This window comes from Camelus bactrianus, chromosome 1, assembly GCF_048773025.1.
Source record: "Camelus bactrianus isolate YW-2024 breed Bactrian camel chromosome 1, ASM4877302v1, whole genome shotgun sequence".
Classification (NCBI taxonomy): Eukaryota; Metazoa; Chordata; class Mammalia; order Artiodactyla; family Camelidae; genus Camelus; species Camelus bactrianus.
Window position 1 is genome coordinate 45,016,781 of NC_133539.1, and position 1,153,433 is coordinate 46,170,213.

Sequence of the window (1,153,433 nt, forward strand, 5' to 3'; positions counted from 1 at the left end):
TAAAAGCAGTTATTAACATGGATTTATCTCCGCTCTCTCCCTACTATGTACTGACCAGTAACAAATGATTAGAAAAATCAAGAGTTTAGAAAACAGATGTTGGTGTTGATTAAGAATTATCAATTATATGGTGTGCTGTCAGAGGACCTTCAGCCTTTCCCAGATACAGAATTTCTCACTCAGAACCTCAATACAACTTTGACTTTCAGTTCTAAGACATGAGAGTAGCTTATCTATGTGAGTATCTTTAAATGATATGGTTTTGCTACTTAATAACTACATCATCTGGAGTGGGTATTTTGTACTGCTTTGGCCAGTTCTTTTTCTTAACACAAAAAAAATACAACATAGAGATGGTCTGAAAGAAATGTTTGCATTCATTTGAAAAATAAAATACCAACTCTGCTTTTGTTAACATTCATTTTATAAAATATCTTAAAAGAACAGATAAAGTACTTGAGTTTACATAATCAGAATTGAAAAAGGATGAATAAAATATAAATTAATTGAACACATAACTATTTTGCCACATTAGACAAGTTTAAAAAAGACATTAAAAAAATAAAATAGTAATTGGGAAGAAAACCCTTCAATCTATTGCTGTCATTTTCTGGAAACTTTTCCTATAAGCACTAAAATTCCAGGTCAACAGGCAGTACCTGTATTGTTGAAAACACTGTAATTTGCTTCCAAATCTGTCAGCTTAAGAGAAAAAAATTTAAATTTTAACCAGGTTAGATGACTCAGTGCAAATTAAAGCTTCAAGTTGAAGATCTGAGGGAGAAAAAAAAAATGTCAAGGAAATACTTCTGGAACTGAAAAAGAAAAAAATTCACATTATGAAGAAATCTTTGCAAGTGTTCTTGTGTGTGAAATATTGAGTTAACGAATCAGCCCTCTGAAGTTGCAATTAGGACTCTATTATTAAGACTATTTCCAATATGGGCAAGAGGACATGGACAGGGAAGGGCTAGGCTAAAGGTCATGTTTGTGAAAAGAAGTTCAAGTTGACCACAGCACTGCTGATTCAGTTCTAGAAAATTTGGCCAGGATATCACAGACACTGAGGGGAGAAAGAGATTATGGAGCCCAGTTTACTGGACTGTCATTGAAGATAAGTATTTCTGCCTTCTACCCCCTGGAATATGCTGGGGGACAGGGGAGAGCAGGTTAATGTTGGCCATGACCTGCTTTGATTAGGGATTATATGGCATACTGGCTTTAAAAATAATCATACCACCAAGTCTTGAAAAATGGGAGGAATGTCAAACTTTTTGGATTACAGTGAAACCAAGTCTGGATCATTTCCAACCATTAATGGCTAGTCACTTTTGTAACTAAAAGTGTATTTTGGTTTAATTATTTCCTCAAAAAAATTTTTTTTAAGTATGATAAGTCACAGGTAATAGGTAGCAATAGGTTTTTCATGACAGTGTTTGATAGAAAGTTTCCCTTTTTCATTCCATACAAGTTTTTGATTCTTTCTTTTTAACGACAAAACTCATGGTTACTATCAATAGATACAGAGAGATTTTGGTGGACGCTAGTAAGTTTTCTTTGCAAAACAGATTTTTTTCCTGTGTTGTCACCAGTCTTTTCTTCTAATTCTCACTGGAAATCTTGACACATTATTTGAAAATTCTTTGAGAACATACTATGTTTTCTAACATTTGCATTTTACATCATTCCCTAATCTATTAAGAATGTTGTAACAATGAAGTGGCAACTTTTGGCTTTTAGACTGTACCTAAGATAAGCAAGTCATAAAAAAGCCAAAAAATACAGTGCTATTCCAACGTGACACCAGAAACTTATAAAACAAGTGAAAAATCATGATGACATAACATGATGTTCATAAAGCAATGGAGAATTAGCCAATGCAGTTTTTTTTTAAATAACCTACTCACAGGGAGAAATCTAAGGCAAATTAAAAATTCTCTTCTAGGGACATTAACCAGCTCAGAATCACCTTAAGAAATGACAACATGAGCACAAACTTTCCAACACCTGTGACTCCGTAAGTACTCATGTCATGAGACCCAACTGTCAAGTAAGGGCATGTGTCAGCTCGCAAAGGAAAGCACTGGCTCCTTACCTGGGTCGACACTGTGACCACCCGAGTCTTGAACAACATTAATTTCCTTTGGATCTGCCACATGCTCGGTCACTTCCTTTCAGATCCGGAAGAGGGGCTCACCATCAGATGCATCTTTTTACACCACACTGTGTGATGTTAATGGAGTGGCAGAAACGTGCACAGACCCACAATTAGTCCACGTTTAGAAAATCTTCTGCGGGTTAAAGCATTTTACTCAGACCTGGTTTCGTCTCATTTCTTCACCAACTTACTAAGGGAGAAAATAAAAGCTAACTGCCTGAAAATTCTGAAGCTTTGGTGGAAACCTTCCAGGCTTTGTCCATCAGTGACTTTGACCACCAAAAGCGCAGATGAAGGATGACAGAATATGATAGCGGAATCAGCTTGTGATGGTTTGTGCTTTAAAAGCACAATGCCTGCAGCGTGGAGCACATCACAGATGCCCAATAAATATTTGTAGATTTATTAAAAGTAATAACAACACGGTTTCTGAAGAACCAACCTCCATTTTGCAAAAAAAGCAAAAAATGATATAAATTTCTTCACCTGACTGGATGGAACAATGTAGAGCAACGAATGAGAGAACCTAAAAATTAAATAGGACCTCTAATTTGATTGCAGAGAGAAAATTAAGAATTTTGCAAAAAAAAAAAAAAAAAAAGCCACAGTAGCATTAGCACTTCACAGCGCATCCAAGATTTGCTGTTTCCGCTGCACCGTGAGCTGGTTCCTAAACTTGCTAGGTGCCAGCTTGTAATCACTCAAACGGGAAATGAACTCTATTCTACTTTGGGAAAAGTATGACCATAGTTTTATCTGAAAATTATTAATGTATTCCTGGGAGATGGCCCTCTTATTTGGCACGCCTCGAAGTAACGCAGGCAGAAATATCAGGGGGCCTCGTTACGTAACGCCAGCACGGCACTGTTGTGTGCATGTGTTTCTCTCCCACCTCTGCAGTAGTTGCTTTCTCACACTGGGTTTTTACAGAGTTGTGACAAACCTGGAATAACAAAGATGAGAGTTTGAAGAGTAAAGGTCACAAAACTGACACTAAAAAGGGAAGCTCTTCTATATCGTATGAAAACCCCTTATAAAAGGCAGTTCATTGACAAAAAATGCTTTATACATTCAGATTTTCCCCATCTCTCAACAGTGATGGTTTCCAAAAAAAGACTCAGTAGTGAAGGCCACACACTTTTTTTTTTTTTGCATTAGTTTGATACATTGAAAATCAGAACCTTTAAAGCATCTTGTAAATGGGAGAAATGGAATTGGACCTGGGGGGTGGGATGGGAAAGATCATAATGAATATGTGACTGAGCTGTTGACGTGGACAGCAAGGGAGTTGGTGGGAAACGTTACAGCAGACCTGACCACTGTACAAAGGGTCCATCAAGAACACAGTACAGGTATCAAAAAAATCCCCAAACAAAACTAAAAAAACACTGCAAGTTTGCCAACTTGTAAACAAGGAAAAGCATTTCACAGATTCAAAGTTCAAGGGAAGTAAACGTCTTTAAATTATTTTTGTCAGTTCAACCCTGATTTAAAAGTATGGCTAGCAAAAATAAAGAAGCTGCAGCTCCTGGCATCCCGAGCAAGAAGCTGTCTTCTGAGAAGGGGCACTTCCGAGCCTCTCTCAAGATGCCACGTGAGGAGGAGACACCTTCACTCTTGGAATTCCACCTCACTTTTCCCCTTTCCTGTCTGGAATAGTCATCGATTGCTTTATGTTTCGTTGCTGACAGTCCTGGCTGCTATAGGTTTAGCCGTGGGGAGACTGGAGGGGGGAAGGCAAATTCTCGGAGGATGCTACGGGCCACTTCGACATTATTCTGGGCTATCTCTAAGGCTCTTTTGACTTCTTCAAAGGCATATCCCTCGCCCATGAGTTTTGCAATTTTTGCATCGACGTTTTCCAAGGCCGCCTCAGGCCCATGGGGTTTTCTGTGGTGAATTTCCGGTGCGGTCTTGCGGGGTCGTGGTTTAGGAGGTCTGGCTGGTGCTTGTGAACCATCTGCGTGGATTTTTAAAGTGAGATAGCATTGAAATAATGAGATAAAAATAGACATCGTAACATTAGTATAACCTCATTATTTTATATCACTATTTAATATGAAGACAGTGTTTTATTGTTTCTACAAATTTTTCCCCATTTTTATGTATTATCATTGGATAGGTTACAGTATCCATTGTGAATGTCAGAAAACTAAGGTAGAATGTGTTGGCAATTTGAGAAATTAACACAAATGTATCCCCAATTCCACATTATTCTTCAAGCTGTATGAGATAAGAGATACAGAAGGAAAAAAATAGAAACACCTGTCTGAAAAGGAAAAGCTTTCACCTTGGCAGTACAGCTGCAATACAGCTCATCCTCTACTGTGGTGGGGCACTTTCTTGAGAAGTTTCTACTAGAGAAACCGTTACAAGCTCGTGGAGAGGATTCCTGGCAGAACATCCTCACCAGGTCCTCCATCCCACCATGTCCAGCAGAACTTCTCTGAGAAACAGGCTCTACAGCATCACTGCCTGTCTGATTTTTCATGTTAGTAATGCTGTAAAGTGAAACCTTACTGATGCTAGGAGGGAAAAATAGAATAGTAGATGCTTCTGATGCTTTGAGTCTCCTGTTAGCCAGTAAGCTGAACAGAAGTAAACTCTGCTTTGCTGAAATGCTTCATCCAGATTCCAATGTAGGAAGCTTAGCTTGAGAAAAGCAAAGCCAGCAGCAACAGCAGTGGTGGAGAACTGGGGTCTGGATCAGTCCCCTGATAACGGCTTCACACAGTTAAACCAAACAACACTGGTGTCCGTGAATGGAGAGTAATTTTACTAGGAGAAAAGAAAATTAATTACAAGCCACCAGGGCATGGGCTAGTAATTTAGGGGCCACTTTTAACATGGATTTTCACCTATCTATATTTGGTACTTAATATCAAAAGCCTCTATTTAAAAAAAAAGTCAGATTTATGCCACAAAACATTTATGGACTTAAGACAAGGTAGACATCAACATTTATTTAATATCTTTCTTCTTAGACTGCTGACAAGTGCGAAATTCAAGGACACAGTTAAATGAGGAAGTGAGGCTAGAACCCAAACGCCTCATGACTCCTGTCCCTCCTGGTCTCTGCTGCCTTGCCAACTTCCCTGATGGCGTCAGGAAATACTGTAAGCTGATTATTTTCAAGTCTATATCATAATAATAACAGTAATTATAATAAATCTATATCATAATTATTTGATACATTATTTCATATTTTTATCATAAGTATGGTATTTTTCTCTGAGAGGGTAAGTGGTAAAAACCATCATTCTGTTTTCAAGTCTAGCAATAACAATGTAACATACACAAAATAAAAGCCTCCAGGATGAAAATATTTAGTTCCACACCAAATTGGATGATAGTCTTATTTTGAATTATTTCTTATTTTTAATTGTTCCTTTCTTACAGAATGATACCGTTTGAAAAAAATACAGCTATAGATAGCTTATTATGCTCATATATAAGAACACATATTAATTTCTGGTTCTTGCTAAAGTCTGTACTGCTTTGTGCATCTGTAACTAAACATCTCAAATTATTATGGTCTACTAAATTGTATTTCTTATTATGCTTTGAGGTTTCATTTATTTTTCTATTAAGTATTTCCATGATGTCATGCAGAGATGGACAATAAATTGTGCTTTGCTTCTAATCACTTCCAAAAAAACTATTAGAAATTCTAGCAAGCTTTCCTTTAATCCATTACCGCAAGATTTATACATTGAAATCTTGGCTGTTCTGGTTTACTCTTAGGTGAGAAAAGTACCTAGAATTAAATACAAGTTTAAATTCCTTGTATCCTAATGGTAATTTTCGAAGAGGTCTTCTTTTTCTTTTTTATTGAAGTACTGTCAATTACAATGTGTCAATTTCTGGTGTACAGCACAATGTCCCCGTCATGAATATACATACATATATTTGTTTTCATATTTTTTTCATTAAAGGTTTTTTTTTTTTACAAGATACTGAACACAGTTCCCTGTGCTATACAGCAGAAACTTTTAAAAATCTATTTTTACATATAGTAGCTAACATTTGTAAATCTCAAACTCCCAAATTTATCCCTTCCCACCCCTTTTCCTTGGTAACCGTAAGATTGTTTACTATGTCTGCAAGTCTGTTTCTGTCCTGTAGATGAGTTCATAGTGCCCTTTCTTCTTTTTTTTTTTTTAGATTCTACTTATGAGTCATATGGCATTTTTCTTTCTCTTTCTGGCTTACTTCATTTAGAATGACGATTTCTGGGTCCATCCATGTTGCTGCAAATGCATTGTTTTATTCTTTTTTAATGACTGAGTAGTATTCCATTGTATAAATATACCACAACTTCTATATCCTGTCATTTGTCAATGAACACTTAGGTGCTTCCATGTCTTGGCTATTGTAAATACTGCTGCTGTGAACACTGGGGTACATGTGTCTTTTTGAGTTAGAGTTCCCTAGGATATATGCCCAGAAGTGGGATTGCTGGATCATATGGTAAGTCTATTTTTAGTCTTTTGAGGAATCTCCATGCTGTTTTCCAATAATGGCTGCACCAAACTACATTCCCACCAGCAGTGTAGGAGGGTTCCCTTTTCTCCAGCATTTATCATTTGAAGTTTTTCTAATACAGCTGTTTTCTTCCTGTCCAAAATACTGAGAAGGGCACGTGATTGTCAAGCGTCTGAAAAGCACAGCTGTGTATACTCCTGAAGTGGGAGGGACAGGGCAGTGGCCAGAGACACAGCTAAGAGTGCAATGGAGTCTATAGATTTAGAACTTTTAAATTTAATGACCATGTATCTTTGATCTTGGTAGATGACACTAAATGATGGCACCTATCATCAGGAAAAAAGAAAACAACCCAAGAAGCCTATCCACTACATGAGGCTGCTAAAATTAATGCTGCTCTAATTAATAGTCAAATGCAATGGAAGTTGCAGATGCTAAATTTTATTTAAGAAAGCTCTTCTTTGCGTGGAAACAAGTAAGTACTAAACATAATTCAGAAAACCTAAGTTAGTAGGGAAAAACAATATACACACACACAACAATTAAATCAAAACTAGCTAGAGTAGTGAAGGTATCTCTGATCCTGGACCTGGCTTTTTTTTTTTTTTTTTTTGCACAAAAAATCTATTTGAAATATCAACTGGAGAAAAGGGTTCAAACCACCTCTGGGAGGAATCATGACAGATTTTGAGAACAGTTTCATTAAAAAAGAAAAAAAGCTTATGTATAAAATTAACTTTTCAAAAAGGTAGATTTTTTTTGCTTTAAATACAAAACTCATATATCCCAACTCATTAGTCCTAGACCTCATTGCCCCAACTCAAAATCTTATGGTAAGATTCTGTTCACAACCCTACATCTGTTCAGAATCCTACAAATGCTCAGAGTTGAACTGTCTCACGCATTAAAGCCTACAAATGCAAGTAACTTGGAAGCAATGTTGCAACTTTTGGCAACCTGTTATGTAAATATATTTCTGTTTACTGCTGAAGATTTATTCAATGTGGAATATTTTACTGTTTTGTTTGACTGTTTTAATTGGATAGTTAGGTCTGCATCAGGTAACTGACCAGCCACAACTTTTCTAGATGAGGATGCAAATGAGGAACGTCACGCGGAGACTTGAGGTTGGTCAGCTGCATCTCAGTTTGGCCATAAGATTTTGAGTGCCTTTGAGCTAAGCAGTTTACTTTTATAATTCTCACTCTCCAAATCTACCTTTATATCTCCATCTTTAGAGGTATTACTCATCCCTTCTTGGCCAGGTAGTATGCGAATTAACATAATACTTGGTATATGGGCTAAGGAGACTTTTACAAAGAAAGGACAATGGATTCACAATAGATGTGGATAGATGCTAGAGAACAGCAATTACTATAAATTTACAGGAATGTCAAGTGTGGAAGAGGGAAAAAACCTGGAATTTGCAGTGAGTGCAGTGAGTGCCTAGTACTATATAAAGCTGTTAAGCAAGGTATTAACAAGCAAGATTTGTTACTACGTTGAACTAACAGTAAAAGCTGTTAAAAAAAAAAAAAAGACAACTTTCTTAATGATCATTAAAACAAATCTCTTAAAACTCACGGACAGTCTTCACTGTCCCCACTTGCTCTTTTTTACAAAGTCTACAAGCAGGAGACACCAGGTCCGTATTCGCTTTAGACTGTGTAGGTGACAGAAAGGAGCAGTGAAAGAGAAGAGGAACTGATCTCACAGCCCCCCAGAGCTGTCGGGCTGCAGTTTGGAGTGCACCGCAGTGGCTGTGCATTTGCCAACTCGGGGGGGATTTCTGTACCTGAATCCATGTCCTTAAAAACGTTGACTGGAAGGACATGTGCTTATTCTGTCCATGCTCATGGTATTTCTGAATTCCCATGAGCAAGGGCAACAACACCTAAATAAGTACCTCTTCCTAGAGCACTAAGGATATGAGAGTTAATGTTGTAAAATATGGAAATAAATACAATATACAGAGTAAAATGCAAAATTTATATAAATTTTTGAGTTGAAACAGACTTTGAAGCAATTTCCTGCATGTGATCATCCACTTTTAGTTAAAGCCCTAGTCTCTGTGGTGTTGAGAGTTAGCTCTCTGGTGGGGAGAAAGATTTGAGAAGCACTGATTGAGAGTAAATCTTGATTCAATTTTCTGAGTGGAGAAAAGTCCTGGATGGCGTGGGTTTAGCCTGTGAAAACAGAACAGTGCCCTGAGTGATTACTCTAGGTCATGCTTCTAAATGAGGGCAGTCTCATCCCCCACAGAGCAAAAACTTGCCACTGAGGGATGAAAAAAGATCTTAGATGCTGAAAGGGTTTGTGGCCCTCCAAAGAGTACATAAAGTATATCTGTGTATTAAATTTTCTTTGTTGCAGTGGGGCAGGAGTGATTAAGGAAGAAAAAAATCTGAACATACACCTGGGCAAACTATGATTAAAAAACAAAACAAAACGAGACACACACTGCTGTATGTCCACACCTACAGGAGCTGATGGGAGTCACTGAAGTGTAAGTACCAGCTGGTTTACAACAAGAGGTCCTTATTACTTCCTTCATTATCTAAACTTTGGTGGGGTTTTTTGGTCCATATTTTGAAACGTGTGTCTAATAAGCAAAAGTCATCTTACTGATAAACACATTGTCCTATTTTCCATTTCTGTTACATTGTCTTATTTAACAGTAACTACATCAAGTTTCTGTATTTCTTGGCAAAAGCGAAGTGGCTTCCTAAGGTCATATGAGAAATGATCACCATCCAGGCTTTGGAAATCTCTAGGACAGTTTTCCAATTCCCAGTATCCTCTTCCATCCCTTTGGCAACACTACTCTATTCCTTTGCTCTTGTCTTTATTTGATGTTATCATTAGGTATCTCCAAACTCAGCTTAGCAATCATTGTTATATCAAACTTTGCTAACAAAAAAAAAATGTGTGCATAGCTTACTGATAAGACAGCACTGACTCGAATCCTACCACAATTATAGGTCCTTAGGTAAGTTACTAAACTTTATCGTCTTATCTCCTTCCAAAAATTTGACATTAATAATACCTATTTCAGATTGGTTGTGAGAAATAGAATTTACTTTATATATATAAATTTACATTTATTTATTTCATATGCACAACTGAAAGTATAATTGTCAATGTTATATATTAAATTTTCTCTATATATCTACATTTAAAATACTTAGCATAACATTTGGCCCCAGAGTAAGTGCTTAACAGACTTTAAAAATGATGATTATTGAAGTTACTTAGTAATTTACTGGTGATACTGGGAATGGATATCTATCAAGCCTATAGATTTTCTCAACTGAGACTTAAAAGAAAAAAATAATATAAATTTAACTGATGAAGGCTTAAAAGAAATTTCAAACATATCATCATGATGACTTTGTTACTTTACTAAAAGTTGGATCAATTAATTCTGGAACTCTTTTAGATAAACTTCAACTGCTGCCATGGCAGATACACTGTCTAATTTTGGAAGGAAGTGTTTTATATATATTTTTTCCCCTTTTCAGTTATATTAGGTAGAATTATTACAGTTTGACTGCACATACACATTATAGTGCATGTAAATACTTATATACAAAGAAGGACATTTACATTTACATGCTGCAAACATCCTTTTTAGAATAAATGTATAAGGAAAATATTTTCAAATCAATGAAATTTTTTGAATTACTTAGAAATATTCTTTTCATAGAAAGCTTATACATAAGTCACTATCAATTACTTAGATCACCATAAAAAATAGGAGAAACTGAATTTTTAAGTTGCAGCATTTAAACCTGACTTCTCCACGATCATCTTAAAAAGGCCTTAATAAAAACGCAACTACAAAATAAGTGCTATTTAGTGTCCCAAGGCACACAGCATCCTGTCTCAAGTTTCTGATGGAAAGACCTAATCTAGAAGGCAGGAAGAGTCTGTCTCCTGGTGTGAAGTAAACTGGTGAACAGCTTGGTAGCCTTGTGAAGCGGCAGGTGAGCAAATATCTTGCTGGAAAAAAGTATCTTATTTTCTGTGATTTGACAGTGTGTGCAGAGAGAGTTCAGGGAGCAGGTTGAAATATTTAATGTTACAGTGAGCGGGGGCCCTCAGAATAATAATCAGGACTATTTTATCACTCAGGTAAAAGCCAGTTCAGGCTTCTAGTAAACGCCGATTTGGGGATGTTTCAACAGGGTTTGTGACTCAAGGTTCTTCCTTGAAATAGCTAGAGTAATGCTAACTTGGAATTCCTACCAGTTGAAATCATATATGTGAATGATGTTCCCCTGGGCTCTACAACACCCTTGTGCTCCTGTAAAGAAGATGAGAAGATACAGAGCATTTGGGCCAAAAACCCTTCTCATAACTTGAGTATATGCTTCTGTTAATTCAGAGTTGGTGGAAGTGAGTATGTTATTTTAAATCAGTCATAGCACTCTTCTCAAAATTGTATTTTGACATTATTTCCTTAAGGGATTTGCCTCTTTCTCATATATATATATATATACAGTTAGATATTGTCTCTCCTCCTTTACCTTCACATTTTTTTCATCAGTCTGGAGGTCTACCCTTTCGACTGGAACTACAGTGTCTCATTGGCTACTCATGGATGTATCTGAAATACTGGAATGATTGGAAATAAGCTGGTAAGACAGCATGGACCACCATCTAAAAAGGTTAGTAAAATTTTCTATGCTTTTTGGAGTTATATTCAAGTATGAAAACTCACAACACTACAGAGGGATTTCTGCTCCTCCCATGCATGTCCTCAAGTACCTATACTGTATTGATAATTCTCGCAGTAGCTCACTAATGATCTTGACTCAGAAGTTACAGACTGGATTAAATGTGTGACCCGAGGTTTGAGCTTAAAAACAAATCTTGAAATAGGACAAAAATCTACACAGGGAAAAAACTTCTGATGTTCATAATCTGAGACAATACTATTTATTGTTCAAAATAACAAAGTGTATGTTCAGCATAACACAAGTGTCAGCTACCCTTCCTTCATCCACTTGTCCTCCACACTCTTCTGCACACGTGTGGATAAATACTTCAGCAGAGGAGATGGACAATCAAGAGAATGAGTGAGAGGTGCTATGAGGAAACATAAAGCCAAAGAAGGGGCTAGAAAGTGACTGTGAAAAGTAGGGACTGTTTTAGAAACAGTCATCAAGGAAGGCCTCCCAAAGAGGCACAGCGTTTCTATGAGAATGACTAGTTTGGTGCTAATATTAACTCTAAAGATGGAGAAAGAAGAGGATGCAGCATTTTAGTGGACAGAGACATCTCTCTCCCATTTCTCCCGTCTGATAAGGCAAAACGAAAGTTAGAGAACGAATAGATTTGGAATCACAGAATGTGCTTTTTACTGACTGGTCAAAGATAATATTAAGGCTTAATATTTTCTTTTCAGTGAGGTTATTGTGTAGATATTCTTCTCATAGTACAAGCCTTACAAGCAAAATGCAAAGGTGATAGAAATACTTTCTTAGGCTGGCAGTGCTCATTAAATTATATAATGAATAAAAAGATGCTGCAAAAAGCACTATACAAATGTAAGGTATTATTATTCTTAGGCAACTCACCTGAAGATGAAGGAAGCTGATCATAGTCCTGTGATGTTCTGTTGGATTTGACATTTTCACCTGGTAATCTCCTAGCAGGAGGCAAAGGAACTTGGCCACTTGCGGGATCAAAAAAGGGATCTTAAAAATAAAGGTAATTTTCAGATTAAAACTATTATCTCTGCCAACTGGCTAAAGAGAAAAAAATTTAGAAAATGAATTTCATGACTGGGAGTAACCATTTGTTTTCTACCTTGTTCATCATTTGCTCCAATATGCTTTTCCCATTTAATCCTAAATCCTACACACTCATTTTGTATTTTTCAGACCTCTTATTTGATTGTAAAATTGTTGATGAAAACTGCTTTTAATTTTTACTTTCTGTACCAGTCTCTCCTGTATAATGAAAAGCAGCTGCTGTAAAGTCAAAGAAAAAAAATGGGTTTTGAATTCTGCTTGTAAGAGTATTACATCAGGTAATCTCTCTAAGCATTAGGCAGACATAATCTGCAAAATGGACCTGACATTTGGGATTTGTGAGGATTAAATACATTCATGTACATGAAGCCTCCTGCACATAAAATGTGCCTTTTAAAATACTACTACTTTGGGCATCCTATGCAAAAGACTGTCGCTTATTGGCTCAATGAATAGTAAATTCAGTTGTTAAAAATTATGCTATTATTAACATTAAAGTTTGTATATATAGTAAAATGATTTTTTTTTGTTGCTACCTTGACAGGGGGGATCTGAAATAGTGAAAAATAATTTCACTACTTCTTAATTATATATATTAACTGTAGCTAACAGCAGAAAAAGAGATTTTTATCAGTGCTACTATATTAGGACCATAAACCTAACTAATGGGTTGAAAATTAGTATGTGAGTTTAAGTCCATAGAACTGATTACTTTTTTGAGTAGATGAACATTACCTCCGCATCTTTGGTGTACTGATAATTTATCTGCCACCACTTCCATCTCAGGCTCCTTTGTTTCCTTCTCTCAATTCTTTTATTCTTTCTTTTGTATCTGCCAGTATCTCCAAAGGTATTGGAAGTTTTCTTGAGAGCAGGGTCCTTACCTTACTCACACAAATCAAGTACCAAGCACGCTGCTTATTCAATAGGCAGCACTTTATAAATACTTTTAACTACCGAAAAAAAAAAACCCAGACCAATTCAGATTTTTCAGAAATTCAAAACCAGTGACATTTCTATTGCAAACATCTAAGGCTAAAATTTTAACTATTAAAGAAGATCTGATAATATTTCATTGTTTTAACTTCTATTTGCATTTGATGTTAAAAATATGTAAGAATTTGATTATTTAAGAAAGAACTACATGCCTATTTATACTAAATTTTGACTAGGTAATGTAAGGCAAAAGTTGAAATCATTATTTTCTTCCTCTGTTTGAGTACAATAATTATCTCCAGCTTTGCTGGAAACTTTTTTTTTTAACCCTAAGCAAGGCTACTTAATTTGCTTTCATTAATTTTGAGATTAAAATGAGTCTTAGATGTTGAGCTTTCAATAACTGAAAAGTCAATGGTTCAACCTCATTAATTTTGCTGGAACATTTTAGGAAGGAATCAGAAGAGAAATCAAATTCCATGCAACAAATGTTAATCTTTTGATTTGGAAGACCAGCCACAGGTACCAAAGTGGTAAATTTCTAAATTTATGCAGAAATCACCCTAAGATTCAGATTTAAATATTCAATAAAATCTACTTTCAGTTCTTGTACATTCTAAAACATCACTGACATAATATTAGGTCAGAAAAGAGACTGTCTTTTACAATACATGTACTATTAAAAATTTCCTTAGAGGTAATTTATAGATTTGTCAGATATGCTATTTCTAATCATCTTATTTAAGACTAAAGATTAGAATCGGATACACTGCAGGACCATAAATAGACCACAAGATATACAGTGGTATGATGTTGCTCCATTAATCTACTGCACTTAAAAGGTCAGTAGGTACAATAAAAATGTTACCAGAAGTAGCAAAATACTTAGTTCTGAATCACTAGGATGTTCTGTCTTGTTTTATGCTAAGTTTGCTACTTACTGGTCGAGTATAAGGTAAACTGGGCTTCTGTAGCAAGTTGTAAAGTTGGAAGCATTCCTGCTTCAATGGAAAAAGAGATCGTATATAATACAGTTATACAGAGTACAGTAATTACTGTCTCCTTACAAAGAAAATTTGAAAAGCAGTAAAATTTTTAAAATAAATTCTTCAAACAGTAATTAAAATCCACACTTAGGATTAAAGCATGCAAATTGAAAATACCATAGCAAATGTTTGAGAAGTGAATGATTAAACTCAGTGGGATTAATCTATTCTAAAAAGCAAAGTACTACTGCCAGTGATTTACAGTATGGTAATGCTAAATTGAAAAATTTTAATACTTGTTTTAAGAGGTTATTAAAAACTAAGGAAAGACTGGGAGGAAAAGGTTTGCTAACCATGAAAGTGGGAAAATATGCATCCATCAAAATTATGCTGTGTAGGAAGGAAACCTGTAAGTGGTTATCTTTAGGAGGAGGCATTAAGGAATTTTTTTCTTAATTCTTTTAGTATCTGAAACACTTTAAGATTTTTACTTCTTTTAGTATCTGAAACACTTTAAGATTTTTACTCAGTGTATAGGAAAAGAGGCAAATATAGTTGAACATTTAAAACAGTGCCATAAAACCCACCAGAAAGATTTGTCAGTTATTCTGAAATTTTAAAAGAATCACAATGTTAGGTCTAATTGCTAGAAGAGGGGTTGAAGAGCTATTTAGGTGAAACAAAGTTCCTCTCTCTCTGCTGCCCCCACTATACTGCACATTCATAAAACTCCTAGTGATCTGGCCACTGATTAAGTCTTCCATTTAGAGAACTCACTACCCTTACTACTTACTGTTCTGAGATAGAAGAATTCTTAATAATTTAGGAAGCTTCTTATGAAGAATGGAACCTGTTCTCATGTCTAGCTTCTGAGGAGACATGGAAGAAATCTTCTTTCACAAATACTGTAATTGAAGGCAACTCTCATATGTACTCAAGACCTTCTCTTGGTTAAACGTAAGTTCCTTCCATCTACCGCAGTTTTACGTGGTGTGGTTTTAATTCCCTTTACCAGCCTGGCTGCACTCCTCCAGGGATACCCTAGCCCCAGGTTTCTCAAACGTGAGCTATGAGAATCACCCCCAAAAGCTTGTGAAAACAGATTGTTGGGTCCTACTCCCAGAGTTTCTGACTTAGTAAGTCCTGGGTAGGTCTTAAGTATTGGCATTTTTAATAAGTTTCTAGGTGATGCTGATGCTCCTGCCCTCAAGACCACAATTTGAGAACCACGGCTCTACCCCGACAGTCCTTCAGCACCTGAACACGGTGGTCTCCATGCTGGCTGAGCCCTGGGGAGGCCCTCACCTCACGCCGTCTCTGATTTGAACTCTGAGTGCAACCCTCAAACAGTACGAGTGCCCTCGGTAACCACGTCGTGTGGGTACTTCATAAAGATCGTAGTCAACAAAACCCCAAGTCCCTCCCAATAACTGTTGCTGATGATCCCCGTTTTCTCTGTATTTTCCTTATGCCATTGCATTTCTGGATCCTGGTGGAAAACTTTCATTTATCTCTACTAAGTCGAGTTGGCTAACTTTTAGAGGTGAATTGCAACTTTAAGATTGGATAAGGATTTCAAAAGAGATTGCAGGCTAGAAACACAGTGAAGGAGAGGTTCCAAGTTTTGTGCATTGCACAAAGGCGTGCAGTAATGGGAATGAGCCGACTTCAGTACAGCCTTGGCTCCATTCCTGGAGCACTGGCCCGGGCACAAAGTGGAGGGAGGGGTGACTATTTCTACCCACCAGCACAAAAGAAATGCCTTTTTGTAATTCGGACCAAAGCACGTATGTGCTAGCAGTAGCCTTGGGTTTGGAGACAGGAAAGTGTAAAGCCTTTTTTTTTTTTTTTTTTTGAGGACTCCAGGTTTTGTTAAGATCTGACTGGCCTGTCCGGATTAGATGGCTCACAGACAGCAGTGGGTATTACTGTTTTGCCAAAGGAAATCTTGCATGAAAACCTAGAACAGGAAACAGTTCAAAGCAGCATCAGAGCTGTGCCCCTGCTTCACGTCCCTCCCTTGATCATACAGGAGTCCTGAGGCTCCCTTGTAGAAACACAAGGCCCTGCAGTTTGCACAGCACCACTGCAGAGCAGTCACCGGGCTGTAAGGCTGGACCTGACTCAGGGTGCAGGGCGCCGAATGCTGGGAAAAAGAGGCAGGTTTGATGAGGTAATTAATACAACACCGTGAGGCTATCCAACCTGTGTCTCTAATTAGGGATAATGATTTCCTCAAGGAAACCGAAGCTCAGCAATGCCAGAAAAGCTTTGTCATTACACTGGACTAAAACTTTACAGACTGAACTACAGTGAAAACAAGAGCAGTAAAGGGCCCACACCATCCACTTAGACCTCGTGCGGTCCCACAACTACTGGGTTAAAGTTTTGCTATTTACAGAGTATGCTTTCCTGAAGCTTAATTCAGGGTGAAGAACTGCTTTTGAGAATCTTCTATTAGACAGTATAATGTATTAAATCCTTTGTGAAGTGATACTGTCCAGTGCTTATTTATAAGCTGAAAGAAGCCTCCATGTCCTATGATATTGTGTTAAGAATTAAAATACTTCTTTTGAAAAAAGACGAGATCTAATAATACATGTGGCTTAAAACTGAATAAAAACTGTCTCAGTGGGCCTCATAAAGGATCTGGCAACAGACTAGAAGTTTGTCCTGTTAATGAGACTGGGAAGGGGGAAAAAGGTTGCCATTTTTTTCTCAGAGGTATTTATTATCAAAGGATATCAATGTTATTTGAAAAGAAATTAGAATATGTTCCACGTATAAAAGGAGGTATGTCAACAGGTTCAAATGACCCTGCTCTGGTCCCGTGTGACCCTCACACCACGGGTTACAGAAAGCTGCTGCTGAACCTCCCTGGCAGCCGAGCACACCTGCATGTGAAATAAAAGTTTGTACAACTTCCATTCTAATGAAAGGGGGCATTTTCATTTTGAAGCAATTTTTTGGGAAGATTTTTACATAAAGTACAATGAACAATAAAATTATGATAAAGAACTGAAATATTTCACAATTAATTCTCTTGATAAAAACAGGCAAAAATGTGTATTTGTATAAAATGTTCTCTTCTCACTCCTTGGACAGCTTAAATTTAAAAGAAGGTGCTTTCATTTAATTGGGTGTAAATGACATATAAGAGGTGATAGGTACCTTATAGGAATCTAGTCAGAAACTATCCAGAAGTTGTTTTGGGAAAGGTTACGTTAACTAAAATTTAGAGATTCTTATTTTTAATGTTAAAGTCCATATATAAAAACAAACGTTTAGGGTGAGGGTATAACTCAGTGGTAGAGTGCATGCTTAGCATGAAGGAGGTCCTGGGTTCACTCCCCAGTACCTCTATTTAAATAAACCAACCAACCAACCTAATTACTTCCCCCCATGCCAAAAACAAAGGCTTAAATAAGTGTAAGTGAAAATGATAGTGTTTACATGCAGCTATATGAATACGAGCCTAAGTTATTCATGCTTTCTGCTTGCATCAGAAGGGTTAGGAACCCTGCTCGTTGATTGGGAGCACTGATTTAAAATTAAGGTGCTCCATGAGGACAGGGAGGCATCTCACAGAGCAGGTGACACAGAGGACAATTCAACTGATACTTAGTGGCAAAAAATTAAACTCAAAATTATTTCTTGAAAATAAACTACTTTTAGAAACTGAAGCTATGTATCCCTAGTTATACGTCTATAATTTATGTGTCATAGCCACAAACTGCCTCTATTTCTAAATTACCACAACAAATGGAAAAAAAAAAGCACTTGAGAAAAATGAGTTAGAAGTGAATGACAATGGTTATAAGAGTCCCAAGATTTCGGAAAGGGTTGAGCCAAGATGGCAGAGCAGAGAGGCTCATAGTTTGCCCTCTCCCATAAATAGACCAAGAATTACATCTACAAACCCACTGAATCACACAGAACACCTAGGAACTCCAGCGGAGTGTCTCGCTTTGAAAAGTACAGGAGGATTCTCACAAAATCTGATAAACAACAAGTTCATACTGTATAGCACAGGGAACTATATTCAATATCTTGTAGTAACTTACGGTGAAAAAGAACATGAAAACATATGTATGTTCCTTTACGACCAAAACATTATGCTGTACCCTAGAAATTGACACATTGTAAACTGACTATACTTTGATCAAAAAAAAAAAAAAGTATATAAAAAGATTCCCAAGATTTCAATGACGCATACAGGTGGCCAAAGGACAACGTAAAGGAATTGTTAACAAAAAAAGAACATCTTTTAACCAAATCAAAATAAGGAGGCAAACGTTTCAGAGTATAGATCACAGTATCATCAACAGAACTGATTAGAACAGTTAATATCAGCAGATTCAACATAGTTGAATTTTTTTTCCCTGGTAATTCTGACTAGTGAAATGGATGGTTTATTATAGCTCTTTAATTTCTACTCCTATCTTGAGTGTTAAAAAAGCTATGTATTAATTTTTCCTCGAATACTAATAATTTTAGCAGATACAGTGACACATTAAAAATACAAACAGTAAAATAAAATGCAGATATTTCAGAAAAGCTATCTATTAATGTTACAACAATGTAATTTACCAAAATATGTTTCTGAATAAAATTATGATTCTAAAGCCTATCCAGGAAAACTTTTAAACATATTACTAGAAAGAAACAATTGCACTCAGATTCAGGAGACAGTCTAAATTTGTCCCCATCACTGTCAGCCCAGTGACAGAGCCATTCTGGTTCTCAGGGATGCCTTCTGTAGCACACGGGTGCTATTTGGACCAGATGATCTCAACAGCACCATTTCTAAATTCTGTGATTCCTTATTGATTTGCCATTTCTGTAATCCTGGCATTAAAGCAAACAATTGACAGGCAAACCCACCCAACTGCTCTTTTCCCCACCCTGGAATTTTTCTGCTAGGGAGCTAGAAACCAATGAATTACTCCTGCTTATTTGACAGTAGGATCTTAGAAATATTTTTGCTTCAAGTGAAAAATTTTGCTTGGCTTTTGCCGCCTACCTGATGGAAGGAGGAAAAGGTCCTGTCCTGAGGATGGTCGGCTACTGGAGCCTGGAGGTTTTGAATGTTCGATGAGACTGTGCCTGGCGGGAGGTGGGGGAGGTGGAAGGGATGGGGGAAGGGCATCAAAAGCATCTTCACCTGCATTTAAAGAAGGGTCAGTATCAACAGCAGAACTTCATTAATCAAAACACAGTATCAGGCAACAGTAATGACTGATTTTCTCTTGCTGCATATAAAGGACTTCACCTGCAGTGCTTAGCTGGGACTTGACTGACTTTAACAATGGGAGCTAATTATTTTGTGAGAGGGTTTGCAGGGAACCACAGACACACAAACACATATGTGCAGGCAGATTTTATCTCACAGGCCTTTCTATTAAAAAGCAACATTGCACGTTATGAAACAGCTTATTATTAACTTGTAACCTGTGTAGTATAAAGACAATGGATGTGACCAGTCAGAATGGCCATCATTCAGAAGTCCACAAATGACAAATGCTGGAGAGGCTGTGGAGAAAAGGGAACCCTCCCGACACTGCTGGTGGGAATGCAGTTTGGTGCAGCCACTATGGAAAACAGTTTGGAGATTCCTCAAAAGACTAGAAATAGACTTACCGTATGACCCAGGAATCCCGCTCCTGGGCATATATCCAGAAGGAACCCTACTTCAAAAAGACACCTGCACCCCAATATTCATAGCAGCACTATTTACAATAGCCAAGACATGGAAACAGCCTAAATGTCCATCAACAGATGACTGGATAAAGAAGGTGTAGTATATTTATACAATGGAATACTATACAGCCATAAAAACCAACAACATAACACCATTTGCAGCAACATGGCTGTTCCTGGAGAATGTCATTCTAAGTGAAGTAAGCCAGAAAGAAAGAAAAATACCATATGAGATCACTATTCCACTCATACTTTTCCCTTGATTCTCTAAAAAATAAAATAAAATTGCACTGGATTTATTTTTGTAAGCAATCGCAAATACTTTGTGAATGTAACAGGGTATAAACACATACCTATTCCAGTAATAAAAATTCACATGTATTTAAATATACTGACTTAAAATATCAGGGTATATTTAAATAAAAGTTTTACCATTCATCCAGCTTGCCTTGCAAAAATATTCAAAACATTTTCTTTGATAATTATAAACACTTTTCTAACATAAATTATATGAAAGCATAGGGGAGACAGGGGGCTTTGTTATCATTACAGCCTTCAGCTATTGCTACATTATCATATTCATTCAAATCTTTTATCTAAATCCTGCTAAATGTCAGGCACCATGCTAGTCACATGGGTAATGTGAAGATCAAAATCTTAAGGCCTTGACCCAAGGAGCTTAGATTCCACAAGGAGAGCTAAGAAAAGTTTATAAATGATTCACAGATGGAAGTCCCACACGCCCCAGAGAGATGGAGATGCATTTTACGGGGGAAGAGGAATGTAGAAAGTGGCATTTCAGTAAGGTGTTACCAAGAACAGGAAGGCCTGGGACACTGGGGACTCAAAAGCATTTGTTCATCAAATGTAAGGATGGGGTCTTCTAGGCAGAGTGAAGAGGATAAATTAAAACATGAGATGTACACAAAAAGCCAAAGGAAGGGTGAGTTAAACAGGTGGGAACATTTATCTGCATTGTCCAATATGGTAGTCACCATCCACATACAGATATTTAGTCTGAATTTAAATAAACTAAGATTCAGCTCTTCAGTTGTACATAGAGATCCTTTATGTCGCCACCTACAGTTCTACTGGACAGTGCTGGTCTCAGCCATGAAGACGGGGGTAACGGGTCAAAACCAGCACACAGGGAGAAGCAGAAGGAGAAACAGACTGCAGCTAAAGGAGGAAGTTCAAGGCTCTCTTAATCCAGGCAGGTAAGAATACAGTGCTGAACTACAGAGCTGGGTACAAGACGTTCAGCCGTGTAACTAGGAACGCGAATTGATGGTGTTTATTGGAAAAAAAATGGAAGGGTTCATTTCTAGCAGCCTGATGATCAATTCAGATAAGCTTATAAATGAACTTTCATCATTGTTTTCTGTTATGATGACTCATTATTGTGAAGCCTTAACTTGTGTGGAGGTTGTAATTGTCTTCCTCTAAAAACAGGCTGAGAAGCTTTCTACCTAGAATTAATGAAATAAACAGACATCGGGACCAGCCAGCTTTAACATACATACACATCTGTGTGTACCTCCATGTGTGTACGCACACATATATTAATATACTTCTTTGTAGTAAAATTTGAAACAAAGAAATTGAGATTCTTTGGATGTGTTCTAGTTGCAGTGATGGTAAGGCAGAATTTATTCTCAGCTCTCTACAATAAAATATATAATTTTCCATAATGTAATTAGCTAAGTGGAACTGGGTCATTTTCTGCTGAAAGGAAAAGTAAGTACACATTCATTAAGAATTGTACTTAAAGAAAATCTCAGATGAGTACCTCAAATCCATTAGAACACAAGAGCCTGGGGGGATGAACAATGCTTTCATAGGTTTTTTTTTCAAAATGCATTTAGTACGTGAAGAGACAACCTGCTGAAATCTGGACTGATGCCAGCTATTTACACCACTGTTTCAATCATCTAAACAGAATAAATGGCCACATGAACTTGAGAGCCACCATCACCCAGGGAAGCCACTGTTCAGACAAATTTATCACCTAGTGAGTCTACATTACATTGGGCTCTGAATTCTGATAATTCAGATATTAACTGAGAGAGGAGGCAGGGTGGCTTGTTTGAAATTGTTTTAAAGGTTTCAACCTAATGGAGGGATGAGAAGATCATAATCAGAGGGCGTCCTGTTGAGTGAAGCACCATGCTTCGGATTGTCCCGAGCTGGAGGCCTGGCAGGTGGTAATGGCACTGGATCAGAGGCTGAATCAAAAACATCTCCTAGAGGATAACACAAAATCTTAATGTATTTTCAGCACAACAATGGCATGGAATTTTGCCTTTAAATTCTGACCATTAAGATGCAGAATACAAAGAGAACATGTTTTATACCTACCCTTTAAATATATGCCTAGCTCAGGGATGTTTGATTTCTTCACCTCTGAAGATGTACCATGTGTTCCATTCAATATACAGTGGCCATTGTCACAAGCCCTAAAGCAGAAACCAAAGGACAAAAATTGTAAGGATAATTACCTTCTACTTAAAAGTTATCTGGGGTGGGGAGACGATGGGCTCTAGCAACCCTGCTCATATAATAAAGTGTGAAAATAAATTAGTATTACTTACACTTTCTCCAAACAAGGAAATTACCTAGATACTCTTCTTAAATACTTTTAGAAAGCAGAAGTAAATATCCCATGGAAGATACTTTTTTTTTTTTAAGTGAAACCAAGAATTACAAGGTCCACTTACTCTGTCTGTGGAGTGTGCACCTACCTTTACTTTAACCACAACCACTCTCCCCTCCACTGCCATGTACATCTCTCTAAATAAATCTCCTCTTAAAAAAACAAAAAACGAAGAATCACAAGGGCCACAAAATTGTTGATACCCTAAATACACCTGTGCAACTAATGTATTGTTTTCAAAGACTTCAGTAATACCTTATCAAGTTTTTGAACAAAAAAATGCAATAAGGCAAAAAATCGAAGTCCCAATAACGTCGTGATTTGTTGATGGAATTTAACATTGTATTTTTATTTCTATAATTGAAGCTTTCCTTTTAATAAGCTGGAGAATTAAATATCCATCAAAGAAGGAGAATTACTAAACACTCAGTAATTCCATTCAAATTCTGACAGGCACAAAGACCTAAAGTCTGGAGTGTAATTTCACCAGTCGTGAACAAAACTCTGGCACTTCTGACAAACTATAGAAAAATGACTTTAGCAAAGGCCTTGGGTACACAACAAGTATTTTAATCTAGATCCTGTAAGGGATAATATTTACTAAAAAAGTATTTTTGCTGTTGGTATGAATGCTTCAGAATCATACTTTGAACAGAATGGAGAAAACTGGGGCACAGGAAGGGAGCAGCAGGGGGAGAAGACATGGGGGGTATTTTGTCTTCAGAATATGTAGCAATGGACTATCTGCTCACAAAGAGCTACAGGAAGCAGAGTTTGTATTTTACTTTTCTCTGATTTGCTCTGGATTCTTGGGGCAAAGTAAAAGTACATACATAATAGAGGAGATAGTAGATATTTGAATAGTTATTGCAGAGTGCTTCATCTGAAATTCATTTCCATTCTCTCTGGTGGCCACATCTCTTTTAAGGAGCCAGAGATGGTTCATTTAAAAATAGTTATCATGTATTGAATTTTCATAATAATGATGGATTTTTACTGGAACTGAATTATTCATGTACAGTTTAACTTTTTCCACATATTGACAATTTACTTCTCCTGATGTTCCAAAGGGGAGAAAAATAGAAGGAAAGGATGTATTTAAGTTTAAAGAGTGCTTTGTAGAGGACCTAAGAGGACACTTCATCCATCAGCTTTCAAGAACAAATTAGATAAAATATTCACTCCAATTAAGTTTAGGGATTATCAACATTTATTACTTCTCTGTGACAGTAGAAAGATGGTAATGGTGGTTATAAATCAAATTTATTTTCAGGATTTGGGAGGCCTGCCACCAAAAATCTCATCTACTATGATATGACAATTAAAATTTAAAGTATTAAAATTATATTCCTCACTTTTCCAGCAATGAAAAAAAATGAGATCCCAAGGAGACCAAAAAAGCTCATCTTATTTCAGTTTTTAAAAATCACTACACATTCGTAAGCGCCAAGGGAAGTGAAAGTTGTAACAATTTATATTTGAAGCAAAGGGATAACTTCTTTCTCTAGTAAGAGTAGTAGACATTTGGTTCTTCTGACACAGCAAATTAATCTCTGTTATTTCTGTCTTCTCAATGATACTGTTTTACCAACAAATGTCTTAAAGACCAGCAATCAGCAAGAAATGCTTTCGTTCTTGCTTTGAAATATGATGCCCTGGACTGCAAAGTGTTAAGAACCCTGGCTAATAATTCTGTCGAGTTGCTCATTCTAACCATGTAACTCACTAAGACTGATCTCTGGTTAAAGTGAAGATTTGCTTCTCTTTTCCAAGTACTGCAGTCAGATACTCGAAGAAATACATTAAAACATTCTTTAGATTTTTCATCTGAAAAGAAGGGAACACTCCACTCATGAAATGCTTCCTGTTTGACTCGACCTCAAAAGGAAATGGCACAGTGAGTACAGATGATACAGATGACTGAGGGGTTCAACAGCCCTCTTATCCCTCAGTCAGTAAGGAGATACCGGACGGCAAGAAGGCTGGGCTCAGCAGTGGTTGAGCCCTATTCTATGTGCCAAGCATAGGTCCGGGGATGTAATTATATAAATAAAACTGGAGCTCAGAAAATAAGTTTGAAACTCAAATTTGACTTACTGAGTGTGTCATATTACATTAAAAAATTAACAGAAAAAGATTATTATTTACTGATTCAATTATATAAATGCAGAATTGTCCTTCTACTTAGAGACAAACTAATATTTCAAAACACACCACCCATTTTTAATAACTCATATATACCTCAATGGGGCTGCCACTTCAAAGACCAAGGATGTCTCCATTATAGTGAGAATAAACAACAGACAAGAAGAAAAACAAGACACTATTCCTTACATTCTTGCTTGATCCAAGGAAAAATAAAATAGCACCTGATAAAAAATAGTTAAGGGAGTCATTTTCTAAAAAAATTCTTCAAGATCGGAAAGGAAGCAGGCAGCACATCAAGAAAGAAAACGAATATAAATCACAGCATCTTCACGTCACGAAGAAAAGCTCCACGGAAGGTTAGCATAATACCTTAGCTTCTAAGCACCAATTTTTCTTCATGAGATTATGTGCTTAGAACTGATAAAATGCATTGAAAATAGATACTGAAAATTCATGAATTAATCACCACTATATGTAACCTAATGTGAAGTTTTATTAGAGTATAATTTGTTTTTGAGGGGGAGAGGGGCATCTAATTATTCCATTAGATTCACTAGGCAACTAATTTAGTCAAAGGACTTCCTACTTAATGGAAATCTGCATCTTTTTGTTTTCTCTGAAAGTAATGGAGAAAACAGTATTATAGGTAGAAGAGGCTTTGAGCAAGAAATCAAGGATTTTTAATTAAACAGATGTGATTCAGTTGCTTAAAAACAAGTACCACAAATGAAAATGCTTATGCAGATGTGAGGTGATAAAAAGTGGCCCATATTCTTACCTAGGAGGCGGTTTTACGTTATGACAATGAGATGGTTGTGAATTCAGGGAAACGGGATGGGATGAAGGAATCTTGTATTCATCGTCATCTTCCTCTACTGGGTCTCTTGTTTTCTCTGAAAGGGAATTTGCTAATGGACCAGTACACCTACCAGAGGGAAAAAAATCCAGTCTAGTTTAAGCATAATAATTCAGAATAGGCACATCCGATGTGACATATTCAAATCAAAGAACTACTTTGTCACTTGTGTTCATTTTTCAATTACCGGGTAACATCAGAAGGGCTGTTCTCATACTGAAATACAAATGAAAAGGATTTTCAATCTTTTGTTAAGACTATGAATGGAATCAAAGAGTTTTCATTCTTATAATTTGAAAAAACAGCACAAAACTAGTAACCTGTCAAATAAAATAAAAAGGTCCTGGAGTTGCAAGAGAATACATAAAATTATTTACACCAAAGCTATTAAAATATTAGCATTTTGTTCTAATTTAACTTAAATTGGTAAATTAAGATGACAGATATATATGCATGGTTGTTTCATATATTAATGAAGTCTTTACAGAAATGTCAAACCTTCTGTCTCTTGTGAATATTACCTATAGTTGAAAAAATGCAGTTTAATTAAATAAAACAATTCTTTCTCCTATGAAGTTACAATGCAGATTGTTAATTTTCCTCCAACAACAAAAGAACTTAAAATGATGAAACAATAGAAGTAGATAATAAGAGAGCTTTTTAAGTCTTTAAAGGTAGAGTCCATTATTTTTATGGCTAAAATTCTCTGGCTAAATAAAAAAGAATGAAAATGCATAAAACAATTATCTAAAAAAATTCAAGTATTTTACTCATCCATGTGAATAAATAAACAAGCCAACATTTTTTTTTTAACAGTTATTGCTAAAGGAGTTTACCTTGATGATGCCAATGAAAAATACCAAAATAGAAACAGAAACCTACCCTCACCAACTTTAGGACCATCAACCAGTTTGCAAGACATTGGAGGTACATGTGGATCCAAAGCTGTTTGTGAACCGTCATGAATGAATCTCAAGATAAATCTGTTTCATTGATTTTTTTTTTTTAATCTTTATGACTGCAATTTTGAAGCACCTTCTGTAGAGGGAGCAAGAGGCCTTTGGTATATGAGCCATCAAGCCCAAAATAACTTTCTCATTTTGATTTCTTTACTAGTTAGAATGAAAACAATTTTAAGGGATTTTGTCTGCCCATTACAAGAGACATTTTGAAAAACCGAAAGGTTTTCAAATTTCAGCTGTATATCTGAGTGTCCAGGAAGTTCAGAGATGAAAGAGAAATCTCTAAGATTTTTCAAAAGTATATTTTAACCTGCCTTTGAAGATCTTCTCAAGATTGATTTTTGAATTCTTGTTTGAGTGACCTTTGGAATTCAGGTGACAGTTTATGGTGAGATGAGAGCACAGTGATACAGTGACAGGAAGTCCACTGTCACTGCCCAGAGCACATGCTAATAGCCTTATTAATAACCTAAAGGTTACACCTACTGTGGTGTATGTAACCTCAGGAGACGTACATTCCAAACGAGGACCAGTGAGTGTGGACTGCAAAATGGTGACTTGATGGGAATTAGAGCAGGAGTTTCACACACTAACTTTTCACAAATTCTTATAAACATGGATGTAAACTGAGCTAACTCAAGGACCAGAATGGGTTCTATTACCAAATAAAATTCATGAGAAAAACACATACCCTTTTTATGTCCTAATATACTTCCACGCATAATGAATTTTTTTTCTATACAATTCAAGCATTGGCTGTACAAACGAAAAAGACTTATTGACCAAATATTCAACAACCACATCAATGTCAGGAATGTCCTATCTGCCTGGTGCAGCTTAATTCCAAAGAAGCATGGCACTGCGACATAAGAACAGACAACTGAAATCACATCTGTCCTGGCTGATCCTATATTTTTTCTCCAATGATAAATATTTAATCAGGGTAATTCCCCCTACTCTTTAGCTCTGCTGCAAATCAACAGAGTATTCCTGAAGGAAATGAAAAGCAAAGCCCACCTAAAAGTTCATGGAATTATAAGGGCTTACTGCTAAAATTTACTAGTCACAGATAATTAGCTTAAATGGATTTTAGTGAATTGTATCTAGAAGTGAAAACTCTTCGAGTGGCATTTGTTGTATATCTAAGTCTGGAAAAAAATGCTTCAATATCCCATTTATCACCATTTTAATAAAGTTCTAAAGAGTCAGATTTAATTTTTCTTACTATATTTTTAATGCAAACTTTTAATATCAGTATAATATTCTAGTTAGATAAAAATAAAGCAAATTTATAAGAACATCATTCCAGTGCATTTTATTCAGTAGTACGTAAATTTTTATACAAAATTATCTTACTTAGTCCTGAAGGGGGAAATAAGAGCAGTGTCTGTCATTAAAAAATAGGAATGTAAACATAGACTCTGGGTGATTATGTGCAAATGTAGGTTCATCATGTTTAACAAATGTACCACTATGGGGGAGTGTGCAGATGATCAGGAAGGCTGGGCAGGTGTGGGGGTGCAGTTATATGGGAAATACCATATTTTCTCAATTTTGCTGTGAATCTAAAACAGCTCTAAAAAATAGTCTTAATAAAAAAAAAGATGAGGAAGGCACAATTAAAGAAGTTGTATATAAAATACCAAAAGAAATCTCAATTAAGGTAAATAATTACACCATTTGTAATTATATATGGGATTTTTTCTTTTCACAAACTCATTCAAATAGTAGGTTCCACTTTACCTGCAACTAGAAAAGCGGTAAAAGGAATTCATTTAAGAATTTTCATTAGCTATCAGGGATGTTTACTTTTGATAGTAGAGAAAATATGTAACTTATGGTACATGGGAAAATGTTCAGTCATTGATTTAGCTCATGGGAAATTTTTAGGATACCAGAGGAATAAAATAGAGCAATTTTATTTGGCTGGTTCCAAGTTAAAGCCGCCAAGTAAACCATCCTCCCATTTACCCCCATTACTTCATTCCCTCTGTATTTCCCTCGTACATGCACAGAGTTCCGCACTGCGGCTGTCATTCCTGAGTTCACGAGCTGGTAACGCACAAGGACACACACTCTTAAAGATAAACAGCCATCCTCCCCACCATCCGCACTTCTTGTTAAATTCACTGTGTGCCAGTTAAACCTTTGGTGAGAAACACACCCACTTTCTGCTGTGCACACTTGAAACAAACCAAGAATGTACTTTCTAATGCTGCTCTCAACTAGTGATGTTTGCATCTTCGAACTCACGGCTCGTGGACGCACTCCTCTGCAGCCTTGTGCATTCTTGGTTTGAGAGGCATATAGAATCAGAGGGCTGACTTTCTGCATGTCCCATTAGCTTTACCTGATACAACTTATACCCCAGACATCACCCTTCCCAAGTACTTTTCTTTCCTTCATTTGAGCAATTCCTGATACTTTGATTAGTTCATCAACTTTTCCAGAAACAAAATAAAGTAGAATCATCCATCTTTACTGTCTACAGATGAACCTCCTGTGACACTGTCCCACAGTCACTGTCTTTGAACTTTAACCTTTCCTATTATGTGTATTTAGGAAGTGTACCTCCAGCGACATAATTTTTTCTATAAATTCGTCTGTGTCTCCTCTATTTCTGTCCTAATCGCAAAACGCTTAAGGACAGGCCCTGAGTCAGCCAAGGCCTGGCACGGTACATGCCCCGCAGAGCTCTCTCAAGGTTTTAGACGAAAAGAATGAGAGGCTGTTGGGGAGATACATGACCAAGCTGTTGAGGGAAAGAAAACAATCATTTTTAGGATACCTTCAGAATCTAGAAAAACATTTAAAATATATTATTTTGCTTCTTTTCTACATGTAACGATCTTTATTTAATAATCTCTGAAGGTAATTTTTAAAAATATCTCTTATCAAAATCTAATCTTCAGCACCTGCCATATACATTAGTCTGCATTTCTTGTATTAGCTATCCCAATCTTAACGGGGAAAAGAACTAATGCAGAAGAATCACAGGCCAGAGAAGTGGTAACACCAAATCTGAGTGTATCTGAAATGATGACTGAGCATGTGCCACGTGTAAGTCACTTCCCCAGTATCTCTGAGTCAGTTTTATAAATACATGTACTAATTCTGAGGAATCTTTCATAACATCAAGAAGAATCAGTGTGGTATATTATTAGGTTGAGTACAAGCTTTAATATAAGCTATAGTTATAAGCATTTTCACTGACTTGTTTTTAAGTTGCAGAAGGAAATTTTAAGTTAATTTTTAAGTTAACTTATTTGGGACCCATATTCATTTCTAACACTTTTAGGGGGCAGCTTCAAGATAGATGTTCAGGAAACTTACATTTTTTGAGAATCTAACTTTCCAATACATGTTGAACATTAAAAACTTCATGATGATATTTAAAGTGGCAATATTTACAATCACCAATAACTGTATACAACCCAAATGTCCCTCAGTGGAAGGATAAACAAACCATAGTTTGTTTTTACAATGGAATACTTACTCTGAGCAATGAAAAAGGTACAAACTATTGATACACTTCACAATGTTGGTGAATATCAAACACATTGTGCTAAGCAGAAAGAAGCCAACATCAAAATTTAAACTCAAAAATTACTGTATGATTCTATTTATATGTCCTGGGAAAAGCAAAACTATATGGACATAAATCAGATTGCTAATTTCCATGGGTTTAGGGTAAAGGGAGAAACTGACAGAAGGCACAGGGATTCTTTCAGAGTGATGGAACTGTTCTGTATCTTGATTGTGATGGTGATTACATGAATATGCATTTGCCAAAACTCACAAAACTGTATGGGGTGAATTTTAGTGTACATAAATTATGCTTTAACAACTGGAAAATTTCACTTTAAGGTTAAAAATTCATTTTAATTCATTTAAGATATTCCAGATAAGCATGTACGCTTAATATCCCTAGTGGCTTTCAAATTATTTATCTAATTCCATTTGAGCCTACAAAGAAATGACAACAGAAACACAAGAAATGCTTGGACCTGGTGGAATATGCCAAGATGCCCTCACTTAATGTGAAAGTAAAATCTCATTTTAACTCTACACATTTTCCATGAATGGCTCAACCTGTTCATGGAAAAATGGAGACTATACAGTAGATCATGTCTCCATGGGACAAAAGAGAGACAGTATCAGTAACAGAACTTAGATCGCATATTTAAATAGAATCCAGTGGCTCATATTTCTGTTTAAGGCTACCTAATTATTTGTGATCCTAAATCAGTTTTATGGTAAATTACAAGTAACAGATTTGTCAGACTACTGGGATTAATGTTAATATCGGTTTTCATCTTAGCTTTTAGTCAGAGAAAATGAAAGATCAGTGGCATTTGTGGCATCCCCTCACCCCGATTACAGCCCTCCTCCAAAGGTCACTTTCCCACAGAGGAAGAGAGGGGGATTAGAATTCTCTCTGAATTTAGAAATTACAACACTAAAGTGAAAAGGAGAAAAACAGTGCCCATGATATTTACTCTGTACCCTCTCCACACACTATTGCTCCTTCTGCTGAGGCTAGTTTAAAATGAAATAAATACTTGCAGCCCTCAATTCTTTTCACCAGTGTGTCAGTAAGTAGGTTCTAGGGACTCACTACAACACATCAGAAAACCTACGCTAGGATGGCCAAGCTGCTCTGCAGGAGATGTGAACAAAACTTAATTTATAAATCAATAAGAATATGCAGAAAAAATAAAGTCTGAGTTTCAAAGACTGAGTCATTTCAGTAGGTCAAGACTGAATGCACAAGCATTTCTACATGATACATCAATGAGAGAAGAGTGCCCCAGCAGTCATAATGAACAAATTGAAAAGAAGGACCCATCCCACAGCATCCTGCATCTGTCATGTCAATCGTTCCTTACAAAGGACTGCCGTCTTCAATAATGGTGCATCTCCCCAAGGTCAAACAAACAAAAATAGTGCATCATCTTTGCAAGTCTTTAAAAGACTTTAAGGTACTAGAAGGAAAGCTGGTTCAAAAGTTGATAAAAGAACATCCCTGTTCATTCACTAGGGTTAAGAGTGCTCTTAATTATAGCTTCATCTGCCACTTAAAAGTTTTCTACCATATTTTCTTATCTTTAAATCAATATTAATTTCTTATCATTGAACATAAACAGGGTTGGTGTAAAACTGAAGTGCACATTGTCTACACAAATTCTTAGGTGAACAATAACAGAGAATGTTTTCCTGCTCTTCTGCCATTAAGCGTAAATAACAGAGCCCGGTAGGTACTGTATCAAAGATGAAAATTTTCCATCAAGTTTATTTCCCTTCAGTTTTTAAGAATTAAAATGTGATGTTTGTTTTAATAACTCCTGTGGCTTAGTACTTTTTTTCCTCTTCTTTCTCTGTCTTTCACTCCTCAGTCAAAAACAAAACAAATACTTCCCCTCTCCGATGAATCTGAACCAGCACTTCGGTCAAATCAGCCCAGTTTTATCATTTTGCACTTCTCTACAGACCATCTCAGCCGTGGTTTTAAGACAGCCACCCTCAGGTGCACACCTGCAGGCCCGGACGCCGGTGCTGTCTGTGCTGTCTGGGGGGGTGGACCTCCTGGGTAGCTCACTGGAAGGTGGTAGTGGTTGAGGCTACATTCACAAATCCTCATTTCTAGTCTGTTTTCCCCAGCAATTTGGTATATAAAGGGAGATTATGGTCATAAAAGATAGACAATGTATACTAAGATTTTACTACACAGAAATGTTCTAAATATGCTTTCTACAATATCAACATTACAGGGGTAAATGATACCGTTTTAACGGTGTTATTTTAATATCTATTTCTATATTGTTTAAAAAATATTACAGGATTATATTCATATGCCTAAGAGTGTAATTAATCTACCAAATTTGGGCAGTGGGCATGTGGAAATGAATTTATCAACTTTAGATAGAACCTACGGAAATAGGTACTCGGATACAATGTAAAGTTTAAAGCTTAGATGGTACATCCAACTGTCCCTTGACGTCACTTTGGATGTGTGTGCTTAACAGGCATCTGAAACTCAAAAGATCCATAAATTTTACCACCTCTGCTGCCTTCCCATACCTGCTCCTTCTATCTTCTCCCTATCTTTGGTAAATGGCACCAACGCATTCATCCAGTTTCTTTAGCCAAAAACCCATACAAGAGTCATCCCTGACATATCACCTCACAGACATCCAGTTTATTAACAGGTACTGTACTGTTGGGTCAAGATACAACCCGAAGCTGACCATGTAACTCCATCGCTATCATTCCAGTCAAAGCCCTGACTGTACCTGACTGGTCCACCACATCAGATGACTGCACTCTCCATTGACTTCCCTGCTCCCACTTCTGCTGTCCTAAAGACAATTCTTCACATAGCAGCCAGTGAAACTCTTTAAAAACACAAACCAGCATCATGTAACATTGATCAAAACCTTCCGACAGTTCCTAAAACTAACCGGAGTCCTTACCGTGCTCTAAAGGCAGTACACGATTTAGCTCCTGCAAGATCTTATTCAGCTCCAGCCCCCCTGCCCTTCTTGTTGTTCTTCAGGTACTTCAGATATGCCGAAAGGATCCACCTGCCTCACTGTTTTGCACTCCAGTTCTCTTTTTTTTGTTTTTTGCTCAGACCACCTCATGGCTTGCTCTCCTGCTTCTTTTGGGTTTCTGTTCAATGACCTTTCCTGATGACCTTACCTAAAGTGTAAACCTGCCTATCACTACCCCTTTCCCTGCTTTATTTTTCCTCCTGGCATTACCACTACCTGACAGTATACTTGAGTTACTTGTTCCCTTTTGGCTTGCCCTAACTAGAGCACGAATCCCAAAGAGGATAGGATTTTATCTTGTTCACTCTGAATCTCCAGTACACACGGCTGAATGAAAGTATGATAGGCAAAATCTGGATTCTCTACGCATTGAGCTTAAAATATTAGCACCCTATCTATCGGTTTAGAAAAAATACAAAGATCAACGCCACCACCTCCAACCACAAAAAACCCTTTCTACAAAAATATGAATAGTGATTCACGTGTATTTGAAAGCTTAAGATTAACATGTCAAAAGGTCCATTTCTAAAAGACAAGGCACAAGAAAAATATTTGTCTAAAACAAAATTGGCATTCTTCAGCATTCCAGAACATTATCTCACCTGGAAGTAATTATTCCATTATTATGATAATTCCTTTGCTTATTTGCCAATATCTTGTGTCAAGTAAAATAAATATTTTTAACTGTTTCAGGTTTCATTTTGTTTAGTTTCAAAAGATCAAATTATTTCAAGATAAATATAATTTAGTAAAAATTGACACTACATGTAAAAATAATCCACATAATTTTTTTCATTCTTCCCCTAAAAAATTACAATCACCCATGTTTCAAGCTGTTATTTAAAAATTTATAGCTGAATGTCAATCAACTTGGTTAAGGCCAAGTTTTTAAGAAAAATAAGTAAACTATTTAAGAAAAATAAGTAAATCCATACATACTAGTACAATTTCAGCTTACTTTTACTACAGAATATCTAAAAAAAATAAATTCAATATTTTTCTAGGTCTCCAGGTAAATTACACAATAAAAGTCACATAATTGCAAACACACTATTTTACAAGAAAGTAAACACTATCAGAGTCACCTCTTCTATCAGTATAATGGGAATCAGAGTAATCAAATAATTTACCAATACACTTCAATGAATATTTATAATAACACAGTATAGATTTAAAGGTAAATGTTAGCTTTGACATTACTGAATTCAACATTGGGATTTTCAACATTTGTGAGAACTGTCAGGGTCTATGTTGGGTGGCAATTTGTTTTGTTTTGTGTGTTTTGGTTTGTTTTTCTGGCTTTGGCCTAATTTTGAAACATGCACTAAGACAGACCCTAACATGGAAACAGGTACCTGAGCAACCAATATCCCTATTTCACTGAGTGACATTTTGCTAAGACTATTCTGTGCCCCTACAGAGCTCAGTGTCTTTACTCACTGTACTCTGGTTAAACACTCTAATGAAGCTGAGGTAGACAAGACATCAAAATCAAAGCAAACTCAGAGCAGGAATCCAACTTACACTGGCTTCAGAAATGGTATGCAACCAACTATAAATGAACATTCACGTTTCCAAGTACTTCATATATAATTAACACTAAGGATGACAGCCCCTTAAAATAACATATATGGAACCTAAAAAGTTGAAGCTCGAAAGGATTTTAGAGATCATTTAAGATAAACAGACGGAAAAAGTGAAACCTAAGGCAGTTACCTTTTTCAAAGACAGACAAATACTTAATGCTGGAGTAACGTCTGGGACCAAATGTGATTTTATTTTAATGTTCACAATTACATGCTGGTTTCATAATAAATACAGTGCAGCATAAATGATTAAGAAAAATGCTTATTAAAATATTAAGCAACAAAGGAAGGCATGAAATTATCTCTACAATGTAATCTAAATCACATAACAAATCTAAAGTGAAAAAATGTCAAAATGTTAAAACTCTGGGCACTGATAGTTGCAGTATGTATATGCTTGTATTTAATTTTTTCCTTTTTATATATTTGCCATATTTTCTAAACAACTGCTACCTATATGGCAAAATAAAAAATAAAATGGAGAGATAAACATGCCATTAATATATAAAAATAGATAAGAAATAAATTTCTTCTGTATAGCACAGGGAACTATATTCAGTATCTTATAATAAGCTTTAATGAAAAAATATGAAAACAAATATATCTGTGTGTGTATGTATATACGTGACTGGGACACTGTGCTGCACACCAGAAACGGACACACTGTAACTGACTATATGTCAATAAAAAAACCAAAAACCAAAAAAATAAGCCGTTAAAAGCCAACACTTCTATTGTTAACTATTAATGTGCAGTACAAAACAGAAAACTAATTTGCTGTTACCAATTCACTGTTAAAGTATTTCTCTGGTTAAGCAAAGCAACTGCATTGTTTCTGAGGCAAAAAATCAAGAGTAAATTAGGAGAAAGTATATCCACATGCATATATAAGCTTAAGTATTAGAAAAATATCAATAAAATGCATCTTTCTATGCATTTGTTGTTCTTTATTTACAGAATTAAGCACTTAGTATTAACTATGAATGAAGCGAACTGTAACCCCTGCTTCTTATCCCACTTGCCAATATGAATTTAATAAACAGAATGTAAAATTTTTATCTCTAATTAGCAAGATTTCATTTACTTCATTTTCTGATGTTCTCTGAATCAGCAGCTTAGATGTTTTAATTATATACACATATATCCAGAGTTCATGCGAGGCTACAGCATCATGTTATCACTGATGTAGATCCTACTACACAGAGTATGTGCATTTGCCTCTAACTTCTATGTCTGCTACATATCCAGCAGCACCAAGAAAAGTGGCCACTGGAGAACCGTCCCATTAGGTTAGTTTCCCACTGTTCCCTAAATGATGTCCAATTTCACACTCTTGCTTTTTCTCATGCACACCTTTCCCCAATTGTGCCCATCCTCCATGACTCAGGAAATTTCCATCCTCTCTATAAAACATCCTTGACTTACCAAGTCTTTAACAGCCATTCCTCCAAGCTTATATAAAAACTAACAAGTCAGATTCATACAACTTACTGTATAACGTTCTCTTATAATTTCATGTATGCTAACTATTTTAAAGCAGACTGTCAATTTCTTGGAAGCTGGTATTCAGCTTCTCATTCTCTTGCGTTCAGTGATCAGCAGAGGAAGGAGTGAAGGTGCTCTAAGACTTTCAACTAGAAAAGGGGATCTTAGCAGATAATAAAGTCAACCAACCAAGCAACCAGGTGTTCTCAGTATACTCACTAAACAGCTAACAAAGTAAGGTGTTAAGGGAGAATCAGAGTTGATAAGAAAAGGGTTTTACCCTGCAAATCTTATCTTTTTAATGTGGAGAGGCACTTTTATATTAGAGAACAGTAGCACAAAGTGCATAATTAAATGTGTACAAAATAAACTCTAGGAGGAGGAAGGAGAACCATTATGACTGAAGTCACAGAAGATTTTATAAAGAAACAGAGCCTGAGACATGGATCTTTAGAATAAAGATTCTGAAAAGTGGTGCACAGGAGGCAACAGCATGAAAGACTCACAAAACCAGAGGGGGAAAAAATCAAGACAGGACTGGAGGGAAAGCATTAGGAATCACTGAACGATGTTTTAGTTGGGTAAAATTCTGTGGATCTTACTGATAGCAGGAGAGCACAGAATTAAATTAGAAGGCAGGAAAGAACAATGCTGGGTTTTGAGTAGGAAAGTGGTCAGAAAGCAGAATTTAAATTACATCAGGTGTGTGAACTAACTATACTGGAGGAAAGACAGGCAGCTTGATTTAATATAAAGAGGAAAATGGGAATCAGGAGACTCGGCTTCACCCTGGTTTGATGTGGGCAGGTAACAGCACTGGCCTGACGTGCCTCTTGTGCCCCACTTTCAAGTGAGACACCTCGGTTAACTCGTTTTTCTAGCTTTATAAGCCATCGATATTAGTTCTGAGATCATATCATATGATCAGGTACAAACCTCTTTCAGTTGTCCAGTTATGAGGCAAAACCAGGGCAATAGGGGAGATTAGCTGGATGTAAAAAAACTTTAAAAGTCAACAGGATTTTAGTGGCTGAATGGATTTGAGAGATGAGAAGACTGGAAGAGCCACAGATGATTTTATGATGTCAAACTGGGTATTTGGGACAGACATGACACCTCTGAGGAAGAGAGGTGAATTGGACGGAGAGCTCACGGCGCTACTCGAGCTTCGTCTTGGATGCTGGGAGGACTTAGCATGTAAAGCAACAGAGAGAAAGCGATCTTAGCATGTTGGGAAGTCTCTTCAATGCTGTAGTTAGCAGCAAAGAATCAGAAAGGATCTTGATTTCTGGTGCTTTACTTTCTAAATCCAGCTGGATCATTCCCACCGATGCATTGCTAGTCACCCCGTACTTTCCGTCCTGAGACACTCAAAACCACTACTTACAACATCTCTACGCACGGACAAATAATCTCCAAATTCAATACAACTCACTTGATGCTGGGAAGAAGGGTGGCAGCTGGAGGGGGAGGAGAAAGCCGGGGAGGAACGTCATACTCTTCACTCCCCAGGTGACCATTGGAAAAGACCTGAAAGGAAATCAAAGGGTTAGTTTAGAATTTAATTCTTGGGGGACCTTAAAACAACAGCAGCTCTTAGACAACCTATAATTGTGAAAAGAACATATAAGTTGTTTATTTAAACAAGTGAAATACAGCATTTACTTAGGAGTTAGGAGCACCCTAGTGATTATTCACCACCACCCAAAGTAGTACCAAGTTACGTGAAAAAAATGCAACATGGTTCTTAAACATACTGATAGGAAATGCTGTAATTTCTATAAATCAGATGGAGACAGCTAAATAAATGAATAGCAGAAGTCTCCAAACATGATCAGTTTTTATTGAAAAATTAGCATCTCTGTAAGGATTCAGTAAAGAAAAACCAGCACCGGTGCGATTCTTATTTCAATCCCTCCCAAATGAAACTGTTCTGAATTGTGTCTCGCTGAGATTAAAGAGAACATTTGTAAACTTCTCAACAAAACCGAACATGAGTACAATCAGAAATGCCTTTGGTTCTTTCAAGGATGAAGCTTCAGCACTACTGGTAACTAGAGACCTGGTCCGGCTTTCTAAATGCAGGCCATTTTAAATACAATTTTTAGTGTGGGAACAACACAAATCAAAACTGTTACCTTGCCTCTAAGGCACCACAGAGAGCCAGTGTCTGATTACTCAGAATTCGGAAATTTTGATTCAGGTTGCTCAGTTACATTACAGGAACTGTAACCGTCTGAACAACTGCTCTTTACCAATCCAATGACTTAAATTAAAGCAGTTTAAAAGGAAAAAAAGAGAGTAACTTTGCCAAGACATATTTACAAGAAAAAATTAAACATATTTAAAGACCTTTAAGTAATCATTAGAGTTTTATCATTAAGTTCTTTTCCAAACTCTTATTAGTTCATATTTAAAAGTTGGGGGCCAATTTGGGGCAAAAAGGATGAAATATAACTTTAATAGTCCTACATAACCCAATCAATGACCTGCCAATTTCTTCCCTGCCACTGCCCATCATAGTTCTAAAACGGTATTGAAGCTTTAGAATGCACAGTGAAAAAGCTGTATCCTTCTCTATCAACTTAAAATAAGAAAAGAAACATGTTTAAAAAATACATTTGAAATATGTCAATATTTGTATTTCAAAGCTACACAATATAAATTTTATAGCATTAGTTTCACTCGAAAGATCAGTCCTATGCTATAGCTCTGAGTTCTTTTTTTGTCTCCCCTCATTAGATTCAATACACTACAGACACACTATGACAAAAAGATATTCTTAATTTTATCTTAGGTTTCTGACTAAGGACCAAATAAGAGAACAAGACAGAGTTTTTTGAACTTTGTTGGAGAGAAGAAATTTCTATGTAGATATTAATTACTGTAAAGCTCAAGAAAACCTTTAACATAAAAAATTCCCTTTCAACCAACAAATACATGTATCAAACCACAAATGCTCATTGTGATAATGGGGCATAAAAAGTCGTCCTTATTTGGAGTCCTGTGCATGGTGCTGAAATGGATACAAAGTAACATTTCTGTAATCAAATCTCCTTGATGTTTCTGACACAAATACATTTAAAATTCATTTTGGAAAATGTAACATGGGTATTATATACAATTATTTATTTTATTATGAGCACGTATCTAATATACTTTGATACCTAATAAAATGTCAGCAGTCATAAAGTAAAAGGGAGATACAGGGATAGTAGTTTCTGTTGTATTAGTTCTACATGAGTCTCCTTCAGGATAGACTCTGATTTCTTCATTTTATAGGACATTCCTTCAATGCTTTACACAAAGTAGGGCTTGAATGAATATTGACTGCTGACTGGCTTACATTATACATGTGTGCAAACAGTAGAGGACCTAAATATGCTGGTACTAAAGTGATGTTCATATTTCTGCTCATCCAAAGTGACTGGACGACAAGATTTAATATTATTTCGTTCTGAACTCCAAGTTCCCACCTGCACCCATTTCATTAAACCTAAAATCATTTCACCTGCCATTACCTGAGGGCACGCACTAAGTCACAACTTTCTGAGCTAAAAATAAATCTTTTACGTTCTCTGGAAATCTGAAAAGCCTGTCTGCAAATAGGGAAAAACAACCTCAAATGTGCAGACTGACAGTAGCAACTGAAGCAGTGTACACTGAACTCTCAACAAAAGCAACATTTTTTCTTCTGCCTTCCTAGCTCGCTGTCCCAAATTTACCACAGTTCCACAGGGAATACTATCAACTTGAATATTCTGGTCCTACCACTCTGCTGCCAAAAAGCTTTAAAAGCTCTCATCTGTCTACCACACTAGAGATAACTTAGTGTGTGACACATTCCCTAACTGCTTTCAGTTTGCCTTGCCATAGTTTCACCCACCGAGTTTACTCTCTCTGTGTGCCCCACAGTCTGTCCTCAGCCGGCTCCCTGCCCCATCCGTATCTTCCCACCTCCCTGCTCTTCCTTCTGGTCATATCTACAAAACAACACCTGCCAACCTTTTAATGTTTATAGCCAGTGACCCTCCTGCAAAAAGCTTTCTTTATTCCTTCTTTTACCCTGCATCTCAAGTAGAATGTTTTTTCCCCCATGGGGATCCCACATTATATCTTCCAGATGCTTCTCCTATGCCTTGTCTCTTAGTTAATCGTATATGTGTCTTACCCTCGCTAGACTGTGCTTTACTCATTTTGTATTCACCACAGTACCTTGAACATCCTCAATACTCATTTAACTGAAAGAGGTTGAAGTAATAAAAATACATTAAGGGAAATTTAGACTTGTGGAAGTATAATCTGAGATACCATATAATGTATTATAAACTCTAGGTTGTCCAAGATTAGTATTTTTCTACATGCCTCAAGATAGCATTTTATCCAAATTTTAAGTTGGAAATGTTTTCTTGTGATTCAATGGTGTCTAGAAATTAAGGTTAAAGCATTTTGGGACCCTTGAGATGCAGGGAAAACAAATACTATTGTGATAATCTTAGCACAATCAAGAAAAACCTTTTTCATGTACAAAATCCCGAACACAACCCCTTTTCCTCATCCCGCACGTGTGAAGCCACACGTGCACCATACTAAAAATATCGCTGTTAATTTATCCTTCGACAACATTAGATTCGAAATGAAACCAGTGTACACAGAGGGCTTATTTTCTGAAAGAGAGCCCCTGGAATTCACAGATAAGTTTAAGGTCATTCATCTAAACATGTGCCTCTCCACCGAAAGAGCAAAAGCCACAATCTCAAAAAGTGGACTCATTTGATGTATTTATCTGGCAACATCTTCAACAGATTATTGTATGCAGGGTTATTTTAGAACAATGTCTCCAGAAGTAACATGACACGTCAGAGATAGGTTTTATCACATAAGAAACAGCAGCATTCTTAATCTTTCAAGAGGAACAAATACAGTTGGACACAGTGTTAGTATCTAGATATAAGGAGATACATTTCAAGTTTCCAATGATATCTGCAAACACTTTAGCGTAAATATTTTCACCTCAGATAATTAAAACAAACAAATCAACAATAACAATATCTAGCCAATAAAATATTTATTAAGGGAACAGGTCAACAATCTGGCTAGAATTTCAGAGAAGGGAAACAGTCCTATAGGAAAGAAATCTATTACCAATAAAATAAAACAAGATAAATAAACCTAATAACTGTTAGCTTGCAGGTTTGTATTGAAAGTAAAGTATTACCTTAGCTAATCTGATTATGCTAGGTGGGAGGGGGAAGAGAAAAGGGAGTAAATGAAAGTCACAGAAAATTCTTACACTTTATTTTAACTATGACTTTGAGGGCTTTTTTCGCAAATGGAGAAATTAGAATTTAATTTACTCTTGTTTCCCTTACAATTTATCCAGTGAAGATGCAAATAAAAAGGCCAAATGGTTCTAACGAATGATGGGAAGTGGCACCCTGACGGAGTACATGAGGTGAAGGGGAGAAGGTCGTCACTCCACTTACACGATGTCTAGTTTCATGAATTCCCCTTGTGGTATTCCAGATGTGCCTGCAGCACTCACCTAAGCTTTCTTATCTTTAAAATGGGAAGATGATATTTAACTTGAGGTGTTTAATGAGAACACAACTAAACAACAGTTGTTACTATGTGACACAAAAATGTATTTGCTTACATTTGGAGAGACTGATGGGTTATATGAAGCTAATACATCAGCCTCCAAATATCTAAGTCCCCATACCCTTTATTCCCATGATAAAAAATTTTAAAACCTGCACACTAGGTATGGAGGGTGAGAATACCCTGTAACATTTACCATCTTCATTAATATGACTCTTTTTAAATCATTTCCTCTTCCTCTTCTCCCCTCTCCTTTGTCAAACCCCCTTACTGTGAATATAGGATCTACCTATAGAAAATTATTACTTTTCTAAAAGAGTAAAAAATCCTATTTTAAACAAGAAAATGACATTTTACCTTTGGCTGAAGGCTAGCGTTGGAAAAATACATGAAAAAGACTGCCCGTACTCCTTGTCGATCACAGATGTCGTCACCTACAAGCCTCTCCTGCCCCTCGCCCACCTCCAACCCCAGCATGAATATACCCTTCTCTCCACTATCATCAGCTTAAGAACTGGAATAACCGGGCAACCCAGTGACTGAGCGCTTGCCAAGTGTCCGTCGGTAGCTGTGCTCAATAAAAGGAGAGAGGCAGGGCTCAAAGAGATGACAGATGATGATTTTGGTTTTTAAATTTTTAAAAATGGACAACTATTTTGAACGAAAATGTCAACTGTGCCAACTTACTCTGAAACTCTATGTCCAGCTGTTATTCCTGGTTTTACTCCAGAATCAAGGGTTTTGGGAATTTAGATGTTTGAAGGGTAACTATTCTAGAAACTATCCATATTCCATTTCATAAAGCAAGGGAAGTAAGTGGAGTTGGGAGCAAAGAGGTAGTAAGTTGCTAGCATCCACAAAGCTTCCATTTACATCACATGTAGATGACCCCGGAGAAAACCTTTACAGACCTTCATACTGATAACAGATAAAAGACCAAAGGTACCCAGATGAGTCACTAGCAAAGAGCTATGGCAAACCACCACGACTCCCCCGCTCTGCTCCGAACGCATGCTACCCAGGCTACTGCTATCACTCCTGACCCACCTTCCCACGTGTGGCATGTATGTACACACGCGTGCACACACACCGAGTACCTGTCACAGCTCACACGTCTTTGTTTATTAACTCACCAACTACAAACCATTATTTTGAAGGAACAAAGTCCTCCCCTACAACAATAGCTTAAGGTCAGAAGAGACAGGCACACTTTAATATCACAGTCTTCAAAAGAGGTAAAGCGCCTCCTTCAGCTGACGGAAGATGGCGATGGCTGATCTGAGTCAAAATTATCATGGAAGCAAATACTGGAAAACCTTACAGGACAGCTCTGCCCAGGGTCTGCCAGGAGTTCTAATCACAGTGATTTCTAGCTGCTGCCTCCTTGGTTCCCTGGATGCTTCAATTCCTTCCTGTACATATAAAGGACAGTGATGATACCCTTTTTGCTAGAACTCAACATGTGTGTGTCTCTTCCAGTTTTATGGAGAAAGAGTTTGCTTTGTTAACAATGAGCTGGACTTGGTGTTTTTATGTATGACAAGTTCATTTTTACCTGGCTGCCTAACATGTCCTGTCCCAGGCAACAATTCCAATGATTGACTGATGATATACTATAATTATACAGCTTTTTTTTTTTCAAACTAGAAAGAACTAGAAGTTAAAAAAAAAGCAGTGCTGATTCTGCCACAGTCAACTAATTAATAAGAAAAAAATTGGGGCAGATGAAATAAGGGAAGGTGAAATAAATCTCTGGCAAATTGTGTGGTGTCTTCATATTAAAATTAAGTCATTACTTAGGACTTTCTTCCTGACTTCTTTTAAGTTCAAGTTTTAATGAGCTTCCGATTATTTATAACTTGGAGGTAATTAAAGAGCTGCAGGGAAGCACCACACCAGGCAAGGAAGCACTGCCCGACCTTCTACGCTGCCTCCTATCAGGAGACTAGCAGCCTGTTTAGCTTCTGCTTTGCATATTTCTTACCTTGGCTCCTTCTGAAGGCAAATCATGGCGTCTGTGTTTCCGCAAAAGCACAGGGTCAGAGCCCATTCTGCTGTGCCTTCCGTTCACACTTGAACTCGCTGTGATTCCAGGCTTGGGAGAGCCGTCCCCTAGGGGTCGACATCCCACCGACTGATTTGTCCCAAACACATCCCGAGGGCACCAGGCTTCAAGAGGCATCGGCTGGTCTCTGGAAGGCACACTTTCCACATGATGGAAGTGACGGCTCAGTCTGTTGTCAGGTGGGATTGGGGGCGGTCTCTCAGGGGGAGGGGGAGGGGGGTCTCTTAAGGGAGGAGGTGGTGCTGGGAGTGGTTTATCTTGTTTTCTCACCATGCAAGGAGAAGACTAAAGAGACATAGGAGGGAAAAAAAAATTAAAAGGCATTCCAGGCACTGAAATGACTTCCAGATTGGTGTATCACTGCCTTTGTTTTCTAAGCCATAATAGAGCTTTATTAGATTCCTATGCCAAGTTTTAATGAGCTTCCTTTATCACCAATTAATGAAAATTTTAAAAATTAATGAAAAACTCCAATATATCTCATTAGGATTTCTTTGTAGAAAAAGAACATATAAACTCAAATGTTAGGATTATAAAGACTTTAGGAAAAAGTAGATCAAAATCATACGGTGATTTTCACTGGTTGACATCAAAACAATAATGAGTCATCATATTTCCATGTTTCTATGATTTAAGAGAGTCAGCAGAAACCATCAAAGCTGTTGTTTTACTTTTTTAAAGATCAACTTGATTTGTAATATCTCTGGAAAGTGCTCACCACTGCAAGACAGAGCAACTGACAAGGGCCAAATGTGCTCGGTTTCTGTGTTTCACCAGTTATTACCAGAGCAGTGAACAATCACAAATGATAGAGCAACAGTATTTATAGACCTTACTTGAATTTTATGGATTCTTAAAAATTAGTCTGATTCTTATGTGAAAATATGAAGGTATGAGTTCCTGAATTGCATCTATGTGACTTTCACAGGTTCTATTTTTATTTACATAGTTCATCTGATCAATGATTTGCGCTTTTGTTGTTAGAAAATATTAAAGAAAAAAGGAACGTGTTGTCTGTTTACATAATTCTGACTAAATAACATCCTAAAAAGTCTTAACATGATCCTAAAACCAAGTTTTAACTATGATGGGGAAAAGGCCAATATAACTAAAATACTGTGCTTCCAACAAGCTGTAGACCATAAAGCATTATTACCAAATGGGATTAATGTTTAAAACCTTATATTTACAGTCCTTATAATATCTGGAAAAAATCCGCACAGAATTAAACTATGAGTTTAGATTTACAGATAGAATTATGTCTTTAATACTAAACAGTAATGTAATTACTTTGCAAATACTGAAACTCTTTGTAATTAATTCCTTCAGGTATAAAAAGCACATACAATTCCCTCTTCTGAGTCACCTTGAAACATGGGTGACAATCCATCAAATCTTAAGCCCTTATGCAAATATGCTCCTATAACATTTTTCTTGTCGTGACACTATGAAAATGAGTGTAAAATATTATCTAATGAGAGCATGCAATTTATTTTAATACATACAATGACCTTTTAAATCCATTTTACAGAGTGACTATACCTGCTTTACTGTTTATTTTAGCAGATTTGGGGGCTGTTATACACATGTGCTTGCTCTGAACAATTATGTAACTTTTACAGTAACAAAGTGAGGAATATGAGAGTAGATCTCCATAAACAAAATGAGAGACCCGTCAAAGTTGTTCATAAACAAGAGCACAAGAAATATGAGTGATGGAATCTTAAAAACCCGAGCAATCAATAATCATCACATAAAACTAGTCTCTGGGCTCCTGATAAAGCTGATTTACCTTTGGTGAACCCGTTGGGCTGCCACAGGGAGACCGAACTATGCCTTTCTGAATGAGATCCAGGCGAGGCGGCACTGGTGGCAGGCTGAGGTGTGGGATCTGGAGAGGGTCTGGATGTGGCTTTCTTCTCTGCGCGAGGGGAGAGGAGCCTGGTGATGTGACGGGGGAGTTCTGCCTGTCAGTGCACTAGAGCATAAAAGGAGAACGATGCTATTTATTTGATGGGTAAAGTGTATACCTTTCAGTTCTTGAGACATGTGGTTGTGAGAATGAATCCACTGAACATCTGTTAAAATAAACTCACTCAGTTTACTCTGATTAATAGATGGAAAGCGCTCGCACTGTCCCTCAAGGGCAGTATTATGTAAAGAGTAAGTGGATTCGGTTCTCCTGCGTATTGCAGGAAGGGTCTAGGAAAAGAACAGCAGAAGTGTAGCTTAAAAATAATCAAATGCAGGCATTCTTCTAGAAACTTGTCTTTGTTTTATGAGGAAACCAGAAACACGCAATGCAATAATGCACATTGTTCTTGATTATTTGTATTCTAGTTTTCCTAGGTCTCTGGTTTATGGTACATTCTAGAACTTAGAAGTCATTTCGTTCCATATAAAATATGTACCTGGTGCATAATCTGCTTTTCAGCAAACCAATTAAATCAGACAGGGTTTAAAAAAATTGGTGTATTTAACATAAACAGCTTTACACTCAAATACTTTTCCCCAAGCCTTCACATGGAAAAGAAATTCTCAAGTTAAATGTTCTTTAAAAGCAATTAAATCTGGGAACGTTTGCACTTCTAAAAACCTGATCTATTTCTATGCTGTTACAGGGAGTCCATGTTTTCTGGTAAATAAAACAGCATCAAAAAACCATTAACAAGTACCTTGATCTCTATGTAGGTAATCCTTTCTACTTTTTGAAGTTTTTTGGGTTTTTTGTTTGTTTTTTTTTAGTGTGACAAAACCTGATTCCTAATTGATATAAAAGCTATCCTAATTATAGTCAGATAGTCTCACTAGGACAGACAATATTCTGTTCTGAAATATCAGGCAGTTTCCTTTTCAAGGCTAAGTTCCCAGCTCTTTGGAGAATTTTTATACCTACACTAATCTAGCATGTTTTGATATTCATCTGTTTCCTAATTGCTAGTATTTATAAAGAGTTTTAAACTTATTTTTAAGTCATTTTCCCCCTAACAATACTCACTTTTACAAGAGTAGTCAGTGTCAACTGACAGTTTAATTTCTACCTTAGCAACAGTGAGAAAGATTCAGCCTTTCTGTCCTTCACTGAAAGTTTGTCTTCATGTCCACTTAGTTACATCATGTGTGGTTTTTTCCTGATTTCCTAAAATTGGAGTTTGATGGTTTTCTGGTAATTAGAATGGAGTTACAGGTTTTTGAAAGTAAGACCATGTTGGTAAAATAACACTGGATCCACATCACATCAAGGGTCCACGCTATCAATGATGCATCACTGGTGATCCTGACCTTGACTAACTGGCTGACATACTGACTGTGAAGGTTTCTACCTTGTGAAGGGACTTACTTTTCCTCCCCCTTCCCTTAATGGACTCCTTGTAAGGAAGTTATTATGTGCAGCCCACACTAAAAGAGTGGGGACTTACGCTCCCCCCTTGTAAAGGCTTTTTAAAAATAAATCTGAGTGGCTAAGCAGAAGTTTCCAGATCATACCTCATGTATACCTGAATATTGTCATGACTTTGCTGAACTGTCAATTCTTTGTCTGTCTCAATAGGTGCCAAATAACTTAAAGTAGATCAGTAAATTTAGATACACTTTTACACGTAAATTTTAAGAAACTTTTCATTAATTTCCCGATTCTTTTTTATATCTCTTACCTTGTGATAAGGCAAAAAAAAATTCAATTGTTACTCAGAAGAAGGAGAAAAAGCAGAAACTATAGGCAGAAGCTGATTTTAATGCAGCCAGTCATTCTTGATAAAATGACAGTTTTACCCCAAAAGTCATGGAGCCTCACATGGTCATGAATTTGAACCTTATGGAGTAAAACCGACACCCAAATGATCACAGACAGAACAGAAAAAAAAAAAAAATCCTGGTGTCAAACTACATGCATCACACTATTACAGCAATTCAGTGAGGGGACGTCACAGGACACCTAACTCTCCATAATTCCCATTAGGGATAATTACATTCTCTGAGAACAAGCGAAACTGTTACCTGATGAAAAAATGCTTTGATGACCTGGTTATTATCCTTTACAAAAAAAGATACAAGAAGCAAAGCTATCCACACAATTCCTACCCTAAATAATTTTTACATATAGGTACAGAGAATACACAGCAGTTCATGCTTTCAGTTACTTGTGGAGAAGTTTTTCAGTGCTAGGTGCATACAATGCAAAGACTGCTGAATGAGACTTGTGCTCCTCCAAGCACTTCTCACCCACAGCTGTCTCTCTGCTTCCCTAATTACCTGGAATAGGAAAGAGAATTCTGACAGAGCAAACAGACCACCGCTGCCCTGAGAATTTGACCTCTGCTTTAATTATCAACAGTCAAGCAGTTACCAAATTCCGAGTATATTTAAATAATGAGATGGACTTGATTTGAAATGGGTGAGTTGTTAAGATACTGAAAGGGTATACTGAAAATCCTCAGGACAGACATCCAAACCACTGTGCGTGGTGCAGCAATAACCTTGAACTTCAAGACCAGCACGCTCTGAAGTTCTGTGAAGGTCATCTGAAGCAGACCTTGCTTAGAACAATTCACACTATACTCTCAAGATGATTTTACAGTGTCCTCCTGAAAATCTAACTCATTCTGAAGCATCACAGTATCTGTAAACTGGCTTAGAAGAATTTTATGGAGGACATATTAGTATGTGAAGAAACAAAAAGTGTTTTATCTTTATTGACTATGTGGTCTAACTGTTTCATTTTCCAGAGCTCTCCTAAATTATAGTAAAATTCTCATGTAAAAGTAGATAATTTAATAGTGCCCTTTAGATAATAATGCATTATTCTTTGCTGAAGCATTTTTGCCATCTCTATGAACAATTCTGCAACAATGGTATTGAAATTCTGCATTAACTTTTTAATTTTTTAAATTGAAGTAGTCAGTTTACAATGTTGTGTCAATTTCCAGTGTACAGCACAATACTTCAGTCACATAGGAACATACATACATCTGTTCTCATATTCTTCTTCACCAGAGGTTACAAGATATTGAATATGGTTTCCTGTGCTATACAGTATGAACTTGCTGTTTATCTATTTCATATAAAGTAGTTAGTATCTGCAATCACAAACTCCCAATTTATCCCTTCCCACACCACTTCTCTGGTAACCACTTCTCTGTTTTCTATGTCTGTGAGTCTGATCTGTTCTGTAAGTAAGTTCACTACTTGTCTTTTTTTTTTTTTTTAATTCCACATATAATGTGGCATTTTAAAAAATATTTATTTTATTTTAATTTAATTTATTTTTTGAAGGGAGTAATTACGTTTGTTTACTTGTTTTTCTAATGGAGGTACTGGGGATTGAACCCAGGACCTGATGCATGCTAAGCATGCACTCTACGGCTGAGCTATACCCTCCCCTTCTCAAACTGCATTTTTCTTTCTCTTTCTGGCTTACTTCACTTAGAATGGCAATGTCCAGGTTCAACCATGTTGCTACAAATGGCATTATTTTATTATTTTTTATGGCTGAGTAATATTCCACTGTGTGTGTGTGTGTGTGTGTGTGTGTGTGTGTGTGTGTGTGTGTGTGTGTGTGTGTGTGTGTATGCTTTATCTAATCATCTGTTGATGGACATTTAGGCTGTTTCTATATCTTGGCTATTGTATATAGTGCTGCTATGAACACTGGGGTGCAAGAACCTTTTTGAACTAAAGTTTTCTCTGGATATATTCCAGGAGTGGGATTGCTGTATAATATGGTAAGTTTATTTTTAGTGCATTAACTTTTAATGCTGGTGAAATTTAAATGCTAAGCATGAACCTGTGTAAACATTTTTAGTAGATGGTCACATGAAAGGTTACTTTTAATTTATGTAAGTAATTACCAATTATATTTTCCTTCCCTTCCTATTTGAAAGTCTAAGGAGGAAAGAAGCCTAACACAAGGCCTCATGCATGTTATGCTCTTTGTCTCACCATCCATCACATTCCTCTGTTTACCCCTCAACTGATCCGAATGAGCTCTTTATATGATCACATAGTTACCCTCTTTCTGTTTCAGCTGTGGTAAATATTTTTTTCCCAGTTTGTTTTCTTTTTTTTTTTTCATGGCAGAGATTTTTACCTCTGCTTTTCTGGTTCTACTCTCCTAATGAATAAATAAAATCTAATTAGCACAATAAAAAGTATATTAATCAAGGCATTCTTAAAATGATCACACCTTTGTTGCCACTGCCTTAAATGAAATCCTTTCTTTGTCACTCCTTCATCTCTATCTGTCCACTCTTATCAGGTGAGAATAAGAAAAAGGAAAGCTAAGAAAAAATTAACTAGTGAAGTACAGGGAGGAGGATGTGGACACAGTACTAACTGTGCAGAATTTATTGCAAAACATAAAGAAAATCATTTATGGAATCATCCTTTCAAGTTACAGGATAGATGATCTAACTAATTCCAATCCTTCATCTTGATTTTAGGTAATTCTCACTTTTTTTCCCTAGTACTATACTTGCTTTCAGAACTTCAGAATAAATGATCTTTGTTCATTTCAGCTCCTTTCAAAATACACAAGCTGGGTGCCGTGATTCCCGCCTGCATTATCATCACACCCGCCTATCTAACTAACAATTTCTCTTGAGTTCTTTAATCCTGGTAGTTGATGAGCACATCTAACCGACTGGAATCCGGGTCTCTAGAAATTTAAAGACCACAGTCAATTCTTTTATGTCTACATTCTCATCAATTTTTCCCAACCCTTTGCTTCTTGAAATGAATAAATGCCATCCTTTCCCTCTCTGACAAAATTTACAGAATTCTTCAGCACCTAGAATAGGATGCTAATGACTATCACAAGGAATAGAGAAATCCGGAGTGCAATTTAAACAGAAAATCCTTAGAGAAAAGGACCAAGTAGTTAAAAGTCCATCTCAGCATGCTTAGCAATTACCAATAATATTCGGGGACTCATTCTATTTTAGTCACTCTTCACTTTATCCACACCTTTTAAAGAGTGATTTCATAAAAGCTTTAATAAGATCCATTATTATGGAAATGGCAAAACATTTGGTGAGAAACTTCAAACCTAGCTAGGCTGTTATTAAAAACAGGACAAGAGAAAACCTCTCCAATTACTAATATGATGAGAGTTCTGACAATCCCAGAGATAATCAGAGTCATTTTTATAATATTTCTAAGAAGATTTTCACTTAATGAATTTTCCTATCTGAACAAGGTAGATACACGTATTATTAAGGATGATTAAAAGGACAACATTTTTCTCTACATGCATGAAAATTAATGAAGGACACTGATAAAGCTTTTATCACAAAAAATATTCTAATAAAATAGAAAAAAAATTAAATATTTGAATATTTTCTTTACTACTAACTGTTCTCTTGGTCCTTTCTCATATTAATTTGTGAACATAACAAAATGAAAAGACTTTGAAATAGTAGCCTATGCAGAATATTATTCTGAAGGTATACATTATAGAAACATTCACACACACACACACACACACACACACACACACACACACACACACACACACACACACCCACCCCTCCATATGTAATTTATAGTATAGGTAACGACTTACGTTGTCTGTTTTGCAGTACTGTACCACTATTCCCTTTTTGACAATAAAAAGAAACTTCTATTAGGAATGTGCGTAAGAGTAATACAATCATTTGGCACTTATCCACAGCCACATTTCCAGAAATCTCAACCTGTAGGAATTTAGGAAGAAACTCAGAGTTGAAAAAGAAAAGTCCTCCCAACCTGATCTGCAGATGGAAAGCAATCCCAGTTAGACCCTCAGCAAGTTACTTTTCAGGTATGGTCAGACTGATTCTGAAGTTTCGATGGAGACAGAAGACCCAGAACAGCCAACATGACAGTCAAGGAGAAGAACAAAGTTAGAGGACTGATACAACGTGACTTCAAGACCTACTATAAAGCTATACTAATCAAGACCATGTGGTATTGGCAAAATGAGAGACAAACACCACACGAATGGAACATAGCAGAGAACCCAGAAATAGATCCTCCAAAATACAGTCAACTGATTTTGACAAAGGAGTAAAAGTAATACAATGGAGCTATGTCAGTCTTTCCAACAAATGGTGCTGAACAACTGGACATTCATATGCAAAAAAAAAAAAAATCTGGACATAGACCTTACATCCTTCACGAAAGTGACTCAAAATGGACCAAAACGTAAATGTAAATTGCCAAATTATAAAACTCCTAGACGATAACATAGGATAAATCTGGACGACCCTGTACCTGGTGATCACTTTTTAGTTATAATGCTAAAGTCACCATCCATGAAAGAAATAACAGATAAGACATCATGACAATTAAAAATTTCTGTTCTGTGAAAGCAGCTATCAAGAGAATAAAAAGATAAGGCACAAACTAGAAGAAACCCTTTGGAAAATACACATCTAACAAAGAACTGTTATCTAAAATATACAAAGAATTCATAAAACTCAACAGTAAGAAAACAATCAGATTCTTAAAATGAGCCAAAGACCTTAACAGATGCCTCACCAAGGATATACAGATGGCAAATCAGTATATGAGAAGATGGTGCACATCATACGTCATCAGGGAAATGTAAATTAAAACCACAATAAGATACAACCGTACACCTTTCTGAACGGTCAAAATCCAGAGTACTGACAACACCAAAGCTGATGAGGACGTGGAACAACAGAACTCTTTTTCACTGCTGGTGGGGATGCAAAATGGTACAGCCACTTCGGAAGACAGTTTAGTGGTTTTTACAAAAGTAAACATACTCTTAACATACAATACAGCAATCAAACACCTTGATATTCACCCAAAGGAGCTGAAAACCTACGTCCACACAAAAGCCTGCACACAGATGTTTGTAACTGTTTTATTCATAACTGCCAAAACTTGGAAGCAATCAAGATGCCCTTTAGCAGCTGAATGGATAACAAACTGTGGTATATCCAGACCATGGAATATTATTCAGCACTAAAAAGAAAAGAGCCATGTTGAGCCGTGAAAGGATATGGAGGAATTTTAAATGCATGTTACTAAGTGAAAGAAGCCAATCTGAGAAGGCTATGTATCGCCTGATTCCAACCATATGACATTCTGCAAAAGGCCAATGTATGGAAACAGTAGAAAGACCAGTGGTTGCTGGGGGCTTTGGTCAGGGGATGAACAGGAAGAACACAGAGGATGTTTAGGGCAGTGAAAATACTCTGCATGATCCTATACTTGTCACTATACATTTGTACAAACCTGTAAAACATACACCAGAAGTGAACCCTACTGTAAACTATGGACTTTAGATGAGAATGACGTGTCCATGGAGGTTCTTCAGTTATGACAAATGTAGTCACTCCAGTGGGGGATGTTGCAAGTGGGGGAGGCTACGCCTGAGCAGGGCAGAAGGTATGTGAGAAATCTCTGTCCATTCCCCTCAATTTTTCGGTGAACCTAAAACTGCTCTAAAAGTCTGAAAATACAAAATAAAAAAACAAACAAACAAAAAAAAAACCAAAAAAAGAGAAAAGTCTACCTAAACGGAAAGAATTCTGATGCATTTCTCCCTGTAAGAACAGAGCCTAAGTAAGTATCTTGCTAGCTTACTGAGAATATGGACATTTAATTTGTGTGTAAAATGAGGTTCAATATTTTAAATTATTATTGTTTACAGTCCACTAATAACTTACGTAAATTTTTAGATACTCCAAATTAGAAGCAATGGAGAAAAGGAAAATAGAAACTTACATGCGGAGAAATGCTGACTTCTCTGAGGTTTGACAGGGAGGCAGCGGATAAAATTCCCAATCAGGTCTACTTTAAAGAAGTGCAAACAGCTTCACACGTGGAATCACCCCAAGGGCCCTCGCCATTAAAATGCTAAACAGCATTAACTACGCAGAGCAGCACGGCTTCTCCTTCAAGTACCTTTTATAAGAAGAACGTAATATCCTAGCCTGTGACCAGCCTCCTTAGCCCTGGAATTTCTTTGAAGTTTCACGTTTTACTCTAAACATTTGTATGAATTTCACATTCTGATCCAAATATATATATGTGACTTTAATTCAAATTTACGGTTCTCCTCTGTTGGTATACACTCCCCTTAAATCTTGCAGCAAAACATAAGCCTTAAGAAGTTTGTCATGTTGACTGTGGTGGCTTCTTATGCCCTTTGGTTCACTCAGCTGCACAGCCAATTTTGAGAAGTCAGGGAAGGGTGACATATAACTTAGAAATATTTCCATAAAAATGGCTGAAAAACAAGAACATTCTGGGAATTAAGGGAATTAATTCTAGTCACTGAAAAATGCCCTCATGTGAAACCCCGATTGCCCGCAAAATACCAATTAAGCTTCTTTGAAAATTAAGCTACTATTTAGTGACTGAAGTCCTTCACCCTACTTCAGAGAATACGTAATCATTTCAAATTACTTATGTAGAAAATAAAACTACTGTAAGCTTTATCTAAATTATTTCGTCCTTAAAATAGTATGTCAGTTGACAATGCTGGCAACTCTGTTTTCTCTGAGTTTTAAACCTAAACGATAGTCTTCTAGTAAATATTTTAATATGGCCATGCAAAGAAACCATAACTATGTAGACATGAATGTACTTAAAAAATACAAGCCACCTCTTGCCACGTCAATCCAGTTGTGATGTCTATTTCTTCCTAAAGAATGACAGGTGACAGTATCTAAAAGGAAAAAGCTCCCATAGACATCTTAAAAATACTGATATTTTATTCTCAGAAATACAGCAATATTTCAGGAGTTTTAAATAACACTATATAAAAAATTATGTTACTAACAGCTAATACTTAACATTTACTATGTACACAGCAGTGTTCAACAGCGTTACATTTATTAACTCATTTAACCTCAACCCTAAGAGGCAAGGTTTCACAGACAAGGTCACCGAGGCACAGGTAGCGAAATCACCAATGCAAGGCACACAGACACTAAGTAGCAAAACTAGAACATGGACCCAAGTTGCTGGACTCCAAGGACCACAGCTCTCTTAAGAACAGTACAATAATCATCCAGTGGGGAAAAAAACCCCAAAACCACTTTCTCAATGTCATATACTGTGTGTCAGGCACTATGCAAGCCTCTGAGAATGAAAGAGGGGCAGAGCACGGCCTCTGCCCGCCGAGAGCTCAGTCCACCTCTGGAGGCCAACCCCAAACTAAGCACCAGAGTTCAAGCGCTTGCTTCTCCTAAACTACTACATCTTCAAGCCATTTCTGAGGAATATGTACCATGTCTTCAAGGTCCCCTACAGCATCATATTGTATTTAGACAAGGCAGTTTTTTTCTTTGTTAATCAAAGAAAGTGCTACTATCTTGCATGGAGAGCTTTAAGAAGACCAGGAAATAGAATGCAATTAAACAGCAAACAATGAACCTGTGACTTTGGGATTGCTTACTGTCATCCCTGACTCTGCCTGTGTGGTACAGCGGGAGGGGAGGGGAGGCCATGGGCATGTGGTCAGAGTAATTCTTCTTAGGAGGGACTGTCCCATGGGTTGCAGGGTGTTTCACATCTCTAACCTCCTCCACTAAATGTCAGTGGTTCCCCCCACCTCTCAGTCATTGTGAAAACCTAAAGTGTCCGCACATATTTCTGAACACCCTCAGGAGGCAGAACTGCTTGCAGCTGAGAACCATGTTCTACATTTGAATGTCTATTGGTATTTTTGAATTTCACTTTTGGGGTGAATTTTATCCTTACAAGTTCCAGCATGGACTGCACCCCTATGGTTGGAATCCAAGTCACATTAAAAAGGTAACGCTCTCCTGAAAACACTGCAAAAACACTGATCTACACACATGAACTCTTTCCTCAGGACCAGGAGTACTCCGGATCCTTTCTTCACACGTTATTATTAGGAAAAGCAAGAATCAGATGATATATTAAATTAGCAATATGTATTTTCATTGATGGTGGCAACATTAGGAGAATGTAAAAAAGATAAAAGAAGAATAATTCCTTTGTCCCCTGGTCACACCTGTTTTTCTTCTCATGTGGCCATTCATTCCAATTTTAAATCCTCTTAAGAAAACGATCTTTAAGATCAAAGGAATTAATCTCGGTTCACATACTAGATCAACCTGTTAAAATATTTATTTTTATCAAATCCTTATTTATTTTGTTTGTAATTTTATGTATTTGGTGAAAAGTATGTTCTATCAATGTAATTGCTAAGGAACTGTTGAGATTCTTTGGACCTCTGGCAAAATGAAACAAAATTCTGACTAGCAACAGACACCTTTTCTTAGCTTTGATCTGACTAAAGTCAGAGAGAAGGATATGATCTTACCAGTCACACTCTGGACTTCCTCTAAGGGCTCATTCAGATCCAATTATCCTAGAAATTCTGACAGCTTTGAAAACTCAGGCAATGATACAATTTCAAGCAAAATGTAAAACATCTTCTAGTGAAACTCATAAAATAGCTAATAAGGAAGGCAACCAATACACTGTAGTGTAGATTTATAGGCTCTATTTGCTTCTGTAAGATTAACAGTACTAAATGAACTTACAAAACAAACAAAAATGCATTCTGTATGTTCAGTATGCTATTTATAAATTCCAGCTGCAGGATATCACCATGGTAACAGGAATATACAAATAGCTCAGTTCTCTATGCAATGATGGAAGCATTACTAATTTAAAGAATGCAGTATGCTTAAGACAGACAGAAACAATTTCACAATATAGTCATCAACCTACTCATAAAAGAGGAGAAAGATGGAGATAAGTATTTCAAATGGCAGATAAAAGAAAACTGATTCCTTCTGCTCGACAATGACTGACAGTCATTCTTGGAGTTGAGGGAATGAAGTATTTTTTAAATGAACGAATGAATGAATGAGGCAACAGAATGAAAAAAATAGAGGAAGAAAATCAGGTAGAAGAGGTATTATGTCAAAATGTGTGGTATCTGTTTACAACATCAACTGTGAAACAGAACTGAAAAAGAGTCTCAAATTTAGCATTTTGTACATACATATTCAGCCTCCAGATTGGAATGAAAAAGATGTGTAAGATCAGCCCACTGCTCTCAAAGACCACGTGAACATGCATGTGCATTTATTATTGTACTTAATAAATATCTACTGAGTGTGTTTAGGTACCAGGAAACACAAAGATAAGTAAGATTTTGGCGCTGGCCTTAAGAATTAACAGTCTAATGGAGAAGACAGTCCTCTAAATAAAAAGCATCACAATTTAGAGTAACTCCTACAACAGAAGTACCCATAAGGTCCTGTGGGAACATAATGTCATAGCAATATTTTCCCCAATTAGAAAGAATTGACGCTTATATCTACAGTAAAATTTAGGTTTTACTGAAAGTTAAGTGGCAGTGATTGATGAAATATTATAAAATTCACAATTTGTGCATATAGACATTTAATTGAAATATCCCTCAACTTAAAAACAAATAATTACAAGTTCTTTGAATTTCTCCGATCTCTTACCACCACAGGAAATTTCAGCAATAACACCGGCTACGGTGAAAGCTTTGTGAAATGACACTGCTGACTGCCACAGAAGCCCCTAAACTGGGGCTTCGGGGACGGTGATGTCTGACAGCACCAGTCTTCTCTTCAGGGAGTAAACTAAAGAGAAGATCAACGCCGAAGTCTCGGAGCTCCCTGGACAGAAAGCTCACCAGCGTGCCAGAGAGAACAAAACATGCACGGTAACGAATACGTGTATACACATGCATGACCGGGGCACTGTGCCGCACACCAGAAATGGACACATTGTAACTGACTATACTTCAATAAATAAATAGAAAAAAACCCCCAAAACCACCAAATAAATGCTCAAAATTAAAAAAAACAAAAACAAAAACATACACATGGTTGTGAGGGTGGGTGAAAAGACTGGGGAAACCACGAGAGTCACCTCTGAACGCTCTGTGCTCATTTTACGTTACCAGTGACTCCCTTCAGTTGCCAGTGCCGCTTCTGAACCCCAGCTCAAGCTTCTCCTTGAGCCTGTTGGAAAACAGGCCGGAACAGCAACCTTTCTCAAACTCATATAGGACAAACACCGTTTTCCCCCAAGCAGTAAGGTATACAAAGTTCTCCAAAGAATTACTCCTGAGGCCTTGCTCCCTCCCCATCCTCTGATATGAGTCACTGAAAGACGAAAACCCATTTGGTAAAGAAAATTGAAATGCCCTTTTCTTAGCTAGAAAACATTACCACCTAGTTCACTTGAACTGCTTGAGCTGTGGTATGTTTCTCAAATACTTTTCTGTCATTCCCTATTATCCATGCATTCAGTAAACGTTCTTGAAATGCTTTACTGTGCCTTGGACCAGGGGACTGCAACCATTTTCTTAAAGGGCTAGACAGTCATTATTTTAGGCTGTGCAAGCTAAGAAACAAAATCAAGGAAATTACGTAGGTGTTCATAAACTCATTTATATATATATAACCATTTAAAGTGTAAAATCATTATTAGCTCACAGAAAAACAAACAAAAACAGGCCATAGGTTGCTGATTCCAGTGCTAGATCATAGTCAAGTATCCAGACCAAGCTAAGATCATTAGGTTACTAAATTAAAAGTAAAGGTCTTTCGCACCAAGCCCTAGCTTCCTCTAATAAGAACCTGCAGTAGTGATCCAGTAGAGCTCTGTCCAATAGGATTCTCCACTGGATATGAGATATTTCTACTATATCTGTCTATGACAGATATTCCAATACCTACAGAAAATGTTCTGTATCTGTACAGTTCAATATGGTAGCCACCAGACACAAGAGGCTACTGAGGATTTAAAATATGTTGAGTGTAATAGAACAAAAATTTTAAAATTTATTAATTTTAAATTTACATTTAAATAGCCACATTCAACTACCATATGGGAAAACAGATGTGATAGTTACTTATGTATCGATTAGTAGGGCCTAAATGAATTGGTCTGGTGTTTGGGGGTCCAATTAGGTAGGTATAGAGCATTTAATATCTTTATAGGTTAACGCTAACAGATCACAATTCAAATTACTTTTAACTTCTGGTTAAAACTTCACTGTGAGTAATTATTCGTGATGCACATTATGCCACAGAACTGAAAAGACCTTCAGAGGACAGGTAGTGATGCTCTATCACGTACAAGGCGTGTGACATGTTTCAAAGAGGGCACAAGAGGCATACTGCATGATGGCTCACAACTACAGTTCTGAAGTCAGGAAGACTCTGAATAAAGCACCAGTTCTGCTATGGAGTAATGCTGGGATCTCTGGAAGGTATTTCATCTCTTTCTTCTTCGATTTCCTCCTTTGTAAAACAGGACAATAACAGTGCTTCTCTACTGGATTGGTGTGATGATCAAATGAGATCAAGGGTTTAAGAACCTAAAACAATGCCAGCTCAATGAAATCTGAAGTGTTACTATTTTATCACCAATGTAAATTAAATTTAATAAGACTATATGACAAGTTTTAGGATACACTCCATGATCTGACTTGGTAGAAATCATTTCATCACTCTGCATGTGAGAGCTACATATGGAGTGTTGAGTATATCACTATTTTTATCCAGCAGCTTTGAATTCCTGGCTTTACAACCTACTAATGCAGCCATGTCACATGACTCGCATGAGCCTCATTTCCTATCTGAAAAATGAGAATATGTACCTCTTCAAGCTGAGAGAATAAAACATGTGAAAAAGTTTTGCTCATATAGATGGCATTAACATTGGTCAGTGACTAAGAGTGTATCTTAAAATCAAGTCTCAATTCCCTATTTCAAGTTTTTCTTCTTGTTTATTCTTTAGGGTTACTGAGAAATATCTACTTCCTTTCTTCCATCTTTTGAGCCAAAGGGAACACAAACTTCAGAACGAAACACTGAATGTAGTTTAAAGGACTAAAGGGTGGGAATCCAGAGTAGATGCTCTGAGAGTTAAATCATGACATTTATGAAAAGCCAATGAGGTGAAGAATAAAAATCGTGGCAGGCCAAAGTAAAATTTGAGAGCAGGTGATGATAATGTATCTCCATATGCAGAAATCTGTATGTGAAAAATTCTAAGGGTAAGTCCTTTTTGAGCATGTAACATTGACATTGGAACACAGAAAATGCAGGAGGCCAAGAAGTAAATTTTGACACAGACCTAAAGAATGGGTAACCCCCAAAATGCTTCATCTGTTCTCTGCACAGAGCGTTCCCCTACCACAGAGGTAGATGCATATGGCAACCACAGTCTGTGCCATTATACATCATCACCACTCTGCTGAGAGAGCAGACAGGTCTCATGGGACCTGCCAAGTCCGCATGAACCACAGTGGAGGTTCTAGAAGGCTGCGTAGGCCAAGTCTGAGCTCAGCAGGGATGACGACCGTGATTGATAAAACACGCCTGCCGTGAGTCAGGAGGAAGGGGGGGCACCTTCATACTGTATTTGCAAACCCTTTCATATCACTCAGTGCCATTTCTCTCATTTAAGAGCGAAGATAACTGAATGTAATCTGAATTTCATGTATCTTCCTATACAGAGAATAGCCTGAAAGCTAAGAGTCTGTCTTTCTTGATCATTATATTTCTGGTTTGTTAATTACTCAACTGGCATTCTGGTTCACTGACAAGTCTCCTGTGGGCTTGGTTATAAAAACGCCAACCGGGCAGTAGCATCCATTCCCAGTGAACTGAGAAAGTCAATTTTCTGAGGTGGCAACACTGATAAGCAAACTCCAGACTACGGTGAATTCACGAAGGTAAATCTTATGTGCCCTCTTAGTAGCCAAACAGAAGGCTGGTTTTCCTGCTAAGAAAACTCTCAGACACTTTTAGACTTCAACAAAGACTATTTTTAATCAGTTTTATCCTTTCCAATTTGAATTATTTCCTTTCTTAAATTTTTCTTCGTCGATGTGCTATTGCCAATCTCAGAAGATATTCAATTCTGCAGGAATGCTCTCCCCATCTCTCATTTTGAAGTTTAAAAGCAGGAAGAGTACTTTGAATAATCTAGTTCTTTCTCAGCCTGTGATTCCATCAGCCTTCCAACATTACTTATATCTTCACCTTTCTTTTGATTCTGGAATCTTTCTCAAACTCAAGTGCACTCAGTCAAACCCCACTTGTGACAGCATCGTTTCTTTTTCAGGTCCACACACCACCCCACAAAAGCCTGTGTTTTCTAGTTTTACCTTTCGAACGTTTGCCAACCGATTCATCATCAAGGACTCCTCTCGGTCATCGTCGTCATCCAAGTCCAGCATCGGCATTCCAAAGGGATCGATGATGCTGCAGCATCTGGAACCTTCATCTCTCGGATCAAAGGGGTCCACGATTATGGGCTCCGTTCCTTTTATTTCACAGCGACAGAAGGGGCAGCCTTGGCCGTCTGACTCCTGAACACACACACAAAAATGCGCTGATTGTTCAAACAAAACAGTACCGAGAGGGGCCAATGTTCTACAATCATAAAAAGTAGTTGCCGAAAAAAAAAAATGGTTTTAGGGTAGAAGGTGGAAAAAGATGTGTCTTAAAGGTGGCTGGATTAGGGAGCCAAAAAAATACATGTTCAGTATTTCAAATTTCAAATTTTTGAAGAAAAAAATTTTAAAACCCTTTGATTTGCTAAAGAAAAGGAGCCTAACTTTTATTTTACTGAATATTCACTTTTATAATTTTAATGTATCAAAACTTAAGAGTCCTGCAGAAAACTGGAAATTCAGTCACGTCTTGTCCTTCTTTACCAAAGACACTAGTGCTAAGTAAACATTCCATAAAAAGAATTCTATAAGAATTCTATAAAAAGGACATTTTGATAAAAATTCATTATAAATAATTAGTAGTATCAATTAGAATAGCCTATTTCAAAATGAATTCTGGAAAAGTTCCTGTGCGTATAACTAGGTCTAAATATTTCCATTTTAATTGCCTAGATCTTTTAAAGTCTTGATTTATAAGCAATCATTAGGAAAAAATAAACGTATTCTTAGAAATCACCTGTCCTGAGAGCCTGGCATCCTGACACAGCTCACATGGAATGTAGTAATAAGTGAGATATTAAGTTTTGTCCTCATCTTGCATTTGAAACAATACAGCAAATGAGTTTGGGCCAGAAATTCATTTATTGATAATTATTGACTTTTTGTTCAAAATCTCCCAATTCCATTTCTCAGAAACTGTATTAAGAATTCACAATTGGTGTATAGCTCATTTCTTGAAGTCAGGAGCTAAATGTTACTTTACATTATGTTCCAGGAAAAACTGAAGCAGAAACTTGGACACTAAAACACATTCTAACTGCTGAATGTCAAGGTTAATTTCAAGAGAAAGTTAGATATCTAGACATATTCTAGTTATCGAATTTCAAAAAAAGATAAGTCATCTTCAAATGGGAAGAATCAGGGTGGCTCAGTTTTCTCTCTAGTGACGCTCAGTCCTCAAAGACAAAGGATAATTGTCCCCCAAATTGAGAAAAAGACAGTGACCCAAGAATCTTAATTCCAGCCAAGTTGCTGAGAAAGTATAAAGGCTGAGAGCCTTCGTTCTCAGACGTGAACAGTATTAAGAAAACTCACCCCTGTGAGTTCTCCTTGAAAATAAAATCTAACCAACTAAAGTGTCATTTAAAATAAAGAACCTAATTTGGGAATGTATGAGGAAAGGACTGAGTGTGAGCACTGAATTCATTTAAACATAAAACCTATGAATAGTGCTCGCTTTGGCAGCACATATACTAAAACTGGAACGATACAGAGAAGATTAGCATGGCCTCTGCACGAGGATGATGTGCAAATTCATGAAACGTTTCATATTTTTAAATTGGGAGTTTGAGATTTGCAGATACTAATATATATAAAACTGATAAACAACAAGTTCATACTGTATAGCACAGGGAACTATATTCATCTTGTAGTAACTTACGGTAAAAAGATATGAAAATGAATATACATATGTTCATGTATGACTGAACCATTATGCTGTACACCAGAAACTGACACATTATAAACTGACTGTACTCCTATGTGTGTGTGTGTGTGTGTGTATACCCATACACGTATATACACACACACAAAAAGAATTCACAATTGAGAGGGAAACAATTTTTTTGCCTTGCAGGTAATGCTGCCTTCCAGAGATAGATAGTATCTGATATTCACCACCGTATTTTTGTTTCTGCATTATACCCTGACTTTAGAAAGTAAGTTATTTAAAAATAGTAAGAATTATAAAATCATTTTAAAGTAGAAACGGGATAAATGAGCATCATTTTAGAGATGAGACAAGGGATAAAAGAGAGTTTACATCTTTCAAGAAACCGTTCAGTACTCAACACTGTCCCATCCACCTGGTGTGATGAGAAACTTGTGATCTGCCTGCCCTTACAGAGATTCTGTGATCAGCGGTGAAAGCACACTCTCGCTCTCCTCTCATTAAACTATTACTTAGCCTACACTCTGCGGCAGACCCTGTGGTGGGTGGTTTATTCTTTCCCAAGCATCACTCTAATTAACAAATGGAACATACTCTTTGCCACACAAATTGCCAAAAAAAAATAAATAAAAACAAATGCTTTTGAATTGGTTAATGAAAAGAAATTGCAACAATTCTTTATTCACCTACTGCTACATAATTTGGGAACGTTAAGAGTAGTAAAATAGTTAAACTAAGATGGTAGTTGAACTAAGGCTAATACGAATCTTTTGATGTTTACCGCTACATGTGTTCAGGTCTTGTGGGCTTCAAGGCAACTTAATTATTTGCTCCATCATTTTACAGATGAGAAAACTGATACTTAATTCTCTCATCTTACACTGTTATTTTCTAGCACAGGGGTAAATATTTAAGGAAAGCTAAACTTTATCCTATCTTTTAATAATAAGAACATTAAATACAAGTGCATATTTGATATATGTTGTCATCCAGGTGCAATCCTCTTATTATAAAAGTCAAAAGGGACTCCTATTGTGTGCCTGCACTGACTTTTCTGACTTTTCTTACAGATCTATGTAAGATAATTTCAAACAGACAGTTTTAACATGTAAGAGCAAGATGCAAAAAAGATCACTTTCCCCTGTGTCTTTAATACATGAAGGATGCAAAGTGGTACTCTGTGCCCTAAGCAGAGCTATACAAAGTCACAGTGATTAAAACAGTGCAGAGCCAGAATGAAAAACAGACACGTAGGTCATTGGAGAAGAATAGAGAGCCCAGAAATAAACCCATGATATATGGTCAATTAATGTACAGCAAAGGAGCCAAGAATATACAATCAGGAAAAAGCCTCTTCAATAAGGTGTGGGGAGAATTAGATAGCTACAAAAAATAAAGAAAAGGAGAAGAAAAAAAGAAAGAGGAAAGAAGGAAGGAAGGAATGAAGGAAAGAAACTGGACCATTCTTGCACCATAAACAAAAATTAACTCAAAATGGATTAAAGACTTGAAAGAAAGAACTGAAACCATAAAATTTCTAGAAGAAAACATAGGTGGTAAGCGCCCGGACACTGGTCTTGGTGATGATTTTTTAAATCTGACACCAGAACCAAAAGCAGCAAAAGCAAAAATAAACAAGTGGGATTACATCAAACTAAAAAGTTCTATGTAGCAAAGGAAACCATCAACAAAATGAGAAAGTCACCTACTGAATGGAAGAAAATATTTACAAATCATAGATCTGATAACAGATTAACATCCAATATATATAAAGAGCTCATATAACTCAACAGGCAAAAAACGAACAAACTGATTGAAAAATGGGCAGCTCTAAATAGACATCTGTCCAAAGAAGACATGCAGATGGTAAACAGTTACATGAACAGTTGCAAGACACATGACTTGTCATCAGGGAAATGCAAATCAAAACCACAATGAGATCACCTCACACCTCTTAAAATGGGTATTACCAAAAAGACTAGAAATAACAAGTACTGGAGAGGATGTGGTCAAAGGCAATCCTTGTGTACTGTTGGTGGGAATGTGAACTGGAAAACAGTACGGAGGTTCCCACAAAAACTAAAAACAGAACTACTAAGAATCCAGCAAGACTACTTTTGGGTATTTAACTGAAGAAAAGGAAAACATTAATTAGAAAGATAACTGCATCCCCCGTGTTCACTGCAGCTTTACTTGCAGTAGCTAAGGTACGGAAACAACCTCAGATGGATGAATGGATAAAACAATTGTTGCATGTATGTACAACAGAATATAATTCAGCCATAAAAAATAATGAAATCTTGCCATTTGCCACAACATGGCTGGACATCAAGGAAACATTATGCTAAGTGAAATAAGTCAGAAAAAGACAAATACCATGTTCTCTCTTATATGTGGAATCTAAAAATTAACTAATTCAAAACAAAAGTCAGCTCAAATACAGAGAACAGATTGCTGGTTGCCAGATGAGGGGGGCAGGTGGTGGGAGAAATGAGTGAACTGTTTTCGTTTTTCTTTAGTTCAAATAAGTTAAATGCCACTAAAAAAAAAAAAAAAAAAAAGTAACATGAGCATGAACACATGTTCCCTCTGTCTTTAATGCATGAAGGATGGAAAGCCATACTCTAGGTCCCAAGTAGACACTTCATTCATTTACATCTTTAAAAAAAATTATTACAGAGAATTTCAAAGATACACCAAAGAAGAGAGAAAAGTGTAGTAAATTCTGTATGTATGTATCTCCCAACTCCAACAGTCATCAATTCACAACAATCTTGTTTCCTGTATACCTTCACTTGCTCTCTCCACCCATGGATAATTCTGAAGCACATCCTACACTTTACATAAATTCCTCTGTGAATGTATTAGTACGTGTACCTAGAAACAGAAAATCTTTTAAGACTTAACTACAATACAGTTATCCTAACTAAAATTAATCCACTCAAACTAAATACTTAAACATGACATTAATTATTTTTGAGTACTCTGCCTAGGATGTGTAAGCCACTATACTCGCCTGCCAAGGCTTTCTTAGACCCTTCAAGGTCAATCTGCATGTTGTTTGGTTAAGGATGACTTCCAGATTTATGTGATCTACTTCCTGATAAAGGGTAACTGAAAAGACTGAATCTGGAAAGGGGAGGAGGTGAAAGGCAATACTAGCATCTTGATGATACAAGAAAAAGACAGTCTAAAACCGAATTTAGGTTCTCCTCCATCTCTTCTACCTGAAAGTTTAATACTATTCAAATTACTGATGTGAGTCAGAATAGCTGCTTTATGAGTATATGTCACAGAAGATATTTTCTGTTCAGCTTTATCTTTGTTGAGAGTGTACATTATTTACTAGGATCAAAATCAAAGCAGCAAGGTACATCCATTTTGATTTGCAAACTTAGATCACAATGTGCCTCCTCTAATATGACCTCACCTGCCTCTTTCTCTGACTACTGTCATATGCAAATTAAGTTTGACCGTATTCTCAAGTTTGGTACTTAAATTCTCAAATATTGGTGTATTTTGGTACTCCACCCCAGATGGTTGATTAAACACATGAAGAATGCCTTTAATAGACATATAACGCCTCGGATTGTGCCTCAGTAATTCGTATAATGTTTCTGTCAACATATACTTAATACAAGCTCACAGAGAATATGTAAATGGAGAAGGACCGATAAATAGCTTCTTTTCTAGTCCCCAACTTATTCACGCTCTGAGAAAGGGAAGAGGAAGAAATCAGACTCCGTCTATTCTAATTCACTCAACAGATTTTACTTCCTCAAATAAATCCTTTCAAACCAAAGGATACAGAAAAGTTATCAGCAAGCACTACATTCACCTAAAACTTAACTATGTAATACGCTCAAGCTAAAATTATTCAGACTCATTTGTCAACCATAAATACTGTAAGTTATATTTATGTTTAGATATACGATAACCTGAAAACAAATTAACACTGACAGAAAAACTGGGAAAAAATTAACTTCCCCCGAAATTTCAATTCCCCAATAACGTGCTACGTAAAAGTCTAAATAAATATTGTCAGTATCATCTCATCATCATCACCATCAGTCACCTTCCATATTCTTTCTGTTTCAATGTCGTTCAGAAAGATATTACTTCCTAAATTACTTTCTTTCAATTTTTAAAGATAAACATCACAGTACAATTTATCTGCTTGCTCTCAGGGCGATCAATTATTTGAAGGCATACTTTAAGGTCAATCACTTGTCTGCTCACATATATAATATAAATGGAGGGCCCTAGAGAGTACATAGGACTTCATGAATCTCATTTTGGAGTGCATTTTATATTTTTACTGTGTGTGTGTGTGTGTGTTTTCCCTATCGGTAACTTCTAATGTATATTTCCTTGCTATACTTCACATAGATTTGAAGTTACCATACGTCTCTTTTTTTAAACATGGAATAATTATAAATAAATAAATAACTGGATAGATGCATACATACATGATACATGTACTGAGAATAGCTTGGGTTCCCACTAAACATTTTCAGAGCACAATATATCCCACAGAAACTCAATAACTTCTTGTTAAAAGGGAATGAACAAGGATAGTTACTAGTGATCACAGAATAAATAACAGAGTGGGACAGCTCTTTGGTTTTGGTGCTTTTTTATGATGGGTAAGGGAAGAAGACATTGATGACTCTAGACTTAGTTTTAATCTGGGAGGCCCATGAAAACAGTGACTCAGGAAAGAAGCACTGACATTCTGAACCAGGAAACTTGGACTGAATCCTAGGCCTACCAATTACAGCTGGGTGACAATGGAAAAGCCATTTCTTCTTATTTGTAAGGCATAATGAGAGAATGTACATTTTAGGGACATCTTAAAGATAAAGTGAGATAAATTAACTCAAAACTTTCCAAAGTGCCAAGCAAATTCCAGTTGGTATAATTATTATCAAAATAGTCTCAAGAACGAAGGAATACATTCCATAGCCATTACGTGACTGTCAAAATGAAAGAGGAGCTCTAACATTCTAGCACATTTATACAAAAAGACATAACATATAATCAAGGACAAGCACTAATCTATAACATTCTTAAAGGCAAATGTTATTTTTTTATTTGTAGTACTAAAGTTACAAAGTTTCACTGAGGCTATAAATTTGAAAGCTGTTTGCTTTTGATGGAAGAGATATTAAAGGATTCTTAGTGCCTTGTATGAGAATCCTTTGAGCTGGCTTCTCATCTCTCTTATTACACCATTTTTCCCCCAACAAGGCTATCTAAACATGGGACATCTATAAATTTTTTTAATCATATGTCATATGACAATCAGACCTTATTAATTTTCATCTAATGACTTTTTTTGTGGATTACTATTTTGAATACTCCAGTATCTTTATTTTGAAAAAAAAAATATGCAGGAGGAATAGTCAGAGGAAAAACATTAAATTTACTTTTAGTTGAATTAAAGGCCTTGGCAGTAATTCAAAAGAAGGCTACATATTCAACTAACATATGTGTATCCATTTTTATTTTGGAAGGAAGATGTAAGGAACACAGTTCAGAGACTGGGCCATTCACGAGCTCAGAAGCCATTTTCTAGCTTCCTGGAAAGAAAAATAGAAAGAAAACAATTCCTTATTTTACAACTTATGTGGTAACCCTGCAACATCACTGCTGCATAGTATGTATGCTATTATCAAAAAAAAAAAAAAAAAAAAAAAAAGGAAAGAAAGAAAACAAACTAACAAACATGGAGGAGTTCAGGGTAAAGAGAAATGTTTGGGAAAATGTGTGGCAGTGAAAGAAACTCTCCAAGTTCCATTGCTAAGGGCAGAATAGAAATGCCGCACCCTGAGTGATGCTGTTTCAAAGAATGCCTCTAGGGAGGTGACTACCCAACTTATTTAGTATTCTGTGCAAACCCAGGCTTGCTTATTCAATTTATTAAATAACACAGATGTTTCAGAAGGGGAAAAAAAGTATCTGACACCTCTTTGGAGGCATGACTAATGGGCCATTATGACAGCAATTAAAGAGTAACCACTTGCAGCCTGTAACAACTGACATCGCTCCTGTGCATTTCTTAGGGTTTCCGTTAATTACATAAAATTTAAGTCTCCACTGAATTTCAATTAAACCAAAGTAGAGCATCAAATGGAAGGAAAAGCTGGTGAAGGATGACTTACTAAAAATGCACAATGGCTGAACACATAATGTTTTATGGTCAGGGTTTAATATTTCCTATTGGACTCTGACTGATTTATCAGAGCTTCTTGGCAGCCACGCAGCCTTTCAGATCCTTTTCATAGCAGCATGCCCAACCAAAGCAGTAGAAAGTAGCAAATGTCTTGCATCCATAATTAAATTTGAAGGATAACAAGATATTCATTTCAAGTGATTATTAATATCATGTCCGTCTATAAAATTTTCAGATTTAATTTTAACTTCTCAAGGATAGAGAGTGTCTCAGTATTCTTATCTCAGAGATTAGTATAGAACCTGAGCCACAGAAGCTGCTCAGAGTGTTTTCCTGAATAAATGAATGGGATTTGAGATCTTGGAGAATGATGGATGAAAAATTCTATGTCAGCTTCTACTGAGCCAGTTAATGGAAACCAAATTATCCCAGTGCACAATTAAATTTCAAAACTTAACTTTTTCTCTGATAGAAAAAACCAACAAGCCTATAAAATAAAAACACTGGTTTTAAAGTCAGAAAACAGACTCCATCTAGCCTTTTACCATTTTGAATAAGGAAACAGTTGAAAAAGACAAACGTCACTCATATCCAGAGACTTAATAATCACACATTTTTTACATCTGTGAGTTTAGATACAATGTTTGACAAAATATTGCAAAACTATAAAAATGCTCCATATTTTCTTTTTCCCCTCAGAGTCACCATCAAGTAGGTTAAGTCCAGTGAGTCCACTGAGGCTATGATGTGAGGTTTTAAGTACAGTCAATGTTTGTCAACTGTGTTTTAATTGGATTAACTTTATAAAATTTTTATTTTTATTAAATAATAGGGGCATTTTGCAATTATGTGTTTAAATGATTGTCAAACACTGCTCTTCATACAGCAATATGAAAACTGCCAAAACAGACTGGCTGGCAGGAACTAGCCCTTCTGGAATCCATATGGAAATGTAGAAATGCTCAGGTTATCCAAGAATGGAAATGTTCAAAAGTGTGAACTTCCTTCATCACTCAAATCCTATTGAGATACAGAGACTGTGGAATATCACTCTGAAATTCTCAAACCTTGGCCTAACAATAGGGTAGAGAAAACTTGAACCAGAGATCACTCATGCTAGTAATACTGCCAGCCAAAAAAAAAAAAGTGCAAAAATCAAAATGTGAAAAGTTGAAGGGAATCATCCGGTAGCTACTGAATGGAATCATCCGGTAGCTACTGAATGGAACAAATGGATCTAAGGTTTAAAACTCTTAGGACTCCTCAGATCTTGAACAAGAGGAAAGGTCTTTGAAAAGATCACAGATCCTTTTCAGAGGAGAAATAAGACAGAACTGAGACATTACAAGACCCTTTCCCAACTGATCTACAGTATCAGTGTCTTTTTATCTGTTGTAGTCTTCGTCCATTATTCTCTTTCCTTTACGTTATCTCGCATGGAGTCTACGGGTATTTACTGAGTAACTAACCCACGTGTAGGTAGCATGCTAGGGGAGAGAAATTCTCAAATAGGTAAAGCAATCCACATCTGAGAGGAGAAACAGGTAAATATGTATGGAAATGTTTACAATACAAATACAAGGAGGTAAAAGCTTACAGGGACATATACAAAATGTATCAGGAGAATATTTATTAACCATGAACTGTCTAGTGTTGGAAGAACTTTTTAAATGCTGATGCCTTTACATATTTTTCATTAACCTACATGCAAAATTCAATGATAATATTAGGATACTGACATTATTCTCTAGTGACATCTAGGGATTTAATTTGAATATTATTTCAACCTTCCAAGTACTTCTGAATTTGTCTTTTTTTTTTCTTACTACTTTACTTAGTAAAATACTATTTTATTACTACCTTTACATATAATGTTTCCTAAAATTTTACTCAGAGATAGTTTTTAGTGCTTGGCAATTTATGCACTTCCTCAACCTCTGAAAGTAAAACTAAGAAGTACCTCAGAGCAAAAAAAGGAAATTGCAAATGTTAACAATTTGCAAATATGACTGGACGTATCTTCGTATTAGACCATGAGACAAATATGAAAAATCATGAAGTGAATCAAGAAACTGATTTGCAACTGGCAAGAGGAACTACACCATCTGGAAGAGGCAGAGTAATACACAGAAAAGTTGTGATGTAGAGGGCAAAGGATTAGTAACAGCCCTGACAACTGAGTGTGCCTTTTGCAGTAACACGCCTATTGCAAATAGTTCACAAACATACAAAATAAAATATACAGCACTGGCCTGAAGTTTTAAAAAATAAATTTCATTTAACAAGTATACAGAACTTTGTAAAATAAGTAAATCTTTTGTTTTAGATTCAGCCCTACTCTTTTACTCATTATGAGCCACACGGTAAACAGCTATTTTATACACCACTTTAAACAATAACCTTTACTAATCCAAGGTTTCTGTCAAATGAAGGGACTTTTAACCAATTTAACTTCCAAATATTAGGTAAGTTTCAGGTTAAAGATGCTAAGTTCTGCAGTATGTATGTGTTTGGACGCTCCAGGACCGATGCATCAAGAGAAGGGGCTGAAATACAAGGGCCATGCAGGGAGGTAGAGTCCTGGGAGACTGTTCTGGCCTCAAAGTCTGGTTTTCTTTAGGGAGAATAGCAGAGATTTTAGTTTCTTCTTAACTGTGAGAACCATACTACCACACTGAAGGCGTAAGTCAATCCAAAGGGATGACAAACACATTTGGCCTCTGTCAGTTTAGTATTTACCCTGAAATACTTAATTGCTTTCAGGTTAAGGCAGATCATCCTAAAGTTGCCCCATCCCAGTCAGCTGGACACTGACTCAGTAACATCTAATACTTTCTACTGATACATTTGAAACTCACTTGCCAATTGACAGCTTTGTCTTCTACCAGTGTAACTAAATGTATTGAAACTCATTTATAAAAAGACATTGCTACGTCTGCAGAACTATTATTGTTAACTTAAATAGCAATCAAGTGAATTTATGTTGAGTTTGCTGATGCCACACTGAGCATCCTTCTTCCTCCAACCTCTCGCTAGATCCTTCTTCCTCCAACATCCTGCTATATGACACAAAATTCACAAACATCAGGAGGGGATAAAGGGAAATTAGTACAAGGGTAACAAGGAAAATCTTAAGACATAAGTCACATGCATATTGAGAGAGAGAAGTGTAGGGATGTTGGACAGTTTTTATCAATGTAGCAAAGATGTGTGGGAGTTCAGAAATAGCTTTGAAAATGTAAATCAACTGTAATTCATTTTCCAGTTCTTCCCCTTTTTTTTCATCCATTTTTTAAAATCTCCCCAAAGGAAGAAGGAGGCCCTTTTTATAAAGTTGTGAAAATGTGAAAATCACCGTATTTTGTTACCAAGTAATGAGCTTAACAAACATCAGTGCTCCTCTGAGTCTGCATGGCCCCTTCCTCATCCTCTGAGGCCATCCCCCCTCAGGCTACACACAGGTTCTGGGTTGGAGAGAAGCTTCAGGAATAGGGTAGGACTGATAATACACTCAATTGCAAATTTTTCTTTTAAAGGCTTAAAATTTTAATTATTAACTTTCTAAATCCCATCAACAACAATGACTTCAGTATTGACTGTATGAACTACAACAGTTAACAAACAGCCTGAGCAAAACGTTCTGTGAGACCTCCAAATACTCAAAACTGGAAATCTGTCTGAAGCTCCATCTTAAAACCTTCAACCTTTATTACAGATAAAGAAATATTAAAAAAGCCCTTGGAGAAACCAATTATTCTCCAGGTCTTATTGTAACACATCAAATCAATTTATATTTATTGAATGTCCAACTGCAGAGGGGAAGGCAGCTTGTTTCAGACTCTGCTTCTGTAAACTGGAAAATGTAATGCCTATTTCTATGGGAACTGTATCTATCTGGGGGACCTTTTTCTGTCTGATTCTCCTATTTTCACCTTGCAGAGCAATTGTGGACATGTGTGACAGGAGTCACACCTTCTCAGAAGAAGAGGGGTGCTGAAACAACAACGTTAAGATTTACCTACTGTGGTTCACACTTTGCTTGAGAATCTGACCTGCTATAAATAGAACCTGAACTACAATAAATAATACAAATATGGTCAGCTGGCAATATTGATAAGTCACATTTTGAAATCCACAGTGTTACAGAAGTAGAACTACTTATGATTAATATCACAAAATTAAGTTATAATTTAAAACAATGGAAACAAAATATAAAAACAGCAAAGAAGTCAAATTATATAAATGCAAGACTCAAACAATGAGATTTTTTTTTTAACTACCATTCAAACAAAGCACTTATCAGTGTTATTTCCCGAATCATTAAGATGGAGAAAACTGAAAGGAGAACTATCCATAGGGAACATAAGGAAGACATCAATGTTGCTAATTAAACCTTGATCATACCTGCCAGGCTGTAAGGCAAGAGGTGCACATCAAATGCCCACAAGGCTCAATCTTGACATCTTTGTCGTTCTCAGCACAAATTTTACAGAGCTGAAAAGTGGAACCCATTTCACAATATAATTCATATTGTTCCTGGAATTTGGATCAGGAAAAAAAAAGCAACATTAAAGAATTTCTAGCATGAACTGTTAACACTGAATTTTCTTAAATACAATGACTTACAGTAAATTCCTCACACTTGATCGTGTCAGATTATGTTGCCATTTAAGACATGATTTAAACTGGTAATCACAATATGGTCTACAAAGTTACTTTTTAAAACATTTTTGAGATTTTATCAGCAATTGCATAAGCTTTTTCATACTTCTGATTAACCTTTTTTACTGGTCTTTCAGCAAGGCAACTGCATCAGTAGAGTAATTTAAAAGACAAATTTAAGGTTTTAAAAGAAATATAAATAACTATTTCCTTTGTAAATGCCACATACTCATCTAATTTTACTATCAAATTATACAAAAAATACATATATGATTCTGGCTGATCATTAATTTTATTTCTTAGATATCTATAAAAATTCCAGAATGGAAGAAAGGCAGCATATGGCAAGGCCTTTCTGCATGCTTGGCACTGTGGTCCATATTTATTATGTCACATAATTTCCAAAGCATAAGATATACTGAATAAAAAAAATATCTAAGGCTTAGTTAAGTTTAAATTGTTTTCCTCAAATTCTAGGTTAAATCTCTAACTATCATTTACACACTCTTTTCCCAGTCTATCACAGTCAAGAAAAGTAATCACTTCAGCAACCAACAGCTGTTTTATTAAACATCTGTTTTCTTGATTTACTAGTTTAGAAGCTTTTGGCATAGCTAAATTTTCAGTGTTCAAATATCAAAAAGATCTACACCACAAAGAAGATACAAATATATTGGTAAATATAAAGAAAATATAAAAACAGTATTTAATAGGATATAAAGAAAAGGAATCACAGAAATAAAAATTTGTTTAAATTAGGCAATGTTTTAGTCTAGTAAGTGCCTGCCATGTACATGGCCCTGGGTAGGATGAATAAATAACAATATTTAATCCCTAATCTACCAAAAGATCTTACAATCTTGGTGAGAAAAAGGATATACATAAACACAGATGCACACCCACACATATACCCACACATTCATATACACATTGTCTATCGTGATATATGTGTAACTATATAAAATACTTTTAAGTAAATTAAGGGAAAAAACAAGAGAGAATCGATCAAGATAGAAAAGAAATCTAAAGTAATCCAAAATAAATCATGTACCACTGAAGTCCCTAAAATGATAGATAAGTATCTATACTGGTTATGACACCAAAAGGACCAATTTGCATTGATAAAAAAAATGAAAATAAGCTAAAATCACTGACGCAGAATTCAATGCAACGTAAGGGGTAAGCTATTCAAATACTTAGGATTAATTTAAGGGAGTGATACTACTCCTAAGTATGTGTTTCTAAGCAATTTTAAAACAATGGCTTTATAATGAGGAATTCTCTCTCATGAGTGTCTTTCAATGTACGTTAGAAAATACAAAATCACTACATAATTTTAAAATGGCTTTCGTATATTAAATTTTTAAAACTCCCCACACACGTGTGGTACACGTGTCAATAAGTGTGTTCACATAACAACATCAAGGCCACTGAGACCAAATCCTGGGGAATTAGAAACACAAAAAATTTTGTTGTTTTCCCTCAAATCTATAATTTGTCTTTTATTAGGTTTTTATTATTACATAAAACACAAATATATTTAATCATAAAACATTTTAATACTAAGTTACACGTAACAGAAAATATTCAGGTTCTCTCTCAGTTAAACATTGTTACCAGTTTGGTGTTTTTCAATTTTTTTTTTAAAGCACATTCATATTCATTCATGGTAATTTTTTATTTATAGAAATTGAACTTACCTAATGTAATTTTACAAACAAAATGTTACGTAATTGAGCTCTACATAACTTTTTTACGTAACAAGACGCAGAGGTTCCCATGGGAGGATGTAGGTCCATCTGCCTCCTATTAAAGGCTTCACAGTATAATACAGTATGCCTATACTATGGTCTTTAACCTATGATTAAATATTATAGTATTTTATAGTATTTCATACTGATGAAAATGCTAACGTGAACATCCTGGTGTACAGATCTCTGTGTGTATATGCAAGTGATAGGTACTTGGAATCTAGAGTCAAAGGTGTTTAGATTTTGATAATTACTGAATGTCACTCTCAAGGCGGGCTTTACCAAGTGACACTCCTACTCATAACCTATGAGGTGGCCAGCAACAGATTTATAAGAATATAATTATTAACAGGCTTCAATTATTCATTCACCTCAAACACTAATACATATAATTATTCTAATCTTCCTTGAAGTTTCCTAGACCAATAGCTCTCTCCTCATATCTAGCTCCCTACCTATGATTTATCTATCTCCCCACATAAACGTCAGTATTGTGTTGGAAGCAAGAATACTAACAGCAGAAATTCTTATCCAAAAAAATGGAGAAAGTAATGTAATTTCCTTTCAAACATGGTTAGAATTCCCCAAGTATATTTTGCATTAAACACCTGTACATGATTTTATCTGTAAGTAGAGAACAATATTTATTTCAAATGCATCACAAGTACTTATTAATTAGAAATAAGTTTCCAGAAATTGTCCTTACCTGTGTAACTTTTATATGATCATGGGGTGTAGGTTCACATAATCCAGTTAAATCAGGATTATAACTCCTCCCATCAGGATAAAGATAGCTAGATTATAAAGAGAAATTTTATTAACATAAAGTTTTACCTGCATTTAGGGTCATTTAATTGGATTCTTCTACATCCAAACCACACATTTGGATGTTTCCCTTTTAATGTAACATATCAAGAATCTATTCTATCACTGTTTCCACAATACAGCAAGTTATTTTTAGGACATTTAAAATCTAGGAATCATTTTAATAAGACAGATACATAATGAATATGGACTCAGCCTTTAAGAAATCATTTTCAATGAAACACTTTTACTGTATGTCCTTTAGGTAAGTTAAAAATTTATTTTCTTGACCACTCATGTTCTATTCCAAAAACTCTATACACTTATTTGCAATTATTATGCCTTTCAGATGAAGCACAGTTAATTTTAAACATATCATTTTACACCATGCTGAGTACCACAAGGAGAGAAAAATGGAATTGAAGCCCACAGTTTTACCAGAAAAGTTATTCAGCACTTGGGTGGTGTTCCTCTTTCTCCAGTTTCCCATTGTCTTTCTTTCTGTCTCACCTTCCACTTACCCCGAGCCATACACATGTGCACACACACACAGGTTTAAAGAATTAGAAAACGGCACAATTCTGTTTCATTTACTCCAAATCAAGCTACATGCATGGAGTGGTTCATAAACATAAGGTTCCATTGTTAGAGAGAATTAAAATAAAAACTAAAAGTTACAAGGCTGTCTTGCTGTGCTAAACCAATTTTTAATCATTCAGAAATTCATTAAAAAATGAAGTTTATTGTGTTGGTAAATACTTTAGATTAAGAAAATGCTATTATTGCTGGATTTCATCAATTCATTAATTTATGGTTAATTTTGTTTAATATCTTTCTATTCTAGATGGCTTGAATGAAAAATTAAGAGCATAATACTACAGTGGTAAATATTTTAAAGGGCAAAATTGTACTAATACTATTCTGTGAAGTAATAAAAAGATTTATCCTTAAATATTCTACAAATATGTTAGTAAGTGTTTAAAATTACTAAGGAAAAACTGGAAAAAAATTAACTTAGAGGATATACAATTCTCAAATGGTAAGAATCAAATCAGTGAGTTTTTTTTCTTAAGACTTTGTAAAAGGAGTTGATTACATCTGAATATGACACAAATTTACAGTGTCATTATGGGGGTGGGATAAAATTCTACAAATATTAAATGAGTGATAAGCAAAACTTGGTAACTTTATTTTGATACCTTAAAATGGCCAGTTTTTACAACTATTACATATTTTGTTCATCAAATTTCAAAAGTATAGAAATTCTAGGAAGAATTTAGAAACGAAAGGTTACAAACTGACAATAAGGTTGCTAGAGTAAAGGTTACAAGGTTCTATTTAATGTGTAAGGGGAAATTCAGTGATCACTGTCCTCAGTAATCCCGGGGGCTACTGATGAGCCCTTTTCAACAGAAGTGAAGAAATAAGGAATCTTGGCTGGTTATCAAAGTACACTTCTTTATCACCTAATCAGGTGACAAAGAACAAGCCAGTAGTTACTGTGGGGAGAGGAAAGGGGGAGGGGCAGTATCAGATTAACTATAAGGAAAGGACAGCTGACACTGATAGTTGGACCAGACGATATCCTGTGTTTTTACAGATCTTAAGGAAAAAAAATGAAAAAAATTAAAAAGATAATATTTTAATCTAAAAGATAATATTTTACTCTAATCTAAAAAATCCAATCTGATCTGATTATTTTAATGTAACCTATCATCAAAGTTTAAATTCCACTAGCTAAACCCCTCTGAAGGTGTGTGTGCATGTGCGTGCGTGTGTATATGTAAATAATAATGGCTAGTTTTCATAGCAGTTCAGAGGCTAGACTACTAATTAAAATACGATAATGTTACTTTTTTGACTTCTGTAAAATGGATGGAAGGTATTAGAATAATATAAATAAGGTTCATCAAAATTACTCCATTTACAGATTTGCCCACTTGCGTCCTCTTTTTATAAATTAAAACTTTGAAGTACATTTTCTTCGAAACAAAAATCCTGTCACAGTGAACAGAAAGCTACCCATAGGAATTTCTGATGCACTAGAGGTGAGGTATAAATAAGAGAATAGCAAATTTATGATAATTAAAAGAGAAATATACATTTAGTACCAGTTTGCCATATAATTCTTATGTAACTATTTCTTGAGAGCTCGTAACTTTTATCTCTTCACATAGGTCCCAATTATGTTTTCTTTTTTCCATTTTTGCAATTACTTTATTTTTTTTTATTTTGTGGGGTGAGGTAATCAGGTTTGCTTATTTGTTTGCTCATTTATTTATTTATTCACTTATTTTCAATGAAGGTACTGATGATTGAACTCAGGACTCTACCACTGAGCTATACCCTTCCCCCTGCAATTGCTTTAGAAGCAGTAAAATTTAAATTCTTTACCCATGGCAAACTCTGGTGGACTTTCTCCTGCTAGGTTTCCATCACAATCCAGGCTGCAGCAAGTTTGAGCATATGTGTCTTAAGTTTCTCAGCAAAGCAAATGGCAAAAGCCAGCATGAGGAAGTGACATTGGAACTACAACAAAAGACTAAAGGGAATGGCATTTGGCTAAAAATGAACGAGAGGAGTATTTACTATGAAGGGGACTAGCAGACTGCCTAAACTTTATGTGCAGAGAAAAAAAGGCATTCTTAACCTTAAAAAACTAAAGAGAACATATTTCTAAAGTTTGAAAAAGAACAGTTTAAGATAAACTGAACAAAGCTACTAACATATAATTCTGAAATATGGATTTATTATTAATGTCGACAAAAGGAGGAAGACATGAAGAGAAAAGGAAGGGAAGGGATGAGGGAAGAAGGAGGAGAAAAAAAAAGAAAACCTGGCATGACTGGTCAAAACACAAAGTAAAACTAGCAATTTAAAGGTTACAGGAGGCAAGAGAAGTCAAGCATTTTAAAGAATTCTCTCTTAATACACTTTTACATTTAATTTTAAACTACCTTTAAGTCTTAAGTTCTTCCTCTGTAAAATATACAAACTCATATGGTGATATGATGTTGGAATTTATTTGCTATAATATAGTTAAATTCAATGGTATCACTTTTATGTGGAATCTAAAAAAATACAACAAACTAGTGACTACAAGAAAGAAAACAGACTCAGAGATGTAGAGAACAAACTAGTGGTTACTATGGGGAGAGGAAAGGGGGAGGGGCAACATGGGGGGAGGGGATTAATAGGGACAAACTATCAGGTATCAAATAAGCTACACGGATTCACTGTGCACCATGGGAAATACAGCCCATATTGTATACATGGAGTGATACATGGAGAGTAACCTCTAAAAATTGTGAATCACTATCTTGTATACTTGTAACCTACAGTGTTGTACATCAAGCATACTTTAATTAAAAAGACAAACAAACAAAAAAAACCCAAATCACAAAGAGGAAGAGAGGAAGTGAAAGAGGAAGGCGGGCAGGACGGAAGGAAGACACCAGATTCAGGGAAATACCCACACAGCGCTTCCTATGGAAATGAAGTCTTGGGCCCATTTAATAACCAACTCTGTTTTTCAAAAAGAGAAGAGCTGCTGGATGGATTTTGGTGGTTTGTTTTTGTGAGCTGTCTGCTGCAACCGCCAAGGGAGAATCCTCTGCAAGTTCACCAACAGCCCAAAGACAGAGCCTGTCAGAATCTGCTCATGATTCCAAGAGCAGAATTAAAAGGCCCTACACTGACTAGGAGTGCAGTTTGGGAGCACAGGAGCAAAACCAGTGGGGAACCATCATTCTGCCGGGTCCGCCCTCCAAGTATTTTCTAATATTTGGAAGGAAATATTTAGACTTGAGGATTGTGAAGACCATGCTTAAAAAAAAAAAAAAAAAAAAAAACCTCAAATAATTAGGTTATTTAAAATGACTATTTTCAGAGATGAACAATAAAAACTAAGGAACATCCATCCATTTCTTAGTCTTGAAATAAAGAACAGCCAGACCATCAGCCTCACTATCCAGTCTCTCCATCACAAAGCCGTCTCTATCGTCCACATCTTTGAGTAAAAAGCACCCTGATACCCATTTCTCATACTCACAATCCTTCCCGGCTGCCATCAATCAGGGCTTGAAATAAGGGCTTGTTGTGTGGAATGGTCTGTAAGATGTTGCCATCCCCTGTTACATAGCCGATGGCCCACTGTCCCAATCTGGTGCAGCTTAACCGGAAAATGTAGCTGTGAAACATAAGAAAATTGTGTTTAATCACATTCAAAATGTAAGCTAACTACTAAATGTGCGTTAGATTGTTCTTAAGTGAAAGAATAAAAAACATTTTTACGTCATTCTCCTCTCCATTTATTAATCTGTAAAAGAAGCAATGACAGTAATTCTATTTAAATATCTCCAGAGTTATATGAAGAATTGGAAGTTGTAAATCTTCAAATGATTGACTGCCATCACCATCAGGGGGTGCTCTATATAAAGTGCTGGTGGTGTGAAACAGCTGTGACATAAATCATTTTGGGAAAGTAAAAATAAAATAAGTAAAAATTAATTTGTCCATCTCTGACAGAAACTGAGCCAGTTTCTACTACAGAATTCAATATATTACTGTGAAATTTGAAAATTATACATTTTCAGTTGTTAGTCATTTGTTTAAAAATAATCTTTTCTTTTAAGCATTCCAGCCATTCGACTTTAAATGAAAGATCAAAGAGCTGAACTATAATAAGAAAGCAAGTTAGGTAAGTTCATGCTGTGGCTTCCCACTAACCCTGTCAAGTTCAAAGTCTTGTGATAGGGAGCCAAAATAGTTCTAAAATATAAATAAAAATGAATGACAACGATAGGAAAACACTGCCTTGGTTTTAACTTGTTATTATTTATTAATTTAGCTAATTATCTATCTACTTGTTACATTTTAGGCCATTCCCCTTTTAGTGTATTGCACTCGATCTTGCCACCATAATCTCAGTATCTGGATGGTAAAACCCCTTAAGCAAATCAAAAGTGGGCCAACTTAAGGTGTCAGCTATATTTGAATACCCTAACTGCTATATGTATGTGGCAGAAATAAGTATTTCTTAATATACATTAGTTTTGATTGAAAAATATTATTAAAAATCTTACAGGATAATTTAGCATGTATAACAGCTATACAGTCATTAGATTTAATTGACTGTATATTTAGTACGGCTGTGTGGTTTCACCTTTGAAGAAAACCAGGTTTCTAAAGAAAGGAAGTTGTGATGTTTAAATTTTAAGAACTTCATACTGGTTTTAGAACTTCTGGAAAGGACTTTTTAAGAAGGTCTAAAAACATTCTCCTAGAGAGCTTGAAAATAAATATCAACCCATCACTTATTAGCATTTTTAATCACCATCAGACAAGGTAATTCCACACAGACTTCTGGCTATCAGCTGGATCCCAAATAAAGTACAACCTGGGGAATCCAAATGTCATTGGAACAGGCCCAGCTATTCTTTACCAGGAAGCCAAAGAAATGAAACACTTTCCAAGAGAAAGGACCACTTAAATACATCTATTCTGCAAAAGAAATATTTATCAAAATTATTTAAACTGTTCAGGGTTTTTCTAAACACATTTTAATTGCCCCATCATCCCACCTTACTTAGAACAGTTTACCACAGACTAATTATTTCATCTCTAACAACCTAAAACTTGGGGGGAGGGGGGAAACACTGTCACAGAGCAGGATGAGAAGGAAAGGAAGACATCCTTTCAGAGGGCACTATCTTAAGAAAACTGTTCTAACAGTGATGAGACGTGGCTTTCGCTTCCAAAATTGTCATTAATTATCTCCATGATCTTGCAGAAGAGAACACAAAAAGGACTCAGTTTCTTTATTATTTTTTGGACAAGATGCCGTCCCGAATAACTTCTGTGTTAAATCTGTATGACTTCCATGATTCCAATCATAATACATCTCTCAAATCAGACTCTAGGACAAGACACTTTGATGTCAATCGAGAGAGAAAAAATTATGAAAAAATCTGGTTATGAGAGATTCCTGAATGAAACAAAATGACTCATCTTAAGCCACTGTCAATGTGCAAAATACCTGACCTGCTCTCATGGTTACAGTGAGAACCAGCTCTCAGCCTAAACCGAAGACTCCACAGGAGCCACACTGTTTTCTGTGCCCAACACCTTTTTTTAAACATACCATACAAATTCTTAAAAATAAAAATGGTGGAAATTATCATGGCAGAGAAGAAAGGAATCAATAACTGACTGTACTTGAAAAGATTTTGTTAAAGGACAAATGGCATTTGCACTACAAATCAAATCAAAGCGATTTTAAAAGGTAAAAGGTAGACTTAAAGAAAAACAACCAAATTCATTCCAAAAATGAAATGACCCCTCGATGAGTTTCAGTGCACTCATGGACACTGGGATGGTGTCTCCTACTAAAACGTGAGCGAGTGTGTGTGTGCGTGTGTGTGCAGGTCAGCACTGCCATTACCGCCTGCCACGGCACAAATGCTTGCATCAGCAGAGAGACAGATTTTCTGAGCCCAGATTTGCCATTAATAAGCTATGATTTCTCAGCCAAAGCCAGAGGGGCTGATCAAAGAGCCAAGCTCTGTGAGTTTCACTTAATTTCAACATTAAGCATGAGGCCTCATGGAAGAAGTTCTCAAGGACATGAAACTGATTTGGATTGTTAACAATGGGCTTATGTGTGTACGTACTTATATGTGTTTATCATGTATGCATAAGCACACTTATATATCCTTAAATGCATTAATATGGACTTATATGTAATTATGTGTTTATCATAGAACCAAATTGGATGTCTTAAAAAATACCCTAAAATAATGAACATGAAACTGATTTATTATGTAATTAGCACAATATTCAAGTATTCAACTATACACATACAATTTTATACAAAAACAGAGGTGTCCTGAGAACAGCTAATACGCTAATATCCTACTACAATTTGAAACTCTGAGACTTACTCTCTAAATTCATCAACTTATATACTATCCTATCCTCTTTCACTTTAAGAACACTAAGTTTCAGAACAAGCATAATGTGTCAATTTAAAGAATTCAATTAAAAGGCACTGTTTTGGTCTATTATTATTTCCCTCCCCTCTCCCAATGGGTATTACTGATTTACTCAGGAATGAACCACAGAGGACTTTTCATATTTACAAACATCACATAATGTTACTGCCAAAAAGTCTTACCTTCCGGGTTTGGTGCTGTATTTCTGGAGCCGAGCTTTAACTTCATCATATGTAAGAAATGCCATGTACCCCGGATGTGTCACAGCTAGGAAATTCCAATTCCGCAAAATAGAGCCCCAAGGCTAAAAATATAAATATATTAGAAGATTATCTAGAGAATATACACTATCAATTATATGCCAACCCATCATTTAACACATGTACTGAAATCCTCCTGGACATTTTTAAAGTCAGTCTGCGCTTACTTGGCTTAGGTCAACTTCTATTACCTAACAGCAAACATGCAATTACTTATTTTCTTGTTGGGAGAAATATGATTAAGCAGAAGAGAGATTTCTTAGGAATAAAACACAGAGAGCAAAAAGGAAAACCACATAATCTCTTCTCTACAAATTCTATTCCCAATACGGCAGTTGTGATCGTTTTGAAACATAAACCACGTCATTCTTCTATTCAAACTCTCTCCCTTCAAGTAAAAGCCCAAGTCCGTATAAATGGCCTAGGAGGACCTGACAGGGCTGATGCCCAGGCCCTGTTCTGTCCCCATCTGCTGTGACCCTCCCACTTTCTGCCTCCTCCAGACACATGGGCCTCCACGTTGCTGGCCTGAACAGGACTGCACTCTCTCACCTCAGGGCTGGTGCATTTGCTGACTCCCCTCTACCTGAATTCTTTCCCCACGAATTCTTGTGATTCCTCTCTCCAAATGTCACCGCCTCCATGAGGCCTTCTCAGATCCCCCAAACTGAAGAGGGTCACCTCTCACCTCGTTCCTCATCTCCGTGTGTGTGTTCTGTTCGCTGCTCTACACTGGGACACCTTGTTCTATACAACAAAAAGCTCTATCACATGAGGGAAGAGATTTGGCGAGGTCTACACATTAACCAGAAGCTACATGAGAACAGGGAACACCTCTCTCTCGCTTACCAAGAGGATCCCAGCACTACTGCACAGTGTCAGAGCACAGGGGTCGGGCTGGGACAACTCCTGGTGAACAGCTTCTCCTAATGAGGGACGTGGCTGAAAGGCCAGGTCTCCCCTGATAAGGCACTGCTGTACTCACATTTGGTCTGCCCTTGTACAATTATAAAAGTGGAAAAAGTTTACAGTTTAGAAGTTCTGTAAAAATCTTCCACAGAAACACAGAAACACATACACACACGGTTTGTATCACTCTCTCTTTAACGGGATTAGCCGTCCCTCCAGTTACCATGGCAAGAGAAGAAAGGCAGCCGGTGATAGACAACTTTGCTCAAGGGTGTGAATGAATCATCTCTGCCATATCTTTAAGGCTGAAGCTACATTTATTCCAAGGAATTGGCGGTCTGCTCTAGCTAATGTGCCAGATTATTAACTCAAATCTTCTACATAAGAGAGAAGAAAAAGGTATTTTATGTTGCCAAGTGAAAGCTGTTGAAAGAGTCATCCTAGACATGATTACTGGTGAAGGGCTCCTGCTCTCTGTTTGTTTTCAGACCTGTTCCTCATTACTGTTAAGCAAGTTTCAAATTTACAAGGCAGGACTCTTTGAGGATTATATCCCCGGAGATGAGGATAACAAGGGAAAGAATGATTTAGTGATGAAGAGTTTAACCTTTTCCGACGTAACAAGAAAAATCTTCAGGGTATTTCCTCATCACACTAAAATAACTAACTGGGCAAAAACGAGCTCTGGAGAACACTGTAAAGAGAGGTTCTATCTATGTACTTGGAAAAAAAACATGTTTTTACTTTTCTTCTTAAGGCATAATTAAAAAATTGCATAAACAATACTTGGAGGAGTATAGCAAGTGCTTAAAAAAACTGAGAAATAACTATTACAGGCATTGAATTTTGTTTTGTTCTGCTTCCTCATCTACAAAGGACAGGGATGAAAAGAATACAAAATATCTGGGTCACTTCCATCAAAATCCACAGAAATTAATGCAAGTTTTTTTAATTTAATGCTGAACTTTACAGAGAGTCAATGCACAGATCAAACACAAGTGAACAGAAAATGAAATTGAAGTTTTGAGTCAGCTGCTGCAGTATTTAGCGACCATTTCTTAGTATATAATCCAGAGGGCCGGTTTCTAACTGCAGAAATATTTATGTAGTGAAGTCTCTGCACTGTTTTTCTTGAGAATGCAACCCACGGTCAGAAACACGTGGTAGTTTTGTATTTTGTGTGTGAGTGTGTTTAAAGTATTTTGCCAACTAATGGCTCAAGGAAGGCAAAACAAAGTCCTTTGAAGAAAGATTCTTTTTGCAATTTGTTTCTAGATTGAAGGATACCTTTTCTCACACACCAACACAAAATTATCTGGAGATTCTCAAATGACTACAGAAATTAATGAAGTGGATTAAGACTAGTCCCTCTGTTCTCCCAAAATGCTCCTGTGTATAGGAATAGCCATTTATTGACGTACAATCTACATTGGGACCAGGGCCTCAGCTGGTCAGCCCAGATACTCCATTACTTCTTGCTACAAGAGGTGACTTTCCTTCTCTTCTTTTTCTCCCTATTCCATGGGGATGCTATATATTTCACAGTCACTAGTATACTGCCCCAAGTCACTCACTCCTTATTCTGCCACCCACCCCATTTACTGTCCTATTTCTCAACAACCCAGTCTTTTCTAGTCATGGGGAGATGGAAGGAAAAGGGAGCAACAGCCCCAGGGAGAGGGAAGAGGAAAACAAAATCCCTGTATTTCCACGCCAGGACTTCAGCACTTGCCAATCCCAGCATCGCGGAAGTAGCCGGAGAGGAGAAAGATAAGGTTAAAGGCAGAAGAAAGAAGGGGGATGGGAAGGTAGCCACTGCAAGATCTTTCCAGTGAGTCCAAGCACTTGTTCAAGTTCTGGCACAGTATCAGGATGAGGAGAGAGAGAAAAAAGGGAAACTAGCACCCCCAGCTTTCTTACTTCTTTCGTTTCCTAGGCAATTCTCAACTTCACCCTCCTAAACCCCGCTAACGCGGTCTTCAAACCCTTCTGCTCTTCTCCATGTCCAACCCCAACCCGGAGGGTGCTCCCCGCCCACTTTCAGATCCCGCTCTGCTGAATGCCCCACTCGTAACGGCTTAAAGCTGCACGGATTCACTACCCATGAGCCACCCGGATCACCACGGCTGCAGCAGAATCTATGTTCACGCAGTTACAGTATCCACAAAACATACTGCTCATATAAATTACATGATTATAACTTCAGAAAATACTACTCCATTTTTAAAGTTACATAAAAATTAAAGATCAGTACAAGTTAATACATCTACTTTCTGTACACAGAACCAATGTTATCATATTTTAAAGCACACATTTGATTACAGTCTAGGCATCTGAATAACGAAATCAGGAGAGGTGGAACAATCTCAGGAACACACAGCAGCTCAGGGGCTGTGTTTTAAAAGACAAGGAACTCTTTGCTCCACTGGTAAGATTTTGGTTCCATTATCTGACACTTTTCACAGCAGCACTACTTCCAATATTCTTTTCCTCTCAACGTTCCCATCATCGTAAATAAGATGCATGTGCGTTAGAGGGGTTAAGATTACTTGGGCTGTTTTTAAAGAGAAACAGCTTATAAGAAAATATGTGCACGTATTAAGTAGCTGTTTGGATACGCGTTTGCCCTCCTACCTTGACTACATAATTTCAGGCACTCTAGCAGTTAACATTCACACTAAAAAGTCATCCAGGCTCCCCACAAAAAATACACTCTTTGTAGAATTAACAGTTAGGCTTCATGTATGAAAACCATCTTTGTTTTCTTCCTTCACAAGAGGAAGAAGCAAAGCACCTCCCATTAGAACGCCTTTGTATCATGTTAAATAAATGAAGTATGTGAACAATTATCAGAAACTTTTAAAGAAAGAAGAGGTTCCATTATAAAATAATCAGTTTTAATTATTATTAATTTAATTTTTAATTATTAAATAATCACAACCTTTTTCTAAAATGTATCTCAAAGTCATTGTAAAAACTTAAGCGGACAATGTACGTGTGCTGAGGGAATAATCATGAAACTACTATACACTGAAAATAACCAAAAGTACACTTTCTGTAGTCATTTATCTAACACCTTACCCTGCATGTCTAGGTAGAATTATGATTATAAAGTCGTAATAAAGCAAAGCATAGTCTGTAAGTATTTTTGACAAGAGTTAATTTGACTTCTGTTAACAGGTTCTTTCATAAATTTAAGTTAATCCCATGAAATCTTGTTTTCTTATATAAATCAGTCACCCAGTCCTTGCAGGCTACTACCAAGTGGAGTCGTAAATCAGAGAAGCAAAATTCTTCCAACATGGGAGACATGAAAAGCAACAGTATACTCTAACATTTGTTGAAAGCATGGTTCAAACAAAACAAATCTTACTGCAGACAAAAATAATAAAACATTGTGCCAGAATATAAGCAGCCAGGTTTCTGATCAATTGATATCACTTGCTATATAATTGATATTTTTGGAATCATACAGATTTTAGGTGGGACTCTCATTTTGTGATGACTTGAATTAAATCCCATAGACAATAATGCAATTTAGCGGCAGAGGCAAATTCAAAACAAATTTCTAGTCCTTAGGTTTAGGGTAATTCCACCAAGATGTACAAAAGCACAAAGTGCTTCTCAACAGCTACACGAAGACAATTACAAAAGAATGGTTAAAACAAACAAACAAACAATGAACAGGACAAGAAGGTTAATCACAAAGTTATTTATACTAGATGAAAAAAAAAAAAAACCAAAAACCCAGGAAAAAAAATCTAAATTTCCCAAGTGAGAGATTTGTTCATGACAAGCTATTTTGATGGAATATTCTGCAGCAACTGAGAACTGAAAATTGTATTGATGAAAATATTTACTAACATGGAAAAATATCTTAACATATGTTCAGTTGGGTTGAGCAAAGCCCACTGTAAAAACAGCACACATTACAGTAATCTCCTACACAGAATGGGATACATTTGATATTTATTTCCAAGTTAACTATTCCCCTTCTTGCCTAACAAGTATGGGAGGCGAAGGGGAGACATGGGGATATGACCCCAGCAAATGCCCACCTGTAGAAGTTGCATTTGACCAGTTACTGGGCTAAAAAGATCAACAAAGTAAAGAGAAACTCACGGGACCTTAAAACAAAGCTTCTTTACATCAATCTTCTCAAAGCTAACAAGCAACCTCCAGGCTAGAACACCTGATATTCTAAACAAACTCTCAGCTTACAGTAGTGACCAAAAACTTACTTTAAAATTGCAGACTACCAAAAATGAGACTATTTGCCATACATTTATGTGTGTGTGCAAGAGAGACACACACACACAGGCTGAAGGGGGAGGGGAGATAAGCAAATAGAAAGCTTACCTGAAATAACCTGGTAAAAATATCAAATTCAAAAACTGAAATGTAATCATTACAAGTTAAATCAATTGTTGATTTCAGAGCCATTGCTTCCAGGCCAGAGCTAATTTGATGGACTTCATGAAGGCACTGTCTGAACACTTTCCATGGTACAATAGTTCTGTGCAAGAGGAAAAAAAAAAAAGAGTAACTGAAACAAGCGTCATTTAAGATACACCTTCCACTGACAGCACAATTCAACCATAACATAATATTAACCATAATAATTCAACTGGTACTAAAAGACAAATAGTTGAGAATATTGTTCACAATTCAGAACACATGGAATGGTTTTTGCTAACTGGATTATTGTCCATTTGCTAAGAGTGTGACAAAAATGTAAATCAGTTTTTCTCTCAGACAGTCTTTGGCTATCAAGATACTTCTAAAAATACTTCAGAAAGAAGGTATTAGGGCAAAGTCCTGCATGTCTGACCCCTTCAGTTGTGTAAACAAGATTATTTAACTTTGAGTCAAGTTAAATTCTTCCCCTTTATTTATTTTCTTAAAATAATTACAAAATGATGAGTTCATGTAACAGTAAGAATTCTCTGTTCATTGCATAAAAGAGTAGTATGTATCCACCATTTCAAGACTGTTTAGGTAGAACATCATCAAGACATTTCTTCCACCACCCTGATGGGTTCTACAGAGATGAAAAGCCACGTTATCTGATCTGCCATATTAACGTAGAGGGAAATTTTAATACTTTTTAACCAACCCCACCGGCTAGTATGTGGAAATTTACTCACTCAGCACTTACTCAATTTAATCTTATTAAATATACCGTGTATCAACATTTTTATTAGGTAATGTACTTACATGGTTCAGAAATACAGAAGAACACAGAGTGGTACCCCAGGGGAAGTCTCCCAACCCATCCCCCACCTGACCAGTTTCTAAACTTCACCCACCTCCCCCCGACCATGAAAATGAGTAACATTCATTCATTATTCATTCCTTACTTTTCCTCCTTTTGGAATGTTAAATGCCTATTCCTGGACAGGCAGAAGAAATCGTTCATATTTTTTAAAATTCTAAGCTGCACTTTTCAAAACAGCCTAAGAGCTAGATTCACCCTCTTATAAGACTGCAAATATTTAAATCTAGGTTTTTCTTTACCAGGATCTCTTGAGAAGTAAGACTCAAGCAGAAGGGACTAAACTGGCCCCATCCTAAATCAATCCTCCCAGTGAAGCATCACCATAAAGGTAAAACTTTCATATTCCTTCAATAATTATCTATTGCAGTGGCTGTGAAACCTGAGCATGCCTCAGAATCACTGAAGGGCTTATCAGCACAGAAACTACAGATTCTCAACCCAAGGTACTCCACTCAGTACGACAGGGGTGGGGCCTTGGAACCGTCAGTCCTAACAAGCTCCCAAGTGCTGCTTCTGCTAACGGGCTGGGGACCACACCTGAGAGCCCCTCGTCTGCAGTATCCATCAACTGCTAAGACAAGGCCCTGGGGAGAAAGAAAATTATGGAAATATGAGGTACCACCTCTGTCCTGGAAGAATGCCACTTTCAGGGCAGAAGTAAGATCTGCCATGCTGAAGAATACAGAAGGGGTATTTAAGGAAGTGCTGGAGGAATTTCCAGAGAAGGAGGGTCTGTGGCAAGAAGAGCAAATGAATGGTAAGACAGGCTTGCAATACTATGCTGTAAAGAAAGTTTATGTTTGATAGACCATTAAAAGAAAAAAAATTTATGAGACTGAATACATCAAAGGGCTTTTCTCTATGTATGAAAAAAACAGGAAACCACAGAGAACTGAAGAGAGACACCACATCAGAAGCCATTTAGAAGAAACACACGTCAGGCTCTGATTAAGGTTAACAAGATAACTGCTGTTCTAAAATACCAATGAAAACTTTTGATAATATTAGAAGGCTATTGATTTATGGTGAAGTGTAAATACACAATTATGTCCAGCTTCGTTACAGTCCCTGTAGAAGTGGTGCCTAAGATGCACAGTTTTCTTTTCTGAATTAAAGTTTCCAATTCAATACACAAAAGGGACATGAACCATCATATTCAAAATAAAAAAAAATTGCTGATTTAAGCATGGTATAAGTTTTCTTTTGTATGGAAATGTTCAGAGAATTCTGTCTTGTGTATACAGTATAGAAAGCAAATAGATTGGCCAGACAGACACCTTTCAGTATCTGTTACCATAAAAAAAATTATCCTCATCCCAATATTTAAGGTGCATGCAGATCATAAGTCTTTTGAATATCCAAAGATTTCCCAGAGCAAATTATAAAAAATGTACAAGCTTCCAAAGTTGTAGTCTAACTTACTATTGGAACAACAATTTACAAAGAGGCAAGTTGCATTTCCACAGTACATGTGCAAATGAGACTTGCCCCGGTTCTCTTTGTGATAAACTTAAGGTCCCAACAGGCATTTACCTGTTGAACCTTAGTCAAGAGTACTAACAGGGATTAAAGACAGCGTTATCTGGTTCACTTACTACATATAACTGTTCGTACAACAGATACGATTCCTTTTTGATCAGCTGAGCCAAATACCTACCATGGGAAGAAGGTGGGGGGAACAGTGGGGAGGAGTGGGGGTTTCATGAGTGAAGAACAGAAATAAACTACAACGATTTCTAAAAACATAAAGTTGTGAAACTGCTGCACTAAGGATCTCAACTTTTCAAAGAGGATTTCAAGTTGCTACCACATTCTTTCCTGAGGTTTGTAGGGGGAGGGGAGAGGCAGAGGATGACTGTTCACACCTTTAATTAAACTGCAGCAACACAGCGTGGTGGTTTCTACTCCCTCTTCTCCTTGAGATGAAGCTAGTGAGAGAAAACATTAATGGTAAATTGTTTTACAAATGCATGGAAACTTCAACGTACTGGAAGAGACCTGGGAAAAGGAGAGAGGCCGAGAAAGAAAAGGAATAGAATATAAAAGAGCCAACTAAGCTGCAAACCCGCACCAACACAGAAGTGTTTTAATCTGTCCTTTTGCCACTTTCAATTATAAATCCCTTGAATTGCAAATTGAATTAACTTCAAAATCCAATGAAAAGCACAAGTAACCATTAATCTACAAAGAACTGAATAAAAGTCCAATGGGTAGCCGGGCACCTATAATAACAACATGATTTCGGGATCTTTAGACTTCCAATAGGAATAAAAATGAGAGCTGCCAGTTACTGATGACTTACTACCTGCTAATCACCAAATTAACTTACGGTTAAAAAAAATATGAAAACAAATGTATGTATGTTCCTATATGACTGAACTATCGTGCTGTACACCAGAAATTGACACAACATTGTAAACTGACAATACTTCAATAAAAATATATTTTAAAAAAAGAACTGAGTTTTTCACAGTGACATATTTATCCTCATGATACAGATGGGGAAACTGAGGTTTAAAGAAGTGACCTGTCCAAGAAAGATCTTATATGTGCCAAGCATTTTGACAGGTTCAAAACAAAAATATAAATAAAGCTACAATCTACAGGTGGAAAGACCTGTAAATAACTTGTGCTGTGCCATGTGCTAAGGTTATCATAGAAAAAGATTCATGTGCTATGGGAACCCCAAAGAATGGAGAGTCTTGCGAACAGGGACTGGATCTTAATCATCTTTGCCCAAGACAAAGGAGTATGCAAATAAAATCTGTGTAATTAAACTGTGTCTAGGGAAGGCAAGGGAGTGTTTCATAGAGGAGGAACCCAGAAATTTGACCGTGCTACCAGCTTTCTACAACAGAAATGGTTTCATGACTTAAAAAGAAAAATGACAGTCTATTTATATAATATTAGGAGATAATAACTTGATAAATTTGAAAATCCTGCAGTTTTAACACAAAAGTATAAGGAACACAAGACAAAAATGTACGGAAATTGATTTAAAAAAAAGGGCAAAACATTTCCAAGGAACTACAAGTTCATAAAAGGCTCTATAGGGTTTTATTTTTAACTCACATAGAAAGAGAATCCATATAATAAAGTGTGAATCTCAACGAAGGATAGTGTGTTTGGAAACAGGAACTTCTGTATACTTCTGGTGTGAAAGAGAATTTACAGAGCATTTCTACAAGACAATTTGGCAGAAAGTTTCAAACGCCTTTCACATTAACCCAGGAAACCTACTTCTATGGATTTCAATCAAGTAAATTATATTTAAATATATATATATACAGCCATGCAAAGACTCATCCATGTCTCTTCAACAGTGTTGTTCATCATAGCAAAAAAGTAAAACAAATATTTTCAATAGTGATAGGACATATTACATCCATAAATTAGAATATTTTATAGCAATTAACAATTATATAAATATTTCTTGCCATGGAAAAGTATCCATGGTTTTAAATGAGAACAGCATTTTAAAATTGTATGTCTTTTATGATCAGTTCTAAAAACTGGAATATATGGAGAGATCAACACAAATTTTAATTGTTGATACCTGGATTGTGGTAGAATTACAAGCAACTTTTAAAATACTACTAATATGTTCTAATGGCTGAAAGGAATAAAAGATATACTAAAACTGTTTTAAAATATATTTTGTAATCACAGATAATTAAAACAAAATTAGAACTGTATTTGCTTATAAAATTGTTTTATAGCTTGGAAATACAAAACAACTTACAGATTAAACTATGAGAAGAAAGAAGAGAATGCAACATGGTTGCTGAATATAAGACCACTATACAAAAATCAGTTGTATTTCTCTATATAAGCTATAATACATAATTAGAAAAAACTTAAAAATTTATAACAGCACCTGAAAATAAAAACTAAATAGGAATAAACCTAACAAAACAGGAGAAAAGCCATAGCACAAACACATACACATATATAAACAGAGATGGAAAAGACATAAAAGGGATGTAACACTTTAATGGCTTTGCAGACGTAATATTGTAAAGATGTCAATTCTCCCCAAATTGATTATTAGATTTATTACCATCCCAATAAAAAATTCTAGGAGATATTTTTGTAGTAGGAATTGATAGGCTGATTCTAAACTTTTAGGGAAATACGAAGAGCCAAGGATAGTTAAGCCAGTCTTCAATAAGAACAACACTGACAAGCTTTTACTCTTTACATTAATTAAGAGAGCATTGTGTTGGCATAAGGATAGACAAATAGACAATGGAACAAAACATATTTTGCAAACAAATGCAATCATATCTAGACACTACACGTGTAACATCAACTATATATAAACATAAGTGGGGAATGGATGATATTTCCAATAAATGCTGCTGAGTGAATGAAGATATATGGAAGAAAATGAATCAGGATCCTTAACTAATAACATATAAAAACCTATTTTAGATGAATATTAGATCTAAATACAAAAGATAAAGCAATAAAGTTTTCTGGAAGAAATATAAGAGAATAGATGCATTACTCTGGAGCAGACAAAAAATTTAAACAAGACCCAGTGATAAAAGGATAAAGGAAAAAATAAATTAAAAACTTGTGTTCATGAAATGATGTTATTAACAACGTGAAAAAGAAAGCCACATATTGGGAGAAACCATTTACATACATATAATCAACAAAAGATTCACATCTATAATATAGAAACCCTTCTAAATGTTAATAATTACTACTCATAAATGGGGCGAATAGTTTTCACATTCACACACACAAAAATCAAAATATTCAATAAATACACAAAGATGTATTCAACTTCATTTGTCATCAGGGAAATGTAAATTAAGAGCAAAATTAGATTCTACTCTACCCTGCCCGAGTGGCTTATTTAAAAAAAAAAAAAAAAAGGAAAGACAAATGATGTCATAAAATGTTGGAAAGGATACAGAACAATAGGAACCTTTATGCACTCCTCATAGGTGAGTAAACTGGCAAACCATTTTGGAAAAATCTTTGGTGGTCAACTAAAAGCTACTAAGGCTAAAACTATACATAAACTAGGAGCCAGCAATTCCATTCCTAGATACACATCCAATAGAAATGTATATATATGTTTTAAAATGTATTAAAAATGTCACAGCGGCACTACTGGTAATAATCCAAAGTAGGAAGAACCCTATGCCCATCACCAATAGAATGAACAGGTAAACTGTGGTACAGCCATGCCCTGGAGCAGGGAGAAAGAGCAAAGTACTGCTATGTGCAAGAACACGGATGAATTTCATAAACGTAACGAAGAGCGAAAAACCCTGATTTTTTTTAAAGGCTTCAACTATGTATAATTTCATGATGCTAGAAGTTAGGATACTTTGAGCAGGCAGTGACTGCATGGGACTTGCTGAGGGGTTGAGGGGAAGGGGGATTCTGAACTGCAGATAATACACTATTTCCTTATTTGGGTGGCATTTACATTGGTGTGTTAAAAGAAAATTCCTCATCTTATATTTATGATTTGTATACTTCTCTGTATGCAAATTAAACTTTATATATTAAACTTTTAGTTTTACATTAAAATTCTGAGATTAAAAAGAGTAAGTAATGTGGGAACAGATAAAACACCTGCCATGGTATAAACAAGGAAATGAACATGTTTTCTTGTTGGTTTTTGGTTTTATTACTGTGGTGCTAGTGGTGGTGATAATAAGGACAGTTGTTTAAAATCCGTTCTAGCTCAAGGATATAAAATGTCACCTGGACTTTAAACAAAATGAAAATCTGTTCTAGCTATATTAACCCATTCCTATCTTTAATTTCATTTGAACTTTGCTCAGAAAATTCACCTTGATCAACAAAGATATGTTAGGTGGCAGTACTTTTAAATTGCTTTTAGTCAGAAGATAACAAAACATCCATAAGATATTTGATGCTTTGATTTTTATTATGGATGCCAGATATTAGCACAGTGATTCCCAAGTCTGTTGATATTTTGTATATTGTTATTCCTTAAGTCCATGCATTGCCTGTAATGACTATTTGTTAGTGGATATGAAAATAGATTCTGAAGAAGCTACTACAGCTCTTGCCCTTCTATCACTAAAAGAAAAACAACTGTTTTCCAGTAACCCACAGAAAGAACATACCAAAACCATTCTGGTCAAATAGTCGCGTTCCAACTCATCACAGAGAGGACAGTAACTATGGTTACCGAGGATATTCATAATTAGATTTAACCATTCTTCCTCATAAATAAAAATTCCTGATTCTTATACAGAAAGACACAAGAGACTGCATATTTGTGATAGATTTTTCTTTTGTCAAAAAAATTCCTCATGTCTTGTCTACAGTGGACAAGAATTACTTCTCTGTATAAGGGACAAGTATCACTCTTATTTTCACATTCTGAAGCTTAAATTTAGAATCAAACATTTTTTGTAAGATTGTAGAAACAAGGAAATGGATTCTTTAATATTATTCTTGATCTTCTCAATAAACTCATTCATGTGATACACTTGATAATTTCTAACTCCTGGTCTCCCAATCTAACTTTTGAACATAATAAACAGCAAATTTAATGTAACCATGAAGTTACTTTATACTTAGTAATTAAATTATTACTCTGTAATTCCATTTATTTTCCAGCTCTGAAAATAAAGTATATTGGTGGAAAAGAATGGGAAGAAAAGCTGCAAATATAATCCACAAAAATATGTCAAAATTCCATTAAAAATTTTTCCACTTCTAAATCCTCACAGAAGAAACTATATACATACTACAGTGCATAAGCAGATCCCCCAAAATTTCTTTTACTAAGAGAAACTGATGACTGCTGATTAACAAAGCAGAAATAACACTACAGAGAAAAACAATTATTATTGTTTCCTACTGATAATCAACATTCAGAATGAGGAAAACAGGAAAATGAAGCATTAGAAATCTATTAATAAAAAGGAGATCCTAAATAATATTTTTAAGTTTTATTTAGTTTGCTAAGTCACAATTTCTCCACCAGCAGAACAGAGTTCTGAAGAACTGTAAAGAGTCTGAGATTCTACCCTATTTGCGAGCTAACAAGTTGTCCTCTCACAGTTGCAAGGATGCTGGCAGAAGATACAGGATTTGTGGGTCAGAGCGGCAAAGCCAAAGGACTTTGTTACTCACAGGAAGCAGTGGTCAGAGTATCAGCATTTTCTTGAACTTGCTCCCTGAGCCTTAATTCCCAAAGGATGATGCAAAGAGAGCCAGGTGACATCTGTACACACAGTGACTTCTGTTAACTGGAGAGAAACCTAGAGCTTAGGGAGCCCAAATATTTTACAGTGGTTAGTTAGTGAGTATACCTGTCCTTTGATCCACAGAGGAATATTATCCTTATGTTACAAGGTTGTGAGCAAACATGCTTTTTGCTCCAGAAGGAGAAACTGTCTCTTTACCTGCAAACATAGAAACATCTCACGGAGAAGAGAACAAACATGCAGAGGGATTAAGAATCAGGACCTTTTTGAATCCGGGGGCACATTAAATACTTTGTAAAAAAAAAAAAAAAAAGGCTTCCACTGAATACAACATTAAGAACTTCTAAGAATGGGAATATAACTGGCTTAAAAACTGTGTTAGTGAATTAAATCAAACTGACCAGCTGGCTGGAACTAAGAAATGGAAAAATGTGAACTCCGCTTTTTTTTTAAAAAAAAAAAATAGGACCTTGCACAGAGCTTTTTAAATGATAGTTTAGAAACACAATTTCTGTGTTCTAGTAACTGGCTGAATATTCAGAATTATTCAAAAAGCATTAATGGTCTCGGCAAAGGGTGTGAATGTACTTTCCTAATTTGGCAGAGCAGACAAAAAAAAAATTAATTCTCAAGATAGGGAAGTAAAATAAGTAGCCAAAATCGAGATACAAACAGGTTAAACAGTAGAGGACAAGGTTAGGATTTTATTTTATCATTAGGGAGCTTAGCAACTTCAAAATAAGAAAAAGTACTTTCAGACTCTCCCTCCTCGGACGGCTCGTCGTAATTCACCAGCAGTCTCGGTACAAGGCCAGACACACTAATCTACCTACTCAGTGCAGAGCAAAACCCCGCGCGCTTACTCTGTGCACACAAAAAACCCAACAGGGCTATTCAGTGCAACACAGGGGGCCTACTCAGACTCTGGTTATAAAGGAGACTCACAGAATGTTAAAAGAGCAAATAAATTAAGTTATAAATGTCATCTTGTTACCACATCTGACGAAAACTTTTAAGTCTTTATCTAGCTGATCTTTCAGTACTGGTCTGAAAGATCTGGTTCATCTCCCTCTTTCTTTAAATCCTACCTTCCTCTAGCATCTATAATACCACACTCCTCAGGTTTTACGTCTACTTTTCAGCAATGCCTCCATTTCCTTAAATTTCCTCTGTGCATACTTCATTCATCAAAATTCTTCAAGGATCTGTCCTTTTCATTCTCCCTGCACATTCTCCATGGTCAATAGTCCTGTGGCTTCACATAGCTCTCAGAGATTATAAACTCATATCTGGAGACCAGGCAGACATTGCATGAGTCCAAGTAAGGACTGCAATGAATTGGAGGAGGGCACATCTAAACTGGGCAGCTAGCACCCATATCCAGCCAAGTGCTGCCCTGTCAGAAATCAGATCCAGTGTTGCCATCACTCCCAGTTTCTCAGTGAAATTCAATACAATATTTTTGTGTAAAATCAGTACTTTTTTAAAGTTAACATCCAATTTTTTAATGTAAATACTGCCTGAGGCCAAAAAAACACTCCACAGGCTGTCAAACTGCAAAATCATAAATGTACTGTCAATCCTTAAATCTGTCTCTAATTCTACATTCCTTCTCTCAAGGTTGTATATACAGCCTACTCATAGACATCACCAAGTGAATTTATCTAGATGCACCAAACTGAACCTAGGTCAAACTGAATTTATCTGGTCGCCAAAATTCCTCTTCTTCCTATTTTTCCTAGTGCTAGTAAATGGTACCTAATTGTTCAAGTCAGAGCTTGAGGCATCACATTTGACTCAGACTCATTTCTCATACCTCATATATCTTAATAATCAAGTGCGGCTAATTTTATCTCCATATCATTCTCAAATTCATGAATCTATCTATCTATTTGTTTATTTCACCTAGTTTTCTACAACAGTCTCCTACCCATCTCTCTCCTAATTTATCAGTTCCTGAAGTGTGAAGTGGAACAGGGGAGCTGGAGAAGGCAGAGGGCAGTCAGAGACCCCAGGGGGTACACAAGATAATCCTATTTAGGGTGAGAAAAAAAGTACTGAAATACTACCTGCATTTTTGTATATTTAAACAAATTAATTTTATATAATATATAAGAATATATATCATTTGTAGAGTAATATGTATTTTTATACATATGTATATATGTAGATGATACAAACAGATACTATATGCTCAAAAAGTAGTTAGCAATAAAAGAGTAATAAGGAATATGATCGACTGGGCTTGGAAACCACTGCTCCAATTCATCATCCACACTTGCAGCAAGAGTGGTCCACCTGAAATCCAAAGTTGACCACTTTCCTACTTAAATCCTATCTATGGGTTCCCATTGTTCTCAGGGTTCCAAAGAACAAAGTTTTAAAAGTGCAACTCTGCATATGGAAAAAGTCCAAAGGGCCAGATGCAGACAGAGCTTTCAGAGCACAGTCCAAGAGAGAAAATAGCAATTTTCAGTACTTTGGTCCTTGAGGCAGGGTAACTCCTACAGTGGATCATAAACCACCACCCTGTACTTGGATTCCATGTTTACCAAGGAATGTACTGCATATGCTATGGCTCTACGTACAATTTATCTACACTGACGTGAGCATCCTCACCTGCTTGACAGCAGCATTACTCATAGTAAGGTAATAAAACCACTATTCTGGACTTCAGATCAGGTTGTGAGATCAGTAAAAATGTGTTCATTCTCGAAACATACTCGTGAGTTCTAATGAAATCAGGTTTCAAGGTTGAGATCCAGAACCTAATTCATGGTGATTTCACTGAGATAAATGTCACTTATTGAGGGCTTCACAGTGAAGAAAAGAAGGAAAAAGTAAACAACAACAAAAAAAAAATTGCCATTTACGGAACCTTGAAGTTACTCTGCATCTTTCTTTGGAAAGACAGCAGGCACTCTGAGAATTCTGTCCCACCGACAGCATTCTCCCCTGCATGGACCGTGTTCTCCCTGTTAACACGTGTGCCACCCACACAAAATGCCAGCTCCTGCATGGAGCATCAGCACTCCTCCGACCACTCCAGTAAATAATTAACTTACTATCTGTGACATTCCATAAGCATTTCTGTAATGGGAACTGATTTTAAATATTTATCATCTTTGTATACACTGTCTTCCCCAAATTGAATACATACTGCTTAAACGTAGAACATTAAAATTTCACATCTTACTTGCTTTTTCTATCTAGGATTTTGTTACAATGAGTTGAACAAAACACTCCTGTAATTTTACTTTCCTCATTGATATAAACAGAGTTTGCTTTTTTAAAAATAGGCAGTGATAGTAGTTGACTAAAAAATAGAAACATTAAATAGCAATTTTTGAGTTTTAGTTCAGTTCTTTCTCTCTGAAGTTCCTGCTGCATATTTTCCTTGTTAAAGTCCTAATTTCTATCATGCACCCCCCTTTAATTAAATGACTATGTTGCCTTTTCTTGGATTAGAGGAAAATTGATCTAGTTAATATGCTTTAAAAATGTATCTCACTCATTGAAAAGGTAAAGAAACCATTGTCCTTTGTTTCTTATTAAAAGTGAAAAGAAAATACAGGAAACCAAAGAAGGGCCTTACCACTTCCCCAGGAAATCAAAGGTAGATGTAATGAATTGCGTTTTAAATAGACTGTTTTTCTCCATGGTCAGCAGTATGGTTTCTCATATTTTACCAAACGTTTACATAGGGATATACACAATTTTAGACAAATTGTATTAATTTTTTTGGATTTTGCTTTTAGATTTCTAGTGACCATGGACTCTCCATCATATAAAGTAAATAGCAATGATGCTATTTGTAGAATAATTAATAAATATATTCCTGGGGTTCTGAGCAAGATTAAAGTTTTAAATTGGTTAATTATCCTACAACACATTATTTACTACGTGTCAGACACTGTTCCATCTGCCTGACAGGTCGCTACATTTTAGCTCTTTTAACCTCTGCAACTACCCTGGACAGTAGGTACTGCTGTTACTATCATCCACATTTTATAGCTGAAGAAACTGATGCGTGGAAAAACCAAGTAGCTTGCCTGCAGTCACAAAGCCAGTAAATGCTGCGGTCGGAAGCTGAGCACAGACGACCAGCCTGCGGGCCCACACCTAAGCATGCGGCCTCCCGATCAAGCAAGCAGCAAGCGCTGCCCCTCCCCTCACACGTGCGCACACTCACACACGTCCCTCCGCTCCTCAGCTCGTCTGAGTTAAGTGAGCAACAGTTCCTGAAAGCTGCACATGAGACGCTGAGCTGAGCCACCTCGGGAAACACAAATATTGATTAAATAAGTATGATTTCATGGGGCTTATAGTCTAATGGGAAGATAACTAAACAAATAATCTAGATCTAGTAAAAAGATCTAGTAATAAGGAATGGAATCATAAGCAAGATGAACTTTGAGGAATTAGTGAGAACTAATTACGCCAGAGATAAAAATCTTCAAGTGGAAGGAACAATGCGGGCAAAGACATAGAAATCTGTAACTGCTGATGTGTCAGTAAAGACCCAAATAGTTCCACCTGACTGAAGAACAGGATGTAAGTAAAGGAAGAGAGGACTGAAATGATAGAAAAACACACCGTGAGCTTAACAATTACTGAGCATCTGTTATGTATACAGTACCCAAAGGACTCATGCAATAGCCATTTAAAGAACAGTGTTTATCTCAAACTTTCAAGTTTATCCCTTCCCACCCCCTTTGTAAACATTAACTACTATATATAAAAATAGATAAAAAACAAATTTCTTCTGTTTAGCACAGGGAATTACATTCAATATCTTGTAATAACCTTTAGTAAAAAAGAATATGAAAACGAATATATATGTATTTATATGTATGACTGGGACATTATGCTGTACACCAGAGATTGACACACTAACTGATTATACTTCAATAATAAATTAAAATGAAAAAAAATAAAGAATGTTTAAACTTTGTACTGAAAATGGAGCTAGCCTATATGAAAGCATTGGACACAGAGTTTGATATATCGTACATCTAATAAAAGCATTTTTTAAATTAATTTTGGGGTAGAAATTCAACCAGGACTTCATATTTGAGCAGGAAAGACCCACATAACAAAGCTACATTCAATAATATATCTAAAATATAACAGAAACACAAAATATGGGGTAATTAAAGTTGAACACGTGGGAGGGGATATATCAGTGAGAACCACCCAGAAAAGGGGGGCTCTGAACTAGACCTGAGGAAGGGTGTCAAAATTCTGGTACCGTGGAAAGGAAAGAAGAGGGAAGAGCAGCATTTCAGAGAGAATTGTAGGAAATGATGATTTTAAAAAATCAATGTGTAGATCATAAAGTTATTGAAAATTCTGTGCACACGATAGATATCATCCATCCATCCAACCACGCAGCCAACCATCCACCCATCCGTCCAATTATTCATCAAGCCTGTTAACACTTATTAGTGCTTACACATTCTAAGAAATGTGCCAGGCTCTGAGGAAGCTTCCCAGTCTATTGGGAAATGCAAACAGGTCAGCAGTTCACTGCAATCTAGCGTGCTAGATCTGAGCTCAGGTACCTGGGAGAACAGAGCAGGCACGTGCACCTTACAGTAGGGTCATCAAGAAACGCTTCCAAAGGAAAACTCTGGGCAGGGTGTGGGTAACTGGTTTTCCAAGCAATGGGTGCAGTGTAGGGAAACAGACACTGAGGTGTGAAAGAAAAAAGCATACCAGGGAAATCAGGCTAGAGTGTTGAGTAGCTTGTTTCTTTGAGGATGAACTGAGTACAGAGGTGAAGCTAGAAAAACATTTCCTACAGCTTGTCACATTAAAAGGGTTTTAGACTTTAACCCAGAATCAGTAATAATTCATGGAAGCATTTCAGGCAACAACAAAAAAATTAGAATGGATACTTCTGCTTTTTAGAGCTCACTGGTCTCACTAAGAGAAAATAATGGGTTAGAACTTGAAGGTAAGGATAGCAAGAAGACACAAAGATTCAGGAGATAGAATCCATGGTTCTTGTTGAATTATAATTTGGCTGGAAACACATGTTTAAATCTCCTCTATGTCAAGTAGTGCTCAGCACAAGTAACCTAAGAACTGCTACCTGACCTGCTTATTAGAAAAATAACTGTCACCCAGAGTCTAACCACATTAATGGGTCTTTTAAACAGCTAGTAATACATTTTTTTAAATGAAGTACCGTCAGTTTACATTGTTGTGTTAATTTCTGGTGTACAGCATAGTGACTCAGTTACACATGTATCTATATATCCTTTTCATATTCTTTTTCACTATAGACTATCAACATTTTTTGAGCCTCATCCTTAAAGTTTCTGGATTATAAACTATTAATCCTAAGTGTGAAGATTCAGTTTGGTATTGGTCTCACTTTGCAGAATTTAGACATATTTATTCAATAATGCCACTTCTCTTTTCCTACCTATTTTTACTACCTCCTGGTCAACAGACTAAGAAAGCAAAAGCAGAACTATTAAAACATTCAATAACTTCGCATAAAGATCTAACAACTAAAGAACTTCCCAACCAGTTTACCCAGACACATGATGTGTTACCGATCCCGTCGGGACTCCAGGCAGGCAAAACCACTTGGCAGCTGGGCTCGGGTCTTGAGCAGAGAGGCTGGCCCGGCCATGACTTCAGAAAGGTTGAGACGCACAGAAATGAGGCATTAGGCGTATGACACCCAGAGAGTTTTGTCTGTGGCCTGCTTTTTAGGTCTGACTCTGAAAACTGCCTTTAGGAGCTCTACCAAGCCCTTTGAACAATATAAGTCTTTCCCAGTTTTAACTCAATCCTAATGTTTTGTTCTTGCTGATAACTCCTTAAGAGCTGCTTTATAAAAATCATAATCTGCTTGGCTGTTCTTAGAACTAACCTCTCAGTGGTTCTGTTTTTGGAAACAATACTGCTTTCAAGTTTAAAGGCACTGGTTGGGTCAAATGAAAGCATTCTCACATGGCCTCAATATGTAGTAAGATAAATAACAGGCATGCTTCTGTATGAGAACTAAGTTATGCAAAAACACAGACTAGTATTAGAGCATAAGGAAGATAAAAGAATTCATCCTTTTAAAAGGCTGCATTATTCATTCATCCGTTCATTCAAAAAATATTGTGGAACTCTGAGGTGGAAAACCCATGGAAGACTAAAAGATGGTTTCTCTAATGATCTAATAAAGTTAATTTTGGTGACTACAGAAATATGTCTGAGATCCAGAAGGAGCTTTAAATTTGGCTTTCATCCCCAAAATAAAAATCTTACAAGATGAATTAAGAAGCTTTCTCAAGTAAGCAAAGAGAAGAGACAAGGGTACAAGGGTTTGGAAAGTAGGGAGAGTATTTAATAGGCATTTCAAGAATCCCCCATTTGATTTAGTAGTGATTTTACTCAGGTAGCAGTTGGACAGAAATTTCAGCCCCTTGATGTCTTTGGTTATAAATAAAGGGAAGTAAAGATGTCTCAAATGCGTAATTCTCTGTGGCTTGAGCTGCCAGCAAAACCACCTCTCTTGAAAAACGTGTCAGCAATTGTCCCAATTTTTACTGACCTTTTGACAAGCAAACCATCTTGTAACTCACCAGAATTTTCAGTTTTCAAAAAGAAATAACACAAGTAATTTGTTGGATAGATTTTCTTATAAACTTTAAAGATAAAGTTTATTTTGAAGGTTACCAACTGTTTGCATTAGGCTCAGGGTGTTAATATATGGGCTGTAACTTCAAGAAATCCTCTCAGTTCTTGTTCCCAGAACCCTGCAATCCTTTTCTGCTTTTGCTACCACTTACAAATATTTAGTTATTATACTCTTGGCTGTTAGTTGAATTCAGATGAGGATGAATCTTTTCTTTTTTCAATTCCTTATTTGTGAGTAGATAGAAGAGCGTTATATAAATAGCTAGATCTCTGGAATGCAGACTGTCTGTGTTAAAGGTAATAATATCCCTTAGTGCCTAAAAATAATTCAGATTACATTTTACTTAAGAAGTGGTAAGAAGACTTCAATATTTTTGAAGTCAAAAAGTTGTATTTCTACTAAGTGCGCATTGCTCAGTGTAAGCATATCCTAATCATAGTGGTAGCTATAGATAAACACAGTGATTCGTAAAGGAAAAAAAAAGGGGGAAACCTAATGTTATGGTTAATTCATCAGTGTTGAAGGATTAAAACCATCAGAAGTGTATGCCAATATGGTATGTCTTATTTCATCAGCTAATGCATAAATATAGAATTTAACTACAGGATAAAAACAATAATCTATGTGTAAGTAATCACTCTTTCTCCTTAATGCTCCACCAGGGTTCTGTCTATATTCAAGGACATTCTAAGGAAGCTCTCCCATCAAAGGGAACCCTTAAAAGGTTACTGAAGAAACCATTTGCCTCTTAATCATCTTACTGAGAGATTTCCGACAAAAGTTTTGCCAAGTTTTAAGTTATGCTGACTTCAGATATTTAATTCCTATTATTTACCAAGCTCACCTGGGTTTGTGTCTGGATAGGAAGTACCTAAAGGAAAACGTCTTTAGCTAGTTTGTGAGATAATGCAAGTTGGTTATAACACGATCTTCATTTCTGTATCTTGTTCACACATGTATACTTCCTGTGTAATGATACACAGGGAACCTGAATCCCAGTGCTAAGGCCTTTCCCCACTTCAATTTTGGATCTTAATCAAGCTTCCTCTAGGAAGCAGTCCCTAATTCCTGCATTCCTGAAGCAACGGTTCCTTTGTCTGAATTGTCAGGACAATTTATTTGGGCCATTTTTCAAAGTATCTATCCCTTTCTGCCTTTTACTTTGTATCTGTGCTTTATGTATGTGCTAAGCTGTAAAAAAAAAAAAAAAAAAAAATTCATGAGCTTTTCCTGTGCACTCTTACGTACCTCTGCTTCTTAGAGCAAACTACTGAACTCAATGGATGTTCATCAAATAAATAAATGTCATACAACTAATATTTACTTGGTAAAACAAAATTACTCAGTTACTGAGGTATACTTCTGATGGCTAAACAGGAAAAAAAAAAGCAATCAAAAACACATCAAAAGCTCAAAAGCACTCCAGTATATTCTCAAAATACCGAGGTAAAATCTATACTGTCTACACCATGCAAGTCCAGGTCATTCTTCAGACACAGATCCAAACTCTAAAATGATCTGCACTTACTTGTCTCCAAAGAACTTCCTCCAGAATTCAGCAGCATCTGCTTTCGTGATACGAAAATTATCTCCCTGGAACTGCCCATTGGGGAAGATTGCTTTGATTTCTGCCAGCATGTGACTGAAGATAAGGGACAGTTTTGTGAGATTCCGCCTGAAGATACAAGGGGGGAGGAAGGAAGAAAAAAGTAAATATATACGCATATAGGTTTTCATGGGAAATACATTATGAAAAAACAAAATTATGTACAAGATCAACCTTGGTCTTGGTGATTGGTCACAAACCTCAACCTCATAAAGCCCTTAAAAACAATACTCTTAAGAACTATATATATAAAGTCCTAACAGGGTTTCTATTAGTCATCCATGTACTTATTTAATATAAACATGTATAACATAAAGTAGGTAGTTTAATAGGAGAGATGGACACTAAAAAACTCACAAATATAAATGCTAAACACAAAAGACAGAGTGCCTGCTTTCTACATGGGAGGATAAGGACAGATGTGTCACTGGAGGAGAATCTAGGAGAGAAGTAGTTGTTTGACGTATGAAAGACCTGGAGTGGAGAGGAGGGAAGGGAAGGAGGCACTCTGGGCAGCAGCAACGGCAATGGGCAGAAGTGCAGAGGTATGGGGTTCCACAAGGCCAGAGCAGAGCAAAGGTGCGTGGAGGAAACAGCACAAGACAGGATGAGACAGTTCAGCTGGGACATGACCTAAGGAGGCATCCGAGCCAATGAACAAAGGTTTCAAAAAGTACACTCATCACTTCTATCTACAAATCAGAGTTTCTGATGAGAGGTTTCAGACAGAACCCAGTAGGGAGGTTTCAGGTATGTGTGTATTTTAGAATCTCCCTGGGTGATTCTGATGCAGTCCCCTCAATCAAAAGCTACCCCTATAAGGAATAAGGAGCCAAAATGGAGTTAAAAGATTTAGGGAATGACCAAATCTCTGTTTCAGAAAGAAAAAGTTATGTAGGTACGAAAAAAATGGTTTGGAATGGATGGAAATGTAGGTGTTGTCTCCATTCTAATTTTCATGGTAAGTTCTGGGGATCCCGACATGATTTAAAACATGCTTCCAAACAGGCTTCATATTTTAAAACAACAGTATCATATGCATTCCTTCTTAGCTTCTCCTAAGTTTACAACATTATGTTAATCAGTCCAACACTGCTAGTGCCAGACAGTAAGGAAGCAACTGAAACATAAAATGCTTTGCCTCTTTATATTCTTGTTTATTCAGAATCACCAGAACACAGTAAGTACATATATAATATTTTTCTATTTCTAAGCTTCAGCTGCTTTTGCGCATGTGCTAAGAGGAGTAGGGGAAGGGGAAGCAATTACATTAGCACTCAGAGTAAATACAGAGGGAAAACAGAGAAAGACATCAAATCTGCAATGCATATAAAACCCATACAATGTTTCAGCAGGCCTTTGACACTGAAAGTTGTCGTTATTTTCCTCATTTTTATTCATGTACCTGTGTTTATTGACTCTCAAATAACAAGCAAAAAAACCTGTTAGGTACCAAAGAAATCATATAATATGCACCTCTCAGTAAAGTCAATGAAAAAGAAACATGTAACTTTCTACAGAATACAGAATAAATGAAGGTTCTCATGATAAAAAATGGGAGAAGTCAGAATGAGGAGAAAGCAATAAAGTATAAAATCTCAAAAAATTCACCGCTACTGGAAAACCAAAAAGTTCCCATTTCCATAACCTTTACTATCTATGAGAAGATTTATGAGAAAGAGGGGTCAGAACTCAGGCCTTATTTTAGTGTTTGAATGGCAATAATAAACAATATACAAAATTATTATGGTTACACGTTAATACTCATCATTTTCTCAGATGTGGTCACATTCCCACACAACTCAGCCTAATTCAAAGGTAAAACATCTTTAATGAGCTGAATCTTTGATCCTCTCGTTTACGTCAACACATCCTCATTTAGATGATGGGAGATACAAGAAATTCAGTCTTACGAAATGAAAAGTGAGCTGATGAACTACATCAAAGGAAAGAACTGTGGCCAATACAAACTGCAACTGACTTGAAATTTGAGTTCAAGGAAAAACAGAGTCACTTTAGAAAATCTGCAACAAATTTTACTTCTATAATTAGGCAAAAGAGTTAATTTTCCACCAAACTTCCAATTGATTCATACAAAGGAAAGAGAAAAATCAAGATGGCAGTAATTAGGGTAAACCAACTGTTCCTTATTTCTGAATTGGTTGATTTCCATCCCCTTGTTTCTTTGTTCTTTGATCATATCCAACTGCTTTTCATTTTTATTTGTTAGATCTAAAGCCTAAAGCACAATGCCAGTGATCACCCCTCTTGCATATCTGACCCACTGGCTCTGCAGGCACCAACCTTTAAAACAAATAGTGACATCTCACCGTTGTAACTTACAGTCTAGAAGCACGAGTAATCCCTAGTACCCATATAACTAATCACTGTGCAATTATACTGCATGTATAGTTACATTTTCTTATTCCTACAAGCAGATAACCACATTTTTATTTGACTTTTTGCATAAACTAAGGTAATGAAAAGATTTTTAAAGAAAATGAAATTCAAGTTCTTAAAAATATGTGAATGTAACAGTTTTATGTTACCCTATTTGTCACATATACTAGAATGTTTATATTTAGTTTATATCTAATTTATAAAAACACACACCATACACATGTAAATGATTATTTTGGAAATCCATTCTTTGAAAGACTGGTTTACAAAGGCTGCAATCCACACCAAGATATGAAAAGAACTGACAGCCAATTCTACTAGCTGATGTCATTTAAATTTATTGTCATAGCAAATAGGTTTTGTCTTTTATATGACTATGTGGGAGTTTTTTGTTTACTATATTTTGCTTTATTACACACTTTAATTCCCCTCCTGACTCTGTACTTTTGGATACCCATTTAAAAAACAAATAACCTCAAATTTTGAAAATAAAATCCAAGAATACAGTCATCTCTAATTATCCCGACATAGAGGAAAGGCAACAACCACACAACTTTATGGATGAGCTTTTTTCCCTATTAGAATATTTTTCCATACTTGGCCAATTTTCCCTTGGCCACTTGATTGCCCCTCATCATAGGACCAAAAATGATGACTGCTTAATAAAGGATCTGAAGCACCTAACTAAGAACACAGTTCTATACTAAACGTCCCTTACCCCAACACAATGAAGAAAATAAAGTTTATCTACAAAGACTCAAAAATCTTCTGAACATAACTTTAACTACATTTACAAGAAACTTTGCAATGCTTTCAATATAAGAGATACCTTATTTTGACTAGTTACCACCACTTATCTCCCATTAACCATCACAAGCTAAGCCATTTCTTAAATGTGTTTTGAGGGAGATTCTGTTTATGAGAAATAATTTTGGAGAAAAAGTATTCTGATATACTAGGTCATCAAAAAGTAGCTTCTATATGTTAATACTGGGTAAACCAGTAAAGATGTTCATGTATTAGAGGAGCCTTAAAGAAGAGGGAGGGAGAGAGGAGTAAAGACAAAGGAGAGGGGGAAGACGAAGAAAACTATCTTTTCTTTTTCTTTCTTTCTTTTTTTTTTTCAAGCATAAGAAATGTATCAGCAATGTCAAGAATAACACCTAAGAAGCAAGGTTACCTCTTTTATCTTGGATTCAATCACCTAACACGGTCTTTCTTTAAAACAGTATGAATCGGGGGAGGGTATAGCTCAGTGGTAGAGCACATGCTTAGCATGCATGAGGTACTAGGTTCAATCCCCAGTACCCCCTTTAAAATAAATAAATAAACCTAATTACCCCCTCACCCCTTCACACACACAAAACACAAAAAGGTAGTATGAGTCAATTTCTCCAAAATTCAAGTTACATTACTGCACAGAATATGCAGCTGGAAATGATGGAGCTTCACTGTTTATGAGTAAGTCTTAGTAGCTCAAGGTGTCTACAGCCAACATCATAAGGAGACTGGAGGTACACAAAACGATGTAGGATGACACAATTCTACCCTTTAAAAATTTCTCCCACAATATGGGAGAAAAAGACATGAATACATTATTATGATACAATATATAGTGGGGACAATGCATTAACTACAGCCATCTTGAGGTGATGAACTTGACAAATGATGACTAAACAAAACATCAAGATTTGATTAGTAGCTGCTTAAGTATAGAAGACACAAAGAATGTAGTCTAATTAGACCGCATATAGTCCTTGCATTTTCTCAACTCAAGAAACCATTGTGTCATAAGTCAAGGAAGGAATAAAAAGCTTTAAATGCTGAATTAGTGAAAAACTTGAAATGACACTTTATATCAGTGAGTTCCAAAGTTTGTGAGAATCTACTGTTTTTGGTAGAAGTGGAAGACCATTTTTTTTATATCTCCAAACTATTAGTAATTCAATGCTAACACTTAAAAGCTAGAACATGTGCTTCTTAATCTTTACAAGGTGAAACAAATTCAACATAAAGAGAAAGGCAGCATGTAAAACAAACGGTGGTACTTAAAATGAGACGCACGTCCAGTTAAAGAACAATTTCCATTCACTCCATTTCTGATGCAGCGCTCTCCAAGATAGGTTCAGAGTGTCACTTCACACTGTTTCTGACCTTGGGAACAGTTTGATTCCGAAAAAAGTGAGGATCCTAGGCTGATGTAAGCCTTACCTTTCATTTCCCCTTCTTGGGAACAGAGATTATTATTAAGTCTGAGAGCCTTAAGTAAAACTGGATCTTACCCATTCCCCTGCCCAAGCACTTTAAAGTTTTTAATACTCCAAATTTCAACAAAGACTCAGAGTCTACCCCATGTCATTAAGAGAAGCCAAGTGTGAGCTGAGACATTCTAACCTGAGACACAGGCAGTAGCACAAGTTTGCAAGCTGCTCCGTGTTACTCCACTGAACCGCTCACTTTAAAAGGGTTTGGCAAACTATGTCAGTCCAAAAGCTCCATGAAAATAGGTAACCAAGGAAGAGTCTTTTCTTTTGTTAAAGAACAAACCATCCACCACTAACATGGCTAGGGAGACCAAGGCATGAAACTGCGGCTGGAAAAGACGAACCCTGGGCATCCTTTGACCTCTGCAGTATACTCTATTATGTGTTGCATACAAAGGTCTATTAAGAGCGAGAGGTTGTCCTGCCAGATAAACTTGATGCTTTCAGGGTAAATAAATTTGCTTTCTAAAATAAATAGCTTTGCAGATACTAGTCAATACACATAAAACAGATAAACAAGTTTATACTGTATAGCACAGAGAACTATGTTCAATATGTTGTAGTCACCTATGGTGAAAAAGAATATGAAAACGAATATATGTATGTTCCTATATGACTGAACTATTGTGCTGTACACCAGAAATGGACACAACATTGTAAACTGACTATCCTTCAATAAAAAATAAGTAAATAGCTTTGAACGGACAATCTACAAATGCTTTACATAAACATAACCAAAACATGAAATATCCCTGTCATGGTCAAACATAATATCCACTGACAAGTTCCCAGGAAATATTCAAAAGATATTCTGCTTAATTTTTCTACTATCCTATATTAAAGAGTTTGGCCCTGAAGTTTGATAGGGCACACTGGGTTCATCTCCTTACTCTGCTGGTAGTCTTAACAAGTTACTTAACTTCTCTCTCTGAATCAGCTTCCTCATTTCTAAAAATTTTAAATAAAAATTCCTGTCTCACAGAATTGTTATGAGGAGTAAATAAGGTATGAAGGTAAGAGCCTAACACACCTATGTTTAAAAACTCTCAATAAATATAAGCTATTTATTAATTCTACCTATCACTTCTGTTTAAAAATATAAGTATCCTGATAGTCTTCTTTTCCTCATGTAATACTCTTGTCATGTAAACCAATGGCCATCTAAATAAGGTAAAAATCAATACTCTCACCTTATTAAGACCATCAATTGTCATGGTGGCCTTTTATAATCCCACAGTAAACAATGGGCGAGTATTTAATGAATCCATTTCAGTCATTTATTCTGCAAATCTCGACTGAATGGCTACTAGGCTTGGTCCAGGAAGGCACTGATGATACAAAGATGAAGATAACACAATCCTACTCTTACTGAATCTAAGGGGCTTAGGGACTGGCAAAGGGACAGAGCAACACAGCAGGAATAAAGTTGAAAGAGAATCAGCACAAAGGCAGTAATCAGTCAGACAGGGGAGTTTAGAATTTCTCGGGTGATGGATATAGTTCCGACCAGAATGTGGCCCTGCAATGGGTAGGAACAGTAAAGTAAAGGTGAATTAGGTGAGGAACTAGATAATTCCAAGGTTGAATGGGATCATTCACGTGGATTTTGAAGTTTCCTATGACTATGACAGGAGTTTGCATGGAAAAAAAGGACTACAACAAGCCGTATCTCAGTATATTTAATAAAGCTTTCCAAATAATCTTTAAAAATGTCAGCTATTTTAACTTTGCAGCAATGCCAAAGAAAGATTAACAACATCCCTTTGATGATTTCAACAAATAGTTTCATACAGAAAATTTATTATGAGAAGCTATTTTTGTATGATATGATCACTGGTACTTTCATCTTGTTCAAAAGCTTAACAATATCTACTTCAATAGAGAAAACACTTTTGTCTTTAGTATTGAATTTCTTTTGATTAAACCTAACTTGTAACAAGTATTCTTTTGTAAAGTAAATCTTAAAAATGTAGACCAGTCTATTACTTGAGAGAGAAAAGAAAAGATCTATTCCTGTATTCCTTTTTATTTAAGATAAAATACAATGAAACTTCTGTGAATTATGTGGAAAGTCATCAATAGGGTGAAAGTCATATAGAAGCAACGATAGTAAAACTTTGCTTTCTTTGTTTGACTTTGTCAGATTCTTTTTCAAAACAAAAAGAAACATTAGAAGTTCAAACTATACTTTTATGACCCTGGGTAATTTGATAAAAGAAGAGTCTTATCAACAAACTTGACCTTGAAGCAACATAGTTTTCAATAACCTAGAGTCACTTTTGTTCTTTGCAATTTCCAGCAGATCATCAAAAAAAAAAAAATTATAGTGAAGTAGCAATCTGAATTATGTCAATTAGTATTTATTATTTCTTATGAAAATTTTAAATTATTTTTACTTGTTACATTCCCTACTCCACTGTTTTTTTTTTTTATCACTTTTACACTTCAAGGATAGGTTGTCTTAATTTTTACCCAGTAGAATATAGTTTAAAGTTTTCCCAAAATAATCTTTTTTTCAAGGATTTCTCCTGTCCATGGGACCACGTTACCGCTCCTCCGTTTCTCACACCCATCGGAATGGTCTGCTCTTTCCTGATCCACACCTTGGGTTAATCCATCTCTTTTTCCTCACTGGTTCAAGAGTTCCTACACCTCAGCCTGTTGAAGTTTCACTGGCACCATTTTATGTAAAAGTACTACCTTGGTATCTTTTCCACCCCCCTTCCCGGATGTCAGCTACCAGGAATTAGGGGACACATCACTTCCACCACTTCACATTACCTGCCACAGCACAAAGTTTTCTCTGAAGAGCACCACAGTCATTCTATATGCACATTGCTTTTCACCTCTATCAGAGCAAAAGTCTCTGCTGAAGAGGAGAAAGTCTTACTATAATTGTAACAGCTACTTAGACATAAAAATATTTAAAGAACTATAAATAAGAAAGAACTCCTGATCCTAAAACTGTGTTAATGAACAGAGAGATAGAGGCAGTATATAAGAATAGCTTATAGACACACTACCTTGATGAAAAGGAATTCTACCAAAAGTTATTTTAAGAGAGAATTAAAAATATGGAGTTTGACTCTAAATTAGGAAAAAAAAATTTTTTGCTCTGTGAGTTCTAAGATTTTTTTTCCTCTCCCTATCTTTTTTCCTTTGTCAATGGCAAAATACAGTAATAGTGAGCTAAAGGAAATTAATGGTATATGCTGTATGTGAAGTTTCCAGAATCTCAAGTAAATGTGGACACATTTGTCATACTTTCTAAGGAAGCATAACATAGTTTCCCATCACATTACTCGTTCCCTGGCAGTTACTTCCGCCTTTAACTCTGGAAATTTTCCCTATTGATACCTTTGTCCCAGGTCAGCCCTGCTCCCTTGAAGTAGAACAAACGGAGGACAAAATGAGCCACAGAGAAAAGAGCCAGCTCATGCCTCTGGTCCTCATACACTGACAAGAAAACTAAAATCATGACATTTATTCCATCTCTTCCTCAGGGTTAATTTAAAATTATCTTTATTCAAATGGGTGAGGCAATTATTTCTTTGCAATTAACAAGAGAGAAATGCTTTTTTGTTTATTTCTCTAAGCAGTAAGAACGACTATCTTGGAATATTTTTTCTTTCAAAATGAAAAAAAGATAAAATAACCATAGAAAAACATGGCTGTAATAGTTGTTACCAGTGCAATTTCTTTGGGCCACTTACAAACTTCTTTAACTTTCTGAATATAGCAACAATAACAGATATACTTCAAAAAAAATTTTTTTAAGGTCTAAGACTTTCTTTAACCGGCACATGCTGAACTGGAGGCAACTTACTCTGTAGCCGAGTGGTGCTGATAGGACCTTGCAGACAAGTGGTTTCCACATTTCCAATAACAAGCCTCGTTAAGGAAACACTGGGATACAGGGGAGGAAAGCAAGGGCCCTGCCCTGGCAGCACCGGGCTCTAGACACAGCTCTGTGTGCCTCATCGCTCCATGAAATGAAAAAGAGCCGAAAGCTTCTCTTATCCAAAGTTCTTTCCTCTACAACATGAGGAGACTGCGGTACGTAATTTGAGGTCCCATAACATTCTGTGGGGCTGTCATCACTTCTCTTCTGGCCAGGAGGAGATGACTAGCTAGCTCTGGCACTAAAAGGTCCGCATGCTTTACACAAAACTATGAGTCTATTTCACGACTTACAATTAATTAAGTAAAGCGTGCTATATAACATTTTCCGTTTACAGACTTTCCTCAATATACCTCGGTCTGAGATTGCAGAAATCTTAAACTCAGGATAGAAGAATCAGACATAGAAAATTGAAATTACATTAAGTATACAAATTCTTTAGTGTATTTGGAAGCCTTAATTTTTATTTTGTTCATTACCATAATAGGCATCTCTGACTTTTTTCTTTTCAACAAAGAAAAATACTTGAATAACACTGGCTCTCAAAACAAAACCACAAAGCAGCAGAAATAACAAAAAGACAATTTAAAGGCTCTGTTTTTCATGTTAATGAATAGTAAACATTAGAATACTGAAACCATATGAAAAATGTACACTACTAGAACAGCATATGCTCAATAAGAAACTTACAGTTTAAAAAGTTGATTTTATTTATTTGTTCTCGGTAAGGAAATGTGCTAATATATGTAGCAAGCACAGGCCAACATCGTATCTAATAATTTTAACTTTCACCTCAACCAAGAGTTATGAATATCCTTATTCAGGGAGCCTGTGATATTTACCACACCATGGCTGATCAATAATATGAATCAAATCCCTTTACTATTTTAGTCTGATTGCAAATGGAATAACCCTCACACCAATAAAACCATCCTTAAGACAGTGGTTTTGGCGTAGGAAAACAAACAGATCTCATCTGCCTACACCCTGAAGGCCGAATACAACAAGAATTAAAAGTTTCAGCACTAAAGCCAAATCTACCTAAGCTTGAGCTTAAACCACTTAGTAACTGAATGACTCTGGGCACTAAGTTAACCCCTCTAAGCCTTAGTTCCCTCATCTTTAAAAAATGAATTACAACAGCACTTACAGGATTTGTGCAGGATTACAGGTGGCCAAAAACTCTTTGCCACTCTTTCCACCATGGAGTAGAGTCTATTTCCCCTCCCCTTGTACCTAGGCTGGCCTAAGCCTTGCTCTGATCAACACAATGTGGCAGAAATTACACTGTGTAAATTTTGAGGCTAGGCCCTAAGAGATTTGCAGTGTCTGCCTTTGCACCTTGGAACTTAGTGGTCATGGTATGAGGAAACCCAAGCAGTCATGCAGAAAGGCCCCAGTGAGTCCCCAGCTGCAAGGCACCAACAAATGCTGGGCATGTGAGTGAGGCCACTGGACTTTCCAGCTGAACCAACATCCCAGCCAACACCACATAAAATAGAAGCTGACCCAGAAAATCAGAGCAAAAAGTAATTGTTGTTGTTTGAACTAAGCTACTAAGTTTTACGGCAGTCTGATACCCAGCAGTAAATTAACTGGCTTAGGAAATGGACACAAAGCAAGCATGTGTTAAATTTTAATCATTATTACTAGTATTAGTTGCACCACCAACTTACTATTATTATCATTATTCATTATCATCATCAAGAGTAGCAGTTGAAAGGCTAGGACCCTCTTCTCTCTGTCAATATGAGTAAGTAAACGACTATGGATAAAGGATCAAACACACTACTTAGAAGTTGTATTCCTACCTCACAAAGTATTTTTACACTGGAAACTTAAAATTTAATCCTCTGTATTTTCTCTGATACTAAAACAAACTAAACAAAAGAGGTTTTTAGAAGAAATCTGGACTATACTAAATGAAAAGTAGCCTACTCACATTTGGATCAGAAGGAATTTAATTTCTAAAACATTTATTTAGATAACCGCACAATGAACTGAACTGTGAAAATATCATTAGGCTAATCCGCCGATTTATACTGACAAAGGACTTAATTTCTACCAGTCTTAAATGCTCACTCAAAGGTAAAGAATCCCCTTTATGTTATATGTACATAGAATGTAAGCAAAGGCCTGAAATATTTATAGGCTGTATAGCAGTTTTTTAATTGAGCTGCCATGTAAATCACATTTTCTAAATACAATTTCACACAACTAGACTTGACATATGTCTAGATAAGAAGTCATCTTGGATTTTGGCTTGTCTAGTCCTAGTCACTGGCATCTCTGTTTAAAAGTCAAGCACTGTTAATAATCTTTTACTTATCAACACTAAAGTATACACACTGGTTTTTTTTTAAAGCATAATTCTTCAGGTCTTCAGCTGTACCTAAACAATCACTATAGTAATCTTGAGAAGACATTTAAAGATACTGCTAAGATTATTGTACATGTCTACCCATATGAATAACTCAAATTTAGTGAAATAGTTATCCAATAGATATATTGCTATCCCTAAGACTTGTAGGATTTATTTTATATACTAAGCACAAGAATCAATCATTATTCCTCTCCTGGTGATACCTATCACTTAAAACTTAATAGAAATAAAAGAACTCAAATTAAAAAATTTTTTTTAATATTTGAGTTAAATATAAGAATGATGGAAGAAGGATCATGTATTAACTTATGAAAATTTTATTTCCTGCTTAATTATTCATGCTTAATTATTCATGCTTAATCAAGTATTTCTTAAGGAATCAAATGCTAAGAGGGAAAGAAAAAAGCTACAAATAATCCACAAAGATTAGGCTGTAAAAGCAGCACCAGCTGATCTTCTTATTTTCCAGCATATCTTAGGATGCAGCTCACTGCTTCTCTAAAGTCTAGCTTGTTAGCACAGAAGTCAGTTCTGTTTTTCAGAATAACTTTATATGCACAGAAATTCTGATCTACATATATGGAATTCCAGTGACTTTAAACAAAGTTTATTCACTCAGTAAATAATGTTTGAGGCTCTGTTATGATCTGCCAGTATACTCGGCAATGAGGACAGTAAGATGAAAACCAGCCATCCCTGCCCTCCAAGAGTTTATCACCTCAGTGAGTAATTACATATAAAAACGCACAACTACAATACAGTGTACTCATACAAATGAAGTACATTCAAGGTGCTTCAGCGACACAAGAGCTCAAGGAAACATGTGCTCAACTCTGGGCCTCCCAAATGGGGTGAAGAGAGGCAGAGAAAGGCAGCAGAAGAAGCTGCCAGGTAAAAGCAGCAAGCCTGGTAGATGAAGGCATATGCGTGTAGATCAGTCTGGCACTACGACAGCCCACAGGGTCAGAAGTGCGGTATACTCAGGAATGAGACCGCTAGGGCAGCAAGGACCCGCTGCAGATAGTAAATCCTCTCTCCAGGCAGGCCTGCCCATTGTACCAGCACGGCCCCGCCATCCACCCAGGCTGCTCAAGGATGCAGAGGCTCACATAGCCAACCTTGATTCCATCCAGGGGGAGTTTGAAAAAGAAAACCACTTTCAATAAAATGAATCACAAGGCATAATTTAATAAGTAGAAATTCTTAGATCTTTATCCAAATTAAAAAGCTTTCATTGAAGAGTTCTCTGTTGTAAGACAATAATTGAATTTTGAGGGTTTCTTCCCTGTGTCCTTGATGAAAAATAATCTAGATTTAACAAATTGAGAAAACAAGCAAAAGAAAACAATAGCACTCAGAGAGGAATGCTCCAGGAGCCTGAGTCTCAGAAGCAGATGTTCCACTCTGGCAGACTCCCAGCCCCTGGTGTATTACCATTTGAAACACACTCAGAGATTGCATTGCAAATGCACATCTGAAAAGATGTGTTTCCATTTCCAAATACCACAGTAATTCCCTCACTTCCAGAAATGAGTCACCAGATAAATATTTAGCACAGTAAAGACATATATCCTTTTTCCATGATCTAAAGTAGAACAACACTGAGCTGACTAACCCCAACCCCAAACACAACATCACCAATAATCCATCCAATACCATCCCACCAGGTGACATTCTCAGAGTTAATTCTCTGGGTAGGGAGACTCTGCCAAAGCTCTCAAGAATAAGACCCATTTGGTTCCACTGAAAGCACTGCAACCTACTGTTTAAAAATGGACTGTAGTTAAGCAACACATTTTTCCATTAAGTTTTATGGTGCTTGATGTATTTTCTGTGTCAAAATCTGTCACAAAAATCTGTTTCTCAGAAATCTGTTTGGTACTACACACATGTGAATGTGGTACCGCATGGAGATATCTGCCAATAGCGATACAGAGCCCAGCATTTGGTTTCTGACCAGTAACAATTTCTGGTATGTTGGTTGGTGGATTTAATTTGGATCCTATTAATATCTATGATTAATCACAGTTTTCCCCATAATACACCTATAATACATATACCACAGGGAACACTGAAGTATATCTTCATTGTGAATAGCATTTTCATAGTCAAGTATAAAGAAAGATGAAACAAGAAGAATGAATGAATGATAATAGTGAGTCTTACCTTCGGTTTGGTATTCAAGATCCAGGGCAGAGAACAAAAATATCTAACAATCTTGCTCAAAATCTGGTCTTTGGGCCAGCAGCTTAAACATCACTTCACAGATTGTGGAAATGCAGACTCTCAGGCCTCACCCTAATCTGCTGACTCAGAATCTGCACTGTGAGAAGCCCCCCCACCTCCCCCTAAGTGATTCATGTGCAAGTTTAATACCTGAAAAGCACTGGGTTAGCAGGAACCTCAAAAGATATTTTATTTTTCATTGTTCTGCCTCTAGGTAAAACTGCATCTAAAGCAAACTCAAGATCTAAATACCTTTATTAAGATTTGTAAAAGAGAACCCATTCTGCTTCCCCAAGCCACATATCTATCAGTCCCTCTCATGACACTGCCAATATGCTGGGAGTCACGGTCATCATTACTGGGCTGGAACATCATTGTTTTAGAGTGATTTAGCTTCTCATCTGGGACAGACCTCAAGGTTAAGCACTGATGGGACTTTCATTTCTCACCCCTCTTGCTCAATAATCCTAAAGAACTCGCCCCTCGTCCTTGATGGCCCCATCCTGGGACAGCCTGTACTTTTCACATTTGTAAATATCACCATCAGACTGATAATAACCTCATCACCACACCCCAGTCCACCTCCCACATCTCTGCCCTGGGAGAGGAACTCAGTTCTTCTGATTGGTTAACACAATGTCAGAGGTCAGGGAGTGGGCTTTCTTCCTCTCATTACAGGAAACAGAAGACAACCACACACATCACTAGCTCAGTGTACGTGTGGCTCACCTATGCCTAATTTTTTAAAAGTAGCAAATTAGTTCTCCCTTCAGTAATCTCCCTCTACCACCATTAACCTTTGAGATCTCTAAATGCAAGCAATTCATCTGCTAGGTTTGGTTCTATCTCCTTAAGAAGAGCAAGGGGGAAAAAAAAGGCCTGCCAGCTGAGAAATAAAAAATATCTTCTCCAAATGCCACTAAGGTGCTTTTTCCACCTAGAACTGAGTCTTGTCACTGGCTCTATATTTCCTTGTAAATTAATAATTAAAGAGCAATCAGGGCCTGTCTGCCTACCCACCAGCATAAATATCCTTGGAAAATGTCAATCAAGGCTGGCTGACTAATTCTATCATGAGACCCTCAAATCAGAAAAAGATCTTGGCACTGCCTGTGGTGGAGTGATGAACGCAACACCATGGGCTGGAACGAGGCCAGGGAGTGCAGGAGTTTGAAAGGAGCAGCTGTGGAAGCCTCGGGATGATGCTGCCCCATTCTGGCACCTGAGAGAGGAAAGTGAAAGGCAGGGAGAGGCTCTCTGCAGAGCGTGTAAGCACACCCAGCACCTCTGAGAGGCCAGCCTGCAGTAGTAAATCGAAGTAGTTAATTGCTCAAATTAACGAAGGGGCTCTGAAAAACTGATGCTGCTAGCCTTTTCAAGATAAAGGGACTGATGATGGAAGGTTTATAGAATAAACCACTGGTTTCCAGATGCTTTTCTTTAAAAGAATACATCTTCAAATATTTAACTTGAAATGCTTAACACTTAAGAACAAAAACAGGGGAAACTAACAGAGGATTACTACTTATTTTACCAAAAGGGCATTAATGCCAAACCTATCTCTGACACTAAATAACATTTTCACACCACAAGAGCAAGAGGCACACAATTTCAGAACAAAAAGGGTATTTCTTTAAATTGAATAAATGTAACTTCCTAAGAGACTCCTCAAATCCCTGCTGTAACTTCCAGTCCCAGGCCACACGTAAGTCTGAGGAAGTCCTGACAGGGACAGTTCAGATAATCGTGCAGAGTCTACAAGACTCACCCTGCAGTACCCCCTCGTGCCTCTAATCACAATGAACTGAGCCAGGAACACACTAGAAGCTTTGAAAAAGAAATGAAACAAAAAGTGAAAAAAAGAATTCTCACAAAAATGAATTAAATACAGCCTGCTAATAAGTAACACAGATAGCTATAAAACATTGACCAAGGAAATTAAAGAAGACTTAAAAAAATGGAAAGATATCCCATGCTCCTGGATTGGAAGAATCAATACTGTTAAAATGGTCACACTGCCCAAGGCAATTACAGATTTAATGCAATCCCTATCAAATTACCCAGGACATATTTCACAGAACTAGAACAAATCATAATATAATTTATATGGAATCACAAAAGACCTAGAATTGCCAAAGCATTACTGAAGAAAAAGAAAGGCTGGAGGAATAACTCTCTCAGACTTCAGACAATACTATAGAGCTACAGTCATCAAGACAGCATGGTATTGGTACAAAAACAGACATAGGGACCAATGGAACAGAATAGAGCCCAGAAATGAACCCACAAACTTTTGGTCAACTAATACTCAACAAAGGAGGCAAGAACATACACTGGAATAAAGACAGTCTCTTCAGCAAATGGTGTTGGGAAAACTGGGCAGCAGCATGTAAAGCAATGAAGCTAGAACACTACCTAAAACCATACACAAAAACAAACTCAAAATGGATCAAACACTTAAACATAAGACAAGATAAAATAAACCTCCTAGAAGAAATTATAGGCCAAACATTATCTGACATACATCTCAAAAATGTTCTCCTAGGGCAGTCTACGCAAGCAAGAAATAAAAGCAAGAATAAACAAATGGGACCTGATGAAACTTACAAGCTTCTGCACAGCAAAGGAAACCATAAGCAAAACAAAAAGAAAACCTATGAAATGGGGGAAAATTTTTGCAGAAGGTGAAACTGACAAAAGCTTGATCTCCAGAATATATAAGCAGCTCACATGACTTAAGAAAAAAACCAAACAACCCAATCCAAAAAATGGGCAGAAGACCTAAACAAGTAATTCTCCAAGGAAGACACACAAATGATCAATAGGCACATGAAAAAATACTCAATATCACTAATTATCAGAGACAGAGACATGCAAATTAAAACTACAATGAAGTATCACCTCACACCAGTCAGAACAGCCATCATTCAAAAGTCCACAAATGACAAATGCTGGAGAGGCTATGGAGAAAAGGGAACCCTCCTATACTGCTGGTGGGAATGCAGTTTGGTGCAGCCACTGTGGAAAACAGTATGGAGATTCCTCAAAAGACTAGGAATAGACTTACCATATGACCCAGGAATCCCACTCCTGGGCATATAACCAGAAGGAACCCTAATTCAAAATGACACCTGCACCCCAATGTTCATAGCAGCACTATTTACAATAGCCAAGACATGGAAACAGCCTAAATGTCCATCAACAGATTACTGGACAAAGATGTTGTATATTTGTACAATGGAATACTATTCAGCCATAAAACATGACAACGTAACGCCATTTGCAGCAACATGGATGTACCTGGAGAGTATCATTCTAAGTGAAGTAAGGCAGAAAGAGAAATACCACATGAGATCGCTCATATGTGGAATCTAAAAAAAGAAAGAAAAAGAAAAAGAGAAATGAACATAAATACAAAACAGAAACAGACTCACAGACATACAGTACAAACTTGTGGTTGCCAGGGCGTGGGGAGTGGGAAGGGACAGACTGGGATTTCAAAATCTGTAGATACTGACAGGTATATATAGAATAGATAAACAAATGTATACAAATAGATAAACAAATGTGTGTACAGCACAGGGAAATGTATACAAGATCTTGTGGGAGCTCATGGTGAAAAAGTATGTGACAATGAATATATGTATGTTTGTGTATAACTGAAAAATTGTGCTCTACACTGGAAATTGACACAACATTGTAAACTGACTATAACTCAATAAAATAGAATTTAAAAAAAATAGCCCGCTAATAAGTGGGTATTATTCACCTATGAGATATTAGCTCATTTTTTTTCCAACTCTGGAAATGATTTGCAAATACAGATTATACATGGGAAAAGACCATGAGGAAAAAGAATGGACTATTAAAATATACACAGCCAGCACTAAAAATAAGACCCATGTAATTCATTTGATCCAAATGAAAGTTTAACACAAAATATAAAGATTCTTTGGACATGAAAGTTGAAGTGATCAAATTATTTGGAGAGTAAAATCAAATATTTTCTATTAAATGTCATGACAACTGTTACCACATTAAATTGATGACTTTTCTTCCCCGAGTCTTATGTGGATTATACTACTACTAAAAGTCATCCCTACTTACTAAAAACTCCAAATAGATTTCTGCATATCCCAATATTCCTTGTGAAAATGACATGATCAGAAATTAACTTTATTAGGTAGTTTTTTTCCACCTGAGTTAGCAGTCATCACAAAACCTTACCTATGTTACATTTTTTTAGGATGTTTTAAAATAATCACAGATACATAGAGATGAAGGCACCTTAGAAATCATATAATTATTTCTACCTTCACAGTTATAGAAATGGAACCACAACTTTAAAAGGCTGTAACAGGTCCAATGTCACAGACCAATTAGGGGCTAAAACTGTATCCTTGAACTCCTAATTATACTGAAACCACACATACATTTTGCCCCCAGTATAAACAGGCAATACTTTCTTGTGAGCTAACCAATTAATCAACCATAATTCATTTTCATTTTTAAATGACCAAATAAGTTAATACATATAAATATGCTAAAGTATGCTGAAAATACATACATATACTCTACTAACAGTAAACAGAATACATGCATACCTTATGACCCTGCAATTTCACTCTAAGGTATACATCTCCATTGGAAATGCATGCATATGTGCACCAAAAGACATGTTCTAGAACCTTCACCACAACACTACTCAAGCCAAAACTACTCAAATATCCATCCAGAGCAGAAGGGATAAAACGTGAAACAGTCATAAAATGGAACACTAAACAGTAATGAAAATGAACAAACTTCAATGACATGTAGTAGTAAGGATGACTTTCAATCATAATGTTGAGCAAAGGAAATCACACTCAGAAGTATATACCATAAGATTTCACTTCTTAGGTAATACCTACTTAGTCAGATTATATGTGGCTATGTTACCATTTAAGGGTTACAGACATCCATAAATATGTAAATAGATGTGTGTTGAGTGTGTATGCAAAATATATATATTTACATATTCCCCTTCTTCCCCCCATTCTCTGGGTAAAGAAGGAGAGACTTCTGCTCTTTTCTTCACATTCACTCCTTGAAATACAAGTTTCTAACCTCAAGAGAGTAACCTCCCCCTACTGGCTACTTTTCAGTCCAAGCTTACCCCCCTGTAAAAAACAAGAAAACAGGTCCAAAACGGAGTTGCTGATGCTAAATTGTATGCCACCAAACTGAGACTTCATTATAGTTTCAGCACTCCCAGAAATGGAATCTGAAATCAGTCAATCAGGAGTCACCTGATCGGCACTAGTCAAGTCATCTCCCTGATGGACCCCTACAGGAAAGGAAAGTAACCTTGAAATAACCAACCCACTTTTTTGGGCTAGTGTAACTGCCATGTTTCCACTCTCTTCTGCCTAAAGAAGTCCTTCTGTCTGCACAGCTCCTTGGAGAGCCTTTCTTTCTGCTAGATTGGATGCTGCCAGATTTGAATTGATTTTTGCTCAAATAAACTCTTGATATTTTTAGTATGCCTCAGGTTGCCTTTTAACACCCCTAAAGCTAAACGTGGAACCGCCAGAGTCTGTGAATTAAGGATGATATAAGAGAAAGTGGTCTCATCATTTTTTTCAGCCTGCCATTGTGGATATTACTTCTGCTTGTTTTTAATAAATCTTCCTTCCACTGAAAAAATCCAATCACCAACTTCACATAACAAAGTCAGGATTTCAATAAAAATTCAGTTTTCCCAAAAGTACTTTTGAAGTTCTGACCTAAACATGCAAAACAATGTAGGTAAAACTGGGCCTAATTTAAGCTTCTGACTTATAAATTCAGACATCGGGGCAACTTGATTTTTTTTGGTGTGAATCCTTCCTCAGGCATCCCCTAACTGTGCACACTGAAGCAGAAAGTAGAGTGGAGAATGGAAGAAGGCCCTTTCCTTCTCATTAACCTATGCAAGCTAGAGTGAGGCGGTTGTTCCCCGGCCTCCGCTGCACCCAGTGCGATGGTTACAGCACGGCAAGGGTTGGTTACTGCTCTGTGCTCTGGTACCAGCTGAAGAGCTGGTCCAGTCCACCTGCCTCATTTGGGTCACCCCAAAACATAAGGTGAAACCATCATTAGAAGCAGTCACACATTTAGTTTTTCAAGGAGACAAACAGGTGCAGAATAATCTTAGGAAAGTATTAAACATTTCTCTTTCAAAAATGTTAGTTGAAAATTGCTGTACTGAACAAAGAGATGTAAAGCGCTGGTTAATTTTTTAAGTGGAGTTTTAAAAATACACAGACATTCCATGGCACTGCTTGAAGTCTGTCCATGTGAACTTATTACCTGTTCTAAAGTTATAACATATTAAAAAATAAAAAAAGTAAAATCCCATCAGCTGTTATTTGCTGTCTCTAAAACAAGACAGAAACACAGGGAGTTCAACAATGATTTCTTTCCTTCAAAGTTTCACTAAAGGATGACTAAATTTAACCCAATCCAGAGATGTGAAACATTGCTGTGTTAAATTATGAACACTCAGAAAACAAGGCGTTAGGCACAACCTTCAGACCTCCTGTTGCAAGTCATTAACTAAAACATTTGACCCTACAGACCACAGTAAAAATAGAAATGTTATCACAAATCATACTGTTTGGGGGTTAAGAGCTGGCTGAATGGGGACTTAAGTCTGTTCCCCCCCCCATCTGTAGTCAGAACCAGATGTTAGATATTGAGGTCAGGGGTGGGGAAGGAAACTTCCTCTTTTAAAACCCAAGAACTGCCCTGTTTTCCCCCACTTACTGCTTATTTTGACTGACATGGGTTTATGCAAACATACAAGGTTTCAAATGAAAAGCTGCAGCCTAGATGTCAAAATCTCCTGTTACTGAATGTGGGGGTGGAGGGAGGTCAGGAATTTAAAGAGGTTTTTATGGTTTGGTTTCATTTTGTTTTGTTTGGGGGATGACAGGGCATCACAGAGAAAGCCAAAAACTGACTTAAGTTGGACTCCTCAAAAGAGCACCACACAGTGGTACACAGCAGCAAGGAAGTACCCAGTTCCTTAAACAAAAAATTACATACATACATACAAATTACATCCATACAGGTCAATACTTCTAAAAAGAAGAAATGGTGAAAGGTAAAATGAGGTCTCCAGGGTGATAATTTGTTGCTAATTTGTCAAGATCTAATCAACAACATGTCTAGATGGAAAAAGGGAATGTATAAGAATGACCAGAGTGATAAAGATGGAAATACATAGGAAAAAATGGCTGTGGGAGAAAAAAAAAAACAAAAAAACATGGTAAATAATGAGGAAGAACAAAGAAAAACAAGTTCCCCCAACTGAGAGAATGAAAAAAAGGAAAAACACCAAGAAGGAATTAACAAAATAAAGAGTAGGGAAAAGCAAACAAGGATTTAACGTAGAAGTTATAAAAGAGAACATTTACGCATGAAAAAGCTACATTTTGGCAGTCATTACGTTTTCATTAACTACATATAATAGGCATAATTAGTACACATTGGTTAAACAGATGAAGCAATAGTTACAACACTAAGTTTTAGTGTCATATATATATATATATACACACACACACAGACTAGTCCCATCCACAAGTAAAACACTTCAATAAGCAAAAATAAAAAGGCATTTCAACATTTGATCAGAAATAATATTTGTCCAATGTTACCTCTGGGTGGTAAGATTACATACATGTGATTTTATTCTACTGTTTATACTCATACTACCAAATTTTCTATAAGGAGTATGTATTCACCCTATAATCCAAAGAAGAATAAAACCCAGTGTTAAACACTCAGTTTTGAGGTCTGAGTGGGACACCACACGAAAGAATGCTCTCCTAGCACATCATAGGCCTTGAATTGGTGGCTACACCAATCTCCCCTCCCCCAACCAACTTGGAATCAGGTGTGTATAGTCTTAAAGCTGCCGTCATGACTGAGAAACCTCCTCCAGGGAAGTCCTTCACCAATCTCCAAAATCAACATCCACATTTTAAAAGAAAAGAACAAGTCTACTATATTGAAATATTTCGGAGTTTCAATCTGTCAGGTACTGTACCCATTTTTGCTTCAGATCAATTATTGTTTTAAAAGGATGTCCGCAAAGACCTTATTTCTGAAGAAGGTAGGAATAAAACAGCCCTCCGTTATAAAAGAGCAAGATTTTAACAAATAATCAGAGGAATTCTATTCAAATGTCCTTTTTTGTTTTCAAAGGATATCTACCTTGCACCTTTGGACCATTAACAGTCTATGAAGAATAAACAAGTTGTAACCCACCAACAAATATTTACCGAATAAATTATGAAGCAGCTACAAATTCCTCTCAAGCCTGTACTGCATGTACTTTTGCAACGTGACCGCTCCCTTCCATCAAGAAGTGGAATCTCTTGCTCCGCCCCGTTAATCAAGGCTTGGTCATGTGACTCGCTTAGGCCAATGAGCCACAGGCCTATGAGCGCCTTGCCTCATTGGGCCCTTCTCTTGCAGCTGGAAGCAATTATGCAATCATCTAATCATGCCCAGGCTATCCTTTTTGAGGACACAGCCATCAAGCTGAGGCCCCAGACACACGAAGTGGGGCTATCCTAGGCTATCCAGCCTCAGCTGAGCAGCCCATACCACAGGAACCACCAGCCAAACCTAAGACGCATGAGAAATAATAACCAATCATTCCTGTAAGCCACTAGGTTCTCTATGCAACAAAATCAATCTGATATAGACACTAAGTACTAAACATTAAATACCACCTATAAAGCACCCAGCATAGTACCTGGCATCTGTGATCACTTTATAAATGTTACCATTGAATTCTTTATTTCAAGTCCTTCCAAGAATACAAAAAAGTATGGTCATCTTCAGAAAATCTGAGGCTTCTTAAAATGCTGAGGACTGGGCTCCACCTCCAGAGTTTCTGATTCAGTGACTGCGGCAGAGCCTGAGAATCTGCCTCTCCAGCAGGTTTCCCAGGAGCTGCTGCTGCGGCTGATACTGCAGGTTGGCAGATCCCATTTTGCAAAACACCACCCTAAGAGTTTACAGTCTCCATCATTCATCCAGCAAATAACTTCTTAAACACACCCTAGGTTCACAAAGGTGCTAGCCTGAAGACTACGGAAAGACAACCTGTGTAGTAGTAAGACACGTTCAGGTGCTGAGGGGGCCAGAGACGCGCCTAGGGACAGGCTTGTGTGTGCGTTTGGGAGGTAACAGATGTGGGCTGGAGAGCAGCGGTCAGCTTACACCCGCCTCTGCCCGAAGAGCACCAAAAGCACGCTTTTCTCAAATACCCGAGACCCTATGTTTGGCCTACAGTATTTTTTCAATATTTCTTTTTCCCTTCTGTGACATTCTGAAAATTTTATTTCTAAACCATTGGTCTAATCTGTACTTTGCTATCAATGCTATTGATAAAGTATGCTTTGTAATGTATATTGTTGTTGTAACTCCAACCACATAGGCCTGTGCAACCTTCTCCCAGACAATGACCCATGTTATAAACACAAGCACTTACGGCTCCTGCTATAGAAATGGCATGGCGTTAACTCATCTTAATGCATTTTCAGCTGAATTATCTTTGCCTAATGTGCTTTCAGATACTGAGCATGAGTTCTAGAACACACAAATGTGTCTGATTCCTAGCTCTTCACTTCTCTTATGTTATAACTGAGGTAATGACTGAATCTCAGCTATGAACTCACACATTTCCAGTGTTAAAAGAGAGAAAATATTTGTCATTTTCTGGACTAAGCAGCCAAGGAACATGATTGTATGGGTACTTCTGACATACCAAAATAAAAGTATGGGATGTCCTAATAAAAACATTTGACTGTTAAGTCCAAAGATCAGAATTCTGGTTCTCTTTTGTGGATCTTGGACAAATCACTTAATCTCTTTGGTTTGAGTCACTCATTCCTCATCTTAAAAAAAAAAAAAGGGCGGGGGAGTTGGTGATCAGTGGTTCTCAACCTGCCTTTGTTTTACAATCACTTGGCTGTTTTATAAAATCTCATGCTCAGACAATACCCTAGGAACAATTAAACCAGAACTTTTGGGGGCAGGCCCAAGATATCAGAGTTGCTTGGGGTTCCCCAAGTGATACCAATGTGCAGCCAAGGATGAAAACCACTGAGCTTGTAACACTCGGTGGTTCCCAAGAAGGGCCGCACAGCAGAACCAGCTGAAAAGCTGGTGCAGCCTCCCACGGCCAGGGCCCACTCCAGCCCAAGTCAGTCAGAGCCTCACAGGGCATCAGGCACCGGTGAAGCTCTCCTGGTGATTCTGATGGATCATGGCTATGAACCACTGTCAAGACTCACAAGTTTAATTTACAGAAAAATTAACTTCAAAATTCTTTAATTGGCAAGCTCTTATCTGGTTACAACAGGCATGCTGATAAAAACCTGGAATTATATACAAATTTCTAGGAAAAGAAAATACACAGAAAACCACTGACCCCAATCCAAAAGTGTGAGCCAAGTAACATCCCAAGGACACCTGCTGATAATTCTGAAACAAATCCCCGATGTGATCTGACCTACTGGGAAATTTCAATTATAGCATACTGACCACACAGACAGACAGAGCCCAAGTGTAAAGACATATAATTTGGGTTTTAGAGAACTACTGCACAACTCAACAACCAAAAAACAAACTGTCAAACTCAAACGCATACTTTAAGAAAGAATAATGTTGACTGACCTGGCTTATTCAAGTACCTGAAGAGAAAGAGAGTATCCTACTTCAGCAGGTTTAAAAAAAAAATCCTGGGAAGAGATTTAAAACACTCAGACTTCTTAAATGTGTGACTAATGAGTTTTTAGGAAAAAAAAAAAAAAACTTTTAAAATCACTCATGACTTGAGCAGGTCAAAAGCCAAATTTTAGACAGGATTTACCCTCTCTCTGGCACTGACAGACTGGCTTATTAATAAAAGTAATCTTTAAAAAAACCCAGGAAAATAACATAAAAAGCAGCAACAGCCATTATTAACACATAAATGGCCTATAACTTTAATAGCTTCCAAAGCCCAGGTGTAGGAGACGAAACAATACTTAATCACTGTGTTGAATATCGTACTTATAAAAGTGGAAAAAGGCAGTATTTTTAATGAGAAATCATATTTTTTTAAGATTTCAATGTAGTATAGACTATTTAAAATGTCTAGCTACTTACAGGATAATGAACTCAAAGGGTACAGTGAGTAAATCCTCTAACAAGTGGCTAGTCAAATTAGTCATTTGGCCTTTTCATCAGACCTTAAGACAGGTCTGAACAATTTTAATTTTCACTTTATAAAGAACTTTGTTGTGCTTAACCACATCACTGAATTCATTTACATGCAATGGTCTTCTCCCTCCACACAGCATGGTGCGGTGAACAGCTCGGGGACTTCCCAAAATGGGCTGGGCTTGGCCCACTACTCATTTTGGAGGCACGTTTGCAAGGTGGTGGTGTAGTTGTCTGGGCAGGGGCAAGACACAACTCTAAGTTAACCTAGTGCCAGCAACAACATTTTGTTAAAACTCCTGAAGGTAAGAATGAAGGCTGGCATTTACTCAAAAACAGGCTTCAGAAATGGTGACAGGCTGAGGACTCCACCTCTGTCAGCAGGACACCCTGCGCTGTAACCTAGGATGGAATCCTGAAAGCTGCCAGGGATGTCTCGGATAAGATGAGGAGGTGGCCTGGCTTGTAACAGGGAGGAGAAACAGATTTCTTCAAATAATAAAGGGAAACATACACACCTGAATCAGAGATGATAAAAACAGCAATTTGCCAAAAATAATCAGCTGAGTCATATTAATAACTTTCAGGATAATCCTGTAAGCAAGCCACTAACGTGAGATAAATTAAAAATACCTCAAGGAGAAACTCCCACACCCAAATACGCCTACATCAGACTGAACGTCAGATTCCTGCTCTTCATTATTTGGTCCTTGCCTCTAGCCTTGTTCCTTACCGCAACCTTCACACAAACACAAACACACACACACAAACACACGATTTACAGTCACCTAAAGGGGGTTCTGTTTCAGGCAACAGTGTCCCTTGTCACATCTAATGCCCTCCAGCTGAAATAGTTCTCAGTTTGCGTCTGAGTCTTACTGATTCCTCCCTGGCCTTACGCAAAACGGTTCATGATCTTAAGTACATCTTTCTGAAAAAAAGAATCTGTAGGTCTCCACTAGATTCTTCAAGGTGTGTGTCAGCCAAAAGAGGTTAGAAACCCACTCTCTTCAGAGCTGTCAACCAAAAACTTAAGTGAAAGTTCTACAATGTGCAGGTGTCAAATACCAAATTAAAATCCAGACATGAATGTCTGCCACCAATGCAGGTCCCACGGAGTTTCCAAGGGACTCACAGCCAGGACCAAAAGGTGACAAAAATGTTCAAATCCCAAAAGAGTCCACCCATAAAAATCACTCACTTGTTCCCATGTTTTGGGAGAGAAGGTCAGAAGAAGGGACAAGGGAGATGGTCGCTGGCTCCGTCCAGGCATACCTTCAGTCATACTCCAGGATGCAACCAGCCGAGCTGAATAAAGCAGCTCAGACATTTCATAGTATCAGAGGATTCTACTACTAAATTACTTGCTCTCTAAAACATTTAGAAGACACTAAAATTTGCATTTAATAATAGATAAAAATTTACTGAAGTTAGCAAGGGGATTACCATGTGAATAAAGAAGTTAGTATTTTTCTTGGAATTTATAAATATATGTATATATTTTAATATAGTATTTGATTTCGTTCCAGTTTAATTTAATGGTTTTATTCTAAAGACTGGGACAACTCACTGGCTTAGATACTGAGGCAAGTTACCTTTAAACCTATGGTGTTGATGAAAATTAAATTAGAGAAATCAGTAGAGCCTTCCTGCCAGCCAATGCTCTCATGCATAGTCATTTTAGGTACAAATTTTGGTTACTGAGGATATTCAGTGAGCAAGCAATTTCAGGTAATTTGCTAGTTGTATAATTTTTAGTTGTGATAATTACCCAAGAGATTTAGAATATACAATTTGTAGAATAACTATGGAACCTCTATTTATGCCTTCAGGCTAAACATTTCAGGAGAGAAACTGAATTTACGAGGTTTATTTTTCAAGCCCCCACCGAGTTACCTTCGTATGGCAGTTTGTAGGTCTCTGACTCCTGGCCAGAACCACTATTTGCTATCAAACACAGCTTCTTTCAAGGTGGCAAGGGTATCACGGACACTCAGAACTGATTTTCAGGGACTGAACCACCTCCTCATGATTCCCAAAGCTCAGTAAAAAGGAGCACGCCCGCCATCTTCCTGGGCTGAAAGTCAGGTGGGTCATATAGCTAAGTTGTGGCTCAACTGGGCCTTCCTCAGCTGTGTCCTGGAATCCTTTAAAGTGCTAATCTTCATTATTTGTTGTTATTCCAACAGGTTGGGGGTGGGGGAGTAGAGAGGGAGGAAGCACTGCATTCTTAGTGGAATACAAAATTCAAATAATCTGAAGTTGATTCACGTGACAAATAAAGCTGGGTATATATTCTTAAAGATAAAGGAGTAAACTTAAATTTTATTATGTTTTACCCCTTGAGGTACTTTTTTTTAACTTATTTTTTCATTACACTCTTTATTAAAGTTACGTTTTCCCCTCAAAAATGTATTGCTCGCTTAAAGATAATTGAACCTAGGAACAGTCACTGGAACTAGCAAGACAGTCAATTACAAGAGTAGTTCCTAGGTTAATGCTGGAAGTTCCTTCGATTCATTCAAGAACTTGTGTTTTTCTCTCTTAAGTTAAACTTTATTCCACTAAATTAATTATTAATTAAAAATTAGCAGTTCTCACATAGCACACTGACTGCACACTTAAAGCCCCTGCCTCCAGCATTGTTAATATGTATAAATCATAGAAGACTTGAAAAAAAATGACTTCCTAAACCTTCACTGTGGTATAGGGGCAGGCACGAGGTGCCTGTGCTATTCAGTGCTTCAAATGTCATTAGTCTAAACCGAGATCTGCTATAAGTGCAACTATGTACACACTGGATTTCCAAGAATTTGTATAAAAAATGTAAAATATTAAGAATTTGTTACATTGATTACATGTTGAAATAACATTTTATGTTAAACAAAATGTAAATTTTAAATTAACTTCATCTGCTTCCTTTTACTTTTAAAAGTACTGCTATTAGACCATTTAAAACTGTAAGTGCCTTGACGGGGAGGATACAGCACAAGAGCTAGAGTGCAAGGGCCTGGGCTCAATCCCCAGCACTTCCTCTAAAAATAAACAGGTAAACCCTCCCCCAGCCAAAAAGAAAAAAGAAAAAAAGTTAAAAAAAAAAAATTTCAGGTGCCTTGCATTGTGTTTCAATTGACAGTGTTGTCCTTTGAGCTCATCTGCTCCCACTTTTTGTTGTATCTAGTGCTTTGTTTCCATTTTTCTTTAGTTTCTGTCTCCCACAGGGAACTATGTTCAACATCTTGTAATAATCTTTAATGAAAAAAAATGAAAACAAATATATGGATGTATATGCATGACTGGGACATTGTGCTGTACACCAGAAACTGTCACATTGTAACTGACTGTGTTTCAATTAAAAAAAAAAGTTCAATTCAAAAAAAAAAAAGTCCTTGAATCCACTTAGATATTCCTCTACTGTACAACAGCTGTTCCTCTACCCTCTACAGTATCCTATCTCTAATACCCTTGGTTACCAATACTTAGAAAAATAACCAACACTACATTCCTCAGCTGGTCTTCCTCACCACACAGTAACTCCCACATCCACCACCACAATAACTGTTCTTCAGAAGTCAGACCCTCGCCATCTCTTACCCAGTCCATAACCATGTACCTCCTGGTTCCTCTGCCTCCAATTGATCCCCTCTGAAATATTTGCATACTTTCCCTATGATTATTTTTCTAAAGCACAGGTCTGAGCACTTCATTTACCTCCTGAAATAAATGTCAGTGGTACCCTAATTTTTATATAAAGTCCACATTTCCAAACATGGCATTCATTCTCTCTAGCCTGAACTGACAATCCCAGCCACATTTTTCATTGCATCTCTTCTTAAAGTATCTGACTGACTTTTTATACTTGCACTGCACTTAGAATTCCCGGGAACACCAGGCACACTCAGAACCCCTTATCTTTACACGCCCTGTTGCTTCAGACTGCAAGACCCCTCCCTCACAAGGGTGCTTATCCAAATCCCACTCGCCCCTTAGTGAAGCTGTCTCCAGTCCCCGAAGCTGCAGTGAATCACTCTGCACTCTACAGACCCACACCACTTTGCCAGCATAAACAGTGCAGCACTTAGAGTTTTCATTCCCTTGAATTTTATCACATATCCATCTCCTCTGCTGTGATTCTTTAAAAAAAAAAAAAAATGAAAGGGAGGGAGGGAGGAAGGGAGGCTGGAAGGAAGGGAGAGACAGAGGGAGTAAAAGGAAAAAAAAATATAAAAAGATTATTAAGGAGAGGAAGCAGGTCATGTTGATCACTATGTGCCCACAGTACCTGTTCTCATGATCTGCACGTAGCAGGCACTCAAGAGGATAAATGTTTGCTAAATAAAGAATAACGTGAATGGAATTTCTGGTTTTAAAAACTCAAGAAATTCAAAGAGATTTTCAATTCTTACTTTAACAGGGCATTATATATAAGATGTGTTGAATAACTGAATTACCTATCTACTCAGGTAGACAGACATCTTTTGCCTGGAAAGGTTTCAATAGACATAACCATCTTTACCACACAAATGAAATTTTAGGACAATGAACACAGTCCTCCAAGGAAAGCTACCTATATTCTCAAATACAGAACAACTCCACTTCAAAGCAAAAGTAGATCTTGTTACTTTATCCATATGGTCTAATGAACTGACACATTAAAACATCTCATAAAAGGCAGAGATGGTAAGTCTGAGATCCCTATCTTTTATCAGCAAGCAGATATTCTTTTTAAAGGTCACGAAGATACGATGAGCCTTAAACCCCTCACTAAGCGTTGCCCAATAGCTAGTTGAAAAGCAACAACCCTCTTCAAAAAAAAAAAGAAAAAAAAAGATACACCACAGGAAAACAGTACATGTTAAACCAGGGTATTTTTAAGTTAAAAATGAATGGGTAGAAATTTCAAAAAAAAAAAAGAAATGCAGGAAAAAAATGTTGAAAACTGTTAAAATATAGATCAATAATATAGAAATGTTTGGAAACTAAATTTTAATTTACCAGAATTAAAGAAGCATAAATAAAGCCAATTCTAGCTATGGATTTGTGTAAAATATTCACTGTTAACTTTCAATTTAAAAAAAAAAAAACACCTTTTTTGAAGCAACTCATTTTCATTACAAACCTAAAAGTGGAACCATATGAATTACTAAGCTACTTTTGTTGAGCTACTGAGAAACACAAATCTAGATTCTTTTAAGCTTACTCACTGTCTAACTACAACAATGAATTTAACAAATAGTGAACTAAATATTTAATACAAAGATTATTCAGAATAATTGCTTTTGAAGTAGACTCTTAACACATCAATACTGAGCTGGAAAGAACTTTAAAGAGCATGTGGTCTAACTTTAGGAATTCACAGATAAGCAAAAAGGCCCAGGAAACTTGCTTGACATCACACAACTGGCTGGAAGCATAACCAGGACTAGACTGGGAATCTCAAAATACCTCAGTCAGTACTCATTCATTATGCTATCGCTGTGTGTGTAATAAATGTGTCACTGTTTCATGTAATAAAATCAGAAAACATGTCCCCAAGAAGGAATCTACGTTTACAAAACTTTTCCCAAAAGATAGTGCTGATCCTTGGTCTGCCTGGCCAGCTGGGCTACTCAGGTTTCAGTACTGAAATCTCTCTCTCAGTGAGCCTTCCTTCTAAAACCAATAGGAAAGGGTTTTCCACATAAATTTCAAAAGAAAAAAAATTAATTTCCCATCCTTCTACAAAAATTATTAGAATTTTTACCTAAAATGTTTTTTTAAATACTTAAGAACCCTCCCCCAACTTGTCTTAAACAGCATTACCTTAACATAAAAACTATACAAACTCAGTGAAATGACTAACTTTATTTTCCCTATCTCAAACTTCATGTCGTGCCTGATCTCTGTCCCACATGCTTTAGAAATACTTGTTTCTCTAAGGATCTGTATGTGCATGTGTTTTACAGTCTATTTTAGTGGCAAAACTGTCCAAGTAATCATCCATTCACCACAGATACCATTGGGGCAACCTCTGTGTTTTCATAATCTAAACTTTTCATCGGTTTCTTACCATTGACTTTTTTGTGTCATTGTACTGGATTTATCCAACTATACTCCTAAGTGTCATGAAAGAATCATAATTCCTATTTCTTTTGTTTCTCCCCAAACGCTTTGTGCATAGTAGATACATACTAGCTGTTCTTAGAGAAACAGAATCTATCATTTGGATCACAGTCTTCAAACCACCAGCAATAACACATTCAATTTAAAGTACTTTAAAGATGAGAATAGCATTAGTAGATGTTACTCATTTCTAACACTTCCAAAAATCAAATCATTATTATTATTTGTTGTTGTTTAGTTGGTTTTATTTTCTTTATAGAAACTGGTAACTATTAATACAAAAGCTTTCCAGTGACAATTTAAAAAATCACTTTAGGACAAATCCAAGACTAAACTAAATTCAAATACTAGGATAACTGAAAGTAAACTAAGAAAAATTCCTAAAACTAAGTAATAGAAAACATAATTGTAGCTTTTAGATTATAAGATCAGAATCAATGCTATCTGCCAGTTGCTTAAATGACAACACAAAATAACCCACCATTAAATGGATTCATTCATTCATTTACTCATCAAACACTTATTGAGTTTGGCTATCTGTCCAGCACACTCCTGGGCAACAGTGATACAGTAGTGAATGTACAGAAAGACACATGGATAAAAGAAAGGAGAGTCATATCAAAACAGACAGACAAATAAAAAAATTACTTTGGTTTTATTATACTTGACTTTGTTACAGTAAAATCAGAGATTTTTTTTTTAAAGAACTACAAAAGCAACAATACTCCATCTGCAAAGAGCTCAGAAAACAAATATATATAAAACTTGAGTTCAATCATAGGAGATTATTAAAATTGTCCAACTGAATGACATGAATGGAGTATCATTACTTGAAAAATATCATTGGTATCAGTAATCATTTGACTTAATAATGGGTACATGTCATCATACACGTGTCCAAACCGAAAGAATGTACAACACTGAGACTGAACTATATAACGTGAACTATGAACTCTGGCTGATTACGCTCTATCAACTTAGGTTTATCAGTCATAACAAACTTGCCACCCTGGCGGGAGATGGTGATAATGCAGGAGGCTATGCTTGTGTCAAGACAGGGAGTATATGGGAAAGTTCTGTACCTTCGCCTCATTTTTGCTGTGAACCTTATAAAGCACAGTCAATACAGAAATAATAATAACAACCTCACACTGTCTTGAATTTTTTTTACATTCCACTATATCTAATAAAAGGTCTGCTTTATGCTTGTGCTTATTTACGATTATTAGAGTCATCAAACCAACGACTGGGAGATAGGAATGCGTACAAATCCCAGGCCGACCCAGCAAACTGCCAAACAGTGTTCTTATTGTTTTCCTTTGCAAATCCTGGTTAGTTAACTGCTTTCTCAAACAGATGACGGCTCACGTGGGGCAAAGGTCACATACACTGTTTAATGGTTGGTAGCAAAACAATAAAGCAATGGTAAGCCACATGTGATTTTAACGTCCCACTGTCATGCTTCTGAAAGGAAAAGATTCAGTTAAAAATGAGGATGGGACATTCAGAAACAGGGAATCAGCACTATCTAGTAACTAAGAAGAAGCTAGCTGAACAAAAAAAATAGCAAATCTAAAATTCCTAAAGAAACACGTGTTTGTAAATATTAGAAGACAAAAGAAACTTTCAAAACTCCTCATTGACCTCAAGAAGAAACTCCACCAAATACAGAAAGAGTACACCCAGAAACGTGCTTTAAGTCTTGCTGGGAGCTCTACAAATTAAGTGAAACTCATTTTGTTATGGCTTTATGTCTATTTAAAATGATTGCCTGGAAATAGTGCCAATCTATTTTCCATTGGGAAGTGTTTTTCCCTCATTTTTATTCAATGAAATTAATGATTTAGTTTGCATTTCTAATTATATCCACTACAGCATTCTCTATTTTATTACTAAAATTAAAGTGTCTTAGCCCCAAATCTTAAATTTTTGTCTCTTAAAAAAGTAAGACTTTTAATTAAAACATCCAGAATTATTTTTGAATCAAATTTATTTAAGGCAGTTTAATATTTTTATTTTAAATTCTTAAGAATCACACATTTAAAAAGACAAGCTGTATTCTGTAAGCTACCAACAAGCCTACTTTAGTGAAATTAGAAGCTACTGTACAGGTATAACTTGAACTTAGGGGAGAAAATAACTAAACCAAGTGAAACTTTATTTCTAAATCTCGAAACTGAAAATCAGGGTAAGCGTAAACCCTCTGTCCAACATGTCAAATGCTAGAAATTTAACCACCCCAATTAAAGATATTCCAGTTTGAGAAGATAATCCATAGTTATAAACCATTTTTTCTATAATCACAAAATGTAGAAAGGGCTAAACAGAATTGCTTGCAACACAGGAAGAAATTTGATTTTAGATTCCAATACTAAATCAAAGTCATATTAATTACTTTATACTTCTTGTTAGGATTAAACACTTGGTACTTCCAGGAAACACTGAGGTTGCCCACTGATCAATTTTAAACCTTAAGCACTTCATAGGTGTAAGTTTAAAATACTGTTTAATGCACTAAGTATATATATTCTATAATATATATATAGTTCAAAAACCACATGTTTAAAATCCATTAAGCCTCCATTTTTATTATTACTTTATATTATCAAGGCAATTAGTTACCAGAAGAAAAGCATTAGCAGATATGTATGTGATTAAAAACATTTCTTTTTTATACTAATCCAAGTGATTAAAGAGTAGTTTCAGGAAACTTTAATTAGGCCTTTCGCTGAGTATTAGAGGATCCCTGCTGGGCAAAAACAAAAGTGGGGCTTTAATTCCAATTTCTGACATAGATCCAGGTTGAAAACTAAATGTTTTCGGTCTGTATGAACATAGTTGGCTAAGAGGCATAGTTAATATCTTTCAATATGGGAAGATTAGTCAAATTCTGGCACTAATGCTAATGAACAATCCTGATACTTGCAGAAGTTCTATAACAGAACTCAGGGCTGGTGAACAGATAGCAACATGGAATTTAAGAATTGATTATTTTGTCTTATGGCCTGGTGACCTTGAGCAAGTTGCTGAAGGAAGTCTATAAACTACTATTTTCTCATGTTAAAAATGATTGACCTGTGCACATGTGCACAACCATACACACGTACACACACACAAACTTGAGTGTGCATAACTGGAGAAATCTGAAAGAGCTCAGTGGACAATGCTAATAGAAATTTCCTGCTATTGATGTGCTACAGCTAGGCAAAATGCTAACATTGGGGGAGACTAGGTAAAGTTTCAAAATAAAAATCAGGAAAAAAAAAAAAAGACTTGCCTAGATAAATTCCAATTTCTATCTAGCTCTGAAATTCTGTAACTTTGTGAAAATCACTTCCTCTGTCTTTTCTACTTGGTTTCCCTCCCTTTCTTCCATTCCGCTTACTTAAGCTTGTCTGTTTGTTTTCACTTACCCTCCAATGACAAGCCTACCAGTAATACTAACACTATTGCTTTGCTGCTAGTGGCACACAGAGTAAAAGAGGAAAATAAGTTAAGTGCAGAAACTGACAAAGATGACTCATCAACTATAAACGTTAAAAGATCATGGTGGAAATTTTAGCAAAGATAATTTCATCAACCCATCCAATCGTCCAACAAATACTGAGCACACATTTGTCTCAGTATCTATGCTAGTCACTGCAGGGTACAAAAGTAAATAAAAACAGACCTAGACATACCACAGTCTTCAAAGAACTGACAGGTCAGTGTAAGAAAGACCGGAGTCAAACCAACAGGCAAATTAAACTAACACTGCAACCGTACCAAGGACTAGTCAAAGGAATTTGACCTAGTGAAGTCTGGAACATCTTTGCTGAAGATCAGATCTGAGGAATAAATAGGAGTTATTGATACTGAAAGGAAGAAATGACAGGTCCAGGCAGATATGAGCACTGCGGTAAAAGGGAACAGAGCAATTCCAAGGGACTGGAAAAGAAGGATCAGTGTGGACACAGCAAAGAAACAAGGGAAATCTTGTGCAAGATGAAGCTAGAGGGATAATAAGAGAGAGAATTGGGAGGATTTTATAGATTACGTTTAAGATTTGAAATCTACCAAAGCTCTGAGATTCATTCCTTGTTCCTCTTATTTCCATAAAAATTTTATGTAGGATACTTCTAAGCTTCTCCTTGACTACTGGTTTAAATAAAATCAATGTGTTAATTTCAGAGTCCTAATTTCTAATTTCAACTTGGTCATCTTAGGCAGGTCACTTAAACTGACAAGTCTATTAATTTCCTTATCTATAAAATGTAAACAGAGTAAGCAAGCCCATTTATATCTCAGAGATACTGAGAGAATTAAATGAAAAATTGCACTGTAAAGGATGAAGCAAAGAATAAAGTAGTATATGAATTCTACAGTGATATTTCAAATCCTATTAAAATTAACCAACCAAAATAATATTTTTAAGTGGGTAAAATGCAACTAACTCAGCAAATTCAAGGAAACAATGGAAGATCATTTTCTCTGGAAGGAAGAAGGATGGCAAAATGACTAAGAAAAAACTGGAGAATATTTCACTATATTAAAAACACAGTCTTTCTAAGTGACAAATACAAACGTAAAATGGTAAAAAATCAAATTAATTAGATCAAACAAAATCCAGCACAGGTGTCTTGGGGCTTATCTCTATTGGCTTCTTTCATGCAGGGGAATATTTTTAAATATTGATATTGACAGTTATGAGACGAAAAGAAAACCCACTCTGCAGATAATATCTACTGATTACTCTAGTTTTTACTAAATACAAGGTAGGCTTATTAAAAGCCATCTCCTCCTCCCAAATATTAACATTTTTGACTATGAAAATATTAGTCAAAATTACAATTACAAATTTGTCTTTCAAGGTCTGCAAGATTATGTCCCCAAGGGCCAAAACCAAGATTGTATTTACATTTGATCACAGAAATAGGAGACAATCATACTTTTGTAAAGAAAGACTCACATCTGAGGCACATATAGCAGTCGCACACAGAGAACTAGTATTGGGAGATAACTGGTAAGCCTCTACCAAACCAGTTCAATAACAAGAACTCCAAGTTGGGTATCACTCAACTACTTTGAGAAAACTGTGACTGCTTGTCTTCCCTACCCCTGGACAATCTGCTTTTCTCCTCCTTCCCATCAATGGCAAAATTTTAGTAAATAAAATCTGTCTTATATGCTGCCTGCAAAGCCTACTAGACTCTCCCATGAAGAAAGATCTCAGAATAGATAGGATAAGGTGATTGACGGTATTGAAACTTAAATGCAGTTTGGCTTAAAATGCAGTTCAGTTAAACACTTTGATTTTTTTTTTTTTTAATTCTCTCTAATGAAAATGGAAAAAAAGATAATCCGGCTTTTAGGCTCAAATACTCATGTCTCAGAATCTAAGAAATCAAGGATTGAGACTCAAAATCAGAATAGGATTTTGGATAGGATTAAATTCTCCCAACCAAAGCTTTTATGTGCTTTATGTTTAGATGTTCATCAAAGATAATAAGAAAAATATAACGATGAAAAATAAAACTTACAAGATAGAACACAAATATGAGGATTTGTCAACATACTTAAATCAATTAACAAACATCACAGAGGTTAAGTAAACTGTTGGTTTCATTCTGTTTTGTTTTATGCAAAGTAGTGTATTTAACTTGATTTAAATTTTGTAACAAATCTGATCTAAGTTACTCTTCATGAGAATAAATAAACTTTGATGCTATAAGTAAAATTTTTTAATCGATGAAGTATCTTCTACCACTGGCCACAATGGAGGAGAATAGTATACATGCTGAAAAAAATATCTAAATAGATTCATGGCAGCATAAATAGATGTGGCCCCAAGTTTCACTGATTCATCAGAAAGCACTCTTGTGCTCATTCCTTCTTTCCCATTCTCACTGCCACTATCATAGACGGAGGCTTCAACCACTTCTCACTGGTAATACCACAACAGTCTTCACAAATGTTCCAAAGACCAATTTCATCAAACTCCAAAATATCCTGCCCAGTGGTGTCAAATCTTCATAAACATACCTCTGGTAATGTCACTGCTCTTCAGTTACACCTCACATCCTAATGAATATGAGACATATTCCCTAGTCTAAGATTCAGGCACCTCCAAGATTTGGTATCACCTATCTCAGAGCCAAATTTCTATCCCTCCCCACACCACCACCACAGACCTTGTTTCTGCTGTCCTTGTGCCTTGCAGAGTCCAGTCCCTCCATCTCCCACCCTCTGTCCACTAATATCCCATCTGTTTCTGGGGCTAAAAATCAAATGCTCTCCACAAAACTCTCCACGATCAGGACCAGCCTGGCATAACGAATCTCTCCCTTCCTAGGAGTTCTTCATACTTCTTTCAAAGCACTTCCAGCACCCTTCTAGGCAAAATCATAATGTCTCTTGTATACCTACATTATTTCCCTGATTTGATAACTTCTTCAGGGCAGACTGAGCTTTAAATCTAGGGAGAGTGACTTATACACCTGTAGGCACCTATTTACTTATTGAATGATAACAATGTCTTTGTTCCCTCTGAGTGTAGTAGTGAAAGGAGAGATAAATGAACGAGTGGACCCCATTCAAAGGATGATAAGCAAAAACCGCAAGAAAAGCTGTTACTGAATTTCAATTACAATGGAATATCAATGATAACTTTTATCAGTTCCACTGAAAAGTACAAAGGTCGCATGGTGTCATCTGACTTAGTCTTGGTTTCCACTTTGCTAAACTGAAAATAAGAGCAAGCTGACTGCCCCAAAGCCACTTGAAGCAAACTTGTCCATTAATTTAATCTAAAACATTTTGACAACTACTGAACAGGTTTGCCCAGTCTTCGTATTCTGCACTTAAACTTTTCTTTCTTCAAAAGCTTAATTTTCCTATGTTAGGCTCTGAGGTCCACCTAAGATTCCAAGTGCATTAATGAAATTCTTACAAATACTATTCATTATTGCCCGTGTTAAAAAAACACATTAAATAAATAAATAAATAAAATAAAAGCACTCTAGAAAGTATTCTACAAAAAAAAAAAAAGAGAGAGAGAGAAGCAAAAAGTGTCTTTCAGAAGTAACTACAGGAATAAATGGTGCATAAACTAAATTCTACATTATGTGTTTATGTACATGGGCTGCTCACCTACTGTCAAGCTAAGTTCTTTTAAGAAACAAATCTGGATTTTGAATCATCACCTCTTTATTCAGTTCAATCAATCATCAAGTTTACTGAGCACCAAAATATGGGCCTAGCACAACTGAAGGCGGTACCAAAAATAAATGATCTTTGCCAAAGGAATCCAAATTCCAACTGAAGTGACAAGTCTACCACAAGTGCCAGCAATGTAACACAAAGTATACTTTGGCATACATCGGTGTCCAGCTCTTAAGAGCTAAACCAGGTTCAGGAAAAGGAGAAATCAGCATGGTCTAGCTAGACTCACGGAAGAGCTGGGACCAAAACTGGGTGGGAAGGATGAAGAGATTCCAGATGGGTGGGAGGGGAAATCATAACCAAAGGCATACAGACAATTAGCGGGGCGTGTTTTTAGGATCGTGAGCAAAGGAAAAAGAAACGGAGACAGGTCTGGAGTAGTGAGAAATGAGATGGGGTGGGGGAATAGCTCAGTTGGTGGAGTGCATGCTGAGCATGCACAAGGTACTTGGCTCGATTCCCAGTACCTCCATTTGAAATAATAAAAAGAAAGAAATGGAAATGAAATGAGATAGAATATTAAAGGTAAACCAGGTTACAAAGAAGGTGTTTAATCTTTTATAAAAAAGGCAAATGCCCCTAGTGGGGACTAAAGTGTTTAAAAAGACTTCCCTAGCTTAGCACAGTGTAGAAACAAGATACTGGAAAGCCAGCCATTAACAGTAACGGAGCCACAAGTGAGGGAAGGCTGAAACAACACAGCTGCAAGAACGGGGACAAGAAGCAGCAGCAAAGATTATTTTTAAAAGAGAGGAGATTCAGTAGAAACTCAGGATTACACGAGGAGGGGAAAGAGATGAAAAGGATTAGTCACAGATGACGTGAAGCTTGACATCAACAGAAGCAAGGATGTTGGGGAGTGGGAGGAGGAGTTCAGGCCCATCAATTTGAGATGTTATCATTTCCAAGCATGCGTGTTCACTGGCAATGCTGAACTAGAGCTAAGCTGAACAGAAAGAATGAGAGACAAGAGAACCATAAGCACGACAAGGAGAATTGAGAGTGAAATGAAATTACCAAGAAAAGGGTAGATTTGGGTTAAAGACAGCCTTGGGAAATACCGGCATTTAGGAACCAAACAAAAGGAATGCAGATGGAGTAGTTCAGAGATAAGAAAGGACAAACTAACTTATTTACAAAACAGAAACAGCTCACAGACATAGAAAACGAACTTATGGTTACCAGAGGGAAAAAAGGGGTGGGAAGGGGTAAACTGGGAGTTCGAGATTTGCAGATACTAATATACATAAAATAGATAAACAACAAATTCATACTGTATAGCACAGGGCACTATATTCAATACCTTGTAGTAACTTATGGTAAAAAAAAGAATATGAAAATGAATATGTATGTTCATGTATGACTGAATCATTATGCTGTATATCAGAAACTTGACACAACACTGTAAACTGACTATACTTCAATTAAAAAATATATACAATAAAAAAAGAAAGAAAGGAATTGAGACACATAGAAATTACTGAAAACCAGAAAAACAATACATCAAAAAGCAGTGGAAGGTGGAGCAGAAGCCAAGCCACTGAGCTGAACCATAAGGTTAAAGGAAATCTTACAGCAAGCTCTGAAAACTGGAATATAACAAAACCCAAATCCAAGGAGTAACAGAAGGCTAGTTTAGGAAAAATTAAAGAGTTGTGTACACCACTAGTTTGTCAATAAAGGCAGGCAGAAAAGTGAGTAATGCAAGTTTTCAGCTTGATGTGAGAAAGAAGCTGGTATTTAACAACCATTTTGAGTGTCTAAGGTAACATATATATACACACATACACAGACACAGACACACACACACACACACACAAAGCAAGGCCAGCAACACAGTCACCGCCAGGAAAATCTAATTTGCATTATTAGATTTATGTATCAATTTATCATTTTAAATCATGCTGAAACTTGGTTCCAGGAATAAAGATAAATTTTGAAAATAAACAATTGTTATTTCAAAAGGTTTTAATTATATTTTCTCTTGCTTAAATATTCTGGTTTCTAGAAATCCATGTACTTCCATTTAAATATGTCACACTACTACTAAAGTGGCTTTTAAAAAAAATACCACAAACTTCATCAGAATTAGTGAAAATCTGTCCTGAAAAAAAAACCTCAAACAATAAATATTCCAAAGAATGGGAACTAATAGTAATAATAAAATATATTTACAGGCATAATCTTATAAAATCAGATTCTACAAAAAACACTGCATTCCGTAATAATTCAACTTTAGTAAATAAGCCACTAATTTTTCTTTTTTGGGTGGGGGAGGAGGTAATTAGGTTTATTTATTTTAATGGAGGTGTTGGGGACTGAACCTCTTTAAATATCTATATTTATTCTTTCAAGTGGTTTCACAATGATTGATTATATTTAGCTTGATATACGAGTCTAGACTTAGTCAAGTTTTATCTAACATTTTGCCAAGTATGTTGGAAACATAATGGAGCTACTGTCTGCATATAAGTGGGATTCCTGTTTTGCAGATTGACAGGTGCAGTTGTGAAGTTAAGTCAGAAAGAGTTAAGTTGAAACAGACTTTCTCACTTTCCTTTTGCCCACTGACATAACCAGTTTCTCTGAGGACTCTTTACATTTAGGTTTATTTACTTGTTTGTTAATGGAGGTGCTGGGGCCTCTCTGCATGTTATGCATACACTCTACCACTAGAGCTGTACCTTCCTCCTAAACCATTAATTTTAATGGTTCATTATCATCAACGATCAACATTTATTAGGATTATATTCCTGTACTGACAAAAGAATGGCTGAGACATAAAATCTCCAGGTATTTACAAGGTAGTTAGGGAAACTGGAAAGATATTAACAAGGTAATGGAATGGGTTCATACTAATAGTATTCCCTACTGAAAGTTAAGAGAGTGATTTAAAAATAAAGTACAATGACTACACAGTTTTTGTACATCAATAAAAATTCTGAGAAACAGTACTGACATTTTTTAAATTAAGGCAACAAATTAAAAGTCAAAACTAAAAGCAAAAAAAATCACATATGATTTTAATTACTGTTGATAATAAATATAGCAATAATGCAACTGTGTATTACCACTGAGTTTAATCCAAACACTGTGTAAATAATTCAAAACACAAGAGAAACTAGGAATTCTTCAATAAATTAAAATATCAAAAGCCTATAGAAGTTTAGAAAAATGGATAATCATGAAGGTTAACTTTATTTTAACAATTATAAACAACAGAGTAGACAGCTATTTAAAGCTACTCTATCACTTTAAGAACTTTAGAAGTTGATGAAGTATAGGATAGGGGATATAAAAATTAAATATTAGAGATTTAGATTCAGAACAGTGAAGGTTTGCCCTCTGCTACTGACTTGTATAAAGTCCTCAGAGAAACTGGTTGTCAGTGAGCAAAAGGAAAGTGAGAAAGTCCGCTTCAGCTTGACTCTCTGATTTAACTTCACAACTGCACCTGTCAGTCTGTAAAACAGGAATCCTTCTACTTCTCTGCAGACAGTAACTCCATTATGTTTCCAACATACTTGGCAAAATGTTAGATAAAACTTGACTAAGTCTTGACTCATATATCAGCTAAATATAGTCAACCATTGTGAAACCACTTGAAAGAATAAATACAAATATTTAAAATGGAAGCATGAAGTTTCTCTGAAAGTCAATTAATAGAGTCAAAAAATACATCATGAAGCGAAAGTAGGTAATACAACTTAGTTTCTACACTCGAGTGGCTCTACAACTCAACTTCTGGTCAAAAGTAATCAATAGCATAGTTTTTTGCTGTTGTGTTTCTTGTATCTTTTTTTTCCTTGCTCCTGAAAACTTTCAACCTTCATTTTGAGAACTACAGTATCATCAGAACTTTTCACTAATTGCTATGTAGCAACATTTTTTAAATGGATGCCACGGTTCCTTTCAGGTTTACTCCCTCTACCTATGAATACCAAACAATTCTAAAATTCTGTTGATACACTATTTTCCTAATATCGCACAGAAAAAATATTCCTAAAATGAAAATGTTATCTTTATATATGAAATTCACTTATGTTGACTATATTAGGGTTCGGAAAGAGGCAGCTAGCAGAAAAAGTTTAAAGAAGTAGAAGCAAGATTGGTGAGGGGGTGGGGGAAGTTACATTTAATTAAATTTTAAGGAAAAAAGATGTCACATAGAAATGAATGGCTAGGACATCAAAGTTCATCCTCACCAATGAGCAGCTTTCTCCCCACCGCCCCCACTCATCCCCTCCTTTCTTCTTGCAGTGACTTGGAAAACCACCATTTCCAGCTTTATAGAGAGAACACTCATTTGTTCTAAACCCATCGCCATAGCTAAGTTGTACGAATTTCACACATATACAAAATTTTAAAGTGTGAAACCTCAAAGAGTACAGAAAGGAATTCTTCAGGATCATTTTAAAGAATTTTGTACCATAAAATCAAGATAAAACATGTCAAAAAACTAGACTTTGCCTCACTGTGAGGAAATCAACAGAACTGGTAACATGAAAATTCACATGGCTTAAAAAGTCCTAGAGAGTTTGTTCCATCTCTGCTATTCCCCATTCCATCTTGTTCTTTACTCGGAAAGTGAAATTTTAATTTTAGAAATCTAATAATTCAATAATTATAATGGAGGGTTCTAAGATCTGAGTTAAAGAAAAAAATTTACCTACTCCTAACTTAAAGGTAGCACATGAAGTGATCTCCAACATTTAGATTTTTACACACACGCCTAATAAGAACTAAATACTCCATTTTTTTCTATTTTCCTAATTTTATAGGCTTCAGAAAATTGATCTGGGTAATCACTGGGTCCCTTACATCCAAACACAAAATAATTTAGATGTCTGGCTAACATTATTCAAAATCCTAGTCCCTTAAAAAGTCAGAGACAGATAAACCACTATTCAAATACTGAACAAACTGCCTAAGAGATCCATCAATATTCCAGTGCCTAACAGTTCAAAGGTTTATACATTCACCTTCCTAAAAGTCAAATGCCAGAGCAAAGGATCTAACCAGTAAGTGCCTTCTAGTTCTACCAATAGGCAGTATCTTATTACAAAAAACTGTCTACAGACAGGATGTTGAAATTTCACAGTGAGTACAGATTCATACTCATGTTACTGCAAAGATGAAAAGAAAAGGAAAGAAAATTTCTGCAAGGCAGGTAGAAAAAGAACTTAATTCACAAAGGTCAGGGGCACTTCAGCATGCTAGTGCCAAGCATGTGTTTGTACTCTCCTCTCTGAACATATGAGAAGGTTCTGCAATCATCTAACCAGTGACTCTGCTTTCTCAAGACTCCCAGGTATTGAAATGTGCATTTGTCCTCACTAACTTCCGTTCCTTTAGTCCTCAACTAATTTTTCAGTATTTCAATATTTCTTTATATCTGTACCCAATTTCCTCTTCCCTCCTAACTCAGAGGAAGAAACAGAGCTTTTCATTTCCAAGGTCATGACTCCAATCCTTCTCATGGTCCAAACAGAAGCAAGCACAGATGTAAATGTGTATGTCTCTATACATTCCTGTTCACATGTTACCATAGTAAACACACTTGTCTGTATCTTGTTTTATTTTCTTTTTATTTCTGTAAAACCTTGACATTTGTTCTATACCAGCATATACAGATACAGCTACAGCTCAGTATTTTTACAAATGTAAGTTTCCATAGTATGGACATATAATTTCTCTAACTGATTCTTCGTCATTTGCTACTATAGATTACAACTTTTATTGATAATTATTTTTATTCCTATGCATTTATATATGAACAGGTATGATGTGTGCACAAGGCGTGTGTGCACGCACACAAGCACACACACACACACAATGATGTTTAACCTATTTAACAACAAATGATACTTCTGAATGGGATATAGCATTTTAAATATCCTGAAATGCAAGAAACACAGGGAAGCTGCTCAAGAAAAGCTGGTGAATATAAAAGAAAAGAAAATGCCTTAACCGTTCTCGGGCCTGCTAATTCTTTAACTACTCTAATAGCTCAGAATGCTTAGGATGAGCATGTGACCAGGCAAAGCTGCTGTCTTTCCATGGCTCCTCAATTCTGGAATGAACTGGATACTCTGTATTTTGTGTACTGTGAATGGAATCACCTCCCCTTGAGAGTGAACGAAAATAATATTCTCAGTTCCATTTGCTGGGGGGTGGTCTCTCTTCAGGCATACTCAGAGCCAAAGTAAACAAACAAATTAAATCCAAAATAGAGTGAAGGGCTAACAGTAGGGCCCTTTCAGATGAAGATGGAAAAATAACCCTCCCACGTGATAGGATTTAATATTTTTTTCAGTCTCCTCTGCTATTCTTAGTACGCAAACAATTCTATCCATTTTGTTTTGCCTTTCCATCTTGTGGTTTCTTTAAAAAGCAACATGCGTTTAATCAACCCATAATATTATTTGTATATTACCCTGTAGCACTGTCTAGAGAGCTGAATAATGGCAGTTTGGTACATCAGCATTTTCTGATATATAACTTCACTGCTCCTTAAATCAAAGACCAGAGAGTTGCTTCCCCAGGCTGGAGTGGAGAAGGCTCTCAGGCCTTGTCCCTCTTGTCACATCCCCCGTCTTGTTGACATGCTATCTCTGTGCTGCTTGTGTTCCTGTTTATGTCTTAGAAATGTACTTGCTTACAGAACCCGTTCAATGACCTATTCATCTCCAGAAGTTAAGTGTTTTGAAATTAAAAGGCTGTACTTGAATTTGATAAGTGAAATGACAGAGGACAGAAGGTCTAAACAGCTTTATCTTAGGCTCTTATAAACAAGCCCTAAAATTCAAACATCACCTCTGACATTCTTCCTGCTTCTTCCGAAAATAGATGGCAAGTATGAACTTCACTGAAACAGCTGCTTCTGGCTATGGTCAGTGTCACTGACAAATGAAACCACACAGAACAGAAGGCTCCCTGGCCTGATCGCATCTCTGCTTCTCTTGGAGACCTTCTAGCCACACCACTAAGGGGAAAGGGCAAGAATTACAGCTTCCCCTCCAGACAGAACCACTAGGATTTGCATTTCTCTTGCTACCCTAGACCCTGTTCCGGGCCACAGAAGTTCAACACAGACATTTTCAGGTCCATAAACTATTTTTATGTTACAAGAAAATCTTGAGTTCAAAGTCATCGGTTTAAGAAACACATGGAAGGTGTATCCTATTTACAAATCAGTCTATTCCAACCCCCTCTCCCCACTCAGCTGCCTGTACACTGTGATAAACAGGCAATTATTATTATTGCCTTTCCTACTGGGTTACTCTTTCACTGCAAACATGGTCTGAGTCATGCACCTCTGCAGTCTTGACCTTTGAAAAGGAAGATGCTTTTCTGTCTTGGTTACCATTGTCCTCTTTGTTTCAAGTTGCAACTCATCTTCTCTTGTGCCAAGGTCTCCTAAACCCTGAGCCCAGAAACGCTCCCCAGCTCAGGGTAAAAAGCACCCTACAGAGCACCCCTGAGCTTCCACTCTTATCATTTCTCCATTATTCATCTTCCTCAATGCCTCTCACTCCTACCTCCACCACCCCACCCCACCTCTGAAGTCTAGACCAAATACTGGTGCTAATTAGCTGACTCTCCATCTCCCCACTATGCTTCACTTTCTTTGTTTAAAAAAACCAAATTAATTCTCCCCATTTCACCCCACATAGTCTCTGTTCCGACTTTACCTTTTGAACTCAAACATTCTGAGGCTTGCCCCCTTCTCCACATCAGTCTTCAGAGGAGCAAGCAGTTAATTGGGACTCTTAAAACTTAAGCCTACTGGTGTTTTCTTCCTGTAGCCCTCAAACTCTAGATTTACAGGCTGTCAGATCCACTGGAACTCCCTCTGCAGCCCTGCCTACTCTTCAGGGGTGAGTGTGAAGTACGCACGTATTCTTCCTTTGGAAAGCAATGCTCTGTTTAAGGGCCATGGAGAGGGTGCTAGTTGTGGAGACTGTTCCCACAGGTTTGAACTCCAGTGTCAGACACCTCCCCTGCTTGTGCATGGAAAATGAACAACAGGCTGGTTTTCTGCTGTCCAAGCAAAGCTGCTCTAGTGAACAAACGTGTACCTAGAAACTCAACCAGATGCAACATATTTCTGTCACCTTAAGAGGGTTGAAGAGCACACACAGCCTTGGCTCAGGGATGCTGTGAAGCAGACTCAAGCTGTCTGCAGGGAACTCCGCCCTCCACTCTCTGGACCCCTTTCTGCTTCATGCCCTTTCCTGCCGCCCATCACCCAGCCCATTCCTATTCACACTGGCTTAAAGTAGCAGCAACTTCAAAGAGGATTTTTGTACCAACTGTGGACATCGAAGTGGTGAAAACTGAGGGAGAAGCAGACAGCTCAGCCTGCTAGGAACCCTGCTGGGGTCGCCGGGACACTGAGCATGGGGGCAGCCTCCTCCATCCCTCTGCTAAACACCAGCCACTGAGTAACCTTCCCTCTTCCGCTTTCCCCCTCTCAGACTCAGACTTACAAGAAGAACTATCCCCACACCTTGCAGAAGTGTTAAAAAATGACAGCCAGGCACACAATCCTATAGTGTAACCATCTCACTTCTTTATCCTAGATTACGCAAAATTACATCATCTTGTGGATGTTGATTTTGACATCTGCCCTGCCCACTAGAACGTACACTCAGTGAGGACCGGAGCCACATCTGGTATGTTCGCCACTGGATCCTCGTGCCTGGAGCATAACTGGCGCCCTGAGAGCCCTTTACAGACCAGAGCAGGAGGCAGGAACTGATCCAGTAGTGGTCATCCCTTCTGTTCATAGTCGGGCAGCTAGTGTCTTATCAGACTCTGTGCCGCGATCCAAACTTAGGGTGGGAAAACAGTTTCCTCAAACCAGTCTTCCACTCCAAGTTCCCATCCCCTCATCTCCTTGCACCCGGAGATGGGGAAGAATGGAGGAGCTGGGATGGGGAGAAGAAGGAAGGAAGAGGACAGAGGGGAGAAGGAAGAGTAGAAGGAAAACAACAGTCAAAGCAAAATGTAGATATTGTTTAGTTTTCCTGTCATTTTCTGTCTACTCTCTAATCCACAAGGGACGAGGAATCAGGCTCAATGATTCCCAATTATCCTGCGTGACTAACACAGGGCCAGGACAGAGTAGGTATTCAACAAATCACATCAAGGAACCAATGACTCAATAAATGAATTCATAAAAATTTGAGAGTAAGGTAAATTAATAATAGCAGATTTTACTGCCATGTATTTCCTGTCTCAGTTTTCAAATTAAAAACAACTCCTTATTAAATTGCTTTAAAGGTACAAAATGCTTTGCCATTAGTTGAAATTCTTATTTGCTTCTCACTGGCTGCTCCTGATGAAAATGTGTGATGACAAAGTATAAGAAAGCATTATGTCACCATCCTAGGCTGAGGCTAAGCCTTCACTTTCCAGTATAATAAACAATGCATCACATACGCAAGTGAACCTCCAATCTTTCCACTCATATTTCATTTCAAATCTGAATGGCATCTTAGAGAGTATTTTGATGACATATAAATTCAGAGAAGTTAGATAACATCAAGATTTAAATTATTGAGAAGATGACTCTAATCTAGCACCTAAACAACAAATCCAAATGCTTTGGAAATCTAAAGCCAAGCACTTTGGGCCTTTAAATGAATCCAGCAGGATAGGTCCCCAGTTTTGTTTATGGAGACTCAAATTCATTGTACAACTCCATTAGGGTAACAAGATAGTAGATACTTCAAAAGAAATCCATTGTCTCCCTGACTAGAGAAATAAACTCACATTTACTACATACATAAAATGTTCTCTATTAAGTCACTCATAAAGAAGCAATAAAACCATGTAGTACAAAATGTAACAATACTGTGTAAAACATGATCTAATTTTAAAAGAGGGAAAATACTAAACAAGAGACACTAACCTGGAAACACCATAGCTTCAGTGTATAATCCAACAGATTTCCTGCTCTATGCTCTAGTCTTTACCACTATCACGTAAACTGTCCTGGAGTAAACCCTCCAGATGAATTTTAAATGGTGCCACTTCACTGCTGAAGAACCTACAGTGGTTCTCCACAGCTTTTGTAAAATCAAATCCATATTCTTTAACTCTCCATTATTTTCTCCCAAACTTCATTCACTTTGTCATCATCTTTTATCCTTCTCTCAAATAGTATTAAAGATAAATGCAGTTCATATTAATAATGACTAACTGCCTTGAACTATATTAGGCAGTTAGCCAAAATTTTTCTATATACTAGACTATACTTTCAACCACTCCACTAGCTGGGTATTATAATACCCTTCTTACACGTAAGGATATTGAGACACAGAGAAGTCAGGTAAATTATTTAAGCTGCACAGTTAGTAACTTGGAGAGCTAAAGTTTGAACTCAGATCTGTCTGCCTAATGATTAACGGGCTCCAAAGTGGGTATGGAAATGAATGAAGCCTGAAGAGAATCAAGAGGCCAGAGAATGGAGTAGGAATAACAGAGGATGCTGATTAAATTTAAAAGCAGATTTCACAGGTACAAGGAAATAAGTGAGGTAGAAAAACTAGGGGTATGTTTGTAGAATGAGATTTTGGAATTAAGGATTCCAAAGGCTAGCATGACTTGGCCAAGGAGACACATGGCTGAGTGGGATACTGGTAAGAGTTCCTGATAGTGAAGTCAACGAGGGGAGAATTACAGCTGCCTAGAACAAAGGTAACATCTGAAGTGTAAAAAGACTGTGGGGAAAAGTTCCTTCCAGAGGCTGGAGTGTGCTGTGAAAGACTAATGCTGACGTCTCCACGCATATGCCTGCTATGGGAGTCAGAACGTTGTGGAAACCTTGGCAGGAAGAGGTTTTGAGAGTAAAGAGAAGAACGATGGTCTCTAAGTGGATCCAGCGAAACAAGAGATTTCCAATATTGCTCCAAGGATCTGGATATAGTCTGTGGTGTTTGAAGGTTGTATATAGACTGATGTGGAAGGAAATGTTTCCTGTTTTCCATTCATATATAAATTGAATTTCAAAATGTGAATGAATCATAGGCAAGGAAGATTACATGTGGCCATCCCCTAGTTTTCTTTAAAATGCAAGATGCCTGGTATTTGCATGCAGTTCTATCTCTGCACACAGAATGTGATGAAATTTGGCACCGCCATAAATACAGAGAATGGAAAGGGCATCAACAGAAGGACGTGAGTTGTTCTTGTAATAGAACACTGCCTTTCAACTGCCCCTATGGAGAGTTTCACACATAATTTACCATGGTTCTGCAAGGACACAGTATTTTAATATAATGAAACATAATAAATTACTTGAGACCAAACCCTATCATTCAGTGAAGCTATATCCCATTCCCAGTGCGAGGATGAAAATGACAAACCGAACAGTGCTTTCTGAAAACTTCTCACTCATCATTATGAAACTTTTTTTTCCCCTAGTATTCATCTCCCACACAAAAGCTGGTTCCTATAACATTCAGAATTTCTTGTAAGTGGTATTACTTAGTCTAAAAGGTTGCAAAGCATTTTTCCACCCATTATAATAGAAGCCCACAAACTCCCCAAGCAAGTAACTGAATTTCACCAGTGTGTGTGTTCAGGACTAGGGCCAGGCACCTGGTCTCTATTAAGGTCCTAGGGCTCTGGTGAGCAGGCCAGGCAGGGCTGCACCAGAGCTTTCCCAGAAACCGGCCAATGAAGGAGGAGGAGAGAAAGACTTGGGGGACAAAGATCACAGAAGGAAGGTATGGGAGGGCAGACACAAAGACAAAAACACAGGAAATCTGGACTCTCAATACACAATATCCTGTTTAACCTTCAATGCGTCATCAAACACAACACAGTTAGGGACGGTCACAAATTCATTTAATATGGAATAAATGCATCATGTGAATCACAACAATATTTAAGAGTCTCAGTGGCATGAATTCAAATGCTTGCTTTTAGCTAAGCAAGGCATAGTTAATAAAGCTGTACTTCATATGGCCACGACTTCACGTATTACTGCAGTACAAATTTGGAACTTAAAGTTCAAAGTAATGCCACAGAAACAGTGACCGCTTTCAGCACAGTGGTCGATTTTAGCACACAGCTTTGGCTTGTGTGACAGAGGCACAGAACAGCAGCAACTTCCACTGATGTTTATTCCCCCCTCACCTAATGTTACAGCAGCTCTAGTCTATGAGGTGGTCAGCGACCGAGGCTCCACCATTCCTAGGCCATAGCTCTCCTCCGTGTGGCCCAGGCTGACTTATGACCATTCTAGCCAGTGGGGAGCAGGAAAAGGGGGCAGAGGAGGGCACGTGGCCTTCCTTTCAGGGCATGATCTAGAAGCTGCACATTGTGCGTCCATTCACATCCAATCAGAACTTACTCACAGGGCCACATCAGATCCATGTGAGCCCAGGAAATATTCTTTACTATGCGTGGATAAAAATGGGGGAACATATGATGAAACAAAGCAGCAAAATGAATTCGGGGAACAGTCAGCAGTCTTTAGTACAGATGACAATGGACACTACAAACTGATTTTCATTAGCTGTTCAAAGAAGTTTCACTGGGTGAATTAAGCCAAATTAGATAATCTTTCCTTAAAGCAAAAAAGTATTAAGATGGATGCCAAGCGACATTAAAGGTAGGATTACATGAAATACGAAACATTTTTTAAAACTACCACCAAAATGAAGATTTTCCCATTTTGGTCTCAAACTTTGGTTTTTAGCATAGAATAGAAAATAAACAAACATGCACCAATAAGTTTAAATAGCATACTCCTGACCCTGGGACAAAACACCCCCTACCTTTCTTTCAGTGATAAATTTAGAAGCAAAAGACAATTATATATAAAACATAGATGGAAGTTTCTTAAACTTTCTTATTGAAACACAACCTACTTAAGCTTAAAAATAATCAGCAGGTCTAAGGTATCTCACCCTCAGTCCAGAAAAGGTCAAAGGAAGTTTTACAACACTTTCCCTAGGCACATTTCAAGATACCACCTACATCAGCAGTAATGAGGTAGTTCAGAAAGGTGAGAAAACATTTCAACCACAATGGAACAGAAGCTTCTAGGGAACTTCTGTGCCAAATTTCTACACCAGAAAATTTAACATGAACAACTTGCTGCAGTTCTTTTTTCTTCCTGCAAACAAAAAAAATTTAAATAACAATAAATTTTTCCCTTCTCTCTATGTAGTAACTGCTAAAGAGACACTGTGATATCCCTTAATGTAATGATAAACTAACATTGTAAAATACCATTTTTATTAAGCTCATGAAATATCTCTACTCTAAGTTTTCCAATCTGGTTTTGCAGCTTATGACAAGCACTTTAGAATCAAACACACAGGTGAAATAAATGTAATGAATACTGTTTGTCTATACAAAGTGAAGGCAGAAGATCAATTCCTACTCTCAAAACTGCAGCTATCTTCATGATATGGAAGAGCTTCTTCTACAGTGAAAATTCTCCATCTCTATCTTCTCCACTTCTGTAGGAATAAGACCCAATACAAGTAGCAATTCCTAACCCTGTGTCACTTAACCATTCTCCCAACTACCTTTAGGATGAAACTAAACCCTAAAAAGAAAATCCTTTCAAAGTTAATCAGCATTTACTTTCACTTAAATTTTTCTATCATGCAGTCTAGCATATTACAAAAAAAAAATTCAGGATACATTATTCTAATTTCGGAAGCATTTTTCACACTAATTGATTATCCCTCTGTATGAGAAATTCCTGCTACTGAAAGCCATTACAAGAAGTGCAAATTATTTATTACTGCTGAATATTTAACTCCATACAGCCCTAGTAACAAATAACATTTGAAATGCTACCCTTAAATACTGACAGTCGTAACTTAAAGGGGTAGCTCATTTTATATGCAGTTGGCTAGCACACCTGTAAACCCAAGTACCCTCACAATCAAGTCTAGTTGCCTTGTCTCCATTTTTACTGGCACATTTACTCAGGAATCGTACTGCTTTAGACGTTAAGAAACAATGAGAGAGATAATATATAGTTAGAATCTGTCCTTTCTACTTCTCCCATAATGCACTGCTGTCAACATCAAAACAAGTTGTAAGACTGTCTATGGTATAATCACTGTATAAATCCCTGAGAATCATCATGGGGAAAGTCTTCGAATAAAGCCACTGAATAGGTGTCCAAAATTGCCTAATAAGGTTGTCCCTTGTTTATCTGACGGACATGTAGATCCTTGTACTTCATTTCCTACAGGAAGCAACATTTCCTATCAAAGACTTTTCCTCTGTATGTAATACTTCCCCTGAGTCAGAAAGACAAGGATCTGAATGTTTTCTGAGAGGGGAAGTGTCGGTTACCTGGATGCAGGATCCATCATCGTATGAAGCATCATCTAATAACAAGAAAGGTCAATCAGATTTTGTTGTGAGAGAGAGCAGACAGATGAGAAATACATTTTTTTCTTTTAAAGAAACATCTCTGTCTTTAAAGTTTGTTTTGAAACAACCCTGCCATCTACGATAAAATTTTAAAGTTGAAGCTCTAAGACAGGAAAATATCTGATTCTCTAACTTCATTTTAGGGTAGCAAAGCAAGATCCATACCTGCATACAATCAAAGGCGTATCCCAGAAGGAGCCCGATGGAAGTGGAATGGATGTCCACGGCAAACTTGACTAGGGCTCAATGAAGAAAACTCACCAAACTTAAAAGTCAAACTCTGTTCTCAAAACGGGGGTCAGTGCTTTCAGGTGGTAACTGAGTGCCCAGTGTGTGTATGTGGCACGTGGTCTAGTACAAAGCTAAAATAAGTGAAGTACCAAGAATACTCATCAACAACACCCAACTTCAAAATGAAGAGCTAGCTAACAGTGAATATCCAAAGTGCAAAACTCTGTCATTTAAATATGAAACTGTGTGGTACGCTATTAGGGCCGTTCACTTGCTTTTTTTCCTTTGAGGTATCCTCTCCCTTCTACCCCTCATCAGAAACATAACCATGCTCACAGCCGAAAAGTCAGAAGAGAAAAAGTATCAAGAGGTCACCAAAATCCCCAGCTTCCCACCCTACTAAGATGCCCAACACCTCAGAACCCCAACACAACCTGCTTTTACATACTCTTGAGCTACGTGTGACTTCCCGCTCCTTGAAAATGTCTTCCACCCTTACCCTGCATAGCTCTAACTGCTACCTACTCATATATAATTCCCCACTGAGGTCTTCTGTGACCTCCAGCTGAGCTCAGGTGCTCTCCTTTGTGAGTCCTGAGGACCCTGAGTGTCCCTTAACTAGATCGAGTACATCAAAGAACCAAGATCGAACTCTGTTTCTACACTACTGAAATCCTAACACTCAAGTATTCAGAAAATACTTTAAGAATAAGAACTTGAATTATACCTTGAAAGACAGATAACACACTTGGGAAAAGGGAAAAACCATCAGCAAACATTCAAAATACTAATTGGGACAATTAGCCCCGATAAGAGTGGCCAAAGAAAATTCATCTAAGCAGGTGATACTTATACTCGGATGTGTGCCTCTACTCTCAAAAATGTGAAGACTCAGAGGAATCACTTTTCAGGAAGTGGAGGCAACTGGAAGAGGCAACAAGGTAGAAAGGACCTGGGCACATACTCCAGGAACTGAAATCAGACAAGTGAGGCTAAAGTTTAAATGTTATTCAGGAAGTAACATGAGAGTACCATGGTTTTTTTTAAAAAAACTATTTCAAATTAAGGGAACCAAAGAAACAAAGCTATAAAGAGGAAATACTGCCATATGGGATATTGAGTAATGGTTGGAGGTACAGAATATGGTTCAGAAAAGTAGCAAGAAGTCAAAAAGCTGGTCAAAGCATTTCGGGTTGACACAACTGGAAACAAGGAACAATTTATTAAAATGTTAAAAAAAAATCTGGCATGATACAATTATTTCTATATAAAGACAGTGATTCTTTCAAAAAGGTATAAAGTAACACTTGAATACTACTCACCTGTTTCATGAGCTGTACCAAGGACCCCTGTGTATATTCATAATACTACGTTCATTAACTTCAGAGTCATGAGCAAGAAACTACCCAAGAGCACTTCTGTCACAGGGATTTTGAAACTTTAGTTTAATCTGTATTAAGAAGAAATGTAACATGGATGCACTGGGGTTCCATCTCAGTAAAACTTTTAAACATGCCAATTTTATGCAGTAAAGGAAAACAAATAATGAAATTTGAGGAAAGTGGTTTCTCTTGTAACTCTGCTGTCTCTGCTTTTCGGTTCTCTGCTAAGCAGATTCTCCATCCTGGTTCTAATTATGGATCAGCCGGCAAAGGAGTGATGCATATGGCTGCAAGGCCCTTTTCACCCTTTCTAAAATGTCACGTGAAAATATAATCCTCTGCTGATTAAAAGAAATTATCTCTGGACCATACAAGATTAACAAGCCCAATTTAATTAAATTTATGTGGCTTGGTAACTGTTAAATTTTTCCCTCCATCCCCAGAAAGACAACAAAACTGCACCCCAACAACAAAAACCAACAACACTCCCTCCTGTCCGTGAGAGGTTTAGTATTGCCTGCCAAGTTTTATGATGCTGCTGAAATAGCACCTAGGCTGAGATCCGTGTACGCTCACCCCTCATTCCTTTAATGCATCGTGACTGAGACCCTACTACGTGTAGGAACTGGAGCAGGCACTGAGAGGAGTGTGAAGAAAAGAATCTTACACAGAGTTTATGGGAGGGTCTGGAAAGAAGAGAATAGAGCGCCATGACAGAAAACGACGTGCAGAGTAATTTCAAGTGATCAGTCAAGGAAGTCCTCTCTCAGGAACTGACATTTGAGTTACGATCTGAAGGGTGAGCAAGGGTGAGAGAGATAGGTGGAAAAAATTCAGGCAGATGAAGCTGTGGATGTGAAGGTCCTAAAGGCCTGAAACACTGAAAAATGGTGAGTGGCTGGAACAAAAAGACCTGAGGGAGTCTGTTCTGAGATGGGGGTAGAAGAGCAAAGAATGAAGAAATAATAAAAGATAAACCACTCATACGAAGAAGCAGTGCTTTGTGCTGTGTTATTACTCAAGGTTATAGCCATCACGGTTTCTATTCACTTCCACCAGATGCGCTCATATAATGAGAACAGATTTTGAGGCTAGCAAGTAAAAATGACAACTCATTCAGCACAATGGTTCTGGAGAGCATTCCAGACTCCTGCTTCAGGAATCATAGTGAAAGCAGACCTTTCTCTGGGACAAATACCTTTCTCTGGGACAAAAAGGTTTATTAACTCCCATGACCAGTTAAAACTAAAGACAAAATCAGAGACTTTAATGCAAGATAAAAATTAATGATTTTTACTCTTTTTACAACGGATCTGGCTTTTAAACACTCAGTAGGATATTTTCTCTCTGCTTGTAATCAGTTCCATTTTCTGAATAAGAAATGCTGTTAAGGTTTGTTTTCAGTATCTAGGGGTAGGGTATTGCAAGTATGAATGCGCTTAATTCTAATTAAAAAAAAAAAATAAGACTCACGTTCTTAGGCATTTTCCTGATAATCCAAATAATTTTATTATTTTATTATTCATGGAAATTTCAGAACTTCGATATGCTTCTCTTTTTAATCTCAATTAAATTAAATCATCAATAATAAACAAGTCAAAGATAAGGTTTTCTTTTTTTTTTTTAATCTTGGAGCAGCACAAATTTTAAAATGAAAATTCTAAGCTTTACATAACAGATTCCTCTCAAATAGTTAAATGAGCACTAAAGACCAGTACCCCAAGGATTTAGAACTTGATAATTTAGCAAAACCTTTAATTACCAAAAAAAACCCCTGAAAATTTAACTATTTTTCCTAGATCTTAAGATTATCAGGTCTCGAATGAATTGGCTTCCTCATATTATCCATTAAAATAACTCTGCTGTTTTACTACTGATTTTTTTCTTTTTTACTGCAAAAGAGATCTTTACATCCTTCTAAATTGTATCAGTCAAAACACCTGCAGTGTATATAAAATAAGCTCAAGAATCTGAAACACATGTTAAGGACTGAGTTAACCTCTAATAAGAAGAAAACAGGTTACATAGGAAAATCAAGCCTTCATAAGAACGTCAGGACTCTGCACTTCTTTTACCATACCGACTTCACCTGGAGAAACAGCTCATGTAGCGGTACAACAGATTCTGATCGTGATTTTGCGAGGCTTTCACTCAAAATCCAAGGAACTACTTCTTACAGAGTTGTACACAGTAGGTGCTATTATTCAGATGAGCAATGTGTAGTGCTCCTTAAATCAACAAAAGTGCTGAAGGAAGCATATATTTATTCCCAGTAATTGAAGAGAAATCAGGAGATTAATATAACTAAATGGGGGAAAAGGAGAGGCTATACAATATTGACATCATGTTGTATTTACAACAAATTTTAGCACAAACCTGAAAGTGGATTACACACCTAAAATGAGAAGGAAACAAAAAGGACTCAGTCTTGTTAAAACAAATAAATAAAACACATAGTGTGTGCAGGTCTAGTTCAGAATTCTTCTGTTAATCTTTTCTGAGTTTATACCAATGAAAGAAAGTCACTTTTCAATTTTAACTTTACTACTACCAGATCATGAGAGACTCTGCATTCTTCAGAAATGTTGTAATCTTGAGGGGAAAAAATGATCTACTGGACCTTTCATCAGAAGCTTTCCTTACTCACCAGTTAAACAATAAATACATGCTATCCCCAGAGCCAGTGAGTTGTACAAACTTCGTAACTTTCTGCAACTGAAGGACAGTCTGCCTTTTGCTTATCACTCGTTAACCTCCACGAACTATCAGCACCAGGCATTTTACAAGGATCTCTATTTTTTACTTCAATGGTAAGAAGCAAATGTTTTTCCAAGATCTTCATATTATTTGTACAGATGAAAACAAATATGTAATTCTACAATGACCTAAGAAGGCATCATACATGAATTTATTTTCCCATATCATGAATGGTTCTAAAAAACTAACTTCAAGCTAAAACAAAAAACAAAAAAACTCTGAAGTCATATTTCACAGAAATATTTTGTGAAAACCAAAGAACTGAATTTTGAATCATCTGTAGCAACTACTATCTCACAGCGAAGAAAATCTCCACGAGAGCTATGGGAATGTAAAAACAATCACCATGAAGTAAAATGACCGTGAGTTTACTAAGAAGGAAAGATATGCTATCAGAAGAAATTTTTTAATGTTTAAATTAAACCAACTTAACTGAACTCCAAATAGAAATTTAAAACAGTGTCATTTAAAATTACATAGAAAAACAGTTTTACTCTAAGGCACACTGGGACCCAGAAAATTTTTCATCCTCTTAAAATATAACCTACCCATTCCAGACGAACTCTCAACTACATGCAGTAGACTGCTGATATATTAAAATACTTGGTATACATTTTGCTTCTGTCCAAGCTTCAATGACCTGCAGGGAATTGGAAACTTCCTAAAATAACATCTAATTAAAATTCTTTACATTAGTCTGAGATTGTAACACAGCAAATAAAGCCCTGCTCTCACCTTGTTTACTTGCCATCTGTCTCTTTCTGAAATGTCAAGTACTGAAAATGTGAAAAGAATTCTAGTTATTTTACTCCCACGTAAATGACAGTTTACAATAAATGTATACTAAGAAGACTGTAACCTGCGGTGGGAATGATGCCACACATATAGCAGAGGAAGTAAATAAAGAGCAGTTATCTAATGGAAAGTTATCGGGGACAAAAGACATCTACACTGATCTTTAAATGTAATGGGTACTTTGGGTGACTAAAGGAAAACACTGTGTGCCTTTTGTGTCTCATCTACAAAACTTTACTTTCCAACCTGAAGGTCATGCCAAAGGTGTACTAGGAGCATCACATTGCACAACTTCCTAGAGTATCATTTCTCTTACGAAACAGTAAAAGGATCAAGGCAGATCTGCCTAGGTCATCTTCCCTCTGTTAATGGTTTCTGAAACCAGAAAACCCATTCAGTCAAGTCCAGGAACTCCATCATCTCTTTCACACGTTACCAAAGACTTCCTTATCCCCAGTCAAAACAGTCTATCATGGCTATCTGTGTCTAAACCTACCTCCCAAGAAATGAAATGTGGGCCTGGGGGTATTCCCCATCTTGCCAGAATAAGTAACATTAAATTTTATTATGTGAGAAGAACTATTAAGATAAATTGAAAAGAACAATTCAAGGAGGTTCCCAAATTAGTCTAGGGAGATACCATGAACACATCACAGAGGCATCATGAAACAAAAAAGAGGATATAATCTTAAGGACCCGGTTTTGACCTCCATAGATATAGAAAGAGGAAATTATTTGGCTAATATTTCAGGGCAAGTTCCAGTATTAATATATGGCCTGAGAAATGGATGGATCATGGCCAATCAAAATGGTAAAGTTGAGATTACTGACATCCCACACTAGTTAACTTACAAAAACACACAAAACCACCCCCACCTCAGCAGAGTGAGTCAAAACAAACTGCTGACAAATCCTAACAGCTATGTGAGGGGGCGCAACAATAATACACAGTGAGAACACACATGTCTCTGTTTTCCTTTAAAGTCTGTTTCTAAGTCTGCATGGCTGATGTAGGAGAACAGCAATTTCTTTCTTTAAAAGCCCCGTCTGCAGATTCAGGACGTCTCAGATGGCCCTCAGAGCTGGTGTGCTCATGCCAAAAAAAAAAAAAAAAAAAAAAAAACGGGGGTGGGGGGGAGAGGAAAAAAAGCAGCTTATATAGCAAGAATTCCAGATCTAACCATCTAACCCTGACTTTCAAAAGGAAAAAGGTGGCAGTTAAGTAAATACCTAACTATCCCCAAAAAACTTCACTGAAAACTGAAAACTAATTTTCCAGTTTGAAAAGCCTTATCTGTCACAGGGAACTCCATCAATAAGCACACAAGATGGTTGCCACAATAAGACTTTTTTACTTGCGCACATGTCTTCATGCATTCCCTGAAGAGTTGTGAAATGATATAACGACCATCTGCTGCACAACAAGCTACAAAGAGGATGAAGCACTTCTGTGAATAATACACACCAAGTGAAACTGGACTATTCATGTCGAAAGCATAGATTTTTTTGGAGGATTCCCCAGTTGCTGAAAAGTTCTGTGTATTCAGGGTCAAAATACAACACAGCATAAAAATAAAAACACTCTTTGAAGAAATGTTACAGTAAGAGTAAGAGGAAGTGAAAACGCCCATGAGAGTTCAGATGGAGAACCAGTATGTCAATAGGAAAGCTGTAAAATTTGCTCACTGCCATGTGCAGTTTGTGGGAACAGGCAGAATGGTGACGCTATGGGTTTTTTGGGAATTAACTTTGTAAGTACTAAAGGAAGCCATAAGGACACTTTATTAAAGTACTTTCAAATCATAGCAACCTCATCAAGTTTATCCAAAAACGTCTGCATACGTTTTTGGATACATGTAGGACATTCTGCATACATGTAGCATTAAGAACTGCTGTAAAATACAGTCATTCTATAATCAATCATAATGGTAGTACTGTGCTCATGGACAGTTTTTCCTTCCAAAATCAATGGCACTGATTGCCAAATCTGAAAAAGTTGATATTTTATTCAGAGTTTATCTACAAATTATAAGAGCTAGCCTTTGGACACGTCACTGGACACTGTCCAATGTAACACTTTCTCCTGTTTCCAGGCACTAGAAGCTCATAAACAAGGAATAAGTCAGAGTTTTCAAATAATCCGACAGTTATTCTAGAGAAGCAATCATCTGTCTTTGAGTGTTTGCCAGCTCTGAAGCACTGTTCCTGATATGGCGAGAGATACAGAGGAGAAGTGGTTCTTGCCTTTAAACAACTTATGATGCGACACTGAAAATGACCTATCACCATTTTAAAAAGGTAACAATATTTGACAATATACAGTTAAGGGTCATATGAAAGGTCTTGATAAATGTCAGAGGAAGAAGAGATACTTTGGCTGGAGTGATCAGAAAATGCTGAAATAAGATGAGGCTGGGGGCAAAGTGGGAGCTTCAGCCATATCAGTGACAAGAAAGAGGATCTGCATAAATGGGGGACATGGGAAGGTGAAGAGGAAACGGCAGAGAGGCTGCTGTGCAAAGGTCAATTCCCGAGTCAGAGATTAGGCCAATCTGAAATGAATACAAAAAAGAATTTCAATCCTTTTCCAACAAAATTCTTCCAAAGGCCTTTCAGAAACTTATCCATCTGGGGATCCTTCAAAATGACTTACCCACTGGAAGTAGTCACCTACCTACAGTGGTGATAAAGGAAGCTTAGAAAAGTGAAGAGAGTTCTGAACAGACCCAGGATTCTAGTCTCAGCTGTGCCATCCCAATGGTCCCAAGTAACTGTGTACATAAAATGAGATGATTTGATCGGGGGTTTTTAAGAGCAGGCAGGGTATCAGAAACAGCTAGGGCAGTTTTCTAAAATGTGGGTACCCAGATCCCATCTGATAAAGACAGAAGTACTGTAGGAAGTCAGGGATCTGTACTTAACCATTTTAGAGGATTAGAATGCCTCGTCTGGTTGTGGTCTATGTACCGAAGCCCCTAGATCAGATGACTGCCAAAGGCATTAATGACATACCTTGTGCATCTTGTGTTTAAAAAAAAAAAATATATATATATATATATATATACAAAAAAGTTTAAATTTATCTCACTTTACAATGATATGCATCAGAATACTGACGTTAGATAGAAAATGGGGGTCTAATAAAGCTTTAGCTCTCAGTCACCTGCCATGAACATGTTATTGTCCTTAGAAGATCACAATGATCAGCAATTCATAAAGTATCACTAGCAGAAACAGAACAGAAAATCAAGAGGAAGACAAATGTTTAAGTTGAAAATGCTTAGGTCAACAGCGCAGGGGTCAGTAAACTTTTTCGATAAAGGCTCAGATAGTAAATATTTTCAGTGTTGTGGGCTGTACAGTCTCTGTGGCAACTATTCATGTCTGTCACTGTAGCCACAAAATGGCTATGTCCACGTGCCACTCAAGTTTTCTTTACAGAAAGAAGCACAGACTGGATCTGGCCCACAGGCTGTAGTTTACCAAATACTGATAAGGTAGAAAAAAAGCATTATGACAAATTACCAACTTCAAGACTTCAATTGCTTTATAAAGACAAAATTTTTACATATCCAACTGGCGGGAGAACAGACTAAAATTAGAATTATACAAGGGAAAGAAAATCACAGAAAAATTGGTAAGGAGATTTTGCTGTTTCTTAGGACTTGAATTCATGCAAACCTACTTTAAGCAGATAATTGAGAGCTGGCTGACCAGAATAGAGATCTTTAGTCAAATTCAAGTTTTCTAAAATTTTCTGGAAAAGAATGAACTGGACAGTTCCACATGTCGTGTTACAATCATAGAAAATCAATATACCCCACCAAAAAACCTTTAAAATAAAAACTGAAATGTTTGCAGTATCTGCAAAATGAGTTAACATTTTATTCTCATTAACATATGTCAGAAAAAAAATATTCAGGTAAATGTTCCTATTTCCTCAGTGGAAAAAACTTTGCTCACCTCGAGAAGCTAAAAGTTTAAAAAGTCACAGGCAACATGTCCCACACATACACACTCACAGTGATAAATACAAAGAAAAGGCAAGCTTCCTATGTGAAGTTTTAAATTAACAGTCGGGAATTTAACTAATATAAAAGGTCTTGCAAAAAAAAAAGTTCCTTTTCCTGACTATTTGACATATAATATCAATACTGGCTGAATGAAGATGAGAAAACACCTCATTTTTACAAGTATAAAAAGTGCTAGTTGTTCAAACGAGTCTTCCTGAAATAAAGTTGAAAAAAGGTTTACAACCCTGATACCCTTAGGATGCTAACAGCTACAGGCTCCCACACGCCAACTGGTAACGCGGCATCATTTACAAATACATCACACGTGAACATATTCAATTCCTGTCAAGTCACGTAATCTCCATTCCACTGAACTTCTCAAGAAAGAAAGTGGAACTGGAAAACTTATCACTCACCTTTGAGGTATGTTTGATAACAAAGATAATAATACAAGTCTTATAAAACATAATTTCCACCTTTCTTTCCTGTTGAAACTAATGATTTGCCTTCAATTACTTGGGTCTGAACATAAGTTTCCAGTTGTCAAAGTTTAAAAGAGTATGAGGTATTACTCAATGAAAGAAGAAAACAGAATTGTTTTCTTTCAAAGGATAACGAATTTGAGATGAAGCTGTCTTCGTAAATTTGTTCCTTCTTTTAATTTTAAATACTTCTCCCCCCTAGAAAACCAACAAGAAAAAATTTACACCACAATGTTCTCACTACTATCTAGATATCCCATTTTTCAGCCTAAACAGAACCAAGAGAAACCTGTTGGAGGGAGCAAGTTGGTGGAAAGGTTCGGGGCAGCTTTTTCATCAACAATAGAGAGAGGACAGGCGTATGTATGTGGCGCTGCCCTTCTTTCCTGAGTCTTGCAGCCTTAAAAAAATATGGAGCTGCAGCGGGAATCCCACAACCACGAGGTGACTAGGATGAGGACAAACCCAACGCTCAGGAAGGAGATTACAGAGCCAGAAAGAGCTCGGGCATCTGACAGCAATGCTGAGGAGTATCCATCCCCATGTGCGCAAACTGCTCTTGGAAGGGTATTCTCACTTTTCTCCAAACACAGTACTAATTGGTGTAACTTATATACTCAGCCTATGTTGATAAAACACTTTGAAGATTTCACTGTGCAAAATTTAGATCAATACTTTAAGCCATGAGTTGGCAAACTGCAGCCCATGGGCCAAATGTAGTCTACCACAGTATTTTTCCAAATAAAGTTTTATCAGAACACAGCCATTCCAGTCCATTTACATATTGTCTATGTCTGCTTTCCTGCGACAATGGCAGAGTTGAGTAGTTGCCAGAGACCATCTGGCAAAGTCTAAAATATTTACTATCTAGCTCTGTACAGTTTGCTGACCCCTGGTTTAAGCCACTCAGGAAGCCATTTTTAGAATTAATTTACTCTTGTTTTTCTAAAATCTTTGTATTGATTCTCTAAAATCTTAATTTGAAATCAAACTTCTAATACTTTATATCATAATACTAAAGACACAAAGTAGATGTGAAGTGTAGCCTGATCTATGCCACCAACATGGAAAACACCTCCCACCTCTTATTTAAAATCTGCAGTACTGAAAACTTCGTAGACAGGCTTAATGATGATGTGTCATAATTAACTAGTTTAATTAATCCTCCAGAGTTTATCACAAAATAAAAGAATAAAGCAGGGATTCTCAATCAAGGTATAATCACAGGTATTAATGTTATAACTTTAAATTTAAAATACATATTCATAGCATTAATAATTTCTAAAGAGATAGCATTTTATACACTGAAATCAGTAAGGATGTTAAAAACAAGGTGCTTGTAAATTCATTTATTTCAATTTATATGAAAATTTTACTATTCATGAAAGTTGACACCGTGGTTTTCAATATCTGCATTAAAAAAATCAATAAATTCATTCACTGTGTTGTTATAAACCTGAAAAAAAAAACTACAAAAATTGAGCTACAGACCCCTAAAAAATAATTTTAAGTAATTTGTTTGGCATTATCTTGTACTAAGCAATGTTTTTCACACTTTCATGACACACACTCTGACTTCCAATTTTCCTCCCCCTCCTTAGTATAAATTTTACACTGCCCTATTTGGTCACTATTACGGGTGAACTGTGACCCCTAAAAGGATATGTTGAAATCCTAACCTCGGCCCTATTCGTAAACGTGAACTTATCTGGAAACAGGGTAGAAGTAACAAAGGTAAGACAGGGTCATTAGGCTAGGCCCTGATCCAGTGTGATTGGTGCTCTTCTGCTAAGAGGGAAATCTGGACACACACACACAGAGGAGAACACCACATGATGACAGAGGCAGAGACTGAAGTTCTGCTGCCACAGACCAAGGAATGCCTGGGGCAACCAGAAGCTGCAAGAGTCCAGAAAGCACCCTGCCCTAGAGGGATGGAGGGAGCCTGGCCCTGCTGACACCTTGATCTCAGACTTCTGGGCTCCAGAAGTGTGAGGGAATCAACTGAAGACAACACAAACTGTTGTTTAAGCCATTCATGGTGGTGATTTATTATGGACGTCCTAGGAAACTAATGCAGTCACACATCTACGGTTACATGTGATTACATCACATGATCAGATGCTCAAAATGATACATTCCAGTAATAAATCTAAGTCTGTCTCTGTTACGTAAATAAATCCTTTTTTGTGTACTTTTTTTCAGATTATTATAAGTGATATCATATGCTATTTACAGAAACAGACTCAAAAACACAGGAAACAAACTTATGGTTATGGGGTGGGGGAAGAGGGTAGGCAAGGATAAATTGGGAGTTTGGGATTTTTGGATACTATCTATACATAAAATAGATAAACAACAAGGTCCTACTGTATAGCGTAGGGAACTATATTCAATACCTTGTAATGGCCTATAATGACAAAGAATTTGAGAAGGAATATATGTATTTATAACTGATTCACTGTGCAGTACACTAGAAATTAACACAGCATTGTAAATTGACTATACCTCAATTAAAAAAAAGTAATAAATCTAAATTATCTTTCAGTTTAATCTGTCCCTCAGTGCTTCTACCAAATAAGACAGGCAGCCTCTCTCCTTACTATTTAAATCTATAAATGGGTACTTTCTATAATGACCTTACATGTATATCCTGTTATAATTAACACATCTATAAACAATTGACGTATAAATACAAACTCCAACAAGAACTCATGCTCTAACAATAATGAGCTTAAAGACAAAAGATTAATATTAAAAATGGGTTTAGAAAATGGAATATTCCTGAAGCATTTTATTTCAAAACAATCAGACATGAGTACTATCTTATGACCTACCTACCCCGTTAGTGCTGGATGCTAATCTGTCTCGATTCCCAGCAACTCTACTTCTATGTTAAGTCACTGAAAAAAAAAAAAGATGCTTCTTGGGCTAGATTTCCAAGTATTCCTCAGGCTATAGAATTATCAGTGCAGCTTGTCTGTTTTATAAATAGACTTCAGTTTAGTTTTATAAAAAACTGCCAATGAAGCTCTCTTTAACTAAATAACAAATCTGCCACTTGAAAGACATCATTCATCAACCTTCTTTGTGGGAGTATTGTTATTATGAAACTAAAAACAGGCACTCTTTCTTGAGTGCTTCTGGATTTTAATTATCAAATTTGAATGTCACCAGATATTTACTGAAAGGAAAAACATCAATTTTAATAAGCTGTCTTAAGACTGAAAAACAGAAAAGGTATTCAAGCATAAAGTCAAGTTCACTTGAGTCCTGTGAGTTGGCTTACTGTCTTATGATACAGTGGTTATCACTCAGAAATTTATAAACGTTTAATCAACTCTCAACTGCAGGGGAAAAAAATTCTCCAATTTAAATATCAAAATATCATGTGTGCATAATATATATATTTTGACTTGGAAGGAATTTAAATAAATTGCAATAAAATTTGTAATAGCTAATAAACCAGGTGTAAGAGACTGGTATTAACACAGGGCTGGAAAAAAAAGTAAATAAAATAAACAGTAAGTAAATGGATTAAATGTAAATATTTGACTTAAAATTTAAAACCAGTGGACAGTGGATTTAGTTTTAAATTTGAATACCTGAATATCAGAATAATTTGTTTTCTTTTGTATTTTGAAAATATATCCCAAAGACAAAATTGCTGGAGAAACCCCTTTCACTTTTCACTTACATGAAAATCAACAAGTAAATTATTCTGCATTCAGTTAGCAAAGCCAAGCCGCATGGATGTAGTTAGCCATAAAGTCCTTAACAGCGAAAGATTCTGCAAGCTCTCACCTGCCCACTCTAACAGACTCCCTTTGTTTAACTTTGAAAGCAGTTGTCTCAATAACTTTCTTGTGGCCTCCACTTTCATAAAGAAATAAGCCCCTTCATTTCCAAACTTTAGAAAAGTATATTCACATCTCCCTGATTCTTGAAATATGAATGAAAGCATTCTTATCAAGACTAAATGAAGTTTTTAATTCATTTATAAGTTAATCTCAGGAAGATGTTCACTTTTTCTAGAGAAAATTCCATTTCCTACTTGGCAGACACATTTCCATTTAAAAGGATTGATTATTGTTTGTCCTCTGAATCCAAATTACATATTATCATTTAAAAATATCAAAAATTAATCTTTTACTTCCTTTGTTCTTCCATGGAAAAGGAAAAATGCCTAGAATGCAGATAAATATAGAAACAATTAAGTAGCAACTGTGTTTATATTAAAATACTTGTGTTCAAAAATCTATCAGTGACCTATTTTGATTTATTTAGAAATCATACTTCTCTACTTGCAACTTGTCCCTTGTCCTCATGAAATGCGAAAGAACTGCAACTTTCACCATTAGTTAAATAAAAAGAGAAACAGAAAAAATTAGGCTAATTTTTAAAATATAAAATTGTTTTTCAGAGAGTATAAACCATTCCCTCTCATGCATCATTAAACAATATTTCAAAAACAAATGGAATACATTCAGGACTATGCAAAACATTTATAAAAGACATAACTTCCTTAAGATTAATTCTCCAGCAAATGATTACTTTAATAACAAAAACAGTGTTTTTACTAGAAACTACTACTGGATTTGAAAAATTATTTACTAGACTGATGGAACAACAGTAACATTTAGTCTGAAACAAACTACATCTTCATTTTCTGATGCTGAAATGTCTGAGCCGGCAAATACTGTGAATATCCAGAAAGTAATTTAAAGACTGAAAACACAAACTGGAGTCAGGAAAGCAACCAAGGTTACAAAGAACACTTGGAGTAGAAAGAGCATCAGACCACCAGACTCCTGCACTCAGTTCCACAGCACTCTGTCCCTGTGTCCTGCTCACAATGTTCAGGGCTGCCTAGAAGAAGATGTGGAACTTCATGTGGGATCATAAACAAGGCTATTCACCGTGAGGTCCAGTAATAAGTAGAACTATTACATGGAGCCCACATTGTGCAAACAGGTTACTCCCTTTGTAGGGTTAAACTGAACACCCATGAGGAATTTCAAACCTGCTTCAAAGACCATGCAATCAACATGTATTTGGTTTGTACCAATTTAAACATTTCAATTAAGACCCCATTATTCTTTGGCCAAAGCAATGTTGTCATACAGTGGAATGAGGAAAGCAAGCAGGTTTGTGTGCAGCTTTGTGTTTTGTTGTTGCTCTTATTGCTATTATTGTTATAACTGACGTTGTTTTGATTCAACTTTTAACTTGACCACTTATCTTCAGTGCGTCAGTTCCAAAATGCTCTTAGTACACTACCTTGTGAATTACAACACAGGCGTACAGAGCAAGCACAGTGATTTGTAGTCCTTTAGGCGGAAAGACACTTTATTAACATAGCTAGTTATGTATTTTAATTTTTCCAACCAAATGGTCAATAGAGAAAAAGATACTTTGCCTGATGTTCCTGAAGATTTTAAATAAAGGCCAGCACCTTCTGGGACTAATTTTCTAATGTTAAAATACTTTTTTAAAAATCTTACTTGGAATGAGTATTATTACACAAGCTATGCAAACCATGATTTGTTTCCTACAACACATGTGCATAACAAATGGTCCAGGGGCTTTCAAATGATATTAACAGTAAGACAACATCTATGTATTACTCTTTGGCATGAATTTTTTAAAAGCTTTTATTTTCTTCACAGATAGGTTATCGAACACAGAGCTATGTTTCCACCTCAGTTGACTTTTGGTTTTGTTTCAGTGGCTGAAAACCAGAGTGTGGGAAGGAAAAATGGGTTGTAGCACTCTGGTTCACTGAAGCAGTTCTAAAATACGGAAAATCTGATTATCGTGAGGCTATCACCTCCGGGTGTTCTACAAAAACACAGTGTCCGACACAAGATGCTGCAGAGCAGGTGATTAATACATAACTTTTTACATGAAAGAGTAAATTTTTCTATTAAAATGGTCAACTGATGAAACTGCCAGTCACATCGCTGAAGAAAAGAATCTCCTGTCATTTTCACACTTGTCAGCTGCAACTACCTTCACACCATTTTGACTTTTGCCCTTAAACTTTAAGCAGTTATATTATAAAGTTTCTCCTCCTCTCTGTGCTTGAAACTATAAATTGTCCCTTCTCTACATGATTCCTCACCCCTACTCCATGCATGCACTCGAAACCATTATGTGCGCTAGAAATCACTGAGTTACTCTTTCCAAAAATTAACAGCTCAGAATGGTTTAAACACTGGACAAGCACCAACGCAGTGAGCTTCAACTGTTTGGGAGAGAGATGGGGGGCTTGGAAAAAGCAATACTAGAGAATGAAGAGGTTCACTGTAAAAGTCAAGCAGGTCATGCAGCCCGCCTCTACCAGAGATCATTGTTCAACCTATTCTCAAAGCAAGAGGCTTGAACAGTGTGCCCTTAATATCTATTTCAGTAGCAAATAAATTCATCTAACTATAATTTCTACCTCTCACCCTCTATGCAGGGAATACCTTATGTGCCATTTGCTATACCTATTTATTTTTCTATTTGTTATCATATTTATCACATTTACATGAAATTGCTTTAAAAATTTAGGCTACTCATTTTAGCAATCAATTAAAACACAGCTAGTTCAAATTGATGCCTGATTTTTTTTTCCCATTTGCCCTTACGTTTCAAACACACCCACAAAGAAGTTTACTTTCCATACAACAGGAACATTAAAACAAACATTTTGATTCATTCATTCGTCCAGCAAAATTTTCTTCAATAAAATACAAATCACTCAAGGATGTACTGGTTTAGTTAATGAATTCCAAATTACTATTTCTACTATTACTGTCCTTCATTTTTAGCTTAAAAATACTAATGTCCCTAGTGACATTATTTATAGAATTTTAAAAAAGGATTGTTCAGAGAATTTTTATTAATCCCAATAATCAGTGTGTCATACACATTAGAGTCATTCTACTAAGTAGAAAGAACACTCTATTGCCTAACAACCATGAGAATGTTCTAAGAAGCTTCTTTCATATTCTATAGAACAAAATGCCTCCAAGCTCCCTGTACAACAGCATGTTTTAGTCTCAGTTTGCATCTGGAGTACTAAGGGAACACAGAAGTGAACCCTTAAAAGTATATTACTACGAAAAGAGACACAAATCAAAAATCTATGTCTTCTTCTGGTATAGTAAGAATGGCACATTATTATGAATTATGGTCAGACACTTATTAAGTGTAAGTTTTGCATAAACACAGTGGCCACTGAACACTGTCAGAAAATGGAACATGATGACAGAAAAATCTAATTAGGAACATGCTACACCAGCACAGGATTCAATAAACTTTGTCTTAGGGTTGAATTTAAGACAGTGACAAAATTTACTTGGATGCTTAAAACACAGAATTTACAAAGTTGCCTCAACGCACTCAGTTAGCACTATGCAATCTACCGTCACCTATGGGACTCAACACACGATCAACCAATGTTTATAAAATTTCCCCCTGGTAAATCCCCACATAAAAAGCCAAAAAAAAAAAAATCAATTTATAAATGAAGTGGTAGTTATAAGACATCTGCTGAGTTAGAAAATGTTTCAAGTTTATAAAAAAAAGACGTAAAAGTTGGGTACAAGTTTACCACATCATGTATTACTACATCCAGTTAAAACACTGTATTCACTCAAATTCCTAGTCCTAGAAGTTAAGCACCTTCTCACTGCCCTGATTCCCTAAAAAGTAAAATTTAGTGGATTACGTTGCTGGATCAAGAAAAATTTCAGGGCTACCAAGTTTGAAGAAGTGCAAAGATAATTTCTAAATCAACTGAGTTTTATTAGATCACTGGTAAAACTACAAAGTAAAAATACAGATTTAAATATAAACATTTGGCTTCCCACAACCTTGACCCTTCTTGAAAAGTCTACAAGAGCAAACAATCATATTTCTCTTCCTTACTTCTGGCACCCGCTGGCAATTCAAATGCCCATTAATAGTCCTGGAGAGAATCTTAAGAGCTTTGAAGCTAAAAGGCGACTAACTAGAAGATTCGCCACCCACAAGATGTATAAACTGTGGTCCAGGAATATTATGTGATGAGCCTAGTTACACTATTGGCTAGACTCCTACGAGTACGTTAGGATTCATCACTAATTTAGAGAGTAAATTATAAATAAGTAAACATTTATGTCATTTTACATTTGGCAGAGAGTTTTTCTATGTTTGAATTTGATGGTTTTACTCACTCTGGGTATTTGTTTGGCTGGTATTTACAGACAACTTCAGAGTCTACACCCCTAGGTAACTGAATTTTCTGTCATATAATCCTATGTTTCATTAGACTAAATAAGGCTAGTTTTTCTGACTTGAAAGAAACATTAGAGATTTCTTAAGACGTTTTCCCATATCTAAGGAAACTAAAATCTAGAGAGGTTAAGTGTCTTAAACTAAAATTCAACTCAACTATGTTAAGACATTATATATTTTAATTAATATTTGTTTTCCAATCTGGAAATTTCAATAGACTATCACTATCAGTGAATATTTCAGATATAATTAAAATATCCCAGAAGTGGAAAACTCTATTATCTTCTTTATTTAAGTTTAAGATAGATCATAAAATTTAACATTGAAATAGCCAAATAGACTTTAATGAAGTCAAGAATCCTCGCTTTAAAATGTGGATTCAGTTGATATCACTTCAGTCATCGCCACGCCAGTCCAGTACTTAATAGTCAAAGCACAGGAATTGAAGTTACATCTTTCACCCACACCTGCCACACCACACATCCAGTCAAGACTGTGTCTTGAAGATGCTGTCCAATACCAAATGCTGGTAGATGTGGAGCAACAGGAACTCTCATTTACTGCTGGCGGGAATGCAAAATGGCACAGTCACTCTGGAAGACAGTTCGGGAGTTTCTTACAAAGCTAAATGAAGGCTTACCCTAATACCAAGCAATCATGCTCTTAGGTATTTGCTCAAATGAGCTGAAAGCTTATGTCCACACAAAATCCTGCATACGAATATTTATAGCAGCTTTATACCATAGCTGCCAAAAATTGGAAGCAACCCAAGATGTCCTTCAATAGGTGAATGGATAAACTAACTGTGCTACACCCATGTCATGGAGAATTATACAGCAATAAAAAGAAATCAGCTATCAAGCTATGAAAGGACATGGAATGACCTTAAATGCATACTGTTAAGTTAAAGAAGCCAATCTGAAAATGTTACATATTATATGGTTTTAACTACATGACATTCTGAAGAAAGCAAAACTAGAGAGATAGTAAAAAGATGAGCCTTTGCCAGGGGTTCCGAAGGTGTACAGGGGAGGCAGGAGGGCGAGGAGGAAATGAACAGGGGCAGCACAGGGCATCTTTAGCGCAGTGAAACTACTCTATGTGATACAGTAATGGGAAGTACAGGACATTATTATACATTTTTCAAAACTCATCAAACTGTGCAATACAAAGCATGAAACTTAATATAAACTATGAACTTTAGTTAATAATACTGCATCAATACTGGTTCATCACTGTGACAAATAAATGTACCACACTACGCAAGATGTTAGTAACAGGAAAAACGCATATGGGGGAGGGAGTACATGGGAACTTTACTTTGAGTCATTTTTCTGCAAAATCAAACTGCTCCAAAAAAATAAGACCACTGTCTCATGAATTAGCTATTAACACAAATAAATTTGCGTAAAACTACAATGTTTAAACAATGTGAAAAGCGAATACACAAACGCAAGGATACTTCTCTCAAAACAAGTACATGATGACACTATTCTAACTGTGAAACAAAAAGCAGCATAAGCAACCCTAACACTGAGAAAAATGGAATCTGAAATATTCTTACCTGTCCTGCGACTGCTCTTCATACATCCTCTCCTTGCCTTCTTTAAAGAGTCTTATTGCCCTTTTTGACTTCTTCATTAGACTGTCAATGTAGATTTTAAAATATTCATTCTCACTGAGCTGGGCAAGTTTCTGGTTGTCATCATATTTACTCAATATAAGTCTCAAATGCTGATATGTATCAGGTAAAATATCAAGTATGTATGGTGGGCTATTCTTCAACTGAAGTTTGGGATTTTGGCACAGTCTGACCTAAAAAAAAAAAAAAAAAAGACAAAAAATGAAACATTTTCATATGAACTGCAACACTTTGTTTTACAGAAAAACTGAGAAACTTATCAAACAATGTACTACTTCCTTGTTTTCCATCATATAAATTTTGATCTTAAAGTTACTATTACCTATCTACAAAGAATCTACATTCTCATCTGTTTTAACACAATTAAATTGTTTTCTTCTCCTCCCATATGTTTTTCCTCTGTTGGACCTTTACTTTCAACCCTGAAAGTTTTCATTCTCTTGTCTCCAGCATCCCAGTGTTCGCAGCTTAACAGAACTTCAGTGTGGAAATTTCTGTCAACCACTAACAGTCTCTGTTTAAAACAAAAATGAGGGAATGGGCCTCGTCTGCCGGCCCAGCTTAACACCTCACATTCAGATACCATTTTCCAGCTATAGCTCTTTCAGGGATTTTAACTTGTTTTTTGGTGTACTGTTCCTGAACCCTGGGAGACTAAAACAAAGAGGAGCAATTTTAATAACTGAATCCTTAAGTAGCCAATGGGGGTGAGGTCACAACGAGTCTTTTCCACCTCTTCACATTGTAACCCAGGCCTGACAACACATGCTACGTGACGGCTCAGTCATTCCATCAGGTGCGGCCCGGGCACTGGGGCGTTCAGGGCTGCCTGCAGAACTGAAAACACCCTCTGCCAGCAAGAAGACGTAGTGATACTGCCACTGCATTCACCTCTACAAGTTCGTGTGACTTCGTCAGAACCAAGTTACCCTTCAAACTAGAGCATAAAGAATCATCCAATTAAACAGTTTTTTTCTATGAAATAACTGGGAATTGCACAAGTGTGTACACAGTGTATGTACAGTGTGCACTCTTAAAAAAAAGGCAAAATGTACACATAAAGGCAGATCTACTGAGAAGCTAGCCCCTCTGCTAAAGCTTTCGTCGTAAGTTTTTTTGTGTGTGAGTTTTCAAGAGTAAGATATTTTCAACACAGCTGGTTAAGATTTCTGCCCTTTTTTCAAGAGTGACTTTCCTTCTGTCAAACTTAGCCTGCTGTAGGGTGGCACTGAAGTAGCCAGGGACACTTTTGGAATCTGGCTAATGGGAGTTTGAGTTGAAGATATCCTTAGTTTGGCTTTAGTGGAAGATTTAAGTGAGGTGCAAGGTCACTCCTAGAACTAATTACATTACTGTCAGCAGCTGTGATGAAAGAATGGCTTCAGGAATATTTCAAGTGTCCGCAGTGCTAACTACACCAGCATCAGAGCAGGAAGGTCCTGTTCAAACTTGGCAATCTGATTGGGTCCCGTGGTCCCCAGGACTGGAGGTGTATGTGGGCAGGGGAAGAGAATCAAGGTATAAAGTGTACAGAGACTAGATTATTTCTCTGATTATTTCTCTGTGGACTTATCCATTTTTTAAAATTTATAACTTGCTGTGACTTTTTTATAGCTCTCAAAAAAATCACTTTCATACCCAATTTTGGATCTGCACTTTTGTTCTTTGAAAGGACCACTCCAAACTTCAGGTTCTACAAAACAGGCATTCATTTAGGGGCACTCATAAAAATGCCTGGGCCAAATGAAAGAGCTGAATGATAATAATTTCAAGAACCACAAACGCAATAAATCAAGGAAACAACAAATGGAAAAGGTACTCTTAAATTTGCTTTCTTTAAGAAATAATTCTGTCATCTTTTGTGGGGAGAAAAGTTTGGCTCAAACTATCAAGCATCAGCCCCTAATTTAAGAGAACTGTTTGCCACATTAACCAAGGCATTCTATCTCCTTCCTCTTTGTATACAGTGCCCAAAACAGACCTGTCTAGCATACAGTACAGAACTAACAAGTGCACGTGTAGATGATCTGGTTGACTTATTCTAAAATTCTTTATATTCATTTTTACACATAAATATGATATTACTTCCTTATTTTCATGACTGAACTATACATAATCAATAGTATTCACATCAACAACCCAAAGGTACACATAATAGTATTCAAATCAATAACCCAAAGGTATAGGCGTATACCTTTGTAAGAATATAAGAGTATCATTTTGATCTAAAGAAATTCTTGGAAAGGTAAGAGAGTACCTCATTTATTAAATAATGCCAGATCTTTACAAAAGTATAGTTAAAAGGGCTAATTAATCTTTTTGCCCTCTTTTTATTTTTGTGACACTTGGATATAATCAGAGAAGCTCATTCTCCCCCAAAGGCTGATAAAGTCCCAAATACCTCAATGATTTAACAAATCCTGGTTGAAACAAGATACATTTTTTTCAATTCTTAAAACTAAAAGATAGTATCACAAATATACACAAATTTCAAAAATATCACCACTAACATTCCACAGCAAGCCTTTTAATTTCAGCAACATAAAATTCGGTACAACATGTCACAGATTGATAAATTATTAACTTGTAGTTAGGGGTCTAGGCAGTTTTAAATTCATTTCCTCCAACTGGTAAAATTTTTTAATAGATAAATGAAAAATTTCTCTCAGGTATTTTTTTCAGACATTCCAAAGTACTGTTCTTTAAGAGATTCTTTTAAATGTTACAGATTTGTAATTTACTATTCTCTACCTGACCTTTTTCTCATTTGCTTCATTGAAATTGTAATTCTATCAGAGAATTTATTGCTTTATTCAGTGAAATTGTCTGAATAACTACTATACACCAGGTACTGAGCTTAGTGCCAGGAAATTATAGATGACTAGAGCATACTTCCTGCCTCAAGCAGTCTGGCAGAAGAGACCTAGTTCTCTGTAATTAACTTAGGAGCAATGTAATTCTTGCTCTAAGGGATCTTAGTAAAGATTCTGTCCAATCTATTCATTTTCAGATAAAGCAACTAAGAACTACAAAGATTAAGGGACTATTAAAAAATCATTAATCCAACACCAGAGCCTGCATCTTATGAATCTTGAGCTGATCTTCCTTCTAACTATATCATAATTCAATTAGAATTAGGCATCTAATTAATGATCCCTGGTCAAACTCATTTACATTTTTATTTTATTCCATTTGCAAATTTACATGAACTTCAGGACCCATTCGTTAATTCTACAAACATTTGTGTGTCAGGCACTGTTTCCGGCCCGTGGGGAATACAGCAAGGAATAAATCACAGACCTGTCCTCAAGGAGTGTTCTAGTGAAAAAGACTGGAGGCTTAGACCAGAAGTACAGGAGAGTCTTAGCTGTAATGGAGGAGCGTACAAAGTGCCGGAGGAGGAGTGACGCAGACACATCTCTGTGGGAGAGCCACGAAAGTTGTACTTAAGTTTGCAAAAGGAATATTCCAGGCAAAGGCTTGTGCAAAGGCTTCAGAGGCCCCAGAGAGCTGAGTTGTGTGAAGAGGAGTCAGCGCAGTCATTCTAAAAGGTCGGGGCATGGGCAGCCCAGAGGTGAGTGGTACGAGCAGATTCGAAACAGGCTAGAGTCAGTCTGTCAAGGCCCTGGTAGGCCACGGGGTTTTCTAAATTTGCACTTGGGAAAGTGCAACCTAAAATGCTGAACTACTGCTATATGCCGCTGAATGTGCAGTTCATCAGCTGGATTAGTATTAAACTCTGTGATTGATGACAGCTCCTGCCGAAAATGAATAACCCTACACCAGGACGATGACTTCTAAGCAGGTCAGATTCAATTCAATCCAATAAATATTTATTGAGTGCCTGCTATGTGCAAGGAACTGTGAACGCCAGGGAAAGAAAAATTGCTTTTCTACAGACAGTATTTTAAGGAGAAAACTCAAGCTCACCGCAAGGTTCAAGTTCAGATTCAAATGACTGAGACCTCTTCTAGAGATCTCAGAGTCGCTCCCTAGAATGAAAGTGGGTCCCAGCACAGCAGAGCTTTCACAAAGAACAAATCTACTCTCACACTATACAATGATGAACTTTTTAGGGCACCAACTGCCACATAAAAGGACTGGTTCATTAGCAATGTTACTCTTTGCTTTTGAACTGAAAGGCAAAATATTTAGCATTGGAATTGGGCTAAAAATTTCATTAAAGTCATTGACTCATAGGATTTTAGAGTTAAAAAGGACCTTGGAGATCACCAAGAGCAACTCCCTCTTTGTGACATGACAATGCTAAAACAAAGACACGGATCCTAGCTGAGTTTACTGCTCAGAATTCTAGTGTTTGGATCTAAGAGTCAGGAACTCTCTCCAGAACAGTATACTATTGCCCGATATATTTCTTGAAATGTATTCAAAGATTTTTAAGTAGACCTCTCTGTATATGCCTATCTATGCATTGACTCACATACATAAAAATACATACTTTATATATAATATACATACTGTGTGTATTTCAATAAATATATGAATATGTATTCACATACCTAAAATATATATTCAACAGTATCAAAGCAAAGGCACAAATATAAACACAGGATTTACTAGGGCTATAAGGATTTTCAAAGCCATTCATTATTCTTGGAACACTCTTGCAGGTAAAGTTTCCTGACTCTGCTTTAATTAAAATTTCCAGCCAAAAGGTAACAAAGAGGTATTAGGTCAGCTAACATATTTCCTGCAAACAAGGTTCAAACCAGCCTCTGAAACCTACAAAAGAAATTCCACTGAAGCAAATGGAAACTTCAACAGTAAGGAATTGTGCCTATACCGAAGCCGACTTTCATTATAAAACACACCTCACTTCACGGAGCATTCAGTTATATTAAATCAAGAACTGTACCTGCAAAGTGAAATATCCTATTTCTTAAAGACACTGTAGGAAGCCTGAAAGAATCCCTTGTCTGTGCTCCTCAGGTACTGTTGTAAGAGATTCCTTACTGCAGTTACTTACAAGTACATCGTTAAGATAAAAAAGTATCTATGAGTTCTTTGGGTTCTCTTCATCTTAGTTCAACAAATCAATCACTTTTAAGTATACAAAAGTATAAAAATGTGTACAGCAGAAAATGTTAAAAAAAACATTAAAATAATATAGAACTCTTTCTACACAGAATATTAACTGGGCAAAACAAGAAGGTTAGCATATAATTGGTTATGAGTCTAGAAATTAATCATAGTACGATTGGGGGGAAACTATCAATTCTTCTATGGTTTTCAAGGTTTCTTTAGAAGACATATAAAACACATCATTCAATAATTGGCAAGTTGTAATTAAGCTGTCAACTGTGTATTCATTTGTTCACCACCTTTCTTCCAAATGAGAGTGGAACTTCCTTCGGGGTAGAGAGCATCTCCCTCTGACTGGTCTATCTCTATCACCTAATGTAGAATCTCACAAATATTTGATGGAGGAAAGGGGGAAGAAAAGGAGGAAAGGAGCAAAGTAAGGAGGAACTTCTCAGAAGTAATATCACAAATAGTATATATGTGTATCTCTATATTGAATAAACCTGTCTACAAATGAGGACAAAGTTTGGAGAAGGGCTTGATCATTTCAAACATACGGGGTAAAGATCATTTTGATTTACTTCTCATGGAAAGAGGAAGAATCATATAACTCCCTGAAGCAGTGTGCTTGAATCTGCATACTAAGAACACAGGCTTGAGAATCAGTCAATCTTGGGATCTTTCCCTGTCATTAACTAGCTTTACAACCTTGGACCACTTTCTTCTGGAAACCCCTTAGGATGTTACAACTCTTAGAAGTGGAGTGCTCTGCACACAGTGGGCACTGACAACTTTTTAGGATTTCTTCTCCTTCCACTTTATACCACAACACGGCAAAATACCTGCAGGTTTTGCAAAACTACAAGAATTAGGCCAAGGCACTGACCTCCTTGCTGGGGATCATGAAAAGTTCTTTCATTTAGTTCCTAAAGTTCATCATACTACCTGAAACCCTTAAAAAGTCTCCTGTTTTGTGTAGAAAAGCAGCAAATAAGGCTAATAAGTCCAGATCCTTACTCCTGACGTGCAGTCAGTACACTGGTACTCAGCTGATCTGGAATTTTTTAAATGGTAGAATATTTAAGAACTATTTTGGGGATCCCTAATGGAAAACAGTGTGAGCTTAATTATTTAAATATTAACATGTGAAAGAGCTAAAAATTTAGTTGGATATTTTCAAAATGCTTCTTTAATTACTAGGAAAAAGTCAGCATCTCACAAATGCATTAAAAAAAAAACACCTTAAATAAATGCCCAAGCAGAGTAGATAAAAATAGCACTGCAGCACCATTTAAGTCACAGTATGTTTTTAAGATGATCTTAATGTAAAGGTTCAGAACTGATTTCCATTTCAATTTGTTACTTAATTATGTACTTAACTGCTAGAAAACCTGTTAAAATATATATTGCTTATTCTACAACACACAATTTTAAAACATTATTTTAAACATTACAAGTGTTACATGTCAAATCACTTCCTGACAATCTAACATTAAATTTACAAGTTCCCTCAAAACTACTCTGTGTATTTCCTTATTCTCCTCTTCTGCAAGTGGAATTTACAGTTATCTAACAAGGACTACCCTTCTACTTGTCCTCAGCCTTTCCCTTCCACATTAGGGGATGCCACTTTATCAATTATTTCTTCTTGCCTTACATCATAAATTACTCCCTACCTACATTCCTTCCCCTCAAACCACAAACTTCTCCAACAGCACACCCAACACACATAAACTTATGCTCTGCTCAAACCCTCAAGCTGTCCATCAGAACTTTCTTTTCACTAGTTGTCCCAGTTCTAGAACAATTTTTTTAAATAATCCACATACTTGTTTTAATCTAGCCCCACTACATAAGCAAAACTACTCTGAAAGATCAACAACAGCCTCTACTCAAGACACTCAATGACTTCTCAAACTTTCATCCTGCTTGGTTTCTCCACTTGAACTTGATCTTCGTTTTCTCAGAATTTGAAACTATCTCCTTAGTAAAGCTATCTCTACCCAGGAAATCAATCCGGCTCTGATTCTTTTTTATCTGTCTCATCTGTCCTTTGCAGGATTCTCTTCCCTTCACTGCCATCTAATTATAGATACACACCCCAACACAGCCCAAAGTTCCAATCTCTCATTTTATCTCCAGCTCCCACCTTCTATTCTGCCTTCCAAATCTCTTGCTGGCCATAGCTTGAAATGCTGCCTCCATGACATATCTACCGAACATATGTCTCCAACTTCAACTTCTCTCTTTAACTGCACATTCAATTTTCTGACTTCAAAATGGATTTCACTCTGGCATGTCACACTCAACATGGCCAAAAACAAACTTACCATGCACCAACTCTCAAGCTTCCTCTTTTTCTTCCTATGTTAATAAAGACCATCACTGCCTTTAGAGTCAACTAAGCTGAAAACCTCAAGAGTCACTTTCACTTCAACTTCTCTTTCATCCTCTATCTCTGAAGGGTCACCAGGACCTTAGATTTTACTCCAAAGTGCCTCCCACATTTGAACCTACACTTGCTACACCTATGTCAGTTCTCTAGCTCAGCCCCTCATTATTTCTTGCCCAGTGTGTTTTAATTCCTCTTGATCATTATTTCTACATTTTAGTTTCTTTCCTCTTAATCCATCCTTTCGAGAGTCAACAGAGTACTTTATCACAGCAGAGCCTTGACTTTCACTCTGCTCAAGGATTTCAATGATTCTGTCTGCCAAATAAATAAAGTCCAAATTCCTTGACAAAGCAGTCAAAGCCTCTTCACCTTTCTCTATCTTAACTTCTCTCACTCAGCAATCTCCCTTTACTCATCAATCCTTCAGCCTGATGTGTCCTCCACCTCACTGGAATCCAATCCACTAAAGAATAGCTGGGTGGTACCTCCACCTCCTCCGAGCTGCATGCTACACCAGCGTTTCACCTCTAGCACGCAACATTAACACCCACCACATACCACGTCACAGCACTTTATTTAGATCATATTACAGCACTTACTACAAGATGACACGGTTATTTAAAAACCTCTATCTTTCCACACTTGGGATATGACAAATGAATGATGAAATCAATAGATAGCATATAAAACAACAAAAGAAAGGAAGAAGTTGGTTCAAAATCTGAATAGTTAAATTTTATAGGAGTTAAAAGATTACGAACTGATTAAGGCTTTTGTTAAATGTATGCTCTGTATCACAAGGATAAGCCCAGGTAACTTTTGGGAGGATTCCTTTAACTCTTTGACTTTATTCAAAAGCTTTTCCTAGAAGTGACAAGTGCCCAGCTTTGGGATCACTTCATTTATTTAAGCACAAATTCAAAATCTAATTCAGTACTAAACAAAAAATTACCCAGGCACTTAATGTGCTAATATCTATCCAAGTCTACGAGGGCCCATGATTCTACTAATATAGAACAACCTCAGTGAGGAAAAGCAAGTACGTGAAGAATAATTCAAATAAATGATATTCCCTGTTCCAAGGGCCCAAGGACAGTGATATTCTCAACTCCAATAAACACAAACAACAGACATCCAAAACCTAAGTTTTACTCCATGTGCGATATTTTTCAGAGGTATGAGGAATTCAACTTAGAAAAGAATACTTACTCTTATCTTTTCATAGCTGTATATAACAAGCATCTTGACTGACAAAACTTTTAAATATATTACGGTTAAAGTGAAATTATAAATGAATGAATTATATTCCAAGCTTGACAAATGTACTGAATGTACTGAGGATAAAAGGCAGGAAAAGGCTGTGTGGCATCAACACTTTTTAAATGCTTTTAAAACTCTTTCAGTCATGTGATTTCAAATAAATGACAAGGACAGCAAGACAAAAACACAGGCAGGTACTCAACTTGCTTTGCTCTCTGGCATCAATTAATGATGTCTTAATTTCCTGAACATCCACGTGAGCTCAGTACTTTTAGTATCTATTAGATGAAAAGCTGTTTCTCCCATTTTCCATCACCTGGCTAAGATGCTTGTAAAAACCATGCTCAGGAACCTCACATTAATAAATTATCATTCCTAACATACTGATTAGCAATCATTTCCTTACCCTCACCTCAGCATTTCCAACAAGAGTACAATAATGCTGTTCCTGAAGGCAGTGGCCAGCAGAATCCAGACAGGCTACTGTCTGAGCAGCGGCCAGAAAAACAAGGTGGATGTTCTCTGCTCTGCTCCCCATTACTCTGCTCCCCCTGTACTTTGTACAGGTCTGCACTACAGCCCTTTCCAGACTACTGGCAATCATCCATTCATATGCCTGGCTATGGTGCTGGTCTCCGAGTTCCTTGACAAGTCAAAGGCAAAGTTATAGCTTGCCCAGCTTTGCAGCCCCAGTAATAAGCACTTAGTAGGAACACAATACATCCTCAATAAATGTTTAGATGTTTAAGAACCTCCATCTCTCCAATGACTCAGGAACAGACTTTACATTCTAGAGTGTATTTGAACCTTGCTATGTATTCAGGAGTAACAGTTCTGCTTCTATACTGAATAGGCATCCACTGGCTTGAAGAGTTTGGAGTCAGCTGTTGATGCATGGAGCCAGGACTAGAAATATATCTAAATGAGATGCTCCAGTTTATGCTCCTATTCTTTCTCTCAATAGATGTATTAAACTAACTCCTTGCCACTAATGTTTTCTTAAAAAACACTTTACATCTTACAAGGAACACAACTGAGCAATTACTCCCTCCTACTCTCAGTGACCTTGTACAGAAAGCCTAACCTCTGAAAATGCAACAGTTAGCTGGAACTGGAATCTCAGTTGACTATTTAAAATTCTAGAGGCCAGGGAATGGTGAAACTACATACTTACTAGATAGTTCCTTTATGGTCTAAGACTACTTCATATTCCCTGTGAGATAAGTTATTTTACTTTGCAGGTAGCTGAGACACACTGTACCTGTTCTCAGATTTACTCTTTAAGATCTGATCTTGTTGAAGAGGCTTCATAAAGAAAACATGCTAAATACCTACCCCTGCCTTTTACATAACTGTCAGTTAGATTTGAAAGCTACTATCTTCTGTTATTCACAAGCTAAACTCACACTATGGCAGTTATTTTACAAAACAGTTAGGTAATGTGTCAAGGGATTAGCTTTTGGACTAATAATAAAGTTCCTGATGTAATCACCGGGACAGTGTTGATATTATGAACCACTTCCTTCAACACTGACAAAGAAGAAAAGATAAACACATGTGGGAGATGCTTCTGCATTACACCACTGAATAAAACATATTTCCAATTTGTAATTATCAATGCCTTTTTATTACTGTGAGACAGGGTAGCAATAAACATACTGGACTCTTTTATAATGATTTATATAATTTCCCTCTACAAAGCCCACGGATGCATCCATAAATGAACACAAAGATCTTCATTCCTGACAAATAATGAAGACAAATAGGGAAATTCACACAATGCACCTCTGCCAACATGCATACCCGCATTCCACTAAGTATAGACTTTAGATAATCTATTTCCTCGTGAGTCAAGTTTCTCAACTGGAGAGGCTAAACCCAAACCCACAAAAGGGTTAATAAAACAAACAATGGCAGAAGCTTAACTATCAAATGACCATCTATTTTACCATAACCCACAGTGAAATCATTAAAAGTAGATAAAACTTAGGTTAACAATCAGTTACAGACCGAAATTACACACACAATTTTTCATGTTTCAAAATTAATGACTCTAGATTAACTACAGTTTACCACTTCCTTATATAAATCTTTTTCATTTGATGTTCATTTGATTCACTCATCATTGTACAAATTCTGACCACTCAGAGAAGGGGCTGTGGAGGGAGGAGCAGCTCCCTGGTAGAATCTGATCCATTTTTTGCCCACTCATATAACAGATAAGTTAAACAAAAACCTTGAATTCCTTCTCTTATGCCCAACTAATGATTTCAGCATGAAAGTGACCTTAAATTGCACACTCCTTAGAAAAGCAAAGACAGCTAGTATTGAGCCTGCCAAATATATACAATTTTTCCAACTGCATGCTCCTCATCCTTAAGGATCCAACACTAAAATCAAAACCTGACCTCAAGCAGCAAGTTGCAATGTTCTGATCCTATGACATCATTCTGTCTGGAGCACTTGAATATCACAATTCGAATAAATTGGCAGAAGCTTAAACAGGTCACACTGAAGCCCAAAACTAAGGATGTTTATCTGACAAAAGCTGTCTGGCTCTGCATTCAGCACCAATGGCCATAGAATGACAGGCCTGTTGTTCATCCACCTATCTGTACTTTCCATAAGGATAAATGAAAACAAAGCAAATCCCATCCCCTTCCTGTATTGCTAATACCACTGACAGTGGTTTTTTTGTGGCAAATATTTGTACACAATTACAAAGCAAAGTAAATGTGACTTCATGTCTTGAGTACATCTCTACAAAGGAATTATTTTTTTAAACCTCCATTTCTGCAGTTAGAACGATATCAAGAGTCCTGCATCAACTTAATTTATAATTAGCCCCAAAGAGCTATGAAATAAAACCATCAGGTGTTACAACCCTTTACCCATATACAGGGGACAGCACTACTGCCTCAAAAGCAAAACTATTAATTCTGCACAGCAGCAAGCTACGCCTTAATTACATTTATTTCATAACCCTACTGAGTAAGACAGGACACTGACAACTAAACTCTTCTCAGCAGACCCCTGTAAAGTATTCAGGTTGCCTAGGCTTCTTTGGGTACTGACATCCAGCTCAATTTCTTCTTGTAAAATTTCAGTTCATCTGAAAGCAACATGCAGAAACCACAGAGGTTTCTGATACTCTCAGTCCCACCACCTCCATCATAGATTTTCCTTTCACAATAAACAATGTGCAATCAAAAAGGTTTCCTGTTTCAAAATGGAATAGATGAAAAAAACTAACTCTACCATTAACAGCAACAAAAAAGTTTCTTAATGAAGATGAATTCTCAAAGATGAAAATGGAATGGAAACTCTCTCAAATACTGCTTCCTCACTTAAGGACTAATCTGGTTTTTTCCCCGGTGAACATTCTCACCTTCAGCATCACACTTTGCAGCCGTCATGAGTGATCCATCAGAGACTTTTCTTACATTACTTGTTTGTAATTTTTTGTTATCAAACAGCAACACAACCTTACATAAGGTGTAACAAGAACATCCAAACTATTCTATGGCTGTGCACCCACAAAAAGCAGCCAACAGTAAACACTTTGCATATCTGAGTCATAGAGGAACTCTGAACCTTGAAGAGTAGGACAAAAGAGTAAAAAAAAAGACAAGTCTTTTGCTCTGAATCCAACTTTTCAAAACACCCAAGAGTGGATGTAAGAAAAATGGTTGATCCAAGGCAAAAGACTGTTGCTGTAACAATAATTATTATTAATTAACAATACAAATAAAACTGGAGAAACCATATTGAGGTGAACTGTGCTGTGTACAATACAAGCATCATCAGAAAGAACTTACCACTTTGTCCATGAGTTTCCAAGTTTTCTCCACAGTCCTGCGATCTGCTGCTGCTTGCTTAGGGGGTCCAACTGCATCTTGAATGGCATCAATAATACCCAGAATTCGTCCTTTTCGGGGGTTTCCTCCTCGACCACCAGGGTTTCTGCCATTCATAGAATTTGCCATCTGGAGTCTTTGTTCTTTGAAAGGGAGAATAAAAAAAACAAAGAAAGAAAGAATGAAAGAAAAAGAAAGAAACAGAAGTTAGTTGGTCATGAAAATATTTACCCAACAGAAAACAGGTTAACTTGTAGCCACTACCTACTTCTCCATCAATGAGAACAAAATCCAGGGTCCCAGATTTAACTTTTCAATAGCGTGTGACTTTGCACTCTCAATCGTACACATAACAAACAGGTGTAGGAGCAAAGACTTCAGATTTGTTTTCGGAACACTAAGAGTTTTAAAAATGCATCCTTCTCAACACTGCAAGTAGCGAAGGCTTGATTAGTACCCAACTCATAATCACAACAACAAACTCGTATAGATTTTCTCCAACTAGAAAAGAACACAATGTTTCTTCCCCTTCCTGCCTTAATCTCAATTCAAAAGACTAGAACAGAAGCCCCTAGAAAACATTTTGGGAGCCTCACTCAAAAACTGCACTTTCACTGTTAGATATGGCTAAGTCATATTAACGTACAGATTATTCTACACGAGCATAAGGGGCACATCTGTTGTCAACAAAGGCTTAGGATTTGGATTTTCCCCGCTAAAACCACCAAGTACGGACATGTGAACATGAACACACGAACACACAGTTCTTAAACCAACGCGGGTGAGGAGTTGCCCCCAAGTTAAGAGCCAAATAAACCAACAAATAACCCATTTTAAGAGAGTGAGAAACTGACAAGAGCGGGTATAGAAAGGAGGAGAGTTCACTTCTTTAGCTCCTTGCCTCTCCTCTCACCCAAGTTGGGTGGGGGTAGGGGGTCCAAAGCTTTGTTTCGGGACATCTGTGCCTCCTCCCTGCTCGGGTCCCTCCCCTGCCACTCTCGGACCTCAGCTGGGGGAGGAAGGTGGACAGAGAAAGGACAAAGTATCCCCTCGCGCCTCCAACGCCCGCAGCCCCGACCGTCTCAGGCGCTCCGCCTTCGGCTCCCGGGCAGACGCGCCTCTCGGGCTTGCCTACAATCCCAGCCGCCCGTCTCCCTCCACTCCCTCTTCCTCCTCCCCCGGCCCTGCCCGGCTTCGGGCTTTAAATACCCCTCTTCAAACTGTGACCGCGGCGGCAACGGCAGCTGGAAGCCGGGGCTGTCCCCTCTTCTTCCGTGGTCCGCGCCCGGCTGCCCCAGGGCCCCCTGGCCGGAAAGCAGCGTCGAGCCTCCCCGGCGCCCCTTTCCCTCCTGGCCTCCCGGCGCCGGAGCTGCCCAGGGACACGCGTGTGCACGGGTCCGGCTCTACACGCACGAGCCCAGGGTGCGTGGGTAGCCAGGGGCAGGGAGTGTGTAATTGCCGTAAAAAAGCCCGCTCCCGAGGAAGGAGCTACCCAGAGCGCCGGCCACCGAGACGGGGAAACGCAGCAATTACCGTCAAGCCCAATCCACGCCTGCTCTCCCCTCCCGCCCGACTCTAGGGGAGGCCGCGGGACGCCGCAGCAGCTCCAGCTGGAGGAGGAGACCACTCGCTGACGCCCCACCCCTGTAGCTGACACACACAGAGACCCAGGCGCGGGGCGGGGCGGGGGCGGGGCCGCGCGCGACTGGGCCAATCCCGCGCACCCGGGCCCTGCCCGACAGCGGGCGGCGCCAATGGGCGGGAGGCGCCCGTCCCCCCCCGCACCACCACCCCGTCCACGTCTTCCACAGTACACAATGGCCCCAGAGGAAGGCCGCTCGCCGCACGTCCCAAATGGCAAGGGATTCGGAGGGAAACGCGGGGACTGGACTCACCCGAGAACGAAAGTGGAAAAGAGAAAGGAAATGGAAGAAAGGATGCAAGGCACTAGGGAACTGACCAATAAGGAGTAGGCGGGTGGGCGTGAGCGTTGGGAGCCCGGGCCAAAGCCGACTCCGGCTAAAAGGCGGGACTTCCTGCTTCACTCGCCTTCCTAGTCTTTTGTCTCATAGCAACAGAGTAGTGGCTGGGAGGGTGTTGCTTCTTCACTCTGGGCGGGTCCCAGACTGAAGAATTTCATCTCCCTAGGGCTGCCAAACTCTTCTACCCAGGACAGCAGCCAAACAGGTCTAAGGCCTTGCTTCTTGTGGGCTATCAAAAAAGAGCAGCAATCACCCAGCTTCTCAGATGAAGTATAAACCTTTCATGGAAGAGACTAGGGTTAACCCCTGATTGCCAACCAAAACTTCCTGAATCTCTGAGGGTCTCCCTTTTACTGTTCTAGAGGATTTGCTTCTCAAACATCAGGATGATGAAAAAGTAGACAGTTGACAACGCTGGCCAGATCGTATCTACGGATTATGCCAGAGCAATAAAAGAACCAGACCATGGGAATTGCTAATTCATACATTGCACCTTTTTATTTAGTGGAAGATAATGTATAAATGACTGAAGAGAAAACAGCTTTCGTATTTTGTCTGAGTCACCTTTACTTTGTATCTGCCATTCTCTCCCAGCATTTGTAATCTCTCTGTGGCCTCATCCCTATGCCTTTAGAAAGGCCCACATCCGGCTATTCTTTAAAGTAGAAGGCTCTGTACCAGGACCCTTCTTTCAACAAGGTTATAGAAAAAACAAATGCTGTCTATTTCTTTATGTTTCACTCTAGTCCTACCACAGGTGCTACTAACAACTGCTGTGGATTGTCATGCTTTGGAATTTTCTTTTCACTACAGTTGGTAGTGCTGAATACACTTTACACTTCGGGTGTCTCGGGTGTTGTGATATTTTTTGTCTTAAAAAATTTTTTTTTATCTCTCTAACCAGTTGACCTGCTAAAATGTTTCTCAATGGTTCTAACTACTTTCTAGATAAAGAACCATTTAGTACTGTGATCATTACTGTCAAGGATCCTGAGTTGTTATAAACATTCTTTACAGCCCTAAATTCAGACAGTTAAGATTTTCATTTGATTAAACAAGCGAAAATGTGCTCTTTGCAACCATTCAGGCAATAAAATGTGCTTCAGGAAGAAATTTTGTTTCTTTGCCATTATTTCTATGCCAATAATTATAAAGCAGTTCCCTGTTTTCACATTGTGTTTATCTACAAAAGTACTGGCCTCTCCGTATCTCTTCCACGCATGCATATCTCCTTTACTCATAGTAACAGTAGCTAAATTTACTACAAGGAGACTGCAAAAGGGAAAAAACTTACTGGGTCACCTTTTAAATAAACCCAAGAAGAATATATGTATACAAGGTTTTTCAGCATGTAGGAAAAGAGTGGCTTAAGAGAACACTGTAACTAAGTACATTACTCATATTCATATCTAGATTAATGTAGAGTAAGAAAAATACATGTTACAGCATGTGGCATTCCTTTGACATTAGTTTTGCAACTGAAAGAGATGACAAAAAATAGCACTGCCTAGGGTATCAAGCATGTCATATTGACACAAATTACAAGTTTTGTGGGATACGGTAATACATAAATGGATAGATATACACACATATATAATACACACACACACAACATAGATATATTTACAATGTCAAGAAATTGCAGCTTCATTCTCAACTAGGTATTTTATCAACACCATCTTGAGTCCAAGTTGAGTTCTGGTGTAGTAGGAGTCCCATTTGAGCCCAAACTAGGATTCAGGATTTGGTTATGTCTGATAAACTGATGGGGTGGTAGCCTTCCCTGCAAACGATTAACATGAGTTAATGAACGTGGAAGAATAAAGGCCTGTTGGGATGAAACTTCATACTCCAGATGCCTCCAGTGAAGACACAAGTGACAGAACATGACCGAGGAATGCAGGCTAGAGCTATAAATAAGTGCATAAGGAGATGTTTTTGTGGGAAACTGCGACACTCAGCATAAGCAGTAGTACTTCAAGGTGACAGGATTGGCTAGAAAAATATTCTCCTCATTTCTACGTAGAACAAGTCAATCTTCAACATGGTGCAGTTTAACGTGAATGCAGTATCCTTTGGCAGCATGGGGATTTGTAACCTAGAGAGAGAATTTGGGTATGGCATCTTTACAGGAGAGGAGTGTTTTCCTGGAAGACCCCAGCATGAGAGAAAACACTGAGACTCCTAACAAAGAGTCTTCCAAGCACTGTAACAGCCAGTAGGTGAATAATATGAACAAACTGATTATAAGTACCTGTGAGACCCTTCCCTCATGCAGATTATAATCCTGTCTTTAAACACAAGAAAAACCTTTTTTTTAAAAAAAATAAGGCAATTATTTAGGCAAATGTGGTATATATCCATCCATCTGTTGATGGACACTTAGGTTTCTTCCATACCTTGGCAATTGTGAATAATTCTGCTATGTACACTAGGGTGCATGTATCTTTTCAAATTAGTGCTTTTGGAGGGGATATATACCCAGAAGTGGAATTACTAAATAAACTGAATGAAATAAGTCTAAATATTTGCCCAAACAAAAACACTAATCTCCCAGGGAGGATGTGGACACACATTCACAGGTTAGGGAGAAATATGAGGATCATTATCTAGTCATATTTGTGTCTAACAAGTTGTCCCTTGTAAGGGTTACAGATTTCCATCTTTCCTTAACAACACATACCAACAGCTGACAGTGAGGGATGTTGATCTACGGATTCATAAGACATAATCAGAATCTGAGTACTAGTTTGGGCTCAACTGGGATTCTTGCTTAACCACAACAACAACTAATAACAATGACTTAAACAAGATAAGATCTTTCTTCCACACATAGAAAAAGTCTGAAAGTAGAAATCACAGGTAAGAATGGTGGCTCGTCAATTCTTTTTAAGGGCCCAAGTTCCTATCCTTCCTTTGTATCATCCCAGCACCTGCTTCTTACCCTCAAAATCACCTTATGTTCTAAATGGCTGTTGGTGCTCCAGCTATCACCAATTGTTTTCAGGTTAAAAGCTAAGAGGAAAAGTGCAAGGGTATATCAAATTTCCACCTGAATCAATTTCCTTTAATCAATTTTCAGAGAACTCCCACAAATATTTCTCTTTAATAGCTCAAGGCCAGAACTCAGTCCCATGACCAAATTTAGCTGCTAAAATGTCTGGAAGGCAATGTGATTTTTATTATAGGAAGCAATATAACCAGCTAATTATTTGAGTTTTGTTTCTAAAGAGAAAGAGGTGAATAGATTCTTGGCAAGAAACCAGCAAATACTACCACAAACGTCTTGTTCAAGAATTAAACTTATGATTAATGAATCAGTTCTGGGAACAAAAACTAGCGATTGCAGGTGGTGTGAGATAATAAAAATTTGAGATACCAGATACCAGACAACATATATATGTTACAGATATATGATATTTATATATATGAGATACATAGGAGATATATTTTTATATGTGAGATATATTTCATATATACCTGAAATAGATAGGTAGGTAGGTAGGTAGGTAGATAGATGGATTCCTTAGAAGAAACCAGCCTCTGCTATTTGCTATTACTGGGCATGACTATCATTAAAATTTCTTGTATGTAAATAAATACAGTAAATTATATACAGTTCTCATTATAGCATGCGAGCTCAGTAACCCTGAAGAATTTCAATATTACAGGGTGCACAATGGGCAAAATTAAGTAAACAGCTCCTTTGATACATTTCCATCTTCAAGTTCATATCAGATTTCAGATTAAATAGTTACATGTCTGGGAAAAAAATAACATCTTCAAAATCACTTCTTTGTGATTTTCTTTCCTAGGCAATTTATTCCCAGATCAATTCTTTTCTAGACAGTGATTTATTTGACAGTTGTTCTTTGTAATAAAATGGATTTATAAAAAAGTGTTAAGTATAGCTACTTCAAAACTTGGAATAAGCCTACTACTTTGTCTCAGTTTTGTATTCTTTTATATCCCTATTGCATTCTTTTTATTTCACAGTATATTTTCCATATTTCCTAACGTGCCTTGATTCAGAAAAATATAGATAAATTTCTTTCTCTAAAGAGTTTGTGTGAAGAATGTAAAATGTGATAAAATTTGTCATATTAATTTATCTACAGTTCCTATGCATTTTGATTCATGCTACATTAATACAACACTGAACTTTAATTTTTAAATTAAACAAAATATAAATTCAGAATTTCAAGGCTGAGGGGGATCTCCGTACTTATCATATAACTTAGTTTGGCAAATCTGGATATTGGCAAATTTATCCAGGATGATTGGGCCCTAAAAAATACAGACAATAAACTCAAATTCACGGGAGATTAATGTGTGGTACAAAAACTATGTTAATTGTGCACGAAATATAACTGCTAATCAGATCAGTATTCATATAGACCACTTATATACTCATTTTTCTTCTCAAGAATCCAAATTAAGACCAAAAAGTTCCAAAATGAATGTATAAATCAGAAGCAATTTACCTGCAGGAGAAACTCAAATAATGTCAATAAAGATCTAATATATTCCAAACCTACAGAAAGTCTTCTCTATTGGTTTCACAGTTTCCCATTCTCAACGTATGAAAATGATCCTTTTTTATTTTAAATCTCTTGATTGTTTCAGGACACAACATATATTAGGCATTCATCTTTATAATTATCAGCTATGACTTCTAACTGCTCATTCACTCATTTATTCAACAAACCTTTTTTGAGCATCTAATATATGCCAACCATTATGCTAGACACCAGGGAATACAAAGATACCTAAGCACTGGTCATTGTTTCCAAAGAAAAAGCAGGCATATAAAAGATCATTATAGACTCAAGTGGTAAAAGCAGTAATTTCTTTAGGCAGAGATCATTACAAGAAACTGAGGAAAGGCACTTATTCCAGCTATGAAAAAGTGATTACAAAGCTGTGACTTATAATTAGGATTAACAGTTAAAAAGGAAAGGGTCATCCTAGTCAGAGAAGATCTCATGAGCAAGGGCATAAAAGACAGAAAACAAACATGGATGTACAGGGAATGGGTGAGTCCCTTTTGTGGAAAGCACAGAAAGGTAAATAAAAGGCAGAAAGGGGAGCCACTAAAGTGTTTTAAACTAGGGGAGACTGTATTGGATAGAAGAGCAAGGGAAATGGTACTATACTGTACATTTTCAAATGTTCACCCTGATGGTCAGATTGATAATAGACTGGAGAGGGATGAGACTGAAGGCACAGTGGCCACTTAGGACATGTGCAATAGGTAATGATCATGACCTAACATGAGGCAGTGGTACTGGAAATAAAAAACAAGTGAGATATTGAGAAAAGTGGTTTTCACTCCTCTCCGCCCATTTGAAAAACAAATTTCCATTCTCCACCCCCAGAGATTCTGCGTTGATTGAGCTAGGATAGTCTTAAAGTTTCCCAAGTGATCCTAATTAGCAACTGAGGCAGATTAGTTAATTAACCAGATTACTTAATTTTTTGTCACTGATAATTATGGAAATATGAAAAGTGCAGAAAATGGAAGAGTCAGGAATGATGGTCAGTATTCCAGCTTTAATGACTTGACAAAACCTAGCCTCAGCAACTAGCCTAGAGAATATCAAAGGACAGTCTATTCAGGGGAAAGGGAGAATTAATTTGGTTTTTAAAAATAAAAATTTAACGCCTTTATTGTGTAAGCAGAAGGATATTTTAATTAGATGATTGGATATATATGATCGTAAGTTTGGCAGCACTGATGAGTGAGGAATACCTGAGAGTTAGGATGCCATAAAGAGAGATTACGTGGGATAAGAGGAGCACTGAAATGAGTTGAACCCTGAGGCCAACATTCAGTGAAAAATAGAGAAAAAAGAAATTACAAAAATATAGAGGATCACAAAAGAAATCAATTGAGTGTGGCATAATGCAAACCAGATGAGTACAGTATTTCCATGGAGCAAATGACAGTTTCAAATGCAGAAGAGAGGTCCAATTAAAAGAAAAAAAGAAAGACAAATATCATATGATGTCACTTATAGAAAACAAACTGTGGTTACCAGGGGGAAAGGAGCACAGAGGGACACATTAGGAGTTTGGGATTAACAGGAACACATTGCTGTATATAAAACAGATAAATGACAAGGACATACTATATAGCACAGGGAACCATATTCAATTTCTTGTAATGAATTGTAATGGAAAAGAAACTGAAAAAATATGTATGTATGTATATATGTATATGTATAATTGAATCACTTTGCTGCACACCTGAAACTAACATTGTATATTGACCACACTTTAATGAAAAATAAGAATAATTTTTTAAAAAATTGCAAAACATCCATTGGCATTAGCAACTGAGAGTTCATTTGTGACCATAGTGAAGAATAGATTGACAAAAATGGCAGATGAGGAACTGAAAAGTAGAGATTAGTCTATTAAGAAATCTGTATAAGGATGTAAAAGGTAAATGAGAGAAATTTAAGCATGAGTGTATATGTTGAGAGATAAAAAGGAATATACATACGTATTTGTATTACTGAAACATTATGCTGTGCACTGAAAACTGACACACTGTAAACTGACGATACTTCAATAAGAAAAAAAAAAGAGAGAAAGAGAAAGAAAGAGATTTAAGGACATTTTATCCTATGAAAATGAACAAAAAAAGACCTCTGGGAATAGAAATGTGGAGACAGGGAAACATATAAATTATAATACACACAGTTTACCCATGTATACATATGTACACATAGTTTTATTTTAAATGCATTTCTAGAGATGGTAAGCGGTTGAAACAGATCATGCTTGATGGCTTCCAACTCTCCTGAATGATATAGTGGGCAAAATTGTCTTCTCAAGTTGAAGGGAATCTATTCAGAGGTCACAATGACGTTTGGATGCAGTAAGTTGGGTGGTGGTGCCAGCCTGGCAGGATTTTTAAGTTTCTCTAGCAGGGCACTGGGGAGGTAAGATTGTAGTTTCAAAACAGGCTTGTGTTTTGACTGAGCAAGTGTTGGAGAAATACAGGAATGAAAGAAATCAAGGGTTCTAGTGAGAGAGTAGTTTAGATGACCAACTATGGGATTCAAGAGATGGGTCAGGAAGGAAGTAACAGTATATAGGAAAGAAAAGGGAGCTATCTTTTTAACATGGAGTGTTAACATGCCTCAGTCTACTGGGAAAGCCCTGTCATAATCATCCAACCCCAAAAGAAATGATCCCACTTGGTCAGGCACATGTGCATGTGCTTGTGTAAAATTTTACATTGTTATGTATAACATTTTATATCATTTGATACACTTTCATGTCTAGTTAGATGTGTTTAAATACTACATTTCTTTTACAGCATATTTTCCAGTAATCAGAGTGAAATAAGAAATAAGATACTTTCTCACATTAATAAAATATTGATTTAAAATGTTTATGGTAATAATTTTTTCACAAAATGATGAAAAAAAGCAAAACTATGAAATTCACTTTACTATTTGTAAATGTATGGGTTGCCCCAGATTACAAAGGAAATTTAAAGAACCCAAGCAGGTTATTCACTTTATATCCAGTTGTATAGTCTAACCACTAACTTGGTGTCCTTTCTCCCTAAGTAAAACAGTAATCATCTAAAAAAGAAAGTGGCTTCATAAGATAACATACAGAAACAGGGAACACACCAAGGACAATTTTCTGGACTACTGCATGCCCTGCTACGTGCCATTCTAACTTCTTGACCAGTGAGTGAGGGGTCTATATTCATTAGCAGGATTCATTTCCATTAACTAGATGCTGCACGGTGAAGAATCAGAAAGGGTATTAATCAAGCCCCCGCTCTCTCAAAGCATCCCCTAAAAAATCAACAGAATTATGTCCATCACCAAAACCCTTGTTTCCATCAACTGCCTGCATTTCTCAAAAGACATTTTTATCAGACTATGCCATTTACAAGCTAGATTTCCAGTGTTTTCAATCAGAACTGGACCTTATCACTATGATGGGAATCATCTGATCATCTTCAATGGTTTCCCCTTGAGCGCTCCTTCCTTACTTCATAGTGTTACCCCCTTCACATCTGCCTGCATCTCACACACAAACACATACACACATGCCCTTATGTGGCCCATCTAACCAAGACCGCTTTACGAAACCAATCTCAAATTTCTAGGACTCAGCTGTCTATGCTCTTTAATGTCAGAGTTCACCTAAATTGTACACTTGTACACACTGTATTCAGATTGTGTTCAGTTTTTTTCAGGGAAGCTCCATCTCTCTTTCTCCCTCCTTTTTCTCCCTTCCCTCTGTTTCTCTCCCCCTCCCCCTCTTCCCTAATTGCCTCCTTGAAAAGTTATGACTAAGTTTCTCACATTGTACGTGTATGAGCTCAGTGTGTTCCCTTTTTCCAAACAGTTACATTCACTCTAGGATAACAGGATGTCTTCACTGTTTAAGTGTCAGGCTTGGGTAGGGCTGATGATTTTGGTTCTACGCACACCGCTCCCCGCCCCCAGTCAGATACTCCCCCAGCAGGAGTCACCTGGTTCACTTACACATTCTTTTATTTTCTCCTCTGTCACATTTTGGTTTTGTTTCGACTGTTGACGAGAAGCATCTATTCCCAATATGTAAAGGGAAGATCAAGAAGCCTTCAAGTTGCTATTTAATCTTGGTATTAATGAAAAAACAGAGCTATTTTAAAATATGATTTTATGACCAGCAAGCAAGGACGAGAGACAGAAACTTCGGCCAGGAGATGTGTGCAGCTCATATTTTTTATAGTAATGAAAAGGAATATTCAGATGAATAATATGTACCTATGAAATACAGATCAAAGGCTTTCTTACTAGGTACAGTTGCTTCTAAATATGAAGAGAAATGAATTCAAAAATAAAAGGTGACAATTTGGAAGGTGTCCTCTGGGAAGGGACTGAGGTGATGAATACAATTGATTTCCTACTCTTCCTCCCCCCATGCCTGCTCTTTAAATGACCTCTTTCCAATTTTCCATCTTACACTCACAGGTCGCCAGAATATTACTGAGAAGGCAATTAGAATTGTGAACATTGATTTTTTAAATGTACATAAAAGGATAAATGATGGGATTGTTTGAAGTGAATGTCAAAACAGCAGAGAGAGAGCGACCTAACTACCACCTGCCAAAGTTAGTCAATGTCCTAAAGGAGCATTAGAAAAAAAGTTTATAAAAAATCTTCAGGAAAATAACCACTTCAATTCTTCTCAGCTGCTAAATCTTGACAGTCTTTTTTCTGGTTACAAATAAGGAAAGAAAGAGAGAGGGAAAAAAAAAAAGAGAGAGGGAGGGAAGCAAAATAGTTCATACCCCGTAAGTCTCTTTTTTTCCCTCATGTTCTTCCTTGCTTGGTTTTTGAAGCATTAAACAATTCTACTGTTGTACCAATGTACAGAAAAAATGGCCAGAAGGTCTTTGCTCCAGGTCAGGTGCAATGTAAGTCTTGCACGAAATTAGCTACTTCTTGGCAGAGCTAAAAATAACAAATTGAGATGCTACCGCTGCTCATTCAGCTTTAAAGCAAGCTTCCTTTCTAGGTCCTGGTGTAGAGAGCTTCTCCTGTGCCTCCTGGCCATAATGCGCCTGAAAGAAGCACTTTCTCCTACCCGTGGATATTGACAGAGAATTGCCACCTGTATTTTTAGAGTCTAATGTTATAGGAAATAAGTGTTATTGTGGAGTCCAGATTACAATATGCAGTTAAGCCATTTTATTGGTAGAAAATGAACAGGAATGCATGATATATCTGGAGTTTCTCTCATACACTGTAAATTGGCTGCTACTAGTTTATTCAACAAGTGTTTGATATTAATTGATTACAGTACCTACTCTAAAGGTAAGGAAAAATGAGTGTTTAACTTGGGCAAGAGATGTAAGGGAAGGCTTTATGGAGAAAGTAAGCCAGACCTTCCAGGATATTGAAGGAAAGACATACAAGCTGGGAGAATGGAGTACATGCAGGAAGCATAACAAATAATCCAATCTCTGTGTCCAAGGGAAAGAAAGGTATCAGCCCCTACACCAGAAAGTTCACACTGAAAATTACAAAATTCAACAGATAACAAAAACTAAATTATGGAAGTTTTAAATGATATAATTGGAAGTTTGTACTATTCTGTGGTCAAAGGGAATTTTAAAGGTTACTGAAGAGGGTAAAGATAAAATAAAATCAGTATTTGACATTATTGTGAAATGAGGAGGCTAGCAGCAAGGCTCTTGTTAGGAGTCTGTTGACCTGGTTTGGATTTGAGCAGTTTAGAGTCTGGTATGATGTGTTAGGTTGAGCAAAGGAAGAAATGAAAAGGAAGACGGTTAGACATAATTTAAAGAAGGATCGTGACCTTGGACTCTAATTGAATATGATTTTTTAAAGAAGTAAAAATAATATGTCTGCACATATATGTATCTGATAAAAATAGAGAAATCAGGAAGGGGAACAGACTAGGGGTTAGAATGGGTTCATTTTTATAAGAGGTCTTTTTGACTTTGGCTTTTTCTATGTCATAATATCTAACAATATCTAGCTAAATAATCACCAGTTTGATAGATGGAGAAACATCTTATGATAAAGGAAAACTCTGAGTTAAGATCCAATGCTTCCACTCCAAATACACAACCCCGCTTAGTGATGTAATAGCCTTTCGTTAAACATAGTAAGACGGGATTCCATTCCCACATTGACACTTCTGAATGTGAGAAGAAAGCTTTTCCTTACACAGGGCCAGAAGCTATGTACCCTGAGGTACTTCAGGGGCCTCAGTTCTGCCACTGGGGACCCTGGAAAAAAATGCAATTGTCTTTTTGATTGAAAGTTCCTCGCAGTATATTAATTTGACCACATAGAGTCTCCTGAACCTTCTTCTATCTATTCTTTAGGATAAATGACTTTAAATTTGTCCTCAATTTTCTTAAACTGGTCCTCAAGTTATCTGGTTTTTATCCTTTCACTTTTTGATGTTTATTCTCTGGCCATCCTTGACTTTATTTGTTACCTCTTAAAATAATAAATATGTGTAAATAGGTAAAATATCTCTTACCTTCATGTAAGGTAAACTATGGACTTTGGGTGATTACAGTGTGTCAATGTAGGTTTATTAATTGTGAAAAAAAAAAAGTACCATTCTGTTGGGGGATGTTGATAGTGGGATATCTTAATGATAAGCTATCCGTGTGTGGGGGTAGGGGCCATGAAAAACCTCTGCACCTTCTTCTTAATCTTGCTGTGAACTTAAAAATGCTCTAAGAAAATAAAACCTGGAAAAAACATGATATTCAGATATGAATACTGTTGCAAATCTGGGCTCATCACAGAGTATAGTTGGGCTTCTTCACTTTACAGACTATGAGTTTGTTAGTATGGTCTGTGAGCTCATTTATTTAAGCTCAAGTACGTTTCATCCAAAATGCTACTCAGCTGTTTTTTACCCATCTTGCTGATTGTTTAAATAAAGTCATTAATTGTAACTTTCTATCCATCAGTTAAAACATGCACACGCATATCACACACAGCCACACCCCACTGATGGGTAGGACTGTTTTCCCACACAGCAAGCCCAAATTCAAGAAAGTTTTTTCAAGTATATCTTAAAGGATCTCTTTACCAGGGTTGAAGGAAGAGGCTCAGATCCACTTCAGATAATTATTGGATTATTAATCTCCCTACTACAAGCAATTCTTCAACTGTGATGGACATCAACTGTCTGTCTTACAATTCAATTCAGTTCTGACACTATACACCTGGAGTTAGCATCGGACCTCACAGATCAGAGACTCAGTCCATTAGACTGCCCCTTCAGACACCAATCACAAATCTAGGTTGTTACCCATGCTCCTGACTTATTGGATAGACATCAGTTCCCATGACGCCCCCTCCTCAGGTTTGATTGCTTTGCTAGAACAGCTCACAGAACTCAGGGAAATTGTTTACTTATTGAATTACCTAGTTATTATCACAAAGGATATCAAAAGACATCAATAAACAGTCAGATGAAGAAATACCCAGAGTGAGGACCAGAAGTATCTTGAGTACAGGAGCTTCTGTCCCTGTGGAGTTTGGGGTGTGCCACACTTGTTCATCAACACAGAGCTCTCTGAACTTCATCCTTTGGGGGTTTTTAATGGAGGCTTCAACACATAGGCATGGCCGATGACATCCTTGGCCATCGGTAATTAAGTTACTCTCTATCCCAAGTCCCCTCCTGTAGGTGAGCCTGGGGTGTGGGGTGAAGCTGATTAATCACTTGTAATCACTAGGTTGGCTCCCCTGGCAATCAGCCCCCATCCTTCAGGACTTTCCAAAAATCTCCTCAATAACATAAATACAGTGTGGTTGAAAGGAACTTGTTGTAAATAGCGAAAGACCTCTTAATTGCTCTTATCACTTGGGAAATTCCAAGAATTTTGGGAATTGTGTGCCAAGATAGGGCAAAGACCAAAAATACATTTACTATAAACCTCAATATCACAACTGTTTTCCAATTATTTAATCTAAAATGGGCACCAAATCTCACACTATTACAGGAGTCTGCAATTTTTTTCTGTAAAAGACTAGACAGCAAATATTTTATGCTTCGCTGGCCGTATGTTCTCTGTTACAACCAACTGACCGGTGCTGCAGCAGAGAAACAGCCATAGACAATATGTAAATAAGTGTGTGTGGCTGTGTTCTCATAAAACTTTATTTGCAAAAACAGGTCAACATGGTTTACCAATGCCTGCTCAATTACATCATCAAACTCTTCTGAGTCTCTTTTATTTATGCACTGTATTTTCCCTCTTTCAAATGTATATTCTGAGAACAGCAGCAACCTTGCTTATCTCACTATTTCTTTCTTAACACTGAACAGAGAGGGAGCTTGGTAAATACTTATTGAATGAATGAATGAATGAATGAAGCTGGTATGGAAAAGTCAAAACTCTACAGAAAAACCAAAACACCACCTCCGAGTGTTTACCTAGTTTTTCATTAGGACAGGAAAGATTAGGAAAATCTTACTATAAATAGATGATTTTACTGTTTAAAAATTTGTATTTATTCTTTACGTACAATTATAACACGTAACGACAGAATGACAAAGAGAAATTTAAATTCTGTTTCCATAGTGTATATCTTAACAAATTCTATTTATTTTTACTTTACATAAAGGTATTTCTCTTAGGCCAGTGGTTCTCAACCTGAGGTGATTTTGCAAACCCTCCTCCCCCTAGGGGGACCTATGAGAATGTCTGAGGATATTTTTGGTTATCAAAATTTGGAGGAGGAGTACCACTAACATCTAAATGAAGATACCGGGGATGTTGCCAAATATCCTACAATGCAGAGGACAAACTCCCACAACAAAGAATGATCTGGTCTAAAATGCAATAATGCTGAGGTTAAGAAACACTGCTTTAGGCTTATTTCCCATAAAAATAGGTCTTGTTTTTAGGGAAAGTCTTACGGCATTTCAGGATGTTACCTAAATCTGTAGATGAGTTTTGAAAACTTATGAGACAAACAAACTTATTTACAAAACCGAAAGACCCACAGACATAGAAAACAAACTTATGGGTACGAGTCGGGGAAGGGGATGGAAAGGGATAAATTGGGAGTTTGAGATTTGCAAATACTAATATATAGATAGATAGACAGATAATAGATAAACAATAATTTTATGCTGTATAGCACAGGGAACTATATTCAACATCTTATAGTAACTTATGGTGAAAAAGAATATGAAAACGAATATATGTATGTTCTCACATGACTGAAGCATTGTGCTGTACACCAGAAATTGACACAACATTGTAAAATGACTATACCTCAATAAAAATTTAAAAAAAGAAAAAAAAACCCCAAAACTGATGAGAAAGCAGGTTGTATTTCTTTAAAACCATAATTTTTATATGAAATGGAAAGCAATTTTGAAGGGTACATTTCACTTGGGGGAAAAAAAAAAGACAGACCTCACTGTCACATTTGTATTCCAAGAACATTCATCCAACCCGATAACCTCCTTAGAGGAGTCAGATTTCAGACTGCCTGTTTGTGAACGCACACAAGGTTAAGCGCCTACTACATTTCATGATATTCACTGGCCAAACAATAATAATGACAGTAAACTTGAGCTGACATCCTATAGCAGCAACAAAACAGGAAAGGAAGGAAGGAGCATTCCAAGGGCATGAACAATGCAGCAAGTATCCTTTTATAGTTTCCATGTAAGCCCGTGACTGTTGTTACACACTGATACCGCCCATTGTCGAGTTAAACTGGCCCGATGCCACAGCATCTCAACAAGTTCAGTTCGGACAAACAAAAGCTATAGTCTCTTGATACTTAAAGCTAAAGATGATTTTTCACTTCTGATTTTTTTAGATCTTAGTAGAATATAGTAAGAATCTGTTGGTCTAAATACAGACTTGTTATTAAGGAATATAACCATATTACATAACCATTTACTTATACTTACATAGCAAGGGAGCGTGTGTGTGTGTGTGTTGGAGTGTGGGAAAGGGTGTCTAGAAGACAAAGGCAATTTTGCACATTTTGATGCCGTTCATATGATTAAATAACAAGGATTGTACATGAACACTGTGGGCGACTGTGTCTCCATGAATCTCTATGGTATCTCATTATTCAGACTCTAGTCCTCTCTGTGATTATTCCTTCCCTGCCACCTTCCCAGGGATGTCTTCCTTCTGTTTCTTCAGATAAATATTCCCTAAAGTTCTGTCTTTAGTCTCCCTCATCTTACTCTGTATTCTGCTTTAGGATTTTATCTATTCTAATGGCTTCAACTATGGCTTCCCTACCAGGGACTTTCAAGTCTTTACCTGCATTTTTCACCTATTTCATGAGCCTGAGCATTTCTTCTTCAGTTTTTTTATATTTTTTATTGACATATAGTTATAATTTGTTAATTTCTGGTGTACCGCACAATGTCCCAATCATGCATATACATACATATATTTGTTTTCATATTCTTTTTCATAAAGGTTTTTTATAAAATATTGAATATAGTTCCCTGTGCTATACAGAATACATTGTTTTAATCTATTTTTATATATAGTGGCTAACATTTGCAAATCTCAAACTCTCAAATTTATCCCTTCCCACCTCCTTTCCCCAAGTAACTGTAAGATTATTTACTATATCTGTGTGTGTGTTTCTGTTTTGTAGATGAGTTCATTAATGTCCTCTTTTTTTTTTTTTTAGATTCCACATATGAGTGATATACAGTAGCCAAGACATGGACGCAACCTAAATGTCCATTGAAAGATGACTGGATAAAGAAGATGTGGTATATTTATACAACAGAATATTTCTCAGCCATAAAAAAGAGTAAAATAATGCCATTTTCAGTAACACGGATGGGCCTGGAGATTGTCATTCTAAGTGAAGTAAGCCAGAAAGAGAAAGAAAAATACTGTTATGGTAACTTCTTCAGTTTTAATAACTATGAATACATTATTTGGAAATCCTCTTCATACCTTAAATTGCATATTACAAAATGCAGCTCATAGTTGCCTCCTCTTATGTGGGACTTCTCCACTGATCCCCATCTTAGCCATCCTCATAGGTAATTCAAAAATATAGAACTCATCTCAACCCTTCCTTCTCCCTAACGCACAACTTGCATTCTATCATAAAATACTACTCTTTTTTACCTCTGAAACATTTCTTGAACCTGCTCACTTCTCCCCTGTCTCCGACCACCGCACTAGTCCGTGCTACCCCCTCATCCTCTGATTATGGTACTTTCATGCTTAAACATCTTCAATGCCATCCTATTGCTCTTAGGGTAAGAGACCTTTAACACAAACTACAAGGGTCTGTATGGTTTAGCTCTTTCTTGCCGCTCTTGTCCAAGATCACGCCTCCCCTCCTCTCAGTGTCTCTACTTCAGCAACGTGGCTGTCTTCCTGTTTCTCACACATGCCACCCTCCTCCTCGCCACAGGGTGTTGCAGCAGTGATGGTGGCTGTTTTTACAACACACACACACACACACACACACACACACACACACACACACACACACACACACACAGCTTAGAAGTCCCCTTGCTGCCCTCTTTTTCTACTTGACTTCCAACGCCTAGTCTTCAGGTTTCAGGTGAAAGAGTCATTTTAGTGGGAGGAGCGCTCCCCTAAATCACTGAAAGCACCCCATTTACTGGAGCCTCCAGTGTAACTAGGTATCTCCCCTTCACAGTGCTTGTCATATTTGTTACACTTTTAGGTTTATATTTGCTTGCATTATCAAATAGCCCCACTGTCTTCCTCAACAGAATGTAAGCTCTCTCTTCTCATACAGTGTTTTATCCCCAGCACTTAGCTCGGTTTCTGGCACATAATAGGATATCAATAAATACCTGTGAAAAGTATAAATAAAAATTAAACTCACCATTTCAACACATTAGTTCAGCCCAAAATACTAACATTTCTAAATTCTCTAAGGCTGTTGGTGTTAGCATCATCTCCTAAACGCCAGGCCCAAATGTTCAACTTCTGTGGCTTCTCTCTTTCTCTCCTGCTATCATCTCCGTCCAATTGTTTGCCAGCTTTCAGTGATCCTACCTCCAAAGCACATTTCCCATAAACCTTCCTAATACCATTCCTGTCTCTGGGCTATTGCAAAATCACCTAGTTGGTTTCTGCATCTAATCTCTTTTTGCCTCAATTTTTCTTCTAGTCTTCCAAAAACAATGTTCTGGTTGCTCCTGTGATCAATATGATTTTAGGATTCCCAACTATTAGCATGAAGGTTCTCTATGATCTTGACTCAATGAGAATTTTCTCAATTAACTTGAAACACTCTCTTTTTAACATTTTCCATTCCAAGCAACCTGAAATATTTTGTGTATGCACTACGTGCCCCGTGTTGACCACTTCTGGGACTTCACCTGTAATGCGCTTCCCCTAGCACTTCTTTTTTGTCAAGCATAAATTTTACTTTCTTTTCTAGACTACCTTTTTTATATCCAGGAACTCTTTGATATTTGTCACTGTATAGACTACAGAAATTAATAGCAGGGATTTGGACACAAATAATTTCAATAAATATATTTAAAGAATTGTTTCATTCCTTTCCCTTTTTTCTATATAGATTGAGTTTATGAAGGGCAAATACTTTCCTATGTGTTTTATATTTTTTTCCATTTTCCCATATCTTTTTTTGAGAAGGCAGCCAAAAAATAGAGATTTTATAAAGTCTTCTCCCCTTACCTTTTAAGAATGCTTCATTTTTTTAAGTGACAAAATAATAGGACAAGGATTTTAAAATTATGATCTAGTGGCAATAAGCACAAATGCTTGTTAAAAATTTGTGCTTTCTCTACTCGAGTATGATGAGCAATTCATAAGCTGGCTAAAGTCTGGATAAAGATGAAGCTTATCTAAATTAATAATACATACTGTCAGTACAAAAGTAGAAGCCCTGGAAAGCTTTAAGTTGGCTTTTACTGCAATGGTAATCTTTCATCTCAGGAACTATCTTGACCATTTCTTGAGAAGGTTAAACACGGGTGTTCTAGAAACTTTAAGCTAAGACAACTTACCATAGTACTGACTGTATTTATTTCCATGACAGTCAACCTAGAAACTATGATTTTGAATTGCTGACATCACATTTTTTTCCTTTCTGCAAAAACACTAAGTTTAAGTTTTTAAAATAGTGTTTGTAATAATTATACTCTACCAAATGCTTTGCACATATTTTCTAGTCAGAATGCTTTACATTTTAAAGCAGTTTTATCTTCCATTTTAACTATTCTTTCTACATAAACCACATTAGTATTACAATTTATTACTAAACTGATATTCACTTATTTTTTCACCTTAAATTTCTTTTATACAGTTGCTCCAAGCCATATGCGTGCACACACACACACACACACACACACACCCTAATATGGTTAATAAAGTATATTCAGTATAAAAATTTATAGATTGAAATGAGAATATGAAAGCTCATAGTATAAAGTTTAAATACTATCTTTAAAGAATCATCATATAAAAATCATGGTGGTAAAACCACAAACCAACCAATGCATGGAAATCATTCTTTTTAAGTTTCAGGCCTTTTCCAAGAAGATTTTAAAGCCATTGAAGGCCTTTCTGTGGAGTAAACTTAATGTGCTTGCATAGAAATGTCTAAAAATAAAGTAATCCCATCCTCACACCATTTCAACATTTAACTCTCAACATTTAACCTGTGATCATGAAACGTACAATGAAAATCATCTTTCAAAATTGAGATGAGGTATGAAAACTGCCCATTATCCATTAAGATGCCTTAGTATATGGTGGGAGGAAGGTTTACTTAAAACTGAAATTACAGCAAAGAAATCCTACTCTATTGAGTTTAACATCAAAAATGGTTATTTAATAATTTCTTCTCACATAGGTAAACATACTTTATGAAATAAAAAGCATTATTTAAAACACTGATGATTAGGAAAATGTTGAGAAAAAGACTTTATTTTAGTAACGCTGAATTGAATGAATAGAGTATCTCACTCAATAACAGCAGTGACATCTATCATTATTAATTCTGCACCTGACAGCTTTTTTTTTCAAATTTTGGTTTATGGAATTTATGGGAGTTTTTGTAGCATATGGGTTTGCCTTAGGTATGATAGGTAACTAATATTTTGATACTTACTAGCTTGCATTTTTTGCGTACTTACCACGCACTACGCAAAGGTTTATACTTGTATTTTCCCAGATAACCCCTTAACCCTTACCATATCCCCATGAGGTAGGTGTCATTATCCTGATTTAAAGGAACTGACATTTAAAAAATTAAGTAGTTTGCCCAAATCATAAAGCTAGTAAATACAGCACTTGGATTCAAACTCAAGCTCGTCTGATTCCAGAGCCCATGCTTTGAACTTTCTTATAATATTGCCTGCCCTAAACTGGGCTTTCCTGACTTAGGACACAACATTTAATCCTAACATTAATGATAAGAAGTAGGAAGTATTATTTCTATATTAAAAATCAAATTTGTGCATCAGATAAATGAATCGGCTCCCAAGGAAGTGATATAGGTGAAGATACAAGCCAAGATTTGTCTAAATTTAGAACCCATGCTGTTTTCACTAAACTAGTCCAACTGAACTTTCAGCAAGCATAGAAATGGTTGCTCTTGGTGATCCAATGAGGTACCCACTAACCATATGTGCCTGGTAAGTACTTAAAAGTTGGCTAATGCTAGTGAAGAACTACGTTTTAAAGTTTATGTTTCTTTTTTGACTGTCATCACCCATTTCTCCCACCCCCTCACCCTTTGTCTCTGGCAACCAACAATCTGTATCTATGATAAGAGCTTGTTCTTGTTTTTGTTTTCTAAGATTCCCCACATAAAAGAGATCATACGGTATTTGTCTTTTTCTGTCTGATACTTCAATTAGCACGATGTTCTCAAGGTCTATCCATGTTTTTGCAAGTTGCAAAATTTCATTCTTTTTAAGGCTGTATAACATTCTAGTGTGTGTGTGTGTGTGTGTGTGTGTGTGTGTGTGTGTGTGTGTATGCCATGACTTATTTATTCATTCATCCATCAATGGACACTTAGATTGCTTCCATGTCTTGGCTTTTGTAAATAATGCTGCAGTGAACATGGGAATGCAGATACCTTTTTGAGTTAGTGTTTTTACTTATTTTGAATTAGTACTCATGAAAACAAATACATGTATGTATGTATATGCATGACTGGGACATTATGCTGTACACTAGAAATTGACACATTGTAATTGACTGCACTTCAATAAAAAAAATACTCAAAAGAAGAATTGCTGGATCATATGATAGTTCTAATTTTAATTTTTCCATAATGTTCGCACCAGTTTACACTCCCACCAACAGTGCATGAGGGCTCCCTTTTCTCCACATCCTAACACTTGTTACTTCTTATCTTTTTAATGATAGTCATTCTGAAAAGTGTGAGGTGAAGTGATGTCTCATTGCAATACTGACTTGCATTTCTCTGATGAATAATGATATTGAGTAAATTTTTATTAAATTCTCAAATTAATTAACTTAACTAAAATGCAAACAAATGTGATGTATGGCTAATGGCTACTTTATTGCATAGGAAAAAATGACTAAACTCTATTATCCTGAACTCCTAAGCAATACATAAAGAGATACTTATGAAAAAAATTGCATCAACTTACTTATTAAATAAATTCAAATTTAAATAGATTCAGTTATTTCTCATTGGTTAATTCTTTAATTCAATATAATCCAAAATTTTCAAGCAAAGTAACCTAGCCATAACCAATGCAGAACTTAAAAATTTGTTTTCTTCTCAATTCTTGCTCTAAGGTGACATTTTTTTTTACTAGTTGCTTTATTTCTATTTAACTTCCCTTAAAATTACTTAAAAGTAATACAAACTAAATTGTGTTGAAAAATATTTTTACCATACATCCTTGATAGTTTCCCACTTTATTTTTCTACACCTAAAAAGTGTGAACTCAGTCTCTAATCTTTTTGCTGTAAATCTGCTTCATAGTTCATGCTGTGACAGTCACAGATGGGCAAATTCTAATTTAGAGGAATAGGAGTCAGAGATGAGGCACTTAGATCAAAAGGGGACTGAGTTTATTGTCCTGGTTCCTAGTCTGGGCAAACAACCCAAGGAACAAAGATTTCAGTTTTTCACTCATTCAGTGACATGGGAAAACATTCCAAGTGTCTATACAATTGAATATTTCCCCAAGCTAAGGTCAGTGACAAAAGTTATTAGCAGAAGAACTGCCTTGGTTCATCTGCCTACCTAAGGACTCTGAAGCAGCCCCTGTCCCACTACTGCTCTTGCAAACATCACGGGACTGAGGCTACATCAAGATGTTATGCCTTTTTTCTGGACTCTCTATTCTGTTCCATTGATCCAGACGTCTGGATTTGTGCCAATACCATGCTGTTTTGATTATTGTAGCTCTGTAGTATTGTCTGAAGTCTGGGAGGCTTATTCCTCCTACTTCATTCTTTTTCGTAAGCATTGCTTTGGCAATTCTGGGTCTTTTGTGATTCCATATAAATTTTAGGATTATTTGTTCTAGTTCTGCAAAAAATGTCGTGAGTAATTTGATAGAGATCACATTAGGTCTGTAGATTGCTTTGGGAAGTATGGCCATTTTAACAATATTAATTCTTGGAATCTAAGAACATAGGATATCTTTCCATTTCTTTAAGTCATTTTCAATTTCCTTAGTCAATGTTTTGTAGTTCTCTGTGAATAAGTATTTCACTTCTTTGGTCAGATTTATTCCTAAGTATTTTTTTTGGATGCAATTTTAAAAGGGATTATTTCTTTACTTTCCTTTTCTGATATTTCATTGTTAGTGTAAAGAAATGCAACTGATTTCTGTATGTTAATCTTATATCCTGCTACCTTGCTGAATTCTTTTAGACCTTGGTCAATTAATCTTTGGCAAAGGAGGCAAGAATATACAATGGAGTAAAGACAGTCACTTCTGGAAATAGTGCTGGGAAGACTGGACAGCTGTATGTAAATTAATGAAGTTAGAATACTTCCTCACATTATACACAAAAGTTAACTCAAAATGGCTTAAAGACTTAAACATAAGACAAGACACTATAAACCTCTTAGAAAAAAACATAGGCAAAACATTCTCTGACATAAATCTTAGCAATGTTCTCCTAGCGCAGTCTACCCAGGCAATAGGCATGGAAGCAAAAATTAACAAATGGGACCTAACTAAACTTATAAGCTTTTGCACAGCAAAGGAAACCATAAGCAAAACAAAAAGACAACCTAAAGAATAGGAGAAAATATTTGTAAAAGATGAGACTGACAAGGGCTTAATTTCCAGAATATATAAACAGCTCATACAACTTAATAAGAAAAAAACAAACAACCCAATCCAAAAATGGGCAGAAGACCTAAACAAGCAATTCTCCAATGAAGACATACAAATGGACAACAGGCACATGAAAAAATGTTCAATATTGCTAATTATCAGAGAAATGCAAATCAAAACCACAATTAAGTATCACATCATATCAGCCAGAATGGCTATCATTCAAAAGTCCACAAACAATAAATGCTGCAAGGGTGTGCAGAAAAGGAACCCACTTATATTGCTGGTAGGAATGTAGTTTGGTGCAGTCATTATGGAAAACAGTATGGAAATTCCACAAAAGACTGAAAATAGACTTACCATATGATCCAGCAATCCCACTCTTGGGCATATATCCAGAGGGAACCTTAATTCAAAAGGATACATGCACCCCAGTGTTCACAGTGGCTCTATTTACAATAGCCGAGACATGGAAACAACCTAAATGTCCACTGACAGATGACTGGATAAAGAAGTTGTGGTCTATTTATACAATGGAATACTACTCAGCTATCAAAAAGAATAAAATAATGCCATTTGCAGTAACATGGATGGACCTGGAGATTGTCATTCTAAGTGAAGAAAGCCAGAAAGAGAAAGAAAAATACCATTCATGATATCACTTATATATAGAATCTAAAAAGACAAACGAACTTGTTTACAAAACAGAAACAGACTCACAGATATAGAAAACAAACTTATGGTTACCAGTGGGGAAAGGGGGTAGGAAGGGATAAATTGGGAGTTTGAGATTTGCACATACTAAGTATTATATATAAAATAGATAAACAACAAGTTTCTTCTGTATAGCACAGGGAACTGTATTCAATATCTAGTAGTAATCTATAATGAAAAAGAATATGAAAATGAATATATGTATGTATATGCATGATTGGGACATTGTGCTATACACCAGAAATTGACACAACATTGTGAGCTAACTATGGGGAAAAAAAGATGTTATGCATTACAACTAGTCTTAGAATCTGGAGGGATGATATCTGGACTTTGAGAATAAGCACATAAAACAACTTCTCTTTAGCTCATAGAATTCCTACAGATCATCTCTACTACTTCATTTTTCCTCTTGTCCTATTGTGCTTCTGGAAACCAGAGTACTCCCAAAGTCATCTGATTTGGAAAAGGTACTGGTCTGTAGGAATATACATTCATACCTGCTGGATAGCTTCTATTACACACATTTCCCTGATTTTTTTCCTCAGAATTCAAGTACCTCAGTGTAACCTTTGATTAAAGCTGAAATCATTGGAGATAGCATTATCTGGCTTGTCTTCATGATTCAAAAACCAAGTTCCCTTCTCCCTGTCATAATCATTTCCTTTAGGTCATTTTTTTCAGATTGGAATTAAGCAAAATTCCATCATCATCATAATAAAAAACCTTTCATAATATAGTTCATTCATCACAGATGGAGATAATTTCAAAACCTTTAGCCACATTTCTCATCATTCACCTCTCTTGATCTCATGTGGCTTTTATTATTAAACTAGATTGATCAGATGTAAACTTTATAGGTTTCCACTTGTGTTTAAATTCTGACTCTAACTCTTGTAAGCTGTGGCCTTGGTCAGATTGTTCTAGTCTTCTTAGCCATTTTTTTTTCCTGGAAAATTGGTTTTAAAATGGTATTTATTACATGGAGCTGCTCTAATAATTAAATGAGATAATTTATGTGAAGTACTTAAGATGACATATTAAAAACACTTAATAAATGATACTATTGTCTTTCTACTGCTATCCAAGTAAAAACATTTAGGAAAACTAATGACCACTAAAAAATACACATTTTAGTCGATTTAAATATAGAGCAACGTCCAGTATTAATATTCAGTGGAAACCAGGGAGAATTTAAATTGACTAAAATGACCAAGTTTAAAATTTTCTCATAGTTCTAAGATTAAGTTCTTACTCAAGTTAACATTGAATACTTAAGTACTATTTATAAGGAAAAAATTTTGAGAGCATCTACAAAAACTTGAAACTAAAAACATGAGGCTAATTACTGAAAACAGTTTTCCTACTATTTAAGAATAACCAAACATGAATGAAAAACGATTACAATGTTTTTTTTTGAGGCTTTACCTGGAGCTAATTAATGTGAATTTGTAAATTTTCAAGAAAGAAATAATTCTCAATGAATAAGCCAGAAATGAGGTACTATTTCTTATTGATCAAAAAAATTCTCTTTCTAGCTTTTAAAAGTTTTTAAATATTTGCTCAAGGAAGGCTTCTTAAAGGTTAAATAAAGACTGCAGAGTCGAGATGAGGTGAAACACCAGCCCCTTGACAACATGTAAGGAGTGTTTAGACCAGACCTTTGTGTGTGTAGTTGGGTCACAATCAACCATGATATTAAGGTCAATTTTGCATACACTCTAAACTCACAGCTTATCTCAAAACATCTTTATAAAATTTAGCACACAGTTCTGCAACATCACTATCCAGTATTGTTTTCCAGTATTGCACAGGACAGTCTATACTTTTATCTTTGTGAAAATACAGTCATGATGATCCTATGAAATGTAAAGCTAACTTGTTCACCCTTATTTTCTAGAATAAAGCAGGAAAAAAGTAAGTTTATAAAAAGGCAATGAAAATGGAATTATAATATAATAATGTATATCCTTTCTATTTACATACTAATTTATGACACTATGACTATTTGGGTACATATCAAATGTTAGCAATCAGAACATGGCAGGTTCTTCAAAACAGATAGCCTAAGATATATAAATACAAAATATTTTGATAAAAATTGAAAATACTATTCAAAGCAATAAAATCCACTTCAAGACTGACATAATAACCTATTTAGAAATCAAAATTAAGTTTTTGTGGAATCTAAGTTCTAACTTTGTTAAATTAGTTTTTTCAGAAAAGTTTAAAAAATGGCAATAAAATTATTTCTGAAAACCATACAGCATATTAAAAGACAACTTCGCAATATACTTGCAAGTATCTGAGAGAAGTCAAGATAAAAATTATTCTCAGGGAGATCTGGCTGCATGCTTTCATCTTAACTTTATACATAAAGTTTAATAAGAAATTGTTGAAATGTTAAATATGGTTCTTAAAAGACAAAATACACTACTACTGCCTGAACCCTTCTTTCTCATAGAACTCTGACTTTTGTTTAAGATAATAATGTGTCCAGCTGAAAACAGATTCTCTGGCATTTGGAAGTGGCTGTGTGACCCAGTACTAGACAGCAAGATGTGAGAAGACACTAGGAAAAGCATTCCTTCCTAAATAAAAAGGCAAATCTTGCTAAGATGAAACACTTTTGCATTTGCATTTTCCACTGCTTTCGGCCTAGAACTCAGACAGGATGACTGGAGGTATAAGGTCAACTTGCAACCATGAGGATAGAAACGTATTTGTTTTACACAGTAGGGACAGGAAGAATGGAGCCTGAAGAATTAATGACATCATAAAGCTACCTCATCAGTCTGGACTGCTACTTGTTACATGAGAAAAATGAACAACCTATCTGATTAAGCCCCCCATAGTTCATGTTCTCTGTGGAATGCAGTCAAATACAAACATAATGGATTCCAAACACTGTAAAATGACAAATATTATAAACAGTGATATTTAATTATTTGGCCAAGATCAATTATAGAATAAAAGATCACAATGTGGAGAAATGGAAAAGAGAAATAATGATTTCATATTTTTAACTTGTGTGTGTTGTGTCCTCTAACCATTCTATTATGAAATATGAAGTTTCAGCATTTTTGCAAATTTTCAGTCATTGCAAAACAATGTTTTTTAATAGCTTAATGCAGGCTACTCAGTCATCAGGTAGCTAGTAAACCCTTTCCCAATTTGCTCAAATCTAAAGCAGAGTGATGGAAATGATCAAAGTCCTTAGGTTAAACTTACCAAATCAGAAGTACTGGCCTATAGACAAAATTAACTTTTCATTCTCTTTGGTAACTATCTCTTTACGTGAGAGAAACAAATGACACAGCAATCAAATTCCTAGTATTTGTAAGTTAAAAGCACCTGAAAACATTTACTAATCAAGAAGTAATTCCATGTATGAAAATTAAAAAAATGAGACTGGTTGTAAAAGCAGCATGAGGTATTGCTTTATGATACATCCAACATTACTTCGATTTATTAAAATAAAATCTTTATCCTTTGATTTATATTTCTGTATACATTCCATTTTGATATTGTATATAAATGAAATTTACTATTTCCTATGAAAAATTAGAGTAAGATTCAATTTCTATGCTAAGAAAATACTTTGTAAAAAGTATTCTGGAGTAGTCTCTGTGCCTGTTTCTTTATGTGTAAAATAGGTTAAAGAATATTTCCTACCCCATAGGGTTGTTAAATGACATATATATTAAACACATCAAACATGCTTGTCATAGGTAAATAAATATCAATAAAATATTTTTATTATCATTGCTAGGGAGGTAGATATGATGACGTGTTCATCAAAATTTGCACTTTCCCTCTACGGTACTTTTTGCTGGGAAGTGACTCCCCAGCTAGGGGAGTACATTTCCCAGCTCCACTTGCAACTCAGTGGGCTGTGTGGCTAATTCTTACTTTGTGGAATGTGACTGGCAGTAGAATGTATCACTTGTAGGTCAAGGTATTTACAAAATAGATGTATTTCCTTATGCTCTTTTCTCCCCTTTTGTCAAGTACCTACCGATTAAGTCCAAGACCTTATGAGGTGAAGAAACAAAGTGGAAGAATCCTGGGTCCTTGAATTACCAGATAGAGAAAAGTCACTGATGTGAGAATGATAAACACTAGAATCACATCACATGAATGAGAAATTACTATGATGTTGACAGACTAAAATTTGGGAGTTAATTTGTTATGATAGTTGTCAAAATGTTTCATCAAATAAAATTCATATTTACCACATAAATTAAAAGTAAAACTCTGATTTTTCTATAATCAGATTATTCTGATATTCATGCATTTTGTAATTAAATCTCAAAGATAAAGTTTAACACCATTATAAATTTCTTCTATATGTTTAAAAAACTAGCTTCTGTGATCTTCCCTCATAAAACCCAATCAATTTTTGTCAGATTGAAATTTAATTATTGAAGCCAGAGAATGCATTACAGAGGCTATTATAATTCAAGATTTTTCTTTTGTAAATGAATGGGCATAACGGAAATTCATAATTTTAAAACTAATTAAAAGGAAGTATGTCCTAGTAATTGATGTTCTAGTAATTTTGCTGGTGAGCAAAATTCTGTTAATACAAGTCAGACCATATTTCAGTTGACATTGGCCTGAAATGATATTACCTGTAATTATAGTTTTGATATGATGGCCAGAACCAATAGCTATTTCTTTTAAATAAATAATTGGAATTTTTTAAAGCTTCTGTAACTCAGTTCTTAAGAATAAAATGGGCACAATGTAAAAGTTGTGGTAGTACCAAAAATCTCAGTGATCTTACTATATTTTTCATAAAAGTAGAGAAATACTTATTCTGATGATTTTACGATATATTTAGATACTTGGAGGCAGGGATCTATCTTATCTCTCTACCTGTCTATCCACACATACACATAAATATGCTCATAGATGCAGTGTTTGGTTTCCCATCTGACCCCTACCCTACTCAGAGTACAGGGATGGAGCTCCTATAGTTTGTTTGCTTGATTGAACTCCATTGACACATTTCCTCTTTTTTTGAAATAAGCACTGGACTCACATATGACATTAGCAGTATGTCTGTGGTATGTGTTTACCTATATATGCATGATTTTGCATTTACAGATGGAAAAGGATAGATAAGAACTCTTAGTCAGCATGTTTGGGTGCCCCACCTTCTTGGAGACACTTGTTATAGTACAGGGAAAAAATGTAGGTCTCTGCTTGCAAGCATCATTATAGCATTAAAAATTTTTTTTTGTAATAATAATTAGTGCTTAAGGGTATAATGATATGTTTGGTTTGGCATCAACAATTCTTGTAATATAGAGTTTTACTGCTTTTTTGTGTTGAAAAGAGTCAATGGTTAAAATTATGTTTACTCAAGGAGAGAGATTTGTAGCTTGTCTAGTTGCTATGGGAACTATATTCTTTTGTTCACTAAATTAATCTATGCGAAAAAAGGATAGAAACTTTGTAAAGGGTTAAGGCATTATATACTTATTAAATAAAATTTGGAAAATACTAAATAGTATTAAAAATATCACCCATAATTATTTCACCAAGATACTCTGTTAGCATTTTGAGATGTTTCACTTTTATTTCACCACACACATTGTTTTGTTGTCATAGTAGTGTTTGAATCATTTACACATTTATATAATACTTTATTTTACTAAAGTTATACTTCAGAAGGAAACATACACACACACACACCAAAGCACATAGGATTATATATTCCTTAAATATCATTTTGCCATCTTGCATGTTAATGCCTTTCAAACAATCTGTGCAAAATGCATTTACATTCCTTCTCCAACTGTTCTTTATAACACATTTTCTCAAAAATTGCTCCACTCTCTAGTTCAGAATCCCTGTCACTTCATCATCACTTACCATATTGCCATATATGGGCAGGCTTATGCAAGGTTTACTCATGGTTATGTGTCAGACTAACTTCTAACACACACATACTTTTGGAGAAACTATCGGTGGTGGTTATGCCACATTTCTGTTCTTCTCTGTTCGTGTATCCCTCTCTATGATTGTACTTTCTCCTTTGGCTCCAACTTTCATTCATTTACTCATTTAGTGAAGATTTATGGAGCACTTTTACAGGCCAGGCAATCTGCAAGACACTGGGCTAGGACGATGAGTAGGGCACAATTTTACCAGTCAATCACGATATAATGTGATAAGTGCCAATTGGCAGAAATAGAAGGTATTGTGGCAGGAATTGTAAAGGAATTGTAATTGACAGTTAGTCCTGTCCTAGGGGATCAAGAATAGCTTTCTTGAGCCCATGGCTTTATCAGCTGGAATAGTGCCAGCTCAGGATACAACTGATGGCCAGAAAAGGAAGACTTAGTTGTTATGAAGAATTCTGGCAAATGTAATTTTGGTAACTTAGGTAAATTCAGGAATGAGACATTCTACAACTAGGATAATGTGAGGTGTTAAGAAAGGGGCAACCAAGATCCAGCCAAAGATAAAGGCAGGGAAGAGCTGGGCAAATTCACTTAGCCACAGACAATGCCTCAGAAAACTGCCCTGTGCAGAGGCTGCCCAATGCTTAGTGCCTAATGGGCACAACAAGCTCCCACAAACATGTGTTCATTGATATCAGGTCATTTAGCCTAGTGGCTGGGGTAGTGCAACAGAATTTTGGGTAAGTGCTGAACATCAGGAGAACTTCCCATATAGAGGAGAATAGTGTATGGAAGTATGGAGACTGGATACAGAGTCGGGAAAGGTCCACATCCCTCAGTTTTGAATTCACTGCCAGATAGAAAAACACTGGAGTCTAGAAGAATTAATATAGAATTGAATCTTAGGAGTTAAAACCTAGGCTGAATTTTATCTAATAATCCAGATCGACATGAAGTACATGGAAGGCTGTATCATTGGGAAGGGAATGCATTTCAAGCATGAGCTCTCCTGAATTGGTGATCTGGTTAGGAATATTCTTTCCTCTGAAAATAAAGTATGCTTGCAGACACATTAAGTTCTTTTTCTCCACCTGTAATCTTTCAAAATAGAGTCCCACACTATCAAGTTTTAGTATTATTTTCAGTAAAATACAATTAAATGATTAGCTCTCTGAGAGTAAAGAAGAAAACTTAAGTAGCAACACACAGTCCTATAAAGATTCCCAGTTTTACTAAATTAGAGGAGTGGGCTGTGTCCTATAGGAGCCGGGTTCTTTAGAGGGCAGCTTGTGGGGTTCTGAGACTTGGCTGGGGAACAGTGGACTTTACCTGGCTATATACCCTGGTTTGTGAGTTCTGATAGTGGGTATTGACTGTGGAATTCATGACATACAAGCTTAGGAACTGAGTAAACTTTGGAGATCAATTCTCTCCCTAAATTCCAGTATGGTAAATCATTTTTGCTGATGGTCTTCAAAAAAAGACTCTGAGAAAGGACACGAGAAATTCCCACTGATTATTTATCTCAGGAATTCACTTCCTGACTCAAGAATCCCAGTCTATTAAGCAACAGGCAGAAGCTTACCAACAATATCTATGACTCTTGCGAGCAGTCAGATGCACGAACTTCCTCTGACCAAGCATTTCCCCTGACCTTGCAGTCCTCTTAAGTTCTTTATTATTGTTTATAAAAATGAGGTGCCCAATTTAATATATGTTCAATATAAAACAGTTTGAAGGTTCAGATTAAGTGTAAAGAGGGAGGAAATATCCATCTGTAATTACACTGACTTTTTCAGTTTAACATGTCAAGGATCTAAGTGTTTTGAGAGTCTGTATCTGGAAGATTAAAACTCCCCAAGGCAGAACAGAGTGGGATTCCTATACTTGAGTGGAGCAGGCAGAGGAGGGGCTCCCCCTTTACCTATAAAATTACTCAGCAAAGAGAAATGGAATTGCTACTGATGTGAACAGCAACTGGATTTTTCTACTCTTGAGCCCTCAAAGGCCGTATGGTGTCTCATCAAACCTATGGAACGTTTAGGAAAAGGCTACTTCTAAAATTATGGCTCAGTCATACAATGGAACACCCTGCTTACAAAATGAAAAAGAAAAAAAAAAGTAGTTCTTTATTCCTTAATATAAAACTATTCAAGATGTATTAATTGAAAACAAAATTAAACTTCATAATAGGTTATGATGTGTTCATATTTGTGTTAAAAAGGTAGATCTAGCTATAGATAGATCTATAGATAGATAGCGTATATACTTGTATATCTAGATGATTTCTCAAATAGAATATACAACAAATAGTTGGTGACAGTCGTTCCTTAAGGGTATATTGAGAGGGAGGAAAGTGGGGGTGTCTACAGAACATGGGTACTGGTGGCTGCGGAAGGAGGAAGCTTTCATTCTTATAACTGCCTTTCTTCTCTTGGATAGTTTTACTCTATAAATGCATTGTTATTTTTGTTAAAAACTAGTTAAATAAACATATCACTCATATGCCTTGGGAAATGGTATAGGTTTTAATCTAAAACTTACTCCTTTAGCATAGGATTGTTATAAGATATTCAAATAATTATTTAACATTACCTGTAAATCTAGACTGTGTTGTTTGCCTATTTCCAGTATACTGCATATTCATAGAAACTGGACTTGTAGGAGACCCAACGCAGACTTAGGGAATAACATAGTAAATTTTATCTATTTTTTCAGGGCAGAAGTTTCTATAGTCTTAAACGTTATTATTTAGGAATGTAAAGCCTTGCTAGAATTCTGTCCTGTATAACCATCCTCTGTTTTCCATTTCTCAGACTACTGGGCATTTAGGTGAACTTCAGTTCACCCCTCACTTGTGCTGCCAAAAAGAGGCCTCCTGGGAATATCACCCGTTACCCAGTCGGAAAAACCTGTAAGATACAATTTTATTCCATTTGGAAATGCAGTATTTACTGGGTGTGAATAGCTTCTCTACAGCAATTGGTGACCTCGACTATGCGAATCAAGAGAGATGTAGAGCACATTCATCTGCTTATTTTTAATCCCCTGAAGAAAAATATAGCATTTTAAGACCTCATCATTATTCATATAGATAACTGCAATTTAATATTCTAAGTAATTCACAGATAATTTTTGATGATAGTCCACGAAAGTAGGCTATTCATAAAATCCTAAGAGACTGGCCATTTTTCTGGATTTATATATTTCAGAACACATTTCTCATTTATTATTTAAGTCTCTTATTTTAGAGCCCGCAAAAAGGAGATGGATCTTAACTAAGGAAATTTTATCTCATTGTGGAAGATATGTTGAAGCGTCAAGAAACAATGTTTCATTGGAAATGTTACCTGAGACTTGACAGAATAGAAATACCCCCTGGCACTGAGTAAGCAATGAAAGGGAAGTGGAGATTTGACTGAAGTAGTCTATATTCTGCTAAGAATTTTTTCCTTTATTATCTGACTCTAGAATTTTTAAACTTGTTTTTGATTGCCTAAGCACACCCATCTTTCATGGGTCTTTAGTCTATGACAAGTTACCTCAGCTTGGGCTGAAAAGTAAGTGACATTATAGTAAGGTTATAGAAAACCCACATAGATAACTGATTTTTGTAATCATACTCCTTGAAAACAACATCAAAAGAGCATTTCATGCCAAATACACTTTACAGAGCAGTTCCACTTCCAATGTAATTTTGTCAGTTTTTTAAAAAATCAAATCCACTCCTACTCTGCCTTTTACTGGCTTTAACATATTCCAAAAGAATTGTGATCTGATTGCTCCAGAGAGGCCTCAAGCTAAAAATGTCCAGAATTAAATTCAGTATTTTTTTTTCCACTCACTGTCCCACAGACTCCCTTCCTTTCCTGCTGTGTTTCTAATCTAAGCAAAGGGTTCTATTCTTGAATTCTCCAACTCTTCCACCTCATCCTGTCAGACTGACCTCCTAAATACCTCTTAGAGCCATTCCTTTCTTCTATTAACCTCACCCTAGTTAAGTTCCAATAATTGTTGAATCCCAAGAATATTGCAGCGGTTTAATAGTCTCCCTTCATATCTTCAGTGTTCTCACTTAAAGTCCATTCCTTGCAACCTTTTTTTTTTTTTTAAGACACAGATATGATCATGTTGCTTCCTTAAAATGATTTCTTTATGAAAAGTTCAAGGCTCTTAATCAGCTGACCCTTGCCTAATTTTCCGTGATCAAATTTTGCCCTGTCATCTCTAGGTATTCTGAATTCTCAGGCATGGTATACTCATCACCTCTGCTTCTCTTAATGAGACAACTTCTCTTATGAGTTCATGGAGTACGATGTAGTTGGGCAAACAAGAGTCCTAGGAAAGAACTTCAGCAAATTTCCCCAGGTATAGACATAGCAGTTAATAATTTTAAAAAATATATATGGGAAAAGTTGGGCTTACTTTCTAAGCAAAACAAAGTATAGATGTAAGAAAACTTTCTTCTCCAAAGGTAGATATGAAGGAAAAGACTACCAAGAAATAAACCATGACCTTTCTAGATTGTACTCTTCTTTTTGTGAAAGTAGGAAAAGGCATTAAAGAATAATATTGCTCTATTTTTTTGTTGTCTTGACACTGAAGAGGAAAGAGGGTGTAATAAGTCATTTGCAAGAAAGTATGAAGTGACGTCCTGGGAAAGAAGTGGCACTATGGCAATTCAGGCAAATGAAGAAATCCACCTTTCTCGTGTCCCTTGAATTCCAGGCAAACCACACTCCTTATCCAAAGTCCGTGAAGTAGTGTAGCTTTCCCACACCTTTGGGCACATTGTTCTCTTTCTGCCTAGAAAGCCTTCCCCTCTCTTCGCCTGACAGTTCAACTCCTATTCCCCTTTCAAGCTTCTATTTCAGTGTCACCACCTCTGCGACTCCTTCCCCTTTGCTCTCCTCTGCTGTGACACTTCCCACTGTATATTGCAGCTGTTTACCCACTTGTTTATTTCCTCAAGTATTTCATGCTTTCTTCAAAGGCACTGTTGTATTCCTAGTATCTATCTTGAAGTAAGAACTCTTATGTTTGCTGAGTAAATAAAGAAATGAATCTACTACAAGCTCTGAAGAAACAAAGAGCAGCACTATTACAATTATTAGATAGGGTCCAGGTTTATAATCATTTATTTGAAAAAAATAACATTCAGCTCAGAGTATAAACTCGGGTTAATCTGCTAAAAGTTAGCAGCCTCATTACCATCATAAGGCAAACCATCCACTCCCCACTCCCATGTCCTACTTTGTTCACAAATAAGGAACTTCCACTCATTCAAAAGTATCACAGTGAGACCATTTACCTTTCTTTGACCTTTCACTTGCTCCTTTCCTTGGATGGAGAGGTGATTTATATGAGGGGAATGATGGTGGGAGTCTGACTTACACTGATCTGCATCTCTTTCTTCTCCTGCTCGATGTCAATATGCTCAAGGTTGCTAAGCATGTGTGACCTTTCCTCTTGAGTCCTCTGTGTGCAGCTTACTGAGAGGCAGCTGACAGAGCATGTGCTGCTTTGCAGACCCAACTCTCTCCAAATGTAAGTCCCAATGCCCAGACATGTGAAGTCACCCACTTTGGTTTCAAGGGCAGGAGATGGTTTCTAATCTAACTTTATCAGATATAAGTCAGTAAGACATTTTCATACACACCTGACCTTTCTGTTTATTTCTCAATGACTACAGGATCTATCTGTGTGGGGTGAGAATACCAGTCTCAAAACGAAACAACACTTAATAAACCTCATCAATGCACATATTTACATGTGGTAGAACAATCTTTTGGCTTCCCAGATGGTAGAGTCACCATATTGGTGGTTCCACCAGTACTGGAACCAGAGTAACTAGGGATTACTTTAATGAATCGGTGGGTGGTATTCTGTGGAAATAGGATAATTAGATTCTATTCCCAAGAACTCTATTCATAAATAGAAATCAGAGCTCAGCTCTTCTCCCTCATCACCAGACAGCTGGAAATCCCTTAGACAAGCCAGCTAAGTCACTTCCTATGGTTCATTTCGCAGTCAAGACTTAGCTTTTGCTTTTATGAAGGTTCAGCTGGCTCCTGCATTTCACTGCTAAAGCTGGATTTTAGTAAGTTCTGACCTACTCTCATGTAGCATCTTCTTCCTTCACACAGGCCAGACACCTCCAAATAACTGGGATAGTAGAAAAAAAGCAGGATAATATCTCTTGATCTGAACAGCCTCTTCAATGGGGTGGGTATAGCTCAGTGGTAGAGCACATGCCTAGCATGCATGAGGTCCTGGGTTCAGTCCCCAGTACCTCCATATAAATAAACAAACAAACAAACAGGTTCTTCACTTCACTTTTCTGATTTAGGACAAAGATAAGGACCCAGAGGGAAGTTTACTTGTTTTTCTCCTCCATCTTAAGGAATGGTTTGGGCAGTTAGTTGGTCCCTGTCTCTTTATTTCATGGTAAAAATCCTTTCCCTACGAGAATTCAAAATTTATAGTGTAAATATGGAAAAATACACTCTAGAAGAATATATCCAGGGATAGGTTGTGCTAAAGTTTCCTGATAAAAAGTGAGTGAAGATTAGCGAACAAAAGTTTTAGAAAAGTAAGCACTAGAAGAGACTGCTGTTAATTTGATTATGGGGGTTCAGGGGAGTAAGTTAGGAAGTATGGGGGAGGTTCCCGTGAGTGGACTCCTTTGTGAAGAGCTCAACTCTTATGTTTTTACATTGGAAACTGAGAATATACTATTCACATAAAGCTTTACTTTCTCTCTTTTGTTTAGTTCTCATCTTAAATTGCACTGACTTCAGTAAAGAAAATCATATATAGCTACATGGATAGTGTGATGGTGTTGAAGGGGCTAAAGGGACGAGGTGCTAAAGAGGAACAAAAACCTGCTTTACCCTCTTGAGAGAAAGCAGCCCCCCGTGCAGACACCGAACATCATCTCAGGAGGAGTGTGACCTCAGTTCCTTCCATTTTGACCATTTAGACAGATGTGGCTTTTCTCTGAAAGACAGGGCATGATGTGTCTTGTTTGTCTCATAGATAAATAGAAATGTAAGTCAGAAAGTCTAATGATGAATTTCAGAAAAGAAAACTGAGGTTAATTTTCAGGTGAAATATTGACTTGAATGAAAACACAAGAAAAACACAGTCTTCTTTCACAATTGAGAAAGAGCTAACTATAATACAACATGGAACCACAGAACTTAGAGCCAGAGAAAGCTTTAGAAATTATTTGGTTCTCACTCCCAGTTTTGAACCTGAGTGTTTAAAGAGGTTAAAATCTTGTCTTAAGATCACATAGTAGGTGATGGGGAGTAGGGATATAATGAAGCCTGGAAACCAGTCCTCCTGTCTGTGATCTGTGCCCCTCATACACCCCCCGCGCCTATTCTCAAACGGCCCCGATTAGCTGCGATGAGAACCAATCCATGCCTCAGATCAGCAGCATCCAAGAATGATCAGTTTCCTAGTCAACTGTGCCTGATGAGCTCTATGACCTGGATTTCTCCTGCAACGTCTCAATTTTCCCTTGCCTGGTTATTTTTATGACCTATTTAATAAGTCATAAAATTTATAGACTAAATTAAAAAGACTATAACTTGTAAGGCTATATTACGAGGATAATGTCATTGGTAAGGAATTGTAATTAGACTATTACTTTTTAAATGTCGTAGATATCTGTAAGTTCTGCTCGGGGGAGTTGGTTTGAACTAGATACACAGGAATTAGCCATATAATAATTTCTCTCTTTAGCAAAACCATTTTCCTAGTTCTTCAAAATGACTCTTGCTTCAGAAATGAACACACATCCAAAACCAGTATACAAACCTAATGGCCTCTGTGATAATATTGCAAAATCTCATCTGACCTGCCCAAATATGTATTTTTAGACAATTCTAAAAATGATTCCTTCCCATGGGATACATATTTCTATTCCTTTTCTGTGAATGAATGTGTTCCCCACTCCCTCACCCTTCATTTACAGGAAGAGGAAGAAACATTGGAATTACTAAATGGAGCATGACTTTTTTCCAGACAGCAGGCCCAGCCATGAGAATTAGAACGTCACTTAGCAACTAGATCCCTTTTCTGTCCTCAGAGATGATGACACTTCAGGAAAGACCTTACCTCCACGCACTTCCCGAAGCCTTATAAGGTCAGGAGTGTTTGCTGAGAAACGTTTATTTTCCTCTGCTCAATTTAAAGGCATCGCAATTTGTGTTTTCAGAGAGGTTTCAGTTCCACAAAATAATTCTGGTAAAGAGACTTTGGATCTAAAGTTTGTCATGTTAAAAACTACTAAAATCTGTTCATTGTAATTTGCTCCAATTTAAAGTATTATTATGAGAGTGTGGCTCTTTGTGTGTGTGTGTGTGTGTATATGGGTGTTTACTAAAGTCAGTTTATTGTAATTTGCTCCAATTTAAAATAATTGTCATGAGAAAATGGCTTTTATTTTTGTGTCTGTGTTCATCATTGTTTTAATCCTTTTCATATTGTTTCCTCCTAAGTATATAAAAGTTAATCAAAGACAATTTTTTTTTAGCTTAACTGGCAAAAATGGAGAATAAAATTGCAAATTTTAAAACATAGTAAATATTCAGAGTAAACTTTTAGGAAAAAAACGTTCAGCTCATCTCATCAGTAAACTATCTGCTTACATTAAAAATAAAATACCAGGAAACCCTGTCTGTTAATATGACTTGATTGTACCTTTAAGATCCCTCCTAGTAACTCTGCCTGCCTAGTTCTTTCATTTCTTTCATAATAAAAGCCAAATCCTCACCAATTACTCTTGGTAGCAGAAGAAAGTCACTGGGGGGCAATATCCTGAAGATACTGGAATTTACTTGGGAAGACAAATATAGAAAGCAAATTAGTGGTTGATAAATATTGAGAGGTCTTTAATGACTGAAATCTCATGTACTTAAATGTTACAACGCAGAGGCAAGCTGCTGGAAGGCCAGTTGCTGGAAGGATTTGTTGAGCTCTTATCATTTGACGTCATGAAAGTCTTTGGAAACGTTAAAACATAAAAGTCACCACTTCACTTCCTTCTGAGAGATTCTAAATGCCACTGAAAGTTCAGAGTACTAAAATGCCCTGATCTCTCAAAGATCTCCACTTTTGGAATACGAATCCAGGATGTTTTAAATGTTACCCAGTTAGATTGACAGAAATAATCCTCAGGTCTTAGAATGCTCTTGATCTTAAACTCATTTATTAAACTCTGTCAAGTTAGAGAAACTGTTATTATAAAACAGCAGAGAAACTGACTGCCTACTGACAAATAATGACAGTTGCGCTTAATGATTGAAGCTTTGATAAAACTGAGTGGTTTTCCATTTTAAAGCAAAAAATTAGAAAGGAATCTCAGTCTCTTTTTGGAGATAAGCTAATGTAAAAGGTAATTTCTATTTCCTTAGACAACACAATATTTTAGTAGTTAAAATAATATGACTCTCTGGTTATTGAATGGTGCTGTTCTGCTGGTGCTGCTAGAGACAGTCTTATGATGTGTGGAACTGGAACTGAAAGTGTGGGTGGCCTCATTCAGCTGTTAAATTCAAGTAGTAGAGTTTTGTTGATTTGACAGCACTCAAAGTACATAACTTGTCTTTAAACCAGGTCCTGCCCCTACCAAACATTATCTGCTCACAAAGTTCCTTTCTTGGCTAATTAGGCTTTTTGGGGTGGGGGGGATAAGGGATATCCAAGATTGTGTCATTGAAATGGACCTCCCAGTTTCTACCCATATTATGCCAGTAGCAGGGTTTTCCCCTACTGTACATCTAATATATATCACATCTATAGAATCTAAGAGAGAAATGAGCAAATGCAGTTGGAAAAATAGCGCCGATAGACTTACTTGATGCCAGGTTGACGCAAAATTTCAATTTATTAAAAACACACTTTCTGCAAAGTGCAGTAAGTCAAAGTGTAATGAAAGAAGGTTTGCCTGTACATGCCATCAAACTGTAAGGCAGGGAAACTTAAGGAAATTAAAAATAAAAATCAGAAATTTTCTTGCATAAGAAGCTGGTTGCAGAAAGAATTTACAATAGGTTAATAATGAACTTTCAGTTTCTATTTTTATCATGAATTATTTCACTCGAAACATTATTTTGTCAATCATAATTTTTCATTATCATAAAAATTTAATAATTTTGAACAATTTCATAGCATCATTTTATATTTCTAGACATTAGGACAAGGAGCTCTTCTAAGAGAAAAGCATCAAGGTTCTACATCAATTTATTAAAATTAACTTTTATGATCATCAGTAGGAGAAAGTCAAATAATAATAGCTCTCACAAAAAAATATAGCGGTAGCTGGGTTTAGAGTAAGATATTCACAAAGGAGTTTTTAGGTTAAATTTTATATACCAACATTATTCTTCACAGAATATTCATTCATTCATTTAAAGATTATTCACTAAGGGTCTATTATGCATCATGCTAGGTAATGGGAAGCTATGGTTATTGCCCTCGAACATGGCATGATCCAATGAGGAGATAAACACAGAAAAATAAGCACAGTGATTTGAGTACTTGTGAGGAGAGTCTAACTTGGATTCATGATGATAGGGAACAGAGGAGGGAAATCTTCCCAGAGGGGGCTTCTTAATTGACGAGAAGGAATTGGTCAGATAAAAAATGGATAGGAATTTGAGTCCAGGAACAGAGTCAACAACAAAGGTAGGGAGGCTTAAAACAGACGGTATCTAGGGAACTTCACTAACGTCACTAAAGCATAAGGTAGAAGATCAAAAATGGCAATGGACGTCTAGAGGCGTGGGTAGAAGGCAGATTGTGGAGGCTCTTCTATATCATGTTTGGGATCTTGGTCCAGGATTATAAGGATTATATGGAGAATGAATCTGAAATGGTTAGCTTGGAGCTAATTGAGATGCTGCTAAAATAATCCACTTTAAAGATAAAACAGTAATAGTGGAAAGAAGAGGATTAGATATATTTGAGAAATACTTTTTGGGTAAAATCAGCAGGATATTTATTGAATGGGTTAAAAAGAAGGGTGAAGGAATAATTAAGAATAAATATAGTGCAGGTGACTAGGCAGACAGTGAAGCCCCTAACTTGTATAAAAGATCCTAGAGAAGTAGGTTTAGAGAGGAAGAGGATGGATTGATGCATTTTAATTTTAAAGAGGGCTTCAGGCCATTCAAATGGCAGCATCTGGCAGACCTTAGTATGCACAAGGTCAAAACTCAAACGAGATTTTTAACAGGATTTATCAACTGAGGAATCATTTTTATATAGCCGGTAGTTAAAATAGTAAGTGTGGGCTGAGATCTCCCAGTGAAAGTGTATGGAATAAGACCAGTGGACCAACATACGATTTAGAAAGTTTAAAGCGATCAGAGTAGAAGTCCAACAAGGAGACAGAACAGAATTGACTACAAGGTATTAGGAAATTTAAGCTGGAGACTAAGTGACTAAAGCCTGGTAAGTAGAAAGTTTTCTGTGTGTCTAGGAAGAACAACAGAATAATTATCAATTTTGTTTGCTACAGAAAAGTCCAGGACAATAAGGAATAATATTTACCTATAAACACTGTGATGAGCAAGTCATTAGCATCTTAGTGAGACTGTCCAGGGCTGTGATGGGGAAGAATCCTTATTACTGTTCGTTAGGGATGATACACATGAATGACAGAGTAGAGGCAGAACTATAAAATAATCTTTTGAGAAGCTGGGATTAGAAAAGACTGAGACAGATTAGATGGTTCTTAGAAGGAAATCTTACCATTAAAGAGAAGTCTGTTTGATTATAATGGAGAAGACGTGAGCATATTTAACAGTCCAGAGATAAGAGCAAGTCAAGAGGGAGAGGTTGAAAATTCAGAGGTAAGATGTAAGATAATCGCTAATGAAAAGAGCAAGATTCCAGAGGAATCGAGATGGTATAGGCTTATTGGTTTAAAACAGGTGGTAGGTGGGAAGTCAATGAATTATTAGATAAAGAAAAATGAACCTGGGTTTTTATACAGACAAAGTTACGAATTTGGAGCCTGGAAGCAGAGATTGATCATATGTGAAAGCTTCATAAGTATCATGCAGTTGGAGATAAGGTCTTCTGGCAAGAGGGTGGTGGGAGTTGATCAGGGAATTTAAGAAGAGAGATTGGAATCTGGAAGAATCATTGACAGAAATGGAAGAAATTGACAAAGGACGAAGAAACATATTAACTATTAGTGCAGAGAAGCAAGCTGAGATTTAAAACTGTGTACCAGAGATGATCACAGTGTGCTTGGTTGGGTAGTTTTCTGCACAGGTGCACAGGGGATAAGAGCACAGATGACATATCTTAGTATGAATGCAGTTTTGGGTTTTTTGAGTGAAGAAAGCAGAGAAGGAAGAATGTGAGGAAACTGAGGGTGATCTAAGAGTCATTTAGATAATCAGATAGAGAGTTGGAGAGTAAAGAATTCAGAGATTGTAGGAGAGGCCTGATTGAAGGAGAGAAAATAGAGGGAAATAAGAAAGTAGGAGAAACAAAACTGTTAAGAGACAGATGGAAATAAAGAAGAGAGGGGCCTAAAAAGAACAGAGGTTGTGGCCAGGGATTAGAACTCAAGGGAAATTATTGAACAGGCCATGACTGAGATGTCATTCAGCCAAGACCATAATACTATCTAGCATTTACCTTAATGTTTATGTCTCTAGGGTGTTCTCTTTAGTTACTTCTCACTTAATTTTTGTTCTACTGAAAGGAAAAGTAAGTATTATTTTACCAAGAAGAAGACTGAGGTAGTGTGGGCTGTTAAGAGGCTTACTGAAGATGATCAGCAGTGAATAAAGAAACAAAACTACGTCAAGGCGTTGGTTGGGAAACTAGGCTAAAAAGTGTCATTGAAACACTTCAATGAATAAAGTCTTATAATTTTTTCTTCTTTGTTTAAGAGACATAGGTTTTTTTCACTAAACATAGCTGTGGAACTGTATACCTGACCAAAGAAGTCTGAAAGAGAAGCACAAGTAAAGATGTCCACGCTCTGTTTGGTGAGGCACTCGGAAGAAACACCAGCACCTGCCCAAAGTTAGGAAGAAAGAAGAAAATGGAGAGAGAGAGAAAGAAGAAAGAAAGGCAATTTAAATTTCTAATGAAGTCTATCTAAATACAACAAAAGAGGAAGCTGAATTATGCTGCAGGATTTCTTTCATATCACAGCCCAAACCTTCTGGAATTCTCTGCCTCACTATCTTAATATCTTACGAATCCTCTTCTGTCTCTCTTCTCTATCCAAACTTAAACAAAACAAACAAACAAACAAAAAAACCCCAGCTTTCTCTGAAACACAGACCACAATGGCTAATATCTTTCTCTTCCTTCCCCACTCAGCCTCCATTCTCTTCTCTACCAGCAACTCTCAGCATCCCCTTCAATGAAATTCATCTTATTGGGCTGAACAGAAGTGAGGGGGAAAATGGAGGAGCTGAAAATTGAGTAATACATTAATATGTATTTTTTCTGTCGGCTACACTGTTGCTAAGATATCACAAGGAACAGCGCTAAGATATGCAAATGTTGTTATCCTATGTTTGCAGAGTCATCTAGGAAATAAAGCAGCAGATGGAGAGAAATGCTGTTGGACTTTTTAAAAGAAAGCCTGTCTATATGTCACTCTGTTCCCTGTCTGCGGTAGCATATAATGGAAGCTTGGGCTGCTTGGGTTTAAATCCTCGCTCTTCCACTTACGAGGTGTATGCCTGTAAGCAAGTTATTTAGGAAATTAGATATATCTACATTTCCTCATTTTGCTATGAGGGTGATGATAATGGCATTGAACTCACAGAGTTATTATGAGGATTAAAAGAGATAATGTTGGTAATACAAAGTAAGTCCTCAATAAATGTTAATCATTATTACTCTGACTACTAATACAGAGAAGAGAAGAAAAAGGAGGTCACAAAGAGAATTTAAACATGTGTCAGTTTATTTTAGAAATAGTTTGTGAAATACAAAGTTACTAGAATTTTTCATTACACTTAAGTACTCACAGCTAGATCAGCGAAACTTCAAGGGCATTTGATGATAGGTTTTCTGGATATAAGATGGCTGTTTTGTGGCTCTAGTCCACAGTGAACAGTCATTATTACATTTTCTATAGTACACATTATGGAAAGTAATGTTTCTTGAAATTTTCTATTGTGGTGGTGACTACAGAAGCATACATGAAATATGCGTGTATTTCTGGAGGAGGGAGCATTATTGATTATCATAGAGAGACCTTTCATCTTATCTGATGACGTGGTAGACCACAGCATTCATAATATGACAAGTTTAATGATAATTGTGAAGCTAATACTTTATAATACTCTTCACTTTTTGTGAAGATAATAACATAATTGCAAATACATGTAACAAATATCTCTGGAATACTTGTAAGAAGTGTACTGCACCCTTTCAGATGATAAGTTGATTTTTAGATGTGACTAATAATAGTAGCTGATATTTATTTTACAGCAGTATCCTAAGATCTTTTCATGTAGTAATTAATTTCATACTCACAACAACTAGAGAGGTATGTTCTATTTTTCTTATCACTTTACAGATGAAGAAACTGAGTGTTGAGTAAAAGTCATATAGACAGTAAACAGCGTAGCGAAACCCAACCAACCCTACATGACCTTGCAAAAATCCTACACATGGTTCATTATGCAGATTTTTAAATAACACATGAATTAGATCTTACTTTACCAAGGACTAGAATAAAATTTTAATAGTTCAACTCAAATACTTTAAAAAAACATTCATAGTTGGTGTTTCTGTGTACTTAATGTAATTATATTTGCAATCCAGGCTTCCATGATTTGCATTTGCCATTCATTAGAAGTTAATTTTCAGAAGCACTTCTAGAGAGAATTGCCATTTAAAAACCTAACATTGAAAAAAGTAAAATCTAATTTACAGAAATTTACTGTTCTAAACAGTACTAGCCTTGGGCAGTAATCACAACACACTCTTAACTTGAAAGGTTAATTTAGGCTTTAAGGGAAAAATAAAATGACCATTGTTTATGATTATTAATTTGACAAAAGTTTTGAGAAATTGGTTTCATCATAAGCCAGAGAACAAACTGATTTATAGAGATAGATTGCCTTCATTTAATACATAAAAGAAAAAACCATGTGTGTAGTTTTTTTTTTCTTTTTTAAAACACAATCTTTCAGAAGGCTTAAATTTACAGAGGAACCCTGATGAGTAGCATGTGTTCAATATATAAAGCTGGACTTGGAAAATTATACTACAGACACGAATTCTTTCATATGAAGTGAGAGCTGTGTATATTATCTTTGGTATTATTTTCATGAATAGACGCAGAAGCATGCTTACATTAGTTGTTAACTGATTAAAAAGGGCCTATTATAGACTATTACAGAGATAGCAAAAACAGAAAGAGCGGAAGCAATATTCCAGGTTCAATATTTTAATGGAAAAACTGGTTCCTCGTGTCTACATGATAAACACCTAACTTCTTACTCTGCGTGAAGCTGGGCCTTTTCTACATGAATTACCTGTCTGCTCCACAGCTGTTTCCCCTTTTCAGGAATAATAAACCCTAGTAAGTAGTTCCTGGTACCCATAATGTGTTTCATGGAAAGTCTATACTTTTCACTAACTCTTGGTAAAATCCTGATTCAAGACCTGGTTTAAGAGGCTCCTTCTTTTAAAACTTCCCTTAAGTTGTTCAAGCAGAGTAGGTCTTTTTATTTCTTGGGCCAATTTTACAAACAGTCTATGCCACTATTATTATATTTTCATATATATATATATATATATACATATACATATATATGTGCGTGTGTGTGTGTGTGTATGTGTATAGATACACATTCCTTGATGTTAAAACTATGTTTTATTTGTCTTTGATGTCAAAACTTAAGTTGTCTTTGTCTCTAAGCCTCAAGCAGAACATATGAGACAAAACAGTATCTCAATTTATCCTTGCTGAATTAATTATTAGAGACATTTCCTTTGGAATAAAAATAATTAAGCAATTCTAGTCATCACCTTCCGGCCATTCTCAGAGGAATTGCCACAGAGGAGAAAAACCACTGGGTCAAGTTCAGAATCCTGGCTCCCTGTCTTGGCTCTCCCACTAACTTCCTCCTTGGCCTTAGTATCGACATGAAAAGATCCTAAATGATAACTAAATCTTCCACAAAATAAGGATTTGATTGCTTTGCAGCTTTACATGTAGATGATTCTTGGTCCCAATGAACAACAAAATACAGAAATTAATTAATTCAATAATGACCAAGCAGTTTCCAGGAAGAATTAATTGTGAATGGAAACTTAAAAAGCATATAATAAGGATTTATCCAATTTTAGGACTTCAGAAGTTAAAAGAATTAAACATAACACTTTAAATGTTTAGCTAGTGATCCTATATAAAATTTCTTAAAAATTTACTGAGTTTGTATACTCTCTTTAAAGTCTCATGTTATGAAATAAGATAAATTCTGTCATTTAATCTTTCTTATGTAAATTTTAATTGGTATGAGTTGATAAGACGTGATATCAAACGTTAAGACCCTTGACCCCAAACAAAGTACTTTTACAAGTATTTCCATTTATTATTGTTGGCTTTGACTATTTCCCTTAAATATAGTACCTCTTCCATGCTTGTGTTCTGAACTAACGGAGTTAAAGAGTAAAGCAGATGAATAAGAACTAACAATAATGTCACTAATAACTTTTGAGTAATGTAGTTTTAGTCTGTTACTGTCAGACAAGTAGATTTTGTGCACACAGCTCTTCAGAATTAATCAAACATACCAACCAAGAGATAGAAAGTACTGGGAATCTGCAGGCCTTCCCTTTAAAGAGAATGAGGAAGGAAGGGAGAGCCATTTCATGCCCTACTTCTCCTCCCAAGGGTATGGCACTTCTTATCCCCTGGGGAGGAGTGAATAAGAGGATGGAGAGAAGCCACAGGTGTCATGTTAACTGTTACATCTTCACATGGAAGAAGGTATCAGTAGTTGGAAATCAGTGTTGGCCCAAATACCATCACCCATAACCTCCAGGTACGTGCTTGAGGAAGAGTTTACACTAACTGTCAAAAGAGATAATTCAGAGACCTTATGAAGATGCTTTGAGTGAAAATAGATTATTGTGAAGTATTTACAACTGGATGAGTCATTAGAGGCAGCTTTCTTTCTTTGCCTTTTGCTCCTCAGTTTCTTGGTTACCCCGGCACAAAGCCCTCAAAAGGACACTAGCAGATGACACAGCGGCAGCGATAAAAGCAACTTACAGCTCATGAGCCGTGGGCTCTTTCTCTTTTCCAGCTGATTTTCTTTAAAATTCTCCAATTTTCTGACCACATTCATGGGAACTCTTGGAGGGTAAGATGTAAATAAAGATTTTCAAACCAGCAGCTCACAGATCAGCTACGAGCATGTTTTTGCTTGTATGTTTGTTTGAATCTTCACTGTGTGTTTTATTTCAATTATATTTATTCATTTACTTTTGGATCTTAGGTACAGAGAGCTGGATAATCACACTCCTCAGTCCACAGCATGTTATTATCATATGTCCATGGAGTACTCCTGTTTTTTTTTTGTTGTTGTTAAAAAAGGTATTTCTCTCTCATTTCTCATAGTCAGTCTTGTCTCCCATGACACATCTAATGTGTTTGATTTATGTCATTCAACGGACATATCTTACAGAATATTTTGTGTTGTTTTTTACATAAACATTTTAAATTTATATAAATGATGTAACGCTGGAAATCTCATTCAGTTTCTTTTTTCTCAATGCAATGTGCCATAAACTATTTTCATAAAAGTTGAATCAGTTCCCAACATTCACAGATTAAAAGATTTTACATACAAACGCAGACTGTTGGTTTCTCTTCAAGTCTGTATTCCTGCACGGCAAACAATTGTGGGCGCTGCATTGACTCCTGCCCTTAGCAGGGACATAAGCTTTCTCTTTTTCCATTAGACACCAGTCACTCATCACCTGTTCTCCGTGAGTATTTCGGTTTGCAGCCCCCAGAAGCTCTGGAATGTGAACATGGCTCAAGGGACACTGTGGCCTGTTAAACTCATGTTTTCCTTCTTTTCCCTTGTTCCTAAGTCTCCAGTTTAACTTCTAACGACCAGTATCTTTTTCTCGATTATTTTCTCCAAGGACAAAAAGGCACTATAAGATTCCTTTCCATTTTCACATTTGTCTGTTATTCAGCCCTTCCTTTCCATTGGGCCCTTCTTCTGTGTTCTATGTAGACATCCATTCCTTTATCTTTACTTTTACTCAAATGTGTGCACTTTGTCCTCATTTATGAGATGCCAACTCCATCTGTAAACATCATTTCCCATATTTCTTTTCTTTTTTGTAGGAGGAGATAACTAGGTTTATTTATTTACTCATTTTTTAAAATGGAGGTACTGGGGATTGAACCCAGGACCTCACGCATGCTAAGCAAGCACTTTACCACTGAGCTATACCCTCTCCCCACTCATTTCCTACATTTCCGTTACAGCCCTGCTATTTTTCATTCTTCCATCATCTTGTACGTTATTCCCTGCTTCATTACTGTTTCTAAAACCAGAATCTTCTACACCCTCATGTCTCCTCTTTTGAAATACTGTGTATGTTCCACTTTTACCATTCATTCATTCATTCCTTCAGTCAGTCAACAAATACTTAGTGAGCTACTATCAGGTGCTAGAAACACTGGTCTCGTTTCTGAGAATACAAAAATAAACAAAAAACAAATAAAAAGAATTATTATTTCCATCTTCATGGCTTATAGAAGACATTAATAGTTGGGCGTTAAGTGGTGGCCCAAACACTGTCTCCCTCCTGCACTTTAGTGTATTTATTAAAATTTATTTTCTAATCTTTTAATTAAAATTTTTATTAAGTGATTTTAATAACTGGTTTGAAAAAAAAGGTTGAATGCACTTACTGACTTTCATGATTTTCACCTAATGCTTAAAAAATTCAGTTGAAAATATACTTAAATATTTATTAGATTCCTTGATTGGTTTGGAGAATGGTAGGTTTATACTTAGTTCCAGGTTAATTTTACGCCAGTTTACTGCTAAGTTAGCAAAAAGTTGTGGAAAAAACACACTAAAACTAAGGGTAAATGTGGAAATTTCTGCTTAATGTCTCCCTGTTTCTTTGTGGAGCCAAATTCTAAGTTTGGTGGTCACTGCAGCCACTCAGATGAGGACTCCACCAAGTCAGAGGATCCAGGACCCGCGTCTGCCCTACTTTAAAGCTCCAGACTTGGGGAGGCAGTCACCCACCTTTCTGTTCTGTTTCCACAGTGTCACTAGACTCAGAAGGCCAGGCCATGCTGACCACAGTAAGCAAGATGTTTCTAATTATCAGAGCCTTCCTCTCTCTCTAGATTTGACTTGTGAATGAGGTGAGAAGAGAAGGACTCTGATAAGGCGGTGGTAGAAGACTGCAGTAAACGGTAGGTATCCTCCCTGAAGGGGGTAGAAAGAACACACATGAGAGAGATCTCTGACAATCTGCTTTAAGCATCTGGCAATGCAGTCCCTGGCCTTAGTCACAAGTGACCAGAAACAGGGTGTTTTCCATTTAAAGCCCTTCGTCACGAGATAATCCCTCTTCCTAATTTGGCTCAAGATCTGGTTTGCAAAAGTCCAAGGCAAGACAAGTTCAAGACAAAGATTTATATAATACCTACAGAAAAATTTTATATACTTATGGAAAAATTTTATATACTAATTTTAGGTTGGATTTCAGTGATTTATTTTGTTATTACTACAGCTGTAATTGACAGGTTTTCTGCAATATACACAATGCATTTTTAATATCTTGAAGTTAATTTTTTTCATGAGCATTGTTCAAAGTAAGAAAGTCAATAAATTATTTTAACAATATCACACAAACCTTCTAAATGTGTCTGTTCTCAGTTTGTAAGTGAATCAGTTATGCATTTTACTTACAAAAATAAAATTTTGTTCATGCTAGTCTCAAAGAGGCAGGGTATATAAATGAAGTCACTTTTTATTCAATGATAGGATCTAACATTTATGGATTACCTACTATGTGTTAGATACTGTACATGTTGCTGTAAATATTCTATTTAAATTAATTCAAGTTAAATTGAGGATGAGGTTAGTATTTCTGTTTTAGATCTGAAGATAATGAATCTCACAAAAATAAGTAACCTGTGGAGAATACATGGACATTATGTAATAGAACTGTAATTACCTAATGATATTAAATAAAGCCTACACACACGCATGCACACACACACATACACAGACTTTGAAGATTAAGCCAACTGTTCAGAACTTGGAAATGAACCTATCTGATTCCACATCTTATACTCTCCCCACTTTAGCTATGATAGTGTCAAAAGAAAGAGACAACCAGCCTTGATTTTCTTCCCCGGGGCTGGCACGGGAGGCTAGGCTTAGCCAGTTTGATTCCATTAGGAAGGAAGGCTCACTCTCACCCAGTCTCGCTCTAGTATAAATCCCCATCTGAAAGGCCTCAATGGAAGACGTATTTCTCAAGGTCTTCTAGGTCTTTTCAGGTCCCTTAGTAAAATATGAATATTCCTAGAATATTATGCTTTGAGTCAATATCAATAAAATCTCAGGGACTTTGTTGATCCAAACCATTCCAGTGGTGACAGATAACAGAGAACACAGTCTCCAAGAATTCAGACAAGGATGAAGGCTCAGTCTTCCCTGGGAAGGCAAGTAACAGGTGATGCTCAGAGCACCATCCAAAAGATGCGAGGCAGCAGATAATAAGCTGCACTTATTTATGATTTTTCTCTAGTTTTTTATGCTCATTACATTGACAGGCATCAATTCTGACCTTTAGAAAAATATTAGGTTTTGATATGATATTGTCAATTTGCCATAGAAATCATTTTTAAAAGTACCCTTCAATGTCTTAAGCTTTCTTTCTTCTTCTTCTTTTTAATAAAGCCTACCTGCTTCAGAGGTGTCAGATGTGTCTTCTCTTGGTAACCTGTGTTATCTCAAGGTCAAACAAATCCCAACAGGGAGACCACAAATACACAGCACTGTAAGTGACCCCAGGAAAGAGTGAATATTAATCAACAGAAAGCACGCCGAGACAGCAGGAGACTATTTTGGCTAGGTTGCATGACATGTCTAATGGCATGACTATTTGACAGCTCTTTCATTCTGGGCAAAAATTAAAGTTGAGCAAGAGTCAGGGAGGTCGTAAGTTGAATCAAAAATCTCAAAGGAAAAATCAAACCCCAGAAGTACTTTTAAAGAGATGACACGGTATCCAACGTGTAGGCACATTATGGTGCCTCAGAGTAGATTTAAAAGTATTGTACAACCAGTTACTGAGCATCAATAATTTCAAATAGATGAGGGTGGTGAAGATTTTTCAAAAACAATGACAAAACTAGAAAGATTGCTCAAAGCAATTACTTCATTGGAGGCAAGAAAACAAAGAAGAGTAACTAAATTAAGGTTTTTATTTTTATTTTCTCACCAGTAACAGTATAATGACTGGTATTCTCCGTTAATAGCAAAATCCAAGATCCCATTTATAATATTCCCTCAACAAGCATACAAAAAGCAGCTCTACTATATGCTAGGACTGTCAAAATCATTAGGGTTAAAAAATACCAGAAGATAGGAATGGTGGAATGGTGAGTTTTGGACTTTCCTCCACAAAAACTCAGCATCTGTCAATTATGAATGATCTTGAAGAAGGTGGGTAATTAATTATTATATAATACAAGCAAGATTTTGGAGTCAAAATATTATTGTAAATTGAGTATTATTTCTCTAGAGAGAAATAATAAGTACAACCCACGGTGGTAAATGCCTGAATAGATGACCTCGAACTGTCCTTGGCACATACGGCATCTTAGCAGTCTGGGAAAACTAGGTCCAGTCCTACCTCTGTGGTCCTGACCCTTTACTTCTTTAGGCCTCAGTTTCCCAAAGTGTTAAATGAGTGGTTGAATTGCATGGCCTTTGTGATTTCTATATTAAAAATTAAAGAAAATCATATCTTCATGTAGGAATTTTAGAAGAAATTCCAATGAGGCACTAAGGATTTTAATGCCCAGCAGGCTGTAGCTGTGTCAAGATGTTGGTATGATGTTTGAAAGTTAAGGACCCAGTTCTACTTACTCACTTTTCAGCCATTCCTTTCATCTAAAGAGCATGATTTCTCCAAGCAGAGATGAGAAATGTGTACAGGCAAGTACTCAAAAAAAGCAAGCATTTAACTTTCTAAGCAGCCTTATCACTTCCACATCTAGGCTTGGCAAAGAATCACAGAACTCTACATAACAGCTGCCTTCACTATCCTGTGTGCATACTGCAAAAGAGATTTCTGCTTTGTAAGAGGCAATTTCAGAAAGTCAAACATTCAGCTGCTCTAACCTCATATGTCACTACCTTCATAAAGTCATTTTACAGATGATTTTGGACTTTTTTCTTTTTTTGATCTGTACTCACATACTGTAAGTGGCTAAAATCCCAAATACATGACCAAGTGTGTTTGTTACAGCTACAGTAAACTCTTGACTCTAAAAGTACCATTCTGCCAAAGATGGTGCCGTCACGTCTCAGAGTGTCAGTGTTGTAGAGTTCCTGCCAAATGGTTTGGCATGTTTATATAACCACTGTTGATAATATTCAATTCATAGCGAGGAAGTAACAGTCTTCAACTAAGGTTCACACACGCGAGTCTGATAGAAAATCTGTTACTGAGCTTACCTGTAATTTAACGTAAAGAAACTTTCTGAGTTGAGACATGACTTGCACTGAGAACCACAAGATGTCACAGACTCATTTCATAATCTAGGGGAAAGAATTTTTATTTTTAGTGTCTTCTTTCTTGAGAAAGATAGACAATAACATCAGGTACATGTCTTGGGCTCAGAAACATTTATTATATTTGGGAATTGGTGAGATAAGCCCCAATCTGACATACGCTTTACAAATATAGAGCTAAAAAAAGCATTATGCTATGTTAATAGATGTCTAATGATTAGATTTGGAGTAAGGCAGTTCCACAAATTACTGTATTAGTTATGGGCTGAAATTGAATGAAATAGCACTGGAGGTACCGTTGCACCCCAGTAGGACCCATGACTTTGGTTTGTCTGCAATACCCTTTGCTCTTTTTCTTCCCAACATGAACATCAAACATCAACATGAATATCATCTGCTCTACAAAGCATCTCTTGACTTCACCTCCCCTGGGAAGACTGACCACTTTCGCCAACTCCGTTTTCTGTGTTTCCTCTGCACCCAGCACACATGCCTGTTATTAACTTTAACCGCTTGGTTTAACTGATTCTTTTTTGGCAGTGAGTCACACAAAAGAAGTTGCCATCCTATTCATTTTTGGTTATGTTTGCCTTATCTCACTACTATATGCCAAGGCTGGAAGAGACAAATAAAGTATCTGCCCTGCTTGCCAGGAGTTTCCAGTGTGAAGAGGTCCCAAATACACGTGGTTCTTGACACCTGGTATTAACAGCTTGCTAAAGATTAAAGATTACTTTCAGTGGAGCACTGGCTTTGGACTCCAGGTAAAAATTTGAAAGTGAAATGGATTTTGTCTTCCTCTTGCTTCCCATTCTACATCTTTCTTCTACTCCTCAAATTCCCAGAGTTTTCCTGTTGCCTTTAGGGATTCGAAACCTTCACATGAGGTACCCAGACTAGGTCTGCCCTTCCCAGAAAAGCCTCATCTTTCTCATCTACTTCTCACTCCAGCTCCTCCCCTGTGAAGATTCCCTACTGTAAATGTTTATGCTGGGTATTGTTCTGACTATCTGAACAAAGTAGCGTGTATTACACAGTGAGGTGCAAATTATTGATGCATTATGGGGTATTAACAGGGAAACCTTCTGATTAAGAGTATCTGTGGGTTTATAGGGAGATATTATTGTTCACTTTGACCTTGAACTGCTAAACAAAAGCCTATCTATCCACTTAAATCTTCTATTTTTTCCAGGACAGGGTAATGAACACCTTAGACCAGACTCTCGTCCCTCTTACACTCAATTTTCTAAAGGGGGAAGAAGATACTTGGGATTTGGCATACAAGGTGACCTGAGATGACTAATCAAAAAAAATTAGTGTTGTCTGTATTTGGCACTGTTTATATTCTTTCTCACGTCGTTGATATTTTTATATGTCTTAATAACCCCTAATTATTTTGAAATAAGCTTGTTTAACAGATAATTTATAAGTTTCATTGGAGTAGTTTGCATGAGTTACAAAATGTCTGCTGGATTAAGATGATAATTCTAAGGACTGATTTACCACCCGAATCTACTTGTTTATTTTGGCCAATTCATGAAGCATACTTTCCACCAGTAAAGTAGAAAAGGAAAAAAGATTGATTTACTAAGTGTTGACAGACAAGTAAAAAGACAGAAAAGTCATTTTTCATCCATATTTGAATTTTGGTCTTAGGTTCCAATGCAGGGATATACCCATGGGCTAGCTATCCTCTGTATTATAAAGGTTAGTAACGGGCACTGAGTCAATCATCCCTGTGGGATTGTCATAATTTACTGCTGCTGGATCTCCAAATAGTTGGTTAACTGTTCCATGAAGTCATGAAGACTGGGTTGACTGTAGTTCTATTTAACCAAACCAGCTGTGGCTCACAGCCCTACAGCAGTGCCCTCCTTCTCAGGGGGTGCCCTTATAATGCCCCCTGTGCTTCAGCCATCCTCAAAAACTTATCCATCAAAAGTAGATTTTTTTTCCCTCCTTCATCCATTGCCTCAGTGTTGTTGCTCTATTTCCTCCTAAGATCCATTTTAAGAAGTGGTGATCCAAAATCATTATTGGAATCTACTATTTGTTCTTAGTCAGGAAGACAAACAAATATCAGAACAATTTATCCTGAATTGATTTGGGTTTCTTTCACTTAATAGTGTATCATATGCATTTTCTTATCTACTATTTCTGTAATATGACTCCCTTAGATGCCTAATATTCCATAGTATAAAATGGCATGCTTTACTTTACCAAGCTCATAGTGTTGTATATTTAGTTTCTTTCTCCATGTTCCCTTTTACAACTAATGTTCAGCCAAAATTTAAATATTAAAACCCTCTATCACCTGACTTTCTTCTATGCTTTTTTTACTGATGACTTAAATACAGTTGACTCACAAGGCACTAGTTGGAACACTACTTGAAAATGACCTTGGTTAGCAGCTGGGGACACCCTTGTCCTATTATGAATTTGCCACCATTTTGGTAGCTGAGAAGAAATTTTGAAGCCAAAAGAAAACTGCCTTGATTTACCTGAACTTTGTGGTTCACTTTACCAGCATTCTCATTGCCCTACAGTGTTTTTCCAAAGCTTTTCTTAGCAGACTAAAGTAATGAAAAACCTAGGAGCAGAACTATCATTTTAATCATCCATGTAACTCTTAGAGATGAGTAGGGTGTCCACTACATATTAGCACAAAACAAAGGAAAGACTAATTGCAAATAGGAAAAAAAACCAATGGCCATACGTAAGGAAAGAGAGAATGACTCTGTCTCTCTATATCCATTTATCTGCATCATTTATTGCCTTGAGAAAGGCCATATGCTTTAACAAGAAAACTTCCAGAAGGTCAGAAAACACAGCATTTCCATGGCATCCTGCTTTGCATAAGTCTACTTTTGTTAGAGCCAGGAAGCCTGCTTTCATGGACCCAAGGGAACTACGGGGCTTTTCTGCTGGATTGAGCTCTTGGGATTTTTTTCACTAGGTTTCTGGCCTTAGCAGGATCTGGAACAGACTGCAGGCTGGAGTGTGTTGGCACGTGTATGCAGCTCTACCATCTGTTTTGCTTCTTCAATTCATCAATTTCCTCCACTTATGGTCTCGCTCATCATATAGTACAGTTATGAAAAATATGTACTCTGAGTATTTTGTCTTTAATTACTTTTATATATCCTTTCCAAGGAAATTGTGCTGTAGTATGTGAGTAATGATAAGGTAAAATGTAATTGCAAATAAAGCAGTAAATCATTAAAATTATTTAAGCTTCAACCAATTAACAAGTCAATGGAAGTTGTGGTCTTTTGGCACCCTGATGAACAGTTGAAAAAAGGAAGCTGAGGATCTCTGTCTTTGACAAAAGCAGGGTCAGCTGACACTGGTCTGTTGCAAGCTTATTTTTTGTGAATTATTTTAGATTTATGTTAAAAAATTATAAAGCTATTTCCTCGACACACATTATTTGAAATATTTAAGTGCTACTATGGACTGTACCTATATCTCATGGAAGCTTGAAAATGATAGTTTCCTTGAAAGAAGAACCACCCTCATTTATAATAATGAAAATAACTGGTGAAGCCTGAAAACATTTTGACATTTCAGAAGGGATAGATTTATGTTAAGTTAACATTGTAATTATATTTCTGTTGTAGATGACACAAATGTAAGTGCCACTCTGCCAGGGAATTTTCTCAAGCCTCTTCAGTTCATTGCAAACAGCTGCCAGATGGGTAGAATTATCTTTCTTTCATAGGAAAAAAAATTTAGGGACAAAGAATCAGCTAGAAGAATCAGAAAGAGTGAAAGAGAACAACTATAAAGATAAAATAAAGGCTACATGAATATACTCCAGATCCTGTTAAGTACCCACAGGAGTTCCCCTGTCATGATTAAAAAAATATATATATTAAAAAAAATAACTAATACACCACCACAGAACTCCCTGACAAAGATACTAACTTGCTGAACATAATGTGATCTAATGAGCCTGTGGCAGAATTAGAAATACAACCTAAAATTCCTGACAAAAAATCATCAATTACCAGAAGCTGCTCCCCTTCACATCATTTTAGTTTTATTACAAAGAATGCCTTGTGGCCACAAAAATTTAAATTAAATTACAAAGTGACGAAAATTCTGAAGGCAGTTAAATTTGATTTTTCCATTCCTCATGGAACTAAGAAAGGAAATAAGAAATATTGCACTAGACTCCTGTAATTTTCTGACCATTTACTAGTAATTTTAAATAAGATTTTATAATTTGGCTTTAAAAGCTGATAGCAACTACATGATGCAAATGTAAATTTTCAAACAAACAACTCTTTCTGTACCTGCTAACATTTGCTGCGATAAATAAAAAAAATTTTTTTTGTCTAATGAGGTAAAGTTTATTAGGTTCAAAGCTAATTTACTCTATTTCCCTCCAGTCTGCCTACCATTTCTGTCCTTATTTTACATTGATCTGTAGAAGATGAGAGAACACATAGGACTGGGCATGAGATTGTTTTAATGGGTCAGGCCTGGAAGAGGTGCCTGTCATTTCCACTTACATTCACTGACTGGAACTCACTTAGATGACTGTATGTAACTGCAAAAGTGGTGCAAAACTAGTGTGGCTGCATGCACAACAGGAAGAGGAAAAAGGTAGTCTCTGCCGGAGATGACATCAGCACCCTCCTTCAAAGTCTGGGGAACCCTCGGTCCGAGGTGGAGAAAAAGTATAGGTCACCAGGGCTGGTTTGGAAAGTTAGGTAGTGATAAATCAATGCACCAAACTAGAGGCAAGGGGCAACAGAAGACTAAAGTAAGGAAGAGTAGACAGTGGTCTGCAGTCAGGAGATCCAGAGAACGGGGCTCAGGATTCACGTAATAGAAAGCTTGTGATCTGCTAAGGTCGTTCTCATTTGGAGGCCCAGGTATTAATCAGCACCCTGGGAACGGATGTGTAAGGAGTCTGGAATAGTCACCGAGTAAGGCCCATTGGAATTCAGATCCCTTCCAGCCTTGACCGGTCTTCCTGGAGAAGGTGTGCGTGCAGAGACTGCTCCTGCTCTTCCCATTGCCATGAGGTGTTTACAGATCCGTCTCCTCCATTGGACTGAAAAGTCCACAGGAGCCAGGGGTGTTCTCTCATTAATCTGTGTATTCTTGGAATCTGGCATCTCAAGAAATGAAGCACAGTGGGCCTTTGTAAACTAAATGGAACTGATTCCGTAGGTATATCTCAAACATGTCATGTGGCCTCTGATGGGTATAAAATAGGTTCTTGTCTGCAAGATTTCCTTGCTTTTAATGAAATACTACCAGAATTGTTTATAGAATTTGGAGCCTCAATACTAAAAGACTTTCAGACTTTATTATGATCTGTTGACACACCTAGTGGGGAATATAATATTTCTACCCTGTTCTATTAATCATCTTGAATATCCTAAGTAAACATAATAAATACACAAATAAATTCTTAAAATATGAGAAGGGAAGAAAATAAAATTTCCAGATTGAAGAATCCAAAGAGGGTATCTCAGAGTCCAGAACTATGGGGGAGAAATGTAAAATATGAAAGCGACCCAGAAGTGCACTTGCAATGACTGTCTTATTCTTAATTTTTACTTAGAAGTCTACTTCTAATTTCATTATAGAAGAGACTTTACAGAAATTCCTTTTATAACCAACTTTACTACAACCTTCAGCCTGGAGGAATCTGAAAAATCCTAAATGAAGTCTTGTCAAGGTGTCTTAACTTCGTAGGTGAATTGACAGTGGCTGTTGACAAAGCACTTTAGTGTATATTCTTACAACAAGCACATAAGCTATGTTTCTGTGTCCCATTTTCAGATGGAGTCACTTTGCGGTGGTGCAATCTACACTCAGTCCAGAGTCATACGTCTTTGCAGTCTGGAGAACTTTCCACTGAGCCCTAGAGAAATCTATTGTACATCTTTGAATTTGCAAATTGAGGATTTCACTTTCTTCTGAGTATCAGTTGATTTACATCCAGCCAATTATTTCAATGATTTCTTCATTTTCCTTTCTTGTTCCTCAAAAGTACAAAAAATGTGGAGTCTTCTGGCTAATGCACTAGAAAAGGATTAGTAATCCTTAGACATCCCAACTTTAGTTCCCCTCCTCTCTCCAAAACTGATTTCCTCTCTCCACATTCCTCTCCTGTACTTTCTGTAAAAGATCTGAATCATCTGTAAATGTGTTCTAAGAATTAAGAAACTTATGATCACTTTTTAAGATTCCTGGATAACTTTGTGAAGATCACTTAGCACTTAAGTAAAATATGTGTCAACCAACCTCTTCTTTCCTGTCCTTTCCTTCCTTCCCGTTTTTTTTCTTCCTTCTTGTTTATCTAGCTATTATTTGGTTTAAGTTTTAACCAAGCTTATTCATTCATTGACTTATCATTTTAAATAAATAAATTTTAATGGCTTAAATAAATTTTAAAAGATAAAAAGGGACACAGTGAAAAGTCTCCCTTACACTTCTTTTCCCCATCCAACAGCCCCCAACCCCTCTGTTATTCTCTACTTTTTATTATTTTCCCTTTTATTTCTAAATATAAACCTGACTACTGACGCTGGCATACAAAAAGACTTTACTTCTCTGCCCTTCAATATTCTTTGTAGCAAAGTGGCACTAAGATTTACTTGGATATATGTAATATTTCCATAAATAAAAGGAAATCGGAAGGATTCATTGTGTATGTGACAGCAGATATATTAGTAATAAATTTAAGATATACTGAATGCCTGACAAGAAGTTTAATATAAAAAGTCATTCTTTAATAAGTTATTTCAGCATAGGGTCATTATAGAGCTGAGCTGATACCAAAATCCATTCAATCCAACTCTAACTGGAGCACATATCTAACCCATTCTTCTCCTTGAAGCAGAGCCATCATTAGAATGTATATGCCAATCAAATGATGGAAAGAGATCATTACTGTGATATTTAATAATTTGTGGGTACACAGGAAAACATAAAAATCCTCAGTGAACAACATAATATGGGAAGGACAGGATTTTGCTCTTAAAGAGTGTCTGGGTTTAAGAAATAAGTATTATTACTATAAAATATTTTACTATCTCCACCAGAGAAAGATTTGCAAATTCAGTAGAAGAAGAAAAAGGAGTAGGAGGAAAAGGAGAAACAGGAGGAAGGAGAAGAATTTCTATTTTCACTGCACTTATTTGGAATCAGGCAGACTTCCCTGAGTTAGAAAACCCAAATCCGGCATTTACTAATAGATGGTATTTAAACTTGGTCCTCAGTATCCCCATCTATAAAATGAGAATAATCATAATACCTATTTTAAGGATAAAAAAGTGCTTTGCTATATAAAAGTAGTATTTAAATTGTTATTACTTTGAAACTGCTCTTCTGTTCTTTCCAACTTATTTTAGAAAGTTATGAAATTCAATCGCAGAAGCCTAGCATTGGAATCACTGTCATGCTGACTAGCACACATGGCATCTTTGTGCAGATTCAAGAAAGGTGCCCCTTTCAGTACACGCTGACACTGTGGAGGAGTGGCTTGCAATATATGGTGTCTTTGTCTGAATGTGGGGCCTCGGTCCCAGAGAGATCTGCATTATTTTGCAGGTTGACAACGGCCCGACCTTCAGTCTCTACCTACCTTGTTGGTTGTGCTTTTGTGCAGGATAAAATCTGCAGAATTGTAAGCTGTGCTTTGGTTGGAAGATTTTCTGGAGGGCATTCCAGTTCCTTCCCTCTAGAGGATACATGCAGAGTGAGGGAATCGTTCATTATGCAGCAAATTTCATTTATTACTGGCTTGCTGTATATCCTCCTTTAACTTCCAAACATTAATCTTAGATTCCCTTCTCTTGAACCATAGGATATATTTCCATATGGCAACTCTTAAATAATTGAAAGCTGCTATTAAGTTTTCCCTAGGACATTGTGTGTTAGACCCGATTGGTGTTCTTTTTATTTCTAACAGAACTTTCAATTTTGCTCAAATTCCTACCACCTTCCTCATACATCATCATGTCTCAGAGGAACATGACCTTTTCTTAGTTCTGGGGAGTACGGCTTAGTGTGGGAGTAATCCCATTCTTTTGAAAGTGATGGTCAAGGAATGGTAATTAGACAATTCTGACCAATGCCGTCACCAGAGAGCCTTCCAGAAAAAGGTTTCTTTCTCTCCTTTCTCTTTGTAGTCAGCCAGAGGAAGAGGTGTTGCTGCTGGATGTATTCTCTTGCGTTTGATGCCTTGATCGGTCATTACCATGTGAAAGCTACTTAAATTCTGGACTTCTTATAGGAGAAAATATAATTTCTTAATTTTTACACCAGTTTGAATTGGAGCTGTTACTTGCACCCAAGGGCATTATAACGGATGAGCACACACTTCTTTGCAGGCGAAACAGCCTCAGTGTTTCTATCTTTTTTTCCTTAAGGCTTTCTTCATGTGCTTTTTCTCTGAGCTTAGATTATCCTGGTCATTCTCTTCTGAATGCTTTGTAATTTGTTAGAGCCCAGGACTGACTGCAATAGTTCCCTACGGGATGCCCAATTCAGAACATTCTGCTGACTCACGTAGAACTTCTATCAATGCAAAGTCCAGAGACATGTTTGTGCCTGCTCCTGGGACATCAAATCTCCTTCATCCTGTATGAGTGCAACTGTTTGCTTGTTTAACCAAGGCACACACTTTTAAAAATATATCTTTGTTAAATTATATCCAGTTAGATTCTGTCCAGCATCCTATTCTGTTGAGATACTACAGAAATCCTTTCTAGAAAACTTTGCATTTACTATCTCTTCTCCCTTTTAATCATTCTTAAATATGTTAAAGAGATCCTCTATATCTTTGTTGATAAAAATTTTAATCCAGAAAGGGCTGAGAGGAAATTTCTGATTAAGCCATTAAAAAACTTTCTTCTACTTGATACTGCTCTGTCAGTAAACTTTCATTAACTTGCACAGCTACTTAAAAATCCTGAGTATACTGTTCAGTTCATGGTCTTTCATACATCCCATAAACGCTGTCCACTGCTTTCCTTTGGTCAAAAAATATATATACGCATTGGAATTTATTTTAGTACATTTTACATTTTAAAATATAAATATTTTCATCTGTCATGGCTCATACTTAATGAATACAGGCTGATCTTTATTGACCAAATAATTACTTTCTTAAGCTATTTTTTTGATAGACCAGCTATAATTTTTTTTTTTTAGGATGGACATAATATAAATAGGTCGTTGTTAACGTAAAATCAAATTTCTCATTATTCTAAAAGCTTGAGAAATTATTTATCTGTCTGTAGTCTTTAGATGCCAGATGATTTTTCCAGTATTCTTTATAGATCATTGTGAGAGGTACAGTGATCTCACTGGTACAGAATATTAGTTGTCTGAAGGGTAATTGGGCTTGGCTAGGGAGCTAAAACTCATTTAGCGTGTCTAAATGCCTCTTAGGTATCTTGGACTTCAGTGCCTTCGTACCCATGCTTGTTCTGTCGTTTCCATTTTGAATGATCTCTTTTGATGCTGCAGATAATAGAGTTTAGTGATTAAAAGCATGAGATCGGGAGTTAGGCTGCTTTAGTTCAAATCCTGGTTCTGCCACTTGCTAACTGTGTGCCTGTGGGCAAGTTATGTAACCTCTTTAAAATTCAGTTTCCCCATTTCTGGAGAAAAGGGATGATAATAACCACATCATGGTGTTGTGCTAAGATTTAAATGAGATAATCTGCCTAAAGCAACTAGTCTGATGCCTAGTTCATGGACATCAACTCAGTAAAGTGTAGTAATTACAAGGAAGATAAAGGAAGAGATACGGGCTAACACATCCTAGTTTTTATAATTAATATAATTGCTTTAAGTAATAGACCTGTGTTTTCTTATTCTTCTTGTACTGGGCAAATATTTTTTCTGTAACTGCAGCTTATTCTTGGTATTATCTTTCCTATGCAGTCTTGCTTATTCAGGTGGGCCCTCTATCCATCTTGTGTACATTTGTAGACATTGAAGTTTACCATGCTGTTCTCTTTATATATGTCTCTTCTTCTCTCATAAAGAAACACTTGCAGTTAATAGTCATAATTTTATTTAATGCAACTTTTCTTCCTGAATCAGGTCATGATACCAGCCCCTAACTTTGGGAAATGTGCTTTCCTAAATTAGGTACTGACTACATGCCCAGTGTCCCTCTTATTTCAAAGTTAACATCTTATTTGCCCAATGTTTCTATCTCTTCCAGGCTATAAAACAATTTCTCATGGCTGGTCTGAATTAAGTCTAGAGCACCTTTGGTCACATACAGGCTGAAAGTGAGGAGATGGAAAAAGGTATTCCATGCAAATGGAAATCAAAAGAAAGCCAGAGTCACAATACTTACATTAGAAAAAGTAGTCTTTAAAATAAAGTCTGTTAAAAGAGACAAAGAAGGACAGTACATAATGCTCAAGGGATCAATCCAAGAAGATATAACTATTGTAAATATGTATATGCACTCAACAAACGTGTGCCTTAATATATAAGGCAAATATTAACAGACAGAAAAGGAGAAATTAACAGTAACACAATAGCAGCGAGGGAATTTAACACCCGACTTATATCAATGGACAGATCATCTAGACAGAAAATCATTAAGGAAACACAAGCCTTAAATGACACATTATACCAGATGGACTTAATTGATACTTATAGAGCACTCTTTCTGAAAGCAGCAGAATATACAACCTTCTCAAGTGCAATGGAACATTCTCCAGGATAGATCTCATGTTGGTCCACAAAGCAAACTTCAGTTGATTTAAGAAAATTGAAATCATATCAAGCGTCTTTTCCAACCACAATGCTATGAGATTAGAAATCAACTACCAAAAACAAACAAACAAACAAAAAAAAAACAAAAACAAAAAACCAAAAAACTGCAGAAATCACGAACACATGGAGGCTGAGCAATATGCTACTAAACAACCAATGGATCACTAAAACAAAAAAAACAAAAAAAACAAAAAAAACAAAAAAAAATCAAACAGTAAATAAAAAATAACTCAGAAACAAGTGAAAATGAAAATATGACAATCCAAAACCTATGGGATGTAGCAAACGCAGTTCTAAGAGGGAAGTTTATAGCAATACAAGCCTACCTCAGGAAAGAAGAAAAATCTCAAATAAATAAACTAACTGTATACCTAAAGCAACTAGAGGAAGAAGAACAAACAAAACTCAAATATAATAAACGGAAAGAAATCATAAAGATTAGAGCAGAAGTAAATGAAATAAAGACTAAAAAAACAGAAACTATCAATGAAACTAAAAGCTGGTTCTTTGAAAAGATACACAAAATAGATAAACTTTTAGCCACACTCATCAAGAAAAAAAAAGGGAGAGGGCCTAAATTAGTAAAATTAGAAATGAAAAAGGAGAAGTTACAACCAACAACACTGAAACACAAAGGATCATAAGAGGCTACTATGAGCAAGTATATACCAACAAAATGGACAAGCTAGAAGAAGTGGACAATTTCTTAGAAAGGTACAATCTCCTAAAACTGAATCAGAAAGAAGTAGAAAATATGAATAGACCAATTATCAGTACTGAAATTGAATCAGTAATTTAAAAACTCCCAAAAAACAAAAGTCCAAGGCCAGAAGCCTTAACTGGGGAATTCTACAAAACATTTAGAGAATAGTTAATTCCAAAAAATTGTCAAGGAAGGAACACTTCCAAACTCATTCTATGAGGCCACCATCACCCCGATACCAAAATCAGACAAAGATATCACAAAGAAGAGAAAATCACAGACCAATATCACATGAATATAGATGCAAAAATCCTCAACAAAATACTAGCAAATTGACTCCAACAAAAACATTAAAAGGATCAAATACCATGATCAAGTGGGATTTATCCCAGGGATGCAAGGGTTTTACAATATTCACAAATCAATCAATGTGATACAGTATAGGCTTCCTGACTTCCAACTATACTACAAAGCTACAGTAATCAAAACAGTATGGTACTAGCACAAAAACAGACACATAGATCAGTGGACAAGGATAGAAATCCCAGAAATAAACTCATGGACTTATAGTTAATTACTCTGTGACAAGGGAGGCAAGAATATACAATGGAGAAAACACACTCTCTTCAATAAGTGGTGCTGAGAAAACTGGACAGCTACATGTAAAAGAATGAAATTAGAACATTCTCTAACACCATATACAAAAATAAACTCAAGATTAATGATTAAAGACCTAAATGTAAAACCGGATACTATAAAACCCCTAGACAAAAACAGGCAGAACACTCTTTGATATAAATTGCAGCATTATCTTTTTTGAATCAGCTCCCTAGAGTAATGGAAATAAAAGCAAAAATAAACAAATCAGACCTAATTAAACTTAAAAGCTTTTACACATCTAAGGATACCATAAACAGACTGAAAAGACAACCTATGGAATGGAAGAAAATATTTGCAAATGAGGCAACCAACCAGGGACTAATTTCCAAAATACAGAAACAGTTCTTACAGCTTAATATCAAAAGAAAAAACCAAATAACCCAATCAAGAAATGAGCAGAAGACCTAAATAGATATTTCACCAAAGAAGACATCCAGATGGCCAAGATGCTCAACATCACTAATTATTAGGGAAATGAAAATCAAAACTACATGAGGTAGCACCTCATACCAGCCAGAATGGCCATCATTAAAAAGTCTACAAATAACAAATTCTGGAGAGGGAGTGGAGAAAAGGGAACCCTCCTACACTGTTGATGGGAATGTAAAGTGGTGCAGCCACTATGTAGGACATCATGGAGGTTCCTTAAAAACTAAAAATAGAGTTACCATATGATCTAGCAACTCCACTCCTGGGCATATATCTGGAGGGAATTATAATTTGAAAAGATACATGCTCCCCAATGTTCATTGCAGCATGTACAGCAGCCAAGACATGGAAACAACCTAATGTGCTAACAAATGTCCAACAAATTACTGGATAAAGAAGATATGGTAGATATATACAATGAAATATTACTCAGCCATATAAAAGAACGAAATAATGTTGTTTGTAGCAACATGCATAGATGTAGACATTATCATATTAAGTGAAGGATTCAGACAGAGAAAGACAAATAACAAACGATATCACTTGTATGTAAAAAAAGACACAATTTTTTTACAGCCCCAAAACAGACTCACTGACATAGAAAAAACTATGGTTACCAAAGGGGAAAGGGCAGGTGAGAGATAAATTAGTAGTTTAGGATTAATGGATACACATTACTATATATAAAATTGGTAAACAACAAGGACCTACTGTATACAACAGCAAACTGTATTTAACTTCTTGTAATAACATATGATGGAAAAGAATCTGAAAATAAAAAAAAATATATGTATGTATAACTGAATTGCTTTGCTGTACACCTGAAACTATCATTGTAAATCAACTATGCTTCAATAAAAAGTTATTTAAAACATTTTAAAAAGCAAAAAGAAAGTTTCTCATTTCCCTTTTTATTTATTCTTGGACCTACTGTTTATTTTGAAATGTGTTTCCTCATTTTCACATATTTGGGGATTTTCTACATATCTTTATGTGTCAATTTCTAATTTAATTCTATTGTAATCAGAGAACATGCTTTGTATATCCTAAGTCCCTTTAAATTTATTGAAGTCTGTGTGATGGCCCAACATATGGTCTATCTTGATAAATTAATTTTATAAACAGAATATTGTGAATTATTGAAATTAGTGTTTTGTCTTTGCTTTCTTCTTTTTCTGATCCATCAAAAATAAGGAAAATATTTACAATATTTCTTTTTATTATTTTGTTTATTTATGTTACATACTAAAAGTCACTTTGTTGTGACAGGATTTTTTTTTTTCTTTCTGAAAGCTTATTTTAGGTTATGATGTCTGATAATGTCTCCCTTAAAATTTGACTATCTGCTTTATTTTTGAAGCTTGATCTACACCTATTTTTATACTGTTTTATTTTGGGTCCTTAGTGCTACATGATATTTTTAGAAATATAATTCTGGGCATGGTGTTGGTTCAGTTAATAATCTCTTCAACTCCAAACAAATATATTTACTTAATAATATTAACCTGATGTTATTTTCAAGGCACTATTTAAAAAATTTTTTCCTTCAAGTATCCATTGCTTTACTGATATATACTTTTCCCAAGATTAATATAATTTTATTTTTTTAAGAGAAAAGTAATTAAGTGGACTTTTAGATGTCATATTAGGACTATTTTAAGGTATATTTTTATAGGTGGCTTTTTTTGGCCTAAATTAATTTTTAATACTAATAACTTAGAAGTCCTTCAAATAAGAATAGCCCTGCCATTCAAGAGAGTATTTCTTGCTGGTGAAGCTGTATGTATAAAGATTTGGAAAAAAAGAGTCTGCAAATATTATGGTATTCAAAATAAAGCTTTTATATGAATCTAAGATAAGCCTATTACTATTCTTCATTGTCTGTCAAGAGTCCCATACAGTTGATATCTCTTAGTCATCAGTCTTTTCTTCTTCTGCATCAATGCTCATAAAACTACCACAAACCAGGTGTGCATCATACAAGTACTATAGATGTGTGTGAATGTATGTTACTTATAAAAACACAAAGACAAGATACAAAGTTTAAAGGGTGCTGCATTCACTTTTGAAAGTGAGAGTGAGTCATGCTTTTGATTTTATCTCTAGGATCCAGAAAATTGCTGGAGGCAATGCTCTTTAAAAAGAAAAGAAGAAACGCTACTTCAAAAAGCTTTATATACTCTATTCCTATTTTTCTTTTATTTCATTTCATTCACCAGCCAAAACTTTCTATAGCATTTGAAAACTAATATCACTAAAACATTTGAATGTATAGTACTGTTTTAGCATCTTTTATCTCCAAACTAAAGAAATAAAAGGATAGAATCAATTACTTTAGGTTGTTCTCTTTAATCTCACAAATCAGAAAGGTCCCCTTGCAATAGAAATGTTATCTTAAATGCCATGAAATTAAAATGACCAGGGAAAATTTTCTTGTGTATCTGCAACTCTAAAAAATTACACAAGTGATATATTTTCATTCCAAATAAGCAAAATACAGCAAATAAATATTTTCAATAATCACACCATTAGAGATGACTATTGTTAACGTTTTGTAATTTTTGTTAATTGTTATAGACAGATAGATGCATCCATTTATTTAAGTGGGTAAATCTAGATAAGCCTACTAAATTTACCAAATTCCCACACTTTTATTCTTCCCCTTTATCTGACATGATACATTCAATCATTAGCAAAGACTGTCGCTTCTACCTTTCAAATACATCTAGTCCCCAACCAATTCCCACTATCCTAGGTGAAATCATTGTCAATAATCAGTATCAATCTATCAATAATATAATAGCCTTCTAGCTGATCTCTGTCTTTCATTATCGATGCTTCCAACTATTCTTCACATAACAAGAAACAGATCATTTAAAAACATAAGTCACATGGCTCTTCTGCCTTCCTCCCCTCAACGGCTTTTCATCTAACTCAGAATAAAGACGGCATTACAATGTCCTTAACAGCTTGCATGATTCACTCTTAACCATTTCCATGACTTCAGACAGATCCATTTTCTCCTCACTTACTCCCTTCCAATTGCATACACTTCCTTGTTATTAACAAATACCACGCACGGTCCTGCTGACGCAGCTTTTCTAGGGCTGCTCCCTCACTGTGTTGTGATCTTTGCTCAGAGACACACATGACTGGATACCTCACTTCCTTCCAGTCTCTGTTGCAATGCCCTGTATCAGAAAGGCTTTCTCAGATCACCCTGTATAAACTAGGACAACTCCCCCCACCCCCATTATCCTTCTCTTGCTTTCTCTTTGTAGCATTTATCACTACCTGATTCATATGTATTTCCTTGTTTTTGTTTGTCTCTTTACTTTGTCTTATTCACTTTTGCTTCTCTGTATCTGGAACATTGTCTGGCACATAGTGGGCACTCAGCAATTATTAGTTGAGTAAGTCAAACTATCACAGATACAATGACTAAATGTTTTGGCTTTGACAAGTATGAAGATATTTATAAGGAAAAATCAATGGAGTGTTTTAATGAGAACTATTCCAGAACTCCTAGGGGTGCTATCACCAGGAAAAGAACCAATCCAAGACTTAGAAAAGTTAGCCAAAATTCAGTTATCTGGATTATGGAATCTATTTTCTTGTACAAACAATGTAATAAAGGCAATTAGATTAGAAGCTGAGACACCAAATTCCTGTTTATACCTCATGTTATAACTGAAAGAGTGCAGTAGCTCTGAGCACCTCTCTATTCCAGCCCCAGGTTCCACAGGGTTCTTGAATCATGTCCCTAAGCTTTTCTGGGGCCTAAATTAAACCCAATTAGTGAAGCAGCATCAGGGTTTTAGGACCTGGGAGGAGGGTCTCTTGACCCAGGAATACCTAAATGAGCTTTGAAGAAAGGTTTATTAGTCTCCTTGGGCTGTCCTAACAAAATGCCATAGACTGAGTACTGTAAATGACAGAAATTAATTTTCTTACAGTTCTGGAGGCTGGAAGTCCAAGATCAAGGTGCCAGCAAGGGTTGGTATCCGGTGATGTCTCTCTCCTTGAGTTGCAGGTGGCTGTCATGTCACCGTGTCATCACATGGCCTTTTGTCTGTGCTCTTGCAGAAAAAGAAAGCTCTCTGGTGTCACTTTCTTTTCTTATAAGGACACCACTCCTATCTGACTGAATATTCTCCACTCTTAATGACCTCACATAACTATTATCAGCTCCTATATGCCCTATTTTCAAATACAGTCAAATACAGAGGATTAGGGCATCAGAATAGGAATTTTAGGGAGATGTAATTCAGTCTATAACAAGTGACTTTTGCCCAAGAAAAGTGGGGAAGGGTCTGAGAAAGCAGTCCAACGGCTGGAGACAGGGAAATGGTCTGCCTGGGTACCTGCAGCAGACGGGTAACTCGTGTTTGGAGCCTTAGGAGAAGTTTGGTAAAACTCCCACCACCTGTGCTTATTTCCCCAGACATTTCAGATCGAAGCAGCTGCTGTTTGTCATCCTTCCCTCCCCTCAGCTGGCAAATCTTGACAACAAGCACTGTTTGTTTACCCCCATGGTGTTCGTCAGGGACAATCGAAACTTGCAAAGCTTCTCAAGGTGTAGTTTCCCCAGACTACCGACATCAGAAATGCCTGGGGAGAAAGTTAGAAACGTGCATCCTAGAGTCTCAGTTCAGACCTACTGAGTCCAAATTTCCAGGGCTGGGGCCCAAAGATTATCCCAGGTGTCACTGCAGAATTTTGGACACGTTGCTATTTTGCTATATTGCAGTTTTAATAGTCTCCCTCCCTGCCTCCTCTTCTTTCTTCCTGCCTTCATTGCTTTCTTTGTTCCTTTCTTTTTTTTTTTTTTTTCCTTACTTGAAGTTCCAGGCCAAGATTTTAAAATAATGTATGTATTCTACTAGGAAAATAAGTTAGTATTCTGTTTATTAACACGGCCACAGTAACTGTCAGAGTGCAAGAGACTGAATCTACTGCAGCAGCCTGGGGTGATGCTGAGCAGCTGGCCAAAGGAAAGAAAAACATACTTTCAAAGGGGGGTTACAGATCATAAAATCTCTGAATGGGGAAAAAAAAAGAGGTGATCAGGAGGTGGGATTTCTTGTCAGAAGATGCTAGTCTCACCGCAAGTTAAAAAAAACCAGGCAGTTCCTTTATTGGAAAGAGGGTAAAAAGCTTGGAAATGAAAGACGGAACAGATATGTTTGATGTGCATTCCATTTGTCTGATTTTTTCCAGTTCCTGTTGGTGTTTAGAAGCCCTGAGGCAGGAGGGACCCTCAGTAGAGGGAATAGCCTCCAGCTGGCTTGTGTGCAGGATTTCTGCTTGTTGATAAGAGCCCCTCAGCCTCAGGAGGGTCAGATCAATGGCTAAGAAGGAACTTTTTTTTTTCTTTCCCCTAGGGCTGGTGGTACCAAACATCATAGAAAAAGCAAGTAACACTTTCCAACCAAGAAGAGAAAATAGGGTTTGGAAAAGCATTCTAATCAGTTCAAACTGAGCCCCCTCTGATTGGAAGAATTCCGAAGAACCATGTGTGATTTCAGAACAGATCATCTGTTTGACAGGCCCTTTAAATTTTGCATTATTGCACAAAGGCTTTTTGATGTATAGATTTTATCCAAGCCCCTTAAGCATAATTTGGAAAATGGGATGAGGCAAGAGCAGAGGCGACATCTCTGCTCTTTTTATTTTGACCCAGAAAGAAACACAATTTTAAGTGATTTGGTTATCTAAGGGAGCTTCTCCTTGCCCTGTCACCTAGCTTTTGTGACCTCAATCCCACTTATTAAGTGCTGCCCAGGCAGCCTGTCTGAACGCTGTCAGCTTATGGTTTATCCCAGGAGATTCATTACAAAGAACCAAGAATTGTGCATAACTGGCTAAGACTAAACTCCAGGCAAACCACAATTACACAGCTGAAGTCAAGAGAGAATTATGCATAGAAGCACGCTGCCCTGGGTCTCCTAGGCTTCCCAAGTCACTGATGGAGGGGATTCAAGCATTCAGTGACTCTTGGCATGACATTCAATTGGTCTGTTTCTCTGCACTGATTCACTCCCTAAATCCAATGTGTCCTATATGTTGCTTTTGAGTAAGCTTCCTAAAGAATTTGTCTGATTAATGACCCTGTTCTTGCCTAGAAACTGAATTCCTGACATCTTTTCAGGCATCTCTGATTCTCTGAAAATTGGTTCTTAGAAACACAGACCAGAAGCATCAGAATCACCTATTTGTTAGAAATTCAAATTCTCAGCCTCATTTTAACCACACAGAATCAGAAACCATGGGGGTAGGTGGGGTTGACGAGCTCTGTAAAGCTCCAGGTGCTTCTAATGTGCTAAAATTTCAGAAGCACTGCTCTAAACCCTAACAATCCACCTTTCTGAATTTACCATATTTTACTTCCTCTCCACTGACCAGTCTGACTATTCACCATTCTCTAAATGACCTCCAAATTTTGTTACACCTTTGTCTGGTTATGGCAGTTCCTTTGACTGGAATAAAATTTTTCCATCTATACTAATTGGACCCTACCAATCCTTTAAGATCCAGCTCAAATGCTATAGTCTTTCCCCAGGGATTTTCCCACCTCTGCACTGTTGAGATTTGGGACTGGAGAGAATTCACTGTTGTGGGGGCTCTCCTGTGCACTCCAGGGTGTTTTGAGTACCCCTGGCCTCTACCCTCTAGATTCCAGTAGTACCTGCACTTGTGACAATCAGAAGTGTATCCAGGCATTGTCAAATGTTGACCAGGGGAAAAATCTCCCTTGGCTGAGAACCAGTGGTATATCCTGTCATTTTATCACTTAACCTAGACTAAATTACCCCAGACTATCAAAGCCAGACTAAATCTTTCCACTCTCTGTGCTTCTAGAGAAATGGGGCTCTTACTATTTTGCTAAGTCAGAATCAGAAAGTTTTATATGTATATATGAATTTTAAAAATGATTTTGTATATATAAAAGTCTTCTATAAACTGTAAAATGGTATGAATATATAAGAAATGGACATCATCTTTTGTGATGCTATTTTATGCCATTCATTCATTCCTTCATTTAAAAAATTGAGCACTTACCATCTTCCAGAATCACATGAGTGATTATGATAAATCTCTCTGTCTCTGTGTATGAATGTGTGTGTGTGTGTGTGTGTGTGTGTGTGTGTGTGTGTACACATCCTATTGGTTCTGTTTCTCTGGAGAACGCTGACTAATACAGGCATCCAAGAAAGCTGGCAGGAAGCATCAAAAGGCTCAATACTGGTTGAAAGATGAGGTTCTATTGAGAGCCTGGTGGAATACATTCAGAAGGATTTCAGAAGCAGGAGGCTTTTAGAAATCCAGGCAGTTACTGATATCAGAGTAGTCTTTCAGCACGTAGGAATGCCCCCAACCCTTTTTTGTGGGTAAAGAAACTGGCAAATAAGATGGTTTTAAAGATTTGTCTGGGTAGTTAGTAAATTGGATCATAAAACATATGCTAGATTGAGGCTTGGGTCCATGAAGAACAAGAAGGTAATCAGTGAAAGAAATTTTAAAAATTATACAATATGGGAGATGTCATGATTGTTATAAGAATTGCTAAGCAGTAATCCTAATAGTGACTTACAGAGGGGACACCTGAGTCAGAGACTCACAGAGCTGAATTAACACAGGCCTACCTAGGATATGATGATTTATCAGTGGGAGCCCTAACATTCATCAGAGGAGACGATAATTAGTTGCTAACTTCCTGTTGTTCTTCACTGAAAATGTCTTTGTAATTTCTAAAATCCCTACTGATAAAGCCCTCTTTTTTTGGAAAACACCAGAAAAAACAAATTTTTATTTGCTCAAAGTACTTTATACAATTAATGTATTCTAATTCTTGATCTAAAAAGAAAAGATCAGCCTCTGTACAATAGCCTGAAATAGTCTCAAGGATCACGGTTAATATCATAAAACTCAGTTATAAATAGGTAGATAGAATTGGGTTCATAAAGATATTCATCTCTTGAGAACTTTAAACTATTAACAACATGTTCTGAAGTATTCCTTTTATTTGTAACAAGAAATTACTTCCAGCTTCGCAATGCTTTCTGTGTTCACAGTAACAACAGAGTACCAGTGGACCCACCTGTTCTGTTTGCTGCCACTTTCCTTGGGCTCTATCTTTTTGTCACCTTCCTCTTTAAACGGTTGTGGCATGTTATCACCGTCACTTTTCCTCTGCCATCACAGAACTCAAGGGAGTCATTCCCAGACTGAAAAAGAAAAAATGACTATGGAAGCATGATAAAAAATACAGATTCCTGAGCCATACCCTCTTCAGGATTCTGATTCAGTAGGTCTGGAATGGGCCCAGGGATTTGCATTTTCATCAAAGCACACTAAGTAACTCTAATGTAGGAGGATGGTGAATCATGGTTTGAGTCATTCACGTAACCAACAGTCTCAGTTCCTAATATACTAATAAAATGCAGTAGACAAAAACGTTAAAGGTTTTATATAGACATGCAGATACAGAAAATGACTGCAAAGGAGAAAATTGATGTTAACTACTAATTTCACCCACTCGGTTTCTTCCCTGCTCCTCCAGGACTCTCCTCCTTCTCAATTTTTTCTTTCAGAATCTCCCAAAGTAATAGCTGTTGGGAAACCTTAATTCAGTGGTCAAAGAACATGCCACCATTGCAATTATTTTCAATCACCAGTTCAATTATTGGGTTTTGGTGTCAATGAATATTTCACCAAAGTTGACACCAAAACTTATCTTTGAATTATTAAGTAAAGGGATGAATAAAATTCCCAATTTAAACACAAATAGCATCTCATACATTTCATTTTCAAGTTGCTTGATGCAAGGAAGATTTGTATATTATTATGGCACAAATTTGACATTCTTAAGTTTAATGAATGGGAGCGAAATATTTGAGTATGTAAGTCAGAATGATCATTTGTCGGAAAAGAGGAAGATTCCTGAAAACTGTGCTCCTAATGAGGGTGGTATAAAGCCAAAGAATGAATACCACTTCCAATAAAAACAGTTAGCAGCAGGTAAAGTCAGAAAGGCATTAGAAAAGGAAAAATCACAAATACAGAGACATATATGGCCCCCTGAGGAATTTTGAGGACAGTTTGCATGCCTGCATAAAAATATACAGGGATGTGATGAGTACTCCCAAGCAGTGATTAATTCACTGGGCTCAAGAGAATGCGGCAGGTACTAACAGACAGGAGAAAGAGGGTCGGTTTGTAAGAACAATACAAATGGTGTGTGCATTAGTTTGCTAGGGCTGCTGTAACAACATATCAGAGACTGGCTGACTTAAACAGCAGATAATGTTCTCCAGTTCTGGAAGCTAGAAGTCCACAATCGAGGTGCTGGTAGGGTGAGTTTCATCTGAGTCCTCTCTCCTTGGCTTATAGATGACCATCTTCTGTGTCTTCACAGTGTTGTCTCTCTGTGTGTGTCTGTGTCCTAATCTCCTCTTCTTATGAGGACACCCTAATGACCTCATTTGATTTGGGATCATCTTAATGACCTTGTTTTAATGTAATTACTTCTTTAAAGATCATGTCTCTAAATATGGTTATATTCTGAGCTATTGGTGTTAGAATTTCAACATATGAATTTTGGAAGAGACACAATTCAGCCCACAACAGTCTGTCACAAAGGTGTATCTTTTAGTATCATCAAAGTATGCACTACTTATGTAAAATAGCCATGAAACTAGGGTCTTTCATGAATTCTGACACCAGTTTTGGAATATCAAAATACCCATCAAAATTACTCCAGCTGCAGCATTCTCCCACTGCATCCTACTCCTACTACTTTGTCCATCAGAAATCTTGGCGTAATAGCAGTTGGGCTTCCACAGACAGATCAAGGCCAGAACAACATACTAGAGTTAATTTACCACAGCCAAGCACTAGACAGCCCAGCAATGCTAGAAGATTAATTTCTTGCCAACAAACTCACAGAGGAGCGATTATGATGACTTGTCTTATGGGGCACGATAGAAGTTCATGTACCCTGGCCTATCCACTGTCAGTGGTGGGTAGCAAGGAAGAGCATATATACCACCTGGTAGTATGCAAAGAAGCCTGAAGACTCACTGAGCCCTTCTCATGTGCTAGGTAATGTGTTAAGCTTCTGACAGCCAAGTATCCCATTTAATCCATGCAATAGGCTTATAAAGTTGACAGAATTTTTATTACCACTTCACAGATGAGTAAACTCAAGGTTTAGTAACTTGCCCAAGGTCATACAGATTTTTAAAACAGCTTCATTAAAGTATAATGACTTGCAATAAACTGTACATATCCAACACGTGTAATCTAATCTATTTTGACACGTGTATACATCTGTGAAACCACTAGCATCAGCAAGGTGCTGAAAATCTATCTTACCCGCACGGTTCCCTCATGCCACTTTCTACTCCCTCCCTCCTTTACTTCCCTGCAACCAGCAACCCCTCAGCATATCCCCAAGGCAGGCAACCACTGATCTGTGCTGTCATTATATGTTAGCACACATTTCCTGGAATTTCTTTCATGTGGAATCATATAGTATGTACTACTCGGTATATTGTTTGCTTTCTTTACTTAATGTAATATTTTGAAATTAATTCATATTATACCATATATCAATAATTTACTCCTTTTTATTGCACTGTAGCATTCCACTATATGAATACATCATAATTTGTTTATCCACTTACCTGCTGATGGACATTTGTGTTGTTTCTAGTTTTTGGTTGTTACAAACAAAGCTGGTATAAATATTTTTTAATACAAGTCTTTGTAGGAACATATAGTTTCATTTAGCTTGGGAAAACACCTAGAAGTAGAATGGCTGGGTCATATGGTAGGCATTACATAGTTGCATCTTGCTTTTTAAACTGATCTGCCAATTTCTGTGCTTAATTGGAGTGTTTAGACCATATACATTTAATGTGATTATTGATATGGTTAGGTTTAAGCCTATTATCTTGCTATTTGTTTCCTACTTCTCTTACCTGAACTTTCTTGCTTTCCCTTCTTTTCTGACTTCTTTTGGAATAGTTAAGTAGATTTTATCATATAATTTTATCTCCTCTGTTGTCTTATGACCAATACCAGGGCAATAGTAGAGCTTACTTTGTTTCCCACGTGTCTTATGTTGCCTGATGTCCGGTGTTGCGAAAACCATTTATTTCAAATGTTTTGTCTGGTTTAATGGTTGTTTCAAGTAGGACATTAAATACAATCCCTGTTACTCTATCTTGGCTGAAACTTCTTATGTCTGTCTGTTACATAGATTTTAAGTAGCAGATTGAAACCAGAAGCCAAGTCTCTCTTATCCACTACATTACACTGACAATAACCATCAGAGCAAAGAGGCCTAGAGTTCCACTCTAATATCTCTCAGGCCACCTATCTGTGGTTTTATTCACCCCAAAACTTGGCTCTTGCAGTTTATTACTATCCTCCATGTAAATACATACATCAACAGGAAGCATTCTTTCTCCCTGTCTTCTCTTAAGACGAGTCCTGATTAAATGTTGAATGGGATTAATAAATGAGTGATATGTGTTCAATAGGAATTCATATCATTTTATGACTCTCTTAAGGGTCTAATTAATACAAACAAATGCTAGGAAGTTTTTTATAACATTTCTTATAAAATAGAACAAGTCATCCAAAAATTTTCCTAAAGAAGAATACTATGTGAGATATTAACATTTTGAGTTATCAGATAAAACTGACTGCAAAAATATCTGTAACAAATCAGAATTTATTATGTAAACATTTGGAATATTTATTTAATTCAGGCATAATTTTTATCTGACAGATTTGAGAATTTATTTTTAAAGGGTCATTACTATTGTTGCTATTCATTGTAGCATGAACATGACCTCCTTTTCCAAGGGGAAAACACACACACATATCAAGAATCCTCTCATTGTTTCATTTCCATATACCTCTGTAACTACATTTTTTTAAATGGTAAATTTCTCTATTTCCATAGAAACCCCGGCTACAGGTACTTCTGAATGCAGGCTACCATCTGCAGTCACACATGGATTTGTACATGTTCATAGCAGTGGAAAGCATTTAAATATAGCATTACCTCTTCAAGGATATCAATCTTATTTAAGCTGATAAGGAGACTACAGATAAGCTGGATATTACAGCCATCACTGATTCCTTTGTGGAAGTTGCTAAGGACTTTGAAAAATGTGTATCATTCTCTCCATTAGAGTAACTGAAGCATTTAGTTTTAGGAAAAACAAACAAAAGCATAAAAAAATGAATAACTATTCATATTGGACAAATTACATGCTTATGCTACATAAAGGATCAATGTGGCCACAGTACAGTTACGTTGTGAAAACGGTTCATAATGAGAAGTAGAAGAAATTAGCTGCTGGTCACTTACCAGCTTATAATTTTAGGCAATCACTAAACATCTTTAAAACTCAAGGTTGATAAAAGGATAAAATGAAGTAACAAGTATGAAGGCACTTTGAAAACCATTAATCATGGCAGAAGGGAAAGACATTTTGTTAGAAATCACCTTTTTTCCCTTCAGTTACAATATAATTACATGGTAAAAATATGACTCACTACCAGATGTCCCACTCATCTCCCCTCCCAAATTTTCCATTTTTTAGCCCTAATTGCTGGATTGATTGATGGTAGACTTGAACTCAGGTTGATTCTGGAAAAAATCTTTTCAACTTGATCTCCTTTCTTTCCTATCAGCCATGCATATTTCTTCCTCCATGCCTTCATACATGTTGCTCTGACTTTTTGTAACACTCTCTACTCTTCCCATTTTTCTTCCTCCTTTGTAACAACTTTACCTATCCTACAAAGGTGACTGAAATCCCACCTCTTAAGTAAGGATAGTTTCTACATTTCTGGTTAATGATAAGCTTTTCCTTCTTTGAACTCCTTAGAGACTTAGCCTCCATGCAAACTCAGTTTTGCATATAGTACTTATTTTCTTCTTGTTTGCTCTCCCCAACTAGATTACTCAGATGATTCTTCTGAGAAGCTTACAAATGTATCAGCTACTGGACAAAACCACTTGGAAGTCCTGTAGACATGTTAAACTCAATAGGAGCACCTAAAGTCTCCAAGTCTGTTTTTCTTCTTTATTCCCTCAGTGAAGAGTACAGCTAGTTTTGCAAGCCAAGAAGTCTGGGAGAAATGTTTGATGGCCCCATTAAATTTACTTCTCCATTTCAGGATAAAAGTCGCTATTTTTTTTAGCATGGTATGTAAAACTCTAATATGACCTCTGCTTCTCTCCACACGTTTTTCTTGATTCTGTATTTTCTCTACCTGCTGTTGGGTCCCTGTTCTGCTCTTGAGGATCAAACTTCTCAAAATAGTTTTCTTTCTCCTCATCTTCACTTTCTCATCTCTCACACAACTTCATATTCCAAATAGATTTCCATATTTAAGACACAACTGGAACAGCCTGGAACAAGGAATTATACTTGACAAAGTATAATTGCCGTCTTAGTAAGTCTAGCAGAACCTTTTTAGTTCTTATCTTATTAGCTCTCTTATCAGATTCAGTAAATCACTGCACCCTTTCTGAAACATTACCTGACTGGCTTCCATGGCAGCACTTTAGCCTGGATTTCCATATACCTGGCTAGTTCCTTGTCTATCTCTTTTTCCAACTAATCTTCTCTTACTTGATGTGCTGAAAATTCTCAAGGCTCTTTTCAAGGCTCTCTTCTCTTTCTAGCCAACATTTTTTTCTCCAGGGTGATTCAATCCATTCCTTTTCATAAACTTACTGTCATTTATCCTTTAGTGACACCCAGATTCATTTCTTTAAGACAAAATCTTTTTTGAGTTCCTGGCCCACACATCCAAACAGCCTACTCAACATTCTTACTTGGACGTCTTATAGGCAGCTCAACTGGATACATCCAACACTGTCATTGCTTTCCCTCCCAGTCCTCTTTATCTCTAGTGATCCCTATTTCAGTAAATAATTAATGACCTATTCAATGAAGGTAAATCTGAGAATAAATACTAAACAGTTCCATCTTTCTCACCCTTCAGATCTAATCAACCTCTGAGAATTGTTGATTCATCCTCCTAAATATTTAAAAAATTTTTCCGCTTATTGCCAACTCTATGGCAACCTTCCTAGGATAAGGTTATTGCCTGACTTACTGACAGAGCCTTCTGTGGAGTCCCATATATCCACCTTTGTTAAACTACAGTGTATTCACCACACACTGGCCAAGGGATCTTTCAGAAATTGCAAATTGTAACATGGCATTTCTTTAGTTAAAAATCCTTCTGTGACTTCTAAGTTGCTCTTAGAATTATGCCGAAGCCTTAGTATAGCCCATACGACTTTGCATGGAATGTTGAATCCGTCCCCCTTGCTTCCGCTCTAACTCCTGCTCATTCTAGATTAATAACCCTTTTTGAAATTCCAGACTTGTTTAGCCACCTCTCCTAATTAGCTACCTTTAAAATATCTTGTCCTTCTCTTTTGTTGCATTTGTCATCATTATTATAAACAGTTATTGATTTCTGTAATTAGGACTTATCTGAATTTTATTTGACCTGAGGTATTTAAACTTTATAAAGTCAGAGACTTTCTGGTTCACCCTGTATCCTCAGCATTAGTGAGGGTGCTTTTCAATATACATTTATTGAATGAACAAATAAATACACTGATGCATAAATCTCATCTCTCGTCATTCCCTACTTCTCACTCTCAAGCCCAGCCATGCATATCAGTGTGTCAGTTCTGAACTATATCATGTTTCCTCTAACTTTGGCACCTTTGCACTAACTATTCTCTGTGCCAGGATGCTCCTGCTACCTTCACTGGCTGATCAGTACCATCTTCTACACTCAGCCCAGGTGTCCATCCCATCAGGGGGCTTTCACTGACTGTCCACGTACTGGGTCTTGAACTCCCTCTACCCCACAGCACTCACATTCTGATGTGACTCTGCCACCAGATCATCACAGTGCTAACTTCTGCCCCAGACACTTTCACTCTTTTGTGTCTGGCTCCCAGCACTTCATTTCTCTCCTGAGCATTAAGCTTCTCGAGAGTGGATCAGTGCCTTTTAGACATGAATCTTCAGAGGCTAATATTGGGCCTGGCATTTAGACATGACCAATCCATAATTATAATAATCAGTATTTTCGAATAAACAACTCCTTGACAGCTGGGACAGTGTATTTTACATCTTTAACATCTACAATTAGCTTTGGTGCAGTTCTAAATAAGAGATATTCAGTTAGAATTAAATGGCTAATTATCCATTTATTTCACTTAATACCTGTGAACAGCTTCTCATTCTATTCCTTATTCTCTGTACCCTTCTCTTTTGTTTTTTCCCTATACATTATAAAGCTCTTTATGCAAGAAAAAGATTTTGCAGGAAGAGAAGTGACAAGGATAAAAAATGGAACTACTAGTAATCTAGAGATTTATGTTCTTAACAATTTTTCTATTTAAAAAGGCTTTGTGAAATAGTAAAGCAAGGCAGACATTTGAGGTGCATTTATACACCTCTTTCTACCTGAAAATGTACCATTTTTATGTGATAAACGTTTCATAAAAGTCAGTAATTTTAAATACAAACTGCTAGAAATGTCTGTTCTTTTCATGTCCATATATTTTTTCATGGAAAATCTCTGTTCTCTATATTAGTTTCCATTTTATCTCCCTTTGCACTTGAAAAAAAAATTACTAATACACCTGGGTTATGAGGGTTCATCTATAAATTTACTGCTTGCATTTTAGTTATGTCAATGATATATATATGGCTTATATACATTTACACGTTTTAAGTTATTTAAAACTCCAGGCATCATATATGATAGATCTCTTTGATGGAATAGTTGAGATCTGTGAAAAACAGATTTTGAAAAAAACACATATTCGTAAATCAGTATTTCTTCTCATATTACTACATATTGTTTAGGTTGGTTTTTAAATATATCCCCAGACATTATCTTCCTTAATTTTGCCAAGAGGGTTTTAAAAAGTTCCCAAAATCTTCTGAAAAATTGTCCAATATTATGTTCTATTCTTGTCTCTCATGATTTGTGTAACTTTACTGACCATTCATGATGGCTAGGGAGATCTGGCATTCACTATTTAAAAATAAAAGTTGTTGATAACATAATTTCAAGTCCTTAGATGTTTGACCAGACATGTAATTCTATAGCAAAACATGAAAATTAATTGCTTTTAAAATTATAAATCATTGAGATTGATAGATTTCAGTACGGCCATTATCTAAAAATGCTGTCTTACAATTTTATCATTAGTCATTAAGCTATAATCACATACAGTATCTTAGTAACCATTAAAGACAGACAATTCATTTAAAATGTGAAATACAGCCTATTTCTTAAATAACAACTTTTAAGCCTACTGAGAGAGCTCGTATATAAAAATACTTTAAATAATAAATTAAACATTAAAAAATGAAAACATTAAAAACACTAAACATTTAAAAAGACTCTGTCAACTCTCTCCATGACTTAAAAACAAATTTGATTCCATTTGATGCCAAAATAAATTGGTTGGAACCATTCTAGGCATTAGCAGGGATTTTCCACTGAGGGCTCTGACCTTTACCCAACTGAAAACTGAAATCCCCGAAATGCAGAAGTCGCTCCTCTCTTATTTCCTACCTCATACAAAAATCCACATTGAATGTGTGTCCCAGATGGTCTATGCTATTATTTCATATAAGGCTGAGTTTTCTGGCCCCTGTACATCTGGAATATCTCCTGAATGAGCACAATTGGCCCAAATTATTGTGAAATATACTGGTTCATTGAAATATATTCCCTTTTAGACATTTTCTTTGCTTGGGGACTTGATAATAAGTGGGCCTAGTTATTTGATATTAGTAATGGCATTTTAATGTAGAGTTAACCACACTTTTAGGTCTTGGGTGATCCTTAAGAAAGACCCTCACAGCACTAGAAATGTCAACGGATTGGTAGGAAGAGAAAAGCATGCTCCTTCCTTCTCTCCTATCGGTGGCCCTCATTTCATTTTTTATTTCCCTTATATGGATGTATGTGGTAGGCCCAGAGATAAAGTACCTTCTGGAAATTCACCTATAATACACTGACTGCAAAGACTTTAATCAGAAGAGTAAGAGATACTTATGTGGAATGGGGCTACTCATTTGGGCTGAGAATATGCATATTCGCATCAGGTGTTTTATCCTTTCTTGGTACCAATTTGAAAATATCTAAAATAGCTTCAGAATGCTCACTTTTAAAGAGTTCAGCAAAGGAGGTAGGTGCCCCTTATCCCAAGCATTGCGATTTTACTAAGAGGGTAACAAATACACCAATTTAGCACGTGGAATTATATGACACTAAATAAGATTAAACGAGTGTGTTGAGTAGGTTATGTACTAAATATTAATGTACAGATAGAACTTGGCACAAGTATATACTGAGTAGTCCAGTGAGACCAAAGTGAAGGCTACTTTACAAGGAGTAGTATGCAGTAAAACTGAAGAGAAGTATCGGAACTTGGCCTTCAGTCCCTGGGTTTGCACTTGGGCTTTAATTCTTAGGGAAGGGAAAGAACTCTGGGCAAGGGAGTAACATGATCAAAGCAGTCAAGTATTCCACAGCCCTCAGCAATCTTCAAGTTCAACAGTGACTTTCTATGATACTGTGAAGCAAGATGCTTTTAATTCAAATGGCTCTGGAAACCTCATGAAAGCACTCAATAAGGTTGATCATTTCAAACCGATTTTAAAATACAGAAGTGCCTTGGGATTAATAGCACTCCTTCAATTTTAATCTCTAGTAAGATCCCAGCAGCCTCTGCAGGCTCAAATAGATGTACACTTGAGGTGAAAATGAATGATGCTGACAGAGTTCACACGTTACCCAGCAGAAAAGCCTGGGAAATCAGAGCAAGTCAAGGTTAAGGGATGTTAGCACCATTGACCTGACAATGAGAGAGGGAAGATAAAACCATGGTGTATAATGACATAAAAGGATATTAAATAGGGGCCAGGGAGCCATTATTTCTTCCTGACAAGGGGAAAGGAATAGGATATAATGGTCATGAACTGAAGTAGGGAATATTTAAGTCAAACACAGAGAAAATTTCAACTTAAAGAACATTTAAACAAGTATTCACTGGAGGATTGAGAAGCCATTGTTATACTGCATTTTCAAGACAGAAACTTGGCATTTAAGCTTCTTTAAGAAAGTTTAAATAGTCCACTCCATGTTAAACTGATTCTGAGTGCTTTTAAAGAAAAAAAAATTCTTCTTTGATTGTATTTTATTATCAGTGGGGTGAGGGGGGCACACACTTTATAAACTACATTCTTATGAGTTTCTCACAATATGAGTTACATTGTGCTGTTACTAATTAAAACAGAATTCAGTAGCAGAGACTATGACATTGTGGAGCTTTAGTGAGTAAGAAAAAATAGCACAAATGCTCAGTGGAAACATTAAAAACTGAATGAATATAAGTCTTACAACTTTCAGTATCTGCTGATCTAATCTGACAGGTTCTTTTCATTCATTAGTGGTTGGCATGAATCTCAGTACATAACTTGGGTATGAAAGAGGAATTCCTTTATTTTCTATAAGCATTTAATTTCTGACTTCAAATTTCAATGGGCTTTTGGAAAATGTTAACCTTAATTCCTCTTACGACTTTCTCTTCCCCAGGACTGGGCCATGACCCAGTTTTTGAGGCCTTATTCTTGGCTTCTGATAGTTCACACTGAGGGTTACTCTGTGTCAGTTGTCCTGTATGCATGAGTTGCTGTTCCTGTCTGCCTGACTCTTTCAGATCAAGAGATTCTTAGCTACTTCCACCTCCAGAGGAGAGAGGAAGCAAGAAGAGAGGGAGGATGCCAGTCCAAGTGGGAAGTCGCTGAGACAGGAAGATGGTAGCCCTGTTGAGAAACTGAAAGAAGGCTGAGGAGGCTAGAGCTCAGGGGTTAAGGATGAGAGGGATGGAGTCACTGATAGATCTGGCCCTGGGCCTGTCTGCTTACCCACCTTGCTGATTCTGACTGCCAGTTCCATGACCAGGGGACAGAACATCGTCTTGAGTTTCAGAGAATCATAGCCCAAAGCAATTTGTTTCTAGAAATGATGGGAGAAATGATGATCTACCCCTTGCTTCTCCAGGAAATCTATTCCCAAGAATTCCCTTTTTCCTCTTTACTTCCTTCACAGTCATTAAAATATTTTTCTAAGGGTTTAGATGTAGCATATACCTTCTCAGAGTCAATATAATGGAGATCCTTTCTAGGTGAATGGCGGGATGAAAAAAGAAGAAATATATTGATAAAAAATGCCAGTATCTCGAAATATTATCCCCATTTAACAGCAATAATTGAGTGCTAACAATGTGTCAGGCACTGTGCTGTGAATTCAGAGATAAGCAAGGCATTTGCTGTGCCTTGGGGTTTCTCATAGTCTTATGGGAGAATATAAAGAGGAAAAAGGACCATTACCAGGGAGTGAATTTGTATTCAGAGTATAGTGTTTATAGTCTTATTTAGATTTTTGAATTTTAAGACTAAATGGAGCCGGACTATTAGAAACCCCTTAGACCATATTTTTAGACTCATAAATTCCAAATGGGGTTGGATCTCAGAGGTCATTTGGTCTACTCCTTATGTGATAGTCAAATGTCCTCAATGTCACTTGTATGTAAGTGATCGTAATCAGTGCATGAAGATTTTCAGCTTTGGGTAAAGCCATTCTGTTTTTTCAACAGATATGTTTCTTAGAAATGTCACTCTAATAAATTTAAAAAAAATGTATTCTTTATAGTTCTACTCACTGGGGCCCCAACTCTGCCCTTTGGAGCCAAACAAAATAAGTCTAATCACTCTGACACCACAGAAGTCTTATAATTAATTATGGAGCTATGTTTGACACTAACATATTTCTCAAAAATTGGGTGCTTAACTAGATAGCCCCCAAATGCAGAGATTTATCATGATGATTTGCCTAGTAATGCCTCATAATTAATGTGTAGGAAATTGAATGTAGTTTACTACTCTTTTTTGTATATTACTACATCAATATAAAATGCATTATGATGGATGTTCTGAATTAATATCATTAACATATTCACATTTGATGGAACAGTTTTATTTGTAGCCAGAGATTAACCATCATATTTGTAATATTTATGCTTTTCAAAACCCAAGTATATTTTGATCACCCAACTGGGAGGTATAATGCCTCTAAAATATTAAAAGTTTAAAAAAAGAGAGAGAATGCACTAAACTGCTGAATTTAAAAAGAATGATGTGAAAGGAAGAGGGTCACTGAGCTGCTAAGACAGGGACTCTTAAGGCAGTGATACACCTGGTGTGGTCATCAGGGCATAGGGCATAGGGAGTGGCCCTTAACACTGCCATCCCAGAAACACAAACGCGTGAGTTCACTCCAAACTGAACAGCTCTTGGAAAGGAACTTTCATTCTCCAAACTCTCCATCTGTGTGATGACATTTGGTTCAGAGATTCTAGGCCAGGAGACTCTTTCTAGAGATGATGAGAGAGGTTAAGATCCACATCACCCCTTGCTTCCCTAAGACATATTTTTGACTCCCAAGAATCTCCCTTCCCAACCTTTGAATTATCTTTTAAGGGCCTAAATGTTACCAAATACCTCCTGTGAGTCAATGTAATAAAGATCTAGCTTCTAGCAGAAAAGGAAAGAGGAAAATAAGTTTAAATTTTTGCAATGTTAGAAAACCTCAATGCTTAAAGGAAAGGTTACTGCCTTTCTCTCTGAGGGTACCCAGAAGATTAAAAAAAAACTAACTAGAATATAGTTTAATTCAAAAAAACAATTCATTCATGGTCTTACCAGCTATTTGCTAAAAACTAAAGTTGACTCCAATGTTCTCCTTGTTATTTATTAAACATCCCCTCTAGTGTCTTGTGTCCACCAGATACATTAGCCCCCTTCTCTGGACAGTGCTGGATATACACCAGAACATTATTACTGTTCAATTATTTATTTTTGTGTTCTTTAGGAGGTCACCTCCCTACTTTAACTCACCATCATATTAAGCAGGTAACAACACAGCCTCCTTCTTCCATGGCTAAATTGTAGCCTTGAAAATATATTCTGGTCACCTTAATTAGATTGAGGCACTCATTTTTTTTTTTTTATTAGACACAAGAGATGACTTGCTGGTTTTGCAAAAAGCTTCCTGAGTCTCCTTAATATCCCTTTCAGATACCATTGTTTAGATGGCTGAACCTATCCATTTTACATTGATTTTATTAGGTTATATTTCAAAGAGTGAGCTTTCTGACCTGACCTTCTCACGCAGTGAAATATATGATTACATAGCCTTTCTGGGAATTCTAGTAAGAATCAACAGCAGTCATTAGCAAAAACCTAGAGATCATTAGAAAATTTGTGATATCCGTGAAGTTAATATTTAGACTAGTTAGACTTACATTCCATCCTTTCTATTTTTCTTGAAGCCTCATCAAAGATTAATGTAATTATTCACCTTGAGATAAACATAACAAATGAAATAGTAACAGCCAACAGTTAAAAATTTGCATGTTTAAGATTACCAAACATTTTAATATATATTATTTCCTTTAAACCTCACAGCACTGGTGGAGGATCACAATTTCTTTTAACCTTTAGACTAGAGTGGTGGTTCATAGAATGTGTGCCATTACCAGCAGCATCAACACCATCTGGGAGCTTGACAGAAATGCAAAACTTTGGTGCTACCCAGATATTCTGAATGAAAAACTATGTTTTGGTTTGTTTAATTTGATATTAAAATACTTTTCCTCATCATGAAGTATTCAGATCTCTTGGGCACATGGGTGGGAGGTTCCCCTCCAAGTTGTCTTCCCATATGTAGAGGACATTGGTTGTGTTTTCTACTCAGCATTCATTCATCTATTTGCTTTCAGTGCTATGTACAACTGCCCTCTCCCACTGGTTTAGGGGGTGAGCATTTAGCCAGCTTAAGCTAATTAGTCCATCATATTCCCCTAACACAGTGATTGGTACATGGATGGGATATGGCCAAATAAAATCCAATGCATAAAGCATCTTGCTGGGCTGTGTCTCTCTCTCTCTCTCTCTCACACACACACACAGGAAAATTTCTCACAGATTTACAAGGGGCCATGGATAAAGATGTTTATTGTAGCAGTGTCTGTATTATTCACTGATGTCTCTCATGTGCCTGAAACAGTGCCTGGTGCATTGCAGAGGCCCATCATATTTGTCAGTAAATACACTGTTTGTAGCATAAGGATTTGGAGGAAGCCTGGAAGTCTATCATTGAGAGAGATAAGGGAAATACGGTAGCTGCACACTATGGGGAATTCTATAGCAAACAGAATCAATAGATTCGAGGTACAAGAGTAACATAATTGGAACTTAAAAATAGTACTTAGTGAGAAAGTAGGATATATAATCTCCATTTCAGTAAGTTAACACACATTTACACAAAATAGTACACATTTCACAAATACACAATCAAATAAAAAGGGAAAATTGAATGGTTTTCACTGGGAAAGCAGAATGGGATTGGTACCTAGTGATAGAAATCCATATATAAATACATAAATACATACTCAAAGCAAGATGCCATGCAAGGGCCAATTGCAAGTTGATGTGTCATGAACTGAAAAAAGCAACTGACTCAACCCTAGGCACCTCATTTAAAAAGGAAAATTACAGAAATTCTGAGAAACTGATTCCACTTTTTCTTCTGCATGGAATCTAGGTAAGATATAGCCCCGGGATCTGTATGGAAAAGGCAAAACTGGAACCTGACCGCATCATTACAAGTCTCTGGATCTAGCCTTGCCTGAAGTGTATTTATGAGCCAGCGATGTTCAATTACCACTCCTCAGCCCAACCTCCATTTTTTTCTTCGGTTGTTGTTTAACATGTTTTGAATCCATGTTTCCTTTCACTGGTAACTAAGAAAATCCCAATTGATATATCATTGTTTTCTTTGCTTCCCCTAACCAGCTTGTGAGAAAAGTAATATGCTTTTTGCTTCCTCCATTTCACCACAAACAAACTCTGGCACATGACTGAACCATCTGGTGCCAATCTCCTCACCTCTCTATTGAAACTGCTTTTGTTACCAAGAATTCCCCAATTGGGACATATATTTGACACTTTCTTAAAACACTCTCCTCCTATTATTTCACTGATTGTTCATCCTCAGAATTCATCGTTGGATCCTTCTTAAATATAATGATTTTCAGTCCATGGTGGCTCAAGATAAGTATCTAACCATCTCTATGTCTCGGGCCCTGTGAGTCAGAGCAGATGCACCAGCAAGAGAGAACAGGTAGTGGTCTGTAAACGATGGGAATGGCATTACTGGCTGGTGCTGGCTGGATATCAGATTGGGTAGGAGCTATTTTTATTATCGCTAGTGGAATTAATCTTCAAGTTACTTTGTTGGTCCTCTGTGACCTACATTTTCTTCCTCATCTATATTATCCAAAGAAATAAATGATTTTAACATCACTTCAAAGATAAGCACTTCTAAATCTGTATGTTTAGCCCCAATTCCTCCTCAACTCCAAACCTGAATTTCCTACTAACACAATGACTGAGATTGAACACAGTAATTCTTAGCATCCACTGAAAGTCTCTCCCATGCTGAGTCTCTTCTCTGCTAATGGCACTACCAGGGACCTCGTTTCAAAATCTATAAATACTAATCATCTTTCATTCTTCCTTTTTCTTCAACCGTCTATACCCCTTCTAACCCAAGCAAGTGCATCAGTAGCTAAGTATTATAGATTCTATTCTGTTTTATTTTTTTAATGAGTATGTCCTTTTGTCTACTCCTCATGGCTTTTATACTAATTTAAGCTTCACATTTTTTGTCTAGATCATGGTATCAGTCATCTAAAAATCTCTCCCTGCTTCTAATCTCCTGACTTTCTAATTCATCCTTTGCATTGTTATTGAAATATATTTTTTCCTAAGTCACAGGTTGGATCATGTTATGTGTCTCTTGTAGTTTCAAGCAGTCTTCAGTGGTTTCCTGCTGTCTACAGAAGTCTGTACACTCTCATGTCATATTCCAAACATTTTCTGAAATAATCCAAAAGGAAACTCATCTTCTGATGCATCCTTTCATGAACTCTAAGATTCAATAATAATAAGTTTATTGTCATCCCAGAGGAGATAATGAAATTCTAAGACTATGACTTTTTAAATGTCATTTCTGGAGCCTGGTTCTTCTTCCCTTTATTTTTAGAAACGTCTTTACTCTTTAAGGTCCAATTCAAGTTTCCTGATTTCTTTATGGCTTCTCTGAACCATCTAGTCACAAGAATAACTTTTTCACTTATAATCCTATAGAATACCCCTTTTGCTCCCCTTAGCAGTCATTCAAATTAATCTTGCAATACGGATTTTCCCCCTCTCAAATATCCTCACTCCTACCCCATAAGAACCAGAGTCTAAGAAACTTTATGATAAAGATTCTGCCTTACATATCTTTAGGTCTCAATTCCAAGAACAGTACTTGGCAAATAGATGCCCAATAAATATTTAATTGAATTTAACATTTATAAGTGCCTGTAAAAGTTTCTGGATCGTGGACTCACTGTGATTATGAGTAAGGCTATAAATCTATACTCTCTAAAAGAAATACAGACCTGTACACAGAATTTTGCATATCATTTAATGAGATTTGTGGTGAACATTTGGACTGGCACACTCAACATTTGTTCCCACCCTATTCCAGTGCACAGAGGATGGAAAACTTAAAATTATTTTTTGTCAGTTCTTTGGAGGTTTTCATCTCCAGTTTTGGGATTCCATTTTTCAAAATACCACACCCACTCAAACTCTTCCGTATTGTTGACCTCACAGGCTAATGGCATCATATAAAGATTTTCACTTTTGACTTTCTTATTCCGTCTAACACCACACATTTCATAACTGTTAGTGATTTCAGTATCTATGTAGATACTCTTTTCATGTATTTGGTTTTGCTGTTTCTTGGCCTTCTGTCCTGCAATGATCTCCCTGGCCTTGCCTCAGACCCCTATTATTAAGGTCATATACTTGATTGTTTCACTACTCACAACTGCACTAACTGTGGTCTTAATTTCAAACACTTCCCTCTGTCCACTACCTCCTCTATTTATAGCACACTGCTTCTATTATCCCAATTGCAAGAGCGCTATAGGACTGGGACGTAAAGTTCAATGAGCCTATCAATTTACTTTTCCTATTACATGGTTCCTCTTTCCATGCACAACCTTGCTTATGACTTCAACTGTCTTGATTCTCTATTTCTCTTTCACATTCGCTTCACAAAGTACTCATGGTGGTTAAATTCAACTCTCTTTGTACTCTGCCAGCACCTGAGCAGTAAAAATAGGGTGCAGAAAGTCATACAACCATGCTGATTAGTCCTATTTTAACTTACGACCATTAATCTCAACTGTACTTTTTGTGCTGCCTGGCAATTCTCCATTTCTCTATTCTATTCACTTTACTCCTAACCTAGATGGGATATTATATACCTTCTTTTCTCAAACCTCAAATGATACTACCTCTTCCCCCTCCCATCCTTACTCTTAGTTCATTAAGAAAATACAGACAATCAAATAAGACTTTCCAAACACCACTACCATATACTCTTTTTGTCTTCTATTAGTTTGAATGAATTTCACTTACATTCTATGACCATTGACTTCTCAATGATATCCTTTTACTTTTGCCCTCCTTTATCTCTGGCATTATCAAATTTTTACTCTTTACTGAATCATCACATCAGAATATTAAACTGCTATAATATCTCCTAGTTTAAAAACCCATATGCCTTTCAGCCCTTTGAAAGAGTTGTCTATATTTGCTGTTCCTATTTCCTTTCCTTCCATTCTCCCTTTAACCTACTCTAATCAAGATTTCATTCTCATAATTCTCCTAAAACAGTTGCCAAGAGCACCAGTGATTTCAAAAGCTGTATCTAGTGGTCAACTCCCTGTTCCTGTCTGACTTGTCAATAGCATTTGATAAAGCATACTGTTTCTTCTTGAAACATGTTCTCTACTTCATGTTCAGAAAATTGTACTCTCTTGGTAACATTCTTCACCTCATTTGCTAGATTCTCCTCCAATAAACCTCACAGTATCGTGGAGTTCAATCACTGGATCTTTTCTCTATCTACGTGTACTTTTAAGTAATATTATCTAGTTCATGGCTTTAAATACCTTCTATATGTTGATAAATTCCATTTAAATCTCGCTTTCTACCTTGAACTCCAAATGCCTATCCAACCACTAACTCAACATCTCTGCTGGATGTCTGTTAAGCTTCTCAAATTTAACACATCAAAATGGAACCCTTAATATTTCCTCTATTCCAAACATGTTCTACTCCCTGTCTTCATCATCTCAATTAATGGCAATTTTATCCTTTCAGTTTATCAGTTTAAAAATGTTGGTGCCATCCTTGATTCATCTGTTTCCCTTACATTTGACAGCAAATCCTATAGGCTTTACCTTCAGAATACATCCAGAAACCGACACCTTACTATTTTCATCACCACTATCCAAGTACAGTGCATTATAACTCCTTTAACTGGATTACCCTAGACTTTTGACTTGTCCTTCTATTCCCTAGGTAAGGAATAGAGGCATTCAAAGATCTGTAGTGCAGTTAGAACTAGCCTACTAATCTCTTCTCCATGGAGCAGCCAGAATGAAATTATTCAAATTCTGTCAAATCACAGAATACTCCCTCACACCATACACAAACTCAAAATGGCTTAAAAACTTAAACATAACACACTATAAACCTCTTAGAAGAAAACATAGGCAAACATTCTTTGACTTAAATCTTAGCAATGTTCTCCTAGCGCAGTCTACCCAGGCAATAGAAATAGAAGGAAAAATAAACAAATGGGACTTAATTAAACTTATAAGCTTTTGCACAGCAAAGGAAACCATGAGCAAAACAAAAAGACAACCTAAGGAATAGGAGAAAATACTTGTAAAAAGATGAGACTGACAAGTGCCTAATTTCCAGAATATATAAACAGCTCATTCAACTTAATAAGAAAAAACCAAACAACCCAATCCAAAAATGGGCAGAAGACCTAAACAAGCAATTCTCCAATAAACAAATGGCCAAAAGGAACATTAAAAAAATGCTCAATATTGCTAATTATCAGAGAAATGCAAATTAAAACTACGATCAAGTGTCGCCTCACAACAGTCAGAATGGCCATCATTCAAAAGTCAACAAACGATAAATGCTGGAGAAGGTGTGGAGAAAAGGGAAGCCTCCGACACTGTTGGTGGAAAGGTAGTTTGGTGCAGCTATCCTTACCATATGATCCAGCAATCCCACTCCTGGGCATATATCCAGAGGGAACTCTAATTCAAAAAGATACATGCACCCCAATGTTCATAGCAGCACTATTTACAATAGCCAAGATGTGGAAACAACCTAAATGTCCATCAACAGATAACTGGATAAAGAAGTTGTAGACTATTTATACAACGAAATACTACTCAGCCATCAAAAAGAATAAAATAATGCTATTTGCAGCAACATGGATTGACCTGGAGATTGTCATTCTAAGTGAAGTGAGCCAGAAAGAGAAAGAAAAATACCATATGGTAATCACTTATATGTGGAATCTAAAAAAAGACAAATGGAACTTATTTACAAAACAGAAATAGACTCTCAATTTACAAAGCAGAAATAGACTCTCAGACATAGAAAACAAATTTATGGTTACCAAGTGGGGAAAGGGATGGGAAGGGATAAATTTGGGAGTTTGAGATTTGCAGATACTAACTACTATATATAAAATATATAAACAAGGTCCTACTGTATAGCACAGAGAACTATATTCAATATCTTGTAGTAACTTATGGTGAAAAAGAATATGAAAAGAAATATATGTATGTTCACATGTGACTGAAGCAGTATGCTGTACACCAGAAATTGACACAACATTGTAAACTGACTATACTTCCGTTAAAAAAAATGATGTCACTCCTTTACATAGAGCCTCCCAATGTCTTCATATTTCATGCAGAAGAGTAGCTAAAGTTCTCAGCATGGTTTAAAAGGCACTACCACATCCAGACAACTCACACTGACTCTAACCTCATGGTCTTCCTCTCACTCTTTTTTTCACTCCAACCCTCCCTCACTGGACTTCTTTGCCATTTCTTAAACACCCCAGGCTCTTCCTTCAGAGCATTTGATCACATTCTTCTCTTTTCCTAGAATTCTCTTCTCCCAGATATCTTTATGGCTTATTCCCACAATTCTTTCAGGTCTCTGTTCAAATGTTACCATAATTATCATACATTATTAAAGCTTCCCCTGATTGAGGCATAAAGAATAGTAATCTCTCTCTTTTTAAAAATTTACCCTTTCCTTTTATCCTACTTTAATTTTCTCAAAATCACATGTTACCATATGGCATAGTATACAAAGAAATTTCTATTTGTTTATTTCCTATCTCTATAAGAAAGACATCTACTTGTATTGTTCACTGCTGCATCCTTAGCATCTTGGGCAGTAACTAAATATATGGTAGGTGTTTTAGGAATAAGTGAATGAATAAATGAATGCGATTCAATCTCCAAAAAGTTTAATTAGGAATTGTGTCATGTTAAGAGAGGGAGGGGATGAAGCATCCTTTTTTTTCTGACCTGGATTATGGCAGAAGTGATGTGGTTTTATACTCAGGAGCAGCAACAGCATTGAGTCTTTGATCTTTTGTAGCATGTGCCCTTGTGACAGGATTCTAGAGGGTCAGATTTGTTCCTCAGAACTTCGTCCAAAGCCTGTAATCTACAATTTTGCATTCATATAATTCCCTCTATTCAATATCTTCTGCTTGAACTAACTAGAATGAATCCTGTTGACTACCTGTAGGTGAAATTTGAGTGTTACAATAATAGCTTCATGAAGTGGTTACAGGTATTCAGTGTTCAAAGAAATGCAAATCTTATGTGGCTACGGTCCAACTATCATTAAAAAAAATTGGGTATGTTCTCATGAAAACCAGTGGTAAAACAATTATTTAAATTCTCTTATGTTGATCCCAGAATGAAGTCCTATTAAAGACAAACTGGATAGAGTGAGTGACTGGTCAATACATCAATAGTGTTTCCAGTATAAAAATACTGTGTGGATGGAATGGCTAATTTTAACTTCACTGTAGAGCTTTGAATGCCTCAAAATATGACTGCTTTAAGGTAATATCTTTTCTCTTGTATCAGCTGAGTTGAAGTAATAAAAAACAGAAGCCTTCTGATTCCCTAGTGTTTTATAAATGAGCCAAAGATGATCTCTGTATATTGACCCTGTGTTGTTTCCTTTTTATAGCAGACTGGCTTCTAATAGTTCAAAAGCCCACCACTACCAATCTCAGATTTTTTCAGACCTTCGGTTGTTTTAATCATAGCCCAAATAAGCATATTTTAGCTACTGAGAGCCTGCCTACTTTCCACACCCATGAAATGCATCCAACGTCTTCTAGTCACAGATAAGTCCTGTAGGTATAAAAGATGCCTTTCAAAGCCCTCTGACCCAGACTCCTTGTTGGGCTTTTAAGTAACATTACCTAAACAGACAAGACCACTTCTTTGATCTCTTTTTCCCCTTGAAGTTCCCCTACCCTCCTATTTTGAAATAGTGGTCCCTGGGCCATAACCTCTGGATGGTTTCATGCCATGAGGGACTGACTGTCCACCTGTTGCCCAGATAAAGCTCACTGTGTGCTACCACCATCTCATTGTCATGTTTTGTTTTTGTTTTTGTTTTGATCAGCCAAAATCCCTTAAATTCACTACACCAGGAGAGCTAAATTGTACAGTCGGTAGAATTCACAGCTGTACCCTGTCTCGAGTGAAACTTAAGGCAATGGTTGAAAATGAGGAGGCCTTGGATTGTTGCTCAGTGATGTTTGGTGAACTGGATAACTGTGAGTTTCTTGAACACCCCAAATCTAATTTGCATCCTGTGCCAGCAGAAGCAACCTCTCCTTCTCTGGCTTTTGTGTCTAGTTCTTTCTTGCATGATGGCCCAGTAAATGTCTTACATGAAATTGTTATCCTGCAAGGGGATGCAAGTTCTTCTCATTTGAATATATCTACTTCCATTCTTTGCCTCAAGGTCTGCAAATGGAGCCAGGTTCCAGTATGCCCCAGGGAGCCAATTACAAAGTAAACCAGGAGAAATAAGACTGTCACATCAAAATATGCAAGATTGTGTTAAAGTGTAAAAGAAGAATCTGAGGAATGGATTCTGAGATTCTAGACAAGGATGGCAAAGATACCATTTTAAGATAGGCTTGATATTGTTAATATGGATTTATATAACTAGAGCTTACTTCACTATTTCTTGATTTAGACTTCTAGTTTGAGCAGCTGGGAGTGCTTTTAAATGGTTTCTCAGTGAGTTGATTAAAAACTGGACTTAATATTGGCCTGTCATTAGTGAAATTGGGATGTCAGAATTTCCTTAGTATAATGTAGAAAAAAAATCCAAAGTCTTAGGGAAATACGACTGCTGAAATGGATTATTCTTATTAGCCAACTGGTTCAGTCATCCCTTAAGACTGTCTTCTGAGAGGGCCGAGATTATACTTACTCTTCACCACAGAATTGAGAATTATGTCAGTGTAGATAAACACATTAGCCAAAGTCCTGTAGTGTCAGTTCTCTGTAGGCCATAGATGAAAACTGGAAATGGTGACATTGAAACAGGCTCTCTGGTTTCACTGGGGTTATGAAATCCCTGGGTGACAGAGGCTGGGTAGCAGCACTTAATGAGAAGGGACAAGATTATAATAGTTACTCTAATAGGCAGCAGAGTCACGTCGGTAATAAAAGTGCTTTGATCTGCATGTATTTCTGGCAATAACTAATTGTACATGGCATTTCTAGAACTGAAGTAGATGAGCAGCCCATTAACTCCCTACTTGATCTGTTTTACCAGAGGGAAACAAAATTTATCTATGTTAGGAAAGTAAAAGTGGAAAGCTTTGCAACTGGAGAGATTATCAGAAATGTAGGTCTATGGTGATTCGTTAACAGGGAAGAATTTCTTTGGCCAGATGGTCAGGGATATGAAGAGAAAGTTATAACATTGGTGACAAAGAACTTTGGGGAGGAGATATGTGAATGGATCTCTTGAAATGGGACCATAATGGAACATTATTTGTTTTCCACGTAAATGATCGTCAATGGCCCCCTCTTCTAAGCGCTGTCATTCAGGGAGACCATATGATCCACACTGTAGATGTCAGTGTCTTTCTTCAACCATTCCAGTTTATGCCCATTGGACTCACGAGTAAAGTGGACATAATGACAGGGTCTCAGCATCTCCTCCCACTGAAGTTTTTATCTGACTTCTTACATCATGGTGTACTGAATATGGCATTAAGGGAGAACAAGGGTGAGGCCCTGATATAGCAGCACACTGAAGGGAAACAACCAGCTACCTGGGAGCAGGTGAACTTGTTTCATTATATAGGGGGTAGACATTTCTCATCCTGGAATTGATTCACATTCTGCTAATGGCTAGAACTGCTGAATAGATCTGTTGAAAACTACAAAGCATTCAATAAATTACTATGAGAATAATTCATATCATCTCCATAAATCTAATGAGCATTATTTCATGGGTCTATGCCATCACTTTATTTAACATCAAATCAAGGTCTAAGAACTAGAGTAAATACAGGTTAAAAGTTGCTTAAAGTATTGGAAATTCTTGCTGAGGACTATCCTTTAACTCTTAACAAAGTTGGTATTTGTAATAGTCAGAATAGTGTGGGTTATGCTGCCATAAAACAACACCCCATATCTCAGTGCCTTAAATTCATAAAGGTTTATTTCTTGCCCATGCCACCTGACAGTTGCACATGGCCAGGTACTCATCTTTGGTACTAAGTTACACAGGTGAACAGTCAACATTCTGAATATTACCTATTGTACCAGAGGGAACAGACCACTCTGGAGAGTCTCACTGTAGCCCAGAAGTAATACACTTCATTTTTGCTCACTCATCATTTGGCAGACTAGTTACATGGCCCCAGACAATCATAAACAGTCAGGAATCACAATCTGGTAATGAACCCAGAGCAAGGAGGACTGGAGCAGTGCTACCAGTGTCTATTCAGGAATTCTACCCAACTTTTCTCAAGGCATTAACTGATACTATACTATAACTAAATACTTTCACATTTTTAAGACTGTCAGGTTCATTTCTCCTTTATTCTTCTAAGGATTTTCTTGGAGCTATGCTGCCTTGCTTGATTTTCCATTTTTTCTCTTTTTCTCCAGTTCCCCTTTTCCTCTTTGCCTTGAGCAGCCTTTCCAAGAAAAACAAATTCTGTATGAAAGCATAGGCTGACTCAGTGTAGGCAAGGGAAATGTTTCTGTTGGGAAAAGGTCAAGGGCTTAAAGATGATGATTCTGCAATGTACTTTGTTGGACAATGAAGAGCATTGCCTAAAATTTAATTCTATTCTAGCTATCTCAGAGTGCTTAAAGAATAATGAGTTAGGAGATGTGGAAACAGTGACTGTGGAGGAAAATGTGGCCCCCATTATCCACTTAGCAAGAGTTCAAACAGAGACGTGGATATTAGAACATGGTTTTGTAAATTGTATTACGAAACGCTACCCAGATCACCTCAGCTATTTCAAAGTGCCATGGATCTCTGTGCTTCCATCTGACATCCAGATGGACAGGAAGGGCTGTGCAGACTGGGTGGTAAATGAAGATTATTTTGTAGTCTGTTTCTTGGAGGGTGGAGGAGGGGACAGAGACCTAAGGAATAACAATCTTGCCATAGGTGCTAGAATTCCTAGATACATTGAAGTAAGCTAGGTTGATGACATTTCACCTGAAGATGAACTTACTGATATTAAAATTTTTATTAATAATATTGTTTAAAAAGCCTTCAACTTAACATTACATTTAATTGATGACTTTGCTGCTGCTTATTGAGTATTTATACATGCATAGCACAATGGAATGGTCCAAGATGTTTCAGCTTGGGGTAGAAGTTCTCCATGAAGTTCATCAAAGCTAAGAACTTCGAAAGAAGTCCTGTAATCATGATCACCATATTAGAGAATTGAATTTACTGAATAAAATTTAACAAAGATAAAGATGAGATATATGTATTCACTACCAAGAAAAGAACAGTGGGATTAAAAGAGGAATGCAAAACTACACACATGGGGCAGGTGTGAAGTGAGCAACATGATTTTCCAAAAGATCTTAAAAGCAATGAATTCCAAACTCTTAAAATGAATTATTTTCCCCTGAATAGGTACACCAAATGCGATCTTGAATCCCCGAACCTGTCATGACTCAATCACACACTTTTTGACTTATATAGTACCTCTTATCTGATGAACTCAGAACACATCCATTTTATTAATGTTTGTTCACAATATTCTCACGAACCACAAAGGGGGAATCTTTAAAGTTAAAGACAGAGAAACTAAAACCAGATGTGAATTACTGACATGACCAAGACCATGAACAAACCACCTGAATTTGACATAGAATTCACTTGTCTTCCCAACCAGCAACCTTCCCTTAGATCACATTGTCCATGTAGTTCTCAAGTGATTCACTTTGTTGATAAACTGGAATAATGCTGAATCTTACATAATTATGTTAACCAAGCAAGATTTAATGATTGTGTGATTCCTGTCCCTCCAGAGATGTGATGGACATGTCATTATCATTCTTTAGTGAATTACTAAGCAGTGACACAAAAAGAGTGTAACTCCAAATGCCATCCTTTGGAGTTGGTATTGTGAATTCCGTAGTACAGTTTTCACTTTATCCTTCCTCAGAGATAACTGACACAAGAAGGAAAAAAGTTGCCAAAACAGTCTGTAAGCTGATTACAACAGTTCTAATAACAAAAATTCTGAGATTATAATCAACTTTTAAAGTAAAAGTCAAACTAATGCTTAAGCCAATAAGTAAAAATGATTCCTAATTAGTGTTTTTCATGGTGTACATTGAATATTGTACTCTTTATGAAGGTGGAAAGTCAGATTCCCTTGTTAGACTCTGAATTGCTTTTATATAAGCTACCTGTTTGATAATGAGAAATAGAAGCATTTGAACCTTCACCCACTTTAAGTCACAGGAATAAAGTCAGTGAGTGGCCTGACATTTCTTGGAGAGTGCCTGATCTTCAGATAATATGTGTAGACACATTTGAATAGATTTTAAATTATCAGTAGCTTGTGATTATGCAGTCAGGTGAATTATAGTTAGAAGATGTATGAAATTCTGCCATTCAATGGTAGTGTTAGTTCAATGACAAAAGTCATTGAACTTGTAATGGCTCAGAAGGAATCTATACAGCAAAATGGCATTTGTTATCACAAACATAAAATCCAAGCTTCAGCTCATGTCGGATGTGTAATGGTGTATGAATAAATATTTTATGATTATTATACCATTAAAAACCAGCAGTTGGTAAGTGTTTTAAAATGTGGGTGACCTCACTAAGCCTGTAGAAGTAAGCCTAAATTGGTAAACTTTAAGCTTAATTTAGTCATTTTACATATTCAAAAAAAGATTAAAAATTATCTATGCCCTTCCAATGACAGAAAAATGTATGAAAGGGGACATGGTGAAACAGAAAGAATACAGAAACAGAAGATAGGAAACCTGACTCCTAGTTGGGTTGGACATGTGACCTTGGATTATAATTATCATACATATTTTCCTCATTTAAAAAATGGTGTTAATGAGTGTAACAATTGTAAGTGAAACGATAAATGCATAAAATGCTAAGAAACCCCAAAACATGATTATCTTAGTAAAATTTACATGTGCACATGGGACATTACCATGTAGTCTCATGGTTATCCTGGTTAATATTTATTTTTATTCATTTATTTTTAATTACAATTACATTTTTTTACCTACTTGCAAAAACATTCTCCATAGGAAACAAATAGTTTTCCAACAGTTGATGCATTTATAGCCACATAATCAGACACGGTGTGAAAGATATGACTGTGGATGAGTTAGCTGTATGTGCCTGCATATTCCATATAGCCAATGAGGTGTTACTACAAGCACAAGTACCAGCAAACCCTGGCAAACGTTATCAATTTGCTGTTTGGTGAAAACCACTATTTGGCACAGGTAACGTTTTGCATTTCTTACACATATCCTCTTGCAGTACTATGGGAATTTGGAACTGGTATTTAGTAAACTGTTCACAGTAAGTGTTTTAAAATGTTCAATGATAAATAAAAGTTCCTGATGGATGAAGCACGAGTACCTAGTCACGTGATGTGTGGGTCACGTCACTTAGTCACATATCTGGAAGTGACTGATTTATTCATCCAAGGAGTTGTTTCCAAGTCATGCAACTGCTTTGAGACCATGACTGATTTATACTCTCAGGAAACGGTGAATGGTTCATGCACTTGATTTATAAGATCCATTACTGACTTATAATTCCTCCAGCTGAGGCAGAAGTCAGTGCTTTATACTTGGGATGTAAATATCTGTTTTGTTAATAAGATTGATTTATTTTACTTGTTTGTGTACACAGACTTTAAATTTTAGCCATAGTCTTGCTCTAAATCCCTTTGATTCAATAACAGGTCTCTTCTCTATTGTGTAATTACAGTTTATTTTATGGAAACAGCTATTGCAGGTGCACTATATTCTTTCAGAACATTTTTCTCTGACCAAGATATATTCTTTGCTTATTTCTTTTTTCTTTTAGAGCCAAATATACAAGTCTCTACTTGCTTTGCCTGTCACCTCTTGTTCTCTGTTCTCATCATTTAAAAAAATGCCTACAATAGCAGCTGGCACTTTGAGGCTTTAGCTGCCACTTCAGGAGCCAAAAGCTGGCTTCATGTTGGCCTTGTGAATGTTATTGCTTTACATCAGCTTGTCTCATGAGGGCACTGGTACCGGCCCCTGGAGGACACATGGCTGGCAACCAGTGCAGAGCAAGCTGAAAAGAGAGGGGTCGGGCATGGCGTCAAGTGACCTTGCTGCAGACACTCACCTTGAAGAGGGCAGCAAGGTCAAGAGTTTAAGAGCACCTAGGTCTGATTTTTGTTTCTGAAATTCTTAGAACTGAAGGCACCTAAACTCATGACTAAGGAAATATAAATATAAATATAAATATAAATATAAATATAAATATAAATATAAATATAAATATAAATATAAATATAAATATAAAAAATATATAAAATAAATATATATATATAAAAAATTATATATATTCATATGGTGATCAGATAATTGGAAGCCAACTGTTGCCAATTCTGAGAAATAATAATAGTGGTTAATATTTATTGAGTGTTTACCGTATGCCAGATACTTTTCTAAGGGCTTTACGAATATAAACTCAATCGGCACAACAATCTTTTGAGGTAGATGCTAATAACACCTTTTTCAGAGAAGGACAGGAACCCAGAAATGTTACATATCCTACCAAGTTCACACAAAGAGAAAGTGACAGGGCCAGGAATGAAATGCACCCTGTTCTCTACAGTCTCTCCTGAAAACAGAGAAGGTGGGAAATTGGCCTCAGACCCAGAAAAGAGAGAATGAAAGCAAGAAAGTGTGAGAATTTCAGAATCTCAGAATTTCAGCCGAGTGTCCTGCTCTTTAAGGTGGAGGCTAATTCTCTGAGGGGTGAAGAGCCTGAATTGTGTTCAAGGGAACCAACTGGAACTAAGGACAAGATCTATAGGCTGCTCACTGAGATGTGGGCAATTAGGGGCAGGCTAGAAAAGCACTGGGATCAGAGTTCATTCATCAGATGGTTCAGGCCTGTAGTGAAGAGCACCAAGTGCTATGCCTGGATTAGAGCTGACTCAGTAAGACTTCATTAAGTAAACACTGTTGAAAGAAAGAGACTTGGGGAGAGACACTCCAATCTATTGCCGGAATTCTGAAGTGCCATGAAGTCTGTGAACACAGGCTCTTTGCACACTGATAAATTGGGTGAGGAGCAGAGAAGGACGAGGAAATGAATTAAGGTAGATGTTTACCACTGACAATTTAAAAAACACACACTTTTTAATGTTCTTGTCGTAAACCCACTGGGTAAATGTCAGCTTTTAAAATCACTTAAATTATAAAATCAATTCATTACTATGGTTAAAGTAAATGTCCATGTTTAAAGACAGAACTTTTCTCTTCCTGCCATAGAATAGCTGGGCTTGGACTTAACCTCTCGTCATAAACAACTAGAAAACTGTACGAAATACATGAAACATCTGTTTTCAGACACTGGCATCAGGCAGAACAGGTCTGAGAACAGGTCTGAGCACGTGAGGTACACTTTCTGTCTGGACGCTGTCTCTGGATCTCAAGCCAAGCTCCGTGGTCCTCGGGAATCGAAGAGACAGAGGTTGTAGGTAGGAAGAGACAGGTGACTTGAATTTGCAGGACACATTACAAGACAGAAGGGAGCTAGACAGAGAAAGAATTCCAGAAATCTGCCCAGGAATCATTTTGAATCTTTGCCTGAATTCTGATCTGTGTATGTGTAGGGTGTCGCTCAACATGTATAACCCAAAACACAACCAAACAAATTAAAGTCAGTTACAGAGGAGCATGCGTTTGAGGGTGGTCTCTTATATTAAGAGTCATGATCCTTCACTTCGTTTCCATACCTGAGCCAGTTTTCAGATCCAGAACCCACTGGCTGGGTCTCTGGGAGGAAGCAGCCTGCAGGTCTGCGGCAAATGTGTACAAGCACAAGTCTCCCAGCTCCTCCCGGAAGAAGCCTGCGGCCATCTACTTGGGCACGTGTCTGCTGTGGGGAGGATTCTAGGACACAGGGTCTGAATTGACACTGACACCTAGACGTTAAAAGCACCCTCACGTGCCGATTCAGAGTGGGGGCCTGTGGGAGACAGGGCACAAACAGAGTCCTGACTCAAGTCTGGCTCACTGTGGACCCACTGTAGTTATTCCCTGAGTTTCTGAGTGTATAGCTGGAATTTCTGCATTTGGCAGTTGAATTAACATAAAGTCCCTGGTCTCCGGGGTAAATTATACACATAGTGTGGAAGGCATAGCTGTGATCACGGCTATTTCATGTTTAAATAAGGGGGGGGGGTCTACAGTCACTTCCCGCGATTCATCTCTTTCTGTAGGGGCCAGACTGGCACATTAAATGGAGCTATGAGAGGGACCACCACTCCTGCCTCCCTTTGTTTCTAACGGTGACACAAATCTCTGCCACAACCCCACTCTTACCCTGGGATACAATATTGTTTATCAGAAACGCCGCATTACAATTATATCATGCTGACTGGACAGAAAAAGTAAGAGGTAGTTAATATGCTGGTGGCCTTGGTAAGACATGCAGAGGGTGGGAGATAAATCCTGCATAGATGCAAGGAAGAGCCACTTGAATAAAGGTTTAAAGGGTCTAGTGGTCAGGGATATGCTGGAATATCCCTTCTAAAGTCAAAGACACATTGCTGCACCTTGCATCCCCTACTACAAAATAGCCTGGTAGGCTTCTTTACCTGGAGGTAATCTATTCCATGCCTAGAAACATGATCCATCCAAATACAGGGTGGCATGGAAAGCTGTTAGCTTTGTGTGGGGCTCCAAGCAGGTCCAGACTGCAGTGCAATCATCCTACTGCTTGGGCTGTACCATCTTGCAGAACTTTTGGTGATGGAAGTGTTAATGGTATGAACAGATCCAGCATAGAAATTATGGTAAATGTCAGTGGGAGGGGCACAACACTGGCCCCTGGGATTCTGGAGCTCTCTGTGCTGTCCACAGGGTTTATGTTTCCAGGACCCTGGTAGAGACAGATTACTTGCCTAGGAAAATCAAGTGATGTATTATTGAGAAGCAAGTCTCTATGGGTCTCTGGCCTTCTGCATATTAGAGCAGACACACGATTTTTGTTCTGGACTATCTTTCCAAGGATGTTTTTGTAGCAAAGAGCCTTCGCAAATTGAGATAGCAATCTCCCCACCTCTCTCTCTCATGCAAAGGCAGATCTGTTTAATCTCTAGTATGATAAAGATACTATTTCCTTTCAAGACAAATATCAGGCAGGCTCACAGCCATCAGAAAACATTTAGATTCTTTAAGCTCTGAATCCTTCTCCTGTAACGCAACCCACTGCCACAGGCAGGTGTGACCTGGCTGTCTTCACATTGCCCTCTGGGAACTTATGGGGCTCAGAAAGCCAGGACACATAGTGCTACTCTGCTGCCAACAATGCTGTGAGTAATAACATCCCTTGTCTCTTACCCAGGAATCTCACCTATTCTGTCAGAACCCATGAAACTGGCAGGGTATCTTGTTAGCTTACATGGAGAAGAAAATCTCATTTCCTTCAAAATTTTGACAACCTTGACATCTAAGTGATCTTTTGTTGTTTATTCCTGAGTATATTATTTTGTGGTTGACTCATAATGTGTGTTTTAAGTTTAAGGGATCTCTGTGGTTTTTAAGAAGCACTCATGCTCAACTAGGCCATCTTTTAGGGCATGAGACTTCTAAGCCCATGTCATCTTGATAGTAGAGATTTTTATCTCTTGGTTATATTCCTTCTTCTCTTGGACAAATGTTGTAACAAGAAAGGTTTCACAGCACACAGGTCATGAAAATGTGTCACCAAGGCTCTAGGATGCTCAGAGAGTTTCATTTCTCTCATGCTGGGGCAGACCTTTTCTGTTCAGGTCTTTCTTACGCAAGCCCGTGAGTTTCATTTTTCTTTTGTAATTCCTCCCAAATAAAGAAGAATTCATATAAAATAAGAATCCATGTAATCAGTGTCTCCTAGGCTTGAATTTTATTCTGAGGATTTTAGCAGAGCACTTGCAGGACATTTGATCCAGTCTAAAATGTCCATAAAAGATTTGGTCCATAAGACATTCGGTCCACACCAGAAGATCCTTGATATTCAGACTGTCCAAAACCATATGGCATAAACCAAATATGTTCATGGATGTTCTGAACAGGACCAAATTTCAAAGACTTTTTGTTATGGGCCAAAAGTCTTATGGACCATATATATCACTGACATTTTGGACAGTGCCAAATGTCTGCTAACCAATCCTATATTATTTTACTAAGTATTAATACAAATTGAAACATAGATGTGAAGAAATACTGAGAATAGAGAACACAGTTCTCTGGCAGAAGAAAGTTGAATAAGCATTAAACACTTAAGCTGAATATTTAAAACTGAAATTCCATTCTCTGTTATTTACCAAAGAGAAATGAAAACACATGTCCTCATAAAGACTTTACATGAATGTTCATAGCTGCATTATCATATTATCCCAGATGAAAAACTACCAAATATTTGTCAACAGGTGAACAGGGAAACAAATTTTGGTATGTCCATACAATGCAGTGGCATTAGCAACAAAGCAAAACGAAATACTGATTCATGCAACAACATGGATGAATCTCAAAAACTGAGTGAAAGAAGAAAGATTTTATATATATACACATACATACAGTATTATTCTATTCATGTGAATTTCTAGAACAGGCATCTACGATGACTGAAGACAGACCAAGAATTGTCTTCCAATGTGGGGTGGTAATTGTCAAAGGACAAGAGGGAACTTTTTGAAGGTGACGCAAATGTTCTATAACTTGATCGTGATGGCAGTCACAAGGGTGTACACGTTTGTCAAAACTCATCAAACTAGACACTTAAAACAGATGCATTTCACTCTGTATAAATTATACCTCAATAAATTATTCTAAAAAGAAAAAAATTAAAATTATTAAAAATTAATGATTTTAACTGCCTTTATTTTAAATGTTATGTATTTGGAGTTAGAAATATATTTTGTATTGTGCAAGAGAAGATTCTGAGATGGATGCTGGACAGATTTGTGATAACCATGATGAAAACAGGGAAGGAGGTCCACAGTGACTGAATTTCAGTGAACTGAAACATGTGCTTAAGGACCAGAATGTTTAGTGATGTAAATAGCACTTTTATATAGGCAATTCCTTCTACTTTGTAAATTTATACTTTTTCCTAATAAAAATTGATTTACATTAAAAATGTGAGTGCTGGTACTTCAGAAACTGTCCTGCCAGATGTGTTTACAGAGGCTGTACACTGTATAACTCCAGGGGGTATCATTCACGGACATTGCAATATGATTTTACCACAATTTTACTTAGCATTAAAAGTCCTTTCCAAGCATCCTTGAGATACAGCTCCCTGAGGTTTTCTGACTTCAGGGCACCTTGGAGTCAAATGTTTTTATGGGCTTTCTTAGAGTCTGGCCCTGGTCTCCTTTCAAGAAAGCTGTCAGCTTGTACCTTAACTGAGGAGCACTCCAATTGCTCTTTCAATGTCTGGTGCTTTTTTGTCATTACTGAACTGAAAAAAGGGGAGGGATTACAAGAAGGGCTGTGTGGTTGATTTGTTTCATAGCTCCTTACTGCAATTTTTACAATAAGGGGGGAGAGCTGTTTCTTCATTACATGTGACTAGTTTGTTTTAAAGTCCTTTTCTGATCGATAACTAGATTCTGTACATGATGTTTAAATTCATTAATTACTAAGTAGCTGTAGATTCTCTGAGCCTTTTATATCTGGGTCTCCGAGAAAGACCATGGAGTCAATGTTCCATTCTCTTCAAAAATACTAGTTTAATCTCATTTTGGTACAAAGGGATGAAGGTGATTTTCTCATATATGTATCAATGAAAGCAAACCCAGAACATTTGTTTTTAGGAATTTGAAGATTTCATTATATAATCAATTTCCCTGTCTCAAACAGTAATGGAAAATGTTAAATATTTTGTGTGTGTGTGTGTGTGTTTTAATAAAATGTAGGACATAGGCTAAAGCATGGCTTTCAAGCCTTTTCTTAAAGGTCAAATAAGCTTGTGGGCCACACGGTGTCTGCTGCAACTACTCAGTTCTTGTTACAGTAGCAAGGAAGCAGCCACATACACTGCTTAAATGAATACAGGTATCTGTGTTCCAATAAGACTTTATTTACAAAAACAGGTGGTTGGACCATGGGCCATAGTTTACAGACTACTGAATTAAATACTATTTAAATTCCCCTAATAGTCTAACATGTTATAGTTCTACTTTAATGAATTAGAAAATATTTCAGAAAAATACTGTGTGGTTTGATAACAAAAGTTCCTTGTCAGAAAAATGGAAATACAAGTCTGTAAGATGAGATTTCACGTGACAAACCCTTTAGCATTAAGATTATTTTAGAAGTAAAAAATCCAATTTCTTACCTCTCTCACTATGTGCACTTTCAGGAAATGTATTGCATTTATTTCTTTGATAGGAATTAAGAATGGGTACTTTCAGAGTAAATGAGCTTGAAGTGCAAGGTGTATTTCAAGAAGGCTTTGATCAAGAGCCATGTTATATTATAATGATAAGATGTTAGCATGAGTAATTTATGGAACACAAATTTAATATTCAAGTATGTCAAATTTAAGGCATAACCCACTTGACATTGTCACAGCTTATAAGTAACCTTTCTGGGGTGGTGTTTCCTTGATAAAATATTATGAAAATACATTCTGTTCTTTACAAAATGTAAATTCATCTCAAAGTACATTAAACTTGAATAAATAAATTTTTAATGAAACAGAAGGGTTGTTTTTGAAATTCACTGTTTTCTGACAGACTCTAAATGGCTTCATTTCTCCGTACTTACCCCTTTTTCATAAGGTCTATGAGTACTATCCCGTGATTATTACATTCTGGGCAGCTTCTCGTATCTCTCTCAGAGTCTGAAGAAGGAATTAATGAGCAACAAGCCTGTAAGTTTCTTGCTCAACTTCTCCCATTAAGACAACTCATCAGAGATCACTCACAAACAGCTGTGTGCTGCAAGTCATAAGTGATAGGTCATGTGTGGTGACTAACATATGACTCTCAATCAGTATTCGTGAAGAGCTCCTCGTCAAGAGCACTATTTCCACTATGTGAGAAGCTATTTTAAAGAGCTCTATCATCACTGAGTTATCTGAGTCCTATGCAGCTTCTGCCAATTTAAAAAATGACACATGGGCAGGGGCTCATTTACTCCCTGGAGCCACAGGAAAATCTGTAAACCATTTTGGGGCTCCTAGACCCCCAGGGACAGGGTTCATCAGGGCCTTAAATCATTTCCCCCTCTTCCTGAAGATATTTGCCTGATAAGTTTCATACAAAGTTCTGAAAGTGTCAGCAACAGAAGCAGAGAAGTCTTTTCCATCCTCCATCTCGATCTTCATTAATCTTTGATTTAGTGTAAGTAGATCCCTTCTTCTTGAAATTGTAGATTAGGAGACTTGGAGTTAGAGCCTTGGATGGCAATAATGCTGGGCAAAACAGAATGCAAAACTGGTCTGGAAGGCTCAGGGGGGAACTCATTCACATTTAAGATTTGGCTACTTCCTGGTTCCAGTCAGAGCTGAAACATCCACAAACATGAACACTTTCCCAAATTGCATTTTGGCTCATGCTTTTCCAGTTCCAGCTGGATTCAGGAAATGTGCCAAAAGGAAAAAAAAAATGTATTGTGAGCAAGATTTTCTTTCTTAGCCTTTCTTTTTTTTCTTAAAGAACCTCCAGGACCCTGTTAATACTGTCAAACGGAGAGGCATGACTGCTTTTTCTTGGCACATATCAAGTCTTTAGAATTACACTCTCAGTCCCTTTGATAGAACCCAGAGTCAGATTGGTGTATGCTGGCAGGACGTGTGCATGTAATATGAGAAGCGTTGAGCCTTAGAGCCAGGAGTAGGGAAATGGGTGTTTGCAAATGGTAGCTGACAGAGAGTGTTGTCCCACCTTGGTTTCATCCTGACTTATGTCTTTAAAGTATAGACTGTTAGCCCAGATCAGAAGACACCTCAAGTGTGATCTGTGTTTTTCCTTCCCATCAAACCTGTACATCCTGGTTTTCCCTTACAACAGTCATATACTATCTACAGGACCTTGGCCTTATTAATGGTTATCCATGAAGATATGATGTTAGCAATTCAAGAAAATGAAATTTAGGCAGTATTTCAGAAAATGGAATGGCAGTTTCATATAAAGCTAAACATATACCCACCCTAAGACCTAGCAATCCCATTCCTCGGTATTTACCCAAGACAAATGAAAACACATATTCACTAAAAATCCTGTGCACAAATGTTTATAGTAGTTTCACTCATACTAGCAGCCCAAATGTCCATCAGTTGGTGAATAAACTGTCATATGTTCACACAATGGAATAGTACTCAGCAAAATAAAACAAAATAAAATAAAATAAGACATGAACTACGAATACACACAACAACATGGGTAAATCCCAAATGCATTATGCTGAGTGAAGGAAGGAAGGCTTGAAAGTCTATATACTGTTTGATTCCATTTATATGGCATTCTGGAAAAGCTGAAACAATAGTGACAGAAAGCAGATCACTGCAGATGGAGGTAAGAGATTGAGAAAGGGGAATGAGGGGAATTTTGAAGGTGATGGAAATGTTTTCTATTATGATTGTGTGGTGGTTACACTTCTTAGTGCTTGTCAAAAATCATAGAACTATATGCTATAGGGTGAATTTTCGTAGTATATAAATTATATCTCAAAAATTATATATATATATATCTTTAAAAAATCTGAGCTCCACTGCAGCAGTGAGAAACTTAATGTTCATTTCCTGTGTCTCTTCTGGTTTCTTTGTTTTAAAATCCACCTCCTCACTTTAGTCCCTTGCTCCCCAAACCAGCAATCTTGCTCTCCCACCTATTGTGACAAGCTAACCAGAATACTGATTGCTATGGACCAGTGCTTAATGTAACGCTTTCTCGCACCCATTCAGTCTCCACCTGTCTCTTAGTACCCTGTTCTCTTTCTTGACAGCCTGGCTGTTTCTGAAATCCCCCACCCTCTGAGAACCAGCAGGAGACCTACTTTTTTGATTCTGTCATTTAAACCCTCCAGAAAAGGTGGGTGGAACCCCAAATAATTCCCTTTGTCTTTCCAGTGGCTATGAAATGTAGACCTGAGCAATTTATCTAGTCCACAGAGATGATAGATGACACACTGTGTGCCAGACATGGCTAAGCATGGGCAATCCACACTGGGTAAGGAGGTTAGTCACTGCCTTCATGTTGTTCCTTGCCTGACACTGAAGAATCATAGAGATGATGATGATACATATCAGGAAGGAAAGAGAGTGATATTAGTGGTTAGTGCAGGGTTCACAACACTTTTCCAGTCAAGACACACTATTTGATGTGTTAACATGTGATGGTAAGTGATTAGCAGGTGAGAGCAACAAAGAGGGCAGGAGATTAAAAACTCACATTAGGCTGTGGCAACTGGTAGGAAAGGGCTAGTTTTGAGGACTCACCCCATCTGGGACGCTGGGTAAGGCTGAGACCTGAAGGACAAGTTTTAGCAGCAACAGGAGTGGTAGCCCGGTGGCGGTGACGGCTGTAACAGTGGTAGCTATAGTAACAGCAGCAGTAGCGGTTGCAGCAGTCATGGCCGTAGTAATAGATAAAAGCCGTGTAGGGAAAGTATTTCAGGTACAGAAAGTAGTAAATCGTGTGTGTCAGGGGGGCGGGTTATTAAATATTATTACAGTTAAAAAACCATGATGGGTACGTATTATGTAAGAATTCGTATCTCATAAATACGTAAATCTTTAAAAATCAGAAGAGTTAATCAATTTTGTACTGACAGGTAAGATTTTATTTCTACTCATATCAAAATATTACATATAGGACTACTTGGGTGTTTTGTATGTACACATCCTGCTATTAAGGCACTAATTTATGGGAAAAAAAGACACACAAAGGAAGTAATTAGAAAATGGGATAAATTTTCTATTTATCCCTGAAAATGGGGTAGAATTATTCACACCCTAAAACATGATAAAGGAAACAGGAAGGAGTTAACTAGGGGAAAAGGGCCGAGGAGGGCCTCCTGGAGGAAGACAGAGGAGGATGGAGAATGCGAGATCTGAATCAGCTGGGTGAGGCGGCGGGCAGGTCCTTCTAGTCATGGGCTTCTCCTGGAGCAAACCCAGAGATGTAAGGAGGAGAAATGTATAAGAGAAAGCAGGAGCATATGACGGTGAAATTATTAACATAATTTGCTTGTCTGCGATTTCAAAGTGGATTTGTACCACACACCATGTTCCATTCCCATTAGAATCAAAGTGCTGCTTACTGCCATTAGTTCTTGCTTCACTGGGGAAAAGCATTATTCTCCCATTATGTGTGCTTTTTCCTCATCTCACCATAAAAAGTGCTAGAGGCTGTGATAAAATTAGCAAAATGAACATCTGTAGCGATGAAGGGTACATGAGCACCCGATCAGAGTGCCTTTGCACTTTTAATATCTCCTGGCTGAGACCTCCTGTGAGGAACATGCGTCTGAGAGGTGTTTTGTCCTGATCTGTTCTGTGCGTCTTTCCCATCCTGCCAAAGGAGACTGGAAGCCTCCCCAGGTATCTCTCCTGAGCCTTGGGGATGGTTCCACATCTGAGTTAAGCTTAATGTTGATGGTCTCCAGAACTTTACATCTTTAGGCATCAGACCCAGGAAGTACAGAAAAGGGTAAAGCTCGTATTGCAGTGAATCAAGGGTTTGTGGTCAAGGTCTGAAACTGTTCCCAAAGAGTTAACACATTCAACAGCAGAACACAAGCATGAACAATGAGAAGAAACATCTCCCTGACTGAGCAGTCCCCTGATGAGTTCACTCTGATTTCCTGAATGGTAAATTCCTGATTTCTCCTCCAAAGACTGTGGCTCTTAACCATCCTCTCAGGAAAGAAGCCTCACCTATTTGGTCACCATGCAAAACTACACAGTGCATGAACATTAAAAAATACAAAGAATATATAAACACATAATGATGAGGTCAGTCCAAATTTTAGTCTAGTTTGGCAAATGTCAACTTATAATTTAGACTCTTGATATATTATGCTATAACCCTTCTAAATTCATGTTTATTTCAGCCTCAGCCCTTAGGGAGCTCTCATAGGTCTGGTGTGAAGTCTTTTTTTTTTTTTTTTTAATCATTAGGCTCAATTCCCTCTAAATTTCAGGTTGCATTTTTTCTTCTCATAGGCTTCTGAATATTTGGTAATTAATTTAGTATATATTTCAAATACATATTACTTGAATATATAAATATATATAAAATAAATATATAATTATTTAGTATATATTTTAAATAATTTAGTATATATTTCAATTCAGTCACTTAAATTGATTTTGCTTCAGCAAAACTGTATTGGGTACCTACCCTACCATGACCTTAGCACTAAGGGACAACGGAGATGACTAATCCTAAATGTGTTTGTCAGGGAGGAAAATCTTTTCCTCTATCCTCTTACCTTCATGTCTTGAATGCTTGCAAATTAAACTGACAAGAGATAGATTAGCAAGAGAAAAGACATATGAGAGTTCACAGAAAGATGTGACTCAAGGAGGGGTTTAGAATGTGGGACATGAATCTTAATAGGAGAAGAGGCAGAGGAGAAGCTCACTTATGGGAAAATAAATGACTTTCAGAAATGATAAACAGGCCCTTAGGAGAACAGATAGGAGATACAGTTCTGTGACAATGTTTTTTTAGTGTGATGCTGGGACTTCCCATTTCCGGTGATAATAGTCAATATTTCCTGGTTGCTCCCAGGCAGGGGGTTTCTCCCCATGGAGTTGTCTGGGGAGGCTGTACTTTCAGGTAGGTAAGAGATTTCAGGCACTCAAATGTCTTGCACTCAAAATAATGTTTACGCCACAGTGGCATATCCTGAACCCCTTCACTTCCATTTAGTAGGAGAAAGAAACACACACACATCACTGTGTCCCAAGCCAGCCACAAGGGCAGTGTGAGAACAGAGGAGGGAAAGCTGAGTTATGACTGGAAAAGTTTCGGAGACTCATGAGATTTCTGAAAAGTCCCCAGAATACTGGGTAGGACAGAGAAAGCTGGGGACACGAGACAAAAGGAAGAACGAGAGGCAAGAGTCTGGTGGCTTCCTTGGATTAAGAATTCTTTTGAAATACAATCTCTCCTTGATACTAATTTCCTTAACTTTTTCCTTACTTTTTTTTCCTGGTTTTATTTATTTCTTATTTTTGTTGTTTTGCTCTGATTGATAGTTCACACTTTATTGAATCCAGTTTTCTTCTCAATCCTCTGTTTTGTAGTAACTGTGGGCCTAGCTCAGCCTCTTTCCTGCTATGTGAACTTAAGTAACAATCTGAAGATTGTAGATAAACCAAAAGCACAGGGCCTCACACACAGAACACACAGCGTACGTGACAGCTAAAAACTCACCACTCATATGTCCATAGTCAAAAGTCTAATTATCTCAGTAAATGTCTACATATCAGTAGTATTTCATTTATAGTATGGTTTGGTCCAGAGTCCATACATATACTTATGTATTATAAAATATGAGCTTTTATAGCCAGCCAGGTAGGATAAGAAGCCAGACTGATCAAGATGACTGAGTCTAAATTATTAATTACTGAAGGGAATGACAGACTGGTCAGAAAGCAGGTCACGTGCCGAGGGTTCTTTTGAAAGTGGCCTTAAGACTGCCTGCGCTTCTAGAGGATGTTGGTCAGTAGCCCTGGCACTTGGATGAGATGGGTCTCAAAGTGTAAACCACAGGTTCTTCCAGCCCAGGCTTCTGATTACAATCAAATACCTCAGGGGATTTACAGATTGGGAATCCATTGCAGCCTCATCATGGTCTAAGTTTTCCAGTCTACTCCTTATGTAAGTTTTACTGCTGTTTATAGCTGGAAAGTCTTAAAAGAAGTCTGATCATGGGAGATATTTTACATATGGCTCAGAGAAGAAATAATTCTTTAGAACGTAGACAATACTTAGCTACTTTTTGTATAGAATACTACGGTTGCCTTTACACAGTTGTTTTTGTTTTGTTTTGTTTTTTAACTTTGGACTTCTTTTCTTAGATGAGAGGAGTTTGTTCTAGAATTCTCTTCTCCTTCAGAGGCAGGATGCCCCTGCCTGCACGGGCACGAATAGAAAGAGGAAGTAAGCACAATTGGCATTGTGCTGCTTTTTGTTCACCTTAACACGCCCTGTGAGAGTGATGTCCCTAGACCAGCCGTGTTTGCTCAGGGATGACTTTAACAGGGTAAAACAGTTTCACAAATCAATGCAAATGTTTAAGGCACCATTCTCCTTTTTACAGTATATTCAAGGCACTTAATGAATATAATCTGAATTTATCACTGTTCTGTTTAAATATGTCTAAATATTTACATGTTGAACCTTAGCAAAAAAATGACAAATGGTTGACCAGTTCATTTTTCCCCAAAGTTAATATTCCAAAAAAAAAAAAAAACAACCAACCCTTCTGCATGTTAACATCCACTAAGAAAAACAGTGCACGTGATTAGAGCAATGAAAAGATTGTGAACACGAGCAGTCTAGGCACAGCTGACCAAGTGTTAGGTATGAAGTTTGCTACCCATCATGCTCCTCTGTGATGCAGCTGGGGAGGATCATGATCTCGTCTGAGGAGTTAGTGCAAAATTCAGGCCATCAGTTGGCGATAGTTCTTCATCCAATATGCTTACCAATCTGCCCACTTGCGTTAACCTCTCTTTTCATTTTGGCAAGTAACATTTGATCCTTTTAATACACATTATTTTTAGCTGAATAGACGCTGCTTGGAGCTAATAGCTCGTAGAGATCAACAGACCTGAGACCTGATGACCCCTTAGTCAAAATACTGAAAGAAGTTTATTCTTTCATTAAGAAGAAAATGCTTTTGTTTATTAAGAAGGTTCTATTTTCCTGGTAAGTTGTTCTCATATTTACATTATTTGTGCCTATAGTAGGGTCTAGCTGTTGAACTGAAGACATTTGTTGAACTAAAAGAAAAAGGAAGAAAGACCGAATATTCTATGAAGGATCTGACACAATGCATGTCGGGGGAGGTAGGCGAGACTGTGGGGGGGCTGGTATGTGTGGATGTGCAAGGTTCACACACAAATGTGTGTATGTGTATAGGGAGGAGGGTGGAGTAAAAACAGGCTAAATTAGGTAGCCTTGTTTTTCCTTATGATAAAAAGCAGTGGAAATAGATTATCTTTTCTTTTCCCATTTTACCAATGAATATTAAGAGAAGAACTTGTACATTACATTGCAAAAGGGACGCTAACTCATTATAATCATAAAAATAACATATTAAAGACCACCTGGGTTAAACATTATGGTTAAGGATCAAACATCAGTTTAGCTCTCTACCGTCTACTTCCTGTGGGGCACTGGACAGATGACTTTATTCCTCTGATCCTTGGTTTCTGTATTTTTATTAAAAAGGTAATGATTACATCTATTTCTTGGAGTAGAAGTAAGATTAAATGCAATGATGTATGTAAGGCACATAGCATGGTCCCAGCACAGCACATTGTTAAGATCTCAATAAATGTTAGACTAATTTTTGTATGTGAAATTAGGCAAATTAATTATCTTTGATCTTCATTTCACTTGCATGAGATGCCTACTTCTCGGGAGCTGAAGAAGCCCCAGACACTTCTCAGATACTTGAACATTAAGAAGAGCATCAATATTAATAGAGTTTTCTAGGAAACCTTTCTTACATTCATTTTTTTAAATCTGAGGATTTCCTAGGATTACTTGACATTAGAATTAGGGCTGACTTATCCATTAGGCAGCCCAGTGCCTAGGACCCATTAAGGAGTATGAAAATATTCTACTTTACTTTAAAATCAGAAGAAAAATATAAACTTTTAGGTAAACAATGTTTCAATATATCACTTTAACTTCAGACTTCTTTTCTTAGATGAGAGGAGTTTGTTCCAGAATTCTCTTCTACTCCAGAGGCAGGATGCCCCTGCCTGCACGGGCACGAATAGAAAGAGGAAGTGAGCACAATTGGCACTGTGCTGCTTTTTGGTCACCTTAACATGCCCTGTGAGAGTGACATCCCTAGACCAGCCGTGTTTAACATTTAAAATATTTTTTTATAAACAGAAGGGTCCAAGAAGACAAAATTGCCAAAGGTCTATGAAAATCATGATGCAGTCCTGCTTAAAAGGTGACGCAGGTAATAGTATTTTCCCTACTGTCACAGGCGACAGTGAGTCAGCTGAAAAAGGAGACAGTTCATTTGTTACTCTTCTGGTTGATTGCTGGTGGACAAAGCTGGGGAGGTTGGTGGCTGGGTGGAGCGGTGGGCTTATCTTTTTAGAGAGTACCAGGCATATTTACTCTCTAATAGTGACACACATCATCACAGTCACATCGGCAGATGGAAGGACACAGGAGGAGGAACTGCAGCAGAGTAAGGCCAGGGTAAGTGATTCAGATAATAGGGAAAGGAGAATACAGACAGAAATGATTTTCACTGTTCTTCAGATACAAGGTACAGCACCTCATTTAAAATCATACTAGTAATTTTTAAAACCCACTGGAGAGCTGAAATAAAGTCATAGAGATGTGTGCTGATACAAATATTATAAAAACCCCTTTGCTCAAGAGGAGCTAAGTTATATTTAAAACACGCTGACATACAAATGCTATGTCTTAACAAAAAAGAATCTGAACTTGCTGTTAAGGCAAGCCCTGTGCTTAATCCTTTGGTGTAGTTATTTGAGCTCGGTATCTGATGTCTCATAAGATAATTCTGGACATATCAGGACGTGTTACACTTACTAAGAGTGAGGAGGAATCTTTTCTTTCTTGTTGCTTGGTTTTGTGGTATTGTTCAAAATTATATTTACAAATGGCTTTCTTGACTGGTTTGGAGCTATTTAACATGTTGCAGAGTGCCAGTAATCTCCAAAATAAAACAGGTAAGACATTCCTCAGGAAACAGGGATTTAGAAACCACTGGTTTCCACTGTACGCCAGAAACATGCATTTTAACTGTAGTCTATAACATGAATCATCTAAGCAATCTTGCAAATACAATTTTGAATATGCTGTACAACACTCAGCTAAAAGAATTTTACTCATAGCCTACAGTAAGAATTGAGGTGCCCACAGTGTAGATGACACTATGTTAGGCAATGGAACTCTGCCAACTGTATCACTGTTGGAAGGGGCTCCAAGTGAGAAAATCATCTCACTTCTTTTAACCTCAGTTTCCTTACTTGTGTACTAGAGGTTGCAATTCCTACTTTATTCATCTTTTGTGAGGCTCAAGTCAGACAATGCCTATAAAAGTGCTTTGGAAACTGCAAGAACTATGAAAATGTAAGGTATGTTTATTATTGTCCTTTGGGCTCAGTTTTGATACCATGGCAATAACTGTGAGATTTTCATAAGAGTAGTGTGGGATTTGGGGCCAATTTGTGGACTTGAAAATATCTGTACGTGTAATTTAAGATTTAGTTCCATGACAGTGTCGTGGGCCATGATGTTTGTCTTAGGACTAATAAAAGCAAACACCTCTAACTAGCAACAAACTTAGTTGCCCTTTGTTGCCTATTTGGCCGCTCTGCAAAGTGATTTGCTTTGCTCTTTGCCAATGTGTTAGTTCACAGAGTCTCCACTGAAGACTCTCAATGAAAATAAGAAATGTGCAAAGACAAACAAGTTTGTACAGAATCTTTGACTTCAGTTGTTAATTCAAGCCTGATATTCAATTTGAGAGTTTTTTTCTAAAGCCATAAAATACATCCCTAAAATCAATAACAAGACATCAAATTTTACGGCCATAGGACCTAAATTATTTAGGATTAGCTTTACAGAATTTGTTACCGAGAAGGACAAAACTAAGCAGACGACTTTGGAAACCTCTTTGGAGCTCCAAGTTTCACTTTTCTGTTTTTCACTTTCTATCCTTCAACTAACATTTACTGAGTACCTACTACATACCCAGTGCTGCTACATATATCAACTCGTGTAATCTTCATAGCACTTAAAAATCTCTCCAAGATGACACACCTGCAGGCGACGGCACCTCCTACTTACTGACTCCAACGCCAGCCTTCTTTCAAAAACAATAGTTTATCACCCAACGCTACACTCTAGACAGAGAGTGTCCTCATATTCTTTCTGTTCTTCTAATCAAAACTTGATCTCAGGAAAGAATTTGACAAACTGATTCACAGTAAGGCAGTAGGACACAAATGACTTGTAAGCTTAAGTTCATACCTAATGCAAGAAGATGTCTATTTCACCAGGGGAAAAGACTAATTGCAATCTTATGTCAAAAGCTTGAAACACTTTCTAAAAGTTCAGACATCAAGATGCAAGTGGGTTAAAGAAACTAATCAATACTCTGTATACTCATATTACATAAGTGATCCTCCCTAATTAAGTAAGTGGTACCCTGAACTGTAACTGTGACAGAAGGACTGATGCTTTACTACGTTCATATAAAGCTTGTATTTAAATTTGTAACTGCTTCCAGTGGCCTTTGCTCATATAAAGTCACCTGCAATGAGATTTCTGTTCAAGTTGGCACTGGCAGTTTATGTAAAATATTTCTCCTGCTTCTCCCCTAAAAATCACAACGAAGATGATATACCACATATATTTTTTAAAAGATATAGCTACCACCAAAAGTAAGATAAACATCTCTGAAGACCAGAAGCAGAATGAAAACAAAACAGTAAGTGAGGTTTAATTTGCAGGGCTCTCGAGACCCAGGATAAGAAACAAGCAGAAGTGGCCACGGATTCATCTTCTGATGACCACAATAGGTGGGTTCAGTGAGTGAAGTAGAAAGTTAGGCCAGGGCACCCATGGTCAGAGGCAAATATAAAGTTTTTGCCTTGAGGGCCTGGAGGAAACACAAATTGTTGCTCCACCAAACCTGGGCCAAGCCCCAACTAGCTTAGTAATATATCCATAATATCCTTGCATTAGGAGAGCTCTGGTTGCCAATAAAAGAGCAAGACAGGTGGAGACAACTGTAAAACGGTCACACATGGAAAGGTGAGAAAAGAGATTAAACAAAACCAAAGAAACCAGGAAAGGCATATTAAAGAAAATGCACTGAAGTTTCAAAGCATACAAGTAGAAAAACTTGACTCCTGGAAGATAGCCATCACACAAACCTTAATCTGGTAACATCATTACGTTTGAGTAATTTTAAAAAGACTTAATAAGTATGTACATTTAAGATCTTGGAATGCATGAATGAAAGAAAGAACAAATGATTATAATACTGAAAAGAAGATTAAGAATAAAAATCATGTGGCTATAAAAAAGTACTGAAGAGAAATCTTAGAAATGGAAAACGTAGCCTTTGATGTTATACAATAACCTAAAACCTGAGAAAAGTGGATGAACATCAGATTGGAAGAGATGAAGAGAACATTAACGAACTAGGAAGAGCACTGAAGATATGGCCTAGAGCACAGAAAAGAAAGGGAAGGGAAGGCAAGCTGTGATGCCAACATTGTAACAGACCTGGAGCATGGTCCAACATCAATTGTATTCCCATTACATTTTTAGAAGAGGAGAAAGTTTCTGATAAGTTAGAAGTCTCCAGACTGAAGAAACAAATCCTCATTTAGAAAATGCAGATAGAAAGTTTAAAAAGATAAAAGTAAACAATTCTGTACCTGTAAAACACCCTGGCTAAAGAGAAAATCCGTAAAGTTCCCTGGGAGGAAAGCAAATTACCTGATAATTAGAATGAGAGCAGGCATTTCTTGAGGAACAACAGAGCCCAGAAGACTTCGGAGCAGCTGTCTTAACATGCTGAATAAAAAGACACTGAGCTACCATTATGTGAACCCTAAACTAGCACTCAAGAGTTAGGATGCTAGGAAAACACTTCTAACAGAAAACAAGTAATGGCATTTTTCACCCAGAGACTTTGGCTGAAGAAAGCCTGATGCATTTACTTTAGCAACAAGAAAAGTATATCTGGAATGAAGGAGCTGGATGCAAGAAGCGACAGTGAGGGAAAAAAATATGTCTGTATATTTGATTAAAAATGAGTAATTATTGTTATTTCTTTCTTTTTAAAAAGCTGGAACTAAAACAGTCAACAGAAATAATATTGGCAAGGTCTTGTTTGAGAATAGGAAAGAGACAGTAAATCCTTTAAATTTGTTAGAAAAACCTGGAGTTTAGGACATACAGGCTTAACCTCGGGTAGTCCATCTGCTGAAAGGGACACAGGCCAGTTCAAGTTCTCTGAGTGTCCCTCTTTCCTACAGAAACTAAATAATAGATATTGATAAAATAAATATCAATAGATACTGATAAAATTTAAAAAAAACCCCAGAGAAATCAAGAATCATGACATGGTAATTCTGTATCTACACTTATATCTAAAACATGTAACCACTAAAATAGTAGAAATATAATTGGTGAATTTATACAAGCAAACACACAAAAAGGATTAAGAAGAACTTTATCATTGTAGCAGAAAGGTAAGAAGAGAAGAAAGTGAAAAAGTGAAATAGGAATAAACATGATACTTATATATTGAGTATGTTAATAAAAAGAAAGCTGATGGAGTATTACTAAACAATAGAATGATGAACTAGAATTTAAAACAAAAGCCCTATTAAGTGTCTCCATAATAATAAAATATTTACCAATGCATGCAAATATTATAAATTGTGATACGCTAACAATATAGAACTATGGTACATAAAATTAAAATTGACAGGATTATAAGAAGAAATGAACAAATCCATAATTGCAGTGGGGAACTTTAAAATATCCTCCAAGGGTTTATTCAAGAAAAATATTATCAAGGTTATATAAAATAGGAGCAATGTAGTCAACAGTGTTATCTATCTCTACCTACCTACTTATCTATCAAACTCTACATGCAAGAAATAACTATTTGTATCTTTATTCCAGCACACATGAAACCTATAAAGAAATTCGATCAGCATAAGCCATAGGGGAAATCTCAATTCCAAAAATATCAGTTGGTATTACCTGACCACAAAGCAATAATAAAAAAATCAATGACAAAAGAATAACACATAAACATTGATATATATGGAAATAAACCGACACAGTGACACATACAGAGTAAATTACACTTAGGAAGAAAAAATCACAATGGAAATCCCAGAGTATTTGAAAATGAATGGCAGTAAAAATATTACATATCAAAATGGGTGGCACATGGTTAGAGTGCTAATTAACAGAACATTTATTGGCAAGCATTCATATGCTAGAAAAGAAAAAAATTAAATACCTGAGCTACATGGTAAACTTAAGAAGATTAGATAAAAGTAAAAAAATAAAGGTAATATATCTAATAAATGAAGGAAAGAAGTTACAAAGGTAAGAATAAAAAATAAGGTAGAAAACAAGGAAACAAAAGAGAAGGTCTAAAAACCTAAAGCTGGCTTAAATAAAACAGAAAACTTTCAATCAAGGCTATTTAAGAGAAAACAAATAAGGTTAAATAATCAATACTAGAAAATGAAAAAAAGAGAATACAGAGTTACAGTGGTGATCTAAGATTGAAAAGGAAAAAATGAAGAACCTAATGACAAAAGAAGATTTTGAAAATATTTACACTACAAAAATGAATCAGGAAACACTTGAAGAGAACAATATCATTTAAAAAAAGTGATTTATCATCTCTCCCTTTCCATTCTTATCCACAGAAAAAGAAAAGATGTTAAGCCCAGAAAGTTAAATAGGTTAAGTTCTATTAAACAGACAATAAACACATAATCTTTACCTAATAAAAACTGTTCTAGTAAATGAAAAAAAGGAAAACTACCTAATCATTTTTTAAGGCCCATGACACTTGAATAAAAAAATCAGATACAAAAGCATGAGAAAACAAAATTATCCAAGAATCTTACTTCTGAACACGGATAAAATGCTAACAAATGAACCCCAGCTATGCATTAAGATATTGATATATTCTGATAAATTTAGGGTCATTTCAGAGCAATGTATCAATGTAATCTATTAAAGAATCAGTATCATATGATTATTTCAATACACACACAAAAAAACACAAAATACTCCAGTTGATAAAATTTAATACTTACGTTGTAAGCATTCTTTTAAAACAGTAAAACAAAAAAAGTGGCAAATGACAGAAAGAGTATTTTCTAGTAACCAGCTTTGATCTAAATATTTTGGTTTGCCAAATTTTGATAAGATATTTAGAGATATTCTAATGAATGCACAAGATTTTTATCATTTTTGTCTGTTTATGGTAATGTAAAAAATGTCTAAAGCAATGGAGTTATTTTTAAAAAACAGAATTTATTCCAGAAGAATAAAGAAATCTTTCTTTCTATCTAAAAACTCTGCTCCTGGGATAATACCATCTGGGGAATTCTATGTTAGTTCCACCCCCACCCAACAAAGATGCAGTCTGTAACTTCCATTCTCTCCTTCATATAGGAGCGATTAGGTTAAGCTACCAGAATCCTTTGTCACACAATTTGATGATACGGTTATAGCAGAACTTTCAGACAGTTCTTTGTTTTTCCTAAATGATTGCCATTTTCTTCAAGACAGCAACAGACAAGCCAGTGCTAAATACTTTTCAACTATGATACACAGAAATGATAATGTTGATAAGAAACATGAACAAGGGATATATCCTTCTCTACCCCACTGTCCTTCCAGCCTGCTGGCAACACTGCCCTTCTGCTGCTTCAGTAATGCTATCTGAACAGCGTTGTGTTGGGGAGACAGTGAGCCTGGAGCCTCCTGTGCTTCCCGCGCCAGCCCACTCTGCCCGCCCACACGGGGAGGCTAGGAACGTGGCTGAGGAGGGCTCTGCATAGGGCTGCAAGACCCTTCCGGTCCCTCACTCCCAAATTCTCTGTACGTGGTGTCGAAACACTCATTCCCATGAAGTTCTGCACACCTACCGCTCTAAACAGTCTTACATCCCTTCCAAATCATCAAATCCTCCACTTTGTTCCCTGAAACTCGAGTCATTTATCATCAACTTATCCTTCATGTTCAACCTCTTGTAAAGTCTTCATTCCCTTAACGTAGAAATAACTCGGCCCTGAAAACACTAGCTTTCCCTTTGACAATCTCATGTGATGCATGATTCCTCTCCTATTTTTTTTCTTTCTTCTTCTTTATGCCCTTTTTCAGAACATTTCCCCCACTCCATTTTTCCTAAAAATCTCCAGGATCTTTGAAAATTATGATATCAAATTATACCATTCCTCCTTATAATAGTCATCCTCCGCCCTTGAAGATTTAACTACCTGAACCACAGTCTCAGTTGCTCTCACTCTAACATTACTCCTGTATCACACTTCTGCCTCCTTTGCCGGTGCCCTTGTTGAGCTCCCCGGTCTGGCTGGAGTTCAAATTGAACCCCAGCATCTGCATACTTCACAGCCTGTATACACTGAGATCTACCTATATCCACCCACCTTCACTTTCAGACTTGGATGGATTCTTATTCTGTTTGAGTAACACAACTTGGAACTGTAGGGGTCAGCATCCCCTGACATGAACCTTGACCAGTGGAAAAAGGGAGATGAGAGTAGAGCACATAAAGATCTCTTCATGTCTCCCTGTCATGGGCTGCTCCAATGTATGTTTCCTCCTTGCAAACCTTCCAGAGAAGCTTCACATGCTGAGTAAAACAACTGCTGAATGACCCATCTCGTCTCTTTATATAAAATGTACTTCTTTGCACTATTTCTCATTACATCATTTGCATCTTTCTTTGCCTCATTCTCTCTTTATGTCTTCATCTTCAATGCCCTGGACTTTCACCTACTAATAGAGTATAAGCATTTTAAACCCTTTCTCAGGCTGTATTTCCTGGAATCCTGGGGCAAAGACAAACAGTTAATATCTATGACTATATTCTGTGGAGACTGGAGGGAAATCGATGAGAAACTTTCAAGGTGAAAAAAAGAAGCTATTATATTCTATTTTGGTGGACCCTTCATTCTTGATCATTTGGTTAAGAAAAATGATGCTCACTCAGAGCTCAGGGGGCCACAAATAACACCATCTTTCTGCTTCCTTTACTAGTGGATGTTCTTGGATTTTTCACTTAGGATTATATTTTATTTGTAGTTTTTCTTAATAAAAATGAAGTATGTCTCACGTGAAATGAATCAGTGTAAGGCTGGTTACTGGGGTCTCTCTGCTCCCAGCTGCCAAACCAGCACCGATTTTTATACAACCATCTGATGACCGAAGATTTCATTTTCTTCATGTCACAGAAATCGCATCACTTTATGTAGTCTAGACCAGTCATGTCCAATAGGAATTTTGTTGGTAATGGATTTATTTGTTCTGGGCTGTTCAAGAGAGAAGCCACTCACCACAGGTGGCTGTTGAGCACTCGAAATGTGGCTAGTGAAAGGCCAAAGGCCTTTTTGTAGGACAGGGGCCAAGCAACTACACTAAATTAAAACATATGCAAGCAGAAGGGAGATACTTCCCAAAAAATAAAGTTGGCAGTTCAAGCTAAATAAAAAATATGTACCTGCTAAAACAAAGGAAACAACACCTATCAATGAAGAATAACAGAATTGAGAATCTTTAAAATTTAGTACTGACAATGTCCAGGACAAAACTCAAAATTATCTAACATAAACAAAACCAAAAAAAAAAAAAAATCACAGCCTCAAGAAGAAGAAAAGGATTGATCACAACCCTAAAATGCAAGACTGAAAAAAGGGATGAACAGACTCTCAAGGTGGCAAGAGGCTGCATTCCTTCCTCACGTCTCTAGGAGAGAGTCTGTTTTCGGATCGTTTGGATGTGTGGTAGAAATCAGTTTCTTCAGGTTGTGAGATTCCGGTCCCTGTTTTCATCCTGGCTGTGAACTGAGAGCTGTTCCCAGAACTAGATGCTACCAGCTTTTGGCTCCTTTCCTTCATCTTTACATCCAGCAATAGCAGGTTAAGTCTTTCTCACGTCACATCTGTCTGAACTTTCTTCCATTGTATTTACATCTCTCCTTGGGTACATTTGAGAACAATTCTCTGCTTTAAAGGATTTATGAGATTAGAATGGGATCCCCCAAATAATTCAGGATATTCTCTCAGTTTCAATGTCCTTGACCTTAATCACATCTTCAGAGTCTTTTACTAGGCAAAGTATCATATTCACAGGTTCTACCGGGTTGGTGAGTAGATCTATTTGAGGACTCTTTTCCTACCCACTACATTAACTATTTCAATAATTACATTAATCATGAAAGACTAAAACACTCCAATTAAAAGACAAAGATACTTGAATGAATATAAAATAAGACCCAACTATACACTGATTTCACGAGACACACTTTAAATACAAAAAACACAGACATTTTGGAAGCAAAAGAATGAAAAAGATATACCATGTAAACATTAAGAATAAGAAGGCTGGAGTGGCTATATTAATGTCAGATAAAATAGATTCCAAAACAAAAATATTACCAGAGGTAAAGAGAAATCCTTTACGAAAATGAAATGGTCAATTCATCAGGAAGATACAGTATATATAAACAGAGCTTCAAATTACATGAAGCAAAATTTACATAATTAATAGATAAACAATTACACAATCACCATTGTAGACTTTAATGCTGCTCTCTCAGCATTTGCCAGAACTAGACAAAAAAAAAAAATCCATAATGACATAGAAGATCTGAACAGTGCTATCAACTACGTTGACCTAATTGATATTTAATAGGCCACTATATCACACAACCACAGAATACATATTCTTTTCAAGTGCAATGATACTTTTAGCAGGATAGGCCACATTCTGTCTCATAAAACAGTCTCAATAAATTTTTAAAACAACTGTGCAGATTATTTGTAACAAAAGTTAATAAAGGGGAAAATGAGGAAAGCAATAACTCATGGGTCAGCAAGGAGAACAGCTATCACTGTCTTCTTTTCAGTTACAGCAGAGTGTATTGCATTTCCTTAAGAAGCAGCGCACTTTTTAGCACCAAGAACTCTGTAGTGAAGAAAGCTAAAGGTGCAAGACTTGAGGGGATGGGGGAGGAATATATGTTACAAACAACTGGATAATTCTGAACACATGGATTTACTTCTCTATATCAAATACTGAAACCAATAAACTAATTTTTTTAAATCCTTTTTTTAAAGGGAAATACCAGAAAATTTTTGTCTTTTTAGCTGTAATCTCTCACTGTAAACTCTGACTTTCCAAAGGTCACCCCAATTAGGATTTCTCTACATCTGTAAATACTAGAAAGAGCACCCAAACACCATCCACAAGTACCAAATCAAGAGCTCTGTATTCTCATTATTTTTGTTCTCAGTTAATAAATTTATCTCTAATAAAATGTAAATGTCTTCCAGTAATTAAATATCTCATTGAAAATTGGTAGCCTAAAATAGAACAAGGTAGGTGACAACATTTGTAAGTTGTATAGTCCTGTAAAAATAAAATCATCATATATTCTACTGATATAATAGCAATATGCCATGTGATAACCTTTATTTTAAAAAATTCAATTCTAACACTGGCTTCTCTAGAAATGTAACCTAATATAACGAAGAGCCAATAATTTCCCCTAAAAATGGAAGAAAATGTTGCATTTCTGAAGACACATATGTATTATATAATTTAGTGATATAATTTACTTATAAGAAAGTAGTAATTTAATAGTCTACTTATGAGGTATTATCCTTCAGTGTTCAGGTTTCTCTTCCTCCAGAAAACCTTCTTGACCTAACCCACTGTAATGGTTAATTTTATGTGTTAACTTGGCTGGGCCATGGTATGCCTAGACATTTTGAGTGTGTCTGTGAGGGTGTGTCTGTGAGGGTGTTTCTGGATGAGAGTAACATTTAAATAGGTAGGGCAGAGTAAAGCAGACTGCTATTCAGAATGCTGGTGGGCCTCATCCAATCAGTTGAAGACCTAAATAGAATAAAAAGGCTGAATAAGAGAGGACTTCTTCAGCCCGACTGATTGAGCTGAGACACTGGTCTTCTCCTGTCCTTGGACTGAAACTACACCATTGGCTCTCCCAGGTTCCAGTTTGCCAATTGCAGATCTTGGGATTTCTCAGCCTCCATAATCATGTGAGCCAATTCCTTATGATCTCAATCAATCTCTCTCTCGTCCTCCATATACATATATAACTATACCTATCCATCCATCCATCTTGTCCCCCTGGTTCTATTTCTCTGGAGAACCCTGACTAATACAGTCACAATTTCTAGGGTTGCTTCATCTATGAATATGCCCTTAGCTCCCTCTCCATCTCTCTGTAGAGCTTATCACTCTATATTATAGTTGTCGCTCAGTTTTAAGGTCTAAGAAAGCAGAAATAATGCCTTTCTCCCACATCCTTTATCCATAGGTCTTAGTATGGTGCCTGACACCTAGTATACACTGAACAACAGTTGTTGAATAAATAAAAGAATAGATCAAATTTCAGTCAGAGATATATCTAGATTGCTTTCATTATGTAAGTACTAGATTGCTTTCTTTATGTACTTTAACTATTATTGGCCCACAGGTAAGCTAAACCTAGGTAGACATGACTGAATGTGATTCTTAAGTCATTAAATCCTTCAGTACACATATGTAGCAATTTTTTGTTTTCTGTTTGCCTATTCAGCTTATATATTTCTAAAGGAAAATTGATTTTTGATACATGTTACTCCTGAAAAAAGTAGTCATTCGAATGGATTTGGGCATTTCCATTCTCAGTTTGGTATAAAAGCAATCAGGGCCTAAGAATGGAAAAGGACCATCACATGGAAGGGAAACGCTCCTCCTTCCATTCTGTTCAGCCACTTGTTCAAAGTGAGACAATCATCTTCCCATTAACTAAAGGCAGAGATGGCTACAGGCAAATAATTATCATGGTTGAAAATTCCTGATTTTAAAATAATTCCAATTAGATCTCTTTCATAACTGCATTCATTGCCCTAGAAAAAATAATGAAAAATGAAAGAGTATTTTGGCATGTAGACATACCTCAAGATTTTTTCTTTTGTTGGGGTATGTGAATTAAGAACAGAATGGAATTTTTAAAAGTGGGTCAACGATGGTTAAAATTACTCTGTTTCCTTCTCTATTCTTTCTGTAAAAAAATTTTAATCAACACTTAAAGCCAAATGTCTAGGTTTTGTACACATCAATAGAAAATACAAACAAGAAGGTGAAAGAACACAGATTACTATTGATCCCTCTTTACACAAAAGGAGTTATTTTCTTTGGTATTGGCTTTAAAAAGTGGTGTTTCCCTGTTTCCCCCTCCCCTTCAATACTTCAATAAAGGAGCCAACAATTCATTGTGTGTTAGCTGGAGCTGCAAGGAATTATTGAAAAAGAACTTAAAAAAAAAAAAAGAAGAAAGAGAGAAAGAAAGAAAGAAAAAGCATTATACCAAAGAGAGAAACACATTTCAAGTCAGATTTATCTACTCTCTTGGATTTAGGCACGTGCATCTTTTACAATGAGCTGAATGAATGAGGGTGAATACAAGCCTGTGTCGATGATGCCTTGTACCCAACTACATTACTAAAATCCTTTTCTATAGAAATTGCCCAGTGTTCCATTCCTTTCAGTCTCTACATTGTTGTGCCATAAATACCTAGTTTAAACTGACACACAATGCCATTTTAGTAAGGCTCTCGAGAGCCATTCATTTGAGCACATGTAACAGCAAAGGGAGCAACCTGGCACCTATTACACTAGCATACTCTCCCATGTAAAAATGACATAGTTCTGTCAGGAGCTGGTATTTATGACTCTAAATTTTAAGCTAAATTTGTAAGAAATAAGCTGTTCTTTTTTTCCAAAGACTAGTACAGTGTTTTCAACTTGCATAGAAAAGTATCATTGATTTATATTTTTAAAAGGGTTATTTTTTACACATTTATCACAATGCAATACACTTTTTTAAAAAGCTCATGGTTCACAACTAGTACTTTTTTCTATTTTCTTTCACTGTCCATTTTAAATGGGCAGTTTTATAGTCAGCTCTCTTCACTTAATACAGTGTCATAAACATTTTACTCTATTACCTGATTTTCTTAACATCCCATTGTCAGCATGTGCATAATTACCAAAATCATTCCACCTATTTACATTTTTTTGTTATAATAAACCCATTTGTATATATGTTTTTATAATTTAAGAAAGATAAGTTTTAGAAATAGGATGTTCTTTTAATGACCTTTCCTGAATTGAAGAAATTGAACCCTTAATCCAACTTAGTCATTTCCTTTTAGGATGGATAAGTAAGAATCTAAGCCTCCTTTCAGACAATTACAAAACAGGCTAATAATTAAGACCTGGGGAGAGCAGGCCTAGATCTCAATTCTATCACAAATACCATATGATCTTTAGAAGTGACTTATCTCTTACAGTTCTTCTTTTCTTTTTTTCTCATCTTAAAGTGGGAATACTGACTTCCGTTTTTCAGTTCAGCATGCAAGGAGCTTAGAAGTCACTTCCCCATCCTAATACAAGTAAAAAGCTGTAGGAGCTGAAAAATCAACAACTAGAATCAGAAACGTGACGTCACGTACAGCAACTGTTGCCCCCAAATTGGAGAGTCAGACAAGAGAATAGAGAGAATCCCAAATTACCAGAGCAGAAACCCACAGGGTAGGAAAACCTGAGTGGTAATTAATGAACTGCTGGAAGCTCGGTGTGGACAACTCCTGAGGGTCAACAATTTCAGGGAGGCCCTGGTCATTGCTGGAAAAGAGTACAATTTTGTGAATTTTGACCTTCAGGAGCTCAAACAAGTCCATAAAATGAATATCAGAGAAAAATTCCCTCAAGGTCCTGGCAAGAGAAGACGAAAAAGAACCACTTTAAAATGTACCAGAACATTCTGATCTTAACAAAAGCCTGCCTTCAGGAGAAATTGTTTTACCAGAACCTAAGCTTCTGGGGTTTTATAATAGTCTAACTTACCTGGGGGAAGGGAAATACTCAATTCTATTTCCCGCTGGCCTTTCACATGGGGGAAGGAAACACACAACTCCACTTTCTCTAGCCATTCTGTGCTAACAGGGAGAAAACCTGAGAATCACTGGAGAAGCTTGAAGTCCAGGGGCACAGGCTCAGCAGAAGACTGAGACTTAATCATAGGACTGTAGAATGCTTCCCCTTGCCCCACACCTTACCACTGCATTACTAAAGGCCTACTGATTATCAGCACATTCTTGTTACCTAGTACATCATGTCTTTCAACAAAAAGTTACAAGACATGCCAAAAGGCAAAAAACAAAACAAAACAAAACAGTTTTAGAGTCTGAACAAGCATAAGAACCAGAATTAGGAATGTTGGAATTATCAGACCAGGAGTTTTTAACAAGTATGATTAATATGCTAAGAGATCTAATGTAAAAGTAGGTAACATGCAAGAGCAAATGAATAATGTAAGGAGAGAGAGGGAAATTCTAAGAATCAAAAGGAAATTCTAGAGATCAAAAACACTAACAGAAATGAAGAATGCTTCTGATAAGCTTATTAGTAGACAAGAAACGGCCTCAGAAAGAATCTCCGCACTCAAGAATATGACAACAGAAAATTCCAAAAATGAAAAAAAAAAGAAAAAATGACAAAAAAAGAAAAACCCAACAGACTAGCATACCCCAAAACTGTGGGATAACCACAAAATTTGTAACATACATGTGATGGAATACCAGAAGGAGAAGCTTAAGAGAGGAAAGAATGGAAGTAGTATTTGAAGCCATAATAACTTAAAATTTCCCTCCAAATTAATGCCAGCCACCAAAATGCACATCCCGGAATCTCATAGAATACCAAGCAGATAAACACAAGGAAAAAACCCTAAACATAGGCATATTATATTCAAACTTTAAAAAATCAAAGATAAAGAAAAAAAAATAATGAAAGAAGCCAGAGGAAAATCCCGTTTTACCTATAGAAGAGCAAAGATAAGAATTACATCTCATTTCAATATTTCAAGTATTGAAAGAAAAAAAACCCCACCAACCTAGAATTTGGTACCCTGCAAATTGTCCATTTAAAGTGAAAGAGAAACAAAGACTTTCTCAGACAAATAAAAATTGAGGGGATTTGTTTCTAAAACTGCCTTGCAAGAAATATTAAAAAATTTCTTCTTCAGAGAGAAGGAAATGATATAGGTCATAAACTTGGATCCACATTAAAAAAAAAAAAAACAACGAAGAACATTAGGGAATGAATAAGTGAAGATAAAATAAAAACTTTTATTTTTCTTATTCTTAATTAACATATTTCAGTTTGTTCAAAATAATAATACCAACAATGTCTTAGGTTATGTCCATTTATGTAAAGGGAAATAAATGCCAGCAATGTTACAAAAGATGGGAGGAAAGAATCATAAACATTTTGTTATTATAAGGTACTTGCAACACCCATGAAGTTGTATAGTGTTATCTGGAAGTAGACTTGGATTGATTGTAGGTGTATATTGCCAAATCAATGGCAATCACTAACAAAAGTAACAAAAAAGAAACACAATTGATATATTAAGAAAGGAAAAAATATGGAATCATATAAAATGCTCAACTAAAACCTCAAAAGGCAGAAAAAGAGTAGAAGACAAAAAAGGAAGAAAAAACAAAGGCAACAAACAGAAAACAGACACAAACATGGTATATATTAATGCAGCTATGTCAATAATCATTTTGAACATCAATGGTCTAAATTTACAAATTAAAAGACAGAGGTTGAGTGGATCAAAAAACAAGACCCAATCATATGTTGTCTACCAGAAACCCACTTTAAATATAAAGACAGGAACTCATTAATTGTGGTAGAAATGCATAATGGTATAGCCACTTTGGAAGACAGTTTGGCTGTTTCTTAGAAAACTAAACATAATCTTACCCTATGATCTAGCAATCCAACAACCCAAAGGAGTTGAAACTCTATGTCCACACAAAAACCTGCACACAGATGTCAAAACTTGGAAGCAACCACAATGTTTTTTGGTAAGTGAATGAATAAACTATAGTATATCCAGACAATAAAATATTATTTAGTGTTAAAAAGAAATGAAATATCAAGCCACGAAAAGACACAAAGGAAACTTAAATGCATATTACTAAGTAAAAGAAGTCAATCCGAAAAAGCTATGTACCATGTTTTCAAATGTATGACATTCCAGAAAAAGACAAAGCTATGGAGTCAGTAAAAATTTTGGTATTTGCCAGGAGTTATAGGGAGGCAGGGAAGAATAGGCAAAGCACGTAGGGTTTTTTTATGCATATATTTTTCAGAGCAATTTTTAGTTCATGGAAAAACAAAGAGTAAGGTACAGAGATTTCCCATATATTCCCTTCCCCCACACATGCACCGCCTCCTGCATTATCAACATCCCCCAGCAGAGAAGTGCATTTGTTACCACTGACGAACCTGCACTGACACATCATAATCACCCAGAGACTGTAGCTGACTAGGGTTCACTCTTGGTGTTGTATATTCTATATGTTTGGACAAATGAATAATGGCATGTATCTACCATTGTATGTAGTGTTATACAGAAGTCCCACTGTCCTAAAAATCCTCTGTTCTTAGAGGATTCTTAGAGCAGTGAAAATACTGTTTGATACTATAATTATGGATACATGTCATTCATTATACATTTGTCAAAACCCATAGTGTATACAACACAAAGAGTGAACCCTAGTTAAGTCCCAGTGAAAACTATGGACCTTGGGTGATAATGATGTGACAACACAGGTTCATTTATTGCAACAAATGTACCATTCTGGTGGGGAATGTTGATAATGGGGGAGGCTGTGCATGTATGAGAATAGGAGTGTATGGGAACTCTCTGCTCTGTTCTTTCTGCTCAGTTCTGCTGAAGCTAACACTGCTCTAAGAAACTAAGTTTATTTACCCTAAAGAAATTGGGAGTAATAATGCTTATTTGCCCATACAAGTGATTATGCATATTAAAACATGTGAGGTCAATATATCCAAAGGGAACCTTAATTCAAAAAGATACATGCACTCCCATGTTCATAGCAGCACTACATACAATACCCAAGACATGGAAACAACCTAAATTTCCATTGACAGATGACTGGATAAAGAAGATGTGGTATATGTATATACAATGGAATACTACTCAGGCATAAAAAATAATTAAATAATGCCATTTGCAGCAACATGGATGGACCTGGAGACTGTCATTCTAAGTGAAGTTAAGCCAGAAAGAGAAAGAAAAATACCATATGATATCACTTATATGTGGAATCTAAAAAAAAGGACAAACTTACTTACAAAACAGAAACAGACTCACAGACATAGAAAACAAACTTATGGTTACCAGGGTGGAAAGGGAGTGGGAAGGAATAAATTGGGAGCTTGAGATTTGCAGATACTGACTAATATACATAAAATAAACAACAAGTTCATACTGTATAGCACAGGGAACTATATTCAATATCTTGCAGTAACCTATGGAGAAAAAGAATATGAAAATGAATATATGCATGTTCATGTATGACTGAAGCATTATGCTGTACACCAGAAATTGACACAACATTGTAAATTGACTATACTTCAATAAAAAATAAATATATACAAGATAAACAAATCAATAAAATACATGAGGTCAATACAAATATAAATTATGATGTTGCTATATTCAAGGTAACTGTAACACTAGACAAATTAGTAACACTTAGATAACAGGAATAAAAAAGAAATTCATGGCATAAAAATGTTAATGCAACTGGACTTCACTTAAAATTAGCTAAAAAATAAGATGATGCTGTGCTGGTGATAGTTATATAGTTGCTCTAGATGAAAAACAAATGGAGTTTTTATGAAATATTTCTGAGTTTTGGAAAATTGATGCTTCCAATTTGGAAAAAGTGCTGCTAGAAAAAGATGTATCAATAGAGTAACAGCTCACTGATCTTTACATTGTGTTTTCAGCCACGCTTCAGCAATGGTTTTGGAATCCTTGCCATCCCAGGTTCTTTATGGATTCTGATTATCTCTGGCAGAACAAAGAATTGGAAGCATTTTAGTCAGCCAGACGGTTGTAGCCTTTATTCTCAAGGCAGATATCTCTGTTAATTACATTCAATTTTTCGTTTGCCTTTAGTTTGAAATGTGATCAGTTTCCAACACTTCAAATACATGTACAGTTCTATATGCTCTAATACTATGCTAAATACAATGTTTTTTCATTGAAGGCTTCTACTGGATCTTTTTTTTCACTTTTAATTGCTCAATTTCAAATGACTTTCATCTTAAGAGTTAGTGATTAATGAACAATCATTTGGAATATGTTTTATGACATTTAAACATCCTGTGGATATGACGTGGTATTCATATCAATGTGTATTTCCATGTGAAGTTTGGGTTTCTATTTTATTTTCAGAAATAACTCCTTTTTTAAAATGAAAATGAATCAACTCCATGACAAGTGGGCAAACAAGGTCTTTCTAAGGAGCATGAGGTCAGCGGAGTTACAGGTTTGGATGACAAGTACTTAATGGCCTGATTATACTACTTTGGTAGAATAAAAGCTATTTAACTTTGGTTTTTAATCTGACAAACAGTACTAATTGTCTTCCAACTCTTAAAAGGTAAATTGAGCCATATTAAAATTTTTAAGAGTTTATCTGAGCAAAAATAGATTAGAATTAGGCAGATCCAAACTAGAAGTGATTAGGAGCATGCCACCAACAGGAGCTGAGAAGAGATTTTTAAAGAGAAAAGGTGGAAGGAAAGCAAGGAAATTATTGATTGCCTGTAGTTTAAAGCTGAGTTGGCTGGTCACAACTGGTTGTCCTTAGGTTTTGATTTTGCAATCTTGAGACGTTTACAGGCTAAGATCTTGGTTTGCTTACATAGGCCTCCATGCCACATTGAGCCACTTCAGTCTAACAGTCTCCTTGTTCAATTACTTTAACACCACATGGTATCAAAGTTATGTCAGATTGTTGGTTACTTTCCATTATTTAGGTTTTAAGTCTGGGGAATTAGAGTTTAACAAAATCCCTCTGTTGTTTGCACATAATCTGAAGTAAGAAAATTCAGTGAAAAGATGAGAGGGAGAATCAGAAACATGGGACTGTAGTTGAGAAAACAAATCATAGCAATAAAAAGAGATTGTCAGTTCTGGGGAGAAGAGTATACAATAGTATGATTATGGTTCAACAAAAGGCAATGTGTATGAAATCAGAGAACACTGTGCTCCACTGGTTCTTTATTTCCCTATTTATAGGTAATCATATATATGACTCCCAAAGAGTTCTGGGGACTGAAATCAAGCCACAGTGGGTTGTATAGCACGGCCACTTAGGAATTCTGCCATTACCTGGAGCCTTATTTTCATGAGCACCACACTGGCTTCCAGGGAACAAGAAAAGGAGATTTGGTGTCAAATAGGCCCCTCAAGACATCAGAGGGAGAAGGAATGACTGTGAGGCAGTTATGTAAAAGCACATCCTGAGGTTGGGAATGGCACAGGGATTTTCTTAGCCTGTTTTGGGCCCGATACACTAGCCTTGTGATCAATAAGGAAAATATGCAGCTTTGGGTTGTAGCCTGTAATTCTCATTGATCTTATTTCTAGAGAACGCCTTTTCTACTTAATAAGCAAGACTATAAAGCTGAAACTTCAGGCAGCAATCCGGAAATCTAAAGGGCTCTGAGGGCTGAAAGGGGGGATAAAAAACGATCTCCCCACTTGGCAGCAGGAGCTGTAGCTTAAGGAAGGAAAAGAGCCACGTGGGCAGCCGGTACCCACGTCCTGACAGCAGCAAAAGGAGGTGGCAGGCACCTGGGATGGTGAGAGCTGGGAGACAGGCAGAGGGAGGAGAGCTAGAGGGTTCGGAGGCCCTGTCCAAGTGCTAAGGGCAAGGCTTAGAAGATGCAGCACAGTCCCAGACAGAAAACAGTTCAAGGATGACAGGTCCTAGAAAATCATCAAACGTTTGTTGAACTGAATTGAAACAGTTAAATCAAGTGAACTAGATGACGTAATTTTTACAATAGTAAACAGATCAATAATTTTACAACAATAAACAGATCACAGTTAAAATGAATGCTACAAGGGTTAGAATTAGTTCTGTAACTTTCCATCGGGTATATATAAGGATTTATTGTCACACGATGCCTTCATTTATCTCTTTCCTTTAGAAGTGGGGCATTTAGTACATCAACAGGCCTAAAGCTTCCTGAGGATTAAGTCTCACCTGCTTGGCCCTGGTGCCTCCCTCTCAGTTGATATTGTCCCAAATCATATCAGAGGAGCCCAGTTTATAGTCTCATAGGATAAGGAGAGAGAGTTAGCCATTCTACCTACTATACCAATAAAGCTCCTCAATCTTATATCATCTTTGGAAGCCCTTCCCTCTCATTTGAAGGATGAAGAGGCTGAGGGTGTGAAGGGTAGTTTTGGAGAGGCCACTGTGAGAATGTTGAACGAGCAATAATTTCCCTGCATGAGAAGCACCCAAAGGCATGATGCTGTAGTCATTTTCTGTGCCTCATTTTGAACAGTTCTTTAAAAGGAAACAAAATTTTGAATACTTTTCTTAGATGATTTCTCTCTAACCTGCAAAAGAAGGTACAGTTTAGAATTTTAACACATCTACCCTGAAATTTTAGCAAAAATTTTCCCCCAAAGATGGTTGGCCATAAATACTCCACTATCTCTACTAATATCTTCTTACCAAGTTAATATTTATATGACAAATAACATCAGATGCTGTATGCTTGGCACTGTTTTTAATAAACCTGTATCCATTTTAATGCTCTCTGAAGATGAAAATACAAAGTGTTGCTAACCAAGGTAGCTGGCTACATTACTGAAATTCAGAGGGGTCTTAAAAGAGGAATGTCACTGGCTCCTTAACATTTGAAGCTTTCAGTTTCTCCCACAATATTTAATTATTACACAAGAACAGTAGATGGGTGGAAAGAGGAATTTTTATCTCAAGCGGCCCAGGTATGCATCATTTAGAAAGGCTGTGTCCATTTGTGTGTATGAGGTGGTGAGTGGATGGAGGTTGTAGTGTGATGCTTTTTTGAAACAAAGTAAACTGCGTTTTATCTTTATTGCCACACAGAGATAAAATAGGCAGCTGTCAGAGGGAAGAGTCACCAGGAAGAGTTAGGTTGCAGACCTCTCATTTCAAGGAATCTCATCTAATCTGGGGTGCAGCAGACTGGTCAAATCAGATGTGAGGCTTGCCATACAGAGAGGCTCTTCAAAGACTTGTCTTCAAACCCTTGGGACTCCTCAGATCATTTGCTTTTTGAGTGACTTCCCTGGCATTGATATTAGTGTCCTCTGTTCCTGCTGGGTGCCACGCATAGCTCTGCAGTGGTACGGAAACAACAGAAAAACAGATTCTCTAGAAGAACAATTCCCTCATTCAAAAAGGCAGAATCAAAACGCACATTTATCTTTTTTTCCCTGGCTTTATTGAGATATAATTGACATATAACACTGTGTATGTTTACGGGGTACAATGTGTTGACTACAGACATGTATATACTGTAAAATGATGACCACCAAACACAGCATTAGCCAACACCTCCATCAGGTCACATAATTATCAGGTCTTTTTTGCAGTGAGAAAATTTAAGATCTACTCTTTTAGCAACTTTCAAGTATATAAAACAGTATTGTTAACTACAATCATCTTACAGCTGGAGATTTGTACTCCCTGACCAACATCTCCCCGTTCCCCCCACTAATCAGCCCCTGGTAGCCACCATTCTAGTCTCTGTTTCTGTGAGTTTGGCTTTTCTAGATTCTGCATATAAGTGACATCACATAGTATTTGTCTTTATCTGTCTGACTTACTTCACTAAACAATGCCTTCAAGATCCATTCATGTTGCAAATAGCAGGATATCTTTCTCAAGACTGAATAATATTCCATTGTAAATGTACACCACATCTTCCTCATCCATTCATCCATTGCTGGGCACTTAGGTTGTTACCATATCTTGGCTATTGTAAACAATGCTTCATAAGCACAGGAGTGTAGATAATCTCTTTGATAACTTGTTTTCATTTCCTTTGGATAAATACACAGAAGTGGAATTGCTGGATCATACAGTAGTTCTATTTTTAATTTTTTGCGGAACTTCCATACTGTTTTCCATAGTGGCTACGTCAATTTGTATTCTCACCAACAGTGCACAAGAGTTCCTTTTTGTCCATATCCTGGCCAACCCTTGTTACCTCTTGTCTTCATGAGATAGCCATTCTAACAGGTATGAGATATCTCATTGGGATTTTGATTTGCATTTATTTTTGCTTTTGGTGTCAAATAAAAAAAAAAAATCATTGCCAAGACCACTGTCAAAGAGCTTACCCCCTGTGTTTTCTCCTAGGAGTTTTATGATTTCAGGTCTTACATTCACATCTTTAATCCATTTTGAGTTGATGTTTGTGTTTGGTGTAAGATGGAGTCCAATTTCTTTCCTTTTTCCTTTTTTTTTTTTTTTTATTTGCTTGTAGCCATACAGTTTTCCCAATACCATTTATTGAAGAGAGTCCTTTCCCCATTGTATATTCTTGGCTCCTTTATCATAAATTAATTGACTATACACACATAGGTTTATTCCTGGGCTCTTTCATTCTGTTCCATTGATCTATGTGTCTGTTTTTATACCAATGGCATATTTTTTGTAATTACAATAGCTTTGTAATATAGTTTGAAATCAGGAAACATGACGATTCCAGATTTGTTCTTCTTTCTTAAGATTGCACTGGCTATTTGGCGTCGCTTGTGGTTCCACACAAATTCTCAGGTTGTTTTTTCTATCTCTATGAAAAATGCCTTTAGAATTTTAATAGGGATTGCATTGAATCTGTAGATAGCTTTGGGTAGTGTGGACATTTTAACAATATTCATTCTTCAAATCCATGAGCAGGCAATGTCTCTATTCTTTTGTGTGCATCTTCTTGAATTTCTTTCAACAATGTCTTATAGTTCTCAGTGTACAGATCTCTCACCTTTTGATTAAATTTATTCCTAAATATTTCATTCATTTTGCTGCTACTTTAGGGGATTATTTTCTTAATTTCTCTGATAGTTTATTGTTACTGTATAGAAATACTACTGATTTTTGTATATTGCTTTTTATCCTGCAACTTTTTTGGATTTGTTTATTAGTTCTGTATTTTGGTGGAGTCTTTAGGAGGCTTTAGGTGTTTTTGCATGTCATCTCCAAATAGAGACAATTTTACTTCTTCCTTTTCAATTTGGATGCCTTTTCTTTCTTTTTCTTGCCTAATTATTCTGTCCAGGACTTCCACTACTGTGCTGTGTCAAGATTACAAGAGTAGGCATCCTTGTCTTGGTCCTGACCTTACAGAAAAGGCTTTTAGCTTTACACTGTTGAAAATGTTAGCTGTCTGCTTGTCCTATATGGCCTTTATTGTGTTGAGGTATGTTTCCTCTATACTCAGTTTGTTCGGAGTTTTTTATCATGAACAGGTGTCAAATGCTTTTTCTGCATCAATTGAGATTATTATATGATTTTTATCCTTTATTTTGTTCATACAGTGTATCACATTGATTAATTTCCAGATGTTGATCCATCCTTGCATCCCTGGAATAAATCCCTTTTGATCATCGTGTATGATCCTTTAATGAACTGTTTGCTAATATCTTGTTGAGGAGTTTTGTGTCTATGTGCTTCCAGAGATATTGGCCTGTATTTTACTTTTCTCATTTTCTTGTCTGGTTTTGGTATTAGAGTAATGCTAGCCTCAAAAAATAAATTTGAAAGTATTCCCACCTCTTCTGTTTTTTTTGGCAGAATTAATTCAGATCCATAATTAACGCAAATCCTTCTCAAAATGTTTGGAAGAATTCACCAGTGAGGCCATCCAGTCCTAGATTTCTTTGTTGGGAGGTTTCTGATTACTGATTAAACCTCCTTACTAGTAATTGGTCTATTTTGATTTTCTCTTTTTTCATGATTCTGTCTTGGTATGTTGTACATATCTAGGACTTTATCAGTTTCTTCTAGGTTGTCCAATTTACAATTTTATTTATTTGAGTCCTCCCTCCTTTTTTCTTGGTTAATCTAGCTGAAGTTTTGCCTATTTTGTTTATCTTTTCAAAAATAAAAACATTTCTTAGTTTTGTTGATCTTTGCTATTGTCCTTTCAGTCTTTATTTCATTTACCTCCTATCTGATAATAGTTATTTTCTTCCTCTTATTAACTTTAGGCTTATGTTTGTTCTTCTTTTTTCTAGTTCCCTGAGGTGTAAAGTTGGGTTATTTACTTAAGATCTTTCTTTTTTCTTAATGTAGGCATTTATTGTACACTTTAAGCACTGGAAGGGACCTTACAGATCATGTTTTTAGCTTCTCTCTGACAGGACATCTGCCAGTTGATCATCCAGTGACGGTGAGCTCATGGACTTGAAACAGATCTCAATTTTCAGTATTTACTAAATATAAGAATGTTTTCCTTGATACTGAAATGAAATTTCCTTCTAAACTTTTATTCATTGGTCCAAGCTTTAAGATTACCAATTATAAAGCAATTCTGTTACCATTTTTATAAGAGCTTATTTCTTATATTTTATAACATCTCTCCCAACTCCACTGAGGATTTTTAATTTCAGAGTTAACGTCCTGGATACTTTAGATACTTCTTACATAATAGAGCAAGGTCCCTTCTGTATTCTAGCCATCATTCTGAGAACTTTCTACAGCTTTGTCACAGTGCATTTTAAAGCATGGCAACCAGATATAAGTATAATACATTACATGGGATCTGACCAAGACAGTATAGTGGCCTAAGTATGTTCTTTCTTCTTCTCTTAGTATAGATTAGGATTTCATGAATGTTTTTGGCAACTCATTACATATGGTGGCTTATATTAAGTTTCAGTTAACTAAAATGCTTACTTTTTTCCCCAGGTGAGCTGTTTAACTGACTTATCTGAAAAGTAATGCAGAATTTCGTATTTATTCTTACTAAATTTTACCTTGATTGTTTTGATCTTGATTCTTATGTTTCTGGATTATTCTTTACCATCTATGTGTTTACACGGGAATAAAGCAGGGTAAAGCAGTGAGTCTTTTGCTGTCCCATTAAAAAATAACCTATATGTTTTTGTTAATCATTCTTATATAAGATTATTTAACTGGCTACAAATCTATGTAACTGCACATGTTGTTTTACATTATCTTCAGGGGAGAAGTCTCCAAATGTCTGTTGAAAAGACTGTGGAGGGGATAGATACAGCTCAGTGGGAGAGTGCATGCTTAGCATGCATGAGGTCCTGTGTTCAATCCCCAGTACCTCTGTGAAAGAAAGAAAAGAAAGAAAAGGAAAGAAAAAGAAAAAGAAAAATAGAAAAAGAAAAAAAGAAAAAGAACGAGAAAGAGAAAGAGAAAAAGAAAAAGAAAAAGAAAAAGAAAAAAAGAAAAAGAAAAGATTATCATGGCTTTAGTGAATCAATTCTGCTTCCTGATAAGAACCAACTTCCTTTGTTGAATATTAGCAAGTTTTGGGCTTAAAATTCTACCCTAATATATTTTCAGGTATGTATGCCATACTTTTGAAATCTTTAGCTAGAATTAAATTTTATCATTGAGATAAGTAACATTTGATTAACAACAATATATTAAATTAATATAAATAACAATTTTAAAAAATAATATTTAAATCTTTTTTGAGGCCAACAAAATAAACAAAAATATAATCTTCATCAAACTATTCTTAGATGGCCTTTCCACAATGATGTTTGCAAATTCCTTTCCATATCCTGAACTATAATTCAACATAAGTTGCATGAGAGTTGAACTTTATATAGGAGTTTAATTTGACAGGAGTCACCTAGAATGTGTGTGATCTTAGTTAGATGACTTACATTCGTGGGACCCTGGCCTGTGAAGATGATAAACATGAAAACACTGGTGGTGATAACCATCCATCTTGGATTTCAACACCTGTTTATGACATTTACTATACCCCTAGTCACACTTTTTTTTAAATTCTACCAGATAATTAATTTTGGCATATTTCCTCCATCCCCCACCCCCTGTACTCTTGGGAATATCTACTATTAGCCACACAACTAAAATATTTAATTAAAGGAATATATTATATAAATTATCAAAAACTAGTATACCATCTACACATAAACTCAAACTTCCTGGAAAAACCTGTACTGCAATTCAGTAACTTTGCTGAAGCCAATGGTTTAAGCTTTTTCTCATGCAGTTTAATGAGGCTTGACATAACTTTGCCTCTTTATTCAGTCTCTCAGCATTTTCTAGAATTTTACTGCAAGTGCTAAACCCAGGAATATTCTTTTGAATTCACCTTAGTTACTCTAGTTTTTCCCTCTTTTGGCACTGGCCCCAGATCATTGTGTTTTGGGAGTGTCACCCCTTCCTTTGCCAGAGGTCACCCATTACTGCTGACTGACTATGCCAATTTTATACATGCGGTATTTTTGCCTACAAAAGTTCTTTCTAAATCATCAGAGAGAGCAAGTGCCATCATTTTCTGATAATCTCATATCCTTTCCTACTGGGAGAGAGGAAATCAGCCCTTCAACATGACAGTTTATAATTTAGTTACAAATCCATCTGATTGTCCAGCATTTTAGAGCGTAGAAGTATATTTTGGTAGAGTTTCAAAAGAAGGAAGCATGGCTGATGGCGAGGTTGGTGAAACTTTAGGCAGTACAGCTGTAAGTAATTCTTCAAGAATGTCATTTAGTATGATGCTAACACCTCGTGTTGTTCTCTCCCAAGCCATGGTTTCACAACGCTGGCAAGCATCTTTCACTTCCCTTCTCCAGACACTCAGTTGCAACACACAGAAGGCGGTGTTTTGAAGGACAAAAAGACATATTCAGCCCACAGTTTTGGCTTGCTTTCCCTATTATTTTCCCTCAGAATTATGCAATCTTTGGGTTGTTCCAGAAAATATGAAAATGATCATCGTCAGTATAGGACCCTGTCCAACATGCTAAAAGGTTTTTAATCACCATCCAGCTCTTGTTTGAGTTTTGCATGCAAACTCCACTGAGCTAGAAAGATGTAAGCCCTGAAGGATGGCAATGGCCTTCTTATCTGACATCAGAAAAAAGAAAAATTGTTTTGTTAATTTCCCTTAAGTGAAAATTCTCTAAGTAAGTTGATTGAACTAGGGATTATTGGTATTATGAGGGACACTATGAAGTGTGTGCCTTTGATATAAGCCTAAATCTTTTTAATAAAATATTATTTCAGCTGATTGAACTGAGAATTACTGGTTATATGAAGGGCACAGTAAAGTTGTGTGTCTCTATTACAAGCCTAAATCTTTTTTTAATAAAGTGTTTGGACCATTATGTTTTCACATTTGCTTCTGAACAGGTAATGACTACCAATCATGCTCTTTCATGATAAATTTTCAGTATGATCCTGAAAAGCCCTTGCATTAAAATGTAAGAATGAATAGGAGTGATTTGTACCTTTGACTATTATTGTCATTAGAATTAGATGATTCCTCTCAATACTTTTCACTTGAGTGGCCATTATAAAATTATTATTTTTCAAATAGATATTTAAAAATCACAGAAAAAAGAAACAGGGTGTACAAAGGTGTAAACTACTCATGCAGGAAGTGCTTTTCGTGCCTGGGGAGCTTGGTAACTTCCTAGGAAATATTTTCATAAATAAACTTTCTATTTTTAGAATACTTTTACCATTAAAAACCTGCTACATTTTAACACCTCCTCTCTCTTCTTTTATTACGAAAGGAAAAGTCCAAGTTGCATGTGTTTTAAATAAATGATTGCCTTCACCCTCCCCTTCTCCTACCTTCCATTTGCCAAGTTCAAGATTATCTGGGCCTTTCTTTGGCCTCTTCTGGAGCATGAAGTAGTGCTTGGCATTATCAGACATGTATGGAAGGGCCATTAAATCTTAGATACTGAGTGGTGTCACCCCAGCTGATGATGTTAGTCAAGCAAACATATATCCTGGTTTTTGGATTCCATTAAGACATTCCATATTTATGTCTTTCCAGTATAAATGGAGAATATATATATATATATATATATATTTAAGGACAACCAGGCTATAAAAAGGTGCATCTGATAAACACAGAAAATCAGTGTTATTATGACTATTATAAATTTCATATTTAAAGAAGGCAATATCAAGGTTAGGAGCAAATGGGGACTTTCTGCTTCTGAGAATGGAAACCCATATGGCAGGAGACAAGGCCTCTAGGGACAGTATATGTTGATCAAAACAGTGAGAGTGGAATTTTCCCGAGTTTTACTTCTATAAATAATTAACCAAATGCCTTTACATAAATAAATATTTCCCTCTGGGAATTACAGCATCATTAGGAATTTCTGAGCACTAATTCTAGTTTTGGCATCTGTTCCCCATACTCATTTTTAGCATCTTTCTGTCTGCTTCTCTTTTAAGAAGAAATCTCCTATTTTCTAAGAAAACAGAAGAGAAATCACATAATAGTCCAGAATAATGGGCATTATTAAGAGTGAAATGGGATTACTGTAAGGGGAGGCATGACAAATGGCCAGGAAAAAATAGTTTTTTTTACCATTAAAAACCCATAAACTGCTTGTGTTGAAGTTCATGAGAAGGGCTGCTATCTCTTTCTCATCCTGGGCCTTTATTCCATTTCTCTTTTCTTGGTAAAAGGATGTCACTGAACTACTGGACGCAGCTCTTCTTTTTAACACTATAGACAAGACCATGGGTAGTTAACCTACAACTCAACCACCAAGAAGTGAAAGAAGTATTCATGACAGCCCCCATTGTTATCTTAATATAATTCGAAACAAAAGAAAAAAAAGATGATTATTAAACACTTATGTCCATAAATGAGGCTCTTGACTAGTGCTAGGAAAAGCAAAATAAGCAGGAAGGCTTTTTCTACGTTTTGGTGAACAAGGAGTCTAAAATAGGTAACAGTGATACAGCCATGCATGAATAGATTTCTACCTATCAAAACTCTGTGACTGCTACACACCTAAAATCATGTGCATAAATCAGTTTCACAACTTCATTAAGAGAGCTCCCTGTAGAGGGAGTTCTGTGTAAATCTGTTTGCAATGTGAATAATCACCTTTTCATTGACCAGCTGGAAGTCAGAATTTGGTGGGTCACATTTTCTTAAATCACAGAATTACCCACATTATAAAAGAGCAATGTTTCTCTGAAGATCTCTCTTGGCTAGTACTGGGGGTCTAGTTTGGGAGCGGAGCTAGACTGGTGGAAAGTAGTGTGTAATGAGACAGCTAATCTTTGCCCTTCCAGAACCATGATCTACAATTTCATACCCTGGTCTGCGTAGGGAGCTGGCGTCACGAACTTATCAAAGGCTTCCTTACCCTCAGGCCTCTTGTTGACACTGACGGGAGAAGAGCAGACAGGAGAGAGTAAGTGTTCATTTTGCCAGGCCCCTCCCAGGTTGCTGTGTATTGCTGTGTGTGTGTGTGTGTGACCTCTACCACGGGTCCCAGTTCCTGTCAGGCTACACTCCATTACAGCTGCCCAGGTGGGGATGCCCCTCCAGTCCTAGGTGGTAACAGCTCTCCATTGTTACTTGGTCCCAAGTACTGCTCTAGCCCTCGTTGGTTTCCTTAAACCTTGCCTTTGCCAATCATCTTTATTAAACTCTTATCAACTATTTGGGTGGACATCCTTGGTACTTGGCCACACAGAAAGCTTTGCAGTAGTGCAGTAGATTAGTAGATTATATAGTGGTATAAACAATAGATTAATTTTCAGTAAAGACTCCAAAGAGAGACTTCTAAAAAGAATTCTGCTTTCTGTATCACTCCTCAGCACCCCTGTCCTCCCAGTTGTCTTGGACTGCAGGGTAAAATGCACTTGCTAGAGCTAAAGAATACTGACCCCTTCCTACAAACCAAAGAACCATATGAAAGTTAAACAGGTGTCTTCCCTAAGAATTTCTTAGGCCTTCAAGAATAGGAATGAGAGACAGAGCTGTATCATTACATTCTTATTCTCAGGTTTAAAAGTTAGGTTAAAAATATATTATTCTTGCAGCAATTTTTTTTGGGGATCTGTCTGCTAGAGCAATGGAAATAAAAGCAAAAATTAACAAATGGGACCTAGATAAACTTAAAAGCTTTTGCACAGCAAAGAAAATCATAAACAAAACAAAAAGACAACCTATTAAGTAGAAGAAAATATTTGCAAATGATGTGACCAACAAAGAATTAATTTCCAAAATGTACAAACAGCTCATACAGCTTAATAGCAAACAAACAAACGGCCCAATCAAAAAAATGGCTGAAGACCTAAATAGACATTTCTCCAAAAAAGACATACAGATAGCCACAGGCACATGAAAAGATGTTCAACGTTGCTAATTATCAGAGAAATGCAAATCAAAACTAAAATGAGGTATCACCTCACACTCGTCAAAATAGCCATCATCAAAAAGTCTACAAACAATAAATGCTGGAGAGGGTTTCCCTCCTCCTACACTGTTGGTAGGAATGTAAATTGGTGCAGCCACTATGCAGAACAGTATGGCTATTTCTTAAAAAACTAAAAATAGAGTTACCATATGATCTAGCAATCCCACTCTTGGGCATATATCTGGAGAAAACTCTAATTTGAAAAGATACATGCCCTCCAATACTCAGAGCAGCACTATTACAATAGCCAAGACATGGAAGCAACCTAAATGTCCATCAACACACACACACACACACACACACACACACACACACCACACCACAATGGAATACTACTCAGCCATAAAAGACTAAAATAATGCCATTTGTAGCAACATGGATGGATGTAGAGATTATCATATTAAATGAAAGAAGTCAGACACAGAAAGACACACATTATATGATATCACTTATATGTGCAATCTAAAGAAATGACACAAATGACTTATTTACAAATCAGAAACAGACTCACATAGAAAACAAACTATGGCTCCCAAAGGGGAAAGAACGTGGGGACAGGGATAAATTAGGTGTTTGGGATTAATATATACACACTACTATATATAAAATAGATTAACAACAAGGACCTACTATATAGCACAGGGAACTTTATTTAATATCGCGTAATAACCTATAATGGAAAAAATCTGAAAAATAATATACATATACATATACATATATATATATATATAACAAATCACTTTTCTGTACAGCTGAAACTAACACAAAATTGTAAATCAACTATACTTCAGTAAAAAAAAAAAAAGTTCTGATTGATTGATTAAAGCCAAAAGGGAACAAAAAGGAAGAATACTGATAACAGATCTCAAAATGTGGGAACCATGGAAGAGAACTGGACACTAGAGAGACCCATTACATGGCTTCATGCTTAATAGATTATTACACCTTCTTAATTACATATAATCATTTATTTGCTCATTCATTCTTACATTCATTCAACAAATACTGACTGATTAACCGTGTTCCACGGTACAGGGATAGTCCTTAGGAATAGAACTGTGAACAAGGTAGAGTCCCCCCCTTCAAGGAGCTTTGTGAAGAGGAACCATGGACTGGTATCAGAACACACACTACACCCCCTTTATATTTAAAGACCATTCTCAATCAATCTTTGTATCATCTTCATAAACCTTACAGTCATAAGAAAAAAACACTTTAGTAATTACCACATAGAGATACCTGAATATGGTAGCCTCTATCATTATCATTGATAAATTCTAGTGCCTCCCTTACTAAATTTGGTCAGAGTGTATTATGTTTTAAAAGGCACACCCATTTACAGTGAGACATGTCTGCCCTTTGTATACAGGTTGGTTTGGGTGCATTTCCTCTCTGCTTCAACAAATACTGAGCACCAAGTACAATCTCGCATCTCCATAGGGGATGTGTCCATTTATACATATTTTGGTTTTCACTCTTTAAGTGTTTTTAGTGTTTTAACATACCCAAGCAAGAAACTTTTATTTAATTCATAAACTGCTGGTTACTATTTATTATTTAAAATGCAGAAAAATACATTCTTCCATTACAAAAGCCTCCCAAACACCAAACGTGAAAGTAAGCTGTAGTGCTGTGCCCAGGTCTCTCTTTCCTTTATATGTCTTAGACAATCAACAGCATTGCTTGTCCTGCAAAAATAGCCTTGTTTCCCAGAAGCAAGAACACTATTCTCTAACTGGGTGGGGAGATCTTACAGACTCTTGCTAGATCCAAAATAATAATGATAGAAAAGTAGAAAAAATATTTACAGGGTTGTGACATTTCTGATGCTTTTTTTTTTTTCAACTCCAGTAATTTGTATAGCTTTTTTTTTTCCCAGGGTGTGATCCATGATTTCTATAAGTTAGTTCATATTTTTTATTGAAGTACAGTCTAAAAATAGAGTTACCATATGCTCCAGCAATCCCAATCCTGGACATATATCCACTTTTTACCTCTTCTTTTTTCCCATATGCCTTTAACCTTTATTGTGAGACGCAAGCTACTAATAGAGGAGGTAAGATTAAAACTGCATATTGGCAGACAAAGCTCAATTTACCCTTTGAGGATTTCTTGTTTTGGCCATGGGAGGTAAAATTGCTTTTTTGCTTAAAGCAATCAAATACTTCACAAATATTGGCTGCTGTGCTTTAAAAATACACATTTTAATGAATTTAAAGGATTTTATGCACTTTGGGTGGTATACAATCAAACAGTATTGAATTTTGTAACTTGCCAATTTAACAATCTGTGCTGCTCTCATAGTAAAGAATAAAACTGAGTAGCAAAATTCAAACCAGGTAAGTATGGACGTTACACACAAGGAAGCAATTGGAAAAGAGTTATTCCCAACTGGTTGCTTTTATGTACCCTGTCTTCCACCCAAACTTGCTTTCCTGCCACTGTACCTTTATGATGGTACCAATTACATGCACAAATCCAATCTAGGCTTCAAGTTCAATATTTTCTTAATATTTAATACTTTTTTCACAATATGTTATTATCCTTGTGTTCTTTTTTTCTCTCAGGATATCTCTCTGGTTTACCTTTGCATCCATAAAAGCATATAATTAAATAAATAACAGTATGTACACGGTAGATACTCAAGTGAATTTGGCTACATTAATGAAAGAATGGATGTATTCTAGGCTACAGTTCAGATTCTCGTGATTTATCTCACAAAGGATTATATTATTATTTTAATGAGATAATTACTTTTTTCATTATATTCCAAAATAAGAAATATACCTATTACTGATATGAGAGATTGACATAGATAAGAAAAATTTTTCCAAAGAACAGAACAAACTCAAATTGTATGCACCATCCCCAAACTCCTAAAGAGATTGAAGAAAGAAAATTACAAATTAAATATTGATTAAATAATATTTCAATGTTTACTCTACACAGTATCTAAGCTCCTTTCATTTTTTACTTCTTTTATTCTTTTAGGTACTCTATTTTTACCACTTAATTCTTAGCTGAAACAAATCAGATTTTTTTTCTTGTCAGAAGCCTTCATAAAATATTTAATAAATAAAACAACAAAAGTGTCAAATAACATAATAAACAGGAATGTAATTTATTTCTATTCCTTCTAGTACAGATCTATAAGTCATAGATGGAAATAATTAAAATTTTTGTCTGAAATAAAGATCCATACAACTGGAAAAATATAAAAATTGTGATTCTAAAATAGCTCTGAAAAAACAAACAACCTGATTAAAATGGGCAGAGGGCCCAAATAGACATTTTTCCAAAGAAGACATACAGATGGCCAACAGACACATGAAAAGATGCTCAACATCACTAATCACCAGAGAAATGCAAATCAAAACACAATGAAATACCACCTCACAGCTGCCAGAATGGCTATATCAAAAAGACAACAAATAGTAAGTGTTGGCGAGGCTGTGGAGAAAATAGAACCTGTGTGCACTTCTAATGAGACTGTAAATTGATGCGGCCACTATGGAAAACTGCATGGAAGTTTCTAAAAATATTAAAAATAGAATTACCATATGATCTAGCAATTCTACTTCTGAGTATTTTATCAAAAGAAAATAAAGACATTAATTTGAAAAGATTATATGCTCCCCTATGTTCATTGCAGCATTATCTACAGTAGCTAAGATTTGGAAGTGACAAGTGTCCATTGACTGATGAATGGATAAAAGAATGGGACACTACTTAGACATAAAAAAGAATGAAATCTTGCCTTTTGCAACAATATTCGTGAACCTAGAAGGCATTATGCTAAGTGAAATAAGTTAGACAGGAAAAGACAAATACTGTATGATTCAACTTATATATGGAATTTTAAAAAACAAATGAACAAATGAAACAAACCAGAAACAGACTCATAGATACAGAGAACAAATGGGACAGGGGTTGAGCAAAATAAGTGAAGGGGATTAAGAGGTTCAAACTTTCAGTTATAAAATAATTAAGTCATGAGAATGTACTGTACAGCATAAGGATTATAAATAATATTGTAATAACTTTATGTGGTGGCAGATGGCTACTAGACTTATTATGGTGATCAATTCATAATGTATATAAATGTCAAATCACTATGTTGTACACCAGAAACTAATATAATATTGCATGTCAAGTATACTACTATTAAAAAATAAAAAGGAAAAAAATAAAACAGTTCTGGATCCAAAAACAATGAAACCTATATTTGAATACTGTTACCTTGGTCAAGTCATTTATCTTCTCCACGTCTCTCCTCTCAAATGCAAAATCACGCTGGATGAGTAAGTTTCAAGGTACTGACTAACTCTAGTATTCTGATTTCCATTTTTAATCCTGAAACGAAGAGAAATGATTAAAAAAATTCCCCTTTGTATAAATCTTTCCACACATTATTTCATACTCAAAAAACAACCTGTAGAGTGGCTAAGTCTTGATAGAGTAAGAAATTAGGGCTTAGAAAAGGCTGTTTAATCATTTAACCAAGGTCACATATCCAGTAAATTAGAGTCAGAAACAGCACACACGCAAAAATGCAAGCTCCTTGTCCGGTGCTTTTCCTGTGTTAGCAGTCTGCTTCTCCAAGAACGAGACACTGCACACACGTGCAAGCTCACACACACAAACACATAAACTTCCTTCCTCTCTTTATATGTACAGTGAGCTTGTGTTGATACCGACATCCATAAGCACACAGCTGTCTGGATCCATTACTCTTCACCTTGCAGAAAGCTGGAATTGTTTCGATTATTGGTTTTATGCCAAGGTACAGCCCAAATCCTCACACACGAGGACAACTGTTTGGAGAGCTGTAGCACATCAAAAACAGTGCATCTTCCCTAGACTTCTTATATTCCCAGCATGTAGCTTCTACTGCAGCAGTAAGATGAACCCAAAGTTGTTTGTACTACATTATTAAACATAGGTGAAAATGCTTGCACATACTGTCACATATAGATAAATTTAAAATAAAAGATATCATAGTTGTCTTCAAGATTTGGCTGTTTACAATTTCCTATATAACTTGGGGTTAATAGCCCTTACATCATTCTTGTTCCGTAATATTTAGCAATTTTTGTTTTTTACTCTATAGAAGTATAAATGATCATTCTTGCTATTGTACTAGAACACAGCAGTTAAAGAAAATAAGTTTTAATAAAAATATCTGGGTATAACATTGATGCTTATAATCTCCTCAAAATCAAGTTTTATCATCCTTAACTCCCCTCTCCCACCCCACAGCTAGAGAAGATGACTTACAGGTGTATGGAGGTAAAAATAAAATTATATTTTTTCTTAATATCTTGTTTTGTTCAAATAATAATTTGAGGTAGCTTACATTGAGTCATAAAATACAGAAAGATGCAATAATTTAAAAGGATATAATTGGAAGTTTCCAATGGCCAATAAACAGAAAGGTACTCACATTAAATAACTTTTAGCAAAGCATACACTATGGTTTCTGAATCAGACAGGAGGGGATTATTGTTTATAAAAGTTATATTTGAGGGCTGTTTATCAAAACAATAAATATAACTTCACATAATTAAATTGAACACAGCCCATTAAATGTTATAATCAGGCTCATCTTCTCTCTCTTTTTTAGCACCCAAAATAATAGTCATAGTAAGTTGAATGAAGACAATATAACATCTGGGTATAAAAGAATATTAGTCTTTCTTTATAGCAGGAAGATGTGTATTCTCATTTAAAGGTGTATCAAATAATTAAGGAGAAAATTAAAAGGTAGGTGGAAATCATCAAATGGTTAGCACAATAATGCTGATAAGTAAGGGTTGTTAAGTAGCAGTAATGGCTGGTGGTTTATGTTGAGTTCATGCAACTTTGCTAACCAATGCCAGTTAACCTCTGAAGACTGAGAGAAGATCAATATAACCTTCAAACAAGCATTTCATTATGGTCAGGTTTTGCTGCAAGTTTGTAATATATAGTGGAATAGCTAAGCCTAAAGCCTATTTAATTTACATGTACTGGTCTGATAAATCCTTTTCAGCACTTAATGGAACAAGAAACAGTTACTGGGCAAATATGTAATACATACATCTTACTGTCACTTGGGAGATTGAAAACAGGAGGTTTCTTTAAAAACAAAAAGTATACCTGAAACTATGGGACTAATCACAAAGCCCTATGCTTGTAGGAATGATACAGGTAAAGAAACGAGCAATGATGAGAGCCTATCATTGTAAAGTGGTCCTTGAATAGATCAATGAGTAGATAACTTCTTAAATGCTTTATCCAAGTTTTGATCATTGTGAAGAACTGCTTCCAGGATCCAGTAAGAGCAGTCTGAGATCCACAAAATTAGGTGGTTAACTTTGACGTATAGTGCTACTAAGCTTCTCAAGGAGGACAGATTGAACTGCCACAATTTCAGTAGCCGCTTTTAAACTGTGAGCAACTGATCCAGATATGCAAAGAAATGCTCACTAAAATTATAGTCAACAGATATTTGTACAGACTTTTCCAAATAAATTTGTGTTTCTCCATTAATTCCCCCATTCTCAGCAGTGAAAAGCTGTTTTTTCAAGAGGGACAAATTCTTTGGGGGTGGGTGTTAAATGTAAATGAATCCTCTGCTGCAGCAGAGTTAAACACCTTGGGGACACAAGAAAGGCAAGACTGAATGATCCAAAAGATTCCGCTTCTTAGACCTGGAATTACTATCTATCCAAGTTCCATCAAGTAGGAAAATCCTTGATTTATTCAGTCTATGCAGTATTCTTGGATGGCTATTGAACTATCTATGCTTTTGTTAAGAAAAAAAGTAAAAAGCAAAACCCCAAACACTTTTTAAAAAGGATTTCTTGGTGTGCATTGTCAAATTGCATTTGGAAAATACATAGCCAGTTTTATTCCCACCAACAGTGTATGAAAGTACCTCTATTTTGAAAATTTTCTCATATTTCCTGGAAGACTCCATTAGGTGCTTATCTGTCTTTAATGTCTTTCTTTAATGCTTTATAAATTTACTTTTAACAAGGAAGGCAGAATAAGCTACAGATGGTAGGAGCTGCTAGAGTAACAGCAAACAATAAAACAACGTTGTGTGTTTGACAGTTCACAGTGGAGCAAATGTCTAAAACTGTGAATAACAAAATCCCTGAATCTGGAGGATGACTCTACTAAATGAATGGCAGTTACATTCAGCACATTCATACTTTTGTCTGAAATGTGAAGAAAATTATACAAAGAATTGCTACTGAGATTAATATTACTCAAGATACTCATTGATAACTTAGAGGTCAAAGAAAATTTAATACTGATAAACATGTACAGATATTAGAGAGAACAAAGCCATGGTAAATACAAATATTTAATAAACATACACATGAATTGGTGTAATTTTGTTAAACCACAGTTGAGTTTTAATATACTGAAGTGATCATCATACGCACAAGGTCACTAAATACCTGTCAGTGGTACACATTGAGGTATGTGGTTGTGAAGAAAGATGAGATAATTATAAAGCAGTAAATTACTGCTTCTTACATGTCATTTTTAAGAGTCTCATGCTCTACCGACTGAGCTAGCTGGGCAACCACTTACATGTCACTTTAAAAAGACAATTTAAAATTAAAAAAAATTTAATTATTTATTTATTTTTAATTGACGTATAGTCGATTTACAATGTTGTATTAATTACTGCTGTACACCATAGTGATTTATATATATACGTATATAAGTAATATATATTTAAATAAGTATTTATATATATGTACACACATATTCTTTTTCATCATAGGCCATTACAAGGTATTGAACATAGCTCCCTGTGCTATATAGGATAAGGTTGTTGCCTGTCTATTTTATATACATAGTGGTTGGTATCTGCAGATCCCAAGCTCCCAATTTAACCCTCCCTGGTAACCGTAAGTTTGCTTTCTAAGTCTGTGAGTCTGTCTCTGCTTTATACGTAAGTTCATTTGTACTCTTCTTTTTTTTTTTTTGATTTCCTGTATAAGTCATATCACATGGCATTTTTCTTTCTCTTTCTGGCTTGCTTCACTTAGAATGATGATCTCCAGGTCCATCCATGTTGCTGCAAATGGCATTATTTTATTTTTTTTATGGCTGAGTAGTGTTCCATTGTATAAATATACCACAGCTTCTTTATCCAGGCATCTGTTGATAGACATTTAGGTTGTTTCCATGCTTTGGCTATTGATAGCTATCATAGTGCTGCTATGAACATGGGGGTGCATGTATCTTTTCAAATTAGAGTTTTTTCCAGATATATACCCAGGAGTGGGGTTGCTGGATCATATGGTAAGTCTACTTTCAGTTTTTTAAAGAATTGACATACTGTTTCCCATAGTGGCTGCACCAAACTACATTCCCACCAACAGTGTAGGAGAGTTCCTTTTTCTCCATACCCTCTCCAGCATTTATCTTTGTGGACTTTTTAACAATGGCCATTCTGACTGGTGCAAGGTGATGCCTTATTGTATTTTGATTTTCATTTCTCTGATAATTAGTGATAGTGAGTATTTTTTCACATGCCTATTGGCCATGTATATATTATTTGCAAAATGATACAATTGACAAGGGCTTAATTTCCCAAATAAACAAACAGCTCATACAACTCAATAACAAAAAAAAGCAACCCAATCCAAAAATGGGCAGAAGACCTAAACAAACATTTCTCCAATAAAGGCAATTTTGTATGGTCAGGAATTACAGCATGAAATTCACCATGACATTTTTAAAATGATTTGAGAAGACTACATTTTAGTAACAGGGAATTGAGTTCCATTTTGTATTTGCCTTGTAGTGTTGAACATTTTAATCACACATCTGGAATAGATCAGTTATTATTCCACTTTGTAAAGGTCTGCTTCTACACCATCAGCAGCATTTCCTAATAACCTAGCATGTGTTGAGTATTGTGCTAGGTGTTGTGGTAAAATATTTTCGTGAACATATATTAAATGTACGATTAATAGCGTCATATATATAGGGAGTCCTGAAATGGCACAAACTGAATGCGAGTATGAGAAAAGATGTTGTAAAGAAAGAAATGTAATGATTAGCACTTGAAAAGGATATGACCTCTTGGTGAAAAGTCATTTCAAAAACCAAAAAGGACCATTACATTAGGTTAGATAAAATAGGGAGGGGTCATTCAGGCAGCGTGTAAAAGTAGGTAAATCCAAGAACATCTCATATGAGTAACAGAAAGTGCTTAGAATCAGAAAATCCCCACTCATTGCTTCATTTCTTCCAAACAGAGAGACCCCAAACTCCTCTCTCCCTTCCCCACACGTATGTGAAAATGACCCAGAATACACTTTGGAAAGTGAAGAAGGAAGGAAGGGAGGGAAGGACGGGGGAAGGAAGGGTCCAGTCTGACTGAAAGTCATGTGCTTTTTTCACTCATTCTACCACCAACTGCAGAGAAACATGTTGTTGTAATTTGGGCATTACCAACTATAACCTAATCTCTTTAAAATAAAGAAATTAAACTATTGAACCAAACTTCAAATTTACTATTTTTAAAAATTGGTTTTAAATGAATATTATCCTAGATCAGCACAGTCTAATAGAAAAATCTGTGATGATGGAAATTCTCATTGTCCAATATGGTAGCAACTAGCCACATGTGCTTATGCCTATTGAACTTTTTAAAATGCGGTTAGTTTACCTGAGGAGCTGAATTTTTTATCTCATTAGACTTAAGTCACCTATGGGTAGTCCCTATTGTGTTGGACATCACAGCTTTCCAATATGTTGGAAATTGTAAACACTTTGATGGCAGGGCCTTTGTAAATGATTTCATCTCTTCCTGGGCCCTGCAGAAGGTGGACCTCATAATAAATACTCATTAGCTGATAATTAACTCTGGAAAGATCCAGTAATCATAAAAATAGAAATAAGTGCATAGCCACCAAGAAAAAGTCACTGTAAATTTAAATGGTTCTCACTTTACTTAGGAAAATTCCAATCATAGCCACTGACATAACATAAGATGTTTTTAACTCACTGAAAAGTTGATTAAGAAGGTTTTCTCCTTGAGAGCTGTAGGCTAGGGCTTGCCATCAACTTTTCAGGGACTGAGGCCAAAAGCAGAGCCAGAATCAGCTTCTATGAATTCACTATTAATGTGTGGTTTGGAATTCTGAGTTCTGTCTTGCCACACACTGTCACTATAAATGTCACAATGGTGAGTCTTCCCATCTGTGCTAAGGCTCAGATCCTTTGTTATATATGATGAATTCCTAACAGTATTTTAGTACCAAGGGTCTATTGTAAGACATCTTGCAAGATTTTTTAGGTGGCTCAAAAGAAATGAAGGCACACTGGATTCTATTATAACCATAGATTTAGACTAAATTGGGAGGGAAATAGAAGATACTATTTTGAAAAAGAAAAACAAGCAAAGTATAACTCTATTTTAAAGCTTCCTTGTATTCACTGGGATTGCACATTGGGCAGGATCCTCACCATCAACCACTATAGAAACTATTCAAATGTTCTTCCGGTGACATTATCCTCATTTCTACACATGGACAGAATAAATAACTAGCTCAAAGTCATACTCTATATTACTAGATAATTAGGAATAAAAGCCAGAGTTCTTAGCTCTATTTTAGAGTTCAGGCAGTTTCCTGCATTGCTTCAATCATGACGGTAGAAAAGGAAAGGAATCTCATTAAAGCAAACTATTGTTGTTTTTTCTTTCCCCTTTCAAAAAGTGTAGGATTATAGCCTTAAAGCTCAGCCTATTCCTTAAGAGATAGTTTCTCAGAAGTCTTAAGGTTTAAGTAAACGATGATAAAATAGAGTTGCAGACAGCTGTAGATGGGACTACCCTTGTTCACTGCCCAACATTTGGCTCCCACATTAATTGCAAGTAACTTTCCCAATCACTGTGACAGCCAAAGACAATAGGGCTCCCCAGATGTCCCTATTCTCTGTTCTCTAGAGGCCCTTTTAGATGCCCTGAGGGCAAGTGAAAGAATCCAAGGCCACGGAGTTTTGGTTTTAAGTATCCTTCTCTAAGAGCTCTTGGCATTAAGTTCCCTACTTTCCATCAGCTTCTGTACATTCTGAATGTTTTATCTGATGAACTCCTTAAACACAAAGTTTTACAAGTCTCTATGGTAAATAAAATTAAAGTCAAAAGAGAGTGTTCTTATGCCTTCCTGAATCTAACATCCACTTATAATGAAGTGTAGCAGAATTTGCCACCCAAAACATGCCACTTTGTCATAAGGATTATTTTGAAGTGAAGGCAACTGAGAAGTAGATACAAGAAAAGCTCTCTGCTCTCCAGCTATGTCCCAAAAGCAGGACATCAGTTTGTAAAGGTGTCTCCCCTCCCCTAACAGAAGTTAATCACCAGAGACAACTCTAGATCCTTATCAGCTCAGAGAGGGCACCAGAGAAATCAACCTAACAAACCTCGTTAAAACTAGCCCTTCTCTACCATCAATTTCCCCATATATTTGCCTTCCCACAATTTGCCAGTCACAAGAAGCTTAAAGTCATTTTCCTTTGCCTTGCCACTTCTTTAAAATTTTACCTTTTATTAAGATGCTACATAAGCCCAAGTACTAACCACGCTCTCAGTTACTTACCTCTGAGTGTTCCCATGGGTATGCACATGCTAATAAACTTCTGTTTATTTCTCTCTTGTTAATCTGTCTTCTGCTAGTCTAATTTCCAGGGCCCTAGCTAGTGAACTTAAAATGGGTAGAGGGAAATCACTTTTTCCTTCCTAAAATACTCCAACACTAAATGCCAGTAAATTAGACAAAATGACTTCAGTGGTTAAACAGTTTTCCTTCCTCATTTACTTTAATCTATAACTGTCTGCTGGGTTTTTATAGCTTTTTCATAGTGCAGATACCTTACACTTAAGGTCATGCTCACTAACAGTGAATATATATAATTTTCAAAGTTGAAATGCTTTAAAAGTTGAATAAAGTCAAATTCTCACAGTTTATGATTGTACCTCTTTTCATTATGCCCTAATCCCTTCTCTTACAATTAAATGAAAACAGATAGACTTTAGGAAATAAATTTTTTTTAGCATTCCCTTAGGAAGAAGCAATTTGTCTTAGTAGAAGAGTACCAATTATGCAATAAGACTACCTTAGTTTTAATTTAGCTTCTTTGGGCCTCAGATTCTTCATTGTGTAAAATGGGGATATTAGAAGTATCCTCATTATTATGAATATGTATTAAGATGATGCAGAAAAAGATTTAATATAGATCTGATATACAGTAAAACCTGATTTTGTGTATATACACATATATATTTATGTACTTAGCATATGTTAAATATATAGTATGAAATAAATTTGATAATAATGATGCTACAACTCTGCCCTGTGGCAATATCCTATTTTAATAACTTGTCATTCACTTTATTGAATTTTTCAAAAGTTTCAAAGTTTAGAGGATTAGCTAAAATAATGACTGGCAGAGTCAATGTTTGAAATTAGTTCACTAGATTTAAAGGATGGGTTAAAAATCAGTGACATGTATTTCGACAGGAATAAATGGAAAAGCCTATATGCCAATTTAAATGATTAATGGGCCTGTCAAAAACCTAAAAGTTTTAATTCCCCAAAAGTCAATATTGAGATGTAGTGGTTAGCAAGTAAATATAATCTTGGAATGAGTTAATCAGAATTTAGTTTACAAGAAAGTTGTCCATTTCGGAAGTTATTCTCTGGGCTTGTCATATCAAACTGTGGGGCTGTATTTTGTTCTGGGCTCTACATTTTAATGGTAATACTGAAAAATGAAAACAAATACTTGACAAAATACTGAGAAACAGCTAGACGAACTGCTGTGATTTAGCCTAAAGACAAGGTAACTTAGATCATGCTTTGCTGTCTTCAAATATTTGAAGGGATACAATGTAAAAGACAACTTTACTGGTTATTCACTACATTTATAATAAATTCTTTTGGTTAAAAAATACATCCAAAAATTTTTTTAAATGCTCAGAAATTATAATGTTTAAAGGTAAAGAAAAGAAGACTCAGAGAGGTTAAATGATTTAGAAACAGAGATCCATAAACTTTTTTTATAAAGGGAATTTAGCTGGTATTTTGGACTTTTGGAGTTATGTGGTCTTGGTTTCAATATTCAACTGTCATTGTTGTATGAAAGCAGCAATAGACAACATATACATATGTTCTAGTAAACATATGGCTATGTTCTAGTAAAATTTTATCTATAAAACTAGGCCCCAGGCTTGGTTCGTGAACCCCTGACTTAGGAATTTAATCATGTATATATATAAAACGGTAGAGCAGAGCTGTAAAACTCAGAACCTTCAGTTCTACAAAAATAATGAATCATTTAACAAGAGTTAAAAGTCTAAGCCTCCAACTTAGGAAATTTTCAACAGAATCTGACCAACTTTTGGGGTTATTTATTTATTCATTCACTCATTTATTCCAAAAACATTCAGGGTCTAAAGGAATTTCAACAGATTTCTGATTTTATCTCTTTGGCTAGAACTGTGTCACACGGCCATACCAGGCTTGAGAGAACCTGGAAAAGCAAATATTTTACACACCAAATCTAAGTTCTCTTAGCAAGGAAGAATTAGAAATAATATTGAGTAGGAAATTAACAGTATGTGCCATATTAGCAAGTAAAAAGTTAAGTGATAGAAGTATATATATAAGATCAAAAGATGGGGAAAATTATCAATATTGCACTAGAGCTCAGGGAAGATCAACCAGAGAAAGTGAAAACTGTTTTAACAGGGATTCACGCATTGATAAAAGTATTGAAAATATGACAGCAGAAGATTTTTAAAAATTTTATATTTCATGATATGGAGGATCAGCAAGATGACTATAGTACCTGGAGCAACTTATATACACAATCTGTCTTTTAAAAAAACTCTTTCCTGAAAGTTATCCAATGAGAATGGTCCACTGACAGTTCAAACATTTCAAAAGTCATATTTAGCTAGGAATAAGCGGAAATAAAAGTAAGACTTCATGTTTAATTTTGAAATTTTCAACAAAATGTTTTTCTGACAAAGACAATAGATTAAACTCACACATTTTATTGTGGTTCCTCTAAAAATGAAAATTAAATGACAGGTAAAGGCATTTTATTTCAAATGGCACATACCCACAAAGAATAAAAGATGGGGAAAGCAGAACACGAGCATTCATCTGCTAGGTAGCTGCATGGCGTCTGGCTGGGGTTTATTCTAATCAGTCAGGCATCTTTTCTCACTGGTTGGCTCCCATAACATACCGATTATTAAACATTTTAATATAAATCTTGTGATAGCAACAAAATTTTGAAACTAGAGAAGCTGAAAGAGGAGTTCTAATTAATTGAGTCACTCTGAAAAAGCTTAATTCTAAGTTGGCAGTGAGGAAGAAAGACAAGCAACATGATTTATATCATAGAATCTCTCATAGGTTCAGCAACTGGCATCACCTGCTAACTCTGGGGTGGGGGTGAACGTGGGATAAAACGAGGATTTGTGGAGTGAGCTTAAGAAGTAAAGAGACCCACAGATCCTCAATCACACTCTGCACAGCTGAACAACTGACTCTCTCCAACTGCTATGGACTGAATTTTGTGTCCTCGCCAAGCCCTGCCCCCTCACAAATTCCTATGTTGAAGTCCTAACCCTAAGCTTGGCTATACTTGGAGACAGAGCCTTTAAAGAGGTAGTTAAAGTTAAATGAGATCATAGGGTAGGTCCCTGATCCAACAGGACTAGCGTCCTTACAAAGAGAGGAGGAGAGATCAGGAATGGGTGCACAGAGGAAAGGCCACGTGAGGACATAGAGAGAAGCCAGCAAGTCAGGGAGAAGTCTGCAAGTCAGAGAGAGAGGTCGCAGGAGAAATCAATCTCACTGGTACCTTGAGCTTGGACTTCCATTTTCCTAAACTGTGAGAAAATAAACTTCTGTTGTTTAAGACACCTGGTCTGTGGTATTTTGTTATGACAGTGTGAACTAACTATACTGACCAAGACAGAAGATTGTAGGTTTATTCTCTGGGGAGTGTAAAACGCAGAGTCTTTGTATTGGAGATGAGTAGCTACAGTTGAGAGCAGGTTATGGGCTAGGAGGAGTCAGTGTTTATTTATTAATGTTGAGAATCCCTTAGCCCTCTTCCCCCACTCAATTTCCAGAAATATGGCAGGCAGGCGTATATCTGGGATATTCTTTTCTGGGAATTTTTGCCACATCAAGAGAAAGATCTAAAATGCTAAAATTGAGAGTCTCTCACTAAAACGGTACAGCCAGATCTTCATACTTCAAAGTCTGCAATAGAAAAAATTATCCCTATGTGTTTCCCAAAAAGCTTTTAGTCTATCTCTTATAGCATGAATAGAGAATAAAATAAACAATGTGGAGGAAGTAGATACTACACAGATTGAAAGAAACTTTAATATAAGTTTTATTACTATGTTCAGAGTTAAGAAAAAAATTACAGCTATGAAAATAAAAAGCTATATAAATAAACAGAATTGCTCTTAAAAATTAAAAACAGCATAAATAGAAACTTCAGATAAAGTTTTGAAACATTAAAGAAATTCTCACAGAAAGCAGAGCAAATGAAACATAAATTTTTTTTCAAAACCAGAAGACACTGAAAAGATTTAAAAATAAATATAAGAAAATTAGAGGACCATTTGAAGAGATCCAGTATTGGACTAATAGGAAACCCAGACAGAAAGAATGGAAAAAAAAGATAGTAGAAAATCATTAATAATTTAAGAAAATTTCCTAGAAATGAAGGATATCAATCTCTAGATTATGCCCAGCATGATAGCTGAAAATTGGTAGACCAAAGGCATTTAACTGTAAAATTTCAGGACTTCAGGAATAAAGAGAAGATTATAAATTAAGCTTCCACAATCAGTAATTACAAAGAACTTTGATCTCTCAAAGTTACACCAAAGATAGAGGACAATGGAGAAATGCCTTTGAAATATGGAGGAAAATTATTTTGAATCAATAACACCATACCCAGTGATAATATCAGTCAGGTAAAAGGGAACATTACAGGTATTTTTAAACATACAACCTTTCTAACAATTTATTTCCCATGCTGTCTTTCTAAGAAAACCCCTGGAAGAGTTACTTCACCCAAACGAAAGAGTAAATCAAGAAAGAGCAAAGCATTAGATTCAGGGAATGGGAGCTCCAACTCAGGAGAGAGCAGGATCTCTCTAGGTTTACCTTGAAGGTAGGTATCTCAGGATGATGGTATTTTTAAGGCATAGAACATAACCAGTCCAGCTGGAAAAAGATCAGCAGCCTCTGAATAGTTGTCTCCAAGAACCTGATACAATCCTAATGAATTTGGAACAACTTAGGGAGAGTTAGGGCAGACAAAACCAAGTCAATAAAAAAAATAGTGTACTTAACACCAAGAAGGTTGTTTAAGAAAGCAAAAATAATCCTAGTATAAAATATAGCACAGTCAACATCTACAAAAATACAATGATGTGAATGCTGAATATTGATATAAGTAATGTTATAACTCACAAGTTTGGGGAAATTCGTGCAGTAAGGAGGGCTAGAGGGTGAAAAAATGCCAAGTCCACATTTCTCATGGTGAGAAATTAACAAATTGATGCTTAAAGTTTTTCTTAAAGCTACTAATATAACAAGTGTTATTTGACAATATGGAGGTAAACACACACAAGTGAGTGTTAAAAGTGAACCCGAGGTATGGGAAATGCAACAGTCAGGGAGGACAGGTAACTGACTTTCATTTCATAATTCTTATGCAAACGTTTGGCTCATTAAAACATCTGCATATATATTTTCACCGAACACTAAAACTTAATTACAAACTTAGGAAGAGCTAATGATGATTACTTTTTGTAAGTCTTCTCACTTGAGTTCACCTGAGTTACACTCTGCATTCTGCTGCAAATCCTAAAAGTAAATTAATCTGGGTATTTGCTCCCTACATTGGGGAATGTCTTGTTTTATTTATAATTAGATGCTATAGCCTTTATAAAATATATAGTCAATGTAATTATTTTCAAAAGTTATTCATGGTTTAGCTAACATAGAATTACACTGCATTCTAAAAAGCCCTTTACCTCACTAAGCTCTCATCATATCAAAGGCTAGCTAAGATAAATTTGAGGCATCCATATCTTTGTAAGCGATCTCAGGATGTGCTGATGTTGCATGCAATAGAGAAAAAGTCAGCTACCCTCATTTGCAGTACAGAGAAATGAGTGATAAGTGACTATGGAATTATACTTTCTCACCTCACCAGAAAATTTGACTTCAAACAATGTTTACCAAACTTCAGGAGACTCGCCTACACTTTGCTTACTTCCATAAAATATGTAAAATCTTTATCTGCAGGTTTCTTAAATGACTTCCACTGCTCCTTATTTATTTGAATATCTAGTTCACATTTTTCTCCCTTGATTTTAAATCTCATTTGAAAATATTTTCTTCTCACCTCATTATCGGTTTCTTTTTTTCCCCCTTCTCTTGCTTTATTATTTCTAAACACTTCACTGAGCTCTTTGACACTTAGTTTGTAAGAGAGATGATTTGCTGTTTCAGTAAATTCTTTGTTGGAATTTAGAGTACAGAAAAATGACAGAACTATCAACAGAGAATGTTGTACAAGCTATTGGTGTAGAAAATTTGAAGCAAAAGCCTTGCCTGTTTCGTTCATTGCTTCCCCTTCCTCCACTCTCTCTAGCCTCTATCTTCCTGGTCCTCCCTGGGCATTGCAACTCATAAAATTCTAAAAATCATCATCTTTTTTTCTGGTTAAGGAGATGACTTATTGCTTCTGCTATTTTACCATGAAATGAGAAACAATAAAACAAACACTATAAAAGATCAATGAATTTAAGAGACCAACAGGAAATGACAATCTTTTAAAAGAGGTCAAGCTTATTATCTTGATGTTAATATACTTAAAGAATTTCCAAGCCATTCTGGACCTTCCTATTCCTCTAACACACATATACACAGAGCTACACATGAAGGCATATCTTTAAGCATCACCACCCAGACCACAGGGTAAATGCCCCATTTTTCTGTATCTACATAGATGTACTACCTTTGATCCAAGCCAGAAGTTTTACCTACTTTGCATATGAATTCCAGTATATGAAAAGAAAGCAACTAGGTCTTGCCAGGACCCATGTCACTTTGATAAATTTTTCACTATTAGTTTGCCAAAAACACAACACTCTAAACAAGTTACCCTCTAGACAATGAAGCATGCTCCTTCAGCAGAACACTGAGAAAATGCAATGGCTCAGGCATGCTTAACAAAAAAGATATAACAGGTATTTGCTCCTTTTCGGCATTTCTAATAGCGCCCTCACTTCCTATTGGCTTTACCCAGCGTGCAGTTTGGTAGCAGGGGAGTCGGCTTGCCGGTCCTCTACTAAAGACATGCCAGTTTCTTCCTCTCACCATTTCAGTCAGCTAAGAGAAGAGCAAATGGCCAAAACTCAGCCAACTGAACTGTCTTGAGACACACCCTGAATCTTCAGCAAGTGACGCAAAAAGAGTAGAATGCATAGGAATTTCTTCTTTGCAGTAGCAGTGGCCTGATTAGCCTGTTCCCTTGTCCAGCCCAGGCCTGAGTTTGGTTCCTTAGTCCTCTGATGCTTTCTTGGCTCTTCCAGGCTCGTTCTAGTCTAGTTCTGCAGTCTCCCCATCTCCACAATGCGTTCTTAGTATCTTAAACCCTCTTTTGCTGAGGTTAGCTGGCATCAGTTTCTGTTGTTTATAGTCAAAAACTCCTAACTGGTGCAAAGGACATTTTGCAAGAAATCTGACTAAGAAAATACCGTTACTATACACTATTTCTTATTGTAAAAACTACCTTTTTTTTTTTTTATCACATGTGCTCCCCCCCAAATTATGCTGGTATTAATCTTCAAAAGGAGAAGATATCAATACAGTCTTTTTGATGAGTAGGAAGAACAGGACTGAAAGTAAGTTTCTTCTTCTTAAGCTGGGACCTTTATAATGATGCCTAATTCCATTCATTTATTGAGATCTTCTTTAGCACTTACTTGTGTTCTGCTTGGGGCAGAAAACTAACCTACAGACTTCCATTCACATTGCAATGGCCTTAGCAATGAGCTATCATGCAGACTTTTATGATGTCTAGTCCAGCATAGCTAAGTCACTGTGCACTAGTACTGCTGAGAGGGAAGCAGCTATTTCTTATACATCTCCTAGATGTGAGGTCATGGGCAGGCCATTTTTCCTCATGTTTTTAAATGAGTTCTAGCATCTTGTGATTAATTCTGTAATTTCAACAAGGTTATTTCAATAAATGTAAACATCTATAACTGCAGATTATGGATGACAGCAGCATCTTATATCACTGTATTCAGATTTTTGTTTAATTTTATATCAGTTTAATATTTGCTATGGGGGGTGCTATTTTACACACCTAAATAATTAACAGGTAATCACACAATTTTAGGTGAATGGACATATGCAATCCTGAATTTCATGATTTAATGATGATAACTTAATAATTTAATAATAATTATAGTAATTAATTAATGGCCCGGTTAAAATAAGTTGTATTTGAATAGATATTTTACAAGAAGTTGTATTATAAGATTTCTATAAAAAGTCAATTAATTACCCTGGCTGCTTAAGTCAATGAATCTGTTTCTAATTGTTAAAAATTATCACATTTCAGTGGAAATATTTTCTTACATTTAATTTTTATGACCATCAAAGTTATTTTTCATACATTTAAGAGAGTCAAGTGGTTCTGAAATTCTTATTAAGAAAAACAGCAATGCCTCAACCCTCCCTGCCCTTTCCACTTTCTGAGAAGCAACCTTTTTTCAGCTGTTTTGGCTTTTTAGCTAGCTGTTAGTTTTCCTTCACTGGTGTAAGTAGAATAACAATATTGCAATTTCTTGATCTCTCCCTTTTAGGTAGTATCTACTGACTTCTCCCAGTGAAAAATGAGCATTTAGTTCTCTTTAACTCACTATGCCCCAGAGATAAACACAGATACTTCCCATGTCCTCTATCTTCTCACTAAAATTATTGCATGATTTTGACTAAAAATTTTCAGGAAACATTATTATATTTATATAAGAACTATTCACAGAAAAGCTATGTATAAACCATGACTACATGTACTTGGTTAAGCAACTTTTTGTTTCCTTTGTTGCTAATTATTGTTTTATTTTGTTGTTGGCTTTATTTTCTAATGTGCTCATCACTGAAAAATGCCCCACATCTCCCAGTTACATCAGATATTCTATCATTTTTATTTTCTTAGAGATAATCTTCCTGGAACCCTCTGAGCGGCTCTCTTGCCCTTGCTGTCCAGTGATGTGCTACATTCCTGGTTTATTCCATCATCTTCATCCTAGAGATATTCTTTGCCTCTTTCTTAAAGGAAAGAAAACCCCATTTTCTGGATTCCATGTTTTCCTTCCCTTGGTTACTCCCTCATTTTAGTATAGGAATCTTACAGTAGTTTCCTAAGAAAGGATTCATGGGAAGTAAATTGTTTGGAGCCCTGTATCTGAAAATGTCTATCCTACCCTTGATTTGTTAGTTTGTCTAGAATAGAAAACCAGAGTCAGAATCTTTTTATTTCAGAGTTCCAAAGCTATGTCTTCATTATTTTTCAGTTTCCAGCACTGCTCTTAGGAGTTCAAAACCGTCTTGTTTTCTGATCCTTTATTTGTGACCTATTTTATCTTTCTGGAAGCTTTAGAATCTTCTATTTAATCCATAGGTCTGAATTTCCACTCTTAAGTGCCCTGAAGTAGACCCCACTGTATCTACTCAATAGGCACTTAATAGAAACTGCCAATCTTTAAATTCATGTCTTTTAGTTCAGAGAAATTTTCTTGACTGTTTATTTAATGATTTCCTGAGTTCAGATTCCTCTGTTCTTTCTTCACTGAAATTCTATCATTCAGTGGTTGTTCCTTTTAGACTGGTTCATTCATTTTCTAATCTTTTTTCACTTAAAAAACTCATTTTTTTGTTGTTTTGCTCTACTCTCTGGGAGACTACCTTGATTTTATTTTCTAACTGTTGCACTGAGATTTTCTTTTTTACTATCGTATTTTATTTTTAATTGTTTTCTTATGTCTGAACAAACACATTTTATGTATAAATTATTATATATAAATATATTCACATTTTAAATATATGCAAGATATGTACAAGAAACACATATATGTATATATATGCAATGCATTTATATGTGTATATAAATTTTTGTTTCATGAGTGCAATGTGTTTTTATTTTTCTACGATTATTAGCACATATATATTTGAACTTTTCCTGTCCTTACATAATATATTTCCTCTTAGTGCTTTTTTTTCCTGTTTGTATATTTGTACACTTTGATTCTATCATTCAAGTTACATGCTTGAATGAAGTGTCTACTGATCCTCTGTTGTCTATTCATTTAAGTGGGTTACAAAAAATTCTTTACGAGCTACAGGTTTGTTGAATTTAGGCTTCACTGTAGTGATTCGGTTGTAACCTTTTGTTGGAAAACTCCGAATAATAGTGTTTTTCTGTAGCTCTGGTCATTACTTAGAGAAGAACAGTTCTGCCTAAGTCAGGCTGTCAGTCTCCTAGAAACTGAATGGGGAAAGATGTAAGGTCAGGTTCCATGTTGCATATATACTCCAGGCTGTGCCTGTTTTGGGAATAGTACCCTTTCTACTACTTTGCCTCCTGAGGCAATCAGGAATTTTCATTTTGCTGTCACCAGAGAATAAGCTTCCAGTCTTTCACTGAGGCACTAGGTGGGATCTGCACTTCTGTTTCTCACACAGAAAACTGATCAAATCCTCATTTGTTTTAGCCCCACCTTTACCCTCACCTTCAGATAGGTATGCTGTGGTCACGTCTCAGCCTTTTAGGATTTCTGACATACAATTAGGTTGTTTCGCCTTTCCCCACTACTTGATTGGGCTTCAGCATATCTGGGCTTCTAAGTTAATTGTTATTTATTTTTGCACATTCCACATTGCAGAAAGCTGTTCCTAATCTGCTTTATTTTATCCTTTTCATCTTTTTGAGTTTATGTTTTAGAACTTCTTTACTTCGATATTTTCTATTTTTGGAAAGAATAGAAGTTAATATATATATGGACAGTCCATCCTGTTTAATTGGAAGTTTGAGCATTATATTTTTATTTCCATATAATGACATATATAACTATAATATATATATTTAATTATGTATAATATTTGTAAAGCTTCTTAAATTACTACTGCTGAACCTTCAGGTTCTATAAAACAGAATATAAAATCTGTAACATTTTGGTATAAGAAACCCACATACACATACATCTGTAATTGATATATAAAATAGTCTATGGTAAGAAATTGATAAACAGGCCCATCAGTGGCTTCCTATGTATTGGCAAAATGTTTTTAAAAAGTGAGAACTTCTGAGAATCTTTAGGGAAAAGAGATGTTTAAAAAATATTTAAGTCTGTATGATATGCTTCCCCAATGCCAACCAAATCTACATTACCCATATATACTTCTGGGTTAGATTTAATATTTTTACTTAAACAATGAAAGGAATTATATTCAATGCTAGAACATACCAATTATATTCATAGTACACTATTTTGAAAAACATGTCACTTTATTCCCAATGTCAGTTTCCTCATATATAAAATGAGGATGATACCCCACTGAATTGTTTAAAAGGATTAGAAATAAAAACCAAATAAACACTAGAAAAGTACTAGGAACAGGAAAACTTCTACCTGTTATTAACAAGTACAAATTCGAAACTATATAAACATTTACTTTATTCACTACATGTCTTTCCTCTTGTTTTGCCAAGACTCTAATTCTGGGAAGATATATTTGAGTCTTAAGAATAAGCCTTCTATTCTACCTGCAGTCTATTTCCTTGCCATCTTCTTGACAGGAATAATCAAAAGGAGGACTCATTTTCAGACTGCTTCATTAGGAAGAAGTGGACTAATGTTTAAATCTGTGTCTAAGTTAATGTTTAAATTAATGTACATCTGTAGCATTTTGGATAGTGACTGACAGATAGCAGGTGCTCCACAAATATTTACTGAGTGAATGGGTGAATTGAAAATATTGCTAAAATTAAACTACTATTTTTTCTAGTTGTGCTTTCAAACTGCATTATTATTCTTTCCTAACTCATCTCTAGATATATATAGCTTGTACATCAGGCAGGGTGTAGGCAAATGTCTTCCTTAAAGGGTCAAATAACAAATATTTTAGACTTTGTAGGTCATATGGTGTCTGTTAAAGCTACCAAACTCTGGCATTATAAATGCAGGCAGCCATGAAAAGGACATGGCTGTGTACCAATAAAACTTTAATTATAAACACTAAAACGCAAAGTTTATATAATTTTCATGTCATAAAATATTATTCTTCCTTTGATGTCTTCAACACTTCAATATAGCTCACAAACTATTCAAAATGAGCAGGGGGTGGGCCAGATTTGCAGAACAGACTGTTTGCCACCACTTTATTATGGTATGGTTCTTTGTTTAAAAGCGTATAGGGAAAATCAGATGGGTAATTTCCTCCAGTTGTCAGCATAGCCATACAGCAAATACAAGATATTTTTATTAGAAGTTACACTTGGATTTCTTTTCACATTATTTTCAATAAGACCAGCATGCTAATTTAGAAATCCAGTTTGCTCAGGTATATGGTTTTCATGTCATGATGATAATGTTTATCAAAACATTTTACTTATTTTTCAGAGTTCTCACTGGTTTCAGAAAATAACAAGCAATTATTATTTCAAGTCTTTTAACCTTACTCAAAACCTTAATCATCCTTGACTCCTCCCTTTCCTTTCATCTTCCCCCCATCCCTCAAAGTCAATCAATTCCCAAATCTTGTCAGTTTTTCTTTTTTTCAAGTCCTAGATGTCTTCTTTTCTGTCCCCATTCACAGCCCTAGTTCAGGACCTCATCAATGGTTATGTTTTGTGAAATAAACACTTTATATACTCTATTTCTCTTCTGTCAATCATCTGTCCCCATAATCCTCTGAACTGTGAAGATGATACAAATAGGGAGTCTCAGAAAAACTGCCACATGGTTTTGTACTTGTAAGAACAGGCAGAGGGCATTTGTCAAAATTATAAGACAGCTAGCCTAGAAATAAATACCAAAAAAATAGCTTTCAATGTCATATGTCACGACAGAAAACAAATTGCATGGCTAGGTTGCATTTAACCTGAACCACTTATTCACAGAATTTGCAACTGAGAAATTAATAAAGAGAGGAAGTTCAACATGGCAGGCAAAAAAAAAAAAAAATGACTAGCTTCAGGGAATCCTTTAGTCATCTCTCTCTTTTTTAGACTTAACTGCATGATCTTCCCTATGTAAAAGTCTCTGGATTCTGAGTATCGGACATTGATATTCAGGCACCAGGATATAATTGTTGAAGTTTCTGCTACTGGAGTTTCTTGAGCTTCACCAAAGTTAGTAAATATTATTAGATATGAATTAATGGGCAACCAGCAACTTTTCCAGGTCCCATTCCAGAACACCACAGTTTTATTTTTCAATTTTACATTTGGAACCATAAACATAAATCTCTGTGTGAAACATGTGTTAGATCTAAGAACTAGAAGACTCAGGAGGCTGTCAAATGAGTCTGATACAATGAATTTTTAAAACATCCACACATCCTGTGTGCCCCAGATACCTCCTCCCTGGACTATAAGAGCAAGTTAAATATTCACATCAATTGACCACATTTTGAACTTTCCCTTTCCCTAAACAATAGTTGGTTCGATCTTTCCTTGACAAGGCTCTAAATGCAAGAATTCTCCACTGCCAAACTTAATTCTCATCTCTGGACCGTTTAGACTTTGTATTAGTAAATGATCTTTTCTGTCTGGGGAACTTGATTTTATATAGTGGATGGCTATTTGGTTTTCTCCTTTGCCTCTACAGAAAATGTTTTGCCTCAGAGGCAGCCCAAATAAATCAATCTTCCCCACCTTTTTTTTTTTTTTTTTTTTTTTGGTCACTTCAAGCTCATATTTGCAGCTTTTAATCACTCTCCAAAAACTCAAGGAAAGAGACACCCTAGTATAGAATGAAAACTGTAGGAAGCATGTATTGGATTTTAATCACTATGCATTTGCTTGATAATTGCCAAGTGAGAAGAGGCCAGGAAGGAAAGCTGGAAATCTGTCTGGTACTATTAATTATTTTGGTGATAGAAATAGAGGCTTGGAAAGCTTATTCATCAAATTCCCAGATGGCTCTATTCCAGGTGATCCGAGGTGACAGAATTAATACTCAGAATAAATGACTGTCTAAGAATAATAGGTATGTGGGTTATTTTTTATTTCCTTGCCTGTATTTTCAATATTTTCTATATGTATTATTTTAAAACAAGAAAAATTATTTAAAAATATGCAAAAAAGGATCAGAGCAGGTTTGAATATTGAACTAAATAGAAGATGATACTCAAAAGAAATATATAAAAAGTACTACATTTTTGTTTTATTTTTTAAAATCTGTTATAAAAATACAAAATGGTGGAGACATAACTTGTCATCTGTAAGGGACAGACTTAATCAGCTGTCATTATGTTGCAAAAAATCTGGATCCTAAAGGTGCACAAGCTGACTTGATAACAGAAAATTACTGATTATAGGCTGAATTAACAGACATATAGTGTCCAAATAAAAGAAGAAATTAGGCACTCAAGTACTTCTGTGCTAAGACATACTTAAGTATGAATATGAATATAGACTGAACTTTATATCTAGAATAAGAAAAATTTAAATTAAGCTTACTTCAAAATAAATCTCACCTTTCAGATGACCAAAATCAGAGTCTGATATCACAACATATCAGTGAGGGAACGGCAGAGACACTCATATATTTTTCACGAGTTTAAATGTGTAATATATTTAGAGGAAACAATTTGGCATCTATAAAATTCATAAAATGTCTACCCATTGTGATCAATTGTGCTGGTTTCTAATTATTTGTTTCTCCTTCCTCTTGGTAGAGAAATGTACATCCATATCCTTTTGATGCCAGCCTTGACCACATGATTTTCTCTAGCCAGTGAACTGTGAATAGAAGTGATTTGTACTATCTTCAAGCAAAAGCTTTAAAAACTGTCATTTGGTTACCCATGTCCTCTTTTCCTTCTACCAAAAACCTGGTTTGTCCGGTAAAGAAATTGGTCCTTCAGGGGTGGTGCCAAGATGGCAAAGTAGAAGGACACATAGCTCACTGCCTCCAATGAATACAATGAAAATTATATCTACAGACCCATCAAGTTGCACAGAACACCTACTGAATTTTGGCAGAATATTCTCTTACCTCAAAATACAAGAAGATTCCTCACAAAAACTGGTAGAAGAGAAAAAAAAAGAAAAAAAGGAAATTGGTGTGGGCCCTGTCTAAGGGGGAGGGAGTGACAAATGAGGAAAAGCACCCTCACGCTGGGATGCCCCCTCTCCAGTGGGGAGGTCAGTGGGGACATAGGGGAGCTTACTAGGCTTACAGGTGAAAGCAGCAACTGCTTGGTAGACAGAATTAAGAGAAGCCAGCACAGAGAGTCCCTGCGATCCCAAGCCCTAGACACAAGCTGGTGGGGGTGGGCTAGGACTGGCTGCTGGAGCTCTCTGATGAGCCTGGGGAGAGGGCTGGGGCCAACTCTGATGGGTACTGGTGCCTGACAGGTGGTATGAACTGGTGGCTCTGCAGGCGTAGAACCTGTAGGATACCAGAGCGGCTTGCCAACATTTCCCACAGCTGAGGAGGAGACAAGGCCAGCATCAACAAAGAGTACTTTGTAAGCCAGCATAACAAGTGACAGACAACACCAGAGGGCACTTCCTGGTAGACATCTACTGGGGGGGGGGGGGTGTACTCAGTGACTCTTCTTCCCAGGTGAAGCACTCCAACCCTGCCTGCCACACACTGCAGCTCAGAAACAGGTCTGGAAGCCTCTATCCCAACAACAAGGGAGCAAACCCAGCCACTGTCCAGGCTGTGACAATCACAGACCAGAAAGGAGGCCCTGCTCAACAACCAGGGCAGGCTCTGATCACCACAACACTGGCCACACCCCCAGTGAATGGGTAACAGTCAACATACACAGGAGTAAGATGTGGCAACTATCCATACTAAAAACAGCCACTGTGACAAAATTACTAGATGCACACAGTCTACACAGGAATGCTCACACTTAAAAAAAAGAAACAAAACAGCACTTCAAGACCACAGTAGATAACTGATACTCCTAAATCCTTAAAGTTAAGAGAAATATGAGTAAAATGAAGGAGAGGAACCACTCCCAATTAAAGAACAATAGAAGTCACCTGAAAGAATGAACAATGAAATAGATCTTAATAGTCTACTAGATCATGACTTCAAAAAGGGGGTGATAAAAGCACCAAAGGAAATAAGAAAGATTACGAATAAAAATGCAGAATAATATAAAAAGGAAATAAAAACCATAAAGAAGAGCCAATTAAAATCAGAAAACTCAATGGCTCAGATAAGAGCCAAGCTAAAGCCAGTCAAAAGCAGACTAGATAATGCAGAGGAATGAAAAAGTGACTTAGAAGAGAGGATAACAGAAATCACCCAATCAGAACGGCACACAGAAAAGCAAGTGAAAACTAATGAAAGCAATATAAGGGACCTATGCGATAATATAAAGCATGCCAATCTACACATAATATTGGTCCCAGGAGAAGAAAGAGCAAAAGGGATTGAAAAGATATTTGAAGAAATCATGACTGTAAACTTCCCAAACTTAAAGATGGAAACAGATATCCAAGTACAGGAAACACAGAGGGTCCCAAACAAGAAGAACCCAAATAGACCTCCACCAGGACATATTATAATCAAGATGGGCAGAGTTAAAGATAAAGAAAACATTCTAAAGGCAGCAAGAGAAAAACAAAGAGTTAGTTACACGAGAACCCCTATAAGGCTATCACCTTATTTCTCTACACAAACATTGCTGGCCAAAAGGGAGTGCCAAGATATGTTCAAAGTCCTGAATGAGAAAAATTGGTAACCTAGGATAGTCTATCCAGCAAGACTATTCTTTAGTATAGAAGGAGAGAGAAAGAATTTCACAGACAAGCAAAAACTAAAAGAATTGAGGAATACTAAACCTATCCTAAAAGAAAGGCCTACTCTAAATAGAAAAGAAGCAGGAAGCTATAGAAAACAGAAAACCATAATTGGAAATGCAATAACTACAATGAGTTGCAAGAGAATAAACATGAAGATGTAAAAGAGGATAATCAAAACCATAAAAGGTGGGAAAGGGAAAAAGAAAATATAGATTTTTGTTGTTCTTCTTCTCAGGATGTGTTTGAGCCCATATGACTACCAGTCTAAAGCAAACAGATACAGTAATGGGTTAACACAGTTGAAAAACAGGGTAACCACAAATCAAAAGCATACAACAGAATCACAAAATCCAAAAAGAAAACAAGCTAATACAAAAGAAAATTATCAAAACACAAAAAGAAAAACAAAAAGAAAAGAGAAGGAACAAAGAAGAACTAACAAATCAACTGGAAAACAAAGTTCAAAATGGCAATAAACACACATCTTTCAATAATTACTGTAAACGTCAATGGAACTAAATGCTCCAATCAAAATGCAAAGAGTGGCAGACTGGATAATAAAATAGGAGCCTACAATATACTGTCTATAAGAGACCCACTTTAGGGTGAAGGACACACATAGACTGAAAGTGAGAGGATGGAAAAAGATATTTTATACAAATGGAAATGACAAGAAAGTGAGAGGAGCAATACCCATATCATACAAAATAGACTTTAAAACAAAGATCATAAAGAAAAATAAAGGACACTCTACAATGATTAAAGGAGAAATACAAGAGGATATTATAATCATTAACATATATGCACCCAATATAGGAGCACCTAAATCTATAAAACAAATACTAACAGACATAAAGAGAGAAATTGACAATCATAGTAAGAGACTTTAACACCCCACTAACATCACTGGACAGCTCTTTCAGACAGAAAATCAATAAGGCAACGGAGATACTAAATGACATAATAGAACAGTTGGACTTGGTTGATATTTTTAGGACATTACATCCCCCTCAAAACAGAATATACATTCTTTTGAAGTGTTCATGGAACATTCTCTAGGATAGACCACATCGGGCACAAAAGAAGTCTCAACAAATTTAAGAGGACAGAAAGTGTTTCAAGTATCTTTTCAGATCACAATGGCATGAAACTAGAAATAAACCACAGAACAAAATGAGAAAAAAAAAAAAAAAAAAAAAGACTGCATGGAGACTAAACATTGGTACTAAAAAACCAATGGGTCAACAAGGAAATCAAAGAAGAAATTAAAAAATACTTTGAGACAAACAACAATGAAAACATAACCACACAAAATCTAGGGATCCAGCAAAAGCAGTCCTCAGAGGGAAGTTCACAGTGATACAGGCCTTTCTCAAAAAACAAGAACAATCTCTAATAAACAACCTAACCTATCACCTAAAAGAATTAGAAAAAGAAGAGCAAACAAAACTGAAAGTCAGCAGAAGGAAAGAAATAATAAAGATCAGGGAAGAAATAAATAAAATAGAGATTAAAAAATAGAAAAAAAATCAATCAGGCTAAGAGCTGGTTTTTGAAAGAGTAAACAAAATTGACAAACCTCTGGCCAGGCACACCACGAATCCACCATCTATGAAGCCACCATCACCCTGATACCAAAACCCAACAGACATTACCAAAAAAGAAAATTACAGACCAATATCATTGATGAACATAGATGAAAAAATCCTCAACAAAATATTAGCAAACAGAATCCAACAACACATAAAAAAGGTCATACACTATAATCAAGTTGGATTCACCTCAGGGACACAAGGATGGTTCAACATATGCAAATCAACCAGTGTGATACACTACATCCACAAAAAAAGGACAAAAATCATATGATCATCTCAAAAGATGCAGGAAAAGCATCTGATACAATTCAACACCTATTTATGATAAAAATCCTTACCAAAGTGGGTACAGAGGGAACATATTTCAACATAATAAAAGCTATTTATGACAAACCCACAGCCAGCATAATACTCAACAGTGAAAAACTGAAAGGCTCTCCACTAAAATCTGGAACAAGACAAGCATGCCCACTCTCACTACTTCTATTCAACATAGTATTCAAAGTCCTAGTAATAGCAATCAGATAAGAAAAATAAATAAAAGAGATCCAAATTGGAAGGGAAGAAGTAAAATTGTCACTTTATGTGGATGACTTGATACTGTATATAGAAAACCCTAAAAGCTCCACACAAAAACTACTAGAGTTGATAAAAGAATTTGGCAAGGTAGCAGAATACAAGATTAACATATAGAAATCAATGGCATTTCTTTACACTAACAATGAAATGTCAGAAAAATGGAATAAAGAAACAATCACTTTTCAAATTGCATCCAAAAAAAATAAAATACTTAGGAATATACCTGACCAAGGAAGTGAAAGATTTATATGCAGAGAACTACAAAACACTAATTAAGGAAATTAAAGATGACCTGAAGAAATGGAAAGATATCCCATGCTCTTGGATTGGAGGAATCAATATTGTTCAAATGGCCATACTATCCAAAGGAATCTACAGATTTAATGCAATCCATATCAAATTACCCAGGACATTTTTCACAGCACTAGAACAAATAATCCTAAAATTTGTATGGAACCATTTGCTATGTATTTATTTCCTTCTTCCCCATTTACTCTGGCTCTCAGCCAAGTTTACCAAAGTTGTATATTATTATGGACATAGGCACCTCGAGGCAGATATAGTGTAACATTTCAATTGCACTGAGCTTCTAGATGATTTCAAAGTGATTTTCATGGTTTTCTCTACTGACCAGGTCCCAAACCTCATTGCTGCTGAATTGGGAAATGACCACAGCCACTGAAGTGCTTAAGGAACTCACTTCTTTCTAATCCTTGCCAGTCTTCTCTGTTAGCAAAGATTGCTTCATAGAATTTATTTTTTTCTGTCTATTCATTCCTTCAGCTCTTCAAGGTTAATAATTTGTCTCATCCTCCAATGACCAAGTCAATATTTGACACAACTGATTAGTCTACATGTTTATAACTGCTTTGAAATTTGGTCCATGATGCAAAGCAATACAATAATCCTGAAATACTGATGATGATCCAGAGGAACTAGGCCAACTGGAGTCACAAGCCAGACAGGAAAATCTTTTTAACACAACTTCTCTCCAATCACAGAATTCTCTGCCATATTCTTTCAGAAGCCCCGTGGAAGAGGAGGTTATGGGTTGTAAGTGCAAGTCAAGGTGGATAATGGGGGAGGCACTTAATGAGTTCAACATTATGGACTTCCCATGGTGCTGTTGCTTTTCGTTCTGTATTTTTTTACTCACTGGTTCAATATTAGTAACTATTTTACCCAGTTTAACTTGTTCTTTCGCAATTAGAACTACAGAATCCTTGCATTTTTTTTAACATTAAAAATGTGTGGCTCCCTGAAAGAAGTTTGTTGTGGAGACTCCTCAGTATGTCCACTTTTGGATGGTCTTTGGGAAACAAATCATTTTGTGTGCTGCCTGAAGTTCTGTTCTTGGACCACATCACGTGTTTCCTTTTTTTTTACCACCACCCCCAAATCTCCAAAGGTATGAATCTGCCAGATTTGGGGTTTTGATGTTTATTTCTAAAAACATTTATAGAAGTATCCTGAACTTTATTCTCATTGATTTTCTTATATTGTTGGGCGATGAGAGTTTTTGTTTCTTGAAAAAAATCTTGCTTGGGAATCTCTATTACAGGACATTCTACTTTTATCAGGTACAGCCTCTGCAACCATGGTGGGCATTTAGGGTGATCTCTTTTGGAGGCTGGGCTCCAAGTCCCTCCCAAGAACTGGAAATCTGCATTTCACTAGAAACATGTTGGGATCCAGGGCTTCTTGAAGGAGTTGCCTGAATGGCAAGAGGCATTTGGAGTCTTCTGAATTCCTTTACATTTCAGTCTTCCTGCCCCCTCAGGGTCTCGACAACCGCCAATCTTCAATTTTTAATTGGTGTATTTAGACCATTTACATTCAATGTAATTACTGATACGCTGGGGCTTAAGTTTGCTTCTTTATATCTTGTGTTTATTGTGTTATCTCTGTTTTTTGTTTCTGTTTCTTTTTTCCTATCTTTCTGTGGGTTAATGAAATCTATTCTAGAATCCCATTTTGATTTATTAATAATATTTTCAGAGTAACTCTTTCTATATGTTTTTTAGTGCTTGCTCTAGGTATTGAGTTTTATATATATATATATATATATATATATATATATATATATATATATATATATATATATATATATATATATATATATATATATAACTTAGTATAGTTTACTGGTATTTGCATTTTTGCCAATTCTAGTAAAGTATAGAAACCTTAACTCTATTTATGTTCTTTTACTCTCCCTCATTATAATATACTTGTCTTAAATATTTTATCTATGTACTTTGTTAGTGTTATAATTTTTGCTTGAATCACCAATCATAATTTAGAAAACTCAAGAGAATAGCCCACATTTTTGCTTGGAGTGTTTTTTTTTTCCTAATGTTCAGCAAGTTCCTTCTTTTACTGTTTCCATTCCGTTAAGAAAACTTCCCCTAGCTATACTTTTAGTGTAGGTATGTTGGTGACCAGTTCCCTCAGTTCTCCTTCATCTAAGAGATTACTCCTTTATTTCGGATGGATATTTTCACTGGATATAGGATTCAGGGGTGACATTTCCTTTCTTTCAGCACCTGAGTAATATTTTGACAATTCCTTCTAGCCTCTATGGTATGTGATAAGAAATCCGATTTCATTTAACTTGAATTTATTTTCCTTTTGTGGTGTTTCTCTCTGGTTGCTTTCACAATTTTTACTTTGTCTTTAGTTTTCAGAAGGTTAATTATGGTATATCTTAGTGTGATTATCCATGAGATTGTCCTATTTTGGTGTTTACTAAACATTTTTAATCTGTAGGTTTATATCTCTTGTCAAGTTTCAGCCATTATTTGAGTACTTTTTCAGCTTCGCCTTTTTTCTCCTCTGTTTTCAGGACTATAATAACACAAATGTTAAATCATTTATTATGGTCCAACAGCTCCCTCCCAATTCTATTTTCTTTCTGTTGTTCAGATTTCAGATTGAGTAATTTCTATTGTTACATACTCTAGTTCAATGATTCTTTCCTCTGCCCCTCCATCCAGCCATTAAGCCCTTCTACTGAGTATTTTGTTTGTTGTCTTCTTCAGTTCTAAAATTTCCATTTTGTTTCTTTGAAATTTTTGTCTTTATTAAAACTTTCTATTTCTTTGCTATTTTCCATTTCTATTTGCTTCAAGCATGCTAACAATTGCTTATCAAACCATTTTTATTGTGACTGATACTGAAATCTTTGTCAGGTAATTCTAACATCTCTGTTATCTTGATGTTGGCATGCATTGATTATCTTTTTTAAGTCAGTTTAAGAACTTTCTGGTTTCTGATATGATTGATTTTGTTACTGAAATGTGGAAATGTGACTGAAATTTTTAAATGATAAGACTCTGATTTAATAATTTAAGTTATAAGACTATGGATCTTCTTAACTTTGTTATAAGACTCTGGATCTTATTTTAAACTTCTTGCTTAGTTGGATTTCTCTGTCACTGACACAGTGACTGCCCCTTTACTGCTAGGTGAAGACAGAAGTCCAGGTTCCCTAGTCAGTCTTCATTGCCACATGAAACAGGAGGAACCTCATTACTGCTAGATGGGTATGGGAGTTCCAGTCTCGCATGTCTCTCCATGAACCCCACAGTGTGAGTGGCCTCATTACTGCTGGGTAATAGTGAGAGTCCTGACTCTCCGCTAGGCTTCCTTTTATTCTCCCCAGTGAGGAATGGAAGGAGTGCCTCATTACTGTTGGCTTAGGTGAAGTCTAGGCTCACCATGTGGTCTCCAGAACATTGGGATGGAGCTGGTCCCACTACCACTGTTGAAGGTCATGGAAGACCCAGGTCCCTACTTGAACTTCTCTGACATGACCCTGGTGGGGGTGTGGGGAATACCTTATTATAGTCTAGTTTCCTCACTCAGCCTTTGCTGGCATCAGTAGGGGTGAGACCATAGTTTTTTGGAAAACTGCCAGAGAGTTTTCCATTTTGCTGTCTGACTTATTCCTGGTCTTCTGGCTTTAGAGAGTAGGCTTGGGGGGGGGGGGCTTTTTTGGTCTGCACCTGTTGGTGTTTCTAGGTTGTCAACTTCTTCAGCTCTTAAGTCTTGAATATAAGGGTAAAAGAAGAAAACCCAAGGAATCCACTCACCACATTGTGTCCTGAGGTCAGCTGGTTAGCTTTCTTCTCTCTACTTTGCAGAGTCTTCTTATATATTTTTTATATATGATGCCTAGATTTTTTTAGTTGTATTTAGTTGGAGGAATAGGGAAAAGTATATCCATTCTATTTTCCTGGAAGGGAAAATCTTAAGGCTTAAAAAAATTCAGTTTTAGGACTTATGTTTTCCCTATTCAGTGAAAACCAAATTTGATATCATATTTCACTCTAGAAACAGAAATCTTCTCACTCCTTTCTATTCCCAGGGGTTTAAAAATAAATTCTTTAGCCTTTTTCCATTCCTCAAACTGATATTTCCCTATTCTGACTTTAATAAATGCTTTCATCAAGTGGCAGTTGATCAGATGGTTTGTGTGACCTGATAGGGTGGCACAGAACCTCTTTTCAAACTGACAGAATATTCAAAGCCTTTACTCTTTTCACCAGTTAAGCTGCTTTGTAAATGCCAGACTCTTTTAAAATTGTGTTGCTTGCAAGTGCATGTATTATTCATCTGACTGAGGTATCCCACACTGTCAAGGGGGAACACTGCAAGAAATCTATCTCTGAGCTTCCCTTTGATGCTGTGAGAAGATTCAGAATGAGTGGACTGGAAGGTGATTGTATTTTTCCTTTACCTTCTGGTTAAACTGACAATATCTGCCTCATGCTTCATTTTACCATATGACATGTCACCCAGGAGGAAGACCCTGAGAGCTCGAGTCACCTCCAGAAAGAAAAAACTCATTGTGTGATCCAAAGGTGACGGAGGAGATACTGATGCTGACAAATGGCCGTACACACATTTCTTTAGCTCTGCACATGGTGCTTTCTGGATGGGACAGCATGTATCTTATTCCATAAAGTACCGGCAGCAGCAGAAGCTGAAAGGCATCTAGATACGTTCTTCCCAGTACACAATTCACAAGGCTAGATCTTAAATGAGATAGAATTATACACAGATAAGACTAAAAAGACTTTAAAGGTCACTGAAGGGAAGGCTCCCTTCCCCTTTGGCCAACGTACAAGTGAGAGACCAGACAGCTTCAGTGACTTGTCCAAGCTAACTAGTGGCAAAACTACAACATGCTTTGACAGCTGACTTTTATCCAATCTCCTTTTATATACACTGGAGGGTCATCAATAATGACTTTTTAAATGCTGGTTGATTATTCTGCATTAGAGCAGAAAATTATCAATCTACCATAGAAGGACAATCTATGTGAACTTTGAGAACTGGTTCCCTTAAAGAGTCAGGATTCTGATGACTAAGTTGTTCAAAAACACCAAGGGGCAGCAAGAAATAGGCTGTGATTCATTCAGTGGGTAGCACTACTTCTTGTGACAGTCTACTCCCAAGTCTTCTGTATGGTCAACTGAAAAGTGAGCCAAACCTGGGTCCCTCTGAGGTCTGCACAAATCACAGAGTACAGCACAAGTTGACTCGTCTTCCAGAGTAGGTCCTAGCTGGGCAATAGTTCTAGGACTGCTTTCTGATTCCATTTTAAAGAATGACCTCTAGCTGACCTATATTCTCCCGAAAGCTTAAATTGGATCTGGCTTCCAACTTCCTTTGCTATCTTAAACCACATAGCTCTCTGCACAGCTGTTTAACAAGTTGTAGATTCTGTACAGGGTAATGAGTACTAGCAGTTCACACAATAGCTGCTTATATATTTAAATGTAACCTACATATATATATGAAGGTTTCAGTGTGAGTTTATACAACCTAGATATATTTTATGAAATGTATTTGATATTAAAAGCCATTTTAGTGTTTCTGTTATTATCTGTTCTCAGAAAAAAAATAAAGAGGAATTTGAAATAGGTGAAAGCAAGAGATCAAATATTATTTTAATATTCATATTTTCTGAACCTCAAATCAGGGCACACATTAAGAAAATGTAATAATAAGTAAAACCTGAACTCTCAAAAGATACAGATTTTAGGATTTTCATAGATGTCAGGAAACTAAGTTCTCATAACAAGATCTATTAATTTCTCAAAATCCTTAATTGTGGGACTGACCAGAATTATCCTCCTATCTTTCACCTTGATTACTTTTTGAATCTTTTCTAGTAGACCTTAGTTTTTACAGACATCTGATAATTATTCAAGTCTAATAAAAAGCAATAAATATAGATAAACAACAATGTCGTCCTGTGTAGCACAAGGAATTATACTCAATATCCTGTAATAAACTAGAATGGAAAAGAAAATGAAGAATATATACGTATATAACTGAATTGCTTTGCTATACATCAGAAACTAACAAAACACTGTAAATCAACTATACTTCAATAAGAAACAAAGCAATAAATAAATATTGATTAACGCAAAAAAGGAGGAGCTTATCCAGTAAGCAACAAAGAGTCAGTGAAGGATTTTAATAAAAGGATATTGTGAGACGTCTCTCCACAGGTTGCTCTCACTTCTGTACAATTTCTGAGCAAAGCTATTGCTAGCTTTTATTCCGAAGTGTCATTTCAAGAGTGTTTGTATGGTAAACAGCCTTGGAAGATGGAGAAAGTATCTCTTTCCAGATCAAAGATTTGTTTGCTGTCTGAGATAATAAAGATAACATTTCCCTCCAAGGTTAAGGTTGGGCTTACCAACGGACCTTTTGGAAGATTGAGATTTTCGTAACCTAAGACTCTTAAGATGTAACATGTACTCACTGTGAGCACAGCATCCACTTGGGCATCACCCCATGGGCATTGGGAGTCAAGGGGAACCAATGAGAACATGCAATAAATGGAATGAAGTCCTTTTTCTCTGACCTAGGAGTCTCATGTCATCTGCTGGCACCTATGAAACTATGGCAAGCTAACTTAATAGCTTGGAAGCAAAGTAAAATGTCAGACTTTTCATGGTTCTTGACAAAAGGTGACATTGTCATTGGTCATATACTACAATTCCACCATTCTTGGGTATGACACATATGTCTGTGATTCAAACTGAGTAGCTCTAGAAGGAATCATAAGGAAGATCATGACTAACCGGAGAAATGGGATTAAAAATCATGTGAATGGTCTACTTCCTAGTCAACTATGGCAACATACTTTAACTGAAGACAGTGTCTCACATTTCACATTCTCCTCAAAGCAATATATAAATGCGAGAGTGCCGCTGATGGTGGTCTTGAAAGGTAATGAGAGGGGCATTACCCAGCTAAATGCTGCCATGGGCACAACAATTACATCCTCTGCTTTCCTAAACTCTGGGTGTTCTTTCAGTGGCTTACAGCACCCATTGACATTTCCTGTCCTGGACTATAATTTTATGTTGCCATTATGGTTCTCTTACCCTGAATGTTAAATTTTTCTAAATACAGCAAGGAAGATATATCAAAGCATGGTGGCTTCGCAGTTAAAACACTGAACCTAAATTCAGGAAACTGAGCCCTATCTTGTCCATCTCTGGCATCATCAGATATGGACACATATTTCTCTGTGCCTTAAAATAATGGAGATTTTAGTGTAAGGGTAAATGCAGGATAATAGTTGAAAATAGATACATAATTGAAATGAATAAACTACTTGGCAACTCAGAGGAAATGCTTGAGCTATGCTGTCAATACAGCAGCCACTAGTCACATATGGATATCAAGTACTCCAAGTGTGGCTACTCCAAGTTGTGACATGCCATACGTATGAAAAATGCACACTGGATTTTGAAAACTGAGTGCAAAATAAAATGTAAATACTCATCAATACACTGTATTTTGATTATATGTTGAAATGATAATATTTTAGATACCCTGGAGTAAATACAGTCTTAAAATTAATTTTACTTAGTTTTTTTTAAACTTTTTTCTCATGGCTATTAGAAATGTAAGGATTATGTGATTTTTATTTATTCCATTGCTATTGGACAGTGCTGTGTTAGACTATTCCTTGTCCTCTACCTTAGCAATGTGAACAGCGTGGGCCAATAGGAATCTTAGGGCTGATCCTGTAGGTTTAAACTAAATGGTGCTAACTGTTACACAACAGATGAAAACTTTAATTCACTTGAAGGCTTTTAAATAGACCACAAGTTTCTTGAGAGCAAAGTTTCATGTACTGTCATAACCTTTTCTTTTCCCTAGTGACACACGCAGTCCCTCAGTTAGCTCAATGATTTTTACCAGTTGAATGAATTTTAAGGAAATCTAGAAAAAAAGAAATATTGCAAGTGTAGTGGTTCAGTATATGAAGAGATTGTACGTGTTAATTCTGAACAAGATGCCCGTGTACCGTTTTTCTTAGCAGTCATTTATATTCTTCATTTAAGAATGCAGTCTCACTGTGCAATTTATCTTCCAATAGGTCTCACTGCCTCTCTAGAGATCTAGGCTGGAAATGCTTATTTTTCTAACACATATCTTCTTCATTTAGAACACACAGAGCAGTCATGGGGGTTAATCAAAGAGGGAATCACTTGTGCACAGCTGAGTAAGTCGGTAGATACATAGGCCATGGAGTTTTCAAATTATCTGGAGATCATGGCCTTAAAAAAGCATTCAATATTTTGTGTGTGCAGAGACAAAGAAAGTCCTAATAGAAAGGACAGAGCCAGCAGAATCTCCACAATGTCTGTGCAGTCTCCACATTATCACTTCATCGGATGGTAGGGAGTGTGATACAGTGAACAGGGAGAGATGTCCCCAGAACGTAAGGTCCATGACCATTATTAGCACTCATGCCTGTTGCAGCAGAAATGAATCACTGGTATATGAAACTGACAGGAATAAAGGAACCAGCAGTATTCTAAGACATACAAAGGATGCTTCGTGTGTATTTTATTAGGTACAATTAATATTGATGCCGATAGATGAAGGATGATTGCCACATATTGCTCACATTATAACTAATAATATAGTGTACTTACCCTGTGTTAGGTAATTTTTATTGTAAATTACAGAAACTTTGAAGGGGAGGTGTTATCTTTGTTTTATAATTTCAAATAAACTAAGTTTGAGAGAGTTGCCTAGGGATAACATAATGCTCGTCAGTGGAAGAGCCAGAACTTGAACCCAAGTGTAGTCTAACTCCAAAATCCACCTCTTTCTATTAAACCAATGCCACCTTCTCTCCAATGTAACAGTGGCATTAGGATGATAATGAGAGAGGAAGAACAGAGGTTTAGCAGCCTTGTCCTTACTATCCTTCTGTCTTTCCTGCCTTCCTCCATCTCTCCTTATTTCTTCATCCTTCCTTTACTTCTATTGTGCCCCCATCCGCCTTCCCCTCACTCTTTTCTTTCTTTCTCTCTGTTACAGCTCTTCCTTTCTTTTCTTAGTTCTACTTATTTTTCCTCTCCTCTTGTCCAGTTTATTACCTAAGCTGCAGTCCTGCCAATGCCCTCGGAGAAAACTGCTACGTGATAAAGTCTGGCTATTGGAGAAATGTAAAGGCAACTGCAATAGCTGAAGAGCCAAACCAAGCCCAAAGTTTCTTTAGACTCGAAGATAATTCTTCAACCAAATACCACAAATATTCCACTAGCTTAGAATATCAGAATGGTGGAGCTGGAAGGAAACCTAATGCTTCCCTAGCCTGACAGCCTCATTGTGTGCTGAAGGGAACTCTAGCCAAGAGCAGCTAAGGGGCTTCCCAAAGTGACCAAGATTAGTGGGGAAGCCAGAACTGGGATCCTGGAATTCTTTCTTTAGTTTCTAGGAGGGTGCGTGGAAAATGAAGTAGGAATGTGAAAGTGCAAACCTATTGACTCACACTGAGTGAGTTCTGAAAAGGTGAAGTTCATTTCCTCTACACAAAGTTGTTGAGAAGATACGTGAGACAATGCCTGTAAAAGTGCTCAGAGCTCTGAAAGAGAAAGGACTGACTTAAATGTGAGGCAACACTTATTGGCTGAATACTAAAGAACAACCTTTCATAGCGTAAAGCAAAGCCTGAAGAAAGGGATTGTTGGACCATAGACCATTTTATGCTGCTGAACCCAATATGACAAGATCTTTCTTTATAAGTAAGCAAGTACTGAATGGATGCCAAAGAGTTGTGTGTCTTACCATTGTTCCTGTTAAAAACAGAAACAAAGCCAAAAAAAAACCTCTTCTAGGTAAGTATATAGGGTAGTACCTGGTTCCCTGCAAATACAGTAGACAGACGCATTATTTCTCTTCCTCTATCTGGTTCCGCAGCTGGCCCTAAAATAAAGCTTATTGCTGCAATCTAATTGGACTCACTTTAGGTTCATCTTTTTATTCCCATGTGCACTTTGCTTGAGGGAGTAGCTCATTTCAGAAGAAAGAAGTCTGGACTAAGAGACTCCTGTCTCTTCGCAGATCTTATACTTGGTTGTAACTCTAACTAGCCAAGTGATTTGTACAAAATGTAGAACCATTTGCTTCTCCACTTTCTCATCTGTAAGATGAGGATTTTTATTATAAATGAGAGAAACTTTGGAGGGGAGAAGTTATCGATCTTCAGAAGTAACTATTATCTGAGATAATACACATGTATTAGTTTGCTCAGAGTCTGGAACATTGTGAGGTTCTATAAATAGCAGCTATTATTATTTTTATTTGGATAAAAGTTTGTCTTGAGGTGTTAGGATTTAGACTGTCAATATTTCTGCCTTTTAAAAAGAAGCCTCAGAAAATTGTGTTTATCACTCAGCAGATCAAAGCTCTGTGAACTGGAATTGTGTTTCACAAGAACAGATTGATGCCTCACACACAGATGTCTTTCCCCATCCCCAAACCAACAGGGTAAAATGTTTTACAGATTGGATGTTTGGCACAGAGCAGAATTCTGAAATAAAACTACTTTTGTTTTCCCTTTTTTTTTTTTTTAAAGTATTTAAAGAGAATTGCAACCTTGGTTATTTATTTTCTTCCATGTGAAGAAAAAAAAAGAGCACATCTGTTTGCAATAGTGGACTGAAAGGTTTAAAAATAAATATGCTTTAAAGAAAAGAAATGAAACTTTGTTGGCACTCTAAATCCAATCGACAGAGGGAAAATGTTTGTTCTAGAGATGTTTGGCTTCTTTTAAAAAAGGAAAAAAAGAGCAAATAATGTAGAATTATACAGTTCCAGTTAAGTGGTTCACCACATAAAAATGTGTTATTTTTACTCATCTGGTAAATAGTTTTAACCGTGACATAATGTCTTAACATTTACATTTCAATTCTGAATATACCCTGCATCTGTCATTTTCTCTAAGAAGAGGCTGATGAGATATAAAAATGATTTCCGTACTTTCATAATCTGTAATTAGAAAGCAAAAAGCCAAAGTACAAGTAAAATATCTGTAATTTGTGTTGGCTGTGATCTTAGGAAATTCAGTTGCCCACTATGGTGAAAAGTACTATATTTAGATAGATGTTTTGGATTGTGTTGTCCATTTTTTCACTTCATATAAAAAATAAAAATCATCCATCATGCTTATAAATACTGCTGTGACCATTTCATAGAGAAAGGAACAATCCTGCCAAAAGACTTACATGGCAGTTGTCTGTTGGGAAGCCCAGATAAACTAAGACTAGGGAGGGGACAGTGGCAGGGGAGTGATTAGGGTTGACAAGTAAAAAGGAGCTTAGAAGAACTGGAATAGAAAACAGAAGGAGTTGATAAATATGGAAGGGCTGCTGGGGTATCTTGAAAGACAAACATTGGTTGCTCAGAAGCAGTTGAGCCAGAAAATCCTTGAAAATGAGCTACTGAAAGGAATTTGTTTAGGCCAAAAGGAGCCCCTGTTAAGAGAGTTAGGTTAAGGAGGATTTGTATAGGTGAGAACACTGGCTTGCTAGTTACAATCCATCCCAAAAAAGGACATTCACAGGAAAAAAAGCAGTGTCTGGCCTCCTGGGTGAGTCCAGGAAGTCAGACAGACTATTCTATGGGAATCAAAGGCGTACCTTAAATGTTGACTTGGGGTTAAATCTAAATAACTGATTACTATGTTAAACAAATGACTACTGAATGTAGTTTGAACCTGAGATTTTTATATACTTAGTTAAACAGATAGTATTCACGCTGGAAATGGTGTTTTGAGTAATGTCAGTATGAAATGTCAGTAAGATAAATATAAAAATTGAGCCATTGAGTAGTGGACTTAAGTCAGACTTTATACTTTCATTTTACCTATCTGGAAATGGGCAAACGCATTATATTTCATACACATTGCATATATAAATATGCCTGAGAATACAAAGCCTTTGTCTTACAGAGTACCTGAGGAAGTCTTATAAATAGCTCTTGGCATTGCCTGATATTCCACTTTTCTACTTTCTTCACTAATTGAAATTTACAGGTGTCATATTCCCTTGATCTTGCAATATGATAAACAAGATACTTAAAAATATTATTTGTGAAACTGTGTCCCATAGGGTTATCAGAAGCTCATAACAAACTGAAATTATTAAACTTGCCTTAAAGAACAACAGATAAGGGAACAGTTTGTTAAAATCACTTTGCTTGTAAACTGCCCTCACCGATTAAAGTTTGCTTTTTTTGCTTTCTTTTTCCCTCTCTTTAAGTACATACCTTCCCAGCTTCATGCAACCCAGTTGTTTCACAGGAACATGGAGTCAGCTCCAGCTCAGAACCGATGGCTAAGGCTGGTTGGGACCAAGGAATAAGCCGGTTGACATCAGAGGTGCGGAAGACTTCACCCTCAGATTACGCCAAGTGCCTCCGTTTCCAACGTGCAGAAATGTAACCAAGATGTACCTGAGCAGAACACAAATTACCTCACCTTTTTCCCTCCTTCCAATCACTTTCCCTGCGCCTAAGACACCCTGCTTACCCCATAAATATCCTAACCCCCTTGCCTTCCAGGAGGAAGATCTGAGTCTTGTTCTTTCTTGGCTGCATTGTGAATGAACTCCTTTTTGGCTGTAAACCTTGGCATCTCAGGGTTTGGCCTGCTGTGCATCAAATGGACCTGGCTCGGTAATGTTTGGAGTAGGTCAGTGCCCTCCCTCAAGGCCATGAGTTTCTTCCTTTTGATTCTGGAAATCAATCTTTATTTGTTTCACTTCTACCCCTTTGATTCCTTCTTCTCAGTATGTTCTGGGGAGAATCTACTCAGCTGTAACATATCTACTCTAATTAAATGGTCGAATAGCGTTCTGTCTGATTCCCACCTGGGAAATGGCACCAGCGTTAGCTGCTTGCTCCTGCCAGACACCTGGGTGCCAGCTTTGTAACCCCTTTCTTCTCCATATTTACCCAATCACCAAAGCCTGTTAAGGATCTTCCAGTATAGACCCTGAATCTGTCAATTTTTCCTTTTTATCTGCTGCTGCTTCCTTAATCTAAGCTACCAAGATTTCTTATCCTGATTTCTTCAAGAACCTCCTAATGGTATAACTTCACTTTTTTTCTGCTTCTAGTCTATTCCCCAAAAGTAGAAAACTTTCTTAAAAAGACAAATCTAATCTGATTAGTCTGTCACTTAAAACTCTTCTATATTTCCCCCGGCTCTTAGATGACAGTTCTATTGGATTTACTATAAAACTAACAGTCCTTATTGTGGTTCTAAAGCCCTGAGTGACCTCTTCCTAGTTTACCTTGCAGCCCTCATATCCAGAATCTCCCACTTTCTCACTAGTGTTTCATCCTTAGGGATCAATTTTTGATTGTTCAAATCTCCAGGTTCTTCTTGCATTATACGAATGACTCATGTTTAACCCTCTGCTTCTACCTGTTTGCCCTTAACATGACAAATTCCTCCCCTTTCTTTATAGTTAATTTTAAAGATAACTTTCTCAGAGAAACTTCACTGTCCATCCACACCAATTTAAGGTTTTATTTTTTCAGTATAGCTAAGTAGTTAGCATCATTCCTTATATAATAATTATATTGAAATAATTAACTGGAATAATTTGTTTAATTTCTGTCTCCCTCACTAGAGTCTGCATTAAGAATTTAGTCCTCGATTTCCTAAATTCTGTATCTCTCTTTATCTCTACTATATACTCAGTATTCCATTTTCATTACTATATCTGGCATCATAGCTTTTTGTAGAAGGTCTCAATAAATGACTTTTAAATTAGTAGATGAATGTATAAATGAATGCATGAATGAGTAAAACTATCCTCAGAATGCCTAAAAACACGATAGGCTGAGAGTTTCAAAACACAGAGTCTTACTCATTCCTAAGTGTGAATAACCAGGGTAATGGAATCACATTCATTGTATTGTTTGGTTACCTGTAAGATCAAAAAAAGTCTTTGACATTTCTCCAAAGAAGACATACCAATGGCTGATAGGCACATGAAAAAGTGCTCAGTATCACTAATTATCAGAGAAATGCAAATCAAAACTGCAATGAGGTATCACCTCACACCAGTCAGAATGGTCATCATTAAAAAGTCCACAAAAGACAAATGTTGGAGAGGGTATGGAGCAAAGGGAACCCTCCTACACTCTTGGTGGGAATGTAATTTGGTGCAGTCACTATGGGAAATAGTATGGAGATTCCTTAAAAAATTAAAAATAAAGTTACCATAACATCCAGCAATCCCACTCCTGGGCATACATCCAGAAAAAACTCTAATTGGAAAAGATACATGCCCCTAATGTTCACAGCAGCACTATTTACAATAGCGAAGACATGGAAACAACCTAAGTGTCCATCGACAGATGGCTGGATAAAGAAGTTGTGATATACACACACACACACAAACAATGGAATACTTCTCAGCTGTAAAGAAAATGAAATAAAGCCACTTGTAGCAACATAGATGGACCTAGAGATTATACTAAGTTACATAATTCAGAAAAATACCACATGATATTACTTACATGTGAAATCTAACAAAAAATGATACAAATGAACTTATTTACAAATCAGAAAGAGATTCACAGACATAAAAATCAAACTTATGGTCACCGAGGGGTGGGGAGGGATAAATAAGCAGTGTGGGATTAGCAGATACAAACTACTATATATAAAATAGATAAAACAACAAGGTCCTACTGTATAGCACAGGAAACTATACTCAGTATCTTGTAATAACCTATAAAGAAAAAGAATATGAAAAAGAATATATATGTATAACTCAATCACTACACTGTACACAGGAAACTAAATCAGCTATACTTCAAAAAAAATTTTTGATTATCAACTAAATTAGTACTCTCTTACTTTATCAGCAACAGAGGAACACAACCTTTGGAAAGTAATTTGGCAATAAGTATTAAGAAATGTGCAAATAAAACACAGGCACAATAACCCTACTGATAAGCCTCCTTATAAGAATGAAATAGATCATGGCACATTTATCAATCCCATGAAATGAAAATAAATAATTCAAACACATGTATATATACACACACATGTGCTGTGATTATAAATTTAGAAAATATGCATATAAAACATGCACAAATATGTTTACACAAAGAATTATAGTTGATTGATTAAGATGGCGAAGAGGTTATGGGAAATTATTTCATCCCATTTGCTGAACTGCAATATTATTTTATTTCTACAATTAGGTCTCTTTTCTAATTTTTTGTTTACCTTTTCACTTGGTAGTTCAGTATTATCTGTCTTCAACTTTAATTTCTTTCAACTTCTTAAGTCACATGGCAGAAAAGGGAATTTATTAATTGGTCTCTATTCTAACAAGCATCATCTACTGCAATTCACTGATACCACAGCACGCACTACCCTACAGTGTAGTAAATTCTTGTGAAAGCATGTGGAGACACACTAAAAAGGAATGTTTTGTGCCCTCTACATAATAAGAATAAAAAAAAATTGTCAGATAGGAAACTTTTTTACAAGGATTAAGGATCTTGGCTAAGATGGCAGAAGATTTTCTAAGGAATTTTGAGTATCTTCATTTTACATTTTCTTTTTTCTTAATATCAACGCTTTTCAGGATATTTTTTGAAAAAGTTGAGAATTTGATGAGTCCATACAATGTGATGGATTAGGACTGACATAATAAGGACACATGAGACAGAACTGCCCAGAACTTTTCATTTCCCTTTAAGTGGGAAATTTTTTTCCTCCAAACTCAGAAATACTCTTGTCCCCCTTTAACAGAAAATTGAAGCCAACTCTGAGATTTAAATCCAAATGCTTATACTAACACAGGAACCAGGAAAAAAAGCATTTAAAAATTCAAGACAGAGGAATGTCTTTCACTTGCTTCCTAGACATTGATGACTCAGGCAGAATTTTGCATTAAGAAAATTTAAAGGTCATGTTTAGCATTCTGATTTAACAGGGCAGTTTCTCTTTAGAGATACTTTTTAACAAACATTTGAATCGAAACTTCTTGCTTAAAATCTTCTATTAAATTCTGATGGCAATTTTCACAAAAGTGAGAGATTGATAACTATTTTGGTTTTGCTTTTTATGGTTTGCTTTTTCACTGACATAATTTCCAGGAAATATCAGGCTCTTGTCCTTCTCATTTTTCAGTCTGCCCCAAGGTAGATTTTTGTTGTTGTTGTTCTTTAAGTATTCATCAGCTTAAAATGTTAAGAAAATTATTCATAGCTTCTTGGAAATTTTTTTCTCTTCTTATTCTCATCAGATACAGCCAGGAATTCTTGGGAAGTGCCTGCTGCAGCCAGATTGGCTCTAAAGGGGGCACATTTGCTGCTGTGGTGGGCCTCCAGTCTCCCGAATAGTTTGTTTAGGACAAGTTTATCCACTCTCAGCCCAACAGCTGTTACCAAGAGGAGGAGCGTAACATTTATGTACTTAGCGTATGTAAGAGCAGGAGCTCGCTGGTGTATGTGAGACTTTAATGGAACACATTTATTTGGATTTACAGTGACATATTTTCTTAAACGGCCGGTTCAGCACACTCAGTAGAGTCCTAGTTCTGCAGTGCACAGCACAGGTTCCATCCTCCAGCACAGTGCCTGGAGCACACGGGGCTCTTACTGACACTCCTAAGGTGAACAGCGGGATTTTATAAAATTCAGAGCTGACACTTCTCAAGCAGAGGCACAATGATTCTTTACACGGAGAGAGTCTATGATTACCCACAGCGGTGAAATTTCTGGATTTAGATTAGAAATTGTATTATGAACTGCCTCCAGACAGGTGAAGCAGCTTTAATCAGTCAGGCCAGATGCTTCCCTCCCAGGGGAATAGCTGCTGAACAAGTGACAAAAAGTTCATTTCCCAGGCTAGCGTCTTCTGTGTCATATGAACCTCAATATATATTTTTTCATTATCTAGTTGTGTAGCGAACAAGAGTGCTACTGAGGGAATATACCAAAGCTAAGCCCAAGAACAAAAGGTTATTTGGCAGCATTCGGTATCATAAACATAAATTCTTTATCAAAAAAAAAAAGTTTAAAAATAATTTCTGTGAGAAAATTTGTGAATTCAAATGACTTTATAATTACTTTTCAACATAAAAAAATAACTTTTTAGCATGACAATTGAATCTGTCCTTAAACCAGTGACATATTTTATATATTTTCTTGAGACATTTTACAAATTTTCAGACTTTTTCTTATATAGTCAGAACTCTAATAAAAACACAAACACTCCAGGTGTCCCAGTATTTGCTTACAAATTATAAATGGGGAAAAATTATAAACAAAAGAACAATGAGGCTAACTGGTACTTGCATAAAATAGTTTCACATGACAAAGGCCTCAGAAGATTTCAAAGCCTGCTTTCTGTGCTTATATGTGAACATTTTGAAACAAAACTTTCTAAATAAAGTAGAAATGTTTTTCTTTTTAAAAATGTTAAGTTACAGTTTTGTGTGAGGAAAATCACTATATATTTTTCCAACTCACAGGCAAAACATCAAAGTTAAGTTTTGTTTTTCCCCTTGACCCTTAAACATGTGGGTATAGTTTTGGGGTATGAAATTTCTCATCCTCAAAGTCAGATACAAGGTCTCCTAAGATGGAAGGAAAGGAATAACCAATGTTGGTGTATATTTTATGACCTTAATGTAGGGTTTTGTTTGTTTATTGTATTTTACTTTGTTTTTCCAATTTTATCACTAGAGTATACATTTGCAGTAAGGAGGTATCTGAACTCTGAACCACTCTGGTAGTATATGTTAACCACTTGTTAATTATACAGAAAATTGAAAGGAACAGTTGAGAAATATGTTTTAAATTAATGCTTAGAATTTAGAATAATACATCCTTTACTTCATCTCTCAATAGCTAGCACACACTCTTAAATGTACAGATTTCTTTCTCACCCTTTTCTCAAGATTTTCCACCACTAGACAAGGACACACTCAGAAGGAACAATAGCTTGTACATTTAGCAAGCTAACCCAATGAGGTTAAAACTGCTTTAAACACAATTCTGAGAAAAACAAAAAGTTGTCAGTTTTGATCTACTGTTCATATTCTGCCATCAAGTAGCTGTGTCATTTTAGGCAAGCTACTTAGATGTTCTGGGACTTAGTTTTTTCATCTGCGAGTAGGGTGCTGGACTAAATAACTTTTTTCAAAACTTCATATTTTCAGGGAAGGAAGTAGAGTTATACAATATACAACTGGCCAAATCAGGATTTTCACCATTGGAAGGATTCCATGGGTTGGGAGGTATAAAATGCAGCTTTTTAAATCTTTCAGTTCTCCAGTCACTGTGACTTGAGGGATTTCTTTGGATTCTAATTTGAAAAATACTGGACCAGACAGTCTCCAAGACCCTTTGTACCTCTAATATTTTGTCATTATAGATGCTGTTCTGGAGGGATTTAAGAATTTAGAATTTTGAGCTCAAGTAGATTTTAGGATTTATTTAGTTCAATGTCCTCATTTTGAAGATATTAAAACTAAGAGACATCTTACCAAGTTTCCAGAAGGTATACTGCTAACCTGGGCATCTTCAAACTACACGGCACTCATATGAACCACAACTGGTTCCCTAGGAAAACTGGACTGTGGCTGAAAGTGACTGTGCTCACTTACCTACAGAAACCGTTCAAGCTGGTTTCCCTAGGCTTGCATTTAGAATTATGTTGAGGTCTTTAACATGGAGGGTAAGTCTGAGAGATCTGATCAGGACAGGGGTATCCCCCCTGAAAAACTTGAAGAAAGATTTATCCTGTGGCTCCTCTGAGATTTTGGCTCAGTTTATTAGACAGGCTGGGACCTGGGAGCCGGGACTCTTTGCTGCAGTGCTTACACCTGGACAAATGTCTCCTCCAACAGTAGAATACAAAGAAACTATAAGGGACTAAAAATAACAGTGTGTATGCAGTTGAGGCAAATTATGAACAACAAGATACAAAAAGACTGAAACCAAACTGCCACTTCTGAGGTGTTGGGAACAAAAGCAAGGTACTGGGGGGTAAGTTACAGCTCAGTGGTAGAGTGTGTGCTTAGCATGCACAAGGTCCTGGGTTCAATCCCCACGACCTCCATTAAAAATAAATAAATAAATGAACAAAACAAACAAACCAACCTAGTTACCTCCTCCCCTCAAAAAAAACCCAACCAACCAACAAACCAAAAACCCGAAAACAAAAGCAGGGTACTAAGCATGACCCCTGCACACAGCACTACCAAGGGGGTGGGCAGACCACCGATGCCACCCCTCCAGCCTGGCCCATGGATCCGCCCCTACCCTCACCCCTTTAAGGGACCAGCTCGCCCCCACCCCCTGGGAGAGAGCAAGGGTACTTGTTACAGCACGAACCCCAGTTTAGCACTGGCCGAATTTCTTGTTTAGGGGTAAAGGGTTAGGTCTCCAGACTGAACTGGGACCCAGAATAATCTTGAGGCTTTATTATCCAAATCACATTCTATACACATTTGAATCCTTCCTAACAAAGGTCATTATTGAAATCATTATTTTTAATTAAGAGCAGTGATCTTCTTATTCCAGAATATTCTATATGTCTAACAGGTACATTTCCCTTTTAGACTTTCTAAATATGGCACTATTTTCTTGGAAAGAACAAAATCTGAGACTTTACAGATAAAGAAGTACCTGTGAGAATTTCTATTCTGAGGAGCTACAGCAAAAAACAGAAAGCAGTTATATTGGTGGATTTCCTAGAAAGTTGTCCAGTGCTTGAGATAGTTCTGCAGCCCATGTACTACTTGTAAACTATGTATGTGTGAGGTCTTCGTTCTAGTACACAATGCTTTAAACTGGAAGCTAAAAAACAAGGTTCTAATCTCAGTCCTAACCTACACATGGTGTGTGGCCCTAGGCAAATCAATTAACTTTTGTCAGCTTATTTACACTTAAAATCAATATGCTAAAACCCACTATCTGCTAGCCCTAAAATAATTCTGCGAGAATAAAAATAGATGGACATTTTAAAGAGATTTGAACACAATAGCCAAAAAAAGACATTACTTTAGAGAAATCATATGTGTAAAGAATTTCATGATTACTGGCAAGAAATGATGAATTTCATTTGTCATGACTGCCAGTAAGCAGGCATTTTCTGTTTTTATTTTTTGGGAGGACATGATAAGATGTAACAATAAACATGGCCCCAGGGAAAAAACTGCATTGACAATAGCTCCTTCTGGACTCGCTAACGATAAGCAAATATTATTTCAGTGGAGACTGACTAAAAACCTAGAGGGAATTTGAAAAACATTTAACCCTCAAGAAGGATAAATTTATTACATTTCTTGGAGTGTTCTAGGAAATTCTGTAATCAAAATACTGAAAGGCTGGTATCCCTTTTCTCTTTGTCCCACTATGCTTATGTCTTACTAGGTCTCTTTAAGAAAAAGGACTCAGTCATCTTTCATCCTGCAGATTCTTTTTATACATAGACCATGCCAAGCACTTAACAGGTACTCAATCCATGCTAACTCATTGGAATTCTGACATATTATATTAACTCGATTGTGGTGAGGTAGTGAGGGGAAGAACAGAGCCATTTGCTATGTTTGGGAAGAGCATGGGTTAGAAAGTAGAGCTCTGCTCTTTGAGCAATAATAGAATTATCTAGTCCTTCAGAAAGGGAAAAGGGAAGGAAGAAAATGTATCCTTGGGCTATTACAAACATTATTTTCTTAGGTAATTTATTATAAAAGCTTCTTTCTCAAGTCATAATGTACAAGAATTCTACTGTTGCAAATCTATAGAGGGACTAGTACTTATTTTACTTATTTCTAGCCTCTTTGAGAATCAGCCATATTTCTAACACTCTGGTTACCACTTTATATCCTTACAATAAATACAATCCCCTTCGTTAACCCTGTCATTTTCTCAAATTACCATGTTTGTTCATTAAAATCAATTTTCAAATCTAAGGATTCTAAAATTTTTGCTCGTTTATTAGTGTCAGTCCTCGTAGAATTTAAGTTCCAAGAGATCAGAGACCTAGCTTATCTTATACTGATATGTATGCATGTATAGATGTGTATACATGACATGTATACATAAATGTGTGCTTTTTGAATAAATAAAAGAAGAAAGGGGAAATTGGAGTAATTAGCTGATTTCCTCAATTATACATAGCAAGCCAGTATAACAGCTAGACCTAGAACCATGTTCCCTAGTTTGTAGTCCTGTGCTCTTTCTACTATATTATATACTGCTTCTCTTTTGGATGTCTGTATCTATCTATGTTTAGACCTGAATATCAATATCTACATTTATGTATTTGTTTCTATGTCTATCAGGTAAGAGGCCAAAAACATACGTTTCCTTCTCAATGAAGCTCTGAAACAGTACATTCAAGGCTGGCCACCTCTTATTTAAAACAAAACAATTTTAAAAGAAAGAAAGAAACAAATCTGGAGTGAACTCAGAAGAGAAACAAGAGCCTCTGGAGGCTGGAGAGAATGATTTACGAGAAGAGGCCAAAAGAACAAAAAAGAGCAGAGGAATAGAGTATAGTTCCTCAATGATTATCTCAGAACGCAGACAAAACACAGAGGAGAACAGGAAAAAAAGAGGAAGGAAGGAAAGAAAGAAAGAAAGGAAGGAAGAAAACCAAAAACAGTATAACATGAAATAGAACAGTAGAACACTATTAATCCACATATATAAACACAAAATCCTTGCAATATTAGAGATTTCTTAGCACCAAATTCATAGTAAATATGAATATTTATGCTGAAGTTGACCACCACCATTGAGACAAAGGAAAATAACAATGACTAAAAATAATTTCTGGTATAATGGTTTTTATTTCCATGTTGAATTTTTTCAAATAGTGTTTAATTTTCACAGCACTCCCATTCCCTATAGGGTGCCTCACAAAATAAAAAAGAGCTACTGTAACTAAATCCAATACAAATGGGGAAAAAAAAAAAAAAAACGCGAACTAGGCTTAACACCAAGACAATTTTTCTGGAGTGAATTTACCAAGTTGTGAAATAATCCTCCAAATGAAGTAATTTTGCTTAATTTTCAAAAGAACAAAGCTGACCCTTAGTGACTTCAGAACATTTTACTTCTTTGAAAATTTTCAAAAATTTTCAAACTAATGTCTTCTTTGAACCAATGAATTCTAATGAGAACTTTTACCTTTCTTAATTTCAAGGATAAAAGAATTTGAAGAGGAAATAATGAAGCAAAGAGCTGGTTTCAAAAATCATTTCCTCTCTTCTAGCAGAGAAGGCCATTGATCTTTTGGGAAGGGAGTTTTTAAGTGAAAAAGACATGTATCTTTGATTTAAAAGGTTTAGTCACATTTAAGATTTAAAAAATATTATTCATTTTTATTGTTTACTTAGAAAAATGAAATTAGGGAGCTGTATATATACTACAGTGGGAGAATCAGGATTGCTAATTTTATGTACATTATTTTCACTGTACTCCTTATAGAAAGGTACTAAGCAATGTAGAACCTGATTTGTAGATAATTTTCAAAAGTATTTATGACAGCCATTTTAAAACTATTTTAATTTCAGCAGTCCCTGCTTATATTTTGTCAAACATTTTTAGATGAGAGAACTAAAAAGTTATAATATTTGAAAATCTTAAGAGATTTATTTAAATTATTATTTCATTCACAACTGTTCATTTAAAAAATATTTATTACAAAGAAAAAGTAAAATAATGTCCTATGTGAGTAATTTGGAAAATTTTCGTGTGACAATGAATATATGTATCTTCATGTATAATTGAAAAATTGTGCTCTACACTGGAATTTGACACAACATTGCAGAATGCCTGTAACTTGGTAGAAAAATGTTAAAGAAAAATAAAAAAATTAAAAAATAAAAAATAAAAAGGAGAAAACATTTCTCAAAAAAAAAAAAAAAAGAAAAGAAAAAATTTTCTTCTTTGTTTACAGAACATGGAGACAAGCTGGTGCTCATTCAAGTATCTTCAGCCCTTTTGGACATTCCAATTTCTGCTTCTCATTTTCTCACTTTATCAAAAAAATTATCCACTAATGTTTTTTTGCACATCTACTCCATCCTAGTCATTGTCCCAGCTTGTTGCTACGTGGCAACCAGCCTCCAGGATAGTTCCCAATGATTCCTGCCTCCTAGCATTCATGCCCTAGATAGTCCTTCCCACATTTTGTCAGTCTGTTTCTGTGAACGATGGAGTATGGCAGAGCGAAAGTGTGTGACTTCCAAGCTTAGGTCATGAAATACATTGTGATTTCTGCCTTATTCTCTCTTGGGCCATTTGTTCAGTGTAAGGGCAACAACTACCTAAGGAGGATACTCAAGGCATCCAGTGGAGAGGTCCACGTAGTGAAGAACTAAGTCTTCCTGCAGACAGCCAGCACCGACTTGCCAGCTATGAGAGTCGGGTATCTTGGCTTGAAGCCTTCCTTGCCTAGTTAAATGTACAGATGACTACAATCCCAGCCAACACCTTGGCTGCAACCTCTTAAGAGCGACCTCAAAATAGAATCTCCCATCTATGTTGCTCCCAAAGTCCTGACCCAGAAAAACTATCAGAGAAGAAACGTTTATTCTTGTCTTAAGCTATTAAATTATAATTTTTTGACACAGCAACAGATAATGGACACAGCCTATGTTATCACATGAGAAAAAAATTAATGTGTTAAATAATTAGTGTTTTGAAAGATAACAAAGAAAAGTATGTACTAGAAGGACCTTAGCCTATCACCTTGTGTTTAGATCCAGGAAAAAAAAAATGGATTCTCAAACTTTGCAACATTCTCATCAGAAAACAATAAAGTTTTCATTGTTTAGTTACTGTAAACAATTATCAAAATGAAGAATTTTACTGTTGTTTTGCTATTATTAATAATTTGCTTTGAACAATATTAAGACCTTAAACTGCCTGTATGTTTTCAAAGCACTGAAATATATCTCTTAGATAGTCTAAGAAAGGAATGAACCCAAACTGACAGCAATATTACTTCCCCTAAGAGTTGCAACTGATTGCAGCCAGACTCTATGAGGAGGGTATCAAGGTCTGATTTCTACTCAGTTATTTTCTGTGGAAGGGGATGTGCTAGCAGTAAAATGGATGCAAAAAAAAAAAAAAAAAGAGGCAGACTTTCTTAATCAAACCTATACTTGTTACCTGTTCTGCAAGAGTCTATGAAAAATCCCCAAATGGGGCCTGAGTCTCTGTATCAGCAACAAACTTTGTTGCTCATTAAGTGACGGTTCTACAAAATTCCTGTCTCCTTCTGAGATAGGCTCGGTGTCTGCACTAAGACAGAATATGTAATATCTATACATCCTCTGCTTAAAAAAGCTCTTTGTTTAGAAATCACATTGGCTAATTGTTTAACGTTTCTGTAAATGAGTAAGAAGACACTCCTCCTCAGTGTCTCAAATGAGTAATAAAGCTGTCACAGAATGTCCTGTGGAAAGTGTTAAAAGGGTCAGAACACCCACTTAGAGTGGCCACCTGGTCTGGCTGTCAGATCTCAGCTACATCATAGTCAATCCCTTCGGCATGCACATTCATCTCTGTAACTCTTCATGTCAGGCCTATTTATAAAGAGTCCCACCTTGTGGAGGAGGGGAGGCAGGGAGAGGCACATCTGGTAATAATGGCTATTGCTAAGTTTTTCATCTTAGTCATAAATTTAGAGAGAATCAAGACCCTCCTAAATGGTCTCTTTATCATTGCATTCTTTAATTTCTTCCTCAGTTAAATAAAAAACAGTACTGTTTTCCCCAGAGCTAACAAGTCACACAACATTTAATTCATTTGTTAGGCTTTTCTTTAAAGTGCAAATACTGACTTCATTGGTTAGGTCCATCAATAACTTACATTCTGGGTAAATTACTATGACCAGAATATGAATATGTGTTCTAACAAGTTAGAAGAGGATAGATATTCTGCCCCCCGGGGAGACTTAGAGGAGCACTGTGTCGCACCGTGGGAGGAGAGGCGAGTGTGCGCTGTCTCTGTGGAAGCTTCAGGACAGTCACAAACCACATGAGGACAGTGAACATTTGGGTGTGGGAGGTGAGAGGAGAGAAGGCCCCAAGCTGTGAGAGAAGTAGGCAGAACAAAGTTAGTTAAGGAAAGGTAAATTGCACCAGCTTGAAAACTGTGCCCAAGATTCAGGTGGTGGTAATTGCTATAAAAAGGTTTTAAATGACAGAGGAGAAATTCTAACTGAATCTTGCTTTGGGCATCAAGAGTACAAGAAAGGGACTGTACTATCTTCACTTTGTCATTTCCCTGTTACCTCTCTGAACCATCAGAATGTGGATACTCAGAACCAAAGGCATTCTAGCAGTCTTCCACTTGTTCAGGCATACCTGGGTGGAGTTTTAATGAAATATGAAATAGTCATTCTACCTGCCCTTGGGAGTGTCCTCAGGAATCAGAGGAATAAAGAGATGAGAAGCCAGAAAACAGGGCCTTAAAGTTGGAATTTGTTCAAATCCAGGCCACCCTCTGGGCTAATATGCCTATCAAAGCAAATTTTCTCACTAATATGGTTTCAAAACTAGTCTTAAAAGCCCTTGTTAGGGACCTGGTCATTGTTTTACTAGGTCCTCAGTCAGTGTGAAGCGCTGAGGTTGACATGTCAGCAATGCATGAAGAATGGAGAAAATTCACTCCTGGTGCATCCCGAGTATTGTTAAGCATTCCTGCTTGCATTCTGGCTTACTTAGCGATAAAAATTTATTTACTCTATCCATAAAACTTGTCTCTGGCTACCCAGGGAAGTCTCCATTCAGGCTGGCTCTGTGAGAGGAATACTGAAGGAATACTTGATGAGCAGTGCCTTTCCCTTTTCTGGAGAGCTACTTCAGTGGGCAATGAAGTCATTTTGTTCAATTGCCCTCTGCTTCCTTCACATGAAGAAATCTCCCCAAATCCCAGGGGAAAAATAACCTTTAAAAAGCATTTGTCTAGATTTACATTCAATTCATATTCATACATTCATTTCAGAAATGCTTATGGAGTACCTCCTAGGTACCAGACACCATTCTAGCACTGCGGATATAATACTGAATAAAATCTATGGTATTAAGGAGGATAAATTCTAATGAGAGAAACAGAATGTATGTGTGTATATACACACATGTTATTTATGTAAATGCAAGTATATGTACAGAAAAACACATATACTCCTAAGTAGTAAGTAGGCTCTACAGGAAAAAAGTAAAGAAAAATGGAATTAGGAGTGCTGATGGTATGATGAGAAAAGAGTTTTATTTTAATTTCTTTAGACTGGTCACAGAAGGCTGGCATTTGAGCTAAAAGAAGTAAGAGAACATGTAAGAAAGGTATCTAGTGGAAGAAACTTCTAGGTAGAAGAAAGAAAAACGAAGACCCTAAGAGGAGAGCACACTTGGTTTGTTTCAGCAACAGCAAGGAACCCAGTGTGGCTGACAGTGCGTAGGGAAGAGAGAAGTCAGGAGCGGAAGAAGGCAGATCTTATAGGACCTTACAGGCCGTCGTGGACTCTGGCTTTTCCTTTGATTGAATTGGGAGAGTTCTTAGTGGGAGAGTTCATGATCTGACTTACACCCGAAAACATCTCTCTGGCTACTGCGGAGATCGCAATTTGAGTACGTGTGAAAGAAGAAGGGAGGGGAGGACTGAAGCAGGGAGACAGTTTTAATTATCTGAAGGAGAGATGGTGAACTAGGACTGTGATGGTGGAGAGGGTGAGAACTCATTGGTTCTAGATGTATCTTGGAGGCAGAGCTAATAGAATTTGCTGACATACTGGCTGTAGGGTTGGAGAAAAAGTGAGTAAAGGATGACTCTTTAGTATTTATCCTGAGCAACAGCAGGATTAACAATCTATTAACAAGATGGAGAATACTGAGCACTTACCGTGTGCCAGGCATACTGTGAAACTAGTGAATGATTGAGGTAGAACTGAAACCATTGTAACAGACACTTTTTTTGGTGCCCAACAGGCACTAACTGCTCTCACCTCTAATTACAAGGAAAGAATATGTGATGCTTGGGGCAAAATGGACTATTTTGTGACGATGAGGTGACGTATCAGTCAGAGTTTAGGCAAGTATCATATGGCACATGCAAATGTGGTAATTGAAAGTTGAATAAAATATGAGCAAGATAAAAGAGAATTGTAAGGAATAGCTAGCATCTTGGGCTTGCGGTTGCTGGGCGCCATTACCATCAGTGGGCTTGAAGATGCAAGAGGAGGACGTGTTCATCAGAACACAAAGGGGTTGTTAACGATAGCCTGAGGGGAGAGGTACCCTACAGGAGCTGTCATCAGGGACATGGGTGGAGGAACTCAGGCTCTTACAAAGCTTAGCCTAAAATGGAAAGACCCAGGTGAATAAAAACCATAACCTCCCACTCTTCTTGCACTTAGAACTCCTGCTGGCATTACTCAACTGGAAGCCAAAGGGCAGGGAGATCCAGTTGGTGTCATCCATAGAAAGTATCTTGCCCAGGAACAGAACAGGAAGGAAATATGTTGATATGAGGTGCAGTAGAGAATACCCAATACTAAGCTTAGAGAAAAGAAGAGAACATGGAAGATTACGAACGGAAAAGTAGAAACAAATCTTAAGTCCTTGATGATGTTCTTGTGCTACCACACAGCATCTGAACAGGTGAACTACATCTCTGGCACCTTTTTTCTTTTGATATAATTTTATATTTATAGAGAAATTACAAAAATAGCAGAGAGTTCCTGTGTACCCTTCACCCAGCTCTTCCCAATGTTAACATCTTGCATACCCATAATAAAGTTACCAAATTAAGAATTAATGTTGGTATAATACTATTAATTACACTGTAGATTATATTTAGATTTTTCCAGTTTTTCTGCAATTGTCTTTCTTTTTTTTTCCAGGATCCACTGCAAGTTACTATATTGAATTTAATTATTATGTCTCTTAGTCTCCTTCAATGTGTGACAATTTCTCAAGTCTTTCCTTGCTTTTTGTAACCTTCACACTTTGGAAGACTACGAGTCAACTATTTAGTAGAATGTCCTACAATTTAAATTTATTGGATGTTTTCTCATAATTAGACTATACATTTTTGGCCAGAAAAACCGAGTCCCTTACAGTGTATTATATCAGAGGGTACAAGATGTTAATGTTTTACTACCTAATTACTAATATGTCAATGCATATTATAGTGACTTTGATCTCTTAGTTTGCACAGTCTCAGACAGGTATAGACTTCTTTTATGTGAAATGATTAAATATTTGTATTATTTAAACCCCTGTCAGTTGTTAATATCTTACTTGCAGATGGATACATCCTAACAAATACACCAATCCTCCTACCTATTTTCGTATTCCCAAGGGTACTTCATCTACTGACTGACAAAGTGAGTAACAATCAAGAGTCCTTGAATTATATGTTTAAGACCTGTGCATACAGTCAATTTATGGAAAACCAAAGTAGCAGAATTGCCTTTTCATCTCCTTGACTTTAAATTTCTTAAAACTAAATGGTAAATGTATGATTTATACACGAAAATATTTAATGATGAAATTAAAAAACCAAAAGTTAGGAAGAATTCGAGTAATTATTAATCTAATAGAGTAATTAACCTCGTGTATAATTACAGAATTTTCTTTGCCAATTTTAATGATGACTGTTACTTCAACACTTTGTAGCGAGCACAGTACATTGCAAGTAACTCTGTTTGGGCAGCTATCTCTATTTCATTTTTAACTCTTCTTCATGCTGAGCTAAAATCTGTCTCACTATTATTTGTTCCAATAACTCTATCCACTTGGACCTTTGGGAAAAAAAATCCAAAACTACTCTTCCAAAGGCAGCCTTAAAACATTTTAAATAGCTAACTGTGTCTCATAAAACTAGTTATTAGGATGAGACCAAGGAAAGAACTCTGTGGTACTACACCTCTTCCACTCATGTTGGCATCAACTGATTAACCAACCCTGTTTCTGTACAGTTATCTCTAAATCCACTTAAGTATTGTTATGCATACCCACCGCCTTATCTTTTTCAAGAAGACATCTTAAGAGTGAATTAGAGAACCACTAAAGAACAAATTCCCCAAGTTTCAGTAATGTAAAATAGAATTTTACTTTTTACTGAAAAAAGAAATCTAAAACTGGTGTTTTCTGTAGGCAGATGACTCCCTTCCATCTGCAATCCAGGGATCCAGGGTACTTATATTTTGTGGCTCTGTCATCCGCTAGGGCCTGCTGGGTAAAGTGCATAGAAGAAAGAATTCCTGCTTCTTAAAAGCTCTCTCTGGAAATTATATATAAATATAAATATATACAATTTTCAGTCATATGTCATTGACAAAAACTTGTCACATGGCCACATCAAGAAGAAAGGAGCATGGGAAATAAAATCACAGTGGGCAGGCACCTCCTAGGGATATGTCCAGAATATAGAGGCAAAGTTCTTATGTTTGTCCAAGCGTTAGCTGCCTTTCACAGGTGGCTTTGTTAAGCATTTTCTGAAATACAGATATACTGTATCTGGGGTATTTCTCTGACCTAATGTTCTAATGCAGGGGTCTGCAAACTTTTTTTGTAAAGAGCCCAACAGAAAACATTTTAGCTGCAGCTCATGTGATCTCTATTGCAACTAGTCAACCATGTCACCTTGGGAAAGCTGCCTTAGACATAACGCAATGTGGCTGTGTCTCAATTAAATTTTATTTATGGACATGGAAATTTGATTTTATATAATTTTCAGAGGGTATAAAATATCTTTTTTGATTTTTTTCCAACCATTTAAAAATGTAAAAATTTTCTTGGTTCTCAGGGCATGTACAACAATGGGCTACAGGCAGATGTAACCCATAAGCTTTAGATGGCTGACCCTCAATCTAGCATTACTCTTTATAAAGAAAGTGACTTTGACATATTATGATTTGATTTTAGTGAATACTTGCTAAGTCTTAATACTCACTTATTTTCCCCCAAAGTTCTGATAAATCATTTACTCATCAGAATGTATTCTGGAAATCACATGGTATTTAATTCAACTCAGCAAGGGGATTTCATACTGTATTACTTGTAGCTGCAATTTATGAAGCACCTATGAAGTACAATCACTTTACATATATTATTTTAGCTCTTCAAAAATACCCCACTACACAGCAGTCACCACTCCCACTTTATCATTGAAGATATCAAGGCTCAAAATAGCTAAGAAGTATTTTGATCGTATTTCACACAACAAGAAATGGAAAAGCCAGGTTTCAAACCCAAGCTGGATAACCAACCTGTGTTCTTCTCATCACACCAAATTCTCCTGGCCTGACAGGTGTCAGCTCATTAAAAGCTGATAGCTTTTTTTTTTTTTAATTCTCTCTTCACCTTTATTTGGGCTCTATTGCACCTTTTTATGTATATTTTATTTTTTGAACTTGAAAATATTTTTCCTTCAATGGAGCCAAATAGCACAGCTAATGTCAAATGACAGTAACTAGTTCAGTATGAGGAAAGTTTCTTATTGTGAGAATGGCTCTGAACTCACAGTGCCCACTATTGACAGGGTGAGCGGGAGAAAAGGCTCACAAGAAAGAACACACTCTCTGAAGAGGATAACAGCAAGAAGGGCTTTAGTCGTTCTGCCCCTGAGCCCTGCAGAAGTGCAATAAGCCTTGCTCTATTACGAACTAGTATGTATGACCTTAGCTAATACACTTAACCTCTCAGTTTCCTAATCTCAAAATTGCTTATTGAATTTTATACTCCGACCTTTTTACAGAGGGACTTGAGGTAACATTAGTGAATCAGATTTAACACTCACTTTGAAAAACTCACAAGGTTGCTAATCGGCATAAATTACAAGTTAGGGTGTGTGAAAATGCTTTTCAAATTGCACGTACCTGACAAATAAAAGCTATTGTTATGACTGTTCTACATTTCATGACTGGTTATTTTCATTTAAGGTGACACTATACTGATGCTCATTCTATCGAATACAGAATTTTTAGCGGGAGTAATGCTATTTGCCCTTTCCTTCAATATATAGATTGTAAACTGATGAATCCATTAATCTCTGTTTATATTTGCCCTTTGGATGAAATTTTTCCTTAATAAAAGTATATGCCTTCCCTAAGTGCAAAGATTACATTTCATAATAAATCTATGTCCTTGAAATACTGTATGAGTTTCTAAACATAGACATTAGTGAAATATTATTTTGGAGGATAAAAGTAACCATTTTACAGCTCATTGACCCTTCAATGATGTTTTCATGGGGATGTTACAGGCAAGATGAGACGGTGCAGCATCAGCAGAATAGATGAAATCAATATCTGTCTACCATAGCCTCTCCCCCATCTCATGCAGCAAAACTCAGTAAAAAGAAAATTGATATGCACAGTATTAAATAACTTAACAACAAAGAGCTGGAGAAATTCTCTGTAGCAACACATCCTGCAATACACAAGTCTCTCCTTGGCAGACTATTTCCTTTTAACTATTTGAGGCCTCTCACATTTCCGCTGCAGCTGGAGCCCATCCCAAGGCACTTCCTGCCTCTTAGGATTTTTGGCACAGGGCCTCGCTTCTGTTCCACTTGGCTCTCCTCAAGGCATCTGATTTGTGGCATTGAAGATCAGTTCTGTCTCTATTGTCTTCATCATAAGTGAAAGACGTCTGGACTACTTTTCAGAGACAGCCCTATCCCACCTTTGATGTGTGCGGGGGCAAAGGGAGCAGCAGATGCCATTCTTCTTTATCTTTTGACAGTAAACAGTTTAACTTTGCACTTAGGGAGAACATAACCAAAGCCAATTTTCTTATTAAGTAAAAATGCCACATTACATTTAGGGAGACTTCACAAGATCTAATCATATCTACACTTCACCTAAATATCAGAGGGAAGCCATTAGCATTTAGCAATGTTAAAGCAGTAACAATAATTGACTTGTGTTCAGCTGCACCAATCAGAAGTTAAAATGCACATTTATTTTGACCCAGGAGTACAACGTCTAGGAATGTATCCCACAGACTGACAAATGTGCACCAAGAAGCACACACAAAGATTCACAATGCTTGCTCACAATGGCCCTATGGCAGCAACAGCCTGAGGCTAAGGAACACTTACTCACTTTAGATAGAGAACCTGTTCTTTCCACATCAGTCTCGGCTCAGCCCTCTTTATTCACTGCTGATACCTTCTTGTTCCCTACAGGTCCTTATATGTGTGACACACATATATGCTTTTCAAAAGGCACCCGTCTCTACAACTACAGGAGCACATGGAAATGAAGGAAAATGCAGACTACCAAAGAAGCAAGAAATTCTGCCAAGATTACTCCCTTTCGTGTCATTGACCTGTTTAATTTTAATAAAGCAAGTACTACAAAATATATATAGAAATATGAAGAAAGAATACATAGAATGATAAAATTAGAAATCCTCTTTTATCTCTGCCACAAATTCTCCATCCCCACATTTCCCAGCTGCAAGTATTAGCAGTTTCATAAATATCTTTCCAGTGTACATTTCTAAGTGTGTGTGCAGGTGCACGTGCATGTGTGCACAGTTCTCATAAACGCAGCAAAATACACATCGCGATCCATGACTTTTTGTTTTTTGACATAAAAATAGAGCCTTCTCCATTTAAGTACATATAGGTCTACCTCACCATTTTGATTGCATCATAACATCCAGAATACAAATTACATTATTTAATCATTCCATCATTGGTACACATTTAGGCTACTTGAGGAATAAGAAACTGGAAACAGCCTCAATGATTAAAACTGTCAATCTTAACTTCATAAAGTTTGTATTATATAACAATAGCTATACTGAATGTATTTTTCATTTCTGTCTCTCACTTGCCCTCTCCCTAAGATTCAGAATTGCCATATAGTGAAGTGTGCTTTGTTCTATTGAAAATCTTCTCTATTAAGACAAACAACAATTTTCAGTAGCAGAAAATATCCTCATAGATAAATAAAGGGATTTATTTGTTTCTGCTGAGTTTCAGGAATTCCAGATCTTTCTCTCCCTCCACACCCTTCACCAAACTCTCCCTTCCTCCCATCACTCAGTTTTGTTTTTCTCTTTATATTAGCCTCATTCTGTTGAAAACATTACCTAAAAAGGTTTCAGGTTTACACTGTCTCCCTGTGGTGATCCACGAAGAAAGTGAGAAATCCTCTCTACTAGTTTTAATATATAAAATCCTCCAGGAATCTGATTGGCTAACGTTGGAACCCGAAGGCTGAGTACTGTGCTTGGTCATCCCACTGTACTGCGTTGAACAGTGTCTCCCAAGAATTTAGGTCTTCCTGGAACCTCAGCATGTGTTATTATTTGGAAAAAAGATCATGGTAGATATAATTAGTTAAGATGAGGTCACACTGAAGTAGGGTAGGCCCTTAATCCAATACGACTGGTATCCTTATGAGAAGAAGGGAAGAGACACAGAGACAGATACACAGAAAGGAAAGGCAATGTGAAGGTACACCGGGAGGACACCATATGATGATGGAGGCAGAGGCTGGGTTAACGTATCTACAAGCCAAGAATCGCCAGCAACTACTGGGCTTCAGGAGGAAGGCCTACAGGAGACCCATAGGAGAACTAGATACTGTAGTTATCAGAAATCCTAAAATAACTGTGCTTAATAGGCTTCAAGATACTAATAACCAGATGGAGAGTTTCAGGTAAACACAACAGTTAGACCTTTAGAAATTTACAAAAAAAAAAAAAAAAAGGAAACTCAGGGTAGTGATTGTACCTTTTCAGAAGGAGGATGGAGTCCAGGTGGGATTGCAATGGAGCGTGTCAGAGGTGCTGGTATTGTTCACTTTCCTGAACTAGCTGATGAGTCCATGCATGTGTTTTCTTTTTGAAAAATTAATAGAGTGGTGCATCTTCTGTGTGTGTATGTGTCTATGTGTGTGTGTGTGTATGTGTATATGTGTGTGTATATATATCCTCAATTAGAATTTTTTAAAAAAATATACAAACTGGTGAAGGTCTGAAATAAAAGGACAGAAGGAATTAAGCCTATAGTTGTCAGTGATTTCTAGCTGTGAATGATTTAAGGAGGGAAGCTCAGTGTTTTGCTCAAGGATAAATTCAGAATTGGTAAAAAAGGCAGAGATTACAGCCTAGAGCAGTAACTCAATAAATATTAAAAGAACAAATGAACTGCCTATTCATTTTGCCTACTGAAAAAGATGGTATAAATACAGGATTGAATAAAGAAATATAAACATTTATTTTTCAGATCTCTTTAGGGTGGCCAGTTGTTTTACACATGGGGACAGAACAAATTATTATATTTAAATTAGAAGAAAAGAAGTAATTTTTCTATATTAGGCCCTGTCTTTGGTTTACTAATTTACTATGTGATTTTTTTTTTGAAAATGTTTGTCTTGCTTCTCTGAAAAGAGTGCTATTATTATACACATTCCCTGGCTTCTAGCTACATAGAGATCAGCTAACAGGAATATTCTATTTAGGATCATGCAGACAGTGAACCTGTCGGCATGTTGAGCATTGTTCTCAACATTCCATGTTAATGTCTAAACCAGTTAACACTAAATGTGTGATTTAACAGATTTTCAAGAGTGAACAGGTTCTATTTATATTGTTTTTTTAAGGCAAGCCAGAACAATCTCTTACTCTGATAGAGCGACATAAATATTGACAGAAGGAAAGTCTAATGGCCTATTTGAGAACCACAGAGTTGGGTGAAATTTCCCTTTCACCATTTTAAATGAAGGACTCCTTTTAGAGTTTAACGTACATTTCCAGTGTGGTTAAAGTGAGTATTTCGATAACATTTTAAAGGAAAAATCAACACTCTGTTATTCCACTTCATAAAGAATTCACACAAAGGGGTCAGAATTAGAGAAAATAGAGATTAAATAATTGTGGCTGGGTTGTATGCCAGGAAAATGGGTCACTTATGCATACACGAACAATCATTCATTCAACAAATGTAAGGAGTCCCTGCTGTTTGTATGGCTTTCCCTACTGCTTAGTTTAATGGGATAGGAAGATTCAGACAGCACTAAGCTAGTAACAGTACAGAGGCCTGTAGAAAAAATACTAGAGGAAATCACAAAGTGTATGTTTAAAAGTACCAACTGGATGCTAACAGGGGAAGTTTATGGAGGAGGCCCACTCTCGCCATTTTTATTCAACATAGTTTTGGAAGTCCTAGCCACAGCAATCAATGAAGAAAAGGAAATAAAATAAATCCAAATAGGAAAGGAAGAAATAAAACCGTCACTTGTGCAGATGACATGATGCTATACATAAAAAAGCCTAAAGACGCCACCAGAAAACTTCTAGTGCTCATCAATGGATTTGGTAAAGTTGTAGGGTACAATATTAACATACAGAAATCTGTTGCATTTCTATATATTTCAATGAAATAAAATGCCAGAAAGAGAAATTAAGGGAATAATCCCATTTACCATTGTGTCAAAGAGAATAAATGAAACACCTAGGAATAAATCTACCTAAGGAAGCAAAAGACCTGTACTCTGAAAACTATCAGATGCTGATGAAAGAAACTGAAGATGACATAAACAGATGGAAAAATATACTGTGTTCTTGGATTGGAAAAATCAATATTGTTAAAATGGCTGTAATACTCAAGGCAATCTACAGATTCAATGGAATCCCTAACAAATTACCAGGGGTATTTTTCACAGAATTGGAACCAATTTTTTTTTTTTAAATTTACATGGCAACACAAATGACTCTGAATAGCCCAAACAATCTTGAGAAAGAAGAATGAAGCTGGAGAAATCATGCTCCCTGACTTCAGACTATAGTACAAAGCTACAGTAATCAAAATAGTATCATACTGGCACAAAACAGACACAGAATCTTAAAAAAATGATACAAATGGACTTATTTACAAAACTGAAATAGATTCACAGACATAGAAAACAAATTTATGATTATCAAAGGGGAAAGGTTGGGGATAAATTTGGAATTTGGGATTAATAGATACACATTACTGTATATAAAACAGATAAACAACAAGGACCTATTATATAGCACAGGGAACTATATTTAATATCTTGTAATTATGGGGAAGAATCTGAAAAAAGAATATATATATATATATACATACACACACACACACACACACACACACACACACACACACACGTATACATGTTAACTGAATTACTTTGCTGTACATCTGGAACATTGTAAATTAACTGCACATCAGTTTAAAAAAAGAAAGAAAGAAAAAAAGGACCTTGGAAGATGGCAAGGAGCTGGATAGGAAGAGTAAAGACCTTTGATTTTTCTTTCTTTTTCTTAGGTAAGGAGGCAACAAAAGAAAATGTACGTGCATGGGAAGTTTTGGGGTGAATAAAAAAATAACTCCAGCTGGAACAGTGCCTATAAAAAGAGAGTCATGGAAGACAAAAAGTCAAGCAGATATACCAGAAAAATAGTGTTAGAAACCTGGAAAAGAGAATTTGAAGAAAAGGCTGTCAATTGTGTCAAATGCAGCAGGGAAGTCACCTGAAATGAGGAAGTCATTGCGCATTAGTCATTTTCCTAAACAGATCTTTAAAGTAATGTTACAATGTTAAGGTTGTATGTAAAGATGTTTAGATTGTGTTCTAGAAAAGGTTTCGTGCAGAATCTTTTCTACCTTAGAAAGCCCTTCAAGAGATCAATAATAATCATAAATGTGAATCCCTTAGGCAGTTCATTTATTTTATGTGCTTTGTACTCTCCTCATCACAGTAGACTGCGATTCAAATCTTAGAATCTGACAATCTCATCCAGTTCAGACTAGATTAGAGGTTGAAGATCGCCAAGAATTGAATAATTTATAATCTCAAAACTTAGCGCTTTAGGGATAATGATGAGACAAATCAATTTTTGTTGTTACAGAAGCAGCTTAAATACTCAGAGCTGTTACCCACCCTTCTGCTTTAGTCAAACTGAAACAACAAAATTTTAAAAAATAACCTCCAGAAAATCGATTATTATAATTGTTGGGTTAAAAAAACAATGCATATTACTCTCATTTTTTTTTAAACTACTAAAACTTCAAACATACGGTAAAGCCACTGCGTCAGAAGGAAGTACTTATAATATAGTCACTCTGCCTGACTCTCATGCCATTTTTCAAACAGGTAAATTTCATGAACAGTCAGCAGGAGGTCTAGGGGAAGGAAGCAAGCACTAAACTAGAATTCAGGTCTGCTTCCACTGCTTTTCCTTTGTGACTTGTGTAAGTGATCTCCGTTCTATGCATCTCAGTTGGTCTGTCTGTAAAGAGGTATGGACAGCATCTCCCCAACCCAGTCTGCCACTCTGGGCTTCAGTGTGATAATTTATGATAAGTAGGCAAGTGTATCTTTCTTTGCAAACTTAATGTGAGGATTATACTTGATAGCACCTACACATGCGCTTAGCATGCGGTAGGCATTCAACGGGATCAGTTGGAGTTCTTTCCATCATTGTCTTCTACCTTAGGGATCTTTTGGAACAATCAAATATGTAAGCCGCTATGTAGTACTTTAGGCATTCATATGCAATAAATGAGAGGACGGGAGAGATGAAGGAGAGATAAAGAGATACGTCTTATTAGGAGGTCGTATTGAAAGCCTACAGAGAGGCCTGGGCTTAATAGCAGATGATGAATAGAAAAAAAGTTTGCCAACTCTGCAGCTCCAGAAATGGATATTAGATTTAGAGGGTTGAATTTCATATGTGAAAGGACCACACAGTCTTTAAGACTGAGATAGCCACAGCGGGGATATACCTATCTTGTCCAAAACTATCTTCCACAGAAATGATAAACAAAAATGGCAGTAAAAGTGACATTTAACTATTTAAAATATCCTGATTTTCTAATAAGTAAGGCTAAATTTTCCCTTTAGATAAGATTATAAGGGGATATATATGCCAGAGAACACTTTTTTTTGGGGCCAGGCAGTCTACTACAGTGGTTTTCAAATGTTTCTGAGTCTGATTCACATATTTAAAGAGCATAAAATAATGAGCCATTTTATGTGCAATACACTGATATTTTCTATTCTAAATGGCTTTCTCAACCTGCTAATGAGTCATGATCTGTACTTTTAAACAAAACAAGAAACCCAACTTCTTTAGCAGTTACTTCTACATATCAACACTAAATGGAATGTATCAGAAATGAATCCTAGTTTTTTAAAATCTGTGAATAAGTAGACATTTATGAATGATGATCCATTTTAGATGGTACTTTGGTATCTATTCTATTCAAGTCATACAACCAGGTATGGATTTCTTACTGAGGCTGGATGGTATCAGTGTAATCATAATCCCTGCAGCAACCCAGACTCAACATTCTACCAAGGTAGGTCATTTGTTATGAAAGGTATCAGGTGAGAGTGATGGGTATGTGTCAAAGATTATACCTCCACTCAGGAAAAACAAAGAAACAAACAAATAAACAAATACCCCCAAACCTCAAAGTGTATGAATTCTGATTTTGTTTACTAAAAGAGAGGCCATCACATGAGGCTCTACTTTGGAGTCCCCTTAAACTCCAGTGTTCTATGTCAATTTTGTTAATTTAGTTTGTGGTAACGAATAGAAGTGTATTTGAAATGAATTTAAATTGGAGGTGCTTTATTATTATCAAGGATTCTTAGTTTGTAAAGCTCTCTTTAGAGAAGCTTTGATCTAATCTAGAGATTCTGATACTAATGTGTGAAAGATGTAAACCACTAAACACAAAAAATAATACCAGTGAGTGGCATTAATAAAAGGAAAGTACAATCATCCCTTGGTATCCATGGATTTTGGTACCCACAGGGGCTCAAATTCCTTATATAAAATGATATAGTACAAGTACTGTAAGCCCCTTGTACCAATGGATGTGAAACCTACGGATATGCGGCATTGACTGTAGTACCATATAATCAAATGAAGGAACACACTGCATCGCGTGCTCATAAAGGAATTGGAATTACGGGCTGAATGAGCATCTCAGATTTTCCTGAACATCATTTCCAATATTCTGTCCATTTGTCAGATGATTCTCAGAGTGCATACCCTGAATTTTGATTCAAGAAAATTGGCATGATGTTTGTGGGTTTACAGGAGTAGGAACTCGTGCCTATTCTTTTCCATTTCACCAAACCTGTGGAGTAGACTAAGCAAAGAGTGATACTGAATTTAAGAAAGGAGAAAGCTTGGAGTGCAGGACTACAGCCCTAACCAAAACGATGAAGTAAGGGGATTCTGTCCGGTGAGTAACTTCCTTTCCTTTTCTGTACCTCTTGCCCACTTTATAGGGAAGTTTGAACCCAAAATTCCCACCAGTACAGAATCTGAGGTGATAAGCCAGTGTTTGAGTTCAAAGTTGATCATTTACTAGCTACTCGAACTTGAACGAACTACAAATTCTCCTCAAGTTTGTAAGTTCTGATTGAAGGAGTATATACACACACACTAATATATGCATATGTATGTCTATATATTAAATCTCCTAGTATAGAGTTGCTAGACTTTATATGTAATATACATTATGTATATATTATATATAATCCCCTAGACAGATACTATGATATATATATATATATATATATATATATATATATATATATATATATATATATATATACGCATATATCCTAGCATAGAGTTGCCAGATGAAATACAATGCACCCATTTATTTTATACATCTATGTCCCAATTACTGCATGAGACATGCCTATACTAAACAATTATTTATTATTTATCTGAAATTCAAATTTAACTGGGCATCCTGTATTTTTATTTGCTAAATCTGGCCAACTCCTCACCAAGCATGATACATGGCGTATCAGAGGAGCTGTAAAATACCTCCAGGAGCAGAAAGTGGTGGCACAGAGCAAAGACATTTGTAGATAAATCTGGATTCAAATTCTGCTTCTATCAGGATTTTTATTTTGGAAAAGGTTTTCATGAGCTCTTAGTCTGACCTCCCCAAGGCAGTATCACGTGCTCTGAATCTCTGCTTTTTCTTCACCATCAATATTACTCTGCTCTCAACTGGTCTTGCTTTAGAAATGAACACATTTACATTATAACAGGAGACACTAAGATCCCTGTATTTAAACTCTTAGAAGGGAAGGGCTTTCAATTCTCACTTTTTTGAGAGCTTCTTATCTACTCTGCCTCTTGCCCTAGATAAAGACAACTAAGAGAAGGCTCATCTCCACAACACCTGCCTTTTTTTAACGTGTAGAAGGGAAAATCCCCTGGAGCATGGATGGTGACAGGCAAAAACTCAATAAACTACCATTAGTACTAACATGCCTACCATGTACATTTATGCTGGGTAGACAGAAATCTGAACACGAAGGAAACTTACATACTAACTTTTGCTTATGGTTTGATCAATGATTTTGCATGGTATGTTCCACAGGTGCTCCCTCATTAGCAATGCATAGGTCTACATGCTGTGTGAAATTGCAACAAAGCTAGAGCTTTTACACAGCATTTCCAACCTCCAGAAAATAGTCTGATACACTGCCATGATGATATATATCTCAAATCTATTCTAAACAAATCTGTACCTTTAGCATACCCCAGAAAAAGTAATTAAGGGAGTTAAAATCTGGTGAGTGTATAACCCATTCCACATGGCCACATTTGCCAATGCAGATTTGAAATTATTATCCAATTAGTCTCTCTCCACTTTAGAATAATGGGGTGGTACACCATCCTATGAGAACTCTTTTAAGTGCCCTTCCCCTAGCTTATCAAATGTAGGCATTAATTGATCACTTAACATGTTGGTTTTGTATGGTAAACATTCATTTATGTTTTCAGACTTTATGACCAAATTGTAGCTATTTATTATTAATCTATAAAAATACGCTTTGTCATTTAAACTTTAAACAATCCCACAAGATATCACTATTATCTTCATTTTACAGATGAGAAAACTGGAGAAGAGGTTATATAACTTGTCCAGGATTGCGCAGTTAGTAATTGATGGAGTCTGCAATTCATCTCAGGCAAACTGAATTTAGAGTCCATATTCTGAACTCCTAAGCAATGTTGCTGGGTAATATTAGAGTAATACATGGTAGTAATGAAACCATTTCCTAGTGCAAGTATCACTTCCATAGAATGAAGTCATCATATACAGAGAGTTGTATCTTTATTTGTAATGGAATCTAAGCCAGAGAATTTCATTTTCAGACACACAATTCATCACCTCAGGCTAAGAGTTAGCTGGATACCTCTGCCAAATGTCAGCGATTCAATTATATTCCAACTGAGGTTTTATTCAGCCATTATTTTCGATTTGTTTTCAAAGCTGTACTCCTACTTGCAAGCTATCTTAGTTTTTGTTGTTGTCGTTGTTGTTACAAAGGTCCTAACACAGTGGATACTTCAAAGTTAAAATCTTAAGACTAACCACAGAAACTTGATTTGGAAGCTAAGATCAAACATCCCTCAAAAACTTTCTTTATAAGATTTAAACCCTCAAATTCTCACTTCAATTTGCAAAAAAGAAGCTATTTAGTAAGAAGGCTTTACTGATTTTTAACCGAGTTTTTAAAAATTATATGCTACCAAAAAAAAAAAAACAAAGAAAGAAAAATTGTTCTTGCTGTTGTACATTATGTGGTCAAAGGGGCAACTCCCTTAACTGACAGGAGGAAGTTAGCTGTTGGTTTCAAAATCACTCTTTCCAGAGAAGTAAGGTGTGTGACTCAGATTTCCACAACAAGGTGGTCCTTGAGAGAAGACTTTAGATGCAGAAGGGTTATGTTAAATTCTTTGGTATAACTTATTATTTCCTTCATGCAAACCACATGTCAGAGAATCTCATCTGAAAATGACACAAATTACATGTGCTTCTTCCTTTTCATTTTAAAATGGTTTTTATGTCTTTGGGTTTTCATGTGTTCTCTTGATAGGTATCTTTCTATAAATAAATGTACTTAGAATGAAAAAGTCATTCCAATCCTCAGTTGGGAGATCTTTTATATCCAACTCCCAGAGAGATGAGATGAGATGTGATTTGAAACTGAACATATACAAACTGGCATATGGATTTCCACACTTTTCGAAGGTCTTGAACGGTCAAAATGATAAAAAAAAAAAAATGAGGACGAAAAATAAGAGAACAAGAATTATCATTATCTGGGAACCCAGTGTACCCCTCATTCCACGGCAGGTATCTGTCACACAGTATTAGTCTTACTCCATTTTATTGATGAGGCATGTGATGTGTGGAGATTGAAAATAACTCTTCCCAAATTATGTATATACTGTAAGTACAGACACCAGGATTCAAAGGTAAAATAAAAGCTCAGGATCTGTGTTGTTTCTATGGCTCTACTTTTAGGAATTTAGACCTAGAGTAGAGTGCTAACACTCTGAGGGTGGTTAATGCAGTGCAGACACCCCCCTCCACCTCCAGAAAGTTGAAATTTTAAAAAATCTTAATTAAAAAAATGTTTTCAAAGTTAATGTTCCAACAGTAGTTTGGGTACCCACAAAAGACAAATTTAATTGGGAAAGTACATCATTGACCTTTGATACGTGAGATTTCTGAAGAATTTCACACGTATTTAGGGTCAAGTGTCAAGCACTTTGTTTCAAATATAAGATATATGCTTGGAAATTAGTTTGCCTGACCCTGGAACTTAGGTATTATATTAGCCCAGGGACTTTTGGATTGTAATCCATTTGGCATTATGCCATCTTTCATAATTGTGTTTTTTTTTCCCCTTCATCAGTATCATAGTTTCCTATTAAACAGGAAGTGACTGATTACTGTAATCCATATAGAAGCTACCTGTCAGTATGATGCTTTTTCATTAGCATTTACTGCAATACAGAAGCCTTAGGTGTGCCCTAATCATGGGATTTCTTTTTAATGTTTCATATACATGAGAATTGAGCCTCTTGATTAGTTAATTCACTCAATTAATATTTACTTTATTGAGTGCTTTATCAAGATCTAGTCTTGTACACAGCATCAAAGATATAATGGTGAACAAACGCAGTCCAGTGGGGGAGATACCAATCAAATAATCAGCAGTGACTGTAAAACTGCAGTTGTGTAAGTGCTAAAATGTATGGTGCTCTGAGATGGAGTAGTAAGGAAATTAACCCATGCAGAGAGATTGGGAAAGGTTTCCCTAGGGAAGTGAAAATTAATCTGAAATCTGAAGGACAAATATAAGTAAATTAGGACTGAGGGGAAGGAAAAAGAGTTCTTTCTTTTGAATCCTGGTTGCGGGGGTGGGTGCTGAGGAAGCAAGCCCAGGGGCACACTGGGCTGCAGCTGGGTAAGCAAGGGTAAGCAAGGCAGGGCAATGGGGAGCGAGAGTGAGGGCCAGTAAAAGAGGCTGAGTGGAAGATGAAAGGATTACAAGGCAGGGAAGAAAGGGAATTCAGGAAGGAGTGACAAAACCAGATCTGCGATGAAATGATTGCACAGGCTTCTGTAGATGCACTGGGGAAAACGCATGAGAGGGGATAAGAATGGATGTCAGCAGACTGCTTAAGAGGTGTCTGTAGCAGTCCAGTCTAGGGGAGTTGGCAGCCTGGCTAGGGTGGTAGTGAGGATGGAGGTATAGATAGAGAGCACATTGGAGAGGTGTGTCTAGATTATCTATGAGCAGACACTGGTACTGAATCAGGAATAAAAAGACAGGAGGTGAAGAAGAGTACTTGTTTAAAATGACTTGAATTTCTCACTCTCTGTGCTCCCAAACTGCGATGGCAGTAAAGAAAGATACTGAATCCAGTTTTGTACATACTGAGACTGGGGTAGCTTACAGGTTTGTGTAAACCGTTTTTTGTTTTTTGTTTTTTTTGTAATTAAATTTGTATTTTATCAAATACTTATACATTCCTAATTGACTTGGCAAAATAGCTGTATCTTTAATTTGGGTGCCTTAGACATTATATTTCCTAAATGAAGTCACTGCTTTTAAATGCTTCCCAGAAAACAAGTTAACTTAAGAAAATGAGTAAATTGTATTATTAAGAAATACAGATTGCAGGTGACAGAGGAAATGCAGCCTGTTCAGAGTTCTTAAGGCCATGAAACTTTGGAATGTTAATTAGAAAGCAAATCACAGATCCCCTTAAATTAGGGTCTATCTGTATTGTGATGAGGGGAAGTCACCTCAAATTCAGGTATCTGTTTCCTTTCTGTATTTCTCCTCTATGTACCTTTTATGGAAAACAACAAAACTGCAACACAATTCTCTAGCAGTTTTTCTCCTGTAGGTTTTGCTTCCTTTTCATTAAGTAAAGACAACAATTCAATGTCAAATGAATTTTGTCATCATGAACTTTTATTCAATGAGCAGTCACTTGCCACTGGGTACAGTGGAGGTAGAGCGATTTAACCATCTCTCCTTCTTTTATTTGTATAATTAAAAGAAACTTTATCTTTTCCAAGTCTGAGTACCTCTATGTATCTCCCTCCTCTGAGTTTAAGGTTCACAGTTGGTGTTTCTTCCCTATGTGTCTAGAGGTATATCAGTGAACTAACCTGATCCTCCCACCTATGAACTGCAGTAGACAAATATGAAAACAAAAATTAAAAATTTAGCTGGAACAGCACTTGTGGGAAATCTCAAGTAATCACCAACTGCTGTACAAAACAAAATTCATATATATATTTGTTTAGATGAATCCAGATGTATCTAACTGTATTTAGGCAATCTTGCAGATATTACAAGTTATTCTACTTTGCAGAAGAAAAGCAAAAGTTTAGGAATGGGGAATATTTATATTGCAGGTGATAGGGTGAGATAAAATCACTACTTATCCAAAAGTTGAAAGAAAAGAAAAAAATAGACTTTTATGTTAGGGAGGAAAGTCTGAAGAGTGCTGTAGATAAAGTTTGAGATTTTGTGACGACTTCTTGTTAGATGTCATGTTTGAATTTTCTTGAAATCTACAAATGTAGTCAAATCTATCTTTCTTTAGGATATTCATATGCATCCAGCTTTTAAAAGAAGGATCATTTAATAATGCAGTAAATAAAAGCAACACTTTTCAGCCTCAAAATGGTATGGTCAGTAAGATAAGTCTATAAAGTTAAGACAACATGAAAGATAGATTTTTCCCCCCTTTTAAAAAAATGCCAATGACTGCCAAGGGCCACATCCCCAGAGGTCATGGTTCAATTACTAGGGAACGGGGCCTGGGAATCAATATTTTTAATGCTGTCAGGTGATAGTGGTATGTAGTCTAGCTTGAGAATCACCTATGTCAGAGATAGTTATGCTAGCTATAAGCCACATGTAAAATGAATCAAACATCTCTGTATGGCTATCAGTCTATTGCTAAAGCTTCCTGGATATGGTGGGGCTATACAGAGTCTTTGTTTTGATGAAACTGGATAGCATATTTGAAAATTGATTTGACAAAAATGTTTTTTGTTTTTGGCTTTTTTTGTTGTTGTTGTTGTTTATTTGCATGGGGGCAGTAAGTAGGTCTACCTTTTAATTATTTTTTTAATGGAGGTACTGGGGATTGGACCCAGGACCTCATGCATGCTAAGCATGCACTCTACCACTTGAGCTATACCCTCCCCTCAAGAGTTTTTTGTTTTAAATTCCTCCTATTATAATAACCTTAAAAATAAGCCTATGACATTGGTATTAGTATTCTCCCTGTTGTAAAGATAATAGGCAAAAGGCTAGAGGACAGAGATAAGGCAAAAGAGCCTATCTAATTTTCAGATTCATGTACCTCAAAAGTGGTGGGTTTGGGACCAATCTCCCTGCTGCTGATGGCCAGACCTGCAAGTTTTCCTATAAGGTTATGCTGTCTGCCCTTTGCAGGTACATCTTAAAGCACTATTCTTGTCTCAAAATGACAGCACTCTTCTAGAGAGAAAAGAAATAGAAACCAAGAGAAAAACAAAGATTGGGAGGATTCAGAAACTGATATATTTGTAGAGTATAGTGTTCCACATTTTCAAAGCAATTTTTCTTTGTAATTGCCAAGGGAGAGAGGGCAACTGCAATTTTCTTCCATAAAGTCAAAGGGTAGTCTTTATAAAAGAAAAGAACACTTATGAGAAACTTCAAGAAGAGGTAGATTTGAAGGCCTCTCCCATGTGATTTCTTTTATTCAACATGTGAACCTATTAATTTAAATAAAAGGCACATAAATCTGATATTCTTACATATGGACTAAAGTCTGGACTTGGAGTTTGGTATCAGAAGAATTTAGTTGCCTTTCGGTTTATGATCCCAGCCATTAAAACTAAGTCTCAAGTCCCTTATTCCCATAAAAAGATTCAAAGATTGAGACTAATTAGTTAATAACCACATTTAAAAACTTGAAAAATGCTGCTTATGCTTTGTATCATCATTAATGTTGTACTGTAGCACCCAGCACGATGTGATGCCCACACAGGCACTTCACAAATGTTCGCAGGAGGTTTGATGATTTTGTATGACTAAAAACCTTAGCACAAAAATTGGCTTTTATTACCTGGAATTTAGGGGAATATAATATCTTGCAAATAAAAGGCATATCTTCTTACTCTCCTTAAGTGTTTTAACTTTCATAGAACATGGTTTGTTTCCTTTTTAATCATTTTAAAACCATGCAGAATCTAAAGACAGGCTAAAATTTACCATCATGCTCAATTCCAAATGGAATAAGAAATAACACTCGCAGCATCACAATTGCTAAAACTTATTGAGAACATAAAATGCTACAGTATATAATCCATCTGATTGCATGAGTTCTCTTAAAGGCCACGACGACTCATGAGGTAAGTACAACTATCACTTACACATACCCAATAAGGAAGTGGAAGATTTAAGAGACATGTCCAGGGTCACACATTTAGTTAAATGGCAAGGCTGGAATTCAACTGGCTTCGGTAGTTTTCATCTGTTTATACAGAAGGCAGACAGATACAATTACAAGAATGGTTTGAAATAACTCCAGGTTTTTCCTACTCACTGACCATGCAGAATTCAAATCCTTAATGCGCATAATGGAGCCATTACTTCACTCTGCTTTATAATTTCTCCTTAAACGTAGACAAATAAACTATTAGTTCATTCAAAACAGTCTGAGATAGAAATAGCAACTGATGTTTAAATCTTATAACCAAGCCAGAAAACTATCTGTGTAAAAGGCTATACTGCCTTATTACTGTCTTATTTTGATCATATCAGCAAGTGAGAATCAATAGGTCAAGCAAGACCTGTGAATTAACGTTTATTTGTACACATGCTTTCTAATTGAAAGCAGTAATGTTGTGACTACTGGGAATGATATTGTCATTAAGTAATTGATAACAGAAGCTAAAATGTTTTGAATTCTCACTAAGTACTGATTACTAGTTAACATGTTCCATATGGATTATCTCACAGGAACCCTACGGGAAGGGACAGGTTATTGATCCCATTTTACAGGTGAGCTAATACATCTTGCCCAGTGGTGCATAGCTAGCAATTGACATTCTTACTTCAGAGCTCACTCTGAACTTTTAAATGATCTTGGTATGAAATTCTATTAATTTTGGAAGTCAAATGGAATGATTACATTATCAGCAATCTGATTTTGATTTGATTGTTTTAAAACCGGAAGTCCTGCATTCTACTTCTCATGCTACCACTCATTGACTGGTATCCTTAGATCAGTTAATTACCTCAAACTTAAGATAACAGCAATACCTCCCTCATACGATGGTGTAAGGTTTAGATAAACTAATCCATATAAGTCCTTTTAGCACAGAGGTAGGAAAATAGTGAGGGCCTATATTTATTATTTAATTTATCTGAATTCTGGCTCCATGAGTTGATTCAGGCTCTGAAAATAAGCAACAAATGCATTAGGCACCTTTGACTGCTTTCTTTGACTTTAGACTTAGCATCTTCACATTATGGAACAATTTAGTATAATTTGGCATTTGTAGAGTTCCCTATCTCACAGGATAATTAATATCACCAATAATCAGTCAACTTGTAAGCTGGCACAAAATTAGAAAACCCACAAGTTTCACATGAAGAAACAGGCAAGCAAGTGGCAAGTCTTGCTGCAGGATACACTAGGACGCACTGAAATCAAGACGGACTGAGGACTAGCACTGAGGCATGCTACCTAACCAGAGGAACCACTTATCTTCCCTGAAAGTTCTTGACAACCTGACTACTCAAAGAAGCAAAGACTCAATGACTCTAGGAAGATAGAAAAGACATCTAAGAAAGGAAATCTGACTACTCTTAGAGCCTGATACAGACCCTTGTTTGGTTCTGGATATTTTCTAACCACATTAAAGTTCTCTACACTGGACTTCTTCAGTTGTCTTGGCAAACTCTGCCTTAGATGAAACAGCAAGTAAGCTCTGCACAGGGGAGAGGAGAAAAAAAGTAACTGGCTGTGTTTCATTAACCCAATGTCTTCAAGAAAAAGCAAAGTTTTTCTTGGTTTGTGTGATGATCTAAAAACTTCAGAAAGGAAAATTTTTTCATTGGCTTATTTTTTACCAAGGCCATTATAGTATGTAAGCTGATAGCCATACTTGCATAAAAATAAATCCATATATACGTTTCTGTGGTACAGAGGCCTCACTGCAAGATGCTTTGTTTGATTACTAAAAGTATTCATCACATTAGGCCTGGCCTTTCCCCCATCCCCCTCATCTCTAACCTCTCCTTACACACACTAAAAACACTTGCTCTTATCACTTCACTGGGAATAAAAACAGAATGATTTCAGTCTCATGAGTTAATTAAGATGAATAAAGTGGAAAAAAATTTAATACAATCCAAAGGTATGTATACACACATATATTCTTTCCTATACTTTGGAGGAAGCTAGAAAGTAAGAGGTAATCAAATATATAAACTTGGTCATTTGATTTCACTTAAAATGCGACTAAAAGCCATTTGCACTAATCAAGACATTCATTGAGGTTAGGATCTGGGGATAGACAGTATACTACATGTTCTGATGGGATTTCAAATCACATTTTCTAGTCCAACTCTAAGATTTCCTGATTTTTAAGGCAGAATGTTCTTTCTAAAGGGCATGGAGTAAATGAACTCTTAGTAAAAATGTTCTAGTAAAATTACAAATGTAAAGGCTTTGGGCAGAATGTTTGTGTCCCTCCAAAATTCATACCTTGATGCCCTAACCCCTAAAATGACAGTATTTGGAAGTGAGGCCTCTAGGATTAATTAGGGTTAGAATGACTCATCAGGGTGGGGTCTTCATTATGGGATGAGTGCCATTACAAAAAGAGTAACAGACAGTAAGCGACAGGAAATCTCTTTCTTGAGTGCATGTGAGGATGTAATGAGAAGATGGCCATTTGCAAACGAAGAGAGCATAACTAGACACCAAATCTGTCTCCTTGATCTTAGACTTCAGAACTGTGAGAAATAAATGTTTATTGTTTCAGCCATCCAGTCTATGGTATTTTGTTATAGCAGCTTAACAGGAAGTATGGCCTGTCTTAGGCAACATAATAACCAAAGTAAAGTTTCTCTTTGCTAGGTGCCCATTTACTGTTCTCAGGACAGCTGCTCCCTTCTCATATTCCCCTCTTCCTTCCTACCTTCCCTAATTCTTGTCAAAGGTTTAACTGAGAGAGAAAATGTTAGGCAGACAAACTTAAGGTTTTTGCTTTTCAAAAGATATTTCCTCAAATTTACAGAAAATAAAGAGTTTCAGAGGGGGCCATTGAGATCTGAAACTTTACATAGCTCAGGGTCAGTAATTTAGGTTTTGAAATAAAATCATGTTTAAATCCCAGTTTTGATACTTCTTAGTTTTATTAACATGGGCAAATAATTTAAACTTCTGTTGAGCTTAGTTTCCTCATGTGCGTTAAAAAAAAAAAAAAAAGAACAGCAATAGCTGTTACCTCAAGTTGAGAATTATGTGAGAATACCACAAAGCTCTGATTATAATGTCTAGTCCCTAACAAGAAATTAACAGCCAGCAAGGTGGATACTTTGCAGAAAATATAAGTAGTACCCCTTCAAATAATATCTATGACCAAAAACACAGCTTTCTGGCGGGACCGCTTACCATTGCTAGTCACAGATTGTCAGAACTTGATGGCATCTTAGAGATCATCCACTTGAAGCCACCTGGGGACAGAGATGCAGAAGGATGTACCAGTTTGTCTTGGCTCAGGGGCTTTTGCTGCAGTTCCAGTTCTGTCCACTTTTAATTCTCTTCATGTCACTGAGAATTCTTGAGTCTCCAGGGAGCTGAAGATAGGAAATTTCATTTTGAACTAAAATATGTATGATCATTAAATATGTGTATTTTGCATAAGATTTAAGATTGAGACTTAAATTCTCCATTTCCTTTAACCATTCATTGCTCATTAAGCAACATTTCTGTTAATATCAAAATATCATTTATAGTAAACAAAATAAGTTTATGAAATGATTTTCTGTCTTCTTTAAGCCCGCAAGGTGAGGTTCAATTCTATAGACACACCAACCTCCCCACCCCCCCACCCCCACAACAGCACACAGATATCCCAATGCTAAAAGGCATGCCAAGTTGTATATTGCTACATAACTTCAGAAAACAGAGCAATATAAATTTTTATGATTGTTGTTGTTTTTAAACATCCTGAAGTACATTCTGAAGTCCAAGCAGAAAACCTCTTTTGAGTGAAACCAACCTCTGGACAGGGAACTGGCAAACATTTTCTATAAAGGAACAGATATAAATAGTCAAAGCTTTGTGAACCAAAGCCTTCTATTATGTTCTTTTGCTTTTAGAATATATATTCATTATCATCCAAATCTTTCCCTTTAATCCAGGATTAAAAAGGACTTCTAAACTAACAACATAATAAAGTTTCTGGAAGCAATTATGTTACAAGGTCAAGCTTGAAAAAGAATGTTATCTAAGTTTAATATTTGGGGACCGAGAAGATCCGTCAGAAAACATAACTGTTTTTAAACTTCACGTGGTAGCTTGTGTATGAAGAGGATCAGAATACGGCGTTCTAAAATATGCACCTTTGTCATACGGATTATTTTGAGCTAAAGGCAATTAAGAACAAACAGACCCAGGAAGAGCTCTCTGACCTCCCCCATCTCCCTAAAAGCAGGGAGTAAATTCCCCTGGTGAAGGTGTGAAGGTGTGAAGGTGTCATAACTTCCCACTTCAAACTACCAAAAAGAGGAAAACAACACCATCACCAGAAATGGAGACGGAACCAAGATGAGTTGAATAAAATAACTTTACTGTATAACCCTGATCTAGCATTAGCTCCCCTCATATGTTTACTTTCCCATAATCTACCATTACTAGAAGACCTAAAACTTTCTCCTTTGGTCATTTTTCCATAATTTATTGCCCTTTATTAAATAAAATGGTACATAAGCCCCCAGATCAAACTGCTTTTTGGGACTTTTTTTTTCCTTCCCTGTGCAGCCCCTGTGCACATAACATTAAAAATAAAATTTGTGTTTCTTTTCTCCCGTTAAACTGTCCTTTGTTAAGTTTAATTTGTAGGCTTCAGTAACAGAATATAAGAAGACAGAGGAAAGGTTTTTTCCCTCTCTACATATACTTGTAAGTAATACACAAAACAGAGCAGAATCAAGGATAATACCTATGAAAAACCTCTTGCACTACTGGAACATGAAGGCTGAGGGCAAAGAGCCATCTCTGCAGGATGAGGATCAAATTTTTAAGAGATGACCATGAAACACCTTGATTTTGCCACAGATTGAATCGTCTAGTCTCTTGGTTGTCTGCACGTTCCTTTCCTAGCTTTCTTTTCCATCAACTTTTTTTGTTAATCTGAGTAACTAAAACCATTTTGTGTCCCCTAACACTAAATTTTTAAGCAAAGTGTTTCCAACTACAGTCTCATTAAGACAGTATGATTCCCAAATATACATATGTCATATTTTTCACTTTTTTAAAATGTATCATCATGTAGTGATCAAGCCTTGGATCTTTTTCTACACAAAGCTGGTTGTGAATCTTGGATTCATCACTGATTTGCTGAGTATCCTTTAACAACTTTTTCAACTTCTTTCTGATTTAAAAAGAGAAAAAAAAAACTAATGTGAGGTCTTAACTTCTAGGGTTATTGTAATTAAACAAGATCAGGTGTGTAATATATAATAAAATTGAATGTACAGGCAATTTTGAAGATAAGAAAAATGTAATTTTCATTTTATACAATGGATTATTGTTTTACATAAATTATAACACTGTAAAATAAAGACATTCTAAAATCAAATATTAAAAATTAGAGTCATTCTGATACAGGACTATGGCAGTCATTTGCTCAAAAATATCCTAGATTTAATTTATTTTTCCATTGAATCTGCCACATAAGAAATACTGACAATTCCAAGAGCCTCTCTGTCTATTACTTCATAAAGAGAAAATTAATTATCTCTGGTGGCATATATACAGTTTTTGTTAAAGGGAAAAGTCATAAAGTAAAATTTGTTCTCACTAATTCTACTATTTAATTAATTATACAAAGCAATGACATAACTATAAGAAAGAGGAACAAAACTGGAGAAATTACACTCTTTAATTTCAAACTATATTACAAAGCTATAGTAATCAAAATAGTAAGTAGTTGGCATAAAAACAAACAAATCAAGGAAACAGAATAGAGATCCCAGAAATAAACCCATGCATATATGGTTAATTAATTTATTATGAAGGTGCCCAGAAGGGAAAAGGATAGTCTCTTCAATAAATGGTGGTGGGAAAACTGGAAAAGCCACATGCAAAAGAATGATACTGGACCTCTATCTTATACCATACACAAAAATCAACTCAAAATGTACTGAAGATTTGAATATAATACCTGAAACTATAAAACTTCTAGAATAAAATATAGAGGGTAAACTCCTTGTTGATGATTTTTTTTTTTTTTTTTGCATTTGACTCCAAAAGCAAAGGCAACAAAAGCAAAATAAACAAGTGGGATTACATTGATCTAAAATGCTTATGCACAGCAAAGGAAATGATTAACAACATGAAAAGACAATCTACAGAATGGGAGAACATCTCTGCAAATTATATATCTGATAAGGGGTTAATATCTAAAATATATAGAGAACTCATACAACTCAATAGCAAAAAAAAAAAAAAAAATTGATTTAAAAATGGGCAGAAGAACTGAATAGACATTTTTCCAAAGAAGACATACAAATGGCCAACAGATACTAGAAAACATACTCAACATCATTAATCATCAAGGAAATGCAAATCAAAACCACAATGAGATAATACCTCACACCTGTTAAATGGCTGTCGTCAAAAAGAGATAAAAAGTGTTGGCAAGGATGTAGAGAAAAGAGAACTCTACAGCACTATTGGTGGGAACGTAAATTGTTACAGCCAGCATGGAAAACAGTACGGAAGTTCTTCAAAATATTAAAAATAGAACTACTGTATGATTCAGAAATTCTGTTTCTGGGTATATATCCCAAGGAAACAAAATCACAATCTTGAACAGATATCTGCACTCCCATGTTTATCACAGCATTATGTACAATAGCCAAGGTTTGGAAATATACAGTTAAGTATCCACTGGCTGATGAATGGATGAAGAAAATGTGATACATCTATCATATATATACACAATGGACTATTATTCAGCCATCAAAAGATAGAAATCCTGCCATTTGTGTCAACATAAATGGACTTTGAGGGCATTATGCTAAGTAAAAAAACTTAAACAGAGAAAGACAAATACTGTATGACTCACTTATATGCAGAATCTTAAAAAAGCAAACTCACGTAAACAGAGAACAGAGTAGGGGCTGGGGGTGGGAGAAATGAGTATAGGTGGTCAAAAGGCACAAACTTCCAGTTAAAAGATAAATAAGTTCTGGGGATGTAATGTACAGCATGGTTATTCTAGTTAACAATACTCTGTTGTACATTTGAAAGTTGCTGAAAGAATAGATCTTAAAAGTTCTCATCACACACAAAAAATGTGCAATTATGTCCAGTGATGGATATTATCTAAACTTACTGTGCTAGTCATTTCCTAGTATATGCATATATCAAATCATTATGTTGTATACCTTAAATTAATACAAGTTTATATACCAATTATATCTTAATAAAACTGGAAAGAGCATAATATAATTAGTGAAGAAGGAAGAACAGTTATTTGGGTGATCATTCTTAAACTACTGTTCGCATTTGCTCTATTAGTGCTAGTTTAAAAGGTGGAAGTGAGTACAAGAAAATCCACGGTACATTGGAATGTGCAATTCATATTTCCACTTTTATTTCACAGTTGTGGTTGGCCTTGCATAATTTGTGTTGCTAAATGGTTACTTTAGAGTGAGAAAAACACTGACCACCTCCTAACATCTCTAGAACTTTTGTGCACTTGGGAGATGATGGTCAAGATCAGAGTTACTATGTAGATTCTAAGCATCAACATTATGAAAGACAGGACTTTCTTCTCTCTTTCCTTTCAATCAGCCATTTAAAACTAAAAAAAAAATAAAAATAAAAATTAAAAAAAATTCTTACCTTGCTAACTACCAAGTTCCTTTCAAATTATTTAGCAGTTCTTATTACTTACTATTTCTTTGTTCGGTGTTTGTTTTTATTTTAACATAACAATTTAATAAAGCTTTATTTCCTCCAGGCACTATTAAAAATTTGCCTATTTTTCCCTGCAAATCTTTGAATTCACTTAGGTGGAGTGAGCTTTTTATGAGCTCTATTAAATCTAAGAGAAAAAAATCCTTGCCCCAAATATATAGCAGCATTGGCAAGGGTTGGTAAACACTAAAGGAAACAAACTAACTCTAAAGTTTATTCTGTTATAACAAACGTAGATACAGAAGCTCATGGGACGTGTGCACTGAAGGTTGCCCTGGTTGTGGTGGGTGTGGGGAAGTGATGAAAAACTAAACTTTTTTCAGACTAAAATTCTCTATTCAGATATGGACCAAAAGATCCTTTAAGGCAGACCAAAAGATCTTAAGGCAGAACTATCTGTAATTTTAGCTTCAAATAGAAATTGTGTGTTTCTTTATTTCCCGAAAATAACATGAAGTTAACTCAAGATAATATGGGAGATACAACAGAGAGGGAAGTGTTTTATCCTTAATGACAAGTCTATGCAGTCCTGAAATATCAGAGCTCTTTTCACCCTGGGTCTTGGTTCACACGGTCCCCTCCGTCTAGGCTTCATCTCACGTCTCACCTCTCCCTCAACATTGCTTCTATAGAGCGAGTAGAAGGCTAATCAGGCAAAATTCCGGAAAGCTTTCTCAGGTTTCTTCTCCTACCTCGACTTCAACCTCCTTCTGTCCTTTACGACTATCATCTCTTATTTCCGCAGGTACCTGTGTAACTGCATAGTGACTGCATCATGTGAACCCACAGAATCAGGCATTTCTTTATGTAGCAAATAGTTATTAAGTGCCTGCTAGGTGTAAGTAATTAGCAGAACTTGAATATTCTGACAACATTAACTATGTTTTTTCCATAGGAACAAAAGGCTACTACTAATACTCAATGGGACCAGTGCTCGAGGTTTTGATTGAAATCATGTGGGACCAACAAACATTTTTGCCCCATCACCTCATACTTACAAGATGGCAAGCTGAAGTCAGAGGAGTGTCTGCAAAACAGGTTTTCTACTCTTCGTGCAAAACTTAGTCACCCATACAAATATCACACCAGCAACCTTTGATGCATTACCACAGAGGTCTCATCAGTTGATTCAACTAGCACAGATATTTTTATACATTAATCTGTCAATCTGAAGCCCTTAGCTTCATTTAGACCATCCATCTCCCATTTTCTTATTCCTCTGCTATTCTCCTCATCAAATATATTTACATGAAAATAGGATTTATATCCCCTGGAATCTTGGCTTTGCTCCTGACAGAATTTCTCCCTTGTGAAGCAATAATTCTCTTCTAGTATGTTGATATAATTTTAAAGACATTGTCTGAAACAACTGAAATTCCATGACGATGGAAATGATGATTTAAGCCAATGCACTGGAGAATTCAAGCTTGGATTAATAAACAGTAAAGTCATTTTATCATTACCAAAAATTCAGTGTATTTTTTCCATGTTGTGCCATTTAGACTAAAGGAGTAGCAGCAAAAGTTTAACAGTACAATACTAACAGATCAAGTAATTTACCAGTGCAAAAAATGCTTTATAATCACCCAGATTTTAAAAAAGAAACCATGGATGAGAGAACACTCTAAAATGAATACAAAATAGCTTACGTCTTATTTTTAAAATTTCATAGTTTTTCACACTTCAGAAGCTGAGCTTAGCAAAGTAATTGTGGTATGAGTTACATTCTGTTAGCAATAACTGTACTCAGTTCTTTTCATGGGGAAAAATGGGGACTACGACTACTAAAAGTCTACGCCAGTGACTAACGTGCATGTTTCTGCTGAATTACCACACTTAAGCACATTTTATTAGGGGCACTTACTCCCCAGTTACTGTAACATGAAAGGTAAAGATTTACCAGAGAGAAAACAGGAAAGAAATGATGTTTTTATGTTACTTATCCCACTGGAACAGGAGGCAGTTAAAATGTACAAATGTGAAGCACTGCTTTGAAGCCAGTGATCAGTAATTGCTCCTGTCTTTAAGTAACGGACTATTTAAAGTGCAACAGTCATGTACTCACTGGTCTAATTTGTGCTGCGAGGTATTATAAATACATTAGTCTCCTAGAGTCGAAAATTCAGTCAGTAGGCCTTGAGGATCTAATGCAGAGAGAGAGGTTATGGGGCAATTGCCCAAGGTGGGGATGCACACTTGCCCCCCACATTTGCTCTAATGGACTGAGATTCAAGACAGCGATTATATGAAAAAGGGTGGGAAACATGTTTGTTAATAGTCTAGCAGAAACATACATTTACAACCTCAGTCACAGGTACAGGCACAGGAGGAGACAAGAACCAAAAACTCCATCTGAAAAACACTAAAATTCTCTTTGCTATAGGGATGCTACAAATCCGTTGGTGGGGCAGGGGGGAAACACCTCCTCAGATACCCCCCACAGGGCAAAAGCAAGTGAATGGTTACAGGGTAGACTGGCTTTAATGCTGCTGAAAATGTACATACTCCAAACCTGTCTTGAGTTTTAAAAATGTACATACTCCAAACCTGTCTTGAGTTTTAAGTTGTATTAAAGAAAAATAAGTAAAGCAGCTAATAAAGGAAAGTAGAAAGAATTGTTTTGTTGTTAGTGGTTCTTTTCGTTTGTAAAGCATAGGCAGCTTCAGTTACCTCTGAGAACAGGGTTTTATGGTAAAAAGCACAAGAAATAGAGGAAACAAATCTGTCAGAAGATGGGGAGATGTGGACACTGTTCATGTTCCCCGAGCTGCCTTACCATCAGCAACTTGGGAGTTCAACGTTTTCTACATTCAGATTTGTACTGCCTCCGCCTCCCTCCACTTCTGCTTATTTTTCAACTTTGTGTTTCTCCACTGCTCCACCTCTGCTTTATTATTAGTGCTGCTGCCTCCTGGCCTCTGCCGGGTCCCCCTCAACCATCCTGCTCTATTCAATCTTCTTTGTGTGTGCTGTGGTTAGACTCTCCCTTAGAAGACCTGCTTGGGTGGGTCAGTCCCATCCTAGTATAGAACATCTCCACTCTGCAGAATTTTCCTGTAAAGACACTCATCAAATATATTTTTGGTTCAGGCAATAATTTCTGACCCCAAGAGTTTTGCCTGAGATGGCAGCGTGACGTGGTACAGAGCGCCCTTACCTCAATGTAAAGGAATCTTTGTATTGTGATTCATTTTGCCTAGAGAGCTTTCCAGATACTCGTGTGGCTCACTCCTTCATGCCCTTCCGGTCTTTGCTCAACTACCCCCTTCTCAGTGAGATCTTCCCTGCCTATCTTGCTTAAAATGTACCTGTCTACCTTTCCAACACTTCTCCATTCATAGGCAATCCCTACCCTTCCTGTCTTTCTTCTATTTCTTTGTTTTCTTTCTAAATATCTATCAACATCAAACTATATAGTCTTCTCATTTACTTTGTATATTGTCTGTCTCCCTCTACTAGAATATAAGTTTCACAACTACAGGGATTTTTGCTTTTATTTTTCACTACTGGATACCAAGAGCTTAGGACACTCCCTGCCACATGGTAGCCACCCAACAAATACTTATTGACTAAACATAACTAGACTGAAGAGGTGATGTGACAAAAATTAAAGATGGAACTTAGAAAAATAGTGAATAAAAATCCTAGAATGTTATCCCAAACCTAGAGACTGACTAATCCAAATAGGAGCAGGAGGTAGAGGTCCCCAAGAAGACGATCTCTGGAAAGAAAAACTCAATGCAATATTTGATTGGATATCACTTTTTCAGGTGAAGAACGAGTTTATGATAAAGATAGATGGTACCTCCCCCAAAAAGAAAAAAATTAGAAACTTTGGGAAAAGTTATAAAAGAAAAGGACATAATCAAATACATTAGTAGGCTCTGCAAAGAACAGTAATTATATAATCTGTGGTGGAAAAACTCTAAGAGGGTCCACAATTATCCTTGCCTCCTGGTACTCTTGATCTTGTGTAATCATATCCCATTAAATCAAGAATTATGAATTGCTTCTAACCAGTGTAAAAGGATGTCATTTCATTGATTACATGAATTTGTAATTATGTTTGCTAACCTACCCTCTCCCACCTTGGCTTTGGGTGATGTAAGCTGCTATGATGTGAGGTACTCTATGAAGAGTCTCCTACGGTACAGAATTAAGGTTAGTCACTGCCCAGACCCTGGCAAGAAACTGAAACTCTGATTCCTACAGCCTTCAAGGAACTGAATTCTGCCAACAACCATGTGAACCTGGAAGCTGATTCTTCCACAGCCCTGGCCAATGCCTTGACTGCAGTCATGTGAGACAGTGACGCAGAGAGCCCAGCTAATCTGTCCCAAACTCCTGGCCCACAGAAACTGTGAGTTAACAGTGTATGTCACTGGAAATTGACACAACATTGTAAATGACTATAACTCAATAGAAAAATGTTAAAAAAAAAAAACTGTATGTTATTGTAAACCACTAAGTCTGTGGTAATTTGTTATGAAGCAATAGATTACTGATGCATAGCTACAACAACTTAAACATTTTTCATTTATTTCTGTATTTGAGTCAGCCTAAAGACAAAGCATAAAAAAGAATGGATGTGATTTCCAACAGCATTTAAATCTTTTCAAGCTTGACATTGTAAAATTAAGAGACTGGGATGTGGAATAGATGTGGAACAGGGAAAATGGTAGTTAAGAGTATTCATAATTTCATCCTACGAGAAGCCTGATTTATAAAACAAGGAATAAAGGTTTAAACATGTTACATAAATTTACAAAAAAAAACTAAATAGGGAAATGAAAATATTATTATAATAATATTGGCCAGATGAAAAAGAGAATACGAGATTCTCTGAGTGACTTAAATTCTAATTTATCCTGGGAAGATCTCTACAGGATAAATAAATCAGTATAGTAAAAGCATATTATTTAGATATCTGATGGTAACTAATAGTAGAAACAACTAAAAGAGCAGAAAGTAGTTACTTCTTGCCATAACAGTGAAGCAATGGAATGTTGATTTTTTATTTTCCCTCCAAATTATTTCATTTAAAACTCTTTGTGTTTTTAGTTGAAAAAATATACAATGAAAGATAAATACATAGAATATGAGTGATATTCTTTAAATCATAATAATGAGCATTTAAAAATTCTTTTCTAAATATCAACTCTTGCTCACTAAAACCTTCAGAAGTTTCCACTTCTTTCTAAAATTTTGTTTTGATTTGTTATCCAATTTTGCTGATAATAGAAGTGATGCATGTCTATCTTAAATAATTTGAATAAGTATAAAAGTATTGTAACTAATAGAGTATCTGAAATTCTACCACCCTGGGGTAACTACCATTGGTATTTTGGTGAATCGTTTACTTCTCTTTCTGCATAATTAAAACACACATACTTACCTTCCTCCCTCACTTATAGCCTTAACATTTCTTAAATGGGATTATATCATAAAATTTCTCTTAATATTAGATGGGATATTCCTCCATAGTCTGTATTTTCCCTCTTTGCTTGTATTTTTATTTTACTTTGTTGAGAAAAGTAGACATAGACATACTGTGTGTGTGTGTTTCTCTATTAAATGTTTCATGTCTTCTTGAGTTTGTAACTGAGATAATACATAAGGATAGTTTTATGGATGTGAAAAATTTATTAAACGAGTGAATTAAACTAAATACATAACACATATATCTACATATAATTCCATGTAAATTGAATTCGTGGTTAAGAGAAATTACTCAAAATATGTATGTGCATTAACATATACAGGCCTTCTTACATATATACCATCTGGCAATCTCAACAACCTGAAAGATAGCAAACAATCAGGAAGGAAGCAATTATGATTCCTCATCTATCTCAATAAATGTCATAAAACCCATGTGCTTTTTCCAGAGTCAATTAAGTTGTGTTTTATCTACATTCATTTTAGTCACAATTCTAATAAACTTGGTTATCTGATTTTAAGCAGATTAAAAGCAAAATCTTAGGGGTGGTCATGACAGAATCCTATAATGAGCAGCTAAAATCAGATTAGAAATTTGACTCTAATTAGAATTATGGCTTAAATATTTCACCTCTGAAAATATGAGAGCCCATTAAAAAGAAATGATGTTCAAATGATGACCCTAAGTCATCAGTGAAAAATCATTTTCAGCTTCCTTTGCTTAAAAAAAAATTATGACATGTCTAAAAAGTTTTCAGAAGGATTTTAATTCAAAGGACTAGCACTTTAACCAAAGTTCTTGTTGCTTTAATGTGTAATTATCTGGTCAGTGGAAATAAAATCACCACCACCACCACCAGTCCCCATCAGCAGCATCCCTATTTCTACCACTTATTAAACTTTCAGTTGCAAGACACATGGAAGCTACTTCACATGGTGACTTAATTAATCCAACAACCACCCTAGGAAGACATGCTCATTTTCAAATAAGGAAAATAAAGTTTAGAAAAGAACAAAACTAAAAAAGAAAGAGAGAGAGGTGACTTGCCCACGTTCTCACTATCTTAAAACCCATGGTAAGTTTCCAAGGTATGTTTCCCTTCCAAGCCTAGGCTTGATCCTCTTCTCACTCTTCATGCTTTCACAGCTGTAGGTTCAGTGAGCATCTTTATTCAGATAATTTAGGCATTTAAATTTTTATGTAAGACTGCTCCTCTAAACTCTAGATTCATAAATCTAATGCCTATGGAAATCTCTTGAATATCTGTTTAAGACATCTCGAACTCACTGTATCCTAAACCAAACTTACCATCTTTCACTGGTTTCTGGTCCTCTTTTAGTGTCCATTACCTCAGTGACTGACTTCACTATCCACCCTGTACACAAGCCAGGAGACCAGGAGTCGGTCTGACAGTCCTAACAGGTCCCTCTCCCTCAGATTTCTTATTCAGCCTACCACCTAGTTCCATCTGATATTACCTTCTTGGTACATTCTCTCCATCTCCACCATCACTGGTCACTAAAACTACCATAATAAATTCCTTGCTCAATTACAATCACCTTTTAACTAGTGTTACCTTATTATCTTTTACTACTCTAGATACTCTTGAATTAACTCTTGAGATTTTACCAGAATGATCTTTTTCTTTTTCTTTTTTTAAAGTGTTATTTAATCATGTCATATCTCTGAATAAGCAAAGCTGTCCATTGCTCTTTGGATAAAGACAAAGCTTGTCCTCACAGTCTATCAGGCCCTGCATCGTGTTGGCCCTGTCTATATCTCTAGTCTTAACTTCCTCTTTGTTCTCCAGGCATGTGGGTCTCTCTGTACCATTTCTTTATCTCTCTTTCTTTCACCACAGGATATTTTCCCTTCGAGGTGGCAAAAATCTCTCTTCTTTTCTTATCTAGTTAACTCTTCTCCTTTTTCAATTTCAGCACAATAAGTTTTTCTTCATGGAAGCCTTTCTTGATCTTTCTAAACAGGATAAATTCCTCTTTCATAGAAATTCATAATACCACATACCTCTCCTTTGTTCCTCCTGCCCATTTGAATTTTTACATTTATTTGTATTATTATTTTATGTTTGTCATCTCTTCTAGGCTGTGAATCTATGAAAGAGGAATACTATTTTTACTCACCATTTACTATGGTCTGAATGTTTGTGCCCAACTCCCACCCTCAAACTTACATGTTGTAATTCTAATGCCATGTACGATAGTATTAGAAACTGGAGCTTCGGGGAGGCAATTAAGTCATGAGGGGAGAGTCCTCGTGAATGAAATTAATGCTCTAATAATAAAGGCTCTGGAGAGCTAGCTCACCCCTTCCACAGAGAGGGCACAGAGAGGTCAGCAGTCTGCAACTTGGAGGAGGGTCTTCACCAGAATCTGAATTTTCCAGCACCATAATCTTGGACTGTCCAGCCTTCAAGACTGTGAGAAATAAATTTCTGCTGTTTATAAGCCTCAAAGTCTATGGTGTTTTGTCATAAGCAGCTTCAATGGACTACTAAGACATCATTGCCTCCTCAGTGCCTTTTTAACAGTACCTAGCACAAAGAAGGTGCTTAATAATGACTCAAGTGCTGTTGAAAGAATCAAACTTTGACAAGGCTACACTGCTTATTATAAACCCTTTGTTCCCTGAGTATTTCAAGACAACAGGTTAAGTGAAAGTATACACCTGATTACAGATACAGGTAATACTGATGAATTTTTATGAGGACTGCCCACATCAAAGAAGTACTGAAAAAAATTTGACCATAGAGAAGGCAGGAAATGAGAATCTCATCTCCTAGGATTATACATGTCCTTCTTTCTTTACTTTTTTTTACAAATTCTTAGTCTATTTTTAAGATCAGTTTCCAAGTCAGCTACTCAGAAGAACATGTGCCTTTCTTGGCTGCTTCCGCAAAACATCATGTTTCAATTGGGAATCAGGGAAATTAAAGGCATCTGAAGGTTTTGATTTGATTATTCCTAATTGTTTTATAAATAGTTGTATAAAATCATAACAAGCAAACAAAAATAAATAAAAATAAAACATAAATCTTTGGAAGCATAGTGTTTGTTTATCCAAACTAGGTTGGTTGAAGAGAAAACTTTACAAGAATTTGACTCAACTCTACAAAGTTCTTGTAAAAGCATGTGTGACTTATTTTTGTCCAAGGACATAAACAAAAATATCTACTTTGATTTAAAATAAAGTTTACAACCAGTCTGTCTTTTTTCACATTTGCTATCAAATGCTACAAATGTTACTGATTCATGAGCTCTGACTTGAGCAAATGTTAAAGGAGGTGGATTGACCTAAATTTAATAACACAAAGATGCTCATGTTAGTTTAGAATATCCAGCTCGTGATTAAAGAAAACTTATAAGCTGTAGTCAAAGTGGAAAAAAATAATGTAAGTTTGATAAATTGCTTTAATTTACTAGAAACAAAAACGAAAACAAAACTTCCTCTCTTTTTGAGATGACTTTTAAATCTTCAGATGATTTTGGCAAACATGAAAAACATAACAATTCATGTCTCCTGCATGTCCCAAACAATGCAGTTGTCAAAGTCTCAGTTCTAAACTGTCTCTATGCAACTGAAAGTTGGCCCAGTAGGCCTGGAACACTCATCAATTAAAATTCATCCATACATTCTGTGTCTTACAGTACTGTAATGGACACTCTTGCAGAGTGTCTAGGCAGATCCTCTAGACTGGTGAGAACAACTTAATCTCTAACTTGTGAACTTGAAAAGTTAGAAAAAGAGTACATTTATCATTGCATGAATGAGCAGATTAAATAATAAATCACTTTGAGAAAATATCTGGCATCCATTAGAAATTCAATAAAAATCAGTTTCTTTTTTCTCAGTCTTTGAAGGATGATGGTATTAAAATGTGGGTTAGATAACAACTTCTTTCACGTATGATTATGAGTCAAAATTAGAAACAACACTTCATAGAAGTTAACCAAAAGATCTTTTCCAAATAAATATATACAAAGTATTACTGCTGTAATCAATTAATTCCTGTTACACTAAGAAAAATGCTATTTTTTTAAAGCATTATGAAGAACTAAAATTAGAGCAATCATTTTCTCAATCTGGATTCATATTTTTTACAGCCAAACCAGTAGTTCTCCTGGAGATTAAGGAAAAAAAAATTGTATTAGTAGGCATAAAGGAAGGAAGAAAGAAAGGAAAGAGATATGAGATGTTAAGCGGTTTTATTCACAGTTCATCCACTCGTTTTCTCAGTGACATCATAGCACTCATTTCCTAATTTAAAGTCAGTGATATCCTGTATTTCATAACATTTGTGAGGTGAAAAAGGAAAAACAAAATTATTTCTACAGTATTAAAGGTGTCCTCAAAATAAAAAAGACCGTTGTTACATTCTCCTTGCTGCTCATTTTATTTCATAAGAAAGTAATCATTGTTATATGAAGTTTTCTGTTAGCCTTTGCTTTAAGACTTCAAGTTGAGTATCTATGTGCATCACTCGGTACATGTGAGAGTTCTAAACTCCTCTCTCAATATAATTCAGTATCAACACTATTACATTTTGTTATGTGAATTTCAAAGTTAAGAATGAAACATTCTGTTTAGCATCTCTCTCTGATTCTCTTTTATCTGTAAAAGAAGGCCATCAAAGAGATAAAGAAAACAAGAGAAGAAAAATTTAAAAAATAGTATGTTAAACTAGAGACTGAGATACATAGTCAGAATTTGATTTGGCTATAATGAGAATGAAAGAACTGTGAATATAGAAAGAAACAAAACTTCAAGAGACATCCAGACAGAAATCAAAACACATGCACCAAAGGTAACACAGAAACTGCACCTGTATACTGAGAAAATAATTTTTATTAAAAAACAAAACAAAAATTTAGGAACATACTTACGTCTCTAACTAGAGAAGATTTGACCTTGTAAACTTTTAGAATGTAATTCACATTTTAAACTGCAATTCTGCAAATAGAAGCTTATCTTCTTTTGTACTTGTTTGTTCTGATGTCAAACAGAATTTGATCAAGGGTCAAATCTACCTGGTAGATCCCCACATTTCCAACCCAAGCTTATAAATGCAGTCTTATATTTAAACATCAGTATTAAAAATGGATTTCTGTTGAATTTTAGCATAAGTATGTGCTTATTTTAAGTAAAATGAAATCAGATATATTCACGTGTTTTTCCACCCATGACAGGAAACTACTGTGGCTTACTCTCTGGCCCTTTACCATCCTTACTAGTTATATAACTCTACGGTTTAACTAGTTAAATGCTCTTGGGTTGTAAGGAACAGCTGCTTTCTCAGGCGATCTGTGATGATATGAGTTGCTTTATCAGTTACTCAGGGCACTACTTATCTCACTGCTTAAGTCATCCAGTCTCAGGGAAAAGTGGAATTTTATTACAGCCCCTACAGCAGCTCTAAGAGGCCTAACAGTCTCTATAGAACCCTGCCATTCTGGACACTTAGCTTTTCTCTGCCTCTGCTTCTGTGTTTGCATCTATTTCCTTTCCATCTTGTGGCTTCTGTCTAATCATGGCTTTTACTGTCTTGTAGCACCACATGCTCTCTTTTTCTTGTGTATTTTTTAATTTCTATGATATCCATAATAGGCCTTCACGTGTGTGTGTGTGTGTGTGTGTCTGTGTGTGTAATTTGTAACTTACAAAGTTAGAAGAAATGTTTTTATCAATCAATCATCATCTTGATAGGACGTGTACCAGCACCTAAAAATAGCTGCCTATAGCTCAGGCTCTCCTCTCAATTCCACTTGAGCCCATGATGACCAGGTTACTTGGTATCAGACATGGAGACGTGTGTGTGAAGAGTGATCTGCAGTTGTTTTACCAGAATGAATCTGAGCTTGTGGTTAGTGCTCGTGTTATGGCCTATTTAATATGGTAGCATTTATATATTTCACGAGGTCTAAACATTTTACAAGTTCATGTAACGATGCTATGTAAACTACATAATTCATGAAAAATTCTGCTTTGTCTCCTGGATGTCCTTGAAGTTAAAAGCACTTATGAAAGTGCTAGGTTGAGTGCATTGCTAGTATTACCCTGAGAGGTGAGCTGTTACATACCTACTGATCCCATTCATATGAGTTAATGCAGCTTTCACTGGAAACTGAGTTCCTGATTAAGTTTGTTGCACTTGACATCATATTACACTGCCTTTGACCATTTTATTTAAGTACCGAATTAATGTGAAGAACTTTTTGTGCTTTGTGGAAAAAATAATAATAATACATTACACTGTGGTTAGTTCATTTACATCCTGAGGGAAAAAGTAAACAACTGAGCATATAAACAAAACACAATTATTTATAAAGCTTTAGTGAGCCTACAGTTTTAATTCTATATTTACCTGTGATTATAAATCTATAAATGTGATCTAAAGATTTTTAAAAAGTCCAGTAACAAAAAGACAAGCTTCTACAAGAGAAATACTGGATAATACAATTTTTTAAACCTGGAAAAGTAAAGGTTATGTTCATAAAAATAAGGCAGGGCAAACATAATGAATATGGACTAATTTGCCAAATCATAGCAATAGAACTAGTTCAAATGATGTTACTCAAATAAGAAATATAGAATAGAAAATATACATAAGTTTAAGGAAGTTTTAGTAATTTCCTGGAAAGTAAAATGTTTAGAGAAAATCTTAGATAATCTAAATATTTGTGTATATATATTTATATATGTATATGTATATATATGAAATGTATTACTAATCTTGATTGAAAATTTTTTTCCTAAGTATAAAAATAATATATTATCATTGTAAGAAATGTAGAAAATGTGGGAAACAGAAGAAAGAAAAATTGAAACAACTTACTCTCAAATCAGAAAGAGAAAAAAAATACCATATGATATCACTTATATGTGGAATCTAAAATATGATAAAAATGAACTTATTTACAAAATAGAAATAGACTCACAGACATAAAAAACAAACTTATGGTTATCAAAGAGGAAAGAAGGTGGGGAAGTGATAAATTAGGAGTTTGGGACTAGCAGATATAAACTAATATATACAAAGCAGGTAAGCAACAAGGTCCTACTGTATTGCACAGGGAACTGTATTCAATATCCTGTAAAAACCATAATGGAAAAGAATATGAAAAATAATATATATATTTAACTGAATCACTTTGCTGTATACAAAAAATTAATATAACATTGTAAATCAACTATACTTTAAAAAAAAAGGACAAAACACAATCTACTCTCAGGTGCAATCACTTCCAGATTGTGTGTTGTGCACGTGCATATATATGAACATATAAAAGAATATATATACACACACATACATATATATATAACATGGACATTTATTTCAGTGACCAATATTTAGGCAAGGGAAAAAAAATGAAACTTTCTGCCTCACTACTGTGCTCAGGCTGTGTTGGGCAATCATCAAAACACTCTTTAGTGTCAATTTCCTTCCTGGTCATTTTAGCAGAAGCTGATGGTGCCCTGTCCATATTTTCTTATCTCTCTAGAGCTTCCATAAACACTATCAGTTTTTGTGTCTCTCTCTGTATGAGGACTTCTCTCACATAAAATGATGTGGATTCAGATCCATTAATTCCTAATGAGCAACCAACCCTCAGCCAACAAGAGATAAGAGTCAGTGTGCAATGTCCCCGCTTCCTTTCCCTTAGTGATACAATTCTGTTTTGCTCCATATATTCTCTAGAAGATCCTACCATGGGGATCCACATATGGACCAAGGCTAACCCCATTCATTAATGCATTCTTTATTGGTCCTCTTTCCTTCTCTGTCTCACTTCTCTGCCCTCTCACTGTACTTCCCTCTCCAATAAATCACTAGCTCTGAAAACCTTGTCTAGGAGTCTTGTTTTTGTAGAAACCAAACTATTATGATAGAAAACAACAAAAGACAGTGGGTTTTCAGAATAGGTCTTCAGAGAGAATTGGAAGTTTTAGATCACTAAATTTAATGCAAAAAGAAAACTATATGCAGCTTTATTATTGTTTTGTCAGCTGTTTTAGCCAGGACTTCTTTTTCACTGTTTATCCCACCTTGGGTTCTGATGTAGTGGGACAGCCTGGTGTTCAGGGAAGAGCCTTAGAAGAGACACACGCATATATATACTCATGCCTTGGCTCCACCACTAGTCAGTCAACTAACCTCTCAGAGCCTCAGTTTCTCCACCTGTAAAATTGGGGTAAAACACTTGCTTTTCCAACCTCATAGGCTTTTTACAAGCCTTTAATGAGATTCTTTGGAGCAGAGTGTTTTCTGTGTAATAGTGTAGGAAATAACAAGAACTGGGTATCTAATTCATGCCAGAGCTTTGATCTCCACCTTGCACTTCCTTTGCTGTTACTATGTTTCTGTACTTGATAACTTTGCCTGACAAGGTCTTCAGAGTTCCATGTGCTGACTTCAGGACTTGAACCTTATGAATGTTACTTATTCAGCACTGGATGCACAAAGGCTGACACTTAACAGTCATTTGTGGTGCTGAGGGAAAAATAAAGTTAGTATTTTCCTCATAGAGATGTCTGCAGCGGCAAAAGCCCCAGCTACCGTTCCCCCCCAAAGGAACCTGCCCCAATGCCAGACGTCCTCTCATAATTCCTGATCATTCAGGAAGTTCAAAGCATACAGTTCTCCCACTTAAGAGCATTTGTGGGGAGGTCTCTGTTATCACATCATTTTGGAGTTAGAAAGTCTTGCCTCCTCTAGAAGCAGCCATCTGGAATCTCTATTAGTAAAGCAGAGAGATCCAATTACAAGCATCTATTTGTAGGGGAAACTCCTGTCAGCTCTTAAAGGAAACTATTCTATGGTGCCAAGGCCTGGCTGGTTCACCTATGGGAAATAAACTCAGGCACAAAGATGGGCTCTCTAGCAGAGAAAAATGAAAAGGAAGGAGAAATGGAAACAAATCAAGCCTTGCAATTTTTTTCATGATTCAAAACATTTTAAAATGAGATTTTTATAACTTCTTTTTTAAAGATTACAGAATACGGTTTTCTTCCACAGCAGAAAGGGAGCAATCAAGCTCAAGTTACAAAGCGAGCAAAAAGATGAAAGTTTAGAAAGCCTTAGAACTTTGCTGACTTACAGGCAGAAGGCAGGGGAAAGGCTGAAAGACAGGAAATAATGATTACTATTTGTGCTCTATTTCAGTTTCCACTTTGGTTAAGCTAACTGGAAGGAAACGAGTGATTAGGTTACTTGTGTCATCACTTACATCAGTAGCTTTATTTTTGAAAAAAAACATCATTACCCTTTCTTATTCAAGGAGAATGAGAATCATTGCCCGATCTTACGCTAATGTCTCAAGCTAAACATTTTTTGTTACAAAGATAGGAGAATATTGAAATCTGCATTGGTACATTCGGTACTTTGATCACAGAGGTGGCTGTAAATGTAGCATTACAGACCAGAGGTTACAGATCACAGTAAACAAAATATCATCTGTGGAAATCTATCTTCATGCAGGGTTTTAACCATTTCTGTTCTCCTGCATGAACTTTAACAGAATATCTTTACCAATACAAAATCTCTCATACAGAACTTTCCTTTTTCCCCTATGTAAATTTAATTCTGTGTCCCTTTAAAAAGTGCTCTGATCAGGTTCCTTTTTAAAAACAATAAAACAAAGTGGTGAGCTCCTGCCACGTGCTCACCATTGGACTGAATGTCATACATTAACTCACATGCATGTATAGCAGAGGTGATTACCTGGTTATGCAGATGAAGAAACCATTTTCTCTCCCCTTGAATTCCTCCACCACTTAAACAGTTGGCCACAAAAAAAGCTGGCAGTTAACTGTAGCATCTGTATTGTTTAATCATTGTTTTTAATGGATTTATCTTTGAACCCAAACAGGGTATTTAAGTCTTTTGCAGACTGAGACATTGTAGAATATTGAGTAGACACTCAATAAATGCTTCTAGATGGTTACATCTCAGGTTTATCCCATAATTCAACGGGACTTCAGTCTGCTCTTAAGATCAAGGAAGCTTGATTTTCAGTGACTAGAAAGTAAAAAAGCCATAGACTAACATAAAACCTCAATGTCAGCTGTATGACTTCAGTGTAAAATATAATCTCATTGCTTACCTGTCCAGTATTATTAGACCAATGGAAAGGAAAGGTTGTGGCATACAAATGAAAGAAATTCTGTGTCACAGCTGTGTAAAGAAGCAAACTATGGAATTACTCTTAAAGATACCTATGTAAGGTATAATCCAGTGTGTCTCAAACCATCTGTAGTGAAAGGCTAGCCCTGCCCTGGCACCCCCAGTCTATTCTGGAGTATTAATTTTATAAGAACACATTAAAAATGAATTAGCAAAAAATGAATCACTAAATAAGAGAAACAAAATATAAGTACCTTTTTTTAACTCTCAGATTTATTAGATAAAAATGATCTTGCCCAATTGTCATGAATGTTTACTTTAAATTTCTAAATGACAGTCACTGATCAGTATGTAGCGTTTGTGAACCAACCACATTCTGCAGACCCACATTTAGAGAAGGACTGCTATAAATTGTAATCCTATCTAAGGGTCAACTTGCTTCTTAAATACAAGCAATAAAAAAAATCCCAAAACAACAAACAAAGAAAGAAAAACTACATTAGTTTTACTTGGGAAACTTTCTTGCTGGTCAGAGACATAGACTTTGGGCAGCATGCCGGTGCAGACTTGAACAACTGATTCTCTCTGCTCTTCCTTTTTGTTTTTTCTTCACATGTTTTGTACAATATTAGTGATCCTCTTTTTCCCTTACATCCCACTTTGTCAATGATATTCAAAACTTGTGAATATAAGTATCACAAAACTTTTTCATAGTTCTCTGTGGTATTCTTTAAAAAATTTTTTTTTTACTTAAGTGTAGTTGATTTACAATGTTAGTTTCAGGTGCACAGCAAAGTGATTCAGTTATACATATATACATATATTTTCTTTTCAGATTCTTTTCCATTATATGTTATTACAAGAAATTGAATATAGTTCCCTGTGCTGTATAGTAGGTCCTCGTTGTTTATCTATTTTGTATATACTGGTAATGTGTATGTTAGTCCCCCTCCCTAGAAGTCAAAGAGAGACAAATGTCATATGATATCACTTCTATGTGGAATCTAAAAAATAAATGATACAAATTCTATTTATAAACCCAAAACAGACTCACAGACATAGAAAACAAACTATGTTTCTGGTATCCTTAATAAGCAATTTCTAATTAGCTTCCATGTTTTGATTTTCCTAAGTATTGTAAGACAGCAGGTAAATCTTATTTTATATTCAGCATTTCATAATGTTTTCAAGAATTAGTTTAAAAGAGCTTTATGACTACCAGTAACAATGAAATTAAGTTATTTCCTTAGTATAACAAATATCACTTTCTTTGAAATTAATGCCAAACTTAATTTTAAAAATGATATAAACGTGTGAATTCAACAAAGGGAGACTGAAATAAATGTTATTAATAAATACTTGAAGTTTGTTTAGAAATCATTTCTCTGATACATATGCACATCTACAATCAATCAAATAATAACTTAAATCTTCACATTGCCATCTGGTGGGAATATCAGTGCAATGATTATAGTAGAGGTAATACATGATGACTTAACAGCAGCCAGCATCACAGAGAAGAATATGTTTTACATAATTTTTTTTCACTATATAACACCTAGTTTGATCAACTCATTTTCTTTCAAAAAAGTCTGAACTAAAGGAGAAGAAAGGTAATAAAATTTTGTTCAATTATTTCTAGGTATTATAGACATATTTATATATAGTCTGTCACCTTGGTTTCATTCTTTTGAGACTGATACAGAATTTTTCTTCATGCATTACTTAAGAGGCACTAAGTTCAGATAGGTTGCCTTACCTTCTCAGATGCTACAGGAAGATGTGAACAGTGCAGAAAAAAGTCAAGAGTTGTCTTTGCATGTGATTCCGACTAAATATTTTATTACTACTCATATATATTAACAGTTAAGAATTTATTATGATAAGGACTCTAATATTTCCTGGCAAGTGTTAACTGCCTAAGGAGAATATGGAACATGCAGTCCGTAACAGTAAGCAATTAAAATTGTAAAGGTAGTTGTTTCACTATTGTCAGGCGATAAAAATAATCACACCTTTGACTTTTATTGGATTTGTAAACATGCAAGGTTTCAAAGTCATAAAACAAACCAAATGTATTGAAATTTACATATATTGAATGAATGTACTGCCCTAGGACAGGCTTTAGAGATCACTGGAGATAGTCAAAGACTTGTACAAGGGACAAAGAAACTGGGGATACGGAAAATCTAACAACGTTAACAATACTCCTGAATTCATGACTTTAGAATTCAATTGTGAGCATTCAATTCATATCTTACTGAATATTAACCCTTATATAAGCCTTGTTATTCAGTGATCGAAGATCACATTGCATTTTGTTAGAAGGTTAGCAAGCGGGAACCAGGTATCTTAAAAAAAAAAAAAAAAAAAGCCTGTCCCTTCAGTTAGGTAGAAAGGCAAGCAGAGTGGGGAACTGCTCTTTTGTTTTCTTCTCATGCTTTGAGCGTCAGCAGGAGCAAGGCCTTTCAACGACTGAGAAATGTCAATTAGTCAACAGGGGATGAACAGAAACAAGAACGTAAAAGAAAGTTATAACAACATGAATTTCTGATGTCTCTGGTGAAGCATTTAAACATACTGCAATATGCTGGGAATTTCCAATTTGCTAATATTTTCCCTAGTTTAACCATTTTCTTCTATAACACCACATCAATAAGAATTTAGTGTCGATTAACAAAGAGAGTCAAAAACAATAAAATTCAGAGGTGAGTACAACTGACATTTATCTTCCCATGAGAGATATAGTGAGAATTCTCTTGTGGTGATACTAAGAGTCATCTTTGTGCTCTTTATATGAAGATTAAGATTACATCAGAGTAGAAGTTATTTCCTCTCTACCAATATTCTCTGTAGTCTTGTACTTACCAAAGATTTTTGGGGAAAAGAGGCTACTGCTACTGGTATAGATCTTCAGTTTTGAAGACCATCTTGTCACAATTTGGAACACAAAAGCTGTTCTAGTTGACTTTTTAAGGATATTTCTGACTTTGGTTCTAGAAATAAAAGCTATAAATTAGTTTTTCTTCTATAACAAACAAACATACAAATCACAATCCAAATATCTTACTCAATTTCCAGGAATGATTCTTGTTACAAATATTTAGTTGTTGAAAGTAAGCATGTTTTTTGAAACCTTTGTAAAATCAGAGTTTGAAAAAGAAGCTACCTTTACAAAGGAAAAGTAACACAGACATATGATTTATATATGTAAATGGTTAACAACTGTTTTGAGTATAGTGTGCTAGTTACAATGACAAATTCATAATTTTCTACATGATATATGCCATTCTGAGTAGTGTCATTTCAATATATATGTTAAAGCTGTGTCAAAGAAAGAGAAAGGACAATATTGAATACCTTTGCCTTTCAAAATTGAGACTGGAGGGTAGGTTCATATGGATTATAAAGTTATATGTGGCTTTTCAACTGTGAGGGGTTGCCACCTCTAGCCCTTGCATTGTTCAAGGGGCAACTGTACTGTTTCTCCAATTAAAATTCTCTTTGTTTTGAGCTGGTATTTGGGATACATATACATTTCCACTATATTTATGCCTCAAATACTCAGGGTTAATGAGTATTTCTGTCTTTCATGCCTGCATTTATTCTGGAGGATAGAACATTAAATCCAAGGAAAAGAAATATTTCATATCCTCTTCAGAAAAATGGTACTGCCCCTTTATAGAAAAGACCTATTAAACATTGCTTTATAAGTTTCTTAAGAATTAGAACTTGTAGTGATAAATCCAATTATCTTTTCCTAGGTGAAGAAGAAAAAAGAAAGAACCAAAATCGAGGGTAGAAAGGAGAGGAAGAAATAGAACTGAAGTACAATTTCCTCATTACTTTGTCCAGGGGAGAGACTTCTAGAACTCACAGATATATCTCCCTTTGTTGAGATACAAAAGGGATTTTTTTTTTCAATTTATAAGCCAATCAACTTTAAGTATACCTAATAGCACCTTGTAAAATCTAAGCAGTTTAAACAGCAGGCCCTGTTCTGATGTGACTGGTTTTCTAAGTCATTGCTTCTTTAAAAGGCTGAATTGATCTTTTCTATCTTGACTCTGGCTGAAATCTGAGCGGTATTTTTTGACCAAATAACAAGTCATCTGCCTATTAAACTATTTTCTTTGATTTCTGAGGATAGAGAGGGCCTTCTCCTTTGTCTTTTACATTGAAGTTTGAAAAATATATTGAAATTTTTTTCAAGAATGATTCATATCAAAACCTTTAAAGATAGCCATTAAATTTTATTGTACTGCTAGTCCTGCCATAAAATGAATTTGAATTTGATTCTCTTCTGCCTTCATGTTAATACATAGTATTAAACCTGAGACACTCACAGAAGAAGAATTTACAAATGAGAGGCCATCAAACTTCTTGACCAATTTTTAACCTTAAATTTTACTTGTTTTCAGTGGATTTTGTCTTCTTAATCAATGATTATAAGCACTGGATGGAAAGAGAAGTTCTCTGTGTAAGAAGTATGTAATAGTTGGGACTTAAAGAGAAATTACAACAATAGTTTTATTTTCTGTTTTTCCCACTACCAAAGTAATGAAACCAATAAAGAGTTTCTCAGTAGTATGTGGTATTGCTCTCAAATTATTTCTATGTACAAATTATTTAGTTTCTGACTTATTTCTTGTCTATTTATGAGAGAAATTTTATAGAGCAAGTAACCAAAAAAATTTATTAAACTCTAAAAAGATCAGGAATTTAGCTGGAGAAGGTGCTGGGAAGGGTCAATGAGAAGACACAATGCTTCTGAATTTAACATGTACTCAGATCAGCAATGCTATTCATTAATGCTATTCTTAAATCTGTAGAAGATTAATCTATAGATTTCCCAATTATTGTATAATATAAAGATGAGAAAACATGACATTGCTATGGCTAATATACCTTCTCTTTCATTTTATGCTTATTTTTAGCAGCTATCATGGGGATGAGTAAAAAATAGTGATTTTTTTTCATTGCACTTAGAGTCATGGGTGACATAGTAACTTTAAGGTGAGTTCTACCTAGATATACGTGCATGCACAAATATCTTCTTTAAAAAAAATCTCCTTTGCTTTGTCATTCAATTTAATGTATTTGTATCATAGTCACTATGTGTGAAGGAATTCAAAGTAACAAGGCTTCAGAAAAGGAAGCTCAAAGAGTTTAACTAAAGTAGGGTGAGGAATTAAAATGCTATTGTTGCAGAAAGAGGCAAACTTCCTATTTGTCCATCTTCATCCCTGGTGAAGATGAGGTCTGTTGTATAAGAAAACAGTAAGATGATGCTATGAGAGGTGTTAAGTTAATGAAGCAAGGAGGCCATTAGACTGATGTGACTCTAATGCCAAGATGGTCTATGCAAGCAAACTGATACTCCAGCCTATAATTGCCTCAAGTTTACAAAATAAAAAAATGCTAAGGAGAACCAACCACAACCAGCCAACTAGCCTTCAAACTACAGCCAATCAAATAATTTCCTTTCTTTGCTTCACACTTTTTTTCTATTTATCTTTTCCCTAGCTCCTAACTACTTTGGGTTTGGTGCTGCCCTATTCCAATGGACAGATGCTCAAATAAACTGTTAAACTGTTTCATATGCCTCAGTTTACCTTTAAACAGAGGTAATCAGCTTTAGAAAAATTGAGATTTATCTTCTTTGTACTCAACATTGAAGAATGGAACCCTTCTTATTATTTTTTTTTTTTTTTTTACTTTTTAAAGGATATATTCTTTTTTTTCTTTTTCATTTTATTAGGTAGAATTATTATAGTTTGACTGCACATATACATCATATTGCATGTAAATACATATATACAGTACACTGCACTTTTTTTTAGTTTACATATATGTACTGATCATTGTTTCTAAGAACAGATTAGAGCTTTAGCTTCTTAAACTTACATAGTTATCAAAGGAATAAAGCCAACTACAAAGTAAGAATCAACAGAATGCGGTAACCCAATCATAAAGTACAGTCAAATGTGATTACGCTTTTCAAGAAATCAACCATCTAAGTTATAAATAATAAGTAGTTCATTTGTGTCATTATTATTATTATATTATTATTATTTAGATTCCTCATATAAGTGATGTCATATGAGCCCTTCTAAAATAGAGTGAGAGTCTGACAGCCCCAAGGTTCAAGCAGAGGTTTAAGAGATTCCACAAGGTGGGATACCGGGGGCTGAACCAGGATGAAGCCTGGAAGCTGCACAGAAAGTAGGCAGAAAGGGAAGGAGGGAGGCAGACCATGTGAGAAAGACTTCTGGTTTTCCATTCTAGATGATTCTGAATGGACAAAAAAATCAATGTAAAGAGAAAGTAAAGAAAGGCATTCTCTGAATCTAGTCTTTGGATTCCAAGTGTGTCCATGATCAGCAGTTGCTACCCTTGAATGTTCTTCAGAATTTGCATCTTGTAACTACTGTTTTACAGTGGTATTTTATGCAGCATTCTGTACTAAGACCCAGAAAGTGACCTATCATGAGGCAAATGTATAATACACTCAACTAATAGCACTTTATAAGATATGGTCTGAATGGAACTTTGTTGTTTTCTGCATTTTTTTTTTTCTATTGGACCTGTGTTGTAGCTCTGTTCTGATTCTCCCATTTCCCATCTGCTACAGAGTATCTTTAGCCTCAACACCCAAGCAAACTCTTTCTTCGGCCACTTATGGCTCAGTTCCATGGTTGAGTGTTTGTATCCTCCTTGCTGGTGGAGCATCTGCTCCCTGAGCTCTTTGGTTTCTCTTCAGGGACCGCATCTGTTAAGTACCCTTGTGATGACCCAGGTCCTGTTGTGCCCGTGGCTCTGACAGAAAGAGTTCTTTGAAGCCATACAGCTAACAAAATTCTTCACGAGGAAGATATTTGAATAGCACTAAATGAGATAAATTCAAAAGGGAGTATATAAATATGAAAGCTCTATTATTCATTCTCTCTCAACTTGTCCAAGGAATGGGAACCCAGATAATTCAATACACTGGGTTCTGATCTCCCAGGATCAGCATAATGGAACTGGCTCCACAGGAGAACACAATGTCTAAAAACTCTCATCTTACCAATTGAGTTTGAGCTCCAAAGCTTGCATGGGCAAGTTCTTTCAAATCCTTGAAGACCCAATATTGCTTATATGTCTAGAACACTGAGAACAAAATAAAGGTCTCACCAGAACTAAGGAATTGTGCTGAACCTGTTAAGAAATCACAGAAACAGCAAATTATAAAATAAAAATGTGAAAGAACTAAAAAATACATTGCCAGACTTAATCTTACAGAATATTGATAGAATAATAGCAAATGGGATTTATTCAGGAATGTAGGGATGAACAACCAAACAATCAATTAAAATAATACAACATAGTAATTCACCAAAAAGAAAAAAATCAAGAGATTTTGCAATAAATGCCGTAAAGCATTGGATAAAATTCAATATGTATTTCTGGTTTTCTAATCTTAGCAAAATAGGGAGAAAGAGCACCCTTTAACAAGACAAACATACATTTTAAACTAGCCAGCATCATATTTCAGTGCTAAATACTGGAAGAATTCTCACTCAAGTAAGAAAAATGAGTAGGGCATATGACAGCATCACTATCATTTATCGTATTTATAAAATTTTGAGATAACGCAATTGACTTTTGAAAGGCAAGAAACATAAACATTAGAAAAAAGCCAACAAAATTATTACTTACCTTTAATTTGATAGTCTACATGCAGATCATAAAAAAATCTAGTGGAAAAGATTAAAAATAGACAATTAAGAAAGATGTTTCATTTACCAAATTACTTTTTTTTAATCCATTAGCTTTTCATATGCCAAATAAATTAGAGAAATATAATGAAAATCATCCCATTAAAACATCAGCAAAAAACATAAAATAAATTGTTTGGAATGATCTTAAGAAAAATGTATAAGAACTATTAAAAAAAAACTTTAAAATCCTATTAAGGGACAAACAGTAGCATTTAAAAACACAAATCACTCTAATAAAATAAAAAATATATATTGGAAAAACCATAAGGGTGCAGTTTAAAGAATTTTCACACAATGTACACATTTACATAAGCGCCAAAGAAATAAAGAAATCGAACATTACATTTAAGAGTTATAACTACAACTTGAATGAAACTGATTATTATATACAGGGTACCATTGGGGCCAAGATACTGTTTAAAGTATTGTAACCACCACTGTGGTCATGATATAAAATATTTCCATCACTTTGAAAAGTTCCCTCAATCATCTTTACAGAAAAATACCTTTCCTTCATTTTTAGCTCCTGCCAACTAATGATCTATTTTCTGTGAACAGAATTCATGCAAATGGAATCATACAATGCTAATCTTTTTGTCTCTGACTTATTTTATATAGTGCAATGCCTTTGGGATTTGGTAATTTGTTCCATGTATCAATAATTAATTCCTGGTTTTGCTAATTGGTAATATTACATTGAGTGGATGTATATTCTTTATTCTTTCTACTTATTTATTCTACTTATTAATTTTTTCATGGTAGATGGAAATTTGGGTTGTTTCCAGTTTTTGGCCATTTTAAATACAGCTGCTATGAAAATTCCTATAAAGTCTTGTGTGGATACTTTTTAAATTTTCTTGAGTACAAAGTAATTTTGAAACTAACTACCCAGAGTCAGATCAAACTTTACAGGCTAAAAGCATGTCTTCCACAAGACTGCCCTTATACCAGCAGCAAATTGAGGGGTCCCAGGCCACATACACTTTTGACCAACTGACGACAAATTCAGGTTTCTGGTGCCCCTGCAGGGTAATTTTTTATAACAACTCACAGAACTCAGGAAAGTGCTATACTTTTATTACAGCAAAAAGATACAAGTCAAAATCAAAAGAAGAGACACACAGGGAGCGGTATGGGAGGGTCCCAAACAAAGCTTCCATGTCCTCAAGATGCATCACCTTTCCAGTACATCGATATATTTCACTAGCTAGAGAAACTCACCCGAGCTTCAGGTGTCCAGTGTTTTTGCTGGGGTTTCACTATGTACGCTTATTGACTGAATCACTGGCTACATGCTTAAACTCAATCTTCAGCCTCCCTCCCCTCCCTGGAGTTTGGGAATCCGGGCTGCTATCACGTGGCTCTCAAACCCCAACGCTTTAATTACATCATTGGTCTTTCTGACAAGGTTAGCCTCTATTCTGATATCATCTAGGGACCCACAATGAGTCACCTCATTAGCATGATCTTAGAAGGTGTAATAATAGGAGGGGCCCATCATGAATAACAAAGACACTCCTCTTACCACGGAAACCCAATATTTAGAGGATCTGTCCCTGAAACCAAGGACAAGGGCCAAGTAATTTCTTTATTATACAATGTTTAAAATCTAGGAGAGGAGTTGTATGTTTCGCTACAAATGAAACTGACAAAAATTTTTCCAAAGTGGCTATAAAATTTTTCCTCTGATAAGCAGTACATGAGACTGCCAGTTACTCTTCATCTTTGCTGCAACTTGGTACTGTCAGTCTTTAAACTTCAGCAATTTTACTTTGTGTACAGTGGTATCACATAATAAATTTGACTTAAAATCTTCCTAATAATGGTTTTTATTCATTTCTCATTTTAATCTTTTATAGAATCACTCTGAAGTGTACAACTGAATGATTTTCAGAATAGTCAATGGTATGCAACCATCACTACTGTTAACAAGTTGAATTGCGTTCCGCTCTGCAATTCATGTTTCAGTCCTAACTGCTAGCATCTCAGAATGTGACTTCATTTAGATATAGGGCCTTTACAGAGATAATTAAGTTGAAGTGAGGCACTTGTTGTAGGCTCTAATCCAGTATGACTTATGTCCTTATAAAAAGTGGAATTTTGAACACAGAGATATGCATAGAGGGAAAATGATGTGAAGAGACCAAAAGGGAAGATGACCATCTATAAACCAAGGATAGAGGCCTGAAACAGATCCTTCCTTCACAACCCTCAGAAGGAACCAAGGCTGCTGACACCTTGATCTCAGAATTGTCAAAAAATAAATTTCTTGTTTTAGCCATTCAGTGTGTGGTACTTTGTTACAGGAACCCTAGCAAACTAACACAACTACAATACATTGTATTACCCTCAAAAGAAACCATGTAGCCATTAGCAGTCACTCCAGATTTCCTACAAAAACCCTTGTCTCCAAGCATAGGCAACTGCTTTCTGTCTACTTTCTGTCTCTACAGATTTGTCAATACTGAATATTTCTATATTTAATGTATTGAGGAACTGGCTGTTTTCCACACTGTTTGCACACATTCCTCCCAGTAGTGTATGAGGGTTCCAATTCTCCACATCGTTACCAACATTTGCTATTATGTCTTTTTGATTATAATTATCTTTGTGAGTGTGAAGTAATGTCTCATTGTGATTTGCATTTTCTTGATAGCTATTACTGTTGATTATCTCTTCAAGTGCTTATTGGTTGTTTATATATTGTTATTGAAGAACTGTCTATTGTACATTAACTTGCCTTCTTATCTTTGTTGAAAATCCATTGATCACTAATACATGGCGTTATTTTTCTACTCTCTATTCTGTCCTATTAATATACTTGTGTCTTTCAATGCAGTAACTGCACTGCCTTTATCTATCTGTTGATATTGTTGTCAATTCTACACTGTTTTGATCAGGGCTGGGACTGAGGTAAAGCACGATGCCTAAATTTAAGGCATAAAATTTAAGGGGTAACTCACTCTCAGCTTTGTTCAAGTATCATCCTTGGATTTGTATGATGCCAAGAGTGGATGGTTCTTTAAATTTTTTTTCATAAGCACCTTCCCTGCCTCACTTGATCTGGGTTCTGTCTTGATTACTATAGACTCATAGAAAGCCTTAAAGCAAAATAGTGTAAGTCCTCAAACTCTGTTCTTCTTTTTCAAAGTAGCTTAATAGATTTTTCCTCTGTACTTCTTAAGATGATCATATGGTTTTTATTTTTGCTTTAAAAAAATTTTAATAGGATGAATCACACAGATTTATTTTTGAATGTTAGACCATATTTGCATTCTTTAGTTAATTCCTTTGATCAAGATGTGTTATCCTTTTAAATATTTTTTGGACATGATTTACTAAAAGTCTGCAAGGTATTCTTGCATCAGTATTCATAGGGATATTTGTATGTAAATTTTCTTTTTTTTTTTATGGCAATGCTGGCTTTTAAAATGAGTTGGAATGTATTCATTTTCCCCTATTTTTTCATGTAATAGAAGATTTTCTGTAGACTTTATATTATTTCTCCTTAAATGTTTGGCAAATTTCATAGGCAAACCCATTCGGGTCTAGTGCCTTACGTGGCCAACAAGTTTTTTAACAAAAATTTAACGTATCTAAGAGCTATCTACTTAGGCACTGATTTTTTTTTAATATAATGAGCTTTGACTCTTGGTATATTTTAAGGAATTTGTCCATTTCACTTAAGCTGTAGAACTTGTTGGCATAAGTTGTCCTGACCCTGGCCTCAGACAGCTTTCTCACACACATACACTGATCAGTACTCGGCTGAAAATTCCAGAGGGACCCCCTCTGAAGATCACTAGAGTCCTCTTTATGTATAGCTCTTTTCTCCAGGTCTCTTCTCTAGAACACTGCCCGGAGAACTCTAGCTGCCCTGGCTGCTCAGTACCATCACTTCATCGACCCTAGCAGCTCCCGGATTCCACCAGGGTTCCTTTTCCCTGCTGTCTGCTTTGAGCTTTCCTCCGCCCAGGAAGATCAGCATCATAGTGCTTGCATTGCTTGTTTACTTTCTCTCATGCATCACTGCCCCTACTTGTCTGAAGTCTATACTGTAAAGAACTGTTATTTCATCTATATTGTCTGATATTTGGTTTCAGAAATAAAGGTTTTTTTAGGTCCTTGTTTCTTCTTTTTGTCTGAAAGCAGAAATATTCTCCAATATACTATTAAGTTAAAAAAAAGCAGCATTCGAAGTACATATATAGTATGACATGTATAGCACAGTATGACATACAATTTGTGAACATGTAGAGAAAAAAGCTAAAAAGACCAGTACCAAAATATTTATGATACATAGTTTCAAGTATTTATATTGCAGATTTCTCCATTTTTTTCTATTTTCTAAATTTTTCCATAGAGACCATATATTGATTATATAATAAAAATAAAGCATTGATATTATAACAATAGAAAAACAGAACTAAATTGGGGGCTTAGAAATGAACACAACTTCAAACACGGAATTTTCAATGCAGGTAGTGTAGGACATTTTCCCCCCTGTTTATTCATCATATTTCTATGAATGAAAGCCTGAGATTGCATTTGTTCTTTTTGCAGAAACAGTATCTCATTATTGACTTACTTTGAGCTTACAGTCAACAAAAACTCCCAGGTCTTTTCTCAGGAATTGCTTTCCAGCCCCAATTTTCTGCTTCCATTCCTTTTTATTATTTGAGGAAAGTTTAAGCTCCTTCTGTACAATAAGAACCGTATTATAATTACTTGACAAAAATAAAAACCAATTAAAATAATACAACAGATGCATCACATAGTTTAAAAAGCTAAACAGTTACAAAAAGACTCCTGCTCCATGTACTACTCTTTAGTGGCAATCACTTTCACGTATTTTAGCTGATCTTAAGATTTTGTCTCCATATTAAAACATGTGCACACATACTGCTATTTCTTGATTTTTCAGTTTTAAGAATTGTCTACAATGGAAAGTAAGATTCTAATAAGACATCCCTGAACCCTGTCTCCTGGCGTCCACACCTCTGTGTGACCATGCCCCTCCCCACTTTTGAATTTCAGTTTAGGAAGGATGTACAATTTGCTTCTAATCAATAGAACATGGCAAAGTTCAAAGAATACTACTCCTGTGATTATATTACATTATATGGCAAAAGTATAGGGTGCTTTTTTTTTTTTTTTTGTAATTAAGCCCCCTAATAGTTGGTTTTAAGTTCTCCAAAAAGGAAATTATCCTGTGTGGGCCTGATCTAATCAGGAAAGTCTTAAAAGACAGTCTTGAGGCATGTGACTGGAACATTTCTTCCCCACCACCGCACGCGCGTGCGTGTGTGTGTTGCTAGATTTGAAGAACCAAGCTGCCATGACTCTGCAGCTGCAAGAAAATGAATTCTGCTAACAACCTGAGGGAACCGGGCTGTGGATCTTTTGATAGTTGAGCCTCCAGATGAGAATGCAGCACGGCCACCAACTTGATTTCAGCCCTGGAGACCCTTAGCACTGGACCCACCCAGCCAAGGGGTGCCCTGACTTCTAACTTTCAGAAACTGTATGCTAATAAAAAGCACTATGGTAATGTTTTATTACAGTGCAGAAATTGGGTAAATGATGCAGAAATGATCAGTGTGTGGTAATTTCATACACAGCAATTAAAAAAACTAATGTATCTACTTACTTCCTGTTAGGAAATAGCTATCTTTCACCATTCATTCTCCCAACTATATCTTTGCTCCCACCACTACATATGTGCATACCTCTCATCTTTCTATCCTTTGAATATAAATGTATAACAATTTGGGAAAGGTAGGTATTTAGTGTTTATATAATACAGATTATACTACTCACAACTGAGCCATGAAACATATTGTTTCTCTGAATAATTGTCATTTTTTTTTTGCTGTTTTGTGTTCTTCACAACTTTGAATATTGACTTAAAATTTTTTATGTTTATAGGCTGATTTTGCTGAAGTTCCAGAATTCTAATCACTTACCCCAAAAGACTACTTTTCATACTCCATCCATTCCCTCCCTTTAGGATTAGAATTGTATCATATGTCACCTCACAGGTGTTCTCCTAGAAAGAGGATGATCAGCGGACCTGCTGGCATTTAGAGGGACCACAGCTTGATTCTTTTCTTTCATGACTTGCTCATAGGATGACATGGTACAAATTATCTTCAAAATCGGAAAAACTGCTTCACTCAGGGTAACTGTGACTAATTTTTCCTCACAACACAACCCCTCCCAGATTAGTGGGTCTCTGCTTATTTCTAGATTTAACTCTCTTCACTGGACTATGTTGCTGGCAGTACTAGTATATCTTGATTCAAAGTCTGGCTTTGCTAAGACGAGGGTCAAAGTCGGATCTCTGCAGAATATCCAATGACTTTTCTTTAAAAAGAGAGTTATTTCTTCAAACATTTTTGGACATGGCTGTGCCTGTTAGTTGATTTAAAATCACAGTCTTTAGGTCTTTAAACACGTCTAAAATTAAAATAAAATAATAGTGAACTCAAAGAGGGCAGATAACTGTCAAGTTGTAGTCTCTCACCCATTACTGGGAAAAGGCTTTTTAAGGCAGAATGTCTCTGAGGGGCCACATATCTGAATTTCCTTTTTCTTTGCTTCTTGGCTGGTTGAGTTCAAATACCTACATAAAACACACACAGGTCTCTGGATTCCTTTTGTATAAAAGGCATGAAATTATTTTAAAGGAAATATAAATTTAGGAGGATTGAGATTTTAATGGAGTGCCAAGATGTAAAAACATTTATTCGCCAATGCTGCAGGGTCAGATGTTGAAGATCACAAAGATGAGATGGGTATAGGGTTCATGCATACAAGACAGGTTGTGGTTGAAAATTATGGTAATATAGTGGGAGAAGAATGGAACTGGTGGGAGGGATTTTTTTTTTTTTTCTTTTTTTGGATCTTGAAGTATCTTTGCGAAAGCCTCTTTCTGAGTTAGGCTTGGCCTGAGTCATTGCCAGTCAATGGGTCTCTACGCTAATGAGTTAGCTGATTATCTGAGAGTCCACAAATACAAAGTGAGGTTGGTATCAGTACATGGTTACCTGTATTAGTAGCAAACATCTGAAAATCCTACCCAATTGTAAACTTTAAGCATCTTACACTTTAATTTTTTCTCCCGATTTTATCAATTAAGAGTATGCTCTTTTGCTAACAGGTTAAACCATCCATATTGTAACTGAAGAGAAACCTAGTCTCTACAAAATCATTTTCCCATTATTTTTAAAGCAAATTTTCTATTGCCTAGGCATGAGATCTCAGATAGAACTTTATTTCATAAATATATATGGTAATTAAGAATCCTAAAATGTATTAATAGGTGCTGTGTTAACATAAATACAACCACTGTTCTTACTATTACTACTTTTGGCTAACATTTTTTGTGCTTTTATGTGCTATTTACGATTAGTGCCATTTTACAAATTATCTCATTTTATAGTCTCAACAAACCTCTCTGGTATTCTTATCCACACATTTTTACAGAAAGGAGACTGATGCTAATGGAGGTAGCTTAACTTCAATGAATGAATAAATGGTGGAGCTGAGATTTTGATCCAGTTTTGATTGTGCTCTTCCTACCTCTATGCCAGGAGATATGGGAATATTTCTAACTTTCATTCCAGATTCATGCTATCTGGCAAGCTGGGGGAGTTATATAGAGAAGTTAAATCTTTGACAGACTTGACAAAATTCAGAGTGGAAGTGTACAGGGGTTTCATGCTATAGGACTAAGTCCTTGGGAATGCTTCCCAAGGACAGAGGAGGCAAAACGAGACATCACCTCTAAATGAGGCAGAAATTAGCATCTGTTTGCCCATATGCACACATCATCATGAATAAATATGGTAGCAAGACAAACATATACAGCAAGGGGAAGACATTAGCAAACTAATGAAATGGAGCTTAGTTTTCATTCTATTGTGAAGAACAATCATTTGTTGTCTAGTCTCATGATCAAAGTCACTCACTTCTGTCCCCACACAAGATCCCATTTCCTCTATGAACTACACTTGATTATTCTCTGTATTGAAATTCCAGTGGGTGTCCCTCTCCTAAAATTCTTCCTCCAAATCCATTCTTCACACTGTCACCAAAATAATCTTCCTGTGACTTAGATTTGATACCACTATCCAGTTTGGAAACAGGCATTTTTTTTTCATTATTCATTAACAGACTAATCCTCATCTTTTATAAGGATATCCAGCCTCCTTTAGAAACTCCTGACCTTTTTTTTTTTCATCTTTTTTTCTCATTAAAAATCTGCCCTCCCCCAAGACCATATCTATATTTTCAGGGCTCAACGGGGAAACTGTGGTAATTATCAGCTCTCAGATTCAAGCAGCCTGTCTACAGACTTACGAATCATCTCTCCAGAGACTGTTATCAAGTTGGCTCTGGATTTGTTCATTTCATGGGCGCTGACTACAGCTTTAGACTGAGAAAGGCTTCATTAAACGGAATGATGGGGGGGCTTATTAATGAACAGATACAAAGCGATGAAGGACCTAATTATAAAGAGAACATGCAATGCTCTTAAGATTGAAGAAGAGAAAAATTCAATAAATTTATTGTAAACTCAAAGATTGAAAAAGCAATTTAAAAGGTCTAGAATTAAAACACATTATTTAGGAATCAAGCTTGCTCAGAAAATCAAGGAGATTTGGGATTGTTTTTTTTAAAGACCCTTTATTATTACTTTCAAATTAGAAGGAAGAGATTTTTTTTAAAGAAAAGAAAGATCCACTGACTTAGCTGCAAGAAAAGACAAGGGGGGAAAAAAAAAGCCTGCAAGATAAGGCTTAATGTATTAGAGAACAGCTAGTTAGAAAGTTATGAAAGGGAAAGATGTCCCCAAGTTAGCCTGCTGCTTTTCCCTTTATCTCCGCCTCTCCCATTCTTTTACTTTTAAATATTTTAACTATTTATTTTATTGTTATTTTGAAATAATTTCAGACTTACAGAGAAGTTTCAAAAATAGGACAATTCTCAGATACCCATTACTCAGATCCCTAAAGTATTATTTTACCACATTAACATTCACTCTCTCTCTGAATCATTTAAGAGCAAGTTGCTGCTATGATGCCTTTTTAATTATAAGTTCCATATTATTTCTTCAAAACAGACATCTTTTTTCATGCCACAATAGAATTATTAAAATCATGAAGATGACATTGATAAAATCATTGTGATTTAGATACCTTATTCAAATTTCACCAATTGTCCTATGAATGTCCATTATAGCAAAAGAAAAAGACATTTTTTTTTTCTGGCCCAGTATTACCTTTTGCATTTATTTATTTTATATTTTTAATCTACTTTAATCCCAACCCATCTTTCTTGACCGTGACATTTTTGAAGAGTATAAGCTCCTTACTTTGCAAAATGTCCTCATTCTCTCTTGAAACCATCCTAATGGCTTTTGCCTCCACCTAAACTGTTCTTCTCAAGCCCACCAGTGACCTCCATGCTATATCTAATGGTCCATTCTTCGTTCTATTTTTGTGTGACCTAAATTCAACATTTTACACAGTAGATCACTCACTAGCTCTCATTAGCTCTTTTCTTCTCTTGTCTTCTATGACACCACATTCTCCTAGATTTCCTTCTCCCTCACTGGACAATCCTCAGCCTCCTTTTCTGCTTTCCTTTCACTATACCTATTCCTTTCACCTTAAATACCACGTATACTTTACAACAACCAATTTTTATCTTCAATTTGGATCTCTCCTCTGAACCCCAGAACTGTTACATTCCCACTCTGCTGGCCAATTGGCATTTCAGACTTAAAAATATTTAAAATCAAATTTGTGATGTTCCCTGTCTTCACTTCAAAACATGCTCTCTCTTCAGTCTTCCCAATAGTAGGAAATAGTGCCTTATTTTCCCAGTAAATAGATTAAATCTTTGTCATTTTTCCAGTTAATCAAAAAAAAAAAAAAATCTGGGTCATAGTTGACCTCTTTCTTTCACACTCTTCACAAAAGTGGTCAAATTTCTCATTTGCCTGACCATTAAAATATACCTAGAATCTCATGATTGTTGTTCACCTCAGTTCCAAGTATAATGTTCTCTTATCTAGATAATGGAGGCAGCTTCTGAAGTTGTCTCCCTGTTTCTGCCATTGTCCCCTAAGATCTATTTCCAATAAGGCAACAAAAGTCCTCCTTTTAAAGTGTAAACCACATCATGTCACTCCTGCTCAAATCTCTCCAATATTTCCCCTTCTCCTTCAGAGTAAGAGCCAAAAAATTATCAGTGCTCTATGGAGACTACTATAATTTCAATTCACTTTCTCGCCCTTACTTTTCATGTCTGTCCTCATCTTCTATTATTTCTTTTTCTCCTTTTGCTCCATGGACATTGGCTTCTTTGTTGCTCCTTAACACACCAGTTGCTCTGTCATCAACTGTATAGCAACTGCGGTGTTCATCTACCTGGCTGGCTCCTCCCTGATGTCTGCTCGGTCTACCACCGTGTCTCCTTCAGGTCTTCATTTAAATGCCAACAATGAGGCACTAAAATTAGCACTGAGGCTGGCCCTGACACACAATTTAAAATTACAGGTACTAACCACTAGCCATCTGTACTTTATTTTATTCTACAGGATTTACTGCCATCTACCATACTATATATTATACTTCTTTATTATTGTTGGTCTCTTTCTACTAGGATATTAACTCTAATTTTTAATCTTTTGTTTACTGCTATACTCCCAATGTCTGATGAAGATTAGGTATTTGATAAATATTTGAGGAAAGAAAAGATAGACAAAATATGTCTGTGTTTCTCCTGGTTTTCTTGCTTCTTCCTTCACCACTGGCATTTAGTTTAATCTTCACTTTGCAGCCAGTATGGCAATTTAAAATTGTTTAAATTGAAGAACAGATCTCTTAAAAAGTAAATCTAATCATCCACTTTTCTTCTCAGAATTTTCCCTCTGGCTTCAGGGTAAAATTCAAAGTTATCAAGATCTGTAAGGCCCAGCAGGGTCTATTCTTTCATCCTGTCCTTCCCTGCCTGGTTTTGCTGTTTCTAGAGCACAATAAGCACATGCTCCATTAAAAAAGAAAGAAAGAAAGAGAGAAAGGGAGAAAGAGAGGAACAGAGAGTGGGAGAGAGGAAGAGAGAGGGGGAGAGAGGAAGAAAGGATGAAAGAAAAGGTCTTCTCAATGCCAGTACATGCCACAGACTCTAATATGTCTTTTTCTGGTTCTATTTTCACTTATCACCACTTAGCTCTATATCTCTATCTATGTATCTATCTGAACATGCATGTATGTAATATGTATGCATGTATCTCTCTTTCTTTATGTATAATCTATCAATCATGTAACTAAACTCTATTCATCTAGTTATCTACCATTTATTGCCTGTCTTCTACTAGAAATGTAAACTCTTGTGAGGATAAAAAAATTCTAGGAGCATTCCAGGTACATACTAGATACTCACTAATAATCACTGTTTAAAGTAAATAAATATTTTATAAAAATACTTTATTTTCCTTTAATAGTATTTTTTAAGAGCATTAACTGTTCTCTTTCAATTTAATTTTAAAATTCATATAGTCATTCATTTTTTGGATAAATCATTTACTCAAGCAAGTTGCTATTCTTGGACATTAGAGTTTTCTTCTCCCCCTCCATTTTTTTGATATCACAGCAGTGGCATAGAAATGTAAATAGCCAAATCTCTGTACATATCTATGCTATTTCATTAGAACAAATCCTCATAATAATCAAACTATTGGGTCAATGGGTTTTGCACATTTTAAAGCTTTCCTAGTCCTTGAGAAATTGAATTGATCTAAAAAAAATTACATCCCTACCAGCAGGGTTGATAATGATCTTTATGCCACATCCTCACCAGTACTGTTATATCATTTAAAATTTTTTTTATTTTTCTCATTTTAAAATATTTGTGTCATTAATATTATTTTTCCATGTTTCCTGATAATTTTTGCATAAGAGTGCCTTTTTTAGGAATGATCTATCCCCGTTCTTTCCATATTTTTAAAACAGTAAGCATGATTTTTCTCATTAACCTTTCAATTTATACTTTAAAAGCAATAATAATTTCATTTATATATTTAACTTTTTCCACAATTAGTGGAATTTAAATTTGTTGTTATTTGATGTAACAATTTAATTTTTATGCAGTCAAATATTTTTTCTATTAATCCCATATATAGAAAATATTTTTCTTACTCAATAATATGGAAACACTTAAGAATATTTTTATTCATTTTTTTCCTACTATGACACTGTTTTAATGGCTGTATTCTATTTTGTCCTGTTTATGTGCTATGAAGTTTCAACAAATGTAGGGTTTAATTTGTAAAGTCAGCAATTTAGAAAGTAAGACAAAAATCACTAAGGGTCAAATTTACATCTGATTGCTGTTTCTTTGAATGAACACCAGATGAATTAGTTGGATTAAGTTTAGAATGTTCATACGCCAGTTATCATTTAAGATGATCCCACCAAGTGGTGAAGTGAAGGGATGAGTGGCAGAATTGTCTCCCAAATATTTTTTCTGGGACCTAAACTTCTGAGGGAAGGCTTTGTGTTGGGTTACATGGACATCACTATTTAAATAATTTCTCTTTCTGTCGTAAAAGCACTTAGTCTAAATAAATGTGCATACAATGGCATTAGAAATTAAGATGACTTATTTCTGTGTTGTATTTAAGTTATTTTCAATTTTCCATTGTCATATATAATATTGTGACTTACAATGTTGTGCACGTTTCTCTTTACACCTTTACCATTTTTAAAAGTGGATCAAAATTTACAAATATTTTTTAGGATCTTAAATGCTGTATGCTGGCCAATAGGTTTCTGGAAAGATTGTAACAATTTACATTTATATGAGATGTTTGGCAATTTGTCTTAAGACAGGTAGGAGTTTTATCATTACAAATGGAAGAAAAAGCACTTTATGCTTAATGAGTAGCATAAACAAAGACAATGAAATATGATAATGCAGGAATAGTTAGTGAAAGGCAAGCTATCTGATCCATGGAAAGGGCTTTAACTCGTGATTGAATCTGGATTCATGTGAAAAATTGATAGATGTTTTACTGTCATAATTCTCCAAGACTAGATTGGTTACTTACTGCAGTTATAGTAGTTTACATATTATATTGTAAAACCATAGGCAAATTCATATTATATTAATATTTGTGCTATAATAATAGTTGTTTCCAAATTACCTATTATAAGCTTGGAACATAGTGATGCTCAAAAATAATTATTGAATGAAAAAGTTGGTATTGCATAAAAATGGGGGAAAATTAAATGTTAACTGTCTTTTGCTTTTGATACTGAATTCCTGGTTGCCTGTATAACTGATTTGGTAATTAGTAATAAGTACAATGTCTTTTGGCATTTTAAAATGTTTTGAATTATTTCTGTAACATTATTTAACGTTTTAGGTAATTGGTTTTTTTTTTCCATATCTTAATTGCAAATATTTTGAGATCAAGAATGATGTTTAATTTATTTCAGCATCACTGCTTTCCATTATAACCTAAATATATTCCTAAAATGTATAAAGGGAATATTCAAATGAAAGGCAAGAGATCACATAAACAGTTTACATGACAATACTAACCTGTCTGTATTTTTCTCTGTGTTTAGAATCACAAAAAAATAAAAGGTTACCAAACTCACTGGCTCTGGCCATAGTTTGCTCTGTGACTTTGGATCTGTTATTTTTATCTATTGCTGTATGTGAAAAATTGGGGTAGTAGTATCTATTTTTATGACTACTGTAAATATTAAATGAAATATTAAGTGTTATATAGCACCTAGTAATAACTGAAATTTATTAAAAACTCTAAAAATAAGATGGAAGCTTTCTACCCCCATCCACACCTCTGGAATTTCCAGTGTTCCTAGGGTCTGGGATGGACTTATCCTGACCTGTAGATCTTGAGGCCATAAGAGTATCTTCTTCAGAGTGACTTCCACCAGTAGAGTCACAGTACCTACTGTCTACATACATACATTTAACTTTCCTTTAATTTTGTATATTTCATGGTGGCAGGGATCTATGAAGGAAAGTGGTTTCTCCTTGGCAGGCTGTCCTGAAAGAAAGCAAATGGATTTTGTTTTTTGAAAAATTAAGTGGTGTGTGTATGTGTCTATCTCCCACATAATACTGAAGACCACAAAATAAAATACCAAAAGGAACCTAGATGACCTTAAGGCTAAGTTGTAATTCTTTAGATTCTGAGTTCCTCAATTCTACAATTGAGTGTGTCTTGTTCATAAGCTTGTGAAACATTTAGATTAAGCGTAGTGGTTGAACAGATCTTAGAGGAATGAGGTAAATGGAAATGCAGTGGCTTGAATTCACAGAAGAGTTAATATGCAGGTTATTTTTTAAGAAAAATGAAGACAGATTTTTATAGTGAGGATGTGGGCAGTGGGTGAATAAACTGGATGAAAAGGTGCCCTCTACACCTTTTAAATTGCTTTTTCTCAACTCTTTAAGTAAATACCTCCGGAAATGGGTATCAATCTTTGCTTACTGAATAGAGCCAAAGACATTCATCAAAGAGGCAGATAGAAGACTAATTTTTTATTGTTATATAAACAAGGAGAATTAGGAGTAGAGGGCTTATTTCCATGTTCTTAGTGTTTGCCCATGTATTTAGCATTAAGAAAACAGAAAAACATTTCCACTTTTCATTGTATTTAAAATGATATATCCTTGCACTTGAAAAGCCATTTTTCAAGGAGATATATATATATATATATATGTGTGTGTGTGTGTGTGTATATATACACACACACACACATCTATACACACACACAACGTGCATACAGATTATGATTATGTATGGGCGAGTATGTGTGTATATGTATGGATACTGTGTTTATCATGTTAGTATTATGTATTTTACTAAGAGAAAAATACAGAAAAGGATAACTGCAATATTTTTTAGCTATCTTTCTGGGTCAGGTATTGTTCTATTACGTTCTTCTTTAATACTTTTTTTAAGCTTTATTTGACTTAGGTTGCTGGGGTTCTAGCTAGAATAAATTATAGTGTAAGAAATTCTTGCTTCACACCTTTACCCAATAAACCAACAGCTTTGTGAGTTTCCTTCCTCCAAGTTACCATTGTCCTGGGAACTGAGACCTTTTGTGTATCTCCCTGTCTCCCTGGCTGGTGTCAAGTCAAGACTGCCTCAGAAGGTTAAAAAACAAAAACAAAAAAAACAATGTGGAAGTAAACCACAGATTGCCGGTTGTAGATTTATATGCCCGATGATGCCAGCAAATTAAAAGAATTAGCAATAAATCTACAATAAACACACTAAGTACCCAAATGCTTTTGCATTTAGCATTCATTCTAGAAAGGTGTCACATACTTTTCCAAGACTCCTCATTAAATAAGCAGCAAGAAAGGTAAAAGAAACAAGTCACAGCAGGGGCTCACTTAACTAGAAGACTTCACACTGGGAAAAGTGTTTAAATTCAGGGCACTAGCATACTATTTATGCTGCACTTAAATTCCCATTTTCCAAATATATCATGATTTCTATGTCTTACATCCTTATTTAAACTGTTCAGATTACCTGGCACCCTTCCCCTTTAGGACTTAAGCAATCTACACACATCTCACATCTGACAGGGTTTGTATGCCCTTCTCCACCCATCTGACCTTTTGTATTCTTCAGCAAAGTAGTTTGTCGTCATAATCATAATACATAATAAAGAATATGATAGAGATCTGAATTGGGAGAGAGGATGTCCCTTAATCTCTATACCTTCCATAGTTGCTGTAATAACATGACTGTTAACATGACTCAGATTACTCTTAGGTGAAAAGCTTTGTCTAGGTTTTAATTATGACTCCACCAAGGTCCCTCCCAAACATGTGAGGGAAGGAAGAATTGGGAAAGGTAAGGATTCTTTTTTATAAAAAAAAAAAAAAAAGCTTATTAATTGTCTGTCACAAAGTATTACATATTTAGTATAGAAAATGTTGAGTTATACAAAAAGGAAAAAAAGTCATATAGAATAGACCACTGATTTTTAATGCATTTTTTGTTGTCTTTTCCTCAATATATCAAATGCAGTAATTTTTAGTTATAATGACAATTTTTCTTCACTAACTTTATATTATAGCACCTTATCCTACTATGATGAGTTCTCTGTAAGCGTTATTTGAGTCACTGGCATGTTAAGCAGATGTTCTCATGTCTGTAGATCTTCAAATTTTCTACTTTTTTTCAGTCTTCATATCTCTCAAGTATTCATCAAAGTTTTCTATTTCCTTGTGTTTCATTTCCACAAGTGCTCTCTGTATGGCTATCACATCAGTAGCAACATAACAGAGGGTAGGCTTGGTTTGGACCATTTCTCTTGCCATCAAATACACAGATACCATGGCATGGTCTGTTGGAAACAATGCTCTAATGCAGTTCTTTAGAATCCTGTGGTTTACAGAGGTGCCCCCTGGGCAGCTGGGGAGGGAGTAGGAGTTGGTGTGGATCATTTGCAAATAAGTGTAAGAAAGGATGGGTCTGACCGACTCACCTCAGTTTGATTTATCTTACATATTAGAGTTCATGTCATATCACTACCCTAACTAAAAGCAGTAAATCAAATACTGGAGTTTAAAGCGATAGCAGGATAGGATAGCTGCTTTTCTGGAGGTAAGAATGTTACGGTCTCTTAAAATACATTGGATACCATCTACTCTTATAGGGGACAAACATGTCTTCCACTGCACACGGAGATACTGTCATCCTAAGTTTAAAACTAGGTTTTAGCTAAACTTGGAATTAAAAAAGAAATGACTTAGTAAACTAAACTATCCTAACCATGATTGGTACTCATATGGCCTCAGACTGTTTTTAATAACAGGCCTGCTATGAATACACAATGACATGAAGCTGAATGTGCAGGGAAGTGGCATTTTCAAAAAGCTGTTTTAAATGACATCATCTTTGGTGCAGATGCTGGAGACAGTTATGAAACACTTCAAGCTGCAAGCACATTCCCCTAACATATTTGCCTGTCCAATCATTTTCATCTCATCTTACTTCAATTCCAGATCAAGGATATTTTGTTTGCCTGTGATATAAAATGTACTAGTGTCACGTTAAACGTCACTCCCAAAAAAGGCAATATGCAAAACTGAAAAGGATATGGGAAAATTTCAGAGTATACTTACTTGTACTGTCACATCAAATAAAAAAGGAAAATAAAAGACTATGGTTCTTTTTAATTTTAAAAATATACATAGATCTGTACAAAAGAATTGTTTTTAGAATCTGGTTGGTATCCTTATAAATCTAAATGGTAGTATTATTCAGACTTCTATGCCTAATTCTTATCCTTCTCCCTAAGCTTTATAATACAAAGATTCTAAGAATAATTTAAAAGTATATTTAAGGACATAACGAAACAGAGAGGCAAATAATAGAAGAAAACAGTTTTTAAATTAATGGGAAGGTAATTGCATATTTTCATAATTTGCTACAAATTTGATAAATTTTAATCCAACACATAAAGGAAAGCTCTCAAATTATATAATAGTATGTGTATAACCATGTGTGTTGAGGGTACACACACGTGCAGTGAACTCAGCTTGTCTATAGATTGAACTAATTACCATAATTGAAGCTCTAGGGAAGCTGGAGTCTGTGATTTCCATCAATAGGCATGGATATAATTAACCAATAACTATGGAGGATGTGGTTCTACAAAGTAACAGTTTTTTTTAGCATCTGCCAGAAGCACATCTGTTGTGTTATATTTTATTGGCACACTATGATTAACAATCCAATACATTTTAAAATATTCACATGATTTAACTTTTATATGTTTACATTCTTATAAAATCACCATGATTTTCCCTCCCTTGCTTCGGGAAGTATTTCCTTTGCTCTAACCTATCCAGTTGCTTATATCACTTTATCTACACACAGGCATACTCTCGTCTCTCTCCCCCAACTGTACATCATCACTCATTAATAATAAACATCAGGCTAGATTTTATAGACTTTGGGATCCCTCAGATTTGTGAGGGCTTACATGTATATACAAAACTCTCTTGTGAACATCATCAGTCATTATCTATGTTCAGTATACCTGTCATACATATTCTTAGCCCTAAACAAAACTTTCATGTCTGAGCCTAATATTCCGTATCCTGATCCTGTAGGAATCTGGGTGAAGTGGGTGGTCTGACTCTTCTCCCTTCCCTTCCCCCTCCCAGACCTGAAACATGCACTGCTGCTGCTCTGGGTGCTACTACTACAACTAAGCTAAGAAGCTGAGTGTTAGAGTCAGTTCTGTCCTTTCCCAGTGCTAAGTGAATGAACAAAGTTCCTCCGCCCAAGACACAGCACACCAAATGTTGAGATGTAGAGGTCTGTGGCAGAGAAGAGGTTTATTCACAAGGCAGCCAAGTGAGGAGATGGGAGAACAAATCTCAAATTCACCTTCCCTAAGGCGGGGGTCTCTGGATATTTGTGGGCTAAATCTGAGGTGTGGGGAGCTTGGGGGAAGGTGACAGCAGGTAAGAAAATGCTGAGGTAACTGTCATTCTGCTCAGGCACAACTAAGCTTCTTCCTGGGGTGCTTGTTTCAAAATGGCATCTCTGAGGGTGGCGTTTTTGACCCTCTGATGTCACCGATTGGACACATGCGTGTGCCCTGATAGAGAGTCAGTGGCCCCAACCAGTCTTAACTGGCTTGAGCTCACACCGGACACAGCCGACTCCAAGTTGTTTGACTTGGGCAAACAACTTATTGGTTAGGCCACGTGATGCTCGGAGGACATGCAAGTTTTTGTAAAAAAAAAAAAAAAAAAAAAACAAAGCGAGCTTGAGTAATGAAGCCAGGTTACAGTTTATTATTTATTAAGCAAGTTATAGTTTAATGGATCTAACTAGAGATTACCCTTGATTTCACCAGTAATAAGGAAAATTATTTTAATACTTATTAAATTTTAATATTTTAACATTTTTATTTCTTAGATTCCAAATTATTCTGAACATCAGTGTAATTTTACTGAGCCAAATCTATTTAGACAAGTATATTTCCTTTCCAGATCAAAGTTAAGAACTGGTTGGAAAAATAAGAGGAAAAAGGCATAATTTCATGCATACACAGTTAAATTTTTGGTATGTAGATATGATCAAGACTAAGTTCATGGATTTTTGATTGGATGGAAGCCTATGATAAAATAATAATTATCAGTAGCTCAATGTATTATGCTTTTTACAGTCAATAATAAAATTGTCAATGTGGATGAGGAGATCAAAAGAATATTCTTATTGAATTACTGATAAAATCACGTTGAGGAGGATGTTTGGAACCTTAAAGGTTTAATCTGTGGGGATGTGGTCATAAATGATTTAATAATTAGACAAATTTAAATGTATATAGATATAAATAAATAAGTAGGATAATATTGCCTTTATTTTATTAATTGAGGGAAAGCATATTTACGAAAAACTCTTAAGAAGAGTGGATGCCTCTGGGAAGGAAAAAGTCCCTTTTAGGACTGAAATTGAATGCCCTCCTAGTTCAATGGGATGGAAGGTGAGAGTTGAATTTAAGTAGCTATAATGCAAATAAAGAAAGTAATAATTTTTACATTTCTTACATGACTGAGTTTGAGGACTGAGACTAACATTAATTTTAATTTTAATTTATTAAACGAGCTTCAGTGGGGCAAACCACAGGAGGAAAGAGAGAGAGAATACAGCCATGCATCAAGAGATTTCCAAAACTACTGAGTGAAAGCAAACTTTTAAAATATCATTTCTACAGCTCCTGTTCTTAAGGTAAAAATTCTTAATCAGGTGAAGATTAATAAGCATAGAGTGAGGGATTTCTCTCACCATACAAAGGGCTCTTTCAGAAAAATATGTCTATCATTTTACTAAAAGTTTAAGATTAATAATAACATGAAACACATAGAGAATGATCAGCTCAATCTGGTATTTCAAGAATAAAGATGTTATGAGTAAAGATCATACCATCCTATGTAAAAGATTTCTTTTACCATGACTCTTTAAGGAATTTTCATTGGTTTTTTTAGTGAGGTCCACTTAGAAAAACTTGCACTTTACCATACAGAAATTAATATAAATACTATTATGTTTCTACCTTGTGGTATGGATTTAGTGATTCTAATTATTATTACTACCATTAAACAACTATCTTTACAAAATCCTGTCATAAAGAAGGTTATTTCTATTCCACTGCATCATATTTCACATTCTTTTCTAAAGCCAATCTCTCTACCTGGTTAAGTCCAATCTCCTCTCACCCAAAAAAACACTGCTCCAACAATTCTCCCTTTCTCTCTTACATCATTCACTTTCTCCCTTCTCCACTGGATTATTGAGTTAAGAAACCAGCCTTAAAAAACCAAACAAATAAACAAAAAGCAAAATGAAAAAATTCTCCTGAGCTTACATCCCCCTATTTCTCCCCATGAACTGTATTAATTTTCACTTTCTACCTGCTGCAAAATTCCTTGAATTTGTCATCTCCGCTGTTTTTAATTACTTTTCTCCCACTCTCTCTTAAACCCACTCCAACTTAATTTTTGCCCCTACAACTCTTTGCTCCTGCAAGATCACCAAGAATTTATGTAATGCTAAATTTATTGATCAATTCTCAGTCTTTATTTCACTTGGCCAGTTATAGGCCAAGGATTTGACACAGATGATCACTACTTCTCCCTCTTTTTTTTCTTTTTGCTTTTGCCTCTTTGCTTCCGGGATACCACCTTCTCAGTCTCTCTTCCTATCTCATTGCCATTCCTTCTCAGTCTTCTGCCTTTTTTTTTTTTTTTTTTGGTCTTTTTTTTAAACATGCCAGGCATTGTCTTATTTTAAGACTTTCGTGGTGTCTTTCCACCTAATCAGATTGTTCTTGCCCCAGATATTCACACAGCACTAATACCCTTAACTTCTTGGTCTCCTAGTCTAAATCTTATCTCAATGAAGGAAACTGACTACCTTTTTAAAAATTGTGATCCCTTGTACTGCATTCTCAATCTACTTAACCTCCTCTGTTTTCTGTTCCATATCTGTTACTACCTAACTGTATAATTTACCTAATTATCATTTTTATTTTCTCTTATCTGCGTCCCTTCATCAGAACGTAAGTTCTATAAGGGCAAAATCCGGTGCCTTGCATACTCTTCTGGCCCTGCTGGTACACGTGGGCCAACTCTTGCAGCTCATTTGGAGATAAACTTCTTTTCCTCTCATATTAGACTGCATTTGTCAGGGTTTTTCAGACAGACAGAACCAAGAGTATATATAATATGTATATTATACCTATAGAGAGAGATATTATATCCATAGATATATATTATACATATAGATAGATATACATGTAGATAGATATAAATGTTATAAACAGACTTATTATAAGAGATTGGATCATGTGATTATGGAAGCTGAGAAGTCCCACTCAGGAAAGCTGGTGATGTATTTCCATCTAAGCCTGAAGGCCTGAGAACCAGGCAAATCGATGGTGTAAGTTCGTCTGAGGACAGAAGACTGATGTCCCAGCTTAATCAATCAGGCAGAGAGACAGAGTACACTCTCCTTTTCTTTGCCTTCTTGTTCTATTCAGGCCCTCAACAGATTGTCTGAAGCCTGCCCACCAATTGGGGAGGGCAATCTGCTTTACTCAGTCTACTGATTCAGATTCTAATCTCATTCAGAAAAATTCTTTAGTCAACTGTCTGGGCAAATGTCTTTCCTGCAATGCAGGGAACTTGACACATAAAATTAACCATCTCATAAACTAACACTTCGCCAGTCAGGTTATGTTGGCCTACATGGCAGGGTTGAGGGCAGATTCCAAGGGGGAGAGGGTGCTTGTTGTTTTGCATGGAAAAATGAGGCTTCCATATTTTCAGGTGCATCAACCTAGGTGTAACCATTCTACACGTCAAGTTCGCAACTTTCTCAGCCGTTAGCGCAGACGTGCCTTGGCCACAAGTTTGACTTTCCTAGGAGTTCTGGTATTTTTATGTTTAAGCTCTTGGTCTCATACTAGCTTTCCCTACCCACCATGTATAACAGATGAGAGCCTTTTTATATGCCACAAAGGAGGCACTGTAGCTTTCACAATTAACTCTCAGTCTTTTGTTATCTTTTCCAAAGGTTAACTGAGTTTAGCAACAGCCACTCAATTTGACAGCCATTATATTTTCTATTTTCTTCATATTTTCGATTATCTGAATAGTGGGCAGTGAAAATTCATGTTCTCTGGCCTAGCATCCCATTTGACCTTTAATAAAAAATTAATAATCATATTGCTACCAGTGCCAAAGGTTATCTGAGCTCCACTTACCAATGACGGGATACTCACTGCCACTAGGTGGTAGATGACTTAAGTTACAAAATCCTACCATCATCTCTGTTTTCTCAGACCATGTCCAGTGCCAACTGTTACAGCTTGTGGGTTATGGGAGGATGTCCCTTGGAAGCAGGTGAGTTGAAAATGAGCATGCAGGAGCATTATTAGGCAGTGCTCCTGGAATCACCATCTGAAAAAGGGAAGAGAAAGAAGGAGGCTTGAACTGAGGGAGAAGTTAGGTTGTATGCAGTCTCAAAGGCCTTAGTCAATGTTACAAAGAGTTCTGAAACTGGAATAGTACTGTTAATATCACTAACTAGGATGAGGGGGCCTAGCTTTATGTCCCTTTGTCAGGGAGTCACTGGACGAGGATTATCCCACGAAGAGGACATGACCTTGGGTGATACTAGCTAAAGCAACTGAGAGGAAAAGTGATGTTTGGGAGCCGTCTGCTGACTGCACTCTGAGAAACTGGAGGAATGAATCATTTGATCTTGAAGATGGATCTGTAATACCTTCTATTTCAGTTTTTCTGAGGGTTAATAGATATTGACCAAACAGTCCTGCATGGTATGTCTGGTATATTGCATTTCCTCAATGACTTGCTGTTGAATATGTGAATAATGATATATATGTTTTAGGAATTCAGTATTTGGCTAAACTCAGTCAGTGTGCTCGTCCGAGTTAGATCAGCATATCCTCTATAAAATGATAACTTGCAACTAGTGCACACCTTGAAAATAGTATAAAGAATAGAAACATGATCAGTGTTTTGATGGCCAAAGAAAAAGCTGAAGCAAATTCCTAATACTTAGTGGGATTACACACTAACTAAAATCTTGAATTATAGAATTAGTATCAATTTTGGCAAAAGGTATAGTATTATTAGAAAAAAAAAACCAGCTAAAATTAGAGTTTTTAATGATACCAAGAAACTACCTAATAATTCCATTAAGACAAAGTTCAACAAACAGCAGGGTGCAGAGTATGGATCTGAAATACAATTGAAGAGTTCTATTAAGAGATTAAGAAGACACAAGACAGGAAGAGAAAGTTGATCACAGCCAAGAAAGTTGACCCTAAGAGAGGGTTCAGTAAATTAGAATGACAGATTTAACATGTTCTACTAGTTCCATGATATGACAATTGTTGTTCTATAAGAAAAGAATTCTACGTTTAGGAAAATTAAAACTAAACTGATTTAAATAAAAGTGATTTTCTTAACTATAGAGTGCTCAGGATCAAAGATTTTAATGTACTTGTGTTAGTTTGAGGTCTTTGAGAAACAGATGCCGAGATGGGATTAAATTATAAAACAGATAATTCCGGTTAAAAAAATAAAGAGCTGTAAAAGCTAAATAGAGGGAGGGACCAGGATAAAAGTGGGAAGTGCCTTCATGTCAGGGTGGAGGTATGTTGCCTATGAGAGGTGAGAGGGAAGGAAGCAGGACTGGGTAGGAAGAGCTTCAGACTATAGCACAGTTCAGAGAAAATCTTCACCTGACAACAGAACGGTCCTGGAGCAAGACCGTCGCTCAGAAGAGTCTTACACGGGGTCACAATGGCCTGTCTCTAGAACTCCTGCCATGCTCAGCCACTGGCTGGGTCCAGCCCCGGGGGAAGTGCGACTTTGATGTGAACACTGCAACGGATATGAAGGTGTGGTAGCTGGGAGCTGTCAGTTGATTGTTTTTGCTATTGCTGGTTCTACTGAAAGGAGATCTGAGTGGCCACACTTCCGTGACCACCACACATGCTAATAATATGTGAATATGTTGTGAATTTAAAACAAAGGGATATAGAAAGCTGTTTCCAAATTTTTGTTTGGCAGCATAGCCCTTATAAAACCAGTGTTCTGTGACTTGGGCATCTGGTGTAGAGAAGATAAAAGTGAATTATTTCTCTTTAAAATAACATATAAGAAAATTTACTAGTCTGATTTTTACTGGCAACAGAACAAAATAAAAAGTGATTTTGTCAACAAAGTAAAAATTTATATTATGGATCAGGAATATCATCTGATATAATATGTGGTGAAAAGGCAAAAAGATTTACCAAATGTATTTTAGAATTTCAAATCCTGCATAAGATGACTACATCTATCTTCCTAAAACTCTTTTTCTCCCCAAATTTTCAAATGCATCCCTTTCTCTTACTGTCTTTTTCTTCTCAGAATCTTTGATTCCCTAGTCTGTCACTGTGGCAGCCACAAAAATGCACTCTCAGATCTCCTGCTGTGGAGTGGATGGTTGGCTGAAAGCCCCAGCTGCTCCCTCTGCTTACTCTCTAGCCCTCCCACCCCTGCCTGACTGATTCCCTCCCCCAACCCCCTTGATAAACAGGACCCATTATTCTAGCAGGATTCTTTGTCTCAGGGATTTTCCATCACCTTAGAACAGAACTATAGTCTGAAACTCTGACTACTAATCCTGCTTTCCCCTTTATCCTTCAAAGGCATTTGTCCCAATACGTTTCTGGCATGTCTAATCCCATACTGGTGTCTGCTTCTCAGAGGATCCAAAATAATAGTCACTTATATATTTCTATTCTCTAGCATTTTGTCATGGGTTCTCTACATTTCTCATTCTGTTATTTCATTATTTTCTCATTATTTTATACCAAAGAATTCCAAACCTATTGTTTAGGATCCTTGGGAGCTAATTCTGTCTTTGTCTCTGTTTCTATCTGTTAACTCGGTTTAAAAATAACCTGGGGAAATACTTCAGTAGCTCAGAGATGCTCTCTGACATGTGCCTCCATTCTCAATCCTGCTGCTTTGGCACAGTGTGCTTGTACTTGGATTCAGCCCCTCTGCTGGGCCCCTTGGATTGATGTCTTGGTTGGACTGCATGCTTACATTTTGATATTTTTATTCTTTTTTTTTTTTTTTTTCATTCCTAGGCACTAACCCTTTGATAGCCCTGAGCTCCAAACTTCAGAATTAGTGGTCCAGTTTCTCTCACCCACACACACCCTGAATACCTAAGACCCAGCCAGGATCAAAAGCTCAGACATACTCATGGGTGGAAGAGGAAGACTAAAACAAACTCCAAACTCTGTCCTGAACTAAAGCCCTGTATATCTAATAACGTATTAAATTGCTCCACCTAAATATTCCACTGGACCAAATTCTCTAGCTCTAAAAATGAACTTGTCATTGCTTTTGACACAAATATGCCTCATCATTATCTTGAGCAATGTCAATGACAGTGATGCCATTAACTAAGTAAGAAATCTGGGAGTTCCTATGACTCCTTCTACAAGCTTGTTTCTCATTTCCCATCACTCACCATTTCTGTCAATGACCTTTGCATTCATTATTTAGTTTTCTCTTATCTGTCCCCACAACCAGTGCCTCAGGTCCAGTCTTCATCGTTACTCACCTGTACCATTGTAAGAGCCTCCTTGTTTGTGCAATGGCCTGCATTTGTTTCCTTCCATCTACTGTCTACATTTCTGCAAGACTGATTTTTTTTTTTCAGGATACAAATTGAAACTGTTTATTCTTGGGTTTAAAAATCTTTTGATGGCTTTCCTTTACCTAATGACATGGTCCAAACCCTTTGTTACAGCATTTAAACTCATTATAACCAAACTGTTATGAATTTTTCTGCTTTATTATTTATCCTTCCTCCATTCACTTTACGCTTGAGTGGTCTAGCTGAACTCTGGTCACCCATGGAACATGACCTGGTCTGTCATGCTACTGAACTTTTCTGGGCATGATGTTCCTTAAGTGTGAAGTGCCTTTCTCCTTCCTACGTCCTGGAAAAGTATTAAGAATTCAAGGCTCAATTAAACATTATCACCTTTTTGAAGCATTTTTATACTCTCTCTTATCCATTAAATTTACAACCACCTCTCTCCCTCTTTGCTCACTTCACAGAGCTAGGCACTTCTACTGCACCCTGTTCTTGCCTCTATATAAAGCCCTTTATAATGTACACTTATTCACTAGTCTGCTTTCTTTACTAGGCTGTGAGTTTTTTGAAGGTAAGCTCAAGATACTTATTTTGGCATCAAAAATGTCAAGGGCTATGTCTGGCACTTAGAAGATGCTTTAAAAAGTGTGTTGAGTAGACTACCCCTTCCATTGGATCGTTATGTCAAGCAAGACAATGTTTTTAATTCAAGAAAGTTCAGTGTCCAACATGAGAAGAAGAGCACAATGCTTACTGATGAGTCTTAATGAGAAGAAAAGAAGAAAGAAAAGAAAAGAAAAGTCTAACAAAAAGAACAAACAGTTCTGAAAAAATAGGGAATTATAGACATTAACTTTTAACTAATGTTGAATCAAATTACAGAATGCCCCTGGGGAGTAATGCCTATAAGATTTTCAACTTCATTTCCCATAAAGTCAAAGCATTCTTATTTATTCTCAAATAATGGGAAACCTAAAGGATGTGGCTTGTTTTAAAATACATTTCCATGCTTTGATGAGAGGTCTAGCTTTGGCAGGCTGACCTGTGTAATAAATTTTCCACAAGTAGTTGTGGGTCTACTCATAGCAACCCAATAATAACTAACCAGAAAGTATTCGATTACAATGGATTTTCAAAGGGAAAAAATGAGCATACTAATTTTCCCCTGGAATGTTCACTGAATACAAAGTTAGAACAAAGATACATTAGAAAATAAACTTAGTAGAGGTGTTTCAGAGCATGTAAGTCAAAAGTAAATAGTGGAAAAATGAGTGTAAATAGGACAGTAAATAGGATATAGGTGGGTGAAGACAAATGTATAACAACAGTGTTAGCATTAAAGAACTGTGAGAATATGGCCTCTGCATTCAGGATGGGGGATGGGGGTAGGGAGAGGTCCATGGATGATCAGAGTTAGGACTGAAGCAAGCATTCCTTCCCACATTTTTTTTTCATGGGTAAGAAGAGTTTCAAGATTCCCATTATGAGAATGTCTTAGGTTTCTATTTTTTCTTAATTGAAGTAAAATTCACATAACATAAAATTAACTATTCTAAAGTGAACAATTCAGTGGCATTTAGTACATTCACAACACTCCACAACTTTATCTAGTTCCAAAACATTTTTATCACCCTTAAAGAAATCCTGTATCATTAGGCAGTTCTCCCATTTCTCCCTTTCCCCCACACCTAGCAACCACCGATTTGGGTGTGTCTCTGTGGATTCTTCTCATTCTGGATATTTCTTATAAATTGTAGCATGTGACTTTTTGTGTTTGACTTCTTTCACTTAGGATATGTTTTCTAGATCCAATCATGTTGCAGCAGTATTTCATTCCTTTTTTATGGGTGAATACTATTTTATTGTATTTATATACAGTAACACAGTTTGTTTATCCCTTCATATGTTGATGGACATTTGGGCTGTTTTCACCTTTTGACTTTTGTGAACTACACTGCTATGAACATGTTTGTACATGCACTTCTTAGATTTGACCATTACTTTTCATTTATTTACTCATTCGACACATATTTTTAAGACTTTAATTATGTGCTGGGATCTGTGTTAGACCCCAGGTATAAAATGATGAATGAGACATGGTTCCTGCCTTGAAGGAATTCATTGTCTAGTGGTGGGAATGGCCATGAAAGTTGGCAAATTTCAACACCATTGGTTATCTCTACAAATGGAAAATAAATGATATCCTTCAGGGAGCTATGGGATACAGAGAGAACTGTTTGGGGCTTACTTCCTTCATACTCTTCCATTTTGGTACCTGTCTGCTTTCACAGCCACTTTTATATAAATTCCATCAGAGTTTTCCTATCACTCAAATATAAGTGATCTCTTTCTTTCATTTTTGAGAAGCAAGTTATATCAGTACCTTAATGTTTGATTTATATATTAACTACTAGAAACTAAGGCATTTCTTTTTCTGGAATAATCAGGAGGATCATGGAAATAGAGGCTCTGAAGAGTATTTTCAGTCAAGATGCCAACAGGAAGGAGAAGGTACTCTTGAAGATAAGTCAATGAAGGGACTGTTTACAGAGGTGTGGGCATGATTAAAGTAATCAAAAAAGAATGTGAGGTACCCACGAACTAGCAAAACAAAAAGAAACTAACCACCTGCAGGAGGAAAAGAAATTACCAGGATGTAGTGCGAGTCAGAGCCATGGGAGGATAGCCTTCTAAAAAGAGTTGTGTGAACGCGATGTAGCCTCTGCCCAAACCACAAAGCTGAGGCAGAGGAATCAGAGATTGACATTCTTCAATCTCTCACTTTTTGAACTCTCCCACATGTTAATATTGGTCAACTCTAATCAGAATCCAGGAAGGGTGGATAATTCTAAGGGCACCAGTAGGGCAGAGAGGGGTAGAAACAGATGAAGGCAGGCAGAGGGTAGGAGAACAGCCATCACAGAAACACACTGGTAGGGAACAATGGAAGCCAATTGTGCCACTACTCAAAGCCATCTAGAGTCTTGTTCCCAAAAGAAAGACACATGGCTTTATTCAAGAGACTAGCCAAACTAGTTCCTAAGGAAAAGAGAATAAAGATCAACCTTAGGAGTATAGTAAGGGCATAATCATACAAACAGCAGCAAAGGCAGTGGCATGAAATTTAGGCAAAACTGGAACAACTGCAAAGGATATGACAGTCCAGTAGTTTAACACCCAGTCATAAATTGGAAGTGTGCTTATCACAGTCTGTTGTATGTGGCGGAATGTGAAAAAGCTTTCCTATAAATGCTACTAACATAGGATGGTCAGGAAGTTAAGAAAAGCTATGTTCAACCAACATCTCGGGCATCACTAGATGAATCCTTAAACTGGCTAAGGGTGATCTCTCAGTGTGGAAGCCAATACTCTTCACCTTTGCAAGCCACACTAACTGGGAAGAAACATGTCAAGCTCATTGTTTATGTTCTCTGGGAGGAGGGTAGAAGTAGTGTAACCATTTCATAGGACAGGATCACCCATAAGATAACGTGATAGAACCGATTTTCTAGAAGTCTGTATAGGAATCACAGCAGATTCAAGGCTATTTTCAATATTTCTAATATATTTATGTGTAGTGCCCACTATCTTAGTAAAAAGAAAGCGTAGTTACCTTAATATCAATTTGTATTTTGGGAGTTTCTCAACTGAAGTCCTTTCTTCTCTGTAATTCTGTGTTCCATTTTTTCTTGCAAATAAATTAGCAGTGTGGCTCTCAACCTCCTCTTGTTACTTGGCATTGGGATGCCCAGAGGAAGGATATAAGGATATAAAAGCCTTGCATACAAGAGCCTTTGGAGGTCATGCAATCCCCACTCACCAACTAGGGAATAATTTATTTCATGTCCTCCTTGTCCATTGCATATTCGGCTTGTTTGAAAGTTTCTTCTAACAGAACATCCACCATCTAATGTAGCAACCTCTTGAATAGCTTTAATGTTCTTATTCAGTTCCTCCTTATATTTTTATTGAGGTAAACCTGATGTACAATATTATATAAGTTACAGGTGTAATACATAATGTTTCACAATTTTGAAAGGTTATATACTCTGTTTATAGTTATTATAAAATGCTGACTGCATTCCCTTGGTTGTACAGTATCTGTTGATGGACATTTAGGTTGCTTCCATACCTTGGTAATTGTAAATAGTGTTACTATGAACATTGCGTAGCATGTATCTTTTCAAATTAGTGTTTTTGTTTTCTTTGGATATATACCCAGGAGTGGAATTGCTGGATCATGTGATAGTTCTATTTTTAGTTTATTGAGGAACCTCCTTACTGTTCTCCCTAGTGGCTGCATCAGCTTACATTCTTACCAACAGTGCACAAGGGCTCCCTTTTCTCTACATTCTTGCCAACATTTGTTATTTGTGGTCTTTTTGGTGACAGGCATTCTGCCAAGTGTGAGGTGATATTTCATTCTGATTTTCATTTACATTCATTGGTGATTGGCAGTGTTGAGTGTTTTCAAGTACCTGTTGTCTGTCTGTTTCTTTTTTGAAAAAATGTCTATTCCAGTCTTCTTCCCATTTTTAATGGGGTTTGTTTTTTGATATTGAATTGTATAAGCTGTTCATGTAACCTGAATAAATATACACAAAAAAAAGAGAAAGGAATCCTAACATAACGTTAAAGGTAGTCATCAAATCAGAAAGGCAGATGGCAATAGAAGAAGAAAGGAACAAAAAAGAACCACAAAAAAATTCAAAACAATTAATAAAATGGCAGTAAGAATATAAGTGATTACCCTACTTCTACCATCCTCCCAGAGAACATAAGAAATAATTACTTTACACATAAATGAACTAAATGCTCCAATCAAAAGATGTAGAGTGGCTGAACACAAAAATAAGACCCATATATACCCTGCCTACAAAAGACTCCCTTAAGATCTAAAGATACACACAGACTGAAAATGAGAGGATGGAAAAAGGATTCCATGCAAATAGAAATTAAAAGAAAGCTGGAGTAGCAATACTTATATTAGACAAAACAGAATTTAAAATAAAAACTAATGAGACAAAGAAGGACATTACACAATGATCAAGAAATCAATCCAAGAAGATATAACAACTGTAAATATATATGCTTCCAACATAGAAGCACCTAAATACATACATAAATAAATGTTAACAGACATAAAAGGAGAAACTGTCAGTAACAATACTTGTGGTGGACTTTAACACCCCACTTACATCAATGGATAGATCATTCAGACAGAAAATCAATTAAAAAAACACTGTCCATAAATGACATATTAGATCAGATGAAGTTAATAGATATATAGAGAACATTCCACTCAAAAGCAGCAGAATACATATTCTTTTCAAGTGCGTGTGGAACATTCTCCAAAGTAGATCACATGATAGGCCAGAAAACAAGTCTTGGTAAATTACAGAAAATTGAAATTATATCAAGCATCTTTTCCAACTACAGTGCTATGAGACTAGAAAACAACTACAGGAAAAAAAAACTGCAAAAAACACAAACACATGGAGGCTGAACAATATGCTACAAACAACCAATGGGATCACTAAAGTAATTGAAGAAGAAATAAAAAAAAAAAAACTGAAGACAAATTAAAAAAACACAACTATCAAAAGTCTATGGGATGCAGCAAAAGCAGTTGTAACAGGGAAATTTACAGGAAAGAAACAAACAAAAATCTTAAATTAACAACCTAACCTTACACCTAAACAAACAAAACCCCTTAATAGAAGGAAATAAATCAAAAAGTTCAAAACAGAAATAAATGAAATAGAGGCTAAAAAAAAGAAAAAAGAAAAAACAATGAAACTAAGAGCTGGTTCTTTGAAAAGATAAAATTAATAAACTTTTCACTAGACTCATTAAGAAAAAAAGAGACAGGACCCAAATCAGTAAAATTAGAAATTAAAAAGGAGATGTTAAAACTGACATCATGGAAATACAAAGGATAATAAGATATGTATTTTTAAAATATCAAAGCACATGTTTGGCTTGTTTTATTTGTTGTTTTTTTTTTTAATAAGGGGGTGGTAATTGGGTTTATTTCTATTTGGAGGAGGTGCTGGAGATTGAACCTGGGACCTCGTGCATGTCAAGCATGCGCTCTTACCACTCAAGCTATACCCTCCCCCCCAAGGATAGTAAGATATTACTACAAACAACCATATATTAATAAAATGGACAACCTAGAAGAAATGGACAAATTCCTATAATCTTCCAAGACTGAATTATAAATAAATAGACAGAAAATATGAGCAGAAAAATTACCAGTAATAAAATTAAATCAGTAACTTAAAAAACCTCCCAATAAACAAAAGTCCAGGACCAGACAGCTTCACAGGAGAATTCTATCCCACGTTTAAAGAATAAAAACCATATGCTCATCTCAACAGATGCAGAAAAAGCTTTTGACAAAATTAAATATTGATTTATGATAAAAACTCGCCACAAAGTAGATAAAGAGGAAGCATAGCTCAACATAATAAAGGCTGTATCTGATAAGCCCATAGCTTTCATCATACTCAATAGTGAAAAGCTGAAAGCATTTCCTCTGAGATCAGGAACAAGACAAGGATGCCCACTCTTGTCACTTTTATTCAATATAGTATTGGAAGTCCTAGCCACAGCAATCAGACCAGAAAAAGAAAGAAAAGACATCCAAATTAGAATGGAAGAGGTAAAATAGTCACTGTTTGCAGATGACATGATACTCTATATAGAATATCCTTAAAATGTCACCAAAAAAATGATTACAGCTTATGAATGAATTTGGTAAAGTTGCAGGATACAAAATTGATATTCAGAAATCTATTGCATTTCTGTACACTAAGAACAAAATATCACAAAGAGAAATTTAGGAAACAATCCCATTTACCATCACATCAGAAATAATAAAATACCTAGGAATAAATCTAATTAAGGAGGTAGAAGACTTATATTCAGAAACTAATGACACTGATGAAATAAATTGAAAATGACATTAATGGTTGGAAAGATATACCATGTTCTTGGATTGTAAGAATTAAGAATTAATATTGTTAAAATGACCATACTATCCAAGGCAATTTATAGAGTCAATGCAATCTCTATCAAAATACCAATGGCATTTTTCATACAACTAGCATAAATAATTTTAAAATTTGTAGAAACCCAAAAAACCCCAAGCAGTCAAAATAATCTTGAGAAAGAAGAACTGAGCAGGAAGTTTCATGCTCCCTGACTTCAGACTATTCTACAAAGCCACAATCATCAAAACAGCATGGCACTGGCACAAAAACAGACACATAGATCAATGGAACAGAATAGAGTATCCAGAAATAAACCCACGCACTTATGGTCAATTACTATACAACAAAGGAGGCAAGAATATACAATGGAGAAAAGACAGTCTCTTCAATAAGTGGTGCTGGGAAAACTGGACAGCTACAAGTAAAATAACAAAATTAGAATATTTCACTTCACATTTCACACCACACACAAAAATAAATGCAAAGTTGATCACAAATCTAAAAGTAACATCAGAAACCATAAAACTCCTAGAAGAAAACATAAGCAGAACACTCTGACATAAATTGTAGCAGGATTATTTTGGATCTCTCTCCTAAGGCAAAGGAAACAAATGCAAAAATAAACAAATGGGACCTAACTAAATTTACAAGCTGTTGCACAGCAAAGGAAACCATATGCAAAACAAAAAGGCAACCTACTGAATGGGAGAAAATAATTTGCAAATTATGTGATCATGTGACAAATAAAGAGTTAATATCCTCTCTATAATTATTTCTAAAAACAAATAAATATACAAAAATATTATAGAACCTAAGGCTATTAAAACCTTAAGGGAAGAGAAAGTTCAGGTTTTGTTTGTTTGTTTGTTTTTTACTCTTTAGGGTAGCTCTTTTTCTGGAGTTTTCTTTTGTTCTTTTTTTAAAGCATCTAGTAGTTACAGGATGCATCCTCTGCTTGGAAAGTGAGCCTTATGCAGCTTGGAGCAGGAGGAGAGCTGTCTCCTGATGCTGGGCTCATCAGGTTGTCTTGTTTTCACCAATCAACCTGCAGTGCCCAGAGGCAGATATCTGCATATGTTTATGCCCTCTCACTCAGACAAACCAACTCTTAAATATTTGGATCAAATCCATCTTCTTTAAATTTGGAGATTTTGATTCATTTAAGCAAATATTAAAACATCAGATTAGGGATAAAGCACATTATTTGAAAATAATTTTCTGATTACATTTACTGGTTTCATTTAATTTGAAAATAATATTTGCCAACAATAGCTTAATGCTAATGCTAACAGATGCATTTATAAACAGCATGACAAAATGTTTTCAAGATGTTCTCACACTTTGATCTTTATCTTTTTTTTCACGCTAACTGAACAAACTTATTCTAAAACATCTCTGTTTAAGAGTTAGTAGAACATTTCATACAAGAGCAACTGGATATTTATGGTATTTGGTAATATAAATAGATTTTAATAGTTTTCAAAATGTTTCCATAAACATAAAAAAATCATACATAATCCTACAATTCTGATGGTTCAGTTTTAATTCATGCCAAGATTCTGAGAAAAAACTTTCTATGCAGTAATATACTTGAATATCACATACAAACTGCTCATATACTCATATAAATCTATGATATGTGGTTTAAAAGTATATAGAAGCTGATCATCAATATTTGGAATATTTGCTTCCTAGAGATATGTATTATAATTGCCAAACTTGTTCCATCATTGAAAATAAAAATATCAATTAAAATTTAAAAATGAAGCCCTGGCCATTCATTTTACTTTATTTAGCCTAAGATTTAAGATTGACAAAATAATGAGGTTTGGTTAGATAAGCCCTAAAACCTTCTTCAGCTCTAACATTCTATATTTTATCTTCCACAGTAAATAGCATGAATGAGTATTTTGTTTCCTTTGTCTGAAAACTTTTCTAACAGTGATGAAACCAAAATTCACTGTTTTCCCTTTACATCAGTTGTCACAGTTCACAATGATAAATTTTTAAATTATTTAAATAACACTGTTAGGTAATAGTCATAAGAGCAAAGAACATGTCTATCTTATTTAGCATTCATCCACAGTACATAATACCATGCCTGGCACATTGCAGGTACCCTAAAAGTATTAATATAAGGTGAATGAATCAACAAATGAATGGTTGAAACAGATTCGCTTCTCCCTGCAGAAAGAAAGACCCTTGGATGTAGAAGAGGCAGCCTGGGTCCCAAATACCCTACCCATCCTCAATCCTGGTCTCCAGAGCCTTCTGCTGTCTTGATCCAGGTATTTGGGGGTCACTCCTGGGTCCTAAAAATGTTCCTAGGGGTTTGCCTATATGATCACAACACTGTAATGAAATGTGCAACCACTTACAGAATATGTCCATGTATTAGTAGTTGCTTATCAGTAACTAGTGCTGCACTGACTGCCTTTTTAAATGACTCCTCCCAATCTTTTGAATTGTGTTTTTCCAACAGGCACTGAGTCTGTGATAGCATCACCCTGAGGTCGCTAGCCTGGCAGTCTCAGCTCTTTTCATCTGAGTCTCCTGATTCATCTACCAGGCCCTGGAGGAAAGTTTTTGCTATCCTGGCAATCATCATGAACAAATAATTCTAGCCTTAATCCTCTTAAAATAAAGTTCCTTCTTATCTGTGGCTATAAGCTAAGATCTTCTATGAAAGGCTTTGCTGAGAATAACCCACCCTGTGCATATGGCTTGGGCATTGGCTCTCTGAATACCTGAACTCTCTATGACCCTCTTAAGTAACGACAGTATTGGTTTGGCTGTTGCTCTGGATGCCAGATGGGCAGGAAGCCCATCTCCTTTACAACTGGATACTTTAAAAATACACATAATTTTACTATTACTTTTAGCTGCCATGCATTTTTAATTTTATTAGCAGGAACATCCTATGTAATATCCTTAATCAATCTTTTAAGAAAAAAAAGTCACAGTGAACTTGAATTAGATTCTTTGAAAGGCAAGCAAAACAGCAACAAACATACTAATCACCAGTCCATTCTGTGCTGGACACTATGCTAGGCATTTCACATTCTCTGCAGCAAGAAGAATCCTACTGTTTAGGCAGTGACATCCTAGTGTTCTATTAAATTTTTAGTCACATTAATTCAAATAGACTATTTCTCTTTTCATAAGTCTAGAGATAGTACTTAAGAGTAACTAAATGATGTTGTTACTGACGGGTTTAACTCTGTCTTAAAGAGAACAACTAACGAACTGCACAGTGTCATGCCACATGTACAATTATGAGGCTACTGTTCCACCACCAGAGGGTTAAACCCCTGGGGGCTATTTATCTGCTACTGCCATTGATTTTCATTAATCCCTCACTATGTGTTTACCTTTTTATTCCCTGTGATGTATTTTCAACACAAATATTACTACTAGGCTATATGATTCCTTTTTGAGATTCAGTTTAATAGCCTGCCAAATGAAAGAAATATCAAAGCTTAGATCACTGTATTGAGAATTTTGAAAGCAACTAGGAAGTAATCATGAAAAAAACTCTGAGACTGATTAACAGTATCTGCCGCTTGGACAAGAGGAGAGTAATGATGTATGCTAGGTACCTGCCATCCAGGTGAAAGACAGTTGTGACAAAATCAATCTTTGCCTCCTTAAAAAAAATGTGTCCTAAAGTCATCCTGGTACTCAATAAAAAGGTACACATTCTATTACTTGTCTTCTTCACTATCCCCAGGAAGGAAGATCTGTTTCTTAAGATAAATGTGTTACATAAGCTTCTTTTTGATACACTATACATCACTGAAACTGACTTTTGTAAACTAGATCAAAAACCTCACTACCATGCACAGTATTGTTTCTATAGATAAATGCAATCTTTACTCCAAACTGCTGACTTAAAAGGGCATTATTAGGAACATGATTATATTTCTTATAATTCCTCTTTAAGAGGGTTAACTTGCACTTTCTGTGACGCAAAAGAAATTCTGCCATAATCTGAGGACAGCAGACATTAAAATGGATGACATCATCACGCTATTTATTGATAAACCTTTTCCTCAACATGTATTGAAAGGGATTCAAAGAAAGAAAAAAATTTAAAAACCAACCAAACAAAATAAACCTAGGACAGAGGAATGAGACACTCTCACTGAAACCCTGAGAGCATTAATTCTCAAAATTTACTGCTAAATATGAGCTATAAACATAGCCTCCATCTTTAGCATCTAGAAATAATCTTTAGTTGTTATATACCCTTAATGCACTTCATGATTCAGGACCCAAATCTGAGTCTCAGAGAGAATTCACTTATGTCTAAAGTACAGAGAGTTAAAAATTTTCCCCCAAAGCAATCATACACATGGTTTACAGAACATCAAAGCCAAGAGAGTAGCACCATATAATAAGCTTTCTATCAGAGCTCTTTGTAGGTATTGAAGTCAGGTCAAACATCCAAGGTGTCCAATAGTGATAATAAGACAGGAACACAAAATAAAAGTTGCTACCACTTAAAGTTGTACCAGCGTGGACAGCCTCACAAGGAAGTCAAAACATCAAAAGGATCCAGCTAACCCTCTACACCACTAGCTATTTTTACCACTTAATACTATGGGAAGGTGCATTTTTTCATTCTCTGAGTTATCATTTGGAAACAAATTTCCTAGAGAGATAGGAAAAAAGAAAAAGAGAATGGGCATTTAGGTAAGTATACAGGAAAAATGAAGGAGAATACATAGTTGTTAAAACATTTACACAACATAGTTTTTAAAGATGAAGGTCACTTCTTCTTTAAGGGATGGTAACCTTTTAGAGAATGACCAGATTGATGAATAAATATAACACATATTTGTAGCTTGGAACTTCAGCACTGTTTATAATCTGAGAAAGATGGAGCATAAATAAGTGAGACATTTTGGTTCAGAGAAACAAACTGTCCTTTATATGTCCTTAATTTTTAGATCATTCTGCAGACCTAAAATGGTCTTTCCAATAAGATAAAGTAATATGTTAATTATTTGTTAATTAAATTTTAGAGGTTTTAATTTCAAACGTAAGTGTAGTTCTAAGATTAAGTTATAAAATATTCAGTAACTGTTATTGGTTAGGGTATTGTGAAGGATTCAGTGGTAGAAGGTATCATGTTTGTTGTCAAAGCACCAGCACATTTGTTGTAGAGAAAAGAGATACCTACGATGGAACAGTGTAAAAGAACGACTAAAGTGCAAGGTTCAATGCCACATTTAATGGCATGAATTCTAAAATTAAGAATTCAGTATAGAGTGTGGAAAGTTCAGGAGTTCTTAGAAATGGCTGCGAGTTTAATTTCTACTATTAAAAATAAATAACTATTAAAATAGTGTTCATTTAAACATGAATTTATTTGCAAGCCTTCCAGTTCACATGGAATGAGCAGGTACAGGGATTATTAGAGGCGAGATAAGCATGATGACAGCTCTTTCACTTAATGGTTTATCCGTCAGCTGAAACTCTGGCCACTCAGATGATTTTGACTGTTACAAAGTCTATAATTGCTCTAGTCATAAATGCGTAATGTAAGTTTCTACCGGATCATGAATTACAGAGAAAGCACAAGGAACACTATGCTGAAAAACAAGTGTATCCTAATTGACAAGTGACCTCTGATTTGCAAGAAATACCACCTCATAGTGTTCCCTGGAATCATATGAGAGGTTGGGTAAAAGTGGAGAGCACTGACCCAGTCTTATTAAGTGAAATTACTTCAAGGTAGAGACCAGAAATCTGCAAACTTAACATCCTATTTAGATGTTTTTCATGAATGTTAAATGTGAGGACCACTGTAGAAATCAGCTGAGAGGACTGATTCTCAGGTGCCATTATTTTCTAAGTAAATCACTTCGAATTTCAGTCTCCTGTTTTGCAAAACAAAGAAAAGTATTATCAGTAGTAGCTACACCAAAGATTTTAGAGGATAAACAAATGAAAGATGAATATGAAAGCACTTTCAAACTTGAAGTTTGACACAATACACATGACTGTTGTTGTGGTCCTTACCACCATTACCCCTCAATTCTTCACTCGGGTTTTAGATTCCTTCTCCTACTCTGTGTAATGCATATCCTGTGGGCACCCAGGCTCAGCAGTCACTGATCTTTATAAGAGTTCGTGTTCCAGTCAAAGAAAGTATCAAATGGAGGACATTTCAGCGTATTTTTTTTGACATGTCTAATTCAATGTTTTACATGTGAAAATATTGAGGCCTACAGATTTGGAGTTACTTTGTCAAGTCTTTTTCATATCAGAACACTAAGGATGATAGTTCTGATTTTTTAAAAAAAGTTTATCATATGTCAGATATGCACTCGTGAGAATGTTGTTTCTAAACTCTGTCTGCTCTTTCTTTCGTACTTGTGAACAAACATGTCAAAAAAGGGTTATTAGAAAGCCTGAGTCACAGTTCCAGATTGGTATGATTGCTCCTGTTGCAAGGGGAGTGTCTGCTGTCTGGGTGGGTTTTTAGAGCTTAATCCCAAAGCCCTACCTTACATTTGTTTGAGATAGCCCTGACCTTTTTACTTTCTGCAAACACACTAGGCTTCAACAAAAATTGCCATATACAAGTCAAGAAATCTGCTCAACACTGATAGAATATTTTGGCTGGTAATCTGTAATCACAGAGGGTATTCATTGCTGTATCTAAATCTAATCAACCATAGAATGAAAGGAAAGACCTTAAGATCTAAGAAAACCTTAGAATAATATAAACTATGTCTTCCATTTTACAGAAACACAAATTGAGACCAAGAAATATTATTTTGCCCCAAGGAAGTTTGAAATTATGGTAAAATATCACCCTCATCTACTAATGCATAATGCAAATCAGTTTTTACTTCATATGCTCCTAATTAAAAAAAAAAAAAAAAGGCTTCCCTACAAAGTACACTTTCATATTCAAAGCCAGCTTTGCACAAAGAGAAGTTAACAGGCTGCTAAATCCCTCCTCTAATGTGCATTAGCAGACTGACAAGACATCTGAAGGAACTGAGCAGGATCTGATGTGAGTGTTCTGAGGCAGTCTTTCACTTTACTCAGAACTCAACCTTAACCCTATTTCTCAGGAAACTAGTCAAATTGCTTTTAGATCCACACCCTAATTATTATGCTAATTTAGGTTTCTGTTTTATTTATACTACCCATTTCTTAATGTCAAAAAATAAAAAGAAAGTTCAGATTTCACCATATTCTGTATTTCAAAATAATAAGATTATTGTATCAAGTGACTTAAATGCCATGAATGAAAACAGGTTTTCCAGGGTATTATTTTGTATTACTTTCAGTGGAATTTTCTTTAACATGATGCATGCTACAAAGACCTGCTCTTAGGTCACAAATAAAATATACAGTGGATTATTAAACAGTCAAAGAAGGAACAATGCACAAAGGTATTGCATATGGGAAATCAGCAAACAAATAAAATGTCAGCTCTGCCAGCAGCCAACACATAGATAAAGACAAGTGTTCACTAGGAGGAAAAATAGTTTTGAATCATGACAATTGTGTAAAAATTCAATAATGCAAGAGCCTTTCTCCAAATAAGAAGTAGATGTGATTTGTCATGCTTTTTACCTTTAAAGCTACTTTTTGGCACACTGTAGAAAAATAAATATATTTCAAAAATGAAAGTGATCAACCATCAAATGTATTTTCTGATACGAAAGTGTACACAAGAACTTTTTTTGTAGTGGAGGATAAGCATTATGATCTGGATTTTACTTTATGCCTAAAGAAAACCCATTTTAGTAAATCAGCAGTGAATGATGCTTGGTTTGTTACATTTTTAAGTGAAATTAAATAATATTCATAATAATGAAATCTTCATATGAAAGGCTTTGCAATAGTGGAACTTATTTTATATGTTATGAGGAAAAAAAGAAATATGTAGTCAACATAAAAATAGTTCTTAGTATTAACAATATTGAGGTATCATCATATATCTTTTTTACTTTTTTTCTTCCTTCCTCATCCTCTTGTAAATAGGTACTTAAGCCTATTAAAAAAATACATATTTCTTTTTTTATATGGTGTTTACAACAAATACACATATTATTTTCAAAAGTCATATTATTTTATACCCAGTAAAGCCTAATTAACAGGATAAAAATGTGAGATTCCTTGTCAGCCAAAGATCATTTTCCACATTCTTCCTATATAATTACTATGATAAGCAAATCTTGTAAAATTTTAAAAATGCATGAAGGTGTATCAAACTAGGAGTTTATAACTAGGTGTCTATAACAAGTTGCACAGATGCCAGAATACAGGCCTGGTGAATTAACACTATTAGCAACCTTAATTAGAGAAAACTAAATTTAGTGCCCAAATATACAACTCAAGAAAAAGAAGGTAAAAATGAACATTCCCAGACTTTTTCTCACTCTTGAAACCAATGAGAGCAAAGGTTATTTTGATTCCTATCTGAACCAGAGAGCTTACATTTTGTTCATTAAACCACACTGAATATAATATTTCATTAGCTCTTTGACACCAAGGATATTACAGAGTTGGGGAGTTGAGATTTACTACTAAATAATATATAGGGTTAAATACTACTAATACAAATGTTGCAACAGGTACACAAGTTAACTACTAAATACAAATTACTAACTTCATAGGACAGGTTTCTCCCTTGGGCACCCATCATCTGGGGAGCCCAGGGATGTGGTGGACTTAATCAGGGACTGCAAGGATGGAAATCCTGGAACAGGGGAAAAGGGTAGGAGACGGCAAAGGGAACAAACTGGGCAAACAGTGGAATATGAAGTGGCTTCGATTCTAGCCATTTGGTGCCAGTAATTAGAGAACAATGAAGGAGATACAGTTAAAAAGATCATTTGGGCAAGAATGAGATTGATTAATTCAATGCCTGATCACTAAAGGCTTGATGAATTCAACTGATGATTATTTCACCCTAAACGTGCATTCCGTACACAAGCAGAAAATGTATCTAGAGATCTCCCTTAACATTTTTCATGTATTTCCTTCTTAGTGGGGCTAAATTATTCAATGGCTACAAGTTATAATTCTCAACTATCATAACCAAGTTTCCTACTAGTGGACAGTGTGTGTTCTTGTTTTTCTTTCCACAATACAAGGAGTTTCAAATCCCAGCACCATCTGCACTGTTTAGAAAGATTTTATTTTCCTTTTTACCAGGTGATCAGGATAGCTTTGTTATTGCAATTCGTCATGCATTTTCTGCTTTCAATACTTGGTCCCCACTGCGCTGAAGTCTTAGCTCCCTGAGCCCAAAGCCTAACTTTAACACAAATGACATGTTAATGATTAGTGAAAACACAAAGCGGGGGGTTAATGACCATAACTGAAATTATGGACTTCACTTCCATCAGCTCAGCAGAGTCTGAAACATCCAAAGAAAGCTCAGGAAAGAGGTTCTGCTAATGCAGCTGCTCCTAAACATGAGGGCAGCTTAGCATTAACTTTCAATGAACCACAGCTCTCGTGGGGAAACTCACCACTCTTAAGTCCACTGGGATGTGCTGCTCCCTGTGGACTTCAGACAATTCCCTATTACTCAGATACCAGCTGGGTGCCTAATGAACAGTTAGGTTTTCATTTACGAGATGCTTGGAAGATAACAGAGGACAGAGCCCAGTAAAGATTCTTATTTGTATCTGTGAGGTGATTACAGTCACTTCAGAAGGAGATAAGTGGTGATTTGGAGCAGGGAGATGGCACCTTTCTATCTACTCCCTACTCTAGGCCTCCTCAGAAATACCTTATTTCTAACAGAATCGTGATCATACCACTCTCTTTCTTAAAACTATTCAATGGCTCATTATTGCTCTTAAGATAAAGACTGAGTTTCTTAATGTGTTCTTGTCTCCTGCCTGGTTTGGCCCCAGATGACCTCTCCAGCGTCAAGTCACATTGAGATTCCCACATCTGTTCTCTACACTCCAGGCAGAGTGACCTTGCTGGGTCCTGCCACAGGGCCTTTGCACTTATTGCTCCAGCTTTCTGAAATGCTCTTCCTCTTTCCTCAGATATCTTAGCTCACATTTATCCTTAGGAAAGTTCTGATCCAGTTAAATTAAATTAAATGCTTCCTAGAGATGCAATTAGAACATCATATAATTCATTTACATGTATTTGCATAATTATTTTTTAATGACTGTCTCCCTCTCTAGATGATAAGTTCTAAGAAATCAGGTGGGTAAGAAATGCTCACCTTTGGATAACCAATCATTGATAGGCAAACAGACGACACATTAAACATTTATGAAATGAAAAGATATATAGTAGAAATAGAAGCATAGCACTGAAAATTGCTATACACAGAGAGATACATTGGTATGTGTAAACACACACACATACAGTAGTTTTACAACTCTGAAGGCTATTAGAACACAGAAATGAAGCACAGGACTGTAAAAGGTCAGTAGGTCTTTCATGAAGACAGATAAAAAAGCCAAGGAAAGAGAACTGAACAGAAAGAAAAACACATAGGAAAAAAAATCCAGAATTATACAAAATTCTTTTACACTGACCATACAGCCTACGTTTACACAAAATAAAATAATAAACACACAATTACTAAATTATACTGTTATAGCTAAACCTGTGAAATGGAAATAGCATCATGATACAAAGACTTAATGCACCCTGTGCTTGAAGATTACTTAAAAAAAAAAAGTCTGTTAGCTTTCTTTGACAGAAGAAAGTAAAACTGTGCTTTCTCTTGACTGTAGATAAACTTAAGAATTATTTGCAGCTAAAAATTCTTAAGTGTTCTTACAAGTAGATAAGCCACCAACATCACAGGTGATGATAATTTGAGGTTATGATCATAATCTTGGTCTTTTTTTTCCCCAGGGAAAGATTCATGACAGCTGTGTGCTAGCATATAGCAGGTATGTGCTGCATCTCAAACACCCCTACTTCACTTTCTTCTAGCGTCAAGGACAAATTTAATTTGTAGACCCTGTCCTCTTCACCTCTAAGCTGACGGGAATAAAAGAGCCAATTTCAAATGGATTTTCAGCTTTCAAAATATGAAAGCATATAAGATATACTCTAAAAAACTTGATTTCAGAATATTGCTTCATACTAACAATACTTAATATTTTTAAATGTCAAATCGTTTTCTACTTCTCACTAAATATAAATAGACAGCCAACAGAAAAGGAAAATCACCATTAAAATGTGTGCTCTGCAGTATCAGACAATTCACAAGATACTATGAACACAGGCATAGGCGTTTAAATAAATATTAGTAGCAATGGAAAGACTATTTGATTTTCTTAGGTTGAAACTGAGTTATATTTACAAAGTAAAAACAAGGATTTCCACTGATAAATTTCAAAAGGCTTAATTACTCCCTGTATCATATTATTGATATACATATATAGTTTTGATTGACATGTAGAACACAGAATTTTTGTCATTTTCAATTTTGAGAATTACTCAGGTTACTAGAATAGTAAATCAGAACTTAGAATATGTTTTGTTTTTTTTTTTAAACTGTATACCTAGACTTTGGGCTGCTCAAGTGTAGTTAGAGTCTTACTTAACTTTTACGTCACATCTCTAAATAAAGTAAGTGGCGCTAACAGCTGTAACAAACAACATCAAAATCTCAGAGCCTTACCAAAACACAAGTTTGTTTCTTGCTTACAAAAACCCAGCGCAGATGCTGCTGGGTTGGCAGATGCTGGGGTGACACTGAAGGGTGGGCCTCCTCTCCTGTAAGGGGTGACCTAGGGATCCTGTTCTTGGTATCAGCACCCCAAGTGACCTCCAAGATGGCTGCAAAAAGAGAAGAGCAGATGAAGAGTTGTGTGTGGGTACATGAGAGATTTCAATGAATCATATCTGGAAGTGGCACATATCATCTTCCTGGCCAGAATTTAGTCCTAGAGCCTCGCCCAAATACAAGGGGCTTGGAAAATGTAATTTAGCTTTGCGACCAGACCCTAAAAAGAGGAGGGGAAAAATGCTGATGAGCAGTCTCGGAAATTTCAGTCTCCCTTCCTTCCTCCCTTCCTTCCTTCGGAAATAAGAAATTATTCACGTAAATTTGTGGACAGAAGGGAAAACATTCGAATACCATTTAATTTTACATTTTCTTCCCTTCTAGCCCCTGGAACTTTTTTTTTTTCTATAGTAAATAAATGTAACTGCACCCTCACTTTCTTCACAGGATACTTCTTTCGTTTCTTGCCTTACATGAAATCAGACTGTCTTTTGAGGATATCACTTCCCTGGAGCCTTCTTGAGTGGAGGCTACTAGTTCTTCTCTGTCCCACCCATCCATGAGTCCCAAGTTAGGAACTCCACCTCTCTGATTTCTTATGCCACGTTTAAACCACTGCTTCTCCAATTTCCAATGAAAACTCTTCTTTTAAAGTCCCATCACCAGGCTATGCCACCGCCTTTCCTCAAGTTAACAAAATCCTAAGCCACTCTACCTTTACTACGGTCTTCCTCCCAAGTCTTCAGGAGACTCCAGCATCCCTGTCATAGAGTTTATGAGCCTCGATGTCTTTCCCTTCATAATCCGGAGCCCCTTCTCTCTACTCTGAACCAGGGTCTCATTATCTATAGTCACACTTGAAATTGCTTCACCCCTGAAACCTTTAAGAGCAGTTAATACCCCGTTCTTCCTTTGGCCTAGTGTCCTCACTTCCGATTCCACTCTGCCCATGCACTGACTTCTGGAGCTCCTCAGTACTTTTCAAAATACCATTTTTTCTTGCCTCTCTATAATCCCACTTTTTACTCCCATTCTTTCTCTAACCACCCTAAACTCCATTAACCTATCCAGCTTCTTGATCCCTTTACCTTTTTCCTCCTTCCTTTTCACCAATTCTACTTCCCAAACTCTGAACCAATCCAGCTGTCCACTGTTTCTGATTTGTGGTTAGTGATCGTGGAGGAAACCCATTTGTTCGAGGTGAGCATAGATCCATGGCCTTCAGCTTAGGAACAATTTAACATGGCTGTAACCGTTTTCTATTGCTGTGTAATGGAGTAATACAGCTAAGAACCATACACAATACCCATTTATTATCTCAAAGTTCTCAGGGTCATAAAAGTTTAGGCAGGCTTGGTTAAGTTCTCTGTGTAAAGTCTCACAAAGCTGCAACTAGGTGATGACCAGGATGGGCTCTGATCTGAAGGCTCTGGGGGAAGAATTTTCTTCCAAGCTCATTCAGATCAATGGGAGGACGCCACTCCTCTCAGTTGTAGGACTGAGGGCCCTATTTCCTTGCAGGGTGTTAGCGCAAGGCTGCTTGCAGCTATTAGAGGCCACATGCATTTCTCATTAAATAGCTCCATCTTCAAAGCCAGCTATGGCTTGTTGAATTCTTCTCGTACTTCAGATCCCTGTGAGTCTTGTGCACCAGCCTAGGAAACACTCCAGGTGAAAAAGGCTCACCTTTTAAGGCCTATCCAGATCATCTCTGTATCTTAGTCAACTGACTCAGGCCTTTAATTATGTCTTCAAAATCCCCTGACAGCAGTACCTAAACTAGTGTTGGACTGAGTGACCAGGGAACAGTCATGGTGCCTTGAGGGACAGTGTTTGGAGTTCGGCTTACCACCATAGCTCTGGTTGGCTCCAAAAACTCTGCTCCCAGACAGCTCTTCCAACCTGCCCAATGCCCCTATCTACCAGTGTGCCTCCTTATTCTCAGAACTAACCTTTTGCCTCTCCTTTTTCTGTACAGAGGAAATAGAAGTCAGTAGTTGAAGAGATGCCTACCAAAATTCTTGCCTAGTACTTGAAAACTACATAAATTATTTTTTCAGGGTTCAAAATATCCTAACCCCAACCAACCAGACTCTTATCCCTTCACGTTCTCCCTGAGTGGTAACACTCTACCTACTAAGCTCCCTCTCAATTAAATGCTTTCACCTGCGCGCTCTACCGCTTCTTTTTACCAAGTTTCCCCTTTATTTCCTTTCTGTTTATAAACATATTCAACTTTCACATAAATAAAAACAAAGATAAAACAAAACAAATCCTTTTTATCTTTTCATCTCTCTCCAGCTATTGCTCCTTTTCTCTCCCTCCTTTCTTTGTCTGCATTCTCTGTTTCAATGTCTGCAGTATTGCCTAAGTTACTATTTCTTCTCCTGTAATTTCACTACTGCCTGGATCACTTCCCCCTCTTTGGTGAAGAAGTTCTTTATAAGGCTGTTAATACCCCTTTAGTCCACAACTAGTGGCTGCCCTTTAATACTTTTCATGGAAGACTTCTCTATGGCACTTGAAAATATCGATTATTCCTTGCCTTCTGAAACACTCTTTTCTGTAGTTTCCAGGATGAAGTTTGCTACTTTCCTCTTTATACTGTGGAGAGGCATCAAACAAAACAAATAATTAGGGATAGGATACAATCTGACAAGTCAGGGATTTCTTCTAGTGAATATACTTACAATATAACTCTCTCTTTAGTTGACCCTGATACAAAACTTGGAATGTTTATGGTATCAAAGATCGAAATAAACAACATCTTTTACAGTTAACAAAGCTAATTTCCTAGATGACTATGTTTCCTGTTTGATCAACTTTCAGACTTTTATTATTCCTGAGTCTTCTGGATACTGAATTGTCATGATGCTGCAGTGTCAAGAACGTGACCTCATGCAAGGCACATTATGATTGGAGGGTAGGGAATGACTCCCAGGACCTCATCTCCGAATCTTTGTCACTGAGCCTCTGGTCAGGCCACTCTTACTTGGTTATTTTCATGGGCAGCTCTTCAGCATTCTCTGTCATTGTTTCTAGAGGTCCTTTCCTAGGCCCTCATATCTCTTTTTACTTAAAAACAATTTTGTAAGATGATCTCACTCACTTCCATGGGTTTTTAACTATCCCTATATCATTGAAATTTCTAATATCAGTATCTCTCTTTTGAGTTCAAAATCCCTATAATTCCTACTCATGCTGGACACATTCACATAAATATCCCACATATGACTACAATTAAACAGTCTTGAAGTTGAACATTGTCTCCTCTGGGTCCTGTGGTCTCTCTTTTGGTGAATGCCATTCCCATCTATGAAGTTTACCAAGCTACAAACCTGGAAGACTTTCCTGGTTCCTTCGCGTCATCACCTGGATCACCCCAATCACCAAGTCCTCTTGATTCTTACCCTTACATAGCACCCAGATTCATATTCTCCTCTCTGTTTGCACGGCCCCTGAATTGATCTGGACCTTCACCACTTCTGGCCCTGACTACCTTCACTTGTCATTGCTGGTCTCACCCCCAGGACTCTCCAACCAAGTCTCCTCTCAGCACTAAAGGGTCATTTCCAAAGGGCAATCTTCTCAAGTCACTCATTTTCTTAAAAATGTTCAGTGTTTCTTCAACGGCCTTCAAGGTAAGCCCTTCATTTGTAGCCAACATACAGCCTATCCTGACCTGCCCCTGATCATGATCCAGTCTCACCCCTCACCAGCGCCTCCCTCAGGAATACTGCTGTCTCTCTGACAGTGACTTGGAAGAGACATAGTATTCTCTCACATCTCTGGGCTTTTTCACTCATTTCTCCCCTTGGAGGCTAGATTGTACCCTCTCTTTAAGATCCCATAGCATTTGACAGAGTTGGCTTTTTCAAACATTTTCTTCCCTTGCCCTTGGGGCACCACACTTTATTTTCTTCTTGGTATTTACCACTATGTGACACTGTAGGACACATTTGTAGTTTTACTTACTTATTGTTTACCTATCCCACTAGAATTTTTGATTCATGAAGGCAGAAACTTTAATTTGTTCACTGCTTTCAGCTCAATGCCTAGAATAGTACCTGGAACACAGTAACACCCTTCCCTCCTCCCAGACATGTAGGGCACACAGACAGGAGCGCAAGGAAGAAGGCAGGGAGTTGGACAAGTGCATCTGCCTCTGGAAGCCAGCACACATTGTTCAGCTGAGAAGCCAGGGAACAGTTTCAAAGAACTTTAGATAATAATGTCTAAGTTTTCAAAATTCTAGGAATAGAGATTCAGTAAGAGGAATAACTGTGTTCTCTCTGCCCTAAAATATCATTTAGCTCCATTGCTTCATTAGCTTCACACTTATGATCTCTCCACCCAAGTGTGGTCCTTGTAGAAATTGTGAAGTGGATACTTTTGTTGTTTGACATCCTCCCCCCAACTTCTCTGTCTGTGCTCTATTCCTGCTCTACCTGCCCTCAGACACCGGCCTTGAGGAGTGTTCCCCAGGAATTATCCTCAGCCAGGTGTCATGGTTGAAAAGAATCTGATAAATTGATGTTTCTACTTCTACTAGCATTTGTATTTGAATGTAGAATGTAGGACTTTTAAAGACCCAAAATCTATCAAGTATCAAAGGAATCATAATGGAAAATATGCAATCTTTAAAATGGTGTTACAATTACTGGCAATGAAAACAGTTCATAGTATACTGCTAAGGGAAAAAGTGTTTCAAAAGAATATGTACAGTACATTATTGTTTCCATCTTTTCTTTAAATGTAGTTTATATAAGTGTTTAACTGAAGTATCTAGGAAATGACTAGGTCAAATAACTAATATTTCCCTCATTAAAGCATTTTAATTCCAAAGAACTTATTTAACAAAGACATTCTAGTACAAAAGAAAATGTGCATATATTATAGGAAAACTTTTTTTTAATATAAATACAATGAGATGCAACTGAGGAATATGTTACGTATTTGTCATAGTTTGTATTAGTCAAAACCATCTGGTTGTAATCGAGTATTTTATTTAGTGATATAAACACAAAACACTCATTTTTGTAAAGGGGAAAACTACCAAAGGTCACACACATACACAAAAAAAGACCTTTACAAATGGAGCAAGTAAATGGAAGAGCTGGTAAGGGGAAAAAATGTAATCCTCTCAAAATTAATCTACAAGGTCAATATGCTTACAACCAATATTATAACTAGATTTTTCATGAAATAAATATGACAAGCTCTATCAAAATTCATACTGATGAATTAATGTCCAAAAATAGCTAATATAATTCTGAAAAATGTAAGAAGGGGAGTTTGCCCTATCATATTTCCAAAATTATTATTAAGCTAAAGGAATATAACAATGTAACCATTTCATTTTCTGTATAAGAAAAAATAAGAAAATAATTATTTTTCTGTGGTAGACTTTTAGAATAATTGACACACGGGAAAGGGAAGGTGACAGGTCTCTGCATGCCCCCTTTTATTACACTCTATGACCAAAGTATGTTACATTTCATTCCAAATGCCTGAACTATCAAACAAACATATCACTGGCTTTTATATATTTGGTTTGGGGCCTGTCCCTGTACTTGCCTACATCTTCTAATAACTTGGAGGCTATTGGGGAATATGTGAAATTCACTTAAAAAGTGCTCAATCCAAATATATTAATAACAACAAAATAATGATTTACCTATTTTTGAAGAAACCATATAAATGAGTGTCCCAGAGTATACAGGTTTTATTATACTCTCCCTATTTTCCAAAGATGATGTATTTCTTGATGGTTCAACTGCTTTCTAGCTAGCAATATTCCTTTAATATAGCCACTGCCAAAATCCCGGACAAGGTGCCTCCCACCCTCCCCCACCCCTGGCCGCAGTTCTGTTACCGCCACCTGAACCCTACATCTTCCTAGCACTCTGGGTTACATCCCCAGTGAGAGCTGGTGGCAGGAGGGAAAGGAGCGGAAGGAGGGGTCAACATCTCAGTATCCCTCCACTCTCCATCTCTCTACCACAGACCTGAGACTTTTAGGCAGCGCCTGAAGCTCACCTATCTCTTCATCCCATTTCCTCACCAACTTCACTCTGACTTGCTTTTCTTTACAAAAATGCCCCAAGGGTCTAAATACGATTTTCCCCTGAGAAGAATTTTAGTTTGTTTCTTTGTGTACTGTAGGTATGACATCTAGGTGAAAAATACAGAGAAGAGTTAAGAGTCACACAGAGGCCCTCTTACTGGTTGTATGTTTTGTATTTTTTTCCCTAGCGGTAAAATAAACACGATAAAACAGCAAAGCTAAGAAAACCTCTAGAAGGTATTCTCTTGGGGGAGGGTATAGCTCAAGTGGTAGAGCAGATGCTTAGCATGCAGGAGGTCCTGGGTTCACTTCCCAGTGCCCGCTTGAAAAATAAATAAATCTAATTACCTCCCCACCCAAGTAAAATACACAAATAACACAGTAATAAATAAAGTTTAAAAAAATTCCCTTACTTTCTTTAAGAGTGTTCTCTTTTCATTAGTGATGAAAAGTCAGGAAAAGGTTTATGAAATTGTGTACAAAAAGGAGAACCTCCCATTGGAAGCAACAGGTGGAGACAGAGGCACATTATCTTACCTTTCTGGAGGTGGGAAAGGAGTCAAAGGAAACATTAGAGCAATTATATCATGAACAGTGATGTGAACAGAGTCTCTTTTTATTTGAGTTTAATTTTCTTGGAAATGTGACCTGGTAGAATCTCGCAAATGAATTGATTCAGGCAAACAATATTAATAGTACTATTCTTCTATTTTATGGGAACATTGTTTCCTATAGATTAACTATGGAAACAGAAAGAATTACTACGGGAACTACTTTGTTGATAATGTTGTATTGGGAATGTGTGGTAGAGGCAGGATATTATCCTGCTCACTATCAGGGAAATGGGGAGCATTTTATTTTTTGTTTCCAGTTGAATTGTCTACAATATCTATAATGCTACTTGAACTACTTTGATTTCTTATTTTTTCACCTGAACAGATTTCCTGTCGTGCTGTTTATATTTATCTTTAATTTTTGGTTATTTGTTTCTAACCCATATTCTCTACCTTCATTTCTATTGTTATGATTACAGGATCATGTCTCCTATCAAAGGGCCGGACAACCAGTGTGCTGGACTTCATTCCCTTTTCCCTTCTCCAAGAACTATCTGTCTCTTTTTCTGTTAAAAATTTCTCTCTCACTTTGGAGATTATTCCCATGACCATACACATATATCCTCATTACTCTTCTGTTAACACACAACACACACACACATTCTCTCTCTCTCTCTCTCTCCCCCCACACCTGCCTTGGCCCCGTATCCCCATCCAATTATTTTTCCATTTTTTTAATACACTGTTACAGCAAAACTTATTTCACCATCTAATTTTACATCTCACTTACATCTTCAAATCACATTAAAGCTTCTATTTCCACCACTTGAGAAAATCCCCAAAGACTTCCATGTTGCCACAAATCACTGGTCACATTTCTGTCTTCATCTTAATCAATCTCATGCCAAAGTTTTATAGAGTTGACCCTATTCCTTCTATTTTAGAGTCTTTCAATATTTGGCTTCAGTGACATCCTATTCCTGGTTTTTTTTCCCCCTTTAATCTCTATAATCACTTCCTCCTGGGCTCCTTTGCTGGAGCCTGTTTGACCTCTACCTGTGGTGCCCAAGGCCTTCGTGATGCACACCCTTCACTTCTTTGGCCACATCTATTTCTGTATCATCTTATCAAATCTTATGACCTTAAATACAATTTATATTCTTCATAATGTCAACATAGTATTTCTAACACTAATCTTTCCTGAGAATGCCAGATTAAAATACCCAGCTATTTACTTAAAAAGCTTTAATTTGTTGTCCAATTCAGTGCTTCTCAAACTTTCTGTGTCAAATTTTTTTTAATTTAAAATTTTTTTTTAAATTTCTAAATTCATTATAGACCAATAGTTTTGTAAAAGTCAATGAAAATAAACTAGAAAAATAAAATAAAGAAAAAGCACATAAAAAATACAAGCCACCCCCCTTTTAAAATTACATCCAAAAGACCTAAGATTACATTTCAATAAGTGTAATTAGAACAAGAAAAGCATAGGAAAAAAGAATTCCAAAAACTATACATTGTATTTATCAAATGTGTGCAGATAGGTGATTAATAGACAGTTGCTTCAACACTCGTGATTTTTACTCTGAAATTATCATAATCAAAAATTAAGAGTGAAATAGTGATTCCTCACATTAAATTTCCTACTAGTAGACTTTGAACATACAAGTATATCACTATTTAAAATTTTTAACTTGACAAATAAGCTTGCCTCTTAACTAGTTTATTTTAGATTGACGACAATTCTGTCAGCAGATTATATATATGTTATATATTATATTAGTACTATATATACATTTTATTGTCTGCTTTAATAATATTCAATATAGAAACCAGTCTCACAGACATAGGCTGATGAAAATGGAAAAAGATAACTTAAAAGTGATTTCAGAAAGCTCACAATATTTACTTTTAACTTTCATTCAAAATAATGCTAGTGATGATATAGTTTCAAAATTCATCTTCAATCTTTCATCAGTAGCCAATTCCAATAATTTGTCCTACAAAGCAATAACATTCAAATTCTTCTGGCAAAAAAATGGATTTCAAATTTGTACCTTTCTGGGTTACAACCAAGTTTAAACTATCACATGTTGTCATGTGTTCTTACAGTGCATAATCAGTATGTAGCTGGTGACCTGGGCAACTCACTATGTGAATTTGACAGCAGAAAAGCTGGCCAACACACAGTTAAATGTGACAGGTTTACTTACCACATGATTGGATATCACAGCACTGTCAAGTTGCTATAAACGTATCTAAATTCTTCCTTCTGATTTCTGTACTTATCCTGTCACTAACTGATAAGTAATTCATGGGCCAGTTTTGATCTAATATACATCTCAAACTTAATATAGCCAAAAACGAACTCATGATTTACCAAACCACAGTAGCTTTTATCCCCACCATTCCCATTTATTAAATAGTATCACTGTCCACCCAGTTGAAAGTATTAACACCAAAATTATAGATGTTATTCTTTTTCTTATTTTTAAAGTAAAAATTACAAGAAGTAGCATGCCTTGGGAAGAGACATTAAGGAACAGATTAAACATAGGTCAGTAAACCATCTATCTGATAAAGACTGTAGCTACAGCAGTATTTTTTGATCATACAGCTCTTAAGAAAAGTCTTATTTTCAGAATAACGTACTGTATTAGTTTCTTACTGCTCCTTTAACAAATTACCACCAACTTAGTGTCTTAAAACAATACAAAATTAGTATCTTACAGTTTTGAGGTCAAAGGTCCAAAACTGGTCTTCACTGATCTAAAATCAACGGATTAACAGGGCTGCATTCTTTCTGAAGGCTCTAGGGGAGAATAAATTTCTGTTTTTTCCATCTTCTAGGGGCTGCTTACATTCCTTCCTTGGATTATGGTTCCTTCTTCCATCTCCAAAGCCATCAGTTTAGCATCATCAATCCCCTCTCTGCCTCTGATTTGGTTGTCACATCATCCTTCCCGCTTTCACCCTTTTGTCTCCCTCTTGTAAGGACTCTTGTGGTTACATTGGTCTTACCCAGATAATCCACCATAATCTCTTCATCTCAATATGCTTAATTTAATTGCATCTGCAAAGTCCCTTTTGTCATGTAAACTAATATATTCACAGGCTCTGGGGATAAGGACAGATATCTTTGGGACCATTATTCCATCTACCACACATAGTTTAACTAAAACTCTACCAAAGCCTGCCCAAAAAATTCCACCAAAAGTTTAGCATCTGCAAAAAGAAAAATCAGAAAATTTTCTCTTTGGTAAATCTTCTACTAAAATCAGAGAAACCCAAAAATGTTCATTTCAAATATTAATGGATATATCAGTTTTTACTAAATGATTTATTAGTAATGCTCAGTTTTATTAAAACATTTTATATAATAATCTATAATATAATTACTTCTATGTGAAGGTACAACAATATGTATTGAAATAAAAATAAAATCAATTAGGCTGCTATTTCTGAAAAACTGTGAAAAACTTAAACAAACCCAAGACAAAGTATTCAAGATAAAATAGGTATATTCCCATACATTCAAAAAGAGAGTGCAACTACCATGTTTTATGAATAAACACCTACATTTTGGCAACATAGGGGCTTGAGAACATTAACTCTATTTCCAGTACAATTTATTTCATTGCTAATAAAACTCATGAGTTATACTGGATGCTGGAAATATGATCTGTGGAGTGGGCATGGTTAACTGATTCTGTAGGGAATCATTTATTTTTTGGAGCTTTACAAATAAATTGGTGCACTTTCAGGTCCTCGTATTTAAGCATCTTCTCACTCCCAGAGGCAGCTGCAGTGCTCCCCCCACTAAGTTCCTGGTGACTGACACAAATCAAAGGACCCTAGGAGCTGGGTTGCCACTGTTTCTGAAGCAACCTGCCAGAAAACCAGCACAGAGCCACCTAGGAATTATTCTCGATTTTACTCCCTCCACCCAAGCTATCTATCAGCATTCTATTTCCAAATCATATTGACATTCTGAGTCCATCTGTTTCTCTCCATTACTACTTTTACTATTCTTGTGAAATCATCATCATTCCTGACCATGATTACTGCAATAGTCCTTAGTACTCACCCCCCTTCCATTTTTGCCTTTCTAAAGTTCGTTCTCTACACAGCATCCATATGAAGCTTTTAAAAAAGCAAATCAAACACAAAACTATAAAACTCCCAGAAAATAACATAGGAGAAAATCTCAATGACCTTAATTAGGACAATGCCTTCTTAGATACAGTACCAAAGCCATGACACATGAAAGAAATCATTGATAAACTGGACTTCTTTAAAATTAAAAATTTCTGCTCTGCAAAAGGCACTGTCAAGGAAATGAGAAGACAAGCCACAAACGGGGAAAAAAAAACACTTGCAAAGAAATATCTGGTAAGGACTTTAATGAAAATATACTTTCCTAAAATTCAACAATAAGAAAATGAAAAGCCTGATTAAAAAGTGGGCAAAGACCTCAATAGATACCTCATCAAAAAAGGTACACAGATGGCAAACAAGACTATGAAAAGATGTTCCACATCACATGCCACTAGGGAATTGCAAATTGACACAAAAATGAGATACTACTACAAACCTATCTGAATGGCCCAAATCCAAAACCCTGGCAACACCAAGGCTAGAGAGGATGTGGAGCCAACAGAAATTCTCATTCATTGCTGGTGGGAATGCAAAATGGTAGATACTCTGGAAGGCAGTTTGGCAGTTTTTTTTTTTTTTTTTACAAATCAAACATAACTCTCACCATATAACCCATCAATTATGCTCCTTGGTATTTGCCCAAATAAATTGAAAACATATGTCCACACAAAAGCCTGCATATGAATGTTTTTAGCCACTTCTTCATAATTGTCACAACTTGGAAGCCAGATGTCTTTCAGTAGGTGAATGGATAAATAAACTATGGGGCATCCAGACAATGGAGTGTTATTCATGGCTAGAAAGTGAGCTATCAAGCCATGAAAAGGCATGGAAGAAACTTGAAATACATGTTATCAAGTGAAAATAGCCAATCTGAAAAAGAATTATACTGTATAATTATAACTATATGACATTCTGGAATAGGCAACACTACGAAGACAGTAAAAGATTATCGATTGTCAGGGGCTGGAGGGGAAGAAGGGATGAGTTCGTGGGGCACGGGGGACTTTTAGGGCAGTGAAACTATTTTGCATGATACTATAATGGTAAATATATGTCATTACACGTTTGTCAGAATCCATAGACTCTGTAACACCAGGAGTGAACCCTAATGTAAACTATGGACTTTGGCTGATAATGATGTATCAACCTAGGTTCACTGATTGTAACAAATGTAGCATGCTGGTGAGAGACGCTGTTATCTGGAGAGGCTGTGTATGTATCAGGGTAGGACGTATATGGGAACTCTGTACTTTCCACTCAATTTTGCTGTGAATGTAAAGCCGCTCTAAAAACTGAAATATATTTCTTAAAAAAATAGCAGTAATAAAATTTTAAATACAAAAAATAAAAAATTAAAATAATTAAAATAAAATTGTAAAATAAAATGAAATGTATAAGATGAAAACGAAGTGAAAATAAAATAAAAATTGGAAAACCGAAATGGTAAAACTAAACAAATAAAGAAAAAATAAATCAAGTAATGACATTCTACTTCCTTAAAACAAGTCTTACCACCTACTCTTCAGTCCCTGGAAGGTGTTCCCACTGAACTGAGAATAAAATCTAAACCTTTCCTGGTTTTCCGGGTCCCCCATGATTTAGCCTATGCTTACTTCTCACCTTCTTCCAGGGGCTCCAGTCATACTCTTTTCGTTCTCTTTCTGGCTCAAGCCAAAGACATGTGCAAATAAATAAAGACCACTGGAATGAGAAGAGAGGTTATGCATTCAGAGTTTGCAAGTGAGTCAGTCACCATCACTTGCATTTGGCAGAAACTCAAAGGTAGTCAGGGTAGTGGGAAATTTTATGGTGAACAAAGGGGAAGGCTTCAGGTGTGCTCTCATGGGAAGTCGGTGGCATGGGGAAGCTGGAAGGCGGCTAAATGGAAGCGGAGCATCTTATATGACTGGTGAACACATCTGGCTATCTCTTGGTCATGAGTGTGAAACAGGCAAAAATAGAGACCCTGGTTTGGCTTCTGGGGCTGTTGCTACAGACATTGTTGGTTAGAGTTACACTGTTGTATATGATCTGGCCATTGTTTGTATATTCAGTCTCTCAGACATTCTAACTGATGTTTGCCTTTGCAACTGGGTAGCGTTTGGAATGCTCTTTCCTTAACCATCATGTGGGAACTCTAAGGCATCCTAGACTATGATATAATACAAGCCCTAAGGTTGTGCTTTGGGACACCTCCATCCTGACTTTAGATACTATATTCAGTATCATCTACTCAAAGATACCTTCTTTGACCATATACCGGCACATCGATATATTTTAATTTTGGGCATACCATTCATCACAGTATTTTTTCCTATTTTTATTCTTTCTATTTCACTTATTTATTGAGCAAGTTCCACTTAAATACATACATACTTCAACAGAAGGGATTTTGCTTATCATCAGTACCTATAATAGTGCTTGGCACATAATAGCCTTTCAACAATATATTCTGAAAGAATAAGTGAATGAATGAATATTATAAAATATTCAACTGAGTTGACATCTAGGTTCTGTGTATACCTGTGTGTGGCCAATTTAAGGAAATACTTATAATAATAAAGTATAGATCAATTTTCGTATTTATAATCTTCATATACTTTTATATTTTATTTTTCCCCTGGTTCAGAAAAAAGCCTTTTTTTTTCTTTTTACACTTTTATCTTCTTAACTTTACCTACCTTCTCCCAAACTTTTATCTCTGCTCATTCTGCTCTTGAGTGATATTTCTCATTTCTGTTCCTCATATCTTTCTCACCAGCAATAGATTCAAACTCTGACAATTTATCTATGTCCAAAAATTTATTTAAATAACCAAGAGAAACTGATATTTATTGTTCTATGAGGGGTCATTTGAGTAGCCCAGATATTAAAGCTTTGTCTCAGGATTCAAGTTAATACCTTTTTTTCTGTTTTCTTTTTTCCCCCATTGGTTTAATAAAAAGCTGATTTACTACTTTTTATGTAAAATTGTTCAGTGGGGAAGAGATGCAAAAATGTGTCTAAGAATCCCATGAGTTTTTATGAAGGAAGGTATAAATAACCTAATCCAGTGTTTCTCAACCTTCATTTTTTTCATTATTGCTCTCCTAGGGAACCCTTTTAGATCATTTTTCCTATTTATTGCCCCTGTTCATGGAGTTTTAGTACCTCAGGTACACTGTATATCTGTTTCTGTACTTTGTGTATATATGTGAATTATACAAAAAGAGGGTGAGATTTTTTTCATCCCTCAAGAACCAGTTTTTGACCCCTTGGGGGGAAACAGACCCCACCCCACCTCTTTGAGAATGCATGAAGTCCCGAGCCATTTACCCTGCAGTTTCCTCCTGTAGCTCTCACAGTGAACTAGGTTAGTCTTAACAAGACTCAGAGAACAGTGAGGCTCCTGAAATAAAATTACTTTGAGGAGAAATTGATGACTCTGGAAAGGGCCTGAAGCTGATCAGCCTGTGACTGAGGCTCAGAAGTCCCCTGGACCTGGCCACAGTGCCACAATGTGTGTGCCACTGAAAACAATGCTTGACAGTGGGAGCACTGAGCCTTGGGACACAAGCTTCTGACTGTTCTAAGAAGATACCAAGATCTGTCCAGGACATTTCGTAAGAGCAGAAGATAAGCACAGACAAGACACAAGCTTGATAAGGACAAAGACTGTTTTGTTTCCTCCTCCAGTATTCAGAACTACGTACCTAATGTGTAGGGCCCAGTGCAAAAGGAAAATACAAGACCCCTTGTTAAAATATTAAGAATTTCAAGATGGTGACAGCAGAGCAGTAAACGCACTTCAAGGCCTTCTGAGTATGGGAACCTGTGCGTCTGCACTTGAAGCCGGCCTGACTCTATCTTCAGTGTGTAGAATAGCGTCTGGAATATTGTTGACTTGAGTAGAAGCTGTTGAATGTATTATTTGCTCTCCAAAAAATCAGAACCAACAGGATATACAGAAAGAGACCATGATATTTTATGGAGGGTAAGAAGTCCACCATCTGCCATCGGCAAGCAGGAGGCCCAGGGAAGCTGACAGAGTTCCTGTATGAGTCTGGAGGCTTGAGAAACAGGGGACACAAGGGTGTAAGTCCCAGTCCAAGTCCAGAGGCTGGAGAACCAGGGGCTCCCACATCTCAGGGCAAGAAAAGCTTTCTGTGCCTTTTTGCTCAATTCAGGCCCTCAGCAGATGGGATGACACTACTCATGTGCGTAAGAGTCGTCCTCTTTCCTCATTCTACCAATTCAAACCTTAATCTCTTCCAGAGACAACCTCCCAGACACACCAAGAAATAATGTTACACCAGTTATCCAGGCATCCCTTAGCCCAGTCAAGCTGACGGATAAAAATTAACCATCTTCATGAGTAAATGAAATCAGGAGGCTGGGCTGGGCCTCAGGGGAGGCAAGTAAGGCACACAGGGCACAAAGTTTCAGAAGGCACTCGCTCTCAGATTTGCACAGAGCCAATCCCGCACCTGCAGGGTCCTGGCAGAAGTGCACAACCTCCAAAGGGAGCTACACATGGCTCAGTGTTTTGTTATCACTACTTTAGAATTCTTAACAATTTTTTAACAAATGCCCCACATTTTCATTTTGCACTGGGTCCTACAAATTGTGTAGCAGGTCCTGCCTGAGAGTAAAAGCCTCCTTATGACTGAAGAGTCTAGGTCACAAAATTTATGAGATGCTCACTCTCAATTTTGTAAGAGTGCTCAGCCTGCACTTGCAGCAAGCTTAGAGCAGCGTCTCCAGACGTTCTGTACCCTAGGCACCTCACTTACTTCACACCAGTCTGGCCCTGAAGTGGAGACAAGCCACCTCCAATGTCACAGAGAACTGAAAAAGGACTGATGTCTGTACTGTCCCAGTTCTCAGTTTTTGGAAAATTTAGGAGTGGTGGTGATAGCAGTGACAAGAAGCCTCAGAAGAAGTCCCTACGAACGAAACGATGTGAATTTGAGAGATTAACCTGAAAAATTCAGAAGACACAGTCCCCCCTCCATGTTAATTATATCATGAATTCTAGACATCTCCTGGGAATGCTGTGATGTTGATGCTGCAGATGAAGAAGACTGAATGTCAAGAGTCAAGGCCTATTCTGGGCCTTCTCATGGATAATTCATGACACCGAGTTTTTGACTAGAGCTAGTCCCTGGTGTTAGGGCCTCTCAGGCCCTGCCCTGGCGTCCCAGATTCCCAGACTTGTTACTCATCATATTTAGAGCAGAATCATTACCATCCATCAATTTTCCAATCATAGCCAAGCTAAAAAAAATGATCTTCTCCCTTATTTCCACTCTTAGTTATAGGATTCTAAAAGCAACTATCTTTACCTCTAGTGTGACACTAATGTATTACTTACAAAAGCATCTCTAAAAATGCCTCATCATGAGATCTTACTTGTTAAAAAGTCAGTATCATTAGCTTATACCATCATCATTACCAGTGCTCAAAGGATATACAGCACTCTGAAACACTGGTCATTAGAATTCTCTCCAAAAACAGAAGTTAAATAAATTGAATCAATTTGATACCTTAAAATTTATTTTCATACTGAGTATCTTATTTGGATTAGTTTGTAGAAAGAACAACCATGAGTTTAATTTAATTTTATTTTTTTCCTTCTACATTAGATGTTTTCATGTTTCATTCATAACCAGAGCACAGCAGAGTACAGCTGAAGCACAATCTGAAGTGCAAAGCTGGAAAAATACACAAGGAAATTACGGCAAATGATAGTGCGATGGTTTTTGTTAGGCTCATTGGGATACAGGGAGTGGGACTGCATGCTACTCTGTGTAATGAGGGTTTATTATGGGATATACATATACATACAATCTTGAAAAGCTGAACAACTAAGCCATACCTTTTTAATGGTGATTGGAACCAGAAGGTTCTTTAGTATTCAAGACAGCTCCAAGGCCCAGAGCCATGGGAATTAATGGCTATTTATTCTAACTGCCTGCCATTAGAGCAACCCAGCTACGTATGCTCTGTGAGTCAGCTTCTGTCTGTCTCTTAAATTCTCTCCCAACCGGTCTTTCACCTTCCACTCTCAGGGTCACAAATTGGCAGACTAGAGCAGAATATGCCCAGGAGACAATCTTTGTTAAAACAGCATGTGAGGTTGTTTTTTTTTTTAATTGAATGTGAATGTCTTTAAGGCAGTATTTGCATTTTCCAGTTTGCAGCAAACTGCTCACAGCTGCCCCGGCAGCTGAGGGGTGGGGAGTCTTCTCTAGGAGGGGTCTGAGCAGAGCAGACACACACAAACAGGTCCACTGTGCCCTGTCAGAGTGCAAAGGGCACCTAGTGGATGCACACTGACACTTACAAGCAATGCACGTGTAGGTGAGCTACTTTGCTGTCCTGTGCCTGTTTCTTTATATATAAAACCAGGATAACACCGCCTACCCCAAATAGCTATTTTTGGAATTAAACAGAAAAAAATAAAGTAGCAGAATGCTTCAGGGTCCAAGTTACACACTCACACAACCTGGGTTCAAAGACTGCCTCTGCCATGCAGTAGTTTCATAATTCTGATTTCACCTCTCTTAGCTTATATTCCCACTTCTATCAAATAATATTTTTTCCTATATGCTTATTTTGAGAATTAAGTAAGATAATTATAATATACCTAGGTAACATCATTTAATACAGTGATTTACATGCTGTGAAACAATAAATATTAGCTACTATTATTATCTACTGTGAAACTTGAGCATCACAAAATGAGCAGCCAGGTCAGTTAGATCTCTCTTCCTTGGAACTGTTCTTAACCATCTGAGCAGCAGGAATTTACCTCCTTAGTGGAATAATTAGAGATAGCATAGGTTTTCCTAGTCTACAAGTATTTTTCCTGATTATTCCATTCCATTCTGCCCTATTATTACTGTCCCTACCATACTTGCATTCTTCTAATTACAAAAAACAAAAAAACCCCCCAAAAAAAACCCTCAACTTTTTAATAGTTTTAAAGAATCTTTTATTCTCTCGGAGCACTTTAATTTTTAAAGCATAACTAAATTTTGGCAGAAGTCTTTAAAAAATACATCCTGTATTTAATTGTCTTCATAGTGAAGACGCTTTGAACATGGTTTGAGCCTTCAACCACGATGCCGGGTCACTGCCGTGAGCATCACTTACCCTGCTGTATCCTAACAAGGTGCTATGTTATTACTCTAGAGCCCCAAAGGCCCCGGCTGCCACTATGGTCAGTACTTCAGATGCTTCAAGTTCAAGTTGTTTTTTTCCCTATCTACTTCTTTGCCCTCATGCTGTTAGTGTATTTCCTGATTTGAGTCTTATGTCAATTTTAACAGAGCAAAGACCTGGTATTTGCCAAGAAAATCTGACTTTCTTAATTTATCACATGCTAGATCCCATTTCTCTCTTTGAAGTGCCTGGGCATTGTGAAAGACATTTTCTTGTTCCCAGGTGTGATTGTTTTTTGTTTTATTTTGTTTTTTTCCTCTTTTGTACTTATTTATTTGAGCTTAAGTAGTGAGTAGCACTATCCTTGTGCATAGAATGGAGAGGGTTACTATGTGCATTAGGTAACTTAAAAAGCACTGAAAAGCCCATTACTCTCTACCAAATTCGATTCCTCAATAGTTTCCTTACACACCTATCAAAGGGCCAGAAATTATAACATTAGAATGCTGTTTTAAGACTTTTAGGTTTAATATGGCAAAAACATTTCATCACACATAGTAATTCTAAAAAATTTAAATGATAAAGAGCTGGGCATTCAGATAGGTGTCTCTGAAACAAAAATATTACACTTTATTGTACTTTTGTTCCTGTTGTCAGGTAAAAGAATTTGAAATGGGAAAAATGATCACTGGGTACTTTACAATGGAATCTTGAACATTTATCGAAAGGAACTCTCTGGGATTATCTGATTTTATAAAGATATGTGCCTTTCATTGTCTTTGACTAACTCAAGGTAATCTGTGGCAAGATAATGGTAAATGAAAATGATTCCTGTTCATAGAAAAGCAAATAAATTTTGGATGACAGCGATGAAACTGATTTCTAGCCTATTGAAGACCCTAGTTTTGTAACCATTAGCAAATTTATCTCAGCATTCCTCAATATTCTTTGATACTCTTATGAACTGTTTTTTACATCACATGGATTTCCTAAATAATGAATGAGATAAAAATTAGTTAAATAAAATCTTTAATGTGTATCTATTTTATATTTTATGACTCATAATTTGACCTTTTAAAAAGTTATCCTTTAATAACTTCACTTAACCTATCTGAAGTGGCCTCTTCTTTCCTGTTTCTTCAATTGTCATTTATTCTTTTGCACTGAGCTCAACTGTACATCCTCTTAATGAAATTTTTCCTGATTTAGGAGTGTGCTTGGTACATGGTCCTTACCTACAGATCACAGTGGCCTTTGGGCAACCGTATTGAACAAAATAGCTCTATGAACTACGGAGAGCAAGCCTGGGAGTCTGCCTCTGCTCCTGTCCTCCCCTGTGTCTCAGGCCTGTCTCCCTAGCCTGCGGCTGGGCCTCCTGCTGTCTTGGGTCACCACCTACATTCTGGGACCTCAGCTGTTGGCAGCTGTCAATGGTAGAATCTGCCAAGTGGTAGAATCTCAGTTGGAGAATCAGCAGGTAAACGAGCCACTTTGCTCTGGCCGCCTGTCTCAGTTGAGATGGCTAAGCTCACTGGGAAGAGAGAAGAGAATACCAGGATCTGGGGCAGAGGGTCAATCAGATTCCAGCTGTCTCCTCACACTCCCCAACAGGCCGCTCCCCTCAGGCTGGACTCTCTCGGTCTGCAGAACACATCCAGGTGACTGCAGCTGCCCCAAAGATGTCCCACCACCAATGATGCTCCCCACCAAGCAAATGCAACAGGGCAGGGGGAAGGGGAAGCAGCAAAAGTGTTTTCTCTTTTTCAACAACGGCTTGTACACTAGCCTCTGCTTTTCCTCTAGACCCACAAAGCCTTATATACTTATTCACCTTTCATAGAAAAAAAAAATTGCTGACTCTTGTTACAAATTATTAAGTTTAAATTTATGATTTATCTTATTGTATCCTAAATATCTGCAGAATGGAGCTCCAAGGAGTTACGCATGGTCATGTGAAAAGGCACATTTTTAAATAAATGTTAACTGTAAATATTCAGCTACATCCAATGTGCTTGGTAAGGAATAATTCTTATTGTCTAAATTATCACTGTTTTCACACAATTTTAAGAATTTTCAGGAGAGTTTGTTTAGTTGTTTGGAGCATGATACCAGGGGAAGCTGAGCCAGAGAAAAAGAGAGAGAGGAAGATCGATTATATATATATATATGAAAGGTAGCTTTGTGTGGGTAAAAATTCTGTGTCCCAAAAGATTATACATACTTCAGCCTCCTTCCAGTCTATATGGACAAGGCTTGTTGTCTGCAAAGCAAGAAGTGTGTATGGTTCAGAGCTTCCCATCACTGCTGCCATCTTCAAGTACAAAGGACTGAGCAAATTAGCAAAACTCTAATTTTACCCACCATGAAAGCTTCTTACAGTTTACATAAAATAAACTCCAGATATTTCTGTTCATCTAGAAATAAAAAGAATCTGTATGAACTCAGGACACATTTTTCAACCCTGTATACCACAGAAGACTTCCCATTGAGCTCATAGTCCTTTAGGAAAAGAGACAACAGACAAAAAGCAAACCAACAAACATGTTGTGAAACGATAAAGATGGACATTTAGCAGGAGAGCTAGAAGCACAGTTCCTAATACACCATTATCATCCATAGCATTTCATGTAGACTTCACCTTTCCTTTTCTGTGTATATGGGTGGAAGGGAAATTAAGCAAAATTGAAAAAACAAACTTTCTCTTTACTGTTTTTAAGAATGCACTTGGAAAAGTAAAGCAAAAAAAAAAAAATCATCTAAAAAATGGGATTAAATTTGAGAATGCCAGTCTTATCTGGAGGGGACAAGAAGTGGGAGTGTTGATATTGACCTGACCATCCTTCTTGAGCTGTGGCTGGTATCAACGTTCAGTGTCTTTGAAAAGAAGAACCAGATCTCTTGAGGGGGAAAAGGACTATATCAAACTTAAAATACATTTCACCATGTTTGTTTGATTTCATTTCACACTGAGCCACAAACAAATGGACAAGTGGGCTGGGATGTGAAAGCAAGCTGAGATTATTTCAAAGCAAGGTCCAGCAGGAGAGCACAAAGAAGGGAAATCAACATTCGTTGAGGACCTATCATATGCTGGAATCAGTGCTGGCCATCTTATATTCAAATGGCATTTAATAATCACAGTAATTCTACAAGATATATTTTATAATTTCTATTTGAGAAGAGGGAAAGTGTAAGTCATAAATGATTTACCCAAGGTCACATACCCAGTCCATCAGCCGTGGGGCTGGAATTCAAACCCAGGTCTGTATGGCTGCAAAGCTGATGGCCTTTAGGACATCGTGGCATGCCACAAGAGCATCCAGATAGACCTCAATAAATTTATATGACTTCCTTTAATGCTGCAGAATCATAGATGGCAATTTATAGTAAGATAACCATTAGGGATTTTTTTTGCCTAATTTACTTTTCCCGTGTCTATTGGAAATAATATTCTTTCTACTCCAGAAATCTGAAAGAATTCTTGGCTGCTCCTGGGAGTCCAAGTAAGGTTTAGTTGAACACACTTATTTTGATCTTTCCAGGATTAATACAAATTACTCATCCTGAAAGATCAATAAGTACTGGCTTTCTTTGCAGTCTCCTGGTCTGTGTCTTATGATGAGCTGATGTGATATGTCAGCACAGAACAATGAAAATAATGTGAAGTGGCATCAGGGACTCATGAGTGATAGTCAGGTAACTAGCCAATTATGGAAAGATTTTTCTTCCTAGAAGTCAGGGAAAGAGATGTCACCTTACATGCCAGAAGAAAACACCATGTTTTTCCTGAAAGGAAGTCACCCTAACAAAGCATTATTGAGCCACAGACATCAGTTAAAAGCCTCATACATAGATCTAATACAATGTTCCTTGTCCTCTTCGTTTCAGGGAAAAGGACCTAAATACACCCCCCAAATCACAGTGCTGATAGAATTATGTATTCACACAGACTCTCCTGTTCTAAAGTTTTAGTCAGAATGTCAACAAATGTGACTCCTAGTGTCTTCTGGAAGAAACCATCACTTCTTCATAGACAAAGAGCACCTTTTCAATCACTTAAGTTTGCAAAGAGTATGTTTTTCCTGAAGGAAAATCTCATTCTTTTCTTCTCCTTCTCCAGGCTACATCCATGGCATGGCACACTCATTAAAACTGTCAATAAATACCTATACTCAGATTCAAAGGCAGTATGATCTTTATAGTATACATAACATTTAAAGGGGATAATGTGCTTCTTTCCCATAATCAATTAATATCTATTAATATCTAGTATCTACTTAGTTCTACTGACATCTCTAGCACTTTTCTTATTCAACCTATCCGATGACAGAAAAATAACAAGCTAATTTCATTTTCCATCCTTGACTAGTTTTATTTGTCACTTATTTCTGCCTTCATTCATTGAAAACATGACTACTAGGCCCCAGATATGTGCCAATCACTGTTTTAGTCCCTGGAAACTGAAACAAAATGAAGCCCTGCATGCCAGGATCCCACACTTGAACTAGAGACAGACACACAGACAATTACAAAGCACTGTGGAGGCACTCCACAAACCAATGACAGGCACCACAACTAGTTTTTCCAGAGGAGGTAACATACTGAATTTTGCTTAAATTAATGCTTAAATTTTTTATCCGGAAGTGAATTTCAATACATAGGGATTTCTAAGACCAGTTTTTTTTTTTTAACCTCAGTTATTTATGGTGTGGTAAAGGACTAATGTTTTTGTTTGTTTACCTGCTCTGTTTATACAAATCTACTATGTGTTTCCGGTTTCATAAAATACAATAAAATGTCACATAAATGTCAAATTGCTACAACAATTTATGTGCTTATCTCATCAGGATTGGTAACCAACAGTTTTCTGACCAGCACTAGCCCACAGATCCAAATTTGAGTGCCACAGACTTAGCTTACCAGGCTCAGGAATATAAATCACAATACTTGGCTTTATTTCAGTGGTACCTAGATGACAAACTGAAGAATTTCCAGGGCTGTACCCTGCACTCCCATAAATAATATTATCTAATAATTCCATAGCTTTTGCTGAGACAGGTGCCCTACACAAGCTCTTAGGCAGGAATACTCTTGTCTCCACTTCACACATAAAGATACTGAGATCACATATCTAGGAGGTGTCAGAAGTGGGATACAAACCCTGAGAGTCCAGTTCTGAGTACCGAGCTAAACACAGGGTGAGGACATGGTCCCTGCCTTTTTGAGACAGGGTTCTTTTCTTCACGCGAGAAGTCTAATACTCCCTGATAGCTACAGAACGCGTGCGTTCCCATGAATGCGTGAGCAGTGGGCTCGGTAAGTGAAAAGGACAACGTCACAATAGTGAGTAGTTTTCTAAAACAAAAGATTTACTCTTAAATTCTGCTGATTTTCTGCTGAAAATCATTAAAATCAGATGCAGTCAGTTTCCTTCTCCAGGTATGTTCCTGAGTTGTGGGAGTGTAGCGCCCTCCTGGACACTGGAGAAGAGGCAAAATTCTTCCGTCTGTGAAACTTCTATGTGTCAACTTGGTGAGGCAGCAGCACCCAGTTATTTAATCAAACACTGCTCTAGATGTTGGTGTGGAGGTATTTTATAAATGTGTTTAATGTCTACAACTGATTGACTCGAAGTAAAGGAGATTACTTTCAGTAACGTGGGTGGGACTCATCCAATCAGCTGAAAGGCCCTGAGAGCAAAACTGAAGCATCCCTGAAGAAAAAATTCTTCTTCAAGACAGCATCATTAGGTCCTGCCCAAGAGTTTCCAGCCTACCAGCCTGACCTACAGATTCTGGAATTGGCAGTCATCACAAATACATAAGCCAACTCCTCAGAATAAATATTTTTATACATTTATATAAATTTATATAAGTACTACTGTGTCTGTTTTTCTGGAGAATCCTAACAGATACACCCTCTCACCTGGTTATAATTCAAATTATTTAATTTTTATTAAACACTCTAAAGATATCCATTTGAAAGTCTTCTATGTATATTTGTTAGAAAGTTCAGCTTGAAACTTTCCCTATTATGTATGTATTTTAAAATTATTTTACTTTATTTTTTTACCTTTTAACTTTTATTTTATTATTAATGATGAAACTTTCTTGCAAAGTCCGGAACAAAACATAGGATATATCATATGCTTGACATTCAGTTCTACATTGTAATCTATGCTGACAGTTTTGAAATATTCAATCTGCTCATTAATATTTTCATTTGGATAGTAAATAGAACCAATATGTCTGTATCGCTAAAGTTGGATTACCGTCTCTTAATTTGGTACCTCAATTTCCTCTGTGTAATAGGAATAAAACTTGTCAACTTTCTGCCTTAGATGAATACGTATCTTAAAATATTCAATGTATTTAGAATGAAGCCATACCTAGACAGAAACTGCACTATTTTGGTTCAAATAGCTACTAATCCTTTTTAAAATCTGGTACACACAAAAAAAAGGCAAATATAGTCAATTATTTAAGCACTGTTGTAATTTATAATTTGTTAAGGGATTAAAACCCAAATCTTGATTGTTTATAAAGTAAATTTTTCTGACACTTCAGGTTTTACATTTTAAGGAAAACTTCACGAGAAATCACTTATAAAAAGAATACCACTTCTTTATTTAACTTTAAAAAGCCAGCCACTGGCCAGACACTAGTCTTGGTAGGTACACTTCTGAATGTTCCCTCTGGAAAAATGTATTATCAGGCACCTTCCAAGGAAGGGACAGAAAGCTATTTGTGGATTATTAAAAGTACTTTTGTCAAAGGAATATTTGATTTTTAGTAAAACAGATTCATTCCAACAGTTAAAAAGAAGCAACTTTATTACTCTAATGCAATGCATTCACTATTTCAAGACTCTTGCGCTGATTTTCCAGGACCCATCCCCTTTTTTATATGGTTTTGATTATTGCGCTGGCGTCAGCGGAGCTGAATGATTAATCATACCCAGAAGCAGCTCCAGAGGGTACTAGCTACACAAAACACCTGGTGTGTTAACTACCAGCCTATCAGCCACACAACAGCTGATGACAGCAGACAGGGGTCCAAAACAAAAGCATGCCCCTCACTTGCTTATTTATAAAGTGACTCAAGGCACATACACTGCCTTGAAAAGGTTCAGTTTGGAGCTGCCCTGAAAAGGCACTAGATATTCAGTGGCTCTTCCCAAACACCTGACAGTGGCATGTGCACTAGTTCCCTGACTGTAGGGCAGGGGCACACTAGAAGATAAACCTAAAATGGAAAGGATTCAAAACTGGATGCAAGAAAAATCCATACATCTATTGATTAATAGTATTGGATGAAAAAAAGATTTGTTTGTTAGAGTGGCTAATGCATATGTGAACAACTACAAAATGTTGAGTTTTGACATCTTTTGAAGATAGTTTCTTCTTGTCTTCTTACATATTTCCCGGGGCCGTTGCTCTTATGAGTTTATTTCGGAAAGTCCCCATAGTGGAGTAGAAGCAAACAGAAAGTCCAGACTTCCACATATCTTTTTATTACCGCTGACTCCAGACTTCTTCAGATAGTGGCAGATAAAGTTCAAAACAGTAATTTCCCCCAGCAAATAGGAATTAGAAGTCTAGAGAGTTAATAGGGCTTTTTTCATCTCAACCCAACTCTGTGATCTAATTTCAGATAGCAGGAAACATGCCAACTTTAGTGGCTAATTAGAGTTATTCATTGGAAATTATTTGTAGGCAACCTTTAATCTCTTACAGCAAAGTGCACTGACAATGCTGGCAGCATGAGCCCTGGCAGCATGAATGTTGGAAAGGTTCTCAGGAAAGGGTGCAAGAAAAAATGGTTGCATTTTGATTATGCAATTTGCTTGGCTGAAAAATTTCACAGACTACACGGATGCTAATTTTGACTAAATTTAGCCACAGTTCACGTTTTTCCACTTGGATGATGAAAGCCTTCTTTTGTGGGGGAGGGAGTTTTAGTAGGGAGTGTCCTCTCACTTATCTTGAAACTGGAGGATGATTCTGGAGCAGACTAGCACTTGCACTGTTAATTCAAATTTTACTGGATTTATTGAATTCAGATTGCTTTAGGATTAAATTAAGAACCTCATCTTTTGTTGACAAAATTAGGTTCATTTGGGGTTTAGTGCTCTTATAACAAAAGAAAACCCACCCTAAGGTAAACTCCATGAAGTCAGGAAGTTTTGTCTGTTTGGTTCACTGCTGTATCCCCAGAGCCCAAAGCAGGATCTGGCATATAAGTAGACACTCACTGTGTACTTATTAAGTGAATAGTTGAATGAATGCATGAGGCATAGTTTCAAGCGAAGGAGAGGATGCCACTGTACTGAGATAGCTGGCAAGCCTAAATACTTGGATTCACAGACGCTCACCCTACCAATGCCAGGAACATTTGGATCTCAACCACACCCTGTGTTCCATCCTTTCCTCCTCCTTGCTCTTACTTCCACTACTTTAATAAAAAGTTTCATTTGAACTTTTTACAAGTGGGGAGGTTTGGCAGAGCTAATGAATGACTTTCATACCATACTGACTCTAGGGCAAGAAAGCTTACTTTTTCCCACAATATCACTGCCTAAAGGCAGGATTTTTTAAAATAAAGAGCAGCTTTAAATCATGCAGGAAATCAGTTACATCCTAAAGGGACCCTTAAAAAACCAACAATAACAAAAACAAGAGCAAATAATATACAGTCAGCAAATTTTGTCTTTAGCACTCCACGCTTCAGCTTCCTTCCTTTTTTTATACTTCCCTGTGTTCCCTGCACAAAGGCATCCACTTCCTTCATTTCACCCTCCTCCCCAAGGAAAAGATCTCATAACTCATTCACTTGGAATTATAAATAAGACCTTATCTATGACTATTCAGAGCTACTATAATCTTTAATCAAAGGAATCCACTTCTAATTGGAGAAGTATTTTCTAGAGAAGAGGGCAACTCAGAAGCTCTAAAATTCTAAAATCCTAATTCCTGTTATTCATTCCTATAATATTAAAGAATATTAGTTAGCAACAAAGAGCTTATGGTCTAGTAGTAGAAGCAAATGCGTAAAACCAGTCATTAATTTCTGTGACTACCACTAACAATGTGGGATATACAATGTGGCTATTTAAAAGGGGGTGATCAGTGAGTCTGGTACTCTGGAAAAAAATCAGTATTTTTCGTTGACTCAGAATCAGTCTTTTCCATTGTTACACAGTATCAATAATTTTAAAAGTTTATCTTCTTGTTGAGCTGAAGACTTCTTCCATGTGTTTTACACATTTGCCAAGTACTCCTCCATGGAGTAGAAAAAACTCATAATTCTTCTGATGTTTTACGGTGAGTACAGAGAGGATTTTTTTTTTTTTCTTTAAGGACTGGCTATTTCCTAAACATTGAAACAGGCCATTCCCTTGTCTATTTTTAACTACTGTCTGTCCTACTAGAAGCCATGAACCTCCCAGCATCTGTTCTAATACACGAAGTCTCTGTCTAAGATCTGAGATGGTAGCAGCTGGTAAGAGGAAATGGATTTGCCTCTAATAAGTAATGGGCTATCATTCTCTTCGTAGGACCTCTGCTCCACTTCAACATTAGATGTGAGGTAGAATATCAGATCAGGAGCTGCAGATGAGTAATTTTAAGCACAGAGTTCCTTTTAGGATAAAGACCCAGGCTGCTGTTTGTGGCATTTCACTCTCTGCTTGTAGCCACAGCAATCTATCCCTGCATTGAGCTGGGATCTCTGACAGGAAGGCATAACACCAAGCAGGCTCCTGAACTGTTCTTACAAATTCTAGTGGAAAATTCACCATAAATGCCAAACATAACAGGACTTTAACAACCCTGAAATTCTCCTGAGAAATCCAGATAAGAAATAAATGAGCAGTAGAGATTTAAAACAATGATAATACAGAATGTTAATGAGAAGATGCATGTTTACATGCTCCTGGTGGATACAGCCTTCTAAGAGGTGTTCTGGAAAAATATCAAAAGTCTGAAAATATGCACATGCTGTGATCCAGCAAAGCTGGAATATAATTGGGAATGTATGCAAAACTTTCCCTTATAAGCATATTTAAAGCAGCATAAGTTATAAAAGGAGAATACTGGGGCCATTAAATATTTGACCGTAGAAGATTGCTTAAATTAATCAGTTTATCTGTATGAAGGAATACCAGGAGTCATTGAAAATCATGCTGTATAATACTTAATGACATGGGAAAATAACTCATTATTAAATATTAAGGGAAAAAAGCAGGTCATAAAAATTACGTACTGTGATAGGATTTAAATTATATGAAGTATATATATGTACATGGAAATAGTTCAACATACTGATGTACATCAATATTGAATATTTTATTCTTTAAGTATAGGGATTAGAGCATAATGTTTTACTTTCTTAGCTGTACTTTTCAAGAGGTTTCATATTTCCTATTAGGACGCACCATAGAGAGCTGCCTTTATTTAACTGTGTGTGATCTGCAAATGACCATATAATTAATATGAGGTTTTTTCCTAATAAAAATTTATATTGGTTTGTTAAAAAAAAACGATCTTCTCAACACACAGGCTGAAATACTGATCTCCCAGCGTTTATGTGGGTTGCAGTAACAAGATGTCAGGCTTGTGCTTCTATTTCCCAGCACCATCTCTTTTTAGTGCAGGTACAGAGAAATGACCATTTTCTAAGTATGCTGTCAACTAAAACAGTTTGGTAAACACTGGTAGATCACAGAGACATTTTCATACTTTTCAATTTTTTTGCTGGGGGTGGGGATGATTTGGTAAACAGCAGGAGACTTTTTAGTATTGTTTCTGGGAAGTGGCTCAAATTTAGGAATTCTGTTCCTCAAGGAATCTGTGACACCAAAAAGATTGGTTTACCCGGTTCTCAAAAGAATTTTCCAGCTCCTACCATTAAAAGGGAGAGCTGGGCTCATAAAACAAGATTGAAATATGCAGCTCTTTCTCTGCACATCCACCCATCCATCTAACTTCACTTTCACTTGCAAAGCCTCTCACTGCACTAGCAATCGCTGAAAGCCTAACCGCAGAGCGCTTGAGCCAAGTTGTGGGACTGTGGCACTCAGGTGTGCAAGGCTCTAGGACTTGTAATAAAGTGATCATGACCCTGCTGAGGCACTGAATTGGATCATGTGACTCTTTAAGACTTCAAGGAGGTAACATACCAAATGGCATGGCTCAAAAAGGGCATAGCTTACTAGGCTAATTTACTTTCCTTTTACTGGATAACTGGTGCAGCTGGTAGGTTTTGAGCAAACAGCTAAACTTAGATTTGTGGTCAATAGACAGACATACTATGCTTAAAGTCTTGGCTGTGAGTCCAGAATCACACTGGAATAAGTTGTCTAAATTTCAACGACACAGAGAATTGGGCAACTGTCCACAGATACTTAGAACAGAGTTAGAAGAATCCTTGAGGTCTTCTAATCCAACTGTCTACCCAATGAAGAAATCTCCACTAAAGCATACTTGATGGATGGTATAAGTCAGTCTCTGTTTGAGCGGACAGAAAGTTTACTACTCCATGAGTCATCATCTTCCATAGTTAGAATCAGAAAAGGAATCCTTTATCGGGAGCTGGTATTGGCCTTGCAATTGGTTTTGAAATGGTCCTAATACTGTCATCTAAAGCAGAAAAAGTCTATCTACTTCTCTTCTTATGTGACAGACTTTCAAATACTTGATGAAAACAACACCATGGTTAAATTTAATAAACAACAGAAATAGAAAATCTTGAGAAACAGAGTAAATGCTGGCAGAAACATATCTACATTAAGTATACAAAAAGAATATATTTGTTTTTGAAAAACAAACTTTAATTTTTAGATCAGTTTTAGATTTATGGAATAATTAAGACAGTACATAGTGTTCCTATATACCCTCATGTATTACATACCCAGTTTCCTCTATTATTAACACCTTATATTAGTATAATTCATTTGTTACAATTAATGAAGAGTATTGATACATTATTATTAACTAAAGTCTATACTTTATTCAGATTTCCTAAGTTTTTATCTAAATATTATTTTCTCTTCCAGAATCTCATCCAGGATACCACATTACATTTAATTTCCAAGTCCCCTTAGGCTCCTCTTGACTGGAGAGTTTTTCAATTCTCTTGAATTTGATGTCCTTGACAGTTTTGAGGGGTATTGGTCAGATTTTCTATAGAATGCCTTTCTACTGGGATTTGTCTGATGTTTTTTCTCATGTTTAGACTGGGGTTATAGGTTTTTGGGAGAGAGGTCTCAGAAGTACCATTTTCATCACATCATATCAAAGGTACACACTATCAATTAGATACCAGCTGTTGTTATTAATCTTGATCATCTAGCTGAGGCAGTGTTTGTCACATTTGTCCACTTTTGTAAAGTTACTCATTTCCCCCCCTTTCCATACTGTACTCTCCGAAAGGAAGTCACTGTGTGCAGTCTGCTTAAAAAGTGGACAGTTATAATTCACCTCCTATAGGGCAGACTATCTAAATAACTTATTTGAAATTCTTTTCAATGAGAGCTTTGTCTCTTCTCCACCATTTATTCATTTGTTCAATCATATATTTATATCAGCATGGATCATGAATATTTATTTTATATTTTAGGTAATAATTCAACACTACTTTATTAATTTTGTTGGTCAAATTGTTCTGATTTTGGCCACTGCAAACACTTTCCGTTGGCTCTTATGCCCCAGTTAATGTACCCTAATCAGGGTAGACTGGTTTATGTGTTGTTGTTTGTTGAGTACCTCTTTACTTTTTTGGACTATAAAATGCTCCAGGATTATCTTGTATATTTAAATCCCCAGTCCTAAAATCAGACATTTCATAACATTTCTCCAAGGAATCTGTTTTTTTGGGTTTTGTTTTTAAGTTGGGATCATATTTAGAAATCAAGATCTGGGTGCCAGGTGTGCTTGTTTCTACTGGGATCGTGTTAATTTTAGGTCCTTTTTGCTGGCAGAGAAAGGAATTACATATATGTGTGAATACGATCCCATGTATATACATATATCTATAAACATTGTTATATGTAATCATTATGTATCTATATTAAACTAAACATGAGTTCATACTGATGTCTCTAGCTTTAACTCACCACCACATGGATCATTTCAGCCTTCTGCACCTGTCCGTCTGTAAACTGCCTCTTCAGCAGTGAGAAATACAGCTCCCATCACCCACCATCTACTAACTTATTCAGTTCCAATATACACGCAAAGCAGTACTAGAATTGTTACCCTTTACCCCTAGGGTAAACAACTTTATCAACTACAGTACAGTGCTTATGTGCAGTTATGCCTTTAGATTTGCAGATATAATTGCTTTTAATACACAGAGTTTTAAAAACATAGTTGATACTTTTCAATTGTTCTGAATCTGACATGCAGTAATGACACTGCCATGGGTATAGTGCATTGCTCCCTTGCTAGAATTTAAATTTTGTAGACTTTCTCCTGCCAAGTTATTCATTTATGAACACAACATTGTTCTTTATAGGAAAGGGATATGGCACTAACAAATACACTATAATCAAGTTCAAGGTAGTTAATTGAGCAAATTTACCATGTTAGTGGGACCATCAGCAGATGTCTACTCAACATGCCAGCTAGATGTCAGCAACAAAAAGGAGGCAGAAAGGTGAAAAAAGTCAGGAAACAAGAATTCCACTAGGTAAACGGTACCAAAATCCTTCAAGGAGATTGCTCAGGAAAGTTTCCTCATTACTTCATACACTGTTCTCCAAATAGGAGAGTACAGCATCCTTCCTTCTAGCCAGTGGAATCAGAGGGCATCTACAGTTTGGAGGCCCTTTTTGGTAAGACAGTCCTAAAAGTAAATGATAAGCAAGCTGATGTTTACCAGATTGGATAGATGTGCATGTCAGAGTCTGCTGCTGGATGCCCTCCATGGCCATGCTGCCAGTGTTTTCATATTCTCCCAACGGCAATACATTAAAATTGAAGGAAGAAAAATCATAGTGCAATAAATGCCTGCCTATTGGTCTGGAGATCTGGACCCTTGTTCTGTTTCTGACAATTAGTATCTGTGTGCCTTTGGACAAGTCACTGAAATCAGTTACCATATCCATAAAATAGATGGATCATCAAACAAGGCACAAGGTTAGTCAAGCTTTTACTGATTTTCAGTAAGTGAAGTCTGTCTTTAGTAATGTTAATTGTTGATTTTATGCCACTTTTCTTCATTAAAGGAAGAAAGGAATTTATTCTCTTCGAGGAACAACCTCTTATTCAATTCTGTCTAATGAAATTCAGTTTGATACAGCAAATACTGAGATTTTATTAAGTACCAGTCAATGTGGTAGGCACTAAGATAAACTCCCTTTGAAGACAAACAAAGCCCCTTCCTTCACAGACCTTACAGTCTAGTAGAGGAAACAAATAATTAAACATGCACTTTACAATGAAGTGTGATGAGGGTCTGACAGGTAAAGAGGGAAAATCAAAAATACTTAAGAGCCCCAAACTTTTAAAACCATATTCTCTGGAAAATCTGAAACAAATTTTCACTCTAATGAGAAAATATCTACTAATAATTTAAAGATTTTCCCAATGGAGGGAAAAGAATATATACTTATCAGAACAAAGCTTTAATTTATAGGAAAGCCAACTAAATTTTAGGCACTGGCTAGCCCATGGGTGGGCCAGAACATTCCCAGGCTCTTGACATCACTACACTATAGGTGGTCACTTACTCTGCTTACTTGGCAGGTAGCTGATCTATCAAGGTTCTCCATGTTGTTGGAGGACATCAAGAGGACATGATCTCCAGTTAACCTGAGAGCTGGACCCTGGCAATCAAAGACTCCTTACTCCTCACTCCTCCCCTGTCTTTGTAAGTTCACCCACCCTTCCTACAGCTGGAGCCACTTTTCAGGATGCAGGCTTGAGAGGACAAGGTGGTGTTGAGATCATTTGGACTGAATACATGCCTGAACCCAGTTAAGACCACTATATAGACTTTTAAGATTCTGGCAGGTGGGTGCATAGATCTACTCATCTTGCAGCAGCCCAAGACCGGCCTCAAATATAAGTTCCCTTTCTTATTAAACCTGCCACCTACCAATCTGGAGTAGCCTGCCTCTTTCTTTGGTCTCTCTTTGCCCTCTATGTATGAGGGCCAGTTCCAGATTTCACTAGGGGAAGCTCCAACAATTGATCAGCCGGCCAGGAGACCGAATAAATGAGTTTTGGGAGAGAGGCATCTGAGGAGAAATCCCAGGTTGGCCATCAACTTCTGCATGTGGAAGGAGTAACTTATATGTTAGGTGCATGTGGACCAATGCATGAGTATGGGGACTCCCTGAAAAGCTGGCTGGTTTGATGCACTTGTGTGAGGAACTGTACTGCAGGAAAGAAGAGAAATGAACAGCTGCCATAGTGGGCTGGCCTCCACTGTGGGCAAGTCGGTGGCTACCGATGCACAACTAGAGAATGAAGCTTAAGTTAGAAAGTTGGAAGAAGAGCTGAGGTTAGAGAAGGACATGAAATGACAGCTGCTCCGCTAGCTCTGTGCTCCCAGAGCCTCTTAAAGGAACTGTGCATCATGGTAAGAGCTTCCCTTCCTATCACAGGGTAGATTGAGAATATGTCCCAATGACCCACCTCTGCCCTGGTGCAAACTCCCATGTTGACTGAGTGGCTTACTTGCAACAGAGGAGCACCTTGTCCATCAGCCCACGTCTCTCTCTAGAAATGCAGGTGCTACTAGGCCCTGTGGAATATGTAGATCTTTCAAATGCCCTGCCTTCCCTGTTCCTGCAGAGGACCCTGAAGCCTGTAGAGAGGGAACAGGGGAAATTCCTGCTGATGCCTGCTATACAGATGGATCTATTTGGGGCAACCCAGCTACAGGAATTGCAACTGCTATCAAGCTTAACACTGACACCATCTGGATGGAAATAGGAATGAACCGCAGCGGCCTGTGCGCTCAACTCAGAGAAGTTTGGCTAAAGATTTGCTCTTGAGCCCTGGCCATTAACTCTTAGCACTGACAGTGGGCTGTTCCAAAGGGATTAGCTCTATGGCTTGAACAACGGGAAGCCAAAGGATGAGTGATGATGAATAAGCCGTTGTGGGGTCAGGATGTGTGGGAAGACACTTGGATTCATCTACAGAAGACTGAGGCCATCCTCTCTGTCTTCTGTGTCCTGGATCGTAAGATGTTGATACCCTCTGGCAATAAGGAATTTGATGCCTTAGCTTGGGTACAAAGTCCTAGCAACTGTATTTCCAAGGATGACAGATTGCCCTTGAAATAGAGTGACTTCGTTAACACAATGACAGCATTTCCCATTTGCTCTAAACAATGGCCAAGGTTAATGTGAAAGGAGTCTGGGGCCATCCACCAGAGTTCTCAACCAGTGAGGGATTGGGAAATTGATTATACTGGCTGCTTCCTTCTGAATAAGGGTTCTAAGTATGCCTTCACTTGCATGGTTACTGCATCTGGCTTAATCCAAGCTTTCCCCTTCTGACATGCAAACCAGGCTGCCACTATTAGTGGATTAGAAAAGTGAAGTACCATGTATGGACACCCTCACTGAATAGACAGTTATTGAGGGTCACATTTCAAAAGTAAAGACTGGGCAAAAGGACCTGACATTGAATGGAGATTCCATTTCCCCTATAGCAGGGTTGGTAGAAAGAAAAAAAATGAATTATTAAAGTAGTAGATTAAATTATTAACAGGTAAAACCACCTTGGCTGGGAGGACTAAAGTACTGTCCCAGAGTTTAATACATTTGAGTGACTGATCAATCATTAGGGCTGTTGCTCCATATGCCAGATTGGGGACCTTTGCCAAGATACTCAACACCTTAAAGATACGGAAGCCTCAAGAGATAGTCATTGCCCCAACTCTCAACGTAAACCAATGCTCTATGGCTGCTGAGAACACTAAGCCCCATCGCAGCCGAGAGAGGCATTATCTACTGAAACTTGCAATGGGACATCCCACTAGGATGAGTGAGTTACTTTGCACCCCTGGGTGAGAAGGAACTACTCAATCTTCACTGGGATCCCACTGTTCTCCTACAAGCTGGACCTGTTGAAATGCACTGTGCCTAGAATGCAACACATACCACTGAAGAAGGAAAAGGTGAGGGTCCTGATCTGTCATTTCCAACCTGCAGTCCATCTCCTCACACCTGACAGTGCTGCCTTCCCTGGGCAACATGTGCGGTATGTACAACCAGGTCAGATTTCTAAAACTGCAGTCATATTTACATCTAAGGAACAAGTATAATCCTTATAGAAGGGGAAGACCTTCCTATACAAGACCCTCCTAAATATCTGTCTTTTTGACCTTGGTCTTCTGCTACTCCTGTGGTGTCTGGTAACGGGATGGGAACCTGATGGAAATATCTGTCTACAGTGGGCCCACGTGTGTGCCTGGTAAAGCAATCCATCCAGCTGTTGGGCACACTGAGCAGCTGCCCCTTTCTAGCTCGTCAGGACTTGATGGTGGGTATCAGCACTCCCAGGAGGAGACTGGAAGGCCCTGCAGCAGTATACTGAGGACGAACAAGGTAGGGCTAGTAGTCTTAATTTACCTGATGTCACCAATACTGATCCAGAAACTGGCCTGAGTTTCACAGTATCAGTAACAGTGGGCGCGGGTGTTCTTTTTCTGTGAACCTACACAGGCAGCCCATCAAACTGCTGACCTGAAGGGTCCTAAAAGTACCACCATCACAGCCACGGGTGGCTATGCTTAGACTTGGGATGGGTTCATGTGGCTCCTCCAGGGTAACGGAGATGTGAATCCAGGCACCCCTATGACAGAACCAACCCAATTACAACAGGGATATGGGGTAGATATCACCAGAAGTGTATTCGTTATTCTGTCACATTAAAGGATAATGACTGGTTGGGCACTGATTGGTTGCACCTCCCAGGTATGTACTGGGTAGCCCCGAATGGGAGAATGGGATCCAGTGGTCGTGTGGCCTTGGGCCACTGCACCCTAGGTTTTCCTTTGGCACAGGGGAGAATCCATCCCACAGTAACAAAAGTTGCTAACTTCCTTCCTCTCAAGGCCAGATGGGCATGTTCTGTTTTCTACTGGTAGGAACATTTGGCTGCTGTCTTTGTCCTTTCCATTGGCCTGGAGGTCATTATACCACACACAGAAGCCCTTACTAAATTCACCCAGTAAACCTAAATGACAGCTGGCAAAGCCTGTCTTTACTGAACACTGAACTATCTGTAATGTGAAAAGCTGTCCCCCGAGACACAATGGCCTTGGACATCATTTCTGCCTCACAAGGAGTCACCTGCGCCATTACCCACACAGAGTGCTATGTTCATACCTGATGAATCTGCTAATGTATCATCTTTATTGAAGACACAAGTGAACATTCTGAGTGATCCAACTCCCATTCCAGCAGTTGATCATTAATAAGTCAGTGGTTCAGATCATGGGGATCTTGGTGGAAAAAAAGCTGTTACTTATTTTGGGAATCATCATTGTGACATGTGTGTTCTCGTGCACGTGCCTCAATTTCTGGCTGTCTCCAGTGCAGCCAGACAGCCACCTAACGAACCACCTCCATGCTAGTGGATCCCCTCGCTGACTCCTCAGGACACACTGTAGAAGAGGGGGGACCTGTGAGATTGTAAGAGCCAGCACGAGGGATGGAGGGTTGGAGGAGGTCATCAAGAGAATGTGACTGATGGTTGACTTGCGAGCAGGATCTGGGGAATCAATGGCTCCTCATCCCTGCCCCTGTCCTTGGAATGTACCTTCTGCCCATCATTCCCACAGCTGGAGCCCTTTTCAAGGATGCAGCCTTGAGAGCACAAGGTGCTGTTGAGACCATCTGGACTGAAAACGTGACTGAATTCTGCTAAGGCCTCAGTATAAACTTTTATGATTCTGGTGGGCAGGTGCAGAGATTAACTTATCTTGCAGCCACCCTAGACCAGCCTTGAATGTATGTTCTGTTGCTTATCATACCTGCCACCAACCCATCTGCCTCTGTCTTTGGTCTCTCCTTGCCCTCCCTGTATGGGGGCCAGTTTCAAATTTCACCTGGGGAAGCTCCTGAGTTTTGAACCAATACATCTTATCTCTAAGTCATCCTTTTAGCCTCAGAAATATAAATATTCGGTATTATTAGAACAAGAAAGTCCTTCAATCAGCTTGTGACTTTGCCCCCAAGCCCTGGAAGGAGGACAGCCTGTTATAAGTGATAACAATTCTTAATTTACTGTAATCTCTCCCTCAATCGGCTCTGCTGCTGCAGCCTGGTGCCCAAGCTGATAGCTCCCTTATCTGCACTAACTCAGAAAATAAAAGGTGGTAAAGCTGAATTGCTGCCAGTCTTCTTCCAGTCAATCCCGTCCACTTAAAAGGCCTGGAAGGGCCAGACCCCTATCCAGAGCATATCCAAACACAACTACAGAGCAGAAGCTTAGCGTAAGGATTTAAGGAACAGGTGTTAACGTTGGGGGTGGGGGGTGGTTAGAAACACTGATTTTTGACTTTGAGAAAGCTCACAAGCCATTAAGTACTAAGCTCTTAGCCACGCCAAAGTCAACAGCACTGTGGTATCTGTGTCAGACAAAGAGAAAATTTGATAAACACTGTTTCCTGCTGAGCTGTAATTTTAACTTGTTAAACTTCTTTAGAGATGATGCTTTCTTTCTATATGTCACTAGACAAATCCTGAATTCACTTTATTTTTAAGTCAAGGAAATAGTTGCTTCCCATGTGGACTAAGTAATAATAGTAAACTGCACATTCTGTCTTTCCTCTTATGTTTGTTCATTTAAGAACCACTGGCTAGGGATAAATTGGAGTTTGAGATTTGCATATCCAACTACTACATATAAAATAGATAAGCAGTAAGTTTCTTCTGTAGAGTTCAGGGAACTATATTCAATATCTTGTAGTAACCGATAATGAAAAAGAATATAAAAACTAATATTTATATGTATACATATGACTGAAGCATTATGCTGCACACCAGAAATTGACACAACATTGTAAACCGACTATACTTCAATTAAAAAAAAAATGGCTACTCTTTCATCTTCCTCACCAAGCACTTATGGTCTGGGTCCATGTTCTGCTTTTCCAAACACAGTTGGTCTTCATTTGACTGTAAATACAGGGGCTGTTGGCTGCAATGAAGTCCTGATATTAGCAATTCCAGGATGAAACTGTAGATGAATCTGTATATTTTTGTCATTCTTTCTTTAGCTTTCCTTTTCTCATTAACTGAATAAGCAGGAAGGTCTGAAGAATGTAAATAGTATCCAGGCTTGGCAGCATAGAGATATGACTTATGACAGGCAAAACAGCTATTCTTTTTAACGGGTGGGTAGCGGTGAGTTGAAGACCAAGGCATTAAGAGTAGAGTAAGAATGGGCAGGGTTAAAGAGAGACAAGGTTTTTCTTCTTCTGACTCAGTGTTCCCCTTCGACTGGTTTGTGGCACAAACCTGTCTCTGAAATATGTCACCAGGAAGTATGATGTGTATGCCAACATCAAATTAGATTTCCTTAAGTTTCCCCCTCTTATGTCATATCTTTTTGACAAAGTTCTTCCAATTTCTAGGGTAGAAATAAATGTACAGCCTTAACCCTGGGGCTCTTGACACATGCCTTGTCTTGAACTTGGCTTTTAAAAATATATATATTAAATCACATATCTTGGAGATAGTCTTCAAGAGTACATATAGTTCTATCTCAGCTTTTTTAGGAGGACTACATAGACTTCCAATGTGGGGATCACCATTATTTATTTGACCAATTCCCTATTAAAGGACATTTAAATTATTGCCAATTGGCATTAAATGCCAATCTTTAATTACAAATTATGCTACAATGAATTTACCTCTATAGCTGTCACCTTCATAAGTTTATCGGCGGGATTAATTTCTAAATATGGACTTTTGGGGGCAAAGGATCTATATATATTAAATTTTTATAGATTGTGCTAAATTTATTTCCATAGAGGTATAAAAACTTACACTCCCACCAATAGTGTAAGAGAACTTCTTTCCCCAAGTTCTTAATAAAACAGAATGTTGTTAAACTTTTTTATCTTTCCTGACTCGTAGATGAAAAATATCTCCATGCGGTATTTAATTTGCATTTCTCTTATGAGTAGGACTGAAGATACTTTCCTGTGTTAGGAGGCTATGCCTTCTTTTCTGTGGACTTAAGCCAGCTTTTGCTCCTTTTACTGAGTTGTTGATATAGTTTTACTTATTTGTAGGGGGTTGTTATAAATTAAGAAATTTAGCAATATTTTTTTCTATAGTAAAAGTTATAAATAGTTTTCCTGGTTTTCACTTGTCTCTGATTTTATTTGTGGTTTTACTTTTTTCTGAAAAATAATTGTAAGTATTTAATTAAATAGATTACTTTAAATTATTTCTAGGTTTTGTTTTATACTAAGGCAGGCCTTATTTAATTAAAATCTTCCAATATTCAGTCTATTACTTTTATACTTCAATTTTTGAATGCTTACATTTTTGCTTTATCTGGAATTTATTTTATATATATATTTTCTAGATGGCTGCCTAGTTATTCCAACAGCATATAATGTATCAAGAGCCACATTTATCATCTACTAAAGTCTCATATATAGACATCTATTTCTGTATTTTCCATTCTATTCGATTCTACTAGTCTGTTTATTTGCATACAAAGTACTACATTGATTTTATTCTAACAGCTTTATAGCATGATCTAGTTTTCTTCTTTTCATAACTTAATTGGCTATTCCTACTTATGTATTAACTGAACTATAGAAGCAATTTGTGTACTAAAAAACATTTTATTTTCTTTTGTATTAAGGGAAATTAGCCCTTCCAGACACTTTAAACAGAAGCCCTTGACTAGAAGAAGACTGTCATGACATACATAAATTAACTCAGGGGGTATTAATATTTTTATGCTATTTAAGCTTCCTATTGTAGAACATTTACGAATTTCTATGTGTTAAACTACTACACGTCCTTAACTTTTATTTTCACATTGTCTTCATAGATTTTATACATTTCTGTCCAAGTTTATTCATAGATATTTTATCTTTTTGTTGCTATTGTACATAAACCTTTTATTTCAACAAATAACTTAAATGGTTGTTGCAGTATATATGACAATTATGCGATTTTGGATATCAATTTTCTTTTCACTTTACTTAATTATTTTACAGTTAAAAACAATTATTCAGTTGATTCTTTTTTCATTCAAATAAATGATCCAAATAAGTAATTCCAAATAAGTGATTTTATCTCCACTTTTCATATTTTCATAACTACTTTTCCCCCTTTTTGCTTAACTTCATCCGCTAACAATTAGGAGAGTTAAACAGCAGTAGTGATAAATTTATGCCACTTTGCTACTGATCATATTTGGAAGGTTTCTAATGTTTTAAATAAATAATGGATGTCAAATTTTATCAAATAACTTTTCATCATCTGTGGAAAGGGTAAATTTTCCTGACTGTATTAATATTTTGAATTATATTAATAGATTTTAATGTCGAATCACTAGTTCAACACATTTTGCCATCATCATGTTATTATTCTTCACTTTGCTTCTGGAATCTGTTTGCTAATTTTCAGTTGGAAATTTTTGCTTGGTATTTGTATTTGTAGGTGAGTTTTGCCATTTTCTTTTGTTCTTTATTTCTTTTCTTTTTGTTTTTTGGCTCTCTCTCAAGCTTTGATATTAATGTTATTGAAGTTTCATCAAAAAAATGGGAAGATTTTCTTTTTGTTATGTGACCTAGTACACCTATAGCATTTTACTATTTATTTTAAAATTAAGGCACTCACTCCTCGATGGGAGACACCTTAGGTTTAGCAATTTTGGTGTATTTTCACTCTTCTCAGGAAGGGATCTGAAAGATAATGACATTGAGAATTCTAGAGACAAAGTGGGATAAAGTCTAAGAGGAATACGGAAGGTGGTGATGGCAGGCACCCTTTAGTGTCTAGTACTGCCTGCTTCTAGCCCAGCAACTGGTCCTAAGGTGAGCAGACATTATGCTCGTACAATATTCACAGAGTAGTTACATACTTTTTTTCAATGCTAAATTGAACTGTATACTTTATAAGGTACTTAAAATACTTTTTTTATTCATTCCTTTACTTTTTTTCAACATATTGAGCATCTGACATACACTAGGAACTCTGCTAACTGCTGGGATGCAGAAGAAAAACTTCATAAATCAACAAATGCAACACTCTCACCTAATCTGTTGATTTGAAAAGCCATACGCCATCTCTGTTACAGCCAAAGAATGGGAATAAGAACATTTAGAGAAATGAGTAGAAAATGCCAGGCAGTGAGTGGCTTTCATCCCTGGAGACATGACTACCCAGTGCAGATGTGCATCGCAGCATTACTAATGTAGCAATTAATCTCGCAACTTCTGATTTCTCCCAAGCGCGAAAAGTAGGAGAAGCTAAGAGCAGAAGTAGGAAAATTGTCCTTTACCACAATGTAACTGGGGCTAAGAGAAAACAAAAGAGAGAACATGTATCTTATAGGTTCCTTATATTCCTAATAGTGGAGTGTGTGTGTTTGTGTGTCTGTGTGTACACCTTACTTTCCTATTGACTTTAACTCACACATTTGATAATGGAGTCAGGTTAAAAAGGTAAGTAGCCTAGTAGTTTATTACTCCTCTACTCAAAACTTTCTCAATCCAATATTTGTGGATTATTTTTTAGCTGCTCAGGAGTAGCCATCCAGTTAAAAGAACGTAATTAGCAGCATTCATTCACTTGAGTAAAAGTTTGACACAGTTTTGAAAGATAATGACACCGCTTGAGTAGTCAGAAGCGATGACGTAGGTGTATTTGGACCATATAAATGCAGACATGCTCTTTTCAAAGACCAATGTCAAATGATTATGTAAATTCTTTTCCAGTGCAGAGAAATTCTAAAGAAGTCTGTTTGGGAGCACTGATAGTCTAGAAACCCTGGTTTATTCTTGTCCTCTTACTTCAAACATAGACATTGTTTACTGCTTTAAAATAAATGGTATATATAATAAGCCACCTGCTATAACTTCAAGTCAAAACTGTTTTCACATAATATATCATGACATGCTTGGAATTAAGGATTAGCCACTATGTCTGACCAATCTTTCTATGATGCAATGTTCCTTCTCATTCAAAAATTTCCATGAAGTGTGTGCATCTACAAAAGCTAATGGTGGGATGAAATATTTTCTTTAGAAAAGCCTGCCATATGGGAAGTCCTCAGGGGACTTGGGTGATGGGAAGTGAATCTGACATACCTTTTTTCCTCAGTAAATATTTAAAGAAATACATCCTTTAAGCCTCTGAACTTGTCTCAGCCATGATTTACAAAATGAAAGAGACTTGAAGACAAATCTCTTTCCTTCAAAAGAAGGAAACTATTTGTCTGCCCTTCAACCTGGAATTACTGAGGTAACAAAATAAATTAGAGCCACATATTTTCTTCTGATTTTTCATCTACTGTTTATCAGCATGTGGCAAACTTCAACAGGAACATAAGCACTACTGGAAATTACAAAAACTTTAAAAAACATACTCAGGTTGTGCTCCACCCTCTCAGGTACAGCACGGCTATTAACACATCAGAAGTAGTTAATTTAGAATCATTTTTAAATTTTTGGTTGATAATGTGTTCCTCTGGTGACCTTCTTATTTAAGATATTATTCACTTCTAAGGGAGAAATGACAATATAAACTTATTCCTGATGCATTTTCCAAAAAAAAAAAACCAGAATAACAAAGCTGTGCTTGTGACTGCCTCAAGATGTTGTTCCTCTGCGGCAGACAAGCCTCAATTCACACCTTGTCAAGACTCAGTGGTATTATCCTTATTGAATAAAAGGAACTTGAAGTACTGATAAGGGAAGGAAAAGCAGGTAGCCTTTTCTTATCGGGATATTTTTGTTAACTTGACAGATAGCAAAGGGAGGGGGTGGGCAGTATTGCAGGAAGATGTAAAGACTCCTATGATGGTACACGGCGTGGTCGGAGAGAAAACTTGTTAAAGGCATTTAAATATACAACAGTGTCTCCATTACCTCCTTCTCTGATGCAGTACCTACAGCGTGTTAGCTACATAGAACCATCTTTATTGTTGTGAATATATAAATGCATGCTGTGTTATCAAGAAGGGATGGGGTATTACACCTAAGTGTAATTTTATTACACATAAGTGAAATTTTATCCTTATTAGTCACTTACATTCTAAAGTTTTAGGATGCAGTTTTTTAAAAAAATTATTAAAAACTTTATTAATATCTTTATGTTACTAACCACTCTTCATGACTCAAGACCATTATGTTGGCTGACAAGTATAGCCATACCCTCATACATGATGAGACGTACTTCACTAGCAACACCATTTGGCTTGGATTTCTTTGGTTTTGAATTTGCAAATTTCTTTTCTCTCTCTCTACTGTCCCTTCCTGTTATTACTAAATTATATGTCTACATACAAGTCAGGATCGGCTAAATGATGCTTCAGTGGGGTCAGCCACAATGATTCTCTGCTAGATTTTAAACTAGAATTGTTTCTCATTCATCTGTGAATGAGCATGGTCTTTGGCATACAGTAAGTTCTTACTCAACATTTGCAGGAAAAAAAATATAAAAGATGACCCTACAATTTCCAGAGTTCAGTTTGAGTCTGATGTTATACATGACATATTATGCCTATTACTGATTTAATTTCCACAACATCCTGCAAGATAGATGTGATTCTTTACACGATACAAAACAGGAAATTGAATCTCATGGAGATTAATTGACTTCCCTCCATTCCCCAGTAATAAGAATTAACGTGGAGATTTGAACTTGGGTCTATCTGGATCCAAAGTAAATGCCATGTGTTTGCTAGTTCCATAGTCCCACAACATGTCTTCCCTTCCATTTAAATGCACCTCATCTGCTATTATCAGAGGAAACAGACAACCTATGAAAACATGAGCACCTCATTTTATATTCTGCTTATCTTCTAGCTCTCAGCTATAGTCTACATAGTAGGAATTTATAAATATATATATTTTAGCATTCTTCAAGTATGGCCCAAATCATATGTACACTGATAAAATTAATTCTATGTCTAACACATAAATAGTATTTGAAGGTTATGCAAAAGTACAAATATGGCTGCATTAAGGAAACTCAAAATCTCTATAAAAATGAAAATATTTTGATTACTGTTAACCATTTCCCTTTATATTTGTTTTGGTTTATAAAGTCTGATTTATACTGAATATTTTCAGACATACGTTTCTGCACACATAGACAAGTATCAACTATGTTGCTAATTAGGAATGGTCTTTAAAAACAATGTCCCTTATTTATTTATGAAACATTTTTATGATAAGGCTGATCTATTATTCATAGAATTCAATGCAGTCAAGCAGGGGATTCCAAAATCTATACACAGAATCTCAAGTCCTTGTAAACAGGTCTATGACATTTGCAGCGTACGCACAGATGTTTAGCACTAGGCTATACCTGGGAAAGAAATAAAAATTTCAGTAGCATACCCTAATAAAGTTTGCTATAATGCAATGACATTTCTTGGTCGCTCCTATCCAAATAGTGACCCAGAGATTCATTCTGCTTGAATCTTTACTCTGCATCAGCTTACAGGTGATGAGCTGGGGAAGAGAGAGCTTGAGGGAACACACTAACCCTTAAATGCCTTGGCAGGAAAGTTACATACATCAATTCTGCACACAATTCTGACTACTTGCCAAAAGTAGTTAAATGGTCCCACTTATCTTCAAGGGTGGGGGCTGAAAAAAGGAAAAGATCGTGGATATCTGGCAAGGGTAAATGTGTCTGCTACAAGGAGCCAGCTTTAGAATAATTCAATGAGGGGTAAAAAATATTTATAACGTAAGAGGTATAATAAGAATATTTCATATGGAAAGCCTACTTAACTTTTAAAATAGGAAAAAAGCATTTTTAATCATCAGAGAAACATGTTTTTCCATCCATAAATGTTCATACAAAGCATTTAATTCAGAAAACTGTCGTAAATCGCTAATTTTAAAGAAAACGTGCTGAGCAAGATGCAATATGTCCCTTTTCACAGACGTTATAGACATTTAGGAGCTTTCTTATTTTTTTTCTTTTTCAGCCATGTCATCCTGTTTTATTCACTTCTTAGAGCTTTCATTTAATTTATCACATATACAAGGAACAGCCTCGACATTCCTGTTACAAACCATATCCTTCACTTCAAATTGAAGTTCAGAGCCATTTAAGGAAAGTGTCTCATGGGAAATTTCTCTCAATTAACTATGGCTCATTCTTTGATCTGTGCAATCCCTTTCTTATCTCTCTCTGTCAGAATATTTCTTTGTACGTATTCACATTAATTGAATGACAACCTAACTCATCTTTTTTGAAAGATTATAAAGTTCTCAGGGCATAAGTCACGTCTAATCTCAACTATTTACTTTAGGTTCCTATTATAGTGCCAAACATCTACGCACACTCTGCAAATGTCATGCACCTGTTTACAAGGACTTGAAATTCTATGCACAGATTCTGGAATCCCTTGCTTGACTATACTAAATTCTTTAAATAATTTCCTCCCTTTCATCAAAAAAAAGTATTATTTCCATGGATGAGAAATAAATCATTTAACAGACTCTATTTTATAACTGGTTTTTAGCTCTGTAATAATGAAGGACAAGTTGGAAGAAATGTTGATACTCTAAGACACTAAAGTATTCACAGGCTTCCAAAATGTATTGTGAGTAATTCTAAAGAACAAAAGTAATTGACATTCAACAGCAAATAATAAAAACAGCATTATCTTCAGAAAACAGCTAGTGCAGAATGTAGTTGAGAGTTTGGGGAAGTGTGTCACCAGGAGAAAGCCTATGTGCTTATTTTTCAGCGGTGGGAGCTTGCTGCAAATTTTACGGATCTCAGAGTGGATTCTAGACCTGTTTATATTTTGACAAGAGCCTATCAAGTTATAAAACAGAAATCCTTTGCCCCACTTTCTTGGGCCTACTGAAGTATCTCCTTGCTTTGCATACTTTTGTTTCATTTTTTCCAGAATCATATAAAAATAATCTAAATTGCCTTTCTTCAACAAAAGCAAAGAAAATAATAGAGCAACTACACATTCTAAATCAGTACTTCTTAACTTTGGCTGTACATGGGAATTAACAAGGAGGTGTTTATAAAGGCATGCTTCCCCTGCAACCCAGAGATTTTTTAAAAAGATTTATTCTGGGTAGAGTTGGGCATCAGTAATGTTTTTACGCTCCTTCAGATTTTTCAAATGTGAAGCCATGTTCCAAGGACCTAGTAGAAGGTCCGGATCTTTTACTTTGTGATGAGCTGAAGTAAGTAAGAAAGAATCCTACCAAATCCTACCAAGAACCAACTCCATCTATTTCACTTTGAGATTTAGTGTCTGAGAGTAGAGACAAAGTACAAGTAAGTTAAAACAACTGGAATTTCATTAAATCTACCACTCCCCAGATTTATTTACTTGATTACTTGTGTGTGTGTGTGTGTGTTTGCATGTGTGTGTGCATGCATGTTTGAAAGGTTAGTGGATTTGACAATGACACAGGAAACAGAAATATGTAAACAAAACACTTAAAAAGTTGCTAAGATTTATACCAGAAATACCCAAATAGAACATTTATCTGCTTGGTTTGACATGATTTACCCTGACATTGCAAACATGACTATGTAGTGATCCCCTGCAAAGAATTCATAAAAATTTCACTTGATTCTAACTTCCCCTTCTCCTCACTATCAGAATATATATATATATTATTGCAGAAAGTCAAAAGCATTCTTTCTCTCTCTCTGAAGTTTTACATTGCATATTATCACATGGGTAACTTTCCAAGATCTTTCAAGTTTGGGAGGTAACAGGAATTATTTCCTTAATGTAAAAGGTGAGATCATAGACAGTTAATATGAAATTTCAAAGCTTTGACTGAGTAAGAACTGCAATTTTAGATGAAGGCCAGTAACTGAGAGTCAAATGAACTATATTATAACGTCTTGGAGAAAGTTTCTAGAGGCAGCATGTTGAGGAAAGTGAGAAACAGGAGAAACCACCTATTTAAACCCTGAGCTCATTATGAAGTTACAGCTGATTGGGTTCTATTGTCCCGGTGGATTGAAGATTACCTAAAAGTCAGGACAGCAGGAGAGGATGAAGCAAGAATCATCAATCAGAAAAAGAAGTCATTACAAGCAGATCTATGAGTCTATCAAGCTATGAAGGCTGAACTGAAATCAGGGAACTGAGGAATCAGAATGAGAAGTTAGCAGCACTGGAGGAGGAGAGAGGTGGCAGTAAGAAGAAAGAAAAGGGAAGGTAGTAACAAAAAAGGGAAGTTACAGGAAGGAGGCATGAATGAGTAAAAGGGACCCAGGGCTCTTCTGAGATGCTCTTCTTGAGGAAGCTACTGTGCTGCTGGGCAGAACGAGCAAAATAGGCAGGACTGGACAATGAGTGGACTAGAATGAGCCTTGTATTTATTCATTTTTTCATTCCTTATTCAACAAATACTAATTGCATGCCTAGTATATACCAGTCATTATGTTGAATTCTGGAGAAGTACAGGTGAACAAAATGGACCTTCTAAATAGCTTTCCTTCTCTATTGTCTACTATGCACTGTCACAGAGAACTGTAGACGGAAAACGTCTCTAAGGAGGCAGCAGCAATACCTCCCTTTTTGGTGGCTTTGGGGAGGCTGAGTCTCTTGGGTATTTTTTTTTTTTAATTTTGCGGGTCTGTTACATTTATTTATTTATTATGAGTAATAATGCATAATACGTAAATTTTTACGTTAGCTCTGAGTTTGTATTTGCACAGTACAGCCAATATTAACATGTGACACTTTCAAATTGTATTGATTTTAAGTTGTTCTTGAATTGTACAGCTCCTAATGGTTTCCTTTTTGGTAATGGGCAGGTGAACATGACTGATAAAAAACCCACACTCCTTCTTGAATATCCTAGCAAAAATTTTGACCAAATGAGGACATTACTTTGAGATTATCTGGAAAGAAAGGGTTAAAGAGACTGTCTTTGAGGAGGATCAGCCAAGGGTATTCTTTCACCGGGCAGTGGGGGCTTCCCATTCCTCTGTGAGCGCAGGAACTGCTCTGGCACCCACTGGTGCCCAGGGAGAGCAGTAACTCAGGAAAGGTCACACTTTTGTGTCTTTCCTCCTTCCAAACACCTAACCCTGCTATAATTTGGATAACAAGTCTGAAGGAGTAGGGCAATAAAGCCTCTATGTTATGGAACTGCACTAATTGGTTATATAAAGCATCGTTAGTACTGTGCTGAAACTCCAAACCCAAGGCTTACAAGCGTAGACATATGGAGCCTACTGCGTCAGGCAAGCACAGAAGTATCAATATACCCATTTCTTCCAGGTCCTGTCCCACATGGTTCTCCAGTCAGGCTCACATTATGACATTTACAGCCCCTAAGTATCATGAAACTCTTACACCATTAAAAAATAATTAAAGGTTCTATTTTTGACTGAGTTGATGTAAAGACAAAGACATGAATGTTCTATGTTGTAATATTTCCTTCTTTCTAAAACTCCACTTCTTTTCTTCTGATTTTAAAGGAAAGGAAAGCATTCTTGGGCTTCTAAAAGTATTGTGAATCCTAGGCAATCTGTCTACTTAACCTAATGGATAAGATGTTCCTGCCTCTGGTACCTGCTGCCTCTGGTACCTGCCACCTCTTCCCACTGCCATCAATTTACTTTGCTACCTGATCTCCTTTTGCTTTTTTTTTTTTTTTTTTTTAATGTAAACTCAAACTTAAGGTTTCTTTTTTGTAACAAAACAGGCTCTTCTCTGTTTACAAAGTTACTTCCTTTTTGGGGGGGGAGTGGTAATTAGGTTTGTTTGTTTGTTTTTAGAGGAGGTACTGGGGATTGAACCCAGGACCTTGTGCATGCTGAGCATGTTTTCTAGTGCTTGAACCATATCCTCCCCCCTACAAGGTTATTTCTGATTTGCAAAAATTACCCCCCATTCCATGTTTTTAGTAACCCCCATTTTCCATCATTCAATCTTGGCTGCCACAATCACAAAGAAAAAGAACACAGAGAAACAATCTATGAGTAACATGGGGAGAAGCATAAAATAAGAGAGTGGATAGAGCTAAAGAGAAAAAAGCATGGATTTCCATCTTCCACCTATTTTCTTCCTCAGAATCATTACCTCCAACTACCTATACTCAAAACATTTTTCCAAGTATCATATTTCCACCAAATCTCTATTTTCAGTAGCCATCATTGAAAGAAATCTCTAGGAAGAGAGGTCTCTAGGGGACCACTCCAGTAACTGTGCTGCTAAAAAACTACCCCACACTTACAAGTTCAAAGCAATCATTTTATTTCCTTCACAGCATCTGTGGCTGGAGAATCTGGCTTGTCTATCCTCTGTGTGGTCTGGGACCTCGACTGGGAAGACTTCATGGCTCCATGGAGATGAGCTGGTAGGTAGGGAGGGGCCTGAATCATTGGAGACAATTTCAGTGGTTGATGTCAGCTGTCAGCTGGGGGCTGATGACTGACATACCTACACATGGCATCTCCATGTGTCCTGAATTTACTTTCCCCACAGCATGGCAGCCTCGGGGTAGTAGGATTTCTTATATGGCAACTCAGATTTCCAATATGGAATATTAAAACAACAACAACAACAACAACAACAAAACAGATGGAAGCTGTGTGGCCTTTTCTTACCTAGCCGTGGAAGTTACATTAATTCTACCATACTCTGTGGGTCTAAGTAGAGACGTACCCTGCCAGATTTAAGGGGAGGGGATATAGTTCCCACCTCTCAGTGGGAAGAGGGTCAAATAATTTGTGGACATGTTTTAAACCACCACAGGTTGTTAACTAATCCTTCAAGCCGTTATTTTCTATGTCAAGTGAATGTTGTTGAAACCATTAGGCTCAAATATTACTACTCCACCTTATCTAAGGCAACAGAGCCCACCGTCATCGTGCACCTTTCTTAGGTAGAATGAGAACTAATGCTCCATCAAAATGCCTCCGCATTAAGGAAACTGCACAGCCTGGTTCTGGAAGTGGGGGCTATTATTGAGCAAATGGCTATTTGCTTAAGAACTTTATTGTTTCCTGCTATAGAAATCAGGCTATAAAAAGTCCAGTGTAATCAAATAACATTTCATTTAAAATTATGATGTCTGTGTACGTAAGTAAGAATCCAAGAGTAAAGATGCAGGCATGGCTGAGCATCTTAGGAAATGATAATGGGCTTACTTAAAACAGAAACCTTAGATGGTATTCTCAAGATTCCTTAGAATTTGTTCATCGGTGACCCTTCCACATTTCGGTTGAACACAACTTGGTGTATACAGTTAAGAAAATGGTTCCTGAATTAACACTAACATGTCAGCTCCTCTGAGAAGACTTAACATCTCTCACTATCTACAGTACTTTGTCTTAAATATTTTCAAAGCCTTAATTATATCCTGTGTACTTGGTAGTCTTAAACTAGATAAATGAATGAGTTTACTGTTTTTAGTGATTTTATAACCATTATTCTGGTCTTCCAAGGCTTTAAATTCTACAACAATAAAGATTGTATCACATTCTTCTTAAGTATACTATTCAGCACATGATCTTTCTTAACTGATTGAAATAAAAATATTTACTATCAACCACAAATAAAATGTGGCGCGAGGTGATATACTAACTAGAAATCCAGAGAAGTGCAGATATCTCATTTATGGCAAACTGGCTTGGTGGGGGCTGAGGTGGCGGCAGGGGAGAGGGCATAGGATAACCTGGAGGAAAAAGGAAATGATAGTACCTACCTCTGTTCTGTTGCAAGTAGACTTGAACCTACTTGCTAGGAACAAGTGACTAAAGAAAGAGAACCACACAGGCATCTAGGCAGGTGTTGGGGGTAGGATGAGACTTAGGGTAGTAAAAAGAGATGTTTCTGATTCAGATTCAGAATCAGAAATAAAATTAAAGACTCCAAGTCTCAGAGGATTTCCCATTATCACTATGTAAGGAAGCTGGAAACTGTCAAAGAAAGGTGATGACCATAAGAACGTAGCAAGATTCTGAGATCTTTGCAACTTCTCTGTGCTAGTTCTTTCTCTCTTCTGTTTTTCTGCTCTGGTTTATCATAAAATTCATAAACATCACTGTGGCGTATCCAGTGTTGTGGCAACCTTGTGGGCTATTCTATTGGGTGGGCTTAGATAGAAGACAGAAAGATCAGACACAGAAGGACTGAAAAAGTTAAGAGTTTCAGGTGACTCCTAAGAACAGAACACTAGTCTGGAGCACAACTTACCTGGAGGAAAATGTTGGAAGCGTATTAACAGGAAAACAAATAAACATGAAATCAAAAGACAAAGAGAGCACAGAGGCTCCTTGTGTCTCCTGACTGAAAGCTTTTCAGTCATGCCTTCAGAAGCAGTCCTCTCCACCCAGCAGCTACTGCAGCAACACAGGCAGTGACTGCGACTAAGGTAACAGGAGCCAGAGCGCAACCCGGAGCTCCCCAAAGGTTTCTGACAGTTCTCACACGCTCCTGCTCTCCTATTTAAGCGTTTTTACCTATCAGTTGGGCGTCGGAGCGTTTTACTGTTGCCAAGTATGACCGTCACTTTCCAGCCAGGCCTCTGAGGCCCAGGACCCTTGAGGTCTCTGTATCGGCTGTGGGTTAGCCTGGGCATCTGGATAAAACCACTTCAGTTTAATACACCCACACTAACACAACGAGAAGTAGGGAAAATGGTTCTTTGTGAAAAAGACCCAAACATGTGGTTTATTTTAGAAACATGTCCAGATCAAGAATTGGTGGTTTGGAGACAATAGATTGGCTTCTTCCACAGGCGGGAGTCTCTTTTCAATCAGCTAAACTGCATCTCTAGCCATAAAGCCTCAACTGTGTATCACTTTAGTTACAGCTGTGTTCCATGGTTAGAAATATCAATTTTTATTCCTTTACTAGCTCAGACTTGGCCCTTCTTTCCTGCAGAATTATACAGGACCAAGAAAAGCCTGAGCACCAGAAGTGAGGCAAATGCTAGAAGTACTGAATCCTCCACCTGCTGCATCTCTACATCTCTCTCTACCTGGTGTAATGGGCTCTTTTGAATAAAAGCCCCTTATTTCTCCTCAGCTCTCCAACTTACAATTAATTTAAGCAATCATATTTTGTCAAGGGCAGAAATACATCTATTTAATTTTAATAAATGTAAGGTTTAGCTCCTCCATGAATTTTTAAGCTTCTTTTGGGAAGGATCTTTGTTTCTTATGCATTTCTATCTGTCACAGCATCTAGCAGGACATTCACTGAGGATATGTCATTAAAGACCAGGTTTTGGAATTTGTGAAATTCCCCAGGATCAGAGGCTGTTTTCGTGAAGTGTTCTAGTTTGGGGCTGAGCTATGTCTGTTTGAAGCTGGGCATGTAAAGGACATAGATGTGGAAGCTGACAAAGGCAGGCCAACAGAGGACACAGTTAGTCTGGGGTGGCACCTAAACTAGACTCGGGAGAAGAGACAGAAGCCAGTGAACAGAGCTCTGGGTAAAGGATGGAAAATAGTCAACAGAAAGAGCCTCAAACAGGAGGGACTAGGATATTTTTCTCTTTTTGCTCATCTGCAATTTTTATTTTTTTCTATGGGAAATACGAATTTTATATATATATATATATATATATATATATATATATATATATATATATATATATATATTTGAAATCTTGGGAAACAGTCTCTTTTTAAAGTCTAGAAAAAAACCTAAGTCTCAAATTAGAGCAATCCCAAATAATTTCAACATAAATTTAATTCACACTTAAAATATTGTATAAGTTGACAAGTGGGAACCAAACATTCATTTTTTATTGGATTTTTACATTTTTCATGTATTTATCCATTCTTTATTTTCTTTTATTTTAATGTTAGGCCTTCTTCATTCCCACATTCCTACCTTCCTCTCTACATTTTAAACAAAATTTTCACTATTGAATGTACCCTTACATATGTTTTCTCCATATTCAAATGGTAACAGGCAAGTATGTATTGTATATACTCATGCAAACACTCACACATATGTACAAATGGAGAATTTTATTTCATTGTTTATTTTACTTGAAAAGATCGTTTAATAGCCACTTTTCTGTATCTTTCAATTTTCACTAAACAATAAATCATAGAAATAATTCTAATCAATTGTTAGCTTTAATTCATTTTTAATGACTCCAAAAGTGTGTTATGAATTTACCATATTTTCAGTCATTTTCCTATTGGAAAGCCATTGATTCCTATTTAGTATTTGGATACTATGAACACTGCAATAAATATCCTTCCTACTGATGCTTTATTTTACGGCTCGACAAACAACAAGAGCGGTTTCTGTGTCAGAGGATAAATGCATTTTTTAATTTTAACAGACACTGCATTCCAAAATGTCTTTAATACTTTAGGTTTTACACTTGTCAGTCAGGTTGTTACTCTTTCAAATTATTGTCAGTCTCATGGCTGTAATGTGATGTCTCTTCATTACTTTATTTTGCATTGAAAAAATAAGTCAGTTTGAGCATTATTTTCATATACTTGATCTTTTGAAGATCTCTATGAATTGATTCTTATCCTTTTTTTTAAATTGAGCTACTAGTCTCATCTTGACAAATTTTCAGTGTCCCATGTGTAATATAAAAACAACACTCTGTCACCATACTCTCATACACGTATTTTTCTTTCAAAACCTACTATACATCTTTTGATATTTGTCTGTGTTATCTTTTGCTATAAATGCATTTGCCTTATCTCTTACGGCTTCTAGGTTTTCGGTCTTAAGAAGGTCACACTTGCTGCTAGCTATTGTACATGTAGTGGTCTCCTGGATGTTCGCAAAACTGTTATTTTTACTATTTACAAATAAATCTTTAATCAATCTGAAAACTATTTCTTGTACATAATGTAAGATGCAAATGGACAGCTGATTGTGCCAGAGCTAATTGTTAATGATCCATCTTTTCCCTGTGAAATGAAATACTACCTTCATCAAATATAAAATCTTCTAACTACAGTTGATTTCTAGATGTCCTTTTTCTTCTATAGACTTATTTATCTACGTCTTTCTTATAAAAGAATAGCTGAATGTCAGAGTTTTACAAGATTTTTTATGTTATGCTCTCTTACTGCCCTTCGTGTGTGTGTGTGTGCGTGTGTGTGTATGCGTGGGGGGGGGAGGGAGGGAGGGAGAGAGAGCACGTGAGCTCTAAAACCTGGTCTACTCTGGCATGTAAATTTTAGGTAACTTTTTTTAAATTTTAAAAATTCCTAGTTGGGATTCTGACTGACATTAAGTCCACATATTAGTTTGAGAGACATAAAAATTTTAAATTATTTGTATTCTCATCCAAAAACCTGATTTGTCTTTTCATTTGTTAAGAAATTGCTTTATACCCTTTCACAGTTTTTTAAAATTTTTCTTTATGTAAATCCTAAACCTTTAAAATATTTCCCTAAGGACACAAAAGCACATGGGTACACTTCATAAATTACTCAATCCCAGCAAATCTTATGGAATCCACTAAGTCAAATATGTAATTGTGTCTGTGTGTATTGTGCTGAGAAGGCATATCCATTTGCTTTATATCATGGCCTGAATGTAAATTATGGGTCTTTCCTCTCTCCTATCTACAACTACCTTAATGTATATAGTTTATTATCCCACATCTCTTCAACCTGTTCTATTCTAGAGTAAATGACCCTATATTCATCTCTAGGTACTCCCACTTGCCTTATTAGTAAATAGTCCTCTTTTCCAAAAGAGTTGCTAAAATCACCATTTCTTTTCATTCAGAACCAAGACATGAGCACCTGACTGACTCTTAGAAGTGATGCAGATTCCATGCTTCACAGAGCAGACTTCTACCTGTCTGTCTGTCTGACTGTCATCTATCTATTCATATGTGGTTGATTTAAAATACAAAATCTATCCCAATTTCAACTGAAATTTATACATATATTATTTTTCTGATGAATCACTCAAGAAACAAGTTTTGATCTTGTTTTGTTTTTTTTTTTTTAACTTTAAAGGGGGGTAGGGAGAGGCCTATGAACAATATCCTAAGACCAGCTAAGGAAATACACAACACAGTAAGTGCATATCCAAGATGTAAGTCCTGCCCCAGCTAGGTGGTGACCAGAGACTGGGGACCCATCCAGCCATATCAGTTAGAACCCTGCTTTATATTAGCAGCTGTTTTAACTCACAAGCCAAAGGCATCTGATTCCATAACAACAGAACAGGTGCTGGATTGTACCCAAGGACTTGTGACTTGTCTAATAAAAATTAAGACAAAACATAGACTGTACAATTTAAAGCCCAAGTAGGGCAAAACTGATTTAGAGAAGATGGATTTAGGAGGAATTATTCACAGCTGATTTCTCTTATCCTGATCTACAAAAGTTTGCGGCCCCCATTGTTAGTCAACTTACTAAGAATGGACAAATCTGAGGGTCTGGACTTGAATCACTTACCCTGATATTAATGAACTGTGAAAAGTTGGACAAATTAAATTTCCAATGCCACATCTAAGAAATAGAGACTATAATCCTATATACTTTATATCAGTGGTTCTTAACTGGGTCAATTTTGGTTGTTACAACTGGGAGCGTGCTACTGGCATCTAGAGGCTAGGGATCCTGCAAGACATCGTACAAAGCACAGGACAGTCCCCACAGCAAAGAATTATCCAGCCTGAAGTGTCAACAGTGCTGATGTTGAGATACTGCTTTATAGGGATTTTGTGAAGATTAAATGGAATACAGCTTATGAGGTGCATTAAACAGGCCTGGCCTATGGTAAGCAGGTACATGGTTGCTGTTCTCATTATTATTGTTATTAATTATCTGAACTCAGTCATTTTTCCCATTCAACTTTTTTTGGGGGGGGGGATACTTTGTGGTTGCTTGTGAGGAGGGATAAAGTTGTAAAGTGCAAGATGGTGAGTGCTAAATTCTGCACATAAGTAAAATGCCACAGGAATAGTGACATATTAAGGACAATTTGCTAATTAGCATTGTACAGTATCTCCAACCATTTAAATCCAAACGTTTACTTTCTTCTAGGGATGTTTTCCTTGTTCACAGAACTCCCTTCAGAATTAGCAACTCCGGACAAGTCCTTAAAGTGAACTCCATCAAGTACTAAAACAAACAAACAAAACCCAACCATCCCTGTATGAAGTTTCTGCCTTACTTTGATCAGACACACTGTATAATACTGCACCTTATATAAAATGCCCTCTTAAAGATAATAAAAGGAAGAAATGTACACAGTCACTGAATTAATAATTATATGACCTGAATGACACAAAGATACAAATGGTGTACATGTTACACCCCCCGAGTCTGGTGAGCCACTACATGGATGTCTTCAATTCTGATTTGGGTAACTCAAGGTCTATATGGTTTGTATCAGGATTTTTTGATTAATGAATAAAACCTGAAGTGCTTAACAATGGGAAAAGGGGATTTTAGACAAAGATTAATATCAGATCAGCTAAGCTTTCCTGAGTTTGCACGTCAGCAATTCAAGAGCACTGACTCCACTGATTTTAGGACAGAGTCAGTGTAGTGTGGTGCCAATGCCAGCTACAGCATCATCACCAGAACACTTGTTAGAAATGTAGCCTCAGGCCCAGCTAGGTTTCCTGGACCAGGAACCCCGGGGATGAGTCCAGCAATGAGTGTCTGGTCATAGTCCTCAGGTGATTCCGATGCACACTAAAGTTCTGAGGTTGTACTACAGGAAAAAAACAAGCAAAACCAAACAAACAAAGAAGCTGCTTTGTAGGGACTCCTCAAAGTGAGTATTTTTATATGAATTTGTTTTCTATTCCTCAAAGAGGATGCAACCTAGATCCACTTTTGCTGAGGGGTCTTCATTCTCACTGAAATACAAGGGATTAATTTACCTAGATTCCTAACCTCAGACAGACACACAGCCCAACTGACAGTAGCAGAGAAGCTGGTTACTACCCCACAAGACTTCCTCTCACCACAGCACAAGAAGCACCACCTGATGTATGGAAAAAAGGGAAGAACTCTGGGTTTGAACAAAGTCCCTATCACTTACAGTTAAGTGAACCTTGAGCAAATTATATTACCCATGTTATCCTCAATTTTCTAATCTATTATAAGAAAGTTAATTCATAGGATTTTAATAAGGTATAAAATTAGGTGTCTGGTTCATGCATATATTTTTAAGAGATAAATAAAACTCCCAAGAAGAATGGATGTTTATGGCCAGCTAAAATATCTTTCTATGGATGTTATATCCTCTAGGAAAGCCACGTTATCAGAAGGTGGCTTAGTGAACGCAGGCTCAGAGGAGGGGAGTTATTTATGTAAGTCTTTCATGGGTCAGGCTAAGACTGCCTAACACAGCCACCTCTGCAGTAAGAGCTACCACTTACTGTCAGGCACTGTACTAAACACATATATTCACACATTTGCTCCTTTCAATGATCTGTCTCTGTCTTACACACGAGGAAACTGAGGCACACAGGGTGTACAAAACTTATTCAAATTCATATAACAAGCAAGTGGCAGGCATGGCTAGGAATGAAACAGCGGAGGCCTGCCTGTTTAGCACCCATGCTGGGAACGCAGCTCCCTGGCTTAAGCTGAAAGATGAATTGTCACTCTGAAACGACTGATTACTCTTGGCTTAAAATTTTCTTGCTCCTCTGCTGCTTCTTCAAGTGAGCTTAGCCAGCTCCTAGGTTTGGAAGAATTCCCAACCAGGGTTTCTGTTCAGGTGTCTGGATGTGCAGTTATTCTGACATACTGGGTGGCAGTGGAAACTTCTCTTTATATTTCAGCCCAGATAAAGATAAATGAAGGCTAAACAAGAAAAGAGCTGAAGTCAACATTTGGACTTTGATTTGAAACTAAATCACAACAGTGTTAACCCTTCCAACTTTTCAAATTCTTAAACATTTTAATCTCAAGTTGAGGAAAGAAGAGCTTTTATTTCATGGATCCCTCAAGCAATAGTTTTGTGCTAAATCTTTAAGTTTGTGGGTCATGATAATAGTTCTAAAAGCAACAGAGACAAAAAGAAAGAAGAGAGACTGAGATTATACTTAATCTAATCTATACCTTATTTTTCTTTTCAAAAAAAATTAATGCTTGAAAATAACACTTCACAGTAATACATGAAAATGCACAACTTCTTAAAATTGTATTTACCTACACCTAGTTAGCTTTTGTGATCATGATACAGATGACTCTAGTCCTTGAATCAGCTATTCTTGAAAAATGTTGTCATGGCCAAACCTCTATCACAGGGCACATTCTGAGCATGAAGGGGTAGTGATCAAGTGAACACTGTGGTCAGAGAGAAAGAGAAGAGCGCCAGCTGGAGTGTTAATTGCCAAATTTGTTAAGAGAGTAGGGAACATGGTAAACCTCCTCCCTGCCAGTGAAACTCCGGCATGACTTCTACAAGTCGAGAATTCCTGCTCTAGTTATACAACAGGATACACATAAAGCAGCATATAATCATTGAGTTATTGGCAACAAGGTAAATTAAGGAAGAGACATTTCTTTCAAAATATTCATTGACTATATAAAACATTTCAATCTTCCAGGTTTCAGGGATACAGCAGAGAACAGAACAAAAATCTCAGCCCACAAAGAACTTAAATTCTTAATACTCATCAATGAAACCACATAACTCCACATAGCTATTGAAAATAAGATGGACATAACTACTCCCAAGTCTCATAAAATACAGTATCCAGAATTTATTTCAGAATGTCTTCTGTAACTATCCTTGTAATGATACAGCTGTGGAATCTTCATACTGCATAGTATCTTTCTTCAGCAACACATGAGGATTTGTATTGGGATGGAACAAACATTGTGGTGGGATAAGCTTTGTCATCAGAGATAAAGCAAGACCTTAAAAACAGAACAAATGTAAGCACAGGCTACTCCTTGCTGCCACTGCCCATGTTGTTTATAAAATTGGACACCCGAGACGCCATTTCATATGCCTCTTACAGAATTTCCAAATGCACTCAAACTAGTGAAGACCTAACATGAGAGGGAGACACCAAAAGAGCGATGCAAGCATTCAAACTCAAGAAATAAGGGCATTCTACAAACACACTCCATTTCATTTCAGAATTTGACACCATAAATCAACCACATGACGGTATCCTTTGAACAACGTTAATTCTGGGGAGAGAATTAATTAGTGTGTAGAAGTACAAACATTGAGCTAGAAGTAATTAGATGTGAATATATCAGGTGGACTCTGAAAGGAAATGAAAGTATTTTTCTCTGAAGGAGGTTGTCAATAACAAGCAGAAAAGTAGAAGAGGAAATTCTGGCCACCTAGGGACACATCTCTTTGGAAACTGAGGCATAACAGCATAATGGGATGCCCAGAGTGGCTACAGTTATGGGTATGTTGGTAATAAATATTACATAGCATAACAGTTCTAAAACTAATGACTGAAAAAGTGCCAAGATATAGCAGCTATTCAAAGGAGCTATGGATAGATTAGATGGGGAAAAAAAGAAAAAGGAAAAGGAAAAAAACAAAAAGTTTTGAGAAGGAGTTGAATGAATTAAAATGGAGACAAGAGTGTATTCACTTTTCAACGAAAGCTTTCATGTGCTGTGGGGAGTGGAATGATAGTTGGAAGGATTAGCAGATCTTGATTTTTGAGGATTAGAGAAAACTAAATTGTCTTTAAAAACAGAGGTGAAGCAAACAGGGAAAAGATGAGGAGCCTCATGTTCACTGAGGGAGAACCTCAATTAAGAACATACTGAATCCATTCAAAAATCATTTCAAACATAATTCGAAACTTTGATGCTTGGTCTTTCATTTAGCTTTTGCAAAATATTAACCTTTCCATTTTTATTTTATCTGATTCCCTGGGTAGTCCTACCAAAAAGAATCACTTTAAACCCAGATTCATTATAATGTACAATATAAGGATCCCATTTAGGAAAGAAAAAAAAAACCCTACTTTTTATTTAAGTGCCTTTTAGAAATCCACGATTGTTTCACTTAAGGGAAAATGTTTTTAGAGAAGCTCAGTATTTCTTGAGAATCCAAAGTGAAATGACTTTTTGAAACTAAAGCAGAGACGAGCTTATCACCACTCAGAAGACCCTTAACTTTAGGCCTTGACAGTTTTCTCAGTCTTTTTTTAAACATTAACTGTAAAGCTTGACTGAAACTAATTTTTGCCTAAAGAATTTGTCCCTAGTAAATTAAAAACGTTAATTCATTTACTAAGAAAGTATAGCCCAGCCAATTATAAATAATTGATTCCTCTTTCTATTCCCCATTTTATATATATCCATATACAGTGCAGTAAATATTGGTTGTTGTTGAAGATGTTAGTGGTGGTGGTGTACACGGTAGAAATTTTGCATCTTTTTCGTTTTTGAACAGCAACTCTACTTCCCTGGGAATCACCTGTTGCTCATTCCATCTGACTCTCTATGGGCTGCCAATCACAGCACATCTGTCAGTTTTCTCATGGGTTTACAATTAACCACCAATCACAATACTTCATCCTTCTGACCACAGAAACTGGCTCAGGGAAATCATAGGACACAAGTTTTGCAAATTAGAGTCTTTATATGGACACTAAAGGAAAACTTTTATCTTTCCCTTAAATCATTAGCTATAAAAAGTGTGATTCCAGAGCTGCTGGTAATGATGACTCTACCACATAGAGAAGGCCCTGAAAATTCTCAGTCAGGAGACTTAATCACAGCTGCTCTCCCTTTGTTTCAATTCTGAATACATTAAGTGCCCATCTTACGTAAAAACTAGTCTAGAGATAGTAATAGACTGAAAAATAAATACGATGTCACCTCTTTGTTAAATTTTCAGCCTAGTTAATAGCCTGTAATGTTTCAGTCATCAGAGTTTATTCAAAATATCCTAAATGAGAATGTATTTTTTCCAGCTATTTGACAGCCCTGGTGATACAGTGGTGCTCACACAGATACACTTCCTGGACTCATGGAGTTTACAGTTTGCGAAAAGAAATGCATTAATCAAGTAGAAATATTTAGTTTTAAACTGTGATTAATATTCTGAGGCAAATCAAACATATTTGAATATTTATGTAAAAGAGGAATCTATTTGAGATTTGGTGGTGGGGTGTGGTGGTGATGGTAATTTCGTGGACTGGAAGGCTGGAGGTGGGAGCAGACAGGCCTAAACCCTTAATGCTGCTGCTGGGCCCTAAGGGAATATATGACATCAGGTCACTGGGAGCGTATCCTGCTTTGACTCGGATGCTCACAGTCTCCACCACCATGCTCCATCCTTCACCCTGACACACCCTGGTTGCCACAAAAAAGAAGCAAAGTAAGCTGCGGCAGAGGTGCTCTTGGGACACACTCTGGGAGCCAATGGAACGTGGCCTGAAACAGCAATGAGCTCTATGCCCGCGGACCCGGGGTCGGGGATGGTTAGGAGAGAAGCAGGCAGCTGCCTCAAGCCAACTGACAGTGAAGGATTTCTAAAAATACTAAAATGTTCAATGGAGAAAAACGAGATTACTTTTCACAAATGTAATTAAAAATTGGAGTGCCTGTTGTATACATGTCACCAGCAAAGCCCATTAACATCTCCTGGGAAATAAAAATACAAACCGGGTAATCAGTAAAGTCTAACCTTTTTTCTCTTTTCCTTTGTGCTTCCTCTAGTTTCACGTGCTCACAGGGCGCCACACAGAAGCCTTGCACCCAGTGCTTCAGACCGGAGTTCTTCCTGCCAGACGGCTGCGCCACCGCCTCAGCTGGTCGGACCGTACGCAGAATTCAAGATGGCGGCGGCGGCGGAGGGTCTCGTGCGGGGAGGAGGCGCTGCGCAAGCCCAGATCTGGAGCTTGAGCAGCTCACCTGTGCCCGCCCTGACCTCTGCCTCCTCCCCCGCCCCCTCCCACCCCCATCCGCTGCTGAGACCCATAAAAAGCAGCCCCGCCCTCCGCCGTCAGGGACAGCATGTGCTCCTGAGGGCGAGCCCACCCCTCTCCATTCTCTGAAAAAGGACTAAAATTTTCCTTTGCTTCTGAACTGAACTTGGTCTCCTAGTGCTGTGAGTAACACTGGGAGGAAGACCCTTGGTGGGGACGGACTCCGCAAGGTCGGTAACACGATCAGCGTGTGAAGCTTGAACTACCTCAAAGGGAAGCAGGAAGGGCTACGTTTCTTCTAGAAGTGTGTAAGGCCTAGATGGTAAGTCTGCAAGACACTGGGGAAGCATTTTAAGGGAGCAGAGATGATTCTGCTCAACATATTCTACCATCTATTGCAAGATTGCTGGTCTGAGTTTTCTGCCATCGTTATTTCTGGGTCTGGCATAGGGCCTGACTTACAGTAAGTACTCAGTGTGTTGAATGAATGAAATATTACAATGAGAAACAATTCCCATGCTTATATTTAGCAACTTTGCCTAAATTTCTAGGAAGAATGAATGTTTTTTCCTTTTCAGTCATTTCTTTCTTACTGTCCCTTCATCAATACCTATCAGAAAAAAATACTGGATTCTCTTGACTTCTTTCTTTACCTGAAAAAAAAAAAACTTATATCAATATAAAATAAATGTCAGTTATATTTCTAGGTATTTAGGAAGTTTCACTGTTCGGTTACTAGCATCTTTTAAGCATCTTACTATTGCTATAAAGGAATTGCACTATCCCCATTCCTACCCAAAGAGCCAACAGAAACAGTGATGACAAGTATCAAGTTCATTTCCAAAAGTGTGTCGTTATTTACTGTTCACTATTTCAGCGCTGTGGAAGACTTTCTGCCTGGAAAGTTGGAAAGGCTTCATAGAGGAACATAAGTACTCGTGAAGACTTGAAGGATCCAAAGAAGTCAAAAAGACAAAGATGTGGGAAGTATCCTTCCAAGAGAAGGAGGGAATTTAATAAGATTACATGCAGAGGAAAGCAGAGTTTGGTATTTAAAGATTCCTACAACTCTAAAGAATGCGAGCATTTTAAGATTGTTTGTGATGAATTTTATAATCAACTCTTTCAAAGAACTGTATTCCCCAACTGTTTGTATCAGTTTCTATCAATAAACTATAATCTGGAGAATACCCAGATGGTAAATAAAATTTCCTTTTTAGGGCAAATTTCTCTAAATTATAAGCTAGTAAAAGCTTCCTATAATTAAAGAGAGTAGAGAGGGAAAAATAATAACTTCAAGTTGAAATTCTAACTATAAGGAAACTTGATTGAGTCAAATTGTAAAAATTCAGTTATTTGTGGTTATGAGGTTTTTTATGACTGTTATACAATCTATCTTTATGCTTTTTAAAATCATCTATAGCTCCTTTCATCATTCCTTCTTTATCCGTTAAAAGCTTTGAGAAAAATGGAAGGAGAATGTAAACAGAAAAATTAAATTCAAGAGAAAAATAAAATGCCATTAAATAATTTAATATAAAAGAAGATAATTTGGAATGTAACAGTATGGGCAATTAGGGTCGTTAGAAAGTAAAGACAAACAGCTTGAAGAATTAAAGGAAGAATGGATAAATAGATATAGAGGTTTTTATTCATCTGTCAGTCCATCCACTCATGCATCCATCTATTTGACTCCAAACTCTGTCTATAATATAGATTCATATTTCCAGAGATCCTTTGGACAACTCTATCAAGATTTTACAACTTTCTGCCTTTTAGAAAATTGGAAGTGTCAACATTCATTTAATTTCTCAAGACAACAAAGTCATTCTTGATTCAACATTTTCCTTTGCCACTCATACAAAATTGTTCATCAAGTCATATTGATTCTACATTTGAAAAGTCTCATTAACTTTCTTTTTTTATTGTTGTTGTTGGGAGCCACTGTCATAGATCATCTCTTGCATGGATTACTGAAACAGAATTGTTAACAGTTTTCTGATTTTACTTCACAGAGCCCTTCCAATTAATCTTATTTCTTGATATTCAATATATTTTTCTTTCATTTAAAGAAATAAATCTTTCAAATACACAAGATTATTACAGAGTATAACAGAGAACTATATTTAAAAATTGTTAGTATTTTCCATGTTTGTTTTAGAAGTTTTTATTCCTAAAAAAATGCTGCTGATGAACCGAACTCTTTTTCACCCTTCTCTGTTTTCATTTTCTTCCCAGCCTTACTAAACAAACTTAGTCCCCTGAGGTTGGTGTGCATCCTTCCCACCTATGATTTAAAAAAAAAAAAACTGTGTCAGGTATGTATACATAGAAAGCTATGTTCTATATAGTTTTGTGTACTTTTAAATTAAAGCTACATGGTGTAACACCATGCATATTCTCCTGCATCTTACTTTCTTTACTCAGTGTTCCTTCAAATCACTTCAGCATTTTTTCATTCAGCATGGGAAGGTGTAGTTCTGTTGATACAGTTTATTTGAAATACTTTGTAGTATTTGTTCCATCTTCCCATCTTCCTTATTATATACGTTCTGTATTTCACTCAGCTTGCTACTAACTATTGCCTTTTCCCAACTGGTTAGTGTTAGTACTGGTAGTAGAAGTCACAGCAGTAACCGTAGTAGCACCCATCAATGATTATTTAAATTCACAAACATTTTCATCAATTTCTCTGCCCGTTTCTCTTCACATTCCACTCTTGGTTTTGTGTCAGTGTCCTTGTTAGTAAAGAACCTTTTGAAAATGATAAACTCTCACACTGAAAGCATTATTCAATCTCTCTTGAGTCCCTACCAATGAGTGAAGTTCTAAGTTGACAATCATTTTACCTCAGCACAGGATATTATTTCATTATTCCTTATAAATATTTTTACTTTTACCCTAATTTTTTTTTTTTGGTTGTCTTTTAATTTTTTCTGATTTACTTTTAAGATTTCTATATTGTTGATGTTCTCATATTTATTAAATTCAAGAAAACCCGGGTCTTTTTGTGTGTTGGACATTGCCTCTCATGTTTTCTCTTACGGAATTTTATTAGCTATATGTTGGACATACTGAATCTAACCTCTATGATCAAAACTTTTTTTTTTTTATGTGACCCATAAGTTTATCTCTTTGAGCTTTGTTTTCTGTGATTTTTTTTCAAGGTTCCCCTTCTCCTGGTTTATTTTCTCAATGGAACTTATTATCTAAGTCTTTAAAATGTACTTATTTTTGTTATTGCTTTGAATTTGAGGGGCTATATATTTCATTTCTTAAGGTTAGATTTGTTCCTACCTTAAACTTGCCTTCCCCTCACAGTTTAGTACTTTCAATGTGATTTCTATTCTTTTTAAAAAATCTTCTTAATCGTTTACTAGCAGAGTATTCAAATTTCATTCTACATTGTAATATTGCTTCCATTTCTTGGTGTTAGTTCCTCTCTTTGTTATACGTACCAACCCCCACTTCAGGTGACAGTTCCTTCATTTGTTCTGCAATTTTTTAATGTGATTTCATTTTTAGTAGGACTCTTTGGACTCTGGGGAATCTGAAGTTCTCTGTAGACTGGTTTACATCTTTTGTGGTTATAGGAGGTTCAGTGGTGCAGTAGCTAGGATTCTAGTTGGCCCCCACGACCTTTGTCTCCTACCCTATGATTATGTTATATTACTGGCTGTGATGGTCAATTTATATGCCAACTCGGTAGGCTAAAGTCCCCAGTTATTAAACCAAACAGTAATCTAGGATTTGCTCTGAAGGTATTTGTAGATATGATTAAAATCCATAATTAGCTAATTTTAAGTAAGGGAGGTTATCCTAGCTAGTCTAGGTGGGCCTGATTTAATCAGTTGAAAGGCCTTATGAGCAGAACTGAGGCTTCTCAGAAGAATTCCGCTTGTGGACTACAGTTCCAGCTTGCCCTTCCTGCCAACGTATCCTATGGATTTCCAACTTTCCCAGTCAGTCCCCACACTCACATATGCCAATTCTTTCCAATAAATCCCTTAATATATATCCCTTCTTCTTTTTCTCTGATTGAACACTCACTGACATACTGGCAAAAGAAATTTTTCAGTGTAATAAAAGATAGAAAAGGAAAAAGTAACTCGTCTAAACTTACAAGGAAACCAATCTGCCAACAACCTAAATGAGCCCCGAAGAAGACTCTTCCCCAAAACATCCAGATAAGAGCTCAGCTTGGCTGACACCTTGATTTTGGCCTCAAATGACCCTAAGCAGAGAACCCAGCTGAGTCTGCCCACGTCTTTTGGCCTACAGCACTGTGAACTAATAAGTGGACATTGTTTTAAGCCAGTAGGTTTGTGGTAATTTGTCACACAGCAATAAAAAACCAACAGAAGTACTTTGGACCAGTATTCACATTGATGTCTTAGGTTGATATTCCACACCATGGGTAATGTGAACTTCATTTTCAACTTATGAGTGACCCGGGCTTGGGTTTAAATTTCTGTTGTGTGATGATTTCTACCCTCACCCCCTGGCAGGCAGCATTCTTCCTTGTAGTTTCTTTAGTCGGTGGATGAAATGTGACTAATCCTGTTTTTAAGAAACAGGCAGTTCTTGGCTTTACAAAGGATCCCAGGTCCAGGTCCACTTACCTCTTTCAGAATTTTTACAATTAACCTTTTTTTAAAAAGGCTAAGTTCCTATGCCAAAACTTCCAGTCTGAACATATAATTATAAGAAAAACCAGGATTAGGTGGTAGAATGAGACTAGAGAACAGTTTCACAGTCACTTAACTGAATTCCTTGGAGACAAGCAGTTCAGAACTGATCACTTTTCCAGTTTGACAAACGTAATACAGGGCATTTACTACGTACTACATAACACCCTTCCTAAGCCTGGGTCAGTGTTCTGTGATCAAAGACATTGGAATGTATTAATATTCACACCAAGTCGACAAATAAAGAATATGAATATAAGCTCAGGTAAAATTTGACTGCTATTTGGTTCAAGTTAGGGCAGAGTTTACCACCAAACACATTAAAACAAACTCTACAATTTGGGAGCTCTTAGATTTTGAAATTTTAATAAGGGATTGTGGGTAAACATTCAGGGGAAGGTATTTTTAGGAGCAAAAAATGAGATCCTAAAAATTGGGATAAAAAAAGTAATATACTTCCATAAAGAACAAAGAAAATCTTGACAACAGGGCTTTCCAGTTAATTATAGAATTTTTTGGAGAGAACTTGACTAGACACACTGCTTTCATCCAGGCTTAGCACTTGGTGTTTTAAAGCTGCCCTTTCAAATTGTGAATTCCACTTGGGCAGGAGTATATCCTACCACTATTAGCACTAAATAAATATTGCAATGTCACAAAAGTAGCCAGATCATCAGATTATTTAGCCATGTGCTGTCTCACAGATCCTCTGAATTCTGTTTCCCTTGGGGAGAAGAGCAAGGTTTGTTCGTATTTGGACACTGTCATTCTAAAGGGAGGCCTCCACCCACAGGTGCTGCCGTAGCTGAGAGGAATCCAATTTGCAGCTTAAGTAAAAAAGTCATTTACTTCTTTTGTTGCTCTGCAAAGGCAATTAGGCCAGAAGCTGCATATAATTCTGGAATAATGCTGAATTGTGTGTGTGTGTGTGCATGCACACATGTGTGCCTGTATAGCATTTTAAAGCAGGTGTAAATAATCTTTTCATTTAATTCTTTCAAAGAAGCTGACAGTAAAAAAATAAGGAAAGAACAGGAGAGCATTGTAAAAGGGCACAGCTGTCATCAGTCTGCTTTCTCATTCCAGATACATCGTCATGACTTCAGTGATCCTCCACTCCCCATATTCTGTGTTCAGAGTGTTTGCAAAGACAAAGGGCTTAAATCTACCACATCTTGATGTTCTACTAACAGTGTTTGTCACAATTCAAATAAACATTTACCTCTTGTGCCAAATGGTTTTCTTGACAATCTGTGGCTTTTCTTCTGACTTTGTTTTCTGTTCTCCTGAATCTAACGACACCGAGAGATCGAGTACTGGTTCCTCTTTCAGCTGAGAGAATAGAAAACATTTCTATTACAACAGCTTTTGAAATCACCTCTCCTCTAATTTCACTTAAATAGCTTCTCCTATCACCTGTGCTTTCAGTTGAGAAAAGGTTAGTTCTCATCCTCACAGGTGACAAATCGATGAAAGGACTGGTGACAATAGCAATGGGCTGTAGCCGGAGTTAATTATGCTCCGGTGCATGTCTTTCATTAAGGTGCTGTTTCCTTCACCAGAGCCCTCGATAAAGCATTTCTCAAAGGGCCCCTTAGGAGTCTGTGCAGGGTGGAGCAGCCTATCAGGCAGCTCCGGCGGGACACAGCGCCACGGCCTGTGAGGTGGCATTAATGGGGCTGAGTAATGCAACTTGACAAGGCCTGATGAATGGGACTTTCCAGGGGGATGGTCGGACAAATATCGACTCCATGACAAGCATAGTTTTCTAAACAATGTGAGACTTCATTTATCATTTGATTGGTTATGAAAAAGACCTAGTCCAAAAGGAGGGCTGGGATTTAATGAAGAAATTGTCTTCAGTGGTTAGAAGCAATATGAGTTGATGGGTTTATTGGTAATTATACTCTTCATCTTGTGGCATGAGAGAAATCTCTGGCTTGAGAATGTGACTAAGAAATTGCCAAACGGCAAATTGGAGTGAAAAACTTGCTACCTCCTTAACAACTTTGTGGCTGCCAAATATGTCTAGATATGCCAAAAGTGGGAACTGATACTACCTAATAGCTTTGACTTCTAAAATATGCTCCATCACCACAATCTTGACTATAATATTTCATATCTTCAGTTTAGAAGATTCTTCTGGATTGTTTTTTTCTGTGATGCCCCATATCCAATGAGTATAAGCTTTGAAAGAAAATTTGGAAAGGGGGACTCTTGTTTTTTCCTGCACTGGAAACTGGAAACTTAACTATAATGGTTGCATTGGTTTTACTAAATGAGGTATGTCCAGTAACAGAAAGAAGAGGTTATTTAAATCAAGACCTCATGGAGACGACAACATTTTGTTGAGGGAGATTAAGGAATATTCATATTGAATGAAGTAAAAAGTCTGTACACAGGAGCTGGATTTCAGTCTTGAGTTCTCTGTTCTAAACAACTGACAATAACCCTTAACCATGGTTAATGAAATAGTTCTTGTCAGAACAGTGCCTTGTTCCACATCATTTATGTTGGGATGGCAGTTTCTTATATTTTGAGATCTTTGTTATTAACGTTTTTCTATGACTGTAGTTTATCAAACCATTGGTTATGTGACCCCCGGGTACACTTTGCAAAATGTTGGCCCTGGGTCTGTGAGGTTTGCAGCACTGTATTAACCTGTGTGCGCCACCCACGTCTGCTGGTGGCTTTGTTCTCTTTGTGGTATCAACATCATCATCCTTATTATTATTATTAAATTTTGGTGGAACAACAGAGGAAGAGATGTTTGTAAAGTCTCTATCTGCTTAAAGAATAAGAAGGAAAGACGCACAATTACCAGAAGACATAGAAGCAATGAAGGTTTCTATGTAACACTGCTAAATATATTAACCTTGCCCTCCTTCCCCACAAGCAAAAATAGGATTGGCACTATTGCAGTTAATTTTTAAATTCCATACACTGTCTTCAAGAAAAGCCCATGCTTGAAATAACATGGTCTGCTGATATACAACTGCCTCTCTAAAACAATTCCCTTATTCATTTGCAAGTCAACTAATCCTTTGTCTCCATGTTGCTTCTATTTTGAGGCCACGTGTGTGTCTGGAAGAAGTTTTTGAATACGAAGATGATGATAATCATAACATGCTTTTGTGAAGTTCAAATTCTACAAATTCTTTCATTAATGTCACAGAATTCATCTCTTATAATAGCTAAAGGGAGGGAGAGAGTTTGAAATCTACAAATACAGAGAAGATGTAAGTTGCAGAAAATAAGCGAGAATTTAGAAAGAAAACACATAGTTCTGAGTTTAAGTATCCTGATTAATCTACATATCTACATTAAGTTCTTTCAAACCTGAATTTAAGCCTCTTGACCTCTAAATAAGTATTTTATTACATGGCTTCCCTAAATTCTCCCTAATGTTAATGAAATCTTTGAATCTTGAAATCTGTGAAGTTCGAATGCAGTGTTCACGTTGCCATTTCAGTTTTTCTCTTCACTTTTTTCTGGTAGTGTTGAAGGTTTGGCATCTCTTCTGGGCAAGTGTCTAATTACTACTTTCCCTTGGCATTTAGCCCAGTTAATCTCATTTTATTTCCTTCTGCAGAGCATCCCAGAAAGAGTAGGGTTATTTTGAGATCTTTACAATGAATAAATGAATTTTTTTTTAGGTGACTGCTATCATTTCTAAATCAACGACTTCTTTTTATAAGTCACTGATAAAAGAAACACATTGGGCCAATTTGAAAGAGGAAAAGCAATGTCAACTTAGCAAGTGTGTGTGTGTGTGTGTGATGGGGCAGATAAAATAAAGGGAAGATAATCTGTAAGTGGGAGATTCCTGAAGTCAAAATACTTTATTTTTCTTTATTATAGTGGTTTCCATAAGCATTAATAGTGCGCTCTCCTTCCTGATGTACTTCAGGAGTTCATATGAAAGACAAAACCAAAGCAAAACCTATATATTTCAAACTACCCCCAAGAAAACCCACTGTATGACTTTTTGTTAATCTCCCTGAGTTTTATTATATGCCACCATGATACCCACATAAAAATCTTTAGAGTTGGAGACTTGAAGTACAGAAATAGAATGTGAAAATGGACATAAAATCACCAACTTCATAGCCCACTATCTGCTCAGTATCTGGCATTAAACACATACACATGCCCACAAAGACACACACTGAAACTTGTCCTTCCTAGTTTCTCAAACTTTCCCCTTGTACCAAAATTATTAATTTTGATAAGTGCCCAAATGTTTGTATGAGTTATGAGTGAATATGTGGGGACAGGCCATGTTTGAAAATATGGAAAATGTCTATGTTTGGCCACCACTGACCTTTCCTAACAGAATGTATTTACTCTTTCCCTGACCTTTCATGAAGAAGCAAAACTCAGTGAACACAGGGGAACGTGTGGATTTGTTATATAACTTTGGCATCATAGAAAATAGTTTCCCCCGTTTTTTTTTTCTCTGAAATGCTTAGCTCAGAGACATGCTGATTAACAAAAACAGTCTAAATTTAAGACATGTAGGTATTTTCTGGTAACTTGTTAATTCTGAGTAAAAGTCAGCAATGAGTTAAATAGTTAAACACTCATATGCACACACGTGCAGAATTTCAATATACTATTTCTTTGCTGATTAACTTCTGGGGCAAGTGATTTCAAAAGGTTTTTAGGTCTTCATATTCTAGGCATCTAAGGTTAATTATTTTGCAATTGGAGCTATTACATGGTTGTGAAATTTCACAAACTATCATAGTAAAATATATATATATATGGGGCATGTCATACAATCCTTAGTTTTTCAATATAGAAAATAAAGGGAATTTTAATCCTGTGACATATTTTTGCTAGTGTGAACTAGTACAAATAGGAGGTGCGGCAGTAAGTACGGCTAAAACAGTAAGTAATGCTAAGAGATTGATAAAATCTGAAATGATATGTAAAATGAGGCAAAATTCACATCTAGACTATTTCAGCAATTTTTTCCTAAAAAATATCTTCGTTATTTCTGTAGGGAGGAAAGATATGCTATTTTAGAGGCTTCCCCTTCTTTCAGTTTAATCTCTTCTAGGTGCAGACTCTGCTCCTCTGACAGCACCACAGCGCTCATTATGTACTGCAAGTCATCAGGCGGAGGTTGGGAGAGAGGAAGCCTGTTCCCCGAAGCAATTTGTTTCAGCGGTGCTGCCAGAGCATAGTTCAGAATTATCTTTAATATGAATGAGAAGCTGGAGCCACTTGAATAGGCAGATGGAGTTTCGTTTTTCCCCCCCAGACCATGGACTTGTCTGCTTCTTTTTTTAAAGTACATTCATCATCTTGGTTGCTATTTTGTCCAACCTTGTTCTGCCATTCTTTCCAATTACTCAGTTTAGTTTATCCATTCCAGGTTAGCTAATTGGCTTTGCTTCGCCTTCCTTTTCACACATTTCCATCCCATTCCACATGTAATTCAAGTCCCATTAGCTCCCACTTCATTTAAACCAACATAGGGCTCCTGGGAGTAGTAGGGCTGTTGGAAACAGGTGCAATTGGCCAGATGGCTGCCTCGCCAAGAGGGCAGAGCAGACTGAGCAGCTCCCTTGCCAAATTCAGACTGTCAGGCTGAGACAGCTAAAAGGGTTAGCAGAGGGCTGAACCTGGATTTAATTGCTATACTTTTGCTATTGGTTTCCTCTTAGACTCCAAATGCATATTGTTTTCAGGCTCAAAGCCAACTTTAAGAAACAATCAAGTTGTCTATATAAAATATCAGGCATCCACCACTGTAATGTATGCTGCCAGGATATTGCTTGGTTCTATTTTGAAAGAAGTTAAGACTAGTTCTAAAGATTATTTGGGTGCTAACTTGCCTCTGTGAACATCTATTTTCATGCCATATTTGCTACTCCCTACGACTGTCTCATGATGTTTAACTCAGAGAGCACCCATTCTGAACCTCGGATTAACTCCTAGTCTACCTTCTCCTTATTGGCCAGGGCTGCAAAACAAAATCACATGGCCTTTGCCCACTACAAATTCATGGTATCTAGTATCAAATAAGCTTTGGCCTAGTGTTTTTCTTTCATTTTTTCCCCAGAATATTCCCAAAAAAACTTTCAAATGCTACCATTAAATCCAGATTTTGCCTGCTTCACTTTTGCAAAGATGACTGACCGTCTATTTCTTATCATCTGCTGGCCATATATTCCTCCATATCTGACTTTGTTCCACATGACTCTAATGATACTGTGTATTTAAGGAAGCATCGTTAGCCTTGTAATTTCCAGTCCCAGTTATTTTTGTCCCTTCAATTCCCACTTTCCTGAACTTCAAACAATGAACTCTAAGTCCATGTAAATCACCACGAAGATTTTATTTTTTCACTTGGGCTTTGAAATAGACTATTTTTGGTTTCCATTTAATCCTCTGGTCCTATCTTCTCTTTCTCTTTTTTCTTAATGCATTATGTATGTTTGGGTGTTATTCAAGGCTATCTTGCACCCTATTGTTTCTATTTCATTTCCCACAACAAACTGACTATGCTGCATTTTTTAAGTGGTGGCAGTATGGTTTATTAAGCTGTGCCTTAGCACAGGCACTGGGGCTTGCCCATGATGCTCTTACTGTACAAAGCCCGGACGTTCCGCCAAGTTTTCTTGAGCAATGACGCCAGAAAGTTGCCAGCTAAGTGGATGCTGTACACAGGTTCATCATCTGTCATCTTTACGTGACCAACAGCCACTGCCAGACGCAGCACCTTCTTCATTAGGAACTTGATCGTGGACTTCACTTCATCAGCTTTGGCCACTATGTTCTCACTGTGGATCAGCAAAGAAAGGAACTCACCAGCCTTATTCAGACCTGGGCCAGGATTCTTGGGATCTGCTTGATCAGAGACTCTTAGCCAACTTCTTGACCAGTTTCCTATTCTTGTTGAGTTTCTTCAGAACCTTGATGTCCATGTTGGGGGATATCCATAGCCTTGGCCTCATCACAATGCTGCTGGTCCCCCAGAACACATGCAGAGAACTTGGGGCAGGGAGTGGACTTAAGCCTGATGGTGCCTGAGAAGCATTCGTCCTTCTGAGGATCACAGATAAAACAGTAACTTTTTGGTGATGACTTCCTATCAATTTCTAAGAACTTATCCCAATCACAAGTTTTTATTTTAGCTGATTTTAGGACTGGCAGGTTTTTTAGGACTGGCCCATAGGTTTTATTTTTGTTTTTTCAGTTCTATGAATTCAAGGGCTATTATTCTTTTTTATTTGTCCCATATTATCTTGTTAACTGCCCCTCCTTTTGTTACCACAATACTCTAATTTTTTCTCAACTTTTTCAGCTCTACTGTTACACATTCTAGTCTGAATTATTGTTAACATTTCCTTAAACAATTGCAATGGATTTTACCTAAAAATAATTGATACTAAAGACAACAGAAGCTAAATATCATGTAATATTTACTATGTGGTAGGTATCTTCTAGTTGATTCAATGCAGTTTGTCATTCACCCTCCACAATATCCCTATGAAGTATTATTATCTCTATGTTAAAGATGGTAACATTGAAGAACAAAGAAATTATGAAGCTTGCCCACTATTATAGAACTACTGCAAGATAGGACTCGAACCCAGGATTTCTGAGAAGGAACAACTATGCTATAACATGTCTATTTTCCCTTCTTTGTCTTCTCTCATCTAAATAACATGTGTTTAGAACAATAGCAGACATTCCTGGTCTACAAGCCTCCAAAAAGAGAAAAACAAAATCCCAACTTAAAATACTGTCCTCACAAATTCATATGCACCTACCTTACCAGACTCTTGGTTTTCTTCACAGCCTTCTCAGTCCTTCCTTAGAATTTTGATATCAGTTATATCTTTGGCACTCTGCGTTTACCCTTAGGAACAATTGGTCATAAAGGAGAAAAAAGATCTTTAGAGGGAACATATTGAAATTCTCCTGAAATAAAGGATCCTTGTGTTAAAGGATATGGCTAAAACTGTATTTTTTATCTTGAATTCACAAGTTACTTTATTACCTGGCCCCAGCACCACAATTTCATTTTTTTTTTTAGTCTATTAGTCTTCTTACATCACCAATTTTATTATGTATTTCCGTTTTAAGAAATGTCACCTCCCTCCCTGCTTCTTGAAGCATAAAATTCAATGCTGGCCTGTCATTCAAAATCTTGCAAACTATATATAACTCTTCCTCTGTTATTCCCCTAATATACACACACCACTTTAAACACAGTATTCTTGTAATTTTCCTATCAACATGCCTTTTTTCACTCTGGTTCAAAAACCTGGTGTTACGCCAATTCTGTATGTTGAAATCCTACTCTGCAAGAGTCAGATCATGGTTTTATGCTCCTCATCCCATAGCCAGAAATAAGCTCCTTCATTTCTCAATTCTCAATGTACTTTGTACTTCTCTTATTGCATTATCATATGGTGGTTTGAAGTTTTGTTCTCTCTTTATGTACGTTTCTTATGTTTCCTGGTGGATTGTAAAATATTGGTAAAAAGGGTCAGCATCATATGTTTCTTTGTATTTTCCCAAAGCTAGCAGTGGACTGCTTATAACAGATGCTCAGTAAATGTTTACTATTGACATTGTAAAAAATAAATGGTATCATTAGTATTTCAGTTTATAATATGCTTTGATGAAAATTCTAAACCTGCCATCAGCATGATGGGAATAGACAGCAATGAAGGAATGCGAAGGACAGCACTGGTACATTGTATGGTATCTAATTTCATCCTTTAAACAACTGACATGGTAGGTATCCTGACTCTTATTTTATAGGTGAGGGAATTAAGTTTCAAGAAGATTAAGCAAATGCTCAAGATCCAGATAGAAAGTGTCAGAATTGGCTGTAAAATTCAGGCATTCCTGACTCCAAAGCCATAATCTGCCCATCTTCTTTTTTATATCCATAACTAGTTTTCAGTAAGACTTACTGAAATGCCTCCTAGGCTAATTCTTTCTTCCGTGTTTCTTCCTTCATGTTCTAATTCTAATCTCTCATCAATCCGTATGTTGATTTCTAGAATATGGTCTTAACTGATTTGCTTCCCTACAAAATTTCCAGCCCTATATACTGTTTCCCATATACAGCAGCCTGACCCATTTTCCTTAAAATTTTTTCCTTTCATCGTATTTTTGCCTAGTCAACTAGCTACAAAATAAGCTTGAATAATTTTTTTCAATGATCAATTTTGCCACATCTGAAATAGGAATAATAATATAATCTATCTCATAAAGTTGCAAGTATGAAATGGATGCTAAAAGCATGGCTTTGCTCACAAAGTAAGCATTTACTATATTTTAGTTTTTACTATGTACAACATATTTTAAAACTGCTATGTCTAACATCGTTTTACACAGAAAATGAGATGCAGACAAGAATTTTGCTTACAGTCAATCAGAGAGCTGGGATCAGGTCTAAGAGTAAAATCCCGACTTACTAAACTCAACACTAATACTTTTTTTTTTTTACTATACAAAACTTGTGTGACTCACCTTACCTACCTTCCTTCCCACTGTCTGCATGTATCTCTTGCTTCGTGTCACAATACGCTCATCTGTATAACTTAATTTTGTTGTCCCTGCTTTGAAAGCCTTCTAAAGCCACTTTGGTTATCTGTTCTCTAACTCTCAGGTCCTGTTCAAATAACACTTGCTTTAAGATATTTTCCACAAAAATTGCAGGTCATTACCTACTCTTCTATGCCTGACTTTTCTCTCAGGTTTACTTTCTACATTATGCATTTATCATATAATTATATTGTACATTGCTTGTCCTATAAATACTTCATAGTAGGTGACACTAATTTTAATTTTACATAAGGAACTGCTAACACACAAAACTGGTTGAAGCTAAAAGAATTATTACCATCCTGCCTTGCCAAGACCTTCTCACCAACATCATGGCAAGACTTGGTTTCCTATTCCACATGTCACTCTAGATTGTTTTGAAGTGGGCATATTTGAGTTTCTGGGCTTTTATATGAGTATGTGAAAGATAGTTTTTCAATATTGCTTTTTGCAAGTGTTCAAAAGTCAGACTTTGAGTTCAGAGTTGTCATCAACTCTATTGCTAAAGCTCAATTTACTGCCTTCCCTAATTTGCTGCTTCTCTAGAGATTTGTGTAATGCTGAAACATGAAAATGTTTGTCCTCCAACATATATTTTCCAATGTGCCCAAGATAGCTGCCAGATTTCCCAGGATTTTTTCTTTCCTGTCTCATTGCACTGCACTCATATTTCCTCTCTTCATTTTATCTTTGCTTCCTTCAGTGGAAGAGTTATAAAAACTGCTATGGAGTCTGGGGCAATTTCCAGCTCCAGTTATAAAAAGAATCCTCCTGTTTCTGTGAACAATTCATCTCTCTGATACCTTCAATAAAATCTCTTTCACCATATTTCTCAGAGCTTTGTTGATTAACCACTTTATGCTGACCATGGGTCAGCCCAGGACTATATTGTCAATAGAAGCTAAAGAAACGTGTAACAGGAAGTCATAGTAGTTATTACTTATGGTAAAACATATTCCATTTTCCACTTGTAGATCTGTTTCTTTCATTTGTAAACCACTGTAAGGACTTGTAAAATTTATTTTCATTTTCTGCCTACATTAGCTCTTAGAATAAGTAATTCAAGTTTTGAATAAGAGCATGGAATATTACTAGCATTATCTTTTGGTAGTGGAATTACAGGCAATTTTATAATGCATTGTACAATATTTTAAAAATAATTACTAAGTTATTTTATAATTAAAATGAAGCAATTTTAATTTTGATAAAAACAAGACTTTTCAATGTTATTATCTAGTTGAAGTAATATACCATGTTATTTCCATGGAGATACCATGGTTTTTTCCTGTTACAATATTTTTAAAGATATCTACTTTATTTAATATATTACCACTTGTTAAAATTGCTCATTTTCATCAGTTTTAGTTATAGTAGAATGAGGACTGGAAATTTTAAAGAGACATTTTTATGGTCAAACTGTTTTATGGTTTCAAGACACCCTACTAATTGCTCCCGTGTCATTCATTGCCTAGTAGGAAAAGTATTTCGTGTCCAGGAAAAAAATCCATTGAATTGCCTCACAATATTTTTTAATTCATGGTAGAGAAACATATCTTGAAATCAGGACTTTCAATTGCAAAAGAAAATAGTCCACAGAAAAATTGCTTTTTAATTTTCCTAAATCTTAACTATTAGACATAGACAGAATTGGAAAGAATGTAGAATGCTTCCTAAGACTTAAATCTGTCCTAGAAGGAGATAAAAATTTGACTCTCCTATGAAACAAGGTTGATCTGAATGGTAAAACTAAGCTGAGATGAGGACCCAGTGCCCAAACTTCCAGGCCAAGACTTAGAGGAACAAAGGCATTAGAAATTCTAGTATGTTAAGGGGGATCCAAGAGTAAAGAAAACAACTCAGAGCAAAGACCAGGAAGACTACGAGCTTCTTAGACATATTCTTCTTCAATTGAGGTAATAAAGTAGTGGAATTGCAAGTGCTGAGAGATGGGGATGGTGGGTGAGCTCCCAGTCAGCATGTTATTGTCAGCACCACCCATTGTGGTGAACGGAAACACCTGAATTGTTTCTATTACATTTGAGAGAACCTTGAAAATGACTAAAAGTGAGCCACCAGGTTGAGAGCCAGTTCAGTTGGGTGAATATAGTGTAAACTTGGACACCACATATAGCAACAATTGGTGCAAACATATGACGGTGGGAACCAAGTGAGATTTACCCTCAGTGGAGGCTTGTGTAGATAGAGGACAATTCTGGATCCATATTCCTCTAATGCACGAGTCATATATAATCACTTCCAGAGAACTCCACCCAGGAAAACGCTAAGTTAACTAAGTGTTAAACTCGATATCAACTGAGTTTACCTTGGATAGGTAAGAGTAATGCTGTCTCTCTGGAAATGTCAGCGCCAGAGAAATAAAACAGCTGTGTTCAATTCATTTGTGACCACAGAAATGGATTTATGGTAAATCTAATGTAGCTGAACCCCAGAGCCTTTGACTTGCTCAAGCTTCTTCCAAAGCTCCAAAAAGAGTTCTAGTAATGCTTTTGTAAGATTTGCAAAAGTAGATTTTAGCCACAGTTGCATAAGTCAGTTGCCTCTTTCCACTCTGACTTTCCTTCAGTAGACTTCCCCTTGAGTCCTAGCATTCAATTAAGGGTGAATCCAGCTAAGTGGAAATTGCATTGAAGATATATTTAGTTTGGGCTTAATGAGATTTATGTATGTGGTCACATCTCCTTCCATGAAGAGTTAGGTCAGTGCTGGCCTCCTGTGGTGCCAAGGCACACAATCCATGGTATGTGCATGGTAAGCAGTCACACTGTGAGATGAATGAGTCCTACGGTACTCAGCACTAGCAATCTGTGGGCCGTGGAGGGGAAACAGGCTTGGAATGTGCTATGTGGGAACCTCTCCCAATCATCAGACACGTAAACATTTAAGCAGAAGACTCAGTTCTGCTTGATGCTTATTCAGTGAAAATATGCTCTTTTTATTATTACATATATACCCAATAATACAGTATCTATTACTGTCAATGCACAATAAATAGCTTTTTTATTTCCATGAAATGTTAACAATTAGAATTCTTGAATTTTTAGAGAACGAACCTGTAGGTATCCATGGAGGATGTCAGTGTGCTAACCATGTATTTTTCATTGCTTTATAATAAAGTGCAACTTAGCATTATATTTCTCATTGAGTTGTGAAACTGAAACTTTTCTAAACTATCAATAATAAAACAAACTTATTTCAATCATTCTAGACAAAATGCCTGAATTTTTTTCTATACTCTCTACAGAAAATGGTATAAAATCATTAATGTGTAAAGAGGCTATAAAAATTGTACAGCCAAAATTTTAGGGAACAAAGTATTATAGAAGCATGTCAGATAGTTTATTGATATAAGTATTATGCTATTTTCCTGAATTTTATAATGCCTGTGGCATGTATCAGCTTTAATTTTTTTTAATTTTATGAAATGCTTTTAGTTTTAAATAAATATTTAGTTATATATCCAATTTTGTATTTCTAATTTTGAATTCTTTTCTTCTGAAATACCCTGTGCCAATTATCTACACTCCAAGCCTTCTAAACCTGTGACCAGAAATATCATTGTACTTTTTACTGATGCTTGAATGCAAGCTTCATGAGAGCAGGAATTGTTTTTCTTTTGTTCACTGCTATATAGCAAAACTTATACAGGATCTGAGATATAAAAGGTACTGAATCAACATTTATGAAACAAATACAGGTCACTTTTAAACTTTATGTTTCCAAGCTGAAGAAGTCTAATGTTTTATTTGTTCTTATTCAGTAGATATGTTCCACCCAGCTTCCTGTATTAAATTTTTCCCAAAAATAATATGGTATTTACAAGGAAAAATTGCAATTTTTTTTTTTGCAAAACTCTAGTATTTTGAAAAGGATTTACTTTTTTGCAGTAGTGAAATTCAGTTTGGAAAATATGCAAACACAAGCATTCAGGAAAGTGCAAGGTGAGGGAAAAGGAAAAAATCTAAAGACAAAATAGGACAGATTATTACAGGAGGATGAGAAAGGCAAGAAAGAACAAAAATTGAATGTGAAAAAATGGCTGAACTCAATTTTCCCTTTCACCTTAAGAGAAACTCAAAGAGACTATATTAAAAAAAATCAGCTTTCACATTTATCCAAATGGCCAACGTACACTATACTCTACAGATAGATGTTTGAAAACTATCATCTTCATCTTTAAATAATATTTACTGACTGACAGAAGCACCCTGAGGGATAAACAGTTAAAATAACAGGGTAGCTCATATTATGCAGAGGTGAAAAGAAGTGTGAACCACATGTTGCAAAACTGAAATGCTAAATGAAGCTATGATGTGTGGGAACAGGGCCACAGATGTTCAGATGTCACTTGTTGAGACTGGGCTCAATAGACCAGACTCAACAAACCACAGAAATTTAAAACTGGGGGGCTCTGATATTAAAATGCTATGACTTAAGAAAGCTTTAAGGTTTAAAATAGTAGCTCCCATTTGTCCAACTCAAACTTGAGATTATGCGCTTTAATTTTATTTTCATTTATTCAATAGTGAGCTCATACCAATAACAAAACTGATTGTTTAAAATCATAAAAAAAAAAAAACCAAAACTTTAAATTGCTAGAGTAAGTTGTTTCATTTCCTTCTCCCACTACAGACTTCTTGAATTTACTTTGCACTTTAGTGTATCACTTTCTTAGTGCTGAAAAAAGTATCTATATTGCTTAAGTAAGTTATTGTTTCCCTCTGTGCTTGCAGGACCCCACACAGAAAGAGAACTCTCTCTCCTCTCTCTCCCCATCTCCTTCTCTCTCAGATCCCATATTGATGTGCATAAACATTCGTGTCTGTTTTTATGTATCTGTTCAGTAGCATCTATGAAGTTCAAGTTTTGTTTAATTTTATAATTTTTCAAAATTAAGTATTTCTAGTGATTTAATTACCTTGTATTGTTTATTTAACCCATTTATTAACAACAATTCCTTAAATCTTTCGTTATACAATGACTCAAGTCAACCTTGATTACACGAAAAACTAAACAGGAAAGCATTATAATCATGAACTATTGGGAATCCATAGGCTAGCTCATTTCTGTTTCAGTAAAATGTGGCTTCATAAAGCAGAGATAACACTAACTGCCGCTTCAAGGCCTCAAGTGTAAATCAGGCAATGTCAAAGAAAGTGATGTATTTGGAGTTCTTTGAGAATAACGTTTGAGTGTAACATTTGAGACGACATTATTGATGATTAAGTTTTAAATAAGCATTAAACTTTACTGAGTATCTGCTATATTCTCAAGGCATGCAGTGTGCTAAGTTCTTTACAGTCTTCCTTATATTTTATCCTCAGAACTCTAAAGTGTACGCATTATTATTGGCCCCGTTTTACTGATAAACAGCTTGAAGCTCAGATCATTTAAATAAATTGTCTGAAGATATAGTAAGTAAATTTTAGACACTAATTAAACCTTGGTCAACCTAATTTCAGAGAATAATTTCTTAAGTGTTTTCCAACTTAAAATGCCAGGTGAATTCAATTATTTTAGTAGTTATGTTATTATCTTAATATGTATTAGGAAAAAAAGCATATTTAACCCATGATTTCACAGATAGGATTTTGAGAGGAGACTATCATAGACATTAAATTTAAAGTGAATTAATCTAAATAGAAATATTAAATAATAGTATAAATGATACCCAGACATAGTAACATCAGGAAAGTGGAATTTAATTGACTGAACTTTAGGAAATCCTGTAACGACTTATTGTGCACCTCCAGTCAGTAGCACTGCTAAGTGGGTGCTATTCAGAACTGGTACTCAGGGAAGCTGGGGAGGTTATATTTAGTACCTACCACATTCCAGTAACAACTTACTAGCACTGTGTCCTCATGATGCTCTTGGGTTACCAAGGAACCATTCTCTATATATTTGGAATTCATTTCCTCTCTTCAAATTTATCTGACCTATGTTCACTACTTAAATACCATGCTACCTGGCAAACTATCAAACGAGTTTCCTCTGAAAGTTAACTTTTTACTGTAACAGCAGCATTTATACCTAAATCATAGGAGTGAATAATTATGGTATTTCAGGCATTGTGTCACAGCCAGAATGTTATTTACAAGTAGGAAGGCTAAGTCCTTTAGATGCTCCCTAAATCATACCAGGTAATTGTGATGTCAAACTGGTTGTGAAGGTGACTCTCCTTTCATTACCAGTAGGAGTCATATCATTTTGAGGTGTATGTTTGTTTCATCTCATGACAAAGAAAAATTTTCCACTTACATGGGAAATGAAAGTTTAATGATAACTTCATACAACTATTTAATTTTAAGTCATGTCAACAACTGAAGATTCATTGAGCACCAGTTGCGTACTAGCCATTATTCTAGGCACTGAGGATACAAAGAAGTAGGCAAGGGGGGAGGGTATAGCTCAAGTGGTAGAGCGCATGCTTAGCATGCACTAGATCCTGGGTTCAATCCCAGGTGCCTCCATTGAAAAACTAACTAACTAACTAAACCTAATTACCCCCCTCTCGAAAAAAAAAAATCAAATAGGATCATTAAAAAAAAAAAGAAGTAGGCATAGTTCTTACTCTTAGATATTTTATTATTGAGTGAGTATGTGTGTGTGTCTCTGTGTGTGTGTGTGTGTACGTGTGTTCCAGGCTGAGATGGAAGAGGAGGAGCGACACAGGGCTGGGGGAGAAACAAATGAACAGATGACTGTGTTGCAGTGCTGTGAACTCTGCGGTGGCAAGCCTGAAGGGTCTCCTTAGTGCAGAAGAGAGGCATCACCTCATCCAGGCCAGGGGTGCTTAGAGAAGGCTCCCTAGAGGAGTCATGGCCTGAGTTGAGTCTTCAAGGAAATGTGAGGGTTGGCCAAACAAACAGGGAGAAAAGAGCATTCAGGGCAGAAGAAACAGAACAGACAAAGACATGGAAGACACAAAGCTGTCGCTATTGAGGAAGAGCAAATAGGTCAGTGTGGTAAAGGTTACCTTGAGCTGGGACTTAAACTCAGTGTTTCCTCTATACTATGTGATGCTATGCAGTCCGTATGAGCTACAGCCTGGAGCAAGCAGACCTACTGAGAAAATACCCCCTTGTCACTGAAGCTAATGGTATTAATATAAAACTGACGAAACTAACTACTGCATTTAATGACTCACTATTTAGAATCCCAAATCCCTCAAAAAGATGTTAACTTAAAATGTAATGAATGTAATATAATGTAAAAGTCACATGAATTCATTTATCTATTTACTTATTCAATAAGTATTAAGAACCATTTACATGTTACAAAATTGTGCTGGTGGAGAGATGCAGTGATAAGCAAGCTATGCCTTGTGCACCTAAACACATCACACTGTAATAACAAAAATGTTCTGCCTTGAGTCTGAAACACAAGAGACAAACAGCAAAAACTGTTCAGTATAATGATGGCCTTATTGAATAGAAATGGGCTGCTCTGGCTACTATCACAGGTTTCCTGGTTTGCTTAGCAGTTTTATCCCTATCGTAGTGTAAAGACAGGCATAGATCAGCGTTGATAACACTATTTCATAAAATCATCGAGTATCTTTATATTAACTCTTTGCTCATTAAAAACATTTTCTGACAGTAATTTCACTATTCCACCTAGGAATAAAATGGATTGACAAAAACAGGTGTGTCCTGAATCTCTTGGCTGTTCTAATCCCCATTTTCACCTAATATTACGTCTGACCAAGCAGGAGCTTGTGATTTAGGGCTTATGACTACTCTCTGAGGCCTCATCACTGCAGTAGGAACTAACACGGGACAACCCACACTGCGGAACAGTGCAGACTAGTGGAGACTAACACAGAGGGTCCAAGACTGAGGATGACAGAGTCCGCAAGAAGGGCACTTAGCTTTTGTTGCTTATTCAGTCAGCCACTGTCTTTCTCTTTATTTTATACTAATTGTACAAGGCAGTTATTACAGATGTTCAAACATAGAAAATAGAACACCCTATGTAACCAGAGTCCATCAGCAATAAATACATTAGTATGTATCTCTGAAGAATGCTTCTTTTTAAAAAAATATAACTTTGATGCCAATTATTACTTAAGTGTTTACAATAACATCTTAACATCATTGAATACCTGCTTAAATGCTCAAATTTCTAATTGTCTTATATATGTTATTTTTCTTAATGAATCAGGATAATAATAAGGAGTACATATTGCAAATTGTCGATATGTTGTTTAAATCTTTTTTAATTTATAAGGATCTCCTTCAATTTTATTTTCCTTACTTGCAATTTAAATGTTGGAAAAAAGAACCGTGGTACTGACTGCATCTTTGTAGTGTCACCTGACATGTTCATTAGTCATGTGTATTTTCTTTAAATTAACATCTGGATCTAAAGATTTCTTTTAAATTCAGTTTCTCCTATATTTTATTCATTTTTGACAAGATTATGTCACAGTTATAAGTTCTATCAAGAGACACAGCCTCTAGTCATCCTTTTTTGTGATGCCAGCAGCTATAGATGCTTAATGCCTAGATCTAAATTACTTTTAGAAGAATCAACTTATCTTTGCAACAATGTCTGAAGGAAACCTTTTGTTCTTCATATCCCCATCAACTGAATATAGAAAAAGAAAAATGGATGCATATAGTATTTCTTCTAGAAAGAAAGAGATAGAGAGAGAGCTAGAGCAAGAATGAGAGAGACACAGAGAAAGAGAGGTCATCAGAGATCATTTAATTGATGATCTAATTAAAAGAAATAACTACTCTTAGGAATCTTATAATTGACCAGTAATATCAGGCAAGTTATTTCACTGATGGTATAGAAATCCTAGTGAATAAAAGCCACTATTTTGATACAATGCTATAGTAGATATTTATATATTTTCAAGCCCCATTGGACCTCAACACAATAAAGATGATTTCTGTAGTCTGGAAATTGTTTCTGTTTGTATCTGCTTATAGTAAGACTGGATAAAGTGAAGCATGGAAGGCACCATGTCACACGGACCTATAATTAAAGTCCAATACGAAGTCAGTAGTAGAAATTAGAATGCAGCTAATATATATTTCAGCACTATTTTAGACAACATGTTAAAATCTTCCCTAAACCAATAAAAGAAGCACAAATAGAGATGCAGTGAAGAGAGAATTCAAGTTAGGGAAAATGATTTTTTTTTTAAGCTTCGAAGGATAGGCACTATTTGAAATAGACCTTGAAAAGAAATGTATATGTTGAGAGGGAGATTGAAAGGCATTCAAAATGGAAGGTAATGGAATGGAAATGGACAGCAGCCTGGTTTGGGTGGAGAGTGGTGGATTAAAGACGGGTGAAAAATCTGTGAATGTGGATGGAGCCTATATATTAGTTAAGTATACTAGGTTTGGAGATGGATACTCTACAGTACAAGTTTTAGCTCAGCTTCTAAGTGGTGGTGTAACTCTGTTAGTATGGGTCTTCTGAGAAGCACATATCAAGACAGCATTAGGCATGCAAGAGTTGATTGAAGTAAATGCTCATGAGAGAAAATGGGAGGGAGCTAGAGAAGATCAAGAAAGTTGTCAGACCATGATTTACGTCACTTGTTAAGGAGAAAGAGAAGGAAGGAAGGATGGTTTTAGACTGCAGTGTAGCTCAGGAAAACTTATAAAACATTAGTAGTAAGTCCTTGAGTCAAAGTTGTTTGTCAGAGGAGTCTTGTATCTCCCAGTCATTGAATGGGAGCCCTTAGGAACTGTGACTTTGGTGCATACATGGTGATGGATTTCAGAGCCCAGCAGCTGAAGCCATGGTCAATTACACTCCCTACCCTGAAGGATACACTTTTGTGGCTTTGAGTAGCTAACTTTCTGAGTTGCAGCTCTGCCATTTATCAAGGGGAAATATGAATACTTATTTCATAGAGTTGTTGCCAATCAAATGAGCACAGATCTATAATTTAGAAAAATTACAGTATAGAAGTGGTTTCAGATATGATGTTGGTGGCTTTGATGATTATGGCAAATAGATGTAGGGGTAAGAGTTTTTCTTTAATTGGGTTAAAAATCAAAAATCTATAAGGTCTTCTTGGCAAAAAAATGTGGTATTATCAAACCACTTTAAGAATAAAAAAAAAGCAGTTATTGAGAGAGAAGTATCAGAATAGGGAAAGGCACTGTCATCTCACGGAATTAGAGACAAAGCAGAGAGAAGTAGAGGGTATGAGTACAAACCAATCTTATAAAAGAGATTGAATGAGGGAACCCTATTAGAAAATGTTCATATTAAATAAGGCAACATAATAGGAGGTAACAAAATCCTGAACTCAAATGTTGCCTGTAATCATGAAAAGGAAGGAGAATATAAATGAAACACAGGAGAATTCATCTATGGACAGGATATCTGAGTTGATGTGTAAGGTTAGAGGAAAGAAGAAGCAAGCTTTATCACCAAGATTTCAAGTTAGTATCTTGGGACTGTTGATTGGGAGTAAAAAAAAAAAAAAAAAAAAAAAAGGAGCAAGTTTAAAAAATTAAAAACTTTAGGTTTAGATATTGTCTATCCATTTAAATTTTAGATTTTGAAACTGTGCTATTAGCAAGTTATTCATATCTAAAAATGAATGTTAGCATCTTAGGAATAAGTTAGATCAGTAGTAAATACACTTGAAATGCAAAAGAATAGGAATGAACTTGTGACTAAGAGAATGCATATGGTCACCAAGAAAGTAAGTACAGAAGAGTGAAGTAAAGCAAAGCCAGGGCTTTCATACATTCCTGAATTTAGCTCGAAAGTAGAGTCAGGGCTTTGTGGTGAAAGTGAATGGAAAAGGAAAGTAAGAAGAAAAAAATCAGTGAATTCAGAAATTTAGGAGGCAATGATAAACACTGGCCAGGAAAATACACCAGAAAAGCTTCAACACTGGAATCAGAATTGAAGAAGAATTAAATAAACTTGTTAATTAATCTATGAGACCACAGTTTCATTAGGTATAGAATTATAAGTATTTAAAATAAGTTAACTATGTGGACGATAAGGCCGTTACGATACATTCCTTTTCTAAGATTACTGAAAGAAAATGGAAAGAAAGTGATGAAACAGTAAGCAGTTTTGGGGCAGCAACATTTGGAGAAGTTTGTATTTTTGTTTATTTTTCTCAGGGAGTTGTTTGTTGCTCATCCCAAGCACCTTTGCAGACGGAGGGAAAGAAAATAGTTGGAAATGAAAATTTAAAGAAACATGTGCAAATTGATAGATAATTTAAACGGCCATAATTGATAAACCGAAGTCCTAGGGAAGACAGAACAATGGGTGGGATTAGAGCACAAGCAGAAGGACCAGCCTTGGTTAAAAAAGATTATCCCTTCTCAGAGGCTGCAAAGTAGAAAAGAGAGGGAGAAGCTGTGGGGTGATTTTAAGAATGAAAAAGATGGGAGATGAGTATTTGCATGTGGGGAGCCTTACATTTCTCCATTTCTCAGTAAATTAGGGAGTAATACCATCACCCCTTTTCTTATCAGTCACAAAATTTCCTTAATGTGATAATTTCCGCTGCCAGCCATAATGTACTGATCACATTTCCCTTGCTTGTGCTCTTTAAAATGCCTGGAAACTTCTGCTCATTCCTGACAGTATTAATGAAATGATTCCATTAAGGCACAAATTAGGCTAATATTTTATTGAATTAATTTATTTAGATTGAGTCTGATTACTTAGGTATCATGATAATCACCCTGGAAGCATTTGAATAAAATAACCCAATTAATTTAATAAATTCTTCATTTACTCTTGCATTCCAGATGTAATTAAAACAATCAGTTTAACCCATTAATATGGACTTAGCAACTTGGCCTGTCAAACGAAGATATAGCAACAAACAAAAAAATCACTCATAAGGATTTTCTCTAGGAACATGATCAAGTCAGTTACATTCACACATTTTATGTATGCATAATGATGTATGGTTATTATTTTATATTTAAAGTAAAATTCACTCTTATGTGAAATTCTGATTTATTAACAATTTAGTAATAGCTAATTTTGGTTCTACTTATGCATTAGTGAATACTATTATGCATTAAATCACTTCCTTTCCCCAAGGGCAATATATATATTAAGAACTACTGTCAATGAACTGTTCACTGATCTCGGCCCTCCTACTACATTTTCCCAGGAAAATTCAATCACAGCTGTGTAACAGAGACATAATAAGAGGGAAATATTTATATAGACTTTGGTATAACTGTGACCTTTTCAAACCAGAATCATTCATACCAGTCTTCATTAGAGTTGAGACCCAACCAAGACAAAATTCAGGTAACAGAAGGAACACATTCTCTTGACAAGATTACATTCAGTATTTTGTAGTCATAATTTGCAAAATATGGCCAGTTTTCCTGAACCAAACAAAATCATAGGACTACTAATACCCTGTGATGAAAAATATCACAACCTACTTCAGAAACTGGCAGCTTTCATGAACTACATTTTGAAAAGCCGTATGTATTCCAAAAGCTATAAAGTGTCATTGCTTTCTGGTACTTTAGTAACAAACACTTAAACCTGAACACCATGAGGAATGGAACACAGGCTTTTTTTTTTTTTTTTTTTAATCTGAGTACTTCATGAGAGAAATGATGCCTGTTAATCCATGGTTGGTAACTCATATGCCAGGATTCAGATCTAGAAAGCAAGGAAAAGTAGGTGTATCTGCCTGAGGTCAATGTTGGTGACTTAGTTAATAAATTAATTTTTAAAAATACTAGTCTAAATTTTATCTTTCCTTTTAGGCTATTCATCTCAGCATCTTTCCTGTCTTTGGCAGCTGTTATCAACAATCCTGCAAATACATCTCTGCCTCTATTCTCAGAAAAACTCCTATTCATTCTGGTGGGAGATGTCTTACAACGTCCCAACAAGGCGTCATCTAAGTAGAATGGGCATCAGTCACAAGAATGTCGGATTCTGAATCACCCCTCTGCTATGCTCTAAAGCTTCTTGGCAGAGACAGAAAGAGGGATGTTTCTTCTCAATTCATCTCCCTTCTTTGTAGCACTGTCACAAATCCCTACAAGAAAATGGACATGAGTCAACTGCATAACCTCATGGTCAGCAGTGTCCAGTCAAAGAGAAACGTGAATCTTCACAGAGGACGTTAGAAGCAGCCCGGCACACATGCTCATTTCATTTGCTATTGACTACTGGTATCAGAGGAACCTTCAACCTCTGCCAAGGCCCTTCTTTTATGGAGCTAAAAACCTAAAAGGTTCAGGGGCATCAAAAAAATCAGAAGCCAAAATGAAGTTGCCTACTTTTGTGATATGACACATTCCTGCTTCTTAAAATGAAAATAATTCTGCAATAGTTCATAACTTATTTTAAAAAAAGATGCATTTGGCCTGCTTAAAGGATAGCATTTGGAATACATCTGTACGGATTTTACACACATGCACATACATACACACACAAATTTGCTACTGAAAGCCTCAGTTTAGCCAACTGTCTATCATTAACTTTGTTTGATCACTTCTGATTTAGTAACTAAGAACCAGTTGGTACCCATATGGAATATTTCTTTATGGTGCTCTGGGGAGAATGGATTTATGAAGTTGTTTTCAAATTATATTTATCCTTGTTATATATTGAGAAAGAGAAAGGAGAAAAGAAAAAATTCTCATTTTCTTGTCCAGTTTGTTGCAAGTGGACTAAAAGATTACCCTGGACTATTTTAAATTTCTTTTATTTGTAGCTATGTTTTTGGCCTTCATATGTGTTTATTAAGTATAATATTATCTGCTTTGTCTGGCTTCTCAAAGCAGCAGCCAGACCATAACAAAGTGAGGGTTGAGAAATACTGTTAATAAGATCAAGATATATATGCAAATATGTGGGGCCATCAGTCTTCCCTCACCACAGGAAATTATTTAGGAAAAAGAAGCAGTGCCTTGTTCAAAGCAAATGCGTAGCCACAAATGCCATCATTATTGTTACTTTCAACTCTGATGTTTCTACCTTGCTTTTTCCATCCTTTCATTCTCCTATGCTTTCTTTTGTTCTAACTTTAACTCAAACCCATAGAAACCTGACACCAACTTTCTACTCTCTCATGGATGCTTGCTTTCAATTTTGTTTTTGCTTCTTCTCACATCTTCTCATTACACTTTTCCTCATTTTCCTCAGACATAGTGCTATTCTTTTATTATCTTTCTTTTCCTTTTCATCCTGCCCTTCCAACCTATAAAGATGATTCTATATATATCTATCTATTCTATATATCCTGCAGGGAAGAAATTCAACTGACTTGTATCTAGCTAGAGGGAGAGGAGAGGAGAGGAGAGAAAGGTAGGGAGAGAGAGTTTTTTGAAGTATTTAGCATCCAACACATGGGACCTGAACAAATAGTATTTGGATCTTCCATTGAGAGATGGAATAGCTTCACTGCCAGCCCAGCCTTTATGTTTGGAAGCTCCCTGGTGTGCTCCTACTTTCTCCCAGTTATACAATTCTAGGTGCTGCTGTGAAGGGATTTTGCACATCAAATTACAGTTCTCAATCAACTGAATTTAAGATAGACTATCAGGTGGACTTGACCTAGTTGTATGTGCCCTTTGATCTGAGCCTAGAGACACAGGAAGTCGGAGACTCAGTCAGAGAGAGATATTCCTGTTGGCCTAGAAAAAAGCAAACACTAGTAAGGAACTGTGAGTGGCCTCTAGGAGCCAAGAGTGGTCCCTGGTCCCAACTGTTAAAAAATGGGGCCATTCCTACAACTACTAGTAACTGAATTCTGCCAACAACTTTAATGAGTTTGAAAGAGGACGTGGAGACTCAGACGAGAATGACAGTGTAACCAACACTTGGTTGCTGGCTTGACTATAACCATGTGAAACTCTGAACAGAGAACATAGCTACACCATGCCCAGACTTCTGACCAACAGACTCTCTAAGATAATAAATTTGCATTTCTTCAAGTCATTAAGCTTATGGCAATTTTTATACAGCAACAGAAAATAAATACATTCTTCATAAATAAACTTCAAAAAAGCAAGTTTTTCACATATCTGTTGTTGCTTGGTTGGCCTGTAATACGCTAAAATTCTTTTTAACAAAGAAAATTTCATGATTCCAAAAAGAAAGGGAAAATATCTCAGAACACTTGTCTTATTGCTTACTAATACCAATATCTACAGGTATAGCTAATATAGATGCTGAAATAAATTACCACCAGTATGTTAAAGAATTCAGAACACAGGAAACTATAAGCAATAAACTACTATTGTAACATCACAAATATTCATGGAGTTTGACTCTTGGATACTCAATGAAGCCTTAGAATCACTTATGTTTCAAAGTGACTATTTCTAAGTTCTTTAATGGAGTGCTTCAAAATACTGCAGAAAGGACAAACACTGGACTCACCAGAACGCCTTCTCCTTCTCTTTTTATCTTGAGTGAGGGAGATACGTATCCACACGATCGATGACAAGGACTAGGATAACAAAACTTGGGGGCAGACCCCATTCTTTGAAAGTTTTTCCAGTGTAATGTCTGTTGTTAAGCGTTGTCTCCCCATTGTGTAATATATATGACAGCTAATTCCCAATTCCCTCTTGTTTTCTTCCTAGTAGAAGCCCTTTTAGTTCAGAGATTCACAATATAGCTAGTCCTCAAGGGGGATTTTGATTTGTTTGAGCCAATTAGATAATGGCATTCCTTAGTCTAGATGTGGACATGTGAATTAATTTTTCTCAATCAGATTAAAGAAAAGAATGTTTTCCAGGTTCAAGGGAGAAATCTCCCCTTTCCTTTCCTACTAGCAGTAAATAAAACTTAACGGTGCTCAGATTGTCATGCTCAGCCATCTTGAAACCATGAGGACAACCAGCCTCAGAAGGTAGCTGAGTACAAAGAAGAGAAATAAGAAAAGGACTTGGATCTTTGATTATATTAGGCTTCTCATTACAACACATTTGGAGCCCATTCTACCTCTGGACTTCTAGATATATTAGATAAGACATTTCTTTCTTGGTTAAACCACTTTGAGTCGGGGGTTTTCTGTTATCTACGGCTCAAATATCCTAACAGATAATATGAGAGATCAATACTCACTGTCAGTATGCTGCTTAAACTTCAGCTGAGCTTTATTCTCAAATGTAAAGCATTTCAAAAGGCCTGTAGAATTTCATCTTAGTTTCCCAGGCAACTATCACATGTCACTCGTGAATGTTCTGAAGCACACAGGTAATACTCCATCTCATCACCTCAATTTTAAACCTGGAGAAAGACAAATGAAATGGGTGCCAATAACTCCTCAGGCCTGTGGAGATAAAAGAAAAGAATGAAAATCCAGGAGGCAAAGGCAAGTAAACAATGTACTCTGCTATCTAATCTCCCCTTTTCTACTCTTTGTTTTCATTTCTCTTTTTTAATGCTGCCAACGAGAGATTCAAAATTAGATGTAAATTTTCCTTAGAGTTAAGCCCTTATTTCTGCATTAGTTTTCTGGACTCCCTTGACCCTTGTATATGAGTAACATCGCCTCCAGCAGAGATAAGATTCAACAATTCCAAATTCATAATCTAAGACCTTTTGTTCTCTTCTCCCCCATTTTATTCATAGGAATAAAAATCAGTTTTAGACCTGAAAAGGTGTAACAGACTTTCAGGTAAATCATTTAGATGCTAATATGTATCCTCTCAAAATGTCCCTTCAATAGGGCAGACTTATATACAAGATGATGGAAATAAAATTGAAAGAATATTTTTGGTCAAATTTTATAATTCTTTTTTTCATTATAGGCCATAAGTTGGAGATAATTTCAAGCCAAGGCTGGTAGCTTTGTTCATAGGTTCTTTGGATAGTAACCAAATGAGACTTCCATTTAGGCCACAGAAGAAATCTCATGAGATACAAAACATTCAGAAAAGTTGAGGACTTCTCCATACCCAAGAAACTTGGAAAGTGAGACCACGCCTCACCTGAACGGTTCATTGGTTCCACCTGGCTTTTTGGCTTTCACTTCTTTCCTGCTATTGTCTATTGTCCACACGGTGGCCAGCATGATCCTGTTAATTAGGAAACAGAACATCATCTCTGCTCAAAACCTCCAGCAACTTTTCATCTTACTCAAAACATTATGGTCTTTAAAACTCCATATAATCTGATTTTCTACTAACCAGCTGGATTTTATGTTCTGCACTACTTTCCTTCTCAAAGTCCACCCCATCCACCCTGCCTCCCTGATGTTGAAAACGCCAAGGCTACTTGCACTCAGTGACTCTGCCTTTGAAGTTCCTCCCAGAGATATTTGCTTGGCTCACCTGCTTCAATCAGGTTTCTACTGGAATGCCCCTATTTATTCAGATACATTCATGACTCCCTGCCCAGCCTAACAAAGAAGCAGTTTTTGCATAACTCCCTTCCCCTCACCCTGTTTATTTTTTTCGTAGTATTTGTCATCACCAGATATATTACATAATTTATTGTCTATCATCCACAAGGATATGAGCTCCATATCAGGAGCTTCCCTTCATTTGTTGCTACATCCTAGCACCTGGGACCAGTGCCTGGCACTTGATAAGAGCTAAATAACCATTTTTTAAACACACGAATAAACTTTTATTTCAATAAAAGTTGCCAAGAACAGTCACAGCATTATCTAGATAGAATACTGTTTTGACAAAAGCAATTTTATCCTTTAATTCTGTATAATGAGACTATTTTTCATTCTTTTTTTAAAAAAATGTTATTTTCTTTTAAAAAGGAAGTATAACATTCATTATAAGGAAATATGTATGTGCAAGTGTGCACATGTGTGTAAAATGTAAAAATGTAAAGGAAGGAAAACAAAATGCAGCTACAATTTCACCCATCAAGAGACAACTGCTGTTACAGACTGTATAAAAAGAAGCTATCTTCATTTCCTGAGAAACAATTTAAACTAACTTACTCCATGGACTGAAACAATTTCAACTTTTGCTAAGAAACATACTGAGCAAAGCACCTTCAAAGAGTCATTGACTGTTTAGCACAATGTTAGGTTTGATCATTCACAAAGAAGAACACACATTTCAGATTTTCTCACTGGGAGTAGCCTGGTCTCCTCATACTAGAAGTAATAACAGCACTTTTTCAGGAAGTAGACTAAGAAAACAAACAGGTAAACCAACAAAACAGCAAAAGACAAAAACAAAATAATTTAAACAGAAATGTTAGTGATCTTCTCTAGCATGTCATTCAAATCTAGTCGTTAGTGGAGCTAAACCTTATTCATCTTCCCTAATGTCTCCACCTAATGTTAGAACCAATCAAAATGTCATTTTGTATGAAGCTCAAGGCCCTATATCTTTTCTTTGACGCATAATCATACACATCAATTACAACTTCATATACATATAATATATACAACAAATTTTGAAAAATAAAATTTACATGATATCACATCTTGCACGGTGGCCACAGCTTTCAACTTTTACATAACTGACTATGCTATGGATTGTCTGGATGTTCATTTAAGCTCATAGTAGATATTACTAATATTTCCATAATTTTAATATTCCAGTTCGGTTTTGACCTTTGAATTCATCTTCCTAAATAAGAAAATTCACTCTTTGAAATTAATTCATCTCCATTCATTTATCCAGCAAAGCAAGTTGAAATGATCTGTTTTCAAGTGACCTAACATTATAATGCTTTCAGAGGTTTGTTTCATTTGAATTTTCAAAATATTGTATAGTAGATGTTCTCAAATGACATAATGATGTAAGTTTTTCTTCTTGTTGACATTATTCATTATATACATCTCCTATACTCCCTATGGAGTCCTCAATAGGACTCCCAAATGTTACTGGGAAACATTTTAAAAAGACATGACATGCTGATATGCAAGAGTCAGCAGCTTAGGAAGGCCTAGTCCCATGTTGAAGATGGCCAGCTTTAACTGATTCAGTTCAAATCCAAAAGTTGAAATGTTTGCAACATTCCTTGACTTTTACCAATTCAGAGACTTGTTTTCCAAAATTTAATTGCAACCTCCATTTTATTAATAATATTAATTCTTCTTGTAGAACAGGAAATTCCAGAAATGCACAGAGGACATATTCTTTTGATCTGTCTAAAACTCGTATCTAAAATCAAAATTTAGCCCTTGTTACTAAGAAAGATAACGCCCATAAAGCTGCTGTCAATGGGATCCATGCTCTAAGGAGAGAAGCAGGGGCCTAATTTTACTTCTAGGAGATGCACCCTTAAATAAATCTACACTACATTTTCTTAAATCGCAATCTAAGATTGTGGAACAAACGATGAGCCTCCTTTATACATTTCTCATGACATTACAGGAAAATCTTGTACTTCCAGCTCCCAAAATTGATGCCACATAGAGAAGCTAATGTCCAAGAGCAACTAAAGTATAGCAATAACGTTGACTCAGAGTATGCATAGCCCCATGCAATAAATTTGTACTTATTGATTGATGCCTCCTTCATGTTGAGCACTTTTCTAGGGGCAGGAGAACCAAATAGTCCTGTCACTCAAGGAACTTGTATCCAATAATCTAACAAAATCCAATAGTTTAACCAATATACATCAGGCTTAGAGTAAAGAGATAGATGATTTTGAGGGATTAAATCTCATAATGTATTCAGTCTTGCATCATTTAAATATTTCCTAAGCATCACCTGGGAGTACTTATAAAATGCGGATTCCTTGGCCCACTTGCCATAATCAGAATCTATCAGATTACAGCCCAGGTATACACTCCATTGTCAAGAATTGGAAACCAGCAGAAAAGAGAATAAAAGGAATTTCTAAAACTCTCTTCTTTCTTTGCACTCTTTCTTTGTCAGTCTGAATCCAACACCCTCCCCTCTAGTTCACAGAGCTGAAAATGTTGTTCAGCTTGATGTAATAATGATAACTATAATCATACAAATTACATATTCTACTCTGTGTGGTGCTGCACAGAGAATTGATGGCTTTGTGCAGGGCAGTCATGTATCAAAGCTGCAGGACCTGTGTAGAATTCAGGAAATGCCACTGCTCTTCTTCACTTTATGTTCCCCGTAACCTTGCAGTCTCTCTCAGTTGCTGTACCAGAGAGCAGGTAATCCATCAAAAGAGAAACATCATAAACTACCCTTCTGCCCTCCAAAGTACCTTTTTTTCCTGCACCTTCTGATTTCAAAATTGAAGTTGGAAGGAGTTTTGAGATAGTGTGGAATGCTTGGGGATCTTAGAAGCCTGTCCCTAAGCCTTTTCTTTTTCTTTTTTTCCTTCTTTTTCTTTCTCTCTCTCCTTCCTTCCTTTCTTTCCATTTATTTATTGAGAAGTATACTTGATCTACAATGCTGTGCTAGTTCCTGATGTACAGCAAAGTGATTAAGTTATTTATATATCTTTTTCAGATTCTTTTTTATTACAGGTTATTATAAGATACTGAATATAGTTCCCTGTGCTATACATTGGGACTTTGGTGTTTATTCTATATAAAGTAGCGTGTATCTGTTAATCCCAAGCTCCTAATTAATCCCTCCCATCTCCCTTTACCATTTGGTAACAATAAATGAATCTTTCTTATTAGAGAAAACTTCTCTCCTCTCAGACACTTGGCTACTCTAGACAGCTGTCACAAATTCTGTAAGAACTGCATTGTGAGAGGGAATGCTTTTCTATCAGATTTGTCCAGCAGCCTGGCTCAACTTCCAGTGCCGGAAAAGACCTGTGCTCCTCTCTGAGTGTGCCAGCACTTCTGCAGAGTTTCTTCATGTATAGGAGTGTGTGTATGTGATCTTTTCTTCATGCTTTTGAGAGAGGAACAATAAGGACCAAAAAAGACACAGGAAAAAAAGGAGGGGGCGGGATTTGCCATGGAGGCAAGAAAATATAATCAATATCTAGTGTCCTCAGCAGTTTGGGAGCAAGCACAATCTTCATCATTTATGCAGCTATTCCTGTCACCGCCCAGCGGCTCTCAGAGCAGGACCCACCCTGCCCAGGGCGATAGAGTTTTGTAGTTTCTGGAGGCAACAAAGAGACCCTTGTCATGCGTTTATTACGATGTAAAGCCCAGCTATATTACTGGAAGCCTTTCCATTTCTTTCACGCACACTGAACCTACTAACGGACTGTCTCATGTTCTTTGCTATTTTTAATTCAATATTCCATCACTTTCATTTTCAAGATGTCTCAAAGAAAACTAAATTATTATGATGTGCTTGACATGCAGGCATCAAAATGGACTCATATCTTGGCATACCTTCAGTTCAGTGTTTGTGGACCAAAGATTGTTTTACAGGTAATTTCTGAAAATGGATGAAGAGTCCCAATTCCACTGTCACTCACATAAGAATGTCAGTGACACCATTTCATATGAAGGCAATGTGAACCAAGGAAAGTTGTAGTTTATTATGGAAACAAATGTACTAATCAGTCCTGAGAAGACACTATCTTACAGTTATTACATGTTGAATCTACACTACATGTAGCTTATACGTAAGGCATATATAGTATTTTTAAATGAACATGGGTATATTTTTCTCCCAATAGGAACTAATTATCACTGCTTTTGAGGCACCAAGCAACTCTCCCAAATAGCAACTCCTTTATTTCACATCCAGAGGTAGGCCATTCCTTTTTTGAGTTTTATCCCCTGTCTGTATCCCTAAGCAACAGTATTTAATTTTATGTTTATTAATTTTTTTAATGAATGAAATCATACACTTTGCCATCTACTTTGTTTATTTAATATAATTTGTGCCCATTCACTTAGATGATAGAGTTACTTTATTTTCACTGCTGAATATTATTCCATTGCACAAATATCACAATTTTTATTTATTCAATATTTACTCAGTGGACATTTAAAGTGCCTCCAGTTTTGTTTTATTTTGTTTTTCACTATTAGAAAAATTGCTTAGCTCTTGTCATCAGATACTGTTACATGTGAAACAAAGTCTAGGTTTTAATTTCCTATTAAATCCACAAAGGAAGTGACTACACTGTGCAAGATTCATTGTTTGGTTCCACCTAGGAGGTAGGTCACATGTGTCTCTTTAGCCTTGTTTATGACTGGGGAAATTTTCATGGTATTTTGTGGGGCAGGGTTTCTTTTCTCCTTCCATTTCTGCAGTTTGGACCTTGCTTTACATTCTCTACCATCATACTCACTTCCCACAGAATTCCCAATATACAAAAAACAGACACACACACAAACAAAAAAACAAAGAAAAGTTCACTTCACATAGGCAATGAAAAGATGCTCTGGCAATCATAAAGAAAACAGTAAGGGAATCTTTCTGTACTGTTTCCTGCCTATTATTTCACATTGAGTATAATAAGGTATATGTTTTTACTCAAAATATGAAATTTATTGGCGAATTTCTGCTTAGCAAACTTCTGTCAGTGTAAGTTTCTCAGCACCAAGTGTCCACCTCTGATTTATTAGCTCCAGCTCCTCTCTGGGACGGTTGCTGCATCTCCATGTGGCTCATCTACTTTTCCCCTTTGGCTACTGAGCTTTACGGACCGTTTCAGGAGTTTTATTACTACAGCAAGGATGGAACATATTGCTTTATCCGTCAGCCTCTCAGTCAGACAATGCTATTACTTGACTAGTCCCTGCACTACTGACTCTCACAGATGAGGTGGTAATAGGATCTGTCTAATCTCCTCCAACCACATTTCACCAGTAAGAAATAGGAAGGAGTCCTTACACCCACTCATTTCAGATATAGTTTCCTTTACCCTGATCTTAATGGTTTTTAAAGTCTCTGGAGTTTGATTACTGGTTACTAATCCTGCCTTCTCCATTAATTATCTGTTCATTCTTAACCAAACTAGTTAACCAATGCTGCCTCAATTTACTTGTATGGAAGGTTGGATATAAAATAATACTGCATCAGTAGGTCCTTGCTGTGTAACAAATCATCTAAAAACTTAGTAGCATAATCATTTGTTATTTCACATGGCTCTATGGGTTATCTGGGCTGATCTGATGTTCTGGGCTGGACTTGAGTGATCTCAGCATGACTTATTCAGGCAGGTGCTCTCAGCTGGTAGGTTAGTTGAGGATTGGCTGGTCTAGGATAGCTTTAGTTGGGTTATTCAGCTCTGTTGTACATGGTCTCTTAACCTGGATTAGTCCTCATATCAATGGCAGGGCTTTAAGATTGTGAAGACTAGGCTCAGAATTAGCTAGTGTTACTCTGCTAAAGAAATTCACAGGATTATCCCAGAGTCAAAATGGAGGGAAACTACAAAGTTACAGCACAAAGGGAGGCTATTACTTGGGGCCATTAATACAATAATTTTACCTGAGAACAACAACCTCTAAGCAATGATGTGAGAATTAATCCACGTAAAAGTCTTGGTATAGTGTCGGGTACATAATAAAAAGTGGTCAGGAACCAGAGTTACCACCCTAATATCTAGGACTGTAATATGCTATCTTCTTGTCCAAAATATGTTTATTAAACAGAAAGGCAATGACTGCTTTATTCTGTTCCTGGAATCTAAGAAAAAATTTCCTAAAGCAACTATCACTGAAAAAAAATGAAGGCTCCATTCCCAAGATGCTCTACATCAGTGAACACTTTCTGTAAAAGGAAGGACAGTGAATAGTTTAAACTCTGAGGGCCGTAAGTCTCTGCCACAGCTACTCAACTCTGCCGTTGTAATGAGAAAGCAGCCACAGATGATAATGTCACAAAATGGGCACAGCAATGTTCCAACAAAACTTTATTTACAAAAGCAGGTGGTGTATCAGATTTTGTCCACAGGACAAATAGTTTTCTGTTTCCAGATATAAATGACCCAATGACCTAGCATGTGAAAGCCTGGGAAGCTTATAAGACTTAACCGTTTAGTATGATTTATTCCTAGGCTCACTAGTCTTCTGTTTTTTTCCTGACGTTTTCAGTATGCTGTCAAAATGAGAATTATTATGAGGCATATACCTCCAAATATCAAGCAATCAATAGACAAAGCCTGTTATGCCAAAATATGGATGTATGGGTAGTTGAGATAGTGTACGAAGTTTTCATTGTTTAGGAAAGCCAAATAGCAAAATGTTTTCAAAGTATTTGCCTTCAAAAAGCTCTTAAATAATGTAGCTTATTTAGATGATTGATAAAGGTATCCTGCCCTTACATTCAAAGCATGACATTATAAATCACATCTTTTCATTTGTAAGGAGTAAATGATATTCATATTTTGATGTGATTTATTATTTTGAAGTTGAACACAATGTGACTTTATAAGTGTGAAGTTGTATTATAATGTGTTATTAAAGTTACAAAAGTTCAGTAATGCTATTATTTTGTTCTTAAAAAACAGCAGCAATTTTTTTGGATGCTCTAAATTAATATTGACTTTAAAGCTGGGATAACATAGGCTATCATAAGACACATATTGATGGAGCCATCTAGTAACAAGTTTTCCATTTTACTAAGAAGCATTCTTCGGGGCAAAGAATTGGTTTTACTGCCTAGTCTTTCCTCATGGTAAGTTTTGGGTGTAGATTTAAAGAGGGAAAAATCACTCAAGGGATATTGAAATCTACAAACGTGTTTGGAGAAAGTAAAAAAATCAATAATCTCATTACAACCATTTTTATACATTTCCATGGTAATTACTAGTCCTATTGTTCTCTTACAAAATCAAGTCCTATTGGTTCACTAATATTTGCATTCAATCTCTGAATATCAATTGCTTGGCAGTGCTTACTCAGTTTCTCTAATCACATTTATCACAAATCGAGTGTATTCTTGGTTCTCTTGGTATCTGTAGCCTATGGTCTTAGAATTAAAATTTTTTATTACTATTTATTTGTTTATTTTTAATTTTCACCATGTCAACTACACAAATGATCTTAGATGATTTACAAATTTATTGGTTTTCATTTTTAATTTTTTAAAAGTTGAGATAGAATTAACATAGCATATTGTGTAATTAAGATGTACATGTTGATTTGATACATTTACATATTGCAATATGATTACCACTATAGCATTAGTTAACACCTCTATCATATTATGTTATTATCATTTCTTTTTCTATTGCTTTAAAAACAAACCCTTATTAAATATCATGACACTCAGGCCATTGTACTTGTAAAATTAAATGAGGGCAGTAGACAGAAAGAGAAAGAATTCTTCCAAGAACTTAGATGCAATAATTACTATATTTGAACACTCAATTTTATTTTGAACATGGGGGAATCAAAGTAAAAATGAAACCACATGGGTTTACATGTTTCTCACTGTAAGATAAACAGAAATGCCAAGTTCTACAGAATAAAAATGTTTTCTTAGAAACTTCCATACTAAGGAAAATTTAACATATTTTTTCAGCAGAAGAACATGTATCCATCTTTTAACTGTTTCTTGTAAGTCTTACTAAAAGCCAAGAAAAATTGTAAGAACAATGGACTGTGAGCTTAGCTAAGAAAGTCTAGATATATCTTCTGGTTATCTAAAATGATACAGGAATAGGACTTGGAAAATAAAACAAGAGAAATGAATGGGTAATAGTCCTTAAAGTATTTATCTAATATCTTATACTTAATTTAATTTCTATATATTATTGATGAGCACTTTGCCAAATGTGGATAAATCATTATCATTGTATGATTATGACAGTCTTCCCTACAACAGAAATCCAGAATTGTCTGCTTATAACACAGTGACTTAAAACTATTAAATTTAAATCCATTAAATATTTTTAGGGTTTTTTTTTTTGTACAATGTCAGGCTCTCTTGAAAAAAAAAACAACCCACTATGTAAATCTTGTCAGCTAGTGTATCTTCTGTGTTGGAGGGACTGTTTTCTCAATAAATTGGGGAACATTTTTATCCTAAATGAATCCTTCAATTTTATTTAAGGAGTTCCAATCCATGATAATATATATCGTACCTATCACATAATTTTTTTAGTTATCTGGTATGATTCTAATTAAAATAAGTTCCTTTGCACAAAACAATAAGAATTTCCATTAAAGTAGACAGCTAATATAGCAGATTCTAACCACTTTATAAAGATTCTGAGATTCTGCTTGTCTTTGCTTGTGTCCTTCAGAAGAACCAGCCCTTTGGCTGGCCAATGGCACACGAAGATCCAGTTGTCAACAAATTTTACAGATCATGCTGGTTGCTGCTTTATTCCCAAGGAAAGAGTCAACAACTCTCACACTTAGCAGGTGTCACTGTGCAGTTGAGCTTGACAAAGTCTCAGGAAATGTACTCAAAAGGCAGTTGAACTGGACTTTCCTATTGTATCCTTAGTCAGAGAGGCCATCAGATCATCCTCAGCAGGGCAATGGTGTTATCCTCAGAGGGTGCTGCGTCAGCATCCCCTGCCCCTACAATTCATTGTATAATTTTTAGTGCCTTATGTCATGCAAGTGGACATAACAGAGCTACTGTTAATTTAACCTACTCCTATAAAATTGTTCTCCTGCTTGCTAGTAGGTTTCTTCTATTTTGTATTTTCTTGTCATTTTTTTCATAGTTTATTGTGTTAAATGAAGCAAGCTCAGCCGAATTAGAGTGAAGGACTTATTCCTTCAGCCTTCACTTATCCTTCCTGTTCACTCAGATCAGCAGCTGATACTGACTGAGCACTCCGGAGGGGGCACCCCTGTGTTGTAAGCGCTTTACATACACTAACTGATTGAATCAGAACATCAGTCCTAGGGGGTGAGTCCTATTACACTCAACTTTCCGCAGATAAGGAAGAAGAAGTCAAGCAGTCAGTTCAATGTGACACGGCTCATAGGTGCAAGAGCCAGAATTCTAACCGTGGCGGCCTAATCTCAGAGCCTGCTCTGAAACCGCCACTGATCTGCCTCTCAGTCATTCTAGAACCAGGTCGAATACCTACTGACATGCTTCAAGTTGTGTGATTTCAGTCAAGTTACATGGACTAATTAAGCCTCTGTTTCCTCATCTATAAAAAGATGCCTTATATCCTCATCAAAGAGTTATCTACAGGCATTAGATGGACACATAAACATAACAGCCATTTGTAAAATTAGAGCATAACTATGCTGTAAGGGAATAGGTAAGGAAAATAAATTATTTTTTTCAAGTGTTGTAATGGATAAAGATCAAAGTCTGGCTCTTTACTCATGAAATGAGGGGAGAAATAACAGAAGAAAAGATGAATATTTACTAAATGCCTTTTCTTTGTATGAAATAATAGGCTCAGGAATCCCACTCCTGGGCTTATACCCAGAAGGAACCCTACTTCAGGATGACACCTGCACCCCAGTGCTCATAGCACCACTATTTACAATAGCCAAGTCATGGAAACAGCCTAAATGTCCATCAACAGAAGAGGTGGTATATTTATGCAATGGAATACTACTCAGTCATAAAAACCGACAACATAACACCACTTGCTGCAACATGGATGCTCCTGGAGAATGTCATTCTAAGTGAAGTAAGCCAGAAAGTGGAAGACAAATACCATATGAGATCACTCATATGTGGAATCTAAAAAGAAAAAGAAAAAGAAAAAAAAAAACAAAAAGCAAAAATACAAAACAGAAACAGACTCATAGACATAGAATACAAACTTGTGGTTGCCAAGGGGGCGGAGGGTGGGAAGGGATAGACTGGGATTTCAAAATTGTAGAGTAGATAAACAAGATTATACTGTACAGCACAGGGAAATATACACAAGATCTTATGGTAGCTCACAGAGAAAAAAAGGTGACAATGAATATATATATGTTCATGTATAACTGAAAAATTGTGCTCTACACTGGAATTTGACACAACATTGTAAAATGATTATAAATCAATAAAAAATGTTAAAAAAAAAAGAAATAATAGGCTCAAAGGTGACAAAGTGAAAAGATGACCTGCTAAAATTAATCAATCAGTGATTTCACTCAGAAGTTTCTTGAAAAACAATGCATAGTTGAGATCTGACCAGTTATGCATATGTCAGTATGTAAAAGTACCGGCTAATATTGCAGTGAAATATGAAAAATTCAAATACATTCTCTTGGGAAAGCTGGTAGAAGTGGACTGCTGAACACCTGGAGTCAGATGTCATTATGCTTGGAGAGCTTTACAGAGTAGACGGGCTTTTAGCAGAGGAGTAAGATTAGGTAAGAAAAGGGAGAGAGAGCATTTGTTCATAAGAAATGACAGGTGAGTTGATTTAGAAATTTGAATGTGTGAAACTTGTTGACAAACAAGCCATCCTGGCTGACATGGACGATGACATCAGCGGGAGATGAGAGTTAAATGGAGAAATGGAGAGTATTCTCCAGAGAATTTTTAAATCTTAGATTTTATGTAATAGAATATTAGGCTATATTCAAATAGGTTAAGATCTTCTTTAAAATATCATTTTAAAGAAAGGCTATTAAATTAACAGGGAAAAAATGAACAAAACTTTACTGTGCAGTTTTGTCTTTAAGAAGAGATGAAACTGCTCAAATTATAGTTTATAACTTGGTCATGAAAGTAGACTCTTCTTACTGGAAAACAAAAATACCAAAGTATAGACCCTGACTTTGGTCAAATGGAAAAAAGAGATGTGAAGTGACATATTTTGAACTACTTCTATTTTTAATCTGCATGTGAAAGTTCAAAAGTAAGATGGGGAATTGACATCCTTAAAACTAATGGTGACATTTTCTTTGAGAATAGTTGTTAAAAATTGAGCACCTGAGTTATCTCTAAACAATATTATTTAAAATAGCTTGCAACAGAAAACAAAATAAGTATTTCATAATGATTAATAAGGATAATTCCTACATTTCTATAGTATTTGTTACTTCAAATCATTTCCCTAGATATTATTCAAGATCATTTCTTATCTATAAATCTGGAATCTTATTTCTATCTATACTCTCTTATCTCTATGTAATTTTATAGATCTTATAAAATATTTTATTGTTCCCATTCTAAAGAAGAGACGACTGAGGCTTAATGGAACAAGTGATTTATTTGCAGAAAAACAGTTTATGGAGGAGCACAGTTCTAGTACTGTGACTTCAGGCCCTAGTACTCTGACCTCAGAATCCCAGAGCACTACAACTGTTTTTCAGTCAGTACCTACGTTTGCTGAATTTATGAATTTTATGAATCCTTTGAGGCCCTTCCATGTCTCAATTCCTGGAAGCAAAGTAAATCATTACATAAATAAATGTTAACTTTAAAGTAGAAACAATATTAAATTTAAAATAAGTAGTGAGTGACATTGATTGATTTTAAATATGAATATCATAGCTTATACTTAGATGTTTTTATCATTTGTTAAAACCTTTTCCTCCTATTTACTTAATTTTTATATTATTGAATTGTTTGTAAAATAATAATGCTAGAGTTCAAGAGAGAAAAACGAATTTCCTCTCTCCCACCAATAACTTATAAGAAAGGGAAATATAGATCACCCTCTGACAGTTAAGTTAGAAAAATCAATGAACCTGACGCATAAGTTGGTTTAAAATGGTTTCTGGCTAATAGCCTTATAAATTTCCAAAAAATTATCTGAGATCCAGAAAAAGATTCACAAAATCTAAATATTAAGATGAACATACAATGTATTACTGGTATGTTAAGAGGGATTTCTAGTAAATTTAAGTTAGGAGGGGCTAGATGAAGGGTGGGAAGTGGTTTTCCTTCCAAGTTTTCTCCATGAGACATGACGCCCTCCCATGGAAGGAACATGAGGACACACAGCAGGCTTCTTACTAATGTGCAGCTCTTGCCCAGGGAGCCAGGGTCTACTCCAATGGAAAACTGCACAAGCACTTACTGCCAAAGGCAATGAGTGCAATTTTTCATACACTCTCCTACACAGCATGTTAAGAGGAATAGCTAGTAGGATAAGGAAAAGTCCCACTACGAACATGAGGCTTGCTAGCGACATACCTGCTACATACGCAGGTTCAGTCAGGAAACATGCGCACTAACTTCTTCTCAAGCTATCTACCGGAGAAGGGGTTTTAACCAGTACTCAAATATCCATCTGCAAAATGTGCTTAGTTTGAATACACTTCTCCTTAATAGAGAAAAGAAAAAGTCAATATTTAAAACCCCACCAATGATTAAAATAGAAGCTCTGAAGGAAAACTGCACCTTGGAAGACAGGATAGGTTATTCCCTCAGCTCCAAAACCAAGCAACCAACCAATCAACAATTTACTAACATGAATGATTTCCTGATATGGCTCCTCCACTCCTACTCTGAAAACTTGGGCAAATAACTTACTATTCTATGCCTCAGTTTTCTCATCTGTAAAATGGGGATAATTATTCTACCTCAAGCATTTGCTCTTAGGACTGAAGATGCCAATACACATACAGCATGTAAAACCATCATAAACCCTCAATGCTTTCTTCTCCTGCTCCACTGTCCCTTCCCTCACCCCTTTCGTCTCATGAGACAACACATTAGAAAGCTTACGATTACCTAATGTGATACTAACAGATATAGTCACTCTAAAAGAGAAGCATGAATCTATAACATAAGAAGCTGTGATACAAAGATAACAATAACATGCAAAGAGAAGTTAAATGAAATTAGAGTTAGATAAATAAAAGTTGAAAAAAAATTTAAAATGTCTTGGCAGAATTAAAATAATCGAACAAAATAGTAAACTGAAAAACTGGTACTGTGAGAACCGAATCAGATATTAATTTAACATCAGTTCAATTTATATGTGTTGAATATGTACTCTGGGCCTAGCCTTGTACCAAAATCTTGGAATAAACTGGGGAAAATGGAGAATAAGAGACACACTTTCTGTCTTCAGGGCAATTCTCTCTCCCACACCCATCTCTTTCTATCCTTGCCAGAAATTTTCAGTTACATGAAACCATCCATACATCCTCTTTCTGCTTAAGCCAGTGCTGATTTTTTTTAACCACTGGCAACTGAAAGAATGATAGTGCAACACCATGGTTAGTCATGCATTTTCAAGACCATCAAGTTTGAACAAACATCATTAGCAGAACAAATGAAAGGTCTGATGTAAATATAAATATCCCAGTTTAAAAAGCCACATGGGGAAAAATGCAAACATTTCATAGATTATAAATATACAGTAAGATATTGAGTTAATACTTTTATGATCTTTAAGGGTAATTCAAAATTGCTATTTATTCCCTGTCCACCAGTCATTCATTTATTTAAGAGAAACACTGTAAATTTTCTTCATACTCTGAGAAAGAAGGCTTCAGATGGAACCAATTTATCAAGATTTATTTATCCCAAAGTACACGCATCCTGTGGAGTCTGATGGGCTCATTCCCCAGCAAGCTGCATTTCTCCACTTCCTAGCAAGCTGGGTTTCCCCATGGGAAATGCTCTAGAACACGCACTTATCCCTGCCCCCAGAACAGTCTGAACATGGCCAGACTGTGATATTTTGAGGGCCAAGAGTATAGGTTGGCAGAACAGGCTATGTACAATCAATTGGTAGAAATGATTTCAAAGGGGCAATGAGGCTTCAAGTTTAAAGAGAAAAATAAGTTGATGACATCCAGAAGCAGAGGCAGCAAAACTCCGTGAAAAGCACATGAAAAGTGCTGGGGAGAACGTCTTATTAAAATCTCTCTCCTAAATCCTGAAGTTTTGCATTAATGATGTATTATTCTGATCCTGTTTAAGAGTTCTGATAAAAAGCAAATACTCTGGGGAGACAAGACGTTCAATTTAGTATAGCGAAGACTGGTAGGTACACCAGACAATTCTCTAGGCTCTGGGGATTGGATCTGATGGGAACAGGAGCCTGAGGGAGACGGGTGTGGTCCAGCAGACAGGTTAATCCACCTCAGCCATTGTTTAGTTTACACTGACCAGGGCACGGGATCAAGACCAAGAGAAATGGAACGAATACAGATAAAGGGCCTGGGAGGAAGGGGGAAGGTCACTTAGAGCAAGGGAAAGCAACCCAGCAACAACTTGGTTTTGCTGAGTGTTGGTCTTACATTGTAAAAGTGATTTTTCAAAGTACTAGCACTTTTTTCCCCTGATATACTGAGGGAAGTTTCCAACACAGGTTTTTCCTGACGGTGATTCTGGCTAAGTAAGGGGAGCCGTCCCTGCCCACTTTGCCTCCCATATTGCTCAATTTTCCTTTCATTCAGCCTGCAAACATTTGCTAGACACTGCTATAGGCAAATCAAAACACGCAGGCTTTATAAACAAAGGATACAGAGTCAGAAAACAATTTTCATGCCAAATGGCAAAATATGGTTGAAAAACTTCCTTTGTGGACACATGGCTTGAATAAAATGATTCCTCTGGAGAAACTATGAGGTAAATTCAGCCTCTTCATTCACTACAAAACTGTTTATTCTACACTGAAACCATTTCTGCCATTTATTCATTATTATAGATCTAATCTAGGTTAAAAGTTCAAAAAGAGTTTTAGTATCTCTTCTATCAGTCTTAAGCATTTTTAAAAAGTAAAACTATTTTATCAGTGATAGTTATCAATTCCATTTTCCAGGCTGCACAAGAGTTCCTAATCCTGAGATTTTAATAGATGAAGAGACACTAATACTTATTGACTGCTTACTGAGCCAGATATCATGCTGGGAGCTTTTATAGATTACTTCACAATGTGCCTTATGTTTTCCTATCTTTGAAATATTTCTCTGATAATAGCATAAACAGAATGTGATATAGTCCATGAATGTGTCATTAGGTCTCACTTTTCTTGTCCAACATGGAATCAGGAAAGAAACCTTTGAGGGTACCATTCTTGTACCTTACTACTAAGTAATACTTCTTAAGAAATCCTTCTTAATGTACCAGTCCTATAAAATGTTCTTAAAGTTATATTTTAAGATTTTATTATTATTTTAATATAATATGTATTATCTGTCTGTCTATGTGTCTGTCTGTCTATCTGTCTGTCTATCTATCTATCTATCTATCTATCTATCTATCTATCTATCTATCCCTCTATCCATCCAGTTGGGAACAAGGATACTTATATCCCATGCGGGTCCTCAGCCAATTTATAAAAGAACTCTATCAAATGTTAGACACACTATTGTCTTCTTCAGGCCATGGTTAGGTCATGTAGTGTCTTTTAACTAGGTGACAGAACATTTTCTTAAAACCCTATTCTCCATCTATCCCCCAAATAAGAGGCTTTTCCTCTTCAGGCATCATAAACTCCTCTCCCAGGACACCTGTCACTAATGAGTCTCTTTGGGCAACTCCATTCAGGTACAGCTAACTGGTAGATGAAATACTCAAGCAAGGTCTGAAAACCTTCACCCTAAGAAACATCCATTCCCTAGACAGCTGGAGCAGAACAGAACACAGCATCTTGAAGTCTAGCAGTCCCACTACAAGCCAGTATGAACCCGGCAACCTGAATTTCCATCACCTCCATTCCATCTCTCTGCTCCACCAACTTCATCAAGGTTGTGCCATGATACTCTGTTTTCATGATGTGTACTGGTACTGCCACTGCCATTCATTCAGGTATCCTGCAAATGCTATGTACCCTGTTAGGCAATGGAGATGCATAGATTGAAAGGACATGGCTTCCAGCTTCAAGAAGATAGATCACAGAAGCAGGCAGGCAGGCATTAAGAGCAGTACAGAGCAAGATTTTAAGCATTCAGTAAGTGTCCTTTGTTTGATAAACCCTCACACACATTGGCTTTTCCAAAGTCATGTCCAAGTCTATCCCTCTCTGGATCATTAAGTCAATTCAGGCTTCTGGCCAAGAGAAGTATTCCAGGCCCTGCTAAAAGCTTTCCTAGGCTTGCCACAGGCTCAGCATTGGGAAGAGCTGATATCTAGAGTTGTGTTTGGAGTATGGGCCACAAGGTACCTCACAATATCCCAATTTCCTGATTTCGAATGATTTATACATCACATTCTAGTGTAAATATTTCTCATAATGTGCATGAGGAGTTGAGGTGGTGACAGTTAACACTGATTGTGAGTAAAATTATTTTAGATAGTTTGAGGTTAGGACATCAAAATAATTTTCTTTTATCCACCAGTACTTTTGATCACTTAAAAAGAAGAGTCTCTGGACAGTGTCTATATATATTTGATACCACTCTAAGTAAGATTAGGAAAAAAAGGAAATGAGAGGGGTTTCAGAGCACTTGACAAATAAGTACAAAGTACTAGTATTAAATTACATTTGCATGGTAATTTTTTTGCATGCTTACCTGTACATATGACAACAATGCTGGTTTTCTATTCAAGTGTTAGCATAAAGTTACCCTTTCAATAAACTTATTTCAATTTTCATAATGGATATATTCATACAATGGACTACTATGCAGTCATAAAAAGGAATAAACTACAGGTACATGCAGCAACATTGATGAGCACATGATATTGTGTGACAAAAGCCAGATCCAAAAGAAAAAAACTGCATACTGTATGCTTCTAACTTGCTATATTTAAAATCCATGCATTTTTAAATGCACTTTAACTCAGGAGATTGAGAGAGAGTGAGAGAGCTAGATAAGAGTGTGTATTTTAGGCAAAAATGACAGATATATTACACAGAGTTACACTGTTTCACGAAGACAAGAAACTGCCTTCTGTGTGGCCAAGAGAGGTCCCCGTGCAATTTAGAAGTTAGATACGAAGTTGTCATTCCCCAGAGGTGGTTGTAGTTAGACATCATGTCTGTCCATCACAGAGGTACCCAGTTATCCTTGCTCTCCTTTGTTCATTACCCAGCTCCTCTCCCTGACCCTGACCCTGTTGACATTTTGCAGCCCCAGGCTCATCACCACATACTTACTTGTGTAGCCAAAGAGCTGGTACCTATTTCCATAGACTCTTCACACATTTCCCCTCTGCAGTCCCACTTCAGAAGTGAACATACTTGGCTTCTCAGATGTTCCTGCTATCATGTTGCCAGATAAATAAAAATTTAACTGGGTGTCCTGTATTTTAAGATAAACAATGAAAAAAATTTCAGCGTAAGTATATTTCATCTATTGCATGGGATATCTTATGCTAAAAATTATGTTATTTATCTGAAATTCAAATTTAACTGGGTGTTACGCAGTTTTAGTTGCAAAATATAGCAACTTAATCCTGCAGTTCTGACTCATACCTGTGTATGGAACGATTGGTGCCTAGCACTCCCCCTTTTAGACTTTCACTTCCCTAGGTTATTGCACACATTCATTTATGAATATCATAAATCCCTCATTCATATAATTCATACTGGGGCTATGTTTTCCTGACTGAACTTTGAAGGATACAGGGTATCAATTTAAGGGGAAAGTGCTAATTAAATGCATGCGCATAGGAAACTTAGCGATGACCAAATTCCAGCAAGTGGTGAGCTGCTCTAAGATTGCATGCATCACCACACTTGCCACTGAGGTGCACAGAGTAGATTCTCTCCACTGACAACAGCTCAGCATCATGTTTACATAAGTATATCTCAAATTTGGTTTTCCTCATCTTTACACTGGTGACCTCATACCTTGATGACACCAGAAGATAAAGTCTGTTATAGTCATGAGAAGACCATGCATTTTAAAGTCTAACAAGTACATAAGACAACCTTGCTTTACAAATCTGTAATGTGGGCTTCATAATCCCTACTTTGTACAATACTGTGAGGATTGTTTCACACAGGTAAAATTCCTAACAGAGCAACTGCCACAAAGTAAGTATTTTTCATAGGATGTTTTATCTTAGTGGAAAAACAACTTCTATCCTTTAAAATATTTAATTTTCATACTCTGGAGGTTTGCACACATCTTGCACAGCCACCTTTTCAGCCCTCTGGCTTCTGGGAAATATATTCAAATTACTGAAGTCTTTCATTTAGTCATGAACTTGCAATGCCCTTTTTTCTCTTAGAAAGCAGGCACACCCCAGGGTTTATTTTAGACCTTAATACCTTTGAGCTACATATATATGAGTCATGTTTGATTTTGCTGACATGTTTACATTTTCAGGATCATAGAAACTGGTTGTTTCAGATGATTTGAGTTAGTGGTATTTTGTTTAAATCCCCAAAGGAGTGGGAGAACCTTTATGAAAATCCAATTTTTTATTTGTTTTTTAACTTTGGCAGGAAGAAGAGAACTAAGTCTGGAAATAATAAAAATTTAGGGCTGATACATTGCCAAAATAAGAAATGAATGAGTCAGAAAAGCACACACACGCACAAAAAACTTGAACTGGCTACATATGAGGACGTTAAAGAATTTTTATATATTTTTAAATGTGATGATGGTATTATGTTTCTGTTAAAGGAAATAATCTTTATCATTTAGTGATTAAGAAGAAAACAGAAAGGTTGGAAAGCATGCCTTGATTTGATGGAATAAGAATATTTCATCCAGCATAAGGTGATGCCTATCTAACTAAATAGAGACACCAAGATTCTTTGCTCCCCTTTGGGAGCTGTAGAGAGGCATTCTGGGTAGAATCGGAAACTGAGTCACTCTGAACACAGAAGTGATGACAGAAACAACCTTTAAATAAGGAGAGACACCACCTTGTGGAAAGACTGAGAAAATATTCCTGACCTCCTCTTTCACTTCTATAAACAATCTCCCTCTGTCCAGCCACATTGCCAGTTCTTATTCATCCTCTCATCCTAACCCCCAAATTCTAGATTTCCCCAACTCACTGCTCCAGAAAAAAGGACAGGTCTTGTTCCCCTATCACTTTCTGCAAAGCTTTAAGAACCATTTCATCTTCTCCAGCTCCTGTTGGCTCCCAATTCTTTTGCAATGCTTTTCTTCAGTAGATCTTAGGGAACACACAGTTATGCCAAGTCCCTTTCCCTACCTGTTCTTCCTGTATTTCCCCTGTCATTTCACTGAGTGGCCATCTACCAGCTCTGTCCTTCCCCCTCTAGAAAAGTCTCTCAGATGCATTCACTTTACTACTATTATTATCTGTTGCCTGAAATACTGAAGCAGTTTCTTAAGAATTCACCATGTCTTCAATATTTCCCCCAATTAATCTACCTTCATATTGTTGAAGTCATTAAGATGTGCTTTTAAAAAAAATCTTTCCCCTGATTTATAATTTGTAGTTCTTCAATATCTATAGAAAAGAAAAAAGGAATTTCCTTAAGTTAAAATATTTATATAAGTGTTGTCTATTTATCATGACAAATTTACTTTACTACAATTTCATGAGCATAGTGACTTTGTGTGTAATATTTCACGGCTGTAATCCCATCTAATAAAATCTGTTAAGTCATTCCTCAATACATATATATTACATTAACAGCATTAATAATAATAAAAGCTATGCTTCTTAGCACTTATTATGTGTCAGGAATTACATTGAGTGTATTGCATATAAAATGTCATTCAAACCTCAAAATTAATCATTTAAGAGAGGGACTTTCATTATCTCCATTTTACATATGAGAAAATTGAGGCAAAGAGAGGTTAAGCAATTTGTCCAAGTTTGTAAGGCTATCAAGTAATTCAATTGGTTAAGTTGATTCATTCAAAAAATACTTATGAAAAATTTACTGTTTTCCAGGCACTTCTGCTGTTATTTTATTAGTGATAGAGCAACAAACAAAACAAACAAGGTCCCTAATCTCACGGAAGCTGGAACACTGGGGTGGACTGGGCAGAGGAAAAATAAGGGCAAGTGATAATAAGCTTTGTGGACCACAGAATTTCGGTATTTTAAGCCCCATTTCCACAGGCAATTGTTTAAAATAGTCATAAAAAACCCAAGGAATGTATAGTTAACAGGAAGGAAGGATTACAATCCATCAGAATAACTATCTCAAAGAAACCACTCCTTCTTACAGCTTAACAAATGATTTTCATTCATATATTACTTGTGCCCATGCCGGGAGAGAGGGTCTCAAATCATAGAAGACATACAAGTAAAAGGGAAGAAGCAATCACTAGAGCAGGCCATGGCCACTATGGTAAAAATTTAGATGGTTTTAGCTCCTCATAAATGCAATCAGAGACTTTCCTCTTCCCTCAATCTTGTGTCTCCAGAATAGTGACACTGCTGGCTTAAAAAAAAAATAAGATTAGGTGAACATTTATATCAGGAAGACAAAAAATCAGACCCTGAGACAAGTGCTAGGAGTTTATTTGGGAGGTGATATCACAGAGCACAGTGAGGGAGGGGGAAGTAAGTCAGAGAAGGGAGGGAGGAGAATCAGAAAGTGTGTGTCAATGGCTAGTAAGCACATGAAAAAAATGCTCAACATCACTAATTATCAGAGAATTGCAAATCAAAACTACAATGAGATACCACCCCATACCAGTCAGAATGGCCATCATTCAAAAGTCTACAAATGACAAATGCTGGAGAGGGTGTGGAGAAAAGGGAATCCTCCTACACTGCTGGTGGGAATGTAGGTTAGTGCAATCATTATGGAAAACAGTATGGACAGTCCTTAAAAAACTAAAAATAGAGTTCCCATGTGATCCAGCAATCCCATTCCTGGGCATTTAACTGGAGGGAACTGTATATTGAAAAAAATGCATGCACCCCAATGTTTACAGCAGCACTGTTTACAATAGCCAAGACATGGAAACAACCTAAATGTCCATTGACAGATGACTGGATGAAGAAGTTGTGGTATATTTATACAATGGAATAACTACTCAGCCAACAAAAAAGAATAAAATAATGTAATTTGCTGCTACATGGATGGACCTGGAGATCATCATTCTAAGCAAAGTAACCCAGAAAGAGAAACAAAAATACTATACGGTATCACTTATATGTGGAATCTAAAAAACAAAACAAACAAACAAAAACCTATAAATGAACTTACTTAGAAACAGATTCAGACATAGAAAACAAACTTATGATTACCAGGAGGGAGGGGGTGGGAAAGGATAAATTGAGAGTTCAATATTTGCAGATACTAACTAATATATGTAAAATAGATAAACAACAAGTTTATACTGTATAGCACAGGGAACTATATTCAATATCTTGTAGTAGCCTATAATGGAAAAGAGTATAAAGAGGAATATATGTATGTATATGTATGGCTAAAACATTATGCTGTACACCAGAAATTGACACTACATTGTAAAATGACTGTACTTTAATAAAAAATTTTAGTAAAGAAAGTGTGTGTTAACGACAAGATTACCACTATGAGCAACTTCGGTTGAGTGTCACGAGGGGCCTCTGAGAAACCAAAGCGAGCATATGTCAAAACTCCAGGACGCAAAGGGCCTGAAGCTGGGCGTCTATCCACAGACCTCAAGCCCTCATTTATTGTGAGCTGCTCCTGGGGCATCACCTCTCCAGCACTTTCGTCCTGCCCCACTCATGGGGTCAGATTAATCTCCCAGACTCCCAGTTAGAGTCACAAGTGCTCAAGGGAAAGCAATAGGTCTGTGTGGGGACTTCCCATCGAAGCTGCAGGTGAGCTCAGGGAATCCAGGGGGACATGGCAGGCACCAGCTTCATCTGTTACAGACCAGGAAAAGGGCCAGTCACCCACGCTTCTCAGACAGTCACAGAGACAGACCTGTAAACTGACTCCAGGCCCAATTCTATACTTTCTAAAATTTACAGAATCTCTGTAAACGGATTCACAGTGGAATTAAACCAAGTTCTCATCACAGATAAAATATCCTACAGGGAATTATTCCTAACACTTCACCTGCTTTCTTATGGTGAATCAACATAGACAAACTGTGTCAAAGATAAACTTCAGAAAAATTTAGATTGAGCTCTCTCAAAAGAAAACAAAATAATCTATGCACGTCTTTTCTCTCAGCAAAATCTTAATGCGCTGGTTTCAATCCCTCCATACAGTAAACCAGTATCTTCGTTCAGGGAGAGAAACTTCTGTGACTTGAAATGTTGTCATGAAGTAAAAAATATATATATTCATATAGAGATAAATGAAGTTTTATATATATAACATATATTTACATTCTGAACATATATTCCAAAGGTAACTTTCATCATCTTTTAAGACTGAAATATTCTTCTCATTTTCCTCCATTCAAGGCATAGGAAAAATTCCAATGGCCATCAATTAAATCAATATGATCAGTCAACAAAATTGAAATTTTGAATAAAAAGCTATGAAAGTAAGATTCACTTTCAAGTTATTACGAAGACTATAAATAAATCTTAGGATTTCATAAAGGATAAATATATACTTTCTTCTGAAAATTAGCCCATTGAATATATAATTAATAAATGATTCAGCTCATTTTCACAAATTACCCATATAATACGCATCTGAAGTAATTATCATTGACTAGAACTGTGTATTTTCCTTACTGTTCACTAGTAATTTGGCACGCTGTAAGATTACAAAGGCATTTTTCTTTTCTTTTGTGTTTTTTACTTCATCCTTGCCAGCTCCATTATTTGACTTTCATTTCTGTGAAAGTAACTATTACAGATACAGACCTACAGTTACAGCATAGTTCCCAGTGCCATTTGTTAGTCAAAGTTGTTCTTCTATAGGGGTAATTGATAAACAGCGATGGCTTTTGAGAACTTCATGGGGAGTTTCCCTTGTCCCTGTATGACCCGTTACCCATAGTTTATTAAGAAAATGGTATTGATGTAATTCATTCTCATACAGGGAATGTTGGTGGACTCTGATTTCTACTGCAAAATTCGAATTGGGTTAAGAGACCCCTCTTCAGACCCTAGCATGTAGGATGTAGACCCAATACTAAAGCTAAGATAGTCAGATATTTTAAACTTGAATTAGTCATCTAGAGATGAAGTTTGGAATTCATTTCCTGTGACACTGACCATGGTAGCAGTGGTATCCTACAGCAGAGCTGAGACACTGATACAGATGGAGTAAGTATGCTTGTGGTGCCAAGGTAGCATGTTCACCAGACTATTCCTGGAATGTGTTCCTGGCTGGGTTTCCTACTTACTGAACTCCTACAATTCCTAATCTCAATTCTCAAGCCTTCCCATTGATTCTACAACATATCCAATATCCTTCCTCATACTTATATCTGTCATAATCCTTTTTTGTGCCTAAAAAATTATTGTCCTGACACATTTTTAATTATAATATTAATAATGGTAGTGACTTCTTAAATGAGCAAAAATTGTCAGTGTTCAAAGTATTTTCACAAGCATTATATTTTTTCAGCTTTTTTGAGGTGTAACTGATACACAAAAACTGCACATATTTAGTGTATGCAATTTGATGAGTTTGCATTTCTCTGATGATTAGTGATGTTGAGCACCTTTTCATATACCTGCTGACTATTTGCATACACTCATAATACCATCACCACAGTAAAGGTAACAAACTTATCCATTATTTCCAAAGGATTCCTTGTGTCTTTTGTGTGTCTGTGTGATAAGAATACTTTACGTAGTATCTACCCTCTTAATAGTTTCTTAAGTGCACAGTACCATATTGTTACATATAGGCATTATGTTGCATGGATCTCTAGAACATTCACCTTGTATAACTATAACTTTATATTCATTGAACAATAACTCTAATTTCACCTTCCTCTCATACCCTGGACACCACCAATCATTTTTCTGTTTTTATAAGTTTGACAATTTCGGATAACTCATGTAAGTGGAATAATGTAGTATTTGTCCTCTGTGACTAACATTTCACTTATCATAACATCTTTCAGGTTCATCCATGTTGTCGTAAATCGTAGGATTTCCTTCTTTTTACAGCTATGTAATATTCCATTGTATATACCATACTTTGTTTATTTGTCAGTGATCTTGTAGGTTATATCTATATGTTAGCTATTGTGAATTATGCTGCAAAAAGCTTCTGTGCACCAAAGGGAATAATTAACAGAGTAAAAATGTAATCTGTGGAATGGAGGAAAATATTTGCAAACCATGTATTTGATAAGGAGTTAACTTCTAAAATATATAAGGAATTCTTACAACTCAAAAGCAAAGCAATAACCCAATTAAAAAATGGGCAAAGAAACTGAATAGGTATTTCTCCAAAGAAGACATACAAATGAGCAACAGGTATATTAAAAAAAGTGCTCAATATTACTAATTGTCAGGAAAATGCAAACAAAAACCACAGTGAGATAGCACCTCACATGAAAAAGATACGTGTTGGTGAGTTTGCAGAGAAATTTGAAACTTGTATAATGTTGGTGGGAATGTAAAATCACACAACTGCAATGAAAGACACTATGCAGGTCTCTTTAAAAATTAAAAATAGAACTACCATATGATCCAGCAATCCCACTTCTGGGTATGCATCCAAAGGGATTATTGCATTTGCTCCATAATATCAGATAAAAATAATAATCTTAATGAGAGATTAAGCTATTTAGCAAGGTCATGTTGCTAGAAAGCGACAGAGCTTGAATCTGGCCTCCTGGCACACAATCCACGATAATAAACCATGATTATTTGTTTAGAAATGCAAAGCCTGCAGTTGATTTCATTAAAAAGAAAACTTTCAATTACCAAATCTTCTCCAACTGAAGCCAATAGTAGTGAGACCAACAAATGGATGATTAACAGAATGTTTTACAGAAGGTGTCAACTGCTGCTGAGAGGCAGGGTAAGTCAAGATCTGAGAACTGATGACTGCATCAAGCCTGCTGGAAGTCATTGGTGTATTCTTTTCCTTAGTATGAAGGTAAGTTTCAGGCCACACAAAATGTGTATCGTTTCTTATGTAACAGTGAAGAGAAGAAATTGCTTCCTAGATTTCCTCATTGGCTCAAATGGCTCAAAAACCATTCACTCACAGAGCCTGGGGAATGTCACTCTCTGATTTCCTTTGTCTGGCTGGTTCAAATGTCGCATTCCAGAGCTAGAAGTAGAGTAGTTACCCCTAAAATATTTGGATCATACAGTGGAAACATGGAAACTTGAATGAAAATAGGGGTAGTTGTCAAGAGAAGGGAGAGCATGTACTGAGCAGGCATCCGCAATACTACACAATGGACATTGCATTACTTAGTTTCTGTGGCCACTTGGAATAACTTATTTCCCTAATTTATGCAACCAGTCTTCATGTATTGCTAACTTAAAACCAGGTACCAAAGATTCAGCGGTATGCTAGACATAAAAGGAGGCACATTCTCCCTGATCTTGTACTTTCAAGAGGGAAGAGGAAATAAGCAAACAAATGAATAGGTTTATAGATTGTGGTGAGTATGGCCAAAGAAAAAAAGAAAACATTGTGACTGATGGTAAGGCAAGATACCACTTCAGAAACAATGATCAGAGAAGACCTCATTCTCAGCTGGATTTTACCTTTTTGCCTGTCACTGATATTGTAGGTTATTTCCATATGCTGGCTATCGTGAATTATGCCACAAAAAGCTTATGCACAACAAAGGAAATAATTAACAGAGTTAACAGAGTGAAAATGCAACCTACGGCATGGAAGAAAATATCTGCAGACTATACACTTGTCTCTCAGAAGAGAAAGTGACATTCTTGGCAATCCTGTATTAGGAGGTAAGGGAGGAAGGAAAGAAGATAAAGGAGGGAAGGAGGGAAGATTTACTAAAGACTGCACACTGGATAATCTTTTTACGCTGCTCTTGTTATTTTGAAGGCAATTAGAATGTATTTTATTCTACTGCCTTGAAAATTTTAAAATCTTATACCTGTCTCAGGGACAGTTTGGAGAAAACTGTTAGATATAAAATCATTACACTTAAATGACTGTCAGTGCTCTTGAAAATTTAATTACCCAGAGTAGTACTCCAAGCCATGTAACCAGGAAGGAAGGTAGTGGGGAGAAGAGAGGAGAGGGTTATGTAGCTGTTTCAAGGATGTGCACGTCCATAAAAATATTATGCAGAGCCAGCATGAAAGAGGTATTTATCACTTGTTTACTGAGTAAATATATGCATATTAATACATATTTTTATATAGAAAGTAGCATCAACAAACATACAGAGTATCCACTCACTGCAATGCTTTCACCTACATTTTTGTGATTGAAGGGAAATTGTATGATTAAAAGTGATAACCAATTCTCACAGAATAAATACATAAGCACTGGGACCACAGAAGAACACACAAGGAATAGTATATGAAAGTCTTAAGTGCATAAGCAATGCCCATAAAATTGCTCCTCAGGTGCTTAAGTAAAACCAAAAACTTATTGGTTTTGGGAAATGAAGATGATATTATCTAGTTTCTTTGGTATCATTATGCCTTATGAAGGTCATTCCAATTTAGTTACAACTGCAAAACCATTGCAATAAATTGTATTTATCCCACTGACACAGATGAAATTGTGTTTCAGGAAGTGCACTTTGAGTGAAAAATAAGTGTCTTCCAGAAGTCAGTAAGCACATACATAACTCACTGGGGACTGTGTAATAGCTAGTTTCCAAATATGGTCTCCAAATGAATCAAAGTTCTGGGTCTTTGCACCCTTCTGTGGTCCTCTTCCATAGTGGTCCTAGGTTGGCATGTATAATCAAGATAATGCAGAAGTGATGCTGAGTGGCTTTCAAGATTAGGTCATATCAAGCCCTGCAACTTCTACTGGAGTTTCTTAAGATGGCTTTCTAAAGAAGTTCAGTGCCATGAAAGAATTTCAGCCGTTGTGAGACTTTGTAGAGAGGGGCCACTCAGAAAGAGGAAAAGAACTGCTTGACCCAGCTTTTCTAGCCATTCTAATCCAGGCACCAGACATGAAGAAAGAACCACGTTGGTTCTTCCAACACCAACAGACCCCATGGAAGAGAATGGAAAAACCCAGCTGACAGCCAAAATTGAGGCCATAGACATAAGGTTCCAGCCAAGCTATACCAGTCATCTCCAAACATTTGAGCCACTCACAATGGCTGGACCATTTCAAGTTCACACTGATTTGCAGAGTGCAGCCCTTATTCTGTGTGTTCACAGGCATTGCTTCCTTGGCAGGCTCTGGACTCCAACTGTGTCACTCCCAATCCCATAAGATTATCAAAAGTCTACCCAGTTTCTCACTTGCCTTTTGGCATTTTCCATATACTAGGCATCTCTTTCTGGGCTTTTTCTTACTCAAGACCTTGGAGTCCTCATTTTTCAGTGCCTTGTTACCTTTATGATACCTTCAAGTAGTTTTAAAAATATACAATTTGATTAGGTTTTCTATTTGTTCGTGGTGGGGAGACTGGCCCACATTTCCTAGTCACAGTGTGGTGCCAGAAGTGTACGTCCTCTCACACAGTTTTTGTCTCTCAGGTGAGAGAGAATCTTTTTACTTTGGAGGAGAGATGCTCTTTTATTTTAGGGAAAGGGAAAAAAGTGTGTGTGTGTGTGTGTGTGTGTGTGTGTGTATGTATATGGTTTCAGCAAATATTCTGTTTTGAAAAGAAGAAATTTTGTGCACACATTTTCCCCTGTATTAATTTTTTTCCTCTTGTGTTGTATCACCAACTTTACAATTTTGTTGAAGCAGAGAGAGTTTATGCAAGCATGGTGGGGAGGGTATATCGGAAATCTCTGTACCTTCCTCTCAATTTTGCTGTGAACCTTAAACTGCTCTAAAAATAACATCTTAATAAAAAATGGGTTGAACTATAGATCTTAACCACATTCTTTGAAAAGGAGATGTAGAGCCTGTTTCCCTGCAGTGCAAAGATGGCAGTAGCCAGCTATGATATAGTAAGAGGTGAACTGCTATGGGAAAATGGATTAGTGATTATGTTTCCCTGTTTAAATTCAGAACAACATATATAAAGGAATATTAAATCAGAAACACCGGTGACTGAGGGTAATGGAATTTTTGAAATGCTGAGAAGCTGAAATATACTACTCAGAGATATACTACTCAGGGTCATCTTAGCATTATCTTTTTTGCTGTTTGTTTTTCTGAGTGAGGATGTGGCCTTGCTTGACATGGTTCAAGAACCAAGAAAGCCTAAAGTTTGTGAATATTCCCCTAAAAAGGAGCCCATGAATGAAGTGAAATTTTACTAATTGCAACAACATGGATGGACTTGTGGAGTATAAGGCTTCATGAAATAAGTCAGACAGAGAAAGACAAATACTGTATGATATCACTTACATGTGGAATCTAAAAAATAAAACAAACTAGTGACTATAACAAAAAAAGAAATAGATTCACAGATACAGAGAACAAACTATTGGTTACCAGTGGGGAGAGGAAAGGGAAGAGGGGCAAGATAGGGGAAGGGAATTAAGAGGTACAAACTACTATGTAGAAAATAAATAAGCTATAAGGACATTAAATAAACAAGCTATAAGGATATATTTGTACAACACAGGGAATATAGCCAATATTTTATAATAACTATAAATGGAGTATAACTTTAAAAATTATGAATCACTATGTTGTACCCTGAAACTTTTAGATTATTGTAAATCAACTATGCTTCAATTAAAAAGAATTTTAAAGAAAAAAAGAAAAAAGAGACCACAGCTTTTGTGTAAATTCTTCCTCAATAATGACTAAATCAATAGATAAAAGAATTTTGGACTAACAAGAAATAGAAACTCTTTGTTCCCCAGAGTTCTCTAATCTTGCCAAATTCTATGGCCAATTCTCAACCTTTTGTGTTATCAAAGTCTCTGACACTGAGTCTGAAAGAGATTGTTGTAGTTGGCTTTTCCTGTATCTCATTCTCTTACTTATCTCCTTATTTTTCTGTTTACTCCTTCCGAATCTTCCTTGCTAGTTTTACTTCTCTGCTGCTATCCTTCAGTTTTGTTTCTCTGTCTGTACTCCCTCCTTGAGTAATTTCTTTCTGCTTTGAAATACCATATCTAACACAGAATCCCCAAATATAATCCAAAGTCTGTCTAACTATCTCCCCTGGACATCTCAAACACAAGTGGTCAAAACAGAATAATGTCTTGACATATACCTGTAACACTTGCCAAAATTATTCTTCCCCAAATATTCTCCATCTCTATGAATATTTCCGTTAGTCACTCAGTTGCTTAGGCCTAGAAATCCTCCTCAATTTATTTATTTTGAATATGCCACAGCCAGTTACTCTGCCCCACTGCCTTGCTTTATGGCTTTACATTTTGACTGAAACTAGCAAATGCTATCCATTTTCACTGCTACTAACAAAATTCAAGATTTCATCATCTATTTTCTTGAAAACAATCTCACTGTTGAGCTCCCAGCTTCCATGCCCACTGTCATAGTTCAGTCTCCACATAACTTTCCGCGTAAACTTTTTTGGAATGAATGTTTACAACAATCAATGATCTCTGACATTTTTTGTATTCCTTCAACAGGTTCCACATCGGAAGCAGAAAAATCAGATTCTTTTGTGTAACCAAAAAGCCGTATATAACCTGCCTGCTGCATAACCCTCTGATATAATCTTCTACCATTTTTCTGTTTCCCTATGTTACAGCCACTTTGACATTAATTTTGTGTTGAACAAGGAAGCGTTTTCTTGCCTCAGCATTTTGTACTTGTTGTTCCCTTTGCCTAGAATATCCTGCTTGCAAATTTTCACAGACTTGATCTCTTCTCACTACTCAGGTCTTATTTCAAAAGTTAAATATTTAACAGGCAGTTCAACAACAGGGTATTGCTAGGGAAGGAGCTAAAGGGAAGATTCTGCAGTACTGGACATGGTCCATAACTTGATCTACATGGTGAACAAGCAAAAACATGCCCCCCAAAAGATGAAGCCATGTCTATAAGTTGAGTGATTCTTATACACCTTTTTGCGTATATTTATACCTCATTAAAAAGCTTTTTTAAAAGCCAAACTAATCAGAAATTTCCCACAATCACTTATCTGAATAGGCTGCCCAAGCCCTACCCACCTGAGTGTCTGTCCCATTAGTTAGATTTATTTCTTTTATAAAATGTAACACAGAAATAACTTAATTCATTGACATGTTTATATGTTTATCATATGTCTTCCCCAGATAGAATGTTAATATATTTAAGACATGCATTTTGCTTGTCTTTTTCACCATTATATTTCTAGGACCTTGAATAGTACCTGGGACATAGAAGAAACAAAATAAATGTTTGCTTGAATGAACTGAAACAGAAACTTGGCATATTTCATTTATTCTGTCACTATACAATATACAAATAACCTACAAAAGGACATAGCCACCTTGGTTAGTCTCTTAAGTATGAGTCATAATCCATTAATTACCTCTACTCCCTAAAGAAGGGGAAAAAAATGCTACAAGATGCACGCCAGGGGATCTGCCTAACATCACTTTCTTAGAAATTTATTCTTCTCTTTCTTAGTTTCAGTGATTGAAATTCTATTCATTTTCTTCTGATAATTTTCCTGTTGAAGATTTTCACAATCTTCCTCTATCTCAAATAGGTATTATCGCTCCTTTTCAACCTCTCTCATGAACATTCTTCTTCCAACCTGTCTATTTAAAGACACTTAGGTCCTGAATATTTCCAATTTAACAAAAAAATCTTGAAAAGAGAAAATGTCCATATTTATCTTTTATTACTCTAGTTTCTTATAGTATTGTGCACATACTATCTTTAATAAACATTTTAATCAAATATACTCTAAGATATCTCAGGCAGACTGGTAAAAGGTAAGACAATTTATGATAAGGAGACAGTTAATAGGTCAATACGAAGAAAATAATTTAATTAGGTAAAGGGGTCATTAGTGTCAGGACCTCCTGATTTACTTCCTTGTCTACTGCCTCAACCCTTCTAATCAATTCCTTATGTCAGAATTTAATAAAGCCACAAGCCTGGGCATGAATCTACTGCTTAAAACACTTCATCGGATAAACCCTGCCTTCAGAATCAAATAGAAGTTTTTTTAAATGTCATACAAGGGTTGGCTTCTGCAACCTACACATCGTCCCAGTGCCACCTCACTGATCACAGGTAGCCCTGGAATATATCATGCTCACTGCATGCTTGGAGGACATTGCATATGCACAGAGCACAGTTACTTCCTCTATCCAATTGGATTATTTGTTTTCAAGACATAATTCAAGTGCTACCTCCTCAGGAAAACTCTTCCTGACTTTCTCAATTTAATCAGGTGCTCTTATGATGTATTAAAATAGTCTTTGTCAAAATCCTAGCATAGGCCTGCCTACTGTAATTCTTTGATTTTTAAAAAAAATCTGATTAAACCATAAGGTTGTGATCCCTCCCTCAGAAAAGGGTTCTGGCTTGTTCACCTCCATATCCCTGGAACCCAGCAGGGTCCTTGGAAATTAATTTGGCATAAAAAACCTTCCTGTTAAATATGTGGGTGAATGAACAAGTGAAGGAATGGATGGATGGGTAAATATATTGATTGCTAAATAATATAGTACTTTGGGAGGACAGGTGGGATTCCTTTAATTTTTTAACGAAAAATATGAGGACAATATTCTTGGGAACTTACTGCTACTGTTTCTTATATTGATTTTGACAAATAGGAAGTAATATACCTGGGTGATGAAAATACACTGTGAGGGAAGAGTGAACCTAACATGAATGACCTGAGACTAAATAATTAGCTTAGGGGCTCTGGGAGATGAATGCTTAATACACTCAATTGCTTAGTCATTCTTTTTTCTTTGTCATTTATCATTGGCATTCCTGTATCTGGTAGATACGACAGATGCAAAGAAAAAGAGAGAGACACAGTGGCATACTCAATGTCAAAAGCATATTTTGAGTTCATATCTCAGTAAAGACACTGTCAAAAACTAAATAACATGGGTCAAGGCTGCTCTCCTAAACCATGAAGTCTCTGCTTTTCTTAGGCAGGATGCCAGTTCAACTGGAAGCAATGTGGAAGTCTGTAGCATTGAAAGCTGTTTAGGGGCATTGCCCTTAGAAGCCCCACCTGCTATATGCTGGGCTTGCATGACATTCCACTAGCGCATTTCAGAGAACAGAAATATTAGAGCTGGCCTATAGCCTACACAATGACTTATTCACAGTAATATTTCAAAGGGAACTTACTTTGCCAGAGATGCAAAGAAACCCATGGCCGACCATTTTCTAAGTGACCACTTCTCTTGGAGTTTTGCTATCTGGCAGTCTTTGGGCAAGAATTCTCTTTATAAAATGGCTTGAGTATATGTTCTATGGAATCTTAAACCAAAGATTAACGTACAAAATATAACTACTTGCTAAATTAATAATGATAAAGGTGTATTCAACCTGGAAATAATCTAAGACAGCATCTTGAGGCAAGAATAGCAGGGGAATAAGTGGCATGTCAATAAGTGTGGTAGGAAAGGTAGAGAAGAAGGAACGGTATATCTGGAAAGAGCTATTGCAGAATAATTCAGCCACAGAACACAGGACCACAGGATGTTGGCAGCAATCAGAAACTGGTGTTCAGCAATCATAATAGTATGATTCCACTGACTGTCTGTCCCACAAGACTCGAGGACAAGATGCCATTTAATGGTACAGAACAGAATCCATTATGTCATTGGTGTCTTTTAATTCACGGGGATGCCATTTTGAGTTCAGGACCCAAACAAAAAGAGAGTCTCACTGACAGAAACGTTTGGATGATTCTTTTGTTGTCCCCTCTTCCATTTCACAAGAAACACAGTGTAAAAACTCAGGTCATAGTGAAAAATGTCCATGGTGACTCCTCAAGCTAATCAGGAAGTTAACTAAAAAAAAAACAAAAACAAAACTACACACAAGAAGCAGACATCTCAGCATGAGACAAGAACAATATAAAACATACAGAAATGGATCTATACTGGGCTACACTCCTTAGCTACACTGAGAGCTACCACCAGTTCTTGGGGGAAAAGATCTGGGGAATGATGTCTAAACTATTAGGGTTTATGTCTGTACAGTGAGCTAATTCTATTCCTTCTTACAGTGTATATTTAGATATTAGTATCAACAAATTCTTTTTGAGCATGCCACTAAATCCTGCATTAAAGAATAGCTAAAATTATCTTGATGTTACATATGTTGTACATAAGTGTTCTAAAAGGATTGTACATATATGATAATTGGAGTTAAAGTTCTGCTGTCTAGTGTGGACAACCCTAAGTGAAATCTTGTGGTAAAGAATAAATGAGTTAAATATATATAATAGCACAGTGTTTTGTCCATAATAAGAGTCCTTCCTGCTTTGATGATTATTATATAACTTGGTCTTGAGTCTTCTTTGTGTCTTGGTATGATTTACATAACATGGGAATAATTAAATCCCTTTGTGACAATTTATAAAAATATATTTATGTATTTCCTTATTTGACAAAGTTATTTCACACATATTAGCTCAATAAATAATGGCCATTTGGGGGAACAACTGCCAGTCTGTTATTCAGAAAAAATTAATACTTATTGAGCTACCATCATGAGTGAGGTATCATGATATATACTGCAAGTAGAAGGAGAGAAACCAACTATTTCTACCTCTTAAGGATTTATAATGAAAAGATTGAATTATTAGCTCCCATTTTACAGAAAAAAATATTGCAGCTCAGGGAGATAATTTTGCTCAACTGCAAATAAAAATAATAATAACATAGAAAATTCAACTATGAAATTCCCCAAGAAAGTAGAGGGATAAGGGTTTTGCTTCAACAAGAGAAGAAAAACACATTTCGCTGAGCAAGGAAAGGAAGGTGGATGACTGTAAAGAAAGTACAAGTAAGGAAATAACGACCATTTGGGAGAAACTGAAATCACACATTATCCCCATATGTGGTCTTTGTTCTGGTATTTCTTCTCCTGCCTGCTTCCTCTTTCTTGTTAAAAATAAATAACTAAACCTTTAAATAAAGCAAGCTGATCCATTTTTCTCTAATTATATCCCTGTCATTTTCTGAAAAAACTACAAGTTTCGATGAAAATGAACATTGCATGAAGTTCAAAAATAGATCACTTCATAAGGGGAAACAACTGCCCTGGTTCCCTGTTTTGAAATATTTTTTATCATTAGGAATAGAATTTCGTTATGTCCTAAAAGCCATTCTTCCAGTAACATTTAAGAAAAGATAATATGAACCCAAGACTAACTCTGGATTCACTGCTGTACTTTTGGTCCATAATTTTTGAAGCATCAATTATCTCTTCTGTGAGGAAAAAGAGTGAATTTATGACTCATAACAGCAACGACAATCGTTTTCCTTTCACAGCCATCTGCACAAATGTATTTCCCTTCCTGGATTCTCTAATTGTGCTTCTTAATCAGATGTTCAAACCCTTAAAGTCCCCTGCTCTCTTTTTCACCCCCACCCTCCCTTCCCCAACAGGCAATCAATAATCACTACAGTATGTGCCTTTCCTTTGTAAAAATTTTAATGCTGAAACCTCCATGTAACAACTTCTGATTATTGTGTTCCGCAGGTGGCCTTTCCTGTTTCTCTTCCTCTCCCCAAACATCCTCTAAGCAACTTATGCTAATTAATGATAGCCTAAGAAATAAAACTTCAAATTAGGTTTTCCAGAAAAACATCTTCATAATTGCTCAGAGAAAAAAGGCATTGGCACCAAGTTTCTTTTAGAATTTAATCTTTTCCAAGAAACATTTTGCTCTTAATGTTAAATTATAAATCACTTAATAATTAAAGATCTTCTTATAATACCAATGTGAATAATAGTTAAAAAGTTGTTCAAAGTTGTTCATATAAATTTTTTTCTAAATTAATTAAAGAAACAGGCTCCAAAGTGGTATATTGGGATGTAGGATGAAAACAATAGGACTTCTCTTTCTATGTTTTTGTTTATTTAAAAAAAATGTTTATTTTTAATACCCAAATTGGCACTCATTCCTTCACTTGGTTGTCACTAATGATATATGCAGGGAAGCATAAGGGAACTCTAATGTGGTTAATTTTATAAAAAACAAGACCTTTAAATGGTAAAATCTTTACAAAAATTTGTAATGTTATCAAGTTTCAAGTGACCATGAAAATATTTTGTAGTACATGAATTTTCATAAGCTAACTCACAGCAAAGACCATAGAAGAGCTGTTAAATTTAGATACCAATTAAATTTTTTTTTCTTTTACAAAAAGATAAGAATTTCACATTTTTTAACCTTTACAATAACAAATGGGTGTGGGTAGGAATCTATTAAAAATGTCCTTCATGTTTCTCTTTAAAGTAAAGGAACATATTGCAGCATCACAGAATGTTAAACCTAAATTTTTTAAATTATTGAAAAGTATTCCACTGCTAATTGTATTATTTAGTGAAAAAAGATGTCTTTTGTTACGTTAATAAATAAAACTAAAAAGTATTTTTGAATAGCATTTATTTGTTTCTAATGTCTTCTTTTTAAGATTAATATTTTCCCTGTATTTCTAATAAACATGAAACTAAACTTTAAAGGAATGTGTATATACATAGTAAGAGAAATTACTTTTGATTGATAAGGCTGTAGAATCACAAAAATGTAAAGAAAAAGTATGAATGGAAGAATTCTAAAATAATAAGGAAAATATAAAATTTATCAACTCTAAACCTCTCCTTTTCATACATTAAAAGACAGGAGTTAATTCACCTGCCCAACTCCCCAATGCTTCTTAAGTGCAGATTGGTCTAAACTCAAGTGTCTTGGCATCTAAACCTCAGTTTCCACTCCTAATGCCACCCATGAGCCTGTATGGTGTGGCTTTTCTTCCTTTCCAGTCTCATCACTTAATATTCTAGGCATACTGAGCGGTTAGCAGTACCTGCTATACTCCAAGAACTCTCTTCCCACATCTTTGTGCCTGCCATTTTATTTTTTTCAATCTCATATGCCTTTCTCCAAAATCCTTGTTGTTCTTTCTAACTCATCTTTCAAATATTCAGCTCAGGCATCACCTCTTTCAGAATATCAAAGGATCTACATGATCAAAAAACAAAAAGAAGCTTTAGCAACTCTAGCTCTCATTTTACAATGTCTAAACTCTCATTTTACAAATAAAGACTCAAATAAGTGATGTGCTCAAGGTGACCCAGTACTCTGGTACCATAATTCATGAGACTTTCTACTGCTCCTCTCTAGTTTCCAACTGTGATAACATTGGTGACCAATAAAAAATAACTATTTTATCCCAGCTACTTATTACAAATACCTTGGCATTATTTGTACCTAAAATTATTTATGGAAGAGAAAACAGATTGTATTTTTGTCCAATTAGCTGTTAAAGTACTCATAATCAGATATATTTTATTTTCATGGCTTATTAGACATTTCTTACAGCACCTTTAAAGGATAATTTACATCTATCCCACTATTTAAATGGGAGCAGAGCAAAGATATTAAAAGGATATATTCAGTAATTCAAGGCAGACCTGAATAAGTACAAAAGGGTGTTTTATGAGTCGATCAGGGCTTAAATCACTCATCACAGGACATGTATGAGGCTAGTTTTCTCCTACTGAGCACATCAGAAATTATTTTTTACTGAATACAGTTTTGCAATAGGGGATTTCAAAATGCAAATGCATCTTGGAGAAGATTGCCAAGATAAGAAAACTTTCAGTTTTGAGTTCCAGGTAGGTATGTATGTTTTTCCCAACTATATCTTCTCTTGTTTTTTCTTGAACTGTTAATCAGTTGGAGTTTGATCTTCCAAAGTTTATAGCTAGTACTTTGACTAAAATATGGCCTTTGTTAAAGTTCTAATTTGGCGTTTCACTTTGTTAAATAAATATAATTGAATATGTTAAAATTCTTACTTGTAAAATAATAATAGCCAGATGGCAGGCACAAGATTTTAGCAACACAATGGGCTTATGCTTATGTGACTTTATACTTTATACTCAGCATATTTTAGAAATCCTCATTTTGCTCAATACCTCTCATTTTTAGGCAATCAGTTCAGTTTTTAGGTTAGATACTTACATAATTAGTCAGTCAATTATGAGTCTTTCTCAATAGTCCTCTCTTTTCTTTTGTCCTTCTCTTTGAAGTGATCCAAATTTGACAGGCAGGATTAGAGTGGCATCATGGGACAATTTTTTCTACCATTATTTTTCATCTGCTCTGGCCTCCACTAAGAGTAACTCATTCTGCTTGGTCTCCATCATTGTATAACCTCTACTGCTAATGTCCATGATCCTCCCATGACCTCTGGGATCCAGGTCTATGTCTCATTGTGCATCCATGTATATCTTTGCTTCTGTTCATTTGTTCTCAGCCAAAACCATACTCTCCAACTGGACCCCGGGAACTTTCATAGACACTCCCAGTTAGTGATGGGATGCAAGGACTCAACAAATCTAACTTTAGGTCCATCCCCTTTGACTCCACCCTTATGCATTGTTAGAACCACCCTCAGGATTCAGTCTGGACATGGGATCACTCTAAGAGAGTCTAATTTCTCCATGCCACAGGCTAGGAAGGAGACACAAGTCTTGTCTGTCTCAGACCCCACTAAACTTACTCTCACATCCACCTTTTGCAATCTGTCCTGGAGAAAGTTTTAGGTCTTTTTTAAGGAACTCAAGGAGCATCTAAAGCTCTAGCCATATCTCTTCTAAATCTCTTTCTCTCTCTCTCTCTCCATCTGATTGGTTCTACTGTTTTCTCCATTTGCTGTAGCAAGAAAAAGAGCTCTTATAAAATTCATACATTTCCTTTGTTATGTGGTGTAGGTATAATCTTTCTGTTCTGAGCTCACTAGCCTTTTAACATAATGGAGCCCAAATCCTTTTGTCTACAAAAATTCTAGTATTTGCACTAGAGACTCTATCCTATTTCAAGACTGTTCTACATTTTAAAAATGTGCTCAGAAATTCAACAGACTTCTTTGTTTTAGTCTCTGTCAACTCTCCCAGAATGAATAAATACCACTGAGTCACTGGGCAAATAGCCTCAAGATGATGAGAAAATTTTGGTCTTTGTAAGAAAATACAAAATTCTGTCATTATCTCAAAATATTATTAAACTAAATATTAGATTCATTTGCAAATTTAATATTCTCTTGGCAAGTAAAATACATATTTTCTAGGTGGAGACAGAGTCTGCCCAACTATCTCAATTATTGTCAGGAACAATAAGCCAACATTTTTCATCAGAAATAATGATGCTAACCTTTAATCGCAGTCATCAGACCTTGTGTTCACACCAAATAAGATAGAATATTTAGAATGCTACTGTAGTGACTAAACCACTTATAAGGCAATGGAAATCAGTGGGTAAGGTTTTTAACATTTCAGGGGCATATTCTTACCTGCAATTTATTCAAATCTAGGTAATAATATGCTTGACAATGTATGTAAGTGCTCTATTCTTAAAATTTAAATTCTGTTCTATTCTTAAAATAGAACAACAAATTCCATTATAGCCAAGTGCTATAACTTAAAACTTTCCAAAGTATACTTATTAAATACAACTGAATTAAGTTCCTTAATAGAATGGTTAGATTTGGAATAAAACACAGCACTTTAACAGTCTAAGTTTCATCTCATGCTTCTGTGTTACAACCACATTTTAAGGTTTAAACATGAGATCCACCAATGCTCTGGATAGGTGGCTTTTAATTTTTTTTAAACAGAATATACAATGTCATTGAACCAACTTTTCATTTGTGGTATACCATCAATTGATCATTTATTCCACACATCTTCTTATGAAATAAAAAAATTGAAAATTGATCTGATCTGGCTATATTTTGCCATGGATTGACAATCTTACTGTAGATATGAAAGTTTCCCTCACAGATTCTTTGATATATATAATAGAATTGCACAGCCATCACTCACGTTGTCTGTCTTGGTGATAATCAGTCTGAATTGGGAATGAGCCAGTTTTCTCATCATTATTAAGAGATTCCTTAATTAGCCTCCAGCATCAGTCAATAGTGGCATTCACATTTTTTAAAGAACATTTTCAAAATTCTATTCCTAGTTTTACTTTAAATACTTAACAGAATCAAGATGAGTTCTGTAACTCATCTACCTTCCTAAAGTAAAAATGTGAAAACAATCATGGGATATAATCTCATTGTTTCAATTTGTTTTTCTCTTTCATCTCTCAGTAATGACTCCCTTCCTTCCTAAGTAGCTCTATTACATTTACCACTCATTCTAAAACTGTTCTTTTGTTCCTGTGGATTGTTTTATCCTCATTATAAGAGAGAAGCACAGTCATTTATAAATAAGAGCCTTCATTATTATCTTCAGCATGTTGAAAGTGTAAGCGGCATCTTTTGTTCTTTTCCATCTGCAACACATATGCCATCACTCTTTCATGCTTGGAATGCATTTTCTAAACTATGACTTTATTAGAATATATGCTAAGCTTTAACATAATCTCCTAAATAAAGCTAAATAAGCAACTATATAAAGCAGCCAATTGTAATTTTAATTTTGGGGGAATTTTTTTATTTCTGCTAAACCAAAGAAAATGAAAATATTAATTGTGTCTCTAAATGAATAAGGCACTACTACCTTTGACTACTAGAGGAGACATAAAGATGAGTAACATTCAGTTTTTGCCCTCAGAAGAGCTAACGTCATTTGCCCTAACTTTGCCCATAAGAAAATGGTAATTCGTACAAAGCTGAATTAGAACTCTCTTAATGTAAACATACATTATAAATATTAAGATTTAAAAATGTAATACTGCTAGCATTCTAATTTCAATTACCCAAGATAAAAGGCAATTTAACCTTTCAGAGATAATCCTACCTACTTTGAATAACAGCAAACCCAGAGTTGTCGAATAACCTAAAAACAAAGATGTAGCTGTAATGCAAATAAAATAGTTGCTATATTAGAGGCATGTCAGCGTGATGTAATAGCCCAGAGAAAGGCACACTGGAGAATAATCTAGTAGGTTGCATTAACAGCTTTCCAGGCAGAAAGAGAAGAAAATCTGTCTGTGTCTGAAGTATGAAAAGAAATGGTCATTAAGAAAAGAGACAAAAGACTCACCATCAAAATTAGGGCCCATTTGAAGTATCAGGAAATGAGGGTATAAATCACATACACGGTAAACCGTAGGGCCCTGTAGATCCATGCAACTATGCGTGATGGTGAAGAAGTCTGCGGAAGCCTGCTGCCTCTGCATCTGACAGTAGATCTGAAGTTGCCGAGCCAGCAGAATGGTACGTAGGAAGGGAAGGTGGGAACAGAGCAAGAGCAAACTGGAACTCATGAAGGCAGTCTAGAACCAGCCAGCACAAACTGAAGTACAGGTCTGAATCCCACTGCCTCCAACCACGACGGTGCAGCTGACCTATAGATGAAGCTGAAGACCTACACCATGGAGCTGCACATTCATCTGGTTCAGGACTTAGAGAAACTGAAGCAGATTAAATGGGAGCTGGAGTGGCCAGGGACTCAGCTGCTGCCTCCTGCCAAGCATGGGAGCCAGCCTATCAGCAACGGCCGGAACGATCTACAACAGCACCTGGTGATCCTCACTGACATTCAGAGTAGAATGGCTGTTGCTTCACTTCCACCTTATAAATCTCCTGTGTATTTCTCTTGGGGCCAACCATAAGCCCAAAACCATAAAGAGAAAGGGACTCTAGAAATGTAGTTTCAACTTAACTACACTGACAACGTACAGAGCCACCATGGGGTCCCCACAGGACCCCTGAACACAAGTATTTACCTAGACTTTACACAGACTTCAGCTGAGCACACATTCTTACCCTGATGCTGCTTCTGTCTATTCTGTATCCCAGACAATCGCAGATTTCACCTGGAAGCATCACATAAGCAAATCAAATGCGCAGGAATTCTGTTTTGGTCTCTGCTTCTAGATAATCTAATCTAAAGCAGGCCCCATCATGCTAAGGAGTTGTGACTGTAATTCAAAGCCAACAGGGAGATGCTGGTGGCTACTTTTTTTTCAACTGAAATTAAGCCCATTAGAAAGGTGACCTAAGGTAATTACTGAATTACTGAACCAAGATGCCAAAAAAGTTTTAAGGTACACTAAAAAAAAAAAAATAATACTATTAATTAAACCATAAAGCCATGTTTCCTTGTCACTTTAAATTATTAGTTTATAGATGTTGAAAGAACTACTTTTAGAATTAAACACTGATTTTTATCAGTTATCATTTTTGTGTACACATTTAAAAAGGGTATTTCAATGGAAAGAAATGGTTAAGGTATTTTCAAAGCCTCTTCATATGAAGAATATATTCATATGAAATATTGAGCCATTTTCAACTCAGAGTGGTCAGTATCTGTGATTTTACATATTAAATCTTTCCCTGTCCCATCAAGAATGTTGGTAAAACATTTCTTAAAGAACTGATAAAACAATTAGAAGCCATTAGTGCTCAAAGCTAGGTGGGCAGTCATGTAAAACTAGACTACTTTTGACTTTGTCTTTAGGAATGTTGTTCTATCATTACACCAGAGTTTGTTTTAAGTCACTGACATCCATGCAGATTATGAGACTGGGGCACTTGATGTTTGGGTGAAGACACTGATAACCCCATTATGACTGCCATCTGGCTAACAGTTATTGTAAGAAGTAGACTAATTTCAAAAAAAAATTAAGACATGAAAAGTTGTGTACTTAGAATCAATAAATGATATGGTCCCTGGAACTGAAAATGGATATGCAATAATTAGGAAAAGTGGCTACAGGACATCTGTATTGGGAAAAGATGACAAGGACCTATACTAGAACGTTAACAGTAGATACATGAGAAGGAACTTGAGTTGCACCTAGGAAGCAAAACTTGTGTGGATAGTTAAAGTGAAAAAACAAAAGAAAACAAAAAGAAACCTAAGCAAAGATACTCTCTTGATATATTTATATTAAAGGTTCTGGAGGCTGTTAAAGATCATTTTATAACAAACAACACAAACTTACAAATGGGTATGTATATAAAGACTGAAGCTCTTATCATCAATTTGAAGAACTTTTTATGCTTTCACAGTTCTTAATGAATTTGTGGATTTACACAGATTCAGTTCAATCTGTTGCCAATATTAGGATATTATTAGGGTGCGCAAAAAGTACATTCCACCCAACTGATTACCATTTGTTAATTAAACACTGATGTTGGACCTCCACTTCTGGCTATACTACTATCTACAAATAGTTTAGGGAGTGTTGTTTTAAAGCAATACGCTCATGAAATATGATAATAATAGTTTACAATTCATTACAAAATTGTTCTTCTATTCTATTATTGATTTAGATTTATTCTCTTCCACTTCATGACTATATAGACAAATTGTACCTTCAAATATCCCCACTATGTTTTCTTGCTATGCATTTTAGTGGGTTAAAGAAAACATCTTATTTGCATTAGTATCTCTAGATATGCATATATGTCCAATATCAATAACCAAGCATGTTATTGGTTATTTTCATATTTTATAATAATTAAATTCAACCTTTAAAACTTCAAAGACACTGATTACCATACTGTATACTTCAAAGCAGATCATTTGACAAAAAATATAATTTTATTGGCAATCTATTCCAAACACAATTTTTAACAAGTTACTTATAATTTGTTTCTTTTGCACCCTATTTCATCATATATTTTAATGTAAAAAAATGATTCTTTGGAGAAATTGCATGATCAAAATTTGAAACACAAAACTTTTTGCTGGTTAATACATTAAGATGAGATGAAGAATTTAGGTCTCTCATCATCCCTCAGATCATTTGTGACTGCATCCTCCAAGTGGGGCAATTGAGTATTCACAATATTGAACAAAAAATTAAGTTGAATAAAACCTCATTTTGGAACTGTCATTTCTTGCAGATATCTTTCACATAGTTTTAAAAATAAACTGTAAAACATCTGCTAAGAATCAATTTCCATCTGTCATCACGTGGCTGTCATGCATATATTTATGTAAACTTTTTTTAATTATCACAGGAAATTTGAAACATACATAAGAGAAGAGAGAATAGTGTAATAAAGTTCTGTACACTCATCTTCTAGCTTCAGCAATTATCAACATTTAGTCGTGCATATTTTAATATAATATGACAATTTCTACTATAACTATTATTAACTGCCACCACCACCATTTGAAAACTAAGTACTATGTGCTAATGTTTTAATGAAAGTTCTTAGTTGTAAGCAATAGAAAAAAAGCTGGTTAATTTAAGTGGAAAAGAGGGTTATTTAATAAAATATAAAATAATCTGTAGAACAATCAAAAAATTCCTGAAGATAAAACATTCAGGAATACTGCAGAAAGTCACAGTGAAGCTCTTTAATTGCCACTGGAAATTAAGTGTAGCTTCTACCTTTACCATAATCCTTGCCTAATAAATTCAACATAGACCTTTATTTTACAAGCCACTAGATTTAGGGATGTGGTTAGCAACATATAGTACACGTGTCTGCGCGTAGCTGCAAAGGAGACTAGAAAAACTAGTAGCTGCCTTCTGTGGTGGGAACAGTTCTAAGAATAACAAAGTAGGACATGTCTCAAATATAGAAAAAAACCACTGCATACCACTAATATGTAGAATCTAAAAAACAAAACAAACAAATGTATATAGCAAAACAGAAACAGACTCCGATATAGAAAACAAACTAGTGGTTACCATTGGGGAGAGGGAAGAGGGAAGAGGGAGGGGCAAGAGAGAGGTGTGGGATTAAGAAGTACGAACTACTATAAAATAGTAAAGCAACAAGAATATATTGTATAGCATGGGAAATTATAACCATTACCTTATAATAACTTTCAATGGAGTAAAATCTGCAAAAATACTGAATCACTATGTTGTACACCTGAAGCAAATATGTTATTGTAAACCAATTATATTTCATTTTTTTAAACAAATAGAATGAATAGAAAGGTAGATAGATTTTTTTTAAAGGGTGCAGGTGCTGGAAAATGAAAGATTAGCACTAAGCACTTCATTCAGGCATCAGGCACTGGGCTACATATTTTAATTACATTCTTAGTCAAATTTACCTGTAAGTTAGTGTCTTTTTTTTTTTCTTCAATTATCCTCACCTTAGAGATAAAGTGATTGAAGTTAAGTAACTTTCCCAAGGTTATATAGCCATTAAGTATTGGAACTTGGACACCAATAAAATCTGTCTGATCCAGTCTGTGTGTTAACCACTGCACTGATTTTGAACTAAAAGGGATTTACAAAAGCCATCTATTGCAATCAAATTAATCATCTTACAATAAGACAGTGAAGACCAGGGAGAACGTTCAGTGACTTATCCAACGTCCTATTACCAGCCACCTCAGACATCCTTTACAGCAGAGTTCAGACTACCTGATAGGATTTTGACATATGATGGTGCTGATAATCGTGCACGCTGCCCTAGTGACTGTGGGGAGACTGGCATTCCCAAATTCAGAGCTCATCTTCAGTATTGATTTTATTCTAGAATACTCAGGGTACAAGAAATATGAAAGATAGACATAAAATGTCTAAAACAAACAGAATCAAAACTCCACACAAAGAGAAAGAAATGGTAATGGAACTTAGTCAGATTGACAAGCAGCAAAACATCCATCTCCTCCCAGGGAAAAACACTTGATTTGTTGCTGCATTTACTTGAAATCAATCTCAGACATTCAGGCCAAAAGGAACAATTCAATAAAGAATCAGCACAATTTAATGAATTTTATATACTTGAAATCATATCTGGGGCTTTTCACAATCCAGGGTTCATACCTATAGATGTATATTGAAAACAGGCACACATGGGAATGTAGGAGGCTACAAGAGTACTTAAAAATTGGGATAAAAATAATCTGAGGAGATTTTTTAACCCTAAGGAATTTCCACTATCAAAATTATATGTAAAAAGACTTTCCATTCACATGTTCTTAAAGGACCTATGATTGAATGAGGTGAAATAAAGCTAAGAAGAAATTTTTATTATAAGTATCTTTTTTCTTATTACTTACAAAATTGTTAAAGTTATATTGTTACATAATTATATTTTTTGCACTTATCCACTTACTTGCCTAGGAGGGAATATTCCTAAAAATGGAATTCTGAAGTAGAAAGAAACGCATTTAACTTTTGATTCCATCATGCCCTCTACAGTTATACAAAATTACAATTTTATAGTTGCATATGAAAATATCTCCTGTCCCACACATTATTCATTAACATTTTCCAATATAATAATTTTAAAATGAGTCTTAAATAAATATGTCTTTGATTTCTATTGAGGTAACATATTTTATAAATGTCTACTATTATTCATTTGAACTGCCTGTTCACATCCTTTCCCATTTTTCTATTGGAGCACTTGGACGCTTTTTATTGTTGTTTGAGGACATTATTTGTATCAAGAAATATAATCTTGTGGAATATATTAAAACTTTTTCTATTTTTTTATGTTTGTTGATTTGTTTATATACTTCAGTTTGGTTTAAAGATGTTTTAAACACGTGGACAATTCTTTCTCATTAGAGATTCCATCAGTAATCTTAAAACAGAGAAAAGTTTTCCCTGTCTCTTAGGTTATATTAACATTCACTTATAATATCTTCATATCTCATGAGTTCATTTCTTCATTGAAAGTTATAATTTTTATAGAATTCCCTTCTATTTCAGTTACGCATTTGTGAGTATATACTCTATATACATTTACATTTCCCTGACTAATCAGCCATTTGTCTCACCACCATCTAAATGTGAAATAATATTTATTTTCTATTTGACCTATTATATTTTATGGTCTGTTTTCCCTCTTCTTGTTCATCTTTTAGACTGATCACATATTATTATTATCAAAAATTTCACTTTTTAAATTTTTCTGTCTATTAAGTAGTTAATTATGCATTCTTTTCCTGGGCTCTCTAAATATTTCAACAAACATCCTTGATGTATTACAACTTAATTACTTCTTATTATAAACAATATATCTTTAATAATACTAGTATTGTTTTAAAAGAATTATGCAACTAGTTGCCTTTGAAGAATTCAGATAACTTTTGAGCATCCAGCCTGCTGATTGTCTATTTTGATTTGTTTAGTTTTGCTTTATATTTTTAAAAAATAGTCTAACAATGTCAATAAATTACACAGCAGATTAAAAGACAGATTTTTTTCTCCATGAAGAAAATATTTACCTAATAAAATCTGGAAATGAAAAAAACTATTTGTCCACAGTTAGTGAGAATAGTGGATACTGAAAATCATATTCTGAATAATAGATAAATAACTGGTTTCTTAAAAATTGAGACATACGATATGTGGAAGATGTTGGTGGATAAGATTGAGAGCAGTAATTGTTTCTATTTTAAAGGATAAAAATTTACTACGGCATAACCTATTAGAGCTTCATAACACAGATTTAAGTATGCTTTAGCAAAATAGTGCAATCCGTTTGCAAGCTAAAAATACCATCTGAGAAATGTTTTGCTTTTTTCACAAGATGAAACTATGATGTGGCCAATACTGAATTCATTTTCTTCTGAGTCTGTTTTACATGTAAAACACTAAGCCACAGTGTTATATTTAATGGTTGAACATAGTTACTGTATCTGAGTCTGCAATGTATTGTTAAATTATATGTTATTCTATTGATTCTTCTTGTTGACAGTAACCACATGAAAATCTGACTTAATTTTTCATATTTCATCACAAATCTACAATTGCAGAGTTATGCAGCAATATGCTTATTGGTTATTCAGTCCCAAGAACGCTAACATGAACATCTCTTTTTTGCCCTACCTTTCATATCCCAATAAAAAAAGGCTTGAGTTTTGAAATCATCCTTTACTTATTTTTCTGTACCAATTCCTGGACCTGTTCAGTTCTCAGGCTTAATCAAACTTCTTTTCAAAATGACTTTTCTCCATTTTCTCATATCACCGCTGCCTGATTTTTGTAATATCCTCTTGGCCAGTTGTACACTGCTCTCTTCATACCCCAATCTCAATATAAATTAATATATGTTAGATTTTCTCCTCCAAATCACTATTAAAAATATCCTCTTAATTTCATCCCTTTCTTCCTTCCTCCTTTCCTTCCTTCTTTCCTTCCTTCCTCCCTTCCTTCCTTCTTTCCTTCCTTCTTTCCTTCCTTCTTTCTTCATTCTGTCCAAAAGTCATTAGATGGGCAATAAAATGGAAGCCCATGTAGCAGCTGGGTGTAGCCTTAGTGTCCTTGCTGGGTATGAAGTTAAAACTTGAGTAGAGTAAGAAGGGCATACACACTGAGGGAGGAAAGAGCTCCTTTACTATGAAGTTAGTCTGCAGTATGAGACATTGATGTGTTGTCAGCAATAAGAGTTACACATATGGTAAAGGGAATGGTTACAATAATCTCGGTGTGGTCATTTTAGAATTGAGGTTTTTTAGTGTGAACTCATGGTTAGATAATATAAATAAATAAGTAACTTACATTGAATATTTCAGCACTTGCGCACAAAAGGGCCTCAGAGTAGAGAACTATTATAGCAAGGAGATCATCAAACACCCATATTTTAGTTTCTAAATATTATCTTCCACTAATAGAAATTAGGGTGTCTTGGAGAAATGGCTGATTCCAGAGCTGTCACAGGGAATTCCAAGTTAAGGCTGTAAGTAAGAACAAAAACCAAAGAATGACAAGAACATGTTGTTCCAGTTATCTGTTGCTGCATGACACATCACCTCAAAACTTAATGCTTTCAAATAATTTATTATTATACCTCATGGCAAGAGAAGGTCATCTGGGGTTTGTTGCCTGGGAATCTCTCCAATGATTGCAAACAAATGGCAACTGGTACTGGAATCATCTGATGGTCTGAGGCTAGATATTCCGCACAGCTCACTCAAATGACTGATAATTGATGCCGACTGCTGTGTAGGAGCTCAGCTGGGGCTGAAGGTCTCCATGTGTCTTTTTCATGCGACTTGAGATTTTTACCTAACTTTTTGGATTTTGAGAGAAAGCATTCCAAGAGCAAGCATTCCAAGAGAACAAGCCAGAAAATACAAGACTTCTCTGGACTTGGCTTGGCAATAATGTGGTGTCACTTGTTCTGCATTCTATTAGTTACCAAACGCAAACTCAAATTTACTGTGGAAGGGGACTATACAGGGGTGTAAATACCAGGAGGCATGGTTTGTATGCAGGCCATCTTCGGATTCTAGATAACAGTCTTCTCTCTGGCTGCAATGACTTACATCCCTCCCACAGGCAAAATAGGCTATACCCCAATGACCACCACCCCACCACACCAGTCTCATCTGAGACAGTACCAGGCTCAGTGTTGATACTCTGGCCTAGACAGAAGTCCCTGGAGATGGCTCCTCAAGTGCATTTCCTAAAGTGTAGGTTTTCAGCATAACAAACACTAGTCTACATAAAATATGAAATGACTTTAACTGATCGGCTTTATTTTACAACAGAATCACATATTATAAACTGGAAGACAAAGTACTACCAGAAACTAGAATTTAATCAGAGATATTTAAGAATTTCATAGCAAAATAAAAACTGGAAGCCTGTTATAGAAGAATACAGAAGATAGATTAGTGGTTGGCAAACTTTTCTATATAGGCTGTACGGTAAATATTTTAGGCTTTACAGGCTATATATAGTCATTGTTGCATACTTCTTTTTTTTTCTTTTTATAACCCCTAAAAATGAAAATCATTTATAGCTTCTGAGCCACAAAAAAAGAGGCCATATCCAGATTTAACCTGCAGATCATGATTTGCCCACCCCTGGGTTAGACCATTAATTAGTAGATAGAATTATGAAAGAAATACAGCAACTTTGATTATATTACAAGTGTTTAAAAAACAAATATTGAGTGTTTAAGAGCAAATCTCTATCTTAAATATTTCTTAGTTGTCTCTGAAACCTCTATTTTAAATATATAGATGCTGGGAATATATCTGGTTATTATAGAATCATTTTATCAAATTATGATTTATAGCAATTATAAAATTAGGTTCCTGCAGTTCCTCAGAAAAGTGCCCCCTCAGTTTTTCAGAGAACTTGAAAGCAAATGTTAGGGTAACACATTCTAATATCAAGCCCAAGCATAACATTTCCCGAGAGGCATTTCCATTGTATCTAATTCGCTTTCATACTACTCCCTGTTTAGTTACTAAATATTTCACTCGAACGGCCGTGGGCTGTTCATCTCCCGGGCAGTCTGCTGAGGAAGCAGATGCAAATTGTGCTTGGTCATCATGCTCCTGGACTTCCTAATGAACAAACTATAAAAGTTATTCATGCAGAGACTGGCGTTTTCCTATTTGTTATTGAACCTGCAGTTAACTGAGCACTCCCTGAGTTTTAAGAACTTAACTGTTGGAAGGAAGCATTTTTCAAGTTGTCTGTAGAGATGGAAATCAGCTCTAAATACGATTACCCATAGGAGGTTTCTACAGACTTTGACTTCATGTCTGAGTAAAATTTTTCCCTCTGGGGGAAAGAGACAGATGAACGACTGGGGACACAAAAAATCTTACTTGTCATTGTGAAATCAAAGATTGGTGTGCTTGTCCTGACGCAGACTCGCACTGTGGTGAACAGCGCAGGCTCTGGCCAAAGACCTGGTTCAGAACTGTCTCCACAGCTTTGTCACCTGAGAGAAGCTGGGGAAATTACATCTTCCATGTCCTCGTCTATACAATAGGGAAAACAACAGTGTCTTACATAGGGTTCATTAGTTAATATGGAAAAACCTCTTAGACGAGTGCCTGAACTTTCAGTTTAAAAAGAAAAAAAAAACAAAAACTGTAGGCTAAAATGGTAATTGAGGGTTCCCTAGATTGCAGTCATTCACGCGCGGCTTTTATGATTTCTATGTACCCCGGTGCTTCACCTTCTTGAATTTCTTAATAATTATTTCACATATTATTATTTACCTGACATTTTTCTGAATATTCAAGTAAAACATGATTTAAATGGAAGCTTAATATTATCACCCTAAAGAAAAAGCAGTATCTTTACCATAAATGAGAAGTAACAAACAAATGTATACAAAATAACGTTATTTATTTCTAACTAGATAATGGTGACTGCCCAGTGCACTGAGCTATCTCCCTGCTTTCTCACTGATTAAAAGAAAATTATCAAATGTTAAAGTGACGTTAAAAAAGTTAGAACCAAACTAAGGTTCCCTCCTCGAAAAAATTAGAAAGAGTGAAAGGAAATAGAAAAGGGGATAACTTTTTTAACTATTCATGTTTTTAATGCCTTTTTTAATTGCACAACTTAAAATTATAATCCCCCACACTTTGGAAAACACTACTCTGCAGGAAGCTCTAGGGAATCCCTTAGACTTTAGCTGGACTTTAGTACAAAGCTAGAGTTCAGGTAATTATTGAGTTTCAGCTCAATCTAGAAGAGGGAAGAGTGCAAGCAAATGCACCAAATCAGGCGTGTTGACGAGTGCACTGCTGTTAAATCACTGGGTTTGTGAAGGGGTGAAGTAGCTGGAGAGCTCTGTCAGTCATATTGTACAGGGCCTTGAACTCCAGGCTAAGCAAGGCAGACTACAAGCAATAAACCTCATGGAAGGATTCTGAGGTTGAGGTAATTCAGATAGTTTACGAGGCTCAGTTCAACATAGTGTAGAACGTGACTCGGCAGGCAAAACTTGGATGCAGGGAAAACCAGTGCCTTGGTAGTTACTGTGACAATGAAAAGGAATTTATGTGTCTTTTCTGTAACAGGAAAAGGTTGAAGAGAAAAAGTGAGGAAGAGGAGAAAATGATGTGTACCAAGGCTGGGTGACAAGGAGACTGCTGATACCACGACAGAGAAGGAAAATTAGAAGAGAAAAAGGGCTTAAGGGGAAACATGATTTTTAGTCTTAAAAACAAGGAATTTGAGAGGATAGTGTGGTATTCAAGTGATGATAACTTAGTGACAAAAGTAGGTTTTATGTACACATGTTAAATCGTGAACAGAGGTATCAGCCTAGGAGACAGTGTAGAAAAAGAAGAGAAGAGGAAGCACGTGATGCATTGGGTGGGGATGCTGAACAACTGTGACAATGAGGCTGTATGACCAGCATAGTGGTGGAGAGAGAGAGACATCAGAATCCACTTCAGTGTCTTGGGGCCAAATAGGAAAAGAGAATTTCAAAGGAAGGTTGGATTCTCTAGTGCTCTTGATCTCTAGATAGAGACCAAGAAGATTAAGAAAATTTAAATCCTGGATTTGACAAATAGGAGGTGACTTAGAAGACATAGTGATGGAGGCAAATACAGACTAAAGTCAGGTGATCAATGAGAGCAAAGGGAAGCAGAGAGCATAAACGACCAAAAATGATCAATTAATTTTATATCAAAGTTTTAGCTGCCAAACTAAAGTTTAAACTCCTTACAGGCAGATATCAAAAATACTAATTACATATTTCTCCATGAATTTGACACGATGCCTTACAAATGAGAAGTACTCAACCTCTCACCATGAACTTAGTGATTGATTTATCCATTCACTTAACTGATGTACAGTAAGTGCTGACTGTTTGTCTTGCACTCTGTTAGGTGCTGGAGATACAGCCGTTTGGTAGGAGACAGATCTGCCCCCTCTCCTCAGGGTCTCCCAGACTAGTGGTGGAGAGAGCATAATAACCAATTAATTACAAAGTGTGAGAGCCCCCAACAGGGTTATAAAATCTTTAAGGAAAATGAACTCACTCTGTCTCTGGAAAGGTAAATGAAGACTTCCCAGGTAAGATGTTCTAAACATTATTTATTAAGAAGGTCAGAAAAACCAACAGTAGTTGAAGAATCATCAAGAAAAAATTGAATTTTGAAAAGGTTGAATCTTCTGTAGGAAAAACCCTTTTTTCTAAGAATCCCAAAACTGCCTCTTGGGAACTCCACTGCCCCCCTTGACTGTCCTTCCCAAAGGCAAGTTTTCCAACATCATCAAAAGATTCAATACTTAAATTGTATTCCTTGATCCCATCACAACTTACAATCTCACACAGGCTGTGCTCTTTCTCTTAAAAATGGTATGTATACCTGTTGAATAATAAAGCGAAGTCTTAGCAAGTTTACGTGGCAGATAGAGTTCCTTTCTAAAGCCAAGACTACATGTAGCTGACAACAGATTGCTACAATGACTTTATGTAGTTTGCGATTCGTTTATAGGTGGGAAACCAGGGAAATGCGTTTGTATTGGAAGTTGATAAAACTGTCTGTAGAGATGATGTATCAAATACTTCACTACTGATGATAGTTTTGAATGCAACTGCAAAGACACATAAATTAGCCATGGTACTGAATAATTATACACAAAGGTATTTTCTCCTTAATCCCTTAAGTGCTGAAATGTGGATAAAATAATAAAGAAAATCCTCACTTTACCTGTACTTTCCTTCAGTATAAAACTATTCAGGCCTTGGTTTACATAGTCTAGCACAATTAAGAAGGTTAAAAGAGGCAGAGTTGAACTCTCATTGCAAATACTGAATTTGGAATAGTATTGTGACAATATATCCACCCTTTAGAAGGCGTGCGCTTCAGATTTTTTGAAAATGAACAATTCAAAATACTGAATTTGAAGGGAAAAAAAGGACACTATGAACTCATTTACAAAACAGAAACAGACTTGCAGACATAGTAAGTAATCTTATGGTTACCAGGGAAAGGGGGTAGGAAGGGATAAATTTGGGAGTTTGAGATTTACAAATGTTAGCCACCATATATAAAAATAGATTTTAAAAAGTTTCTTCTGTATAGCACAGGGAACTATGTTCAATATCTTGCAACAACCTTTAATGAAAAAGAATATGAAAATGAATATGTGTATCTATATGCATGACTGGTACATTGTGCTGTACACCAGAAATTGACACATTGTAACTGACTGTACTTCAATTAAAAAAATACTGAATTTGGAACATTATTGTGACAAAATATCTACTTTTTAGAAGGCTCAACCTTCGGATCTTTTGAGAAAGCCGTGAATAATTCCTGTTCCATTTTATAAAATACTACCACATTAATGACTATAAACATGCCTTTGATCACTTCAGACCCCTACTAACAAGTCTTGGAGGACTCATATGGTCGGTAGGATCAAGCCCAAACTACAATGACCTATAAGCCAGGCCCCCACCGTCAAATTCTAACATCATGTAGTTTCACATCTCAGTGCTCCTGTCCTACCGTCTCTTACGCCAATTTTGTTGTTCCTGGCTTCCATGACTAATTTAACTCACCTTTCTACGTAGTCAAGTCCCACTTAATTTCTCCATACATCCAGCTCAGATTTCTCCACAGTCTTTCCAATCACCTCCAATTCCAAATGACCTCTCTCCTCTGAAGTCTAAATCACAATGAGCTCTGTATACCATTCTCTGTGATGACAGTAACCAGATCATGAAGTCCTTTGTGGTCATAAAACAGTAGCTAACTTTTATTGTGTGAATTTCTTAATCCCCACCTGATTCCCCAGGCCCTGGGCTCCTGCAGTTCTGTTCACACTCTTCTACCCTCCATTTTATAGCTTCTATCCAGAAAATACTGTTTAATTTGTCGATCAGCTTTTTTTTTAAGTTTGCCCTCTATCAAACTAGCCTACTAGTCTATTTTATCCCCAAATAATTTTTAAGATATTATTTTAAACCACTGCTTAAGACAAACTCTAGTTACAGCTGCTGAATTTATACAAACCATACAATTTTATAATTATGTATAATTATAAACAACAAATTATATAATAAACTCTCATATACATATACATATAAATTTGTTCTTAGAACTGGGCAAATAATAACAGATAACAAAATATCTATCATCATCACAAACAAGACCAGCCTAGATTTTGAGCCTCCAAATACAAAGCATTTAATACAATTATAGCGTTCACTCCTCTCCAACTCATTGTTCTCCACGAGATGAAACAAAGATTTCTTAATGACCTTTGTCTCTACCTAACAACAGATCTCCCACACAAAAACCACAACTCAGTAATTCAGCTTGGGAACTTTCTAACCACAGGATGACGCTTTTCCCCTCAAACCACTGCTGGGATGAATCTGTCTCCACATTCTATTTAATTACGAGCCTTGTTTAGGGTTTTCCTAGGAGCAGGTTGTTTTCTTTCAGAACAGTGTGCTACAGAGCTGACACAAGTCGATTTATACAAGGGGATAAATCTTGACAAAACAGTACACCGCAGTTCAATTAACCTGCTTCAGGGAAGCCTAATGTAATTGCAGAAATGCAATCGCTTCAGCTGGGGTTATAAGGTTTGAAGCTAGGTTTATTATCTGAGGCTAAATGCATCAGTGCTAGATGTCCCTTCAGCAGCTAAACTTGGTGCAAAACTAAACTAACAGAATCGCTGAGTAATAACTGACTACAGAAGAGACCAGTAGCTGTCTAGGCTCCCAAAATTCAATGGTAATAATAATATTCAGAAAATTCAAATCAATGAATATGTTCTCAACTTTGTTTTTTGACTTTAAACTATAAAAATGTAAGGAATAAGTAGTAAGAGTTAGGACAAAGTCACTAAGTGTCAGGTTTAAGAAATACAAGTTTGGGTGTATGTAGACTTGATGATGTGACTAGAGAATTTTTTTTTTTTTCAATGAGTAAAAAGAACTGCTTCTAAAAGGAAAACCCGAAAAAGGATAGGGTGTTATATAAAATAAATGAACACTCTCTTTGCATGTGGATGTTACCATTCCAGGCTCCTGGGGGCAGTTTTCACCTTTCAGCGTTTCAGACAAGTCCATTCTGTAATTTTCCACATGCAGGATCACGAAAGAGCAAGGGGAGAACTACTGGTGCACCAGCTCTATCAGACTGGGTACCCCTCAAGATTAAAGAGTCAAGAGCTAGTCTGACCACCATCACCAGGGGTAGACACCCCACCCCGCCAACTGTATTTCTTGTAAAGTACTAAGTTCCCATTTAATAATTTATTTCCTTGTATTAAAGTCCAATATTTATGAAGAGCACTACAGCATAAAATTCCTTTCTCACCCAGTATTTAATCGGGTACTCATAACAACACTCTAAGTTCATTCTCACCTTATTTACAAATAAGGAAAATTTAGTGACTTGCCTAAGGCTACATAGCTGGTACAGGGGATGCAAACTCTGGATTCTCAGTTTTATGTTATTTTTGTTCTTTATTACTGTTTTTTTTTTTTACACAACTGCACAAAATTCCACTAGAATGGCCTAGAAAAGTAAATTTTTTTTGCTGTAGTTTCCAAAAAGAGACAGAGCATTTACTTTCTCATCTAAGTTCTAGTAATATCAAATCAGAATTTAAAATGTGGGAGACAAATGTTTTTGGTTATGTGAGATATATGATAAGGCACAGCATTCATATTTCCTTGTGAATGTGTAAGATCAGGTCACTAAAAGTAAGCAAATGCAAGTTGAAATTAATAGAAGATACTAGTTTTACTTTCTTGACTGGCAATTTTTCAGTTTGATAATAACAAGACTATGGAGGAAATAAGTATTTGTATGCATTGTATGTGGTAGTATAAATTATAATATTTTTGTAGGGCAGTTTAGTTATAGCCATTAAAATGTAAAATGGATATATCATTTGACTCAGCATTTTCACTCCAATGATTTATTTTATGTGTATATAATGGTAAAAGGTGACCTAAAAATATATACACTGTGCATACATATACATGTATATATACACATATAAATATATACATGTACATACATACATACACACAAGTATATTTATTTTAACATTGCTATATTAATAACTTTGGGAATAAAAGGAAATCTCCATTATTTGAAGAGTGGTTAAATGAATTATGATATATGCATACACTGATGTATCTCCAAGGTAGATAATTAAGTGGAAAAAGCACAATAAAAATAAGCATAAACTTAATAAAATTTCCCTTTGCTAAAAACACTGTGGGCATATGCATTTTTTTCATAAAAGTTATGAAGAAAAATGAGAATAATGCTTACATTTGGGGTCAGGGGAGTGTGGGAGAGAAGTTCACTTCTTATATGGTACCCTTTATTTGTAATCATGAATGGTAATTATGTACATATATTACTCACTAGCTAGTGTCATTTACTTACAAAAATATTCTTCATAATGGATCTTTAAGTTTGTCTCAGATTCCATGATGTACTCTGAAGCAGTGACAGGACAATTCACATCATGTTAGACTGTATCTTGAATATTTACATTTTTCAAAGTTTATGGGCTATGTAATCTGATGGCACTAAGAAATTCACTCTTTTGACTAGGAAACTCGTCTTTGCATTTAACAATCCTAAGCATAAAATGATTAGAAACAGCTGCTTAGCCTAAAAGTAAAATAGATGTCTGAGTTGTTCAAAATGTACCTTCAAACTCACACTATAATATGATTGCCTCTAATAATACCCTGACACCCAGCAATGTTCAATCTAGACGAGATGTATGATAATTTTAAGAACTGCATCTCCACTTGTCTTCTGTTTTGCCTTCATACCTTGTACAGGAAATGTTACACAGAATCCATCGCATAAGACCCTGAAAAAGAACATCATCAGAACCGAGGGAAAAGAGTGCATAAAAAGGTCAGTAATTCAAATTGTAATCACTATTTTGGAGACATTTTCTTGCTGCCCAACAGAAAACCAAATTACAATATGAAGTAAAAATCTTGAAAACACCTTTGGGTAATGAGTGAGGCAGATTTATATATAAAGCTGAGGGATCGGCCTGAATTTGCTCTACTTTGCACATGTTTATTCACCATAGCACTCTCACCAAGAAGAATCAGTTGTACTATGAAAATGAGTTAAGGTATAATGATAAGGGATAAATTCTGAAAAATCTTTTTTATTTCTGCTTTTGGAGAAAAAGAAAGCAAAACCTTTCAAATTACATAGAGAAAAAAGATGTTTAAAAGTATAATCAAGATCTAGATGGATTTCATATGGTTGTATGATCGTGAAATATAGAGAAATCAATGGTTTCTATAGAAACTTCTTATTTAAATGAAGCTAGCCATCTTTTATCTATTTATTGGGTTTTTAATTGAAAAAAAGTGAAAATGGGATAGGAAATCACCAAGCGTAGACGATGGATCTTAGATAATACTCCTGGGAAAGCACTGATGGCACAGCCACCCCCAAGCTGAATTTCCTCTGTGTTATGATAGAATATTTAAGGAAAAGGAAAAAACTAAATGGTTAAAAAAGAGAACATTCCAAGGAAGTAATTTTAATTGTAGAGATTTTTTTTTAAATCAACAGCTTAATAAATGGTCAGCACAGAAGCTATCTGGATCACTGTCAATCTTCAGTGATTTTAAATATTTGAAAGACTAGTCAATTGAAATCTAATGAGTACCACAGAGTAAAAGGGCAGTTGTTCTTTCATTTGTCCCTGTTCATCCAGCAAAACAGTGCTAAGACTTCACAGTCCAAGTTAATTCAATCAAAATCTCAGCCTTCAAGGTTTAGATAAGAGTTTACATTCCCTTAAATGCCTTCCCAGTACCTACAGGACATAACACTTTTCTCCACTTCTGAAGTACACAGAAATGTATTTGTGCTTTTTCCCATATATATACATATATAAATTTACATACATATAAGTTTGCCTAGCTCAGTCTTTACCTTGCAAGATTCTTGTGCTAGATACTGTCTGTTAGCCTCTGCACAGCTCCCATCCCTTCTGTGCTCTGTGATGTATGCTGTGACCTCCATGTTAAACCAGGCTCCCTTTACCTCTTGTTTCCGGTTAGCTTTCACAGGGCTTTGGCAGGACACAGGAGGATGGGAAGATGGAGAGTTAGGGGTACTTCTTTCTCCAATGCCTCCTTATTTGTCCATAGTCCTGGGAATGGCTTCATTTTCTAAGACCACATTTCTGGTTGGAATGGTCCGATTTCATACACAGTTCAGCTCTTATTCCCCCTGCTAGTCCCCAGGTCTTCATCAAATGCCGCTTAGGTCTATTAAGACTGTCTATGTTTGCTAAATATCTCCTCCGCCTAATGTTCTCAAAAGCTTCTGAGTGTGCAGTACATTTTCTACTTCAATCTTGCCAGTATCCTCCCAAAGAGTAGAACTTAGGTGTTCATTAACACTGTGTTCTCTGTGCTAAATACAATGCCTAGAAGATAGTGGGCGTTTATTAAATGTTTTTGGAATGCATGAATGAATAAATGAAAACAGTATAAGGTAGCTACTGTGTAAAAGAAAAATAAGTGTAAACAATGATCCTTATTGCAATGAGGTTTACAGTCTAAGGAAGAAAACAATAGACAGATGCATAAATTCAAGTAATTATTCAAGGCTACACAGGGTAGGTCATGAATCACAGGCCTTCATGTTCAGACCCTAGAAAAGGTGCAATTCTTTATTATTAATAGAGAAAAGCTATCTAAAACTGGATATAAAAAAACTAACGTTAAGCAACCTAACAAATTCCTCATAAGGTAAACCAAGTAAGATAAAACAACCACCACCCAGTATTTCTCTAACTCATGGGTGTGCTGGCAGCTTTGATTAGTTAATATTTATAAAGCACTTTGAAGATGAAAAGTGCTAAACATTATCTAACAGCCCTGTAAATGTGTCAGGTCTTATGAAATTTAACAGAAATAAGAGAGTGACAAACTACTCACAAGTAAAAAATTCTCAACTCAGGCTTTGCATTTAAAGAGGCCAGATGGGGGAGAAAAGACTTTTTCCCTAGGGCAGAGAATAATGCTAATCTATACCCTACCCTCACCCCCACCAACACACGTTGCAGAAATGCTTAATTTAAAGCCTGAAAGATGATGTACTTTGTAACAGCATGTAAATCAATGTTTTATTAAAGGTTATCAATTACTATGCAGAAAAATGCAAATCACAATAAAACACATCACAAGCAGATTCAACCCTGCTCTGTTCTCAGTGGAGCAATTACCAAGCTTGGCTTTGGCGGGTGGGGACAGCACTGAACTAGGGCTGGGCCAATTCCCTTTTGCTTGCCTATAGAAACTGGAGAATCTCCCAACCATTTCGCTTCACCCTCCAGAAGTACAAATAATCAAAATTTCCAACACTGCCAATTTTAAGTTGCATTTTTTAAATGCTTATGCTTTTCCATCCGTTGACTTTAATTACAGTTAGCCTAAAAGGTTTGCCGGGATGGATAACCTTTTTACACAGAAAAAAGGAACGTACACACTGCAGCATTTCTCTCCAGCTTGTCTATCAGTTAGAAAGCTTGGACTTGATCTCTTTAAGCTTGTCTGTTTGCAGACCAATTTTATTTATTCAAAATTTATACGTATAAATTAGATATCCCATTCAAGAGCCAGAACCATAGCCTTAATTCCAGCATGATTTTTCAGGACATGAGCTCAGGTTTACTGGCCTTTTAAAGATTTATTTTTATTTTTATTTTTTAATTTTTTGCCATAGACAAGAGAAGGCATCTAGGTGACAAATTCTTTTTAAAGAGCACTGAAATGGTAATAAATAAAACCCAGTGAAATTGAATGCAAGCATAAAGAAAAAAAGAGTAAAGAAGAAATGAATGGAACAAATGAAATACAAAATGAGTTCTAAGAAACATTTTACGAAAAAATATAGTAAAAATAGAATAGTAAACCCATTCTTAAACTGCCTTGAAAATGCAAGTTTTCAGTTACTAAAGGAGAGGGGAAGAAGCAGAAGCTATTATTACCTTTATAATCCATAATCTTATTTTATATTTGGGACTTGTGAAATTCCTTCATTTTAATGGAGGCCTTAACAGGCTTCACTGCTGTGCATTTTGTTAAATAAATATGGCAGAATAAATAAACCGCAGACAATAATGTATTGTACAAACTCTAAAGAGTTATCAGGTAAGTCTTTAAGGCTTACTGCATGTATTAAGTAATTGGTGTCTGTGACAAAATAAACTGGAATTGCTGCAATTTCGTACTGCTGATACCTTGAACACTTAGCAGCTATGTGAATTTCCAATGGATATACTTTGTACTATTTATGAGTAATGGGATATATATGATAATCAACTTTTCCATTTCTCACTCATTGGGCTTTGAAGATCAAATGAGACACATGTATATGAAAGTGACTTAAAAACTGTAACAAATGCAACAAATATTAGGTTTTATTAGCTACTTAAAATAATGTAATACCTTTTAAAAAGGAACAAAATATTGACCTCTCTATTTTTGAATTCACAAGCCAGTGATGATGATGATGATGATGATGATGATGATGATTCCATTTTCATAAGCTAATCAAAGACCCTTTTTCAATCCCATCTGTTCACATTAAGCAATTCATAAGCAAAGACCCCACTTAACAAAATAGAGAATATGATTTATTGCTGGGCATCCCTGACTTATGTCTCTGTTTAATTCTTCAATTTGGAACTTTGCAGAGTAGGTAACTAATAAAGACATTTTATCTTATGCAAATACATATCTTCTTAGGATATTCAGCCACTTAATAAGTAAGTAATTTCCCCAGAGTGGCTATGTTCCATGTAATGTCCCCTTGAATCAAGAACTGCAGTGGTCCTTAGTAATCTAATAGAGTTATGGAGAAAAATTAAATCCTAAGTTGTTTGTTGAAGTGCATTTTCCCATTTAAATGGCATTAGGAATGGTGACTACATTTGTTTAAAATATTTCCATTGACTGTATGCATTAAGTATATATATATATAAAAATATATATATGTGATTCAGTGAACTTTCTCAGGTTAATATTGAGGATATTGATATAGGTATACCTTGTTTTATTGCTCTTTGCTTTACTGAGCTTCACAGATACTGTTTTTTCCAAAGTGAAGGTCTGTGGCAACGCTGCATCTAAAAAGTCTATTGGTGCCATTTTTCCAACAGTTTTTCTTACTTCATGTCTCAGTGATCAGAATGAACTTTGATGTTGTTACTATGACTCAACTGAAGGCTCGGGTGATGGTTAGCATTTCTTAGCAATAAAGTATTTTTAATTAAGGTATGTACCTTGTTTTTTTAATCATAATGATATTACACACTTAATAAACTACAGTATAGTGTAAATGTAGCACTTACACGTACCGAGGAGCAAAAAAATTGGTGTGACTTGATTTATTGCAATATCTGCTTTATTGTGTTGGTTTGGAACTGCACCTGCAGTATCTTTGAGGGATGCCTGTATTTAAAATACTTGCTTAATAAAAATTGTTTTGTAATCTGAATGACAAATCTTTACAAATTAACTTTTTGTGTATTTAACCCATTTATAAATTGAGAACTATCTATTCAGTATAATATATTATAAAAACTATTTAAGCACTGTAATTCTGGTCATTCTTGGGTCAGAGCATAATTTAAGGAACCGTGGTGGGAGCATAAACAAAGATTCATGCTCACTAACATCTATTTCCAACTAAAAGCAACCTCTCTGTTGACCTGACAGCACTTCTTTCTTTAGTTAGTGCCCAGATCCTGCAAAGCTGCATGCCATAGTCAACACATTCTGCATTTCTCAAATGCAAATTAACACCTGTTCTCCTCACACAATTATGACCAGGAAATAAGTAGCAGTTATATCTGTCCCTCCAATATCAACTTACAATAGTCTTCTCCTTTATTTTTGCCTATACGCTTAAAAAATAAAATTAAAAACGGTATATAATAATATTGTTTTACAACAGAGTCAGAACGGTCCTTCACCTAATCTAGTGAGAACAATTAGTGTCCATATTATCCTCACCACAACCTGTTCATACATTAATGCATTTATTTATCTTCTCTGACTCGAAAATTAAAGATAAGCTGGCAAATGGAATTGAGTTAAAAATCACATGGGTTAGGTAAGGAGTAATAAGCAGACCCTTAAGTGAAGTTGCAAAGTATGAGGTCAAAGACTTTAGGCACAATGCAGTCCAAAGTCTTGATACTAGAACAGACTCTGCAAAACATCATCTTTTAAAGCAGGAAACTGATATTACATTGAGATGTGCTATATGGTGAGCACTGTGCTGAACACTGTACAATTATCACCTCTTCATATTACCATGAGGTAAGATACTTTTGGACATTAGCTGATAAGATTTCTATTCTCAGTAATTCCTTCAACCTTCTGGCCACTTCCTTATTGAGTCAGTTAGTCATTTTGTGTTCCCTCCTCATGGAAGAGAAGACATCAGCGATCACAGAAACAAATACACAAAGATTACTGAATGCCCAACTTCTCTAATTCTCAAAGGAACATGAGGAACTCATATAACATAAATAAATTCAGTAAAATTGATGAATAAGAATCTATCCATCTAGGGACAAAAAATGAAGGAAGGAGGTGGGAAGAGATGCTAGAAATACAAAGAGAGAAATGGAGATTGGTCAAGACTATGATAAGGAGCCCAGATACAGGAGAAGGTTGTGGAAAGGAAATGTGTCATCATCCAAGGACCTCTAACTTCTGCTCCAAGGACACCATTTATTGCCAGTGACAAGGGGCTCTGTAGGAGCAGAATTCATGTTCAGAACTGTCTGGACTCCATTTGTGTGAGCACATGTATCACTGGCACCTAGGAAATACATTAATTGTCCTTTCTAGTTGCTTCCACTGAGGATTTCTCTTTGACAGCACCAACATGGTACTAGCTGACTGTGTGGAAGGTTTGATGCTCTTTGTTGTTTTTTTGCTGTTGTTTTTTAATATTTTGCCCAAAAGATTCCAACCTAATTTACCTACCACTTTGCACCAGCAAAATATACTTTTATGTCTTTGCTATCCCCTTCCATGGAGGGTTGGTTTCTGGACTTCTAGAGGATGACTGCAAGAAAGGAAGGGAAAGATTCTTACTTTGTACTTATATTTGACTTAATGAATCAGTTTCATTTTTCTCCTGATCCCCAAGTTAGAGGTAAACACATCATATTATAGTTAAAACAGCCCCACTGGATAACTGCTGTAATTCTTATAAGATAGAGAAGAAATCTAGGGTTCAGAAGAGTTAAATTAATTTGTTCAAGGTCACACTGAAAATTAAATGGCTTATTAGAAATTCAAGTCCAGATCTGTCTCCATATCCTTTTTTCAGTATGTCACTTAGCTTTGATCACAGTGACAAAAAATATCAAAATAACTAATCTTTTATGGGAAGAAATTTGTACTCTTGCCAGGTTTTAGATAGTCCCAAAGTTTCTGAACTGTAAAACAAAAAGAAAATAAGTACGAAAACTAAACTTTTAAGCAATTCATGGGTAAAAGAATCTGCAAAATTGATCAGATAAAATATTTAGGATAATATGAGAGATTACCAGGGAGACACTATAAATAATATATCATAAAATAATATGATCATTATGTTAATTATTTGGAATTCCAATTAATTGGACAATTTTACAGAATAAAACAATTTCCAAAATGAATTCAAGAATTGATTTGACTGAAGATTGGAAAACATTTCCTATTAAGGGCCAGATAATAAATGTTTCAGCCTTGCAGGCTATAGTCTCTGTCCCATTACTCAGCTTTACTGCCGTAGTATGGAAACAGCCACAGACAATGTGTTAAAAAAAATGTGTGGCTTTTCCAATAAACTTCACTTGCAAAAATAGGCAGTGGGCTAGATTTGGTTTTCAGACCCTATTTTTTTGTGTGCAAAAAAAAAATTATATATATATAATTGAAGTATAGCCAGTTTACAATGTGTAAATTTCTGGGGTACAGCATAATGCTTCAGTCATATATGAACATACATTTTCTTCACCATAAGTTACTACAAGATATTGAATATAGTTCTCTGTGCTATACAGTGTGAACTTGCTGTTTATTTTATATATATTAGTATCTGCAAATCTCAAACTCCAATTTATCCCTTCTCACCCGCTTCCCCCTCTGGTAGCCACAAGATTGTTTTCTATGTCTGTGAGTCTCTCCAGACCCCAATTTGCCAATCTCTTGATTAGACAGTAACTGTTATAAACATTAAACTAGTACTCAAGAATATATCTACAAAATAAACTCTATTTCCAGATAATTTTATAAGCAAGTTTACCAAACTCTGAAAGAGTAGATACTGCTAGATGCAGCTGTTTCCAAGTAAATAATAAAGGGTAAGATACAAAACTCTTTTATGTTAGTAGAACCTTTACACCAAAACTAGATAAAATAATGTTAAGATTAAATAACTTCAGGTGAATTTCACACAGAAATGAATGATATAAATAATTAGTAAGCTAAATCCAGCCATGTATTTCAAAAAGAACATAACACAACCAAATTTAGCTTTATCCTAGGGTTGCTTAAATTAAATAGGAAAATCATATAAATATACCAAAAATGTAGCGAAAAAATCAGATAAAATACCACGCTTGATTGTGCTCAAAACTCTTAGCAAAGTAGGAATCAAATGTGAATTATTGAACCTGATAAAGAATACAGACCAAGACTCCTCAGCATTTCTATAATGGGTGATCAGAAGATAGAAGCGTTCCCATGGAAATAAGACACTAAACAAACATAGTCAGAACTACTCCTACCTTCTCCTTGAGGGGCTAACTGGCACAATGAGGCAAGGAGAAATAAAAGAGATGGTTAGAAAGAAAGAACCAAGGTTATTGTGATACTCCAAATATACACCTGCCTATAAGGAGAGTCTAAGAGAATTTATAGACGAACATTGAAAATAATTTTAAAAATTCAGCATTGCATGATATAAGGTCTATATACAAAAGTAATTAGCACTCTGTTGATATCAGAAACAACCAATTTGAAAATGTAGTAGTACTTAAAAAAATGTGGGGATTCTTGGAATAAATCTAAAAAGTTAGCACAATAAAAATTTTAGAGATTTTTGTAAAGCTTCATTGAAGAATAAAAATGGCATAAATAAGTGGAGCTTCCAAATTCATGGATGGAATAATGCAGTATTTTAAAATGTTGTCTTCCCCATACACATATAGGTCAAATTAATCTGAATATACAACTTTAATGGTATTAGATTTCATATGACACAGTCTATAGTTATTTTCACATTTTTAACTTCTTTTTTGAAATCCTCCAAAGCAGTCTCATGAATTTCACTAAGGTCCTTGCACCATATCATCAGCACTAGAGCATGAGTCTCCTAATACAGGTCAGATTTCTTAATGTTTGGTACATTCATAAAACATGAGGGCACGTATGTTACATGTACCAAAATAAGCTTTTATCATCTCTTTTCTAATTCTAAAACTATACATGTTTATTGGAAAAGACAAAAAGTACAAATAGAATTTGAAAATAAAGAAAATTACAAGCAAGAAGGGAAAAAAATCATCCATAATTTCACCATCACCATAAGCAGTATTGACATTCAATGCATACATTGCTAGTTATTTTTCTTGATGCATTTATTTTGTTGACTTCTGTATTTTTATATGCTCTTCTACTGTAACTTGGGTACTTTACAAATGTTAAAACATGGCTCTGTGTATTTCTGCCACCAAGCATGAAGATTATTGAATATGTTCAGCCTTCTGTTTATAAAGTGTGAGTTGATGATTCTATGGGGCAAAAAGTGAGGCTCACTCTGGGGATAATTTTACAGTAAACTCAGAATATACAAGCATCTTTCTATATTTTGTTTTAATTTTGTTCTTATTAGCAGCTCTCTGCTTGCAAGTGGCTTTATTAGAAAATACTTTGAAATAAATGTGCATTACATGTAAACACTGTTGATTGTAAATTCATTCTTTCATATTTTTGTAAGTTACACAAATCATTTCCTGTTGTCATCTTATTTAAGTAGAAAAGGCCAAATCCTATTTCTTTTTTCTTGGAGACAAGTGACTAAGCCTCCATTTCAGGATACACCCCTGAGAAATGGTTTGCAATAAATAACAGCTCAAGGAAACTAAAAAGCCCCAAGTAGAATTCAGAAAACAACTTTGTTATCTTGTGCTAAACAACAAAGTTTGTATGTTGTGAAAGCAACAGAACTATACATACCCTTCTGTTCATGGCCCTCAGTCCTTATTTTACTTAATCAATTTATTGAGCATTATGAAGTACCAAAATAATTTATGTTTATATATTTGACAAATTGTGATGGAGACCATTGGTGCTCACCAAGTATCTACATATTCTTATATTTTCTCTGTCCCAAGGCTTCTAGGTGTGGCCATGTGATGAATTCTTGCAACAAACATCAAAAGGAGGGATGTAGGGATAAGTCACTTCCACTAAAGCAGTTAAGAACAAATGTGTCTCTCCTTCCACCCCTTTCTGTCTCTCTTCATAATTAGAAACAAACAAACAAACAAAAAACCACATGGGTCTCAAAGTTTTGGGAGGAAGCAACCCAGTCCCTGATTCACAGCTTGAAGGAGAGTTATGCTGCATGAAGTAAGAAATAAACATGAGTAAAGAATAAATCTTATTTTTCACAACCTCCTGAATTAGAGGGGTTTATTTCTTATTGCATTATGGTCTAATTGTACATTTAGCCTTGTTTTATTGTTTTGCTGGAGTTCAGGTGTGCGTGCAGGAGTGCAGATGGTAGCTGAGTAGCTAAAGGAGTAGTCTGGGCTAGTTCTCAGTTGATTCGCGGCCTGTCAGCTCCACATTCTCCCCTCCCACCTGCTCCGCTGTAAAGACCTGGACTCTATGCCTTTCTCATTTACTGTGAGTGTGATGTTAAGCTTTGTAAATAGAGGGCACTGAAGGACATTAAAAGGGGCTTCTCTTCCTGATTCTGGAGTGCTGCCTTTTTGCTCCTGTATAATCCATCAGTGGGGTGTGTGTGTGTGTGTGTGTGTGTGTGTGTGCATGCATCCAGTGTCATGCTGCCCCAACTTCACACCCACAGTGTACAGTTCCCCAGCTGCCTTGCTGCCCAGGTTGGGGCACAGGGACCACTGCCTGTGTCAGGCTTGATGCTGGCAGCAGCAGACCAGTGTCTCCCCCTGAGCCCCTTCCCATCAGCCTCAGCAAACCTGGGCTGAAATAACTGTTTCTTCTAGTCCTCCTGACTCAGCTACTTTGCTCTTGAGACCACATGCCACTACCCGTGGTGGACTCCTAACAGCTGACCCTTTTTCCATGCCTGCCTATGGGCATCTGCCTGCCTGCACCCAGATGGCTGTTTCCTCCTTTGCTGGCAACTTTGGACCAGTTCTGGTCTGGACAACACAGCGATTTGTCTGCCAACTAGTAGATTATAATCACAGCTTTTCCAATGAGGTCTGAACGCCAGCTTTTGTGAGGAGGGCTCTTCTAAATTGTCCTTCCTTGTGTAAACTCATATTATGTGTAAACTACACATATTATGTCTATAACATGATTTACATTTAAATATTTATATTTATATTTTAATGGAGCAGAGTAGCCAATAAGTATTTGAGAAATAATGAAGCCAATAAAGAGACTGAAGAGCTGAGTCAATGAATGAATGAATGAGGTGACATGATTGGTAAAAAAAAAAAAAAATTAAATTAATTTGGGTGTACCTGAGAAGAGTTATTTAGCCTCGGTCACCAAGAAGGATTGTAATCAGCAAATTACAGCAGGAGATGGAAATTTATCACTTTCATTATGTGAGGTTTTTTTTCTAGAGTTTGTCTATGGAAAGTTAAAGCAACAAACTGTCCATCTTACTAAAATTAAGAGAGGAACTGCAGTTGAATAGGAAACGGAAATGCAACCAGCATATAAAGATTTTTCTCTGGACCTTTGCACTGCCTTAAATATATATATATATATCAGGTCTAGAGTCATGAGCACTATTCAAGATCAACCAGAGCACCTGCCGAACTCCGACAGAACATCGCCCTTTTCAAAAGACAAAGATGCCAAAAATCTGGTAGGAGAAAAGGAAAAACTAAAGGAGAAAAAGCAAAACAGTGCAGGACCAGTCCCGCAGGGAAGGAGCGGCAAAGGAGGACTGGCGCTCGTTCGCCGGATCCCCCACCTCCAACGGAGAGGCCAGCAGGACGGAAGGGGAGCCTCCGAGGCTCAGATCTGCCCTGAGCACCATTTGACCAACAGAACTGAGTTAAACGGGCACAAAGGGTCACCGTGACACCCAGCCCGAGACGTGAGCCAGCAGCTGGGGCCCGGGACAGGCCACCTGAGCTGGGCGGAGGACTGGGGCGGCTGCACTGAGGCAGCCCCGGGGACTGCAAGGGGCTGTGCACCGTGGCTGGGAGGGGATATGGAGCAGAACAACCTCGGTCCCCCATAAATTGCGAAAAAAGCAAAGCAACACGGCTGGTGTGCCCTGGGGGGAAGGGCGCCATAGCCTTTGCCTCCTCAGACCTGTGCCACCATTACTGGAGCTTCTCGAGAGAAGAGAGGCAGGGCTCAGCCACAGCCACCATCTCCTCCTGTGCGCAGGGCCCAGGCAGGGGCAGGGCCAAGACCTGAATCCGCCTGTGGGGGCTCCACAACCTCCTAGGTAGGACTGAGACTTGTTTACAGCCCGAGGCAGATAGGATCTTTCTGCCCTGGCACCTCAGAGAACTTGCACTGCCAAGACAAACGAGCTGAGATTCGGCTCGGAGCTGGGGCGGGGCCATACAGTGGTCTTCCCCGAGCCCGCCTTCAGAGCCCTGACCAGAGGCGAAGCGGGCAGCTGCACAGAGCAGCGGAGCAACCAGCCTCGGGAGAGGGCAGGAATGCAGAACCTGACCACGGTGCTGGAAGGGGGCGCGATCCGCCCACCTGCCTCCCCCTGGAGTGCAGCAGCTGACTGCGGCATCGGGAGGGGGAGTGACCCGCCCACCCACCAGGTAAGAGCTCAGCTCCTGACCCAGTGTTAGGAGGGGGCGCGATCTGCTAGCTGACAGCCACTAGGAGCAGCACAGACTAGGGTGCCAACAGAGGGCCTCTGGAAACAGCAAGCTGAGTTCGCGAAACAGGGCGAAGACACAAAGACCTCTTGACAAAATCATTAAGAGCACACCAGCTCCAGAAGAACTAGATAACTGATACTCCTTAAGCCACAGTTCCAGAGAGATATGAGCAATGTGAAGAAGCAGAGGAACCACTCCCAATTAAAAGATCAAGAGAAATCCCCTGAAAGCATGAGCAAGGAAACAGACATGGATGGCCTACTAGATCAAGATTTCAAAAAAGGAGTGATCAAAGTACTGAAGAAACTAAAAGAAAGAGTTTAGCGATATAAAATATGTCAAAAATGAAATAGAAGCTATAAAGAAGAACCAAGTAGAACTAGTAAACTCATTTGCTGAGATGAGAGCTGACCTAAAGGCTGTACAAAGCAGGCTAGATAATGCAGAGGAACGAATAAGTGACCTAGAAGACAGGACAACAGAAAGCACCCGATCAGAACAACTGAGAGAAAAACAAATAAAAAACAATGAAAACAATATAAGGGACCTATGGGATAATATAAAGTGTGCCAATCTACGCATAATAGTAGTTCCAGAAGGGGAAGAAAGAACAAAGGGGATTGAAAAGGTATTTGAAGAAATCATGACTGAAAACTTCCCAAACCTAAAGAAGGAATCAGATCTCCAAGTACAGGAGGCTCAGAGGGTCCCAAACAGACCCACACCAAGACATATCATAATCAAGATGACCAGAGTCAAGGATAAAGAAATGATCCTCAAGGCAGCAAGAGAAAAACAGATTGAGTTACAAGGGAAGCCCCATAAGGCTCTCAGCTGATTTCTCTACACAAACAAAGGCCAGAAGGGAGTGGCAAGATATATGCAAAGTCCTGAATGAAAAAAAGATGCAGCCTAGGATACTCTATCCAGCAAGGCTATCCTGTAGAATAGAAGGAGAGATAAAGAACTTCACAGACAAGCAAAAACTAAAAGAGTTTAGCAACACTAAACCCATGCTAAAAGAAATATTCACAGGTCGACTCTAAATAGAAAAGAAGCAGGATGCTAAAAAATAAGAAACTCATAACTGGAAAGGAGATAACTGCCATGAATTACAAGTAGAATAAACACAAAATTGTAAAAGAAGACGTCTAAATCATTAAGAGTGGGAGAGGGAAGCAAAGAGAGCCATTGTGGAAAACAGTATGGAGATTCCTCAAAAGACTAAGAATAGACTTACCATAGGACCCAGGAATCCCGCTCTTGAGCATATATCCAGAAGGAACCCTACTTCAAAATACACCTGCACCCCAATGTTCATGGCAGCATTATTTACAATAGCCAAGACATGGAAACAGCCTAAATGTCCATCAACAGATGACTGGATAAAGAAGAAGTGGTTTATTTATACGATGGAATACTATTCAGCCACAAAAACCGACAACATAACGCCATCTGCAGCAACATGAATGTTCCTGGAGAATGTCATTCAAAGTGAAGTAAGCCAGAAAGAGAAAGAAAAATACCACATGAGATCGCTTATATGAGGAATCTAAAAACAAACAAACAAAACATAAATACAAAACAGAAACAGACTCATAGACATAGAATACAAACTTGTGATTGCCAAGGGGGCAGGGCGTGGGAAGGGACAGACTGGGATTTTAAAATACAGAATAGATAAACAAGATTATAGTGTATAGCACAGGGAAAAATAAAGAAGATCTTGTGGTAGCTCACAGCGAAAAAAATGCGACAATGAATATATGTGTGTTAACGTATAACTGAAAAATTGTGCTCTACACTGGAATTTGACACAACATTGTAAAATAACTATTACTCAATTAAAAAATGTTAAAAAAAATACACAGGGGAAGTATAGATTAGATGCAGTCATTTTTAATTTCCAGTTTTTCATTCTCATATTCTTCAAATATCAAGTCATTATTTTTCTTACCATTGATTTTTCTTCAGTGCTCCACATGAATCATTTTTATTTTCTTGATGTTAATATTCAATGTTTGGGTATTTCAGCAAAATTAGACATATTCACAATGATTACAAAAATAACCTCAAATCTTCCCTGTCCCTATATCCGTATTATTTGCAATGTGACTTTACAACATTTCCCATTAACAGGTAGAGTTCATTCTCTGCCATTGAGTCTAGGTTGGAATTTTAATGTGCTTTGGGCAGTGGCATGTCATTATGCCAGTTCTGAATCAAAACCTCTTGAGGCCATGTTCACTTTCACTCTTTTTCAACTACTATTTCAACAGGCTTGCCTGTTCTGTGATGGGAGACAAAGTGCAGCAAAGATGAGCCATGCCAGCAGACGCCATCCCAGACCAGCCTGTCTCCAGCCAACCTGATTGCTGACTGCAGTCACAAGAGTGAGCCCAGCTGAGATCAGAAGAACCAGAAGGCTGAACATAGCTCAAACTGCTGGCACAAAGAATGTAAGCTAAATGAATAGCTTTTCTTCTAAGCTACTAAGTTTTGGGGGTGGTTTGCTATTCAGCAAAAGTTAACTGATATATTTATCCTATACTTTCACCTTTGTAACTGTTGGAATTCAGATACTCCCTCACAATGCTATTCAGTCACATTAGAACTCACATTCTGATTTGGTTGACAAAAAGATTAGGAAACCAAAAATACGTTAATATTTTGGAACAAGTGTAGGCAACTACACATAAATTCCCAGATGCTGTCATAAACATCTATACTGTGGCTTGCTTTTTCATAGAGACACATATAACAAGTACCTTCAGAGGATGTTTTGTTTTAACAGTAAAAATAAAATACAGCCCCTGTTAAAGGCTGTGCTAAACGCTTTATAGCTGTGTCTCAATTTTATCTTATAGCAACCCATATGGTAAAATGAATAGCATCATTTTTTTTTCCCGCAAATAAGCGAATTGAGTCTTGGAGAATTTAAATAATTTTCCCAAAGTATACCCAAAAAGTAGAAAAGAGATCAAATGAATAATCTCTGATTCTACAGCCTGAGTGATTAACCATAAAGTATGTTGCCTACAGTGTTCCAGAAATGTAAAGAAGGGGTGGCCTTTTATATGATATCAAAGCACTTCTCACTCATCCAAATTTAACAGGAGAAATTAAGTGTGAAAAGACAGGTAAAGTTAATGTTTCTAAATTTCAACCTAAAGAAATCTACTAGTTCTCAATCAACTCACTAAGCTAACAAGTTTATATCACTGTAAACTACATAAATTCAAGCAAAGGCAAAATGCTGGTGAACATAAAAATCAATATTTCTCATTACGCAAGTACCTTGCTCTTTCAAAGCTAATGGGCTTACAGGGAATCATATGAAAGTATAAGGTACAAATTCATGTCATATAAGAGTAAAAACTAGTAGAAGAGAAACTAAATGCAAGTTAGTTTTCCAAATGATTAAACTGTCATTTATATTGTTGCATAATCCTGTATCTACAGTTTCATCACCCAAAGTGCTCTGAAAACTGAAAAAAAAAAATTGGTAAGTTGGACACATATTCATTGGGCAAGAAAATCTGGTCTGAACTGATGTAAAGGTATTTATAGTCTCTGTTTATACTACTTAGTATATTCATATATTTTAATGAAGACATTTTTTGACTACATAGCTTTGCCTCAAGCCCTGTTGGAAGTGCTATATGATATAGAATTATGTTGTATGCAAACGTTCTAAAGTTCAAAAAAGGCTTAACTCTGAAATAATCTGAATATAAGAATTTTAGATAAGAGATTGTAAACCCAGAATATGATTTGAGCCTCAAGTTCAGCCAATACATCTTCATTCCTAATGTTTACAATGATATAATCAGTCAATTCCATTTTAGTCTGAATGAGTAATCAAATACTTTCTTGGGAGCATATTTTGATAAGAAAAGAAAAAAGAAGAAGAATCTGGACTCCTTTTTTTTTTTTTTTTATTTCCACCATAGTTGGTTTTTTAAATATATCAAAACAGGAAAAAAATACGGTTCAGAATAGAATTTCAATGCTATAAATCCCGATAAAAGGAAAACTGTTCACATACAGTAACTGGGAGGTGATTAGATGTGAAAAGGAGAGCAGGGACAGAAATATCATTTTTCATGGTGGGGACTCAGGAGATAATGTCTGAGGTTGATGGGGGAGGACATTGAAAATTCTGTATATTATTAAAAGTTTAAAAGCAAAAAGTAGAAGTAATTGATAATATACTTATCAGCTTTGGCAGTTATGGATGAGGGAAAATTAAGAGTGATGCAAATGAATTAAACCATCTTTCAAGGTGGGAAGAAAACAGATATGACTAAAGCTGATAAATGATGAAATATATATCATTTAGGATTAAATCGCTTACTATGAGAAGAAAGAAGAGAAGAAACAGTTCCAAGTGGTTGCTTCTGGGGAAAAGAATGAGGACAGAATGGGTAGGTCAGAGAATGATTTTCATGACTTTGGTAACCATTTTAAAAATAAAAAGTAAATAAAGCAAAACTATGGTAGAGCTAGCTGACTAAAATAAAACAATCACTGGCTAGAAAATAAGTGAGTGATGGTCACTTAAATAGCGTGGTCTAAGAGTGACCTGGCTTATGAGAGGGGGCAGCCAAGAGAAAATCTGGAGTAATTGTGCTCCAGGCAGAGAGGGCTCCCTATCCAGAGGTGCTCAGGAGAGGCGAGCTTGGCATATTGGAGGAAGAGACAGGAGGCCTTAGTGAGCCAAGGGAAGCACTGGACTAGAGACCAGGGAGGTGTGCAGGGGCTAGATGGGCAGACCTTATAGCTCATGGCATGAAATTGGGGTCATATTCTAATTAACATGGGAAGGTATCAAAGGATTTTAAGTAGTGGAGAGATTGCTCTACTTACTATTTTTCTCTTTTAAAAATTTTATTTTACTGAAGTATAGTCAGTTACAATGTGTCAGTCTCTGGGGTACAACACACTTTCCCAGTCATGCATATATATACATATATTCATTTTCGTATTACTTTCATTAAAGGTTGTTACAATACAAGATATTGAATATGGTTCCCTGTGCTATACAGAAGAAATCTGGTATATATATATCTATATATATAGATATATATATCTATATATATATATCTATATCGGTTAACCTTTGCAAATATCTTTTGATTTAAAGAAACAATACTGGCTGCTCTGCTAGATGTATACTGCAGGGGGTAAGCATGGAGGCAAGGGGACTGGTTAGGGTATCCCTGCCAGGAGTCAGGAAGAGAAAAATGACAATTTGATGACCTGTGTTTAAGGGTTAAGATATCTTTTTGGAAGTAAGTCAAACAAGATTTACTCATAGATTGGATGTAGAGGGTGAAGAAAAGAAAAGAAAACAGTGGAGACTTCAAGCAATGGGGTGAACGGTAGTGAGTTTAACTGTCCTGATGAGGGGTCAGAGATGTTTTTGGAGTAGAAACCCAGAGTCTCTTTTGGGCATATTCAGTCTACTACACCGGACATTTGATACATGAATCTGGAGTTAGGGGTAGGGTTAAACTGCTGACATAAACTTGGTAATCATCAGCACACAGGTGATACTTAAAGCCTTCATCTTAGGAAAGAGGGTAGATAATAGAAAGTGTTTATTACATGCTTATTTTATGTCTTAAGTCTCACCTAAATGCTTTTTGCATGCTATGTTGGGAGGTCCTGAAGGCCACTCCCAGGTTCTGTGGTTTGCTAGGAGGACTCACAGGGCTCAGCATGTGGTCATAATCACAGCCATGATTTGTCACATCAGAAGGATATAAAGCAAAATCAGCAAAGGGAAAAGGCACATGGGGTGAAGTCCAAGGGAAACCAGGCAGAGTCCTCTCGGTGGCGTCCTAGAGAACATGCTTGACACCCTCAGCCATGAGTGTGGTAACACCTGTGAAATACTGCCAGCCAGGGAAGGTTACTAGAAACCCAGTGCCCAGGATTTTTATTAGGGGCTAATCTGATTAGGGGCAGATTAGCTGCTGCCTGGTAGTCACTGAAATTCCAGACTCTCAGAAGGAAAGTAGGTGTTCAGCACAAACCATATTTTTTGAACAGTTGAGGTGCAGTGAGCCACCTCTATCATTTAGGTGGGTAGGAACCCTCCCACATTCCAGTCTCCAAATGCCAGTCCAAGGCCAACCTTGTCAGAAGGCTTTCTAAAGAGGAGCAGCCAGGCCTGCTCTGGTGACTCTTCTGCACACATTTAAATTGTTTCAGACTCCAACTACTCCCTGAGATAGGTGCTATTAAGATCTTTATTTTACAGATGAGGAAACAGGAGGGGAAAGCATTGTCGGCTAATAAGGGAAGAGGTTGGAAACTGAAACTCATTTTGGCGCTGATGGGCGAGCTCTTGGATATTTTGCAAAGGAGCCTCTTGCAATAGAGAACAGAAAATGCCAGGGGAGAACAGTTGAGGGGCTGAGCCTAAAGCAGGCCAACAGTTATGGGTCCAACAGACGACTGGGCAAGACCAACCAGTGAAATGGGCCAAAAGCCAGGAGGCCACACAATCTGTCTCAGGACTGAAAGAAGGGTTCAGAAAATGGGTTCTTTGCCATCACTACATTGGAGGAGTGCAATGATTGTTGCTGTCAAGTTAATCACATGACCTAACTTTAATTTCCAGCTTTGTCTCCTACTCCACTGTCAAACACCCTAACCCACAAGCCACGTGCTTTACCACAGACATCACCACTGTTATTAAAGCTGATATTCCTTTACATACTTTCCCTTATTATCTGAAATGCTATTCCTCTGTTTTCTAAAAAGAAATGTCTAGTCATCCTTCAAGAGCTATACTTAATTGTCCTTTCTTTTAGAATATTGCTGCATCTCCCCGAGAGTCATTTACTTTCTCCTTGGAGCGTTTGCCTTCATATTTCTATTACAATCCCCTTTTTATTAGATTCCTTTTATTTGCTTACTTTTTAGCATCCTCCTCTAGCCTGCCAGCTTCTGAAGGGCAGGACCTGTACCTTATTCATATCTATATTCATAGCATTTAGTGCAGCATCTAGAACACAGCAAATGCTCAAGAAATGCTAGAGAGAAGAAGGAAGGAAGGAAGAGAGGGAGGGGCAGACTGAGGGAGTGCTACTGAGAGGCAGAAAAGCTAAACATAAAAAGCGTTTGAGGAGAACGTATATAAATATCTTATGAAACTCAAGGCACCTGAGGCTTTCTCAGATTGGAAATATTTAAATTCTAGTAATGTGTATATCGAATTTGCATTTGCCTAACTGGTTTTATGCGAACACTAAATATATAAATCTTACTTTCCCTGTACACATAAGTACCTGAGACCTACAGACTGAACTATCCTCGCACTGTTTTTTTTTTCTTCCACTAAAATCTTTCTTGCACTAGCTAAAATGCAAAATCTCATGAGAAGAGAGCAAGAGGAACATTTCAAGAGAATGATACTTTATTCCCTGGTTTAAATAAATTTAACAGGTCTTTTCCAAGGGTTACTTTTTTTTTTTTAAGCAGTAAAACTATAAGAATAATGGGACTTTAAGAGTAGATAGCCAAAAAGAAAAAAAAAAAGTTATCTCAAAGTAGGAGGCTAAGAGATCAGGAAAATCAAATTGTGTACTTCACACAATAACTCATCTTCTGAAATACAACCAGAAAAACCCCATATATGGAGACACAAAGGTGACAGGGATCCTGTTTCCAAAGGGACTTACAGATTGGCAGAGGAAATGCCAGTTATATATGATCGTTAACCACACTGGACAGGGGTTGTTGGACACAGGCTCACTCTAGGCGTGGAAGAGCCATCAGGGCTGGCTGCACTCCAGAATGGGGAAGCACTCTTCTAGTCTACTCCTGCAGTGTGCTATGTGTTCAAGATATTCCTCAGACTGGGGTGAATGAGACGGCATGGAAAGCTGGCAGGGCCACCTGACCACAGCTGCATAGTCCTCCCATGCTCACAGATGTTTCCTGCCTTCCCCATGAAGCACAGCCTCTTTTGAGGCCTCTGGGTTTTCTTGTAAATGCATCTGTGGTAGCCAGATCCTGTTTCAAAGTCTGTTTCAGGCCCAGCATCATTAAAACAAGAGTCATGAAGAATTTATTAGAGGAAGCACTGAACACACTGAACTGGTTCTGTCTTTATTTCCCCTATTTTAGCCACTCCATTTTTATTATGGATAAACAGATTTTCACTAAACTGACTTTTTATTAATTTTTTTTTTAAAAAAGAAGAAAGACAGCGAAGGAAACTTTGCATCCTACAGAATTCTTTCTTAAATGAACAGAGATTTAACAGATGTAAAAAATCCATTCACAGAAGTTAATAGCATTTTATATGGAGTACTGGGGAGTGGTGTGTGTGTGTGTGTGTGTGTGTGTTTGCGTGCATGTGCAAAGAGGGGGTGGGACTTAACTGTTTCTGCTCTCTGAGCAACTGAATGATGATTCTATCAGTGTAGGTGTTCATATTTCATAGCATCTTTAAATAAATATAAAATTTTTGTTGGAAGTGACTGGAACCTCACCCTGTAGAGAGATCCACACTCAAGTTATAGTCTGCGAAGTCCATCCCTGCTGCAAAGCTTCTGCCGTTGCTCTTGCTTCCTGCTGAACCATTTTGCTGCACATCTCAGAGCTCGCCTGGCTCTCTCACTATGGAGGTCTGAGCTCAGGAGACTTTCCCCAACCCCGTGGGCCATGCATTCCCTCGACCCTGTCACTCTGATTTCTTCTATCATCTGTAGAGTGTCTATCACCATCCAAAACAATACGATGGACTGATTGATTGATTTCCTTGTTTACTAGTGAGTGTAAGCTCTCTGAGAGTTGCAGCTTTCTCTTTCATTCTATCCCCAGAGCATTAGAACAGTTTCTGGCATTCTGGAAGCACTAACAAGGTATTTGATGAGAAAGCTGGAGTGAAATCTACAGCCTGTACAATGAGTTCTGATACTGTCTCCTGTAACTCCTCAGTAAGAAACTTCGTGAGCCTTAACCAGTTTGCTAAGGAAGCAGTCCCTGTTTGTTGCACAGGAATCATCTTCTGTGTATAGCACTTCCTGTTGTCCCTATATATTCTAGTGGGTTCTAAATGCCCTTTTCTTGCCCCAGGGCCTTAGCAATTCTAAAGCGAAGCTCTTTTTTTTTTTTTATCATGTTTATTAAGTTCTTTTTAAATCTGAAAATGGTGGAGTTACATGACAGCTCGTTTCCTCTCACTGAAGGAACTCGTCTGCTTTATCCGCATGCTTGCTCGTTGAGACTAGTTTTAAAATTCTCTCTTAGGAAAAGTCCCTTCTCATTTTAAGTCAAACTGAAATTTCACATTTGCAGAGCTATCCTTCTCCTTTGGAGCAACAGGTTCGGATATGACTGGTGAATCATTTTGTCCGAGCTCATATTGACTGCACATGCGTGTGACAACAAAAGCAAAAACAGAACACCTGAATCAGAAGTTGCACGCTCTCAGCTCTTGCGCTCACTCTCCTCCCAGAGTAGTGTTTGGTCATCTAGTGCCGACCAGTAAAGTATTTTAAATTTCAGGTATTAGCCAGCCTTTGAAAATGGAAAGCTTGCACATAAAATTCAACATTTCAAGCTTCTCTTGAAAATCTAAGATTCTAGGAAAAAATAATCATACGGACAATAATCTGCTTGGATTAGTAGCAAATTCCTTCTTTAGGTGGGTCATGAAGCCGCCAGCTGCCCCAATTCTCAACCCTGCCTGTTGCTATTCCCAAACTGAATCAGTTCCTTTTCCCATCACATGCCTGTATTCTTTCATTTATTTCGACTACTTGAGCATTGAAGGATCTAAATGGCTGTCCATGTCCTAAAAATTTGGTGAAGCTAATATACTGTTATATTTTACTTCGAAAGGGCAAGCACAACTCAACACTAAATGTTAGTAACATATTCATTGTATTTTTCATAAACACCCAACTTAGGAAAAAAAAATGTGGGACAGACTGACCTCTGTAGAAGAGTATCTCTGAAGAAGAAAATATTCCCATACTAGGCACAGGAATAGTTTGGCTGGAATTACAAAACCAGGGTTATCTTAAATAAAAGAATATCTTCACCCATAGTAATTAAAGGAGAATGTTTTCTCTCAATAGATTCAAAACTTGGTCTGTTGAAAGAGACAGAACTAGGTTTGAATTCTCACTTTCCCTTTACCCTCTGTGAATTCTTGGCAAGTCTGTGAATATCAGATCTTTTATCTGTGGGACCCTGAAATCGTATGTACCACCATTAGGGGCACTGAGGAAGAAGCACATTAAGTGCTTAGTCTTCTATCCAACCAAAATAGACTGTGCTACGTATTCTAATCTTCACCATGTCATCATTTCCTAAGCCCCATGCTCTTTAGAAGAGCATGGCAAGATAAAGGTGGAATGAATGCAAGAAAGCCAAGGTTATGTCTTCAACCATTTTCGTCTCAAAGATTAGGGATAATGTAACTACTAAAATATAAATACTTATAGACATTTATACAAAATATGTACCAAATACACACCAAGTTGAATAATTGCCTTTGCTTCTCAGATTTCTAGATAAGGCATAAAATTAAAAACATAAAATGAAAAAAAAAGATCAAACAACATTTTTTTTCCCCGAGGAGGAACATTAATACAGAGCAAAACAAAAAAGTTGCCATTTATTATCACCAACATTTTACATAAGCTGACACCTGGATTTTGGACTTCTAGACTCCAAAATTATAATAGAATAAACTTCCGTCGGTTTACATCACTCAGTTTGTGGCATTTTGTTATAGCACCCTAGGACTGAATACCACACAAACCCAGATATTTTTATTCAAGGATGTTAATGCATTTTATGAGTTGTAATCAAGAGAACTGTAAATCTATTTTTTAATAAATTTTTCTAATTACAGATTTTCCGATTTTTTTGGTGTTATACAATACACAAACACCTAAAGAAGAAAATAAAACTGCTTTCAATCCTACAGATAACCAGTAATATTTGTGGCATTTGCTCTTGATATTTTATGGATTTTGTGCATATTTGTATGTATGTGTATAATTGTGCCTGTGTATTTATTATGTGTGTATAAGAGAAAGACATTTTGTAAATAATATACTTCTCCTTCCCTCTTTTGTTTCTTTCTTTCGTACATATTTGGAGAGCACTCTGAATGCCCAGGCATTCTCCTGGGTACTAGGGATACAGTGGTGAATATATCAGGAAAATTCCTCCTTTTATATGTTTTACAATTTGGCTTACAATATGAAATACTTTGCCTGGCAATTTCAAAACAATGATTTAAAATGGAGCAGCACAGGATGTGATGGGAGTACACCTACTGTACCAAGGATGCATAGGAGAGTTTGAGGAAGGTTTCCTGCAGGAGGTCAGGTCTCAGCTGAGATCAGATGGATGAAAAGCAGTAGTTAGCCAGGAGAAGAAGAGTAGGGGTATTTTAAGCAAAGGGAGAAACCGATGCAAAGATCTGGGCAACAGCGAATAAAATGTATTTGAAGAACATAAAGAAGTTCAGTATTTTGAGAGTATTAGTAGAAGGGGAGCATTGATAAGAGATGAAGTGTGCCAGGGCCAGACCATGATGGGCCTTCTAAAGGATCTTTAAAAGTTGGGCTATCTTAATATAGAGAAGAACAGTGAGGAGTTTATGTATACGAAGTGAAATGATCAGACTTGCATTTCAGGAAGATCTGATTGGAGACAATCTAGAAAATTTATTGAGAAGGGTCAAGGCTAGTGACATGGTCTGTGGAAAAGGTGATGGCAGCCCAGATAGAGCTTAACATTAAGGACTGGATCATTATCAAAAGGTAAAAAGAGGAAGTGGTAATTATTGGCATGACAAACTTTTCAATCAGCAAAAAGAAAGTGAGGAAGAGGGAGTGAATAGGCTTGGCCTAGTGGGCAGATGGTGGTGCTGGTCAGGAGACAGCACAAGAGATGCTGGCGGAAAAAACAGTTTGGGGTGAAGGACATGAAGTAGAGAGTGAATATTCAATGTTTTGAATTTAAGATGATTCTGAGACATCCATGTAGACAGACACTTCGGAAATATGGCTGATGCTTAGCAAAGACTTTTGAGCCAGAGACTTGCATTTTAGAGTTGTCAGTGCAGTTTTAAGGATGGTGAAGCTTTGGGAATAGATGAGACTGTCCGTGGAGAATGTGCAAACTGAAAAGAAAGTGATAGACGGAGTTCTAGGAACACCAGCATTTAAAGGGCAGGTAGAGTAAGGGTAACTAACTTACACCAGAGACGGCAAAGGAGAAGCCAGAGCAGAGAAGAAACCAGGGTGCAACGCCATGGACATCAAGAGGAGACAGAATTTCATGGGAAAATCATTACTCAGTTGTAATGATTAAAATGATTTAATTCTGGCATAAGAATTGGTAGATCAATGCAAATTACACTGAATCTAGACGAAAATATGTAAGTATACATGAGATTGTATTTTATGATAAAAGCAACATTTTAAATTGGCAGCAAAGAAGATGGATTATTTCATAAATGGTATTGGGTCTTAGTTGTATGGGAACATGTATGCAGGAAATAGACTTTTCTTCTTTCTTTATACCAGTAAAATTTCCCACTATACCAGAAGTGTAAATAATTACAAATTAAAACTTGTAAAAATACTTTAAATTGATATAAATGATACAGTGATACAGCATTAGGATGGGGAAAGCCATACTAAGAATGACATGAAGGCCAGAAACTATAAAGGAAAAGATGGATACATAAAGGTATACACAAACTTAGAAGTTTTCTACAGGAAAAAGAGTCATACAGTGTAGATAAAATATGGGGGGCAACTTAAAATATGGTGTCTGAAAAAGAACTACTATGCCTCCTGTACAAAAGGCTCTAAAAAAGGATGTGGTGTATATGTGTATATGTATACACACACACACACACACACACACACACACACACACACACACACACACAATGGAATACTACTTAGCCATAAAAAAGAATGAAATAATGCCATTTGCAGCAACATGGATGGACCTAGAGATTTATAATATTAAGTGAAGTAAGAGAGAGAAAGACAAATATCATGTATCACTTATATGTGGAATCTAAAAAAAATGATACAAATTTTATTTTCAAACCTGGGGGTGTAAATGGATACAAATGTTCTCCTTTCTTATCAAGGGGCATGTAGCAAACTGGGTTTGGAGCCAAGCTGCCTAAGTTTGAATGCCAGCTTCATCACTGTCTACCTGTGTGACATCTAATGACTTAACATCTTAGTGAGTCACTTTCTTCACTCATAAAAGGGGGTAATAATAATAATACCCACTTCATAGGGCTGTGAGAGGAAGCATGCATTAACATATGTTAAGCACTTAGTGCCTGGCACAAAGTAAGAACTCATTGCAGTAGAGCTTGCCATCATTATTATTTTTATATTCTTTCCTTCTCAGCTTGAATTCTCTTGCCATCATTTTAACGTGTCTCTTACATTCATGAATATCTTCAATGTTCCTGCTCCATTGTCCTTCTGTCCTACATTCTTGGATTTTTGATAAGTTTAACTGCCTACATTTCAAAAGCATTCCATAAAAAATTTTTATACAAACTTTACAGACAAATTTTTAAAGGACTCAGAAACTAAATTTCAATATTCTGTCTGTGTAATATAAATCATAATGGAGTTTAAGAATATTCTTACTTTTAATTCCATAGTAAGACAAATACAGGGTTTTCTAGTATGCTACATTTTATGGACACCAAGGTCTATTAATTTGAGTTCTTACTCTATATGAATCATTTGTCAGGAGTAATTTAGGTACTTAGATTGAATACACTCTGTTTCTAAACGAGTTTCTAAAACAGTCCCACCATGGTTCTTACATACAACAAAAATCTGACATGATTGATAATATTTATTCATTTTAAAAAGTCTCTTACAAAAGGAACTAATGAAATTCATAAACCATTTAAAACCAATATTTATTTAGTGATTTACAGTTACTGAGTTCTTAAAGATATCCCACTGTTTGAATCTTACAACAATCTCATAAGTAATCAAAACAGAATTGCTTAATATCTCCATTTTACAAATGAGGATGGTATGGTTAAGAGAGATGATATGAATTTCCTAAGATCAAACAGCAAAAAAGTACTCTAGCCTGGCACCGGAGTCTAAATTCCATTATTTTTATTCTATCCATTTCTAGTCATTGTCAATGTATGTTTTTGTTCCCAGGGATTTGATTACCTTTGTTTTTAGGAGGGAAAGAAGGAGAGAGAGACAAAGAGAAAGAAAAGACAGCAAGACAGAGTGGTACTACATTGTCCCTTCTCTACATTATTCCACTATTGATCACAAGACATATCCTAGGTCGTATCTATAGCACTGGAGCATCATTGCTTTCTGGTCATAAAATGCAAATAACATAGAATCTCCAACTTAAAAACATATTTGTCATATTTATTGAGATTGTCTTTGGTTTGTTTTTTTTAGCAAACATTACTAATCCCAAAGTAAAGGCATTTTGAGGGACTACTTCACAGTGCTCAGAGGTAAACCTGAGGGATCAAGTCCCTGCTGCTAAGATGATAACATTGTCATCCCATGATTCATAACACATGTTAAGAGTAGTTAAAGATTCTTTTTCAAACAGAGTCATTTTGGTCTCTACGTGTAAAACTCACGGAGAAAAACTATTGCACTTTAGGAACTTGTTTTACCTTCATATTTCTTTTAGAAAGAAGTGCCATGCATGGTTCAGGCGGTATTGATGCAAAGGCCAAAGAACAGTCCTTACTGCAGAAGGTCACAGTGTAATGTCAGCTATCGGACAGGTGAATCAACAAAGACTGTGGATGCACACATAATAAAGGAACGCAGTGGGAAAGCAAACAGCACTAAGTCACCTCCAATTCCCCTGACACCTAGCAGCAGACAAAGCTCACTTATTACTGAGTGTAACACTAATGCTAAAATCAAGCTAGAACTTCACAGAATTTTCTCTCTTACTTCATTTAATAATTTTCATCCTTTATTTTAAAGTTCATTCTCTTTTTCCCCTGGCATACATCTGCATATTAACCTGCTAAGTAGGTAACTGGTTAAGTCAAAATGTAGCTTTTTATCAATGGTAGTAATCTGGGGACAAATCCAAACCAATGAAACAGTAGGTTAAAAAAAAAAAAGTCACAACAGACAACGGTACCTACCCACAACAGATGGTCATTCTCTACCTCCCAAAGAATATGTGTTGAAATCACTTAGTAATGAGAAATAAATTTCCCATGGCTGCCAAGACTAGAGCTGTCAATGTGATCTACAAAAAAACAGCCTTGTGTTTGTGGCTTTCTGACTGAGAGCGATGTCTTCAAGGCTTCTGACATCAGTTGGGCTAAGCACCACCTACTAAGTGATTGTGGTTTAAATTCCAAAAGCGTGGGAGCATAACATTGCTCACTAAACATTTTTCACACTCCTCTTTACCTCACCAATAGGTCATCTACCTATTCTTAAAAATATGCTTTCTTGCTTTCTAAAATAATCTTTTAAGCTTCGCTTGAAATAAAGGTTGAGTGGTAATGAAGTAGTCAGGGCTATTCACTAACCTTCACAGCTCACCGAAGGATGTTGGTAACAGAGTTATCACTAAATGCAAATAGGGGAAAGGTGAGTGTGTGTTTGTGTGTGTGTGTATTTATTTGTTTTCTAGATACTTTTCCACTGGTGCAGAACAACTGCAACATGTGACTATCAGCAACAACAACCAAAAAGAAAAAAAAAAAAGAAAAAAAAAGGAAATCAGGAAGATATACAGGCACCTAGGAGATAATATACTGTGGCTGATGAGGTATAAAAACCTGATCTGTCTGGCCACTGACAACCTATTCTCCTTTCTCCTCTGACACTTTGCTGTGTGAAATTCAGAGCAGTGACTGAAGCAAAGAAGCAGCTGCTTTTCCTCACTCTCTTAGTTTTATCTTCCTGAAAATTAACCACTTGTCTTCCAAATTATTTTATTGTCCCTCTCCCCTCCACCAAATGCCACATCTCTAAATCCACATGATCCCCAAAAGTACTTTTCCTTGCCTCAGGCCCAGTTTTGTCTTGATGAAAACATTCAAGTATGCCAACCAACGATTATGTAAGAATTTTCTCAATTCAAAAATCAATCAAAAATATCATAGTGCTTTACTCTGAGAAATAAAAATAAACAAAGCAAATGTTAAGACATCTCATTTAAGATGTTATGAAGGAACAATGCAATTAAATTAGTCTATTAGATTGTCAGACTATGTATTATGATCATATATTTTATACAAAGAAAAACTATGCATCTACTCTGAAAGAAGGAACACAAAAAAGGCTAACAAATCTTGGCTGTTCTAAGGCGTAGGGGCATAGAGAAGAGCTTTGTTTTCGGTAAGCATAACTAATTTTATACTATGCCTCATTTTTCATATTAAATATGAATAATGTTTTTAAACAAGTCTGGATTACATAAGTAATTTTTTAAAAAAGAAAAGCAATAGAAAAATTCGAGAATATAGAATTAGATAACCAAAGATGAATGAACTTACTAACCACCACAGAGGAAAGTACGTAAAATTTCCCCTAGCTCATCTGATGGGAATTCCTAACCCTCAGATTTGCTGCACATAAAATTTCCAAACAGAAACAATATTTCAGTAAGAATAACAAGGAATGTTTAGAATAAAAATATCTGTATCAGTTATGATAAGACATAAAGTAGCTAACAGGGATCACTGCTCCTAGTCTAACACAGAGCAGACCTCTTGAGTGAAAGGAAACAAGACTGGCAAATATAGAGAGGGGGCAGTGAGAAGTAAGGTCCTTTAGAATGTTCAGGAATTTTGAGTCGCTCTCTTAGATACCCAAGGCCTCAGTGCAAAGAACATTTGCTCCTTTTTCTTCCTAAACTGCACTAGCTCTGAGCTTTAGTACAGGGTTCTGAGCCTGGGGCCCACAGCTCCCCAAAGCATTACTGAATAGAGAGAATTCAGGAAGTTTATGAACTTGGATAAGCAAAGAGCTGCTTCTCTATTTTCATCAAAATCTCATTGAAATTTAACATTTCTTCAGTGAAAAATGTTGGCAACAACAATGGTTGTATCAGTGGTAACTAACTTTCCCATCAAAGACAACACAGATATTTTTATATAACATCATAGTTGTTGAATTACCTCTAAATATTATTTACGCACATTACACTTCAAAATTTTAGTAGTTGTTATGTCTGCGGCTCGATCTTGTTATTTACTGTTTTAATAAAGCAGCACAAATGTGTTTTTAAAAATATTTTGACAACTGTATTTTATTATTCTTGATTTCCTTAAATTCCTACATATTTTATTATGTAGATCTATTTTTTAGTTTTTATTTTTTGATTTACAATGTATTAGTTTCTGGTGTACAGCATAGTGATTCAGTTTTACATATATATATACATATATATATCTGAATACTTATTCTTTTTCCTATTCCTTTTCATTACAGGGTACTATAAGCCACTGAATATAGTTTCCTGTGCTATATAGTAGGACCTTGTTGTTTATCTATTCTGTACATAGAAGTTTGTATCAGCCAATCCCAAACTCCCAATTTCTCTCTCCCTTCCTCTTTCCTCCCCTGGTACCATAAGTTTGTTTTCTATGTCCATAAGTCTCTTTCTGTTTTGTAAATAAGTTTGTTCTTCTCATTTTTTTAGATTCCACATAGAAGTGATATCATATGATGTTTGTCTTTCTCTGACTGACTGACTTCACTTAGTACAATAATCTCTAGATCCATCTATGTTGCTGCAAATGACATTATTTCATTCTTTTTTATGACTGAGTAGTGTTCCATTGTATACTTATACCACATTTTCTTATCCATTCATCTGTTGATGGACATTTAGGTTGCTTGCATGTCTTGGGTATTGTAAATAGTGCTGCTATGAACATTGGGGTGCAGCATGTATCTTTCTGGATTAGAGTTTTCTCTGGATATATGCCCAGGAGTGGGATTGCTGGATCATATGGTAAGTCTATTTTCAGTTTTTCAAGGAACCTCCATACTGTTTTCCATAATGGCTGCACCAATTTACATTCCCACGAACAGTGTGGGAGGGTTCTCTTTTCTCGTCACCCTCGCTAACATTTATTATTTGTAGAATTTTCAATGATGGCCATTCTGAGCAGGGTGAGGTGATACTTCACTGTAGTAGATCTAAATATATTCTTCTGTGAAGGGGCCTGTATATTGACAGAGTTACAGAGTTACCAGACTGCCAAAGAGTGCAGGGCACAAAGAAAGCAAAGAACCCCTCTCACTGCCATGTGCTCCTAAGCGGCCAGTCCTCCCTAGAGGCCTCTGTTCTTGTTCCCACACTGCCCTGCCAGAACCCCTGTCCAAGGCCTTGACACCACGTTGTCAGCAACAGTTTCTTGTCTCTCCCCTACTACCCAGAAACTGACATAAAATACACATGCAAGAAAAGATTTTACAAGCAAAATGAAGAAAAAAACAGGAAGGCAATGGGTCCCTGAGGTAGACGGAAAACCAGAAGTGAAACAATTCACAGACTTTTCTGGACTCAGTCCCTATCAACACCATTAACAGAGCTGAATTCCAACAGTTTGAAACTAATTTTAGTGCTCTAAAAATTATACCAAAAATATATTCTCCCAAGTGAGAAGTTACCATTTTTCCTTACATCCATAACACATTATCCTTCTATGACACTTAACATACTCTGCTTTGGTCAGAGTTGTAAATATATGTCTATACACATACATACCTATTTGAGCGTGTAAGTGTCTGCATTTGTCCCAAACTAAGTCATAAACTCCTCTAGTGTAAGGATTAAGGATTGTTGTAGAAGAAAAGAAGAAAAAGCATGTTGTTTCACTTTTATTGGAGAGACGCATGACATCCGCCTGAGGCTGAGTAACTACCTCGGCTCAGTGTCATAGGTTCCCTTTGTTACTTGAGTATAACTGAGGATTCCTTCATTCTCACGCCTCCACAAGAAATGCCCTTTTTGTGATCCACAGGGAAAGGAGGACTTCATAAAGGAAACACACCTAAAAAAGTTAAGTGACCAAACATAAAAAAACACTTTTGGAAAAGACAAAAAAAATCTGAGAGTATACGTTTGCAAAGAAGCCAAATGTATGTTTTGTTTTTTTAAAGTTGAGGAGCCTTTGTTTAAAGGAGCAAGGGGACACTGACATTGAAGATTTATAAAGAGGGTATGAGGTATTTTCAAGTGAGTGAAGAGTTGACAGTTACCTTTTATCAGTCAGATTTAGCATTTAGAACAAGAAGTTCTGTTAATGATGGAGAAGCTAGTTTCCCCGTGAGAATCATGTCTTTTTTCTCCCTAATCACTGGATCCACCATAATGTTTGGTACCACATCTTACAAACAGTAGGTACTCAAGGTTTGTTCAAATGAAAAATGATCCGAACCCGCTTCTCATCACTAGTGGAATAAATCAGGATCACATGAGACAAAGCTCAGTTACTCTATTTGAGATTAGACCTCTGAGAGGCATACTTAACCTGTGCAGATTCTTTGTACTAATCTGGTAAAACTTTTCGATGAAAAGGCTAATACGTCATCAAACTGACTTAGGAATGACAAAATCCATGTGACTGCATCCTCCAGACACACATACAGATTATTAACTACTTTGCAAAGATTATTGCAGCTTTTTATTTTGACAAATATTGTAGAAGATTATGGTTTTAGAACATGCTTGACCTGGAAATCATATTGTTAATTCCGCATTTTCCTAAGAATTTGAAGCTAAATTCTGCAATAACACTGCTACTTATGAAGTACATTGTCCTCAAATGCACCGACTTATTAAAAAAAAACTGAAATCAAAAAACCTGCACAGTTGTGTTCTAGTCCTAATTAACCAGGTGACAATACTTCTCTGTGTTGTGTGAACTCTTAGATCCCACTAGAGTTCTAAAATTCCGTGAGCCTGTGAAGTCAACTATGGATGATCCAGGACGACAGCAGCACTGCCACATTCGTCAGTCATGTCTGACTCTGTGTTGTCAAAGACATCACTTCCAACGCCTGAACCACACGACTCCTAAGCCCTATTTGACATCCGACGGCAGGACAGGATCATTAAAGGCCCTGATTATAACCAGTCAGCTATTCCCAGAGCAATGCTCATTACTAAGCAACTCAGTTAAGCTGAGCAGAAGGCTGAGAGGCATCATTCCGTACAAGCGCACATATATCTTTGAGTGTGAAAAAAATTTTAAAGGTGGAATCATAGTCTGTGCAGGCGAAAGATGTGATTTAGGGATACCATGAAGCAGAGATGTTTTAAAAAATTATATACATACTTCTAAAAAACAGAGGCATGTACAGAATGAATAGGGGCGCAAAAATTAAAAATGGTGTGCTTTGGTTAAACTTAAAGCTGGGGAGCAAAGAAACATGATAACACTCTGAAAAATTTTCTTAAGCAGCTAGAAGCCAAACCAAAGATTGTCACTGTGGAGATTGTGTGGAATTGCGATCCAGTCAAGCACCTACACATTACCCCACCTACACATGTTAACACAAGCAGTGTCGGGGGCAACACCTTCTCTCCCCTTCAAGGGTCACTGTCCTCTCACCTGGTATTTCACAAACTTTACTGTGCAGAGAAATCCATTTGTGAGTTCAGGTGTGTATTCCTAAGGCCATCACCAGAGAGTCTGATTCAACAAATCTGTGCCAAAGTTCAGGACTCTTCATTGAAAAGTATCCTCAGAAAAAAATTAAATTAAATAAGTAAATAAATAAATAAAAACACATCCAGAGATGGAAAAAAAAAGTATCTTCAGGCTATGACACGGGAAACTTGGTAACCTTATTTTGAGAAATGCCTCAAGCAAATGTTGGGAAAAGGGAAAGTGGGTCTTTTTCTGTTGCTTGGCTGCCCCCCATACCTCAATGTCATATGCTTCTTCTTTGGCCCCCAGCTACCAGCTGGACCTCAAATCACTTAATTCCGGACAATAGCTAAAACAACTAATTCTAGATGGTCTAGATAAGCTACTGGCTTACACAGAGGCAACCACAGAAAGATAAATGTGAGCCAAACCACATTTCCCTGTATTGCCCCACACCTTTGTTCTCAACACCTTGTGAAGGCTGATCTATCAGATTCTACCGAAGAGTTAGTGGTAACTAATTGTAAGTACTACACAGAAAGAAATTCATTTTATTTAATTGTCTCCAAAATTCAACAGAAAAGCACACAAAACTGATAAACCCTTCATAGAATTACATTTTAGACATATCCAGACTCTTAGTTATCCTTTTCTTCATGACTGCCCTTTTCAAAAGCATAAGTTGCACCTCTTGTCAGGAAAACCATACCCTCTTCCTAAATATAATACACCAGACATTGTCATACTCAAGAGTCTAAAGTTTCCCAAGTCTGCATTATGACATTAGCCATAACTGTCTGTGGCATTAGCGTACTGGTGGGATTGAATTGCTTTCCTGATCAATTACAATCTCTTTGAGAGCATGGTTTCTACTACTTTGTCTTTGTAAACTCTTATGGCGTAAGCTTCCATATACCTAGATATTAATTAGCAGTGACTTAGTGTCCTAGAGATTTGACAAACAGAAAAGCTAGGATAAAGTTTTATTATAATTGTCGTTGTTGTTATTGTTGAGTTTTGTTTCTGAAGGAAGAATACTGCATCGGTGATGAGTCTTAGAAAATTAATGAGAGAGTCCTTGGGTATTTCCAATACAGTCTTTTCAACAGAACAGATACTGAACCAAAACCAGCTTATGTAAACTGCCAATCATTTCCTAACATTTTGGATAAATGGTAGAAATAATTTAGTGGGTTAAATATTACTTCGGGGTTTCTCATATGCATTTGGTATTTATAGGAAGTCTCAGATACTCAAAAGTGCAGGAAGAAAGAGTACACCCCTTAGAGAACATTGACCCCTGTTACTACCAGAGAAACCACTGGTCTCAGCACATTTTAATTCAGTCCAGCAGGGTTTGCAGGCCTTGTCACACTAACACTGAAGAGCTGTTATACAGATATTTTATTGACTTCAGTTTGTAGTCATTGAGTCTACTTGTGAGTAGAATGCTAAAAGGAGAGGAAATAATTGCTAATAAGGTGCACATTTCAGAAAACAACTGCATCATAGAACATGGGAATAAAAATGTTTCACAATCTAATGCTCCTAGATTTTAAATAAGGCTTCATCTCACACTAGTGACTCCAGACAAAGATATATTGGTAATAATGGAATTTATTGAGCATTTTTTAGATAGGCCTTATGCTAAGTGCTTGACATCTACTATGTTATTTGAGTGATTTGACTGGCTAAAAATCAGCTTCCTTAGTGGGTTAATTTCTGTAAGAATTTAAATAAGATCATAAATTAGAAAGTGCTAGGTATGGTGTCTATATGTAGTAAGTGCTCAATAAATTCTAGGTCATCTTTTTCATTACATAATTTTGTCTTTGTAATCGGTTTTAGTAGGTTTTGTGTTGTTAAACTATGTAGACTTCTGGGAATTTATTTGTAAAATCATTTTCATACAAGGGAAAACAAATACTATGTTCTAATAAAGTTAATGAGGATAGACGGCTATGCGAAGCTTGGAAAACAAAAATATTTCACCTGGAAGATTCAAATAGGACCAATGTCAGGAGTGTATTGATCAGACAGCAACCTACATGGCATGATGGAAACAGAAAACCCTTCTATTTTGCTGCTATTCCCTCTGCTACTCTCTCTAAACTAATCACAAGCATAATTGTAAGTTGCTGTTGTAGAACATGGCATTTACCATAGGTCAGTCTTCTCCTTCACTCCAAAGTTCCTCCCTTCTTCCCTCTCTTCCTCTTTCCTCTGAGTGATAGTTTCAAATACTCCACTGTTAAAAGGCACATACCTTTAGAAGGTCTTATCCTTAGCCCTGGATGTATATTAGAATTACCTGAGGTAATTTTCTAAAGTACAAGAAAATCCGAAATAATTACTCACTAGTGTTTTTGTTCCAAGATGAAGACAGAATCTTCAGGTAGAACTAGGTAGGTAGAAGCAAATGTATAATCTTTAAATAGATTCATGTGTTCCATTTTATTTTGTAGCTGATTATCTGTGTCCTAATCCTTACTAGCATTATTCATGTGTGATGTTCCTCTTAAGAAATTCATACATTTTAAATCCTATATAATAGAATCAATAATAGTTATACCTAGCCTTTCTACTTTATAAAGCTATAAAGCACATAGCAATTAAAGAGTTGATTAAAACATCACTCAAAGGTGGGGAAAATATAAAAAAAAGTATGTTAGTATGAATAAGATGAAGGAAATAAATTTACCTTAAGTTACAAATCTAGCACATTCTTTTGGAATTTAAAAATGGCCCAGTACAGACCCAAGGTTGTTCTAAGTAATACTCAGAAACAATGAAAAAAATTTTTTACAAATCAACTGAAAGCTACCACTATCTGATTTACTCTGCTTATGGAATAAAATACGGAAAGGGGTAATTCACCTCAGTAATTGATGTTTTCATGCTGTTGCAGACAATGTTAGTTAACCCCTGATAAACCTGTTGTTCCCTCTCCCTTTAGAAAAGAACTACTCTTATTGATTTTGTTCAGTCCACTTCCCACAAGTGGCTCAGTAGACTCAGATCAGGGGGATGTTTCCATATGTCCCAATAATCTATTTAGACTGGGCAAATGACTCAGGTATGTCCAATGAGGTATGAGAGAAGATCTGTTGGAAGACTCCTGGTTTGACTTTCTGTGCTCTTAAAAACAGACACACAGGAAGAAAAGGTACTTTCTGGCTAGAGGGTGTCATGCCTTCTGTGATCCTGGAATTGTGGCATCCTTTTGAAACCACTGGTGGAGCTAAGCTGATGGGCTAAAGATGACAAGGTGGAAAGAAGAAAGAACCTGGGTTGATGTCACTGAGCTGCTGAATTAAGTAACTCTAGAACTGCTCTATCTCAGGACATTTCACTATGTGTAAACTTTTGTATTCCTTAATAAACTGATTGACTTATTGCTCACAGCATCCTGAAACACAAGTTCATTATAGAAATTTAAAAATTGCACTACCATATGATCCAGTGGGGTAGGGGTTATCTCAGTGGTAGAGTGTGTGCTCAGTGTGCACAAGGTCCTGGGTTCAATCTCAGAACTGCCATTAAAAAAAAGAAAGAAAGAAAAGAGAATTGCACTACTATATGCTCCAGTAATTCCACTCCTGAGTATCTAAAAAAAAAAAAAATGAAAACATTAATTTGAAAAGATACATGAAGATTCTTTTCCATTATAGGTTATTAAAAGATACTGAATATCATTCCCTGTGCTATGCAGTAGGTCCTTGTTGTTTATCTATTTTATATATAGTAATGTATATCTCTTAATTCCAAACTCCTAATTTATCCCTCCTCCTTCCTGTCCCCTTTGGTAATTTTAAATTTGTTTTCTATGTCTGTAAGTCTATTTCTGTTTTATAAATAAGTTCATTTGTATCATTTTTCAGATTCCACATATAAGTGATATCATATTACATTTATCATTCTCTTTCTGACTTACTTCAATTACTATGATAGTCTCTGGGTCTATCCATGTTGCTGCAAATGACATTATTTCAGTCTTTTTTATGGCTGAGTAATATTCCATTGAACGAACACACACACACACACACACACACACACACACACCCCATATCTTCTTTATTCCTTCATCTGTTGACGGGCATTTAGGTTGCTTCCATGTGTTGGCTATTGTAAGTAGTCCTGCTATGAACATTGGGGTGCATGTATCTCTTTGAATTAGTTTTTGTCTTTTCCAGCTATATGCCCAGGAGTGGGATTGTTGGATCTTATGTTAACTCTATTTTTAATTTTTAAAGGAACTCCCATACTGTTCTTTATAGTGGTTACACTGATTTATACACTCCCACCAACAGTGTAGGAGGGTTTCCATTTCTCCACACCCTCTCCAGCATTAGTATTTCTAGACTTTTTGATGATGGCCATTCTGATCAGTGCTACCTCACTCTAGTTTTTGTTTGCATATATATATATATATATATATATATATATAGAGAGAGAGAGAGAGAGAGAGAGAGAGAGAGAGAGAGAGAGAGAGAGAGAGAGAGAGAGAACAAACTAGTGGTTACCAGTAGGATGAGGGAAGTGGGGGCAAGATAGAGATAGTGGTTTGTACCTCTTAATGCCCTATGTATAAAATAAATAAGCAACAAGGACACAAAGTACAACACAGGGAATACAGCCAATATTTTTAAATAACTACAAATGAAATATGACATTTAAAAATTGCAAATCACTCTATTGTGCACCTGAAATTTATATAATACTGTACATCAACTATACCTCAATAGAAATGTTCATTATAGAAATTTGTGCACAGAGTAATCTAAAGAAAAAACATATTTCATAAGCACTATTAATATTTTCTCCATGTTAAAATTATATATTTTATATTAAGTGAATATAATTTAGTACACGAATTTTTCATTTAATATTTTAAGGTTTTTCCCTTATGCTATAAAAATTCATAAATAAAATTTTCAAGACTTATTGATATACCATACTCTGCCCAAACATTTTTGCATTGTTAACTATTAAATTCCTTTTATGTATTTCCCCATACAAATAACCCTGTAATAAATGCTAGAGTGTTGTATAGCAGAATTATTTAGCTAGGTAGTCTGTTTCATTTATTTGTTAATCTAATAAATATCTATTGAGTACTTATATGCTAAATACACTGAAATGCAAAGTTGAAAGAAACAATTCTTGCTCATGGGAGTTTAAGTGCAGTACAAGACAAAACCATGAAAATGAACAAATACAAAAGAAATTTATAAGCATTTCAGTGTTTTAGGCAAGGTAAAATCAAATGAATGACTAAATGGATAGTAGCTTTTATACTATGAAAATTCAATGGGTGAATAAATGGATAACAGTTTCTATAGCAGAAAAATAAATTATATTAAAAAATTTTTAAAAAGCAATAAAAAATTCAGATGAGAACGAAAGAAACCTTTATAATAACTGCCTGTAATGGACACTACTAACTGCCCGTATTATATATTATGTAGTCTTATGTTATATATTCCTCACAATATATAATGCCAAGTTTGTTGAGGTGCATACAGACCTCAGCTCAAGTGAGTCAAGGAAAGTGAGCCAATTTGGAGCTCAAGCATAGATTCTGATGGCCTAAAACCAGTAATTTTAAATTCCATTTCCCAAGTCAAGCATAGCATCACTTTGGTGTTTTTGGCTCAGCGGCAGGTATGTGACTTCAGCTGGCTGAATTAGAAGAGAGGAGAAAACACGAATATGTCATATTTGGTAGAGTTTGGTAGTTCACAAAAGTAGATGGACAAGGATGCACGTTGTCCCAGTTGCTGCTGCCAGCCATTGACATAAGCTGAGGGAAAAAATCTGAAAGACGAAACTAAGACATGAAAGGGGACAGACAGAGGTGAAGAACTACAGATGGAAGAAGTAGAATTACCCAGTTGCTTGGTCAGTCATCCGGATTCCACTGCTCTGAAATTTGCAGCTAAAATCAACTTAGTTACCCTAAAATATTAAGGAAAAATTAACAAAAACTCAAATTATACAAACTATTTTGGAAAAATTTTATCTAAAGAAAGCAATTTAAAGGGAGCTGAGAATCCTTGACACTAGTCTATGTAGTATCTAGGCTGCTTACTAGAGAGTAATAGATTAATCAGTTCACCTTCATAAGCTGTGAGTAGAAAAATTCGAACTAGAATAAAAATCAAGGCCTTTTCTATATCTAAGTATATTGGATTTTATGTGTTCAAGATGTTTTATTAGGTGAAAACACCTTGGTTTTGTAATATAGTGGATATAGTGGAAATAGAGGGATATACTTCTAGATAAAAATAGAAAGGTAAAAGGCAATCCCACAGGCAGATAGAAAATGAATTGAGAAGATGGGGAGACAAATGAATCAATAGGTGCACTAATGGATGGTTAGACAAAGGGAAGGACAACAGTAGGAACACACGGACAGATAACAGTTCAGATAGATAAACAAACATCCTCATGAGTGAAGACTAATGTACGAAAGGTAGAGAAATAATGGCTGACATAGAAGACAGGCAGGAAGGTATAAAGACAAGAAGAAGGGCTTAAATTAGCCACTGTGCCATCCATGCTTTTTAAAGACAATATGTACGCACACATATATCCACGTATTTTAATGTGGAGGTATATATTTTCACTTCCTTTATATATACGGGACTAAGTCAAAATAGCTAGTGCAACTTTACACAGTCAGAAAGGACAGAGCAGGCATATGAACTGAAGGCTGGCCACCTCCAAAGCCATGTGCTTGCCTTCATTCCAGCAGGCGTAACAATAGTGCAGGGCAGCCCAGATAGAGGTATTACAGTAAAACTGCAGCAACAACAAAACCCAAATAGCAGCAAATACTGTTAAAATCTACTACCTAGTTTTTGAAAGTTATATTTGAATAAGAAAATAAACAATCATATATATATATACACACACATCTCTGAGATACATATGTGTGTGTGTGTATATATATATATAATCTGATAAAGATCGAAGTTAAGTAAGAAAACCAAGCAATATCAAGCAAAACTGTTTATTTTACCATTGGAGGTAATTTTATTAATTCAGTGTACATTTTTAGAAACTAGGGTTTCATTATGTTTCAGAAGAATGAGAGAATAACAAATTTAGATTTATGCTATATAATAAGAATTTCTATCCTAATATTAAATTACTCTAATATTCTTGGCTAGTGTGGTCCACACTGTTACAGCAAATGTATGTTAGATTAATCTGTGTTTTGAATAAGCATAAGCTGATTATAGTAGATAACATATTCAGTAATAGATCATGAAAAAAAATGCATAGTAGCTAAGCTCAGATGTAACTGGGGGAAATGGTTCCTGTGGTCCCTGTGGTTTACACCAAGTTGAATGATACTGCTGAGTTGCATACTACCAGTTACCTATCAGTTGTGGGTTAGTATAATGAATTAACATTGGTTTTAGTCATGAGCCAGTCACTGTAGAAAAGCACTTGTTATGAAATGCACAGGGCCAGAGTTTCATTACAGAGCCACAAAATCTAATCTATAGACCTTTGCCCCTTGCTGTTTGAGAAACTCAACAAAGCAAAGAGCTTATTACTGATATTGCTGTTACACTAAGAAGTACTCTAAGAACACATGTTGAGAAGTTATGAGAACTTATACATGTAGCTCCAGCTGAAAAACTAAAACAGATGGGACCAGTGAGCTACCTCCAATAATTTCTACCTGAGATTCTTAGTGTTTTTCCTAATTCAGCATATGGAATAGATTGCCCATGACTATGATTTATTACATGGATATATCCAGTTTTTGATATTTCCTTCAAGATTAAAAAAGGACTGGGTTTCAGGGTGGAATAAGGGGGAAAGTAACCCAAAACCGACATTATAGTTTGGTTCCTTGTTTGTTTTGCTTTGTTTTAAATGTTATATTAATTAACCATATGCCAGAAATGATCACTTGGTCTAGAGAGAGGCAGGGACAAGACAGGCTGCCTTTCCACAACTTATGATCTGCTAACTTTGAGGTTCTATCAAATTCTTTCCTACTCAAAAAAAAAAAAAAAAAAAGCACATCAGTATTCAAGTAGTGGGAGTGACATTATTACAGGAATAACTTTGGATCCACTTTCATCTGTAAGACTGTAGAGTTTGCAAACTTTAGCTCTTTAACCAAGACACCACATTCTCCCTGATTTTCCATTGCCTCTCTGTTCTTTATTGGTTTCCTTTGTGAATTTTTCTCATCTCCCCCATCTCTTATTATTGATGTGTCTCAGGATACAGTCCTTGGACAGCTTCTCTTACCGACCCACACTTAATCCCTCATCCTTATTTCATTTTTATCTATTCCCATGGCTTTAAATACTATTTGCCAATGACTCTCAAATTTCAATCTCCAGCCCAGACCTCTTTTGTGAACTGTAGATTTGAATATTCAATTGCCTAACCACTATCTTCTTCTGGATGTCTAATGGTCATCTCCAACTTAACATGTTTAAAACTGAGCTTCTGATCTTCTGTGTCCACCGCCTTATACATACCACCTGCCAAACAAGCTTCTCTGGTCTCCCAGTTGCTCAGTTCCAAATTGTAGGAATCTTTTTCATTCATTCCTTTCTCAAACCCATTCTCTTTTACATCTTAAATTTGATTGTAAATCTTGCCATCTATAACATCGAAATACATCCAGAATCTAACCACTCATCACTCCATCCAGTGCTGCTACCCTTGTCCAAACTATTACCATTTCTTTCCAGGATTATTGTAATGGCCTCCGAATCATCTTCCCTACTTTCACCTTTGCTCCCTTCCATTCTACTGTCAAAATGGTGGCAGAGTGATCCTTTTAAAACGAAAGTCAGATCATGACACCTTTGTCCAAAAATCTCCAAAGGCTCCCAGAGAGTTCAGAGTAAAACTCAAGGCCTCCCAGTGGCTCACAAGGCCCTATACATTCTGGTTCACTGCTACCGCTCTGCCCAAATATGCTATTGGTTCAGGTACAACAGTCCTGTTCCTTTTCCTCTAACACCCGAGGTCTCTCTTTCTTCAGAAGTTTTGCACTCTCTCTGCCTAGAATGCTCTTCTTTGGGACATTTACATGACCAAGTCCCCATCACTTCATTCTGGGCTTTATTCAAATGTCACCGTTTCAGTTGGAGCCTTCCCAGACACCGTATCAAAAAGCTCAAAACCCCTTTCACCCTAGTCCCCCTTTTTCCACCTTAATTTTATCCTTAATATTTATTACATTCTAATGAATTATACATCATATTCATCTTATTTACATTTTCTGTCTCCTTACAACAGAAAATGAGCTCCAAGGGAAGTCATATCTTTCTGTTTTGATCACTGTTATCACCAGCATTTAAAAAGCAGCTGGCACAAGATAGAAGCTCAAGATTTGTCAGATGTAAAGAGTAGTAACTAATGATTTTTGGCCTATTTCACAGCTGTTGATAGAAGCCATTGTTTTAGAGGGATGGTCTAGATGTGAGTAATGCAGATCACATTATAAGGACTCAGTTCAAAATGTTACAGCTTATCCCAATTATCTCCCCTAATGTCTAGTGTGCTAGTGGAATAGACAATAATTAAAGACTGAAATTTTGTTTTTGTATTTCTCTATGTAGTTGGAACAACATGTGAAGTTACATAGTTAAAAATGCCCTTATGCCTCTCTGTGGTCAATCCTCTGCCTTCACCCTCCAGCTCCTGACAAGCACTGATCTGATTTCCACTTCTAGGGCTTTTGCCATCCCTGGAATGTTGTATAAATGGAATCATGTAGTATGTACCCTTTTTATGTAGGACTTCTTTCAGTTAGAACGATGCTTTTTAAGATTCATACTGTTGTATGCAAGCTCTACAGTTGTTTGGGTTTGTGTGTCTGTTTGTTTATGCATATGAATGCCCCACACCATTTTTTAAAAGGATCTCTATCTCAGTTTAATTACCTTGATATTGATGGAAAACAACAACTGACCACATGTGTGCGATCTATTTATGGGCTTTTTATTGGGTTAGAGTATTCTGTTTCTCCTTATGCCATTACCACAATTCCTTGAATACTATCACTTTGCATTAAGTCTTATAGTCAGGTAGTATGAATATGCCAACTTCATTTTACTTTGTATTGTTTTGACTATTCTAAGTCCTTTGTAATTTCATATAAAATTTAGACTCAATTTGTCAATTTCTACAAAACACACACACAAACACACACACCCTCCTGAAAATCTGATTTGGATTGTGTTAAATTTACAGATTAACTTGGGTAAAACTGCCATCTTAACAACATAGAGTCTTCTAATCCATAATAGTATGACTATTCATTTAGCTCTTCCATAATTTCTATCAGCAATATTATGTAACTTTTAGTCTTGCACATATTTTGTGGCATCTATTTCTAAGTACTTCATGTCTATTGATAATATTGTAAATAATATTTTTAAATTTCTTTTCCAATTGCTTATTGCCAGTATATAGATATAAAATTGATTTTTGCATATTTAGTTTTATATTGCAAACTTGTTAACTTCATTTATTAGTTCTAGTAACTGTTTGACAATTAGATCATCTGTAAATAAAGATAGCTTTTTCTTTTAAATCTGTGTATCTTCTAATTTTTATTTTTTGAAGAGAAATGGAAAAAAAGGACATATGTCCTTCCTTTGTTCCAAATCTTGGGAGAGTGGAGGTGCAGGGAACTCAGTCCTCCACTACAAAGAATGATGCTAGCTATAGATTTTTCATAATAGGCTTTTACATTGTTGAGAAATTTTCATTCTATTCTTAATTTTCTGGGAGTATTTATCATGAATTGATGTTGAATTTTTTTCAGTGCTTTTTTAGTCTCTGAGATGAACATGTGTTTTTCTTATTTAGTCTGTTAATATAAATTATTTTGATTAATTTTTTAATGTTGATCCAGCCTTGCATTTTAGGGATGAATTTAACTTGAATGTGATTTGTTATCCCTTTTATAGATTGCTAGATTTGATTTGCTAATTTTTTTTTCACTGATTTTTACATCAATGTTAATGAAAGATATTGTTTTGCAGTTTTCTTTCCTTATAATGTTTTTGATGTTGGTATTAGGGTAACGCTGACATCAAGAATGAATTAGGGAGTCAATTTTCCTCCTCAATTTTCTGCGAGAGTTTGCAAAGAATTGGTATTATTTCTTGTTTAAGTGTTTGATAGCATTCATTTCTGAAGCCACCCAAACACAGATTTGTGTGTGGATGTGGGGGTAGGGACAAGGCTTTTAACTACAAATTTAGTATCTTTAATAGCTCTAGCCCTACAAAGCTATCTCTTTTTAGATGGACTTTGGTAATTTTGGTCATTCAAGGGATCAACCCAGTATAACTAAGTTAGTGAATTTTCTGTCATAATTTGTTCAGAATACTCCTTTATTATTATTTTAGTATCTGTCAATTTTATTGGGATATATCCTTTTTTTCATTATGATATTGGCAACTTTTTTGCTCTTTTTTTTCCTGATCTTTCTGGTCTCTTCAAAGAAGCAGGTTTCAGTTTCATTGATTTTTTAAATTGTTTTTCTATTTTCTATTTTATTGACTTCTGCTCTTAACTTTATTATTACTTTCTTTATGCTTCCTTAGTGTTTAATTTGCTCTTTTTTCTGGATTCATAAGGTGGAAACTTAGATCATTAATTTGACACCTCCTTTTCTAACATGAACATTTAAGAGTATACAGCTTAAATTGCATTCTACAAATTTTTAAATGTTGTGTTTAATTTTCATTCAATTTAAACTATTTTAAAATTTCCATTGTGATTGCTTCTTTGACTCATACATCATTTAGTATTGTGTTATTTAATTTAGAAATATTTTACGATTTTCTGGTAGATGTATTTTGCTTTCCATATTGTGAAGCTCTGATAATAAGTGCATTTTCATTTAGGACTGCTTTGTCTTCTGGATGAGTTGATTCCTTTATAAGTACGTAACATCCTTTTTTATCCCTAGTAATAGTCTTGAGTCTACTTTGTCTAATATTAAAATAAAGCATGCGATTCACTGTTGCTCCTTCTCTCTTCTCTCTCTCCTCTCACATCTTTATCTCCATTTTTTAAAAAAATAATAATATTTTGTGGTAGGAAAAAGAAGCTATGCCTTCTTTAAAACCTGGCTTAGGGGCTAACTGTACTTCTATAAATTAAAGACATTTCACTTTAAGCCTTAATAATATACTTATTGGAAAAGTTTCATGTGCTATAATAGTTGTTTAAAAATGAAGAATTATCCTCTGGGTTGAGGTTCAGTCATACTTTTATAACTGGTAGTAATAACAATGACTATTACGTAACAGTAAGTTACAATGTCTATCACATCATAAGCAAATAATTTGTTCAACTTATTAACACTTTCAAAAGATATGTGTTTTGTTGTTGTTGTAGAAAGTATGAAGATAGACAAAACAGAAACATAATGACATATATAAAATATAATTTACAAAGTCTTCTGTTATTCAAGTCTCCAGAAATAGGAAAGTTTGAAGGGAATAAGACAATGGCTAAATACACAAGAAAGAGGAACATATTTTTAGAAGAGCTGAGGTCTTTTGAAAAAGTATGTTTGGGCTACACAGGTTTTGTAGTCTCAGGGCACCTAGAAATCCATGTAAGTGACCTTGGTGATGATGGGCAAACAACCTGACCTAAGGAACGTAATCTATGGCTGATATACCTTATCATCCATGGCATCTACTAGTGTTCTTTGTACATGTTAGTATTCATTGACTCTTCATTGAAGATGTAAATGAATGAATGAACAAGAGGACAGTGATATGATGGCAAAGTGAGCTCTCTACAATTAAAATTAATAAATATCAATTTATACGAATGCTGTGTCATAGGCTAAAAAATTCCTGTATACAATAAATGTTATCCTACTATAAGATGAATCAAGTCAATCTGAACAACAAAAGTAAGTAATAGGTTTATTTCACCCAGACTACACATTGGTGAGGCAGTAAGTCAGGATTTTTTAAAATGTCTTCCTTGCAACAGAAACTGATTAAAATACTGGTGGTTCTTAGAAGAAGTAGGATTTTAAAAGGTTAAGCACTCGTAGGCAATACTTTGGAAGATGCAATTTCCCTAAAGTGCCACATGTAACAAGAGATCATGTGAGGACATATCTGGGGAAATATCTACCTGTAGTGATATTTCACAGGGGACCAAAAAGGCACTGAACTTTCGTCTATTTCCCCCAACAGAGTTGGAGGCTGCTCAGGACAAAGGGGTACATCTGGTGATTGAGTCCCTCTCACAGGAGTCATGGAGGGTCCATGGGCTAGCGCTTTGGCTGGTGGGCACCAGAACAACTCACAAAAAGTATCCATTTAGGTGACCTGGGGGCAGGGCCAGGGGGACAGAGACATTTGGAGGGCTTGGACAATGGTATTTATCAACCAAAATGAAGCATTTCAATATTCTGAATAAGCAGTATCATTGTGTCATTGTGAACATCGGAACTATTTACCTGTTTGTGCAGTCATACACTTGGCAAGTGTTGAGTTAAACAGAGTTAAACAGATCTTATACTATGGGAATTCTCAGAGGCTTAACTGGTAGTGCACACTGTAGTATCTAGGTTTTTTCTCACTTACTTGGACACAGAGCCTTTTTCTATACAGCGCATCTTGGGATTGTTCTTCTTAGAAACTGTGTCAATAAGTTCTGAACCAGGCTTATGAATTACAAAGATAACTGACGTTACAACTACCCTAAAATTTCAATGACTTAACATAAAGATTTATTTCTACCCTAACCTACAGTACAAGGTAGGATGGGGCTGTTTCCCTCGGTAGCTCTTTTCTAAGTAATGACTCAGGGATCTAGAATTTTCTATCCTATGCTTCTGTCACTCCCTAGGGACTCCTTGGGGTTCCGCACTGCTTTCCCTCCACCTGTCTAACTGAGAAGGAGGGAAAAAAACATATTGAATGTAGAGACCATGTAGTGATTTTAAAATGTATCCACAAATTTTTCCACAATCTTCACCTCAAAGGGTGAAGGCTAATTCTCTTGCCTATGAATGCAGGCTAGAATTGGTGACTTGCTTTTAACTAACTGAATGGAACAGGAGTGATGGTGAGTAATTTTTGAAATTACACCATAAAAAAGACATTCAGCTTCCTTCTTGCTTTCTCTCTCTCTTTCTTAGACCACATTATCTGGGAAAATCCAGATGCCAGGTTCTGAGGACAAGTCTGGCTTCATGAGTATAGGTCCTGTGCACTCTCACAGGCCCCACACTTAGAAGGGCACCACACTTGTTTTAATGCTCAGTGGTTGCCATGTTTCAACTATTAATAAATTTTCAACAAAGGGTCTCACATTTTCATGTTGCACTGAGCTCCACAAATTATGTAGCCAGTTCTATATGAGGATACTCAAGCCACTTTATGGAGAGGGCCATGTGATAACAGATCAACCAGTGAAGAACCGAAGATTCCTGACAGCCATGTGAGTGGACTATCTTGAGACTGAGTCCTCCTGCCCTAGGCAAGCCTTCAGATAACTACAGTGCTGCTAAATCTTGACTGCAACTTCGTGAGAGGCCTTGGGTGAGAACCACCCAGCTTGGCCACTTACACATTCCTCACTAACAAAGAATGTGACACAATATATGTTTATTTTTTAAACCACTAAGTTTTAGAATAATTTTTATGTAGCAATAGACAAACAAAATACAGGATTTTAGAGACTGATTCTCAGAGCAGCATTTCCTTCAATCCACATTTCATTAATCAAAGACCAGTCACATGGATTCAGTCAACTACAAATGAAGGTGAAAATTCAAGATGTTTATATGTCCTGGAAGAAGAGGATACTGATAAGCACAAACATCTTCAGACACAGCCTGTGAACAAACCATCATTTATATGAGGTGGATTCTTATTAGTCATCACAACGTAACTGTAAGACTGACAAGAACGTGTGGAATGGGAAGAGGAAGCCAGCACAAAGTATCAGGGTTCAAGACCTTAAAGGCAATCAGGGATGAAATACAAACCTTATGTAGATTTTTAGTTTAGCCAATCCACCTTTGCTAGAGATGGAAAAGACCCCATCAAAAAATTATTTCCATCAAAGCTTAAAAACTTTGGAGGTCCTACTAACATAACCATGGGCTTGTAGCCAGAATGACTTTGGTTCCTGTCTTCAGTTTAACAGGTTAGTCCTTAATCATGTGCAGGCAACTTAATCATCCAGATCCTTCATCCCAAAGATTGGAAAAAAACCATGGGCTTATCTCAAGAGATGGTTGGAGGAGTTATATAATACTGTATAAAGAGCATTTGTCACAATAACTTGTACTTACTAAGCACTCAGCAAATATTAAATGTGGTTTTATTAAAACCAGAAAAACAATAGTACTGGTGAAGATAATAGGCGATGACAGAGACACAAGGGAGTTAGAAGAATTAAACTTTTCCTGAGAAACATGAAAATCATTTGATTAGATTCTCAAAGTCATATATCATTCATTCAACAAGCATTTCTTCAGTAGCTATTAGAAACTAGTCATCACAGTGGCAGGTGCTAGGGTTTTGCAGTTCCTTCAGTTGGGGTTGCTTTTAGACAACCCTAGAGAAGACAAGACAATGAACATGCAGTTACTGCCATGAGTAGTGGTCAAGAGGAATGAAACTCACTTGGAGAACTGTATGAGATGAAGCCAACTGGCTCCTACAGTACAGGAGGTTCAGAGAAGGCTTTCCCCAAAAAGTAGTATGTAAGCCATGAATTGAAGGTGGAGTACATGTTCTCCAGACTAAGAATGTGTCAGAGAGGGATAGTGAAAGAATTGAAAGTCTTTCAGGAAGAGGGAAGAGCAGAAAGAATGGACTGAAGAAGGGCTTCCAAAGGACAAAACCAACCAAGGAATCTAAAATATTAACAACAACAAACAAAACTTCATGGGTGGATTATAGAATCAAAACTGATTTGGGATGGAAGTCAAAATAAGAGGAGATTGATGGCTAAAGAAAAAGTTGAAAATTTCAGAAGGAAGGAAAGATGGAGTAGGAATCTTTGACTGACTAGAAAGATAAGAGGTCACTGTCAAGAAACAGGAGGTCACATCAACTATTTCCGTATGACGCAAGGTCCAGAGCATAACGGAGTGGATGGCCAAAACTGAAGGGTGAAAGAAGGTCCTGGATATACAGCATTCAAGAAAGTGAGCCCAAGTAGAAATTTCAGTCCCCTGGCCTCAGGGCTGGACTTGGAACTGAGAGGTTCACTGTGAGCTGGATGCCAGAATGGTACAGGATGACCATGAAAAAAGACAGGGAAGAAACTGATGGTGCCAATAGTGTATACTTGGAGAGAATAGAGTTTGTTTCTTTTGTTTTTTGCAAGAGAGTAATGATCTTAAAATAGCACTTGGGAGAAATGAGAAGGAACCACCTTCTGACCCTGAGGTATGTAGAATTTGGAAGCTTGAGTAGCCGTCATCAGAGAAGAATCATGTCCTAAATGTGTCCTATAAAATCTTTGATAGTAAACAGGAGAAACTCAAAATGTCCCCAATTTCTAAACTAGTTACCACTGGAAAAAAAGATTGCCTCAAAAAAGAATTTTACCTTTAAACAAAATAGTGAAGAAGTCTTTAAAGGGAGCTAAGGTGCTTTAAATTATAAATTCTAAAAGTTTTAAAATATGTAAGGTATGTAATAGTGTGTAGTAATACATATGCACAGAGTTAAAATAGTGTTATTCAAAGAAAGGAGAATTTTAAGAAAGAAGTCTGCTATTTATAAGCTCCATTCCACTTTTCATCATGACAAACTAAAGTCAAGTCATTTCAGAAACAAACAAAAAAATGGCTTAAAATTTATTAGCTCTTTTCCAGAAAAATAAATTAGAAATTGGCTCCAGTCATAAATGTGTATGTGTGACTGAACATAAAAATGTACAAGAATATGCAGAGGCTTATAAAACAGTTATGAGGATTTTCATTTTATAATAGAAATGTACAGCCACTTTATAAAAGAAATGTAAACACTGTAAGTCAAAACATAACTGTCACACTACCTCCAAGCCTACAGTGATCCTGGCATCCTCAATAACACTGTCTCCAAGATTTTAATGATATGTATGTACACGCGCCGTTTAAAGCCTAAACCCACCTAAAAGTGTTCCATAAACTAAGCTATTATATACTACAGATATAATTCTCTGTGCATTTTAATAATATTGGATTCTTCATCAACCTACTTTTCAGAAGATACGTTCTAATGAGAAGAAAGGTAAATCCTCTCGCTAATAACATCACGTAGAGTAAGTTGCTCCACCCCTTTCTATAAACTGTGAAAGTTCCTGGGTGGTTAAACTATTTCCAAGATCACTGTTAGTAAACAACCATTATCTCCTCAAGCTGACACCAGAGGGAAAGTCACCAAACAGTGCAGTCATCTGGACGGGAAGTAGAAACCAGGTAGCAAAACAAGTAAGTCTTTAGATCAAAGGAAGCTTATTGGGATTAGGAGAAACTAATTTATTAGAGAGCAAGAAGGTGGCACCTGAGTTCCAGAGGCAGCACTGAGTTAGTAGTTATTGTCCTGGACAGACAGACACTCTTTCCCACGTGACTCCACGTGACTTTGCCCAATAAACTTCACCGTTACATACCCGCACAGCATACAATGTACAGTATCCCAGAAGACGATCTTACTGCAGTGGACTTACTCTCGGCAGTGATGCATGGGCTGGGGACCAAGCAGCCTTTCAGCGCCACAGGGACCCAGTTCCTCAGGGGGTCCCATTCCCACTGCGGCAGGAAGACAGCCACCTCTGGCCTCAGGATGTGCTTCCTGTTGAGACATGCAATGCCTTCCCTTTCATTCTTCTCTCCATGTGTGTGGTAAGAACCACCATATTTGGGCAAGAGGAAATTCTGAAAGGAAAACAGGCTCCTCTTCCTAAATTCTCCAACTATAAGCTTCAGGGATGTATTACTTTAAAAAAAAAAAAAAAAACCTGTGATGGGAAAACAATTAAACAATGACGGACCAAGCAGATTGCACAGTGGACGCTGACTACTGTTGCTGTGATTATCCTGGCCACATCTCATCGATTCATTGTCGGTGCTTTCAGTTGGTAGCTTTCCTCAATGCTTCACATCAAATATTGGTGTCTCTGTACATTTTTTTTCAGTTATTTCTGCCGCTGATGTAATTTTTTCCCCTGTGCCTCAAAGCATTGGGAACATGGATCATACAGATAACTAGGGTTTCTATTGTTTTATTTTAAACTCTGTTTGTGAAGGTGTCTTACACATTCACTGCTCTTGTTTATTTAATCCTTTGTCTGGCCTCATTATGCCTAAATGAACATATTCCATTTAATCAGTGCTTGTGGCCTAGAATGTCTTTCCGACAGACAGAACCATTTCATTATGTGACAGCAAAAATAAGAGTCAAAAGGAAAACAGTGTGTTCAAACATTGGATTGGAACCAACCATCTCCTATTTTACACTTCATTTCTGGCATTCATTCTAACAAGTGATGAAGTCTGAACCCAGGACAATTGGACGAGGACCGTTAACCAGCATGTTAACAGAGACTGGCTAGTTTTCTCCTGGTAGGTTCTGCAGAGAAAATTTTTAATCTCTCTCTCTCAAAATACAGACTTTTGAACAGTTATTTTCCACTCCATTCCTGCCCATTGAAAGTTGAAAAGATGCTGGCAATACACTGAATTTTTAAGCACCTTGTTACCACGGAGAGTTGAATAAATCGCCACTGCCCTCTAGTGTCCGGAATAAGCAACACCCGGGAAACCACAGTCAGCTGCAGTGGCTTTGCTGGTGCAGCGGCTGGAGTCCTTTTTTGTTAGGAAGAGATGTGGTTTGTTTCCACTATATTCGGTAACCAAAGAGCTTCAGCTTTTCCCATAAATTCTCTGGAAATAGAAATGCTACATTTTTCAGTCACGCAATATTTATTTCATAGTTTTATCTCTAAAAGCACAATGAAATGCAATTATATCATTCTTGAAGGGACTCAGCATAGAAATTTTCTTTTAATAAAAGAAACAATTTTAGCAAGTTTCTCTTCGATTTAAGAAAAGGCAATGCCAAGAAATTTATACATTCCCACTATGTCTGGAATTTAGTGTGCATGCACATGTGTGTGTGCGTGTGAAATCAGTCTCTAAATAGATGTGAATATGACCTGTTTTTACTAATGGGATAATTAACTTGATTTTTAAAAATATACGGAAGATGAAACAAGTTACCCTTCTTGTCCTGGAGGACAAATAAATGAGACATTTTCAAGAAAGTCCACAGGAAACACTATCTGTTTGAAATCACTTCGATGATAGAAGCTGGGAACTCTTGGTCTCAAGGGAGACAGCTAAAGTGGAGTCTTTTTAAAGGTAGTAACTCTTCCCAGGGATCCCCAGAGACTGGAAGCACAAATGTCCCTCCTCCCTATCATGCAGCCACTGGCCCCTCTCCTCCACCCTCTCTCCTGCTCCACAGTTACTGGCAGTACTGGGCAGAGTCTGTGCGAGTCTGAACCACATGGACCAGTGTGGTGAGAGCAGTGGTCCTTGGGGTGCTGTGTACCACAGATAGCAAAGGGATGATTAAATGTCAGGAGGAGGGTGACTCATAAACTCGTCTGAAAACACTGAAATGTGTTTAGTTTGGCCAGAGGGGATGATAATGGTCAGCAAATATGTGACTTCAGAGAAGTTGTTTTAAATGGTATAAATAAAGGACTAAGGGGAAAATGAACTGATAAGGGTAGAGTGATTTTCTGGAAATATTCCCCAACCTAAAATTGTGAAAGTGTTTCCAAAGGAAGAAGGACGTTTAAATTCTAGGATCTAAATTCCAAATCAGATAGAAGCAAGGATGATCATATTCAAAGCTGCTTTGGGAATTAAAGACTATGCAGCACGATTGTTTAGAATGGACTGACCTCTCCTAACAGCTGAATTAAGCAAGCAATCCCCATTTACACTTTTTACATAAATATCTCCCTCTGCACTGCAATTTCTCCCTACCATTTTTTCCCCTTTTCCATCACCTCTTTCTCCATACATGTTTTACCTATGCCTGGAATTCCCCACTTTTGCCCATATGATTCATTCTCTACACTCATTCTTTTTCCAAAGAAATTTTCCTTCCTGCCCAATGTCAATGGTCCCCTAGGACAACGTTTTCAATGTCCTCCAAGATTAATACGGATAGCTTACAGGTTATGAAATTAGCCTGTTGCAATGGACAGAACATATGTGTCCCTCTTCAAATTTATATGTCAAAAATGTAATCCCAGTGTGATGAAATACCATCTCACTGGGTAATCTGGGTGGGGCCTTGGGGAGATAATAAGGTCATGAGGGTGGAGCCCTCATGAATGGGATTGGTGCCCTTATGAGAAGAGGCCAGAGAGCTCTCTTACTGTCATGTGAGGACACAGCAAGACAGTCCTCTGTAAACCAGAAAGAGGGCACTTACCAAGGTCCCAATCATCCTGGTCTCAGACTGCCAGCCTCCAGTACTGTGAGAAATAAATGTGTGTTGTTTAAACCACCCATTCTATGGTGATATGTTATGACAGCCTGAGCTAAGATGCCTCAGGAGCAAAACTACTTAGGTTTGAATAGTTCTGTAAAGTCAGGCAAATCACTCAACCTCCCAGTGCTTCAGTGTATAAACTGGGGAAAATTGTAAGACCAGGTTTGAGGATTAAGTGAATTAACATATAGCCACTAAGAATAAAGTCTGGCAGGTAAGAATCACTGTTAAAATGTAGTAATTTTTAAACTATTTTTACTACAATAATAAGGACACACTTAACATTGTGACTCTGTATGCATAATAAAACAAAAGTTTCATCATATAATAATTACCTTATGATGAACAATACATTCTATTTTATTCTTCTATGTTTTCCAGATTTCCTGGAAAAAACTGATCGTGACCCACTAATTTTTTATGCCTCATTATTGTTTCATGACCCACAGTTTGAAAAATGAGTCTTGGGATATAAGTCTCAGGCTGTAAAGGTCTCCAGGATATAAGAGGGAAACAGGGTGCCTAGACATCACTCTTGGAATTTCTGACAATTCTCACAGCTCTGAGATTTCTTTTTAACTCTGCAAGTCCACTCTGTAGCACTACCTCTTCTTGTGAACACAGAAATTTCTTCTAACTAAGACAGTAACAACAAAAACTACTACAACAGCAGCAACAATAAAACTGTCACCTTGCCAGAGTTTCCATGTCCTAAGATAATCAAACGGCAGAAGCTTCTAGTATTATGTAAAAGATTATGTTAGAAGGAGAAGTAAGTACGTGGCTCCAGGACAGCAGTGCTAACCATTCAGATGACAGGGTCACCTGGTGGATGCTGAGTAGTTAGGTAGTGGCTTCTTTCCCCTCTTCGTTCCAAAAAAGTACAATAACCAGCTGAACATAAGATCTCCACGACTGTGTGTGTGTGTGTTTATAACATACAGCAAGGAAAAATACAGCTTAATAAAACATATTTTTGATCTAAGTATATGTTTATATTTGTGTAGATGATAAAAATTATTTCATATGTGGAACCTCATCAGATAATTTAGAAATACACTGTTTCAGATGATCTGACAACATCATGGGTGGGTCCCAAGAGGGCCACTGAAGGCTTAACTTCAATTAGTAACTAAACTGTCTTTTCTTTTCCATTGACTTCTTTGCTCTTTTAAAATTCATTTTTAAAATGAAGATTAAGCAAAAATACTGTAAAACAGTGGCAGTGTGCTGCAACCAAGCAGGGAAGGGCCAATGTTAACAATAACAATAAAGAACAAAAATTAGTCATGCTGAATGTGGCTGGTTGGTGCCCTGAAGAAACTTGTGGGACAGAACTCCTGGGGTTCAGAGAGGGGTTTGCTCTAAGAGATGTGATCCTCTGACAAGACTGAAGAACAGTCTGAAGCCCTGGAAAAGTGTTCTACTCTGACAGACTCAACCTCAGGTCCACAAAGCTCCAAAGGAGGGAAAAAGCTACGAAAGTGAGGACTCACTTTCGAACAGGAGTTAACTACAAAATATGCTTTTCCACAGCTCTTTGCGTCTTCACTGACCTTGCAGCGCAGACACAAAAGACAATGTACCTCAATGTACCTCAACAATTATCATCTTCCAATCAGAATGGAACATTTTTCTGCCCTTTCCTGGAAACTGTTACATATCCCCTGTGTCCAGTATTGCAGATTCCACATATGATTTTAAGGTGTGAATCCATATGTTCTTAAAGGTTTGCCTGGTGTACCAATTACTTCTGTTGTTGAAATATTCTCTTGCTGGTACCTGTTACTGCTATAATCTGATTTAAAACAGCAAAAAAATGGGCCTTCATCTTCCAACAAGGTCATCTAACAATGACCCTAATAAGCAGCTAGCCTGTAAGACTTGATGTATAGAACTTGTTCAAAATCTAAATGTAGGCACGGAATCAAGTCTACATAATGAGTTTATTCAGGTCAGCAAGTGCTGGTGCATTAACAGTGTGCTCTGGAATTCTGGATGATATGCATGTTGGGCAGGGTAGACTGTGCCAGTAACAGTTGCCAAATCTCTGTGGCTTTACACAGCAAAAGTTTATTTCTTGCTCACAAAACGTGTTCCACATGAGCTGGCAGGAGGTCTCTGCTCTCCATAGGCGACTGGGGGCCTGAGCTCACATGGTCTACCTTGACACACACCTCCATGATCACCACAGCTAAGGGAAGAAAGCATGCCAAGTTCAACATGTTTAACAAGCGTACACCTAGAAGCAATGGACATCACTTCTGCTTCTGCAATACATGCACATCACATGTATTGGCCAAAGCAAGTCACAGTGCCACACCTCACTTCAGGGGGATGACAAAAAAACAGTGTTTAGAAGGAACATGGGAAATATTTACTAAACCATACTAAGAACTACCATTTTCCTCATCGTTCACATTTCCTTGATGACCACACTCTGTTCATTGACAACTCATTTCAGTTTCTACTTTCCATTCATTTGTTGACTAAATCAATAGTCTTGTCATCTTTCAGTTGGATTATAGAAAGGCCTTTAAGCTCGGCTCAACAACCCATATCTTACAGTCCAGTCATACAGAATTTCTTACAGACCAGAATATTTTATTTCACACATTTCTTCCTGTTACCTTCTCTCCCTGAGAACAGTCCCCTCACCCTCCAGAGCCATTACACTTTGTATGAAGGCTTCCCAGAAAGCCCCACAAAATCTCCAGGCCATGTTATACTTAGTAACACTGTGGTGCTTTTCTCTCTCTGTATTTATGTTACAAGGAAGTGTGTCCCCTTCACTGCAGTTACTAATATACAATCATGTTATGTTTACAAGAACGTAAGCTCCCTGAAGGCAACAATCGTTCTTCCAGAAGAGCCATGACAAGGTACTGTCATTCCACACTTCTGTGTTCTACCCCATCTCTTTTTCCTTTGTGTCTCTAGTGGCTAGAGTACCGTCAGAAATCAACAAAAGCCAAATTAATCCATTAATTTGTTACAAGAAATATAACTGACAGTCATCCTGATACTTAGTCCACACTAGAGGGAAAAACTATTTTAAAACATTCAAAATTAAAAATTATTAAATATAGGGGAGTGGGTAGAGCTCATGCTTAGCATGCAGGAGGTCCTGGATTCAATTCTCAGTACCTCTGTTAAAAAAATAATAATAAAAGTGTTTTTAAGTAAATAAAGGAAAAAATTACTAAATATAGACTCAGAGAAAAAGAGACATGAATGGTGCTCTGGAACATTACCATTAAGCCATAGTTGTTCTTTAATATTCTTGTTGCTGAGCTCAAAAGAAATATGTATTAAAACTTGTAATTTTTGGGGTGGTGTAGGATAGAGCCTGAGAACTTAATTCATTTCTAAAACTCTTCTAGAATGTGATTCTCTTGATACGTGCCATTGCAACATTCCTATCACTCCCAGTTCCCCACTTCTAAAACATGATGCATTTCCCAAGGTTGCAGCTTTTACTTAGATTCTAAGTGAGGCTACTTGTTTCCTGATGGTTCACAAGAAAACACCTCTGTCTCACCCCCGCCTCCAGAGTAGCAACTGATGGAATTTATTGTGAGGGATCAGAACCAACCTTGCTTTCACTGGTCATGAGTGGATTTATTCCCAGCAGTAAGGGCTAATGCCTTTGTAGCTAGATTAAAGATTTCCCAAGGGTATGTGTGTGTGTCTGCTCACTTTCCGTATTCTGTGCCTTTCACCACTTTAGCACCACTAGGCTATTAATGCAGTATGAGAGTCTCGCGTACTTGCAATATAAGGACTTTCAATACTAAGCTAAAGCCAGAAAGAAAAACACAACAGTTCATTCGTAAGTCAAGTTCATTATAGGTACTTTACTTATTCCAAATGCCAAGAATATTCATTCAGCTCAAATAAAGTAGGACTATCTACTGTATAAGAATGCAATTTCCAATCTATTTTGTCAAATTTCAACTTACAGTCTTATTTACGATTAAGAATAACTGTTAATGAAATACAAAGAAGAATATCTTTTTGTCTTTGTTTTCTTTCTTTTTTTAATCTCAAAACACAGATTCTCAGCAAATACCAGTGACTCATTGTTTTCATGCTGCCACTGAGATAAATTGAGTTCCCTGCAGCTCTGTGTGGGTGTCTTTGAAGTTAAGATCTTAAACAATAAGCCCAGATCCGCTCTAGAGGAACATGAAAGATTCTTTAAGACTTCTAACAGGAAGAAAGTTTGGTCTCCTTTTCCCCTCGTCATTAAAACATATCCTTTCTCACAATAATGGTTCAGCAATGAGCTCAGCTTTTTAGTATAGACTCCCTTTTTCTTCAGAATCCCTGGAAGATACCCCAGCAAAGCTGGAAACATTCAGCTTCTCTAGGAGACTGGCCATTTTATGTGTTGTCAAACCTAATTTTGTAGGAACCCTGAAGGTTCTCCTATATAAAGTGAGAATGCTTGAATTTAGCACAACAGAGGAAACAGAAAATAGTGGTTGTGTCATTATCTTTTTATCATCTTCTCATAGAAGATACTTTTTTCAGGTCTGCTGTTCTTCCCTGTGCATCAAGGGAAACTGACTTTCACAGGTGTATCAGGATTAGAGTAAAATGCATGATCCCCTTACCCCCGTCTATGACTGGTTTTGAGGAGAGGAGGGCATGTGGTCACGAAGTCACGTCTTCACAGGGGTTCTGGGGAAAACTTCCTTGCACATAAGAGAAAAACGCAGAAATTGTTTCTTTTCTGCCTCTGGACATTGCCACTTCCTGATGTGACCCAGGAACTACCGTAGCTACCTGCACACCAGAAGGGATGCCCGAGAGCTGCCCAGCAGAGAGATGAAAGCAATCAGGAAGTCATGTCACTGGGGACATTACCGAATTCTTGATCATATTGTATTTGTTTTTTTCTTATTCTGATTTTTTAGCTATGTGGAAAAAAAATAATCACTCACTCATTAAGGTATTCTGAATCAGATTCAGGGATAATTTATTCTCATCTCAGTGACTCTGCTCTTATTTCTGGCTATTACTCATTACACATGGAACCAATGACAAAACCATTTTAATTCCCCATTGGTTCCATTAAGAGTTGACAGATAAAATACAGGACGCCCAGTTAAATCTGAATTTCAGATGGACAATGAACAATTATTTTGTAATAATTATATCCCAAGTAGTGTTAGGGACACACTAATCCAAAAATTATTCATAATTTATCTGAAATTCAGATTTAATTAGGTACCCTATATTTTTATTTGTTAAATCTGCAACCCCAGTTCTATTAGAACAATATTAGGAAGAAGAGTTTTAAAAGTTATTTCTCAATAGAGCAGTGGGAGGTAGAATAGAATAGAGTATGTGAGATTTGATTAACAGGCATCTGATCTGATTTACAAGGCTCGTGAGTATAAAGAAAAAACCAAACTCAATTTTTCATTCATAAATACAGAACATATAAATAGTTATAAATGCATATGTGCAGAAAACCAAATACATTATCACCAAATCTATCATCATGGAAATAACCTAAAAGAAAAGAAATTTTTCAACACCATTCTTGCGTGAATTACAACCCTTAAGAGCATACTTATGAAAGACTGCATTTAAACTTAAATCTTACTTTGTGTTTTCAGCCTGCCTCATGCCTGTTCAGATAGATCCCTGGATTCAAGATCTCCAGATACAGCAATCAGTCTGCACTCACTGAAAGGGATTCATAAATTTCTCATGAAGGGAAATTAGGAAGGAGTTAACTAGCTTGTTCTACAGTAAAAGGGTATTGAAATGTGATTGTGAAGTTTTGGATTTGTGGCCCAGGAAATAATACCATAATAAAAAAAAATTAAGAAGATGGGCACGTATTCCCTTATTTTTGCAAAAAATTTTGTCAGAGTGTAAGCAACATTCTTAACCTGTAATTCTTAATGTCTGAAATGAAGAAATGAGTTGTTTATCATATAGGATTTTTTTTTGGTAAATTTAAAAACACTTTGCAAATGATAGGTCCCAGAAAAAATATAAGTTGACATATGAGTACTACAACTAAAAAAGGTTCCAAAAATTTATCAACTAGAGAGCTCTAATTCCAGAAATATCCTCACCACTACAATCCACAAGGATTTTATTTCAGCTTCTCTTACATGTCTTGCTAAGAGTCCACTTTACATCATGACTTCTCTCAAAAAACATCTATTTCTTTTGTACAGAATCTCATTATCCAAGTGTCCTAGTAATGCAGATGCTCTCAACGGCAGGCAGCTGGGTGTTATTACCTCTGCAGCTGTCTTCCCTAAAGAGCAAATATGGACCTGTTTCTTTTATATCAGTGACATGATTTTAAAACTTCTCAACTTTGGCAAGTGAGGATTATTCAATTTATGTCACCTTTGAAACTTTCATCTTCTAATTTAATTATTTTGACTTTTATCATTTCTCTGTAGAACTATAGATAGATTGAATGTTTTATTTAAAGCAATTCTCCTGTCATGGGGGAAATAAAATGGAATGAGTTATTACGTTCAGTATAAGCCTTTGATTATTTTAGAATTAAAAGCCTTTAGAAGTCTAAAATGTTTTTGAGATTTTCCCAGAGAAGGTTTATAGAAAGGAATATTTGTAAATTATTAATCAGGATAAACACATTCCAATCAAACACACAGAAATTTTAATTGTTCTTTAAAGCCCATACTTTCGAGGTGCTGCCAGAGTGAATGATTGTCTTCTAATTACACAATTGTTCTTGCCACAGCACTTCAGCTTCCAATCAAGACTGTTAGGTTATGAAGATGCAGAACAGAGTGAAATGTGTTTATGAACGTAAAGAAGTCTATGGCACTACAAATCTGCAGTCTTTCTATGACCTTTGCCTCTTTTTTTGTGCAAAGGAGAGAAGTTGATAAATTTCAAAAGTATTCAAACTGAAACTTGATTGTTCTAATAGTATGATGCTATGTGTTCTTTGGCAGGAAAAGATAATGAAAAATTGCGCTTTAAAATACATTTCTTTAACAAAGAAAACCTCAATAACAATTTATTTTATTCTCATTAAATTTTCTGAATTTAATCTCCAAATGTATTTTGAGCTCCAGCTATATGCCAAGCACAACATTAGCATCTGGAGCTAGGAAAAAAAAAATGATATTGTCTCTTCTTTTCAGGACCTTCATCTAAGGGGATGGTAACAAATCCTCTATAATCTGAGGATCTTGTCACTAGTATTGTTTGTTGTTTATTTTTGTTTAATTTTATTTTCTTTAAGGAAAAGATAAGCAATCAACTTAAATTCTGATTTTATGGCTGTGTTTCCTGGTAAAGAATAGTTTTGAACTTTATGTAAAGTGATTTCTTATACCACAGTCAGTCACTGGGATCCTTATCGATTCTTCAATATTATATACATTGGATAAGATTGTATAAAAGTTTAGAAATAGCTTAAAGCTTAGCACAGTGTATGGCACATGGTAGATACCCCATAAATGGCTGAGTTTTTTTTTTTTAATCAATGTCACAGTGGACTCATATCACACATTTTTTAAAAGTTCTATTTATGGCTGGAGGAAGGAAAGATGAGTCCAAAGGTGATGTTGCTAGATATTAATACAAAGAAAAAAGAAAACTGAAAATTCTTTACTTCATGTTAAAACAAATTGTGGGAGTCAAAAAAAGAATTAGAAGATATGTGTGCCAGTGTCAGCTAGGAAATCTTCGATCAAAGGCATAGATATAAGTAAGAAGCTTTTTATATCTGGAGAATTTTTTTAAAGAAATAGTGAAAGAGATATAGGGAGAAAGAGGTCATATGAAATAAAACTCTTCGGATTTTGTAAGTAAAAGGTTCTAAATAGACTCCTAAGAAATTTTAAACATATATTCTAGATGGAATTTTGAGGGTTTTTTCTATATATATATAGAAATATATATATATATATTCAACATGCTGAAAAGAACAGAGAGAGAGAGAGAGAGACATCCATGCAGCTAATCAGAAGAAGGAGCAGAGTAAGCAATTTAATCATTGCCCACAGTTTGACCACAGTAATGACATTCCAAGAAACAGAAACCATCAAGGAATCCTATTATATCTTCTTTTTCATGTTATTTCTTTGTATCAACCAACCACTGACTAATGCTGAGAATGATGACACAGGAGGAAAAGGAAAAATAGGGCAACCAACGGATCCTTTTCCCTCCCAACCTCCCTTACTCAGCAAGCTGAAGGTAGAACGCATCATTAGAAAGTGCACATACCAAGAAGTGAAATTAGAACAGCTGACTTTGGTTTTTGCAGCATTTCTATTGTTCTGGTCAGAAGGAAAATACATCTGCCTGTGTGAGCTACTAAATGCGAACTGCATAATTTTGGTGACTCTGGATATGAGTTAACTGTTCTAACTTTTGCATTTGACTAGCATCACATGATATAAATATGAACATCAAAAGTTACACTAAAATTTAAAGTGTTACTTTCTCTTAACTTAAAACAATATTAAATAGGAAATACAACAAACCCTGATAAATCAAGAGAAACTGCAGTAGGAAGGAAGAAGCTTCTTTAAATTTAATTTTAATACAGCAGTTTGTTTGCTTTTTGAAAAAGTGGTCTCATGTTTTCATTTTGCACCATACCTGGAAGTTTGCCTAGTCAAATCCTCCCCAATAGAAGTGGTATCTGTTGCATCACGTCAGAATCTCATTCTTGCTTCTCTATCACAGACTATATTTCCCTACTACAGCCTCTGCGGCTCTCACTACTCTGACTGCAGGGATGATCTTATTCGTCTGGTTTAGCTTCAAACATGGCACAAAGTTATGTGTCTTTGGTATAAGCAGAGAATTTATGAGAGCTCACGGAATATATCCATTTTTAGAGCTCACAATTTGTGGAGCAACACTTAAAACCCAGATCAAATCTTGATCAGAAACACCAGACACGTGAGAGACGTAACCATTTGTAATGGTTACGTCTTATTTGTGGCCTAAGATAGAGAAAACTAGGGGAGGTGGGGCAGGAACACAGTCTTCTATTGTAACAAGACAAAATAAGAGTAGCTGCCTGCCCCTGAGAGTCTGCCATTGGCTAGATGCTCTTCCAGGTGCTTCAACAGCTGCATTTCACTTCTTCCTTGAAACAATCTTTTTTGAAATAGGTATTTTTATCCCATTTTATAGATAAGAGAGAGGCATGCATAAGTAGAAGGTCATGCAACTCATAAAGTTTGAAGCCAGTCATTAAACTTAGAGCTGCCTGAATTCCAAACCCTGGCTCCTAATCTCTCACCTGTAGTCTAAGGGCACCCATTTGTTTAGAACAGCTCAAGAAGTAAATTAATGTCATTCTAAGTGAAGTAAGCCAGAAAGAGAAAGAAAAATACCATATGAGATCACTCATATGTGGAACAACAACAAAAAAAAGAACGTAATTACAAAACAGAAACAGACTCATAGGCATAGAATACAAACTTGTGGTTGCCAGAGGGAAGGAGGGTGGAAAGGGACAGACTGGAGTTCGAAATTTGTAGATACTGACAGGCATATGTAGAATAGATAAACAAGATTATACTGTATAGCACAGGGAAATATACACAAGATCTTGCAATAGCTCACAGCAAAAAAGAATGTGACAATGAATATATGTATGTTCATGTATAACTGAAAAACTGTGCTCTACACTGGAAATTGACACATTGTAAACTGACTATAACTCAATTTAAAAAAATGTAAAAAAAAAAAAAAAAAAAAAAAAAAAAGAACCATGAGTAAAAACTGTTGGGATACAGATTTGCAATTAAGATCAGAGAATAACTCATTAAAGCTCATGTTTGGGAACCAACATTCAAAACCTAGGTCAAATCTAAGGGAGAGTATGCATAGTAGTGAATGACAGGCACTTTTTTGCTCGAGGAACCATTACAAGACCATGAAAGGAACAAATCTCTCTTAAAGCTATAAATGGAATATATTATCTTCCAAGTTTATGGACTCACTGTCACTAATAATACTAGAAGACATGATTGCACTGTGCAAGAATGTTTGTTAGAAATGGTGATGTAGTTTAGAGACAAAAATCAGGGGTGACTGTAGACAAGGAGCTTGGGGTTGATTTCTACTTCAGCAGCAAGTAATTGTGAGACTTCAGGAAGTCACTTAACTTCTCCCACTATTGGTTTCCTCAGCTATAACATAGGAATCATAATAATGCCACACGGGTTATTGTGAAGATTGAGCGAGACTATGTCTGAAGCACTGAGCTTAGTGTCTTGCACAGAAAGTAAATACTCAGTGAAGGTAACAAGTATTATTCTGGTGTGCGTGTGTGTGAGAGAGGTAGCCAGGGGAAAGGATTCCTACTTTGATTAGGATAGTAGTCTAGATGACATTAGATTCACATTTTATAATTATGAATTTATATACAAAATGACTCATTATCTGAAACTGCAAATTTGGCAGAAAGCCAGAGGCAGATGTAAAACATAGATATAAAGACAGTAACTAGAATTTAAACTAAAACCCCAAGTACAGGTAGAGAATAAAGACAGAACATAAACACCAGACAGACTGCTTCAGCATGTCGGAGATGATCCTGTAACTCAGGAAGGTGAAGAGGAACTGGAAGTTACATATTGCTCTCAAGCAGTGATGTCCAATATGGTAGCCACCAGAGGCATATGGCTATTTAATTTTAAATATAAATCGTTTAAAAATAAATTAAATTTAAAAATCCAGTGTTTACTAGCCACATCTCAAATTCTCAATAGCCACATGCTCCTAGTGGTTACTTTATTGGAGAAAGAAGGTACAGAACACTTGCATTGTTGCAGAAAGTTCTATTGGGCAGTGCTGTCTCCAGTGAAAGGTAGGGTGCTACATGTATTTGGATCTGTGGTTAGCCTCAGATCCTCAGGGAGAGTCTCTACTTTCTCCTTCTATTACGTCTATTCATTTATTTTCTCCTTCAATATTTTCGTTTTACTGGATATTTACAAGAAAACCAGTAAAAGCTCTGTGGTAAGCAGAATTCTAAGAGAGTCTCCAAAATCCCCACTACTGATATGTGCATCTAAAATGATTCCCCCTTTGAGTGTGGGTGAACCTGAATTAACCAAGTGAGCCCATTTAAAAGAGGGCTTAGACAAGAAAATGGAGTTCAATTTAAATCTACCTCTTAAAGCAGGTCTATTCATATTTCAGTATGTTTGTTATTATAAATTTCTTTCCATGTATGTGTTTCTTTATCTGAAATGATGACTGACAACCCAGTTTCTGGTTCTTAGACAACTCCATCTTCCAACAAACTACTCATTTTGATTTGGTTAACACTATGCACAAGCCCCTGAAGAAGTCCACTATCCCAATCCCCAACAACCTATCATTAAACTATTGTTGCTTCAAAACATAAATTAAATTAAATTAAATTAAAATCTAAAAAATAAAAGAGGGCTTAGAAATAAGAGAAAGAAATCAGAGATTCAAAGCAACAGAGATATTCTCCTGCTGGCCTTGACCAAGCAAACGGCAATGTGGCAGAGACAGTCACGTAGGGGGGCATAAACAGGTACATCCTAAGAAGTGAGAGCAGCCCTAGTCAAAAGCCAGCAAGAACAGGAGCTTTGGTCTTACAATTAAAAGGAACTGAATTCCACCAGCAACCTGAATGGCCTTGGAAGAGAACCCTGACCCTCAGATGAGAACCCTTGGCCAACACCTTTGATGCTAGCCTTGAAAGACCCTGAGCAGAGAACCCAGCTGAACCATGCCTGGCTTTCTGACCCACAGAAAAGTGAGAAAATAAACAGGTGTTATTTTCAGCAGCTAAGTAGGCAATATATTCATTGTGCAGTAATAGAAATCTAATACAAGCCCCCAGTAACACACACATGTAGACAACCTTGCTCATACTCACACATGCTCACTTTTTTTCTCCTTTAAAGCACAAAAATATGCAATTTTAAAAAGGCAGTATGGTTTTATTTTACTAGGATAAAAGGTTAAAAAAAACTATATTCAAAATTTTGCTGCCGGGTTTGACAGGGGAATAGAAGAGAGGTGAGGCAATTAGCTGGGACTCCAGCATTTTTACATCTTCTGCAGATAGGATTAAACGCACTTGACTCCCTACAACTCTAAGAAAGGTAATAAATTTTCACTGTAACAAAAAGAAGGCTCCCAAAGTGTTTGATGACTGCTTAAAGGTACCAAATTATCCCACATCACGGCTGAAATCATTCTCTTAGGTTAAACCACTGTCCCCAGCCCCTACTGAAATGTCATGTGTTATGTGGGTAGATGGGCAGAATGAAGGGTTCTCATTAAAACCTCCTGCTACCTTAAGCTGGATTATCACTTTCTGACAGAAAATAGGACAGGCCTGAGGCAAATGGGCTGATGCTTAGATAAGCTTGGGAAAGGAGGAGCAGGAGGGAAAGGTCAGGAGCTACCCCCGTAGCAGGTAGATCTGGAAGGGCACCTTAGGAAGAAGCTCTCACAGAGTGAGGACCCCAGGACACATGCTGGGGACCCCTTGGGAGGGATGAGGCTTCAGAAAGGGGAGGTGAGGGAGACGAAGACAAACCTCACCTGCTTTATAATTTTGCTCACCGCCCCCTGATGTGTAAACACCACCATTTAGTCACATACATATTATCTCCGGTGAGGAAGGAAACATCTGAAGAAGACTGCTTTGCTAAGTGGGCTCTTGACAGGAACTTAAAGAATCCCTGAGGAGAGGAGGCATTTTAAAGAGAGCAAGAGAACCCAATTAACTTCGCCACTGATGAACTTTGTCACAGTTCTTTATCTGAGGAGGGACGGAAGACTGGGATGCAGAAACTAGACATGAAGTAAGGTTGCTGAGTGAACAACCTCTAATGGTTTCCTGCCTCCTAGTCCCTTTGTAAAAAAATACCTCTGAAGGGGAATAATTTTTCGATAATATTTTTGCCATATTAGAATCATACAAGACACAACAGGTCAAGTATGAAATATGACCAAACTGGGCACTGAAATAAGCTTTTGAAAATTCCAGAACATGCACACCAGGCAATGCTCTGTTCAAATTTAGTTTACTATATTTTTCATAAAATGGGACCTTTGAAGTGTGCTGTGCTGTTCTTTAATTCTCTTTATGTGGGTTAGCCTTGCTATCCAGCGAATGAGTACCTTGTCCGGGACTCTACCTTATTTACTTTTGAGTCCATCTCAAAACCAGTATTATACTGGGAAGAGGATAAATTGTTTGTGAATAGCTCGTACTTATTTAAACATGACACTGAGGCCAAGGCTCAAATTCATGAATACTGCGGGTACATATGACACAACATCTTGAAATACACATACATACACCCTGTGACACATATGCACCCTTCAAATAGAGACCTAGCCCACAGGAACATGTGACACACATCTTGTGATCCTTCCTCTTCATTGGGAAAAAAAAAAAAAGATGAAAAGCAGCATTTCTTCTCCCTGAGCCTCACCTCTGTCCTACAATCAAACAATGCCACATTCAATCATTCTAGCTTTGACTCAGCAGAGGAGCAATTCCCCAGGAGTGCATATGCTAGCCTGGTGCAATATTTGCTTTATAAAGCAGGGGTGGCTTGTTCAACCTTGTATACCCATAGCTTGTTGGTGACTGTGTCACACGCTTCAGTCAAAAGTAGCTGCTGCATTATCCTTTAGAGAACATATACCACCATACATCAGCCAGACATGTTAGCTTCTCTATGACAACTTACAATTTTCAGACTGACCAGAAGATTACTAGAAACATGCAGATCAGGATGAAGAAGCAGGATAAAGATGTGCTGGCAGAAACAAGGTCGGGAAGGGAATTCTGGACAGCAGTACCACCCACAAGTTATGACAGACTTCAGAACACCATTTGAAATGGACTAACCTGCTTTCCCCAAAATATACTTTCCTGAGTGCCTTTACATGGGGTAGGGTTAAGTTTTACTGGCACAGTGGAGTTCATCTTGGGAATTAGACACGTACAATTAGGTATCTAGAAAGCTATTTGATTCAATCAGTAGACATAATTTAAATATGGTCATTTCTTCTGGGCACCCATAAATAAGTGATTAAAGATGGTGATGTTTCAAGGTCCTTGCAGGATACATTTAGACTTCTCTGAAACTATCAGCTTAGGAAGAAAGAATCAAGGCCCGAAATCTGAGGGACTACCTGTCCTTACTGCCTTCAGCATAGTCTGAAAGACAGCATAATCTTGTCCCTGATCTTCTATTCACCCTCCTATTTTACTGTATTGACTCACTTTTGCTGCATAATATATGGCCCCAAACTTTATGACTTAAGCACCAATCATTTGCATCGCTCAGTCTGGTGACTGGGACCGGATTTAGTTGGCCAGTTCTCATCTCAGCTGGGTTCAGCAACACATCTGTGTTGAGCTGCCTGGTCCTTGAAGCAGCCTGTTTTAGGATGGCCTCGGCTGGAATGGTTGGCTTTGCTCCCCAGGGTCTCTTATTCTCCATCAGCTCAGCTCATACTTGCTCACATCGTGGCTAGACAGGCTTCGGGGAGAGTGAAGGTCTCTTGAGTCTAAGCCCAGAACTGGTCCATTTCTTCTGCTGCATTCCACTGGCCAAAGTAAGTCACAAGCTACCCCTGACTCAAACGGTGAGTAAACAGACTCAATTTCTTGATGAGAAGAGCTGAAAAGTCATATTGTTAATGTCACAAATCCAGGTAGGGGAATAACTGCAGCCATTTTCACAATCTTCTATACACTCAAGATTCTAGATTATACACTTTGGCACTCTGAGAAAGCCATGTTCTCTCTCTTACTTCCAAGTTTTTACATATGCAGCGCCCTCTTATGCATCTTGACCATTCCTTTTCCCTAATGACTTTCACTTATACAAGAGTAGGCCAATATTCTCTAAGGATGACTGTCCTGAACTCTGGACTAGGTAGGCTTCCCTTGTCTGCACTCTCATAATCCTTGTCCTATGCATTCTTACCAAAATTTGTTGGCAGTTCCTACATGTAATAAATGTTCGATAAATATTTATTAACCAACATTTTCAATAATTGGAAATTCATACATAATTACCAACAGTAATGAAGGGGTACCATATTTTCTAGGTATAAACTTGAAATTCTCTAAGTCAAGCCTAAAGGATGTGAAGGTTCTATTCTAAACTCTAAATTATTCTAAATAGTCATTAACTTAGAAAAAAACTCACAGCAACTGAGGTGTTCTATCTAATACCTTCTCCAAAAGATAAAATTGGATTCTTAATATTATCAACTAATTCAGACGCCGTAACTCATACAGTGTGTTAAAAAGTAATGGGTCTGGCAATCAGTCCTGAAGGACTCCATTTGTCACCTCTCCATGAGGATTTGCTACAATTTACTGCTATCCTATATATTTTAGGCTACAATCAGTTTTTTAGCTAGGTTGGCACTTAGACTGAAGTTTAGCATTTTGCTCATTAACTTTTTCTATGATAGACTGTCAAAAGTCCCATCTGAACTCCTGTTAAATTACATCTACTCCTGCACCCTAATATAATTACTTGGTCACTGCTATGGCAAGCTATAAATTGTCTGATGAAACCCAATTTTCCTTAGTGACCCAAGACACAGTTCCTATTTTGTTCCTCAAATGAGCTAAACTGTCTGTTTTCCTAGGCAGAATTCTAAAACTTTGGCTGTTTTAATTTAGGTACTTATCTTCTTACCTTTTGTACATAACACATATGGATAATACTCTATCTAGAGTGATTATTCTACCCCTTTGCCAAATTGCCTGCCACCCACTTATTAGCAATTTAATATCTTTAATTAGAGACAAAAATTTTAATAGAGCCATTTTTTCCTCTAAGATTCAAAACAAGTAAAATACATTACATCATCGCATCTGATATATGTAATTTCTAGACCAATTTTTGCTATGACTTGATAAGCTTTTTTACATTAAATTTCTCATAAAAGTATACTCAATTTGAATGAGCAATAAAAGGTCCGACGTCCTACAAGCATATTTTTTCATTGCTTCTCTTTTTGCTAAATGAAATATTTCTGTCTTGAAAGTGTTTCAGGGTTAAAGTTTTATGTTAGGCTGATTTTAAGATTTACTGTGACTTTTTGATGTATTCTTCTGTTGCCCATCCATCCATCCATCTATTTATTTTTGAGGAGGTTAAATGATTTCTTAATATATTATCTATGCAAACTTGCTAACTACAAAACATACAGGAAAGAATCATCTAGACACGATATCTACTCCACAGGTTTGTTGTGAGAGTTAAAGCACACAACACAACACAGGCAATACACCAGAACAGCACCCAGCACACCACAAGCACTTAGTACTCTTTTATTATTATTAAAATTAGATCCTGTCTTATATGAAGTTTATAATTTCTCACAATATCTTTTCAGCATCTTCTATTTTATTTAATTTGAAATGATACGACATCTTCATAAAAGCCCTGTAACATACTGCTTCTTTTACAGTAATTCCTCATGACTTTAAAGTCCAGGTTTTTTTTTTTGATAAAATGTTCCTCATTTCTAAATCTTTTCTGTTTTAAATTACAACACCCTCACATTCCTTTCTCAAGGCTGATGTTTCAGCTAAACTGGTCATTCTACAGATGGCATGAAATGCCCACTGCATTCACAGAATCAGGGTCTTCCCACGTATTCACAAAAGAGGACAGGCAAGGGCTCAAGCTGCCTCCTATCTCCCAGATCTGCAGTAACCCTGACCCTGTATCACCATGAATGCTGTTACTTCCTGTAGATGGCTGTGAGCTGAAGCTTCCTTGAAGCGTGAGCTTCATCATGCATTAAAATAATGTTTTAAGGGCAAAGCTTTGGAGTTTGGTTAGGTTCAAAACCTGGCATGGTTATTTCTAGCTCTGTGAACCTTATAAAGCCTCCCTTTCCTCATTTGTAAAATGGATAGCTAGTCATCTTGGAGTGGGTAATGTCAAAGCTGTAGTTGGGAGGGCATAATCCAGACTGAGTTAGGTTGAAAAGGAAATGAAATATTAGTAAGCTGATAGAAAAAGTGCAGGCTACTAATTCAATAAGGTGACTGAAGTATCAAAATGGGTAAGAAAGAAGGAAATGTAGTGTCAAATATGTTTTTTGGTAGTATTTTTTCTTTTCTCTCAATGGCAGGAACTATGAGTGTATGTATAATCTCAGAACATATATACATATATATGTATGAATGCATCTATAGTTAGAAGGGGAAAATCAACAGAAAAGAGATTTAGAAAATACAAAAGGGAAAGGTGATATGTGGAGAAAGGAACAAATGGGACAGAGAGCACTAGTGGAGGGACTAATTTAGAGAGGGGGAAAAATTCCTCAAGTGTAAGTGTGTATTGACTTGCTAGGGCTGCCATTACAAATACCAGACTGGGTAGGTGGCTTAAACAAGATAAAATATTTTGTTCTCATAATTCTGGAGGCAAGAAGTCCAAGATCAAGGTGTCAGCAGAGTTGGTTTCTTCTGAGGTCTCTCTCCTTGGCTTGCAGATGTCAGTCCTTTTCCTTCTGCCTTCACATAACTTTTCCTCAGTATGTGTCTGTTCTGATCTCCTCTTCTTATAAGGACACCATTCATATTGGATTAGAACCTACCCATTCAACCTCATTTCACCATAATTACCTTTTTCAAGACCCTATCTCCAAATAAAGTCACATTCTGAGGTACTGGGGGTTAGGATTTCAACTTTGAAATTAAAAAAAAATTGCAGTGGGGAGGAGGGGAGGCATAACTTGGTTCATAACAAAGCGTAATGGCTGAAAGGATGGTGATGATGAAGAAAATTTTGTAGGAGAAGTAGGAAGATGAGAAACTTCTGCCTATTAATGTATTTTCTTTGTATTCCAAGCAGAGGTCATCCGTGGAGGGGGAAGAGAAAAGTGGGGAATTTGGAGACTGGGGAGAATGTAGGTTATGAATTCTTCCTCAAAGGCTGGAGAAAGTTGGGTGGCTACTGCCTGGCAGGGCTGAGGGCCAGGTGAGCTTGAAGACACACATTTGATTGGTGAATAGAAACCATGTACTCAGTTAAGACTTAAGAATGAGATACATAAATGAGATAGTCTCATTTGGGAAATAATTCAGTCAAAATGATGAGCTTTTATTACTTGCCAAGTTGACTAATCAGAATACATAAAATTTAATTTTAATTAGATAATGAATACATGAGTACATACTCAAAGAACATTTATAACAGTACAAACTATACAGAGCAAAAACTAAAATTACCTTTTCACTCCCTCACCAAATCCATTGCTCACCCTACAAGTCAACAATTTTATGTACATATGTGTAGACTTTATGCATTTACATAAATGTAAACACAAAATATACTACTACCTAATTACATACTTAAGTGAGAGTTCTTTTCTTATTTATTTCTTTTTTCTTTTTTTTTTTTTTTTTTTTTTTTTTTTTACATAAATAGGGTCAGGCTTCAAGAATTGTTTTATAATTCGTTTTGTTTGGTTTTGGGTTTTTCCCTCAATAATGGTTTAGTGATCTTTGAAGGTACATACAGAGGTATCTTACTCCTTTAAACCACTACATAGCATTATGTAGCATATATGTGCCATATTCAGTTACTGTTCTCTTCTGTTGGACATTAAGGTTTCCAGATTTTCACTGCTATTATTAATGCTGAAATAAATACCCTTGTGCATGTTTCTACACACCTATGGCAGATACCTACAGTTAAAGGAAAAAAGGATTTTGAATTCTGATTGACTCTGCCAAAGTTGCCTTCCAATAAGATTATGCCAGTGTGTCCTCCCATCCACAATTTATGAACATCTACAAAGTATGAAAGTATTTCTTCACCCACCTTCTCACTAACACCTGGTATTAGCCACTTTTCAAACGTCTATTACTGTAATGATTCATAAATTTTTGTTCTAATTTGTATTTCACTGATTTGAGATAAAGTTGAGAATTTTTCTTATCCTTTGATCATATTTCTTCTCTGAAGCTCTTGTTTATATGTTTTGGCCACTCTTTTATTGTGTCTTTAATTGACTTATAGGTAATCTTCATAGATTCAGAATATTTTCCTTTGTTTTATTTTATGTAATCTCAAATACTTTTGTCTTTTTTTGAGGGGATTCTGATCTTTGTGACTTAATTAAGATAGGCTTTCCTAATCACAAATATATAAGAATATTTTTCTATATTTCCCTATGATATGTTTACAGATTTTTTTTTAACATCTAGCTCTTTCATTCATTTGACATTTATTTTTGTCAATGAGAAGGGTATCCAGTTTGCTTCCCTCCATAGTCTATTCTTTCACATTTATTAGAAATGTTACCTTAATCAGAGCAAGTCCTAAATAGTCTATCTTAATAACATATCCAAAATCCTACCACCGCCACTGTCCCCTCCAAACTCACGTATAACATTCCTTGCTAGAACAACTGCACTAGCCTATAGCCTCCTTTTATCTATTCTGTTTGGAGCACATAGAGTGATCTCTTTAAAATTTAAATCAGATATGTGATTTCCATGTTCAAAATTATCTACAGATTTTGATCACACTTAGAATAAAGTATAAACTCCTTACTTACACTTCTTACAAGGCCCCACATGACCCGGCTGTTAGAGCTCACCTTGCCCTGTCCTAAACAGTCAGCTTAGGCCTTTATACCGGTTATTCCAGAACCTTCCTTCTAGAGTGTTCATTCCCAGATCTACCATGGTTTGTTCCTTCAAGTAATTAAAGTTTCTGTTTAAATGTCACTTCTTCAGGGAGGTTTTCCTGATCATTTTATCTAAAATTGCCCAAACCTTTAATTTGACACAGCAATTAACTCCATAAACGATACAATCTGTTTGGTTTAAACAAACAAACAAACAAATAATATATTGGGATAGATTATATTGGGCCTTAACACTCCTGTTAGTGCAAGTTTCAGGATGGGGAGACGTGTTTCTTATTTATCACCATGTCAAATGGTATTTTGAATATATTAAGAATGCTATAATAATTGTAGTAAGATTTTAGCAAATTCATTGAGCCAAAAAATGCTGAACCTCAAAAGTTATCAGATTGTGGGGATGTATCCATATCTCTTACCTACATAAGTTTAACTGGAAAAAAGTTCTCTAATTTCATCATAAGGAAGTATTTTCCTCCTGTCTTTCAAAACTTAGAAGCAACTGTAACATTTTTATTTCTTCATTAAGATTCTGAATATATGAGAAGAGTATGGGTAATGCAGGTATTTTTCATGCCTATTCATTAATGTATATAAAAGAAGCTTTGAAAGCTGAGGTTTAGCTCTAAAGGAGGACATCTGTAAGTCAGGCCATACTCCCTACAGAAACACACATTGTCACACACATACACATACTAATTATAAAGAACAGTGAAGATAAACTTTCTTTGTCCTGAAATCAAAACCTGAAACACAGGCCTTCATATAATTTACTTTTCTGACATAAAGGTTGGAAATAAATATTGAAATGAAGAAAGGAAGAAAGAAACTCCATGCAGAAAACCCTAAAGACTCCACAGGAAAATGACTTGAGTTGATAAATGAATTCAGCAAGGTAGCAGGATACAAGATTATCATACAGAAATCAGGTGCATTTCTCTACACTAAAAATAAAATATCAGAAAAGGAAAGTAAAAAACAATCTCTTTTAAACTCATATGAAAAAAATAAAGTAATTAGGAGTAAACCTGACCAAGGAGGTGAAAAACTTATATGCATAGAACTGTAAAACACTGATTAAGGAAATTAAAGATGATTTAAAGAAATGGAAAGATATCATATGCCCTTGGATTGGAAGAATTAATATCATGAAAATGGCCATACTACCCAAAGCAATATACAGATTTAATGAGATCCCTATCAAATTACCCAGGACATTTTTCACAGAACTAGAACAAATAGTCCTAAAATTTATATGGAATCACAAAATACCCAGAACTGCCAAAGCAACCAACTCTACCAAATCAGGAAACTCAGCTTCCTCTGGCTAACTACATGGATTTAGACACTTTATTTAGTATCTCTGTGCCTCAATTCTCTCATTAATAAATTGGGGTAACTTGTGAAAATATGCTTTTTGCAATCCAGGAAAATGTTTCTACAATCCATTATGGACTAAAGCTCATAGTTTGGAAAGCACGGTTCCAGTCATGTTTGAACACTTGGAAGCTTTAATGTTTTCTGTTATAAAAATGTTTGATAAACATGAATATTCTTAAATAAATTCACATACAATTATAAAGAAACATGATTATATGAAAGTGTAGGTCTCTCATTTCCTTATTACACATAACTATAAATAAATGTATATGATTAAGTTTCTTACAATTAAAATTCTCATCAAAAAGCACTATGGCCCATTTACTCAGTGAATTAGTCTTTTTGTTCATACACATCAATCTCTTTTGAGTAAACAAGTATGAATCATGATTCCTCAGCCTGATTTCTGGATCACCAACAAGATCAAGTTTTTGCACCTGAAATAGTAAAGACCACACCCTGAGTTTCTGCAATCGCCAACATAAAAGCCTCCTTCTAAGTCTTTCTGGCAGCTAGTCAGTCTCTACACACTCCTGAGAACTTAACTGTCACAAGGCACCATCAGCCTGGACTGAAAAGGAACATACATAAATGTTTCTACCAACTTGGCAAGAGTTGTTACGAGAACTTAAGATTGTCCAGGTATGATTATTCTGGTGATGCCTGAGCTTCCCATTTATAAAAACAAACAAAACAAATGTCAGTAGGAGTCAACTGTCATAAGTACAGCAACTGGATTGGACTTCACTTTTTACAATAAGAGCGATCACCATATATAGATAGTATATATAGATAGTATGTGATTGTAGTTTGTTGTGACCCAACTCATGAAAAATTAAGATTTTGTGTGTGTGTGTGAGGATGTGTGTGTGTGTGTGTGTCAGAGAGAGAGAGAATGCTTTGTTGCATCCTTATATTTAACATGTACAAACAGATGTTAGTAAGATTAATGAGAAGTCATCCATCAACTATTCCAAGTGGCAGTGGACAGAGAAAATATGAAAAATATCAATTAAAAATGCCTTTTGCTTTTCATTAGTTTAGTTTAGTTTAATGCCTGATCAGATTGGGCACCACTTGAACAACCAAGTGCAGGAAAGAATTTCACATTAATGAGCATTTCTGTATCAGGCCCCCTTGATACAATTTCTCAATCTTGTTCAAATAGCAAGTTAGAATCACCTGGGAAATTGGCATTATCACACTCGTTTTGCAGATGAGGAAACTAGGACACCAACGGGTCAATTTACTTTCCTGGGATCACAAAGCTAACAGTGGTGATATGAGATTCAAACCCGATTCTGGTGAAGTGCAGGGTCCACATTCTGCTCATTAAACAAGTATGCAAGCTGATTTAAAATAATACAAAATGCAGTACATAATATAGAGAATTGTTTCTCTTACACAAGCTCCCATGATAAGATCAAGAATTAGGTTGAAATAAATGTTATTTATAAATTCAATTTGAATGTTTCTATTTTGACTCCTGCGTGGAAAACATCACCTATCCCACTGTGTAATTCCCTGGCCTAAATAATTTAGAGTACTATTAAATGCTCTATTGAATAGCAAATCATTTTATACATAAAGTTTATTTTCTCTACAACTCAACTGCAGTAGTGACAATTTACATTTAATTCCTGTATCTTTGGTGCCTAGTCAATTATTATGCTGCCACCAGAATATTCATATTTTTATAACAATTCCTCAAATCTAGCATTTGGCAGTGTAGTGGGTGGAACAGTGGTTTCCAAAAAGTTATATTCTAGCTCTAACTCCAGTACCTGTGACTTTATTTGGAAATAGTGTCTTTGCAGATGTAATTCAGTTAAAGATCTTGAGATGAGATCATCCTGAATTTAGAGTTGGCCCTCAATCCAGTGACTGGTATCTTTATTAAAGAAATGAAAGGAAGATTGGTTACAAAGAGGAAATGATGTGAAGGTGGAGAAAAATATTGGATTTATTCATCTATAGGCCAGGGAATTCCAATGATTGCCAGCAACCATCAGAAGCGAGGAGAGAGGCATGGAAAAGTCTCTCCAGAAGGAACCAAACTGGTGACATCTTGATTTCAGATTTCTGGCCTCCTGAATTGTGAGGAAAGGAATTTCTGTTGTTCTGTGCCACTAAATTTGTGATAATACGTTATGGCAGCCCTAGGAAATGAACACAGGCAGATTAACATTTCCCTTTAAGACAGAAAAATACATTATTTGAGTTATTCAACCCAATTTATTTCAAAATGGGTCTAAAGTGACTTCTCTCCATTCAAATTGGTATTTCAAATTAATAAAAGCTTCATAAGTGACTCTCCTGCTGAAAAAGGTAAATTTCAGACAAACATAAAAAATATTTTGACATGATTATAAGATCTTACGGATCTAGAACCAGAAACTTCCAACAACAAAATCTGTGAAAGTGTAATCGAATAATGAATAGATTTATAATAAACTCAGCATCTCTAGGTAAATTTCACAGAAAATTGCAAGCATTTTAACCTATAGTATTAGGACATTCACAATGTTTGATGTTTTTTACATTTATCACCTCATTCAGTCCTTACAAGGACTTCGTAAGATAACACTCTAATTATTTCCAATATTTTGATGAAGAAACTTAAGAAGACAGGTAAGAAAATTAACACAAAGCTACACAACTGGGAAGTGATGAATCAAAATATTCAAACCTAGGCAGTCTGTTCTGAACCAAAATTGCTTTAACCATATTCATTTTATGTCATCTGGGATACTTCATTATTCAAGAAGTGGAAAGTACAAAGTCAGTTATCCAGAAAATCTTCTAAAAAGAATATTTCAAAGATGGAACTCAATAAATATAATAATGCCCAAAACATAAAATGCTACATTCATTTTACAGTTATTTAAACTGAAGCAGGGACCCACTGGATCATGTGAGTAGACTCAAACTAGGTATATGACTTAAAACATCACTTCTTAAATGTTTTATTTGGCTTTTTCATGCCACATTAAGTTCCATTCCTACTGTGTAAAAAGCTGGGATCTATATCAGTGCTGTCCAAAAATAGCACCATTGAAGTTTTTTTTTTTTTTTACAAAATGCCTCCAAAGGTAGTGACTGACACATAACCTGCCTCTAAATACATACTTTATGTATGATCACCGAGGCTGAGGAAGATGATGGAAGAAGCAGTTATTAGAACAAAACTTAATCTGAAAATAGCTAACAATGCAAAATTTATCTTTGGTCATTGAGGCTAATTAGAATGTTCCCTACCTAATGTATATTATGTAGCATTTTACAAAATGGGATGGGAGAAGAGGGAGGGATAATAGCAAGGAATTATAAGACACTTGCATTATGGTGTTAAATCTAAGGACATACGAATTTTCTGCCCTGATCTTTTTCCACCTTCCAGACTCCGTTATTTGTCTCCTTATGTACCATAAAACCCACAAACAGCAATGAACTTTTGGGTAATTTAAATACCTTTATAAAGTGTTATGTATAGAATTTAGTAACTTTTCTTCTAATCTCTTTCCTCTGTGAACTTCCATACATCCATAAAGCGAAATTTTCTAAAATTCATGTCTAATAAACACTGGCCTCTTTTAAACCATTTGTGTTTTTCTATTTACTTTGAAACAATTTAGAGGAGTAGTTAACTATGTAGGATCTGAAATAAAGGACAGTGACTGTGAATCACAACCCTGTACTTACCAACTGGTTAGCCTTGAGCATGTATTTCAGCTGATGTACACAACAAAGGAGACAGAGTTTTGAAGTTTCAATTTTTTTATGTTAGAAGACCTTCATGAGCAGCTTGGGCATTCCATTAAAGCTTCAAACAGATAAAGCCTTAAGAGAAAAGATACCAGCCCAGGACTAAAGATATCCTGAAGACTAAGAGCAAAATCAAACAAGCTATCCTTCCATTCGAAACTTATCCACATGAAGCCAATCTTTCACATGTTCAGGGTGATAGCCCTTAAATTTAACTGCCTGCTAGAGCAAAATCAATGCTCTTCAAAGGAAGATAATAAAATATACAGTATGTATAACGTATCATCCATAATGCCCAATATGCAATAAAATTTTACTAGCCATACAAAAGAAAATGTGATCCATAGTCAAGAGAAAACTGAATAAACCAAAATAGACTTACAAATGAAAGCAAGTTGTTATGGATTTTACTGATGGGTAAATTTCTATTTTAAAATAAAGAATATTATCAGAGATAAAGAGGGGGCACTTTCTAAGAATAAAAGGGTCAATCTCATCAGAAAGACATAGCAACCCTCAATCGGTATGCACCTAATCAAAGAGCTTCAAGATACTTATAACAAAAACTGGTAGAACTAGAAGTAGAAAAAAAAAGACACACCTACAATCTAATGAGATATTTTAACACTTTCTTAGTAATTGATAAAATAACTATTTAAAGGTATCAGTAAGAATAGAGAATATCTGAATAATACTGTCAACTGTCTTGATCTAATTGATATTCAGAGAACATTACACTCAATACCTGTAGAATATGTATTCTTTCCATGTGTAGATGGAATGGTAATCAAAATAGACTATATGCGAAATATATGTTTTAATACAGATCAAAAGAATAGACTTTATAGAGTATGTAATGTGATGGCAAGGGAATTAAACCAGGAGTCCAAAGCCATAAGTTATCTGAAAAGTCTCCAAATACTTAGAAATTAATCAATATACTCTAAGTAACCATAGGTTAAAGAAGAAATGCCAAAATAAATTAGAAAGTATTTTGAATAAAATATAATTAAAATGAAACAACAAAATATGTAGGATGTAATGAAAGGAGTACAGATATGGAAAATTACAGTTTTAAATGCTAATATTAGAAAAGAAGGAAAGTTGAAATCCAAATCCATTATTATAATTACTATCCTGTAAACATGTTCAACAAAGTTTGCTTCTTACTTCATTAATACTCTTCATGATAAACCCTCTCTAATTGAATCCAGAGTCTTAAAACTCCCAGTTTCTTCACAGAGAAATCTGTTTCAAGCATAACACTTTCCTGACAGCCATATTCAAATAATCACAGTGGATTGATGCAAACATAGAAATTGATCAAAAAATTACAGAACCACTTATCTGCAACCATTCCTCTCTTTTCCTCCATACCAAGCACACATAATCTTATTTATGTGCATACACACCATATACACACATACACACACAAATATATTTTACAAAGTAACAAAGAATAAAATCATCTTTGCCATTGTGGTTAATAACAAAAGTCCTTATGGTTGATGTTTGTCTCATATTAGAACACTTCTATATTACTTGAAATTTGAAAGCTCTATTTTCTTCTACTTCTTGTGATTGGTATAGGGAAATGGATTTTAGTATTTGGATCTCTTTTCCGTTAGGGATATTGTTATTACTTTCTTCTAAAGAATGTAGCAGATAATAGAAATACAATCATATATTCAGTCTAATGTTTCTAAGTATATCTTACTTAGGCCTTCTTATATTTACAAAAGCAGTCTGAATTCACTAAACGTACAACAGCATAGCAAAGGAGTTTCTAACTCAATTACCGATTAGCCAGGAATCTCAGAGATAGTGGGTGAAAATATTCACTTATTTCAGACTTCTCCTTTTACAAATAGAATCCATATTTTTAGTGTTTTTAAATGTAAACATACATTTTTAAAAAAAAGGATTGGTTGAGTTATCTATAAAGACAATTATGTCTTTGGAATAAGAAGAAAACTTCTGACTCATTTATGAGAGTCACAACATGTATGTTGTAAGTTTATGAAGAAAAGATTTCAGTGTTTAAGGCCAAAATATTCTTTTAAATTCAGTCTTTTAAAAATATTTTTCCTCTGTCATTTTATAGTTTTGCTGTAAGATAGTCTCGTCTATAAAATTGTGTTTGAGAATGACCTACTTTGTCATCACAGAGACATAAAAATCTAATTTGTAAACCTACCATCCTGTTTCATTAGGATATGTGTTATTTCAATCTGTTAGGTTCTTAGTTGGAGGTAATTTTTAAAAGTATTCAGGACTTCATATTGTTTACTGTCTTCTATGTGCATCTCTGGGCTTGGGGTTCTGATAGAAAACACTGTTCTTTAGTAACCATTTAACTAAATTTTCATTCTTACTTCATTCTGATTTCCATTCTCTTTGAGAACTACCATCTATTTTTACAGGTTCTAAATACTTGTTCTCCAACTTCAGTTTCACCAGTATTTACAAACTATTTGTCCAACTGCTTTCTTGCCCCTCTCAATGTCCTTACTTTCTTCCTTATTCAGCTACAGATCAGTGATCCATCATGATAATCATACTTTTCAATTTACTTATCACACCCCCCAGTTCCCCCTTTGAATATACCTGAAAAAATAACACAAATTAAACCCCATATTCAACCTATTCCATGCCCATACCCCAACACATGAACACAAATGGAGAAAACAGAACCTATTGCCTAGACTCACTCTATATCCCTGAACCCAGACTGCAAGCGGGCACTTAGCAGTACCTAGCCATTATTCTACATTTCACCAGCAAACTTGTTTTCCCAGTCTTCAAGATAAGAAGGTAATATCAAACCACCAAAAGATTGTGCTTTTTCAACCTATGAGAACAATTCGTATTCACTGAGAAGTAATTACATAATACTACTTCATATCTCCATCGCCCAATATGCATTCATATCTTTTTCCCTTCTATTTCATATGAGCTGTCCCTATATAATACTGAATCCTTCACTTGGATACTAGATCCTATTGCCTCTCATTTGCTCAAGGACTTTATCTCCTTTCTCTTCTGCATTGTGAGTATACTCTTTCTTACGCCTATATCCTCTTCCGGTTATCACTCCAACATATTTTTCTTTGTTTCAAAGCCCTTTTTAAAAGATATTGTCTATAGACTAAGTAGTAAATCCATCTGTATCTACCATTTACTCTTCAAACTACTCTGATTTGGTTTTCTTCCTCACTTCTCCACTGAAATTACCTTAATGATCACTAATACCTCCCTATTGTCCAATCCAGTGGAAATATTTCTGTTATTGTTTTAAATTTCTGTTACAGACGACACAGTTAATGAAGTTACCCTCTCTTTGGGTTAAGACTTCATACCCTCCTAACTTTTCCTTGTGGCCCTTTAGCATTTTACTACATAAAATATGCTTACCCAAAACACTGGAGTGCTTCAGGGACTGGTTATGAACCCTGTTTTCTAGTCTAGTAATATTTTCTTCTTGGGTAATTATATTTCCATGGATTTAAACAGCACCATATACAAACTATCACTACAAAATTGATAGCTCTGTTTTGTTCCCCTCAGCACAACACTAATACATTCATTTGTCTACTTGATCTTTCCATTGTGATTTATAATAGGTATTGTTGGCTCTTGCTTATCTTCAAGACTCATTGTAAATGTTAACTTCTAAGAGAAGTCATTCTATCTAAAATTCTTCCTATCCTATCACACTACTTTATTTACTAAAAAGTGCTTATCACAGTTTGAAATAAGCTTATTTATTTATTGTTTTATTTATTTGCTTATTATCCTGTTCCCTTAATAGAATACAGCCCTCTCTGGCAAGGTTTTTGTCCATTATGTTTGTTTCTGTATCCTTTGCACCTAAAAGAGTACTTAACATACAGAGGAAACTAAGAAATACTTGCTCAAGGACACTTAGATAATACTTTCATGACTTGAATTCTAGTATTCATCAATTCATCAATTCTAGTGAGACTTCCATTGATTCATTAAACTGGAACATTTATAGAGATTTGAAAGAACCTAAGGTTACAACTCACCTGTATGCATAACAATGCAGCATCTATCAGTATATGCCATTGGTTTCTAACTCCTGTCCTTCCACATATAATGTGGTCACATGCATTATTTTTAGGCAAAGTATAGGTGATTTTCACATTTTTTTTAAAATTGAAGTATAGTCAGTTACAATGTGTCAATTTCTGGTGTACAGTACAATGTCCCAGTCATGCATATATATATACACATACATATACATATATTGGTTTTCATATTCTTTTTCATTAAAGGTTATTACAAGATATTGAATATAGTTCCCTGTGCTATACAGAAAAAAATCTATTTTTTAAATTTACTTTTATATATAGTGGCTAACATTTGCAAATCTCAAACTCCCAACTTTACCCCTTCCCACCCACTTGCCCTCCGTAACCATAAGATTGTTTACTATGTCTGCAAGTCTGTTTCTGTCTTGTAGATGAGTTCATTAGTGTCCTCTTTTTTTCTTTTTTTAGATTCAACATATGAGCGATCTCATATGGTATTTTTCTTTCTCTTTCTGGCTTACTTCACTTAGAATGATGATCATTAGGTCCTCACATTGTTTCTAAATATTTATTTAGGCTACACTGTTTTAATTTATTTGCATGACTAATTATATTTTGTTAGTTTTTAGCCTCTATTTTTACAGTGAATAATTTGTTTTCACTTATATGCTTCAATCTAAGAGTATGAATGGGATTGGATTGTCTATCAGTCAACGTTACTGAGGTAAAAAATAGCTTCTGCAAACACTTTAAAGACCATACATGAAGGATGCATGACAAATAAGTTAATAGGAATTTGCTGTCAAATTCATTGCTATTCAGTAGAAATTATGAACTAAACAAATGTTGCCAAACTTATTCCCACAAAAAATATGGTTTGCAGTAATGCAGAAATACACTTTTCTATTTAAAGTATTTGGCTTTATGTTACAAATTTAAAAGATGATGCAATGCCATCAAAGATCCTAAAACATTGTTTTCTATTTAAATGCTGGGTATTTTATTGCTCTTTTCAACTTTATAAACTGTATGTTCCAGGTAAAATTGATGACTTTGCTATCAGTGGTGAGTTTGAACAAAATTAAACCCAGTCTAAGCAAATGTGCCCATTATATAGGAAATAACAACTAATTCTCCTGTGCTGACCAGAGAGTAGAATTTGAGGTTTGGGGGCTTTGTTTTTTGGTTTTATTTCTTTTTTTTTTTTTCATTCACTGGCAGCATGTTTGGCATCTCACAAACTTCGTGGTAAATAATCACAGTCTAAAAATTATGTGTTTATTACTTCCTAGAAGAAAATAAAGGAATATCCGAAGTATGAGATTAAGAAACTATCAGTTCATTTGCTGTTTATTTCAAATTTCATATTCATTTTTGTAAATTCTGACTTCATGAATAGGGTCTTTAATGTTCTATATTATTAATCCCATATTTCCAAATTTGTATTAGCTTATCAAAAAATCTGTGAAACTATGAAGTATGTTGGCAATCAATCTTAAAACATTTAAAAAAAAATCACGGAACAAACTCATTGAGTTTTGAAAAAAAAAGTTTGGAACATAAATGGAATAGAATATAATCTAGCTTCAATTTTTTGTTCATATTTATGCCATGAGCAGTAAAATTTCACTTTATTTCATTGATGTCTCCATTCACATGGGTCAAAATGGGCAGAAAATGTAATGCCTTGTACCAAACTCCATTCTACGGAAATAAGGCATAAGTGTGGTTTCTGTATATAATAGAATAGTTTCTGACATGAAGTTATCAAGGAAATAAATTGTACCACACAGCTAACCTTGTAATCTGACCTCTACTTATCTATTATTTTTGTCTTTCTCTGTTTTCCCACTCAATGCCTTAATCTCATTGAAATAATTTTTGTACCTGAACCTCTTGTTCCTCTCTCTGCCTTCCACAAGCTATTACTTCTACCTGACCCACCTCACTCTCGACACAGCCCCAACCTTCCCTGCAACCCACCTTTTCCTAGCTCAGTTACCCTTCCTTTTCCAGCTCATATGTTGTTCGCTTCTCTCTCCCACCACTGTTCAGTCTGGGTCAGGCACCCCTCAAGATACCTCCATACCAACCCAGACATCTCTCTCTCATGGCACTGATACACATTATTTTAATCTTCTTCTAGTTACTGTTTCTGTTTCTCTGGACAAGAAGGCAAAGAAAGTGTTCTATGCATTTTTATTCTGAGCTCAAAACTGTTATTTAACTGCCGAATGCATGGTGATAAACACACAACAAACGATTACTTACTGAATAAGCTCCCATGCATAGATGACAGCACAAGTGGTGACTAGGTAAAGGAGAGGAACAGACAATTCACCTAAGGGGAAATACAACTAATTGAACATATCTTGTTTACTATACAAACCGAAGAAGTAGAAATTAAGACAAATTTGTCTTCAGTCACTCATTCAAAGAAAAATTATATTAATAGCATTATTCAATGAGAGGAATTATGAGATGAAAATGGTATAGTCATATATTGCTAGTAGAAATGTAAATGAGAAATTGTTTTTGCAAAAGTTATAGTAATCAACACCAAGAACCATACAAATATTCATGACTGTTTGACCCATTTTGGGAATTTATTCTCAACAAAGGAGCCAAAGAAAGGAAAAACTTTCATCTTCAACTCAAGGTTCAACCCTGAGCTCCAGATACATTTACCCAGATGCCAATTAGACAGCTCTACTAGGGCATTTGGGAGCTCTCAAACTCAGTATGATTGAAATTAAACACATTAAACTTGGTTTCTGGTTATTAGCCAGAGGATTTTCTTTCTTAGTTAACAGAACCACCAGCCACTCAATTTTACAAAGAGAAAACTGGGAACATGGAATCCCTTCTCACTATTTAATTGGCTCATCCAATTTAACACAAAGCTTTCTTCACTTTACCAACTCCATTTGCTTCTTTCCATCTTCTAGTCTATTGCCTTACTCCAGAAGTCCCTCACTTGAATTGCTTCAATTGCATTCACTCTTGGCCAGTCAGTTTTACATAGTACAAACCTAAAGATCCTTCTAAAATACAAATCTTGCCAAGTCACACTCTTGCATAAATCTTTCCAGTGTTTTCTTACAGTTATTGTGTTCTTCTTCTTAACTTGGCTTAAAAGGCAAACTTGTTCACTACAGGGCTCTCTTTTACTTCTCATGCTATGTGCTAACCAGGTTCTCTAGTTCTTCTGGGCCTTTACATTTGATTTACTTCCTCTGCATGGAAATATTCTCCCCATCCCATTCTTCCTTCACCTGGCTGATTTCTACTTAAATATTATGTTTTGGCTTAGGTATTACTTCCTCTGTGAAACCTTAGCAAAGAGTGTTCTTTAGCATCATATTTTTTCTTCTTACAGCATTTGTCACAATTAACACATTTGTTAATTAATAATAAACTAATTTCTCAGCTTATTAGAATCCAGGAAGACTGGTATCATTTCTACCTTGCCTGCCAATGTATTCTTAATGCCAAGTACACTAAGAACATAAGAAATATTTTTTGAATAAATGAATAATGCAGTCATCAAAAATCAGTTTTAAAAAAGAGAGAGAAAATTAACAACAAAAAAAGAAATCACAATCAATGATGGAAATGATACTGATAAGTGAATACTTATGTATTTTTGATGGAAATGTGAATTGTTACAATCTTTCAGATTAAGAAACCTAGCAACATGTACTAAAATTAAAAAAAAAACAAACATATCCACTTTCCTTGGAGCAGTAATTCTGGAGGTTTCAGAAATCTATCATGCAAACATAAAAGCTTCAGTATTTAAATACCTATGCACAAAGCATTTCTAAAAGCATTGTTTGTAGTGGCCAATAAAATAGAAAATAAAAACAGTAACAAGTAAAAATACTAGTTCTTGCAACACATGTATGCTCATCATTAAGAGAAAAATTGAACTAACGTTGTACAAATAATACAGCATTAAACAACTGTCACAAACAAGAAAATACATCTACATTACTGACTTAGAGGAATATTCCAAGATACATTGTTAAGTGAATAAATCAAATTCATATGAGAAAAACAGGAATGAAATAAAAAGCCCTATAAATAAACATACATATACACATGCATAAAGTTATAAAAGAATCCACAAAATATTATCATTAGTTACCATAAAAAATAGAATACAACTAATTTTCCTCATAAATCTTCATATCATTTCAATTATTATAATAACCTAATGGAGGGGGATATATGCGTATGAATAAAGTAAAAGTTACTGAAAAATGAAAATGGTGACTATTCTTTTACAAGTATCTTGAAGTGTCATGCATTTTTACAATACGTATCTTAAAAGTTGGGAACATAAACAAAAGAGTGATGTCTTACATTTTTCTTTAAGTTTGTCAAAACCGGATCTCTAAATTTCTTTGGTCGTGTGTTTATCAAAATCTCATTTCCATATTGCTGCATAAAGCCATCTGACCCAAATCTCAGTCCACCTAAATCTTTCCATTGACTCTTTGGAACTCCCTCTACTTTGGCCTGACTGCCTGGTCCTGAGCACTTTCCTCCCCTCAAATCTTTTTTAATTACAGGCATTTATTCTCCCAAACATTTCATACCTCAAGGTACAGAGTTGAGGCCCACAGTTTTCCCCACTACTGCTTCTACAATTTACTTCTCCTTATTCTTATAAAAGAAGCAACCAAAAAACAAAAAATAAAGAAAAAAGAGAAAGAGAGGGACAGAGAGAGAGAGAGACCACTGTTATGCCAACAACTCTAGCCCTAACCATACTTCACTACTAAGATGAATACACAGTTACCTACCTCTATCATTTTTCTATTTCATCAACATGTCCCAAACTCCCAAACTGAAATACTGGTCTTCTTTTCAACTCTGACTTCTGTCTCTTTCTATCAGTAAATGACACTTGCATCTACACAGTTTTTTATGCCAAAACAGAGGGAATCATCATTTACAACTTCCTCTCTCATCCCTCATATGTAATTTAAAATTATCTGCAAAAAGTATTATACATCCAACCTATTATAATAATCCCTTAGATTATATTCTTCACTCACGGTTGTATATATTTTTTGCAATATAATATTGTAGTAACTCCTGTTAGAGTAGCCAGACTTTATTTCCCTTCCCAAAGTTTTGCTTGGTCATGGGATCTGCTTTAGCTAATGGAATGTAGGCAGATATAATATATGCCTTATCTGAAAGAAAGTTTAATATACTTACATAACTTGCCTTAGCCTTTTGTACTTCTGCCCATCTGCCTTGAAAACAACATACCTGGGGAAGCTGCTGGTCCCACAAGAAAGAGGAGATACACAGAACAAACTTGCACCCAAGGCTTGAGGTGAGCCCTTGAGCCTTCAGTCTACCTGCAAAACCATGAGTGATAAAAATAAATTACTGTGATTTTTGAGATCATTGTTACATGACATTACTGCAGCAAAAAGCTCATCTAATACACCACCCTAGTCCAATGCTCTTTCCCTCTTCTGGACTAATGCATGAGCCACTTACCTGGTTTTCAAGAAATTCTCTGCAGTGATCTCCATAGAGCAGCCAGAGTGGGTGTTTTACAGATACAGATTCAATCAGTCCACAACCCTTCTAGGAACCATTTAATGGTTTCCTATTGTACTAGAATATAGCTGTAAAGGTACTGATGATCTGTTAACAGGAATACATTTTGGAAGTGCTAGATCATTTTAGAAAAGAAGCATTTCTTTCACTCACTCAGTTTCAACTACAGGATTCACGTTTGTTTTGCTTCCTTAATTATGCAGAGCTCTTCACGTGTTAGGTCTCCAGTGAGAGCTGAAGGTCTGCTAGGATCTTTGTCTCTTGTCCCTATTTGTCTGGCTCACACTTAATTATTTACTAGGATTCAGTTCCACTTCCATCTCAGATACTAATTTTGTCCCTTAAGATTGTTTTCCTTCACTTGCCACTATTTGCAATTACATAAAAATGTTTATTCATATGTCTGCTTTATTTTTCTTCCAAAAGATTAAAAGCTTCATAGAGGTAGAGCCTTTCTTTTGTAGAGTATTATGCAAATTAATACTTTTTGTACTAAAATTTAAATAAAATTTAAATAATATCTGAAAGATGAACTTGAATGACTTTTTCTCTAGTGGTTACAGTAAGAAATGGAATGGTTGGCAAAATATTTATCAGGGAAGAAAACAAGAGACATTTAATGTGTTAAAATACTTAAATATAAATAAAATATATATATCATCTTAATATGAATAACTGGAAATTAAATGGAAAATGCATCCAGTGATTTTAACACAACTTGAAAATGTAAAAGTAATAGTGGTCATTTAATATAGTCAAGAAAGGGAGTAAGGCTTGAGTAAATGAATCTGCTTTATATGATTCTATGATTTCTTATCCTTGAAGTGGTGCTCTCTAGTCACACACTTTCTAGGGAAGCTAGCAATGGAAATTCACAAGTCATGATCTATTTGAAAGTTATCTGGAAGTCCTTCACAATGGAAAAAAAAACAGCAGAGGAAATACTCAGACGTTATGATTAAGTGCCTGACAATTCTTAGGGCAGGTAAATATATTATTGATCTACCTGTGGTCATGTTGTTGGTTCAAATCTAGACCATCCTATCTAAAAACTATTACTCTTTCTCTTTTATCTGCTCAGAGCACATAGGGATGTTACTTAACCCATTTCTAGACTGCAGGTAACTACATTGCAATCTTCGCTCTCAAGAGAACAATTTATTGCAGAAATTATGACCATTAGGGTAAGTTACCTAAGGTCTATACCTTTACATAGATGGTAAAATACGGTGGAAAGCACTGAAGTAGGAACTGGAAGAAATTTGATTCTCTTATCTCCTATTTCCTCTGCCACTCCACATCAGTAAGGAAGTCCCTTTACTTTTTCAAGACTCAGATTGAGAGAGAGAGAGAAAGGGAGAGAGAAAGAAAGAGAAAAAGTAAGGGAGAGAAAGGGAGGGAGGGAGGGAGGAAAGGAAGGAAGGAAGAAAGGGAGGAAGAAAAAATTTTTCTTTACTTGTTATTCTTTATTTAAAAAGGTAAATAAAAGAGATAATACATGTAAAAGCACTTTGTGAAACTTAAAGACTACTGTTATAATGGAGTACATTATTATATGCTTAATTACTCTGACTTGGCCAAGTTGCTGCCCAGACATGTTAATAGAATTTAGACAACTAAAAATATGTATTTGGGGAATCAATATTTTCAGAATCTGCATAACTGTCATATGGTGGGCTGACATTTGAGCTATTTTAATAAGAGATTTAAGAGTAAATTACTACTGTTTTATGTGCATTTTTAAAAAATTAATACATTCACAAATTTCAAACATAAAAACTACATAAAGGATACATTTTTGAGAAGGCCTGTTCCCACCTCAGGGAGCACCTAGCCTTTTCCTCATCACCATCCTCTTCCATAGGTAGCCTCTTTTATTAGTTTCTGTTATAAATTCCCAGGCCTTCTTTATGTAAACACAAGCAAATATGAATATAAATTTCTCTTGTTCCACCTAAGTTAGCGAACCTGCATTGTTTTTTTTTTTTAAGAATTTTAGTTGGATTTTACTTTTAGAACAATTTTAGATTTATGGAAAAATTGTGAAATAACAGAGAAATTTTCCATATACCCCAAACCCAGTTTCCCCTATTATTACCACCTTACATCACTGTAGCACATTTGTTACAATCAAGGAGCCAATAATAATCCATTATGATTAACTAAAGTCTGTATATTTTTAGTATTTCCTTGGGTTTTACTTACTGCCCTTTTTCTGTTTCAGAATCCCATCCAGGATATCATACTATATTTAGTTGTCATGTCTCCTCAGGCTCCCCTTGGCCATGACAGTTTCTCCTGCTTTCCTTGTTTTTGATGACCTTGGCAGTTCTGAGGAGTGCTAGTGAGCATTTTGAAGGATGTCCTTCATTTTGGGTTTGTCTACTATGATTCTAATGATTAGACTAGTCTTGGGGAGGAAAACCACAGAGGGAAGCTGCCATTCTCATCACGTCACATCAGAGACACAGGCTGTCGACCTGACTTATCACTGATGATGGGAAGCTTCCTGCATGGCTGTAGCGATGACTGCTCCATTTCCACACTGTGAAGTTACTCTTTTAGTCCCTTTTCATATCGTCTGTAACTTTTGCTCTTTGAAATTTGCTGCTATAGTATTTGTACACATATATTCCAAGTATTAGACCCTACTGGATCCTGTACCTTGGCATTACAATGTTTTTTGGCCTAGATTCTACATTTCCTGAGATTAAGATGACTCCCTGTTATTTTCTTTAACTTATATTTGACTGACCTACCTAGACCATTTTTTATATTTAACCATTCCAAATCAATTTGTTGTAGATGTATTACTTTTCTAAAGCAAAGAGTTGCAACTCATGCTAAAAATCTTTTCCTTTTTAATAGTTAAACCCATTATATTTATTGAAGAAGACATGACCATCTTTCAGAATCTTATATAACAGCTAGCATGCAAAATGACATGTATTGCATAATATATATGAGCATTATATAATTTACATACATGTGAATGTGTATGTAAACATGTATAAATTACATATATGTATATATGTATGTGTGTGCATGCATGTCTGTATGATTTGTTTTCTATGCCTCTTTTTGTAGTTCCTCTGAAATTTTGGAGGTCTTGTATTTTTGTTCTACTGGTTAATGTTACACTTACCCTGTGATAATAATACCCTTAGACCTTCCTCCTTTAGATAACAAACATGTTATCTTTTATGAAAACCAATAAAATTAGCTCCAATCCTCATCCCACCCATCCTTTCCTGCTCCTTTGTCATACAATTATCTTTTTACTGAATGATTACTTTTGTTCTCTTTAATGTGCTAACACTTTCACTACTAGACTAGGCAATTTAAATGATATTCTTTGGAGACTTGGGAGAGTATAGCTCAGTGGTAGAGCACATGCTTAGCATGCACGAGGTCCTGGGTTCAATCCCCAGTACCTCCATTTAAAAAATTAATAAACAAGTAAATAAACCTAATTACCTCCTCCCCCCAAAAAAGAAAAAAGGTAAATGACATTCTTTGAACCCTATCCTCACAGGTGAGTTATCAGTAAGCTTGTTCTACTTCCCTTTCTCCCAGTTTTCATTATTGCATCATTTATATGTCTGAGAGCATTTAAAATTTACGTTTCACTTTTTATCCTTATCTTCACTGTATTTTTGGCTTAGATTTACAATTAAATCTCTTCAATGCTTATTGCTGTTCTTTTGCTAAAACATCCTTGATTTGCTGGAGCACTCAAGGACTTTTCTCAAGGAGGGCTTAGGAAAAAATATTCTCAGAGTTCTTACATAAAAATTCAGCATTTGTAGACTTTATGTTCAGAGAACAACTTGCTTGTATATAAAATCTCTGGCTCATATGTTCTGAGAATCCTGTAGTACATACTATTTATGTTAAAAGAGATAATTGAGTCGAATATTTATCAAAAATAAATTTCACAAGCATTTTTGCTACTATTTGTCAAATACTGTTAGGTGCCAAGATTTAAAAAAACAAAACAAAACAAAGCTACCTTTGCAGACAATATAGTCTAAGAATGGAGACAGTATGCCAACAAATAATTAAAATAAGATCCAAGAAAAACTAATAGTAACCAAAAACATAAAATGTTGGGGGAGCACATTTAAAGCTCAGATAAAGGAACAGATATTAGTACAAATAAAGGTATATTTATTCTGTTTGAGTGAATGTGCTTTAATCAATAGTAATATACAGTGCTTTAATTACAAATAGCTATTTAATATATATGAATCCACTAACCTAAAAAGCTAGTCCAAAGGATGCAGTAGAAAATAACTTTATTCCCCCTCTCCCCATTTTGTGCCCTTTCAAACCAGCTCTGGGGAACACATTCTTCCTTTCCTCTCCGTGAGCTCTCTGACTCATCCCATGATTGTTCCAACAGCTCACAATAATTCATTTATTTAAATACCTCTTAAGCATCACTTATATGCCAGGCGAAACAATAGGAAACAAAACACAAAGCATAAATAATTTTATAAAAGATTTGTAATACAGTGGAAACAAGTGACCCAGAGTACTGGCTTTAAAGAATAACTTTTATGTGGATTCCATTTCACATGGGTTGGTCTGGGAAGGTATCCCTGAAAGCTGTTATCTGAAATCCGATGGAGCAAGTCAGAAAGCCAGAACATGTGGGTGGGAGAAAAGCATTCCAGACAGAGGGAATTGCAAATGCAAATTTGTACAGGAGGAGCAGGCTCCCTGTGTTCTTGGAACAGAGAGGAAGTTAGGGAGGCAGTACCTGACTGAGCAAAGAGGAGAGCAGAGGAAAATGACATCAAAGAGGTAACAGGACCCCAGTTCATGTACGGCCTTGTAGGTCAGGTTAAAAAATTAATACCTTTCTATGGACAAAAGGAATGCATTTGTATGGTTTTAAGTAAAGAGAGGACATGATCCAGTTTTTATTTTAACCAGATCACCCTTGCTACTGTGTTGAAAAGTAAACGGTAGGCGACATAGATCAAAATAAGGAGACCACCATTAGGAAGCTTTTAAATGAGCGAAGGTGAGAAATGATGGCGACTTAGATGAGCATGTCAATGAATAATGTACTGAGAAGTAGTCAAGTTCTCAATATCATTTAAAAGTAGAGCCAACATGATTTCTTAATGAATTGGATGTGAAATGTCAGAGAAAAAACAAATCAGGAATGACTTCACAGTTTTCTGACCTTAACATCTGGAGGACTGCAGTTGCTATACACTGGGATAGAAGGAGACCAAGAAACAAGTTTAGTGAGCAGGCTGAAATCAGGAGTTAATTTCTAGCCATGTCAAGTTTGAGGAGCTAAAGAACATCCAAGTGAACAAGCTGAATACACTGCATATACATATGGAGTTCATATGAGTTGTCTAGGATTATATAGGAGGCAAGAGAATTGAGTCATCTAGGAGTTATAAATTATATTTAAAACTGGATAGCTACATGTAAAACAATGAAATTAAAACATATTCTCATACCACATACAAAAATAAATTCAAAATGGAGTAAAGACCTAAATGTAAGTCCGGAAAGCATAAAATTCCTAGAAGAAAACAGAGGCAGAACACTCTTTCACATATAACACAGCAATATTTTTAGGGGGGGTCTATCTCCTAAGGCAAAGGAAACAGAAGCAAAAATAAACAAATGGGACCTAATTAAACTTAAAAGCTTTTGCACAGCAAAGGAAATCATAACAAAATGAAAATACAACCTCCTGAATGGGATAAAATAATCACAATATTTGACCCATGACCAATAAGGAATTAATATCCAAAATATATAATCAGCTCATACAACTCAGTATGAGATAATCAAACAATCTAATTTGAAAATGGACAGAAGACCTGAAGAGACATTTTTTCCAAAGAAGACATGCAGATGGCCAACAGGCACATGAAAGGATGCTCAATATTCCTAATCATCAAAGAAGTGCAAACCAAAGCCACAATGAGATACCACCTCACACCTGTCAGAATGATTATCATAAAAAGACCACAAATAACAAATGTTGGCAAGGATGTAGAAAAAAAGGAACCCTTGTACACTGCTAGTGGGAATGTAAATTGGTATATATAAAACAGTATGAAGGTTCCTCATAAAATTAAAAATAGAACTACCATATAATCCAGCAATTCTACTCCTGGGTATATATCTGAAGAAAATGAAAACAGTAATTAAAAAAAATATATATATATATATATACCCTAACGTTTACAGCAGCATTATTTACAATAGCCAACTTATGGAAGCAACCTAAGTGTCCATCAACAGATAAGCGTATAAAGAAGATGTGGTATACATACACACACAAACACACATGCACAGACACACACACACACACACACACACGGAATAATACTCAGCCATAAAGAAGAATGAAATTTTGCCATTTGCAACAACACGGACAGACATGAAGGGTATTGTGCTTAGTGAAATAAGTCAGACAGAGAAAGAAAAATACTGTATGTTATCACTTACGTGTGGAATCTAAAAAATAAAACGAATGAATATTAAAAACAGAAACAGACTCACAGATATAGAGAACAAACTCATGGTTACCAGTAGAGAGTGGGAAGTGGGGAATGGAGGTCGTAGATTAAGCAGTACAAACTACTGTCTGTAAAATAAATAAGCTACAAAGATAAACTCCGCAGCAGAGGAAATATAGCCAATATTTTATAATAACTTTAAATGGAGTATAAAGTATAAAAATTTTGAATCACTATGTTGTACAACTGAAACTAATATAGTACTGTAAATCAACTATATTTCAATATTTTTTAAAGCTGTGGGACTGGATAAACTCTCCTAAGAAGTGACTGTAGTTGGGAAACCAGCTGCAAGGATCAGTCCCTGAAGCACTGCAGAATCTAGAGGTAAGGAATTTGGAAAAGCTACAGAGACTAAGAAAATGTTGTTAAAAAAACACCTAAATGAATTATGTGCTGGAAGTCAATGAAGAAAGTGAACAAAGAAGAAACGTGGTGTGTCATATGCTGGCTCAGAATCAAATAAGATGAGGACTGAGAGGAGACCACTGGATTTGTGAATGTCTGGAGGTCATTTGCGACCTTGGTAAGAGCAGTTTTTGTGGAATAGTGTTGGCAAAATCCTGATGGAGAGGGGATTCAAGGAATGAGCTGGCAGATACTTTCAGCCCTTTTGAGTTCTGCTGTAAAAGGAAGCAGAGAAAAACTTTTCCAATCACTTTAGTTGTAAAAAGTACCAGTTCAGTCATTAAAATGTCATTCTGTGGATGATGAAAAGCTCCCAGTTCTGACCCACGTTAGCTTTGGAAATGCTTCTGTGGCACAGGGTGGGTGTGGCTGACTTCTTTTTCCTGCCCATCTCTTTTCCTACTCCACTCCACTAATGGGGCTGCTGCTGGGTCGTGGGAGGCGAAAAAAAAAAAAAAAAGATGAGGGAGAAGGAAGGGGTTGCGAGAGGAAAGAGAAGTGATATTTGTCCAGCATTAATGAATTCTGACTTTGGTCCTCTTTGCGTGCATCTGTTTATATCTGACCTGCTAGGCTTGGAAAATGGTTCAAACTTAGTCTTCCCCTTATGGTCCTCAACTCTTGCCTCCAACTTGGGTTAAGGTCTAGTTTCTTAAATTCAAATAATATCTCCTCCATCTAACCTTTTGTAAATATTCTCTCAACACTCTGGTTTTGAGCATTTTACTCCAGACAAATTCTATTGAGCCAACTCCCCACCAAGTGACTCTCTTTGGCCTAAGTCCCCTTCAGACCACAGGATGGAGATGATTCATGCAGTCTTTGCCCTAAAAAATCTTGGGGAAAACAGACTTTTCCCAACACAAGCATTTTCCTTTGATCCATCATCAGAACAGCTTGGCAGCCAGACTCTTAAACTGTTAGATGCTTTTAGGCCTAGGTCTGATACCAAGGTTACCTTCTGCTAATCTGGCCATTTTCTTTGCTATATGATCTCCCATGAGGTAAACTGTAAAGTTCTACTTTGGAGGCTGAATTGAATACTGATAACTTTTACTTAATGTGTACTATGTCAAGGGCTACTCTAAAATCTTTACTCACATTAAAACAATGTATTGTTCGCAGCATCCCCCTTGAGATAAGAATCCATTTTACACACAGGAAGTCAGAAGTATAGAAAAGTTTAGTCATGTTCACAAAGTCACGTAACTTCTAAATGGCAAGGTTAGGATTTAAACTTAGTTTGGCAGTGCAATCAGTACTCTTAGCCAACATTCTCCTCTGAGGGGAGGAGACTGAGACTCAACCCCACACAACTACTAACTTCAATTAAGAACAGGAAAACTACATTTTGAATTTAGAATCTGTATTTGTTACACTACATGATGCTGTTAGTTTGTAAGAATGCTTTTGGTCTCTAGTAATGCCAACACTGCCACTTAACAAATAAATATCTTTGGTGCTGCTTTTGTTCACGTGCAGCAGCACAACATGAGAATAATAACAGGAAGTGGAAACTCCCTAAAATTTTCCAAGGTGAGCCATCCGATGGAAACCCATTCACTACCTTTCCTCATATCTACACAATTTGAAGATTCAGAATTTCCTGAGGAAGAACCAGTTACGAAGCTGATGTTCTTGAAGGCACCAAGTTGCATGATACAAAGTACAGGGGAAAAAAAATGAGTTGTGTCAGAGACAGCATACGAAGGACAGATTTTTCTTCATTTTCTACTCAAAACAAAGGGAAAAGGAAATGCTTGATGGAAAAAAGTACATAAGTCTATGGATTTACAGTCAGGAGAAATTTTCAAGTTTTGTTTGGTTAACTTTCTAAACTTATTTTTTTATATTTTAGGTAAATTCCTATCTAATATTGAAAATACAAATAGAAGGAAGATATTCATTCCTTAAACTCATTCCTATTTTACAATTCTATTAAATAAATTACTTTACAAAAATTTTAAAAGTACACTTTAAACTAGGGAGATAATGAAAAAGTGTAATGAAACATAGTACCTTTATCTGAGGTCTAAATTCCGGGTATCAGAATATCACGTGAGGCATCTCAGAGGCTAGTATTATACTGATATCTTACACATTTTAGCATAGACACATACTGGTTTCACACAATTAACCCTTCAGGTCCATCTCCTGAAGAGTGCTGGACGGTCTTTTGTAGGAAATGTTGCTGATATTATTAATGGCCTATGATTGAAAAAAATAAGCAAGTAGAAATAAATAAAGTCAATTCAGCTATCTTCCTCCAAACCTTAAAGGCTTGTTTCAAAAACCCATGACCAGATATGATTTTTAAAGCACCAAAATGTGGAGTATCCAGGAACAAACAACAATCATAGCACAGTCCTTCACTACTTCTCCTTCTCTCTTCTTCTCCTTCTTCTTCTTCTTTCTCCTTTTTCTTCTCCTTTTTTTTTTTGAGGTATAGTCAGTTACAATGTGTCCATTTCTGGTGTACAGCATAATGTCCCAGTCATGTGTGTGTATACACACATACACACACACACACACACACACACATTATGTTCATTTTCACGTTCTTTTTCATTAAAGGTTACTACAAGATACTTAATATAGTTCCCTGTGCTATACAGAAGAAATTTGGTTTTTACCTATTTTTATATATAGTGGTTAACAACTGCAGTAGAAAAATCTCTCTAGATCAACTTCAGTATAAGAGTCACCTGGACAGCTCACTCAAATTGCAAAAGGTCACTACCCATTCCTGGATATTCAGTCTGGAAAGTCAGGGTGGGGTCAAGCTGCTCCCTAGGTGATTCTAATTCTGATGCTTACTGAAGTTGTCTAGTAACTAGAGTAGTGTTCTCAAAACCTCAACCTCTGTACCATCTACATGAATACTACTTGGGGTTTTGAACATTATTTACTTAATAATTAAAGAATTTTTTCTGTAAAGTTTTATATCTGTATAGATATGTAGATCATAGATAGATAAGATAGAAAGAAAGAAAGAAAGAAAGAAAGAAAGAAAGAAAGAAAGAAAGAAAGAAAGAAAGAAAGAAAGAAAGAAAGAAAGAAAGAAAGAAAGAAAGAATCTTATATAGCCAGCTTACAAGTGATGGAAACATTTCATTAGCCATTTCATAATTCTGGATGCATGCATTCAGAATTTTGGATTGCAAACTAAAAACCATTAAAATTCAGCATATGCTTCTCCCATAAAGCATTGCAGTATAAATGATTTACATTTAACAATTCAAAAAATAATGTTTCAGAGCATAAATATTTCCAATGAGATGTTTTTAAAAAAGTATGCTATTAACTACAAGAATACTGTATAGTAAAGAAATCCTAATACACTGTTCATAGCAAATAAGAAACAGCTTTTTTTATATAGAACCATAAGCAGACATGGAGAACATGGAGACTAAAATAATCAACCTGGTATTTGAAATTTACAGTGACTCTTTAATAATGAAAGCTGATTTGGAAATTTGGAGATCTGATCAGGATGTTGAATATATATAGAGAGAGAGAGGGGGGAAAAAAACTTTAGCAGATGGCAAGCATAAATTGAAATGTAATCTAAGCACCTGAACTTTTGTAGAAACACACATTAGCTAACACTCAATTATGAAATCTAATTACATTTCTTGTGAAACCTTCTTTTAAAATGTTGATCAGTTATTAACAGCTTAATATTTGTAACTACTTAGAACACAGTAGGTAGAGAAAAGACATAGTACAGAGAGACAAACTATAAAATATATGTGGCTCATCCATTCAGTCATCAGCTGCATGATAATCAAGAAAACGTGCTCAAGTTCATTTGTGACTAACTGGCAAAGTCCTCATTACAAAACAGAAGCTATTCTTTCAAATTTAAAAAAAAAATTGTTAACTGATTCTTAACTGGAACCAATTGCTTTTCTTGAAATCTTTTTTTATTTTTATTTTCTTTTTCGTCAAAGTGAAACCTTGCTTGACTACCTTCTTTTACCGTTGTGCTTAATTAAGAACAAAAAAACTGATCAATATGGCAATCAAGATAATTCAATAAGAAATTTTTTCATTTGTTTGCCACCAGTGAATGCCACCGAAACCACCACTACAGGAAGACGGATAGAGGAGGAAAGTCTAAGGCAATGTTTGAGCCAATTCACTAGTTTTAAAGTGTCTTTAGAAAAGATGTTGACCTTTGGTTCAGATACACAGTTCATAGTAATATCAATTCAAGTTTGCACAGATATACAGGGAGAAAATGTTTCCTTTCAGGCTAACTTGGTTTTAACTTACAATGCGACTTCCCTATTTGAAATGTGGCTAGCTTCATCTAGTCTAAATTGGGGATATGTATCATTGTCTCTTTTCACCTCGGGACAGTACTGGAAATGAGATGTTTCATTTCAATGCATTTTTTTTCCAGTTGAAATTGTGTAAACAATAGACTGGGAAAGATTTAATGAAATCATCAATAGCCTGGAGCCAGCTATTGGCCCTGTGCTAAGCATTTGGTATAATCTACTGTCTAAGAGATTGAAAGTACTAAGTATCAGGATTTAAGGTTATCACAAGCTCAGAGAAGGGAAGATCTAGGAAGGAGTTGGCACAGTGACTTCATATACAGAGGTTAGGTCAAGTAAAGTGCTAAGTGATCCAGGGCATTTTAACCAATGGAAAGAAACCATATGTATAATTCAAACACTAAAATTTATATTTTAACAGTGGAGAAACTCTAGATTAGAATTCAAGAGAACTTAATTTTCCTTCTGATTTTATTAACAACTCACTAGTTGCCTTTGGATAAGCCAAATAAATTTTCTATGCCTCCGTCTCCCAGTAGAAAAAAATATATATGTTAGAAAAGGACTATTTTACACAGAACATTAAAAATTACAGAATACAACATGGAAAGCAATAAAAAAACGGAGCTGAGCACTTTATCCTTACATCAGCTAGAGCAGTATTGCATTTTCTGTTGCATCTTACATTTTCATTTAAAGGAGTCCTGTAAAATGCTTGAAAAATTAGTCTGGAAGAGGATTTCCAAAGTGACTTCCAGCTCTGATTATGGAATAGGTATTTTAGATACGATATATAATTCTCAGCTCTGCCATAAGTAACCTCTGTAGACATAGCTTCTGTGACACAGGATTTTCAACAACACAAATTTACCTCAGAGAATGGGCATCACTAAAAGACAAATGAAGGAAGGGAATATGATGGAGATACGCCATGAAGGGCCTTCACTTTGTTAGAAGAGAAAGTCATTACGAGCATTTGTATTCATTTAGAAACAAGTAGAAAAGAATGCTACTATTTGATAACTTTCCTTCTGAATGGGATACATGAGAAAATAAAATTATGAAAGTAAAAAAACATTACTTCTATAAGGCTAATTAATGACTCAAATTATTTCTACAGCAATTTATTAGGTATAATATTAACCATGGATGTTTACAATGCTCTCAAGAACTCTTGGACTAAATGTTTTGGTTGGATAAAATGCATTGAATAGTATTTGAAAGGAGTGAGCTTTTGTCAGGACTATTTCATTGTTGTACAAAGATTTCACTGCAATAATATTTTATATGCATTCAAAGAGAATGTAAAATTCATCAAGGTATTTTTCTAAACGAATAAAGGAAATTAAAATAACTTTCTATTGAAAGTTCCTCAAGATAAATGTAGGTGGGCAGAGAGGCTTGTAGAAAAATCCCTAATCAGAAGAGACTGCAGGACTCTGAATCTCAGACAGCTAACTGAGGAAAATGTGTTACATGGAAACATGTTAAGCCAAATGGAACCTTTAAATATTTAACAGTTATTAAGTTAGGCATAGTAAACTAAACAACATCTAAAACACAAATTCAGTTATGGGCAAGAAAAATAAAGTGCTTACCTGAAGGCAAAGAAGTACAGTCAGACCAAACTACCTAACATCATTTCCCACCTAGTCACCCAACGCAGATTGCCTTTCCTAGTTAAGAAGAGCTTCATTTTACCTTGCTGGAGTCAGGAGATTGTGACTATCCAGGAAAAAAAAATGGTTGTTGCCTATTTAAAAAATCTTATAAGTTGCTCTTCAGCTGAGCAATCAGAAAGTCACCTGATTAAATTCAAATTTTGCTTTCAAATATTGTATCACTAGATTAATGTCACAAATCTTCAGAACATTTTGAAAATTTATTTGAACCAAGAAAGAACAGCTAGAAAATAAAAACCTACCCCAAAACATCATACTTTGAGATATTTGGAGATCTGTTTAACTCAAAAGATGGTAAGATTATTCATAAAGTTAATGAACTAGTCTCACATATGACTGTATAATATCCTTCTGATTAACCTCTGAACTTGCTTTCTTTTCCTCTCACTTACCTCACCTCACCCCACCCACCATAAGATCCACAAATTCCATGTTAGAATCACATCTCACTGATGTGCTCCCAAAGTGACAGAAAGGAAAGGGATTTTCCTTCCCATAGTTGAGTCAGTCTCAAAGGCAGATGGTTAATTTATTGCACCTGTAACCAATTAACCATTCAAAACAACTGATTCTTCACAGTAAATTGTTGCCTTGCCAATCTGAGAAGCAGGTGCATATTCAATGGCTAAATCGCCAAGTGGCTGGGTACATAAGACGTAAATAATCCAAATACAAAATTCTTTTAGATTGATGAGCAGGAAAATATGACCAGTTACAATAATTTCATTCTAAATTAAGAATTTAATTATTTCAGATTTTGAATCATGGTTTTGAGAATTTTATTTTTTTCATCCTGATATTTGGCTACCAAATTAGGCAGATGTTTTTTCAATAAAACTTATCTTTCTTTTTAAAATAATACTTAGAGTTTTATTTTTCTTCTCTCCTGAAACAATGAATTTTGATTACAATAAAAATATTGAAACATGTTACATTATATATTCATCCCATTCAGTTATTTTGCTTCAAAACAGGTACCTTCACCTGGAAGATTTAACTTCCAGCGCAGGCATTATAACTAACTCCATGGAACTGGGTACAGAGTAACCACTTTCCTGTTTTGTAGAATGAGAATCTCAGTGGATTATTCAACTCTTCTATTACTACAGTGTCAGTGCTACAGATTTTCATAGACAAGAACCGTTTTATTATAGGAAATGATTCAATAAATATTTTTACCTTTCTCAGATATATTATTTGAATATAGAGAAGGGGTCCAGTGACAATTTAGGGGGCTGCAGATGTCTACAGCATCAAATCTAAGCATCCCAACTTCTGGCTTCTCTTTCCATCAGAATTGTGGGATGATAAGGAATCACTCCCAAGAGGAGTATCAGACCCTATTTAGTTGGCACCAGGATCTTATTCATATCTTCCCATCCTAGGAATCACGAGGGTACATGTATGGGGAGGCCATAACCACACCTCAAACAAAATTTTTGTACAGTTAAGAGATTCTCTGTGAGAGGAAACAAAACTATTACCTGCATCACTATCCAGCTCAGGATAGACACACTGGAAACACCTTTAAATCTCTCTTTCCACATCCCACATTTCCCTGTCTCCAATCTTTCGGATGGTATTTTCCATAGTTCCCATGTTTTTCATTTCCATCATCACTATTTTGATGTCTCTGTCTCACAACTGATTTGTTCAAAGTATTCACACACCTTTTTTCATTAACTTATCCAACAAATATGGATTAAGTATCCACTAGGGCCAGGCACAAAAAAGAAACTTGTGAATGGAGCAAAAGGCAGACAAGGTATCAGTTTTAATGGAGCTTATAGTCTAATGTAGACAATGACAAATAATTACAACGTAGCCCTAATCCAGAGCTGAGGATCAGGAATGCTCCTGGAGTAAGTGGCTATCTAAGCCAAAACCCAGTGGTGAGCCCCTTCCCTAATTCAGCAAAAGAAAAGAGGGAATATTTTTCCATGCAAGGGAAATGACCTCTTTCCTGTCTCTTGACTCTCAGTGCCAAGCTGCACAGTGCTTACAGATTTATATCCTTAAAAATACCTCAGATCATGGCCATCATCTGTTTATAGATTCCCTATTGTCTACTAAAGAAATTACAAACGTGAGATTGTTTCCAGTCTCATCTTTTCCAACAAAGAGCACCATAGTTCAGTTTCACTGTAGCATTAGTCCTTTGCTGAAAAACAGGAAGTTAACCTATTTCCTTTTGTTATTTGTGCTCTCTGCCTATGCCCCACACAGTAATCCTTCATCACTTGAAATCCTACTTATCTTTGAAATCTGTTAAAATACCATCTTCTCTGGAAACTTTCCCTTGCCCTGCCATTCAAAACTAGCTGCTTTTTTTTTTTTTTTTTGAAATTCCACAGCCCAATCATTGCTCCTCTATCATGTATCAACTATGACACTCTGCTTTCTATAGAAGATCTTTGTTTATAGCTGAAGTTTAGGCTAACCTAGCAACATGGGAGCCCCTGCCCCACTCCTTTAGAATTCCTAGTCTACACCCCAGTTTAGAAAGCGTTCTTCCTCCCTAGCTGCTTTATTGAAAGTGGAATTGCCCACAATTTCCTGTCTCCCTCCAAGCAGCAGGGGTAACTTGATTCAGGATGTTTGCAGTGGTATTTCTCACTAGCAGGGTCCCCTTCAGCATCCAGAATTTGACCTTGCCTCTGATTTACTCCACCTCTCTCTCTTAATCCCTGAGCGTCCTGGCACTGCTTTTCCTCTCTACTCTCTAGTATTCCTGATAAACTCTCATTTAGAATCATGACTCCTTCTGCCACAGAAGGAAGAAAATTTTCTTTGAGCTATGACAAAGCTTTCACACAGATGGATTCACCTCTAAGATATTATAAATTTTTAAAAATATCCTAAAGAGATATTTACTTTTTTAGATTTAAAGTTCCCTTAGATAAGAAATTCAGACGAGGCTGAGGCAAATAAGGCTTCTCCTAACATTCTTCTACTCTCAAATCTGGTTCTTTAGATATTCCCTGGCATTTAGGTTTGTCACAGGGAACCCCCTCCACCGGGTTGGGTGGACACACTTATCTTTGATGAAGATTTTAATATTTGAAAAGAACTGACTTTTGATCATAATATCCCATTTACTGTTGCTCCGAGCAAATTAGGTCTTTTTCACAATGAGAATTCCTAGGAATCCTGGGACACAATGCCCTGGAATCATTGATGAACGCTCTGGTTGCACAAATTTCCCTCTGCAATAAGATTATGTCTACTTCTGTTTTTCAAGTCTTTCAACTCTACGAAAATCTTGCCTTGGATGGTGTTTTGTGTGCAGTGAGCACCTAATAAATGCATGCCAAATTAAATTTCCCCAGGACGAAACATATGGCACAGATGACTAAAAAGTGAAAATCCTTTATAACATACTGCTTGGCCATCTAAGGGGAAAAAAATCTCGTTAATGCTCATGGTGACAAGTTTATGTCCTGAAACATGAGATCTGATTAGCTTTTTTATTTTAGCTCTCATAACTACTAGTTTTACTGCTGGTCATAAAATTATTCAGCTCATTTTGAAATTCAGCCACAAAACAGAACACTCTGACCTCTTGTGATTATACCAGTTTCTGTGATCATATGACTCCATGGTAGGGGGTTTACTCAAACTATAGTTTGGGAACCCAAAGAGGTCAAGGTGAAGAAATCTCATGGGGGTCTCAGGGATGAGTACACTTTGGGTGCATTTGGCACTGGTACTAGCAAATAAATAAATAAATAAATAAATAAATAAATAAATAAATAAATAAATAAATAAAGTGTTTTGCCAGGATCTTATCTTGTAGTCACCATGGCAAGATCATGGATTCAGGTTTTGTATGTCAGTTCCTCAGCCACGGGCTGCATCCCTAAACTCTTGTTCACAAATACCCATCATTTTCCAGGAATATAACTAAGGCATGCAACACAGGTGCACCAACCTAAAAGTCCATCAATAATTTACTTCATAAATATGTGTTGAGCACCTACTAGGGCTTCTGAGCTTAATCTGTAGGTAAGAAACTAGAAGCAACACTCTAGTATTTTTTAAGTAAACGTAAACATATGAACTTCCAATGGATTGTAGATCTATGTATCAGATCTGTGGCCACTTTGAGAGAAAATCAAGCATGGGGAGACATCCATAGCCTGGGTTGAGGTCAGCAGGTTCAATCAGGAGAAATAAAAGTAAGTTGAAGTCTCTGGGCTTATCTTAGGTCAATGCACTTAACTAGGCACCAAGACTCTCTAGGGGTCAATGCCCATAAAGTTGAGCTCAATAGACAGTTTAAAACAGATGTATCAAGACACCTCATGAAATGGGGTGTGCACTGGCCTCCTATCCATGATTCCTAGCACTACCATTGGAGAGGTGGCAGCAAATTATCCCAACAAGTACTGACAGCAAGCTGCCACTATTCCATACAAAGAAATACATAGAGATTTCCTATAAAATCAGGAAGCCTTGATAAATAAGGATATATGTACAGCAGCTGAAGAAGTGGGGCTGGGAGAGTAAGAATGGCCACAGCCACAGTGATAGAGGAATCAGGCAGGGTTCCACACCATTGAAGCTTTCTCACTGGTGAGGGGCGAGGACAAAAGAAAAGTGCTCTATCCAATGTCTCTTCTAATGCAAGTAGAGGTACTGGGGGAGATGTCACTGTCTTTTTCTCAGAATCTGTTCAGAAGACCTACCCCCAGATTTGCCAGCCAAGCTTACTACCAGCTTCAGTGAAAGAAGGTATTCTTGACAGAAAGATGGAATGTGTGGCAAGATTGTTGGGTTCGACCACAGAGGCCACTTTTTATGAAAGCTTCTCTCTTAAGAATCCCCAAGGCTTTTTTTCCTATCTAGGCCATTCAAAACTCACTGTAGCAATAGAGAACAAAGAACTTCAGAAAGCAGTACATAGAGATGATAAAGGGAGTGTTCAGGCAAATAGTTGCCATCCTTATGATCCCTCACCCGGATCCCTGCCCACTCTGTACCAGAATGATTTGTTTGTTGGCTCCTTTGTACACCTTCAGCATCATTTCCCCTCAAGATAGCAAATGTCCCAACTGTGTGAAATATGACGGACATTAAACAACTTTCCATCTTAAAGATAATTATCTCAGTTGCAATTTTCTAGTTGTACCATTCTACTTGTAGTAAAGTGGTTTTTGTATATCTCAATTAGGCATCCTCTACTGTATTCTTAGGAACATGGGCAATCTCAGGGATTAAATCACCAATTCTGGATTGCAGAGCAGACACACATTCACGTGTGTGAACATACACACACATACACAAAGATCTGTTCCTTTATCATTGCAAATAGCTCTTTGTCATGCATATCAGTCTTCTACTTCACTCTGCCAATTACATGATCTCTTCAGCCACATACTTATTAAAAACACTTAGAGATGAAGGGTTTTAACTGGATTTTTCTATGAGATTACCCTATCACTGTTATGATCCAGAACTGAAATAGATGTAGAGATTGTCACAGGGTCAGGATCATAGAAGAGTCTGGATTCCTGGATCTTCAGGTCTTGGTTCAGAGAGGACCAAGTTTTCATTGGATAGGTCTAGCCCAGTTACACATAAAGTCATGTGGTGGAAACATTTTAGATTAGCTTAGTTTTTAAAAAGAAATGTCTGCATTCTTCTTGGAGATATAAAATAAAAGGAAATATCCAATAAGTAACTCTTCAAAACTGTACATCCTGCTTACCTTCTTGCTGAATCTATTAGATAAGATTGAGTGGACTGAGGGCCCAGGTTTTTGCCTTGTTCTAGTTGTAGTAAAAAGGTACTAGTGGGAAAAAAAGATGTTTATTTGACATTTGTGAAATCTGTGCACACTGATCTAACTAACTGCCATCATTATGGTGAAATGGTAGAAATGCAGTGTCATGCACTGGCCATGTATCACTAACTGGTTTCCTGTCTCTCCTAAATTCTTCCATCTTACAGTGTTCTATCTTGCCAAGTTTCAAATAATTTCACAAATTTTTATAATTAGTGGGCTTTGGACAAGCTAGGGTCTTTCTAAATGTACTGTATTGGACTCATTTCAAATTTCCTTTGGGATTTCATTTTTTTTCAGACTTCTCGAGTAACAGAAGGTTGTGCATCAGACAAAAGATGTTTGAACTATGAGCTAGGTCATTTCTCTTTTCAAAGGTAAGGGAGGGCTTTAACCCTCTCTCTAACTACTGTCCTTTCTTCTTTAATTTACCTACTTCCTAGTTGGCAGTATGTGGGAGGCCTCCTTGCTTTTCAAGTCCTTCAGGATTTCTCTTACTGGTTGAGGTAACTCACATCAAAATGGACGTTATCTAATAGACAAACACTAGATTGTCTATAGTGGATAAAAGATTGTAACTTTATATTTATAATATAAAAGCATGCTTTACTGAGAAACTTCAATGTATGTGGAAAGAGCAGAATACAGGATAAACCAGCCTACACGTTTTCTTAAAGTGTTTTTTTTTTCTGTTTTTCTCCTTTCATTTTTATAAAGTGGAAAAAAAGCTTCTTTTATATCAATTGGGTTTTCCTTTCAACTTCCTTTTCCTTCCCCACAGGAAATATTAAAAATATAACTTAAAGAGAAAGACAGGGAGAGAGGGAGACAGATAGAGAGACATAGACAGAGAGACAGAGACAGAGAATTGAAATCATTTCTACCCACCTGCATTTAACTGGGATATGCTAGGTGCAATAACAGAAAATAGTCTTATGGCTTAACACAACAAAAATTAATTTCTTGGTCACACAGGGCTTGCTATAGGTCCAGGAAAATCTCCAAAATAATAAGCCTACTTGCACTAAGGGGACGCACCATCCTGTAGCTGCACCATCTGAAGCACTTAGCCTCCTTGACGGCAAAACAAGGTAGAGAGTGTTAAAGGTTCACCTTAGCAATTTAGTGCTATGGCCAGAGAGTGACACAGACCCCCTCTGCTAACAGCTCTGTACAGAAACTGGCCACATGAACTGGATTAAGTGAAAGCACAGATATCTTTAAGCTTCCTTTTTCCCCTCAAAAGAGGTAAAGACATATAGGTGAGCACTCCACTCCCACAATACCCACCTTCGTTTTCCCCAAATTTCCTTTTCTTGACTATAACCAAACTTCTCTTAGCAAGGAAGGAAATCAGGGAAGGGGAAGTGGGAGATGGCTGCCCTGGTCTCAAGCAGGTTTTACTAGCTAAGACTGGTTGTACAGTTAATGTCATCAAAATTACTAAGACTTCATTTCTGTTTCCTTTTCATTTCACTTCCTTGTATACCTGTGCTTCATACTCTGAACCTATAAGGCAAACTATTAAATATGTTTCATAGCACTACAAGATTAATAGCATTTGCCTATGACAAATATTGTTTAATATTGGCACTTTCATATGTAATATGCAATCCTCAATTGTTTCTTGAATAATCACTATTATCACTACTACTTTTATTACTACTTCTACTGCTAAAACTCCTATTATTATTAGTTAATATTTACTGATGACTTACTGAGGTAAGCAATTTACATATGTATAATTTTTAGAACAATCTATGATGTGAATATAACTGTCCCCATTTCACAGTAAAGAAATTAAATAACAAAGAAATTATATAACCTGTTAAATAATGAATCCAGATCTATCTGACTTTAAAGTCTATGCTCCTGGTCACCATGGGGAATACAGAAAGTAAGAGAGAATGTATCCTCATGCTATCATGTATAATCAGCTATCTTAATACCCAAGATCTTAGGGTAGGTCTGTCAATTGATGCAAATGTTTTGCACAAAACTTAAAATGTGAGGATTCCAGTGTTTAATGGCCCCAACATGTAACACTATCTTCTTAAGTAAGATGAAAATGGATCTCGAATATTGATCTGAACTTGGATTTACTTTCTGAATCCCAAAGAAACTTATTGGAAAGACATCATTTGCAAATACTGCATCATCATCATCATACGTTGCCATGGATAGCACCTCACTTCATTAATTCAAGTGTAAACTCCAGTACTTCATAAAAGTTCGAGGAGACTAAGCCCTATCACTTTGTGCCAAATTGGTTAATAGTAGCTTGCTCTCCTGATTAAACGTGTGTGTGTGTGTATAACAAAGTGAGTATGTGTGTGTGTGTGTGTGTGCGTGCATGTGGGTGTGTGTGTATAATTTCTTCCCTCTTACTTTGAAAATAGATCCTTTCAAATCATGTCTTTACTCATGTAGCAAGTGAAATAGTGCTTATGCCTTTCAGAACACATTCATGTTTTGGAAATTAAGAAATACATCTATTTGTTCACTGTTAATCTTTACAATCTAGTAAATCCATTTGTTGTTGTTACTTAATCTAATGCTACCAGTTTTAGTAAATCTGTTATAAATTCCAAAGGAATTATAGAGTCATTTACTATTAAGGTAGATTTGACGGATTGCATTAACTTCCTTGACCCTTCCACTGATTTTTCACTGAATAATCTAATTATCCTCACTTTCCTAAGTTACTTATTTAAAAGAAAAATGCATCATGATCCATAAATTATTATGAGATGTTACCTATAAAGAAAAAACACTGAAGAATATATGTGTTTATATCTAACTTTCTTTCAAAGAGATCTAAAATAATTTATAAGACTTAAACACTGCAATGGCATAGAAATAGATTAACAAGAACGAGGGAAAAAAGGAAAAATAAGGTAAACAGAAAATAAGATTCAGGGTATGGTTACCCAAAAATGCATACCAAAATTCCTTTAAATGTAAGTCATCAGTTTTGCTGTGAGCTTCCTGATAGACAAAACAAAATGGAAAATACTATTATTTTTTAAATTGAGAGTCGTCTGTAAGGGGATTAAATATAGTTGGTCAGGAATAGCACAATTGATACACACATAAAAGCGTTGACTCTTTGGAGGTTATGTGCTTATTTAAACCATGCTACCAACTGGAAAAAGATCTTAAATTCTTTTTTTTTTTTTTTTTTGTAGGAGAGATTGCTTTTCATGGCATAGAAGAAAACTCTTTAGCATTTCATTACCATTACTTTAAATCACGTACTAGTTTTACAATAAAATCATACACAAGGGTGATCCATAATATACACCAGATTCATCTTTAAATGATATTCAATGGTTTCCAATACCCAAACACAACTTCAGTCTGTAGATATGCCATGATAAAGGATATTCAAAGAGTGGGACAGACTTTGAAGATAATTTACAAAGAAGTGCTCAGAAATATTCTGAGCAATGTTGATATCACAGGAAGAGTCATACAAACTCTTAAGGTGAATATTTGAGGAAAATAAATGCTTAAATAGTTTTCATTCTTTCTGTGCCCAAATGATTATATTAGGTTGTGATTGTATCTATGGCAGTCCAGGATAAGCAGGGCATTCCCATAGTGTCCTCTAGCTTAGGGGCACAAATAATCAGTCCTTACCCTCAATAAATATATTCTTGGGGTTATTTTTTGTTATGCTTCTTGTATACATGTCTTTGTTTCTCCTTTAACTGGAGTAAAAGTTCCTTTAGCAAAAAGTAGCAAAATTACTTTTTTGTTTTACCTTTGGCCACTAGCAAAGCTCCTGTTAGTTGCCAACAAATACTAGTTGGATAAATGAACTATTCTCTGGTCCCCTGAAACACTCGCAGACTGCCTAGCTCTGCTGTCACTTGCCCTGTACAGATGTGGTCTCAGAACACGTTCTCACATATCTTTTCTTGAAAATTCAGCATGTTTATGGTAAGGAGATGTGAAAAGTATTACATATCTTTATAATCTCATCTACGCCTTGGGTAAATGCTAATCTGAGATTCTGTAATCTGTGTAACTGGTGTAGATGACAACATACATAATTTGCTGATACTATTTTCTCAGGCTATTAAGTTCTGCCTAACCTTTTAAGAATAGTGAATTGGAAGATCATGTTCCCACCATTTCAGGAAATTGGTAGTGTCACAGCCCAATAACTTGAGAAAATAACATTATTTTAGAGGGTAGGTGAAAAGAGGAAATGGCAACAAAGAAATTATCCTAAACCTCAGACTGGAAATAGTAAGTATCTATCCAATAGACCTAAAATTTGTCAATGTGAGAAAAGCAGTAAAAGCATATTATTGTGATTTATTTAACTAATTCACTCTCCTTTAAAGGTCTCTGGTATTTAAATTGCCAAGTGTAAATGTTAACCCTTTAGTTGTTCTTATAAATGAGCACTGCTTTGTTCACAGTGGAAATCCATACTGGGCGAATTTTAAAAATGCTAAGTACAATGGGAGAGATAGGGATCTATTTAATAAATACAATTTAAATCAAATACAATCAAAACCACAAAGGAATGTATTACACAAATGGTTTTTGGACATAGAAAAGCAGAAAATGCTGGAAAAGTGGTCTTTAGTCCTCAGTGGGGAAATGCATGAGTCAAAACTCTGTAGCCTGATGGTTTTTCCTAATTAAGGGGGTGACTAGGAGGGAGATGGTAAAGCAGCCTCAAAATAATGCTGGTTTCCTAGCAACCTTAGCTCCAGTGGTTTAAACCAGATTTTGAATGCAAACAATAAACCTCAAGTATTGAGCCTGAGAGTGGTGTTAAATATCTTGGGGGAAACAGTGCACCAATTCTTCAAAGGGAATGCTCTTCTGAGCAGGCAGTGATACCAGTCTGTTTCAAAGCCTTCCCCTGCACTCAGGAGCCTGCAATGAGCTCCACATGAACACTGAGTTTCATTATGCTTAAATTGCCCCTCTCCTCCCATGCACTGATAGACCCCACTGGTTTCCTGCCAAAAAATAGACTTTAAGAGTTGGGGTGGATCAAACTTGATATGCATCCACAAGGATTGTTTACTACTTTGGGATTTGCAGCCTAATTTATCAGATTGTGAATATGTTCTTCATGAGTTTGTTTTTCATCCATTTTCAGTTTTTAAATAATTTTTAAATTTATTTTAGGTTTTTCTGGGGGGGGATTAGGTTTGTTTGTTTGTTTGTTTGTTTGTTTATATAGGAGGTACTGGGGATTGAACCTAAGACCTCATGCATGCTAAGCATGCACTCTACCACTTGAGCTATACTCTCTGCCCAAGTTTCAGTTTCTTGCAGTATTATCAGTCTCATCCTCTAAAACACAGCCTCAAGAGAGTCAAACTAAGAAGATTCTATGGAATATCTTAAACAAGCATGACCCTCAAAAGCAGCATATGTTTCCAAAGTAGGCCTCATTCATACAAACTGTTAAACAGAATACTAATGTGAGCAAAAATTTTAAGTGGGTGATTGTATGCAACTTTAGAACCTCTTACTTAATCGCACAATATCCAGTACCTTATGGACAGATATGGAGGTTCCAGAAGCACAATCTAGAGTTAGGTCTTGCAGAAGAGGGCCCCTGACTCTCCTCAAGTGAAAAGTAGAAGACAATCAAAGCTGCAGGAAAGGCCCCAGAGTCTTCAGCCATGATGGATTCTAGCCATTCAACACAGAAGACATTTCCTAGGAAAAGTATATCATTCTCTTCGGGAGCTGAGGAGGGGGAAGGAGACCTGGGAAACCTATTTGGAGAAACTTTTTAAATTAAGCAATTTATTTTAATTGATTGACATACAGTTGTAAAAAAATAATATGGCAACACCTTATGTATTCCTTATCTAGTTTCCCAATTTGGAGAGACTTTTAAATCTTGATGTAGTTGGTATACTCAGAGACCATCAGTGAAGTTGTAATGAAGCAAGCTAGCCTCCAGAAGAGCTTACATTTTGACAGTTCCACATATGAACAAGGATGGTGTTCATTAAATCACCGCTAGCACTCTCAGGTGCAGTATCATTAATAGGTAGTCCACCAGGAAACACTACATAAAAAACCAGACTAGCAGATTCAAGAGAGTAAGTTCCTAACAGCCAGGAGGGAACTCTTGTCATTTCTCTGCCATATTCAAACCAAATAATTTTGGAGACTTGTAGGCATTTGTATCTCCCTGAAGCAGGTAGGATTCCTTGTCAATAAGGTTCTGTGATTAGGTATTATTAGGCAGGATATTTATCAGGGAGAGCTCTTAGGATCAACAGTTGTGGAAGGAATGGATGATAGGGAAAGGAAGGGAAAAAAGCAGTACTGGACAATGAAGGAAATTAGGCTGCATGCAGTTTCACCACGGAGCCCTTCAGGGTTATTCTGCATTGTGGTGAGGATGCCAGACCTCAATCCTCTTCCTTTGACCAGCCATTGGATGCAAGCTGCTTTTTAGAAGGGAATGTGATATTATACTAGGGAGCCCTTTCCAACCCAAGGCAATTACAGAAAGGAGAAAAAAAAGAAAAGCTAAGTCAGGTCTGTCAGCTGGTAGTAGTCCCAGAAGATGTAGGAATAAACACCTCAGTTCTGAAGGAGCACTCAGGTCCCACAAAACAGCATCTACTACAGTACATTGGTTGTACTGGTCAGATCTACTCCTGCATATATATTCTGACTGACAGCAGCCAGAGTTGCGGTTATAATGGATCTTTTTTACTAGGTCAGACTCATCAGAAGAAGATTGGCAGAAGTAAGTCAGACAAAGGAAGACGAATATCATATGATACCACTTACATATGGAATCTAAAATAATGATATAAATACACATACCTACAAAACAGAAATAGACTCACAGACATAGAAAATAAACTTTTGCTTACCCAAGGGGAAAGAGGCTAAGGAATAAATTTGGAATTTGAGATGATCAGATACACACTACTATATATAAAACAGATAAACAACAGGGACCTACTATATAGCATAGGAAACTCTATTCACTATCTTGTAATATTCTGTAGTGGTAAAGAATTTGAAAAGGGATACACACAAACACATATATAGGTATAACTAAATCACTTTGCTGTACACCTGAAATGTTGTAAATCAACTATTCTTCAATTTCTTAAAATGGAAAAAATAAAGTGTAATCTTTTTAAATAAAATTATTTACAAAATTACATGTAAGAGAAAGTATACATAAAGAATCTAGAAAAGAGCAACAGTGAACAATAAACTTTAGGCTACAATCAAAAAAAGAAAAAAAAGAAAGAAAGAAAGATTGGTGAGAAGAATAAAGTCCATGCCACTGTAGCCGACCTGAAGGCTGTAATTAATGTTCATCATCTTGATCCTCTATCATCTCAAAAGCACTTCTTGGTAGTTTTGGGTCTGTGGGCACCATGTCCTTCCAGACTGTGGCTTGTCCATTTTTGTTGCACTCATCTATTTATTGTTAAAATATGGTACAGGATACTAAGAGGTATGCAAGTTAGATCATGTGGGAGCCAACCAGACCTCCTTGTCCTAATTGAGTAACAGCAGCCTTACCTCCTCCTGATGATCTGAGTCAGTTCCCTGCCAGGATGTTGATTCCTCTTTTTGTGTGTTTATCCCTTAGCCCAGGTGACAGCTATAGCTTACATGCAGTAGGTCTCTTTCTGTGTCCCCTGCTAAAAGTGTTTCTCTTTGGGTATCAGGACTTTTAAATCCATAAGTCACAGAATTTTTAAGACAGATAGCACAAATTTCCCAAGATTACTAGGAGTGAGAATAAATGAGGCTTCCCATCCTTCAACCCCTTGACTCTTGAATTCATATTGTGTCCCTAGGGACACAATACCATAGAGAGGTCATAGATACAGTGTCAAGATTGGTGAACTATGGCCCCAGGGCCAAATCTACCCTGTTGCCTATTTCTGTAAATAAAGTTTTATTGGAACTCAGCCATACATGCTCATTTACATATTACTTAAGGCTTCTTTCACACTAGAATGGCAGAGTTGAGTACTTGCAACAGAGACCACATGGCTTGCAAAACCTGAAATATTTATCATCTGTCTCTTTACAGAAAAAGTTTGCCAACACTTGATCTCATGTGTGTACTGCATCCTGAAGGTCAGTGCCCCATCCTTGTAAGGAATCATCTCCAAGCTGGCACCTCAGTTTGCCTTGACAAGTCTACTTCTTTGCTCTATCAGAATGACAGCTTCTGGGTGGTATTATGTGGCCTGCGGATCTTATGGTCATGTGTCCACTCCTACTCCTCTTTTGTTGTAAAATGGGGGTTTCAATGCCTCAATGTGATACGATATAAAGTGAGATCCTTATCTGGTGGATTATTATGTAAGCCCTCAGATAGTGGTGCTGCTTGACATCTGCAGTCAGAAAATATACTCAGAAAATATTCCTATTCTTCTTAAAATGAATCATTGCCATTGCTGGGTAAAAGGGTTTCAATACAATCAACTTGCCAAGTGTCTTCTTCGTTTTTTTGAGGGACAGTGCTCTATTAGAGACAGCGTTCATCTTCACTGCTGAGAGGCTGACAGTCCATTAATGGCATAGCTAGATCAGCCTTGATGTGTGCAAGCCTATACTTTTTGATCCATGCATAGTCTTCATCCCTGCCATCATGGCTACTACATTCATGGGCCCATTCTGTAAGCATTGGAGTGGACAATGACAGTCTGACTGACATCAATTGGACAGTCATTTTATCTACTTGGTTGTTTAGTGCCTCTTCCATGAAGGGTGTTCTCTGATGGCATCAGGATGCAATGAAAACCATTTCACATTTGTGCCTGTTCCCCTAGATATAGCGTGGTCAATTAAGCCAACATTTATATGAACCAAACTCTGATTTTTCCCCTCCAAATCTCCGTTTTTCTATAAATTTAAGCAGAGTGAGAGGTTCTGGTGCAAAGGTGAAAGACACGGTAGTGGGTGAGGTGGAGGTGTGGTAGTGATAGTGGAGTTAATGACATGGTGCTAGTGGAGATAGAGCAGGGTCTCAGCCATTGGCTTAAGATACAAGCTTAACTTGTGTCTTTGGGCATTATTTAGATGCTTATACCAGATCTCAGGTGTACTACTTCCATATTACAATGGATTCCTAATAGGGCTACTTATTTCAATCACAGATCTACTCCTGAAGGAAGCTCTGACCACACAGTCACTTGATGACTCCATGGTGAGACATTCTACATCTACCACTATTGAGTGGTGAAAAAAGAGAGAGAGATTTTCTAAAAGGCATATAGTTTCCTGCAAAGCTGTGCTCCAGAATAAACTGTATGTTTCTTTTACCAGGACTTCCCAAATACTCCACTTGACTTTTTACACCACAGACTCCTCCAATACAGTGTAAGGCCCAAGAAGCAGAGCTGCCTGTCCTACAGCCTAGACCTACAGAAACCTTTGCTTTTCTGAAACCCAGGCAAAGATGGCTGCTTTTCACGTCACGCTTTTTACCGGCAGAGCAGTTTTTCCAGAAATATGCTGATTCCCGAACCTGAAGAGGCCAACTTGGTGTTGTGTTTCCTCCTTCATGGTGAGAGATATCAGGGGTGATAATCTGTCCTTTACTTTAGAGGATATGTACTGACATGTCCCTGACCACCAAACCTCTGAGTATATAACAAGCCCCTAATCTTCTCATCCTCTGTAATGTGTGGGTCTTGCAAACACCCTCAACATACTTGTCACTTCCTGCTTTTCCAATCTGATTAAGATGATGTCATCAATATAATGTACTAATGAGATGTTTAGTATGATGTCCAGATGATTCAAATGTCTTTAGAGGTGGGAGAGTATGAAGGTGCCTTGCTATCAGTGTCAACTCAGATCCTATGTCCAACAGTCCAGATGGTTGGGCACTCCCTTTCCTGAGTAAATGGATATTCAAGGGGAGGATTCTACACAGAGATTTCCGAGCAGGAAGTTTACTGAGGAGTGCTCTCAAAATCAACACCTGTAGAAAAGTAAAGAGTATGGAAGGAAAACTTGGACTGTGATGGTTTCTCACAACAGATCTCAGCTGGCCTCACTGGGAGCTCTGAAGCTTTGATAACCCTTCAGAGTTATTCGAAGTCATGGCAAAATAGCCAGAATCTTACACCTCTGTGTTGACCCGTCATTGGATACAGGCTGCCCAGGGAGGGGGATGTGCTCTCGAGTGAGGTGTCTCTCTTAGCTGAGGCAACTTGAGTGGAACTAATAACTGAGGGCTTTCAGCTTACATCTCTTCCACCAGCTGGGGTGGGAGGAAGCCCTTTGTTCATAAAGAGGGGTCACAATGTCTACTACACCACTACTGCATTTAGTACATTACAGCATAAAAAGGACATTAGTAAACTGGAAAGAAGTTCAATGTAATTGTTAAGCCTTTCCGTAGGAGCTCAATTCAATTAACATTACGTCTTTCTAGTGTTATAGTTCTATACACTAACCATACGTAAAATATATATTATATCAATAAAGGATAGATTTGTGTATTATCTTCAAACTCATTTAAAATAACTTATCACTAAGAAACAAAATAACATCACTAAATTGTATAGCACAAGTTAACTTTTTAACAAAGCAAATATTGTCAAGTCTTACAAAATTCTATGGGATAGTGAAAGAAAGCCATATCAGGGACATTTTTCTTCTTCCCAATATTCATGAGAAGCAACTAATATTACATCTTCGAAAGGGCACTAGTCTGGAAGTGAGAAGACCTGGGTTCAAATTCTATTTTTACTGTCTTTTATGTGACCTAGGGCAGGTAATCAGGGTGCCTTCTAATCATATGATGTAAGGCAAGCTCTGTATGTTTATTTCTTGTCTGTGCATGTGTGTGTGGCATGTTTTATGAATGCTTCAAGGCTTATTGTGAAAACAGAAATGTTTTAATATGTAAAAGTGTTTTTCTAAGCTACAAATTAGTATATGAACATAATTTAGTAATCAGTGTTAATTCAAAATTCTTCTGACTTTATCATTCTTTGAAATGATGTATCATTCTGACTTTAAATCATTCTGACTTTAATGTGGCATGTGAAGTTTCATCCTTCATTATAATTGTGAGATGGTAATAGAATTAGATGAACATACATGCTTCATTCAACAGCTCCCCATGGCTCTGAGACAAGAGCTTAGTAGGTACTCATTAAATAGTTATTGATGAATGAATGAGACTCCTACTTACATAAAGAGCATCAGTAATCTGTCCACAAATATTAAGTCATACTATTTAAACAAGACCTAAATGAGAATATACTAATCACTGCATTGACTCCCAGTGAGATCTGGCATTATAGAGACATAATATCTCAGGGCTGGAAGGGGCCTTGACAATCATCTGAGCTAGCCACCTCTTTTACAAATGAGTACATAAAGGCACAGAGTCTAACTAGTTGCATAATTGTGTCAGAATCCAAACCTCTCAATAACCAGGTTGGAATCCTTTCTTTCACACAATTCTATATGTCATTATTATACTATTTTGGCTCTCTCTAGAAATAAAATCTAGCGGGGGAAAAAAAAGAAGTAACATGTTTTCTAGCACAACATCCTCAAGAGATTTTTTTCAATTAAAGCTCAAATTAAAGTTTACTAATTTTCAAATCTGGAATACGGTGAGAGAATCTCAACAATTATTTTCATATTAGGGAGTTAAGAAAAAAACTAAGCTTTAAATTAAAACTGCCATTACTTTTTTGCTGCACTTAATTGAACTTCATGTTACTTCTACCTTCAGATACCATTCTGATTTTCCAACCAGTACTCAACAAAAGACACATAATCTATTAATTCATTTTTCTCTTTTCTCCCCTGATTCATCCAACTTAGCTTTCTTATATGCAATATGTATTCAATGTACCTCATGTGAAATATAATTTATCTTTCTCAATTTCCAAATATTAATGATTAGCAAAAACACATGTCTAAACTCTGATTTAAACCCAACAGAAAAGAAATCACCACAGTTTTACATATTACGCATAAAAAGATTTTTAAATGCTACTAGGCAAATTTGATTTTTAAACATTAAAGTAATTTCTAAATATTTTCCTAGTGACTATTTAGGCAAACTATTAGGAAATATTAGGAAAGATATCAAGAACAAATGAAAATAGTAATATAAAGGCAATCTACTTAATGCAGTAATAAAGAAAGGAAAGTGAAAAACCTGAAAACTTGAAATGTATAAATATGAGGTGGTCACCATAACAGAAATGTTATAATCAAGGTACTTCCTGTGGCTTTTGAAAGCCAATAAAAATAGCAAGTTATTAAAAATCAGTAAGAAGGTAATTTTAGTAAAGTTTCTTTTACCAAAGAACGAAAGAAAAATCCAATTAACTAGGGTCTTAAAATAATAAGCTAGGGGAACTTTTAGAAATGGTCCCATCAAAAAAATCTTTTCCTCAGATTTCAAATAGTAAAAAATATTATTTTTCTTTGGATAGAAAAAAATGGGATCCATCAATAGAATTCTCCACATAATCACATTACAGAGCTGTCCAAAAATACACAAAATACATTTTTTAGAAATAGAATTATAAGAATTTTAAGGATTATTAGCTTAATATGCTTAAGTACAAGTGTTAAAAACTCACTTACATTCAAGTTTGTATTCTGATTTCTTCCTCTTTAGATTAATGAAATAACAGAAATGCCTATTTTCTACATAATATGGACATTGTTTAACATTGTTACATAATATATTCAGCATTAATAAGGTATTTATGAAAGTAGAATAGGTTCATATGGATAGTCTCATTAAAATGAATAAACTTTGCTTCTAAATGTTAAATATTAGGAGAGTAAACCAATGTTTTGGTCGGTGTGCTCTTTAATTTATACTCAAAGGGATTTGGTGTTCTTACTTTTTAATAAAATGCCTTTGTAATATAGAGACCTCTTTTACTCAGTTGTAAAAAGATAGTTTATGATCTTGATGTTCTACTCGCATTCTGATAAAAAGACTTGACAATTTCCACCTGTATCCAAGCTACTTAAAAAATAAAAAAACCTTACCATCCTTTATATCTCCACACATAATTATTAAGTGTCATTCAAAACTGACAGTAGGACAACAAAGCCACACAATTACACAGAAGGCTATATTTTCAAATGCCATTCTAAATTTATGAAATTGCATACTTTTACAGTCCTCCTATGAAAATGTCAAAAGTGTTAACCATAATCTTTTCTCTGACAGCTGAATTTGACAAATTCATATCCTTAATGTAATCGTCTCTTATTTTTACAAACAATGATAAAAATTCTAGAGTCTAATTCCTGTCTTTTTACTTCTTGAGGTTAGGATGTTTACTTCATATTTATCAGAAATCTCTTACACCTAGAAAAATAGTGAAAAGTGATAAAAATGTTAATGTCATTTAATTATAAAAAACTTATACTCATAAAATACTTAATAATATGAGAGAAACTGAAGATTAAAATTGACTCCATTCCCAAGCCTTGGCTGCCTAATTCCTATTCTCGAGGTCATCTGGAGAGTCTGATTAAAATGGAGAAATCCATTATTAATGATTTATGGCTGATCATTGTATACATATTTATACAATTGACATAATGGTATATATATATGGATATGGTTATATATAATTTTTTACATAAATAATATAATTATATATATGTATATATATTGCATGCCTCTGTGAATGCATCTGTAGGGTAAATTCTTAGCAAGGAAATTTCTATGTCTAAGCATGTATATATTTATAAGTCAAATTAGTTAAGACTAAATTAAATCAGTTAAATATGATTTTTTGTCTTTAATTCTTATTTTTTATTGAAGTGTAGTTAATTTATAATGTTATAATAAATATAATACATATACATATTTTCAGATTTTTAAAAATATATTTTTAATATAGTCCAGATATAATCCATTTTAAGAGTTTAAAGTTAATCAACAATGGGCCGCAAGATAAATGATAACTTTGTAAAAAACAAATCAAAACAAAACTTAAATACAGAAAATTCTTTGGGAAAAATTGTGATCAACCTTGGAATTGAATTTTGAAGAGCACAACACAATGACAATAGCAATCACTCGTCTGTAAGATTTAAAATAAAAATAAAACTGTTTTTATTTGTTTACTTATTTTTAATTTTTTTTTTTTAGGTTAGTAAGTTACTAGAACAACCTTAATAATGGGAGTGGTTATTTCCTAAATTTACAGCATCATAAAAGCAAACAAAATTATTTAATGCCAAATAAGACAACATATTTGTCATCAATGCAGAAAGTAATCAGCCAAACATTTGAATGATTTCATGTTTAAAGCCATTAAAATCACACAAATCCCTGAAAATGGTCAGTAACTGAACAAAGTGGATATATACCTCCTAATTCCCAATGATTTCTGTTGATATCAAACAAACGTGATTCAACGACATACTGTATTTTTCCATTTGCTCTTACTGGGAGGGAGGGAGACTTAGATATCCTTACTTCATATTTCTATTTAGATAGAGAAATTTAAAATATCTTTTCAATCGGAAGAATTTGAGATCTATAGTAAACAGTGCTAGCTGATCACTGTGTAGTAATCAAAGTTCTTATGCTCAGGATCAACAAATGTACTAGATCTGCATTTTCTGGCAATCAATATGAGAAATGGGGAGACAACCAAAACCGGGAAACTTTGGACCTCAGGTATACATGTACAAGAAGCCCATCTGTGTTCGACTTTTCTGAAAATGAGAAAATACATAATACGTAATCTTCCAGATTTTTTAAGATTTAATTCTTATGTGTTCTAAAATATATTCCTTAACGCCTCCTTATGGAACTTCTTTGAGAATGTGGGTTTCATTTCAAAATGCTCTTCACTGGAAGAGCAAGCATTAAACTCGAGTGCATGTTGTTTTGTATGTATTTATCACCACAGACACATAATGAGGGAAGAAAAGTTTAGATCGATCTCACTCTCTCTATCTTTCCCCACTACCTCACACACATACATACATACATACATACATACATACATCAAGCTTCATAATGATTGTATTTATCCTAGAGGTCACAGTCAGATTAGATTATCAGTATCTGCCTGGTTCCAAAGTTGTAGCAATAATACCTAAAATAGTATCCATAAAAAAAAAATTACTGTCTCTTTAGTGAAACAACTTTTCCAGGACTTCCATCATCAATGCCTGAATGCTTTAGTGCCTTTGTTTTAATTATGACACATACTACACTGGTCTCAGAATAATTCACTCATCATTTTACCAAGGTTATATTTAACGTACATACTATGCAGGTTATGGTATTAGGGAACAACAGATAGATCAAAATTTGAGTTTGATTCTGAGTCTAATATTGTGCCAGGTTATATAGTTTATACAGAGAAATATGGTCCTTCATTTTTAGGAGATTTCAAACTATCTGGAAATTAATGGTCAACATAACAAAAAAGTCAAATAGCAAAATGATACATGACAAATGAATAGAAAGGCAATAGGGTACTGTAGATTTTTAAGGAACCAAGTACAGTATTATTTCATACAAGATATTTACCTAAAATCATCACTTGATGATGAATGGAATTCAAACTTGGATAGGAAAGTGAAAAATCCATTTTAGGCATGAATAATTGTGTGAACTGATATTAAGGCACATCGTAGGGGATTAGTTTAGGAAGAGCATACATATTCATCTGGCCAGAATAAACTTTAACAACAACAAAAAAACACCCTAGGAAATATCTACTGAAAGCTAGTCAGAATTTAGGTCATTCTATACCACAGGGACATGTTAGTCCATAGGGACTTGTAATACAAGTCTAAGGAAAAAGCATTTTATCTTTGGGAAGAGAGAAATGCTTTATCTGAAGTGGCAATGTGTTATAAAAGATAATCTAGATATGAGAAGTAACATGGTTAGATAATACCACCAGTATACTTTAAGTATACTGAGCGCTTATTGTGTAATAGGCTCTGTGCTAGGTGACCAACATGGATTGTATCATCTTAAAAGTACTTAAAGACTGCTATTATAATAATTCATATTTCTAGGGGAGAAGATAAGGCTAAGACAGGTTCAAAAATTGCCTCAGGATCCCCAAACTAGCCCATGAATAAGCCAGAATTTAAATGTAGGCCAGAGTTCTGGAGGCAACTAATTAAAACTGGTGTTTTGTGATAAGTTTCTCTACTGTGCAGCTACAGTAAAAATAAAGAGGAATAAAAGAATGTTATAGACAACGTGAAGGAAATCGGATCAAATCAAACAGTGCCGTGAAAACACAACACATTTATAAGGAATAAAACTGTTGAGTAACGATGTGTTAGTGTTATCCACATTTCCTTTGCAGAAAGTTGCTTCTGCCTTTTCCTGAATTATGTGGTCATGCTAATGATAGCCAGTTACCTCAGATCGGTTTGACAGAAAATTCAAGATGAAAACAATTTGCAGATGTCTCAGAACAGACTCATTTTATCAGATTGCCCTGTTGGTGATGGTTTGGTTTTGTGTGAATAATTTTCCCCCAATATGTATTCAGTAGAAATGATACAAACCAGCTTTGCAGATAGGTCTCTTAAGAAAAAATTAGCTTTGTCTTTACCTATGTTTCCTAAAGGTATCTTTCCATCTGACTAGTTTTCTTCAGTTTATTTTGGAGTGGACATAAAGAAAGCATTGAAAATCTGCTCACATTAAATTCTTGCAAAGTTTCATCTGAAACAGATTCTTATGGAAAAGTAAGAACAGCAATGAGCCAATGAGCTCATTGCCTGATTTTTGTTGGATCTCATCTGTCTTCTTTAGAGACATGCTTATTAAATAGCTCCACACAAATAGTCAGTAATTAGAAATATGAATATCTAAACTTGAAGAAAATGCTTGAAAAGCATTAAATCTGACATAAAGTTTTTCTACCAGGAGGTCACTACTAGGGCATGCAGAGTGTGTTTGATAAATACTTATTACTGAATGAGCATTGTGACTTTAACTTGAATGCAGGTCCAACTCTTCCATAGCTGTTTTAAAAAAACATTTACGTAAGGTTTTTTTTGGATGATCAGATAAAGATAATTTTGTCCAACAAAAGTTAAGTAGAAATACAAGTCATGATGATGCCATATCTCTGCGTGAGACCTCAAGATGGCTTTGCATCACACTCTGAATAAGGACAAAGTCCTCGCGATGATCGTGTACGAACTAGCATGTGCTACCTCTCTGATTTTGGCTCTTGCTGATCGTCCTCTCAATTACTCTGCTCCAGTTCCTTTGGCCACCTGGCTACCTCTCAAACAAACTAGGTACCAGCCTATGTTAAGGCATTACTACCGGCTGGTCCTTCTGTCCAGAACCTTCTTCAAAATTTCACTATGGTTGATTCCCTCTTCTTCTGTAAGCATTGGCAAGAAGAAAATAATAATAATGTTAATTCTGATCATCCTATTTAAATATCATCCCCCCACTGATTCACCATTCTTGATATTCCTCATCTTGTTCCACTTATATATACTTTGCCAGTTATCATCTTCTAACACACCAGAAAAAATATATATATAATATATATATATATATATATATATAAAATATATATTTAATTTTATAACCTTTCTCCTAAAATATAAGCTCCTGGAGAGCAGGAATGTTTGTTTAACAAAACAAACACTGTTGAATCCCAAGCATCTAGTTCAGAGCCTAAATAGCAGACACTGAAATAATATTTGTTGAATGAAAGAACTGATAAATGAAAGCATCTTCACATTCTCCAATCAAAATTGACCTTGTGTTTCAGAGATGCAGTGTAAAGAGTCAGTAACTTTTCTGACTGGCCAATCCTTCACCAGGGAGACATTAATGAATATAATTCTTCTAGGGCATGTTTTTGCTAAGTGTTTAGAGCAATTGCTAGTTAAATATCATGCCTTATCGTTGAAGTCTGATAAGTATTACTTTATAAAATGTCAATTAAATAGAATCAAGACGACACTCTTTTAAGTCAAACAATTCTATTATCTTTGATAAGAGTAGATTCTAAAGAGTATGTCTCTGAGACAGGGGAAATCAATGCAATCGTCTAAACTATGTGTTCTCTGAAACTACGTCTGCCTCATCTTTGAATAAAACCTCTCAGTGGCTTGACATTTATAAATTCTCAATATTTGCTGACAAAAGAATGTATTTCAAAGGTCCCTTTCATCTAGCATCCACTAAGTGTCAAGGATTTTTAATTTTAGCTGCTGAGACTTGGTGGAAGATCTCTGGTGGTTCCACGTCCTTTTTACCTAAAAGGCATTTTGGCTAAATGACTTCAGGGCTCCTATTCTATCGATTTAGTCTAATTTTAAATATTCTGCTAGATTAGAGAATTCCTTAGATAAAAGAACACTGAGAGAAAGACTAATGAGTGTTTTTCCTTCAAATTGTCATGCTTTAATCATGGTTCTCCTTAATCTGTGCTTTAAGATGTTCTTTTCATTTCAGTTAAATCTACAAGTACCGTTCTGAAAGAATCTTATCACTTTCTTCTCTGTGTTTTAATAGTGTATCCCAAAAGGAAACAGTTGTATACAGTGAATAGACATCAATGTCTGGCTGAATTTCATCAATGACAAGAAAACAATAAATTCTATTCTTATGGGATCTGTGGTCAGTGCACAATATTGTGTACCACAGGGTGGTATTTTATCTTAACAATATGAACCAAAGATAGAGTGACAGGCCTAAAATTAGATCTAGCTTTGGGAAGCTTAATGAAAAAATTCTAGAATGAGAGAAAGTTAAAGAAAGAGCATTTAATCAAAAAGCAAATTTTTTAACAATTATTTTTCTATAGTCCCTTTGCTATTATCTTAAACTCACATTATTTGATTCAAAGCTTTTCCTTCAATCTTAGTTAGTTGAAGAAGTTATCATGATGCAATTGAAACTTCAGATTCTCATTGCTGAGATTTTTCAATGCAGTTCAATCAGAAGTATGATTTGTAAAAGGTCTTGCTATGATCTGAATGTTTATGTCTTCCTGAAATTCATATGTTGAAACATAACCTCCAAGATACGGCATTAGGTGGTGGTAGGGCCTTTGAGATGTGATCAGGTTATGAAGGGGCAGCCCTCATGAATGAGACTAGTGTCCTTATAAAGAAGCATAACCTAGTTCCCTAGCCTCTTCTGTCATGCAAGGATATAAGAAGCCTGCAGTCTGGCCTTCACCTGACCATGCTGGCACCTTGATCTTAAATGTTCCCTTCCAGAACTTGAGAAATAAATTTCTGTCATTTATAAGCTACTTAGTCTGTGATTTTTGCTATAGCAGCCCAAATACACTAAGAAAGGTCCCCACTATTACCACCATTTCATTAATATCTATTGATATTCACAAGGACTCATGAAATTTAATTCTTACAATGTGCTAATTCTTGACTGCCTTTCTGGTCTAGGAAGTACATTATATAAGATGGGGATTGCATTAAGACTTCCTTCACAAAAAAGAAAAGAAAAGAAAAAGAAACAAAACCAACAATAGCAAAACCCTGAGAAGTACACATATTCCTATACTGGCATCCAAAATCTACCTCTTCATAATGAAGACAAATTAAATGGGACTGCTGCTCCGTAAAGATTAATTCATAAGTTAATTCATATTATACGTATTTCTTTTCTCTAGGAACTGTGCTAGGCTCTAAAACAATGCTAACTAGTAGAACTCCCTACAGTGATGAAACTGTTCTAAATCCAACATGGTAGTCACTAACCACATGTAGCTAATAAGGACTTGCTGTGTGATCGGTGTGACAGAGAAATTAAATTTTTTTATTTGATTTTAATTAATTTAAATATAAGTTTACATAGCTACATGTGGCTAGTGGGTACCATACTGGACAGTTTATATATATATATAAAAATCTGTATGTATATATATACCTGAGCAGTACCAACAGGAGCATTACTGGCAGAAAGCTTATAGTCTAATAGGCAATTAAAAAGCAAAGAATGATAAATAGAGCAAACACTTGTGAGAGCCTCTTTTCAACTGCTGTTATTTAAAATGAAGTGAAAGTCACTGGCAGCAGTAAATGTCCAAATCTTGGTCACAGATCAGGGAGCAATGCCTTTCTTTAAATACTTCTAACAAATACCACTTTTGAAACATATATATGCCTGTAAGAAACATTAAAATGTATCAGAAAGTGCTCCCCATGAAAAATCTGCTCCTGAAAACTTTGAAAAAATAATCCACCAGATATGGCCACCATCTAGTTTTGGCAACATGATTGGTATCACCAGGGATAGGAAAGAAGTTAATTTTGGATTGATATAAAAATATCTCTAACGATTAAGTTACTAAAAAATGGGAGGATGGTTTTCTCACAACTAAAACTGTTCAAGCAGAGACTAGTAAATTTGGAGAACAGTTTAGGATGATTCATGTATAATGAAGAAAGTTAGAGTAGAAATTAACCAAATATATTCTTCTTACCCACTTGGTGTTAAGGTGTTTCATATAAATAGACACCTAGTGAAATTGTAAAAGGCAGTGGAATAGATATTTTGGTTTTAAGAAACATGACTATCCAATTTCCTCTGGTCAATGAATTCATCTCATGAATTAATATAAATTAATTTTACCTTTCCAACTAGTTAGTGACACATTGTACAATTGTTATAAATTAAATTAGGTACTAAAACTTCATCAAAAATGAAAACTAAAACTAAAAGCTAAAGTAGAAAACAGATACTCAGTATGTGTTTTGTCTATCCTTTAATGAGCTAAGTAAATTCATTTGTGAATGTAACAAAAGTGATAAATATGTAAATTTGATTTTAAATCCCTCCCACACCTTCCCTGTTTGTAGTCTACACATGTGCATTATCTTCACAACTGTTTGCACTGTTGTTGTTGTTCAGAAGTTTTATTCCAGACAGAGAAGGAGAGAAACAGAGAGTGCAGAAACTAGTAAGAAAGGAAGGGAGGGAGGAGGGGAGGGAGAAAGAAAGGAATTTACTATGCTGAAGTAATGACATGGTTTACAGAAAGACAAATGTCAAATCCATTTTAAGGAAAATGAGGATAAGTTATTAAACCAAAGTGAACAATTTTATTTGTAGGTGTTGTTCCATAGGAAAACTTACTTAAAAATGGAAAGTTTTCAACAGACTGAAAGTCACATTTTGTATGTACATCAAAACACTGTGCTTGTGTTACCTCCTTTTAACTTCTATCATTTTATTTCTGTTATTTGCAGTGTGCTAGATTTCAAAATGGAAGACCCACTTTATCAAGTGGAAGAAGTACCTGGCTTATCCAAGATGCCTATTTCACTGCATTCATTTGTGCTTCATTTTTGAGTTAACTGATGGAGAAGAAGATCTGACTGGGTAGAGATGGGCTAGTTCTTCAGGGAATAGAGAGAGAAAGGAGGGGTGGAGAGAGAGAAGCTTGATGATCTAACTAGAAAAACCAAGATGCAGACTAAGAAGGAAAATCAAACCCTGGGTAGTAATAAGTAAGGAATTATCTAATTATCTAAGAATAGTCTAATGGGATACAATGCATTAGGGCAAAAACACTAAAGGAAGACAGGGAAATTTGGTTTCTTTGGATGGTACTGGGACTCAGCGACACATAGAGATAATGGGGACACAGGTCAGGAGCTGAAGAGCAGTGCTGTAATGCTGGGGAAAATTTACCCATTTTTCTTAAATCGCATATAACTGGGAATACCTGTTTTCTTGCTGTTACATTATTTCCCTTGAGTGAGGATCAGAAATAATCACTTGACTGAATTGATCTGAATCTGGTCAATATTACCTGCATTCTCCTTCCACTATTAAAAAAGTCTGTGTGTCTTAAAAAATACAATATTTAGTTTATTTGAAATATTTTGGGGTAGCTTGCAAAAATATTGAAATAAAGTTGGTTTATTTGGAGAGACCTTTCCTTTGATGCTATCAGTATCCCATGAGGTAAACAGGGTAACTATCATTGTCCACATTTCATTTTAAAGGAAATTAAGGTAAAACTATGATAAATAATCAAACGTAATGACAAATATTCATGACCATTTCTCAAGTCAGTGACAAAATGTCATTTTAATATTTTTTACAAGGGGAAAAACTGAAGAAATTGTTGTTTTTTTACTACCCCACCTATACTTTCAAAACTGTTTCCTAACATTATCCAAGAAATGTGTGTATACTTTTTGCCTAAGAAGTCAGATATCATTTGATACAGATATTCATCAATATTTAAGAAATATAGAAGCAGAGAAATCAGTAGTTTTTTCCCCTTCCAGTTTTATGTCTTTATTCAGTTGTTTTGTTTTGTTTGCTGACTTTTTCCCCTTAGAGCATTTTGATGTGGGGTGTGTGTGTGTGTGTGTGTGTGTGTCTGTTTATGTGTTTGCTGTTTTCCTTTGTAATAAAATGAAATGCAATATTAGATTTGCATTATTCACAGTACTGCTAAGGAAAAATTCATGTTTTCATCAGGATATAGAAAACTTAATTGACCATGACCCCTAATAAAAGAGTAAAATACAGTGATGGGACTTTAATAATTATATGTTCACTTTTAGAGTGGTAGCCAAGGCTGTTTCATGGTGAGGCATTACTAAATGTCACTACTTGTCTTTCTGTCCTAATTCTCTGATATTTGTATTTGAAAAGCCTCAATTATCTAATGAAATCATTTGGAAATCATTTATTGAAATTAGTAGTTTTCCAAAAAACACTCTGGTTTTCACTTTCATACTGTCAATGGAAATCTGCTTTCCACCAAGGTTTAATGTACATCATTGAATACCCCAGGAGACAATTCTTTGCTCCTTGGACAATTTTTCAGAGCAGAGAGCAGTGCTGTTTGAATTTAAATGATGCTGCACTTAAAGCCAATGGTAATAAGCAAGATCTACTAGACTTTCATTACATTTTTTAATCATCTGAATATAATCATAAGCACCTGATGCTAGCTCCCACAGCCTTCATGTGAATCGTAAGTATCACATTTTAGTTTCCCTTAAGAGGAGAAATGAGGTTTCTGCTGTGAATGAAGAAGTGCATACAGTTAAATAATATGATCTGTTCACCAAAAGTGCCTGCCATACGAAGAAAGTAAAATGCCTGGAAATTGGGAATTGGCTTGACAACTCACTATTTTAAAAAAAAGTCATTGTCTACACTAGGGGGTGTATTTTTGAATACAGAATTAACCTATTAGCCTACTGTCAAAATAAAGCTTCCAACTGAATGCCCAAATACCCATCTGAAAGACCCCCGCAAATCACTTAGGCAAAAGCCTCTATAAAGAGACCTGCCTGAAGTCATCAGTGGAAGTCTGTGTGTAATGCAAGAGGAAAACAAACAAACAGAGAATTAAAAACACTCATCTTGTTAGTTCCTCAGCTCCAAACAAAAGAAACTTTTTACAATTAATCCCACATTTATTCCAATAGATATTCCAACAGTGGAACTTCATAAAGATCATGTCTACTACCAGCAGAATTAATGCTCTCTTAAGCCCTAAGAAATCTCACTATCACAGTAAAAGTAAGGCAAGGGTAAATAAATAATCCCCTCTAAAGCAGCTTGCTACAGGTTTAGGTGACTGCCCAGGCCTTGATCTCACTTATTGCTTTCTGCACATGGCCTATTGTCATTTGTGCTAGCTAACTTTTTGGTGGAGGAAAAAGCTGGTGATACATCTGATTTCAGTTTTGAGAGCCCTGACTGTGCTCCCTTGCTCACCTGATTTTACGTCGTATGCATACATGCATAAACATGGCCCTGTAAAAAATGTATTTAAGTAAAGGTTATCAGCCTGTGAGAATTGTAATGAGGCCACCAAGTAAAGAAAAAGGTCACAACTTACATGCTATACAAAGCATAATGCAAAGTTTCTCTTTTCTGAGGCACCGTCCTAAATCACTTCTGCTCTGTGAAGACTTTAATTCAGTGTAAAGAAAATACTCTTCAGCTTCTCCAAAAGCTTTCATCTTACCTGGATTAAACTTCAACCTGCCTTCTTTCATTTTACTTCACAGTCTATCAGACACTAAGGGAAACAGGAGAATCAATTTTAAAAGAAGTGTATACCTCAGTGACATTAATAGTAATCTTCAGGAGTTCCACTTCATCTCAAATTGAACAGGACCACATTCAGGCCAGAAGATCACAAGGTAATGAACAAATGGATAGTTCCCACATACATATTACTGAATGATCAATACGTGTGTAAGAAAACTGATACAATTGGCCTTCCATATCAGTGGGTCCTACAGCCATGAATTCAAACGACTACAGATCAAAAACATTTAAAAAAAAAAATCCAGAAAGCTCCAAAACGCAAAACTCGAATTTTCTGCACACTGGCAACTATCTGTGTAGCATTTTCATTGTATTAGATATTACAAGTAGTATAAAATGATTTAAAGTATACAGGAGGATGTGCATAGGTTATACGCAAATACAGCTGATCTTTGAACAACAAGGATTTGAACTGCTCGGGTCCACGTATACATGGATTTTTTTTCAATAGTAAATATTACAGTACTTCATGGCCCACAGTTGGTTGAATCCTTGGATGTCAACTATATGGAGGGCCAACTATAATTTATGCACAGATTTTCAAATGTGAGGAGGGTCAGCACTCCTAACTCCCAAACTGTTCAGGAATCAACTGCTTTATATAAGGAACTTGAGCATCCTCAGATTTTTGTATGGAAGGGGGTGTCCTGGGACCAATTCCCCACAGATACCAAGGGATGACTCTATTATGCGGTTAAAATAGTGATCTCAAGAGTTAAATTGTCTCTGTTCAAATCTTAACTTTGTCGTTTGCTGGCTGGGTGACACTGGGTAAGTTATTTAAGTCTCAACTTCTCATCTCCAAAATGACAATAACAATGGGGCTTTTAAAACTGTAATGAAGGTTGTGAGATAATTCTAGTTGACTAGTTGTGATATAAACCAAAAGACTCACAAAGTTCTGGCATAAGCCTGGAAACAGTGAGTATGTGTTATGTTAATTTTTATACAACTGTTAATATATTGTGAACTAGACAAGATTCAGATACTTCAACCAACTTCATTTTTCCATTCTTCCAAATACCACCTCCACTCAACCATTTTAGCTGCTTTGTTTTAACTAATTGATGTTAGGAGTAATCAGCTTTTAGTGCAGTACATAGATACAAGTCATAAGACATTTTATGTTCTAATGTAACTTAGGAGTAGCCAAACTTTTTTTCTGTATATGGACAGGTACTAAATATTTTAGGATTTGAGAACCACACAGTCTCTGCTGGAATTTTTTCTCCCATTTTAGTCAAAAGTAGACATAGATATCACAGACAACACACAGACAAATAGCTGTGGCTGTGTTCCAATAAAATTTAATTTATGGAAACTGAAATTTGAATTATTTTGATTTTCATGTGTCACAAAATATTATTCATCTTTTGATTTCCTTTTCGACCATTTTAAAAAGTGAAACAAACAAAAACAGGCTTAGCTTGACGGCCACACACAAATTGGAAGTGAGTGGTATTTGGCCCTCAGGCTAGTGTTTGTTTAACTCCCTTCTAATACATTGTTTCTACTAAAATTGTTTAATTGTTATATCTTGTATTGAAAGATAAATTAATAAAACTCTTTTAAAATTCTTAACTATTTTGTAGCAAATTAATGAAAATGCCACATTAATAGCCTAGTATCCTACTGTAGTATTAAGTCTTAATAGTTAACAGTGTTAAATATTCCTAACTCACTTAAGCACATTCCTTAATGTTATTGCCCTTAAAATGTAGAAATAAAATAGGGCAACTTTAGACATCAGTAATGGGGTTGCTCACTCTGGGATACAGTAAACCCGCCTACCTGAACAGTTTAATGAAATGTCAACTCTGGAGATGTCAAATGACACAGCCATTGGAAGAACTGAGAGAGACTAGATAATTGGAAAGATAGAAAGGTCTGTCCAGAAGAAGGACTCTAATCTTGGTTGAAATTTAAAAAAATAATTGGATGTGAATAATCTGACTGGGCAGTTCAAATCTGTATCCAACACTGCCTGGTTAATTTATTGTGTGGCTTTGAGAATTTGGATTACTGCAGGTGGAAAAATGAACAAGGGAGAGATCACCCAATGAATTAAATAATTCTATTACTCTACAGCTCTTTGAGGAGACTTTTGAGGATTCTGAGTATATTAAACACCATCTGATATTTATATTCAGACCTCTGGATATGCAGCTTCCACATCCTCAGATTTGACCAACCAAGTATCAGATTCAACCAATTTTGGTCCCATTCATGGTTGGCTGAATCTGTGGATGCAGAACTGGAGGATCAGAAGGGCCAACTCTACTATGCCATTTTATACTTGTAAGGGACGAGCGTATTCATGGATTTTGGTGGAGGGTGGAGGGATGGGGTGTGGTGGTCCTGGAACCAATCCCCGCAGAAGAAAATGGAAGATCGATAAATGTAAATGGGGCTTATATAAATTTATATTTGTAACTTACAGAGCCAGATTGTCACTGAAGACCCTTCAAGAATCTAATTTAGCCTCTGTTAACTCTGAAGAGGAGCAAGTTTAGAATATAAATGGATTTTTTAGAACACCCATAGTTCCCCTAAAACAGGCATGGGCAAACTACAGCCCTGGAGCCAAATCCTCTTGCCTCTTGTTTTGTAAACGAGGTTTTACTGAAAGACAGCCACGCTTATATATTTATATATGAATTATGACAGTTTTGTGCTTCAGCGGCAGAACTGACTAGCTGTGACAGAGACCCGATGGCCTGCGAAAGCTAAACTACTTACCATCTGGTTCTTTACAGAAAGTTTGCAAACCCCTGCCCTAAACCTTACTATTCCCAGCATAGTCTGTAGACCAATAGCACCTGCATCGCAACAAAGATTGTTATCCTAAAATACCGTGATATTCATAAAAGTTACAAATCTTAATCTACAACCCAAACTTCTGATGCCAGGATTATATCAAAAGGTCAAAATGAAGGCTGGAATACTTATAGCAACAGAATATTCTACTAACTCATAAATTACCATATCCATGGGTCTTGAAAGGTCTTCTTTAGGTCACCAACAGGCAATGAATGTACTACAACTAGCATGTGAGTTCACATTCAGAAAACAGCTCATTAAGATGCTGTTAAGCTACAATAATAATATTTTTAAAAACTGTTTACAGTTTTGCAGTTTAATCAGTCTGATGAGTTTTATTTTTATACTTCATTCTCTTAATCAGATGTAAAGCCAGAACTTGCATCTCATCAGCCCAGGTACATGTTCTAAAGGAAAATATAGAAATGCACTTTTCTTGGCTAATGGAAATGTAGCTCTATTTAATAGATACTTTATATTTCATATTTTACTATTAAGCTTAGTTCAGTATAAATGCACATTTTCAATGTCATGAAGACATGGCATGAATGATGTGGCAAGCAATTTGCATTTATATAGCACCTTTCAAAGGCTTGGGATCGCAAAGCACAGCATAAATGCTTGTGTAACTTTGCAATTAAGAATTCACTTCTAATTATTCCTACTTAAATGTGCAGTCTCTTTTTAATCACAACATTTTTACACCTGTGGTTAAGTGCTCTGACAGAGCCTCAGCCTTATCTCTAAAGCAGGCATATTGCATGACTGGATTGTATAATGAAGGCTATGTTTTCCAGAGGGAAAATGATCACAGACATGTAACACCAGTAACAATATTAAAGACACAACTAAATTTAAAAGCATCATTCTCTCCAATTATCTGCCCATTCAGATCAACACACAAACACACACACACGCACGCACACATGCTTGTCCAGCTCTGGAGTGTGCACTAGTTTCAGGCCGAGTTATACTTCTGCTACATCACCAGGATGAAGTCTGAAAACTGGCTTGTAAACGTATGCTTGCCTGTAGTAAATCTTTAGCTACTGGAGCTACAATTGCTAACATGTGTGAGATCCCTAGTTTTCTTGTATAACCAAGGGACCGGTAAATAACATGGTGTTAAAAAAAAAAAAAAACGGTATCTGTTACTAGCAGAAAGCACAATTCAGCTGCAACATATGTTTCTGAAGGGCTGCAGTCTCATAAATGGAGATGAGGAATGAAAAGCAATTCTGGGAAGGAGGTGGTAGCTAAAGAGAAGGCCCTGGTGACAGCCATCTACATAACTGACTGCAGTAAAGCACGAGGCTCCATTTTCAAAAGCTGATTAGAAAGAAGATTTATTAAGAACCTATGGTGATCTGGGGACCAATGAAACACAGATAGACGAGGCATGGTTCCTGCATCCTGAAAGGCTGCCAATAGGCAGCAGAATTGGGTGGACCCAAAAGCAAACACATTTCAAAAATCCACAGTCAGTCTTGAAAAATTCGAAGCCAGAAGTCCTTAGGTTTTCAATAAACTATTAGTTGTATGAAAAATAATGTTAAAAGACTGTCCATTTAAAAAGCAAATATTGAACCCTTCCAAGATACCAGCTATTGTGTTCATCTCTGATGATTAAAGTAATAGCAGTAACAGCAACAGTAATAATGATGACCAAAAACGATTGTTAGGAAATCAGGCAACACTTCTGCACTCAGGAGGTCACAGGATGGAGGGCAGGGGAGAAATAACTAAACAGTGTGATGCGTGTTTTTTTATCAGATTGTGCGCTATGCTCTGAGAGCAGAGAACAGGGAATACTTAATTCTGGCAGTCTTTGGGAAAGACTTCAGAGAAACAAGGAATTTCAATAGGAATGTGAAATACCAACATGGTGAGGAAGGGATGACTTTCAGGGAGCAGGAACATTCAAAGATGACTAATCACATAAATTCTTTGTATGACCCATGACTTCAGACATAAGGACTGTATGTTAAGTAGAAGTATAGGCTTGAAAAAACAAGTTGTCTGTATTCATTTTTAACTGTGTGACTTTGGACAAGTTACTTAACCTGCCTGAATCTCAGTTTTCTCATCTCTGTAATGGGGAAAGAACAGAACATATCTCTTCTGAGGACTGTCATGAGAACTTAGTAATAGTTATTGTTAAACATTTAGAACTCTGACATATGACTAACATTTAGTAAATGTTAGTTGTGTCCTTTCTCTCTCTCCCTCTCTCTCTCTTAACTTCTGTCTTATTTTAAGTAGAGTCATTCCCATGGTGAATGAAGGGGCAGAGTAGGACCCCTTATGCTTTAGGAAGCCTGTCTGTTGCTTTCTTTCCAGAGGGAAAGATGACGGTGCTGCCATTTGAAAAACAAGATACAATTTCGTTTAAGTCTGCTTCTTTCCCCATACCCATTCCCCATTACACATATCTAGCCTTTACACATATCTCTAATGAAGGTAATATTATTATTTTCACTTCATAAATGAGGACACTGAGATTTTTCAATAAAACAGTTCCGTAAGTTGAAGAGCCAAGAATCTGTGATGCCATAATTAAAATTTAGATGTTCTAACTAGAGAAACCAATTATTAATCACTTTACTGAAATGTCCTAAGATAGAGTTTGGCCCAAAATAATCACCCCTCAGGCACTGAAGCATCAAGGGAACCCAGATTCCATTTCCAGGAGGGGCAGAGGGCAGTATAGGAATTCTGAAAGACTCCCCTAACTAAAATCCTAAAATGCTAGATTAAAAAACATGGTTTTGAGTTCGTCACAAAAGGAAGGACTCTGCAAAGGTCAAATTTATAAGGAAGCAGGAATAATAGGAGATAAATGATCCATGAAAACAGTTTTCAACAAGGAAATTTCTATTAATTCTTGGATACTTTGAGATATAATTTTGATGAACCACATAGTGTAGGTAATGCCTAAAGTTCACCAAACGTGAGTAGTTTAATAGATGACTTCCACATATACCTAAGGCCTCTGAAGGAAATTAGAAAAGAAGTTAAAGGAGCCCACATGTCGTGGCTACGAAATCACTCTAGAATCCACTGCACAAAGAGCCAGAGTGGATGGCATTTTAAGAGGATATGAGTTAGAAGCCACTTTGCTGGTTTACTCCATGCTGACAACCAATGGAGCTGTAGATCCAAGCAGTAGTGTTCTTTTATTTGCCTCCATCCAACATCTTACCACATGAACACCAACTTGCAATTGTATGGAAAGCGACTTGCATCAACAGGGTAGACTTGTTGGCTAAACTACACTAATGTTTCATGATAACTGTTAAAACAAAAATACCAGAAAAAAGAATGTCTCCAGCCTCATTCATTTTTTTCCTGATACATATCTGGAAATGCTTCTTGGAACCAATAATTTTGTTTCAGAACTAATGTTCTTAAAGAAACTTTGAGAGTTAAAAATAATTCTGGATTAAATTTTGGCTTTATATTTTCTTGAGTAGACAGCACTGCATTCTTACTGCAATGGTATCTCTCCATCTTATTTTTGTTACCTATATTACACCTGAGTTTATGAAAGCTCCATTCTTTATAACCTGCATTCAGGGACCAGATAGACCAAGCATATTGACTGAAGGATACTGGAGAACTGAGTCAGGAGGAGAATCTAAGGACAAATTTGGGGATAGACCAGGATCCTTCCACTAGTGGACAGGAGCTCAGGCAGGATATCCACAGGGAGTGACCAAGTACGGGATTGGAGATGGACACAGTGAGGGAGAGTAAATGATAAAAGCAGTAAATTTTTCTTACAGACTAACAAGGCATAGAAATACCACTCAGAGAGTTAAAAACAGTCATCCATGACTCATACCAACAGTTTTAGAGCCACAAAACTTCCATAATTGTAGTGTTAGGCTTCTCTTTTTCCTTCTATTCTCACCCAAATGTTCCTTTCATTCTTCTATCCTCAGGTTGGTTATGGTAGGATAGATTATTAAAGACTGAAATCTAAGAAAAGGTGTTTAAACATAAGTAGTTAGGCAGAAGACAAACATTATCAGTTTCTGAATAAAGAAGTAGCATGAGAAGTGTGGAACTCAAGAAACTGCAGAGCAACAGAAATCTGTTAGATGGACTGAATTTAGAAAGGAAGTCAAAATTGCAATCCAGATCACACATGGGTTCTCAAATCTTTCCTTTATCAAAGAGACTAGCAGTTCTTAGAAGATAGAAATTTTGTGTTCAGTTCAGTTTTAACAACACTGACATCTCACCTTCTACATGCCTGAGTATCTTACTGGCAGTCTAAAACTTATGGAGAGAGCCACTGTTGAAACTGGATTTTACCAATGTAATGGTTTGGGTTTTATCAATGTAATAAACAAAATCAATAGCCATATGCATAGTTTTCTATGTGTCATATTTCAGCCAAATAACTCTGGAGAAATTGGAAGAATGTTGCATAACTTCTTTTTGTTAGTTGTTCAGATTCTCAGGATAGCAAGGTCTAGGAGAAGTCTGAAGTTGATATAATTTGAAGGAGAGTCAGATTATGCATCTGTGAAGTTTTCCCATGGCTAATAATTTCAAATTTTGAGGTCAGAAAGACATACAATTGTTTCCTAGGTTTGTCATATTCTAGCTGCAAAATGTTGCATTCCTCTTTGATAAAAGAGTGGTAAAAAGGCATTTCACAAAAGGTTTTTTGACTGCAGTAAGTTGGAAACTTTTGTAAAAATTATCTAGTATAATACCAGGCCCAGAAAACCTTCAGTAAATACTAATTTATTTCTTTTCTTTCTTCAGTATTCAAAAAAAAAAAAACCAGAAAGTATGAATTGGAATTTCCCGGTCCAATGATCATCTCACAATTTCACACAAACGCTGATATAGACACTATTTTATTTTCACTCACAGACACTAAATCCCCACATATGTAGAGGATTCCCTTGCTGTTCTGGAATGTCGCACAGCTCTTTGCTATTTTACAAATCACTTCATTCACCTAGAGGATAAAATTTACTCTAAACAAGAAAGGAGGAGGGAGGAGAAGGAGAAGGAGGAGGAGGAGAACGAGGAGAAGGAGAGGAAGGAGAAGGAGAGGAGGAGGAGAGGAGGAGGAGGAAGAAGAGGAAGGAGGAGAAGGAGAAGAAGGAGAAGGGGAAGAAAGGAGAGGGAGAGGAGAGGGGGTAGGAGGAGGGGGAGGAAGAGGAAGAGGAGGAAGAGGAGGAAGAGGAAGAAGAGGAGGAAGAGGAGGAAGAGGAAGGGGAGGAAGGGGAAGAAGGAGAGGAAGGAGAGGAAGGAGGAGAAGGAGGAGAAGGAGGAGAAAGAAGAAAGAAAAAACCATAAGGCAAAACCACACCTCCAGGGACTAGGACACCAGACTAATTCTCTACACAAGGCAGGGAGAAATCATCAGAGATCACTACAGGAAAACATTCCAAGGAAGTAATGTATATGTTCTTTTCTTTTATTCTGTTGTTTAAAAGAGAATAAGATGACACTTGCGTCTCAAGATATTTTCCCACATTTTTAAAGTATCTTTCTGCATATAATGCTGGTTTTTATGATAGTGAATTTTTTTTTCCTTTCTTTTCAAAAAGCATGATGGAAGATGGACTGCAGTTAAACAGATATGCTTCAAAACCTGTCTGGCCAAATTAATCTCTCTTACTTGGTAACTCGTTATGTCACATCTCTGAGCCTCCGTTTCCTTATACATAAATGGAAAATAATACTTTATAGCGCAGTTGCGAGGATTAAATGAGGTAAAATATGAACACTTCTTTGCGTGAGGTCTAGCTCAGATAAAACGCTCAGTAAATATCAGAGATGATTAACAGCTCTGATTACCAGGTAGAAGAAACACATGTAGGAATGCCTGTGCGAGCTCGCACACCTCCCTGCGGGTCCCTATGGGGTTATGCTGATAGAATTGTGAGAATACTGAGGATCAAATCTACTCAGAGTCCCATTGCTTAACTCTGAACATGAACATTTGGATCTAAAACTTAAAAGCCAGAGACACTGGGATATAGACATAGGATAGTACTGGTCAAGAGAGTTTAAAAGAAATAGATGTGCAGGCTTAATTTTTAGAGGAAGAAAACCTATTTGTTTCATATATTGCTAAAATGTGTTATCTTAAGGAGATTATAAGCAGTGTGATATCTTCCCTAAAACACTCACAGATATTTGTAATCACAACTGTCCAACTTACTGCACAACCAGCCAGCCTCAGGAAGATGACAGACCTGGAGCATATTCAGGGTCTGTTCCTTATTCTTTCCACCCCAAAGTCCAAAAAAGAGCAGAATTTTTTAAAAAATTAAATCAAGTTTTTTCTTAATCAAAAGTTAGAGAAAATTTTTAGAGGAAGAGAGGAAGAAGAATGTCCCCAAATGGGAACTGCACCCTGAGGGGTTTGCCTGAAATCAGAAGGTCTAGGCTTTGGGTTTTTTGTTTTCTGTTTGTCAACTGGATGATCTTGGACAAGTTACCCAACCTCTCTGCTCTGTCTTGAAGGGTTTCTGGGAGAAGCAAAATGAGACGGTAAGAGTGAAAGGACTCCTAACGTCAATACTCCTTTGCATGCGATGGAGTATATTCACCCAGTTGCTACAGACATTTATAAACTGGCTTCTGTCTTGTTTTAGACTTTCTTCCCTCCTTCTTTGTATAACCCCTTGTCAGTATCTGCCCTTATGTCTGGTCTTTCTTGACTTTGTGCCTTGATGTACCTATCTTTTGCCATGCCCCATCCCATTCAATAGCAGATGTCACATGGCTCCCTGTGACTCAGACTCAACACTCCCATAGGAGGCTGTGTTCATGGGCTGACCTTTGACTCCACCCACAAGGTCACTCTACTGGCTCCAGCTCTGGGACAATACTCTGCCTGCCAACTAGCAACTACTAACCCAACCCCAGACCCTTGGCCAGGGGAAGGCTATGGAAAGTAAACTGAACATTTCTGTCTCTCTACATCCATGGGGTTAAATGTAGGAATGCCAGCTGCCAAGAATCCAGTTTCAGTGCTGTGGTCTCCACAGTGAAGAGCTGTTTGAGTTGCATATGCCTGAAATAACACTGAATTCTATCCACACCAGCTGGCCAGAAGGTTCATCTACCTTGCCTGCCACAGTCTGCATTGCTCCAGGTCTCAAGACTCTGAGCTACACAGAACACAGCACTGGGAATACATTTCTCATGGGACTCAAATCCTAGACATTAAGACATGCACAAAGGCACAGGTGTGAGTGGAGGGAGCAGTTCTAGTGGATTACTGGTTCTCGAGAAGCAGCTCACATACTAGAAATGGTACAGACCATACTAATGACAGAATGTCTGGATCACAGTGACACTGCCTGTGTCACACTGCCTGGGCTCTTAAACTCCAACAGCATCAGGGAGGAAGGTAATGAGCACTCAGCTCACCAAGTGTTTCCCTGTCAAACAGAAATTCCCTGAAATTCCCTATTATATACATACATATAAAAAAAAAAAAAAACAATGGAAGTAAAGATAACAGCTAAGGAAGATACAGCTAAGGAAGACCACTCTGAGTAACTAAAGGGTCCTCCTTCCTCTTTGTGATTGGATTGGGCCTCCTCTTCAGACAAAAAGAATCTTCCTCACATCTTCTTCAGGGAAGTCCTGGGAGTTTCTAGAATCACATCATATCCCAGTTAAACATTAATTTATGAGAAAATGACCAAGTCACTTGAATCTCTTGACTTACAGTTGTCCTTTGTAAAATGAAGAGTTCTCTTTCAGTCCAAAAGTCTGATGAAAGCTTTAAAATAGCAGTAAGCAATAAATTATTCTTATCTTTAAATTTGATGTTTTTATATTTGGAGTGAAGGGATCAATTCTGTGAAGAGAACTGAGCACCTCTGACACTGGATGCTCTGCAAGAGCATTTTATGGACCAGTGTATCCCAAACTTTTCCCAACCCAACATACTAAGTCATGAAGCACATTCCTGTTACTAACAGTGGCTCAATAAAGCATTGACAGTATGTGTGCCTATGGGTTGGGACAGTCAGGTGTCAAATGCAGAGAGGGATACATGTGCATGCACATTCCTCAAGTGATTCTGATATGTCCTTCTCACACCATGTTGAGAACTGCTATTATAGATTGAATTTACCTACTGAAACATACAGGCTAGGAAAGGTGTCAAAGAAAGAACTTCCAAGCAATCAGAAGAGACCCTAACAGGCAGAATTAGAGATAAACCTACTCCAGGGTGCAGCCTGAATATGCCTTCTCAAATGAAGTCATTATGTAGCTTCTAGGATAGCAGAAGACTAAGATAGGAATAATTAACCAAAGAAATGAGAATGCAGATGAGAAAGCCTGTGGCTTTTAAACAATGTCAGGTTTTAAAATTAATTACAAAGTTAATAATGTTTCATTTGACAAATCTAATAATATAGGAATGTGTAAAGAAAAACTTGGTACCCTTCCCCATACTTCTCTGCAGTCTACCCCACTATGAGAAATACTTCAATGTGGGAAGTGAGGATCATTATCTTTTGTACAAATACACATATTTGGTTTTGACAATAACAGGATAATATCCCAATCTATTTACTTCAATTTGTTTCTGTGATTACAAATATCTTGCCTTTTTTTTAGATTAATATATACTTAGCTAGAGATTGAGATATAGACCTGGAGAGGTGGAGAAAGATAAGAAAAACAGAAAAAGAAATTATGAAATATATTATTTGGTAAACCATTCCTTACTTACTATTATTCAGACTTTTGCAGGTTTTTATGGTATGAAAATCATTTAAAGAAAAATCTTTTTACACTTATCCTATATCTTTATATATCTTATTTTTAGTTTTACAAGTTAGAGTCTCAAAGTGGTGTTGCTGGGTTAGAGAGAGTATGATAGTTTAAATTTTAATTTAAATGTTGACAGAATTCTTCCCAAAAATTCTCATGCTGACTTGCATTCTCACTGACAGCGCATGAGAGGAGCCATTTTCCTACACCCTCCAGCAATGCTTGCATGATTTTCTTCATTTTTGCTTATCTTAAAAGTGAACACAGCAACAATGTTGTTGCCTGCTGGTAATCTTTAATTAGTCATTTGCATTCAATTTTTTCTGAATTACCTGTTGTGATTATTCTTATATTAAGTAGGTTATTCTTTTCTTTTTTAATTTGTGAGAATTGTTTATATACAGTCAGCTCACTGTATTCCCGTATTTTGCATCTGTGGATTCAACCAACCACGGATAGAAAATACTAAAAATTTTTTCAGAAAGTTCCAACAGGTGAAACCTGAATTTGTCACATATAGGCAATTATTTATACAGTATTTACAATGTACTTAAAACTATTTACATGGTATTTATATTATATTAGGTATTATAAGTAATCTAGAGATGATTTCAGGTATACAGGAAGATTTGCATAGGTTATAAGTTATAAGGAAATACTACACCATTTTATATAAGAGACTTGAGCATCTGCAGATCTTGGCATCTGAGGGGGTCCTGGAAGCAACACCCAGTGGATACCTAGAGACAACTATATTGACCATACGTCCCATTTGTCTAAATTAATTACATATATTTAAGAAATGATTGTTTTAAAATTTTAAACAGTAAAGCTTTCCTTATGTCTACTTGTAATTCACTGTTCTAATGTTTTTCCTTAATTATATTAAAGATCACCATATGCAAATGAGCATGCACAAAAGTCTTACTGCTCACCCTCTTACCACCTAATTATGAGGACCTTATTGTCTACTTTGTGTGTATGCAAATTTATAACACAAGTTTGAACAAAAATTTGATTTTTTTCTTCTTAATGTGCAAATGTAACATACAGAAAATAGTTCTAAAGTACTAACATCATATCCAAGAAAAAAATTATTAAATGATTCATCTTCAAGCAGTTTATCTTCCATAACTATTCAATCAGAAGGAATTGTAAAAGGGTACTTTCCTCTCATTTCCTATTACTATTCTATTTTAATGCTCAATTTCAATTTAATGCTCAAGTTTTATCCCTCCCTCCCCCTTCTTCCTTCCTTCTCTCACTCACTTCCTTCTTTCTTCTTAAAAAGTGTTATTCTATTTTAATGGGATTCAGTTTCCTTCTTCCCTTTCTTCATTTTTTCTATCTTTCATTTTATAAATCAGATAATAATCATCCTTTGAAAAAAAAAGTAGCTGAGAATATATATTCTTCTATCCTCTTAGATAAAAAGCATTCATAAAATAGATAGATGACAAAGACTTTAAAGTACCTTAAACACATTTGAGACACATAGATCAATTTGATGGAACATCATTTCATTGTTTTCAAAATGTATGAATTAAAGCAGAAGGTATTATTTCAGAGAAGAGAAAAAAAAGATTAATGAGAGCAAGAGCAATGATGAATTACATGAGACTGCTATAAAGTCTGTTTGCAAAGAATTTTAGATCCTATCAATCTAATGAAGAAATATTTAAAAGTAATTCAAGGACCTGCTTTAAAAACATGAATTTTTCAAAGTTTTATTCTACAGAATTTATTTTACTTTAGATTCTCACCATTTCTACTTCACCAGAAGTTAAATTATGAAATATTGGCTACTCCTTCCCTTGACACATTTTGATGGCCTTGATAGAGGAATGATGTTTATTACTACATTATTCCAAAAAAGGAGAGGTTTTTCACAGAAAGATTTCCTTAAGATTTTTGGTTCTTATCATTATAGCAGAAACTCTAAAAATGCCATTACCATGGAATCAGATACTTACTATGGCAGATCAAAAGAAATAGAATGATACCTTCATTAAAGGTCAGGACATGGATCTAGAGAAAAGTTAATCTGCTATGTTACTGTCCATCACAACAAGGATGACCAAACTATCAAATGACATATCCACTGAGAAGGTAAATTGGGCAATTCGGCATTGCTGTATTTGCCATCCAACACATTTAAAAGAATTTAGTATCACTTGTAGAATTTTGCAGACAATTAGACAAGGGTTGTGATCCTCTATTAGCTATAACAATGCTTATCATTATTGTTGACATTGATTGAGCATTTACTATGTGCCTAGCATATAATGAATAAATGAGATTTCCAACCTTTTCTCTAACAAGGCCACTGGAAAGAATTCTAACTTGGTGCATTTCATAGGAAGGAGGGCCTGGTGGAACTGACATACCTCCACATGCCAACACCACCTTAGGCTCATAGTACAGTATCTACATCTTTGGACTGGTCTAGTAACAGAAAGCGGTAACCCTAATTATCTGTGCTCCAGAAACTTGTGATGACTGGTAACATGCAAAGTAATGGGTACTCTGTATTGTGATAAAGACAAAAGTAACCCTCAGGAGTCTTCCTGTGTCATTAACGTTGCCGCACAACTTGAGATCGTGAAGTAGAGAATGAAAAAGAAGAGAGAAGGATAGGAAGGAAGAGCCATTTACATTTTCTTTAAATTTCACTTGCTCTTTCACTCAGTATCAGTACAAATGTATGCCAAGCAACAAATGCAGAAGAGCTTGAAATGATACTGGCTGGTGAAACCCTTTAAGGATTGGGACAGTAATTTGAAGGATTTCCTGAGCTGTAATAAAAAGCCTACTGCACTGTTATAGAGGGCAAGTAAGATGATGATTTTCTTAAAAAACCTGGAGGAAAAATTGAAGAATTGAGATTCACAGAGATATTTAATAATGAAAAGTTAGAGGACTATACCATACATCAAAGTTATAGATATATATATCTATATACATTGATATCTATAGCAATCTATATCTATATTCTATCTATCCCATATATCCTATCATCTGTCTACATACTATGTAGATCCTATCCACCTAGATAGAAAGGTAACTGATAGATAGATAGATACATAGATAGATAGATAGATAGATAGATAGATAGATAGATAGGAAGGATATATGGGTAGTTTAAAATCTACTCTCTACTACTGGCCTCATATAGAAAGCGACAACATTGTAGAATTCTTAAATTTAGCCACCACTCACTATCTTTATGGGGCTGATATGTTGCAACTTTTGAATATCATGAAGACAGATGACACACCTCTATCATAAGCTATTTTGGAAAAAAATACAACCTAAGAGGCAATGCCATAGACGTACAATTATTAAACTAATCTCTGCAAGTGATAAGAGCTTCTTCTATAATTCTAATACATATATGGATTTATCAGAGCTTAAGGGTCCACTTTTAGACTCAAAGCTGGTTTTTTCTTTTCCTTTCCATATTGGCTTTTATCTTAGTTTGAAGGAGAATTATAGTTTTAGTGAAATAATATTACTTACAGAGTAGTAATTTATATAAATAACACTTACAACCCCCTACACAAAAATTTTCCCATATTTGTGACAAGCTTAATGGAAATAGTTATTTTCTATATGTGGAAATACTTACTATATGATGAGACATTATGTAAACTCATTACAGAGTTGAAAAAACTTTTACTTTTTATTTTGATACATTTAGCCTACAGAAAAGTTTCAAATACAGTACAGTGAATTGCTGTATACTTTCAACTCAGTTTCCTCTAATGCTAACATCTATATAAACCACAAAAAATTATCAAAATCAGGAAACTAACATTGATACAACACTAGTAACTAAACACAGATCTTATTCAAATTTCATTAATTTTTCACAAATGTCCTTTTTTCCCTTTTCCAGTATTTAATTCAGGATTCCACATTGTATTTACTTGTGCCTCCTTAGTGTCCCCAAATCTGGTAGTTCCTGTATTTTATGACCTTGATACATTTGAAGAGTACTGGCTTGTTATTTTATTTAACTTGTAGGTATATAATGTAGATGATGTCAATACATGTTAACCTTTGTCACTTGATTAGGACCATTTCTACCACATCTCCACTGTAAAGTTATATTACATGTTATAATTATATTACAAATACTATCATTATTGTTTTTCTGTTGCTCAAAATATTCTAACTTTGGCAGTTGGAAGTTCCTTTCAGAATGCCCCATCTTTTACCTTTTTCAACACGTCCTTATTTTCTGGCACTACCAGATACTCCAAGCTTCTCATATTTTTTCACCCTAGTCCTGGAATCAATCATTTCTCCAAGGAGCACTGGTTTCCATTATTAGAGAATGGATTTTAGAAAGCAAAAATCTCAACACTAAATACGCTCCTTACTACAGAGATTTTATTGCATTGCTTCTAGGTACTTCCCACAGAAAGTTAATAAATAAATGTATACACACTAACCAAGCCATGCATCTACATCTGCATTTAATTCTTTACCTATGTAACTATGTACCTATCAACCTATCTACATATCCTATGAGTTGACACTCATGTTCCAATTCATCAGAGTTCTTTCAAGCCTTCTCCTTTTCCTTATTTATATATATCATCTTCTTCCACCAGGGAGATATACCTGGTTCTCATTATCTACAATAAATTTGCCTGTTTCTTCAGCCCTACTATACACAAAATATTTTCAGAATTGATAACCCGAACCCTTACAAAGAAAAAAATTAGTTCCTCAAGTGCAGCACTGAAATAGTTTCTTTTAGTCTTAGAGTATAAGAGTCAAAATGCTCTTTTCCAAAGTTTTCTAGGTTAGTTCATGTCTTCCCACCTCTCTCTGATGTGGGTATGCGTGGTGGACAACCTAAAAGTAAGGCCCAATATTATGCATTGCCTTGACCTGCGGTGAAGTCAGGATGACTCAAAGAGCCTAAGAAAAAGTTTCCCTCCTCACCCTCCGCTCTAACCAAGTGATCTCCTCACCAAAGGAGCCGGTGCAGCTCCCTGCCAGGCGGAGGAATTACTCAAACAAGCCAACCACACTCTCCCATGAGAACCAGGGGCTCTATATGGATTTATTTACTTTCCTATGGTACCCAGTTATTTTTTTTTAAGTTTCCTATTTCAGCAACATCTAGATATTTTAGCAGATTTTTGTTTGTTTGGTGGTGGGGAAAGGGCTGGCAAGTTCTCTTTTTTTCCACAGATCCCTGCATTTCCATCTTCTGCTTTTTCTCCCTTCACCACCCAATCGCTAAAAAGTATTTCTCCCTTTTTGGTTTACTTTTTCTCCCCTAGAAGCTGTACCTTTCAGCTTTCAAAGATACTCTGTTAATTCATGAATATTTTGTGGCCCCTTCCCTATACAGTTCATGCTCATAACTGCCCAGAAGTCTTCTCAGTAATCACAGGCTTAGAGTGCGCTAGTCGTTCATACAATAATTTTAGATCAACTTTGGGTCCCTTCTCTCGTTTCCTTTTTCTGTTATTCCTGCAGTTTTCCATGGTTTACCTTTGCTCATCAAAACACCTAGAAGCAGGACAGGAATACGTCAGAAATGTGAAAGGTCACAGACCAGGATTTGGTGATTTTTTTTTCCTTTTTATTCATGCTTACTTTGAAGTTTCAGCATTCTCTGACCTCAGGCTATTCAAAGGGGATGATTTTTGTGTAGCTTGAATTTTCTCTTCTTGTATATTTCTGTATTATTATTGGGAGACAGATAACAAGGTGCCTGTGGTTGCCTTCAGTCCTCAGTCATGTTTTGTATCATTTCTAAAGTTATATAATTTGTGTAAATAATGTGTCTTGTGCCAACAATTTAATATCCTCATCTATGTCTAACTAACTTTGGGGAAGAGGGTATGGAATTCCTGCTAGTAAGGATTTTCCAGAGGTGACTGAGAATCTGCTTAGGCACATCTATTATGCCCATGGTGGGGAAAAAGTAATGGTGTCCCGGACGGATAATCCAACCAGTTCACTTTCTAAACCTTAAATATTAGTTCTGTCTGACACCATTTGGAGATGAGAATAAGGCCAAACAAGCTCTGACTAAACAGAATGTCTTCCTGTGCTCTCCTTACTTCTTCTTGTGTGCATCCCAATATTCTGTTTCACGACACATACAGAAGTGAATATTAGAAATAAGGGTCCACAGCAGTCACTGACAAGCAGGAAAAGACAACTTGCTAGCCCACATGAGCCAGTTTCAGGGCAGTAACTGTTTCCTGAAATCAAGGAGTCTGAGGAGTTGGGCGGAGTTCCCATTTTCACATGTACTCAGCTCTCAGCCTGCCCTGGTGCTGGGTGAGGAGCTGTGTTTCCTTAGGATCAGGTCTGCAGTAAAAGGGACTGATCAAACCACACTCCTTTTTGACCTTTCGTTGTGAATGCTGCTCCACCTTCAATTTGCCATGCACTAAATGTATGCATCAGCTAACAAGGATGCAGATTTTTAAATGTGTATTTCAGCTTTAATCCCATCAACCACAGTGGAAATACAACTCAGCTTGCATTGCCTCCTGAAAATGATTTACAAAAAATATTTACATGCTTCACACATTTGTACATCTGACATCACGCAAAGTATGGAACAATTTACAGATGTGCAAAATGTTCCATAGAAAGCCTAAAATGCTGTTAACAATCTGGTTGAAAAAGAACCAAGATGGGAGAGATTTATCAAAACTGAAAACTGATGAAAGGAGTCAAGAATCCAAATTTTGTCACGTTACCAACTTCTGTAATAAGTAGCTAATGGTGAGAACTGGAAACAACTGGGTACTCTTATTAGGTGACTAATAAAAAATAAAATCTATTATTGTAATTTGAGCATTTTATCAAAATTACGTCTAATTTCTAGATTCCAACTAAACGAATGACACATTTAGAGAAGTGGTTCTGCAATATTTTAAGTGCTACAATTGTTCCTGCTTATCACACTTCAGGACATTAAGATGAAGCCTAGAATCAATTCAGTCAAAGATTCACCAACTAGCCATTTATCTATGACTATGTAAAACAGCAAAAAGGAAAAAAAAAAAAAGATTTTCTTAACCAATTCAAAGAGGAATTCAGTTTAAGTACAGGGAGCAATTAAAATCTATGACTGACAGACCAGGTCATCCAAATGGCCTGTGTACCTGTAACCTGATACACTAAAGCTCATAAAAGTGTCATAACAAACAACCTGTCATCTTAAGAATATTTTATGAGGCAGTTGGCTTCCGGAGGAATTGTAGGAAGTTATAGCTCAGGCTCAGGAACTGTCTTTTCTGTTCTCATCCTAAATTTTGGAAGCCAGACTGACATTGCTGAGATGGGGTAGCACTAAAATGGGCAAGCTTATCCATATGCTTCAAGAGAAGTCCAGTAATGTGAAAATTCTCAGTTAATAGGAAAGCATTTCTCTGAATTGTTTCTCCAGTTTTTCTTGGCATTTTAATAGATGCTTTGGATCTGTTTTCTTTTTCTTTTCTCCAAGATCCACTTTATTTCAAGGTAAGATGCTAGCTACTTATTTGTAAAGAGAATTTCATTTTAACTTACTTGTTACCAAACTTATGGAATAAAACAGAGGACTAAAGTGAATATTTTTGTTTGCAACCTTGCTTAGGAAGAACTATATTTTTCACCTCTTTTTTCAGCTTCTCCCATCACAGTTTTTCTATTTTACGTATATTCTCATTAAAATAAAACTTAATGACATTATTTTTATATACTGAATTTTTCACCTATAACCTCCTTCAGTTTACCTTTGAATGCTCAGGTTCTAGCTCAGTGCTTAGGATATAGGAGGCAATAACTACATATTTAATTCATGAATTTCTGAGAATTATGTTCTTTCTTTGATAGTATACAATCAAAAATAGCATTTCTAACTATAAAAATGTAAACATTTTTGAATTTATATAAACAGAGAGTAAAAAAGTACGCAAGGCTAAGAGGTGAGGGAAGTAGAAAAGGTTGGTGAAAGGGTTCATAATTTGAGTTATAAGATGAATAAGGTCCAAGCATCTAATGTATAACATGGTGACAACAGTTGATAATATTACTGAATAACTGAAATTTGCTAAGAGAGTAGGACTTCAATATTCAAGAAAGAAAGAAAGAAAAGAAAAGAAAAGAAAGAAAGAAAGAAAGAAAGAAAGAAAGAAAGAAAGAAAGAAAGAAAGAAAGAAAAAGAAAGAAAGAAAGAAGGGAAGGAAAGGAAAAGAAAGGGAAGGAAAGAAAGAAAGGAAAAGGAAAAAGAAAAGAAAAGAAAAGGAAAGGAAAGAAAAAAGAAAAGGAGAAGGAAGGTAGGAAGGAAGTGATGGTTGTGTTAATTTGATGGAAGGGAATCCTTTCACAATGCATACACATATCAAATCATCACATTACACCATTTAAATATCTTATTTGTCAATTATACCTCAATACAGATGGAAAAAAATTTAAGTGACACATTTTTAATGAAAATCATACTATGTTTCTTTTTCTACACAGTATTTTAATATATTTATTTATGCCCTGTTCACATTCACACTCAGTTCACATTTAGAACTAGGCAAGGTATTATTTTAGTGGAAAATAATAATGCCACCTGATTCTGTTAATGCATTAGTAGTTACTGGAAATCAACAGAGATTGAAAAAAAAGTAACCTAAGGAAAAAAAAAAAGACTAAAGCAAACATACTAAAATATTTAATAAATGTGTTGAGATTGGTATTAACAACATTTACCAAACTCTGAATGCTGAATATTTTGCATAAACTCAATGTTTAGTCCTAAGTATAAGAAACATAATTTTCACTACATGAACCTAATATGCTTGATAAATTTAATGTTAATTTTTATCATGTTTTTATAATACTGTAAATGTTAATTTTAATTCCAATTTCCAATTGTTCATCGCTATACTACAGAAACATATTTTTGAAAGTACTGATTTATATTGTGTAATTCTCCTAAACACTTACTCACTCTATTTTCTTTTTATGAATTCTTTATGTTTTTCATATACATGATCAATTCATAATAAAAGCAATTTTATTTTTCCTTTCTAATTAGTATGTCTTATTGTACTAGCTAGGACCCCTAGTATAATGAACATTTATCTTGCCTTGTTCTTGTTTTTTTTAGGGTGTGTAGTGGGTTAAACAGTGTCCTTTCAAAATTCGTATCCGCCAGGGATCTCAGATTATGACATTATTTAGAAACAGGATCTTTGCATTTGTAATAAGAATTGAGATGAAATATAGTGAATAAAGTGAGCTCTGAATCTGATGATAGCATCCTTATTGGAAGCAGAAAATGACACACAGAGAGACACACAAGGAAGCAAGCATGTGAAGACAGAGGCAGAAACAGGAGTTATGATGCCACAACCCAAGAATGTCAAGAGCTACAAGAAGCTGAAAAAGGCAAGAAAGGTTTCCTCCAAGAACCTTCAGAGGAAGCATGACTTTGCTCATATGTTGATTACAGGCTTTGACTTTCAAAGCTAAGAAAGAATAAATTTCTGCTGTTGTGATCCACCACATTTATTGTAACATGTTACAGCAGCCTTAGGAAATGAATGCAGTGGGGAACCACTTCGTCTTTCACCATGAAGCATGAAGTGTGCTATTGAGTTTTCATACATACAGGTCCTGGGCTTTAAAAGGCAATATGACAGGGAGGAGGCAAAAGTCTTGGGCCTCACGGGGGTCAGACATATGGCACAGAAGGGCACTCCCTGGTGAGTTAGCCAGGACAAAAACACAACCAGCAGAAAGTTAGTGGCATTATTTTTCAGCCTTGGTCTCAGTTCCAGAAAAACAGAATTTTTAAAAGCATATGTCTCCTCTGATACAGACTATCTGAAACCATCTTGAAAAACACAAAGTTGGAGGACTTAACATTTCCAATTTCAAAACTTAGTACAAAACTACAGTAATCAAAACAAGGTGGTGATGACACTAAGACTGACATACAGAACAATGGCACAAGGACTGGAATTGAGGGTCCAGAAATAAATTCATACATTTAAGTTCAGTTTATTTGCCAGAAGGATGCCAAGACCATTCAATGGGGGATGAACAGTCTTTTCAACAAACAGTGCTGGGACCAGTGGCTATCCACATGCTAAAGAATAAATTTGGAGCCCTACCTCAGATCATGTGTAAAAATTAACTCAAAATGGATCAAGGACTGGATGTAAATGTTAAAACTATAAACTCTTAGAAGGAAACATGGGTGAAAACCTGCATTAGCTTGGATTTAGGCAGCAGTCTTTTAGATATAACACCAAAAGTAAAACAACAGAAGAAAAATTAAACTTCATCTAAACTGAAATTTTTGTGTTTCAAAGAGCACGACCAAGGAAGCGCAAAAAAAAAAAAAATATGGAAGAAAGTATTTGCAAACTATTTATCTGATAAGGGTTTAATAACTAAAATATATAAAGGAAGCTTACAACTCATAACAAAAAGACAGATAACTAAAAATTGAGCAAAGGACTTAAATAGACATTTCTCCAAAGAAGATAAACTGCAAATGACTAACAAGCACATGAAAGGACACTCAACATTATTATTAACTATGGAAAAACAAATCAAAACCACAATGAGATACAACTTCACACCCACTAAGATGGTTATTAAGAAAAAAACAAAACAGAAAATAACAAATAGCAGTGACAATGTAGAGAAACTGGAACTCTCTTACACTGCTGGTCGGAATGTATAATGGTGCAGCTATTGTAGTAAATAGTTTGGCAATTCCTCAAAATGTTGAATGTAAAATTACCACATGGCCCAGCAATTCCAAGCCTAGTTTTATACCCAAGAGAATTGCAAACATGTTCAAGGAAGTTGTACGTGCATGTTCACAGCAGCATTATTCATAATATCCCAAAAGTGGGAATACTCAAAGGTCCATAAACTGATGAATGGAAAAACACATGTACTTCCATACAATAGAATGCTAGTTAGTTATAAGAAGGAATGAAGTACTGTTCTGTGCTACAACACAGATGAACCTTAAAAACATTACTCTAAGTTAAGGAAGGCAGAGACAAATGGCCACATATTTTATGATTCCATTTATGTGAAATGAATAGGCAAATCAATAGACATATAAAGTTGGTTAGTGGTTGCCAGGGGATGAGAGGAGGCAAGAATTGAGACTAACTGCTAATATGAACAGAGTTTCTTTTTGGGGTGATGGAAATATTCCAAAATTAGACAGTTATGATGAGTGTACAATATAATGAAAGTATTACTAAAAATAATGGAAGTATTAAAGAAGTACATGTGTTCTTTGGCAACTTCTAATAATAAATTTTCATTTATATGTTTGAGGTTAGAAATTATACTACCTGTATTTCACCCCCCCCCAAAAAAAGATAAAAATTTAATTTAAACAATGAAGGTAGTTTTTATTGGACTTACTCTTGGATAGATAAAAACTGTGAATTCTGTGTGTAAGGATTAATTTTGGCAAGAAAAATCAAAAGCATAAAGCTGAACATGATATAAAAGATATAAAGATGTCTTGACTAATTATGTAATTCCTGTTATACCTGAAGAATTCTTACTATAGAAAAACTTGCCAGAATTAATAAGTGAATAAAGCAAAGTAACAGAAAACAGAATAATGTAAAATTAAATAATATTCCTATTATGTTAGAGACAAACATTTGCAAAATGAAATTAGATTATATATACCATTTATGATAACCTCGAAACACAGAATTATTAGCAAAATAAATTAACAAACAAGTAGATCACTCCACTAGATCAGTGAAACCCTCATGGTATATACTAAAGCCTACTTTACTGCCCTTCCCAACCTCATGCTCAGTCACACCACATCAGTAACTAGAAATGAATCATAGGAGAATTCATGTCATGAAAATTGGCAAATGCTACACATGAGAGCTGTGTGTCCTAAACATTTATCAGCATAACCACTGAGAATAGTTAAATAAATAACGAGATATTCAATGTTTATGGATTAGTAGACTCAATATTATTAATGTATTAATCATCAATAATTGATTTGTAGGTTTCATGCCCATTCAAGCAACTTTTTTGGTAGAAAATAGCAAAATTGTTTAAAAATGTAGATAGAAATACTAAAGACATATAATAGCCACAACAAAATTATAAAAGAAAAATAAAATTGAAAGATTTCTAAGGACACAAAATGCACTAACCATCAATAAATTGGCCCTTATAAAAATAAAAAATACTCTCTTTTCAAAAGACAATGTTAAGAAATGAAAAGAGAAACAAAAATATTGGGTAAAATATATACAATATGTATATGTAAGAGTATAGTAATATCAGGACATATAAAGAACACCAATAATACAATGATGAAAAAACAAATGATGCAATAAAAATAGGTGAATGTTTTCAATAGGCACTTACCAAATAAGACAAAAATAGTAATATACACAAAAAAGGTACTGAATGTTATTCAGTTACAAGACCCATAAATTAAAATCACAATGAAATAAAATATTGTTACTAGCATACCTAAAATAAAAAGTAATCACAATACTAAGCACCATAGGATGGTAAAGCTACTGAAACGCTCAGAGAATTACTATGGGAATGCAAAATAGTATCAACACTAAAGAGAATTATGAGACAGTTTCTCATACTCTTAAATATTTACCTTACCTCTGACCCCATAATCCCACCCCTAGCCATTTACCAAATAGAAATACTAATATAGTCACAAAAATATGTCTCATGACATATTGAAACACAGGTGAACATGACACCAAAACACTGGAAAAAATATCTAAACATGAAAATAGCACAGAAACAAACAAATAAAAATGAAATATATGAAAAAATGAGGTGAAGAAACAGAGAAACAGATTAGGAGATTCAACACAGATCTAAGGACAGAGTAGTTATATTAGAAGAAATAATGGCTAAGAAAATTCTGAAACTGATGAAAAACATCAATGATCAGATTCAAGATTTCTGTGTCCTGTGCAGAAAAAAACAGAGACCACCACCAGACAATAGGGTGAAAATGCAGACCAAAAGCAAAGTCAAGATTTAGAAGCAACCAAAGGAAAATGCAATTTGACAGTTACTTAACTTTTTAATATCAACAATAAGCAAAAACCTTTAAAGTGCAGAGTGAAGAGAGGACGTATTATTTTTATAACATTATTATGCAAAATTGCAAAGAGTCTTTACCATCAAAAAACCTTCACTAAGAGACACTTTTAAAGTAAGTACTTCAGGAAAAAGATTTCAAAAGGAAAATATAAGATTCAAGAATGAATAATAATGAACAAAAATCACATTATTTATTTGGTTAAACCTTAACAAACATAAATAATATAAAACAATAACGTATAATTTGTGGGGCAAAGAAAAAAATAGCAAAGAAATATTTGACCAAAATAGCATGTAAATTGCAAGGAATTAAATGAAGTTAAAATACTCTTGGATTTTTGTTTTATTCAGGGAGATAGTAATGATAGTGCTTAATTGTAGATCTTGTTTAAATGTGTATCAAAATTTCTATAATAACCACTAAAAGAATATTAATAGGCTAAATGATACTAGAACAATACTAAAAAAAGATACTAAAAGAAAGTGTATAACTTCCAAATAAGTGATGAGAAAATAGACAAAATTTACAAAACTGATCATAAACTAAGCCTGGATCTTTTCAGTAACACAAAAGATTTGATATGCTAAAAAAAAAAACTATATACTCATAAAAAGGAGCTGAAACCTAAAATGCTCGTATTAAAAAAGACGGAATAGATGAATTAAGAAATTGGAAAAAGAATCCAACTATATCCACATAAAGCAGAAGGAAGAAAAACAAAGAGCAAATATTTCTGAAGTAAAACACAAAAGTATCCAAGAATAAAATAAGCGATTGAATGTGGTGGCTCTAGATTGAAAGCTGAGGGCGGAGACACAATAACCCAAGAACTGCTCAAGTCAGTCCTGCTGTGTCCTTGTCCACCTACCACACCTGCCTAGGTCACTGCTTCCTTGTATCTGAGCTGGTGCAAAACAGGACCCACAGAGTGGGTGAGAGAAGGAAAGAAGGAGAGAGCACACAGAACTGGGAGCTAAGCTTGAGATGATTTCCAGTGCCACTGCCACCTGAAATAAAGGAGTGCCACATGGCAGCTGGGATTGTGCTTTTGCATTTACCTGGAAAAACAAACTGCTCCTCCTAAGACTTTGCAACATCTCTGACTAGGGCATCGTGCATTGCCCAGGCTTTCAGATGGGGGCTCTCAGCCGTTACTAACTGCTTGAAATATTTATGGTTTTACAGTGGTGTTTTACGATGTATATGCTCCCACAGGCCTTGGTGAGTAGTGTGCCTTATGAATTTATTGAATTTCAAAACAGATTTATATATTTCCTTTTGGCTATGCTTTATTGGGTGCTTGCTCCTAAATCGACGCATAGAAGATGGTGCTGGCTGGAGGGTAACTTGCCAATCTCTACAGGCTAACGAGCAAAGTGAGAAACAGCAAAACATTTCAAACTGAATGGAAATTCATCTTGGGGTAAGCACACAACTGAGAAGAGGAATGCTGAATGCTTGCTTATGAGTAGTGTGCTTGTAAGAGACACTTGCTTAATCTCACCTTGTAAATGGAGTTGGTGACTCACAACTTATGCCCAACATGGCAAAAGAATTCACGTTGCAGAATATTATGCAAAATGCAGGCCTGACAATGGGTAGTATATTATTATATTCTAATACACCCTAAAAAGTTGAATAAAATAGAAATTGATAAAAAGACTTTTCAGAAGCTCTCATTTGCAACCTCTCATACTACCAAAAAATCTTATACATGTGTATATATGTTACATATGTATGTATTCATATATATTCTTATATAGAAATATACATGCTTTTCCAAGTAACAAGGAATAAAACCATTTTTACTGTTTTGATTAATGAAAGTCCTTATTATAGTTAGTGTTTCTCTTCTCATAATAGAAGTATTTCTACATCACTCGAAATTTAAAAATGACCCTTTCTTCTACAACTTGGATAACTGGGACAGGGAAACACGAATTTTTTGGTGGGGGTAGGGATCTTCTTTGAGTCAGGCATTTGGTTGTCACTTCCTTCTAAGAAAAAAATTTCCCAGAGAATAGAAAATAATTACAAATGTTTGGTCTGAGGTCTTTGAAAGTATATCTGACATGAGCTCTTTTATGCTCACAGATTCAGACTGAATTCACTGGAATGACAGTAGCATAGCTAAAGGGTTTGCAACACAATTTCCCATCAGACAAGAATCTTGGAGAAGCAGGTTAAAAGGATCCTTTTGGTTTCTTTCTGACATTTCCCTCTTGAAAGAGCCAGGATTAATATTTTTAGTATTTTTAAATTTAAACCAAAAAATGTTTAAAAGAACAGATAAAGTTATATATGAAGGTCAGTTATGTCAGGAATAGGAAGATCTTAATACTGCATTCATTTCTAGGCAATCAGACATGTTCTATAAATGTATGAAATAAAGACAGAAATCATAGTTCAAGGGCAAATTTTCTATGGATTTAGAGTTTTATACTTTCTTCTTTTGTCCTATGAAAGTGCTATATAAGACAGTGTCTGATCAGAATTACTTTCTTTACAGTCATAGAGCAAGAGAAGTTTAATCTGAAAATCTACCAGCTACGTATTTCATTAATATATGTATTATTCTTTCTGGCGGCCACCTGAGATGGGTGTGATATTTAAGTGCCTCCAGGCATTGTATGCTGTCAATAGTTTTGTATGTGCATCTCTGGACTTGAGGCTCTGATAGATCTTACTGTACTCTTGTAAGAAATTGAATACATTTCTTTTGTTATGTGACTCTGACTTCCATTCTACAACTCAGAGATAAAGAAGAGAGGATCTTTACTCTCAAAGCCTGACTTGGCAGTTCCTCAATTGATGTCTGGAAATACCTGATAATTGCTAATCAGCATATTGTATTAGTTCTTTTTTTTTTTTTAAGTTTTGCAGGAATTTTTTCAAGCTTCATTGAGATATAATTGACGTAACATTGCATAAGTTTAAGGTATACAGTGTGATGACTTCATATATATACATATTGTGAATTACCACAATAACATTACTTAACACATCCATCATCTTATATAGTTATAATGTGTGTGTGTGTGTGTGTGAGAGAGAGAGAGAGAGAGAGAGAGAGAGATTTGATAACTTTTAAGGTCAACTTTTTTTAGCAACTTTCAAATGTAAAATACAGCATTGTTAACTACAGTTACCATGTGGTACATTCCATCCCAGGAACTTATTTGTCTTATAACTGATACCCTTTGACCACCTCCACCCATTTCACCCACTTACCCACACTCTCTGACGTAGGGAACCATCAATCTATTCTTTTTTTTACAAGTTTGGTTTCATTAGATTCCAAATATAAATAAGATCATATGTACTTGTCTTTTTCTCTCTGACTTGTTTCACTTAGCACAATGACTCAAGGTTTATTCATGTTGCTGCATAGTGCAGGATTTTCTTTTTCAAGGCTGAATAATATTCCATTATATATTTTTATATATGTATATGGAACTGCATTATTCATTCATCCATCAATGGACACTTAGGTTGTTTCTATGTCTTGGCTATTACAAATAATGCTGAAACATGGGGGTGCAGATATCTCTTTGAGACAGCGATTTCATTTCCTTCAGATATACACCCAGAAGTGGAATTGCTGGATCATATGGTAGTTCTATTTTTTTAAGATTCTGAGGATTCTTTGTATGGTTTTCCATAGTGACTGTACCAATTTGCATTCCCACTAGCAGTGCGCAAGAGTTCTCTTTTCTCCACATCCTTACCCACAGTTCTGTAAGTCAGAGATTGGGCATGGCAAAACTGGATTCTCATCTTGAAATCAGAAGACTAAAATCATGGTATCAAACCAGTCTAAATCTGCAGTTGGAGGCCCTGGGGGAAAATCTGCATCCAAGTTCATTCTTCTTATTGGCATAATTCAGTTCCTTGCAGTTGGAGGACTGTGCCCCCGTGTCCTTGCCATGTGTCAGCAGGAGCTACATTCTTTGACATTTAGCCTCCTCCAACTTCACGTCAGTAATGGTGTGTCAAATCCTCCTAGAGCTTTGAATCTCTCCCTCTTGGGAGAGCCCAGGCCCTTTTAAGAGCCCATCTGATTACGTCAGGTGCAGATAAATTTCCTATTTCCTTTCATAAAGATTTGGGCCCTTAATTATATCTGCAAAATACCTTTACAACAGCTCCTAAATCAGTGTTTGATTAAATAACTGATGCAATTAATTACTTAGAACTAGTAACTGAAGATACTGAGGGCCAACTTAGAATTCTGCCTGCCACACATATATTTGAATATTTCCTTAACAGCCACTTTGTTACTTCCAGAATCAGCTCATGCTGTATTTTATAAACACAAGACTAGCTCCTTTCTTGACTATGAATTCCTTGATGGCAACATGCATGTTTTACTTAGTTTGGTACTTATACCAGGAACTCACACCAATCTTTGCACAATAAATGATAGTTTGTTTTATTTTACTTTATTTTTTATTGACATATAGTTGATTTACAATACTGTGTTAGTTTCTGGTGAACAGCAAATTGATTCAGTTATACATATGTATACATACTCTTTTTCACAGTCTTTTCCATTATGGTTGATTACAGGATACTGAGTATAGTTCCCTGTGCTATAGTAGGACCTTGTTGCTTATCTATTTCATATATAGTAGTTTATCTATTTCATATACAGTAGCTTGTATCTGCTAATTACAAACTCCTAATCTATCTATTCCCCATCCCTTTTCCCCTTTGGTAACCATAAATTTGTTTTCTATGTCTGTGAGTCTTTTTCTGTTCTGTAAATAAGTTCATTTGTGTCTTATTTTAGATTCTACATATAAGTGATATCATATGATATTTGTCTTTCTCTTTCCGACTTACTTCACTTAATGTGATCATCTTTTTAAGTCCACCCATGTTGCTGCAAATAGCATTATTTCATTCTTTGATAGTTTGATAGACAAATGAAAACTCACATTTTCAAAAAAAAAAAACTTGCCTATCCGGCTAAAAAGTCCATTTCTGCAGATCTAATTCATCCTGCCTTTTTGGAGTCACAAAGAACACAGCTAATCTCTATTTCAAATATTTTAAATCATGATATTTTCCATCTTTGAGTTTTTTCATCTCTAGAACACATATCTCTAATGTCATCGTCTTTCAATCAAAGCATGATTTTCAATCACCATTATCATCCTATTAATATTTTCTTGGACATTTTAATTTACTTTGATTTTAGTGCCTACAACTGAACATAATTCTCTCTATGCTTTTAGCAATATTGTTGTGATTTATTTGTTTATGCAAAGTGCAATAAGGTTATCATTAGTTGAACTAGAACTCCATACCTCTACTGAAGCAGTTTAAAGCGGCAATAGCATTTTTAGAAATCATATTAAAAAGGTTGACTCATTGAGTCTATAATCTATAGTTTATTTTATCTTAACTTTTTTACATGTACTACTCTGAATTGTGACTCCTCAAAAGTAGATACTTTTAGGTCCAAAGTATATTGATTCTTATTAGATTTCATCATTAGATTTAGCCTCTCATCCAAAGACTTTAATAGTTCTTGAGATCCTGAATGTGGCCATTGAATACATCACTGGTACACCTTATCTTTCTTTTCTTTCTCCCTAAAGGGGTTCGGAGCATGTCGTCCAAAATATGCTGCTTTGACATATTGACAATTTTGAGTTCAAAGACTTGAGAAATATCAGATGCAAGAAGAGCACTCTGACCCCTATTTTTTCTTCCTAAAAGCAAAAGAGAAAACCCCTAGACAGAAGGTGCCTTCCCTGTACCTGGAGAGAGGAAAATATTCCTTTCACCAGAGAGGTGACTGAAGGCCAAGAAATCTATACAAAAAACCTTGTCAAGCTAGCCCCATCTTCCTAGTCACTTCTCCACAACTAACTACCCGTAGCTCAAACCATTTGTCTTTCAATCCTTCACAAACTTACTGTTTCCTTGCCTGAAAGGCATAAAAGCTTTTTGCCCTGGCCACTTTTTTGGGTCTCCAACCTCCCGTGAAGGCTCCTGTGTACAGGTAAAATTTTAATAAATCTTGTGTGCTTTTCTCCTATTAATCTGTTTTATAACAATTTAATTCTCAAGCTCATTCAGAAACCATGAAAGAGTAGAGGACAATTTTTCTTCCCCCACATAGTCACAGCCCCATTGTTTGCATGTCCTTTTCAATTTACATCTCTCACTTACTCACGTATTCTTTTAACTAAAATGCAAACTCAAATAATACCAAGAAGAACAGCGGTCTGGCCTCTATTTTGACCTTAAGAAGCAGCATTCAGACAGTTACCAAGATACATAACTGTATTATTTCCCAGTAGATATTTCCACCTTTCAGCTAAAATAACTTTTAAATACTTATACAATTCGGATAAATTATATCTACAACACTTTCTAACCAACCAAATGAGTTATTTCAACACTACTTGTCAAAAAATTACTATTAAACATTAAGAAGGTGAGAGGAGAGTATAGCTCAGTGGTAGAGTGCATGCCTAGTATGCATGAGGCCCTGGGTTCAAGCTCCAGTACCTCCATTAAATAAATAGATGAATAAACCTAATTACTTCCTTCCTCCCATCAAATTAATATAAATAAATAAATAAATAAATAAATAAATAAATAAATAAATAAATAAATAAATAAATAAATAAATTCTTTTTAAAATTAAGAAAACATTTATTGAACATCAGTTCTAACCTAAGCGTTGAATTAGAAGCACACAAAAATTAGAATTTTGCTATGCCTTTGTTTTTCCACTTAGTTAAACAGATACGGCCTGCCTACAGAAGGCATGTTTTGAGATATAATTAACTTAGAAATGTGAATTTGACCATAAAATGGGAAATAAATAGTATTTCAATTTTTTTTCAGAATTGTTGTATAATATATGTAGACAAATGTATTTTATACGTCTTTTTCTGAAGTATCCACATATAATTTTTATTGAATTTTTAGATAACCATTATTTACTAGTTGATGAGAATTTACATTTCCTTCTTATTAGCATTCCATTATTATCCATAGTGTTTAATTTACTGATTGGGCTAATAATTGGTCCACCCGTCAATCATGTACTGTATCCTGATACAGGAAGCATACTATGCTAGGTAATTCTTAGTTAATTTAAAGATAAGTAACAAGAGCTTTCCTCACAGAACTTAAAAATGTGATATGTACCACTAGAAAATATCACCAATGTGGGAGACAGAGAGATCACATCCAGGTACCACCTATTCAATAAACTCTTATCAAGAATTTACTATGTGTGAATAATTGTGATAGGCACTGGAGATAAAGAGATAAAAAACAGTCCCTATCTCTAAGGCCTTTACCATCTATGCATAACATCATAAATATTCTCCTGGAACTGGCGGCTTTTGAGCTGCTCTCTAGGCTATATGGTATGCATGATAAATTTGTAGCAAGGAAACATTGAAGGTAAAAAGACAATTTAGAGGCTATCAGAATAGTCCAGGCAAAAAATAATGAGGTTATGAATTTAGGTAACTGTTAGAAAATGCATAGTTAGAGGCCAGATGTGAGAGGATTGACTGGACAAAGTAGTCACTGAATGCAAAGGAGAAGAAATGGAATAAATCAAACATGCCCCATGTTAATCAGTGTGTCTATGAAACTGATTCTTTGACTAGAAATACAGGATTTAAGGAGAGAAATTTAAGATTAAATATCCCTTTGAGATAAATGACTATCATGAAAAAGATAATCCTTTTGAATGATCTGGAATGATCTGAAACGATAGAATATTGTATGTTGTCACTAAATTTTTAATTCCCAGGATGCTTCCTTACACGTAACAGGGGTTCGGATACTGGAGAAGCAATACAGCATGAAGGTTAACGGTCTAGGCTCTAGAATCAGGCTGCATGGATTTGAATCCTTACAAGCTGAGTGAAGTGGGCCAGTTGCTTAACAGTATGTACCTCTGTTCCCTCATCTGTAAAATGAAGAACCTCAAAAGATTCTCATGGGGAATAAATGAATTAATACACTTTAAACAATGCTCGGCACATAATAAGCACTCAACACATCCACCCTTTAACCTATATTGCCATCTGGACTAGATTCTTGAACGCCAGGCTTAAATATACAGCTGACTACTTGACATCTAGCTTAAACTCAACAGGTACAAAAATGAATGTTTTAGGTGCAATTCCTCTCTATCTACCTAAAATGAACTTGCTTCTTTCCCTATATTTCCTTTGGAGGAAGCTGCAGTTTCGGAAACCTGAAAGTCTCTTTCTCCCCAGATACACCTAATCAATTAGCAAATCCTGAAGACTATTTCCTTATCAGCCTCTGATCTGTCCTAATTATTCTTACTCATAGCCATTTTTTTGTTCAAACCACACTAGCTCCCTTATGCAGCACTACAGTAGACACCTATTTGGTCTCTGGCTTTCATATCTTCCACTACATATTTGCCTAGACAATATCTCTAAAATCCAAATCTTATCATGCCATTTCCCTGATTAAAACACCTCAGAAGCTGGCCATCCCTTATGATACAGAATAGACTTGTCATAAAAAGATCTTCTACCTCCTCTGCATGCTTGGGATCTTGTGTATCATGACATTTTTACTCCAATCACAATCTCCAGCGACATCACACTACTGACAGTTCTCGGACAGAAACAAGATGTTTCCAGCCTCCCATCTTCACTTACACCATTCCTATTGGTGGTGATCCCCATTCCCTCTTCTCCTTAGTCTTCCTAATTCTATGGAAGCTATGGTCATCTGTCAAAACTCACCTCAAGGGTCACCTTTTCTCTGAAACCTTATGGATTATTCTTCCTATCATCTGTCTAGCACTTTCTGTGATCTGTCTTCTTGGAAGCCCGCATTATAACCTGCACATTTGCCTATCAGACCACATGTAAACTTAATTGAATCAATGTACTTAAATGTGTGTTCTACTTCATTAACTTTCAAATATACTTACTTGAATTTGTAACACTGCCTAGTACATAGATCATGCAATACATGTAGAATAAATGTTTGACACATAACTTTATAACTTTATAACTAACTCAGTTAAGGTGACAGCCATAGTTTTCATAAAAGGCAATTAATAAGTCTAGAAAAAGTACTGGGGATGGGTTAGGATTTCTAGTCCCTTAACAGATTCCTAAGGTAAGTTATAAAGCATAATGCTAGAGAGAAGAACATTTTTTATAAAGAAACAAAAGTGAATTAATTTTAAGTTCAAAATCATTTGTTTGGTAGTTGGCATAAATTATTCCCTTCACATTTTGATCACCTCTTTCCGAAGTAAAAATGTCATCAATAGAATTTTACTTCCTGTTGTGTTCTTCCTAAACTTAAATTTCTACTAGTAAATTCAACCTGATTAAAACATCTTAAAACATCCTATTAGGTAACTTATAAAGTGGGAAACAATTAGCAATTAATATTTTCTTAAGTTATGTGCCTCTCTTAATAATCCTAGAGGAACCAAGTAACAACTGTAATAAACTTTTAGATCTTATTTCAAAAGATAATCATTATTGAAGACTATCTTTAACTCCTATAAATTTCCAGCCAAAATATTTCATGTTCCCCTTCCTTTAATTCTGAAATGTTTCATTTATATTCTAAGTGAAATAATATTTTAATCAGAGAAAATATAAATGTATTTTCTCTGAAAATAGAGGAAAAAAATATTATAGTACCACAACACAGAAGTCATATAACAATGCAAATTACTCTATTCAAGATTTTTCACGTTAACTCTCAGGTCAATAAATAACATAGAAAAGACTCTTTCAGACCATTTAAACCTTTCTAGTGTAGAGTCTCATTTACTCTGTGACTCTAAGTTCTAATAAACCAAGTTATTTTGTAAACACAATCAGTATCTTGGTCCTTTTATGGGGCAAATAAGTTATTGGCAAATTGGTACATTTCCCAGTTAATGGCATAGAATTAAATTAAAATACATCATATAAATGGTATTAATACACTCTGTGATTGAATCGCTTAAGAAAAATGATAATTAAAGTTATGCACCACTGAGTTCACCAGCAAATGCCCAAACTGACATAGGAAACTTAAAAGACAATTTTTTCCACTTTACAAATTAGACTGCAAGTTAGTGGTAGTATTCAAAAGAAAACAAATTTCTACAAGATGAGTACCTTACTAGTTTGCAAAACTACTACATCAGATAACAAGAAGCAGGTTCATGATAAAGGGCACACCTGAATCCCAGAGACTAAATACCACCACAGTTTTTGCTTTCTTTTCAATGCTTAGCACCACAAAGGAGTTCTCCAAATTTCAGCTTCAGTTCTGTTAATTCACTTAGCATTCACTCCTCACTCAACTCTAGTTTGGATTTTCTCTTCTCTGAAATGAAAGTTCTCTTGCTAAATTTATACATGGTCTTATGTTATGACACCAAAGAATCTTCCAGCAGCACATGGCTGAGCACAATTCTCTCCTGAGCTTCTGAGCCACTCCATTCCCCATGCCGCCTCCTCCACCTTTGGCTGCTACTTTGGAGTCTCCTCCTTAGGCCTCCACTGCCTAGACACTACGAGATAGGATTTCTTAAAGCTTGGTCACGGGATGCTTTCTCTCCTCTCTTCCTAAGCAATCTCAACGATGATTACAGCTCTATTACACCTGGTCTTCTTCTGGTGTCTCTTTCTCATGAATGCGCCACCAGTTATCCCATCAATTTTAACTACTCAGTAGCTCTAAGAGCTACCCATTCCTTTTCCTTTCAAACTGTCATCACTCAAGTACAAATAGCTCACCCTTACTAACACAATTCACATCCTAACTGTCCTCCCTGCCTTCTTGTTCTCTCCTGATGAGTTCTCTCTACTGATGCTAGAGTTTTCTTTTCAAAATGTGAATGGATACCATCCCATCATCCTTTAAAAGTTAGAAAAGACTTTCCATTGTTTTTAGGATTAGAATAAAATTTTAACTTGCCCTTCAGGGCTGTATGGTCTTGCTCTTACTCCTCTAATCTCATCCCACACCAAAACCCCACCTTAGACTCTGCCTCAGACACACTGCTTTATTTCAGGTTCTTAACCCTGATGCTCCAGCTCCCACAAGATCTCCACAGAGCTTCTTCCCCACACAGCATTCCTTAGCCCAGTAAACTCCTCCTTATTCTTTAGATCTCAGCTCACTGGTCATCCAGTAGGAAACTTTTTCCATTACTCCTCAGATACTCCTATATGTTTATCTTTGTGGGAAGTTCCAAACTTATCCCAAGGAATTGTAGAAAATGAAACTGACTGAAAATAAATTAATATGTCAGTTTACCAAGTCTGCTTTGTTTCATCCTCTCATGATTTTTTTTTTAAGTATTTAGCTACTTGGAATTGTTAGGCTTGGAGACTCACTTAATTTCTTGAAGAATCAATTTAATAATCTTAACCTGAATTGTACTAGATTATATTGAAAAGCCACTTACCTTGTGTCAATGAATTTAGAAGAAAATTCTCATGGTTACCATTTTTATACAAGTAGTGTTTGTCTGCTGCCAGCCTGCCCTTTTTTTGAGTACTCCAACTTTCTTCTTATTTTTTCAAGTCCACTGAGTGGAACCCCTGGTAATTGACCAAGTTTGGAAAGAATATATTTTCAATGGTTTTTCTCATTTTTATAATAATTATATGTTACAAATTTTAATCTCCACAACTCATACTACGTTCCCCAGACTCCATATGGATTTGAGGGAAAAAATATGTTTTAAAAATAAAACCTTTTGAGTCTTATCATCAGAAAAATGTCTAGGAATTATAACCTAGGGATAACCTAGGAATTTTAATCTTATCCAGACAAGAAAGCCTATTTTATACCTTGTATTTACAATGCCAACCTCAGTGCTAAGTTTGGTATTCAATTTTTTTAAATGTTTTTCCTTGTAATGGATGTGGAATATTTTATGAGAATAGTGTTTTGTGGAATATTCTCTAGGAAGGAATTTTATTCAGAAAATGTGAGAATACAAAACATCCTTAGTGTATTATGTGATAAAGATTGAGTACATAGCAATCATATTAACAAACATCTCTGAATATGTGAGTACGTCCATGAAAAGTAACAGAAAATTCTAATACAATCAAACAAAAAATATCAAAATAAAACAAGAAGGAACACTACACTATGAGATATTATAAAAATAGGAGCAGAATCTGAATAATGCAAGGAATAAAAATGCAGTCTAGAACAGAGAAAGGACCACAGCAGTCTAAGGGTTTTCATAAATTTCTTAGCAGGAAAAAAAAATGGGGATTATTACAAGAACCACATGTGTATTTGTACTAATTTTCTCTTCTAATATCTTTTAAGGAGCTCTATTGAGAATCATACTCTTCATCATACACATTTCAGAGTACTGATTCACTTACATTAACAAATCATTTCCTTGTCTTCTTTATCAAGTTCTAAGCTATAAAAATCCATCCAGATGTTACATAAGATCATCTGGCTTAAGTGGACTAGGCTACTGCAGTCAAAATTCCAGCACTAATTGTAGCAAAACAGGCAGCATCATCCCTTAAGGGTTACTGCCTTCTCCTGGCCTATTTTTGTCTGGGGAGGCAATTTCAAGGCAATCTGGATATTTCTCTGGCGTGTCCATTAAAAAGGGCTATATTGTAGAACTTGTGGAGTAGTTCTACAGTGCTGAAAATCAGTAATAAAATTTTCACCTTTCTTCTTAGTCATGTAGTAAGAATTTACATACAATAATTTTTCTATTCTCGAGAGATATTTTAAGACAGCTCAAGCTATTAGCAGCTTACTGTATAACCCTATAAGGTCATGTTCAGAAACAGGCTCACTATACACACACACACATACACACACACACATACACGCACATACATCCTGATTCACCCAAGGATGAACATTCAGAAATTCACACATGAATGTTTTGATTTATTGCAAGAGGAATAGAAGAGGCCTTGTTCCAGAAAATAGAAGACTTATCAATTGATTTTATGAAACTGTGTTACCCTCATGCCAAAAGCAGATAAAGACAATATAAACAAAGAAAATGAGAGACAAATATCCTTCATGAATATAAATGTAAATACCTTAACAAAATATTGGCAACTAGAATTTAGCAATATATAAAGGAATTATAAATCAATACCAAGTAAAAACATAAACAATCTAATTAGAAAATGAGCTAAAGACACACCAAAAAATTTACCAAAGGTGGTAACAGATGGAAAATAAGCACATGAAATAATGCTGAACAATTTAGAAATTAGGAAAATGCTATTAAAACTGCAATGAGCTATCAATATACACCCATCAGAATGTCTAAAATAAAATATTGCAGCAACATCAAATGCTGGTAAAAATGAGGAGAAACTGGATCCCTCATAGGTTCCATGTGGGAAGGCAAATAGCTACTCTAGAAAACAGCTTTCCAGTTTCTTAAGAACTAAACATACAATTACCATGTGATCAGTAAATCGCCCTCTGCCACATACCTCAGAGAAATGAAGGTTGACTTTCATGCAAAAACCTGTACATGAATGTTTATAGCAGTTTTATTTGTATCAGCTAAAAACTGGAAAAAACTCAAGACCTTCAACAGGTGAATGGTTAAACCACAGTACCACCATACCATGGAACAGCAATAAAGATGAACTACAGATACACAGAACAACTTGGATGACTCTCCAGAGAATTCTGCTTGAGTACAAAAAGCCAACCCCCAAACTTTGTGCACTGTATGATTCTATTTACATATCATTCTTCAGAGAATTATGCTGAGTGAAAAAAGCTAGTCCCTAAAAGTTTGCATACTGTATGATTCTATTTATATAACATTCTCAAAATGACAAATCATAGAAAAGAACAGATTGGCAGTTGCCAGGGCTTAAGAAGGATGTAGGGGCATGTACAGAAACAGACTCACTACACACACACACTCACATATATTCTGATTCACTCAGAGCATTCTCAAATGAATGTGTTCATTTTACTGCAAGAGGACCAGGAGAGAACACGTTCAGGGTAGGACTATACACAGGCAATATGCCTTCAGTGGTTTCACATTCTCTTCAAACTTTTCTCCCATAACAGAAAGCCAACTTCAGTCTTGGGGTCTAACTTTTAGGGATGACAAGGACCTTTCCACAGACTATCACCCAATCTCTTTTTTAAAATATTATTTGTGGTAGCTTAAATGTTATGCCACCCAGAGATATATCACTTTAAACATGAATTTTAAAAATACCTGAGAACCAAAAGAATGTTTTTCTGTTGGTAAAATTGCCAGCACCAGGTTGTATAAAATTATTTGGGGTATACAGCTCTATAGGATTTCTTTAAAAATCACACTATGTAGACCATGCTGTTCTGGAAAATAGATGGGTGCCTCATATACTGGCAAAAATGTGTAGATGGGTGAGCACAATCAATATCCATTACTAGAAAAATAATTCGAATTCATGTCTATGTAATGGTGAGTCAGTTTTATTATTATATATATAGAGACAAAGAAAAAGTAGCACCCATAAGGCAAATTAAGCGCATTTTAAGACAACCTGCTAAAAAAGGCATCATAAAGCAATCAATTCACTTGGAAAATATTTTTTATGGAGAATACATGAAAGAAGAAGAGAAGGCTGAGTTCATCAGCAAAGCTGATCTTGCTGTCAACCCAAGACTATAGTGAGGTCCCTGGAGGATCTTAGATAAAAGCAGAGCATTTTTTTTGTTTATTTAGGCAGAGTCAATTTTAATTGCTACGTTTGCACTGGCCTAGGGTAGAGCTTTCATTTATCAAACAAAATTAAAACTCTGTTTGATCAGCATTATGAAGCCAATCAAACTCCACAGTGATCTGAGACCAGTTTAAATCCACCTGGATGAGAAGGGAAGTTTACCAGGGAACTCTAAGCGGTCTTCATTTCCTTAAGTCTGAATCCAAATAGAAGCTCTGCTCTTCCTGTTAACTTGAGAAAAATATGAACCAGAGTGAAGAGAGCATCAGAGGCATCCTGGCTATCTTCCCAGCTCCCCAAGTCCTGCACCTCTCATCACACCGCTTCTTGTCTATTAAGGAGACTCAGGAAGGGATTTTGTGAGCTGCTGTCATAGGGGACTAGATGCTATTTAGCATGCAGGCTACTGAACCTGATCCCTGCTGAACAGGAGGAGACAGACCCAGAGACTGTCTAGTACGTGGTATTTGTGCTGTTTAAAATGCTTCAAGCCTTGGGTCTCTGGGAAAACAGAGAAGGAAAGATCATTTCTAACATTTTCCCTTTTCTTTCTGACAGCACAGTTCTTAACTCAGAGAGTTAGAGATGGGCAAGCACACACAATGCTATCTCAGCCTTCTTGAAATGCTAACCAAAGATAAAAATGTTATGCAGTGGTGCTTAAAATTTAATGCCATTTTGAAAACAAAAACCTTACTTTCCTAAGTAAAAATAATTACACTGCTAGATAATACTATAAATGCTATACATATGAAAGAAAGACGTTTAAATGCAAGTGATCCACCCCAACAGACTCCCTTCAACAGCCCATCCCTCCTCCCCACCTGTTCTATACAGGGAAAGAATAGAGATTTGTTTAAGATCCTTGTATTTCTTTTCTTCTAGAATGTTCTCTGGGTTTAAGCAAGAATATACATGATAAGCTATAAACTAGAATGGAGATTAGGAAGAGGATAACACAAGGGAAATAGCATGAAGAAAACATATTAACTTTATGAAAAAGAAAATGAAACCATCTTCTAAATGAGTTTTACACATTCTGAAACCTTTAAACTACCATCCATCTATAAAACGGTAAGGTAATATACTTTACAGATTTCTGGTAAATATATACATTGTCTGCCCCATTTGTGATACTGGTTTAAATGTTATTTTGAATATTAAATTTAAAAATAAAACTGAAAAATCCACAACCCTATAGGAGTAACCCTTCCTCTGGACACAAATTTCCTTTGAACAAGCACACAAACTTCCTTTACCACGGCACCTCGATTTTGAATTGAAAAGGTCACATTTGTGACTTGCTGCTCACCTCTCTACGTTTGACCTGTCTACTCTATCTTCCAGAAGAGAAATCAGTGGAGGCAATTACCAGCACAGTTTGAAGATTCTTCCAGACAGCCATGGTTGAAGAGTTAGCCTGAGCCATGAAATCCACCTCTCTCTCCCCTAGCTACCCACTACATGCGCATATACAATTAAAAGAACAGATAATATAATGGTAAACAATTTTCCACCAACATAACTGAGAAAAAATTAGAAATTTTTTTTTATCACTAACATAATTTACCAACTCTTCCTCATGAAAAAGTATTCAATTAGCTGTCATTAGAACTAATATTTTTCACTGCTCTGGAAGTCTACTGTCTCTAGCTTGCTTTCAGTTCTAAGTAGAGGAGTCTCAAATCAGTAAATGACTATCATTTTGATGATTTCATAAATAAAATTGTTATAAATATTTTTATTTGTTTCTAGTTCTTGTAAATGACAACACTTACCATTGTGATTAACTGCAGAAGAACTTGGGAACTGATAAACAGAGAAATTTGGGCTCTTTTAGATTAAGCAACAACATGTTAACAAATTATTTTAAAAGTTAGGTATGTTTTTTACATTCTTTTCTAGTTTACAATTTAGAGACTTTCTTCTAAAGTCCCATTTGTTGAAATCCTGAATCAAAATTATTAGTTCCAAAAAAAGGAAGGAATTAAGATACAAATAATTATTTTTTCAGAGGATAATCTGTTGATTTGGCATCTGAGCTTAAATAATAATTTCATACAATTTGGAAGCAGTTTTCATATAATTTCATGCTCTATGAAAAATCCATTTGGAAACCATGTGTGACATTTGTTATAAATAGTACATTTATACATACATTACTCTGTTTTTCCATTTTCATCAACTGCTGCCCAACATATTTCTAGGAGGGGCAAAAATCTGCCATCAGTCTGAAATTACTAGGATATGTGAGTTGCAATCTTTATTCAGATTTCCATAACTATGTTTTGTGCAGGGATCTTAAGAATATATTTCAAGAACCTATTGAAGGTTAGAGGATGTGCTTCTTTATGGCAGAGACCTTATTTTAAGACCCAGGTTTTTCTCTAATCCTTTCAAAGGATATTCATGCATGCATTGAATAAGAAATATGCTAAACGCTAGGAACGTATTTTAACCTTTGGTCAGGTTAATATGCTATTTTAATTGCTCTTTAACTGAGACACAATAAAGTTTGAAGGAAAAAAAATATATATATATATAAATCTCCCAACATGGAGGTTACTCTTCCTTCAAGCAAGATTGAAGGAAAGTGAGAATGTTTTTTTTCTTCCATTTCTTATTAATTGCATAATTCTAAATATTTATTAATGCCACAACACAAATCCATAGTATAGACCATCCTATACTATCTGCAGTGTTAAACGTTAGCACAAACATAGCGAAATTAATAAGTGATTCATCAGTTTTTCTTGAAGGTTAGCTATGACAAGAATGTTGGTTATTAGCTAGTATCCCTGGTTAGTGTGCTTTGCTAACTAAGCTCTATCCAAATTATACCTCTGTAGCTCACAAGTTACACATGTTGCTTTGTTCCAGGGTCTTATGATACACACAGAAAACCACTGTGTAAGTTTGTGTGTGTTAATGTGTTGCTGATCAAAAGAGCTGAGAATGTGTAGCTGAATCAATAAAAATCCATCACTAGGAATAGAAAAGTCAATTATATCTACTAATTGTGGGTCAGCAGTTTCATTTTTGCATATAGCCAAAATTACTGAAATTGACAAAAGAAAGAAAAAATATGATCTGCCTTTCTCTAACAATTTAAAGTCTGTCAGAGGATGGGAAGTGTGGGGAGGCTGGTTAATCACACAGCTATATAAAAACAAAAATAACAGCAATAAAAAATACACAGGCAACGCTGGCTGTGCTGCACAGAGATTATGTGAGTGGAACCAAAAAAGCCATTATTCTCCAGACTGCGCTCCCTTCTACATTCACTAGTGACTGTATCTCAGATTTTATCCATCACAAATACATGTATTACCTGTCACATTCATGATTTAGCACGTATGAGGAGGATATAGTTTCATATATTTTCATAGGACAGGAAATCATTTTCAACATATAAATTATCCCAAGAAAGGTTTATTCGTATGTTTTTGACATCATGATAATTTTATTTTTGCCTTCAATTTTATAGATTTGAATGTGGTGTTTAGAGATTAGTGTGTAAGGACAGGGTTAGGGAAGGGGTAAGATTATTAACTAATTACACTGAAATTATTACCCATTAATCTATTCACTTATTAAAGGAGGAGTTTAGAATTATTGATGCTTCTCTCTCTGATAGTTTATGCAAAGCACCGGACTTTCTGCCTAGCCCATAGCAGCATGATACCAATGACCATTAGTTCCTTTTATTTCTATCTTCATCTGTATTTGTAGAGTTGAAGGATCTCTCACTGGGCTTTGGGAAAAAATGAAGAGGTTCTGCAACATTCTAAAGCATTTATTTCAAACTCTTGTTTATTCTACAAATGTCTATGAAGTTGTTACTATATGCCAGATCTTATTACACCGGTGCAATCTGTAAGCAAATAAAGCACTGCAATGGGGTGCTGTGGACATTAGCAGAGATGGGAAAGGGATAATGTGCTTCCTTTAGAATAGTCTCAGAGGAGGGTTGGGTGGGGAGACAGTCAAATCAGAGAGAGAAGACAGTTTAAATCCCTACAGAAAGCGAAGAAAGCATGGAACATTCAGGGAACTGAAAGTACTCAAAGGATTCTAGGAACTAAATGGATCCTGTGAAAGTTACACTTCAATGAGTATACCTATAAAGATCAATCAAGATCCAAAATTGCCAAGTATGGGAAATCTGGATTAGCTGTAGAAATCTACATGAAAAAGAGGGCTATGGTTTATTAAACTATGGGTGAATTTGTGCCACATAAATAGCCAGTTGTGACCACAGCTAAATAAATGGCTTTTCCGTGAAGTAAATCTAAAACCTCACGTTATCCTTTTTTAGAAATTACTCCTTTTACATCATTACAGAGGTGACTGAAATATTATTTATTATATTTATCCTATAATTTTTCTTAATGAAAATAAACAATTTTTTATGAAAATAGTTCAAACTGGTATATCATGTTCATGTTATTTATTTTATAATATTTCTTCACTAAACCAATTTATTCTTCACTGAACTGGAAATAATTTAGTGTAAGTCAGTCTAATGCTACATGATGTTTGTTAGTGGCCAAAGCTGCAGATTAGATACTGAATAAGCCGAAGGGGATGCTGTCATTTTCCCTAACGCACATTAACAAAGAGTTTACAGGTCAAGAATATTCATTATTATACACAGAAACAAAATAATCTCTTTAGAAGTATATTTATTTAGATATAACTTTATGATGCTTGACCTTCACTGAAAACACTGCCATGCAGAAAATCACTAAGATATTTTTAGCTTAAGTTCTCTGAAATCTTTTCCTCTGTACTTCTAATATTTCCTGAAGAAGATGAAAGGCACATTAACTATCTTTCTAAATAGGAAAAAATACCAGGTAAAGGAATCTGTTTTCATATTCATTTGAAAGCTTACATTTTGGCCCACCAAACATTTAGGTCATGAGAGTTTCTGAGCATGGTTGAAACAATCCTCGTTTTCAAACTTTTATATCTTGATGGAGAACTTCAAATTATTTTTCTTATTGGTATTTTTCTGTAATTTTATTATTTGGCTTACAGAAAATTCTAACCTCTTGCTACTACCTATTCTAAAAAAAACTGGACAAGCAGAACAAAGAAAATTATTGTGATCTGAGAATGACTTTTCGTTCAGTAAATGGATTTCACCTCCAACAAATCAAAATGAAGAATGATGATTTTCTGGAACATTTAAAAGACTAAGTACCCACAGAGTAAAGTTAAAACCAGCAAAGTGGAGAATGGCTAATATAATTTATAACACATATCCTGAAGCACAGAAGGCTTGTGATAGAAAAGGACAGAGTTAACAAATCCAAGGAAAGAAGAAGTCTAACCAACAGCTGACTGGCAAAGATACAAAATGTGCCACAGGACAACGAAAAGCCATTATTGAAGATTACTCAAATTGCTAACATTATAAGTCATTGGTGTTCATTAAGAAATAATGCTGACTGGTAAAATTAAATGTAGCAATATATGAGTTGTCCCAGGTTTTAAAACTCCATTGACTTGTGGCTGGTGGAATCAGACAATATAAAGTATGATAACTTTTGTTCTAAGCTCAAAAAGCATTTTTCTTTCAATTCAAGTCATGAGTACATCCAGCCAAGATAACCAGATTCTGCATTTAATCCTTTGCCAAACCTTCAGCTAAAAGGAGGAAGTGATGTCCAAGAGCGCCATCACCTCAGACCAGCACATGGTCACCCCGTGTACTTGTGAGTCAGTCGGGAGTGGCACAGAAACAAAGGCAGAACCCAGCTAGCTCTCCCTCAATTTAAAACATGCACAAACCCAGAATGTTTACACCTAATATGCTAGCCTCTAAAAATTAGTATGTCAACCTATCAGTAAATGGTTGAATGAAAGCTCTTTCTAAATGATACTGTTTGGCAAATGTAAACAAATTCATATTTTAAAAAGGTAAATATCATCACTTAAAAGAAAAATTTTCAAACAATCCTCTAGAAACAGTTTGCATTCAAACAATAAATGGCCCAGCGGATAATTATATAAATATATAAATAATTTTTCATATGATATGTCATATAAATTGCCCCATAAGCATTTGCATTTGAGGAATAAAACTGAAATTATTTTTAAATGTTTTGTTACATATTCACCAAGTCACTATAATTACTGAAAGCATGTTTCTATTTTGGGTAGTAATTACAGTGACATGTTTTTTTAAAACCAACATCAGTAATGATGTAGATCAAAATGACTTAGAAGTGTTAATACGTGTTTCTGGTAACAGCTGGAAGGTTCACAATAACCTGTTTAGCATAGAAGAATATATGTTTAGTTACTATAGAGAAATTGTGTGTTAAAAGAGAAAATAATTACAAATATTATATGTAGTTGAATAAAATTAAACACTTTTCTATCTGAAATCAGCCTTCACTGTCTTCTAGAACAGATTTAGATTTAAGAAATAAACACACACATTAAAAAAAAAATTCTTTTTAATGGGAAGGGGTTGGAGGAGACTTTTTCAGTTGCCAAAAAATACTTCCTAACAATGTAGCAATAGTTTGCCTTGCTAAAAGCATGCTAGCCACATTAATTCAGCAATCTGAGAGAAGGGAGTATGTATTTTATGTAAAACTGTGTAAGAAAACATGACTAGCTAAGCCATAAATAAAACACAATGTTTCTATTGTAGTATCAAAGAGTTAGGTGAATCCTAAAGGATCATGATACAATATGAATACTAAAATACACTTAGAGAAAAACAAAAGGTAAAATTTTGAAAATGCTGCACTGTTAAAAGACAATCTCCATTACTTAAGAAGTTTGAGCACAGATGAATAGTCATGATTTACTACAATATTAGCTTGTCAACACTGAGATGAGAATGCTAAATGAGCTGAGCAGAGATTCAGAAATCTTTGCAGACTAAAACTTACCCAGAACTCTAGAAAGCCACACAAATTAAAGCCTGGAGCTATAAAGGTAGTTAAAATGCATGGAGAAATTTCTATATGCCAGGTACTGTATTAAGCAGGAAATTTTTAGGGTAAGTTCTGGACATTTCTGCTTTTTCAGAGATGAGGAAGCTAAAGTACCTTGGCAAAAGGTAGAACAGCTATGTAGATGTTGAGTCTTCTAATCCACAAACATGGCACATATCTCCATTTATTTACATCTTCTTTGATTTCTTTTATCAGCATTTTGTAGTTTTCAGCATACAAGTCTTGCACATGTTTCATTAGATCAAGAACTCAGAATTTCATTTGTTTTGGATGTAACTGTAAATGGTATTGTATTTCTAATTTCAGCACCTATGTGTTCATTGCTACTATATATAAATACAATTGATTCACGTATGCTTATCTTGTATCCTGTGACCATGCTGAGCTGACTTATGAGGCAGTTTTGGCTGGATTCCTCAGAATTTTCTATGTAGACAATCATGTCATCTGTGAATAGCCATAGTTTTATGTATTTATTTATAATCTGTATGCTTTTTATGTATTTTTATTACCATATCACAGTTGCTAGAACTTCCTGTACTATATTAAGAGTGGTGAGAGTGAACAGCCTTGCTTTGTTTCCAAAGTTTAAGAAGAAAGCTTTCACTCTTTTATCATTAAGTATGTTAGCTGTAGGGTTTTTGTAGAAGCTCTTAATCATGTTTAGATAATTCCCCTCTATTCCTAATTTGCTATATTTTTTATCATAAAAGGGTGTCAGATATTGTCAAGCTTTTCATGTGTTAACATAATCATATGATTTTTCTCCCTTAGCTTGTTGACGTGGTGAACTAGATGGATTGACTTTCCTAAGTTGAACCAGCATTGTATACGTAGAAAAAAATCTCACTTGCTCTTGGTATGTAATTAACTTTATATACTGTTGGATTCTGTCTGCTAACTTTTGTGGAAGGTTTTTGTGTCTAAGTTCATAAGAGATATTGATCAGTGGATTCATTTCTCCCTCTGGTTTCAGTATCCGGATAATATTGGCCTCATAAAATAAGTTGGGAAGTGTTCCCTCCTCTTATATTTCCTGAAACAACTTATATAAGATTGGTGTTAACTTTGGGGGGGGGGGTGTCTTAATTCCTTACACATTTAGTAGAATTCTCCAGTGAATCTATATGGGCCTGAAGATCTCTTTTACAAGAGATTTTAAATTATGAATTCAACTTACTTTATGATTATAAGACTATTCATATCTATTTCATCTTCATTGAGTTTTATCAGTTTGATTTTTGAGAAATTGGTTCATTTCTTCTAAGTTGTCAAATTTATGAGTAAAGTTGTCCATAGTACTCCCTTATTATCCTCTTACTATTTTCCTTTCCTCTTTCTTTCTTTCTTTCAAGTATACTCAGTTTACAATGTTGCATCAATTTCTGATGTACCTTATTATCTTCTTAAGGGCTGCACAATCTGTAACAATTATCCCTTATTTCATTCTTTATATTTGTGAATGTGTCATCTTTTTATTAATACCAGCCTTGATAAACATTTATCAATTTTAATGATTTTCTTAAGAAGCAGGTTTCATTTCATTTATTTTTGTCTACTGTGTTTCTATTTTCAATTGCATTGATATCTGCTCTTTATGATTTCCTTTCTTCTGCTTGCTTTAGGTTTATTTTGCTCTTCTTTTTCTAGTTTCTTGAGATAAGGACTTAGGACATTGATTTCAGACATTTATTCACTAATAATATGTATTCAGTGGTATGAATTTCCACTCATTGCTTTAGCTGAGTCCACAAATTTTATTATGTTGCTTTTTTGTTTACATCCATACCTTTGAGACTTCCTTTTTGACAAATGGATTGTTTAGAAGTATGCTGTTGAATTTCCATGTGTTTAGAGATTTTCTTGTTGCTTTTCTGCTTCTGCTTTTCTGTTGCTTTTACTGCTATCTAATTTGATTCCACTATGGAAAGAAAACATACTCTGTATGATTTCAATTATGTTAAAGTTTTGAAGTTTGTTTTATAGCCAGGGCATGGTTTATCCTGGTGAATGTTCCATGGATGCTTGAAAAACAAATGTGTGCTAAGCTGTTGTTGGGTGGAGTCTTCATACACCTATTCAATGCTGTTGGTTGACTGTATTATTAAGATATTCTATATCCTTGCTGATTTTTCTGGCTAGTGTTTTTATCATTTACTGAGAGAGAGTGTTGAAGTCTCCAGTTACAACTGTATATTTATCTACTTCTTTCAGCTCTATCAAATTTTATTTCATATATTTTGAGGCTCTATTTCTTAATACATAAACATCTAGAATCATTGTGTCAATGGATTAACCATTTCATCATTATGTAATATCTCTCTTTTTGTCTCTAGTAATTTTTTTCTGTGAAATTGACTTTTTCAGATGTTAATATGGCTATTCCTATTTTTAAATTAATGTTTGTATGGTATATCTTTAGGCATCCTTTTAACTTGTAACTATGTCATTAAATTAAAAGTGACTTTCCTTTAAACAGTACATAGATAGCTCATGTTTTTTATTTTCTCTGAAATTTCTGCCTATTTATTGACAGGTTTAAACCATTTATTTAAGGTAATTATTGATACGTTAATACTTACATCTGCCATCTTATTATATATTTTTTATTTGGTTCTTCTTCTCTTTACTCTGTTTCTTTGCTCTTACCTATCTGCTGTTCATTAAGTATTTTTAGGAACCCTTCTTGATTTATTTATAGTGTTTGAGGATACGTCTTTGCATAGTTTTTACAGAGGCTGCTCTGCGTATTTTATATATAGAAAGAGAATCTATAGATATCAATGATAGATAAAAGAAATAGAAATATAGATTTAGATATAGATGTGTAACTTACAGTCTACTGAAATCAACATCTACCACTTCAGATGATGTGTGGAAACCTCACTTTCATTTGGGTGTCTTTTCCTTCCCCTAGTTTTAAATACAGTTGTCTTGAGTATCAGATGATTGCCTAACTTTTGTTTTAATTATTAAATAAAATTTATAAATCTCAGGAGGAAAGACAGTCTTATGTTTGTACTCATATTTCTGCTTTTTCCATTTTTCCTTCTTCCATCCAGATGCTGAAGATTCCTTCTTTATATCATTTCCTTTCTGTAAAATAAGTTCCTTTAACCAGTCTTTAAGGGAAAAATCTAGTAACAGATCTTTAATTTTCTTTCATCTAACAATGTTTTTATTTCCCCTTTATTCATAAAGCATAGGTCTGATTGATATAGAGTTTGTTGTTGACAGTTCTTTCCTCTTAGCATTTAAAAATATTTTGCCACTTCCTTCTGGTCTCCATGGTTTCAGAAAAGAAATCTGCTGCTAATTGATTTAGGATTTTCTATAGGTAATGTCATTTCTCCCTGGTTCCTTTTGTTTTTTTTTTTTTAATTGATCTTCAGTTTTAAAATTTTAATCATGATATTTCTTGGCATGTACTTCCTCAAGTTTATCTGTTTAGGGTTCTCTCAGCTTCTTATATCTGTAGGTTTATGTATTTCACCAAATTTGGGGAGTTTTAGACATTATTTCTTCAAATACTCTTCCAGTCCCATTTTTTTCTCTCCTCTTTCTGGGACTCTGACAATATGAATATTGGATCATTTGCTATCATACCACAGCATCCTGCTTCTGTCCTTTATTTTCAGTCTATTTCTCTGTGTTGTTTAGATTTGATGAGTTCTACTATTCTGTCTTCAAATTCACTAATTTACCCTCTGTTATCTCCATTATACTATTAAACTCATCCACTGAGTTTTTAATTTCTCTTGCTGTATTTCTGTTACAGTTTCATTTGAGTCCTTTTTATAATTTATATTTCTTTGGTAATATTTTCTTTCTTTCTTTCTTTTCTTTCTTTTTTTTGCTTCAGGTGAATTTGTAATTGCTTGTTGAAGCATTTTTATAAAGTTGCTTACAATACTTATAATACTTGTCAAGTAGTGCCAACATCTCATTCATCTTAACGTTGGCTTCAGTTGATTATCTTTCCTCTTTGAAGTTGTGATTTTCTTGGCTCTTGGTATGATGAAACAATTTTTATTGTATCATGAACACTCTATCATGTAGCAGACTCTGCATTCTATTTAAGTCTTTTATTTTAGCAGGTAGTCACCCTGTTTAGTCTTGGCTTCTGCATCTTGGTTCAATTTTATAAGCTCTGGTTCTAAAAGCAGTTTAATTTTCAGGACCTTTATGGTATTATTTGGTTTGTTCTATTTATTTAGCTTGTCTGGGGCTCCCACTGTCCCTGCTCCTGGTGTCTAGGATTTCTGGCTGTCTCCGCATGAGAGGGGTCTGGTGGGACCCTCCTACCTATGCCTGTCTACTTTAATATCTTGCACTATAAGGACAAAGAGGCTTCCTACACCATGTCACTTGCCATGACTGGGTCTCTTTTTTCTGGTTTTATCTACCTACCCTGATGTCTCTGGGTCAGGGAGGAGAGTATCATCCAAAGGGAGAAAGGTGCTTCCCAGACCAGACCACCTGCTGTAGCTGGGTCCCTGTTGCTGGTTCTGCCCAACAATTTCAGTATCTTTTGGTGGAAAGATAAGTAGTTAGGGCTGGCAGGGAAGGAGAATGTCTCCCCTGCCTTGATTTTCTGACAGGAGTCCCAGTTGATTCACCTTTCTAGTGGTGTTAAACTCCCCTTGTGTCATCAGAGGGACTCCCGTTGGATCTGGAGACAAATAAGCCTACTTAGGCTGCCTTCACATGCTATATGGAGGTGTAGAAATGCCAAGTCTGAGTGCGCTCCTCTTTTGGGTGGGAGGATGTAAGATGTTCTGCTGCTGTACTATTCCTCTGGTCCTGGGGTCTCCAAGAAAACTCATCTTTTTAGCACCTTTTAGAGTTATCCTTTGATTGTTTCCTGTGCTTTATACTTGTGCTTAACAGGAATAGTATGGGAAAATGAGTTTATACCATTTTGTCCCAACTGGAAGGAATGACACAATTATATTTTGAAAAATTCATCCACAGTGTGATGTAGGCAAAGGCTGGATATAGCCGTGAATGAGATTATCTATCTGCTTTCTTAGGGAGGAACTAGGACCAGACAGCTAGCAGGAATCTTCCCAATTCATATGCTCTCTGCTCAATAGAAGGCTGCCTTATAGCTAAGCTCCCCAAAGGAGTGGAATATTAAGAACACTGCTCACAGCATATCCTCCTTACTTCCACCCCCTTCAGGATAAGCAATGAAAAAATGGAAATCTACTTCCAGTCAACAACACAGGTGGGGAATTATTTTTAAACCATTTTTTTTCTCCTTAATATGACATCATTGACTCAATACATGGATCAAAGTGAGTCATTATAATAAATGTTAATTCAGATTTACTTATTATTCAGCCACTTATAGTTTTTAACCTTATCTCCCCAAAGATACAGTTTTTGCTATTGTTTGTACCTGGACTTCTGCTCAAACAGGGAATAAAGCAATGGATCTAATACTACCTCTGATGAATGGACAACATTTATTTTGATTGAGACCAATATGTAAGATTGCAACAAGCAGCTCCAAGTTGTACATATACATATTCTTGAAACAGTGAGGGATGCCTCCTTACCCTCATCGACTATGCTTGCAAGATAAGCAAATGTGGTCAAATGAATATGCAAGTATGTGGTCTCTTGGGTTGCTAGTGCATGAATCAGAGTCAGATGACCAACCAAATAATTCTGATGACAATAGCAGAGAAATTGGTTTTCTGGGACCAGGAAGAAAAATGCTGTATTCATAGGGTCTCTAATTATACAGAAAGGCAGCTGTGTTATTGTACTGGGGCATGCGGTTGTATATGCTTTCTTTAGGAATCCAAGAAAAGAAAGATGACTTCTAGGACTTCTTTTTAAAAAGCAAGTCGTAGGGACAGACCCTACAGGGCTCAACATCTATTCATCCCTATGCCCCACATCATCAACATTGTCTCCATCTGTGTCTTAGTCAGCTCTGGCTGCCATAACAAAATATTATAAGACAGGGAGGCTCAAACAATAGACACTTATTTTCTCACTGTTCTGGAGGCTGGAAGTGTACACTCAGAGTGCCAGCATGACTGATTTCTGGTGAAGACTCTCTTCCTGTCTTGTATACAGCTACATTCTCACTCTGTCTTCACGTAGCAGAGAAAGATGGAGAGCAAGCTGTTATCTCTGTGTCTCTTCTTATAAGGACATCTATACCATACTATGAAGAAGGGCCCACCCTCATGGCCTCCTCTAAACCTAATCACAGTCAGCCCTTCAAATTCAGTTTCCACATCTGCAGATTCATCCAACCTCAAATCAAAAATATTTTTTAAAAAAATTCCAGAAAGTTCCAAAAAGCAAAACTTGAATTTGCACCAGCAACTATTTACATAGCACTGACATTGTATTAGGTATTATAAGTAATCTAGTCATTTTATATAAATGACTTGAGCATCCTTCAATTTTGGTATCTACAAGGGGTCCTAAAACCAATCTCCCATGGATACCAAGGTACAACTGTATCTCTCACAGTCCCAATTCCAAATGCCATCACATTGGAGGTTAGTTCTTCAATGTATGAATTTTCAGGGGGACACAATTCAGTCCATAGCAATCTGCAAACCTGTGGGTGACTCCATGAGACATTACAGCAACTGTCATGCCTACTAAATATCCTGAATCATTAACACTAAGTTAGAGTTGCCAGTCCTACATTTAAGGGTCAGTAAATTATAGTTTATATGTAAGGTTATAGGAAAACGCTATACACTAAAAAAGTACAGATAAAATATTTGCAATATAAAAAGGAACTTTTACTATCCAATAAACTCAAAGGGTATGTTTTAGTAATGTCAGTACATAATAAAGCAATTTTTTATTTCCCTTTCAACTAGTTTATTTCTCTTTGCCTATAAGCATGATCCAATATACCCTTTCCAAATCAAACCCTCTCCAAACCCTGCTTTCACCTTAAATTATTGATTTCTCCATTACTAGGGCTTCTATCTGCAGGAATGGTCTTCTTTCCACCTTCCTCCCATATATCCCTGTAATAGGAAAACCTGATTCCAAAGTTGTAAAACTCATCTTTTCAGACTTTCATGCATGCATCATTGATCTTTTCTATGTGAATTTGCTGACAGGTGGGAGCCAATCCAGACCTAAGCTGCCAAATCCCTAGAAACATAAGCAGAGAGATGATTACATTTTCTCCCCTTTACTCTCTAATAACCTACAGACACACAGACACAGACACACAGACACACAGACACAGACACACACACACACACACACACACACACACACACAGGTACACATCTCTAGCCTAATTATCATTATGAGCAAACATGGTCAGATTGCCCCTAACATGTTCTGAACCTAGGCAAGAGTATAAATAGATGTCCTTCTTGGATGTAGGAAAAAATACACGTGTCTACCTAGGAAGATGGATACAGGGAAAAAGTCCATGTAGGCACTGGAATGTGAGCTGATGAATTTTGAGGTTCCCAGAGCATGGTTTAGAATTGGGGGAGGGAGGCATGGGTTTGAGATGGGAAACATACCCTTAGACCCAGAAAAATCTTCATACTGAAATGAAGGGCATAGTCAGGGAAGAATAAGAGTGGGGCCTTCCAAATCATGGAAACTAGTCTAGGGGCCTATGTGCCTGGGTTAATGTTGGCACTAGCCATGGTTGTCTCTTATTTTCTCTACTTTCTCAACCTAATCCATTAAATGTGTACACAATATTAACTTTGTTATATGATATCACCATCCTTCCTGAAATTTAAGGAATGGTCATGTAGTTTTCTTAATCTCCCTTCATTGTACCTTTGATCTCCTTATACCAACGACATCCTCATTCCCTGTCTGAAGCAGCCAACAGCTTGACGTGAAAATGAAAGGGTCTCATGAAACACCGGAAAATGAAGTGCAGAAAAAGACCTGTGATACTATAAAGCTATTAAGGAAAATAAGAATAGGCCTATAACTAGTAAATAAATTGAACCTATAGTTAATAACCTTCCAAAATAGAAAGAGTATCAGGCTCAGATGGGTTCATTGGTGAAATCTACCAAACATTTAAGGAAGAAATTATACCAATTCTCTGTAACCTCTTTCAGAAGATAGAAGCAGATGGAATACTTAACTCATTCTATGAGTTTAACAATTCTATGGTAAACATTGCCTTAATACCAAAACCAGACAAAGACAGTACAATAAAATAAAAGTACAGACCAATATATCTCAAAAAAATAGATGCTGGCCCACAAAGCAAGCCTCAGTACATTTTTAAAAACTGAAATCATATCAAGCATCTTTTCCAACCACAACACTATGAGATTAGAAATCAACAAGAAAAAAACTGCAAAAAACACAAAAACATGGAGGCTAAATAATATGCTACAAAACAATCAATGGATCACTGAAGAAATCAAAGAGGAAATCAAAAAATACTTAAAGACAAATGGAAATAAAAACATGACTATCTAAAAACCTCTTGGGTACAGCAAAAAGCAGTTCCAAGAGGGAAGTTTATAGCAATATAAGCTTACCTCAGAAAATAAGAAAAATCTCAAGTAAACAACTTAGCCTTACACCTAAAGCAACTAGAGAAAGAAGAACAAATGAAACCCAAAGTTAGTAGGAGGAAAGAAATTATAAAGATCAGAGCAGAAATAAACGAAATAGAGACTAAAAAACAATAGAAAACGTCAATTAAACAAAAGCTGGTTATATGAAAAGATAAACTAAATCAATAAAACTTTAGCCAGACTCATCAAGAAAAAAAGGGAGAGGGCCCAAATAAATAAAATCAGAAATGAAAAAGAAGTTACAACCACCACCACAGAAATACAAAGGATCATAAGAGGTTACTATGAGCAACTAACTATACACCAACAAACTGGACAACCTAGAAGAAATGGACAATATCTTAGAAAGGTAAAATTTGCCAAAACTGAACCAGGAAGAAATAGAAAATATAAAAAGACCAATTACCAGGACTGAAATTGAATCAGTAATTTAAAAACTCCCAACAAACAGAAGTCCAGGACCAGACGGCTTCACAGGTGAATTCTACCAAACACTTAGCGAAGGGTTAACACCTATCCTTCTGAAACTATTCCAAAACATTGCAAAGGAACATTTCCAAATTCATTCTATGAGGACACTATCACACTGATACCAAGACCAGACAAAGATATCACAAAACAAGAAAATTACAGGCCAATATCACCTATGAATATAGATCCAAAATTCCCAACAAAATACTAGCAAATCAACTCGAACAATATATTAAAAGAATCATACACCATGATCAAGTGGGATTTATCCCAGGGCTGCAAGGATTTTTCAATATCTGCAAATTAATCAATGTGATATATGACATTAACAAACTGAAGAATAAAAACCATATGATCATCTCAATAGACACAGAAAAAGGTTTTAATAAAATTCAATACCCACTTATGATAAAAACTCTCCACAAAGTGGGCATGGAGGGAACGTACTGCAATATAATAAAGGTCATATATGAGGAAACCCACAGCTAGCATGATACTCAATAATGAAAAGCTGAAAGTATTTCTTCTAAAATCAGGAACAAGAAAAGACACCCACTCTCACAACTTGTATTCAACATAGATTTGGAAGTCCTAGCCACAGCAATCAGAGAAGAAAAAGAAATAAAAGGAATCCAAATTGGAAAAAAAGAAGTAAAACTGTCACTGTTTGCAGATGACATGATATATACATAGAAAATCTGTTTGCAGATGACATGATATATACATAGAAAATCCTAAAGATGCTACCAGGAAACTACTAGAGCTCATCAGTGAATTCAGTAAAGTGGTAGGATACAAAATCAACATACAGAAATCTGTTGCATTTCTATACCCTAATGATGAAATATAAGAAAAAGAAATTAAGGAAACAATCCCATTTACCATCACATCAAAAAGAATAAAATACCTAGGAATAAACCTACCTAAGGAGACAAAGGGTCTTTACTCCAAAAACTATAAGACCCAATGGAAAAAAACTGAAGATGACATAAACAGACGGAAAAATATACTGTGTTCTTGGATTGGAAGAAACAATATTGTTAAAATGGCCCTACTATCCAAAGCAATATAGAGATTCAATGCAATCCCTATCAAATTACCAATGACAATTTTCACAGAACTGGAACAAAAAAATTTAAAATTTGTATGAAAACACAAAAGACCCCAAATAGCCAAAATAATCTTGGGAAAGAAGAATGGAGCTGGGGGAATCACACTCCCTGACTTCAGACTATACTACAAAGATACCATAATCAAAACAATATGCTACTGGCACAAAAACAGACACATAGATCAATGGAACAAGATAGAAAGCTCAGAAATAAGCCCACACACTTTTGGTCAATTAATCTATGACAAAGGAGGCAAGAATATACAATAGAGAAAAGACAATCTCTTTACTGAGTGGTGCTGGGAAAATTGGATGGCTACTTGTAACAGAAAGAAATTAGAACTTTCTCTAACACTATATACAAAAATAAACCCAAAATGGATTAAAGCCCAAAATGTAAGACCAGATACTACAAAACTCCTAGAGGAAAATATAAGCAGTACACTCATTGATATAAGTCGTAACAGTATTTTTTTTGAGCCAGCTTAGAGTAACAGAAATAAAAGCAAAAATAAACAAATGGGACCCAGTTAAACTTAGAAGCTTTTGCACAGCAAAGGAAACCACAAACAAAATGAAAACGCAACCTATAGAATGGGAGAAAATATTTGCAAATGACGTGACCAACAAGGGACTAATTTCCAAAATACGCAAACAGCTCATACAGCTTAATATCAACAAAACAAGCAACCCAATCAAAAAATGGGCAGAAGACCTAAATAGACATTTCTCCAAATAAGACACCCAGACAGCCAACAGGGGCATGAAAAGATGTTCAATATTGCTAATTATTAGAGAAATGCAAATCAAAACTGCAATGAGGTACCACCTCATACCAGTCAGAATGGCCATTATTAAGTCCACAAACGATAAATGCTGGAGAGAGTGTGGAGAAAAAGGAATCCTCCTACACTCTTGGTGGGAATGTAAATTGATGCAGCCACTATGGAGGACAGTATGAAGGGTCTTTAAAAAACTAAAAATAGACTCACCATATGATCCAGCAGTCCCACTTCTGGGCACATATCTCGAGAAAACTATAATTTGAAGAGACACACGCACCCCAATGATCATAGCAGCAGTATTTACAATAGCCAAGACATGGAAACAGCCTAAGCGTCCATCAACAGATGTCTGGATAAAGGTGTGGTGTATATGTATGTGTATATACACATACATATACACAGAAAAATATTACTTGGCCATAAAAAGAATGAAATATTGCCATTTGCAGCAACATGGATAGGCCTAGAGATTATCATATTAAGTGAAGTAAGTCAGATAAAGACAAATATCATATGATATCCCTTATATGTGGAATCTAAAAATGGATACAGATTTTATTTACAAAGCTGAAACTGACTCATGGACACAGAAAACAAACTGTGGCTACTACAGGGAAAGGGGAAGGAGGAATAGATTAGGAGTTTGGGATTAACAGATACACATTACTATATATAAAACAGATGAACAACAAGGACCTATTGTATAGCACTAGGAACTATATTCAATTTCTTATAATGAATCATAATATAGGATATATATATGTATGTATATATGTGTGTGTATGTGTATATATATAACTGAATTGCTTTCTGTACACCTGAAACTAACACTGTAAGTCAACTATAGTTCAATTTAAAAAATTAAATTAAAAAATTAAAGAAAGAAACACAATTATGGACATCAACAAACTGACTCTATAGTTTATGTGAAGAGGCAAAAAACTATGAATAGCCAACACAGTACTGATGGAGACAGACAAAGAGTTTTGCATGGTTTAGTTAATGCAACAAAGGGAAAGGCAAGTTCAATGCTACCCCGTGTTACTCCATTTGGTATGGAAGTTCCTCATCACTGATGTGATAAGAGGAAACTGTAATAGAACTTGATTTGTGGATTATAGGTTAACTTGGAAGTCTATCAATTTACAGTGCTATCTGTTAATATATCAATTCTCAATACTAATCTTATTTATAAAAGACACACTTCTTTATCCACCCAGGTAGAGAAACAGCTGAAAACTTAATTTGAAAAAAAAGCTTGGCATAATACTGGAAGAGAGTGAAAACTGAAACTAATGACTTCATTTTTACCCTCTTTCACGAAAGAAAAACTACTTTCTCAGACAAATGAGACAGGAAAGTGAGAAATCATGACTTGTTGCTTAATGCTTCTCAGGGGTGTTATTCTAAATTCTACAGACCTGTCTCTGCAGAAGGAATGCAGAAACTCTTGAGTTTTCAATCAAATCCTCTGTAGCAATTCAAATGAAGTCCCACTGAGTCCTTAGTCCAAGCCAAGATTTTGAATTTGGATCTGAAAGTAGCTCTAAAATATTCTTTATGTTAACTATTTTCTTTGCAAAAAAGAGCCAATGGTGGGGCTCCTAATGCAGCAGATGTTTGCTAGAAGATATGAATATGTTATGAGTAAACCAATTTGTTTTGTTATAAAAACTGAACTTAAGGTGTGTTTTCTATATTCTTAAAGAATATTAATCAATAGAATTCATCTTACTAAAAATTTGATTTAATATAGAAATTCTATTTGTATTTATAACCATGAAGTGATTAAAACAATGAAAAATAAAAGAAGACTATAAGCTGTATATCATGAGGCTACAAATAGACCACAGCATGAAAAAAGTTTAATAGAATATTAAAAGGAGATTGGACGGAGATTTGGAAATTTCTTCATCCAGCACTCAAGGGTCTACACGTCTTCTTACTCAGCAGCAACGGTTTCATAGCATATGGGACCCTTGTTTTCCCCATCACAAAGTAAGTTCATACACAATTCAGTATGTTTGTCAAAGTTGTTCCTATTTGAGTTTCCACTGTTCATATGTCTATAGTCTACCCTGGAATGAATTGATTGAAATGTATTAATATTAACAGGTAAGTTATTTTAAATTTTTATTATAAAATTTTCTGATTAATTAACTTTTTGAAAAATTAATTTTTAGTTCTGTAACCAGAAAGTTTACTTCTGGACCTGCCTCTTAGTCTTAGGTTCCACTTTGATCTACCATCAACAGAAATCAGAAAAAAGCAAGGCATGCCTGGCCAGTTGAAGAAGTAAGTCTGCCAGGAGCCTGTTTGCAAGAGGGACTGAAGAAACTATTCCTAAAGAAAAAAGAAATTTTTAGCAGAAGTTTGATGAATAACAGAGTCCTGATGGCCAGAGTCAATATGACACTAAGTGTTAGTGTTGTTCTTGTCTGACCTCTCTCTAAACTCGTATCTTGGATCTTGAAAATGGGCTGCGACTGACAGCTGATTCCTCAAAAAATTGAGACATTTGGAATCTTTAAAAGCACAATACACAGAAGGAGAAAAAGCAATCTCTCAACTGTGCCAGAAAGTTCTGTCCAGTTTTAGCTTTCTGAGGGCATATTTCATTAGCGGTGAGACCAGCAAAAGTGGCACAATGACATTTTTGAGTGGTAGCACCCAGTGAACATGATGTGACAGATAAAGTACCACCCAGAAGAAGCCCTACCAGAGCCTAGAAAATCAGCCAGCTGTAGACTGGTCCACGAACACATACAAGACACTCCCTGGGGTCTCAAGCAATTCTTGAAGGGACTTGTATGGCATTGGGGACCGATATTAGCATGGTAGGCAAGAACTAGGGAAACCAGGTGTACAGATTTCCTCATCAAAAAGAAGAGGTAACATCTGCTGTGCCTAACATAAAAGATTCTTATGAGAATAACATATCATACATGAAGGTAATTTACATAGAAAATCCCAACAACTACTGTATGAAACACAGCAGTTATACAGCAAATAGTAAAAAAGAAAAGAAGGAGAGGAGGCAAGAGGAAAGAAAGACGTGAAACACAGATATTTATTCATATGGTTGTTAGTAAACTTTCAAGACATTAGTCAAATTCCCCATGAAGTTTTCCTAGTGATACTAGTCCACACTGGCCATACTTTATTTAACCTTTTTCTTAATTGGTGTTGTATCCCTCAATTAGCATCTTAAGTATAACAGTTCTCAACTCTAATCATGTGAACAATAGAATTTACTGTATCTGGGCAAAGAGTATCTACCTCTCTGTGTCTTGCATTTTAAAGTTTTGATCATTGGCAATGCCCAGTAAAGAGATACAATCAATTCTCAATTCCCTACCCACATAATCACTGGATGAAGGTCACGGGACAGACAGCAAAAAGAATACTAAACTTGGAATGAGAACAATCAATTTTCAAATCTCAAGGTTGACAGTAAGTATGTAACTTTGGCCACACAATTTAACTTCTCTGAGCTATTTGTTATCTAAAAATAATGAACATGTTCTGGGCTGAAATTTTGTGCAGATTAAACAAGATATATACAAAAATAATGCATTATGTATAATAGATAACATATGTTAGGTAAATTTGAATTTAACAAATTTTAACTAGTACTCTTTTACTAGTAGGCAAGTCAAATATGCCCTAAAGACAAAGATAATAATATCAGAAAACAGCACATTGCCAACTGAGAATCTACCCTGCAATAATATATTTTAAAACTGGATCTCTGCAAGCACAGTGAAGGCAGGGCCTGCCTACATGTGGTACATGAATGTCTCATTCGTGAACTGTGTGATGTGTATGAGTTCTGTGTCCTCAAATAAATTATGAGCTTACTATGAGCAGCAGTCCTGTCTTAGACTTTCAGGTATCATTTGATAAACAGCATAGGACTGGGAGCAGAAGATTTTTCAACACTGTGAATTGATTTGTTGATGGATATGAAGCAACCATGTAGGAATGGACAAATGGGAACCCACAAGCACTAAACTCTGTAATTAGAAGATACCACGCTTGTGCTTAATTTTCTTGATTACACAGTCATTTGTTCTTTTTCTCCTTTAACATGAACATAGACCAAACATTTAAACCAGGGTCACTGTGTGATAAAAAAAAATCATCAATGACATATGTCTTTCTAAACGGAGGGAAAAATAATATAGTCTCATATCTGAGAGTAAAAAAGTTTGAAACAGTTACAATTTGTATATATGCGTTTGTCTATGTAGGTGGATATATATATATAATTTTCTATTTTTCTAAATAGCATTGTCTCTTTAAGACTAACACTTGGAAAAATTTAGCTTTTCATTTCCTGCAGGATTAAAGGCCATTTGAAAGGCCATTTCTCTGAGGGTCAGGATTAGGGTTAGTGTTTGGGTTAGGAAAAGGGTCAGGCCAAAATGTGCATTTCCTCTGTCTCTTGTAATGATACTTTATTTCCCAATTTACCACATTCTAGCTTCTCTAGTGTTATGTATTTCTCTCAGCAAAATGAATATAATCTCTTCCTATAGTGAAAGATGCCCACACCCCTCTCTAAAAGAGTCCCTTACTAATCAAAATAAAATGTAAAAAAAAAAAAAAAAGAAAAGAAAAGGTTTTTTTAAATTGATTTTAGAACTCCTCTTCGGGTATTTAATTTGAACATGTCACAACTATATTCCTTTAACTGTTGCTTAACTGTTAAATTCTTGACTCAATAACAATCAGTCCAAAATCTCATCCTGCCTCAGACAGCTTCTGCTTCCAATCCTCTCCCTACCTAACCAGATACATTTACTTACACTATCGTCCTTAGAGTGCTTTCTGACTAGGGAAGCAGGCCGTCTTCCTGAGCCCTGTAATCATTGGTTCCTCTGTGTATTTGGGTCCTCTCCAGATGTTCCTTCAAACTGGATCTTTTTCAACTTTCTAAATTTCGTATCTCCTTCAAAATTTAAATGCAAATTACAGTGATGGCTCTGCTCTCATCTCTGCAAGGGAAACTGCTCAGACCACAGTGCCTGCTGCAGGGAAAGTCCTAGGGAAAGTGGAGTTTGATGCACCACGGCTCCTGACCCAGGGGTTGGCCTGTGACCTATGGCATGATCTGGCATGCACATTAGGAGGGATAATCAGAATCTGAATTAAGGATAGAAGAAGGTGGCTCCTAGAAGTAGGAAATTAAATAATGTAAATATCAAAAGCAAAAGACAGGCTTTGATAGGCAAAAAGATTATCCAGAAAAAATACGAGCAAGGAGAAGCTCAGATATAAAGAAAAAACAAAACGAAAACCAGAGAGAAGGAAAAGTCTGGTAGAAATACACTCTGCGTGGGGGCACTAAAAGGAACAGAGCTATATGAATGTGGAGCACTAGAGTTAACAGCTAAGAAAGGCTTCTATTTAGACTTCTGGCTCTGTGTGTTCTGGCTCAGAATTCGTGCTTCCCTTGAGGCCTTGAACATGTATGTGAATAAGTACTGCTCACCAACCTTTAATTCATTATCTTTTCTTTACCACTAGGTTTGAGATCATATCCTAACTCTTTCTTTTCTCTTTCAGTCAAACATCTAGCACTAAACAAAATCTGACACTTAGTAAATGCTCGCTGATTGATTCAAAACAACTTTTGAGACCCTATAAATATTATTAATATTTATCCAGAAATATACAAGGAAATGATTCCAAGTTCTGTTATTTCACATTATAAAGTGACAAGGAATGCAATTTAACTTCTAACACGTTTATTTCCTCCTTTCTGTCATTATTATTAAGGCTTGACAATAATAACTCACAGCATAGCTGGAGCCAAGAAACAGAAGAATTTAATCCATAGGTATTAGAGTTTAATAAATGGAAAGAACTTGCCAAAACTTGTTTATACTATGGAAAAAAAATGCTATCCCTCAGATGTAAGAAGCAGCCGAAGTAATACTCTTTACTTAACTGTCACTTCCCACCACTTCTTCTTTCAAATGAAAGAATGCCAGATACAAGTTCACATTTTTTATATGAAAAATTACAATTAATATGAAATGAGTCAAATGTGCTGGTTACAGGAAAATTTCAAAATAATTCCTTGGTAGTTTAAACTCTTCAAACTCTAAAAACAGAGGTAGTAATCCTCTTGAAAGGTGAAGATAGTTATTAAGTTACCATTCAGCCTCCTTTTCTTTCAACTAAGTATCACTAGCTTCTTTACAGTTTTCAGACAGGTCATATTTTTCATCCTTGTAATCACTGTGGTCGGTCTTTTCTGAACCAACCAATTTCTCCACATCCTTCTCAGGTAATTTTCATGACTTTACAACGGCTTGTGTTTAATGGCAGAGTGAGCCAAAAGAATCAAAGATTTATTTGGCTCTTGTTGGCTTGTATTACAACGGTGACAGAATGTTCTGGCTTACAGACAAGGAGGAAGCAATAAATATAGCATGTCTGACCTTCAGGAAAGTTTTCGATTCTATTAGGAATACCATTTTATTCAGCAAGCCAGAAAGCTAATCACTTTCATTACATAAGGGATGGGGACTCATGAGGCCTCATCCTTTCACTTTTAATCCTTGTAATCCTGAACCAAATACAGTGGCCCCTTGTACCAGTTTCTAAATCTTTGGGGACAGTATGACTGATGTCCTTTTTTGGTGCTCTCCTAAGGTACAGCCTCTTAGACCTTGGGCTCTTCTCACTTATCTATGGATGAACCAGGTGCACTTCTTCATACTGAACTTTTCTCCTACTCTTCCTTACACTAGAATAATATCTTTATAGGTTTCACATAAATTTTACCTATAGGAATAGGAGTGGGGAGGGAAGATGGAGAAGGAGAGAATAATACATATGGAAAAATTTCAAAACCACAGTAAGTTCTTAGTATCCCTGGAAATCAATTCAACAACTTAAAATTCAATTCTGATTATCATAAATTTTCATCATTATCTTGATCTGCACCTAATACAGTCCTTTTGGGTTTCATTCACATTCCAAGACAGACTACTGAGAAGCAACACAAGTGAGGTATTGAACAACAAGTTAGCACACCAACATTAAGGTCGATTCTGGATTTGTAAACACTGGGCAAGATACTCAATTTTCTAGGCCTCATCCTTTCATTCAAATGACATATATTGAGTATGTACTGTACCACATAGCTTTCTAAGACCTCGATATCTATTGATCAAAGATCTTGCCTGCAAGCTTCGTGAGGGCAAGAGTTGGGTCTTACACCTCCTTATAAGTGATTAGCAGTGCCCATGGTACCTTGGCCTTACTCACTAATTTAGGAGAGGGACAGGATTTGAACCCAGACCACTGGGTCCAGAAGTTCATGCCTCAACTACTGTCTCTAGGCTGGAGTTGGTCCAGGTTTTCACCAGCCAGTTTAGACAATGACTGTCTCATTTATAGATACAGTGACACACCCTTTTGCCCTATGACATGATGATTAACAAAATTAAACTCTTTGAAAATTAATACAACATGGACAAGTGTGCAATACTAGAATTGATAGTATAAATAATTAGGATCAAAAGCACAACTTTTAAATGCAGTTTGGTACAGCCACTGTGGAAAACAGTATGGAGATTCCTCAAAAGACTAGGAATAGACTTACCATATGACCCAGGAATCCTGCTCCTGGGCATATATCCAGAAGGAACCCTATTTCAAAATGACACCTGCACCCCAATGTTCATAGCAGCACTATTTACAATAGCCAAAACATGGAAACAGCCTAGATGTCCATCAACAGATGACTGGATAAAGAAGATGTGGTATATTTACACAACGGAATGCTGTTCAGTCATAAAAACCAACATAACGCCATTTGCAGCAACATAGATGTTCCTGGAGAATGTCATTCTAAGTGAAGTAAGCCAGAAAGAGAAAGAAAAATACCATATGAGATTGCTCATGTGTGGAATAAAAAAAAAAACAACCACATAAATACAAAACAGAAACAGACTCATAGACATAGAATACAAACTTGTGGTTGCCAAGGGGGCGGGGGGTGGGAACGGATAGACTGGGATTTCAAAATGTAGAATAGATAAACAGGATTATACTGTATAGCACAGGGAAATATATACAAGATCTTATAGTAGCTCATAGAGAAAAAAATGTGACAATGAATATATATGTTCATGTGTAACTGAAAAATTGTGCTCTACGTTGGAATTTGACACAACATTGTAAAATGATTATAAATCAATAAAAAATGTTAAAAAAAAAAAGCACAACTTTTAACTCACAAAAGTACAATGACAGAGATTGTTTAGCAAGTTGGGATTACAGACTACTGTTACCTCACTTGTCTTAGTTTCTTAATGATAAATTTAGTACCATGCAAGAAATGCACATTACACCATTTTGATGCAATAATATTTCACATAAATTTGATTTGCATGATAACAATACTGGAAATAGAGCAAAAAATATATTGTGTTTCATTGAAAAATGTGATGAGTAGCACTTTCCAGACTTATGTAAGCTTCCTGCATTTTGTAACTTTTATAGCAGGGTGAATTAGCATGATACAGTGAAACATGATGGCAGATGCCAGAGAAAATTAAGACTCTATGGGCATAGAAGTAAGAGGACTCCACATGGAGCATGGAAATAAGACAAATAACTGATTTTCATATCAGTTACTGATCTGCTTCTCTGTTCACATCTACTCTACGTGTTTATCCTGACCTCAAACTTTTCTGAAGTTCCTGTTTTGGACTTCACCAAAACCAAGAGTTCTGATAATGCTGAACCCTGTCATATTTTATTTTATTATAGCTCAGTGAGGCAGACAAGTGACCATAACAGGCTTAAATAAGAGGATCACAGTATCTCACTGATATGCTGTAAACAGGATTCCTAATTCAAAGACTCAAATTTGAAAAGTCAAATCTAAATACGTGTGTGTGTGTGTAGAGAGAGAGAGAGAAGGACAGGGACAGGGAAATAGGGGAAGGGGGGTGAAGGAGGAAGGGAAGAAGGAGAATTGGGAAAGATAAAAGGGGAGGAGTATGCTTCAAACAACTAGATTTGGTCTGAAGGCTAATTTGTGAAAGTACAATTACAGGAAAGACAATGACTACAATTATAAACCTCATTATTATCTATACCAGTTAAGCAATTGTTCAAAGACACAAAAAGTACTTTAGTCTTTATGTGCTAGAAAAAACATGTAAATATTATTAAATCCAGAACTTGCGCATATACAGAAATATAGACATATATTAATTTATATGTCAGAAAACACAGAGCAGGTACGGATTCTATAGTACATGAAAATATAATGAAGTCAGATATAGAAACCAGGGATTGAATAACATGGCTTTATAAAACTCTCTCTCATATATATATTTAACCAGTGTTCTTATTATCACCAATATATGCTAATATCTCAGTAAATAAGGTCAGTAGTTATTTTAAACAAAGAAACAATACAATTTAATTCATTTCAGCTGAGAAAATAAATGACACTTACTAGAGTTATGAATTTGAATACAGGACTTCATCACCCTAAGCCTCCATGAAGGAGACTGTATGTTTGAAGTTCTCAGAAGAATCTTAGCACAAATTTAGGGTCCAACAAATTTTAGTTATATTTATTTGAGCATGACTTGGTATGTTTTGTGTATTTACACAATGCTTTATATTTATATATACAAACTTGCATCGTTGAATCCTAACCTGTCAATCACAGGCTTATTTTAAAGACTTTTCCATCCATGAAAAAGATAGACTTACTTCATTAATCCAATACGTATCTCTCCATAGATGTATTTAACAGTAAGGAAAGTTCCTGAACACGCAAAATGTGGTATAGCTGATCCATGTTATTTGCAAACTCTGCATTTTATATTGGCCTACTTGCTGAAATTTATTCCTGGACATACACAAAGGAATGAAAAATTTGAGCCGCCTGATATGCACATTCCCAGCTGAAGGAATAACCCTCTGTCTTATTATTTCAGGTCTCTCAGTGTAATCAAATATCCTTTTGAAGGTCTATGTAGTGCCATGTTTTTCACATTTGTATGCTTTTTGTTGGTGATTTTGCTGTTTATGACGGCCCCCAAGCAGAGTGTGAAGTGCTGTACATGGTTCCTAATGCAAGAAGACTATGTTGTGCCTTATGGAGAAAGCACCTATGTTGGGTGAGCTTCATTCAAGTGGGAGCTATAATGTGGCCTTGAAATCAATTTTAATGAATCAACAGCATATATTAAATAAGGAATTTATAAGCATAAAACAAGGTTATATATTGATGGGTTGATGAAAATGTTGTGAACAAAGATTCCCAGGAAACTAATCCTGCACTTCCCCTTGAGTAATTGTTCAGTATCCCCTAATTCAATGAGGTGACTCTACAGAATGTTTAGCTGTTGTGAATAATGAGAACTGACTATATTTAATCTTTAGAAAGGCATAGTTTATCGGGGGTTGTATATATGTAAGACTATAAATAAGAGCATTAGAAAGATCGATTGATAGACACAGCTGCAAAACAATATACATAAATGATCCAAAGCTCAGATTTCTGGTACCGTTACCTGGAACATGGCCTTGAGGCTGAAAATGAGAAAAGGCTACTAAACAGCAGAGTCTTGTCGACGCCCTGCTTCTCCCAGCCGTGGCCACTTACCACTCTGGGCTCTCCCTCTCCCACATTCGTAACTACTAGGACATTAGATTTATGGCTATTGTATTGAGGGGCTGGGCGCGGTGATATGAGAGGCACACAAAAGCAAGAACTGGCTAAATGTAATGGTGAGTTAACTCTGTAAGGGGAGGTGGGAAACCAGCTGCAGCAAATTTGTGAATCTGAGCCTGGAAAACTTGACGGTTACTGATGCAGTTAGTCCATTTTATCATGAAGTTCACAAAAATAGTTGTAACTTTCCCATTAGAACCAATTTATGCATCAACAGGGAATAAGGTAAAAATCAGAATTGCAGTCATTAACTTAATAAAAACAGTCTTTCTTTTCTTTCTCTTTTGAAGTACGTACCTCCCTCAATCTGAGTAAATGGCAGTTTCCATGTACTCATTCAACATTTATTAAGTACTTCTTTTGTGTAAGCATTAGATTTTGGAGGTAAAACACAAGATACTGTTGGACAACACTTGGAACCCACTGCCCAGGGAGAAAGACAACGATATCATCATCTCATATGCTCATGGGAGGAGGGTTGAAAAAATGGGTAATTTTTTTTCTGCTAGTTACAGCAGGAAATAGAATGAGAGTGTGTTCTGATAGTAGAAACTGCTAAATGGATCCTTGGGCATGGGAGTCAATTTATAAATGTAAGATGGTATTGGTGATTCTGAAACTTCAGATTCCCAAATTCTCGAATATATTTAAATCCCCTGGGACCTCGTTAAAATTCAGATTCTGAGGCAGCAGTTCTGGAGGAGGGCCTGAAACATACAGTTGCTATGAGCTGTCAGGTGCTGTAAATGCTGCTTATCTGCAAACCATACCTTGAGTAGCAAAGCCTCAGGGCTCTGCTGGTCACCTCAGAAACTTTCACCTGGTCAGCTCAGAAGAACTTGGCTGTTCAAGCCCTACCCCTAGATACTGTGAGTAACAGCACCAGCATGGGCCAGTAACACAAGCGATTTCTATGCAGATGGCATTCAGACAACACTTTTATAGAGCACTGATTTATGAGCTTATAAAGATTTCTTCATTAGCAGTCTCCTTTCTAAGATTAACACATTTTCTAATTCTTGCCACCTGGACATATATTTTTTTAACACATCTTGCAATTTTAGGAAGGCTCAAAATCAGGCTGAAAAATAATGTATTATGCTCAAAGTTAAAATGGAATTCAGAAGACACAGCCAAATTTATTTACCTGGAAACAAATATTGTCTGCATTTATTATTAATGTTTCAGGTGTTGTATTAGGGGCCAGGGTTAATATAAGACTGTGAAAAATAAATCCCTGTCCTTTTAAATAAGCTTGTTTCAACTGAGCAAATATGGACTGAATGCTGAGTGAGACCCTGTGCTGGGCCCAGGGGCACCTCACAGGCTTGCAGGAAGGAAGTAGGCTCATTTGTTTAGAAACTATTACATAAAGAAGTAGAATTTTCTCTTGGGTCTCCTGTGATTACTTCCAAAAATATGCTGAAAAATTTTAAATATGTGTCATAAGTAACTTATTTTGCCCATTTGAACTGTAGTCACTTAGTTCACAAAGTACAAAGCATGTGTTCAATAAACCCTGGTTTTATTTAAAAGAATTGAATTTCTAAACTTCAAATGGTATTATACTGAATTGCTTATCAAAGATAGTAAGATAGTGACTCAAAATTTATATTGTATTGTAAGTCTTGTTTTTAATACATGGCCTGTTTTACCCCTGACATTCAAATTTCTACAATGGCTCTATTTTCTTCTCTATGTTAATAGAAGAATTAACAAATTATTAGTAAAAGAATGCAAAATCCATAAAGGTATTCTTCCCTTCCCCTTCTTGATTTTATTTCTAAAGCACCTTTATTAGAGCAGAAAAGATAATATTTAAGATTGCTTTATCTTTAACAATGTTGCTAGACCCAGTTAAGTTTCTTTGCCAGATGGCCATGTTAAATCATGGAAACAAAGCAAATGATTCCAATAAAAATCATTTTAGTTGCAAATAAAGAACCTGTTTTCTCCTAGACAAAGTCTATGATCTGTAACATTGCTAGCTCCAGAGATGAAGACTGTTTGTTTTCATTTATGTTTCAAACATGATCGGTTAACCTTAAAAATACCAAATAAATGCCATAGAAAAGAGCACAGCCTAAAATCCGTAGAGAAAAAAATAATTTCAGGTTTATTTCTGTAGCTAAAAAAAAAAAGAAGAAGATTAGAGGCTTTGGTTGGTGAGTCACTGTAGAGACGATGAACTGATGAGACTGTGACAGCAAAGGAAGTGCAGGAAAAAAACTGCAGCCACACTAAGAAGTGTGATTTATAAATGCTGCCGGGGCAGCACATCAGCGTTGTTTTTACCCTGCTGCGTGGAATTCCCCTGCTCCAGGAGTTCTGAACTTAAAAGGGTTTTCTAGATACGCCTAGAGAATAAAGTGTTCTCTTCAATCCAAGGTTAGATATGGAACAATTTGATTTTTGTTCAAACTGGTAGACTAGCTAGCTAATCAGTTCAAATTGGTAGCTTCCTAAACCAGGAAATAGTATTTCCACGACAAGGCTGGAGGGGCATGATACTTGTCCTCGTGCTACTTTAGCTGGGTGGCGGCCAATAGTTATTTCATTCTAGTGTCAATTATTTAAGTAATGCAGGACATGTATACCCATTTCCATCCCATCAAAAAATAAATAAAATAAAGTTATATTTACATCATCTAGTTTTTAGTGATCACAGTTGGGGTGGATCATTTTAATCACAGAGTAAACAAAACTGGCTAAATCAATGCATACATAAAACGCTGAAAAAAGTGGAAAATAATGTTTTAAATGATGGCCACAGTTTCCATGTAGATATGCGAAACTGTCAGTTTGAATTTTCAAAATCTATTCCATATTCCAGTCAGAATAATTTTGTCCTTCAGTATAACCTTCCCCCCTAATTTGTAGTAACAGTTAATAACGCTCATGTTTTTACTATTGTGTTCCATGTATATTATTATGAATAATGCTATTAAAATCCCTGAGCCTTAATAAACTTTGTGTATTTTGTTTCTAATATGAAAAAAATTTATAGTACATTACTTCCCCATATTTTAAGTTGAAAAAAGAAACAAAAAACTTGTATTTTAACATTGAAATATGTTTAAAAGTAAAATCTGAAATACAGCAATATAATTATACTGACGTCTTTTGTAAGGGATAACACATGATAACACATAATTGAATGGCTCCTGTACCAGAAGAATCACAACTATGGAAAAAGACAAAGAGCCTAATTTATTCTGACTAATCAGGATTGATGTTAATTAAAGAAGAGTGCAAGATAATGACTTCTCATTACTACCTGATAGATGGAAATAGATTGCTCTTCTTCTTGGTAAAGTAGCAATTAAGTAACTTTTTAAAAAGGATTTATTTTCAGAAGACTTTCTTTTATAATTGGTGAAGTATTCTTAAAAAGGTCTTTACAGGAAACCATCAGAAAAAAATGGCTTTCATTAAAGGCTGCTTATTCTATAGTATTTATCACATTTTGTTAGAGATGCACAAGATACAGACAATAGTTGAAAAGATGGTAATCAGGACAAAATTAACTTGCATTATCTGTGGAATGTTTCAGTTTAAAAAACATAGTCTAGCAAAGTGATTAAAGCTCAAGTTCAAATCCCAGTTCCTTCACCAACCAGCTCTGTGACCTGCGCCGAGTGTTTTGACCTCTCTAAGGCTTAATTTTCTCATCTGTAAAATTTAAAAAATACAATCCTGCTTCATAGGGCTGTTGTATTAAATAAAGCTACCTATGTAATATCCATTGCACAGAAATGGACATTACATAGATGTCCTGATACATTAAATGAGTTAAATAAACATCAGCTATTGTGTTAGTTTTTTATTGCTGTGTAATGAACCACCACAAACTTAGTGGCCTAACTCAAGTCTATTATCTCATGGGTTCCATGTGGACTCAGGTGAACCGAGTCCTCTTCTAAGGGTCTCCCCAGAGGAAGTCAAGGTACTAGCTGGGGCCGCAATCTCATCTGGGTCTCAAGATTTTCTTCCAAGTTCACCTGGTGTTGGTAGAATTCAGTTCCTGTGGTCGGGAGACTGAGGCCCTCAGCAGTAAGGGGCTGTTCCCATTCCCTGACACGTGGCCCTTCCAGGATGTCACGATGCACTGATTTGTTTCTTCAAAGCAAACAGGAGTGCATCTGCTGCTGCTTCTCCCTCGCTGACTTCTTCCATTCCAAACTTCTAAATTCTTTTTAAAAGAGCTCATCTCATTAGGTCGGACCCTCCCCTGATAATCTCCTTTTGATTAACTTAGAGCCAGCCAATTAGGGACCTTACACCTGCTAAATACTTTCCCTTTGCCAGGCATAGTAACTTAATTATGTGAATGATACCCCATTACATTCACAGTTATCACCTGCATTCAAGGGGCTGTGATTCCTTCCAGGGAATACAATTACAATCCTACCTGGATTCTATCCACAGGTACCGCACCCCAAATTCAGCCAACCTCAGATGGAACAGTACTATTAGAACGCAGAACACAGAGGGCCCACTGCATTCGTTGTACTACATCATTTTATATGGGACTTGAGCATCTGTGGATTTTGATATTCACGGGGGCTTCCTGGAACTAACCCTTTGCAGATAACTGACGAAGGATTATAGTCGAATCACACATTTCCCTTGGGCTTTGTTTCCTAAAGGGACTCTAATTATTCTCTTTAGTATTGTCTGTAGCCTCCACTGGTCAAGAATGGCTTAAATGAGAGAGTTCCTCAAATCATCATTTAAAACGTATACACATAACATTTTGGACACATTTTCATGCTCATATCAAGGAAAAATTTTAATAACACTCACAGAATATGGGTCCCAGAGGACTATGAAGAATGATGTCCAAAATACTCTATTTGTTCCTACTGCCAAATACATAATAAGTCACCACTACTTAAACCACCAGATACATATGATGAACATCATGAAGTTCATCTGAATGACTAACTCTTAGTTAAACTGTAGATCTTACCTGAAGTGTCCCAGGTTGGGTTCCTTAGAAGCACAGAATAAAACAAAAATTCTTGTGAAAGTGATTTACTGGAGGTGTGCTCTCAGGAGAAGGGAAGTGACGCAAGCAGCGTAGGGCAGGAGGGAAAAACCTAAGCAAAGGTGTGGTCTGTCCTAGACACAAGTTTCAGCCCAATTCCATGTGGAGTTAGAGAGCATGAACTGGGCTCACCTTGAGGCATGGGGGTGTCAGCTAACCTATGTCAGTCCAAAGAGGGCACATGTGAGCTTTAAAAGTCAACAGGTACAGCAGCTAGAGGTGATGCACTGAGATGAGGGAACAGGGGCAATCACAACAGCACCCACTGTAAAGAATGATCCCAAAGGTCTGGCTCAGAACTAGATCTTAAATTGCAACATTAAATCACAAATCTCTAGAGAATAACATTAGTTTTAAATCATACTTTCCCTAGAATACAAATGCATCAATCTTACAAATAAGCAGTTTTGAAGTATGGGTTGGGGTTGTGGGAAGACCTTTGAAGGACAACCTTATAACAGACTAATAAACAACCTAGTAAAATATGCATCACTAATTGTGACCAAAACATTGTATCACTAATTACAATATTGGTTACCTATTCCTCCAGAAAGTACCAATATTTTAAAGTAACTTATAAATCATTACACTCTGGCCAAAGTAGGGTTGATTTTAAAATTACCTTTTACGAAATATGTATACAAAGAGACTTCTAGACCTATTCTGTATCACTTTCAATTACTATCATGCTGGAGATATATATATATATATACACACACACAATAATGAACAAGGTGTCCCACACAAAACCTGACAGGTGGCCCTTTCAACACATTTAATTATTCAGAAATATAAAAACCAAAATAAACACAATAATGAATGTCAGTATTATTCAAATAATTCTTTCTTGATAAGGTTAAAAGAAAGAAGAGACCCTAACCAATGCAGATATATTTGTACCTTGTTTTGTAAGGGATAATGAGCCTCTATTTGATATATGGGTTAATTTGTTTCAAACAAACTGTCACCATCCACTGTTTTTGTTTTTGTTTTTCTATCTTAAGAATCTTTTTCTGGATTCTCATCAACCTTTAGGTTTATAAGAATAAGATGAACTTTTCTTCTTCTATAGATATACCTTAAAATGATCTTTTACTAAATATTCTTTTGTTTTCTATTGACTCAAAAAGTGAATTTTCTACATAAATTTTCTTAAGTGTTAGTTAACCGCATCTATGGAGAATTACAGAACTGTAATTGAAGTAGGAGATCTTCACTTTATTTTTTAAATCCTTGTTCTTTTTAATAGGATTGCACAGATAAACACAGACTTATAAATGAGTCAATTATAAAACAAAGAATAACTTACTCATATTATCTATCACTGATAATAAATTACTCATATTATCACTGATCAAAAATGAAAATAACTTCATTTTTACTTACGATTTCATAAGCCACAAACATTAACTTGCTGACATATACATTAACACAAATCTCGACATGCTGGATAATCCATTTCTAGATAGGAATATGTGGCAAATAAGCACTACATTTTCTACAACACAGCTAGGTTCTAAAATCAACCTGTGAAGCAACATGGAGGGAGTTGTTTAATAACATCTAGAGAGCAAGACCTGTCCTGGGAGTCTCCTGAGTGAATCATCTCATGCCATATTCTTTGTCAAAACCTTAAATGAATAAGTGTTTGGCTCACTGATAAGTAGGATGCACCAAAAGTAATTGAATGTGGTAATAGAAAATTTGTTAAACCTGTCACTGCACATCATTATCAGCTTCAAATCCAACACAGCACAATTAGCTTACAATAGTTACAGCTGAATCAGTCCACCTTAAGGTTGGGTGAGTAATGCACTCTTCAGTAAATTAAATTAGACTCCCAGTAGATGAACAGAATAAAGAATGCACGTGTGAGTGGTGTGAATAAGGTAAAATATGGCTTTCTGGAGTGCTAAACCTGCTCCCTGAAGCAATATGGGTTACACAGCCTGCATTACTGCCTCCTAACCAGCAGATATGTCATAGGTAGATCAAGTCCAGAGCCAAAAAATACACTCCTCAATTCTGGACCCTTGCTTATGATTGATATGTTAAAAGTAAATACTAGACATCATATTCTTCTCATTGCCACATAACTACTAAAAATTACAAGAGAGAAAGATTAACAAACTCCACTGAACCTTAAATTGTAGAGGAGAAGGCTTTGGGAAAAGACTTTCCCATCACTCTATCTTAGCATGATTAGAATTTTTAATTAAAAATTATGGTTATACTCACAGCAAAAAATTTTACTATAATGTTTATGCAATGGTAGAAAATGATTTGAAATAATTGGCAGGGACATGTTTATTTGCTAGGAAATTGAAATTATATTGGTGTGTTCACACTCAAAAGGGTTTAGGTGAAAATATGTGTTTTAGGGGATGATTAGAATCGGCATAAATATTAAATAAAACCTAACAAATAGGTATTTGTGCTACTGATTGGCTTGGGAAGCTCAGAAATAAACACAAGACACTTGTGTAAATGCCAGCTATAACTCAGTTACAACACTCCATGAGTCTGAAAATTTAATGTTTTTTGATCCAGGGGTTATGTAAATTCTACATTATAGCCATGGAATGTACAGACTTAAGACTCTTTGTGACTAGAAATTTGATTAATTTGAAACTAAAGATGAATTTTATAATGGACTGCAATGTTCATATTTCTTACCAAGTTTACCTCCTCAGTATCATGGTATCTGAAAAATCGAATTAATAATTATATTGTTTTCTGGTCAATATGTTATGAGAGCAAAAGATGCTAGCAGTCCTAATGAATATTTTATTTCATTCGAGTTGAGTTAAAATGATTGGATATCTTTGAGTTTCTGGAGACCAGACTGCTTATTGCTTTTTATATATTTTAGATAACATATTTGGGAAAATATTAAATATTAACAAGTTTTTATTTCCCCAAGCTGCCTCCACTATCATTTTCTAGATTTCATATACCTCTGACATTTCAGCATATGTTCATCACATGTTACACATTATAGGATTTTTGTCAGTGATTGTCTTCTGTGTTGGTCATTTCCTGTTGCCTAGTAGCAAGCTTCGTTAATCTCAATGGTACATCTATAAGCCTTGGTACAGAACTGACTCCTTGGAAAACTTCCTGAAGATAGCTAACCTCACCCTTTTGGATTCTTGTTGCATGTAACAGTAACATGATGGCTCTTGGTTAAGTGCCCTGGTGTTTTTCTGATTTATGCTTCAGGCATGTTTTGGGGTCTTCAAGTTAGAGTTACTCTGATATATCCATGCCCTATTGACTTTCAAAGAAACGTGTGACATTTAATTGTTGTTATTACCTATTGACAAAGCAATTTTTCATTTTAGATTTGGTCCTGGATAGTTTATATAGAAGTTAGACAGTACTACTGTTACTTGGAAAGTTGATTCAGAACCTATCATACACACATATAATAATGCCTCCTATTTTTTATTTATTTTAAGCATTTACCCTAGCAATCTGAAAGACAAACATATGTTTAAGAAGATACCATTACTTCAGGGCTATGAGTCCACATATACTTCTCTTTCTATGACCACTTAAGACCTATAATCTCATCTGATCTCTAGTTATCCAAGGCTTACTGGTAAGTAGACGCTTGTTTCCCTTCATTGGCATCCTTACGGGAGATACAATGGGAGTGTCGGGGCACCTTATGTCCAAAATGGACTTAAGTAGCTGTTGATGCTTTTTCTCCTGCATAAAAATAAAATCAGTGCCCAATGTGAAAGCTATTTGGAACTTTCTACAATAACAGATTTTTTTTTAATCAAAGATTGTGTATTTGAGTGAAGTATATAATTTTTTTTGCACTACTGACCCTGAGTGAACTAAGTATTATTTGGTGAGGTTCCTGGCCTTACCTGGATATTTCAAAAAGATTTAAAAGATCTACGTATTGGACACCATCATCATTTAAGTATCCCTTGTGTCTATGGCACTGTACAATATTCTCTGGGTAGAGAATGAAAAATAAATAGAAGATTGATCCTACACTGAAAAAATTACAAATTAATCAAGATGTACATGGATGAAATGAAAAGCCAATAGACAAAAAACATCAGTTACAGGTGGTGTGGTTTAAAGTCAGGCTAAGTCTTTAGTGGTTACAGAATACAAATATACACCTTCGTAAAAGCACACATGCCTTCATCACATAAAACAAAGACACTCTCAGCCATTACACAGACCATGATAAATCGCAAGAAAGGAGAGGTGCTATAACAGTCAATTCAAGCCAGGCGTTCTCCTCAGTCTTAAGCACTGGAAAAATAACCTGTACTATGAGTGAAGCTGCACAAGCTCAAAACAAACCCTCAGCTCTCAACACACATACAACACTGGCACTTTGCTCTCATAACAAGCCAGGGAATGGCTTGAACAGTTTTCAGAGACAAACTCTAAGATGGCTTTGACTACCTCCAGTTTTTTTTTTTCCAATTGCTTTTTTATAAAAATTTTCAAAAACATAGTAAAATTGAAAAAACAAATTAAGTGAACACTTGTACCCATATCACCAAAGATTCCAAAATATTTTTCTAGATTTGCTTTATCATATATCTGTTCACCTATCCATCCCTCTGTGCATCCATCAATCCATCTATATTTTGAATGCATTTCAAAATAAGTGGCAGACACCAGTATACTTCCTACCAAAACACTTCAGCATATATGCTGTATGTACTCTAGGACTGAGAAAGAGTACCTAGGAAAGGACACCTTAGAAGGGGAGCCCCTCCTCAAGGCTGAGGTTAAGTTGTGGTTAGAGAAGGTACAGGTTAGCCCACTGTATAGTAAAAAAAAAAAAAATCCCCTGGATTTTCCAGGCTAAGGCTGACCTGCAAAACTGGGCCAGCACAAAGCAGCCCTTAGAGTGCAGCTGGGGAGCAGATCATTAGCAACCAGAATGTGGTTCCCACAGAAGGGGTAGGAATCCTCCAGGTTGCAGGCCATACATGCTGGGCCTGCAGAGAGAGCAGCTGCTGGGTGGGATCCTCTGGGTCTCAGAGGGGCGAGCTGGTGCAAAGGGAATCCGGTTGCTTGTGCCAAGAGTTCTGGGGGTGCTGCTGTCTCTGTTGAAGGCCAGGGGCAATTTATCATCAGTCCTGACTGAGACTGCAAGTGTCTGTGGATGCCTGCGCCCTTGGCCGCTGGCTGCGGCAGAGTTCCACTGGACGTCCCCCACCCCCGCCCCCAACACTGCCCACCCACCTTGCAGTACCCGGAAACTGCAGGAAAAGTTTCTTCCTATGATGCTCCGCCAGCGCCCTCTACCGGGAAAGCTTAATATTGTGCTCACTTTAAAGAAGAAATGTTTGAAAGAACCCTGTTATCACAGGGCACATATTGAAAAGGTTATTTGGAACTCAGTGACAATAAACTGATAACTGGCACAATTACCAATGATAGTGTACATTTTTTGTGTGTAATTTTGTATATCGTCCTTTGCAAAGTGTCTATTCTAATCTGTTTCTTCTTCCTCCCTCCCTTCCTTCCTTTCTAAGAAACCCACTGTTTACCACCTTGATCCTGCCTCAGCTTTATCTGGATGTGTGAAAAGCTACAACAGAGAAGCACACCCCATGCGTTCTGCATTCTGTTACAGGGTTTTGATTTTTCCAAACAAAGAGTTACTTCAATAAATTCAGATATATAATCTTTATCAGAAATTATTGCTTACCGTAAAGATATTGTTGGAGAAGACTCTTAGTATTATGGATTAAAAAAACAGTACAGACAAGCATTTAAAAAACAGCATAGCATAGGCAGTAGACTGACTCTGGAGTTAGATCACATGTGTTGAAATACAGCTTCTCCATTGACTAGTTGTGCAGCTTTGGGTAATTTACCTAAGATCACTGTATCTGTTTCCTCACCCGTAAAATAGTGATAATAGTTGTACATCATAGGGCTATTGCAAGGAATAAATAAGTTAATATGTATACATTGCTTAGAAAATTTCCTGGCACATAGTAAGTCCCAGTAAGTGTTTAAATATATGTTTGTACATACTTTATCTATATATAGGCATACAATAATAATCTACTAGAATATAATTATACATTATATTTAACACATTATATATAAAATTTTAAATGTAGGTTAGCTAGTGATAATACTAGCTAATATTTATTAGGCATTTTCCATGTACCAGGCACCAAAATTTTCCATGTATTATTTCACTGAATTATCAAAAAGAAAATTCTTTCTGATACAGCTATGATGAGGAAATGGTATTTTAGATTGGTTAAACTGGTTTTCAGTCAAAATAGTGGATTCAGTTATAGTGTGAAGTCCACTCCACATTCCCACTTCACCTCCACCCCTGTCAACTCCACCAAGCAAATGAAATGCTGGACAAAGTATAACGGTATAAAAGAAAGGAAAATCTCCATAAGCAAAGAACAAAAAGATAACTCAAGGTTACAGAGGTGAATCAAATTGAAGCTGAAAGGAGCATGGGGTTATTGAAGCTAAGATACCCTTGCAGGACTGGATATTAATACCTTCATTAAGTCTGGAGATGAAACCTCAGGCCCGTACACAGTGGAGAGATGGCATTAAGCTCTCTGCATAAACCCAGGACCACAATGGGCTGTCAGTCCATGAGACAGAGATGAGGCAACTCCATCCACTGGCTATAAAAAAATCTCAAAGAAGCTAAGCTGTTCACCAGGAGCCATGGTCAGAAGGAAGAATCTTGCACAAAAAACCAAGCCCCAACACTACACCAACTATGGATATTGCATTTGAACTTAGACTAAGATGGAAACCCCATGACATAAAGTAGGTAAAATGCATGTTTCCCAGCAGAGGAAAATAAAACTTCTCCTCCAACCAAGAGCAGGTTGAACAACCACTGAGGAAGGCATTCTAAGCCTGTATTCATGGGAAAAGTCGTAACTGCACAAGGAAACAAATTACTTTGAGAAGTCACAGAAACAACCACCTGGAGAACCCAAATTTTAAGAAATGCAATAATGGAATAAAATTAAAGAGATATTTAAACAAGCATGTTAAAATAACCAGAGACATAAAAAGAAAGGATTAAATTCATAAAGTGAGGATGAGACATTATGAGAGAAGAAACTAAGCTAAACTAAAAGCAAACATACTAAGGCAGATTTGAGAGTTGAGATAATTTACCCAAGTCCTACAGGGTGTAAAGGACAGATTCCGCATTTGAACTCTGGCAATCTAGCCCCTAAGCTCTGTGCTACCCTGTCTCTCAAAACAGTATGAGAATTTTCTATGGGAATCATATACCCAAAATATTACTACTATTTTTATCTCTGTATTTCCATCTCTTCCAAATGAAATGGAATTGTGGATAATTTTTATTTTGTGCTTTATTTATTGTCCAAGTTAAACAATTAACGTATTATCATTAAATCAGAGCAAATGTATTTTTTCTGTTTCAATAGTAATTTAAGGTCAAAATAAGAGTTTCTTTTCATCTTGACCAGTATATTATTGTCTTAAATCTAGCAGTCACATAAATTTGCCCAACAATATAATCTCACTCTCTTTACAGCCCATTTGTCATGAAAACTCAGCTTGCGAAATCTTGTATTTTTAAGAATTTGTATTTTTCCTGGACGTGACTCTCAGAGAACCAAGTATTAGGTATCTTGTCCCTTATGTGATAACTTTTTATATAAATTAACTTTGAATTTTTTATCAACTTTGTGTCAAAAGACATAAGATATTAATCTTCCAAAATATATTTCTGCATTTAGTTCATGGTTCAGTTAATAGTATTTCCTACTAGATTACATATTGTGGATGTGTAAATTTCTTTCAGATTTAAATATCCTCTGTTTCTCAAAGCAAACTGTCTTAGTTGTTTGCTTTTCTTTTTCACAGATACTGGGGATTATTTAACTGATCATTTCTTTCTTTTTGAGTTAGTTACTTGAAAACTCAAGCCAAATTGGGATGCCCTTTTAGTAATGGTGTAGGCTTTATGGCATGGCTTCCATATACCACCAGATTCATGGTATTTTCTCATTCTTATTTTTCTTTGATTCCCAATTTCTTTCTTTATTTGTATTTGTCTATTGTCTTATATTCCTATAACTTATATAAAGTCCCTTTAGGAAAACAAATCAGGGTGTGTGTGTGTGTGTGTGTGTAGTATTAAATTTCACCCGACAGTGTTTTCCTTCATCACATTTTTTCTGTACTACACCTGTCTGAAATTGTGCATTTTGCCCAATAAATGAACACTTCCTTTTCACCACATGTGAGGTTAAATTTCAAAGATCAAAAGACTTCCTGACCTCAAAGATCATCTGAACCATCCTTTATCTCTAGAGAGGACTATATCCGAATTATTACAGATCTATTGATGATTTATTTTATTGAAGTTTATGTTTTGATAGACGAAGAATACTGTATATTTAGTCCTGAAAATGAACACTCACCTAGGGTTAGTAATGTCAAAGAAAAATTGCACCGGATGGAGTTAAATAGGAAAGAAAGACTATTAGAGACTATTGCTATAGGGTTCAGGAGGACTGAAATCAGGGAGAGAGAAGAAACTCAGTTCCTCTGGAACAGAAGGCAGTAACGTTTAAGTACTGGAGCGAGCTAGCAGAAAATCGTGGAGGATGTTAGGGGGCTGTGGTCAATTTGATTAGACAATCTGTATTTGCTAATCAGCACTTTATGAAATCAGGCTCCTCCCCTCCCACGGAGACTAGGAGAAATGGGTGCTATCTTTCTTGAAGATGACATTTCAAAGGGATGGCTCTCAGGTCCTCCAGAAAGACATTCCTGGGCTGTAAAACTGGCAAGAGGCTAGTACAAAATTTATGTCTCAAAGGGACAGAGAGAGAATTTACAATTACAAATTTTCTAAAATAAATCTTCTAAGTAAAAGAAGGTCAGGGGCCTAGAGTGAGGAAGAAACTTTTCTGAAGTGTAGTCAAGCTGAGGCCACCGTGGTTAGTAGCCAATGTGTAAGTAGACAAAACCGCAAAATTTTACTGTATATTTAGATCCATAGAAGGAGACAGGTTAGTCTTTTTGAAGATAATATTTTAATATATTTATAGCACTTATTTCAACAACAGTGAAGTATTTTGCACACATGGTATTATCCCACCTTTCTCTGCATCTGTCCTGTCCTCCTCCCTAGTAATTTTCTCCTCCTCCTATCACTGCCGAGATTTTTGGGACCATGCTCAATCACCACTGCTCACATTTAGTCTCAGGAAGCCACTGAGATTTGGAGCTGCAGCTGCTAAAGCTACCTAAATTAACAGTTTCATACCCAAGACACTCAGCATATACCTTACAAGGTTGTCGTGAGAAATGAATGAGACAATGTATGTGAAAGCACACTGCACAGTCCCTGGAAAATTGTGAGCAGTTAGGAAATGCTTTTTCAGTGATTCAAACCTTTAAGTATTTATTTCACGTCTTCTTACTAGCTGTGCCACCCTGCTTTCTTTCCCTTTCTTCTTCCAGGCTTCAGCCTCCTTGTCTCTCACCCTTGTGAGAACTACTGACAACTGCATACCCATCTCGGGTCCATGGTCTGAGCAGTATCAATGCCTTCACTCTCCACGTCTGCTCCTGGTCCCACTGCCTCACACACACACACGCATCCCAGTTCTCGTTCTGTTCTACAACTCTGTACAACTTAGCATTGAGGGAGGAAAGCAGACCAGCTGTAACAGAAGAATCAGCCCTGGCATTCACAGGTAGTTAGAGGGGCAGCTGGATCCCTGGCACATCCCATACCTGAACAAATACCCACAGAAATGTCCCACATATTGTGATTTTGAAACAGTGAAGAGAAGAAAAGTCAAGGGAAGGACAGAAAAAAAAATAGAAAAAAATGACAGTCAGAAAAGATACAAAAGAAAGCAAACGGAGAAATAGAATGAGAATTAGTTTAAAAATAAAGGTAGCAGAAAGCTTTTGGTTTTTGTTTTGTTTTGCTTTCAAGAACTTGAGGACTGGAAAAGTCCCAGCCTATAAGGAGAGCAGAGAAGAAAGTACGGGGTGACAGTTGGCCAGGGGAAGGACTGGAGAATGGACGTTCTGGTGGGAGAAGACTGAGAAGAGCCTCCCAGCAAGAAGTCTAAATTCTTCTTCATTTTCTTCAGGCCCCTGCTTCTACACATACCCTCAAGGCAAAATAACTCATTCCTTGGTTCACTGATTAAAGTGAGGCCATTGAGGATATTTTCATCTTGTCTAAATTCCTCCTCACTGTTCTCTTCTTCTACCGGCTCTTTTTAACTCGCCTCCCATTTCAGATAAATATCTGACAATTATTTCAAGGACTATTCCTTCAAACCTTCTTCATCCTTCATTCCTTTCTTTTTTCTTCAATTTCTGTTTCCATAACTGACACCCTTTTTCTTCAGAAGTAATGCCCAGTTTGTCTTTTCAGCAGAGTAAAGAATGTTTGTTAAGTCTAATACATAAAGCAACTCTATTATAAATATTTGAGAAACTATTCCTATTATCTTGCATAATATGTACTATGAAAAATTTAATATATGTAAGAGAAAAATGATGGAATAAGAGGAATAAATGCTAAGTACCAGGGAACATTGTCACATTTCTTGTGCTCACTCTGCCATGACAACAACTTCATAACGCTTTATAATAGAGGATGGACTGAATAATGACCTAAATAAAATTTTAATTTTCTTTCATTTTAAGTATTGAGTACTTTTATTATGCTTAGTTCTTAAAAAGGATAAAAAAGTGCTTTCCATTATTCACAAAAGAATTACATTTATGTGGATACTATTGTGCAAATTACTCCATAGATCTCTTCCGTGACACTCAAGGAGTTTCGAATATAGTAAATACAAAATGGGACTTTAAATGTTGACAAAGCCACTAAACAATAAGCATGGATGGTTAAGGAAGAATATTCATTACTGAGAAACACTGCAAATGTGTTTATGGAAGAATTGATCACAGAGTCAAAACTGGCATTTTTCAGTGGAATTGGTGCATTTCTCCCATTAAACTTGTAATGACTCGAATCCAAAGCATATTTAATTCATGGATCACTGCTGCAATATTGTGTCAACATGCACTTAGGGAGTCTTCACTGCATGGATCACTGCAGTGATAGACTGTAATGGTCCCTCGTCCATCAAGTTAATGCATATTATCATAGAAAACTAATACAGGGGCTGTTGATAAAACACTCTGCAGCCCATTCTTTATAAGAAACTGGGGACAAACCCTTAACATTATCAGTAAGAGAACTAACAAAAAACAGAACTAGCTGCTAAGACTTTTTAGGAAAAATATTTACAAAATAAAAGATTTCTCCAATTTCACTCTATGCTTACACAATCATTTTAACATGGAGTTTTTCCTAAACTCTATATTGTTATATATTCAGTTCTTCTACTTTTTCTGGCCAATTATGTGGGTAAATAGGAAAAAAAGTTACTAATTTGAAGCTGAATAACTAGGAAGTGGAAAAATCCAGTAAATTCCTTTCCTTTAGTAAGATGCTCTATATGACCAAGTTCTAACCACCTCTGTGGGTTAGTCATCTTGGGGCACTCCTATGTGTAAGCACAATGCACATGCTAACGAACTTGTTTTTCTCTTCTTAAGCTATCTTTTGTCAATCCAATTTACAGGACCCCAGCTGGAGAAAATGCTGTTTTCCCCCTACCAATGCTTTTGAAATGAAAAGCCTCCAAACTACTTGAAATTCTCCCCAAGCCAGGAAAGTGTCTGTTAGCTCGGGGCATTTCCTACCCTCCTGTATATTTCCACCGTCACTGCAGGGGAGGACCTCTTGGTATACTGTCCTCCTGTGCCCTTGAAAGGCCTCAAATAGCCAATTCAGACCTGGGTTTCTTCTTCCTCTAATTAGGAGATAATGGCCTACTGTTTGACTTTGCATTTTCAAACCAATTTAGGGACAGCAAACTATAGAGGGTAAGCCCCCAAGGTAAAAAGCTGGCTAATAAATACCCAAATTGCTCGAGGTTATCACTACTTCAATGTCAGTCCGATGCTTGGTCTCCCAGAACAAACTAAACTGTCCCCTGTTTTGATAACTTAGCCTTTTCTAACACTCTCTATTTATAGCTGGTAACATTTATTCACTTGCTGGCAGCCGGTGCATAGGAGCATTGCCAAATTCAATCTGTTAAGAAAACTATGCTATACTACTACCCCCTCCCGATAACTAACTCTCTTATTCCGGAATGTCCGTACCCATCATTTCCATTGAATACTCTGAAGTATATAGTGCTCTACACAGTGGAGGAAAACTTCTTCTCAATCTCTGGCTCATGAAAGTGATTAATTATTATGTATTAGGCATCAGGTAAATAATAAAACTATGCCACCATTAAAGCAATTGTTCTTCTTTCAATGTGTACTTGCATTTGGAAGAGTGAGAAATTCCTTTTCCCATCGGTTTTTAACTATTTATTTGTTTTGATCCCAAAAATTTAGGAGAGGTGAGAAAAATTAAATGAGAGAAAGAGATTTCAACATGAGCAGATATAAGATCTGCAAAGGTAGCAGCAAGCCACAGTAAGTTATTTAGAAATTCATTAATTCATTCTTTGAATGTTTAGATTCATTGCATCAAAATTAGTATTTGCCTCTGGAACAACTAGGTGGTGATAAATTTATTAAATGTCTTTTATCCTGACAAATCCTAAATTGCCAAATGTTGTTTTGTTTATGTGTGTAAATATATGCAAAGTAATTCACATTTTACTTTGAAAGTCTTCAACTTTATTTATCACTAAAACTGCCTGTCAGCCCCGGAAGAGACAATGAGGTAATTTGTTAATGGCTGGAAGTGGAGTCCAGGGAGACGTGATGAACCTGACTAAAGGCAGTGGCAATCTCTACATGTAGATCCACAGGTTAATGTTCATCTTTCATGATCCTCTAAATTATACCTTGCCTCCTAATCAGCTAGGCTGAAAATACTCTGTCTCTTACTACTGACAATGGACAACTTATTAATTCTCCCACCTTAAATTTAAAGACCAAACATATCTTAGTAGAGATGGGGGCCATGTGCTATTAAATCAATTACATTATTTTACAGAATCTCAAAAACTGTTATCCTTGAATATCTTAGAGAAGCTGTCCTGTGAACAAGCTTTGTAGGCTCAATAACCAATACGCTTCACATTAAATAACAGTATCTAAAATTTATTGAGTACTTACTCTGTTCTAAGCACTTTACATGTGTTAATTCATTTAATGCTTACAGCAGCCTTACAAGATAGGTACTATTCTTGTGCTCATTTTGCAGCTAAGGAAACTGAGGCATGGAAGCATTGGACACCTTGCCCAAGGCCGCACAACCAATAAGTGGCAGAGCCATATTCATGTTTACACTCAGGCAGAACAATTCCACAGCTTGCATTCATAATGTTAGACTGCCTTTCCTACGGTAACAATACATCCCCAAGGAATGCAGATGTTGCTATGATTACTGAAGTATAAACAGTAAAAAAGTAGATGCTGATTCTTGGATGACAATACATATGGAACCCGAATGCTACCCTGATTAGGCTCGCCAAAACTAACCTGTCTCACTTGCTTTTAGTCTCATGCTTTTTGTTGATATTAAACTAAATTCCCGCTAACTTCCTTATAGATAACACCTGTGACTTTTGAGTCACTGTAGTATTGGTTACTTAAGTTGTTTTTCAGGAGCTTGGAGCTAGTTCTTGCCCAGTTCAGACTGAGACCACTGATTAACCAAGCCTGCATGAGTGTCCCATGAATGACGTTTTGACTACAGAAAGCCAAAAACTCCAGCCTCAGGAGATGCTAAGGCCGCCATTTTCTGAACATGCGTCCTGGGAATAGCCATGAAGCTTGACTATGCTTGACTTTTTTTACTTCCAATCACCCTTCCCCAAGCCTCAGACCACCCTGCCTCTTCATCCCATAAATATGCTTAAACCCTATCTTCAGGGAGGCGAAATTTGAGATTTGTTCTCTGATCTCTCACTTGGCTGCCTCATGAATAAATCCTTTCTCTGCTGTTAACCTGGGTGTCTCAGGTTTGGCTTGCTGTGCATCAGGCAAAAGACCCTGGTTTGGTAACAATACCACCAGTATGACTACTTTTATGTTGCAGTTTCTTGAAATTACTTTGGTGTTCAAAACGAGGTTTTTATCCTCAAAAGTTTGGAAACAATGGGCCTAGCACAATTTAATATATTCAGCGAGCATGTCCTTCATCTCACGATAATAACCAGAGACTGAATTCTCCAAGAATAGCCAGTGGGCTCTGGTTATCTCTGGAGAATGAGTTAAGATCAACAGGGCTGGGAACAGGGAGGAAATATAAAAGTGAGCTTCAGGACGAGGGAGCAGCTACAGGCCCCTGGAGAGAATATAAATAGAGACGCAGCAATTGGGTAGATTCAACCCCAGGGAAGGGAGGAAGCTGAGCCAATGCTTGTACACCATGGGTCGCCATGTAGGTGAGAATTGTGTCTCCCTCACTAAAGCACCTATCCAATAGACGTGAAGTAAAGGCCTCTCATCCAGAGATGCTTGCAAAGCCTTGGATCATTTAGCATATGGATATTCCATTTGAACTGTTAAAACCACAGTTCAGTTACATGGGCATTGGGCAGTGATGACACTCACTCCCTATTATAATTTCAAAACTATAATTCATACTATTATTTTCAATACTGAGAATTCTTGGAAGACAAATCTTTTCTAGGGCAAATAATAGCTGGGACAATTTTCTTATTCTCTTGTTTTTATTTCCACTTGGTATGTCTCCTTCCCATTTTTCAGAAATGTGGTAAAGATTATTTATCACAATTAATGGAAAAACAATTGTATATGAAAATAAGTGTAAAGATTATCCTACAATAAATGAAAACATATGGTGGTTTTGAATTTTGACTTGGAGTGTTCAGGACATGATTTTAATCACATTCTAGGCTCACAGACACTTGCATAATATTGCCATATGTATGTTTAACACTGTAGAAAAAGTGTTTGCTGCCAAGCCAGCTATAAGAGTTTTCTGTACAATTATTAGCACTGTTCACATTCTATTTATACTTTATGATGTAGGCCAGGGTAACAGAATTGATGCACACATTCTTCCTGGTTGTATCATTTCTTTCACTGATCCAAATACATATTATTAAGGTCTCATAATTTAGTCCCTATTTACCCACTAACTAGTCTATGAACTGAAAATGATATGAATGACTAATCAGCCAAAAATGATCTGAGTAAGCACATTTGTTCCATTCCTATTTGGTTTTCTTGCTGGCTGAGCTTTTGTGACCCTGTGAAAAATGGCTGTTTGATCTAAAAATGTATTTTATTTCTAGGTAATGGACTATGTCAACTTCCATTTCTTATGGAATTCACAGCATACAGTCCAGTATAGCAAGACATTTCTTACATTCTTATTTGCTTGTTCTTTCCCACCACACACTTTAACACAACCAACATCTCAATCATGTATCTCTTGACTTCAGCAACTGGGTTTTCAATTTCTATGGGTTTCCTTTTATGGAACACAGACAGTTGCTGTAGAACAGTACATTTAGTTTTCCACTCATGTAGCTTTGAAAGGAGAAAGTTCACCTATTTCTTGAGGCCCTCTAGCCAAGTGATTTTGGATCCATCTTCTCCAGCTTTTAGTTCTTCCATTAGTGTTAAAGGATGCTTCAGTGAAACATACTTGTATTTCATATAATGGAGCCATCCTTACTTTCACTTTAACGTTAAGAACATTAAAACTGGGTTTCCAGGATTGTAATTGTAAGTTTTCCCAGAAAAGTCAGATTCAAACTCATATCATTATTGTTATATTAATTTAGTAGTAGATAATTTTAAATAAATATGTATATTATTACTAATTAATCTGGCAGAAACTGTGATATTCTTAGCTCTGATCAAATCATTTGGTTAGAAGTACCCCAAGTGATGTGACTCTAATAATGACACCTGATGTGTCAAGGGTCTTCATTTTCAATGAAAGTTAGACTCAATAATACTTTCCTTTTTTTAATGCCAAAATAAACATATGTTCTCTGCAGGTTATAGGGCCACAACTGGATAGAGAAATGGATCTAGGTCAATAGGAGATAGAATGAAATTATTTCATTTTCTACATTCATTAATTTTGGAAAAAAATTAAATTTTAAAATTTCAATTTATGAGTCTTTCTTTATCAAAGAGGTTATAGCCATCAGATATTCCCCACACTATTTTTAAAAGTGTTGCTATTTGCTCAGCTACATCATATTTAAATTAAAATGAAACGTTTAAAATGTTTGTTTCCTGTGTATATTTCTGGTTGTGAAATCTCAAAGATGAAATAATAAAATACTTCTTGCATTAGTAAGCATTCTCCCGAGAAACAAAACCAGTCTCTCAAAACAGATGTATCATAAGGAATCAGCCTATGCAACTATGGAGGCTGAGTACTCTCACAGTCTACCACTTGCAAACTGGAGACCCGGGAAAGCTGGTGGCATAATTCAGTCTGAGTCCAGAGGCAGAGAACCAGGGAGACAATGATATAAGTCCTAGTCTGAGGGTAAGAAAAGATGGGATGATATATCCAAGCTCAACAGAGAAATGAAAACAGGGAGAACTCCGTCTTTCTCTTCCTTTTGTTCTGTTCAGACCCTCAATGCATTAGATGATGCCCATGAAATTTAGGGAGCATAATCTACTTTACAAAGTCCACCAGTTCAAATGCTAATCCGGAAACACCCTCAAGACACATCCAGAAATAATATTTGATCTAAGCATCTCATGGCCAGTCAAGTAGATACATAAAATTAACCATCATATATTTTATGTTATAAATGAGGAAACTGAATCTCAACTGAGTCTTAATCTCTGTTAGTGACATGTTAGTGACAGCGTTAGTTGTAGATACTGGGCTTATCATTCCAATCCAGGGTTCCTTAATATGTCTCTCTCTCTTTTTTTTTCCTGCAGTCCCCTATGGAGTAGATCCTTGTAAATATATTTTTTTATTTTATTTTTTATTGAAGTGTAGTTGATTTATACTGTTGGTTTCAGGTGTACAGCAAAGTGATTCAGTTATATACATATACCTACATATATATAGATGTTTGTCAACTTAGACATTTACTTTAAATGACAATTAGTTTTTAAAATATGGACATTCCACCTGGGAGTAAAAAGTCACAGTCCAGTCAACCTCCAAATCTAAACTTCTGTCATGGGACTGTAACAGAAAAACTACTGTTTGTAGAGATGGTAAGATGAGGCATAAAGAAAATAAACTATCCTCCCCAAACCCATGTAATAGCAAATACCTGATGCCAAAAAGTTACGCTTCTTATATACATTACAATTTAATATTCACAATATATCTGTCCTAAATTCATCCTTAGTGTATATGCCCTGCTTCAAGTGCTACAAATATTCACCATCAGCTGCTTTCTCTTTTTCTCTACCACATATAGCTACTCATCTGTGGTATGGTGTCTGTCACCTAAGGATTTGTCTCAAAAGATAAGAGGAACTAACAATTTCTTTTAGTCAAAGACGTTTCAGGCAGTATACTAAACATTTAATATAGAATATTCTCACTACAATCTATGACACAGGCTTCATTCCCTTTTAAAGACAAGAAAAATGAACCCCAAGGTTATATAGATGACAAAACATACTACATATAATAGAAAGAATTTGAAAAATGTTTTCATGTTTAAAAAAACAAGTCAAGTGTGATAAGCCCACCTATAGTGATGACTATGAAAAAAGTGGCACAGCAGGAAAAAAATGAGCATATTATGTTAAAAAATATGTGAAAGTGTATGCAAGCTCTCATTTCAAATCTTTAGAAATGTGCATAGAAAAAAGGAAAGGAATTCAATGAAAATACAGTAATTCAGCAGAATTAGAACAAGTAAATTCAACAGGAGAGGTGTTAGAGTGGGCAAATAGGGCAAGTTTTTTCTTTTTTTGTTTTCTGATTGACTTTTAATGTAGGTATGTCACTTCTACACAGGTAAAAATTCTGTTCTGTGAAGAACTAAAATGCACTAAAATTTAGATAAAACCAAAGATAAAGCTATCTGAAAATATTTTTTGTTTGTTTTTAGGTATTTTTAAAAATTCTAAAATATAAATTCATTTCTGTTTCTTAATTATTCACAATAATTCCAATATTATATTAACGTTTAATTAAAATGGTCCCAATTCTATCTGGTAATTATTTTCTCCTGGTAATACTGCATAATAAGAATAGATGGAATAATTTTTCACATGTAAAATATTACCCTAGAACCAAGGTGAAACTGCTTCCTGAAAGTTTTTTAGATGTTTAGATTAGCCCTCACTTTTCATTGTGATGAGGGTGAAAACATCCTAATTTGGCAGCTGCTCCTCTTTTATCCTGTGCTTTTACATGCAGCTGCACATTAAATGTTTTAAAAACAATTTCAACCAAAACCTGCCTTCCCTGTAATAAATAGGAATAAAACACAGAAATACTGAAAGATTTTGTCTGGCTTGCTTTTTCTTTCTTTTTTTTCTCCCAATTGGCACAGAAGTAATTTGGCTGCAAACCATCACTTCTTCATAGCATGCTTGACTGTTTCGCTCATTACTTTTTAATTGAAAAAAGAAGAATGTTTAAAGAGAGAAACAGGAAAATGACTTTTGTTTTTAGATGAGAGCCTCCTTTGTGGCACTTGGGCTTAAAATCATGGTAGTAAGAAAAACAGTTTGGTAATAGCTCAGAGTTTGGGTTGTGTTGAAAAGAGAAAGAGAAAAAGAAAAGGAAGGAGAACCTCAGACAGATATTCAAGGTCAGAATCGTGCATGATTGGCAAAGTTTTCCTTTGGTCCTTTTTGTACTGCGATGACTAAGAAACACTTTAAATGCCTTATGAACAGGTATTTAAAGACAAGGTTCCTTAGCAGAGCAGTAAGCCTGAGGACTAAGTTTTAGGGTAGATGACCAAAGGGAGAGATTGAAAAGAGATGACAAAGTAGCATAGACATTTGAATACTACAAATCTTAAGGCATTTAGTCTAAACAGATTAATGTGGCTTCCTGTCACCAGACTAGCCCTCTGGCAGATAATAATGATAATATCTGGACAAAAGATTAAAAAAAAAAATTAACACACTGGAAAATGACCAAAAAGGCAAAAAACAGAAACTTTAATTCTTGCAGAAAAGGAAGTACACACGATAGAATTCACATTTATATGGCTTTTCCCCAGAGGACATTCCCAAGTCTGTACAGGGCTGGCAAACAGAGATCAAGCAAAAAGTTACAGCTTTTTTTTTTCTCACTTTATTTTATTTTACTTTGTTTTGTTTTATTGCTTTAGGCATCAAATTAAGTAGTATGGTGAAAATCATGGGATGAAATTCCATAAAGAAAGATCTAACAATGGAGGAAGACCCAAAATTATCACATATTCTTCCCTTATACTCTTGGCTGACCTCTGAATGGCAAACACATAGGGAAGATGTGAAGAACCTTGAAGGAAGATAAGAGTTGGAAAGCTCAAAGTTAATAAGCAGGGGTTTCAGGGATTTCCCACTCCATAAGAGTATGGAGTGTGAATTCGTCCACATTAGAGGAACTTGGTAGGCACCTCAGGTTTTTACCTGAAATCAAGATTTTTACATTAAAAATAAGTCTGCACAAACTCAAAGTGATCGACAACTAAGTGCACTGTCTGTCTCATAGAACAGAAAGCAACACTCTTCAGGGGAGGATAATAGAATCAACAATCACAATAAATCAGAAACTCTATGAAAAAATTAGCAGATAATTACATAAGCAGAAAAATATGACCAACTATCACGTTCACATGCAAAAGCAGTCAATAGAAACAGACAAAATGTGTCTAAAATGTTGGAATTAGCAGACAAAGAATTTAAAGTAACTATTGTAAATAGGTTCAATGTAGTAAACCAAAACTATGCTCATAATAAATAAAAAGTAGGGAATTCTTGCATTGAAAATGTAAACTATTTTTTGAAAGGACTAAACATAAATTCTAGAATGGAAAATTACAATATACAACAGGAAAATTTTCCTTGATGGACATAAAAGCAGATTGAAGAGAAAAGAGAACTGAATGGTAAAATTAAAGACAGATTAAAAGAAATGATAATCTAAAGAACTGAGAAATAAAAGACTGAATAGTAAAAATCAGGTTCTCAATGACCTGTCAGGTAATATGCATCAAGTCTAATATATATGAAGTAGAGTCCAAGAAGGAAAGGAGAAAAGTGGATTACAAAAATATGTTCAAAGAAATGGCCAAACATTTACCAAGTTTTGTTAAAATATTAACTTGCAAATTCATAAATCTAAATTAAATCCAAGCTGGATTAATACAAAGAAAACCACACCTGGGTATATACTGTCGCATTGTTGAAAACCAAATATAAAGACAAAATCTTTAAAGCAGCCAGACATAAAAAGTCAAATAACACACAGGGGAATAAATATATGTATGAGGGCTGGCTCTCACTTGAAGCAATAAGAGCCAGAAGACAAGAGAACAATACCTTTGATATTCTATAAAATATAAGTCAATTCTGAATTTTTTTTTCTTAAAAATACTCCAAAATTAGTGAGAAATCAAGTGGTTTTCAGGTAAGTGAAAGCTGAGAATGCATCACCATGAAATATCAGATTTGTATTATTAAAAATGGAAAACAGAGTGTATGGACCAAAGGTATATATACAACATAAATCTACAGAAAGAAAGAGCACTGGAAATGATAAATATGTGAGTAAATATAAAACCAAAATTCTCCCTTAATTTGTTTAAAGGACCTATGCTTGCTAAAAGCAAAAGAGTATAGCACTATATTGTTGGGTTTATGATGTCTGTAAATACTACAAAGTATTAAAAAAAATAACAAACAATGAGAGGATAAAGAGGTACAAAATTAACTCTAAGTAGAGTGACAAATTAAGGAGATATATACAATGCCTAGAAAACCAGTAAAAATAACACAAAGGTATATAATTAAAACCAATGGAGGAATCAAACCAAAATATTAAACTGAAATATTAAAGTGATTTTTTAAAAGGGCTGGAAAGAAGGAAGAGAAAAACAAAAATCAGGTGGGACAAACTGAAAACAAATGGCATAATAATAGGCTTCATTCAAACTGAATTAATATTTAGACTAAATGTAAACTGTTAAACACTACAATTAAAAGGAAGAGACTTTAGATTTGATAACAGAAAGCAAAACCCAACTATACGCTGCCCATAAAAAAGGCATTTAAAATAAAAAGAAGTAGGATTAAAATATATATGCCATTCAAATACTAATCACAGAAAAATTAAAATAGTTATATTCATATAAGCAAACTGTGAGTTCAAGACAAGAAATATTGCCAGAAATTAAGAGGAACATTTTATGATAATAAAAAAGTATATCCATCAAGAAGACACAACAATCCTTAATGTGTATATACATTAATAACAAAGCTTCAAAACACGAGAAACAAAAAACAAAAACTAACAGGCAGATAAATCAATAGTCATAGATGGAAGTTTAAACACTTCTTTCTCAGTAATTAATTTTAAAAAGCTATACAAAAAACTAGAAAATTTTTACAATTTACAATATCAAACTGCTTGTTCTAACTGACATTCATAGAATGCTTCATCCAACAAAGACAGAAAAATCATCTCTAGAAATGCATATTAAATTTTCAGCAAGATCGGCCATATCTGGACAAAGATAAATCTTAAATTGCAAGATGCTCAAAATTAATTCACATCAAAACTGAATTAGAAGTCAATAACAAAGTTAAATTTAAAAATTAATAATAACCTGGATATCTAAAAAGCTCCAAATGTAAGAAAATTAAACAATCTACACTGTATTCTAAATTACCTGGAAGTGGGAAGAAACCAAAGGCATTGGAAATTATTTCTGATTTAATACTAACTAATAATAAAAATATAGTATATCAAAATTTGCAAAATGAAGTGCTTAGAAGGAAATGCATAGCTTTAGAAACTTTTACTAGAAACAAAGAAAGGTCTAAATTGATGACTTAAATTATTACTTTAGGAAATTAGAAAAAGAAGAACAAATTATGCATAGGCAAAAGGAAGTAATAAAAATAAGAACAGAAATTTAAAAAGTAGAAAATAAAAATAGACTGGTCCAGAAATTAAGAGAGAAAACAGAAATTAATTAGTAAGGAAATAAAAGGGAATGCCTTTACAGATACTAAAGACTTTTAAATGATAGTAAGGCAATTGTATGACAATAAATGCGATGGATTATATGGAAAAAAAAGGGAAAAATAACACAACTCATCAAAACTAACACATGGAAATTGAAAATATGAATAGACCTGTATCCATCAAAAACAATGAATTTTTTTTATCTAAAGCTTCAATCCAGATGATTTCAATGACCAGGTCTATCAAATATTTTAGGAAATTATGTCAAACTTACAAAAATCCTTCAGAAAACAGAAAGTACACCCCCCAACTTATTTTCTGAGACCAGCATAACTTTGATGCCAAAACCTGGCTAAATATTGCCACAAAAGAAAACCACAGACCAAAATCTCTCATAATTATGGAAACAAAATCCTTAACAAATTATTAAAAAATAGAACTTGGCTATCTATACATAAAAGATACATCAAGGTTTATCCTAGGAATACAAGGTTGGTTTATATTTGAAAATAAATATAATTCACCATATTAACAAAATATAGAGAAGAAAATCACATAATCATCCTAATTTGAAACAAAGTGCTCGACAAAATTCAACAACCATTTGTTATTCAAAAACAAAGCAAACTCAGAAATCTAAGAACAGAAGGGAACATCCATTATTGATAAATGGTGTAAAATGAAAAACCTACAGCTAGCATCATATATAATTTTAATATGACATACTGAACACTTCCCTGCTAAGGCTGGGACAAGAAATATGATTATTTTCTACTTCTTTTCATCATTATTATAATACATCCAGCTAATACAAATGCAATTTAAAAAGAGATGAATATTGTAAATGAAGAAATAAGTTTCTATATTTGATGAGGGCATGAACACTTATGCTCTCAAAGTCCTAAGCAACCTACTCCAAAATATATAAGAACTGTACTGGTTTCCTAGGGCTGTCCTAACAAAATACCACAGTGTGAGTAGCTCACACAACAGAAATTTATCTTCTTACAGTCAAAGATCAGGGCACGTGCAAGTCTAGTTTCTTCTGAGGCCTCTATCTGCGGCTTGCAGATCGTCAAATTTTCAGGGTGCTCAAAAGCCCCTTCCTCTGTGTGTGCATACCTGCCTGTCTCTTTGTCTGTCCAAATTTCCTCCTCTTACAAGAACACCAGTCAAACTGGGTTAGGGCCTACTCTAAGGGCCTGAATTTAACTTAGTCATCCTTTTAAAAGCTCCTATCTTCAAAATACTCATTCTGAGGTACCAGGGGTTATGCTTCAACACATGAATTTTGAGAAAACACAATTTAGCAGATAACAAGAACTTATAAGCGAATTTACCAATTATGAAGGGTATGATCAAAAATCCCATGGTATTTCAATACATTAGCAGCAAAAGCAAATAGAAAACAAGATTTTAAAAACAAAACAAAACAAAATCATTTAAATTAAGCAGCATTAAAACCAAAAAATACTCACATAAAAATTAACAAAAGATATGCAGTATGACAGTGAAAAACTGAACTACTCATACACACAGCATGGAAGAATGTTGAAACATTATGGTGAGGTGGAAGAAGCTAAAGATAACGAAGTTCAAGAGGGGGAAAAACTACTCCATGGAAATAAAAATCAAAACTATGTTTACCTATTTGATTGTGGGTTTTCTTGAAGGAGGATGAGGGAATTTTCTGATACGATTTATATGTTATATATCTTGACTGTGCGGTGATTAAAAGATACTCATTTCTCAAAACTCACTGAATTGTACACTTAGGATCTGTCCATTCACTGTATGTAAATTTTACTTTAAATGTGTGTGTATGTAATGTTGGAGTAAGGTATAATACCAATTTCCAGGGAGGTGGCATCCTATAAAAATTAAGAGAGTAAGCTTTGAAGTCAGACCAAGAAAATTTTAATCCCAGACCTGTCAACCCATTGTTTTGTAGCACTGGATGATTTTTATAACTTGTCTTGCCCTATGCTCTCTAGGCAGAAAACTGGGGGTAATCACAGTATCTAACACATAAGAGTTATCCTGAAGATTAAATAATGTATGAAAAGGTATAGAACAGTGTTTAACATATAAAACTTACTCAAGAGTAGTAAAAATTATGATTAAGATGCAATAGTTTGGGGTTTTTTTTAATAAAGGAAATAGTAGTTTCTCACATAGACTGAATTGTCTTCTAATGGGCAGTGTAATAAAATGCATGATATCCAGGAGCAAAGTCAGAGATGGATCAAGGATAAAAAGGTAACAGCAGAGAAGCGGCTGCAGTTAAGGTAAATGTCAACACTAGCAAATCAAAGGAGACTGAAGGATTCAGTGACATTTCTCAAAGATACTGAGAGCATGAAATGAAGTGCAACATGAAAAATTACTTGGCTGGTGTCTGGTATTGAGTAAACTCTCAATAAGTGGTCAAATTGAATTTATTTATATTCACACCCAACTTTTTCCAAAACACAGATACTAATAAACATAAGAAATCCTTTAGAAAACAATTATTTTATTCAGAAAATACACCATATAAACTAACCCCTAATAGTTCATCCCAATTAGCTGGTATTCCTTTTCACAGGATATATTTGGAGCAGATTAATGTGGTGGCCTTAAAAAATTTACCCCATAATATAAATCCATATATCTGAGTGAAAGATGTAAAGATGTTTTCCTTTGTTACTCAGTTACACTTATTCCATTTTAGTTTCCCCTCAAATCAAAGCATTTTTATCATCCCTATCGTACTTGTAATCTATTACCCTTTGATACCTAGTTTTAAATGTACCTGACAATGTTCAGATCTCAGCCAGTTTCATTTATATATATGATATATATATATTTTCATTTATATATAAAATATATATATATAGAGAGAGAGAGAGAGAAGAAAGAGAAAGAAATACACTATTTGATACATGTGGAATCTAAAAAAAAAAAAAGACAAGCTTATTCACAAAAAGAAACAGACTCACAGACACAGAAAACAAACTTATGGTTACCAGAGAGGAAAAGGAGTGGGAAGGGATAAATTGGGACTTCAAGACTTGCAGATACTAACACATATAAAATATGTAAACACTAAGTTTATACTGTATAGCACAGGGAATTAACTATATTCAATATCTTGACACAACATTGTAAACTGACTATTCTTCAGGCAGTTTCATTTAGCTTTTGGATTTTTAAAGCACTGAAAACTTTGTCAAATAGGTAGATACTGAAGGACTTAATATATAATGCTGTCTACTCAGAAATTCTTCTCTTAATCATATTGCTTATCACAAGGGTTATTTTAAGTATGTGACTTTGACATAATTCTTTTTATTTCCCCCTCAACAAAATAATTAAACATAATTTTCTATCCTATTTTTGGTCAATTTTTGATGATTATAAATTAAATTTGCAGGCTCTGAATTATTTGCATTTTTAGTATTTAAGATTTTTTAAACTTCTTCAATATTGATCTATTAATCTTCAATATTGATCTAATAATCAATCAGCAGATCCTTTCCAAACTAAGGGTCAGGAGAGAGTCAAGCAGAGATGAAATACTGAAAATCAGTTATTACTTTTACTGTTCATCCAGAGACCTCTTAAATTACAATGGAAAAAAATTAAAACTATCTTAAGTATTCTCTATCATAGAATAATTTGAGGAAAGTAGGTAGAAAATAAAGAAATTTTGGATATACCTGTCAAAACCACATAATTTCTCAATAGGAATTTTCATTAAAATTAATCCAACTAACTTTCAGCTTTGCCAACATGTTTCATGGGCAGATAAAGATGACATATGATGTAATTTGTGGAGTTTTCACATACAAATACATTAATAAAGAGAGATTTCTTAGGGCAACAATCACCAGTCTATTCCTAACAGTGTTGATAAAAAAGAGACATCACACCCAAAATAGAGCCCTTGTGCTAAGCCCACTTCACCAGACCAAGGCTTAATACCTAACCTAATTGCAATTACAACTTCCCCAGGAATGTAGATCTGTCAGTCTGTAATCTTCTGGTCAGCACCAATGAGGTAACCCACCACATAGGCCCTTTTCCATCAACTGAAGGAAGATGAGGTCATCGACTCTCTCCTTCTCCCTCCCCTACCTGCTTTTAACACCTTTCTATTTTGTACAGCTCCTTGGAGCACCTCTCTACCTGCTAGATGGGATGCTGCCTGAGGCATGACTCATTCAATAAAGCCAATTAGATCTTTAAAATTTACTCAGTTGAATTTTTGTTATTTAACAGTGTGATTATATCCCCTGAAATCATTTTTACATTAATATACTTAAGAATTTTCTTTTAAAAAATGTTTTAAATAAATTAACTTTTATATGCGAAAGAAAAATGTAGCCCAGACCTGGAATGAAATTCCACACGTTCCATTTTAATATAACACAAATTAATTATAGATTTTTTAAAGGTTTTATTGAACATTGATGGTCTTTTTCTTCCAGATACACAAATGAATCAATTCTAAAATTTTCTTAGTATGTGGCAAAGGGTCAGCAAAGCAAAACAGGTTTTTTAATAAAATATCTTAATTCAACTGTTTTTTATGAGTATCATTAAAGCTCAGAATTCTGACATGTTGACTGGAGGAAAAAAAAAAAACCCAAAAGGTAAAAGCTGTGAGTCGAATTTATTCAGTGTCTTGCTGAGAACTATAGCCCAGGAGAAGCCTCTCAGGAGCTCTGAGAAACTGTTCTGAAGACGTAAGAGGGAGGGCAGTATGTATGTGATTTTCTGCAAGCAAGCACATGTCTTGGTAGAAGGTTGCTGCTAGTCACAAGAACAGGTATCTTAGTTAACGGTTTTAGTGCTTATCTAAGTATGGGAAGATGCAAGAATCCAAGTTCATAAAAATTTTCTCCTGAAAATATCTATCTGAAGGCCTGTTCTGCCAGTTCTTCCCAGATCACAGATGCCTCCTTCCTGATCTCCACCCTGAATTCCTTTCACAGTGTGTTATATGTCAGTGGCTACAGTGGCTAAGGACTCAATCCTTATAGAGCCAGATGGTGACTGACATTCTCTAGTGGGCAGACCTAAAAAGACTGAGTAATAGAGAATTAATATGAAAAATCTGACTAACTGCTGTTCTTCCTTGTTGTTAATGTTTTTTGTTCTGTTTTGTTTTTGTCTACACTGGATGTTCCGAGAAACACTAATATTCATGCATTTCCTTTCCATGGCCCCTTCATAAGAAGAAGAAGTCATCATTGTGCCTCTAATATAAAAGGATTTTTTAAAAGATAAAATCATGGCTCACATACAAATACAAAACTAATACATGTCAAATGTCATATCTGCCTCATTGGTAACTGAGGGAACCAGTAAAATGTTATGACTCTCAAAATCTTCAGTATAGGCAATCAAGAATTCTGAAATAAATTTACAGATCGATGCAGAACTGGTCAACATCTATAAGGCAATAATCAATTGCATTCAACTTGACATATTTCATTTGCATTTCTGTGCACAAAAATTACTAGTAGTAGGATCAGTTTTCTAAAAATGGCTATGTAAAATAGCTCAAAGAAAAACCAAAGATAAAGATGGCTGAGAGGGTTGCACTAGGTAGAACAATTAGTAATCTTGTCTGATCATTTCAAAGTCTTTCACAATTTTTTCTGACACTAAAATGTCTCCTTAAAAGTCTTATTAAACTCCTTAAACTTGTGTCCTAATTAGAGCTGAAATAAATAGCTTTAGTTTTCAAGACTATAGGCAGTGACAGGATGACATTTTATGGCTCACACAGAGTTTTATAGAGTATATTGGAAAAAGGAAGTAGTTTCCTATATGTAAGAGAGAGGACAAGATTTGGGGAGTCTCCACAAAGGGCAGAAACAAGGGTTCTTAGGGGAAAAGATAATGAGTGCTGATGGAGTAGGAAACTTGACACCATGATTTGAAAGCAGACATCAAAGACACAGAGTTGGCTGTGTGTCGGCAGGCAGCGAGCATGGCTGTGAGGGACAGCACCACCTCATGCACAGCAGCAGAGCCCAACATGGAGGTGCATGTTGCATCTGAAGCGGTGGTACGGACTGCAGCCCCCAGGGCCTAGGAATGATCCCTACACCTAGCTTTCCAGATCTATGTAAGCCCTGAGTTCCTGAATGGAAGGAAGTGTCTTAAAAATACCTGATACTACATTTCTGGTCTAACCTCAGGACTCAAGACTAAGAGCTGGCTTAATCTGACTCACAAAAGTAGAGTAATATGACACTTTTGAAACATAAATATAGTATAATAAATCCATTTTCACTATAGTGTTAAGCCTTTGGTTAGTGTCATCACAAGAAAGGATTATTTGTTCTGCATTTACTTTTATTTTCAAGGCGGATTTAGCACAGATTTCTTACTTTGGGAAAATAAAGATATGAAATATAATATTAAAACATGTAATAAGATTGCAGAGTACATGTAATAAACTATTCCCTAAAAGCTTTGCAATTTTAGGCTTTTTTTCTAATTATTTCAAGATCAGAGATTAGTAATGTGTTAAGGAAATTTAATAATATGTGTGAATGAATGAATTTTTCCTACCAGACTATGATGTTTTCAAGTCATAGCTTCACTGAAAGAGCTACTACCTCTAGAAGAGCCAATGTATTTCTCTCATAGGTATTTCAGAAAGCAAAATGAGTTATCAGAATAATATCACCCTTAAACAGATATAGCATTATTTATATCTGTCCACACACTTAGTGGTTGATTCATACATCCATTCAATAGGTATTTATCCAGTGATTTCTTGGTGCCAGGCAGTGTGCTGGGGACACAGCAATGGACTAACAGGCAAAGTCCCTGCTCTCATAGAGCTAGTACTTCAGTGAGGAGGGGAAAAATGGACATAAACAAATGGAGGAAAAGAAAGTGTACAAAGAGGATGTGAGTATCAAGCAATGGAGAGTAAAATTTATTAAGTGGTCAGGGAAGGATTTAATGAAAAATTAACAATTGAGCAAAATGCTAAAATTGTGGAAATAGAGATATATGTAGATTTCTAGGCAAAGAGATTTGCAGAAGAGGGATTGGAAAAAAAACTAACAGCAACAGTAAAACAACATATACTCTGAAGAGGGACCATGGAGCACGTGTGGAATGTTTAAGAACAGCAAAGAGGTACGTATGGCTGGAGCCTACTGAGAGGAGAGAGCAATGGGGAATGTTAAAGAGGCAACGTCAGGAGTCATGCTGCATAAGTTATTGTAAGAAATGCGAGTGAAACGGAAAGCCATCTCCTGTAACATGTGATGGTAGCAGTTTAATTCCAAGACTGCTAGACATTTAAGCATAATGTCCATATATTACATTTAAATTTAGTAGTGATAAAATATTAACTTGCAGCATTAAATTTTCAAATTATTAAGTTGCACTACATGTTCAGTTGCTGTAACTGAGATCTAAGCATCAGTGATTAGAGCAAGGTGAATCTTTCTCTCTCTCTTGCAGAAAAGCCTAGGCATAAGCAAACCAGGGCTAGCAAGACAGTTCGTAGTATCAGGGACCCAAGTTCCTACTAGCTTCCTCTCTGTCTTTAGGATTTTGCCCTTGTCAGTCATGCCCAAAATGGAGCATGACCACATCACTACTCTCATGAATAGGAAAGATAAAAGGAAAATACAAGGTTATATCTTCCCTATAAAGGTGTGCCCAGGCAGCCGTGCACATCATTTCTTCCCCTAATCCCACTGAAGATTATTTAGTCACAGAGCTACCTATAACTGAAAGGGAGGCTGGGACAATGTCGTCTTTATGCTGGGTGACCATGTGCCAAGTTAAAACTAGGGGTTCTATTATTAGATAAGAAAAGGACAATGGATATTAAGAACAATTAGTTGTCTCTGGTTTAAGAAGATTCAAATACATCCTTGTAGCCTATCTTACACCCAGTGCAATTTAATTTTAAAATGCCTTAAACATCCTTAAAAAGCACAATGTAAAGAAAGAGTACCCGACAAAAGGCCAAAGGATGTAGTACTATCACAAATCTACCAAGGAGTAACTGTGCAACCTTGAATCAAACATTTAATTTCTCTTATAGTCAGTATGTCATCTATAGCACAGGACTGCACCGAAACAAAAGATTCTCCCCAAAACTTTCAAAAGTCACTGTTATCAAATGCATACTTTTTCTAAAATACTGAAACTTACACAATGATATAAAAATTCAAGGGCAGAAATACCTGGTCTCTAGCCCAAGGCACACCAAACATGTCTCTCAAAAAACAGTACAATTTGTCTTTATCCATGAAAGTTTAAGAAAGAAAATACAAAAGTTAGGGTGAAAACAACCCCCACCTCTGTCCGCATGGAACTCTGTGACTGCCTCACTGACAGGGCATGATTACTGGGCTGACTGCACCACAGGAGACTGGCTGACATCCCTGAGGTCATAGCTGACATGCAAGCCAGGTGACCTTCCAGCACTGAGATAAGAAATGAGCAGTTTCTTTATGTACAGCCAGTGAATCCACTCCTGCTGCATTCATTCAAGGAAAGCCACTGGTGGCAAAGGTGCCAGAGAACTCAAAAGAAATGCCCTATTTGAGCTTATAAGTTACAACAGAAGCTAACATTACCTATCATGTGTTGGGTGTTCTCAGAGATTTTGTTTTCTTCACTGAATGCATGTCCCCAAAAACCCCTTTGTGGTTCTAGTATCTTGCCACCAGCTTTTCAATACTAGGGAAACATTCATTCACAGGGCCAAAGCCAGTTACACCAAAATCTGGTCCTTGGCTCCTTCTCCATGAGTGCACTAAAGTCTCCTCTGAAAGCAGAGAAAGGAAAGTGGTCTGTTGTCATGTTGTGACCAGCATCACAGTTCCCAAGAAAACTAGGCAGTCTGGAAAAAGAGTATCCAGGTATAAAAGAAAAAAGAAATATTCCGTTGTCAACTGATGCTGCAGCCTAACAAATCTTTAGTAGGAAATACATTTTTAAAGGACGGAGGCCTCACAAAGCAAACAGAAAAACAAACATTTGCAAAAGCATCTCCTCATTTAGGTACTAACAACTGTAATCTATCTGAAACAGTTATAGTGACTTGATGCTACACTTTTTGATTTCTATAACTTTCATTTTAACCTGCTGGGTGAGGAACATGATTAAAACAAATGATTAAAACACACACTGCTATACATAATTCAAATGTTCCATGGGAATTGGGGATGTCACTTTAATGTGTTAATTTGATAGTCTATTTAAAAGGCAAAAACCAGTAATGATGACAGAGCACAAACAGATAAATGTTCATACCTGTGGCACAACAACAATCTCCATAGTAAACATGACAACAGGTCTCTGGGTAACTGAAGTGCACAATATACAGAGTACAGCTTACACATTCTAGTCCACATAGTGGAGACTGAGTGTGATGCTTTCACTCAGTCTGCATTTATTTTTTTTAAGTCAGGCGATTTGGTACTATGGGCAGAAAAAAAGACCAAATGTCAGTGCACACAAACCCCTTTAAGAGCCTAAAATTATTCATCCTTACTATATCACCTTTGTTATGGATACTTTTATAAAGTGGGGAGTAGTTACTCCTCCTATGAAAATAAATCTTCAAAAACTACTTTTGGCATCCTAACTACAAAAACAGCTGTATTAAGTAAAAAGATCATTTACGATAGAGGGATGAAACCAGGATTTGAATCATGGTTTCACTATTTTTCCATGTTTAGTGGGAGGATTCAATGATTTAATGAATATATATATATATATATATTCATGTGTATATGCATGTGTAAGCTATCGTGTAGGCAATAAGCATATATTAATTTATCTCCCATTCTGAGCATGGGGTTTAACACAAAAGGCTCTACAGTGCACTGCTTAAGCTCACGGACTCTGGTGTCATGATTCTAGTGTCTGTCTGGTTTTAAATCCTGTTGGGGGTTTTTTTGTTTTTCTTTGACTTTGTGTGTCTTATGCCACAGTTTCATCTTCTGTAAAGTTGAGTTAATAATAGTATACACTTCATAGAGTTGTTATGAAGTTTTTATTTACATTGAAGAGAAAGGGCCTGGAAGATCGGCCAAGGAAAAAGGAGGCCAGGAAGCTGCAGGAAGTAGCAGCTTTTCTGAGTAAACCAGACAATGCCTTTGGTCCACACCGCTGAACCCCAGCAGGAAGGTGAGACCAGAGCCTTCAGCTCCAGTTGTGGACCAAATGCAGGGCAGAGTTTACCCCCAGGGGAAAAGAGCACGAGCAAGACACCACCAGCTAGGGTCAGCCAGAAGATGAGGAAGAATCTCCTGAGAGCTAAGACTACCTCAGGGAGCGGCTTAGGTCTGAATGCCTCAGCAGTCAGGTCTGTTGAGGCCACGACCACCCACACAAGCTGGGCTCTTAGGCACCAATTCAGACCTGTTGTGATGACAAACAGAAAGAGGAAGCAGTATCTTTGCAGGCAGTTGTATAAGGAGACAGATATCTGTTCTTCTCTCCCTCCTCTTGCTCCAATACAATGGGCATAAGTTTGGGGAAGAAATTTGATGAATAAAGTATAATCTTCACCCTTGAAGAGCTCACAACTAGTTGGTCAGACAAACATGCAAAGAAAGAATTATCACACAATTAATTTGAGGACTTCATAAGGAGCTATTACTTGTGTTGGAGCCTGAAGGATGGGTATGAATTTTCCAAGCAGACAAGGGAGAGAAAGGAATCTACAGGTAATGTGCGATGTGAATATCAAGAAGAAATTCCCAGAGACATGGAAGTGCATGATATGTTCCAAAAGAGCATTTAATTAGAAGTATGGTTATCAGGGAAGGAATGGATGAGGAAGAAGTAGGGAAGAGGCTAGAAAGAGGAGCTCCAGGGTAGAAGCCTGGAAAGAGTTTTACATTAGATGTTGAAGAGCCTTTCCTTTATGCTAAGATAAAGAGTAGGAGAATTATTCTGCGGGAAATTAGGAACCAGCAAGAGTTTGAACACCGGGAAGTGTGACATGGTCAGATTTACATATTGATCTGTATCACCAATGGTAATATGGTGAGTGCAGTGGAAGGAAGAGACAAAAGAGGTCCGGTAATGCAGACCACCAGAAGTATGTCCACAGCTGTAACAGTTACCAAAAATCAAAGACAATAAAAAAGAATGGGGACTTTTGAGCCCCAGGTATAAATTCTCTTCCTTATTTTTGTAATGAGACATGTAAATCAACTGGTGGGGAATAATTGTAAGAGCAATGCCTGATATAAGAAATTTTAGTAAAGGAACTAAACACTATTACAATGTTGTAAGAGATCATATAGTTTACTAGACTAGAAATCTCTCTGGGTATTAGTAAATCATCAAAACCATTAATTTCATGGTTGTCTACTTTGTTAAAACCAGACTGATTTTCTACATAAATACATACATACATACATTTTGTACACATACAAATATACACATAATTATAAATATAAAAGGGGCCACAAGAATACCCCCAAACCATCTGATACTGTTAAGTAAATAGTGTCATTTGCTAGAGGTTCAACTCCCATTGACCCCACTTTAGCTCTCTATTTGACCTTTTCTTCTTTTCGAATTGGGAGAAGGAAAAATACAGTAATGAGCCATAATTTTTGGCAATGCATATTTAAAATAAGATCTTTTGAAAATGCAGCAGCTGTTTGCACAAAACACAGGCCAAGGAATTCCTGCATGACTGACAATATGCATTTGCTCCAGCCACACAATCTCTGACTGGGGTATTCATTTCAGCAGCTGTCAGCCAAATCTTGAGAAAAGGATTTTTTTTTCTCACTCTAGAGGGGAAGATCACTAAAAGGGAAGGAGTAAGTGTTCATACTCAATATGAGAGTGCTTTTAAGGAGGAAGCCTGGACATTGGGCCAGGGAGAAATCTACGTGGGAATTGAAAAGTAAGCATTCTCACAGTGTAGGTAGATTAGACACAGCACGTATCCTGAGTATTTGAGAAGTGTCTTACCTCTTTTGCAGAAGAGAGCCCCTAGGGCCTACCTATGGCATCTGGGACCAAAAGATACTATTTCTTAAGCAGCACGACATGTGCCTTCCTGATCCTGGTCACACAAGGCATGCATGTCTCAGTGATGGCAGCAGTGGAAGGGGCAGCAGGAAACACTGAGAAAGTGTCTAAGGCAGCACCAACTCCCACATCAGCCTGCAGCTGTGATGGCACCAGGGCCAGAGGCTTTCGTGGAAGCAGTCCAACAGGGGCAGTGGCTATTGCCTGGCAAGGTGGCAGCCAGCAGATGGAGAGACAATGCCTAAGGCTCAAAATGTAAAGAAATTCCACAGTGATAACTCAGTTATCAGCACTGAAGGACACAGCAATAATTTAGAAAATGAAAACTTGAGGGAGTAAGGGGGGCAAATAAATAACCCTTTCAGTTTCTGTGTTCAACTTCAAACCAGAGAAAGGAAAGTGAGACAGATGGAGATAAGATTGTCACACTTACTACTGATAAAGCTGACTTCAGAATATGGCTCAAGATCTGCAGTGAAATGAGCTAGTTTAGACTCCATCGTAAATTAGACTAATTAACTGAACAATAGCGAGGAAGAGGCAGGCTTGGTGGAGGGAGTACCAGAATTCTATGCCCTGTTGGCAAACAGGCCCTGAAAAGTAAGAAGGAGTTGGGCCAGACACATTAGGAATTGAATGTCCCTAATATAAAATTACCCCTTCTTTCAGTCCATCCACGGGTAGGTCTGAACAGAGAGGATAGACAGAATAAACCTAGCATAAGTTTTCCTCTAGGAGAGTGAACTGTTAGTTCTCTCTCCTTTGTGGAGATATGAGGAGGGGGAAATAGTGTCCCATTAACCACAATAATAATGGCAACTACTATTTATGAAATGTCTGTCTCCTGCCAACATTGTACTTTGTGTACATTATCTAATTTAACCGTCACTACAAACTTATAGGTAGTTTTTTTTTTTTTTTTTTAACCTCACCTTCACAGAAGAGTATCTGGGGTTGGTTTCTTGCCGAAGGCTCCCTATGAGTTATGAAAAGCCAAAATCTTCAGCCACTACACCCTTCTGCCTCCTGCTGGTGGCGAGTGTGGTGAGCTCCTAAGTGCTCCCTCAGGAAAGCAAACTACACCCTTCTGCCTCCTGCTGGTGGCGAGTGTGGTGAGCTCCTAAGTGCTCCCTCAGGAAAGCAAACAGACTGGGTAAGAATGAAGTGAGCTTAAGTCCCGTGTATTACCAGGGAGGCAGGGAAACGGCCCTTGGCTTAGTACCTACATCCCCTGGATGGTTAGCTTCACCGTTCCACTGTTAGATAAACTCTTTTTTTAAACCATATTCTTTTTTTCCCCACAGCTGTATTGAGGTATAATTGATACATATTTTTTAAAAGACTGCAAGTATTTAATGTATACAGTTTGATGAGTTTGGACATAGGCAAACACTTGGGACACCATCACCACAATTAAGGTAATAACCATGTCCATCACCTCGAAAAGTTTTTTTGTGCCCCTCTGTTTTTGCGTATGTATGTATGTGTTTAGTAAGAACACTTAATATGAAATCTGCCCTCTTAAATTTTAAGTGTGCATACATATCACATTTTCTTTATCTATTTGGGCATTTGGGTTGTTTCCATGTCTTGGCTATCATGAATAATGCTGCAGTGAACAAGGGAATAAAGATTATCTCCTTGAGATTCTGATTGCAATTCTTTTAGCTAGAAAAGGGTTTGCTGAATCATACAGTAGTCTATTTTTGATTTTTTGAGAACTCTCCATCCTGTTTTCCATAGTGGCTGCACCATTTTACATTCCCATCAATAGTGCCCGAGAGTTCCAATTTCTCAACAACCTCGCCAACACTTGTTATCATTTTTGTTGTTGTGATAGCCATCCTAACAGGTGTGAGGTGACAACTCATTAATGCAAAAATATAAATATATTTTTTCACAGAAGCAAAGGATTATTCAATCATATATTTGGAATACATGGTTCGATATTGTAAGCACATATAGAGAAAGAGTTTATAGATATTAATTTTGGTTGTGGCCACCTTAAATAAGCCTAGCATCACCATCCTTTTACCTGTATCCACAGCCTCTAAATACCACTGGTGAGAAACAGCAGTCTGGTAACAAAAGCATATTCTTTTGCAAGTATAGAGCAGCATCAAAACAAATGGAAGGACTCATGGTCTAAAATAGTTAAACTGCCATCAAGCTATGAAAAGTACACCAAAATAGATTATCTGCATTAAAACTTAAAATCTTCACCATTTGGTGGTAATAAGAGCAAAAATGGGATAAAACGCCTATTCTTTACATGTGATTTGAATAGTTAAATCAGAATAAAAAAATACTGGGGTATTTTCATGTCTCTGTAAATTCGTTCTCGTATTAAATGACCTTCACATGCTTTTTCAAAACCCCAACTTTCTCAACATCTGAGCCATAGAATATTCTATTAAATTAAGACTTAAGGAGATATGTAGAGCATTATTTGCATTAGTGACTTATTTTGGCAGATTAGGAAAATACAATATAAAAATAGCACCTCAAGGGAAGGTAACATTTTTGACAAAGGTACCAATAACTCACCATTCGGTTTCCCTTTCGTCACCTTTGCTTTCTCTGTTCTACCCTTTCTGCTGCTCATACCCTCTCCAGACATGCATGGTCTCACCTGACCAGATTTCTTCTATCTCAAAGAGAAATTATCTACTTAATAAATTGAAATATGTCCCGACATAAAAGTATTTTTGTTTTAAGGTAAGTCTACAGTATGACTGCAGAGCTAAAACAAGGCAGTAAATCACTATCTGTGGAATTCCAAACATAAACAGGGAAGACTTGGAAGGAGGAAAATCTTGCTGGTTCTCTTAAAATCATACCATTTAGATGACAACCTCCGCCCCCCAGAAAATCAAGGCCAATTCCAAGGATATTAGTTGTGAAAAAGGATTAAAGTGTGTAAGTTCATGAAGAAACATAATAGAGTCAAGTGGCTCTGGGAAGGCCTCCCCTTCTCCCAAGAGGCTTCCATATACAGCCAATTGCTCGCCAAATTCCAGAATTTGTTTCATCTTGTTGTCTTTTTTAAATGTGTGTCCTCCTAAGACAGATAATGTTCTAAGTTTAATAAAGCACCCAACTAACATTTTCTAAAGTACTTCTATGTGCCTGCCCATGTGCTAGATAGGAAGATATTTATGAAAGGAGCTCAGTAATCAGGTAGGAACCCAGACATGTAAGCAATTAACTAAAAGATAGTGTAGTAAGGGCTGTAACAGAAGAACCCACAGAGAGCTGTGGGAGCAGGGCGATGGGAATAACTGAGTCACCATGAAAAAGTCTCAGAAGACTTTCTATAAAAGGTGATTTTTTAAACTGGATCCAAAGTAAGTGCAATTTTTGATCAAAAAGAAGGCAGCAAGTGTGAAGCTGCAGAGAGCAGAAAGGACTCTATCAGGAAGGAAAGAAACAGGGTGTGTGCATAAAATAATCTCCATTTATTTACACTATCTTTTAGGTCATAGAGGAAAACGTAACTATTTCCAAACTCACAGAACATTTATGTATCTCTTCCTAGTTAAAGCATATCTGTGCATAAATAAACCTATGTGTTATAATTACGAACTATTTTTACTGAGAAAATATATACTAACAGAAATATAGGTATAAGTAGAAACTACTGGATATGACAGTAGACATCCAGCTAGAATTTTTTTTAATTATGATTTTATTATTTCTCACTTAAATGAATCCAGCTGTCTATTTATTTACTATACTGAATTTTTACCACTGAATGTTACCATGTGCTTTTCAAGGCACTGATGTAACCTGATTTTACAGAGCTTACATTCCTAAAGAAGAAGACAGAAAATAAGTAAGAAACTAATATGTGTAATAAAATTCCAAGTGTGACCAAACTGAAGAATCCTGCAAGAACCTAAGGTGAAATTGCTTGCAGAAACCAGTACTCTTCTCAGGAATAAGAAGAAGAACTGGATAAAAGGAAAATAAATAACCTTTTGATTTAAGGCATCAGAGACCGGCTGAAGCTACCAGAACTTAAGAAGCCAAAATCACAGGGACACTGGAACCACAGAGAGGTGAGCAGACGTTCTGTTGGCCATTTTTTCCACCAGACAATTCTTGTAGTGAGTCTAAATGCTAAGAATTAAGTCAGGGAACTACACACCCCTCTGTGTGTGCAGGTGTCAACTTCCCCTCTGTGTACACCTCTGAGTGACAGGGTCTAGAGAACTAGAATAAGAAAACTGTGCTATGATACACTGCCCACTGCAAAAAGAAACTGTCTTTTAACTCTCATCCAGGAGTCTCATGATTCCTGTTATGGAGTAGGGAAGTCAACAGTGCTTTGGATAATCTCATGGGACAAAAGACACACACACAAAAATGGGGCTGCCGCTGTATCCAGGATTTAAGGATCCCAGATCCTGGAGAGAAGTGAGATCCAGAAAAGTGTGCCAGATGCTGCAGGTTTTGCTTTGATATATTTAATTAAATGACATGAAGCAAGGAATTAAGCTAAATAGAAAATAGTTGAAATGCAGAATTAAGTTTTCAATAATATTCCACTGCTAAAGAGACAGAAATTGTTGTTGAAGACCATCCAACAGACAGGGGACCTAGAAAATTACTAAGCTCTCAGTTTCTCATTTGGAACTTTTACAATAAGACATGAGGAGAACCAGAGTTTACAAAATTTCAACCATCCCAAAGTTATACGAATCCTGTTAGGAGTTGATTCTCCATGGATCTCTTGCATTTTTTCACATCTTATAAGCAGAGGAACTTACTGTCTTTGTTCCATACTGTCTTTCAAGAATATTTTTATAATGAACAGACATGGAAGAGAGAGACAGTGTTCTTCTCTGGATCAAAGAGCAGGTTGTTTAAAAGATACAGATGTATTCTATATATAGAGATCTATAGAGATTTTTTGATCTACTCAGATTATTTATTTTTCTTGAGTGATCATTGCCAGTTTGTATCATTCAAGAAATCTGTCCACTTTATATAAGTTGTTAAACTCATGTGCACTGAATTATTTATAGCAGTCTCTGCTTATTCTTTTAATCTCCATAGGGTCTGTGGCAATATATCCTTTTTAATTACAATATTTGCAATTTGTGTCTTCTCTCTTTTTACTTGGTTACCTGACTAAAGGCTCATCAATTTTATTGACATTGTCAAGGAATTGGCTTTTGCACACATTTATTTTCTCTCATGTGTTTCTATTCTTAATTTTATTGATGTCTGCTCAATCTCTCTTTCTTCTCTTTCTATGATTCCAACTGCATTTATTTTATACTATTTAATACTGCCCCTTAGTTCTTTGATGAATTGTTATGGTTTTTTCCTCTCACGCTTGTTGGTTTGGAAATTTTTCCTTGACCTATCTCCAAGTTTAGTGTTTCTTTTCTTTCTTTCTTTTTTTTTAAACTGTACTGATTTTAGTGAAGAATTTATCAAAGGCACTCTTCCATAACCATACTCTTAATTTCTTCCATTTGCATTTGGCTCTTTCTCAACTGAAATTCTATATTCATACATCTTGTCCACATTTTCCTCCAGAATCTTTGTCATATTATTCACACTTATTTTAACTTCCCTGTCTGACAGTTCCAAAATATGGATATTTGATCTGGTTCTGTTGACTGTTTTGTCTCTTGACAGTATATTTTGCTTTTTTCCTCCTTGCTTCTTTGTATGCCCTGCATTTTAGCTGAAAGCTAAATATCTTGTGTGGCACAGTAGAGATGAGTGTAAACAGTAATTATAACTGGAAATAGGCATGCCTTTTCTCTTTCGATTGTAAGCATTTGTGTCAGTCTAGTCAGGAATTGAGCTGAGTCTATTTTTTATCTTGGTTTCAGCTGTTACCCTCAGGGCACCACAAGCTTCAAATTCATCTGGCTTTAACTTGTACTTAAGAGTGAGGAATACTTTTTTGTAAAATTTTTTCTCAAGGTCTGCTCACCCCCTAGTTTTAGATTTTTTCCTACATGCCTGAGAAAAGATCTCTCTCTTTACCCTTCTCTCAACATCATACAGCTGATAGTTGTTACAAATCACTGGCTAGCCTGATAAAGATGCGGGGAGGAAGGGGAAGAGGAAGTCATTCTCTGTTGTTCTGGTTCAACCTCAATCTGAGGAAGGCACTGTGTGTCCAGATCTTGGGAATGAGCCCTTTTTTGTGGTCATACTCTTCCCTCAAAGGGAGAGCTCTAAGTGATCTGAGCTCAGGGTGTTTTCCTGTCCCTCCCAAAAGGGCAGGGTGTGTTTTGTTTTTTCCTTCATCTGTTTGCACTGGATGTTTACTTCTGGCCTGAGGACAACAGTGGGTTTTGCCCTTTCCATAGCAGCTTAAGTACTCCAAAGAGAAGACAAGAGACAAGGTTCTCAGTGAGACTTTACACCTTTTACAGCTGTTCTTCCCCTCTCCCATACCTGCACCAAGATAGAGATTTTCTCAGGTCTCCCACTCTGTACCTAATCACCCTTGTGAGTAAATGATGAAGTCTATGGAGGAGATACGCAAATATGTGCAGCTTCTCCTTGTGACTGCAATTCCCAGGGATTCTTTACACTCATCCTACCCCAAAGTGAGCCGTAAGTAATTTGTAGGATATTTTAGTTGAATTCTTATGAACAGCTTGTATGGGGTACAGAAATTGATCATATTCTGTTTCTCCTTTTAGAAGAATGTCTTTAGATTTTGGCTTAGTTGATTGCCTTAGCTCTCTGATAAGCCCAAAGACAATTGTGAATTTGCAGATTAGCTCTATTTTTTATTGTAAGGGTAGGAATGATACTCTTTCCAGCTTTCTATATCCTAAGTAAATCCCAGATATCTCTCTTTCTCTCTTAAACCACACAGTTCCTTTATATATTGAGAAAATAGTCACTCATCCTTACCCCTTTTTATAACATTAGCTTTTCTTGAAATGTATAATATTACTACAAGAATTAGTCTAATAATGACAAAATTATTTGTTCAGAACTAACCTAATATTTATCAAAAAGTTGAGCAAATACCTTCGGATTTGTTAGGTAGTTAGATAAGTGAGGGCACCAGGGAAACAGATGGAGCTGATGGAGGATGGTCCGGAAAATGGTGTTATGCCCACCTCCAGCATAAAGGGGCTTCATTCACTTCCTCTAAATGAGTGCCACCAAGAAACCAGTTAGAACCTGCCAGCTGCAACTGCGTGGTAGCAAGAAGGACCTAACCAGATGGACCCAATGCTCATTGTAAATAATCAGCATTGTGGTTTAGCCCTCACCCTCATGGGTTTTTCTGTATGCATCATGGAGGTGTGCAAAGAGGATATACAAGACTAAGCATTCCAGGGGCAAGAGCCTCAATCAATCAAAAGACCACCTCTAAGTGAGGATGTAAGAGAAGGGGCAAACAAAGACCGCCACTTGTCCTCCCTTGGATCAGCCTGCCTCCCATTCTTGGAGGTATACTTTCCCTTTGCTAAATGAATCCTTTAAAATCGTTTGCTACACAATGTTGTGTCTCCTGTCTGAATTCTTATCTTCCAGGTATGACAAGAGCTGGGGTCTTTTCTCTTCCCCTTTTACAGTAACAGATTTACTAAGTCAAAATACTTCAGTCCATTGGCATGTATGGTTTATATTATGTCATATAGAAACAGATGGCTCAGAAATGTCAGTTATCACATCATAAACTCATAGAGTAACAGGCAAGTTAATGAAACATATGTCCTTCTTTCTGATATTAATTGTACCACCATATGATAAAAGACTTCAAAATTAAGCTTTGTAAGATTCTATTGGCCATGGTAGGTATTTAGTCAGAAGAAAGTTGTCTTTCAATGAATTTCATCAAACTAACTAGAAGTAGAGAAATTAAATTTGCAAGTACTTTTATATTAATAGCAGTTTATATTCTAAATAGTAAATAAATCAACTCATATTTGGCCTAAGTAGTAGCTCATGGGGTTTAAGATATAAAGATTAGGTAGATTTAGTTTGAATAAGTCAGCTTGGAAAAAAATTCTTCTTGAAAATCTTGGAAAATAGAGGGTTTGGAGGGAAGCTTGTTAAACACAGGTCAATTTCCTACCAGATAAAAAGGCATGTTTATAATTAATCTGATGGTGATAAAAAGGCTTTTAATTAGATTTCCAACACAAAATGGGAAAGGATAGGTTTGGGGTCTGAAACGAAGAGTTCAGCCATCTGCTGCCAACTAGCTCTTGCCAATATCTGATTTGCAAGTTAAATTATGCCAGCTGATGACATATGACATTTCTTTCTTCTTTAAATATCTTACTTAAAATGAGTTTGCTGCTCTGCCACTTGGCTAAACACTAAATGCTCTCAAATGCTGAGGCTGGACTTTCTGAAGTCATAGCAGTTGCCATAATTTTCCTTAGTAAACAAATCTAAGTAAAGAAACATAGATCTGAGTTGCTGGCTCATGTGTTACTGTCCTGTGATGTAATTTTCAGTTAGAGAAATTTGACCTCTGAGATATTCATATCTGGAATTTACAACCTTAAAATCTTCTTCACAGTTTTAGGGTAATGAGGCAGAGGAAACAAGAGTCACCTTTCTAGGTTTTGATCCATATCTGAGGAAAGAAGAAAGAGAGTTCAAAGAAGTCATAAACCTCATTGAATACATTGCTTCATCTCTGGCATAATGAGTCTGTTATCTGACAAAACAGTGGAGACGTACTTATACTGCAAAACCTTCAAAACTTTAAACCATCCAAAGACTGCAAAACAATGTATTCTTATTACTTGTGACCTAAAGTTGAAAGATTCTGTTTTTCTCAAGGTTTTAGCCTTACTAATAGCTACAGTTTTGTCTTCAGAATTATTGATCCAATCTGTCTTGAAATAAGGCCACAACTTTTCCCTACATTTTCAATCACTTCATCTCCACAAAAATCTCCATAAACAATGTTACCATGACCTAACTAAATAAACCTATGTATGCCAATACCTATAATTGTCTGTGTGTAAATGTGTCTGTGTATTTGACAAGACACTGGTCTATATATAATAAACATAAAATCATGGATATAAATTGTTTTTATGGCCCAAAAAAAAAGGTGAATATTCATTTCCTGAAGGAAAATAAAAAACATTGACATAGGAGTTCTTGACAGAGAAAATGAGCATCCTCACCCAGTCACAACACACAATCCTCTACCTGTGATCCACATGTTCACCTGTAATACAAGGACCTGAGGCAATCAGATTGGAAATGATGGAGACTGTTGATCATAGTTTTTGTCCCAGTTGTTTGTATCCCCTAACCACCCATAAGTTTTTAATCATGACTATCTAACTTATAGCTACCAATGGCAGTTTTCATTAGAAAAACTTAGTCTCCTGGCGTATCTGCAACATTTTTTTTTTTCAAATTCTCACTGTGGACTACATCACTACAAAATCAAATTTTAACACCTTTATCTTTTTACTATATTCCTCTGATGCAAAGCAAAGGTTTTATGGCTTCCCTAAACAAGGCAACGTATCTTAAACATTCCATTAGTGTTTGTCTCTGTGATCACAAGAAGATGTAAAAGTTATATAATCAACAAAGCAGAAATAATTTAGGTGGATGAACAGACACAAGCGAAATAAAAATCTTGTAGAACATGAACTGGTCATCTTGGGTTTTCTTGGGAAGCAAAGTTTGTGCTTAGCAATTGGGATTCTGGAGAAAAGGACTGGCAAAACCACTGACCAATCTGAATATAAACTGGTTTAGAGTATCTTGGTCCTAGAGGCATCTACCTGTGTTGAGAATTACGCCTTCAATTGCTGGATTGTGGCAAGAGGCAGAAGTGGCTGAAGCAATAAGGGATAAAACTTGAGGGACTCAGAGAAGTTGCTATATAAAATCAGTCCAAAGTCATTTTATTATCTAACAACTGATATGGTCACATGTTATAAATGCTGAATGTTAGTCCTGGTCTATAGATTTGCTTCCAACATTCTCAACAGTGGATTTTTCTACCACTTAGGGTTTCAGAGAATGAATCCTTATAGTTCTAAAGTTAACTCTAGTATGTTTCTTCATACCACCAATATCAATAAAGCATAGGAAAACCCTATCTGAGGAGGAATGAATTTGAGAGTGTGTGAAGGGGGATGAGTGGTAACACACACAGGCATGCATGTGCAGGTAACAGCAGGTAAAACTTGAGCACCTAATAGTTTCAAGTGCTATTTAAGCACTATTAATACATAATTCAAATACCTCAACTTTACCAGCCCTTGAACACAACTATTGTCACATTAATAGTAAAGTCTTGTTTCCTACATTTGTCTTCACCTTTACTCATAGGTATTCCAGCTTCCTACCAAATCCTACCTAGTATTCTGAGAGTTCCTGGAGAGTGTTTGTCATGTGCTCAGGAAGCGGAATACCTGGTACAGGAGCCATATGACACCTGCCATGTCCTTTCTGCCCTTCACTCTGCTACTCTTCTATTGCTGTCTGTACATAAGATTTCTTTAATGGGTCTTGGATGCTGCTACTGTTGCTTTAAGGACACTTCTTGATAAATTGTATGGTTTCTGCTGCTGCCTGGCCAGGACTTTAGGTGCCAAACCCTCTCTGTGATTGGGAAGAAATGTTCTAGTCCTTAACACTGTACAGCACTTTGTCACCGAGGCCACAAGATGTCACTACTTTTGCCCTGTTTCACAAAGCCCTTCAACTTCTGCTTTAACTACCATTTGATAACTGTTCCTCTTGAACTCAAAGCAATTCCTTAACAGCAGTGAACTGAATGGCCTGCAACAGGATGTGACTCAGGCTGGACCATGAGTGTCCATTCTCTTGCACATCATGACTCACCTCAACAAGGCCAATTCGAGTCCTTCTCAGGGATCGATAAGCCTGCTGAAGAAGAAATGGCTTTCTCTGTCTGTGAGATCATAATCTTTAAGGACCAGCTATGTCTGGAGCTTCCAGGAGTCATCTTGACACCACAAGGAGATAAACTGAAAATAAAACCATGAAAGAGGTAAGCACAGCATGATTTAAAGTTGTGCACTCTAACAGAGTAGCCACCAGCCACATGTGGCTTTTCACACTTGAATTCATTAAAATTAAGTTAAGACATGCACTTCTTCAATTGCTATTAGCCACACTTCCAGTGCTCAGTAGTCACATGTGCTATCATATCATACAGCTCAGATACAGAACATTTCTAACATGACAGAAATTCATTTTACTGGACAGCATAATCAACAGGAAGAAATAGAGTCCTAATTTCATCCTTTAAATCTCTGCACCTTGCCTAAAGCTGAATCCACCTTAAGTTCCATTTTGGTTTAAGCTAAAATAATGAAACCTTGTTTAAGTTATATTTCTGACCTTTGAAAAATTGATGAGCAGAAACTAACCCTCAGGCCTATTCCCCAGGGCCAGAGTCAGGAAACAGACAACAACCTTCTCACATTTTCCTCAATTTCTTCCCATGACCTTTCCTGAGAAGACTGAAATTTGTCCCCTCTTTCCGAAAACACACACACACACACACACACACAAACCCACACACCATTAAAAGAGGTCTAGGGGCAGGGGTTTGGTAGGTGTTACCACAAAGCCACTCTCTACTCTCAAAGATAAACAAGGTCAGACATTAGTTAGAGTGGAGAAAATAGATTTTATTCAGTAAATACTGACAGCAGCTAAAAGAGCTGAGCTCCATTCTGGTTGCGCAGAGGTGACCAGGCATTTTAAAGGCAGAATGAGCGTGTAGGAAAAGGGAGTGGGCAGGGCCTCAAAATTACAAAGGGTGGGTCAGCTGCCAGTTAGTAGCTGTCTCTGCTACCTGGCAGTTACTGAAATTAGGACCCTGTCCTTCCACAGATCCTAGGAGACAGAGGCTCTATCCTTTCTGAGGATTACATTTCAAAGGAACGGTGTTCAGGTCCTTGAGAAAGACACTTCTGAGTTGAAAGAGATACATTTACATCTCAAAGGTTCAGAGAAAGGATTCACCATTGCAATCCTTATTTTAGTAAATACTCTAAGAGATCAGGTGTTGTCTAGAACAAAGAGTAAATTTTCTGACATCCCTGAGCTTTTCCAGACAAGAACTCCAAAGGAGACTGGGTTGTCTCAGGGTTAACATGCGGTGTTAGGCTACTGGAGGCCATGCTAAAGTTTGGCCAAATCTCTTAGTGCCAGATGGAGTGAAAGGAGTGTTTGAGCCGAGAGTTCTTTGCAGTTCTCACTACCTAGATTTTTCCAGAATGCACAGCCAAACATAAATTATGTGACTTAATCCACAAGACAACCCTCAGATGAATATCATCATCCTCATTTTACAGATAAGGGAACCAAAGTTCACAGGACTTAAATCACTTATACAGATCATGTACTAATAAGTTAAAAAGCATACTGAAACCCAGATTTCTCTGACTAAAGATTGTGTTTTTCTGCACATCACCCACAACTTTGTTTCCCTACTGATCTCCCTATATTTTCATACATGTTTCAGTAAAAATTTTCAAAGACATACCTTTGCCTTTAACTGACAAAGCCCATAAGATATGAGTAGGGAAAAAAAAATTCACAAAATGCCAGAAACTTGTGATTAACAGGCAGCAGGTGTACAAACTGAAAGTGTGTGACTCAAATCCATTGTCATCTCAGCAAATGGCTTGGCCCCAAAGTTGCTGAAGGGGTTAATTTGATTATCTTTGCTTCCGCAGAAGACTGATAAATCGAATTCAGCCTGCTATTGTTCCAGATAGAGCCTGAATCTTCCATAGGATTTTAATCAGCAGCAGCCTTATGTAGCATATGGGAGCTATTTGGCTGAAAGGAGACTCCAACTGTCACTGGTACATCCGCCCAACATGAAAGGAAAATAGTAATACAGAACAATGGGACTCTCTTATCTACGGAACAGCTTCCCTCTGAGAAACTCTGTAGTTTACTGTATGACATCTTCACAACATCCTGTTCAGTAGGTCAGAGAACTACTATTGACTATAATCCTGGAAGCTTACTGGCTGACTCCCCCAACATTTTAATCTCTTTCCTAGCTCTTTCTCTATCCCCGTCTATAAATCCTATCTCCTCTCACCTTTCAATCTTTTCTATTCTCTTTAATGATTGACTCTCACCATTTCCTCCTCATTTACACTACACTATTCTTCACACCTCTTTCTCCCTACTAATTTTCTTCATTTCCTACCCTTATTCTGTAAAAAGCCTAGATGGGAAATCAGGATTCATGTGTGATCAAGTTTATAGCTCAGTTATATCGTCCTATTATACTACAGCGATGGGCAAATGTAGTCACTTCACTTATTCACTCCCTTAGTCACCAAAACTGTATTGAATGCATCTGTTTCAAGATTTCAAGGCATGTAACACATGGTCCTTTCCTTCAAACACGGAAAACAAACATAAACAGCTAATGACAATGTGATGTGTCATCACCTTACTGAGTCCATTAATGTATAGGAAAAACAAAGAAGGTTAGCAGCATGGTCTCTACGGTGGCTAGTCCCTACAGCTTCCAGGTCTGATTCCAGAGCCAGGCTTAGAAACCAAATATCAGGCTTCTTTTTTCTTCCTCTCTCTTCTCTTGACCTTTCTTGACATGCCTCAGCCCCTACACACTCAGAAGGTTGTGAAAGATATTATCAGGGATTGTTTAACAATCTTGCACACACCTGAGAACAGCACTGACTAAGCTCACCCGTTAATTCGGAATTTTATTTTAAGTAACCTAGGAGTCAAATCTAAAGTTCTTGGCATATATTTTTTCCAAAGGCAGGAAATGTAAAGAATGAACCATTGTTATTGGGAAGCAAAACAGGAATCTGAAATAAAGTGTCAAGACCCTCTTGATATCACTGCATTTTGTTCAAAATGAGTTAGTAAATGTCACTGTTAAGCCCTCAGAAAAGAGGTAGACTTTATCAGATGACAGTGAGAAGGGTGGTTAAAAAGGAAATTGGCCAGAAATGACAAACCCAGCTTCAGTGCTGGCCCAAGTCAGAAGATGTGATTTCCTTCCTATGTCCCTAGATCTAGTTACCTAACAAAAACTCAACTGCTAGAAGTGATAGGAGGTGCTTTCTTTATCATGGTATTGCCTTCAAAGTGCTCAAGCCATGAAAAGAAATGCCTAAAGGAATGGGTTGCAAAATAAATGCTATGTTGATTTTGTACAAGGGTGGGAATTCAGTAAAAGCTATTTTTTTCCTTTAGAATCAATAATGAAAAACAAACAAAAAAGCAAAACCTCTTCCATTAACGTCAAATCCTAGGAAGAATCAGACAATGAAACAATTCTGTGTGTCTCAGATAAGGCCTGAAAATGAGACTCCAATCACTTGGGATTCTGAGACAAGAGATAGTACTGTTGAGGTTTTATGCTGAACATAAAAATTAAGTAGTAAATGGGCTCAAGGTGAAACTGTAATATAAGTTTTTTTTATTGAAGATATAACCTTTTTTCTCTTCCTCTTTGTATAAACACAGTACCTAGGACAAAATAGATGCTAAATAAATGCTGCATGGATGAATGAATAAACAAACAGACATTTTCAAATGCTCCAATACAAAATTAAAAATCACTTGCTTAAAGAATTATAAAAGTAAAAATACAATTATATTCAAAAGCTATAAAAAAAATACAGTATGCACAGAAAGTCCCAAATCCACATAATAACCTCCCAGTAAGTTTATAAATCTTGATTTGCTCTGGCAATGGTGTTATTGTGAAACTGATACATATTAGGCTAACTGGCTAACTGTTTTCAACAAATATCCCCAAATGTCTCAGTGTCTTCACACAATGGGATTTTCTTTCTTGCTTACATAACAGTCCAATGTCAGGAGCAGAATTAGGAGGCAAGGAGCTCTACACCATGATGTTATTCAAAGACCCTACTCTTTTTAATCTGTTGGTTCTTCCATCCCCTATCACTTCAAAGTTCTCCACTGGATTACCTATATTCAGTCAGCAGATGACGGAAGAGAGAAAGTATGTGGCCAGTGGTGTGGGAGGTTTTGTGGTTGAGGCATGAAGATGGGCACATCACCTCTGCCCACAATCCACTGGTCAGAAGTTAGTACTTGACTTCAAGTTAGAAGGGCTTAAAAGTTTCCTTTTGGTAAATAAATAATAAACACTGTTTTTAAGCAAAGAAATGACAATGATGAAAGTGGGCAATTACACTGGCCATGTTGAATAGAAGAGCCTAGGGAGGGATAAACCAGAGGAAGGGAAACCTGAGAAAAAGTTAGCGCACTAGATGGGCAGGGAATGATGAGACCCGGACCAAGAACGTAGAGAAAGAATGACAAGAGAATGATCAACACAAGGATATGGTGACTGATTTGTTGAGTGAGCAAAAGAAAACAAAGGGATAGTCTTGGGTTTTATATATTTATCTAAGTATATATACTTACATTTGGGTGGTCTTTTAGTTAACTGGTGCATTTGTTGCAATGGCTGGTTCATTTTTTCTCATGGGGATTAAGAAAATAAAAATTTAGAAAAGTGAACAGAGTATGTCTCTGGGAAATCAGGGAAAGCTAACATAGAAATCACAGAACACAAACAAATGAACGGAATGTTTTGGGATTCTGTAAATCACACTAAGGATTTTGAACTCAATGTGTGACAGCAAATTAAGTGTCAAAAGAGGAAAAATTACATCTAAAACATTTCTCCATATTTGTTATGTTGCTATTTGCCACAACTGTCAAACAGTCAGTTGCAAATAAAATACTTGAATAAATAATCCCATTTTTGGATGTGGCAACTTGTTTGTAGTATGCATTTTTGAGGATTCTGTAAAGATATTTTTAGTGCTTAGACGATAAAATTTGTACCAGGGGAGGCTAACTGGTAACGAGTTAATCTGACAGATGACCAAATGGAAATCAGCTTTTAGCAACATTTTTGGCATGCATTATAGGAAATAAGTAATGCTCAATAAGTTTAAAATACATAATGTAAGATCCATTACTCAGACAAAGAAGGATGCTATTAATCCCTGGAAAGACAAATATCTACTTCTTAAAGACTTCCTGCAGCCCTTCTGCACTTTGTGAGAGATACGGACAGGGCAGGGCTGAGCACACAGCGGTCCCATTCGTAGTGATAAGAGCCAGAGTGAAAAGGAGCTGAATGTGAACCAGCACTTCAATCTCCTCACACAGGTCAGTCTCTCCTGTAGCGTCACACTTGGGTCCAATTACCACAGAATTCCAGAATGTTCACCCTATAGTAAACCAGTCAAGGTAAAAGGAAGGAGATTTTCCTTGGGGCCTTCTACACACTTAATTTCTTTTTATAGGAAGAAACAAATGCACACATAAACCTCAGTTGTCCAATGCAAAATTTGTAGAGATACTTTCAGGCATGTATGTTGTCTCTAGGCAACAGGAACATTTTTAATAAAATTCTCATTAATTTCTCAACAGTTATGCAATAATCAACATGTACAAGCACTCTATCAAAATGAATTCCTTTTATCATACATATTCATAAAGTAGAATTTTAAATGTTTTAAACACACACATTTAATATATTCCCAATCACAGTAATAGATTTGAAGAGCCAAACGGAGCAGAATAGACACTAAACAAAACTGCATTATTCCTACCAAATAACAGAGAACCAAAGAATATGTAAGCTGCTATGAGCCAAGCACTCTCCACTTGATCCTTCCACGTCCAGGTGAGGTACTAACATTACTCTCAGCTTACAGGTGAGGAAATTGAGGCACAAGGCGAGAGGGTAACTTACTGTAGTCACACAGTTTGGAAATGGCAGAGTAACTGTAGGACAGGACTGGATGCAGGGTCTATCCTTTTAACCACTTGACTGTAATGGAGCAAGAGCACAGAGTATTTCAGCACCAGAAGCTATGACTGGTCCATGGGGTGAGTAGCAGGGTGTGTGACAGGAAGAAGTGAACAAGAAATTAAGCAGAAATGATAAGCAGAAATTAGGCCATGAAGAAACTTGGATTGATAGAGATTATAAAACTATTACTAGTGATTTCAATAAAGATAGTGATAATCACAAGGTTCTGGATTTGTATGATAATGTAAAAGGATAATAAATAATCTGAGTTCGATTTAGATGCCAATTGCATCTATTTTCTGTCTTTTGAAAAAGATAAATACTGCTCAGTAGCCCTCTTGTGACAGAGACTGGGAAATAAGAAAGATTTGTTTAGCTGTAATTAATATCAGTCGGCCTTCCTGAATTGTTGCTTAGGTGTCAAAGAATTCTATCTACACTCTGTTTTCAGAAGTTTCTGCCAAGTATCATCCTCACATTACTGACTGCAATTTCCTTAGTGAAATTCTCTGTTACATTCTCAAGACTTACCAGAGTGCAGACTGTTCTACATCAAAACATGTTTCTTTAAGACCAATTAGCTCATATTTTCTCTTGATAAATAAAAATATGTCTCATAACCTTACCTATACAATCAAAAATTTTGGCACTATTGCTCATAGAGCCTTAATCACTCATGAATACTACAACTTTTAATAAAGTAACTGATTTTTATTTTAGAAAACTAGAGAATAGTCAATTGAGGGTTGTCACATACAAGCATTTGGCATATCAAAAATTTTATAAATGCATGCACACACTCTTTTCATACTTTCTTAGAGAGGGTGGATGGATGGACAGACAGGCAAACAGACAGATAGATAATGATGATGAGAATGATAGGTAGGTAGGTAGGTAGACAGACACACCCAAAGCACCCAAGTCTGGATTCCTTATGAAGTAGATCCTGATACAGAGATGAGCATGAAAAATAATTATCAAGGAGTGTTTTTTGGATCAAGATCTATGGCAGTAAGGGGAAGGAAGGAATCTTGAACAGGGGAAAAATTAGAGCTGGGATGCAGGATATAATGAAGGTTACAGGTGACCACACATCTCAGAACTGGGATAGCCATTGAGAGCTGTCCCAAGTTGACAAGGAATCTTCACATGCCCACATTTAGTCACTGAATAGAAGCTACCTCTGGAAAGTGTGACCAACGGCAAGTCAGGGATCCTCCAGACGAGCCAAGGGCCTTCTTTTAGTAGCAATCTCAGTTGCTGTACAAATAAATATTTTATTTTAAAAGGAAGATCTGAGTGACATATCGCAATATTCACACACAAAGGTATAGCAATTCTATAACATATAAAAAGAAGAAACATGGGAATATATATTATGTGCATATATTATATATTAAATATGTACACATATATTTAATATGTAAGTATTTATATTAAAACCATTCATGATGACCAATATTTCAGTATTTCATCTTGCTTAGAAATTATTCAAGTCCAAAGATTATCAATTAATAACAATACTTAATATAAATGTAACATTTCTAAAATTAACTAAAAATCCTGGAAAAAATATACTTTGGCTATTGCATCCAGGAGATAATTACTATTGATATAAAAATTATTGAATTTTGTATTTAATTTAGTAGAATCCTTTTTTTTTTTTTTAATTCTTAAACATTTTGGGAATGGCATTATCTAATTGGTATACCAGAAGTTTAGGACGTATATAAGAAGAAGGTAAGAAGTTTAGAAAGATTAAATAAAATTCACACAGATGAGACTTAAGAAAATACATATAGCTGTATTTAAACCAAACTTGTCAAACCAGAAGGCAAGAGATCAAGATGGCAGAGTAGGAAGACAAAAAACTCAACTTCCCCCATGAACACATCAAAAATACATCTATCTACAGAGAAATGTTCACTAAAAACTAACCAGAGACTGGCAGAAAGACTCTGGTACAACCAAATCTGTAAGAAAGATCCACATAGAATCAGGTAGGAAGGGAAGAAAAGTAATCAGATTGGGACCTGCACCCCAGGAATGGGACTCAAAAAAGGAGGGGAGTCACATGGGTGTAGATCCTCCTTGTGGAGTGAACAGTTCAAGCCAAATATTGGGCACACTAGGCCTGGGGTCCTACACCAGGAAGATGTGTCCCCTTGGCTGGTTGGAGGGCTGCCAGGACTAACAGGAGACCTGTGGGAAGCCTGGACTCCACTTGTGAGGAGCATGCACATACTTCTTCACTCCCAAAACAGAGAGGGCAGATAAAACTGCATGGGATGCTGGCCGATTTCCTGTGACCACTCAATGGGCGCCCCAGCCTGAAGTAAGTGCCCACCCTGGCCCCACTTGTCTCAAGACAGCTCCACACTGGAACTAAAAAATATTTTAAAAGAACCAGTCAGAACTGAAGAATACAATAACTGAAATAAAAAAACATACCAGAAGGAAGTAATACTAGCAGACGAGGTGGTACAGAAGAATATATAAGTGATCTGGAATAAATAATAATGGAAATCACCCAACCAGACCAGCAAAAAGAAAAACAAATTTAAACAGGACAGTTTAAGGGACCTATGAGACAACATGAAGTATACCAACATTCGCTTTATAGGGGTCCAGAAGGAGAAGAGAGAGATAAAGGGGTAGAAAATATTTTTGATGAAATTATGGGTGAAAACTTCCTAAACCTGAAGAAGGAAACCAATATCCAGGGAGAACAGAGGGTCTCAAATAAGATGAAACCAAACAGACCCACACCAAGACATACCATAATTAAAACAGCAAAAGTTAAAGAGAAAATTCTAAAGGCAACAAGAGAAAAACAAAGAGTGATCTACAAGGGGACTCCCATAAGGCTGTCAGTGACTTTTCTGCAAAAATTTTGCAGGCCAAAAGGGACTGGCATGATACATTCAAAGTGCTGAAAGGGAAAATCCTGCCACCTAGGATACTCCACCTTGCAAAATTATTACTTAGAATTGAAGAAGAGATAAAGAATTTCTCAGAAAGGCGAAAACTAAGAGTTCATCAATACTAAACCTACCCTCAAAAGAATGTTAAAGAATCGTTTCTAACTGGAAAGGGAAGTACTATAATAAGAAGTAAGTATCTATAGGAAAGAAAAAATCTTACTAGTAAAGGCAAGCATATAGTAAGGCTGAGGATCAACCACTTCAATAAGCCAGTATAAAGATTAAAAGACAAAAATGTATAAAATCAATTATAAGTACAATAATTAGCAAAGGGATAAACATGAAGATGTAAAATATGTCATCAAAAACAGAAAATGTGGGTAAGGGGAGTAAAAATGTAGATCTTTTAGAATGTGTTTGCACTTAAATAACTGTTCATTTAAAATAAGTAGATACAATTATAGATCAACATATATGAACCTCAAGGTAACCACAAATCAAAAACCTAAAATAGATACACAAGAACTAGGGAGAAAGAACACAAGCATACTGCTAAAGAAAATCATCAAATCATAAAGAAAGAAACAAAAAGAAGAACAGAGGAGAACTACAAAAACAACCAGGAAACAAGCAGTAAAACAGCAATAAATACATATCAATCAATAATTCCTTTAAATGTTAATAAACCAAATGCTTTAATCAAAAGATATCTCGTGAATGATTGAATTAAAAAATCAAGACCTATCTATATGTAGCTTACAAGATACTTACTTCAGTTCTAAACACACACACAAATGAGGGGATAGAAAAAGATACTTCATGCAAATGGTAATAACAAGAAAGTAGGGGGAGCATACTCATATTAGACAAAATAGGCTTTAAACTAAAGTCTATAACAAAAGGCAAAGAAGGGCATTAAATAATGATAAAGGGACCAATGCAAGAAGAGGATATTAGATTCATTAACATATATTCACCCAATATAGAAGATCTAATTACATAAGGCAAATATTAACAGGCACAAAGGGAGAAACTGTCAATATTATTAAGGGACTTTAAATACCCCACCTACATCAATGCACAAACCAACCAGGTAGAAAATCAATAAGGAAACAGTGGTCTTTAGTGACACTTTAGACCTGTTGTACTTAATTGATATCTACAGGACTTTTAATCCAAACACAGCAGAAAACACATTCTTTTCAGGTGTACATAGAACATTCTCCAGGATAGATCATATGCCAAACCACGAAATAAGTCTCAACAAAATTAAGAGAAGAACCAAGGAGGTGGAAAGACCTATACTCTAAAAACTATAAAACATTCATGAATAAAACTGAAGATGATAAAAAGAAATGGAAAGATATCCCATGTTCATGGTTTAGAAGAATTAATATTGTTAAAATGACCATACTACCCAAAGCAGTCCACAGATTTAATACAATTCCTATCAAAATACAGATAACATTTTTCACAGAACTAGAACATACAATCCTAAAATTTATATAGAACCACAAAAGATCCCAAATTGCCAAAGCAAATTTGAGAAAAAAGAACAAAGCTGGAGAGACCATGCTCCCTGACTTCAGAATATACTACAAAGCTACAAATCCAAACAGCATGGTACTGGTACAAAAACAAACACATAGATCAATGGAATAGAATGGAGAGTCCAGAAATAAACCAACACACTTATGGTCAATTAATTTTTGGATCTGTCTCCTAAGGCAAAAGAAATAAAAGCAAAAATAAACCAATGAGACCTAGTTAAACATGTAAGCTTTTGCACTGCAAAGGAAACCACTGACAAAATGAAAAGACAACTTCTTGAATGGGAGAAAATATTTGTAAATGGTATGACCAATCAGGGGTTAATATCCAAAATATATAAATAGCTCATACAACTTAATATCAAAATCAAAGAAAAAACATTAAAAATGGGCAGAAGACCCAAACAGACATTTTTTTCCAAAGAAAATATACAGATGGCCAACAGGTACATGAAAAGATACTCTCATTGCTATTCATCAGAAAAATGCAAATCAAACTGACAATGAAATATCACCTTACATCTGTTAGAAGGACTATCATTAAAAAGACCACAAATAATAAATGTTGGCAAAGATGTGGAGAAAAGAGAACCCTCTTATACTGTTGGTAGAAATGTAAATTGGTGCACTGTCATTAGAAAACAGTATTGAGGGTCCTCAAAGAACCAACATTAGAATTACCATATGATCCAGCAATTCCACCCCTGGGTATATATACAAAGAAATGGAAACACTAATTCATAAAGAATATGTACCCAAAGCATAGCAGTATTATTTACAATAGCCAAGGTATGGAAGCTATGTAACTGTCCATCAGTAGATAGATAAAGAAAAGGTGGTATACATATGCAATGGAATATTAGTCAGCCATACAAAGAATGGAATTTTGCCATCTACAACAACGTGGATGGACCTAGAGGGTATTATGCTCAATGAAATAAGTCAGAGAAAGACAAATGCTCTATGTAATCACTCATATGTGGAATCTAAAAAAAAAAATGAATATAAGAAAACAGAAATAGACTTACAGAGATAAGAGAACAAACTAATGGTTACCAGTGGGGAGGAAGAAGGGGTGAAGGGCTAGGTAGGGATAAGAGATTAAGAGATCCAAGCTATTATGTATAAAATTAATTAATTAATTAATTAATTAATTACAAGAGTATTTGTACAGCACAGGGAAATGCAGCCATTATTTTGTAATAACTTTAAGTGGAGTATAATATATAAAAATGTTGACTTACTATATTGTGTATCTTAAACTAATATAATATTGCAAATCAACTAAACTTTAATTTAAAAAAATTAGTAACAGAGGTAAGCAAAAAACAACATTGTCAAACTAGTTAGAATTGTCTAAAAATTTGCTTTAATTATGAAAGTTGGGATTCTTGAGGTTTTTTTAAAAGTGCTTTTAAACTAGCATTTTCAGTGGAAAGTGTTTAGTGTTTTTGTTTCTTTTAAGAGTGCCATATCTAAAGTATTAGATATTTAGTTTCTTTATTCTCCAGGAAATTTTATGTTCCCTTATATTAGACATACATAAACTTTATTAGCTTCTATAAAGCAATCAATACAGAACTCCTTATTTTAAGAGACTTTATATCTAAGTTATTAACTTACTTTTCCAAAAGAGATTATTTCAAACACAAAATGAGAGATAAAGACTTTTTACAATTATAGACGCACAGACACACAGATTTTAGCTTTAGTTCTGCACCCTTAGTCATGGATTAAAATAAACAGAGAACAAAAGCTCACAAATCTGGATCGCAAAATGCTCTTCACTTAATCAGTGGAAGGCTGATGTATTCTTGAATTAACAAGAAATCAACAAACAAAATTTTGTGTCATCTCTCACCCAACAGAATAGGTTTAGGTCCCTTCCTATAAAAGTTCATCACATAGGCCATAAAACCAAAGTCACATACATTGGTGGCAAATTAAGAATAACTTCCAGGCTGTAAGAAACCAGAACCAGAAACAAAAACAAAAGCACAGACTCAGGGGGAGAGGAGCCACAAAGAGTCAGTGAAAGTAGAGTTCTATTGCTCAGCATTTGCTACAGGAGCCAAGAAAAGATGTTTATTTTCGGGCTATACAGTTTTTTAAATGGCTCTGGAATATTTATTTATTTGGAAATCTTTGGTGCAACCTTCAAAGCAATCAAAGTACAATTTCCAAACTTCAAAAACCTGAGTTAAAATAAACTTGTGAAAAAATCTGTTTAACTCACTGAGGAAGAAATCAGGAGAACTATAAAGCAGGTTGATTAATTCTATTTGTAAAAGATTTAAATGATGCCCAACTCAGGTCTCCTCCCAAGAGGCAGTATTCCAGCTTTGCCAAATCCATCCTCAGAGCAGCATGTTCTTCCCCGTGACCATCTCAGTGAAAGCTGTACCGGTTCAGAGATCTACTTCTTCAGTCTACTGTCTTGATGCCACAAGCCATTCTACTCTATCTACTGAGCTAGCCTCCATCCATGCTGAGCTGCCTTCCTAGATTATTCAAGTTACGTCCTGAAATACCTATCATTGTTTGTGTTAGTATTTTGGTTTGAAATTTTTATTTTCATTAACTCAACTTTTCTCAAAATGTGCATTCATCTATTTTGTAGTTGTAATTTCCAGGGATGCATATAGTGTGTTGTGGCAGAAACAGTCTCTCCTATGATTTTTTATATATTAAAAGTAGAAACAAAATGGCTGAACTTAGCTTCTGATGGGCCAACCCAAAAATCGACTGAAATTTTATTCAAAATTTATTCTTGAAAGAACCAAGAATCCATCCATGAGCCTCTTTTATCAGGTGTCTACTTTGATGAAAAATCATCCATGCATGATGACTTGTCTTCCCTCCATCAGTCTTATTCTGACAAATCAGAGCAACACTTGGGCAACTACAAAAAAGAACAAATATTGAAGCAAGGAGTATTTTCAGATTTTTCCTCTGTTAGTTGCTTAGGGAATTATATTCCTGTAAATAATAAAGTACTCTACAACTTACCTAAAAAATTTTCTGATTTAAAGTTTCTGACACAGCATGGTATGGCTGATTGTGCCAATGAATTTTCCCCCTTAAGTCAAGAAAAACTGCACAACAATAATTACCTAATTTAGATTTGCATAATTATGATTACTAAATTCCAAGAGAACTGTTGTAGTAACAGTGTAACAACTTATCTAAGGCCAATTAAGTTGTGTTTCCTTTCTGCTTTAATTTACTTTAATCCAAAAGAGCAATAAACAGGATATGTCTAGTTGATGATTTAATTAACCACAATATATTAAGAAGTTAGGAATCGTTATGATGCTGAACACCTCAATTCCCTTCAAGGCTGGAATCTTTATTTCTTAGTCCCTAAAAAGTTTAGGATTTTCACCATTTCACAAGTAACGCTATATTCCAAATTAAGATCAATACACAACAAAATTTAATGATTCAGGGTGTGTAATAACTGAGAAAGAGGGGAAAAAACATAGCATAATCACTTTTAGTGAAATGGAAAGCATTATTTTAATGTCTTTGAAAGTCATATTGGAAAAGGACAATGCACAGTTGAAAGCCCATTTACTTTCTGAAATGAACAGAGGCATCTGAGGGCATAGGAATTAGGATCAAAGAGAAGGTGTGAGATAGATTTTATTCAAGGTCTTTGATTTACATGGTTGAAAACATCTCTAAGACTATTCTTGAGGAAAAGGGCAAAAGAAAAATGACGTTAAAATTTTCAGTGTGTTTCCAAAATCATTAGAAAATCATTCCAACACCATTAGAAAAGAAGGAAAACCCCAGAGAAATATGAAACTAGAGTGACCTGATTATAATAAAAATCTGGAAATGTTCTTGTTTTCTTATTCTTTTTCTATGATCTTGGGTTAAAGAATGCATTGATTTTCATAGCTGCCAAATAAGTGATCACATAATCATTCATGTTTTATAACAGCAATACACAGTCGGAGAAATTGTCACTGTCTACACCATCCACTCTTGGCTGAATCCGCTGTCAATATTTCTTACTACAATTAAGTATCTAATTTTTCATTCATCCATCTTTTACATTTTTCTTAGTACACCAATTAATTCTCTTTTAAGAGATAAAATTGGCATAACTCATTTAAAGAATTTCCTTTCACTTTAAGAATTTTTGAACTCTACGTGGTGATGAATTAAGTTAAAAAACCACCACCAAAATTCCTCTTAAATTCAAGAGAGTTTAATTTACTTCCTTTAGAACCATCAATGTTTAACATTTCGAGAGGATGATGGGTTCACATAGTTTTACAAAGCTGTCATCCATGACATTTTAAAGAGATTTGTCCTGAGAATTTCAAAAATTCTATGAAAAAATTTGATAGTTAACTGAAATATCATCAAATGGGGCCTGCATTAATATTTCTTACAGCATTCAGATCTCTCTAAGCATTTATTTTCTATTTACTATTCCTCCAGATCAGTAATTCTTTATTTCTGCCCCTTCCAACCTGTTTACATAATAATCACAGATATAGGTATTCCAGATTTTGAAGATGGGCTGTAGACTTGGGGTTATACACATTTGCTAATATGGGCTAACACTAACTTTGCGTTGCTTTCTCACAACTGTTTAAAACAAATGTGAGAACTGATATCCTTGTTTATTACCACTGGAGTCTAGCAAATGTTTATTGCCTCTCATGGAGAAACCCGCCCCGACTTCTTCCCCCCTTGATATTTTGACTCAAGAATATGTCAGAAAAACAGAATACAGTCATCTTTCCATATAAAAGGTTCCACACCCATGGCTTCAAATAACCACAGATGGAAAATATTGGAAAAATATTTCAGAACATCACAAAGAAAAACTTGCATTTGCTGCATACCAGAAATGACTTACATAGCATTTACATTGTACTGAATATCATAAGTAAGCTAGAGATGATTTAAAGTATTTGGAAGAGTATGTGTTGGTTGTATACAAATACCACATCATTTTGTATAAGGGTCTTGAGCATCCTCAGATGTTGGCATCTGTGAGGGTCCTGTGGATAACAAGGGACTACCGTACCAAGTGAAATAGGCAGTTGTCATCTTCACTACTTCCGCAGGCAGAAACCTCTTTTACATATAAGTAAACTGACTTTTAAAAATAAAAATGACTTGCCCAACTGGTAATACAGATTTTGATTCAAACTAAATGACTTTTCCTCTATGCCACTAAGCTGACCTTTATTAGTTCATTTTAAAGACCCCTTGGTATTCTGGATTCCTTTCTGTAGCTCTTTCTTACATTTAGAGTTTCTTACAGTGACTTCTCAAACCTAAACAACTCGTTTGTGTATTTATAAATAAATTTTTCAGATTGAATAATCATCTACAGTGAAGTAGTATGCTTAAGAACAGTTATTTGCTGACTGGAAAAAAAATGCAAAACCTGGATGTTGAGAATTATGTTTTGTCCAGAGAACAAAACTGAGGACTTAAACCCAGAAGAAATCCTTAGATAGCTCTAAGGAACTGCTCGGCAGAAGTAAGGGAGGTGCCTGGATATATAGGAGTTTTTGCCAAAAAAACAAACAAACAAACAAAAACAACAACAACAACAAAAAAAAGGTAGTCAGAATATCAAAAGATTACTGTTAACTAAAGAAATATAATCATCTCAAGTTAATGAATTTAGCACTTCTTTATGTATGAGAAGAATCAGCAGTTTGGGCTTATTGAAACCATTCCCGTGATATGCACCTTAACTATCTAGGACTAGTATCCTGTTCTTTTTCAATCCTGAGTCCCCTCAGGGGGCACCACTGGGGATGGGGCTGTAGTGGCTGAGGGCTTGATCAGCACAACATCCTTTGTTCGCTGAAATGGCAGGCAGCATTCTTAGTCCACATATTTAATGTATCTGAAGCATTTTTTAAATGACCAAACAATAAAAGATTAAATTTTAATTTATGTGGTTAAAAAACAGTAACCCACACCTCTTTTTTTTTGCCTTTTTATGTTTATTTTTAAATGTTTTCTTGTTAAAGGAAGAACTTCTGAGTGTTTACTGTAATTCCTTTCCCCAAGGCAACCTCTTGTTTGTCAAGACCTCTGCATTTCTTTCTTGCCTCAAGGAAACAATCTTACTCTGTGACTGTGTATGAAAATCTGTGATTAAAGAAAGCATGTGAATAAATCACCTGCAAAACAGTTACATAGTTTCAAGAATGATTAGTCTTTTTGAACAGTTTTTATATTGGAGCATATTTCTTGTAGTTTTCTTGTTTTGCATTTTAAACTTAATATCATTCATTCTGAACTTCAAATCAAAGAAAACAGGGCACCAAAGAACAGATATGTTCAGAACTTAGCAGTTTTAATATACAGATTATTTTCACACAATTTACAACTCCCCTGTTTAGCTCATAAAATTTAAATGCCCAATTTAAGATGTGTTTAGGACTTATAGAAGAAGGATACTATTGAAGTGAAGATGTAAATTCTGAACCTAAACCTTTTCTAATTATCATTAGAATCAACAGTATTTTGTCTTGTGAAAGGAAAATCAAAATGGAGTTGGTATTGCTAAGAGAGCCCTCAAAATAGAGCCAGGAGGCCTCTGAGGAAGTATGACTTTTATGCAAGTCTTTTATGCCTGAATGGACCACTATTGTCCTCACAAAGGCATTCAGAATATCTGCCAGAAACTTGAGATACTTACCAAACCCTTACCCCAAAATAATTCATGATTCCTTGAGAACAATTATTTCCTGACTTGTGTCAGAGTCAATCATAATAATCACCAGGCAACTTTAACAAGTTGTAACTTGTCTTTATAAGCTCCTGAATCTTTCTAAGTACACTATTTTGATTTTTTCCAAATCTCTGTCTCCCAAATTGCAATTCTTAGGACCCCAAATCAACCCTTTTCTTACTTGCAGTCTTCTGAATTTTTTTTCTGTTTTAGTCAACTGCTTTAATGGCCCTAATGCTATAGGACTTGATCAAGATTAACTTCAGCAAGTGTTTCTCCCAATTTTACAGGTAGTCACAATTAGATAGTTGGCAATTCAAAATGAGTTGTCAATTCTAAAAGCAACATGGAATTTTGTTTATTTACTCAACCAATTTTATTAAAGTTCCTTGATAACGACAGTGAATACGTAAAGCTATCAATGCTAAAAAATATCAAAAAATATCAACCTATCAGTTATAAAACTGAATTCAAATATCTTATCTTGTAAGATTAAAGATTATCTTGGTTCTTTTTTCTCTCTTCCTCTCTTGTTAAGAAAACATGAGATCTTTAACCCATGGAGTGTATCTATTTTTCAAAGAAATTAAGATTTACAATATGTCACACACTATTAGTATTTCATAAAATATTATAATTTTTAATTTCTTCTTTCTTCAGATAATTAATGAACATCTATTACAAACTCTACATGCCTGCTTTCACAGTGTTTGCAGTCTACTGCTGATTATGGGCAGTTGTGAAAGGGCTGGAAGGTAATTTGAAACAAAGTACACTGAGTATTAGTGTTACAGGAGCTTTTAAGAAAACACATTTGATCTGAAGTCAGGACCAGAAAATGCTTCTTCGAAGAGTTGGAAAATTGAAAAGGAAATAAAAATTAGCTAGGTGACAGATGAGAAAAGTATCTTCTAGACATAAGAAATAGCATAAGCAGCATATAGGAGGCTCAGGAGGAAGATAGATGGGAGAGGCAGAAAGAGAAAGAGACAGAGACATTATTTGTGCATTCAAGGAAGTAAAATAATACAATTAGAGATGAGACAAGAGAGAAAGCCAGTGAACTCAATATATAGGAGCTTTCACGTCAAGTTGATTTCACACAAGTTGAGCATGTGATTTCATCTTTATCCTAACATCAATGAGAAGTCACTGGAGGAATTTAAATAGAAATGTCATGAGCTATAATGTGGAGAACAAATTAAAAGGAAATAAATTTGGATAGAAGACTATTTGGGAATCTGTTGCCAAAATCTACAAAAAAGACAAAGGCACCTAGATTGGGGAGTGGCTGTACATGTGGATCTTTACAGAGTAATTAATGTGATTTGTGGACTAGTTAATTTTGGAAAGTGAGGCAGATGGAGGAATCAAGGATAATCCCTCTGTGACTTAGCCAAAGGGTGCAAAGAGGTGGCATTCACTGAGGGTGCAAAATGATTCATCTTTGATGGTGCAAAAATTATTTCAGTTTGGGATAGCCTGTATTTGAGATATTGTTGTGTCATTTGTGTGAAAATTAAATATCAGAGTCAGAAATACAATAGATATATTTAGGATTCGCATAGAGGATTATCTCAATTGCCCAGGAGGAGAAAAGGGCTAAGAAGAGAACCTGGGTAGCCTCAATAATTAAGGGAAGAGTACAGAATAAAATCCTGAAAAGGAAATTGAAAAACAAATGGCCAGTTATTTAAGAAATATAAATCAGGGCAGTATAGCATCATGGAATCCAAGGAAAACCGTATTTGGTAGGCAAAATAATGACTACCCCCCCCCCCCAAATAAAAATGTTCAGGTATTATTCTCAGAAAAATGTGAATAGACAAAGGGACTTTGCAGGTGGGATTAAGTTAATTCTGAAATAGGAAATTTTCCTAGATTATCTGGGCAAACCCAATGCAATCACAAGGGTCCTTGTAAGTAGGAGGCAGAAAGATCTTATCAGAGAGGATGGAGAGGTGATAAAGAGAGATGAGCCAAGGAATAGTGATGACCTGTAAAGCTGGAAAACACCAAGAAAGGTATTCTCCCCCAAAGAGAAGGAATGTAGCTCGGCCAGTTAATTCCAGACTTCTGCTCTCTAGGACTCCAAAGATAGTAAATTTATGTTTTTATAACTTTGCAATAATTTGTTAAAACAGTAATGGGAAACTGATGTTCTACATGAGCTGAATTTAACAGTACAGAATTCATTGATGACTTCTGAAAGACGGGTATTCTTTAGAGGAAAAGTTGTGAGATTTCAGTGTTTTGAGTGATTTAAAAGAGTAAACAACTTTTTTTTTGGATCTTTCATTATGTCTCTGCCCTTGATGTTTCAGGTTGCATGCTTCTTCAGCTCAAATCCGGGATATATGAAGCAAAAAGAAAACCCAAGGAATTCACCACTGTATTGTTTCTTGGATCTCCAAATTCATGGGTAGTCTGTCTTCCTCCTTCCACCTGTCAGAGTTTTCTTATGTCTGTTTTATATATAATGTCCAGGGGTTCTAGCTGTAGTTATCAAAAGAAGAAGTGGGAAATACCTCAAATTTATTTTTTAGTTTAATTTTTAAATTCCTCTTTATCTGTGTTTTCCAAAATTCTTCTACTGGACATGAATTACCTGTGTTTCAAACAAATGTGTTCTTACAAATATAATGCCTAGACTGGCACTTTATATGTCACATTGAAATCAGTAAACACAGTTAAATTTATTTTGCAAAAAAAAAAAACTGAAACAATTTAAAATAGACAAATATAATAAATAGCCCCAATCTTACATAGTATTTAACTCATCAGTGACACAACCTTTCAAATGACATTTTTTAAATGTATTCAGTACAAGGTGATTCACAAAATACTTAACAACCTGTATGGAATAGGCAGAAACTACTAAGAGTGACTGCCCAGAAGTCAGAAAGGACTGGCTAGCACAACATAGTGGGGCATGTTAGCCTCAAAAACTCTAGGAAAAGTGTTCCATGGCCAACTGCTTTTGGAAAATAATGCCTATTATTTCCTCCTCTTGGGAATTCTTGTCAAAAAGAAAATATCCTCAACATCATTAAATGCAAGCTTTTATTTTATCATAAAATTATTTTCTCATGAAAACCTTTTTTATGGCAACACCTATTCACACCCTGTGGAACATGCTCTCCCAAGTGCTTTTATGCTAAACTATTATTCTGCTGAGCCATTTCTTATCCATATCCTTTTCTACCAGTTGATAATTATTGCCACTCAAATAGAACGTATTCTGTAAAACTGACCTACTCTATAGCCAAGTCTCTTTAAGAAAAGTGACACATCTAAAATTAAATCATGTGAGATATTAACATTTCCCTTGACCTATGAATGCATTCACTTGCTAGGTGAATATCAGCAATAAATAAAAGCAGCGTATTAGAAAAAAAAAGGTGAAAAGTGTGAAAGCAATAGGTTTAGAGCTAACATCACAAATAGACTTTCTGCAGTGTCATCCCTTATCAACTCGTAGGTGCTCTTTGCTGAGAATTTTGCAGCTGGATCTCCTCGGCTCAGATGGAAACTACAAAGTTTAACTAGATTCCTGCCATGATCACAAGATGAATAAATAAATGAAGACCTTCATGCTAAGTACAGTACTTTGTGTCTTTTTATGAAATAAGGTTGGATAAGGATTATATTGCATGTTGATCTAATTTCTCTTTCATATTTGAAGTGATGTTGTTTTCAGAAAGAGAACACAATTTAGAAACTGAGATGAGAACCTACTTTTTGCCTGACAATAAAATCTCTGCTTCTTTCACTATATCATATTGAAGTATTTAGATAATACATGAAAGAAAGTTATCCAAGGATGTGTAATGAGATACCTCTAGGGGTAATTACATTGAAAAAGAGTATGGGAAAGTATTTTTTAAAAAGTAGTATGCAATTTAAACTTTTCCTGAACACAGCAACTATAGTCAATTAATTCTCATCATTTTCAAAATAATTTTATTATGTATCATAAAAATAAGCATCAAAGATTGCTATAAAAATGTGTTATTTACATATGGCCCAGGATATACATATTTAAACCAATTATAACTAAATCCAAATGCCTTCAAGAAATTAAGAAAATATTTCTGTGAACAGAAAATAGAAGAGGAACATCAAGTGGCAAGTAGACCTCAAGCTGCAGGCCTCCTCACTCTGAGTCCAGAAGCAGGCAGAAGCATCAAAACATAAATTTGCAAATGAGCAGGACCCCATGGGGCCTTCCAGGACAGACCCCTCCCCCATATCTTCTGCTGCAGCTCCTCTCTGAAGGACCTCATTAAGTGTCTGCTGCACACTTCCCAAGTTGTTTTACAGGTGTTAAAACCACCACCAAATGGAAGAAAATAACTATTTGATGATCATGAGCCCCCACACCTACTGGTGCTTAAGGACTGATCATGTTAACCAACCTGTTACCTCACCACCAACCAGTCAGAGAACTGCGCACGAGCTGATCACGTACCCTGCGAATCCCAGCCCTCACCTGGTCTTTAAAAATGCTTTGCTGAAACCCTTCAGAGAGTTCAGGGTTTTAGAGCACGAGCCACCTTTCTCCTTGTACTGGCACCTTCACAATAAATGCTGCACTTTCTGTTACTACAACTCTCTCTGAGTAGGTTGGCTGTACTGTGTACAGCTGCATGGACCCAAGTTTGATTTGGTAACAGAAGTGGCCAAGGTAAAAGCGGGAACTTTAACCAGGTTTATTGCTTGGGACTGGCCTTCTTGGTGCCTAAAAGGAGGCTGAAAAACTGCTACAGAAAACTGAATGTCAGAATAACTTCCATAAAGCTACCAACTTAAGAAGGTGGGTCATAGCTTCAAAATCTGATCCTAAGCCAAGCCACACACTGGACAGGCTGCATTGTCTGTGAAACTCTCCTAAAGCCCTCACAGGAAAACAAAACAAAACAAAACAAAACAAAACAAACCCAAAAAGCTCTGAATTGCAAAAGTGAGACCCCTTTGTGGAAAAGATTCCAGGAGCCCTGTGGTGGCAGCCACAAAACCACTAGCCAAAAAGGACGAGAGCAAAGAGAGAAAAAAATATCTCACTGAACACGGGGTACAAAGTAAAACTCCAAAATATGTGAAAATAACTAATGCTACAAAATATAACCAAACCAAACCAAACCAATCACACTAAAACAGATATTATAAAACATGAGCAAGTAGAAGTGAAAATAAATCAACATTTTTTTAAACTGACAATAGGGTCACTGAAACTAAAACTTAATAGGTCAGACATCATATTTTTGAGTTAATAAATTATTAAACTTGAAGAGAGTGATATTCACTATGAACATGAACAGAGGGTTAAAAATATTAAAAGACAATGAAAAAAATGAAGGAAGAGAGGGAGAAGGACAGATATTTTATAAACAAGGAAAGTAATTGAGAGTGTCCAAGACAGGTTGAATAGGTGTTTATCTACCCATCAACAAAATGTGAGAAGCAATATTAGAAGATATGTTTTTTTTCCCCCAAAATGAAGAAGGAGACCTCAAATCAAAAGGACATCCAATTTCCAAGCTGGAATTTAAGCCTACATTTGAAATGCATAATAAAATATAAATTTTTAAAGTTATCAGAAAGAAAAGGTGGTTACTTACCAAATAATAATTACACTGGCAGAATTTTCATTGGCAAAAAATAGATCCTAGGAAATACTGTCATACATCTTCAAAGAGCTGAAGGAATTCTATACTAGTTCAACCATCCTCCAAGAGTGAGTGTGAGGGTTCTCCATCTGGCATTGTGGCAGGCTGAATTCTCAGAGAGATTCTCCCACGATAAATCAGCTAGATAATGGATAATATAGTTCTCAACGCATTCAGTGCTCGCAAGAAGCAGGGAAGTCTGTCATCCTTCTCTCAACGAACTATGAGTTGAATGTGTGAGCAGTGAGAGGTAATCAAGTGGGAGAAACAAGACTGCTCCAAGGGCAAGCGCCCATAATACTATTGTAACTGCACCACATTAGCCTCTGGGCAACTGACCAAATGAAGGAGATAAAGCTGAGACTTTTATTTTAAGCAAGGACACCTGAAGAGTCTAATGTAGTCCTAGATCTATGGTCCCCCCAGGGCTCTCATCAGAAACAAAAGGTGAAGGAAAATATTTGCAATTTAAGCCCACCTATTCTCAGATTAAGATCAATCAAGTGTAAATTTCTGATACCATCAAGCAGATGCTTCATGAGGCAACAGAAACAAAAGAGGTTTAATAAAAACCTTAAAATAATGGAATTGTCAGGTACAAAATATAAAATATAAAATGCATAAGGAAATAAAAGATAAATTCACAAATGGAAAAAGCCTCAAGAGATTCCAAGAAATTATCAGGCAATTCTAGAAAAGAGACTAAATGGAATTTTTAGATAAGAAAAATGAAATTGTTGAAATAAAAAAAAAAAAACCTGAATAAGCAAGTTAAATAGCAGAATAAACACAGCCAAAGAGACATTAGTAAAGTTGTATCTGAAAAAAAAAACAAAAACACAACAAAGAGCAATAGAAAGGAATCAAAAATATAAAAATTAAAAATATACAGGCATACCTCAATTGTACTTTGCTTTATTGTGATTCACAGATATTGCTTTTTTTTTTTTCACAAATTGAAGGTTTGTGAGAACCCTGCATTGAGCAAGTCTCTGAGTGTCATTTTTCCAACAGCATTTTCTCACTTTAAGTCTCTGTCACATTTTGTTGTTCTCGTGATATTTCAAATTTTGTCATTATTATTATATTCAACGTAATGATCTATGTCCAGTGATCTTTGAAGTTACTACTGAAAAAAGATTATGACTTGCTGAAGGCTCAGATAATGGTTAGTATTTTTTTAACAATATTTTAAAATTAAGTTATGTACATTGTTTTTTAGATATAATGCCATTGCACATTTAAAAGACTATCATATAGTGTAAACATAACTTTTATATGCACTAGAAAACCAAAAAAATTCATGTGACTCACTTTATTGCAATATTTGCTTCATTGTGGTCTGGAGCTAAACCTGCAATATCTCCCTGACATATACTGTACAGGGAAGGTAGAATGAAAAGATCCAGTCAATTCTAACTGGAACCCTGGTGGAAATGAGCAGGACCCTGTGAGGATCTTCCCAGGGACACAACCCTTCTGTGTCCCTGTCCTCTTGTTTGCAGAAAAGTTTTAGCTTCCTAGGCCTTTTCCAAGTTCTAGAGAGCAGATGATTTAATCAAAGAAATGAGAAAATGCAGAAACAAAGGAAAACAGCCAAGGAAGACAAAATCATAATAGTTTAGCCATAAAACAAAGTCAAGGACTTTTTATTTTCTCCTTAAAGACTATAGGTAATATCCTGAGTCATATCTTTGACTTGTTTTGCAGATACTAAAACTAAAACTACTATCAGGTGGAAGAAGTTAACTGCTTCTCAACCAGCATTTAGATCCCAGACAGGTTACAACCAGAAGGTTGATAACTGAGATTCCTAAAAATCACCCCATTACTTCACCACCAACCAGTCAGAAGGATGTCCATGAACTGATCACAGACCCTGAGATCCTCTCCCTCATCTTGTCTTTAAGAACAGTTCCCTGAAAGCCACTGGAGAGTTTGGGTCTTTTGAGCATTAGCTGTCCATATTCCTTGCAAAAAATGCTGCACTTTTTTTTTTTTAAATCTGGTGTCAGTTGATTGGCTTTACTGCACACAGGTTGAGCAGACCCAAATTTGGTCTGATAATACTAGAGAGAGGAGAGAAAGGAGCGGTTTATCAATAAAATTATAAACTTAGCTAAAATTGACAACTTTATCAAAAAAAGAAATGTAAACTCTTAAACAAGATGAAGCAGAAAGTCTGAACAGGCCTAGAATTATTATTTTTTACTGAGGTATAGTCAGTTTACAATGTTGTGTCAATTTCTTAGAATTATTGTAAAACTGAAACAATACCTAAAAAGAGGAAAAATTCCAGGCCTGAGTCATCTACCATGCAAGTTCTAATATACTTTCAATGATAAAATCTTTCCAATCTTATACAAAGTCTTCCGGATAATGGAAAAAGAGGAGAGGTGCATATTGCCCAAACCACTGAGACCAGGATACTGATCTTAAAGTTTTACCTTGATATGTAGATTCAATAACAATAATTCAAAAACAGGAAAATAATTGATCTCATTCATAAACACAGAGACAAGAATTCTGAACAGAATACTACCAATTCAAGCCAAATAATGAATAAAATAAGTGATCCACAAAGAACAATTTAGATTTATTCCAAAATCCAAGAATGATTTAACATTATGAATAAAATTATAGAAAAAGAAAGTAAAAGCATATGATCATCTCAATCAATGCAGAAAAAAGCATTTCAGAAAACCTGAGAAAAAATAGAGACTCATTCAGGATAAAAACTCAGCAAAATAGCAAGAGAAATGAACTTACTTGATACATCTGACAAAAGCATATTGCAAATGTTATTGTTAAGGGTGAAATTAAGAGGCATCTCTTTTGAAGTCAGAAATTTGACAAGGATTCAACTGCTTCAATTCCATATAAATGGGAATAAATAGGAATTAATTAATGGGAATGTCTGACTAGTAGCATCAGGCTTAAAAAAGAATGGGAAGTTAAGGGCTTGAAAGAAGAGACAAACTATTAGTCATAGATAATATAATCAAAAAGCTAAAAAATAATCTATCCAAAATTTATAGGAATTGATGAGAAAACAGTCAGATGGCTGGTTATAAGATTAATATACAAAAATCATGTGCATTTTTATATCCCATCAACAATTAGGGAAATCCTTGTAAAAATAACATAACAGCAACATATACTGTAAGTTTCCTAGAATACATCTAACAAACGTTTCACAACCCAGGTAGAGAAAATTATACAAGTGTTATGAAACATTCCAGATGATAAACAAATGAAAACATACGCTATATGTGTGAATAAAGAGGCATTTTTAAAAATATCAATTCTCTCTCAATTGACCTAAAGATTTAATGCAATCCCAATCAAAATCATTATAGGACTTGTTGTAAATGTTGATAAGCTGATTCTAAAATGTTCATAGGAGAGCAAAGAGCCAAGTATACCCAAATCACTCATAAAGAAAAAGGAGGGCAGGCTTACCCTCAGCAAAAAGAGCTTATTAGAATGGCAGATGAATGAAGACATTGTGATATAAGCTAAGGGAAAATCTAACTGTTCAATGGGATGGACTAGAGTGCCCAGAAATAGATCCACATGTAAGTGAAAAAAACAAATGAGAGAGCTGGAATTTCAGATCACTGGGGAAATGAGGTTGTCTTCAATTTACAGTGATGGTTTTCCACACACAAATCAATTCACATGAATTCATGACTTAAATATGAAAAGCAAAACTTCAGAGCTTTTGTATGAAAATATAAGCAAATAGCTTTATGTCCTATAATTCAAAGATGATTTTTAAGGCATTATGATATTAACTGTAAAAAATTAAAATTCCACATTATTTCATAATGAGTCATTCAACTGTATATATAAACTGAAATTTTATTTAACCAATATGGTTGCTTTTTACATTACAAGGCAGGTGGTTCATAGACCACAATGAGCTGACTTCAAAATATTTCCAAAAATAAATAATCTTACAGGGCAAATAAACTCAACAAGTAGAGGTATTCTATGAATATTCAATAATTATCTTTAAAGAAAAAGAAATTAATTTGAGTAACGTGCAAAAATAACAAAAAAAGGACTAGTGTGAACTAGAACTGATATTCTTTTTTTATTGTTGTTCTGGCATCAAATATGTATTTTCTTTACAGACCAATTTTTTCATCTCAAAAAATTCCATGTCTGGAAAAAAAATCCACCTCAACCCAAAAATCACTCTTGCAAACAAGCCAAAAATCTAAGCAAGGATATAACAGGAGAAAAATGACACCTACCTACTTCTTCCATTGTATTCAAAGCATTTTTCTATATTATAAAATATTACTATGAGATTTGAATCTTCTTATATACAAGTACTAGAGATATTGCCTGTGCATTTAGTCATCATGTTGGTTAAGGTAATTGAATTCCTTTAGTTTATTAAAACTTTCTTCTGTTATGCAAACCTCACTGACCACAATCATTAATGCTAGATAACTTGACATCTAATCCTTAGAAAAAATAAACCTATATATACATATGCTGCTGCTGCTGTCCTTAATGCTACACTGACTATTCCTTACAAGTAATCAGAGGGAATATGTTGGAAATATATGAGTCACTAACTCATGAGTCACTAACATTAGGCATACAAGCATTTTTGTAAGCATAGTCATTTATAGATTACATACATATGAAGTTGTATTCTATCTTATTTGTTTTCTGCTTTTTTATCAGTCTTCCAAAAGCAGCAGATGGTCACATAAATGCTCAAATAAATGACCTTATGGATGTTAGTTTTCAACCTATTAATTTTCAAGAAAAGAAGACATACCAATCAATGTGCTTAATTCAAAAGTGAGTTTTTAGAAATAATCTCAACTCTGAAGCATTTTGGTAACATACCCCACTTATGTTTGTTTGAAATTCTGCCATCTCATTACTTATACCAAAATCAATCTAAAATTTTAAAGACAGCATTGATCTTTCTTCTAGCAGTGTTGACAAGTACTTTATTGCCATTTGCAGCAATGTGGATGGACCTACAGTATATTATGTTTAGTGAAATAAGTCAGACAAAGAAGGACAAATACTGTATAATATCACTTATATGTGGAATCTAAAAAATAATGCAAATGAATGTATATGCAAAATAGAAACAGACTCACAGATGCAGAAAACAAATTTGTGATTACCAAAGAAGAGAGGGACATGCGGGAAGGACAATTAGGGGTATGAGAGTAGCAGATCAAATGTACTATATATAAAATACATAATCAACAAGGATACACAGGGAATTATACCCATTTTCTTTTAATAACCTGTAATAGAATATAATCTGCCAAATACTGAATCACTCTACTGTACAACTGAAACGAACACAATATTGTAAATCAATTATACTTCAACTTAAAAGAGTAAATTAAGGTCCACAAAACTAATATTTCAAAATGCTGGTTGTTATATTAATGTTGTGTGCAATATGCCTAATGATCTCCCAAACGTTGGAACCAAATGGGGTTGGTGAATCGGTGGTCGTTACAACACACATCTGCCCAGCTTTATGTTTTATACACCAAGCAAAAAATTCTATTCTGTGTGACTCTATTCCCAACTAGATCATGAACTTCTCAAAGGCAGGACCACTTTCCTCCTATTTTACTTTCCTTGCAGTGCCTCGTGCCTTGTTGGCTCTATATAGGATTAACTGGAAAAAGAAAACTAAAATTTAAATTAAAGTTGTATTGTAACTTAACGCAGTGCATAGAATTGACGTTTGTGTGGAACTCTCTTTACTCCCACTCCTCTTCAATTATTCCATATGCAAATACACTAAGTTCATGTATTTAAAGAAGCCCCCCCCCCCATGCAAATAGCTATTCTCTCAGGCACGTCATGGTCACCAAATAAAACGGGTCTGTGGCTTTGTTTAAAGCATCTTAAAATACTATATTAGAAGCAATTTTTAGTTTCTGTTTCTAAGATGAGTGCACAAAAAAACTTGATCAAATCATTTGAGTTATTGGTCCTTTACAAAACAGTCACAAAGGCATGCTTACATATTGAACAAGTACTTTTGACTAAGGCTGTTTAGGACTTTAAGAGTCCTTTGAGACAAACTGCTTAGTATTTTAGATTTCATTCTTCGTGGTGAATAAGAATGCCCTCCCCCGTTTAAAAGATAAATAGTTTTCTTTCATTTGCTTCATAACTTGGAGCAGTGCATTCAGAGTAAACGCTGTTACGCATCTTTTCACTGACTGTACGTCGCTTGGGCTCTCACCAGTGGATCCATGCTTAAGCAGATACCCTAAATAGAGCCTGGCACTAGTGCTGGCCTCCCTAGAAGGGGCCCCTTCTTCATCTCTAACATCTTCAAAAGAGACACAGATACAGAAGCTGGAGCCTGTGACACTCAGAAGCGTAGACTCTGCCTGCCAGACGTAATCAAACACTATGAATTCTATAGATTTTTCTGTATCAATAGCTTTAAAAAAAAATTCCTCCATAAATAGGATAACAGTGGAAAGTTTGCTTGCTTCTGTGATTGCTCGGCATAAAATTCGTTAGATTCTAGTCTACATTCTTTCAGCATCATTTACAGTTATAAGAAAATCCAACAGCGCCTCCAACTGCAAAGAAATGAACAGTGAACCCTGCAATTCATCTCTTGTTTATTTTGATAAGACCTCTATTCATTTCAGCGAAATTTATGACAAGAAACAGTAGCAGCAATGAGTTCATTTCCTTAATATTTTTTCAACCCAAACAGCCTAAGGTCTTACCCTTTCACAGAAAGACAGTTCTCTGACCTTTTTATTATATTTTAGCTCAGAAGCAATGTTTCCCATTTTTCAAGCATGTGGAAGAACAGCTTATATAAAAACACCTACCCTGAGGATTAATTTTTATGAGTCATTTTTTACTATTGCTTCCAAGAGCTAATGTTAGTGTTCATATTTTGAAGTCATTTTAAATATTATCTGTTAATTAACATGTATTGTACTGATGTAAAATTTATTAAACCATCCTTTATTTGATACTGAAATATTTTTTTCTTCAAATGATTATGTAAAATACATGGATATTTTGCATTTTAAGTGTCAGTAGAAGTTAATATTTCAGCAGAACTCCCTGTTTTGATTCTCTAAAAATTGTTTAGAAAATCTCCCTTTAATAGCATCATATTTGGTATTGAATCTGAAAAAGAATTTAAAAGAGGAAAAAAAAGAAAACAAGAGTTAGATAGACCAAAGGACAAAAGGAGATATTTTGATAACTACAAAACTTTTTAACCTGAACTTTGAATCATCCAATTTGATACAAGTTGCCCTCAAGAAGAAAAACAGTGAAAAACAAAAAAACTATTTTCAATGAGAGAAGACTCTCTAATAAAAACTTAGAACTTTCTAACTGAATCCAGTTTCCGTGTCCTCAATATATCAATCAGTCCAAAAAAATGTTTCAAGTTAGTTCTGATAAGTAAAGGATAAGCGTAGTTCATTTTGCTATTATATCCCACAACCTAAAAAGTTCTGAAGCTATAATTTAGGGTAATTATTTATATTATATTTTTTCAAGTTTATGAAAGGATTCATAGCAGGGTAATTTTAAATATTGCAAACCCCACAGTGCATTAGGTACTTGCTTAAAGATTATTTTCTTTTTTTGTCATGGATCAGATAAAACTCTGATAAAAATGATTGACAATTTATCAAAAGTAGAGATCTAGCAACATGAAAAATATGGAGTTATGGTTCAGTTTCCAATTTCATTTACAAACACTTTTCCTCAAAGAGATTACCTCTGTGAAATATGTCAGAGTACAGAAAATAATTGACTATTAAGTTGTACTCTATACTTTATAGGATAGACCAATTTAAACATTCTTATCACTTTTTCATCTAACAAAAAATATTCATGGAGTACCTACTATGTGCTAAGTACTAAATGGGAAAAGTTGCAAGAGGTGAATAAGCTAAATAAGGTATGGTGGTATTGCAATTTAGTGGAAGAAACAGGCAAATAACCAATAACTAACATACAATGTAAAAAATGTTCTTTACATGTGATATGAGAGTACAAGGTGGAATAGGAGTAAGGGGAAGCGTCAAAGAGAAATTTTTTAGCTGGATCTTAAAAGATAAACAGAAGGAGGAGGAGCAATATAGGGGTAGGGAGTTAAGAGGAACAAACTATTATGTATAAAATAAGCTACAAGGATATATTGTACAACACAGGGAATGTAGCCAATATTTTATAATAGCTACAAATGGAGCTGAGCCTTTAAGAATTGTTAATACCTATATATAGATCACTATATTGTACACCTGTAACTTATATAATATTGTACATTAACTATATGTCAATTTAAAAAAACTGTCAAAAACAAAGGATGAACAAAAGTGCATTAAGTGAAAAAGAAACTATCTCCATTGAAGAGAACAGCAAGTGTAAAGACATAGTGATGTTTGAAAGCATGACAGATATAGAGAATAGTGAGTATTTACCATATGAGATCATAGACAATATAGAAATGCTAGGAAAACAAACGGGGAAGAGGTTCGGGGCCATGTTATAAATTTAAGCTATGCTGAGGAACTTGTCCTTTATCCTTTATAGACAGAGATCCAGGGAAGGTTGAGAATAAAGAAGGACATTACATGAAATACAATTTTTCATTTAAAAAAATGTAAAAAATTTTTGAGGACTGACTTTTAAAAGAGTTTGGAGGCAGAAAACTATTGTTTGACAACAGTCCTGATGAGAGATAGTAAGGGTGTTTAGCAGTGGAAAAGAAGATAGAATTGATTTTATAGACACTTAAGAAGTAAAATCAAGTACCATTTGGATGTGGTAGGTTGGTACTACTTGAGTGGTAGACTATTGAGAGGCAAGAGTTAGTATGACTTAAATGTGTCTAGTTGAGCTACTAAAGAGATGACACTGCCATTAACCAAGGTAGAAAATCTAGGAAAAGCAGCAGCTTTTAAAAAAATAGAAGATAAGTTTGCTTTTATTTAGACAAAATACAATATAGTTTTAAATTTCAAATAGAAAGAAGTAATTTATGATAAACTTATATTTTAATAGCTTTGGTTTTAGGCTTTAATGAGAGGAACAATCTAGTGACCTTATAATTAGTATTTACATGTCTTAAAAAAATCTAAAATTATAAACTAATAAATGTGTTGAAAGTTAAGAAATACATAAATATTAAGATGAAATTCTAAAGAAAAAATGGGGCTTAAGAAAAAATAACAAATTTTTAAAAAACAAAGTACAATATTTAGAAATGAGAAACATAGGCATTTAAGTTAAAAACTTGGTGAATGGTTTAAAAAAAACTGGTTAAACACAGTTAAGTACAGAATTCGTTAACTGCGAAACAGATATGAAGAATGTATTTAGAGTGCAAGCCATAAAGAAGGGTAGGAAACAAATAAAAAGAACACAAGGAGAATGAAACACAAAGATTCAATATACATCTAAATGGAGTTACCAAAAAGAGAAAATAAAGAGAATGACGGAGAGGCAATGTCTGAAAAGAAATGTCTGGAAAAAGTAAGCTGCCATGGGGTGAGGCCTGCGACAAGGAACACTGGCCGGTCCCTAGCTGAGGGTGGGCACTGCCAAGAGTCAGTAAGGAAGCATGAACCTCTGCCCACAGACACAAGGAACTGAATGCTGATAACAATCACATGAGTTTGGAAGAGAACCCCAAAGTCCAGAAAGGAAGATAATCTGGACAATACCTTGTTCGCTGCCTTGGGAGACCTGAACAGAGGACTCTGCTCTTCTTAGCTCTTGATTCTCAAAAAGTGTGAGGTGATGTATCAAAGGACTTACTTCACCAAAAGAGAGAGGCATCAAACTCTCCACCAGTGGAAATAAAGATGGTGAGATCCCTATTGCAAAAATGTTCCTATATAGAGTGGATGACCACTCAGTGAGGATGTTGGAAAAGATCTGAAAATTAAGAGTTGATGAAATGATGCCTTTAGTGACACTTTGATGCCTGAATCCAAAAGCTCCCCCACAAAAGATATGCAGAATCCATATAAATTCAGAAAAACACTGGTGTCCAACAGGTTGTACCAAAAATCTTCGCATATGCCTTGGTTGTTTATATTATTTCCATTCTGAAAATATTCTAGGTCCCCTGACACAGACTTTTGCCAATGTTGTCGGAATGTCCCAGAGAAGTATATTTATACGATGAAATATTACTCAGCCATAAAAAATAATAAAATAATGCCATTTGCAGCAACATGGATGGACCTGGAGATTGTCATTCTAAGTGAAGTAAGCCAGAAAGAAAAAGAAAAATACCATATGATATCACTTATATGTGGAATCTAAAAAAAAAAAGACTAACTTATTTACAAAACAGAAACAGACTCACAGACATAGAAAACAAACATAGTTACCAGAGAGAGGAGGGAATGGGAGGGGATAAATTGGGAGTTCAAGATTTCCAGATACTGACTAATACTTATAAAATAGATAAACAAGTTCATACTGTATAGCACAGGGAACTATATTCAATATCTTGTAGTAAATTATGATGAAAAAGAATATGAAAATGAGTATACGTATGTTCATGTATGACTGAAACATTATGCTGTATACCTGAAATTGACACATTGTAAACTGATTATATTTCAATGAAAAATATATATACACAAAAAAAGAATGATCATGTATTGAATACCTACTATGTGCCATATTGTTTGTTAGTTTTATTTCTTAAAGCGTGACAATTACAGTCATATTTAATCACACGCATTTACTTCAGAGTGTTCTTGTTGCATGTATCATGACTAAGATACAATACCATCTTTCTAGAAAATCAGTGCAGCTTCCCCATGAAACCATCTTGCAGAGGTAGATAAATCATGCTCAGGGTTTATGAAGAGTTCCACATGATGCTCACTTTAAGCCAATCTGGGATCTTGTCCTAATAACTATTGAAGTGGGCTAGGGAGATCTTTCAACATCAGAGACTGAAGTGGAAGTGTCAATCCACATATGGGATCTGCAGTGATGGAGGATGGAGGATATTATTATTTGGCATTATTTGTTTAAACTTGCTGGCAAGGATCATACAAACAGATGCTGCATACACAGCAATCTAGTTAAAGAGTATGGCTATTTTTCTGAACAGAATAGCAATTATTTTCAATTTCAGTTATCATTCCTTGGCTAGTAGAGAACATTTTTTATATATAATATTATCAGAAGACACATATGATTATTTATAAAATCTGTATGAAATAAAACATCATGCAATAACACTCACATATCCACCACCCTAGTTAAAGAAGCTGACATTTTCTTTCTCCTCTGATATAACTGTGAGAGTCTGAGAAGTGCCTTGAAGGAAGGTTCAGATATATGAGTCACCAAACAGAAGACTGAGTCAATTAAAACTGGACAAGACTTTGTGTAAACTACAGAACAAAATGTGTCTGTGCTGACCTGTGTTTCATACCTCTTACCTCTGACACCTACCCTCTCTGGTTGCAAAATCAGCTCATCTTTTAAACACAACTTATAGCTATTCAATGGAATAGACCTCTTTGTCTTTGTGTGAATGTGGGTTAGAGATGCCTCTATGAGATGCCTCTATGAGATGTCCAGTTTCCCCATATAGGACCTGCTTCCCAGCTGCCTGGTTGTGGATTCTCCCCATTTGATATTCTATTCCATTCTCTAAGCTCAGCAGTGCCAGCCTGCAGCAATAATACCAGGAGTAATGGTGAAACACTGGAAAACTATAGAAGAAATAGGAACTTATCTTATTCCATTCAGGCTACTACAACAAAAATGCCACAGACTGGATGGCTTAAGAAAACATTTACTTCTCATGGTTCTGGAGGCTGGGAAGTCCTAGGTGAAGGCACCAGCAGATCAGGTTTCTGGTGAGGCCCACTTTCTGGTTCACAGATGGCTGTTTCCTCTGTGTAGCCTCACATGGCAGAAGAGACAAGGGAGCTCTCTGGATTCCCTTTTGTAAGATACTAATCCATGCAGGAGGGACCTATGCTTATAACCTAATCACCCTCAAATGTTCCATCTTCACACTGGGAGGTCAGGATTTCAACATATGAATGTGGGGGGAGAGAACCACAAACATTCAGTCTATAGCAAAACCCTCAGCCCCAAAGTATTTAACATAGAATGCCTCCGAGAGGGGATGCATTAGTTTCCTAGGGCTTTCATGATGCTTGGTAGCTTCAAATGACAGAAATGTACTCTCACAGTTCTGAAGCTCAGAAATCTGAAATCAAGGTGTCTGCCAAGGCCATTCTCCTTTTGAAGACTCCAAGGGAGAATACATTGCTTGCTTCTTTCAGCTCCTGGTGAATCCAGGCATTCCTTGGCTTGTGGCCACATCACTTTGTAGTCACCTTGCCTTGTCCTCTTCTGTCTCATCTCTGCCTCTGCCTCCCAGTTATACGAATACATGTGATTGCATTTAAGACTCAACTGGATCATCCAGGCTAAGCTCCTCCCATCAAAATCTTACCTTAACCATATCTTTTGCCATATTAGGTAATACTGGCAAGTTCTAGGGATTAGGATGTGGATATATCTTTTGGGGAAGTGTCATCAGCCTCCTGCAGAGGATGATCATTTAAATGCCTAAAGTAGAATCATTAACAAACACCAACAAAACTAGCCAGAGCCTTCAGACATAAAACTTGGGAGAAAGCTGCTAGACAGACCTCCCAAGACCTCTCCACAATCTGCTACTGGAACCAATCTTACCCCAAATTAAGTCCAGCATGCTGGTGCCAGAAGTAGTAAAATAGCTTATGACACTTGATAGATCTACTTTTTCAGGATAATCTTATTTTTCAAATACCTTTTGTATCTGGCTTGTCATCTTATAACATAAAGATAAATCATGGGCTTTTTTTTGCTCAGAAATTGAGTTCATTTCTGTGATAATTGTTATTATGACTAGTAAGATATTCATGGTAAATACTTAATTTTTAAATTTTATTCTGCTATTAGAAAAAGCATTTAACCTCTGGGTTTCAGTTTCCTCAACTACTAACACCATTCAACTATACGCTTTGTTATGTTACAGGAATCATACAATAAACTAGTTTGTGAGGGAAAGAAAACATAATGGCTGAAAATAACCCATAATTAATGGAAAACAAGGAGTCCTGTATTTAAGAATATATATAAAACATAACTGAAATAACCAGACACTTAAACAAACAAAAAAATCTTCAAAGCACCCCCCCCAAAAAGACAGGTCATTTTCAAGAAAACAAAAACAGACTTAGAATACTGCTCATTAGCAGTAATAGAGGAAGAAGACAATGAATCTTCCAACTACTGAGTTAAAATATTCAAACTAAAATTCTATGCTTACCTAAACTACAATTCAGAAGTAAAGAAAAAGAAAAAACATTTTCAGCTTTTACAAAATTACCACTCACACATACTTATTAAAGAAATGATTAGAAAACATAATTCAGAAGAAGGTTAAAAATTTATGTTAATAAAGGAAGGAGTAGGATGTAAGAAGCAGTGGTAGGCAAAGAAATTAGCAAGCATGAATAAATCTAATCAAGCATTAATTGTTCAAAAGCTAAGAATAATTACTAATCTGGGGACAAAAATTAGGAGCAAATAAAATATGAAAAAATGATAGCTAATGTATTTCTACGTACTAGAAATTCTTTAAAGTGTTTTATATGTTAATTAGTTTAATTCCCATAACAAATCTATGGGATAGTTAGTATAACACCCTTAGTAACAGATGTAAAAACCAGGCCAAAATACACTAAGCAACTTGCCTAGGAAATCACAGCTGGCAAGTAGCAGACCCAGAATTTGAACCTAGGAGTCTATACGTTAGTATTCTATACTGCCACTATGAATTAGTAACATAGAGGAGATATCTGAGAAAATTACCAAAAAACCCAATAATAATATGTAATATGGAGAAGAATGATTGGAGTTACAGTTTTTCAATTTTCTTGTATCACTTTGGGAGAGATTAGAGATCCTGATTAAAGTTAGACATTACTAATATAAATAAATAAAACAAACAAGGTCTCATGTATTGCTAGCAGAAAATGGTGTGGTATTATTAGGTAAATTTGAAAATATGTATACCCTATGACCCAACACTTCTGCACCTAAGTATGTATGAGAAACTCTGGTGCACATATGCACCAGGAGATAAATACATGTATATTCATGGAAACAGTGTATGTAACAGAGCAAAACTATAAACATTAAAAATGCCTATTGCAAGGAGAACGGAATTAAAATTTTGGTATACTCAAATAATGCAATGTAATCCTGCAGTGAAAATAATTAAACTATAGCAACCCACAATAATAGGGATAAAATACAGTACATTATAATTAACTAAGCAAGAAGTTTCATAAACCTGTTAGAATTTTGTTGAATTTTTCAATAATTAAAATTAATTTATTATTTAGGCATATACATTTAGAGTAAAGCTGTTGGGAAAATTAAGGAAAAGACAAAATTAAGATATGGAAATACAATAAAGGGATGAGCACATAAGTAAATGACAGTTATTGTCAGTGTTCTAGCTCTTCAGTTGTTTGAGAGTTTCACCATCATGAACTGGCATGTTCATGACCATTGACAGTTTCATTAATAAATAAATAAATAAATGAATGAATGAATGAATGAATGAATAAATAAATAAATAAATAAATTGGGCCATGCAAGAGCCAGTGATGAGAGTGTGTTAATGACAAGAATTATAATTTCTTAAAACCATGAAACTGCATTTCTTCTCCATGGGAAATATAGAGGGATAAGAAGCCATGAGTAGTTGGCCGTTTGTGTGAGAAGGACCCATAGAAAAAGGGAAAAGTAGTCAAAAATGAGATAATGTTGGGGCTGGGTATTAAATATCACACATTCTTTTTACTCACAGAAATCACTCTATTAAGCATTAGTGGAAGAAAACTGAGTTTCCTGCATTCAATTTTCAATTCTGCTACTAAATCATTCTATGATCTCATGGACATAAAGGGATAATTGTACTTCACTTCACAGCTGTGCAGTGTCTTTCAGACATGTCTATTAATTCATACTCTTTATAATATTATACCTGTGAAATTACAATATAGTAATATTTCTTACTACTAAGTACCTAATAAGTACTCATTAAAACTTAGCCATTATTATTGTTATTGTCATTATTAATAGTGATGTCATTCAGTGTATTTTTTTAAGCATGAAAAAGTTACCATCTATAATGTGTTGGATCTCAAATGTTATTCAGCATAAGAATTTCCTGAGGGTCTTGGTAAAATGCAGAATTCCTCTGGTTATTCAGATTCCTCTGTTCTGGGATAAAGTAGAAAGATTTACAATTGCAAAAACCTACCCAGACAATTATAATGCAGATGGTCCTCAGTCAATATTCTCAAAAACATATAGGAGGACCAAAGCATGTGTCAAACAGTTAACCAAGAATTTCTGTGTAACCCAATATACTTGCTAATCTAATCATGTGAGCCAGGCTGCAGGCATCTCTAACCCATCACATTATGATCTGGGCTGATTTAAGAAAATATGTATGGATTCTAGCTCCAAATTATCAAATTTAATCCTGAAGGTCACAAGGGAGTTAGTTCTCTTTAATCTGGAGAAAGTTCTGAGGGGTCTATACTAAGACCTCGTAGTTCACTGGACACTGATGACAGCCCCTTTTCCAAAAATGTCAGAGACTCCTACAGAAGCTAAGCATGTAAGCCAGCATTAGGCATCAAGATCAACTAGGACATGTCTAATCCATCCTTTGAGAATTAAGAAGCTTTCACAGAGGAGGTAAATCTTGAACAAAAGCCGTAAATATGAACTTTAATCTCCTCAACTAGAAGGAAAAGAAAAGCAAAATGAGGGCTCATGGGGTACAGGACATACAGTGCAAAGACCTTCATGTGACAAAGACCCCAAAATGAGGAACAGCTGGGTGCTGGACCCACTTTAGAATCCTCAGTGCTTCACTCAGCCCTCTAAGATCACCACCCTGTTACGGTGAAATCTGGAAATACCTCTACACAGGTGCCATTCCCCTATTGAGCATAACTTCCCAATTTATTCAAAGTGTGCATAAACTAAAATAAAAATTCATTTCTACTATCAGCTTACAAAAGAGCTGTCTATTACTTGTGCTGCCATGTTTTTCTCTTTTTTCTGAGTTAAATACATGAGTATTTTTAATTGGTTATTTTGATTAAAGTTAATTTGAGATAACTTTTAACACTGTCAAAATCCATGGGAGGGTAAAACAAACTTCCAGATATACCACCAAATTAATGCTACAAGTTTTTCCCTGCATAAGACCCACACCCCCCAGTGACTCTTTCACCCTTAAAATGGTGAGATAGTCTAACAGGAGAGAGCTCCACGTGCAGCCTGGGCGTACATGCTGTCTTCTCTGTATGTTCTTCCACTCCTCCACTGGTGATCCATCTGAGGGAGCCGGGCATACTGCCCTGGGCATGTTAGATGGAGGGGAACACCACAAATGCAAGCTGTATTATTTTGCCCTTTCTTCTATTTTCCTTGAAAGTTATTTTTAAAGGGGAAAGAAAAATGTGCAAGAATAAACTGGTTTAGGATTTGGCTGTGAGTTTTTGTTCTAAGTTCATTGGTTTTGTTTATTATAAAGAAAAGGTAGAGCTCATGGTCAATTATTGAAGCCATGTGTAAGAGAAGGCCATAAATGGCAACAGACACCAAACTGCTGGAGAGTAAGGAAGCTAAAAGAATCCCAGAATCCATCTCAGAGAGCAGCTTCCTTCTTAGTGAGTCAAAGACCTGGAGAAAGGCAAAAAGGATACACTTGCTACTTAGAAATAGTCTAAGAACATCAAGGTGACACCAGGGCTCTGGCTCAGTAAAAAGGGTCCCCTGACATTTCTATTTGCTGTGGGACTTTCCCTGCTAATGTCTATTGTTCCTGCATAATTATTCATAGTGCTCCCTTTCAACACCCAAAGGTGTCCCAATGTGGATGATAAATTATATGGTCATTCTAGGAATAAACAGTAACAGTAACAGCTAATAATCACTGAGCATCGATGCGCCAAGGCAATAATAAGAGTTTTGGTTCAACCACGATGAGATATCACCTCACACTTGTTTAATGGCTATCATTAAAAATAAAAGAGATAACAAAAGCTGGTGAGGATGTGGAGAAAAGGGAACCCCTGGGCACTGTAAAATTGGTACAACCACATTGGAAAACAGTGTGGAGGCTCCTCAAAAACTTAAAAATAGAACTACTGTATGATTCAGCACTTCCACTTTTGGGTATTTATCTGAAGGAAACAAAATCATTGTCCCAAAGAAACATCTGCATACCTACGTTCATTACGGCATTATCTACAACTTTTTACAGTGCAAATGTCCATTACAGAATTATTTCCAAAATATGGAAACAAATTAAGTGTTCAGTGGCAGATGAATGGATAAAGAAATAATGGTGTACACATAGGCATACCTTGGAGATATTGCAGGTTTGGTTCCAGATTGCAACAATAGAGTAAATATTGCAATAAAATGAGTCATGTGAATTTTTTGGTTTCTCAGTGCATGTAAAAGTTATGTTTACACTACACTGTAATCTATTAAGTGTGCAATAGAATTATGTTAAAAATGTACATGCCTTAACTAAAAATATTTTATTGCTAAAAAATGCTAACCATTGTCTGACAATGCAGTGTCACCACAAAACTTCTCTTTGTAAAAAATGCAGTATCTGTAAGCACAATAAAGTGAAGTGTGATAAAATGAGCTACACCTATATAGTAATAATGGAAAAGTCTGAAATATCTTGAGAATTAACAAAATGAGATACAGAGACACAAAGTGAGCAAATGCTGTTGGAAAAAAATAGCACCAATAAACTAGCTTGACACAGGGTTTCACAAACCTTCAATTTGTGAAAAACACAGCTCAGTATCTGTGAAGTCCAATAGAATAAGGCAAGCCTGTATACAATGGAATACTATGCAGCCATGTAAGAAGAGAAAACCCTGACATTTGCAACAGCATGGATGGATCTTGAGGGCATTATGCTAAGTGAAGTAAGTTAGACAGAGAAAGACAAATGCTGTATGATTTCACTTATATATGGAATCTAAAAAAAAAGAAAACAACAACAGATCAGATTTGTGGTTGCCAGAGGAGGGGGGTGCTGGGGAATTAGATGAAGGTGGTCAAAAGGTACAAATTTCCAGCTATAAGATAAATAAGTTCAGGGGCATAAGGTATATAGCACGGTGACTACAGTTAACAATACTGTGCTGTATATTTGGATGTTGCCAAGAGAGTAGATCTTAAAAGTTCTTTTCACAAGGAAAAAAAACTGTTAACCATGTGAGGTGATGGATGTTAATTAATCTTGTTGTAGTAGTTATTCTGCAATATATACATACGTCAAATCATTATATTATATACCTTAAGCTAATACAATGTTATATGTCAATTATATCAGTAAAACTGGGGAAAAAGTTTGGACTCAGTCCTCACTTGTTATGCTCAACGCTTATGAAATAGATACTACTTTTATTCTCATTTCACACATGAGAAAACTGAGGCACTGAAAGGTTGAGTAACATGCTTGGGGTCACAGACTAACAAGCTGCGGAGCCCAGGTTGAATCTCAGTAGAAGGTCTCAAAGCTCTTACATCTAAATACTACTCATACTGCCTTTCAGCTATGAGGTGTCTACAAAGCAATGCTTTTCAACTATGAGGGATGAATTATTCTCCCCACTTTACAAATGAGAACAGAGCAAGAGAAAGAAATTCAGCAGCTCTTCTAGGGTCATAAACTCAGGCAATCTGACTCCAAAGTCTGTGTTCTTAACCTCCATTCTATACTCCTCCTTAAAATATTTCAGAATTTATAGATCCTGCAATATTTCAGGAGCCCTTGGAAACTGAAAATTTTCAGAAGGTTGCAAACACATCAGAAAATCAGCAAACCATTCTTTTTCACTCTGGTGATGAGTATTAAAATATCACAATAAAACCTCACTCTCAGAGAGAACACAGTCTTGCATTTTTCACAGTTATGTATAAGATAATTCAATGAGAAAATTTTGCTTGGTGTTATAAGGTGTGGGTTGAATTTGGACCTTGGGCAAGTAATTTTGGGGTGCCTTTGTCTTTCCATATGTGAAAACAGAGGTAATTCTAGGGAAACAATACAGCCTCAATAGGAGACTCTCAAAGCCTGTGACTATTCCGTCACAAAAGGGCTTGCCTCCTCTGAGAATCTTAGGTGTGTCGTCTGATTTATCAGCACTTCAACCCAGAACCCGGGAGCAACAGCAAGAGGGGTTAATTAAGATCTCCTCTTTCCTATAACTGGCCTCTAATAAGCACACCCTCCTGAGACAGCAAGAGGGCAGGGCACAGCCACTCAAGGAATGCTACAGCAATTAACATCAAAATGGTGAAAGGTTAGACCTCCAGCAGGCCTTGAGGCTCAAGATGGTGGGAGATTTGACTTCTAGCAGATCTTGAGCTTCATTATATGCCCATTGTAATATATTAACATGGTGAATAACATGCCCACATGGCAGTCCCAAGGCCAGCCACAAAAGGTCAAAGAGTGGAAAAAGGCCAACTTCCTGGGAATCCCAGCCCCTTCCCCAGGCTACTGAGACTGGTCCTTCCACTTATTAGCATATGAAGCCACCAATCCCATAAAAACTGGCAACACAGTGCCTCACTGCTGCCTCTCTCTCTGTTCGGAGACGGCCGGCACTCTGTCTGTGGAGTGTGTACTTACTTTTAATCTGAGCACCCAAACCCCACACTTCATGGCCTTTCTCTTGCCTCTCAATGTATCTCTCTGAATAAACCTACCTTTACTCAACTGTGGCTCGCTCTTGAATTCTTTCCTGCGCGAAGCCAAGGACCCACACTTGGCAGGGCACATCCCAGGAGCTCAACCGAAGCCTGGGACATAGCACGTCTCACGTCCCACATCTGTTTTCTTGCATCACTTCTACAGTCACATCTGGAAGTTGCTGTATATAGAACACAGCAGTGGCCACCAACTGCAACATGTGACCCACTGTATTTACAAGCCAGAAATGCAAAATATCCACACATTCCTCCAGACTCTTCTTTGCTCACCAACACATCTGCATGTTGTGAGACTAGTCATATTCTGCCAATTAGGCTAAGAAAGTTTAATCCAAACAGCTGTTTGATGTCTTTTCTACTATTTGCTCACTCATTATTCCCTGCAGAGAAGAATAATAAACCAACCACAGCATGTATTAAAAAACAAGGAGGCAGGCTGTGGGAACATGCAGACACACATACACATACACACACACACACACACACACACACACCCATACACATATATACACCATACATTATTCAGATGATTTGCAGTGTATAGTGTGTCAGCTGACATATATTAATGTGCCGTATTCTATTTGGAGAAAATTAAAGCAGTAATTTAATTTGTTACATTGAAGTGTTTATGTGAAAGCCCAAAATAAAAATATTTATTTTATTTAATGATGACATTGCCATCAAAAAAAGTCAGCATGTGGTCCCCTCTCACATGTGATGAGGTACACCTAGCCCATCCACCTCCATACCCACTCCCCAAAGCAAATCTGTAAGACATATTCTCTTTTTTTAATAATCAGTTTGATTTTGATTTTATAAACATCTGGTCACTTGTATCCATCTCCAGAATTGACAGTATCAATTTAATTTTATAAAAAACAAATCACTTATCACGAGGAAAGTAAACCAATCAAGGAAGGAGCAGTAGAGACCAGAAAATCAAGAAGAAAATCAAAGGGAAGGTTTCTCTTTGCTTTAGATCTATTTCTTGATATAGTTTAATCAGTATCCCTATTTATTTTTTAATTCACTAAATAAAAAAACCACCACATTAAAACTATGTTCTTATTTTGAAAGAAAGAAAGAAAGAAAGAAAGAAAGAAAGAAAGAAAGAAAGAAAGAAAGAGAGAAAGAGAGAAAGAGAGAAAGAGAGAGACAGAGAAGGAACAAAAAGAGAAAAAAACGTAATTTATAAATGCTCCGAAGTGTTCAGAAATTTGAACGGATCCATCTTCCTAACACATATAAACCCCATTAAAGCACAGTATTTTTATTTCCTCCCTCTTTATCTCTTTTTCTTCCTTTGCAGTTTAGCAAGTCTTGCTTCTTCTCCTTATAACCCACAATAGGAACTAATCTACACACTGATGCACACAGCCCAGAAATACTCTGCCAGTAATTTCAATGGTATAATCTATATCTCTAGCTCCTAGAGTGCTTTTCCCAGACCCAAGCTTCCTAGCATGCAAGATCTTTGCGGGAAAGGAACTACAATGGAGAGATCCAATGTCAGGTTTACTCAAAGGTGCTCATGTTTCAGAAAAGGAAAGGTGAAAACAGAAAAAATAGAAGAATAAGAAGAGGGAGAGAAGAGGGAGGAGAGGAGAAGGGGAGGGAAGAGGAGTCAGAGGAGGGAAACTATGTGTGTTACAACTCTCTGCAATATAAATTGTTTTACTATTCCACCAGAGCCAGCATGTCAGAATTAAATAAAACACCACAAATTATACCTTGGCTATGGTTTAGTAGAAAAGACTTGGAAAAGTAACTGGATTCAATGTTACCACTTATTGGTTGTGTGAACATGGAAAAACACTTAATGTCTCTGAGTTTAGCTTATAATCAGTGAAAGGGGGATAATAATACAATCTATAATCACTAAGATGTTATTTAACCAGTAAGGGTTCAGTGAGATGATACATGAAAGTGTTTTATAAATTGTGATATTCTAAAGGTATTTGTCTGTGGCCATTGTTACACACTGTTCTGAAAGTAAATGCAGGTTTTAAAAGAGAATCGATTCAATTAATTTATTTATAAACATTTTGTTTTTAATCACTTGTTGACTTTATTGTGGGTTGCTTAATGAAACATAAATGCATTAGTTAATATATTGATGCCACTATATTTTCCCATCTCCCCCCCCCCCTTTTTTTTTTTCTTTCATACCATTAAGGAAAACAAACATGCTGACTTAAGTACTGTGAATCCCAGCCTGGATACTTGTTTTGTCAACACTTTATATGTAGGTATCATTTGTTTTGTAAATAAGTGATAAAATTTTTAAAATGGAACATTTCTTTAGAGGTAATATATATGCATTGCTTGGGAGAATAACAGGTATGTATTAAGCTCTTTAAATCTGACACTATTAATAAACTCTCTTTACTTCCTCCTGAAACAAGGCATTAGCATACTCACTGGTTTTTATGCTGATTCCTCTAGATGGCCTATCTTTATTCTCCAAGTTTCACTTTGCTTTTCTTATATTCACAATGTAAGGAGCTTTTTATGTCCTTGAGGAACCTAGCCATTTTGATGGAAAGAGCTGGCTTCCTGCTAGTGTCACCAGAAAGACATTCTCCTCAGGAAATCAGATTTCCATCTCTGCTGCACTCAAGTTAATGCAAATAGAAACCAGTAAACCTCTGCCCTTTTAACCCAGCAGCAGGACCCCAGCAGGTGTTCACAGAGAACCCACACAGCTGCCCACAGTATCAGTGCTGCTTCCTCCACTGAGAAATAGAGCAAGCAGTCTGTGCTTCTCTTTCTGTAGTACTTACTGTCTTACAAACGGCATTTCCCTTTTCTCAAAAATACTGAATTTATTTCAATAAGGCAAATATGTAAGAGTTAGGGATATAGTTCTTTAAATTATTTCTTTTTAAAATACAGTCTCTACCTTCAAGTTGTTCGTTGTCTGAGCAGGAAAATAAACAATAAAGATCATTACAATAAAATGGAGCATAGATATGTGCACAAGGGAGAAAGCTCCAGGTTGTTGTTGCTGGTGTTTTGTTTTGTTTTGTTTTGTTTTGCTTTGTTTTGTTTTTGAGGTGGGAAGGGTTGTCACATTACCTCCATGAATGTAATTTTTACATTTCAATTTGAAAAGTGAATAGGGATATTCTACATAGAGACAGGAGTTTCAAGAAAATGTCTATTCATGCTTCCAATCAATTCTCTAGAACAAAGAACATGAGAGTCTAGGTTAAAAGTACCCATTGAGAAGTCTCACACCATACATGAAAAGAGCTCACATCAAGACACAGTATCTCAGGAAACTGGCATTGAAGAGAAGACACTGATAAATCCAGAGAGAAACAGGTCACGTACAAAAGAAAGGAAATAAAAATGACATCTAGCTTTTAAAATAATCTAGGAACCTAGAAAACTATTTGAAGGAAAATTATTTTCAACTTAATATTCTATACTTAGCCACAATATCAATCAAATGTGATGACAGAATTAAGGTATTCTGGAGATATAAGATATGGAAACGTTTAGCCATGTTGCTCCATAACCTGGAAAACAACTGCAAAACCACTTCACTGAGTAAAGAAAAATAAACCAAGACAGAAGATGTAGGATCAAGGAAGCAAGAGATTCAACTCAGCAGAAAGGAAAAGGGAATCCAAATGATGGTAAAGGTAGATCCCAGGAGAACAGGAATGCAGTAGGCCTCGGGGACAATCACTACATACCGCAGCAAGGGGTTAGAAAGCTCCAAAGGGATACCTCTAAGAAAAAAGAAATGAGATAAGAGGTATACTGAGATGTTTAAACATACTGAAAAGAGGTTGAGATTTCTAGCAAAGTGTTCCTGAATGAACTTGTGATGAGTACTCAGAAAATTAAGCAAATAAAAATTGAGATTATTTAACCTCATGAAAACAAAATGGCTCAGCTGTAAATAATATGTATGCGTCCCTAATAATGCAAAAACGTGGAATACTGATCAGAGCAAAATTACTCTTCAAGTGTATCGGGAGGACGGAAAGTGCACTGGGGTGCAGGGTATGTATAACAAAGCACAAGTCTCATCTTCCAGAGTTGAAAGTAAATACATTATATGTAAATATAAAAAAATATTTTTAAAAGGAAGGATAAAGGATATATTTAGAAACATTCAGGAAAATATAGAAAGGAACAATAAAAACTTTAAAAAAAAATTGTTCCTAGGGAGTAGGAACAAGGAGTAGGAAGGAACGACAAAAGATTCACTTAATAATAAGACACACAGAATGATTTAACTCTACAGGTATCAGTTTTATAACATAAAATTAAATTTTATAAATAAGGAGTATTTAGTTATACAGAGAATGAAGCCATTAGAGACACAGCAGTCACACGGTGAAGAGCTCTGTGTGCCAATTCACAGCCTTTGCAAAGAAATTACTAAGTGCCAGCGAGTTACTGAACACTTTTAAAATAGGAGACATTCAAGATTATATTTGGATTTTGGAAAGAGCACTCAGGTAGTGATACGGGAAGGGACAAAACAAGGGCCAAGGAAGTCAACTGTGTATCAAGTGAAAAAAAAGTTAGAAAAAAAATATGTAAAACATGATGAAGAATTACAATGTTGTTAATAAACCAGGAACTCTTATATATCACTGGAGGAAATGGCTGAAAGTGTACAAACTCCCAGTTATAAGATAAATAAGTACTGGGGATATAATATACAGCATGGTAACTATAGTTAACAATATAGTTTTGTATATATGAAAGATGCTGAGAGAGTAGATCTTAAAAGTCCTCATCGTAAGAAAAATATTGTAACTAGGTAAGGTGATGGATGTTAACCAAACTCACTGTGGTATTCATTTTGCAATATATACATATATCAAATCATGTTGTACACCTTAAACTAATACAAAGTTATATGGCAACTGTATCTCTAAACTGGGGAAAAGAAAGATCAAACCAATAGAAACATTAGCAAAAGATGTAAACGGAAAATTCACACCATAAGAAACAGAAGTGGTCAAGAATATATAAAAATAAAGTAAAAGACATTTAACTCACCATTAATCCCAAATATGGAAATAAGAATACCATTCTGACCAAACAACTGGCATAAACAACAACAAAAGATGGACAACCCAGCTTTTAATGAAGGTAAGGGAAAGGTGGTCTCAGACAGTTGCAGAAAGTGTAAATTGCTACAATCTTTCCGGAAGATAAGCAAAAATACTAAAGCAGAGAGATTACTTGTAGTGCTAAGTGGATTCTTCTGTTCACCCTCAGTTTCCACCCTCCCACAACTGCATTTTGCACATGGGGTTGGCACAATATTGCAGCAAAACTATCCTAACTCTCTAAGTTCTCTCACTGCAGCTCCTTTTGGTTAACTGGCTTATCTTCTATTGTTCTAATTATAAATTTTCAGGATATGAGTTGATCAGCACTGTTTGTGAGACATACGTTTCTAGTTGAACCCTTTGTATGCAGAGGCAGGAGTTTACCTGGTACAAATCTGACAACTCCCTCTTTCAGCCTGGTCTGCAGGTTGGGAGAATTTACCAACAAAAAGCAGATGAGGACAGGTGGTTGCCTGAAATATAACTTGGAGATTATGTACTGTGAATGTGTAGTGGTTAGAAGGACAGGCTTGAGGGACCAAAGGTTTCTACCACTTACTAGCTGAGGGACCTTGGGAAATACTTAACTTCTCCGACCTATTCCATCAATTGCAAATGGGAATAATAATAGTCATCTTACGTGGTAGCATTCCTGAGAGAACTGTCATATAACAGGTGCTTTAGGTTATTTTTACTATAACTAGTCTAAGATAAAACTGATACTTGTCTGAAATACGGTGTAGGAAGTGGAGAAGGGAGAGCTTACAGAAAGGAAAGCCTAGATGGGGACTTGGCCCTTCTTGTTTTCCTTTATTTTAAACGTAGTTTTAAAGCATTCAGACAAAAAGAGAAGTTGTTTTGTTTGGTTCCTAATATTTGTATGTATTTTATAACAATTCTCAAGGCAGTAAGCATTTCTAAAACAAACACATGATAATTCCCTCAGGAGTTGATATTTTGCACTTCTATATTCTTAGTAACCTAAAGTGATCTCTTTTGAAATATTTTAGTCTTCAAAACCTTAAGCATGACTTTTATCATATTGTTTTTGTGATGTTCAGACTATGTGTTAATGTTGTTCCTTATTAACCCTAAATCTTGCTCAGCCTTCAGAAAATGGTTAGTCACACTTATGCTTTTAGCAGGTTCCCCTACTTCAGGGACCAGAGGACAGAGTTTGTTACTAAATGAATAATAATATAATGTAAACTTAATGGAAGTTCCTCTCTATGAATTCTTCCACTCTCAATTCCTTCCAACATTTCATTTATTTTCAGAGTTAGGACTGTCTCCAATTTGCGTTTAGCTCCTGGCACCCTTGACTGATTTCTTTTGACCCCACTGTCCCTTAACTTTCCCAGTCAAAACTGTACGACTTTGTCCAGCTGTGCCCCATGTTCATTCCTCCAAGCCTGTCAAATTCCTCCGCCTGAAGGCCTCAGGCATTCAAGGATTTCTCCTTTTGTGGGAGCTCCAACTGAAAGGATGAAAGGCATCTATGAAGATTATCTTAGAGTAATAGTTTTTAAACTATTGTAGATAATTTAAAATCATGTTAAGATTGTGAAACCCTTTTAACACTTGGCTTCATGACTAGAAGTGTCAAATTTCATTGGAAGAAACTTGGGATAGCATTCATTAAAAACAACTGATCACTCACTATTCTTTACAGCTCACTAAAGGAGGGGTGGTGGAGTCACTTAAATTTTACCTGTGTGTGCCTCAAGCTACAGAAACCACTCTAGGCAATATGAGAAACCCAGGCTACAAGGATGTCATGTACAACACAAGGGCAGAGAGCTTGACAGACCTCTGAAGTAAACAGGATTCTTTTGACCTCTCCTTCTTTCTGCCAGTTTGTTTTATTTCTTTTTCTCATACTTGCTAACTCTCATTTTCCCATCCACTCCACTATCCCAACTAGCTATCACTTTTGTAGACACAGTTGAAAATGTGGCCACCAAGGACCGTCCAATACTTAATACCCAGGGAAGGGTCACTGATGCCCCAATTCCCACCCCACCCCCAGCTTGTGTCAAAGACAGTACTCCTGGAGAAGCAGCCAAGGTTAAATGCAGTAAAAGCATTGCTGCTTAGGGCAATGGCTTTAGTGAGTGGGGCAGTGGTGAAAGGGCAAAACTCGGGAAGCAGTGGCTCAGAGCCTCAGAGGCTGAGAAGCAACTGACCAGAAGGCTGCACCACTTTCTTTAAAAGAGCTAATAACCATTTCAGAAAGAGTCTTCCATCTGGAATGTGCAGCTATTGAGTTGGCTGTGGTTGTAGTAACTGTTCTTTCTAGAGAAACTGAGAGAAGCCCAAAGCTAAAAACTGGCAGGTCTAGGAAGAAAAAACTAGAGAGGAGCTATCAAAGGAAATAATTCAAAAAGTGTCCACATCACTGCAGTCTGGCTCCTCCCCACAAACCCCCACTCCCATGCAAATGGTGAATGGCAGGTCTTGCATGCTCAGTGAGCACAAACCAGAGGACTGTTTTCTAAAGAAATCGAATCAGTTGCTTGGGAACAGCAAGTGTTCCATGTGGGGGATTTTGTGCCCAGATTAAAGTGTCCTTTTTTTCCTAGGGGAATCCTGTGTGCAGTATGCTTGCCTGCTTCTCATCTATATACTTGAAAATGAAATCTGCGTGTTGCCAATAACACTACACACACATATGCGTGCGCGCACACACACACACACACACACACAGAGTTTGCAGTCTGCACTCCTGGACAAGGAAAATGTTTGATGGTTTGAAAAACAAATCTACAGAGCAGCAGAAGGAACTTTCTCTAGAAACTTAAGTCAATTAACATTGTATTTTATTCATAAAGATTAATGGAAATACAATTATCATGAGACAATGGGAAAAATCATCAGTACAAAGAAAAGTACCAAGGAGAAGAAGCCAAATAACTGATCCTGATCCTGGAGAAAACACAGATAATAAGGAAACAATACACACACACACACATTATATATGTGTGTGTGTATATACACATATGTGTGTATACATATATGTGTATATATACACACACATGTGTGTGTGTATAATATTCAGTTCCATTTGATAACACATTCATGTAACAAGAATGGACCACCATGAAAAAAACAGAGAATATCTAAGAATGATTTCTTAGAAATTAAGCATACTGTTACTGAAATCAAAAGTTCAGTAGAAAGGCTGGCTAATAAAAGCTAAGAAACCTCCCCGAATATACAGCAAAAAGACAAAGAGATGAAAAATACAAAAGATCCAATTCCTAACAAAAAGAATTTTCAGAAAGAACAAGGAAAATGGAAGAAAGGAAATCATTTAGGAATTCAAAATCCCAGAGTTAAAAGGAGATATGAGACTTCCTATTTAAAGGGGTCACCAAGTGCAAAAAAGGATGAATTTTAAAACACCTACACCTAAAATTATGAAATTCTAACACATCTAGGATGAAGATAAAACTCTAAAAGTTTTCAGAAAGAAAAATAAGGTATGCTCCCAAGTAATGAGTTTCAGTGTGGCAGACATTTCCAGTGCCTGTGCCCCCCAGCCACATCACAGCCTGTTGCTTGAATCTGCTTTCAGCTGCATCTGGAGAGGATATTCCAAGGGAAATGAGATACATCTCACAGAGACAGCATCCCAGCTCAAGTGCAGACTGTGTGCCTTTTCTCTTTCTGCCTCTAAGCCTTCTCTCCAAGCCTACAGGAGCTCCTGTGCTCACAGACCAGCATATTCCAAAATGCAAGAGTCACACCCAGGAGCAACCTTAGTAGCAGAGGAGCTGGTAAATAAATGATCCACCTCCCTGTCTTTCCAGTAGATAATTCTAGGTGGCATTATATGTGCTTTTCAAAAGATCCTAACAGACTAAAGCCCCTGTGTACCACAGCAGCAACTTCATTAATACACTGTAAAATATCTTTTCCTCGTTCTTTGTCTTACTATTCTCCTTCCTCAACCCTGTTTCCTGGGATCTCATTGCAAATAAATGACCTGCACAGAAGTCCTTTCCTCACACTTTAGTTTGGGGAAAAACTAACTAAAATTTTGGTGCTTGCACGCATGGTAACAATGATGAATGAGTTGTTTCAGCAACAACAGCCTGGCAGGAGCAAGGTAAACCTTTACTACTAAGTAGAACTTCATAGCTTTGGGACTATGTGATAGGCAGAAGCTGGAAAAGTCTGCAGAAACCTGTTAGTGAAACCTGGAAGGACCTTGAGGAGGCTGTTAGTGAGGGTTTGAATACAGTGAGGAAAATGTTATTGGAGGCCAAAGGAAAAAGGATATTCTTTATGCAGTGGCAGAAAATTTGGCAACACTGCCACGTGCATTAATGAGGAAACTAGAAAGGGTACCCAATGGAATTGTGGATGCCTGGGGAGATTTAGAGGCAAATTTCAAACCTCAACTGGCTTCTTTCAGCTGCCTATAATATAAGAAAAGAGAAATAAAAGAGAAACTCTTTTTTTTTTCACAGAATTTAAATGAAACATAAGGGTTAAGCTTTCTGAAATCATAAATAAGACTGTTTTTCATCTCCAATCCCTCTGGAAAAGATTCTTACAGTATGAATTTCTTAAAAACAATCATCTAACCATGCGGGAGTGTAAGTTCCTTGATAAACTTCAGAAAGAGCTAAGAAGGTAAATGAAATTCCAGACAAAAGGCCTTGTAGACCCACTGTATTAAACATAAAGATTTCTAATAATCTTAATTTAAGGACATTGTCCCAAAGGGGACCAAAGATAGAGAAGAATCTGTCTCAAAGAAATTCATGAGTGTGTCTGTTGTCTAAAGTAAGTATCTCAACCTTGGCAGTATTAATATTTTGTGCCAGATGATTCTTTGTTTAAGGCGACTGGAGGAGGTTGTTCTGTTGTCCCACATCCTGTAGAATGCTTAGCAGCAACCCTGGGCTCCACCAAGCAGTTGCCAGGAGTGCCCCCTGCACTTCCGACAATAAAAATGGTTTCCAGATCTTCCAAATGTCACCTGATGGAGAGGGGATTATCTCCATTCCAGAACCACTGATCTAAAGCACTGGATTATAAATTGATACATAGGAAGTCTACAGAGATTTTTAAAGAATGATATCAGCTAGTATTGAAAGGGAGAGAAACAAGACTAAATGAAATGAAAATCTATCTCTGGGTATCTAAACAGGAAGTAGCCTAAGAAAACTACTTAGTTGTAAATATGGGTTATTTCTAAAAAAAGACAATCCTCTTACCAAGAGTGAGATTTATGGCCATTTCTTTAAATTTGGGCAGGCTCTGTAATTGCTTTGACTAATAAGATACAGAGCAAGTTACACAATGCCAGGTTCCAGGTCATGGTCTCAAGAAACCGGCAGTTTCCACTTTCTGTCTCTTGGAAAACTTACTTCTAAAACTCAGCTGCCATATATTATAAGGTGCCTAAGACACATGGAAAGGCAATATGTAAGACCTCTAATCAACAGCCCCAGCTGAACACTCAGACAACAATCAGCAACTACTAGCCATGTGTGTTAGCCATCTTGGACATCCAGATCAGCTGAGTCTTCTGACGATGCCAGCACCAGCATCTCTGATTGAAACCAGAGGAGAGATCCCAAGCAAACACCACCAGCTAAGCCCAGTCAACAAACAGAATCATAGAGGCAATGTGATTTGAAGCCACTGAATTTTGCAGCGGTTTATTATCCAGTACTAGACAGTCAGTAATCAAGGAAGAAGTTCTGGGCAATCTCACTGACTTTTCAGAGATTAAGTTTTTGGTTATAGCACTAGGCAAGCAATTCAGACCAGCTGAAGCTCTGGCCAAAGATGAGAAAAATCTAGAATGGGTCCCAGAGGAAAGGGATAATGAATATCCATCATGATGCTGGAAGCAGTGGCAGCACTGGGGACTAAAGTCTGTTTCACTAAGACTGTACAAAATCATGTTAAGATTCCAGATGATTATCACTTTGAAGTATCAGAAACAGAGTGAACTTAATGAGGAACATATGGAAATCTATATAATGCAAGTGGACCAGACAATGCTGGTGCAATGGGTCACATCCTATCAACCCACTTGTGATTTCATTCTCAGCTGCAGCAGCAGACAGTTCTACGTGAACTCAAACTTACCTAACGCTGACAGCAACACACGTTAAGTATGCATCCTTTTGTATTTTGCCTCAGAACCTTCTCCAACATTGTAAGAACTTGGAAGTACTGACAACAAATGGCAGTGGTAAGGGGAAATCTAATATGCCTAGAGAGAAACAACCAACCAATGAGGAGTTGTAGCCTGCATACTAATACTCCAGCCTCCTGTCCTCCAGGTGGAAAAATCTGGGCAATATTATGTGCATTTTTCAGAAGATGCTGCAGGAATTGATCCCTGCTGCCCACAGCAGCCACTTTGAGAAAGTACTGTTACATTGAATTCTTTTCCTTCCCAATCTCACTGTCCCCTGTCTCTCACTTCTGAAACTTCAAATTGATACCAAAATAAACTACCTGTACCCAAGCCTTTCCCTTAGGTTCTGCTTTCATGAGGAAACCAAATTAAGACAATCAGCTTGGTAACAGACTTGTTATCAGTATCAGTATATACAGGGAAACTAAATTTCTATACTAAGCCTAACTATTATCAAGCATGAAAGCAAAACATATTTTCAGATAAGCAATACATAATTCTTACCTCTTATACACCTCTTATCAAAAAATAATCTAAGATTTGAAAAAGTATTCTGAGAAATAAGACTTGAAATCCATCAAACAACATTAACTGATTCAGGAGTAAAAATGTAAACAAATTCTGGATAATAATAGTGCACCACACATAGCAAGTATTCAGTTAAAATTAGAAAATTTTAAGGCCAGAGTATCTCCAAGAATGCTTTCAAGAAAAAAACAAATTCCATGTAACATATATTATTATTAAGAAGTTGGAATATATTTGCAGTATTATGAAAAGTACATAGTTAAACTTTATTTTAGCTTTATTTTAAAGTAAATAGGTTAAAAGGGAATAGGAAATTCTGGGAAAATGTTTCCAAAAAAAGTTATGCTTCAGATCTGAAGCAACTAGTAGATGGTATGATTTATTTTACTTTATCTTTTTTTTTTAATTAACAGAGTAAAATTGGCTTTTTATGTATAATTCTTTGAGTATTAACACATATTAATGCCACTACCAGCAGGATACAAAACAGTTTTCCCAATTCCCAAAAATCTCCAGAATGCTTCTCCTCTGTAGTTACACTATCTCCCTATGTCTAACCTTTGGCAACCACTGATCTTTTGATTATCACTACAGTTTTGCCTTTTCCAAGATGTCATATATGTGCAATCGTACAGTAAGTAACTTTTGAAACAGGCTTCTCAACACCACATAAGACCTTCAAGATCCATCTGTGTTGATGTGTTGATCAACAGTGTGTTCCTTTTCACTGCTGAGCAGTATTCCAGTGTATCCATGTGCCATAATTTATCTATTCACTCACTGAAGAACTTTGGATCATTTCTGGCTTTGGTCAAAGAGCTTCTATAAATATTTGTATACAGGTTCTGTGTGTACATAAGTTTTCATTTCTCTAGGGTAAATACCTGAGTGGGATTGTTGGGTCATACAATGAGTGCATATGTAATATATAAGAAACTGCCGGACTGTTTTCCAAAGTAGCTGTGCTGTTCTGCATTCTAGTCTACTAACAAAATATTGGCAATGCAGCTACTCCACATACTTGTCAGCACATTAAACTGGCATGTTTGCTTTACTTTGTTTTATTTTTCAGCTATTTTACTATGTATGCAGTGGTAACTGATTGTGGTTTAAGTTTGCATTTTCCTAATGACCAATAACATGGAGTATTTTTTCATATGCTCATTTCCATCACTATTTGCTCTTTTGTGAAGTGACTGCTTATTTGCTTACTTTAAAAACTGGGTTGTTTGCCTTATTACTATTGAGTTTTGAGTGACTGCTATATGTTCCAGACTTAAGTCTTTTATTAGATGTGTGATGTTCAAGTACATTCTCTGTTTGGAGCTTATCTTTCATTATCACTTGATTTGGAACAAGGAATTAAATATAAGAATGTGAATCCATTTGACCTGTCTCTTGCAAGATTCTCATTCTCTTTGAAACGATATAGGATTACATGCCTTCTCTATAGATCTATTCACAATATTTTATAATCATTAAATTATAGAAGCCCTTTATTCGTCATTTTTAAAACCAACCTATAAGCAAAGCATCTTAAACTCATTTTTAATTGAATTCTATTAATTACTTACTTCACAGAATGTAAATGTTACAAACTGAAAAATACGTAAGAAATTATATGGTACACAGAAGTGAACACTAAAGGTTATGAGGGGTGAACAGACAGTGGGAAGAGAGTCTTATTTTTCTGCTGTTTCATAGTGATGCATCTTGAAATAGTTCTAAAATTGATGAAACAGAAAAAAAGATTTAAGTATTTTAGAATAAGTGAAAACAGTAACATTGGTAGCAAAACTCAGGAGGTGATAAGACATCAATGTCACTAGACATGAGTTCATTCCTAATCAAATGAAAACATGACTAGAATGTGCAGTCACAAGATACTGTCTCAGTAGAAAAGATTAGCAGTAAAATTTTACTTGACATTTGGTGCTATTTTAAATTGTTCATACTTCTACATGCATGTGTTAAATAAATATGTACACATATATTTATATTAAAATGCAGTTCTATATTATGGACAGTTAAAGGCATATGGGAAAGTAAAAAAGGATAAAAAAACAAGAGCTTTGAGAGGAGAATCACAGAGGAAAAATACTGCAAAGAAAATGAAAGACAGGCCCAGGCAGATAAAGGAAAAGAGGTAGAGAAAGAAATGTAGACTGACAGAAACACAGTGAAAAGGGGACATCAGTGATGGAGACTGACCTCCATGGAATAATACTGTCAACTTGTGGCCTTTTAAGACATTGCAACCAGAGAATTTTTCAAACATTTTGAAACATCGCAAAAATCTCATAAAATGTTTTGTGTCTTAAGACGCAAGAATCCAATTTTCTTTGAAAGTGAGATGTCACTAATAATTGTGAGTGAATATTTTCAATTAAACAAACAAACAAAAACAACCCCAGGAATATATCTAAAAATCCAAACTTCAAGAATGAAATACTGGCCAGTTTACTTATTCAACCAGAGCATTTAAGTTATTTACAGAAGGACTGTGCAATCAAATATTAGAAAATTCCTCTGAATTCTTAAGACCCTGGAATAAACTTTTTAAGCATAATTGTTGGGATGAGAGCCTTTCTATGTATCTAATTTGTAACTGCTGGTGAAAAATTCCATGGACACATCTCTAAGTTCATAGATAACTTTCCATGTCTCCAACAAGTACCTGCCTCCCAAGCTTCAGTAATCCTCACCAGTGAGGTACAGGGGAAAAGGGAGATAATGATAATTTAATTTTACCATTTGAACTAAGTATTTGGTAACTTCTTTTTAATCTATAGTTGGAGCATGGATCTGTGGCAGTGGTTTGGAGGAGCAGGGAAAGAGGGGGCTGGTAGGGAGGAAAAGGAAAGTACTGCTCAACAGCAGGTGACACTAATGCTATAAATCCTAACTATATGGATCTATGCTCCAAATATAGCATCTCAGGACCACTGTGAAACTTCTGCAAACACTCATCATGTCTTTTACGAAAACAAGGCATCAAATAAATAGTCCCACTAGAGAGCTACTTGACTCATTTCTACATCCTGTACAAGAATTTCAGCAGTTCTGAAAGTGTAATTGATTTATCATGGGAAGAAACTCAAGCTTCCCATATCCACTAAGGGAGAAAGCTAGGTAGTTGGGGGGGGGGGCTTTTAACCACTATCACATCCTATTATCTCATGGCAAAAGTGGACCACTGGCCTAAACATCAGTGGTAAATTACAAAAACATCCATGAAAGAAAGAATAAATAAAAGAACCATATGTCTATATGTATAGACCCCAAACTTCTTATTACTTTTTTACTCTCCCTTAGGAGGAAGTTAAGTTAGCTTTATTGGATCAGCCTATTTCTAGCTATTACCAAGCTTGTTTCATTTTACTTTCAATTGTTCATTAATGAGGAAATGTGTCACATACCTAGCGGGGACTCATAATTAAGTATTTCAAAAAAGTTTTAGAGTTCAAAGGTTAACTTTATATTTTTCCTAATATTGTTTCAGCAGATCAGCGCTCCAAGCTTTGGTCAGCTATCTGTGACAATGAATTGCTCTAAATTCTGAAACTGGGAAACCTGTTACACCATTTCAAAAATAGATCATAGTAGGTTTTTAGAATATGTTTGTTTTTTCCTTTAAAACCTCTATGTGAATGATGAGGGTTAAAGCTGATGCTTCCAGCAGGAGAGACCCATATAAAGGAAAAGATGTATTATCAATCAGCAGTTGCTGACTTAAATTATTTTTAACTTGCTTAAATATATACAAACATACAACATTATAAATTCCTCATGTGCCTAATTCTCTCCCAACTGTAAAACCAAGCATTTATTTCAAATACTAAAAAAAAAAAAAAAAAAAAAAGAAAAAGAAAAAATCAAGAAAATAAAAATTCAGAGTGACAGCATTAATGTGATGAGTGACATTTTGTTGAAGCTAAACTAAAATTCACAATATGAATATGGTACTGACTGCTGTTGTGTAAGGCAGTTGAGTTTCAGCAATCTAGTGATGGTGTGATGGCACGATCCCTTGGCCACTTTTCTCTAAATACTCATGTCCATGTCACCTCTGTTCCTTTGTGATATCATTTGACCTTTACTTGGTGCAAATATTTCATTTGCATTGCAATCAGCCCGTTTTCTTCTTCTCAGTCTACTACAAGTGGTACATTACTCTATCTCAGCTCTTTCATAATATCAGATCCCAATATTTTATGTAGCTTAATAAAGTTTCAATGTATGAAATTGTTTTTAATAGAAATGTATCACTATAAATTTACCTCTAACTTTTAAAAAGTCAGACATGAAAATTGTGTCAGATACCATTTTGATATAAGAACCCAAAGGTAGATATCCTCATAACAAAAATTCAAACATGAATATCATGACAGATAGTAACCACTTTAATATTAAGAAATGCTAAGATAATTACAGATACGCTTAATACGTTAAAAACTAAATGCTATCAACTATGGTAACCACTTATTTTGAACAGAATCACAAAACTAATACTAAATTAACAACTAAAATTGTTGGGGAACACTCAGTTTTAACTTGATCATGGGGTAATTCAGAATATTCTTAAATTGACTTAGAGTAATATTGAAATAAAAAGACAATTTTAATGTTTACAATATTTTAGGATATATAGTTTATTTAACATTTCCTGGCAACACATACATGGAATTTGGTTTGAGAAACACTAGATTAAACAAAGCAAGTTTTTAGGAGCCAACTGTGGGGAAATAATCTTAGAGTCTGTAGTCAATGTCTTCCTCAGAGATACATGCCAACAGATGGAAAAAAATGCCTCCACATATGTGAGGTTTTCACTTTTTCTGACTTTATCAGTTATTTTGTTTCAATTTCTAATTATTCTGGGACAAACAGTAATTCACTGATATGCAAATTCTGCAAAATTAATTAAAATCATCCAGGAATAGCAACTTTAAACATCCATATGGAAATAATTCTTGGTACGTGTGACATCTTCTTTAGAAATAAAAAAGAATAGAGTTTCTCTAATCATGATAGATAGTTTTTATGTAGTACAAAAAAAAATACAATTCATATTCTGAATTTAACACAGTGTATCAGCTCCAGTGGGGTTTTGAGTGTAATTTAGTACTCTAATTCTAACTCTGTAAGTACATCTGAAAAGAACTTTCCCACATACGCAGAGGGAGCATGAAGTTTAGTGCAGCTATATGTAAACATACTCTGAAGGGAGGTGAACACTGTCTTTGACTTTCTGTTAGGAGACAGTCTCAAGAGAGGAAGTTTCAAAGCCAAAATAAGTATAATAAAATGGAATAAGCATGTTTAAAGTACACAAGACTTGGATTTTAAAAGACATATATTTATTTATAAGTTTCATTCCCACCACTCACTTGTTATGCAATCCTAGGCCAATGGAGAAAGCAATGAGAATTTAATGTGCAAAGTAATACGTAATATAAAGAATACTTTTCATACTCAATTGCAAAACTTAATTTAGATTACTGTTCTCTATTTGACAAAAACAGTGATATCGACAATGCTCTAAGTTTTCAGTTTAGTAAACAAAAGCAGATGTTTTTCAGTAAAGACATCATCCGTTGAGGACATAAGACAACCTCACCTGATTTCTATCTGATTCCTTATCATATAAAATAATAGCCTTTTGTGAATTCTTGAAAAGAAATATTATTCATAATATTTACCTACCTCCAGACATCAACTTCATAAACATGTATTAAACATCGTCTATGTTTTAACTATTTTGATAAGTAATAAAAATGATATAAAGATGTCAAAAGGAATAAATTATCACGACCTTTCAGTCTAATAGGTCTACCTCACACACAACTGTCAACCTCACCAGGCAGCATCTGATAAATGTAATAGGGTAGATACGAAGTGCTACAAAAAAAGGGAAGAGAGAAATAATTTCCAAGATGGGAAATCTTGGTAGTGTCCATGTAAGATGTGGCCTTTAGCCTCTACCGTTATAAAAACTACTTTCAATTTGTAGGGATGCATGCATATTGTAAATTGCATTCTACATGAAAGAAACCATAAACCCAATGGAACTAAATAAAGAGATATGCTTAGAGAACAGTGAATCACTTCATATGGCATGATTTTGAAATTCTTTAAAAGTGTTTAGTAGGAGATATGGTTGAAAACAGGCTAGTGCCAAATCATGAAAGGATCTGAAAGTAAATTTAAAGAATTTACATTTCATATAATTGAAATATATTACATTGTATGTGTTTTGAGACGAAGACCATGATGAGACAGAAGTGAGGAATAGAAAGACCAACAAGCAATTGTGGCGTCTGAGTTACTGCTGGACCAAGAATTGTAGAAAGAATAGAACAGACAAAAACATAATACATAGAATCTACAGAATTCCTTGATTGATAGGATGCTGGATACAGAGGAAAAATGTATTACACAATTTTGAAGTTAAGATCCTAGGCAACTTAGGATATGGTAGTATTATTATAAGCAGTGCATAAGAAAAGAGGACAGAAATGAAAAAGAAAAGTTAGGGAGAAATTATGAACAAATAGCCACCCAGAGGACAACACAGTCTGTCTTAAACCCACAAAGTGAATATTCCTAATTTAAACTGTAGCATAAAACACAAAGACCTACATTCTCATGGACAGTTTAACTAAAAAGGAGATAACAATAACATATATTTAGGTTGGTCTTCACTTTAACTATGGACCAAAAAAAAATCTTTCCTTGGAATTATAACCAAGAGCCTGATTTTGTGAGTTTGTATGTGAATTTACACTATCCACATGATCCAGAAAAACCAAGCTGAGAAAACTCAGCAAAAATGGTCCTGGTTTTTAATTACCCTATGAGTTTATTAAAAAAAACAAAAAGGCAATCTATTCTTAAACAACTTAGGTGGTTTAGGATTAAAACGGGTAATAGCAAGCGCTTCAAACATTTGCTCACAATCCACAATTTCAAAACACATGAGGAGATTAACAACCATGAATAAGCAGAAACAACCACAATGGGTTTAGAACTCAAGGGTTTCAAATATTTAAGTTATCAAAAAAACTATCATAAAATAATTATGCTTAAAATGATAGAAATAAAGGATAACTGAAAATATGAATTATAATATACAATTTAAAAAGAACAGATGTATTTAAAATAGGAAACAGAGTACTTTAGAAATTAAATGTAATGTATTTCATTGCAATTAAAAATACAAAGTATAGGATAAAGGGCAGATTAGATACAAGGAAAGAATTAGTTAACTGCACTAAAGAATTATCTAATGTAATTTCCTAAAGTACAGTATAGAAAGACAAAGTTTTGGAAAATATTAGAGACAGTTTAAAAGCATTGAATGATCAAGTCTAAAAACACCAAATCGCAGCACTAGAAGAGAGAAGAGTACATGAAGGAGAATCAAGATTTAAAGCTAAGAGGTTTACAGATTGAATTAGACACTTGTATTTTCAAGTAAAAGCACAATTTGTTCACACTGAACTAAATAAAAGCAAGTCATAGCTCAACTGATCAAGTTGAAACTACAGACTATAAACACTAAGAGAAGATCTTAAAAGCACCTAGAGACAAAAGGCTGAATTCTTCAAAGAAACAGAAACCAGAATGAAAAAATGTTCAATATAAATAATGGAAGCCAGAAGACAGTGGACTAACATTTTAAAAGTATGGGAGATTAACACTTATAAAAATCAGATTATTTGTATATATTTGTATTCTTGACTATATAAATATAATTAAGAAAAAGGGTAAAATCAAGGCATTTTTAGACAAACAAGTTAGAGCTTTTATCACCAACAAATACCATTAAAGAAGTTCTTAAAATATATCTTAGGGAGAAGGAAAATAACACCAGAAGGAAAGTCACAAATATATATTAGAAATATTAAGTAAATATAAATATAAATATAAAAATTAGAATAGCAATTTCTAATTTGAAAGTCACAAATATATATTAGAAATATTAAGTAAATATAAATATAAATATAAATATAAAAATTAGAATAGCAATTTCTAATTTGAGGGTTAAAAAAACACAGAAGTACTGGATAATTATGATACAGAAGAGGAGAACATGATGATTGAAACCAAAGTTTTCTTAATTTCTTGGACTGCTGTGGAAGTTGAATATGTATATTATAATTTTAAGAGTAAACTTTAAGAGTATATAGATCTAAAAATAATAAGAAGTTTTATATTCCACCAATAAAGGCAACTACTTTCAGAGCAATTAGCAATATCTAGCAATTCTGAAGAGTTTATACCTACTACTCAGAGGCATATTTTTGAGTATATAAGCAGATAAATGATCATACATGTTCTTAAGGAGATATTTCAAAAAATAATACAATAATAAAATTTATTAACAACCTAAATGTCTATCAAAAGAACAGGCAAATGTATTTTGACATAATCATACATTAAAATGTTAAACAATAATGAAAATGAATTCAACAATATTCAAAATAGAGAAATCATAAATATTTTGGGCAAAAACCTACATACTCAATGATTCCACCTATAGAGAGATGAAAACATGCAAGGTAAGACTACAAACTTTATAGGGCTATATATATATTGAGCAAAAATATAAAGAAATAGATGATATTGATAAACATTAAAACTGAATTAATGGTTTCCTCTACCAGGAAGTAAAAGTGATTCAATTATTTTATTTCTTAAATAGTGAGAACATACATGTTCCATAAATACATCTTTTATAAAATTCTACCTGTCTATTATTTCATAATAACTTAAGTGAATAGAAGTTTGTTGTTATAATTATTTGCATGATGTTTAGGGTGAAATGCTAAGTGATAATGAAAGCTGTGGAATAATGAAAAAAGTGCTTGGCCTCAAAACCAGTTTCAATCCCTCCTCTCCCTCTGTCTCTGAAATCTTGTTACCATTTTTTGTTATCTGCTTGTTTTGAAATCTCAGTAACATGTTTTTACCTCTTCAGGCCTAAGAAGACCTGTGAGGGGACAAGATCAAAGCACAGCCAAAGGCTTTAGCTTTCGATATAAGAAGACAGTCTTCTAAGGAAGATAAAAACATAATTTTGATACATGCAGTTTTGAACTGCCCAGTCTAGTATTTGAACTTTTTAACTAGAAAACACAATGAGAACATGTCTTAAAGAAGTGGCTTGCATTATTCATTTCAGTATTATTTTCATTTTGCTATGATGTGCTTCATGTGTGATTATTATTTCTCACTCTAGGTCTGCGGGGGGTACTGCTAAGTCAATTTGTGGATTTAAGTAGCAGGTCAGCTACATCAAGTACTGCTGGGGCTTTGAGTAAACTGATAAGAGAAAAATGTCCACCTGGTTTGGCAACACGAAGCCACCTCTGACCTTGACAAAGCAGCTTTGATAGAGCAGTTGGGCGGGAGGCAAAACTGGAGAAGTGCTGAAAAGTAAAAAGAAAGTGAATAGAAGGAGATATGTGGAATCTGTTTCATTACAAAGAGCAGAAAAAAAAGTATAAGCTAGTAGCAAGAACTAGGGGGAGGGTATAGCTCAGTGGTAGAGCACATGCCTAGAATGCAGGAAGTCCTGGGTTCAATCCCCAGTATCTCCATTAAAAAAGAAAGAAAAGAAAACAGCAATGCAGCCCACCATGTTTTTAATGGGAATTAGAAGAGTATGTTTTGTACCGATCCATTAGAGAAAAGTCGACAATGTGGATGTTCCACAACTATTTCAGATTCAACATTTCCAGTGTTGAATTCATCATCATCCCACCCATCCCACCTCCCTCCAGTCAGCCTGTCCTGCTCTCATCCCCCAATAAATTTAGAGAAGCTGTTACCTAAACCAAAAGTCATCCTAGACTGCTTTGCCTCTGTCATTTTCCACATGCAGTTCATCACTAAGTGTTACAAAAGGTACCTCCTAAATTATAAAAGTCCTTCTCTTCCCCATCCTACTACCAATATCCTGATTCAGACAATCACTGTCTCTCAGACGGACAATTTTCACAGCTTCTAGTTGATCTCTCTGGCTCCAGTGTTACACTGTAACATCTCCCATTTATTTTGCTCTAACACATCTGCTTAAAATCCTATGATGGTTTCCCAACAACAAAACCTAATCTCTAAGCTTAGTTTCTGGGAACATCCAACCAGTGTTCTTAAGCAACAGCCCTACTTATATATGCTGGCACATAATACACTACTTCAAATCTTCAATTCTTGGCAAAAACTGCCCCATTTGACCTTATTGTTACTCTTCTTTAAAAATGTAGCTCAGCCATCATCTCACCCTGGAAGTTATTCCCTCTTCAACTTCACCATCGTGAACCCTTCCCCTATGCCCCTGTGGTAGGCGGAATCCTAAAATGGTCTTCCAAGATTTTCTGCCCAGTTCCCAGAACTGTGAATAAGATGAGAATTCATTCAAGCTCATTGATTATGTTAAGTAATAAAGGTGATTTTACAGATGTAATTAAGGCTACTAATTGGTTGGCCATGAGTTAATCAAAAGGGAGATTATCCAGGTAGCTATTCATCTAACTACACGAGCCCTTTAAAAGCATAATGTTCTCTGGCTGGTAGCAAAAGAGGGAGTCAGAAAGATGCCAAGCATGAGAAGATCCAACAAATTACTGCTGACTTGAAGATGCAAGGGGCCACAGGATAAGGAATATGGGAGAGGCCCCTGACTGACAGCCAACAATAAAAGAACTTCAGTACTATAACCATAAGGAACTAGATTTTTCCAGAAATGTGAATGAGCCTGAAAGTGGATTATTCTCTAGACCCAGACAGGCTGATACCTTGATTTTTGGCCATGTGAGGCCCTAGGCAAAGAACGCAATTGAGCCTGCCCAGACTTCTAACTGATCGAAGTCTGAGGCAATAAACAGGTACTGTTTTAAGTTTGCTCAGTTTGTGGGTATTTGTTATACAGCAACTGAAAACTAATACAACTCCACAGTTACGGAGCCGTGTTTGTGTTGGCTCCCACACAAGCCTTTCTTATTTATGAGGCTCTCTCCTCAATTAGTTTGTGAGCTGCTTAGGTTAGAAATCATGTTTAAACAATGTCTGTACTCCCAGCATCTAGCATAGTTCTTGATACATGGGGTGGGGAGGTGTTCAACAAGCAAGTATTGAATGTCTCAGGGGGATGTTACTATGTTCGTTGAATCCTATAAGAAGCAAACACTGAGATGGAGTTAGGGGTGTGAGGAATTTGTGGAGGTGGGGAGGGATTCAGGCCTGTGAAACTAAAAGACAGAAAGGCTGAATTGGTCATGGAAAGATTTGGGACTTCAATGCATATCTGAAAGAGTCACGGCCTACCCAGAGCAATGAGTCTGGAGCTCCAGACCAATAAGTATCCTTAAGAGGAGTCCCATGTTGCACAGAAATGACCAGGCACAGTACCTCCAACCTGCTCGGTCATGGATCAGGGGCTGCCTAGGAAAAGCATTACCTTGGCTCAAGAGATGAGGTGAATCCTAAAGGTGCCAAAAGTAAAAGCTGTCAGTTAACTGTACCCCTTGCAGATGAGGTGCGTAAGTTCTTTCCAGAAGGAAGATCTAAATAACACAGCTCCATAGCCACCGTATTGTACGAGAGATCACTCTCTCTTAAGTAAAACATAAGCTCTACTCATCAAGTGGAACCATAAGGTTTTCTTCCAGAAAGAAGGCAATGAAGAAAGGACTCCAAAATGACAGTAACGAAAAATTTACTTAAGAATCAATCCACTATTTTACAACAAAAGTTGCAGTGATTACACTTCCTCCTAATATTGATGGTTGTGTTTTTCCCAAAGCAGAGAATTATTAGTCAATTGTAACTTCCCCAAGGTTTTGGCAAAAAAAAATATTCTCACCTCAAGGGTGTATCTTCAGTTCTGAGAAAAGTTTGTTTTAATAAACACCAATGATAACTTTAAAGGAGTTTGATTTTCTCAGCATTGTTAAAATGAAGTTTTAAAGAGAAAAGTCTACTTTCTTAGATTGTTCTGTCTGAATTCATATATCTTCATTCTTAGGCTGCTTTTTGTATTTGTTTCAACAACTCTTATTTGGAATTGAATAAGTTTGAATTCTAAGCAAAACTACTGAAAGCTTCCATTATCATTTCACAAGTGTCAAAAAGAACTAAAAGCTGTTCTTTTTAAGAGGACTGAGTGTTTTAGAGGAGAAGTCTGGCAATGTACTAAAGGAAGAGTTATCTTCAAAGGCAACTGCCAAATCACGTTCTTTGATGACTCTCATGTTTCAGAGTATCGACATCGCAAGTGGAAATATGACCATTAAGGATACATTTTTTACCAAACCTTCTACATTCTTGTTTATGAGTATATGAGTATAAAAGTTCCCAATACAAACTGTCCTCAGAAATTTAGTTTTTGATTTAATTATTTCAAATGGCATGTTCACAACTATAAGCCTGGATGAGACAATGTATTGTGATATCCTTAGTGATATGGTTTTCTCCTCATCCAGCTTCTGGCTTGGGGATTGGAACATATCCTAATTGCCATATTGAGGCTTAGTTATATCACAATAGATTTAAATACATGACCATAAAGCATTATTGCATTTTTCAGATTAACACAATGTTTAGAGGTATAAGAAGGCTAACAAAAATCCACCATTAATTTCATTTACCATAATTCATTCTAATTCTGGTTTCAATTTGCTACTTTCTTACTAACCAGCCAGAAAAAAAAATCACTTTAAAGAAAAATCTAACTCTTTTTCACATCCATTATCAATGGTAAAGACAGAAGCCCAGAGCTCTGTGTGCCACTTTGTGTGAACCTTAAACGGGGCTTCTATGTACCACATTTTCTTAATCTTTCCCTCTCCACCCCTGGATGACCACATTAGCCTTCTCATCCCTCAAATCTTAGCTCCTCCTTCCATGTGTTCACTCTCAGCTAATAGTCTTATTTCCTGTTATTCAGAAGAGCAAGGCCATCAGAAGTGGTTTTTCACACATTGACATTTTCACATCTATCAACATGCTGCATTTGACCTGTGTACATACACTGCCTTCTGTCTCATTGATGTAGATGAACTGCCTTAGCTCTTCTATAATTAGACCTTCCACTGGTGCACTGTCTCCCTTCCCCTCTCATTTCCTCAAGGACATAGCTCCACAAATCTCCCCTTTTCCCTGTAATCAATGTCTCTCTTCACTAAATCATTCACATAAGCATTAAACTCAATGTTTTATCTTGCATATTCTATTAAGGCATCTTGACCTCACAACCCCTTCTGGAAAATTCTATTTTCAAAAGGAAAACTCCTAAAAGCATATAGCTATCCCCCTCCCCTCCTTGTCTACCTTCTCTCCTCTCTATCTCTCCAATCAAATGTTTGTTTCCACTACACCAAAAAAGCCCCAGTGAAGCTTAGCACTGTTAAATCAAATAATCAATTTTCAGACTTTATCCTGTAAACAGAATTTGTCATAGTTGACACTTTCTCAGACAATGGAGTATTACTCAGTGGTAAAAAAAAAAAAAGAGTGAAATAATGCCATCACCAGCAACATAGATGGACCTAAGATTATCGTATTAAGTAAAGAAAGTGAGACAGAGAAAGACAAATATCATATGATATTACTTATATGTGGTATCTTAAAAATGATACAAATTGCTGACCTGTAATATTTCTTATTTACAAACCAGAAATAGACTCACATACACAGAAAACAAACTATGGTTACCAAAGGGAAAAGGGGGTGGGGAGGAGAGATAAATTAGGCATTTGGGTTTAACATATATATACTACTATATATAAAATAGGTAAATAATCAGGACCTACTGTACAGCACAGGGGACAATATTCCATATCTGTAATAGTGTATAATGAAAAATACTCTGAAAAATTATAACTGAATCACTTTGTATACACCTGAAATTAACACATTATAAATCAACTATTCTTCAACAAAAACACAATAAAATAAATAACTGGGTACTATAGCCTAGCCATGTTGACACATAAAACTAAGAATCGTATCTCTCAAAGCCACAAATCCTTTGAATTGCCTTAAAAGCCTCATGCACTCCAGCCCTGGGTTAACTCTGACCTCAGCTCTTTGCATTCTCTCTCTTATTCACTCTGCCCAGCTACTCTGGCCTCCGTGCAAGTTCTCAAACTCATCAAGTACATTCTTTCTTTAGGAACATTTGTTGTTCCCTCTGAAATAATCTTCCCCAAAGGTTTAAAAGGCTTTTCATTTTGCTCAGATTTTGCTCAAACATCACTTCCCTTTATCACTCTCCTGATTTCTTATTCTCCACAGCACTTACCACAATCTTACATGCAGTGCACTTCTGTGCTTATTTGTTCACTATCTCTTCCCACTCAAACCTAAGCTCCAGGAAGCCAGGGATCTTCATTATATTCACTGAGAACAGTTTCTGAAACACAGTCACCATCCAATAACCATCTTTTGAATTAATTTTTGTTTTTAAACATACCATAGAGATTTCTATAATGATTACACTGAAGTTTTTCCAGTGAGCACAGTGAAAGGGCATTAGACTGTAGATTTATAAGCCTGAGCGCTAATGTGGCTGTGCCACTCCCCTTACTTCCTCTCTGATAAATCACTTCACTACGACAGGACACAGACATCCCCAACTTCAGAGCAAAGGTAATGAATGAGGTTCCTTCCAGTTAAGAAATCTTATTTTCTTTCCTCCGTATCTTATTTTACTTAAATAGGACCTCAAGATATATTACAGGTCAAAAATTTGGAACGGTCTATACATTTCCTGTCATAATGCATAAGGGAATTACACCCTAATTGAAGAAAGAATAGATGATGTAAATTAAAACAGACTTGATGTAGGGACTTATTTATGACAGCAAATTAAGAATACCTTCTAGATGTTACTCATCCCCATTGCAGTGTCATAAATACAGGTCCACATATTTTCAAAATGGTGTGCACACTTGGAAGGACTACTTCAAACTTCAGAAGCTGAAGACAGACACTACAGGCTTTGACAGGTCCATCCCTTCATAAAGACACCACTTTTTCTTCCTCCAAACTTGATAACATTCTACGCTCCTTGGCTTTTATGTAATCTGATTTCATACGTTAGTGTCCCCTCCTATCATCCCTAAGAACCTACTATCTTTCTGGAATAAAGCAGCAGTTACATATAAATAATCACTTTGTTTAGAGCTACCCTAAGGCTTTGTGAATTCCATCATTGGGGCCCTGCAGATTTTACCTGCCTTTCTCTATAGGAAGTAATAACCAGTGTCACTAATTGACAGTTTCAGTGACCCACTTTCTCTCTGTTCTTCTCTCTCATTCAGACACAGAATTATAAGTATTCATTGTTCATAAGACTTTAAATCCATATAGTCAATACTTTACAACTCTGAACCACAATCAATATGAGAGTTTTGTATGACACTGCAGTGCATTTTCCCTTGCCCAGGAAACTTTCCTTTCTTATGAGAGAGAGAAAATGAAGAAACTTATACAATCAATATCTCAAATGTTGAGTTTCTCTAATCCTTTCAGCTCTAGAAAAGGAACTATGTCAAGTTATAATCATCGTATGAACTTTTACAGGGTTTTACTTTCACTAGCTTAATAATAAAATTTTAAACTACTCAGAAAAAAGACTGATGGCTAAAATTCAAAAAGTTCAGCTTAGTTCTAACTGCAATCATAGGCACAAGTAAATTGGTGCTAATGCAAAAGAAATGCACAGAGAGCAATTAAAGGGAAAAATCTTAAGAATGAACACAGCCACAAAAGGCTTTAATCGAAGTTACTCTCACATTAAGGAAAACCATTATGTGAACAAGACAAACTGAAACTGTCATTAATAATGCAGATGTGCTTGACAAGCCAGTCTTAGCCTTTCAGGCAATGCAGACCAGTCTTACAAACACTTGCCCCTCTAATCTCCATCAGGCTATTAAAAAAAAGGTAAAAATGTGTATTTTAAGATTGGAAGAATATACTGCTGATTATAAATTATTTCTCACTTTCAGCCTTGAAACTTACATGGAATTAGTAAAATTGTGGCTGTAAAGAAACATTTTTAAATGCTGAAAACTAACTTACCTGTCTCTAGTGCCACAAACGCCTCCAACATTTGCAAATTACTGGCCACTTCTGGATGCCCACTAAAGTCAAAGCTATGTCCTAGACCCATTACATACATTATCTCAATTCAATACTGCAAGACAGGCATTATTATTCACATGTTATGGATTAAATAGTAAGGTTCAGAAAGGTTACGACAGTTAACCCAAGGCTATACTGCTAATTAGTGAGAAAGCTCAGATGCAAACTTTGGTCTATCAGACTCCACAGCTAATGTTCTTTTTATTACTCTGCATAAAAATGTTTCAGTTGAGATTCAGTGAGGGGTAGCTTTTTTTAACTGCAGGGAAATGGGAATATCACAGAAGAAGTGCAACTAAAAAGACTCTTACCTGCTTTCCCAGGTCACAGGTAAGGAGTGCCCAGGACCTGGCTAAGGGCACAGTGAGACTGGCAAGAAAATAAAAAAAATTTTTCTGGGTCTAGATACTGAGGGTGAAGATTGCTGAGGGGCAAGCAATAATTAAAAGCGACCTTTTGATCACTAAGATAGGTATCATTTTTTCCAGGCATGTGTGTTTCAACATCTTGCACCCATTTTATTAACAGTATAGTCAAAAGACTGACCCATGCAGAGTACCTCAGAGTTCACATAGTATTTAATCATTGACTCTCCATACACTCACAACAGTCTTGGAGCCCCGTTGGAAACATGACACACTTTTCAGCATTACTAACAATTTTTGAGAGTTCTAACTACTGTCGACTGAAGGAGAAACACACAACCTAATAGTTTCAAGTTAAGAGATTTTTTTTGGTTTTGTTTTTGGGCAGGGAGTAATTAGGTTTTTACTCATTTATTTTTAATGGAGGTACTCAAGATTGAACCCAGGACCTCATGCCTGCTAAGCACGTATTCTACCACTGAGCTATACCCTCCTCAACTCAAGCTTTATTTGGGGACCTTACTGAGGTCTATAGCCCGGAAGAAAGCCTTTCAGATAGCTCTGAAAAACTGCTCTGAAGACGTAAGGTAGGAGCCAGGATACATGTAAACTTTTTCTGCTGGAAAAAAAAAATGTAGTCAAACATCAAACGATTACTGCTAATTACAAAGAACAGACATCTCAAGTTAATGGTTTTAGTGCTCTTCTATCAATGTATAAGAAGATGTGAGAATCTGGGGTCACTGAAATTATTCCTTAGACTTGCATCTTAACTATCTAGGGCCAGTATCCAAAGCACAGAATGCTTCCTGTTCTTTCTACATCCTAAATTCCCCTCAGGGTATACACTGGTGGGCAACTGCAGTGGCTAACGGCTTGATTCTTGAACAACTGGAAAGGTAGGCAGCATTCTTTTCTTTACACTATTCTACTAGGGGATGATACGCTGCCAAATAGTATCTTCACAACACCCTTTAGACAAGAAGAAACTCAAGTGTGATTTTACTTTCCTCCAAATCAAAAGCTAGTAACGTAAAATCAAAGTATACATAAATGAATAAGTAAATAAATAAATAAGAAAGAAGAAATAATGGCTGTATTTTATAAAAAAAAGAAAAATGATTTGCTATGCCAAGGTAATATTGACACAAGTCTCCCAGCTCCCCATTTCAGTCACATTTGTGGCCTTAAGCACCTTCTACATAGAACTTCACTAAGGAGAAAAGGCAATCTAGGTCTGATTTCACATCTAAAATTAAAGTTAAATCAGTAGCATTTGCGTTAATTTCCTATTACTGCTATAACAAGTTACTTAAAACAACATAGATTTATTATCTTATAGTTCTCAAGGTCAGAAGTCCAAAATGGATCTTACTGAGTATAAAAACCAAGGTCAGCAAGGCTGCATTTCTTTTCAAGGCTCTAAAGAGAAGCCAATTCCCTTGCCTTTTCCAGATTCTAAAGGTCACCTGCAACCTGGACTCATGGCCCCTTCTTCCATCTTCAAAGCTAGCAGTGTAGCATTGATGCCGAGAAGGACCCTGTGCGGCACGACCACCCCTCAACTACTGCCTCTTGTTTACAGAAAAGCTGGAGTCTGCGAGGCCTCCCTAAAGTCATAGAAGGGCAGGCTCAAGCAGTTGATTATGACAAACCTGCAGGCATCAGGGGATGGCAATGACTCTGACCACCTATCTCAACAATTAACTGAGATTATTCCCCTAGCTCCCTTTAAAACTTTCACGGCTGAACAGAATCTTTGGAGATGGTTTTCTGGGGGAGACGCTGGGGTCGCCAGATTGCAGGCATTCTGAATAAAAGCAACTTTACTTTTTGTGACCAAGGTTGTTGCTTCCAGGATCATACCCTGCCCCTGCCTTGAATAGAAACCAATTACTCTTATCTAAGTCTCAGGAGGCAGCTGCAGAGAAGAAACAAGAACTGGTTAGAATCCACGGCCCACGATGAAGGATTTGACTTCCAGTGGACCTCGAGCTTCATTATACGGTCACTGTAATGTATAAACACGCTAAATGACACACCCACCAGTGCCATGACAGTTGACAACTACCATGACAACCAGAAAAGCCCATACAAGGACGACTGGTTCCATCACAACCAGCAGAAGGACATGATGGTAGAGGCCTCTCATAAAAATCCACGTGGCCCAGCCGGGCCAGAGCTGTCACTACCAGCCATCTCGGCTGATATCTTCCCCGCTCAAGTTCTTTTCTTCCCTTCTCCCTGCTTGAGCATTTTCCTTCCTTTTTCTTTTTTGAGAAATAAAGCAGCTTTTTCATTTTGTCCCTCCGCCTCTGCTGCAAAATTTTTCACAGCTGGAAGCAAGGACCCACACTCTGGTGGGACTCCAAATTTAGGGGTCTCACTATCCACTAACAGCATCATCATCTAATCTCTCCCTCTAACTCTAACCACCACTTCTGCCAGCCTTTTCTTCTTTTAAGGATCTTTATGGTTACACTGGGTTCATTCAAATAATCCATGAATAATTTCTCAGTCTGCAGATCCTTAGCTTATTAACATCTACCAAGTCCCTGTTCCCATGTAACCTAACATATTCACAAGTACCTGAAGATTAGGACATGGACACCTTTGGAGGACCATTATTATGCCTACCACAGCATATTTATATTCACTGACCTGGAAACAAAGATTTAAAAGAATTTATAATGAAAGATGCAATTGCCTCTTTTGTATAAAAGATGACGATGAAAGCACTTCTGAGTATCAGTTGAAGTTTTTAGTATGATTTCAAGGACCAAAACTCTTCAAGGTGACATCTAAGAAATGGTTTGAATTTGTGCTACATCATACAATAAACCAAACATCTTTGATGAGGGGAGCAGAAACTCTACTACAGTTAAAAAATAAATGTCATAAAATTTAAGGCCAAAAAATATGAGTGGTGTATCAGAGAGCAGGGGGGTGTCTATGTTTATCACTGAATGACTTGTCAGCTTGAATTTTAGGTTCTTCGGTACTAACTAGGTGACTGTAGCAAGTTGCTTAAAAAAAATCAATGCCTCAGTTTCTCATATGTAAAATATGAGGTATTATATTTTATAATATAATATTATTGCTACATTTTAGAGTTGTAAGGATTAAAGATCACACCCCTTAAGTACCTTTCAAAGGGCTTGGTCCATGGGAGATGCTAGGTAAATAGTAATTTCTCTCTTTCCACTTCTTCTAGCTCTGGTAATACACAAGAACTCCACATGCAAGGATGCTTTCCATTATTTAGTTAAATGTACAGCATTTATATTCCTGAATGGAATCCAGCTTCAGGAGACTTCCTGCAGAGCTATAACTCCTTTCATGGTAATGCTTTATAAAATTGCCTGATGAACTGCCCAATAACAAATTAAAGAAATTGTCAAGTTTTGACAATTAAATTACACAAAGCTCTAAATGCCATAGTCACAAAACGAAAATAGACAACACTGGAATGCTAATTCAGCTAAAGGAACACCGATAGGAAGATTTACTGTCTGCAGGCTATCACAGAGGGCTTAAATAATTTTCTGACCTGAGTTAGAGGTCAGTTTAATAAATAAAGAGCTATATAGATCTTACAATGTGAATATAACGGCTAGCCCCTTTCTCTAGTTTCTTCAGGTCATTAAGTAGTTCCTGACACCCCCTCCCCAAGTAGCATTCAAAATGAAAAGGTTTTATGACCTAGCTGATTATGACAAGTTATTTCAAACCTCAATTAAGCCAGGATATACAGAGCGTATCCTTTTTTAAAATTTAGTGCTAAATATTGATCTGATAACACATTTTCTACGCAAATGTAAAAGAAAGCTAATTGCAAAAATTTAGAATATTATTCTATAAATTAAAAGAAAAATAGTTACAGTTGTTTATAGGACTCTGATTTTTGCTGTCAAAATATCTCATGCTACACTTCTGGGCTAACAATTCAACAAAACAAGTTTGTTCCTAGTAGGAAATCTACCAAACATCAAAGAAGGGGATGTCATCAATAAAACAACAAGAAGAGCTTTCCAGTGTGTATCTGTGGCATGTATCAAAATAAAAATATTCTGTTCCAAAATCTATTAAAAATTCCACTTGTAAAGTTTATACTTTCATTAACTACTTATATAAACTGCAAGCACCATCTACAAGATTTCAAATCCACGAACAAAATAAAAGCATATCAGAGCAACAATAACTTGTCCTTTAATAATATTGTTTCCTTTGAGGAAATCATGGTTTCTTGTCTTATTCTTGTGAAATCTGACTGAAAATAAGAAAACTTTCATTGCCTTTTAAATTTAAAATTACAGTGAGAGATTAGAGACATATATACCGTCAGCCAAGGCAAAGGAATTCCACCAGTTGAAGAACTAGAGTACATGTATGTTGCCAAAGACCTCCTAACTTCATCAACATGACTTCATCAGTCTTGTGTTAAAGAATCAGAGGAAGTTTATATTCCTGTGGCTGCTGCTGAAACACTGGAGTTCTAACATCGTCACAGAATTGGATCTTCGAGGGATTTGTGATGGGAGCCTTTGGCTATTCACAACACTAAGTGTTTGAAGTTGGGAAAACTATTAAAATAAGAAGAATGTAAAATGGCAAGTGCCTTGATGTGAGGCCTTTGCAGCAGGATATGGTGTTAAATGAAGCTAACCAATTTCCACTTTGTAGTTTTGACAGATGTCCAGAGGGCTTTTTGAAAGAAAAACAAAATGAAAAGAACAAAAGCTGAGTGATCATTTCCTCAGGGAACCCCTGGTTTATACTGTAGTTCAATTTAGGCAAGTCAGTATCAGAAAACTCAAGAAATACTAAAGAACTTCTCCTCAAAACTCATTTCATCTCCCACCCAAGAGCACACCCTAATGTACATTTCGTCATTTTTCTGAAGTCAGACTTCTCTTGTTTTCCAGCCAAGAGAAAACACCGCTGAGTCTACCCTGGCCTGTAGAAGCTTTGATACACTACTTTAATACATAGACAAGTGTTTTGCATGCATCAGGTCCACTAAAAAATTGACCTATTTAGCCTGTCAAAAATATTTCTGAGCACCTATAATATATTTTGACCTATGCTAAGTTCTAAGAATAAAAATAATATCCAGACAGGTATAGTCCCTGGCCTCATGGAATTTACCTGTTTTTTTAAAAAAAAGCAACTAATTATTCATTTCAAATGTGATAAGCACAGTGAAGCAAAATAGGGTGCTGTGGGAGCTTTAATAGATTTCACTAATTGGGGCCTCGGGGAATGACTCATAGTGGATGAATATATGAGCCAATTTTGAAGGATGAACAGAATTAGTAGGAAGAGTTGTTGGAAACTAGTTGGTCAAGAAGGAAAAGTATCTAGGCTAACAGTCCCCAGATTAGATTGAAGTGTTGAAAGTTTGAGAACTGAGCAAAAAGCAGAGTGGGGACAGCCAAGAGTGAGGAGGGAACAGTATGACATAAGACAGAGGGAGAAGCAGGCAGAGGCTAGATCATGCCAGACTTGGAAGCCATTTCAAAGATTTTACTTTATCCTAATACCAACGAGAAACCTCTGGAATGTGTTGAGTAAATACATTGATACAACCAGACTTATGTTTTTAATATATCACTTTAGTTGCAAATATGGAGAATAATTACTATTAATGAAGCAGTTACTTCTCAAAGATTCATGGATTCCTCATAAAATACAGCAATAGCAAATTAAAAGGAATGCAAGAAGTTAATGAAAAACAAATAAGCACCAATGAACCTGAATCTAGAAAATGCAACTGTGACAGGAAATCACAAAAAGTATCTGATTCAAATTACTATCTCTGTTTTTACAATAGCATATGAACTCCAAGACTATAATCATCCCTGCACTTTGTCCATTAATTTACCCACAGCACCTAGAACTGTGGTTGGCAACAGCAGATTCCTCAATGAATACTTAGTACATGAATAGATAAACAAAGAAGCAAAAAAAGTATCTCCAATCACTTTACACCCATGGTAATTACATTCTTCATTCTCCTCTTCATGATTTCCATAAATATCACCTTTATATACATTCTTCCTCTTGCACCACTCCTCCAAATTTAAAACAAAAGAAGGTAGTAGGGTTTGGTGACAAGATGAGCATAGTGCTAAGTGGTGTCAAATAATAATGAAGCAGTAGCCTGAAGAAAAGATAAACTAGGGGACTACAGATACAAAGAGAATGAGTTAGCTATGAGCATTAAATCATTCACTTAATGAGGCTCAAGTCCCACTAGGGCCTGGTGATTTATAGCCATTAATGATACTCTGCTACGGTCTCAGTGTTTGCACCCCTCACCACATGCAATTCATACGATGAAGTCCTAACACCCAAGATGATGGTACTAGGAGTTAGAGATTTTGAGAAGTGATTAGGTTATGAAGGTGGAGCCCTCACGAATGAGATCCATGCCGTTATAAAAGAGACCCGGAGAGATCCCTCGCCCCTTAGGTCTTGCGAGGTTACAACAAAAAGACAGCAATCTGGGAAACAGATTCTCGGCAAACGCTGAATCTGCTGGCACTGTGATCCTGTACTTCCCAACTTCTCTAGACCTGTGAGAAATGAATGTTGTTTATAAGCCACTTGGTTTACGGTATTTTTGTCGCAGCAGCCTGAAAGGAACGAAGACACACCCCGACATTCAAGAGTTCATATTGAAAAGCTTGTCTTAAAGGTGATCAGCAGAGAGAATGTACGAAGCTCAGTTACACATCCACTATAGCAAAATAGCAAAGGCATCTGTGAGTGCTGAGATAGCACTGTCACTCTCTAACGGGAAGCATGCAGGAAGGTAAACTGCACAACAGCTTTAGGGTGATGGCTGAGCAGCTCCGTGCCTCCCATTTTTCCTTGCAGCAACACTGCACACTCTCTGTGTATTCAATGTTCAATCAGCCACGGGAGATAAATCCTCAAGCATCCACCTCTCATACACATATACACACTCTCAACACACACACACACACAACCCCTACACGAAGAGAAGGGAGAATGTCCACCTTGGTGGACACAGTCTGTGTGAAAGCGTGTGTTCCAGAAGTCAAGTGGGACCCGCGGCAGCCTGTGCCCAGAGATCAGCTTCCACGTCACCTCATGCCCTAGAATTCTGTAAAAAGACAAATTATTATTCAAAAATAGGACTAACATAAGGACAGTTTAGATCTATAAGGGCTCAGGATGTTTGCCCCTGAGAGATAGTTCATTAAAACAATTACTGAAGAAAGTATCATAGAAAGTAGAAAAATGAAGTCAGGAGGAATTATTGGAATTCAGGAAGTAAAGGTAAGTTAATTATTCAAGTTTACTGTAAAGTTTAAATAGGGACTGATTATTAAAATATTTAACACCTATGTATATGTGAGGGAAAGGAAGAGGTGCCTGAGGTGGGGGTGGAGCATAGAAGTGGAAATTAAATGATGCAAACACATATTAGTTTACCATTTTTAGGGTACATAGATGCTTAAAAATTTAAATCTTCACTTTAAAAAGTGTAAGTTTGAACATCTCTGCTAAGGTAACAAAGGATACATTAAAAGAATAGAAACAGAAGTATCATTTTCAATTCAGAAAGTACAAAACAAAAGCAGATAGAAAAAAAAAACTAACATAATGAATCTAGCAAAATCCAGGAAGGAAGACAAAAGAAACAAAGACATACCATGTTGAACAGAAAACATGAAGCAAGGTAGCAGGTTTGCAGGGAGCACGATAAATATAAATGTGCTTAAATTAGCTCATCTTTTGGAAGACATTTTCAAATTTGTTAAAACAAATTAATTACCCATATTCTATTTTAAAATGACACACCTTTTATGAAAAGGACACAAGAAAGTTGAAAATAAAAGTAAATGCTAACAAAATAAATCTGAATTGGCAATAGCACACAAAAAGAGAATTCAGAGCAAAAGCTTTAAAAAAGCTTTCAAGTGGTTGACAACATATTGATAAAATAACAATCCAATATAAAGATATAAAAATCACAAATTTTAAATACCTAACAACATAAGTTCAAAACTTGTAAAGGAAGAACTGATATTCCCAAGGAGAAACAGATAAATCCATACTTCACAGCAGGCGAATATAACACATCTCAGTTAGAAATCAGCAGATAAAATAGAAAAGCATACCAGTACAGAGGATTTTAATGCCACATTTTTAAAGTTTTATCTAACACACACACACACACACACACACACACACAAACACATACCCCATAAGAAGCTGAATGAAAGATAATACGTTCTTTTTAAAGCACATTTACGGACACAAGAATGATTTTATATCATGCTATAAAGAAAATATCAACAAGTTTCAAAAAATTGGTTTAAGTCTTACAAGGTTTACTCACTGACCATAATAGAAAAAAAAATTGAGATCAGCAACAAAACATAGCAGGAAAACTCCATACATCTTAAAATTGAAGTCCACATTACCAGTCATTGTACTACATAGGAAATTAAATACAAATTACAAACTAGCTATCACAAACATGCCTAAGGAGACATGTACAAAGATGTTCAGTTAATCATTGTTTTAAGCAACAAATAAAATTTTGGGGAAAAGTCTGTTCTTCAATAGGATAAATAAAATTGCTAAATAAGACATGGGACACAAACCATGGAATACCAATTATATCTGTAGATACTACCATGGATCTATTTCTAACACATCACTGAAAAAAGCAAGTTGCAAAATAATGTGTACTGTATGAGAATATCAATAAAATACAACACTTACAATCTATATGCAGCTTATATATATAGTATATACACTAATCCATAGAAAAACATATGACAATACACCCATCTGATGGAGGAGCAGGGAAAAGACACAGATTTAGTTTCATGATCAAAGAGGATCTCAACATTTTCTGTAATATTTTATTTCCATAAAGAAAGCATATTAATGTATGACCTGGTTTGAAACAGAATATAAACTATTTTATAACTTACTAAACTTTGAGCAATTATAGATAGTACGTAGAGAAAAGAAAATGAGAGAGACAGAAAGAGACTTCGGGTGGGGGAAGGGTTCTTCTTTAAGTAGGGTGATAGATGAGGCATCTCTGAGGAATTGACATTTGAACAGAGGTCTGAATTAAGTAAGGAGGTTGACTACTGGGAAAACAGGGAGAAGTGTGTTAGGCAGAAGGAACAGTAAACACAATGGCCCCGAGGACAGCTTGGTATGTTAGAGGAAGGGCAAGGAGAGTGGAGAGGTAAGCAGAAGCCATATATTTTGGGACTTTGTAGTCATGGGGAGGAGCATGAATTTTAAGAGTTACAGGAAACAGCTGGAGGATCTGAGCAAGGAAAGGACATGACTGATTTACATTTTGGTTTTCTTTAAAATTTTTATTTGAAAATAATTGTGGATTTACATGCTGTTTAAGAAATAATACAGAGAGATCCCATGTACCATTTACCTAATTTTCCCCAATGGTGACATCTTGCAAAACTAGCATACAATATAATAACCAGGATACAGACATTGATACAGTCAAGATACAAAATACTTCCACCACCACAAAGATCCTTCACGTTGCCTTTTTAAAGCCACGTATCCCCTGTTTTTAACCTGGCAACCATTATTCTGGTCTACAGTTTTATAATTTTGTCATTTAAGGAAAATTACATAAAAGGGATCTAACAATATGTAACATTTACAGATTGCCTTTTTTCACTCAGTATACTTCTCTGCAGACTCCTACAGATTGCTGAGGATATCAATAGTTTACTTTTATCGCTGAGTCATATGCTATGGTACTAGAGTTTGTTTAACCATTCACCTCTTAAAGGATACCTGGGTTTGGCTATTAAGAATTAAACTTCTGTATAATCCACAAGTTATACACAAGTGTGTACACAAGTTTTCATTTCTTCAGGGTGAATGCCCAAGAGCACAATTGCGTGGTTGTATAGTAGTTGCATGTTTAGCTTTTCTAAGAAACTGCCAAATTGTTTTCTAGAGTGGCTGTACCATTTGACATACCCACTAGCAATGTATGAGTTATCTAATTGTTCTACATTGTCTGCATTATGTGTTGTCACAGTATGTTAGCCATTTTTAGACATTCTGGTAAGTGTGTATTGATATCTCATGATGTTAATAGCCATTTCCCTAATAGCTAACAATGATGAACACCTTTATATGTGGTTATCTGCCACTTGTATATCATCTTCAGAGAAATGTTTGTCTTTTGCCCATTATCTAATTGTTTGTTTTACTACTGAGTTTTGAGGGTGCTTTATATACTCTATATACTAATACTTTGGTGGGCATGTGGTTGGTAAATATTTTCCCCCAGTCAGCAGCTTATGTTTTTTAACAGGTTCTTTTTTTTTTTTTTTTTTTTTTTTGGTGGCGTTGGAGGGGGCAGAGTAAAGGTTTTGATTTTGATGAGGTTCATGTTATCAATTTTTCCTTTTATAGACTGTGCATTTAAGGTCAATTTAAAAAACTCTTTGCCTAGCCCTAGAGCTCAAAATATTTCTCCTATGTTTTTTCTAAAAATGTTGTAATTTTACATTTTCAATTTAAGCCTGTGATCCATTTTGAGTTAATTTTTGTATAAGATGTGAAGGTGTGAAACAAAGATTAAGGTTCCTTTTTTTAAAAAAAATGGATATCCAGTTGCTCCATTGGTTAAAAAGGCTATCCTATCTCTTGAATTTCTTTTGCATTTTTGTCAAAAACAGCTGGGTATATATTTGTGGGTCTACTTTTGGGTTCTCTTCTGCTCCACTGAGTTCTGTATCTATCTCTCTACCAATACCACACAGCAGGATTCTGGTAACACAAATATTAGATCTTATTTAAATCTTCTGCTTTAGCTGAGTTTCTCTGAAACCACTCAGCAAGGGAAGGAGAGGCACTGACTTGTTACTGCCAGGTGGAGGTAGGTGTCTAGATTCCCCACTCAGCCTCCCTATATGACCAAGGTGGGGGCTACTTGATACTGTTGAGCAGGGACTGGAATTCCATCCCCTCAATAGGGCAACACTGATAACTCTCTAGTTAAGGAGATACTGTATTGATATTGTTGCCACTCCCAACCTGGCCTCTACTGACACTGACACTGACAGTTTCCTATTTCTCAGGGCATCCATGAGGGCCATATTAGAACACCCTAAGCCACCAGAAAGCCTCCAAATTTCAAGGACTAAATCTCTCCCTTCACCCACAGTCTTTTGAACAGCTCCATGCTTGACTCTGGCATGCCCCCTAAAATCATCTGAAAATTAAAAGTTACAATGAGCTCAGCTCACTGCCAAGCAAGCACTTTCCTGAGGCAGGTCTTAAAATATGCTAATAGGAACGTAAAAACACTAAATTTATTTTACATCCGTAAGACTCATACTGGAATATTCATCTTCAGCTGTGGATTCCTAACTTAATGTTTAATTTAATGAAACCAAAGGCATCTAAATAGAAAGTTGCAAAATTTATAATAAACAACTGCTTGTCAAGACAATTTATTACTGGTACACTATGTGCCTGTGGATGTAATTTTATGCAGTTTAGATGCAAACATCTAGAACTATCTTTCACATCTGTAAGTATTACCTACTTTGTCTTTGCTCCTCTCTTGAGATGATTTCCTGAGCCCTCTGTTCCCTGTGAGCCCTCTGTGATAGTTGGTAAAGAGCTGATGCTCTCTTGCTGCTAAGTCCTCATCTGCAGACTTAACTTTCTAAAGACCCACCAAGTCTGGCAGATAGTGAAGGAAAACCAACAAACCTCAGGAATTCTCCTCACTCCTCAGCGGACATGGAATCCCAGGAAAGACAGACAGACAATCAGGCTAGCCTTAACTATTACTCTCTCAGAGCTAAAATGGGAACATTTATCCCATCCACACTTCTTTCTCTGGTCACCCACTTGCCTCCTAGACTTAACTAAGGTGCAATTAGTTCAATTTTCTCTTACAAAAAAGCTGATAAATATGAAGCTCAGTCTCATCACCGTGGGACTGTAACCCAGATGTGGCCTTTTAGTAATGCATACCGCCCTTTAGCAGGGAAAGAGAACACTGCTCTTGCTGTCCCCCACTAGCTTCCAACGTACGAGGTGAGGAGTCTGTGGGGCTGTAGGACTAGGCCCAAGAGGACATATGCCCCCACTTTTGGACCATTCTCTCTGTACCCAGGACCCCACTATGTCCTCTCCAAATAGCCCAACCTTTTTTCTGGGCCTGCTTAAGCACTTTCCAGGGCCTCACTTCTGAGGGTGTATCAACTGGTGTGATTAACCCTAGACCTGAGGTACAGTCAAGGATGACTTTTTTTAGTAGATGTGGATGGAAGATCCAATAATTCAAATTTGAGCTTGGCCTTCCAGGTAATTATAAGAGTATATTTGTTAAAGAAGGAGGATAGCATACATTTTATTAAGCAGTTTCTTGGCCTGACTTATAACTTTCAAGTAGTCAGACATATGGCAAATGGCCTCTGTTTGTATGTATCTTTCTGGGGCCTTGTAAATATTAAGAGTTAAAGCCTAGGCTGAATCTGTGTGTAATAAAAGTAAATGTCTACTATTATTTGTTAATTATGAGTCAGAGGATCTGGTTCTGGAGAGGGTGCCAGGATAAAAAAATTTCAAGTGTAAATCTTTAAGATCCTGGGAAATATAGAATATTTAAGAAAGGAAGAGATGGAGGGAGCTCTATGAAACCTGGGAATCAGAAAATACTTCAATTTCATGGGAGTGGCATCCTCCAAGGAGGATTCCTTCACCCCCGAAGTGAACCAGGTGCCGTGTCCATGAGCTCGTTGTGTCCTGTCCTATCATAGCACTGTACTGCAATTACTTACTTTTCTGCATCCCGCACTAGACTGAGTTCTGGGACAGAGAGACTATTAATCTGGTCTACCACTTCATCCTGAGTAATCTAGCATAATATATAGAAGATGTTCAATTAACGTATTTTGAATGACCAAATTTAAAAAATGAATAAATTGTGCTATTGTTACGGAGATACAACAGAAAATGGAGACCTAACATTTCCAAATATTCATATGTTGGGCAAATTGAGGAAAGCTCTCCACAAAAAAATTGAGTATGATCAAGTTATAACTAGTAAGAAAACATAAATTTGATTTCTCAGAGAAATAAACTCTGGATCAAGAAGTCACAGTATTTTGATAACTAGAGATAAACTTTCCAGTTTGAGAAAGCTTTATGAGTTCCTTAAGGATGAGACTGAAGTCTTACTCATCTCTGTGTCCCTAGAACTTAATGCAGTGTCTGTAATATAGTAGGTGCTCAAAAAGAGTTTGATGAATGACTAGAATAAGACAATTTCCAAGACAAAAATTTACTAAACTCTATTTCAATGTTATATGACTATTGTTCAGAATGTGTGCTCTAATACTTAGTGAAATTCAATCAAAAGATATCTATTAATTGTATAATGTTATCTTTAAATGTATTGGATTGTTAATCCTATGACTGTAGCTCATGCATATAAGGAATATGAGTACAAAGGTAGTATTTGTTTCCTAAATCATTTCTATAAACAACAGTGTTCCAGCTATTTACAACTGCACAACAAATCCCCCAAAACTCTGTGGCTTAAAATGACAACAATAATTCAAATATCTCTTATGGTTTCTGAGGGTCAAGAATTTGCCCAGGGCACAGTGGGACCAGCTTGTGTCTTTCCTGTGATGTTTGACATCTCAGCTGAGAAGACTTGAAGAGTGGAAGTAACTGGATGGCTAGAGGGCAAAATCATCTAAAAGTCCATTCATTCACATTTCTAAAGGTTGTGGCCAACTACGGACTTGGGCCTCAGCTATGGGTTTATTATGGTCATTGGCCAAAATACTTAGCCATAGTCTCTCATGGTTTTTCTGCTTCTTTAGTGCATAGTGAGAGAGTTCTAAGAATAAATATTCCAGAAAGAGCAGGCAGAAGCTCTAACACCATTTGCTGTTTAGGTTCAGAGGTTATATCACTTCACTTCTACCATAGTCATCCAGACTCTAAGGAAGAGAATCCACGTCACAGTATAAGAACACAAAGCACAGACGATCTTACTGTTGCTGTCAACATGGAAGATAGAACCTGCTATAGTCCACCTTCTGGCCACTATAATTCACATCCCTCAAGCATACAAACCACCTCCATTCCCACCATCAAGACTACCAATCTCATTCCATTACAGTAACAGCTCAAAGTCCATGAGATCATCTAAATCAAGAGAACGGGGCCCCTCAGCTGAGATTCCTCAACTACATTCCTTAAACACTCTTCCTTTCCAGCTAGAGACCTAAGACATAAGAAGATGAGTTAGGCATTAATAGATTACCAGAGCAGTGTCTTTCCTACAAACGACTCAGGCAGCAATAGCAGGACAGGCACTGGATAAACACTCTAGAACTCCCATTCAAAAAGGGGAGAAACAGGAGGCACACAGCAGTCACTAGTTAACAGCAATTCTGACATCCTGATATGTATTGCCAGTCCCTGGATTAAAACACAGGACTGCTCCCTAGCAGTACTTCTCCATGAATTCTGGTTCTGCTCTATGAATTATCTTTCCTTTTATGTATGTGAGCTCATGTTTGCTGCTGAGTAGTTTTCTCAAGATGTAACCTGTTGGTAGAAATTGGAAGAAAAAGGACTGAAAGTCTCCTTTATTTGTAATCTCTCTGTCCCTTTCAGTCCAAGCTGATGGTGCTTCCATGATACTAAAAATCCCATGGGATTTTTCTATAACTGTTTTTTGGTGTTGATCTACTTCATTAGGCAAAAACCATAAACCACAAATCTCTTCTAGGCTAGTCCTCCTTGAAAGGCTGCTGTGGTTCAACACAGATAAGAATTTTGAAGCCTTATTAACAGAGATCTGTAAGGCATATCCATAAGGTCCTTAGAGAGGGTTTAGTCTGTCTAAAGAAGTCTCTGAGGCACCACCTTAAATCTAAGGTCTTAAAAAAAAGTTATCCAGTCATATTTTTGGTTTTTTTCTTTAGACAATGTTTTCCTGACAATGATGTGGATTTGACGTGCATTAGGAAGACTTTTATTAATTTTAGAATCATTTTCCTTTTGAAGAGGTGGGCATGAAAAAAGCTTTATTTTTACATATGATTCCTGGCTCCCTTATTTTTAACAGTTTGATTTTTAGCTTATCTCTCTCTTTTCATATTTTATCATGGGTGCCAAGAAGTTCAGTGACACTTTTAGTATTCTCTCTGGAAAAGTTTTTAACTAGATCACAGAATTCACTAGATTCATTTACTATTTTCCATATGCTGCAAGTGACAGTGTCACCAAACTTTTTGCCACTACACAACCATGGTTTCTTTAACTTTAGTCTCCAATGACATTTTTCTTACTTTCCTTTAAGGTCTCACCAATAGCTTCCTTGTGGCCTTTAAGTGTCCACTCACTCACTCCTTAGGGTACTTCAGGCATCCCCTAACTTGTTCTCAAGGCCTCTTAGGCTTTCCCTAGCAGTCTTCTCAATTGTCCTTCCAGCTTCCATCCGCCATCCAAAGCCAAAGCCACACGTTTTAATTGTTTAGCTGCCCATTCCTAGCATCCAAATCTGTTCTGGTTTTCTGTTGCCAGGCAACAAATTGCTCCAATGCTTCATGGATATTTATTATAACTCAGTTTCTGTGCATCAGAAATTTAGACAGGACACAAAAGTGATGGCTTGCTTCTTCTCCACAATGTCTGGAGTTATCAGCTGGGAAGACTCAAAGGCTGAGAGCTGAAACCACCTGAAGCTTTGGTCACTCAGGTGTCTTGATGTTAATGCTGGCTATTAGCTTGGCCCTTGGCTAGAGTTATCAGTCAGAACACCCACATATGGCCTATCCATATGGTCTCTTCATCTCCTCACAGCATGGTAATTATGTTCAAAGAATAAGTTGTATTGCCTTTTATGGCCTATCCTTGGAAGACATAGAGTGGCTTTTGCCTTAGTCAAAGGCATGCCCAAATTCAAGGAAAGGTAACACAGACAACCCTCCCCTATTGCCTGAACTTTTAGGTGGGAGAAATGCCTGTAACACAAGAAATGCAGGTAAAGTAAGATGACTTGTTGCAACCATTTTGGTAAAATACAATCTGCTACATATACCATTTAAAGAAGACTAAGATGTCCATGCTTATATGCCTCCAAAATTCGAAGCGTAATGATATTTTAAATCTTGTATCCTAAGAATCTGTATTTGATATATATATACTTTTTTTCTGATTTTAATACCGTAACAAGGATTTAGTGCTCCTTTAACAAATACCTCCAGCTTATAAACAAATATAGTAGGGCAGAGAGAGTTAAAATAATTTGTCTAAGCTATTAAACTAATTAGTCTTTTAACTTCCAGCAGAGTTATCTTCCCATCATATCTATCATATATCCTGTTACATTAAAATGCTTAAAATGTTATCCCATCTCATCTATCATCATATCTATAATAATAACCAAATAATCAACAGTATTGTAACTGTTTCTGAGAAGTTTTAGAAATACAGGTGATGTCTAAAGCCATACATATACGAACAGTTACTTTACAACAAAGGAGCCAAGAATATACAGTGGATAAAGGAGAATCTCTTCAATAAATGGTGTTGGGAAAACTGGAGAGCCACATGCAAAAGAATAAAATTAGACCACTGTTACACCATAAACAAAAACTAACTGAAAATGGATTAAAGACTTAAATGTAAGACCTGAAACAATAAAACTCCTAGAGGAAAACATACGTGGTAACCTCACTGACATCAATCTTAGCAATGTTTTTGTGGATCTGACTCTGAAAGCAAGGCAAACAAAAGCAAAATTAAACAAACAGAACTACATCTAACTAAAAACCGCAGCAAAGGATAAACCAGCATAACAATGAAACGGCAACCTACTGAATGGCAGAAGATATTTGCAAATCACACATCCGACAAAGAGTTAATATCTAAAATACATAAAAAACTTATACAAAATAAAAAAAAATCATACAACTTAACAAAAAACAAACCTGATTAAAAAATGAGCAGAGGATCTGAATAGACATTTTTCCAAAAAAGACATACAGGTGACCAGCAGACACCAAAAGATGTTCAATATCACTTTCATGGATATGCAAATCAAAACCACAACAAGATATCACCTCACACCTATCAGAATGGCTATTACCAAAAAGAAGAAATAATCATTGTTGGCAAAGATGTGGAGAAAAGGGAAAACTTGTACACTGTTGGTAGAAATGTAAATTGGTTCAGCCACTATGGAAAACAACAAGGGGCTGTTCCACTTCTGGGTATTTATCTGAAGAAAAGAACAAACTAATTTGAAAATATATACCCCAATGTTCATAGAAGCATTACTTAACAATAGCAAGACATGAAAACAATCGAAGTGTCTACTGCCGGATGAATGGATAAAAAAGATGTGGTATACATTCATAATAGAATACTACTCAGCCATAAGAAAGAATGTTCTCTTACTATTTACAATTACACAGATGGACATTGAGGGTATTATGTTAAGTGAAATAAGTCAAAATATGAAAGACAAAAAGCTTATGATTTCACTCATGTGGAATCTAAAAACAAAATGAACAAATAAAACAAAACAAAAGCAAACTCATAGACACAGAGAACAGATTGGTGGTTACCAGAGGGGAAGGAGCTTGGGAAGTGGATGAAGGCAGTCAAGCATATGGTGATGGATGATAACCAGACTTTTGGTTATGATCACTTTGTAGTGAACACAGATGTCAAACCATAATGTTGGATGCCTATATATTATTTTACCTCAATAAAAAATCAATTTAAAAAGGTTTTATCATCTTATAAATTTGTAGTAAGAATACAATGCAAAGTCACATTTCTTGTATGCAAAAAATCTAGAACTTAAATGCTATCTCTGAAACAGTCGCAGGTTAACAAATAAAACTTGCTCTGAACAGAAAGGAATATAAACATTTCACTAATCTTTCTTTCTCCTTCCTCACTACAAACTCTAGTTAATGTGTGTTATTTCATTTTACTGTCTGCTTTTAGGAATATTTAGGCATTCTCTCTCTGGTATGTTTCAGTTAGAGAAAGCATAGGGGCAGTGTTGCTTAATTGATTTCTGATCAAAAATCTTTGTAAAAACACACAATTCACTGATTTTTCTTTGTGGACTATTACCATCAATAATCTAGAATTGGATTTCTCATTCTTGAAAAAAATAAAAATAAATGAAAACATTCCTACTGTGAAAAAAAAAAAGAAATACAGGCTTCCTTCATTTTTTTGTAAAGCAATTTCATAGCCCTTGTGAAAGTTGCAGGAACCTTTAAATATTACAATAAGCATTCAGATCAAGCAAGACCCTCAGGTGTGTTAAGCTGACATCTCCACTTATAGTAACAGGGGCATGTAAGGCAAAAACATAATTACTCCAAATTTGTTTCTAGACATTTATTGACCTTAAGAGTTCAGAGTCTATAATGTTGCTCGCATCCAAAACTAATCACCAACACTTCATAACTTGAATGCTGACAAATTTCCACTCAGCTGCTGTCAAAGTTTGCATAATTATATTTAAGGCACTTTCTTCAGGACTGTTTCATAAATTTTGGACAACAGTATTGGAGTCTAATTTTAAAAGTGTTCATTGTCAACAGAATATTTTTAAAATATTAATTTCTGAAAATAGTGATTATATGACTATTGAATCAGATAAAACCTATTAATGTAACACTGCCATCAGTCTTTAGAAAGCAACATGCTACTTCTTACTTAGAACTGTTTTTTAATAGGCGTGAGGCCAGGCTGTGAACTGTAAAAAAATAGTTTTTATTTAAAAATTGACAAAAATAAGTAAAAATATATGACAATGAATATATGTATATTCATGAATAACTGAAAAATTGTGCTCTACACTGGAATCTGACACAACATTGTAAAATGACTATAACTCAAAAAAAAGTTTAAAAAAAATAAGTAAAAATAAAACAGCCGACATCAATAACTGCATATATATTGCTGCTTACCCATAAACATTAGATTATAAACCTATTTTTTGAAAACATTATCAAAAACATATTATTTATATTTTTATGTTAAAAAATAAAACAGATGCCAAAAATACATAATTATAATTATATAACACAATTTTTAACGTAATTCAACATTAGTCCTCCAATGTACTTAGTCAATATCCACATCAGATAATTTTTTGTATCCTAAACCAAATTAAGAAAATCACTTACTTCAAGGAGATTCATCTGTCCTGTATTTATGAACTATTCACAAAAATTGATAACAAGCCACAAAGAAATAATTAACATATTTAAAAAATATATACAGTAAGTGGGTTGATTACTGTGAGAAAAGGGCCAATTACAGAAGTTTAGACAATATATCTACAATAATACAGAGATTAAAATCACAATATAAAATGTTATAATATGACAAATCATTACTTTTCTTATGTAAAGAACTGACACAAACAAATAAATAAAAATAAAAGATCCTCCTATCTGTCATGGAAAAATACCTGAAGAATAATTTCTTAAACTTCTTGGTTGAAGAAGTAGTTGAAATAGTAAAAATAAATGTGTAATAAACACTTGAACAAATGTTCAACATCACTAATAATCACTTACTTGGTAAATTAAATCACTATAATCCAATTTTTTTGTTTTTGAGTAAAGGTAGATTTATTCAAAGAGATACACTGAAAGGCAAGAGAAAGGCCAGAAGGTGTGGGGGTTGGGTGCTCAGATTAAAAGTAGGTACACACTCCACAGACAGAGGGCAGGCCATCTCCACACGGAGGGAGAGAGGTGGCCACGAGGCAGCATGTTACTAGTTTTTATGGGATCGGTGGCTTAGAGAATGACAAAAGATAGAGGGGAGAAAAGCCTTGGGCTCAGTGGGCTCCTTCACAGCTAGAGAGCTGGTCTCTGCCAGATCCTGCAGGCAGTGTCAGCCACCAGCTAAGAGCTACTTGAATCTGCACGGCGCGGGATAAACCCCCTGCCACCCTCCAAAGAGAGGGGAGCTGCAGCCCAATAGGGAGATCGAGACTATGCCCTTTGAGCCCTGTTTCTTTATGTAAATGCCCCACACGTTGGGCACCAGAGATGATGCAGGAAAACGGATATGGGGCGTGAGAAGGGCCATGTCCCAGGCTTCGGTTGAGCCCCTGGGATGTGCCCCACCAAGTGTGAGTCCTTGGCTTCACGCAGGAAAGAATTCAAGAGCAAGCCACAGTTGAGTAAAGGTAGATTTATTCAGAGAGATACATTAAAAGGTAAGAGAAAGGCCATGAGGTGTGGGGGGTTGGATGCTCAGATTAAAAGTAGGTACACACTCCATAGACAAGAGTGCGGGCCGTCTCCAAACAGAGAGAGAGAGGCGTCCGCTATAATACAATTTTAGTGCACAAAATAAACAATGATTAAAAAACAAGAACATCCAGTTCTGGAAATGGTGCATTGAAGCAAGGCACTCCCAACCACAACTGATAATAGCCTAAACTGATACAATTTTTATGAAGAACAATCCAGTCATTAGTTGCTTGGAAACTATCCAAAACCTGTGACCACGTGATTCTGTTTAAAGCTCTGTTTTATGAAATTAAACTGAAAAGATCATTTATGTCAACATCACCTATTACTGAATTGCTTGTTACCAGTAAAACACTGGACACAACATAAATATTCAACTTTGGGAAATGATTAAATTCAATCCTGATATATGAATAATAAAGATTTTACAAAGATTTTTAAATATTGTGAACAACTGTCTATGAAATGGTATTAATAAGAAAGGATACACAAATATTCATTATATTCCCAACTACATAAAATGTACTTCGAAGAAGCCTGGAACACAATATTCCAAAAAGTTGAGAGTAACTCTGGCTTTATAGAAGTACCATGAGAGATTTAATTTGTTTTTGCTTTGCATGTTTTCAAAACAAATCTGCGTCACTACTATTAGAAAAGACAAGGAGAGAAAATGTTTAAAACATTTAGAAGGAAAAAATAACAAAGAAATATTAGCTTCTGGCAAGCATTAGTATAATGAAAGGAAGGTAAAAATTAATTTTAAAAGCTTGCTTAAAATTTTTTACTCATTTTCTTTTATGTAATGATTCACTAACTGATCTGTTAAAATTCTGTACAAGATTTGTTTTTTTTTTTAAATCCTGAAAATCTGAGTTATTCTTTTTAAGAGACTATGATGACTATACACCTACTTGTTTTCCTTTCATCCTTGCCTACCAGGAAGTACAAGGTCAAGTGTCCTTCTGAGAAAAACAATTATGATATTCTATTTTCTTAACATACTTATATACATACCTAGCCTACTGCCACTGTCATCTTTATCTTCATCTTCTTAACAGGTTTTATGACAGATTTCTTACAGCAGATGCTGCCATACTATATATATATATATATAATGTAGAATATTGGGAAACAATTTAAAAGAATTGGCATGGTGATGAGAAATGTTGAATAGTCAATTTGGAACAGAAGTTTTCAACTTAATGGAAGTTTAAAAGTAAAACTAAATTTAATCAATGTTTTTTACCTTAAATTGTGGGCTCAAGGTAAATTTTAGTTTTTAAGCATAAAGATTATGAAGGTGACTAGAAAGAGAGGCAGGGAAAACCATTTTCTCTGCAAGAAAAATTGAGCTTATTGCACGTATGGAGAGCTCGTCAATAGGATTAACAGTTGAAGTGCTTCTGATTGTATTATTTGTCTATGCATACTATTACTCTGTGGCAGCTTTCTCTCATAAAAAAGTCCACTCTTTTATCCTAATCTTGAACAAGTCTTCTCTCTCTGATGTAAAAAGCTTTCTACCTAATAAATAAGTGAGCTGCTGAAGTGTAGAACAATAAGGTGGCTGCCTTTCATCACCTTCCTAGTTGTGCTTGGGTCTGCTTTCTGTATAAGAGGATGGCTTACAAATGTCAAGGTTCCATTTCCATCAATTCTCTTCAGGAAACAAATTAGGAAATCTCCTTCAGACTATGTTATCATCATTGTCTGTTACCAAACTATGGCCTTTTTCTAACATAATTTGATCACTTCTAAATTACATCACATTTTGAATATTCTTGCATCTCTGCGCTACAAATATTGTAATATCATTTCCCTGTCTTTCAGAGTAAAGCTATGAATTCACTTTTTAAAAATGTTTTTAAAATTTTTTCCCAAAGTGGAATTAAATAATTGTTTGTATTACTCTCAACAAATGACAAGAATGATTTAGAAGGTTATAGCTTTATCCCTAGGAATATACATATGCCTTCATATACAAACTCTAAAAAATGTCAGTGTAGCCTGGAAGATTAACATTAATCTTCTCAAATTTCGCAAGGGACAAAAATGAGAGTGTTAGCTACTGTGTGAGACTTAGGTGATGTCAGACACCCATATAAAGCATAAAAACTTTGGTGCTTTATTCGTGATAATTTAGATAAATGTTTGTAATTGTTTTTCCAAACTCAACGTTCGTTAGATTGTTTGGTTGTTATATGAACTGGCTTAGGGTACTAATATCTAGAACTTGGAAATTAGTAAAAAAATATTTATGTGAATTGGTCATTTTACCTTTTTAATATTTTATACATAAATTGATTAAAATAATTTCAAACACACATAATACATAGTTTTCCTGTGCAAAATTAAGACATTGTGAGATTAAAGAAAATGTTGACAACAAACTTAAATTTCAGGGTCCTCCCAAGAGGTACCCAACATTAGCAGTAGAGTTTGCATCCTTCTCATTTTTATAGATTTATGTAGAAATACTAAACATGAGATATAATACTATATATGTATTTAATATGTATATAAAAGCATATAGTATTTTACATGTATTATATATACATAAACACTAATCCATAAACCTTCCAATAGCAATGTCAGAATGTATCTATTACTACCACTGAGAATGAGCTTTTTTTCATCTTCCATGATTTACTTACGTAAGTGTCCCCTCCACTTTTCCCTATAAGGTTGTTTTATTTATTCGTGGAGCTTTCTGTATATTCTAAATATTCGTATTTTCATATTATCTATGTTTCAAATATTCTTATATTTTTATTTAATATTGTAAGGTGTCTCTTGTAGTTGAATTTTAATTTAATGTCAATTTTCCTTCATAAGTTTTGGTTATTTGACTTATTTTAGAAGGGTTTTTTCCAGCCTAAAGATCAAATATGCATTCTTCTATATTGTCTTCCAATATTTTTTATAATTTATTTTCACATAAATATATTCAATGTTTAAGTTATTTTGTGAGTTGTGTGAATATCTTAAAAATTTTGTGGAATACATACCAACTTATTATCTTATTTACTTTATATACATATTTTTTAATATTTTGTGGAGGAGGTAATTAGGTTTGCTTACTTATTTTTAGAGGAGGTGCTGGGGATTGAACCCAGGGTCTTGTGAATGCTAAGCATGCACTCTACCACTTGAGCTATATGGCCCCCTCTATTATCTTATTTACTGAAAAATCTATTCTCCCTACTTATCTAAAACGTACCCTTTATAATATGTCAAATTCAGAGAGGGCAAGAGAGAAATTAACATTTTCGGGCTCTTTACTCCATTTATCTATTTTCTAATATTTTTTCATTTAATAATTACTTAATTCCTATTTAATTGCTATAATTTTTTTTAATGTTTTAATAGGGCATGCTTCTACCACTGCTTCTCTTTCAAGATTGTCTTGGCTATTTTTTCAATTTTTACTTATAAATTTTCATCAGTTTCTGAAGTTCATGGGGAAAAAATCTATTAATTTTGAATGGTTTGACTTTAAATTATAGATCTAAAGTAGATTTGCTTTATGAGAATTAAAATATTTAAAATTATAAATTACCTCACCCATAAAATATTCTTTCTCTCCATGTATGCAGCTCTTCTAATAAAATTCCTTAACATTTTAGATATTTAAAAAAATTTAATCCTGAGTTTCTTGGACATTACTTACTGGCTTTTTTCTTGGGCGCTTTACAGTTTTGTGGGATTTTTTTGTTGTTGCTATTAGCTATTTTTATTTGGATTATTAATACTGCATTCCCTAGCTTGTTAAGTTCACACATAGGAAAGTAATTACTTCTGTATGTTGATATTTTATCTAGCTGCCTTGATGAATAAGTTCATGAGTTCTGATAGCTTGTCAGCTGATTCATTTGGATTGTCTATGCGACAGTCATCTTCTGCAGGTTATCCAGTTACACTGTTAGTGCTACTGTCTCATTGACTGGGCCTCTGGTGCCCTGTTAAATAGTCACAGTAATAATGGCCCTTCTTTCTCGTCCCTTTTTCAAATTTAACAGGATGCATTTTTAACAGGATGCATATACATTTAACAGGATGCATATTTTTATAGATTTTTGTAAAAAACCTTCATCAAGATAATAACAACCCTTCTAGTCCTTGTTTGCTGAAGTATGCATTTAAGTTTTATTTAAAAGTTTTTTTTATGTCCTTTAGTATGTTTATTACTTTGACAGGTATTGTTGTTGAACCATTTGTTATATTATTGGGGTAACATTGGATGTCCATGATATATTTTAATTTCAATGAACTGCTTGATGTTATTTATAAATGTTTTATTTCAAATTCTCTCTCTCTCTCCCTCTTCGGAGATGGCTCACATTCTATGGAATGTGTACCTACTTTTAATCCGAGCACCCGACCCCAACACCTCGTGGCCTTTCTCTTGCCTTTCAATGTATCTCTTTGAATAAATCTACCTTTACTCAACAACAACAAAAATAATGAAATAAAATTGTGCATCTATGTTTATATGTTTTTTTGCGTGAACCTACATATTTTCTCTTTATCAGGTTTTTAAATATTTGTACTCCCTCTTTCTTGCCTTATATTGAATCAATCAGCTTTTCTTTGTTTCTTGTAGTTTTATTAATGATTGAAACTTAAACATTGATTTTTCTTCTTCTAGTAGTAACTTTAACTTTTAAACTACTCCTTTATAATGAATTGCAACTCTATTGTTCCTAACAATGGATGGCATTAAACTGTGTACCTATCATTTCTTCACTAAAAGCCAAGACTGATGGTAGCATATTTATGCTTTTATTTACCATCATTTGCCATGTTGATACCACCTGGAAATTTTTAATTATAAATAATTAATTTTTGAAAAAATAATTACAGTCAACTCTTATTTAGAATTTACAACAGTTCTGACTAATTTAGTTGCTTATCAGTGCTTTGGTATCCATCTTCTTCCTCTTGGATCCATATCTGGCTTCTTGCTGGAGAACATCCAGCAGTAATTCAACTTCTGTCTATAAGTGATACATTTTCTGAATCATTCTGTATACAAAACAACCCTAGTTCTCTAGCAGATGACCAGATAAGGAATTATACATTTAAAGTTATTTACCTTAAAGTGGACTTGTCTCTTATTTTCTTGCATCTAGTTAATCTAGTGAATTCTGAGGTGAATCTAATTTCATCTTGACCATCATTTCCTAGTAAACAATCTCTTAGTCTCCTTCTCTGGAAGCTTTTATGGGTTTGTCTCTGTCCATGGTGCTCTAAACTTCATCAGGATGGATGGTGCTCTGAGAGCTTTCTCCAAGTCCTACTCAGTGCTCCCAGGGGATATGCGCTTTCAATCTGAAGACAAAGTGTTCCCCAATTCTCAGAAAATTTTAACAGTTCTTTCATTTAATATTACTTATTACTTCTTCTCCACTCTCTTGTTCTGAATCGTTTAGTATATGAAGTTTGAAACAGGAGATTACCTTACCCTTCATACTTTTCATCTCTTTTTTTTGTTTTGAATTCTCTAAGAATTCTTCAGGTTTTTTTTTTCTGTTGTTGTTTTGTTTTGTTTTTTACTGTATAAATTCACCCTGCTTCAGGGACCATTCTGTTCTGCTTAGTTCCTCTATTTTGCTGTTCTGTGATTGACCAATTTTTATTATCAGTGTAAAATAATTGATTAAGTTTTAGGTATCAATATCCTCTTGCTAAAATAAATTGTTAATTTATTGCAATATCCTCTTGCTAAAATAAATAGTTTTTTAAAAATCCTGTGCAAAAAGAAATCCTTTACTCCTTGTTCTAACAACTCTGTTTCTTTGGGTTTCAGTTCTTCTGTTTATCATCTTTTTTGTCTCTCTTTAATGGTGATGAATTTATCTGAATACTTGATAAATTTTTATCGTGTGTTCCTTTTAAAAGAGGAGAGTCTCTGCTAGGGAACCTGCTGCAGCACTTCCTTGTTTTTCTTTACTATACCAAAATCTTGCGTCTGCCCTAGCAATGATTTAACGCTGACTGACAGAACAGCTAATAGAAAGATAAGCTTTACTGTGTGATTCACGTGCTGCCACCTTTAGCTGTCTAAAGAGAATCTGGGTGCACTTTGGGCCTTAAAATAAAATAATAACATAGAAAAGAATATCTGCTCTACCTAGAAGACAAAAACAAACAATTTCTTAGAGAACTCTGGGTAGAATTATATCACCACCACATTCTAGTATAAAAGTGACAGTTTCAAAAACTTCTTGTTATAAAAATCATGGTGGGAATATTTCACTTCAGGTAGAGGGCTTTTATTTCAGCAGGCCTTCTTTAGGCTACTCCATGAAAAGGAGTCTGATAGGAAAAATGCAACCTCTGGCATTTGGAACCTTAGCGCCTTGCAGAGTCAAGAAGAGAAAAGCAATTTCAAAATGAATTGTTCTAAAATTAGTGTGATTTAACTTTGCAAGAGGTACTAGATCAAGCCATCTAATCTTTGTGATCTTCTACTAACATTTAGAAACTGAGATTTATCATAGTAATACAAACATCACAAGGTTTTGTGAAGACTAAGTGGGTGCATATATCTGATTTTATTTTTTATACACAGTAAAATCTTCTAAAAGTCATTTGCCAAGTATGTAGGCCCTCAATATCAAAGAAACTACACGTTATTAACTACTGTTAAGTGAAATTATAATAAAATTTTCAAATTTATTTTTGCTTTTGTGTGTAACTACCTCTTTCTAACCCATAGCTTTTTCATATAGAGATGAACAGTTATTATTTCCTCAATGTTCTTCATATTCCAATCTGAAGATTCAATTATAAATCACATGCTCAAACATAAGAATCTCCTGAGTTGCTTGTTACACGAATAGTAATTCCCAGGGCTTCCTCTGTAGATTCAGATTCAGGAGGCACCCAGACAAACTTTTTTCACAAGCACTCAGATTAAAATTTGTCATCAGGAATATATGGAAAACACTGGCTTAAAGTAATGAGCTGTAACGGTTTTCTGAGAGTCACAAATTTATCTTCATCTTAGGGCTAATGACAAATGGTAAAACATTATAATCCAGAAATAAATTGCCCCAAATTTGTCTAAAGTCATCTGTAAGCCCTCATCCCCAAGAAAGATAAGTCAAAGTGCTTAGAAGAAACCATTTTCAGGTCTTCTAGCCTGTGTTCCATTTATATTATCCCAGGTAGATGAGACTAAATCCTATTTCCTAAGACTTTCAAGTAAAAAACATTTCCCTGTTTTGTGATAACCCATTCCAGTATTTTTTCAACTGTCCAAAAGCTCATTTTTATATCTGGCTTAAATATTTAATGCATATAAATTCATTGATAGTAGATTAGCATTACCACTGCAACGCAAAGAATTTTTATCTCGAGCTTAACTAAATTCACATAATATCCTCCAAATTATAAACTACTCTTCACCACCCAAAATCTCATTTCTTGCTAAAAAGGGCCAAAAAGATCAAAGAATACGGAAAAAAAAAAAAAAACAGTAACCTAGATCCACCTAAACATTTCTGCAAATGTGCTGTCAGCAATAAATGCACAGGGGCAGGAAGGGAATGTTTTCCAAGAGACGAATGATTAGCGTGAATATATCATGCTCAGACCTTTAGGATAACAGAATAGCCAGGGTCTAGAAAAACTGTGCAACTGTTTCCAGGATGCCTTTATTTATAATTTCATGGACAGTGCACTGTGCCAAAAAATGTCACTGGAAGATATTCATTCATCTGCATGATTGTCTCAAAAGTCCTGTCTGCCAAAGTGATCATCAATGAATATGCAGAATATTTCTAAGGTTCAACAGTTTTCAGATGGGCTAGTGACAAACAACCTTGACTAAATTTACTCTTAAGGTCCTTTTTGGAGGGCTAGAACCACTGACATGGTGCCAGTCTCACTGGCACAGGAGATAAACCACCTTGGTTGTGCTCTTGTCTGCTAAAAAGCCTAAGCTCCCTTCTCAACAGCGGACTCTTCAATGGCTTGGTGTGAACCAGCCATTCTAACAATGCCTGTTTAAATCTTAGACTGGTTAAAAGAGAAAAGTAGACAGATTTGGCATTAAGACTTGTGGAACAAGAGGCAACATTAAAATTTTAAATATTCATGGGCTAGACTTCAATTTTTAAAAGTACAGAAAAATACATAAAATATTCATAGGTATACACACATAAAATTTCATTGTGTAATTTTGGTTACTGTACTTTGGGTCTGTATTTTATTTGGAGGGCTCTTACACAGTTAGATATGCAAACTCACCATACACATACTAAAAGATACATGATTGTGGCCAGTATAGTTATTCATTTTTTAAAACTGTTGTATTATGATATGTAATGCACAAAATGAAAAATGCAAAAAAAAAAATAAATGTACAGCTCAGTGAATTATCAATGAAATTACACAGTATATACATTTTTGTATTTGACTTCCCCCCAATTATTATAATTGAGAAATTCATCCCTGTTGTGGACTGTGTTGGTAGTTCTTTCATTTCATTCTCACAAAGTATTTCATTGTGTGACTATAACACACTTACTTATCTATACTACTGCTGGGTGGAGATCTATGTTTTCCCAGTTTAGGACTATAATGAATAATGATGTCATTATTATTATCAGTCATTCTGATGAATGTGCAGTAATACATAGCTTGTTTTTCCCTCATCACCAATGAGATTGACTTCCTTTTAATATGTTCATTTAGTCATTCAGATATTCTCTTTTGTGACCTTCCTGTTCAAATCATTGCCTATTTTTATTTTAGGTTCCCTTTTCCTTATTGATTTGTAGAATTTTTTTTTATTCTTGCTATGCATTCATTGTTAGTTAGATATATTTAATGCTTTCACTCTGTGGCTTTCCTTTTCACTTCCTTAATACTGTCTTTTGATTAAGCATGTTTTTAAAGTTAATATAGTCCAGCTTATTAATCTTTCCTTAATGGTTAGTGTGTGTCCAATATAACATATCTTTCCCTTCCCTAGGGTCATGAATTATTCTCCTATATTAATTTCTGGAAACTTTATTGATTTGCTTCTCAATTTATATGTCATGTGAGGTGGGTCATTTCACTTTTTTCTTTTTTTACAAATAGAATGCATTTGAACCAGCACCATCTATTGAAAAGATAGTTCTTTCTCCACTGCATTGTGCAGTGCCCTCACTCTTAAATCAAGTGTCCTCCCAGACAGAACTCTAATTCTGAGCTCTCGTCTTCTTCACGTCCATTTGCCAACCTCGTTCCAATGCCACACTTTGCTATTAGTATAGCAATACACTTTAATTCCTGGTAGAGCAAACCTTGACACTTGTTTTCATCAAGAGTGCCTGACTTGTACTAGCACTTTGTATTCCCATGTAACTTGTATGATCAATTTGTCATTTCCAAAGAAAATCTGTTGAGATTTTGATTGGGTTTGCACTACATCTACAAGCCACTGGCAAAGAACAGAAAATTTTAAAATACTGAGACTAAAGATATATAAACATGATCTATTCCTCTGCTTATTTCTTGCTTCTTTAATTACTCCCAGTTCTTTTTCTTACAGAGCTCTGTAGTTTTCTATGTAATGATCTTACCCATTTTAAAATTTATTCCTGAGCATTTGATATTTTTGAGATGCTAATGTAAGTAATAACTATTTTACTGTCTTGTTTTCCACATGTGTGTTACTTGTGTACATTAATACCCTATTGTTTTTCATTAAACTTAAATCTAGCAACTTTGGTATACTCATTTATGAATTCCAGTCATTTATCTTAGGGATTTTCCACATAAATAATAATTTGCAAATAATAAAAGTTTTATTCCTTTTTTTACATACCTATTTTGTATACTTTTGCCTTGTTTCACTTCAGTATGTTAACAGGCATCTTTGTGCTCTTATCATTTGGAAGGGACAAACTTTCAAAATTTTACCATTAAGTTGATGATTGCTGTGGGATTTTTTTAAATATATGGTTTATAAATAGATGTACTTTATTAAATGGTTTTTTAGAAACTATTGAGATGATTATGAAATTATTTAATATTTTGTTAGTATAGTAAATTATATTGGTTCCTTTTTTCACTAATGTATTTTTAACAGCTTTATTGAGATATAATGTGCATACCATAAAGTTCATCTATTTAAAGTGCTTAGTTCAATGATCTTTAGTACAGTATAGAATTGTGTAACCATTGCCATAATGTAACTTTTAAAATATTTTATCATGCCAAAAAGAACGCTCAAACTCATTAGCATTCACCCCCTACCCTCCCCTCAGCTACCTGGGTCTAGACAACTGCTAATCTACTTTCTGTCTCTATAGAGTACTGTATGATGGAAATTTCATGTAAATGGAATCATCCAATATGTGGTCTTTTGTGGATGTCTTCTTTGACTTAGCATAATATTTTTGATGTTCTCTCACAGTATTGCACATATTGGTACTTTCTTCTTTTTTGTTACCGAATACTACTTCATTTTACAGATATACTATATTTTGTTTATACATTCATCAATTGATAGGCATCTCAGTTATCTTCACTTATTGGCTGAAGAAATCAGAAACCAATTCATGTTGGGAAGCTCTATAGTATAGGAATTTGAATTTAAATTCCATATATTTAAATTCCGTATAGTTATTAATCTAACAAACTAAAAACTATTCTCATTGGATCTTTTAGTTTCAATATAATTGGTTTTATTTCTACCATAGTTTTTTTCTGAGTATTCTGGACTTTCTTTTTCGTTGCTCTTCTTTTATTATTTTTCCTGCCTACTGTTGAACTGAAGTTTTCTTATTCTTTCCTTCCCTCTACTCCTTTCTTACATCTGATCTGAAGTTCTATATTATATTCCTCTGTGTGTGTAAAGTGTCATCCTTAAATTTGTAAGCCACATCCTCAATATTTTTCCAATAAATTCCACATTTCTGTCTTCCTCCCAACCCTGACAACATTCTTAGCACATTTATACTTTTCAATAACAGACACATCTTAGTTTAGTTGAATTTAAGTACCCTTTTTCAATACTCAAAAATTATTACTTTCTCTACTTCACTATCAAACTGTCTATTTTTTTACAGAAATCAATGCCTTTTTTTCTTTTTTCTTTGCTTTCTACATAAGGACAATACTCTTAAATTCTAAAAATAAAATCTATCAGTAAACTGTCACCTCTGTTTACAGGCTCTTTCAAGTATAGGGATGTGTGTGTGTAAATGTGTATATGTATGTGTGTGTGTATATATGTATGTGTGTGTATATATGTATGTGTGTGTGTGTGTATATATATATATATGTATGTATTTCAGTAAGAAACCCAATACAAAACAGACATTCAAATTGAGAGAATTTCTATCATTATCAAAATCTGAGCACGTGGCAACTTTGAGAGAAGTCATTCAATAATCATAATGGCTAATGCTTATATATAGGACTTAATTTGTGCCAGACACTGTTTTAACTGTTCTAATACATATATATATAGATAGATAGATACAATGTAATCTTCATAACAACTCTATGAAATAGGTACTATTATTATATTATTATTCCCATTTTACAGATGAGAAAACTGGCACAGGAGGTTAAACTGCCCAAGGTCACTGAGTGTTACAGCTGGAATGTGAACCTAGGCAACACATCCCCAAAACCTATGTTCTTAAACTACTATCTGGAACATTAACAAAGGAATAATTCACAAAAGTCAGTGCCCCTGAAACTTACATCAACCATTAGCAGCACATGTATGAAATAGGAATGCATGAGTATTATTATTTTTCATAATGGCCCGTAATGGCTAATCGAAACAGAAAAAAGACATCAGTAAACTGAGGCCAGTCTTTAAGAAGCATTTTAACATTAAAACTCATGTATGGAGTCTTTGCACTGTTTTGAGAAATTCTGTTGTTTAGACATTCACACATTAAATTCAAATTTAATGCTAAATTTAACATTGAATTTAGAAATTCCTTCTTTTCGGCCTTGAATGTGACATTATCTAAAAATACAACCTTTGTAATTGAGAAGTCATAAAAATAAATGCCCAGGATTTGGCAAGGTTAACTGTAATGAATAGTAATAATGATAATAAAACTCTAGGTCTACATCTATCTAGTGCTGCTCAGGGATTATGCACACACCACTGCCACCTGATTACCTGATGTTCTCTGTCACAGGTAATGATCCCCTCTGAAGGGGCATAATCAATGTCTAGTGAAGCTCTCACACACGCCACGCTAATGAAATGGGTCTGTGCTGTAAGGTAGCCAAGCAAGTGGCAGTGCTAAGTAGGAGATTCAAATACTCAAAAAACCCTGGTTCTGGTTAGTTTGACAACCTTCCTCTCTGCACTAACGTGAAATTCAACTCAGACTCAGCCACCAATTTGGAGACCTCCAACTCCATTATCTCTCCCAATTCTCTCTGTTCCCCAGGGTACATTCAGCTCTCTGATAGTAATCAGTCTTATAGTTTCGGCTCCATGGAGGTCCAGGGAGATAAAATGCTGTCAAAGAACATAGGAATTCTGACAACACACATGAGCTCCTCTAAGTAAAGTAACAGTAAATGAGCAAGGGGAGAAGGTTTTGTTGTGTGGAGCTATCTTCACCTAAGAGGCTGTGATTCCATCTATGTATATACCTTTCTATTCCTCTTTCTATTCCTTCCAACTTAAAACAGGTAACACCATTTCCAGCCACTGTGCTTGAAGAAAAACAAATGCAATGAATGTAAAATAATTTGCAAAAACACATACTGCTCTAAAATATTCAATAAGATTTATTTCCTTTCTTGCAGAATAATACATCCCTATTGTATACACTACCGAATATTTCAGATACATTTTGTTGCATATTTGGCACAATTCTGAATATTCATATTGCCCAAAAGCCATTTATTAGAGCTTTCTTAAAAATACTTCTTAATCTTCTATACAACAGCATAACCCAAGTCTTTTTTATGAATTCACTAAAGCTGTATTCAAATAGAGTAATTATCCTTAAGTGTATAAGCTTAAAATATGTATAGGATATTTATGTGTTAAAGCTGGTAGGTTCTAAATGCCTTTATTTTGATGGTGAGTTATGAATCCTTTACATTTAAAATAAAATGTGTTTTCAAGCCCCAAAGCTAGAAATCTTTTTAAAACTTATTGAAAACAAAGTCATATTTCCCTGGTCTATTTCAGTATACAGTACTTTGTAAAATAAATATTCCAAAGTGGTTTGACTTTGTAACAGTAATTGCTTAAAAACTGCCCTAAGGTTAGACCTAGCACTGCAGATTTTGTTTGGTGGCCAATTATTATGGTTCTGTTAATGCTCTAAAACACTGTCTATAATGGAATGTCAACTTCTCTGTAGTCTATAGGAATGAAATATTGCAAATTAAAGTATGTATTGACATGCAGTTTCACCTATGAAATACGATGATTGCCATTTGCCAATATATTTGCAAAAAATATATGAGCAACAAGAATTGGTATGAATGCTTAGGGACAACAAGCAAAAGTATGGTTGAATTCCTTACAATCCAATCCTTTATTACATTTAGTCACTAGTTCATTATGAGTTACATCAGAAAGAAAGTCAGCCTTTCCTAACTCAGTGACATACTATATACTATAATTATTTATTAGGGGCTTGTATATACCTACTTATGCTGTGTCTGTTGGTAGATACTTTAAACTGTAATTTATAAAGGCACAAATGTGAAACAGAGAAGATTCATCCAATGAAAAAAAGCAAGAATGCCAAGAGCACCATATCAAAAGCCTGCTCACTCACTTCGAATTCTGAATAGTGATAAGAGCATGTCCCAACACCTGCCCTAGGCATCCCTTCCACAGAATCAAGGGTGAAAGAAACCGGGAGGTCACTGGGGAAACAGCATCCTGTGCAACTCCCACTCGCCTCTTCTGCTGTCTCTATCCTACCTGTTACAAGGGCGACAAGATCAAACCACACATGTGTTTAGGAAGCCTCCAAGTAAAACCAGTAAGTCAGGGGAGCACTTTCATTTATACTGTGTTGTAATCAAAGCTCAGGACATTTTAAAATCCTGGGGAATAATTTATATCATATAGTATTGCATATGCTACAACTATCACTTATATAAAGAAACAGCATTTAACCGGAATCTTTAGATTTTTCTCTGGAAATACACATTCCACACAGAAGAAATGACTAAAATCAAGTTATCATTTCTTATTCTACAAAAATATGTCAATCAAGAAGGAGCTGGTCATCACCAAATATATTCTAGTCACTGTGAAGGTTTAAAAAAAAGACTAAGCATGTGCCCTGAGTGAAGAATCATGTCTGGTTGTTTTAAAAAAGTCAGACAGAAGTAAGTAGAAAATAATTAAAGTGTCGTGTGTATTAGAACACACTAGAATGTTTTCAAACTATACTTGGAGTGGAAATTTAGCAAGGAAAGGAAGACCTGGGTCTCAAACTGTCACTGAAGGAAGTTAAGGTGCTGGACTGATTGGTGCAGAGGTAAGAAGGTACTTCATGTGGAAGGGAGACCATTCAGAAATCGGTACAAAATGGGAATGAGCATGCAGAAGACAGGTTAACCAATGTGACTGTTTCAGCAATAAGATGTTTATCACAGCATCTGGTTAATGGAGAGTGTCAAATGCCACATGAGAATCTGCAGGGGCAACCACCAAAAGGACTGAAGTAGGAAAATAACAAGTTGTAGGCTTTGTCTTAGAAGACTAATTAGGAAGCAGTGGTATAGTAGTGTATTAAGAAACTAATGATTGCATCGAGCACTTTAAATGTATACACCAAACTGAAAACAAGTGCAAGCTCTAGAGTGAACATGTCTGGACCGGACTTCCAGCAACTCTACTTACTAGGTACCCAGAAAAAATTTCTGAAATCCCCATACAGCAGTTTTCTCATCTAAAATGCTGTCATAATAAAGTACCTAGCTCATTGGGTTATTATGAAAATTAAATGGATTAATATAAGTGAAAAGCTTGGAGTGGAGCTGGCATGTCATAAGCATTCAATAAAAGAATACCATTATTATTATTTGGAATTACATGTACATGTTACATATTCACACACATAATTTTTTACATTAATTCTCTCTTTTAAAAATTATGATTAAGGATAACTGAGAATAAAGGATTGTGAACTTCTCAAAACTATATCCACTGAAGTTTGCAAGGTAGAAGTCATAGAATAGGCACAGAATAAATATTCCTGAAGAAGAAAAAAACCAATATGGAAAGGAAGAGAAAGGCTAATATTGGACATTGATTATTAAGCTAATAGGAGAGAAAATCATGAGGATAACAAGATTGCAGTCACGGTCTTACTGTTCAAAGTGCCAGTTGCTGGAACAAGGCGAAAGCAATTCAAAATATAAGGAACTTGGCAGCATGGTTGAGATGGCGGGTCACCATGATATGCTGCTGGCTTAAATTTATTAGATGTTATTTTCTTTCAATACAACATCTTGGCATAATTTATGTTCAGAGTTCTTGCAAGAAGTAGTGCATGGAAACAAAAGAATGGCAAATGATTCAGTATAATATAATTTTGCGATAAAATCACAAACGAAAAACAACTCCTTAGAACTTTTAATTTAGGACTTCTGTGACAGTGTTGACCAACCCAGAGATCACCTATGTATACAAAGGGACAAATGTATAATGAAACTATATGGGAAAGATATGTCTGAGCCAGTAATCTAATCATTCTATAGATGCTACAAATTAGGACTTCACAAACACTATATTTGCAGTTAGTTCCTGAAAGAGAAAAGAGAGGCTTTGGTGGCGACGGTCTGGTTGAGAAGGGAGAAATAGAACATATTCTTATTTAAATACTCCAACATCTTCAGTGAGAACACTCCTATAGAAAATAGGTGCCCAGAACTCACTCTATCACAGAACTTGTGATATGCATTTTGAGTTTTTTTTTATTTTCCTACTTGGTTATTTTCTTTTTCACACAATGGAATATAAGGTCCATGAGACAGAGGATAGTAACTATTCTGAGAGGCAATGCAGCTTAAGTATTAACAGCACAGATTTGAGGGCTAAACATTAGAATTAGAGTCTTGGGCACATTGCTTAACCTCTCTAGGTCTCAGGTATCTTCACCTAGAAAATAGAATTAACAATAGGACTGATATACTTTAAAATACATAATAACAAAGGTATATTTTATAGATATTAACCACTATATAAGGGTTAGCTTTTACTGTTTATGTTCACCACTTTCTTCAGTGCCTAGAAGAGCAAATGAATGGATAAATATTCAAACACACAAGTACACATATACATTTTACACATCCTAATTTTCTATTGATATATGGAATATTCACAAGCCAGTGTTTCCTTTCAAATAATTTAAAATGTTCAAAGTATCTGTATATGTCAAATATATACACGTAACATGAAGTGCTGTTGTGAAGCTCAGCAATGCATTTGGCACCGTGGTGACCCATGCTTCAGTCAAATTCAATGCCTCCCAACTGGTGGTCCTCAGAGTTACTGAAAAGCATCTTCAAGTCTATACTGCACCAAGTATAGCTGATTGATTATGTAAATCTGCCTTGCATTTATTTAACTATTTTTTAAATATAGTAGTTCTAATTAATAAAACATGAATGCATTTAAAACTACTACTAGGTTCAATGGAAATACCATTGTTTTGTTAATTCTCATTGTTCTGTGATATCTTCATTATTTTGCAGTTCTTTAGCAACTGATTCAAAAAATAAAATTAGTGTCTGGGGATTCCGAAAAGTTTGACATTTAAAAGGGAGTCTTAAACTTGGAAAGGTTGAGAATCACAGGTCTAAGTCATGCTGCATCACCAAAATGTCATCTTGGTCTCCCCAAGCTCCCAAGCAAGCAGCAAAGGGCACTTGAGTCAAGGATATACAAAAACTAGAAGTGCTCCTGCTAAGCCTCCACTTCTAAAGGGCTCTAGATATCATTGCCTGAGTTTGTTTACATTTGTGAATTCAGTTTCAGCAGAAAGGTCAGATCTTTGGTCATAAATAGCTTAAACCCTTGTGGACGAAGCCTGCCTTCTTTTTTAATATAGATAAACTGAGATCGAGAGAAGGTAGTTGACCATAAAACTCACACTGTTACAATGTTTCAAAATTTCAGTGGTGTCTTTCTGAACATTTACCCCCATTAAGAGGCTCTTCAAGTAGGTGATAAAATATTAGTATCCTCACACACTAACCATCCACAATCACTACAGGTACATTCCAACATCCTTGCAACAAGCAGAGATACCTGGCCTCTGCGAGAGACACTGGAAGGAAATGCTGAACATGAGAAACATGATAAAGCCACTGCAGAACTCCTAAATCAAGAGGAAGATTCTGATGTCCTACTATATTTCAGTTTTCTGGAAATGTCTAAATAAAGAACACTACTATCAGCAAGACATAAGCTCTGTGTTATCCTCTTCTTGTCTATAAGTACAAAAAATAAAAGACAACATAGCAGCCCTTCAATTATCTGCACCATGACCAGTGCTGGAAATATAACATAGCCAGAACCAGTGCTATTGGGTTCATGAAATCCCATTTCATTTTTCTCCTTCTAAAAATGCAGGAGGACAACATTTCCAAACTGCCTTTGCTACTAGTTCAGAGCTGTGATGAGTCTGTCTAGTAGGATGTGAATGAAACTGCTAAATGTAAATTCTAGTCAGAGAAGTTAAGAATGGGTATATATCCTCCACCTACTCTCTTCTCCTGAAACCATTTAAGACCTGCTGCTAAATTCCCATGAATAACAAATAAATAATTCCATGTTATGTCACTGTTATTGCATGTCATAGTTTGTCTCACAGCATATCCTCACCTAACCTAAGACACAGTGTATTCTCAACAAATTACTTTTCAAGTTAAACTGAAGATTAATCATTAAACAAAAGAGCATTGGCTTTGGAGTTTAATAAACCTGGTTTTAAATACAAAGTCATATCCTATGATTTAAATCTTTGTAAAGTTAAACAGCTTCTGAGTCCCAGTGTACTTTATCTATAAAATGCATAGACTATTACATGCTATGCAGGATTACTCTGCAAATCATCCCAGGTAACTAAATGAATGAATAAATCTGTGAGTGAGTATGTATGTGTATTTACATTCCTCCAAGTGTATAAAACAGCTCAGTGAATGCTAATTTCACCTGTCTTGTATTATTTCTAATAGACATATTTTGACTAGAAATGAATTAGATCTTAGAATAAAAGTTTTAAGAATAAAAGGGGCTTGAAAAATACCTAGCCCATCCATCCTCTTATTTTGCAGACGGGACAAACTGAGGTCAAGACGAAGTTCTTCTTTCCATCATGCTGTCTACTGTTGAATTAGACAAAATTAAAAAGTGTTAAAGAAATTTCACAAATTACTTTCCTTTATGTTAGATACCATGGCCATCAAAATGGTGTCATTTAAAGAGTTATGCATCAGCAAGTTTTATAAAATGTAAAACAGCTCCTCAGTCTTGCCCAGCCATACTGAAACAAGAGGCACAGACATTTCAATCAGTGTCAAGGATAGTGACAGTGAAGCAGTATTCTTTCCTCTATGCAAAGCCAACTGGCTTGTGAATAAACTGACTGTACAACTGTGGCTTCATTTGTGGATACTCAAGTACGTTAATTTGTGCAGTAATGCAGCAGAGAGGTTGAGAGCATCAGTGCTCACCAGACAGACTTTGGTCTGAATTCCAGTTTCACCACCTTCCAAGTCTAGGGTGCTAGGTAGTTTCACCACGTGTTAGCTGTAGGACCCTGACACTCAGTTTCCTCCTTTACAAAAATCAGGATAAGAGTATTTGCTATATAGGATTTTTCTGAGTATTAAAAGAGTTAGTATTTGTAAAATCATTTAATACAATGTCTGGTGACTAGTAAGCACACACTAATGATAATTATCATCATGTGTAGAAATCCATGCCTCTCAGTACACTGTAATCACACAATGGATATACCTGGGTATAAATATTCATACCCACATGCATATTATGAATGAAAACTTGTTACATCTACTAAATCATTTATTTTTGTACCTCTATGGAAATGTTGTTGTAATTGAGTTACCACAAAGAATTCCATTGTTGCAAAACATTAATGAGATCTGATATTACATAAAATAGACTTAAAGATTAAAATCTGTATGAACTAAATTTTCAAAAATATTTACAATATCAATATAGTCTCTTAAAGCGACTCATTAAATAGCAAGATTTTCTCCGCCTTCTTAAGCACAATATAATCAAATTTAACATTTCATAGATTACTTACAATTATTATTACAACATCAATTATACATGCTGTAGCTGTCCCTCATGTGGGATACAGAGAGTAAGAAGTATGGTTCAAACACTTGCTTCCTACATAAAGTAGATGATTAGCTTGTGTTTTACTCATTTGCATTTTCTTATGAAATTAAAGTAAGTAATGTTGAGCTGTCTATCCTTCAAGGCAATAGAACACTGCTGACTTCTTGAAGAATAGATTAATAAATTAAAGACTGAAGTAATTAGCCCTGAACTGTTTTACTTGCCCTCTAGAAAATTATCTTCTTTGCTTGCACTTCCAGGATCTTTTGAATTGTCAGCACCACTCAAAACATTTCTTCTGATTTCACCATGAATACCATTTCAGATTGTCTGTGTTGCTTCTCTTTCTGCCCTCCCCATGCCTGAACCACATGAATAAATTTGACTGTATAATTTTGAATTAGGGTCTGAAATAACTCTCAGCCCTATAACAGGTGTGAGTTCCAAGAAACTTTTGTGCCTACAGAGCTATTACCCCCAACCTCCGCTGTCCCTTCTGTGAGAATGGAAAACTGTCTCAAGCCCTGATTTATATCCTGGTTTTCTGACTAGGTTTGGATTGGCTCCTCAGCTTCAACAACCATAACAGGGCTCTAAAACAATCCTGATTTCCCTAGGAGTCAACCCTCTTTCCCTCCTGCCAACAGCTGGCTAGAATCCTGCTTCAACCCAGATGGACTCCCACACTCGAGAAACCACACAATCCCCATCCACCTGTCTCCATAGCACTACTGCAGGGAAACTCAGGCTGAGGGGCCCCAACTACCTGACTTGAATCTCGCATGGTAATTCAAGCCCAGATGGAGAACAAATTTGCTACATCAACCTGGATCCAAACCGGACTTCTGCCACCATCCTCACAGGCAAACCCTCTGGTAAGCAGACTTCCCTTGTCCTGGCACTGCCTGTTCCTAACTTATTCTTCCCTTGCTGCAGGCCAAACAATTGTGGGTTCATCATGTCACATGGCCTGCCGTACAATGTTTATTACAATAAATACCTTTTCGCAACATAATGCTCTCTTCTTTCTTGCTGGTGTCTTTCATTAACACAATGCCAATAAAAAGTACCCTCAGATTCTGGGATACTTGGGGCTTATTTCTAATGCCTCACCACTAGCAAAAGAAAACGGAATTTTCTACAGCTATGATACTGAGTTAAAACAGTAAAATTTGTACAGTTTATGTGGTATAAAGTCCATATGTGTGACACACTGTATTCGTTTGCTCAGGCTACCATAACAAAATACCAGACTGGGTGGGTCACTTAAGCAACAGAAATGTATTTCCTCACAGTCCTAGATAGAGGCTGGGGGTCCAAAACCAAGGTGCTGGCAGGTTGGGTCTCGCCTGAGGCCTCTCTCCCTGGCTTGCAGGTGACTGCCTTCTTGCTGTGTCTTCACATGCCCTTTTTTCCCTGCAACTGCCTCCCTGATGTCTCTCCTGTATGCCCAAATTTCCTCTTATAGGGCCTAGGTCTTATTTTAAATTAATTGCTTCATTAAAGGCCCTGTCTCCAAATACAGTCACATTCTGAGGTACTGGTGGTTAGGGTTTCAAACATATGAATGTTGGGGGGAAGGAGAGACAATTCAGCCCATAACACACATGAAATAATCCTCTTCACAAAGTCTCCTTAGTATACTGCCTAGAAGAATGAGTCACCCATTGCAGACCTCTTTTAGAGTTTATTAAGTGGTTGAAAAGCTATTTCAAACTTTTCATCTTGTCCTTACTGGGAATCTGTGAGATAATACTGACAGTCAAAATGAGTAAAATTTTATATTACAACTCAGACTTCCTGAAAGGGCTGGACAATAGTGAAAGTAGTTACTGTAGCCTGATAAACTTTTAGTTTCTAAATTGTGATGCTTCAAAAAGAAGTATCTTGGTCTATCCATGTACTATTATGTTTTGTTTATACTACAATCATTTATATTCCTTTAAATTACACTTTAAATTGCCAGATGTTTTATGCTATACTAGCTGGAGTATGGACAAACAAAAGATGACTCTTAGAAGCAGTATGTTCCTTAACACCTACTACTGGTCTAACATTTCACAAGATCTGAGAAAACAGGACTCTTTCTTTCTTTTTTTAACAGATAAAATGATCAGAAAATGGTCAGTATTCAAAAAAAATTCTACAAAAGAACCCATTTTCATCCTGTGTTGTTTAAGGATTGATTTTTCTCCCCAGTGGCTATGCCATTTAGAAATGTCAAAGTTTCCCATCCCTTGACTCAATCCTTCCAATTAAATAAGGCACAAGCTGATCTTAGATGTGGAAGAATTTTAGGCTCCACACAGCGGGGAGGCTCCTGTGAGGCAGCTGGCACTGCTTAGCTGCGTCTGTCACCACTGCCACTCAGGCTGCAGAGACACCTGCCTGGCACACAGCCCACTGGTGACCAGGAAGGAGAAGCCCTCACTGCTGGTTCTTCTCTCCCATCACGTTCCTGCAGCTTGCTCTGCTAGCGCCGCTCCCAGCTCCTGGTCTCTCCTGTTCCCACTGCTCCTATAGTTTCAGCTCTCTGCTGGGCTCAGCTCCTTTTTTTCTTTCCATCCTCAAGCTGCAATGATCATTTTCATAATAGAACTTTGCACCCTGGTAAGAGTAGTTCTGTGGAACAAATTCCTTAAATTGGACTGGTGACGACTGTTCAATATTTTTTTTAATGCATAAAGAAGATGCAATAGTGATGCATTAAGAAAACCCTTCGCTTTTCCTTCATTGTTGAAAGAGCACAGGTTTCTATACTATTCTAAGTTATGTTAGGAGCATTTGTGGCCGTGAGAGAAGTGAGAAGTAGAGGAAAGTCTGAAGAGGAAGAAAAAAGGAAAATACAGAAAAGAAGGCAAGAGGTAACTGGAAGGTTTTCAGGCAAATGAGAAGAACAGTTGGTAGGGAGGAAAAGATTTAAACTATGCCCAAGCACAGTGACGTTCACTTCCAAAATTAAAACTGTCTGCTGACTGTGGCTGAAAATCCACAACTCTTTTTTTTTCCAACCTTATTTTCACTATCACAGTCTTCTCAGGCTGATATAATTACCTTTGGGGGTTTCAACAGCATTTGGCAAAATTACAACATCTCCATTTCAGAAATGTTTAATTTCCAGAAAGGAATCTGAAGCCTCTTATTTTTTAACACATGGCAGGTGGTGAGCTGTTAACAACTAACTTTTCATCTAAAGAATGACATAATTAGCCCGAGTGTGTTACATTTCCATTGCCGGATGTCCTATTACTGATTATTTTGGAAGTCAGGCTTTATTTAATAATAAACTAGCATTTGCATTATCATTCGTTCATAATCCTAACATCTTGGCATATCCACCCAAGGTTCCCTTCCACAGAATAGCCATATGTTGTTCTCAGATTTCGCCCTGCAGCAGGTGACAGTCTGCGTCAGAGTGAACATTGGAGAAAAGAAAAAAGGAAAAATATCAAGGCAGATACACTGCGTCTTTTTCTAAAGTAATTTATCTTCTGATTTCATGTTAACATAAGGAGCTAAAAACTTAAGGCGACCTTGTGATAAGTGTGGAAAAGTGGAGTGAAGCAGCAGGCTCCTTAATCGCAGTGATGGTGGTGGTTGGGGAATGGCTCACTGGGGCCAGCAGAGGAACAGGTGGTCCTCAGATTGTAGATCTGGAAGTTTAATTGTATCAACTCAGTTGGGGAAATCAGGCCTTGGCAAAGGAAGAAAATGTAACCAGAGTCTGAATAGGCTGCTTTATAAACCTACTGCCAACTGGTTAGTTTACAATAAGAAACATACTTTGGAATGAAACACTAATTTTCTCCAGAATGAAGGTAGTTTTTAAAAAATAAATGTTTGCCAAAAATGCAACTATATGAGTTTGGGCTCAGAGCAAATGGGGTTAACGTGATTAAAAAAAACAACATCACCTGCTCTCAGAGCACAGCCTCTGTTACAGCGACTCAACTCTGCCCCTGCAGTGTGGAACAGCCATGGAAAAGGCAGGTAATGAAATGGGCGAGGCCACTTCCCACTACAACTACATACACCAAACCAGGCAGCTGGCAGGATCTGGTTCCACTCGCAAGTCATGCTCATGATCCTAGATGAGATTCATCACAACTCCCTGAGTTGAGTGTTAACCACATTATGGGTAAAGAAACTGAGGCTCAGAGAAATTAATCGACTTACTGGTCATGATACAAGTAATAATGCTAATGAGCTTTTCAAACCAGGACTTCCAGTTTCAAGTTGGTTTCTACTATGTCAAAGTTGGCTAGTCTGGAGGTAATTTCACTGAGGCAATAGTAAAGTCCTATTAAATTTTCTTAATTCAAAATAAAGTATTTTCTTCTAATCTCCAAGTTATTTGTGTCAGTTTAAATTATCATTTTCCCCTAAGAGAGAAACAACAGTTTAATTCTTGAACTCTATTATTTTTCTAAACTCTATGAGGGTTTGAACATTTACTCAAAATAGGATTCAGCTGCAGAAAGAAAATAGCTTCTTAAATTCTTTAAAACTACATTTATCTTTTTTACAACCTCTAACCATACTGGGTAGGAAGCCTTTCTTTCAACTGCCCAGTTAAAATATTTCTGCCTCTTCTGGTTTCAACAACCCTTACTGTAACAGTCTTTTCACAATTAAACTCCCTATTAGGGCTTTTGAAAATTTGCCTCTTTCACAGAATTCAGTCTCTTTAGGTAAATGTCCTGTCTTCCACATTTAACCCCTTACTCCTCTCAAGGTTACATGGGTGTGTGAAGGGGTTGACTTTGTCCTCGTAGAAGCTGGTGAGGGGCACATGAAAGGGTGGTGGAGAGATTCATCCTCAGATCCATGAGGTATCATCTGGATCTCTAGGGTCTCTTGCACAGTATATATGGAGTAGTCTGCTCCCAGACTGGTGACCACTGCTGGGCAGCTGGCTGTACTAGGCTTCTGGCGGGACATGCTGGCACCACTACTAGAACCACTGGTACCACCATTTGCACCTCATCTCAAAGTCCTCACCTGTGGTGGCCACGCTGTCATGATCCCAGGCCTACCAACCAGCAATTTCAGCAACTCTTCATCACTTCACTGGAGTCTGCTGGAAATTCTGGGATCCTATAATGCCCTGCAGACTATCTATCTAGCCATGTTATGACGAGGACGGGCATAAACACCACATGCCATGTTGGAAGTATCTGAAGGCCACACTCGAAGTGTTCCATTCAGTCTCCCCAGGGAAGCATGACCAGCCTGAAGGGACTCAGGCCCCTCATACCTGTGCGAATATATCAGTCAACTTTTTTTTTTTTTTTCCAGATTTGGTCAGATAATAAAAGCCCTCATTTCTGATTGACTCACCCTTCTCTGCCCTTCTGTCTTCCTCTCCCCACAACTACTAGGACTGCAAGTAGCAGTCTCCCTCTCTCTCTGTCCCTGTTTGATAAGGACCACCTGAAAATGGAACCCTGCGATCAAGTTTTATAGGTCTCATTCATGTTATGCTTCATGAAGAGATAAAAGAATCTAGAAAATCCTGTTTTACCAGAGCCAGGCTTTCAAGTCCATTGTCTTCTGTAAACTTCTAATTGTGCAGTGTCAGAAGCTGAATATTAATTCACTTTCTCTTTGATTTCCCCTCCTAGCATTCTTAATCTCTCCCTCAGCTAGATATTTCCTAATTGGCTAGGAAATTAAATGTAGATATCACACACACACACATATACACACTTTAAAAATACACATTCTATTACACACTCACCATTGCTGTATTTCCCATTATACTGACATATTTTCAAAATATTAAATTCCCATATTCCTAAAACACTTTTCATAGTTCATACTGTAAGTTGTACACTTCCTAATGACCCAAAGAAATAAATCTGTAAATTATTTCCAAATGAAAGTTGTACTGCAGAGAGAAATCCTTTCAAAATTCTTGGATTCTTTAAGCAGCAATAATAGAGAACTGCAGATTTTCACTTCTTCAATAGGTTATGTTTGCATCCTAGTCCTCACTCCATAGACACTTGCAAATAGATAAGAGGGAGTGGGTTTCTAGACACTAGTATGTAAGACAGCCCAGGCAGCATAATGAGAAGAACATTTGGGATCTTAATTCTCACACCCTAGATTAGAATTCAAGCCACTGAATTAACACATGATACTTCTCTAAAATGTAAAAAGTCAAAATGTCAGGTCTCTGAGTGACAAGATGTCCTAACTTTCTTGTAGTTAAATCTCCTTAACTTTCTAGATTCCACAATGAAATAATTTCCTCCTACTCACGGCATCTTCTGGGGTCCATTCTATCATTTGACTATTTTGTATGCATAAGGTTTATTTAGTAATTTAAAATTTTCAAATCCCTTTTCTGAAAATATGTTAATTTATCCCACTAATGCCTTATTAAATGAATAAGTCAAGTGTAATCCCCAGGTATAGATGAGAAATCACACACAGGTTTTATGATATACCCAGTGTGCTACTACGAGCTGGAATTAGAATCCAGCTTCCCAAGTTTCAGACCAGCTTACTGCCATTATCTCAAATCATTCACCTTCTTACATTGCTTCCACAATGTTTTGATTCACAACATAAAGAATTATTATTAAGAGTTATTTAATCTGCTCTTGTCTTTCTCTTTCCAAGCCCAATTTCAAGTGCTAATGTGGATGACAGAACTGTAACCTTATAGGCTAAGTATTTTATAATTTTACTGTGAAGTTTTCTTTGGGGAGTTGTGTGACTGTGTTATATTCAGATCTGCATTATGAGTCAGGTGGTATGAGGGATTTACCCTAGTTATATCTCTAATTAAAATTTTCTCTATAGTTCATTTTTTCTGATGCTTTGATCATTTTTGTGATATTTGAGCCTTTCCAACATTCTTATCCATTAGATAAACTCAACAGTCTCACAATGTTTTAAATATTGCTTCATATTTTGCCCAAATATGCTGACTAATCTCTGATTTTATTTTTCCTTTATTGCTCTTTCCCTGTTTGCTTTTGATATGCTTTTATTCCACTGTTCATTAATTTCTATACCAAACTTTATTATAAACTCTCATCTCACATCCTGTGCTTTACTGCTGAATTTACATCTTGCACTGTATCTTGAAAATACAACCAACTACTTTTAAATTCTGGAAACAAAAGACAAGACATCAACATTACACATAAGCTATGAGTGACTAAAATATTTCTAGCTTAATTCAAATTATGGTATGTGGAGAATTCATGTTGCAACACCAACTGATAAATCTCTGTATGTAGAGACATATCAAATAAACTGTTTTTAAGACAGTTAAGTGTCTCGTGGCCATGAGACAAAATAAGTATTTTGTTAGCAAGTGTTACTTAATGAGCAGCTAGACTACCTCATTAAAGGTCCAAGAACAGTAATTTCTTGGGAGCAAACACAGTTGTGTAGAAAGAAATTCTACTTCCTAAGGAACCCTAAACGCCTTTAGATCACACTCTTTTTAATGAGACATTGAAACCTCTGGCCCATCTCTCCCTCTATTCCACATTCCTTTTCAGGGACTAGGGCATATGAGGTGATGTAGGACCTGCATTTTTCCAACCTTCTTCTTAGAGTTCTTTTGCACTTTTCATAGTGCTGCATGCAAAAGAGACTCCTAGAATTTTCAGATTAATTACTTTGATTCACATACACAAATATATGTACTACGTTTCTCTTTTAATAAAACAAGATGTTTTTATTCATAACATTCTCAGCATTCTCATTTGTAAAATCTCTCCTATCTTTTTTTTTCCCTTGGCAATATGATTTTATAAGCAGCAAGGAAGGTTTTTCTGCTTATTCACATCTGCACACTGACTCAAACTCCCCTCAGTTTCAGTTTTCTCATCAGCAAAACAGTGAGCCAATAAGAAAGAACCTCTTCCTCATAGTATGGTTATGAGGATTAAATGCAGCAATACATAAAAAGAGTTGCTCCAGAGTAGATTTATTCAAAAATGCCTACAGGGCATTCCCAACGTGCAATAAACATCAGTTGCCTTTTTTCTCCTCTTTTTGTTCCAGCTACAAAAAAGGAAATGCCAGCTTTTCTACAACTATCTCATTAAGGTAAAATGGGTTTCTCTGTTTTTAACCCAAGTCACAGGGTTGTGCTAAACACAAAGAGCCATTGTGTAGGTGATGGAGAGCTGAAGTCAGTTCAATAAATCATAAAAAAGTACAAAGTTTAACAAAGAAGAGTTTAATTGGAAACCGTAGTACCTCCATCTGCTCCAACATCTTTTACTGAGTCCTGATTATTACTGCCTGAGGCAGATAAGCCTTAGACTAATCTGAATGAAGTGAGGCGTGACATTAATTGTTACATCTGAACTCTTACCAGATTAGAAATTGTGCAGCTACACACATGCCATATAATAGCTTTTGAGTCCTCTTTTTTTTCTATTTTCAAGAGATTATCCTATCTAGGGTGTTTTGGCATGCTATTAAAAAATTAATCTTCCACAGGATAAAATGTTCCCTGGGACTTTGTTCCATGTGAAAGTAAGGGATACAGCTTTACCAGACTAGTACATAGTCAGATGCAGTCCATGTTTACCTTCCCAAATGCAGATTATAGACGTGCAAATACTGTCTTTTGCCATGAAAAGAAAAGAAAAAAAAAACTGTCTTTGAAAGAATCTCCAGGGACAAAAGGAAATTCAGAGAAAGGAGAAAATGAACCAACATTTAGAAAGTAAGAGGCCAGGCACAAAACTCTATCAGTAAGAATTATTATTCATATTTAACAGATAAATAGGCTCATGGAGGTTAAGTGGAAGTCACACAGCTAGCAAATGGATGAATAGACACTGAAACTCAGCTGAGTTGGGGTTTTTTTCCCTTTCAAACATGGTTCATTCTACTGCTCCTCCCTGTTTTATGAGCAACAAACTCAGAGGACTATTGCTTGGATCAAACTGATAATGTAGATGAAACGTGCTTTGAGAGGAAGGATGGAAGCATCTAGTAGGCATATACCCTGATCCAGTTTCTCCATCAGTAAAATGGAATATTACTAAAATAAAATTGGAAGAATTTTTTAAGGACACTCTAGAAAATTAAGATACTATAATGTATCTTAATTCCATCCATGCTTATTTATAGTAAAGAAGCAGACAGCCACATGCCTAGAGACCCTCCTTCCTTCCCTCTTACCTTCCTCCTCACTGCTCTTCTCCCTCTCCTTCTAAAGCAAATTCCCATGTACATAGACTTGAAGGGAGCGAAGTCCTTAAAACAAATTTCCCAGAAGATGGAAAGAAAAGGAGAAGAGGAGAGCATGTAAAGTCTTCAGGGAGGAATGAACCTGTGGTTTCATTTCTTAGAGCAAGGTTCTCCAAATTCTTTCAGAAATACAATAATATCATTACTCATTTGAGTTATAAACTTAAGGGAAGAGGTGGTATCATAAGATTCTCTGTATTCCCAGCATCTAGCACAGTAAAAACTTACAAATATTTATTCTTGATAGGGAATACATATGCACACACACACATACACACAAAATAACAGTGAGTTCTTTGTCTATGTGAATTGTGTTGTACCCACTTGAGATACTGACATAACTATGGTGAGTTTCTTAAGCAGATTAGGAGCCCCAGATTTTGAAAGGGAAACCAGAAATACAAATTCTAATTAAGAGGCCAAAAGTAGGGAGAAATCAGAAAATTACGGTGTCAACAAAAGCAAGGAAATATTTTATTTCAGGAAGAGAATAGATAAGTGTCAAACTCTATAGTGAGGTCAAATAAGACATATAAGGAAAAGTGGCCAATATACTAAGTAACATGGAGAACATTAGTAACCTTCTCAAAAGCAGTAAGTTGATTCAGTCTTCTAATATGGCTATAGCTTCACTTACTGAAATAATGTCTAAAATGTCTAAATCATTGCTTATCTGATTTATGTGGAAAACCCAGCTGCCATAATGAATGCATTCACATTTTGAATAAACACAAACTAAGCACTCACTAGCTCTATGCTGGGCACTAGGGATAGAATGTAGATAAATAGCATGGATTTTCAGGATACCATTCATCTAACTACCATTTTCTTTTCAAACTTTTATTTGCATTAAAATCATTTTGAGGAGTCTTTGGAAAACATATATTCCTTTGGGTTTACCCTAAGACTAAGTGAATTTGAATCATCTATTATAAGACCAAGGTATCTACATTTTTATATGCTTCAAAGATAACTCTAATGCACATCAATGTTTTCAACCACTAATACATCATCTCTCCAACTGTCATAATGTAAAGGTAAACCTATGGTTTCCGTGCCTATTTTAGCAAGATGGAGAACAAAGATGACCTAAAAAGTCTTAGGCTCAAACATCAGATAGGATATAACACACAGTTGACCTTTCAAGAAAGAAAGACTTCTGCTTCTGGATAAACTGCACAGGGTGAAAAAGACCTTGGTCCCGGTGGTAACAACCAGAAAAATTCGAACAAAATAAAAATCATATTTTCAATGCGACAAAGAAGTCTTTATAAATTGACATCCTCCATACCTGGAGGCAGGTATCTGGTCTAGGTACAGCTACCTAAGGAGAGAGATGCTAACAATGGAAGATTACACGGGAATGGGAGAGGTCAGACGAGCACTGAGTGATAGTGTAGACTGAACTGGAGTATAGAGGAGCCCCAAGTACAAGAACAAATTGCTGAGCCTGACAATTCTCTCCGCCAATTCTATCCCCAAAATTTTGCAGAGAGCTTCAGTGGAGGAGGGACTAGAAACAAAATACGTGCATTCTCATGATGACTGGATTGCTGAGTCCTACAGGTACAGAATCCAAAGATTAACCAACATACTTGAAGCTGCCGCTGAAGCTGCAGTTAACTCACTCCCGGCTCAAATATTTATGAGATTTAAAAGGAATGAACTCAGTCTAATTAAAGCTGTGGCCCAGCCTCAGCTCAACACAGGAAAAAGATTTAGCTCTCTGAACTACAGAAAAAAAAAAAAAAAAAACAATATGATACCTTCAATCTCCACTTTTTTATATACAATATCTGGAATAAAATTCTTAAAAAAATACAAGGCAGGAAATTTAAATCTAAGTAACAAAGAACTGATAGCACAAACAAAATAAATTGTAAAATGATAGACTTACACCAAAATCTTACTGATATCTATGTTAAATGTAAATAGACAAAATATTCCAACTAATAATTATATATTGTTATACTGGATTAAAAAGTCAAGAATGCTGAAAAACTGAATGCTGCTTGCAAGAGGCATGCTTTAAATTTAAAGATACAAATAGATTAAAAAGAAGAGAAAAGATACAATAATCATGAGACAATTGAAGTAGGCGTATGAATATACAAAATAGACTTTAAAACAAAAGTGTTACCAGGGAAAATTAGCTCATTTGGTAGTGATAAAGGTCCACTTATTTAAAAAGATATTCTAAAAATATATACACCTAATAACACAATTTCAAAATATATGAAGCATCAGTGGATAGCACAGGAATATACTCTTACCAGTGGACAGAGCAAGGGTTCCACTGAACTACAAGTTAGAGTTGCTGCTAAGCACTTTGGAATTGTGTCCAGGGAACAGCAGGCAAGAAGAGCAATTACTATATTGTCCAGGGTAATCAACCATGATCAACGGGAGTAGAGGTGGTTCTGCACAGTGGGGAGAGGGAAGAATACATGTGGAACCCAGGTGACCCGCTTCCATAGCAACTGGTACTCATTTGCCCACCGTAGCTATAAATGGACATAAGCAGAACCCCTAGCCTGAAAATAATTACCAGTTTCAGAGCACTCTGAAAGGAAGATTTGTGTCATACCACCAGGTAAGCTACTAAGATCCAACCAGGTAATAACAACAAAGGGTGAGGGAATTTGGAATGGAAAGCAGAAGTGGGAAAGGCTGAATACAGTTTTAGCCCCAATATCAACTGCAACTATTAGCACTTGTAGCTTCTCTCACTAGTCTGCTACACTTCCCCTCAAGAAGATAAGCCCATAAGAATCATGAAGAAGCCGATCCCTGAACTTCTACAGAGAAGCAGATCTGTGCGATGTAAGGGATAGCCCACAACAGTCATAAAAATACACCACTCAGATCTCCAACTGTAGAAACTGAAAATGACAGGCATTCCCAGCTGCAAAGCTCTGAATACATCACTGTATCTTGGCCAAGGGCATGCTTACACTGAGCTGCTCCCAACCAATGACTCAGTGCAGAAGGGATGCTAAGGCAGGCCTATTCCAGTGAGATATGGGACTGCTCTGACAGACTGTTTTGGCACAAAGACCCTGCATTGGCCTTGCCAAAACATTCATAAAGCTGTACTGCAACGTAAGGCTTTACTTCTTTCTTCCTTCTTTCCTCTTCTCCTTCACAGGGATCAAATGTATCGCAACCTGATGCTCATCCAGCCACTTCCAGCTCCCTTCTCACTTTTTCTCACAGGGGGAATCTCCCAAAAAATCTCATGTGTAATCAATGCCATCTTGTCATCTGTTTCTCAGAGGACTCAGATTAATGCTTAATGTTTAAAATAATATTTATATAAAATTTTGTTAATTTGAATCATAAATTTGACATTTTATACCAATAGTAACTGTATCTTCTAGTTCTATAATTTTCAAGATCTTTAAGTACCATAATAATTTAAACTACTATCAACTTCAGTTAATAAATGGGTAATTATTGGATACCTAGATGATTTCTATGAAGGATTTACTAATGGAAGATTGATCCCTGAGCATAATCTTACATTTATACGTGTCTGCTTATTATTATATGCTATATATTGGATTTATCTTGTGGACTACTAGATAAATATGTTTATTTTTGGCACTTAAGGAAGGTGTAAAGAAATATGAGTTTTTTTAATTATTTATGCACTTCAGTACTGCTAAAATTTCTTGTTACAGAAAGTTCTCAATTACCTACCTTTCAGGTTTTTCCTGAGAAATAGAAGTTAGCATCAAAAATATTAAATACTTAAAAACATATTTTAAAATGTTCCAAATATGTTTACTGAAACTACAAAACACTGCTGGAAATATTTTAAAGAAAACCTAAATAAATAGTGAGATACACCATGTTCACAGATCAGAAGATTCGCTATTTATAGGTGCAATTTTCCTAAAGTTGATCTATAAAATCTTAAGAGATAATTTTACTTGCCACCATTCTGGTATTATTGGTTATGACAACAAATTAACTATGACTATTTCATAATTTTTATCTTCAGGTTATTTCTGCTTTACTCTAGGGATAGTCTGATGGCACTGCTGTAAGCTACAGCAAAGGACACTGCTGGCGCCTCATGGAAAGATCTATACTAGGTACTCTGCACTGCTGATACTTGTTTTGTATTATTTTATAATGGTTATTGAGGTGCAGTCACAGGAAGAGACAGGGAAAAGTCTCAGAAAAAAAAGAAAAAAAGGACTCTCAGGCCCTAGAGTCAGAAAGCCTGGCATTCTACTTGGGGCCGCATGAGAAAGACATCAGGGTGGTCAGGAGGCAGAAGACAGGAGTGAGGGGGAAGCATCAGGCCAGAATGTTTCCCTGGGTTTCCATGGGGAAGGTAAGGGAGGGTAGGAAACAGTTTAGGATTGGCACTCCTAAAAATCGGCAAGAAAAACACCAACCAAATGAAAAATAAAAAGGCAAGTAACTTGAAAAGACTTTTCATAAAAGAAGATAAATATATATCTATATGTCATTTCCAGGCTGAAAAGTCCATAAGAAGGTACTAATCATTATTGGTCATCAGATAAGGAATTGCATATTGAAAAACTTACTTAAAAGACTGACAAAACCAAATATTGGCAGGGGTGTGTCTGGTTCTTTTTATAATTTTCATCTCTTTGTTGACAGTCTCCTTTTGCTAGTGCATTGTTTCCTTCAGCTCACAGAGCATCTTTATGGAGATTATTTTTAATCCTTTGTCAGGTAATTCATTTACTTCCATTTCACTAGGGTTGGTTTCTGGAGATATATTTAGTTCCTTTGATTGGGCCGGGTTTCCCTGTTTTTTTCATGTTCCTTGTAGCTTTGTGTTAATATACACTCATTTGAGAAACAGCCCTCTCCCTGTCTTTATAGACTGGCTTTGTGCAAGGAGAGACCCTTACCAGTTTGCCCAGCTACAGATTCTTGGGGCCTCTAAAACCATTTTGAGAAGCAGTTTCTCTGGGCCTGTGCATAAAATGTGTCAATTAGAGAGGCTTGCCAGTTTCCTTTTCAGCCGCTTGTAATCTCTAGCGCCCTCTGGCATCTGTCTGTGGCACTACAAGTGCTCTGGCTCTTCAGCAGCAGAGAAGCCACCAGGCACCCAAAGTATGCCAACTCCTTATTAGCACCCTGAGTCAGAAAAGACAGATACCAGTCCCTTAAGGTATCTCTGAAACGCTGGACTGCAAAAAAAAAAAAAAAAAAAAAAAAAACCAAACCAAAAAACAAAAAAACACTGCAGTCCTCCCCTTCCCTCTGAGAGAAAACAAAAAAACACTGCAGTCCTCCCCTTCCCTCTGAGAGAGAAGCCTCAAGTTGCACACTTTCTCCCAATTGAACCAACCCATCATTCAATCCCAGCATTCAAACTATGCTGGTTCTGTTGGCTCTCTAAGTGAAGGTAAGACAGAAACCAGTCCTTTGTGCAGCCCTCCAAAATGGTGGGATATAGGTATGCACGCTCCACTGTCTTTCCCCGCAGGTAGAAGTGGAAAGCCAGAGCCTCCTGGTACTGAGCTGTGCTGGCTTGGGGGAGGGGCTGACATGGGTAAAGTGAAATAGCTCTTACGTGTTTCAGTGCATCAGCTTGTGTTCATCTGGGGCTCTGCAATTTCTTAACAAGGATTCCAGAAATCTCACAAAGGTACTTGATTTGTATATCATTGTTAAATCAGTGTTTCTTTGGGAGAATGATAGCACAGACCTATTCTTCCATCGAGCTGACATCTGTTCATATTTTGTTTTATATATTCAAAAGTAAAGGTAAAATTCAGACATTTTAAAACATTCAAAGTCTGAGAACCAGTGAGCCACTAAATTTTCATAAGAAACAATTTTAATGAAGAAAAAAATGGTTTGAAAGAAAGCATGATGAGCAAATAAACTGCCAAAATTTAGGGTCAATTTGAGCAAACACTGACTCTAAAAAAGAACAAAATATTATGTGATATAAAAACTAGTTAAAAAAAACAGCAGAAAGAGTATCATGTAAAATGGGAGGGTAAGAAGAATTTCCTGAGTTGTGTGTATTGTACTGCTAAAGGACAGAAATGTTTATTAAATGAGACTGCCAATTTAGGTATGCATATGCTTATAATGATTCAAATATTGTTCTCAGGTCATAATTCCAATTAAAAAATGTATCTCTTCATACCCCTTATGCCAACCCTCAATTCTGGAGTTTAAGAAAGTTGTAAGTCACCAACTACCATCCTATCTCTATTGCAACAGGCAGGTTTTTAAAGATGTTTCAATGATTATCTCCCTCTTCAGAGAACTCTGAGCGCCTCACTTATTCTTCCCATAGAAGTCAAATGTTTCCTACTCATCCATCATCACCCTTTCTTTTTAAGCTTGATTGACGATTTGGTCTCTTTATTTATAACCAAAGTAAAAAAGTATAATCAGCGATGTTTATCTGAATTATCTGGAGAAAGGTTTACAGAAAAAAATTTTATATATCTATACCTATATCTATATCTATATCTATCTGCTGGGTTCTACCTCCACATTCCCAGATGTATTTATGCAACAGAACTGAGATGAGTCCCAGGCAGGAATGTTCTTTAAAAGCTTCTCTCCCCAAAGTCACTCTGATCCCTGATCTACCCTGACAAGTAACTTTCCACAGTAAAATCACCATAGAATCGTATTAACCTATAAGCTGATGCCTTTTAAAATTTCTTTTAAAACAAATTTTGCAGCAATGTATGCTCATTATAATGAAAAATGGAAAAAAAAAGTTATTCTTATATTTCTTATTTTTTCACTTTTTATTCTAATATGTATGTACGTGCATGTTTGTGTACACTTTTTGCTTAAAAATTAAATCATTTTTTATACTAACTTGTTCCTGTCTTTCTTCATGTAATATTATATTGTGGCCATTCTTCAGTGTCTTTATAAAAACTTACCAAAACCAGAATTTTTGTTTTATATTTTATCATATAGACATACTAAGATTAATCTACCCAGTCTACATTGCTGAACACTTAATAGTTTTGATTTTTTTTACTAAGATAAACAATGATGTGAAGCTCTTCAGCATAAACCTTTGTAAATATTTTTATTATAATTTCTTTAAGAGAGATTTTCAAGAATGGAATTAGTGAAGATGAGTATTTTTAAAGCTCTTCATTCTGGACATGCTGTATTCAGGTTCTGTTACTTATATAGATCTTTGTTTCTCTATGGAGGGTCACACTACCTTAAAAACGCTATACTCTTTTACAGATCATTATGAAATGTGTGGTTTAAGGATGGAACACTTTAATCTCCATAGAGTAGAATGGGAATCCAGAAAAGGAAGAGACCTGAACTTGCTTCCCTTCACTACAATTTACTTTCTCTGTGGCCCTACAGCAAGTCACTGAACTATTTTGTTGAAAAACTGCCTCAAGTTTCCACAGAGTAAGGAAGAATAAGTTACACCCACATTCTCTTGAAGATTATACTGTGTGCTATAAAATTCAAACAGACAAAATGAGATAAAAAATGAACACACACAAGAACAAGCAAGTGCCTATATTGCTTTAGGGGTGCAACCACAAAGAATCATGCTTAACGTATCTACAGAAGTTTCTAGAAACTGAACCTCCTTGTTGCCTTTCATAAGCAGGCATCTTCCTTTCTGTTTAAACACCCACAATTTTTCAGTTAACAAAGCAAAATCAATTTTGAAAGTTAGCTGCATAATTATTGTTTATCTGATTTTTATTTAAGATTACAGGGTATTTCCTTTTCGCTATTCCTTTCTCAAATGCTCATTTAAAGTTAAAAAAAAAAAAGGAGATGGTTTAATTGTTTTTAAAGCACCAACAACAGAAAGTCTCCTGACATGACACTAATTTGGTATAAGCAAAGAGGAGTCTGTTTGAAGTGGAACATCTGTTGCAGTTTCAAATTCTGTAAAATCTCCTGGTAATTTATAGAAGTCATTCATTCTAAAACATTTCTGAGCACTTTGTATGTGTCCAGCACTTGTTAGACAATAAACATTCAGAAAACAATAGGATGACTTCTCTTCAAATGGTCCCTAGCACACTTAAGAGATAAACGTGTATACAAATAATTATAACGCCATGAATAAGGATACTAGACTTGAGGAAACAGGTTGGAGCAAATAATGACAAATAGGGCCTATGGTCAGGTATGGAAAATCCTCTAAGAGGAAGTAATTTTTAAACAGACAGGGGGGAAAAAAAGAATACACCTTCACAGCAGTGAAAAGAAGAAACATTAAAAGTATGGAGGATAATGTGTTTCATTAAAACAACACAGAATTATAGAAGTCTCAGATTAGGTAAGAATTTTCTATTAAAATACATTTTCTCACTGTTAACTTTCAAGTATCACTTCTCCTTCTGCAGTAATCCTAAGAGGTTACTAGAAATTGTTTTATTTAATGCTTTTGTACAAATACTTTGCATAACTGTCTCTAAACTAAAACTGACTTTAAAATAAAATTTTAACAGAAACATGAAAAAAAAAAAATCCTTCAAAGATTGTGCTAGAACCAGATGGGCAGTGAACCTTCAGGATTTGAGATGTTCGCCACAAGGGATAAGTAATGAGCAGACCTTCAAGAAACTAATGGTACAAAAAAGAGGCAGTTTCCCCACAGGTGGGGCCCACCACTGGCAGCAGCATTTCCCGGAGAGCTGAGCAGAGTACAGAGAGACCGGCACCCTTCCTGGGTCTCAATGAGTTTTTGATCAGGACTTTGATCTCTTCAGTGAGGCATGATGCAGATACGAAGTGTTTATTACTAACTTTTCACAGAAAAATTATCTCAGAAAAATTTAAAAGCTGGACATTAAAATCTCAACCTAGCCAAATAGCATACTTTATTTTATGACTAACTGCCTGCTAAATTCAAAAAGAAAAAAAAATTAAAATGTTATGAGCAGTTAGCATCTCTCATACTTATGTGGCGTTTCTGTACAAATGCTTATTTAATATTAAGGTGGATAATGGCTGGCCGCACTCCAGGGCTCTGTAAAACACAAGGCATATCGGCAGCCAGCATTTGTCTTTATCAGCAGAGGCTACAATTCAGAGATTATCAAGTTCTTCCTCCCTTCTCTGTGAGCATCTATTTGTTTCTTTTTTGCTTTGTATCCTCCTTCCCAATGAACATCAAATTCAACGACTTAATATTTATGTTTTTTAAAAACTTCATATAAAAATAAGTTAAACCACTTTGGGAATGCCGGAACTGCACTCTCTTTTCCCTAATATTTTGTATAATGAAGCTTCAAGCAATAAATGGAGAATTTTACTATCCAGAGAGAAGAGAAGCATTGCCTGCCAGATACGGTATTACAGAACGCACACTGAAAGTGTGTTACTACCTTCCCGTAGTAATCCCTTCCCACTTTCCCAGAGCAGCTTTCCTCCCAGAAGGCAGTAGCAAGTTATTTGGAATTCCCAGATTGAGGAAAAGATCTGATACTCCACAGGAATTAATCATGCCCTATATTGCATGCTTTGGTACACTTATTCCTCATAACAACCTTGGGAAGTAGTAAATATTGTACCCATTTTACAGAGAAGGGAACTAAATATCAGGGGAATTAGGTAAAATATGTTGCTAGTAACCGATAAATTCAATCTCTGTAGGACACTAAAGTGCCTACAATTTTCCTTGTACTAAGCCCCCTCACGTAAGTTTGTCCAATCTTTAGCATCAACCACCGTTTTTTTTTTCTCACAGACTTATACCCAGATGAAATGCACTACGTGATTACTGATGTCTGCTCCAGAAAGGTCTAATTTGTGATTCTCTTACTCCATTCTCTTCATCCAGGTCATAACAAATCTGTCCCATACTGTCACCAGTAAAGCCTGTTAACAATACCCAGGAAATAAAAATAGAACGTGGGTAATTAAATAAAGTCTAACCTTTTTGCTTTCCTTTGTGCTTAGTTTAGTTTCACTTGCGGTCTGCGACATGCAGAGACCTCGCCCCAGGCACTTCAGACCAGAGTTTCTAGTGTAAAACGGCTCCGCCGGACACTTCAGCTCAGCGACTGTGGGCAGGAGCGCCTCGCGACGTCTCAAGTCAAGATGGCGGCGGTGGGCTGTGTGCAGAGACGGGGCGCCCTGGACCGCGATCTGGAGCATGCGCAGCTCGGTGGAGCCTGAACCGGAGGACTCCGCCCCCTCCCCCTTCCGGCTCACCAGCTCCCTACAAAGTGTGGCGAGGGCCTTTCTCAGGCAAAGTGTGTACTCCGGAGCACAAGCTCGCACTCTCCATTCTCTGATCAAAGAAAGCTTTCCTTTGCTTCTGAGCCGAGCTCTGTCTTGTTCTATTGGCTCCAGTGACACCAGGCAGAAGGACCTTTGTTGAGGACCGACTCCAGAGGGTGGTTTAAAAATATGAGCTGGATTTTTTATTTAAAATTCTAATCCAAATTCACTTCAAAGGAGGAGAGAGACCCTTTCACAATTCACTCCGATCCAGGGAGTTTTCAGAATTATGTCCAGAGCGTGTATTTAAGCTCAACTCTTGCCTGCTACTTCTGAAATCTGTGTCCAGCCACTTATTGTCATGAAAAATGTATGGTAATAATGCAATTCAATCCTCTCTTACAATGCGGGCATTCCAGTGAGCCCCACCCCTTCAAGTGACCCAACCCCATTCTAACCAGACCTTCATAACTGGTCTGGAAGGTGAAGACATGTAGGCAGGTCATATACCATTTGGTTGTTTTGTTTGTTTTTAAATATAAAATGTCCATAAAGAATGTTGGGTTAAAAACCTTAATACTTGTTTTTTGTTTTGTTATTATAAATTAGTCATAATAATAAAAATAATAGATATCACTTATTGACCCCTAATGTGTCAGAAATTGCTCTAACTTGTAAGCATAATCTTTATCACAACCTTATAAAGGTGGGTGGTATTTTCATCCACATTTGTTCAAATGAAGAAAAGGAAGTACAATTTATGGATTAATTTGTCAGTGGGCACAGTCAATAACTATCAGAGCTGACCCTTGATCCCAGGGATTCTGGCCTTTCACCCTGCACTCTGCCACCTGTGCTAAGTGGACTCCAAATGAGGAAGCACAGATCACAGTTCGGGCCTTTTCAAACTCAGTTTCAGTCTTCTAAAGTCGCTGAGTACTTTTAAAGGAGATTGTTACATCTGCCCCATGCAGATACTGGAATCATTTGAATGCAAATACCTAAAAATGCAGTATGAGCTTCAAAGTAATTATGATAATCATCTGAGAAGAAAATACGGTATATCCAACTCAGCAAATGTTTCTACACAATGTCCTGCTCTGTGGTCCCTGCTCTGTCATCCAAGAAACATTTCCTCTTCATAATCTTTATGCTTCCACTTAGCTAATACCCTGCGCTTCGTTCCACCATCAGGCTAATCATAGTATCTTAGATTCATGTATTATTCCCTTACTTATCCCGTTATAATGACAGAAGGCAGAATTTGAAATTCACCTGTTTTTCTATCTCCATACAGTAACCTGGCAATGTCAGATACTCACAAAGTATTGGTTTGAATGAATAAACAATGCCATTACTCTCAGTTTACGTTGTAGTATTAAACATAACAGGCATTCTTTTCAAAATTAAATACCATTAAAATATAACTTAATATACCGATGTTTCAAAGGTTACAACCAAGAAATTTCTGAAACCTTGCTAAAATTTCCTTTCTTTGATAATGAAAACTCACATTCCAGATTTTCAGTTCAAATGGTTTTACTGTGACATTTTATAAGAGAAGGGCAAAGTATTTCTATCAGTAGTTTGAATTCTATGAAATTGGAAAATTGGGGGGGGGGGGTGAGCCTGCAAACTATGTACTTTTTAAATGAAGAATTAGGCTAAATTCCTAGTTTCTCTGAATTTACAAAATATACTTTTATAACCAACATACATTTGTTTATAAGTAAGCCTAGCGCATTTTTCTAATGATTTTGTTTTCTCTTAAAAATTAGGTCAATTTTCGGTGACATCTTTTAGAGAAAATCTTGCTGAAGAATTCAGGCAATGAGCTCTGTAATCAGAAAGAACTCCTTCTGTGCCCTGGCCAGCCTTTCCCATGATTTCTTACAACCCTTCAAAAATTCCAGACATCAAGATTAAATCAGAAAGAACTGACACACATACATACAACTACCATATACCAGAAACTATCATTGTTATTTAAATGGATACTTTATTCAGAAGAGCTGAATAATTTCTTGCTTCTGATTTTCTGGCATCCAATGTAGAATTTGACTACTCACAATAGTGTGTCTCAGGGCTGTCTTTGATTCCTCAGCCCCATTAGCTTTGTAGGTAAATAGTTGACTTTTTCCTGCACTCTTGAGAAGAGTTATAGTTTTAAGGCAATACAAAAACAATTCAAAAAGCAGTGGAAACAATTTTTAAAGTAATGAACTGAGATTTATCAGAAAATAGTTTCTTATCTTGGCCACTTGGTACCTAGCTGTGTGGTCTTCAACTAATCAATCTCTCACTTCTCTGAGTCATGACTCATCTGCCCATAAACAGAGAGAGTTCCACAATGCACTCATTCATCCCAGATATTTATTGTGCACTGATCATTTGCAAGACATTATGCTAAATTCCAAAGATGATGGCAATAGCCTTCTGTTTCCTAACTAACAGAAATAACTTGTTCCTTTAGGAACTGAATTAGAAGTTATTTAATTGAAATATATATTATTTCCAGAGACCCGGAAATTCCTATTAATCGCCCATCCTTGCCAAGGTATCCCCCATGGGAATTATACATGCAAGGAGTTACAAATAAGAACCAAAGTATAGTTGTTGGTTTTTTTTGTTAATAAATCAGAAATGACAATGTTAGGTAGCTAGGTAAGTGGGGGCACTCGGTCATGTCCCTCCATGAGTTTATAAAAGCTAAGCCATTGCCTACTGGCACCTCAGCACAACTGGCTAAAATAATTGCCCTAACATGAGCTTTAGAGCTAGCCCAAAGAAAGAGGCCCTACCAATAGCTCTTTTACAAACCATAGTAGCCCCCAAGGCAACCCTGGGCCTTAGTCCTGATGAAGCTCTTTATGAAATGCCATTTATTTGAATGGAAACACTGATAGATAATAAAGTCACCTCTTTAGGGGAATATGCCCAAGTTCTTAATCAATTCCAAAGCACCCTGAGGAAATTTGGGTTAAACAACAGAACCTCGAGTGACAATAGCATCTCCTTTGCATCCGCCTGGCACTCAGATATTAGTCAAAGTCTGGACAGACAGCTCCCCAGCCTCCCAGCTTCAACCTGTTTGAAAAGGGCCTTACCCTGTTCTTCTATCCTCTCCCACTACAGTAAAGCTTCTTGGGACTGCCAGCTGGACACACCATACCAGAGTGAAGCCCTGGAAGTCCACCCAGGAAGACCAATCCATTAAAACCCCAGACCCTGGTACCCAAAGCCCCTCAGATCCCACATACCCTTGTGAACCTGTTAACAATCTGTGACTGCTGTTCAAGCAGCACTCCAAGTCAATCAGACTTCAGATGGTTATACAACAAGGTGATCGACCAATCAGCCAAGACAGCCTCTATATGAGCCCCCTTGATGGACACCAACCCTCTGCTCACCAACTGCCCGGTGATAGTCAGCTAGTCTAGGACCTCAGTGAGCCCCCTCGTCGCCCCGGTCCAGCAGGAAGTAGCTAGAGCGGTTGTCGCTCTCTACGTCCCAAAGATTCAGGGTCTTATGACTAGAGGGGGGAAATGTTAGGTAGTTAGATAAGTAGGAACACCAGGCAGGTAGGTGAACGAAAGGGAGGATGGTCCAGAAGATGGCGTTATACCCACCTCCAGCATAAAGGGACTTTACTTCTTCTAAATGAGTGCCAGCAAAAATAAATAAATAAATAAATAAACAAACAAACAAACAAAAACTGGTTAAAACCCAACAGTCAAGACTGCACAGTAGTAGAAAGGACTTAATCAGACACCATCAGTGTTCATTGTATTATAATTAACACTGTAGTTTAGCACCCCTCTCCCATGGGTTTTTCTGTGTACACCATGAGTAAGGACATGTGCAAAAGGGCCCAAACATGACTAAGCATTCCAGGGACAAGAGCCATCAATCAATCAAGAGACCACCTCTAAGTGAGGGTCTAAGAGAAAGGGGAGACAAAAACCTCCACTTTTTCCTCCCTTGGGTCAGTCCACCTCCCATTCTTGGGGGTGTACTTTTCCTTTCCTTTTAAATAAGTCTTTTAAAATTTTTCACTACACAAAACACCATGTCCCGACTGCAAAAATACTTGTCTTTCAGGTATGACAAGACGTGGGGTCTTTACCTTTTGGGGTAACATAACAACCAAAATTTTTAACCCCCTACTATGTGTCAAGACTCATTCTAAGCATTTTATGTGAATTAACTTATAGGATCCTCAAAGCAAACTTACAAGAAAGGTTCCATTCTTATCTCCATTTTTCGTAAGAGAAAATTGAGTCCAAGAGAATCAAAGAGAGACTAACTCAAATAGCTATTAGGTAGCAAACCTCAGATCTGAACCAGGATTTGAATCCAGAACCTTTGTTCTAAACATCCCCCTACATTGCCTCCTGGAACAAGATAAGGGCTCAATAATTCAATCCAGAATTTTCTTGTAAGAGCTGAACTAAACAGCTAAACTGCTGATGTCCAACCTAAGAAACTAAATCTCAGTCTAGGTAGGAGGTAACACTTTTGGAACTGACCCTCCTACCCACTGCAAACACCACTATCTTCAGGGCTGCCTAAGGCAATAGGGTAGGTATGATGTATCTGTTAAGACCAATGACAACAGTGCTGCCCCCTTTTCCAGCTTCCTTGGGAAGGAACTCCCAGGCCATTGAAACAACAACATCCCTATTCTCTGACATCAGACACACTGCCTAGAAAGATGGCAGATAGAACACTCTGCTCTCATCTTTGGTGAGGAAATCCTTCCCCTTCTCTCACATTATGTCTAGAAAGGACTAAAAGCATGCCTGCATTTTGTGCATATTCATGAGTATCTTCTTCGTGTAAAGTCATACTCATACGACGAAAAATAAACTTCTCTGAATACCCCTCCAACAACTGGACAATAATTCAACTAATTGGAATCTATATGCTTGTAGAGAAACGGAATCAAAAGAGTCAGCTGGATTTATGGAATGAGCCCTGGCTCAGTTATCCCCTCCTTCATATTCACAGGGGTGGTGAAAATAAAAGAGAGCAAAAGACAAGAATGACTGAATCTACCATTCTGCCCAACTATATAGAAGAGAATAAAATGTAACTCCCAGATTTTTAACACAGTGATCTGCCCACTTGTAAAATACAACTCACTGAACACTTTTCTCTCATGGGGGTGGATACAGGGAGAGAGAAGCAGAAAAGGAAGCTTCCTGGTACTGGAAAAATAGAGAAGAACAGAAGTGTTCCTGTCCCTACATATATGGAGAGAGCACTCTTTCTTCTTTCTGCATTTTTTTTTATCTTCATAACAGTAATATAAGAATATTGTTATCCCTATTTCCATATAATACAATTGTGGAAAATATCTCCAAATGCCTAATTTCAAGTCATATACCTTGTAACAGAAGCCAGCACACTCTACCCATAATTCCTCAGATTGATGATATTAATATGATATTAATTCATATATGCCACATATTTAAATCAATAAAGACTTATGATAATCTGTTTCAGTTCAAAATCTTCTCTCACTGACACACTCAAGACAGCTAATGATGACAAATAAAATTAATAAATCTGAATATATTTGTCCTTTATTTCATATTGGAGGATATTCTAGAATTTCACAGTGGATCTAGAGTCTGATAGATTCAATTCAAGGCAGAAACTTTATCTGTGATTGAGGGCTCCCTTTTATCCATCCTACAATAAACAAGATTACCATTGAGGAGAATGCCCCCTCTTACTTAATTTTACATCCTTACTCTGAACTGGACTCTCTATGTCCCAGACTAGCATTCACCAAATTGAACTGACTTCTAGATTTCCTCCAGATCAATTATTCTCAGTCAGCATCTTTAGAACCACATGTGACTCATTCAAATATATGCTAGCACCCAAGATATCACATTGCTGCTTTAGAATTCTTTATACAAAAGCTTACCAATACAGCCAGACATTTTTAAAGACATTAATGATTGTAAATGTGGCTACACTGTCAATGGATGTATAATATTGGGCTCAATTAAGGAAAACCCAATACTGGAAAAAGCACTTTTTTCCAACACAATTGAATCAGACTTGGACTCTTCATATTTTCCTTTATAAGTCAGAAGTCACGTAACACATTTCAGGGATATTTACTGAATGTCTCCAAAGAAGTATACAGATAGTTTTTTGTTTTGTTTTGTTTTGTTTTGTTTTGTTTTGTTTTGTTTTGTTTTGTCTACCACAGTACCTAGTGATCCTGGTAAATCAAATATTTATCCAAAGGACAAGGCTAAAATCTAAATGGCATCCTTGATTTCTCTATCTCTTTCATGATTCATATCCAGCTGATTAACCATCTCTGCCATACACACATGCTCACAGACATTAACACACACACATACACACACACACTCCCCCATCCTCATTGCCAGTGCTACTCACATTCTCATCATCTTGTTCAATAATCTCAAAATAATTTATTGACCGCTTCACTATACTGTACCATATAACATGCTTGTTATTAGGCTCACAAAAATTAAAGGGGGAAAAAAAAGAAGATATCAAAGTATAGTTGTGAAGACAAATGCACAAATAATTGGATACAGCATGATAAATACTATAGAACCTTGGAGGAAAAAAGCCCTGATTTTCCTTGAAGGAGTTAGATGCAGATTTACAGTTTTGAAGAACATGTCTACGACAGGAAATAGCATGTGCAAGGTAATGAGACGCTAAAGATCAAGGCACACTGACAGATATTCAAGTAACTCAGTACTCCTGGAACAGAGATACACGATAGTCTCTTTCAAGTGTTTTTTTTCTGCTAGCAGTACTTTCTCATCCAAACTCCTCCTTCACATGGTTACCATTCATTTTTCTAAAACATGTCTAACAGTATAACTGCTAAAAAATGTATGTATCCCTATTAACTCCAGCATAAGACACAAATTCTGCAGCCAAGTATCTACAACCCATGTCTGAAATAGGACAACAGATATAGCCTATTAGCAGTGGTGGCAGTAAGTGGATTTTGAGTCAGCTCTTTTGGTACGATTATTCTAACATTCCCAAAGCAAAAGGGCCACATAAAAATATAAAAAACATTTTTATTTATTTAGTTCAACTAATCATCCTTAGGTGCATGCTATGAACCAAGTACTCTTACAGTTGCTTAGAATGTATCAATGAACAAAATAGACAAAGATCCCTGTCTTGTGGAGTTTAAGTCTTAGTGAAATGAGAGAGACAAGACAATAAACTCATAAGAAGGAAACTGATATATTTTAATAAGAATAATAAAAAAGGAAGTTGAAGAGGTCAGAGAATCAAGTATGCTGGGTTTGAGAAGTGGGGCAGTTTGAAATTTTCAACATGGTTATTAAGATGGACTTCATTGAGAATGCAAGATATGAGCAAAGACTTAGAGGTGCTGAGGAGGATATCAGAAGAAGGGTGTTCCCAGCAAAAGGAACTGCCAGTTCAAAGGCTCTAAGGGGAGGAAGGGTACATCATGTCCAAGGAATAACAAGGAGACTGGTATGGACAGAACAGAGGAAGTGAAGAAAATAGTAGTATAAGGTGATGACAGAGAGCATGAGGGAACAGATTATTTGGGACATTGGTTAATATTAGAAGGATGTTAGCCTTTATTGTAAGTGAAATAGGAAACAATTGCAGAGTTTTGAGAAGAATGACATGATCTGATTTATACTTTAAAGGCAACACTCTAGCTGCTGTCTTGAAAAGAAGGAAAGGGAAGAAGCAGGAAACAAAGTCAAGTAGCTATTGCATTAATCCAAGTAAAAGATGATGGTGGCTCAGAACAAGGTGGCATTAGTGAAAATGATGAAAATTGGTCAGATCCTGAATATAGTTTTAAGGTAGAACTAATAAAATGTCCCAACAGATTGGATAAGGATTATGAGAGAAAAAGAAGAATCAAGTGTAATTCCAAGACTTTTTATGTTCTCATTTTTTTGTTGTTGTTTTGGCCTGGAAAAAGAAAAATGGAATTGTTATTAAATGTTAAGGGAAGACTGCAGGTTTAGAAAATTGTGGGTGTGGACTTTACATTAAATATAAATGATCTAAACACCCTAATAAAAAGCAGATGTTTTCAGACTGGATAAGGAAAAAAGACCCAACTACATGGTGCCTACAAGAAACCTACCTTAAGTATAAAGAAACAAATAGCTTAAAACTAAAAGGATAGAAAGAAAAAATTCATGCAAACACTAAGAAGTAGCTATAGCGTTATTAGAAAAACCAGATTTCAAAGTACAGAATATTACCTGAGTTAAAGTAGGTCATTTTGTAATGATAATTGGGTCCATTCATCAATAGTCATCAATAGGACCTAAAGGTCCTAAGTTTTGTGCCATAATAACAAAGTTTTAAAATTCTAAAGCAAATATTGATAGAACTGTGAGGAAAAAATAGATAAATCCACAATTACAACCAGAAAATCCAATGCCCCTGTAATGACTGATAGAACAAAAAGACTCAGAATCAGTAAAGACACAGTAGACTTGAATAACACTACTCATCAATTTGACCCAATTTACATTCAGAGAACACTCCATCTTACAACAGTAGAATACAAGAATGAACATTCTTCACAAGGTATATGGTCTGTTTACCAGAGTAGACCAAATTCTGGGCCACAAATTGAATCTCAAAGAGAATTTTATTGATACAAGTTATGTTCTCTGATTGCAATGGAATTAAATCAGCGATTAATTACACAAAGATATCTGGAAGTATCCTAAATACTTGGAAACTGAAAACATAGTTCTAAATGATCCTAGGATCAAAGCAGAAATAAAAAGGAAGATTAGAAAGTATTCTAAAATGAATGAAAACACAACATATAAATATTTGTGGGATGGCACTAAAGCAGTGTTTACAGGGAAAGAATGCCCTAAATGCCCAAATTAGGAAGAAAAATCTCAAATCAGTGACCTCAGCTTCCACCTAGGAACCTAGAAAACAAGGAGCACAATGAACCCAAAGCAACCAACAGAAAGGAAATAATGAAAATCAGAGAACAAATCAATAAAGTAGATAACAAAAGGGGGTAAAAGGGGAAGGGATAGATTAGGACTTTGGGATTAACATACACATACTACTATATATAAAATAGATAAACAACAAAGGCCTACTGTATAGCACAGGTAACTATATTCAAAATCTTGTAATAACCTATAGTGGAAAAGAATCTGAAAAAATATATATATTAAGTATATGCATAACTGAATCACTTTGCTGTACACCTGAAACTAACACAGCACTGTAAATCAACTCTATTTCAATAAAAATAAATTTTAAAAAGTAGAAAACAGAAACATAATAGATAATATCAATGAAACAAAAAATTGATTCTTTGGGATCAATAAAATTAATAGATCTCCAGTTATACTGATCAAGGAAAAGAAAGAAGAAACAAATGACCAGTATCAGGAATGGCAAAGTAACAAACCACAAATTTTATTGTTACAAGCATAATATGGAAATAATACAAAAAATATTTGCCAATAAACTCATAAATTTGGATTAAATGAAATTTCCTTGAAAGACTACTAAATCTCACTTAAAAAGAAATAAATATTGTCTGAATAGTCCTATATCTAATAAAGAAACAGCATTTGTTGTCAAAAACCTACCCCCAAAGAATAGTACAGGACCAGATAGCTTCATTGATGAATTCTATCAAATATTTAAGAAAGAAATAATATGACTTTTATATGAATATTCCATAAAATTGAAAGACAGGCAATATTTCCCAACTCATTCTATGAGGCCAGCCTTATATTAATACCAAAACATAGACAATACTAGAAAAGAAAATGACAAACCAATATCTCTCATAAAAACAGATAAAGTAATTCTTAACACAGTTTTAGTAAATTAAATCCAACAACATATAAAAAGAGTAATATAACCAAATGAGATTTATCACAAGACTGAAAGGTTGATTTAATCATTCAAAAGTCACTCAATATGCATCATCATAGCAACAAACTCAAATGGAAAAATCATATGATCATCTTAATAGACAGAAAGAAAGCATCTGACAAAATATAGCATCCATTCTCAACTTAGTGGGGAGGGTATAGCTCAAGTGGTAGAGCACATGCTTAGCATGCATGAAGTTCTGGCTTCAATCCCCAGTACCTCCATTAAAGAAAAAAACAAGCAAACAAATAAATAAACCTAATTACCTCCCCACCACAAAAAAAAAAAAAAAAAAAAAAGAAGAAGAAAAAATTTTTTAAAAACTTCTTTTGATTAAAAAAAAAAAAACAAATAAGATAGTTGCTAAAAAGAGGTGGGGCAGGTATAACTCAGCAGTAGACTGCGTGCTTAGCATACAGAAGGTCCTGGGTTCAATCCCCAGTACCTCCACTAAAAAATAAAATAAAAAAAATTAATTAAAAATACATAAAGAGGGGGAAGGGCATAGCTCAACTGGTACAGCGCATGCTCAGCATGCAAGAGGTCCCGGGTTCAATCCCCGGTACCTCCTCCAAGTGGAAATCAATGAAGAAACCTAATTACCTCTCCCTCAGAATACAAACAAGAAACACGTGTGCTTAAAAAAACAAGAAAAAAAAATACATAAACCTAATTATCTCCCTGACCATAAAAAAACCTAAAAACAATAGAAAGTGGGTGATCAGATGACTTAAAATTCCTCTTCAGGTACAAGAGTATAATATCTGTGAGAGAAAAATGATCAATAGTTGAAAGGGCTAAAGGGGAAGCAGCATCTTGGTGGGGGGTGAGGAGGAGGGAGAGGGTGTTAGCGTATATGAATGAACAGGCTTCCATGAGATCCAAAAATGTGATTTAAATGTTTCAATATCTTGTAATAACCTTTAATGAAAAAGAATATGATAACAAATATATGTATATATATGCATGACTGGGACATTATGCTGTACAGCAGAAATTGACACATTGTAAATGACTATATATACTTCAATTAAAAATAAAATAAATGTTTCAGTAAGAAAGTAGTCACATACAGAATATTTGCTGATGCTGGACAAGGAGTTTTACAAAGCACAACAGAAGTATTTCAGGAGTTGGAGATAGGTGGGAAAAGGAAGCATAAGGTTCTACAAAGCTTTAAGGGGAATACTGGAGCTAAAGGATGACTGGTAATGTAAGGCTCCCCTTAGTGTCTGACAACTCTGGGATAGAAGAAATAAAGTCGGACCTGGTGGATGCAAGGTCAATTGTGTTGATGATGACTTGAGTTTAGAGTCAGGGAGAGTTGGATCTCTGGAACTTTCTCTTGAAAAGTCTTTGGTGAGGCATGGTCTTAGTCACAGTGTATGGGTTCACCTTTGAGCCCTATGAGAAGAGGGGTAAACTTATGGCAATTCTGCTGACTCATCTTTGACTATTTTTGTAGTTCCAGATGTCTAAAGAAGCCAGCTAGTATGAAAAATAATCTTCCTTAACCTGTACCCAGTCTGGATTTCTATCCCATCTCTCATAGCACTTTACAACCCTGGCATTCAACCTACCCCCAGGTAGTTTAGGGAATGGCTGACAGCCCAAATGTCAGAGGTGGAAGAAGAGTGTCTTGTGCACATTACTTGACACTTCTAAAAATAATTTAAAGTAAAACATATTAGCACTTTAACCTGCATCAAAATATCCTGTAGCTATTTAACTCTTTATATCCTAATCTCCTACGCCTCCTGTTTCCAACTTTCTATGCCATCTCCTCTCTCCATACACACATGAACCATTCACTCCTGACAACTCAAACTTTCCAAATCCACAATCCACTTTCATTGGTTGGGTCTTTGCTTATGCTACCCTCTCAGCCTGGATGTTGCATCCCCAACCTTTTGTCCACCTGATGTACTCTTACTTAGACCTCATTCAAATGCCCCACCTCTCCTGGAAAGCCTTCCCTTGTGATCCCACCTCAGATGCTCCATTCTCGGTGTTGTGCCCTACTTTGTACACACTACTCCATCAGAGCATACGGTGCAACATGCTAACTCTTCTTGTGCTTGTCTTCCCTGCTAGTTACTCAGTTCTTCAGAGTCAGGCAATGCTATTCAACTTTATACCATAATTGCCTCAAGTGCCTGCTGAATTAAATTAAATATAAAATACTATTAAATTTTGCAGAATAGGCGGTGTTGACCAAAGCTAGAGTCGTATGAAGTTCACCCAAGTTTACAAAAAGGTGACTAATACTCACTATTATCAAAAATGCTTATTCATATTGCCAAAAATAGTATAAGGAAATAAGTTTCAAGAATTTTGCAAATGGAACCATTTATTTCAGTCTTATAATGATCAGTTTAGTCATCCCAGGAGTATAGCTGGAGTTGGGAGATTCAAAGTAGCTTAATAAATATAGTTGGTTTCAATGAAAAAATAAAGGATTAAATTGCACTCCATCAAGGTGCAGTAATACTATGCACTTAAACAGCACAAAGGGAGCAGAAGGTTAATTGGAACATAAATCAAATCCCATTTTAGTGGACTAAATAAGCCTTTAATCAAAAGGCAGAATTAGGATTAAACACTAAAATAAACGAGTGTTATTATCTGAGATCCTGGCTTATAAAAATATGACAAATTAGGTTAACTTTATTGGAATACCCACAATTTTACAGTATACTGGCACAGACACAATTTGGTAAGGTACAGTTTACAACATAGTTCAAAATATACTGGCCACAGAGTAAAAGCATAAGTCAGATGCCATTTTTCCAGAGGGCTTATATAATAACAAAGTGTTATTTAGCCCAATCCAGTTCAAGTGTGTGGGCATCTCATAAAGTCACCTCAGATTTTAAAACTTGTTTGAAACTGAATTCAAGTGCAACATCCTGATACAATCAAATGGCCACCGAATGACAATAAATATAGATCCTTCAGAGGTTTAATTTTAAGTATAGGCTTTTATTTTAAAATTTATATCTGGCTATTTATTTTGTTATTGCTTTAACAAGAAATTTAGTGCATAATAATAAACGTCAATAATTTGTTTGAAAGCCAGTAAAGAGAATCGCAAGCTTTCAACAGTTTTAAGAGCTTATGTCAGTCATAATGACAGGAGCAATTCACAGCCTTCTTTGCTGGACACTCACAGAATGTCCAAATTGACATGCTAGGAAATTCTATTTTCTCTGAACTTATACTGCATCCCAGGAAATTGGTGTTTCATATCACTGGGATAACAAAAAGCTGCAATTCTTCTACACTGCTTTCTCGCCCTGAGACATGTGACATGATAGCATCTCCATCTTGACAAAGGCTTGAGGAAGAAATGAAGGGATGTTAACGTCCTCCTTAAGCAGACAGAAACAAAAAGTTAACTTTCTTTCTCTCAGAAAAGATCAGCCTCCCAGTTAGGTACTTCATTAGTACTGTATTTTCCACAATGTGAAATTCTGTGTATTTTTTCAGTCCATTTAAAAAAACTAAAACTTCTCACCATACTCCAAATCATTAGTATTAAGTGACATTTATGAAATTCTAGATTTGCATAACTGTGTGTAGAAAATTGATAATAAAATCTAAAGACAGTTCTCTCCAGAATTACACTCACATACTATTTTTTTAATCCCAGAAGGAATCATATAGAGATAGTAACTGCGATTATCTGAATAGTTACTGCAGTCAACAGCAAGAGCAAAAGTTCTGAATACATTCAGTGTGGCCAAAGGCCCACAAACCAGCAGTTACACACTGAAGAGTGAGAAGACACTGCCTGCTGTCCATTGCCTGTAATTTATAAAAGAATGCAGTAACAAAAGAAGACTGAATTGAGGAAGCTCAGAATATGTTAAGATTCAAACTTAGAAGAACCTGGGTTCTTATAACCTGCTCTGTACATGCTACAGCCTTCGCCTCTTCCTCAGCCTTTTACATAATACTAACATTGCTTCCTACTGATGACTTATGCCCCAAGTCATGGTGACCACCATAGTAACAGTGCATATTGTATAACGTGAAGCTATCACATTCGCGATTCCAACAAAATGGATGCTAATTCCAGAATTCTGCCTTAGGAAGCTAAAAATGCACACACAACATAGGTAATTTCCCTTTTCCCTGTAGTGTAAATAGACAAGCTAGAGCCTAGATGTCCTGTCAAGGAACTTATTGTCATAAAATGCAAGAGTTCCAGTCAATCATATCTTTGACATTTCAGAAGAGCAGCTCACTAGCATTCCCAACCAGGATGGTCAGGTCCACGATGCCAACAGTAAAACTGATGGAAGCAAAGAGTTCATAGGTCAGTGCACTCAGCTGGTACTAGACTTGCCACTTAAAGTGACAGGGGACTGACATTTCCACAGCTGCTTAGAGTCAGACAGTGAGGCAGTGTGAAAAAATGGAAGACACTCCTCTCATCCTATCATAGCTTATTAATTTTTGGCAGATACTTTGACTTCCTACTTCTATCTCTGCCTAGAAATTCCTGAACTCTGAGCAATGTCATTATACCTTGACTGTGATCTTCACTTGGACAGCAAAGAATCTTAGATGGTAGATTTGAGCCCCTCTACATGAAGCAGATTTAAATTTCTATTAAACATACTATGGTAGAAAGGTATAAGCACACACCTAAATATACCTCCAATAGTTTTAGTTTTGCCACAGGGAGATCCTGAAAATTATAATCATCCATATGGAAACTTCACAGCAATGGAAAATTTTTCTGGAAAAAAGCAAGTATCTACCTGATAATGTTACACTTAAATTTTAAACTCCATATTATCCTTTTTTGCCAAATTGAGGAATAAAAGATTTGAATCTAGTTATCTTAACAGTAAACATGTGTCTTTAATTGCCTTCTTAAAAGTTTTATTAACATTGTATTGTAAAACAGGTTGAACCTCATTTCTATGAATAATTCATAATGGAAAGTATGGCTCAGGTAATTTCTTTTTCTACTTTGCAGCAATTGGTTAATTGAGTTCAAGATCTTCAACTATTGAGCAATTATTCTGTTGTTGTATTTCATGTAGACAATGGCAGAATAAGGTGGAACGGGACATTTGGAAGCACGGATAACAAATAGATCTACTTTTCGAAGTGCTTAAATCATTATTAACCTCTCGACTTACCAGTTTTTAAAAATTGTCCCTCCAGAGTAAAACGGTACAAATGCATCTCAAGAATACTCTCGTCACCTAATAACCAGAATTGAATAAGTAATCTAGTATAATTCAAAATTCAAACCAAAAAACACCTGTAGAGGCCCTAAGAGCGAGGCACTCTGGAGGATACAAAGGACACTGTGTGCCATAATAAGCTATCACAGATAACTGGAATACAAGTTTCCAAGTGATTTCACCGGAATGCAGAGGAAGCACTGAAAAAGTGAGAGATCGTATTTTTTAGAACAACAAGAAAAATGTTGTAGAGAACTGACAACAGGAATAAAATTTGGTACAAAGGGTTTTTCTAGAAATTTGTTTAGCTATTAATTTATTTCTCAAAATAAGTCTGAAGAGAAGGTAATTCATATGAGTAAATGAAACTTTTTGTAGTCCATGTAATCTTTTAGGTAAACAACAGGCAGAAGCATTCAATTCTTGTATTGGATGTTCCTTTTCCTTATATTGCCTACTAATACTACCTGGTGCACAGTATTTTTTTTTAATCTAGCCGAATACAGTTTAATGGCTAAATATATTGATATATTCATACTATAGAATATTATAAGTAGTTTAAAAAATAGATGTATTTTTATGAAGTTAGATGAATTAATTTCCAGAATATATGTTGAATGGAAAAGCCAGCTGTAGAATGTTGCATACACCATGATATTATATATGCCAAAAACACTAAGGAGAACTCATTGCAATTTACATAATTGTATTTATCTAAATTCTAAGACCCTAATTCTCAATTGATTTGAGGCTCTAGGCAATAAGTTTGAAAACTTAGTATAGATCAACCCAAGGGAGACATATTTTCAGTTTACAAGATAGGATTCAAGCCCACGAGTCGTATCACCATGAGAGAGAGTCAACGACTTGTGTAGGGTGGCAAGGACTTCCTGATAGGGGTGCTGCTCATTCATTCTACCTGGATACAGTGCCCAGGAGTCACCTGAAGGTAGAGGGTGTTCCCCCCTCTGAATATGTGGCATTCTGCTCAGCTTCTGCCAGGTGCTCTCAAAAGGCACTGACAGTGTTCACTGAGGAACTGTGAGAGACTGTTAAATTTCCTGTCTTAAATCCTTTTCCACTTCATTCCCACAAGTTGCAAGTACATAGGCCATCATATGTCCAAAGTATGTTTTATTAAATAAAATCAAAAGTTACTGATATCAACTCACAGACACAGACAACAAACTTGTGGTTACCAAGAGGGAAACACAGTGGGAAGGGATAAATTGGGAGTTCGAGATTTGCAGATACTACTGTATGTAAAATACATAAACAGTAAGTTTCTTCTGTATAGCACAGGGAACTATATTCAATATCTTATAGTAGCCTATAATGGAAAAGAATATGAAAATGAATATATGTATGTATATGTATGACTGAAGCTTTATGCTGTACACCAGAAATTGATATAACATTGTAAACTGACTATATTTCAATTAAAAACAAAGGGAGACATTAAAAAAAGTTACTGATATCAAGTGACCAGCAAGAGATTAATTTCCAAAATACACAAACAGCTCATACAGCTCAATATCAAAAAAAAAAAAAAGGGCAGAAGAACAAAACAGACATTTCTCCAAAAAAGACATCCAGATGGCCAACAGGCATAATGAAAATAGATGTTCAATATTGCTAATTATTAGAGAAAGGCAAAGCAAAACTACAACGAGCTATCACCCCAAACAAGTCAGAATGGCCATCATTAAAAAGTCTGTAGGTAATAAATAAATGTTGGAGAGGGTGTGGAGAAAAGGGAATCCTCCTATACTGATGGTGGGAGTGTAAATTTGTGCAGCCACTATGGAGAACAGTATGAACATTCCTTAAAAAAAAATTAAAAATACAGTTACTATATGATCCAGAAATCCCACTCATGGGCATATATCCAGAAAAGACAAAAACTTTAATTCAAAAAGACACCCCCAATGTTCATAGCAGCACTATTTACAATAGCCAAGACATGAAAGCAACCTAAATGTCCATCAACAGATGAATGGATAAAGAAGATAAATTGAATATTACTTGGCCATAAAAAAGAATGAAATAATTTCATTTGCAGCAACATGGATGGACCTAGAGATTATCATACTAAGTGAATTAAATCAAACAGAGAAAGACAAACATGGTATCACTTACATATGGAATCTAAAAAAATGATACAAATGAACTTATTTACAAAACAGACATAGAAAACAAACTTATGGTCACCAAAAGGGAAAAGGGAGGAGGGATAAATTAGGATTTGGGGATCAAGATATTCCCACTACTATGTATAAAATAGATAAACAAGAAAAACCTACTGTATAGCACAGGGAACCATATTTAATACCTTTTAATAATCCTTAATGGAAAAAAATCTGAAAAAGAATATATATATATATAAATAACTGAATCACTTTGCTGTGCAATCGAAATTAACACAACATTGTAAATGAACTATATTTCAATTTAAAAATGATTAAACTTCAAAAAAAATTTAATTTTAGAAGTTAACCAATATCAAGCAGCAGGGAAGGAGAAGGGTTGAAAATGTGCTGATAGACTGGCAATTACCAAATATAGTTTTCTATATCTGTGGTTTTCTCCAATTGGTAAAGAGGCCCAAGTTTGAAAAAGTGCAAGAAACCATCACCCTGCCTTGGAGAGTCACAATTCACATACAAACATATTTAAACGTACTAAAAGTTCTGAGAAGTCATGCAATAACACAATCTGTTGAGCATTGTTTAATTTCTCTCTAAGTGCCACTCTCATCTGCCTCTTAGACATACCCAAAGGCACCTAAGCCTTCACGTGTCAAAAACTGAACGTATGGGTCACCACCCCAAACCCTATCTTCCTTGGGTGACTCCTAAAGTGTGCATCATCCATCTAGTGGTGCAAGTCGGCAAGTTCAATCCCGCTCTCGCTCATCCTATCTATACAATCCAACATTCAATCTGGTCACTTCTGCTTATGAAAAGTCTCCCACTTCTGCACGCTTCTCTCAATTTCTGCCATGCCCACTACCGTACATACTACATTGTCTCCTATCAGAACTACTGCTGTGGTCCCCTACCAGGTACTCCCATATCCATTCTTGCCACCTGTTAGCATTAGTCTGCTTGAGCTGCCATACAAAAATGCCATAGACTGGGTGGCTTAAATAACAGAAATTTATTTTCTCAGTCATGAAGGCTAGAAGTCCAGGATCAAGGTGCCTCTAGACTTCCTGGCTTGCAAACGGCTGCCTTCTCATTGTGTCCTCATGTGGCCTCTTCTCCTTGCACAGACTGAGAGAAAGAAAGATCTCTGCTGTCTCTTCCTCTTCTTTTATGAAGATGCCAGTCCTATCAGATTAAGGCTCCACACTTATGAACTCATATAACCTTTATTACTTCCTTATAGGCCCTATCTCCACATTCAGTCACACTAGAAGTTAGGGCTTCAACATATAAATTGGGGGGAGGGGTCACAATTCAGTCCACACTACCCTCTTTTATTCCAAGGTCCAACTGTAACAAGTGTTACTTTAAAAATGAAAATCTCATCATGTCACTCTCCCTCAAAAGTGGTCTTTAACAAAATCATTGATGCTTTGCTCATCCTGGCCTCAGCTTAGCTTGTTACCTCATTGTGTGTGCTTCTGCTACAATGACCTTTTTTAAATTTCTCAAACATCATATTTCTTTTTATCTAAAGCCCTTTTTATATGCTGTTCCATTTCTGCATTGCTGACTTTCCTCTTCTCCTAGGAAAACTTCTCTGGCCCCCAAATACACCAGAACTAAACAAGACCTCCTAAAATAGTCTACAATAATGTCCTATATATTTTATTCCCTACAATTGCCTGAGTTAGATATTATATATTTGTGTAATTAGTTGGTTAATGTCTTAGTCCGTTTGGGCTGCTTTGACAATATCGACTGGTGGCTTATCAACAACAGAAATTTATTTCCCACGGTTCTAGGTGCTGGAAGTCCAAAGTCAAGGTGCCTGCATGGTCAGGTGAGGACCCCTTCCTGAGAGCCTGCGCCTTCTTGCTGTGTCCTCACATGGTAGAAGGGGCTATGGAGTTCTATGCGGTCTCTTTTTCATAAGCACACTAACCTCATTCACAAGGGCTCTACTCTCATGACCTACTAATCACCTCCTAAAGGCCCCACCCTCTGATACACCCTCTGTCACATTGGACATTGGGATTTCAAGTAATAAATTTGGGGTGGACACAAACATTCAGAAGATAGCAATTAATGTCTGTTTTTCTTACTAGATCATAAGCAACAGGAGGCAGTGATCATGTCCATTTTGCCCATCTGACATCATCTTGCAAGGTGTTCACCATATAGTAAGTACTAAACATCTGTTTAATGAATGAATAAATATACCCAGAATTCCTTTAATTTACTAGTAAAAAGATTACAAAGCCTACTTATAAATACTTTGCTTAACCAGCATTATGCCAAACACAATTCTGGAAACTTGTGAATCATCTAAACTTCCCTGGGATAAAGATACATCCTGGCAAATAAATTCAAAGGAAAATTTGTCCAAATCTAGAATTCAGGAGGTCACATATCTGCAGATATGAACAAACAGAAAACAGAATCTGATTGGGAGAATTTTATACAGATTCTTGAAAATTTTCAGACAGATTCTAAAAGGACCTCTTTCCTTCTTATATCAACTGGTGACCCTGTGATCAGAATTAAATTCTGTTTCTTAGGTATAGGCACCCATATGTGTGTGGTTCAAATTAATTACAATACATTTACTTGGCTCTAACAATAAAATTATTTTATCATCTGATTGCTATGAATGTATATGTGTGTGCTTATGATAAATTAAAATGCACAAGACTATTTGCCTGGCTCTATATATAGAAAATGCCTCTCACTGCACTAGAGGAACTAAATAATATTTTCTGAAAATTATGATTTGGGCATAAAATAGTTTTTATAAGCTAACCTTAATGGTCCTGCCAAGACTGAGATGCTATGACTCTACTTTTTTATACTTCAGAACTAATACCGCAGATAGATGACCCTAGAGAAATATCATCAAGGATGTCTTTGGACAACAAAGATACTAGAAGGTCCATTCATGTAAATGCCAAGAAAATGCCATTCATACAGGTAAACTGAATTGCCTGATATCTAATTCCCAAATACTAACACAAATTCTATCTTTTAAAATTACCTAGGGATCCATTTAAAAGTTAGTAGAGAAAAATAACGACTGAAAGTCATTACAAAACCATAAGTCATTTATACCAATTTATGGTATATAACTGTCCTATGTTGAATCAGGTGGTAGAGAGGTCTGGAACTTAAGATCATAAAAACTCATTAATTTGTTTTTCCAAACTGAAGATAATTTGTATTCAGTTGATTATAAAGTTTCCTTTTATTTAATCCATCAGAAAAGGGCTTGCTAAGCAAATGAACATCATATACAAAACTACAGAGATAATGTTTATCTTTCTTAAGTCAAACTATTCAAGTACTTGAAGTCATTTGCATATAAGCAATTAATATGTTCAATACAGGAGATGCTCGTGTATTCATTAGAGTAATTCCTGTGGGACTACTACTCGGCAAGGCTCTGGGTGTGATTAAACATAAATTATATTGTATATAAATGGCTGAACTAGTCTTCCAATGACTGCAACCCCCACAAGGGTCTGAGCCAAAGCAGGCACTGCAGAAGCAACCTGCAACTAATGGAGCCTCACCCGGGCACCACCTGTTCCACAACAGGACTGTGCGCTGAGACGATGAGTCTGACAGTCCTGGATGAGGCCTCCTCAGCAGGGGAAAGACCCCCTAAGTATGATTCCATGGGAGGTGCCATCTTCCTTATTGAAAACACTGCCTTAAAAGAAAGACCGTGGATGCTTAGTGTAACTCAAACTTTAATGACAAATCCTCAGAGTATTCTAATAGTAGTAGAGAATGACAGGAATACAAAGACATGGCTAAGGTTGAAAAAAATCAGTCTGGAAAGAAAAGCAGAAAGTAGGACTAAATCAAACTAAATGCACACCAAAGCAGCTATTGAACTTCTTAGTTTCTGTAAAAATGTACATTCTGACAAATTAAGATATCAACTCCAGAAAGCCTGACACAATGTCTCACACACTTAGTTGTTCAAAACCATTTCTTCTGTTTTGGGGCATTAACTCAGAGCATGTTTTCTGGGGGGAAAAAAAGAAAAGAAAAAAAAAAACACTTGTGTGTTTACCATTCTCCTTCCTTCCTCCCTCCTTCTCTTCCTTCTTCTTGACTTTTTCTCTCAAAGATGTTTCCCTGAAATGGAAATTGTGCTGGGTCTGTAACATAATGATGAATGAAAGCCCCACAAAGTTGTTTTTTGTATCAGAAAAGGGAATAGACTCAATGAAAATTGTGTCATAAATAAAATGTGTGGAAATGACTTGCAAGTTATAAATGCAAGCATTATTATTCTCATCTAGGGGGCATTCAATAAATTCCTGCTGATAAAGAATTCCTAAGTGTTCACTAAACTTTTAATGTATTTCTTGTCACTTATCACTGACAGATGCCATAGGGCATTTTGTCTAAAATTTAATAAAGTCAATGCTTATCAAGAAATCAATTTAAATGCAAGCTGCCTACAGGCCGACTTCTTCACCAGGTGATGAGAACAGTATGTTCTCCTGGGACCAAGCATACCTCTGTGTTGATTAAGGAATTCTCGGAAGTTTCAGGTGAGTCAGGATACCACCCATGACTGCCACAGGACACTAATTAGTTCTTACAAGCAGAGTTCTACACCAGCTCTCATACCCTCTACCCGTCCTGTCCCCTTCCCCAAAACATAATGAGGTGTTAATGACAATACTGGTGTTTTAAGGGGAAAACAATAATGGGTTTTTATGACAGAATTGTCACCAGTGACTGCATACAAATGACACCCAGAGGAAACAACGAAATACCCAAGGTCTGTGCCAGGATATCTGCTGCTAGTAAACAAACAACAAAAGGATCTCAGGCAACGTAAGTATTCTGGTGTGAGTGTAAATCACCATTGCTAGGTTACAAACCCATCGACTAATATTTGCATAGCACTTGCCATTTACAAAACACTTTATATATATTCTCATACTTGAAGTCAAAGCAAACCTATAAGGCTGTATTTCACTATTACCAATTTAAGTAAAGGAAATGGAAACAGAGGATATATGACTTGCTCAAGCTCATGGAACCTAGCAGAGGCAAAACCGGGCTCAAACTCAGAATTTCTAACTCCAGATAACCTGCTTGTCCATCTATCCTAGCTGTCTCTGTACAACAGCTCCACAGGACATGAGAAACTGTAAATTAATCTCAGGCACGGTGCAAGTTGTATACTCTTTAGAATGAAGAGTTTAGTACCGCTAGAATTCTGCATTGAGAATTCTGAGTGGGTCCATTCAGCGTGAGAATGTCAGTGGTAAGGCCTTCTCTTGGGGTTCAATTCCTCTGCATGGAAATCTAAGAATATCAATTTTATCTGGCCCATAACACTTAGGGTCTATATTTTAAATCAAAAGAGTTCTGCTCCTCTAGGCCAGGTTTGAGTACTGAACTTGTAGCAATGTAAAATCCTGGGCTTCATTCCAAGCCTATTAAATTAGTATCCACATTTTCAGAAGGTTCTGGGTGATCCACATGCACATTAAAGTTTGAGAAGCACAGCTCCGGTATAAATCTCACTGGAATTTATATTCTAGTAGACTAAGGGTCCTGCCACTGTCAGAAGTTTGGGACTGTAGGCCAAATACCTCCTAATGCTATGGTGATTAGATGTACCTCTAGATTCAGCTTCTCACTTTATTCTCACATGTTATGTCAGCACGCTTCCCTCTGGAAGGAATGAAGAGAACTCGGTGGTCAGCCAGAGCAAATAAAAGACAGAGCTGAAGTTACGTGACTTGACATTTTCTGCAACAGAATACTGAAGAGAGAGCACTAGAGAATTGGCAGTGTTTTAATCTATTAGAAGTATCTCTGTTCAGAAATAATGGTTGATAAATGAGTTCTTTTGTTACCAAAGGAGTGAAGTACAACATGTTGGTCCCAGTGTCATATAGTCCTGAGGATTAGCAGGGGTTAATCTGTAAGCATCAACAAAACATACTACATAAGTCATCTGTAAGTGCCAATATATGCTGATAACTCTGCTACTGAAAATTACTTTAAAGATACTTTACATCTAATTATGCTGTACTTTCCAGATGATGCATATTATTCTGAAATGGTAATTTGCCTAAGGAAAACAAGTCAGTCAGAAGCCTGCATCACGTTTCAAAAATTTCTATCATACATAACTAGAAGTTGACAGTAATTTTGGAGATTTGTTCTCGGAATCATAAGATTGTGGAATCAGAAGTAAAGCAGGCACCTCACGTTGCAATGAAGCTGTGAATACCCAGGTGGCATGTCAAGACCAGGTGCATCACACCTTTAGGGACTGATCAAATCTGGTGTCAGCTGAACACCAGAAGGCCCAAAAGAGGGGTGTGGCAGTTAACTTCCCCCAGCTGTGACAACTAGACCCCAACCTGGCATCTTACCCCATTTTATTAGCAACCACTGAAATTTATTCTAACTAAAACTATTCATCATGTAAACAACACAGCCCAAATCAAACAAAACCCTGCTTAAATTGTAAAATAAAACTTCTTTATAGAAAAAGCAGATATGAAAGGAAAAGAAAGTTCCAGGAAGAAGCCTTGATTGATAATAGGCAATTAATAATAAATGCTTATTTAAAGATTCCAAATGAAGGAATCGATGAAACAATGGAGGCAGTGATCATCCCTACTACCATATAAGGTTTCTATCTTGATTCCACTTCTCTGCTCAAATGTGGAGGGTATTTTGCTTACACAGCAGCAGTGAGGTTCACCAAAGTCAATAACATGGAAAAATTATCTTCCAAGCATTCACGCTGGAATGGGTAACATCTGCAGAATGTACGATACACATTTTTTTCACTGCAGCCAGTTTTAGTGTACTGGAGTGGAATCTGTAATGCAGAAAATTCAGAAGTAAATTTATAATTGTCACAAAACTTCTTAGAGCAAAGTATGTACCTTGAAAGAAAGGAACAAAGCTTTGTCTGTAATTGAAGGATGGATTGCAAGCCAGGGTACATCAATGGATCCTTATGCAGCAAGAAAAGGAGTATTGATGGCACTATAGTCTTCCGCGGCTATATCAACACGTAATTATCCAGGTCATCAGCTATGACATCACTTTTTTTTTTGAGTTGCTGTTGCACTTTAATTCAGAAGTCAAGGTAAAAGTTTAATACATATAATAAATTGAAAAGTGAAAGTGAAGTAGGATCTGAGCTTTGTTTTTCCAAACATGTTTCTAAAAAAGCTGTTTTATTTTACAACACACATAGAGTTGGATACAAATGCCTTTTAAATCTTGTGAAGGAGAAGACTTCACTGACTGCTTAAATTGATCATCTCTTCCTCTCTATGGAGACTGCATTCTCAAAGCCTTATGAAGTACAAGAAGATGGGTCTCTTCCTTTACTTCCCTGTAATTACGGTAATTATATGATTAACTTTTCCGTAACCATTTGGCAATCACTAAAGCTTTGCAGAAGGTGGTTTTCCTATTGGTGTCTTACAACCAATATATCCATATCTATGGAACTCATATTTTCTAAATACTATGTAAAACTTTCAAAAGCCATCACGAAAGTCAAGCCTGGGAAACTGTTATATTGAGAAACTTTTACTGAGAATGTGCTACTCAGGAATATCCATGGTAGAAGTTAGAGATCTGCATTAGCTATAAAGGCAACCATATTCATGACCACTTCTTTCTGTTCCATTTAAATCACTTTTGAAATGACATTCTGTTGGAGAAAATGATCTCCTCACTACCACATATGCATTTTCACATGAATCCAACTATATCGGTCCCAGGATACTCCTCGTTAAATAGAGAATAATTAGTTCCTTTTCTAAAATGGATGCAATAATTCAAAAGAATAGTAGCGATCATCTCTTAGGGAAAAACTGAATTAGCAAAACTAAAGTCTCTCAGGTAGAACTTTCAACATGTGATATTAAGAATGCAGTAAGAGGTAACTTCTTTGGGAGGAGGTTAGAAGCCAAAGGGGAGGCAAAACTGACCTGAATTTACCAGTATGAAGAAACTAGAGCATTGAGTGTTTCCATATTCCAAAGCAGAATAATTATGAAAGCAATATATTATGATAAAATATGTAGCTCTGGTGCACATACATAAAACATTATCAAATTAGAGCAAGTTTATGATTCATCTAGGGTAGTGTTCAGTATCTGTAAGTGGCAGTTAGTAAATGCTTACTTGTTGAGCTGAGAAACAAACCAAACACCTGTCCCTAAGGCTATGCATTGCATATTTATAGTAAACTTATTCCCCAGTGCAAGGTCTTATGTCATAGTAAACACTTTGTGTTTAAAAAAAAAAACTGTCTGAAAATCTGTTAGTAGTAAATCCAAGGTATATAAAATATACAAACCAATAACCAGAAAATTTAATAAGTTTTCTTCATGTTATAGGTGTATTGTAAAAGCATGGAAAAGGAAAGAAAGAAAGAGAGGCGGGGAAGAGACAGAAAGGAGGGAAGGAAAAGGGGTCATTCATGTACACTGTCATGCACCTTGAATTTCTAAATTAAATTCAAAACTAATGTTTCCAAAATAAAGAACTGTCAGCCAAAATGATTGCTAACAAAAGCGAAATAATCTCTATAGTCAGCTTATCATTTTTTTCTAAGTTTAATTCTACAGCTTAGAAGTGTGACCACAGAGGACATAAACTTGAAATGAAAATAATGTGTTTATTAGATGTATAAAGGTGACACACATTACAGCAAAAGAAGATGACACTGCTGAAAGAAGTAACTTTGAAGTGATAAGGGAAAATGAACAGGGGAGGAGAAGAAATGAATTGGAAGAAATGGAGCAGGAAGAACATTATTTGGTGTAAATTAAAATTAAATGTAAAAAGATGACAGTAGTTCTGATCTTGTCAGGCTGAGGTATTTTTGCGGCAGACAGTAGTAGGAAAATTATAAGCAATTTGCAAACCACAGGTCTGCAAGCATGCACATTTCTCCTCTCATGATTAAGTTTTTTTTTCCCTCATAGAGAAAAACAAATTCTAAAATACCAGTTTCATTGAATTTGTGTCAAAATCAGCGGCAGTTTAGTCCCTGCCAATGACAGACAGCCCCTGCAAGCCACAGGCAAAAGTTAGAATTGGCTACATTGTCTTTGATGGTGACTCCATTTGATAACACCCTTCCTGGAGCCCGTCTTTCACACAGAATATGGATTGCCCCAATTTCTAAGCTGTTTCTCCAACTTAGCAACTGTCCTCTCCCCTGCCCTGGGTGCAGCCCTCTGGACTGGGCTTGTCAGAACCACAGACAGGGTCCTGCCCCCACCCAACCCTCCTTCTGTAGGTCCAGAGGACAACGGTCTGCCTCTACCTCCTCTCCTCGAATAACAGCCAACACAGAGTGCTCCTATGTGCCAGGCATGTTGACATATATTAATATATTAAAAATATTTCATGCTCAAAACCACCCTATGTGCTTGGTACTATTATGACCCTCACTTTACAGAGGAAGAACCTGAACACAAAATGAACAATGACTTGGCCAAGTCACTCACCTAGGAAAGGATCTGAGCTCAGGGAAGTATGGCCCCAGAGTCCTCTCTCTTAACAATGACATTATATAGCACTTGTTTCTTTTCAAATATTCATTCATTGAATAACCATTTATTTTAGCATTATTACATGCAAGTTACTGTGCTAGATGTGAGGGAGTATATCAGTGAATCAAAAAAAAGATATGGCACTTTTTCTTGGGGAGGAGGAAACAGTCAATTTGGGGTGACAGACAATGAACAAGTGACCCAGCATAGTGTCATACTGTGAAAGTGTTCTAAAGGAAAAAAAAAAAAAAAAACAAAGTGTGGGTAGAGAGAATAACAGAGACAACAGAAAAGAGGATCGTTTATGACCAAGACCTGAGAGAAGGAGCCAGCCACACAATGGGCAGCAGCAGTGAACATTCCAGGAAGAAGAAGGAGCATGGGCAAAGGCCCAGTGGTAGGAAAAATATTCCCATTTCTGGGAACTTAAAGGAAAGTTGAGTGACTAGAGCAAGTGGGTGAGGAGAGAAATAGGATTGCATTAGAAAAAGAGGAAATCAAACTGTGTGACACGTTATACAGGGAGTTGTCATTTTGTGTAAAGTGCAACAGAAATCATTAATAGAGTTTTAAGCTGCACAGTGACGTGATCACATTTATATTTTTAAAAAAACTTCTCTGTCTGCTTTGTGGAAAACAGGCTGGAGAAGTAAGAGTGAAAATGAAGAGACAAAGAAGGCTATTGTAATAGGACCATCTAGAAGTGGTGGTGGTTCCATCTAGAAGTAGTTGGTGCTGGAGAGGAAAACCTATGGTCACATTCAGGATGTATTTTAGAAGCTGAGCTGGCAGGATCTGGTGTTGGACTGGACACAGGGAATGAATGAACGGCAGGACCTAACAATGACTCCCATGGCGGGTGGGATAGTCATTTTCTAAATAGGAAAGACTTAAAGAGAAACAGTTAAAACAAGAATTCAGTTTTGAATGTGTTATATATATCTGGTCTTCAGCCTCCACCTTTGTGTATAATCAAAATAACACTTGACTAGCCCTAGAGTGGAAGACAACAACAGAACCCTCAGAAATATTTGGGAATCTGGGAATAGTCTCTTCCTAGGTGAGGGCTCTGAGCGGGAATTCCCAGAATTATGCAGTGGCCCCTGGTGTAGCTGCAATAGAGCAAAGCTCATTCCTGAGGTGGAGAAAGGCTGAGGCAGCCAAACCATGACATTATACCCTTTGCCCAGCCAGGAATGGCATGAGAGAGAAGCCCAGTGTCGCTGGCCTCTAGAACTGTGCAGAACAGCTGAAAGGAGAGCCCTGAAGTATCTATGGTCATGATACAGGCCCCCTGCAGCAGAGAGCTTTGCAGTCCCCCCACCAGGTGGTAACCCTGACACCTCCAATGATGGCAGCAGGGAGCAAAGCCAAAGGCCAAAGGCCAGACAGGATGAGTGACATCCCAGCTTGTGGACAGCTGTATGGGAGAAAGGACAGCTTGGACCAGATGCCCCACTCTGGTGCCAGAACATTGATGCCACTTTGAGAAGGCAGGGGAGGGGGAAAGTTCTGAGTTAACTCAGTTTCATCTAAAACATAGAGAAAGCATGAACACACTACAAATGTGTGTTTTACCTTTAGGCAGAATGTGAATTGATGAGTTTTGAAAAGTAGTCCTCTTTCTTCAAACACCTAAGTAAACTTACTTGGAAATTTTCACTGACTATAACGGGAATGGCTCCCTGGCCTTTACCCTTCAGTTCCTGTCATAATCTTCTGGGAGACTGGGCAAGGTATTCCTCATGGGGACGCAAACATTCAGTCCACAACATCCTCCTGTTGCTCCTCCTTCTTTGCCCCTAACTCTTTAGGGTCAAATTTAGGTGGTAGCTTAAATATTAGTTCCTCATTCATTCAAAAAGTTTTTATAAAGGGCTTATTATATACTAAGTCCTGGTTCTAGGCTGCTGGTAATATATATGAAAAGAAGACAAATAAGGTAACTGAGCTGACACTAAAGACAGTGGGGAATGGGGGAGTGCGGGGTTGGCCAGTGTGTGTGCAATAGACAGTAAAAAATAAATAATCATGTGTGTTATGCTGAGAATAATTCGGCGCTATCTGACAGAGAACAAAGAGGGAAGTACCAGAGTTCTTTCTGTAGTCTTAGTAGAAATCAACATCAAAATCGGAACTGCCATTATACCAGAGTCAATTATTTACATCATTCTACCCTTTGTAACCTCAGGTAGTTTGATCCATGTGACACTGTAATATCACTAGCGCTTATTTAGCTGTAACTCTGTTTAAACTTGTCACTGCCCTGAAACCAATGAACTGTGTGTATATGGAGCAGTGCAGTGGATTAGAAAGGGCACAGTCTTCAAAGTCAGGCACTGAGGGCTCCAATCCCTGATCTACATCTCGCTAGCTGTGAGCTCTTGGGCAAGTCACTTGGACTCATGAAACCTCATCTTACCCACTTGCAGTGTGGGAATAGTAATATTTAACTCAAATTTTTGTTATACATATCAAAATAATAATAGCATTAAATAATATACATTTATTTGGTTTGATTAAGGAGCCTCAACTAATTGAATACAGATCTGGAATCGTTTAACCATTTTCTCAAATAATACCTATCAAATGTCCTCTTTCAATCTCCATTCCACCTAGGTATAAGCTCCTTACAGATCTCAGCCCTATTTGTAACATTTCTTCAGTTAGGTTAACATTATCTCATATCTTACATTTCTCCCTCTTCCACAAAAGCAGGACACACTACTAACTGGAAGTAATTGGGGGTGAGGAGGAAGGGATGTGATCCCCAGACAGCACTCTCCACCACAGCTTCAGTGGCAGTGAGCGGAGGCGGGAGACATCTGATCACTTGAGACCACAATGCCTGGTGACAAATACACCGTTCTCTTTAAGTTGTTGCTCTTTCTCTGTTAAACTATGACTGCTTGTCAATGCCACCTTTGAAAGAGAGCTCCAAGTCTTGGCTCTTGGTCGGTTCTTGGGAAGGTACTTTGGGCCTCCTCTTCCATGGTTCCTTGGCTGGGACACCAGGTTGAAGCTAAGTCTATTCCTTCCCGCCTCAATACCAGCCACAGCTGGCATTCCCTCACTCCTCACCAAAACGGTACTTGCAGCACTGCCTAGGTCATGGCCACAATTGGTGGTGGTTTCCCTACATGTAGGAAGCCCACATATCCTTACCAAAAGTGGGGAACAGGGCTGAGCCTCTGTCACTCCACTCACAGTTCTGTCATCTTTCTCCTGACCTTCACCCAAGCCAAGAACCATCAGGTATTATGTGGGCTCAATGGTTCAGCAGCTTTCCGGAAGAAGGCCATCAGCTGTAGATCTCATAGAGAGGGAAAAACCAAGGCGTTCACTACCAACACCCTCCCAACACCCAAAGTCAAAGACCCCATGGTGTCCCCTCGCTTAAAACTAATGCCAAAATCCTAATCACACAGGCCTTCCAATCACCGCAAATTCTCACCCCAACCATCATGCAAGCCTCGTCTCCTGCCCCTCCCACCTCTCACTGTATCCCTGCCTCACTATCGTCTTTAAGGTAATCAAACATGCCATGCTCCTCCTCACCTCAGTGTAAGTGAAGAGCACTCAAGACAGATTTTGTGGTGAGTTAAAGAAGGAGAAGCTGGCAAAGGAAAGAAAAGAGAAATACTCAGTGAGAAATGAAGAAAACCAGAAAATGCGATACTGCAGAAACCAAGAAAGGAGAGTGTTTCTAAGCAAAGTGAGTGGCTGACCATGTTAAATGCTGCTAACGTGAAGCCCAAGAACTGGTCTTTGAATTTGACCAGCTACAGGAGGCTGGTGACCTTGAAATAAATGTTTTAGTAGAGCAGTGAAGACAAAGCTAAATTGAAGTAGTATAAAGGTGAATAAGAGATGAAGAATTAGATAATCTTTAAGACAATTATACTTGATACTAGGAACAGTATTAGCACTTAATTCTTTTAATTTAAAGTGGACTTAACTCTTTGCCAGACTCCATGCTAAGCACTTATTAAGTGCTCACAGTAACACTATTAGGCAAGGAAACTGAAATCTAGAGGGACTAAGTAAATTGCCCAAAGACAGCTGACAAACTGTGGCTGACTGAATAATGGTCCCTTAAGATACACAGGTCCTAATACCTGGAACCTCTAATGTTACCTTATATGGCAAAAGGAACTCTGTAGATGTAAGGATCTGAGGTGGGGAGACTAACCTGGGCTATTGGGATGGGCTCTAAGTGGGATCAGAATTGTCCCTAGAGAGGCAGAGGGAGATGTGACACAGAGAGAGGAGACACTGCCATAATCTCAGCGGAGAGAGATGTGAAGATGCTACACTGCTGACTTTGAAGAGAGGAGCCCTCAAGCCAAAGAAAGCAAAGAATGAAGCTCTGAAAACAGGAAAAGGCAAGAAAATGAATTCTGCAAAAGCCTCCGGAGGGAGCCCAGCCCTGAAGTTAAGAACCTTAATTTCAGCCCAGGATATTGGTTTCAGTCTTCCGATCTCCAGAACTATATAAGAATAAACGCATGTTTTTTTAAGCCAGAAAGTCTGTGGTAATTTGTTATGGAAGCCATAGGAAACTGTGGCAGGGCCAGAATCCTTTCTCTAACACAATTTAACAATAAGTCGAAGTGTCACACATATGGAAATCAAAGTGAACACAGGAGTGGTAAGAAAGGAATAGAAAAGAGAAGTGCAGGAAGGGGAGAGGGAAGAGAACAAATGGGGACAGCGGAGGAGAAGAGAGCAGAGGACAGAGAATCAAAACCCAAATATTCTTGAAGTGGTATCAGAGTGGTTCTCAGGGACTACTATCCCAATGCAGAGTGAGCTGGCATTCGGCTCACACTGAGAGTTAGCTCTAGGGGATGAAATTAAAATGCAGAATAACCTGTAAATACTGTGGCATCACAACTAAAGCGAAACCAGACAGTACTATTTTGGAGGTCGTTTGGTTTAGTGACTGTTGGTGGCAGCCAACAGTTAAAGAGACAGTATTAAATGGTAAGAAGTGAAGTTCAAAGGAAAACAGGTTGATTTATTTCTGTATCACCAACCCAACCTTGGCCTTAATTTGCCTTTAAAGATATGTTTTGCCAGTTTTCGTATTTTAATATTATCTTGTTATTACTTACTGCTGGCTATCATTTGTTATCATGAAACTATGTTGGGACATGTTCACTTAACATGCTATAATAATCTACTTTCAAAAAGCAACTTTATAAAGGCATTATTATTTGGATATCTTATTTAATTTCATGTTTAAATGATGCTTGGTATATATTAGCCAGAGACCACATCTCAAAATATCTACCTGTATCCAATATTTAATACAAGGAAAAGAAGGTTAGAAGGAAAAAAATGATTTGCGTGTCTAATTCCACCTCTCAAACAACTTGAAAGTAATGGCAACATGCCCCCTGGGTTCAAGGGCATATCCGAGAGAGGTCATGAGGACTGAACCCTTTATTCTGATTTGCTGTGCTCTCACAGGATTCTTTTCCTAGTTGAGTGTTACATCCTTTTTCCCTAAGCAAGTTAGATACTTCATTTTGAAGTTCTCTAAGATTTGGAAGAGATTAGAATAGAAACACTTTGAGTCCATATATAGATTCTGAATACACATAGAACAGTGATTTTCCAAATCTGCTAACAGTCCTCATATTACAAAGCTGAAAACTATATTTTAAGGGAGAATTAAGAATTAGGATGGAGGTGAAGGCACACTGGTGGGAAGAAATGCATTTAATTCAGTTTTTCCCTTTCGAAAACAGAAAGGGAAATAGCAACCAAATAACACAACATACAGAGTGTCTGTTTTTCAATGAAAATGCCAAATAAAGATATCTTTATACTGAAATCTGCATAGACAGCATTATCCGCCCCATCTGAAGATTTTTTCCCCCTGCACAAAAGAGCAGATTGACTGCTAGCAGTCTGTCACCCAAATGCACGAGTGACAGCGGCATCTAGTGGCACATGGTGGTACAGGACAGTGGAACATGCTCAGTGAGAGCAACACCTGGGAGACACAGAGCTACATGTGAAAGTTTCCTGATTTATATGGCAACAAAACTGTATTTCAATGGAATCGGTGAGTCCTGTCTCTCAGAAAACGATATTGTTCTGGGTCAACATTTGCAAAAGCCACTTAGTATTCACTGCTGGGGAAAGGGAAGCAGGTAGTCGAATAACACCACTTCGGTCTTGGAATTGGAAATGCGGTAATAGTATTACCGGGAATTAAAAAAACAAACAACAAAAAAAGATAGGAGATAGGAAAAAGGCAGCTGAATACACTTCCAAATGCCAATCTTAAAATCTATCCAAAGATATTAAATTTTACTTCTTTTATTTTATTTCTCAGCAGACTATTTCCTCATATCAACAGAAGAGGCCACCCCAGGCTGTGCTCTAGCAGCTGAAACCCTGGCACTCAGCCCGCTGGGTCGGACCTGTGAGCTACACCACTCTGCCCCTCTCTCCTCGGGCAACCTTTTGTCTGGTTGCCAGGTCAATAATCTCTCCTGGCATCTGCCTTTTTCACCCATTTCCTCCTCCTCCCCCTCCACCAGGAAATCTAATTTCAAGTTGGCAGGCAGAAGGTCAGAAATCTTTGAAAGCCGCAGTTTCCACCGCCCACACTCAGGTCTCACCGCTGCACAGGCCAAATGCCAACTTACTCTCCCCCCTCCTCTGTAACATCCTGTATCTCTGCGATGCTCAAGCGGTCGCCTGAATCGTGCCTTCACATCTGCTCTGTCCCCTTCTTCAGCAGCAGGGCTACCTTTTAATAGTAACATCCTGCCGTGTCTGTCCCAAAGCTCAACACATCTTGTCATCTGTCCCAGGATCAGCAGCCTTCTCAGAGTTATCGACTCTGGGACTTGCCTCTGTCAGAAGTGTCTGGAGCCTGGAGTTGACTCAGAGTACCTGGGGAAAGGAGAGCTGGCAGCCCCCTGAAACCCACACAATCACATCTTTGAAAAATGGGCCAAATTAAAGCAAAAGGCTGCAGGCTAGTGTGATGGAAAAGACAAAGGGCAAAGTCACACCCAATCCAAATAGGTGACAGTTTTATTTCTTCATACATTTTGAAATGATATTCAGGGCTACTCTAGAACAGTCTCTTTAGCAAAAGAATTTTAAAATATCTTACATGATTTTTGCCCACTATAAAATAATTTTTAAAGCATATGCACTGAGGATTTTATACTTTTTTTAATTTTAGAAAAGAGACCATGTCGGTGTTTAATTTTGAAACTACAAATTGTAAAGAAATCATATTCTGAAAAAATAGGATTTTCACCTCACTTGTTTCTAACCTCTTATAACCACTGTACTATTGCTATCAATTCTCCCCTAAAAGAGCAAAGTCAAAGCTACCTTAAAAGGGAGCAATAAGAAAATGAGAGCATAAAAAAGCTAAAAAAGAGATAAAAAGGCAATTATTATCTATGCTAGAAATATCCATTGAGCAGAAGCTGACAACATGACTCCAAAATCTGTGATACTAGGAAAATGTGTAACATAGCAAACTCAGAAAAGATGGACAAATCACCAACAGTAAGAAAAAGTGAAGTTACAAAAAAGTCTTTGTAATATACTTTAGAGATATAATTACTTTTGTGTTGTTCTGTTATACATTTAATACAGTGTTAAGATTCTTGGCAGAATTATTTAAACTGGGGTATTATATGGGGATGATTTAGCTTCACCTTTTTCTTTAATATATAATGAAATAGAAATCCAAAGATTAAAGTTTTTTCCCCCCAATAGCAAAGCAAGAACCAGAACCTAACTTTTTGATTACCAATCCAGTGTTACGTACATATCTACATAGAATCTTTTAATATTAAAAGAATGTGATTGTAGTAAATAGATGATTTTTTGAACTGAATTGTGAACTGATTTATGAATTCTGATTCATGATTTATGAACTGAACTGTGTCCCTCCAAATTCTTACTTTGAAGCCATAAGCCCCAGTGTAATGGTATTTGGAGGTGGGGCCTTTGGAGGTATAATTAGGTTTAGATGAGGTCATGGGGGTGGGGCCCTCATGACAGGATTAGTGACCTTATAAGAAGAAGAAGAAGAGAGAGACCAGAGCTCTCTCTCCACCACATGAGCACAGTGAGAATGTTCCATCCTCACGGGACTAATGCAAATCAGGAAGAAAATCCTCACCAAGAATCAAATCTGCTAGCACCTGGTCTTCCTGGCAGCCCAGAACTGTGAGAAATGTCTGTTGTTTGAACCACCAAGTCTATGATATTTTGCATGGCAGTCCAAGCTGACCAAAACAGATGAGTTCTGCCTTGCACTCTTTACCACTTCTAAAATAAATAAAACCATAATCATGGAATCCTGACTATGTACCAGTAAATCATCTAAATCACCTGATCTACCAAGAGAGGCACATGACTGGGAGAAAAGAAAAAATCAGCCCTTTAAAGGCAAGCACTTAAAAAGTGGTGATGGCATCAGACAACATTCTTTTGCAGCATGTGTAAAATGAAAAATAAAAGAATGTAGAAACAGACTGAGGTGAAGAACCAAGGTTTAGAAAGAGTGACAATGATTACAAGGTTCAGATTTCACATATTGAGGGCCCAGGGATTGTATCTGGAACTTGTTTTGTCCTCATCATGTTTTATTTGGGTTGCTAAGAAGACATCAGCTTGTGATGACAGGAAGCCAGTATGTCATCCAGGGACTAATGCTAAAGAGAAAGGTGTACAGAATGAACAGTCTTCTGCAAACTAAAAGAACAATGGAAAGTTTCTTCGTCTTTACAGAGCGAGTGATGGATTGATGATGAGTGCTTGCCCATGGCTGCAGCTCTCAAAGACATCTTTCATTATGCTTTGAAAAGTGGTGCATCAAAATCCCCTGATTCAAAAACAAAGAATTCACTGAAACTGGTTACAGTTCAGTGGAAAAAGAAACCACCATTCCAATGTACCTGAGTTGAAATAGGGTCAGTTTCCTGGTTATGTGACCTTAAGCCAGGCACTTAACCTCACTGAACCTGTTTCAATCTTTAATCCTGAGATAATACATGCTCACAGTCTTTTACCTGATATCCTTGGGGCTAGATTTCAGAATTATTTTATTATGTAAGTAGTGCACATACTGAATTTTATATAATAACAATAATGTCTGGGACAGCAATTGGTAAGCAAACATACTGATATTCTTTCAGAGAAATGAAGTACCATAATCTACTAAATGAGAAAAATAAAGTTTATTAATAGTTTAATGGCATTTCAAGTCAGGTGTTGTCACCGAAATTATAAAACTTTCCAATTTAGAGCTTTCTGGATTTTGGAATTTTGGATATGAGATGAGTGACCCACAGATATGTTATCTTAGAGTGATTGTGAGGAGTAAATGGCATACGGAGGATAGAAACTCACATAAGGTCATGCAGAATGGATTATAAATGAGAACCCAAGGAATCCCAAATAATCCAAGTACAAGGGAAATCTTTCCTGAGCATAAATTCCCTCTCCTAAGAGAGCCAACGTCCAGTTGCCAACTGATCTGAGCGGTATATTGAGAAGGTACAGAGATGCCCCTGTTTCTTTCTTCCACTCAACATCCCCTTCTTCAGACCAATTATCTCCAAGCCCTGGCTTTTCTGCAGCTTAGGGAGGGAGGTGCACAGTTAACAGCGTTTTCTTCTTTTAACACTCCGCCTACCCTCTACCTTACTCCTGCCTCTGTGGAGCCCACAATGAAGAGGAAAGAGCTTTGTACATTGCTTCACAGTTTTTAAAACATGTTGCCTCCATGGACTTCTTTAATCATTACAGCAGCCAATGAGAGGCGAGTCTCCACCTACCATTGTGGTTAGTATCAGGACCTAGGCTCCAGACTTTCTGTATCCCCTTCAGGTGAATGACGTCATCCCAGGAACTTCTCTGCCTCGTGCCAGATCCCTCCCAGGGTCCAGGAAGACCTGTCTCTTCTCAGTTCAAAGCTCATGCCTGCCTTCCCAAGCAACCCATGGTTCCTGTCTCTAATCTGAAGAATGCCTCCAATCCTGCCCAGTGACTCATTCAAAAACATCCCCCACACATCCCCTCCTCAATCCCCCTAGGAAGCCACCTTTCTTGAATTCTATTATCACAGGTTTTACAATAGAAAATTGCTTTACAGTTTCAGTAGCAACAGCAGCCATTCAGTTACCATGGCAAGCAGAGATCTGTTCTTTCATGGTTCCTATGAAGCTTAACAAAAGTCATAGATACCAACAGATATTAAATCTATCATTTATATACCCAAAATCACCGCACAGAGATGTAGCTTGATTTGAATCTAAATTCTAATCTTTAAAAGCCCTAGTGACACCTACTGAGACAAGGGACCAAGAGCGTGAACAATTTCCATGGAGAATCAACCACCCACACAAATACCTTATGACTTGGACATTATATTCCTTAAACATCTTCTATAAAAGGACATAGTAAGCCAGGACAAGAGCCATCATTTCAAATATTCCAGTAACTAATAACAGGCTCGTTACAGTTGCTATCACTTTTGTTTAAATTCAGAGCTCAGTCATTATGTGTACGTATGTGGGTATGTGTGTGCCTGTGTATCTGCATGTGTGCAAAGAAACCTGATGCCTAGAGTGCAATTAGCAGCATTAAAGCAGTCTGTTCCCATGTTGTTGGAAGGAGTGCTTTTCTAAGATAGCAGAGTTATCCAAGTATCTCCTACAAGAAAGATTACATCATCATCATCATCATTATTATATTATTATTATTATTATTTTCACCAATTTAGCATATTCCGATCATGCCATAGGCGATAATTCTCATCTGATACCAAATTGCACCTGTGGGCCCACTGTCCTTGTCCGTGCAGTGTGTGTAGATTCTTTCCTCATGTTATATAACGTGGTACTGTATGGCTGTTGGGCCTCAAAATGCCAGGTGGTGAACACTTGGAGAATTCAAGATGCTGTTACCATGGAGACAAGATGCTGGCCCTACTCAATGCAATCAACACACTTCCTCTTTCAGAAAAACTCTTTCCACAGGAAAATAAATGAGCTCAAAAATTGAAGCTTTTAGTTTTAAAAGAATGGCTACTTTCTTAAAGCTCTGTATTTAATAGTGACAGCAAAGCTGCGCAAGCAACAGAGAAATATTTTGGAAGGCTTGTTTTCAAAAACTTGTTTCTGACTCTTGTTTTCCTCCCAAGTTAGTACTGATGAAGGAACCAATTTCCGAGAGCTCAGGCTGCGCTTCTCAAGTGCCTGTCCTAGGTGGTAGATTACTAAGTGGCCATAAATCATTGCTTTCCCTTTTCCTATATCTGATTGCAACTGACTGTGCAGCTCTTGCCACAGAGTTTGAATCTATTCCCTCACTCCTTGACCACAGCTTGACATTGTGCCTTGTCTGGCCAACAGAATGTGGCAGAACTGAGAGCCTACCAGTTCCATGCCTTGGGTTCAAGCACTCTACACTCTTCCACTCTCTGTCTTGGGGTCCTGCCCACCTTCCATGTGAACACACCTGGTCTGTCCTGCAGGAAAATGAGAGACATTTGTCTTAGTCATCTCCACTGTCACCCAGTCTGCAGCCACCCAACCCTTAGAAGCAGAGCTGCCTCACTGAGGGATAACTGATTGCAGACACATGACTAAGACCAGTGAGACCAGAAGAACAAACAGACCTACAGAATCATGTACAAAATAGACTTAAGTGTCTTAAGCCACTAAGTTTTGCAGTGGTTTATATAACAAAAGGAAACCATATACCTACCATATTCTTCTTTGTTAGTTCTGTCAGTTTCGCAGGATCTGTTTATAAATATGCAGCTGGATTCCTAAAACCAAAGATTAGGTTGGAGTGACATGAATGCCTATTAATAACCCCAAGCAGGTATGCACCAACATAAATAAATACAGTGTCCTCACCCTGACAACACAGACAGCTAATAGCTTCCTTTCATATAGGAATTCAGAGGATTTTTATGCCAGAGTTTGAAAAGAAAATATAACCCATATGAACAACCCTCCCTCTCAATTGCATATTTACTGATGAAATCACCTTTGCTCTCCCAAGTGTAAGATGAGCATACTGCTATAGATTCTATGGAGAGCACACACACACAGATACACACAATGAAAGACAAAATTCCATTAATATGTCCACAGCATGCAAAGGAGATCATCAAGCTAATTTTCTTTATCAGTGGTAGGTGAAATCCCACATCGTGGATAGTAAAAATTTAAAAACCTTGGATTTTAACATGTTTATCTCTAAAGCAACTTTTCACAGAAAAAAAATTTGAATGCTATTCTTCAAAGCTTCTTTTCCCAGCTCTGCGTGCGCCACCTGCCCTCTCCTTTCCTGGGCCTAGGGCCCTAGGGCCACATGTGGCGACGGTGACCTCACAAGCTGAAGGAACCAGAATCCCCGTGTCACCCTCGTGGGGAACAGCTGCCACAAAGTTATCCAGCAGCCGTATGATGCTGTGTAAGCAAGAAATACATCACTGTTCACATCAGGATTTCAGGGCTTATAACCACAGCCCAGCAGAGCCTATTGTCATGAAGGATGAGGGCACACAGACATGCTGATGGGAATGATTCTGCAGAAAGGAGGGAAGGGTGCTGATGCAGGAGAGAGGGACAACTGCAGGAGCGATTTCCTCGAGCAGGTGACCCCGAGCCGTCTTCACAGGTAAGACAACCGAGTATGCGAGGTTCGTACATTTGGTGAGGGAAGATCAGGGGGCACTTTTTTGGTTACTACTATTCTGGCCCTAAAACAAGAGGCAGATCTTAGGCTGAGACTATAAAGGGGAGTGCAAGTCTGAAGACCAACAAGATGCTGTAAAACAGTCTTCTCAAGAAGAAGAAACTGTGTGATTGGAAAAATGTTCAAAGTGAGGTACTCCCCCAGGTACCGGAGGAGCATTGTTTTCCTGTAGCTGTGCCCAGCTGCTTGGCCACAGGCTTTACGCAAGAGCAAAGCTGGATTTCGTCAGGGTGGAAGTTTTGCCAGGCAGGACTTACAGAGACGAGGCTCCAGAAAAAACACAGGTGCAGAGAAGGGCATGATTATGGTGCTGGGCCATGAAACCTAATCTGAAGAACGATGTGAGAACATGGTGTTATCAGAGGGCAATATTGGTTGACCCAGGCTACCATAACAAAATACCACAGACCGGGGGCTAAAACAACAGAAGTTTATTTTCTCGCAATTCTGGAGGCTGGCAGTCCAGGATCAAGGAGCTGGCAGGCTTGGTTTCTACGAAGGCCTCTCTCTCTCTGACTTACAGACGGCCATCCTCTCTCCCTGTATCCTCACTTTCCTTGGTGTGTCTAGGTCCTAATTTCCTCTTCTTATAAGGACTCCAGTCTACTGAATTAGGTCCCACCTTAATGACCTCCTTTAAACTTAATCACTTCTGCAATCACCTTCGTGGACCTATCTCCAAATACAGTCATGTTCTTAGGCACTGGGGATTGGGACTTCAGTGTGAGAATTGTAGGGGGACACAGTTCAGCCCATAAAAAAGGGGTTGAAATGGAAAAATAGAAAGTGGTGGCCAGTGAGTGGGATACTGAAAATTGAGGTTTTGGAGGCAAAGATCTAGAGTATAATCAAGAAAAACAGATGTCAGAGGTAAGGAAAAGACAAAACACTTGGGGAAGAAGAGATCATGGATAGGGTGTGGAATGAGTTATCCTTGTGGATACTGAAGTCACCAAGAAGGATGACAGAAGCCACAAAGGAGAAAAATACAGTCACCAAAGCAGAGAAAGTGCTAAAATCCTCCATGGAGGTGTATTTGGGGTGGGGGGAGACAAGATGACCATAAAGATGACTGATGGCTGCAACAAAGAAGGGAATCAGAGAATCCAGACAGACAGCACGTGTTTTGAAGGAACTGAAATTTATGGAGAGAAGCAAGGAAAGCAAGGGGGAAACCACATTCTGGAAGAAGAAACAGCCAGCAAAGAATACAGTCTCTTGCCTACAAGTCCAGGAGTACATGGGGTGTAGGAGAAAAAAGAGCAACAATTTGAGGGCTGCAGAAAAAGCAGTGTCCTTAGGAAAAGCCAGATTCTTTTAGAACAAGAAGTTGAGAAATTTAAGAGAAGAGACTGAAGATAGGGCAAGAAAAGAAATGTAAGAAATGACATGTGTTACATGACGTGTCACTTCTGGGCTGAGGCGGCGAAAAGACCATGTGCAAGTCTCCCATCTCACACGTCCTCTGCCAAGGTTTCACTTCCAGGGGTCTGGAGCCTTTGTCAGCTTCTTCTCTGGGTGACTGTGTAGAGCAGAATCCGTGCCAACCAATGTTGACCATAAACATTAAGTGAGAGACGAGTTTCTGTTCTGTAATGGCCAGTGATGTTCTGGGGTGGGGTGTGTGTGTGTTTGATTTGTTACCACAGTGACACCTAGTCTCTCCTGATTTGTACACACAAGTCTAGAACATACAGTGGAAGGGCTGTGTAGAGAGGGAGGCTGGGGCTCACCAGAGAACGTGCATGGCCTCACTGAGGACATGAGAAGAAGGGTCTTGGGGATACAAGATGGGCTGTGAGGCTTGGGCTTCTTGCAGTGATTGAGAAAAATGAGATGCAGGGCCTGGTGACATCTTAGGGAAAAGCAGGCTGTTACGCTTAACTGTAGCCTCCTTCAATGGGCCTCTCAGGCAGACTGTAACAGAGTGATGGGGAATGTGGTCAGGAGTGAAGGGCAGTGGTGATTCCACAAGGAATGCACAAAGCTCTGTAACTGGCTCCCACCACCCCCAGTATCTTGGTGCTGGCAAAAGGGAGATGTTACTGTGATTACATATATATGATATAGATATAGATATATAATAATATAGATATATATTATTCTAAAGAGTTTCTTCTTCTTGGAGTTTCCAAATGTTTCACAAAGAGAATATATTAATCACCCCCAAGAAATTCATAACAAACATTTTTTACAAAGGCAGAGTACAAGAAATAAAGTGCAAGAAATAAAGGAAAAGAAAGAGATGGAAGGGAGGTGCTTGAGAATGTTAATCATAGCTGTCTCAGGATGATGGGGTTATATGAACTCTTATTTCCTTCTTCGTACTTTTCTGAAATTTCAAAGTTTCTACAAGGAACTATAAGTACTAAAGGCAGAAACATGTCATACAGTCATAGTCATAGATTCAGCCACTTCTTCACTAATTCATTTAACAAGTAAGTATTTGTGTAGTGTGTACTATGTGTCTAGTGCTAGAATTCATCAGTGCTAGAATTCAAAGCTAAGAGATTATCTAACACAAGCTGCTTGTTAGGGTGGCCAGAAAAACCCAGAGAGGTTATGAGACAGCCTTAATTAGGTAGTTAGCCACAGGGCTAGAACAGGGAGCATGCTCCTGTGGTTCTGGACTCACCTACTTTTATCACTTTAACACTATGTACAAGAAGGTTGTGATTTGACCAACCACATAATCAAATAGAAATATGTCCCTTCCATTTCCCTTTGATACACCATCCTCACATTCTTCATTCAGAAGTTGTTTTATAAATACCATTTCCCTGTTCTGAAGTCTTCAAAGGATGCTCATTATCTTCCACATACAGTTTGGACTTTTTACTCTGACATTCATGGCCTTCTCCAGTCCAGGTTTTACATACTTCTCAGATAATATATTTGTTCTGCTCATTGCTCATATATAAAAAATAACAAATTTATCTGTTACTGTTCCCTTCATGCTCCATGACTATTCTCAGCTTTTCTCCTGTTGTTTAGTAAGTTTCTCAACAGAAGTGTGTAGCAGGATGGGGGAGACACCCAGATGGCCAATCAGCGACCATGACTGAACCCTAGACTACCGATCACGAAGGCTCAAAGCCTAGTTGGTTCATCACTTCGAAGGTGTATGACGTTAGTAAATAGATTTAGCTAGCCTCTCTGAAAAGCCAGTGCTATTATTATTCATTTCTTTATTTATGAATTTTCATGTAATGAGTTTTTATTGCATATTCATTACTCATCAGGATCTGGGTTAGGTACTAGACATTCATCAGAACAAGATGTTCATAGTCTCTGCTCACAGGTCAGGAGTGAAGTGAATGAGAGAGGAAAACTGTATGAGATTATCTGCAATTACAATTTTTAAGGAGAATATTATAGGACTCATGGTTCTTGGAATACATACTGGAAAATGCAGGTCTAGAAACATGTCAGATTAATTTTCTGTGTGATTTGATGTCTATCAACCATAGATATTCTTGAAAATGAGAAAATGCGGGAACACCATAAAAGGTTTGTCTCGTGGGTTAAGAACATAACTTTCTGGCAGGTGCTGCCATAAGGTAGGTCTTTTTCTATTTCAAGAATGGAGTTTCCTAAGCAGAAGACAAGCTTCTGTTTTACTTAGAATGGTAAGAAGTAAATAAGTGGGACCACAGAGTACCTGAAACCAGTTATCCAATGCCCAGGCCTCTGGAGAGAGATAAATCATATGTTAGAGGGCAGGGAGGTCTGCAGACTGTAAACAGAGTGTGACAACAGGCAACACAAAGAAAGGAAATGCAGAGCCTACAAGGAAAGGAAATGGATGACAAGGAGGCAGACGAGGCTAAATGCCCAAAATGGAAGGCTGGAATGGGAGGTGGAGAAGCAGCAGCACCAGGACACACAGCAGCAGGGATGGAGCAGAGAAGTGCCTTCAGCGAATATGCTCAGGAGGGGACTCACAGAGCCACAAAGAAAAAATAGAGGAAAGAAAAGAAGCAGGAACGCTGGGAAACTGTAAAGCCACTGAGAAGTTGCAAGCCCTCTCAAAGTCTACCCACTACACATTCATAAGGAAAGAATAGGAGACAGTGGATCAGAAGAGGAACGTTGATGGAAACAGGGGGTTAACATGGCTCAGCAAAGAGACACAGGCTTTGGTGACAGGCCACTTCCTCTAAACCTTGGCTTTGCCTCTGACTAGTCAGATGATCTTAACCTCTGTACTCCCCAATCTCCTCATCTGTAAAATGGATATGATAATTACATTCACTGCTTATGGTTGTTTTAAGAATTCAATAAAACAGCAGCTATAAAGGATCAGTAAAATTGTCACTACCCGGAGAATGCGGCACTGAAGAATAACTCTCATTCCTAGAAAGTAAGACTGAAATGTTGACGTATCCTCAGATGGCTAAAGAATACTTACCAGCTCTTCATATGAGAAAAGATTACCAGTCCAATTTAAACTCAGCCTTATGTATTTTATGCTCCATTCAACTCCACAGAAAATTCAGTTAAAAGTTCATCTACAGGGTAAATATTTTTTTTTTTTGCTGCAAGTCTAAATAAAGAACACTAAAGTGATACTGACAAATGTACAGTGGATGCCTAAATCCCAGGGGACCATAATCATCTAAACATTAGCCTGAAACCCAGACCAAAAAACAGTTTCTGATTACACCAGCCTACTTCCCTACCTACCCACAGGAAATTTTAAACCTATGTGTTTAGAAAGCTATAATGCAAATGACTGATGATACCTTCCTCACAAGAAAAAAAGGACCATTACTTACAGAGACAGAACTAGGAGAAAGAGGGAGGACCACCTTTGCAGATGAGGCTCCCATGAGAACTTTCATTAAGTCTTTGATTTTCAGGATGAAGAAACCCAGGCAATGAGCTCTTTGAAAGCAGAGCTGATGTCCACTCTTTTGAGTACAGCCAGTGCGCAGGACTCACTACAAGACCAAAAAAAGTTTTGGTAACTGTTGGCTGATTGATGAATTTTTAAAAATGAGTAATAGTCTGTGGATTGCGCATATTCCTCCAAGTTGTGTAAACCCCTTACAAAGATCAACGTGACCCCTTTCTACTCCTTTAGAATAAAAATGCTATTGAGAACTTGCTAAGTCCTGGGTCACACACTAGGGCCTGAGGATACAGAGATGAGAAAGCCTCGTTTTAGCATGCTAGGGCTACCACAACAAAGGACCGCAGACTGGGTGGCTCAAACAAGAGAAACTTTTTTTCTCACAGTTTTGGAGAGGAGAGTCCAACATGAAAATGTCTTCACATTGGGCCTTCTGAGGCCTGTGAAGGAAGGATCTGTCCAGGCCTCTCTTCTTGGCTTCACTCTATGGCTTCACATGATCTTCCCTATATGTGTGTCTGTGTGCAAATTTCCTCTTCTATTCAATTAAAGCCCATCCTTATGGCCTTATTTTAACCTAGTTCCCTCTGTAAAGACCCCATCTCCAGATATGGTCACATTTTGAAAGGTTAGGACTTCAACAGCTGCCTTTTGGGAGGGACACAATTCAGCCCACATCAGACACCCCCTATTTCAGAACACTTGTATTTGATTGTTTAATGAAGTGCCCCCAGGAGGACTTGGGAAGGTAAAAATATTGTTGCTATCCAGGACGTGCCTGACAATGTCCCACCTCCCAGCAACAAGCTTACCTTTTTTCTATTTAAACTGCATTCACAGTAAGTTCTCCATTAAGAGAATTCTAAGCTCTGCTAACTAGCTCCTCTGCCAGAGAATTAGAGAGGCATCTTGTATTTTCAAAATCCCCGTGGAAATTAAAATCATTGTGGTCACATTTTGCCAAAAAATATGCATGCATGTAGGAGATAAAACAGTAGTGAAGTAACCAGACAGGTCCATTCCAGAAAGAGCAAAATGGTTAGCTGTATACTATCTCCACTTCTGTACAATTCTCACAAAGCGAGTTAATTCAGCACAGGACTCTGTTCTCTGTTGTTTGAGAACAGAAATTGAGAACAGAAAGTCTATTTTCATAAACAAAATTTCTGCTTAACTAATAAGGCTTATAAACCAAAGGCATGAGCATCTTAAAGCAAACTACTCCTAGTTCACTAATTCAATGAATGATATTTATACAACGTTAAGAGCCATTTAGCTACCAAAAAACATTCCATTTGAACGTCGCATTCCATTTCAGCTAGACTCATAAAGTGTACTCCCTTGCTGCAGATCAGTTACTCATAAAGTGTAGAGTCAATTTCTGCTTCTGCATGAACAGTGTCAAGAAGGTGACAGACGAAAACCTGCAGTCTGAGCAAGGAAGTCGGTCCACTTTTTCCTTTCACTTGCATAAACACATGCATTAAAGAGGAACTTAAAATTGATGTATTTTACATTTACAAAAGATAGAGCCTTTTTAAATTTTTGTTCACAAAACCTAAATTTCTAACTATTCTGCTAGGTACATATGTATTTATTTGGTTAAGATTGCTATTCTTTGGTCATGAGCAAACCCAAATCTACTAATTTTCTTTCTCACAACCAGATTCTCTTAAGTCTCCTGTTTCAAGTAACAGCATAAAGATCTCCCCACCTACCCAAAGGAGCTTTCTTAGAGCCATCTTTCACTCATCTTTCTCTTTACTTTCCATATCTACTCAATCCCCAAATTCTTGTGATATTATCACACTTATTCAACTTTATTGACTTGCTATCATACATCAGGAACTGAGCTAAGCATTGGGGAAATAAAGAGATATAAGAAATGGTGCCTTCTAGCAAACAGCTCATAACATAGTTGGGAAGGAAAGTCAGTTATCAAAGACAATGATAGGGGCCATGATAGAACTATGTTCTTAGTGTTTGGGGAGCTCATAAGCAATATTCTTTTTTTATCGAAGTATAATTGATTTACAATGTTAATTTCAGGTATACAGCAAAGTGATTCAGTTATACATATACATACATATATATTTTTTTCTTTTCAGATTCTTTTCCATTATATGTTATAAGAAACTGAATACAGTTCCCTGTGCTGTACAGTCGGTCCTTGTTTATTTTATATATAGTAATGTATTTCTGTTAATCCCCAACCCCTAATTTATCCCTTCCTGCCCTCTCCCTTTTGGTAACCATGGTTTGTTTTCTATATCCATGAGTCTGGTTTTGGTTTGTAAACAGAACTTGTATCATTTTTTTAGATTCCACATAGAAGTGATATCATACATTTGTCTTTCTCTGACTTACTTCATGCAATATGATATTCTCTGGGCCCATCCATGTTGCTGCAAATGACATTATTTCATTCTTTTTATGGCTGAGTAATATTCCACTGTATATATATACTACATCTTCTTCATCCAGTCATCTGTTGATGGACATTTAGGTTGTTTTCATGTCTTGGCTATTGTAAACAGTGCTGCTATGAACATTGGGGTGCATGTGTCTTTTCGAATTATAGTTTTCTCTAGATATATGCCCAGGAATGTGATTGCTAGATCATACGGTAAGTCTATTTTTAGTTTTTTAAGGAACCTCCATACTGTCCTCCATAGTGGTTGCACCAATTTACATTTCCACCAACAGTGTAGGAGGGTTCCTTTTTCTCCGAAGCAACATTCTTAAAGGAAGTTTTAAAGAACAAAAGAATTAAATAAGGGCCAAGTTGGGGCAGGGTAAGGAAGCAGGTGGGCAGTGTGGAGATGTAATTTGAAGAACATGAAAATGCACACACATAAACCTGCTTGATGTCAGTGAGAAACTACCACATTTCAGGGTGGCTAGAGCAGAGTCCATAGTGGATTGGTAGGAGATAAAATTCACAATAAAGCAGGGAACAAATCTTAAGAACATCCTGAGTTTTAAGTTATAGGTGATCCATTAAAGGCTTCTAAATTGTGACACAAGCAGATTTCTTTCCTAGAAAGCCTGCTCTTTCTGCAGTGGGTAGGTTAAATTGAATGTAAATACAAGTATGCTGAGCAGGAAAATCAGATAGGAGCTATTGAGTAAACGTGGAAGAGAAAGAGAGAAAACTGTCTTAACCTGTTGTCTCCATTCTTCCCAACATCAGCAATAAATAAGGGTGAAAATTATAGTAGTTTTTAAAAGATCAGAACACCAGTGCATAAAATTGGATCTGTAATAGCTAATCCAATCAGAAAATTGTACTGGTTACAAACGAGTCATAGAAAAACCATACTGAACAATGCTGGTAGTATAGTATAATTGTTAATATATGAACTTTAGAATAAAAGAGATCTTTGTCTAAACTTACTTGTGGTGTAAACTTAAGCAAGTTACAAAATCTCAATAAACCTCAGTTTGTTCATCACGCCAATGAAATTAATAATCATACCAAACTCCTACAGCTATTGTGAGGAATAAATGGGCAAATGCACGTACTCCGCACAGTACCAGACACACAGTAACCAACAGACACAGAGCAGCTATTTTCATACCAGTGTAGAATTGTTCACTTCTACAATAAACCTGCAGGGAACTGGAAAGTAGAGTCCTGCACTGGGACATCTGGGTCTATTTCTTATTAGTTCATTAACTTCACATAATTCTTGTTCTGTTTGTGTAATAACGTTGTTTCTGTTGTGAGATAATACATGTGAAAGTAGTTCGAATAGTTTAAAATGATGAATACATACAAGATATTATGGTCTGACCTTGGCTATTTTACTCCGGGCAGCTCTGGTCACATGGTGGTAATTATAAGCTTTAGCACAGAAGTAGTGCCAAAGAGCAGGGGACTCAGATGAGGGGATGGGGCTGGACTCCAGCTCCAGGATTGCCACTGACTGCAACCAAGGGCAAGTCACTTACCTGTTGGAACCTCCACTTTCTTATCAACAATTTAAGGGGTGTAGTCATACCCTCTAAACCCTTTTATTGCAGATCCAATAATCTAATTCCCTTCACTAAGACAACTTTAGGTGTTCAATATTCCACATTTCCTGTAGGCCAACAAAATGCTCCAAAATGAAGCAAAGACAGGATTTATTACGGGTCAAGAATCTTCTAACCTAGCGTCAATGCAACCTCACATTATTTAATTTTTCACATGCTTTAATCTGCAATGACACTCAGAAATGAGCAGATTAAATACAATTAGCCCACCAGAACACAGCTGTCAGGCTTCACCCTGAAAGGGATTTATAGCAACTTTTGACTGAAAGAGTATCTGTGGAAAGATTCTGGTCAGAACCAGAGAAAAAGTAGCTGGTAATAAAATTCAGCAAAGGAAAATGAACATGGGACTTATTATCTATCTTTTTAGTATTTTCCAAACAAATATAAAATAGTTATTTGCTATTATTCCCTGCTATTCAAGTTTCTTCTCCTTGCAGTATGTCGTGTTTTTTTTTTTCCCATTGGCAATATAATCAGAAAAGGTTATTTAAAAAGAGGAAAAGCTAAGGATAGGTAATGCTATGAAAAAATTATTTTCTGGATGACCTAGTAAGGCACCAAACTCTCCCATTATGGTCTGAGGTTCAAAAGTCTGAACTGTAAACCCAGTGGAAAATTGCATAGGATTTTATTGCTGTTGACATTGCTGCTTATTTTGAGTTGTTTCTCTGAATGAAAATCATTGTCCCCAAAAGAAGAAATGGCAAAACAGCTCATTTAAAATAGAGTTCCTCAGTCTTCGCAATATTGCATCCTGGACCAGCTAATTCTTTGTTGTAAGGGGCTTTCCTGTGCCTTGTAGGGTGCTTAAGGGCACCCCTGGCTTCTACACACTAGATGCTGGCTCTACTCACCCACCCCAGTCATGATAATCAATGATGTTTCCAGACACATTGCCAAATGCCCTTGGGGAGACAAAATTGCCCCCATTTGTGATCAATGGTTTAAAGAAAGTCCACACACACTTGCCCAGGTCCAAACTATATCACCCTACCTGCCATTATCATATTGAGAACATCCTTTATCCATATGAAACAAGACAGTTATCGTGAGGCAGGGAGTTTTTTTTTAACAGGATTCCTTCTCAGGAGGGGTGATCAAATGACAGACCACCAGGGCAACAGCCAAGAAACCGCCCATTCCACGATTTCTCATTCACAAAAGACTGGATGGGATTCTCAGCAACCCCATGGAGAACACAGAAAGCCAGAGGCCTGGGGTACAAATGCATGCGTGTGTGTCTGTGTCTGTGTGTCTGTGTGTGTGTGTATTTTAATCTCTAGTTCCCATGTTGATGTGTGGAATCTGGAGGGCTCCGTTTTCTTTCTTTCTTCCTTTCTTCCTTTCTTTCTTCCTTCCTTCCTTTCTTTCTTTCTTTCTTTCTTTCTTTCTTTCTTTCTTTCTTTCTTTCTTTCTTTCTTTCTTTCCTTTCTTTCTTCCTTCCTTCCTTCCTTCCTTCCTTCCTTCCTTTCTTTTCTTTCTTTTTTCTTTCTTTTCTTTCTTTCTTTCCTTTTTTCTTTCTTTTATAATGATCTCCTGTTATGTGTTTTCTCTATATGTCTCTGTTTAACTTTTTCCCAAAAGACAATCTTGGAAGCTAAAAATTTGTGATCAAAAAAATTCTGTAAGGTAACACAGGATACTGTTAGAGCATACACCACTGAAAAGGGTGGGCTAGGTGGGTAGGGGTCTCCAGACTTATTTTCATTGTATTCTCTTCTGTGCTGTTTGAACATTTAATAACTTTCATGTTTGTTTTCAGATTTAAAGAACTAGTTATTAAAGTAAATTTAATTTATGATCTGCCACAGATAGTATACGGAGTTATGTGGTTTTACACTAGAAGGCGTCTGCCAACACTGATTCCTCCTATAGACAGAATAGCAATTATTAGGTCTGTGATTTGAAAGTCGCTAATATTTTTCTTGAATGACAGTACAGTTATCACTGCCTGTAGCATGAATGAGGCAGAGAAATAGCAGGTGAACTTAAGACTGTTACCGAAAATAGAATCCTGGGTCCCTACATTAAGAATTCTATTTCATGTGGAAGGGGATAAGAGTAGCCCATTGCTCCTGAATATATTCACAAATTCTTGCAAAAATTCAATCTAAAGCCTTGGATTGCATCTGCTGCTGTGCAGGGACTTCCACATTACACAGATTCACTATGAATTCATTGTGAGTTACTGCATAAGAACTATATGACATGTAAATGCAGAATAGTTGCAAATGTAAAATGTATTTTAGATGCTGATTAAGAGATACATCTTATATGTTTGTACCAGTTTAGAAAATTCAGGGCCTACTCAGTGCCCAGCACTGTGCTGGACAAGAGGATATAATGGTGAATCTGACAAGACATGGCCCCTCCCTTCATGGAGCATACTTTTAGTTGGAATATAGAAGAATTGTTACTTTTTAACTTTATACGTTTATAAAACTGTCATTTATAATAAGCATTTACTTTGGTATAATTATTTAAAAAAAATCTTAAAAGCAAAAAGAGAATAGTGTTTATTAAAATAGAGCAGAGTGTCCCATTTTTTTCCCACATAAATTAGCTCCACACAATGTCCCCTCATAAAAACTCTATGGTTAAATAAGCTCAGGAAACAGCATACAATACAATGTATACCTCTCTCAGAGAGCTGAAATGTAATTAGATTGCTTACCAGAGTCCCAGAATATTTATTCCCAAGGAAAGAAGAGGCAAAGAGAGAGGGTGAGGGGAAGGTGGGAGAAGAGGAAAAGAAAAAAAAAAAAAAAGGAAAATGGAATTGACAAAAAGAAAATACAGCATAGACTATATTAAACTTCCAAGGCTGCTGCAAAAGACATAAAAGTTTTCATACTGGAAATGTTTCCACACAAGAGGGGAGGGGAGCACCCCTTGGGACCCCAAGGGGGATTTTTCCCAAGACCCTCACTGATAACAGAATCCCGATACTGAAGTCCTTTATATAAAATGGCATACTGGTTGCACATAACCTATGCACATCCTCTTAAATAATTAAGATTATCTCCAGATTACTTATAATACCTAATATAGTGTAAATGCTATATAACTAGTTATAAACATAATGTAAATGTTATATAAATAGTTGCTGGAGTGTAGCAAATTCAAGTTTTGATTTTTGGAACTTTCTAGACTCCTTTTGGATACTTTTGATCCATGGTTGGTTGAATCCACAGGTCCAGAACTAGCAGATATGGAGGACTGACTGTGTGTGTGTGTGTGTATCTATATATAGGTATATAGATATAGATATCTCAAATAAAGAGAAAGAGAAGGAAAAGAAAATGTGTAGGGTGAAAAAATATGAATGACTGAAAAGAGAATGAGAATGAATGTATTAATAAATGGGTAGAGGGAGACACCAACAGACAAAGAGATAAATGGTAAGTGGGAAAAGGAGGAAGAGAAAAGGAGAAAAGGGCACAGAGAAAATATTTTTTGAGAAGCTGCTTTGATGATGGATGTTTGCTTTGTAACACACTACATAAACTATGTTTATCTCTTCAAAAATACCTATAGCTAAGTCCACGTTATTCTTAAAGCATCTGAAATCGCAGTGAGTTTGAGGAATGTACCAACAGAGGCAGGCTCCAAAGTCATCTACTACATCAACATCACACATACCTGGATCGATTAGGCTCTGCAAGGTCTGGCTGCATAAGCCATAGGATTAACGATCAACACATTTTAGGAAGCATTAATGTAGGAAGACAAAACCTACTAGGACTTGTCAATAAATAACAAGAACATGATTAAAGAAAATGGGATAATGCCAACTAGATAGCAAGGAAGGAAGGAAGGGAGGGAGGAAAGAGAGGGAAAGGAAAAGGCGGAGGGAGGCAGGGAGGGAGAGAGGAAAGAAGGAAGGTAAGAAGGGAGAAAGAGATTCTAAAGTAACACTAATTCAAAGTGTTTAAACATTTGCCACCATGAAGGCAGCAGCCTAACTTTAACGTGTTAAAATCTCAGCCAAAAGTGGTTCTGTCATTATAACTAAAAGGCATTTCTATCATCATGAAGAGTTTATGTCATGGTAATTAGTCATTTTAAGACTAGTTTGCAATAACATAAGAATACTTGCCTTGGCTTAATAAGTGGCCACAGCATGTTTAAATGAAACATATATTTTTATATATTGTTAGATGTGCTGATATTGTACTAAAGATTTCCATGTCCATGTTCATGAGGATTATTCATCTGTGTTTTCCTCATCCTGAAATGTCCTTCTCAGGTTTCAGTATCGGGGATATGCTCAAAACTCTAGTTAGAAGTGTTTTCTCTTCCTCTGTATTTTGAAAATGTTTGTGTAAGATCAGTAAGAGTTCTTTTCCTTAGATATTTGATAGGATTCATCAGTGAAGTTTGCCAGTGATTCAATTTCTTTCACTGATATAAAGCTATTCAGATATTGTTTCTTCTTGCATCAGTTTTGGCAATATGTGTCTATCAAGGTATTTATTTGTTTTATCTAAATGGTCAAATTTATCGGCAGAAAGTTGTTTATCATATCCCTTTATATCCTTTTAGTGATGTCCCATTTTCAATTCTTGGTATTGATCATTTGTCAGGGGTTTCCTCCTTTTTTTCTTTTGAGCTGTCTTGTTAGGGTTTTTATCAATTTCCTTAATCTTTAACTTTTGGCTTTGGTTTCTTTGTTAATTTTCTCTATTGTTTGTCCATTTTATAATTTATTGGGTTTTGCACTTTGTTAATTACGTTCTTCTTATTTTGGATTTAACTTGCTCTTGTTTTTCTACTTGCTTAAGCAGAAAACTTAGATAATTAATTTTAAAGCTTTTGTCTTGTCTAATATAAGCATTTGTAACACTACAAATTTTCCTGTAAGTAATGTAATATGATATTGCATTCCACAAATTTTGACAGGTTGCATTTTTATTATCATTCAATTTGAAATATTTTCTAATTTCTCCTGGTTTATTCTTAAAATGTTTGGTTCATTCTTAAAACAATGGACTATTTATAGAAGTATCGCTCACTATCATAACTAGTCTACAAATATGGGTCCCAACAATTTCTATCCTCTCTGTACATGATGTTACTCTTCACATTGAGATGGAGATTATTTGTTTTACCCTAGAGTATGTACTGGTCTTGCTAACTGGCTTTGACCAACAGAATGCAACACAAGCGATGCTGTACCAGTTCCAGGCTGAGCTGATCTAATTTGTAGTTAAGTTTGAATTTGTTGCAGCTTTACTTCAATTCTAGTTACCAGTAGTTTCAAATATTTCAATGGCAAGATCAGGAATTGTGATCTGAACTCAAACAATGCTTCAAAGGTCTCTCTATGCTTTATAGTCTGTCCATCAGCTTTTAAGACATCTGCGGAGTCCCTTTGCTCTCCCGTCCCAAACCAAGAAAATCTTTCTCCAGCCTACCATCCTTCCCTTAGCCTTCAGGGTGTCATTGCTTTGCAAGCAGTACAGTCCTGGTATGCCAAAGGAATTTCTCTTAGCTCTGCCGCCCTGCCTCCAGCCTTTAGCACACTGTGAGTGGCATGTATTTGCTCTTAGTGCTACAAAGAAACTGTGTGCCTCAGGGGAATTTCTCAGCTCTCCTGCCCTGCCCCTAGCCTTCAGCATGCTGCCTCTGAACTTTAAACGGCAAGAATAGGAAGGCAGACGTGGCCTTGCTCTCAGACGAGGGCTCCTTGGGGTCTAATCCAAAAAACCAATCAACATTCATTGTCAAACATTTATTAAAAGTTCATCTGGTTTCTTCTTATCCAGTTTGAGGTGAGTTAGTGCCTCTTTCTGCTGTTCCCTCAGAGAAGAAAGCGGTCATGGGTCCTCCTCTGCTAGGAAGGATCATGATCCCTCTCTAGACTTTCATTCATTTATGGTTCTTTACCTCTTTGTTATTTTGAGTTTATTGGATTGTTCTCAATCTACAGTGTGAGCAATGGACTTTCTCAACTCTACCTCAAAACAAGAAGCAGAAGTCCTTATATTTCAATATATTTGAGGTCCATAATAACCTTTTCACTCAATAGATGGGCCAGTCGTAAGTGATCTCTCAATACTTGCTCAAATTTCTATTCCACTTACTAGTCTGTACAACTAGAGTGATTAATGCCCTCCTCCTGGCCCAGCTTATAAGCCAGTTTTCACCAGAGCAATAGGTAGTCAGCCACCTCACTGCCTTGCCTACCAGCCTCTGCAGGCTGTACACACACGGGCTGAGGTGGATGCTTTAGGGCTAGAGTCTGTCTATGGGATTAGCCAGGCTGACCATACATTAATATGCCAACAGTAGTCCAAATCACAAAGATCTTCTCTGATATCTATCATATTGTTTCCATTTGTATGACCAATCTGATTTGTTTCCCATTTGACATTTCAGCGACATGGTGAAATCAGTACCATGCCCTGAGCTCCACCCTACATGGCCAGGATAGTAATGTTACTTACATTTTGCCAGCCACCCAGTCTTCCATCTACTCATCTCCACATCAACCAGTAACTAGTCAGCACCTTGCTATTGTGAAAAATGGTCTCCTGCAAACATAATGTGCTACTATTCTGCTTTTAAGCATCACCCACCCACATTTTGCTCCGAATGTATTGTGTTTTACACAGAACTTGAAAGATTTTCAATCACTATATGCCCAGCACAGTATATGCCACAAAATATTAATTCAATAAGTGCTCATTATTATTTAATTAGAGATACTGCTGGTTAAAATTTCTGTCTACATCCCAGGTAAGGTAGGCCATATCAGACAGATGAAGGAAGACAGTTCATGAGCGAGTCTTACCCAGGACAATGAGGAATGGCTTCACCTATAAAAATCAGCCATAGTAATGAATTCCCTCCTGTATACTACTCCAAGATATGGTTCAATGGTTAGACTTCTGTTTTGAATTCTGATGTTTTAAATTCAGATGTGAAATTGGGTAAGGTGAGGTAATGCTACACGAAACTAATACTGACTGTCAAGGGCTGAGCTGAGTTGAGCTGAGCCCCCTGGTGTTAAAGTGGTCAATTAAGATAACAAGCCAAAATGAAACCGTCAAGCCTTTAATAAGCAAGAGGTCAGATAAGAGAAAGTGCCAGCTCCCTTATGGTACCACTTTTCCCCCTGGTTCAGCTCCAGGCCAGGATCAGGTGGGTAAGGCCAGATGGGGAATCATCTCACTGCCAAGAGAGTCCAAAATTAAAGACCTGAGATTTTTATGGGCTGGGGGCCAGAAAGAGGGGGAGAGGAAAGGGCTAGGAATGGGAAAGTACTAAGTACTATGTCAGATGGAGAAAAAGTGTCTTCATGGTTGTCCCCTCTTCCCTAGAAAAGGAGGTCTCAGCAAAGGTTCCTGAGAAAGGCTTCTGCCAAAGACTCACAGGAAAGAGGACTCTGAATGGAGGCGTCTGGGCTAGGAATGCAGAAATGCTTGAGCATGGCCAGCGAAGCAGGCTGGAGTCCTCAACTGCAATTCCCTCCAGACACCGCAGTGCATGAGCTGTGAGCCAAGCTCGGTGTGAGGAGAGCAGCTTTGCCTGGGAGCCTTTGTCATTCCTATGGTCAGGCCTAAAAAAATCATACAGAGGTTTTTGGCCAAGAGCTGGACTCTTCATTACCCACCAATAATAAGTAGAAACTGAGGTAGGTGGAAACCTAGAGACCCCACAGGCCCATTGGTTACACAGACTGAGAGCCTGATCTCCTGAAAAGGGCTAGAGGAAGTCCAGCACTATGAGAAGTTCTTTTCTAGGTAAGTGCCTGCCAAGCTCTGTCCTGTCTCCAGACACTGTGCCTGGTTGTCCATCGCACACATACACAGCAGCTAATCAGGGCAAAGGCAGAAGTCCTGAGACAGCTTATGGAATTAGGTATGAAGCTGGGGGATCTTTGAAATGAAAAGCACTGGTGGTGGTATGACTCTCACAATAAATCAGACTGGAAGAAAACCTAGAGTCATCTTCATTACATTCATCATCACATAGTCCTCTGCATCCATGGATATTCAATCCTATAAACTCAAACAGCACCTTCAAAAGGTATGCTTCCTTGTCTGAAACAATTTACATTCTACAGATGCACTTAGACGTAGGGTGGAGGGGGCTGGGGAAGCTGAGAGAACGTAGCTGTGCCAGTCAATGCCGACAATAATAAATGGATGGCAGGAGCCCACATTAAAGGCAGTCTCATGTAAAAGTTTAGTTTCTTTTTTAAAGACTCAATGGCATTCTTTTACTATGATGTATACACAGATTTTGGACAGCAGAGCCTCAGTTTTGTTTGACAGATAAAAAAGAAAGCTATGGAGTGGTTTATAATATCAGCCTTGAACAATGATTCTGGATAATGTATCGGGTACTTGAAACCATAAATCACATTTTAATGGGATTTGTAATGAAAATGCCATGGAAGGATAACAGTCTAAGGATCTCTGTCATACTATGTAACTAACGGTAGTAATTGTTGGTGATTATTTCCAGAGTCAATGCCCTATAAAAGCATGACATGCAGAAAGAAGTGTGCGATTCTGATATTATCCTTGGTAATAGGCTGATATTCAACACCGTGTGCGTGGCAGAGGAAAGAGCAAGTGTATGAATATTTAGATAGGGAAGAGAAAGAGAAAATCACTCCAGTTTCTAAGCCATTCTTTCCGGTAACTCTTTTCAGAAATAAATACTTAAGCTCTACTGCCTGTCCAAAATACCTAGTTGCTGTGTATGGGGGAGGAAGAGGGGAATACTGCCTTGAAAATGACCACCACATAAGTCATGTAAGTTGAGCTTGGCTAGAAAGATTTTTTTTTAAGTTTTTCTGTTTTTAACCAAAGGAACTTTTTATTTTCCTGACAGTTTTATGTGCAGTGTTTTCTGCCAATGTCATCTCTAGCTCTGGCTTTCATATCACATTCATTGGAAACAATTTCCACTTCATTTCATAATCAACAAATGAATGGTATCTTCTGGATCCACATGTAGCAATGCTGTTACATCTAAGGACGCCCACCGAATGGGCTCTCAATGAATCTCCAGAAGCATCTCATTAGGTTAGGAAAGCTATTGAATAGATGAGATTTAGATTGAACCAGAGGGCCATAGCACCACAAATCCCACTTAGAATAAAGTTTCCAAGAAAGTTTCAGTGAACCTATTCTTGAATATCATCCCTGCAGAAGAAAGCCTGTAGCCAATGAGTCTGTCATAAGTAGTATTAAGGCAAGTATTGAAGTGTTCAAAAATAGGCAAAAGATCTCAAGAAAAATGTGAACAACTCAATATTAGAGATGAGGCTGTTAATTAATCTAAGTGAACTGTTACTTTATTCTTCATACTATTAAGTAAGACTGGGTACTATGGGGGGCAACAGCTCTAGCAGTCATGTTGCCAGTGTGTATATAAGCTGTACACACTCGATTTTTCATAAAGCTTAAATATTCAGCTTGGTAATTTTAGTAACTGCATTGTTCACACAAAAGAAAATTTCTATTAATTTGTCTTTCTGCGTATGTTTGCCCTCTTTTTGTGCCATAGTTCTTAGACAAAGCAGAATGCCTAAGTACTAGAATTAAAAATTTAATTTTGCTGTTTGTGTTTTTTGTTATTTCCCCATGTATTCCGGATATTTATTTTAATGCTTTGTCATCAGAATCCTTTGAAAGCAAAGGGCAGTCTCTCATTTCTCTGATAAATATTAAATTATATTCTTTATTCTAAATAAACTCTGTGGTGCTTTAAATATAACCAAATGGAAAAATCCCATTTTATCTTATCTTATTATAAAACTGACATTTTCAACATTTATTTAAAAAATTTTAAAAGGCCTATCCCAACTGCAGCTATAAATTGTAAAATTACAATCTTATGGAGCAAAGGGGACATGTATATAGTTTATTAGAATACAAAACTAGTGAGTATTCTCAGTAAAGTCCAAAGTACTTCCTTTGTTCTAAGGTAAGAAGGCTTCGAACTGATTGACAGGCTCAGGATAAGCTCACTGAGAACATCAAATTTGAGACAGGATTTGGAAATGAATTTGATTTCAATACAGTACTCTCTACTTCATTTTTCTCACTTTATATTATAAAGATTCAAACATTGTATCAAAATATACAAAACAGGAAAGCAGGACACAGGTTTTATTTGACCCTCTGCAATATACAATGCTCATTAAAACTGTGCACAGTTGATCCTATTTTTCACCTAACAGTATGTGAAGGTGAAGAGACAATACTCATAATTATTGGGAAACAGGTACTACAGAAGAAAACATATTATCTTTACCTAAATATGCACTCAGTTGGCTGATTTCTTAGTTTTCAAGGAACAACCTGCTAATCTTTTATTGATTCCATTATTCACAAAAGAATAAATCTCTGACTAAAAGCGCACCTTACTGCAATGAGCCTGAAACAGAAAGATCTGCACGGATGGCCTCATAGAGAGCTGCAGGCTAGCCACGGGCCAGTGGGACTCTGTCACAGTAACACTGCCTCCCCTACTTTCCACCTTCTGATCTCACAGAACTCTAGAGTTACTGACAACAGCATTTATTTCAGCAAGTTTAGCATGCCCTTTAAACTGCCACCAAATGGATGCACAGTACAAGGTACATACAAAATTTACACTAAAAGTAGTTTACCTCATCCCAGAATGATATATTCATTTTAAATGCAATACCTCAGAGCTCCTAAGAAGGACGGAATCAGGAATCAGTGGATGGTACCTGAAGCCCTCCCTTCCCCATGTCTTAGCTGAGTAATCTCAGTCTAGTGATTCCTTCAGCACAGAAATGCTTTGAGCACCAGGTGCTGTTCAAGGCATTGAAGATACGGAGTTTACATTCCAGTGGGGGAAGCAGACAGCAATCTAAGTGCATAAGTGAACAAGCGCATTGTCCATAAGTATACAGCCCAGCCGAAGGCATGACGTGCTACAGAGAAGACAAACCAGGCCAGGTGACCAGAGAGGTGTCATTTTATAGGCCGTGCTCAGAGGTCTCTCTAACAGGCTCCCTATGAGCCGAGACTGAAGAAAGTGAGTGAGTGGGCCGGGAATACGGGGGGGAAGTGCGCCCCATCAAAAGTGGCACACTTTGGTGTGTTCATGGAGCAACAAGGAGGCACTGGTAGCTGGAGCTGAGTGAGAAGGTGTAGGGGATGGTAGGAAATGGGGTCAGAGAGGAGGAAACAGAGGTCACCACCCACTTACATTTTTATTTTGTCCTTTTTCATGTACAGTCTCACGACTGTTATATTCCTTCAGACTCTTTTCATTCCATTCATTGTTCTCCTTCCCAAGTACAAAGTTTAATTAATCCACAGTGAATATGAAAGAGTTTGAACTCATCCAGTGTGAGGGCAGAATTGGTAATAAGATGTAAGGAATCCACTGATTTGTTTCGGTTCTGCTAAAGCTTCAGCTCTGAGCTGCTTCTTTTCAGGAGCCCTTTTTAAATCTCTGCTTCGAATGCCCTCCCAGGCCCTCAACTGGTCATCCTCTTGGTGTGCAACCCAAGAACAGTATGTTCTCCATTATGTGGTGGTCCTGCATCTTTGGAAGTCAGCCAGACTAACCAACCCAGGGAATGAGAAGAGACCTATGTCTTGCATGATATACATTTCAAAGTGGGGCTGGCCCAGGGCTAAGTGGAGAAGGAATTCAAAGGCCCCATGTGGATGATGATCCTGCTCCCTGAAAAGGGGCCACCAGCTATGAATCGTCAGAATCTTGCTCTTCTGCTCCCCACTCAAGGCTTGCTCTGTTCCATCCACTTGTAGCCAAGTGGTGAACAGGAATGGTGAAGGCAATGGTAACAACTGTCAGAATGCACCTGCTCTAAGTGTCACGAATTCTCTCGATAAAAGAGGAACAGGAGATCTTTAAATAAGTTTAACATAGAAAGAAGTGCAAATTTTATTTGTGCTCTATCATCACATTTGTATTAGACAGAACAACCTATATGCAGATTCACAGCTTCAAACTTGTCTATGCAAATGCTTGAGTCAAAAATAATGAAAATACCCCTGTATAAAAACATTTACAAAAAATGGATTAGAGATGATTAAAGATTTAAATGGCAAAGTGTGAAGCAAGATAAAAATACATAAAGAAGAATAAAAATATAAAGTATTATGCAACAGAGGTTTGGAAAGCTTTCCAAAATCAAATGCAAATGTTTAACCATATAAAAATTTAAATGTATGATCATAAAAGGCTGTGTTAAAACAGTCAGCAAACAAATAACAGATTAGGAGAAACTATCTGTAATGCATGTAGCAGTAGAAGGATTTGGTGTCAGTACATATGAAGAACTCCTGCAAATCAAATCACTCATAAATCTGGTATGGGGTAAGGAATATGAATAGATCACAGAAATAGAAAGAAAGTGCAGAGATGCTCAACTTTTATTCATTAGAGAAATATAACAAATTTTTAGTCACATTAACTAGTGAAAACTAGAATGTTTAATACTATTCAGTGTTGGCAAGGTTGTAAAGAAATGAACACTCGCTTTTGGAAATGTAAGTTACATAAAGCTTTTGAAGGATAACTTGATAGCCTCTATCAAAATATAAAATGTGCATCTTCCTTGACCCAGTAATTAATTTCCAGGTATTTTCATCTAAAGTGATGTTAGTACATGCAACAGAGTCACACATGAGGATGGTCAGTGCAGTGTTGCTCCTAATGGTAATAAAATGGAAATATTCAAATGTCCATCAATAGGAGAGGTAAATAAACTACGGCATAACCCATACTCTGGATACTGTGCAGTAGTTTTTTAAAATGACAGAAATCACTTTATATTAGTGGTTTTCAAGCTGGGAACAATTCTGGCAATGAATGTCTGAGGACATTTTTGGTTAGCACAAATGCAGTGCAGGGTGCTACTAGCATCCAGTGAGTAGAGCTCCGGGATGGTGCTAGACATTCTACAATGCACAGGACATCTTTCCCCAAACAAAGAAATTACCCAGTCCCAAATGGTTATGTCAAGGTAGAGAAATCTCGCCTTATACTAACCAGAAAGAACTCCAAGTCATCATGTTAAGTGAAAAAAGTCAGCCAGACAATAATATACATAATATTATCCCACTTTGTGAAAACAAAATCAAAATTTAAAAATCTGTACATTATATCGGTATATACGTATTATTTTTATAGACAAATAGATATTAAAACATTAACAGTATTTGACTTCTGGGGAAAAGGGAGACTAAATATAAAGTAGGCAACAACTCTTTACATTTTTCTGTACAGTTTGAAATTTCCTCACTAAGCACGCTTTAAGATATTATTTATGTAATTAAAAGAATAAAGTAAGTAATGCAAAAGCATATATCCCATTCATTCTAAGAGGACTGAATAAAGTCCTCACTTTCTTTCCTGAGCTTTGGAACCCTGATAAACCATTCCCTGTTCCTGTACATTATAGTCTGAAAAGCAACAATGGTATTAACATTTGTTTCTGGAATGATTATGATTTTAAAATACTTTGATTTCCCTACAACAGTTGCTCTTATGGGCTGAATTGTTTCCAGCCCAAAATTCAAATGCTAAAGTCCTAACTGCTATTAACTTCAGAATTTAACTGTATTTAGAGATAAGGTTTTTAAAGAGGCAATTAATTTAAAATGAGGCCAGTAAGGCAGGGCCCTAGTCCAATATGGCTAGTGCCCTTAATAAGAAGAGGAAGAGACACTGTGTGGATGCTACACACAGAGGAAGGACCAGTGAAGACACAGGCAGGAGGCCATCTGCTAGCCAAGGAGAGAGGACTTAGAAGATACCAAGCCTGTGGACACCTTGCTCTTGAACTTCCACCCTTCAGAACTGGGAAAACGAAATTCTGTTATTTAAGCCATCCAGTCTGTGGTATTTTGTTATGGTAGCCCAAGCAAACTAATACTGTTGTTATAATAAGTATATTGTGGAAATAAAATTATCTGTCAGTTCCTATTCTTTTCTTACTAAGGGTGGTAAAAGGCAAGAAGCAAACAAAAATCATGGAGCCAGTTTCATGTCTCAGCCAAGGAGATGAACAGAGTGAGTGAAAGCAAATCCATACCCCCCAATGACACCTGTGCTGCATCCCTGATCACTGACACTACCAAGTTATTGACAAAGATTTTTGTGACAGATCCTCCTCCCATGCCCTGTGTTGCTTCTCCTCTCCTTACCAAGTACCTGCTAACACAGCCACTGGCTGTACATCTGCACTTGCACGAGTCAAGGGACTCGATGTCACAGCACACAGCAAGCACTAGACAGCTAGGATTGAGACAAGCATTTGACTCAAGACTATAGGGAATTAATCACCTACTTTTTCCTCTTTATATTTCCCACGTATGAAAGGCTCCTTCCTCATAAGGAAAAAGAGCAGTGGGAAGGGGAGGTTACAAAGAACTACAGATCTGAATTCGGCACCAGGTCAAGAGGGGCAGATTGGTTACTCCAGATTAATTAAAGGGGAAGCCAAGTGCTGTCTGGAACTCTGGGAGGCAGCCCCTCCAATCAGCCTTGCCAATCTGGGGTAACTATGGTGAAATAAATAGCTGAAAGAGAGAGGGTCTGAGTCAGCACTCCACATTCTCCAGGGCCTCGGTGTGACATGTAAGTAATCCAGAAGCTTCCTCAGCCCCAGAGGGAGTACCTGATGTTGCTGGCTGGTGGGTTCACCTGTGGGTAGCACAGTGAACGCTGAAGTGATCCTGAGGAAAGGAGCAGAAGGGCCAACTGTAAAGCTAGGGTTAAATGCGAGTCACAGCCAAACCTCAGGGAACCAGAGCATCAGAAAAGCAGATGTAGGGAAGAAAGAAATGATCGGGAGTAGCTCAACTATTTAAAGCCCACTGCACTGCTGGTGCTGAGAGAACAGTAACAGACTTGTCAGTGACAGAGGTAGCAGGGCAGCAGTCTCTGCCCACAAATAAGCAGGACAAGACACCTTGACCCAGACGAGTGGCTGGCCCAAAGCCTCCTCCCATCCCCACACGCCATTGTGAGAACACAGTCTCCCCCTGCACCAACGTGCCTTCCTGGAAAGGGAGAGAGGTAGACAGTCCCACTAGAAAGAAAAGAAACAGCACTGATGATGCATTTGAACTTTGAATAGATGGAATATTTATCTAAAAGACACTGTTTTATATTAAATTGAAGAAGAGGCTTAATTATATTAACTTGTCAAGTTTAAGTTTTTACCCCATAGAACAAAGGGGGTCACAGTGCAAGATAAACCAGTTACAGAGAAATTTCAAAGCTCTTTTTATTCCCCACGAGTTGCACCAGAGGCTTCTACTCTCCCTCCCTATATTTTAGACATTTCTTTTAATAAGTAAAGCATAAATGTGAAGGACCCTCTAGCAGCCTACTGAAAATTCAGACCACTGTATAAAATGATGGATGCATACAGCACCCTGGCAGTGCGCACATGGGTGAGGATACTGGTGTGTGTGTGCGAATGCAGGCTTGCAAAGTCATCCTCCTGCACACTCTGAGGGCGGAAGGGATCTGGCAGTGAACAGACAGAAGGAAAGACTTGGGCATCCGTCTTCCAAGAGGAGCCCCTAAGTCTTAGCTTCTGTATCACCACTGACAAATATTAGTCTCCTTGACTCCTTTACCAAGAGAAATGAAGAGACGACAAAAAGAGGACACAAGAAAGATTTTCACCCGTCCTTAATAAAATAAGTATATCTTTAATGCGCTCTTCAATATTTGAAGGGTAAGCAGGCATCTTCATTTGCATGCTCCTAATTTCCTTTTGAATATATCATTATTGCAGTTAAGGAGATGCAGATGCTTAAATTAATTTTATTGTTAATGCCCCAAGGCATTTTTAGGAAAAGTGCAAAAAGCTTTTAAAAATCCAATAAATTATACAGAACCTTAATTTACTTTACCTTCAACTGAAGAAGGACATGAAGTGCTCTTGATTTTAGATCTTGCTTTTATCACCAATTGAATAAGCATTTGACTTACTAAAATGGGCAAGACACACTCTGGGAATGTTATTTATGTGCTAACAATCCCTCATTAGTTGGATAAGGAGTTACAACTTGACAAAATTGATAAGAAGCTTATAAACTATCTTATTAACCTGCAAATGATGATAACTTGTAGGCATATTATGTCAAACTCATGTCAACAGAAATAAAAGTTTTTCTGGAATCATTCTATAAAAATGCCTATTCACCCAGTCTACCCTCTAGGCACAGAATCCTGACGGCAATTATCACAAAAAATTCCCTCAATTCAGATAATTATGTGTCATAACATCTGGGAGAGATTAAATAAGTACTTTATAAAGATAAACAAAAATGGAGAATGATAAAACATACCCTATAGATTACAGAAGATACATGTATACATTTAAAATTCAGTTTATACACTTGTAACCCAAATGAGACTGACCGCTCTCCTCCCAAATGTGCCCTGAAGTCAGGCTTGAAATGTCACATCTCAACACACAAACAATTGGAACTGGGCAACGCCAAGCCAGAAGTGGCTCAGGGTGCTCCACCTACCAGAGCCAGATTGGAAAGACATATGAAGTGCCGAAGCAGAGAAAGGGAAATATTTGATTGGCTGTGGCTTAAAGCCTAGTTAGTTGTTAGTGATTGGTTGTCCTTAGCCTTTTGATTTGGTGACCTTGGGCATTTACAGGCTTAATTTTGGTTTCTTTACATGGGTTGGGGCATTGAAGCCACCTCAGTCTAATGGCCTCTTTGTTTAATCAATTTAACAGAAAAAAATTTTTTAAACAAAAAATGTTTTGTTACTGAGACTGCAACTAAGCTTCCCTCACCCTCAAATACATTCCCCCCTGCTCACTCACCTATAGAACCTGCAGGCTGGTCCTGGGCTAAGCATCCAGCTCTTCCTTCCTGGGGAATCCTGAAGCCAGAGGAAATGACTCAGCAGTATCAGGTGTGGCTTCTGGTCCCTCTTAGATATCTAGTTCTCTTCACCTGCAGATCTTGTCTGTATTTTACACTTATTATACCTTTCAGAAGTATCTATCAGAACATCACTTTTTAATATCAATCTTTTCAATATAATTCAAAAGTAACTTTTGATCTCTTTATTACAAATGACAAAATTCATCATTTTAATGTGGTCTTTGCCAAATGAATTTCTGTGGCATCAGTTTCTTCCCAAACACCCTGCAAAACCCTGACAACAAATGTTTATTATCTGAGAAGATTTCTCTCAGCTCAGTTTAATCTCCACTGTGAGCCTGCTTTTCTTTTCTGCTGTATTACATCCCTTATCTACCATAAGCCGTATCAGTGGAAGGATTTTTATCACACTCTTGCTTTGGTAGAATGTTCAGGTTGCATTCACAAAGAAAAAAGTTACCTTCCTTGATCAGTTAAGATCTCTATGAAATATTCTATTTAACAGCATTAAATAATCCCTACTTGTAATCACTAGGGATTTTCTCTTTAGCTATTTCATTCACTTCTTTCTGGGCTACTGAGACCATGGGAGTAACCAGTATTCCTGGGGTAAGTCAGAAGGGAGCCTCCCCCTAGCAGTCCAAGTCAATCATCCCAAATACTGGAGGTCGCCTCAATTTGCTAGAAAGCAGATACACACAAAGGGACTGAAACCATGAAGATATATATTGACATTGATCACCCTAAATATAAAATTACTGAGAGAGCTACTAGGCTAATTATCATCTAGTTATTGCTCTAAAACTAATGGGCACTGGTGAGAGATTCTCAAAGCTGAATGTTGTGCTGTTCCTCCAAAAGAATGAACAGTTTCAGAAGAATTCTTGTCATTTTGAAAGTTTGTTACTGATTTATGCCAGGATTCACCTTAGCTGCAGACCCTCAAGCACCCTGGAACCATACTTTTAGACAGTCTTTTAAGCTGAACATCCTGTAAGACCCAAACAGAAACAGTCTATCCTTCAGAAGTCCATGCTAGTTTTCAGTTAAGTACTGCCCCAGAGACAGTCTAAATTAGTTGTGTCTCTGAATACCACTCCATCTCTCTGATGCCCTTTTTTTTTCACTGCCCAGTCTGCCATTAACAATCTTCAATCATTCAATATTTAGCATTTTTTATAAAGTACTCTTTATAAAGTACTTCAAGTATGAAGTTTTATATAACTCTCAGAATCAAAAGAATTTTTCTGAATGTACATGCTTTTGAAATACCTTTGAATTACTTCATTTACAAACATGGCTCAAATAGATGTTTCAACAGATACTGAAAAAGAAATTTCAATAGCTGCTGATTTAGTGACTTTTAGCTCTTAAATGATCAAGCCGCTTAGTTTTCTCAATCAACGAATTTGCTGGTCAAAATAGTATAATCCAAATTGTCCCCTCTGCCACCCAGGATAAAATCCTTAAATATTAAAGGAGCATTTAATATATATAGATACAAATAAGTGCTTAAGCAACAGGTAGCACAAAATGCTTGTGGTGAAGCTAGAAGCTGATATGCAGGTGAACACAGTTCATTGCCCCAAATCCTTTTTGTTAGTGTCAGCATCAGTCTTGACTATAGAAGGGTCATTAAAGTGCACCGTATCAGCTAGTCTTGATGCGCAGACATGTCAGACAGGAGTAACATATTTAACTCATCTGCCCAGTAGCTCTTTTTCTCAGAAGTCTAAAGAGAGCAACTCCATGAATAAAAATGAATTCCAAAATTTGTGTTTCTTTCCTGGGGATAAGCACACTTAGCCCAAAGAGAACTAACAGTTTATATCCATGCAAATTTGTATATATTCTAGCTTCTACAGCTAAACAGAATGCTGTTGGAACTTAAAGAAATCAAGTGGTAAATATTACAGAATATCTTGTGAACTGTTTTTATTGTTCTGTATTTTTATTAAGAATTAGCACTTGAATAAGCTTAGTTAATAATATACCCTAATTTTTGCAGTCTGATCACACAGGCATTAATAAAACTATAAGTTGAGGAAGCTATTTTCAGGTATGTAGAGCACATTCTTTTCCATCTGTCTTCAGGTCATTTCGGTGTAATATGGCAGGTGTAATCATAGCAAAGAGTACAGGATGGAAAAGAGAAGCAGGGACATGTTTCTCACTAATAGGCAAAATCTCTTGTCTCTTCTCCAAATTATGTAAAAATGTTTTACTTCTACTTTCATAACATTTATTATTTAATCATAAAAGCAATATCATCACATCAGATTTAGAAAATACAGAGGAAAAAAAAAAAAAAGCTCTCTGTATCCCACTACTGAAATAACCAAAGGCCAGAGTTAGGTGAAATACTGACTCTTGCCTGTCATGAGTAGATGTGTGACTTTAAGCAAATTAAGGTCTTCTCTATGTTTTAATTTTACTTATATGCCAAACAAAGTTACCAACCAGTGTTTAGATATCATTCTTAAATAAACAATCAAAGCCCAATTCTCCTCTGTATTAAAACCATTTGCAAGCACTGGCATCATAGCGTATGATTGTCAGGAGGAAATGAGCATCTGAGCACAAACACTTTATTGCCAACACTTACTTCAGTCTCTAACATCGTAAGTGAAGCCTGTTAGCACAACAAGCAACACCATTCTTAACCCTTCAGAGGTCAGTGTAGCTAATGGAAGGGCGCCAATAAGTGGAGAAAAACTGCAAAGGCAGATCCTAGAAACCTTGAGCTCCAAGCATTTGGGATCTCTTCATTCTGTTTTGGGAGAAGATCACTTCCTCTTTGGAGTCCTAGCTGGAAGACCACTGGAATGCAAGCTCTATCAAAGGGATTGTTCCATTTCACTGGGGCAAAGCAGTTCATTTTAGGGAAACCTTAAGATGTTAAGGACCAGATGATCAGACCAAGGCTACAGAGGGGACAAGTCATTGTTGGGTATTTTAATATCTAAACTCAATTGGTCAGTTTATACTTTAAGAATCAGCCTGAACCATCTCCTCCAAAGAAACACACTCTTAAAAGCAATTATACCATTACATTTGCATAGTTAATGTCTTCCAATACACAATTTGCATGGATTTCAAATTGTTGACCTATGATTTTCGACTCCAAAATGATCTCCAAAAACTATTCATCCAGGGAATCCATTCTTGAGATTGAAAGTTTCCGAGTTGCCCAAAGCAATCTCATTGTGCTCCTGTGAGGATTAAATGTGCTACTCTGCCTTATGTCCACTCGTGTGTTTGTCTTCACAAGCCAAAATTCTATAGTATATAAAGTTGGTTTTCTGTTTGTTGATGTGTTTTTTCATACATTGGAAAAAAATTTTTTTTGTGCTTTTAAAACTTCTTCAAAAATGTTTTTAAATTTTTGTGGGGGAGGGGTAATTAGGTTTATATATTTATTTATTTTAATGGAGATACTGGGGATAGAACCCAGGACCTCATGCATGCAAATCATATGCTCTACCACTGAGCTATACCCTGCCCACTTCAAAAATGTTTTTAAAGTCTACCTAATCACTTACTAATGAAAAGGTCACCATTTTTCTAACAATATATTTATTTTTGGAGACTTTGGTAGTTCCAGATTATTTATATAAATAATATTGCAATGAACAGAATTGCAATTTACAGAAGTCTTTATCTGCAAAGTTACTGTTGTATCTCTGGTTATTTTCTTGCAATTTCTACCCTAATATATTTAACTTGAAAGATTTTCTAAAAACCACACAATGCCAAAGAAAATCAAAATGCAAAACTGTGTAAAATATTCTTTGGAAGGCTGTGTAATTCATTTTCTATTAACTCAATAAATTTCCAACTGAAAAAATAACTGTCAAAAAATTTAATTTCATTTTGGGTAATAAAATTATGTTCAATTTAATATGATTTTTGTTCAAGTAAGAAGATAACTTTAATGCCACTCATTTAAACTAAAATATATGTTATGCAGCAAAACATTGCAACTGGTATTTTTCTCTCACATCAGAGAATGAGATCTTTTGTCAAGTTATTCAGAGAAAGAGTCAGGTCAATGTAGCCTTCCTCATAAGACTAAACATTTATTTTCTTATGCTATTTATGATACTGTGCTAGTTGACAGCAGATTAAAAACTAAACTTACAACGTCCACTGCCACAAGCCTATGTCATTAGCAAGCAGGCTCCAGAACCCATCCATAGCTATGCTTCTACTTACCCACAGGTCTTGTTGACCTAGGTCCAGCTATAATAGAAACTTACAATCCTATTCCCATCTGACATTTCAGTCACAACCCCCGTCTGAGAAGAGAGGTAAAGGACTAATCTGTGTTACTTAGAAGAAAATGTTTTAAAAGCTTGTCAGAATTTAAATTACGTATTATTTGAATAGTAACAAAGTCCATAATGCAACTACAAAAATAATCATCAACCACTTACCCAGAGAGAATATTAATTTTATCATATGTAGCCTAAAGAATACTAATTTAATTTAAATGCCTGTGAATAGTTTTGAGAAAGAAATCTGTTAAGAAGAAGAAAGAATAATTGAAACTGGAAAGTGAAAAGATAACAGTGCTGATATCTTGTTTGTCAGTTTGTGCTAAAACACAATTGTCATAATGGATTATTGTGAATCTAAGAAAACAACTAAATATAATCTCTGTGTAAAAATGGCTTATTGTCTTTCACGCTGTGTGAAGGCAAAGGCACCTCTACTAACCTCAAAGAGGTTTTAAATTTGATCATAAATGAGCACTTTACAGAATTTTCTATTCAATTTCATTATACTTGTCAATGTGCCAAAAAATGGAATAGCACACTCAAAACATTATATATTAAAATGTATTAATTTTCCATCAAATATTTATTAAGAACTTACTATATGTACTTTAAAAAATGCTTAACATTAAGGTCTCGGAGGGCTTAAAATATACTGTGGAAGTAAATTATTTCACTATTATTATAATCATGAATTTGAGCACTGTAACTTGGAAAATACATCCGTCTAATCAGATCAGTTTTAGATTAAAGCCTTTCAGAAGACTTCAAATAAATATTCTTCAATAACTTACTAGAAAGCCTATTTGAATAATGACCTTGATGACCAAAATTATGTTTTGGAATATCTAATGTAATAGCACCTTTTCCACCAGAGAGAAAACCCCCAGCTATTTCAAGTTTTCTGCCATTATTAGAGTCAAGGAGAGTTAGCAGGAGATAAATACAAAACAAAACAAAAGGGGGTTCTTGGTTCCATTTCTAAAAATCTAATTTATCTGAAGGAATCTGTAATTTGCAGGAGGCAGAGATTGAGTTTGTTCAGGAAATGCAAAGCAGATTAAGCAAATGAAGATTTCTGAGCAGCTGGTTTGTGGTCACACAGCATCAGGGTACAGTGCAGTAAATAGGAGATAACAAAGCTGTGGTCCTTGCTCTTAAGAAGCTTTCGATGTATTAGGATAGACCAAGTTGCAAAAGTTTAGAGAAAGGGCATAAGTTTAGGACAAGTAGCCAAAACAGTTTCATTCAGCCATAAAGAGTGGGCAGTATCTGTAGAGATGAAAAGAAAAAGGTGAGGAAGACAGGTAAGAGAAATGGCATGAGAAGTACTCTGCGGTGATGATGAACAAGGCAAGTTCAGGGGGCTGAGAGGATCGGTCTGACAAGTGGAAGCTGCCATGCTACATCCCATGATTACAGAAGCAGACATCATCCAGACAGGAGGCAGAAAGGGCAGAAGAAGGTAGTTGAAGATTTATAGACTGTTTGAATGCATGTGTAGGGAGGGTGGGTATCCATGTAAACTGAAAGTTGAGGGTCCTACTTCACATGTTGGCAAATAAATAATGAGACAACCCCCCCGCCATGGTGCTTTGAAGCAAAACAGTCAAGCTTCTACTTCCATTCAGTATTTTTTTTCACATATATTTGTTAAGCCACCTGAATTTTTATTAAATATCTACATGGACAGGCGCATAGCCAAATAAACAAGTCTAATATCTTTCCTCCAGGCACCCATAGCACCATCTTGCGGGTCCAGGAATCTCTAATACTCTAATTCTATCAGAAACCTGTTGCTTCTGTCTGTGGTCCCGTCCACTGTCCCTAGTGACAAACATGAGGCTTCAGTTCACAGGTGAAATCTAGACTTTCCAATGATAGCCTCTTTTCATCACTCTGCCCCTCATCTCAATAAACCTTCAACATGCAGTGAGAAGACTGCCACCTCTCCCAACCCCAGGGCTACATGCAAGTAAGGGTGTTCAAACAGCCACTTGGCTTCAAGCCTGATCATCACTTGGCTGGATTGGGATAGTTTTTAACAACTATCAATTCATAAAATTCAACCCACCTTCCACCCCTGACCAATGGATGAGGTACAAGACCAGTCTATTCCCCAGCTGTTATTTTTTACCAACATTGTTACTTTAGTAGACTTGTAGACTTCCCCTAACCCAGGATTTACACACAATCGCTCAAGTCCATCCCAGCAGGATTGTAACATTTAATCTCAGATATAAAAGGCTGCCAATCTGATCTCTCCTCTCCACTTCATTAGCACCAAAGTTCATATAAATTTACGCACACTTTTCCAAATGCTCTTCAGTTGGCACATCTCAATAGTTCCATTAAAAAAAAATTAAATCCCACTTCACCAGATGCTTGTTATAGTTAGGAAGAGATAAATATTTCAGTTGGTAGCTAGAGACAGAGCAAGAGAAAAGAGAAAGACAGACAGATACAGACTATGGAAGTCTTAGGTTGTTATTACACTGACTCTTTTCTATCATGTGCTTCAACAGTACAATTTTAGACTAAATGCAACTAATTTAGTGACTATAGAATGAGTCCCTAATTGACTGGAGCGATAGCATGTTGAATAAAAACATTTACTGTGTAGCTTCATAAAAAACTGGCATTTACCTCTTAAGTGTTCCCAAATGGATGTTTGAATAGACCTGACATATTTTAAGGTAATTTATTCCTCGGGCTTAATGTGTGGATATTTTCAATTATGACAGAACATTACAAAATATTAAATACTTGTTTACTGATCTTCTCAGGATACTGACAAATTAAGGAATAGGATGTTTACATGTTTCTTTAGATTAGAACAAAAATAAATAATCCAATTCAAAGAGTGAGAAAAATTGGCAAATCAATGTTTTAAGCAGAACCATGCTTTCTGCTCAAAATCCAAAATATCAATTAAAATGATACTTTAGAATGTTATATTCAACTATCAATATAGTTGAGTGCAACAGTCTACAAGTCACCAAAGACTTAACCTATTTTATGACATTTAAACAGTCAAACTTAACATTAAAATAGTAAGTGAGTGTTCAATTTAGGTTCAAGTGAATGTTCAATTTAGGCTACTTTAGTCCCTTCAGTGCAAATTGAATTCAGCTATGGAAGAAGAGTCTCAACTGTTTCCAGCTTCTGAGAACACATTAGGCCACTTAATATAACATCCCAGTGCACTGTTTGCTTTTTGATAGCAAACAAGATAGACTGATTGACTGAGTCACTCACAGGTATTCATTCCCTCAACAAACATTTACTGAAGGATTACCATGTCAGACACTGGGATAGAGGATTTTCCCACATCACTTAATTGAAATTCAACAAGTATTCTCATCTTATAATGAAGATTAAGTGAGCTAATATTTGGACAGTTTTTAAAACACTGTGTGGTACATAGTAAGGGCTATATAAATGTTTGTTAAATAAATTATGTCAAGGAGTCGGTTGTAATATGATCTTTATACAAGATTTTGGTTGTTCCATTTCTCCTGTCTCAAAGGTTTCTATGTGCATAAGAGATAGCAGGAGAGTCCTCAAATTCCACCCAGGAAGCAGCTGGCACATGTACATGAGATACCCAAGTCAATATGTGCCTGTATGAAAATCACCTGATGGGAAATTTCTCTGGAGAAATAAAAATTCTGTAAGGCTAGCATAACAGGTTTTACATTGCCTTTAAACATTTATTTAGCATGTACTTATGAAACACTATAAGAGAGGTTCTGTTCTAATTGCTTTATGTGTAATTGAATTCTCATTAACTTCTCATATCCCTATGATACTATCATTATCCCACTTTACAGATGTGGAAACTGAGGCACAGAAAGGCTGAGCACCTTGCCAAGGTCATACAGGTAGTAGGAGGCAGAGCCTAAATTCATACACAGGCAGCCTGGCTCCAGAATCTAAGTTCCTAACCCCTAAGTTAGAATGTGGTCCTATAAAGGGGCCAGTATTTATAAAGACCCTCACAGGCTCTGTCCCCAAGTCAGAACTGTTCTGTGTGCCTTGGTTTACTTGTCATGGCCCACCACACTGGGGAAAAAAGATAAGCACAGATTTTACCTTACAGAAAGAGACAGTAGAGGGACCCTTAGAAATACATCCCCCTGAACCATACAGAAGGTCAAAAAGGAGAATTGAGGTGACAGAGGAGAGTCCAGAGTTTAAGTGAGTCTTAAACTTTACATAGTCATAACTAATCACTTTTGGTATTCAAACATATTTTGCAAGAAGAGTTGGAACCCAGCAAGTATCGGCAAAGAACAGAGTAGGCATACCAATATCCTCCTCAACTGAACAAAGGAAATCCCAATCTCTTTGCCCTCTTCCTAGCCCCCTGCCCTCAATTAATCCACTACAAATAAGGGTAGTAAATACCGACAACATGAAACATGACTTTTCCCTGTGAGATAAACTGCAACGACTGTGGTGGAATGCTTTAGAAAGCTGTCTTCAACTTAGAAATCCTTCCTAAGGAAACATAGCAAAGGAAGCAGGTTTTTTTCAAATAGCCAAACATGAAGATAAACTTTGAAATATGATCATGTATCCCCCTTTCCAGAAGACTCTAAAGAGACATTTCAGCAACTTATCAGGGAGAAATAAAACTGGAGATCTGCCAATAATTTCTCTAGATCCATCCCAATACCCTCCAACGACACAGCAAAGCTTGTTTCTCAGGTATTCCCCCAGTTTCGCTCTGATTAGTGAAATAAGAGTTTAAAAGAGTGCAGAAGCTTTCTAGAATGTTTGCAGTCACAGATCCTGCCAAATGCTGCTTCCTCATTAGCTGAGCACGTTTTGGGCCACTGAAGCTGGAGTGTCAGTTCCTGGTTTAACGATGATTCAGTAAACAGAGAGACTTCAATATGCTTTCTGCCCAAAATGTTCAAAACAGACACAGAGGCTTCCCAGGCCTGATGCCTGGGCCTCCCACAAGCTCTCAGCCTAACCACTCTATCAGTCATGATTATTTGGTGCCCCCCTCTGGCCTCACGGCAGCAATTTAATTTAGCTCCTCTAAGAAACTGGTAAGAATTCCTAAACAAAAGTCCAGGATGGAGGAATCTGCCTATGAGAAAAGCCTTGTTTTTTCTGCCCTTGTAATTATTCCAATTCTCCAAGGCAAAGGAAAAGCTGGTGGAGATGACTGCATGCTTTTAAACTCATAGTGTAGTTAAGATGACATAATTTTACTTCATATGTTTTTAAATATTTTCCAAGAGGACAGAGAACTATATCAGTTTTTCACAGTTAAGTAGGCTACCTGGGCTCTGCTCAGAAGAGTAAGGCAATTTACTTAGGTGAAATCACTCTATAAAACTCAGACAGCCTTAGGACACTGTGCAATTAGAATCTGTATTTTAAAAAAAACTCAGGTTAATCTTATTTACGAAGGTCATACAATCCTATTATTTCAAACTATTCACCAGCCTTCACCCAAGTCCTCTAGACATAAGTTGTGTCCAGTCATAGAAAGCTCCCAGTATCCCCAAGTGAGTTTCTTCTCTATATCCACGGCCTGCACTGTGGCCACTCCCTTTTGGGTGACCATGTTCTTTCTGGTAGGTCAACATGCTCTGATCGCTTTTGGGGATAGCGCATACACTGGTTTCCAGCTTATGTAATGAAGGAGTTGCTAGGGGGCAGGGCACTCATGTCCCCAGTTGCTGAGGTTAGAGCTCAGCCAGTGCAGGTGCCAGAGATGAGGATACGAGAGCAGGCCCCGTGGGATTTCCCGACAGCACTGAGGGTGGTGGATTCTGACGGAGCAGAACAGCAATGGGAAGTCAAGCTCTAAAAGCAAGACGGTGAAGAGCCACGGAGACTCCTTGTGGGTGACAGGAAGGTGACTGTGGAGGAAGTCTTTGTACAGGGCTCTCGGTGTCAGTGCCAGTTCCTGACGTAGCAGGTGTGAAGAAGACAAGCATGACACACACGGGGAGGATTACAGGGCATCCCTGATTTCTTTCTTTCTTGCCCTTCATTCAGAGTTTGGAAATTCAGGGCCTTCCTGGATTGGAACATGCAAATGAATCTTTTGTCTAAGTCATAAAAAATAAAACTGAAAAAGTTGCCAAGGAAAAAAGATCAGTTAAAATTCAGTGTTGGGATTAGGAACAAATCAAGGGCACAACCATATCTTTCTGAAAACCTCTGAAGCAATTAAGTTTATATTCAGTAAATATTCTCATTTGGAAAAAATGGACCAAGGAAGACAGAAATAAAATTAATCACAGTGAGGACTTGCTTAAGTCCTAGATCCTACAGAAACCAATTATTTAGTCCTTCAAGAGAAGGCCAGATGGGCAGGAGGCGCCCTATGCACCATGCTCTAAACATTTTAAGTATCATAGTTTAGAAGCCAAAGATGGTCTACTGAAAACAGTTTTATTCTCCCTCAATACCATCTGTAAGGCAATACCTGGTAAAATTATCCAAGTAAATGACAAGGTGATAAATAGTAATCTCCAGTGGTGACAGAAGTGACATTTCCTCACCACAAAAAATATTTGCTTTGTCAGATGAGACTAACTGAATCGGGAATCTACTGATGCGGAAATCACATAACAAAATTCCCTTTCACAGCACTTATCACATCGTGTTAGACTTGTTTGTTAATATCTTTACTTATTTTCATAAATGGTATAATATTTGCCTTTTCTTCCCCAATGGCTTTCACAGGGTTTGATGTATAATAGGCCCTCACATAATGTTTTTCTTTTAATTCAATTGAATGTCCCTTTTAAGGCCATTTTGCCCACTGATTTAATAAGGGAATGGTAGATACCAAGTATAAGTTCTGACCTTTCACAGCTAGGTATTTTTTAAAAAAATGGATGAGGGTCCAATTTGGGAAATAATATGTTATTTTAGATCAAACGGTTTAGTGCTGTTTCAGAAAAAAAGTTAGGGATTCTGGGCCAAGCAGAAAACTGTAAGTGTCCTTTCAATGATCCTATTTTAGCACGCACCCTCAAAGAGGAGCAAAATAAATTACTTCACATTTGTTAAATGAAAAAGTAAAAATATAAAGCTATTTAAGACTAACCATATAAAGAGGAAAACCATTCTGAGACTCAGTCTTAGGTTTTAACAAGGATTTCAAAACAGTTTTCCAATACTTGTAAGTCTCCTCTAGAAAACATGAGATGAGAATCTAACAATTTACTCCAAAGTATACATGTGGAAATTGACACAGAAACACCATTTATTGGAGCTACGATTGAGACAGCTGGCCCATTTAATCAGACAACTGGTTTGAGTTTATCTGGTTTCCACCTGCATAGTCTAGCACAGCAGGACAGACAAGCCCCCAACACAGATTAAAAGAATACTTTAGTCCTATCTGACTCAGTGATCCTCTTCTGACATTGTGTCAATACTGAGGGGATAATAATGAGTCAAATGGTTTCAGTTAACTCATCTCCTGCCCTCCTTTTTACCCAGCAAGTAATATAATTCACCTGTCTTATGTGCAAAAAGGAAACAGCCCTGAATCATGAGCAGGTCTGGGAGCACACCCAGTGATACTTCTTGGAACAGACCTGTCATATCCAATAGGCACATCCTTTCCTAATGACCACAGCCCCTCAGTGTACAGACCATGCATTCGCCTATCTAAGACATATGCCAGTGGGAGTGCAGATATTCTTAGGAATGATAACAACTATAAAATCATGTTTGATTTGCTTCTATTTTTTGGCTTCCTGTTTTATGATTCTTATACCAAATCAACCATTGCCTTTTGTAGGAGAAAAAGACATCTGTAAGATTGATGACTCCCTTATCTCACTGCCCTCTCTCTATGCTGAAATTAATAAGAAGAAAAGAAACTTTAACTCATTAAAATTCTTCACGCAAACAAAGTCTCTCCCCGCTCTCTACTTCACACACTTTATCGCCTGCGAACGACTGTGGACTTACAAGTTTCCAATCTAACTTCCTCAGGAGAATCGAGTCTGTTGACGGTGTGGAAACTTCCCTCTCTCTTTAGACATTGTAAGCAGTTCTGAAGATGCAACAAATCTCATTTGGGAGCAGCACACCATCACCCACATATTAACTTGTCACCCTGAGTAATAAAGTTCACAAACTCCATTTCATTTTTTTCTTCACCATGTTGCCTGATAATATAAAAAGGTGTCACATCCCTTTGATTTGTAGCTTGCGTGTTTCTGAAATAGCCTCTTCACAAACAACCTGATGAAGTCAAGAAAGTTGGATGACTTTTTCCTTAATGCTCAGGTCTATTTCCCAGTAAATATTCATGTGCATCAACATAAAAGTGTTCAATGAGGTGCAATCTTGGTAATTGCACAAACAGGAAAAAGTCAAAGCATGATTGTTCTGAGCAGGGCAGGAATTTCTAGACTCACTGTCTCTGTTAAAAGCAGTGGCCCCAAATTACATAGTCAGGTATGGCATTTCCATACCTTTGAATTACCAACAAAGATATCAAAGAATGTCACATTTGTTATATATAATTGAAAAATGGCTATCTGCTTTTCCACAGCTTTCTTTAATTAAGGTGTCTTCTGTGATATGCAAAATGTGTTCATACCTGATCCATTTTAACAACCTGTTTTCTAATTAACATATTTGTGATTCACCTTTAGATGCTTCACTGACAGTCTTTCTTTTGCCACCACTGTATGGGGAGAAAAAGAATAGCAATCAGTCACAAATGCTGTTTGGATTTCTAGTAACCATGTTTCTAGATAAATAATGGAGACTCTTTGTGGATGTGTGTTTTGAGATCATCAGCTATTCTCATCATTACTGAGCAGCTTAAGTCTTTTCAGAGTAGTGTTTAATAGCTAGGGAAACCACAGCCTCTTTCAAAGATTTGGTAAAATATTGATGCTTCTCCCCTGAAATAAAAGATCATAAACACAATTTTTTGCCTATAATTCAAGGGATTCAAAGACTTCTAAAGTAATCAACCAAAGATGATTTCAGGTTAAGAATCTCTGCTCTAGAGTTATGACTATGCTCGTTTTTGTAACACCATGGTGGCAGTGTGGAGAATGGGTTGGAATAAGCCAAGAAAGGCTGCAGTGAAGGAGTGGAAAGTACTTGCCATTTTCATCAGAATCAGTGAGCAGTGAGGGTGGTTTGACCAACAGGCAACAGAAAGTGAGAAAATGAAAAAACAAAATCAACAAAACCCAGAGATTGAAAGAGTTTGTTTGTTTTTTATATCTATATGGAAAGAAAAGAAAAAAAGACCTCCTTCCTCAGTAATGTCTGACATCAAAAAGAAGGATGGGGTGGGGGGAATGGATCAAGCAGAAAACCGGTCCTTTGAAAATGTTAAGGCTTTTACTGTTGTATCTTTATTTTACACAAAATAACCCTAGAAAACTAGTAAAAAAAAAAAAAAAAAAAAAAAAAAAAAAGAAAGAAAGAAAGAAAGAAAGAAAATTCCTGCACAGAATATTTTTTAAGTGATTAGGTATTTTTGCAGTGTGATTTTTCTAGATTACATAAGAAAGCTAGTTTCCAGTTCATGCATTGGCTATGTTCTATAGAAATGGTGGCTTATGTTACCAACAACACACTCTATCATACTTACAGTGAATAAAAGGACAAATTAAAAAGAAAATCTATACATAAAGAGGTTAGATCCATAGGCTCTCCCATCCATAGGCCTCACAGATTTGTGGTTATCCCTCCCACTACCAACCTCCCATCACTACCACCTTCCTAAAGGTGAGAGGTTTATTCTTTGGAGAAACTGGATCTGAAGGTCCCCGGCTTAAGACACTAGACATAACCGGGGGGGGGGGGGGGGGGGGGGGTGAAACTGACAACAGGACCGAAGAAGGGGAGTTTCCTCTCCCTAATGCTAGAACGCCAGGAGCCAGGCATTAAATCCCTACCCCAGGGCAGGATATAAAAGGTTTCTTCCCTAGGGGGGAAAAAAAGGATTGTCCCAAAGAAAAGACACACAAATTCAAGGGCTCCTAATGAAAAGGCTATGTTCTCTCAGATTACCCTATAATAAGTCATCAGCAGATAAATCTCTCTTACCCAAGGCTTAAAGTTTCAATTAACTTTCTATCACCTCACTCAATATAAATGGACAGCCAAGTATCACCAGCATTTGAAAGAATCCCCTAATGGGAAAAATAAGCAGAACAAAATAGGAATACAGAAGAAATAAAGGTGATGCAGGGTATAATAAAGCATAAAAAAAAACAAATTATCATTAACATTCTCTGAGAAATGAGTTTACACTAATAACAAAGAACAGAGAGCTATTGAAAAGGAACAATGGGAGACAAAAGGCTCTTTAAAATTAGAAATAGGACAGCTAAAATTTAAACCAAATCAATAAAAGGAAAAGGGAAAGATTCCATTTTGTTTCAAATATTACGCCTTTTTTGGTTTTGTCTGGCAACTAACAAGTCAAATATACCTGTGAGATAAGAGAAAATATATATGTTGGTCCCTGCCCACACACAGTTCCTGGCACTGAGCTGCTAAAACTCCTTTGTAGTTTCCTAAGTAATGAGAGCACTAGGAGCATCGCTTGTTCTTAACACTCAGTCTTTGACCCTGGTTCCTGACATAGAGCTCCTGAAACTCTTATAATTTCTTGGGTGAAAGGAGTGTCTTTTGTTTTAAGAGGATACTCTGGGTGGGCTCCTGAATGGCTCCTGGATGAGGGCGGGTCACTGGAAAGACCAAGCCAGGATTAGAAGCTTGGAATCTTCAGCCCCACCTCTCACTCTCTAGGAGGGTAGAGAGGCTGGAAATGAAGTTAATAACTGAACATGCCTATGTGAGGAAGCTGCCATAAAATCCAATAGCTTGGGGTTCAGGGAGCTTCCAGGTCAGTGAACACCTACCCAAGGGAGAAGCACCCCAGCTCCATGGGGACAGAAGCTCCTGTGCTCCAGACCCTCCCTGACCTTGCACTATTTGTCTCTTCATCTGGCTGTTCATCTGTATCTTTTATTATAGCAATTAATAAACTGGTAAACACAAGTAACTGTTTTCCTAAGTTCTGTGAACTGCTCAGTTAAAATTAATCAAACCCAAGGAGAAAGCTGTGGGAAACTCTGATTTACAGCCCGTGAATCAGAAGCATAGGTGACAACCTGGATTGGTCTCTGTAGTGAGGTGGGAACAGTCTTGTGGGACTGAGGCTCTGAACCTGTGGGATCTGATGCTATCTCCAGACAGTGTCAGAATTAAGTACCTTGTAGGACACCCAGGTGGTGTCACAGAGAACTGCCTGGTTGCGGGGAGACCCACACATTTTGTGCCCAGATGTGTCCTGAGTGTGACAGTAGGGTGGGAGTAAAGGAGAAACACAGGAGGTACAATGGGGTTTTTTCTTAAGCAACACCCCTCTCTACCTGTCACTATCAACTGCACATTTCATACATTATAGGAAGAGAGTCTCAGGTCAGTAGATTATATTTCTATAATTTGGAACTCTAGTTCTCTGGCCCATGTGCCAAGTGAAATCCTTACGAAAATATTCTGTACTCAATTCTACATGCTTGCTTCACTGCCTGGATTGTAAGCTTCAGGAGAACAAAAGTCAAACTTCCTTGGTTGATACCTAGCATTTCACAGTACCTGGTTCATTCGGGGGCATAATCGGGTAATGTTAAAAAATCCTTTCTGAAAATATTCTTAAGGATTCCAAACATCTCTAAATCTTTAAGGACAGAAGAAAAGGCTGAGAGATATGCAAATGAGTGTTAAACATATGATGAAGGATTTACTAAAAGAAAAAGAAAACTAATGACTACTTTTGAGTTAAATAATGACAATAAATTAGATGAGTAAAAATAAAACATTTTATTTCAAGGTGAAAACAATGGAAACATTTGGAAACACTAGACTAACTTAATCAGCAAAGTATTTATGATATTTGTCAAATATAGCATTAAGATAGATGCTCTGGGTTTTTCTCATACTGTACAACCGATATTTATCAGTGGCCTACGATGTGCTAAACACTATGCTAGGTGTGTATGACTTGAAGAGATGTAAAGACGAATAAAATAGTGTCTCTCTTCAAAGAACACAAAGTGTAGCAGAACCAGATGAAAGTAGAATGTGGTAATCCCTTTGCCTTTGGCATATGCAGATACATTTCAGCCTACAGCAAAAACTGGGTTGGAATAGGATTTTAGAAGAAGTCAGTTTAAGCAGACTCTTGAAGAACAAATCAGGAAGACTAAGGAGAAAGAGACATTCTGAGCTAGAGTGATCCAATCCTGTTTGCCTGGCAAGGAGAGGTTGCGGGGTCGGGGAAACTTTCAGGGTTAAAACCAGGTAAATTCTAGGCACACTAGGACAATTCTGGTCACACTGTCTGATGCAGAAGGAACAACCTAGTTGAAAGGTAAAAGAAGATGTAGCTATTTGGAGACCTAAAAAATTCCCGAGTATACATAAAGGAGACAGCAACAAATGAAAATTCAGGAAGCTAGTCATTCTAAGGGTCATTTTGTGCTGTGCAAAAGAGTTTGGAGTATAATTTTAAATCAATGGAGAACCACTGATGGGTATTGCTCAAAGGAGTGAAATGTTCTGATTTGTCTTTGGAAAGATCATTCTGACGTTCCCGTGAAAGATAAATTAGAAATCTAAGACAAGAGGAAAGTGACCTGATTAGGAAACTGCTGTATTAATTTATGGAATAAAAAAGACAAAGAGGAATATGGCAGCTTTAACAAAGGATATAGAGGGAAAGATAAATTCAAGAAATATGTAGGCAGTCAAAACAATGGGATTGAAACACATATGAAGGATCAGTAAGGACTCCCATGTTCCTGGTTTAATAAGCTCAACAGATGGAAGTTTCATTCATCAAGGATGGAAACACAAAAGAAAGAACCGATTTTGAGGTGGAGATGCTTGGAAAGGGGAAGATGATGAATTCTGTTTGCTTGTTGAATGTCGGAGCCCCACAGAGGATCTTAATCAAAGCAGCAGCAGGTATTTTCAATATAATTCTGATGCCCACAACTGAGCTTTAAGATGGAGACAAATAGAACCTCCAACTTAGAGTGGTGTCAAGGAATGAAGGGATGAAGAGTTTCAAAAAGGAAGTGACAGGTCCGTTTGAAGGCTAAAGAGAGATCAAAATAATAAGTCTGAAATGTGTCCAAAGAACTTGGTGATTTGGAGTAAATTAGAGACCTTTTCCAGAGCAGGACTGGTGTGGAGATGGTGACTATAACTTTATGACAGTGAGTAAAAATGTCAAAAAACAGGGAAAGATATTATAGGTTCATTTTTCAAGAATTTTGGCTAAAACAATATAACATTTGGCTCCTGCCTCCAAAAAGTGACATTCTGTTGGAAATTACGATTCACCTAGATCCTGCCAACAAACTCAGCATTTTTAGGCATCCCCAACACTCTCTATCATACCTTTGGCTATAAAACTCTGCAATCAATAAAAATGTGTTTAATGAGAGACCCCCTCAAAAAGCTATCAATTTTTGCATTGTATTAAGTTATAGCATAAATCAAAATTATGGCTACAATAAGCTTCACTTTTGCTAAGAAAAACTGGCAATGCTTAAGGCTTATCCAAGACAGTGAGAACTGGTCTCTACTACGGAAAGCAGTCCGTGAACAGCTCTAGAGGCAAAAATGGATTTCCCAAGTGATTTATTCAGCTTAAATTTCTAAAAACTCGTACAGTACAACAAACTCTTTGGAGTCCTAGTCAAAAAAACAATCTGGAATCTGTAAAAATTGAAGCAATTGCCCTTTTTTTCTAGAGATAGCAGCTCCAGGTATCAAATGGGATTTGTTTTCTCCAACCTGACTCACCAGAATACTTTCAGTAAACCATCCCCAAATGAGCCCTTATTGTCAAACTGTAGAAGTCTGAATAGTCTAGTGCATGCTGCAATAACAAATAACCCCAAGTTTTGATGACTTAAACAGGTAAGTTTTTTTCTTACTCATTGATATGTCCATAATAGGTCAGCCAGGGATTCCTTTCATCTCAGTCACTGAGAAACCAAGACTTATAAAACAGCCACCATTTCAAACATTACGGAGTAAAACAGATCTAGTGAGCCCTGCAATCAGCCAGAGTAACAAACATCACCTTTGCTCGTAGTTAGCTAGAACTAGTCACATGATCCAAATCCAGATGTAAGATACGTAAGAGGGCCATAGAATTACGGAATTCAATCCTACCATGAGCCCAAAAGATGAAGTGACAGATATACCGAGAGAATTTTATTAATGACTACTGCAAAAATTATACTGATTAAACCCATCCCTTCCCACGAGGTATATAAACACACATATATGTATGTATGTATAGCAATGAGAAATGTATGATACAGTTTGAAGTTTTATAAGATTCCTGGGTGGGGACCACCTTTGAGTATTGTTTCTATGTCACCCCATTAACACTTTACTTTAATTATCCACTCAGATGTCCTAATCAAACCAGAAACCCTCAAGAAATCATAGCAGAGTTTTAAATGTTACCCTAAATGGGGTAATTTGCACACACAAAAAGAATAATCACACCCAAGGAAATGTTATATCTTTTTAAAGCATATAACAGAAAAATAAAATTATTTTCTATAAGAATAATTGGATACTATGCCATCCAGGAAATGAAATTTCCACATTTCACTGGCAAATGAGTACCCTTCTTTGATAAAGGGATAATCAAGGTTTATTTTTCACTTGGGAAGAGAAAAAGAGAATGATAGTGTTTATGGACTGGTACTGCCATAAACCTTCTCCTTGAACAGTTCCCTCTAGCTGTATTTTTAATTGATTGGCTCCTTTCCAGACATCTTTAGACTATGTAGTAGAAGAAATGCAATGTTTTCACCTTGACATTATAGTAAGAATTTCTTTATATCTTTGTATTTTTTCTCCTAAGCCTGTTGCTTCTCAAAGTCAGTCAAGCTTTTTTTTTCTTTTCTGCAATCAGATAATTCTTCAATAAATTCAGAATCCTTAGCAGCCTGCAAATTCATCATAAAATGAAATTATTAATGGCATATTTGGAAATTCCATTTGTATGACCACACCAACATTTGTTTGTATATGAAACTTTATTTCTGTGTAACTCCTTCCAATCTCTCTTGTTCACTTGTTTTCTTTCTCATCCCATTCACAGTTATTTTTGAAACAACTAAGTCCCACTGATAGTTTCATGATAGCATTGGTTTTCTCCCTACTAATTTATTCAGAGCTAAGGAGTATGAAACAATCCTCTTCCTAAAGATAAACCTGACTTCTAGAACAAAGCTTCTTTTTTATGTTTTTTCCTTCTAAACCAGGACATTTCTCTGAGCATATCAAGGGAACAAGTTTCTAGAGTCAGTTTTCCCTCTTCTTTTGAACTTGTAAACTGAACCAGCTCTCCCCCAAGCTGCCCATTTGGTAATAGATGTTTATGGTACTTAAATTCTTGTGGATTTCAGGCATAGTTTAAATTTGCAAAAATCCCTCAAGCTAACATTGAATAAACAATTTGGCCAGGTAGCTCTTCTTAAGAGTGGACTTATATTCAAAATACACAAAATGACCAAAGTTAAACCCTGACCCCAACATTAAAAAGTTAAATAGGTTGGTTCCCCACATGTGCATATTCACATGGGGTGATGCTAATGACACCTTAGGTGATGCCCAAGCTTTAAGGCCCCTCACCTGCCCAAGGCCCAGATTAAGTCCCTAGCACTGTCATATGCATAATATTTATTCTTTTTCTCAAAGAGGGGCCCAAAACTGTATAAGGCCCACAAATCTGGATCTACCCCTACACAGACTATTAAAATTGATGCAACTCCCCCTTGGTAATTACAACACAGAAAAAAAGAAATAGTCAACTAGGGAGAGCAGCTTTTCTCAATTTTGAAAGAATATTCTCTAAAATGAGCAAAATGACTGGCATGCTGATACCTGAAAATACGTTACTGAATGAACAAACTTAAGTTCTAAAAGAGTAGATATTTTAAAGAACTAGTTCCCATGGAAACTGATACAACAAAAAAAAATTTTATATATACAGATAAGCTGAATTCATTTATATTGCCTTTAATGTGAATAGATGGCAAATTCCCTCTTCTTTCTCTCCCCTTGATGCTGATTCTAAGGACTGCAAAATCTTCTGAAACAGCAATCCATTGAAGGCCAAGGCCTAGACTGAAACAGCGCTAGGCAAAGCAGCAGGAGCAGCTTCAGTGAAATCACTAAGACGGAATGCCCACCAAGAGCTGTAAGAGAAGGTAACCTCTAAAACAGTGGTTCTTAACCCTGGAAAGTCAGAGTCTCCCTTTGAGACTTTAATACACAGTATGGATGCTCCATCCAGAAAAATGCATATTCAGGTTTTGCATATGATTTCAGGGGGTTCTTGGAACTTGCTAACAAACTTTTGATTTATCATCTATAAATTATTATATATTATATTCTTTGGTTCCAATGGAAACTTATCTAGCAGCCACATCAATATTTTGGCTATTTGTTGTATACGAAAGACACACGTTCCCTCTAAATCACCCTTATATATAACTTACTACAAACAATCCTGACATGTAGCTATGACCTAGGTGTTCAATTGTATTTATGTGTTTACTTATCTAACAGCAATGATCTCTCTTTTAGTTTTAACTGTAAGAAATTAGTTCTGTAACACAAGTGAGCCTGAAAGAAAGAGGACAGGGCAGGGGAGGCAAAAAGCATAACAGGATGCACGCTGCTCAGAGATGGAAGAAAAGGCAAGACTGCCGAGACCAGCCTGCCTCATGGAATCTCTTTGATGTGTCTGTTGAGATCTCTGTGATAATAAAATTTTTCAAGTTTCTCTGTGTACTGGAGGTGAGAGGAGATAAAATTAAAAGCTCAATTAACTAAACAAATTAATTCTTTTGACAGGACTTCGTCTCTCCCCTCCCTGGGCCTTCAGTCACCTACCTGGTCTCCGTAATGAGCACTGAGGGGTCTACACCCTGGAGTTAGTTCGTGCTCTAACAAAAAGCATCCAGGATGGTTTCTCCCAGTAGTTTGCATGTCATGTCTGCCACCCAGGTGTCTATTTGGTTTCTAACTTGATGGGGCCCAAGTGCTTATGCTGCTGGGTATAGACTGACCTATTCTCTACCCCCTGCCCTCCTGTTCTCATCAATTTTAATGATTTCTCTTCTTAACTTGTTCTACAATAACTATGTCCTCTTGGCCCCTGCCAAGTTAGCAGCTCCCTTGCTTTGGATCCTAATCCTGGATTCTGTCCCCGGATCTCTAAACGCCTACTTGATTTCAGCTCACTTCTTTGACTCCCAGTGCTACCAGCTTGTGGACAGACACACTCGGTCCTATTCATACTCACCCAGGGGCACACGCTCACATTCACAATCAGCCACACCTAGGCCCCCGTTTTCACACCATCACCCCCATCCCGTCCCCCCATTAATGATCCCTCAGCACAACTCACGCTTACTCACACAGTGATTCACAGCAATCCCGTTTCCTCGCATTCCTCCTCACTTTCACTCACACTCCTTCGCCTTCACGACCAGTCACCCCGCTGACTTCCATTCCATCCTGCTCAGCCTCACTCAGCTTCAGCCCCCTACGCACACTAGTCAGCTCTCTCATCCACACTCAGTCCACGATCAAGACATCAGCAGATTTGGTGTCTGGGGAGAGCCACGTGCCTGGTTCACAGACGGTGTGTTTTTGCTGTGTCCTCACGTAGTGGAAGGACAAGGAGCTCTCTGCGAACTCTTATAAGAGCACTAATCTCACTCATGAGATTATAAGGACAATAACTAATATTACTAGTTATAAGGACACTAATCTCACTCATCTCATGGGTGATGAGCACCTCCCAAGGGTCCCACCTCCTATTACACTGGGGGTTAGCTTTTAATGTATAAATTTGGGAAACATTCCATCCATAGCACAAGTGTACTGCTAGACTCACACTCAGTCCCATACACTCCTATACAGGAATACCCAGTGCCAGTCACATGCACTCACCCACACTCACTCACAGTCCCACGCATGTGGGCACACACACCCAGCTACACACACACACACACACGTGCACACACACAATGCCAAGTCCCACTTCCACACAAACTCACAAACTGAGTCCTTCTCACTCACACTCACACAAACACCCAGTCCCACTCCTTCACCCAGAATCCCGCCCACTCAGCCCTGCCCCCCTCCTCTCTCACACTCACCTAACTGCCCTCTCCCCACCCAAGCCGACACGCAGACCCAAGGTCACTGACTCCTCCAGCGGCTTCCTCACCCAAAGGTCTGCTCCACCCAACAGTGTTCTTCTCTTCCACAACTGTTACTTCTCAACGAGACAGGAACAGAGATTGACCAGTAATACAGTCGCCTCCTTTTTGTAAGGTTTTCTTGAGTGCTCTCCCTCTTTATTTAAGTGCTAAGGGAACAGGCCTCCAACCTGTCCTAAGGGTTTAGGTTTTAAATGACTTAAAAATCTGCCTTGAGATAAAGTTGAATTCAGTTAGGAAGACAACACCCATGCCACAGATCAATAGAGAGAACTGAATGCAGGGAACTGGTTCACAAAAGAGCTGGAAGCACTAAGGAGCTTTTAGGAGACAGTGAGGCAGTTCCAGAGATAAAATTACCGGGAGCCACTATCACCCGTAAGGCCTAAAAGGCAATGGGAAGAAGTGGTGTATTAGTCAGGGGTTTCCAGAGAAACAGAACCAAGAGAAGGTGTGTAGGGAGAGGGAGGAGAGAGAGAGAGACTGATTTAAGGAACGGGCTTATGCGATTGTAAGGGCTGGCAAGTAAGAAATCTGAAGGGCTGGCTGGCAGCTGGAAATTGAGGTAAGATATGCTGCAGCCTTGAGGCAGAATAGCTTCTTCTTTGGGAAACTTCGGTTTTTGCTCTCAAGGACTGGATGAGGCCCACCTACATTTTGGAGGATAATCTGCTTTACTTAGTCAACTGATGGTAAATATTAATCACATCCAGAAAAATCTTCACAGCAACATCTGGTGTTTAGCACCACAGCCTAGGCAAGTTGACATAAATTTGACCATCACAGACGGTGTTACTGGAGCTCAGGGTAGAGGTCATCAGTAAGAGCTAGAACCACAAAGGAGACACAGCCAGTGCTGGACACCGAGGCAGGGAGAAAGGGAAAACACTCCAGTTGCTCCCTCTTCCTGCTCTCCGGTCTGTTCCAGTGCCTCACATTGGCCTAACTTAAGCAACACTAGTTGGCAAGAGATCTGGGAAATGTCATTTGCAAGGGTCAACCCCTTGGTACAGAAGAGAGCAGGGAAGGGTAGGGGTGGATCTAAAAGTGTCAGGAAGGACTAGCACAGTAGAGGTACGAGTTCTGGGGCTATGAAGCGTTAGATTTCTGAAATGAGGTCCAGTTTGACCCTGAAAAAGCATGTGTATCTGAACTGAAAATAGTGAGCAAACGTGAAGCAACCTCTGCCGTCTCTTCTTGGCAGACTGGAGCTACCTACCCTCAAAGAACCTCCGGAGCCTGGGCTGGAAACAGGCTGTGAGATACCCGGAAACAACGGCATTAGTGAACTAACCACACTCCAGTTCCCTCTACCCCTGGGGTGTAAGAGGACCGAAATGCTTTTGAACCAAATAAGCCTCCTCTGGGGCCATCCTTGATTTCACTGACAGCTGGAGGAAATGATCCCTCAAATTACTATTCCCCCAGTGCCCATCAGAATGCTGGGAATACAGGAGATATGTAATTAAAATGAATGAATACTTCTTGAGTTTTGTTTTTCTTTAATATATCAAGAAGCTTGCTCAGCCCTCTCCACTAATTCTATTACCTTCCGAGTCATCCTGGAAAGACTAAGATATGTTCGATATTTGGAGGACGTATTTATCAATCTATGTTCTGCAGTTTCATTTTGATGAAGTAAAGATCCCTTTTATCATTAAAATGTCTTTTCCAAAAGGGAGACTTAATTATGCTGTTGACTATACAGACACATTTATGTTCAGGTAAATAAATGCAAACAGGACAGCAGAAGATCACCAAGGAGAATGTCTTCTCCTTCAAACTCCAGACGTATAGAAAAGAATGCAACAGACTCTTACAGATGATAAGGAACCCAGTTTCCTATGCAATGCAAAAATTTCTACATAGGATCTTAGAAAGTGATCATCTGTCCTTTCATTCATAATACTCAAAATTCAACTTTTTAATTCATAAAATTAAGAAAAAAACTTATGGACTTACTATGGACCTATTATGCTCCAGGCCCTCCTCTGTGTGTCTAGGTACAGAAATGCATGTGAATTACAAGGTCCCCCCTCTCATGAAGATTTCGTTCATAGTGAGGGGGAGGGGAAAAGAGAAAGTAAAAGAAGCAAAGAAAAGAAAATAATTTCTTATCATGATAAATGCTTAGAATGGGGGTTGAGAAATGCTTTTGGAGACAGTGATATGGAGACTGAAAAGTGAGAACCGTATGAAACTTCATGGGTGGAAGATCCAAGGCAAATGTGATAGCCCTGAGACGGGAATGAGCTTGGCATGTTGAAGTGAGGGCGTGCCAGAAAGCCGCAGAGCAAGTCTTCCCTGGAGTGTTAGAAATGTGTACGAGCATTTCTGATGGTCACATGATAGCTGGGGGGTGTTGCTGCTATTTCCTGAACAGGGGCCAAGGATGCTAAATATCTAGCACTATTCGAAACAGTCTGATCCAGAAATTTCCCACCCAAAATACCAGGACTTCCTTTGAGCAACCCTGACAGAGAACAGTGAGTGAAAGAGAAATTGATAAAGAGGAAGTCAGAGAACTAGACAGGGGAACATCAGAGAGGGCTTCAGGGCCAGAGTGAGAGTGAAGAAGTACAAACAAAGTCATCAAAGGCCCTGTAAGCAAAGGGATGCTTTCAAAAGTCCTAGAGACAGGAAGCATAACGCCTTCATGCAATGTTCTGTTCCACCACAGAGGCATGATTTAGAGGATCCTTTTTATACTTGAGTCTTATTTTTATAATTTCCTCTGAAATTCCTACAACCACAAAGGGAAGCCCTAGAAAATGTTCCCTCTTTGTCTGATTCCCCACTTTCAGATTCCATCACACCCTGGTCTGGGACCAGTTCTGCACTCATCAGAGGGAATTCCACAACTCACAGGTCCATATCTCAAGTGAAAATGAAACAATTTTCTCACTTCCTTGTTGTCCCCACTTTATTCTTGTCCCTATTTCTTCTTAGAAACTGGCTGCTGGGACTCATCCCACCATGTTCTATTCCAGATAATTACTTCTACTCAGATAGAGGGCCTGCAATTGATAGCTGCCAAGAACATTCATTCTCCTACAACTAGACCCACTTGGTTTTTGACCACACTTTCAGCATTCAGATCCTGCCCATGAACCTTAGGCCCACAGCAGATGTTCTATTACTTCCAACCAGACTTTCCTAATGCCCACCATATGGCTACCTGGCTGCATACACATGTGTTGTCTTGTTGCCAGACCTGTCTGTGCTCATGCCGTGCCCATCTGCTAAGACCACCCATAGGGAAGCAGGCCACTGTCGTAAGACAAGTGACTTGGGAATCAAACCTGGGTGTGAATCTTGATACCATAGTTTAGTAACTGTGGAATTCTCTGTAATTCTTTTTAAAAAGTCTTAGTTTTCTAAGCAGTGATGGTAGTGATGAATAATGATACCTGCCTCAAAGCTCTGTAATAAGTAAATGAACATGACATTAGCATTTAAATGCAGCCATTGTAAGCTTTATTTAACGGTCATCACTGGACCTTCCTAATAAAGGCCAAAGGCTTACACCCATCACCAGCATATTGGATTCTGTGCCCTCAACAGCCCTTTGTCCTCCCTGAGCTCTGCTCCATGCCATTGAGTGTGCCTGCCTGCAGGTTCTGGTCCCCTGTCATCAAAGAACTGAACTGTAAGCACGACTCTAAATCAGTCTATCTGCTCAGTAAACCAAGTCACAAAAGACTATTGAGCAGGAGTGGGTGGGTGTACACAGGAAGAGGTCGATGCTTAGAGGTATTCTTGGAATGTTAAAAAGGTAGGGCAATTGTTGAGGATAAAGCTAAACGGGAGGATTGAGACAGGAGAAAATAGCAGGGAGTGGGAAGCGAGAACAAAGAAACTCTCATCCTCAATTATCCTGACACCTCTGGGTTTGGCCTACATTAGCAGGATCTCTGTTTAGATCCTGATTTTGCTTTGGCTGTAGAGGCCTCTCCTGGGGGGCCTGCAGGGGAATTTTATCACCCATCCTCCCACTTCTCTCTCTCTCCAGTGGTTTTCACTGACGAGGAGGAAGGGAACTACCCAATAAAACTAGGTCCCTTCCATACAACACAGCTGCTTTTCTTCATAGAGATTTACTGTTGACAAGTAATTTATGCTGCTTCCAATTACTAAGTGCTATCACTGAGGGATGGAGGAGGAAAGAACTAGAGACTAGATTGCCTGGGAGTGTCCTAGTGTCGTTTGTTGTAACAGGTGGCCTGAAGAACTGCTGCCTTGAAGCTGGGCCACAGCTGCTCTCCGCTGGCTGGACTGATGCAGAAACCTCACCGAACCTGTAGCAGGCATGACCCAGGCGCACCAAGGGAACAGCTGCCTCTGCGTTCACCAGGGGAAGGAAGCGGGCACGGATTTGAAAAGAGAATATTCTAAGAACCAGAGTGCAAAGGGATGGTTTGATTCCACTTAATTTTATTATTTGTTATAAACAGTTTATAAAAACACACTGAGTGAATTATGATGTATCTTTAGAGGGTTTTCACTAGTGTTGCCGACCAGTGCATCTCAGACTGTGATGTGCATACAAACCACCTGGGGACTTGGTTACACTTCAGATTCAGTGGTCGGGAGTGTGCCTGGGATTCTGCATTTCTGACAAGTTCCAGGAGATGCCAGGTCTGCTGGTCCGACAGATGACACCAAGTAAAAGGCCATCAACTACACAGCACTTCAGAATATGAGACTGGTAAAAACACTGTTCAGCTGTCAAATGTTAGAGATGGTCTATTAGTAGGGAATGAAAATAAACTACATACTGATGAGATTTTTAAAGGAAACTGAATGACTGAAGAAGTCTTTAATATTAATGATTTAAAACTACTCTTTTGACCTCTTAGACTTCTACTCATATACTTGGGCTTAAAAGTACCCATTACAATTATGTAAGAAATGGCTTAGTGTATGAATATTTCAATTTCTGAGAAATTTAACTACAGCCTTTTCTATATTATTTTGACCATACAATCAAGCAACCAAGGGATTCTTTAAATTATTGAATTCAGCAATTTAACTATATTCAAAGTTTTAGAAAGGCTTTTTCCTCCACTTTGGCAAAATGTTTAATTCTGAGGTATTACAAGTCAGTAGAAGTTGAGACAAGTATCAGTGGGGATGCACTACATAGACGAGGTGCTGAGAAGAAGTGCAAGGATGATTCATCACGTGTGCCTTAGCTGATAGAAAAAGACTATTTGGCAATATTAAACCTATGTTTAAACCTTTGATCCTCTCCCTGTTCCCCAATGCCACCATCACTGCTCCAAAAACAAGAGGAGATGAAAAAAGTAAGTTCCTATGAGTCAGGAGAAGGAACATGAGAGCCTGGCACTGCCACTGTGGGGAGCTGGTGAGAGGAAGAAAGGGACAGAGCAAGTGTTGCCCTGCCCTCCCTTTCAGCCAATGCCAGAGACATGGTAAAGAGACTGCAGGTCGAGTCAAAAGTCAGCATGGCCCCATTTGTGTCTGAGACAGTGAGGTGATGATTTAACCAGCCCTCCTCAGATCAGCAAGGGATGGCCACTGCAGTGAGAAGAGATGGGGTGTCATTGTTGGTCAGAGTTAGAAGGCCTGCACCTGACTCTCTGGAGGCTTCCTGTTCCTGAGGGCATGAACAGTAGAGGTTTCCACATGCAGCATGGAGGGTGCAGAAGATAGTTGATAATGCTGGCTGGCAAGAAAGGTCAATGGCCCAGAGGCGGGAAGTGGCAGGAAAGACCAGAGTTGAGAATCAAATCAGTGCAAGCAGATTTCAGGGAGGCCCACAGGGCCACCAGAGGCAAGGGGAGGCTGGGTCTTCAGGGTAGTCCCTGGGGACGTGACCGAGCCAGAGGGATGAGACCTCAACCTGAGCCGACCTGAGCAGCAGGTAAGGAAAACTGCTGCCAGAGGAGAGGATGCAGTGCCGGGACCTGCTCACGGCCCCTGGGCTCCCACCATTCTTCCCCAGCACCATCGGGCAAGTCACATCCGCCTCCACACACCCCAACAGGGTTCTGGAAAGAAAATGTGAGTGGGAGGTAAAAATCTGAAAGATCAGGACTTGATCTAAGAGACTCTGCTTTACCTTAAGAATCTGTATAAATTACTGAACTAGAATGACAAAATTTGGGCGTTTTGTTCCCACCTCCCTATCTAGATAAAAGGGGGTTCCTAAGGACGATCAAATCTACAAAAAAAAAAAAGTTATCTTTCCTCCACACAGCTCCACATAGTGTGCATTTAATCCTCGAGCCTGCTTCACCCCTAGTAAATCATCACATTTCAGTCAGTGGGCCACCTCATTCTGAGGTGGAGGCACTGAGTTTTGGGTCTCCAATCTATCACAGCTCTCCCCAGCTCTGGCCATCTGTGGGCTGAGTTCTAATCATGGCCTCCGCCACCGCTAACCGTTAGGAACCTTCCTGCCGTAAACCTGAGGGAACCCCATAGCCTGAGTCCACTCCAGGATTTGCCCTGGCTTTGAAAATGTGTGTGACAATTTCCTGAGTGTGTTCAGGAAATAGAATCAAAAGAGCAGGAGCTTTGGAAACTCTGTGTTGGATTCTGCTTCAGGCATTTATCATCTGTCTCTGGCTGTGGAAAAGCTACTTTTCCTTTTGAGCCTCCTTCTGTAAAGTGGAGCTATTAATATCTACTTTTAGGACTATTATAAGGATTAACAATAAATCAATAAATTAGGGTCATAATATGTTATTCTAGTTCCTTCCACTGTGTCCAGAGCCTTGTAATAGCCTATTCAACTGGGACCACAGACCTCTGCTCCTCTCACCACAGAGAGTTTATTCCTTGTTACTACCAGCTCTCTATGCATTTTCCTTCTTCTCGAATAGATGTCATGGGTGCTCTGTGTTGACACTCAGAATCCACTTCAGGACCAAAGGATGCATTTCCCCCACTGATGACAGACATTGTCAGTTCTCTCTCGGATTTCCTTAGCCAAAATTACACCCTCTTCCTGGAGGGGCAACCTTCTAGTGGACACAGAAGGATAAAGGCCAGTCTCCCTGGCCCAAGCCAGGGAAACTGTGGGAGGTCATCCCACCTTCAGACCAAGGCTAGCCAAGAAAGGCTTTGTGGTGGCTGAACCACAGTCCACTTTTCCTTCAGCCCAGTCCTGCTTCCCTGTCTTTCACCTATAGATACTGATCCTAAGAGCCCTCCCCAGTAAGCATTCTACATGCCGGTCTCGGGCTCAGAGTTGGCCTTTTGGAGAACCCATCTGGTGACAAGAGGTTACCACAATCCTTCACTCAAAACCACTTAACTAGCTATTATTGTTGACACTGTGAAATCATCTTAACACAGAATTGGGTAAAGTAAACACGCATAACCCTTTTGGCCACTATTTTTGGATGGCTGCTACCTGTTAAAGCCGATGTAATCCCTGAGTCCTGGTCTTTCCTTCCTATTGGCCTTCCACAGTCTGCTCACCAGCCAAACACGTCCAGGGTGGCCACTACTTACACAGTGGCTTTAGGATACTTGCCACACTGGAGTGCTGGCTAACACAACTATAGCCTTTAGCCTTTCTTTGACCCAGAACAGAAATTCGCAACCACAAGAAGGTTTTTATATCATTGTCTCCAATCGATATGAATAAACTATGTCTAGCTATAGGAAACTGTCAATTCCCCTATACAGACTAAGCACCTGCTCCTATTGTTGCCCTGCTATATACAAACAGACCATTTTGCAAAATTAGTAGGACAGATATGCTCCAGAAGCTGCAATACAAGCAGTACCCAATGTGGAGATAGGCTGTGTTCCCTAAGTTAATTAGCAAGTTGGCTATTTGGAACTCAGAATTATCGCAGAAGCAGTGTTATAAATGATGGCCAGATTCACAGTATTGTGCGCAAGACCGGGTAAACTCACAATGTAATTAAAATGATATGGCCTTTAATAATGGACTGCTCTTTAGGGGAAAAATATCTTTCACAGGGCATAAGATGTAAACTATGTGGCACAAGGAACATGCATCTCTCTCTCTCTCTCACTCACACAGCTGTACTCTCTTCTATGCCACACATTTGCTGTAATCACCCATTTTCAAGATGGCAACAGGCAATGAACCTGGCCCTTGTCCTCTGTCTCCTCTAGAACTTGAACACAAATATAATGTAGACTTGGTGGACTCTGGCTTCTAGCAGATGATAAGCAAATTACAGAGGCTTCAAGAACGTTTCTGGATCCCTGGATCATGAGGAGAACACTCCCTGGCACTACACTGTACACCTGTAGTTTGAGAGTTCTAGTACGTTTGCAAAGGAATAAATCCCAAAGGAACAATATTATTTCCTATGTATAAGCCCAACAGAGAATGGCTGAGGCCAGAAAACCTATCCTCTAGTTTTAACGTATCCTACAACAATTCTATCTTACCACACATATGCAAAAGAATATCCTCCTAAAATGATATTTTTACAAGGTCTCCTGAAGCAGAAAAATATATCTGTAGCCAAAAGGGCATTTTCTCAAAATGCAATCCCTTGCTCAACAGCATCAGCATCACAAACAAACTTGTTAGAAATGCTAATTTTGGATACTACCCCATATCTATTAAGTCAGAAACTCTGGGTTTGGTGCCTGGCAATCTGTGTTTTAACAAGCCCTCCAGGTTATTCTGCATACACTAAAGTTTGAGAACCACTGACCCAGTGGTTTTGAAAAAATGATGTAGGAAAATCAAGATGAATTTCTTTTTAAAAAGAAATGACTAGTAACACTGTCAATGTAATTATTCTACATATAGCATAAAATATTATTCTTATGAGATACCCAAGAATTCAACTCAAAAAAATGTTTATTCCATGTCTCGTATGTGTAGGCTACTATTTTGTCTGCTAAGGAAAATTAAAATGAGAGTGGGTTAAATGGTGAGTGGAGTACAAATCAAAAAACTTTCAACCTTATGAGGTTGAAGGGGAAAAGGTAACAAGAACTAACAAATACCAGAGAGATTATTTGTAATTTTACAGAAAATGAAAAATAAAATGTTATGGGGAAAAGAAAAAAAAATAACTTTAGAAGAAGAAATCAGAAAAAGTTTTGTGGCAACATCAGAGTCAGACCTTGAAAGACAGGTATACATTTTGAAAACAGAAGCTATGTTGGGAGGAGGGGGGATGGAGGCCCATGGATTTGGTGAAGAGCAGTTTCCCAGGAAAGGAGAACACATGAGCAAAAACTAAGGAGTACAAAAGCATGATACAAATCTTGCTCTAAGGTGTGTCATAAATGCGTCTAGTTGTGATTAAATAAATTCTCAACTCTCGGGACAGCTGGGTGAACAGTGGAGTAGCCAGAGACCAAAGGCCAATTACCACTGTCAGAAGCAATTGTGCACAGCTACACCAGCGTGACTTACTAATGTTATTCCATGCATACTATGACACCAAAGAACTTGCTTAGGGAATCAAGATAAATGCATAGAGTTTAGTCACTGAGTAGCTAAGGAGAAGGGGTGGGAAGGTTATGTGTGCCATATTCAGTAGACTGGATCTTATTTAGAAGGTGACAGTGTGTTTGGACTCCCCCCCCACCCAAAAAGGCATGATTTGCCCTGGCTTGTAAAATGATCATTACACAATATGTAGGTAGATTTAGACTGAAAACAGATGGAATCAAGAAAATCAGTTAGGATTTTACCAAATTAGGGCAGACAGGAAGTATTAAGAGCCTAAACTATTGTGGATCAGAATAGGAAAGGAAAGAGTTGCAAGATAATTAGTTCAATTCACTAATTGATTGTCTATGACACAGAAAATACATTTTGTCACTTTAGAGAAAACAAAAATGGCAAAGACTATCCTTTGTTTTAAATAAATTAAAATCTGTTAGGCAGAGTTATAAGACCACTATAAAATTATGATAAACAGTAAAATAATTATAATAAAGGAAGCATACAGTGTTATAAAGGTTTAAATAATCACAAGGTCACTTTTATATGGAGGAGTCAGTAGTTATTTCACGGATAAAGTACTGGTTTAAAGTACATGGATAAAGGACGAAAAGTGAGTATGTACAACAAAATATTGAGTATAGTACTCAAAAACTGAAATAATCTCTGCATGACAAAAGAAACTTCCTAACCCTACTGCAAAGCCCACCCCGTTGACAAAAATTCTGCATACTATGATTCAGTAACCGTATTTCTTATATAATGACAATAATCAATCTTCTCTATTTAGGAGAAATAGTAAGACTTGTGGGACCCAGAAAAAAAGAGAAATTTTGGAATAAATATCAAAGAAAATTGAGAGATGATACAATATAGAACAAAACTTGTATTAAGAACAAATGGAGGCCTAAGAATGGATAGGCCCCTTTTAGGAAAAAAAAAAATGGTAAAATATTAACAGATAACAAAGACCAAAGACCTATTCAACTTTTGTATTTCTTCCATTTTCATCACTGAAATGAATGATACTCTTGAAACCCTTGTAAAACACTAGATGGAAGAATAGCCTGGAATGATTAAAGAAAAAAGATACTTACATAATAAAATAAGAGTATATTTAATGATGCAAGTCTCCATATTAATATTATACTCCAAAGCATAAAACACAGAATTCATATAGTTTTTAAGAATCTCAAATGATGGAATAGAAGCAAATTTCTTAAATGAGTATAACAGTTCCAGAAACTATCTGAGGTTTGACTTTGACTTGGAGAAGACCTCAAAGGGGGCTTATTAGATGGTTAAGGAAAATAAGAAAAAAAAGAAGATAATTCCTGAAAACAATATGAAATACAGTCTTCTCAAATGTATGGTTTTAATTTTTACTGAACTATGAATTAATATAATAATTAAATCCTCCTTTAGGATTTTCAAAACATCTTGACAGCCATAACACCAATGACCGAGGAAAAATATCTTATAGGGTAGGCAGCAATAGAGAGGCAATTATTCCTATGTCACAGGGCAGTTCTTAGAATTAAAACAGATAGTACATACTACATAAGATGACATAGATTTCATTTCTCTTTGCTCTTCCCCATTAAGAACAAATATAGCCCAGGAAATAATGCAAGAGGTAAGCAAAAAAGAACCCTGAAACGTGTAAAGAGAAAGAGAAACTGATTATGGAATCCAGGACTGGAGGAATACAGCAGTAGTGTTTCTCATGACCTCCAATTCAACAAAAGAAGGCAACCCATTTCCCAACATTCAGCTTATCAACAGAAGGTGTCCCATATAGATTCATTTTTTCCCCACATCAAATGGGAGTCCCAACACTAAGTGAGCCCAGAAATAACTGGCAGAGGAGATCAGACAGAAACCCCACTGACAATTAAAGACAAGAGAGAGCACTCTCCTCTGCTGGGCGTGAGACTGCCCTCTCCCACTGAGAGTCATCAGATGGTACTAGCAAGGTGGAATCCCACCACATCAAATGGCCCAGCTCAGGAAGCCTCCTAGTACCAACAGGTTAGAGAATCTTCTCTTCTAGATACTACCAAATCAGCAATGACATAAAACATCTAAACTACACAATAAATCAAAAGGATCTAATTTATATACATAGATCCTTCCACTCAACAACACAAAAAGCTTTTTTAAAGTGCCCATGGAAGCTTTTTCAAGACAAACCATATCCTAGGTCACAAAATAAATCTCAAGAAATTTAAAATAATTAAAATCATAAAATAAATTCTTTGACCACAATAAAATCAAACCAAAAACTGATAACAGAAAATCAACATAAAATCTCTAAATATGTGGAAATTAAATGACTCATGTCTCAATAATCCATAAGCCAAAGAGGAACTCTCAAAGGAAATTTTAAAAAATACAAATAACTGAATAAAAATCAGGATACAATATATAAAAATATGTAGAATACAACTAAAATTTTCCCGAGAGGAAAATTTATAGCACTAAATGCCTACATTAGAAAAGAGAAAAGGCTTAAAATTAATAACCTAAGTTGTTACTTCAAAAACTAAACAAGGTCCTACTGTGTAGCACAGGGAACTATAGTCAATAATTTGTAATAGCCTATAATGAAAAAGCGTATGAAAAGGAATACATATAACTAAATCATTATGCTGTACACCAGAAATTAACACAACATTGTAAACCAACTATACTTCAATGAACAAAAAAAGAGAAACATAAGCAGAAAACAAGCAAAAGGAAGATAATAAAGATAAAAGCAAAGGGGAGGGGAATAGCCCAGTGGTAGAACATGTGCTCAGCATGCACCAGATGCTGGGTTCAATCCCCAGTACCTCCATTAAGAAGAATAATAATAAGTAAAGATAAGAGCAGAAATTATTAAAACTGGAAACAGGAAAACAACAGAGAATAATCAATTAAGCAAAAAACTACCTATTCAAAAAAATCATAAAATTGGCAAACCTCTAGCAAAACTAGTGAGACAGAAGATACAAATCCATTATAAAAAATGAAATAAGATATCACAACAGATTCTGCAACCACTTAAAAATGATACAGGAATACTACAAGCAACTTTATGTTCATATTTTCAACAAGTTAGATGAAACGTACCAACTCCCTGAAAATCACAAACTACCAAATATCTATTAAGATGATGTAAATAATCTCAATAGTCCTATAATCATTAAAGATACTGAATTCATAACTTGAAACTTCCAAAATATAAATCTCCAGCCAAATGGTTCCACTGGAGAACTCTATTAAATGTTTAAAGAAGAAATATACATTCTCTTCCAGAAGACAAAAGAGGGAACACTTCTAAGCTTATTTTATGAGGCCAGTATTACCCAAATATCAAAATTAGACAGACAGGTCAAAAAGCAAAAACTGCAAACCAGTGTCTCTTATGAACCAAAATGCAAAAATGCTCAAAAATGTTGGCAAATCAAATTAAGCAATGTATAAAATGAATTAAACACCATGACCAACTGGGATTTATTCCAGATATAAAAAACTGTCTCAACATTTGAAACTCAATTAACGTAATCCATACTAACAGCTAAAGAAGAAAAAAAAATTCTCAGCAAGTTAGTAATGGGGAAAACTGCCTTAACTTGATAAAGAGCATCTTCAAGAAACCTATAGCTAATAACATACTTAATAGTAAAACACTGAATGCTTTCCTCCTAAGATTAAGAACAAGGCAAAGATAGATTTAAAAAAAAAAAAAAGGTCCTACCGTATAGAACAAGGAACTATATTCAATATCTTGTAGTAACCTATAAAGAAAAAAAAATATATATATATATACATATATATATGCCTGAATCACTATGCTGTATACAAGAAACTAACACAACATTGTAAATCAACTATACTTCAAAAAAAAAAAAAAAAAAGAAGGCAAAGCTATCCACTCTCACTTCTCTTAGTCAATGTAGTCCTAGCTACTGAAGTAAGACAAAAAAAGGAATAAAAGGCATACAGTTTGGAAAGTAAGGACCAAATTTACTTATTTGCAGATTACATAATTTTCTGTGTAGGAAATCAGAAGGAACCTACAAAAACACTTGTAGAACTAATAACTGAATTCAGCAAGATCAGTTTACAAAAATTAATAGTATTTCTGTATAGTAACAATGAATATGCTGACTAGGATTTAAAAACACAGTACCTTTTACAATCACTTCAAAGACACTGAAATACTAGGAATAATCTTACCAAAACATACACAGGATCTGTATGTTTAAAATTACAAAACGCTGATGAAAGAAATCAAAGATCTAAATAAATAGAGAGACTTACCACGTTCATGGATTGAAGATTTAATGAAGATGTCAATTCTCCCTAAATTGATTTATAGATCTAAAACATTCTATCAAAATCTTAGTAAGGCGTTTTATACATAGACAAGCTTATCTTTATATTTTATGGAAAAATACAGGTCCTAGAATAACTAAAACAATTTTCCAGCTTAATTAAGATATAACTGACATACAGCACTGTGTAAGTTTAAGGTGTATAGCATAATGATTTGAATGATATGGGTCATGAAATGATGACCACAATTTAAGTTCAGTGAATATTATCTTATATAGATACAAAATTTAAAAAGAAACAAAATTTTTTTTCTTGTTATGAGAACTTTTAGGATTTACTCACTTAACAACGTTCGTGTATAACATACAGTCGTGTTAATTATATTAATTATATCGTACATGCCAGGGCTGGATCCCCGTGCTCATAGTCTAGAGAACTCCAAAACGGCACTTGCCAGGAGCAGTGTTTTTGTAGTAGAACAAGCTCCCCAAAACGGCTATTGCCAGCATCTGTGTCCCTCAGGGGAGTCGCGGTGGCCTTATGTCTTTTCTAGGAGGCTTCTCCAAGATCAGCAAGTGGGTCTAATTCAAACTACTTTCAAATTACTGTCTTGGCTCTGGGTCCCAGAGTGTGTGAAAGTTTGCACAGGAGCTTTAAGAGTGGAATCTCTATTTCCCACAGCCTCTGGGTCTCCCATGCTCAAGTCCCACTGGCTTTCAAAACCAGAAATTCCTGGAGCTCATATTCCCGGTGCGGGAGCCCTGGACTGGGGAGCGAGATGTGGGGCTCAGACCCCTTGCTCCTTGGGGAGAACCAGTGCAATTTTGATTATTCTCCCATTTGTGGGTCACTTGCCTCAGGATGGGGGTCCTGACATATCTCTGCCCCTCTTACCCATCTCATTCTGGCTCCTTCTTTATATCTTTACTTGTGAAATTTTTTTTTCAGCTAGTCTGCAGGTCACTGTCATCAATAGTTTCTCTGTGAAGAGTTGTAATGTTGGTGTGCCTATGGGAGATGAACTCAGGGTCTTCTTACCTGCCATCTTGGCCACTCCTGTCTGACTAAAATAATTTTGAATAGAAAAATAAAGTAAGAAGAATTACTCCTACAAACATTATATATGGTACATCTACATGATCAAGAGAGAGTGGTACTGGTGAAGCAACAGACAAGAGCTAAGTGGAATGAACAGAGAACCCACAGATAGATCCACATAAATAAACCGAATTGATTTTCACAGTGGTGCAAAAGCAACTCAATGGGGGAAAAAGCATTTTAACAAATGGTATGGAGCAACTGGACATCCATAGGCCAAAAAATAAAATAAAATAACCCACAAAGCAAAACCAAACAAACAAACAAACAAAACACCTGAACTTCAACCTAAACCACACACCTTGTCCAAAATTAACTAAAAGGTATCATGGACTTAAACATAAGATGATAAACTATAAAACTTTTAGGGGAAAAAACAGAGAAAATCATCTAGACCTAGAGCTAGGTGAAGAGTTCTTAGACTGAATACCAAAAGCACAACCCATAAAAGAAAAATATTGATAAATTGGACTTCATCAAAGCTAAGAATTTTTGCTCTGCCAAGATCCTGTTAAGAGGCTGAAAAGACAAGATATTGAGAGAAAAATGTCCAAACCAACAAAAGACTAGCAGTTAGAATGTATAAAGAATTCTCAACCAAAACAATAAACAAACCATTTAGAAAATAGGCAAGACATTTCACTGAAAAAGATATACAGATGGCAAATAACACATGAAATGGTATTCAAATCATTAACCATTAAGAAAAATACAAGTTAAAACTGCAATGAGATTAGTACACATCTATCAGAATGGCTAAAATTTTTAAAAATAGTCCCAATACCAAATATAGGCAAGGATATGGAGAAACTAGATCAGTCATACATTACTGACATGAAACTCTGAAAAACAGTTTGGTGGTCTCTTCAAAAACTAAATGTGCAATTACCACACAATAGCAATTGCATTTGTGGGCATTTACCTCAGAGAAATTAAAATGCATGCTTATGCAAAAACCTGTACACAATTGTTTGTGTTCTAATAGCCTAAAAGTGGAAACAACCCAGATGTCTTTTAATACGTTAATGGATGAACAAATTGTGGTACATCCATACCATATAATACTTCTCAGCAATAAAAAGAACAAACTCTTGATACACACAACAATTTAGAATTTTATACAGATTACTTAGGGGGAAAAAAAGGCCAGTCCCCAAAAGTTTACATACTGTTATGATTCCATTTATTTAACATTCATGAAATGACAAAATTATAGAAACGGAGAACAGATCAGTGGTTGCCAGGACTTGAGGACGGGGTTGGAGAGGGGAAGCAGGGAGGAAGGGGATATGTCTATATAAGAGCAACACAAGGGATCTTTCAGGTGATGAAAATGTGCCATCTTCGGACTGTGACAGTGGAGACACACAGGTGATAAAATTGCATAGAATTCAACACACAAACCGAAAGGAGTGCAAATAAAACTGGGGAAATCTGAAAAGATAGATTAAGTGCATCAATATCAACTTATTGGTTATGATAATTTTGGAAGATATTACCACTGGGGAAAAACTGAGTAAATGTTACATGAGATCTCTCTGCATCATTTTATACAACTGCTTATGATAAAATCTATAGTTACCTTAAAATAAAATGTATAATTGGGGAAGGGGGTATAGCTCAGTGATAGAGCACATGCTCACCATGCACAAAGTCCTGGGTTCAATTCCTAGTACCTCCATTTTTTTAAATGTTCAATTTTTTAAAACATTTTTTACTGAGTTACAGTCATTTTACACTGTTGTGTCAAATTCCAGTGTAGAGCACAATTTTTCAGTTATATGAAAAAAATGTTCAATTTTTTAAAAATACAAAATACATATAAACTGCTTAGCACAACGCCTGCTTTAAGGGGAAAAAAAAAAGAGTAAACTGTTACTGTTTTTCACCAGCATGTGCAATTCTGGAAACAATTTAAGACAACAGACGGTATCAGAAGATCTTGATGAGAATGATCCATCATACCTCTGGAAACTATGTTATTATTTGGGGATGGAAGAAATTAGAAATACATATCACAGAGTAAAGAAGACTAAAGAAAACAAGTCAGTCATTAAAAGCATCAAAATAGTAGAAGCTGCATACTCTATTAACTCCTAGGGTCATTTTGAGACCACTGCAAGAGAAGTTTTACCTCGGTATAAAAATTACAACCACTCAAGCTGCCTCTTAACTGAAAAGCTGATCTCAAACAATGTGCAATAACCCCACCAGGTTCATTAGGTAGAGACTCAAATCAGAGATTTCTTGCTACAAACTCCAGGGAACACATTTGGGATCCTGGCTCAAAGCCCATCTTTCAGAGATGCCCGGAGAGGATTTGTGCTTAGAGTCAGAACTTGAAACTTTAAAGGTCACTTCCAATCACAATTCTGTGATACTTCATGACAGAATTCAGAAAACCTTGGCAAAGCTACAGAGATGAACCTAATATTAAAAAGTAAGGAAAGGATGCATGGGGGTAGGAATGAAACTTTTGATAAAATGAGCTGTCTTTTAAAGTGAAATATTAATGAGCTTTTAAATATCATATCTCATTTCAATATCATATATTCAAATTATGAAATTACTGGAACCAAAAGAGATTGGTTACAATGTTAGCCTCTTGAAAAGTGACCAGCTACTGGAGGAACAATAAATAAATAACAGCAGTTTCGCTCATAAAGGGATTGGTGATCAGTTAGTGAGTGACCACATAGCCTTTCACGATCTTGTAATAAAAGTAGCTACACAGGCATAAATCAACATTATGGTCAGGCCTTGAAGCCCACAGTATCTCATCAGACTATCTAATGGGCCTATTTATTAGCTGCCTAAAGGAGCTGATAGCATGCATGAATGTTTTAGTCATGTTTCAGCACCCAGGACTACATAATCACACCCCAGCAATTCACCACAATTAAGCAAATGGGTATTCTCTCACTTTAAAAGCTGGTCTATTAGTAGCTCTTAATATTTATTACCCAAGTATATGTATTACTAGATCCTAGAACTAATAAAGATGGTTTTAATGTTTCCAACTAATATTTTCAATATTCACCAAGGTAATCAATTTGTCCAATTTTGAGCAGCATAGCTCTATAAATGAGATATCTGGCATGGAACCTGATTTAAAATACATTCTTTTCTCAAGTGATTGAATATTGTAATGAAAGTTTATAATTTGCAGTATATTATAGAAGGAAGTGAATTGAATTCCTCTATCAAAATTACTCATGGTTCAAAATCTTTTGTGCTCTAATACATAGAAACTGGCAGACAAATGCCATTACATTAGATATGCTGTCATCCAGAACATCTGAAGAATGCTATTTATCCAGTCTTACCAATTTAAACTTACTCTACGACCACAGCTGAGTACAAATACCAGGCCATGGCCATCACATTAATACCATGAGGCTATCCCAAATGCCATTTCTGGAAATAAGTGGGGGAGAATTTTACTGGGTCCAGGCTATTTCACTTGAAGGCAATTGTCAAAATCAATTTGTGTATAACTTAGATTCCTAACTTGATTTGTAATCTGGTTAATACCTACAATGCTTGCAGATTAGACAATTGATTAAGAAGTGCTGATTTAGTCTCAGAAAAATGGACCTTTCAAATAAATCACATTATTACTTTCCACAAAAATTAACACACGTTATTTCCAAAATACATAAATTATTCAGTAGAAGTAATAAAGGAGAGAGCACCCTTTTTGTGAAAAGCAATTTCAATGATGTTTCTTACGATAATTTTGTGACACTTAGGAAAGCTCTGACTTATCAAAACATACAGGTTACACATTTACACTAAAAGATTTCACTACTGTATGTACAGTTCAGTTTATATAAAGAAAGACATTACTCATGAAATCTCATACTGGTTCACTTTTCAAATTGTCTCTAATGTAAATGCAGTTAATTGTTTTTTAAAATTGTTTTTTAAATTTATGGCTCATTTCACCTACCAAGACTGTGTATGATACTTATAAACCTGATTACAAGCTAAACTTCCTTGAACTAAGACTTTCGTGTGCTCTGTCCCAAAATATGGAAACCAATTTCTGTTCTGAACTTAAAAACTGGAAACCTAAGGAATAAAAATAACTGGAAGACCTCAAATCATGGGTTTCTTATCAACTTCAATTTACCATTCTACTTTTGAAATTGAATACAAATTTTATAATTAGCTACAAATTGATTTTATTTGTTTTTAGTCACCCAAAAGATATCACTAGAATTAATAATTTTTTAATTATAGTAAAAGTGGCATTTTACATCAGAGAATAGCTACCAAGTTTTTAAAAAATACTATTTAGAAGTCTCCCAACTTGGTCAGGTGACCTCTGTCCCTTCCCCACCATAAATACTCACAGCACCAGATTAAAGGCAAGCATCCTTTCAGCCTTACACTCACACTGTTTATCATTTGGAACATTTACATCATCCTCTCATTTAACAACACCCTACCTATGGTTTCAGTTTCTTCCCTAGAACCGGAATCCAGAGGGCTTCATCTCACTCACCTCCTGCCATTATCACTGCCATGGTTCCTTTTCCTATACTTATTCTATATATTTATCAATCCAACCATCTATCACTCCTAGAATACACCATACACTTTGTCTCTGAATTATGGACTGGACCCTTAGCACTACTGCCACGTGACGCTGGTTAACTCCCTATAGCAGACGTTCCAAATATCTCTTCAAGACCCATCTCACTGTAACCCACCCTGGTCTCAACAGAAAACCTTGTCTGTTACTGCACAGAAGGAGTAAGGCTAGCAAACATGAAGTTTCTCAGATGTCTGGCCTGTCGCATCTCCTTTCTACAAATCTCTGAGGGAAAGTTGGCCTTTATACTGTTCAAGGTTAACTGAACTGCACATGCTCTTGCGCTGACCCCTTCCTATCTGTTCAGTTCTCTGCTGCACATGTTATTCTATCTTGTATGTTCCCTGTCTGCCTCTTGTTCTGCCTCCACAAACACAGTCAAGTAGAAAAGCCTTGCTTCAGTTCTCTCCTACTCACCATGCACCACCGCCATCTCTTGACAACTATGTTCCTTGAAAGAACGGTTATATTTAGTTACCATTCATTATACCCACATCCTCCCCTGCAATTGTTTTCAATTCACTAAAGTCATTTTTTGCTTTGGCCAGGGTGAAAAATGACTTATCCCATCATCTAATACCATGGGTTCTTTTCATTGTGCATCTTACTTGTCCTCTCTATGAATATTAACATTGTAGAAGACTCTTTTCCACTTGGGACTCTTCCTTGGACTTGCAAACACCACCTTCCCTTGGTTCTTCATTTCCCTCTTTGATAATTCTTTCTCCATCCCTTCTCTAGGCTCCTGTTATTTCCCTCAGCCCCTAAGTGTTACTGGGCCACCAGAAGTCTATCCTTGGTTTTCTTCCTGTCATTCTTGGAGAATATCATTAACTTCTATGCCTCCATTTACCATATACATGGCTCCCAGATTTATTCTCTCATTTATTCACCAAATATTTTCCTGAGCATCTTCTCTGCACTGGGCTTTCTGCTGGGCGCTGTGTGTTAGGTTATCTGCTATCATCTGGCTCTTCCAAAGGCATCTCATATACAACATCTCAAAAGCAATATTTTGTCCTAAATTGCACTTGCCTCTAGATTTCTTTTCTTGGGTATTGATACCACCCAGCCTTCCAGGCCAAACACAGAATTATCCTATTTCCTTCTTTCTCATGACTGGCAGTCAGTGACCAGTCAATTTAATCCCCTTTATGTTTGTTACCTGTCATTTCTTCTTCACTCCTGCAGTACCTTGTTATTTGTTACATTGTTCCTGAAACTTGCTGTGGCTCTCTACTTTCACAACCTTGCAATCCATCCTCCACAGTACTATTTTGAAAAAAAAATCAATCTAATATGTCGCTTACTAATCACATTGCTTAATGAAGACCTCAGAGAAACAGTAAACAGTAAACCCCTCGGCACAGTATAGAAGACTTTTCACTGCTAAACCTAGGAAGTGACAGCTACACTTTATCAGTGCTTACTATGTGCCTGACCTTGTGCTAAGCACTAAAAACACGTTCTATTATTTACTGTCAATATTCTGCAGGGAAGGAGGTGAAACTGTTGGGATGGTTAATTTTATGTGTCAACTTGACTGGGCCACAGGATGCCCAGATTTACCTGGCTAAACATTTTTTCTGGGTTTTGTCTGTATGAGTGTTTCTAGAAGGAAACAGCATTGGAATCTGTAGACTAAGTGAAGCAGATTGCCCTCCCCAGTGTGCGTAAGCACTACCTAATCCACTGAGAGCCTGAATTGTACAAAAAGACCGAGTGAGGGAAATTCTTTCTCTCTGACTGACTGCTGAGGTGGGGCGATGGTCTTGTCCTGCCCTCAGACTAGGACTTGCACGATCAGCACTCCTGGTTCTCAGGCCTCTGGACTCAGTGGAACTACACCACTGGCTTTCCTGGGTCTCCAGCTTTCAGATAGCAGATCGTGGGACTTAGCCTCCATAATTGCATGAGCTAATTCTTCATAATCTATCAATCAAGCAGTCAATCAGTTCCACATTGGTTCTGTATCTCTGAAGAACCCTGATTAATACAATTGCTATTCCCATTTTTAAAAATAATGAAACTTGAAACAATCAGAGAAATCAAATAATTGCTTAAGTCACAGCTACTAAGTGACAGTGACTGGATTCACCCAAATCTATCGTCTCCCAGGCCCATGCTCTTAACTATAAAGCTGCACCGCCGCTCTCCTTGCTCCAGGTCCACCCCTTCCTAGTAGTCTCCACTCTAGCCATGCCAGCTCTTTTAGAAGACCCAACATGCTTGTCCAGGCCTCCGTATGAAATGTCTTTTCTTACTTTGGGAAAACACTGAGTCATCTTGAACATTCAGCACAAATACCATGTCCTTTGTAGTTTAAAAATCTGCTCTGAAAGCAATTCCCAAAGAGAGACTGCTAAAATGCCACTAACTGGGACAGACTTTGTTATAATGTCATAACTTCCTAAAGTGAATGATATTAGGGGACAGCTCTCGTTTGGTACAAAAAGGGAAAGAACATTTTTTTAAATGAGCCTCATTAATTTATATTTATGTCTCATAAAGTATTTAGGTAATAATTTTGGCCCAGAAGTCTTGGCAGATGGTAACAGGACTGGTAAAGAGCCTTCCAAAATCAACAAATACACATTTATACATTTATTTGAGGGCAGTATATTTAAGTGAAGGAACACTGACATTTGCATCAGACCCACCAGGATTTGAAATTATTTCTACCACTTATCATATATGTATGTATCCTAGAATATGATGTTTAAACCTCTGAGCCTCAGTATCCCCATTTTTTAAATAAGAGAAAAACAAGTATGCAAAAGGGCTTTTATCAGGATTAAATGGGAAAATGCTTATAAAGATCAAACCATGGTTCCTGGGGAAATAAATGTTAGCTGCCTTCCAGTCCCCACTTCTCTTTTCTTCAGTGCTGCTACTCAAAAATGTCAGAACCAACTACAGTACAGACTCTTTAATGAGATTTCATTTGGACCAACTGAGATATTTGTCACATCCATTATTTTACTTTACCCTGACAATCTGGACCACTATATTTAGGTACCACAGACAGCAGGAAATGAAGGGATCATTTGAAGAAACATGGTAGATCTTTTATGAACACCTGCCAGAATTAAATATCACAACTGATCTACTCATAGTCAGTTAATAACTGCATTGCTATCGAGGAAAGGCCTCCTGCTTAATAGAAGCATTTAAGTTAACCCAAACACCCTTCTAGCAAGAAACAACAGAGGGGACTAGAAAGACACTGGTGAGTGATATTTAAGCCACTCATACAGTGTTCTTCTGTACAGAGCCCTGTAGAGTCTGCATTATAAGCACAGAGCTGTCCTCCATGAGCACACAGTATGAAACAGGAAAAAGAGCATGATCTAGAGCATGAGAGAGAGGGAGAGAGAGAGACGGATTTCCCAGCTTTGCCCCTGAACTTGAAAGCAGTCAGGGTGGTAACAACAGAGAGGACTTCTGGCAGAAGTGGTGGAATCTTCAGGAGCTCAGAACACCAAATTGAGACTAGTATGACTGTGGCAGCTGCAAGCCACACACAAATAGAATGTTGGCAAGTCGAGCGGAGAACAGAGCCAGGAATAATACCGAGTAGCAGCAGAGCCTCTAAAACCTGACCATTCCTCCACATGTCTTAAACATATGTTCAGCCCAGCAGAGGTCATGGTGACATCTGAAAAGCCCCTTTGGATACTATCAGAAGTGGCATTTGTGAAAGCCTCTTCGTGCCTTCCTATGCCAATAAGGGAAATGTGCCTGAGGGAATGCAGCATATAAACCCAGAGGATGAGAGAGCTAGAACCGAGAGGCCAGGATATTTCCTTTAGGCCAGACCACCTGTCCCACTCACATGGCCTCTGGAAACCAGCACCTTATCACCACACTATCCCACTTCCCAACAAGGTACCTAGGAATGCTCAACTGCCACTGGAACATCTCAGATTTCAGCTCTCCAAACAAAACACACCATTTGTCTCACATAGTGTATCTCAATAAAGAGTATGTAGAAGGAGGAATTTGTTATTTCTAAACCATATGATCAAAAAAAAAATCAATTCCTGTTATTGGCAAATAGAGCAGGGAAGCCACAGGAGTAACTGCACTGAAAGCTGACTATTACCCATGTCTCTACAAGTCTACTGAATGATCATGTTCCTTATTTGGCCCCATTTTTTTGCTAAAATATTTTATAAAATAACAACACATCTGTATCTATACAAGGGCATTACAATTATACAGCTCTGGCTCTACAAATACATTTTAAAATCTTAGTTCCTTTAAAACACTTAGAAAAAATAACTTGAAATAACTTTCAAGAAACAAAGGTTTTAAAAAATAGAAGTAATCATTCCATTCAACAATTTGAAATAAAGTGAATGTCTCATAAAAATTCACAACTGTAAATAACACCAAGACAGTACCCATATTTCTGAATGAAAGATCAAGGGCCATATTTCAATACATTAGAACACAGGATAATTTTTTCAAAAACAGATTCAAGGATCTGAAAATTTATCTTGCTAATTTCATAAATGAAAAGTTCCTCTTCAGAGTATTTTATAAGGTACAGTAAATTCAGTTATTATACAAACTATTGGAAACCCAAGCCTCTGGCCTCTTGCCAGCCCCATGTCATTGTTCCATTCATTGTTGGATGGTTCTCACCCGAAATTTAGTCTCTAAAGTCAAAGACAGCGCAATTTACTTTAAAAACCTAGTAGAGTGTCAGGCTGATGCTGAAAAACTGGAAGAAGGTTCCCTGTGGAGACAAAGACATGAGAATAAAATCAAATCCACAGAAGAAAGTTCTCAAAAGTGGTTCTGTGAATGTCACTGCAAGAATAAAAGGCAGTTTAATGTTTTCTTGAAATAAGCCCCAAAATTAGAAGATGTATGCCCTAAGAGAAAAGATACTCAAATGTATATTTATTTCACTAGAATTTTTAAGGGGAGGAGGTTTTCATTATAAATTGTTTCTTGGGTTACAAAACGACATAAATTTATCAAACACATTTCCAATTATGTGCTAAATTTACCTTTCACATTTCAAAAAGTGCTCCTAGTCCTCATATTCTAAAATCTGATAACCAAATATCAGCATTTTCAGGACTTTGATGATTGATTGATTGATTGATTTTTTTTTTCCATTTTAACTTCTCTAAGTCCTTCAAAACTGAAAAGACAGTATACCCTAGTGCTTAAAGCTGTAACAGTCAGGTTTCCAGACCCAGCTCTGCCATGGAGTAAAAATGGAGTCCTTCAGCAGGCGACTTTATTCTCTACTTCAATCCCCTCACCTTTAAAATTGAGTAGTAATAGCAAGAAGCTCATCTGGCTGTTGCGAGGATTTTACACTGGTTAAAAGATGCATTCACAACATACTATCCATTATTATTATGAATGTTAATTTCTTTCATCTGGTCTTAAATGGGTGGCATTTTCTGAGGACTCAATCCCTTCTACTTTTATCCACTTTTACCTATTAGCACCATAGTTTAAACTGGTTGTATGTCAAAAAAGAATTAGTTCCAACCCATCATTTGGAGAATGATGCAAGAGCTGAGAAATAAAGCAGAGAGCTGAGTCCAATGGGCAGAACCTGCTCTAACCAGATAACAGTCAGGCAGAGGGGGAAGAATGTGATTAAGAGGGCTGTTGGGTTAAAGAGAAGAGCCACACAGGTCTGAATAGCAATATTAGTAGGCAAGAAGTCCTCTTTTCCTGATATTCCTCCAAATAAACAATGAAGGGTTTTTTTCCACTTTTAGAGATCTATGAATGGCTTAGAAAAATGTCACATTTGTCACATTTGATCATATTGCAGTATTGGCTACTAAGCAAAACAGTTTCCAATAACTGACAAGATAACTCTAGAGGTTCTCAAGCAAACTTTCTCTCCTCAGAGCTACAAAATTTTTCTGTATTTTCACTGTCATATGATTCATAAATGTTTTAATTATATTAAAGATATATCTATCTATATCTATATCTATATATACATAGATATAGATATAGATATATTTTACTTTTAGGCTAAATCTCCTATGGAGAGTAGTACGTTTTCTCCACATCTTGTCAGGATGGTAGGAACAGCAACCACTGAAAATTCTGCCCACAAATACTCATAAACCTAACACCACTCCTATACACACCCTTCAACGTTGTCAAAGCTCTTTTACTTATATTATCTCATTGCCTTCACAGCAACCAAACAGAAGGGAGGGAAATCTATTTTCCCAATAAATGAAGAAACTGAAGCCCAGAGAGATTGTTTCTCTGATCTCTGATGCTTCTTTCCATCACTGACCCTGGGTCTTATTTCTAGGCTACCCCACAACCACTATACATTTGGCGACGCTATTAACATGGCTTGTGTGTGTTCTCTCCAGCTCTCATCTTGATGACAAAATTTTCTGGCCTAGACTCATTAAATTCTAACTCAGTGCCAGAGTTCCCAAATAAAATTGTCATGGGTAACTTAACCTCAGTCTTCCTACCACCTCATGGTTACTTATGTGCATGTCATCTGCCCCAGTGAATTAGATTAGAAACTAAAATAACAATAACAATAATAATAATAACTGCAAGGCAGAAGTATGATAAACCTTTTATTTACAATATATTTTATCCTCACAACAATGTTGCAAAGTAAGTTATCTATATATATATTTTTATTTTATACACAAGGAAACTGGGTCTCAGGGAAGCTATAGAGACATGGTGATAATGTCAGAATTGAAAGCCAGTTTTGGCTGGTTTCAAAATCCATTGTCTTTTCATGATGACACACTTTTTAAATCTCTGAATTCCCGACATCCAGCATGATGCCTACCACATGGTTATAAATCATTAAGAGTATGTTAATAGAGGGGAAGGCCTAGCTCAGTGGTAGAGCATGTGCTTAGCATGTACAAGGTCCTGGGTTCAAACCCCAGTACCTTCATTAAAGAAGAAAGAGTGGAAAAAAAGAGTGTGTTAATAACTAAAGTAAAAGCCAAAAAGACATGTACTTTCTCCTAACCTGATTGGAAATCTCAGCTTTCCTGTTCAATGCTCACTCCCAGTTTTCTCTCCAGTAGATGCTGCTCCCCTCCACTCCTCTGAATTCAGTGGGCTGGAGGAGTTGGCACTGCATAGACCCCATTGCTGCTTCCCAACAAGTGCCCATCCCCAGCTTGCAGCACACTTTCTGAGGCATGCTTGAGCATCTGTGTACTTTCCTACATCTTTATCATCATCATCTGGTGACCTCCAGGACACATTCCCAAGCTCTTTAAAACCTTTAGCACCCAAGGGAAAATCTTCTGCAGCCCAACATCTGCTATCTCATCTTTCATAACCTTCTCAATGTCAAACAACTACAACTGTGATCCACTCAACATCTGCCATCTCATCATTCATGACCTTCTCAACGTCAAACAACTACAACTGTGATCCACTTTAGCCACTCTGCATCTTATCATTTCTTAGAACTGCTCCCCCTACCCCACCCTCCGCCTTCAAGGTTATGATCTTTGCATTTCCTTTCTCTGGCTATAATTACCCTTACTTCCACCACCAATCTCTCTGTGATTGAACCCTTTTTTCCCTCCACTCTTTTGTCAATAACCCTCACAATCTCCTGCCTCTCTCATACCATTACTCTTTTCTTCTCCCTCCTGTCTCTTCCCTCTATAACAAATATAATTACTCTTCCATAACCTACAAAGTCTTTCCCACAAGCAGACTTAAATTCAAATTATTCCTCTATGTCTGCATTTACTACTTGTCCATTTACTTGGAACTTACCAGCTGGATAAATCCACAACTAGTAATTAGCCTCAGCAGTAACAAAGCTATACACAAAGACTCGTGTATAAGAATGCAATTACGAGTTCTGCATGCTTCTGTAATAATGCTTCAGGTACCAGGAATAAAGCAATAATATAACAATATATCTTTGCTTTAGCAATTGGTTATCCAAATACAAAGCAATCACCATTAAATACACTCTATTCTGTTTTCTTAACTGTCATGAAGAAAACCTGCTTTTGATGTTTCCCAAGGACCAATATCATATTTTCAAAATTTCTGATCAAAGAAGGTATATGCTCTCTCTCAAATATAGCTTACCATAAAAGTAAAAATTATATAAATTTATGCCAATAAAAATATCTGGTTTACTGCTATTTTCTTACTCATATTTAGGCAAGAATTCTTTTCAAAAGCAGGCAGTTGTGATTTTAGTACATTCTGTAAAGATGTACTTCTAAAGATGAGGAGCAAAGTATTCAAAATTCTTAAGGTTTAGGGTAAAATATGGTTTCTGTTAACTAAATAAGGTGAAGCTTTTAATTTGAGATACAAAAATTTTAAATTCTGATTTGAATATTCTACACTTATGTAGATTTATTTATATTTATTTTATTTGCTTATATTATGAGGTAAACACAGAGCTAAGAGTGCTATGAATAAGGAAGCTTTATTAGTCAAGTTACTATAAAACACCAGTTCCTTTAGGATAATATCAAATTCAAAAAAGGAGCTCATTTATATCCGTAAACATAAAACTCTCTTGCCTGGCTTGTCTGCCATCAAATAAATACCATCCATCCAAGGTGAACATCTAAGAATAGAGAATAGCAAAACTAGCGACCTCTCTTCTCTGAGATTGGATCCATTTTCCTCTTCTCTCTGATCTACCTCCAGGGGGCAGTACAATTCTGATGAAGAGCTCTGGAGTCAGACTGCCCCAGCTGAAATCCCTGCTCTGTCAGTTTCAGTTATATAAATTAGGACAAGTTAGTTAACATAAGCCTTAGTCTCTCATACATAAAATGAAGAGAAAAATAGAACCTATTTCATAGGATAGTTTATAAGAATGAAATGAGAAATGGCCAGTATATAAGTTCTCCATCAATACTTGTTAGCTATTATTTTATGTTATCATTATATTAGCCTTTCCTGTGATATCATCACTATACATAACTTATTCAACTAATATATTTTAAGCACATAATATTTATTAGGCAATGTAGGTAATAACGCTAAAAACATAACCCAACCCATCTTCTCCATAAAATCAGTCTAGCAAGGGAAAACAGAAATGTAAATTATAAACAGAACAATGCAGTAAGACCAAAGTACTTCAAGTGTCTTTACCCTCAACAGTATAAGTAAGGGGTGGAGGGGCTTCTGGTCATCGCTGATAGAAGAATAGATAGATAAAACTGAGTTGAAAATGAAAAGGCCCATCCACTAATCTCCTGCTTTCCCCTCCCCTAGTCAGGCACCATCCCTAGACATTTGGACAATCACACATGACCTAGACTCAGCCAATTAGGTGCTCTTAACCAGTCCTTTGATTGCTGAGAAAGAGAGAGAGATGTCAAGTTGCTCAAATAGCCAGAGAATATTCCTGGCCCACACAGAAAAGGGCAGGGTCTAGCTGTGTGGTGGTAAGTGCCCAGGGGCATTGATGTCAATGGTAGCAGGAACAGTGACCAGTTCTAAGTAGTGGAGGGAACTCAGCTATGTCCCCAGCTGCTCCTCTTTTGGTTCCCACTCTCTTTCTGAATCAGATCTCTAGCCCTCTAGCCAATTTGTGAGAAATCCAATATCCTTCCAACAAATTATTTCTCTGCCTAAGTTGGACAAAGGTTATCTGTTATTTGAAACCAAGAAACCCAATTGGTACCTTGAATCATCAAGTAAAACTTTCCAGCTTCACTGGGACTGTGGCTCTGGCTTTCCAACTGGCCCCTAATCACCATTTTCTTCTATGTTAACTAAGATACTATTTTGCTGCCTTTTTCAGTATAAACAGACTTTATTGTGAAACGTTATCTTAGCAAAATGCATATCAAGGAAAGTATTGTCTAAATTTTCACTTCGCAAAAGAACCAATTGTTCCTACTTGCCACGCACACAAAAAATCTTCCATGATTCATCCCTTCCACATAAGATTCTCTTGTTCTTTTAATTTTATGATAAACAATGAAGAAAGCAAAAGATACTGGGAAGAATAATCTAAGGTAATAGAGAAATAAATCATTTATTGGTTTCTTAAAAGCCAACAACCCACTCCAATCTTTGCTTTCTTAAAATTAGGTTGATCAAGTTGGCATTTAAAAAAAAATCAAATTATCAGTAATTAGACACTTGAAGCAGAAGCTTAAATTATAGGAACATCTCTTAGCCTGTGGACCACTGTCATTGCTGGAGGATAAACAGATGAAAAACATTGAGTTGAACATGCCCACCCCTTCAGGCAGCCTCAAGGATACCCAGATGGGAAGCCACACTTTGAGAGTCACTTATGTGAACACTGTACAGAGAAATATCCTGGTACCCTGAACTACTGAAAAAAGAAAGATTAGCTTTGCTTTGCTATTTGAACTGTAGGGTATACAGGCAACAAAACTTAATTGAGAACATTTAAGAAGACCTTTTCACTTTCATATCCCCAAATTTCTTCCTCTCCCTCTTTATCACTTCTCAGCTGTCTCCAGATTTTAGCTAGGAGGTCAGAGTTAAACCCTCAGGAATGTGTCTCTCTATAGGCAGAAACTTGATTCCCTCTCAAAAAACTCTTGGTAGACCTTGGGAAAACTGCAGTTGCTATCACATGTACAGAGACAGCTTTTGCAGTCTTTGGGCTTTAAATGTCTGTTTGTTGGACTGCCAAAAGGTTACTGCTCCCTGGAGAACTGAGCCAGTTCCTCTAAACCCCTCCCACTGACTCATATGTTTGTCTGGCTACAGCTGCTAAAAAAGATGGGAATTTAAAAGCTGCTACACAAGTGCAAAAGCAATAACCAAAACAGTGGCAATATCCTCAGGTCTCAAACAGAAAATATCCTTACTGAGAAAGGCAAAGTGTCGGGGAAGGGACGTTAGCAAAGAAACAGTGAAATACAGAAGGGATAAAGATGAAAAGGAACGGGAAGGAAATCACTGGTTCTCAGGGCTGGAAAGTATTTTGCTCTGTGACCTTGCTAATGGCAGTCTCATGGATGTACTTTCTTCTGTCTGTGAATAAATTTTCTTTGACCCAGATTTACATGGATAACTTGTCCACTATCACAGTGTTATAATCATATTCTCCAGCAATGCTCAGAGAACTTTTTAAAATTTATTAGTTGTTTTATTATTATTATTATTATTATTATTATTATTATTATTATTATTATTATTATTATTATTATTTCATTGTTACTTCTGGCCTAACAATATTCCAATGAGATAGGACAGAAGGTTTTTCCTACATAAAGTAAAGATTCCTTAGCTCTCAAATCACTGTACACAAATCCGTGTTTCATTCAGAAGAGCCCAGAAAAAACTGTCAAGTCAGCACCAACACTTTGCAGGACTCTGACTCCATTTCTGCAGCTCTACTCTCCCTGCTCCCTTCCACACTCTCGCCCTTGAGTTCTCAAGTTTTCCCATATTTTTCATCAAACAGGAAAGTGATCTAATAAGCACTGATGTAATGTGTGAAAGAGAGAAAGTGCTGCCATTCTCGGCAATTCCTCCACCTTCAAAAAGAGACAAAAGGAAATTGCTAAGAATGGGACTTTTATTACTAAGTGTGAGAGTTAACTGGAGATGGGAAACCTTCCCTGAAACCCCTCAAATCACACTGCTGAGACATACTGAAGGTACAGTTCTCTAAAAAAATTCCCCAAATCTTTTCCACTGATGCCTATTATGTCACAAATCCTGCATAACCCATTTGATCCAAAAACAGTTTTAACACTGCAAAATAAAGTCCATGCCCACAGATTAGAGATGTCATCTTTATAGGGTTTGTTAGAGAAACCTCTGCCTTACCAGAAGCTGTCTCCTCCAAAGCCTTTCTTCATCTGTTATCAAAAACAGGGGTGTTCTTTCTTAAGACTGATTCAGCCTAAGACAGCACTTTAGAATTCCACTGTATCTCATTTTCTTGTTGTGGTTGGAACCCTGTCACCACCTACAGTTTTGTATGAAAGTCTCTGGTAATAGGTACATCCATGGACAACTCCATTTGATTTTATTTTTAGATCTTACTTAGGTGGGTCTTGCTTAGGTATCACATCTCCATGGATTCATTTTCTGTCAGTTTCTCAGTATATTTCCACAAAGATCTGAAACTATTTATAACCAGCTTCACTTCCTGGAAAGTTTTTGCTATTCCAAGGAAACTTCTAAAGTTTTAGAACATCAGTTTGGAACTGGCCACTTCGGCAGTGATCCTTTTTTTTTTTTTTTTTTTTTTTGAGGGGAAACGTTTCAAAAACTCACATTTAAATTATCCTAACTAAATTGCTTATTTTATTTTGTGAAAGTGTGCCTCCCCAGCAAAACTGTCAACTCTTAGAAGACAAGAAATATGCCTACCATTCGTTAGTGAGTTAGCTTATATAATCATCACTCCTTCCAGTGCCTAGCACAGCTCCCAGGCACACAGTGGGAACACAACAGCATTCTGATAACTGACCTTGAACTAGGTAGCTCAATATTTAAGGCTGTGTTTGCAATGACCAACATTTTTGTATATACAGACAAATGAAAATGGAGATGGTTAAAACAGACAGGGCTATGAAATACAAGCTGTCACTTTGTCTCTTAGCTATGAAATGTGTAAATGTAGAGCTGAGGGGAGGAATTACATTATTCACTGTGTAGACACAGACTAATTATACTCTGACTGGTTACTGAATAGTTATGCATCTGAGGAGCTGGGCCCCTTGTGCTTAAAATCACCAGTGAACACATACAACAAACATTTGGAAAGTGTTTAAATCACTAGTTTAATCATTCATCATTTACACTACCCACTAGGATCTGTGTTTCAGGAACCAAATCTCTGTTCCCTTTCTATTTTCAGCACTAGTCCAGCTCCTGACTTAGGATATGCAATTTGATACATTTGTTCACTGCTATTGAAGAACTAGATTGCGTTGCTTGGGGGAATTGCGGTCTTCAGTAAAGCCGTATTGGACCAGAAGAACAATGATATATGAAAGATAGAAAGCTGGGAGCTGAACAAAACAACATCATTTTTTTATTTTATGTACTGGACATGTATAACTTCATAATGGAAAATAAAAAGCACTTATAAAAGAATAATTATCAGTGCCTTGTGCTCCCCTGATGAACCAGAGGGCTGATGATTCAAGAGGTGAAGATCATGGCATAGGAGAAAGTACCATCTCCACTGCACTGAGACAGAACTTTGTTTGCCAGGCTTCCTGCTAACAGAGCAACGACAGAGTACTTTATTCTCCTCCCTCATTGCCCCTCACCTGTCATCCTCACAAATTATTTGTGGAAATGAACGAGAGCAACCAGGGAATAGCTTCTGATCTCTTTCCATGACTAGCAACAAGCATCCCCCAAATCCTGTTCATACTAAATTCTGAACTGGCAGTGGAATAGGCTTAAAACCTGATGTAACACTTGAGATATGAGATTTCAAAGAAGGGAGTTTTTCTCCAGCTGTGCTGCATCTCCCCATCTGCCAAAATGCTCATGGTTTGACTCTGTGCATTACGAGTTACATTCCTCCCTCTTAAAACTATGAGAACCATGTGCCAGAACTCATTAAGAAATTACCCAGTAAACACCCTGGCTCCCAAGTTATTTTCTGACACCAAGTAACTTTCTTTGATCAGTAGAAATAGTGTATTACATTCAGTATAAACCTTTAAGTAGGAGCCACTGACAAGAAATTCCAACAGATGAAAAGACCAGAATTTCCAAGTTGACCCACAATTGCTTCTTGATCCCACAGTACACTGTGATTCAAAGAGCTTAATTCATTACTATTTAATTTTGAAAATGTTTCTACACCCAGTTAAAAATATCCTCTTTCATTTTTCTCTCCTTGAACCTCACAGAGTATCACTGTTCTATAACTTGAAACTATACCTTGGGATTATTTTATTATAGTTCGAAAGTAGATTTCCAGGGATCAGTAGCCTGCCACTTGTTATTTAATGGTACACAGCACACAAATGGTGCTGTGTGTGCAACCTCCCCACCCCAATCCCACCCTCATTTCCACAGGTTAAAATAAGCAGTGAGTATAGATAAGAAGAGAAAAATGTCCATCAGCAAAGGACAATCTGGACAGAACATTTGACAGGGAGCAAGGGTAGCTTTTGTTAAGAGAGGCTATGAGGAGTTTATTTGTGTTTTCTTTAGAGAACAGAGATATTTTTAGTGTCAATTTGTATGATAACTTTCTTCTATTTTACTGGCTACTTTCCCTAGAGTTCCTGAGCAGAACAAACCCCAAAATTATGGTGCTCAATAGGACAACCCTGATAAGCTTAGTAACGAATACAACTCTTACAGCAGCATTCAAACTTTTGAGTAGAAAACACAGAAACAAACTTGTAGTGCCTGTATCAGAATCATGTGGAGAGTTTGGTGCAATTCCTCAAGCTCACACCCACCCCCAGGACACTCTGAAATGCACTCATCTTCGCCCACCTGCACCCCCATTAAGAACCATTGCTCTCATAGTTACCGCCCACCCTTGATACCATAACTCAGTCCCTCACTGTTTTGACCACCTATTAACTAGCTTTAAGCCATCATTATTATACAGGAACAGGGCTGAGAAAAGGGATCTTGGGGCTGGACACATGTAGCTCATTCATAAGAAGTTTTTGTTACATTAAAGCCACAAGACTTGCAGGAGAATTTCCTGGCCCACCTGGTGTAGCACACTGGGATGATGTACATTTGCTACAGCTGTGGCCAGACCTTGTTTCCCCTTAAAATGGTCAAGCACAGCACACAGACTCCCTGATCTGCGGCCTCCAGCAGTGAGCAGCCTCTTCTGTTCACTCCAGAGTGCTGCACAAATACCCACAGCTCCATGTGTGCCTAGAGGTTTGGGAAGTTGTAAATTTCAGGAACTACAAATGTTACCAGGTATTTGTGTCACTGCATGTCTCAAAGACTAATTTCCAAAGAAAAGAAAACAAAACATTGACTATAACTACAGCATCCTATGCAAAAGAATAAAGATACTTGGGGCTATTGGAATCCTTTCTTCATCTTTTACCTTAAAACCACTTTGAAATGCTAAGTGAAAGAAGCTAGACACAAAAGATCATATAATATATGATTCCATTTATGTGAAATGTCCAGAAAAGACATGTCCATACAAACAGAAAGTAGATTAGTGGTTGCCTGGGGCAGGGGTAGGAACAGATTGACTGCAAACGGTCATGAGGAATCTTTTGAGGATGAAGGAAATGTTCTAAAATTGGACTATGTTGATGCCTACACAACTCTGCAAATTTACTAAAAATCATTGAACAGTGTACTTTAAATGAATGAATTTCACAATATGTAAATTATGTCAATAAATCTCTTAGGAAACACTTTCAAGTAATACTAAACAATTTACAATTTTAGCCATATTACATAGATTTCTAAACAACAGAAATATATCTGCTATAAAAAGTAGGTAGCAATATTGATATCCTATCTTTTTCATTTAAAAAAGAAGGTATATTCTAAAGAATGAAAAAAGCATTTAATCTTGAATATGCACAACAAATGACTAGAAGGAAATACAAGGAATGCTGTTTCGGGTGAAATTAGAGTTTCCTTACACGGAAATTTTCACTTCTTAATTTACATATTTTTATACTATTAGATATTTTTATAAGCAAATATTTTCTTTATTTAAAGATATACAAGTTATCCTTAATATCTGTGCTTTTCTTTGGTCCTCAAACAGACATGTCACCAAGGTTCTTAGAAAACAAATTATTTGTAATTAAATATTTCAATTCAAAAATAAAAAGATAAAGTATCTACTGGTTCTGGAAACATGTGATTAAAGAGTTAATGCATACTCTCTTTGTAAAACTGCACTATAGTTATGTTTTACAGAGTGTGCAATGTCTTCTATTAATGGTATATAGATAACTTTAGGTCAGAGGTCGGCAAAATTTTTTCTTAAAGAGCCAAATAATAAATATGCTAGTCTTTGTGGGCCATTCTGTCTCTGTCTCAACTACTCTGCTGTTGTAGGTCACAAGCAACCACAGACAATTCATTGATGAATAGACTTGATTGTGTTTGCTGATCCCTGTATTAGACGGTAGATTGGATCATTTTTTTTAACACTTGCCTGAATAAGTATTAGAAAAATACGACTAGCACACCAAGTCTATGAATTCGTAAGTGTTATTGCTTAGGATAAGACTAAATATATGCAAGTTTTTAAAAGATTAGAAATTTAAAGAAAATATTAAGTAGATAATGCAACAGAAGATACCTGAGTATGACAAAAATCATGAAATATATCTGCAAATGATAAACATTTGGGAAAACTACACTTGAGTATAAACATCAATTTTCTGATTAACAATAAACAGTAGAAGAAGAAAATCTCTCCAGATCAGGTAACTCTTAAAATCCAATCCAGTAGTTAAGCCAAAGCTCCTTGAAAGAAATATCAAAATGCAGACCAAAAAATCCCCCAAAGTAGTGGTCCTTAGTATTTACTGGATCACAGAAATTATGGATGCACTACCCAGAAAAAAAAAATACGTACTTAAAAACTAAGCTCCTTAGAGCACATCCAAATTCAGAAACTTCAAAAGAGCATCACACGTACACAACAGCATCATTCCCAGGTTTTTTCCAGGCACTCCAGTGCACATGACCCGTGCTCGGCGCTGAACTCAGCAAATCAAACAGACAGACCAAGAATACAGTGCCCTGTGGGAACCAGTGCCCTCCTCGCATACCAATTGTGATGACACAGGAAACTGTGCAGTGTCAGAATAAAGTACTGTTGCTGCCAAGGACCGCCCTCATTCAATTCAACATGCTGTAATCCAGGTCAGAAAAAGAACAGGTGTCTAAACCTCTTGACTCTCCCTCCACTTTCCTAAACACAGCCATAATTTCCAAACTGGTAACTTAACCACCATTAAGGTTTTTTTTTTTTCCTACTTGGGAAAATCAGAAGTGAGAAAGGCATATGAGGGTAAATGGTAGCAGGGAAAAGGAGTTAAGACTTTTGAGCACCTACATGCTAGGTACTCTACATATGTTGTTTTACTGAGTGCTTACAACAAATCCACAAGGTAGATATAATTATTTTCATTTTAGAGCAAAAGAAATGGAAATATCTGTCCAGATTTATCTCCTCTGTCTCCTTAAGATGAAACTTTCGTATCAGTAATATTGAAAAGTAAATTGTGATCTGTAAATATATCATATTATTTCATGTATCCCTGTTAGATTTCCTTAGGCTACTGGAATGTTCTTTCTACATCTAAATTCAACTACATTGTACTTGGCTTTAAGACTCAGCTTAAGTATGACTTTCCCTGAGAAGCCTTCCCTAACACCCTCCCCCATTTCCAATTCACACCTGCCTTGGTTTTAGTTCTACAGGCACTACCATTCCACATAGTTCCAAGGTACACTACAGCAATCACTGGTTAATTTGCCAGTCTCCCCTAGTAGACTAAAATCGCTGAAAACACAGAGATCATTCCTATCTGACTTCTCTCCTCAGAGCTTTAATAGTATGCCTGGCACAAAGTAAGAACTCCATAATCTGCAGAATACATAAATAAACAAATGAACTGCATTGCCTAATGTCCTACAGCATGTAAATTCTAGAACCAGGATTTGAAACTAGTCTTCCTTTCCATTATACCATAATGTGACTATAAAAAAATCAATTAATTATTAACTACTTTAGCCTTAGGATATTAAACGATAGTCTGTCACTGACTCAATTGCTCCAAATTGGCTTCAGAATCCTTCAAAAGTACTATAAACAAGTTTTTGAGGGACAAATAAAAAGTTTTAAAATGTCTCAAATCTAGTGGAACTTAAAATTCTGTTATGTAGAAAAGCTAACTTTTTCTCAGAATTAAATTGCTAAAGAACTAGGAGGTGCCAGTGTGGTACTCAAAAATAAAACCATCAAAGTCAAGTAACTCTGCATTGTTGTGAGGTCCCTCTAGCCCTACAGCAGGCCACAGTACTCCTGTCGTCCTATTTTTAACAAACCCTCAGGAAGGTCCCAAGGTGGAAGCTGTTTCATATCAAACTGCCCCTTTGAGATTTCCCTTGAGAAGTTCACAATCCCTTAGCACCCAGGAATCTATATATACACCTGCTGTCTGACTGGGAAACAAGCAGAGCTCACACTGAATACCAAGTTGTTACTCCTGCTTCTCTGCAGGATTTTTCAGATAGTTCTGTGGAATGGAATGTGGTGGGGCCTGGAGGCCTTTATCAAAGTGAATCTGCATCCTGCATCCAGCTGCCACTGACACGACCACCATGCTGAGCCCTGTGTCCCAAACAGAAGTTTCGGGACTGACACTAACAGCAATGAGAAGCAGTTGCAAGGTTATAAACGAAACAGTGATCGGACTGACGCTGAAATACTCTAGTTGTATCACTGTCATTGTCGTCGTCATCATTACTGTTATTGTCATTATTACTTTTACAGTAATGTTTTCTCATGCACATTCCATATGCTTCCAGAATGGGAGAGAGTTACAGTTGGTATGCATGCAGTGACCTTGAGCAGACATGAGAGATGCATCAGAAGGTTGAAGCAACACCTATCACGTGTGTCATGAGGGGAAAACGACAGACAGATGTTGCTTTAGACTACCGCAGTCTACTGAACTGACAAAGTTAAAAAGTACTCGTTGCACATCTACTGTGTGCAGAGCATTGTGCCAGATGCCGCTGTATCTATCTTTAGAGAGAAATGAAGAGTTCTGTTAACTTCTCAGGCAAGATCTCTGGGGAAATTTTTTCAGGAATATCACCATTGTCTAAGACAGGTCCTATGCTTTCCTGCTTCAATTTTTAAAGACATAGTTAGAAGATTCATAAATAGTTAAATATAAAGAATCACCTGCTAATTTTTGCAGAGAATATGCTTTTTTCCAGTGACTAAAATAATATCTACTCTCTATGGCATTGGCTTTTGAGTATCTAGGTATTTGAGAAACCCAATTATTAATCAGAAGGCTATATGTACAGCACAAATCCAGAAATAAAACAGAAACGGCTAATTTTTTAATGAAGTATAGTTGATTTACAATGTGTTAGTTTCAGGTGTACAGCAAGGTGATTCAGTTATATACATATTCATACATTATTTTTCAGATTATTTTAATAGGTTATTACAAGATATTGAATATAGCACCCTGTGCTATACAGTAGGTCCTTGTTGTTTATCTATTTCATATGTAGAAGTGTGGATCTGTTAATTCCAAACTCCTAATTTATCCCTCCCCCCACCTTTCTCTTTTGATAACCATAAATTTGTCTCTTATGTCTGTGAATCTGTTTCTGTATTGTAAAAAGTTCATTCGTATCATTTTTTTAGATTCCATATATAGGTGGTATCATACGAAATTTGTCTTTCTCTTTCTGGCTTACTTCATTTAGTATGATAATCTCTAGGTCCACCCATGTTGTTGCAAATGGCATTATTTCATTCTTTTCTATGGCTGAGTAGTATTTCATTGTATACATACCACATCTTTAGCCATTCATCTGTTGACATTTAGATTGTGTTCATGTTTTGGCTGCTATGAACATTAGGATACATGTATCTTTTGGAATTAAGAGTTTTCATCTTTTCCAGATATATGCCCAGGAGTGGGACTGGCTGGATCATATGGTAAGTCTATTTTTAGTTTTTTAAGGAACCTCCATACTGTTCTCCATAATGGCTACATCAATTTACATTCCCACTAACAGTGCAGGAGGGTTCCCTTTTCTCCACACCCTTTCCACATTTATTATTTGTAAGCTTTTTGATGATGGCCATTTTGACTGGTGTCAAGTAATATCTCACTCTTAGAACTGGTTAACTTTAAAGAATATTGTACAAAATGTTGAATAATTTCTGCCCCCAATTCATCTACAGACCACTAAAACTGAGAATCTCTCTTCTTTGACTATAGATGTCAACTCCGTCCAATCAAACAGCCTTTGTTAAAAGTGACCACAAATATCATTTCACCACATAACATAAGTTGCAGTACAATTAAATAAATTACAGTTTTCATTTATAGTCCCATTATGCCTCCTTGAGGATACACCCAGTTCAAGACTATAACAGCAACACATTTAGAAACCAACTCTTAGGACCAATAACGGCAACAGATGTAATGAATTCATTTAATGAACATCTATTGCGTATATGTGCAGGATATTGCTCTAGGAACTAATCATTCAAGCAAAGATACTGTTGAGAAAACAAACAGGTAACAGATAAATACAGACAGTGTGGTGGCTGCTCTGATAGAATGAAGTACTTTGGAAGTGCATCTAATCCAATATGTGCAGTCAAGAAGCTTTTCTGGTCTTGAAGAAAGAGTATGAAATAACCAGTTGAAAAATCATGCTAAACTCATCCACAGTGAGATAATTTTAAAAAAGTTTCCATTCAATGGGCGGTCTTTTTTCTGGCTTTGACCCCCACAGGCAGTCCCTGTGGAAGATACCATTAGCAGGAAATACCCTGTTCACCCACAGGCCTAAAATCTAATTAATATAATAAATACACATTTAAAATGATGCGTCAGCAACAGAAAACTTGTGATTAAGCCCTAGATCTGCCACTTACTAGTTGTATGATTTGGGACAAGTCAGTGCCTCAAAGTCTCAAGTTTATCATCTGTATAAACTTCACCTGTTGCTGTAAAGATGAAGTCAAATAATGCAACTAATGCACTTAGGCCAAGCCTGAGAACTCAGAAAATGTTGGCTATTACAAAAACATCATTAACATGACTAATCTTATAATGAGTGTACAAATATTCAAAAGAGCAAGCACTCATTTTCAAATGTGGTTATTTTTAAAAGATTTAGCAGAGACACTGAAGTTTGAGATAACACTTGAAGGCAGCACAAAAAAGGTTCTACATGGTGGAATGAACAGCAATAAGGAAAGTCAAAATAATCATGATTTGTCAAGGGGTAATGAGGAGACAATTTGACTTGGAGCAGAGTATGTATAAGGAAATGAGAGAAATAGGACTTGAAAGGTAAGCTGGGGCCAGATTACAAAAGTCCTTCAATACCAGACAAACAAGTTTGAGCTTTGTCCTGTACATGTTGGGGACTGAAAGTTTTTGTTAAGTAAAGTAAAATGACCAAAGCAGTGCTTTATAAGAAAAAAACTGGAAAGGAAGAGACAAGTTAGACAAACCAGCTATGATGTGATTGCAGCACTCCTGCTGTATAGCAGTGAGGACATACCTTGGAGCAGTGACAAGTAGAAAAACGGAGACATGAAGCATTTTGAAGGATAAATAAACAAGACATATTCACTGAATGCAAGTATTGGTCACGGTTCTAATCCAAAAAATGTTGTCAGGGCACATTTTCTTAATGAGTCCATAAGTCTCTGAATTCAGGTTATGAAATTCCAGAGATAGGTTGATTCTTCCAGATAGTTTAATGGCTGATAAGGGTATTTTGCTCACCAAGAGCATTAAATCAGTGTTGGTGCTCATAATAATGTGATCTGCATTTGTACCCCCATGTTCACAGCAGCATTATTCGCATTAGCCAAAAGGTGGAAGCAACCCAAATGTCCACCAATGGTTGAATAGATAAACAAATGTGATATATACATACAATGGAATACTATTCAACCCTAAAAAGGAATGGAATTCTGATTTCTGCTACAATACAGATGAACCTTAAAGACATTATGTTAAGTGAAACAAGCTGAACACAAAAAGACAATAATACTACGATTCCACTTATATGAGGTACCTAGAGTTCTCAAATTCACAGAGACAGAAAGTAGAATGGCAGTTGCCAGGGACTTGGGGAAAGGAGATTGGGGAGTTATTGTTTAATGGGTACAGACTTTCAATTTGAGATGATGAAAAAGTTCCAGAGATAGACATCAGTGATGGTTGCACAACAATGTGAATATACTTAATGCCATTTAACTGTATACTTAAGAATGGTTGAGATGGTAAATTTTGTGTTATCTACGTTTTACCACAATTTTAAAAAAATAGTAATAATGTAGATCTAATCCCCTGAGAAACAGCATGCTCACTCAAAACAAGAGAAAGGTAAAGCTTGCCAACCCACTTAGCCTAGCTGCTCAGCCAAAAGAGACATCCCTGCCTCCCCAGGTCACACACCATTAGTTGGCTTGTCCAACTGGAGAAATGAAGAGGAAAAAACGTCAACCATCATCTACATCAAAATGATAATGGTAGCACAGTGGTGCATGCCTCGCTGCTTTCCAACTGCCCCAGTCTGATACAAAAGGCAAAAAGGAGAAGTCACTTCACCAGTCAAAGCAATCCTTCACCTCGGTACTTCCACTTGATGACAAACTTCCTGGGGAAAGGAAAAGTAACTTGCCTATCTCTGTGCCCTGAAGTCCAGAGCCATAACAAATGCTCCAGAGACACATTCACTGAGATTTGAGGGACTGCAATTACTTAATATACATCTATCAATTACAATTTTCCCAAATGGATACTATGTTCAGCACTATACCAGACGGGATGCAAATACAGAAGTATACGATACGGCCCCTGCCTTTAAAGACCATATAATCTACTTGAGGGGACAAGAATCATACAATGACATAATAATGAACAATACAAGACAGAATATAATTAGGTGCTAAATTGTGTAGTACAGATTATAAGTACTCTAGGAGGTCATAAAAATGTCTAACACCTTGTTGAAATGAATAATGGGTCAGGAAATCTTTACTCACTGCCCACTTGCAGGAGCAAGCAGAGAAACATAAAAAATGAAACAAAAGCTTTTTAAAAGTATCCATCATATTTATTTTTATGTGTAACACACCTTCTCTACCAAACAATCCCTTTCTTAGCTTTTTTTCCCAAATTTGCTTTTTTTCTCAGCCTTGTTTACAAGTAATTAGAAAATGTCTCAAAGGAAAATTAAGTGTGCCAACAACCATTTGAAAGAATGTATAAATTACCACGAAACAGAGGTACTCAGTAAAAAATTAGTAAATACAGCCTTTAAAAAAAAAATAAACGTTTCATTCAAAGTTTGATTTGTTTGTACAAAGCCAAAAAATAGCTATACAGACTGTCCTCCATCCCAGAGGAGGGCTAATGAGAACTAAGGACAATTTTATTCATTTAGCTTCTAATTCAGACCATCTGCTTTAAAAATGAGAATTTTACATCCTTCTGCATGTCATAGATCAAAAGAGACAGGGATTTTGTTTCTGTAAAGACTCAAACTGTGAATGTGTATATTTTTTTGTTCTGGCCGACTTCAAACATTGAAAGCTGTATGGCTACATAGCTCAAGCAGAGAATTGAAGATGCAAGACTTTAAATTCTATTTCCTGGGCTCCCAGTACCTGTAATCTCTCTCCATCACTTTCTTCATCTCTTCTCCCTAAGTAGCAATCAAATATATTCTGCTCCATTAGAACAGAATAAATATACAGCCACCTGGTATTTCTCATTCAATTACCAGCCCCACATAACACTGGCAAGACTTAGGTGTGCTTTGGGTAACATATTGCTGCATAACAAACCACATCAGTATCTGTGGCTCAAAACAACAATTCTGTTTCATTCATGATTTTGTGGATCAGGAATAAGGAGGGCTCAGCTGGGTGGTTTGTCTCGCCTACCTGGTGCCAGCTGGTAGCTGAGGCCAGAGGATCAGCAGTCAAGATGGTTTCCTCAACTAAATATCTTGCACCTCTCTGGTACTTCATTCTCTCTCTCTCTCTCTCTCTCTCTCTCTCTCTCTCTCTCTCTCTCTCTCTCTCTCTGCCTCCCTCCCTTCTTCTTCTTCTCCCTCTCCCCCTCCTCCTCCTTCTTCATTTTCTTCTTCTTCTCTCTATCTCTCTTTCTCTCCACTAGGTATTTCATCCTATATACCATGGAAGGGTGAGAACTAGCGTACGGCAAGAGAAGGGCCTTGGACACAGATTTTAATAAGGCATTCATTCCCAAGTGCTGCCTCTATACCTACTGACCCCCGAGAGTGAGTGCCTTCTTAAGAGTGAATCTCCCAGAGTGCAGAATGTAAGGAGGTGCTCACTTTCAGTATCATGCAAGTACACCCGAGAGTAAATGCCTCCTTAAATTTTGCACCCTGGGAAACCCACTTGCCTCACCCCAGCCCTGGTCCTGCCTCTAGGGCCTCTTCATGTGGCTTGGAAACACCAAACTGAGACACACCACAGCGTAGTGGTCTCAGGGGAGGCACACCTCCTACATCGTGGCTATCTTCCAAGAGGTAAGGGAGCCAATGCTGCTGGGACAAGAGAAGTCTATGCATATAACTGGTATAGTGGCACATTCATTCTACTCTACTGGTCAAAGCAGCTGCTGGTTCAGCCCAAATTCATGGGCTCTGCCAACAATTGATGAAGATACAGAAAGTTCTCATTGCAGAAGAGCAAGGGTATGAGAGACACTGTTGGAGCCATCTTTGGAAAATATAGTCTTCCCCATCTTCCTTTATAAACTTTCCTTTAAGTTACTCCTGGAATATTATAACATACTCCTAATTAATATCCTAGCCTCTAAACTTCATCTTCAGTCCAGTATACTAAAGTATACTGCTTGCTACCAGGCCTTTGTGTAATAACTATCTTATCAGTACCCTTGCTTAAACTTTCCAAAGATTGCCCTGGCTTATAAATAAAACCCACGCTCTTCTACCTGTCATTTAAAGTGTTCATGATTTAGTGCCATCTCACTTTTTGTTGGTTAAATTGTATTCCCCCAGAAGATATTCAAATCCTAACTCTCAATATCTGTAAATATGACCTTATTTAGAGATAAGGTCTTTACAGATGTAATCAATTTAAGATGAGGTTGTGCTGGATTAAGTTGGGTCCTAATTGAACAGCTGGTGCCTTTAAAAGAAAAGGAGAGAGATCTGGACAAAGAGATGCAGGAAATAAAGCTATGTGAAAACACAGACTGACTGCAGTAATGCATCTACACACCACGGAATGCCAAGGATTGCCAGCAGCCACCAAAGCTAGGAGGAAGCAAGGAAGGATACTTCTGTGGAGCCTTCAGAGGAAGCATGGCCTGGCCAACACCCTGACTTCTAGCCTCCTGACTATGAGAGAAACTTCTGTTGTTTTAGGCCACAAAGTTTGCAGTAATTTGTTATGACAGCCCTAGGAAAGTAACACACCACCCATCCAACTCTGCTTCCAAAACTCCTCCTTTATTTAGGAAGAGGTCTCTTCCCCATCCTTATATCCCAAGAAATCACTGCATCTCTCTTTGTCCTCTCCTTTCACTAAAAGGAACAAAGCAAAGCAGTGTATACACCTATAAATTGCAGCTGAGGTATAACTGGCATCTTCTAGCATTCTGCTAGGCAGGGCTACTTCTCCCAGATGCTGAGAGTATACCTGGCATAAAGAGAATTTCACACATCTGTTAACTTAAATAAAAATGTTGAGAAGATATTAAGTTTTTTTTAGTAAGTGCTTAGAATTATAAATAGAACAATTATTTCCCTGTCATGTTCTTTGCTCATCAAAAAGAGAAAAATATTTAAGTGAGATATTAACTTATAGCAACAGTACAAAACTATAAAAGTCCTTTCTTGGCTAGTCGGTAAACTCTTAGCTGTCAGTGGCTTTAACCAACTGGACCCAAAATGACCTCTAAATTGTAATTCAATAACCCAGAATCCTAGCAAGGCTTCCTAATTATAGTTCCCATTTGGAATGTTGGATGTAGTATACGAAAAGCTCAAGAAATTAAGGAGGTCATTTATCCTTTTCCCAAAAATACCTTATATGACAACTCGTACAAAATAAATGCAATACTTTTCAATACAGTACACATTGATCACTCAGAGAGATGTGAGGGACAGAATCTGAAATTCAGGAAGTGATCATCCTGCTGCATCCTGTGATGGTCAGTCTACACCAACCCCTGAATACCTGGTGCTACACCTTTAGAGGTAAGCAGATGACATGGAAGGCATTCATGGAAGTGAACAAGATGAAGAAGAGGCTTAAGAAACAGCAGAAGAATACAATGATGTTTAACATGAAGAATAAATGTTTCAAAAAAAATCAATTACC

General features: G+C 36.4%; 1 protein-coding gene, 1 long non-coding RNA gene, 3 other non-coding genes and 2 pseudogenes across 12 annotated transcripts; 3 read left to right on the forward strand and 4 right to left on the reverse strand.

Moving 5' to 3' along the window:
• Positions 1-352: 352 nt before the first annotated feature.
• CBLB (Cbl proto-oncogene B) lies at positions 353-260,148 on the reverse strand. Of its 8 annotated transcripts, XR_012506666.1 has the most exons (20): positions 191,911-192,041; positions 190,339-190,520; positions 177,745-177,995; positions 106,043-106,189; positions 88,737-88,893; positions 83,391-83,512; positions 80,268-80,405; positions 76,119-76,206; positions 73,404-73,535; positions 61,087-61,290; positions 45,727-45,912; positions 43,854-44,219; positions 37,704-37,798; positions 25,604-25,750; positions 22,383-22,480; positions 22,136-22,267; positions 19,348-19,488; positions 12,226-12,345; positions 2,096-4,118; positions 353-774 (listed from the first exon to the last, which is right to left on the reverse strand). XR_012506666.1 is itself a non-coding variant. In XM_074362754.1 (19 exons), exons 2-19 carry the CDS (start codon positions 190,504-190,506, stop codon positions 3,859-3,861), a joined length of 2,952 nt encoding a protein of 983 aa, XP_074218855.1. In that variant the 5' UTR covers positions 190,507-190,520; positions 260,129-260,148; the 3' UTR covers positions 353-3,858. The 8 variants fall into 8 exon arrangements, 7 of the variants coding, with proteins under 7 accessions (XP_074218855.1, XP_010967325.2, XP_010967326.2 ...); XM_074362754.1 differs by lacking the exon at positions 191,911-192,041 and adding an exon at positions 260,129-260,148 and having other exon boundaries at positions 353-4,118; XM_010969023.3 differs by having other exon boundaries at positions 353-4,118.
• LOC123612554 (U6 spliceosomal RNA) lies at positions 62,604-62,710 on the forward strand. Its single transcript, XR_006719823.2, has one exon. It is a non-coding gene; the product is annotated as a U6 spliceosomal RNA (small nuclear RNA).
• A 64,754-nt stretch (positions 260,149-324,902) lies between the features above and the next one.
• LOC105080143 (uncharacterized) lies at positions 324,903-889,956 on the reverse strand. Its single transcript, XR_012506674.1, has 19 exons — positions 889,822-889,956; positions 728,560-728,651; positions 601,489-601,633; positions 583,716-583,802; positions 582,847-583,054; positions 564,972-565,060; positions 558,407-558,516; positions 552,256-552,446; positions 490,458-490,615; positions 468,391-468,586; positions 450,624-450,734; positions 445,974-446,011; positions 445,342-445,472; positions 441,141-441,268; positions 430,459-430,569; positions 418,156-418,340; positions 380,390-380,575; positions 341,724-341,837; positions 324,903-328,401 (listed from the first exon to the last, which is right to left on the reverse strand). It is a non-coding gene; the product is annotated as an uncharacterized LOC105080143 (long non-coding RNA).
• On the reverse strand, positions 368,643-375,080 carry LOC123612553 (IQ domain-containing protein M-like; annotated as a pseudogene).
• Positions 563,066-564,372, reverse strand: LOC141573292 (large ribosomal subunit protein uL1 pseudogene; annotated as a pseudogene).
• Positions 802,805-802,877, forward strand: TRNAT-AGU (transfer RNA threonine (anticodon AGU)). The gene has a single exon. It is a non-coding gene; the product is annotated as a tRNA-Thr (tRNA).
• A 63,903-nt stretch (positions 889,957-953,859) lies between the features above and the next one.
• On the forward strand, positions 953,860-953,932 carry TRNAS-AGA (transfer RNA serine (anticodon AGA)). Its single transcript has one exon. It is a non-coding gene; the product is annotated as a tRNA-Ser (tRNA).
• Positions 953,933-1,153,433: the final 199,501 nt, after the last annotated feature.

What these genes read in the sequence shown, in the direction of transcription:
- CBLB (XM_074362754.1), bottom strand. Translation starts at nt 190,506, where the DNA reads ATGGCAAATTCTATGAATGGCAGAAACCCTGGTGGTCGAGGAGGAAAC. An exon ending in GGAAACTCATGGACAAAGTG is followed by an intron (nt 177,996 to 190,338) that starts GTAAGTTCTTTC and finishes TTTTTTTTTTAG; the next exon opens with GTCAGACTGTGCCAAAATCC. An exon ending in ATCATATAAAAGTTACACAG is followed by an intron (nt 73,536 to 76,118) that starts GTAAGGACAATT and finishes TCCAAATTCCAG; the next exon opens with GAACAATATGAATTATATTG.